The sequence below is a fragment of the Rhinolophus sinicus genome, chromosome 14 (assembly GCF_057876585.1).
Source record: "Rhinolophus sinicus isolate RSI-liver-muscle chromosome 14, RSI-T2T, whole genome shotgun sequence".
Taxonomy (NCBI): domain Eukaryota; kingdom Metazoa; phylum Chordata; class Mammalia; order Chiroptera; family Rhinolophidae; genus Rhinolophus; species Rhinolophus sinicus.
In genome coordinates this window covers 43,749,724-44,897,135 of record NC_142514.1, presented here as the reverse complement: position 1 = coordinate 44,897,135, position 1,147,412 = coordinate 43,749,724, and the positions used below count along the sequence as shown (strand labels likewise).

The 1,147,412-nt window shown below is 39.1% G+C and overlaps 3 protein-coding genes, 1 long non-coding RNA gene and 1 other non-coding gene across 21 annotated transcripts; 4 read left to right on the top strand and 1 right to left on the bottom strand.

The window, feature by feature from the left end:
- Nucleotides 1-7,161: 7,161 nt before the first annotated feature.
- On the top strand, nucleotides 7,162-45,376 carry TM2D1 (TM2 domain containing 1). 2 transcript variants are annotated; one of them, XM_074334812.2, is made up of 7 exons: nucleotides 7,164-7,359; nucleotides 9,551-9,620; nucleotides 18,942-19,050; nucleotides 24,092-24,183; nucleotides 32,693-32,766; nucleotides 42,936-43,064; nucleotides 45,051-45,376. In XM_074334812.2, exons 1-6 carry the CDS (start codon nucleotides 7,198-7,200, stop codon nucleotides 43,044-43,046), a joined length of 618 nt encoding a protein of 205 aa, XP_074190913.1. In that variant the 5' UTR covers nucleotides 7,164-7,197; the 3' UTR covers nucleotides 43,047-43,064; nucleotides 45,051-45,376. The 2 variants fall into 2 exon arrangements, 1 of the variants encoding a protein (XP_074190913.1); XR_012497246.2 differs by lacking the exon at nucleotides 32,693-32,766 and having other exon boundaries at nucleotides 7,162-7,359.
- Nucleotides 45,377-214,664: 169,288 nt separating this feature from the next.
- On the bottom strand, nucleotides 214,665-777,643 carry NFIA (nuclear factor I A). Of its 12 annotated transcripts, none has more exons than XM_074334805.2 (12): nucleotides 777,345-777,643; nucleotides 568,835-569,366; nucleotides 387,678-387,743; nucleotides 334,577-334,651; nucleotides 318,538-318,655; nucleotides 311,440-311,567; nucleotides 290,012-290,140; nucleotides 287,532-287,585; nucleotides 271,622-271,785; nucleotides 269,083-269,248; nucleotides 251,849-251,940; nucleotides 214,665-222,081 (listed from the first exon to the last, which is right to left on the bottom strand). In XM_074334805.2, exons 1-12 carry the CDS (start codon nucleotides 777,438-777,440, stop codon nucleotides 222,064-222,066), a joined length of 1,638 nt encoding a protein of 545 aa, XP_074190906.1. In that variant the 5' UTR covers nucleotides 777,441-777,643; the 3' UTR covers nucleotides 214,665-222,063. The 12 variants fall into 12 exon arrangements, with proteins under 12 accessions (XP_074190906.1, XP_074190905.1, XP_074190910.1 ...); XM_074334804.2 differs by having other exon boundaries at nucleotides 271,607-271,785; nucleotides 777,345-777,622; XM_074334809.2 differs by lacking the exon at nucleotides 777,345-777,643 and adding an exon at nucleotides 579,927-580,083 and having other exon boundaries at nucleotides 271,607-271,785.
- On the top strand, nucleotides 522,935-523,037 carry LOC141572597 (small nucleolar RNA U13). Its single transcript, XR_012497918.1, has one exon. It is a non-coding gene; the product is annotated as a small nucleolar RNA U13 (small nucleolar RNA).
- On the top strand, nucleotides 593,787-741,473 carry LOC141572107 (uncharacterized). Of its 4 annotated transcripts, none has more exons than XM_088791164.1 (7): nucleotides 600,775-600,992; nucleotides 631,653-631,843; nucleotides 695,552-695,677; nucleotides 708,938-708,987; nucleotides 714,189-714,328; nucleotides 717,216-717,303; nucleotides 736,305-741,473. In XM_088791164.1, the coding sequence occupies exons 3-6, from the start codon at nucleotides 695,552-695,554 to the stop codon at nucleotides 717,236-717,238; spliced, it is 339 nt and encodes a 112-aa protein (XP_088647290.1). In that variant the 5' UTR covers nucleotides 600,775-600,992; nucleotides 631,653-631,843; the 3' UTR covers nucleotides 717,239-717,303; nucleotides 736,305-741,473. The 4 variants fall into 4 exon arrangements, 2 of the variants coding, with proteins under 2 accessions (XP_088647290.1, XP_088647289.1); XM_088791163.1 differs by lacking the exon at nucleotides 736,305-741,473 and adding an exon at nucleotides 719,917-720,800; XR_016018637.1 differs by lacking the exons at nucleotides 600,775-600,992; nucleotides 717,216-717,303; nucleotides 736,305-741,473 and adding an exon at nucleotides 593,787-594,221 and having other exon boundaries at nucleotides 714,189-717,173.
- LOC109447115 (uncharacterized) lies at nucleotides 774,574-1,034,834 on the top strand. 2 transcript variants are annotated; one of them, XR_016018638.1, is made up of 8 exons: nucleotides 774,574-774,809; nucleotides 914,435-914,625; nucleotides 917,196-917,338; nucleotides 983,100-983,162; nucleotides 1,000,247-1,000,343; nucleotides 1,003,073-1,003,139; nucleotides 1,028,486-1,029,821; nucleotides 1,030,090-1,034,834. It is a non-coding gene; the product is annotated as an uncharacterized LOC109447115 (long non-coding RNA). The 2 variants fall into 2 exon arrangements; XR_012497244.2 differs by having other exon boundaries at nucleotides 1,021,494-1,029,821.
- Nucleotides 1,034,835-1,147,412: the final 112,578 nt, after the last annotated feature.

Here is a 1,147,412-nt window from a genome sequence, read left to right as displayed (position 1 = left end):
AAGAACAAACACATCTCTGAAGTCAGAAGATCTGAGTTTGAATCCTGACTCCATCATTTCCCAAAATATGTGATTTTGGCAAGTTACTTAACCCTTCTACATTTCATCAGTGGAATTATGGTAACAGCGCTTACTTTGTATGGTAGTTTTGAAAGTGAAATGAAAGAATACATGTATTGCATATACCTGGCACATAGAAAGTACTCAGTAAATGAAGCAGCACAGAGATTGGAACGAGCACAGCAGATACTGGTGACAGTAAGGAGACAGCCAACAGTAGTAAATAAAGTGAGGCAGATGGTAGAGAACCTGAAAATACTACAGAGAACTTTAGGTTATAAGACTTTATCCTTCATCACTAAGAAATTAAAGACCCACTGAAAATATTTGAATAAGATTTTTATTTGTTTGCTTTTTAAAACATTTAATGATTGGTGTTTATTTAAAAAAAATTTTAGAGCAGTTTTGGGAACACAGCAAAATTGACAGGAAGTTACAGAGATTTCCCATATGCTCTTCCCTCTCCTTCCCCCGCATGCACAGCCTCCCCCGTTATCACCGTCCCCACCAGAGTGGTGCATCTGTTACAATTGTTGAACCTACACTGACAAATCACTATCACCCAAAGTCCACAGTTTACATTACGGTTCACTCTCAGTGTTGTACATTCTATGGGTTTGGACAAATGTATAATGACATACATTCACTGCTCTAAAAATCCTCTGTGCTCAGCCCATTCATAGCCTTCACCTCAACTCATGGCAAATACTGATATTTTTTACTGTCTCCATAGTTTTATCTTTTCCAGAAGGTCAGATAGTTGGAATTATACAGTATATGGCCTTTTAAGATTGCTCCTTTTACTTAGTAAATACATTTAAGGTTTCTCCATGTATTCTCATGGCATGATAGCTCATTTCTTTTTAGCATTGAAAAATAGTCCATTGTCTGTAGTACCACAGTTTTTTTATCCATCACCTACTGAAGGACATCTTGGTTGCTTCTAAGTTTTGGCAATTATGAGTAAAGCTGCTATAAACATCTGTGTGCAGGTTTTCATGTGGACGTAAGTTTTCAACTCCTTTGGGTAAATACCAAGGAGCTTAAATAGGATTTTGAATATGATACAGGGTTTTTGTTTTTGTTTTTTTAATGAAAGATAAATCTGGAAGCAGTGTGAAAAGTGGATTGACAAAGTTGGGAAGGGACCCTATAATCAAAAAGAGGAAGGAAGGAGCCACTATAGCAAGGTACACAGAAATAAGGTACACCTGAAATAAGGTGAAAATATAGGATAAAAAAATGAACACTTAAAAATATCAGTTGCGGAGCGGCTAGTTAGCTCAATTGGTTAGAGCGCGATGTTCTAACACCAGGGTTGCCGGTTCGATCCCCCCATGGGCCAGTGTGAGCTGCGCCCTCCACAACTCGATTGAAATAACTATTTGACTTGAAGCTGGTGGGTCCTGGAAAAGCACACTTAAAAATAAGTAAAAAAATGTGTATATATATATATATACACACACACACATATATACATATACATATATATACATATATATACATATACGTATATATATATGTATCAGTTGCTTACTGATTAGACAAAGGGATTAAAGAAAAAGAAAAAAACGAAAGTATAAGGATTCTAAGTTTTGAACCTGGTAAAAGGGACATTGGTGGTGAAACTTAGAAAAGTCAATTTATTCTGTTTTGTTTTTTGAGACGCAGGACTCTGATAAAGTCCATTTTAGATCCTACATTTGACATTCAAGATGAAATATACTTTGCATAGAGTAGGCCTTATTAATCGATGAGCCCATTTAATTGGAGAGTAGGCAGCTAGACTGGCGCACCAGAGAGGACACAATTAGAAACATTTGAGAAATAACAGCATGTATATACCGTGTTTCCCCAAAAATAAGACCTAGCTGGACAATCAGCTCTAATGAATCTTTTGGAGTAAAAATTAATATAAAACTTCGTATTATATTATGTTTATTATATTATATAAGACCCGGTCTTATTTTACTATAAGACCGGGTCTTATGTTAATTTTTGCTCCAAAAGTCGCATTAGAGTTGATTGTCCGGCTAGGTTTTATTTTCGGGAAAACACAGTAGTAAAATTTAAAGTGTGCAACTATAAAAGATCTACCAGAGTCCTGATGTAAATTTATCACTGGAGGTGGGGGGGCAGGGATTGCCCATTATAGTCATGTTTTAAAAAAGTCGGGGAGAGTAACAATTTTTTATCTCTAAATGTTTCTGTCGTAGCCATGGAAACAGGAGTCAGGTTGGTTTACTCAGAAAGTTTTGCTATGGGCAAAAAAACTATCTGTTAACATAGTTAGGCATATGCTAGAATCTTAGGACTGGAAAGATCCAAGGTGCAGAGTCCTTGAATCCCAGAGGAAGTTTTGTTTCTTCAGGCTTCACTGGTTATCCTCTTTCCTAATGTTTCTATACAGCAATTCCCATACTGGGCTGTGCTGTTCATGTCTTTTGCTTTATATAGAATTTTATAGAATTTTTTTATAGTCATAACACTTTTATTTTTACTATTTTTTATTGGGGAATATTGCGGAACAGTGTGTTTCTCTAGGGCCCATCAGCCCCAAGTCGTTGTCCTTCAATCTAGTTGTAGAGGGCACAGCTCTGCTCCAAGTCCAGTTGCCATTTTCAATCTTTAGTTGCAGGGGCACAGCCCACCATCTAATGCGGGAATTGAACCGGCAACCTTGTTGAAAGCCCGCGTTCTAACCAACTGAGCCATCTGGCCACCCCTCAATTCTATAGAATTTTTATGTGAAAAAGAAATTTGGCATTGAAAATATGCCTAGGATTGAGATTTAAGAACTTTCTTACTAAAGTTAGACAATGGAGTAACCATGGGATCAGAGACTATGCTTGCAAATAAATTAATGTATTTTACTGTGCTATGAGAACATACATTAATGGGCAGTAAGAGGAGAAAGTGAATTTTTTAATATACCATCAGTTCAAGAGTCAAAATTTTTGTATTGTTTCTTTACTTTCATGGGAAGAGTCTTGTGCTTTTCAGTTTATACATTGTAGGAGAGGGTGATGATATTATTAGAACCATAAAGATAGATTTTGTAAAGGGCTTAATCAGCAAAGCATAAGCATTTTCAAATAGTTAGGTGTTCAAAATCTATATAAAAAATGACACAAAGATCAACAATATTCCTGCAGTCAGGAGAAAAGTACAGTAAATCCTCTGTGGCATAGATAGGTTCTTGGAACTGCAACGAAATGACGTGTAATGTGTTAACCTAAAAATGAAAAGGCCCAAGTGAGAGGCAACAAGCATTTATTTGAGTTCCAAAAGAATAGCTATTTGGGAAGCACTGATTCATGCAGAACCTCACTTAATGTCCCAGTTAGGAAATGAAGGCAAGGGGTATTTATAAGAGAAGGGGAACAATTACATCAAGAGAAGGCAGGAATTTCTATGTATACGTGCAGATAAGCTAACATAGTGATGTTATTCCAAAGAATGTTTAATTTTCAGTCCGGTCATCATACTATCTGCCTTCTTGTCATCCTTACAAATAGTTGTTTGGTATACAATGCTGCTTTAGGCCCCATCCAAAGGTTATTTTGCCCAGTTTTAATATTCCAAAGGTTTGAGAAGCAAGACACGCAAGGTAGTTCCTCTGGGATAGCAGCTCTGACTCCATTTTATAGTGGCTCCATTTATATGATATTTTATATTTCTTCCTTCTATTTGAGATCTTTCCTCAAAAGCATTGCTGATCAATCATTGGAAAGCAACACTGATCATTTGTTAAAAGCATCTGTGGTCCTCCATTGCCAGGTAAGCTCATTTTCAGCATGTCATGATGCCACTGTCTGTCCCACATCACCAGGAAGAATCATTTCTGGTATGTCATGTCCCACATAGGAAGGAAAGTGGGTTTTTTTTTTTTAGCAGACTTGGGCCACATTTGAGCAACAAGAGTGCAAGAACAAAGGAAATCTTTACCATCATGTTCCTTTAAGGGCAAAAATCTTTTGTAGCTTCTTGAGGTTTCGTATATGAAGTCTCATAAGCCTTTGAGCAACTATTATCAGAGTGCTGTCTTTATAACATCGAGCTAGGCAAAACAAACATTTATAACAGCAAAAATTCCTATACTAATAAACAAAATGTTCAGCCCAATTTGAAGAATTGATCTGAACCAGGAGGCAATACATGAGAGCAGTCAGCGGAAGATAGTAGACAACCACGGTCAGTGGACATTGTATTGAATCATTTGGCTTGTGCCCAATTTTAATCTAGTTCATCTCTATTTTATCACAGGTGTTTTATGCAAGTACAACAAGCGCTATTAATAACAGAGCAAACCTCACCTTGTTTAGCTAGGATATAGTCAAGTGCAATCCTATTGTCTAATGTAACTTGCAAAAGGGAATTAAAGATTTTTCCTGGTTAGCTGTTGCTTTGGGGGTAGCTCCAGCAATTTTCTCTAAGGTTTCTGATAAGTTTTTAATCATGTATCTATTCTCATTGCAATACCTGCACAAGGAAAAAGTATTCTTCCACATCTGGTACCTTTACTGGGGTTGACATCACCAGGCAGTCAATATCCTAGCCTATTTCTGCAACCAGTTGCACATTTTGACCTGTGAAGTAGGTTTAAAGATGATGCCCAATGTTTAGTTCTTTTTCTAGGCAGAAATTAAGAGGGAAAAGGAAACAATAACTAATATAGGTGCTTTGGTGTCTCATATTAATTGTGATATAGGAACGAACTAAAGTAAGAAAAAATGAAGGTGTAGCTTATACAAAGAGTTTCTAAATTCTGGAGGGAAAGTAAATGTTTCAATTCTACTTCTAAAGGTATAATTTACTAAATTGCTGTAGGTACAGGTAGCTTAGGGGGAAAAGAAATTCCTTGTATTTGGAAAACAAAGCTAAAGTAACATTTCAAATAAAAAGTCATAAAGTTATAATCATCCTAACCAGTTCATTCAGTCCAATGTTATTAATTCTTGTTGATCAATATCTTTTTGTTAGCAGTTTTATGAATCGTTTTTTTTAGAATTCTGCAAATCTTCACCCAGTTTAATGGTATGATATGACAGTTTAATAGAAACTTGTATTTTAAAGTGTCAGAGTCCTCTCCAGGAATTTCTGATGACGAAAAATCTTTGCAGAAACACTTTTGCAACAGCATCAGAGTAAAACAATACCTAACTGCCTGCAAATGACAAAAGACTTAATGATATGGTGAGAGTTCACATAAACACACATAAAGCTATACAAGTAACTTAGTTATCCATTCTAATCTTAGCTTGACCATACAAAAACTTTTTAAAGTTTAAAAATTGAACTAGTAAATTTCAAATTTCCTATCATTTAAACCTTTAAGCATAAATGTTTTGATTTAAAAATAGGTATCTCATTAAGGACTGGACTTCTAGGTTCAGGAGTGGAGCTAGAAGTTGCTTCTTTTTCCTCCAAACCCATGGGTCCTAGAGAGAACACAGACTCACAAGGTAGGGATGTGAATGTAGGAAGTTTAACGCTGCCCTCTGTCTTCCCTGACCCTGGTCGGGGAAGAAACGGGGAGGACCTTGGTGGTGTGTCACAGCCCATGAGACCCCCTAGGAAACTAGCCCTTTCTTATTGCGTCAGTGAAGAGGGGATAACTTTTGTCACTGGATCTTGGTGGGTGCCAGAAAAGTAGATGTCACTGAGAGAACCACTGGGTCCCCTGTTTCACTGAGTAAGGGGCTGCAATCCTAACTTATTGAGAGGGCCGGGTATTTGTGCTGCTTGGTTGTCCAGGTAGAAGTGACCACCTATTCTTTATGAATACATAACTAAAAGCCAATTTACATGCTTATATTTCAAATAAATATAACTTATTTATATTTATATAAATAAATTCAAAATAATGTGTCATAATCATCCCGTTCGATATTGAAACCTGTAAGTAGGTACCAACCACTAAAATTAACAGTCTAAAGAGAAAAGAAGGCTTGTGCCTGGGAACAAAGGGCCAAGAAAGAGGAATTTAAAAAAAAAAGTGCTGTAATGCTGCAAAATTAGTTTAAGAAAAATTGTAAATATCATTACAATACGAAAATATTACTGAAATAATTCCATGTTCTCCTATATCAAAATGATGCCTCTCATAATATCATACATTATCCCGGGGTATGTATGTGGTGTCAGAGCCAACAATAAGTAAGTGTGGTGTCAGAGCCAACAATAGTAACATCACTTGGGAACTTGTTAGAAATGAATTATCCTGCCCCACCCTAGATCTCCAGAATCAGAAACTGAGGGTTGGGTCCATCCTGTGTTTCAACAAGTCTTCCAGGTGATGCTGATACTCCCTAAAGTTTGAGAACCAGTGCATAACACAATCCTTCAAAATTGGTGTTACTGTGGATAAAGAGGTGCCGTTCAAATGCAAGTGTTTTAACATTAGAGAAACAGGATTAAACCTTTACTTAAAAAGTACACATTTATTCAGTATGAAAGATATCCCACTACAGAACTTTTAGTATAGGAAGTTAGTAAGAAGAGATGGAGGGAAAAAAACCCTCCGATTTTTCACTTAGTCATAAACTCTTTGGTCTTCTCTTGTTATAGGCCCTTTCCTTCATCTAAACTTTCACCATTAGAAATAAAGTTGTAATGCCTAGCTTTGTGATAGAGTCCACAATACTGTTCATAGCAGCTTTCCAGAAAGTCTCTAGGATAACTGGGAGGTCATTATATCACAACAGTAAGAGCACAGATTCTGAAATCGGACAAATATCACCTTTATTCCAACTCAGTAAGGTCAACATGCTTACTAGCATCTTTGAGCCTAGTTCGTTATCTGCGAACCCAAATGCTACCAGGACTAACGGAGATAACGTTTGTAAAGTGTTTATCAAATCGCCGGGCGCCACTAGCACTTTGCGGACAGAAAAGCCACGGCAGGGTTAGCTCGGGAGTGAGCAGTGAATGGAAGGTAGCTGATTCTCCAAGAGAGCCATGTCCTTTTTCCGGTCTAGAAGATCAACCAAAGCTCTCTCCGCTGATTCCACCCCCTACAGAAACTGCGTTCGGCAGATGCTCTGTCCCTTTAAGAGCCTCCCTCCCCCGCCCTCCTCCCGCCTTGCCTAGGCGAAGGCGGAACCGGAAGTCGTGGGGGACGTGCCGGTCCCCAGCATGGCGGCCGCCTGGCCCTCCCGGCCGGCTGTTTCCGAGGCCGTGGCTGCCCAACTCCTAGGTGTCCTGTGGTTCATGTCAGTAAGCACGGGACCTTGGGGAGCTGCCGCCGCCGGGGGCGAGGAGATGCTTAAGTGCGAGGACCTCAAAGTAGGACAATATCCTCTGTGAGGAGCACTCCCGTAGGGGCGAGGTAGAGTTGGGGTCGCGAGTGGGTCGCGGCCCTCAACGCGGGCTGGAGTTGTATTGCAGGGAACGGTGACTTGTGGCCTCTAATGATCGAGGAGCCCTGGGAGATGAAGAGAGATGTGGGTGGGAAGAATAAAGGCCACCCTGTGTGATTTCCTTGGGACTTTATGATTGTGGGCACTTCCTCTTCTGATTCACCTGCATTTTTACTGGCGGGTGTTTTTGCTCAACAACACATACGATCCTCAAGTATGCAAGGTCCTAATCTAGGCACTAGTAATAAAAAGATTGACAGGCTCTACTCTGGAAGTTTGCCAACTTGGGGTGAGACAAATAAGTTATGATATAGCCCGTATACATTGCCCATTTGTCATTACCTTTACATGTATTACTTTATATCATTCTTAAACTCCTCCGTGAGCCGCCAGACTGTCAGGGGGCAAATTCCTGTAACCGGGAGCAAATTGTTTGAACTCTATTTTATCATGAATAAAAATATAGATAACAATGTAACCAAGTTGAATGTCTGTTGTGATAAATTAGTACTACAGGTAAATCACTTAAAATAATGCCTGTCACATACCGGTAGTGTCTATATACAGGGAATGCCAGAAAAATGTATACAAGTGGACACTTTGGTCAACGTTGCTCAGCAGTAGTTCCCCATAATCAGAAGTGTCTGCACACTCATGGTAACCACTTTGAGCACCTCTTGTAATTGCAGAAGTCAAACGTGACTTGTATTCATCTTTTGTTATCAGTATGTATTGAGTATTACAATTTTAATAGCTTTTTCCTATCTTAAAGTGTGTATATATTTTTTGGCACCCTCTTTATATTAGCTGTTTATTTACAGAAGAGAAAACAGGCTGAAGAGATTAAGTGGATCTGTTCATTGTAACAGTTCTAATAATCAGAAGAACAATATGAAATGGGATTTACAGTCAAACTAGCTAGTTTTGTACAAAATTAGATAGTTTTATACAAATGGTACAACGGAAAAGTTAATAACAGAAGTCAGAGATATAAGATTCTAATGAAAGAAAAATTTTAAATTAAGATAATTCTATCCTATAGTGTCTTTCTGTGAGTTGGGGAGAGACAGCCGTTATTTGATTTTTACAAGATAGCTCTAATTTGCTGAATACCATTTTGCTTGGAGTTTGAGAGACATTGACCTAGTAGGTTGATTTATTTTTTTGGCAAAAATGTCAGGGTGGTTCTCTCTAAGAAAATAACTGGGCAGTATGAAGAGTTGTGCTTTTTGAAACCTAGAGAAAAGTGGCTGAGCATATAGAACTATGAGGTGATGACAACTGGAAAATGTCTGATACTCCTGGCATAAAAATGAGGTTTTCAATAGTGATTCAAAAACCTTCAACAGGTGTTGGACTATCTCCAGAGACATCTTATGGATACCTTACTTTTCCCATTTTAGTGTCAGTAAAGTATTTAGGAAACAGAAAAGCACCACAAACATTTTGAACATCTGTAAGAGGATAATTATTATATCTGTTTTCAAAAGCTTAAATTCCTGTTGGGGAGACCATGTAAACTCATCTAAAACACAATGCAGTTTGATGGAAAGTGCCATAGGCTTGGAATCAGGAAACTTAATTTTACTACCTATCACTTATATGACTTTGAATAAGTCATTCAAGCTTTGAGCCTCAGTTTATGTTCCTGAAATGTGTGAATAATAGTCTCTACCTCACAGGGTTAGTTGTATTACTTGTATATATTTGCATATGGCAAATATATTTGTATATGGAAATATTTGGGGCCCATAAATTAGTTCAATCAAATCTCTGGAAACTGACTTTTTTTTAAAACTTCACGCTCACTTAAAATAATTTGGTAAAGATTTTTATTTTCTTTGTGCTTTGTGCTTATACCCTTACTGATGTTCTTTAAAGATGGCATCCTCTGCTAGAGCTTTTAGTATAAATTAAATTAATATACTTTTCCTGTAATTAATTAATGTTCAGGTATTATTTAGTCCCATTGAAAGTATGTTTGTGCTTGTGCTTTTTCACTTGGATAAACTAACACTTCTCTTTACATGTGAATATGAACATGAGTATATGATATGAGATATTAAAGAGAAGATGATAATGGTTTGTGTTGGAATGTAGTTCATGTTTCCTTAACGTTTCTTACATATATTTGTAAAGATCCAAAAATAAATGATGCGACTCAAGAACCAGTTAACTGTACAAACTACACAGCTGATGGTAAGACTTCCAGAAACATATCCTTAAAAATGGTTTTTAAAACATTATTTCATAGATAAGTGTATGGTCATTAAAAGTAAATCATTAATGTGTTTTTTAAGTTACATTATCATTCAGTTTCCAGAACAAGTTAAAATTGGAGAACTGGCTAGGGGATTTAAAAAAGAATCTTATTCTCTTTAATTACATAAACTTGGAAGTTTTATATTTTTATTACATTTTTCAACCTTTGGAATCAGTTTATATAGCTTTCTTGACGCCCTTTATTTACCAAGCTATATTATGCAAAGATGCTTCTTTAGTTAGATTTTTAATTGCTTAAAAATGGTTATCTCAAAAAACCATTTTTCTAGACTGCAGGATTCTTTACTGAGACTATTTGTCTAGTAAGGTACAGTGAGCTGCTTTATCATCCACGTTATGCACTTGTAAAATATACTTGGGTACATCCTAAGTCTGAAAATAGTATGGTAAGGATTTTAAGTATGCATCAGTATTTTCTTTTTTTTTGTATCAGTATTTTCTTAGACATGTTTTGATGATGGATAACAAACCCTTAGCCTAATGATTTTGGGGAGCTTATATCACTCTAAAATATGTGTAATGCCAGATAAAAATTAATAAATTGTTTTGTTTAGTCTTCTAAAAGGGCATATGTTGAAAGCAAGGCAGATGGATGTATATTGGAGCTATTTAATAGCATTCTTATTTGGCATGGTACATAATAAAGGCAATTATATAGTATTGTTTTGAGAAAAGAGCACCTATTGAATATATGTTGATTGTTTTATGTATTAGACATGACATAAGCTGATAATTGATGTTTTCTTTATAAATAAAAGCTATAAAACAGATTCATTATGTAAATGAGTTTAAAGGAATTATTTTTGTTACAGCAAATAGCTTACTTTTTCAAAAGTGTCAAATAATTGACCTCTTGATTATGAGTTTGTATATATTTTTAAAAGCAGATCTCCTTTTATCTTTTTATATCTTTATATTTTCACACAGTTAACCCAATTCTAGTCAGCAGAGATATTTGAAAGGAAGTTGTGTTCGACTTTTATAATGATGTTTTTATACTACTGGAAAGTAGTGAAATTTTAAACCATATAAACAGTAATAGGTTATATGCATATATGACTTGTATAGTAGACATTGCTTAACATGTAAACATTTATTTAATTTAGATGTGTTAAACTTAAAGAAACTGCAAGAAATTCCCTCCTTTTTAAATTTATAAGTATACTCTGATTTGCCTGTTTTATATATTTGCCTGTCTTTTATATTGTGCTTTTGGAATAGAGAATAGAATTTACACACATTAAGAAGAATCAACTTTCAAATATTCAACCACTTATATGAGAGATGCTGGAAATCTGTGAATACTGTTGTGACTCAGGTATCTAACTTTAAACTAGGAAGCAGGCAGCCAGTTATCTCAAAAAACCATTTTTCTAGACTGCAGGATTCTTTACAGTTATTAGAATATGTAAGGAAATTATACAATTAACAAGAAGAGCTCTGACCTCCAAAAAGAGCTTTGCCCTCCAGTTAGGTGTCTCTTGTATAAAATAAGATTGAATCCACTTAAACAGTTAAGGTAAATAAGTTTATAAACATACACAGAATCAAAGTATGAAGAACTTGGAGGTATTGAGATACCATCATGGCCTGTCGGGTAAGTACTCAAAGATGATGTGAGTGGAGAGCTACAGGAAGGTAAAAGGAAGGCTTTCTATATGAGGGAATGATACGATTATTTATTTGGAGAGAATAAACCAAGTGCCTAATTGAGAACATATGGAAAATGTTGTAGATTAATAAATGACTTTAAATCATTATCATGATTTTAAAAAGAAAAAGTTTGGGAGACAAATGTCAGTCGCAGGGCTTCTGCATGCGGAGGTACAATTTGTGCATGAGCCAAAGGTGTCCAGCCGAGAGCTGGGGTAGGTTCTGCCATCCCAGCCCAACACTCGAGGCTGTGTCTGTCCACAGCAAGTGGGTTTTTTGTTTGTTTGTTTGTTTGTTTTTAATTGCTCTTTTAAAACAAAGGCTAATGGAGTGACCATTGTGAATCACTTCTAAGTCCTGATCACAGAGGTCTTCAAAATGACCCTTGAAACATGGTTTCCTTTTCTTAAACTACTTTCTGGATGAGGATGAATGAGAGGAATGTCTTACAAAGAGGGAAGTTTGGGGATAGACAGTAGGTAGGAATTGGGATCAAAGGCAAAGGAAATTCAGCTATGACAATAAATTGAAGTATCTTAAAATAGTTCCCAGTTATCCCAATGCCGATTAGCAAGCAGATTTATTTGAGAGATTATTTGTAATAAACAATTTAGTAGTTAAATTGATTAAATATTAAATAGTTCAAAACAATTAACTTAAAATTAATTTATATATTTGAAATTATTGAGGAAGTTATTGATTGATTGAGAAATTATTATAGGCTTCTGCTACATGGTAGAGATGATATATGAAAGAAGACAATCTCTGCCCTCAAGGAGTGTTCTGTCTAAATTTTATATATGTGTATATATATGCAGTGTTTTTAATTTTTTGATCAGTGAAATACAAAAGTATTTAGTCTTTATCTCCAAAAATTTTGCTGTGGTCCTTTGGCAGAAGACCTTTTTTATTAAGTTTTTATTGAAATATATTTATAGAAAAGTACACATAAGTATCTCAATGAATTGTCACAAACTGGACACACGTGTGAATGCTTTCTAATCAAGAAACAACATTATCAACATGCCAAAAGCCCCCCTCATGCTCTTTTATAGTCACTACCCTACTGTTATCCTAACTTCTAACAGCATAATTTAGTTATGCCAGTAGTTGTGTTATTTTTGAACTTTTACTTGGAGGTAATTTCCAGCTTACAGAAAAGAACAAGAGTAGTACAAAGAACACCCATATACCCTTTACCCAGATTCACCAATTGTTAACACATCCTTTTTGCATTATCATTGTGTGCTCATGCATGCTCTCTGAATTTGTGTGTATGTGTGTGCATATATACTATATATATAAATACTTTTGTGTATTTTTCCTAAGAAGAGATATTCTCCTAACATAACCACAGTTCAGTTGTAAACTTCAGTAAATTTAATATTACTGTACATACTTTATCATCCATATTCCAATTTTATCAAATGACCCAGATAATGCCTTTATAGCATTTCCCCAGTACAGGATCCTGGATTTGCCTTTAGGTTTTGCTTTAGTCTTCTTTAAACTGGGAACTTTCTTTGTCTTTAATGTTTGTCTTTAATGTTTGACGACTACAGTCTCTTTTATTTTAACAAAATATTCTTCATTTGGGATTGTCTAATATTTCACTATGAGTAGATTTAGGTTATACATTCCAGGCTGGAAAATTACATCAGTGATGGGGTGTCCTCAGCATCTCACATGATACTATCTGTTTCTTGTTGGTGATGTTAATTGTTAAATGTTGATCACTCAGATTTTTCCACTGTATAGTTAATATTTTTCACTTTGCCACTAATAAACAGTCTTTAGGGAGACTCATTAAGACCATGCAAATATCCTATTCCTCATCAAAATTTCCCCCCAGACTTAGCATTCATGATGATTCTGGCCTGAACCTTTCTTTATTATGAAAGTTGCAAAATGATGATTTTCCAACTCCAGCACTCCTAGAGGAGAGCTGTCTTTTAATGTTGGAAATAGGAAGATAGGTTTGTATTTTGCCAACTTTATCTTTTGCTTTCACCCAAATTCTAGATCGGCACATTTAATTATCTGGTCATCATGCAATATAACCTGTTACAGAGATCATATCGAATGTGACCCTTTCATTTGACAGATCACAACTTAAGTCCAGACGCATGATGTTAGATGGAGTAGGTTCTCAGACCACCTACTTACTTCCTAAGTCAGTCCTTTTTACTGTTATGAAACTTTATTGGTTACTTTATTTCTGGTTTAGCTTGTTTGCATTTAAAAAATAGTGCTGCTTTTTATAATTGGGAAATACTGTGTCCTTATTGGCTTAAATTGATGCCATCTAAATCCTAGACATTGGCCAGAGCCAAACTTTTTGCAAGAAAACTGCACATTGAATAGTTTTCAATGCTGTGGCACGCTGTTTACTTTTGTCTATTAGTTAACATTTATTGGTAACTTCCTTAATCTCATCATATTGATGTATTTTGGTTTGTTCCTGAAATCAGTGTAAACATGGGATTATGGTGTAATGGAAAGAGTATTGATTAAGAGTAATGAGTGTTGGTCTACAACTTGTAGAATGTTACCTACTTATGACACTTGATGAACTCAATTTCTTGGAACCTCAGTTTTCATGTTTGTAAAATGAAAAAAAAAAAGAAAAAGGAACAGATTACTAGTTCTGCCTACTTCACAGGTTTTTTAAAATATGGGTCAGATGAAATCACTGTAAAGTATATAATGGATAAACTCTAGGGTTGTAGGCTTTTTTTGAATTGATTTAATTTCACAAAACCTTCCATTAATTTTAAAGCCACTCACATTTTATATTTATTTCTCACGTCAGGTTCATTCTCTTAGTCTTCTCAATGTTGAAGTTCTCTAGTTTCCTAGAATGAAGAAGCTACCACTTGTACACTTTCTCTAACCAAGCACCATGCTTTACACACCATATGCTTTTAATTCATGTAAAATAGCATTACAAAGGTATTATCCCCATTGCGCAGGTTACAAAACAAGGTTGAGAGGTTTTGTAACTTGCCCAAAGGAACATACGTACTACGTAAGTGTCAGAGTTTGGACTTACACCCCGTTTTCTCCAGTTCTAAAGTTTGGTTCTTTAGAGTTCTCTATCAGTTCAAACAAATCTGATCAGTCTCAGTGTTTCTCTTATGATTTTCTCATGTCATCTCTCTACATACTTAGAGCAGCAGCTCATCCTTTCTCACTAAAGTAATTTTCATCCCTTGAAATAATTAGCTCATACTTCTGTCAGACTTCTCTGGAATCTTTGTAGCAATGTGGTTTCCCCTTTACTCTGACACTTCTCTCTACTATTTGTATCTTTCCTGAAGTTCTAGGCTGTAGTGTTGGGCATTTTTCTCTTTCATCTGTCTCATTTACTACAAAACAGCTCATATTGAGTACAAATAATCTTAATAGTAGAAATGATAAAGTGTATCATTGAAAATACGAGAATTTTAACAATAGTGTCTAATTGAAAAATATAAAGGTATGATTTCTTAGTTTTTAATATTTTTATAGTGCATTTTTACAATTCACCTGTAAATGTTTGATCTTCTAAAATTTTGTACAGGAACCTGTTGTTATCAGAAAACAATGCATTTCTATTAGGCAAGGTCTGCTGGACAGTCGCCTCAACTGGAATCATAATTAGTGTTTTGTATTGCAACTGTCTCTTTAAGATCTGAATTTAGATAGTCTTCAGGAAGATATAACAAGACTTTAAGACAAGAAAGTGACAGCTTCAAACTGAGCAAGTGCAAGGTATCATTTAGAAAAAAAATGTCCAAAAACTAATAGTTTTATGGCAGTTATTCAATCCAGAACTTAATACTTTGAGGATTTGAAAAATAATTTAAAGGTGCTTTTTCAGGAAAAACTTGTGTTTATCTACAGATAATCTTGCAGATCACTTCTTTATGGATGTGGAATGGTCCTCATCAAGGCAAAAAATTTTAACTTTTTGAACCAGGTATCTTTTTTACTTACATGCCTGATGCCTAAACTCTTGGTATTCAAACTGTAGTGCATGTACTCCTAGGGATAGACAGCTTTCCAAGAGGTAAACAGGTATAGATATTGAATTAGCTTCCTAGGGCTGTTTGCAACAGAGTGTTACAAACTGGATGGTCTAAAGCAACAGACACTGTCTTGTTCTGGAGGCTGGAAGTCTGAAATCAAGCTGTCTGCAGGCCCATGTTCCCTCCCAAACTGGGTAGAATTTTTCCTTTCTTCTTCTGAGCTGTTGGTCGTAGCTCACAATCCTTGGCATTGCCTGGCTTGTAACCACATCAGTTCATTCTCTGCCTTCTCTTTTCATGTGGCATTCTCCCTGTTTGTCTTTACATCATCTTTTCCGTGCACACCTGCGCGTGGTTTGTGTGTGTGTGTGTGTATGTATTTCCCCTTTTTTAGAAGGACACCAATCTTACTGGATTAGGGCCCACCCTAATGACCTCTTCTTAACTTGGCTAAATCTGCAAGGATCTTATTTCCAAATAGGGTCATATTCTGAGGTTCTGAGGGTTATGACTTCAGCATCTCTCTGTGTGGGTGACATAGTTCAGCTCACAACAGATGTCTTTAAAAAAATCAGTTTATGGATCATCAGCTTTTATATGTGTACTTTTCCCTAAAATTGATGTAAAATTTCTGCCTTTTAAAGAAGAGCTCTTTTGTATCTATTCTCTTGGATCATGATAGCCATCAAATTGCTGTGGTGTTTAGATTCTATTTTAAAGAGTGCTGTAACATTAAAATTTTAATGACAGTATTACAATTTGCTGGAAATTATATTTTTTCCCAACTATTTAAACCTATAATAAAAAATTTTAGGTGTCAACTTAAGAATGTGTGAGGGAGTACATAGTTAAAAAAAATTATTTTAGGGAGTATATGAGCACATTTTATTTATTTATTTATTTATTTATTTATTTATTTATATTAGTTTCAGGTGCACAGAACAATGTAATAGGTAGACATTTACACCCCTCACAAAGTGATAACCTCCCCCAACCTGCTACCCCTCTGACATCGTATATACCTATTACAATTCCATTGACTCTATTCCCTATGCTGTACTCCACATCCTCTATGAATATATTAAAATATAGTCGACATTCAGTATTATTCAGCTTCAGGTGTACAGTGCAGTGGTCAAGCATCTACACCATCCATGAACTGGTCTCCCTAATAAGGAGCAAAATTTTTTTGAAGCCCACTGATGTTAAGCAGGGTTTCTCAACCTCCTTGCTGTTAATGTTTTCGACTGGATGGTTTTTGTTGTAAGGAGGCTGTCTTGCATATTGTAGGATGGTTAGGAGCATCCCTTCCCTCTGCTTACTAGATGCCAGTAGCATCTCCCCAGTTGTGACAACCAAAAATGTTTCCAGACATTCCCAGGTTCCCCTGGGGAGAAACTGCCCCAAGTTATTGAAATAGAGCACACTGATTTCCTTTCAGTTAGTAACAAAATATATACTAGCATTTCAGACATTCGCTAATCTCAATTTTGAGTTGTCTACAATATAGTTTTAGTCAAAATTATGACCTAAGATGGCAGATTTTGAAGAGAGAAAAAAACGTAAGGGACATGATAAGTCATTCAAACAAGTCAATAAATTTTATCCTTTTGTATCAAAGGTGGCCAAACAGCTACATAGAAATCGAGTTAACTTTTGCCCCATCTCTGTAGATCTTCACATTATAAGCCCTTGCTTATATCTGGAGTCAGTGTAAGAAATGGCTACATGGACAACCTTTATTGTTTTGTAAAAGTTTTTATTGAGGACCTTTTCTGTTACCTTCTGTTTCCCTTGTGTCATGAACCAAACCTAGTTCCCAGCAATTTAGGGGTGAGTTGGTATGCTTTCTTTCAGTTTTTATCACAATATCTCTGTACAGCGTTTTTGCCTTAACTACCAGGAAGTGCAGAGCGCAGTGCTAAATTTTGGCTCAATTACAGTATCTTCCCTTAGTTGTTGCCTAGTATAATTATTAACTCTCCCATTTTCCTTCATTTTATTAGTCTTTTTTCTTATTTAAATGGTTTTCAGTTGTTTTGAATCTGTGCTTTTTAGTGTAAGCACCTCCTTGTTTTGGGCATTTAAATACCATCAATGAAAGTTATGGAATAATTGGAAATTTAAGTGCAATAAATAATAAAATATTTATGGAGTGATGTAGTTTGAACTATTAATAACCCAACAGAGTACAAAGTCATTATAGGGTTTCTTTTTTCTGGCATCATTTTGTCAATGTACTCCTCTAGCCTAAAAAAGGACAATGATTTGTTGGAAATCTCAAGAAGATAATTATAAAGTAGACAAAATAAATACCATTTTCTTTTCATAATAAAACTCTGGGGTCAGTTTGTATTTTAGATGATTATACGAAGTTCCGTTTTTCATTTCCCCCCCAAAATTATTGATGCCAAACTTAGAGATAAGCCATTACTGAAACTAGCCCAACAACATTAAGGACTTTTAGTCAGAAATGGTGGAGGAAAAGGCATTAACATTTATTGAATACCTACTGTAAGCTGTGCCTTGTGCCAGGTACTTTATGTCCTATTTAATCCCCACAATGGTCCTAAGACGTGGGTGATCTTAGTGCTGTTTTTATCTACACGGAACCCAAGGTTCTGAAAGAGGCAATGCACAGACAGGTTATTTTCATTCCAAAGTTCTTGCTCTACGCGATGAGGCTATAAAGACTTCAGGACAGTGCCTGCCTAGCACATAGTAAGCTCTGTGTTACTTCCTCTTACTGCAGGGCTGTCCAAACTGCGGCCAGCAATCCATTGTTAATTGGCCCGCAGCAAATTCCAAAAATATATTTAGTTTACTTAAATAAACCAGGTGAGGCAATACTTACTTCACCTCAAGTGAGTGGCCCGGCTCTTTGTGTCTTTTACTGCATATGGCCCTTGCTAAAAAACGTTGAAAAAAGTTTGGACACCCCTGTCTTACTGTGTCATCTAGGGTATGAGTAAAGATAAAAATTGCTAAATGCTAAAATAATACACTACATCAAATTCTAGTTGGAATAGAGAAACAAATAGCATTTAGATTAATAAAAAGAATCTATTTAGAATAGGTACAAAGAACCTCAGTTTATGGCAGCCATTATCAATGAGAGTTGATATAAACTGAAAATATAAAATCAGATTATGTTAAACTTAATGATTACCCAATTACCCAGCAAGTTACCAACAAAAATTCTAGAAGTATTCTTTATCCCAGAGATGAAGTAAGTAATGGGCAGTAATATTTTGCATTTCTTCCCATGTTTCCTTTGTTAGAAGCAGCAGATTGAACTAAATGGGTCATGCATCTAATCCACTGTGACAATTCGTATATGCTTGTGTTGAGACCACTATATCATGTGATCTTTGTCTTGTATGTGTGTGAGTGTGTGTGTGTTTGTATGTATAAAATGGAGTTTTTCCTATCTAAATTAGTCTCATGTCAGAGGTTATAATGGGAGGTGGTTTGTTATATATTTTCTTGTGTTCTTTGCTAGTCTTAAAAATATATGATTACATACCTTCCCTACAGACAAAAATAATGGTTTCTTGCCTTTTTGTGCCTTTAGTTGAATGTTTTCCAGCACCCAACATAACTTGCAAGGATTTGCATGGCAATGAAACACATTTTACTGGAAAGGAACTTGGTTTTCGCAAGCCCATATCTTGCCGAAATGTGTAAGTACATTACTGAAGCTAAATTTTCAGATTACTTACCTGTTGTTTTATCTTGATTGCATGGAGTGAAGAGATCAAGAGTTAATGTAAGGCGAAAATCTGCACTAGTATAACTCATCTTTTTGCTTCTGTCTGAAAACCGAAGTGTGCATATTATTTTATAAATGCAATTTACCAACCAAGTAAAGCTCAGCAGTCACTAAGTTGGATAAGTAAAGACTATGAAGGGCCTCACAGCCTATCAATTCAGCCTATCAATTCAGTCACTAGGTCAGTTTATGTGACCTAGTGAGTTATGAAAAAATTCTGATTTCAGAATTGGGGATTTCTAGTGTGCAAAATAAGGGATTGTGTACCTATAGTATTAAAAGAATGCTAACTATTAAATCATTTGCATATTAAGAGCATTTAGAAACTTGGTTTCATTCTTTGTAATAGATGTGGATGATGAATGATAATGTAAAACAATTCAGAAGTTATTTGGGGATATTAAGACAAATGGCTTTATTTTGTTAGGAATGTTCTTTGTTTAAAGGACTTTTAAGTTCACTTTTAATTTTGCTACAGTAAACCTAACATTTTATGCTTATATTTCTGCTTTGTACTAAAAACATGAGTTAGTTTTACCCACTTCTATTAACTGCTGACACTGTATTTTTACCTTTTAGCTATACATAGTTACATTTTGTTTGATGGCACATATTTGAAGCTATATCAAGAAATAACCACTGTTTGGCTGTTTTCTACAAATTGTATTAGAATTTTTAGAAATTACTTTTTAGAGTATTTTTTTTCCTTTGACCTTAAGGAAAATGAGGAGCCTCCGATTCTATCTTGCTGTGTAATCCCAATCCAATCACTTAAGCTTTTTGGGTTCCAACATTTCTCATTAGTAAAGTAAAAATTGTTAAAAGGAATTATTTCTAAAGTACTTAGATGTGGTTTAGTCAACTTTAAAATTTTTAGATTGATATTTCTATCTTAAACATTCCAAATGACAAGTAATTTACTAACTGCTGGTCTAAGACATTATAGGTTATAATGCAACAACTGAGAAAATCATCTGTTAAGAACAGCTATCCACTCATGTTAGACCTTACAGGTTCATATTACCTGTAACGTTAACATCACAATGATCTGTTAATTAATTTCCAAGTTAACTCTGATTTTTCTTTTCAGTGTCTCTGGGTAGATTAGCCTCAATGTGACTGAACTGCTCTAATTATGCTCACAAGACACTGTGGCCAATTTATTCCCACACTATAGTAAAATCTGCAATTCCAAAATAAAATTTGCTTGATGAACATTGAATCAAAACAAGAAGAGTTGAGTTAGATTGATGGATAATTCTAATAAGTCACAAAATTAAGATAACCGTACATCATTTTCCTTTCCTTTCCTTCAGTGCATGCCTATCAAAGAGCCAGCTCCTGGTCAGCTACTGAATAAAGACTCAGTGACAAATTCTTATTCCTTGAGTGTCCCTTTTCCAGTTTACATATTTTCCTTCTACTCCTGTACATATTCTTTTTCAAACTATGTAATAGTGATAGTACTCCATCTTAATATTGCAGATACAGCCCTTTATAATGTATCTTCCAACACCTGAAGTCTAGTAACCGTGTCTGATTAATTACCAAGCCACACACCTATTTATATTGGCCATCTATATGGAGCAGGCTAACTGCTGTAACAAATGTCTTTAGAGTTCCAGTGGCCTGACACAATAGTTGTTTCTCACTCATATCCTAGCCCAATTCGTGTTGGCTCAGAGGTCTGGATGAGGTAAAGGGAGTCATGGTTGCATCTTGTGGCTTTGCTTCCTCTAGCCCTTAAGAGTTCTTTCCATTCAGCCAGCAGATGAGAAAGAGGAAAGGGGTACCCCCTTGTAGGAGTGTTTTTATGGGCCAGACCTGGAAATAGCGTACATCACTTCTGTCCTCATTTCATTGGCCAAAGCATATGGCTGGACTTAACTGCAAGGTGGGCTAGAATATGTAGGTTAGCTGTATGTCCATGAGAAAAAGAGAAATGGTCTGGGGAATAATTAGAAAATTTCTGCTATCTCATCAGTTTTCAGATTCTTTAATGTGACTTATTTATATAGATAATTGCTTTTTAAATTTCATTCCCCTTCTCAGCCAAGCTTTTTGAAATGCTTATTTCTCTAATACTTATTTTTTATGAATTTTTCTGTCTAATGCAGCATGGCTTTTGGCCATGGTGAAATTCACCAGTGATCTTTGTTGCTATATCAAATGGATATAGTCCATACATTAATCTTACTGTGGCGTTTGCTTTCCCTTCTCTTACAATACTTTCTTTCCTTCTAGTATAAAACAGTATTTTCTTTCTTTTGGTTCCTATTCCTTTTCTTTTTCCTTAAGTCCTAATATCCCCTAGATTATATCCTTGGTCCTTTTCTCTTTTTCATTCATCCACCTTTTTGTCTTCTCTCACCATTTTTATATACATTGAGGTCCTAAACTGAAACTATCATCTTTTCCTTCAACCCATTTCCTCCTTTGTCTTAGTGAATAGCACCTGTTCTACCCAGCTTCTTAAGCAGAAACTTTGGAAAGTTTCCCACATTAAGTCTGGTTGCTTCTGCTGTCTTAATGTATCCCAGTTTTCTTTATCTTTCTAGTCCACGGCTACTGGCAACAGCTTATAGCTTGAGTTTCTACAAAACCTCCTAATTTATTTCTCTACTTTTAGACTGATGCCCCATTCTAATGTAGATGGGACACCACTCCCCTAGGCATAAAATCTGACATCCTTATAATATTAGATGCATGATATTATCTTTGGGCGGTTTATCGTTTCCCCAATACTCCAAAAATGTCCTAATTGTGAGTGCAATGCAAAAAACAGGATTGTAAGCAAGAGACTGACATCAGATTGACTTTAAAATGAAACTTCAGCTCTCTATTTCTTTATTCCCCTTTGCAGCAAAACTCCTCAAAAAAGTTATCTAATACTTCTTTTCTTTAATTTTTTTTCTTTCCAATCTTTCTTAAGCCTGCTCTCTATTCTGTCTTTTGCCCTTGTGTTGTCATCAAAATTGTCCTTGCTGAGGTCATTGGTGATCTCCTTTTGGTTGTATTTAGTGGTAAATTCTCAGCCATTATCTTATGTTATCCATCAGTCATATTTGGCACAGTTGATCACTCTGTTTTCCTTGATACACTGTTTTCATCTGACTTCTAAGATACCACACTTTTCTAGTTATACTTCTTCCTCACTGTTAGCTCCTTCTCGGTCTCCGTTCTGCTTCCTTCTCGTCTTGATCTCTTAATATTAGAGTTATCTTCAGGGCTCAGTCTGCAAATCTTTTTTTGTCTATGTGTACTCACATGGTACTCTCATGGCTTCAAATACTTCCTATATACTTATAATTTCCTAATACATATCTCCAGCCCCGACTTCTCTCCGTAACTCCAGACTTGTAAATCCAGGTGTCTTTTGGACAATTCCACTTGGATGTCTGATAAACATCTCAAATTTACGTATCCTCAGCTGAAATCCTGATCATCCTTCCAAGGTCTAGTCCATCCTCAACTTTCCCCAATTCAGTTACTACTAGCTTCATCCTTCTAGTTACTTAAGATAAAATTCTTAACATTATCTTTACTCCTTTTTTTTCATATCCTAAATGTAATACACGAGGAAATCCAGTTGACTGTACTTCAGGATATGTCCAGAATCTGGTCACTTCTCACTATTTCCTTTGCTATTACTCCAGGTTGAGACACTGTTCTCACCTAGATTACTGCAATAGCCTTCAAACTCGTTTGTCCCTGGGCTAGTTTGAATTTGTTCAGCAAATTCATGCCTCTCAGTCCCTGTTAACTGGGAAGTGTATACTTCCCACTCCATTGATTTGTAGCTTGATCATGTGATTTGATTTGTTCTGTGTAATGTTAGCAGGTATGAAACAAGCAGAGGCTTAAATGTGCTCGTGGGGCTTAACTTTCATCTTGTACTTTGGCAATATGTCTTGAAAAGTACTTGCCCCTAGTAAATGCTGCAGCTTCAGCCTGGCCCTAGAAAAACTTAAGTGGAACTGATTTGAACTGAACCCGCAGCCTGGATTCAAATTCGGCCAAACTTCAGACTGAAGCAGCATCTTCCAGTTGAACCTAGCCTAGATTAGCGGAACCACAGCCAGTTGCAGTCTACAAGTGTGAGAATAATTGCTTATTGTTCTAAGCCACTGAATTTTGGGGTGGTTTGTCACACAATGTTATTGTGACAGATACTCCCCTACAGTTTATTTTCATCACAGCAGCTAGAGTGATTATTTTAAAATCTAAATCAGATCATATCATGCCTCTACTTAAAAACCTGTGGTGGTTTCCCCTATCTCTTGGAGTAAAAGCCAGGGTCTTTACAATAGTATTCAATGGTATGCATGATTTGCTCTCTTTGCCCCCTTTACCTCTCTGACCTCGTCTTCTACTATTCTTCCCTTCTCTCACTCCCTTCCTCCACTGGCCTCGTTAATAGACCTTACACATGTCAGGTATGCTGCCTTTGTAACAGCATTTTATTTATTTATTTTTATTTTTTGGTCTGGGACACTTCCCTCAGAGGCGTGACATGGCTAGCTCACCTCCCTAAGGTCTTGCTCAAATATCACCTTCTCAAGGAGCCCTACTGTTATTATTTCATTTAAATGTCTCCTGTTTGTACCCCTAGCATTCTGGATTCTCTATACACCATGATCCAGTTCCTTTTTTTCATAGCATTTATGACTTTTTAATATAATATATGATTTACTTTTTAAAAATGTTTATTGCTTGCTGCCACTAGATTATAAGCTCTTTAAGGGCAGGGATCTTTTGTCTCTTTTGTTCACTAATATATCCCAATAGCCTAGAATAGTGCCTGGCATGCAGTAGTGACCCAAAAAGCATTAATTGAATGAATGAATGGATGAATGAACCAATTAACAAGTAATAATTAACAATTTTGTTTTCTAAAATGTTTGCATGTTGGAAATACGTGAATGTGACGCTCAGGTTCTAATTCTGTGCAGAAATGGCTATTCATACAAAGTGGCGGTTGCACTGTCTCTTTTTCTTGGATGGTTGGGAGCAGATCGATTTTACCTTGGATACCCCGCCTTGGGTGAGTATGTTTCATTGAAAAAAAAAAATCCTTATGAAATATGTAGCTATTTTTTTATTAAATCTCTGCATATTATTAATAATTACAAGTTCCCTGTACATGGAGTTGAATAGTTAACATTCTTACATGAGTATAGAACTACAATTAGCTCTACAGTTAAAATCAGATAAGAAATAATGACTTTTCCTGTATTTTCATCTTCATAAAAACACAATCAAGATAGTGTAGGCACTAACTTAGGACCTGAGTGCATGGCTAGCGCTGGGCACACAGTGGATGTTCAATAAATATTTTATGAATAAATGCATATCTCTCCCACTCCCTCCAAAAAAGGTTCCCTTCTGCCTGAACCTCTGTCCGTGTTTCCTCGGGAATAGAAAGTCCTTTCAGGAGAAGGTGGGTTAGAACTATGATAACCAGCATAAACTGGTGTGGGGCCTGACCCTTAGCACCCTCCCGTACCTTTCTCCTCGCTGTAATCTTCACGTTTCCCTTAGTTACTAAAGCTTATTAAACTATTTACATTTAATGATAGCTTTTGTTTAAGCAGAACTTTCACATGCCTATCCTTATTTAAGACTTAACAACTCTTTGAGTTTATCATCCTCTTTAAGTCTTCTTTAACAGGTTGGGAAATTGCCACGAGAGAGGTTAAGGGATGTACTGACTCTAGAGGCCTTCCTTTTTCTGTGACATACTTGTCGTTATCATCTTTGTTTTATTGATTGGGAAATTGTCATGAGATTAAGAGATTTACCCAAGGACACTCAGTTAGTGACCTGAATTTGAACCCATATTTCTGGCTCAAGAGAGCATGCTTTATTTACTGTAGTACTCTGTTCTGTCAGCCCTTCACTGAGCAAATTTGAAGTTTCTGAATGCTCTACTTTCCAGCTAGCAAAGCTAATCTTATTCTTTCCATGTTGTTACCCACCAGAGATCAAAGAGGAATTTTCACTGGGGTTGGTGGGAAGTGTGATTCTGACAGCCTTACTTGGAACTCCGTGTTACAAATTCATAAATAGAAGTCAAAGTTTAAAATACTATATACATGAATTTATTCAGTTAACAAACATTTATTCAATGTTTATTACCGGTTAAGTAAGTAAAGTTGAGTGCTCTGGAAATAATGGTGAACATCACAGTTCATATTGGTTAAAAAGAAAATAAACATAAAATATATATGATTGTAGGCCAGTGTATGATGTAGCACTATTACAGAACCATGACTAAGTGCTGTGAGAGCATAGAAAGGGAACTGATTTTGTCCCCCTTGGGGTATGTGGAAGGACTTCTTAGATGAGGTGACATTTGAGCTAGGATTTGAAGGATAAACAAATTACAGAGATTTAGGGAATTATAGGGAACAGCTCCTGCAAAGTCACAGGGTATTAAAGAGCATGCATGCGTGTTGAGAGAATGGTGGATACATTAGCTTGTGGTGTAGACAGAACGATGGCAGGAGACAGCCGGCAGTCAGAATACAAAATGCTGTGAGTTTCTTCTTAGGGAGTTTGGACTTTACCTTTTAATATCAGAAGCCATAAATGTTTTCAAGCAGAGGATTCTCATGATCAGATTTATATTTCAGGAAGATAATACTGGAGGAGTTGTGGGAAGTGGCTTAGATTGGAGAAAGACTGGTGGGAGACTAAGTTGAAAGGAGATTGATGCACTAGTCCTGGCCTGGGTGATAGTGTAACTGCACTTCTGCCATTTGTAATAGAACCATGCCTTTCCACAACACAGCAGAAAACCATATAATATGCACAGAAGACCTCTGAGTGGTCAAAATAAAAGTCATTTAGTCTAACACTCTTTTTAGATAATGATGGATAGAAGGATGCATGGTCAGACAGAGAAAGTAGGTTCATAATGAGAAAGTAGGTTCATAATGAGAAAGTAAAGTGACATGGTGATGGCTAGAATACATCCAAAGCCTGCTTTGGACTAAGGTCCTTGCATTTTATTATATGATCTCTTTAACAGGACAGGATCATATATATTTTTTGGAAAGATTTCTAACTTTTTTTAAAAGGTTAGAAGGGAAGGACAAACACTATTCTTTAGTATAGTTTGTTCTGTGATTGTAAGTATTTGCCTTGAGGGACTTTTTAGCTTTTTGTGATGTGTCACATGAGCTGTCGTGTCCTATAGTTTAAGTTAATGTTTTTGACTTGACTGCAGTACATAATAATATGTTGATATGTGTATTCTGAAATTTTTTTCCTGCAAAATAAAACTCTATGTAATAAAGCTGTGTATAAAACTGTGTAGAGTGGCTCTGGTTAGTGAATATTAGTTTCCTGCCAGGAGTTGCCTTTCTCTGGCCACTGCTCCTCCAATCTATTATTAGCTTCAAAGAGAAACCTGAAGTTTGAGTCTGAGATTCTCTAAAGTTGCAAATGTAGTTTTTAATATTTAAGTTTATGATTCAGTGTAAAGTTTCTTTTTTAAAAATTTTAAATAACTTCCTTTATTATAACAGCAACCTTTGGATGTTCATGAATTCAACAGACGTTTTGACTATTGGCTTAGGCTACAGCTTTCTCAAGATTATTAAGTCGGTCACTTCTTTGTTCTACAGCTTCTGAATTTTTGTTGCTATTGTCTTATCTTTCCCTCTCTTTCTACTGGGTTTGTGACTTTAAAATTCCATTTACCCTCTTTTAGTGGCATTTTGGAGTGAGAGGATTAAGTGGGCATGCCAGATTCATTATCTTTAACTGAAAATCCTCTTATCTCATTAAGCATTCAAATATTTTTATCTATATCTTACTTAAGCTATCTTCATGTTAAGGACTTTGATATGTTTTATCAACTAATCTAATCTGATATGTAAAATTACAATGCTTGTAAACTTAAAAAATTGAAATGTTTTAAATTAAATTTTAATTTTCTGAGAATCCAAGGTTAAGGAATTTTGATATTTTCAATTAAAATGACTACTGCCATTAACAAAAAGTTCTTAACTGGATAATATAATGTTGATGCATTAAAAAACGTTATAGATAGAGCCTGAAATTCTGTTTTTCTTATAATCTTATTTAATCTTTCTTCATGGTTCTGAAAAGCAATGATTGTATTTATATATAGCTTTTTAAAATACTTCCTTGACCGTTTATGATCATTGGAATTTTATAAGAACAGAATAAATATGTAGATCATGCAGATACGAAACTTGCTTTTTAAAAAGTAATTTAGTGATACTTCATTGTATAAATTTTACTTCAGGATTAAATAGAGAAATTTGTTGAAGGGGATGAGGTTGAATAAAATTGAGTAAGACCTCAAAATTCCTTTAAGAAAAATTTTCTTTCTAGATATTTCACATTTCTTTTTAGCCCACAGCTATACCTTTATTGTTGTTAAAGAACAAAAATTCAACCAAGTAAATTTGAAGATCTTGTTTTGTTTTTTAACAATCTATAGCTTTATTTCCTTTAATTGATTTATTCCTCAATAAACCAATGCCTCTTTAGCTGGAAGGCTTTTTTCCACTCAAAGCCTTGTTTTTATAACAATATTTTTTGTGTGTTTCTAACTCTGTGAACATTTGTGACTTTTTTATTTGTAATAACTAACATACTTTATTTTGCCTATCTGTAGTATTTGAAGATTATGGATTCGCAAAGATAATAGCTCTTTTGGAGCAGTTAATAGGAGAAATGCTCTTTTCATAGTGGTATTTTTAAAATGTAAATATTTTCTTATTATAAGAATAACAAAGTGTTGTATGTTTTTAAGCCCATATAAAAAAATCTGTGGTTATATTATTCCTTTTTTTTTCAAGTTTGAAGTTACCAGTTCGCACTGCTATGTAATAGCCACATATCATAGGACAAATAAATGGATTTGTAGGTTAAACTTTTCTAAGATTTAAAAGCTCTCCTTGGGGCTGGCCCGGTGGCTCAGGCGGTTAGAGCTCCGTGCTCCTAACTCCGAAGGCTGCCTGTTCGATTCCCACATGGGCCAGTGGGCTCTCAACCACAAGGTTGCCAGTTCAGTTCCTCGACTCCCGCAAGGGATGGTGCGCCCCCTGCAACTAAAATTGAACACGGCACCTTGAGCTGAGCTGCCGCTGAGCTCCCCGGATGGCTCAGTTGGTTGGAGTGCATCCTTGCAACCACAAGGTTGCCGGTTCAATTCCTTGAGTCCCGCAAGGGATGGTGGGCTGTGCTCCCGGCAACTGGACCTGGAGCTGAGCTGTGCCCTCCACAACTAAGATTGAAAGAACAACAACTGAACAGCACCCTCCACTACTGAGATTGAAAGGACAACAACTTGACTTGGAAAAAAAAAAAAAAAGCCTGGAAGTACACAGTGTTCCCCAATAAAGTCCTGTTCCCCTTCCCCAATAAAATCTTTAAAAAAATAAAATTAAATTAAAAAAGCTCTCCTTTATAGGTACAGACACAAGAAGAATAATTACAACTAATAGCCAAATCATTATAGAACACTTGCGGCTTGGCAAACAGCAACTTCAATATGAAGTAATCTGTATTCTCTGTAACAGTTATGCAGATAGAAGAGTATTTGCAAGACTCAACCTATAATAAAACAAAAAATACCAAAAAAATTTTAAAACCAAAAATTAATGTTTATTTTATATCAAAATAAATCTTTTTTTTGAATTTGTGTTTTTAAAATGTAAAGTCCAAGTTATTGAAGTATAAAGTACACTCAAAGCATGAGGTTTACTAATGTTATCTGATAGCATAATCTTTTTGAAAGGATATGCCTACAGTAGTAATGGTTCAGGATAAAAATGGATTTGTTTTTTTTAATGGATTCTTTTACTTGGAATTTTAAAACAATTTTTAAAATCTAAATCTGATACTCCTTTCCACAATAAGTTAGTAAATAGGGTTTGTACAAAGAAAACTAACATTTTCGTTATTGTAAAATGAAAAAAATCTACTTTTGGTAGTTCACAAACATCCTATCTTTTAAAAAAATCGGAATAATGAAATCCGTAAGAGTAAAGGTTTGTACTGGTTTCAATAAATGCTGTTTAGAATGTGCGTTACTTTCTTCAATTTGATCAGTTTTATTTATAAATAAGATCATTTACTATTGATATAGTTGTTCCTTCAGTGGTCAGATTGACTAGGCATGGGAATGAGACAGCCCTGACTCATGGAAGGACTGGGGAAGGCAGACAAATAAATATATAATAGATCATCCCGTGGGATATGTGCTACGCTGGAAGTTAAGGGCACGGTGCTGGGGAACATCTAGGGATAGCATTAAATTTATCCTGGGGCATTAGAGAAGACTTCCCAGAAGTTTTAGAAGACTGTCAGGGGTTAGCTAGGTGATTGGGAATAGTGTGGGGCGGGGGGGGGGGGGGGGGGGGGGGCAGGGGAGAAGGCAAGGCAGAGAACTGTGTAGCCGTATACACATAAATGCAGAGATAGATGAAGGAGATAACGAGAGCAGGGCCCATTAAGAGAACTGTGGGTTGTTTGGCTTTAATACAGGCAGAGGGAATTGCATGAGATAAGACTAGGTTAGATGATGCTACTCTAAACAATGGACTTATGTTGTTTAAATTCCTTGATTATAGTAGTAATTGTAGTAGTAGTAGAAATAGTGGTTGCACAAGTAACAGCTGGGCTAACATTTATCAAATGCCTACCATGTACATGTGCCATGTACTATTCTAAGGTTTTATATTGTCTCATTACCTTTTTAAGTCCTTAGTGTTCTTCCTATCTTATTTTCATAAAGTATTGTTATATTTGAAAGGTAAAATGAGTTTAAGGTAGCATTATGAGCAACTTCATTACTTATGTTATCCTTTACCTTAAATTTGTAGAAATAGACGGACCATAGTAAATATCACACATTTGGAGTGAGACAGGATATAAATCATTGTAATGATTTTAAACTTTCTAGTTTTTTTTAACAGTCAACTTAGTTCTTTAAATTGTTTTAAACAGCTTTATTGACATACAGTAAAGTGCACATATTTAAAATGTACAGTTTGTTAAGTTAGACATGTGTATACAGCTGTGAAACGATCACCATAATCAAGATGGACAATGTTTGTCACTCCCAAAAGTTTCCTCGTGCATTTGTAATCTCTGCCTCGTGGCTCTCCTTGTCCTGCTCTTTCCTAAGGAAGCACTCATCTGCCTTCTGTCACTATAGATTAGTTTGCAGGTTCCTTACATGCTTAAATATCATCTTGGATCTGTTCTATAGTTTCTTTAAATGCGTTACTCCAGGAGTAGGTAACATTTACCAAAGTTCCAAACACATATGTCCTCCTCTTATCTAATATTTTATCTGAACAGGAACCTCTCATATTCATTTTTCTGAAGCACCCTTAAGAAGGGGTTCACCAGAAAAATATCTAGATTTTAATGAACTCATTGTGTGTTTAGAGCATTGCCACATTACTTTGCCAACAAATAATCCTTCCATATTATTGTTTTAAATGGCTGCATAGTATTCTTTCCTATTAGATGTACCTGAATCGTTTGAGAGAATCCCTCCCTGTTAGACATTTAGATTGTTTCTAGGTTTTTGATAGTCATACAACAAATATTTGTCAAACTCTTACTGTCTGTCAGGTACTGATCAAGGAATTGACTAGAATAAGAAAGATAAGGACCCTGCCTTTAGGAATCTACCTGGCAGTGGAAGACAGAGAGTGAATGAGCAAACCAATGAATGAGGCCCCTATAGATTTGTAATCAGCACCATGAAGGAAATAAATAGGGGAGATAGGATAGAGCCCCTGGGCTGTGGGGGGCGTGGCATGCTGCTTTACACAGGCAGGTTAGGAAGACTTCTCTGAAGTAGCCTGAGAGATGAGCAGAGCTACAGGAAGACATCCGTTGGAAGAGGGCATGACAAAGACAAAGGCCTGACATGGTTATCTTTTCTTCATTGAGTACCAGGTAATTAGAGGCAAACTTTTTTGGGCCATTTCTCAATATTCTTTTTATAAAAAATTAAAGGAAGGGAAATTAATATTTCTAAATTTATACTAAAATGCCAAGTGAAGAGAGATACATTTCAGAAATACAATTGAGTGAGTAAATGGATATAATGTATTGAGTGAGTGAATAAAGTTCCTTGGGCAACTATAATAAAATGCAACTAATTAAAAAATAATTAAAGGAGTTGTTATATAAACTAATGGGTAAAAAGCTAGGGGTCTTTAGGAAACAGAAAAGCTGAGAAAATTTATTCATTCGTTCAACAACTATTAAGCATCTACCATGTGCCAGGCAATGTCGAAGCTACGAAGGACACAGGAGGAAATAGAGCAGATAAAAGACCCTTCACTAACAGGGCTTCCATGAGACAGTTAAATACAAAATAGTAAGTAGAAAGTAAGTTTTGAAGAAAACTAAAAGCATAATTTTATATAATCTCTATAGTTGAATAGTTTTTAAGTTACTTCCAACACGTGTTATCCCTGTACTTACAACATTATTCTTAGTATTACAACATACGAGTATGTGTAATACTAAGAGGGGAAATAAAATCATCTAAGGTACCTACGTATTTCAATCTTATTTGTGTATTTCCAAATTGTGTGCAGGAGGTGATCTCATCCATTCTTGTGATTTTAGCTGGCATCTATTTGTAGTTGATACTTAGAACTACCCTTTCATGAAGAGTCTTGTTTCATACCATTTTTATATCTCAAATGGGATGTCTGGAAAGCAACTCAAGTTTAAAAATAGAAGAGATTACTCATCCTACCCCTACCCCCAATCTGCCTCTTCTAATTTCATCATCATGTTTTTGTTATATCTTTGTATATAACAAAATACCCTAGATTCTGTGCTCTATTATCATATATTTTAGTACTTTAGCTCAAAGGTTGAGACCAAGGACAGATATATATATATATATATATATATATATATATATATATATATATATATATATATATATATTGCACAGAATTGTTATTTTGACTGTAGAGCTAATAAACATGAGATGCTTAAGGAAAAAAAGTACAGGATAAATTCAAGATGATTGGGTTACTAGTTACTAGTAAAATTTTGCAATTTAACTATAGGATCAGTGTTTTTTCCTGATTATTTTTTCTGTGCCTTGACAATCTTTATTTGGACTTTTTACTATAAATGTATATTAAAATTTAGATCACATAATGCATTAAGTCTAATAAATAAGTAAGGATTTTAGGACTTAAAGATATTCTGTACCTCTGGTGTACTGATAATTTAAAGATTTATTTCCTTTGGCCTTTTAAGAAATTTGTAAGATTACTTTGAGTTTTTATTTCTGTTCGTAGTATTTGTTTGCTAAGTGAGTTAATAAATGTTGTGGCTTTTCTATATGGAGGAACTTTTATACTTTTCTCATACTTTCAGGTGAAGATTTGATTTTTTTAAGTGTTAATTATATATTCTTGACATAAAGAGTTTGTGGTATATATAATGGTTTATTGGGAAATGGAAAAGTTTGTTGATATTTATAAGACGTTCAAGGTTGTAAATGATTTTACCTTCTTTTCTAGGTTTGTTAAAGTTTTGCACTGTAGGGTTTTGTGGAATTGGGAGCCTAATTGATTTCATTCTTATTTCAATGCAGGTAAGTTAGTTTCAATCAACAAGATAAACTACTTTTACATTCAAATTTGAGTTTTGTGATCTTCTCCTGGTACATTTTAAATATATTAAGAAACAGTTAGGAATGCGTTTTCAGTGTTTCTTAGATGTTACATCCAAGGGATCATGGCCATGTTTCCAAGTAGCATTTTCCATCCCGTGCTCTACCAATTAGCAGTTCTAAAGGACATAGGAACTTCATTTCAAAAAGGATTCTATGATCAAATATGATTCATAAAGTTGAGTTCAACTGAGTTAAAGAGATTTCTTTACGGGATAACTTCTCAGAATCTTTATAATTTGTTTTATGATTCTCCAAGAAGGATTGAGGTTATTTCTCAAACTTATTGTTTCTTTTCTTGACAGTCACAGCCACATGGTCAATTACTATAATAGGATATTGATGGGAATTTTATATTTACATATGAATATATGAAGGCAGAAACAAGATTTTCTGTTGCACTGGACAGGCACTCAATACTCGTATTTTCTTGTTTGCAAATTATAGAAACTGAAATCCAGCTAGCTTAAGCCAAAATGGAAAAAAGGAGTGTCTGGGTCTTCTGTAGGAAGTCTAGAAGTGGGGCTGGTCTTGGGCAAGACCACATCCATATAATCAAATGATGTCAGGACTCCCCTGCTATTCATCTGTGCTTCTCTGTGTTCACCTCATTTTCTTCTGCTGCAGTGGTGTAGAGACAGGCATAGTTTGTGAAATGCTATCCTTAAGCATTTAAAAGTGCCACCAGATGTTTTCTATTAAATCATACTGAACTGGTTGTGGTTAATGCACGAGGATTCTTAAATTAGAGAAAGATGAATTTATCATAACACATGTCACTAAACAGCATTTCAGGAAGCATTTCTGGAGCACCTAATGTCTTCAGCAAGTATGTCAGTGTGTATTTAGATCATCATCAGTTTTGCTCTTCTTTCTCAGACAGTATTTCCACTCCTCAATTCTGTCTGCTTGATGTTATCCTTATGCTTTAAGAGCAAGTCAAAATCTCGGAGATTTTTGGTAGCATACTGTGAGGAGGGTACCATACTGTGAGGAGGAGGCAGCATATGGACCAATAAGATACCAGAATTAAACAAGGAAAATATTTGGTTTTAAAGTTGGAATTTTCCTGTCTTTATTCATAAACATATGCTTAACCAAATATCCTGCCTCTCTGACTATGGGACAGGCCAGCAGGCATGAAGAGGCTAAGGTACGTGTGCACATATGTCTGGAAATGGGTTTTTCACTTTAAAGGAGGATTCAAGGAATTTAATGTATTATTGGGATTCTTTAAGATATCCAGTATTCATTGTCTTTGAAACCCATCCATTTAGTTAATATTCTCACAATAGGTTATTTCTTTGGTGATATCATTGCTTTGTAGCTTTATTCATACCAAGTTATAGAGCTTATTTGATTCAGCCACTGCTTTCTCGTACATGTATGCCTGAATTTTTGAGAACAAATTTCTGAAAGATCTGGAATTGAGACTATCACATATTATTGAGGTAGATTTAGAATGTTTAATTTCTGCAGTAAATTTCCCTAAATAAGACATTTTTAATAGGTACGGCCACTGTAGAGTGCTTTCAGATTGGGGAAAAAATGTCAGTTTTCAAATGCAGCCAAATAAAATGTGTAGCCTTATTTTACATGTTGTTTAATATACTTACCATATGATGTTGACTACATTAGTTTTGGAATATTATTTTCTTAGCAAATCAAGTAAGTTTTTACTATAAATAACATCAACTACATTAATATTTTTGTCACAGATATATTTTTCTAATTTCTCATAGACCTTTTATATTTTTTCCATCATCTTTTTGTTTATTCTTCTTTCTTTCCTCATTCTCTCTATCCCCAATTTTCTTTTTCTTTTTTGCCATTAAATATTATTCCCCAGTGAATAGCAATGTTTTTCTTTTGGGCTGTGATCCCAGAAACATATTATGCATAAACTCAAGACCTATAAAAACATACTTTGCTTCACAGTGTTTATAACAAAAATCTAGGAAAATTCTCTTTAAAAAATAGGTCTAGTTATTTCAGCTTTGAACCAAAGCAACATAAAGTATAATGCACATATTGCTAAAGTAAGCTTTACATGTCACTATATTTATTGAAATACTTCCATGAGTTTATCTGTTGTTAATAAACTTTTGAAGTTTCTTCTATTTTTTTTTGTTCTTAGAAATATGAAAATTGCACTCTGTGAATGAATGGAATGAAACACTCCATAGAATTAATTCAGTTCTTTTGTTCAGTCAACAAAAAATCCAAGTCAGTTACATGTGTAGCATACAATCTTTGGGTTATAGGTAACTGTTGTATATAACTACTATATGTAGTTATTCATAAAGCAGTTCTGAATATTTTAAAATACTCATTCTTTTGTGCTTATGTATTTTTGTATGTATCATGAAGGATAGATTAGACAATTTTAAGTTTTTTTATCAGAAAAAAATGAGAATATTTTGCTTCCATTTAAACCTCTTTTCTCACTAACAATGTCTGCACATTTTTAGTCATATCTAAACGACTGATGTGTACTCCACCAAACACAAAGAAAAGAAAGTTTCTTCTATTAAGTGGAGACAAGACAGCCACAAATCAGAAAGAGGAATTATGGGTAGAGGGAAATGGAAATATGAGTTTTAATAGGAAAGCTTTTAGAAGGAAATATGAAGGGTTTTTTATGATAATTGTTTAAAATTCTATACATTATGAAAGAAATTATATTAATGTTCATTCCTATTAACAGTACAGAGTAGATTTTCTTAAAGGACTAATAACTATATAAGCAGAAATTCAGAAAAGCAGCATAATCTCCAAAACTTTTATGAATTTTATAAATAAATACATCAAATTTATAACATTTCATTATTTTTGTATTTAATGTATGCAACTCATTTTAGCATTGGATTGTATATTGCATTGTATTTTTTTGTATTCTTGTACACACTAGGTTTGACTTTTCACATAAATTTCTTGAGGAAAAGAAGACTTTTGTTAATCCCGTATCCCTAGTAGTATGCTAAACATAAAGTATGCCCTCAAAAATTTTTTCTAATTTGAATTGAATGTAGTATAACTTGTGAAAAGTGTGTCTTTGTGCCCATTACAGAGAAGATGAGAAGCTAAAAATGGTAGTTTTAAAAAAGTGACTGCTTTTCTTTAGGACCTTAAAGTTCTAAATTTTATATCGTTACTTGAGAGGTAATGAATAAAAATAAAAGTTGGTATGATAAATTGTAAATACCGTGTTTCACCGAAAATAAGACCGGGTCTTATATTAATTTTTGCTCCAAAAGACACATGAGGGCTTATGTTCGGGGGATGTCATCCTGAAAAATTATGCTAGGGCTTATTTTCTGGTTAGGTCTTATTTTTGGGGAAACATGGTTGTAAGTTTTATGCCATCAGTGAAAATGGTTCTAGTGAGCACCAATTAGGTATAATAAATTGGGATCCTTGCTCTAAAGGCACTTAACAATCTAACTATACCTCGAGTGGCCTGTTAATACTATTTCCTTGGGAATTGCAGATTTAAAATAAAAACGAGTTATCTTGATTTTATCTTGTTTAAATACTTTGAATTGTACTAAAATTTTTAAAAGCCTAGGCTTTTCAGTTCATACTATAAATAAGGCTAGGGTTATAGGTTCACTTCTGTGTAAGCCAATTTGTTTTGGTCAAAGACATGGCTCTTGCCCTGTGAAATACATGCTATTGATCAAAAGAAGGACTAAACGTAATCATCCTGAATCTATTACCAATACTGGAAGAGTTGGTCAAAGTCCTTGGTAGTTCACTAGTTGTAGGACAGCAATATATAAAAACCAGTGGACACTTAGGTCACATATTCTGTGGGCAGATTTTTATTTAATGAATTAAAAGAATGTTCAAAAAACAGTATCTTAGACTGGTTCTAAGACTAATCCCAGAGTTTTCAGGACATATACTGGTGACTCTTACTCATTTCTTGAGGAATGATGTTTATATTGGTCATTAAGGGTTGATACTAATCAGTCTTTAAATCAAATGAAGTCAGGGGTTCTGAATGTGTAACTTCTGGCACCAGGCAGGAATTTTGCTGTTTAATTAAAATGTGACTAATCAGATGGTTTTAATGGCCTCATATTAAAATTAACCACACACAGGAGTCAGCTATGGACATAAAAACTTCATTTGACTTTTAAGAGAATATAAATTTACTTTGGGGGTATTGGGATGGACACATGTTGCATCATTATCCTCTAATTGCAGATAGCTGAGTCATTTTACTTTTTTGTCAGGTTAATAGGGCTTGAGGAGATGATTTGATCTTGACAGTATTACTAGTTCAATCTTTATATGGAGAAATTCAGAAGTGGATTAGATGAAAAAGGGTACATTGATAGAGTTGTATAAAGTGTTATTTTTTGTCCTTTCACTCTTTAATTGAGTCATAAAATTTTAAATTTATAAGATATTTGAGTTACCTAAGCAGTGTGATTTCAATGACAATGTACAGCCATTAAATGGAGTGTCATATCTGTTGCTAAAGTTTAGATATTAAATACTTACTGGAAACTATATTTTTTCCTTTAATTTATTTTTATTAGAAGGCTACTTGAATACATACAAACAAAAATACATTTTCCACTAACAGAATCAAAAGTTTATACATTACGAACAAAACTATCAACATTAATAAATTAAGCTCTTTTTTTTGCATGGTAAAATATATATAAAATTTTCCACTTTAACTTTTTTTAAGTATACTGTTCATTAGTATTAATTACATTCAGAATATTGTACAACTGTCACTAATATCTATATCCAAAACTTTGTCACCCCAAACAGAAACTATGTACCCATTAAGCAATAAGTCCCCACCTTTTTCTCCCCCTAGTTCCTGGTAATCTCTAATCTACTTTTTGTCTCTGAAATTACCTATTCTAGATTTTACCTTTCATTTATGTGGAATCATACAGTATTTGTCCTTTTATGCCTTGCTTGTTTCACTTTGCATAATGTTTTTAAGGTTCATTGATATTGTGGCGTATATCAGGACTTCATTCCTTTCTTTGGATTAATGGTATTTTATTGTATGTATATATCACATTTTGTTTAGCCGTTTATCTCTTGGTGGACACTTTGGTTGTTTCCACATTTTGGCTACTGTGAATAATGCCGCAGTGAATATTTGTGTACAAGTGTCTGTTTAAGTTTCTGTTCATTTTTTTTTTTTTTTTTTGGTATATACCTAGAAGAAGATAAACTTTTAATATAGCTAATTGAAGAGAATATCTTCATGACCTTAGATGGGTTAAGCCTTCATAAACAAGATCTCGAAAACATAAACCATAAAGAAAAAAAATAACTGAATTTGATTATGTTAAAATTAAGAAATTGTGTTTTAAAAAGTATATCATAGACCAAGTTAACAGTTGACTGAGTAAAAAGATACTAGCAGCAGGAATTGATATGTGCAACATACAGATAATTTCTGCAAATCAATAAGAAAATGAAAGGGAGCCTAATAGTTAAATGAGCACAGTAAACTAATAGGCGAGTCACAGAATCACCCAAATAAATAATATGTAAATATGGAGCTATTTCTGGGCATTTACCCCAAAAAACTCCTGCTCCTTTTCACAAGGGGACTTGTATGAAGATGTCTGTTGTAGCACTGTTTGTGGTAGCAGGAAGTTGGAATCAACCTACGTAGATGTGTACACTTACAGGAGAGTGGATGCGTCCTCCGTAACACTAGGCAGCAATTACAAGCACTTACCATATACATACAGCTACATGAAAGTATCTTAAAATCATAGTCTACTGTGAAAATAGTTTAAAACTGAGCAAGATATACAACATTATTCAGATAAATTCAAATTACATATTCAAAGAACATATGTTTTTCAAGAATAAATATGTATCCAAGTCAGATACCAAATTCAGTGTGTGCCTATTTGTGTGGGTGCCTGTGGTGGGTGGATAGATGGGTTGTAGAGAATTAGAGTGGAGATCAAAGATAAAGATCAGAAAAAGAACAGGAAACTTGGTGACTACTCCTTAACATTCTTGACTTTAATATGTATTTTTAAAGTTTTCTGATTTACTCTTCTATAGACTTTTTGCCTACAGAGAAACCTATTCCTTTAAGTAAACAATTCAAGATTTTTTTCATTTAAGCTAGAAATAAAATTTCATGGTGAAAACAATCAGAAATGATATGAAAGAAGAAATGAAATTCCACCCGATTCTTCCAAACTACCACAAACCATCTTCATAGGAGGATGTAGTAGGACAAGATACGCATGTCGAATCCCTGGAATCTGTGAATGTTAACTTATTTGCAGATGTGATTAAGAATCTTGATGTGAAGAGATCCTCCTGGATTATCTGGGTGGGCCCTAAATCCAATCACAAGTGTCCTTACGGGAGACAGAAGAGGAAAGACATAGACACACAGAAAAGAAGATAGTGTATAGACAGAGGCAGAGATTGGAGTGATATGGTCACAAACCACAGAAAGCCGAGGAATGCTGATTGCTCCCAGAACCTAGAAGAGGCTTAGAATGGATTTCTCCCCTTGAGACTCTGTAGGGCATGTGGCTGTCCCCATATACCTTGATTTTAGACTCTGGCCTCCAGAATTGTGAGAGTAAATTTATTGTTCTAATCTAAGTTGGCAGTAATTTGTTACAATAGCCACAGGAAATGAATATAGAGGGATATGAAGAATATCGAGGGATATTATGGTTTCAGGGTTTCTCACACAAGAGATACTGACATCCATTGTACAAAATATCTTCCCATAGTGTAGTGCCCTGCTCCTGTTTCCCCTCTTGTAAGACAAAGACCTGTAGCACCTTTTGGTCCATTAATTGGAGTGAAGTATGTAAGTGGTCTTTCTTCTCCCCATAGAGTTCAGAAATTGCCCCAGTTTATCAAATGGAAATACTTCATGCTATACACTTTTGCTCAGGCTATTTCTTAGAGAAATAAACTCATAATTTTGGGTTTTGTACTCTGTCATCAGTGAACTAATGGACATACGTATATTTAACTGAGTAAAAAACTTCCCAGTGGGGGATATTCTTAAAGATTTGTAATTTTATAATGAACAATACAGTAATATACTCATAATAAGGGGATTCATAAGTGTATATAAAATGCTTAAAAAGGCTAAATTTTTAATTTTGGTGCGGGAATATGGGTTTGAATAATTGAGTCCTTTACAGATGCTAGTTTTCTTAAAAATTAAGTAGGGAAAACAATTCTTCGATGGAATAATTCATAGAAAAGTATGTTGATAATTCGTTGTGGAGGTGTTTGCATTTAAATGTAATTATACAAGATCTTAAAAGGTACCACGTTGGGTGGCAGGTTAGCTCTGTTAGAGCGTGGTGCTAATAACAACACCTAGGTTGTCGGTTCGATCCCCACGTGGGCCACTATGAGCTGCGCCCTCCTTAAAAAAAAAAAAAAAGTACCATGTAGAACAACTTAATCTGTTGCTCATTATGAGGAAAAGAATCAATGAGGTCCAGAGAGGATTATCCTCCAGCTAGTTATAGACAGCTTTCTTTTCACATTTTCCTTTCAGTCTGGTGCTTTACCACGCTGACTTAATATGGTTGTCTTTCTGGCAGATCTTCAGATTGTTTCAGCAGAGAATAGCAGCTAGTGCTGTGCTTTCGTGATCTGGCAGTGGTGTGTAGGAGGCGTTCAAGACAAGTGTATTATCAGTTTTTGGCTATAAGTAACAGAAACCTCAATTTAAAATTGGCTTTGATAATACGGTACTTTATTATATCATATACCAAGAATATGATATAAGGTAGTTCTAAGATTTGTTAATTTAGAGCCGAAGGACATAATGAAGGACCCAAATCTATCTTTCTCTTCCTCCCTCCTTCCTTCCTTCTTTCTCTTTGCCATTTTCGGGATTTTGGGCTAGCATCATTCCTTACATATGAATAGTTACTTCCAGAGGCAGAAAAAGATCTGTTTCCTTTCACACATATCTTCTTAAGGGCAAATTAGCCACCAGTGAACTTGTCTCAGGTGATTGGCCAGAATTCCATTACATGCCCAAGCTGAACCCGATGGAAAGGATTGGAATTTCCATCGTAGAACTAGTTGGTGAGGAGCTAGAGTCAAGTAGTTTAAGGGGAAAGAAATGCTGTAATAAGGTTGCTATACTTGATACAAAATTGGATCGTGTATTACCAGGTAATAAAACTGTAATCTTTGGGGGTATCTTCTCTACAGGACAGGGGAAACAAAACAAAAACAAAACCTTATCATTTTTCTACACATTAACTGCTACCTTGACAAAATTGTAAAGCATCCAGGTCCTCATCAGGTTTTAGGTAAATAGTTAATATTTCCTGAGGAAGTGAAGTGAGCCTCAGGTGGGCTTATTAGAAAAGCATGATATTACCAGGTCACCCAATTATATGTTTTCCTTATTTCCAACTTATGGATACTTTTTTTCAACAGGAGTGTGACTGTCAAGGGAGATGGCATAGGAAGAAAAAGACAACAGGGCGATAGGCCTGGTTCCAATCTATGCACATATTCGAAATTAGGCAATTTTTTACCATTTGATTTGACTGGCTGGTCTTGACTTTTTTTTTGTTTCCCTTATATAGTCTCAAAACATGTTGTAACTTGTAGCCACCCATTTTTCTATTTCTTGGGTTAATGCTCGTAATTTCCTCTGTGACCTTGGCTACTAAAAAGTTTTAATTTTTACTTAAATTCATAAATAACATTCATAAATGTCAAGCCAAATTAATTTAATTTTCAGAAAATAAGTCAAAGTGCATTACAGCACCTAAGTGCTTTGTGTTATTTGAATATGAACATTTAGAGTTTACTAGAATAAGCCCCCTTTTGGCAGAGATTGTATCTTATTCACTACTCTATGTATAATATCAAGCACAGTGTCTCAAATATTGTAGGAATTTTTTGTGGAATAATTTTTAAAATCAAATTCATTTTAAAAACGAATGCTCTAACAGCAGTGTTCATCAGTGGGGGTTGTATAACCCCTAAAATAATTTTTTTAAAATCCCTACCCTCTGCACGTCTGTTGACATTTAAGTTTTCCATCATAAGTTTAAATAGTTGCAAAGAATATAATTTCTAGTTTGCAAATATTGACATATTTAAATAAAACTGTTACATTAATTTTAAAATGTATCCAACAGAATATAAATATCATAGAATGTTAAATGTCATTCGCTTAAAAAAGACACAAATGAACCCTTCACAAACCATTATAAATTTTACATTGATTATTTTTTCCTTGAATTTTTATCTTTATTTCCATCTCCTACTGAATTTTACGCTAATGTAATATATTTTTATGCTTGAAAATCTTCTACTGATCATCTTATTCATTAAAATTAAAATGTTTTACATTTTCTGTGATTTCTGAATTGAGTTGTCATTATAATTATTAATGATACACAGTTGATCAAAACAGTATAAACATTTTATAAATTTTAACAAATACTTTTAAGCAAAAAAAAGTAAAATGACATTGGGAATGCGTCCTTTTGAACAAGATGTGGCAGAGCATATTTTTGGACTCCTGCTTAAAGTGATTTCCTTGAGTCCAGTACTACCTTATCTACCTCAGAGAGCCTAGCCTGGCCAATCATATTAGTCCTATTCCCTTGGATACAGTAATTTGTCCAGCAATAGGCATAAACACCAAGCAGTTGAAAGTCTTTCCCTGGAACTGGCATATAAACACTGAGGAAGACAATTTTACTTTCTGTTGGGATCTGCTGAGCTGCATAGATGGGAATCTGGAGCCATTGGGCATCAACTGGGAGTGCCTGTCTGCAGAATGAAGGCAGCAGAGCTGAGCACAGAGGCAGGGAAACCAAAGCAAAGGCCGCCTGGGCCTCGGGATGTCAGTCCTTGAGGCCTAGCTTCCTGCAGCTCTTTGGTGCTGTGAACTTCCCCAGTATCTTTTTCATCTACTCCAGTCACTACATTACTTGTTTTTTGCTTGAGTTAGTTTGATGTATATTTTTGTTGCTACTGAAGTAATTGTATTAACAACTGAGTAAAATAAACAAAGTATTGTGAAAATAACTGCTCAAATGAGTAATTTTGAAAATTTTCTCTTCTAGATTGTTGGACCTTCAGATGGAAGCAGTTACATTATAGATTATTATGGAACCAGACTTACAAGGCTGAGTATTACTAATGAGACATTTAGAAAAACACAGTTGTATCCATAAATACTTTAAAAAGAAACAGTAAGTGATATGTATATACGCTCTTAATGATTATATTATCTGTATAAAATTATGAGAATTTGAGAGCCATAGGAAATTTAAGTGATCATTTAGTGCTGTAATCCTCTCATTTTGCTTCTCAGGAAACAGGTCTGCCCGAGATATTTCTAATTGTCTGTAAAGCGTTTTTATGTATTCTCTTTACTCCTGTAGTTCTTAAATTCAGATTCTCCTTTTTTGCAGTGAATACGGTTAAAGGACAAAGTTCACAAGAAAAAAAAAATCACATCCAAGCAAAAAGATAGTTTATAGTATTCTATGATGGTTATGATGAAAGTATACGTTGTAGATCGTTCAATAAAGCGTATCTCTGCTGCTGTCTCTCCTAGGGCTATATGATCCTTAAACGTCTTTCTTCTCCTTCCCTAAACCTGAAAGTTCAGAGTCTCAACACTGAACTACTATAAGTACTTCATCTACCTGAAAGTTTGGTCCTGCCCATGAGAATTATTAACTGGCCTCAGCTTTAAATTGTAATACACTTGGAGAAGTCACAGATACCATTAGTCTTCCTGCTTCAACTCTCTGGTTCTCTAGGACTCTGCTGCTATAAGGTTTTTATTTCCATGACTGTACATTAGTCTATTCTAATAATAATCTTCCAGTAATGCTAGATTTTTCTCAGGAAAACCATTTCCTGGTATAATCCTTCTCTGCAGTGGAGAAGTCCTACATAACATAGAAGATGCAGGGTACTTCTTAGGTGATAGTTCACGTTGAACTAGCTAGACGATTTCACAGAGAAAGACAGCCTAGATGTTTTGGCTACAGTCAGGGTCCTAGGGTTTTCACCTGACTGTCTCAGGCTGCTTCTAGAGTCCAGGAGGGAATACACATTTATTTTCTATGTTGTAGTGTATAAATAGGATATGAAGTACAATTTTGCCCTTGAGGTAGATTTTTTTTTCTTTTCTCATATTAAAATTATAGGATTTTCTTTATAGATATTCTCATGAGTTTGAACAGTGACAGACCTTGTCAAGATCTGAGGAATTTATTCAACTGATGATCCAAAAAGTTTTTCAAATCTTTTCTTATAAACTACCGGGGTGCCAAAATATATACATGACTTATCTTTTGTTATTACAATATTTTTTTTTAATTTATTGGGGTGACAATTGTTAGTAAAATTACATAGATTTCAGGTGTACAATTCTGTGTTACATCATCTATAAATCCCATTGTGTGCTCATCACCCAGAGTTGGTTCTCCTTCCATCACCATATATCTGATCCCCCTTACCCTCATCTCCCACCCCCCACCCCCTTATTACAATTTTAACACAATTTTTTCCTTTCTTAAAATGGTATATACATTTTTTTTGGCACCCTCTATATGAGTCTTTGGGTTTAAAATTGAAATGAAGCTTAGGGATCTAGCTGCCTCTTCTTACCAGGGGTCAAATTGAGACAAAAGAAAGTTGAGACTAAGACGCAATCAGTGCGAAACTTGTTCTAGAATCTAGGTCTGTGAATTCCACTATTTGTTCACCACTTCCACCCCACCCCACCCCCCACCAACTGTATCATTTTGTATTAAGCATCTTCATTTTGGAAATCAATACTGTTTATGAGAAGGGTTTTGTAGTTTCACATAATTATTTCCATACTGTAAATTGTTGTGTCCCTTTCAAAGTATGTAGATTGTTTTAAACCATAATGTGTAAAAATTAAGCAAATGTAATTTAAAAAGCAATTCCATTCTCTGCAGCCTATTATATAAACATTTAATTGGGATTCCAGACTCAAATTTGAAATCTAAAATTGGAAAGGCCCATTGAGAAGGCAGATTTCTGCACTATCATTCAGATGATCTCTCTATAGCAAAGGGCTCCAAGAGGAAGAAGAAAATCTTAAGTACATGAAGCATTAAAATGTGCATCTGCCATAACCTCATTGAACTCTTCAAAAATACTGTGTTTTAATGTATTTCTTCTTTCTGTTTTAGGATTTGGTCCTTGTTGATTTTAATATCGAACTCTCAGTATGTGGATTTCCAGATTTTCCTTTTTTCTTCTTCACATACAATTTTATGGATTCTATATAATTTTTTGTTGTTGATGCTGTCTTTGTTTTATTTCAGTTAAAAGCATATTATTCTGAGATTTATTTAATAGGACTTTCTTTGAGAGCTGTATGATAATAGTCTTTCTTAGGCTACTGTCTCTATGAGATAGATAGCTTATTACCCTGATGTTCTTTAATGTCTTTTCCAAGGGCAAGTTGCCACTTGTCATTTTGGCTTCTGACAAATAAAAGTATTACTCAGTCACATTTTTTAGTGCTTTATTAAGAAAACCTTCAATGTTGAATATAGCAGTGTTCTGCATTGATCCTTCAAAGCAGTTAATGCATGTCGCCTGGGGCTGCAGTCTTGTGTGTGACAACCCACCTGGTTTTCTGTAGCTTTCAGATCTGTCTTTGCCTAGGTATCCAGGGAGCTAAAGATCATTGGGAGTCAGAGACCTTGAGGCAACATAGATACTTCTGGCATTGATTCAGACCTCTGAAGTGTAAACTTTTTCCTTTTTGCTTTGGGAGTGATTCACTAGCTCTTGGAAGACCAGATGCTGACTCATCTAGCTCAGTGCAGTTGCATTTGAAGCTGATGGACACGGTGGGAACACCGAACAGGTGATTAATGTCTTCCATCTGTTGGCACTGCCAGGCAGGTGCCGGCACAAGGGCCTTAAGTGACGCACCAGTGTCTGAAGGGAGCAGCACCTACCTGCATGTTCGCACTGGTTTTTCGTACCATGTGTTAGTTAGAAGGGTTTTAAGAAATGGAAATACACGAAATGTTATGTCCCCATGATACTGTTATGTTCCTTCTTTAGTAACAGACAGTAATATCAATAATAACAGGTAATGACAGGTAGTAATATCAAAATTACTGGGGTTTGGGCTCCTCAAGAGTAAAAAAATCATAATATTTTATCACTCATTTTACTCAGAAGTATACTATATAAATTCTGTTAGCTTCATCATATGTTAGTCATTCAGTAACAGATTCTCTGGTTGGTGGAAGATTATTGAGTATTGATAAATGAAGTGAATGTGGGTGGACTCCTGATATACATCAGGAAAAGTCTCTTTGATTCAGTCATCAATTAAAATATAGAGTGTCTACCATTTGGGAGGCAGAGTTCTAGATGCTAGGATGCAGCAGTGAACAATACACAAACATCTTTGCCCTTAAGGAGCTTATATTCCCTTGGGATCCACTTTTTCCGCAGTGATAATATTTTGGCTGCAGTTAAGCTAGCTGGTAGATGTCCATTTTCTAGTATTTCCTAGATCCTTTTGGTTGCAGACAGTGCTTTGAAGTTTTATTTCAGGATCACCTAAGCCCAGATTGTAAGTCTTTAAGTTTCCATAGCCACGCAAGTTCAGTTATATAAGAAATACTTGCAGACAAATCTTGAAAAGTAATCTTGATTCTTGTTGCATAATTGTTACAGTTATTAACTTGGCCAGGTGGGAAGTCTATTTCAAAGCTAGTGCTTCTCAAAGTATTTATTCAAATAAGCTGTAGCACTCCAGGTTATTGATAAAAATCTAGAAATAAAGCCTCTTTACAATGCACTCTTAAACTGTTAGACTTTATTTTCACTATAATTTTCTAAATTTACATAACAAGAACACTTCACTTTTTTCCAGTTTGCCTAATTTCCTGTTGCCTAGTATATGTAATTCTTTAACAAATGCTTTTTCTGTGTCTTATTATTTTTTATGTAAATGCATTTAATGCATGTGAATACAGTTTTTTTTTGTGTTTTTTTTTACTTTCATGGAACACTTTTATTATGGCTATTTGTTAGTGTGTGTGAGTACAAATTACATATGAAGGACTCCATATGAGATGTTTTATATGATAACTCTGCTTTTAAAGCAGTGGCCAAAATTGTGAGATGGATTAATTCAGTCATTCCTTGGGTTGCTCCGAAACCCTCTAGGGTGAGATGGAATGGATTCTTTCAATTCTACAGAAACAGTGTTTCTATAGAAACATTTACACATGGTACTACTTTAGCCTGAAAGGATTAATACAATTTCCAGAAGTACCTCTTTACCCAGGAAGATTTCTTACCTACACTGTATTAAAACTAAAGGTCAGCTTTAAGACTTCAAAGATGCAGTTGTGTTTACGGCCAGCATTTGTTCATGGGACTGCTAGGACGATAAAAAAATATTAGTATGGCAGTATGTTTTTTTTGTTGACAAAATTTTTGTGTCTTTTCCCCTTATTTTAACCTAGATGCTTAAGTTTGAGTTAAATATTATAATACTGATAAAATAGAAGCTAAAATAGATCTAATAGCAAGAAACAAGGAAGAAAAATTAGTTCTTGAAAAGTACAAGTCTAAGATGTTGGTTCCTCTTCCTCAAACACCTTAAATGTAGACGTTCCCCCAGAGTCCTGGCACCCTCCCTCTTCCTTTCTCTCATTAAGTCAGCATTCATTTGCATTTTTCTACATACAGAATTAATACAGGCTTAACGCAGAAATTTTGGGAAAACACCAAAAAGTGTAAATAAACAAAACTCATTTCACAGCTCAAAGATAACAATGTTAACATTTTTATATATGACCTAGTACTTTTTCCATGCATATATGTACATTTTTATTCACAGAAATTATATGCGTACTGTTTTATAGCCTGCTTCACATTGTACAGATTTTTCTATTTCAATAAATATTCTTTTACAAAATGATTTTTAATGGCTGCGGAGTATTCCATGTCTGTATCATGATTTATTTATGTAATTCCTTATTTGGTATTGAAGTTATTCTAATGAACAACAAACATTTCTGATTTTTTTCCCCCTAGAATTGTCTTTCTTAGTCCAAAAGTAACCACATATTCAAGGTCTTGATACATACATACAGTCTTAATTAGCCAGGGTAATGGAGAAAAAAAATGAAGTCAAATAACTGAAACCCAAGTTCAAACAAAACCAGTCACCTCTCAGTTATCCGGGTGCAGATGAGAGTGGCTTAGACCCTGTAGGGACCTGCAACGAGCTCTCGCTCTTCAGTCAGAACACTGCTGCTTCCTGCTGACGGCCGCCCCTTGCAGCCCAGGAGCTGGAGAGCACAGCTTGGAGAACAGGACAGCTGCTGGAGAAAGGGTGCTGGCTGGGGACTGGGGACCGGTAGCAAACCTGTCGCTTCTGCACAAGATGTCAGTCCCCGAATTATCTAATCGCCCTCCAAAAAGAGAAGAGTTTTAAGAAGGAATTAAGTAGGAAGCTCATTCATAATGGTCTTTTTTTTTTCTTCCCTGCTGAGAGGGAAAGGGAGGTAGGTAAATTTGGAAAATTAGAAAAGTTACTAATTAAGACTGAATAATTCAGAACAGCAGTGAGTACCCAACCAAGTTCTGGAGTAATGGCATTTGTAGCTGAGTTAATCAGGATGGTAAGAGTCATTCCTGTATCTTTTAAAATAGAGCCTAATATCTTAATTCTTAGTCAGTGTAGCAATGTCTTTAAAGCTAGTCATTGTCTGATGGAGGAAGAATAGTATTTCCTAGAAAATATTTATGAAAAATATTATGGCTTGATAACTTAAAACTGTAAGATTTTAACTTGTTTATAGTTCCTTTTACTGCTCTCCATGTGCGAGATATTATGCTAAGCTCATTATATGCTTTACATGGTTTAATCCCCGAAACGTTTCTGTGGTCTTCCTAAAGAGTTAATATCATTATCCCTACTTTACAGATAAGTAAATTGAGTCCCACAAAATAAGGGGTGAAACCAGGTCTATTAACTGGTATCCTGCCTGCAGTGTGATGGTTACAACCATCTAATTTTATGAAATACTCGTATACTGCTAATGATTATGTAATAGGAGACTTTTCTTAATATGTTTAATGTTTTCAGTAGGGGCAGAATTATCTCCCTATATTGAGCCTTTTTGTTTAACAGTTTGCTGGTTAAAAAAATGAAATGATTATATTTTTAATCTCAATTTTATATCATGCAATGCTGAAATGAGACTGTGATAGAGCAGTGATTATTGTAGAAAACCCAAAAATTTTTCTGCTGCCTTCGCCTCTTCTGATATTTGCAGCACTTTGCGGACCAAAAGTCTAATTATGTTTGTATAATTAGAGGAGAGATGTTGGGGGTACCATGCTGCCACGCTCTGCTCAGTCTTGCTGAGATCAGTTGAAGCTAGAGACATCTGGAGGTGGTGGGATTGCAGGTGATTTTTACCTGGGTTTTCTTTTGGCTTATCGGACTTTTCTCATTTTTCCACAATGAACATGCATTATTTGCATACATGTATTTGACACAATAAATAAAGTATGGGTAAATTAGAACAAAGCACCCAAGAAAGTCTAGATTTCTTCTTCCCTTCCTCCTTCCTCCTGAAACACTCTGATATCTGATGTCATCCTGACTTTAAAGGTAGATACGTTTAAAAGAAAAAGGCAGATCTAACCCATGATACCAAAAGGTTTCACATCCAGGCAGCACAGTTTGGTGGAAAATGCACAGACTTTGGAATCAGGCCTGAGTTTGTATCCTGTCTTTGTCACTTGTTTTGTGACTTGAACACATAACAGTTCTGAGCCCCTGTTCTCACATAAATAGGGATAATATCAATCAGATAATGTTGAGAGATTAAGGTGACATAGATAACAGTTACCATGTATTGAACATATTTTAAAGAAATAGAATAATGGTATTACGCATTGGTGAGGCCGTTTGGAATTTGCAAAGGTTTCCTTACACTTGGGCTATAGTGTGGTTATGCCTTGAGTAAAATAGCAGTGGACTCCATAGTTATTTTATGGAAAGAAGGTAAGATGTGTTACTTGGAATTGTCTACCTACATTTTTTGGTCTCCATTATCATTATCGTTAACTGTAGTTACTCTGTAATAAAGGCCAAAAATGTCTCTTTTTTTCTCAAGAAAATCTTAATTGGCACCTTCACTGCTTTAGGACTTCTTATGTAACGGAAGGCTGCAGTGTTACAGATTTTGTTTTTGTTGCTTTTTAAAGTTCTCTGGAGATATTTATCTATGAGGCAACTGATCAGTCTACTTTCAGCCTAAATTAAGGTTAATTGCAGCAATCGCTATGCATACAACAGAATGTTGTTTTTAATCTGTCAATGTTATCAGAATATGCCAAGCATGTGGAGATTAAAACTTGAAAAATGATTAAGGTTGGAGCTATTTGGACTGCATGTGCCAAAGAAAAACATTGTTTTACCAGAACACTTTAGAAAGTGTGCAGTGTTTGGAACTTTAATCATGTGAGCTAATTTTATATTTGAGAGGGTATGATTATGAAGGCTCATGGTCCCATCTTTGATTTTAAGACAAAACTCAAAATTTCACTACTTATTTGAATGAATTATAAAATCATTTATTATTGCAACATAAGAAGCATTGGGAAGAATGGCATGTCTTCTTTACATGGTTTGTGATCGAGGCAAACTGTTGGAGAGAAGTAGTCTGCGACATGACACAAATTGCTTTAAATAAGTACAGCAAATCTTTTAAAAGCTATTCAAAAGAACTAAATTTATTGTTTTGTTTTTAGATTCAATAAAGGAATCATTTATTAAAGTTATCACCACCATTTTCAAGCACAACCATAGTCTTACTCAGTTTTATTCTTTTTTTAAAAAGATTTGTATTTAAAAATACAGCTAACATGCAGTATTATATCAGTTTCAGGTGTACACCGTAGTCGTTCAAGATTGATATACCTAAAGAAGTGATCACCATGATAAGTCCAGCAACCACCTGACACAGTTCCATGCTATCACTATTGTTGGCTATATTCCCCATTGGCTATAACATCCCCATGATTTACTTGCTCCATACTTGGAAATTTGAACCTCTTATTTCCCTTCAACTTCCCCCCCCTTTTTAATTTTTAAATTACAGTTAACATTTGACATTGTTTTGTATTAATTTCAGGTACACAGCATAGTGGTTAGACATTTGTATAATTTAAGAAGTGATCTCCCTGACTAGTCTAGTACCAACCAGCACTATAAGTAATTATTACCATATTATTGACTATTTTCTCTATGCTTTACATCCCCATGACTATTTGTAACTACCAATTTGTACTTCTTAATCCCTTCATCTTTTTCACCCTGTCTCCCAAACCCCTCCCATCTATCATCCTGATAAATCCTACTACCCATCTGTTGTGTGGGGTATCAGGCGGGGTCTCTGTTCCCGCTCCCTACCTAAGAACTCAGGATATGGTGAGGCCAAAAAGGAACACCCACGGAGCCGTAGGTAGGGAAGTCATACCACTATGGTCTCACTGGAGGCTGGGTTCACACGATGTGCGACCTGCTGTCCGCTTTGCTGCCAACTGACCGACTCTCCTCGATGCTCCTCGACTCTCCTCCTCTCTACTCAACTCTCCTCCGTAGCCACGGCAGTTATATTAGTGGCCAATGGCTCAATGGTTACAGCTGACGGCCAACCAGCCACAGCTGACGACCATCTACTACCTGAGCCAGCACCTTTCCATATGAGGCTGAGAGCCTGGAAACTGCTTTCTGGGGCTCTGTCCCCACACTCCACCACTACAGGGTCTCGCCTCATAATCTACACGACAAGTATCTTCCGCGAGGGTCCTGTGCCATATTAGCCTATTGACACCTACGGACAAAAAGAAACGATAGTCTTAGGAACCAACAATGGCAAATACCTTCCATCTGGGAGGATACGTGGTAGCTTTTTGTCCTGGGAAAGGAGGGTCACTGCCACTGACACCTTTCCCAGTTTGTGGTACCAGACCTTTATGGCAGTGCTAGGGGTCCCTTGCATAGTTTCAACATGTAACAGAACAGGGGACCCCATAATAGGTCATAGTGAGAGCGCATAGTTTCCCCGCAAAATCATCCCAGTGTCGGGACTTCTGTATACTAGTCACTTGCGATGGCCACTCAGCCACCTCCCCCGGCGTCACGTGCAAATCATGAGTCAAACTGGCCCCCCCATGGGGCTATCAGGCCCAACCACCAACAGTGGGGCTTTTGACCTGCCAGGGCCAAGTCCATTGCTGCCGTTCCCCTGCTTTTAAGCATGAGGGTGCTGGCAGCAAAATGTTTCCATTTCTGCCAGAGCCTGGCTTTAACAGAGTCTCACTTGTGGTAACTTGTAATTGAATGGGAGCGGCCGTTCGATGTAGCAGAGCTTCTACTGGCGCGGGCCCTCCCTTCCATGGTCTCTCATTCAGGACTCTCAGGACGTCCCATAGACAAGAGGCCCAGTCACGCATCATGGGAGGGTGGTTTGACACCCGGAGACCTTGCTTCAAAAGGCCATTATAGCGTTCAATCATGCCAGCTGCTTGTGGATTGTACGGGGTGTGAAACAACCATAGCACGTCCATCCTGGCAGCCCAGCGCTTCACTTCTTGCCCCGTAAAATGGGTACCCCTGTCACTTTCAATGACGTGGGGGTGCCCATAGAGGGCGCACAGCTGTGTAAGAGCGACCACTGTATGCCCCTGATCCGCAGCTGGACAGGGCCAAGCAAACATCAACCCCGTAGCAGTGTCCACTGCTGTAAATGCGTATATCGCATTGCGGGCCTTAGGCAGGGGTCCAATATAATCCACTTGTCAGCAAGTGAGGGTCACCCTCGCGTAATCTGCTGTGTCTCCCAGGGGATCCTCCGCCTTTGGGGGCTGCCCTGGGCACAGATAGCACAGTCATAGCAGGCATCTGCTATCTCCTGCCATTTCAAAGGCAGACCCCAGCGTCTGCTCACCTGCCACATGGTTCAGCTTCCAGCGTGCTGCAATTTCCTATGCAGCCAATGGGCCACATCAGTGGCAGGAGCCCATTCTAACCATCAGACCTGTGCTAGGGCATCTGTTTCATCATTACCTGGGGACACTAAGGGGGAGTGACCTGTGACATGCATTAAGGTCACCTCCTTTCTCTGCCCTAGGTCTCAGAGGTCCTGCCACATGGTTTGACCCCACAGTGGACGGCGCCCTACCACCCAGTTTTGGTGTTTCCATGTAGGGAGCCACAACATTAGGCCCTGGAACACTGCCCAGCTGTCAGTACAAATAACTAGGGGCCCGGCCTCGTGGCTGATTACCATCCACACAGCCCATAATTCAGGCCACTGGCTACTCTGGCCCATCCCAGTATCAAACCAAATGGTGTCTGTTTTGGGCTGCACACCAATAGCTGTCCAAACAGCTGCAGCCCTTGGCTAGAAACATCGGCAAACCAGGCATCCTCAGGTACTGGGGGCTGTCCTTCTTTGTAGGGTGAGGGCTCCAAGTCCTCCCCTCTAGGCAGAGTACTTGGCTCAGCCTGGGCTACAAGCTCCACAGGCCCCAGGACCTGTTGTAGCTCTGTGCTCAAAGGGCTTGAACTAAGGGTGCTACGTTGCTCCAAGTAGGCACCCCACTTGGTGAGGGTGGTGGTCTGTGCCACCCCCATTTTGGGTCCCTGGGTCCACGTACGGACCCACTCCTGGACAGGATAGGTTGTTTGAACGAACATCCGTACCGTTCCTGTGATGGCTTCTGTGGCCATTAGGGCTGCGTACACAGCGGCCAGCTGTTTCTCTATTAGAGAGTAGCAGACTTCTGCTCCTTTCCACAATTGGGACCAAAATCCCACTGGCAACCGGAGACGCTCCTGTCATTGCCAGAGGCCCCATCCATATCCCTCTTGGGTTACGTGAACATCAAGTTAAAATGGGCGGCCAGGGTCCACTATTTGCAGAGCCTGTGCCTGCTGCACTGCCCGTTTCGTGGCAATGAAGACTTGCTCTATTGTCTCACCAACACTTGGTGTTGTCAGTCCTTTTTACATTAGCTGGCTTCCATTTTAAAAGAAGATGAAATGTAGCTATCAGTATGGCTTAAAGAGGAAAACCAAAACAATGGGTGGAGGTTGGAGGACAGTTTCAGTTCAGCATAGAATAGAATAGGTCCTTTCTCTACCACCAAGAAGACTTAAGCAGCGGCTAGAGACCCATTTGTTTTGGTCAATTTAGAGGGGGTTCCCTAGCATAAAGGAAGTTTGGTTTACAAGACTTCTGTGTGCCCATCCAAACTTAGCACTGTATTGATTCAGCTTGGACTAGCAAAACCCTTGAGCTGGAAGAAACTTCTAAGTCAGCCTTCTTCCTCATTCCATAGACGTTATTGATGTCCAGCCCTGTATGTACTCTTTTCGTAATACCCACCACTAACTATTAAGAGCATTGTTTTTTTTCCTATAGAATTTATATAGTGTTTCCTTTGAGAGGTCAGAATGACTTGCTATGCCTAGCAGATTTCCAGATTAGCCTCCTATAGAAAGATTAGTTCGTGTTTCCTTAAGTGAGTTATTTCATGTTCTCGGCCATATATATATATATATATATATATATATATATATATATATACATATATATATATGATTTGATTTATCCATTTGTTGTTTTGCTCTTGCTCAAATTAAATTCCTATGGACATTCCCCTACACTGGGATTTTCCATAGAGTGTAAAAATATCTGAAAATTATCTCTTTTAGATTTTCCCCATCTCTGTCTATTCACTTTAACTTTAGCAGTATTGACCCTTCCTGCTTTTGCTCCCTTTAATAAAACCGACCATTTGCAGGTCCAACCCCACCCACACCCTGGGCCATTACAAATGAGACCTGGAAGGCATTAGTGACTTCTCCCTAAGAAGCAGTGGTACTGGAAATGTTCAATGTTTACATTCCCCAGGGGACGCTGATCCTTAGTATGATTTAGTCCCAGGAGATTTAGCATCAGACTATTTCTTATTGAGCCCATATTTGTGAAAGGATCATTGGTCTGCCTACTTTTTCTACCTAGAGTCTCGTGGTAGGGAGAATAGTAGTCCCCTGAAAATGTCTATGTCTTAATCCCCAGAACCTGGGTATATGTTACTTACATGACAAGGCTCTGCATATGTGATTAAACTAAATGTCTTAAAATTGGGAAGATGATCCTGAATTATCACAGAGAGTCCTTATAAGGGAATGGTGGAGGCAGGAGAGCCAAAGATGAGAAGACTGAAGCAGAGGTCAGAGAAAAGAGATATTTGAAGATTCTATGCCATTGGCTTTGAAGATGAAGGAAGGGGCCATGAGCCAAGGAATGCAGCTGGACTCTAGAAGCTAAAGAAAAGAAAGAGATTCTGCTTTAGAGCCTCCAGGTGAACGAGACTCTGTTAATACCTTGATTTCAGCCTAGTAAAACCCATTTCAGATTAATAACCTCCAGAACAATAAGATTATAAACACGGGTTGTTTTAAGCCACTCAGTTTATGGTAATTTGTAACAGCAGCAATAGAAAACAATACAGATAAGTTCAAAGTGAGTTACTTATAGACAGTGTATGGTTGGATCACCCTTTTTTCCCCAGTCAGCTAATCTCTGTCTTCTAATTGGTATATTTAGACCATTTGCATTTAAATTAATTATTGATGTGTTAGGGTTTAAATCTGCCATTTTGTTACTTGTTTTCTGTTTTCTCCCTCTGTTTCTCATTCTGTTTCTCTTTTTTGTCTCCTGGGAATTACCTGAACATTTTTTAAAAAGTTGATTTTCCTTTATTTACAGTGCTTTAGAGCACGTCACCCTGCATAATTTTCTGTAGTGGTTGCCATTGACATTATAACATACACACATAACTTATCACAGTCTACTGGTATGAGCATTTTACCACTGTGAGTGAAGTATTGAAAGCTTACTTCTATTTAGATCTCTTTACCTGTTCCACGTTTAAAATGGTACAGCAGCAATAGGAAAGAAACTAAGAGAGGCCTCAAAACCTCATTTCACATGTGGGTTTGGGAGCTAAGCTTCCTGGGTTCAAATTCTACCCTCTGCACTTAATATGCTGTGTGACCCTGGACAAGATACTCACCCCTAAGCCTCAGTTTCCTCTTCCATAAATTTGGCATGAAGTTATAACACAAAACTACCCAGTAAAGCATTTCTTATTTTTCCTCGAGACCTATGTGCAACATTTACAAAATTGTCCTCATCTTCATTAAAAAAAAAAAAAAAAAAAAAAAAGGCTATATTTTTAAGAGCAGTTTTAGATTCACAGCAAAATTGAGTGGAAGATACAGAGATTTTCCCCTATACCTCCTGGCCCCACACAGGCATAGCCTCCCCGTTAACATTCTCCTGACCAGAGTGGCACTTTTGTTACAATTGATGAACCTACACTGACACATCATGATCGCCCAAAGTCCGTAGTTTACATTTGGGTTCACTCTCAGTGTTGTACATTCTCTGGGTTTGGACAAATGTATAATGACATATAGCCACCATTATAGTATCACTGAGAGTATTTTCACTGTTCTAAAAATCCTCTGTGCCCCACTTAGTTATCCCTCCTCCCTCCCAAACCCTGGTAACCCTTGATCTTTTTACTCTCTCCATAGTTTTGCCTTTTCCAGAATGTCACATACTTGGAATCATATAGTAAGTATGTAGCCTTTTTCAGATTGGCTTCATTCACCTAGTAGTATTCATTTAAGGTTCCTCCATGGCTTTCCATGGCTTCGTAGCTTATTTCTTTTTAGAGCTGAATGTGTGTAATATTGCATTGTCTGAATGGACCATAGTTTATGTATCCATCACCTACTGAAGGACATCTTAGTTGTTTCCAAGTTTTGGCAACTATGAATACAGCTACCATAAGCACCTGTGTGCAGGTTTTTGTGTGGACGTAAGTTTTCAACACCTTTGGGTAAATGCTAAGGGGCATGACTGCTGGCTTCTGTGTTGAGTATGTTTAGTTTTGTAAGAAACCATTAAATTCTCTTCCAAAGTGGTGTATCATTTTACGTTTCCACCAGCAATGAATGACAGTTCCTGTTGCTCCACATTCTCTCCAGCATTTGGTGTTGTCAGTGTATTGCATTTTGGGCATTTTAATAGGTATATAGTGGCATCTCACTTTTTATTTAATTTGCATTTTCCTGAGAACATATGATGTGGGACAGCTTTTTGTATGATTATTTGCCATGTCTGTATCTTCTTTGTTGAGGTGTCTGCTAAGGTCTTTGGCCAATTTTTTACGTTGGGTTGTTTATTTTCTTATTGTTGAGTTTTAAGAGTTCTTTGTATATTTTGGAAAACAGTCCTTTATTAAATGTGTCTTATGCAAATATTTCTCCCAATCTGTGGCTTATCTTCTCATTCTCTTGAAAGTGTCTTTGACAGAACAGAAAATTTTAACTTAAATAAAGTCCAGCTTATCAATTATTTCTTCCAGAGATTGTGCTTTTCGTGTTGTATCCAAGTCATTGCCAAACTCAAGGTCATCTAGATTTTCTCCTATGTTATCTTCTAGTTTTGTAGTTTTGCATCTTATATTTGGCTCTGTGATCCATTTTGAGTTAATTTTTGTGAAGGGTGTTAGGTTTGTGTCAAGACTGATTTTTTTTGCATGTGGATGTCCAATTGTTCCTGCACCATTTGTAGAAAACTCATCTTCACTTTAAAATTCATTTTTCCTATGTTCCTTATGGCAGGGAATAGCAACACATCCACCAAGAAAGAAATGCGGAAGTCATTTTTGATGCTACCTTCTCCCTACATCCAATGGATCACTAAGCTTTTAAATGCCACCTTATAAAAACTCTGAAATCATTATTTCATCCTCACTGCAACTCTGTTGTTTCAGGCCCCTGTATATCTCGTGTCTGGGTCCTGTGATAAACTCCTGCCTGTCTACCTGACGAGTCCCACCTTCCTCTCAGTTTACCTTTCCTAATTCTACCAGAATGACCTTTCTTGAAAAGCAAACTGGATCATCTCTATCCTGCTTAAAACTCTCCAGAAGATCCCTATTTCATTTAAGATAAAATCCACATCTCCTTTCCTGGCTTAAAAGGCTTATCTTTGTTGAGTCCCAGCCACCATTGATCACCTCCCCTCTCCACAGTCGATACTTGTGAGCTGACCCCTTGAGAATACACGGATTTGCCCTGAACCTGCTTGTTCTGAGACCTTTGCTTACTGCTGCCCATTGTGCTGGAACACTCTGGTCACCAGCTTCTATGTGTCTCTTACAGGTTTTTGAAGACATAGCTGTATGTCAGAAGTCCAATCAACTCTCACTAGGCTAAAATGAAACTACCTGTAGGGATGTTTCCTCCCGGAAGCTCTAGGGGAGAACCCATTTCCTTGCCTTTTCCAGTTTCTCTTTCAGTTCGGTTAGATGTTGCTCTTCTGTCCTTCCGTACCCTATGCTTCCCTCTAGCATGGCACTGACGATTTATCATTGTGATGCTCTCTTTTACAAATGATAATCATACTACTTAAGTTCATTGATTTTGGCCTCATTGTGATCCATACCAAACTAAAAAGAAGAAAAGTAACGTAACAGACATCTGTGTACACAGCACTGAGATGAAATATGTTAGTAATTTGCCATATTTGTTTCAGATTTTTCTTTTTTTCTCTCATGAAATAAAAGGTATGACATAACTTGAGCTCCACCCATTCTAAACTTTTCTCCACCTTCCATTCCTAAAGGTAAACACTAACCTGAAGTTGGTGTGGAAAAAGTCTTTTTACTCATCCATCTCCCTCCGTAAACAGTTGGCGCCACGAGGACAGGCAGGGAAGAGGTGTGTCGTTTTGCTGTGATCTCTCGATTGCCAGGCTTAACACAGGGTTTGTGAATAAATTGTCGTTGAACAACTGGCTGGATAACCCTCGCCTCGGTTTGTCTTTAACTTGCCATCTTCCGAAACAGCTCTTTCCAGTTTTTTAGACAACTCTTCCTGTCATTCTTACTTTCACGGAAATTTGCTCCTTCTTAGAGGAGGGCTGAGATTATTGTGGGGGCAAAAAGAAACAAAGGACAGAGCATGAATTTTGGAATCAAACTCATTGGTTATGTGCCTTTCAGCAGTTACTTAATCTCTCTGGATGTTTAATTTCCTCTTTTGTAAAAATGAGGCTAATAATACTCATTTAGCAGGGGTTTTGTGAGGATTAAATAAAATAACAAATGTGAATGTTCCCTTTGCGGTGGAATAGGTGCTCAATAAATGTTACTATTCCCATAAAAATAATTAAGTATTTTATCTTCTTGTTTTTCTTTCTCAGATTTTTCCTCTCGCAGGTTTTTAATTTTCTTTCCCCATTTCCATGCTTCTTTGTACCACCGTTTCTTCTCTCATTCCACTTTCCCCGGCTGGAAGGGAGCTCCACTATGCACTGCCTGTCCGTAGCCACATATGGACCAGGTCCAGCTCCATCCAATCCTAAATATTACAGCTTTCTTATTCTCTTTTCCTTATTAAATGTAGGTCATAGATCATTTCACATCTGTGACATACTCTCTCTAATATAGCATTTATGTTGGAGTAGTCTCTCCCATTCTATTTGTAAGTTCCTTGAAGGCCAGGACTGTGTCTTACAGTTTTCTATTATGTTCCAGACTTCTTAGCACTAGCATGGAAGGTAGTATGATATACACAGGCTGCCTGATCCTTGTTCTGCCACTTGCTAACTATGTGATCTTGATCAAATAACTTTCCTAGGCCTTGTTTTCCTTAGCTATAAATTAGGAATACTAATAATACCTATCCAATGACTTAGTTCTGAGAATCAGTAAGATTTCTTGAATCAGTAAGCATCTTGTACTGTGCTTCTCCCTAAGTGCTCAGTGAATGCTGGCTATCATTAAGATTATTATCCATTAAATAACACACTGTTATGTCAATTATATTGCAATAAGAAAAGAGTTGTTATATGGATTATTAATGGCAATGATAATGTATTAGTTTCCTATTGCTACTGTACCAAATTACCCCAAACTTCTGGTTTAAAACAATGTGCATTTACTGCCTTACAGTTCTGGCAGTCAGGAGTCCAGTTTGGGTCTCACTGGGCTCAAATGAAAGGGTCTACAGGACTGTGTCCTGGGAGAATCTGTCTCCTTGCCTTTTCCAACTTCTAGAGTTTGCTCACGTTCCTTGGCTACTGGTCCAGCATCACTCCTACCTTATTGTCCATCTCCTTCTCTGATGGACTCTCCCTCCTCCCTCTTTCCCTTGTAAGAACCCTTGTGATTACCTTGGGCCCACCCAGATAATCCAGGATAACCCCTCATCCCAAGATTCTTAATTTAATCACACCTGCAAATTCCCTTTTGCCATGTAAATTCATATATTAAAGGTTCCAGGAATTACTGTGTAGACATCTTTGGAAGGAAGGCATATTCTGCCTACAACACCAATAGAGTATAAAACCCATCCATTCATTCAACAAACATTTACTCATCACCTACTCTATGCCAGGCCTGGTTTTAGTCCCTGGGGTTGCAAACACAGGGAAAATGAAAAATAATATCTACCCCTCACATGGCTTTTAATCTAGTGGAGAAACTTTGTTGGAAATGGATCTATCTTATGATAGTATTTCCAGAAATGTGGAGGGGAAATGAGAATATCTCATATTTAACAGTTACCCAAAGCTTAGGGCCATTTTTGCTGACGGAGAAACTGAAAATAGATGCAGCTTAGCAGTTCTTAGGTTATGTAAACTCCAGACTTGGACACGTGAATGAATACATGTCAGTTAAGTTGAGGCATCCTTGAAATTGCTCTCCTAATACAAAACCAACAGAAACCAGACACACAATTTTCAAGTGAGAAAGAGAATACGGAAGGATAACATTGCTTGTTATTTTCTGTTTAGCAGCAAGGTTGTATATGTACATTCCAAGGATTAGGGATAAGGTTTAATTTGGGCCTTCTCTACACAATAGAGTAAGCTTATTTCATTTACCTTCTTACCCATTAGCATAAACACACTGATATTTTGTTTTTGTTCTTGTTTTTTTCCACATCCATGCTTTCAATTATTGATTGCCAGGATCATCAAGGGAATCGTCATATCCTGTTCATAGGATTAGAAAAATGGATAAATGAACACAGGAATAGGAAGTAACTGCCATAATTCTTAGACATAAGGGTCTTGGTTAGGAAGGCAAAATTCAGGAAAAGAGAACAAACCAAAAATATTTCCAACTGTCAAGTCAATCGTGTTTATTTCTATTTCCTTCTCAGAAATGAACAAAAAATATCCCTGCCTAGACCCCATATTTCCCTTCTAATAATTCTATCTGACTCCTTTGAACCCAAATTTCCCTCCCAAACTTGTTTTCTCCTCCATAGTCTTCCTCCTACATGACCGCCAAGAACTGGGCTAGTAACACCGGAAGGACAGAAGTTAGAAAGTTTTTCCTTCTTTCCAAGTACTTCACAACATACTACATTTTTGTTGTTGTTGTTGTTGTTGGTTGGGGCCTGGGCTTGATTGTTTTTTTGTTTTTTTTTTAACTCTGAAAGGACCATAAATGGTTGGAGTGGACTTCTTAAAATGCAAGAAGTTCACTCTAGTTGCCCTTTTGTTTATTCATTATTTTAAATGCTGAGACCTTTGTGCGTCACTTTGGTTTGTTTTTGTAGAGATCACAAAGCTCATTTTGTGAAGGTTACACTGACATTGTCTCATTCAACAAATATTTATTGGGTACCTACTGTGTGAAAGATGTGCAGTAGGGCAGGAAGTGGCAGAATGGATTAACATCTACTGAGCTTCAGTATGTGCGTGCACTGTAACATTTATGTTTGTTTAATTTGCCTAAGAAGTGTAAGTCATTATTGCAGAGGTTTTCAGTATGGCAGACAGGTTTCTTCTTCCATGCCAGCTCCAATTATGTATCTATAGTACTATGTTGAGAAGGATTGTGAGGCTGAGCTCAAGTATGATGAGAGAGCATGTGAGATCAGTAAACAATGTCTTCTGTAATTGTGAGAGGGGGGAATGGTGATACATATGCTGTGTAAACTTTCATTTAGTCATTAAGCTCTTACTGAATGCCAACCATGCTGATCACCATGAAGGCACGCATGAATGTAAATACAGCACAAGACCATATATGACTAATGCCAGAATGGATGACCACAAACACTGTGTACCAGAGAAATGTAGAGAAATTTCTCTGGAGTGGTAGAGAAGTCATCGAGGAACCGCTGTTACAGGAACTGAACCTTGCATACCAGTCAAGGTTTCATGAGAGAAGCAGAACCACTATGAGTATTATGGGATGAGGGATTTAGTCTAGCAATTAGATGTTACATAATTGTGGGAGGACCTGGGGAGGTAAGATCTAGAAAAGGGAGCTGGAAGATCAGAAGTAAAATCACTAACTAGCCCTCCTGAAACACTGGCACTTGTAGATCAGTAAAAATTTGCAGGGGAAATGTGGGAGGGCTGAGATGGGACCACCAATGTGGACTGATGGAGCGGCCCGTGGAAGGTCGTTGACTCTGCATCTGGTGGTAGCCTGGGGGAGTTGGCGGTCCTGAGGTCCAGCAGTTGGGAAGAAGAGCTGGTCAAGAAGCAGGGGAGAGCTAGGACAAGTTTGAACCTGCGAGTGCCTCTGTTTTTGTCTCTCATCACATCTAATCAGAACTTCAACCTTCCAGAACTCTCTTGGTTAAGTCTAACATGGGATTATATAGGAAATGAGATCCTGGGAAATGGAGTTCTAGCTTAGCTAAGTCGACACAGTTCAAAACATCACACACACACACACACACACAAAATCACACCTCAAAAAAGGGAACAAATTTGCATGAGAGCAAAAGGAGTGAATATAGCATGTGAGAAAGGCTTGTGAGCAAAGGTTTGGAGGTAAGAATGAATAAAATAGTGTTTAGGAAATGAGTAGATTGTCCTGGGTACAGTGGAGCTCATGATGGTAAACAGTGGAATGTAAGGCTAGAAACAAATTGAGCACATGTTATCTACTAGGCACTGTACTGGGTGCTAGGGGTATGATGAATTCAAGAGGCAGATTTTGGAAGGATTTGAATTTAGATTAAAATGTTCAGTTTTTGATCCATCTCTTGAGAAATAGTACACTCTTTCATTGGAACAACAGATCTGTTGAATTTCTGCCCTTAATTCAACTCAACAAATCCTTAATTCAATTCAACCAACATTTACGCTCCTTCTCTGTGCAAGCTCTTCGCAGGCACACTGTCATTTTCCTCTGAAATTGTGAAACATGGCTGCACCTGGTAATATTGGTCAGAGTGGAAGCACTGAAAGAAGTCACTTCTTTCCCTGGTAATTTTCTAGAATGATTTGTGATCACATTTTATTTTACGCCACGATGTCCTTATTCCAAAGCAAAGGTGATTTATTAACCACCTAAGTGAGATAAACAACATGCAGATAAAATTGCCTAAGACCCCCAGATTTTTGTTAAAGTAAATGTTATTTCAGAATTCTGTAAAAATGTTGATGCAGAATTCACATTGGCTTATCTTAGGTCATACATGAACTCTGTGCTAAAGAAGCATAGAACAGCTTAGCAATATGCCTTTTGCTTGGCACATGTGATTTAATTTAACCCTCACAAATGCCCTAAAATGTGGTTACTGTTATTGGCTCACTTTTGTGGAAAGGGAAGTTAGACTAAATGAGATTAAATACATTTCCCAGGATTATATGACTAGTAAGAGACTGAGCTGGAACCCACTCTTCTTACCCACTCCAATAAATAAACGCCCAACTATTCTATAGTTTGACAACTGTTGACTTAAAGATTCCTCTAGATGACTCAAGAGGAACAAGGTGTCTAAGAAATACCGCTCATTGTCTTAATAGACACAAGTGGAGGATAAAACATATGTGGAAGGAAATCTGCAAAGAGTAAAGCAAGACCTTTGAAGTCTTTAGGCTGCGCTCCAGCCGTGCAAGTTGGCGTATGAGCATTTCCTCTCAATTCCAAGATGCAAACACCTGCAAGTCACACCCCTCCTTGTGATACTTGGATAGCTTTGAGCTTTGTGTGATGGTCCTTTTTGTCTTTGCAGCTAGCCTCTAAACTTAGTATCACTGAATGATGTGGCTATGCGGCCATTTCTGCTAAATAAGCAATGAAGCAAGGATCTCATTGCATGCCTGGTGTGTGTGCATGTGCGAGAAAGAGCATCAAATCTTCACAGTAAGAACTGAACTGAAACTAAGGACCATATCTGACCCTTGAAGGGTTTCCCACAAAGTCGAAGTAGCATTTCCTTCTTTTCATTTCTATTTTACTGCTTCCTGCCACCCCAGATCCTCACCGAAGTGTTTCTATCAGTTCGACAGACTCCCTGAATTCTTTGATACAGAGCCCATTATTACCCTCACTGTGCCACATCTAGCAATAGATTTCTACATTCCTTTGTAGGTTACCAAGCAGTGTTGCATTTAACCCTTATAACAGCTTAGTGAGGCAAACAAGGATAGTACTACTCTTTCCATTGTATAGAAGATAAAACTAAAGCCGAGAGAGATGAAGAGATCTGCCCAGCTAGTTAATAGTAGAACCAAGACTAGTCCTTGCTTTTTCCGCTCCACCACATAAAAATGTCAGTCTTGGGAAGGACGGTGCTATAGTTATGAGTCATATTTTTTTATTTTTTTAATCAGATTTTCCCATGCTGACATCCTGTTTTCTTTTGCATCCATTTAAAATTAATTTTGGGATGGGGCTATGAGGCTGTGTTGTTGAGGGGGAGGGGTGGACAGGAATCCAAAAAGCACACAGGCCTATGACCAATGGGCTGCCTTCTGTACAGCACAGACTATCCAAACCAAATGTGACAAATGGGCAGAATCTCATAAGTATTCCAGCTCTTCACTTCCCTAGTTTGATTACATTGTACCGGATGGCATTTAGAACTTGGTTCAGGGTGCATATAGCTGAATTATGCAATTTGCCGATATGCAATTAACTGGAGTAGCAACACAGTCAATCTAATGGGGGCCAGACGGAGGCTGCATAATTCTTGGGAGCACAGGCTGATTATGCAGTTGAGTGGTATGCACTTAAGAGAAGTGCACCACATCTATCTGATCCCATTTCTTCCAATAGATTCTTCATGGCACTTTATTCTAGCCTTTCTGCTTTTATGCTCAAACATATTCTAACCTGTACCCACTTGAGATGAGAAACCTTACAGGCATACAAGAAAGGAAAGGAGTGAATCTGGGGCTCAGTGTGTCCGGGTCTGAGAGATTGGGAACAATACCTGATGTGCAACTGAGGATGCTTCATTTTCAGTTTTTTTTTTCTTTTTCTTCTTTTTTTGCTTGCTTAGGAAGTTGTGTTTCAGATGCAAACGTGAGGTGAATGAAAAGATTTCTTTTTAAAAGCAAAGGCCATAGCTGTCAGTATTTCTTTTTTTTAACTTGAAAATGGATATTGTAGAAAGGGGGCCCTTTTACGAGAAACTCCAATTAACTGACAGTTCATTGAGTATGGCCAGTTTTAAGTTACTCTGATGATGATGGATCGTTAATTTAATTTGGCAGGTTTTACTGTTTTACTGTATGCTTGCTGTGTGCCCTGAATTGACCTAAATCCTTTTGGGGGCCCCAAAAAGTATAAAATATGGTTGCCTGTCTTCAGCCTCCTGGGGAGGTCATGACTCCTGCCTACAAAATAATTGAGGAACAATAAAATGCAGCATATGATTAGGTGACAAAATTGATTGTTAAAGAGGATAAAAGATATCAGAGAAGGGAGAAAATGAACTGGCCTGGTTTTTTCCATCACTAGAGGGAGACAGAGGGAGAAGCAAGGGTCAGTGCCTCACATATATTAGATCAATCAAAACAACTCTGTAAAGGTGTTACTACCCCCAATTTACAGATTAAAAAAACTGAGGCTCAGGCCAGTTAAGGAACTTGCCCATGATCCACAGGTAGTGGGAAAACAGTCAGAATTTAGAATCAGGTCTGTCGGTATCCACACTTCCTCCTTGGAGGTGTTCAAGCAGGAGGTCATGGAGGACTCAGGCATCCGTGGGGTCCATCCCCAAGTTATATGGGCTACAGCGCCAACATAAAGCCCAAATACAATAACTGGTTTCCATGTCACCGTCGCCACCATTGTCCAGGCCACCATCATCTTCAACCCAACCTATTGCAATGTCCTTCTCACTGCTCTTCCTGCTTTCCCTCTAGTCCTCCCCAAATCCATTCTCCACTGAGCAGCCAGGGTGGTCTGTAAAAGATCATCTCGCTTCCTTACTCAAAGTCTTCCCATGACTTCTCATTGTTATTACAATAAAATCCCAATTCCAATCCCTCCATGATCTAGCCCCTGTTTACCTCCCTGATTTGATTTCCTACCACTCCACCCCTTGGTCATTAGGTTTTGGCCACACTGGCTTCCTCCTGTTCCTCAAATGTGCCATGACCTGGTCTGCCTCACAGTCTTTCCACTTGCTTTTCCCTCTACCTGGAACTCACTGTCCCTATACCTGAACGTGACTGGCAACTTTTCATTATTCAGGTCTCAGTTCAATTTCATCACTTTTCAGAGTTTATCTCTGACTATCTTTTGCAATGTCACAACCACCTCTCAATCTAAAATCACCCGGCATCCCGTTACGTAATTTCCTTTTTCTCATAGTACTTATTACTGTTCAAAATATCTTCTCTCTCTCTCTCTCTTCCTCCCTTGCTTCATTCCTTTGATGGTTAACTTCATGTGTCAACTTGACTGGGACAGAGTGCCCAGATTAAACATTAGTTCTGGGTATGTCTGTGAAGGGATTGCCAGATGAAATTAACATTTGAATCAGTGGATTCAGTAAAGCAAATTGCCCTCCCCAACGTGGGTGGACCTCATTCAATCTGTCGAAGGGCCTGAATAGAAGAAAAAGACAGAGAAAGGGAGAATTCACTCTCTGCCTGGTGGCTTGACCTGGCACATCAGGCAGTCTTCTCCTGCTCTCAAGTGAGAAGTACACCACTGATCCTCCCATTCTCAGAACTACACCCTGGCTCTCCTGGGTCTCCAGCTTGCAGAGGGCAGATCACGGGACTTAGCCTCCATAATTGCATGAACCAATTCCTCATAATAAATCTTATCTTCCTTATAGTTAAATAGTTATTATGTATATTGTATTGGTTCTGTTCTCTCTGGAGAACCCCAATATCTTTCTTCCTTCCTCACTCCCTTCCTCGCTCTCCTGCTCGCTTTTTCTCTCTCCTTACTTATATACCTATTTTTACATGATAAAATATATATCTTCCTTCTAGAATATATACTCCATGAGTGACATGCAGCACTGTACCTGGCACATAATATATAGTCAATAAAAATTCATGTGATAAATAAATGAACCTTGTTATGAGGGCAAGAGTGGGGTTATTAATTCCTATTTTATTCAGAAATATTAGGTCACTTGCCCAAAATGAAAGTATTGTTTAGTGTTTATGAGCTCTCCAAAGTGTGAGACCGTGTTTTATACATTCTTTTCTTGCTCCAACATAGTCCCTGAGAATATGCTAGAGTAGTGGCTTATGAGTTGGAGCTCTGACTCTGCCATTTATTGTGTAATTCTGGGCAGGATTTTGCTCATAAGCGAAATGGGAATAAAAATAGTACATGCTTCACAGGATTATGAAGATCAGTTCAACACAGGCTAAGTTCTTAGCTCAGTGCTTGACACAAATTGAGACTGTCTTCATTTTCTTCTTTTACTTTGCCTCTTTTTTCTCTTTGTAGGCATTTAATTAATTTTGAGCTAAATCAAAATTTTAACTTTCTATAGTTTTCAAACTGTTTCAATGAGACATCTTATTTACTTTTAGCTTCTCTAATCCCAAGTATGACTTCCTTTTTGACTTCAAACACAAATGTGAGTGGCACTCACTTCATGCAAAATAGCAATGTTGCCCAACTGAAAAGCATTCTGGGAGCTTCATGACTAAGAGCTAGGGCCTTAACTCTTAGCTGAAGGGGAAAGGAGCTGCCAAGGCTGGATAAAGTTTTGCCTTCAATCATGAGCAGAAATATTTCAGGCCTTAGGCCATTTCCAGGGAGTCTAGCTCTATGTTGGATGTTTAGGATCCTTATCTATTAAAGATGGAGAGAATGCTCCCCTGTCCCCACCTCTTTACCCTCTTTCCTTTCTCTGTTCTCTCTTTACCTAGTCACTTGCATCTTCCCTCTTCAACACCCCCCACCCCCCTACATCAACACAATACCTGTGGGGACAGAGTCCCAAAGAGCAGTTTCCAGGCTCTCGGCCTCACATAGAAAGGTGCTGGCTCAGGTAGTAAATGGCCATCAACTGAGATTGGATGGCCATCAGCTGTGGCTAGTTGGCCGTCAGCTGTAACCAGTGAGCCATTGGCCACTAATATAACTGCTGTGGCTACGCTAGCAAAAAATGGGGGCTAGCAAGAAGATGGTGGCTGAGCCAGCAAGCACAGATTGTAGTTAGCATGGTGGATTGCAGTTAGCAAGTCGAGTAGGTCAGTTGGCAGAAAAGCGGACAGCAGGTCGCACGTCGCGTGAATCCAGCCACCAGTGAGAATATAGTGATATGACTCCCCTACTTATGGCTCCGTGGGTGTTCCTTTTTGGCCTCACCATATCCTGCGTTCTTATGTGGGGAGCGGGAGCTGAGACCCCGCAGGCCACTCCCCACGACAATACCTCTAATCAAAATCCTTCTGTCTTTGAATCTCTTCCTTTACCACGCCTTCTGAATCCAGAAACGTAACCATTAGAAGCAGGGTTGCAGAATGTCAGACTTGAGTTAGATAGGACTGTGTTCACATTCCTGGCTTTGCTACTTATTAACTTTGTGACCTTGGGCAAGTTCTTTAACTTGTTGGTGCCTCTGTTTCCTGATAGGTAAAGTGAGAATCACATCTATCTTATGGTTTAGTGTCCTTGTGAAGATTTAAGAGATTATGAATATTATGTATATTGACGCGTGCTTAATAGGTATCTAAAAAATGTTAGTATTATCTCCCATCTCCATGTCCCAACCAAGCAGATACATTTGAATTTCACTTCAAAAGTAAGAGTCAAATTAACGTTCACAGCCACTTTATTCATAATAGCCAAAAGTTAAATGCAATCAAAATGTTTTTTTTAATAGGTGAATGGATAAACCATGGTTATAGAGTAGGCATACCATGGAATACTACTCAGCAAAATGAAGGAATCAACTTTATAAATGCACATAGCAATGTGTGTGAATCTCAAAAACATGTTGAGCGAAAGAAGACCCATAAAAGAGTACATATTATATGATTATAATGATTATATAAGAATGATTATATAAATATATATAATGAAATAAAAATATATGTATGAAATGTTAGAAAAAATATATGTTCTATAGTGATAGAAAGCAGCTCAGTGGTTGTCTGGGGCTAGAGGTAGGAGTGGGGATTGACTGGCACAAAGAAATGTTTTTGGATGATGGTCTGTCATCCAAAATTGATTATGGTGGTGGTTCTACGAGTGTATTAACTTTGTCAAAACTCATGGATATGTACAATTGAAATGGATGCATTTTACTTTATGTAAACTCTACATCAATAAAGTTGATTTAGAGGAATAAGAATCAAGAGAACCTTATAATTTGGATAACTCACACTTGACAGTACCTGGTAACTGTGATTTTTTTTTTCTTTAACACCCCTCATCTAAGGAAACAGAAAAAAAAATTCCTTTATTGTACAGAGATTCCAGTAAGAGGTAATAGTCACTCCTTGGGGCGAGGCGGAGTTTGGGGTGTAGAGTGTTGTGCTTTCATCTTTTGGGAAGGAGAACATCTGTTCTCTCCCATCAACTTTGTTCCTTTGTCCCCAGAGGGTATGGGGTGTGTTATATTACTTATAAAGCCTTCTCAAGTTCTGCCCATCTTCTTTTACTCCCGTCACTGTTCCCCTTTCCTTTTTTTCCTTTCTTTTTATTTCTTTGCCTGCCAAGTTCTGTGAGGTTCTGAAACACAGAAAAACAGATCACCTCACGTTAATCTGAAAAGCCAGTTTCAAACAGGAAAAGTAAGCAGGAAATTTTCCTGCAGTTGTCCCGAGATAATCCAAGAAAACATTCTGCTTTTTACCTTGTTCTCATGATAATCTGTTTTTTCCCCCTCGGAATAATTAAGGCTAATTCTTCATTACCCTCTTCATCTGTGCTGGTGGAGAAACATGGTGAGTTCCTGGGAGTTTGGAATTTGTAGATTAGAAAAAATGCTTATAAAATACACCAACACTTTGTAATTAGTTGTAGTAAACAAAGTTTAAAAAGAAATTTTAAAAATTCGCATGATTAAAGGCCCAGAAATATCTGTGTTAACTTTTTGTTGAGTATCTTCCTTGTTTATTTTTTATATTTTTGTTTCTTATGTTCTTAACATAAATATGCCATACTATATGTACAATTTTACAACTTGCTTTTTTCATTTTCCAATTTGCTTAGAAATTTTTCATGTCTGTACATATATTAAGTTGAACCATATGAAATTGCTATTTCTGTAGATGTAAACAAGGAAGAATTTGCAGTTTCATGTAGTTAACCTAATACATATACTCTAATATTTAATGGCTACATAGTATTGCATTGTATGGTTGTACCATAATTTAAAAAAAATCATTCTCCTCCTGATGGACATTTAGGTTGTTTTCATTTTATTTTGCTAATACAAAAAAACTGTAATGAATACTCACACACACATGTATATACATACACATATAACTTTGCATCTATATCTTCATGTGTATATATGTATATCTTTGCATGCTAATGTATATATGTCTTTGTATATGTGTATATATATATATATATATATACACACACACATATATCTTTGTATGTATATGCAGATTTTTGTATGTGTCTCTAAAGACACACACACAGGCATATAAAATCTTTGTATATATGTGTCAGTATTTCTGTGGAATAGGTTGAATAGTTTCCCAGATGTGTAACTCCTATAGTCAAGGAGTTTACACATTTCATATTTTGATAATTATCGTCAAAGTAATTAATTTTGATAATTATCTAAAATGATTATAACAATTCACACCCCCAGAGTGTCCTTTCCCCCCCATACTCTCAATAATCTGATGAGTGAATTGGTTTTTGAAGCATTTTGAAATTATTTTATTCAGCAAAAGCTATAAGAAAGATTTATCATATACCCAGCTCTGCCAGGCCTGAGAAGTAAATATGTGCATGGCTAATATGGTCATTGCCCTCACAGTGCATGTGTTCTGATTGGTGAAACATGATTAATGCGTGTACACACATGTACACCACGTGCACATAGTGGCACTGATTTCATTGTTGTAATTACTAACCATCTCTAGCAAGATTAACTAAAAAGACACCAACCGCTTACACTGAGGGGCCACTGGAGTCAAATAGAAAGAGTGTCATCCCAGTGCCTCCACTTACTATCTGCATGACCCTGAGTTTCTTTATTTGGAAAATGGAGATAATAGTAGGAGTGCCCTCATAGGGTGGCTGTGAAGATTAAACGTAGAGTGTCAAGCACAGTGCCCAGCCCTTCGTAAGGACTCCACGAATGTTCACGACTGCCATTTGCCTTCATTTCAAGAGCACTTACCACTTCATGTGCCTATTGTTATTTCTCTCATAATGTGGCATTAAGTACGGAATAAAAAATATGTCTCATGTGGTTGTCTAGCCCTGAGGAGATAGCGACTATCGCTTCCCTCATTCTGAACATTACATTTCCATTAGTACAACCTGGTTGCTAAGGTTTCTGCTCTAAAGTTATTGTATTCTAAGAACTTTAAACATGGCCTGCACCCTCAAAGAGGGCACTTGCTCATTGCTAGTTTATAAAACCCCGATTATTGAAGAAGGGCCCTTTCAATCACCACCAGTGTATTTTAGAAGGAAGATGGTAAAGGGAAAAACACTGCAGATATTTTTAACCAAAATAGAGTGGTGCAAAGTTAAGCAATGGAGATGTTTACCCATAACAGACAAATTTCCTGCATTTATTATTGATGTTTCAGAAAATACTGTTTTCTTCCAGATATGTAAATTTTGTGTTCACTGTTGTAGCATAAGCAGGTGGGTGGAAAAGTGCCTGGTCCATTATGCATGACCATGAAAGTACTGTAGTCCATAAACACACAGCTTCCTTCTCCAGTACATTTATTTAATTTGTTCCAATTAATTGAGCCTGTTCGATGCTCAGGTGGCCGCTGCAACTGCTGCTCAGTGGAAACTGGGAGAAAAGATCAGAGACATGTAAACAATTGACAGTCTAACAAGAGGGCATTGTCTCCACTGGAAACTCATTAGGAGGAAGGACACAGTGTATATAAGTAGCCTTTGCAAAGAGGTATCTCCATTGGCTGCTAAGGATACCTTGACAACGTGGATTGGTCTGGATTGATAAGTAGCAGCAAGGAGATGCTAAAATGCCACTTAAAGGCAGGGCTGAAACCATTCCAGTTTACTCAGACCCAAGGTTTTCTGTGGTGGGGTTCCATTGGCATAATTATTTGTAAGCAGTAAATGAATAGTAGGCTACCTACAGAGTCTTAACCTAGTCTGGGTCATTGGATTGCTTTGACCATCTGATGAAAGTTCTAGTCTTTTTCTTCAGAAAAAAAGCCCTATACACAGACACCTAGGATTTTGCATGTAATCTCTGGGGCTTCATAATGCCCCAGAAGTTCCATGGGCCCTGGATTAAGAAACCCTACTTTGTGCTCGTGACTGTTTTCTTTACCCTTCACTCTTAGCAGTGAACACTGGTAGTTTTTCCTTCTCAGACGGATGTCCCATACAGATTCTACCCTTTCTTCAAGCCCTGTCTTGTTCACACCCTTCTGGAGCTCTTTGTGCTCTGAACTCTTAAGGCACTTGGAGTTGTAACACTCCATTTAGTACCCAATTATATCTAGGATATCCTGAGCCTATCATGAACACAGCATTTATATTTTCATCCATGCAAACATATTTAATGAGTGCCTACTATGTGCCAAGCACTGTTCCCAGACAATTATTGTAGTGTATTAAAATCAGGATCATACAGTACAACGTGCAGAGGATCAGGTCTCCCACCTGGCCACATCCTCTGTCTTGCCTTATTCCCACTCAAATGTCAAGGCTCAGTTCAGATGTCTTCTCTGCTGGGCTGGGTTAGGTAATCCACTTTAGTACTTTTCTGGCACCCTTTGCTTGCCACTGTTAGAACTCTTGCCATATTTTTCTGAAGTCAGTTGATCCTATGGCAGGGTCTTATACCCAGTACAGAGCCTGGAAATGGTAAAACTCAATAGGTATTTGTTGAATAATTAAGCTTTCTTTTACCTCCAGGCCTTCAGACATGCTGTTCGCTCTGCATGAAATATTCTTCCTCTTTTATTTCTTGCAAATTCCAATCACCTTAAACACTTCCTCAGGAAAGCTTGTTTTTTGATTCATAGGTGAAATTAGGTCCCTTCACAAAACACTCACAAAACAACTTTGAACATCCCCTAACATTGTACTTTATTGTAATTCCTTGTTTAATATTTATATTCATTGTTAGAATATCAACTTCATTAAGGCAGAGCCATGGCTATCATACTTTCCTCTATACAGCAAAGGATGAACACTGTCTGTAGTCCCTGACTACTCAAAGAATGGTTCATGGGCCAGCAGAACTGGCATTCCTTGGGAGCTGGCCAGAAATGCAGAATCTCAGGCCTAACCCCAGACCTTTGGAATAAGAATCCCCCGGTGATTTACGTACACAGTAAGGTTTGAAAAGCAGTGGTCTAGTACAAATGCATTCAATACATATATGCCGAATGAATAATAGGCGTTGAATTGAACAAAAATGGAAACAATTCAGCCTTGGTTACCCCTAGCACAGGGCTTAGCTCAAAGTAGGCACTCAGAAAGTGAGGAACAAATATTGTCTCCTATTCATCTATAGTCACTGTGTTTCCTTCAACAGCTTATAAGTCAAATTTTGGGGGCCAGGGTCCAAGTTTGGCCTTTTTTCTAACCTCTATCACCTCTAACTCCACACTGTATGCAGAGCTGGAAGCCAACCTGATACTTCAAGGTTAAGTAATGTATTGTCCATCAAATTGGACTCAAGCAAGCTAGTTTGAAGGGTGGGGCGTGTAAGTGACCAGGGACATGTTCAGTTGTCTGGAGACCCTCAAGGCCTGATAAATATGCTTTTAGACTCCAGCCTCATTTCCATAAGAAGAATCTCATGGAGGCAACAAAATGGAGAGAGGTCATGGCAGTGAGAAGTCTGATTTCTGGTTTTCATTCTTTTCTCAGGATACTGGTTCGAAGAGGCCTAATTATGCCACTTATACAAGCAAAGACAGTGCAACAGATCCTTCTGAGCAGTATGTTTAAGTATAATTACCTCTTCCAGATTTTCTCAAGGCAAAAACATGTGCTTTTTGGCATTGGGTCTTAGTATTAGGAAAACTTACAGACTGTGGACAAAGGCTGTGTGAAAACAGGCACATGGATGCATAAGGTTAGGCTTTTTTCCCTTTAACTAGGTGAAAATACAATCTGGGTTGAAACATTATATTCATGCATTTAGTGAATACTCTTGATGTTTTGGGAGCCTGTTGCACCGAGTCAAACTCAGCAGACACTCCTTGAGCACCTCCTGAGTTTGGCGCTGCAGACACAATCCCTGACCTCGAGGCGCTCTAGTCCAAGGAGAGATTGTGTCCTGATTTCTTTTTTAAGTCCACTTATTAGAATGTCAAAATCTAAGAGATTGTAGCAAGAATTTACGTTTCTTTAAAGCCGTGCGATTTTAGAAAGAAGATTTGGAATGCTGGCATCTTGAAGCCGTTGACCTTTAAATTGTAGCACACAACTTTCCAAAATAGTTTAAAGATTATTCTGCTATGGAGAGAGTCACACAAAACCACAGCGATGGCCATCAAACACCATCAACATCTGACTCTTCTCCTGCCTTTTTTGTGAGAATTTTCACCACGTCAGTTCCTTCCATAGAATCCTAGAAGTTTTCAAGAAGGTTCTCACATGTACTCTCCCTGCTGGTCCTTGGTGACTCAGTGGTGCCCACCATTTTGGTCCTTCCCTTCTCTGGTTTCTTGCAGTGAATCTTCTTTCATGGCAAAAGCTGCTGCCCTGGGTCACCAAAGACACTCCAGTTGCAGTCCCAGGCACAACACAGCTGCTGGTGCCAGCGGGCATGTATGGCCACACCTCTGTCAGCACCTCCACCAATTCTAGTGCTGCCACCTACTCTGTCTACAGATACTATTGACGCCTTTCCCCTCCTTCCCTGCCTGTGGCCAAAAGGCCCTAAAACAAAACCAGAGCACACACCTGGATCCAGTTAGCAATCTGTTCAGGAGCCAAGTAAACAAGGAATTTCTGAGTCACAGCCTTTCTATCCCCCACTTCATATCTTCTGCTTGCTGCTACCTCATCAGGCAGGAGAGGCCTGACATAAGAAGCTCAGCCTTTGCTTCAGACATCCCAGACCATGTCCCATTTTTACTTCCATTTACCATCCCCCTGGGAGGAACCAATTTAACTCCAAGTAGATTTAGGGAATCTATTGTGTAGTTGTGTTTGTAGTAAGGCATATGCCTACGGTCCCCATACCTCCAAAATCAGCCCCGAGAAACATTTCCTTTCTCCCTTTGGTCAGCCCGGTCTGCCAAGGAGAACCAGATTTCCTGAGTCTGTTTGTCCTAGACCTTCCCAAGCCCAGTGGGGTCTGAGCTGCCTTGTTTTATTGCCTGCCTTAGAAAGGAACAGTCTGGTTTGGTCAAGAGGTTAAGAATCCCAACCGTGTACCTAGTACACAAAGCAGTTAGGAGCATAGGCTTTGGCAGCCAAATCCCGACTGCCACTTCCTATCCACTCTGAGCTGTCCCTTTATCTGTAAATGGGGAAATCCTTGTGACGATAGGGTTATGGGAGCACTAAGTAATGTTACATATATTGTGGTTAGCATTGAATCACAATAGTCACGCAATTACTGGTTGCTACTAATAATAAAAATACGTGGTTATTTTTAAAAAGGTAAGATGTACAGCAGTAGTGCTATATCTTCCTGTCTTTTGCTTCTTATTCTCTGCAATTCATTTTCATTCAGCTGCTAGATTCATCTCCCCAGAATGTTATGATCATATTACTTCCCCATGTGAAAATGTTAGATGACTTCCCATTACACACAAAGTCTGAAGTCCTTTGCACTCAGGGCTCTTTGATCTGGTCCCAACAAAACATTACCTCTTTTTCTCCACTACTCCTCTTCACACCTCCTCCACTCCAATTAAAATAAGCCAACATTCCTCACATACACCCACACCCTGTACACTGTTTGTTCTTTTTACCGGAATCCAGATCTTATCTCTTCTTTTGTGCCTGGTTCGAGTGCCACCTCCTCCGCCAAGCCTTCCCCAGCCCACAGTAAACCCCAATGCTCTTCAAGGACCTCAGGGCCCTTACCCCTTGCCACCACACAGGTATCTATGTAAACTTTGTGCTTCAAACTTATACATACGTCTACATCAGATGATTGATGATGATATCCGTCTGATTCATTTTCACATTCCTAACCAGGTTTCTCAATCTCAGCACTATTGACATTTGGGGCTGAATAACTCTTTGTTGAGGTGGGATGTTGTGTGTATTGTAGGATGTTTAGCAGCATTTTTGGCCTCTGCTCACTAGATGCCAGTAGTACCACCCTACAACCAAAAATGTCTCCAGACATTGCCAGATGTCGCCTGGAGGGCAAAATCACCCCCGGTTGAGAACCACTGCCCTAGACCAAGTTTGGAAGTTTGAACATGGACGGTTCTTAGTAAATGCTTATGAAAGGAAGGAAAGAGTTTGGCTTAGGCCCTTTTAAGTTTAAATAATAGTGGAATATATAATTAATGATACTCTTTCAGTAATTGGAAATAAAAGTATAGAGTTCCCATGAGAACTCAGAACAACAGAGAGAGATTTGAATGTCACCAGCATGGAATCAGCCAACAGGTATTTATTGTGTAATATAAAGTTTAAGAGTCTGGAGTCAGATACAAGTTGGGTTCCAATACTGGCCTCACCACTGTAAACTGTCACCATAGGTGAGTATCTTAAACTCTCTGAGCTTCAGTTCTCTCATTCAGTAAAATGGGGATAATAATTGTAACGCACATGGTTTGTTATGAGGATAAATTAGATAATGCACTTAAAGTGGTTAGCAGAGAGCCTGGACTGTAGTAAGCACATAATAATCATTCAAAGCTATTATTAATATTGTGATTATTATTGTAATAATGATCCATTTTTAATCCTTTCGAAGGTCATGACAGTGTTATTTCCATTTTATAGATGGGTTATGGTTAGAACATGGATCTTCTGATTTTACTTGATCATACTCATCTGATATAATGCAAATGGAGTCTCATTTACAAGAAGAATCTTCACTTTTTTATTTGGAGTGGTAACTGCCTACAGCAAAAATTCTTTCCCAATTGGAAAATACCATCTTCATCTATAACTATCATTGGGAAACTCAGCAACTGCTTATTAAGCACTTTGGATAAGTAGATGTACTAGATATTGGATATAAGACACCTATGTTGTTAAAACAATGCTCCTGCCTGTTGGTAGCTTACAAACCCCTTAAGCTCAAAGATTCTGTCCTTTATGCATTAAAAAGTGTATAGATAAATTAGCAGCTAGTTGGCATCAGCTCCAGACAGCATTTGCTTTTTGGAATAAAGCAGCATGCGTAGCTGCCTTGGCCCAGAAGCTGGGACAGAAGCTCAGGGACAGGACAACAGGTAGGTAGGGAAGCCAGCTTCCTCCTGAGAGAGCCAGTCATCTAAGCATATCCATGCAGGCCAACCTACAGTAAGGCAGAATCATTTTCTTGCCTCAGAAAACAAACACCAGAGAGAAGGTCAGGAAAATTTAGCCCCAAATCAGTTCTGTCATCAAAAATCTGGTTCACCTGGGTAAAAACTTTCTAAGCCTGTTGACTCATCTGCAAAATAAAGGCATGGGATGAAATGAATGGTTCTTAATTAGTGCTCTGCACGTTGGAGGTGAAACACTGGACTAATCTAGATTTTGCAGGATCATTGTACCAATTATTACCCAGTTAACAAAGTACCTGACAATTTGTAAATATACCTGAAAAAATTAGGGTTTGTTTTTTAAATCACATTAGATCTCTGCTGTTTGATACAGTAGCTTATTCTTTGGGCTAGGTTCATTTGTTCATTCATTCATTCAACAGTTGAGCAAAACCATGTGCTAGGCCTGTACGGGGGACAAGACACTGTCTTTGCCCTCAAATGGGGCTTACACATAACCAGTTAAATCAAGGTTGTAGGAGGAGGCGTGGTGTATTTTCTCCTCCAAGTATGAATCCCTGTGCTGGACCTGATATGTCGCTCTTGATCTGGTAATGGAGAGCCCTACGTTCCAACGCCTTACCACCCACTCCTTACACCCCATTCCTTCTGGCTGGGAAATTCTCTAGGCAGCTATGGGAGTAGCCCCCAGTACCCTCCTGGTGCCTGTGGAAGCAGAGGTATCTAATTGGTTTGCCTTCTGTTTCCTGTAGGTGGAGCCAAACCCCCTGGCAGAGCAGCTGTGGGCCTGCTCGGTCACAGCCACCCCGCGGTGGCTTTCTCTCTCCATCTCTTTTCCTCTTTTCCCTTCTCATGTGCGGTCTCCCTCAACATCCAAACCGACGGAGAGCGTCTGAGGTGAAATCGTGCCAGACTTGGAGATGGCTGCCAGGTTTCTCTCAAGTCTTGGCTTTAACAAAGGAAAGCAAATTACAAAAATGGAAATTTTCAAACTAGTGTTCAGTGGTATTCAAATCGACGTTTGGGTAGCACGCAGGCACAGACCGCATTCGTGCCATTTGGTGATTAAAATGATACCGAAAATACCTCCTTGCTTTGGTTTTCATCTTCTAAAACAATCTGTTTTTATTTCCCTCGTCGAATTTCCCCTTTCTCTGTGGAGTGGCAACCCCCTGACCACTCTAGAATCGCTAACATTTGGATCTGCGTCTGTTGAAATCTTGCCTCTGATGACTTTTGTAAAGAGTTGAACTTTAAAAATACCTGCGCTTTTCAGTCTGGAGAAATACAGATAAAAAAGTTGCTAGACACTTTACCAGGAAGTGCTGTGTTTTGTGTAAGGGGCTACGAGTTCTATGACAGTGCATAAATCGTCTTTAAGTTTCATCTTGATGCAAAGAGAAAACCTGACTGTGTGCCTTGCCAGAAATGTGTGGTACCTTGTTTTCCTCTCAGTTTGAATTGTATGCTCTGTCTCATCCTCTGAAAAAAAGGTTTTAAAGTGGCCCTTGACTTGGGTCTAGAAATGTTTTACTTAAAGTGTTGTTTAAAAAAAAATACTGACCATGTCCTCCTTGCTAATTTTAGCAGTTGCTAGATAGGCCCTGGCCCAAGTGGGTTTGTGAGAAAGGCGCTTCCATAGTCCCCCAATCCCACCCCACCCTCACCCCCCAGACAGCACTGTTTCTTTCCTTGGAAGCTTTGACTGTCTCCTTACACAGCTGTGTTTGCAGTGCCTGGAGACAGGTGGGGGAGCAGCCTCTAGGCCAAAGCTGCTAATTCCCTCCCTAAGGACTGTGAATAGCTATTAAAATTTAAAGCTCACACACACATGCAAACATACACACACTTTTTTTTTTTTGGTGGCGGTCACTCACTATGCCTGACTGTGCACAAGGGCAACTATACTAGTTTGCCAGACTGAAACTGAGTATCACATTCTATTGTCTGTATTCTGCAGCCCAAATAAGCACTATCTTGGGCCACTGCCACATCTTTCCAGGAGCCTTAGAAATCTGGGTCCCATGTCCTTGGCCAAGTTGTAGGAATGATTATGAACTGTGGGAGAGAGGACCGCCCATCTCAATAGGTAAACTCAAAGCTCATATGAACACAGGTAATATTCAGGCAGTAGTCACCTGAAGCAGTCTCTTGGGTTGAGCCTATACAAATTACAATTTTCTACCTAGGTCAAGTGATAGTAGATAAATCAGACTAGACTGCTAGTGTTTTGCAGACTTCGGAATGGAAGGATGACTTTTCCAATCTGGAATCACACATGCTATGGTTTCACCCTAAGGGCTTTAGCCTTGAGTAGCCCCTTCTCCTCAGCACTCTCACACTTGTGCTCTTTCCTCTTCTTGGCATTTTACCCCCATCCTCTTCCCTGTTTAGCAAACTCTTGTTTGTCTTTCAAGACTTGTCTCAAATGCAACCTCTCTGAAGTCTTTCATTGCTATGCCCATGTGCCAATACCTCTGTAGAATTAATAATCCTGTCATCTGTTAAATATAACTTTATGGCTTGATCTATGTAACACACCACACTATGTTATGCATGTTTTTTATGCCTCTTTCTCCCCTGACAGACTATCCTTGTTGCCAAGGCAGGGAACACATCTTATTTACCTCATACCCCTCACGCTAAAAACGCTCAGGGAAAAATCTGTTGAATGAATAAAGAAACATGCTTGGTTTTTAAACATTTTCAGAGGGGGCAATTTGGTTTTATTCAGGTTCTCCGAGTTCAACTGCCAGACATCTATGCCTGTGTCTGTAGAGCTGAAAGTAAAAGTCTGATTTTCATAGCTCAGAGACATGCTTCTACTTAGGGTAAGGAAAATTTGATGTGGATGTAGGTGGAAATTTCTGAACCCCCATTAGCAGATTAATGCATCTGTGCCTACAAAATGTAATGAGCGCAGAGTACCACTGCAGACATGGGAGCTTGTGAGTGAGGCAGTTCTCCTATCGATTTGGTGTAGCTTTAAGTGTCACACTAACAAGTTGTTATTTATTAGACATTATTTATTAAGTTGCTTCAGCTAGATACCTGGAAATGTCCTTGGAACCTTCCTTCCCCCTACTTCCCATGCCTAGTTATCACCAAGTCATGTCACGTCTTCTCCAAAATACCTCAGGTTTGTCCACTGTTTTTCATCTCTGCCATTGCCCTGTTCCAAGCCCCTAAAACTTCCTACCTGGACAACTGCCAAGGGCTTCAAGTTAGTCTTTCTGCTTTTTGTCTTGCCTGCCTCCCATCCTGTCACTCCCTGGCCTACTACCTTTCAATGGCTGCACTTAGCATAATCCTTTGCATTGCCTTGTGTGGTCTGGCTCCACTTCTTTCTCACTGAATATACTAGCCTTCAGATCCTTGAACTTGCCAAAGTCTTGCCGACTTCAAGGCTTATCCACGTGCTGACTTCTCCTGGGAATACTCATTCATTCACTTGGATCACTTCTCATCTTTCAGAAATCAATTTCAATGGCACTTTCTTGGAGATGTGACCCGATTCTCCTCTCCACTTCATCTCTCCTGGATAAAACAGAACCCTGTTATCATCCTTCCAGATGCCCTATTTTTCCTTCATGTTAATTATCACAGGTTGCAATTAAATTATTAATGGTTTCATTTGTTTTAGGTCTGTCTCCCCATCCACAGTAATCACAGAAAGGCAGGGATTGTATCTCTTTGTTCAAAAAAGTTTACCTGTTTACCCAGTGCCTAACATACAGTAGGTTGTCAGGAAATACTCTTTGGGTAGTGCTTCAATGAGAAATGCTAGCAGGTCATGTGTAACAGGACTGTGACATGAAAATAGTTTCATGCAGAAAAATAAATGGTAATCTGAAATGAGACTCAAAGATGTTTATGCACATGGAGCAAGCAAGGGGAAGACTTGAATTATGATATGATATCCCACGGCCTTTCTCCACTGCTATTTGAAAACTAAGAAGAGAACAAGAACAAAAATATTTGTTTTACAGCTCTACCAAGATTCAGCCCTCCCCTTTCTCTCCCCCTTGCATCAAGTACATCCTGTACTTTTGGCAACATGTTGACTGGATATTTAAAAGCTGTGAACTGTTCAGAAAATTTCACATACTGGGTTATGGGCCATGTGTGTTTGATCAAAATTCAATTACTACACTGTACCATACTTGGAAACCTATCATCCCAAGTTATGAAGTATGACGAAATAGGCGAACCTAATTGGTTCAGTATGGGAACAGTATCAACCAAGCTTGTTATGATAAATAGCTTCCTGTGTTAAAGTTTCTCTAGAGCTTATAAGTATCTTGGCTCACCTCCTTCAGTAGAATAGGAATATTGCTCCCAGGGACCCCCTAGATCACTGTCCCTCCAATGCAACAGCAATTCAGAGTTTTCTTCAACTTACTGCCCCTGAAAAACAAAAACGTTCAGTTTTTCTTCTTCCTTCTCATTTCTTCATTTAGAATTTGAGCACCTGGAAAGTTTTTTAGTTCCCCCCCCCCCCCCCTTGAAAAACAGTTTTAAAAATCATGAAGCATTCCAAATTAAAAAAAAAAAAAAAAAAAAAAAAAACAGACAAAATATCAGACATCCATGTACCGACCACTCAGAATAAAAAATAATATTTTACCCTATTTCCATTAGATCTTTTGTCTTTGTTTTTAAAGTGTCCTTTCTCCTACTTCTTGGGACCAAAGATGGGCCACCATCTATTAAACTACAGTATTTATGAGACTTATAAATTAAGTCCTGAGATACTTTAACACACTTGAATCAAGAGGATGTACATCTCATTGCAGAGAAGTACCTGTAAGTTGTAAGTCTTTCAGGTGTTGAAACGGACTCAATGAGAATTCCTGGTTTACATTGCAGATGAGATTACAAAGATCCATAGAAGGAGGAAGGCTGTTGAAGGTGTGGGGAGAACGATCAAGAAATTGTCTTAATAGTTTAGAAAGGATATAAAAATAAAACAAAATATTTTCATGCTTTCTGGTCATCACGGGCATATGTACATACTCTTTCTTTAGCATTGGTGACATTTTGGGTTGGATTAGAAGTATATTCTTATAGTGATCTTAGTAAAGGGCAAAACAATTGGGTGATTGCCATTTTAACTTCTGAAAAACAATCAGTAGCACTGGCATTTTCCTCAGAAGACAGCCTTTAAGGCCAGGAAAATTTGCATATATTTACCCTTCATTCAGGTCCCCTACTTGTAGTTGCTTTGAGTTTGCTCTCATTTTATTCACCATTTGTGTTAGACCATCCTCCCTAACTCATTAACAAAAATGCATAATGCTGAAATTGCATTTCTCCTCTGGAAAAAATTTTGTGTTCCATAAAAAGTTGTTTTGGTAAAAAATAAGATCCTTAGTTTGTCCTTGACAATAATTCATCAATCATGAGTGCTGCGATACATAACCAAGACACAGAGAAAGATCCTTGGTGAAGGCAAATATGCAAGCCCACACAAAGGAAAAGTGAGTATACTGTGTGGTTTAGCAGTTTGAAATCACAGCGCTGCCAAGACTAGATTAGAGACGGTCTTGTTCTCTGCAGTACCATTAGGTTTACTTTGGAAATTGCAATTAGCATAAAAGTTGTGATTTCAAAAACTTGCCTTTCTGTTTTCCTCGATCAAGTATCAATGCTAGTATCGTAATCCTTCAGTAATTTTTAAATAGAACTTCCAACAAGTGCTTCCTGAGATCTGTAAACTTCAAAAAATAGAATGTGACTGTAGGCACTTATCAGCATAAGTGCCTACATAATTTTTTTCATTTAACAAATGTCTGATTTTGGCAAATCAGGTTTTTTTGTTTGTTTGTTTGTTTTGTTTTGTTTTGGTATTGAAACTTGTCTGGTTGAATAGCATGGGAACTGCCAGAATAAATGCTATTATCTATGTATAGTAATTAAGGAAATAGTCCTTGTCACTCTAATAGGGACCAGGTTCTGCCTGCCTGTAATGAAGTCAAATGATAAACATTTCTGGAGTGTAGCAAAAAATAGTTACCAGCATGTGGTTACTCCAGACGAATAGATAAAATGGAGCCATGCATTTTAGAGAGAGTGATGAAGAAGTTATATAACAACAACAACAATATATATATATATATATATATCAACTTTTCTAATTGAATGAAATAATTATTATAGGAAAAGAAACTCTTCAACTTCTCTCCTTGGGAAGAATTGTTTCCTTCATAAACTTCAGTGTACTATATTACTTTAAAACACAGTGTCACCAAATACGGGTCAAACTCTACCATAGTAAGCATCAATTTTAAAACAACAATTCTCTCAGTAATCACAATAAACATTTTACTGTCATAAAACTAGTACTGAGCTTTGGAAACGACCGTGTTACATAGTTTTGAAATGATGCCAACAGAAGGAAAAATTCCCCTTATGGCTTCAGTGTGCCAAAGTGTGCCAAAGTGTGCTGTACCATCATCTTTTTCTCTGATGTTCTCTATTGCTCTCTTTCTTTCTTTCTCTGTGTATTTGTCTACACTGGCTGCTATATACAGTAGTCCCGCCTTAACCAAGGGGGATATATTGTATTTTATGACCCCCAGTGGATGACTGAAATCATGGATAGCACTGAACCTTATATATACTATGTTTTTTCCTATACATACATACCTATGATAAAGTTTAATTTATAAATTAGGCATAGTAAGAGATTAATAACAATAACTAATAATGAAATAAGACAACTATAACAATATGCTATAATAAAAGTAATATTGGTCTCTCTATCTCTCAAAATACCTTACTGTATTGAAATCACCTTTTCACTTAAAGGAAGCACTTTATGGCTTCTCTTTGGCATATCCGAATTGCCAGCATCACTACTCTTGTGCTTTGAGGCCATTATTAAGTAAAATAAAGGTTACTTGAACACAAGCACTTGCAATACCAAAATAGTGGATCTGATAACTTAGATGGCTACCCAGTAACTAATCGGTGGATAGCAGGTATTCTGAACACAGGGAAGATTCACGTCCTGGGCGGGAAGGTGCAGGATGGCGTGAGATTTTTATCATACTATTAGAACAGTGCACAGTTTAAAAGTTATGAATTGTTTATTTCTGGAATTTTCCATTTAATATTTCCAGACCCAAGCTGACTGAGAGTAACTGAAAGCATGGAAAGCAAAACCGCCGATACGTGGGGACTGTATCTCTTTGTTTCAAACATGGCAAAGAGGAACACGAGCACACTGATAAGTCTTGGAATAAACCTCATCCTGAAGCCATGAAATATAAGATAGAAAGTTTGTTTTCTTTGGAAGCAACTGAGGGGAGTAGTGGTGGTCTGCAAAGGAAGGCGGCCGCACTGTGTAAACTATCGTGTTAAAAATTGTTGTGTTCCGTACTTTGGAAGATCTGGTGAAGGGGTTAACACACTTTTCCTGTAAAGGGCCAGGTAGCAAATATTCTCAGCTTTGCAAGCCATGCATTCTCTGTCACAACTACTCAGTTCTGTTGTAGCGCAAAAGCACCACAGACGACATGTAAACGCATGAGTGGTTGTGTTCCAATAAAACTTTATTTATGGACACTGAAACTTGAATTTGTTATATTTTTCATGAAAGCATTATTCTTCTTTTCATTTTTTTCTTCCAGTTCTTTAAAAATGTTAAAAGCATTCTTAGTTCATGGGCCAAACTAAATCAGATGGTAGGCTGGATTTGTCCCACGGATATAATTTGCTGACTCCTAATCTAGTTGATCATAAGTTTTTTCATTTAATAATGTCTGTTAAGCACCTACTTTGACGAAAATACTTTTAAATCATTATGATAAATATTAAAATGTAGAAGACATTCCACAAACATTTAACACATATCTATTGGACTTTACTAGGTTCCTGGCACAGTGCTAGGTGCTGGAGGTGGGAAGGAGAACAATATAGATACTGCTCTGCTTTCATGAGTTTTCATTATAATGGAGCATGAGAAGAGCTATAGCATGGAGATTACAGGGGTTGTGGTAGCACATGACAGATATAACCTACTTGGAGTAGCTTTTGGGTTTTTTAAAATCTTCCTATCTCTAATCCTTCCCCTATAACCACCATCTGGTTATTCTTCTTAAGGTAGAATATGGTGATCATACTTCTCTGAAGGCAGGGAAGTAAAACCATACCAAGAACAAATTTCTGTTCCCGTGACGACAAATTGTTGCCCCTTTCATTATGGAATTCGTCCAATTAATCTGCCCACAGATGTCAATCTGATCTTTCCAGGATATGGTATCCTACAGAGGGGCTAATCTCAGGTCTCTGTAGTTAGAAGCCTGAGCTCCCAGCAGCAGTGCCACCCAAACACAACTTGGTAAGAAGAAAAATCTTTCTGTGATGTACAACTCATAAATAACAGCCATCTCTGTCACTTATGGCCACTTACTTCATTTGTGAACACTTTGAGCAAACACAGGCATAACTGGGAAAGATGATGACTTACAGTCACAGAGCAGATCACCTCCTCCTACAGTTATGGAGAGCCTCCTCTGCACTGGAGTCCTCTGAGGAGCATTCACGCAGGACACAAACAGTCTCACACGCTGAGGCCATTCTGTGAAGTCCGTCCTTACAACTCTCTCCCATTCATCCTTGTTACCAACTCTCCAATCTCATTCCTCCTAAGCTATGACCATCAACTAGGCCATTTAGCACGACTCACAAATTACTACAGGTCTGTACCTCTTCTGTTTCTTCCAGGCAGAGGAACAATGAATGATATGTACTGCTTGAGGTTCTGCCTACTGAAAGAATCACATTTCCTTATGACCTTCAGAGTGACACTTAAGTAAGGCGTACTGCTTCTGCAGTCCACTTTTAACTGGTGCATATTCATGCAGGTTTTTCTGCTTCCTCAAGTCGCTTTTCATAAGCAACTTCCTACAAAACTATTAGAATGAACTGAAGAAGACGTGGCAGTACCTCTGGAGTAGGTGCACCGGGAATGTGAAGACCTGCCCACGTAGCTTACCACTGCCTTTACCACCTACTTTAGTATAATCTCATGTTTAGCACTTCCTCTTGGAGGGTTACGGTGCATGCCCAATTTTATGGCTTGATGGATTAGATAATATATAGTTGATAATGGACAGCTCAGGTCACATGGTCCCTTGGTATCCCATGGCCAAGAATTCAGTTACTATCAGCCAGATGTTGCTCAAAACAGACACTATGTATTAATATTTGTGGAAGAGAGCTTGGCTTTGCTCTAAACCCTTAGGGCTTGTATTTTGATTCTGCTATTGGAGCTATCTGTCCAGTATCCCTCAGTCATACACAGTTTGAGCACCATGATTCTGCTAGATCTTATGTCCATGCTGTTTGAACCTCATCCTGGACCGGCTGGAGAATTGTCACTTGCTCTGGGACCTAATCAAAGTTGATGGTCCTTAGGTGTGATTTGGTAAATGTGTCCAGCAGCATATCCAAATGTGATATGAGTTATTTCCCGAGCCCTGTGGGGCCTTCTAGGCATCTCCGGCCTGAGGTGGCAGAGCCCTGGATTTTTGAGAGGTTTATCTCACACCCTTTCATGCACATGTATTTTATCAAGGAGACTAGGATTACAGCTGCTTCTTATTTACTATGTCTTAAGAACACGATATCATCAATGTCCTGAACTACCATGATGTCCTCGGGGATGGTGGGGCGGTCAATGTCCTGTTGACTATTTTTTGATAGAGAGCCAGTGCTGCTGTAGCCCTGAGGTAAAATAGCACAGGTGAGCTGCTTTCCTGACAGATGAAAGCAAACTCTTCTAGTATTCTCTGCTTATTGGGATAGAGAACAAAGCATTTATCAGATCAATAACTGCATACCAAGAGCCAGGGTCTGTGCTGATTTGCGCTAGCCAAGAGACCATATCTGAAAAAGCAATTACAGTGGAAGTGCTGCCATGTGACTGAATTTAAGACAATCCATTGTCATTCTCCAAAACCTGTACTATACATCTTCTGCAATGGCCACAGTGGTAGATTGAATGGGGCTATGATAAAAATCACCACCCCAGCATCTTTCAAATCTTATTTTTTTAATAGCTTGGTGAATTACTTTAAGGTGCACCATCACAAGAGTCAAGAAATAGAACTTTGCCAGTCACCCCAAAAGCCTTGCATGAGCCTCATCCCAATCACAGCCCTCTTCCTCCCTTCAAAGTAAGAGCTATCCTGACTTCTATGGAGTGATCGCTTCCTTGCATTTTTTATGCTTTTATCACCTAAGTGTGCATCCTTAAATATTACAGTTTGATTATGCACATTTATGTTTTTTAAGTTGCTTTTAATCTAAGGTTCGTTGCCCATGCCTCCTTTTATCCTTATAATTTATCCTTGCCCATCTGAACTGTAGATTTTCTCAAAGTCTGCATATTTCTTATTGCATATACATGGAGCAACTTAATGTGCCTCTTCCCTTTGTATTTCCTGCTGATTGGCAGCTGGAGCCAGAGGCCTGATCGACTCAGATTCAATCCCTTTGGCAATACTATGGGTGATGCTGTGTTCTTTCATTAGAAGACACATAATGTGTATTGGATTTTCACTCTTTTTATGATTTCAACAGCTGGTGATGCTCAAGGCCTAGACCCATTCATTTATCATACGTTTCAAATTGTAATATTCCACCATTTTGTTTTCATAGTAGCTGGAATAATTTTGATAAAAGGCTACTTTCCCTTATCTATTATTTGGTTAGCCACGAGAAATGCTTGATTCTTTGAATAGGCACAATAAATGCTTGATTCTTTCCTTTTGTTTATCCAGTTCTCAAGGAAGTGAATTGAGTTCTTTTTCATCCTCAGAAGGTGCCCCATTGGTTGTTTTTTTACTATTATTATAAACCCACGGATTTAAACATATTTGATGACTTTCAATCTATTGCAGTTTTTATTGAAGCTGAAATTGTCCCATCTTTGGCTAATAGGAGACTCTTCAAATTCACTCCTGACTCTTTTTGACATGATACCAGTGGTCTTTGTTAACTGCTTTGCTATCTGCTGTGTCAAGGTGCTCTAGGTACAGCTTGTTCATATTATTTCCTAGATCTGGAACCAGATATTTCTCCCAAAATTCCTGGTGTCTTTTAATGAGAAATGTTATTTCAAAACTACCATCTGGATTCTGGGGATGTTCATTATTACTGGGTTGGTAATGGGTTCTAGTTCATACTGATATTTTCAGTTTAAGTTCAGGCTCCAGGATTTTTTTACTTAAATTCTTCTATAGGTATTACATCTGTACCTCCCTACTTCCATACTGAGAAGCCTGGTTCTCAAGGACACGATAGCCTTAGAACGTCCCATAATTATTAATTTGCTTTGTCCCACATTACACATCTAATAGTATCGGAATAGCAATACTAACACTACCACCATTAATTATGATTACTGAAAATATAATTTTAAAATATTTTTATTTCCATATGCTATTTCCATCTTCCCCATTTTTAATGGTTTTACTATAGCTATATTTTCAAGTTACATAGCTATTATGTGCTATAATTGCTCCCTTTTAATCCTCATTTAGTCTTAGTTGTTCAATTAACTATATATTTAAATCTTACAATCACTTTTAACGTCAATGTTTCTCCAGTCGTTTTTGTTGTCTTGAGCTTATTAGCCAAAATAATGCTACCCAATATAATTTTCTGTGATTCTGGCTAGTGCCTACCATATTGGTCAGCTCAGCTTTAGTAGATTTCTTAGAAAGGGTCCATGGGAACAACAGTCCTTGAAGTTTTTGCATGTTGCTAGCAGTTTACCTGTACCTTTTATATATGTATATAAAATTACTATTTTAATTAAAGTTTATTGGGGTGACAATTGTTAATAAAGTTACATAGATTTCAGTATACAATTCTGTAATACGTCATCTATATATCACATTGTGGTTCACCACCCAGAGTCAGTTCTCTTTTCATCACCATGTATTGGATTCCCTTTACCCTCATCTACACCCCCCTTTCCCTTCCCCTCTGGTAGCCACTAAACTATTGTCTGTGTCTATGAGTTTTTGTTTCTTCACTTGTTTGTCTTGTTCTTTCATTGTTTTCAGTTTTATATACCACATGTCAGTGAAATCATGTGGTTCTCTGCTTTTTCTGTCTGACTTATTTCGCTTATCATTGTAATCTCAAGATCCATCCATGTTGTCGCAAATGGTACTATTTCACCTTTTCTTATGGCCAAATAGTATTCCATTGTGTATATATACCACAACTTCTTTATTCATCTATCAAAGGACACTGGTTGTTTCCATGTCTTGTCCAGTGTAAATAAAGCTACAATGAACATTGGAGCACATACTATGTCTTTATGCATAAATGTTTTCTGATTTTTTGGGTAGATACCCAGGAGAGGGATTGCTGGGTCTTAATTTTTTGAGGAACTTCCACACTGCCTTCCATAGCAGCTGCACTAGTCTGCATTCCCACCAACAGTATATGAGGGTTCCTTTTTCTCCACAGCCTCTCCAACCCTTATTATAATTTGTCTTGTTGATGATAGCCATTCTAACAGGTCTGAGCTGATAATCTCATTGTGGTTTTATTTGCATTTCTCTGATGATTCGTGATGTTGAGTATTTTTTCTTATGTCTATTGGCCATTTACTGTATGTCCTCTTTGGAGAAATGTCTCTTCAGGTCTTCTGCCCATTTTTTTAATTGAATTGTTTGTTTTTTGTTGTTGAGTTATATGAGTTCCTTATATATTTTGGATATTAGTCCCTTATCTGAAGCATTTTTTCAAAAATCTTCTCCCATTTGGTTGGTTGCCTCTTTATTTTGTTGATGGTTTCTTTTGCTGTGCAGAAGCTTTTAAGTTTGATACAGTCCCATTCATTTATTTTAGCTTTTACTTCCCTTGCCTTTGGAGTCAAATTCATAAAATGCTCTTTGAACCCAAGGTCCATAAGTTTAGTACCTATGTTTTCTTCTATGCAGTTTATTGTTTCAGGTCTTATGTTTAGGTCCTTGATCCATTTTGAATTAATTTTGGTACATGATGACTAATAGCAGTCTAGTTTCATTCCTTTGCACGTAGCTATCCAATTCTCCCAGCACCATTTATTGAAGAGGCTGTCTTTTCTCCATTGTACGTTTTTGGCTTCTTTGTCAAAAATTATGTGTCCATATTTATGTGGGTTTATTTCTGGGTTTTCAATTCTATTCCATTGGTCTGAGTGTCTGTTTTTTGGCCAATACCATACTGGTTTGATCACTGTTGCCCTGTAGTACAAGCTGAAGTCAGGGAGTGTGATACCTCCAGCATTGTTCTTGTTTCTTAGTATTGCTTTGGCTATTTGGGGTCTTTTGTGGTTCCATACAAATCTGATGATTTTTTGTTGTTGTTGTTCTATTTCTTTAAAAGATGCCACTGGGACTTTGAAAGGGATTGCATTAAATCTGTATATTGCTTTGGGTAATATGGCCGTTTTAACTATGTTGATTCTTCCAATCCATGAGCTCGGAATGTCTTTCCATTTCTTTGTGTCTTCTCTAATTTCTTTTTAAAATGTCTTATAGTTTTCAGTATATAGGTCTTTCACATCCTTGGTTAAGTTTCTTCCTAGGTATTTTGTTCTTTTTGCTGCAATAGCAAAAGGAATTGTTTTTTGTATTTCTTTTTCTGAGATTTCATTGTTAGTATATAGGAATGCAATGGACTTTTGTACATTGATTTTGTAGCTGGCAACTTTACTGTATTCATTTATTGTTTCTAATAGCTTTTTGGTGGAGTCGTTAGGGTTTTCTATATATAGCATCATGTCATCTGCAAAACGTGACAATTTAACAACTTTATTCCCAATTTGGATGCCTTTTATTTCTTTCTCTTGCCTGATTGCTCTGGAGAGGAATTCCAACACCATGTTGAAAAGCAGAGGTGATAGGGGACAGCCCTGTCATGTTCCTGAACGTAGAGCAAAGGGCTTCAGTTTTTCACCGTTAATTAAGAGATTAGCTGAGGGTTTGTCATATATGGCCTTTATTATGTTAAGGTATTTTCCTTCTATACCTATTTTATTAAATGTTTTAATCATAAATGGATGTTGTATCTTGTCAAGTGCTTTTTCTGCATCAATTGATATAATCATATGATTTTTGTCCTTTATTTTGTTTATGTGATGTATCACATTGATGGATTTGCGGATGTTGAACCATCGTTGCGCCCCGGGGATGAACCCCACTTGGTCGTGATGAATAATCTTTTTAATGCATTGTTGTATTCGATTTGCTAGAATTTTGTTTAGGATTTTTGGATCTGTATTCATCAGAGATATTGGTCTGTAATTTTCTTTTTTTGTGTTATCCTTACTAGTTTTGGTATCAGGGTAATGTTGGCCTCATAAAATGAGTTAGGGAGTATTGTTTCTTCTTCAGTTTTTTTGGAAGAGTTTGAGCAGGATTGGTATTCGAGTCTCTTTGAACGTTTGGTAGAATTCACTATGAAGCCATCTGGTCCCAGACTTTTGCTTTTGGGAAGGTTTCAGATGACTGATTCAATTTCCTTACTGGTGATCGGTCTATTTAGATTTTACAATTCTTCGTGATTCAGCCTAGGAAGGCTATATAGTTCTAAGAACTTGTTCATTTCTTCTAGGTTATTGAATTTGGTGGCATATAGTCCTTCATAGTAATGTTGGATGATCCTTTGTATTTCTGTGGCATCTGTGATAAGTTCCCCTCTTTCATTTCTGATTTTGTTTATTTGTGTCTTTTCTCTTTTTATTTTATTCTAGCCAAGGGTTTGTCAATTTTATTAATATTTTCAAAGAACCAGCTCTTTGTCACATGAATTTTTTATATTGTCTTTTTGTTCTCTATTTCACTTAGTTCTGCTCTGATTTTTATTATTTCCTTTCTTCTGCTGACTTGGGGTTTCATTTGTTCTTCTTTTTCTAGTTCTTTAAGGTGTAACGTGAGGTTATTTATCTGGGATTTTTCTTGTTTCTTGAGATAGGCTTGTAAAGACATAAATTTCCCTCTTAAAACTGCTTTCACTGCAACCCAAAAATTTTGTTAGGATGTATTTTCATTGTGATTTGTTTCTACATATCTTTTGACCTCTCCTCTTATTTCTTCTTTGACCCAGTCATTCTTTAAAAGTATGTTGTTTAATCTCCACATATTTCTGTTTTTTCCTGCTTTCTTTTTGCAGTTGATATCCAATTTCAAAACGTTGTTATCGGAGAATATTCTTGGTATGATTTCAATCTTCTTAAATTTGCTGAGGCTAGTTTTATGTCCCAATATATGGTCTATCCTTGAGAATGTTCTGTGTACACTAGAAGAGAATGTATAGTTTGATGTTCTAGGATGAAGTGCTCTATAAATGTCAATTATGTCCATTTCATCTAATGTGTCATTTAGGGCTGCTATTTCGTTATTTATTTTCTGTTTCGATGATCTATCCATAGCTGTCAATGATGTATTTAGATCCCCTACTATAATTGTGTTTTGGTCAATTTCTCCCTTTAGCTCTGTTAGTAGTTGCTTGGTATATTTCATTGCTCCCTGATTGGGGGCATAAATATTGATGACTGTTATGTGTTCTTTTTGTATAGTCCCCTTTATCATGAAATGTCCATGTTTGTCTCTTTTACCTTTTTAATCCTGAAGTCTGTTTCACCTGATATCAGTATGGATACACTGATTTTCTCTGGATATCATTTGCTTGGAGTGTCAGTTTCCACCCTTTCACTTTGAATCTATATTTGTCCTTGTAGCTGAGATGTGTCTATTGGAGGCAGCATATGGTTGGGTTTAGTTTTTTGATCCAATCTGCTACTCTATGCCATTTTATTGGTGAGTTCAGTCCATTTACATTTAGGGTGATTATTGATATATGAGGATTTCCTATCATTCTATCTTTGGTTTTCTGGTAGGACTGTGTCTCCATTGTTTCTTTGCCTTTTTGTTGCTGTCTATTATTTCCATGTGGTAGTATTCTATGATTTTTCCCTCTGTTTCTTCTTTTATTATGTTATGTATTTCAGTTCTGGATTTTTTTTTTTTTGGGGGGGGGTGGTTACCGTTAAGTTTATGTAAAAGCAAGTTTGATATTTAGAGTATTCCATTTTTTTTAAACATGCTTACTGTCTCCATTCCCTTATGCCATTTCAGACCTTTACTCTCCCTGCTTTTATGTTTTTGTTGTCACAAATTATCCCTATCTATGCTGGTCAAATAGCCTCCTTCAGTATTTCTTGTAGTGCAGGCCGTGTGTTAGAAAATTCCCTCAGCTTCTGTATGTCTGGAAAGATCTTTATCCCTCCTTTATATCTAAAGTATATCTTTGCTGGATATGTTATTCTTGGCTCATAATTTCTCTCTTTCAATAGTTTGAATATTTGAGTCCACTCCCTTCTGGCTTGTAGAGTTTCTGCTGAAAAATCTACTGATAACCTAACGGGCTTTCCTTCATAGGTTACCGTCTTCTTTTCCCTGGCTGCCTTGAGGATTCTTTCTTTGTTGTTAATTTTTTTTTTTTAATTTATTGGGGTGACAATTGTTAGTAAAATTACATAGATTTCAGGTGTACAATTCTGTATTACCCAGCTTCAATATAATGTGCCTTGGAGAAGGCCTGTTGGGGTTGAGGTAATTAGGTGTTCTATTTGCTTCTTGGATTCAAGGATCCTGTTCTTTCCACAAGTTTGGGAAGTTCTTGTAGACTATTTGTTTGAATATACTCTCTGTTCCCTTCTCCCTTTCTTCTCCTTCTGGTATGCCCATTATTCTTATATTGTTCTTTCTGATGGAGTCAGAAAGTTCTTGTACAGTTCTTTAATTTCTTTTAACTCTCAAGTCTCTCTCTCTTCTTTGATCTGTGTCATTTCTAGATTTCTGTCTTCAATGTCACTGATTGTTTCATCTTTCTGGTCAGCTGTATTACTTAAGCTGGATATTTCATTCTTCATTTCTTTTATTGAGTTCTTAATCTCCAGAAATTCTATTTGGTTCCTTTTTAAAATTTCAATCTCTTTGGCAAAATGTTCATTTTGTTCATTGATTGTGTTTCAGAGTTCATGTTTTGTTGTATCTCATTGATTTTTTTCAGAGCTGCAATCTTAAATTCTCTGTCATTTAAGGCACACAGTTCCATGTCTTTAAGTTCATTTTCTAGAGACAGTTCATTTTCTTTCTGAGCTGCCTTGTTACCTTTTTTATTCATGGCAATTAGTGAATTATTATTTCTCTTCCTAGGCATTTACAGGACTGGGTTCTGCAACGGGTTCATAGGAAGAGGTCTTTCCTTTGCTTTTTGGTAGGTCTTGGTAGAATGCTTTATTTTCTTTCCAACTGCAGCCTTGAATTCTCTCTCACACTGTTATGTTATATTTTATCTGCACTGTTCCGGCTTCTCATACAATGGGGGCATTCCCTGGAAAGTGGGCTTCTCTGTAAGCAGGATGCCTGTGTCTCAGGGCACTGCCTCTGTGGGGGGATGTGGAGAGCTTCTGAAGTTCCAAAGCTCTTCCTGCACCAGATTCAGGGCCTGTGTGTTTCAGCAGCTCTGTTTACCTCTGCAGGGATCTCCCCAGATAGGTGGGGGTGGGGATGGGGTGGGTTGTGAGAGGTGGCTGTGAGCAATGGCGGTGACCACCAGTATAGCCCTTCCTGTACTCAGGGATCCCTCCCCTTTGCTGGAACTAGTTGGCTTGCAAGTCTGTGGCTGCGGTCCACAGTTCTCAGAACTTCAAATATTCTGTTATTTTGACTGACACTGCTACCATTCCGCGTCTAGCACTGGGAGAGTGGGGGTGCAATGAGCTCTGGTAGAGTAGGGAGGGGGCGGCTGGGCTCTGTGCCTAAGGCTTCCATTCTCTGCTCAGCAGTGAAAGCTAAAACTGCTGTTTTCAGCCTTCTTCCCTCAGTCGTTGCTCCGAGGTCTCTGCAGTGAGCTTTGGGTTCAGCCGTGTTATATGCTGATCCCTCAGACAGGACTGTGGACCATAAAGGGAGTGCTAACAGTCCGAATTCTTCCTTCTCTCGCCACTGCAGTGGCTCCAGAGAGCTCAGAGCTCCAAGCTTGGTCTGCATCCTACACCCACACAGCCGATGTCTCCACACTTCCCGCTTCCCTCCTCCCCCACTCGCCCATTGCCCACCTTTAGATGATTTCAGTTGCGCATCTCTTAGTCTTGCCTGTCTGCTGCACAGGGAGTCCTTTGTGGAATTACAGTTGTTCAATTTGTTGTAAATTCCAGGGAGGTTTCAAGAGGCTCATCTCATGCTGCCATTTCTGTGACATCATCTCACCTTTTATATTTTTAGGTCAGTTTCATGTTATTTGAAATCGTGGGTTTACATTTTCTTCCTCTGAGTATCACAAGTATGTCACTTCATTTTCTCCTGGCATAAAATATTGCTGTTGAAAAATCTGATAATATAATTTTTTCCTTATAAGTCATGCGTGCCTTTTGCCTAGATGCCTGAAAGACAGTTTTCCTTAAAGCTCAGTAATTTTCCTAGAATATGTCTTAGTGCTCCTGTAGACATTTCATCATAACAACAGATGATAATTTCATTACTTGTGAATGCCACTGCATACCATGGATTACCTAGCATCCCATTTTACACTGGCAAAGCTTTCAGTATTTTGTTATGAAAGTACTGAAAGGATATGACCGAATCAATCTTCAAATCTGATCTTTGAGGTTCTGTTTTCTGGGATGACTTGTGGTACCAATTTCTGTATCAGAGTTTAGTTAGAAGGCAGAAACCATACCAATAATTACAACAAGTAGAATTTATTATAAATCAGAGACAGTGACTTTATGAATGTCATAAACATTATGAATATGTGTTCTCAGATACACAGTGTGCTCTTTCAATATGTAATTTCAAATACTTTATTTTTTATTTTCAGAAATAATTTAGTATTTGGTCTGATCTCCCACTTTGGGTTTCTTCAGGGATTTCTATTATCCATATGTTGGATTTTGTCTTCCTATCTTCAATGTTTGTCATTTTCTCTTGACTTCTATTGTAGTTTTCCTCATTTCTTTTTGAATTAAATTTTTTTCCTTCTTTTTACCCTCCATTTTAAAGACATTGCTTGTTGTACTTATTTACTCTTACCTTTCCCCTACAGCAGTCTTCATATTTTTAAAACAACGTGTTTTTTTCCTTTTGTTGGTAATTCTTCCTTGAGTTTTGTTACATTACTTCTGAGTTTTCCTAATTCTGATTTGTTATTTTCCTTATATTGTATTATTTTCTTTTTTGTGTGAGGTTGACTTCTTTTTTAAAATTTTTATTAAAATATACCTAACACACAATATTATATTAGTTTCAGGTATACACCATAGTTATTAAACATTTATATACCTAAAGAAATGATAACCATGATAAGTCCATCAACCATTTGACACTGTACCACGCTATCAAAATACTATTGATTATATTTCCTATGCTGCATATTACATCAGGTGTATAGCATAGTGGTTAGACATAATTTGAGGAGTGATCCCCCTCACTAGTCTAGTACCCACCTGGCACTATACGTATCGATTGCAATAGTACTGATTATATTTCCTATGCTTAGTGTTATATCCCATTGGCTATTTTGACTCTTCCAATTTGCATTTCTTAATTCCTTCACCTTTTCCACACTGCCCTCTCATCTATCAACCTGATAGATCTAGTATTTATCTGACACCATATGTAGTTACAGGTAACCTCCGTATAGCACGACACTTCTATAACACAGTTTTGCTCTAACACGATTCGAGAATTGAGGAAAACCCTTGTACTATATGGCATCCTAGAACACAGTTTCACTCTAACACGGTTTGAAAATTAGAGAAATCCCCAAACAACACGGAACATAATAAGAGCTTTTAAGAGCAAAAGATATCTCATTTGAAATTAGGGAAACCCCTGAATAACACGGAACATAATAGAAGCTTTTAAGAGCAAAAGATATCTCATTTGAAATTTTTCATCTGAGTGTGGATGTTGTATCAGATTTGAATGCAGAATTTTAAAATTTACTAGAATTTTGAATACATTTTGTTCATGGAGTATTGAGTTCAGAGGATGAAGACATCTTGTCAAAAACAAAATGCCCTCGGTTAATGGTGCTTAGTAGTGATGATGAAGAAAACATCATTTAATACATATTAATATGTTATACTTTTGGTGAAAATTGCTTTAATAAAGATATTTCTCTAAATCATAAAAATATAATACTATGTTTTTAAAATTTTTGGAACCTAACCCCTTTTTCTGTACTAGTTCTTTGTTTTGTATAACATGGATTCACATAACATGGCATTTTTTAGGAACATAACAACCGTGTTATATGGGGGTTACCTGTATTACAATATTATTGACTATATTCCTTATGCTATACCCTACATCCACATGACTACTGCGTAACAACCAATTTGTACTTCTAATCCCTTTCCTTTTTTCACCCACCCCCAAATCCCCTCCAATCTGGCAACCATCAAAATGTTCTCTGTATCTATTTGTTTCTGTTTTGTTTGTTTATCTTGTTCTTTAGATTCCAATTATAACTACAATCATATGACATTTGTCTTTCGCTGTCTGACTTACTACACTCAGCACAATACCCTCTAAGTCCATCCATGTTGTCACAGATTTCATTCTTTCTAATGGATGAGTAATATTCCATTGTATAAATGTACCACCTCTTCTTTATCTATTCAGGGACACCCAGGTTGCCTTCATGTCTTGGGTATGGTAAACAATGCTGAAATGAATGTATGGACAAACAGGTCCCCTCGAAGTAGTGTTTTGGGTTTCTTCGGATAATTACCCAGAAGTGGGATCCTTCCATGTGTCTTGTTATAGGCTTTATTTTAAAGTTTATTTGTCTGGTGTAAGTATTGCTACCCCAGATTTTTTTTTCATGAAATAACTTTTGCCATCCATTTACTTTCAGTCTCTGTGTGTTTTTTGATCTGAAGTGAGTCTCTTGTAGGCATCATATGTATGAGTCTTGTTTTCTTATCCATTCACCCACCTTATGTCTTTTGATTGGAGCATTTAATCTGTTTACATTGAAAGTAATTGTTGATAGATATGTAGTTATTGCCATTTTGTTATTCGTGTTATGTTATGTTATATGTTATGTTATGTTATGTTATGTTATTTATTTATTTATTTATTTATTTATTTATTTATCTATTTTTTCGTCTTAAAGAAGTCCCTCTAAGTTTCCACGTAATACTGGTTTGGTGTTGATGAACTTCTTTAGCTTTTTCTTGTGTGGGAAGCTCTTTATCTGTCCTTTGATTCTAAATAAGCTTTGCTGGGTAGAGTAATCTTGGTTGTAGGGCCTTGCTTTTCATCTCTAATATTTCCTGCCAATCCCTTCTGGCCTTCTAGCCCTCTGGCCTGCAAAGTTTCTGTTGAGAAATCAGCTGATAGTCTTATGGGAGCTCCCTTGTAGTTAACTAATTGCTTTTCTCTTGCTGCTTTTAAGAGTCTCTCTTTGTCTTTAACCTTTGGCATTTTAATTATGATGTGTCTTGGTGTGACCCTCTTTGGGTTCATCTTGTTGGGACTCTGAGTTTCCTGGGCTTGAATATCCATTTCCTTCGCCAGGTTAGGGAAATTTTCCATCATTATTTCTTCAGATTTTTAATTACTTGCTGTTTTTCTTCTCCTTCTGGTATCCCTATGATGTGAGTGTTGGTACACTTGATATTGCCCTAGAGGCCCCTTAAACTGCCTTCATTTTTTGGATTATTTTTTCTTTTTTGCTGTTCTAATTGGGTGTATTCTGCCACCTTATCTTCTAAATTGCTAATTTGATCCTCTTCTTTTTCTAATTTCCCGTTGATTCCCTGTAATGTATTCTTCATTTCAGTTATTGTATTCTTTATTTCTGACTGGCTCTTTTTTATGTTTTCTATCTCCACTTTTAAGTTTTCTATCTCTCTGTTGAATTCTCCATGAGGTCACTGAGCATCCTTCTAACCAGTGTTTGGAAATCTGTAAAATCTGTATCTGGTAGGTTGCTTTTCTCCATTTTGTTTAGTTCTTTTTCTGGAGCTTTTTCTGTTCTTTTATTTGGGATATGTTTCTTTGTCTCTCCATTTTGGCTGCCTCCCTGTGTTTGTTTCTATATATTAAGTAGGGCTACTATGTCTCCTGGTCTTAGTAGAATGGCCTTATGTAGTAGATGTCCTGTGGGACCCAGTGATGCAGTCTCCCTGGTCACTAGAGCTGGGTGCTCTAGGTGTGTCCCTAATATGAGCTGTGTGTGTCCTCCTTTTATAGTTGAGACTTGGTTGCTATTTGTACATAAATGGGAGGGATTGACCCACAGTCTCATTGTTTGTGAAAACTGGCCATAACTACAGTGGAGGAGATATTGTGGAGGGACTGACCCTATGGAGCAAGGTTCACTTTAGTAGGGTGTGTTGTCCTTGGAGGCAGCCATGTTGTGCTCCAGGTTGGTTCAAAGCTGGCCACTGGGTATGCCAGCCCCACGACCACCTGGGAGGGAACCTGCTGCAGCCTGTGCCCTGCCCAGGGCCACTTGGAAGGAGCCACAAAGCAATCTGCAGATGGCCACCACCCATGCTGTGCTTGAAGGTGCCTTGAGAGGCCAAGCCATGAACCAAGGCTGGCTACCATTAGTGCTGGTCTTAGGGTTGCTCTGCCAGAGGTACAGGCATGGTGAAGCCAAATGCTGCTTGTTTGGGTTTTGTGAGCCTTTGAGAGACTTTAGGAAAGTCTTCAACATGAGCCAAGGCAGGCGGTTTGTATGAAAAAGCCATTGGAAGCATCTTGGGTGTGCCCAAAAGTTGGGTGGGGTATGGTCTCAGAATCACCAGGGCAGAGCCAATGGTGTCAGCCAGCTTGATGGAGATTCAGATATGCCTCTGCCTACATCTGCAGACCGGGAGATGGGAGGGCTCAACAAAGAAACAATGATTTCTGCAAGTTCCTCTGCAGGGAAGAAAGTTGCCCCTCCAGCTCTCACTCTGCAGCCAGACAACTCAGTTCCTCCCCATATGTCTCTGTCACCTTTGGAGGTGCTGCCCCAGCTCTAGACCTCAGAGTGAGTGAGTTCGTTAGAGAGTAAGTCCATACACAGGCCATTTAAAAAGAGCACCTGGGACTCCAGCCACTCTCCATTTCACTCAGCCACAATCCCCGCTGTTTTTCACAACCAGAAATTATAGGGACTTCTCTCTGGGGAAGTCCCAGAGCCGGAACCCTGAGCTGGGGAGCCTCATGGGGCACTGGAAACCCTCGTTCCTCCCAGGGGTACTTCCACAGCCCAGGTATCCCTTCTGATTTTTAATGGTCACACGCAGGTGTGGGACTAGCCCATTCCGCATTTCTGCCCCTCCTACCAGCCTCAAGGTGGCTTCTTTTGTATGTCTTTAGTTAGGGCTTCGGTTCAGCTAGACTTCAGGCAATTCTCAGTGATGGTTGTTCTGTAGTTTAGTTGTAATTTTGATGTGGTTGTGAGAAGAAGTAAGCATAGTGTTTACCTACTCTACTACTTTGACTGGAATCTATTGTGTTATTTTCTTAATATCTTTTAGCTCATTTTGAAATAGTACATTGTAATTTTGATTTGTCTTTGGCCATGTCTTTCAAGCGTGTTTTCATAGACTGTAGAGACATTGCTCTGGTTCTTTCTTTTTTAAATAATAAAGTTTCATCGGATTTGATTTTGATGATTTTTTGCTTCTCATTTTAATGTAAACTTGATTTTATTAAACTTTTAAAAGGAGGCTTGTTTCAGATGGCTTTTTTTTTTTTTTAACTTTACATTTACAGTATCCCTCTTCTGTCATTTTATGTAGCATTAAAAAATATGATGGCTTGTTTTCTGAGATTTTTCTTGGCTCTATTCCCCTCCCATATTTTGATTTAGACTTTCTTTTACATTTATCTTATTGCTCCTATCTTGCTCAAGTTTAATTCTACTTGTAGCAGTTTCTTCTGTGGGGTTCTGTTTTGGAAGAAAGCCCTGACAGCTGTTTCAAGAATTCAGAGGAATTAGACTGCTCTAGGCCCATTTAAGCCTTACTCTTGGCCTCTTACATTTACCCACTATTGGAGTTTCTGCTGCTATTCTCAAATTGGCCTGCTGCATTTCTAGTCAGTACCTGTTGCCTTTTGAAGGGGTTTTTCATCCATCAGTCGCATTGTTGTTTTTCTCTGATTTTTCCCACACAGATGCTGATAACATGTAGATCTTGTTACTGTTGGTGTTTCTCCCCCACCTATTTGTATTATGGGGTTGTGGGATACTTATAACCTAGTTTTGGTGTAAATATTGGCCATAATTAGTCTTACATCAATTTTTCTCTATGTTTTTATGTGGGGATTCAACAAGATCCAAAATTATGCTGCCACTATCTTTCCCTTTCAAGTCTATTATTATGTAATTCCCTCAAGGATATGATGTTGTTTTTGATTCAATGTTTGGTTTATTTCACTTGTCCCTTTCCTTTATGATAAGGGAATGAATATAGAGATTCTACCAGTTGCCAAAATGTTATTACAACTTTGTCTTCTGGAATGGGAAAATAACCAGAGAATGGGTCTGGACTTTTTTGGCATATTGCAAGATGGATTTTGGCCCAAACTGCATATATCCCCGGTCCTCCTAAGTTCTTACTTTTATTAATGGATCATAGTTGCCTTTTGTGTCCCTAAGGTTAATGCTAGCTAAGAACAATTTCCAGTAATACCCCAAAATGTCTGGGTATTTCCCTTTTCTCAGTACACAGTTACTCTGGCAAATGCCTTTCATTTCTTTCAGAAGACAAAGAGGAAGTTTACAAATCATACTTGGGACAGTGCCACAGGGTCCTTCCTTGTGGATACCTGGCTTCTTTATACAATGGGCTCAAACTGTGGACTGGATTAGTTTCTGGGAATTGGATAAGGAAATCTGACTTTCCATTGAGGCAACTCAAATCAGGGCCCCAGTTTTCCAGTTTTTTTTTTCGTTTTTTTTTTTTTTCTTTTCTTAATTTTTTGGTCACCCTACTGTTTCAATTCTAGGAATCCCATGATAAAGAATCTCATCATTGAGGGTCAAACTATTCTGATTTTGACTGTGTTTTTGCTGCTTATGTGGTAACCTTTTAGTGCTACCACTTGATAACTGCCATTCCAGAATTCTATTATCACCACTGAATTCAGAGGGCCTATTTCAATAGCAGCATCTCCTGCAGAGGGCAAGCACTACAGTGTTTTAAAAGATATTGCTGCTTCATCCAGATATACTTCTCTGTGTCTTAGTTAAGGGATCATTCTTTGGACCTTCTAGGGAAACATAGTTACATGGTGAATGAGCAAGTCATAAATAATAATTCAATTTCAACATTATTATCTCCCCAAGTCTTTGTTTCCCCACACACACATACACACATTATATCAGAGAATTTTGACATTTCAATCCCACTTGGAGAAGGCTTCTATTGAAACCAGATTTCAGTTGATCAACTAAGCAAACAGATACATTGTCTTGAATTAGAACATTGAATTAAAAATCTAGTAAACGCATTCAGGTTGATAATTACTTCTCGTTGACCTAGACCTTCCCCCACCTGCATCCATTATCATACATATTTCCCAGGTTTCTGCAAATATAAACAGGAAATTGTAACTATTTTAATAGGTAAACTTTCTTCACTTGTCTCCCTAAGGCAAAATGGTATTTGACTTTTTAGTCAATGAAAAGTGTTATGGTGAAATATGAAGTTAACTGGCATCTTTTGCAGATAGATACCTCACGTAAAGTCAGCGCAGGGTCTAAACAACAAAGCAGAGACAGCTTTATGAGATGGGGAGGAAGGAATGCTTCTTCTGACAAGTGAGGTTCAGTGGGTAATGGGGGCTCCAGGGATTCATGTTCATCCGAATTTATCCAAATGTTCTCATTTCAGTTTTCAGGCTTCCACTCTACCCTAATCAAAATCTATCTTGACCAAAAGTGACCTAGTGAGCTGTGAATTCAATTTAATTTGTAATTCAAAACTCTCATGATCAGCCTTGCCATCTTATTTTTGGGCATGTCATCATATTGGCTTTAAGAGATTAGAGATTGTTTGATGTGGTTACAGAAACTCTCCAATCCTTTAATTTTGCCTAGAGCATATAATTTAAAGAAATGTAAAGACATGAGTTTATACCAACTTTCTTTAAGCTCCCCAGGGCTTCAGAAGTATCCAGCTTACCCCACAGCTTGTCTCCTCCATTTTAAATCAGACTAATGCACCAAAATGCTCGCCTTCAATAGGAACTTAATTAAATCCTCCAAATATGTGATAATTTAAGTAACTATTTGTAGCTGAGCCACAGACTGCTGACTGCTGGTTCCCATTTTTCAGTGGGAATTGATAATCTCTGCCTTCCAATCCAAACAAATCAGATAACCATTCCCAAATCCTTGTTTAGATTCTGTTGCCTATAACCACTTCCAGTTTCAGAAGCGATATTAGTCATGCTCAGTATAGGAGATATGAAACACCCTGGATATTTTAAACACGAAATGATTTTTATATAGGAAATTGGGTGCTATCATGCGGGAGACCCTGCTCGCTGCGCCATTTGTCGTGCAGGGTGTCATGCAGAGTCTCTGGTCCCGCTCCCCACATAAGAACGCAGGACATGGTGAGGCCAAAAAGGAACACCCACGGAGCCATAGGTAGGGGAGTCATACCACTATGGTCTCACTGGAGGCTGGGCCCACTGGACGCCGACCTGCCGTCCGCTTTTCCGCCAACCGACCAACCGACGACTCTTCTCCACTCTCTCCTCTGTTCCTCTCTCTCGGCTCTGCTCGGCTCCTCGGCTCTGCTTGGCTCTGCTCGGCTCCTCGGCAATCCTTCGTAGCCGCAGCAGTTATACCAGCGGCCAATCGGCTAACCGGCCACAGCCGACGGCCAATCAGCCGCAGCCGACGGCCATTCACCACCCGAGCCAGCACCCTTCCACGTGAGGCCGAGAGCCTGTAAACTACTCTCTGGGGCTCTGTCCCCACAGAGTCATACCACTATACTCTCGCTGGCGGCTGGGTTGGAGACACAGGAAGCAGGAGCTACACAATTCGCAACCCTCACTGCGCCGCTTGCAGGCTCAGTCACCATCTTCTTGCTAGGCCCCCATTTTCCTGCTAGCGTAGCCACAGCAGTTGTATTAGTGGCCAATGGCTCACTGGTTACAGCTGACGGCCAACTAGCCACAGCTGATGGCCATCCAATCACAGTTGATGGCCATTTACTACCTGAGCCAGCACCTTTCTATGTGAGGCCGAGAGCCTGGAAACTACTTTCTGGGGCTCTGCCCCCACAGGTGCTTTAAAAACTGGTTGAAAGTGCTAGAGTAGCATGAATCAGGAGACTACCACTGGCATGATTAAGTTCAGTGCTAATCATTATAGATGTTATTCAGAGATCAGATAGTTGAGGTTAGGAAGCCACTTCCTCTGTCACTATTGAAACTTTCTTGACACTTATATAGGTATTAACGAGGCACTGAGTCTGGCCATCATTGCTCCCCACCTGCCTTTGATGCTCATGTTTTCACAAGCTTCCTTGTTAGCAGAAATAGCAACAAGAAGATAGCCTCTGTTCCATATTCATCTTCCAAAACTTTTGTGAGTGTATTCATTGGCAGAACTAACTTACATACAGAACCCCAGTTGCAAGGGAGTCTGGGAGATGTATTTTTTTTTTCAACTTTCAGGGCTCTCCAAAGAGGTGAGAATGGATACCATCCAGTACACCAAAAAACTAAATGACTTTTTTTTTTTTTTTGGCTTACTTTAGTCAGTTTCTGTTGCTGTGTGCAAAATGGGAGATAAATTGTAGTGAAGCAAAGAGTTAATGGAAATGAGTCTACATAAACAGCAAAAATAGTATACTTTTATAAAAAGTTTGTATATGAAGAAGAGAAGTATGAGATGGTAATTAGTGGGAGAATTCAAGAAAGGGACAGTTTCTATTCAGATGTAAGAGATTTACGCATTGTTATAGGCCAACTGGGAGGAAAGAGTAAAGAAGTTTGATTGAGGATTTAGAATAGTACACTAGGGGCAATTGATGGGACAAGGTCTGGAGGAGGTGGGAAGGTAGGAATCAAGGTTCCAGACATCAAGGTTTTTTTTCCAAGCAAAGAAGCAAGAGAAGCTTTATAGAAAGTCTTGCCAGGACCTTGAGCATCAAAGGATGTAATACATGCAAGGACCTGCCTGGCCAGATGTGAAAAATCAGGGGGCATGTTCATAGGTGAACATGTGTCTGCATCAGTCATACAAGAGCAGTTTGTGTAAAATAAATGACTAGATGTGCATGTAGCTTCAGTTTTTTCAAATGACGAACTTATTATGGGGCATTACACCTTTCAAATACTTTAAACTGCTTGTTGTCCGATATTTACTTAGGATAGATGAAATCCAACCTGTGTTGTGTAAGATAGGAACACTGTTCCACAAGCACTCGGAAAGGAGCATTCTTCACCCTTGTAAGTGTATGAAACCAATTAACGTTGGCTCAGTGGACTAGTCAGGATTCGAAACTGCGCTACTCAAGCCTAGTTCTTACACAGAATCCCTGAATTCTTCACATCTGCCAGCCAGCAGATCTCCATAACTTAACTCTAGCTGTGGTTGATGTGACCCTTTGTAAGCCCCCTAAAAGTAAGTTAGCTTTGGTTGAAAAAATATAGTACATTAATGAGGTTATATCCACTGTAAAAATGTCTACCTTTAGGAGTGAATATGATAAAAACAGAAATTTTGAACTAGATTATGCAAAAAGACCCAAAGTGGGTTATTAGGGCAGAATACAACTTGTCTTTACATCTGTCTTTTGCTAGAGTTACTAGGTTTATAGCACCTGGGCAGGGATTTTGCATGTCAGGGAAAGTGGAAAGCAGAGTAAATCAGTTCTCTCACTCTATCGATGTGATTGGGTCTTCCCAGGTAGCCCGCAGAGGGGTGAAGGCTGAGCAGACTGCTTGAGGGGAGTGGTAATTTGGAGGGGGATTTCCAAGAGAAAGTAAGAGGATTTCCCTTTTCCCTCTTCCTCTTCTCTGGTCAGTCTTAGTGTAAAGAGGTCACTTGGGTAGGCCCTAAATGATACATATAATCTCATCTTTACCCCTCCTACTCATTTGTCATCCTAAATAAACCTACAATTCAATTAAGAGTGGTTTGTGCAAATGTAATGCCAGGGTGCTCTTAAGACAGGCCCTGAGCAACCCTTTTTCAACCAGCAGTTGCCCCAAGCCCTTCTTATATAGCTAGTCAGTAGCTACTACAGTCTTTGATGTTCTAATGCCTTATTATGAAAACAGCTAAAAAATACTTTCCTGTAATGTGTTAAAACTTTGGTTTGTGATTCTCCTTTCTCCCTGCTCATCCCCTCAATTTGCCAAGATCTCCTATTTCTTACCCACCCAAATCTGGGGTCCTTTTTAAAGATGAGTCCTACCTGTGTCACTTTTTCTCAGAGGCTCTGCAAGGTGACTGGCTATTAAATTTAATTAACTAATGCACAATAGTCTCATTGGCTTCATGCATCACTCTTTGAGGATGACATTTGCATTTTAAATGAAGCTTCTTAGACTGTCAAGCTTAGCAAGTGGCATATAGATCATCAGGACAAATGCACTGATTTCACAGAGGAGGCCACCAAGATTCCGAGGCCTCACAGGACTTGCTGTGGGCCTCAGGGCTACCGTGTTTCCATGAAAATAAGACCTAGCCAGACAATCAGCTCTAATGTGTCTTTTGGAGCAAAAATTAATATAAGACCTGGTCTTGTTATACTATAATATAAGACTGGGTATTAATATAATATAATATAATATAATATAATATAATATAATATAATATAATATAATATATATAATTAATATAATATAATATAATAATACCAGATCTTATATTAATTTTTGCTCCAAAAGATGCGTTCAAGTTAATTGTCCAGCTAGGTCTTATTTTGGGGGAAATAGGGTAGTAAGAGGCAGAGCAAGAACTGGAACTTGTTTGGGGTCTAGTGCACCTTGGACCACTGCACACAAGCTCTCATGCCATGGTTAGTTAATAATCGAATTTTTAGGTACTACAAAGAGAAATATTTTGAATTATGTGTTTATTTAATATTCAACATCCTGTGACACACCAAGTTACCACTCCTTACCTAGAATTCTTATTCTCACCAGTATTTATCTCTGTGCTTAGCACCGAGGACTAGAATTGTTTCTTACTTGTATGTCTTCCTGACTGGACTCTGAGTCTCCAAGAACAAGGATTGGGTTTTATTTGTCCTTGTATCCCAGGCCAAGGTAGGACAGAGTGGGGATTCACTACATGTTGCTGATAAAACGAATGAACAATGAATGATGGCCAGCAACAGGGCTAGAATCTTAGGTACCACACTTTCATAGTTCTAAGCAAATTGTTTCATCGATGAGGCATCTTTCCTAACATTCTTCAAATTACATCAGATACTCACCTTCTTCCTTTATTTCCTCTTAAGGCCAGTTGCTGGATTTAAATAATTTTTACTTTAGTTTCAGTTGACTGTCATACACTGATATTGTCATCTTTCTAGTTTCTTCTATTCCTTAAGGCTTCTTTTCTTCTTATGGTTATCATCTTCCTTTTGCTAGATTGAGAAATGACATACTTAACGAATACCAGATTAATCTGTTCCGATTTCTTGTCTCAGCTAGGGATAAAAAAAGCCTTTTGAAGAGCCTTTAAATCAACAGCAATTTCAAATTTTCACAACACAAAGAGGCAGAGCGCAAAGTGAATTTGACACTTTGAAAAATGCAATAAGCCTCCCAGTAGACACATGAACATGCTTCTACTTCATGAATGCTTGTTTCAAAAATATTCCATAAATATCGATGTCAAGGTTGTTAAGTAATTAATATTAACCTATTGAGAAAGCATTCCTTTTCTACGTGGTTGATTTCCAGTGGGGAGACTAATTAAATATTAAAGACCATGGGAGATGTTTTCTATAATTACTGTTTCCAGCTGTATTTATAAATGATGTGTCCATATGCAGAGTGAAATAATAATATGGTATCAATCCTTTTTATTCCTATACAGAATATATATAGATTTTTTTCAGACTGGACCTTCTCAGCCCAAGCCTTTCACTACCCTTCACAGTTGCCCTCATAGACTCTTTCCTATTTATACCATGATTTAAAAGCCTACTGTTCTATATTTTTATGCCTGTTTTCTAGGTCTTATTTCCAATCATCTTGAGTTATTTTTGTGAATTCCTATTACTTATGTTATTTATAGAATAAACTCATTGTGTGTCATCAATTGACCCAACCCCACTTTACTGAGTGCTTAGACCTTGGGGTTTGGGGGAAATCACATCATATAAATACTTATATAATTTGAGTGTTATCTGGGGGTATCCATGCCCCTTAACATCTTCCCAAGATTAACCTGAACCGCATTCCACAGCCCATGGCAAAGTCTAATGCCCTCCCAAGCATTTGTGCAAATTCTCAAGCACCTTCATTTTTTATAGTCATTTCTGAATCCCACTTTATATTTCTATTCAATTTTTATTTTCCATTCTGTCTTTTTGTGGCTGGTCATTTCTCTTCTTCACTTTGATATTGACCCCAAAATAATTCACACTTTTTTTTTCCCCACACACATGCATATACATATAAATAATACATACATATATGTAACCATATACGTGTGCTTCACAAAATACAGTGAATGCTGCTGCTAAGTGCCATCCAATGGAAAGGCAGGGATCTTTAATATGGGAAGTGGCACTTCGAACCTTAGTAACAGTGTGTGCCAAGTTTCAACTTGTTTGGTGCAGTCAGGTGTGAGCTACACTTGAGAGAAAGTATGTTTTAAAGTGTGCTCTAAATCATGGATCACAAACAATGCATTAACATGAAATGGGCAAACAGTTTCCTCCTCCATCATGACAATGCTCTGTGTCACACATTGCTTCTGGTATGGCAACTTCTATCAAATAAAAACATTATGGTGTGTCCTCATCCACCTTATTCACAAGATCTGGCACCATGCAACTTCTGGCTCTTCCCCCAAATCAAAATGACCATGAAACTTAAATGTTTCGAATCAGTTCAGGACATCAAGGCAGCCATGACAGTGCAACAAAAGACACTCACAAAAGAGGACTTCTAGAACTGCTTCAGAAAGTGGCAAGAATGATGGGATAAGTGTGTTTGAAGCTAGGGGGAGTATTTTGAGGGGGATTAATGGCTGTGTCTTTTACTGTAATAATTTTTTTTATTCAAACATTCACCATGTCCTTTAATCATACCTCATATATACATATACATATTTGTGTGTGTATAAAATAAATCACCAAAGGCCTCTTTATATGTAGCAAACTAGGTTTAGTAAGACAAATGGGAAATACAGCAACGCAGATAGATCAAAAGAAAACAGATCTGTTCTTAGAAGTTTTTCTAGTCCCTCATCTGCTTGCCCATTTTTTCCCTTCTCTATATCCTTCTCTCTCCTTTGCCCTCTTCCTGTCAGGAGCAAAAAGTCTTCCTCAGATTCTTCCCAATGTCTACGCAGAGCAATCCAACCCTCTCCACCCTATTCCAAATCCCCAGAATCCCTGGCTTTTCTTTGTAAATGCAAGAGCTCTGTCAAACTATAAAAATGACTGTGTGTAAGAGCCCACACGACTACATTCTTTGACTGTCCTCTGCATTCTCTGCTGGGGGGATGGGTCATGCCTGGTTTTAGCTCTTTCATTACACTTAGACATTTCAAGAAGAAACCATCAGATACTTTCAGAGCTTCCTAACCACTCAAGAGCACATGAACAAGGCAGTTCTGTTTTTTGCTTTTATTTTTCTTTATGTATCTACCTTTTGCTGTAAAAATGCATCACACTTTTGGTGATTTCAAATTATTGACCTTAAGAAATAATTGAGAGGAAAATTTTTAGCAGTATCCTTACTGACCTTACTAAATATTTATATGAGTTAAGTGGATTCAAGCAGGATTGTTTCTGATGCAGAGAACCTTGAATTGTTTTTAGTATATAAAATGCTATGGCTTTCATGTGTATGTTGAAAGAGGATTAGATTTGCTGTGTTTAAAAAAGGGAGAAATAACTTTGAATAAGACATTTACTTATACGGAGAAAATGTTTTGAAAGCAAATAAAAATTACTCATAAAAATCCCTGCCTTTTCTTCTCCAAAAACCAAGGAGGGGATTAATATACTAATAGTTTCGAAGTGCTACTTCCTTCCATTTAAGGCAGAATCCTCCATAGCTACACACTTGAGGACTAACCCAATCAATACCTACAAGAAGGACAATCACTCCTCAGACTTGTTCATCCACAGTCACAAAGCTCAAGCACTCTTATATCCAGGCCCCCCTTACAAAGTCCAATGTCAGATGGAGAGCTCCTAAATCTTTTTGCTCTGTGCATTGGACCAGGCATGATGGCTTTTCTGAAAAGAGCTTACTTAACTTTACGTTCATTTAATACTTTAAAGTAGGAAAATAAGAATACAAACTATAGTCTTTCTAAGTGTTTACAGATTAGTAGATATTTTAGATGCTTGCTAACTAGGCAGATATTCTTTAAGGCGAAATCACATGTAGGCACGGATGGTGTGGCCTCTACATCAAAATAGGACTTGGTGCACTGTTGATGAACCCTAAGCACTGTTAGGGGAAGAAGGAATTCACTTATACAGAGGTAACTCCTAAATCTTTTGCTAAGTTATTTGTTCATCCTTGTAACATATTTTTATTGAGTCCCATGTGCCAGTTATTATGATTCAAAAGGGGCACAAATTCCAAAGATGTATTGGGATTCTGGGTTGCAAGTATAAGAATGAAACTCGAAGGTCTTAAGCACAAAAGGGAATTTGTTGGCTTATACAATTGGGAAATGCAGATTGTGCTTACTTCTCATGTACTAGATCCAGGGGGCTAGTATGTTATTTGGGTTTTATTTCCATATTCTAACTGTGCTTCCCTCTCTAGTGTTAGCTTAACTCCATGGAAATGCTCTGTTCATGACATGGGAAAAAATAACTGTTGGTGGTCATTGTATCATCATAGCATTCAATCCAAAAGGAAAAGAGATTCTCTTTCCAGAATGCATATATTAATATCATGGAAAGACTCTGTCTAATAACATGCCCATGCTTAGATCAGGCATTGTTGTCAAGAGGATATGGTACCAGGATTTTCCTGGGTCTCAGGCCAAGCTTGCTGCAAGCAAGTAGACAGGGCACCATGATGAATGCTGTCAGATGAATACTCTTCACCACATGGGTGAAGGAGTGGCAGTTCCCTAATGGAAAAAAATGGTCCTGAGCAGACAACTATAACTGATGCTCACAATAAAAGGCTTAATGCCTTCCTCAAGAAACTCTGCGTGTGGTGAATGAGATGGACATATAAACAACTGCAATAGATAGGTGAATGCTAATACAGTGCAGATAAGCACGGAGCACAATGTGGAGACCTATCACTCAGATTGAGTGGATAAGTGATGATTTCCTGGATAGTACACCCTTTGGTTGAGTCTTAATGGACAAATAAATAGGGGTTATCAGGTATATAGTGGAGTGCAGAATAGACTTCTCGGCAGTAGAAACAGCATAAATGAAAGGAGGAAGATGACAGATGCAATGAACATTTGTAGATGAATAAATGAATGATTTTCTAGAATGGCCATTTCTAAGGTCATTTCTGATATACTATTTACCAAATTCAGTGAACACCTTCAGATCTTACTGTATTTCTCTGCTGGTATTAATGCTTTAATCTCTTGCTTTTAATGGCACCACTCTTGCTTGGTTCTCTTCCTAATTCATTCACTCAAAGAATTTCTCAGGTCAAAAATTTTGTCATCAAAGAAGACTCTTCTCTTTTCCTTACATGCATCAAGTCCTTCAAAATACATTCTGAATGTAATCACTTCTCAACACTTCCACTTCTGTTACCCCAGTCCAAGGTTTCATTATGCTTCACGGGAACTAGTGAAACAGCCCTGCATCTGGTCTTCCTGTTTTCTATATTATTTCTGTACTGTCATTTTCCCACAAGGTAGCCAGGATAATTTTTAAAAATGTAAAACAGATCATGTTCCTAGAGAAAATGAAGTGTGCCGATAATTTGATATCTAGGGGAGGAATATTCAGGTAGATGGAATAGCCAAGTACAAAGGCCATGTGTTGATAGCAGATTTGGAATGTTGAGTGACAAAGCAGAGGACAGAGGAGAGGTCAGAGAACCGTGTTACAGTGAGCCATGGGGGCTATGGTTGGGATGGGGTCTGTGAGACCTTGCCCGTTTCTTCCTCTTGGCCCTCCCTTCCCCTGCTCCTCCAGCTTGCTTTCCAGTGTCTGACTCTTACAGTGTGTGAGCAAGGGAGGGGAGGAGAGATAAAGGTCAGGAAAGCCTTATTTGAATTGGTTTTGTCAAAGGCTGGCCCCATGTTCTTGGGCCTGAGAGATGTGAAATGCTGTCCCGTTTTCCAGTGGTATGCTTTCCATGGCTCTTCCGGAGGTTCCCAGTTGGGCCATCCAACTAAAACTTCAATGCACATTTTCTTTCGGTTTGACTGTTCGCCTTTCTGCAGACCCGGGCTCAACAGGAGCCACTCTCCATGGTCTCACACTTGTTGGAGTCCCCTCACCCAGGAGGTTCAACTGGCTAAGACTTACAAGGGCTGCAGCTCAGCTTTCACTTCAGCATTGCCATGTCTGTTCTATGGGAAATACTCTTCCCTTGTCCCATAAAATTAAGGGTGTGCAGGGTTTTCCCCAGCTCAGCAGCCCTTTCCTGACTCCACTATCAAAGTGGCCAGTCATCCCTTTGCTCATCTTCTAGATTTCCCAGCAGGAGTCAGAGTACAGGCCACGGTTGTATTTGCCAACATGCTGCTCTTGCCATATGACCCAATGAAAACCCCCTTCATCTGGCTTGAAATAGAGCATATAGACTACTCTATCACCTCTCCATCTTTACCAGCTCACCCCTTTATAGGAAGGTGTAGCAATTCAAAGCCCTGTTCAAAAAGTTCTAGATTCTACATGCCAACTAGAAAAGGAGAGGGCTGTCAATTTTAAAGGTACGGGGTATACTTCCTACTTAGTTGTTCAAAGTTAGGAAGAATCACTTATCCAATTAGTGGGGACATGAGACAGTGACAGCTCTTTCCTAAAATAGATGAAAAGGACGCTGCTGGGAAAAGAATCCTGACCTTAATTTGAGAAAGGTGCTATTGAAATCATGAGTCAGTATTTCAAATGACACATCTAGGGAGATGTACTAGCCAGTCATACAGCTTTAGTTCTCAGAGCGACCTCTTCACATAGACCACCAGGAAAAATGAGATGAAAGAATGAAGAGGTTCCCTTGTTCATGGTCACTGCTCACAGAACTTTCATGCTCTCCAGGGATGTTTCTTTATCCAGAAAGTGTTACATGGAAGACCAGTAAAGGTTACTCTGGCAGTGGTTGTTCTTGTTGTTGTTTTTTCCCCTGTATAAATAAAGAACATTTATTTACTCAACAATTATTTTTTGGGCAGCCCCATGTGCTAGGAGCTGAAGAGAGAATAATAAAGAAGACACTAAAAAGGAGCTTATAATCCAGTAGGAGGTAGAAAAGAATGCTGATTTCAGTGTTGCTTTGCTGTTTGAATTTGCCAAACAAGATACTTAAAGAAATCTGTAGCATAATCTATAGTGTTTCTCAGAGAAATTTGCCCTGAGGAGGGACAGTGATTTTGTATTTTACTACTTAATAGACAGGCTTCCAGACATTCTGAATTCAAAAGGCAATGAAAAATGGAACAAAAAAAAATAGAAAGAAATGGGTAGGAATCATTAGGAACAAATATTAGATTCAGTAATAATGCCATACATTATAATTGTTATAATAATTTTTATAAGAAACATTTGTTAAGTACTTACTATATGTTAGACCCTACACCAAGCACTTTCATGATCATATTATTTAATTTTCGTAGCAACACTTCAAAATAAGTATATTATTATTCCCATTTTATAAATGTGGAATTTGAGGCACAGCTAGTAGGTGACAGAGCCAGATTTGAAAATGGTGTCTTGGTCTTAACCTCTGCTTCATGCAATCTAGGATGAATGTGCACTACACAAATCCTCAGTCATCAGTTCTCCATCAGAGTCAGTTGTAAATGGAACCCATCCTCAGGGGGTTATTGCAGATAGCCCAAGCTTTTGTTGGTCACCAGGGAAAGGCTCCTGGCCCTCAACTGTATTTTGTGATTTGTCACGGTGTGTAAATATTAAGAATCTAGTAGATTTTCTCCTGGAACATCTTTATTCCATTAATATTATCATCCTTGCCTGGTTTGTGTTTGAAAATCAGTGACATTCTGTTGTAAGCTTTTTGTCTTACTTGTCTTAAATGAAATCATACTGAAAGAAGTAAGGCATTTGGAAGTGATGAGCTTCAGGAGAATTGTCCAGGCATCTGGGAATATCAAAGCCTTCACGGAGTATTCTCATTGCCTGTGGGATATGTGAGCCCTAAGTGCATGGCTCCTTTCCCAAGGGAGTCTGTCCCTTGCCCAGCAAAACTGAGATCCTCCTTATGAACACTTCCTTGATTGGCTATCTCCCACCGCTGCTCTATTCATAAGTGGAAAGAAGCCCATGGTCCCAAGATGAGATGCTGAGAACCCCCTGCTGTGCACTTGACCATGTGGAGTTGAATTGAAGCAATATCTGCTAGAAAAGAAGAACAGGACCTCATGCTGAGAGAAAGTCTCCCAAGTTGAGTTGGCGCTCTGGAAAACAACTGGATATGGTATTTGTCTTTATTACAGTTTCCACAGACTGGAAAAAAAAGTTGTTTATAAAACAAAAGCCACATACAATTTGGTATGGTAACATTTTTTAGAATTTTGTTTTTGCACAGCGGAAACCAGGGCTGATGTGGTCATGGAGGTACTGGAGCCAGTTCTGTTACCCCAAAGCACCTCTCTTAAAACACGAATCTGAGTAAGCCAGGCTCAGCCTTGCCAGGAACAGCCGGCATTGTTTGGCTCTTCGGGGAGACTTCCGGGACAAAATGCTCCAAACAACCACAGCAAAGCCCCACACCAGGCAGCAACGGGCACATGGCACACCCCGCCGCCTATCACTCTCATTTTCAGAAGTGGAAGCAAATCTCCAGGTCTCCTCTTTCTTCCAGTCCAGTGAGGGTTAATCACAGACATTGTTTCCTGGACAATATCATGGTCTACACAGTTCTTGCCTTTCCTCTCTACCACGAAGACATCCTGGGCCAGTGGAGACACCTCTTGTTTGCAGTTCTTCAGTTCTCAGTCAAAGATGCCAAATGAAACATCCAAGTTTCCTGATGTTCTGAGCCAGATCATGTGAAAACGAAAGAAAATCTGTGTTCTCTGGCTTTGAGAACAGGAGTAACAACTACTTCTTAAGCACAAAGGAAGTGAGTTACAAAAAAGGCCAGGATCATGGCGAGAAAGTGAAGAGTGTAGGAATCTCATTAAAATTTGAGCTTTGGGAGAACTTCTGCTGCCTGTGTCTTCATTACTCGTACGACTGGGATAATTTATTGTCCCTTTCCTGCCATTCTTTGGTGAAAATTAAGTTCACTGCAAACAAGAAGTTTGGGGGAAAGATTTCTTATATTTTGGAGGCTATTGTACTATACACACTTATTTGGATAGTTTTTATACATATATTTTCCTAGGAAAGTGACAAATGGATACATCATTTGTTTGAGTCATTCAGTGGCTAGCGACTCAGGACTGGACAGAAACAGACCAGACTCCTGATCTCTGGAGCTCACATGTAATAAGTGGGGGAGAGAGACAATAAATCTGTAAACTCAGAAATATATCTGTGAATTCTGAGAATAATCATGCTTTGAGGAAAAATAAAGCAGGATAAGGACATAGAAAATGAATAGGCAACGTGGCCAGAGAAGACCCCTTGGAAGAGAAGATATGTGAGCAGAGACCTGAGGACTGGAAGGAGTGAGCCATTCATTGTTCTAGAGGAAGGGCATTCCAGGCAAGGCTGGTGGCTTAAGCTGAGTACAGGAGGGGAGGAGGTGGTGACTGAGATTGGAAAGGTAGGCAGAAGCCAGGGCATGAGGGCTCCTGTTTGCCATACTAAGGAATATAGATTGTATTCCAAGTGGTATGGAAGTCTTCGAGCAACTTTGTTTACTATCAGCTTATTCTCTACCCAGTTCCAAAAAGAGTTAGAAAGAATTTCATCCATTTATTTGACAGTTATTTATTGAACACTAACCATATATCAGGCTGGGTCCCATGCTTGCAAAGTTGTGACCTTTGTCATCAAATGAAAGGTTAAGAAAATAACATGAACAACCAGAACAAAGGTAGAATGAGGAAAGTTCTTGAAGAGAGGGAGTGATACTACTAACGATGAGTAATGTAGTAAGAACACAAATTACAAATGTGAATGCTGATTAATATGAATTCTATGCACTATTCATGTATTTTTTTCACAATGAATCAATGTCTTATTGACTATTATTACCGTTCCCTGTAAATGAGGAAACTAAGTTCAGAAAAGCCAAGTGCTAATAGCATAGGCCAGAAAGCTATTAAGGTGAGAAGCTAGGATTTGAATCTAGATTTGTTTGTCTGATTCCAAAATGCCACGTTGACCTACTCAGAGGCAGGAGCGACCATAGCAAACAACTTGGTTAAGTTAGTACGTGTAACTGCTGCTTCTAGAAATAAGATACTTTGTCTACCAGACTTGGATCAGACTGTTTTCAGATATATAGTCCAAAGTTAAAGAAGTACGGTCCTGTTAAGATGGGTAGTAAGATCTTGAAAAACAATTCCAAAACACTGTAAGGAGAACAGTCCACAAACAATTTATTCCTACACAAAAATGTTATATAATCTGTAATAATGGTGTTCTATTTGTTCGTTCCTCATTTATTCCTCTCTCCCCGACAGCGTCATAGCTGTCATAAGGGCAAAAAACATGTCTGTCAGTTCACCATTGTGTTTCCAGAGCCTAGCACAACGCCTAGAACACAGTAGGAGCTCAATTAATATTTGCTGAATGAATGAATTAATTAAACTTCATTTTATTTCTTTCCAAGGCCTGCCTTAGTGCCATGTACCACTCCAGACAGCATGCAGAGATGGCAGAGAGTATAATAAACATCAGAGGTATTTTACAATTCATAGCTGACCCATACTGACCCTTTCTTTAATTAAATCTTTCACTAGTGAATGAATCACTTCTTCCATTAATTAAAATAGGATACACATATGTCTCTGTAAAGTATGTGTCAAAAGAAAGCATTCCACCTAAAATATACAGGAGGCGCTGACCACCGTGGTGAGTCATTCATCATACTCTTCAAAAAAGATTGGCTCTGGAATTAGAACTAGCACAATCATCCCTTATGACCTCAAAAATATTAGTTGCAGCTTCTCGACCAATCTGTCAGCTCCTGTGTTAATATAGGGAAACACGCATAGTGCGAAGCCATAAGAGAAACGCTTATTTTGGAGGGCAGGGTGTGCGGCCACAGCACTCCAGGAATGCCATCCTTTCCAATCACTGCTTGGAGCCCGTGCTCTCTGGAGACTTGTGTCTTGATGGTTAGAACTGGAAAGCGGCTGGGATTGCACTGTTGCAAGGTTCAACCCTTGCTCCTCTGGAAGCTAAAATGATAGTTGCAAGAAAACTAATGGTACGTGTTCAGTGGCAAAAGCAAGTTTGTGTTTCCATTCACCCTACACTCTCCCCCTAGAAGAAAGAGGGTGCAAAAATCTATTTACACTATTTAGCTCCAGGAACACAGTGAGCATATCCAGTCATCGTTCAAAATATTTTGCTTCAGAGTCGACTATGCACTGCCCAAACTCCAAACGCCTCGATTAAGTACCTTGACATGTTTAAAAATCACCACTGGGGATTCTCTAGGCAAGATGAAAAGGAGGGAGGGAGAAAGCATTGAGTAAAGTCAGTTTAAAAGTGCCTCAGGTCCTCTAAAACAAGTTTTCAATATCCTGCAAGATTTCAAACGCAGCAATTTTGCGAAAGTAAAAATTGTAAAGCCTATTCTCTCAGTGAAGTGTCAGGCTCGGTAAGAGCAGGAATGATGAACACTCCCCTGGCATATTTAGGAGGTTGTTTCAGAAGAGGCCAGGTGATTGCTAAACCAGTCATGGCAATTGAATGTGTTTTCGTTACCATACCTTGGTGAGTACTAACTGCTATTTTATTTTTCCTTCAAATGAATACTGTAAGGCAAGCATTAGGGAGGTTGCAGGAATGGTAAGGACCTTGAAGATAATTGGGATTATTTCCAATGATGGAACAAAAGCCCCCTCTACCCCCCTCAAAGTAAAATCAGTTGTCCAAGGCCACAGGGCAGGTTAATGGCAGCGCCAAGTGTCCCAACTCTGTCTCCAATCTCATGATCCTGGGCTCTGTCTGCTGTGTCTGTACTGAGGGCCGAGCCACTAATGATTTGTTCCCCCAGCTCAGTGTTGGGTACACTGCCAGTGGGTTGATTAATACATTGATTCCAGTAGAGTAAGAGATTCAGAACCACTTGACAAATTTCTTGAGTACTCAGGAAAAAAATCAATAGCTTTTCTTAGACTTCAAGTTGTTTGGATTATTTCCGAGGTTGGGTTTAGTCACTGTTATGTTACTTTAAATTTCTTGGTCCCTCTCTCCTGCTCTCAACAGTTCTCTGATACTCATTGGCTTATTTCCTGTGTGTGTGTGTGTGTGTGTGTGTGTGTGTGTGTGTGTGTGTATACACATATTGTCATGTGGGAGACCCTGCTCGCTGCGCCATTTGTCATGCAGGGAGGCCTGCGGGGTCTCTGCTCCCGCTCCCCATACAAGAACGCAGGATATGGTGAGGCCAAAAAGGAACACCCACGGAGCCATAGGTAGGGGAGTCATACCACTATATTCTCGCTGGCGGCACTATACTCTCACTGGAGGCTGGATCCACACTGTCCGCAAACCGTCATCCACACTTGCCAGCCTAGCCGCCATCTTCTTGCTAGCCCCCATTCTTTCTCTCTCTTCCCTCTCTCTGCTAGCGTAGCCACAGCAGTTATATTAGTGGCCAATGGCTCACTGGTTACAGCTGACGGCCAACTAGCCACAGCTGATGGCCATGCAATCACAGTTGGCCATTTACTACCTGAGCCAGCACCTGTCTATGTGAGGCTGAGAGCCTGCAAACTACTTTCTGGGGCTCTGCCCCCCCACATATATATCTGAAAACAAAAGAGGTATGTAAGAGATTTAACATTTGGTAGAGATGGACAACAAAGTTGGATAATTAATTATTTATGTGGTATAGAGCAGTGATTAAGAGCATGGACTCTGGAGTCCAGTTGCCCTGGGTTCAAATGCCATCTTTGACAATTAGAAGATGTGTAGTCTAAGATCATTGATGTTGGGCATTTTAAATCACAGAGCCTCAGTTTTCTCTTCTGTAAAGTGGGAATAGAGTTTATAGGATGGTCACTAAAATAAATGGAAAAATCTGAGATTACTCTTAGAGGTTTCATTTATATGTATAAATTAGTTGCAATAGCTCCTCTCTGCTGTCCTGCCTTTCTCTTTTGCTCTATCTCCAATCTAGTTAATCTTGAGTAATTTTTTAAAAGCACACATTTGGCCACATTGTGCTCTAGTTTAAAAGCTTTCCATGAGTCCTATGGCTTAAAGATAAAGCAGTATAATCTGGTCCCAACCAATCATTACAACTCATTTCTACCAGCATCGTCCTCACACCCTGTGTTCTAACCAAACAGGACTACTCACCGTTCCCTCAGCACCCCCACGTACTTATACACCTCTGTACATTTTCTCATGATGGGTTCTTGGCCTGAAATCTTCTTTCCCCACTTCATCACCTACTAAATTCCTAGTCATCCATCAAGGCCCAGCTACAATTTCACCTCTTCAATTAAGCCTTTCCTTATTTCACTCCCCTCTTGGCAAAATTAATTACTCCTTGCTCTGTGTTGGATGCTACTTTATTCTTAGCTCACAAATAGCATTTAACACATTAAATTATATTTTGTTGTATGTGTGTCTGTCCCCAGTTAAACCTGGATGAGCAAATATTCAAAACCTTTTTTTTCTTTCCATGCCTATGTTTCTGTTGCCCGCTAAGATCAAATGCTATCTAGAATTGTTTTAACCATTGCTCTGGGAAGTCCCTCTAAATCCATCAGAGTTGATACCAGAGTGAAACATGCCAATCTGTAGCTAAACTATGATTGCCGTGAGGGCAGGGCAGTGTCTTAACTTATTTCTCTACCTCCAGTACCTAATGCAATACCTAGTACTTAATAAATGTTTGTTAAATACGTAAAGGCAAAGTATGATAGCACTTTTATGTGTGAACTCTAAAAAACAATCTGGACACTTTGAGTATAGAATCAGACGTAGACTGTTAATAGTTGACACCACACTTCATATACTAGACTCTGGGATATGAAAATGTAAACTCTGATTGTTAAAGAAGCTCAGATTTGAGAGCTAGTTGCTAAGAAACTCAAAACTGTTTTTATACATACCTATACACAGATAAGCTTCCTTGGTAGAAAATATACCTCCCATACACATGGAACTTTTAATATCAGATGGAACTTATCAGTCATGTGGTAGGATATTTATCTTCTTCACCAAGTATTTCTAAATTAGTCTTTCTGTCCAGTTTCATAGGAAAAAATATATCCAGTTTTATGATGTAAGTTAACAAGACAGTAAGATTCATTTTAAAGATATTACAATTATTATTTTTGTTGACACAACAAACAGTTAGTTATTAGATCCTTACTATGTACCAGGGACTGTCTTAGCTGTTCAATATTCATTATCTCATTTGGTTCACATAACACTGTTATGAGGTTGGTACCATGACTGTCTCCATTTTGCAGAAGTGGAAATTTGAGTCTCAGAGAGGTTAAGTAAATTACATAACATTACATGTCTAGTAAATAACAGAAGTGAGAGTCAAAACAAGATATACCAAATTTTAGAAACCATACTCTTAACTGTCATCTTATAATATCATGAGAACTCGCATTGCATCCTGTGTTAGCTTTTTCACAATAATGCTGTGTAACGACTACTCAAAATGCAGTGGCTTGAAACAAGCATTTATTTTCATGCTCAGAGGATCTGCAGGTCAACAGTGATCTGGCAGAGTTAGGCTGAGTTCTAGCTGGGAGGGTCTGTAGGTTCAGTTTTCATCTGCTCCACTCTTGTTGATTTTGGAGTCCAGGCTAAATGGACAACGCTACCCAGGGCATCTCATGGCAGGTCACCAGTGCACAAGATGAAAACAGAACTGAGAAAGTGCACTTTAGCTATGTGTCATGCCCACCAACATTTCATTGGCCAAAGCAAACTGCATGACTAGGCCTTACATCAGTGGGGGACGGAGGTGAAGGCCCATGACGGGACTTGGAGGGAAATAAATATTTACTGAATAATAATAATACAAAGTATTCCAGAGTTGGTTTATTAAAAAATCTAGCAGACGTAATCCTTTGCATTTAGGCAGGTATTATTTCATTTTTGCCCCTGTGCAGAGACAAAATTCCAAGTCCACCCTGGAGATTTCAGTCCTTCTTGCCCCCATTAGTTCTATGCTGAGTCCTAACGTGCTGGCGATTGAACCCTTGAGAATGGTACCATTGTTGGCAGATCACAACTCCACACTATCCTTCACCTGATTTGTTGCCAAGTTCATAAAGGTGTTTATATTTTTTAAAAACCCTGCAATAAAACTTTGATTTTCTCAAGAGCAATGTATTTTCAGAAACCCAGAAGTTCTTGTGAACAGCTCTTATAAAGAAGCGAAGAATAAGGTCATAGCATTTTAGAGCTGCCTTGGAGGGCACTTAGTTCAACCTCCTCATTTTACAGATGAGGAAACAAATAGTTTCAGTTTCAAACATTCAATTACTGCATACAGTGGGCTACATTTTTTCTCATGTAATAAAAGCAATGAGAAAAAAAATCTGGGGCAACCTTTACATGTCTTACTGTAACTATAATTCTGTAACAGGGACCTCTGTTCAGTTTATTTTATGAGAACCCTCATATGACCTGCTAACTTTATCACTATAACCAACTTCCCCGATTGCCTATGAAAAACAAAAATGAAGTCTTTCCATTTCTTCTTATAATCTTGGGGATCTTCTGCTTGTAGAGAGCCAGCAGAATAAGCTGAGAGACCCCTGGTCACGGGCTCCAGAATCCTGAGGACATCTAGGGCGGTTTTCCACAAGGGAGAGAAAAAAGACAGGGACCAGGTCCAATTTCCCAGAAAGGGAGGTACAAGTATCTTTCTAGGCCAAACACTTCCAATATTTAGCTAATATTCTCCCCTATTAGAACAGTAGATTTAGAATGGAGAGTATACTAGGGTGAGGGTAGGAGCAAAGGTTGAAATAATCTAAGGTGAAAAGTACGATTCATTGAATATCTGCTATGTGCCTGGCCTGGCGCTACGTACTAGGGTTCTGATGTGAACAAGATGGAAAAAGATCCTGTCCTCATGATGTGTCTAGCCCAGACATATAGCTAAGTGTTACCAAAGCAAAAGTACACGGTGTTATGGGAGCGTGTAATGCAGGATTTAACCTAGTGTTTATGGGGAGGGGCTGACGGGTCGTCAGAGAAGGTCCTCCTGGGAAAAGGATGTTTTTAACAGAGGCTTTGGGAAGCTGAGGTAGAGAATTTTCCAGGCAGAGCTGAAAGAGCATGTCCAAAGGCCTAACAGGACTGAGAAATGGCCAAGGAAACCAAAGCTTAGCCAAGGAGGGGAGACTCATATGAGACTGGACAAACAGAGCCAAGAATGGTGGGTGGGGGCTCATAGGATAAATGCAGAGCTTTGGACTTCATTCTAAAGGGCAAAGAGAAGACATTGAATGTTTTGAAGTAGGGGAATGACATACAATAATTGGATTTGCATTTTTAGAAGGAACACTTTGGCTGTACTGTCAAGAATAAATTGGAGAGGAAAAAAAAGAATTGGGGAATGCAGAAAATTACATGGAAAACAAAACAAGAATCTGGAGCTGGCAAATCTAAATATTCAGCCCAGATTGGCTGCAGATTATGCAGAGGACGGTTGGGCTCAGTGTGCATTTGTGTGTATGTGCACGTGAGTATGTCCGTGGATTACATAGAGCACATCGAAGGTCTTCTCTTCTCCCTAAAGTCACCTACAACTTCCAGACAGCCCAGGAACTGGATCACTCCTTTGGGGTTTGAAAGCGTCTCCGGAACGTGCTGGTTAAAAGACAAGAGTGACTTTAGAGTTAAAGCTGGCACACTGGACATCTATATTTATCTCTCTTTCTTCCTAAAACCCATGAATACAAAAACAAATAGAATGGTGAAGGAGAAAACAGCAGAACCTTGGAAGCTGACATGCTGTGAAAGACGTGACTGACCTGGCTAACTAGGTCAATAAAGCCGCATGTTAGGCCTGCAGTGGGCGACTCCAGGTGGAGAACAGGGTGATGCATCTACAAGGCAAGGAACATCAAAGATTGCCAGCGAAGGATCAGAAGCTAGTGGAGAGGCAGGGAACAGAGTTTCCCTCACAGCCTGCAGAAGGCACCAACCCTGGTGACAACTTGATCTTGAACTCCTGACCTCCAGAACTGTGAGACCATATATTCTTGTTGTCCAAACCATCCAATCTGTGCTACTTGTTATGGCAGCTCTAGGAAACTAGTACACATGGTACGCGATGGCTCACTTCTGTGCACTCCATAAAGGGAAGGACCGAATCTCTGAATCTTCCTCCGAAGGAAGAAGGAAAGGAAGAGAGGGAAGAAAAGAGTGGGTGCGGGAGAAGAGGGTAAGGGTCAAAATGTGCCTAGAACTAACTTGACCCCAGCTGGAAAATCTGTCTTTGAACAAGAGGGGTTGTACTTCTGTCTTTAATTCTTTTATAACTGGAACATATTTAGAAATTATGTTTGTAGTTGAAAAATAAATACAAACATACACACATACCAAAGAAAAACGGAAAGAAAATTCTTCCTCCATCCTTCAAACTCTCCAAATGGCAGGGTAACTAATTGGCAATGCTGAGCTTAGTAAAGGATATTAAGATTGATAAAAAATTTTTTTAAATATTGTACTTTAATTTGTTTGCTCTGTGTTTTTCCGTAACAAAGTAAGATGCGTGCATTGGGGCAGGACGGGCTCTGTCTTATTTCTCCGTTGGAACTCAGAGTCAGGGAGACACTGACCCAGGGCAGTCCTTCTTGGACTTGCTCGGTAACATTTAGAAAATTTTCCAAAGATTGGCTCTGGATGGATGTAGGCAATAAGGTAATAGCTACCACTTCCACCCTGTTGTCTAGCCTCCAGTACACGATACATAAACCACTCGCAGCCTCTCTGTGGTTCAGAAGGTTAAAAGTTATTAACTGAAATCAATGGAAATAAAAAGAGTCACATCTGCCACGGTCCACAATTCACTTCTCCAGACAGCTTTGGCCTGCACTGCAGGGGACACACACACACACACACACACACACACACACACACACACACACACACACACACACAGAGTAACCCTGGGGGAGAGCAGAGGCAGCTGCAGAAGCCAAAAACCTCCCCAGTCCTAATTAAACCCTCCAAGTTTCCAGGCAACACAGCCAAAGAAAAAATCATTTCTAAGCTGAAAACCCCCAGCCCCCAGCCCCCTGCCCCAGCAAAGGAAACGGGTCGTTTGGTTTAATCAGCCCACGTGCACATTCTCTCTCCCCAGGTTGCCAAGACGGGGCCTGTACCTAGCAGAGGTATTTGTGTAATCAAAGCTTCTGGAACTTTCCCTGCCAAGGCTACCAATGTGAATAGGCTCCTGAGGTAAAAATGTTCCCCCCGCTGGGGACGGCGCCCTTGAAGTCTACATCAAAATCAAGCCAGGGTCACAGCTGTTGCGGCACCCCACAGCGGAAAACTTGCAAGAAATCCTAGCCTGTACTACTGCTTTGCCTCAGGTCTACCGGAAACAGGCCCCAGTGTGTGTGTGTGTGTGTGTGTGTGTGTGTGTGTTTGAGACAGACAGACAGACAGACAGACAGACAGACATGTTTTCAAAAGCCAATACTTCTAACTTGCACTCAGGGGTGGAAAGACAAAGACAAAGTCACTCAGGAACTTTGCCGCTTAGCCAAGTCAACCCCACCCAGTCACCCTCACTTACCCCTTTCATGTAAGCTGGGGATCCTGCCGGTTGACTGAGGGCCACTAGGTGGCAGCAGATTAACTCTTCAAATGCCAGAATGGGCTCAGCGGTCAGGAGTCATATGTGAAAACTTTGCATTTGGTCACTTCCCTCAAAGGAAAGGAAAAATAAATGGCTTTTTCTATACTCAAAGATCCTTGGCTTGTAGTGTAAGTATTAGAGGAAATCCTATGAGGAAAAGATTGCTTCCTGGTCACCCGTTCATATGGTGGCTTTAGGCAGGGTGCAATTGTGTATGCTCCCGGTTTCATGACTTCAGTGACGCTTGGTTCACACTTGGTTCAAGGGACTAAACGATCCTTTGAGGAGTTTATGCTCACATTCAGTTCACTTTAACAAATGCTAAATATAATAAGAAATGAGCCCATTCCATTTTCCAAGGACAGTGCTAATAGACAAGCCCCTGCCCTTGGGGAGTGTAAGGAAGACACATTAAATGAATAGTATCTGATAGTTAACCACCTTGGGTGAGTGAGTAAAGGAACGGAGACTCAAACTTGCTATGGGTAACAGGGAAAGAAGTAAGTTAAGGAAAAATAAATTTATGAAGATCATTTTACATCAAGCTTCTCTGATATGGGAAGCCTTATGTTTTTAGGGTGAGCAAGGCCTAACCTATGGGAGCTGCCAGAAAGGACCTTTGCCAGCAGGGGCTAAAAATGCTTGCTGTTCAGATGACAAGGAAAACTAATCGTTCTCTGGGGTATTCCAGCCTCTGCAAAGCACACCCCTATTCTGCCTATTAAACTTCTGCCACAAATATAAAAATACTGTGGTGTTGATTGGAGTAGTGGGCCAGCAAGGAGGAACTGATTTACTTTAGAAAGGGGAGAGGGAGCTACCTGCTGCAGGAGGAGGTGATCCAGAAAGTGGAAGGGAGCTGGGAGTGAAAAGACAAGGGCTCTTGTATTTGGGTTTAAGAGAGTTTGGAGGAACACAGGGAGAAGAAGAAAAGAAACCAGGAAGAGAGACCCATAAATGTGTGATATGTATGACTAGAGAGAAAGGGGGAAAGGCAATTTTAAGATGTTTTGCTGTATATTTGGGATTCTCTTCGACATGTTTCAAGAAAGCTCAGTAAAGATTAAAATTGCCTTACAATTATTTTTATTTCTGGGATTGGGAGGCCACCCAAGACAGAAGCAGGCACCGTTGGTGCACCACCTCTTTCTCTTTCTCGCCTGTCTGGGTAGTAGGACAATACCCAGATTTTAATGTCTTCCAGGAGAGGCCACCTCCGGATCTCCAGTAGGTGACACAAAAAATAAGGATTTATTATGCTAATCCTGATAGCCAGTTTCTCATTCTTCAATGGGCAACCTTGGAGTTCAAATTTTACTTTACAATTTCATCGTAAGGACAAGAGCACCACAGTAAGACAACTCCCTGATCATCGAGCACTCTTGGATGGTGATATCATGTTGTTTTCTTGTATTATCCATCATACTCATGCTGGGTACATACTCATGATGGGATTGGGGCTCATAGTGGCCCACTAACTTAGCTTCTTAAAAAACTGTTGTCTTTGAGAAACTTATGTGAGTTAGGTCCTGGCTTCGGTCCTGATCAGGCTTCCATGCCTTCGTACATCTTTTCCCTTGGCCAGTTCTTACCACGACCCACCCCTTTAGCACGCAACCATGTCTGGTCTGCTTAGCAAATGCCCACTCTAAAGTGAAGACTGTTGAAACGTGTTGGTCTCTGTGAAACCTGCCTGGACCACTCACTCCCACCCTCTTGTACCTAACTCACCCCCTGCGACTGCAATACTGTTTTCATATCTACCTTCCTAATTAGAGTGAAGACACGAATGATCTTTGTATCTTCAGTGCCTAGAGCAGTGTCTGGTGCACGATTGATGTTCAATAAATGATAGGACAAAGAGCTGTCATAGATCTTGTCATTCCATTCCGAGGAAGCCCAGCTTTTGAAAAGCCATCATTTACCAAGCTCTTCACCTAGAATTTATACTGCAGTAGGTGCTAGGGAATTCAATCAATTTATCATCCCTCTAATCATAATATGTATGTAGATCCTGTTCTTTAACTGGCAGTTACAGAACAAAGCTCAATCAAATTCACAGAAAGTAGAAGAACATTTTCCAATAAGATGACTTTCTGACCAACAGAGCTGTAGGAATATGGTTCTCAAAGCCTTTAGCAATACAAGGTTCTGTGCCTATCCTGTTTCTGACATAAAATTCTTATTCTTTTAAACAAGTGTTTACTTTTTTTAAATATAAAAGTACTCCATGCTCATTAAAGAAAAATTGCAAAATAGAGAAAAGTAGAAGAGGAAAAAACAGTTTTCAATCAGAGTCTCACTATGTAAATAGTGAGTCTGTAACATTTTGGGGTATGAATTACTCTTATGAATTACTTATGGAATTTAATAAAAACCAGACGACAGCTCATGCTGTCTGCTAAAATCAGAGCCAGCTCCCACAAAAAATACATAGGTGGATTTCATAGTTGGTCGCTGCAGCGCACATGTAGGGAGCGCCTGTAGGCACACCCTGGTAAACTACCCTGGGTGGGGGAGATGAATTAACGGAAAGGGTGAATTAGCATGGTTGGGTGCCTTTGCTTGTTCCTGTGGAGCTTTGTAAACTGCGAACCACTTTTCTGTTCTCCTCAAATTGCCTGAAGTCACAACAAGCCTCCGGCTGCAATTCCTTCCAGCTCCTATTCATGCAATTACTGGTTGATCCTTTCATGCTGCAGTGATGGTCATGAGGCCCTTCCTAAAACATCGAGGGCCTCCCTAACAGCCCCACCACTCGTTTCCTTGACTGAACTAGCCTTGAGCTGCCGTAGTACTTGAACTCTAGCACCCAGCAAAACACACTTCCTTGGACTCTTAGCAGCAACCCTACACTCTCGCTTGCTAGTGTAATGGGACTAACAACTCACCAGAATAGAAAGATCATGGCAGAAAGATGACACTTTGTTGAAGTAAATGAACAGATAGAGTCAGCTTTAAGCTTGAGGAGAGTAGACAATCAGGATGCCTTGACAGGTGCCTTGGCACTCCCTCTTCTTCGTGGAATGATCAACTCTGAGAAGAGCATACATTCATTCTGGACACTGCAATGGATTTTTACATGTGCATATATATATTTGTTTTATTTAATGTAAAAAATATTTCTGGGCCCAGAATAATGAATCAGCACTGTAATTGAATAAGTTGTATCTGCTTTTTGTTTGTTTGTTTTTGCCAGGCACTGAGTTGGTTGCTGAGGATACAAAGATACATATGACAGTCCAGCTAGGGAGACAACCATGCACCTTCGTGGAAGGAAAGGAATGTAATACTTATTGAATGCTTACTCTGTGCTTGACATTGTGCTTGGTGGTTTGTTTGTTTTTTTGTTTTGTTTTTTTTAAATTAACACATTTAATCTTAGCAAAGTGTGAATTAAATAGTATTTCTTGTCATTTTATGATACAAGAAACTGAGGCTCAGGGAACTATTTAATGTCCTATCTCACACTGCTGGAATCTTGAACAAAAACTCAACTCCTACATCCAAGTCACAGGGAGCACAGGGAGAAGCATTTCAGCGCAGTGGGCAGGGCTTGGGTATGGCCTCCTGGTCGGCTTTGCCTTGCGTTCTGAGTCGGCCATGAGTCTAGAGACACACCTCCGCGGAGAAGCTGCGTCAGCTGCAGCAGGGCTGTCAGGTGGGACTATTCCTCTGCTTTGCAGACCTCTAGTTTTGAAGGAGGCATTTAAATTCTGTCCTTCCAGCTAAGCATCAGTCCTACTATCTCTTTCCCTGACAATGCAAAGAAGGGAGTAGTGGACTGAATTTGATGTGTAGATTCAATGAACCTGTGCTATTACCAGTCCTGTCGCCTCAGGTACCTGTCTTGATATTTTTGAGCTCTGGTTCCTACCTAACCCATACAATGACACAATGGCTACCTTACAGGGTTATGCTCATTTTTTGAGATGTAAGAAGTGGTGGCTCACACAGCACGGGGAACATTTCAATGCTCTTTAAGCACTAGCTCTTGTCCCTTCATTGCTTTCTAGGCTCCACTAGCACAGACCTATATATGGTCAGCACTGTTCAATGTCCTAAAATGCTCTCCATTTTTTCTGTGTGTTTTAATCTTTGTCCCCCCAACCCATTCCCTCCTCTACAAGTTGGCCTTTAAGTTCTTTGAGGGAAAAGACTATGTCACATATTAATACCTTTCAGAGTGTGTGACCCATAGCAAACATCCAAAAAAATTTTTTTGATTGATTGATTGTTTTGTTTATATCACGTTCTGTTTGCTAAATGATGTGCTAGCAGTGGTGTACTGGAGCCAGCTCAGAATGGCTTGTGAGAGCCATGTTAAATTTTCAGGAAATTTTCGAGCTGGTTGTTAAATGGTGGGTAGCTTAAATTTTGCTATGGTAGGAGTATTTACACCATAGAAATTGGCAAACACTACAAATCAGGGCTTTGTTCCCTTCTCACCCCAAACACACACAGAGAGCCAGTTGTGTGCCAGGTTTCTTGATAGTCTAATATCTGGTGCATCATCATTTACAACAAGCTTCCAGATGATAGCTTGATTTCACCAGAGCAGAAGCCTGTAGAATATCTTAAGACACCCTAGAATAACAGGATTTCCAGCCTTAGAATTGGAAATTTAAAGATCTTACTTAGGGCGGCCGGATGGCTCAGTTGTTTAGAGTGCGAGCTCTGAACAACAGGGTTGCCAGTTCAATTCCCACATGGGCCAGTGAGCTCTGCCCTCCACAACTAGATTGAAGACAACTAGATTGAAGACAAATGAGCTGCCTCTGAGCTTCCAGAGGGGTGATCCGCCAGATGGCTCAGTTGGTTAGAGCGTGAGCTCTTAACAACAAGGTTGCCAATTCAATTCCTGCATGGGATGGTAGGCTGCGCCCCCCGCAACTAAAGATTGAAAATGGCAACTGGATTTGGAGCTGAGCTGCACCCTCCACAACTAGATGGGGGATGACTTGGAGCTGATGGGCCCTGGAGAAACACACTGTTCTCCAATATTCCCCTATAAAAATTTTAAAAAAAGGATGTTACTTAATTTAACCTCTCTTCTAATGTAGAAGTATCTTCTTTACCATTCCTGACCATCTGGCATCTACAGAACAGCTTTAAGGATAGGGAGCTCATTTGTTATCTTCCAGGTAGCCTTTTCCATGAGAGCTCCAAGATTGTTCAAAAATTCTTCTTTATAATGATCTGTTCCTACCTTTTCTGTAACTTCACCAATTGTTCTTGGATCTGCCTGTTTTTTGTAGCAAAGCAAAATGTGTACACACTCTCCAAGTGATAACATTGAGACAGCAGCTACCATGTCACTCACTGTCAGAGCGCCTCTTTGTCAGGCAGTATGGCCTTCCTTTCCCATTAAGACCGCCTCACCATTGTGGTTGTCCAGAACAGAACAAAATATTCTAGATTTGGCCAGTTCAGTACAATAAAGTGAGACTACTACTTTCTATGATATTTTCCTACAAGCATATTACACATTTAGTTTGTGTTGTACTTAAAAAATATTAATTCTTTTCATGGGCATCATTTTCAAGCTGGGCCACCTTAGTGCTGTACCAACATAGTTCACTTTATGAACGCAGCATTTTACATTTATGGTGGTTATATGTCAAATTCTCATTATTGATACATTATTTACTGACTACTGATTTTAGTATCCATCATAGTCATTTAATTAATTTTTTAGTTTTGTGACCTATCTTATTGACCTTCCTATAGATAGGTTTTCAAGACTAAACAAAAAATTCAGCCATTGTGGTTTTACCTAATTACAATTACCCAATAAAACTTTCTGAAATCTGACTCCAAGGATGTCATAAGAAGTCTTGTCCAATAATTTGCGGAAATCAGGCATGGTTATATAATTCCCTAGATTTCTCAGTCCAGTCACTTAATAAAAAATGGTACTGAATTTAATGTGGTATGCCTTGTTTTTAGTGGACTCAGTTTCTTGTAATCATCCACTTGTTTCCTAATTTGATTCTAAATGTTGAATTTAATAATTGATTCTAGAACTTTGTCCTCAGAAAAAACTTACCAATCAGTAGTTTCTCATAGCCGCATTTTCCAGTTTGTTGAAGTTCAGTATGACATTTTCTTTTTTCTTTTTTTCTTCAACTTTTTATAAAGCAAGCTTTATTAACCTTTCTAATATTTTTTATTGTATTAGTTTCAGGTGTACAACATAGTGACTTAACATTTATATAACTTACAAGGTGATTACCCCGATAAACCTAGTACCCATCTGGCACCATACACAGTTATTGCAATATTATTGACTGTATGCTTTATGCTATACTTTACATTCCCGTGACTATTTTGTCACTACCAATTTGTAATTCTTAATATCTTTCCCTTTTTCATTCATCCCCCCAAACCCCTACCATCTGGCAACCCTCAAAATATTCTCTGTATCTATGAGTTTGTTTCTGTTTTGTTTGTTCATTTATTTTGTTCTTTAGTTTCCACATATAAGTGAAATCATATGGCATTTGTCTTTCTCTGTCCGACTTACTACACTCAGCACAATACCCTCTAGCTCCATCCATGTTGTAGCAGATGGCAAGATTTCATTCTTTTTTATGGCTGAGTAATATTCCATTGTATATACATACCATCTCTTTTATCAGTTCATCCACTGATGGACTCCCAGGATGCCTCCGTATCTTAGATATTATAATGTTGCAATGAACATATGGATGCATGTGTTCCTTCAAAGTAGTGTTTTGTTTTGCTTTGGATGAATACACAGAAGTGGGATTAATGGATCCTTTTGTGTCTCTTATAGACCTTGTTTTAAGTCTATATTGTCTGGTATAAGTATTGCTACTCCAGCTTTTTCTTTTTTCATTTCCATTTTCATGAAATATCTTTTTCCATCCCTTTACTTTCAGTCTGTGTGTGTCTTCCAATCTGAAGTGAGTCTCTTGTAGGCAGCATGTGTATGAGTCTTGTTTTTTAATCCATTCAGCCACCCTTTTGATTAGAGCATTTAATCCATTTACATTGAAAGTAATTGATAGATATGTAGTTATTGCCATTTTATTATTCATATTTTTCAATCTTTTTGTTTTTCTTCTTCTTCTTAAAGAAGTCCCTCTAACCTTTCTTGTAATGCTGGTTTGGTGGTGATGAACTCCTTCAGTATTTTCTTATATGGGAAGCTATTCATCTCTCCTTCGATTCTAAATGATAGCTTTGCTGGGTAGAGCAATCTTGGTTGTAGGGCCTCACTTTTCATCACTTTAAATATTTCAGGCCAATTCTTTCTGGCCTGCAAAGTTTCTGTTGACAAATTAGCTGACAGTCTTATTAGGAGCCCCGTTGTAGGTAACTAACTACTTTGCTCTTGCTGCTTTTCAGATTTTTCTCTTTGTTTTTAAACTTTAGCATTTTAATTATGATGTGTCTTGGTGTGGGCCTCTTTGGGTTCATCATGTTTGTGCTTCCTGGACTTGTATGTCTATTTTCTTCACAAGGTTAGAAAAGTTTTCCATCACTATTTTTTTAAATAGGTTTTTAATTCCTGCTCTCTGTCTTCTTTTTTAGGTACCTCCATGATGCGAATGTTGGTATGCTTGATGTTGTCCCAGAGGCCCCTTAAACTATCCTCATTTTTTTTAATTGTTTTTTCTTTTTGCTGTTTTGATTGGGTGTTTTCTGCTATCTTATCTTCTAAACCACTGATTCGATCCTCTGCTTCATCTTGTCTACTTTTGATTCCTTCTGATAACATATTCTTTATTTCAGTTATTGTATTTTTCATTTTTGACAGGTTCTTTTTTATATTTTCTATCTCCATTTTTATGTTTTCTATCTCTTTGTTGAAGTTCTCACTGAGATCATTGAACATCTTTATAGCCAGTGTTTTGAACTCTGCATCTGGTAAATTGCTTATCTCCATTTTGTTTAGTTTAGTGTGTGTTTTTTTCTGGAGCTTTGTTCTCTTCTTTTATTTGGGACATATTTCTTTGTCCCCCCCCCCCATTTCAACTGCCTTCTTATGTTTGTTTCTATTTATTAGGTAGAACTGCCATGTGTCCCTGTATTAGTGGAGTGCCCTTATGTAGTAAGTGTGCTGTAGGACCCAGTGCTGCAGACTTCTTGGTTATCTGAGCTGGGTGCTCCAAGTGTGGGTTGTGTGTGCCCTCCTGTTGTAATTGAGCCGTGGTTTCGCTTCGTGCATCAATGGAAGTTATTGAACCTTGGGCTGATTGGTTGTGAGGAGTGGCAGTGACTACAGTAGAGGAGCTATTATGCAGGGACTGACCCCTCAGAGCAGGATTTACTTTAGCAGGGCTCTGGTGCCTGCCCAGTATGCTCTTTGGGTGTGTCATTTGTGGGGGCAGACAAATGGTGCTCCCAAAGCTGGCCACTGGGCATGCTGCCACCAGGGCCTCCTGGGGGGGCCACACCATAGGCCAAGTTTAGTCACAGCCTATGTCCTGCCCAGGGCTGCCTAAAATGATCCACAAATCAATCTGCAAATGACTACCAACTGCACTGGGCTTGGAGGTGACTGGGATAGGCTGAGCTATGACCCAATGCCTGCTGCTGCTAATGCTGGACTTGGGGCTACTTAGAAAGAGGTGTGGGACGTGCCAAGGTCAGATACTGCTTGTTTGTGAACATTTGAGAGATTTTAGGAAAGTCCACAGCATGAGCCAAAACAGTCCATTTGTATGGAAAGTGACTTGGGTGGGCCTGCAAGTTGGGTGGGGTGGGGTGTCATGGAATCACCAGGGGTCAGCCTGGTTGATGGAGACTCAGTTATGGTGCCAACCTAAGTCTGCATACTGGGAAAGTGGGTGCTCCACAGAGGAACAATGGCTTCTGCCAGTGCTTCTGTCTGGGAGAAGGCTACCCCTCCAGCCCTCACCCTGCAATCAGACAACTCAGTTCCTCCCTGAATGTCACTGGTGCCTTTTGAGCTGCTGCCCCAGCACTGAAGCCTAGAGTGAGTGAGTCTATCAGCAAGTAAGTCTGGGTGTGTGCATGTTAAGAAGAGCACCTAGGACTCCAGCAGCCAAACCGGCACTCTCAGCCCCAATCTCTGCTGGTTTTCACAGCCAGAAGTTGTGGGGACTTCTCTTCCTAGCTCTGGAATCCTGGGTTGGGAAACCTGGTGTGGGATTGAAATCTGTCGCTCCTCAGCAGAGACCTCTGCAGCTGATATATCCCTCTTGATTTTTACCTGCCACTGGGTGTGGGACAAGCTCATTCAGCATCTCCGCCTCTCCTACCTGTCTCAATGTGGCTTCGTCTGTATATCCTTAGTTATCAGGATTTCTATTCAGCTAGACTTCAGGCAATTCTCAATGATGGTTGTTCTGTAGTTTAGTTATAATTTTGAAGTGGTTATGAGAGGGTGCAAACAGCATTTGCCTACTTCACCATCTTGACGGGAAACCGACATTTTCTTAATACTTCTTTTGATACTGCTCCTGTTTCCTTTGATGTCACATAGATTCCCAGTCATGGAATTCTTGCAAGTCCTAGTCATTTCCTGTTAAATAATTTGTCTGGTCCTTTAGTGCACTGCTGTCCAATAGAAACCTGATACAAACCACAAAGGTGAGCCACTTGTATAATTTAAAAATTTCTAATAAGCACATTAAAGAGTAAAAAGAAACAGGTAAAATTAATTTGAACCTTGTATCTTTAAATTATTATCATTTCAACATATAATCTATATAAAATTAATGAGATATTTAAACTTTGTATACTAACTCTTCCAAATCTAGTGTGTGTTTTACACAAACAGTAAATCTTAATATGTACTAGCCACATTTCAAGTGTTCAAAGCCACATGTAGCTAGCAATTATATTGAATTATGGAGGTATAGACTTATACTGATTTCAAGTGCTGGACATTATTGTTATTATAATTATTGATATTATTCATTCTTTTATCTTGTACTTCATTCCAATTTTCATAATATTTATTCTTTCCTTTTCAGCATGAAGGCCTCACTCATAGTCAAGAAGGCAAGAGCTAAATAGGGGTGGAGTGGCCTTGCTTTCTCTTTGTCTGTTAATATTAACGAGGGTGGCTTTTACAGTTAAGAACCATAAAGAAAGCTCGTTAAGGGCAACAACATCCCCTAGCACACAACTCTCTCTAGAACCACAAAATGGGTATGTTACAGAGGCCTGGGAGCTAATTCTCTCCAGATGTTTGCAAAGCGAGCAAAACCAAAAGGTGGAAACTGAAATTACTAAACACTTAATAAGGAGCTGATGGAACCAAGGCCCCAGGGTTGGCTCAGCAATAAGTAAAACACAGAGACCCCGTTTGTTCAGAGGAACTTCAAAGCCCCCTATAAACTCCCAGGAAAGGTGAGAGGCAAAAACGCTACAGAGAACCTAGCATTCCTACAAAGTCAAACTGGAGACTAACTTGAGATGCTTCCCCTGGTGCTTAAGAAGAAGACTAAGGGGCAGGTCTGGTGAGCAGATGTTGGACTTTTGTTTACGCCCATTCTTACATACAGTATGTGCATGTCGGATATAGGCGTTTCTCTAGCTAAGCCAAAGGGGAAAAACCAATTAAACATCAGTTTAAAAAAAAAATAGAAAGAGAAAATGCCTTTTCTGTACTAAGTATTGCTCTTCACCAAAACCATAAAATTGCTAATGAGACACAGCAGATCCACATAAAGTTGGTTATATTTATCTTCATTTTTTTCTTCTTTCCCTCCCTTTAATAGTGGGATGAACAGCATGGAGTTTGGGCTAAGATCATACTTAAAGAGGAGGAAAAAGAACTAATTCATCAAATGTGGTATCAATAGAAAGTCTGATAAGTTACCTCTTTGGTCACCAGTTACCTGGCAGGAGAAAGGCTTCCAGGATTCAATCCTGTAACTGTTTTTGTTTTTTTAATTCCATTGTTAATCACTGTGACCTGCCAGGTGTATGTGTTGTTTGCCTTTAATATCTTTCTTTGAGGTTCAAAGAAAGTGAATCAATGGCAGCCCAAAAGGAAACAAGAAAAGTGATCAAAAGTGACCCCATCACCTAAGCAAAATAGCTGCCATAGAGGAAGGTGGAGAATGACTCTCATTAAATAGTTACTAAGGGAGTGAAAAACAGACAGTCCTGGTGTTTTTAGAAATTGAAGCAAAATCCCATCTTCCCCTTGGAGAAGTGTGTCCACTGTCTCCCTCCCTTCCTCCCTCACTTCCTCCCTCACTTCCTCCCTTTCTCTCTCTCTCTCTCTCTCTCTTTCTCTCTCTCTCTCTCTCTCTCTCTCTCTCTCTCTCTCTCTCTCTCTCTCTCTCTGTCTCTTTTTCATAATAGAATTATGTAGCATTACATCCAGAATATAATGGTTAGTTATATGCATAGTATCTTTGGACTGAAGTACATCTAGTTTGGATTCTCAGCTCAGCTATCAACTAAAATATGTATGCAAAATGCTTACCTCTTATAGCCCTGGCACAAGGTAAGAGATAACTAATGGTACCCAAGGTGATAGCCTATTTATTATTCACTATCCTGGGCTTCCATTCAGCTCTCTTTCTGCAGGAAGATGTTCCTTTTTTTATTCACAGACTTAGTAGATTCCATGATTTGCAGACAGATCATTTTCCTTCTTAACCTCCAAAAGGTGAGTTCATCAAGGTTTGTTCCTTGTGCTAGTTCTCCTCATACAGAAAAAGGACTGTTTCAACTGAGTCATCTGTTTGGTGAATTTCTTAGCTCCGAGCATTTGCTTGAAGTGTGGCTCTAAAAAATGGTTTTCTGAGATGGATCATTGGCTAAGGAACCATGTGTTATCCTGTACCCATGCATCCCTCAGTACTTCTCAGTACTTTTGTGCAAATGATCAATCACCATAATAAAGCATTTCATAAAGTCATGATTCAACAAGAAAAAGATAAATGTAAACACTATACAGACAAACACCGTGAGGAGAAACATCTGGATGTCCATGGCTGTTTCCTGTTGAGAGAGTTTGGGAACTTGGGGATTTTAACAGTTGGACAGGGCTAATTTTGGAAACTACTTCATATTTGTATAAAAAAGAAAAGCACACATTTATTACACTTCACTCATCAGATGAGGGAAGTTGGCGGTTAACTTCCCAGGCCTCACTGAGAACAAAAGGAATTAAATTGGAAATGGCGCAGAGGGTTTTCCTTCCCTTTCCACTCTCTCATTCTAGGGCACCTCTTCTTCATCATGCCTTTGTTTTCCTTGATTTCTTCCTTTCCTTCTTACATTCAGTTTCTTCTTAGTTTCCAGAAATCTCAACTTTGAAATTTGGCTTTGCCATCGACTGGCTAATTGATTTTAGCCAAAATCTATTAATCTGTTTAAGTCTCAGTTTCCTTTTTTGAAAACAAAATTAATAACAATAGTAGTAGTAATAATAGTAAGTACTCATCTACGAATTTCACAGGATTGTATACATCAAATCTCCTCCCCCTCCTTCTGGTTCCCAGAACATTTAATGTTCTTTCTTGCATCTATATATTTTAATATTAATACTAGGTTTCCCTCTTTCTTTCCCTAGAAAACAGTAACTCATCCTTTTTGAGGCAGCCCAAATATTACTGATGCTGTGAGAGATTCTCTGTCTCTCTCTCACAGATATTAAAAATAATATTTCAAAGCACATTTAGTAGCATGGGAAATTTTGCTACATATTTTTAAGTAAGAGAAAGCAAGTTATAAATGAACACAATCCAAGTTTGGTAAAATATTTCATGTATACATATTTAAATTTATTTGACAAGATGATACATGGGACTCTTGTCCTGGACTCCAGCCTTCAACTACAAAGGTGAAAGAACCCTCACATTCTAAGGAGGAGATGCTAGGTACATAATTGCAGATGGTATTAAATGGTAGACCAGATAGTCTTGTAACACCCCACCACTCCGATCAGCCTGCATAAGAAAAGGCAAAAAATCCGAACTAAATTTGCTTAAATAGAAACTTTGTACTAATGAAACGTTGGTTGAATAGGGACTCTTGTGTCATCCCTCCTCCGTTCCCCATCAGTTACACACCTCTCAGGCCACATGAAAGTAGCTCTAAGTAAACAATTTCAAGAAATCAGGGCTACCTACACAGAAGGGGTCCTGCTTTTCCACTCTTTGCTAGATGCTGGCTGAGTTATAGATACTCCCGGGCTCATGGAGGTGCTGCTCCCAAACAAAGCAGAGTGAGAAAGTTCTTGGGAGCTTGACAAGTTCTCCCTTCCCTAGAGAGTCCAGAGAGTTGTGCCTACTTCCTGTCTGAGCAGCCTGAAGGTGGGAGGCTGGAGGAGCCATGTGCAACAGCTGGGCAAGGAGAAAAAGCAGTAGAGGAGGAGTCTGACTCCACATTCGGGATGCAAGGGATGTCTGAGTTTTCCATGAGCCAAGAGGATATTTTGGAAGGTAACTTGATCTAAAGATCCTTGAAGGTCATCCCAGCAGAACATGATCGTAGGATAACTGCAAAAGTTGGGAGTGGAGGGCAGCAAAACATCAGACGGGGTGTGTGTCCTCACACTGATGTCAGGGAGCTGCGCAGTGTGTAGGTCCTCGGGTGTCTTCAAGAAATCCACAGACCCAACTCCCAGAGACCCCAGGTGTGGAAGCCTCCAATCGGAGACAGGCAGTGCTAGTCAAGAGAGACCTAAAATATCAGCGGCAGCAGCTAAGAAAGGATATTTCTCGTTCTTCCTTTTTTCTTTCCTTCCACCCCAATTCTGGACAGCCAGTAGATGGAGGTGAGCAGACCAAGACATGTAGCTCCCACTTCCCTCTAAAAGTTCCTGACCATGATTCGGGCCTAGGTTGAGGGTTGCAAATTGGGGATATTGGGGAGAACAGAAGTTTTAAATTGGGAGTGAGATCAAAACTTTGATTTAGACTCAATAGAACTTGCCATTATAGCTTAGAATGACATGTTCCTTATGGATCCATTTTGTTCTCAAGATCCCATTCCTAATGATGGAGGGGGAAATCTTTAGACTTGTCAATGAAAGAGATGCAGCCTTTCTGTGCTTACCCAGAGACCAGTCCACATGGCATTGTTCTGGGTGCTTGTTGTAACTTAAAGGGAAGTTTTCACAATGTCTGGAGCTCTTGATATCCTGCAAATGAAGGAGGAGAATGTCTTTAAATTCCTTGCAGCAGGAACCCACTTAGGTGGCACCAACCTTGACTTCCAAATGGAACAGTACATCTACAAAGGACAGGTGATGGCATCTGGAGCACAAATCTGAAGGGTACCTAGAAGAAGCTCCTGCTGGTGGCTGTGTCAATGTTACCATTGAAAACCCGGCTGGTGTTAGTGTCATATCCTCCAGAAATACTGGCCAGCGAGCGGTGCTGAAGTTTGCTGCTGTCACTGGAGGCACTATTGCTGGACTTCACCTCCGTAACCTGCACTAACCGGATCCGGGCGGCCTTCTGGGAGCCACATCAGCTGGTGGTCACCGATCCTAGGACTGACCGCCAGCATCTCACAAAGGAGTCTTATGTTAACCTGCCTACCAGTGCGTGACACAGACTCTCCTCTGCACTATGTGGACATTGCCATCCTATGCAACAAGGGAACTCGCTCAGTGGGTCTGGTACGATGGATGCGGGTCCGGAAGTTCTGTGCATGCGTGGTGCCATCCCTTGTGAACACCTGTGGGAAGTCATGCTTGATCTCTATGTCTTCAGGATCCTGAAGAGATTGAAAAGAAAGAGCAGGTTGCTGCTGGAAAAGGCCATGACCAAGGAGGAATTCAGGGTGAATGGGCTGCTCCAGTTTACTGCTGTTCAGCCAGAAGTCACAGGCTAGTCTGAAGGGGTGCGGGCGCCCTCTCTGCCTGCCCCGCAGTTCCCTACTGAAGACTGGAGTCCTCAGCCTGCTGCTGAAGACGGGGCTGCAGCTCCCACTGCTCAGGCCATTGGACGAGTAGGAGCAACACTGAGCGGCCTTAAGCTTTTCTTTCATAGACTCTTAAACAGAAAACAGAAATAAGGGGATGGAAAATAAACAGTTTCATATATATAAGAGCTAATGCAGTCTCTAGATTTAAAACTGTCCTAGGTAAATATTCAGTGGATTCTATTAATAGGATGATTAGGACTACATCTTCTTTCCCGAGTTATTTTCCCTTTTCCTTCTTATTTCTGTGATGGTGTCTGGGTTTAGGCAGAAGCTTACGTATCCTCTTCACAGTGGGAGGAGAAGTCCCTAATCCACTGTACTGTGTCCTCGTTTTGCAGGTGAGAAAGTAGAAGTTAAGTTGCCTGTAAAGGCGCACAGCTAGTGAGGGACAGGACCACCTCTGTGGTGAGCAGAGGTTGATATACATAAATGTAAGATCACCAGGTGAATGGATTAGGTAACTGACATGTCATCTTAGAAAAATGAGGAGCATGCTGGCTGGCTGGTTTGGGTGGCCAAGGTCCCAGCTCTTGATGCATTTTCCAGGATATCTCAGACTCATTAAGACACTTTAGCCTAACACCACTGAGTCACTTCTATATTTCTGAAACAGAACATGGTCCAGTAAAGGATATAGGATTTCACATGGTTCAGAGTACAATTGGTACTGTTTGTTCCACTCACTTGTTCTTCATTCATGTATTACGTATCTATTTTGTGTGTTTTACAAAAAGAAGTAATATTCTAGGCCCTAGGGATAAAGAACATAAACAAGACAGACAGCCCTTGTACTTAGGGAGCTTTTATTCTATAAAGGAAGGGAATGAATAAAAACTAATTACACAGTTCAAGCCTTATTATAATTTTTTGTTAAGTGCAATGATGGAGAAATGTACGGTCCCATGAAACCATAAAATGAGGACGTGATCTATTTGGTGGGTCAGAGAATCTTTTCGTGAAGGAATGGCATTTGAGCTAAGCTAGAAAAGATGAATAGAAGCTTGCCAAAAGGAAGGGAAAAATTATAAGAATGTTCCAGACTAAATGTGTGCTGTTTCTATTGAGACAGACCTGAAAAAGCGCTGGAATGACTGGACAGTATTGAGGTCAGTCATACAAAATTTTAGAAATTAGGTAGGAATTGGATTTAGTCCATGGCCCACCAGGCAGTGTATGTGGAACTATCCATGATCTTACTGGGAGATTACTCGGAGAATTCAGAAATTGGGAGAGGTAGCCAAAATGTAGCTGTATCATTTTGGTATGCTTTCAATATGATGTAACAAAAGAAAATCCAGCTAACAGTACTTAAAACTGAGGTTAGCAAACTTTTTCTGTAAAGAGCTTGATAGTAAATATTATAGGCTTTGCAGGCCATGCTGTCTCCTCTGTAACTACTCAACTCTGTTGGTGTAGCATGAAGTAGCCAAAGACAATACATGAACAAGTGAGCATGGCTGTGTTCCAGTAAAGCTTTATTTATTGGCCCATGGGCTGTAGTTTGTCAATCCCTGTCATAAAATAGGATATTTGAGTTTCGCTTAGCAAGAAGTCTAGCTGGCGGTTTCAGAGTTGGTTCAGCAACCTTATGAGCTGAGGGAGCTGGAGAATCAGCTCTATGATCCCCCTGTGGTCAAGTGAGCAAATGAAACAAAGACACCAGGTTATGAGAAGGAGTGGTTCATGGTGGTTAAGGATTGAAAACTAGTACTCTGTATAGAGCAGAGTAAATCCATTAGCCTGTCCATGATTTGTTAAAACCAGTCTCAGTGTTCATTGGTCAACAGAGTCTTGACTTTAGTCCAGTAGGGATTTGATTCCCTAGGTATCTCAAAGTTCACAGTCCTTTGATAAGTTCTGCTGCTTAGAACCAGTTGTGATAAAATATAAGAACAGGTTTTGATATCTCCTAAGCAAGTGTTGATGTAAATGGAAATTTTACCTTTGACAGTTCCAAGATGGCCATTGAAATTCCAAGTATCACTTATTTAAAGAACAGCATCCCATCAGGAGGGAGAGCACAGCCAGAGGAGCTTTTGCTCACAGCATTCCCACTTACATCAGGGAAGAAATCTTTCCTAGAAGTCTCCTATCCACTACACGCAGTCTTACCTTCGGTCTCATTGGCTAAAACTAGGTCTCATGTCCACCTCTACACCTATCACTGGCAAAGAGGTCAAAGCCTTTCTCTGGGCTGCTTGTCTGATAACTGAGCAACACTGGGAATCTGGTAACAAGGAGGAAGGACTTTGATGGTTATTGGGAAAGCCACCAATTGTGTCCCTCAACAACTACTACTGGCTTCCCTCCTTAGTAACAGAAAATGCAGCGATGATGAGACACGAGCGCTGCTGAAGAAGCTGTAGATTGAGAAATCTAAAACAGTTCTGCAAAAATTAGGTGGTCCTTAGAGTACAGTCCCTGATAATAAGGCTGAGTGCTCTGAGTGGAGCTTCAATAGTGCTGGCTGCTAATGAGAATAATCATATCTGTTTGGATATTTGGATTTTGTTTTTATTAGAATGATTAAAGGGGAACACCCACCCCTCTGTTCAACCCCTCTTCCTAGAGACACGCAACCAATCTAAGGAAAAAGCTTAAGGACAGGAAACTCCAGTTTATCTATAAAACAAACATACTTATAGTTTAAATAATCTGCCACAGGTTATTGGATTTCTTCTCTCTATTTATACTTTACTTTTATGAGAAACTGGCAAAGGATGTATACACACATGCCAACGTTAGGGATTTAGTAAGAAAAGCCATTTTCAGGTATGTTATAATTAAAGTCATACTAATTTCAGCCCAATCCTAAACACCTACTCTGCCTCAGTCTGCACTATACGGTAATGATATAATTATAAGCCTGAGGCATTGTGGGACATGGAAGGAAGAATGAACTCTTCAAATTTTTATGTTAATTGTATGTTACTGTTGTCTAATTATTTGTCAAGGGAAGGCAATGAAGAATGGTGAGAAAAGCCTAGGTTTTTGCAGCTGGCCAACTTGGGATCAAATTCTAGCTCTGCCACTGAATAACTGCCTCGGTTTCCTCATCTATGGTGGTAAGAGTTTTAGGATATACTCAGGGAAGTTTTAGTGCACAGAAAGATTAATCAAAGGCTTAGTTTGGTTTTTTTAAATTATGTTCTTTTATTAAAGTTACAAATTGAAAACGAGTTCTTCCTTAAGCTTTTAAGTGAAGCTTCAAGTCTTTTTAATACATTTATGAGTCTATAAAATTTTAGCAATCACTTTTGAGGGTGTCTCAAATGTTTGGTTTCATTTACAAACTGGGTAAATTGAACATCTTTAAATATTTTATTTTTTATTTATATGTTTCCCTAAAATTCACCTTTGTTTATTTTTTTAAATATTTTATTTTTATTTTCAATTACAGTTGACGTACAATATTATATTAGTTTCAGGTGTACAACATGCTGATTAGACACACATAATTATGAAATTATCACCCCAATAAATCTAGTACCCATTTGAAACCATACATCATTATTATCATAGTATTGACTACATTCCCTATGTTATACTTTACATCTCCATGACTATTTTGTAACTACCAATTTGTACTTCTTAATCCCTTCACCTTTTTAACCCATCCCTCCAACCCCCCTCCTATCTGGCAACTATCAGTTTATTCTGTGAGTCTATTTCTGTTTTGTTTGTTTATTCTATTCTTTAGATTCCCCATATAAGTGAAATCACATGGTATTCATCTTTCTCTGATTTGCTCCACTCAGCACAATTCCCACTAGGTCCATCCATGTTGTTCCAGATGGCAAGATTTCATTCTTTTTATGACTGAGTAATATTTCATTATTTGTGTGTACCACCTCTTTATCCATTCATCCACTGATGGACAAGGTTTCCTCCATATCTTGACTATTGTAAATAATGCTACAATGAACATATGGATGCACACAGCCCTTCAAAGCAGTGCTGCTCACCATAGCTAGGGGGCAGAGAACTGCTTTTACCAGAGTGACACCCCCACTTTATGCAAGTGAGTACTGTGGGGGCAGAGGGAGACGTCAGCCTCTGATCTTATCTTGCCTCTCCTGGCATGGAATTTCCACCCTACAAGCAAGTTGGGATGGAGACAATGGTCTCAAGCATTCTGAGTTAGAATTGGGTAAGGAAGGGCAAACTATCCTTTTGCTCATCCCTGTCTAGACTAGAGTTTCTGTGACATGGAGCTGGGGAAAATAAGAAATAGCCACCTGCTCCTCTCCAGGTGAAATTACAGATCCAAGCTGGGGACCAGAGGGGGAGGGTCCTGTCTTCTTGGCTCATATGCCTGGAGTAGAGCTTCTGTAACATGAAGCTGTGAGGAGGCAAAAAAACAGGTTCTAGCTCAAATGTGGGTTCTTATTGTTCTAAGCAAGATTTAGTAGATTTTCTTGAATGAATTTTTCTCCATTTGCTCTATGCCCTTAGAATAATTTTCAGAGACTTTAAATGATTGTCTTTATAACTTTCACCAGCTAATTTGTTTTTCAGCTTCTTATTCCTCCATTCTGAAAATTTTGAATCTACACAGTCTATTATTTGATTAGACTTTGGCTCTATTCATCTAGTTGACAAATATTTATAGAGTATCAATTATGTAGCAGACAATGATTTTGTTGCTGATTGACTTGTGTCATTAATTTACTGCTTCACGCTTATGTGTATCTAGCACTCATCTCTCCAATGGGATAGAGTGAGCCCCAATGGATGAGGCCATAGCTACTTGGTCTTTGTAAATCTCTGCAGGATTTGGTACAAAGTGGGATATTGTTCAATTCATTTCTTCCTGATGTCCCTACTTGACTACCTTCATATTTTCAAAACTATGTATTTTTCTGTAGTGCATTTCCTCTTTACTTAGCAAATCACTCTGGATTTTCAATGCTTGATTTGTCTCTATCAAATATCAAAGTTATTTTGCTGTGATTTTTGAGTGCCTCATATGCCTCAGGCCTGTGTATATGCAATCTCATTAATGTTAGCGTTAGGCCTGTGATCCAAGTATGCTTATCCCATGAACAGATGAGAAACCTGAAACTCGGAAAGGTTAACAAGTTCACCTAAAGTTATAGCACGTCAGTGGCAGAGCTGTACTGCCTGACTCCAAAGCTGGTTCTCTTTCCTGGATGCTAACCTACCGTGACTCCACTTCTGAGAGAAGAGAACTATAGCAAGTTTAAGAAAAATTGTTTTCAACACCTTGAGTCATCTATAACATCGCATGGTTCGGAAGCCTGCTGTGTTTTCCCAAAGGAAATATGTGACCTGGCTTCTTCCTGCTTATTGACTTTGGCACACAAAATGACTAATGAAGAACCACAGGAGTGAAAAGGGGTGACCCTGTTGCATCACCCTCAAACCCCCAAGTGACCCCAATTAAGGCAATGATCTGGCTGATTTACAAAGATGTAGCCCACAAAATGGCAAATATAACTCAACCACAACCAATCTGGCCCTTGTTAGCTGTGTTGTAATGAGAATTTATATGAATATCATTATGAAACCCTTATTTAGGACAAGAGTTGTGCTGAATTCAGAATTTTCACTTACACACACACACACACACACACACACACACACACACACACACACGCCAGTTGGGAATGGTGGAGCATATCTATAAGTCCACTTTTTTTTTATTACTTTCAGGTGCACAAAACAATGTAATAGTTAGACATTTATACCCCTCACAAAGTGATAATGCCCCTCAGCTAGACTCTACTTTTTAAAAATCTGATTTGAAATGAACTTCTTCAAAAATCTGCATCCTTGAGACTATTCAGTCATCTAGTGGGATTTGTGTTCAGTTGGATCTCATTGGTTGGTTCCTTTAAACTAATCTAAGCTCAACCGTTTCCACCAAGCTGCAGAATCAATAAAAAAAGAAGGGGTGAAACTAGAAAGAATTTGAGTGGAAACCTCTAAGGAAAATGTGTTGTTTTTTTTTTAATTAAAGTTTATTGGGGTGACAATTATTAGTAAAGTTGCGTAGGTTTCAAGTGTACAATTCTGTAATACATCATCTACATATCATGTTGCAGCTTTATGTATGGTGCAACCAAGACATGGAAACAACCAAAGTGTCTTTCGATAGATGAATGGATAAAGAAGATGTGGCATATATACACAATGGAATACTGTTCTGCCATAAGAAAAGATGAAATAGTACCATTTGTGATAACATGGATGGATCTTGAGATTATTATGCTAAGCGAAATCAGTCAGACAGAAAAAATTGAGAACCATATGATTTCACTGATATGTGGTATGAATGTGTGTTTTTTTCCTTCCTTCCACGCAAGAAGAAAAGTTACCATTTCAGTAAATTGTATTAGACTATAAACATATTAGGTATTAGACTGCTTTTCCCCTAAGTTCTATAAAACACCTGGAATAGTATTATTTACCTATCAGGAGGTCTTCAAGTATTAGTTGATTATTGCAGCCCAAATCTTCCCTTATTGTCACAGCTGATGGAACCACGGTGAAGTCACTTTAAGAGTTCGCCCATAAATTTGCTCTGTTACCAGTCCTCACCTGCCTTATGGCTTATTCAGACCTTCTTTTTTTTTGCATCTCTCTGGGATTTCCAAGGTGGGGTTGGAATGTCTCACATATAGTTAGAGATTCTTTCTAATGATCTCTCCCTTCCCTGTCCTCTGGTTTTTATTTCTGCTGTCTAGAGTGTGCTGTTTTTCTGCTCAACCTTACTGACGCCCTCTGGGTGGGACTGGGAGGGGCCAATAATAACACCAATCCTTTCTTTTGCCACCTGATCCCAAGGACCACTGAACAGGTTTCCTCATGTGGGATCAGTTTCCTATGCCACTTGTGGCATGAAGAAATAGAATAGAATGTTTGGCCCTTGGGGCAGCTTACTCTCAACAGCAGTAGAGAGGAGTTCAGCTGGCTATGCCATTTATTTTCCCAAAAATTACCAACCAGTTAAGTTTTCCAACTGTGCCGAGAAAGAGTGAATAAAGGGGCAGGAAGAGGTCAAGTAACATTCAAATAAATAATTGAGCTCATGCCACAAATCTGGAAATATCAGCAGTGGTGGAGAAGCATGTATCCTCTAATACCCTGCAATGTTTTGCTGAGCACCCCCAATATGGTTCTGCCGATCTGCCCTTGACCTCTGACACCACTGGGGTTCCTGAGTCCAGAGCTCTGTATTTACCTCTCTCTGACCGGCTCACCCCTCTTCCTTCCCCGGTTTATGTATTTTTCCTTTCACAAGAAAGATGGCCACAACCAAATTAGGATGGGTTTACTAAATGGTTTAAACTCAGTAGGGTTTAAACATGAAAAATATTATTTCTTCCAGTGACTGTCCCTAAAAAAGCTCTGTTGAATATCACCTTTCCCTAAATGATATTTTAGCTAAAACGTTATACTCATTTTCAGATATTAAAAAATTCAATATACTACAATTTATTCAGCTTCAAACTCATATCCAATTTAATCATCTTCCCCCTAACTTGGAAAACTCAGGGTCTACTGTGGAAGGGAGTATACTTTTCTCTTTCATTTTTCTTTCTTCTTCCCCCTGTCCCCCTCCAAGGTTTTGGGACCGTAAAGAAGGGTGGGGAAGGGGGAAGTAAAACTTTTCTCTTTAAGTGGTGCTCTTTTCTTCCTTGGTGGTCAAGGCCCATGTATGGCAGAAATCTAAAAGCTCAGTCTCCTGTGGGCTCAAAGTGAGTCCTTAATGGGATCCCACAAGGGCCTCACACTGCACAGTGCCTGCTCTGGGAGATGCACTCTGCATGATTTCTTATAGTCTCCCACCCCATCATGAGTTCCCATTCCCATTGGTAAATCCCCGCATTTTTCTGGATGGAATATCTGGAAAATAGCCTGAGACTTATATGGTCGCCTTAACCAAACATAGCAGAAGTTTGTTTCCTTCTCATGTAACAGAATTGAGTTAGGTGAGTTCTCTAGTCTGGGTGGGAAGCTTTGTTCCACAGGATCACTTGGGAATCAGGTTTTCTCATTTATCTCTGTATTTCAGCCGGCAGGAAGGGGAAAGAGGAAGTCAGCGTAAGCAGTTTTTTTTTCTTTAAAATGATGCCTTGGAAGTTTCCATAGATAGATATAGATATAGATATAGATATAGATATAGATATAGATATAGATATAGATATAGATATAGATATAGATATAGATATAGATATAGATATAGATATATAGATATAGATATAGATATCACTTCCACTTCCATCCTATTGGCCTGAACTTAGTCACATGACCGTACCTAGCTGAAAGGGAGTCTCAGAAAATGCAGTCTTTGTCTGGCTGGCCATACGACTACCTAAAACCGTGGAGAGGTTTGTATTACCAAAAGGAAAACAGAGAACACATATTGGGGCAGAATTTAGCAGTTTCGCCTTAGGCATTTTTGAGTACGGAGTACATTCTCATACTGAGCTCCAAATCACTTTGCCCTCGAGCCCGGTTGCCAAGTGTGGAGCATAGTTCCTCATTTCCTCTGGATTTCCAATGACCCTTCCTGCAACGTCCTCCTGCTCCTATTTTACCATCCATCACACGCATCTGTAGATACTGGAACACCAATTTAAACTTTTTTTTTTTTTACTGTGACACATGAAATTCAAATCACTGTGATAAGTGACCTAAGTATAACCTTAGGATGCTCTGGGAACACACAGCAGAGACAGCACACCTAATCCACAAGGAGAGGGCAGAGTTGGAGAAGGCTGCCTGGATGTCAGTGTCACCTGGGAAGAGCTCTGAAAGAGTACGAGTTAGTCCATGGAAAGGAATTATGAGCAACAAGAAGAGCATGTGTCCGAACTAGATGAGAAGAGGGACACGGTGCGTTTGCAGAACAGCAAGTAGGGCACCATTGCTTGAGAGTCATGTTTGGGTAGGAATGAGGGATGTTTTTAGAAGATGAGACTTACAGAAGTAGGTAAGAAGCAAATGATGAAGGCCATTGTAGACTTGAACTTTACCTTTAGAGCAAAACAGGATTTCACAGAGAACTTTAAGCAGGGGAATGACCTAAAACAATCTGCATTTGCAAAAGACAGTTCTGATAGGTGGGTGAGGGATGCATTGGAGGAGGCAAGAATCCATGCTCCTGAAAGAGTTGGGAGGCAATTGGGGAAATCCAAATGAAAAAATTAAGGGCCTAAAGTAGAATAATATGTCTGCCTTCAAAGCTCACATTGCTTCCATGGATAATAATGGTTTTCTTCTGTTTGTGTGTACACTGCCTCATTCCAAAAGGGATTTGGGATGGCTTCCACAAATTCATTAAGTATTATAGTGAATATGAATCTCAGTCTTCAAACTTAGGTATAAAAGAAATACTGGGTAGGTAGACTGGCTACTCTTCACACTCAGAATCTTGCTACTTTTGTGAGCTCTTCTTCCCTCTGCTCTCTAAACCCCCAGATCCAAAGATACTCTGGCTATCTCTGTCGTTCCTGGGGAAATCACCCTCTTTTCAAGTTTCCCTCAGAAGCCCTTTCTCTCCATTCAGACACTTATCTCATCCTCCTTAAAGATTTCAGACTTTTCTAAACAAATGCAGAAATGGAAATCAACCATAATTTTGCCAACCCTGAAGCAAAAAGCCACAAAACCTGCAAGCTACTTTCATGGAAGAAGGAAGAGAAGAAAATTCATGAATTAACATGTCAAAAATGGTGCCATCATGATGTCATTTCATTATATCAAGTATAAATAATTCATGGTGAAGAAAAAATTAAATAAAACTAGTGAGAAAGTTAATGCTTTGAAAACCATGAACACTTTCCAAAGCTAGAACCTGAGTTATCTAGTAACCAAAGCAAAATGGACATACAAACTAATTTTAAAACTGCTTAAAATGGCATCCACTAAAGAAAGCACACCTGTTTTTCAGGTGTGCCATAGGTTTTAACTGCAGCTGGGATGAGAGGAAAGTTTTCCCACTGGATCTTTATAAAGGGGACACGACATGATACAGGCCACCCCATGTTCAACATCATCCCTACAATAATGAGTTTTGTCAGATTGATTCTTATAACAATATAGTCACTAGAGATTAAAGAAAATTAAAAAAAAAACAAAGCAGTCTCTGCCCTCAGTCTAGTCTGGACCATGGATAAATAGACAATTGCCATGTTATTAAAGTATGGTTGTGGAAGTGTTGTACCAAATGCAAAGGGAGCATGTCTCAAATTCCTAAAAGAAGAAAACATAGAGGGACCCCAGCACCCAAAGATCATGGAGCCTGAAATGAGGATGGAAAAAAGCTCAGATCATAATAAGTGGAAAGAATACAACCTCATATTCAAAACAAACTTATTCAAAATACTGTAAGGAAGTATACCAAATGATTATTAGTTGTTACTGCTAGGTGGTCATATTATAGGTGAATTTTATATTTTACCTTTAGCTTATCTACATTTTCAAATTTTTATGGGAGAAAGTCATTAATATTTAGAGACTAGTTTTAGTTGTAACAGAAGACCCAAATAAAACTAGCTATTAGTTTTTGTCACGCATGAAGTAATCCAGAATGATATAATATGAGGTCTGGGATTTGCTTCAAAATAATGTGGGGCAGAGAAAAGTGGACAGGGGCATAAATGAGTTGAGACTGGTCAGGAGTTGCTAATTATTTAAACTGGATGATTGATGGGTACCTAGGGATTCATTACACTATATATTAATATATGCTTTAAAATTTCTATGATAAAAAGCTAAAAAAAAAAATAAGTAAGGAGAGTGGCCTTGGCCCCTGAACCCCCTCTCTGCTTCAGTTTTCTCAATTATAGAATGAAAATAATAAAAACTCCCACTTCATAAGATAGTTGTGAGGATTAAATGACTTAACATATATAAAATGCTCATAACAGTACCTGACACATAATGATCATTGTTATTATGAGAGCTTAAGCCAGAGGCACAATGGTCTCTTCAAAATCCCAGGTTCCTTCCATCTTTCTATTCTGCCATCCCCAGGGTGCCACCCGCTCTGATGGTTATATGAGGTTGAAGCTGTTCTAGGCATCACCTCCTTCCATAGCCCTCTCTAGAAGCAGAAAAGAGGTGAGTCTCTGTCCTCTCTTTTAAGACTCAGGAAATTTTCAAAGAAATCCCCTGGCACTCTTCCCTTTACTTCTCCATGGCCAGGATTGCATCACATACCTGTGCCTAAACCAATCACTTACCAAGAGGATGGATCTACCAGGTTAGCTGTAGACGAATCAAAATCTACACCCTGAAGCATATAGTATACAAATGCCAGAAGGACGAAATCATGGTTCCATTAAGAAGAAAGAAAGTGACAACGTTGCTAATGGAAAATCAATTAATAGTGACTTCTCATGGCATGTTAGAAAATAGTGAGTAGTTCTGTGTGACTGGTGCATAAAATAATGTAGGGAGCAGGAAAAGAGCTGGCAGGCAATAGCAGGACAGGTGAATTGGGTATCAGGCAGAGGATATTGAATTTTTTTTCTGTAGGCAGTGGGGAGCTATAAAGACTGAGGCACAGGAGCTAAGGAAAGCATAATAAGGGGAAATATCACTAATTTCATTTTAACTTAGAATTTCCCTGAAGATGGTATGTAATCCTATGCAAATTATATGCACATCATATGCAAATATACTTATTATCCCTCAAATATTTTACATAACTGTATATGGTCTTTGCAAGAAAACATCTTGGTGAAAATAATTGACTCAGCAATAATATCTCTAAGTGGGGAAGCAAACTAACCTTGGATTCAATATTTACATTTTAACTTCATTTCCTATTGACTAAGACCTTTTTTAGCTTCTGTACAAAATTCCTTTATGATTTCCCTTCAAGGATCTGGTGAATATCCACATTCCTCACCACAGTGCCCACCCTGAGTGCTAAGTGCAATCATTCCTGTGTGAAAATGAATTCCACATGAATCTTCTGAGGAAGGCAGAGCCTTTTAAGGTATCCTGTTTCCCCGAAAGTAAGACCTAGCTGGACCATCAGGTCTAATGCGTCTTTTGGAGCTAAAATTAATATAAGGCCTGGTCTTGTATTAGATTAGATTATATAAGACCTGGTCTTATATTATAGTAAAGTAAGACCGGGACTTATATTAATTTTTGCTCCAAAACACGCATTAGAGCTGATTGTCCAGCTAGTCTTATTTTTGGGGGAAACTCGGTATTATTTAATTACAAATAAAAAATGTATTATTTGATTCATCTAAAAAGACCATGATACAAAGAGGCTGACTTCAAGCTGGTGAACACTTTTCAAAATAAGATGCCAGAAGCTTCACTGGCATAAGTTTTGCTTATTGAGGGGGACTTCACATGCAATGAAATGCAGATGGATCAGGAAGGAGAAATTAGGAGGTTTGCTTATCACATATGAGACTTTCTAGTATTTCTGGACAAGAAACTGATTTCAGACAGAACCTAGGTGAACAAAGGAAGATTATTACTTTTGTTCCCATGAAAGTCAAGCTAGTCCTTCTCATCCACTGGCAAAAACAGCACAAAACAAGAAAGGTAATAAGTTAGCATGTATCTGGTAAGTTTGAAGATGAGGGTGTTCTACTTGATGCACAGCACCTTACCTAAGTTAGGTACATACTCAAATGTGTTGAATAATTGAATAGCACCAACCCTGGTTTCAGCCAAATCTGAAGCCTGGGCAACTGAAAATTACTGTGTATTTTACATGGGTTACTAATTATATCCCTCTTGTTATTTGTTCATTTATTGAACATATTTTTATCTAAAGCCTCTAAATAGCTGTTACTATCTAGGCACTGGGAACACAGCAAAAATATCTTTTTCCTTGGAGTTTACATTCTAATGGGGAATGATATAAAATCAACAAAGTAAACAAGTAATATACATATAGTATGATGGATAGTAAAAGATACTACAGGTACAAATAAAGTAGGTAAGGGGAATTGGGAAATGGTCAGGAACACTTGTAATTTTTTTTAGTATGGCCAGGGAAGGTCTCAGATGATGACTGTGACAAACATTAATATTATAGTACTATTCCTTCATATTTCTTGTTCTCCTTCTGGGCACTTGATAGGATTATATTTCCTTGCTACTTTGGAAGTAGAGAAGCTCAGTGATTTACTTTGGTTGTTGAAATGTGAGAAATGATGGACGCTGTTTTGCATGGAAGCTTTAACAGCTGATGTGATCTTTCTTGCTCTTTCTCTTCCTCTGCCACAACAATATTCCAATAGTGGTTGTTCTGCCATCTTGGAATCTGGAGTGAAGACAACATGGAGCAGAACTCATCCACCCCCAAATGGACAAGTGTTATGACTTGTTTTAAGCTACTGAAGTTTTCCTGTTGCTTGTTACTGCAGCATAACCTAGCCCATTCTCTCTGATATAGTGACAGTTGGTTGAAGAGCTGAAGCAAGTGGGGGAGTGAGATGTGCAGATATCTAAAGAGGAATGCTCCCAGCAAAAGTAATACAAAGACCGCAAACTGGAAGGATGCTTGGAATTTTAGAGTCAAATGAATGAGAAAAAACATAGTAGATGATGCAATCCAACACAGGATAGACTTCTGGATAATGTAGGGTGCTGTGTACCATTGTAAGGACTTTGACTTTTTCTTTAAGTGAGAATCATTAGAAGAGGAGTAACATGATATAACTTAAATTTTCAAAAAGGTTGTATTTGGTTTTTAAAATAAACTGAAGTGGAGATAAGATAGGAGCAGGGAGAATAGTAAGGAGGCTTTTGCTCTAAATTCAGGTCAGAGAGGAGAGTTGCTTGAATAACAGAAAGCAGTGGAAGTAGTGAGAAATGGTTGGATTTTGGCTGGTCAAAGATATATACACACACACACACACACACACACATTTATTTATTTATTTATTTATTTATTTATTTATTTATTTATTTTTCCAAATAGGATATAAAAAGCTGATAGGATTTGCTGATGGATCAGATATGGGTTGGAAGAAAAGGAACAAAGTCAAGAATGACTCCAAGATTTTTCCCTAAGTAAATAGAAGGATAGAGCTGCTATTTCCTGAAATGGAGAAGACTGTGATAAATTTGTAGGGGAAAGCACAGGATCTCAATTTTGGACAGTGTTTAAGTTTGGGCTACCCATTAGATTTCAAGTGGAAATTTAGGGTAGACAGGTCCATGACAGAGACATAAATTTGGGAGCCATTGGTATATAGATAGTATTTGAAATCATGAGACTCGATGATAGCGCCAAAGGGAAAAATATAGAGAGAAAAGTATAGAAGTCTAAGCATTGAGCTTCTTAAGTGAATGCTAAGAGATCAGAAGAAGAGAAGAAATAGCAAAGTAGGCTGAGAAGGAGCTGCCAGTGGGGTAACAGGAAAAAAACAACAGGGTAATATGTTAAAGAAAGACCATTCAATTCTGCAGGTAGGTCAAGTAAGATGAGGCCTGAGAATTGACCATGGGATTTAGAAAATAGAGATCATTTGTAACCTTGATAAGAATAATTTCCCTGGGGTGGTGTGCTAACAGCCTGATGGGACTAAGCTCAAAAGGTAATGGGAGAAAAGAAATGGAAACAACTCATGTAAAGAGTTTTGTTGTAAAAGGAAGTAAAGAAATGGAGCTTTACTAGGCAAGAAACGGAGTCAAAAGAAGATTGGAAAACAGGTGGGAGAATTAATAGAAATTTTAAAACAGGGATAATTAATGGAAATTTTGTAGAAAAGAGGAAAGATCTATTAGAGAGGAAAAACTTGACAATAACTGAGAGAGGAGGGAGATTGCTAGAGCAGTGTCCTCAAATAGAGAAGAGGAGATGAGATCTAGCACACAAATGGAGGAATTGGTCTTTGCTAGGGGTTCATCTAGGAAAAAATGGGTGTAGATGCAGGGAGATGGTTGCATACAGAGATGGGAATAAGGGGAAATTATCATCTAAGTGCTTATATTTTCTTAGGGATATTGGAAGCAAGTTCATGGGCTCAGAGTAAGGGTGGCAATTCGAGGAGAGACAAAAAGGTATAAAATAATTGTTGAGAAGAGTTGGAAAGTGAGTGGTTTCGGAAAATACACTATGATTGCCAGGCACTACTAGAACGAGTAAGCAAGATTTTAAAGGCTAACAATGAGCATGGTAGAGTGGTTTTCTCAGGCCATACTCACCTGTGTGCGTATGGAACAGGTGGAACAGGTGGAGAGGTGAATTTTCATTGGTCAGTGTTTTGCCACAGCAGTATGATGAGAAAAGAAAGGGGCAAGACAATTGAGGGTTGATACAAGCATGTGATGATATCGTAATTAGCCATGGGATGTAAGCTGGCCATTGAAGGAAGTGAGGAAATGTGTGGGGGAAGTTATTAAGAAAATGTGTTAGGATCAGTGTACCTACAATATACCATCACTGGAGTAGGTGCTTTACATTAATTAATGCTTATTCACAAAGGTATTATAATCCCAAATTTACAGACTGCTAATAGATTGACTTCACATATTGTGACCACAAATGAAGCCATGAGAGATATTTGAAATTCAGTTGTTATTTCAATATCTAATGTGCAATGCATATATTCAATACCAATGGCAGGTGTTAGTTGACTGTAGGAACATGGAAAAAGCAGAGAAGCACCTATAGATCTTAAGATTTTGCCAACAAAATGCAAAACCTCACCAAGAGACTGATTTAGGCAGGAGTTACAGGCAGCCTAGAGTATAGAAATGTGTATAAATTAACTCCGGGGACCGGGGCAACACAAACAACTGCTTCTTGAAACTCACCTGCAACTACAGATAAAGTTCAACACATCCAAGCAGAGTCAACACAAGAATCCCGTCAGCATCCTGGCTGAAATCTTTAGTTTTTAGTCAACATAGAAAGGAAACTCAGAAAGTCAACCCATGTGCACGTATTGCATGAGGAAGATACCATAGTTTTCTAAGGTAAGTGCGAGAGAAGTCACTCCAGGTAGCTGAAGACCAGGTAACTCCAGGTCTCTCGGTTGAAATTACCTCAGTGACTTGCAGTTCTGTGTGTATAGGCAAATGTAGAATTGTTTAACAATAATATTTCAGGCTAAGGAATTATGCAAGTGTTACATATATCTGATGTTTACATGATTTGGCCTGTAGAGTGATGGTCTTGTAACTCCAACTTAAGCTATGTAATTGAATACCTAATTAAATTTGTGATTTTAATTTGCGGTCTCCCTAAGTTTACTTAAGAGAACTACAGTTTCCCATATTGTGAAGTTTAATTTACAGTTTCCCATATTTTAAGTTTCATGTATTAGACTTAATACAGTTTTTTTTTTTTTTACTACCAAGGAAGTTTTATTTGTTGTCAGACAACTCTTTAAGAAAGGAATCAAATACATTACACATATAAATGTACTTCAACTCTGTAGCTCTCCCTGAGGAATTGACATTATTTGGAACAGGGTGGAGAAGTCCATACCTAAAGCCATTGCTGAAAACAATGGAGATCTTGGGGGACAGCAATTAAAAGGAGGTTGGTGACTCCATTAGAAAAGAAACATGGCAGAGAGAAGTTTAGTAGAAAGAAACGGGAGAAAGAGACAGCTAAGAAGAGCCCCCCCCAGTATCACAGTGACTTCCAGGGTCAGGCAGGATGTACACATATGCTAGACTTCACCTTCTCAGGAACATCAGAGTGTGAGGGGCCAACTTGCAAGTGCACACAGAGGGTAGAAGCTGCAATACCACAGTGGGCTAAACACAACCTCTGACCCAACACTGACTGAGCAATGAGGGACACCCACACGGGGCGACTCCTAGGCAGCCAGGTGAAAAAATAAAATCGCACTCTCCCTTGGCCATATGGAAGCCCACGTGAATGCCCGAGGCTGCTCCCTCTCAGCAGTTATTAGAGAGGAAAACTCTACATGACAATGACTTCCAAATGTGGGGCAAAACATTTAAACTCCCCAAGCCATATACACAGCCATTGTTAGAGGGTAAACAGCTACCTAGTGTCTTGTTTTTTCTATTTCAGTACTTTGTACCCTGTTGTCACCTCTCTGGCCAACCCCTTTGGATTGCGGTGTTACTGGGATTTTGCCCTTGGATACTGTCCTTGGGTTCTCCCTGGGCTCACATTCTGTTAGTGTAGGTCCTTCCCATTCTCCCCATGGTCTCAGACAATGAGGATAAGCCCCCCATATTGTGTCCTAGCAATGGTGTCAAGTCTGGAATGGGACCTGCATGGGGAAACTTTCTCCCCTCCAAATAGTGCTTCCTTGTGACAAGAGAGAGGCAGCTTTGAGGTCTCTTGGGCTTCAGTGGCATCAACAACCTCAGTTTTAACTTTGCAATTCAACCAGGAAAGGGGGTTGGGAATGGAAACAAGTCAGGAGAGAGGCCAAAGCAAAACAGAACCACCAAAATGCAGGAAACTTCTTTAGAATGTCTCTGAGGGTAGCAAGCTGTCGGTGCTAAGACACCAGAAGCAAAATGAAATGGGTATAATAGCGGTCTCTGAACTTGCAAGATTCTTCCAATTCAAACGTGGTGATAAGCTCAGGGAGAAACACCTGTGTTTCCTGTGGGGCGCAGTGGTACCCTAGGAGGGATGAACAGAGCTGAGGATTGACAGGTAGAAAGGAACAGGGATGGGGGTGCAGTACTTAAGCTGAAAAACAATTCTATTATGTGAGGCTATTTTTATTTTTCAGCTAATAGCAGAACAAAAGTAAAAGAAACAAGAAGGGAAGGAGGGAGAGAGAGAGAGAGAGAGAGAGAGAGAGAGAGAGAGAGAGAGAGAGAGAGAGAGAGAGAGAGAGAGAAAGAGAGAGAGAGAGAGAGAGAGAGAGAGAAAATGAATGAGGACTGTTAGAGTTAAATGCACTGAAATCACCACAAACGACTTTTTACATCTACACAGTGAGGAAGAAACAGAAAAACTGAAAAGTTCATTCATTTGACAAATATTTTTGAGCATCTACCGTGTGCCAGCCTCTATTCTAGGTACCTGGGATAGATCAGTGAACAAATCGGATTAAGATCTCTGTCCTCAGAAAGCTTCCATTCTAGCAAGTTTCCAGTTGTCACAGAGCATCCATGGGTGCACTGAGAATATTGGCATATCCCTCATAGATTTTGGTATTTACTTCGGACTTCATATATCACAGGTCATTCAGCACAGTAATAATAATGATAATAATGAATAGGTATACTGTGCATACCATCTGCCAGGCACTGTTCATCTGCTTTCTCTTCATTAGCTTCTTTAACCCTCACTGAAACCCTAGTGTTATTTTTTTCCTTGAACAACTTACTGTGGCCAAGTAGGTTGGTGTGCTCTGCTTGATCAGGCCTGCTGTCTGTGACTGCCTGCCCTCCCTCTCCTGCTACCTCAGCCTGCTCACCTACTTTGGACTGAGGCAAATGTCATGGGTCCTATCAGAGTCACGTGGCTTGAGGAGGATAATTGGAATGGGGTGAGGTTTTGCTCGCCCAAGGAAGTGACTCTGGGCAGACAAGCATATATCTACCAAGTTACATAATAGGCCATCCTAGAAAGGCAGTGGCTTCAGCATTTAAATCCAAAATGCGGGCCCGATGCAGGACAAAGCAGAATGGGAGAATTATTAACCCCATTTTGTAAATGAGAAAGCCAAGGCACAGAGAGAGATGTAACTCGCTCAGGTCCACACACCTAATAAACAGTGGAGACGGGATTTGGGTCTGACTCCAGAGCCCAACGCCTTCATCCTTGCATTATTCTGATCAAGTTATAAAGGCAACTTTTGTTGTAAAAAAACCATCTTTCCCGTTTACACAACTCTACCATTGAAATGTGTCCATAAGAGATAGAAGAGTAGGTAGTATCAGTTTAATTGGCAGCATTTTTCTTCCTCAGTGGTACTTAAAATAATAGTGCATCTCACAAACGTCTTGTTAGAGTCGATGAAGGACTGTATTCTTTAAACACCTACTGGTATTGCTCCTACTCTATGCCAGGCAGCTGTACTAGGCTGACTGTGCAATGTGGGGCACAGCCATACAGTACACAGTGCTTACTCGCAATGCCATGTGAAGTGGGCAGTGAAAGTCACGCACAGGAGGGAGTGGCAATGCAAGAGGGGGCACTGGCCAGAAGGAGCGAGGCAGGGAAGCTTTCCCAGAGGGGTAGGATATAGGTGGTTACGGGGAGGAGAGGAGTATGGTGGGTACCTACGTGGCTCCATCTTGATGAAGGACAAAATATGAGGCAGGGCGTGGTTCAAGATGAGGCTTGAGAAGTTGAGCACCATTTGCTGTAATGATACCTGATTCAGCTGGTCTGTGAATGTCGCTCTATATACACTGCAAGCAATAAGGATCCACTTAAGGGACTTTGAGTAGGCCATGGCCAGACTGCAGTTTGGAAAGTTCCCGTTGGGAGGTGGGTGCCTGAGGTCTTAAACCGGAAGCTGGCTTAGGGGCAGTGGCAGTCATACAGAAAGGCAAGGTCGAGGGCTTGAACTCAAAGTCAGGGTCAGCATGCAGAAGACAAGGTAGGTTTGAAAAATACTTAGAGATCAAATTGGAAAGGCTTGGTGATTGGATCTGGGGAAGAGGGAGAGAGACAAGAGTCAGAGATGATTTCTAGGTTCTGGGATTGGACAACTGGCTGGGTGGTGATGCTATTGATTAGGGCAAAAAATAAAGGAAAAAACATGGTTTTAGGGAGATGGATGATGTGTATGATTGTGTACGTGTTGAGTATGAGGGTTCTGTCAGATAAGGAAGTGGCATTTGTGACTAAGTGGAGTGTTCAGATTGGAAGACAGAATTAGCAGTGAATAACATTGGGAGTTAGTTAAAACGGTGAACTCCTTGAGGTCAGGGACTCTGTTTTCCACCTGCTTTTAGTGCCTAGAACGGAAACTGGCATATAACCAATGCTCTATAAATGTTTGCCAGCAGGAAAGTGTAATAATTATAATAATCTATGTGTCTATTATAATGTATGTGTGACATGTGTCTGTTTATTAATGTAGATGAATGGTGACAATGTTTTTTTATATGCTGGGCACTGTTCTAAGATCTTTACAGGTATTAACTCTCATTTACTTTTAACAGTAATATACAAGGTATGCACTCTTTCTCTCCCATTTTAAAGATTAGGAAATTGAGGCACAGGGAGGCTGTCGTGCGAGGTATCTGGCGGGGTCTCAGCTCCCGCTCCCCACATAAGAACGCAGGATGTGGCTAGGCCAAAAAGGAACACCCACGGAGCCATAGGTAGGGGAGTCATACCACTATGGTCTCACTGGAGGCTGGATTCACACGACGTGCAACCTGCTGTCCGCTTTTCTGCCAACCGACCGACGACTCTTTCTCCACCACAGCTGCGGCAGTTATATTAGTGGCCAATTGGCTAACCGGCTACAGCTGATGGCCATCTACTACCCGAGCCAACACCTTTCTACGTGAGGCCGAGAGCCTGGAAACTGCTCTCTCAGGCTCTGTCCCCACACTCAATAGGTCACACGTCATGTGAATCCAGCCTCCAGTGAGACTATAGTGGTATGATTCCCCTACCTATGGCTCCGTGGGTGTTCCTTTTTGGCCTCACCATATGCTGTGTTCTTGTGTGGGGAGCGGGAGCTGAGACCCCACCTGATACCCCGCACAACAGAGGTTAACTCACTTCCCTAAATTTCCAGAGATTGAAACTGGTCGAGCCAGGATTTAAAGCTGGGTAGTCTGGCTTCAGGGCTTGTTCTCTATGCTTTTGGTACAGTTTGTTGTTGTTATTTTTAATAAGCGTTTTCTTTTAGCAATTGGTGAAGAAAAATGTTTCAGTACACAAAAGGTTAAGTAAGTTCTAGTTGTTTGGACTTTCTTTTTTTGGTTTGGACATTTAATATTATTTGTTTACTTGGCAAAACACATTCATATAACAATACTTAGCCTAAACTTGCCCCATGTCTTTTCTTCCCAAGTTAAGCTTGCCTTCTTCTGGGCTACCCTAGTATTCTTAGGACACGCTTATTAAAATGTGTATTACTTGAGGTTGTATCTTTCTTTTTTTTCAACTTGAGTCCTTCCTGAGGATGGAGACTTTGTATATCTTTCTACTTCCTCAACTAGCTAACATCATGCATTTTATATAGTTAAGTACATAAGAAATGTTTGCTAAGTGAATAAATGAATGGATAAAAAATGTATTTTTTATTTTACTGACATTTGAAAAACAAGGTGTTATATTACTGTGGACAACACACTTCCTGCTCTCTCCGGGCTTCCAGTGCAGCTGCAAGGACGATCACATAAGGTCCCTCTTCCCACTGTGTACAGAACCTTGTGTTAAGATGTGTTGGCCACAGGTCACTCAGTTATAACCCCGTCCTTATAGCAACAGCAGGGCTTAATGTCCCAATGCCTCTGCATCACACCAGTTTTCAGAGAGAAATCCAGAGGGGCGTTCTCCCACCATGCTGGCAGGAGAGCATTGCACAACATGGATGCCAGGTTGGGACTTCCTAACACCAGGCTAATAGTTGGAAATCCTCTGGGAATTCCTTTAATATTGAATATCTCAATGTCTTCTTTTTGATATAATGGGATCTGGGAATGCTCAGAACATCCTCTGCAATCCCTGTTTTCTAAAGACCTATTTATATTAGTCCTTGCTATGTATTTTTTTTAGGAATAACATCAACATTTGGAATCATCACAGCATATGGTTAGTGTTTTCTCTAAGGGGTAGGGTATCCTTTTCTCCATCATGTGGCAAAAGTGCAGCAGCTGTAATATCTCATTACAGGGCTTCACTTTATTTAATAAAAAAATATAGTGTTGTTCTATTTAACAAAATTATCCTCATCCCCTACCTACCCCCAAAACCTGATCTGTGATTTTAATGCCTCTTGCCATAATAGCTTTAGATCGTTTGCATGTGATATTCGTTAGCTCCAGAATCTGCTTTCAATTCAGTTGCTTCAGATTGTATTTTCACTGTGAGCCATTAGTCACCAAATGTTGACAAGCATTTGTAAGGATGCCATCTCCCCCTTTGTTTATATGCAAGTGCAGCAACCAAAATGATTTATTTATGTTTTAATTAAAATTTGTGGATAGACCAGTGATTTTTAGCAGTGACTTTTCTAATTTGTGGGCTCCAGAAAGAAAAGAAAATCAATAACCTGATGCCATTTATGTTTTTATAGTTACCCCAGGCATTTATAATGCAGACCTGTCACTCACCTGCAGTCTTACTCCGAGGAGAGTGATCCTTGCCACATAAATCTTCCCCAAAGGCCGAGAGGGTCTATATTTCAGAGTCACTTCCCTTCTGTGTCAGCTGTAAGTGAGATGTTACATGCTTTCCATTCTCATGGTTTTCATGGCAAGGCACAGGCTAAAATTAATATTGAAAGTAAATTGATGGACTCTAAGTTTTATAATACCTGACCCAATCTGTAACGACTATTTAGAATTTTAATAATTTAAGCCTATTGATTTTGGTTCTTGCATATCGCTCTCCACATTGAAAATGGACCCCATAGAGTCTTTGCAAAGAACATACCCCAAATGCCAAGCTTTTATGGGAACTTAATATATTCGACATTGCAGGTGCATAAATCTCTATGAAATTGCACCAAGTTAACATATTTACTGGTGCACACAATTTAGTAACTACTTTGTAAAAGTCTAAATAAAGATAGATAAGACAGGTAGATATGGAGAAATAATGAGCAAATGTTCCGATGTATATTAACAAGATGAGTTCATTGCCTTCACAAAGCTATCAGACTAACTGGAAAAGAATTAATTAATTTTCAGGGTGTTTGGGATGGTTTTAATTGCTGTTTTTCAAAGTCTGGGAAAAATGAACTGTTTTTGCATTTTCTGCCAAACTCAAATTATCCTCTCCCAAATAGTCCGGGTTAGCGGGGGTGTGGGGGGAGTGATGACAAGAAGGGTGGGAAGAGAAATGCTCAGTTTCACACACCATTTTGGCTCTCTGAGATAAAGGCACCAGTAACCAGGAGAAGCTCGTTTTAGGTCACAAAGTCCTCTTAAGAAGGAGCCCATGTGAGTGTCTACAGCTTCCCTTCTTGCAGAATACATATTTTCCAAGTCCCTGCAAATACTCATACTCACATGTTTGACTTCTTTCTCTCATTCCTCCCCCTTTTCTTCATTTTTTTTGCAATTCAGCTCTGGGAACATTCAAGTCAAGCTTTCATTGCAGCGTGTTAGCAACATCTGGCCATTCTACCAAGAAGACCCCCACCCTTCCTTATCTTTGGAGGACAGAGTTTGTGTCCTTTCCAAGGGGCAGATTTTTTGCTTTATGGAGCTAATAGTTCATTTCTTGAGAACTACCTAACTCAAATATATAATTTTAAGCAACAGAACGCTTTTGTTAGGTAAAACCTTCTATAGACATTCATTTTATAAATCAAGTAAGTGTAAAACTGCTTTTCTGGTTGAAATAGTGGTTTTAAACTAGATGATTAAGAGGGTCTTATTCTGCCTTTCACCTTCCAATCCGATGTGGTCCATGAGCATCTGTACAGAACTCCTGGGGCTACATGGAGCAGAGGTGAAGAAAAGCACTGAACCAACCCTACTTCAGTATCAGTCACAGTGTCAATATCTGGTAATGTAGGTGGCAGGAAATGAAAAAGCCAACCAAACAAATCTTAATATGACCTTCCTCCTTCTTCTCTCTGCTCTCCAGGCCACCTGTCCTGCCTTGTATTTCAGATATATTGAACGTCTTTCAATTCCTGGAGCATAAATTGTTCTCTGCTCTCTTTAGACCTTTGAATGTGTTCTTTACTCTGCTTGGAAAACACTATATCCCCTACACGCCTTACCATCAAATGGCTTACTCCTACTAATGCTTTAACTTAGAGTTTTCATCCTATGGGAAGCCTTCTCTGACTCTCAGACACTAGAGTGAATATCCTAGGATACGTTCTCCTGTAATACCAAGTCCTCTCACAGTCAGCACACAACACTCTGAATTTACAGTCTTGTTTAGTTTCTCTCTTGTTCAGGAACATAGATGTAAAATTCCCAAATGAAATACCAGGTTGCAAAACCAGGTTGGGTTTATTCTAGTAAAAATGTTGATAAAATCCTACACCCATTTATGCTAACAATGAACCAAAAAACCTTAACAAATTAGTAATAAGAACATCCTTAGTCATACAAGTTTTCTAAAAAACAACAACAACAACAACAAAACCCCAAGACAACCTCAAGGTGATATACTTACAGGTGAAATATTTAAAATCTTTTTCCTGAAAATTGGAATAAAATGCTTGCCATCAAGATCGTTGTTAATTACCATTTTGTATGAATTTTGTTAAAGTTAACTGCAAAGAGAGAGAGAAAATAGCAAGTATTGTCAAGGATGTAGAGAAATTGGAAATTCCTTCCATACATTGCTGGAAGGAATTGTAAAATGGTGCAACCACCATGGGGTGTACTTTTGTGATTCCTCAAAAAGCAAAACATAGAATTACCATATGACCCAGCAATTCCACTCTTAGGTATATACCCAAAAGCATTGAAAGCAGAGACTGTAACAGATACTTGTATGCCAGTATTTACTGCAGCATTATTTCCAACAGCCAAAAGGTAGAAATAACCCAAGTGTCCATCAACCAATGAATGGATAAGCAAAATCTGTTATGTACATACAATGGAATATAACTCAGCCATTAAAAGGAATGAAGTTCTGGTACATGTTACAACATGGATGAACTTGAAAAACATTATGCTAAGTGAAATAAGCTAGACACAGAAGGACAAATGTTGCATGGCTCCACTTACATGAAATGTCTAGACTAGGCAAATTCATAGGGACTAAAAGTAGATTAGAGGTCACCAGGGAACTGGTGGGTACAGGGATGGGGACAGAATGTGGAATTATTGCTAAATGGTCACTGAATAGAGTAATAAAAGTTTTTGAAATAGATAGTGGTGATGGTTGCACAGCATTATAAATGTAATTAATGCCCCTGAATTCCACACTTAAAAATTGGTTAAAATGGTAAAATTTGTTTTAAATATTTTACCACAGTTTTAAAAAATGAATCATCAAGTGCAGCAATAACCATTGAATTGTGTACTTTAAGTGGATGAATTGTATGGTATGTGAATCATATCTTAATAAAGCTGTTAAAAAATGGGCAACAAATTTGAATAGGCATTTTTCCAAAGAGGATATACAAATGGCCAATAAACACATGAAACAATGCTCCACATCATTAGTCACTAGGGAAGCGCAAATCAAAACTGCAATGCGATATCACTTCACACCCACTAGGATAGCTATAATTACAAAAATAAAAACAAACAAACAAATACATAATCCCAGACAATAGCAAGTATTGACAAGAGTGTGGAGAAATTAGAAACCTCACACACTGCTGGTGGGAACACAAAGTAAGTTCATCACTTTGGAGAACAGCAATTCTCCAAGAGTTAAACTGTTACCATTTGACCCAGCAATTCTACTACTAGGTATATATCCAAGATAATTGAAAGAATATGTCCACACTGAAATTTGCAGAGAAATAGTCCTAGGAGCATTATTTATAAAGCCCCAAATTTGAAATAACTCAAATGTTCATCAGCGGATCAATGAATAAATAAACTGTGGTATATCCTTACAACGGAATATTATTTGACACAAAAAGGCATGAAGTACTGATACATGCTACATACTGGATGAACACTGAAAACACTGAAAGAAAGAAGACACAAAAGCCACATGTTCTGTCATTCTTTTTATATAAGGAAATATCCAGAATTGGCAAATCCATAGAGACAGAAGGTAAATTTTAATGGTTGTCAAGAGCTTGGCAGAGAGGGGGAAGGGCAGTGAATGCTAATGTGCATTTTTTTTTTGAGGAGATAAAAATGTTCTAAATGGTAATGGTTGCACAATTCTGTGAATATACTGAAAAGCACAGAAATCTACACTTTAAAAAGTTGAATTTTATCATATGTGAATTATATGTCAATAAGTCTTTTATTTAAAAAATTTCCCCCTATGATTTTGCGTTTTGTAGTTATCCATTTTTGGTCAAGTTTTGCTTTGTATATTTTGCAAGTGTGTTATTAGGAACAAAAATTTGAATGTTTATGTTTTCCTGGCAGGATGACCCTTTTATTATCATGAAATATCACCCTTCATCTCCAGTAATACTTCTTGCCTTAAAATCTATTTTCTATGATCTACATACACCCTGTTCATTTTTATTAGGTTTGCCCTGCATTTTTTTCCACACTTTTATTTTCAAACCCTTCTATATGCTTATATTTACTTTGTATCTCTTGTAAGGAGCATACAGTGTTTTCTTTATCTTTGTCTTCTAATTGGAATTTTGTTTGATTTATTCCGTCTTTGTATTTTAATTATAATATTTAGTCCATTTAAATTTAATGTCATTAGTACTTTATTTGGGTTGAATTCTACTGTTGTGCTATATGTTTTTTATTTGTTCTACCTTTTCTATGTTGCTTTTTTCTTTGATTTCTTCTTTTGGGTTAAGATTTTCTTGTTCATTTTTCCCTATATTCTCTTGTTTGTTATACTTTTTTTTATTATTCCTATAATGTTTAGCCTAGAGATTAAAATATGCATACCTGAGTTTAAAAACCTGATACAATAACTATAATCACATGATGCATTATATCATTACATAAACTATAACGTAATCTAATACAAAAAATGCAAAAACCTTAGAACATATTGACTTCATTAGAACATCTTGACTCACAAATTTTATGCTTTGTCGTCCTGTGTTTTAATTCTTCATGTGTTTTATGCCCCACAGACAGTATTGGTATTATTTATACAATCAACATTAATTAAAGTTTCTCTAAAATTTATCTTTTCGGCTGCTCTTCTTTCCTTCCTGCATCTCCATGATTCTGTGTGGGAGCATTTTCCTTCTGTTTGAAGAACGTTATTAGCATTTTCTTTCATGTGCATCTGTTGTCTAAAAATGGCTTTATTTTGCCTTTGTTTTTGAAATATAGTTTGATTCTAGGTTGCCAGTGATAGTTTCTATTCTACTATATTTTATTTTAAAAAGCTGTATGTGACTCATCACATTGATTTCACAAACCACTCCAGTGAAGTGGCTTAAAGTCTATCAGAAACCATTGCAAACCTGTAGATTGAAAAACACTGTGCCCCCTGATCATCCAGCTATTCCAAGGTACCCTGCGAAGTAAAGTGAAGAATCTTTCCATAGTGAAGAACTTCCAACGAGCTTACCAAAGCACTAACTGCTCCTACAAAGAAGGTGTTTGGAATAGTCATTCGGTCGTCAGCTTCCCAGACTTCACGGGCTGGGTCTGAGCCACCCTTGAAGAATTATAAGGAAATTTCTATAAATCAGACTGCTCATGCTGCCACTCCAAGCACTGGATTAAAATAATGCATATCTGGGAAACAATCTGTAAAGTCATTGACCCACCTTAGCTCTCAGAACTTGACTAGAACCAGCTAGAGGCAGGCTGAGGCAACCATAACATTCTAGGATTCACTCATATTATAAGCATTTGTTGAGTGTCTACTCTGTGCCAGGCATTTGAAATAAAATGGTATTCATCAATAACTGAGGAAACTCCCATAAAAGCACCTGGTATGACCCTAACAGACCTTCCTCTTCCCTAAGCACTGTTGGGTGAACACCACCAACTTTGCCTCCATGCTTCTCCTATTCTTCCATTGTCCACCAATAACCCAAGTCACCTTCTGCACATCTCCATATATTTTAGTTTCTCTAACACTCTTCGATCACAGTCAAAGTTTGGAGTATTGGGAGCCACTCTTCCAGCATTCAACTAATATTGAGTGTGTGTCTATTAACTGTCAGGTACTGTTCTAGGTTCTGGAGATGCAGGTCTTACCATTGCTGAACCCTGTGCTGTAAGGACATACAACAAATAACAAATAAACAAGCAAATCAGTCTCTAATCTTATGTCAGGTCATGAATAAGGGTAACAGGAAAGGCCTGGATAAGATGATGATAGCTTAGAGTATGGTCAGCAAAGTTTTCTTTGAGGACATGAGATCTGAGCATCTTTTTGATGACATGAGAGCTGAGCAAAGATCTCAAAGATCTCATGTGAAAACGAGTCATGAAAAAACTCGACGACATGCATTCCCAGACAGGGGAAGAGCTAACACAAAAATCTCACAATTTGAGTAAGCCTGGCTTATGCAGAGAAGAACAGAGGCCAGTGGGCTGGAGCTCATTGAGCTGGAGGGGACTGTTGGGAAATTGGGTCAGATAGGTGGTCAGCATCCTGAGCATAGTGCCAGGTGTCAATTCCATGTCTTTCAGGTGATTTGAATAAATGGACTGTTAATTCAGTGATTGTGACTAAATGTTTATCTTTCTATGTATATAACTAACATGTAGTTTATTTCTTCAGGGTTTTTAATCATCAATTTGAAAGTCTGAACATAAGCAAATTTAATTCAAATGATAGCTCCAGGAACAGCATGGTGTTGGGGTCAAACTGGCTGAACTTTTAGACCCATCTGTAAAGTGAGGATGTGTAGCTCCACCCCACCTGGATGCTGTGAGGATTGAATGACATAATAGATAAAGCAAAAGAGTTCAGCTCAGGGCCTCGTACTCAGATGGCACTCAAATTTTAGTTCTGTGTCATTAGAGCACATGATAGGGGAGGGGTGGGAGGTGAAGCTCCCCAGGGACAGCAGGATTAGCTCACACAGGGTGCTGGCTATCGTGCTAAATAGATTAGATTTTATCCAATGAAGAGGCCCCTTTGAAGGGTTTTGAGAAGGGAAGTGAGAATGAGATCACTCAGGAGAGGACGGATTTGGGAGGGTGGTGGCAGTAGTGGGCAAGTTTATGGAAGGGGCAGGTGACAGCTGTCCAGCAAGAAGGCCACTGTAAGGTTCTAGGTGCGAAATGATGAGAACCTGACCTCACTTGCTGGGAGAAGAGTAGGGGTAGAGTTGGGGGGAGATGGATTGAAGAGATGCTCACAATTCCCAAAACTCTTCAGGCACTGGTGCTCTGTCTAGTTGCTCTTCTCCTTTTGCACCTGCTATCTCCTCATCCTCATCTTGAGAATCTTCAGCTCAGAGAATTCCTTTTTTGCCCTCAAGCTAGCTTTAGATGCCCTTCTCTATGCACCTTTCCTAGCTCCCCAACTCTCCTGCAAAGATGCTTTGCTTGTGTCTCTTCCCATCGCCCTTCCTGGAAGAACAGCAAGGACTCTGGTCCCCTTCTTTTTGTACCCTCAGCACCCTCAGGGAGCCTCAGTCACTGTTGTTGCTTACATTCACCCTGGCGTTGTGATTTCCAAACGGAAGTTGGTTAAGCCCCGGGATTGCTTCTGTTTTCACTAAGAGCCATTCATCCCTTGTAATTACAAGGTCCCTGGTTTTCAGCCCACTCTACATTCTTTTAATTTCAGAACAGCGTGTGCCCCATAACAAGAATACATCCCACTGCCCAGACTTCTTGTCTAAGGATTACGGTTTCCAAGGGGAAGCTGGCTTTGGCGCCGAGTAACCAGGTTACTGTTGTTTGGCCTCCATCCTTGAAAACTTGTAATTTACTGATTCTGATATTTACGTTGTGTCCCATCACACGATGCACAGATAACAGAGGCAGGCCTGAGATTAAGAATGGCCCGGAGAAGGATCCTAATAATTAAATCAGCTCCTTGGGTAACACAGTGGGCCCATTTACTCTGGGAGTCTATTGTGTATAAATATACTTTAATAAATTACATCCCCGTCAGGCCAGGACGCCCCAAATGGGAGCGCCTTTCAGGTTGCTCCAAGAAGACAATTACTTACAGCAAAACCAGTGAGTGGGGAGGAGACAGTATATCAAATCTGCAACAAAGAAAAATGTGAAGGCCAGCAAAGAGGGGCCCTGTCAGCAGAGCTGGCGCGCTGTTCCCTTTCATTAGAGATAAACGGCTCTCTGCTCGAGATCTGGCATTCTGAGAGCAAGATGGACTGGGGGAATGGCAGAAAGTGGATTCTCATGTGGGGAAGGTAGTAGAGAGAGCATGCACAGCCTTTGGAAGCAGAAATATCAGTATGAGTACCATTCCTATTAATAATACTGTTAAAAATAAGGGAAATCTCCTTTAAAATGGAATCAAGAAGCTGGGAGGGGGTGCTCTCACGCACTGCCACCCAGACCCCAAACAGAAGGGGGGATGGTTTTGTTTTTTTTGGCCCAGCAAAACACTTTAATCTTTACCTGAATATCTTTAACTGGTTGCCTTCTGGGTTGGGCTCCTGCTTACAGCCAGCTCATGAGAAATGACCACACTCAGCCAATGAGAAGCTGTTACCACCCTGAACTCTTCAAATTCTCCTCCCAACTTCCTCTTTTTCCCTTGTAAAAGCAAGCCTCTCTCTGTCCTTTGGACTTGCCTATGATTTGCCATAGTTGGCTTGTTCCAAATTGCAATCATTCTGCTATTCCCAAATAAACCCATGTTCCTGGTAAAATAATGGCCTCCTTTATTTAAAAAGTAAAATAAAACCAATACAAACAATAACAGTAATGACAATAATAATAATAATAATAATAATAATAGCAAATGCTTACGTAGGGCTTACTGTTTGTCAGGCATTGTTCTAAACATTTTATCTAGATTAATTAATTATGAGATAGGTATGATAAGCATCTTCGTTTTACAGAGGAGGAAACTGAGGCACAGAGAGATTAAGGAACGTGCTGAAGGTGACATACATAGCAAGTGGTGGTGGCGAGAATCACACCCAGGCATCCTGGCTCCAAAGTCAGTTTTCTTAACTACTCTGCTTACCAGCTATTCACCTTGGACAATTTGTTTAAGGTCCTTGCTTTAAAGTCATCTGCACTGTAAAATGGGGATAATGATACTCACACATGGCAGGGTGATTTTGAGGGGTCAAACAGTACACCCTCAATAATAGTAGAAAAGAATGAGAAAATAGTGCAGTGAAAAGAATCCTGAATTAAAATATAACAGTTTTTGATTGTAGGCAACAGACATTGACTGGGTAGACAAAAATGTAACTTAGTGAAGAGATATAGGCTGAACTCCCAGAAGACCATCTCTCAGATCGAGATTTTTCTGCAGGACATTCCCTGGGAAATGCTCTTAGCAACAAAATCCATGAGGGAATGAGGGGAGCAGGATTGGGCAGAGGGAGAAGTTGCCTTTCTGAAAGGGTGGCCTTTCAGAGTTGTCCCAACGGAGGCCACACTAGGGAGGTTACATAAGCTTGGGTGAGGGAGCACTCGTGAGCGAAGGGCAATTCTTGGGAAGGGACTTATCTGTGGCCATTATCAGGCAACACGTCCAGCAGCTGACGGAATGAGTGCCTCCGTCCTGAGTAGGTGTCTGGGCACTGCACCAAAGTATCCACTAAGGATCCAATGCACAGGGTTGAAGTAGAGCCAAACAGCCAGGCTTAAGAAGGGAGCTGGCTCAGCTGTACTGGGCAAACAAGGTAGCAGGAATAAATGGAGATTGTTTCTGGAGTCCTAATGTTACCTTGCTGGGACCTTTCACTTAATGTTCAAATTCCAGGTGGGGAGTACCTGGGTAGGTCTACCGAGTTGCATGCCCAACTCTTGGCCAGGATGGGTGGAACCTTTGATCAAAAGTTCTACTAAGACTGGCTTCAGAGTAAAATAGTAGTGTGATTAACAGAAGCAGAGGGAATAGATGCTAGATGGGCAAAACAACAGCTATCTATTATATACATCTCAAAATCAGGAGATCAGGAGAGAATTCCTGGATAGACTTAGGGTTGATAGTTTGCAAAAAAAAAAAATAAATAAAAAAAGCCCCATTATTTCCATCCTTGTATTCTGCCCTTTTGAAATGTGACTTTAAAGTTCCTTCCATCAAGAGATGGAGACTACTTCCCCACCCCTTGGGTCTGTGCGGACTTTGTCGCTTACTTTGACCAATAGGATGCAGTGGAAGTGATGTGCCAGTTCTGAAGCTAGACCTAAGGGGTCTTGAGTACTTCTACTCTCCCACAGAATTCTGTCCAGCTGCCATGTGTGTAGGTTTGGACTAGTCTGCTGGAGGATAAAGCAGGGATGAGCCATCTTAACTAAGGCCATCATAGGCCAGCCAACCCCTAGCTGACTCTGCATCTCACCACACATGCATGAGTGAGCCCAAACTAAAATCCTTATCCACAGAACAATGAACTACATATGTGGTTGTTGCCACTAAATTTTAGGGTGGTTGGTTATTTAGCAAATGCTAACTGATATGTGCTACTAATATAGTGTGTGACACTAAATAAGAAATATACTCTGTCTGGGGTTTCCTACCTGAGGAAAGAAGGAATTGAACACATGAGGATCCTTCCTGAGCACATAGTTCATGAATCTAAGAAGGGCCAGGAGTGGGGCTAGACTACCAGAGAGTAGAGCTTGAAGGTGTCACAGACTTAGGCTGCCACCTACCTAGTGTAAAAGGGCCACTGACCTGAGATCTCTTCAGGGTCTCTGATAAGGTGTGAGATATTATCTGGAAGGGTTGGGATAGTGACAGTGGGACTGATGCAGCTATTTTTGATGATCATTGAGACACAGGGTAAAGACCACACAACACAGCCCAAAGAAGGCAAGGGCTCACAACTATTCCTCTTGTACCCATGGCTTTGGTAACCCACACCACTCCATTCTGGCACTTACTAGGCAGTTACTGGATTATGTATGCTTCCTTCCAGCTTAGGCTTTGTCATTCAGTTGGTACCTCCTTTCCTATACATCTGCCTTTCCTGAACTGAAGTCAAGGGTGCAGAGTTGGGGAGGCAGTTCATCTCAGATTCCTTGCCACATCCAAATCCAAACGAGCAGTTTACTTCTCAAAAGCAGCCTGTAGCCCAGAATGAGCTGGTCTGTATGTGTGCATGTGTTTTTTGGTTTTTTTTTTAGTTAGTTAATTATTAGTTGGCTTTTTCAGTTTTGCAAGTCTTAGTAATGATCTTTTAGTTCTTGCAACATTTATTGAAAGCATGTTCCACACCACGCATTGTATCATCTACTTGCATGCATTATTATCTTATGATTATCCCCATTTTTTCCAAATGAGGAAAGGAGGCTCAAAGAAGGCATATAACCTTCCCAAGGCCATGCAGCTAGTAGGTGGCAGAGTCAGAACCAGCACCAAAGTTTTTGAAGTCTAATTTAAGTATTCTTTGTCCTGTTATGCGCAACCAACCAAGCCAGGGGCCTCTGCCTGGGCAGTGTGGCCACTCCTCCAGAAAGATGTGGTTCTGGGTCCACCAAGCAGAAGCAACAAATACCTGAAATGAAAGACAGCTCATCTTCAACCAAAATTTGAGATATTGACATTGTCACAGAACAATAAAAACAAAATTTGTGTTTCATAATGTATGTGGTTGATTTCATGTGGAAAACAACGTTTTATATTTCATCATGTCCCCACAAGTTATATATACTGTTTTATTTATATGATGAAATCTTGAAGGAACATAGATTTCCTGAAACCTGCTTCTGAATTCAGGACTATTCCGCTGGCACGTAGCAGAATAGCTGTATTGGTTGTCAAACACTGAAATAATTCCATAGTCGGGAGAATGCTCTTGCCCTGAGCCTTCAGAATATCCACACAGCCCCCTCTCTGATTCAGACATCCTGTACCCTCACCTGGGACCCCTTACCGCATGATCCAGCAACTAAAGGGTCACCCCCTGGCCCAGTACCTAGCTCCAGCACTGCTGTGGGGCACTCGCTGTTGGGCCTTAACCCCAAGCACTAATATTTCCCCAGCATTACTCTTCTCCGCTCACAAACTTAGCACTTTAGAAAGATCTCTGATAGGGTTAGGCTGGAGGACAGGCTGGAGGTGGCAAAGATTGGTAGAATGGGAATTCTGTGTTTTGGAACTTTCTCTATCATTTATCATGACGCTCAAAATCTGCCTCTCTCATGTCCTATCCGCTTACAGCTCAGGCTCTCCTTTCCATGGGGAAAGGATCCATCCCCTGCAGAACCCTACTATCCTGAAATTTCCTCTGAATAAAAAGGTTTTGTGGTCCTGTGAGTTGGTGAATGCTGTCTGCTCTGCTCTCCTTTTGGAGCTTTACATATTTACATAATAAAGGCTCTGAAATGACCTACAGTAAAGAAATCTACTTTGTTTAATTTAGCATTTCCTAATCATGGAACATCAATTTCCCACCCATTACACCCATTGAATTTCTACTTTCCCACCTGAGAGACCAGGGATGTATCAACGCCTTAAGGAGGGAGAATGAGAGGGTGGGGAGAGAAGGGAAGATGGAAAATGCTGCTACTGTGTACTTGTTGAACCAGATCGGGACAGGAGGTGAGGTAGGGAGGTGGGGGTAGGAAGGGAAAGTGTGCAGGGGAGCTTCACTGGTTCCTCCACACCGTGGCCACACTCGATTCTGAATCCTGGGCAAGTGCAGTGAAGGAGGGCCAGCCAGCAGCTGGAACTCTCCCCAGGATCTCTGGAAGAACCCGGGCACATTCCAATCTGCTGGTTGAGAGCTGGGTTCTTGTTCCAGTTCGGTAATTTTCCAGCTGTGTAATTTTGAGCATGTTATTTAAATTTCCTGGGCCTCTCTTTCTTCAGTTCTAAAGATTAAATTAGACAAATACATGGAAATGATCTCAAACTTAAACATGCATCAGAGTCACCTGGAGGACTTATTAAAACACAAATGCCGGGCCCCACCCCCAGCGTTTGATTCAGTAGGTCTGGAACAGGCTGATGAATTCACACATCTGACTAGTTTTCAGGTCAGACTGCTGGTATTGGTGGGGACCACACTGTGAGTGGCATGAATATAAGTTAAAGTGCTTTGTAATTTGTAAAGTATACATCTTAATTAATTTAAATTAATTCATCCATTCTGTGTTAAAATAATGATGTGTTCATGGGATAAGGTTTATCTCTTACCACTTCTGTGCTTTCGGGAGGAAATGCTTTTGTTTCTATGCCCAGAAGATTGATTCCCATGGTAGAAGTTTCAGGAAAGCATCTGGGGACTCGACAGCCTGTATGACACTGCATGGGCAGGCATCTGCGCTGGCTACAGATAGCAGTCCCCTAGACATTCCCCTGAGAGGGCAAAGGTCATCTGTCTTATCCAGAGAACAGACACTGACTGACACCTCCCCTTGGTGACTGAATTCTGTGAAACTCTTGTCCCTCAAGATGTCCTGTGGAAATCACTTTTCTGTGATTATATTCCCTTAAGTAGGTTCTATTTCCTATTTGAGCTTCACAATACTCACTAATGCATACAGGCTATGAGAAGTACTACACAAAAGAAACCTATTCCGCTTTCCTATGGTGGTGTAGTGGTTAGAAGCACAGGGTCTAGATCTGTGCAGTCCAATATAGTTGCCACTAACCACATGTGGATATTTAAATTTAAATAATTGAATTTACATAAAATTAAAAATTGAGTTCTATAGTTCCACTAGCCACATTTCAAGTATTCAATGGCCATACAGTATTTCCCCAAAAATAAGACTGGGTCTTATACCATATTTCCCCGAAAATAAGACCGGGTCTTACATAAGTTTTGCTCCAAAAGATGCTTTAGGGAGTATTTTCAGGGGATGTCTTAGTTTTTCATGTACGGCAATCTACATTTATTCAAAGACAGTAATGTCATCTTCTTCTGGAACATTGTCATGAGGTACTAAATGTGTCCGCCTGGCTGATGATCTTAACTGGGGCTTATTTTGGGGGAAACAGTATGTGACTAGTGACTACCATAGTGCAAATATAGCATATTTCCTGCACTGCAGAAAGTTCTATTGGACCCAGATGCAGGGCTTTAAAACCCAGCTCTATCATTAACCAGTTGTGTGAACTTGCAAAAGTTCCTTAAACTCTTGGTGCCTTAGTTTTCTCATCTATAAAATGGACCTGATAAGTGGTTCATACTTCACAGGGTTGTTGTGAGAAACAAGTTAATATGTGTTGTAGACAGAAAAGGGGCGTATTAAACCTGAGAAGCTCAGGAGACTGAAAATAACCACATAAGATGGCGTGAGCATAAAAAATTTCATAACTAAAGGTGGGCCATGGCAAGAAGTCACATCTTTAGCTTCCTTCATAAAGTTAATCTGTGCCTTTAAGTGGGCCTGTCTATTGTCCTTTTGCACCTAAAATGACATCCTTGGAATGTCAGTAATCCCTCTTTCTGGACCAGAGCAGGAAAGTACAGAACCCCTCATTATTATTCTTGTCCCTTGATTAACGTCTTTATGTGAACTATTAACTATCCTGTACCACCTATGCGAAAGAAGCACCTGTCTCTCCAATTTATTTTTATCCAATTCCAGAGATTTCCCTGCTTTGCTTTCTCCCACCCCCTTAATTATCACTAGTGGATTTCATGTAACCTTTCCCCCTTGATTCTATGTATAAAATAAGATGCACACCACCATTTTGCAGACCATTTTCTCAATCCATTGAGATTTTGCTTTCTGGCAATTGTTGTCCGTTTGGCTCAGATAAACTCTTATAAGCTTTCTCTTAGGCTGGATGTTTTTCGTCGACAATGCAAGCACCTAGAATAGTGTCTGGCACATAGCAAGCCCTCAATAAATGATGCTTATTATTATAATTTGCTTAACTTATTGTTCTTAAATTGATTTTCACTTGGAACCCTTTATCTATATAAAACTATTCACTTTATGGAACTGAGCTCCTCTTAGCATACCTCCTATGCTTTTTAATGCTAAAAGAGCTGTCCTTTCTCAGTCTTCACTTGAATGTCTACCTTCTCTTATGCTAAATGAGATACGAGCCAGGCATGGAGAAGAGGGTAAGCATTTGCTTGGCCCCAAGAAAGGAGGCAGGGGTGGAGAAGAAACCAGAACATCTCACCACATAGCCTGCTCCTTTAGGCTATAGGAAGCCTAGCAAATTGGAAGAGTTCTGTGTGGCCAGAGCATGGAGTACCAAGGATGAAAGGGGAAGGGATGAACTTGAAAGGAGAAGATCGTCACGAACCTTCCAAACCATGCTACAAGACTTAGACTCATGCTGAGGAGACAGGGTATCACTGAAGGGTGTTAGCGGCATAAGGATGTGGTTAGATCTGCGTTTTAGAGGAAACACCCTTGGGCTATGCTGTGGAGAATAGATATAGAGATACAGGGAAATCTGCAAAATCAAGATGTTGGGCGACCCGTCATGAGGCTTGATGAGAAATGATGGTGGGTGGCAGTGGAATCAGAGAGAAATGGACAGATTCAAGAGCTGGAAAAAAGGTGAAATAGACAGGACTCAGGGCTGATTAGATGTTGACAATGAAGAAATGGAAGAATAAGTATGACTCAGATTTCCATCTTAGACAACTGGTAGATGGTGGTGACATTTACTGAGGCAAGGAACACAGAAGGATTGAGTATATGAGTCAGGAGAGGATGATGAGCTCAATTTTAGGACTGAGGTTTAGTAGGGTATTCAAATGGGTGTGTCCGGAAAGCAACTGGATATATGAGGCTTGATGTCCCAAGGGATTGGCTTCTCTAGACTTTGTCATCGAAGGGCGGGGAAGAGTCAGAAGGGTTACAGTGTTTCTCAACCAGGAGGGCCATGATGGAACGCTTGACAGTGTCTGGAGATATTTTTGTTGTGGGTAAGGTGCAATGGCTCCAGTGAGTAGAGGCCAGGAATGCTGCTAAATACCCTACAATGCACAGGACAGTTCTCCACAATGAAGAATTATTTGGCCCAAGATGTCAATGGTACTGAGGTCAAGAAACCCTGGATTAGGAGAAGCTGGAGCACCAGGAGGTAACCCTGCTGGAGGCAGCATAGTTGCTTCCAAGAGCATGAGCTGGAGTGTAAGAGTCAAGGTTTGAACTCTGGCCAGTACTACTCACTAGCCATGTGAGTTGGAGTGTAATTTAAAGATCTAGAGCCTCAGTTTCCTTGTTTATAAAATGGGGCTGGCAATATATCACAGGTACAGTAACACATGCTTGGCTGACAGTGACCACTTCATTCATAGTAATTATACTACTTAGGGGCAGGACCGGATCCATTTATGCAAAAGAATTGTTGAGTGCCTGCTATGTGTTGGACATTGTGCCAAGCATAGGATACAAAGACAAGTAAAGTGCAGTCCTTGCCTTCATGGTTTCTATCTCACACACACACACACACACACACACACACCATCCTAACATCATTCAAAATAAACAATAGCCTCTTCTCACATCCTTCTCATAGATCCAATTGTCAAACAGGATTGTCCAGAAGCAGCTCCTCTTCTCTGCCAGCCAAGTATTTTTCTTCAAGAAAAAGAGGGCGATGTTGGCATTTCGGCCACAGACAGCCTAAACAAGGAAGGAGGGCTTTCCTTCCTGTGCTCTCACTTCTGTCTCACCCTTAGAGTTCCCATGAGTATGGCAAATTGGCACCCATCTTCTCTCCTGCAGCCCCAGCTGCTTTGGGAAAGCTTGCTCAATTTTGAGACTTTATCTGTGAAACTCAAAGTAGAAAGGAGCTTCACAGTTCTCCCTGTTGTGGGAACAACTGAGGGCCTCCTTGAGATAGGGCTTGCCTTTCTTCATGTGTCCCCACAGCCATGGGGCCCTTAAGCCTTAGAAGGGACAGTCCTCAGCACCCTACTGCAGTGTTTTGTGGGAGCAGGAGAAGGGCGAATAGAAACTAACACTCATTGAGCTGGGTGACACTGGGAAAATTACTTGACCTCTTGGAGCCTTAGTGGCCTTATCTAAAAATATAGGAATAGCTGGCTTATTGGGTTGTTCTCAGATTAAATGACATAGGCCATAGTGTCTGGAATGTAACATGTACTCATTTATTAATTCAACAATATATATTGAGTTTCTTCTCTGTATCTGGCTCTGTTCTAGGCAATGGGGATTAACACTGAATAAAACAGACTAAAATTTCCCTCCTCATGGAGTTCATCTTTTATTGTCTAAGAATTGTGGCTGTTTAATATTATTCGATAGGTGCTATAATATACTCATCTAGCTATACGCGCATATGTGTATATGTATGGATATATTTATATCCAGTTAATTATTAATATTCCTTTTTGTAGAGCTAAAGAAATTGAGACTTAGAGGAATGAAATAAATTGTTCAGATTCACAGAATCAGAAAATGAGAGAGCTAGAAGTGAAATACAGGTCTGTCTGCCTCTAAAAAACTTGCTCTGTCAACCATGCTATAGTCAGAGACACAATCAGACCGAACAAAACCTTAGAAAATGGCAGCAATAATTCAGAGAGGGCATGTCACTTTTCCTTTTCATTTCAGCAGCTCTTGTTGCACAAACCCTCTTTAAAAGGAATAATAGAGACACTGCTTCCAAGTGCTTCCATGAGCACTATGGAGCCTACCGTGTGAGCCATAATTAATGGAGATGCCAACTGCCAACTAACCAGAAAAACTCCAGCATCGTAAATCTGTTCACCAGCTTCTCACGAGAACTGATGGATGAGGAATTCAGCTTAAATATTTAACAATCAATAATTCAAATACCTATCCAACCATATGCAACTTGGCATGTTTATAAATATAAGGGCTACACTTCCTTACATTTTACATGAAAAACTTCCTTAGGGTTGAATGGTGGGGGTAGAAATGCCCCACATTTTATGGGAAAGAATCTGGGGGAGGAGATGGAAATATCCTCCCAGTCTTGGCTCAACTTGAATCTACGAAACTTCGAGCAATGCTCATGTACCATTATTCATGCCCTCATGTTGTTGGTGAGCACATCAACAACAAATAATCTGTTGGAAGTCCCAGTTGGGCAGCTGGAGTAAGATGCTAGAGCCTGATCTCCTTTCCATCCTCAGCTCCAGGGATGAAACCTAACACACAGCTGACAGGACACTGAATTATTCACTTGGAGTTTCCGCGATCTCTCTGTCACTAGAATGGGTCATCTCTCAGGATGTAATTCAACCCCCTTCCTCCTTCCCCACTTCCTAACAGACAGCTAGGAATGATGCCTGACTCTGGGAAGACATTCCAGCCCAGTGGTCATGGCTGTGAGCCGTGTGTGTATGGACAGTCGATAGGAGCGTTGCTGTTTGAATTTAACTGTTTTGAATAAATAACGTCTAAGTCAGCATGGACAGAAATGATTTATCTGCACTTCACAATTATTGAATTTAGATGCTCCATGCACTTGCTGATTTATTAAACAGCTCTCCCCTCTGAGGGAGAATCAAAGCGCCTCCTTTGGCCCTAATGGATAGACACTTTGGAGGCACTTAAGGAAGCCATTGTTGATAAGACTTACTATCTAAAAGAGAATTCTGTCTCATGTTGTCTCTGCACAAAAATAACCTCCTTTATTTGTGTTTCCTTCACAGTCAGTAACTCACCCTTTCTGGAAAAGTGTGGGGCTACTGGCAAACGCCTCTGAGGCTGGAGGGCTTGAAGTATCAGGCCTGGGCAATGAGCTGCCTGCCGCTTTTGCCTCCCTTTGCCCACGGCGCACAGCTGTGTCTCCTCTCAGCTGCACAGCCACAGTTTCCCCAGGTTGAAGAGAGACCCACCATTCTGGCCACTAGCTGCCTACACTCCCTGTTCACAGGTTCTACCTCCCCTTGGTTGCCCCTAGAAACAATCCTAGCCAGGACCTTGACCATTCTCCCCTTCTCAAAACAATGCAGATTCTGAAACCCACCAGTGGGGCTGGAGGGCAGAGAGGGGCTATGGGGAGAGAGTCCCAGAGAGCAGTTTCCAGGCTCTCGGCCTCACGTGGAAAGGTGTTGGCTCAGTTATTAGATGGCCATCAGCTGTAATCAGATGGCAATCCGCTGTGGCTGGGTGGCCATCAGCTGTTACCGGTTAGCCATGAGCCACTAATATAACTGCCGTGGCTACGCTGGGGGTTTGGTTGGTTGGTTGGTTGATTGGCAGGCAGAGAAGCAGACAGCGGATTGCAGCTAGCAAGTTGGTTGGTTGGTTGGCAGAGAAGCAGATGGCAGGTTCTGGATCATGTGGCTCCTGCTTTCTGTGTCTCCAACCCAGCCGCCAGCGAGAATATAGTGTTATGAACCCCTATCCATGGCTCTGTTGGTGTTCCTTTTTGGCCTCACCATATCCTGCGTTGTGCGGGGAGTGGGACCAGAGTCCCTGCATGACAGGGGCCATGAAATGAATCCAGGCCTGGTAAGCCCGCCACCCTCACGTTTGGGAAGGGCTGTGGCATCCCCATCAGTAACTAATGATTCCAAATGGCACATAGCATGAATCCCAGGCAGCAGCATTATCTGGAGTGGAATTTGGGCTCTACTCTGGGAAAACAAAACTAGCTGGTAGAGGAAAAAATAAGGACAGAGCAATGAAATCCAAGTTCTCTGTGCAGAGGCCCCCGCTGTAGGTCTGTCTTAGATTTCGTTTTTAAGGGCTATAACAGAATGGATGAGGTGTAGGTCAGTTATGTTTGAAAGAAGACAGAGAAACAACAAAGCTGGTGTAAGACGATGATTCATGAATGTCAAAAGGTATGATATGTAGAATTTCTGGAAGCTTGTATGAATGCTACAATAATAGTAACTAACAAGTGAACAATGTGTAATAATTTCAATGCATATTCACAATCATTTTCATTGAGTGGTGCAGTACTAATCAGAAGAGGAATCTGGAGAAGAAGTCTATTACGGGAGGACGGAAAGACATAAAATTTAGTTATTAGAAACAAAGTACGTTATTAATTCATTTAGGAGAAAGTGGACTTGTCAGCATGACCTCATGGAGCAAAGCTGGGGCACTGAATCCCTGTGGCTTCTCTCCCTGAGAGGAAGAAGCCAGTGTAGTCATAAACCTTACGGCTGCATATCCAAGTTTTGGGTGTTTTTTTTTTCTTAATTTATTTTAAGTGTCTTTTTCCAAGACCCATCAGTTCCAAGACAAGTAGTTGTTCCAATCCAGTTGTGAAGGACACAGCTCACGGTGGCCCATGCGGAGATCGAACCAGCAACCTTGTTGTGCTCTAACCAACTGAGATATCCAGTGGCCCCTTGGGTCTTCTTCCCCCCCCCCCCATAGGTGTTGCCGCCTAGAAGGAGCCTCAGGCAGAAATTCCCTCTCACCTGTGTGGGCTCTCACCTTGGCATGGGCTGAGAGCAGTTGTAATGAAAGCCCTTATTCTTGTTAAGGAAACTTGGGCCTGCTAAGAACAGAATGACTGAAAGAAATCACAGACCCAAACTTTTCATTCGAGGCTCATAATCCTTCCGGGAAGTAAATATTATTGGGTCTATCTCTACAACAAGCAAACAGAAGCAAAGAGGGACTGACTACCCTTCTCAAAGTCACACATTCATGTTGTTTATTGCATTGCAGAGATTTTAGTCGATACATTTTAATCTCCCCCCACCCCCAGCTTTCCCCCCTGTGTTCTACAAAGAACATCAGGAGCTGGGGAGAAGAGAGTAAGACCTGGTAAGTGAAACCTGGGGCTCCTATCTCTAAATTAATGAGACTTTTCTCTTTTTTCACATATGATGGTTCCAAGTACAATCTTAGAGAAAAGACCTTGTGTTACTAAAAGACATTTGAAGACCACTGTAATAGGCAAGCTACTTTTCCTTTTATTGATGACTGGATATAAAGATGAAATGAAAAATCTGAATGCTATTTGAAGACCTGGTTCTTACATGTTAGCCATTTTTCTCACATTAATAATGTCTTTCACTAACCCACTATTAACATAAACTAGAACATCAGGCTGAAACCAACTACTGAATCTTGTGCATGGGAAGCTTTCAGAAATATTGATTAAATTTAATTGAAAGTCTCAAATATATTGGCAACTGTAGTTCATGGAGGAAGGCCCTGCTTGCCTCTCTCAGGGTCAGCAAAGGCCAGACACTTATCTGGAATTCTGTACCAGGCAGGAAGAGGCCAGATTTACATTCTTATTTCCTGAAGGACAGAAACCTTTCAGCATTTTGGCAATTTTTATTGAGAAACTACCCAGGGAGAAGGTAGTTTTAAACACAATTAAGATTCAATTTTAAGGAAAAATCAGAAACTGCCCATTTAACGCTGTTTGATCTACTGTGAAACAGAGAAAGGAGAAACTATTATAAATTTGCTAATACCATCGAAACTTGCAAAGTGATAAGATGAGGCTACATGAAGAAAAGGCAGTCATCCCAAGCATGAGGTATGCTAATAGCTGTGAATATATATGAGAGCAGAGAATTTTTCTGAAAATCAGTGATATAGATCTGGCTGTTTTATGGACACTCTGCATGGTAAACCGAGGTCATTCCTGGTTCTCGATGGGTTGGCGTGATCTCCAAAGCAGGGTCATACACCCCAGGGAAGTAGCACAATGATTAGAACTTCTATTTGCATTTATTTTCATTTCATCTATTAAAATTATTTTCATGTGATTTTAAAATAATGTCCATAATACATTACTATAAAAGTATACAAATATAATTTTAAATAAATATATAGCTATCTTCACTACCAAACTCTTGCTGTCTGAATGCAAGAGCTGAATCAATTCAGATGAATTTTAGGGTGACTTTGGTTGCTCTCCAAAACCTGACTACTTGCTATCAGAAACTGGGGGACTAGATAGATAACCTATGGTTGCTTACTATTGAAATACACTACCCCAAGTCAGGAACCAATATATTTGGAGAGTGAAGGATAGTTGTGTATAATCGTAGAGGTGCCAGGATTTAAAACATTTTTTTAACTAAGATGCACTATGGAAAGAATTTAGGAAACCACCCTGCACCTAACCACATTGATAAGTCTGACTTTGAGTCACAGGCAGACAGGGTTTGAAAAACCCTGAGGCCATGTCTAATAGCCTCGAACCAAGGAAAATGCTCCTTTTGTGTTCCTGTGTAGAGTGAAGTTGTATATTTCTTGAGGAATAGGTTCTGATATCAGTGTATAAGGTGGAAATTTCATATAGTCAAAATTTCCCTTGAAAATCTCTTAGGAAAAAACTATTTTGGAGGTTGATGTACCTACCATCTCTTAGTATGATGGTCTCCTTTTTCTTCAGTTTTGGGGGAAAGTCACTATGTCTTAATTGAACGCTAATAATAGGGTTGCATTTTGAGGCCATGAGGTACCAGAAATTCATATCTTTAAATATTGGAAACTAACTCAGTGCAGTGACACACTTTATGAGAGGCTATGGAGAAGAGAGATCCCCTGAGAAAAGAGCCAATTTCAGTCCCTCTCTTCCCATGTGTCCCCTGGGCTAGATGTGTTGAGTGGAATGAGAGTGGATCCCCCTATTACTAAAATGGAAGTCAACTGAGTGTGGTGATGGTTGCTTAACTGTGAATCTATTAAAAAGCGTTGAATTGTTTACTTGAAATGGGTGAATTGCGTGGTATATAAATTATCTCTCAATAAAGCTGTTATTTAAACAAATGCATAGGCATTCATTTCTAAAGAATAAGTTTCTAAGAGATGAAATTAGTACCACTGTTAGACCCAGGCTACTGTCCTGGGCCCCACACTTTAGAGGTCCCTTTCCTTGGCCCTCCCATAGCTACACCCTCCCCACATGCGAATTGTCCAAGGGGCTAAGGGGTCATCTCACTATTTTTCCTCATTGCCCCTTATAGGCCATGCTATTTGTACTAGGCACCCTGGAATTCCTGCCCAAATGGCTCCAATCTGCTTTCATGGCTTGTAGAGTCTCTTCACCTGCTGGTCTACCAGTGGCAATGGCAGAGTTTATCACGGGTATATAGTCTCCTAATTTTGAGAAGGTAGACTAGGAGCTACTTTTTGCCTTGGGGTGGAAGTGCAGAAAGAGCTTGGACGTGCAGGCTGGGCTGCCAAGGCATGTGCACAAGACTCCTCACAGTGCAGGACTGAGTTGGGAGGAAAAGAAGGTGGTTAGCCTTGATCCCGGAGCCCCTATCTGTCTGTACTCTTGTTCCAGGACCCTCATATATTGGAACATACCAGCCACGATGGAACAAGGTTTAAAATCAGAATAAGTATCCACTTACCCTGGTACTTTTCCAATATCAGTACATTACTTCTTTCTCAGAAATCCCAAAAGTGATTGCTAACGTATTAAATCAGTTGGACTCTCTTTCGTGCATTTAACATACTTTATCTCACTTATTTTCTTTTACAATGAGGTGGGTGCTATTATCACCCCAACTTTCCTAATGAGAACACTGAAGCTTGCAGAGGTTAAGAAAATAGTTGAGTCAGAATTTGGTAAAACCCCACCAAGCCATACTGTCTCCCAAGGAATAACTGACTCCTAGATAAGATTGTTAGCAAAGAACAAGCCTCTTTTTAGCTACTAACAATTCTTAGAATGATACAAAAAGGAAAAAGAAAAAAAAGTATATCTTCCAACAGAATAGGTGACTAAGTTCTTTTCATTTGAACAAGACTGGATAGCACAGAACATGCATAAGTATTGTAATGTGAATCCTATTTGTAGAGGATATTTTCATTTTCTCAGCAGCCTGAAGCAAGGGGTTGTCAGTCATTCCTTCGAAGATTAATCTCTCTGCATCAGAGATATGGAGATTAAGGGTTCAGGGCATGATGACTTATGCACACATGAATATGATTTTCTACATGTTACTAAAATTTTGGTTCACAAAGCATTCCTTCCATCTGCAATGTCAGTGTCATGGTTACTTGAAACTTGTTGATGTGCCTAGGGGTGGTTGTCTCACGTTGCAAACAAGACCTCCAAATTTACTGGCCCAAATTGGTTTTATAAAAGCTGGCTCAATTCTAGCATATATTCAATTAAAAACCATTTATAATAAATGAATATTTGTGAGCATGTCCCTTTATTAGGTCACATCCCCATTCTACAGATGGGGAATCCAAGTCTCAGAGAAGTGTAAATTGTCCAAAGTGGTACGTAGAGCCCAAAATCAAATCAGTTTCCCGATGCCACTTAGCTTATTGGAGTCTGGCATTTTTACAGATATACAGACTGCCATTTTCACAATATCATGTAACTTTTATATTAATCTAGAGAGTTGTAAAGGAATAGGGGCCGTTTGGTGGGTGCTTCCCCTCCCTCCATTTTTCCATCTCCTTTTCCCAGAAATAGCACCCAGATCTTCATTTGTGAGGAGTTGCTTCCTAGGCTTAACTTCCCTCTTATGAGAGTATAACATCCACCTCATCTCCGGAGGAGGCCCTGGTTGGCTTAAATTGTTCAGCTTGGTCCACTCTGGGCCACAGGGATTTGTCAGGATGAGCATGTGACCCAGTTTGTTCGGTGACATGTGAGGAGACAGCTGCCAGTACTGCCGAGAATGAAGTTTCCTCTTTCATCCATGGTAACTACTGGAAGAGATCAGATTTCTTTTGGAGCATGTAGTGTGTGGGGGAGATGCCTGAAAACACGGCTATCGTTTTTGCTATCACAAGGGGAGGTAGCCAGGGGAGTGGGGAGGGGAAAGAGGAGCTGACACATAGAAGAGGGCAGAGTGGAGAGAATGGCAGAGAAATGGACACAGAGCCATGATCGTGTGACCTCTAGATCATTTCACAACTGGAACTGTCATTCTGGCTTAATTTAGATTGAGTTGATGCAGTAGGGACAATCTCTCTTCACTTTGCGTATGAGAAACTGAGGCTCAGAGAAGTTGAATAACTTCTCAGGTTTCCATAGCTAGAAAAAAGCCATGTCTACAACTGAAATACATGTTCCTTCACTTCAAGTCTAGGGCTTCTTCAAGTGTTTTAAAAGATGCTTTCCCCAAACTTGGGTCAGAGCAATACTTTTTCCTCTTTACCCAGGAAAAGTAAGCAAACACCCACTCCATAGAAGATTTATGGAGAAAAGGCCAGAAGAAATTGAAGAGAACAATAAGGACATTGTAACAGAATGAGTTGTACCAAATCCAATAGAACCAACAGAATTGGAAATAGCCAATCTTGGGCATTCAAAACAAGTTCTATTAAAAATATTGACTGATTTATTAGAAACCAGGGAAGGCATTTAAAATTTTTATAATTAGTAGGGACCTCAAAATAGTCCCATTAAAATGCCAAAAACTGTGGAGCAAATAAGAAATGTAATAAAAAATTAAAGCATAAAATATTAACTTTAGAATAGATCTTAGACATCATTTCATCCCACCTTCCACTAATGGAGAAGTTCCTTTTACTACATACCTAACAGAAGATCATCTTGCCTCTGTTTGAATACCTCCGTTGATGGAGATCTCATTTTCTTACATGGTAACCAATCTTTTTTTTTACAATTCATAAGTTTTATAATTTTTAATTTTTTTAATGTTTTAAATTAAAGTACAGTTGACATATAGTATTATATTGGTTTCAGGTACACAACATAGTGATTCGACATTTTTATACCTTACAACATGATTGACACAATAAGTCTAGTAATCATCTGTCTCTGTACAAAGTTATTATAATATAACTGACTATATTCCCTATGCTGTACATTACATCCCCATGACTTATTTATTTATTTATTTTTGACTTATTTATTTTATAACTGGAAGTTTATACATCTTAATCCTATTCAACTTTTTTGACCATCCCCCCTTTCTCCTCCCCCTGGCAACTATCAGTGTGTTCTCTGTATGTATGACTCTGTTTCTGTTTTTCATTTGTTCATTTGTTTTGTTTTTTAGATTCCACATTTAAGTGAGATCGCATGGTATCTGTCTTTCACTGTCTGACTTATGTTATTTAGTACAATGCCCTTAAGGTCCATTCATGTTGCAAATGGCAAGATTTCATTTTTTATGGCTGAGTAATATTCCATTATATATATATATATGTTATACCACATTTTCTTAGTCATTTATCTATCGATGGACACCTAGGTTGCTTTCATATCTTGGCTATTGTAAACAAGGCTGCAATGTACATGGGGATGTACATATCTTTTTAAATTAGTGTTTTCATTTGCTTTAGATAAATGCCCAGAAGTAGAATCACTGGGTTATAGTAGTTCTATTTTTAATTTCTTGAGAAACCTCCATACTGTTTTCCATAGTGGCCGCACCAATTTATAATCCCACCAACAGTGCACAGGGATTCCTTTTTGTCCACATCCTCGCCAACACTTTTTATTTGTTGTCTTTTTCATAGTAGCCACTCTGAGGTGTGGCGTGATATCTCATTGTGGTTTTGATTTGATTTTCCTGATGACTAGTGATGTTGAACATCTTTTCATGTGTGTGTTGGCCATCTGCATGTCTTCTTTGGATAAATGTCTATACAGATCATCTGCCCATTTTTCAATTGGATTGTGTTTTTTTTATAGAGTTGTATGAGTTCTTAATATGAGTTTTATGAGTTCTTATTAGGTTTATCATTTGCAAACATTTTGTTCCATTCAGTAGGTTGCCTTTTTGTTCTGTTGATGGTTTCCTTTGCTGTGCAAAAGCTTTTAGTTTGCTGTAGTCCTATTGGTTTATTTTGTTTTGTTTTGTTTTTGCCCTTGCCTGAGGAGACATACCCCCCAAAATATTGTTAAGACTGATATCAAAGAGTTTACTGCCTATGTTTTCTTCTAGGAGCTTTATGGTTATAGGTCTAACGTTTAAGTCTTAATACATTTTGAGTTTATTTTTCTATATGGTGAAAGAAAGTTGCTCAGCTTCATTTTTTTTTTTCTTTTTTTTTTTGCATGTATCCAGTTTTCCCAATACCATTTATTGAAGAGACTGTCTTTTCCTCATTGTATATTCTTGCCTCCTTTGTCTTTGAAGGTGTAAATTAGCAAAATTTTGCAAATTATTTGTTATGTATGCCTTCTGTTCCCAGGTTTGATTTTTTTTTTTAATTGACCATATAAGTGTGGGTTTATTTCTGGTTTCTCTACTCTATTCCATTGATCTATGTATCTGTTTTTGTGATAGTACCACACTATTTTGATTACTATAGCTTTGTTGTTTAGTTTGAAATCAGGGCGCATCATACCTCCAACTTTGTTCTTCTATCTCAAGATTGCTTTGGCCCAATTTTGTTTTTAAATTACCCTGTAATTTGATTTAATTAACAAAAGAAAAATATAGATAAGCAAAAACAGTAATGTTGCAGTATATTACTTTATATTGTTATTTTAGCTTATTATTTATTATATTTTAACTTTTTTCTCATTATTTCCTGTTAGTCTATAAACCTTGCTCTGATTTAGCAAACAGCTTGTGTGTTCTATGTTTCCTGCCTTGGAAGATGGATGACCAAGCAGAATGCAGAGAACCAAGGAAGGTCAGGGCATAAGTAATAGAGTTAGAAATATAGATGTAAAGCCAGATTATCCTGTCTTCAGAACAAAACAACAATAATAGCAACAAAAAGATTCTCCGGTCTGGAGAAGGTGAAAAATTCACAAAGCGCTTGGACAGAGTGAGGTAGCTAGAAACGTACCCTGCATCCTCCCACTCCCTCAGCCTTAGGTCAAGCCCTAGGTGAGAGGGGACAGCAGAAATTCTAGACAGACTTGAGGAAGTCTAGAACCTCACCCCTCTTCTCAGGAGAGTCTGTGAAAGAGAGAAATATGCCAGAGTAGAAATAGCCACTTAGATTTTCTACGGAAACAGATCTGCTATGGCCCCACCGATTTTCCCATAGCGTAGCATCGTAGGGGATGGAGGGATGTTTCCCAAGCACAGGAAGAAGGACGTGGCACAGGGCTCTTACAGGTACAAAGAGGGGGATTTCATGGTGACTTGCATGGACTCATGACATCAGGCCACACAAAAGTGATAACATCTCATTGAGCCAACAGAGATGAGTAACGACCAAGGGTCTGGCTCCCTCTGTTCCGCTGCCAACATCATGATACTAGGTAACATCCCTGAAAGGCAACACCATTCCCCAATACGGGTCATTTGTCATTTTTTGACTTCCCCAAACCAAACCCCTTTCTGGGATTTTAGTGGAAGTCTTATGGTGAAGTGTCCCTTTCCCTGCTGGTCACTAATTGAATGCTTGTATCCAGAAGTTTGACTCATGAGTGAGTGAAGCAAAGACAGAGGGATGAAGAGACCAACCTGGAAGTTATGGTGATCGCTCTGTCTATCACTGGTTGTGGCTACATTCTGGACATTTTTCCTGCTGTCTAGCCTTGCTTGGTTCCTGACAATTTTCCAAATCTGTGAGCTACCCAATATTTTCCAATGAATTACCCTTTTGTGAAAGTTGGTCAGAATCTGTTTCTGTTCCTTGCAGTTTTCTGATATAGAAATTTGTACCAGGAGTGTGCCACGGGCTCTTCAACTCGGAAGAGCTTTACGGGGGAAACCTGGGATTGATTATATTGTTTCAGTGGGGAGTTGATGACAATGGTCATCTTTTCAAGACTCAGAGACGGGAATCTGGAAGCCCATGGTTCACAGCAACAGAATATCTTAATTATCACCTGTGATCATTTGTATGAAGTCCTTATAAAAAGCAAGGTTTCAAGACCCTATAACCACTGTGCTGGGACAGTATAAAAGACAGGAGGAGTTTAAAGACTATAGGATAGAGTGGCTGCTCCAACTGGCCCTAGTTAGCTTGTAAAAGAGAACAACCAATGTAAACTCCCGAATTCTCAATTTAAGGCATATATTAATGCCCAGGAACTCACTAGAGCAGTGCTAAATGAATTTCCAACCTCTAACACAGCTGAGAAAATGAAAAACAAATTCAAAGTTGGACTCTGAGGGTTGTAGAATTACATCAGTTGAGTTCTCAGCCTTGTCATGCCTCTTAGGAGAAAATTAAGGCACTGATCCGATAAGACTTAGAATGGGGGTATATGGGACGCCAGAGGACTCTCACACTAGCTAAAGCAGCCCTTCATCTTTGAATGTTGACTCTGTTTTTTCTTTTTTTTTGCTCAATACTATAACTCTTTTACCCAAAAGAGTCACACTGAAAGAAGCAGTCTATTTTTACGATCTGCGTTGCAGCAACTCTCCTTTGTCTTCAGGATAAGATCGAAAATTCCCATGGGAGACATGGGTAGCTAAAAAAAAAAAAAAAAAAAAAATCAAACCTGGGAACAGAAGGCATACATAACAAGTAATTTGCAAAATTTTGCTAATTTACACCTTCAAAGATCTGGGGAATATGTGTGGGAATGAATTTTGCAGGCTGTTGACTCAGGACAGAACATAATTTCAGATCTAGTTGAAGTCACTGATACAGATGCACTTAGCAGAGACTCCAGATTCAGTTACAAATTCAAGCAGCTGGGAGTAGACATTGTTGTTTGTTCAGTTGGTTGACAGAAATCTGGACTCAGTGGTGGCCAACACTAAACAGAGTTGAGATGTCATAAATTCCTTGATATTAAGTAAAGGAAAGAATCCACAGACTCCGAGAGATAGGAATGCTGGAGTGGATTTATCATGTGCAGCTTACCCTCTCACTCCCTAAGTACGTCTCCCAGGAGAGCACGGAGGACTTCCCCTTTGCCAAAGTCTTGAGAAATTCCTTGATGGGGAGAACACCAATGGCTTCACCACAGCCACTGCAATCTGGAGATGGGGGATACTGAAGGGAGCTGCAATTGACTTGGGGTTCTTGGATTCGATGGGCATAGAAGGAACCCAGGGCAGCAGGGGCCACACATAGCTTTTCAGTGGCAGAGGTGGGAGCTGAAGGGGGAATCGCTTCTGCCCCTTCCATAGGGACACATGAATTTAATTTTAGATCTAGTTGAAGTCACTGATACAGATGCACTTAGCAGAGACTCCATCTCAGAGCTCTGAATTTTCCATCTCAGAGCTCTGAATATTCTATCGAACGTTTCTTTTGCAAATATTTTCTCCCAGTCTGCGGATTGCCTTCCCATTCTCTTGACACTGTTTTTTTGTTTGTTTGTTTTTTTGGGTTTTTTTTGGAGCAGAAGTTTTCAATTTTGATGACATCCAGCTGATCAATTATTTCTTTCATGGATCATGCCTTTGGTGTTGCATCTAAAATGTCATCACCCATGCCAAGGTTATCTAGGTTTTTTTCTCATGTTATCCTCTGGGAGTTTTATAGTTTTGCATTTCATGTTTAAGTTTGTTATCCACTTTGAGTGAATTTTTGTGAAGGGTGTACAGTCTGTGTAGAGATTCATTTTTTTATATATGATTGTCCAGTTGTTCCAACATCACTCGTTGAGAAGATTATCTTTGCTCCATTGTATTGCCTTTGCTCCTTTGTCAAAGATCAGTTGACTATACTTAGATGAGTCTATTTCTGGGCTCTATTTTGTTCCATTGATCTATTTATCTGTTCTTTTGCCAATAGCACACTGTCTTGATTATTGTTGCTTTATAGTAAGTCTTGAAGTCAGGTAGTATCAGTCCTCCAACTTTGTTCTTCTTCAATAGTCAGAATCTTGAGCATGTAAAAGAAAAATGACAGAGGGTGAGATTGTATTGGAGGACCTTACATATAGACCCAACCACTCAACATTACTTGATATGACTTTTGATATTTTGCAAAGCGCAATATGATCAAAGCCTTACTTTTGCTTCCAATTTCACCTTGCTCCATTCTCCCACTCATTCCTTAGGCTCTAACCCATTGGCTCTGTTCAAGTTCTTGAAACTTGTCCAGATTTCCCCCTCGTCACAGCTTTCACACACACTGCTTCCTCTGCTTACAATATTCTTCTTCCAGTTTTGACCTGGCTAACTCCACTTATGCTTCAGATTTCAAGGAAAATAGCCCTTTCTCATTAGATCTTTTCTATTTTACTCTCCTGTTTATTTTCCTCCATAGCTTTTATCAGACGGTTAATTAAATTTTAGTTTGTATATATTTTCTGTGATGTTTGTCGTTTCATGATCGTCTAGGTTTCATGAGGTAAAAGGTCATTTCTGCTGTGTTCCTTGCTCTGTCTGCTGTTGCTGACTTCTAACAGTGGGCATAACTGAGAGACGTACTCAAAACTTATTTACTAAATGGATGCTTATATATGTTGGTTGCTTTTCCTCACTTGTATAATGGGGACATCTTTTCACATCAATAAATATAAATCTGTAAAGTTATTTTTAATGGCTCCGTAGCATTCTACAACACGGATGATGATGATAATGATAATAGCTCTCTTTTTAAAGCGTTACTATCTGCCAGGCCCTGTTGTAAAGGCTGCTCATTTCATCTTACCAAAGCTTTACAGGGTAGACATTTCTGTTATTCCTATTTTACAAATGTAGAAACTGAAGCATAGACAAATTAACTAACCTTTCTCAGCATCTCATAGCTGGTATCTTGCACAGCCGGGATTTGAACTCTGGCATTTGACTCCAGATCCTGTGCTCTACTCTCAGTGTTACATTGCACAAAAAATTCTATTTTAGTTTACCAGTGCCCTTATTGATGTGCATGTAAGTTGTTTCTAACTGTAGGGCATTGCAAGTACTGGAATTAATTCCCATTATCAATTTTCTCGTTTTATTTGAAAATACTTTGCTAACTTCCCCACCAGATTGAACATTTTTCCATCAGCAGTGTAAGAAGGCTCTTGCCCACAACTTTTGTGTGTTTTAATAGGAGAAATTTAGTAAGAGAAATTTAATAGGAGAAATAAAATATTTGTGTTTGATGTAGCAAATAAAAATACAGGATGCCTAGTTAAATTTGAATTTTACTTAAAAAAAAATAGTCTCCAATGCCTTCACCTTATGGTCAGTGGCTTCCCTAGTACTGAGAGCCCTCAGTTTATCTCATAGTCTGGAAATGAACTTCCTTTCTCGTATCCTTGTCATGGTCGCCCACCTGTCTCCCTGCAGCAGCAGATGACTTCTGCTTTAGAAAATGTCCAGGGAGAATTGTTTCTATTAACGACTTCCTGCATTATAGTCTCGTGCAGCACACAATGTCCTTCTCCTCACTCCAAGGAAACTGCATTTGGAGGGTTCCATGGCCACAAACTGTGACTCTATTATCCCCTTATCTTCCCTTTAGAGGCTCCTCCTCTCTCAGACCATAAGATTCCAGACACACATTTGTTAGGCCTTCGAACTTGCTTAGATTTAAGTTGGGGCTGCCGCTGTATATAGTTTAACCTCCGGGGCCAATTTTACTTCCCTTGTTCTCAATTTCTTGGGGCGTACTTTTCTATCATTCCCATGTGGCAGGTACATATTAATCCATCTTTCAGTATGCCTGGCTGCTGACCTTGCTGTGACCTTTCCCCAGCATGGCTTATGGGGCTCCAGCTTTGCTCCTCTATAGATCTGCTCCCCATGTTGCACCTGACTGGATCCGACTCTCAGTTCTCTGCTGGCCTGCTCAGCAGCTCTGGATTTGGCCTCTGTGTCTCTCCAGGGTCATGAGTTTCTGTGGTTTAGTTACTTTGGAGTCCGAAAACCCTGGCTTGGAATTTCAGTCCCGTCGACTTTCATTTTATTATTTAATTTAATCTGCCCAAGAATCCTATGTTGTCTGTGTTCTAATCTTTTGCCGAGAGACAAAAACAAAAAACAAACAACCGAAAAAAACCCTGTGGTCATGGAAAGGTTAAATAATTTTCTCAAAATTACCCAACTAGTGAGTGTAGTACCTGGGATTCAAACTTTGGCTCCTGTGATTCCAAAACCCACATTCTCCCTGTCACACAGTCTCCATGCAAGCACAGGGCATGCGTCAGGACAAGCCACTTCCGTCTTCAGTTTTATGAGTTTCAGCTCCCTCCTCTCTACACACAGAGTAAATAACAGGTTAATAGCGCTGCTTCTCAAGATTGTTGGAGAGATTAAACGGAATTATGTAAATTAGACACCTAGCCCAGAGCCTGACAGAATTGTGCAAGAAATATTTTCTTCCCTCCATGCTGGGTCCATCTGGGTAGACTTTTCCATTGTCTTAGCAAGGGGGCAGCTCTGAGAAAACATTAGTTATGTCAACCGAGATTACCTGGGAGGAGCCGCTTTTCAGAAGCTCAGGTGAATGAGGACTTGTCCCCAATGGCAGGCCTAAATGGGCATAGTCCCGAGAGGCACCCAGGGAACCCCTTCTCACAGATCAGCACGCATTTCCCAGCAGGCTGGCCTGGGGCCTCCCCTGGTGCCTGCAGGGGCAGGTTTCCACCACCTTGCGGCCTCCCGGAAAGAGGTGGCTCCTAATCAATGCAACAACTTCGAAGAATTTCTCTTTTGGATAAAGTTACTGTTTTGTATTCCTTATCTCCCCCCACCCCTCCATTTGAGCATGCCCATGGCCTGAGTTACGAGGACATAAATCTCCATCACAAATTTATTGCCATCATTTATCAGCTCCTGTTGCTCAATGGCCAAACAGTTAATTTTAAAATGAAGTGGGGCTGTTTTCATTAATACCCTGGCGCTAACTACCTATCAAAACACTCAAAGACAATTAATACCATGTTGCTGAAGTACTGAACCAATAAATAGCTCCAGTCTTGGCTTGTCTCTGGCAGATAAAAGACATTAGACTCATCCCCTGGTTTAATAATCTTTGCCCATTCTCTTCCTCTCCACAGCATCAGAAACATTTACATTTAAGAATGAGATTAAATAGCTGGACCAGCCCATAACATGAATTTAAAAGGCTGTTGTTTCATGACATCTAAGTAATGCCTTCAGGATGTAGTGGTAATGACAATATGCCTGAAAAGAAGATGGAGAAATTTTGAGGATGATATATCATCAATGTCAAAGCCTTTTGGCCTCAAAGGCCTTCTGGAAAGCACATGCCTTGCATCTGAGGGGGTGGGGGTGTCTGTGGGGGAGTGTGTGTGTGTGTGTGTGTGTGTGTGTGTGTGTGTATTGGGGCGGTGGGGCTGGAGTCCAGGTTAATCAGCTGCTGAGCAGTGGGTGGGAGTTAGAGTCCGCATGCTCACAGGCTCAAACTTTTATAGAAAGAATAGTCTAGATTTTGACAACTCTGGAGCCACATCGTTTGTTATTTTACTAAAGCATGACTTTCCACCTCAGATGAAGGCTACTGTGAGAGAGATTTTCTCACTTGGACGGAAGCCTAGTAACTCTCCCTCGCCACAGTATCTCATCCAACCATTTATTTCCTCAACCATTTATTTGTGGGCCTACTGTGTGCTAAATGCTGTCCTACGTTCATGGGATGCTGTGTGTCCATCTCCATCTGCAGGGAGCACGTTCATATTTTCTTTGTCATCTTCCATGTGCCAGAATCATTTGCACAACAACTCTTAGGAGGTAATATAAAAATTGGTTTCTTTGTGGAAAATAGCCCTGAAAAGAAATCCAGGAGGTGCTTTAAAAAATGTTTTAATTGCTTTTTGCCTGTCTTGCTTAAATAATATGTTCACTGTGGCAAAAATTGGAAACTAGAGGTAAGCAAAAAGAAAATAATTAGCGCCCTAAATCCCACAACCCAGAGATCACCACAGTTGACCTTTGCCTCCCACACATGGGCTCCCTTTCCTCTTTTATATATATTTCCACCACCTTTTTAAAGAAAAAGCATGATTACTCTTTGTATAATTGTCTGCCCCTCATCTCCTTATAGAAAGCTACACTGTCTCTTCCTTCCATCTTAGTAAGCATATTTCTATAACTGATGGGGGCAGGCACTCTCAGGGTACTATGAATATGTGCGCTACAGTTTTTTCATTCCTTTATTCAACAATATTTTTCAATCACAGTTGACATTCAATATTATATTAGTTTCAGGTGTACACCATAGTGGTTAGATATTCATGCTAACTATGAAGTAATCCCCCGATAAGTGTTGGCAAGGATTTGGAGAAAAGGGAACCCTTGTGCACTGTTGGTGGGATTGCAAATTGGTGCAGCCACTATGGAAAACAGTATGGAAGTTCCTCAAAAAATAAAAAATAGGAATACCACATGACCAATTTCACTTCTGCGTACTTATCCAAATAAATCCAAGACACGACTTCGAAGATATATACACCCCTATGTTTACTGCAGCGCTATTTACAATAGCCAATCTATGGAAGCAACCTAAGTGTCCATTAACAGAAGGTTGGATCAAGAAGAGGTGGTATATACATACAATGGAATATTACTCAGACATAAAAAAGAAGGAAATCTTACCATTTGTGACAACATGGATGGACCTAGAGGGTATTATGCTAAGTGAAGTAAGTCAGACAGAGAAAGACAAATACCACATGATTTCACTTATATGTGGAATCTAAAAAGCAAAGCAAACAAACAAAACAAACCAGAAACAGACTCATAGAAACAGAGAACAAATTGATGGTTGCCAGATGGGAGGGGTGTTGAGGGCAGGGTGAAAAAGGTGAAGGGCTTAAGAAATACAAATTGGTAGCTAAAAAACAGTCACGGGGATGTGAAGTACAGCATAGGGAATATAGTCAATAACATTGACTATAAATATGTGTGTAATATTTTAAGAAGGTACCCTACTTTGCTTAACTAGCCCTCCATGTTGGATATTGAGGTTGGTTTCTGCTCTTTTTAAAAATTTAAACAATACTGTGGTTCTGTTTGTCTACTCATTCTTATGACTAGATCCTGGTGTGCACCCCTAAGTATTTCCTTGGGATACATTTATTGAAGTGGAATGTCTAAGTCAATTTGCATGCACAGTTTAAAAGTTTTTGACACATGTGGCCAAACTGCCTTCAGGTCTCCAGTTAATGCTCCCAGACACTCTTCCACAAAACTCACCAGCTTCTCACAGCCAATTACAGAGAAACAGATTGTACCTGCACTGCCTGTTCCCGCCCTCCGTTGGCAGTGGAAGAGATCTCCTTCCTCCTGCCCAGGGCCCCTTCCCCTGAATCCTGTATCTAGCCCTCCCCAGCCTTAGGGCTTTTCCTCTATCAATTGTTCTCTCTTTCTCTTTAAGGTCTTTCCACAACATTTAAAAATCCTGTCTCTTACCTACTAAAGAAACAAACAAAAATGTTCCTGGTTTCTGTTTTGGGCTGAATTGTGTTCCACTGAAATTCATATGTTGAAGTCCTAACCCCCAATGCTTCAGAACATGATTGTATTTGGGAAAAGGGCCTTTAAAGAGGTGATTTAGTCAACAGGAGGGCTTCCTGGTGGACCATAATCCAATCTGATTGGTGTCCTTCTAAGAAGAGGAAGTTTGGATGCGCAATGACATGTGTGTGCACAGAGGGAGGACCATGTGAAGACACAGTGAGAGCGGTCATCTGCAAGTCCAGGAGACAGGCCTCCAAGGAAACCAAACACATTGACACCTTGACCTTTGACTTTGAGCCTTCAGAACGATGAGAACATAAATTGTTGTTTCAGCCACCCAGTCTGTGGTATTTTGTTAAGGCAGTCCAAGCCAACAAATACAACCTCCTCACAGAAACCCTTTCCTGTGGCTGCCCGTATACAACCAGACGTCCTGAACAAGTTTGCTCTTACATTTCATTCTCCTGCCCTGTCTCATTGGACAGCCCCCTGCAATCTGGCTTCTGCCCCCACTTCAGGACACAGCTATCACCAAGGTTACAACCTGCGCATTACTAACCCAATGAACACCATGCCTGGCAGGGAAAGCACTGAACTCATGTAGCAGGAGCTTCTCTTGCTGTTATAATTATTTAAGAAATGCCAGGTCAGTCTGCCAAATTAGAACACGAGATAATAAATACATCCATGGTATGTCTTAAGAAAATGTGTATTGGTATTTTCCAAGATATACATAGAAGAGGCATTAATAAGTTATAGACTTATTCGGAAAACAGTATAGGCATACACAAATAGACCATTGGGAAGACACAGTGTGATATCTTGGTCAATTTCTTCAGGGATTTTCGTTTTCTTTTTTCTATGCCAAGGTTATTTGCATGCTACAGTCTGCAGCATATTCTCTGTATGATTATTTTGTAACCATCTTTCTTCCTTTTTAGGTACCATTATATTTATGGCCCCTTGTTCTGTGTTCAGGTTATTTAAAAGGAGCTTATAGCTCCCTGATCTTCCTGAGTCTCCTTTCGGTTTCAAAAGGAGTCAGGCTTGGGGCTGTTTCTGGTAATGTCTTGGCCTCCATGGGGATTAAAAGCAAGTAGGTCAAGAACCCACCCCTGGCCTGTGATCCTGGCGCACACGCACATTGCCCCCCCATCCCACCCCCGCCCCAGGTGTCCGGGTGTGAGGCTGAGGGTTCCAAGGGAATTGGCAATGATACCAAATGTTATTCAGAAAGAAGGGTGAGTCAGGCAACCACTCTTGTTGCACGCACCTGGCATGGGCAAGCGCTTTGTTGCAGTGGAGATGTGTCTTTCATCAACTGGCTGGTAGTTTTCCTCAGAAAGGAGGGACTCTAGTGATCTTCCACAGACCCAGATAGAGGTGGCTCAAGGTATTTGAAAGCAGGTTTATGGACTAAAGGGACAGGGACACCCTGACTTGCTACAGCAGAATAGATAAAGCTCTGATGACAAAAGAAATAGGAATTTGGATCCCACGTTAGGGTGTGGGTTGTTCCTATCATATTCCCGTGGGCACACAGGGCCAGAGTGCAAGAGGGCAGGGTGGTTCAAGGTGGAGGGACTTTCCGAACCCATCCATCAACCAAACCATGTCTGAGAATCAAACTCTGAAGGAAGAGGACCCCAGGTGGCACCAACCTACCCTTCTCCGATGGCTCCTGTATGTTTCCAACATCACTTCTTCCTCTGAGGCTTCCCAGGTGGCCCATCTCTCCCTTTTCCAACACACCCTGGCTCATCTGCTTTTCCAGCATGTCTATAGCCTGGTCAAATTTTCCTTGGCTTGCTGTGGTTTGACACAGTCACCAACAGTATGTTTGTGGAATATCTTTTCTGTACTTAGCACGGAGGATACAGAAATGTTTCCTGCTCTGAGTCTAGAGGGCGAGATGGATACATAGGTGGAAAATGTCAGTATTAGTGGGGCAAGTGCTACAGTAGAGGAAAGCACAGAGTGCTATGGGGTTCAAGGCCCTGAAGACAGTCCTTAAACCCAACCCATGTGCCAGATTCCCAAGTTTCAACGTCTAGCTTACCTTTTGTCCCTGCACTACGGACGTTTAACCACCAACTGCCTTCTTGACTTCAATGTCTCACATGCATCCGTGGCTGAAAAGCTGTGAAACTGAGCTCTTAATCTTCCTCATACCCCACACTAGCACTGGCAGTAACACCCAAGCCCCTGTCACCAGTACTGGCACCCAGGCCTCCAACCCCCACCTGCTGGGCTGCCCCAGGTTCATTAGGTGCTCCGGCTGCATCCCCAGATGCAGCTATCCTAGAACCTGAGGATTTCTCTTTCTTGCTCACAAGCTCAGCCATACAATGCACTTTGTAAAACTGCGTATCTCTAGTTGTCAAAGATGTATGAATGATAAGGGGGCTTAGTCGGCTTAAGTGCCTTCATTATATAATTATTTTTAAGTTGTGAAATAGAATACAAATACAGGCAAGTACATAACATAAAAATCTATAGCTCAGTGATTTATCACAAGCAAGCATTCCCCTTTATTCTGTTGATATGGTGAATTACTTTGAGTTTTGAACACGAAGTTAATCTTGCATTATTGATATACAACAAAACCAGCTGCGCTGTCTGTTCCTTTTACTGTAAAGCTGGATTCAGTGTTAATATTTTGTTTAGGATTTTTGCATCTATGTTCATGAAGGAGATTGGTCTATAATTTTTCTTTCCCATAATATCTTTGTTAAGTTTTGGTGTCCAGGTAAAATCGTTAGAGGGGCCTCTCTTTTTCTATTCTTTAAAAGAGTTACAAACTATTAACATTTCTTCCTTAAGTATTTAGTAGAAGCCTCTGTTGGAGATATTAGGACCTATATTAGGACCTAGAGTTTTCTTGGTGGGAAGGTTTTTATTACTTTCATTTTAATAGGACAGGTCATATTTTCTATTTAGCCTAGTGTCAGGATTTCTAAGGAATTTGTCCAATATTTATTTGGCTATATTTTCCCATTGGTTGGGATAAAACTAGTATTTTATAAACATCTTATATTATTTTTAATGACCACCTTATCTATAGTTATGTCCCCTTTTCATTCTTGACATTGATTATTTATGCATTTAAGCTCCTCTTTTATTGGGTTATTCTCCTCAGAGCATTCAATTTTATTGTTTGTTTCAAAGTACCAACTTATGGCTTTGTTGACCTCTGTTGTATGTTTGCTTAATCTCTTATTATATTTTTCTGTTTATTTTTGCCTTCTTTCTACTTTCTTTGGGCATAATTTAGTGGTTTCTAAAAGTTCTTGAGTTGAATCCTTAGTGCATTGATTTTATCCTTTTTTATTTGCTAACATATGTATTCAAAGTTATAAAATGTTATGTACATATGGTTTAGCTAAATCCCTTAAGTTTAAAAAAAAATTATTTTTAATTTACATGCAATAAAATTTACCATTCTCTTTTGATGACGTGTATGTTCAAATCTTTTGACTATTTTTAATTAGGTTGTTTGTTTTATTATTATTGATTTATGAGAGTTCTTCATATATTCTGGACACAAGTTCTTTGTCAGATATATGCTTTGAAAATATTTTTCCTGGTCTGTGGCTTTTCTTTTCCTTTGCTTGACAATGTCTTTTGACAAGTGAACAATTTTTAATTTTAATAAAGGCCAATGTATCATTTTTAAAAAATGGATTATGCTTTTGCTGTTGTAGCTAAGAACTCTGCAAAACTCAAGGTCACATAGATATTCTAGTATATTTTATCCTAGAAATTTTATAAATGTAGGTTGTACATTTAGTTTTATATTTCATTTTGAATTACAGTTTATACAAAGTGTGAAGTATACATCGAGGTCCTCCTCTGCCTCCTTTTTTTGCATATGGATGTCCAATTTTCTAGCACTATCCATTGAAAAGACTATACATTCTCCACTGAGTTACCTTAGCATCTTTGTCAGAAATCAGTTCACTGTATTTGTATGAATCTATTGTTGGATTTTATTCTGTTCCATTGATCTATGGAACTATTCTTTTGCCAATAACACTGTGCTATCTAGATTACTGTAGCATTATAGTAAGTTTTGAAATTAGATAGTGTGAAACCTCTTATTTGGTCTTCTTTTTCAAAATCATTTTGCCTATTCTAGTCACTTTGCCTTTCCATAAAAGTTTTGAAATCAGAATGTTGATATCTATAAAAAATTGTGCTGACATATTTATTGAGATTGTATTGACTGTACAAATCATTTTGGAGAGAATTGACATTTTAACAGTATTGAGTCTTTCAATCCAAAAGCATGGTGTATCTTATCTAATGTATTTCATCAGTGTTTTATAGTTTTTTACCATACAGACCCTGAACGTATTTTATTAGATTTATATTTAAGTATTTTATGAGGGGTGCTATTATAAATGGTGCTTTAAACACTGAATTCCAGTTGTTAATTACTATTACATAAAAATATAATTGATTTCTGTATATTGATCATGCATCCTATGACCTTGCTGTTATACACTCAATGTTTGTGTCCCCCCAAAATTTATATATCGAAGCCCTAAACCTCCAATGTGGTGGTTTTTGGAGATGGGGTCATTGGAAGATAGTTAGGGTTCGATGAGATCATAAGGGTGGGGCCTTCATGATGGGATTATGCACTTATAAGAAGAGAAACCAGAGAGCTTGCTGTCTGTCTCTCTGCTGAGCCCACACAGGTAACGTGAGCACACAGAGAGAAGGTGGCCACCTGCAAGCCAGAAGAAGGGGCCTCAGAATGAAACCCATCTTGCTGGCAGCCTGGTCTCAGACTCCCAGCCTCCAGAACCGTGAGAAATACATCTCTGTTTTTTTAAGCTACCCAGTCTCTGGTACTTTGTGATAGCGGCCTGAGCAGACAAATATACTTGCAAATCTCATTTATTACTTAGCTTTTTTGTAGATTCTTTGCATTTTCCTCATGTACAGTCATGTGACCTGTGACTAAAGATAGTTTTCTTTTTCCTTTCTAGGATGAGGCATAGTGACATGTCGAGCCATACTGGAGCCCAAGACAAAAGGAAAAATCAGTAAAAGAGCTTGTCTTTATTTGAAATTTTGACATTTTGTTCATTATGAGTACTTTTGCATTAATTTTTATTGAAAAAACATTCGCACTATACCATTACCTTAATTACTGAGTTTTTTGGCATTCTCTTAAATTTTACGTCCCAGCAAGTGCCTAACTGACTGTCCCTAAGCTCTTTGATCCGGTCTACCTCAATGGGGATGCAGCGTTCAGGGGTTTTGTTTGTCAGAAGAGCAGGATAAGGAGGTAGGGCATCACTCATATTAGGAGTCTTACACCTCCAAGCACCTGGTCTCCCGTCCTGACCTTTCTCATCGTAGCTGATAGGGACTCTGAGATGCAGGGCCTACTAGGGAAGAATAATTGGAAGGCACAGTCCTCTTTCCCACCTAAATTAGGCAGAATAATATCTCTGGTGTGATGCAGGCAGTATTTTCATTGGTTTAAGTAAAATAACATTGGTAAATGCCTGGCACACGGTTCTCAATTTTGGTAGCAATTGCCATTATCTTCACTATTTTTTTCAGATCAATTCACTCAGATATTATTTGTGGTTTGCCCTTGCTGCTACAGGAAAGTCAAAGCAATGAGAGGGTTTTTTTCCTTCTCCCATCCCAAGAAGGGAGTCAGCCTCCACGATATAGGGCAGGGCTCCTTTTACTTGTACTTCCTCATACATGTGGAGGGTCTGCAATTTCTCAGTGATCATTTGGGCATGTAAAACATGTAACTCGCTTTCATTTCTGATTCTCAGCTTCCAAGCTGTCTTTCTGTAGGCAACTCAATCTAGACATTTTGGTTGAATTCAGGCCAATCAGTGACTTCTGTCAAATTTAGAATTACTAGGTCCACATCCCATTCAAAACCATTTCCAGTTCCTTCTCTCCCCTCTCTGCAGTCGGTTCCAATGCTAGGGGCACACAGGTGACTACAGCTGGGCAGCAATGGGTAAAGGTGGGGGGTACATTTCAGTCTCCCCTGTGTCTTATTGTTATGTTGCCAGAGATGCTACTGTCCCTCATCTCTTGTCACAGATGATACCTGGGGGTTGCTCCATCTAGGGAACCTTCAGCTCTTGGGCAATCACTGGTATGAGTGACTCACCCGGAGGACACCTCTTCCTCCCTTGCTCCCAGGGGTCCATTCATGAGCATCTCTGTTGTGCACCATTTTGCCCCGCCAGCTGCCCTCTTGTAGATGACTGTGGGGACAGAATCCCAGAGGGCAGTTTCCAGGCTCTCGGCCTCATGTGGAAAGGTGCTGGCTCGGGTAGTAGATGGCCATCAGCTGTGACTAGTCGGACATCAGCTGTAACAAGTTAGCCATTAGCCGTCAATATAACTGCCGTGGCTTCGTTGCTGGGTTGGTTGGCAGAGAAGTGGATGGCAGATTGTGGATCGTGTGGCTCCTGCTTCCTGTGTCTCCAGCCCAGCCGCCAGCGAGAATATAGTGGTATGACTCCACTATCTATGGCTCCATTGGGGTTCATTTTTTGGCCTCACCATATCCTGTGTTCTTGTGTGGGGTGCAGGACTAGAGACCCCGTATGCCACCCCACATGACACATGGCGCAGCGAGCAGGGTATGGTGCCAACCAAAACTCTCCAAAGGGCAGTAGAGCAGTTTGTGCGTATGAATAATCAGTCTCAGGAAGCCCTTGAGGAGCAGCGCCAGGAAGAGGAAACGCGATCTGCTGGGGAGAAATGTGACCCTTCGGTGAATTGGTGGTCCTCTCAAGCCTCCGGATGGCACGCCACCCTATTGGCCAAAGCAAGCGGCATCTTCCTTTTGGTGGTCTGCTTCTGCCGTGGGCTCCTAGAGTTGTGGACATCTTACACCGGGGCCACCACCCACTCGGATACCTGGCGCAGCCATCAGGATTCCGACCAGGTAGGAACGACATCTGACTCTGGGCAGGAGGACATGTGGCCCCTACACAGTGTGTAGTGCCCCATGGCCACTGTTCTTGGGAGGTGGACACCCGTGGAGGGGTGGGAAGACATGGACGGTTCTCCAACCAGCATAGGCCAGAGAAAGTGAGGGTCGTTGGGGCCCTGTGGGCTGGGAAGCGCTTGCTGAGGCAGTTGAGGTGCGGGACTTGTAGTCCCAGGAGGAAACACTTGCTGAGTCCTCAGTGGAGGATGCCGGTGAGGTCAAGGTCGTCCCTCACCCCCAGGTTGGGGAGGACTTGGAGCCCTTGCCCTGCAGAGAGGGCATACATTGTGAGGCCAACGCAGGCTCTGGCGAATGACTGTGGTTTATGGGGAATTGCCTTCCATCCCTGATTTGATGGACCGCTTGACTGTTTGCTTGGGAACGTGCCACCGTGTGGTGGAACTGGCAGATGTTTGCTTTCTTTGACTCACCTGGATGCCAGTGAGACTGGTACAGGAAGACCCCTTGTTGGGGTACAGACAGATGTTTACTTCCTGTGTCTCGACCGGCCGCCATCGAGAATATGTAAGCATCTTGGCTATGAGCCACTATTGTTCCAGCACGGTACCCTGAGAACCCTGGCTGTGCCCAGGAAATTTGGCTGTGCTTAGAAGGACTGGTGATACCCTGAGAACCCTGGCTGTGCCCAGAAAAACTGGCGGTACCTGAGAAACCCTGGCTGTGCCCAGGAAATTTGGCTGTGCTTAGAAAGACTGGTGATACCCTGAGAAACCCTGGCTGTGCTCAGGAAGTCTGGCTGCACCCAAGATATTGCATCCACCTCCAGGTTTCTGACACAGGGCACTTTGCAGGAGACACTTGTTGCATAGATTGTGAGGCGAGACCCTTTAGGGGTGGAGTGTGGGGAGAGAACCAGGAGTGCATTTTCCAGGCTCTTGATCTCACGTGGAAAGGTGCTGGCTTGGGTAGTAGATGGCCATCAGCTGTAACCAGTTAGCCATTAGCCACTAATATAACTGCCATGGCTATGTGGCTGGGTTGGTTGGCAGAGAAGCAGACGGAGGACTGCAGCTAGCAAGTGGGGTTGGTTGGTCGGCAGAAATGCGGACGGCAGACTGTGGATCGTGTGGCTCCTTCTTCCTGTGTCTCCAACCCAGCCGCCAGCGAGAATATAGTGGTATGACTCCCCTATCTATGGCTCCATGGGTGTTCATTTTTGGACTCACCATGTCCTGCGTTCTTGTGCGGGGGAGCAGGACTAGAGTCCCTGCATCACAATGGTGCACAGGCCCACTCTCCCAATGTCCATGTTTCCATCAAGACAGCGTGGGCATGCTACTCTCCTATTGTGCCCCTCTCTCCCCTCAGGACTCTCCTGTATTGATGTGCCTTCCTGCCTTCCCCAGCCTCCCCTCCCCGCCACTATCAGGACAGGGGGAGCACAAGATGAAATTCTCAACATCACATCTCTCTTCTAAAACTCTTGCCACCTCTCTCTGCTTAGAGCCCGTTTATCATTCCTTTCCTGGATAAGGGAGGAAAACATTTTGATCTCTTCAGAAGTCGCTACAAATTAAAGTCGGACAAGTGCTCCTTGAGCTTTTTGTATGGAAGCCCAGGTCTTGGCTTTGGAATGGGCTCTGTTCAAAGCAATCAGTTCCCTTCCAGCTTAATTTATGTATGTTTCCTTGGGGGGAGGTAGGGGTGACAAGCAATGAGTGGCCCCAAGGGAGCAGGTGGGAGCATATGTCATTAATGTTTTTGTGGCATCTCAGGATGCACAGATTATTTTATTACCTTTAATTCTAATGAGATAATAGTTGTAATGGAAGCACTTAGCACAGTGGTTGGCACTTTGTCTTCACGAATACAGGCCGATTATAGAGATGCTAATTTGAAGTTTGCTCTCATTATTATAATCGATCCAGAAATAAGGAAGATATTTTTGGTTCTCTCATCCCAAGAAGCTAGCAGAGCTTTCCTGACCTGAGTTCCCTAGCCTCAGAGAGTCATTACCACGTTTTTGTGTTTCAAGGCCAAGAAACATAGCTGCTAGGTGCCCAGAAAAAACACTCCACCCTACTAATTTATTGGGAATACAGCCTCAAAAAGATGGGTTAAGGAAATTGAAGAGGTGAAAGAGGCCACCGTGACCTTTTGTGAGAACCTGAGAAAGCGGAAGTCAGGGATGTTCTACTACAGTTGGACCCCTTTCACAGAATCATTAAGATGCTGCCTGTGGAGCAGAGGGGCTGGACTCTATGCATCGCAGGTCCAACGCTTTGGCTAAAGAGCCCCCCCAGCTCAGCTTGGCCTGGAAGCAACAGAACTGCCCACTTTCCAAAAGGACAACCGAGGCTTAACCAATGAGAATCTCAGTAGAAGCGAGCCACAGGGACCAAAGTGCAGAGGGCCCTTTCTTGTGTTTTCTGGACTGAGCAGCTGGGTCACGAGATGGTAGGGAGAGGGAGTGAGGATCGTAATGACGAGAGCCAGCACAACTCTCGTAGGCTGACTCCAGGCACACCATCTCTTCAGCCCTTAAAATCCAATGGTCAACTTGTATATGGCCTTCCTTTGTTTACCAAGGACTTTTCTCACCCAGTGAGAACCCCGCCCTCCCATTTAACAAATGAGGAGTGCTGAGGTTAAGAGATGAAATGGTTAAGATGAATCAGCATGTAATAGTGTCAGAGGAACAATTTTAACCCAGACCTGCTGAGCCAGGTCTCAAAGCATTACCTCTAAGCTCCAAACTGGACCCTATGTCCAGATCCTGTGTATTGTCAATCCCAGGAGACCACAGGCTCAGGTCACTCAAAGGGACAGTGCCACAGTGAGAGAGTGTGAATCTCTGACTTCCCCTGTTATGCCATTGACAAATACCTGGCTTTTTCTGCCATGACTGAGGATTTGTCCTGACTTAACTTCTCAGGAGCTCTCAGAGGATGAGAACTCCAGTTGCCCTGTGTGATAGATGTGGCTGTGTGTCCTCCAGCGTCATACGCCCCACTTAGCCCACTGCAGACCACACACTCCCTGTAAATATTGCTCAGGGTAATCAATGGTTCTGTTGATGGTTCATATACTGACCACCCACTCTGAAAGGACAAGAATTGTTCAAAATATTTATAAAGCACACTCAAGTGGTGCTAAAAATTATTCAGATCTCTGACTATTTTGAAAAAAGTTAAGGGTTGTGAGGTAATTACAAATCCTAATTATATGCACGTTTGGGGTATAAATATCCTACAGCATTAGTTGGTAGCACTTCTCTTTGTCTAAATAGCTTTCACTCAGCTTTCAGGGCTCAGAGGTGAACCTTGTGGTTCATACTTACTAGCTGGGTGATTTTAATTTTTCTATGTCTTAAAATTTCTTCACGTATTAAACGGGACTAATAGCATCCACTTTGCTGGGTTACTGGGAGGATTAAATGATTAAATGGGCTGACCCAATGACACAGCCAAGCACCTACTCTTGTGCTGACTCTCAGGTTTCACAGCTGGGCATCTAACTGACAGAAGTAGAGGCAGATATATAGGTCATTTATGCCTTGATAGGAATGAAACAGGCCATGCATGAATATGTTTACCAACGTAGGAATGGAAACAAAGCGTGTCAGGTTGGAGAACACTTTAGAAATCTACATAAATAGTTTAAAATATATAATTGGGATTTTTTTTTTTTTTTTTTTTTTTGCATGGTGGGGAGAAATTCAAAATTTATTTACTGAATTTTGAAATTTAATAAAATTTATTTTAAAACAATGGTCTGTGGGCTTTGAGGTTTATTTTATCAGATCCTAAGTATTTTGCTGTTCCTCGTTCCTGGATGGCTCAGTTTCAATCCAGTGAAAGCACAGTTGGGTGGAGATGGATGAAGAAGCAGAGGGCAGAGGTGGAGCAGAGGTGGACCAGCGCCAGGAACTACCAGCAAACTAGCACCCTCCAGAGTTCAGGGTCAGAATACCAGGTGAGGGTAAATGGCCAAGTAGACAGGTAAATCAAAGGAGAAGAATTCCCATCACTTCTGTCCAAAACCCAGTCAGCCATCTTTCGGCAGAGGTTTGGGCTCCATCTTTCCCTCCCTCCCTCCTTCTGACAAACCTTTTAGAACTCATTCTTCCAGGAGTTTGTTACAGGGTAGGATTCTCCGGGAACATCCAGGTTTCAGACTAGCATGAGCAGATGATCTGCTTTCATTGATCTGCACTTCAGAGTTAGAGAAGGGTAAAGATGATTTAATGCCTATTTTCAAACAATGAAGGATCTTTCTGTTCAGCTTGTGCCAGGGAGCAGACAAAGGAAACAGGCTTCACCTGTAACAGGAGGGGTTTGTGTTAGACAGGAGGAAGATTTATCAGGCAGGGAGTATGAAGACATTGGAATGAGTTATAGTATCTCCTTACCTGGAGATCTTCAAAGTAAGATATACTTACTTCCCTCTGACAGGAGCAGTCGGGGGTGGGGTGGGGTGGGGTTCCTAGCTGGAGGCAGGGAAATAGACTTCAGCGACCTTTGAAGGTTGAGTCCAGCCTTCTGAATCTAGGATAAACTAAGATGGAAAGATTTACTGTTTTGACATCTACCATGGGAATAAATCTGAGGCTCTGCTGGAATTTGAAGAGAGAGATTCTGGAAGCCCATGCTGGCTTGATCACTCCATCAGTCAGGATTCCAGCAGGAAACAGATGGCACGTTCAACTCAATATAACTTTGTATATGGACCTTATTTCGAAAAACTACTAAAAAAAATCATGAGACGGTTGAGAGTAGTTGCATAACGATTAGTTATTTGATGATATTTGGGGTGTGAAAATGGTATTTTAATATATTTTTATAGAAGTCTTTGTTGTTTAGAGATGTATTCTGAAATATTTATGGATGAAATATATGATACCTGAGATTTGCTTCAAAATAATGTGGGAGTGGTAAAGAAGTGAATGGGGTATGGGGGGGCGGGGTAGTTGTCCATTGCAAGTAACAATCAGTTCTATTTTGTATTTTTTCATAATAGAAAAATTTAAACCTGATAGCAGAAATACATTTACATTTTGTTTGTTTTACCAGGACTCACTGTAATGACCTTGAAATTCAAGCTGAATGTGCCAGATGGGAAGTGAATGTAGAATGGGCATATGTATTTCAGAGATGAATAGAAGCTAGTTCATTCCTTATAGGTCAAGGGAGGCCCTGTTTCTCAAAGACCAGTAATACCTCTACAATTTAAGCATGTCTTTTTATCAAGGAGCCAGAGCTTGAAGGGTTAAAATGATGACTGGTACCACGTCTCTTGGTCTACTTTCCCTGCCTGAGGAGAACAGTTTTCCCTGGCAGTTAATACTGTTGAAGGAAACAGGAACCACAGCCAGGTAGGGCCTTCTAGCTGGGTTCTGTTCAATCTACTTTAGTGTCTGGTGCTGGAATTGTGCTTCCAGCACATTCTCATTTGTGTTCATTAAGCCATTTGGGCCTCTCTCAACTGAGACTCGGAGAGAGGTGTAATAACTTGTTTAATATCATATGGCCAATAAACAGTGGAAGTGGGACTCATAGCCAAGTCTTCTTGTTTCAAATCCAGGCTTCTTTCCACTATACAATATTGCCCTCCCGGGTGTCAGGGTTTCTCTCTTGGGAAGCACCAAATGTACCAGTCTAGGGTTGCAAATAGTAATAGTTATGTGGTTGAAATTGTGCTAGGTGTTCTGCATGCATAATTCATTTAGCCCTCTTAATGATCTCATACGGTAGATCTATCCTTCTTCCCATTTTATATACAGGCAAACTGAGTCCCCTAATGTCACAGAACTAATTAATGAGAAACCGAGATTTAAACCCAAGTATGTCTGTCCTCAAACCTTTGACTATATTTTTAATGCTATTTCTTCCCACTTAATTGAGGCAGGTATTGGATGAAAGTTTTTTTTCATAATTCACCAAAATGGAGGCCTGGAAACGACAAATATGAAAGCTTATGCCACCAGTGCACGGAAAGAATGCCTCATCGCTACATTGTAGAACAGCTTATTTATTTTTACAGCATTCATGTACATAGCATTTACAGTGTGCCAGGCCACTGCTAGTAAGTTTACAAATGTTAATTCATCAACTGTTCACTAGAGCCTGTGAGGTAGTTAGGTGCTCTTATTGTTATTCCCATCTTACCAATGGGAAAACTGAGGCACTTGCCAATACCACAGAGCTAATAAAATACAGAGCCAAGATTCCACCAAAGCAGCCTTTGCCGGAGTTGGTGCTTTTGCTCTTGGTATGGCCTTCATCCCTGACCCCTGACCCCTGTACCTACACATGATCTGTCTCAGAGTATGTCAGTAAAGGACTGGTGTTGGCTGACTTTAATTCCAATTTTTGAACTCCAAATAATGAAAACCAAAGTGTCTGCTCTTGGCCAGGTAGCAGACCTGGTAGTAACTGATTCTAACTTAAGGCATGGATGTGCGGAATTGCTCTATTCACATGAGTCGGAAATGTCCTTGAGTGACAAAATCACCTATAGCACCTGGCACATAAAAGAGCTCAATACGCAGTAGCTATTAATATCCTTATTAATCTCTCTGATCTACGCACTTCTCTTCCACTGTATCATGGCACCACAGCCCAGCTGTATCACCTCTCGCTGCAGTAGCCTTCTCGCTGGCCATCTCCACGTGGCATCTCCTCTCCTCAGACTAACCATAAGAATGTCTCTAACCTTCCCTGAGGGAGGATTTTCCTTCCTGGTCCTGTGAACCATGGCCACATGACACAGTCTGGCCAGTGAAATGTGAGTGGAAGTAGTGTGTGTCAATTCCAGGCAGAATTGTTAAATACCAGTGCTTGCCTTGCCATGCTCCTTTGTTCCCCGTGCTAACACATCCAGCAGTGGTTCGTATGGTAGCTGCTTTTTACTTTGGGTCCTAGAATGAGGAGATTCTGTATAAAGGCCTCATGCAACACTTTACAGCATGCAAAATGAGTTGTAAACCTTTTTGTTGTAAGCTGCTTAGATTTTGGACTTGTGTCACAGCATACACAGATCTAGCCTAATCTGACTGATACATGTTTTATGATGCTCTTAGCGGGTAGGACAAAAGTCCTTAATATGCCTGTAAGGCCATGCAATATCTTGACCTAAATGTCTGGCTTCATCTTGTATCCTATTTCTTTTCCTTTTCTCTTCTTCATCCAAACAGGCCTTTTTTCCCATCCCTCATAGGTGGAAAGTTCCATTTTATTACATGCTCTTTGTACAGGCTGTTCCTTCTGCCTAGAACATTCTCCTCCACCCTCCCCCACCCCTTACCCTCACCATTTGCCTGGTTAATTTCTATCTGTCCTACTAGTCTCAATAGGCTTTCACGGCAATGTAAATCCTTTATAGTACTTATCACAACTCCATGCTTACCTTTGCTGTGTTTATTTGAATAATGCAATTTTGCCCACTAGACTGTATACTTCACAAGAATAGTTGCCCAGTCTTGATCTACTTAATATCCTTAGTCCCTGGAACAGTCTCTGGCACATAATAGGTACTCAAAAAATACTTATTGAATAAATAATTGAATCAATATGTTGTAGTGATTATAGGATGAAATTTAGAGCCAGACCTGTTAGATTAGAATCCCACTTGTCATTTGTTTTATGACCTTGGGTAAATTATTGAATTTCTCTCTGCCTCAGTTTCCTCATCTGTAAAATGGGGATAAAAGTCGTAACTACCTCATAGGGTGGTTGTGAGGGTTAAATGGATTAAGATATATGTGCCATTTACTTACTTAGTGTCTCTGGTTCCAAACCCACTCTCCTATACTGTTCTGTGGGGCTAGTAATTTTCTCAGTACATTTTCCAGACTCCCTTGCTAGATGGCTGAGGTTAGATCCAGCCAATGAGAGACATTGGCAGGAGCTTAGGAGGAGGAAGGAAGGAAGGAAGAGAAGGGACTTCTTTCCAGTTTCAGTTCCTGTCCACAATGTGACAGCAGCAGAGGATGGATGCACCAAGAGTCTCCAGTGCCTTTTAGCTCAGCACCCGCCATGCCTTGCCTCCTCAGAAGTACTAATTATGTTGCCTATGTCCTTCTCCCCGGTCGTATCACCCACCTCCCCACATCCTCTCAGAAGTCTGAGTACCAGTCATGCGGTACCCCCCACCCTCATGGTGACCGGTCTCAGTAAATACCCTAATATCAGCTGTGTGGGCTTCCTAGGTTCTAGTGACCCAATTTTTCCTCTTTCCCCCAGCTCCAGGGGTAGTGGCTATAGCCTACACTTATTCATATCTATGCTACTTCAGAGTGCTCTGTTGGAAACCTAGTGAACCCTATTCCTGATTCCTGATTGGGCCTTAACTGATACACTATCTAAAGAGCTTAGAACAGTATCAGGCACATACTGTGTTTCCCCGAAAATAAGACCGGGTCTTATATTAATTTTTGCTCCAAAGGACACATTAGGGCTTATGTTCGGGGGATGTCATCCTGAAAAATCATGCTAGGGCTTCTTTTCGGGTTAGGTCTTACTTTCAGGGAAACACAGTACTATAAGCACTATGTGAGTGTTAAGTCTTGTATTTGTCTAAGTAGGTGAAAAAACCACCATTACTGCCCATTAGAACTCTGTGAAGGGTGTGATGTGCCTGATATCCACCAAGGATAACACGCACTCCATGGTGCAGGAAGCCGGTCTTCTGGGGGAACCTCCAATCCACACCCGTACCTGTCAATCAAATACAACCACCCAGGCATGGTTTAAAGTAAATGATGACACAGCTTCCGTAGCATTAGCAATTTTTTATTTTTCCTTTTTTGTTGCATAGGAAATGCAGTACTTGCTTCCAGTAATTGTATTGTAATGTGAGAAGGTGGTAGCACTAATGGTTGAATACAAGAGTTAAACTAATCCACACCAGCTCAAAAAACCTGTGGAGATTTAGTTGAATAAGAATGGGCGCCCACAGTGATTCTCAACCAATTACAAATTTTCACAGAACACAGTAAAACTAAAAGGGTAACTATGAGAGTCAATACAAGTATTCTAGAGGCACAGGGGGCCCGGCTCATAAAAACAAATGTCAAACCAAGTTATTAACACGGGGGTGTTTAGTTTCACAATGGATATCTTATCATTGGAAGTGTTCAATCTCTTCCCCGCCCACAATTTGAAATGTAAAACCGAGGTATCCTGAGTGGACAGATTTCCAAGGGTGGCGGGAAAAGTCCGCAGTGAACTTTGTTATGGGTAAGAGGTCAGGGCTATGGGGTAGGGGCATGTGTATTTGCCTTTGAAAGTCTTCCCTAAGGACCTCCTAGAACTTGATAAAGCTCTAGCTCTGGGTTCAATTAGTATCTCAGTGGTGACATTACCAAATGCCTTCGCTGTGCAAAGACGCTGGTCTGAGACCAGGGAGAAAGAATGGAGCTGGCAGCCCTCTCCAATCTCCATCCTGAAGTAGCCAGGCAGTGGTCTTGTGACCATGGGTTGAGATGTTTAAAAAAAATAAGTGCTAATTCATAGACTATGACTAAAAAAAATAATAAAAATTAAAAATTAAAAAATAGAATTAAAAGGGGAGGGGGAAATTTCTGTCATTTTGAGAAGTTAAGCAGAAAAACAGCAGGAAAAAACCAGCCCAATTGGTTGGACACTATTTGTCCTTAAAACCACTACAGAGATACAAAAATTCATTATCACATGACCCCGTGTTCTGGTTGGATTAGAGGTGGCACTTCCACCACATACTCTTGTGGTGCAGACGCATTTTAGAAATTATGTTTTTTGAATTAAATAGTATAAGGAGTCCACATGTGAAACTCATGATACCTGGCACACAAGCGAGGTCCTGTCCCCTAAATGCTGCTGCCTCCCTGGTCTCATGCTCAGCTGCAGGTGGTCACCCTTAGCTTTCTGAGCATTTCCGGTATCTGTTCCCCATTTCCCCGTCCCCCTAATCTGGTTATGTAACCCTTTCAGGCATAAAACTCAGATGGTTGCTGGTTAAAGGAAAAAAATGAGATGAAATTTATTTAATTTGGGAAATAGTTTCAAATTTAGACCAAAAAAAAAAGTATATTTAAAAGAATCCCGTGTTAATAGCAAACTTCTTTTTCTTATGAATCGGGCCCAAAATTTGTACAGTTTTTTTTTTTTTTGAAGAAAATATTGCAACTGTGCATGAAACTAAATAGCCAAGTGATTTCTTAAAGATTTTTTTTCCCGTTTTTTTTTTTTCTTTCTTTTAATATGAGGAAGTCTGGTGTGAAGACGGATCAAGCATGGGTACCTGGCTAAACATTGTCCATTAAGAAAATGCTTCAGAATCAGCATAGCTTCAGTCGAGGGTCAAGGAAAATGTCCCTCACTTGGAAATGTTCTCAAAGTGTCTTTGTAGCAGAGTTCTTGAAATTGAAACAGTCATTTTTAGACAAACGTCCTGCCAGGGACTGATTTCTGAAATCAAACACCCATGCTTGTCCCCTAGGAAAAAGAAAACAAAAAACAAAAACGAAAACAAAAACACAAGTAATACTGAATTTAAGTAAATGTATACCTCCAAAATACTGAAAACAGCCGAAATCAAGAAAAGACAGAATTTGCGTTCTCAGTGAAATACCTTTAAACCTAGCTGACAAGAACCAAGTCAGAAAAAAAAAGACTAACATAACTTTGAGTAATATTCATACAGTTCACTAAGCATTATGGAGTAGCATGCATTAATATTGTACGGTTATCTTACATCACCTATACCAGAAGGTCCTGACTGACAGACAGCGAAGGCTACCGGTGTAGAAAAATCTTACTTCAGAAGAGCAATATAATACAGATTTCACAGGCACTACATTTTAATATATCAGGTATTATGCTGGTTTTCTTATAATTCTTTCTGTCCTAAAGCTGGCATTATAACAATGACCAAAAAGGCAAGGATTGAAGTAAACGGAAAGTAGATACCAAAGTTGATATAGTTTTTTTTTTCTTCAGATAGATTAGTGCATAGTTCTCATGCAGATAAACACTGCTATGCATTTACACTGTTGGAAAGCAGAGTGAATTGAGCCCAAGTTGTCACATTTGTGTAAATCATTTTGTCAGCCTGTAATAGCACCATGTAATGGATTTGCATTAAACATTAAATTGATTTCAGAATTGGTGACACAGTATTCACTACAGTTAAGTGCTATGGAATAGCTTCAATGTTACCTGCTATATATCAAAGCAATTTTCATCCCACTGCTTTTTTATTGGAAAAAATAAAAGGAAAACATACACGACACTAATTAGACGAATGCACAGCCTTGGACGTGGAGAAGGCAGAGCGAGTTTACTGTCAAACAGTAAATACATGCATTGACTTCAGGACAAAATTGGCCTTGGAAGCCAATTTGAATGAAAGCTCTGCTGGTGGGCAGTGCAGCTTTCTGAGACTGTCCAAAGACATATCTCGGAGGGTGGGTGGTGAGGTGCCACTGAAGCTCTCCTTACATTACCATGCCAGTTGTGTTTTAAATTTGTTCTATGGAGGCCTGCTACCAGAAAAAAAAGAAAGAAAGAAAGAAAGAAAGTAAAAGAAAGTGAAAGAAAGAAAGAAAGAAAAAAAGAAAGAGAGAGAGAGAGAGAGAGAGAGAGAGAGAGAGAGAGAGAGAGAGAGAAAGAGAGAGAGAAAGAAACAAACCACCACCACCACCACTACGGACAAAAGATATTTCCAGAGACATGATGCAAAGTACATTAAATGACATTCTTAGAAACCCCTCCTCCCTCCCCCCAAAAAAATCACAAGGAAGAAATGTTTATCTTAATCCAGATTTTGTCAATACTTTATGACACTGTTACTATAGAATTCAAAGCCTATGGGGATAAGGGTTTGCAAAGTGAAAGACAAACTTTTTGAGATGGGTTTTGCATATTCCTGTGGGCTGACTGAATACCATGACTCTGGAAAGTTTGGGTTCCTTTACATTTCAACTGTCAGGGAGTGAAGAATACAAGCATTGGGAAATGTACCTGTTGGCTTGCCTATAGCCAACACCTGGCTGAGGGGTTGGGGTGGGGAGGAGCTGACACTAACGAACTGTCATACCTGGGTGTGAAGAAACAGAAAAGTTAGTTCAAACCTCAAAGGAAAGAAAAGGGCTCTGGGATGGATAGAGTGGCATTAGGGAGAGGATCTGAAAAAGAGCATTTTAGTGGCCAGGGGACAGGCCAGAAAAAAAAAAAAAGTATATAGAAAAATGATAAGATTTAGTGTTTGTGCCTCTGACTTCAGTTCCCAAAGAAAAAACATGAAAAGTGACTTGAGGGACTTATCTTTGCCAATATTTTTAATGCCATTTGATGGAAGAGAAAAAAATTCAAATGTGTCTCAGAATCAAGGGCTGGGCCTTCACATGCTGATAGCCCTCGGTCTGTCAGTCTACACACCCCAGGTACCAAAGTCTTCCTCAAACTTCTTCGCTTGGCTTTTAATCTAAAAAGGTAAACACTCAGATTGTTGGTGTTTCTTTTTTCCTGCTTGATCACAACTGAACTACAGTTTCCTGCTGCTTTCTGGACAATGAAACATGAACAAAAATGTAACTTAGTGTATTTAATACTTAACCCCTGTTCATTATCACCCTAGACTGCCTCCCTAATGTTTTAAAGCCTTTAAAACATTTTTTTCCTGCAAATCTGTTCAGAGTTCCCTAATTTTAGCTTCATCAAACTTAATACAACAAAATACCTTCAAAAATACAGCATACCTGTAACATCCATTTACAATGGTTTTTCAGTAGACCTATACTTCTCAAGCATAGGAATATGCTATACCATTGAGAGAAAAAAAAATAACTGTATTTAAATACTTACAAAAAAAAAAAAAAAAGGAAACAGGAGAGTTTTAAACTTAAATCCAGTTCCCAAAGGGGGGCGGGAAAGAAAGAAAAGCAATTCTATGAACGCTGCCTTTATAATGAACAATTGGAAGTTTCACTAGGCTAATTTGACAGAAATTTTTCCTCATTTAAACAACATTACAAAAGTCCTGCATTATAAAATAGGGTAGAATAAATCAGTGTAATCAATAAAACTATACAACAATACAAATTACATATCTTCTGAGTGGGCAGTTTATTCTCTCTCTTTGCAGTCATGACTACAACATGCTCACTAAAAACAACTAAAACTGCCCAAACTATTGCTTAGTTTGTTTTGTTTTAAAAAAAGGGTGCAATTTTATTGTATATACAACCAATTTACTGGTAATACCTTGGCTTATCGCAAGGTTCTGACAAAATGTTTGTCTAGGCTTTTTTCCCTTCACTGTGAAGCACTGAAAGCTGCTATTTTTTTTCTTTTTTTTTTCCTTTTTTCTTTCTTTTAGTGCACATATGTCATAATAAAGTAATGCCCAGCTAAGTGCTATAGGGGAAGGCAAAGTATGCTGGCTGGCTATAGGAAGTGACACCATATACTGACAATCACACCATACAACAGCGCCAAACGACTATTCAACCACTTATCAGACACATATGAAAATCCAAAATGTTTTATTTTATTTTTTTTTCCTTAAATAGAGATAACCAGTAAACAATTTTCAGAACTTGGAAGTTTAAAAACGTGCATATAAAAATGGGCATTATATACTTTTTATTGAATGTGGATTGACTGCAGTCTGCTAAGAAAAATGGGGTGTGGGAGCTGAAGAAAAAGGAAGTTGTCTTTTTTTTTTTAAGGCTTGCTTGTGAAAGGAACAGTTGTAAAAACAAAATTGCTTGAAGCAGGGTCAGCTTAGTGCTTCACAGTTTGACTGCTTCTCTAAGAGGAGCCCTTCCTGCGCACGTGCATTCAAAAATCACAAAAAAAAGTACAAAGACAAACACCTAAAACACACTGCGTCAAGTGCAGCACCGACTTTGGTCAAATAAAAAAAATAAAAGAAAAATTAATAATCGCTAAGCTTTTCTACACGATATAAGCAGGTATTGCATATTTTCATATATCTGGGGGAGGGAATAAAGGAAGACTCCAAATAAATTGTAAAATGCAGCAACATCCAAAATACTGATATTCTAAGCATCTACAGATCTCAGAATAGCACTGCCACTGACCACAGAGGACAATAAAGACTACTCCTATCTGCGGAACAACTAACTTTCTATTTAGTTCTAGATGTTGAAACTGACAATGGCTGACATAAAAGTCACATTTACAAAAAGTGTCTCCAAATGCTTGACTAGGGAAAAACCCCTTTCAATAGAGGAGCGTGTGCAACAATTCCACAAATAATCGCTATCCAGGGCAAGGCACATTGATATGGAATTTTTGTTTTCGTGCAAATTAAGGAAAAAAAACAAAACAAAACAACATTGTTTCAGGGGAAAGATGAGGAGCAAAGTGTCTTCCCAAGAATTTCAGTTACTTGATTGTATAGGACAGTAGTAGAACCCTTCTGAAGGGCTGAAAAACATAGTTTAAAGGCAAGTGCCTAGAGTAGGGATTACAATATTGTGTCTTAATGCACTCTACTTTATCCTACATTAACTATATAAAAATTAGTTACTAACACTAGAACATGCAGAGACTTTCTCTGATCAGCAGGGTTTGCCAACCAGAACGTATATATATGTATAGTATAGGAAACCTTCTTGAAGTTGCATGGGAAGCAAAGGGGTGCTTCGCTGTCTGGTAGAAAAATCACTTGCACTTTTTTTTTGTTATTTTTTTGTCGTTTTTTTGTTGTTTTTTTTACATAAGATACAGGACATTTGGGGGTGCAAACTTTTTTTCCCTAACAAGTACCCTTGATCTGAATGGGCACCAGCATTTGTGTCAGTATTGGTTTCATTATTTATTTATTTGTTTTTCCCATAGCCCAGTTCAGGGGCGCAAAGGTCTTTAAAATTTCTGGACAATCTCTGGTACAATGAAGTGTCTGATAACTGATAAATCCTATGTTGCCGGATACATGTAAAAATTTTCAGAATTGGCATAATCCATTATAGTGACTTCTAGCTTATAAAATTAACAGATACCATGACTTCATTTTAGTTATGTGCTTTGATAACAGAAAATAATTAATTAGCATTTAATGTAGTTAACATATTGTGGTAAAAGCACCATTAGATTTGTTTTTTGTTTTTTTTTTTAAATTTTCCTTCAGTTTTTAAAGGGATACAAGTTTAACAATAAAAAACATAAAAAGCAAAAATAGCTCCCCTTTTTCTTGCAAGGCTGTTTTTTACCCCAATAATTTAGAGTCCTGGGGTGAAAGGACTTGAAAAACAAAAATAGAATTTTCAACAATCTCTATCTTACAAAGATATTTAGCTATCCAATGAAATTGCACTTTACTCAATTCAAAATTCGATTGTTTTGATTGATTCCTGTCAGTTTCTGTCAAAACAGACCATCTTCCCCATTTCCATGTGAATTTGTGTGTCATTATTGAAATTGTTGAAAAAAAATGTTGTTTTTTTTTTTCAAATGTTAAGTGCAGCATTTCAAAACTTTTAAAAAACTGAATAGTAGTAGTAGTAGTTTGCCATTTTCGGAATTGTTCTGCAATGTGAGTGGATTCATTGTCCTTGCGGGCCATGTTATATATTTAACTGCTGACTGCTGAACCAAACCAAACTAAAAGAAAAAATAAAAAAGGAACATAACTGCATTTTCTTTTTCCAGTATGTTACAGAAAAACATTGCCCTTTGACTGTCCCGTAAGTTATATATTGCAGATCTCAGCTACTACAAAAGATTTAGTTCTCCATGTGCCTCCTGGTTGCTCAAGGAGGCTCACACCTGTATGGGTAAATTCATGAAATACTGTGAAACAGCCAGGCTCTGTAAGGAAAGTGTGTTACAACGGAAGTCAGTGAGCAAGGGCAGACCTCCTCTAGCCACATCACCTAATGCTCACGCTACCATGAAAACACTTCAAATATTACAAAGCCCAACCATTTCCAGCACCATATGAGAAAATTACAACAGTCCCTAAAGTAGTTAAAAAAAAAAATCCCAAAAGGTTATGGCCTTTGCTCTTTGACCATAATGCTTGCTGTTTCCATGTACAAGTTGATTTGATTCTCCCCTTCCACTGACAGTGAAGTTGTAACCGCGCTGGGTTGAGGATGCGTCCATGTTACAGAGTTGAGAAGGGGTCAGGTGGTCTGTCTGGTGGATGGTGGGACGCTGCAACTTTTATCCCAGGTACCAAGACTGGAAGACATAAGGAAAAATGCAATTAGACGTGCAATTTAGAAAATGACATCTTTAGAAGTTGTCCTTCCAACTGTGAAATCAGGATCAATGTTAGAGATAGGGTGGCGTGGGGGGCGGGTCGTTCATTGGGAGAAGAGAAGGAATGACAAATAGTAGTAAATCTTGAGACACTGAAACTGATCTCACTCCTCTAAAATTGAAATTCAGTGTTTTCATTGGGGTTTGCTAATGTTCTGAGTGTGTCTTACAAAATAAAGTAGTTATGTCCACTTGAAATACACATATAGATTCTGTAGTCTGGTGGGGACAGCTAGAGGAGGGCAGGAAATGGGACCATCTTTTTTTTCATTGAATCCTCAGTGCCTATCCCAGTGCCCGGGATAGAATGTTCTCAACAAAGCGGCGTTGAATGAATGGAGAATGGGTCAGGGAAGAGGTTTTATGTGGTGATCCATGTGTACGCCGATGATTTTTGCAACATCTCCTTTTCAATGAGATGTAGCCACTGTAGATGTTACTGTGACATTCTCTTAATGGGCACAGATGATCAATAGTGATAGAAGAGTAAGTGGAGGTAAAGTGGAAAAAGTGCTGCACCAAGAGTGCTGAGTGATTTTGGACAAGTCATAGCTTCTGTCTTATACTCAGTTCCCTCATATGTGCATGAAGTAGATTTTATGATATAAAATACTCCTTTCAGCTCCATATTTTCAAAAAAGACATAATAATTAAGTGGTATCAAGGTTTCACCCTGTTAGCTACCATGATGTCCTCAGGGAAACAAATGAGGCCACTGCATAACCCTCATTCATATTTTTTTTCCTTCCATATGCCTGCTGGGCCCAGTTACCTTTTCCTTCCATAAATCTTAGGTGATTAGTTTTGGGCAACAGTCTGTTTATATATCACTTTACATGTTGGCATTTCTTTTCTGTTAGCTAAACAAAGTGACCAAGTACGGTCTAATATCAGAGTCAATTTCGCAAGTGAAATAAAAAAGTATATAGCTTTTGCCAACTTTTCTCTAGAGATATCCTACCAAATTTACCACATTTATCATTATTCACAGAAAAATCAACTTCTAGCAAAAGTGAATGCTTCCAAAATCTAAGTTGACAGTATCAGAAAGGGTTACATTTGGGTTGATTCAGTCAGATGAAGGTTCATTCGTATCCAAGAGATTCAATTAGGTAAAGTAAGGACTCATTTGATCCTGGGGATAAATGGCGAAATGATAGCTACATGGAGGTTGGTATAAGATTTCCTGGTCACACAAGCTACCTTTGATTTCCAGAGGACTTGAAAAAACTTAAACCTAAACCGAAAAACTACTCATCCTGTATACTTTTCGAGGTTATTCTTTGACCACAGGCTTTGAGGAACACAATAAAGCCTCTTGTGTCCTGAAAGGAAATCATCCTGGCAAACACACAAGGCCTAAATCTAACTGGACAAAAGAAAGACGGGGGGAAAGAAAGAAGGGAGGCGAACTCCAAACTTTTAGTCGACTCCACTGAGAGCTGACTCCGATCCACGTTAGAGCCGCGCTCTCTCTTTGACAAAACAGTCTCAAACTTTGGGTGTGGCGAATAATGCTTACAATGTCTGTTCTCACACTTTCGAAGTCAGTTGTGAAATTCCCGACTTCTTAAATCTGACAGTGTATAGTAGTTCTTGAAGCAAGCTCCTGGGACCCAGTGAGTCAGCAGGGGGAGCAGTTTTCCATACCACAGCTTCTGGACACAACCTCAGCGCACTACAAAAATCTGCAGTGCCTCTGCACTTCTCTTAAAAAGCAAAGCAAAAAAAAAAAAAAGTTTCTTCACACATCTTACTATTCAGTGTGTGCCTTGCCGACAAGGTTACCCCAGAGCAGCTCTGTAATCCTTCACTGAAATAGGCTTTATTGATTGCTCTGGTCTATTGTTCTCTTTTCAAGTCCCCCAAGTTCAAGTTCATCCTGGTGTTACATCATGTCTGGTTGCTATGAGCAACCAGACAGACCCAGACGTGACTATCATTAGCAAGAAACCCTCCGCTCTCCTCCCACCAACCTTCCAGTGGCTCTGACGTAGCAGGCCCACTGCAAACACATTGAAGTATTTATTCTGCCTAATTTATGGCCTACACAGCAAGCAAGACCCCCACTCCAAAAACCAACACTGTTGTATATTTAATTAATCTGTCTTTCTCTGGCACTTGGGAAAGTTAGACAAAGGACTAATTATTGTGTTGCACTCTCCACACTTTTCTTTTGGGGGGGTGAATATTTGCATGGGAAAGAAAACTACAAGGCCCAGCATCAGCCCCCCCCTCCCCTTTTTCTTTTTGCCCTATTGACATTTCATGAAATACTTTAGCTGCTTAAGGGAATTAGAAAAAAAAATGCGATGTGAATGTTACTCCTTCTGAGTTGGTATTCAGTAACACAAATCAACTCATGACATGTTTAAATTTAAATGCTAACCACACACTCTCAGAGTTACTTTAAAGGTTAGTTTTTAATCAATAGAAGTTGCTGACTCTGGGTTTTTGAGCTGCGCACTGCAGCTCTTGGGCTTTTGTCTAACGTTAAAGCTTTCAAACTCTTTTTTTTTTTCCTTGAGATGATTTTAGCAATGATTTGCAGACACAGAAGGCTATTGTGCTCTGACCAGCAACATGTCAATAGAGGAGCGAGTTGCCCTGTGGTGGGGTGTCAATATGACTCCTGAAGGGTTGGGTTGGGGGTCTTTAATAACCCGTGAAAAAAACTTAATTAACCCTTTCAGGCCCCAACCAAAACCTATTCTTAAACTTTTTCACTTCTGTAATTTGACCATTAGTACTATTTCAACATCACACTAATCTTCATGACAATTAACCCAGCTACTTGACCAGGCTTTCCAGAATGGGAAGTCAGTCGGTTAGGGGAACCACACAGGAAATTTTTTTTTTTTTTTAAATGGGGTCTCTTTGATTAAATCATTTATTTGCAGAGATGGCAGATAAACAGTTATAATAATAATAAAAATACATGCACTTTACCAAATTTTCTCATGATCAGTTTGTAGCTAAAGATGCTCTTGATTCTGTTAATGCTGAGTGGGCTGGTCGCACATTTACAAGCCCCTCAAGTTCTATAAGCTTCCACGAACTATTAATAACATCAGATAGACAAGAAAATGTTTGGAAAACCCCAGTTTTCTCTTGTAATATTTTCTTACAAAGTCCATTATGCAAGCAGTGCAAGTTTCAAAACTTGCTTGAAGAACAATTCTGAGCATTTTCTACTTGGGTCATACAAGAAAAATATAAAAGAAATCTGAGATGGTGAAATTGTTGGGGTTGAGTAGCAAATCACTGGGAGAATGTTGCCACATTAAACAAAATTCATTTATGGAGCATCAAAAAATTGTCTTCAGCCATTTATTGACATAAGCTTATGTTTTCATTTTGTTTCTGCCTCATACTTTATAGCCCCTTAATCTAACCTACTGTATCCAGATGGACTACAAAGGAATCTCTCTATCCCTTATCTGCAGTGAGTTCCAGTATTACCATACAATATAGGACGATGCTATCTCGATACATTTACATTAAGGAAGTAAACACAGAGCTTTGATCTATTTTTTCCTCAGGAACATTCAGTTATCGTTGTTTTGGAGGTCCATAAATCCATACTCCCACAAAGGTTCTAGTTAAGCAAAATTATTCTGTTACATTCACAATTTCTACAGTTTGGGATGTGCTGCGGGGAGGGATGGGGGTAATTGTCCTCTCTTAGTGTTCAAGGTGAAACATCAAAAGAAATCTGCAGTCCAGGACCAGAGCTCAGCTTTCCTTTTCTCCAGTCAAATGAAGAAGTAATCTCATCAGGTTGGAAAGTGCTGACTAAGGATTTAATAAAGTGCCTGCAGATGTGGCGTCTCTAAGGTATTCAACTCATGTAATGCAAAACAGCTCCACACTGAATGTGCTTATAAAATTTCATTTAACCATTGCAACGCGACTTTTTTTTTTTTTTTTTTTTTACCGTTCTCTAAGGAGTTCTATCACACTTCCCACCCCTTAATTTACAGCTCCATGAAAGTTCGAATCCCATTCTGCCAGGATTCTGGAATACTCACAGTAGTCAGGTTTTATGAACTATAAACAATATCTATCTTGCTGCATCCTAAAAAACAGGAAGCCTTAAATTGTAGTAGGTACCTCTGACAGTGGCAGTCATTTTCCTTTCTTATGCCGCATGGAGAGCAATGAGGAAACTGAGGCTATTTTCCAAACTTTGGTCATGATGTCGACCAAGACAGAGTTGATGAAGGCTCAACTCCTTAGTAACAACAAATACTCTAATGCAAATAGCAACTTTTAAAAAGGACTTTTATAAACTGTATTCACTAAGAGGTCCGGATGTATATTTTAGCAACAAAAGGAAATAGAGGTTTGTTTGAGATAGCTATATTTCACTTTAACCAAAAAAGAAGAGGGGGTGTGGGGGTGGGAACAGGGAGGATGGAACAGACTGTGACACAGCAGAATCTGTTTTTCAAATCAAAAGTTAAACAAAAGACCTCAAGGGCAAAGTTGAACACTGCGGAAGGAGGTTGTTAATGTGGAATCCAGAACTGGGTGTGACACTTCACTTTCTTCTCCAGGCAAGGTGGGTTATTTAAGGACATTCACACACATAAACCAGAAACAACGCAAAGACAGAGAGGCTTCTGCCCCTATTGCCCCAGAAGGCCGGACTCTCCTTCAATCCAACCAATACTGTGTGAGTTGCGGTCACCATTTTCACTTCTCTCTCGAGGAGATGCTATCTCTGCTGGGTCACTAATCCAGTTAGTCATTTTTGGCTTCCTGCTCTTGTTTGGATGAGCTAAAGTCCACTGTTTAGCCCAAATGAGTTGTCCTTGGCAAATCAGTCAAAAGCCTGATGGCCTCCCCTGCCTGCTTCCAACACAATGAAAAGGGCCAGGGGCCTCTGTGTGCACTTCTCAGTGTCTCACATGTGTACAGACCATTTTGGAGCGTTTGTTCACTCATTCGCTAAGTACTTGGGGCTTCTTGTGTGCGCGGTGCTATGCCTGCTAGACTCTAGGGATATAATAAGTAGAATACATATGGTACCTGCTGTTAAGGAGTTGTGCAGAAAGAAGGCGCTGGATTTTAGACTTCTATGTCCTTCAAGATACCAGGTACCCTGCTTTTCTCACAGTAGGATCTTACGAACTTAGGTTGACTGCTGAGGCTGAGTATCCAATGTCCAAGGGACGCAGGATTGAGTCCCACTTTTTCCACTGACTAGTTGTATGTCCTCGAGCCCCAGAGGGCTGCTCTGAGGACCATTCGGCATTACATGAGAGGAAAGCAGCTTTTTCCGCTGGTTTCTTCTGAAAAAAGGTGACATGCTGTACACAGGTGTCAGTTATTGGTATTGCCAGCCACAAGCTTTGATCTCTGCCGTCATTTTTCTTGTCTGATTTTGTTAATTAAAGAAAGCCTGTTTTCAATAACGCTAAACCAAGACTTGTTTATTGTACAGGAAACTATTAAAACGTTAATGGGCTGTGATTGGCCCTGCTTACCTTTGTGGCCTTATTTTTGCACTGCTCATATTCAACACTTGTGCTGTGTTAAATTTCTTCCAGCTCCCCCAAACCAAATGCCTTCTACCCGCTGGGCCCTGGCACAGCCTGCACCCCTCTGTTTGGCTTTGCTGACATTTACTAGTCCTTGTGTTCTCAGATTAGCAGCCCCTTCTTCCAAGGGGTCTTTCTCCAGGCCTTTAGTCCCGAGGTTTACCTCTGTCACAGTCACTGAACTATAGTTACCTGCTTTCTTTCCAAGAAAAACTGACTATCTTCCTGCATGTGGCATCTCCAGTGTCTTTCTTGTCCAGTGGCTGGCAAAGAGTAGGTACTTAAGGAAGGAAGAAACAAGCTACCTCCGTGGTTCCCGAAGCCTGGTGTCAGTAACCTGCACAAGACCTTTAGAAGGATGATTTCTAGCATGTCTGTGCCACGTCCATGCTTGTGCCACATGTCCATGTCTTCCCAAATGACAGACACTCTCCCTAGAGAGACACAGGTCTCCTCAAACCGCCCCAGGCAGTTCTGACTGAAGAGCTGTTGCAACAGGGCCAACTGCGGCCAAGTGCGTCAGTAGCATGTGCAATAGTTTTGTAACATGGACTGCTGCCTACTTACTACAAGCAGAGGAGGTGTCCAAACCACCACTCCCTGGAGAGTGACCGTGCTGCTCCCGGCCAAGACCTCCGTTTGGTTCAAACCTCAAGACGGGAAAACACTAATCTTTTTGCCCAATAAGCCACCCAGCACCTCCAAACCTTGAGAGTACATACACAATCCAATTATTCCGACTGCTGTTCCAAAGTCTGGCTCTTTCACTGTATTCCAACTTGCCCTTGTGTCTGCCTCACCGTCAAATACATTTTTTTTTTTTTGGGTCTCCCTTTATATGTTCATCAAATGTAAACCAAAGCCTTGGGAATTAAAAATTACTCCCTGGCCCACTCACACTTGCTCTGCGGACTTACTGGCAGGGCGGGCTGCATGCATAGTGGGAAGAGCCAGGGCTCTACAGTTTGAGTTAACAGAATCCCATCATTTCACTAGTACACCATGATCTTATTAGGCAAGTTAGCACTCCCCGAGCCTCAGTTCTAGACTCCATGAAATGGAGACAACAACTTTATCCGTTCTTATGGGGATTATATGAGCTAATAGATGGATAGCGGCAAGTCCAGAAAACCGGAAAGCCGGGGTAGATGGGTTCTCCAACTAGGAAATGTGCACGGGGCCTTAAGGTTCACAAGAGACCTAAGGAGGACCAGCTCCCTTGGAAAGTACTCACTCAACAAGGCGCCTTTCGCTTATTTAATGATATAGCTCCTTAGTTAAAAGTAGCAGCTGCGTCAGTTCCATTTCCCCAGTTGCAAGAGAAAGTTCTTGAGAAAATAAAAATCTGTCTTTAATTGCGGTATTAAAATCAGAGCGGCGAAACCAACCACACAAAAGGAATTGGCTCAAGTTTATGAAAGGCATTTGGGCCCTTGCCTTGCAAGGCTAAACTGCTCGCCTTGGACGTGGGGGTGAGGGGGGGGGGGGAGAGGGGAGGGAGTAGTCAGGCAACCAAGTGGGACAGAAACAATCCTATTTTGGTTTTTGTTAGTGAATGGCATACTACATAGATCAGAGACTTCTTATAAAATACAAACCCCCACTGTACACAAAGCACAGGAAAATGTGAGGAAAAAAGGGAAAAACTAAAAGCAGCTTAGGGTGTGTTAACGCTGCTATTCTGTCAGCTTAAAGAGTATTTTATGCTTGATCAACAGCTCTTTTTTATTGTGCTTTTCTTTCATTCATTCAAGACATCAAAGCGGGCACCACCAGTGTACCTGCCCTTCTGGAGCCGCTTGTGAGGGGGTTCTAATGAAGCACGACTCTGGGAGCCGGAGACCCCCGTGGACACGGCAGTTCAAAGGGAATATTTCAACAATGATTACATTTTGTAAATCTTTTTATGAAAGAGACAGCTTATTTCCTGCTTTTTCATGAAAAATAGATTCGATCCATTAAAGTGAGCCCGCGCCACGGAAGCTGCTTGAGATCTGAGGTGCAGCGTGGAGATTAAGGGGACAGCAACCCAATGAAATCGTCTAGAGTTCCTATCTATTTGGCCTCGATGGCACTGAGGGATTTTCTGGGTGGGGCCCAAGCAGTGCACTGAATGGCTCTGCTGCGAAAAATGCAGCGATGGTGTGGTTTCTTGCCTTGTGTTTTAGCTGGGGCCTTGTGTTTATTATTTGTTCTCTCTCTCTCTCTCTCTCTCTTTTTTTTTTTTTTTTTTTTGATTCCACAAAGGCCAACCATGTATCACGAAGTATCAGGTAACCCCTTTTATTGCCCAAAAGTAAGATGAATGATTTTAGTTACAGATTCATTAAATGCTGTATTTTAATGCCCTTCAATGGGACAAACCCTTTTCCATATGGGAAGCTGACCATAAAGCTGGCTGTGGTCTAAAGATACAATACAGTCTTTATTATTGGCTAATATCTGCCCCAAAGGCAAAAATTAAGAAGGCAACCTAGCCCTTTGCAATTTTTGATTTTCAACATTAAAATAATCTATCCTCTAGTCTCTCTTTTGTCTTTCTTTTTTTCTTTGTTTGTTTTTCTGGCAGCAGGAAAAGTTGAGGTGACTAGGAAAGGAAAAGAATACGATTTCCTGGGGAGCTATGACATGAAAAAAAAGTATGTTTTCTACACGTCAGATTCCAATTTTAATTAAATGCCTGTTGTCTAACAAGTGCAGACAGTCACACTTGGGGCTGGCCCAATGGTGGCCCAGGGAGGTAACCTTTCTTGTTTAAAAAAGAGAGGCATGGGAGTGAAGGTTGGAGCTCAGCAAAGCGTGGCCACATTATAATAATTATTCCACCGATTGCTTCCTCACTCTTGCTCTTCCCCCAAAGCTGAAAAGCTCTTCCCAAACATAACTCAGGTTCAGAGCAAATCTGTGTTGTAGATTTAATGTGCAGATTGTGTGGTAGATAGCGGAAAAATAATATTGAAGTAAAAAGTCCACTTATTTAAAAATTTCTCCCAGAGACAACCCTGTAACAAAATGACAGAAGACCTGCTACTTTGCCAGACACTAATTCCCAAACTAAACTTCTCAGCCAAGGAGCCCTTTGGACACTGGATGGCATCTGCCACCTTTGGACATTTGCACCCCAGGCTGGCCCTTCCATGCATGGCTCTGAGCACAGGTCTCTGCTTCCTTACCCTTTTCATCCTCCTCTGTTTACTGTCTTGGGTTCTTCCTCCTGTCCTTTCCGGTCCCATTTCCTGCCTCCTCCCACCCCTCAGCTAGTCTCCCTCTCCCCCAGTGTTTGAGCCCCCCACAGGAATCAGGGCGGACCCCTACTCTCTCAAAGGCCACACAAACCCACAGTCCTTCCTCCTCCATTCACTGGATTAAGAACAGAAGGGAAGAACGCACTCAACTGCAACCTTGACCAGCCCGCTGAGCAGCTGGAATCGAAGGCTTCTGTGAGCTAAAGAAACGAGGAACAGAGGCAGAATGTGGACAAAATGTGAAGGAAGTTCAAGCATCTTAGTGAGCAGATTCGTGAGAAAAGAAGAGGGATAGTACAGTGAGATGCAACTCAGCACTGGACTGTGTGAGTCGGGGCCCTGGTTCAAGCCCCAGCTCAGTCACTGGCTGCCCTACGAGGCTGCTCTGATACAACTACAAAGACTGCATTCCTATCTATACTTTCTGAGGACACCTGCTTTTCGATTTTACTGATTCCAGGCGTCATCTTTTTTTCCTTCATGGTGTAGATGTGATATTGGCAGGGGTAAAACTATTCATATCCCTCACTGAGGTTAGCGTGACTTGACCATAGAAACACTCAGAGACCTAAATTCTAGCCTGTGTGACTTCAGGGGTCCAACCTAACTTATCTTCAAAACGGACCTCAGTAGAACAGTTATCACAGCACATGGGGGAGAAAAGAACAAATAGAAAAAGACAAAACTCTGAAGTACTGGCCTAAAATAGGCAGCAGCATCTGGACAGCACTGATATGATCGAGATGGCAAAGGACAGGATCAGGCTTTCATCTGAGCCAACCACCCTGGGTAAAAACTGAATGATTTCCCTGTGATATCCCCGAAAGCACAAACCAGGGAGCAGTGAACAACGCTTTCCACCTCCTTCTGAAAATGTGGTAGGAGTTAGGGTTTTATGGCAACAAAACTTGTCTTTGTTAAGACGTGACTTGCAAAACAAACCCACATGGGGGAGTTGACAGTTTCAAATGACAGTATTTTTTTCTTTTTTAATGCTGAAACAGCAAAAGCTTTTTATGTTCAGATTTATTTCCTTCTAAATTTGTAGATTAAATTTACAACCAAGCAATATTCATTGCTACAAACAATTAGATTCTTCCTGAATATTTCCAGGGGAGGTGAGTGGGTAGCTTCTTGGTGGGGTTGGGGGGTGGGATTCGTACAAACATGAAGATCCCATTGCGTTAACCGCCTATGTGAAGGGTCTGATGAATGATTTGGACATATACGTGATAGACGTAATCAGCAGAGCTACTTGGCTTCCCTGTCAGGAACCTATGCTCCTTACAGGGAGGTAATACCATTCTAACATAGAAGATTTCATTCATTTTTACCTTTTTAGTAATGAGTTTAGAGATGGTGGGGATCTTATAAGAAAAGATTACTGAAGACAGATTTAAGAATGTGTTCTATAAAGTCAAGCATGCAAACAAGATCACTTATTTGTTCTCAGATAAATTCTAACTGGTAGTGCTCTCCCCGTAACTGTGATTTAGGAAACGACTTAGAACTCAGACACACACTGCTAATTTGGAACAGTTATATACCTCTAGGATCACTTTATTATATTTTAATGAAGCCAGTTACAGATTGGATGACTTATATACTCGCTGGCTCTTTAAAAATCCTTTTCTCTTGTCCGTCACCCTATGGATAGGAGGTCCTACTGCTTATTTTGCAAGAGTGGTGGTAAGTTCCAATGATACATATTAACTTTCATTCTGATTCTGCAATCACAGAAGTCTTGCACATTTGCCACCTTGTGCTATCCTAAAGGTGGTGCACTTAAAAAAAATACTTGAAGGTTTGTTTTTGTGTGTTTTTTTCTTTCTTTTAAAGACGTGAATTGTCTGAGCTAAAATATGGCTTCCTGTTCTCCTGCATTGGCCTTTCCATGTTGTTCTCCAGGAACACGTTTACGAGTTCAAGTTCAGGTTTAAACTAAATAAAACACTCCTCAGGAGTTTATAACTGAACCTCATTTACATGTGCTCCCTCTGAACTCTGCCGGCCTCAGTATGCTAGTTTCCAAGGCTTGGTGAAGGAATGTTTTACAGTTGGAATCTGTATTGCTTTCTCAGGCATTTCAGACTCAGAGGCTGGGCAGCACCAAGCTTTTCGTTAGTATTAAAAGTTTCCTCAGATCTACTATAAAGTCAAAGAAAGAGAAATAAAGACAAATAAAGAGAAAGAAAGACAAGGCAGGGGTCAGAGAATGGTATCTTCTTAATTTTCCCTATAAGGCTTTAGAGTTAACATTCCAGTTAAAAAGAAGAGTAACAGACTCTGAATGTATATTCTAGAATTCCATAGCCAAGCCTTCAAATTTCTCTGCAACCATTTTCAGCTCTTTGTGGAAATGGTCACTGCATATTTGTTCTTTTCAAATATAAAAACTCGGGTTTGATTAAACTTTTTCTGCAGTCAAAATGTACTATGAAGATGAATGTCCCCAACTCAAAAGGGATTCCATATTATGTTTTTGAAAAAACCTAAGGGATTTTTGAGGTCAGAAAGATCTCAGGGATTTTCCAGCCTATAAAGGTACACTACAGAAGAGGAAATGGCTATTTTTGGTTTAGAACCAGGAAGAGTAGAAGTAGGGATTCTGAGATATTCATAAGGAACTCAGTTTGGAGAGAGGTGATTTCCTGACTGACTGAGGTTAAGACTCAAGCTTCTTGTTAAGCAAGGGTCCAGGAGTTTGGAGAAAGCAGCGATGGTCTTTGTGGGTAGAAATGGAAAGAAAGCTGGAGACACAGTACGAGAGATTCTGCCTCTGAACTTCCCTCTGAGTTTACTGAGTAAGGAAGTAGGTACAGCAGTAATAAAGCAATAGTGCAATGCTTGAGGGTTACTTTACAGCATCTCTTTGCATTGGAGCAGTTCTGTCCTGATAGGTGAGCGTCCCTAGCAAAACTGCAGGGTGTGGCATTCCCAGTACCTCAGGTTCAGCAGCTGCTTCCCTGCAAAGTGATATGATGAGTCAGATTAAATAGTTCGAAGGTAAGCCCTGCTGTGGGGGTTCAGAGAAGACACTATCCAGCTCAAGGTGAATGGACTGAGTCCATGGTGAATCTGGGTCTCAGTTTGCACCTCTGCTAAGAAGGGATGAAGACCATCTTCCTAGCATGGTGGTTTTGAGGATGAAATGAAATAATATATGAAAGTGTTTTTGTCTCTTGACCATAAAGAGATGATGCTTTTATTTATTTATTTATTTTTTTTTTTTTGTATTTTTTTCTGACATGGGGAAGACAGAACCGTCATATTTATATGTTCATTATGGTCCCTTCTTGGCCTACTGCAATAAATGGGCAGTCATTTTTCTTGGATAAATACAATCATAGACAGCATGGATATGCTGGCTGTCTATTCTTTTCTTTTAATCCCCTGAATTTAGCCTAGCTTAAATGCTGAAAAACATTAAGGATTTTCTAAAACCAAGTTAAATGTGAATATGCTTCCAAATAAAACCCTTTGCTATGAAAACAGGAAGTTTCTTCTACTGGATAAAGACATGAATAAAAGTAGAATCCGTTTAGATGATATTCTATAGAAATGAATGGTAAAATTAGTTTCTTTTTGGGCAGCACTTTACTTATGGTGATTGAGTGGAATCAGGGCTCACAAGCCTAAGAGTTTCTCAGGCTTTGGACAGGAATGACTGGCCAATTTGCAAAAAGATGATAATTTGCATATGAGATAATCTCTACTATACCATTGGTCACTCAACCTCAAATTACGGAGAATCATGTGTTCTTTCTTTTGTTTAGTTTTTGTTTCTCTTCTTTCTTTTTCACAAATATCTATCTAATTTTGACTCATTCTCCTCTGTCCTTTGGACCATTCTGCTGTTAAGGGTTGCTATAGGAAACAAAGATAATAGCCAATGCTACTTTTTTTTAAGCAACTCTGGCAGAATAGAGGGTGAGAGAATTTGAGACTCAAATGGTTTGCAGATTTTCCTGAGGATTTAATTTGTCCTTGAGGATCTTAATTATTTTGAAGACAGAACAATTTGATCGTTGACTTGATAGTTTAAAAAAATTTATATCTATTAATGTGTGGGTAAGTAAATGTAAATCTAATGTTAACTTAACTTATGCTGAATCTCATGGTAAAACAGTGGCCTCGTCCTTCTACAATTTTCTGTAAGAAACTGAGGGTGTCAAATTTGGAAACATGCTCGCTGATGGTGCTACATGGAAGGCTTATGATGAAGAGGGCAAGCTATTTCCTGGAAATAAATTAGGCACTTGGAGAAGCTGCTTTCTTCCTCCCACTCCGTTAGAGTTACACACTCAGTGGCTGTAATCCCTTATCTTACTATGGAGCTGAATTCTGTGCCTGGTTCTTACTCAAAGCAAGCAGCTAGGAAGGGGTGCAAAGGGAAAGTCCAGATTTGACAGCACTGACCCCAAGACTGAGGAGCATTAGTGAATTCCACAAGGAGTGTCATTCAGCAGTTCTTGGTTTACAAAGGTCATTGTGATGCAAGGCCCAGGGGAAGAGCCAAGCAAATAGTCTTCCTGGAAGATGGTGCGGGTGAGGGAAAGGGGAAGAATGATGTTATTAGGGGGTGGGGTGAAGAGAATTTGGTCCATCTTTAGACTGTGACAGGAAAAAGTATTTGGGAAGAGGCCAGCTGAGAGAGACAGGATGGCCCTAGCAGAATGGCAATGATGGAACAAACAGCAGCATTCAGAGCTAGCCAGACACCAGAGAGAACAACTGGCAGATATTAAAATCATTGTAAGATGTGAAATTATACCTCTCATTGCTTCATTATCACTATATTTCATAATATTTGTCTAGGAAGACACACAAAGCCTATCAGGTGAAATTAATCTTAATGATCAATTTTAGTTTTATTTTAATTAAACAATTTCAATTTAATTAATGCAGGCACAGAAATTCGTCAAAATTACAAATGTAAATGTCGAACTTTAAATCAAAGGTCCTCCCTACTCCCTGTCTCCTGTAGAAGGACTTTAACGTGTTTGCCTGTGAAAGTAGATGGGAATTTTAACTTTTGTCTGTACTGTGAAGGACAGAAGTTAGAAACATGTGCAACCAAAAGCTACCTAGGAACACAGACAAGAAGCCCAGGTTTACTGCCCAGCTACCCACCCACACTCACACATAACACCGCAAGGCCGTCTATGAAGATGAATTCTGCCACGTGAACTTTGGAATAACATGCTTTGGTTCCTCAGGATTCCAGTGCCCTCGGGTCAGCCTAATGGATACTGGGCTTTTAGAAAACACCTCTGTAAAATGGGAACCACGCACCCATTTCCTAAGCCACATATTAAACTATCAGTCCCTGCCCTTCCTGGTGTTTGATACCCTGCGTCTCAGTACCACTTTGCCTCTGATTAGCTGCGTGGCCTCACAGGGTTTTTTCACCTCCCTGGGCTTTGGCTCTCTTATTTGGAGGCACTGCTTTATAAAAATGACACACTCTTTATCTCAAATTGCACTTAAAGTCCTATCTGAAAAATGACGTGCTCTGGAGTAGATAATCTGTAAGAAAATTAACAGCTTCACTGTTTTGGTATTCCGATAACTGAAAAATACTGGCATCTTAAAACAGAGTTGGAAATGGTATGGGGTATATGTGTCTGAGTCACCTGGAAAGTCATTGAAATAACCTTTTTTCTCTCTCTTAAAAATCCAAAGTAGATGGAACGCAAAGTTCCAAAAATTTGAGGAAGAAAAGGACCTGGCGAATGGATTTTTTTTTTCCCCCTAAAAAGATAAGAGGGGGAGGGGGAAAGGGGAGGTGTAAAACATAGAACAGTCATAATAGAAAGAAATGCATGTTTACTTTTTTGTATTTAAAAAACTTGTACTGGTGAATCACACTTAATAACAGGCCTGCAGTGTCACCGATTCTTGGTCTTAGAAGAATGTTATGTGCAGCAGAAGGTTCTATGTTATCGCTCTTACCCGTAAAATAGCTACAACTTCTTTTCCCACAAGACGCCTCATCCACAAGCCTCCATCTTAACTTGTTCCCAACTGTACATGAGAATTATTTGACAGCAGTCAATCTACTATCGCTGTTTGGGGACATTACAGGAGAACAGCAGAGTAATTTAACAATATAGTTGATTAGTGTAATAATCATCATTAAATTTAGTAATGATAGTGGGATTCCCCTTACTTTGGTTAATGACCATGGACAATTCATTTCTTGACTGCCAGTGGTAGAAATGGGTTTTGAAATATTAACTTCTGCCCCATGGGAATGACACTTAGCCCATCACATTTAATTTTTGACCTTCACTGAATAGCATGATCCTAATCCCTTGATTTTATAATCTTAACTAGGAAACATTAAAATATGGATTGACTCCAGTTGGCAGGAATCTTTATGTTCTTTTCACTAAAAAAGCTATAAATCCAACGGTTGACCTTTTATTTCCAGGTCACAAATGACACCCACTCACTTTTGCCTGTTCACATAGGATTTATGTTAGGGTCTATAGGTATAAGCCATGAAAGTTGAACTTTAATGAAATGTCTTTCAAAGATGTGCACTTAACCAAAAATTTCCCACAAAAAATTAGCAGATGGCCTTTTAAAAACAGATATTATGTCCTCAGATTCATAGCTGGCCTCAACTAAATCTACTTTTCACTTGAAGTAAGTTTCTTTCAATAGTATCATTTTTCTAAGTATACGCATTAGGCTTGTTTGGGATGATAACAGTACCTTAGTTCCCAATTTAGATTTCTAAACTGAAAGATTTCTGAAATGTTCTTTCCCATCACCATAATTTATCTATCTCCAGCTGAAAAATGTTCCTTGTCCTTTTTCACAAAATCAATTGTATTGATGGGAGGCATTCCATCTTGTCAATCAGGGAAATGTGATTTGATGGGACCCCAAAGCAGTGAGATGAGGGAAGGAATACCAAACCCACTCAGTCCACACCATCTGAGTGAGATCAATGTTTCCCATAATACTCTTCCTGTCATGTAGCACCCTAACTGTCACAATTAATAATGTAGAAGGAGCTGATTAACTTAAGTAAAGTGCTCTCTGCTGTGTAAACACAAAGATCTATGAGGCACAAAAAAAACAACAACAAAAAAAACCAACAACAAAAAAAATGGGAGGGGCAGAGAAGAACAAAACGTCATTTTTATTTTTCATGTGGACACGTTCTCACTTTCCATTCTTCTGTTGTAACAATTACAGTACCAGCCACTCTGACAGAGTCGATAAATTGATCTGGGTCTTGATGCAGCAGCAAAGCAGACTGATCTGATACACCATTATCTGCAGTGGAGAGTGGGGGTGGGGGTTGGGGTGCACTTGGAAGGCAGAGGGCAAAGGGGAGAAGTCAGCAAAGGCAAGTCAGCATTGCTCTTGATAGGTAATTCATGCTCTAACTGGAATAGATAGATGTATACGTGGCGTCTGCGTGTGTGTGTGTGTGTGTGTGTGACACATGCATGTACGTACATGCATACGTACGTGTGTATGTGTGTGTGTGCATGCTGGGAAGGGATAGAGAAAAAGAAACCCTCAGCTTAGCTAAAGGATGCAGCCTAAGTAATACTGTATGCACCACTTATTTAAGTCCCTCTGGTATTTCAGTCACTCACACCAATCTGCAATTCAATGAGGATCACCACCCCATTAGAACTAATCATGTCAGCTGTGTATCTGACAAAATAAACATTCAGAAACCCTGCTCTGAGGTTTATAACTTGTTTTTGCACTGGGATTTTTTTTCTTCTCTCCCTCATCCAGCATAAAGTTTAATAGTTTTTTAATATAAAATTATAACATACATAGAAACTCTCTGTCTGCATTCCTCAGCATATTTTTCCTCACAACCAGAAACTGCAGCTGTGAGCTGAGCTTTAACTTGCTCCTTGGGAGTATGCTAAGTATGTTCTTAATAAATAAATATCATTCCACTAGCTAATGAGAGAATTAATGGCACAACTTATGGAAAATGGACGAGGGAGGATGTGGGGAGAGGAGACTCAGCTCAGGGGGAAAATTACCAGATCACCTCCGGGGTTCTTACCATATTAACATTTCTATGTTTCTACTGGCAATCACATGTCCCTGGTTCTAAAGATGAATGAGGTACTTCCTGCCTTACCTCTGGTGCTTACAGAGGTTCAATTCTAAGGGGTAAAAAGCAGCAGCACACATCAGCTTTCCATGAGCCAGGGTGGGGTGCTAACCGTATTGAATCTTTGTAAAACTCTAAGTGGAATGCAGGAATTAATTTATAATTTTATAACCATGACATCTAAGTTTCAGAAAAGCTCAAAGTTACCCCAAGGTCAATGTACTAGTCTGCTCAGGCTGCGATAACAAAATAACATAAACTAGGTAGCTTAAACAACAGAAATTTATTTTCTCACAATTCTGGAGATTGGGATGTCCAAGGTCAAGTTTCCAGTTGATTTGGTACCTGAGGGTCCTCTTCCTGGCCTGCAGACAGCTGCCTCTCCCTGAGTCCTCATAGGACAGACAGAAAGCAAGCTCTCTGGTGTCTCTTCTTATAAAGGCACCAATCCCGTCATGAGGCCCACTCTCATCTAAACCTAATTATCTTCCAAAGGTCACATCTTCAAATACCATCACATTGGGGGTTAGGGTTTCAACATATAAATTTGGTGGGGGCAAGTGTGGGGGGAACACAAGTCTGTCCATAGCAGTCATGTACTGAGATAACTCAAAATCAGGTCTGTCTGGTTGCAATGCTTATGTTTTCTCTACTACATCATCTGGCCCAGGAGAGGGGGGTACCTCAGGACCATAGGCCTTAATGCTACTACTACCGACAAAATCCTGGGCCTAATTAGTGTTAAACCAAGCTCGGTTATGGGTTCTTCACATATAGAGACCCCACTGTGCCCTTCACCCACTTCCCATTCCCACAGAATAAAGTCCAAATGCCCTACCATTGTATAAAGGTATATATGTATCTATGACTAGATCCTGTCTAATTTCCCAGCCTCAGTACTCAACATAACATTATCCGTCATTTACTTGCACTACCACATATACCAAACAGAGTAGTGTTCTCCAAACACATACAGTTGCTCCTTTGCATGTGCTGTTCCCCTTTCCTAAAATGGCATGTTCTACCCATCAAGTATGTTTGTGTCCTTCAAAATAAGCTCATGTGTCATCTCTAGAATATCTTCCATGGCTCTCCTGCTTCTCCCCAGAGTTATTTACCTACTCTGTACTACTTGTGGATTATACATACTTTGAGTTTCAGTTATCTTACCTTACTATAATTTACTTTTCTCCCTAGAAGTCCGTGAGCAATGTACGGCAGGAATTGGGTTATATATATCGAGAGTCCCCCTTCCAGCCTAGCATGGTGCCAGGAATATAGTAGGTGCTCAGTAAATTCTGGCTTCTTTCTCCTTCCTCAGATCAATCACATAGCTGAAGAACGAGGGAGATGAGCCAGGAATCCAGGTATTTTTGACTCCTGGTCCAGTGCTCCTTTTCCTCTACCAAGATACACAGGCCCCTACTATGGTCAGTTCCCTTACTGGACCTTGTACTGTCCTTCCAGCCCCCCACTACACCTCCTCCGCACCCCACACACAGCCAGGAATCCATGCAAGGGGGATTGTGCTTGACAGGGGCAGAAGCCTTGTGACATGAGGGCTGGCTGTAAATTTCCCTCCACTACTCAAGGCAACAAGAGACAAGCGGCATATCCAGCTCTGGCAGGCAGCACTGGGCACTTCCCACATGATTAAGGTGGTGCTGTGGGGTCCAAGGTTGCCCTGTACTGAGGGCATCTGTGCCCGTTTTGCAGCTCCATTATCCCAACACACTCAGACTCTGGGGGGATGGCAAGGAGGGCATGACGGTGAGGAACAGAGGGCCAGGACAGCCTGTCCTAACCCAGTGAACCCAGTGTCCCAGCTCCAACACAGCGGTCCAGATTATCATAAGCCCATGTGATTCATTAGTTAATGTGTAAAGCATTTGGAAAGTGAAAAGCCAATTAGAAGTGCTAAGTTATTTCATCTCTGCTATAAAGGAAGCAATGTGAAGCCTAAGGAAAAATTCTCATGCAAATATTCTGGGAAGGCGTGTCACAGAATGTAACTCAATGAATAGGCCTCATTGAAAGGCTATATCCCCAAAAGAAAGGCCACTGATAAAAGAATGTGCCTTCATCCTCAATTAAAAAAAAGAAAAAGAAAAGAAAAAACAGGAAGGTAAACAAGGGGGTGTGAGAAAAGTGTTCAGGAAGAATCACTGAGAACTCATATGAGATCTTTGAGAATCTCACATTAAACAATAGGCTCTGGCACTGAAACTGCGTTAGTGGAACCTTCAAGGTCTTAGACACATTCGAAGGCCTGGGAAAGCATGTGTCCAAAAGGAATCTCTCCTAATGTGACCGGTCCTTGGTTAGAGTGCAGAAACATTTGGGAAAGCACATTCCTCAGGCATGGGATTTTCACAGGCTGGGGCTTTGGGGAAAGTGGGAACACCACCTGTACAGCCTTCTTGCCTTCGAGTTCACATAGCAGGGCCAATCAACTCCTTTTCCTGTTCTCTGAACTCTGTTGACTCAAGCTCAGCAATACCAGGCTCTTTTCTTTTGCAAAGGAAGCATCTGGTTCCAAGTCATAAAAAAGAAACCCAGAACCTATTGCTGACTGTTTGATAAGCACCTGGGAGGGCTTAGGAGGGCCCCCGTTTCACAGCGTTCCCCTGCAATTACCAAGGCACATGCCTTCCACCTCAGCTTTTTCAGAGGTCAAGTTCACCAGGAGAACATTGACACAGCCCCATGGGAGCTGGTCTGCACGAAACCCCAGTACTACTGCCTGGACTCAAATCCTGGACTCAGAGAGAGGACTGAAATGAGATGATCACCACAACACTCATATACACACAGCTTATACGTCGCCTAGACATAGGGAGTGTGCAGGAAAGGCACTGTCAAAAAGAAAAGCAGCAAGAGATTAAAGGAATCTAGTGCAAACAACAGGCGTTGAAAAGTGCATGAAACTTATCAGGGAATGGAAAAAAAGAGAATATGGCAGATATTGTTAACAGTCTACCCACTATCTATTGCCCCTCTTTCTTGGGGCAATTTTGTTTAGGGAGGACAATGTGACCAGCCCTGGGTAACAGATCATAATTTTAGCCAATCAAGATAATTCTAGGCTGGCTTTCCCAGCATCCTTTGCAGCTAAAGATTAAAATGTGACCAGTTTTAGTCAGTGAAACCTAAATGGAAATTTGCTAACAGGAAAGCAGCATGACAGGGTCTTTGTTCCCTAATATAAGAGACATAATAGGGAACGATAGGGGTATGATGTCTGGAGCTGCAGCAGCCATTTTGCAATCAGAGGCATCAAGCAGGTGAATGCTAAGGATGGTAGAGCAGAATGTTAGAAAGAGCATGGGTTCCGGCTGGCATCAATGTCACAGCTGAAACAATGCCAAAAACCACTCACCAACAGATTTATTGTTATGTGAAAAATAACCCTGACTGGATTAAGCCACACTTAACTGGGTTTTCTTCTGTGAGGAAGATCCAATTATTGCCTTCATTGCATAGATGAGGAAACTGAATTTTACAGGGTAACATGTCCAAGATCACTCAGACAAATGGCGCAGCCAGGATGTGAAAACAGGTCTATCCTCCTCTCCAACTCATGACTTTTTCCCTGTTCCCCTAAAGAAATCAGACCATCAATCCCAAGGACATTTCCCTGACCATCCTGGAACGTCCACTCATCAGGAGCATCAGTATCAAGACCTGTGCAAAGACTGGAAATCTTGACAGCAATTCTGCAGTTGATACTGTGCTTTTCTGACTTCATTACAAGGCTATCATCAAACTCTGATCTAACTCCTCTCAGTGCTCTATACCAACCCACAGCTTCTTTTTCAACTTTTCCCCCAACTTCATTTTCTATCCCCCTTTTCCCACAACCCCAAGGGCTTATTGAATGGATACTAGATTTTTAGTCCTTTCCCTGCTTTCTCCAGGAAACCTAAAATTTCCTGTGAAATCTCCCTCTTATCTTCCCCTTATCCATTGCCACGGATCTCATTTGAACACAGTCATGTACCATTTAACGATGGGGGTACATTCTGAGAAATGTGCCATGAGGCGATTTCATCATTCTGCGAACATCAGTGCACTTACATAAACCTAGATGGTATAGCCTCCTACACACCTATGCAGTATGGTACACCCCCGTTGTATATGCAGTCCATTGTGGACCAAAACATCGTTCCACATCGCACAACTGTATGAAAAGCAAGCAAGAAAGGAACCAACATTTACTGAGCACCTATTGTATGCTAGTTCCCATGTACGCACGGTAATTCTTTCAACCATCACCAATTTGCTTCAACTAAGAAGCTTCCCCAAATCTTTTTGGAGCAAGGCAAAACACAAACAAAAAGGCTAAAATCCAACTGCGACAGGATTAAAGGTGACAGGATTACTGAAGTATGAGCACTGAGAGAGCAAAAGGAGACCAAAGGCCAGAACTGACGCTCTAACTTTGTCCAGGAGTGAAGATTGTGGCTGAGGACGTCTAAAACGTGCTGCCAAATTAAAACTTGAAAGACAAAGGTCTGTTTATTGAAAAATGTATTTTAAGAGTGTCTCATAGCCTGTCAGTGAGTCAGCTGCCAAGTATATATGAAGAGAATGTGTCAAGAAATTACAGGTTGGTGTGGGAGATGGGAAGCTGGGAGGATTCACTGCTGCCCACAGTAGTGAGGGGTGGGGGGAGTGGCAGATTGCATGAGTCACTCATCTCAGGGAGGTGTTGCTTTTACTATTCAACACCTACGACTGCAGCTGAGAACTTAAGAGAAAAAATGACCAGGCACCATCTTCCCTTCAGATTCTGGGGGGGGTTACATTCACTTGCTGCTAGTTCTTACGACCCTCTTACCACCATTCTCCTCTGGGGAAGTCTCTTCTTCCTTGGGGCCCAATCTAGCTTAAGGGGAGAAATGGCATGCGGGGAAGAATAGATGTGACCAACTGAATCAGGCTTTTGGGATACCTTTAGGGCAGATGTTTAATGGAAGAACCCATAGTGTTATAATCTTGGTAGATGGGGAAGGTTGTCCTAATTTGCTAGATGGTTGCTTTAGACCCAGCATTTGGCAGGTAGGTTCTGCCCATATCCACAGAGCTGCACACAGGGACGTGCTAAAAAGGCTCACACAAGTCCTTCCTGATGGGGAACCTGAAGGTACGGTAGGCTCTGGAGTCAAAGTGGGTTTGTGTCCTGGCTCTACTGACCCCTGGCTATGTGGTTCTGGGGAAGTCCTTTCTTGAAACCTCAGTTTTTAAATCTGTATAATGGGGAAAACAATAATAATGGTTCTGTTTACTTCAAAGGGTTGTTCTTAAGATCAAATGAGAAAATACTTTGTAATCCAGAAAAATACTGTTTAAATATGAGTTTAATTATCAACCCTACAATAAAAGCCATCATTTATTAAGTGTTTAATAAGCGTCAAGCATTTACTTTCTTTATATTTATAGAATTTAAGACTCAAACTAACCATAGGAGGTGTATCTATATTTATCAGCATTTAACAATTAATAAACCAGACTAGAAAAATTGAACTGCCAAAACAACAACAACAACGAAAGAGAAATAACAAAAAAAGAAACACATATGTACTACTTCTATCTGATGGAATAAAGCTTCAATGAAGATCTGAAAAGAAAGCCCGCAATCTCAGCTGCTCTGCTATCTGGTCTCTGGGCAGAGGCGAGCTGTTCTCACAGATGCAGATTAAGAACATTAGTAAAATGTCTGTTTCCCAGGCAGGATGAGACAATGAGCTCAGTCCTGATTTTACAGATGCATGAACTAATAGGAAACTGGGGCAGGCCTTCAGAAGCACCAAGGGAAGCACCCGTCCTATCTCACAAGACCCAACTCCTAGGTTTCTGATTCCTTGATGTAAGAGGATGAGTCAGTCAGAGGCCACGTTAAAGAGAAAATGGTCAGTAACGTGTTACTCTAAATAATTAAGGATGCTGGCAGTACTTGGGAAAGAGAAGTTTCAGAGACAGATTGGTTCAATACTGGCTATCTCACTTACCATGGGACAAGTGTCCTCCGAAACTTCAGTTTCCTCACTGGAAGTTAGGGATAAGAGCACCAACCTTAGAGGGCTCTGAGTTACAGAACCTGGCACACGTGGCTGCTTACCACAGAGGACCGATTTAACCCATTAACTTTTTTCAAAGACAGGAGTAAATGGAATTTTATCTGCCATTCCCCTCCAATCTTGGGAGTTTTCAGTTGCGTGGGCTTGTAACTAAAACGCTCAAGTCCAGTTCTAACTAGAAGAGGGAGGATCCTTTTTTTTTTTCCCCCTGTAAGGAAATCTGAGTTTCTTGCCCTTGCAACTCTTGAGCTGCTCTTTGAACTTCTGTGTGGTACCTAACCTCCTACAGGCAGGCAGCTTGCTTGGGTCAGGGTGGGGAGGAGGCAGGGAATGGCTTCAGCTAATTGAAGTGCAATCTCAAGTGAGCTTAGGGTCCTGGGTGAGGATATTACACAGGAGGGTGCATTTTTGGAAATAAGGGGTGAGGGGACTACTGGCTGATATGCCAGCAGCAGGAAAAGATTCTAATTTACCTGCTTGGTCCAGAGAAGACAGAAGACAATATGGCTCTCTTCTTACGGTGGGCTGAGTCTTATCTATCTACCAGCTTACGGACAAATGGTCAAATATTAAAAGTATATAAAAAAAGGTAAAATGGTTAAGAACCAGAACCATATCATCAGAACAAAGTTAGACATGGACAGAGAAAGTATCTAGCCTTTTCTGCTCCTACCACTCTTTGGAAAGTTCTACCCAACTGTCATAGCCTCTTTGGCAAATCCTTGTTGTACATGGTATGCTGCATTATTGTCAGCACAGTCATTACTATTGTTCTGTTTCTCCTATCAGACTTTGAACAACTTGAGGAGCACTGTTACTCCCTGCATTGATGTAGATGTTGGGAATATAGTAAGAAATAACGAGTGAGTGAAGGAAGGAACTTAGGAAGGGTTTTGCAGATTACCTAAGTTTTGGTTTCTCAGAGCTTCAGGAATGTAACCCACCGAATGGCAACACATCAGAATGCTCTCCACATTCACCACCTCCCTGCGTTCCTTGTGCACTGCCACCAAAGGCAGAAAATGAGTGCCATGACCATAACTGAGCTATGTAGGTACCTCTCCGGGGCGGCTGGTTTCCCACACGGTGAAGTGTGTGGCTTGTACATAGGTTTGCAAATTTCATGAGGCAAAGGCAGTCACGGTGCAGGCAAGTCAGGCAGCTAAATGATTTATTAAGCAAAGGTTACAGCACCTGTGCCTTTTTGTCAAGAAATCAAGCCCATGCCATGCCAAGCGATCCTTCTAATAATCCAAATGGTAATTTGGTTTTAAATAGCATTTCAGATACCACAATTCTGTTGATGCAGAACAGTGATAGATTTTGGTGGCAGGGAAGAAATGCCTGCTTTTAATATTGTTTGCACTCATTTTTCATTTTAAAGAATTAGTCCTCATTGAAGTTCTGCAGGTTAAGCATTTTATTTGAACATTCTGATTAAACTAGAACCTGAATCAAAATGAGTTCTTTGCTCAGTCCTTCTGTGTGGGAATTGGTATTTCTATTTATTACCTGATGATGAAATATTAACATTTTTTTCTCTAAATAAATGCCTCCTCTTAATGGCTCTCATTTTCAGGGATCAGATTAAATTATGAGATGCAATTGAAATGGCCATTGGCTTTCTGCTATCTGAGATGATGGCATGTTCTCTATTATATTATATCACTCAGTGGGCGTGCAGGAGACATTAATAGTGTCCAAAGTGAAGTAAATACTTTATGCCCTGGAGATTTTTCTATATGTTAATATCAACTGTCATGGGACAATATTGAAAAATGAGATTCGGGGTGGGACGAGTGGTCATGATTTCTCAGAATAGATGGGTGTTCTCAAGGCTGTAGGGAGCGAGCCACCCCCCACGTTAATGATGAGTTACAAAATGGGGGAGGAGGAGGGAAATGAGAGACAAATAATGATAGTAGCCGAGGTAGCAGACAAGTGAGGCAGAAGAATGGGATAGATAACTTGGCAAGAATGTTCGAACAGAGCCAAACGCTGGGGTGAGATATACAATGCAATTGAAAGGCATTCTGAAAGAAAACTAGCTCAAGGCAAGGCTAAAGAGAAGGCAATTCTGTCTCAGTGAAGGGAGGAATTCCCTGGAGAAAAAAATAGACTGGAAGGGAAGGAGGACGAAAAATGGCTTTCAATTATCCGTGTTATCTTTGCCTACCAATCATTACAGATGATGAATAGGTGCAATAAAAGCCAATATTCAATTTTTCCAATTTACATGGAAAGAAGGCCATAATATATTGTTAAGGGGAAGAAACAGCAGGTTACCAAACAGTGTATATAATATGATCTCATTTTTGCAGTATATTTGTATGCATAGAAACAGTCTGGATGGATTTATACAGAAATGTTAACAGTAGGACTACAAGTGATTTTTATTATTTTTCCCATCTGTATTTTCCACAATTAACATGTATCATGACTTTAATAAGGAAAATTCCTTATTTTTAAACTTCCTTATGCTTCATAAGATTCAACCAATCTAGATTCACCCAATAAATGCTGACTACCCACTATGTGCTGGGCATGACAATGATCTCAGAGGGGTCAGCACACAATTACAGTGGGTTTTAGTGATAAACAGTCCACTTTTCTTGGCTGTTTTGCAGAATTGTAGACTGTTAAGCGGTGAAAGGGCTGTTAGAATTTATCTAATGATTACATTTTTAAAATTTACCATCTTAACTATTTTTAAGTGTACAGTTTAGTGGTACTCAGTACGTTTGCAATGCTGTGCAACCATCACCACCATCCATCTCCAGAACTCTTTCATCTTGCAATACTGAATCCCTGCACCATTAAACAGTAACCCTCCATTCTGTCCTTTCCCCAGCCACTTGCAACCACTATTTTACTTTCTGTTTCTACGAATTTGACAACTCGAGGTACCTCACCTAAGTGGAATCATACAGCATTTGTCCCTTTGTGACTCGCTTATTTCACTTAGCATAATGTCCTCAAGGTTCATCCATATTGTCGCATGTTGTAGAATTTCCTTCCTTTTTAAGGCTGAATAATATGTATTATACCACACTGAAATGGTAGATACACAGTGAAATCTATATACCACATTTTATCCATTTATTTATCGATGGACATTTGGATTGCTTCTACCTAACGGATATTGTGAATAGTGCTGCAAAGAACATGGGTGTGCTAATATATCTTTGAGACCTTGCATTCAATTCTTTTGGGTATATATATACTAATGATTAGGTTCTAATACAATCTCAGATTTAGAAGCAGGGAATATGCCAAGAGTATTCCTGAGAGTTGAGCATCAGTCTCTCAATATCCGCAGGGCAAGATGCCCATGAGCTCATGCAGCACTACTGTACAGTAGGTAGAGAGCATAGGCTTTGGAGTTAGACTGAACGAAGACGGATTCTTGCTCCACACCTTACCAACGTATGGCCTTGAGAAAATCAATAATCTCTTTAGGTCTGTTTCCACATCTATAAGGTGGAGAAAATTATATCTGCCTTGTTGGGTGGCTGTAAAGGGTAGTTGGATAATTTACCTACGGTACTTAGTACATAAAAATGCTGTATGAACAGAGGCTATATATAATCAATGAACTCTTTTTTAAAGAAAAGTCTTATGATAAACTGAAAACTGCCTACTTAAGATGTCTATGCATTAGTTCAAGTTCTATTTGCTTGAAGAAACAGAGACCATATCTAAGCCACCTTTTATAGTTTGATGCTTCACACAGTTGAAGAGATTTCCATTGAGAACCAGTCTTTGGGAGAAAGGGAGGGCCTTTATTTTACATTTGTTTCTGAATTTATGCATAAGGTATCTCCTTTGCATTCACAGAGTTCAAGTATCTGCTTGGGTGGCTCTTCAATTTTTACTTCTTCAAAGGTAGAAAGCAAAATTTTGTTTTCCCAGAAAATTTTCCTATAATTCAATTAATAAAAATTCCATGCCTTATTAACAAAATCATCAATATAGAAAAAAATGCAAGCTTGCTTATTAACAAATTACTAATCTACAGGCCATGTTCAAATTATATCTTAAAAAATTCCTATTAAAAAAAATCCCTTTTCTGAACTAACATGTTCTCAAAAAGGAGTTTTTTAAAAAAGCATATTATTATTCTTATTATCTATATATGTCTAACACTTTAAGTAGTTCCAGAAAGTGGTTCCTTCTTTTTAAAGAGTTAATATATACACCTTAAAATTAAAATATTTTGAGCACATAATTTTTCTCTCTCCCTCTCTCCATATATACATATATATATGCGTGTGTGTATATATACATACAGATGTATATATACACATATATACATATTATATATACATATATGTATACATATACACATATATAATATATATAAAATATATATATTTAAAAATATATAAATATAATATATATTATATATGTAATATACATATATACACCGTGTTTCCCTGAATATAAGACCTAGCTGGACCATCAGTTCTAATGCGTCTTTTGGAGCAAGAATTAACATAACACCCAGTCTTATTTTACTGCAATGTAAGACAGGGTCTTTAACATAATATAAAATAATATAATATAATATAATATAATATAATATAATATAAAATATAATATAATATAATATCATATAATATACACCAGGTCTTATATTAATTTTTGCTCCAAAAGATGCATTAGAGCTGATGGTCCAGCTAGGTCTTATTTTCGGGGAAACATGGTATATATATATGAAAAAATGACAACTCCATTAGCATAGCTTCTCATAAGACAACGGGGGATGTCTTTTTTCAAGCCAAATGTAGCAGGTGTCACTGTGATAAAAAACATTTATGCTCTTGTCCCTATGATGCCAAATATTTAATGGAAACCAAAAAATTCAGTTCCAGATGCCAATATTGGGTCTATATGACATCATTCATCCAGATGTGTGGAAAATCTGGATTTTTAAGAATTGAATTTTTGTGGTCAACATCATGAAGACCCAGCTTATGGGTTAAATAAGGCATTTGTGAAACAAAGCCATATTGGAATATAACACGTTTTGATTATAGAGAAACATATTGAATGGAACACAGGGTACAATTTGAGTGCTGTGAACCACAGCTTATATAAAAAATACTATGTAAAACACAAACAGGACATTTCCAAACTGCATTTTTGAGGTTTTTGATGCAGTAACCTGAGCACCCTGGGGCTTTGAGAAAAGAAATCATCCAATATTAGAGCCACTGTCCCCAGCTTTCCCCTCCCATTGAACTTGAACATGTGAGCCCAAAGTACAAAATGAAATGTTCTTCTAGTTTAATGCATTGGAGGTAATTATTCAGCTTTAAATTTACCAGTTAAGTATTTGAAGGTATGGGAAAATAAGCAATAGACTTGAACAATTTTATGGGAGGTACTGAATAGGAGATGTTAATCCCAGACACCACGTACAGGCCCGTTTCAGAAGAAAGAGCAGAAGTGGGAAATTCAAGAGTTAACTTTCTCCCTCCCTTCTTTGCTCCCCCTCTCCTCCCAGCTGCCTCCTCTGAGCTGTACTTTCTGTGACCCTGCTGCAGTGTAAGGAAGGCTTCAGATGCAATGCAGTTTAACCCATGCCGTTGACACAGCAATAAACTAAAACCCTTTACAGAGAGAGCAAATGGACCCAGGAAGGCAAATCTAGCTCGTTCATAGGCTCCTGGTCATAGTCTTACAAACAAAGATGGGTAGTTATAACTCTGGCATCTGGAGATTATACACCCAGGCATATGCACAAAATACCTTGGAGAATTTTTTTCAACTACTAGGCTGACAACCTCACAGAGAAAATATTTTCTTTATGTCAATTATGATAATATATGGCCACATTCTAATTAGGAAATCAGAGAGGAGTTTCTTTCAAAACTTGAATCTAATTCTATTTCACAAACCTCTTAATATCTCTACATCCACGACCTTTGAACTACAAAAGTTTTTCATTGTTTCTTTCAATAAACAGCAGCCATTTCAAAACTTTTAAAAGAGATTTCTTCTCTTTAACCGATGCTAGCACAAAATACAACTATCTATTGAAAAATCAAGCTCTAGATAGACTGGCATACTCTTTTCTCAATCACCTACCTCACAATATAACATTATGTTCACATCCATCCCCGCCTCCCACCCCATTGCACCTTGCCCCCCAGTACCAGCATAGCCAGTAACAAACATCTCCTTTTTCTGCACCAACACCAGCAACTTAATAGGGCTCATAAACCCTTTCTTTTAGAAAGTTTGCCAGGTTCCTGGAGACTCTATAATGAATACAGAGAAGTGGCTGGTTCCCCCATTGCCAGCATGCACTCTGATGTCGCTGGCAGCCAGAGCTTATATTCCAGTTTCAGTAGGGGCCTACTTCTGTCTCCTTGCATGTAGAGAGACACGGATTCCTAGAAGAGGAGAGACACGCACTATCTAGCACGGCAAAATATTTCTTGCCATAGCAAAAGCAGTTCTGGCCCAGAAACCCTCCTCTTCTACCCCCTCAATACAAGCAGCAAAAATTGCAGGCAACGTTTTCCACAATTTCTGAGAACATATGGAAATGTGGCTGAAGGGCGGGGGTCGGGTGGGGTCGGGAGGAAAGGGGACCGAACAGGGGACTGGAAAATGCAGCCTGTTGTGCCGAAAGACAAGTTATAATGCACCTGATAAATAAAACAAGCTGCACCACATACAGAAAAGATGAGAGCGGCCCACCTGTGTCTGTTGAGGGATATTTACAAAGCTTGGATCCCGTGGTCCAACACTGACGAATCGGTTTGCGGGGGAGGTGCTGGGTGTCGAGTAGGCTGTGAAGGGAAGGGACACATGCGTTCAGGAAGCAGCACGAGATTGCACACACAAACAACACCAAAACACACAGTCTCCGAGCCTACGCAGCTGATTAACAAGGAAATGTGCAAACACTGTAGCTAGCAAAGGGATCTGGCTAGCAAGGGCATTTTAGACAGTCAAAAAGGGAAGGGGTGTTGGCTTTCAAACTCTGTGGGAATCAAATGATGTCAATTGGTGCTCAGACAAGCTCTTTTCTCCTTATATCATACAAATTAGAACATGCAGGACATTTGCAAAGTATAATTTCTGAGTTAAACACGAGCTCTTGGGTCAGAAAGAGATATCCTAGTTTATAAAGCATAGGGGGAAAGAAATTAGGTAGAAAGGGGAGTAAAGCAGTTCATTTACAACCATGCTTTTCACGCTATTCCACTCCAAAAAATCATGAAACGTTCCTGTGCCTCTATCACTAAATATCGAAGAGGAGTCTTTACAGAAGGAATTAAAGGGCTCTCTAGAGAGGAAGTGGAAAACCATTTAGAACAATCTGTCTTTATAGGCCCGGGAGAGTGTCTAGAATCTTTATGATGCACAAAATGTGCTTAAAACATTAACATTTGTAGCTTTCCCAGCCTAGAACCTTTGCTTTCAGGCACAAACTTCAAGACCCCTTATAAACCAAGGTATTACACTGGAATATCAGGTATCATACTTCAGGCTTCTGTCATTTTCATAGCTCACAGAAATTTTGTTGCTGTAGTTTTGTATTTATATTTAGGAGCTTCACTCTACTTTAGTGTGAAAAATACCGGTGGCTTAGGTGTTTCATTGGCTCATACATCCAAATGTACATTTTGGTTTTTGGTACAATTCACTTCTTTACCACAGACTCCAAGGATTTATTCACTCTTTGTACTAAAATTTTTAGACAGGCTCTTGCTTAATTTCAAATTTCTTAAGAATACTTGTAAAATGCCTCTAAGTTTTTCGGACTAAACCTAGACACATGTGACCTAAAAGATGAAAAGGATTTGCCACTTTAACAACACAGGTAATTGAGGGACTGATAGAAAATTCCTTTCCCAGATTTGTTTTTCCCTATTGACATCACCAGCTTCTCTTACTTTGATTTTCTGTTTTACTGAAAACTGCTCAGTCTTCTTATTTCCCTTATGAAACACATCTGTAGACAAAATTTCCACCAGTGTGGCCCCAGGCCTGTTGGTCACCTTAGGGAAGAGCTACGTCACCTGCTCAGATCTGTGACTGTCACGTGGTATGGCTGTGTTAAACCAGCGCTGAACAGAGGATGAACGTGAGGGTCCTCGGATGTCTATTTTTCAACAATGTTTGTTGTGGTAGTATTGGTTTTAGAAAGATTTGTCCAGTAACCTCTTCATATAAAGGCATCTAAAAGTACGATGTGTTGTAGCGTCCAGCAATATGAACCTACTGATTTCTTCCCTGGCCCATCCTATGTCAGACTAACTTGAACAGATCTGAGAAATACTTCTGCATTTAGCCATTCTGTGTGTGCCTCTCGCTCAATGGTATGGGGGAATTTTATTTATTTTTGTTAGTTTCAGGTATACAAAGCAACGTAATAGACATTTACACCCCTTGCAAAATGATACGCCCCCACCCCATCTACTATCCCTCTGACATCATTTATAGCTGTTACAATGGAAATACAATTTTTCAAAATCTCAGTAAAATAATCTTTACTAATTGCTTCATTCAGTCTATTGCTTTGACACTTTAATAAGTCTCAACAGAAAGTTTTATATTGAAAATGACGGTCTATAAATACCTGGTAGTGAATTTACTTTTTCCTAGGACACAAAGACAAAGTGAGAGATAAGCAGGAAGCTAGTAGATGAAATAACCTATTACCTGTTAGTGGTTAGGGGGGGAAAAGTGTGCTTTTACATGTGAACAGATAGGCAAGTTAAGAAGGAACAAAAAGGCGTCAAGAGATGCTAAGGTATTAAGACTAAGTGGTTGATGGCAGAAGCTGAAATGTGAGTCCTGGTTTGATGGTCCTAGTAGAGCTGTGCGCACACGCTTGCTCTGGTCGTTGCAGACAAGTAGCAGGATTTCCTATGACATTTTACCACACTGTTTGCTTTTTTTCTGTGCCCATTTTACCCACACAAGCAATATCACCACGGGCCATTTTCTTAACATCATTGAAGAACATTCCTATGAGAAGCTTCCACTAGTTTACTTGCACTAATCAGAAATAAGCATGCTGATTGATCCCAGGATGCATGTATTTTGTGTGTGTGTGTGTGAAGATAGTTCTCCACTGACCACTAGTAAGTTTACTAAATCTGGAAAGATTTGTATTACAACCCATGCTCTATTTTTGTCTGACCTAAATTTTGGCATTTAAAAGAAGGTTTAGCATACAATAATTTTAGCTATTCAAAATTACTATAAAGCTAAAAATTGGATATTTCCCCTTCTTTAAGCATAAGACAAATCTTTCAGTCTTGGCTTCAAAACATCCCAGAGGGCGTTTAATGTGATCGGAGGCTACTAAATCTGCTCCAAAATTTATTCTGGTTTTTAAATGATGAGACAGGCAGTAGTGTGTTTGCATTTAAAAAAAAAAGGATATTACAACTACAAAAATCTGTGAACCCCGGAGTACCCAAGTCATCAAATGGAACAAATGGTGCCCAGGGAAGTTTATTCTATAGAAAGCTAGTTTCTGGAAAAAATCAAGGACACAGGAAAAACAAGGGAAGGAAGAAAGAAATTCTGACTCATCTTCCATTATTGCAACTACAATAGACAGAGCGTTCATCTATACAGGATGTGGTTCCAGAAATGATATGACATAAGTTGAATTTGATTTTCCCAAAGAAACAGTGGAATAAGGGAGTTATACTGTTGAATAAAAACTTCAATTGAAACTTTTTATTAAAACAACCACATATACCATAGTGAATCAATTATACATGCATAGTTAAGAGCTTGCAACATGAATATAAAATCAAGTAAAGGGGGCAATGTGGTAATTAATTATATACAACTGTGTTTACTATGCTATTATATCACATTCATATCTTTCCTAATTATAATTCTTGCCTTATTTATAACAGCAATAATCACATGCTGCAGGAAGGGCTTCAGGAAATCATGAATTCCAGAAAACAATTTTCTGGGAAGATTATTGTAGGGATTTTTCAGGATTCTGGAGGGAAGATTCAGGGGCATTTGATGATTTCCTGATAAAGTCAACAGGGAAATCAATTTGCTTATATAATCTCATCATAGAAATCCTTGTGGCAAATGTGACTTTTAAAAATCAAATTACTGATTATTTGGCTGCTTCTGAAACAAAGTGTTTGCTTTTTTCAGCAGCCATTTTACCTACATGACCAATATCGCCATGGACCATTTTCCTTACATTATAGAAGAATACTCCAATGAGAAGCTTCCACCAGCTTTCATTTGCACTAATTGGGTCATATTTTCCCTCCTTCTAATGTATTTCTTTACATAATCCAAGAGTCTTAGTTTGGCCTTAACCACAATGGTAAGTATCAAAGTCCCAAACCAGAATTTGGTCCACGTGCAGAAAACCCCATTCTTTCCTGTGTTAAGTGTTACCCACTTATCATGTGCATTACCGATTCAATAATCCTTCACATAGGCAGTGTACGTTCTGGTCAGCATGATCAGCTGGGGGAATGGTTCAAGAAAAGTTCTTTTTTCCTAAGCAGTAGTTTTACAGGGCCTCTAAAGGTGCTAGAATCTAATCTGTCTCTAGTGGGATTGTAGGGTGGGCATGGAGAGAGGCAGAGATCAACTACCATGTTTCCCTGAAAATAAGACCAGGTCTTAAACCGCATTTCCCCAAAAATAAGACCGGGTCTTATATTAATTTTTGCTCCAAAAGACACATTAGGGCGTATTTTCAGGGAATGTCTTATTTTTTCATGTATAACAATCTACATTTCTTTAAATACAGTCATGTCATCTTCTTCTGGAACATAGTCATCACGTACTAAATGCGTCCATCTGGCTGATGATCTTAACTGGGGCTTATTTTGGGGGTAGGGCTTATTTTCGGGGAATCACGGTATTAACACTGCTCTTAACCACCATAAAGGTGTTCCCGGGGAACGCTTAGCCTCTGTGTCCTCAGAAGTGGATGTAACTGCCTGCCTGGAAGCAAAACAGAATTGCAGCTTTTGTTGTTCCCAGGGTGTCGGGTTATGTTTTGTTTTTCCTTTTTTGGCTAAGAAGGAACTAGGGATGTGTCTGGATAAAAGAATCGTGATATTTCCACATGAATCAGTTGTGAGCCCGTAATACCTAGCCTTCACCCAACAATCATAACTGATTATAGTGTTAAGAAAGTAGTCAAACTGTTCTGAATAAAGATGCTTTGAATTTTCCTGTTTTGGGGAAAACATGACTGAAGAAAAAGATATTAAGAGGTTAAAATATCTGTACCAATGTCAGTCGAGGTTTCTTTAAGATAAAAACCATACCAATAAAATCACTCAAATCTGACAAAGTAGAAAATGTAAGTCTGCATCACTTTTTTGATAGTAGGCAGACAGATTTAAGGTCTAGTTCAAATTAAACAACCACTGAAACATATGTATTCACTGAAAGGCAGAAAAGGGCAAACATTTATAGAGGTTTCTGTGTAGAGCGTGAATGTGAAAGGAGAGCTGCTCCGTGGACGAAGCCTCCTCCAGGACCCACAGGACGCCTACAGGAGGCGGAGTGGCCAGTTCACCTGCGAAGGGTGCTGAACTGCCTGAGAGGAGCTGAGTGATGGCAGCTCCTCCGCAGCGACTAGCAGGGAAATGGTGCAGTGAGGCATCTCAGCAGAGATGAAAACTGAGGAGGCCTGGTGAACTTCGGGGTTCTGAATTTACTTCCAGACACAGAAGCAATGAAGTCCCCTAAACCCTGGCTATCTGGTCTACAAACTGACATGAAGTTTGAAGAGAAGATTTATGTTCTGTTTCATCAGAGACTCCAACTATATGAAAGGAATGAATATCCTTTTCACCATCCCCTTAAACTCCACCAAGTCTAACCTCTGGAGGAAATCAGAGAGAAATATTTTAATATATTCACATTCATTTCTCTCTCTCTCTCTCTCTCTCTCTCTCTCTCTCTCTCTCTCTCTCTCTCTCTCTCTCTCTCTCACACACACACACACACACTTAGTCTGTGCCAGGCGCTCTAGTGAGCATTGTGGAAGATACAAAGGTGAGTAAGACACACAGTTTTCCTCAAAATGTTAGTCTAATGAGGAATGAAGAGATGAGGACAGAAAAAGCTTTACAGAGGAGATGGAGATGATTTTTGAGACAGGCTGTAAAAGATGTGTTGGTTGACAAGTTCAGATAGATTAGGGGTCACAAGCAAAGGAACAGAGAGTTAGGAATTGGAGGCATCAATTGCAGAGGGAAGGGAGAAAAGATGAGACATTGCAGACTACATTTTGCCACACAGTAAGGGAAGATAAAAATTTAAGGATCAGAGACCTGAATGTTTGAAAATGGAGGAGAAAAAGTATATTGAATTTATTTTTCTTTTAAGAGGAAGAAATAACTTATAAAATAAACAAAGGCACCAAATTTTCATTCTAAACACCCTTAAGGCAACTAGACATCCTGAACACTCTAAAACCTTTCCTTCATATCTCAGATATCAATATGCACTTCACAGGTTCCCTTGTTTTCAGAAATTCACACATATTCACATGTGGGGAATTTCCCTCTGAAAACAAGTAGTCAAAAATTCAATTTCATTCAAATAGACTTACTGTGATTCCACTACCTGCCCAGGAATGTGCTAGTTATTGGACATAAGTAATCAAAACAAGTTTAGGAATGCAGACTTGAACAGATCCCTGTGTATTCAAATTGCAATTTTATTCAGTGTTTACCAGCGACACTTGACAGTAAAGGAAAAATGCATGAGGAAGCATTCAGTTGCAATCTGAAACAGTGAGATGACTAAATACCTAATGGAAATAGTTTCTAGAATCTTTTCTTAACTGTACTATCCCGTTTTTGTTTTTTTAAAAAGCTTTGTGAGAAAACTTTCATTTCTAAAAAATAAAGGAGAAACTATTAAAAAATAGATTGGTTAATTTCTAAATGAAACCCACTATAGGTGAACTCATTTAGGAATTTGAACAGCACTATTTCTTGCAAGGTCACAAAAGAAATGATCGAAGATACTGGAGTGTTTTTCCTTCAAAGAAATCTATTGGTATCGACAAGTTCACAGGGCCTGAGTTGGCATTATTAATATCATTATATAGCCAAGGAAACATGGATAGTCTTTGCTTACACATGATCCAGTATTCAGAGAGTTAGAAATTCCCACATGATCGAATGGATATTACAATGTTCACCCAGATGTTTAAAATCTAAGGAGATAACCACACTGCATTTCCATTATTTTGATCACATCTGTGCAGTCAGTTACTTCATTCTATTATCTCCACAAATCTTTTGTCTCTACAAACAAGTTAGCAACAAAAAGACACAGCCCTCAGGGCATGAAATAAAAGCCTACTTATCACTAGTAAATTATTACAGAACAACATACCCACTAGCTTTCTTCCTGCAAAGCTAATGAATTCTAACTTTAATATATTAGCATTACTTAACGTGTATGGCAACAATTTGCATGACATGTCTAATGTGCCAATAGTTCATAAAAATTCATGAAAATAATCAATTTAGTTAGATGGCCTTGCTCTGCTGGTATTTGTACTTATATTAAGGATCCTCATAGGGAGGTAAGCGTTCAAGCAACGTCATGATTTGGGGTAAAATGTGCAGAAAGGAAGGTATAAGACAAGTCATGTATGCACACAGAGAGAAAAGATCAGGGCAACCTGTAAACTGGTTCTCTTTCATAATATTTTTAAAAGGTAAGGACACAGCCTTATTTCAACTCATTTAAATTTATTTCTGATGGCTAATCCAAACCCTGTAATTGTCATTTATTTGTCTGTGTATGCTGTGTGTTGTTCAACTGACAGAATATATTTATTGATCAGAAGCAACAACGTATATAGGTAGGCACAGGTGAAAGTTACATTAAATAGCTACAAAAACAAACCCTGGCTTCAGCTACGGTTTCCTCACAAAAGAAATTAAGATCAATGTATTAGATCGTTCCTTCCTGAAAGGCTTCTGCAGCCTCTCAAAAGGCAGTGTAACTCTGGAAACCTACTTCTGAGAATTTGTCCTCAACAAATACTTAGAAGTACAGATGAAATTTATGCTTTAAGATGTTCATTACAGCATTACTTACAAGAACGACAAAATAGAACCAAGTTATAAGTTAATGCTTTATCCATATGTTGGAAAATTTTGTAGCCTTTAAAAACATTAAAAAATAATAATGACATCATCACATGTTTATAAAATGAAATAAATGAAATCAGATTACAAAACTCTATACACGTATATACATACATATATGCACACACATCTATACTGATTAATTATGTTTAAAATATGCACAAAAGATGACTGGAAATATACACAGAAAATGATTATCTCTGAAGAGTTTTATGGGTGACTTTTAAATATTTTCTAGTACTTTTTAGTCTTAATTATAATAAACATAAACGGAACCTGAAAACCCCAAATAATACTTTTATTTTTGCAGTGGTGCAAGGTACACAATACATTTTAGAACCAGAAAATTCTGGATTGAATCTCTTACTAGAAATGTGATCTTGGTAAGCCAGTTAACCTCTTCGAGCCTCTCTATATAAAGAGTCCAGCATAATAAATATTATTTACTCCAATACTTCTAGCCCTTTAACTAACGCTTCACCTCTCTGTGAATGTCTAATGGGCTACCCTCTCCATAGGAGCAATCCAGAGAGTGATCCCTAAGGAGAAGCTTAGCCAATAAGATGGGAAATCCCCAGAATTCCACTGTACTTTATATTAAAACAACTGAAGACAAATGCTAAAATCATCCAATGAAGGATTACTGATTCCAAAATCTGATTAAGCTTATTACGCCCTGAGATATCTATCTTCCAACAACAAAAAAATAATAATACTCAAACCTATCAAAGATTAATGTTATGATCAGACTCATAAGTAATTTGTAATGGTGTAAACTGCTTTCTAAAAAGCAATTTGGTAATGTGTATCAAAAGGACTATTTATACTATTTGTACTAGTAATTCCAATTCTAGAACTCTCTCCTAATAAATGTATGGAAGTTGCGGACAGGAGTATATAGTCAATGATATGTTGGAACATATTCCATATGTTGGGACAATAGTTAATGTCCCATAGTAGGCAAAGAAGTAAAAATTATTTAAAATCACATTTCCTAACTTTTTTCTGAAATAAGAAAAGGTGTAAAAATACTAATTAAGAAAATAGTATACAATTGTCAACAGTAATTAAAAAATGTTAAAAAATTAAAAAAAGAAAATAGTATACAAAATAGGTCACCATCATCTTATACATGTGTGTGTATATATACATACACAAATACACACATAAACATGCACTAAAAAAATGGGGGGAAATTAGACCAAAAAGCTGTTGGTACTTGATCATAAGAAAATGTAACTTTCTTTTTTATACTTTTCTGTATTTTTTAAGTTTTCTACACTGCCATAAAATACTTTTATAAAGAAAATCTTAATACTCATCCGTCATCTGAAAATGTACAAAACTGAGACAAAAACAAGACTTGAATGGGTTATGATACCCTAATAAATGTAATCATTCATTGTCTGTTCTTTTGTCACTCTTTTACAATGTTCATCTCTCACTCTTTTTTTCCTGCTCTTGTTCCTCTGTTTTTCATCTAATTCAATGATACCAGGAGTTGCTAGTCTTTGAATATGTATGTATATGTATATGTATGTATGTACATATACATATATATGTGTGTGTGTGTGTGTGTATGTATATATATATATATATATATATATATATATATATATATATATTCTTTATGGAGTGTCTTAGGATTTTCAGAGGGAAAGTATGTGATATTATATTTTGAAACATAGTACGTGTCCTGGTAGCATAGAAAGCACTGGGCTTTGGAATCCAACAGACCTGAGTTTGAATCCTGGTTTAGTCTCAGTTTCCTCTTTTTTTAAAAGAGGGCAAAGAATTCCAATTTTGCAGATTTATAGTAACAATCAAATGCAACTAAAGGAATGCATATGAAAATATCTATCAAAGTGACTGATTTTCAATAATTCTTTTTCTTGTGTAAATTTAAACATTAAAAATTTGGATTGTATAGAAAGTAGAAATACTCTGCAAAAATTATTTATAAAAAATTATGATTTTCCTCCTCTAAGTCAGTGGTCTTGAAAAAAATATTATGATTTAAGATAGTATGTGTACATTTGTATTCAGTGAGCTTCTAAAGCAGAACTTGTGACCAAATAATAGCTACTGAGAATGAACATGCTAACCTCTACTAAATTCCAGGTTATCTTTGAGGGAAAACGTATATTTATTATACTTCACTAGAAACAGCACTCATTTTTGCTATCACACCCAAAGTTCAGGTTAGTATAATTATAAGTTTGATGTACAAAAATTGCCAATGATTTTATGGAATTTTTATGGACCTTTCCCCACCATGTGTGAGTTTTGGTCACTATAGTGATTGAGGTATGAAGAAGATCATTAGACAAATATTTTAAAAAATAAAGACATCATTATAGTTGGTATACTAAGGGGATTTAAAACTCAGTAATATCTTTCATTCTCAGTGGATAAGGTACCAAAGAGGAATCCCCCAACAAACCAGTTTTTGTCTTTCAACACACAATGAAGTGTGTATATATACCTCCCATTCTATGGTAGCATTCTATACACACTTCTTAGCACTCTTCTTTTGCTGACTTAATATAACACAAAGATTATTCCATAAATTCATATAGACCTGTCTCTTTATTTTTAAAAGGTTCCTAATATATATCATAGTGGTGGATATTTAGGTATTACCAACCTTTTCTTATAATCAATGTTGCAATGAATACTTGAGGTACCTCTTTGGTTACATGTCCAACTACATGCATGGCCATATATATATATATGAAAAACTAAACTGTCCTCTGAAGAGGCTGAACCAACTTATAGTCCAACAGCCCAAGCTCTGGAGAGCCCTGGAGGATACAGGAAATCTGCCTTTATCAACATCTCCTATTTATTGCCTTTTTGCTGTTACTGTTTTACCTCCCTACAAATCTCCTGCTCTCTCCCTGTCCCTGATAATAAGAGTTACTCTCAGCAACAGAATCAAATTCATACTAGAGTATATATGGCCACCAACATCTTCCTCCATTTTTTTCCATAGAGTTTTCACTGCTAACATATGGAGGCTTTGGGCTAAAGCAAAGATACTCATAGGATGCTATGGCCAAAGGTATGAAGTACAGATTCAAGGTGGCTGAGTGTGAATCATGATGCTACACCTGCCTGAGTGACCTTGAGAAAATGAACTCTCTCTGCCTGGTCTTTTCTCAATTAGGGTATTTACTTTTTAAAGTATTTCATGGGATTATTGCGAGGATTAAAACAAACTACATACAAAAACATCTTTTATAAAGTGCCTAATATATAGTAAAAGCTCAATAATTTGTTGTTATTACAAATTTCAGACATGAGCAAGCAGCTGGGGCTCCCAGGTAACCAGAAGTTGTGTCACATTGGTTTGTAATTGGTTTAGTTACAGAATGAGGTAGTAGAAAGAGCACAGGAAGGTCTACGTTAGAGTCCCGACTACGCTACCAGGAAGTACAATCTTGGGAAAGTAACCTCCACTTTCTAATCTCAGTTTCCTTGTCTGTAAAATCCTGACCTCACAGGAGTCTTAGGAAACCAAAACGAGAGAATGTATGTATGTAAAGAGCTTTGCTAACCAAAAAGTATTGAACATATGTTAATTATTATACTAGAAAATTTCCATCCCAGTCATAGCTTATTGTTATATTCATGGTTAACAGGTTCATATTCATTCATATAATGAATATATACAACATTCGTCAGTGATATAAAAATAAACAAAAAAGGAAACTTGTTATTATATGCTTCTATTTTAATAAAATTCTAGTTTCAAAATTCAAAAGTTCATGGCTAAGAAGGCATGGACAAAGATGTTTATGAGTTTTTATGCATTTTTAAACTGAGTTTTTGTGTTCCTAATCGATTTAAAACAGGAAAATATGCATGCTTTATCTTCCATCACAATTCAAAAGTGTTTTTTCTTTCCATTATAATTCTAGGCTATGATGCCAATCTTTAATTTCTTTTCTGGAAAAGTCCATTTTTACAGTGTGATCTTGGTGCCAAACTATTATGTAAAAATTGGGTCTTATAACACAATTAAGAAAAAGAACAGCGCATTTTGAATGCTCCTACCCCAAATAGGCCCAGACGTAATAAGAGAATTCTCCTTCTCTTGAGATGTTGTCCTCAGGACTCTTACATGTTTGAAAAGAAGTCCCTTCCCAATTAATGAGATAATGCATGTGGAAAAAGTCAGTAAAGTGCAAAGAGCTGCAACTATAATTAGTCTCCCCAGTAAGAAACCTAATAGGCACCTCAAACGTGGACAAACCAAACTTCTGATCCCCATTGCTCTCCCAGAACTGCTCTTCCTGCAGTTTTCCCATTTCAGTTCATGGTACCTCCATCCTTCCAGGTGCTCAGATCAAAAATCTAGTAGTTCTTGCTGATTTCTCTAGGTGTTTTGTTTTTGTTTCTCAGCCCACATCTACTGTGTCAGTAAATCCTATCAGCTCTACCTTTCAAATATTTCTGACCCACCTACTGCCCTCACGTGCGTGCAGGTCACGAGCAACCCTTGCCTGCATTATTGCGATAGTATGATACCTCCTTCCTGTTTAGTTTTCTCCACTGTATTTACTGGCCCCTAACGTACTCATTTACTTACAATCATTGTTTGTCCCCTCCCTCAAGATTGTAAGCTCCACAAGGGAAGAGGATCGTCTATTTTGTTCACTTGTGCCTGGAATAGTGGCTGGCATGTAGAAGACACTATTTTTATTTACTGATTAAAAACAACTACAGCAATGGCCTCTTAACTGGTCTCCCTGCTTCACTTCTTGGCCCCTGCAATTTATTTTCAACAAAGCATTCAAAGCGTGTCTGTTAAAACCTAGGTAGTATCACCCCTCTGCTCCCCATCTCACTAAGAACAAATGCCAAAGTCCTTCCAATGGCCTATAAGAATCTACATTACTTGCCCTCCAAGCTTCCAAACTCATCCACTTTACTTGTCTGACCTCACCTCCTCTTACTTTCATTCTGTTCTCGCCACACAGACCTATGGCCTCTTCCTCAAATATGCCTGGCTCTACTGACTGTTCCTTCTGCTTGGAAAGTGCTTCCCCCTACCGTCTCATGGCTCACCCTCTCACTTCTGTTCACGTCTTTGTTCAAATTTCCCCTTCTTAGACAGGCTTTTTTCCGACCATCCTAATGGTAGTTGTACCCTCTCCCCACTATTCTCTACCCCTCTGCTTCGCTTTCCTGTGTAGGATTTACATACCACCATCTTACATCATTCCTATCTAGTATACTTACAATTCGTTTATTGTCTTTCTTTCCTCTCTAAAATAAAAGCTTCATAAAGATCAGGAATTTTTATCTCTTTCACTTCCTGCTGAATCTAGCACCTAGAACACTGCTTGGCACACAGTTGTTGGCCAATAACTATTTATTGAATGAATGAAAGAAGTGATATTCTCTCACTGGGCACCTAAACCCACAAAGGTAGTTTATCAGTGGGAATAGACCACGTCCGTTGTGAATGCCTCTTGCAGGTCACCCCTTCTATTTGTCATGATAGCCTGAAGAGATCTGGCGTAGTATACCGACCTTTCTCCTAACAAATCAGCAACATAAAAGCTCTCCTTGAGAGAGAGCAGGACTGTTATCTCCACCTTTACTCCTCTGTGTGTTTTTTTAGGGCATTGGTAAGAATTTTTTCCCCATTAAAATGTATTTTTTCATAGGCAATTTTCCCCCCCAAATCTGCCCTACCCCTGTCTTTCTGGCCACGGCTGCAAAGTTGAGTATTGGTGCCAGAAGCAACTGATTAGTTTAAAAATACACTCTGCTTTAGGCTGCAATCCATTTGTATTTCATTATAAGAGGATATTAAAATGACGCCTTGGACTTTTAACTGTCTACAGCACAGCACGTCTGTCACCCGAGTTCATCCTGACAATCTGCCCGGGAGAGTGGGCAGAGCACTTAGTGTTATTCCCATTAACAGACAAGGGAGTTAAGGCCCAGAAAAGTTGCTAATACAGCAGACCCTGGGCATGATTTCCTATTTTTATTTTTAAACTCTTTTTATGTGAAAATCAATTTCGGACATACTGTTGGGATGTTGAACATCTGTACTTAATACCCTGTCATGATGTTTCTTCTTGCTCAAGTTGAGCTCTCATAAACTGAGAAAGATAAGCAGGATCCAACCATCCTGTAGTTTTAATTTCTAAGAAAGCACATAATTTATAAAACTATATTTTTATCCCTTAGTAATGCAATTTTAGACATACCCCCAACCTATAAGCTGGTTTCTGAAGAAGTCCTACCTTCTCTCTCAGACTTAAGACACCAGAATGTTACCCCTACGAAAGGGCTTAGCAGTCACCCCTTCCGAAAGAAATCTTTACCTCAAGCCCTATACCTGGGCCAAACTCCCTCCTGTAGCAGCCACGCAGGCCTTTGTCCCAGCGCTGGTCATGTAAACGACCCATTTACCAGCTGTCTCTCTCTATAAAGCCCAGATTCCCTTAACCTGGGATTAATCAGCTCTGTATCCCAAGCAGTTAACACAGCCCTTGGCGCATGACAAGTGCTCAATATATGAAGGCTGAATAAATGAATGAAGAGAGGTAATCATCAAAATTGCATGTTAAGGGAGGAGGTGGGGGGTACGTCACCCCCGCTATTTGTTCCCTTCTACACACTCATGGCCCCTCTCCACGCCCTCACTTATTGTAGAGATTGGAAGTAGAAACTGGATGTAACTCGTCCCACCCCTTCCTCACTTCTTTCTCTTAGAGAGATACATAGCCATCTGGACCTCCATGCCATCAGCTCTACACGGGAGGGCAGACTCCTGCGGTGGCCCAGCACTGCCAGAGACTAGGCAGATTTGTCTGTGTAATTCGGGGTTTCAGTATTAGGAAGCACATTTGCCCATAGTTATAAACTAAATTCTCTGCTAGTAGAGGTTATAGTCTCGTCTTCTGTCTGATACTTTCTTGTGTTTTATCAATTGGTTCAGAAATCAGGGCATGGAAGAGGATATTTTGTGGGGGTCTTTAAATTTCTTTGCAATGTGGACCAGTGGGCTTTGAGATTTTTAATTTGAGAGGCTTCTCCTATGCCATAAATGACAGATTCCCAGACTATCACTATCTTATTAATAAAGGACAAGATGGTAAGACGATATGTTGCTGTGAAACAACATATTACTGTGAATTCAGCAAACCCTAGAAACACCCAGAAACTAAGGGATAAAACTCATGATGATAAAAACCTTTCTATACCATCAGCAGAACATTCTGTTTTGTCTACAGTCCTAGAATCCTAAGATTTAAAAAGTATCAAATTACCTATATCAAACTTTGGGCCTCTCTCTCTTGATATGCTGCTTTTCCCGAAAATCTGTAAACACTGTTCTAATAAATATGCAACCATATGAGCTGGATCTGCCAAGACCCCCTCCATACTTCTTCCCATAACGTTGAAAGAATGTTTGCGGCTGGGCACGGAGGATGATAGGTATCTTCTTATACAAGGCATTTGATTCAATCCATGGAGTGGAGTCTGGAAGTATGAACTCAAAGGCATCAACCTGAGTAAGGTGCTGAGTAGCTTCTACATGTCTTCAAAACATATCTCATCATTACCCCAGCATGGAGCCTTCCACTAGGTAAAAGTTTTGGCAGATAGTACAGTGCTCCAATTTATTTGGTGGTGGTGCTTATCATGGCTGATTTCACACAACCCTGCCAGGTAGGTATTATTACCCACATACAGATGAGAAAACTGTGATTCAAGGAGAAACTAATGATTTGAAAGGTGGGGATTTGAGCCCCTATCCTTTGGACTTCAATAACTGCACATGGTATTTCCAACTGTTGCACAGTGACTCAGAAAAGCCCCATCCCCATTGCTGGAAAACACACGATGAATGCATAAAATATTGAATTGGTCATGGAGGTGAGGATATGCTTACATAGAATAGGTAGAATATTACTACGAGGATTTCAAAGAACTGTGTCATTGTCTGTACAGATAGGGAGAAGATGAACAGAAAAGTAGTAGAAAGAGGCATGTACAGGGCACAATAAGCAAGTGGCTGCCAGTCTGTCAGCCAATATCCCCAGTGACTAGATTTTTAATAGAGTGTGGGGATGGTTATTTCTCTGACTTGTTTGAAGATGTTACACGAATACACAATAAGCAGGACACACCTATGAGCTTCTGCTTCACAGAAGCTTCTTTTCTAAGCTGAGCTTCCAAGATCTGTAGACCAAGCCTTGCTTCCTATGTCATTGGACACTCAGGTTTTCTCCTTTGTTGAAAAGTGTTGAGCCACCTCTTACCAAGAAAAGTTAAGTCTCCCCAGAATTGTTCCTGGATCCTCAGTTTTTCTGCTATAAAACCAGAATCCATGCACGATGCCATTCACTTCTGCATGTACTATCAAAATGAATAAATACTAGAGAACCCAAAGCTCACCCTCAGACACATGTCCACAAGGGACTCTAGATATTTTGGATTCAGTGTCCCCAGAATTAAATCCAATGAACACAGTGTCAACTGAGGCTCATTTTCCCTCTTTGGCCCTTTCCCTCCTGCACTCAATACCATTATGTCCCCAACACCAAAAGTAATAAACCTGAGAAGCCTGGAATCATCCTCCACTGTACTCATCTACCTGGCTATCTATTCCCAAAGCTTATGTCTACAAAACACCACTTCTCGAGCTTCCCTCCATTCAACTTCTACAATTGCTGCTCAAGTTCTTGATCTTACATTTCTTTTGTGGTCTACTCTAATCTTTCCCTCAGTAGACTCCTTGCATCCAGTCTCACTTCCTTTGAAGACCTCCTTAAAGATCTTCTCTCCTTAGGATCACTGTCACAGCTCATATCTTTTCTTACACTCTGATCCCTCTGTAAAGCTTTAGGAAGGTGCCTATCACCACACCCTTTGGTGTGTCGTTAGCTAGTCCATCCTTCACCTGGGAACTCTGCCTCGAGCCATCATGCTTTTTGTCATTGTCCCAGGTACTAATAAAAACCAATTTTGTGTGTTTGAGCTGTTTCTATCCCCTTGTCATCTCTAAAATATCAGTAAATATCGGGAAACCTGTGCTCCCTCTAATTCATCAAATAATGATTCCCATCATCCAAAAAAAGTTCTGAAATCCGATATTGTCTGATCACATATTCCCAGACCAATCAGAGAAGAGCCAAGCACTCTCTTCTCTTTCCATCCAATTCTACCTTTTATCTACTCCCCCTGCCAAGCCTAGCCATGCAGCTGCCATGGCTACTAGCTCATCAGATCACTTCTGCCAGACTCTTGGTGAATGTTCAATGCACACATCTTTGAATCGTAATATTGACTTAAACTCTTTTTTTTCTAATTGATGTAGGAGATGTATAACCTTTATACTCATCAAGTGCATTTCTCTTGGACTATAAGTTATTGGAAAGCAGGGCTCTACGGAAGCATGAAGAACTTTTTGCTAGTAAAAATTCATACAAATAGATGCTATTTGATGATCATAAGGGCAGCATTCAAAGCCACTCAAATAATATGCAAAATTTAATCGTTTATAACTAGATTTCAGTCCTGGGCATATAGTTACAGTATTTTATATACCCAAACACCCAGTCATTTCCACATCTGGTGTAGTTAGTAGTACCTGAGGGTGGTGCTCAGTTGGATCTGGGCTTGGCTCTGCAAACTCATGCTGCAACCATCACTGGGGATCCGTGCCTATCACTAAAGCCTGTGCAGTGAGGGACCAAGGTTGGGTGTGGATTCTAGTGCCTAGAGCTGCATCAGTGACCGGCGCCTGGTCTCAGCCATACTTACTTGGTGAGGTGGGGGAGGCTGCACCTCCTTCTGTTGAAGTGGTCGGAGGCTTTGTGTCTGGCACCGGCAGAGGCACAGGCCTGGCCATCGGTGGTGGCGGCGGCGGTGGCAACATGGGGGTGGGAAGGAATGGGTTGTGCACTTTGCCTTGGCTACTCCCGTTGGGCTGCAAGAGGGGAACAAAACAAAATGCACAAGAAAAGGAAGAAACAGACACGAACCATTAGTTTCTTCTGAAAACAAAAGATTCCTTAGGTACCTTTTATGCAAATTACTATGTATTCTCGCTGTTAGAATTCTTCCATTAGAGCATATGGATGAAGAATTGCTGGGTTGTTTTTAAAGCATTCCACAAAATACAGTCTTAGGCACACATGCGCAATGCATCCTAAGCTTCTTTTGAATTACATTGACCTTCTTGGCATCTGGTTGTACAAAATGACCTGCTAGCTTTTGCTCGAAATGTTTCAATTCTGTATTAACTGCTACCTTCATCATTCTCATGATTACTAAGTATTTATTTAATATTAGGTTGGTGCAAAAGTAACTGAGGTTTTTGCAATTATTTTTAACCTTTTAAACTGCAGTTACTTTTGCACCAACCTAATATATGTGCTTTATAGATTGCAGAATTATTCCATCATGTCTATTTATATAGATATAATGAAGTTCTCTAAATATGCTTTTGAGATAAAAAAATATTTTATTTTCACTCCTCAAAGTTGCTATTATATAACATTTAATAAATATGTTAAGTGAACATAAAAAAATTTCTTACACATATTGTATAACACCGGACACAGAAACTTTAGAATTCAGCTGTCAAAATTCTGCTAAGAAAAAATATCACTTCTAATTTTGATTTAAATTATATAAGCATATGCCAGAAGAATCATATTTATTTGGCTGCCCGATGTTAAAACAACCAAATAACAGCTCTTTAACAAAAGAAAGTTTCCCTCTGAAGAAAACAATAAAATCCATTTTATTTTCAAGTTTTTCAAAATGGTCCCATGAAGAGAACTGACTGAAACCCTGTAAAATTGTGATCAAAATGCAAAATTGGGCATTTGACAGTTATAGAGGATGGTGTCAAGACTATTAAAAAAAAGTTAGAAATTTAAAAGTCACATGCTTGATCTTGAGCCTGGTGACCACTTCAGCTTTTTCATGGTTTCCCAAGTGGCCTGACGCCAGACTCCACTGACACTATTCAATCAACAATAACAGCTCCTATTTAGGCTATAGTCCCAAATCAAACTTCAGTTGAAGGAGATGCTGTTATCCCAGGCTTTTAAGTTTAAGTTTAATAATTCTGCAGAGGCAGTCTCACTTCCTCATCAACATTCACTTATATATTTAGTGTTGTTCCTCAAAGACTATCTCGTCTGACCATCAGAATGTGGTGCTTTCTTGCCAACAAACTTGCCTGTGTGTTATTTCTGAGTGGGCTAAAAGTCCATAAGTGAACTCTTTAGAATAAGCCAAGCAAATGAATACACAAGCAAAAAAGAAAAAAGGCACCATATTGATTTGTTGTCTAGACAGAAATGTATCTGCTAACACATCACCAGACATTAGTCAAAGCTGCCTGTTCTGTCTCAGATATGCAGAATCAGGTATTTCTGCAAGGGAAGAAAATCAGTGATAGGGCCGTGTGATGTGAGATTCTAAATTAGGTGATAATAATTATAGGTAACCTGTGGCTTCATGTGCAGTTATTAGGGGAAAAGGAAAATCCCGTTTGGCTTTCTGCTAGTCACTATTTGTTATTCATCATTACTATTATCGGCCTTGGGATACAGCTCTCCATTGTAAACATTCAGTTCTATATTGAAATAAAATTTGTGATTTTTAAAAATTACTTTAACATTTGGAATATTATTTCAAATAGAGATTGTTTGGTTTATTTGAGAAAAAATAAAAACATTCATTTGAAACTATTGAATACTGTTCAGCTTTATACAAAGATAAGTGGGAAAGATAACTACTTGCAGAAATAACAAACCATAATAAACTGTACTTCTAGCATCTTGAGTTCAAGTACTGGTCAACTTGATCTAAAGTGTTAGAAGACTGTATTTTTTAAAAATATCAACTTAGTTGATCTGAAACATCTGTGGCCCCTCATCCCCCTGCCTCTCCCTACTACCTCAAATCATTATTTAAAATTATTTGGTCTTTCTATTTGGTTAACTGTGTGAGCCCTAGGGTTAGTATGCATGAGGTGGAATTATCAGCCCACAGACCTTAGAAGGTTATATAGTTCACCCTTGAGATGATTTATATCCATAAACTTGACAGTTGCGAACATAACACAAACACTGTTTTTAAACCCTGGCCAATCACTCTTAGAGTAAGTTAACTTTCCCACAATCTAGAATAAATATGACATTTGCCGGCAGTCAGTCAGCACAACATTAGAGCACAATGTCACATGGTCATAAGGTTTCCCCTTGTTATTTTTACATTCAGTTAATATTTCTAAAGAAATTGAAAAAAAAAAAAAAAGAGGTTTCCTTACATTGAGGAACCCCACCTGTCCAGCCTGCTGACCAGCATCAGGGCAGACAAGTTGGACAAACTCTTTCAGCGTCTCCTGAGGGTGATAGCGGATGGCTGGGTGTGAGAAGTAAGGCCCAGGCTGCTGGATAATGGGTGATGTCGGAAAATGAAGAGTCGATGGGGTTGCGTGTGGACTTGCTGTAGGAAAAGAAAACATCAGAGTTATGAAGAGAAAAAGGTGCTTTGCCACAGCTTTTAAACCTGATTCAACTTCCTTTTTTTAAAAAAAAAAATTTGTTCTCCTCACCCAATTCATAGTATTGCTCATGTAACTGAATTTAACACTGGATAGGTCTGATAGATTTTCTTCTTTAAGGCTCTAAGACAAACATGGAGGTTAGATTAGGGTAGAATTGCAAGCTGTCTTTCTATTTTCAGTGGACATGAGTTATAAAGGCATTAATAATCCTTGGTGAAGCTGAAGATTATTCATTACCTTAAGAGCCTTTTTAATGAAGCAAGCAATAAAAAATGTATTTGGTAGATTAGACCTGATTTAACTGACATTACATATGACAAATTCTAGTTTGCACATATGGATCCCCTTTCATGCTGAGCTATCCATAGACAATAATTCATTGTTAAAGCTCTTATACCCCTTTCAAGGAAATTTCTAGGGACTAATTCAGGATGAAATTTTTTTGAAGTATGTAGTAAATGATCACATAATGAACCTGTGCAATTTGGGTGCATCACTTTACATGGAAGGTTTACGTCGCCCTTTTTTGCCATTTCAAAGCCAAACTCAGAAACGCATACATGTTTTACAGTAGGGGAACTCACAGGCTGAGTAGGCAGTGACCCCTGCTAAACTGTTGGCCCTCTGCTCATAAAAGCTGATAAAAGACTCAGACAACTATTACTCCCTTATATTTGAACCCTGCCAAATTTCATTGGTACGAGAAGCTTACATTAGATTAAAAAACCTATGTGAGATGCTGAATAATTTTCCTGAGACACTTCTGCCCTTGAGTTGGAAGGGTGATTTATAAAACCTGCTGCAGGATAAGAGCCACACATGGGAAAGACTGAAGATACTCAAACCGAGTAACGCCAAGATAGCAGCTCTCACTTCTCAATGAGGCTCAGAGACACAGCTCCCAAATAAAAGCAGATGAGAGTATTTATCTTTCCTTACTTTTTGCGGTTTAAATCGTTAAACTCAAGGAGCCCCTGCAAAGAGAAAACAAAGGAATACCCAAATTTTTGGAGAATAAGATTTTCCTAATACCGAGAGTGACTCATAAAACTGAAGAGAAACATGAGCAAGACAGGGCACACCTTATACCACTATCCCATTGGTATGGCTGAGGACTTAAGAAAGGATGCATACATATTGATCCTGGGTTCTCTGTTCTTTACTGGGATGTCTTCAGAATTGGGGCACTTTCTGACTAATAATTGGAATGGATAGGACTTGAGGTTCAGAATGGCATCTGTAGTTTTTAAAGAGTGGAAATGGTGGATTGGAGTAGAAGCAACAGTCCAGTCCATGCTTTGCAGATGACCTGATGGGACCCTTTCATTCATGCAACCTTTAACCTATCCAGCAAATATTCATAGGCTTCTACTTTGGGCTTCGGATACAACATTGAGGCAACACAGACAAAGTTCTGTCTTCAATCATACAATGGAGGGCATCTTGAATATAATCTAGTCAAACCAGAATTCTTGTCACCTTCCACCCCTCATACTTGCTCTTCTCCCAGTCTTCTCCATTTTAGTAAATAGTTCTTCCATCCATTTAATAATTCAATGCCGTATCCCCAGAACAGTTTCTGGCACTCAATAAATATTTGTTGAAGTTATAATGAGTGACTGAACTAATGAGTGGTATAGGAATGAACAAAATCACCATACAAATAAATGTAGACTTAAAACTTTTCCTCTTTTTTTTTTTTTTTTTGCCACCTGCCAAAGAGCCAGGGAGCTTGTAGAAAAACTGGTCAAACTTAGGCCTTCATACACAAACGATAAATCTTGGGATCTATTATTGCCTCTGAGTTAAAACTCACAAGCTAAAAAGTTAATTGGCACTGGTCATCTCTTACTCTGCCAATTGTGCTATTGTCTTTAAAGAACCAAAGAGATTTTTTCTCATCTTATGTGGTATGTTCTTCACTGCTGGTAGCAAGAAACTTTGACCCAGTGCCCTACATTTGATGGAATAGTTTTTAGTTAGGGATGGAATGTGGAATTTTCCAACTGAGGCTGGGAATGCACAGAGCATAACAAAATGATACATTCAACTTTTGCAGCTTGTCAACCCCCAAAGGTGGCAACCCCATTGTCAAGAGTCCCTGGGAAGCAGACCTCAAGTGGCAAGGCTGCAGGTGCTCAATAAAGTGATGAATGATTGTTAGATTATGAGTGGTGGTGGCCAACAGAGAACGCTGCCTCAGGGAAAAAATTCACTTGAGCAAAGATCGGGCTGATTAAAGTTAAAGAAGCTTAATAGAGGAAACAATTCAGTAGGATCTTGGAATCCCTCCCTTAATTGTTAATAAATATCCTTGCCCTCTTTTTGTTGTTGTTGTTGCTGTTAAATATGTACAAGAAAATCATTAACAAGTTAAATTTAGACTTAGTTTCTTTGTTACATTTTACTAAAAAATTTATTCACCTCCTCCTTGTGGCATAGAGTTTATTTGAACACAAACCTGAGAATACATGGAATTAATTCTACAATGACTGATTTATAAGGATCAATTAATTCTTAATTAATACCAGGAAATAATTTAGACTGTAATTCCAATTAGACAGTCGCCAAGTCTGCATTTCAAAGGGTTATCCTTTACAACCCCTACTTTCTCATGCCTGGACTTTCTGGTTCAGCCATTAGTTGACTGTAGAACTGGATATAAATCATTCAAAATACTGAGCTTTAATTTCTTCCAACAGAAAATAGTTGTGTGAAAGACACTGCAAAGTTCTGTTCAAGATTTTGAAATATATGCTATTTTTCTGGATACCCTGCAAGTAACAGCCTTTTACTGAACAATGAGAGCCATCAGGTTCCTCCATTGTTCTAAAGCTCAGACTTAAGATTTCAGCAATGTCAAAGTTTTCCTTCTTTCCTATTTCTTGTTTTCCCCCTTTTCTCTTGGATTCAATGCTTTTAGGGTGCCTAAGTTTTTGTCTTAGCAGTCTGAAATCATTTTAGAAAATGTCAATGGGGCTAAATGAATCAAGCAATCAATCATTCAATCAGTAAGATTCATTAAATGTTATTCTGAGACTGTCAGAGCAGACCCTATAAAAGAGAAACTACATTACGAATCTGGCTTGGTGCTAATGCAAGGCACAAGGAATGGTGTGAGTCCAAATTTCTGATGGAGAAAAACATCTCTTATGGATGTGTGTGTGTGAGTAGTTGACACAATAAAAAATTATAGCACATTATGTAAATGCATATTTAGATCCTTTAAAATGTGCATTATTTACTTGAGAGTCAATAAAGGCTTTTCTCAAGTGGTTACAGTTTATTGCAGTGCATCCATCTGTATCCATGTTGATGTTAATACAATTTTGTGTATTAAAAGGCCCTGCAAAATTGGCTGCTTCTGGGGTCTAATACTCTTAGTACCCTAGGCCAGGAGCAGCAGTGTTAGAAACACTCCCCTCTGGATGGATCTCACTACTGGTTTAAACTTTAACCACAGGCCAGACTTGTTTAAAACAACTGCTTGGGCTTTTCACAAAGAATACAAATAAGATGAGAAGGAAGGAAATTTGATCAGGTTTCTTGGCTGGAATGGCATTGCATACATATTCTGAACCAAGTTGCCAAAGTGAAAGAAACGGAGAACCAGAATTTCCCAAGGGTGTAGGGCTCCGTTATTTATTACAAAATGATCATATTACTGAATACTTAAAAAAAAGAAAGAAGCAGGTCAGGCAGGTTAGTTGACTTGTTTACACATATACACCCACCCAAGTCTTTAAAATACTCTCTTGGTTTCAGTTTGCAAGAGAAAAAATTTTAAATTAATACAATTGAATACAGATAGATAGATATAGATAGACACAGTAGATATGCATACATACATCTATCTATCTATATCTATATAGTTAATATAAAAATGTTTCCTCCTTTAAAGTAAAACTGATTAAGACTGGGGGAGGAGAAGGTCAAGGTCATTACTATATTATTGTGAGTGCTGACAGACTTTTATGATCCAACAGTGATTCTTAGTCTAAGAGTCCACTGTATGGAGGTTACACGTGCTTTTAGACACATATTCTAGCTCAAAAAAGACGATGCCAGGGAGGCATGGCCACATAGGTTTGAAACCTTGCATTTCGTTCTAAATTTCTAAATTTTAGGAAAGAAAAAGAGATAGAATAAAGCAATCCCTCCTTACCATTTTCAATGGTTTTGCCAAAACTCAACCTCCAAGAACTCTAATAACCCTCCCACATATTTCCTCAAATCAAAATTTCATGGGTTGAAACATGTTCTTCTATTTAACCCTGACATTGTCTTAATTGCTTTATTCATTGTCCATAACCACTGCAGCATCTCACAGATTGGACAGAGACTCAGATTCTTTTCATGTTAGCGTTTGCTTCCTGGCACCAACCCTTAAATCCTAGTCTCTCTTCTATGGGAAATGCCGAAGAAAAGCTGTCAAGAGGGTGGGGCACAAACACTAAAATGTAATTCCCCTTCAGGTGCAGTGTGCTCTGAAGGCAGCATTGCACACGGCCTCCTTCCCCCATAGAACGGAACAATCACTCCTAAGCCCTGGCATTTGCAAAACTTCACAGCCTTACCATTAATCAACACTAAGTTAGTGGCAACAGGTGAGCGTCCATACTGTTTCTTTCTGTTAGCACCATTACAAGAAAAAGAGACTCATCTGTCTTCAGCAGAAAGATGTTCTTTAGACAAAAATAACCATTTCCATGGAGTAAAAGGTGGCATTGAGAACTCCTGACTACTCATATTTAGAAGTAAAGATTTTAACAAGGCAGAGCTCTAAAAGGAGAAGAAAGTAGAAGGGGGAAAAAATGCACTTAAAAAGAAAAAAAAACAACATGCCTTCTATAAGGGCAAATGGAACTTCAATTGTTTGGGTTGTCAACTACTATGTATTTTGCTTCTTCAGAAATTCAAAACCACAGTATATAATGCCATTATAGCCTACCTAAAGCGGAGAAATTTATCTTAATGGTCCATAGCTATCATTTATAAATCATGCATGAGTCAGACCTGCCATTTATGAAAGCTTAGAAGTTTGGTGTTACGGGATTTATTTTAACAGAGAGACAAAGAAAAAGGAATTGGCAATGGGTTTCAGAACTTTAGGAGGCAGAGCCTTTTCTAAATAACAAACCTTTGACTCAAGACAAGCCAAGGTTTTCAAAACATATAGTGAATATTGCTAACATCACTGAGATGTGTGTGAAAGGACCTGGATATGTCAAATGAGAGAAATATATGACACTGCATGATGACTTGGAAAACATCAACATTTTTATATTATTGCTACCAGACAAAGTGACTTTATGCTACAGGAGACTTCCAAGGTGGTTGATATATTCTACTCCATTTGAATTAAGGGGATCTTCAGGGTGGAGATCAAATTCCAGTGTCTTTTGGAAAACATGGGAGAGAGAGGGAGAGAGAGGGGGAGAGAGGGAGAGACTGACCAAGGTCTTTAAAAATTTTTATTGAGATCCATTTGAGCTACTTAAAGACCTTTCTTGCTCAAAGACCCTGGCATATAGTCGAGACCAGGAGTTGGCCAACATTTTCTGTAAAGGCCAGAGAATAAATAGTTTAGGCTTTGCAGGCCACATGGTGTCTGCTGCAATTACTCAACTTGCAACTGTAGTGCAGAACCAGCCATAGATATTACACCAACAAACGAATGTGGTTGTATTTCAAAAATAAATTTATTTTCAAAAACAGGCAGAGGGCTGGATTTGACTTGTGGGTGCTTTGCTGGCCCCTGGTGTAGACCCACATAATTCCTGTTCACTCTCCAAACACCTGCAACCCTCTGCTTTTGAGCTGAGCACCTGACAATCACTGCTCCTTCCACCTCTTCGCTACCAAACCATGTCCTTGTCCCAGCAGGCCTTTCTGCTGACGCCTCACCTGTTTGAAGCTTTCCAAAGCAATGTGCTTGCTTTCTATATCTCTGCTAACTATCCACGGTCACTTTCTTTTTTCTTTATTGGGAGTTCATACCTTTAGACCACCTTTACCCATTCCCACCCACCACCACCACCCCACCCCCCGTCTGTAGCTCTTTGACCCTCTTCACCATTATTTAACATGCTTTGGTCTGAGCTGGTTTCCCATACCTGTGTGGGTATCACTTCAAGTTAAATGTATGAGTCAGAAAAGCCGAGTGGTATACTATGAGGACCATGGGCTTTGGAGTCAGACAGAGATGGTTAAATTCCAGCTCTATCATTACCAGCCATTGCTTCAAATTTCTGAACTTCGCTGATTCAGTGCTGCCATCTATATAATGGGGCTAATAATACCTCATAGGTTTGTTATGAGGATTAACCTAGACAATGCATATAAGGCACATGGCATAGTTCTTGACTCCATGGTTAAGTGACCAATAAATAGCTTCCTTTATTGGTAATACCATTACAGGTAAGGGTGGGATGGGAAATGAATAAATCGGAATTTGCGCCTATGTGCTAGGACCTGTTCCTATTGCAGAATACGCAGTGGGAAGGAAGGGTAAGAAAGAGCAAGAAGTACCTATCGCCTATCTGTCTCCTGGACAAATGAACACATAAATATTGATGAAAGAGGATGTATTATCAGTATGGATATGACATGAGGGTCTTGAAAAAAAATTCCACATAACAACAAAATGTGAAAACAAAGCAACAATAGCAATAATTTTGATCTAACAGTCATAGATAAAATGGCCTATGTAGGTTCTTTTAGACCAAATATACGTTAATCCTTACCTTTGCTTAAATATCAGACTCTGACACTTAACCTAGGAAATTAGAACTATGGGGCTGTCTCCATTTAGACTCTATTTTCCCCATAGATTTGCAATCCTTGAGTGTCCATACTGACCTACCCCTTCACCATGTAGACGCCTGCTACCCAGGCCCCCTTTCGTCCTAACCACATTCTGAGAATGGCCTCCACACAGCGTCCCCAAACCCACATACAATGGAACTCTCTATCATTTCCCTTGAAAGGCCCACCATGTTAGTTATTGAAAGTTACTTATCAGAGATACATGTTGAACGCTAAAAAAAAAAGTTATTTTTAGAATATCTGAGGTACTTTTTTGGAACATTTTCCACTTAGATAAAGGGACTTGGGTTTTAGTTTTGTTTCTGCCATTATTTATCTTAAAAATGTGGGCAACTTCTCTCCTCCAGTTCTCTCACACGCAAAGTGAAGAGTTTGAACTAAACAACTGCTACAGTGCACGTTATCTTTCAATTCTAGTGGGCGTATAGAATTCAGCCTCTGGGATTATTACACTGATAAATAATTCAGTACAATTGATGCATAGTAATAACACTAATATCTAAAAAAATCTAAAATAAGGGAGCACGCGTCATCTAAAAGAAATTTTTAAAAAGGTTTCTGGGATATTAAGTTCTAGGGTATATGAGACTCAGGCTCTAAGATGACTTCGCTTGGGAAGGTTGTAATATTTAGAGTTTTAAAAACCCTGAGTGTGCTAGTTCAAGCTCTGTGAGACAGAGCGCCAGCCTTTGGATGCTGCCAGAACCTCTTCTCCGAATATACTGTATTTTTGCATCAACTGCCTAAGCTGCCATGATGGATGATGTGAAATGCGTTCAAACACCACACAACAGCTGGGATTATTGGAGATACTAAGAGTGGCTGTTTAATAAGCAGAGTTGACAAGACTCCAGTTCCAGGAAAGGAACTTGAGCTTTTATATAATATGCAAACAATATTATGAAATAAGAGATGAAAACTAAAAAACAAATCCAAACATTAAGGGGGAAAAGAACTCCCACCATAGGTGGATGATCACAGAGGTTAACAGAAATAGGCAGGGAATCCTCTAATGACCTGTCAGAAATGCACTGGAATCACAAACGGCAGCCCCGCAAAAGAAAATTTCACAAGTAGAATCTGTGGAGGGTCTCTAGCCTCTCAGAGGATTACCAAGGGCTGGGACCTGTGCTGTTTGCAGGTCCTTGCAGACATTAAAAAACAAAAGGGCAAAAACAAGCAAAAAAAACCCCTGCCGGCCCCCTCTCCATCCCCTCCCCACAATCTCAGGATGACAAAACCCCCCCATTGACTTGTAGCACTCCCCCCACCAAATTGTCAGGTTCATATTGTAGTTTAAGCCCCCATTTCTGAGCTGTATGATTACTAAAGCATAGGTTACTTTCAAAGTATCCTCCTGAATTCAAAATATCTTCCTGAATTCACCCCATAGAATTTAAGAATTTATTCCTACTGTTGATAGATTTCCTACAAGGGGAGGATGCATAAGAAAAATCAGCACAGTGTTTGAAGTGTTTGAAGTCAGGGGATCAAGTTTTATTTATGTTTAATTTAATTTAATTAAAGTTTTTCAATTACAGTTGACATTCAATACTATATTAGTTTCAGGTGTACAACATAGTGGTTAGACATTTATATACTTTATGAAGGGATCACCTTGATAAGCCTAGTATCCATCTAACACCACATAGTTATTACAATATTACTGACTATATTCCCTGTTCTGTACTTTACTCAGGATTCAAGTTTTTATCCCAGGTTGGGTATCAACTAGCTCTGTGCCAGCCTCCTATGCTCCTTAGTTTCCCCTACCGTGAAATGGAAATTATATGTCTTGTATGGGTTTTAGAGCTTAATTATTCTGAGTCGGAAATCAGTCACTGCCTATGTTAATCTAGGCAGTTATTTAACATTTCCACGCCTGCTTTGCTTGTGTGTAAATTAGGTAAAATAGCATGAATTAAAACTTTTTTTCTGAGGATTAGAATTAGTATATATAGGTGCCTAGTATACAGTGGGCTCACTCATTTAAAAAGTATGTGCTGACTATGTTATACACCTGAAACTAATATAATATTGTATGTCAACTGTAATCGAAAAATTTTTTTAAAAGTATGTATTGAGAATCTATTATATGCCAGACAGTATGCTGAACTCTGGTTTATTTATTATTCTTAGAAAAGGTTTTTTTTAGAATAAATTAAGATATGTGAAAAGTAATCAGAATCATACAACGCAATGTGACAACATAAGATAATTAGAAATCAAGATTTGAACTGTTTTCCCATGATAGAAACAGTATGGAGGTTCCTCAAAAAAATTAAAACTAGAACTATCTAAGGATCCAGCAATTGCACTCCTGGGTATTTATTTATCTGAAGAAATCCAAAACACTAATTTGAAAAGATATATGCATTCCTATGTTCACTGCAGCACTACTTACAACCTGTGTCCATTAATAGGTGACTAGATAAAGAAGAGGTGGTACACATATACAATGGAATATTACTTGGCCATAACAAAGAATGAAATCTTACCGTTTGCAACAACATGGATGGACCTAGAGGGTATTATGCTATGTGAAATAAGTCAGATAGAGAAAGACAAATACCATATAATTTCACTTATATGTGGAATTAAGAAAAAAATCAACACACAAAACAGAAACAGATTTACAGATACACAGAACAAACTGATGGTTGCCAGATGCGAAAGGAGTTGTGGGGGCAGGGTGAAAAGGGTGAAGGAATTACGAAGTACAAACTGGTAGTTACAAAACAGTCACAGGGCTGTAGAGTACAGCATACTTTGGATGATAGTCAATGATATTGTAATAACCATGTATGGTGCCAAGCCCTTTCCATATGTCATTTCACTGCCATCTCCTATTAAAGCCTTAAAGTTTTGTACAGGTGGCAAAACACAAGCTTACACAGATCCCAAATGGCTGGCCAGGATTCGAATTCTATTCTGGATGACTCCACAGCCCATGCTGCTTCACTGCACTCTGCTGCTCCTATTTGAATTTCTTTTCAGAGGTCAAACGGTTTATTTCCTTTCAGAATTTTTTGTTCATATAGGTCCCTTATTATTGTAATACAACCTGGCAACTCTGATGTCCCTCCAATGTGTTTTCCACATAAGAGAAAAGGAATTGTTTGGGGGGGGGGGGGGAAGCAAACGCCATTTAACATGAAGAAATGGCAAATGACAAATGTAAATGTACTTCAGAAACACACATTTTAAAAACATTCCATACACGTGATTAAATATGCTGGTTTTGATAACACAAAGGATGTCGCAAGAAATGGGTGACTGTGCTTTTACAACCACATTACTAGGACTGTACATTCCCATTTTGAATAACCCCTTTTGCCTACATGGATGATAAGCTGATACTACATAAACATTGTTAAAGCTACAGTTCCATGCTACAGTAATTCACTTAACTTTAACATGATTTATGGATCTGTCAATAGGGGAAGTTGAAAACCCTACACTGAAGCTTAAATGTGAGCTTCATATCTAAAACACCAATTTGTGTGTGTGTGTGTGCGTGTGACAGAGAGAGAGAGAGAGAGAGAGAGAGAGAGAGAGAGAGAGAGAGAGAGAGAGAGAGAGAGAGAGAGAGAGAGAAGGAATTGTAAGGGACAGCAGCTTCTTTTGTCAAGATGAGTTTTAATCTAGGTCTATGTAGTTAATCACCCTATTCTTTCTGGCTCTCGCCCTGGGGGCATTTTGCCTCTTTAAGGGATTAAAGCCAATTGATTTCAGTGCTCTAACCTGTCCTCTTTGGGACAACATATTAACATGATTCCACTGCAGAAGAGCTCTCTTCTGAAGTTTGCTGCGGGGGGATGACAAATTAACCCAGCAGGGTGTCCCACACATCTATCTCAGTACAAATTATTAGTGTAATAGAGCTTTTAGTTATGCATTTATCTAGTAATTATTGAACGGTTACACAAAACCAAGCTGAGCAGCCATGGCCCTTTATGAGGTTCGCTCGGTGGGTGGCCTTACAGTTAATTTAGGGTAGTTCTCCACTAAGCAGTTCACTTGCAGACAAATTAGCTAAACAGCCTTCTCCTTTAAATATTTTCCATGTCACAGTGAAACTCTTTACAATACAATAAAGGTACAGTTTTAATTACATGCTTCCTGACTTTTGTTTAGTTCTAGTTTTAAAGCATTTGCTGGCATTGTTTTTTTCCTTTGGCTGGCCAGTAATAGCTGGTTGTAAGTATCTGGCTAATGAATTTAATAATTTCCTGAACTGGGACTTAAAGGGCCTTTGCTGAAATGCTGCTTTTCCTCTTTACTATCCAGTTGCTTCAAATCCCATTGACAATGTTTCCCATTAGGCTGGGCACCCACACTTGAGCTAACCTTGACCAGTGTTCACAAGCCCTGCTCCTGCTCTTCTTAACGCTCTTTAAAGGTGGCACTTGTTAGGTCTATGACACCTGCATTTAAAAATCAATTCTGGCAATTGCTTTTTTTAGAAAGACAACATAATGTTTTCTCAAATGACATACTCTCATAATAAATAAACACCTTGTGTCTAGTGGCGTATTATTTCAGCACCTTGTTAGCAACAGGTACTTAATTGCTTCTCATTTTCCTGAGATGATTCAATTGCACTAAACCAGGGGAGACAAATTAGATTCCGCTCCAATGAAAGGAGTGCCAGCATATTCTACAACGAGGTTAAAAGCTTTCCTAAAAGGCAGAGAAGTTTGAAGATATGACACAAGAAGGCGAAACAAATTTGCTACTTAGGTATAGAGGACTATGCCAAAGAGGGATGCCACTGTTATTGCAGGAAGAAAACACCAGGGTATATTCCTTCTAGAAGGTCCTTATCATGGACAGAAAAATGTGGACTACCACAGTAAACATTTTATAAAAAGGGGACTAAATCATTTGGAGCTCGGCATTTCTCTTAAGTACTATAAAGGCAGAAGTTCTTAATTAATACCAAGCAAATACATATTGAGCCTTTATCAACCTCTCTCAATGCTGCCAAAAATGCATGCACTTGACTATTATATCAAGATTACACAGGACGTATGGAAACTTTCTTTCTGTTTGCCGTCTTTCTTTATTCCCAATTGCCTTCAGTCAAATCCATATACATTCATTCACTTATTCAACAAATATTTATTGACTGTTTTCTGTATGCCAGGCATGAGGCTGAGAGATGCAGGGAGGAAGAATAAAGACTTGGTCCCTGCTCCAAGGGGTCCTCCCACCTAGTAATAACTGTCTCCTTCCTAATTTACCTCTCCTTCCTTGCTCCTCTTATAGCAATAATGAATCTACACTCCTCCAACCGTTCCTGGTGATCTCAACTTCCTGGAAGATGATCTTCGTTCTCATAATTCTCTGTAGTATATTTTTCTTGGCCCAACGGGGAGATCCTGTTAACTGCAGACCCTCAGATGTTTCATCACTAAGAGCAGGATCCCCGTTTGGGCCAAGCACATCATGGAGTTAGAGAGGTTTACACAGAGTATAAACTTTTGACTACCTCTCCAAACAAAAACTGGCATGATTCTCTGAAGGCTGCACAATAAATCTCTGACTTATATGGCTAGTGTTTTAGTATATCTTACCCATATTTCCAGAATCAGGGCAATTTGATTTCTAAACTTCCTTTGTGTATATATATTTTTGACTCATAAAGAAGTGGGGGTTTGTATACCTCAAGTCCTCAGTACTTAGTTATCTAAAAGCCTGCCTTGTTTGCTGTGGCTTTGTGTTGCATGCTTGCAATGAGAAGGTACTCTGAGAATAGGGGTTAAGTCTTATGCTTGCTTGGACTGGCACAGTGTCAAATGACACAGTAGTTCTCTATCAGGAAGCCCCTGCCCCTGACAGCACCCTGTGCACCCCATCACAGCAATATAACTGCTGGTCTTCTTGTCCTGTCATCCACCAGGAGGTAAGCACTCTGAGGCCAGAATCCAAGCTTCTCTGTTTATTCAGCAACTAGTAGAGCACCTTGTACATTGTAAGTGCTTGATAAATATTTGTGGGAAACATTAATGGGTCCTCAGACAGTAATGGGAGTCAGCAGGGTAATTTTAATATGTTAAAAAACCCAAACTGACATCAAACATTGTTTTCTGAAGGGACATGCACATAACAGAAACCCTGCATTATTAGTAGCCAGCATTCATGGGGCTAATAAAAAGAAAGGTCAAGTGATTTGTTTATAGCTGTTATTAAAAAACAGTGTGATAATGTGGTTATGTCATGCTTATCAAAAGATCTAAATGGCTATGTTTTCTCTTTGACTAATAAAAAATATAAAAACAAGCTGTTTTAATAAGTGCATTTTATTTCTCCCAATAGGGTAGAGAAAGGTAGAAACTACTGATAAGGTAAAAAAAAAAAAAAAAAAGCACTGCACTAGAGACTTGATTTCTAGTCTTGGCTCTAGCCAGCTCAGGTAATCTGTAAGGGTAATACGGAATACTTACTGACTGCTAACCATTATATGGCTCTTCTATTTATACACCTCTAAAGCCCTCATTTTATTCAGAATGGCAGTATGCTCAGCAAAAAAAACACACCCAAAACACAAACCACTGGATTTTCCAGCCTCCCTTGCAGCTAGAGGTGATCCTGTGGCACAGCTCTGACCATGCTGCATAAGATTCTATAAAAGGTGGTAGAATGAGCCAGTAGGCACTTTTTGCTCTCACGCCTTCCCATCCTTCTGGTTGGAATGCAGGTAAAAGGCAGGAGCGCAGTGACTATGTTGTGACCCTGAGGTCACAGCATGAGGATGACAAAGGTAAGGGAAGAACAAATATTTTTTTCAGTTATCGTGAATAAGATAAATTTTCAGGATTAAATACTTTAATATGGTTGAAATTTCAAGTACTGGTAACAGGAAGAGTTTGAAAGCCCAATCTTTCAACTTAAAGTGCACAGTAATTATAATAATGTAAAACGACATACAAATGTCTTTACTGAAACTTAATATCTTCCCTACTCCCCAGGGTAGTCCAAAATACTTTAACCCCTTCCCCTAATTTTAACTACATAGGCGGTAAAGTATTATCCCCATGATACAGATGACAAACTGAGGCCACAAGGTTAAGTGATTTATCAAAGCCACAAAGAAATCCAATATCAGAGAGGAGATTCATTTTAACAAACCACATGTCTCTAGCTTCACAATGATGACAACAGGTAAGTGATTAGAACAGCAAAAAAAAAACAAGAAAAACCCCAGGGTTTTCATAGCCTATCTCAGCTTTACTTACATAATCTTGCAAAAGTTTTCTTTGGATGAAAGGCCATGGTTCGTCCCCATCTTGGACATTCCTTATAAAGAAGTACTTCACAAACTCCTATACATTTATCACCCTTAGTTCATGTGAATCAATGAGAACCTCTCGGTTTCAGGGAAGGAAGGAATGTCTTTTGTATACATTTATGTGCAATTTAAATACTTTTTCGTCATCCAACCAATACTTGTGCACAAAACCCTGGAGATGCCCAAAGTGTAAGTTAGGCGCCTTCCTTTCAGAGATTTCATTCTGGGAGAGCGATGAGACATGTACATGAACTAACAAAGCAAGACAACGTTGGTGGAGGAAATGTGCAGACATGGAAGGCCACAGGAGTTTAAGGAGTATGAGGTGATGGCAGCCTGGGTGGAGCGGAGGAGGTTTCATGTAGAAGGTGGTACTTGAGCGTGTCTTGGGATGGGTAAAATGTTGCTGGGTGAAGGCAGCAGGGACAGCATGAGATTTTCAAAGCCTGGATGAAAATGAGTGATTAAACTGTTTACGTGATCTGAGTACATACTCTCTTTCCAGGCACAGTGTGAATGACTACAAATACATGATTTCATTTACTCCTTAGATAACACAACTCCTGAGGGAGAGCTGATGATCTCTAACTTTTAGATGAGGAGCCTATACCTGAGAGAAGCAATGTGCCAGCTTCACACAGTTGGGAAAAGTGACGTACAGGATTCAAACGTGGGTCGCGTCCATGTGACCCCTGAGCTTTTGTGCTTAACCACCATGGTAAGCTGCCTCCCCTTAAAGCCCTTTATTTCCACCTTTGCTTTGCAGTCTTCAAAGAGAGGTTTCCTCTGTAAAAGATGGCCACCAAATTTCCAAATACAGTTTACGTTTGCAGTGAAAAATAGGGCCACTGTGTTTTCAGTGGTGACCTTGTTTTGCTGTAGCTCTGTTAAAATATCACCTCTGGTCTGGGCACTGAAATATGTTACACAATTATTGCTTATGAACTGGTGTTTGTCTAATCAAGGTATTCCCATGAAAAATTTTAAGAAATTTTAAGGAAGGCAGCAGAAGTCTTGCCACCTGAGTGTGAGAGGTGAATATACTATGTGACTATGAGCAAAAGTGCAGAAAGAACATCCCCCTCCCTGTGCAGGCCCTTTGGAACTTTGATTGTCTGTCTGGATTCTCTAGTGATGTAAGTTTCAGATTGGGGCAACTCTACACAATAAAAGGCACATGTGAAGTTGAATTCTCCTTTATGTAGCCATGTCACATTTATACCATACTGGTTCCCTCAGTAAGACTTTCCCTCCTGAAATCTGGCCTCATCTTCCTAAACCATCAATTCTTTGTCCCAGATGTGATGTCATTTCAAACATTCGTTTTCCAACTGGCTCAGAGACTAATAGAAGGCAATACGGTACCGGTAGCAAATATTTCTTAAATAATGAAAGGCTAAATACAAACCTTTACAAAATATCTCAGCCCAAGGATGTCTTATGTTAGCCTGTCTCAATTCTATGACTCTTACCACAAAGATGGCACGGAAGACTTTCATCTCAACTACTCCAATTCCCTTCACCAGACCACTAAGGGGGGCAGGGTGCAATAAGAATGGGTACCTGAGTAGACTTTCCAGAAAGGAGAACCGAGGATGCTGGGAACCATCTTGAATTCTGGTGAAAACAAAGAATCTTTGGTATTCCATAATTCTTGAACTAGGCATCTTTCTCTTTTCCTCAAAAACAATTCCATGATAGGAGATCAAAACGCATTGTTCTAGAGCTAAGGAGGTCCACTCAGGTTCAATACAGCGTGGATCATTTTAGCATGTGTGTTTAATTGCCTAGCATGAAGAAGCTCCCAATCATAGCATCCATGGGTAAATGCTAGAATCATTATTATTATTTCTAGAACTATATGGTTTTAGGCAAGACTCATAGATGGCACTCTTAGCATTTAGTGAATAAATGATAATACATGCACATTGCTTTATGCTCCTTAAAGAGTCTCTACAAGTCTTGTTTTATTATAGTTTCTGCATAAGAGGTTGGGAGGAATTTAGCAGTAGTATTGTCACCATTTTATTGGAATATTGGTGAAAATTCCAGAAGGTGAGTGGAAAGGCAAAGAGGCAGTTGACCCATTCTGCATTCTGGGACTGTGTAATCCAATTCTGATGCAAGGTTTTCAAATTAGAACATATACATATTTCTTCTCTAATTATATCATACTCACATACAAGTGAAATAACAAGGTGAGAAAGTTATAGCACGTTATTCTTCCCAGTCCTTACTACCTTGCTACACCATGAATTTTTCCTTTGCTTGGAATGGAAGCAACTTTTAAGATTTGACTTCAAAGGTATTTACACTTTGAAGTCTCTTTATCTGATACAAAGTGATTAAGTAACAGCATATTCCACATCATCTTCTAAACACTTATTTTCTTGTACCTTTCTCCTGCACTGGACTGTGTACTCTATGAGGACAGGAAGTTTATGTTTTTAATATTCATTTAGCATTTAGAATATGTTAACCCAACAATAAAAATGATGAGATACATCACATGCCTTATCTCCTTGAGACCAAAAATCTTTCAGATCAAAAGGGTTTCACATCTCTTCTTTTCCACCAGTATAGATGCTTAATGAATGTTGACCTTGAGGATAATATCACAATACTACCCCATTTAAAGAGACTCATTCTGCTGGGACTGTGTAATCCAATTCTGATACAAGGTTTTCAAATTAGAATATATACATATTTCTTCTCTAATTATATCATACTCACATACAAGTGAAATAATAAGTTGAGAAAGTTCTGTCAATGATCATAAGATATTTAAAGATGAAACAAGTAAGTTTCCATAATTGTGGGTATAGAAATTGCTTAACACAATAGTCAGAATACTTATTTTCTTCATCGGGATTTCTGTATGTGTGCGTGGGGCAGCCTTCTCAACTGCCATATTTCCCCGACATGCACAGAGAGTATTCATGAAGGGATTCAGATTTGTGGGACTAACAGTGAGATTAATGCAAGAACTATCAGTTTTCCCAGGCGTATGTCAAAGTAGACGAGAGACCATAACTTTCTAGGATGTTTTACGATACCAGCTGGTAGATCACAGACCTACCTAAACGAAAATCTGATAGAAGAAAGCAAACGTGGTTACAATTATTCATACTCCTACTGTGGGAGTTTCATAAACAAACTAATAAATATTTTCATCTTGCAATAAGATCAAGTTAAGTGACTTGCTGACATTCTCTTGAGGTTTAAAGGTTGTCTTTAATGTGAAATACAAATCATATTTCTTGTGGACACATTTTAATAATAAACTTAAAAGCACACAAGGCAAAAATAATGAAAACATTGCAATGAAAACCAGACAAACTATCTACCACTTCAAAAGGACTGAATGAAGACTGCTCGTCCACAGTCAGCACCGTGAGGCAAACAACCTCAACGCAAAATGCCGTATATTGAAATCAGGTTTCAGGGAAAGGGAATCATCAGGGATGACAGAATGAAAAAAGCTATTACAGTTGACCCTTGAACAATGTGGGGGTTAGGGACTCTAACCCGCCACACTGTCAAAAATCTGCATATAACTTAAGTCGGCCCTCTGCATAAGCGGATTCCCAACTGCTGAGTGAAAATACAGCTGTTTGAACTATGAGGGTCTGCTTACATGTGGATTTTTAAAATCCTGCCTTGTTCAAAGGGCAACTGTACTTGTAGACAGGTAAGTGACTACATAGAAATATACTCACCTCAAATACACACACACACATCTCTTGTGCAATGTGTGGGACGGATTTGATTTTGGTTCAATTCAAATTACCCCCCACCACTTTGCAACACCACGCTGGCAAAACAAGAGGTTTGATCCCTTTTTGCCTTAGGTTAAGGATCCAGGGTTTAATGCCGTCTAGCTTTGGTTGCTGACATTCCAAAGCTGTCCCCAAGGAAAGGACATTGGAACACTCACTGCCTTCGGGAGCATTCTGGGGGAGTCCCCATTGTCTCTTATTTTGCTATGCTGGTCCCAAGGCCATGATCTAAGCACAACTCAGGGCGCCTGCAGAGCAGCTCACCTCTAGGTCCTGTAATGACAGGCCGGTGGTGCTGTGTGAATGCTGTTCCCAGGGAGGAGGTCTGCGAAGGGGAGGGGCTGCTGAAACCAGACTTCTCCGACTTCTTCAGTGTGGTTGGAGATGGCATTCCTGGCAAGAAGGATGGATTGGTAAGTGCACTTGCATTCATGGAACAACAGACTGTGCAATGTAAAAGATAACATTTAAAGAATTAAAGAAGGAAATTGGCTTGTGCATGGAAAATTTGGTTTGCATGGCTTTGAATTTGTCATGGGAACAAATAGGTGACAGAATGGTCGCCCAGTAAGTAAGTCTGTAATTGATTTCAACTTATTCTACTAAATCAGAGTCCATTTTGGAGTTATTGATCTTCTATAATTATAGAGTACCACTTTCCCAGTATTTCCTGAAAGTGTGGCCTCTGGGACCTTTCAAAAAGGAGGCTATAGAAGCACATGAAGACCTCATTGCAATCATTTCATCTTTCCAGCTACCCCACACCAAAGGCACTTTAAATTATTTGAAATAGTTTAGCTATTTTAACATGAAAACAAACTTCAACAACGGTAACTCAGTTGCTCATCCAATAAATTATTCGTAATAGAAACAAAGAAAAGATAAAAGTAAACTTTAAAAAGGCCTCACAATTGGCATTTGATAGAACCAATGCAAATAATACTGTAAAAGAATAATGACGTGGAAAGATATTTGTTTGACAACATAGAATAAAAGCATGGAAAGCAATTACAAAATAGGATGTTACACTACGATGCCATGTAAAAATATATTTTTGTGTATAGAGAAAGAACTGGAAGGAAATAGGGATAAACTGCAACAGTAGTTCTCTCAGTGTGTTAGATTCAGGTGGTTTTCATTGCCTCTTTCTGCTTACTTGTCTTTTCCAGGATGAACATCTATTACTTTTATGTTAAGAAAATACAATAAAAGCTTATTTAAAAAAAAAAAAAAGCTTATTTTTAACAGTAGTATTTTTTGCTACGGTTTCTAAAGTTTTCGTGCTGGAAGTGCTTTGGGAGGAAAATAATGGGAAAATAGTCCCTTGTAAATACTGGACTTGTAATGTTCTCGGCAACCACACTGACAGATACAACTGGAGGCATCTATCCATTTAGTAGGGTGCCAATTAAAACAATGACAACTTGGATATAAAAATAAAGGAAATGACTCTTAGTCTCCACATTACAGGACCAACGTGGGCTCTCTTAAGTTTGCAGCACAACATCGGCCTGCGTTCTTATCGAAAGAACCAAGTGTCCCTTTACTTACACATGTCTACATGTGTTGTGTTATGCCTATGACCAGAGAATGATTTGGATGAACTGGAAAAATAAGTAATAAAAATAATAATGATATTAGCATGTAACTGTTATTGAGTAGTTAACTAACTACCACACACTGTGCCAAGCACACTATAGGTACAGAGCTGTTCCAAAATTTAGTTTGGCCTGTATCGAAAGATGTCCTTGTTATTTCTGATTCCAGATTTCCTTAACTAGATTTCACAACACAAGTTTCGAGTATGACTACAGATTCTATATGAACGGAGACTATGTCTGCTTTGCCCCTCATCTCACCTCCATTTTCAGAATCTAACAAAGGGCCTGGAACACAGCAAGCGGCCTGAAAAGGTATTTAAACTACTTGTACAGGTCTCAGCTTTATCTGTGGCTTTACCAATAGTTACTTGGATATAGCAAAACTTGGGGTTTTGACGCCAAGAAAAAAAATCAAGTTGCAAATTGGTAAGTACATTTGCACAGTCAGACATAAGGACAATATGAAGTTGTGTGTGATTTCACACGAACTTGACAGTGTCAACAGATCCATTCTAGATCGATATCTACGTGATGTGAATTAAAAACAAAGTCACTAGTGACTAGCTGCATTTCTTTGCTTGTTGAATCAGTAACCAATCACACCATCACAGTGTCCTAACATCATTAGGACAGATTTGGATCAACATTCATTGCAAGTCACCTAACCTAGACCTAATCACATAATTACCTTAGAGAGACGTCAAATTAAAAAATTAAAGGAAAGAAATAAGGAGATACCAATATGTAAACAAATCTCCCAATTCATTCATACCTCTTCTGTGCAAACAAATGTCTAGGCTGCCAACCCGTCCATTGATTTAAACTCAGTCAAATGCCTGAATTACATGTCATGAAACAAAATGACTAGAAAATAAAAATGTCAAAACTTTTAAGATGGCAGAATTTTTATCAGACAGTGGACTCACTGATGAACTACAGTATCTAAAGTAACTTTATTAAAGAAAGCAAATGGTTGGACTCAAGGAAAAGTAATCATTTTTTTAAAAAGTTCATGTGTTCCAACCCATGTTATTCTAAATACTGCAGCAATATTGACATGATTTAAGTCCACTATTTACCCTTATAAAGGGGGAAGCATAAGTAAAACTTAGGTAATAACAAGCATCAAGAATGATCAAAAACAGCAAATCTTCTTTGAAAGGGTTAACGAGAGAAGAAATACTGTCTGTGTACAAGAAGAATGAGCCAAACTACGTATAATCTTCTAAATTTATCACAGTCAAGTAATACGAACCCTAAGGCTGTCATGAATCTCAAAATTACTTTGTGTTTTCAATTTTTAAAGACCTATATTGAGCTCACTTCCTTATTATATACTTTAATATTTTCTCTGTATGCATAATGCATGTTTTGGCTAATTTGCTTCATATACTTAATTGACCAGATGAAATTTCCAAGTGTTAGTCAACTGCTTTATATGAATAAGTGAGAGAACATTAATCTTGACTTCTGTTTTTGAAATAAAATTCGGTTTCTGTATGTTATTTGAAAAATAAACTCCTTGTTAAAATTGCTGTTACCAATTAGCTATGCACAACTGTTACACAATTATCGTATAGATTAATGAATGGCTTTCTTTTAATGAATGAAAACCTTAATTTCAATGTAGTTTTTAGAAGTATCAGATTTTTAAAAAAGATTACAGATAAATTAATGTTACCCCTTTTTCTGGAACAAACAAAATATTACTTCCAAGTTCTTTTCACTATGTAAAGAAAGAATTTTATAGAATGAGAAGCAGAAATTTAGCATAATGTTTTGTTTCAATGGGACATTGCCTCCTACTGATTGCTATAAAAATCCCAATGGTGGTAAATGGAATAGGAGACGGATTTCAAGAAGCATTTTGGCTTGTCACTGGTTTTCTAACCATCAGATATTCTGAATTTCTCTCCACTTTGCCATTTTTCTAAACTACGTGAGTCATTTCAAATAGTGTTCTGTGGACAGAAGCAAACACACATGAAATTCTAGTCATTCAGCCACTGATCCCTGGAGGCAGTTGTGAGTGAGCCGCCCAACAAGAAAACCTTGAAAGTATAGGCCAAATACAGTATTCACCAAGATTCTGTTAGGTGCATCGTTAGTGTTTGTGTTAGTCAAAATTCTAAGAGGGCCCTAAGGTTCCTCGTCCCTGGGGTACATACTTTGTATAAACTCTCTCCCAGGTCCCTGGGGTACATACTTTGTATACTCCCTCGTCCCTGGGGTACATACTTTGTATAAACTCTCTCCCTTTCAGGTGGGTGGTACCTGTAAAATATGATGGATGCCATTCTTGTGATTAGGTTGTTATATTGCAAAGGTGAAGGGACTTTTGCAGATGTAATTAAGGTCCCTAATCAGGTGACTTTAGTTAAGTTATCCTGGGTGGGCCTGACTTAATCAGGTGAACCCTTTAAAAGAGAGACTAGAAGTCAGAGAGATTCTCCTGTTGGCTTTGAAGAAGTAAGCTGTCATGATGTAAAAGGACTTGTGAGAGGGCCACATGGCAAGGAACTGCAGGCACCTCTAGGGGCTAAGTGGGACAGCTTTAAGAAAGCTGGGACCTTACTCTTAAAACTGCAAGGAACTGAATTCTGCCAACAATCTCAAGAGTTTGCAAGAGGACCCTGAGCTCCATTAAGGCATGTAGCCTGGATGAAATTTTGATTGCAGTCTTGTGGGACCCAGAGCAAAGCGACCAGCTATGCTGTGCCCAGACTCTTGACCCATGGAAACTGTGAGATAATATTAGTATGCTGTTTTAAGCTAAGTTTGTGGTAATAGTAAACTAATATACTATTCAAATATAAGACTATAGTCAATGCTAGAAATGTGTGTATTAAAGATGCCTACTGTGCACCAATTACTCCTTAGAATTCCAGAAGTTTCCATTAGTTTTAGCAAATCTACCTTAGGTTGTGAGGTTTTCCACTAGCCTACACTCACTCAGAGAAGATGGAAAGATAGCTTCCTAGAAGAAAGACCAATAAATGGTTACTTTCAATGGCATAAATACTTTTGAAATTTTATATTTCCTTCTGATTCTTTTAAGAAACATCAACAAATCAGATGAAACACTTAGAAAAAAATCGAAAATAATTCTTGGGACCTCCTATCACAAATCAAGGTTTGTTTTTGGGAACGTTTTGCTGCAACCTGATGTTATAGAAAGTTAAAAAGAACATATAGGGGTACAAAACCATAACTAATTTCAACTATCGCTCTCTCTCAAACTGTGAGATTTACCAAACACTTGAACCAAGAACTTTATTGTGACACTTAGAAAGAAAATCCTACAAAAATGAGAAGATAGTACAATGCTGTTCTTTGCTTAAGAAAGCATCTTAAAGGGGATTTTTTTTTTTTAGGAGTCAAAAGAGCTGTAATATTAATGGGAAGGGGAGAAGGAAGAGATCATGATAAACTATAATTATTCCAGTGATAATGGAACAACATGCTGGATTTTTAAAAAGGACAACTGTAACAAGGCAGTGTTAGTGCTTGGTTTGTTAGGGGACTTACTCAAAAATTCACTGTCTTGTGAAAATTATCCCTGGTAAATGCTGCTCGGAACAGCAGGACCTTATCTTGCCTGTTAGGAGTTTGGGTGCTGTATTTCAAGTGGTCAGAGAACATTTAACTGGTATATGTTTCTTTCTTCAAAGTATCAAAGTAAAAAAAAAAATGTTTAGCTTCAATAAGATTCATTTATTGTCACAATCTGTTGGGGGGAAACTCTGGAAACGATCAAACTGTGCACTCTAGTTTTAAAATCCAATATACAAACAGGTTAGAGAGGACCACAAAATGCTGTAAGTTTGGTTGTTCATGTTTGACTTTCGATAGTCTCCTATCCATACTCATCGTCTAATTCCCAACGACCTAGCTTGACTACTGCTTTATCAAAACAACTATTATACCAAACCTAAAGGCTGTTGGAAGCGTTTGTCCATCCAGCGGCCTCAAGAGAGTCAGGAGGCAGATAAAGAGACGGTCATCACCCCTCTGCATATTGATCATTGCTCAAAAAACAGACTGAAAATAATAAAAGCAACACATTATGGAGTACCTACTAAGTGCCATGTACGATGGTTCCCCCCCCCTTATCTGCAGTTTTACTCTCCATCGTTTCAGTTACCTGCGGTCAACTACAGTCTGAAAATGTTAGACAGAAAATCACAGACGTAAACAATTCGTAAGTTTTAAATTGTGTGTTGTTCTGAGTATCGTGATGAAATCTCGTGTCGTTCTGCTCCATCCTGCCCAGGACGTGCATCGTCCTTTGTCCATCGTACCCGCGCGATACATGCTCCCCACTCATAAGTCACTTAGTAGCCATCCGGGTGATCAGATCAACTTTTGCAGTATCCCAGTGATTGTGCTCAAGTCACCCACATTTTACTTAATAATGGCCCCAAAGTGCTAGAGTAGTGAGGCTGGCAATTCAGGTATGCCAAACAGAAGCCGTAAAATGCTTCCTTTAAGTGAGAAGTACAATAAGATATGTGAGAGAGAGAGAGAGAACATTTATATAGCTTTAATTATAGTTATATTGTTGTAATTGTTCTACTGTTATAATTGTTCTATTTTATTATTAGCTATTGTTGTTAATCTCTTACTGTGCCTAATTTGCAAATTAAACTTTATCATAGGTATGTATGTATAGGAAAAACCAGTCTAGATAGAGTACTAGCTGCGATTTCAGGCATCTACTGGGGGTCTTGGAATTCATCACCTGTGGATAACGGGGGTCTACTATATTTACAAATATCTCAGATCCTTACATTTTCATCTCGGATAGGTAAGCATTGTGATGGTGCCTACTTATAACTCAATGTTGCAGAAACTAGGTATTGAGAGATGTTAAGCAACTTGCTCAAGATCACACAGCTACTAAAGTGGTATTTCAGACCCAGATCTCTAGTTCTATAGCTTGTATGTTTTGTATCATACGCCTTCATGTAATTCCCCTTGTATACTATAAAAAGTGTCCTATTTAAGTCAATAAAGTCAATATTTATAGGTGAAGTTTCCAATTTGCCTATCCAAAGAAAAAAATTCAAAGAAAGGTTCTATCAGCTATAAAAGAATACGCAAAAAATAAAAACCAATTTGAAGTATACTAAGAATCATCTTGTCTTACAGATCAAAGGTTTTTCTTGGCCTTGGGAGGGATTAATTAGGATTTTATTAAACATACTGAATATATTATCAATAATTCTAACCCAGAACCTCTGATAGATAAACATTGCATAGACTTAGAAGAAGATAATGGAGCGAAGACGTTAAATTATAAAATATTAAATACATACATTTAATATTTACATAGGCCTCTTGCCTATTCAAGTTGCTTTCCCCATAAAGCTTCCTGAAAATATAAGCAGAAAGGATCAAAATTCTTCTTTTAAGAGTCACTGATATCTTCCATACCTACTGTACATTATGAAGCAGTAATACGTCACTTAGAGGTAAAGACTAACACACAAGTATTTAGAATTCAGTAAGTCTTGACATCAAGGGAGGCCTCTGAGCTATTAAAGTGAGTGTCAAAATAGGCAACTAAATTGAGCCATTTCCCTCGCAGAAAAGAGTAGTTTTACAGAAACTAAGACAAGTATTTCAAGGAGAAGGTCGTGATGGAGTGAGCTGAATGCTATTGAGAGGTCAAGTATGAGAATCTATGAGCTCCAAGAGAGTGAGGCACATGCAAGATAGGTTAGAATGGTTTACAAATGTGGTATATAAACCAAAAACAACAAAAGAACAAGACAAACAAATGAGAAACAGAAACTCATAGACACAGACAATAGTTTAGTGGTTGCCAGAGGGTAAGGAGGGTGGGGGTGGGAGATGAGGGTAAGGAGGATCGAATATATGGTGATGGAAGGAGAACTGACTCTGGGTGATGAACACACAATGGGATTTATAGATGATGTAATACAGAATTGTACACCTGAAATCTATGTAATTTTACTAACAATTGTCACCCCAATAAATTTAATTAAAAAAAAAAAAAAGAATGGTTTACAAAATCAATGGGAAGTGAAGAGGCAGGGAAAATGGGTGTAGCCAACTCTAATGAAATCAGTCTGTAGAGGGAAGCAGAAAAATAGGGGAGTAGCTACAGGGAGATGGAGGGCAGGAAGGCGGAGCTTTCTGAAGATGCGAGACAGTACAGCCCGCTTGCCTGCGGATGGGAATGGTCCAGCAGACAGGCAGAAAGCAATGGCTCAGAGAGCGGATAATTGAGGGAGAGAAGCCTTGAAGACTATGAGAGGCCAAACAGTTAGTGCACAGAGGAGCCAGGATTTGCACCCAGGGGCCCAAAGCCCTTCCTCCTTTCAGTGTACTACTTCTCCAAGATGCCTAGTTCCGAAAAAAGCCCCTAGTATTTATCTAGGTCTTACTGATAGAAACCAATCATAAGCTGGCTTAAACTAGAGCTCATTAATGATACTTAAACAATTTTCTTCAGCTTAAATGACATGCTGACTGCTATGGTGACTGTTCTCTTTACATTCAGGCACTCAGATTCTCCTGTGCCCCCAGGGTCTGAGCGTGGGTACCCCAGGCATGTCTACCAAACTCATGGTGCAGCATACATTTCAGTGCTGTTCCCCAAACACAGAATGAAAGTTGAGTACCAGCACCATATTTTGCAAGTCATCCACTACCAGCAAATACATGCTCAGACTCATCCCTTCCAGATGCAGGGTGATGCAGCGCTCTCCAGCAGCTGTCCCACAGGCAAGAACAGGACCTTTCTAGAACAGGACCTTGTGATGAGGTCATCTCTAACTGTGATGCCAAATAAAGGCTGTGATTGGGTAGATTAATCCCACAGTTAAAGGACCATTCCGTTCCCGTGGGTATAAACACATGTTGTGTGATACGAGGACGTAGTTCAAGATACGACACTCATCTTAGATTCGTGTCCTGATGACGAAATCCATCAGGGTTCATTCTAATGTAATTTATTATGATGAACACACTCAACAATAAAAAAGGTAAAACATTCAGACTATTTCGACTTTTAACCTTTTCAGTGAATAAAATGTTTTAAAATCATTTTTATGATGGAGAGAATAAAATGAAAGCTAATATAGCTTCTGAGGTTTATCCTTCTTACTCTATAGGCAACCATTTAAAATGAACTAAAGGACCCCCAAAAGAATTACCACATCATAAAGAAGTTCAGGTAATTTAAAAGGCTTAGATACAGTGATTTTTTTCAATTTTTAAAAATGGGAAAATGGAGTAAAAATTATATGGATCATTCAGGAGAAAGAAAAAAAGATGAATTCTCTAATGTATTCCAAATGTTCATTTGTGAGTGAAAATTTACAACCACAGAGAGTAAAGAACAGACAGAAGGAAAATGTCATAGAAAAATCTGGTTCCTGCGCAAACAATAAAGTCTCTTGATTTTTTTTTTTAAGGGTATTTCCTCTCCTTTCAGGATAAATACAGACACGCCAGTGTCAGGACTGAAATTTTAAAAATTGTATTTCATGCTCCATATACTTACAAGTTGGAGATTCCCCACCCATCCCATCTTCCCCCAAGCCATCCTATCTTCCCATGTGTTCAGACAAGGATTGATTTTGGCTCAACATAGCAATCACACCCATTCACAGAGGACCGAAAATAAAGAAGAAATTACTGAGAAAACCAAATTACTTCCTTTGCATGAAAAATAAATATAGCATAATATAGCATAAATGTTTTATTCATTCTGCCTAGATACTCAGCTGCAAAGTAAAAAACTCAGTCATACATACGTGTGGTTTATATCTGCCCTGTCCAATATGGTAGCTAATAGCCACATGTGGCTACTTAAAGTTAAATTAATTAAAATTAAATGAGTTTAAAACTTCAGTTGCTCAGCATAGCCACATTTCAAGTGTTCCATAGCCACATTTGGCTAGTTGTTCCAGTATTGGACAGTGTAGCTACAGAATGTCTGCCACATTGCAGTAAGTTCTATTAGACAGCTCTGGTCTACACGCCAACAAATAACTTTACTTTTTTGGTTCTGCTATAGAATAGCAGATAAGTCTTACTTTTATATTTTTTTCGTCATGTTTGGCCCTTTTGTAAGTTACAAAAGCAAAACATATGCACTATACAAATACAGAATTGTATAAAGAGAAAAATAAAAGCCCTTTCCTCCCCATCTCCAACAAGTTGGGTATAACCCAAGGCTCGAGCTTGGGAAATATCCTTATAGATACTTTTCTCCACCTATAATATTAATTTCACTGATAAATTAAGTGTTTATTAAATTATGTTTAATTCTGTCAGTTAAAATGTGATTGCAAGCTTAGAGTTTAAGGGTCCTACTGGTAAAATGTAATTTGTGGAGATGGGGAATCTTTGACGTATGTTTGGGATACACCTGCACTGGGGATCTATTTGTCCCAATGTTCCCTGGATACAAGCAGAGACCCCATCACTTTATTTAAAGTAAAATTTGAAACTGATTGGAACATTTCATAGGGGAAAAAAGAAATATAACTTTAGGCCTCTTCAAATTGATTGAACTGTGAAATCAAGTAGTGAACACTAGAAAAGGTTCTGTCAGCGAGAATCTAAGCTTAGTGTAGTCAGCATTTTCTTGCTAAACCTTATTACGGCAAAGCATTTGATTTTTCCATCTCTGCACTCTGTTCATCCCCACAAATAAAGTACTTTGACCTCCACCTGTTACTTAGTGAAATCTGCCTGACATCCTTCAATAACCCTATTCTTTGCCTTCAAAGGCCTTTGAGTCGCTGAGAAAGTGGGAAGATAGAGTTGTGCAATATACTGAGCTGATACCACTTTATAACTATGCAGTAGTTCAGAGTCGAAGCTAGAAGCCACATAGTAAAAGGAAATGGATTTTTGAAAAAGGCAATGCCTGTAGATGCTGGAAGGGGGCAACACATTTCATCATTGTAACCAGAAATTTTTCACGGAAAGAGGTTGTCTCTTGAGCTCTTATTTAATGCAGAAAACAGCTGGTCTTTTCCTTATAAGAAAACCTCTCTCTATAAGAGTTGTGCCTTAAGAAAAATAAATAAATAAAAAAACAAAAAAATAAGTAAAATAAGAGTCATTCCTTCATTTTATATAGATGAGCCCACAGGTCATTGCAAAACTTACAGATACTTCCAGCAGTTCATTATTCTGATATTTTGCAAAACGAAATGAACCACTAACTTCAAATTGCAGTTGTGTGGATGCAAAAGGACCACACTATTATTGAACACTATTAAAACCAAATAAATATTATAAGTAATAAAATGGTACATAACTCTATATAACTACATGAGTCATTTTCTGAAGCACAATATTGGACAAAATAGTTTTTTTTTAAACAATGACATATCAGAAAAAAACTTCCTGTGTAAAGTTGTACTTCTGATTAATGCTACACTAAACAGAAGAGATAGTGTCTGTCTAATTATGTTGAATACTTATCTGAGAAGGATTAGCAGGATGTTTCTGCTCACTGTCATTCTTTGTGACAACGTAATGATAGATCCATTTACTTATGAGTGCAATTATTAAAAACTGTGCTGTTTGTTAACCGTCTCCATATCTTGGATATATGCTATTAAAAATTACGTATCTGACATTAAGGGTAAATGCTTACTAAAGTTTTTCATGTCAATTAAGTAAGTGAGTTAGTTCCATTCAGTCACCACCTTTGTGGAGGGTCTATTCAAGTTTGGTGAAACTTGATCACCATAACGCTTTTATGTTAGAATTAATGATTCCCCCTTTTTTCTCCCTGTCTTCTTTGTCCAATTCCTAAAGTTTGGTTTTCACTTAAACTAAAAACTGCTCATGGCCGACATTTTCTCTGGAGTCATGATTTAGCACTTCTCTTTCACATTCACACCTTTTTTTGGAACAAAACACAAGGATCCAATTTTATACAGACAACTCCCCACAGGCCAATCAGAACTGGTTGCTAGCAATATACCATCTTTTGCAGCTTTTTCTACTCATGTAATTAACTTTACCCAGAATCTATTAGGAAAAGGTCTTTATACAAGATAAAAACCAAAAAAGCAAATCACTTTGGGCTCTACAGAAAAGCTTGGCTACCCCCAAACCAAAAGACTATTTCCATATGTTGTCTAAAGAGACAAAACTACGTTCCTCTCTCTTTTTTCCCCCCTTCCACTTACTAACTCCCAAATGACAACTGTCACCAACCCTGTCCTTAACTGTGAAAAACAACCAAATATGGGTATTGAATGTAAGTTACTGAACCACTCCCACAAGGCAGAGTTTATTTCTCTGGATTTAGTCAATTTAAGACAACTATCAAGTAGTTCAGGTAGCAGATAATGACATTTATGATAAATTATATCTCTGAAAAGTCTCCAAATGTGTGGCTAGGACATAAATTTATGTGACCCAATATAATGATTATGTGTTATCAAGATTTTTTTTAAACTAAGGGCATGTTAAGACTTCAATGCTGATGGACAAACTCATAAAAATATCGAGCACATCAAAAGGAGAAAAATTACCAGTTGAGTCTTTTGAGGATAAGATTTCTTTTCTGAAGAAAAAAAAAAAAATCACTCACTGCAAAAAAGAACTCTTAAAATTAGAAGCAGGTGTCGCTACTATGGAGTGATAAATATCAAAGAATAACTGGCCTGAAAAGCATTCTTATGCATCCCATACTACTTTTAATCCTTACACGTGTATTTTGACATTAGAACATGAAGTCCTGCTTATACGAGTCCCTAAAGAGAGTTAAGACATGAGCGATGTTGTACAGCCATTTTGATAAACTCCCTCTTCAGTCAGGCTCATGAAATGGCTGAAAGGCAGATGGCAAATTCTGACTGGCATTAGTTGTAAGTAGTAATGGTATCCTAGAATTTATGAATCTTGAAAGTTAATCACGGTGAAGCGATTTCTGGGTTGGGATAGCTAACATGGCAGAATAATACGGCACGACAGAAGACACTTCAGATTAGAAATGGATATTGGGTTGCCATTCCTTGAATTTCTAATGACTTGAGTGCATTTCCAATGATGCACATGAAAATTTTAACTACCTCTCATTACTTACAAAGTGGAAAAATCCCTAGAGATTGGGATGTTTCTTCAAAATGAAGGACAATAAGATGTTTGGACCACATTAAAAGCCAGGAGAGCTGGCATATTATCTGAATAAATACCAAACATTCACAGCTGTCTATAAAGCCTGTTCTCCACAGTGGGATGAAGGCACTGGACTGCAAGCAGAGTTCCTCACTCCACACAGACCAGAGAACCAGGAACCAAAGTAACCCACTATTTAAAAATCCAAAAGTTTCACAGCATTTTTTTCATTGTTAAGAAAGGGTGGTCAGTAATACCTCACTCTGAAGAGGCAAGCCTATTAACTGTATTTCAGTGGGTTCATTCATTCTATTGCAATTTCATTTTTCATCAAGTTTAAGAGATGCTTCGAAATAAAATGACTTTTTTATTCCCAAAGTTTTCTCCTATTTGAGAGACATACTTTATGATTCCATGCAGGAGAGAATCCTCTCCATTTGAGTACTTGGTGTGTTGTTCAGGAATCCATCAGGAAACGGTCCCTGATTTACTGCATCGATATGAGTGTTTCTCGTAATCTTCTAGGATGTAATTCACCCATCATCTTGAAATAGGTGCCATGTCTTTGATTAATTGATAAGTTTATGATGTATTTGAAATCCTTGGATGGATAGAATTGGATAAATAGGCATTACTGTAATCCTCTGTCGAGCAGGAAAGCAATTGGGATGTGCACAGCCGCATCAGAAACTGCCACACAGCACGGGCAGAGAAGCTATTGACTCCTGAGAGCTATGTGAGTCTGTGGACTTCTTTCTTCCCTCTCTCCCTCAGGCCCCATAGAAAGCCCTTTATTCTCAAGTAGTAAAAAAAACTATTTTATTATAAACACTGATGGCCCCCAAACAGACAGAACTTCATTCTCATATAAACCGATGATGTATTATACTTGACTATTTAACATTTAAATAGATTCATCAGCATGTAGAAAAAAATAGAAAAATATAAGAGAAATAAGTCCGCAAATAGTATCATTAGTGATCTGTATCATATTTTACAAATTAAATGTATATGTACACACACATATATACACATTTATATATATAGTTGTATGTACATATATAAATACAAAAATATTTAAAAGCTATATAGAACAACAATGTATGACATAGCAAGTGCTCAGTAAATACTAGCTAATACTTACACAACAAATATATTTAAAATTGGAGCAGAATTCCAATTACAAAATATAAGTAAATTTATCTTTTACTGTTAATCAAATTGTGGTATTACTTGAGTCTATAAAATATCTACATTGTGTTCATAGAACAGATGATGTAAAAACACTAAAGTATTTTTTTCTCTTTATATCAGAGATTAAAACTACCTTCTCTTTGAGTTCGACAAACATTTAATAATATTTATTACATAAATACAATTTGTTAGATATAGGAAAATCAACACAGCAAACTCTTAGGTAAGTCTGATCTATCTATCTATCTATCTATCTATCTATCTATCTATCTATCTCTTGTTTCTTTTCTTCCAACTATATTTTCTGCTTATTTTTCCCTTTGGTGAATTTAATCTCAATTCAGAATAATTTTGTTTCCTCTAAGTAAACATTTGCTCAGATTCTGCCCAATTTCCTTACTCACAAGTCAGAACACTGAGATTTGAATCCATGGGTGCAGAAAGATGTATCTTTTGTTGGAGTCGGATGGCATTGCTTTGTGCACTTACTCAGTTTCCTAGCATATCGGCTTTCTGCATACTTCTTAGAGATGAAGAAAGATAAGACTCTGATATTACAAAGGGGAGGAAACAGGGACCAGCAATCACCGATGCTCTGTTAGTAACGGAATGGCTGTTGCAGCAGCTCTTCCAAACAGTTACAGTGGAAGATTGTGGTCTAAGCCAAGAAATAAACTCTCAACCTGAGTGTTTCTTAGCTTACCCCATACCTTGTATTACAGCCACTGGGTACGTGTTAACCCCCCTCTTCCCTTCACGGGCTGGAAGCACTTTGAGGGCAAAGTCTGTCTTGGTTTATTAATTTATTCATTTATTTATTTTCCCTCTATCATCTTGCACATAATAGATGCAGATATGTATACTATGTTTTCAATTTAATTTCATAATATCTTACATACCATTTCAGAGTTTTCAAAGTATTTATCAAAAAGAGATATAGCATTTCTATAAAGTTTTATTGTTGACTAAGTATACAGTACTTAACATATATTAAAAATACTCTATGTCCAGTGCCATGCACAGTACCTTGCACACAGCTGGTACTTAATAAATGGTAACTCCTGTTTTTATCATCTCGTTTGAGTTTGAAAGGTCAGGCTGTTTCATTGTCCCCAATGTTTACATAGGAGAAAATGAAAATTCAGGGAAGCAGTTTGCTGAAAGTTCCAGGCTTGCTCATGGCTGAGTACAAGAACTGTAGCTTTGACTCTTAATTTGTACTCTTTCCTCTTCGCAAAACATTCTATTTCTCTCTTATTTTCTCCCTCCCCAGCAAGCCTATGAAGACTCTAGTGGATAGAATGACACATGCTTTCAAACCTCTCCTGAGAACACGCTCAACGAGGCCACAAGATGATCCAGTCCTTTGCCGCCTTAAGCCACTGGGGCTGTGCTGAAGATGGTGACAGGAACAGGGCAGGAAGGAAGAGTTCACAAATAATTCTAAGGTGTGAGCTACATTGTTCTTCTGCCTTCCTTCTGGAATATTGACAAGCCTCCTTTCCAACATGAATTTAAAAATTTGGAGGTTTGAGTAATTCATTTATTCAGATAAAACCAGCTGAAACGCAGCATGTGTTTTCCTGGGAGCTTCTGCATTCACACAATTGTGCATCTGGGCTCCCTGGTGCAAGTGGAGCTATAGTCACTCACTCAACACATGCAGGCAGCACTGTGTCCCCTGAGCACTTCGCCTGATTCAGAGGACAAGATACGACATGTGTGCACCTTATTTTTTGTTTATTTATGCAACAAATATTTCATTGAATACCATGTGCCAGGTACTTTAATAGGCTTCAGAAACACAACAGGAATTCTTTTGACCATGCTTCATCATATACATGTATATGACAAACACACAGCCATACATATAGTGTATGTGCACGTGTGTGAGAAGGTTACTTCTTTTCTTCTGATAGGTAACCTTCTAGCCTCCCATTACAATAGGTTCTTTTAGGCCTCTTCTTTTGGCATTAAAAAAAGTAGCCTTGATAAAGAAGGTAAGGGCATTTTTTAAGGGTGTTTAGAGTGCTCATTTTGCAATACAGCTTTCTTGTTATAACCCTTCATGTAGAAGAAATTTCTCTGATGAGGGTCACTAAAGACCAGGCCCCCTCTGACTGTATGCTGTTCCCTGGTGCACTGGTCTCTAATGAGCAGGTGCCAATACTAAAGAGATAATGGGAGGCAATGTTGTCACATAACAACGCTTCCCTACTGCTCCATAAATGCAGAAGAAGAGAAGCCAAGACACTGATCCTATGGCAGTGTTCTGTAACAGTGACTATTCCTATTACAGCAGTAGACTGTGGGAGATTTAATAATTTTCCCTAATACATTCTAGTGCGGCAGACTGTCCATGAGCAGTGTGCTATTATTAGCAGTCGGTTGCCTTTTTATGGCATTGATAATAGGCCCTCTCCTACGTGTCTCCACTATACGTTTAAGTTGGTAAACTTCCCCCACTCCTACAATTGATGAATGGCTGTTGGCAGTCAAATTAGAACCAGCAGAGTTGGGAATCCAAGTGAACCTGATATGGGGTATTTAAAATTACAATGAACTAACATAAGTCTGCAAAAATCCAACTGTGCTTCCAGTAGTTAAGACACTGAACTCCGGTTTTAAACATCCTGGGTTGATCAGGTGCTTACCAAAATGTTCTTCTACAAATGCCTTTAAAAGAAATGTAGTTCTTTTTAGTATATGTGCTGCCGAAGCGAGCACGATATGTAGTTCTTTACTTAGTAATTGTGTTAGGAACAGACAGCATGTCATTACAGAGCTTAATTTTGACCTCCAAAAATGAGGACTACCGAGTCTTTGGGAAGAAGTCCATCTCTGAAAGAAGTTTATCTCTGAAAGCTTTTAAGAAAATACAGCCTAATTTACTACTTACCAAATTTTGACTTAAAAACTTATTCCTGAACTGTTTAGAACGTCTAGCATCTTGGCTAATGTAACTGTGTCTGTTAATAAGGTTTTACAATCACAATATAATTGAAGGCATGCTAGAATTCTGAATATTTTTCTCTAGAAAAAAATTTAAGTAGCCACTTACTCATTTTCAAACACAGTACTAAGTTTCACTGAAAAGCCCCAAATTTCACGTTTTTCCCCCAATAAAATTATCTTTACTTCTGCTGAAACTGACTGATGTGTATGTGCTCAACGCAGGTGAGGTCTCAAGTGCAGGAAGTCGTGCAACTCAGTAATCCGTGAAGCTTAATTCACTTAAAGGAAAACCCTTTAAGTTAGGCAAGGGATACTTGTAATAAAATTTTGTACACTACTACTTGTCCATGGGGTCACTGGTAGGGTCTTCACAATCGTTTTGCCTTCTATCTATTAAAAATTGGATTTCACTCAGTAACAGCCTATAGATTGAGACTATAGTAAACATCAATTCTGACAGGATTATTGGTAGCAAATTCTGCTTTCATATTTATTGGAAGTCCCCAAATGTCTCTGCTTTATGGGCTTCATTCACTTATTCATTCACACAGTATTTATTGAGCATGTACGTATTGTGTGTTCTGGACACTGTTCTGGAAGCTGGGTATACAGCAATGGAAAAGACAGACTAAGTCCTACTGTTCATTAAGTGTGTCTTCTAGAGGGAGAAGACAGTCCGTAACAGTAGGAACTGTTAGGAAGTAAGGAAAGCAGGGTTATGAGTTACAGGATGATGGAAAAGAGTCGACCGCTATTTTAGTTCCCTGGGAGGCTCTCCGATGAGCTATTATTTGAACACAGATCTAAATGCTGAGGATTATTTTATTTTAGGGGCAAAAATGATAACTATTTCACCTTGTTAATGGTTAATACCATTTGCTTCTATGTTGTAGCCTATGTGTATTTATTTAACAACCCACATTCCTTCCCTGGCCTAGACTGTACAATAAGGATTTGGGATAAGGAAACGGGGGAATTTTCCAGGTCTTTCTGACTAGTTACTTTTTGGTTTTTATTATTATGTTTTTAATTTCAATACAAGCCCAGGACGTGAGACCTTAAAATACAAGCATAAACACTTATGGTAAAAGAGGTTATTGAATGTAGAAGACAAAACATATACTTTGAAATTGGATTTAGGTTAAAGTCTGGATTCCAGATTACAATTTTCAATTTTCATCTCTACTGAGGCAAAATATTTTAGAGGGATAATTAAAAAAAAAAAATGTGGTACCCAGTAGGTACTCAAACAATTGTAACTATACTTTTTACCATATACATGAAAGCATTATGCACAGTGTTTAACTCAATGTAGGCGCCTGCCTGTGGGTTTTCTTCCTATTTACTTGCATTATCAGTTTCTCTGCAATTTTTCATTTGTACAGATAAACAACAGTTGATCGTATGTGCATTTTTGCTTGACAGGATTTCATAGGACTCATTTCATCAGTGTGTGATTAGCTTCAAAGCTTCGAATCTAACCCAGTTTTAAGATAACTTGGAAATGAAACTAAGTGGAGGGAACAAATGCAGCATTGTGAGAGAAGCAAAAGTCAGCTTGAAGTTGTCTGATATTTTTAAACTAACATCATCTTTAATCTCCTATGCCCTTCTTCCCAGATAATAAGAGCTGTGCACTAAAAGTGCTGAGATAAACTAATGGGGAACAGGATACTACAAAAGACATTTGAAAGAGCCCATGTAATTTACTGCATGTCTGGTTTGTTTTACTTTCCAAAGCCTTCCTGTTGCTCAAGGAAATTTGTCTCTTCTGGCAACCTTCGGCCCTCTTTTGGCCGGGGAGTCCTGAAAAAGCATTTGAGGGCAGGTAAACAGATGCAAAGCTCTCTGAGTGGGGAGTAAGTACAGGCCTTGCTCCCTGTGTCACATCCGAGGCATAAAAAAGTATCCTTTAGTACTTGTTTGAGAGAATTATCCCTAATATAGGCAACCAAGAGGCTGCTGGAGCATTCAGATATATATATAACTCCCAACATGCTCTGAAGGTAATTTACATGAGTGAACCACTAAAAGCCTCCTACTCAATGAACTGTACCCCTGGGGAAAAGCCATGCAGGCCCGGATCAGTGTGGGAACAACATAAGGGTGCTCCCTGTGCCAAAAAGGGGATTGGGCTAGATGGAAAATCCCCAAAAAGGACCATCTGGCAGCATAAATTATCCATTTAAAATGGCTGGTGTGAGTTAATGACACTGAAGGCACCATGAACATGTACAACACCCTTCAGTTGAGTTTTAATGTCCCCTCAGGCCCTGTTTCAATGATGACTTTCTATGCTGAATGTGGCCAAATGAAAATTTATCCACTGTCCTCCCCCATCCCTCACACACATATAGCATGAAACTGCATTTTTCTGCAATGACATAAGGATAGAGAATGGAGAATCAGTGTAGGAATATAATTATATAATTGTGGGGATTTCTATCTACATAACTATATATATAGTTATTATATATATATACATGTATATACATATATATTTAAGAGAAATCCCCCACAATTATACAATTATACTATATATGCTATTATCTATCTATCTATCTATCTATCTATCTATCTATCTATCTATCTATCTATCTATCTTACCAAAAGAATTCAGTCATTAAACTTTAGTTATTTAATGAGTACAAAGGATATAGGTATTCAGATATTAAGATTCATGATCATTTGATTCATAATGTGCACAGAAATAATTACTTTGAATAAAAGAGTTACCAGCTCAAAGTACACTATATTCAACCAACCCCACCGCCCCAAATACGCCCCAAAGCAATCTACTGAATGACCCTCGGTAGAGGGGCTTCGTGTACGTCACACAATAAAAGCAGCTTTGAGATGTCTAAAACTGCATCAGTGCAATACTCAAGCTCAAATATACCAGACGTACATATTCTAATTCTGATTTTCCCTGAAGCAGGTAAACTGGCTAGTACTCTAATTAGCCTTTTGAAGAAGGGTTCAAAAAAGTTTTACATCTTTTAATATTTTAATAGCACATAAACTTTTCATTGGCACTATACGGAGGTCGTGCTGATGATGCAGTTAGTAGGAACGAGGAGTCAGCATTTTCATTTTCATTTAGGCCTGGCTTTATTTCTTACCACTTTAGGTGAAGTGGCATGATGTAAGTGTGGAGTGAAGCTGATGAATGACTTTTAGAGAAGACACACCACACCGTGAGTGCTGTGTTGGTAAAAACAGAAAAAGGGGGCACCGGAGGCTAATACCCCCATCCTTCCACTTCCCATTTCACTGGAGGATGAGCTTCTTGTGTGTCTGTTTCCCACCCACAACTGTGAATTCCTTGAAAGCAAGAGCCGTAGTGTTCCCATTCATCCTTGAGTTCCCAGAACCAGGCAAAGTGTTTCATCCCGGGGAAGTTCCCCATGAAGGTTTCTGAATGAGTGACTGAGTGAGGGAAGAAGTTGAGTGAGAGCATTAGGTAGAAGCAAGGCAAAGTGAAATTTTTGCAATTTAGTAAAGGGAGCAAGGTAAAGGGCTCAGCCAGCGTGGCCTGAGGTTTTGTTTTGTTTTTAATTATCATACAGTAAAACTCCCTGGGGGGAGGGGAGGGAGGCAGAAGGTATACACTTCTATGAATGTTAACATATGTACAGATTCCTGTAGCTACCAGCCCCATTAGGATATAGAACAGTTCCATCACCCTCAAAATCTCCCTCATCCTATCCTTTTATAGTCACACCCTCCAAGGATTGTCTTTTGATATGTTATATAGGAGAGAAAGATGAAGGGGTTACTTCAGAGATTTTCTTGGTGCTTATCTGTTTTTGCAGAAAATTACTCTGAGGCACTGATGGGGAGAATGGTCAGAAACATTTTTCTTTTTCTTTCTCCAAACTTACTCAGTACTGGGTGTTAATTCTTAGATGGTTTATGTATATTACCTCACTTAATTCTCAAAAGCATTGATATAGCTATTGTTATTGACAGATTATAAAAGTGGGGATACATAGGCTCAGAGAAGTTGGGAAATTTGCCCATAATCACACAACCAGGAGGAGCTGGATCCAGAATTACACTCTGCCTATCTGATTCCAAAGCCCACATTCTATTCTTTACACCTGCTGACTTTGCATATTGGGAAAGGCACTGGAGAAGATGCTCCCTTGCTCAGGTGGAGGTTAGACATGGAGAAAGACTTCCAAAAGCTTCTGCTATCAGAATTATTCACCTTACTCTCAAGACTCCACAGCTAAGACTAGACTACCCCAGGACGTTAGACTAGAAGTCATCATTTCCTTAGTTCAACAAAGATGGACATAAAGACCATTGCTCCCTTTAAACAGAAAAACAATCCTGATACTTTCCAGTAATAAGAAAAAATATTTTAAAGTATTCTTATTACATAAAAATCCAAGTACTGTATAAACTGTAACACAGAAAACCCCAGTCTCCTTTTTAATGTTACCCATTCAGCTGAAAAAGTTGATAGACTTTTATTTTGATTGAAAGACAATTCAAAAAAACCAAACCCAAAAGGCAGTTAGTATAAAAACAAAAGCAAAACCTAATGGAATGCTGGACTGGAATGTAGCTGAAAATATGTCAGAATAGAAAACCATGTACCATTCTTATCAGACTCTCATTTCAGTTGAATTGCTGCTTTTCACGGCCACCCTTTTATAAATGCAGCAGTCAGATACAAACAAGTGTTCATGGTGAAAAAGTCAAAAAGTCAACTGCTTTGAGCTTGCTCTCTTCGCTTTTAGGCACGGTGTGGGTTCCCAGGGCATTTAGATTTCAGAGTTAGCCACGTGCCCCCGTGCCCGCCCTGCTTACCTGGCTCCACTTCATGCCATCCGCTTGACTGACTGCCACTTCCTGGGGAGCGCCCTTGGCCTGTGTAAAACGGCTCTTCACCAGGACTGTCCATTTCATCCTCCACAGACTTGAGGCGCTTTGTGGAGCTGAAATAACACACAGGTACATGTTTAAAGGCAATCCAAACCACCTTTCTCTTGGATATTGCATCTTGGGTTGAAAGAAAGCCAAGAGAGGACGCAACTGGGCAATTCAGTATAGTTCTATGACTCTTGAGGCTCTTGTTCAGTTTAGTGAGTCACTGGATGTGGAACAAAGTCTTGGGTCTGTGTTGCTGGGGTCTGGGTTTGATTTTTATTGTCACTCAGGTTGCTGTTGCTGCCACATCCTATTCCTTTGTCCTCTGAGGAACTGGTGGCTGGCTCCCGCTCCTGTCTCCACCTGAAAGTATTGGTAGTCAGCCCACATGGTATACTTCCTCAGGCTGTGGCTGACGTAGCCATCGGCAATTTCCCTAGTTATCAGGGCAATCCCTTCCGGCACCCCAAAAAGAAAAAAAAAATCAGGGTGTATGACCCTTCAAGAAAAGCTGAGATTGATTTTTCTTTTTCTTTTTTTTTTTTTTTGGCCATGTTTTCTCATCTTCTACTTGGATCTGTTCATTCAAAAAATATTTACTGCACAGCTACAATAGTCCAGGTACTGATCTAGACACGAGATAAAACAGTGAACAAAAGAGACAAAAATAGGAGGAAGTACTGCATTTCCCTGTGACGAGGGACATGGAAAAAGAGTGGCCCAGTGACTTTTATGCCTTTCCTCTACAAAGAGATTACCAAAATCAAGTTCTATTCCATCAGAGTAGGGATTTTTTTTATTTTTGGAGAGGTGTGGTTGAAAAATTTCCAGAATGTTACCATTTGCTCCAGTTAAAGGACTGAATTTTTTTTCTCCCAATTTGAGGCTTCAGGAAGAGAAGGTAAGAGGTAGTGAAATACTACATGCTGCTAATGTTGTTGTAATTCTTACTTGATTATGTCACTAACATACCAGAACGGGTAGATTTTATACCTAGTGGTAGTGCTTGTTGGGAAATCTCTTCCTCATGTGTTAAGGTACAGAACTTGTAATATGTTTTCATCCATCAAACATTTTCCGTATACCTCCTATATGCCAGGTGCTATGCTAAATGCTGGGATATAGAGATGAATCAGACATGACCATTGGCTCCATGAGGTTTTACAGTCTAGTGGATGAAGACAGAGAGGTAAACAAAATTGTGCAAAAGAGAAATCTAGGTATTACCATGGAACGACGTATAGAATATAATGGGACCCTCAATAGAGGAAAGAAACAGTGATATGCCTGGAAGGTTGGCACAGGATTCCCAGAAAGAGTGTGTCAAGGAGATGGAGCAAAGAGAAGGAAAAAGCAGAGACAGGCTGTTATTCGGCTGATGCACCACCCAGGCAGCCATTTTTGGATTTTAAAAATTGAAACACTTCTTTACCAATTGGCAAAGTGTCATTGTCTGAAGCCCCATAAGTTTCTCCAAACATTCCACTCCATGTTTGACCCAAGACAGCTGCATGATCCAAAACCTAAAGGGTTAATGTCTGGCACAGCCAGGGCATTCTAGGACTTTACCCAAGCATTATGGCAGGGCAGCATCTTCTCTAATTGGTATGCTTGTGTCACTCAAGTTATTGGGTATTTTGAACATCACTCTCTGGAGAGTGGTCAATCTCAGGCAGAAACAACATCATGAGTAAAGTGTGACATGTGCAGAGAATTGCCAGGTGCTTGGCAGGGCTGAAGTTAAAGGTGGGGCTCAGCAAAAGAGGGGGGTGGAGGTTATAGAAGATATTGTATGTCTGGACTTTATCCTACAAGTAGTGGAGACTCCCTGCAAAGTCTAAACAGGAAGTGATATCAGAGTCATATTTTAGAAAGTTCACTGGCGAAGGAAATAGATATATAAGCCCAGGAAGCGCAGAGTCCCAAACAAGACGAATCCAAAGAAGCCCACACCGAGACACATCATAATTAAAATGCCAAACGTTAAAGACAATGAGGGAATCTTAAAAGCAGCAAGAGAAAAGCAGTTAGTTACCTACAAGGGAGTCCCCATAAGATTGGCAGCTGATTTCTCAACAGAAACTTTGCAGGCCAGAAGGGACTGGCAGGAAATAGTCAAAGTGATGAAAAGTAAGGACCTACAACCACGATTAGTCTACCCAGCAAAACTATGATATAAATTTGGAGGACAGATAAAGAGCTTCCCATACAAGAAAAAGCTAAAGGAGTTTATCATTACCAAACTAGTATTACAAGGAATCTTAGAGGAACTTCTTTAAGATGGGAGGGGGGCTAAGGATGAGCGAAAGGAGAAGGGATTAAGAAGTACAAATTGGCTGTTACACAGTAGTCATGGGGATGTAGGGTATAGCATAAGGAATACAGTCAATAATATTATAATGACTATGTATGGTGCCAAATAGGTATTAGATCTATCAGGGTGATAGATGGGATTGGGGTTGGGGGCTGGGTGAAAAAGGTGAAGGTATTAAGAAATACAAATTGGTAGTTACAAAATAATGATGGGGATGTAAAGTATAGCGAATATAATCAACAATATGGTAAAAACTATGTATAGTGCCAGGTGGCATTAGTTAGAGGGATCACTTCCTAAATTATATAAATGTCTAACCGTTATGCTATATACTTGAAACTAATATAAAATAACATTGAATGTCAACTCTAATTGAAAAATTTGAAAAGGGGGGGAAGACCAATAATATTGTGATAGCGTGGTACAGTGTAAGATGGTTGCCAGACTTATAGTGACCACTTCTTTGGCATAGGGAATAAAATCAATAATGTGGTAATAACACTGTATAGTGTTAGGTGGGTACTGTTGAATAACTATGATGTACACCTGAAACTAACATAGTATTGTATGTTATCTGTATTTTAATTTTTAAAAAACCTTACAAAAAAGGAAAAGAAAAAAGCAAAGCAGAGGAAAAAGAAGGGGTGGAACTGAAAGGCAGGAAGACAGTTAACAGGCTATTTCAGCAATCTGAATTAAAAAATGTGGAAGGCCCAATTTAAAGAAAGAAATTATAGTTATTAAAGTTGGCATACCATTATTCTTAGCCTTTAAGTTCTATTCTCATTAAAGCCAGACCACAGGAAAGTAACATATCTGTTGCATGCTAGCTTAGTACTCAAAGGAAATATTTTAATGCTTATTTAATATTCTTTGCTTGGCTTTCCTTGAAGTTCAGTGAAAAATAGCCACTTGAAAACTTTTCTATACTTTATTTAAAACTGCATATCCTTCATAAAAGGATGTACACACAAAATTCCTACTAATACATAAAGCCAGAAAAAATATGGTCTCTTTAAATGAATTTCTATTGATCCCTTTTATTAGAAAATGGAGATTATATAGCCTATTTCTTCCCCTTCTTGCTTTAGCAACCAGGAAATCCTGGGGTAAATTTAAGGAATAACTTTTGGTTTGGGTTCCTAATATATGAATTTCTCCTATCTTTCCATATGGTTTCTAACCTCTCTTTCTGTATTCAATATTACCTGTTGTATTTTAAAAATTGAAAGCCACCTGAAATCATTTTAGAAGTTGGAAGAATACAAATTGGAAAGAAATAATTATTTCCCTATGTTCTCTGGCAAATAAAATGCAAGACCTGTATGTTCTGATGGGAATGTGAGGTCTGTGGTGAAGGCACTATATATATATTATATATCTTGTAATCTCTGGTGCCTTCTACAGAGTCGGGCTAATAGTATATGCTCAAAAACTGCTGATTTGGGCTACTGACTAAGAAACAGCCATATGAGTACTTGTGTCAAGGATTTGCCCAAGTGTCATGATTCAATGAGATCCAACCCAAAAGGCCAGCGAATTCCACTGCCCATCATTTCCCCATTATTAATATTTTTCTGAGTTTGTCAAACTTTTGATTTCCTTGGTATCCACAAATAAAATGCAAATACCCCATGCAATTTTTCAATCCTGAAAGTGAAAGAGTCTGCCGTTATTAGCTGAAACCTTAGTTTGAAAGCAAGGACTTTCAGGGTTTGACATAGGATATTTGTCCAGAAGGTGAAGGTACAGGACAGAGGAGAGAAAAAGATCCAGGAGTGAAAAAATTAGAAGTGCTAGGATGGACAGGTGGAGGGCTTCCAAGATAAAGTTTACTGACTTCACAAACTTCAGAGTTGGCTTATTTTGACGAAGTTCTTTGGGATAAAAAAGTATATTTTATCCCTATTTTTACACTAACTCTTCTATGACTTTGGAGATGTTTACTATGAAGAGGTACAGAAGCTACAATTAATGCCTATATCAATCTCCTGTATTTTTTTAAACTTAGAAATGAACCAGTCATTGATTTTGGTCTCTCGCTCTTGACTTTCTAGCACACTGATTCCAGAAACATTTGAAGAAAGCAGGAGCCTCGCAGTAAGGTCTCTACACAGCAGGAGGATAAATACTCTTCTAAGGAGTGATGCACCACGTGTGGAATTTGTTCTTGTGTTCCTAGAAATTCTACCTAGAAATTAAGGTAAGAGTATTACCTTCCTTCCAAATATGTGCACGAGCCCTACTATGTGCAAAGCCTAAAAGCCTTCCCTGTACCCACAAAACTGCAAAATGCCTCTTTCCAAAGTGTTCAACTACCCTGAACTAAAAATTTCCATTTACTTGTCAGCCTCGAACCATGAGATTGGAAAGTTCTTAATTCTTGACTTTATACCCACAGTGCCGAGGATAATCTCCTTGGTACATTGTCTGTCGCTGAACTGGAAGAGTTAGACACTGTCATCTAAGGTACATACAGTCCAGACTGGGAGGCTGGACCTGTCCAGACCTCAAAGACGGTAATAATTCAGGATAGCAAATGCTAAGTGTTCAGGAAAAGTAGAGGTGTTAGATATTCCTTTTGGGGGGACTAATGTTCTATTGTTCCTTCCTGAAAGCATGAGTCCCGTTCTTAAGAGGATTCAGTATAAAAACAGCGTGGTATTTAAGTTTCAGCAGACCTGAGTTTGAATGTAGACTGCCATTGACTACATCTGTGACCTTGGGCAAGTTATTTAACTTCTCTGAGCTCTGGTTTGATCTAATCTTAAATGGCAACACTATCTACATTGTAAAATTGTTATGAAGATTCAATCATATCAGGTATGCAAAGTACCTAATACAGTGCCTCTCTCAGAGTAGGTGACCAATTAATATTTGCGCAGCATGAGCAAATATTGATTGATTGATGAAGATTTCTATATGTAGATCTGGGATATTCTTCTGGGCAAATTTTCTAACATGTACACAGATAATTCTGCTGAGCCTGTATATGGAATAATTTTTAAAAATCATCCTAGGAGAGTGTAATGAGAGTAAAACAAACATATTACAGAGGTATTAACTACTGATGCTGTTTATAATTAGTTCCTTATCAGGGTTAGGCAGAATATAAAAACGACACTAGCCTTTTAAATGGCATTAATAACCAGGTTTCCACTCAGAGAGTCACAACAAAAGGCAACAAAACAGCTGGAGAAGTCAAAAGGCTGGAGGTGAGGAGAACTGTGTGGGACGTCCATGGTACATGCGCAGCACACGTATGAAAAACAAACAGCCCATCAACTTTTAAATTAATCACCACCCACAAGTGTTTGCAAAGCTTTTTCATGTTGACTGAGTGCAGTTACACACAGTGTCTCTTCCATCAGCAAACATTCAAAATCCTCAAAATGTATTAGCACCTGAATGTGTTCACAATCTCCTTCTTTTATTATAAATGTACTTTGGATTTCAGACTTTTTTTTGTGGGGAGAGCTGATATGACAGTGAACTAAGGGGAACATTAAACAACATGAAAGATTATGGAAGGCTTTGGTGGTTATATTTAGAGAATAATTGTTTCTTCATCTGTTTTCAAGGTATTAATGATAACTAAACTGATTTTTTAAAATAAGTAATGATGGTTAAAATATATAAAGCCAAGGTAAAAATGAGTTTCTACCAAGGAAAATTCCTATAATCTGGACATTGTTTCAAATCATAAAACCCTGGTACTTGCTTTTGGAGAAATATGCCTTTGTCTAATGTTTTTCTGCAAAGTACATAAACATTAAAGATTGTTCTGCACCATTCTTTTCTTTGTTGTCACAGTCCAGTGCTAAAGCCAATTTGTAAAAGAATACTGTGGGTTTAATGCCTAATCCCTTTCCCTCTGGTCCAGGTTATCTAGAGACAACAGGATCTTGCAAAATGCTTCATTTTGATTTTGGCTTTGTGACCTCAAGGGGATCAAGCCCCCTGCAACGGTTACCTCATTGTACTCTTCCAGCTTTACTTTTTTAAAGGTCTCCCAGTGCAAATGGGTTTATGATCCAGCCCCACCCTGTCAGAGGACAGCATTCACTTTTATAACCTCATACCAGGATATCAGATAGGTTTATCTCTTAGGGCAACTCCAATAGACTGGATTTTGAGACCTTTGGATGCTCAGTAGGGAAAGAGCTGGGACTGAGCTGTAATGTTTGCTGGGGGCATGGGGATGAGGACTGGTGTCACGAGTGTCAAGTTTGTGCCAAACATGCCAAAATACACACAGCCTTTTCCCTAGTCAAGGCCTGTCCTGAATTTCCCGAGAACATGCTCTGTTCAGCATCCATCTTTCCTCCGTGCCTTTGCACACGTCATCGCGCCACACAGAGCATTCCTCTTCCTTTCCATCTCACCCATCCTCACCAACACCTACAGCTGAGCACAAGTCACTCTTTTTGGATAAAGCCTTCTTTAACAATTTTTATCCTTTGTCAAAAAATTCAGCTCACTGCTTTTTACTGTCGTGTGTGTGTGTGTGTGTGTGTGTGTGTGTGTGTGTGTGTGTGTGTGTTTCTGCTGCATGTGCATTTGCTTTCTCTCCCCAATGAGGCTGAAAGCCTGTTGGGGTTGAACACCCTTTCTAGTATTTTCTATTGCTATAGGCACATTGCTAAGTGCCTAGTAGGCTGAGAATTAAAATCAAGGTGTGTAACTACGAAGCATGGACTTTTAAGGGCCATTAATCACATTACCTGGTAGAGGATGTGCTGGGTAAAGACCTCCTCATTGCTCCCGGACTCATGCTGTAGTATGAAGAACTTTCCAAATCTGAGAGAGAAAAATTGGGGCCTGTTCCTGCAGCTATCGGTGCTAGAATAAAACAAACAAGCAAAAAGAAAAAAAAATCCACATAAGTTAAGTTCTGTGAATAAAAAAACCAATGAAAGTCAATTTCAGTATTAACATTTAATATATTTTATTTTTGAATTTACATAGTAAACATCCAAAATAATCAGCAATAAACTCTGACCCCAAAAGATCGTTGACAATAAAAATAGTCTACACCAGAAAGACTTTTTTTGTGTGTATTTTTTCTAACGTTCATTTCATCTTTTCTCTCTTTTTAGTGGTAAATTGTCATTAAGGTTACAACATTTCTGGATGCTTTCAACAAAAATATCTCTATGTTTTTGGTCTGAAACTTTTCTTCAATGACCAGGAAAAATATCCCCTGGGCTTTTCTAACTTTGTCTGATCCTGATAGCTTCCACCCATCTGTATTTTGGAATTAGTTCTGAACTGTAAATTCATCTTTCTAGGCCACCCACTCCCAATTTCTTGTGATGAGAAATGTGTGATTTCTTCTTACTCTGAACCACCTCAGCACCCTGCATACACCTTTAATATTCATCCCATTTAGGGAGAGCCCTAAAACTATGCTTCCCGAACCATAGTTGTAGATAAAATTTTACTGGAACACAGCTCCACTCATTCATTTAAGTATTGTCTCTGCTTCCACATTATGAGGGCAGAGATAAGTAGCTACAGAGACTATGGTTCACAAAGCACAAGATATTTATCCAGATGAATTTGCCAACCTCTGATTTAAGGAATTGTGAAGGGTAATTTTGCCTGTATGTGATTTTCAGAGCAGACCCTTGTGTAAGATTTGATTCCCTGTATTTTTGGTGTCTTAGAGTTTCTGGATACTTTGTTTTCAGTAGTAGCATAATATTTTTAAATGAATAAATAGCACCTATCAATGTTATAAAACAACTGTAAAATTAGTGGTGCAACTATATTAATGCAAATAATCTCTTCTTTTGAAAGAGCAAAAGCAGAAACAATAGATGCACTTACCGTACTCTACTATAATTGGAGACTGTTAGGATTATATTGTCAACATCTAATATAAACCCTGATATCAGGAGGCAGTCAGTAAGCATTGATCAAAAGGATTGATTCTTAGTCAAAGGAGAACTAACAAAGTATGAGAATGCTACCATCAAATTTGCATTTATAATCTGGAAACAGTACCCTGTGATGACAGTCGGTATGGCAGGGATGGGGTGGCAATTGAAGAATCTAATCAGTAAAACCATAGGGGCCAGTGGAGTTATTTAAATAAGATAAGATGGGCTTGTGGTCTAAATTCAAGGGATAGAAAGGAGGAGTCTGGTCTGAGTTATTTAGAAGTTAGAATCAAGAAAATGTATTGACTTCTTACATGTGGTAATAATGGAAAAGGGGGAATATGGGATGATTCAGAGGATTATTGCTTGGGGAAATTGTGGTGCCATAATAAAACGAGATCAAGGAAAGATACAAGGGGATACAGCAATCTCTCATAATAAACACTGAGTTGTTGATTAATAGCAATGGCTAAACCTTAATAACAACTGCCATTATATAAAAACAGTCACTGCTAAGAAATGTAAAACTCCGAAACTCACATCTATTTTTTGAAATTCAAACACATCTCTCAATGACAGGCTTTAAAGGAGGAGTGTCCTTTAGCTCAAACACAAGTGTAAACTGAGTTCTAATTCATAATTTTGCTACTCATTCCCTAGTTTGTTTTTTATATTAAATTTATTTGCATATTTCCCCCTTTATAATATTTTATGGGGGGAGATTACTCAAATATGGGTCTGGATCACCCATCAGCCCTTTCAGCAGTCTGGCATATAGCAGGTACCTATTACTGATTGTGCCTTCGTGGAGCTTTGCGATTCACACCTATCATTAACTGAAGAAGAGGGATAAGGCTGCTCAGTGTCAAGGGTCTGGATTTAGATTTTCTTCACAAGTTTCAGGATGGCATTGACGCCTCAGCTGGATGGAGCAGCTGCTTCACTCCTGAGCACTGGGGAAACTTCATGAGTCCCATTCCCTCACTCTTGAAAGGAAAGACAGAACAAGACGTGAATAAGACAGACTCGACTGCACTGAGAAGAGAAGTCTGAGGCCCTCTACCTAGTGGTGAGAATCCAGCTTATAAGTAACACTTTATCTATCATGTTTTACCCTGAAAAGATGTCTTTTATCTTGACTATCTTTTTAAAATGTCGAGGGAGCCACAATGGGCGAAGGAAGGAAAATACATGTGTGCTCAAAACAAGGAAAGGAAGGAAAACATGGTGTGTTCACCTCTGAGAGAGATTAAAAACTGATTAAGGCCACGGAAATGTTCCTTAACTTGCCCTTATATTTACTTCCTGTGAACCACTTAGGACACTGAAGCTGTAATATAGCCAGTAGCAGCAGGTAGCCTGGCAGTGTTATGATGCTTTCCAAAGTGTCTGCTGCACTTTGGGTAAACTGATTATGTGTATCTTGAATTTTAAAACCTCACTACATTGCTGAAATGAGACTGGGTTTCACAACCAGAGTTAAACAATCCTAACAATACACAGACCCAAACTCTGCCCTCTTCAAAACAAGAAAACATCCCCTAGTACTATCAGTATTTATGTATCACATGGAAAGTCAGCTTATTGGAATGGATTCTGATTCAGTAATACCGTGACGGTCAAAGAGAAAGCCTCGTATCTGAGGTTAGGGGGTCACCAACCAAATGTCCCTGCAAATGGGTTGGGTATTCTCCATGCCTGCAATCTGAACAGACAGAGACTTTGAACAAAGAACTCAAAAGGTGGGATTTTGGCAGGATTTTTCTGAGTACTTGTGGGGCCATGTTTTGATAAGCAGTTTATTTATTGTATCTAACGTAATCCTCAAAACAACCTCTTCAGGGAAGTACATTTTCTAGATGAGAAGAACTAAACTGCGGAATGGGGTTATATCACTTGCTCAGGATTATAGAAAGGCAAGAAAGGGGCGGGGGGAAGCCAGATTAAAATTCAGGGAGGTCTGACTCCAAAACCTGTGCTTTTGCCACTGCCACCTTGACTCTCATATGCAATATTTGCCTGAAACTTGAGATGATAAAAAGGTATATAGCATCTCTCTCCCCATAAGGTTTACAAACTAGTGAAATGATAAAATAATACCCGAGTATCTCATAGGAGAAATACAAAAATGTATTAGGAACGTTCAAAGGAGTAACAGATCACATTGGCTTGTGGGATCAGAAATAGGGCTGATTTCAGGAAGAGTTGGTGCTTAAGCCCTCAAGGATGGTTAGGATTTAAAGAGGCAGAGAAGAAGATAGGAGAGGGTTTCTAGGCAAAAGACAAAGTATGTACATAAGTTTGGAGGTAGGTGTAAAGTGAGTGATCTGTGACAGTTTCTGAGTAGAGAAGTGAAAATTGTTGCATGTGAGGAATGGTAGTAATATGTCAACAGCATCCAGAATGCACAAAAGGGGACTTAGACTCTGGAGGTGGGGAAATCAATTGGTAGGTTGATTCAGGAGCCCTAACAAGAGGGGATGGAGGCCTAAACCATGCTGTCAAGAAAGAAAGTAGAAGTTTCACAATGGATATCTGTCATCTCTTCCAGGTTAGTAAACAGTGTAAAAGACCTGTTCCTACTTGTGCACTATGAAGGCATAAATAAGCAAATGATCATATTATTCTAATACATGTAAAGTATCAATAAGATGTATGTAATACAATGTGTTTCTTAGCTAATAATGGCAGTAAATCCTGCAAATTAGGGAACTAAAAGTTGTCAAGGGTTAAGTGACTTGTCCAATGTCTGTCCAGGATGTCATGGTGAGCTTCTGAAGCTGCTGACTAACCACCGTCTGGTATGTTACAAAGATTAGGCAGCCACTGCCAATCAAACGTGGGGATGTTACAGAAGGATTGGACCAACCACAGCCCTTCCTGTGTGTTCTAAATACTGTGAAACCTGATTTTGCTCCATTTGTACTTGATCGTAGCCTTTATCATTCTTTAATTATCTCATACATAACATTTTCTCTCCAATCAGACTGAGTGCACTTTGAGGGTTGTAAAGATAGATAGATATCCTAGGGCATAGAAAAAGTGCTGGTCTGGGCCTGGGAGAGATTGCCCCAGCCCTGCCAATATCCACCTGTGTAACTTGGTTTAGGTCATTTAAACTCTTTGGACTTCATAATTCTAATAACAATTATGATAAAGATGAAAAATCACCACCACCCATTGCTATTGCCATCACCATTACAATAAGAGGAACTAACATTTATTAAGCATCCTTTATGGGCCAGACGCTGGGCTAAGAACTTGAAGCACATCATCCCATTTAATCCTCACACCACCACTAGGAAGGAACTGAGGCACGAAGAGGTTAAGTAACTTGCGTAGTTCCTGAAGTCAGAGGGTTACTCCAGATTTTAATCCTACAGCTCCTACGGCCCCTTTTGTATTCCTAAACAGCTCACCATAGTTTTGTGTACATAGCTGATGATCAACAAATATGCTTTGAATTAAGGAGAGTAAATAACTACCCTCTCCATTCATACCCCCCGCCAAATTTTAAGTAATACAAATGAAACTTAGAAATCTATAGATATATATAAGTAGTAAGGACCGGCTCCTCAACTTTTTTAAGCAGTATTGCAATTACTCTAACGTGAACTTTTTGTGGATTTTGTTCCACCAAGGAGTTTTTCTCAAAAGGATAACTTTTGGAAATTGTCTCTCCAGATGTTACTTCTAAATCATTCATCCCCCACCCCCTGCTTCCCTGTCATGAGTAGAATGTAGTCTTTGTGTCATTTCTTAATAAATGGTTTGCTATTAAGGAATCATTATAGTAATGTGGGCTATTGGAAGAAAGGGGTTACTTTAGTAGCCAACCCTCTTAATGACCTGCTCTTCTGTACGCATTAGTAGTTGGATAAGGTTGTGGTTATTGAACTTCTGCCATCCACCAGAGACAATCTGCTCAGGCTTGCATTGTTGGAAAGAGAGGATGATGGAAAAAAAAAATCTATCCAAATTTTCAAGCTCCTCTGCCTGGGAGATGACAGTGCACTGAGTTTACAGTTTGTCCAACAGGAATCAGCAGGAGCATTAACTAAACGACTAGTGTAGCCAGCCTACTTCTGATGGCACACAGCCTCTGAGAGGCTGCATTCAATGAAATTCAACAAATATTTATGGAACACTTTTAATGGGCCAGGCACTGTTCTAGATGCTTACGATCCATTGGCGGACAAGACATATAAAAACCCTGCCCTCGGGGTGTTTCCTTTTTACAGATTAACGATCATAGTTGCCCCTTCCTCAAATGTGCATGGTAACTAAACAATACAGAATAATGGCCAATAGGTACCCCTTCCCCTAAAAAAAAAAAAAAAGACTATCAGGATTTAGCACTCCATTTCCAAACTATAAAATAACTATTGAAAAAAAAGAAAGAGGTGTATTTCTCTCCAGATTACATAATCTATGTACTCACTGAGACTTAGGGAATTTGTACTTTATGACAGCAGCGGGGGAGCGGGGCAGGTTAAGGTCCAACAACAGCACACAGTTCCATGCGCCCAGCACAGTTTCATGTTGTTTTGCATTCTAGTGGCAAAGATCTTGTGAGAAAGTCCATGTCACTGACACAAAAGGAGTGAACATGGGAAAATACTTGTTCGTCTTTCTATCAAAGGCACAGTTGTAAAACGCACAATGCTATGAAAACTCAAGCAAATCTGGAATCATCGTTAAAAGGAATTAACTTGGAATGTAATTTATGCAAGAAAATTCAACGTCTTTGTTATCTTCATTTTACCGTAATATGCTTCCTGAACACTGCCTATGAGAGAGAGCTTTCAGAAAGAAAAAATAAGTAGAGTAAAATTAACTCATTTTATCAATTTGTGCTTTCGGCCCGAGTTTCCTGACTATGGCTACAAGGGGCTGTAAAACTGATGAATTTGCATGGAAAAAGAAACCAGTGTAAGTCATTTGTGTAAGAGGTAACAGGGGCATGGGCTGCTATAATTCAGACACCCTGCAGATAGCAGAGTGCTGCAGTGTGAGCAGTTACGGGTTAGAAAAATGACCACACTGCAGCCAGTCTGACTTGAATGGAAATCAATCATAAAGGTACTTTCTCTGCAGCTTGTACGCCACAGTCTTCAGCAACTCCTTTGCCAAGCAGATTTCTGGTCTGGACACCCTGTGCTGATCTCCTTTTTCAACCCTTCCTTTCTGAAAGGTCTGGCCAAATGTGGACTAGGGGGGTATGGTTTTCCAGAATGGAAACATAAAAGAAAGGCATTGAACGGAAACGAGGATTCCCCCTATGTGAAAATAAACTTCCCTGCTATTATAAGATTTAAGCAATGTTTTTGACGAAATGTATAGCATTAGGTGCCAAAAGCCAGCAGAATGTTTACCCCCATCAAAAGCACCTGCTAACACAGATGGAGCACCGTTTTCACACATCCACGTATTGTGGACACACGTTATGGAATACGTGTTATGGTGGCAGAGGAGGTAAACAGAGGGAATTTTTATTTCTAAAAATGTTTTTTTTTTTACTAAAATAGGAACAATTCACTGATACCACCTTCCTCCCCACTCTGAATCATGGAGATGGTTTACCTTTGATAGATAATTACTGTGAGTTCCATTTGTAAAATAAATGTACTCAGACACTTTATCGCCTTAAACAAAGCTCAGTCTTGGGCCTGAAGAAACTCAGATATCCACTCTATCAAGAAAGTACCTGCTTCCTACTTATTTTTGTATTCTCCTCAGCACATAGTGCAGGATGCTTCATACAGTACACGTGCAACAAATATTTACTGAATCGAACTAAAATTATATGAGCTTATTAATGAAAAGTAGATAAGAACTTATATTTACTGAGCATTTATTTTGTGCCAGACAATGTGCAAGGTCTTTTACCGGAATTATCTCATTTCATCCTTGCTGCATCACCATGGAATATGTATTTGTATTTTAGATCTAGTATTAGCATGTTCTGATTCTATTACAACTATTAATTTTGAAGGGGTCACTGGAATATGTATTTGTATTATTCTCATTGACAAATGAGAAAATTAGTTGTGAGGTTAAGTTCCATGATTAAGATCACACAGCTAAATAAATGGCAGAGCAGAGATTTGAACCCAATATCTCTATATATCTGCCCAAACAAGCAAAGGTGAAACCCACATTCCCAGTCTCCCTGTTTTTCCTTTGTCATCAACTACTGGGAGATGAATTCAACAAGATTGAAATAGAAAAATAATTATCTCCTACCACTTAACTGGCAAAGCTCAAGCTCATTGTTTCCCTTCTCACTTCTTTGCTGTTACAGGTCTTGAGTCACAAGTGTCAGCCAGTGCTTCACTGGATAAAAGGCCTAACACTCGGTCTAGCAGAGCAATCCACTGTGGGGGGAGCAATACTGACTGATCTCCTGCATTAGTGGCTTCTGCCTTTGGGACCGAAATTGATTTTCTGCATTTTAGAGTATCATCTCATCTTAGCTTTTGGTTGAGGTCAAATGTGGTTCCCCTTTAGTATCTGATACAGCCTTGGCCATGGGATTAGGTCTTCCCTGACAGGGGATGAATTTGATGGCCTAAGAGGTCTTTCACCACAATGATCTATAAACCAGGGAAGGACTTCTAAACATAAGCCCCTTAACCAAGAGTGCACTGGGACTATCTCACCATTAACTATTAGGAAACCAAACTATATCAACACAGTCCTATTCCAGCAACATACAAATGCAGCTACCTACAATAATAGTTCTCAGTATTGTCACCGAGAACTGTTTGATTTTTTTTGTCCTTCATCTACTGAAAAATCCTAATATGTACTCATATCAATCATATGCTGGACTAACTCAGTTCTAGACTCTGACCTCCAGTGAGGCTTTGCTGAGTGTGGACTCTACCCATATCATCCTAGGCATGCCTACAGGGTCACTAACCCTGTAGAGTTTTTGCAATCAGCAAGAGGTGGCTAGGATAATATATCTGTGGTCTTACTATGGGGTAATGTAGGATTTAGAAATCCGAAAAATGCCTGTTAGTTCCCCAATGGTACCGATTAGATATCTGTTCTTAAACAACTGAGGCTTCTGAATGCATAAATAAAAGTTTACTAAAATCCATTGTCAGTAAGGACCTCCAGCATGCTCCAGTTACTCACAGGGAGTGTTTACGTCCATAATTTGCGACAAAGCAAATTTTTCAAATATTTTAGAACTAAGTACTACTTTAAAAAACTCTGATAAAAATGATCAAGGTGTGGCTAGCCACTTAAAAAGTTGTTAATGTGTCGGTGTTAGATTGAGAATTTTAAAACATCTTGTTATCCATTAGATACCCTGGAAGAGAGGATTACAGAATAATGCAGAAGCATAGGCTTTGGCTGAAAACTTAAGGAATAAGCATTTTCTGGCTCCCTAAAACAGATAAATTAGATCTAGTATTAACATGTTCTTATTCTATTACAATTATTAATTGTGAAGCGGTCACTAGAATAGCCCTTCTAATAAACTGATTTTTAAAACATGAATTCTAACATCAGTCCTTTTAAATGTGTATACACACACACGGAGAAAGAGAGACACACGGGCACACACAAAAGGCATACACACACACACACACACACACACACACACACACACATTTCTAATAAATTTTCTGATATGATGACCAGCCCAAGGATCAGCTGTGAGGACACAGTGAAACATCAGGAACAGAGGCTGTGTTCAATAATAATCGTATATTGCTGCGCATCCGCTATGCTAGATACTTGACATTCTCTCACTTAATTCTCAAAACACTCGAGAGGTATTACTATTTCCAGAACTCAGACTTAGACCCAGCACACAGTTGGTACTTAAAAAATATTTGTTGATTGAATGAATGATTGTTACCTATGAGAAGAACACAGCTGATAAGAGTTAAATACTGCCCAAAGTCATATAGTCAACAAGCTGGCAGAGCCAAATCCCCAACTCTATATCCTAGACTTTTTTTATGATGTCATGCTGCCATTTTTCATATAGCTTTTATATGATATATTACACATAAGAAGGATAACCAATGAATCACCTAGAAAGGATTAGAAATAGATGAACATACTAATACAGATCATGATAACAAATTAGTATGTACGTCAAGGTATTATGTTTTCTGCTTCTCCCTGAGTCAAATTTACAAAACAATGCTCATAGTTTGGTAAATTTAGCAAAAACTTTAGCTAAGAACAGAGAACACAAGTACCCCTAAATCTTGCCATGAGAACTCTCACTGCCATCTCTAACCAGGAAGGTTATAGGAATATGAGTGTAACAGAAAGGACTGAACTTTCACGCATAGTGTGGACTGATGAATTGGCTGACGTCATAAGCTTATTCTTACCATAGTTGTAATTTCAGCCAACATGGTGGTCATAAGACCACTGCCAGAGCACATCAAACACAAGGTATATGCACATTTCAGTTTGTAGGTAAGGGTGGGACATCTCTCCCTTTGTGTCTCTTTCTCTATTGGGTGAGGAGAGTAGGAAAAGAAGAATCGTATTTGGCCACCCATACTGTGACTGGGATTCAGAAGAAAGAGTAGTTTGACAAAAATTCCCATTACTACCAGTCTTTTCCATTTGCTGCCAGCTTTACTGTCCAAATATTCACCCCAAATATGTCAAAAAAATTTAAAAGAAAAAAAAATTATATAACAAAATATTCTGAGCTAATTCAATTTCAGTATTTATTTTGAAATTTTATTGGATTATAGTAGAGGAAACCCACTAAATTAAACCAGCCAGACTGGCATTTTTCTTTCTACGAGTATGGCAATATTTATTATTTTACTTCTCTATGAAGGATTGATTAAAACTAGAAAATGAAACATTTGCAATGTCATAATATATTAAGGATAAGGTGGCTTAGATAGGCAAAGTGAGAAAAATACATAGGGCTAATCAGTGTTTTCTATTCCATACCTTAACAGATTTTCTTTAAAATCTCTGGAAGAGGTGCCATTGACTTCTACAGATGGAACATGTGTGACGTTCATTTTAAAATTACTGGTAGAGCTTGCTATTGACCATCTAATTATGCCGAGTTCCATTTATAAACATAGCTAACCACTAAGTTTATGGGGACTTTTTGTGCTGCTTTAATAGGATATTGATCGAGAGCATAGTTTGAGTGGACTGCCATTGAATTGTGTAATGGCAAACAAAAGGCAAGGTCACAGCAACTGTTCATGCTAGGGCTGCAGTCTATTTTTCATTATCATCTTTTTGTTTCTTCCTTTAATGCTCAAGCCCAAATGGTTTCTTTCAAAAGGAGAGCTTGCTGAAGAATATAACCTATTTTTTAAAATTAATTTCCATACAATGATCATAGCTATCGTGTTACTTAACAGAGGAGAACCAACAGGCCACTTGGGCAGAAAAGAAAGTTTCGAATGTAGTTCACGTTAATAAAGATCTAAAACACTGCAACTATTTAAATAGCACCCCAAAGAACTGGACATCTGGAATCTCTTATCCTATACCAATTTCCTGATGAGTCCTTTGCAAAAGCATTTTGTAATGTTCAAGTTTCATCTCGCTCCTATCAACGAGCTTCATTTTCTTATAGTACCTTGTAACTGAGTTAATTCTGCTGTAGTAGCTCCATCATGCCAGGTTAGAATATTGTCAGTAGGTCATACTAAAGAGCAGACCAGAAAATCCAAGTGTATAGCTATGGGGACTCAAAGACATACAACAGACCTAAAGACTTAAAAAAAGAAATTTGGATCTTAACGACAATTCCTGTGTGAGAATACAGAAATAGTCCACATGTCAAAGGCAGAAAACAGCCACTAGGGTGCCACCTCATGCCAGGCTGAGGCATATGCCTGGCTCCATTCACTCCCACTCTCCATTGACAAACAGCTCGGGAATCCTGTAGCCACCCAGCAGCCCAGCTTTGTGGCAGAGCCAGGACAATTCAGCTGCTGGATTTTAATAGATTCTGCAGCAGCGCAACAGGAACCAAAAAATCAGTCTGGGTAACTGAGAGTGGTTTTCACACCCAAAGACTCTAAGGCTTGCTACAGTGTACTGAGAACCCTGGCTTTTCAAAATTCCAGGGCTATGAAGTCATCCACAGCCGCGAAGTTGACTTAACCCTTGCAGCCGGCTCGGGTGTACAAACCACTGCTGGAAAACTAGAACCCGCCAGGCCAGAGTCACAATGGCCTGTGTGTATTTGTGGTTTTCCTCTTTCCCAGTGAAGTATTTAGGGTTTGAGAGTCACTCCACCAACTTCAAGTAAAACAGTCAGCACTTTAGAAGGAAATGGGCAGAAGTAGTAGATTTTTCGGGAGGATTTTCTGGGTTCGTACCAGGAGGGCTATTTGACAGCCTCAAAGCACACACTTGGAGGAAAACACTGGTACAAAATAAACAAGAGTGGGTGCTGACCGAGAGGGCTATCTAAGCAGCATCATTTAGCAGCTAGTAGAGTGGGCTCTCTTTGTGGCAACTTCATGGGAAAGAGACCCATCTGAAAATGCTGCTCGAAGGCTTTGTTTGAAAATGCAGCATCGTGTAAGAGGCATTTCAACAGATGGTTCCTGTCTCTTTCCTCACAGTATTAGGCTAAAACAACTTCAGTGATTCTCAACCGCATTGTTAACACTTGTAAACCCCTTCCCCCAAAACAGAGGCGACTTCTCTTTTTCTCTCTGGCACAGTGTCTAGTGGTCCTCTCTCCCCTGGGAGAAAGTAAGAAATAACTAGAAAAACTTTCAGATGGTCCTATCCCATGGGGGGAAATGTAGGAAGAAAACAAATACACATTTACTTTTATGCTACAGTACTTTCTTTGCTGCTAAGAGAAACAGGACTCTACTTTCTTGCTTTTCATGGACTCCAGATAATTTTAAAAAAAGAAAATTAAAAGGCAGGTGGCAAGGGTGAGAGGGGAATTAGTGGGAAAGAGCAGCAGAAGCCCCAGATTCCAACAGCTCTGTGCTCTGATCAGTGCACTAACCTTGTAGCCTGACCCTCACCTCTGCATGTGTGAGGCTAAGCTAGCAGCTTTCTCTTGAGTTCCTCTGCCATTGCCACCCTGTAGTGACATGACTATAAACAACAAACTTAGCACATAGTTATTTCAGGGAATCCTCATGAGGAAATACTGAAATAGCACCTCCCTCCTCTCTTAAATTTAAAAGTAGGAAAACTAAAAACAGAAACTGGAAACCTGGGGAAAGTAAATATTTATATTAGCAAATTTAAAAATTGAATACTAAATAGCCAGGAAAAGGAAAAATTTCAAGCTAAGGCCACCATTCATGTGAAATTTCCAGGCCATATCCGTGATCACAGTTGGATGTGGTTGGGGGCACTCATGGGGCTGGGATAGGTAAGAGGAGTTAAGAAAAAATGTGGAACACAGGGGAAGAAATTCTAAGACACTGACGCCATTAAAAACATCAGGGTAACAGACAAAACTACAGAAGGATTTAAAAGATTACTGGTTGGGGGAGTGGGAGATAAATAGATGGAGCACAGGTGATTTTTAGAGAAGTGAAACTATTCTGTATGATCCTGTAATAATGGATACATGTCCTCACGCATTCGTCAAAACACATAGATGGTCCAATATAAAGAGTGAACTCTAATATAAACTATGGACTTTAGCTAATATAATGTGTCAATATCCGCTCATCAATTGAAACAAATGGACCACACTAACAAAAGATGTTAATAATAGGGAAAATTGTACCGGGGGTATTTTGAAATTCTGTACTTTCTGTTGACCAAAAACCATACAACTAAAACTGCTCTGAAAACAATCTATTCATTAAAAAAAAAAAATCATACCAGAAAACAAATCCAGGAAAAAAATTTTTAATTAAGTGTTTTACTTGTTTTGGTTGACATGAATATAGTTTTAACCTTTTTAAATGCACAAATTAACAATCTAAAGCTTTATCATATCTAACAAGAAACAATTATTTAACAAAAGCATAGAATCTTTGGATTCTGTTTAGTTTTATAATGCAGTTATAGGAAAGGTCACGATAAAAATGTCTGCAGTCAGCTAGCTGAGTACAGGGAAGTAAAAAGAGCAAGCTTCTTAACCTCTGAGCACCGTGGTCTCCATCTGTAAAAAGGGACAAGAGCAGCAACCTTGGGAGGACTGAATGAGATCATGTTTACAAAGTGCCTAGGACAATGCCTGGTACACGGTGCATGCTTGATAAATGTGAGCCACTATAATTTTTCACATTGGTGTTGGATCATGCTCTTAACAGGGGTAACAACATCACATCAGCTTATATGCCAGTGAGCTTACTGCTCTTTCAGGGTTGTAGAATGCACCCAGCCCCATTCATCTGCAAAAAGTGTCTGCCACACCTCTAACACGGATGCTTAGCGATTCCAATACGGGCCGAGGGTGGAGCACAGCAAGGACAGGTTAAGAATTTTGACTTCATCATGTGGTTTGAGTGTTAAGTCTTTCAGAAAGGTGTGTGGGTCAGGAAACCTGAGCTGAGGGATCCTTTCCCCAGCAGCCAAGGCAATCTTGAGACATGTACCCTGACAAACCTGGATTAAAGACCTGCAAGAGGGAGGGGCTCTGGGTGGCAGTTTGGCCCAAAGCCACGGTTTAGCTGACACAGCCCAACCCCACTCTTGCCAAACAGTTTCAGTCAGCACGAGGCCATGTGTGAGTGAGTCCTAGAGCGATTACGCAGCAGTGTGCAGAATCAAAAAGCATTCGAGAGCTGAAGGACACTCAGGCATCAGCAACACAGCCCCCTAAACGGACAGGAAACAAAACCAGGTCCCGCTGCACATTCAATCTGTGGTCCAGCCGTCCCCTCTGGCAGTCTTGAAGGCAGGTTTAGAATTCACTTGGCAACCATGCCACCATAGACTGCATGGAGGTCTGATCAAACTTGGAACTGATAAGCCTTGGGATATAAAACGTACAAAAACTGGAAGAAGGATGAGATTCTGGGGATGGTTCTGAGCAGCATGAACCTTCCTATACAACCCCCAGGCCTCGAGACACTGATGGTAACGAAGACTAAATGCAAGCATTAGAGCAGTCAGGGTAGATTAAAAAGGTCTAGTGCTCCAGTCTTAGAGTTCAAAGGATTTTCACTCTTGAAGCTATGTATAGATCTTAGTAAGCGCTCAATAAATGTATTTCCCTGTAATGCCACTATGACAGTTACACTCTGATATATACAGTCTATATTATTATTATTATTAAAGTTACAAGAAAAATGTGAGACAGTGATCATTTTTAAAAATCCTAAAAAGTAAAACGTATACACACGCGCACACACACACATTGTTATTTGTCTATGGCAACTAACGGTTAATCAGCTATGCTGGGGCAGCATGTATCCTCCAAGTTAACAAGGCAATCTATTCTCTACCTCACTGGCTGGCGTTGGTGTTTTAAGCATATTTCATAATATGATAGCAACTTCTCCCTTCTATCTCACAACCTGTCACTCCTAATGACTCATTGCTTAGGGTTCTGGCCCCCCGTACACCAGGACACCCCTGCATCAACCAAGGGTCCCTGGCTCCCAGAATTCTAACATCCACAGTTACCTCCCTGCTATTTTCTCTGTTTACCTCACATTGTAGATTTCTTCCAGGTCTCTTGGGCCAGTCTAATAGCATGGATTCTAGCATTACACAGATTTAGCTTAACCATTTACCCACCATTTGACTTTGGACAAACGACTTCAATAGACCCACAGTTTAACTCATTTGTAAAAATGAGAGTAATTTCTTATCTGACATGTTTATTGCAAGGATTAATTTATGTAACATCCATGAAAACTTAGCAGTGTCTGGCCGATAGTGATGGCTCAACAGACATCCCTATCTACTCCTTTTCGCCCAGAGCCCCTGCCCCCACCTTGCATCCCATTTTTGGATTCTGTAGCGTCTTCCAGCCTTATGAAATAACAGCAGACAGAATCCAAAACTGTGAGCTCAGGATGACTTGGCTTGCTTGACCTGACATCTTGCCATAAGATTGACTGGTTTACTCTGTCACTCTTGCAAGACAGTGATGCAGTGAATGGGTGGTGGTGATGCTGGTAATGAACTTGAAAAGGAAAGATTCCTTTACTCCACCTTATTCTACAAATGATTTGATTCAGCTTGAAACCAACTTTAACAATGTAAATTTTATCTACAGGTGGTATTTTGAAGTAGGAGGGTGATAAAAAAAATTTAATATTTGGTATATATTTTTTCTTCTTGTTATTGGGATCTCAAACATAATCATTATAGGTATGCTTTTAAATAAATACAGTGATATTTTTGAGGAAAGGCAACTGTGTGTGTGTGTGTGAGAGAGAGAGAGAGAGAGAGAGAGAGAGAGAATATCCTATGCCTTCTCCTTGAACTGTTTGGATTATGTCATAGCAGAAATACAATCAATGACCCTTTGATCAATGAAACAGGGTGGTGACAGGTAATCTTAATTCACTGTTGTTGGTGATTATTGACAAGCTGGTAATGATCATGCTGTACTGTGTCACTCATGCTGGGGTCATTAGCATTCTTTAAAGGTCAAAAACAATTTTTTTTTAATGAAGAATTTCTTAGAAATCAGGGAAACCTCAGAAATTTTTTAAACCAGGTTCACACAACAAACTAGGGAATAAGTGAGACACTCAGGATTTCAGACCTTTCCCCATGCCTCACATTAAAATATCAAATTTTCCTGATTTAAATTCTTGGCTGTTAAACAAACTACATGGCAAAAGTCTTCCAATGGGTGGATGAAAAGGGGATTCTGAAAGCTCTTAATGTTTCTAGGAGGCCTTGGCAGAAAGTAAGCACAACCCAAAGGCAAATGTATATCAAATCAAAGCAAAATTATACTTACTCTGTGACACTCTTACTAGCTCAGTCACACTAAAAACACCTGATGTGACAAAACTGTCCTGGAAGCCCAAATGTCCTGGGGAAACAAAAACAAAAGAAACAAAGTGTCATAAATAGAAGGTATTTGGCAAGAGAATTCCAAACATGAGTTTCATTGTGATTAAAAAATATAATGTCTACTTGCATATTCTGCTCTAGTTCGACTTTCGGTGGGAGGGTACAGTCATTTAGATAGTACAGTCAAAATAGATATTTTGCTTTTTTTTTTTTGGTTTGAATCTGGAGGTTATGGAAAGCTATGACACAACAACTGTGTGATTTTTGAAATGGTAAAAAAAAAAAAAAAAAAAAAAAAAAGCCTCAACAGGAAATCTGAAACAAAAGACGATTTAAAATAAATGGTTACCTTGGCTGGCCTCTGAGACCTTAAAAACTAGGATGAAAACAGCCTACCTAAGAATCAGCTAGGATAGCTAAATTCCCTAACAGTTTTTAAACATTATGCTTTAAAGAAACATCTGATGGGGATTAGCTATCCATTCATTCAAATCAAACAAGATTTAAAGATGTTCTCTTCATTTCTAGAGGCACCACAGGGTAAATCTTTAAAAAGCCAGACTACAATAAGCAAGCCCCAACCCTTGAGACATAAAAACAAATTCTTTTGTGCACAAATGAAAATTTAGATTTGTTTCAAGAACAAGAGGTTTTTGTGGGTGGGTTTTTTTTTTTAAGAAAAGATAAATTAATGGATCAAAAGGACTTAATCTTTGAATTTTGTACTTACTTCATTTTTGCTGCATATAATTAATTTCCTTTAAGATATCTGATATTACATCTATTTTCAACTGCGTATTTATTTTATAGTATATTCAAGAACATGAAACTTATAAATGGCAAGAAATATATAATTGATGAGATATCATTTCCTCTCTGCCTCTAAAGTTTTCTCATTCTATGACTCTCACATAGGTAGAACCTAGTTGAAAGATATGTGTGTAGAGTTAGTGTAATCATCTGCTTTAAAATCAGGGCCAAAGGAAAAGTTGTTGGCTGATGGCATATTTTAGAATAACTGTTCTTTGAAATAAAGAACACACCTTTAAGAAATGCAACATAAGAAAACAGACCAATCTGGATATATAACAAACAATTCATAAATAAAATTTATGTTATAAACAAAAGCCCACTATGAAAGGGAAGCAAGTTTATCTATGGCATAGTTTATGTACCAATAAATGTGTTAAATGTCATGCACATAAACACATGCAAAAAATCACCATGTTCTGGAAGACTATAAATGGACCTATAAATTCTTTTTCTTTTGGTTACATTGGTCTTCCACATAAGAAATATTTTTTTTTACTGGGATTTACAAGAAAATTTTCAGTTAATTTTTAAATCAAACAATCTATGATATTTTAGATTAACAGCTCTCATTTTTAGAATATTCAATAATCATAAATTACTTTTTAAAATAAAATGGCACTATGTGTGGTGATGGATGTTAACAAGACTTATTGTGGTGATCATTTCGAAATATATCCGTACAGCAAACCATGTTGTACACCTGATGTTATGTCAATTATATCTCAATTTTTTTTAAAAAGAGAAAAAGGTATATACACCACGATTTTAAAAATGGCAAAATTTCATTTGAAGAATTGCTTAAGAAATTTTACCTCCCAAATAACCCACACCCAGGTACTTAGTTGACTTATTTGGGAAGTGCCTGAAGTGTTGTCTCTTGGATTAAGAGAACTGAGAAGTAAAAATAAATAAATCAACAAAAATTCTCTAACGTGGTCTTGGCAAAACAGACCATCACATCTCTTTCTGTTGTGACACTGTTCACATCACATTTATCCCACAGACCATAACAAAGGAAATCCAGCCACAGAGTACATTAAGGTTGACTTCAAACGGGTAACAAAGGAAATTCGTAGCTGAATAGGAAAATCTGGGTTGATCTCTAGCTCTTGCTCATCTCTGTCTGCGTGTCACCTGCCTGCAGGCCGATACTCGTTTCAGTTCCAATCTTTGGAATTCCTTATTGTAAGGACAACCTAACATGAATTTCTGTACAGAGCGAATGTGAGCACAGGTACTTTAATCCTGCCACCAAAAAACCAAGCAATATATATTCAAAACTAAGTTTGACACAAAGGCTTGGGAGGGGAAAATCCTTGTGTTCATCCATTCAAACTTTCACCCTGTCCCAACGGCCCCTTTTCTTTTGTCCACCTCTTAAAAGTTGGTATTCTCCAGGGATGGCCGGATGGCTCAGTTGGTTAGAGCGTGAGCTCTCAACAACAAGGCTGCCTGTTCAATTCCCACATGGGATGGTGGGGTGCAACACCTGCAACTAAGATTGAAAACGGTGACTGGAGTTGGAGCTGAGCTGTGCCCTCTACAACTAGATTGAAGGACAATAACTTGGAACCGATGGGCCCTGGAGAAACACATTGTTCCCCAATATTCCCCAATAAAATAAAATAAAAAAAGTTGGTGTTCCCCAGGGTTTATGCTCATCATATATATATATATATATATACACACACACATAGATAGATATAAATAGATATATCTGACGATTCATTCGTATGTATACACATTTTAAGAAAGGAAAACTGTATTAAAATTATAATACTCAATATATACCAATAACAAAAGATGAATACTAGTTACGTTTGACTTCTGCAATTACAAGAGGTGATCAAAGTGGTTACCACTGGTGTCCAGACACTTCTGATTATGGCAAACTACTGCTTGAGCACAGATATCATCTTTTAAAATGTGTATACATTTTTTGGCACCCCTGGTATATACATTTCCTAAGTTATTGCCTCCATTTTCATGATATCAGCTACCAGACTTAACTGTGATATTTGTGAAAGCTAGAATAATGTTCCTTTCATTCTCCACTGTATTTAATGCCTGAGACAAAGCAGTTAATATGTGAATATTTGTTGAATGAGTGGATGAATGAATCTATAGGCCAATGACTCTCAAATCTTTATCTTTTGCCAAGATCTCCCTCCTGGGTTCCAAACAAATGAATCAAATGTTTATTGCATATTTCTATCTAGATAGCCCACGGGTATCCTCAGACGTAACATGTCCAAAGCTCAACGCATTTTCTTCTCCCCAAAAACCTGTTCTTACTCTTTTGACTTCCCGACATCAATGAATCACCGACTGTTCATCTCATTTTCTATATTTTGCTGTCATCCCTGACTCCTGCCTCATACATACCCACATCCCCCTAATCCTCGCTGATTCCATTTCTTCCTATTTCTTGACTCCATGTCCATCTCCACTTCTCTCCTATGGCTATGGCGCAGGCCTCTCCCGGTTCTCACCAGCCTCCTAACTATGTTCTCTGTCATAAGTTTTGGTTTCTCCTCTAGTCCGTGTTCCACTCTGCAGCCAGCGCTGTCTTACTAACAAGGTGAATCTGATGATTCATTCACGTAGTCAATAAATATTTACTGAGTCCCTACCATGGGCCAGGTGTTGGCCTAAGGGTTTGAGATATAGTCTCTACTTTCAGGGAATTTAGTCTATGATTTAGACAGCTGAAAATGGAAAACAAATTATTTGAGGGAAACAAATAGGAAAAATTTTAGAAAGGATGGCTAGGGACGGTCTCTCTTAAGAGCTGACATCTAAAAGATGCTAAGGAAAAGAAGGAGGGAAGAGCTCTTCAGGCAGCAAGTTTAGCATGTGCAAAGACCCTGAGGTGGGAAAGAATGAGGTGTTGGAGAATCTAAGATAAACCCCATGTGTTCAGAGATGAATACCCTGTCAGAAATCTTGCAAGAACCCCCCAGAGAGTTCCGGGTGTAGCACAAACTCCTTCACGCGGCACGCAACCTTCATGTAGCCTGTGTTTTCCTCTCTGGGCTCATTCTTTTTTTATCTTTTATCTCTTGCTTCCAGCCGTACTCCTTGGCCTAAGTGAATATATGTTCCTCCGTGGTCCTGGCTCAGCCTCTCCCCTCACACTGCTTCTTCTTCCTGGATTTCCAGTCCTTCCTACTCTTTATTTGGACTTCCTATCATTCCTACTACTTGTCTTTAGGACTCGGTTTTGTTGTCATCTCTAGCAAAGCCTTCCCTGGTTACACTACTGCTGGGGAAGCCTCCTTTTCTCTTTTCTCAATATTGACCTGCTGTACTACGTATACAGGTAGCTCTAATCTAGGACTTAGCACACTACTGCAATTTTGTCTTTTTTGCATATTAGACTATGAGGCCTTTGAGAAAGAGCATCTTCTGGGTCTCCAGCCCTCCAGGTCCTAACACAGTGCCTGATATGCAGGGAGCACTCCAGAGATGCCTCTGAAGAAACACAACTCAAATTGGGCTCAATATGTGTATTTTCCTCTTTATAAAAACATTGACAGAACTTTTTTATTTTGTATCGCATTCTCTCTCTCATCTCTAGCAATACAGTTTGAACTAAAACTAAGCCAATGTGTATTTGAAAACTATTAAAATGAGCCATCCAAAAAGTCCCTCCAAACTAAACAGAACAAGGACAGAATAGACAATCCCTTTAGATATAGCTTCTGATCAAGAAGATGCCATCAGGTTCTCTGAGGAAAAATGTCTGGGGGCTGTCCTATTGTTGAGACAATGGTTCATTATTTGGGAGACCAAATAAAAACAGAGTTGAAAGGCAGCATTATTTAATAAACATAAAGGGCCAAAAAAAGACAGAAAGAAATTATTTAGTCTGAAGCACAAACTAGGATCTGTGTGAACCTGAGAAAGTCAATGACAAAATAACAATTTGATCCTTCCCTTCCCAGCAACCTACCTTCTAAGGCTTGTTTTGGTAGAATGTGTGTAATTTAGAAGGTGGAATATATGTGTGATTGTACAATAACCAGAAAAATAAAACTAAGAGTAGAATTATTTCACAAATTCTGACGTAACCATCTCTTCACAGTATTATGAAATTATCAGATAGCCTTGACTATATTTATAATGTCTCTCCAAGGAGAGGTCTGTGTAAACATGCCACGTAACTTCAAATGACTATGAAAGTGGTTTTGTTCCTCCACCAATTATTTGGAAACCACTGGTGAACTCTAGAGGAAGACAGCAGCAAGAAATGAAACCTAAGAAATGATGGAAAAATGACACAGCTTACGTAATTACTAAGCAAACCTGAGTAGATTAATATTTCATTCTCACTTACACAAACCGAATCATAAAAATGACTTTCAGGGAAATAACACTAATCTGAGTGTTCTACTTTATTGCAAGATGAGAGAAAAATGGAAAAGGATATACAAAGGTACGTTTAGGTAATTCTGAATTCAGATGTCAGCATTAAAAGATCCTCAGTTGGAAAGCTGATTAAACATTCCCGAAAGGTCCCAAGATTTACATTTTGAATAGGGTCTCTCAGAAATGAGTGCAAAACATATACTTTTGTTAAGTATGTCTTAGATGAAAAGCCAGATTGCGTAATGATCTGACTCTCCAATTGTGAACTACTGTTCAGGAGCAATTGTAGAGGAGATTGAAATGAGAAGCAGATCCTTTTTCGTTTTATATAAAATGGCTAAAAAAGTTCATTCACTGAAGTCTTGTTCAATGAATTCCCAATTAAAGGAGAGATTTCAATACCTTGGAGTCAGTCATACTCACAGTGGGGAGAAATTAGGCTTTCTAGGAGAGGCAGATATATAAAAAACTAAATTATTTTATGGGTGGTTAGGAAAAGCAGCTCTCTTTACCTCGATGATATCAGCAGTTATGGAAAATGCCATTATATGGGAACTAAATTTCATCTCATGAAGAGACTGAACATCTATCTACCTTTTAACAGGCAGGAAAGGAAAAAAAGTTCCATTTGCAGAGAAGACAGGTAACCTTGCAGAACTGTTCAGAGGTCAGGGGAAGAAACAGCTGGGAACAAACCATCCAGAGGGCTGGCCTATAAAGAAAGTTTGAATGTCCACGAAGTGGAACAAATGTATCTGAAGAGGAAAGTTTACACACAAGATGGCATTTCTGTTTGCCCTGTTGGGATGCCAAAGGACTCTCAGTTCTAAATTATCAAATTGTATCTGGCTAATGGATGCAGACCAACCGCAATACATAGGTCACCGAAAAGAAGGTATCTCTATTCTATTCTCCCTTGGTAATAAATAAGGTTCTATTTATTCCTGGTAAAAGACAGGCCAATAACCAGGCCTATCCATGCCTGGGCTACTCAAAAGGAAAAGAGCTATCTCATTCTCACCTCCTTTATGTTCCCCACATATTTGGGATTGCCTGGGATATGCAGGCCCTGAGCTAAATGTCGATCACACTGCTCTCACAGAACTTACATTCTTGTCCTGCTAAAGGAAAGTTTATTTCATCAACACTGCTCCTCCCTGGAATTTTAATTTCTCCTTCTGTGAACTCCCCACTGGCTCATGAGCCACCTAAGGAAAGGGAATGGAGCTTTCATCTGCCCCCTGGACCGCAGCCAGTGCATTTCAGGTGTGCTCAAGTCACGACTGCTAAGTTGAACAGCACTTCTGCTCTACGTGTCTTACGGCATTGCCTCTTACTGCTTTATCTGACAGTTATTTGTTTACCTGTCTGAGCTCTGCACTCCAACAACAAATCAGGCAAGGGCAGTGTTGTGTCTCATTATCTTATATTGCCCACAGGGTCCAGCACAAACCCTTATTCTAGTCGGGTAATAAATATTCAGTGATTCGGATGAGTGACTTGAGACACCCTTATTTGGTGGCCCTCGAAAGCACAATGTAAATCCCATCTCCAATGATATACTACTTATGTACTTTTAATTTGGAATATCTTAGAAAATAGGTTTTTGTGGGGTGGGGGTATATTCCTGCTGGCACAGTAAACCCAAATTCTAAAATTTTGGTCTGATTTTTTATTATACGTTGACTATTTAAATTATTCTACCATTCATTGATGACATTTGAGATATTTATTTTAAGAGTAATTACTTATTTAAAACAAATGCTAAAAATTCAGACATCTACAAAAGAAATAGCAGCAATAAAAATATACATACGTTCTGTTTGTGTGATTAATTTTTAGGATGGAAGAAATTTCAATTGGTAGTCTGCTTATGATAAACATTAAGATTGGCATAAGACAATAAGACTGAAATATTTCTGTATCTAGAAAGTTGTGCTTGATAATTTGTAAAACAAAGAAATGATATTTGCCAACTAATAGTATGGATGAGGTGTTTTGAGATTTTCAGATGAAAAGGATTGTTATAAATGCATTTGTAATATGATTGTCATTCTGGTTTATCATAACACATCAAGGAGCTGTATTAGTATGGGAATAATGCAGTCTTAGCTGAAAAGAAGGATGAATCAAAAAGAGATTTCAGTAGTATATTCATGGGACTTATGTACTGCTGAGTTCCTTCTTGTGTTGCTCCAAATTTCCCTGCCCTGCTCAGGTACTGTTATTCAATATAGGTGTTTTTTTTCGTGTGTGTTTTTTGTTTGTTTGTTCTGCCATATCCATAAAGATAAAGTCAATATTTGGTTTACTGCTTTGACTCAACACATATTTGTTTGAATGCCTATTATACGGCAAGTGCGGTACTAGGACCTGGAGATATAACAAGAAATAACATAAGGTCTTTAGTCTCCGGGACTTTAACATTCCCAGTTAAGCAAGATGTTCACATCAAGATTTCCAGTAACGTGTTTGTCTAAAATTGGGTCTTTTTATAAGACCTTTCTAGGAAAACATTCACAACTAGCAAAGACTACTATAATGTCCTCTTATGCTGAGACTTCTGGTTATCCAGACGTACCCATGGTTCCCAGCCTCACTTACAGTTAGGAGTGACCGCTACTGTAAAGTGAATGGAAGTGATACAATCAACTTCTGCCTGAAATGAAATTCCTGCTCTAGACACGCCCTCTTTCTCTTTTTAGGAGCGATTAGCTTGGTGCAAAAAAGTAACTGCGGTTTTTGCAACTATTTTTAACCTTTTAAACCATAGTTACTTTTGCACCAACCTACCGTGTTTCCCTGAAAATAAGCCCTAACCAGAAAATAAGCCGTAGCATGATTTTTTCAGGATGCTGGTAATATAAAATAAGCCCTAATGTGTCTTTTGGAGCAAAAACTAATATAAGACCTGGTCTTATTTTTGAGGAAATGCGGTAGGGCTTATTTTATATTACGAGCATCCTGAAAAATCACGCTAGGGCTTATTTTCCAGGATACACTGTAACAGAACAGTTTCGACCAAGCAAACAAAGACAGTGCCCATGGAACATCAGAGCAATAAGACAGGAGGAAACTGGGAGCCTGAATGACAGTGTGGAGAAGAACCACTCTGCCAACTTAGCCTGATCATCTGGAAGAGTTACCAAAAAGAAAAATAGATTTCAATGTACTTTAACCACTGTATTTTTTTGGTCTCTTTGTTATAGCAGCCTAGTACTTACCCTAACCAACATAAGTGTCAACCTCTCCCTTTAGAATTTACAGTGTCACAAATTAGCAGCACACAGGCCAATTCTAGTCTATGGATCTATTTTGCTTGGCTAGCATAGTACTGATTTTTTTTTTTTAACATATGAATGTTTTTAAATTGGGCATCAGATTACAAATGCATCACATTCCCCAATACTCTTCATCGTATTTCATGTATTCGAATGATCTGTAAGGGCCCTGTAGACATGTAAATTTGTGATGTCTACTAGGTATCTTCTCTGTCCTTTAATCCACTGGCATGGTGGGGAGAGAATGGATGGATGGTTGGTATCATTCATCCAATAAAAAAGCCATCAGTATTTCACAATTTCCTTGAGGATTAAGTTTAGACTCCTTAGCGAGGTATTTAAAGCCCTTCAAAATCTTGCCTATAGGACACCTCTTCAGTGTTATCTTCCAATACCCTCTTTCCCCGAAAATAAGACCTAGCCGGACCATCAGCTCTAATGCGTCTTTTGGAGCAAAAATTCATATAAGACCCGGTATTATATTCTGTTATGTTATGTTATACTATATTATATAATATTATATAAGACTCGGTCTTACAGTAAAATAAGAGCAGGTCTTATATTAATTTTTGCTCCAAAAGACGCATTAGAGCTGATGGTCTGGCTAGGCCTTATTTTCGGGGAAACACGGTACTACCCAAACATATGTTCGCTGTGCTACAGCCAAGATGTCCCATCTGCTATTTTCCAAATACTGATATGCTCCATCCTCCATATTAGGGTTCATATCAGTGCTTTCCTGAAATGCCCCACCAAAAACAAATAAATAAAAACAAAGATACAAATATACATATATAGATTTCCATAGTAAAATCAGTTTGGAAAACATTATCACACCCACCCTTGGAGAGTGACAAGGAACATTTACGTGTTAAAGTCTCTGAGAATTCCTGCAATAAACAGACTTTCCTAATATTATTTGGCTCAGTATTTCACAAATAATTTGATAAGGATATCATTTGTTTTTGACAAATGTTCTTCTTTAGATACATTGTTCTGCTCCTTTTCCTATTCTCCCCATTTGGTTTATGTACCAGTGGGCTGAGGAGAAAGCAGAATCTCAATTCTGAGCTAATTAACGCTTATAATGCAAGGCCCAGGGACAATCCATATCTTAACTTACAATCACCTCAACACATCTACATTAGAAAAAAATGGCTCAAACCAGTATTGTAAAGTTAGACTACCTATTTGAAAAATTTATCCATAGAACCTTTCCAGGTAGTATTAATTACCATCAAAAGTATAACTCTCATTTATCCAGGATTTACTATGTATTTGCTGCTCTGCTAGCACTTTAAGACACATTAACTCTAATTCTTTGTGCAACTTCATGCAGTTAGAAATACTCTGATCCTTACAGAAAAGAAAGCGCAAGCTCAGAGAGGTTGAGTGACTTGCTTACGGTCACACAACTAGTGGCAGAATTATGATTAGAACACAGGTTTGTTTAGTTCTTTTACATAATAAATTTTTTTTCACTTTAACACATCATACATAGCACCAGAGACTTGATTATCCAGTGTTACCCAAAGGCCTTATCACATCTTTTCACCAATTCCTACAGTTAGTAAGGGAAGAGTAATATTTCATTAAATTAAATTTGGTTACTCAATGACTTCAGACAAAGAGAGTTTATGAGTTTGAGTTACAAGTGATTAAGCAATTAATTAAAGGACTGCATCAAATAGACAGCAAAACACCGAAATAAAATTTTTTAAAGATTTTTATTTGTTTAGAAGTAGTGGATACATGACATGGAATGAAGTGGGAAAGAAGAGATTGTAAAGATCATCTAGTAATGGAGTAATCATCATCGTATCACAACAAAGAATTTTAGACTAATAAAATAATGAGGTTTAATTTTAAAAATATAACTCATTTAATATGTTTGCTTTCCTGTAACTTCTCATTTACCTCAGTTTTGTCCTTTGGAACAGGCAGAATACATCTAATCTCTTTCATTTTACTACCCTTTAAATACTTGAAGACAGTCTCTCAATCCTTAATTTTCTCTCCTCCAGGGTAAATATCATTTCTTTCATTGTTTTGTCATGTCAACAGATTAATTTCTCCTAAATATTTAGGATCATGAATTTATCACACCCATAATAAGCAGAAATAGGTATTTTGCAAGTGGACCCAACTACAAATTAGTTCTGTACAAGAACTAACACTTGCTTTATAAAACCTTTTTCGACACCATAAGAAAATTTTTTTAATAAAAAAAAGAAAATATTGCTTTATGTTAAAAAAAGTTCCAATATAATTAGTGTAAGATCTGTACTTTATAAATATTTTAAAATTAATTTGTTTTTAATGCACCATAAACTTACACGTCTTTTTTAATTAACCTGATTTTGAACTAAAAGGGGTTTTTAAGCAATTTTATTGTTTTTATGTTCTGAATCAAAGTTTCCTCTAAACTTGGACAGTAACAACTGATAATCTACAGATGGATCAAATTATTTGTAATAGTTTCAGTTTCTGCTCATAAACTCTTACATATACTGGAGAAAAATAAGGAAATGTATTCTCTGAATACATCAGAAACTGATTATTATCTTAAGTGAAACAGACATGAAACTGGATCACCTGAGGGCTACCCTGGGTTATGGATGTAAAACAGCAAAAAACCTTAATGCCCACTGTCCTGGTCTTCCTTTTTAGGTTTCATTCACATGGTTGTGAAACCACGTACAGAGAGCTCTGCTTGCTAAACCACCCGAGGACACATGCAATGACAAGGAAAGAAGATGACCAGGAGCCATGTGCTAATTTTAAGACACTCAACACCGATTTGGGTCCACCAAGCATGGAAAGAAAATCATTCATGAACTGAAGCAATATATTTAAAAAGAATCCTTGTTTATTATTTTCCAAAGACTGCAAAAAGAAAAAAAATTACAAATAGGTAGATGTGGTTTTCCAAATACATAATAAAATTAGTTAATGTTTAGAACCACAAGATATAAAGAGCTTTCATCTTTTTAAAAGTCATGTGCTTTGTGCAATTCTTGTTCACTTACCCGGCAATTACTTAGTTACTGATGCATAATTCACAGTGTTTATTAAATTATAGACTCTATATTATACATTTCTGCCAATACTATGGCATGCCACAAATTGTGTGGGCCACTGTACTTTGAAGTTTGCTGGCTTAGCACAAACACAAAGTATTTTAGAAGTACCAGAAAATTCTTTGTGAAATATAACAGAATGAATTAGACTGTTCAGGCCATGTCGTGTTAGCACAATGGAGAAACACTTTTAAGACTTTAAAGTCATGTAATACAATTCTAGGCTGGATTTTTCTTGTTAAAAAAAGTAGAATGGGAGTGATTGGAAGAGAAAAGGGCCAATATTTGACAACAGAAATCAGCATAACCTTTTAACTGCAGCAGCCATGGGTGACTGCCCTTTGACCTTGAAAGATTATGTGGGATTTCAATGACAACAGCTGGAAGTGAGCATGTGTGAATAGAGAACACAGATCTGAGGCCTGGTACAAAAGACTGCACAATCTCTGCCCAGATCAGAGTGCTGATTAGAAATTGTTTCCTGGTCCTGGCTTAATAGAGTGTGATAATGAAAGTTTTTTTTTTTAATTCTTCCAGCAAGAAATCATTGGTAGATTTCTTTTACACCCACTCTCCCCTTCGGCTCCTCAAATCTTCTAGACCAGGGGTGTCCAAACTTTTTTCAATGTTTTTCACCAAGGGCCATATGCGGTAAAATACACAAACAGCCGGGCCACTCACTCGAGGTGAAGTAAGTATTGCCTCACCTGGTTTATTTAAGTAAACTAAATATATTTTTGGAATTTGCTGCGGGCCAATTAACAATGGATCATGGGCTGCAGTTGGCCCCCCACCCCTGTTCTAGACTTTCATAAGTTACAGGCCCATCTTTCTTAAGGGTATGGTTAAAAATAAAACTTTGTTTCACAAGTTACTTTTCATAGACAAAATTTCTTTACATTCTTGAGTTCCTCTTCTGAGCTTTAAAATAAACTTTACTATGGCACTTCACATAGGGTGTTGTTATTTTTTTTTGTTTCAGGATCTGTCACATACAGACGCACACACATGCACACACACATAACCTGAATAAGAACTCAATGAAAGTAGAAACTGTGTCTCTCATCTTTTTAATTCCACCGTTTGTGTACAGTGTATAACATACGGTGGGTCCTCAGTATATGTATGACAAATGAACATAGAAATAAAACATTTCTTCTCCACTTATTCTTTTTATTCTTCTTGAGATATAAAGGTAGATTCCTACACAAACATTTAATAATTTCATTGTTTTCTTCAACCAGTTTCACGTATACATTAGCAATTTTTTTAGTTAGGTCTTTAGGTATGTTTACCCAACAAGAACATATGAAAAAGATGTCAATACTTCCTTTTAAAGATAAGGTAACATAACCTAGTAAAGCGATTTGACAGCTTGGTGAATGTGGTCATTTCGATCCACAACACCATCGATGAATGACATTCATTGAACTGAAACGCACAAAAATTGACGCAGGTGCACTCTCAGATTCCTATGTAGAATCCCCATACTTGCTGACATTGCTTTGAAACCACCAGAATAATGCCACATAATTACTGAAAGGACATCGGGTTATGACTCATTTATGTTGTTTTGGTTTTACCATACACTCTTATCTACCACATGATTGCTGCGAATTTTGCTAACTACTCTAGCTCTGGATTTTGCTAACTGCTCCAGTTTCTATATCAAATGAGCAACTCCTTAGCTTCAGTAGAAGTTGGTCTTTCCTTTATGCAAATAATACCCTGAGTCGGGCAAAAACCAACCTGGCTGTGCAGTATGAAACAAGCAGAGGCTGGTGAAATTGACTTTCAAATCAGACACGGGTTGTCTGCCTACATCCTTCTATAGCAACTCTAGATGTTATTCCAAACAAGCCATGGGACAAATTGTTTTTCAGAACAGACCGAATCCATTTGCCGTTTCAAAATTCTATAAACAGAGTATTAAGGAATTCAATTCCCACAGCAACTATATGGGCGTTGGCTTTGGTTTTATGGGAGTTTCTGCCAAACTCACATATTTGTAGAACTATTGGTTTAGACTATCCTTTGCAGCTCAGAGCAAGAGGCAACCAATGCTTGTGATCTCAGTTCACTTTAAGGACTGGGTCTTGTTGGTGACAGGTATACATGATAAATGTTCCAGAAGGCTGACCTAATTTCCGTTGAAGTGAGTGTTTTGCTAAGGACATTCCCTCAAAGTGTCAGCTTGCAACCAAAGATTCAAACAAGCCAGTGGCCATTCTCCTTAGCGAGTTATTACCGTTGCCTTGGAAAGTTCACTTAAAATGAAGTTAATTCTGCCTCACCTGTCAAGCTTTGCCGGACTTACTTTTAAATTTAAATAAATTATATATCTAATTGAAAATAAATAATTATGAAAGTAAATTTCACAGTTTTTAGTCACTTGTGGTCTGAAAAACCAAAACTCTAGGCTAAATGTAAATCAAGGTAAACTTGCAATGTATTTGTCTTTTCTCTTGTAAAGAGACCAATTCGGCAATACGTTCATTCGTTGTGTTCTTCAAAAATTATGTTTGCAAGGTACTATTTATATACAATATAGTAGGAAGGACAGTATTATGGAAATTAGAATCCTAAATATCCTAAGGCTGTTTCCTCATACATAAAATGGCACTAATGGTTGTACCCATTTCATAAATTTGTTAGGAATAATGAGACAATGCACTTAAAATACTTAGGAAAGAACCTAGGGCACAAAATGCATCCAAAAGTGATAGCTACTATTGCAAATAATAAATACATTCTTTATATATCCTAGATCATGCAAGGAATCATGCAGGGAATTTTTTAAAGAAAAAAACAGGTAGAAATAACTAGGTTCTTTTGACATGGACCAATAAATAATGTAGGTATTTCTATAAAAGTTGTGTACATAAATAAAAATGTTGATAGTATAATTTTATTTGAGTGCACTTTTGAGCAAAAATAAAATTAGTTTCTGAAGCAAATAACAAAAAACTTATCATTAAAAACAAATCCTCTGGTATGTCTTAGGTTTTTCCAAAGTGAGATACAACAGTACTCAATTTCCAAATCATTGTAAATAAATTGGGTGTAAATTTTAGGAATTTAATTCCTTAATATAATCTTGTTTATAATATTTATAAGATATAACTATTTATAATGTCTAAAATAATTTTAAGTATCATTTATTCTTTAAATGCATATTGACCATCTACATGGGCCAAACATTACCCTAGCTATGAGAATATGTATTTTGGTTTTATATTTTGGAGTGATAACTCTAGATAATCAAGTAATGGACCCTCACTCATTTTTTTTTTTTTTTTTGCAGATCAAGTTTTATCTAATTTTTCAATAAGTAATGTATAGGAATAGTTAGAATAAGAGGAGTGAAAAAGACACTTTTTTTTTGACCAGTTACACTTTATTTTTTCAACAATTTGATTTGTTGAAAATTCTTGTTGGTAACTAAATGCATGCTGCCTGTTCTAGAAAACAGATATTTAGAAATGTAATTTTTCAGTATTTTTCAAGTGAAAGCTATTTAACCTTTTTTAACTGTGAATATGTTTTGGATGACATAAAAATAAGCAGTATTAACTGTGAATATGTTGTTGTTGTTTTAACTGTGAATATGTTTTGGATGACATAAAAATAAGCAGTATTAATGTGAAATGTAGAAATACATTTTGGAGATGAACTACCCCCTGGTCTCAAGTTTCCACACTTCAGCTCCTTCCTTCAATATAAACAGAGAGCCATCAGAAAGCATCCTTAAAGAAAGGGTTTTGATTCTTTATAGCTTTAAATCAATGCTAAAAGAATTTGCCCTTTTAGGCAGAAGAATGATCGACATGTTTCACTTTGCTGCCTTTGATCATCGGAGCACTTGATGATGCAGGCCATTTCCTTGATTTTAGGGAGCAGAACCTTTGTTTTGCTCTCAGAATGGGCCGAGCACATCTTAGACTCCGCTTTAGCCAAGTCAGAGCATCCAAGTTCTCGGAATCTCTGCAGCATTTCTCATCGGGTTATCAGCATTCTGAGGGGTATTTCTGCCAGTGTTCAGAACTACCCCATATGCGGTAGGGCAGTTAGCACCCTGGCCTCCACCACTGAATGCCAGCAACATCCCCTCCTGGGACAGCCCAAAATGCCCTCACACATTTTTGAACACCCCTCAAAGGGGGCCATATTGTCCCTTGGTGAAATACTCTTTAGTGTATGAATATTGTCTTACAGATCTCATTAGGTGTTTAATACTATGTAATTCAGCCCACTACTGAACTAGCTATTGTCGCTATAATTAGAATGCAAACTCTTATAAGCCAGGGAGTCATTATTACAATCCTTTTGAAATTTACTTTCATTCTTGGTCATGCCCTCTACCCCCTCACCCTTAACCCACGTATCTAGTTCAGATATTACAGGTAGAACTTGATGTTTTAAAAATTGATTGTATTTGAACTACTGTTTTATTTTGGGGGAGGGCTCTTATTTATATGGTCCATAAATATAACACACACATTTTGGACTTTTTAGAAGAGTCTTGATTTCAAATATTGGCTCATTGGTCTGTATGTGTATGCGAACATTTTGGCCAAGCCTCTTTGATCCCCTCTTGTTGCCGAGAAGATATGTTCAGTGTTAATAACCTCCCAGGAATCACACAGAGCATTTTGTTTGTCCATAAGAGCGTCATTGTTCCTAAAAGTCCACAGACTCTACAGAAATATGAAATAACTTGCAAAAATGGAAAAGAAATATGCATTCTGTTCTCTGCTCTCAATAAAAGAATGTAGGTGAAATAAGAAGACACAGGGACAAGAGACCCAAGTCGCTACTGCTAAACCAACCAACAGCACTCTGGAAACAGATAGGAAAGAGAACTAAGAAACAACAGTCTACATGTTGTAAACCAACCAGGAATTCCAATGAGTGCCTTTGTCTCCACTGCTCATTCAGGCGGAGGGCAGCTCCTCCAGCTCTAAATTTTTTTTCTTTCTAATCATTCTGATAGTATAATCTTATTTGAGTGAACTTGTCATTTTCCCAAAAGTAAGAGCCTAGGGCCGCGACTCAGTGTCAGGTTGCACAGAAGTCCTTCTGCTTTGTGATCACGAAGGGGCCCTCCCTTTGCTCAACTCCTACCCCTAACACTAGGAAATCTATAACATCTCCTCAGGTTGTAGGAAAGTCACAGACCGGGGGAGCCTGTGTACACGCATGCATACACGTACATATATGTATGTGTGTTGAATTTAGTTTAGTCCCTCCAAAACCTAGTCAGATGTAAACTGTCAGGGGCCCTTGAAATAAACTATCTTTCACTAACAGAGGCATTTCTGATCTTCAGTGTCGCCATTAGCAACAATGCCACGAGGGACGTGATTGGAGGCTAACCTGAACATGGAGCCCTTCTGGACACAGCTGGTGAAGTCAATAGCATCCTGCTCTGTGATACCCCAAATCGTATGAAAAAGTCAGTAAGCTCCAGGGCCAATTCTGAGGTTCCAACTACTGTCAAAAGGGTTAGGGGAAAGCTAGGTATAGTTCTTTTTCTAAAGGTGCTTTCATTGTAAACCTAAAGTTTTCTCTACAGCCTAATTAGTTCTTCCAACAAACATCTGTTGATGCTAACCTCTAAGCTAAGTAGAGCCAATGAACTTGGAACAAATGTCAACATACGCCCTATCCCCAAGGGCTCACAGTCTAGCACAATACCTTTCAAAGAAGAACCCATAAGAAGACTTGATTCACTCCTGCAAGACCCAATTCAATTGTCACCACCTTTTGATTTCATTTCTTACAGCATCATAGTCCTCTACATTGCAGGCTCAATAAATATTGATGACTGCCTGCGAGAAGAAGATGAAAGCCTAAGTCAAACTTAGGGGGATCCACAAGGGTAACGCTATGGCTAGGGAGCCAACTGTGCATGTTGGGGGCAGGGGAGGTAGCAAGCATTACTGCTAGATAAAGGTTTGAAAAGATGAGAGGGCCAAAATTTGGACAATGTTCTACAAGTAATGGTCAGTCTTGAATCATAATTTAATGTATTATTAGGGGAATATTTTCTATAGCTTATTATTTATTTTTATGTCAGACATGGTTCTCATTCAATTACTTAGCTTTGTGACCTCAAGTACATTAAGTAAACTTTCATTTGTTTATCCAAAAACCATTTGTGAAATATGTATTCTATTTCAGGCACTATGGTAGGGATGGGGGTGTATGTCTTTGAACTTCAGGTACTTGCAGTCTAGTCAGCGAAGCAGGCCAACACAGGGACAATTACAATAAAATATGACAAGAGCTTTCGTAGTGGAAGCTGACTCTGAGAGCAGAGAAGACCCTAGAAGTAGTCTGACAGGATTAGGGAAGGCTTCCTGGAAGAGCAGTAATGGCTTACACAGTCCCCCAGTAACGAGGATTAGCACTGTGAAACACAGGAAGTGGGTATAGTTTATTTGTAGGTATAAGAATAACAATAAAGCAACAATAACTATTCATATTTACTGACTGCCAGCACATATTTACCTATGTGCCAGCGATTCCTCTCAGTCTTTTCATGTGTTATTTTTTTATAATCTTCAAAGTGCTACGAGGTAGGTACTATTCTTATGTCCCCATTTTACAGATGAGGCAAGTGAGGCACAGAGAGTCTTAGCAACTAAGTCAAGGTGACACAGATAGTAATTGCTAGAGTTGGGATTTCAGCTCAAAACAATCTAATTGAAGAACCCACATTCTTAACCGTGGCACTATCCCTAACTGCATTGAAAAGAATACCTACCCCAGAGGCCCAGGTACTGAGAAAGGACTCAGTAGATGATGACATGATTGTGAGAATTATTACTGTCACCAATGTATATATACAAATCCCTGAAGATCTAACTACAGCTTATTTTTCTCAAGAGACAATGGACCCAGTGAATTATACCCAAATTGAAACTCTAGCTTTACAGTCAAAGGGAAGTGTCCCCTCACGAAACAACACTATGGGAAGGTTATTGCTTCCATATTAGTACCACTAAAACCATGATCTCTAATAACAGTTTGTGTCCTTTAACACCACTTCCCTCCTACCTCTTCCCCATACGTATGGTTTTGATTCAGTCTTACCTACTACTTAATTTAACGTATTTTTTGTTCATATGTGCAAGCTTAAAGCTATATCAACTTAATAGTAGAAGCTGTGATTGAACATTTGGGGGACAGACTATGAAAAAGGTTATATTTTTTTGCTGCTCCAATAAGACTCTATACAGAATAAATCTTATTGTAAAGAAGTCCCAATTTTTTTTCAAGTCAGAATACTGGGGAGGGAGTCAGCAGTGAATTACAGAATGCCACTAAGAACCATGATTTGAGAACTCATCTAGCTTTGCAAATCAAGTTAGGTAGTAATAAAGAGTTCTAATAAAGTATAACATTGGAGCATTGCTGGTAACTATGTTTTCATCTGAGAGTCCATTAAGAGATGTAGACATTGCACTTACAAAGGTCTTGTGGAAACAAAAGATGGGGAGATTGTAAATCCCTTGCTTGGTCCTGGTTCACCTCTTTGAACTCTACTTCCCAACACCCAAAGTAAAGGCCAACTGCGTACCCACAAGTCCACGGAACCAGGCTTATCATTATCAGATATTTATTAGGTTGCCCATGATATAAAGAGTGCAGGTGTTATTGCACAGAACAGGTAACATATGGCTCTCCACACCTTACTGTCAGTGAACCTCTAGACAGAAACGTGCAACCTCCACTCCCCACTGGGTGTAATGATTCATCTGAGAGGCAGACAGCAGAGGAGAGAACCTAATATTGCTGAGATGCAGATTAAATGAAATAATGCGTAGACCCCAGCATAGCACCTGGCAAAAGTTATAGATGTGGGAAACCAACGCAAAGAGCACCAATTCCTAATATGTTATGATGTTATGCCTAGGCCCCTAAGACTTCAACAGTGATTCCAACAGGCTCTTCACCATGTATGGAGGCCTCCAAGCATCAGACCGGTGACTGGATTATTTCATAATACTAAAAATCTGCCAGTAGTAAATGCTCACAGAATACTTTCGTATTAACAGTTAAGACAGCATAGTCCAGTAATGTGACTAGCAATATGACACATATAGAAGAGAGCTCTATGTGTGTTTACTAAATGGATTAATGAACTATTGATGGCATAACGTATGTACACTTTGCTTATTAAGTAGAACTCAATTCGTGTTAGTTCTTCTACCTTAATTCAATGGTTTGCAATTCGGGGTTGATTTTGCCCTCAGCTGGCATCTGACAATGTCTGGATATATTTTTGGTTGTCACAACTCGGGGGTGCTCCTAACGTCTAGTTAGTAGAAGCCAAGGTGCTGCAAACATGTTACAATGCACAGGACAGTGACCCAGAAGAAAAAGTGTCCTGCTCCCAAGATCGGTGGTGCTAAAGTTGAAACACTGACCACATTTTTACTCAAATCTTGAGCGTGATATATATATATATTTAAATTATTTTCAGAAAATGCAATGCAATCCTAACTGAATGCCTACTGTTCCTGAATTCATTCCACTGAAACTTACTGAGTGCCTATAATTTGCCAGGATTGTGCTAGTGCTGAGGAGACAGACGAAGACTTGCCTGCCAGGCACTTATACAGGCATATAACCGTGGAAATGTCATGCAGGGGGTCAGCACCAAGGGCAAGGAGCACACAGAGCAAGTAGCATCTAAGAATACACAGGCTGCCGGAAGGGGCTGCCGGAAGGCCTCACAGTGGTGGAAGCAATTGTGTTGACTCTTGAAGAAGGTATAGGAGATTTAGGGGGAAGGAGGGAGGGAGGAGGAAGGGAGAGAGGGGCGGGGAGAGGAGGAGATAGAGGAAAAGAGGAAAACAAAGAAAGAAAGCAGGTGATACGTTTGGCTTACAAGGGCTGGAGCTAGGAGCTGGGTATACTGGTGAGACCGAAGAGTCTGACAGGCCCTTTCTTAATAGGACACCATTGGCATTTCAGGGCAAGTTAATTCTTTACTAGGCAGGACTTCCAGAACATTACAACATATTTAGCATCTCTAACTCCCTTCTTCATCCCCCCCAACACTAAATGGGTGTAACGTGCTTCCTCCATGGGTGTTTTCACATGAGGGGAAGCCTCTACTTAGCGTCAGTACCTCAAAGCACTGGTGCACTGCCTCCTCCATTTGAGCTTGGTTAAAGTATCGTAGAGCTCCTGAAGAATATTAAGTTTGTAGTAATGAGATCAGAGAGACGGTGAAGATGGCAGTTCTGAGTGGAAGGAGGTTGAGTCCTCCGTTTCCAGTGGTCTTTTCCTACTGTTGCACCATGGTCATATCCTTGCTGCGATAGACTTGTTAAAATCTGATACCGCATCTATACTACCAGAAAATGTGGCCACCAGCCCAGCACACTAAAGAGATTTTCAAAGCACAAAGAAGCGCTGAATTGATTAACATTTCACCTGAGACACATTTTGACTGAGCAACTCCAACTGGGTCTTTGTAAAACATCTCTGTCACTGTAAAACTCGAGGCATTCAAAGCGAATGGGTTTCAAGACTTGTACATTATTTAAAAGTCTAAAGGAAGCAATTGCTTCCGTTCATGCAACCACTCTATAAAATAGAAAAGGGGGAGATAGCCACCTAAATTCCTATACGTTCGTTCGAGGTCTTTCATTCCTTGGACTGAGGAGAAGTGGTTACCACGTCTTTAACATATATAAACCTCTATGTGAATTTTCCTGTTGTTTCTCTCTCACAGTTGAAAGTAAGAGAAAAAATGGAGGAAGAAGGGAGAAAGAGCATGCCCAGAAACGTGAAAAGATTTAAATAAGGAAGAATCATGGATAGATTTGTGGGTCAGGGAGCTTTTCTGGTGGTTAGGGTTGGGGAGGGGGGGCTCACTCCATTTATCCCTGAAATGAAAGACAGTGTATACTGATATTGAAAGAGAGATCCAGACTCCAAGATTCATAGGAGTAACATGTTGGGAACGTGAATGAGAGGTCTTTTTAGCATTCAACCCTGACAAAGCCCCTCTATATATGGACGGCTCGGTGCTGGGCTCCACATAATTCACATGATGTAGAGAGTATGCAAGCTCAGATGAAAGCAGTAAAGTCCTTTAAGAAAAACGACAGGAAACAAGAGGATAAACAAAACACTGCAGAGTAGTCAAAGAGATAACAAACACTTGGTCTCCATGTCTTCTGATGACTGTGCAAATGGAAAATGGTTTGAGAGTTTGGCCCTGCAGTATGGATTACTAAACAATCGGATGGATTTCTTATGGACCCTATGGAAATGCTAGGCTTGAGGAGCTTTACATCAACACTGATTTTCTTTTTTTTTCTTCTTTTTTTTAACTTTTATTTAAGTATGTTTTTCCAGGACCCATCAGCCGCAAGTCAAGTTATTGTCTCAATCTAGTAGTGGAGGGCGCAGCTCACAGTGGCCCATGTGGGGATCGAACCACCAACCTTGCTGTTAAGAGCACCGCGCTCTAACCAACTGGGCTAACCGGCCACCCCAACACTGATTTTTAATCATTCAAAATAAATAGGTGTGGGTCCTACTTGGAACACCGCAGAACGTTTATTGTTGGGCCCCAGCAGGGCTCCTGAATCAAAACAGTAGCGACAACAACGACGATCATTTACTGAAGACTTACTAGGTACTTGACACTAATGCATACCAAAAAAATGAGAGTCAGGTGTTGCCTTCTTGGCTTTCTAACTGAGAAAACTAAGTTTCAGTGATCTGGTTGAAGTCACACCATAAGGAAAGGACCGAGCCAGGATGTGAACCGAAAGGACTCCACGCCCGCCTCCTTCCCACAGGGACACCCACCTCATTATGCCTCAGCTTGCTTCTCTGCAAAACTACAACTTACTACCCGCAACAGCTCACTCATGTAAGACAGTTCTATTTTACACATAGCCTTTAAAGCATGAATTATACATACTCAGATGATACACACCTGGGGAGGAAATCTCATCTCATCCATTTTAAAAACAAATCTTTGCTCTTTTCTATAGCGTAACCTCAACGAGACCTCAAACAATTTTTATTACCAATGATGATGATGGTGTCCTATGGATTTTCCCCATGCATTGAATCCTTTGACTGAAGCGCTAAAATGGCAAAGTATGTTAAACGGCATTCACCGTTTTGTTAAAGGTTGTCACTGCCACCTGCTTTCTACCATTACCAGAAAGAAAATACAACTTCCTTCATGTCTGTTCCCCTCTGCAACATTCATATTGAGACAAGCTGGCTACCGTTGCATTTTTCCAACTTAAAAATGTAAAGCCAATAAATTCCAAGTACCACCAGGTTACTCTGCTAGACGTGTCCTTCATCCGGTTCAGCTACAGAAGGGGTTAGTAATCTGTCATACAGGTAAATTCATTACCACAGATAATGTCATCATACGCCTATGGCCCATTTTCACAGCTAGGCACGCTCTCTCTGTGATGTGGGAGCTCAGTTCTCCAGGGAGCCGTTTACTGCAGACATAATAATAACAACAACAACTTACATTTATAGGGAAGACAAGCCTGCCTGTGTTTCCTAACTCTTGACAAAGAATAGCTCCCAGTTCTACTTACGATGCATCAGTTATCATCATGAAAGGCTCAGGAAAATCTGGAGTCTTTAAAAGATGCCTGCAAATGGAGCTGCTAAAGGTTCATAAAAGTTTAGCTATCACAAACAGGTGACTCAACTGCCGCCTTCATTGTGCTGGGGAAACACTCCCAGTGGTATTACTCCAGAGCAACTTAATAAAAACACAAAAAAGGAAACACGATCATACTGGGGTACTAGAAAAGATTCTTTATGGTTTAATGGCTGATTCACTCGATCATTCAACACACTTAGCCAGGTGACTGATTTTCATTATGGTTTAAAAAAAATCACATTTTCCAGTATCAGATTGCCATGTGGTTATTGTAGAATGCATAAATCCTTCCATGCTCACGCTATCCGACCAGAGTTGCTTTTTTTTTTACCCCTAGAGACACCACTTTAGAATAAAATGGGTAATCTATTCTCCATTAATCACCTCGATACTTTCTGAACTCCTTCTATGTGTACAGTACTGAGTTAGACGTGGTAGATGACGGCAAGATGAATTAGAAAGGACAACCCTGAGAAAGACACACTAGAGCTGAGCAGGCCATAAACTTTGGCATAAGAAGACTCTTCTTACATCCTAAGAGCTCTGCATACCTTGATGTGACAGGACAGACAACGCTTGGTGTGTATGGACTTGCTGATCCTATAGAATAACTTCTCCGGGACTCCCAGGCCAAAATGTGGGCCCTACATGTTTATGAGGTTGGGTGGTACCAGTCAAGAACCTTCCACAAACACAGTGATTCAGGGGCCAGCATCATTTTGTGGGGGAACCTAGTAATCAATAACAGTAAGTGGTAAAGAAAAAGTGGGTGAGAGAGAGAAAGCATTCTAGAAATGACAGCTAAGGGGAAAGGAAATTCTACACCAAATCTGATAGTTTCTATCCAAGGGCAATTCCAGGGTTTGAGGGTGATAGGTGAAATGGTCAAAAGCCCGGCAGGCAGAGAAGTGAGAGAAGCAAAAAGGCTGCATAATGAGACCCTGAAAACAATCAGAAGACAGTTTCTGGCTAATAGAAAGGGAGTCCTCTGGAGTCAGGCTCTGGGTTTGAATTCCAGCCATACCCCTTCACAAACCAAGCCTCAGAGTCTTCAACTGCTCAACAGAACTACTACTGCCCATTCAAGGATTAAATAGGAGAGCAGACCCTGACGCGATAAGATGGTTATCTTTAGCTTCCATCCCACTGGAGGAGCACGTCTCCCAGGGTTTGGCCCCAGGATGTTCAGAGGATGGAATCCTGGTCCTCAGATGCTTACATAGGCACTAATAAAGTCTGTCTGCATGCTCAGATTATCTGCTTAGAAGGTCTGCATGGATATCTGATTTCATGAGTCGACATGTCACAGACACTATCCCTTAGTAGAGTCTCAAAGTCTAACTTGCACCCTCTCTGATACTTCTCTTGCTGCTTTCTTCTGCCCCTCAAAAATGCAGAGATTTCTGCAGGGCCAAACAATGGCCATCTGCGTGTAACGGAGGCACCCTAAGGTACATCTGCCCTGATGCCTGCCGGGGCACGGTAATGAGTCGCCCCAAGGTTATCTTCTGCCCTGTTAACCAGTTCCAAGAACTTTCAGTTCTTCCCATTTTGACACTCTCATTCCCTCCTTCTTTTTACGTTTCTCTGGCTCTGTTTTAATAACTCTCCACTGTCTATCCATTTTCCACCTACCTACTTTTCCTCCTCTCTCCTTAAAAGGGGTTACTGCTTCTCAATCTCCCATGGCCCCCATGCACTTTAACATCCACATTTCCACTGTTTCCCCCTGTGCCCATAACTTTACTTTACACCATGCTATTTTTATGTACAGTAGAAATTTTGGTAAAAGACCATGAAATGTCAGACTTGAAAAGCCAATAGAAATCTACTTAAATTTCATTGTGATAACAATGGCAGCCACAGCTGACATGTGACGGGCATCCTGATTTAATCCCTGCTGTGAGACAAGCACTATTGTTCCCATTTTTAGATGAGAGTAAGAGACCTGGGTACAGCGGCACCGTTATTGGCTGGAGACTGGAGACTCCAAGTTCAACTGTCTTTCCCCTCACTGCTGTCCTCAACTGGCAAATCAGGAAGGAAGCAAAGGCGGTGTCCCATTTCAATTTTCTGTCCTTATTTATTCCTCATAGATTTGAGTGTCTCAGGGAACATTTGTATACACTATAAACAGTATTTCTTGGAACGCCAGGAGCTTTCACCTCTCCAATTCTAGCAAGGATAAGCTCATAGATAAAGTGTCGGGAAGTAAAGGTCAATTTTGGCTTCTCTCCAACCGGCCACCCTTGCTAACAAACTTGCTGCCTCCCCAGGGATCACTCCACAGAGTCCTCGGCAGGTTCTTGTCAGCCTACTGGAAAAATATCTCAACTCTGAACTCCCCCATAGTTTCCATGCGTTCCACAAACGTGTAGACCACCAGCTCTTTGAAAAGGAATTCATTCACTTCTTCAAACTGAAGATGTGACCAAAGGAATTTTAGGTTAAACATAACTAACATTTAGGATGCTTTGGCCTTAGAGGCCAACCTCAAATAAACTCAGAACAGAGATCCCATAGATGACTGATGTCACACGGTCTCTTACTTAGATTACTGCAGTAGTGTCCTGGTTGGTTTCCCTTCTTCTGCCCTTGTCCCCTCCAGTCTGCTCCCAACCACATGACATCCTGCGTCTCCTCTGCTCAAATCCTGCCAATGACATCCACGCTATTGAGAGTAACAGCCGGAGTCTTACAATAGCCTCCGTGGATCTCTGAGTGTGATTCCCAGACTGGCGGCATCAGCATCGCAGGGAACCTTGTTCAAAATGCAAACGTCTGAATCAGAGAATCTAGGGGGACTGACCAGCAATGTGTGTTTTAAGAAGTTTTCCAAGTGATTGTGACACTGCTAATGTGTGACCACCACTGTCCTGCATGCGCTGCCCCTCCTCCCCAGCCTTTACCTGAGTCCCTCTCCTGCCACTCTCCTCCTCACGCACTTCTTTCCACCTACACTGATCTTCCCCGATACCTGTACATCCCACTCCCTCACCTGCCTTCCGGTCTTCATTCAAACCTCAACGTTCAAATGTCAGTGTCTCAGTAATATGTCTGTGGCCATCTTCTTTAAAACGCAAACTACTCCTGCTCCCCATTCTGCTTCCTTCCTTAATTTTTCTCTCCCCTTCTCACCAACTGACACACTACATAAAATTTATGTTTTAATTCTCTGTCTCCATCAACTAGAATGTAAGCTCCTTTCGGGTGCGGGGAGCAAGGATTTTAGGGGCTTTATTCACTGATGTATCCTGTGCAACCAGAAAGGTATTTGACACAAAGTGGGTGCTCAATAAATATTTCTTGAATGTTAAAGGAAGGAATGATTACGTTCTGTCACTTAATACTATGTGACTTCTACAATGTATTTAACCTCTTTCAGCCTCAGTTTCCTTATCAATAAAAAGAAGATTAAGTAAGATGAAAAGCCTACCCCGTGCTCAGATCACTTCAGTCACTCAATTAACAGTAGCAATTGTGATCATCAGAATAGGAAAAAAATAACTTATTTCAATGTCATTAGAACCAAGTGAAAAGTAATGGTTTGAACTTTTTTAAGTATTTTGAAAGTTTGGAGAACATTTGAAGGGGTAGTGGGGACCGGGGGAGGGCTAAGGATACTAAAGATACATTCACCTTTTAGGAACAGGTTGTTGGGAAAATGAATAATCTTCCTATGCTGAAATTGTTTTCCCAAAAGGCAGCATTTCGATGAATTAAGAAGAAAGGAATTATTAACACACAATTTAATTACCCTTCAAAAACAAAATATATATTGAACTGAAAACTTAGGTTTGTTTGTGGATGTTTTTTTTTTTTCCAAAATATTGCAATAAAATGTTTGGGAACATCTAATAAAACTAATATGTAGCTGGATTTTCCTGCCCCAAAACTAATTTGTGCTGATTACAAGATAGGTCACAAGGTCTGCATGCTTTATTTTTGATGCATTCATTATAATTGTTACTATGGACAAAGACTAAACACAAAAAATAAAACATCCTGTTGGGGAATGATCTACCCAACACACACCACATGTTTTCTCTTCCATCATTAGTCTAAGGGGATTTCCACAAAAATGAGATTCTTAGAAACTAAGTTTTCACTCATGGTTGCTGCATATTCCCACTTAGTCACTGTCCTGGGACCTCCCAGTTGCTCTCTGATGAAACAAATCTGAAGTTGCACACCAAACAATAACTGTAGCTAGAAATTAGGTATTTGGAGAACAAAGCTTTCTTTCGTACTTGTTATGCTTAACAGTATACTATGAAATACGGCTCAACAATTTTTTAACATTACCACATTTCATGTGATTGCTGCTAGGACAGAGTTTTCTAGAGTCTCCATCCCAAGTGTCTAGGACTAGTTGAGGATACAGGTACCAGCCCACACCTCTCTGCAATGAATGAACAAGATTAAAAGAGAAACTCTGATCACTGCCTGTTGTCAAAACTCATACCTATATCTATCATTTTATCCCGTGTGTAATTCATCCTTTTGGTCCCACCCGACAGTAGTGTCTCCACCTTACATCGTAAATGGGGAAGTTCTCTCTCAAGGGGCATGTTATGGATGAGACCCAAAGGACAGGTCACCAGGCCCAGCAGTGACTGAGTGCTGCCAACAGGCAGCTTAGGAAGCAGCATTGGTGTTTGCTTTTGTAGGTGACCTGGCGAGGACAGAATCTACCCTGTCACTCCCCTTGAAAAACCCAAAGTTCTTTCCACTGAGAGCAAGTACTTGCAGACAAAAATTTGATAGCAATGATCTCTATTTGGAGAAGACTTAACTCAGCGTATTCATTCTCTCTCTCTCTCTCTCTCTCTCTCTCTCTCTCTCTCTCTCTCTCTCTCTCTCTCCCTCCCTCCCTCCCTCCCTCCCTCCCTCCCTCCCTCTCTCTCCTTCTTTCTCTCAAGACTCCATTCTACCTCTCATTCCTCTTTAACCAACAATAGACTTTACCCACTGTTAAAGGAGTATTCAAACAATTAGGGAGATACTTGAGAGGGCATTTAAAAAAATACCTCTAAAAATAGCCGCAAGGCAAATACCTGCTCTCCCCACACCCCGGCAAGAATATTCTTAAGGAAGGCTCTCAGTGAGGCTAACTCTGTGTTTACTCAGTAAAACATATGGATCCGGTCTTTACGCAAATAAAACACATCACTGGGAACTCTCTATGGCCCAGCTTTAATCTAAAGTCTGGCTGTAATATTTAAAATCAGGTGAAGACAATGAGATCTATCTACTTCTACAGATTTTTGTAAAGATCATGATTTAACTTTCTCTAGCTTTTATACATTTCCTGATGGATTAGAAGCCAGTTCCTGCCATGGATCATTCAGGCTTACTTTCACTGAGTTAGTTATTCATTTGCATTAGGTTCTCAGTTCTAATTAGTGGGCCTAAGAGAAGCTATTTTACTAAATCCTCTATTGCATCTATTCAATAACACTCCATGCCACTATATCCCTCAGTGTCCTCCTGTCGAAGTTCTACATGAAAATTATCAGAACTAAGTGCCAGGAAAAGATTTCTTCCCTTGAGGAAATGGTATGTAGCATTTCACAGGTAATGATAATCACATAATTAATCATGCATGTGTCTCTTTTTCCTTTGGCTGCCAGGAAATTCAGAACCAAACTTATAGATCAATGTTATTAATTATGTTAAACAACATGGTAGACTCTTTGCTCGAATTTTTTCTCTGATATTGTCTTTCCATTTTAATTTATATATTTCATAACTCTTTTTACTTGTTGATAGTTTCCATTGTACTATACTTATTCTTTGTAAGCCATCTGATCTTCATAACATGGAGTTTTATGTGTATACAAATTATATATATGTGTGTATATATAATTTATATGTAAACTACACACACATAGGTAAGTTTGCAATTAGAATGATTACAATTTTAGTAGTATATATTTATGGGAAAGAACTATTACATGAATCAGAAATGAAATTGGTCATACTGGATTGTTCATTGCAGAGAATTATTTTAATAAATTCAACAAATCTCTGTAGACTATCTACTGATATAAAGATTGGTAGATAGTATTTAGCTAATACAAAGGAGGATTTAGAGTTTGGGGAAGCTAATTTCTAAAAGGCCTTATTTTCAAAATTTTCAGACAGGTGTCAATTTTTAAAAATTTATTATGCTTACTGCTCAGACTCCAGTAAAAAGGGTATAGATCTGTTTGAGTATCTTGTAATTTTACTTAGAAGAAGATCTGTGAGATACCCTGTGAGATAATGCACAGGAAAGTGTTTTGTAAAACTCCAGGGTATAATACAAATGTTAGTCATTATTGCTATTGCCCATAGCATATAAAATATGATCATCAGAGATGAACTATATTTTACTGCTAAGCATGATTATAACTGTGAATATAGCCATAACAAGAAAGAAAAAAAAATTTTTTTAAGTTATCCTTAGTACATTTGCTCATTGAGAAGACCAAGCGTGCTCACGGATTTGAGGATTTTGTAAGTTCCAGAGACACTTATTGGTATTCTATAAAATAAGGATATACTCAAGAACCCTCAGATATTTTAAAACTCTGATCCCACAAGAAAGGGACTCAATATCTAATTTTAAAATATTCTTCTTATGAAGCAGAAGTGAAAACTTAAGAGACGAGAAATATGCTTAGTGACGTTTTTCTGCTTGTTTGTTCCGTTCTTTCTGGCTATTAAACACAACCAAACTATTCAGTAATAATCCAGGAAGCACAGAATTAAGACATTAACCAGCTTGTGTTCCAAACTAAAAGGAGGTTAAAAACACAGCATTGTAATACAAACACAGCTTATAAGTACAGTGTGTGTACCTACTGTTCTACCATTTAAACTTGGAGTAGCTGTACAAACAAGTCTATCTTGAGGAAACAGACTGGGTAATTTTCCATTTGGACTGTTTGAGATTTCAAACTTGCAGAAGTCTGTGTTGCCAGACATTTTCTTCTAATTCGTTATCTATAGTTCTCCCAAGATTTCCCTTTAACAAAAATGCTGTTTTTGAAGCCGGTGCTTTCAGTGAAAACTTTTCTACAAAGCTGGAGATTAAATTAAAAAGTAAAATTAAAGAGGTAGTGGACCCATTTGAGAACATAAATTAAAACTCTCTTCTCCGTCACGTTAAGACAGAACTGGATCAAGCTTTCAAACACGTGTCTTTTCAAAGTTCAGAGGAGAGTTCAAAAGATCAAAAAGGAAGGTAAAATACCAATCAATGAAAAGACCAAGATGCAAAATTGATGTTAACGACAATAAATGCTAACAGTGACTTGAGAGATCTTTAGAGCCTTTTGACACGAGATGGGAATCTGTAAGGGAAGGAAAACATCAGCACTTAGTACAGAACTAGAAAAGACCATCTTCTCTGCGCTCCTATCACCTCACTGGAACACTCAGGAACAAGTGGCAAGCACTGGAAAAGAGCTGTATTCTATAATTATTTTAGATATGCATGAAAGTGCAACACTGTTTTACAAATACAAGTGAGCAGTCTTTTAGAGTGATTTTTATTGTGAAGGAAATAAACAGGACCTTATTTCCAAATTAATGCAATCTCTTAGAACAGAGCAATTTTTCCCAGTGTGTAATAAGGGATCGACTACTGAAGTCCAGTTCACTGAAGGTATCCAAATATTTTGAATGAGCTGTTTCCTTTTTTTGAGTACTACGCTAAGCACCTTTTACGCATTGTCTCATTTAAGACTCTGAACTGCCATGAGGTAGGGACTATCATTATCTCCAATCTACAGAAAAGTAACTAAGGCTCAGAGAGGAACAGTTACCTATCCAAGATCAATGGCTAAGCCAGGAATGGAGCCCAGTTTTCTAGGGTCCTAATTCAATGCCTTTTCCAGCACTGACAGGTTGAATGATGGGATGGGGTTAAGACTTAAATTCTGATTACAGTGAATCCACCACCATGTGTGCACTGATAGCATCTTTGATTTATGCTGCAAGGAGAGCCTAAAAAGGAAGGTTAAAACAAGAATCCCATACTTGTAGATGCTGTGCCTTCTTGCCGTCCCCCATTTTACCTTGCACAAGTTACACCAGACTACTTGGCTATTTTCCAAGCTCATCATAAACTTTCAGACCACACAGTGCCTTTGGTGGTGAGTTCATTGATTTGGAACATGTTCCTTCCTCTACCTTCCCCACCTGTCTCCTCCTCTGGGTAAAATCTAACTTTGCACTCCCTGTCTCTCAAGTCTGAATTAAATAGTCCCTCTTCTACAGTCTCAGAGCACTCTGTCTGTTTCACTCTAGAGTACTTAGTATATTTACCTTGCGTTATTATTAGGAGCATACGTGTCTATCATCTGCAGGAAAAGGTATGTCTCTTAAAGGACTGCACCCAAAACATCTTTGTATCATCCATGCATCTTAAACAGAGCCCTGAACACAGCAGGCACTCAATAAATGTTTCATGTATAGTTAAAATAGGAAACTCAAGTTCTACTGCTACAACATTTATATCAAAGAAAGGACTATTACCAAAGGAACTAGAGATGCTTTTGCTTACGCTTCTCTTTGAAAGGATTTTTCAGATAGCCTATCACTATTCCAAGAAGGTAATGGGGCTATTTTTCTGTTTAGGAACCAGTGGTTTAAGTAATGTAAGCTATGGATCAGTGGGCTTGCAATGATGGGACTGATCGAAAGACAATCACACTCAGCATTGCTAAGGTTAATGGCATTGCTTCTAATAGAGGAAATACAAAAGTGGAAGACAGGGAAGAAACCAATAAAAACATTTACACGCACCTTTAATGGTATGCAGAGTAGAACCCACTTAAATGAATCCTACTTAATGAAAACATCTTGAAAAGAGAGTGATTTTTAGAGAAACCTTTTATCTACTGGTCCTATATTTATAGAGCAAACCTTTCAAATGAATACAGGGTAAAAAGAGAATTAAACTAGCAACTGTTGTGATTCATTGTGGTTCATATAACTTTCATTGGGCCAGTGAAATGAATGAACCATTTAACGAAGGAGGCTTCTTCTCCACCAATTGATGGCATGTATGTCAGAAGATAAGTAAGAGTCTCCTTGGTAGATAGTAACCGAGCAAAAACATGGTCTGGGGAATGACTGAGCCTTGCTTGGTCTGTAGCACCTCTCTATGGGCACAACTGAAGAATTTTCTGAGAAGGGGAGGTGAAAGAATTCGGTTCAACCAGAAAAATGCATGAAAAGGCAATTGTATCATAGCCCTCCCAATATACATGGGATGTTTTCTTTCTATGAAAGTTATTATTTTTTTCTGTTTTCAAATAAGCTTTGATATCTTGAAGACACAAGTGTTTGGAGGGCAGGGATTATGAATGGGTAGAAATAGCGTCTTAAAAACAGAGATAAAGCTGGAATCAGAAGGTGCTCAAAACTTCTTTCCAAAACCTTCGAGGTAATTTGTCAGGGAATTTAAATTCTGTGCTCAAGGGATCTTTCAGACCAGTAGCTTAAGAAATAGGACACTGATATTTCCTTTTAAGACCACGAAATAAATACACATAAGAATTACTGGAAACAACAGTATCCCTCTAGCTTTCACCATCTAGTGAAATCTATCTTTTTGAAAAACCAGCAAACACACAGGATTACAGCCTATTTTGTCTCTGAGAGAATTGTCCCAGAAAAAGAAAAGTTTACGTAGAAGCCAACTAAAAGTGGCTCTAAATGCCATTGGAGTGAATATACTCACTGCAAATACACTCAGTGCAAATAAAAAAGTCTGGGGATTCAAGGGCGTTGAGGAATGCATAAACCTGAGTTACTTTAAATCAAACACTGATATGCTAACATAGTCTGAAGTTTCCTTAAATGTATTCTGGATCAGTTAGAACATCATTATTAGAAATTGTGGGTTTCATTTATTTATTTGCTTGGGCTATTTGAGGTAATTTGAGATGCTTACCTTTTTTAAAAATTATCTTTGAAAATTTTAGAATTCCAACTTAGTTCAGAACAGAGTGTGAAAATGGTGCCACAGTAAATACGGGAAGAATACCTTAGGACTCTGTAGGCATGGGGGTAAAGTGTGGCAAAGGTAAGATATGCTGCCCCTAAGAGAGGAGTATTCATTTCCCATGCAACAGCTTTGTAACCATATTCCTTTCAAAATGAGTATTGTTGGGTTGAAAGGGAAAAAAAAAGTGGAGTGTATTCAGTGGTCTCTTAGCATTTTTTTCAGACAACCAGGAATGGAAATGAAGGACTTCCTGATGACCTGAAATTATGCCAATAGCTCATTTTATACATGGCTTGACTGCTTATAAAGTGTTCTCAGGTACACCATCTCTTTATATCCTTACTAAAACCTTGGGAGTGAAGAAAGGCAAGAATCACTAGTCCCATTTCATAGATGAGGAAGTGGAGGCACAGGGAGGTTAAGTACCTTTCCCAAGGTTAGTTATAGGTAGTGAGTGGGGAAGTGTGGGTGTGACTGTTTTCAAAGCATTTCATGGCCAGGCAAGTGACAAAGTCAAGGTTCTGGCCCGGGAGTCCCATCCTCTTCCACCCATGTACCTGTGAAAGCTCACGTTAGAGAACCACTCTCTTCCCTTCAAAAAAGAGTTTCCTCCAATAAGAAAACTGTCAAACTCATGACTTCTTCACATTTTACCCATGTTCTTTACCCTACAAGACCATGAAAAAGAAGAGTGAGCAAGAGAGATACCATATCTTATATTTATGCTTTTCCAGAAAGTACAGTTTAATACATTTGTTAAAATAAAATGAGCTGGCCTTTCTTTTCACACATATACCTGCTTAAACACTAACACAGACCCTGCTTCTACTTTATTCTTATTTTCCTTTGCTCTGCCAACCTCTCACAGTGCAAAGAACCTTTATGTCAAAGTCAGCTTTGCCATGTAACATGCTTATCTTACACTTGGACTAGCTACGCCCCGCTCTGCCTCATACAACATTTTCTGTAAGAGTGCTGCACCTAGGAAAGCTGACGGCCATGAGAAGACGAGGACAGCAGTGGTGGTGAAAAGGCACGACTAGCCCATGTGGAACCTGCAATCCTGCTAGTCCCAGCCAAGTCCCAGGAAAACCCTTTCCTCCCTGACTGGCAGCGCACTTTGCATGCCTTGACACAAAACCACCTTGCTGTGCCTGCAGCCTGCAGGCCTCCAGATAGCCGAGGCACTTACCATAATATTGCAAGCAAAGCTGCCAGTGGCTCGACTGGCCCTTTTAGCACTGAATATAGCAGACGTCCTGGGAACCACACACTCTAAGTAGAGCCCCAGTGAATAAGCACAATGTGATTTATAATCTTACCAGCAGCATTATATGGGGAGCTCATGCTGCATGCACGCTATGCCAGAAAACAGGGATATCGTGAGGCGTAAGAGTCATTCCGTCCTGCATTTACAAGTATTTACAACACACACAGGTGGTAGGTCCTGTGCTGAGGAGAAAAGGGTGACTGAAAGAGGACAAACAGTGCTTGCCTTCATGGAGTTTGCAACCCACTTTATAATAATGTTGGCTTCTGCAAATGTTTTTTTCAGAAAATAACATAAATAAATGTCATATGAGGGCCGGCCCGGTGGCTCAGGCGGTTAGAGCTCCGTGCTCCTAACTCCGAAGGCTGCCGGTTCGATTCCCACATGGGCCAGTGGGCTCTCAACCACAAGGTTGCCAGTTCAATTCCTCGAGTCCCGCAAGGGATGGTGGGCTCTGCCCCCTGCAACTAAGATTGAACACGGCACCTTGAGCTGAGCTGCCTCCCGGATGGCTCAGTTGGTTGGAGCGCGGGCTCTCAACCACAAGGTTGCCAGTTCAATTCCTCGACTCCCGCAAGGGATGGTGGGCAGCGCCCCCTGCAACTAAAATTGAACACGGCACCTTGAGCTGAGCTGCCGCTGAGCTCCCGGATGGCTCAGTTGGTTGGAGCCTGTCCTCTCAACCACATGGTTGCCGGTTCGACTCCCGCAAGGGATGGTGGGCTGTGCCCCCTGCAACTAGCAACGGCAACTGGAGCTGAGCTGCGCCCTCCACAACTAAGACTGAAAGAACAACAACTTGAAGCTGAACAGAACCCCCCACAACTAAGATTGAAAGGACAACAATTTGACCATTGTTCCCCAATAAAGTCCTGTTCCCCTTCCCCAATAAAATCTTTAAAAAAAAAAAAAAAAAAAAAAAAAAAAAAAAAAAAAAAAAAAAAAAAATAAATGTCATATGAAAATTGCGATCATTTGATTCAAAATTCTGAACAAAATGACTCTCAAATACATTTTACAACTTGTTGGCAAATTAAGAGAATGATTTCAACAGCTGTTCCGTTTATCTTTGGAGGGACGCAGTAAGACTAAGAAACGCAGAGTAATAACATAGCAGAAAGAACACTGAACCAGGGCCTGGATATCAAGGGTCCAGTCCTACCACTAATCCGTGTGCTCTTTGAGGCACAGCACTTTACTTCTCCCAGCTTTAGCAGTCCTGTAACTAATGCCTGGAACAGTGTCTGGCATAAAGCAGATGAAGACTAAACAAATATTGGTTGAATGAGTAAAAATAATGGGTGAAGATTTAGGGTAAATATTTCTGTAATTCACAGTAAACATCAAGAGGTTGGAGATAAGAACAGACAAGTAACATAGATTCACGTAACATGCTCAGGCCCCAAATGAAACTGCACTAGCAAACACTGCCCAAGCGGCTGGGTGGGCTGCCGGAGAATGTGGAACTGGGACTGCTTGTGACACTTTCTCATTGCACCCCTCAGGCGTGCGCATTATAATTTAAACTCAACAAATGGACTTTTTCTGATTCCAACCCAGTACGGCTAGTGCCTTGGCTAGCAACTTCATTGGTGCCACGCTAAGCGTTTTCTTCAATATTTACAGAATAAAAGGCAATTTCAGTTTTAGCTTTGAGCGCATCAGATTTTGACAGCTTGGAAATGTCATTCTCAGAGCAAGGACTTCTCACACACGCCGAATTCTGCCTCTGACTATTCTATAAATGTAAATGCAAATATCCTTGACCAGAAAACCTTGAGCATCATGTTCTAAGAATGTTAGTGAGATTACATGAAGTTCTTTTTAACTGTATTAGTTTCCATCTAACATCGACTCAATTGAATTAGAGTAAAGTGGGGAAGGCCTGGGTTCGAAAGGTGGATGCCAAAGAAGTCACATTTTAATTTTTGTCTCCATCTCTTATGTATGGATGCTTTCTATCTGTCAGTCAGTCAGCAAGCTCCATTCCAAGGGAAACATGCCGGATGACTGGATATCCAAGAATTAAACATGATATAACTGGTGTATCAGAAGCATAACGCCTTAGCCAAACCAAGCCTTACGTGGTGGGTCGTATGTTCTTTTTGCTTAACAAGGACCTTGCATCTTCCCTTTCACACATACAGAAACTGCAAATCTCATTCATTATTTTATCAGGGACACCAGAATTCATTAAGGAAATACACTGATGGTATATTTCTTATGAAGAAAGAAGACCCCTCAAGAACATAAATTTGCAAAACTCAAGGAAATAGGAGATAGCGAAACGCCTCTGCATCTAGAATGTAACAAAAAGAGACTCAGAGAGGAGCAAGTAAGAGAGAGAAGAGAGGGCAATGGTAACATGGTAGAGTCGCCTCAGAGTTTTTAAGAACAGAGTTGTTGAAAATCAACGTGAAGTGATTTGGGTGTTCTGAGACATGACCTAAGTGTTCCCTCCCCTAACCCCGTTTCCCTACAACTTCACCAAAATCAGCTACTTACATAATTTCTACGTGTGCATAGTGCAGAAATATAGAAAAGGGGTTGAACCCAACATCTGGGGCACAGGACAAGGAAGAAAGCATTACCTGGCTCGGGAGAAGACCTATCAATTAAGCGACCTCAGCAGGTGCTGGAACCACGAGCTAACAGGCAACTTTAGCCTGAAAGCCCTCCCAGAAATATGCAGAAACCCTGCGGTAGACTTCAGATTTCCTCAGAGTGTGGAATGGGGGTTTTGAGCTAATTCTAACAGGCAAGGAGGTCCTATGTAACATCCAAGAACTGACATACACTTCAGTATTTAGACCAAATATCAAATAGAGCTCTTCTATGAACACCTATAACTCAACTATGGTTGCCCCTGGCACAGATAGCTTTTATCACTTGTACCTACTTCCACCAAGTGCCCCAAACACTACCCAAATACTTTCAGGGGATAACAACTGTATTTTATGGCAAATATCAGTTTAAATATTTGTCTTCCTTGCTAGAATACGTACCTGATGAGCATTGGGTCTGCATCTCACTTATCTTTATATCCCCATTGTCTAACACAGGGATTAGCGCAGACATTAATACATGTATGTATGACTGAGAAAGGGTAAGTTGGAAGGAGGAGAAATTACCTATAACTATATATTATGCATAATTACACTTATATATGTTTCTATACTATGGGTAATATAATTACATTATTTGCCCCTGAAGGGACTTTAAACTCCTAAAATGGTGGTTACCAGGGGCTGGGAAGTGGGAGAATGGGAGAGGTGGTGTTTAAGGGCACATACATGCAACTGGTAGATAAATAAGTCCCTGAGCCCTAATACACAGTACAGTGATTATAGACAACAAAACTCTATTATAAACATTAAACTTACTAAGAGACTAGATCTTAATTGTTCCCAGCACTAGAAGAAATGATAATTATGTGACGAGATAGAGGTGGTAGCTAAGGCCACAACAGCAATCATATTGCAATATCTATGCATCGAATTAATGTTGTACACTTAAAACTTATACAATGTTATATGCCAAACAAACCTCAAATAAAAAACAACTTTAAACTACGGAAGACAATATCTATGCATTCACTCACATACTCATTCATTCATTCCAAAAAAAATATTTGTTGAGGGCCAGATGCTATGTTTGGAATATGACACAAATATTAGTTTCTGTCCTCAAGGAGTATGCAGTCTAGAATAGTGATCTCCTCAAAACACACATTAGGGGCACCCAAAGAAAACACTGGGGCTTCTCATATTTATTTGGCATCTCCTAAACAACAATAATGAATTAGCTATTAATAGTGCCATCTCCCTCACCTGATACCTTTGTCAGATGGTCACGTCACCTACGGTACATAAGACACCCCGAGGGAAATGTAGAATTCTGAAGACCCTCTTTTACTGGTTATACTTTCAGCATATTGGGACATATTACTATTTTCATCTGTCAGTGGTCGGTGAGAAGGACTGACAGATTATCTAATTTTAACTCCTTAACCACCACCGCTACTACCTGTGTCATTCCCTAACATCGAGTTTATAATTTACTTGAAGAGAGGGGACATGACATACAGAAAATACACTGCAAACCTAACAGCACAAATTATTTGAAATTATTCTAGCTACGTGTAAAACATTGGCATGCACCTTACTGTCCATCTGTTGAATCCCGGAGCTCTCCTCAAGAAGATGAAGCAGCACTTCCTCGGCCACTCACTCACTGTGGACCTTGGACGTGTGCCTCTACCTCCCTGAATCTCATTTTCCTCATCTCCTACCTCTTAGAATTATTATGCCAAGTTAAGCTAACATATCCAAATGATTTAAAGTGTCTAGTACATAGTACTATTCAACCAACGTCAGTTTTCTTGCCTCTCCTATTGATGCACAGAAAGAAAGAATCCACAGAGAAAGAGATCTGAACCCAAAACTCAAATATTCTACACAATTATAAATGACTAAGCTACCCAAACTTTGTGAAGATCCTGTATTCCAAAAGTATGCTTTCATGGCCAACTTACTATGTAGAGAAGGGCTGTCTGAATCTTCTACTTGGAGCTACTTTTCCCACTGACTCTCGCTATCATTCTGCTCAGATAGAACTGAACTCAACGATATCTGTTGAAAGAATGAATGAAGGGATACACTACGGAGATGATGGGCAGCACCTTGGCACAACAGTCTTTACTGGCTCTTACTGGCACCTACTTTTCTCTTCTCCATCTCCTTCCCTAAGAGAAAGTTAAAGGCTATCATTAACCAAGGGCCTATAGCAGAGGCTTCTGTGTCTTTTCACCAAGAAGAATGTCTTGTAATATTTTCCTCTCGTAGACCCTATTTCTCAAAGTAACTAATTTACCATCTCTATTAAATACTGGATAACTCATCTCTCCCCCACCTATTATTAAATGAATCCAAACTATGACTGTCCTCCAAGAAGCTCTGTAGGTGTAAGATAACCAGTGAGTTCACAAATATAGAGTCAAAAGCAAAAACCTTCAGCCTGTGTAGCTTTATGTAGGAAAAAATACATCATTTCTTTTAAGAGATTTCCTTTGGCCCCCTTCAAGGACCACCAGTTGGCAAGAACTGCTCAAGAGAATCCGTTGGCATATGCTGAGTTTTACTTATAGGGATTTCATGATCTCGATTTGCAAACCCCCTGGAACTCAAGGGACATGCCTGTTTTGGGCACTGATACTTCTAGAACTGGCTGATGCTCTAACAACAGGGTGCCTCACTGACCCCTTTCTATCGTTAAGGATCTTTCTTATAGTCCAAAGCTGCAAGAATACTTTAAATAGAAAAGCTTTCAGTTTGGACAGCATTTACAGTTTTAAAAGATAAACCTCTCTATGGAGTTAACATGATCTGTGAATGTGGGACATGCTAGGAATCAGATATCCTAATGAACTTTGTCTTGCTCGCTTGAAATGGAGAATTAACCGATTCTTTTAAATAATTCAGAAATCTAAAATCAAAGGGAGGGAGGTGTAAATTTCTAATGTACTGCACAAAAAATAGGGGATGGAAATAAACATTTTACGTTTTCAATAAAACTACATTTCTATATCTTTTCCAAATGAAATACTTTCCAATTTAGTGTGCAATCATAATGGTTTTATGCCATCCAACAAACAACAATGGCATCCGGTATAAATACCTAACAACTAATTTTACACTCTCCACCTCCAGCAGAGAAATTAGATGAAAATTTAGTCCACTGTTAAAAAAATACCCATTGTAGAGTCATATATTCATAATACTTCAGACTGTAGAAAAAGGATGGAAGATTGTTCATAAGAGAAATAAGAAATGTACTTTTACCATTAGAATGTAATTTTCCCAGAAGAACGTCAAACAAGAAAAATACATGTTCTAGAGCCAGGCACATGCTGGCTTCCCTGTCAGTGCTGGTTCCCCACCCAGTGCTGTGGGCTGAGAGGACCTAGCTCACACGTGAGGCTGCTGCACGAACAGGTCCAGGACATACCCAGGCTCCATGTCCCAGTCCTCCTCCCTAACTGGCCTTGGACCCCACACACTTGAGGCCTTATCTCCCTATTCATACCCCAAAGCAGAAGCTCAAGGCATCCAAGGGAAGTGGGGAGGCCGCAAGAAGGGGAAGCCAGGATCGATGGGGAACAAAGTCAAGGTTGGGGACCCTCTGGGACTTGCTGGCCTGGTAAGAGCTGTCTGCCAGGAGTGGATGAAAACCCTGAGAGTTTCGGGGTGGGGGGGGAGAGGACTTGCTGCAGGTGATAGCCCAAAGACCAGCATTCACCTCCTCTTCCGTCTAACACAGGTGTGCTAAAGCCTGGCATATCTGCTCACGAGATTCTCACGATCCTTAGAGTCCTTGGTTTACTCATATGAATATTTCTACCCTAGCTGTACTGTAAGCACCCACAAGTTACCCCTAAGTTCTGGCAGGCTGGGAATGGCAGGAGGCAGAAACTGCAGGGTGAAGCCTGACTTGAGATCAGAGGCTCTCTCGCACAGGCCACCCAGAAAGAGCCAGAAATCTTTCCAGGTGAGCAACCCTCAGAGAAGTTATGCTTCTGAGATGGAAGGCAAGCCCAGCACTGAGGCAAACAAGATCTCGAACAGCCACACACCCAGTTGTAGAAATCTTGATCTATAAAGTACATCCCAAAACATTTAAGAATCAAAACCACAAAACCTGGGCAGACCCCAAAGGAGGTCTAAAAAAAAAAAAAAAAGGAAGGAAGAAAAATATATGTTCTAGATTGTCCTCTATCATATGGTTCATGTCCATGAGGCAATGAGATGGGTGAAAGGGAAGTGAAAGGGAAGGTAGCCTACACTTTATCTACACTTTATCTAGTATTTACTATAGATCATTACAAGTTCTGGGCACTGTATACATACACACATGCGTATGTACATACATACATTCATACATATAATCCACACAGAAATAGTCCTGTTAGTTCTGAAGACATAATTAAGCCTGTGGGTGCCTGAACAGGCTGAGGCTGGTAACCGGGAGGATGATAAGGAATAAAGGAAGAGGTGACGAACCTAGATGAGAGAACATGAAGAAGGAAAAGGAACTAACCTTGTTTAAGCTCAAAACAACAATAAGGAAGCAAAAAAAAAAAAAAAAAACACATTTCCTGGGAAGGTGACATCCCACCTTATAAACAAGGAAACAAATCCAAGAGTTTGAATTATTTGCCCAAATTTACATAATCAGTAAGTCACAGAATTTGAATACTATTCTTTCTATAATACGGTACAATGGTCAAGCATTTAGACTCAAGTTTGAGTAACTTTGAATACTTTTTCTGCCTTTCTTTGAATACTCTGCCTTCTTGACTGTGGGCAAGCTATTTACATTGTTTGTGTCTCGGTTTTCTCACCTGTAAAATGGGCACACTAATAGTACCTATCTCCATAGGGTTGTATTAGAATTAAATAAGATCATGAATACAGCACTTTTAGTACAGCACCTTGCTGTGGGGCCATAAGAATGAGCCACTCAGATCACTTGCTATGAGGAGAATAATTGCCTAACAACCCCAGCTGCCAACCCTCTCGTTCTACCACTGTTTGTTCGAAGTCCACGTTTCCTCCAGGTTCCCATCCAAAGACTACGGGGGAGGATACTAATACAGGCCCATCCCTAAGGGACAAAGAACTTTTGTAACAGGTGATTTTAGCTCAAAGAGTCTCCATTGGCCTGTATGAAACGCTCTTAGAAACTTACTGATATCTAGGATTTTTCCTACTCGATCCTTCTTCCTTTCCCCTCTCCTTTCATAGGTATCCAATTAGGATAAATGGTTCTGACTTACGATGGTTCAACTTAACAATTTTTCGCTTTATGATGAGGCAAAAGAAATATACGTGCAGTAGAAACCAAACTTCGAATTCTGAATTTTGATCTATTCCCGGGTTAGCGATATATATGGCATCATACTGTCTCGTGATGCTGGGCAGCAGCAGCGAGCATAGCTCCTGGTCAGGCCTGGGATCATGAAGGTAAATAACCAATACTTCACAATGTATTCGTTGTGTTAGTGACTCGTTATAATGGTTTGCCCAACCATAGGCTGACGTTAGTGTTCTGAGCACATTTAAGGTAGGCTAGGCTAAGCTATCACGCTCAATAGGTTAGGCTTATTAAATACATTTTCAATTTAATGGGTTTATCAGGACATAACCCCATTGTAAGTCAAGGAGCATCTGTATTGTGGTCTGAAGCCTCTGCCAGCCTACTTTTACTCACTTCCTTTACAGTTCACAGGTTTTACCCAATAAATCCTTACCCGTCTGATCACATCAGAGCACATTCTTCTTGGACAACCCAAACTGACATACCAGCATACAGGAAGTCCACAACGAATGTGAGCTATTACCATGATTATTTTTGTCATTATTTGGCTCCGAAACCCAAGCGTTTAATCCTACTTTCCAAAACTGCTTTCCTTAAATCTGTGACTATTTCTCTTTTTCAAAGTAGGAGAGTTCAAAGATCACATTCTAAAACACATTCATACCAGTTTTGTCATATCTAGCAAAATAGTCCTCAATTATAAATGGAAACATATACTCGCACATTTAGTTTACCATGTAGCACATGAAAAATATGGCACCTTCTATTTTCAAGTCTATCTGCAATGTCTTTTCTCTGCTTCACCTCTGAATATGAAATATCCCAGTGCTTTATTATTTCACTGATTTCTATTTGCATCGTCTTCCATGAGGCAAACAGCCTGCGATCTCTGGATCTTGTGACAAGGTACACTTCCTTTGCATTCGCTCTGGAGAAGTGACTCACATACTGTCCGGATGGCTTACTCAATTAATTAAACTTACACACTTACTTGCATAGGTTGAGTGGCTCTCAACTACTGTATTGTACCTATTGACTGTGCCTTACAAGTGGCCCATTGTTCCAAGATAACTGCTGGGCGAGGTACCAACAGATGCGGCAGGAGTGGAATTTAAGCAGTCAAGTCATTAGAACTCTGTGGTACTCTTCCCAGGTTTCATTTTCAGTGGGTTAAATTCCAGTTGTTTGACCCTTTGTGATCAGTGAAATCATCACAGACTAATCAAAGCTTTTCATATGCTGCTGTTACTCTTGCCCACGTAACCTCCACGGGAGTGGATGGAGAATTAGGATGGGTTGCCAGATAAAATACAGGAGCTGGTTTAGATAAACAACAAATGCTTTCTTTGTATAAAACTCTAGCCCATGTAATACTAAAAAATTATTCATTGTTTATCTGAAATAAATTTAACTTGGCATCTTGTATTTTTATTTGCTAAATCTGGTAAATATTAGGGAGAAAAATCAAGCTTCACAGTAAAAGTATTTGAGACCTGGGGGCTTACCATAGACATGGTGTCGTGAGATAAGGGTTAAGCTGAAATCTGACAGATTTAGACCACTATTAAATGAAAAAGGAATCGTTCGCACGAGTGGGGATGTGAGGTTAAATATCCCAAATGACTCAACTTTTAGTATGCACATACATAAGGGGAAAACTTTGGGGCTACTACTACAAGATGTCTCCATGGCAGATGGAGAGTCTCATTCTTTGACAATGTTATGAATTAGGCTTTTTTACTTTGCTTACCATGAATATTAAGTATCCAACACATTCTAGGGGCTCAGGACATACCTACTGTATCAAGAAATGAATGGATTTGGGGGGCAGCCAGATGGCTCAGTGGGTTAGAGCACGCTGAACAACAGGGTTGCCGGTTTGATTCCCACATGGGCCAGTGAGCTGCGCCCTCCACAACTAGATTGAGAACAACGAGCTGCTGCTGAGCTGCCAGAGGGGCAGCCGGATGGCTCAGTTGGTTAGAGCGTGAGCTCTCAACAATTCCCGCATGGAATGGTGGGCTGTGCCTCCTGCAACTACAGACTGAAAACGGCAACTGGACTTGGTGACGAGCTGTGCCCTCCACAACTAGATTGAAGAATGACTTGGAGCTGATGGCCGTGGAGAAACACACTGTTCCCCAGTATTCCCCAATAAAATTTTTAAAAAATATTTTAACAGTAATTCTTAAAAAAAAATGAAAAAAAGAAAGAAATGAATGGATTTGGTATGCACATTTCTCTGTAGCACAGATCATGGCATCTCAAGAATTTGCCAAGTCCTTTCCTTGGTCTACAAGGTCCAATATACTTTGGCTTCCTGCTACCCTCATCTCCGATTGCCGTCTCCTTCATTCCTGCCCCTAACCCACACTAACCCCCTTACTGTTCCTCCAACATGCCTCAGGGCCTCTCCATTGACTGTTCCTCCTAGACTGCTCCCTCTTCCTAGAACAGAAGTCGCTAATATCAGCATAGTTCTCTTCACCTTCTTCAGGTCTTACTTAACTCAAATGTCAACAGATCAGAAAGGCCTTCCCTGACCACTCTATGGAAAATAGCATTCACACCCTCAACTGTTTATTCCCTTATCTTGCTTTATTTTTCTTCAGAATATTTAATGCCACTTGGCATCTTACATATACCTTAGTTAGCTCATTGCCTCCTCCCACCAGAAGGTAAGTGCCATGAGAACAGAGATTTTTGTCCGTTTTGTCCACTGCAGTGCCTGGTTCTTAGAATGCACTAAATAGCTGATGAATGAATGAATGAATGAATGAATGAATGAATGAATGAAGCCTTTCCCACCTTACCAGACTATCAGGTCCTCGAGAACAGGATGTCTGATCCATCTTTGTATTCCCACAATGCATCTAGTACGCAGCACATTCTTAGTAACTGTCTGTTGAATTACTTATGAGAAATTTGAAGTACAAATCTTTAAGTGACTTGGATAACTGATTTTTCCCTTAACAGATGCTCAGTGTCGGGCTTATAATGGCAACTCTCCTTTGCTAATGTGACCTATTCGGAAGTTGTGATTTGGCTTCTCCTTGTTCATCTCGAGTTTACAAATGCTGCTTGCTGAGAAGCTCTCTGGTTGCAAAATACATACAGAGATCTAAGAAAACACAAACTTTCCTTCATGGAGAGGTTGTTGGAAGCTGATTTCTATTTTGCTGGGCCTCGCCACAACATCCTTTACACTTCCCTCCTTGGATATTCGCCATACGATGCCTGCGGATAAGGCATATGAGGCTCCCTTGTTCCCTTTGGGTTAAAATCAACCAAGTATAGAAATTAACAACTGAGATGGGGCAGAGTAATGTGCAGGAAACACTACCCCTCCCCCATCTCTATTTGAGATATCCCAGTAGATTTCCTGAACGACAAGCTTATGCCAAGGGAACAGAGTTGCCTGGAGCTGAGTAAAACCCGAAGAAGAGAAAAAGAACGAGGAAGCTGTAGGGAGAAAAGGTGCCAAAAATCCTTGTGGCCACATGAATTTTTCTAGCAGACAACTAATCAATCTGGATTAGTGACTCCAAATCCCCAAATAAATTATTTATATTACATCCAGTTTACTAATATTATCCACAAATGGATAATTCCTTCCAAAAAAATAATATGCAGGCTTTAAAACAACAAATTCACATTCACGTATCAAATCAGACCCTATCATTTGTGGCAAGGAAAGCTCATACACTATTCCTGATCCAAACTAGCCTCCCTGATATTTCGCCATGCTGATTTTTAATTGGTGGAGAAGGATGTGAAAGGGACCGTTAGAAGTACACCGCAGGTCCTTCAAAGGCTATCTCTGTCCAAGGGTCCCGTCAGAGGTATTGCAGCCTTAGAGCACAGGGAAAACAGCAATAGCAGATGGAGCTGCAGCCAGACCCCAGGTGCACCTCCTACCGTATGGTGATTCGATGTCGGCTCCTCATTTGATCTCTTTTCTGAGCCCAATTCAAATACTCCATGAACTACACGGCTTTCTATTTTTAGAATAGGTATGTATAGATATATTTGCACAATCCCAAGTAAATTGTAAATAAACACTTAAGAAATGCTTTTCTATTTGGAGTGTTGCATCCCATGGGCACTCAAATGGTTGTCTCTCTGGGGACAAGACTCACAGGCACAAATAAATTTGAGGACCAGAAAAAAAACCCTTTTTTTTCTTCTTTCCTCTGTAACTATTTGTGTGTGAGGGGTTGGTGGGGGAAGGGAAGATGTCTGAAATAGACCACCCAGCCAGTCCATTTCAGAATTTGGAAATGAGGGAACAGGGTCTAAAATAGTCCCGACTTTGGCTACTAGCCAACCAGTTCAAGTCTACTCAGCTGGTTATCCTCTGTGTGTAGACAATAAAATATCCATAACGTGTGAGGTAAAACTACTTCTTTAAAATGACTACAAATTTCCTCCCTATTTTTCAGTTGAAAAGGCTCGTTAACTACACTGGGTCCTGTGTAAATAAAGCTCAACGCACACTACACTGCAGGATGTAAATGGGGAAAGGCCCCAGCCTCACCTGGTACCTTATCTTTCACAAGGCGAGATCCAAGAATTTCTTTTGTCTGAAGGCATTTCTAAAGAGCCTCCAAACAATGGTGGGTCACATCTGCTAACAATATTTAAGAACGCACAATTCACCTGGTCTCAGATTGACATTTTAGATCAAACCAAATTCTAGTTCCCTAGTCTCTTAAAGAAGAAAGACTAGTGCCATCATGTTGCTAAAAATTCATCAGTCAGAATTTAATTATGCGGATCTGGAAACCAGAAGACATTCAGGTTTTAACGTCTCCCTGAGTTGGGACCTTTACATGTTTTAGAATATTGATCATTACTGTTATTACTGCTATTTTGGTGGTCACTCCACTGTGTCTGTCCCTGCAGGGTTTTTTGAAAGAACACTGCAGGGAATAACTGTTGCTAGGTAATTGTAGAAGAAAGTCATGCAAATTATTAAATATTGATAAACTGTATTTACAAGTCAATGGTGCTAGAATACCCCTGCTTTCCCAATAAAATGCAAACCATAAGGCTGCATTGCCTCCAAAATTCCTAAAAATGGCCCAACTAAAATGACACATTAATCAAAACAGTTCCTAAAACAAGCAGTCCATCCAATAATAAGAGAGAATTCCTAGAGTATGGAATAATGAATTTTATTTTGCCTTCCCACTATATTACTATTGCAATACAATATTGCAGTATACCTACTATATACTTGGGGAAGTAATGAAAAAAAGTTAAAGCAGAAGGCCTGCAATTTTTAAGAGACTATTACCAGATAAAAGAACATTTATCCAAAAGAGAAATAAAAATGTATAGTTCTCTTATCTCACCCCCAAATTAGAAAGTGAACCCTACGTATAAATCTTAAATTAGGATGTCAGTAGCCTGGAAGGGATTTCATAAATATTGAATTATTCAAAATATTCATAGAAATGAGTTAAGTGATAACTAATAAGATATGACAATTGTGGTTAATTAAAGAAAAGTATATTCCTTGTTCATCTAGCAACATTTAGCAATGATATCTATTTTAACAATGTAAGATGGGAATGATATAAATGAAGATAGTAAACATGAAAGCTAGATTCAACCAATACTCCAGGGTGATTCTGAAATTGGCAGGTAGAGCTGGAAATTTTCAAAATCTGGGGCAAGCATCATGATTAATGGCCTTCCACTGATTGCAAAGGCCCATCTGAGGGTTGATGCCACCAACATATGTGCAACTACCCAATAAATGAGGGAGAACAAACATGATTAAACCTAAAGAAAATAACTTAAATACCAACTTTGATTTCCTGTTATAAATATCACATTTTAAAAACCACTTAGATGAGATTATTATTATTAGCAGGCTGTGCAGGTGATGAGAGATAGTATATAGAAAAATAAATAAACATGAACACAGCTTTTCTTTCTCTGGCAAGGGAATCCCTCTTTCTTTCTTTCTCTCTCTCTCTCTCTCTTTCTTTTCTTTTTTCTTTTTTTTTTTTTTTTTAGTTAAGGTGAGTCCCCGCAGGAAGTGTGCTTTCATAGTGCCCATGTGGGGCTATGCTATTCCGGCAGACATTGACTCAATGTGGCCCTACAGAAGTGTGCCTTGAATTAAGTAGAGGGGCTATCACATGAGCTTTTCCTTCATTAATGACTGAGCTGATGCATCACAGAATGCAAGCTCTGGAGGACTGTTCACAGGCCCTGTGAATACCCAGCACAGATTTCAAATGTTTAGTCCCATAAATACTTTTATCAGGAGGCAAGTACATCATGGGAATTCACCGAGGTGGTCTGAGTAGGTGTTCTACGTCAAAGTCCAGCAAATAAGGCTTAAAACCATCAGGAGCTCTTGAAAAGCCAGAACGAAGGTTTCAGCAACATGCAAAAGGATTAAACGAATGATACCGGTCAGAGCTGAGAACTTGATCAGGATCGCATTCCCTGTGGTAACCAAGCATAAGCTAACACGATGGCGTTTCATGTACCAGTGACTCTTGAACAACTTGGGGGTTGGGGTGCCAACCCCCACACAGTTAAAAACCCACATTTGATTCCCCCAAAACTTAGCTGTCCCTCAGCAGCTGAGGGGGATTTGTTTTGGGACCCCAGCAGATACAAAAATCCGAGGATGCTCACATCCCCTATATAAAATGTAGTAGAACAATGGATACTGTGGGGCCCCCACATCTGTAGATTTGCCAACTGCTGCCTGAAAACAGTAGAGGTATTTATTGAAAAAATCCACATATAAGTGGACCCATGCAGTTCAAACCCGTGTCGTTCAAGGGCGAACTGTATCTGCTCACACCTGCTCATTGGGATGAGGTGGGAGCAGACGTACAACTTGATCTACTATGTTCGTTAGTACCGAGCCCTACTCTTGGCTTCCTAGCACGATTAATCATATCTGCGTGTGCAGGTCCATGTGTCTGCATCCAACTTTCCCCCACACCCAAATTAGATTTTCAGCTTCTCCAGGTGTGTTTTTTTTTCCCCCTTAAAAAGTTGGTGGTAAATCAACTGAGCACACACTCAAAAAATATTTGGGGATAAGGCCATATTCATCTACGAATTACTTTTATTCGTTAAGTAAATATCAGGCACCGACTTAAGTTCAAAGCACAGAGCTATGCGCTATGCAAGATGTTTTTAAAAGGCATTTGTCATGAATCTACCCTTAATCAACTTATATCTTTTAATAAGCCAGATTCTACTTAGTTTGAGCCAAGGCAAACCTCAGCTAAAGCTGAAGACATCTAGGCGGAGTCCCTTCTGTCCAGAATCACCTTGGTCTTGAGCAGTCATTCTGAAGGTTCTATAAACTCTGACTCGCCTTTCTATATAGTTCTCAACTCCCAAGAGGTGAAGAGAATTTGAGGAATAAAACTAAACAGTAAAATAGATGTGGGGATTATGGACAGATTTAAGGAGACATGATGACACTTCGGAGCACAGTAGATAAATACGAAAGATGTCTCTAAAAGTCTTGGTTTATATCTGACACTACCCCTCTTCCACTCTCAGACTCCCAGCTTTCAGCCTCTGGAATATGTATATTCATTACAGATAGAACAAGCTTTCACTGGAAAGTAGTAATGGTTACCTTTCTTTGAGTCCTTACTATGAACCAGGCATTACTCGTATGCTGTTTCCTAGCATATTCTCATTTTAATACTCATGAGGAAGGTTCTTTAAGTATTCCTATTTTACTGATAAGAAAACTGAGATTGGGGTAATAGCTTATACAAAGTCACCCAGGCACTATTTCATTTGAACTCACGTCTGTTTGACTCTAGAGGTAGAGCTCTAATCATTTATTATACTAATTTTGAGTTTCAGAGGTTCTGACATTTTATCTTTGGGCTTCAGATAATTCCTTCAAAATTCGCATCTAATACTCTAATTGGACAAAGATTTGTTTTCTTTTACAGTTGAGTCTTAAGGGAGTACAAAAAAAGAAAGCAAGAATTCCACAGAAAAAAACAGACTAGTTGAACAGGGAAGAAACAGCTGCATCCACTTTAGGTAAAGTTACATGGCCCAGTTTATGGTTTTGGATGAAACAGCATGTTACTATTTGTCTATTCATTCTCCGTGGTTTACTAGGAAAATACCATTCGTTTCCCATTACCTTTCTCTTCAAGAGCTAGGATAAAAAGAATAGTATTTCCCCTTGCATATATCCATAAAGAAGGAGTAATGAGTTCCCACTTTATTTGAAGACCAGAGTCTGTCACTTCTTCATCCACCAAGATTCCAAAAATTCTTAAGAGTTTTGTTGATACATCTATGAGAGTTCCCTCTTTAAAAACAAAAATAAAACAAACAAACAAAAACCTTTGAAGTACTCATTTTCCATAACCTGGGGTAGTGAAAAATAACGAGCACTCAATCCAAGCAACACTAGGAAGTTATCTAATGCATATAAATACCTAGTCCTGAAATCTTCAATTACTTTCCTTTAGGGAGTATGTCTTTGGGAAAAAGATAAAATCATTTTCCTACAATCTGAGATGGACAAAAGGCAGAGAGAAGAGACTGAGCAGGGTGAAGCTGCCCTAGTCTCAGCTTCAGTTGGAGCTATCTAAGCTTCTACTTTTTCTTTGAAATAAATAGAAATTTGAAACAGGAATTTGTAACTTTTTCTCCTAGATACTAATACTTTCTTTAAACTCACATGACCCCCAAAATGGTACCATGAATCCTTGGGGTAGCACCAAGCAATTTGGGGTTAAAAGAGAACTTGGCTAGTATCTCTGTGCCTTTGGCCAAAAAATCCAGGCTCAATCCTGGTTGCTTTTTGGAATGGGGAACGCACAATATCGGTATTACAGGCAGCTCCAGAAAGGCATGCCAGGCCTCTCGTGCTCTCAATTTATATTTGCATGTGAACAGCTTGTCGGCCATTTTATGAAGACAGATGAATCACAGGCCTGCTAGAGGGGCGGCCAGACCTAAATACGTGAACTACATACCCCTATAGCCCACAAATTTTTAAAAATGAAAATGAGTATCTCTAGATACAACTTCAGGCAGATTATATATAAATATGTGGGGGGAAAAAAAAACATACACAAGGCATCGTCTATAAGTCAAGTGGGAAATAAAGAATGAAACTGATCTATAAATATCACTCTTTAAAATGTCAACAAAAAAATAAGATATAGTTGTTTATGACACTAAAAACAAGTCTTCATAAGTCTTTCTTTTTTTTTTTATGCCTGCTTTGAAAAGACAACTTTGATAAGGAAAATACCACCAAAATACCAAGATGAGAAGAGAAATAGCCAGATAGAACATATTTAATGCCCAGCAATGTTATAAAGAATTTCCTAGCTTGGGAAATGAAATAAATCCCCCCAAATTAGTGATAGGATATCTAATGTGGCAAATTCAATCCTCCATCCCACAGTACTGACATAATTCAGTTCACTTATCTATTCCAAAAGATCAGAGGGAGATCAAAATGAAAAAATGTATAGAACAACAAAAGGAAGAAAGTCTCAGGGAATGTGATTATTCTAAGAAGGTGAAAAGCAAATATGGTAGGATTATACTGACTAGAAAAATACAGTAATATTGAACAATAATCAACAATTTTTAGTATAAACTATACGAATAAGTACATATGATCATATTTAATTATTTAACAGGTAATATTATTCCCATATTATTTTAACAATGAGGAATAAATATATATGTATACCCTGAGAGGTTAAATAACCTATTCAATATTACAAAGGTAAGAAACAGTAGAGGCAGAATTTTAATGCAAGTCAAAAACCACAGCCTGAGCTTTTAACCATGATGCCATATTCTCCTTACTAGCTCCTCAAGGTCAAGCATTCCCATCAGAGCCTTCAGTTCTATCCCCAAGGAAAAACACTTTGGAACTTTATGAGATAATATCTGTGAAAGTACACAATACAATGTTTAGCATATAATATGTACTGCTAAAATAGTTCACTTCTCAGTTTTTATTGAAAACTGATGGTTTCACTCAGTCTAAAATTCCAAACTATGACAATCTTTTTCACACTTGGAGTACATAGCTCAAATTCAGTATTTTACCAAAATTTTCTATTGGACTTATACATAAAGGATGAATTCTATTTTAATCAAATTTGCTGCAACAGAAAGTTTATATATTTATGCAACTGAGGAATGTAATACTGTGATGTACCCGTACTGTTTTATTTTAGACAATTTAAAGCAGAAAACCCTTCAAAGACAGAAATTGTTTTCTTAAAGCAATTAGCAAAGGGTTGAACTCCTGAAATACTTGTCAGTTAGTGATCTCAAATTGCTAGTGCAGAAGATCGTGGGACATTTGCCGCTTTAAAAGGAACTAAAATGAAATGAAAACGCCATGGCTTCTCACATTTATGCTGTAAAAGATTCTGATTTAGTAAGTCAACTCCACTTTGCATAGTAATCAACTTTCTTGGGAACTAAGGTTCTCATGAGTACTCCATAGTGTTTGGGGAATGGGGCGGAGGGTCAAGGGGTATTAGAATGACCCAGAGGACTCCTTGACTCCTCAGTTGTTCCCACTGGGGGCTACCCATAAGGCAGACCCCGAAATCCTTGTACTTGGTTAGCTGCTGGCTACTGTGGACTCGCAAAGCAGCAGATAAGAGTCCCAAACTAAACTTACCATTTTCTGGCTGGTCCTTAATGTCAGCGTCACTTGGCTGGCTGGGACTTTCAGATTGACTTGAATCTGAAAAACATAAAAATACAGCCAAAAATTACAGGGTCTGTGAGGGAAAGTGGAGCAGGGGCGCCAGACTTTCTTAAAAGGTTCAGCATAAAAACTAGGAATGAGAACATTACAGAATTGACATGGTGAATGAGGAAAGAGAAAAGAATGGGGGGGGGGGGGCGGGGGGAAGCAGCAGCAGCAGCCTGTGCCCTTAGACAAGAGTCTTGGTTTTGTTTACACCTTCGGTGGCGTGTGGCTTGTGCCAGATCATAACTTGAAACTCTTCAGAAACCATTCTCTTACAGAGAGAGACCATTTCCAAACTGCTCTTCTCCATTATTTATACACTAGAGTCTGATAAAGACTTCATCCTTCATTACACACATCTGAAGCTTGATTCAGAACATAATAAAGTGTCAAAACATATTTTGAAGCTGGTATATAAAAGCAGCCCAAACAACAGTAACAAGTTCTGTTGATATTTAGCTCAGTAGCACAGCAACAGACTATGCAGACTAACACCATTAAATACTAGAGTCCTAATATTCTAGCACATTTACTTGAACTAACAGGATAAACCAACTACGTCTTTCTGAAAGGTACGTTTCCCCTACTCTGTAAGTATTATGTTTCTCTTTTCCTGAGGCATTTGGGAAATCCTAACGGGGTTTGTTAGCAAAAACAGGTTCTTGCACACTTCTATCGAATTCCATTTATTTTGTTTTTAAAAAATACAATCATTTTCAAACTAAAAAAAAAAAATCAATTCAATTAGTTTAACTTCTAAATGGGATAATTTAAAATAAAATAACATGTAATTTCAAGATGAGATAAAATTAAGTTAGATCAAAAGAATTTCACAGAATTAAAAGTAAGCACACTTATGATATAATTTGGGGGGTGAGGAGAAAAGAAACAAGCAAAATATGTCAGGGGGGAAATTTTTTGATGTAAAGCATTTTCTGAGACTTGAAACAGTATACAACATTATCTACAAACATATATATATATATATATATATATATATATATATATATATATATATTTTTTTTTTTTTTTTTATTTTTTTTTTAGAAAAACCTCTATTATGTGTGGGAAGCCTGAATCCGAACTTTGCCTTGACTTCACAGGATTAGAATTGACTGTCTGAAATTTGACCACATTTCAGCAAGAAGTTCAATGCAAGATCAAAAGATCATGACACCTAACTGTGATTAAATTGAAAATATTACTTCTATTTCAACAGAGTTATAGCAGTATCATTCCCTTTCTTGGCAATATTGCAAAAAGAAGTAGCACTACTAGTGACCCTGGGTCATGAAATGCTAATTTATTACTTTAGAAAGTCTCCCTGCTTTTAAGCAAATGAAGATTTTAATTATAGGGAAGTACTAAAAAGGAAATATCTATTTTAAAATTTTCAGATGATCTTAACATGGTGGCTATAGCAAAAATTCTATGTTGATTCAAAGGTTCAAGAGTAAAAGATGTGAAATGTTAATTTGTATTCAAGTTTGGCAAAGTGATGGCTTTTATCATCTTGTAAAAATCGCCATAGTGAAGACACAAACAGAAAGCATTCTAGGTCAAAAAACTTTACAGAAATCCTTCAGAATGAACCACAAAATTAAATACAAAGCCTGCACTAAAAACTGGAAATGCAAATTTATATTGGATCATATTTGAAATTTTAACTCCATTTAAATTCATAATACTTTTATAGCCAATGATTTAAAAATATGGCATGACTACCTTCTCTTTTTCTCAGAAAATATCCTGTAACTTTTGTCATTAAAAAAATACAAATTAAATATTCTGAGAAGTAATTCAACATATTTTAGAAGAAAGGCATTCCTTCATTATTTTTGTTCTGGAAAATTTTAAACCATTAATATGCATAATTAAAATTAAACAAAATATCTATTTCTGTTTCAGGGAAAGTTAAAATTCTTCCTGATCATGTCCCAAACTTTTGCCAAATAGAACGTTTTCTTTGGAGTAATAGTAGTAAACTTAACTTTCTATGTGATAGCTTAGCCAATGTTCTTCTGCTGGGTGTAATATCTTCATAATTAATCACTTCATGAACAAATGCAAAAACGTTTTTTACCTCAATTAATTTAAATATACAATAGCCAGTTACTTTTCTGATATTTATCCATTACTATTAAGGCAAAAAGGATAATGAGAGAGACCCTCAAAAAATTTTTAAATAATCTCAAAGTGGACCTCTTTGTTCTTTTTACTTTTCTTTTACATTTGGTTCTCCACTGCATCTTTACAGGAATATAACATGATTATAGAAAACACAAATAGCAACAACAAAAAAAGAGGGCTGTAGATATGTTCAAAGAAAGTTTAAAATTCCAAGCCACAGAAAAAGAAGCGAATAAACAGCAAGCGACTGAGCGGCAGGAGAAGGCTCAGAGTTGGTCTGAAACGGGCCGCAGTGCTCTTGTGAAAGCTCAGACACAAACACTGGAGGAGGCATCTAGCCAGACTAAAAACGGAATTTAATTTCTCCAGTTTTATTCAAAAGCTGGAGACGCTGTTATCCATAGAGGACTGTATACTAAAACACATCATCCTGGTTAAGCGATGGGCAGAGCCGAAGATCTACAAGAAATTTAAATGGTCTAAAAACTTCAATAATTATTTTCTACCATGGGCCGTTTAATGTCGTTCCTTTTTTGAACTGAGGAACAAAACTACCCAGTCCGGGTGCTATTCTATGCTGAGCACACATGGACACTTCCTCTGGTATTGCTAAAGGTCACCAATGCTGTTAAGTAGGGAGCCAAACAGATGACCAGAATTACAAATTAATTTCTACCCATACATAATTGATACAAATGAAAGATCTCTTTCTTAAGCATTTGCATTAAAACACTATCACGAAGATTCACAATTAATTTACTCTTCCTTTTTTTATATTTGGTAGAGGCCTGTCAGCAGCCAAGGTAACTTTAGGTCTTCCTTTTTAGAACAATTATCACATGGCTAGTTGATTCCCACCACCTGAAATAATTAGAGGTCCCCCCAAAATAAACCTGACTACTACATAGAATTGGATGCCATATCTTAGATTTTGGATCTTACATCTGGCAGTGACTTTCTCTAGTTCCCTGGCCAAAAACCAGATTTGCATATTACAATGAAGAGAATATTATTTAAAGGGTGTTTAAATGAGGGAGTTGGAAATGCTATTGTGAGGAAGTACATTAGGGTTATCAATTTTTTTTCCCATCTAGGGATTTGCTTTTTGTTTAAGAAACCTTAGACTTCAACCTAACCTTGAAAAGCAATATTTCTTTTGGTTTTTAAAAAATGTATGAGCAGAAATTTAAACCTAAAATAGACAGGGTTTGCATATAGGAGGATAGGTTGAGATCTCTTAATTGAACTGGTAGCCATCTATCTATGCATTTTTATGGCGTCTACAGCTATATTGCTGGAGTACTCAGACAAAGATATTTCACTATCAATATAATCACTGGGGAAAGGAATAAAATAAATCCTAATGCCTACATATTAGTCTCTGCTTCCATAAGCTTGTGTAGTGCAAGAACAGAGACTTTGCACTGCATTTGCTACTTATCCTCATAGTCAGTTCCCCCAATCTCAATTCTACCCCCCTTGAACATGGAACTTCAGAGAATACTCCTTTTGGGAAAGCTGAGAATAACAGAAACATGTCAATGTGGTAAAACTGACCAGGCAAAAATATGGACATCATTGCCGTGTGTTTTACGTTCTTTAGGCATGAAGCAAAGATAGCATGTTGCTCAATCGTGACCTAGAATTAAACTTTCGCCTTTCCAGTCCTTAATCGTACATACATCTCTTATGATGTGACATATTAAGTTGTACTGAGGTATATTAACGTGATTTTAAATGATCTCTTATGAGAATTTGAGTTCTGTAAGAAAAGAGTTCATTCCTTACTCTTGTGTTAGCCTCAGTATCTTCTAAGGGTGCCTGGCCCCGCTAAAGATTCGAAAACTGCTAAGCTAAAGAGAGAAATTGTCACTTGTTGGTCAGCATTCTAACACTGAGCTACTGCCAGAGACTGGAAAATATACTACGTTCACACCTAAAAGGTGATTAGGACTTATAAAATGATAAAGGCGGGCAAAAAGAACTTGATTTCTACTTCAGGTCCCCTTTTGGGGGGCCTGGCAAGGGTGCCAGAGGCATATCTCTGTGGTTGGTGCATGGGAAATCGTGCACAGTGTCGAGAAGTTGCAAACAATCCCGTCCTATGATCCCCTGGCCGACACATCACACAAGGATTCCTCAGAATAACAGGAGCTTGAGTTCGGCGGCTGCCACATAGGAGATCCCAGCACTGTGTACGGGCTCAAGACGGACAGCAGAGGAGTATTTCATACATTCAAAAATGACAAAGATAAGAGAAATCTGCCATATTCTGAGGCCTGAGGAGTGCTTCAAAATCCTACTGACTGCTGTTGTGAATAGCTGATAAAAGAACAGGCACACGATGGTGAAGAACCCTTCCCACTCTGAAACAAACCAGTGTAACTCCTATTTAGTCAACATGATATCAACAAAAGTCTATGGACCGTAAACGTACGAATTTTGGTTCCACTAGAAAAATAATGTAGCCTAAGTTTCAACCTCCCTACATGCATAACGATTTGGGTAAAGATGAGGTTTGAAAAGCCTTTGTTAGAATTTTGTGTCCAGTTTTTAATCTCCCAAATTAAAAGGCGATGTGAAGAAACGGAAGGCAGCCAGAAACAAAAATGAGTTAGTCAAGTGAAAGAAATAAAGTGAAAATGCCGCCTCAAAGAGCTGGAGTTGTTTATAGTGAGAAAAAGAAAAAGTAAAGCCAGGGATGAATACTTTTCTGCAAATAAATGAAGACTTGGGAGCTCTCTTGGGGTAAAAAAGAATAAGGGATAAGGGTGGTTATACTCTGAATGTAATAAACACTTAACCTCTAGAATTGTAACCCTTAAAGATGTTCAAAATGTAGGTAAGCTTTTGATTCTTATGGTTTGGGAAGATGAGTACTTTTGCAAGAGTCAGTCCAGAGAATAATACCAGGATTAATTTTTCTATCCATGATGCTATGATAGAAAAATAATTCTATTTCTGATTTAGAATTACTCTATTTTGATCACCCAGTATAATATGTTTATTATAATAAGGAAATCTAGAAAATCAAGAGACTCTGATAGTCACATTTTGCTCATTAGTTTTATAGCAGCAGTTATAAAAGAAATATTATTGTAATACTTTAAAATATTTAGGAATATTGTCAATTTTTTCCAGTATCACCATGATCTTAAAAACTGAGGTGTGAGGAAATATTTGGAAAACCTTTATTTGAGAATGCAGAATGTCAGTGCACAGGGGTACATATATGTATATACAGTTTGTACCTTATGCATAAACACTGATGAATATAATAGCATCACCTAAATATAACATTATCCATCATGGTCATGGCAAAGAACAAACAGAAATTTATAATACCATCATTAACTCTGGACCACTAAAAATATTCAATTATTATTAGCATTTCCAGTGAACAAAATACAATCTAACTCAGTGAATAACCAAACCCATATTTAATGTCAATTAATGTATATAACTGTGGCCCGCTGAATGAAAAAATGTACAACAACCTAACTTTCAAAACGGATAAATTGTGAGGGGAGTTGCACCATAAAAATGTTCTTAGCTTTAAAAATGGAAACTCTCTATGGTTCTTTAAATGGCAAGTCTTATCTTTATTGTATTTAAAATACAAAATTTGATCTGTGTAACTTTACCAGTTAGCTAGAATTGAGTGTTTGCATGGATATGTGTGTATATGCATATAATAATAACTGTAGTGATCAAAGTATGGAGAGCACCGGAAGGGAGATGGAGAGGGGGGCATAGGAAAAGCTCTAGTTCCAAAAGGACTAGGCTCGTTTGCACACATTGGTCCTCCCCTCCTCTAATCAGGATTCAGAGGGAGCAGGAAGGCTATGCTCATGCAGCAGTGACTTGGAAGGGCTCCACCAGACCACCCCGGGGGCTGCCAGCTGCTCGGGAGACCCATCCCTTAGGCACTCCTGTGTATCGCATTTTCAAGGAGTACTTAACAGTGTTATATAACCTAGGTTACTACCATTTTCCCTCTTAAAACTTTTTAAAAATGCCTTTCTGAAGAAGAATTTGTGAAATATTAAATTTGCAGGAATTAGATTTTTTGGCATTAATGCTGATATTCAAGGCCCATCTGTTTAGTTGGGACTGTGTATGACGATGACATGGTTAAGGCTGAAGAGTGATTCAACTGTCTTATCACCTACTCATAAATGTGTTATTTTTCTATGTGCACAAGGAGGTTGCGGAATGATACACAGTTTTAACATGTTGAGAAAAAAAATGGCGTTAACTATTGTTGTGCTATGACAGTGAGGGGAAATCATTTCTACGCTTTAAAAACACAAATTCAGTCTCTCTGAATGTAATGACAAAATGATTCAATCATCAATCTTCACATGAGACTAATTTCAGGTAATGACCAGCTTTTTCTTTGAAGTTATAAAATTAAGTCAATGGGAAGAATATGATGATAAGGAAAGATATGCAAGCATGATACTTTGACTAAGGTTATAATTTCTCACATTTTCTTTGACAAAGGTCTACGACTAAAAATAAATAAGAATTTAGGTAATCACTTTGAATTTTATTTTTCCCATAATAGGATGTGTTGACATGTGATGGTGACCTGTTGATCAATTCAGAACTCAAGTTATTGAGTCAACTTGGTCACCTTCCCATTCATGTATAAACAAAGACAGGCTTAAAAAGCCATCATTGTAACATTATTGTGTATCAGGAGTGTGCACCATTTCCGCTTTGTAGTCACTTTTTTCCCACAAACAAAATTAATTATAACAGTAAGTTCTTGGAGTTCTTAAACAAAAGAATATATACTTAAAGTTTATCCATACAGTCATCTATACAACTTGAAGTAGAAAATTTCCCTTGACTTTTCATATTATGGAAACAAATATGTCAAATGAAAATGATACACAATTAAGTTCTAGTCTATATGCATTATTTTCATGTATCTGGATATCTGTAACGTATTAAAATAATAAAATTCCCTGTTGAGAGTAACCATGGTATTTAAGTATTTAAGGTAATATTCTAAGTATTAACTTTTTTTGTATTCATATTTCACCATTGAAAGGCATATAAAATAATAAAAAGATGGTGTCCTAAAAAAAACAACCTCAGCTTTGTAATTTAACTGCTCTGGATCTCAGTTTCTTCATCTGTTAAATGGGGACACTAATGACTATCTTGCCTAACTTAACAGGATTGTTACAGGCATCAAATAAAATAATGCAAGAAAAGCTGGTTTTGAGACTATATGGTGTGCCCCCCAAAAAGAAATGTACATTTACCACTGCCATATATATCTTCCCATCCACATAAGTTTTTTATTTTTTTAAAAAAAAATCAATCCCAACCCACACACGATGTGATTCTGATATAAACCATCCGCTCACAGACCTGGTTTTAAAGAAAAAGTTCTTAATTCCCATATACTGGGAAAGAGATTATCTCTGATAATGGAAATGTAAATCTCAGTTTGCCGTTGTTTATTCCAGACAGACATTTGTGTGTTAAGTCTGTTTATCAGGCAACACTTTGTCTAAGCCAGGAAGTAGTCAGTCTTTGTAACAAGATGTATGCAAATGAATTTCCCATGAGTCTCTGCAGCAAATTGTAGCCGCAAAAAAAAAAAAAAAAAATCTTCCCTGTTACTTTACCAGCAGGAAGCTACCTCAAAAGTAGACTAAAGGCAGAGAACTCTGAGCTAGACTATGCTGATGAGTTTAAATGAGTCCTAAACATGTGCTCACAGTCTGTTGCTCTTTATTCTAAGCAGACTTGGTGCATTACATCTGTTTATCAGACAACACTCTGTCTGGGTATTCAGGCTTTGTAACCTGTGTGAAAATGAACGGTGACCATAATTCCATGAAATAACCAGTCTGAGGCAAAATTCCAAACCTCCTGTCACTTTAACAATCCCCACCAATAGAAGCTTCCACAAAACCTAGAGACTTTAAAAAAATACATCCAGCTCTAACTTTTTGCCCACCTTCTACCTTAAATAACTTGATTCCCTAATGGCTTGCTAGACTCAGCACAGAACAGTGAAGGTTATCACGCAAATTGGACTGATAAATAAAAAAATGTGCTAACACCACCTATCTAATGATCAAAGACAAGGAGTTTTTAAAAGAAAATATTTTTCTGTCGTAATATAAGAATATTTATTCTTTATTATTTATCCTGGGATCCTCTTTTTTTTTTTTAATCTTCCTATAACTAACGCTTTTAAAAAGTCTATACATGAAGAGTTAAACTGTGTTTTCTTTTTGTTTTTCATGTTGGGTTTCTACAGGGTTTGAAAATCTGACCAAAGGATCGAATTGGTTTAACTTGTCTTCCTAGACAAAATAAACACTTTAGGACTCTACTTGTTTGTATTCTCCTCAGTGGTGCTGTATGCATCAGCAGCTAAAAACAAAGAAACTTTTTAGCTGCTCAGACAAAATGCAGAAGCTTCCCAAACAAGGAGGCAAGGGAGGGGGCATGGGTTGAGGGGAGGGTGGGGGTGGAGAAGTGTGCAGAAAGTCTGACAGTCCATTCAATATAGGGATGATGACTATAATGCATCCAGGGTCCCCTTGCTAATTAAATATGCATCGGCACAGTTTTGATCGATGCAAGCCATGGATCAGATGACACACCTGCAAAATCTTGAGCCCAGAGCTCCCAGGAAAAGGGAAAATACAGTCTTGTCTCCTTATCTTTGTTTTCAAAGGCTCTCAATTTCTGTGCTTAGATATCTAATTTAATTCTCTCACCCCTCAGCAAACTGGATTAGGGAAGTCAATACTGCCTTTGTGCATCGACAGGAAAACACAGCTTTCCTTTTATTCAATTTAGCTATGACCTTTAGACAAAGATAATGACAACTGTCTAAAAGTAAGGTTAAGGCCTCAAGAAGACCCCCGGAGCTAAGGTTCCCAGAGAATTTTGGATGACAAGGTGGTGGGGTTTACTGTGACATTTTCCTGCTTGGAAGGAAAAAAAAAAAAAAGGAGGAAAGGGAATTAAAAATTGGTGGAGAGTGAGGAAAATAAGGGGCAGGGTGAAAACATGGTAGAAGAGGTTTAAATCCATTGACTAAATGACCAAACTCTCAAAAATCAACTGGACCTTATAATATCCATAACCAAAAAACAATTCCGTGGAAGATTAGGCAAGAGAATAGCATAGTAACAATTGCCTAAAAACTGCAGGCGCCTACATGAGAAGGTTGAAGATTCTGTGGCTGGGTAAATCAGGAAGTTTGGGGTTTTTTTCTTTCTTCCTGAAGCATTTGGGAAAACAGGACTATCAGTGTGCTGGCGATTTCCACCACGGTGAGGGATATAACTAGAGATTTTGGACAAATCTGGTATGCTGCAGTATTAGCAACGTTCACACCACTACTCTTAATCAAAAGGGAAAATGATACTGGAACATTCTCCTGAAACAGCACTGCTTCCTTTCCATCTCTTTGTCTTTGGCCCTCCTCATTCCCTTCATTAATTTAGTGCATTCATTAATGCATCTACTATGTGCCTTTCACCCTGTATACCTGGAGACACACAATGGAAAAAGGCAAGGTCTCTGTTCTCAAGGAGCTCTCCATCAATCAGAATAATGATAACAAAATCAAGATTCTATGGCATCCCCTTTTGATTAAGTTCTGTTGCCTGGTGAAATTAACACACAGCAACATGTTACTGTGCACATTTGTAATAGCTTTTATTCTCTTACTGTTAGCAACAATCAGTACCACTAACAGTAGCCTTGTAACAGAATTTACAGTAGGCTGGATACTAACTGTTGGTGGTAATGGTTGGGATTAGCTTTTCTAGTAAGATAGAGGTTTCAGCAGAGTCCTTTTAAGTGAAATATGGAGCTATTATTGCATAATTAGCATTATTGGGAATGGTGTGAAATAGCAAAACATTTTTTAAAAATCAGATTTGTTCCCCTTAGAAACAACTTCATAGATAGTGCAGAATGGTATTCATAAATAGACCTGGTGTCCCCCCTTTGACAGCTACAGAGCTAGTTGTGGTGCAGTGAAAAAGACAAAAGACTTGGTATTAGAAAACCTGAGTTTGAGTCCCTTCTTGGCTATTTATATTAGCTCTGTGGAACTGGGCAAGCCCCTTCACTCCTTGGAATTTCAATTTACTCATCGTCCGAATGCTTGACTTTCAAGATTATGAGAGCTGCACAGCGTAATTTAAAATGCCTTTTAAATTATAGGAGTGATAATTTTCTAACTGTACACTGCATAGAAACAGGTCTTCTAATGTATATAAATTGGTTAAAGAATCACATTGACTACTTACTTTTATTTCCTACCTCATTATTTTTATTGCCAGATATATGGAACATATAGGTACAAATAGACGATTGCTGAAATGGACTTGAAATCAGAAGTGAAAAAAGATCTTTTCCAAGGGCATGAAATGCAATAGGACCTGTCTTGGGAGATTTCAACAGGTGTTCTTGGGTGGATTTTCTGACTTTGGGGAGACTGCATGACTGGATGGTGGTAAATTCCATGTGTGAGGAGAAAATCTATGACAGTCAGAATACCTGCTTTCTGGTCCTCAATTCAGGACCAGAATGGGGGTTGGGGGTTAGGAATATTGTAAAGGTTTTTTCCAACCCTAGAGTTCTAATTTGAAACAGATTGTTAGCAATCCAGATGTTCTGGCTGCATTCGAGGCTGGGACCCCCATTTCATCATAAGGAACTAGGTGGTATTTTCTTATGTGCCGCTGATCGTAAGTGCAATTAGAAATAACATGAGTGCAATAATCATTATACGTCAAAGACTGTTTCTTCTTTATAAATGACCACAAATAGCCCACTAAAAGTTGCAAATGTTTATCTTCAGTGACTTGACTAACCCGGGCCACAGAAACACATAAATGTTTTCTCTTTATATCTTAATCCATCATGTCATCCGGAACACCAGAAAACTTTGTGTTTAGGAGCTACTGAGTAAGGTATACTTAAAGAATTTAATCTAGGTCCTAGGATTTCAGACAATACTTTTAAAAAAATACTTCAGATATACCTTCTCTAATATATAGAATAATGTGCTTTCAATTTCCACATTGGCAATACAAGAACTTAGCTTCATTTGGTCAACCAAAAAATGGTTCTCAGACTTCCCACATTATCACAATAAAGCTCACGTGATATTTGATTCTTTAGAAATTCACCCAAGCCTTTTGCAAGTAGAAGCGCTCAAAATAAATAAAATGATTTAAATGTACTGAATCATTTCATTTTTAGGAGTTTCCATTTGGAGTCTATCATGGCTTTCTTCCTGACATATGCAGTGCTAAGTTATTTAACATTAATTGAAGTATAATATTTTAAAATTTCTTCACATGGTGCTAATCTCAAGTGCTTTGGATGTTTGAACCACACTTGGAAGCCATCAAGTTTTGTGTATCTTTATACCATGGAGCAGTTGAACATGCTAAAAAGATTAGTCAATGAACTTTAATCTATAACCAAAACCTATACTGAATTATAAAATTTCAAAAATGTGTGAGTTGATACAAATAAGAAAACTGCAAACATCCTACATACAAGAAAAAACCTTGATCATTATAACACATGATTTTGCTTATGTATCTTTGAAATCAGAAAAGCTTTGAGAAATCCACCACAGCTCATGGGGGCATACCCACGTAAACCCAGTTCAGTACCAGTGGAGTTGATGTGCTCTCACCTTCATCTAAATTCATTTTAGCTGTCTTTTTTTTTTTCATTTTAGGATACAATCTACATTCTTTTCTGTGGTTATATTGTGGGAGGAGATAATATTTTCCATTTCAGTAACTCAGTATGGATGAGTAATTTGCTTAGTAATAATCCTAAAATTAAATTGTCTTCCATACAATGCCTAATAATAGTTTGTATAGGATTAGCAAAATGAACTATCTTCAGGATTTGTTTTTTAAAAAAAAAAAAGCTTCAATTTTGTCACTTGGATTTATTTTGATTTTTAAAAACCATGTTTTCTGTGAAGTCTCTAATTAGGTGCTATTTCAACAGCTTCTCTTTATCAAAAAGTCTGAGTGATTAGAACTTTACTCTGATTCTCTTTTCAAAACTCATCATCACTCTACAAAATGACTAATAACTAATCATTCTCAGGAGGAAGAAGCCTGTTTCTTTCAGTCCATCCAACATTTATTGATCACCTAATGTATGCAAACCATTGTGATCTCTTATTCAGTCCTGAGGTAGCTCATAATGGTGACTAAGAATTCCACTCTTTCAACTCTGCACCATTTATAAAAGTGTATATTACTTGTTTGCTTAAGAGTGGCTACTTCCCCTCATCTCCACTGGTGGTGGTGACCTGGAGTTTCTCTAATTTAGAACCCTTTCCAAAGTCTGTAAGAGGAAGATAGGGGAGGTAGAGGTTTCTATCAATTATCTGTTTGTTTTACATTCAACAAAAATGACAAATCTCGGGGCTCATGGTCTTCTCAATTTTTTTGGTCATAGTGGAAGTCTACAGTAGACAAGCAAAAGCTTACAGGAAAGATGGGGCACCAGTGTGCAAAACAAAAGAAGCCGTTCTCCCTGCCAGTCATGTCCTCATTTTCACACATCACCTGCCCCCCTACCCCTATTGGGTTTCAGGGAGCAACTTTTAAACCCCTGCAGCTTTTGCAGAGCCAAGGCCTTAACCTGTGATTTCAATATCACCTCCATCTTTTCAGATTTACAATCTTAAAATAAGCAAAGATACACAGGGACTCAATCATTTCTGGTTGAAATCTGTTAAGTGTCATTGCTAAACTTTGACCTGTTTTATTGTATTTATTTATTTATCTATTTATTACTGGTTACTAGAGAAGTAGATGAAAACAAATTATAAGTAGGAAAAACAAAGAAAGAGAAGAAATAGCAAAAATAAAATAAAACAAAGAACGCAGTAACACGAGTGGTATCGTTTGAACAAGAGGTCAGAAATAGAAATTCTTCAAATGAGATAGGAAATTTTATTTGCAACAGAGGTGGGGAAAGTTACAACTGAAAAATCCGAGTTTATTCAGGGATTAAAGGTGAAATAATACTCGGCATAGTGTCTCTGAGTTACCAGGTTAGTACAGGGGGATGGAGGAACAATAGCAGCAGATTTTAACGTGAGAACGATGCAAAATCAGGGATGAAGACTCTTCCTTCGTTTCCTTTGATTCTGGCTATCACCTCCAAAAACAGCACATCGATTCCTAAGACTTTTCCATTTGGTAACTTTGGGACAATTCTCTCTTGTTTTGTTTACCCAAACTATTTTTTTTTTAATCAGTGAGTTGGTTTTCGTGTTCCATTTTTATTTTATACTTTAACAACTCAGGTAATGATTTAATGATTTCCTTCTCTGCTCCAAATGGAGGGCCTGTAGAAAGGGAAAGGTTTCTAAAGTAAAGTCTTAGTCAACAAAACCATAAGTCTTTACCATACAGAACTGCCTCGTGTCTACACCACTGTAGTCACATATTCCCCCAAATGGCCTGAAAATCAGAAAGCACTTTGTTTCAATACTGCCATGTTGGTATTGTATGAACATGCTTACCTTCACAGGGGAAGACTTTAAACAAACATTTTTGTAAGGAATTTCATAAGCATGAGGCAAAAGAGACTTTAAAATTAAGAGAAAGAGACTAACATCTCACAAGCAGTAGATAGGGAAATGAATTATTCAAAACTGTATAGAAACCCTGACGTCATAATGAATAGAGGCAGGCTCTTAGGAACCTTACTGAGAAAAAGCTGGTATTTACACAGAAATTGGAAGCAAAACAAAACAAAACACATTTCCACATAAAGAAAATCTTACATACTGCTTTCCACAACCCTATCAAAACTCCCCATTGGGACGCTCTTGAGGCACAAACTCTTGATTTCCGTAAGAATGGAAAGTCGGGAACAACATAAAAATGTCCCAAGACCCTTAGAGAAGAAATTCATGCAGAACATCAAATGTTATTCAACATTTTCAAGTAACCATGATATGTCAAACAGGCCACATGATGCAAGTACATTTAAATATAAGTTTCTATTTCTGTTTAAAAATAACAAAGATCAGAAATCTGGAAAAGCAAAATCTCTTGCAGGTTTAGAAAGCATATACAAAACCTGGCAAAAGAAAACACTGCTCACTGCCACCATCTGCTTTCTGGCACACTGAGGAAACTTTTACTAACAGCAACAATTTCTTACATTAGAAAATCCACTAATTAGTTTTGTTGTAATAAGAAAAATAACCTTAGCATGGACGGCAGATCGCCAGCTGCTGTATTTTGTTGGCTGTACCTTACAAGAGGCCTGTAACATTTCCATGTGAAGTGCACCTTTGAGTTCCCCTCTGCTGGAGTACTTTATTATTCCCTGTTTAGGCTAAAGAAAGTATTCACCAATGAGAGATCAAAAGTGAGAGTAACAGAGAGGAAAAGCTTTAAGGTATTTGGCTTAATATCCAAAAAAAAAAAAAAACACAAAGAAAGAAAGAACACCAGGTTCAGAATCAGGAAATATGGGATCCAGAATTGATTGTTAAAAGCTTGGGAAACCTTGGTGTCATTTACCTCATCTTTAACGCTGTTAAAGGAATGGAGCTCTAGAGTTCCCCTAAAATTCCTAAATTCTATAAATCTAAATAATTTTTTCCTAAGAATTGTATGTCCCAAGAAACTGCTACTGATTGCAAAAGAGCTTCAGATGTCATTGATAAATCTGAAATGATTTTAGAATTTTTGTCATATACTGATTAAAATATTACAAATCTAGCAACCCAGGAAATAGAAACTCAACTACAATTGCTTGATAGCACATTGTAATCATTTAGTCAGTGTATCATTCCACGAATAAAACGAACAAATATGTGTTGAGCACCTACTGTGTGCCAAACACTTTTGTGAGCACTGGAGACAGAGCAGTGAACAAAAGGCTCACAAAACTCTGGGCTTGCCACATCCACATTACAGTGAACTTGCAATCCTGGGAGCTGGCATTCCTCCACTGCAGAATTCACCACCAGCTACAAATCACCCCACGGCTTAGAACAGCATTGTACGAACGTACAGAGAAACATGGTCCCTGGTGCTCACCACACTGAAAAATCTGCTGGAAAGTTCCTTGAGAAAATAAATAAATGGGTACGAATATTTTCTGAAAAATTATACGAAAAATACACATCATGTCCTCAGAACACTGAGGCAACGACCGTGAACGTGTAGACACAGTATTTCTGTGAAAGACGTTTGAGGCTTAAATTGTTCAAACTGGCCTTCTGCCTTGATTGAGCAAATTCATTAGTTCAAAAACTCACCTCTTCCATCTTCTTGATTTTTTTCTGGAGGCTCAAACTTAACTAAAGTTAAAAACAAAAATGCAATAGAGGGCTGACCTATTGCAAAGTAAAAGTCCCCCTGCCTAAAGAATGAATGACAGACTATTACCAAGTTTAATTAACCCACTGGCATTGCACACACATCGCCCAGACTACTATTCTCAACTGTACGGCAACAACATGTTGATAACTAGGACAAGTGTCCATTGGGTTTCCTAGCCCTCCATTGCCATTGAAATACATTAATTAAAACTGCAACACTTTACCCAGTGCTTTCTATCAAATATTTGAAAATATTTCAGTCAATTTGTACAGTTCTGGCTTTGCTTTTACCCTCTGTTTTCACCAACACTTTACTTAGGCAAAGAAAGTACCTGTAATTGCATTCTTTCTTGTTCCTTGTCACATGTATACAGTGTAGATCCCTGTCCTGAATTTAGAAGGTAATTCAGTGTAGAAGAGAATGAAGACAGACTCTTTTCCCTTGCTTTTGGCAAAATGAATTCCTCCTTCCTCTGGCTCCCCACAGCCTGGTTACTAAGAGCAGAGCTCAGCTCCTACTCTGTTTCTCTGTGTATATAATCCCCATCTGTCTTTTCCACAAGCTGTAAGTCGTTGAGGGCACAAGGTTCCCACTTGCCTACAGAAAGGCTGGCACATAGTAAATGCTCAATAAGTGACCTTGAATGGAGGAACAGAGGGGAGGGAGCAGTCTGGGCAAGACTATTAAGCAAGGGCTATGCCAGACAGGGCCTACAGACTTTCCTATCTCCTAGTACAAAGTACAATTAGAAAACAGGACAGATTTTTCAATCAAGACTAAAAATTTCCTGAAATGGCTACACATAAAGAAGCAACTTCTATCTCTCTATCAGAGATGGGCAAACGTCTCACAATCATTCTACTAGGTAATGTAATATTTGAAACATAAACCAACAAAAATAAGAATTTAAAAGGGAAGTGGATTACTCAAATCATGAGACAATTCTGACAATTCTTTGCAAATATTTTGGGACCAGAGTCTTTAAGGAATAAGGTTAAGCTTACAAATTTTGCTTAATGTAAATCCTTTTAGGCCCTTACTACAGATAATTCCTGCAGTATATGATGATGGGCTTCTGCATTTCTGGTTTCATAATCACTGAAGACTCCTTGATATATATTAGAAAGCAAGAACACTTTACTAACTAAGTATGTGAAGGAGCGACATCACCACGTTTGGACTACTGTGTCAGTAAAGCTGCTGCCACTGAGAATAACAACTACAACAAAAGGACATCAGAAGTTATATTTAGATCATTAAAAAGATGATGAAAAATTCCTGTTTTGGTTTTCCTTCTACATGCGTTTCAGAACATGAAACTGTTGAAAACATATTTAGGCTGGAGACCAGTTCTGATACCTAGCCTGTTTAAACACCATACCCTAGTTCACTCAACAGAATAACTTTTACCCTTGACTTGATAGAGGCACAATCTCAGGTACGCTTCAATTATTTTTTTTTTAAACCCTGGCCTAAACTTGAGAATGCTGTTTCTAAAATGAGCCAGAAGTTCTGAAAAGGGTTTATTATTTTTTTTATATTCACCTTTTATTAGTGCTATTTATTAACAGACTATAGAATATCCATGAACCGATGTAATTTTGTACAGATGATAAAACAATATAATGCAGGTAAGTACATATAATAACATGTGAAGAACTAAGAGAAAAATTAAGGAAGTGGTATTCAATTAACACAATGAGATTTAAATTTTAAAAAGCTTCACCTTCATTGTGAGGGGTGTAAATGTCTAATCATTATGTTGTTTTGTATACATGAAACTAATATAAAAAAATAAAATAAAATAAAATAAAATAAACAATAATAAAGCTTCACCTAGGAACTAAGTAGAAAATGGAAAATTCATGAACTGGGACAATTGTTTACCTCTGCACACTTATATTGATGAGACGTTGGCTAACCATACACAGTACAGACAGGCAAATCTGTCACATATTGCCAACCTAGCCCTTCATCTCTTTGTGTAACTGAGGTAAAATTCTGCTAAGGATACTACCAGGAAATCTCTGACTGAATAGAAGAACTTACCTTGAAAAATATATATAAAAAGAAATGATTTGCAAATTTTCTAAAATAGGTGAAGTGTAATTAAAAAAAAATTACTGGTAGTCCCTTAATAATAATACTTGAATGCAGCTCTAAAATTGGAAGGTTTTAATTTATTTACCAAATTTTTAAGAATAGTGCATGTTTTTCTCTCAAGCTTTGCAGTGCTCTTCCCAGCCTACCATAAGAATATACACACAGTCACACACACGCATACAAACAGCGATTGTTAACTCTCCTTTCTTGGCCAAGAAATAAAATATACAAAGAAGTGGAGTCTGGGTTCAGAGAATTCTTATTTTCTGATTTTAATTTAACACTTGATAAGCAGGTAGATAGATAGATAGATAGATAGATAGATAGATAGATAGATAGATAGATAGATAGACTTAACACCACTCAGGGACTAAAAGGTATGCTAGGTACATATTGGGCTAGAAATACTTTGTACTGGGCTTAAATTTGGTCTTCCTGAGGGCAGAATAGCAGCAGCCACACATCAGTTCATGTGGGAAGCCTGAGTCCCAAATTCAAAATCAACTACCAAAAGATCTGTATTACCAAAGTTAAGCAACAAAGTACCATAGTTTTCATTTCCGTGATATGAAAACTCTGTGACAGTAAGAAGCCTACAGCCAATGTGAGGTGCCAAGAAAAAAAAACAAAAAACATCTTTTCTACTCACTCCAGTAACTTCCAGTCAGGTTCCAAAATGACTAAAGACCAAAACCTTCCACCAAATCCAAAACCTTAGTGGGGTCTATATTCACTATGGAATATATCTAAAAACCTACTCTTAAAAGGTTCTGATCCTCCTAAAATAGCATGTCTCTAATGTGACCACATTTCAAATAGTTTACCCATCACAATAAGAATTGAAATACATATGGCATGTCTCCTTGGTCTGTTTCCTTTATTATTCAAGTGCTTTCATCTTTCTAAATTCAGAATTATACCCCATTCTAGAAGGTGAGGAGAATATAATGCATAATGCAAAAGTTTTTAAAGCAAATCATATGATATCTAGACTTGATAATATTTCACGGTTTTATACCAAAAGAATCACTGCATATGGGAGATTAAACATTTTTTAAATGCTAGAATACTGATCCTTCCTTTCAAACAATTCAAAGCAAGGGGCATATTGATGACACAGCAACACTGTGGTCTCAGAGAGACTGTGGGAAATGTCAAATTTATGGTCCTGGGGGTGATTGGTGGATGGTTTTGTGGTGTGTATGGTGTTTTGTTTTGTTTTGTGTGTGCTTTTTCTTTTCTCTTTTGAGCCTCTGACAGAAACAGAGCTCTACAAACTTTCTGGCGACCTCCCAGGAAAACAGAAGGAAGCTGTATCCTGTACTTCCCCTGGGATCTAATGAAATATACAGCCTCTGGGCTTCTTTCAATTTGGACTTTCAGATTGCTAAACCAGTTAAAAGGGGATCCTAGCTGTCACAAACGTCACATGCTCGGGGTCACCTGCTGCTTGGGGGTTCTCATGCCAGTTGTTGACATAATAAGCACCCCTTACACTTTAATTACAATTCACAGTGTGCAAACTATGCAATCTGCTTTAAGGCAGACTGTCTTTTAAATCAACACTAAAATTCTATTACTACTAATATGGCAATGAAATGTAGCAGGGGAAGGGTGTGTCCAGATGACTAACTATATTCAGATATCTGCCATTTGCGGAAGAGACGGGCAATATTTGCCAAGAGATAAAATGGTGTTGCTGCCCTTAATTCTGGGGCTTTCAATTGCTCCAAGACTTCCTATGAATGGATCACAAAAATGAAATACAATATGCTTCGTGTGTAGCGTTTTTATATGTGTATAACAACTATGTATTATTCTTTCGCATAGGGGTTTAGCAATTCTATGTAACTCTTGCCTATCCAACAGGATTAATCAACTGTTAACAAAGAATTTCTACTTCTTCCATATCTTCCTCTCTAAACCTAGGGCAGTTCAGGAGATGTTTAACAAATGCGTCTAGAGTTGTGCTGATGCTCTGTCATTTACTAGATCCTTGTATTTTGCTAACTACAGACCTGTGTAAGCTATATTGTTGCAATCAAAACATAAAAGGTTATTTTTAAATAGAGCCCATTTAAAATAATATGACAATGCAGGGAGCTATTTAAAAAGTGCTAACACATAATTATAATCTACAGTTTTCTCCAAAAACAACAGTGGAAATTAGTTACAATTATATTACAGAGAACTACTATAAACATAGGTGGGCTAACCTTTGAATGAACTGTCCCAGTGCTCTGGGAATTACAATCTCACTTTCAGTGCCACAAATGACGTCAGATGAAACACATGAAATCCACCCAAAGTACTTTTATGTTTCTAAAGTCTGACTCAGGTATGTTTATAAAGTTGAGCTACAGGTATCCTCCACGGTAAAACACCACCAATACCACCACCAGCAACAACAAGATTGTCAAACAAAATAGAAATCCAAATTTATAAAAATAGATTTTAAAAAACCACACAAAAAACAACAATGCCTATACTTGCTCTAGTGAAGGATGTATACGAATTACAAATGCTATCAAGACAAGTCAAATTAGCCAATAATTATTCATTGCTGTTTTTGGTGCCAGGCAATAGTAGAAGCTAGGACCAAAACCACCACCATCACCACCACCACCAACAACAAAACAAAGAGTTTATCTTATCTAGATATGGTTATTCTAACATAAGAAGCAGATGCATCTTCCACTGTCCTTTCAAAACAGTTTATTTGAGAAAACATTCAGTCCTCTGGCTATGGGGTTTTGTCTTCACAAACACAGACACAGAGCAATCTTATTTTCTTTCTTATTTGAACACTTTCAGTCCTCACCTAGCTCTCTGCCACTCCAGTTAAACCATTTGATGTTCATAACTGCACAACAGTCCCAATCTGTAAGTGCATCCATCCTCAGGAGACCGAGGGCTAGGAGAAGCTCAACTTGACCATGGGCTTCAGCATTAAGCCTCCCCCTAGCCTCAGACCACGTGCTCCAACTTTGGTACCAGTAATTTCTGCCATGTTCTTCAACAGGCTAGCTCTACCTGAAGTGCCAACTCCTGTACCTGTGTTTGGTCAAGTACCCTGGCACCTGGAGTACCCTGGTCAGTGTCCTGGCCCAGTTTTTCATATCTGTTCTGTGTACATATTCAAAAATAAGGAGATAACATGCACCCTTGTCTGATACCTTTGTCTTAAAGGAAGTGATTCAGTCTCTCCATATTGTCCTCAAAGTGGCTTCCTGTCTACAATACAGGTTACACATCAGGACAAGCAAGTTCTGAGGCAAAGAATACCAATAATACTAGGATACACAGATCTGGGAATAATACAACTGACTTTTGGTAAGCATACAACCAGTAAAAACAAAAGTGTAGGTGTGCTCGTAGGTATGTTACAAAGAAAAGAAAAAAGTCTTAATCTTGCAAGCTTACCGTGTTTCCCCAAAAATAAGACCTAACTGGACAATCAGCTCTACTGCGTCTTTTGGAGCAAAAATTAATGTAAGACCCAGTCTTATTTTACAATAATATAAGACTGGGTTTTATATAATATGATATAATATAATATATAATATAATACTGGGTATAATATAATAATATAATACGGGGTATAATATAATATAATATAATATAATATAATACCAGGTCTTATATTAATTTTTGCTTCAAAAGATGCATTAGAGCTGATTGTCCAGCTAGGTCTTATTTTTGGGGAAACAGGGTCATACAGAGCTTCTCCAGTGAGAGTCTACCCAAAACAAATAAAATTCAGTCATTGCATGGATATTATGAGCATGCATTCATGATTGATACATGACACTTGATGGTGGGACACAATATTGAAAAAGACATCTTTCCCAGCATTCTGGGATAGCTCTAATTTCTAAGAATGCAAGAAATAACTAGAAGAACTTCTCAGAGTCACTATATTTAAAATGGTAACTGAATTGATATCTCTACCAACCTGTTATATTAAATTGATCTGAATGTATTTAAAGAACAAGAAAAATAGACAGCTTAGCTCATAACATAGTATTTTCAAATTCTAAACTATATATTTTTGTTATTTTGTATAACTATCAGAATATCATTACTTCAGTTTTGATTTAAATAATTTCTGGTTGTCGAAACTTTTTTTTAACATTACAGACATTAATGGAAAAATTACTTCCCATTTTAACATCAGTTGTTTGACAGTCTGAAACAATCACATAGACAATACTGTCATGATTTTTAAATATTTTATTTTTTAGGTTAATATAAATATCACTTATCATGTGATTTTACTTAAGATCAAATTTTTAGCAATAAAAGCCTTAATTTCAATCTTCTGCTTATTATCAGTTAACTTATTATCACCCTCAAAATTAATGTATTATCTATGTCCACATATGATGATGATGATGGTGATGGTTAACAGCAAGCATTTACTAACTGCCTATAAATAATAAATGGCCAGGCTTGTGAGCAAAGTGAATTACATACCTGTAATTTTCCAGCAACTTTTGCCAACTGAATACTATTCTCTTTATTTCAGGTTGAAGAAACTGAGACAGCACTAAAAGAAAAATCTGGATCTCAAAAATAGATTCACTCTGAGCTTAGGTTTTTCTCACTTCAACAAGTTGTGCATATGTGTTTAAAGTTAACCAGAAATCATAGACTTTCCTTTCCAGTGAAATTTTTATTTGCACAGATGTATGTGTGCCTGTTGGCATGCACACATGTGCGTGTGCACGCACACACACACACACACACACACTCACACTCACATACATTTTAGTTAAATCAATTTCATATGCAAAAGAAAAGTGAGCCAGGGCTAAGTTATTAAAAGAAGTCTTTGAAGCGAGGAGAGATGATGTGTGAAAGACATACCACAAAAGTTTATTTAAACAAAGAACAAGCACAGAGGGATGGAACAAAAGTGAAAATAAGGGAAATGAAAGCTCTCCATTTTTCCCGTCTCTCCTCTGTTTTATATGGATTTCTCATACATAAGAAAGACAGAAAGAGACATCAGGAATTTATGGAATATCCAAAAGTAAAATAAGTTTAACTAATCTATAGTTCAGATGAACCAAATCCATACAGCTTTTGAATCAGTTTTTTTGTGTGTGTTAAAAAAGTGAAATATAACAAAATTATATTACCTCTAGTAAGGCGCATAATTTTCAAAATAATTCGTTACTTAAAAGGAAAAAAATTTCAAGGTAAGATTTTATAAAATATATTTATGGCATCTTTTTCAATGGCATGTTATAAAAGCAAAATTTTTGACTTGGCTTCAGAAAATAAAGAGAGCCCTGTCACGTCATACTCATAATGCTCTATAGAACATTTCAATATCCCGATGTACATTTCAATAGGCAATAAACTGACCCATGGCTTTCTTAGAATTTCAATTTTTGTCTGGAGATATGTGTGTGTGTTTTATATACAGGAGTATATAAAACATATAAAGCACTGTAAAAGGTTAAATTCAAATCATGGAAAGAAGCATAGGGTATAGGCCATTTAATTTCTAAACCTGTTTCATATATACACCTATATACAGATGATGGGACTTTATAAATGAACTGTTAAATCTATATTATCAGAGGTACTCTTCATAGTTAGGTAACAAATTCTAAGTTATCTCTCAACACAAACATTCCCAAGTTTTAAGCTACAGCAGCTATCTTAACTAAAAGTGAAAAATTAGGCCAATCATCTGACAAACACCATTCAGATCATGAAACTGACATGGTACTTGTAGAAACAAACATTCCCTTTTTAGCAAAACAAAAGGGGACTTTTAAATTGCTTTTAGGGGCAGAAACAGAAAGAATGGGCAAAAAGTTGCAAAGGAGAAAGATGGAATTGATCTTCTAATCTGAAGTTAAAAATAATTTTTGTCTGCTTGTATTTAAATAGACAATATTATGAAAGTCTTATAGAGACACTCTGCTTACATAAGGCATTATTACCTTTGCATATAAATGGAAGTATATTTCTAGCACTTATATTATTACAAACGTTGAAAATGATCTCCAGAAGCTTTTAGCAATGTACTCTTTGTCTTGTTTCCAAAGAAGCAATCCAATTAAAATGATCATTTTCATCATAAAGGACTAGGACAGGGACCTACCCAGTATCTTACAAACTCTACAAAGTATAGATTGAAAACTTCCATATTTTTTCATTGTACTTGTACTAACCAAGACTAATTTACAAATATTTTCCTAGAAAAGGAATTGTATGTTTTTTACTGCCTCTTCTAGTAAGCATCCATCCATGATAATTCCAACCTCTATCCAGCTTGCTTTCTTGAATTCACTATTTCACTAGTATATCTTGTGTATTCAGACTTATCAACAGGAGTATAGTAATGATTATTATTCATTTTTGTTACATTTCCTCTACTTCCCCTGGTCACACTTTCCATGTTAAGGATACAGAAGACACTTAATAAATGTGTTGGCTAAATTAATTTTCTTATAGTGGGATTACTTCATTGTTTGTCCTAACTTGTAACATTTGGTTTCCATCTGAAAATAATTTATTCATTTATTTATCATGTTCTTATGTTCTAACTTTTTTCCTCACTTAATTTCACAAATTTAGTGCTTTTTCGATCAAAAATATTTATCAAGCATCTTGTATAGCTTGTGTTTTAAATGGTTTGCACTATAAACAATACTAATGAAATTATTAAATAAAAATTTACTATTTTATATCTTTCAGCATGTCTGTCATATGGAAGATGAATGTCTTCCTTTCAGGTATTTGAATGGATCACCAAATGATTACCTACTTCTCTTTCACAACTCAGATAAATAATTAAAAGGACAGATACACAGATTGGTTGCATACTTAAGAGTTAGAATCAATTAAAACAAAATTGTTGAATGCTCTTCCAATAATATATCACTTCAGGGACCATGAAACGCTACCTTTACATTTCTAAAATCACTAAGGTCAGATTAGAGCCTTAATGTTCGCTCTGCATGAGCATTTAGACTGAGTCTGCATAGAGATGTGGAAATGGGGGGTGGGGGGGAGTTTTAATTGGCAATTTTTTAGTTACTAATATCTTAATAATTAAGTGGCTTACAAGTGTCTTAAGATACCCCAGAAATGGTCTCTGAATATTTATTCAGCACACCTACAGTCAAGTTTCTTGTTTAAGTTAGTATTTAAGTTAGGATTACAACATGGGCATCTTCCGCAAAGAAAAACCTTGTGACTGGTTTTAAATAAACATCTAAATCCCCTTCATTAATTGTTTCAAAGCTTTCCTATGCAACTTAACAATAGGCTAGAGCTCTGCTCCAACTACAAGAACGCAGAGCCTTAGGAAGATGCACTATTGGTGAAACAACAGATCATAAGGAGAGGTAATTACTTTTAAGTTAGTTCTGTGGGCTAACTCAAGTTTGGGGGTTCTAGATAGCCTGAAACCCTTCTTCTCTAGAGTATTTTAATACTAGGGAATTATGGGACGTGTGCATCAAGAAGTTTTGTGCATGAAGTTTTCCAAAATCCATCTATCTCACTCCAGCTTTTAGTTAAAAGCACTATCTTGCATTAATGTGCACAATTACGAAATTCCACTCACATTGTTACACATTTTACTTCATTTTCACTTGAATCACAGTCTGCCCAATGTTCTCATTAAGGTTTGTCCCTCCAACTGGAATGAGAGCTGGCTGAGGTCGTCAGGCTTTTAGTTTCCCTGCACCTAGTTCAGTGGCTGACACATTTGGACTTGGTAAACGCTGGGTGAATAAGATTTTTCAGAATGTTCGCAGATCAATGTTTGCTTATCACCCTACATACATACCCAAACTAGTTGAAACTCTTAAAGAGGAATGTAAGGGTTCAGAAATAATGATGAAAGATAACATTCTCACACACAAAAAACAAAAAATTCAAAATCAGGAAACACTTCATAAAGGAGGTCATGATGATACTTATTCTCTCATTTAATAAACATAAGAAAGTTCTCAGGGTCATGCTGGCAGTAGACTGTTTCTGGTCCTGAGATATATACCCCTTTTCCAAGATGAAATCATTGGTCAGCTGTGAAATAATGATCGCTGCAAGGAATCCAGTGGTGGTAGCAAACTCAATTCAAAGGGCCAATACTTGTAGGAATCAACAGACACTACAGTGGAACAGCAGTGGTGACCAGATGTCTGTCAGTGACACCCTGAGGGTATCCTCTCACCTCCTCTCACCCATGATGCTGCCTTCTTCTCCCACACAGCAAGGGTAGTATCAAGATCAATTACAGCATGCCCCCAGTGGACTGTGACAGGCTGGCAGCTGTAACACCTGTCACAAGGTCTGCATGACATTAACAAAGACTGGGAAAGTAGCTTTAGAGAGCTGACCCTACAACAAACAGAGCCTAGCGTGGTGCTGTGTATGTGACTGCTTCAAAGATAATGTTCACTGCTTGACGGAAGACTATTTTAGCAACTCTTTACTTTCCTTAGGACCTAGAACTGGGCTAAACACATGTTTTTAAAAGCCCAGTTCTTCAGAGTGCCACCTCTTATCTGGAAATGAAACATGAAAGTCTGTGAAGAATACACTTCACCCAATGTCAGCTCAGTATTTTTCCCATCTGAAATATTTATCAGTGCTATTTAAGGGATGAACTTAAGGTATGTCTTGATACTCTTTTCACAGTGGCCCTGTAACTTGGGGAGTTGTAATCTCTTGAAGACATGGAGCATTTCTTACTCAACTATCTTTCTCCAGTGTGCAAAAGTATATGTGTACACAGTGGCTGGATGGATGGATGGATGGATGGATAGATGGATGCACAGACAAGTGTAACTAATAAAGATTAAGTAATAAAATTACTTAATCGTTACAAAAATTATGAGACAGCCAAAAAAAGCAAAATGGTTAAGAGATTAAAAGAGAGTCCTCGTTTTGGTTAACGGTTAGCATTTTACAGGCAAAGGGAATTATTTTAGGATTCTTGAACACGACTGAACACTGGCCTGTAAAAACAGTCATGCAAAATACTTAGTCAACTTAAAATCTTTGATATACTAAGATACTAAGCCTACTAATAAAGAACTATAGAAGGACCAGTAAGCTAATTAAGGAAAGAGCCCAGTGCATGGTGCCTTAGACAGAGTAAACACTCAGTATGTGATAACTGTAATTATACTTCTGATTATGGTGATGAATAAGAGAAATTAGGCTAGTGATTTATAGTATGTCCTCCATGGATCAGTCAACTCATCTTTAAAAGGGATAGAATGAACAATGACACAAAGACTGTTGCTTCTGGAGACAGGCTTTCTAAACCTACAGCAATAGTATTTCCAGATTTTTTTAAGGGTTGAAAGGAATCTAAGAAATCATTTTAGTTCAGTCTCCTTATTTTTCAGAAGAGGAGAACTGATTCTCCAAAAGATTAATAAAGTAGTATCTGAAGTCATGCAACGAGTTGGCACCAAGTGACTTACCTAACCAGTGATTCTGTTTTCCTATTTTTGCATAAAGGGACTAATAATACCCAGCTCTTGGCAAGTCACACTATTACAATAAGTGATACAGCGTGTCTTATTTTAAGTATTTGCCAAAAGGTCCAGTATAAATTAAAGATAACAATACTCTTTCAAAATAATGTTGATGAAGATCTCCACTACTAACACCATCACTAAACCCATTACTACTACTATATTTGTGTCTTGCCAACTTTATGCGAGATCTGAAGACCAATAATACTTGTAAGGAGGTTCCAGTTCCTCTTCCAAAACAGCACTATTAGATCGTCACACTAAGATAACTATATTTAAATACTAAGTAGCTTATGATTCATGCTCTCCAAAATAAAACAGCTCACTTCCAAATGCAAAATGTGTCTTCAAATTTTGGACACATAAAGAAGCCACTAGAAAATAGTGGGTTTTAAGTAGATGCACCAGTTTTAGCTATTTTGATTCTTTGGGTTTCACACAAGGTTTAAGGGACTTCCCTCAGTTTATGGGGTTCAGACAAGGCGCAAAGTGAACTTCACCTGGAACTTTTCACATGGTTTGAGCATTAACCAGAAACTGAGTGGTTTATAGATCATCCAAAAGAATTTCTGTCTTGGAATCTTGCCGTGAACTCTAAGTATATAAATTCCAAAAGAATTTATATCACATAGTGACTACAGGTTTTTAGTAACTGTTTCTGTTTTCTTATTTTTTGATATTATAAATGCCAATTGTAAAGCAGATACCTGGAAAGAAGAGTTTTGTATTCTCAAGTTAAAGAAAACAAATAAATAAATATGTAATGTCTGGATATTTATATAATAGTTTGGAGTTTACAAAGGGCTTTCACATACATTAACTTATCTGAATGCTAACCACTGACCTTTGTAGGATATGATTAGGTCAATTTTTATCCTAATATTATCTCAGACTCTTCATCTACGTAATTATACATTTTCTAACTGAAATATTCATGAGGAATAATAATCAATTATTAATAGCATATATTTTTTTAAACAAAGTGTTAAATAAAGTCATTTTTACAGCATTTTTTTCCTAAGGAACAAATGCTTGAACTATAATGTGTGGGAAATATTTTGGTGCCCCACAGGCCTTTGAACTTTAAAAAATATACTTTGTATTTATGGAAATGTTTTCAGGGGATGTTATAATGAAGTTTTACTGTGTACACAATGTTTAAAGATCTAACACAATGAATGTGTACTTAAAAAAACAAAAACTGCACCCCTTAACAATTCTGTGTAGTTTATTAGATTTTAGGATGTTGTCTAACTGTGGTTAAGAAAAGCGATCTGAATTTATGGGGTTAAAGTCATCAAAGATCCAACTAAGTCTTCCTCATATCTATGCCTGAAATGCCATTTTTGCTTATATTTTGAAGATTCAAATTTATCCCAGCCATCTTTCTATATACATAATGTGTATCTGAGCTGGAAGAAACTAGTAAGAGGATGTTTATTCCAACTTATTTCAATCTATTGAAAGTATTTAATGAAAAAAACACAATATTTATATTTCCAATATATCTCAGACAATAGACTAGCAATTCATATCTCTGAGTCCACTTACTGGTGACAATTTAAATACAGACAGGTTAAAAAAAAAGTCTTTAGGATTATTCCTTGAAAACCATTAGGTGTGTATAGAAAATTGTTTGTGTGTGGCAAAATATTACAGCATTTAAAAAGAAGGGGATGGTATGCTTTTGTTTGAGGAAAAATTCAAGCTTTGGGCCTATAGCCAGAACTCATGAATAATCTAAGGTTTTTAAACAATCCATTATGAAAAGCATTAAAATGCTGTCAGATTATTTGAATGCTACTTAAAAGTAAATAACTACTCTTGTGAGAATTTCTGACCCAAATGCAGGTGACTACCATGTACTAGATTATCCAAATTCGTCATTTTATTTATAATTCATAACTGTATAATGAAACTCCCATTTATTCAGGGTATACTACAGCGAAACCCCAGCCCTTCGGTTTCACTACACACTGGCGTTTAGTGAAGGGTAGCCAGCTTCTCTCACCTATCCTGGCAGACCCAGGCCTCTGGCTGTGAAGAAAACCACAGTGTGGGGAGGAAAGCCTACAAAAGAATGAAAACAGAAAGTGTCTAAGGCCTTGGCAGAAGGACACTAAATAAAATAGAGAGTGGTGACTCATTTTGGCAGTGAATCCACCTCAACCCCTTCAAAGCCTTTGGCAAGAGTCCTCAGAGGAGACCCCAGCCTTTTGCCAAGCCACAAAACACCACAATTATTATCGCAGCAGTCATCAACAAAACAGATTTTGTAAACTGACTTGTTGGCACATAGATTAAAGAAGCTATAAAAAGGAATAACAGCTGTTTGGGTTGCCCTGTGCGGAAAGCTACTATATAGGAAGTAAATTTTATATCTCTATACATACTTGGGTGGACACAAGCATACACCTACACCCTGTGCACTAATTACACATGTACACTATGTAGAAAAGGGTAAAATGCCAAATACACCACTACATACATTTAAAACACAAACAACTCTTTTAGATTAAATACTCACTTTAGAAAGACTAATAGAAAAATTTCCTGAAGAAGAAATTTGGAATTCACGAATCTAAACTAAGAATTATGTCTAACAATGGCAAAATGAATAAAGTTTTCCGTGATTTTCATATAAATAAGAATGCTGATAAATTCTTTGGGAATTTGCAAAAAAAAAAACACGCCTTACTGTACCTCCCTAAATATTGCCTGATTGGCACTTCATGCTATAAAATTTAGAATTACCTCATGTTCTAAGCAATTTGAAAAAATTCTACTTGCTTACAAATTCATGGATATCATTCATTAGAAACAAAGTAAAAATAGCATATTTTTAAAAGATTTAATTGTTACCTCTGCTACCATATTGTTCACCTCAATAAACTGCCAGTGAATAACACATAATAAAAAAAACAGAAAAATATCAAGAGGTAATAATTAGTAGCACTTATACATTCCTGATTCGAAGATTAAAAATGTACTGATTTATTGTAGAGGCATGGACTCCTGATTTTTAACTTAAAAACTGAAGATTTGTTCAAGTTCCTTGTCACTAACACAGTAAAATATACAAGAATTAGCAAGAAAGACTTCATTAAACTACATTTGTAATATCATATAACGTTATTAATATATTCTGTAAATATGTATCAAGGGATCTTCCATGCAACTCTCATATTGCACATTTGTCCAGCTAACCTCCAAAGGCCTATGTAGCTCTATGTTGAATTTTCAGAGCTGAAGCATCTTAATAGGCATTGATCTTTTACATTAAAGGATGCCTAGTTCAAATTTCAGTACTGTCAATAACATTTGATTTCACTGGGCCTTGGCTGACAATTGCTCACTATAGGAGAAAAAATTGAAAAGGAGTCTTAGCTACATCATTCACTAAACGGCAGTAAAAAAGAACAGAAAGTCACATTTCTTGCCTAACTCTTAAAATAGAGTATATACCAAATGTAAATCTCACCACCTAAGGGCTCCATGACTAAACAAGTCCTAACACCGTAAGTTTCCAAAAACTCAAACTATAGAGACAATATTACTATACTATCACTAGTTGATTCCACTACTGATTAACATAGGACAAAGCACCACCACCTTCATGATAACCAGTTTTTTCGAATAGCTATGTAAGTAGTAAATAAAATGCTCTATCAATTAAAAATTATCTTTAGGAATTCAGGTTTCAATTAGAATTTAAAACCTAGTCCATAACTGATATAAAACAGAAGACCCACTTAAGAAATTCATTGGGTAAACTGACTGCCTGGAGAAGTTAATTCATTAGTATATTGTTTCAAGTTTCACATAAGGAAAATTTTTAATAAGTTGTAGAAATATATTCACTATTACATCATTCTTGAAAATACCACAAACCTTACAGCTCTACAACTTACTTTAGTGTTAGTTATTTATATCTAATAACCAAAACACACAGTAAAAACTGTATAGGATTAATTAAAATCATTTTTTCCAGGTTTTATTTTTTAAATTCAAAGTTTTCCCTTATTATCATTTTTTCCCAGCTTCTCTATCTACCTTGGAACCCAAGCACGTTATGCAGCCAGCACAATGAACTAACATGCCAGCAGAAGTAGTATGCTCCACCTATCCAAGAATTTTAAAAGCATCCAAGTACGTACACACACACACACACACACACACACACACACACACACACACACACACACACACACAGTCTCCTGTGTAGCCTGGAGATCCCTATTGAGCTCATGCCAAGTGTCTGAAAAGTTGGACCCTGCATCCGGTATTTACACTAAGCTAAAATTCTAATCAGCACTAACAGCAGTATGTTTTAATTCACCCTTATGATTTTATTTCAATCTGCTAAGTAGCACAACTGCCAGAAAGCAATTGCTATAAACTTAAGTAAACAAATGCAAAACTAAAATAAATCTTAAACCTGTTGTATATAAAGTTTGTGCCACTTTAGGCAAGCAGTACAAAAAGGCACAGCCCAAGGTCTTGGTTAAGGCTCTTGATCTCATTTAGAAAGCTCTTTGAAAGTACTGCCCTGTCTAGTCTCCGCCCCCCTGCCCACCCTTTTCTAAAGAATTATTTGGTGTATGTTACATCAGGTAGAGAAAATGGCCAAATGGTTTTACAGTGGTGTTTTCACCTCACGTATTCCCCTGAATAGTCTTCGCCAAGCATGTGAAACAAGTAGTACACGGTGACTACTTGAATCTCTGGATGACACTATAACCACTCGTGCCAAGGAGTTGATGCCAAGTCTCACATTTTCGGGTGGTTTTTTTTTCCCCCTTCCTTTTTGGGTGGCAGTTCTGTGTAGGGGTGGGCCCAGTGGGGGAATCTGAGCAACAAATCCTGAGAAGTTGGTCACCATTTTGAACCTGTTTAGTGTGCTCAGACCTTGGCAGCCATCTTACAGCTTGGCAACCATTTTGAGAATTTGTTTGGCAAGCTCTCAGAATCCGCTGACACTGTTTAAATAGAATGCTAGTTAAAAATAGTGCACATTAAACAATACAATGTGATATCAGGTAGAGGAACCCTCAATAAATCTTGCCAAGAAAACAATTTATAACATCTTCACCGAGGTAAATGACATCCCAATTTTCTTAAATACATCGCACTAGAGCAGCTTAAAAATCTGACTCCTTAACCCTTTAGCAGACAGTTTCTTAAAAATCAATACTGGAGGGGTACCCGTGCGTAGGAGAGAGGAAGGTATGAAGAATGAAAGAGCTGGCTAAAGTCACAGACACAATTTACATCAAAACATTCACAAGCCCATTCAAATTCGAGATATGAAATTGAAGGGAGCAGTACTGTCATCACATTCCATGGAGTGTAATTCTAGAAAATGATCCCAAAATTTCAGACTATGTTCCACTTAATGTTTTATGAGCACATGGAAACTATCTTAAGGAGACATGTAGTACAGAACTCTTCCTTAAGTAAGGAAATTACCTTAAAAAAAGGCATTCTTAAGAACTAGTCTAAAAAAAAAAAGATTAAAAAAAAAGAACTAGTCTAAAAGAAAACAAAAGGAAAAACTTGTACATAATGACATTTTTCCAAAACCAAGAGTTATGTTTCCTGACAATGCTGTTATATTCAACCTCACTCTTTCTCCTTAAGTTACAATGTTTCTAACTCAACCAAAAATAAGTTCTGTCCTTAAAAACATTTCTTGGTGTCTACAAATCTGAAATACAAATGATAAATTTGCATTGGTGTGACTCCAGCCATATTGTCAGACTTACATAGTTTTTCAGACGGTTGAATTAACTAAAAGGACACTGGAGGATAATTTTACCAACATGTGGAAAAGGAAAATGACAATATGAAATATTTTTGTCCATACTAATAAAAATAACATTTTAATGTACAATTCAGTATCTTCCCTTTGATGCTATGAATATTTACTATCACGTTAGTATGGGGGGATGGCTTATGGTAAAGTGACCATATTGCCTACGGTTTTATGAAAAAAACCTAAATGAACTCATTTTTCTATAAATATACTATTACAGGTAAATCATTAGTATGATGATAAAGCCTAAAGAATTTTGAATATTGTGATGTTAAAAAAAATTGGATTCATTAAATAGTATCTTTAGCCAAATATTTGTTATTTAAATTTTAATGTTTCTTGGAGCAGGAAGAATACCTGGCTTGTATTCTAGTTCCAACTGTGATATAATTTATAATGGTATCAAAAAAGGCTAAATCCATGCACTATTTACAATGTTCATAATATTGCAATGCTTTTTAAACTTGAAGACTGAGTTTTAAATTTTCTACTGAAATTCAATTCAGTAAATATTTTATTTTGTGTAATATCATACAGAGTAAAACAAGCAAACCATGGTCAAAATTAGAAATTACATAGGAAAACATTATGCTGAAACGGAACAGTCTGAAGTCTTGATACTATTAGATGTCTCTTTATTGAATGACAGTATCTGCAGTAGATGACGTAAGCGGTGCTAGAATAGTTTGGAATGCATTGATAAATTGCTCTATCGATTCCGTTCTGCTTCACTTACCATAATTATAGCACGGTAATGGAAGACATGAATGATATATTTTTACTAGAGAGGAAAGCCCAGAGTTTGCCTGTTTCTTTATGAGATTATACCAAATCCTTTCAATTAATACAGTATGATGGATACATAACACCGTCAGAGAATAACAGGCCTGATTCTAGTGTTCTTGCTTAAATATTATTTTTCAAATATTTGCAATTATTTAAAATAAATGTATTTAGCATTTTAAAGACATAGCATTTGCACCTCTGTAAGATGTTTCAACACAATTTTGCAAAAACATTTTAGAAACTTATCCTTCAAAACTTGAATTAATCTTACAAACACAACTTTATCATCTTGTATTTACTGAACATGTTAGTTACCTTAAATAATTCTGATAAGAGTTACTATGTTGAAGACTATATATTAGAATTGTAGAGAAAACAGGTAAGCAATTTAAAACAACTTTAGACAAAATATAATAATTTACTAATCAAGATAGCAAAAGATTCAATAGAAAGGACTCAAATAAAAATTAAATTTTTATTTAATTTCATTTATAATTATGCATTATCCATAATTATTCAATATCTATAAAAACCACCATATAATTTCAAAGAAATCAAACTCTGCATTAAAACTACACAAGCATTATAGCTGACATTGTGTCATTTTCTTCCTGATCGCCATTCCAGAGTATTGCTAAGAAAGGACACCAGGATTTCCCAAATGAATACATTTAAAATTAAAAGTGTCATTCCAAGTCATGCAAAAGGAATTTGAGAAATCCTGAACAGGATATAATCAGGTCTTAACAATTTAGAGCAAAGCTTGATTTACATTTTGTTTTAAAATAGTCTTTAACGAAAAGGCCTGATTTTATTAGCTTTTGCTGTTTAGAAGAATACATAAGTATGATAATTTTTAGAAGAATGATTGATTTGGGGGAAAAAATTTCCCCCAACAACTAAATGGTGTAAAAATTGATCTGTACTTCCCCTCTTGCATTACAAAGGCTGTCACAGGGAATAAAATGTAACCCAGGAGGGCCCTGGCAGCTATCAAACCTTCCCTGACGCATTATAATGTCTGAAGCCCAGACACCAAAGGTTTACATCAGAAAAACTCCAGCATGTAGTGAACAACTCAAAACCAACTATCGACCACACTATTGATTTTTAGTGGGGAAACCAAGAAGGGAAAAGCACCAGAAAAGATAGAATTTCCCTTTTCTTTTCTTATCCCCAACTTAGTGGGCCGCCAACCTTAGGTTTTCTCAGGCTCAAACCCTCTGAGTTTTGCATTGCAGCTAGCCAGGATGTCTGCGTGAGATAATTCAAGCTAAAGGCATACGATCTGCAATGGAAGCCGATTCTCCATTGACTTGCAACATAACCTAACTCAGACCCAGAAGCATTTCTTGACAAAAGGGTACAGGAGGAGACAAGGGAACAACTAGAAAAATAAGACTTATGATTATCTTTTCGGATGATATTTGAAGATAACGGACTTGGAAAGTTCACAAAGAACACTTGACTCAATAACTGATAGGGAGCTAAGCCAATCATATTTGAAAGAGCATATATATCATGGACAAGGTGTTCCAGGTAGATTTATTTGGAAATTAGGGAGTGACTGCCCCACCAACTCTGAAATTTCCAACTAATTACACACAAAAGTCCAAGTTAATTAAAAAAAAAAAAAAAGCAAACTGTCCTCTTGCATGTAAATTAACACAAAATGGGTTATTTGAGATGCTGAAAGGTAACATAACAAAGTGCTTGCTTTAGCTCCTTGGGGTCTTAATCACATAATTTTGAATTGGTTGAGGATCATTTACTTAGATCATTATATCATATCCTACAAGTATTCTGCCATTTAATTTGTGAAATGCATGACCACAGATCATGTACATGGAAAGAATTATTAGATACATTCATTTTATTATTAAATTTAGAGATGGCCCTGAGCCATTTAAAAATAATAACAATAATAATGATTAATAACAATGCATTTCCATTCTGACTCACAGAACTATCTCAAGGGGTTTTCCAGCTGTTTGCTAATGAAGTCTTATACCCCCCCCCTTGCTACTAGAAGAGCACTGTTAGGCCAATTTTACACCTGGAAAAGCTGAGGCACAGTAAAGTGGTAAGGGTAAACCAAGATCCTAGAACATGCACAAGAATAAAAATAAGAACGTGGGGGACCTTACAGAATATTCCACCTTTTGAAATTTACATCTGAAAATAGAGATAGGAAACAAACAAACAAACAAACTTGTGTAACTAATGAAAAATCAATCTGGCATATCGCCTACTGAATTTGCTGCTTAAAAAAAAACAACAAATCAAACAATGGGTCTTATTTGTTTGCATTTTTGCTTTTACCTATTCTGCCCAGGAGGAGAAAAACTACTCAGTGAATTTTCTGATTTTCATTTCTAATATACTTAAGCACGGTCATTTTTGCCACTGTAGAGACTTAAGTATTTATTTATCAATTGATCGTGAAAATGATTAATTCTTCTATCACTAATAGTATAATCCAACAAAGATGAGATTCTCTTATTATCTTTAGTTTAATAAAGCTACTTGGAAATTATAAAAATAAGTATTATTTCGAATAATGAGAATACTTTTACTTAAAACATGGCTATGTAAGTTTGAGGTTCTTGACAATATGATAATATGAATTAGATATTACCATGTCACTGACTGTTTCCAGGGTTAAGGAATGCTTTGAACTCATTCATTCATTCATTTATTCAACACTGGGGAGGGTGAGAAGAGGCGCATCTACTATATACCATGCAGAGTTCTCGGTGGTATGGATAGAGCAGTGAACAAAAGAGACAAAACTCCCTACCCTCTAGGAGCTTACATCAAACTGGAGTTGAGAACAAAGATTCTAGATATATATTAATTCATCCATGCAACAGTTACTGAACACCTTAGGCACTGAGATAAAAACATGAAAAAGTCATTGGCTAAAGCTTCAAAGAGTAATTTGTTTTGTTTTCTTTTTTTCCAAAGGTTAATTTTCTTAAGGTTTTCTCCCTGATGAAAACCAGAAGAGTGATTGCCGTAGCTCTTTTGGCCGGACATAATTAGAGAAATGGACTATCTCTACCTGTGGACTAAAAACCACACCGTCCTTGGTTGTGCCCTTCACACATTACAACAAATGAATCCACTGAGTCATTTTAAACTAATTAACAACAGGGAGAAGAAAGAACTCACAAAAATAAAGAAATTGAATGATCAGAAACAAAGTGGTCCTTTCTAGGAAAACTCCTTTCTAGTAACAGTTCAAAATGTATCCACGTTAGACTAGTAGGCCAAGGTGTGGCTTGGGAGGTGTTTATTAGCCCTATAATGTCAGGCTTTTCTATTTCTTTGTCTAAGTAACATTTTTGTGGGTCATGATTTTTGGTTTGGATGCGATAAAGTACATTGTGACAACTCACATCAAAGAAATAATGTAAAAATTCTATACAACACCTGCCTTAAAAACACAGAGACTATTATTTTGTTCAAGGATATCTTGTCACATGTTTTGGGACGCTAACTAGCAGTACACTCAAATTACACCCTCCTCTTCACACCTATTTAGTGTTTGTCAGTTCCCATGTTGACATTGACCTAGAGAAAATTACTTCTCTCCAGCCCCCCTTCCCCACCTTTTTTTCGAAGATGGATATTTTCTGAAATGATGAGTGCACCTTGAATTGGAATGCACATGAACTGCCCATTTCAGGATGTTTTTAATGTGTTTCTGAATCAACATTAGAACCTGAGAGCAGCACCAATGTTCTGTCACAAGGTGGGGACTAAGGGGAGGGAAGAGAAGTTCAGAAACCACATAAGAGGACATCATTCCCCACTGACCTATAATCTACATTGTCAGACACTAACCTACAAACACAATCAGTCTTCGTAAGAGCAAAGCAATCTTTGAGGTGGGGGACGGGACGGGGTCGGGACCCAGTCCTCTTCTTTTCTTACAAATGAAATTACAAGATGATAAATCTACTTTTTTTTCCCCACTTGTTAAAAATTGCTTACGATGTAGTAGCTTCGTTTCTTTATTCACTCAACAGGCACTGGTCCTCCTGCTTACGATGCCCTTTACCACAAGTTGTAACTTCCTTTTGTGGCAATAGCTTCTTTCTGGAGAGTGGAGTCTTAGACGGGGTATAAAAGCTCAGCGTGGTTCAAGACAGGACCCACAAGGGAGAGGGAAGGACTAACATACGAACCTGGGGAAACTAAAGATAGACGTCACAGCCTTCATAAGTAGAAAGCTGGTATGGCCCTCACAGTTATGGTTGTATTTCCAGGCAAGAACTCAGTTGTGGTCATCTTTAAAAACAAAATAAGTAAAAATATTGTAACACAAACTGTGTTTCTTCTTGTCTTTTAATAAAAATCCCATTCTGGAAGTGCCAGATGTCAAAATACATATTCAGTTTTCCTGAATAACGTGTAAGTGATCAGATCTCTGACCAGTAAAACACCACAGCGAGAAAGGTGGGCATATTGACAGGTTTATGGTAATATGAAAAGTAGAAACTTTTTTGCCTAACGTGGTTAGATACTGCATCTATTGCTGGAGCTAAACTTAGTTACCAGGGACGATGAGGGATGCATTTCATTTATATGCCCGCATTCTGAAGGGATTACTAAGGGAATGGTAGCATAATAGGTGTATAGAGACAAAGAGACCAGACATTCTAACTCACAGAAGAGTTGTGACAATCAGAGACCAAAGAGGGCAGACAGGTACTCACATAATGCAAGAATGGATCAGCACCAAGCATTCAAAACTGCAAAGTAGGGTTACAGTCTAAGGAACAACTTTTTACATGAGGTCCCTGTGAAACAGGCCCTTAGAAGTTTTGGGAGGGAGGTCAGACTCTCCTTCCCCTTCACATTGTTCAAAATGAGAAAAAATTAAGAGTTCAAAGATCATTTCACAGCTCTGTACATCTACCTATGGATTCTCAGCAGAAAATAACAAATTACACCAAGCAACTGTGGAAACCAATTTAATGGAACTAGCATTGAGGATACACTGACCCATGGTCATTCTGCTCAGGCTCAGAGAAGTTGAGGAATTTGCTCAGGGTCATAAAGCGCCCGGATTTCCACCACCTCAGTCCAATTCCAAATTCAAATATTCATTCATTTATTCATAGAGCAAGTATTAAGCACCAATTATGACATTACTCCTCCGACTTTCTCAGTTTTATTTCAGTAGGTGCCCCTCCACTGGACTCCTCAAACACCTGGATATCATGCTAGCACAGACTTTGTAAGTGGCATAGCTTTATGATGACCAGCTTGGGGATTTTCTCCCATCATTCATAAACTGGACTTTCTTAAAGTGTGTGGGCCCCCTGCATCTGGATGACCTAGTGTTAAGAAGCACAGATCTTTAGTTCTCAGAATTTCTGGGTGTGAGGCTTGGGAATATACTTCCTTAACAATTCCCCCAAGGGACTGTTACACACACAATAGTATGAGAATAATTTCTATAAGCTCTTTTCTAGGCAGCCTTTCATCTCCAATATCTAATGCATAACTTAGACATTAAAATGGTAGGTACTCAATCAATGTCTGTTGAAGGAAGGGAGGGAAGGAGAAAAGAAAGGACATTAAAAACAAACAAACAAAAACATTGTCCTAGAGACCAGGGACAACATAAAGCACTGAATATACTCTAGGAGCTTAGAATTTATTTGGGGAAGATAGTATATATTCAAATAAATTTTTATAATGATAAACTTCAAATTAATAGCTTAACAATAAATTACAACTAAGAGTGTTAAAAAGCAATAAAAAAAAAGACATTTGCCAAATAAATTTATGAGCAATAAGTGAAAGCAAGCATTCAGAAAAATGAGATCAAATTTAGGGGTGACATTAAGTACCCACGGAGAGCTCCTTGGACATAGCGCTTGAGCAAGTGGCTTTTGAAAAGAGAAAAAGATTTGCATAAAATGGGAAGAGAGAAGAAGCAAAGTATTTATACTTAGAACCAGAAAAACTGAACTAAACTTGAAAGAAATATGTTTTTAAGAAAAGACCCCTACCACAAGCATTTCTTTTTTTAAAATCTCTGTTCATTAATTTTTGCCACGATTAATTGAACTAATATTTATAGGCCAGCAAGTTTGAAATATAGTACCAATAAAAACTTTTACAACTCTGGAACTTTCTAAAATTGGTTCTCCTTAAATTTGTAGCAGAGGTAGAACACCGGATGATGTGGTACAATAAAAACCTTTTACTGGCATTTAGTGGAGGTGACCTGCATAACTCACTTGTGGCTTTACCACTCGTAACATGTCATCCCAAACTCCTGGCAATAAAACTCTGATGTAATACTGCTCTACTCTGCTTTACGTAAATATGTACGTAGATAATATATATGGCCTAATTTCCCTTTTAGTTAAAATGGGTCTAGGCCAGTCACTCAGCGGACTATTTGTGAACTTAGATTAATTAGTGTTTCTGGAATGCCTACAAAATAGAAAAGGCACGCAAAGGCCATACTTCATTATTTAGATACAACCTACTCAATATTCACTTCTATAAATTTATAGGTAAAACAGGGGGAAACAATCACAAAATCGTGACTAACTATTCTGTTTTTTGATCTTTATGGACTTGCTTTACATTTTTCCAATTCACCAAGTTCCTTTGTAGCATATTAAACTCTGTTTTGAACCCTTTACCAGAAGACTAAAAATCTAGGTCTCAGTCTCAAAGCCATCATTAATACTTGGATGTGATGCTTATAAAGTCACCTAACTTCTTTGAACCTCAGTTTTCTTATCTATAAAATGGGGCTGATGATACCTGGCTTTTCAGGATGCAATACTCTTGTTTTTGTCTTGGTCTGGCTGTTAATGTAAGCAAGTCTTATCTTCTATACAACCTTCCTAAAGACGGGGCTAATTTATACCTTCCCGAAATGCAGCAGCACCACATTCAATTCTAAGTATATAAAAGAATCTAAATAAATATTTTGAATTTTACATTATATCTGTGATTTTGTGTCATTTATTTGTTTAAATAAAATGAGGTTATGTGATTGCAAATGTCAGCAGACAGGCTAATGACCTTAACCTAGACATCTAATAAAGAAATGATTAGCACTGACAAGATAAACACAAATTATAGCCTAATTCATAAAACTTTATTATTATTTATTCCTGAAAAAACACTAAACATCTGCCAAACTTTAGCTGTGACATAAAATATGTGTGTACTTATATTTTATGTCCAGTCATTGTTTAGTTCCAAAATACCAAAAAAACTAAGAAATTATAAAGCAATTGCCTCAGAAAACAACTATAAAATCACTTCAGAAACACAAAACTTCATGAATTACAAACTTAAGATATATATATATATATATATATATATATATATATATATATATATATATATTCGTTCCAACAAATAATATGGAGCACCTATTATATTCTAGCCACTGTGCTGGATGTTAGAGATGCAATGAGCTTCTTACTCTAGTGGGGGTTACGAATGGCTACAGTATGCTGTGATGACTGCAATGACAGAAGTACATAAGGATGCTAAGGGAACAGGGAATAACCATTCCAAACGATACAACGCTTCCACTGACTGTTGCAAGAGGACCTGGAATTTTCCAGGCTGTGGAGGGAGCCATTTGGATGGAGAGCATTCTCAGTAGAGGAACCAGAATACACAATCACACCACACTGATACTGCAGGACTGGGGCACTGAGAAAGCACAGAAGCTTGATACACCACAAGCATTTCAACAGAGCTGGATCGGAAAGTGGGAGCATGGTGTATGCCAGGGTGAACGGCGGGGTGGCAGTAATGACATCACAGTGGTGAGGAGGGGCCACCTGTATGAAATAAGAGAGTCCTGTGTGAAATGCTGAGAAATGCAAAACTTACACAGCAGGTGACAAGAGTCACTGAGGGTTGTCAGTAAAGAAGTGATCATTCTTTTTTTGGAAAAAACACTCTTGCAGTATACTTGGAGTGCAATGAATCGGTGGAAGGGATAGATGATTGGACAAGAATGGCAGCAAAAGGAGAGGAGGCTACAGAGATAGTCTAGGCTAGAAATAATAAAGATCTAAACCTAAAGGACGCACGGGGGTAAGATGGGAATTGATTTTCATGCGAATAAGAAGGTAGACTTGGCAGAACTTGGTGGCTGATTAGATATGAAGCATGATGAAAGAGGAGTAAGAGATAACTTCCAGGTTGCAATTTCAGAGAAATGTATAAGGGGTAATTCCATTACATGCCATATTCTTTCCCATTCCTATAACCCTCGTATCTCAGAACAGCAACTTCACAGCAGGCCTTTTCATCAAATCATTGCCAAATTATTCCTGGATATTTTGTGCTTTTTATTACTTTCCTCAATTCCATGTTTTTGTTTGAACCCTTTGTCTAAGTAGATAATTCCATCATTTGTAAATAGTGATGATTTTGTCTCCTCTTTCCTAATAGTTGTAATTCTTATTCTGATTCATATATTACAATGGTCCAAACTCCTAGGAGAACATGAAATGTAATAATAATGGTGATAACAGTCATCTTCGTTCCTGATTTTAGTGACGATGACTCCAAAATTTCACAATTCACTATGATTCCTTCTGTTGATACGACAGATAATTTTACCATGTTAAGGATACTGTTCTCCTTTGATACTTGTTACCAAAGAGGTTTTAAAGGTTTAAAAAATCAGTGTTGAATTTTATCAAATCCTTTTTTCCCAAAATGGTTTTGAATAGTTTTTTGTACTTGTATCCTACGTTCTAATAGAAAACACAACATTTATGCATTTTGCAATAAAATTAGATTGAAAAGCTAATAAATGAATGTTAGGGGAAAAGACACATGGCTCCTGACTCAATCATACTTTAATCTTCCATAGGGCAAGGTTTTAGCACCTAGCATAGGAGACACTCAGATAAATTCATAAATAATTTCTCATTGAGATCATATCTGGTTTAACACTCCATTTTTCACTTGTTGAGCTCATTTAGTTTAGTAAAATCAAATAAAGGGAATTAAAAAACAACAACAGAGTATCTTGCCAAGGGCAGCAATGTTGTTTTGGGAGCCTCCGAGTATGGAAAATATTGAAGAGATGAGATATAAATTTCCCTGCACTGTATATGCATAACAAATTTACAAGCATAACTACAAAAGATACTTGTTTCCTTAAAAATATACAGTTGAGGGATTGTATGGGGATTATAATGGGGAAAATGGCATAGTAACTTATTTTTCCAAGAATACCTTTTAAGTGATAGACTCTTTAATTTAATCTGATTTGTATACATGAATTATGAAATTTTTGACCCAATAAAGGAAAGAATCTTGTCAGGTTTTTGTTTTTGTTTTCTTTTTTACTGTGACCCCATTAATCATTAATGACATATTAGACAATTCTATTGAAACATATTCATTGGCCTGTATCAAACATGTATACAAATATCATAAATATAAATGATATATATCATTTGCCTATATCAAAAAGAGGGGGAGACTTTTTGTTTTATTTGGAGGGAATATTTGCATTCTTGCTTATTAATGGGTTCTTATCATGATCTTTTAAAGTTCCTATAAAAGAACCTTAAAGAGTGCAGATAATTAAGAGCTTTTTATTTGTCCAGAATCACTGAGCTTATTGTTGCACACAAATGTTTTCAAAAGAGAAATTAGTATTTCAGAATAAATGAGGAGGCAATAAATGCTCAAGAGCAAAGATATATAACATGGCTACCTAATGTAGGACGCTGAATTCATAAGATAAAAACATGAATCAGGGAAGATACGACAAATATGGTTGTCAGAATTCTTTTGGATTTAACATGCAGAAATATCTTCACACACGTGAAAAAATAAACTGAAAGCTCAGTCCTTTCCTTCCAGTAGGATCCAGAAAAGCAAGCAGAATGGAATGAGTATTGCAGAAATTTCAGAATTTCAGGAATGCCAAAAGGCTACATCTTACAGTGCGTGGAACATAACAGCTTTCCTCTTCAAACATTAGCCCTGTCACATTTTGGTCATTATTATTTGAACCATACCATCCATTCCTTTTGAACATCTTTCTTCAGGGTAAGTGCTCAATTCCGAAGCCCCGTCCAAGCCAAGGAAGCACAGATGGGTGGTTACAGCGGCACCTCCTCTGACAGACTGCAAAAGCCCGCTGGGACACTTCCCCCAGCTCTGTCTATCCATCTTGTGAGCCGGTGCAACTCCACCTTGCTCAGGGCTTTGTTGAGTGTGTCACAGGACTTTGGCCAAAATATTACGATCCAAATGGGTCTTATTAATGGAGTGAAAAATGGGATCCCAAATTACACACATACATACATACAGATCACATGTTTTTCCTGAAATGACTAACAATTCTAATCAAAAAGAACATTATAATAGTTGTTTCTTTTAAACCCTCAGAAATAGTGTATTCAGACTCTCTTCAGCAGGGTGAATGAGTCAAGTTACTCAATAGGATCCATTCAAACTGATTAAATTGGAGCCAAGCCACAACAGATCTTCACGATCTGAGAGATAGAGATCGCTGAGGCAGCAAGAGGAAAACGACATCAAATGAAAATGTACGGAACACAATAACTGATGGGAAATAATAAACGGGCCAGTCCAAAGGCTAGCACAGAAATTTATAATACTGAAATTTCTAGGCCTAAATCATCACAGCTCCTTTATTTACTCAGAAAACATGGGATCATTGATCTGAGACACCTACTTGCTTATTACACCAGAAAAGTCCATTTAAAGATTTTAATTAGCAATCAAGTTTCTATATCAAATATATACTACTTATCAATTATACTTATCTTCCAAAAATGATCTGATTCACAAATACACACCAAATTCATACATACATACACATGCAAATTTAAGGCCAAAATATATACATATACACAAACTAAAACAAGAGAAGTTATGGGGGCAAAAAACTAGGCTGATGTATTTCCTGAGGTTAAAAATTAAATTTATCTCTGAGTTTCTTGGGAGCCAAGGCAAAAAGGGAAACAAGACATATAATTCTTATGAACTCATAAAAGAAAGAATACCACCTTTTAGGAGTAAAACTTTTTCTATTGTGACTTTTGAAAAAAACAAATCAGTCTTCGAGATTCCATCAGCAATTTTAAGATTGCCTGTTCCACACAACTCCTGACCTAGATTATGAAATCAGGCTTGATAAATAAATTATGAAACAGCACAACCAATTTCTAAACTAAATGAACAAACGTTTCCAAACATTGAAAAGTTAGAAGCACCCAAAAGAAAAATTGAAACCAGCAGCAAATAAAGTCAACCCAAATCTCAGCAAAGCCGAATCACAAAACCCTGTCGCTGCCGGCTTGGGAATAAAATGTTGCTTGTCAGTCAAAGTATCTGTCTAGGGCATATGGGTAAAGGTTTCAGTCTGCTATCTCCAGACTCATCTTATGGCACTGGTTCAACACCAGTGAATGGTGCTTTAAACAAAAGGAGAACTCATTCAAAATGGGCGTTTGTGAGTTACTGGTCAGTGTAGCTGTGCAGTGTGTCTGAGTGAAAACTATTGGCATGGGAAAAATGAAGTGCAGCTCCCAGGCCTTTGGAGCTTCCGAAGCACTGAAAAGCAGCCGGGAGGTTAAAGCTGGCTGGCTGGTCGGAATGGCATACTTGGCTGAATGCACAGCCAGGTGGCTTGGGCATATTGGCAAACAACTGGCAACCTGCCCAATACATATGGCTTAGATTGCTTTGCTCTTCCCATGAAGCCTTCTTAGACTCTTGAGCAAGCATTAGTTTTAGAACAAAATGCATCTGAATATTGAATAAAATCTTTCAATAATATCTGTCCGGTGTAAAATCCTTTTACCAAAAATAAAAACAAAAAAGATGGAATGAGGGTGGTTGCCAAACACATGAACTAAAGCATTTCTTTTTGGGGGACAGACTTTGCAGATCCCTTCTCAACCATATTTGGGCTCAATTATTTGGACCCTTCAGTTTTACAGGAGTTACAATGACCCCAGCAATCCCTGGGAAGCAGGGTGAATGTGAAGTTTACAGCAGACTGCCAAGAGTTCAGGTGACCATGGATTCTTAACGAATACATAAAAATACAAAATAAGTAGAGTAACTCAATGGAAATGAACACCAGATACATTTTATCAAGGAACATTATTAAATCTTGATTGACAGATAACACTAAAACGTGTTAGTATGGTCTAGCATGTAAATACTTATCTGGAGACTTGTTAAAACACAGTTTCTAAGTGCTAACTATTGAGGCACATGTTACTACTTTCCAGGCTTTACCAAGTGGCTGCCTACTGTCGATAGCATGAAGCAAACGTGAGGTTTAATAACCCCAGCTGGTGACTAATCTCCTGTAATGCTACTATAGTACCACATTAAATATTCCACAAATACTATTTTCTTCTGTCACACATGTTAGCTGGGTGTCCAGCATTTCATTTTAGTTTACTGGGTATCTTAAAAATATTAACAACTGATACATTAGCTAATTAGATTATATGAATTATGTCAAGATCCTGTTTCACTTAGAATAATTTTTAAATGTATGTTTATGGTCTCTTAAAATTTTAAGTCATTTATCTAATAAACTGTGTTAAATCCTCTGAAATTACTATTTGGTAGGAAGATTACAGAGTTGGTGTTGTATTATGTGGTTGGTTTCTGGGTTTTGTTTTAAGATTTTTAGCTCAGTAACAGCTCAAATACTGAAACATAAATTCATCTTTCATACTAATGAGGACCTCAAACTAACAAATCTAAAATTTCTTAGATACAAATATTATGATAGAAAAAAATAATTTGTGCTTATTTAGCAAATACTGAAGATATCTAGATGAGAACAGATATCTAGGTGATAAAAAATAAAATTTCCCACTACAGTCACTCCATCTCTTTTCCACACACAAAAATACTAAGTACATAAAAATTCATATAATGGTTTTACATTGACTATTTACTGAGCTGTCTGTTAAAATCTTCAAATCAATTTCCTTCTTACAGACTTTTTTAAAAATTGAAGTTATAGAAACATTTTGTGAGGAATAGGGCAAATTAAAGCAGAAGTGTTCAATGGATTCCTATGTCATGAGTCTTGAAAATAATATTTTTTAAAAGTCTGTTTCCTGGTAGGCAGAGAATAAAAGAGAGCTTCATTAACAAAACTCTCCCATACTCAAAGTTATGGGGTGAAAGAAGACCTTTTACAAATGGACTTCAGAGTCACATGTAATGACCTCTGCAGCATCACTTTGTCACTACCCTTACCCTCTTCTCTTGATCAGCAAGGAGCACCACTTAGGGCTTTATTAGACCATCCCTTTGCCAATTTGGAATAGCTCCAGGCAAATCTGTCTTCCAAGGACACAGTTTAAAGTACTTAAAGTAAATTGCAATGGACTGGATGGATGTGTAGAGGAGATGGGACAGCTGACTCAAGTAGCACTACTTCTGAGATAAAGTCCCTGTCCAGAGGGCACTTGGTACCCAAATGGAGACTGGAACTTATTCATTTATAAGGGTTTCCATTGAGCAGAAGGGTCAGCAGGAAGATGATTTTTACACCAAAGGGGACTGAAATCCTACTTCTTCACTTAAATACAGAGAAAAAACTACGGGCATAACTGCACCAAGTGTGTTTTGGGAGTTCAATAGCGGTTACAAGCAAAAAAGTGTTCCACTGACAAATAAATTTGGGAACTACTAGGTCAAACAAACTTCTCAAACCCTTTACTATATTAATGTACGTTTTAACTCTTCAAGAAGGACAACAGTATGCATTTACATTTTAAATGTATCTCATAAAAAAAAAAAATTAAAAAAAAAAATAACCTTTTCCCTGGAGCACATAAGACTCAAGTATTAAAAAAATGTTATTTTGGTTAGTATGAATTTCAGACTTTCAAAAGTTAGATTTAAGTAAAATTGTTTAAAATTAAATTGAAACGCTGTATTCAAGATAATCAACTAATTCAAAACCTTTTTAAAAACTAATTAAAATTCTTTAAAAATTTCCCTATTTTAAACACATCGTCTAACTGAACTTACTGTTTTGTCCCTCAATAAATAAAATGCAATCCCATCAGCAGTAAAAAAAAGTCCCTCCTCCTCCCCACAAAAGCACTAACTCAAACTTTTCTCTTCATATAGGCAAGAACCATCTGGTAATTTGTAAGTGGAGAGGCCAGTTTTCAAACAGGCTGGTTTCCGAATATGGGTTTTAAATTATTTATTAACAAAATTTAAGGTAAATTTTCCTAGAAGTTTCCTCTGATGAAAGTTTAGTTGATATCCTCAGAAAGCCTTAGAATGAATGTTAATAGAGTTTAGCACTCCAATTCCCTTGGTTTTGGCCATTGAGTTGTCTGATAAAATCATGTGAATTTGAGTAAATAGAAATACAGAGGAAAGGGTGGGAGGTAATAATTATCATTCTAAAAAAAATTACAGTTTACTGTCAAATGAGGAATCCACACTTGCAGACAGAAGTAAATTAGAACAAACAATTCTGGAATTATGTGGAATCTAAGAAAAAGTTAAAGAATCATTTTAGAAACATTTTTAAAAATCAATTTGTAATGTTTATTTTATGTTCTAAAAATAAGTTAAATTGGGGGGAGCTTCCAAGTAAACAATCTCATTTTATATTTTCATTTCCCACTATCAAACTTGAAAAAGTGTATGTTTATACAGAAGAATGTCAAAATTCAAATGTTGTTTCCTTACAGATGTATAGGAAACCTCTGAGCACCTCTTCTGCTCAGAGCTGCATGGGGTACCTTTCATAAAAGCTACTTTAAAAAGTGACAAGAAGCTTCTTGGATCACATCACATTTTCCTGGTAAACATTTGTTCTGTTTTATTTTAGTTTCTGGACTCTGACTATTTCCTGCCTAAAGACTAGTCTCACCTAATGGTAATAAAGGATTTATTTCTTGGTTCAAACTCCTGAAGAAAAAAGTCCTTTAAATAGTGTACTTTTATTTAACTTAATTTTTTTTTAAACTGCTATTACAAAATTCTAGCTAAAAAGAAAAATTAAACAGTTCTAAAAATAAATAATATTTGGTTAAACAAATACACAGATTTAAAGCATATGGGTAAAAATGAATGTTAGTGTAAACACACAGCAACATTGTTTCCCTTCAAAAAAGTCTCAGAGAAGAAACCTCCCTCCAAAAACGTTATTTTGGTTTAAATTGTGAAGCCATTTTTAATAAGTAATCTTTTTTACTCAAGAAAAAAACATTTGTATAGCCTTAGAAATCTGCTTCATTTCACTCTCTGTGTAAAACTGCATATGAAAAGTATATTTATAAAAGAAATACCAGACTTGGAATTATTTATGTCATTGTAGCATATATGTAATAAATGAGAGTTCACTGGAGATATATGTGTCTTACATAGATAAAGGTTGAATTCCGTCCTAAAACTTATTCTAAAAAGTTTTCTTTTCTCACCGAATCAGATTTTAAAGTCTTAGAAAGCATTATTGCAATGTAACAGTGTGTTACCTATACTTTGGCAAAACGGGGTGTAGCTTTCCCCCAGATGTGCTATCCACTCTAAAAACCCACCATTAAAGTTAGTAAATTTTACAATATACTGCTCTCGGCTCAGGGTTCAGAGGGTTCAGTTAGTTCTCTTCTTGTCCTAAGTTAAAGGAAGGCTATAACGACTCAGATATTAAGCTTCTGATAACATTCACCCCAAAATGGGTAACTAGAGCTGCATAAATCTGCATTTAATAGATGTTTCAGGAATGAAAACAAACAGGTTGAAAATATACTAATAAGGAGAAAAGACAAGATACATAGAAACCCAGCTGCAAGATTCTTAAGGGTGTAATGGAAACCTTAGAAACAAAATGCAAATTACTTCACTTTCTTTGCAATCTGACACTCTTGGTTTTATATGTGATATTTTACATCATTTCTATGACAATGTTCTTTGAAGGTATTCCTTTTGTCCACTAAGTTAAAAAGGCACATAAGAAGAAGCACATGAAACTTTTAAACTTCTCTGTAATGAAAAAGATGCCATACTATCAATTTCTAGAGTAAAAACTAAACAAGTAGATCATTTTAAAACTTTTTATAGTGATGGTGTTTGATATAACTTTCAAAAAAGTATCTTATTTTAGGGAAATTTTTGAATAAAAGTGTTCTACTTAGTTCAGGCTGCTTTTGAAGCCCAAAGACCAACTGTTCAGTTTTAACAAACCAACAATGTCTGCTCATTTTGCCCAAATCTTTTCAGCTTAAATATTCACAATGTGCCATTATTACCGAACCATTATCTGCCTTTAGCTCTGACAACAGCATCATACGGGCTATGAAAGGCTCCTTTCTTCTCATGATTAGTCCCTAAAACATTTCCTCATCTTACAGTGCTTTTCAACTTCCCAGAATGCATTGCTCAATTACAGTGCTGAAATTAACTGTATGCCACTCTTATTTATCGAGAAAAGAATAATCAAGTACTCCAAACCATGTCATGGGTTGCCCACAATCTTATATCAAATTTCAAGTCATAAAAATATTAACCCTTTCAGGATGCAAATTTTTAAAATCAACCATTTGTTTATCTTCACTTTTTGGGCTATGTCTTAGGGAAAAAAATCAATAGTTTGGATATCTCATGTTCTTTATGGTGTATAATTTTACAATGAATTCAAAGTATCCATGGAAGGTCTATTATCCTTAAATAAAGACCTATCTGAATTTTTTAAAGTAAGTTTTGATCTTTAAACCCAAATTCATTCCTTCTTTCCCTCCTAGAAAGTGGGATTTCCTTCACTTCTATAAATGCACACCATGGGACTGCTGCAAATTATCTTTCTGAAAGCAGGAAACAGAAATAAATAAAAGCCCTGAGATTAAAGTGTTCCAATTCCACAGTAATTTTGTTTATTTCACTAGATATCACCTCTTCCTCAATAATAATAGTAATCTTATTCAACAGAGAATGTGAGTTATTCTTTTAATATGCTCTTCAAATAGGTGCGACTCTAACAGGTATTATTTTGAGTATGACGTTACAAATTGTTTGCTAATCTTCAAAGATTATTAAATTCATTATTTCTATATTTTATGGATGTTATATTCAAAGTGCTTATTGAATTTAAAAACAGATTACATATCAAATACTACAGTTGAAATATAAGTAAAGGATATGGACTGGGTAAACAAAAACAAAAGGCACAGAACAAAATAAAGAAAGCTATGATTACACTCACTTCAAGTACTTGTATGAATAGGGATGGGAACATTTAACACATGTGGATTTGTATTTATTTGTTTTATACCTTCAGCCAACAGAAGAATGCAAATAAAAACACTTTTTAAACCTCAAAGATACTTACTAACCCATGCATACATTAATCATTCATACCACATGATTATTGTTCAGTATTTTCTGCAATAACAAATTGGAGGGTGTGGGGGTTATTGTGGGTTTCAGCAAACCACATTCTATTTAGGCAAAGCCAAGTATTAAAGAAAGGCCTAACTTGCCAAACCAAGATAAATACATGCCATTATTATGATTACATAAAAGCCACTGTTCTCAGCCTTACAATTTCTCTTATAATTGGCACTATTATAATTAAATGGATTCATATGTTTACAATTCTTCTTTGAATTGTAAAGTGATTTAGCAATGATAGTGTCTCTAATTTCTTTTAACTATACTGACAGACTTCACTTAATCAGTGGTCTAAATACCGCATTGCCACAATAAATTAGGTAAATACCCAGTAAGGCCTGAATTGCTATTGAGTTTAAGTATGTTATAATAAGGTAGCAAGTAACTTCTCCAAAGCCTGCTGCTGGAATAGCCCACAAACCCACAAATTGGAGGGGATGGGGTAAAGTATTCCAATGGCATTTAAAATATTCTGTGATGGATACAGAAGCATGTGGGCAGGCAGACACACACACACACACACACACACACACACACACACACACACCACAGTTGAAACCCCATAAGTTTTGAAAACAAGCAGGAAGTGAAAGATTATTTTAAAAATATAAACACTAATTCTGGTCAAGATGGAGGAGTAGGTAAATGCTGTACTTGCTTCTTCCCATGACCACCTCAAAATTACAACTAAACTACAGAACAACCATCATTTAGAATTGTCTGAAGTCTAGTGGAACAGAAGCCCTATAACTAAGGATACATAGAGGAAGCTACGTTGGGACTGGTAAAAGGGGCTGAGACATGGGGTAGGTCCCACATCCACGTATAGTGATTAAAAATTGGGAGGGATATCTCGGAGTGAGGGATCGCAGCACCATACTAGGCTCCCAGGTCCAGGGTTCCAGTGCTAGGGAGAGAAGGCCCATAACTTCTGGCTGTTAAAATCAGCAGGGATTCCATCTGGGTGAGATGGAGGGCTGCTGGAGTCCAAGGTGTTTGTCTCAAAGGGCCTGTGCACAGGCTCACTTGCTGACACATTCACTCACTCTGAGCCCCAGTGCTGGGGTAATAGCTCAAAAGCCACCAGGAACATATGGGGAGGAAATGAATTGTCTGGTTTCAGAGAGAGGGCTGGAGGAGCAGCTTTCTCCCAGACAGAAGTACAGGCAGATGACATTTTCCTTTGTTGAGCTGCCTTCCACCCAGCCTGCACATGCAGATGGACCCCACATCTGAGTCTCCATCAACCTAGCTAACACCACTCATCCCACCCTGGTGATTCCAAGAATCCCTCCTGACCCAACTTGCAGGTCTACCCCAATCTGCTTCCAGTGACATTTCCATACAAATGGCCTGTCTTGGCTTATGCTGAGGACTTCACTAAAATCTCTCAGATTCATAAACCCCAAACAAGCAGTATATTGCCTGGGCATTTCCTATACTTTTTGCCAAGCAGCCCCAAGCCTGGCACTAGCGGCACTGGCCTTAGTTTTCTTAGAGCTTAGCTTCTCCCAGGCACCTCCAGGCCCAGCACAAGTGTCATCCATCCACAGGTCCCTCTGTAGCTCATACCAAATGGCCCCAGGAAGGACACAGACTGTGTCTGACTTTCACCTGTAACAGTGCCCTTCCCAAGAAGCCCCAGAACCACCAGAGAGCCACCCAACTACCTCCACAAATGACACACACAAAGGGGAGACGCAGCAGACACCAGAGCCCCACTAAAGCAAATCCTCTCCATAGGGTCAGCCTCTGCACAACAGCTCCTCCACTGTAATCATGGCCCGTCCTCACAGCCAATCAGCCTAAGGATCAATCCCTCCCACTGAAGGGCCAACAGCAATCAAGGCTCAACTACACCACAAGGACACACACAACTCACACAAGAGACACACCTGGAGTACCTGGCTCAGGTGAACATGGAGACTGTGCCACTAGGCCCCACAGGACACCTACTACATAAGGCCACTCTTCTAAGACGGGAAGACATAGCAGCTCTACCTAATACACAGAAACAAACACAGGAGGGCACCTAAAATGAAGAGATAAAGAAACATGTCCCAGAAGAAAGAACAGAACAAAGCTCCAGAAAAAGAACTAAACAAAATCTACCAGATGCAAAATTCAAAACACTGGTTATAAGGATGCTCAATGATTTCTGTGAGAATTTCAACCAAGAGATAGGAAACATAAAAATGGAAATAGAAAACAGAGAAGCAGAGGATCAAACCTGTGATTTGGAAGATAAGGTAGCAGAAAACACCCAATCAGAACAGCAAAAAAAGAAGAATCAAAAAGAAAGGAAGAAAGAAAGAAAGAAAGAAAGAAAGAAAGAAAGACAGAAAGAAAGAAAGAAAAAGAAAGAAAGAAAGAAAGAAAGAAAGAAAGAAAGAAAGAAAGAAAGAGAGAAAGAAAGAAACAACACACACACAAAATGAGGACAGTTAAAGGGGCCACTGAGATAACGTCAAGCATACCAACACTCACATCATAAGGGTACCAGAAGCAGAAGAGAGAGAGCAAAGAATTGAAAACTATTTGAAGAAATAATGACTGAAAACTTCCCTAACCTGGCAAAGGAAACAGACATACAAGCCCAGGAAGCACAGATAGTCCCAAACAACATGAACCCAAAGAGGCCCACCCCAAGACACATCATAATTAAAATGCCAAAGGTTAGAAAGAGAGACTCTTAAAGTCAGCAAGAGAAAAGCAGTCAATTACCTACAAGGGAGCTCCCATAAGACTATCAGATGATTTCTCAACAGAAACTTTGCAGGCCAGAAGGGATGGGCACAAAACATTCAAAGTGATGAAAAGCAAGGCCCTACAACCAAGGGTACTCTACCCAGCAAAGCTGTCATTTAGAATCGAAGGACAGATGAAGAGCTTCCCAGACAAGAAAAAGTGAAGAGTTCATCACCACCAAAATAGTATTATAAGAAATATTAGAAGAAATTCTTGAAGAAGAAGAAGAAGAAAAGATAAAAAATATGAATAATAAAATGGCAATAACTACATATCTATCAACAATTACTTTCAATGTAAATGGATTAAATGCTCCAATCAAAAGACAGGGTGGCTGAATGGATAAGAAAACAAAACCCTTATATATGCTGCCTACAAAAGACTCACTTCAGATCAAAGGACACACAGAGGCTGAAAGTAAAGGAATGGAAGAAGATAGTTAATAAAAATGGAAATGAAAAGAAAAAATAAAATCTGGGGTAGCAATATTTATACCAGACAAAATAGACTTTAAAACAAAGGCTATAAGAGACAAAGAAGAACCCCATAATTCCACTTCTGGGTATTTAGCCAAAGAAATCCAAAACCCTACCCTGAAGGGACATGTGCATCCATATGCTCATAGCAACATTTTTTTATAATCACCAAGATGTGGAGAAATCCTAACTGTCTGTCAATAAATGCACAATGGAGTACTGCTCAGCCATGAAAAAGAATGAAATCTTACCATCTGCAACAGCATGGAAGTACCTGGAGGGTATTGTGCTAAGTGAAATAGGTCAGACAGAAAAAGACAAATGGCATACGATTTTAGTTATATGTGGAATCTAAATAACAAACAAACAGGACAGAAGTAGACTCATAAATACAGAGAACATTTTCACAACTGCCAGATGGGAGAAGGGTAGGGGGGATGGGTGAAAAAGGGGAGGGGATTAAGAAGTACAAATTGGTAGTTACAAAATAGTCATGCGGATACAAAGTATAGCATAGGGAATATAGCCAATAATATTGTAATAACTATGTATGGTGACAGTCGGGTACTAGATTTATTGAGGTGATCAATTTGTAAGTTATATAAATGTCTAATCACTATGTTGTACACCTCAAACTAATATAATACTGTATGTCAACTGTAATTGAAAAGTAAAAAATTACATACACACACACACACACACACACACACTAATATTGTGGATTTTGTGGTCATTCTTTTCATTAAGACAGAAGGAATTCTTTACTTCTCATCACCAGGGAGACAATGGTGTAAAGCATACCCCTATATTATTGGTAGAAAAATGCTAATGGACTATACCCTTGTTTACGTGCCACCCCCAAATGGAAGCTATTATACTTTGTTCTATTAGTGAAAACAATGTGAGATAAGTAATATTTCCTTAAATATAAGATAACTATATGCTTAATAAACTAGATTACTCAGGCAACATATCAAAACTATATTGCCAATAAATATTTTAAAATAGTTTTAAAATAATTGAAATTAGTAGTTTGAAAAATAATTCTTTTACAAAATTTGCAAATAAGAAAATATACAAGGAAGGAAACCGATCAATCCCCTAGCACTTAGTTTTAACTGAAAATATTTTTAAATCAGTTATATTGCTTTTTTATAAAGATGACCTATAAATATACAATCATGATTTGCTATATGGATATTAATCGCCACATTAATTGTAATAGCAAAAACTTATAAACTCAATATCCAATGCAGAATTGATTTCACAAATAATACTCCATCCATATTATGAAATATAATGCAGACATTTAAACGATACTGTAGGAGAATATATAATGACAGGACAACGTGTTTGTGATATAGCATTAAAATTTTTCAAAGGATTTACAAAACCCCAAAATAGCAAAAATTTAACAATGGGTTTCCCTAAGTGATTTATATTTTCTTTTCACCTAGGTGATTTTATTTTCTTCTTTTTATTAGGATGTATGATGCAAGTTATTATGATGGCAGATAAATCTTATAATAAACAGAAGTAAGTTTTTGTTGTTTTAAAAAACATATTATGACCCAAGACACTGGTGCTGTAGGCACTTAAATTACTCCTATGAAATTCAATCCTAATAGTAAATGCACTTTGGAAATGTTGGCAAAATTTTTTGTGTGCTAGTGCTAATCACTACTTGCTAAACCATACTAAATTCCCAAATTTAGAAAAGAAAAGTTTAGAGACACAGTAGATATAGACTGTTGCTAGATTACTACCATGAAATTTTCTTACAGAAATCCTAAGTAGAAGGAAGTCTTTTAAAATTTAAAACCTGTCAAGAAATAGACTGAAAGTCAGAAAAGACTTCGCCTAAGGATACATAATTTAGTTAATACTCACAGTTGAAAAATTAGGCTCGTTCGTTCTCTCAGTAGTTTTCTAAGTAACTTATTTGTAACAGAGTTCATAAGAAGCAAGCAAAGTAGGTCTTATTCATCAGATATTTAAAACAAACAAAATATAATGAATATGCAGAATTAGGGGGGAAATGGCTTTTTCACTTTTATGTCCTTTGACATTCTAAATAATGAAAAAGCATAGCCCAGGCTTGTATTTCTGTTTGATATTCATCACTTTTGATGTTTGGACACTGACAAAATTACTGAATTTCTTTGTTTTCTCTCATCTGTTCCTTTGGACAAAATACAACTAATAATTCTAAAACAATGTCCAGATGTGTACTCTTAAAAGCAATGAAATAATACTTGGAACACAGAACAGTGTCTTCCACATAATAGTTGTTCAATAATTACATACCGGATGAATAAAGTGAATGAATGAAGTTAGAGGACAAGTCTGCAGAAACCATAAGAACAACATAATAGACGAAAGAATTCTACCAGGCATCTGAATTGTTCTCCGAACAAAAGGAACCTGCTGGAAAAGATGGCAAACACCACTAAAACTGCCTTTTCAGTGGTGCTATGACTGTATTACTAACAACGTCTAAAACACAGCAGACAAGAACAAACCCCAGATACAAAAGGGTTATTTCAGGAGATGTCCACTAAGGCTGGGCAACAATTCTAATCGAGGCAAATACAACCATACTTCCAACTCACAAGCTGAATAACTTCAAGCTATGTACATATCACATGGGTCAATTCAACAACACAGAATTTGCTAAGATCCTTTTTAAAGATTACCTCAAACTGGCCAGATGTGTTATTCCTAATTTTCCCAGTGTATCTGGGAACTTCACGGAAAAAGGCTTCCTGCTGTGGGTTTTCTAAACAATCAGAATCTGCATAGATTATCCCCCTTCCCCACTCCCATGGAGGGGATAATGAACAGGTAGAGCTAGTCTTTCTGGCAATGGCAGTCTTCATGCCCGTGAAATAAATAGATACATAAATAAAATCCCCCGAAACTGAGGTTTGCGGTCTATTCTACACCCCATGATTCATGAAAAGGTCATTTTAACATCAAACCCTTTTAATGTTTTAGAAAACCTCTAATACCTCTATGCACGGTATAGAAACATAACATCACTATTAAGTGATAATATTCACATAGTTTAGAAATTATGTGCAACACGAGCAGCAGAATTGTCAATCACTGGCTTGGGTCTTCTACAGTGTCAATGCAAACTGCACTTTGACTCCCCATTCCTGAGTGCTCTAAAGAGAATGTGTGGACTGGGGGTTCATACAGAACTGGTTTCCATTGACATAAAACAGATAATGAGCTTAGCCCAGCATACACTAACATACATCTGTATTCTCAGACCAAACAATGTAAGCAGAAGGTCATCATGAGGATCAATATTCAACTTTTGGCGTCCCCTATCCGTCTTGGAAATGACGAAAGCCATGACCAAGAAAACACATATACTCACAAACATACACCACTCTGTGTGTCAATTTAGGGGATTTGTAGATATCCTGAAGTCAGTATATGAATGGAGGTGAAGAACCTCCTCCCCCCACCCACCCTTCAACCAGAATAAAGCCCCAGATAAGCAAATAAACATATCTTAAAATTGTAAACTCTTCAGAGAGGCAAAGTGAGAATCCACAATGCATCACAAATAAAAGAGTGGTACCTCAATTACAAAATTTCTCTCTGCATATTTAGATCTGTGCCTTTCTGTTCTAATTACTTAGCAACAATGAAGTAAATCTGTTTGGCAAATGGTACTGAAGTCATGAAATACATAAAGATCCTCACCAGGTTTCTCTTACAGCTTTTGCTGTATCAGAAGGAAACCAATATTTATTAAGTATCTTCTATGTGCCAATGACTGTGTTAAACACTTTTAGACATGACCTCATTTCTTCTTAATAACAATGCCACAATATAGATGTTATCATTACCCTTTGTATGAAGAAATTGAGGTTAATAGATAATAAGCCACAGTTCCCAAAGTTCTTAAGTGGCAGAGATCAGACTAAATACAATGTCTGATCTTAAGCCTTTAGCCTGTTACATTTAAGAGTTTATAAACCACTGAAGTCGGGTTTATTCTAATTCAGACTGACGAAACCTTTCCTCTCCAAAATAAAGGTTAATCATGCATGGGGTTGTGGGCAAATATTTCAAATCCTCCTTTGACCTGTGCCCCCAAAGTTCTATTTCCCAATCTTGAGCTTTTCCCAACAAAATCCAGCTCAGGTCCTGTGGGACCGTTCCTTCCTAACTAGCTCTGTCATGGATTATTACCCAAAACTTGTACTCCTGAACAGCTCTTAAAACACAGCTAAAGGAAAGCTAAATATATATAGGGAGAGATCACCTGTCCTAACTATTTATTTTGTAATTACTTATAGTTCTCTTCCAGGCATAATGATGCACATTAATAGATTTCAATAGATACAAGTTATTTCAAAGTTTAATTGACCTCCTTTCTAGAGAATATATACATAGACAATAAAACAAAATAGGACAGTAAAGATTATTGTCACACATTGATACCAGAGATAGTACATGAATAATTATTCTAAACATTCGTCACAAAGGCAATTAATTTGCCTGAGCAATCACTAATGTCTTGTTGAATTGATTAAATGCTTAAAAACAAACTGACCATTCAATTTCAGCTGAAACAGTGAAACTTTTTCAACTTTCAAGAGCTAACTGGAACAACTTCTATGGTCCATCAGGATACTCCACCTACCTGTCACCAGAACAAGAAGTAGATACCTTTCTTTGAAATGTCCTATATTAACCTTAATATTTTTTCACATATTAATACATGTATTTTTATTTAGGGGTTACGGGGGTGGTAGGCAAAAACTGGAACCCACAGTACTGAATTGGACATCCCAAGAAGTTAAAAGCTAATGAAGTCACTATGTACATGCATCTTCCAGGAAAAGTTTGTATGATGACAGCAGTGGATTACTACCTAAACCTCCTATCCCTTCAAGAAATGTGGACTGTATATCACCATGAACTGCACACAGTGATACTCAATAAAGTTTGTCTAAACTCTTATGGAGTAAATAAGAAATGAACCAAGAAGCCACTATCACAAGGTTTAATTGTGCCAAATATCACTATTACAGAGTGAACTCACACCATGCAAAGTTTACAACCGTTAATATTCCTTCTCATACTTGGTATCGTCAGTAATTTGGGGGAACTATGAAGTTCTTGGCAAATAAGCCATCAAGTATATCAAGCGTTTATGTAACCAAAGCAAGGTACATGAGGGATGAGCACATGCACGTAAGATTGCATCCTCATGTCCAGCTGTTCAGTTACCTGTTTGGGTCAGAATGACCTTAGCAGAGCAGAGGGTAGAATCGGACTCTGAGTCAAATGGAAAAGGGATGAACAAGTCTTGAAATGCTTCAGACCATCATGTTACTGAAATAAGTTAATAAACAGTTATTTTTGGAGTGACCTGATATGCATAGCTAATGTAAAAAAGAAGTCATTTATAGGTTGGATAGTATCATCCTTGTTCAACACCAGCTTGATAGATGTGGAGTTGGTTTATCTCACCTACTTGAATAAGTTACATTCTACAATGATGAGGAGGTATATACTTTGTAAGTCTTTTATGTTTAGTGGTCTTTATTGGAAAGGACCTTATATTAATCAGCTATAGAGGGAGTAAATTTTTACCAGTGGGGTTAGTCGTCTGACTTTTTTTTTGTCTAGTCTTGATTTTTCGCCTAGTTCTAAATGTATCTATCTAATGAGATCTCCTAAAAAAGTTACGGTCTTTTGTCTTCAACAGTGGGTGACTTCAATGCTTTTGTTTTCAGAACAGGAAAGCTTGGAACTTGCTTATCAAAAATTTACAGCATTGTACAATCAGTAATTGCAGACATGGCCCTATTAGAATTTTTCAGCTGTGTTACATGTAACAGAAATATTCATATAAGCAATATAATAGACTTTATACCTAAATGACAGTGTGATCATTTTTAACAGTTTGGCAATTATTGAGGAATCCAATGTATTTTTTAATTCCCTTCATTAAAAACTCATTTTAAAGCAATGCTACAAATTCTGTTTAGGTACTTGTGTTTTTTTCTCCGTTTTAAAAAGAATTTATTCACTGAGAAACACCTGAATTATAATAAATATTTCACCATAGCCATTTCTTCTGTTGACGATTCCAGACATGTCTAGTACTATCTGTAGTGAGGAAAGGGAAGACGTGTGTTTCTTAATCTTTGCAGTGCTTTGAAACTTTATTATAATAATATAGGATTTAAGTTTTAGGGAGCTAAGAGAGTTTATAGGAGCTAAGGACTAGTTCACAAATGACTTTAGCAAACAAAGTACGTAACTTCAGTGCCATTTCTTGTATTGGCTATGGAAGAATTAAATAAAATATGCATTTATAAAACATCTTCTACTCTGCTAGGATGCCAACTTTGGGATAATAAAAGACAGGGAAGTCCTCAAAAGCTAGGCTTCGCAACTTCAGATGCAAAAAACACAGGATCTGGAGACCGAGCTCTTGTCATATACCCAGATTCAGAAGTAACAGTTTAGTACTTTGGGGAAAATCCCTTAAATTCTCACAGCCTCATTTTATCATCTATGTAATGGAAGGTGATGTTGATGATAATGGTAATAGTAATAATAATAATAGCTGTTCTTCCTCAGTGAGTAATAATAAATCTCAAATAAGATAATGTATGTGAGGCAGTTTACAAGCTGTTAACTGATATGCAAATGCAATTTATCATTAGCCCAACTTTTAACTTCCATCAGCCAAATACCACTCCTCAGCCTCTAGTCCCAATTCCCATCACTGAGATCCTACACAAGGTATTCGCAAAACTCCTACTTTCCAGGATTTTCTTATTTTACTTACAAGGCTGAGGCTAGAGCTCCATTTACGTGGTTCAATCTAAACTGTAAAAGCAACTTCCGACAAGGAATATCCTGATAAATCCTGGTAGAACACAAGGATGAGACCCCTACTGACCACAAGGTAGAATCCTCTTTCTCTCTGCTATGATTCACAGATGTATATCTTTTAATTAACTATCCACTCAGGCCTAGGCAGTCATGAAATGCTGCCCTCCATACACCTGTAAGAAAAAAAGCATGGCTGACCACCTGCAGGTTTAGGTTTGACTGGGGGATACCTCCACACTTCCCACACTTCCCATAAAACACAGTGGTGTGTGTTTTTTAAGTCAGGCAGGTCAACACTTTGATTCTCACTTTCCTGGGATACATCCTTCGCTGACAGAGTCATGAAAGGCATAACCAAGTCCCTACGCATGCCTGATGCGTCAGCAGGCCTTACAATGTTTGACTGGCAGGGGGGTGGGAGCACCACTTGCGTGCAGTGTGAAAGAGCAGGAGCAGCCAGGAGAAGTTGAGTAACATGCACTCTGACCATATTTCAAGCCACCCGAATTGCAAGGTTGTTGGTAAATGCTAAAGGGAAAAGTGGGTTTTACTACCCCTTTATGAAACCTCTGATGTCCTTCCCAAGAAACTGTACTCAAGCAATAATAAATATTCAGCATACAGTTACTTGGTATCAAGGGCCTTTTATCCGGAGAAAACAGTAAAATAAGATCACCAGAGAGCTGAGGCTCTTCTAACTCAAGTTCAGCTTGGGTAGGACACTATGCCTGTGTGCCTGTACTGATTTAAGTGACACAGCATCCACTTGTGACGAAAACGGAAAAAGAAAAAAAGACACAGGCTCATCATGAACAAGGAGATGGACACAAGCTCATCCCTTGAGATTTGGATTTGCAGTCTGTTCCAAGTGGACGTGTATCTTCACAACCTTCTTCCCCTGTTGACATGGAAACATTCACACATAATCTATAGTAGGCACGCAAAGCTCTATCCAAATCTGGAGCATCAAAACTGATGCATTTGTGAACTCAAGTATCAACCGCCCACCAGAAATTTCTAAAGGTCTGCGTCAAAGCTCGTGAAATGGTTGGAAAGGTCAGAAGCTGGAAATATTTACATACAGCCAAATTCAGGCCATGTTAAATTTGTTTTTTGTTTTTTAAAGATTTTATTGGGGAAGGGGAACAGGACTTTTCATTATTGTTATCATCGGGGTTACAGTTTCTTGATTTGTCTTACTTTTTCTTCTTTTTCACTCACTGCCATTGACCCAAGTCCCTGATACCAGAGAGCATGACTAGGTCAGGGAAAACACTGGAACAGGCAAAGGAACTGTCAGAGGGGAGCTATGGCAAGCCTCCTCAGATACCTCTGCATGGTGAGTGGGGCACAGTGTGAAGACAGACAGGGAAAACTCACACTTGAGGCAAAAGCTAATGCAGCTGCCAAATTGAAAATAAGCATGGTCAACTTTCGATTAACCCAAGTGGTTTAACCACACGGCTTCCTTCTTCCCACTGCCCAACCTCAGTCTGGGCTACAACCCAGACGCTGAGCAGGGTGGGGGTCTGCAAGTCTGAATGGAGCGTCTGTGTCTGAAGGTGTGGTCCCAACTCTACTGAATTATGGATTTTCTTTTATGAACCAGGCTATAAAGTTCCCTTTTACCAATAAGGACAACTGCAATATATATGAATGAATATTGTTAACAAAAGCTATGTTAGGTACCCTCTTTTTAATGTTGTATAAAATGAAGTTCTTTAAAAAAATCACAGGCAGATGACAGAAGACAACTTTATAAATTTTGTTAATTCATTCCTTCACTCATGCATTGACTCAAAAAATTTAATGGCGTCTTTACCATGTTATCTGTCAAACACTGCCCCAGGCACTGGACATAAAGATGAAGATAATTCAGTACCTACTCTAGGACTCAGAGTCCATACTGGATAATAAACATTTAGAATTCAAAAGTCATGCTTTCTAAATCTAAAATATCATTTTAGATTACTATTTCACTGTCTTCGAAGTAAGTGTAATTTATTTGGCAGCTCTATAGAACAGTCAGCTTCAATGTGTGCCTTCAACGTGACATGTAGGAAAATGTTCATCGGGGTAAAAGGTGAAATTTTGGCAGTAGGTGGAATCTGTCTTTGATGTCCTCCTCCGCTCTGTGCCCTTGAGCACAGAAAGCCAGCTTGCTTGTTTGTCCCTCTTTTAAAAATAAACTTCTGTGTTAACCATCACCCCTCCTTTAAATCTCACACAACGAACCAACCCCATTCTCCTACAACTACAAATCCAGCAACCCAATTTGCTCATTCAAATTCACACCATACATATACATGACTAATAAAGATCAAAAAGAAAACCTCTGCCAGGGTTTTCTTTTCAAAACAAAAAACAAACAAAACAAAACAAAACAAAAAAACAGGCTCCCTTTCCAAAAATTTCTAATTGTTGGAATATATAAAACATGATTAGTTGAGGAAAATATTTCCTGGTGTCACACATTTACTCTAGATTTTTATAACCTACATTCTAAAAGAAGTTATTTAAGCTCTTAAAAAACGGGGTTTCTTAATTTATAAAATAGGAATAATGATAGGAATTACAAAACTTAAAAGGTTGTCGAAAGAAATAAAATAATTTATGAAGCACTTAGCTTGGTATGTGTCTTAAAAAAAATAAGCTATTATTAATTTATCATCATCACCATTTAAATATCATTGTTATTAAATAAATAGTAACTTGTCAATTCATTTCTGAACTGTAACCAGCCACTGAAACAAGAAGCAAAACAATCATGGAATCAAAATTTCCTCGATATTATTAAAGCTTCATAAGATCTCAATGACTGGGAAACAATTTTAATGTACCATTGTAATCTTCTCATTGAAATATGGGTACCATTTGTTTTATAAGTTAAGATATGCAATTCATTACAAAGCCCTATGAAGACTCTTCGAATGAGTGTGTGTGTGTGTGTGTGTGTGTGTGTGTGTGTGTTGGTGGTGGTGGTGGTGGTGGCGGTAGTGGGAAGTTCCTTAACAGAAATTCACAAATAATCAGCAATAATTCTGGGAGCTCAGTTTAGTATAATTTTTTTTAAAAGCCTATCCCTAAACAGGCCAGTGTGAAACAGCATGACAAACAACCTAAAGCCCCTGAACTTACCCACTTCAGTTCACTAAACCGGGGAAGTGGGAAGAGGGTTATACTAAGATACCAATAAGCCACAAAAGTGTACAAGCTTCCTTCCTAATACAGTATACTCCTTGCAATCTATTTCCTTGCTTGAAATTTATTGCTATAAATACAGAGCATGAAAAATGTGAAATGATGCCAGTTCAGCCATCACTTTGGCCCTGATCCTTTGCTAAATTTATGCATCTCTCTAGCTTGTTTAAATGCCAAAGAGCTAGGCAAACTAGAAGAATATTATACTCTTCTCTTTGGTAAAGAAGTCCACCTGAGCACTGCATGCAGATGGAGACAAGAGAACCAAGGGAAAAGGGATAAAAACATTCACTTTGCAGATGAGAATAACAGGTTTGAGATGTCCAATTAGGAGAGATTACAATGAAATCATCTCTATATACAAGTGATCTTTGCAAATCTTGCACATTTCTCAATGCTGTATCCATTCTTCTAATCTTTGCCCAATAATGGATGGATGGATAGATAGATAGATAGATAGATAGATAGATAGATAGATAGATAGATAGACCAGAACAAAGTATGACTCAGCATGAGAAAACTCAGAGATGCATAGGCCATACTAAAAATCATCTGTAAATAAAGACATCACTCAATAGAAAGGAATCTTTCCTGATTCAGGACTATGATAGATGCTGCAAAAATTTGTATGTGCAAACAATTCTCAATTTTCTCATGTTTATGTCTCTACCTCCAAGTTGAAGCTAATGATAATAATTTAAGCCCCAGTGAGAAATATTCAGAAAAAAACACGTTACATTCAAAACTTGGGACTTGTTGAAACTATTTTTTTTCTGAATACAGGAATGCCACAGCACAGCTAAACTGGGTTGTTTTTATTGCCCTTGCTAACCACACAACAGGGGCAATTTGAAGATTTCTTTTGAGTTCTCCTACCTTCCCTTTACAATCTTATTCCACAGTAAAACCACATTTCCCATTGCAGAGATGAGAGAGCCTCTGGGCTGAAGAATTCAACAGGGTTATACCTTTCCTGTGATTCCGTCATCCTTATTATTATATCTACACGCTTTGCCCACCTACCATCAGTTTCTGTCCAACAACACCTGCCTCAGCATGAGAGGAAAAAAAAAATTAAAAAAAAAAAATATATATATATACACACTCATATTCATAATCATGAGTATCTACCATAATGCTCTGTACTAATAGAAAAACGTCTGGAAGGAAATACACCAAGATGCTAATAATTGTTTTTAGATAGTGGAACTGTGTATGATTTCTTTTCCTTCTATTTTTATGTATTTTCCAAATGACTTATAATAAATCTATTACTTTTTATAATAAAAATCTATAAAACTTAAGATATGTATATTTATTGTGTGCTTAGATGCTATTGTGACATGTACTTTGAAGGCTGTCTGAGCCTTGCCCTCAAAGAGATTATATGGAAAACTGAATTTTTAAAAACATAAAAATAATAATATACAGAAACCATTGAGGAGAGAAAACTGTTTATCCCTAAATGGTTAATGATAGCTTCCAGGATAGCAAATCTGGACACAAATAACTTCTCTGACAGAATAAACAGGTTTTAGTTTCTCTAAAGTGAAATATGTAAATTTGACAAACAATGCAAGTCTCTCAAGTATTCCTTTTCACCTGAAAAATCAACTTCTATTTAGTATGATTAGAATGCAATAGATCACTTTCTGGCAGAAAAAACAACTTGCATTTTTTAATTTCCAAGCTCCCTTAATTCAGGAATTCTGTGGGTTCCTTTACCCAGGGCTGCTCCAGTGCAGTAGGAAATCCACCCCCTTTCCCAGGCGACACAGGGAATGACACCTCTAACTGGTCCTCTAATTAAAGGGGCTGTTACTATTATGAGCTTCAATCAGTACTTTCTCCTAAACATGTCAAAAAAAAGTTTCTTTCAACTGCCCACCACTTAATCACCAAGAAGCCAGTGATGTCTACGCCCTTTTAAAGTCCTTAATCTTAAGACTCTAGACGTGTTTATTAAAAATTTTAAGTAATAGTCAATCATAAAGCTTAATATGTATTTTATGAAAATTAACAATGGGGAGAAATAACCACGATAGCCTTGTTAATACAAGAATAATACCAAGCCACTTTCCATGTGCAAGGCCCAGTGGGAAAGACCTACATGCATTGTGTTATTTAATCCTCATAACAACCCTATGATACAGGACTATTATTCCTATTTCAACCCTATGATACAGGACTATTATTCCTATTTCACAGACAGCAAATTGAACCTGGGAAAGACTAACTAATTTGTCTAAGGTCACAAAGTACAGCCTCAAACTCAAATCTTCGTGACTCCTAAGACCATGTTTCTAAGATGTCAAACTGCTTCCCTTTGAATTAAAAGAACGGGGGGGAGGGGCAGGTTGCGTCTTTTCAAAACTAAAAACCAAAACAAAGACAGAAAAACACCAGAAGAGTCTTCGTCCTTGTCATGCTCTTAAACCACTACGTATTTTTCCTTCCTCTGGTGAGCTCACTCAGCCTGGCGTGAACCAAGACGCACTCAGGCAGAGTACGGCCGAAAGAAGGACTGATTGGTCAGCACTTGCTTTCAGCGGGATTTGCAGATGCAGATCTTACTGGTGTACAGGAACAAGAGTTTGATCATAACGTTGTGAACAGAAGAAAGAAAGGGGCGACCAGCGACAGGGAAGGCTTCAGAGGAGCTGAGTGGTCTCGCTGGGCGAACTATCAAAGAAAGGAAGCGCTTGGCCTGCTTCTGCTACACAGTGGCTCCACTGAGAGGTCTCACTTTTTAAAACGTACTTCACACATTGCAGATAGTGTTTCACCTTATCCCCCTCTGAAAAACTGAGTCAAAAAAAAAAAAAAAAAAAGTTCAGAACATTTACAAGGCATACCATCTCTCCATGCTGGGTGCAACTTCGTTCAATTCTCTATTCGATTTCCTTGGCAAAACCCCATACAAACACCAGTCAAAAGTGCACGTTTCCTCCCAAAACAACAGCTCATGGGATGTTATTAACATGGAAGTATGTTCTAATGTTTTAAAAAACCTGTGTGTGAGTAGATAAAAGACCAATGCCTAACAAAAACAAAGGAGGCAGAAACAGTGAATGCAATGGTGGCACCAGAGGCTTTTCATGCATGAATTGCTTTGCTGCTGGTGCCACAAAGCCCTTCTTCATAGAAGAGACATTCACAGGAGCTCCATCTGGGCACATCTTATCAGTGCTCCCATGGTCAAAGATGAGTCCTCACAGCTCCATATTTCCCAGGACTCCTCCCACACTTCTAGACGATCAGCTGAACTCTCCATGTCCTATGAGTAGTAGGGCTTCTTTTTAACGACAGCTACCAGGTTGGGGAGCAAGGCACATGTAAGTGGAGTTAGCAAATTTTCTAAGACAAAATCATGAAGTTAAAAAGAAAGAAAAAGAAAAGAAAGATAATGATATTCATCACAATTTCTAAAAAGTTTTAAATTGCCTTGTGGTCTTGTTAAATTTAACAATCATGGGGAAAGAATACATATAGATACATGTATACTGGATCTATTGTTTATTACTGAGGAATAATTACCCAGTGAATGTCTACTTAAGTTTGAGAAAAGTAAAATGAGCAAAGAAAAATACCAGTTATTCCCCAAACCAACAATACACTAAATTTCATTTCTTAGAGATTGTACAAAAATTTTGATGGTCTTCTCACCCAATTTCCCAATTCATCTCAGCTACAAAATCTCTGAACCACTTCAGCAGAACCACTCTCTGCCAGATGTGGGATCCCTAGCCTCTCCACATATCCAGTCCACTGTCAGACATCTCAATTATTATAATGACTTTCTTCACACTGACTTGACTTCTGTCTGCCTCTAACTCTCACACATTAGTCCTAGACATATACCTGAAGCCACCAAGAGTTTATTCTTTCCTATGACAGCACTTCAGAACAACAGGGATGCTGGTCTCAGTGCAAAGGTTTGCAAACTACAGTATAAATGGTGTGTGAGTGTGTGTGTGTGTGTGTGTGTGTGTTCCCATGGGGTGGGTCTGGGAGTGTAACGATAGGCAGAAAATAATAGTTTGAAAGACAGAGAAGAAAAGAACGGCTCCATGACTATCTTTGGTTCTTTCAAAAGTTAATCCCTAATTAATTTATATTTATCTAGGACATACCTTGCACCTTTAAAATGCTTTTTCACAACATCCAGGGTAGAAGAAATTCCAACTGGTCAGAGGATGCACAGAAAAGGATGTGTCTCTGAGGTCACACTGACAAGAATGATCAAAACTAAGGAAAGAAAGATGTGGCTCTACAGAAAGATGCTCAGAATGGCCTCTGATCATGCTATGACTGAAAGAGATAGCATGCCAGTCACTGGTTTCAGTTTAAAGCCCACAGAAATCCAACCAGTTTTCTGTCCTGTCATCACAGTGAACTTGGTCTGATCTGAAGCCTTGCTAGATGCCACAGTAGTACCTGGAGTTTTGTTTCCTAGCAATGATGCCACACCTTGAAAGCTTCTCAGCAAGAAACTGCAATTGGTAAAGGATTCAGTATGCTGATAAAAGGACTGATTTCAAATGAATATGAACTATTGAAAACTAAAACACTTTTACCCATAAAAAGTCTTATATAAATGAATTTTGCATCTAAAACATACTACATAATTAAAACAGTCAAACCTCATTGTAGGATATTAGTTGAATATTGTCAAACTGTGAATCTATATAAAATATTGTCACCTATGGCAACACTGAAACACTGGAACAAGCACAGCACCACTGGAGTTCTCATCAGCTCAATTCAACAAACCTCTTTGATAACCAAGTATTTGAACTCTGGCCAGTCTGACAACTTTCTGACTTTCTACTTTCACATTTTTACAATGAAGAATCCAGTGACTAGCTCATCTCCAAGGGCTCTAAATGTGCATGATTCTAAAATTTTCCCTATTTTGATATCATCACTATAATACCTATAAGAAAGCCGCATTTCTGGGAGCTAACTTTCAAGAAAATCAGCTAAGTGAACCTTCAGAGAAATTGAAATGTTGTATATCACTTAGGCTACGCCTTGCTGAAAGTCTTAGGCAACTTAGTATATTATTAAGAGTACAGACACAGAGGTAAGGACGAGCTAGGTTCAAGACCCAGGTCTGTAACTTACATACAGTATGACCTGGGGAAACCGCTTCCCCCCATCTTTGTGCTGCAGTTCCACATCTATCAAATGGGGACAATAATAGTATCCATAGGGTAGCCATTAAGGACCTAACTGAATTGACAATAAAATAAATTTATAATTGGCAATGGGCTTTAAATCAATCCATGTACCTAGCACCTATACTAAGCCCTCTCAACCACTGAGCTAATAGAATATAACCATAGTGCCTAGAATAGTCGATACTAAGCAAATAGTTGTTGAGTGAATGAATGAGCAAGCTCTAAGGGAAAAAAGCTCTACTAAATGTTTTCAGTATCACCCAGTTGATGTCAGAGGAATGCTCACATACTAACAGAATGACAGGTCATTGTCGTCCTCAACTCACCATCCCTGGTAGGTAAGAACAGCAGCTGAGTTTGTTCTATTAAAGTGAAGGTCAACATCCAATCTCCAAATAGCTTCATTATCTTCAGTAACTGTATCAACCCAAAGGGGCCGTAAGGGGAACTAAGGCAGATTACAGTACAGTCAAACATCTACAATTAGAAATTAAATCAAATTTTAGTGCATTTTTGCTTCTTTTTCTTTACAAGGAATGAAGATAGATAGAAATAAAAGGAAGCTCACCGAACAAACCATTCAGGATTTACAGTAAAGGCTTATCTTTTAAGACAGGTCCTCCCGCTGTATCTTATATCAGGTACTACGTTTAGAGTACACACGTGCTCTAAATCCAAATAGATGCATGGATCAGGCTGACTACAGAACGTTCTATAACCCAGGACAACCTCCTAGGATCTAGCTGTGAATCAGTTCAAGCCTGTATAACTTCCAGTCCATCAGCTAACCGGCTCCAGTTCACTAATCACAACCTAAGTTTAATTCTGATCCTTTGATCCTATGCCTAAGTAGATAAGAATCTTAAGACACTAAACTAATCAGAGGTTCTTGTAGACCAGATCCACTTCAAAATGGTCATAGAAAAAGTGGAGGTCACATTCATGAGAACAATCAAGATGGAGAAAGATGCCTGTTCCAGCTGACATTTCATAACATGGTAGGTAGTTGGTGGCACAAAAGAAATCTTTAAGAATTTAAAGAATAGGGATTCATGGGAGAATTTGTAAAGAAACAACTTCTTTGGTCAAAAATGAGTATTTACAGACCACAACAGATACGTGCACCTAAAATCTACCCCAAAACCTGTGGTCAAACTGTCACATGGTCCAATTAGAGCCTGGCAAACTGGCCATGATCCTGGAGAAGTACAGATTTCCCTTAAATGTATCCTTACCACTTTATGGCCTGGCTCCTACCAAAGCAGATTTCTCTCTCTTTGTATTTTTTTTTAACTTTAATTCAGTCTAAACCATCGTAATTGGCCATCCACTCTTACAAAGAGCTGCCACAAACACTGAGAAAACAGTCCAGAGTGGAAGACTGACTCTCATACAACTAACTACAAATGCCAGCCAGACTTCACTACTATAAGGGAACATAAACTATGTGCAGTGGGTAAAGGATGAGAAAGAACCGAATCAAGACAGCCCGGGCAGAAGAAACGTGTATCCCTGCCTTACCCCACAAAAGATGGGGCAGCTTGAAGGATGATGAGCAGGGCTTCCACAGGCCAAGGAAGAACGGGCACCCCAGACAGAAGAACAGGCATAGAAAAAAGCGAGGAGGGAGACTTATGCACAAAGAATATATCTGTTTTATAAATAAGTGAGGGTGGTGAGCAGTCCCTCGGAATTTTAGGCTTTAATTCTGACATGTACACTTGAACATTTGAAGTGTTAGTATTTACACTTTCTCCCTATTAATAACATTACCGATAGATTCAAAGTACTCCTGAATTCATTGCAGCATAAAATTCACCTGCCTACCAGGTCTTTTCTAGCACTTGCCTCCTTCATTTAGACGGGAAGGCTTTAACATTGGCTCAGGGAGAAAAGTGAAACCATAGGCACCAATAGAACTCAGAATAAAAAACACATTTTGAAATAAAGGTTAAGCTCTCATTCCAACAGACCTTGCTTGATCAGCAAAAATGTACGTGTTAACAGGAAATCGCTATATTGTGTAATCCCCATTTCACCCTCCACAAAATTGCACTATAATTCAAAATAAGTGAAGCAACAATTGGATGGATGGCCAGTTTTTGTTGTTTACATAGTTTAATGCACAAATGTGCAGTTTCCATGACTTTCAGAATGACGTGATTTACATGAGGCTTTAACAATAAATAAACTTGAAGTGCTGTATATAGTTAGCATATGGTGAATTTTTTAAGCAAAACTCTTTCTTCCACTCCCTGCAAGACATTTAAAACATTCTCCCCTGTTGGGTTTTTTGTCTTTAATTTCCACCCTGCTAATTTTCCTCCTGTGCAAATATAAAATTTGTTTTATAAATAAAATGTAAGGGTAGAAAACAAAACAAAAAACATGTTCCTTACACGTTAAGGCCACCATAATTGATAACAACTGCACATAGGCTTTACAGATATTTATAACTTTGCCATTTTAAAAGTTCGTCTTGGATACCATACATACTTAGATTACTCTGTAATAATTTATGACCTTTCCATAGACCTGTTATGGATCATCCTTCTTTAACCACCTGACATGTCAGAATATCTAGGAAAAGATTAACAGAATTATTTGCAATAAATCCCAAAAATATGCCTTCTGAGGAACAGATACAAATAAGTCCTTAAACAATGAAGTATTCTCTTGTCAATTTTTAAAAGCCCTTCCATACAAATCTTATGTACACAAGATTTTCCAGAGTCTTAGGGAATGTAGTTTGACCAAGGTTAAGGTCATGCTTTAATTGCATCCTCCTTGCCCCAGTTTCACCACAGTGTTTTCCTTCCCTCTCACCTAGTACTTGGATTTTATGTAAAAGAATCCAGATACAGTTTATGACCACAATTATATTATAGGGAGATAACACCTTGCTTCTCTTACCGGAAGTAGGAAAACAAGCCATAAAGGCAAAATCGCAAGCTAAAGTCACCACTGACACCTCTGTTTCTGGAACATCAAGGAAATCAACGCGCTTGCAGTGCTAAGTCAGGTGTGATCTAACACGTGTCCAAGATAGGAGTCAAGAGAGGACATGTTTGATAATGACTGAGAAACGAACGAATGCATTGGCATCTGATTTTTTAAAAAGGAAGAAGGATTCTCTTGCTTGTAATTGTTGTTCACTAAAATCATCACTAAGAAATAAGAGATATCTAAGTATTTTATTGAATACTCTTAATTCAGCAATTGCCACTGCAGCCACTTGACAGTTTGTGTTTTGAGCTACATTTCTATTCCCACCTGCTGCAGATCTCTTACCTGAAATACTTTGTGTGGAAACTCACTGAAATGCTCTGGTGCAAGGCGAGCACAACACTACTGCCTTTCCTTTGTCTACTGGCTCAGGACCTCTCTCGCTCTCTCATAAATTCATTCTAATTAAACTATGCTTCTCAAGGTGCTCCCGCTCATACAATCCTTATGTAATTGTACCTAATATTTTCTCCACAATTGATGTTACATTAAACAGGCTTTTACTACCTGCTATCCTCCTAATGGCCCTCAGTCTTTTTCTTTCTTTTCCTTTTTTTTTTTTTTAAGCTCAAAGGAGACAGAAATTTGACATGACAAACTCTATTTTAAGAGTTTGCCTTAAGCTTTCATCAAGTTCTTTATAATTTTCTTAATGATACATAATATACACAAAGGCTCAAACAAATACATCTCTTTGAACACCAAAGAGAGCATTACATTTTAAAGCTTCCTGAAAGAAACAGGTCAGTTAATGGGTCATTAGCCAGTTTCATCTCAAGGTAGTGGTGATGCTACAGGTGAGAGAATGTGTTGATTAAAATGAGTACAATGAATCTTACAGAAATTATCAACAATCATTACATTTTGCATAGATGTAGTACAGGATATTGATTCTTTAAGCTACCAGGATATATTTTCATATGGTACTTGGGGTTAAAAAAAAGCCAAATCCAAGAATGTATGTGAAATCTTAATACATATCTTGGCTTGTGTTGCAGATTCTCATCAGAATTTCTATTTTTAAATAAAATGTAGAGGGAGTTGTTGTTTTCTCTTTTACACTTCTCTGTGTTTCAGCAACCCTGTGGAATACATGGGAGTTTTATAAAAGAAATGAAGTTTATAGTTGAAAAGATTAGATGATAGAATTTCATAACTTTGCTAAGTATGTACATAACTTTTCTAGCGCTATTAGAGAAGCTACTTAAGCGTGTACTGGTGGCTTCTACTACTGTTATTATCGTTATTAGAAATACTACTATCAGCATTATACACATTATTAAAATTTCTGGGCTTTTTTTTTTTTTTTTAGTTTGTTTGGCTTTTCTTCATCCTGTCATTACTTAGGGATGAGCATACATTTAATTATGTGGTTGTGACGTATGTAAACTCTATGTGTGTATGTGACTCTAGAGCATTTGTGGAAACATAAGTGGACATGTCTTATCTATCCAACATGACTGATATCTTTTAAAGGGTGTGATAATATTTTTTGGAGGGGGAAGATTCCATACACCATTTCACGGCAGAAGCTCCATCAACAATTGTTGATTGGCAGATCAAATCAGAGGGTGACTCGTTTTATTTAATGAGATGCTTTAAAAAATACCGATATTTTAATATTAGAATTTTCTGCAGGATTGATCAATTATTCTTCCTGAAAAATAACTTATTTTTCTGTGTAAAGTGTTAAATGTGACAATTAATTTTAGCTAACATTTATTGAGTACCTCCAATGTTTCAGGAGCAACATTCTAAAGTGTTTTACCTGGATTAACTCATATTACTATCCATCTTATACAGATGAGGAAATTGAGGCACAGAGACGTCAAGTGGCTTGCATAGATTATAATGCTAGTAGAAAGGGAAGCTGGAATTTGAACCAGCAGTTGGTGTCCGGATTCCACACCAACAACCATGCTGCCTCCTTACATAGTCACCAGTCTCCTAGGTAGTGAGAAAGAAAACCCCATGTACTCCTGTTTCTATCGAAGAGTAGCCCCATCATTAATGACAAGTTAGTAAGTAAATAAATGACATAAGTGCTATGACACATATTTGATCAGCCATATAAGCCTGAGCAGTGACATCCTGGGCAATAAGATCCTCATAGAACTCAATGCTGTAGTGCATCAGATTTCAAATAAACTACAGGCATATTTCACTACAAGATAGTATGATCGCAGCCTAGCTGTAATTGAAAATACCCCTGACTTGTCACCACTGCAAATGGCAACGAGGGGTCAATACAAAAACGAATTACATAATTCTAGCTCAACTTTTTGAACACATCAGCAAAACTTACTAAGATTATATATAAAAGTGTACACTTGGAGGTACACCCCAAGCTAGCATTAGAATGAACCAGTAAAAAACAAAAACTTATATTTGCATCCCAGAGAGAAGCAGTATAATATGCATGGTCTTCAGGCAAGCAGATCTGGGTTCAAATCTCATTTCTATTCCATACTGGATACGTTACCTTGGAAAAACTGCATTAGGAAGCTACCGTATACTCATCTCTGAAATGAGAATGCTAGTAGTTGCTATACAGTAGGGATGGTGTGAAAATTAAATGAGTTGACATAGGTAACCAGAATTGTATTTTGGAAATATCAACAAATAGAAACTATTAATAGATGGTATCCCCAATCAGCAGTATGTCTTCCCTGCTTTGAACAGAGAGCCCTACTTCTACAACATTTTGTTGTTATTCTTTTCCAGGAGGGCTCAATCTAACCCTTTTTTTAAAATGTCAAACGTAAACATACAAAGATATTACACACACGCGCACACACAAAGAGAGGACAGCACAAAAGAAACATGGACTTATGAACACCACCTTGTAATTTCTAATCCTAAAGTATAAATATTTGTCATAATAAACAAGCTTCATGTAAAAGTTTTTTATACTATGCTTAAGGGATTGTAATACTCACTTTTTTTCAATTGAGAAAAGAGAGGTATAAACTGAAGAATAATCTGTACAGACCACATTTGTGGTCTTTAGAATTTTGGTCAGGGGAACCAGCCACATTTTCTCATATCCCTTCCTCTCCCTTAAAATAGGGACTATTCTTACTTCAAAACAGGAGATGAGAGAATGAGAGAATGGTGGTTTTTTAGTGGGGAAGGCCATTCTTCAACCCCTGCCTAAAGATGGCAAACATAATACCTCAGAGTGACGAAGGAGGGGGGCAGGCTGGGGTGGTGAGGTCTCTGCCTTTTAAGCAAGCCAGCCAGCAAACACAAATGCATGCAATTTGAAATTTTAATTAGGGTGCCATGTGCTGGTGACATATGGCGACACACTGACAGCTGGGCGTCCAGGTTCAGGAACAGACCTGGGTTCTGAAGTCACAGTTGGCAGAAGCAAAGTTCTCTGCTTGTGCGCTAGGTGCTAGCATGCCTGGAAAGCACTCTGCCAACATCACCCCACCATGCAGCACTGCCTTCCGGCCGCATGCAGACGCTGCCTGCCAGGGGACCACTACTGCAACTCAGATAGAGAGTGAAGAGCAAATGAAAAGAAATAAGAAGATTAAAACCTCCACATCCCATTCTCAGTTTCAAGCCAGAAAAATATTCAAAACAGCATAGCCATTGATTTTTTGTGTGTGACTTCTCAGTCAGAGACTCTGGGACTGTCACACTAAATTGTGCTTGCAGGAGCACTCTCTCTCTGACTGTCACAGGACAGCCATCAGGGCATGGGGATCAAGAACTGTGTATTACCTGCTCCAAAGTCCACAATTTTAAGCCCTTACAGAAAACCAAATATGATTTAAAAGTCACATTTACATAGATTAGAAGATGAATCATATTAGCAAAGTATCAAGATTGAATCAAAACATTTTTTAAGACAACTTGTTAAGCATTAAAGGTCAAGTTGGCTAACTTTTTCTTCTACCAGAGTTTTCTCTGTGATGAATTAAATGTTGGTCAGTTTGACCTTTGAAGCTTAACAAGTTGCCTGAAAATGTCTTAAAATGGGTTAATGAATTGCCTTGTACTCGTAGCTTCTTCATTCGCTTTTCCTTGCCCTACTTTGCCTATTTATCCTACTTAAAGTGGGAATAGTCTAAGTCTGCCGTCTAGGACCCACAGTTTATAGAATAATAGGAAGGTTTCTTAGCCAGACCATGAACTATTAAGAGAACCATTCTTTAGATCCTTTTCCACCTACAGACTCCTTCTGAGCTATGAATCTTTGACTGTAAGGAGTAAGTAAACGTACATGTGAAATTGTACCATCTACAACTCTGTGGGAGATCTGAGTGTCTAGCCAGTACACAATGACAATCTTCTGGGGTATTATAAATATGGGTTCCAAATCCTTATCTCCTCCTTGCATTCCAAATACTGCTATCAAATCAGCCAAATGAATTTAAGGTAGAACTATCATTGAAGTGGAAATTCAAAATTCATCAATTTGACTCAAGGCCAGCAATTTACTACTTCCCACTATTCAATTCACACACACACACACACACACACACACACACACTCTTTTAGAGTTTTTAAACAGTGTGACATATAGGAAATGCCACTTTATATTTTACTACCAGTATTGTTATTATTATGCAGAGAAATTGATTTACATCACATTTATTCTACTTTAACTTAATTTCTGGAAAGCAACAAAACGAGTTGAAGATTAACATCAGCCGTTTCAGGCTTCAGATAACACTGTGGCAAGCTGGAAAATACAGATACTAGAATTTACACCCTTCAGTTGTAAGCCCATTAACTAGTCTGGAGAGCACATATGCATTCTGGATACAGCTATCCTTAAAAAAATAAAGCATGCCAATAAAACAAAAAATACTGTGGTCTCCTATATATTAGCATGAACTCTTTGAAAGAAAATACAACTAGCCAGTAAAATCACCTATAAAATTTGTTCTACTTTTAAGAAATGTACTAAAATGTATCTTTAAAAGCAAAACAGAAAAACAAGGGTAAACATATTCTCAATTCTAGATATTTTCCAAATTTATCTTAAAATAGCTTTTAACTGGTTCAAGTGAAGATTCCTATAACCCGAGTAAGGGCTCCACAGCCACAACCTTGGAGTTTACTAAATATTACTGAATACTACCTTGGGGATACAAAATTTTTGCCCTGCTAAATTCTCTATAAAGGTTACAGAGATTTATTATCCAAATCAAGTATTAGGTATTGACTTCCAATTCTAGGTTTTCAATAGCTAAAATACAGCTGTAATTTTCTCAAGGGATACCACTGAATTTCATTTATAACCTACCTACAGCACTCCCACACAAAAGAACAAACATGCCTCCAAAGCAAACTTAAATTTTCTTTATAAAATTAAAAAGTTATAAAAGTGTGAACTATAGAATCTAAAACATACTTTCCAATCAATAATTGTAATCCACATGTAGACAAATAAAGCAAAGTCTATCCAAAAAGATCAAGTCTCTCTATAATGTAGGGAGGAAGGTCCAAGATGATGGATTCGATAAAAGCTATGCCTGTTACCTCCCAGAATCACATCGAAATTACAACTAAATTAGAGAACAATCAACCTCAAGAATCATCTGAAGACTAGCTGAACAGAACCCCTCTAACTAAAGATATAAAAAATAAAGGCCACATTGAGACTGGTAGGAGGGACGGAGACATAAAATGATTGACCACAAACCCACAGACAGTGGTTGAACACCGGAAGGAACACCTTGGTGTTGGAGGTCCCCCATGAAGAGGGAGGGGTCGAAGCCCCACAGTGGGCTCCCAAGCGCAGTGGTCCTGGGCAGGGAAGAGGAGTCCCCACAACATCCAACATCTGGCAGTGAAAATCAGCAAGGACTCTGTCCATCTGTCCGGATGAGATGGAAAGCAGCTGGAAACTGAGATGTCCTTTTACAGGGACTGCCACAGACTCAATCACTTTCAAACACTCACCTGGGCTCCAGTGGCGGGGCAACAACTCGAGGTGTGTCAGAGACATATGGGGAAAGACTAGGTTGTGTGGCTTCTGAGAGACAGCTGAAGGAACAGCTGCCATTGTCCCTGTGTGGAGCCTGCCACACGGGTGGGCTATAGGAGGGTGCCTGCCATCTTTTCTACCCTGAACCCTCTCCCAAAGGGCCAAATCTAAGACTGCATTGATTTGATAAAATCCGCGTGTGTGCACCACTTTGGTGATGCCCTGGGCCCTGCCCCACCCAGCTAGTACTGCATCACTTGGGGCACTCCCAGCTCCCGGGCAGCCATCCACACCCCACAAGATACAGAAGACTTTTACAGCAGCGGACAGTCTGCCACGGCCTGGGAAACTTTCAGTGGAGGGCAATCAGCCACAACGTGTGCTGCAGCCTTTCCTGGCCAGTTCTCAGGGATCTGCGGGCCTGAGGCGAGTGGTGGCTGGAAGCGGTGTTCTCAGGGTGTTTTGGGAAGTGGTCACAGACCCAGCACTGGTACATGAACTGAATCTGCATGAACTTTGTAAAACCACCGGCCATGTCTTTTGACTCTCTGGGACCCCACTCTGTCCAGCTAGTGCTATATTGCCAGGGACTCTCCAACACTGGGCCAGTCACAGACAAGACTGAAATTGGCCTGCATGGGAGCCCCTCCTAGGAGACACCAGAGACAACACACACAGAGGCCAGCTTTAGACACCACTAGAGTACTACCTGGTTAGCCCTGCAAGAAGTACACCCAAAGGGTCTCAGCAGGGACAAGAGCCTGATGGGATGAATCCCCCTCTGAGGGGTCAGCCCCCACACAGCAGCTCATACATTGTGGGCATAGCTAATCCTCACAGTCAATCAGCCTGGGAGTCACCATGGATGCACCAAAAGCAATCAAGGCTCAACTTCAACAGAATACACACAACACACACAAGGAAAACTCCTGGAATACACACACCGGTGACAGGGAGACTGTGTCACTGAACCACAGGACACATACTACATAAGGCCACCCAGCAAAGACTGAGAGACATAGCAGACCTACCTGATACATAGAAGCAAACACAGAGAAGCAGCCACAATGAGGAAACAAACAAACAAACAAAAAAAAAAAAAACATGTTCCAAATAAAAGAACAAGAGAAATCTCCAGGAAAAGAAAAACACAAAAAAACTAAATGAATTGGAGGCAACCAACCTGCCAGAGACAGAGTTTAAGACAATAATTGTTAGAAGGCTTAAGGAACTTAGTGAGAACTTTAACAAAGAGACAGTAAGCATAAACAAGGACATAAAAACCATAAAAAAAAACTGGTCACAAATAAAGAATACAATGACCAAATGAAGAATACACTAGAAGGAATCAACAGCAGATTAGATGAAGCAGAGGATCAAATCAGCAATTTAGAAGACAAGGTAGCAGAATAAACCCAATCAGAATAGCAAAAAGAAAAGAGAATCAAAAAATAAAAACAATAATTTAAAAGACCTTTGGGACAACACCAAGCATAACAACATTCATATTAAAGGGGCTGAGAGAAAGCAAGGAATTGAGAGCCTATTTGAAGAAATAATGACTGAAAACTTCCCTAACCTTTTGAAGGAAACAGACATACAAGCCCAGGAAGTACAGAGAGTCTCAAACAAGATGAACCCAAAGAGGCCCACACCAAGACACATTATAATTAAAATGGCAAAGGTTAAAGTCAAAGAGAGAATCCTAGAAACAGCAAAAGAAAGACAACTAGTTACTTGCAAGGGAGCTCCCATAAGACTATCAGCTGATTTCTCAACAAAAAATTTGCAAGCCAGAAGTGAGTGGCAGGAATTACTCAAAGTGATGAAAAACAAGGGCCTACAAGCAAGACTACTCTACCCAGCAAGGCTATCATTTAAAATTGAAGATAAAAAAGTTCCCAACAAGAAAAAGCTAAAGGAATTCATTAACACCAAGCCAGTATTACAAGAAATGTTAAAAGAATTTCTTTAAGAAGAAGAAGGGGGAAAACAAAAGAAGATAAAAAATATGAATAATGAAATGGTAATAAGTAGTTACCTATCAATAATCACTTTAAATGTAAATTGATTAAATGTTCCAATCAAAAGACACAGGGTAGCTGAATGGATAAGAAAACAAGACCCATGCAGGAGATCCACCTCAGATTTAAAGACACACATAGACTGAAAGTAAATAAATTGAAAAAGATATTGCACCCTAACAGAAATGATAAGAAAGCTGGGGTAGCAGTACTTATATCGGACAAAATAGACTTTAAAATGAAGACTATAATAAGAGACAAAGAAGGACATTACATGATAATAAATGGATCAATCCAACAAGAAGACATTTATGCACCCAACATAGAAACACCTAAATATATAAAACAAATACTGACCAACATAAAGGCAGAGATCAACAGTAGACTATCACAGTAGGGGACTTTAACAACCCACTGACACCAATGGACAAATCTTCCAGCCAGAAAATCACCATGGAAACAGAAGCCTTAAATGACACACTGGACCAGATCGATTTGATATTTTTAGAGCACTTTACCCGAAAGCAGCAAAATATGCATTCTTTTCAAGTATACATGGAACATTTTCCAAGACAAACCACATGTTAGGCCACAAAACAAGTCTCAATAAATTTAAGAAGATTGAAATCATGTCAAGCGTCTTTTTCTGACCACAATGCTATGAAATTAGAAATCAATTACAAGGAAAAACTGAAGAACACACAACCACCTGGAAGCTGAATACCATGCTACTAAATAATGAATAGGGCAAGAATGAGATCAAGGCAGAAATGAAAAGATACCTTGAGAAAAACGAAAATGAACACACCATGACCCAAAATCTATGGGACACAGCAAAAGCAATCCTAAGAGGGAAATTCATTGCAATGCAGGCCTATCTAAAGAAATGAGAAAAATCTCAAATAAACAGTCTAACTTTGCACCTAAGAGAACTGGAAAAAGAAAACCAAATGAGGCCCAAAGTAAGTACAAGGAAGGAAATAATAAAGATCAGAATGGAAATAAATGAAATAGAGGCTAAAAACAATACAAAAGATCAATGAAACCAAGAGCTGGTTTTTAGAAAAGATAAACAAAGTTGATAAACCTTTCACCAGACACATCAAGAAAAAAAAGAGAAGAGGACCCAAATAAATAAAATCAGAAATGAAAGAGAAGTGACATCCAACACCACAGAAATACAAAAAATTTTAAGAAAATACTATGAGCAACTATACACAAACAAAATGGGCAATCTGGAAGAAATGGATAAATTCCTACCAGGATTTAATCTTCCAAGGCTGAATCAAAAAGAAATAGAAAATATGAACCGAAAGATTACTACCAATGAAATCGAATCAGTAAACAACAAGCTCCCAACAAACAAAAGTCCTGGACCAGATGTGTTCACAGGTGAATTTTACCAAACATTCCAAAAAGAATTAACACCTATTCTTCTCAAACTATTCGGAAAATTCAAGAGGAGGGAAAGCTCCCAAATTCATTTTATTAGGCCATGATTACCATGATTCCCAAACCAAAGATATTACAAAAAAATATATAAAATAAAATATATCAATATATCAATAAAAAATATATCAATAAAAAATATAAAATAAAACATATCAGCATATATACATACAGGCTGATATCCTTAATGAACCTAGATGCAAACATCCACAACAAAATATTAGGCAAACCAAATTCAGCAATGCATTAAAAAGATCAAATAACACAATCAAGTGGGATTCATTCCTGGTACGCAAGGTTAGTTCAACACCCAAAAATCAATTAACATGATACACAAATAAACAAAATGAAGGATAGAAATCACATGGTCATATCAATAGATGCAGAAAAAACAATTGACAAAATCCATCATCAGTGTATGATAAAAACTTTCACCAAAGTGGGAATAGACAGAACATATCTCAACATATTAAAGGCCATATATGACAAACCCACAACTAACATCACACTCAATGGGGAAAAGCTAATAGGCTTCTCTTTAAGATCAGGAACAAGAAATGGATGTCCATTTTCATCATTTTTATTCAACATAGTACTGGAAGTCCTAGCTATAGCAATCAGACAAGAAAAATAAATAAAAGGCATCCAAATGGGAAAGGAAGAAGTAAAGCTGTCATTATTTGCAGATAACATAATCCTATATACAGAGAACCCCAAAGATTCTACCAAAAAAATATTAGTACTGATAAATGAATTTACTAAAGTGGCAGGATACAAAATTATTATTCAGAAATCGGTTGCATTTTTATACACCAATAATGAAGTATCAGACAGAGAAATTAAGGAAACAATACCATTTATAATTGCATCAAAAATAAAATACCTAGGAATAAATTTAACCAAGGAAGTAAAAAACCTGTATTCAGAAAATTGTAAGACATTGAAGAGAGAAATTAAAGAAGGTATAAATAAATGGAAACATTTATGTATCCATTATGCTCATGGATAAGAAGAATTAATATGGTTAAAATGTCCACACTACCCAAAGCAATCTATAGATTCAATGTAACACCTATCAAAAAACCAATGGTATTTTTCACAGAACTACAATAATCCTAAAATTTATATGGAACCATAAAAGACCCTGAATAGCCACAGCCATCCTGAGAAAGAAAAACAAAGCTGGAGGTATCACACTACCTGACATCAAATTATACTACAAGGCCATAAAAATCAGCATGGTTATTGGCATAAAAACAGACACACAGATCAATGGAACAGAATAGAGAAACCAGAAAAAAATCCATGCCTATGTGCTCATTTAATCTATGGCAAAGGAAGCAAGAGTATACAGAAAGGTAAAGACAGTCTATTCAATAAATGGTGTTGGGAAAAGTTGACAGATACATGCAAAAAAATAAAACAGGACCATCTTCTTATGCCATATACAAGAACAAACTCAACATGATTAAAGACTTAAATGTAAGACCCAAAACCATAAAACCCCTAGAAGAAAATGTAGGAAGTGAACTCTCAGACATTACCTTTAGTAATATTTTTACTGATATATCTGTCTGGGCAAGGGAAACAAAAGAAAATATAAACAAATGGGACTACATCAAACTAAAAAGCTTTTGCACAGCAAAGAAAACCATCAACAAAACAAAGACTTCCTACTGAATGGAAGAAGATATTCTCGTGATATATCTGATAAGGGGTTAAGATCCAAAATTTATTTAAAAACTCATACAACTCAACACCAAAACAACAAACATTCCAATTAAAAAATGGGCATAGGACCTGAACAGACATTTCTCTAAAGAGGACATACAGATGGCCAATAGACATTTGCAAAGAAGCTCAATGTCACTAATCATCAGAGAAATGCAAATAAAAACCACAATGAAATATCATCTCACACCTGTCAGAATGGCCATCATCAATAAAAACAAACAAGTGTTGGCGAGGATGTGGAGAAAAGGGAAAACTTGTGCACTGTTGGTGGGATTTCAAATTGGTGCAGCCACTACGGAAAACAGTATGGAGTTTCCTTAAAACATTAAAAATAAAACTACTTTATGGCCCAGAAATTTCACTCCTGGGTATTTATCCAAAGAAATCCAAAACACTAATTTGAAAAGATATATGTACCTCTGTTTACTGCAGCACTATTCATAATAGCCAAGATATGGAAACAATCTAAATGCCCATCAACAAACGATTGGATAAAGAAATTGTGGAACATATGAGTACATACAATTGATTATTTTGCCATTAAAAAAGAATGAAATCTTACCATCTGCAACAACATGGATGAATCTAGAGGGCATTATGCTAAGTGAAATAAGTCAGACAGAGAGAGACAAATACCATATGATCTCATATATATATGTGGAATATAAAGAACAAAATAAACAAAACAGAAATAGATTCATAGATACAGAGAACAAATTGATGGTTGCTAGATGGAAGGGGAGCTTGGGAGAGTGGGTGAGAAAGGTGAAGGGATTGGGAAGTACAAATTGGTAGTTACAAAACAGTCACAGGGATGTGAAATACAATATGGGGAGTATAGTCAATAATGTTGTAAAAACTATGTGTCGTGTCAGATGGGTACTAGACTTATCGGGGGTATCACTTCATAAATCATATAAATGCCTAACCACTACGCTGTACACCTAAAACTAATATAAAATAATATTGAATGCCAACTATAATTTAAAAATACATATAGTCACGAGATGTAAAGTACAGCATAGGGAATATAGCCAATGGTATTGTAATAGTTATGTATGGTGTCAGATGGGTAGTAGACTTGTTGGGGTTGTCACGAAGTGTGTAAGTGTCTAATCACTATGTTGTTTTGTACGCCTGAAACTAATTAAAAAAAAAAGAAATCTCTGTTACCGAAATACTCAGTTACTTTGTAAGGAAAATCAGGCTCGTTAAAAGCTGTTAAATATAGTATTTTACTCTGCTTTATTTGTACATGGATTTTTTTCTGACAACATAACTCGGCTAATAAAAACTGAAATTGAATTTCTACTCTCTGAAATATTATTATAAAGAAGTAGCATTTACCAGATATTTCTTGTGGTTGTATGAAATATCCACTGTTAATTAAATATAAATTTTCACTGAGTCTTTCATAGAATGGCAAATTACAGAACATTTACCAAAAAATAAGCCTCACTTTTGAATACTGTCAAGGGATAAAAGAATTCATAAATCTAATGCAAAAGTAAAGTGTTTAAATACAGTACTATTGGGCCAAGTGTTGTGCTAAGCACTTTACGTCATTGATTTCACTGAGTCTCACAGCACACTTATAAGGTATATGCTATTATGCCATTTTAATAGATGGGGAGAAATGACGCTTAAATGTTTAAGGCAAGGTCACCTATCTAATATGGATTTGAACCCAGGTCTCTGGCTGACACTAAATTACATTGTTAATCAAATTATCAAATTAATTAATCATCAAATCAATCTTGTTAATCTTAACTACCACATTATACTAATGCTGTTCCTTTCTGCACAAGCACTTCCCCGATTTTAATTGAATTCATCAGGCCAATCAGTTAATTGGGTCAGAAAGTTAAGTCGACTTCAGATGTATATAGACAAAGCCCTCAGTAAAAATGTAAGCATAAGGAGACATACTCTTAAGAATCTGTGCTAGAATTATCTGTACTATTAGTGTACGATGTTTGTTTTTTCATATTTCCATGAAAGGCAATAAGAACATTAATGGCAAAATGTTTAAAGGAAAAGTAGGCACGTTATAAATGCATTAACCATCAGAATTTGTTTCAGGGATACAGCAGGTTTGCAGCTTGTCCAGTAAATATATCAATTTTTTGTATCTGTCACCTTTGGTACAAGCAGATACATGATCTTTCGTCGTTTATCACATTAGTAGAGAAAACATTTGCAGAACAATATTGAAAAGCTCCTACTGCACCTTTTGTCAGTGGAAAATTATTAATTTGACCACATATTAGAACCCAAGAACACTTATTTCTGCTACACCAATTCATAAGCTACTTTATCTTTCTAAGGTGGGGAGGGGAAAGGATCATGGAGGAGACAGAACGCCCGACAGAGGAAGTTCCAGTTATCACCAGAAGTTTCCTTACGTAAGAGACCGCTATAAGTGGAAAACTTGGAAATGAAAAAGACCCTTCTTATAGCACTCAGTGATCAAAAGAGAAATACTGGAAGTCACAGAAAAGCTTTTCTTATGCTTTCCTGCTCAAGTTTATACTCAATTATTCTGAATAGCAGAGATTAACATTTTCATAAGCACATGAACATTTTATAAATTGGTCCAAACTAAACACATGATCACCTGCCAACTTTGTTTGGTTTTGGAGGCACACTCAATGATAACAGCCATGTTTTTTCCCCATATCAGAGGATCCTGACAGTGCTTTCCAGTGTTGAACTCCATACTAGGCTAATCTGCAAAAAACATTTAACAGATGATTTTAAGAATCGGAGTATAAAACTTTTCAAGCATGAGAAATGGAAATGTTCAAATTTTGAATCCCGGTGAGGGCCAGGTATGCAGCCAAAGGCTAGGATGCCTGATGAAAAGGACCTACGCTTCCTTGGAATACCAAATGAGACATGTTGCCATGGATGATGGAATTTCCTCTTTAGATCAGAAATACTTCCAAAACTACCTCCCACTTGGTGCTTCAGCACTTCCAGTAAATGAAGTCAAAAGTGAAAATATACACAAATCCCTCCTTATTTTGACATTTCAAACCTCAATAAAGACTCAGTTCCACATGGTGGCCTAAAATTAGACAAAGTTTAGTAGACTAAAGAAAGAGAAGGAAGCTTTTTTGTTGGGTTATTTTTAATATACTTCAAAGCTTGGTCAGTGCTTTTTGTAAATTTTGAGACACAGTTTAGAAAAAGGAAACAGGTCCCTGCAGGGGACAAACTAAATTCCAAACTCAGGTGCTAAAAAGTATTATAATAAGTTAACATCCAAAAGAAAATTAACAGCTTTCTAAAGATTTACCAATATTTGTGAACCAAGATAGATCTTAGTTCTGATCAGTGCAATCACCCCCATTCTGTGTGATGGAAGAGAGAGAGAGAGAGGGAGAGAGGTAGGGGAAAGGAGGACAGGGGAGGGGAGGAGATGGGAAGAAATTGTTTGATTTGAAAGTCATGAGGTTGAGAAGGGATCAGAATCCAGGAAGATGCACATCACAACGCCCTCATAAAGTTTTTCAAAACAGCGCTACTGTGTACACACCAGAAGCTGATGAAATGAAAACCTTCAGCACTAGCTCCTGCCTAATTGAATTGGTGCATGTAATGGGAGGAAGCTGTTTCTCAGAACCGAAATAAGTGGTGCTGGGAAAAGGAGGAGGCCAACAAGTCAGGCTAGAGACAAACAGAACTGGTAGAATAGGCACCCAGATTCTCTGGAAAGCAAATCCTGTTTAGGCCTTATCCATCCAGGTCACGGTGAAGCCCGTATCATAGCAACTTGCGACTTTAAATACCACCATTCATTTGGTCATTAGTTTCTCTTGGTTCTTTTCACTTACCAGTATTTTTGATAGCCAAATCCTTAAATGAAAGCAGAGACTATGAGAATGTTGTCAAATTTCAATAATGCTAAAGGGGGGAAGAAATCTCCAATCTCCTAATGTTTTGGTCAAACATTCTTTCTGGAGTTACCCAGTAACAGATTAATGTAGCTGAGCATTTGTAACATTGAGCAGAAGTACTAAGAAAACATGCCTGAAATTTACAAGTAGGCCTCACTTGCTAGTTTAAAAAAAAAAAAAAAAAAAGCACCACCACTTTCAGCATTTTCACTGCCATGTTTCTTTATTTATCTTTAATTTATTGTAGTGTCAAAACCCATGTCTGGTCTTGGAAAAAAATTGGCACAAAGTTGGCTTTTTATGGTACCAGACCATTATATCTACAAAACCTCAATTGAAAAACTGCCAGGAGAGTTTGGTGCTCAGTACCAAAAATGATAAAAAGCCTATAGTGGACAAGGGAAGAAAAGGAGTTACTCTCTTGCAAGAAATCGAAGTCATATAACTAAAATCCTTGATGCTAGGGCAACCAAATGTAGTCTATATTTTAAATATATTACCCAACTCATATTCCCCGGGATTCACAATTCTAATTCCAAACTTTGTAACTCTCTAAAGATCAAAAAATGTTTTCATTGTTTGTTTCAGTGGATGCCCCAATTCAGATCCAATAGTTACATCACAAGGTGTATAAATAATAAAATTTGCAACAAATTCTGAGACAAATTAGCTACCACTCTGCCCTAGTTGTGTGTGTTTAAATGTACATCATTCTTGTGAAGTAACCATAAAAATGGCATAAGGTTTGTGTCTCTGTTTTACATGCACAAGACTGGAAGCCATTAATTTGGAACTTTAAATCCCAGTTCTGACAGCAACCCTACTCAGAAAAATGACCTGGCCTCCAGGAGTGATTCCACATTCCGATCCATGCCTAGCCCAATAATGGTAGCACAAAAATGATAAATATCTGGCAAATGAAGAAATTCACCAAACTCACAAAGCTGGGGAATTAATTAGTTCAAAGTACCATGAAAATGAAACTGAGGGGAGGGACTGTCTTGGGGAGATTGAGACAATGGCCTCTGGAGTCACCTGACTGGTGCCAATTTTCTGGTCAGTAAAATGGGAGGGTATTGTGAGGATTAAATAAGATAATTGAGCTAGAGGTTTAGAACACTGCCTGCCTGCCACACAGCAGCATTCAGTAAATGCTCTCAATATTATTAAAATTCAGTGACATTATCAGAAACAGCAGCAGTATGTGAGATTTACCTTTATCCTATAACTGTAAATGTGAACGAGAGTTTCCCCAACCCCAGATGTGATCCAAACACAATCAGTCCAGCATTTAATGAGTGTCTATGATTCAACTCCTAGGCTCCTGACGGCCAGCGTCTTATATGTAAAACGAGGAAGTCTTTTTAATATAGGCAAATCGATTCTGCATTAACAAAACATTCACAGTGAACGTACTGATTTAGGTATGTTTATCTGAAAACTGGGGCAGTGACCTCAGGCCCATCCTTGACCCACCCTTTTAGAACCTTCTCTCCACACCTGAACTCCAGGTTCTGAAGCCATACGCTACCCAGGAAAAAAGCAGAAGCCCAAGAGCCTCTGGCAGATAATCAGGCCCAAAGCCAAACCCCACACACCTAAGGTTCAGGACACCTGGCTTTGTGAGCCCTGGCTTCCAAATCCACCTCTTCTTCATCTTGCTCACTCTTGACCTTTCTCTTGGCCCCAGAAGATCACCCACTTCCTTGAGGGGTTACCCTGTATACACCTCCTGACTCTAGGACTTTAAATTGATCAGATAATCTGTTGTGCTCCATACAAGCCTGATTGCCTGACCAGCAGGGATGTCCCCAAATTTTTGAAAGGCATTGAATTGGCCAGTTTTACATATATCATGTCATCTTCACAATGAGATTGTTAGGAGCCTGTTATATAGACACTATCTTTATTTACAGACCAGGAAATATTTACTGTACCTAAACTAAATAATTTGCACCTGGATGGAACCAGACATACAGAGCTTTGAATGCCAGCTCAGGTACCAATTACTATAACCTTCAGTAATATATTTAACTTGGAAAAAATACAAATTAGTTATGTCCTAATATAACAACAGTTAATGGTAAAATAATGACTAAAGCTAGCCCTAACTGTGAAAGAATGAAACTTTCAGGAACCCTGAATGAACAGAACAGATTTTTCTCCACCATAAATGCCCCAGAAGATTAATGATAAAGTTCACCTAAATAACAACAACAGCAGCACAAAGTTAAATAATTTGCCTGTAATCAATTGCCAAGAGGTAAGGCCAGAATTTGAACCCACATTATTATCCTGTTTTAAAACCCAAGAATAAATGAGTAAATGCACAATTCATATGGGAAAATGAATTTTTCAAGCTAAAATTTAAAAAAAAAAAAGAAAGAAAAATCTCTAGTTTCTTGTACTTAGTTCCCAGTATATATCTTGCTCTGCAGCGTACCACACAATAGACACTTTTGTTCAGCTCAGCAGGGCTATTTATATGTTGTAACTCTCAGTGTTTTGGGGGACTGTGTTCTTCCTTCTCTGAAATCTAAAGATGGTCCTGTAAGAAAACTTCAAGGATAAACTGTTTCAGTTAAACAACTAGCCACACCAGGGCCACCACCTCTGGAAACACAGAGCCCACCTCCACCAGGAAAACAAGGTAAGAGCGGCTGCATATCATCCTCCTTGCAAGACGCCCTGTGACAGTGAAATAGAGAGGGCATAGTCCACTTTAACAGAAACCCACTTTGACAAAAGGAAAAGGAAAATTAGGCTATGATGAGGCTTGCTCTGGTTTTTAGCAGGCACAGAACACTAGCTCGCTGCAACAGGGGCATCTATACACTTCTGAAGTCTTGAAAGAAGGGAAACATTAGATGCCCTTTTAAAAATGTGCACCAGATGAACAAGAAACAGAGGCAAGTTGTGGGCAAGCAATACTTCCTTACTCCTGGAGATAAGGAAAGTCACAGAGGATCGGCTAGTCTGTGGTACCAAGTCTGTGAGGGGAAGGAACAGATCTTTCTGAGACTGTTCTCTGACACTGTTGAGAGAGTGGGTGGCAATATTGAGTCTAAACGGAGCGCGTCTCCATACCACCACACAGCTCCTTACACTTCCCCAGGAAAACAAACTGCCTCACAGATGCATCGATTCCTGAGTTGAAATATAAAACGGGAAGAGTAATTTTTTAATTATGAAGGCAGTTACGGCAGTTGGAGCAGCAGCTGAGGGATGATGCTAGCATGCCGCTTCTACTCTGGGAACTTGCTCTCTTTGGAGGTGGATACCCCAGGGTGGAGGCTACCGTGAGAAGAGGGGCTCTGGCGGATCACAAGGGATCACAGCTCTCATTTCAGTACGGCTAAATAATAATAACAATACTAGTTATGGTGAACATGTGCCTAAATGCTTACCATATGCCAAGCAATATGCTAAGCACTTTACTTGAATTACCTCATTTAATTCTCATAATACCCCTATAAGATAGGTGGGTACTATTCCAGTTGACTTTTTACCAGTAAGGCAACCAGGCCTAACAGGGTGAAACTGGCTCTGTACAGAATCCTTTCAGGGTTTCCATACATTGTGAAAGCAAAAGTGGAGCACCACCGGAATGCCAAAGTGACGACGCAGGGGTAGCACTTATATTCAAACAGCAAAAAACATATGAGATCCCAGGACTGACATTTAATAGCAGTGTGACCTTGGGCATGCCACTTAGCGTCTCTGACTCAATTTCCTTCTCTGTAAAATGGAGGTGAGGGCAATAGTGCTGCTTCACAGGGTTGCTGAGAGGATTAAATGAGATAATGTATGTAAAACACTCAGATCTTGTGTCTTAGTAAAAGAATTACATAGGTATTAGTTGCTGCTATTTTCTTATTATCTCTGAGGAACACATTTTACCTAAACGGCAACGTCATCTGGCTCAAGTGCTACTTCCTCGAAGGCACCTTTGCTGTCGGCGGAGAGGTAGTTGCTCTCCCTTCTGTGTTCTTCAGTGCTCTGTTCACACACTATTAGAGCTCTTGGCAGAATATATTGTAGGCCGTTCACCTACAATAAGTAATTTATATATATATATATATATACATATATATATATATATATATGTATATATACACATATATACATGTATATATACATATATACACATACACACACACACACACACACACACACACACACACACATAAATATATGTCTCTTCCACTGACCGAACTATTTAATGGAGACGACTGTTTCTTACCACAGTTGCACTCCCGCTGCCAGGACTGGGCCAACTACAGTGTTACTAATTAACAGAAGCAGCAGCAACATTAGTAAGAGTTAACATGTTTGTGATGAGCTTTACATATGATATCACATTTAATCTTCACAATAATCCTATAATGTAGAAACTATTTTGAATCCTACTTTATAGATGAGGAAACTGAGGCGTAAAGTGACCGAGCCACCTGCTTCAGTTCTCCCAGTCAATGGCAGGGCCAAGATTCACAACCAGGCCAACTGAAGGTCCACAGCTTTGTCCTGCCTGAACCAATGTGCTCTACTTGCTCTACTGACTCAGTGGAGAATGAAAACCGTTAGTCTAGCAAGGCATTTTATAACAGTTTTCTGAGTATAGGTAATAAGATAGAGGACTCTCCAGTGAAATGTACAGTAAGTGAAACTTGCCCAACATTTCATTCCCAATGTGCTTAGGTACAGTACAAAAAAGTAGAAAACAGAGTGGTAAATATAATTCCTGTCATCGTGGGACTGAAAACAGGTATAAAATGAGTAATCAGATAAATTAAGACCATTTCAGGCTGCTAAAAGCACTATGAAAAATATAAACATGAAGGCCAATTTTAGATAGGCTGCTCCTCTACCGCGGTATCATTTGAACTGGGAGCTGAAGGGTGACAATAAGCCAGCCACAGGAAGGGCTGGGAAAAATGCATGCTAAGCAGTCAACAGGTAGCAAAGGGGTTGGTAGTTTCCAAAAATCAAAAGGAGACCAGTAAGGCATCTGAGGAGTCTGTGCTATAAAATGAGGCTGGACAGAGAGATGATACCGCACCAGCTGGCTGTGGCAGCAAGTTTGGACTGTATTCTAAATTCATGGGAAACTATGAAAGGTTTTTAAGTTGAGGAGTGATAAAAACCAATTTAATTTTTTAAAGACAGGTAGGTCTGGCTACTGTGTAAAGGCACAGGAATGAAAGAAGGGGGAACACTCAGGATTATTTAAGTAGTCTGAGTAAGGATAATGGTGCCTTGAACTAGAGATATTTCTTTTTTTTTTCCTTTTGACAAATTTCCATACAAAAACTGGAGATATGGTCTATCCTTATTCTGTTTATTCAAATTCAACTTCTAGTGTCTTTGGAGCTCAGAGGGAACTTCATTATCTTCTTTGAATGTCTTTATTGTACACATGTGGAAACCGAGGTACAGAGAGCTTACCTGACTTACTAATGTCACACAAGTAACATATAGTAGACTTCACTCACTACAGTCAGATGTTGGGGCAAAGGCATAATAAAACACGTAAGTTTACGAAGTTTGCTGTTGTTCCTAAAAAGCGTGCCAAAACTCTGTATTTGAGATTTGTAGCTGTCCTTTCACTTAAAAGCCTTTATAAAGTGTTTAAATCTCTCATTAATTTTCAGATCAATATTAAATAGTCCAGCATTCAGCTCAGACACATAGATGGAGCCTACAGGGTTAAAAGAATGGAAGTCAAGTCAGAGAACTGTGGGTTATGTCTGGGAAAAGTTCATAAAAGTAATTTTAAACTTCTCTGTTTTCTTTCAGCTCCTTCCTTCGCGTTTATGTGCAAATTATACCTTACTCTCTAGGTTGCATTTTGCCATTTTCCTCTCTTTTCCCAAAGAAAGCTCCCCATAGAGACAATGCTTTTTTTAAAAGGCCAGTATGAAGTTCCTCTGAGTTCCTGCTCCCTTCGAGCACGGCTCCTATCACACAATAATGTGTTATTTTGTTGAATTTTGGCATCCATCTAGCTTGTTTGGTCAGAAGCCAAAAAATTAGAGTGTGTCGGTCCACCAGTTTCTCAGCAGAGAAGCTCTCTTCTCACCCAGCGAGTGTGCTGTACCCTTGGCCTCTGGCCAAGAAGGGAAATCCATTTTACATAAAGAATGCACAAAGCTCAAGTGCTCAGAGACTTTTTACCTACTAAAATAACTTTATGGACAAATGCCAGTTTGCGAGACACATTCTGCAGGAACACTTGGCATGCAAAACAAGGTAAAGGGCTCTGCGAAGGTAGCAAGTTTTTTAGAAACAAGGAAATGGCTGTGCGTGCCCTCGTGGCACGTCACGTGGCTTGGCACGGCCGGCGTTGATTGGCTGCGGCGAAGTAAATACAGCCGCCATGTAAGGAGCGGAACGTCGCCCTTCGCTGGCTTCTTAAAATGGCGGCCTGAGTCCGCACCAGGAGAAGCCAGCCGAGACCCACTCTCAATTTACCCCCTGAAGTTTTTTGTTTTTGTTTTTGTTTTTAAATAAACCTTACGGATTTGAGTAGAAACAGATTTCTCACAACTGGCTTCCCCGGCTCAATTTCACAGTTCGGCATACACTCAGGCTCTGTCAAAAGCTTGACATCGTTCCAGGGAAAATATTAACTGTAAACTTTCCAAGAGGAATTAAAGGAGCAGGCAGAAATGTCAGGACGCCCTCCTTTCTGCATGCACAACCCAGGTTTGTGCCTGTGTATGTTTTGGAAAGAAGCACATGCAGCCTGAGCTCAGATGACCTCCAGGATGGTCCCACTTCACCATGTCACACAGTGGAAAGGGGAAAAAAAAAAAAAAAAAAAAGGACATATCCTCTTTGGCTACAAGGCACGGAGGTCTCTCACTCTCCCTCTCAGGCCTGACCAGTTGAACACTGCACACTCTGATGTATAAATATTTGCCTCTGGCTAAAGTTCAAGCAGCCCTGTGTGGCTGCCAGACACAACAGAAAACCATCATCCAAGGGAAAGTGTTTACTGCAGTGGTGGCCAAAGGAGCAACTGCCAGCACAAGATCGCATCTTATTGGCCAGACCTGCCTGTGGTATTATCATAAAGCACCTGGCCACTGGCCACTGGGGTGTTCCCACCCTTTTAGTAATGGTCATGTTCTTTAATGCACAGCCTTGCCACAGTTAATACCAGACCAATAGACATGCTGATGGTTTTACATGTGTTCCTTCATAGCCTGGGGCCTGAATGAGGCAAACCACCCAGTATATCTGCTACCACTACTGCAAAAACATATGTTTGCTTCCTGAAACCACCTAGGTGGGGGTCAGTGACCTTTACACACACTCCACCTCACAACACCACTGGCATTTCTCAGGTCCAGTGTCTCCTGCACACCTCCCATTTCCCTTCCCTATGTATTCTGTAATTAAATTCCTTAATCATCATGGGATGAATTTAAGCATCTTTGAAATTCCTGCAAGAAAACAAATTAGGAGAGACTTCTGATAGCAATCGGCTATTTTAAACAAAGCAATGCACCCTTCAAATTCTCTCTCCAAAAACCAAAATATGCATTGTGCTGTTTTACCGATACTATAGTTCCAAAACATATAGAAATAAGAGAAGCTGCCAATCAAAAGATTAAGATTTCTAATTGGGATAAAGAAGCTGAATGAGAAGAGGATCTTGAAGAAAATCTTTTTGGAAAAGTTATGAATTCATAGTTTATGCTAAGCATATAGCTAGCAGGGCAAAGTCTTTTCATGGTTTTCAGTATTCAGGGCAGTTTGAATACAATCAAGATAAGTCATATTTTTAAATCATTGTCATACATACAGCATTTCTATCTTCATAAACAATAATGCATGAATAAAACTTTGCAAATGAAATGTTTCTGTTTAGTTGTACTGAAAGGATATACAGAAAATAGGATAGAAAAAAATCAAGGAATACAAAGATAAGAACTTCTTTTAAGTAAAATTTTTGATATTAAGGAACAATAATTTAGGTAGAGCAAGCCAAGCTATTTCATCTGTTTCAAATAAAATACACATTTGCTTAATTAAAACATTTGTTGTTTGTTAAAGAAGATTTTACATCCATATACCACTTAGAGCTCTAACTTTGAAAATTCTTCAAGGTCCTGAATCTTGATTGATCTTGGACTTAACAAAATTTCTAAATTTGAATTTGTTGCAAAACTGAAATAATGTGCCAAATAATTCCATTTTCGATTGTTTGTGAAACTTTAACAGCTAATCTAATTTTTAACCAAATGAGTCACTAAGGTTGATCTGTGTTCGACCTCAGAAGCCCAGGACTTATAGTATCAAGTTTGGCTTCCAAGAGATCCCAGCAAATCATGGGCAAGCAGATCACAGAGGAATGTTCTGTTCCCAGCTGTGAACAAGACAGAATTAACTCTGAGACGCTTCCTCCCGCTGCCCTAGTGGACAAAAAGGTCAAGATGGTTAGCTCTTCTAGTCTCAGTATCAACCGTCAAAACATGCATGTTAAAAATAGATTTGTAGGCAACCAAAATACAAATGCAGAAAGAATTTAAAATAAAAAGTTTTAGTATATTTCAATTTCAGGTTCAAGTATTTGAAAGTCTGTAACATGAAACCAAGGAGAAAAAGTACTGAACAATAATTTCCCCAAGTGCATTAACTTTACAAACTTTGAGACTTAAAATTTTAAAAACAACCATTCTGACCCAAGGATGACACTTTTCTTAGGAAATTCCTTGGATTCACGAGTAATTCAATGGGAATTAAAGCACAAGAGGCAAATTTACCACTTTTATTTGTTTATATTTTGATAACTGCATTTTTCTCAGCTCAATTTCTATGGAAATGAAAATACTGTTTACTGTCAGAGGAATTTCTTTATCTATCAGTGGGGAATAGAGTTGAAATATGATGAGTTTTTTTCTAAATGCAATGAAATAATCAAGACATTCCACGGTGTTATGCTACATCAATTCTATCATAACCATGTAGAAAACCAGGGGCAACTGGTTTTATACGTAAGTAGTTACTTAAGACTTATCACCTAGGAGCATGTTTAATAAAGTCTGTGGCATTTGTATGATAAAATGCTAAAACATTAATAAAACTAAACTGGTGATAAAAGTAATTCCATCTTACAGACTTTCGCACTGACCAAAAATAATGTTACAAATGTAAATATTCCTTTTAAAGCTGCTGAATGCATCATTTTACTAGAAAAGGCTTAGCTATGTTATTTGCAATTCCCTCATTGCACAACAATGTACATTACTGTCTGTAAGCTCTAATTTGGCATGGCGCATCATTAATGACCTGAATGGTGGCTGTTTCACACATACATATTTAATTACAACAGCTGAACAAATTACATATTTATGCTTTATAAAGGGGATTGCCAGTCTCATTCATTTGCTATGCATGCAGGTACAGGACTCCATCTGCAGCAGCATCTGCACAACAAGAGCTAACAATTATCCATTGTACAGCAAGTAAGCATATCTGGGGAAACCTGTGAAGGAGGCGGTCACATTAACCATTTCACTGCCGCAGGCCCTGTGTTTTTTTCCAGGGGTCAAAATCTTTTAAAACAAAAATTGTAGCCTTTATATGCCTGCTTGGTCATTTAATAGAATTGACCAACCCTCCCCTCCATATTAATTTCCAATGGATGTTAAGATAAGAGAGAAATAAAGGTTCTAAATCCAATGCTACAGAGAGGTTGTACTTCATGTGGCTTATTAGAGCAAGCAGACATTTTCTTAAGAGACTTGCAGCCCCAGAACTCAAACACTGGTCCTTAACAGTCTTTGCCAAGATGTCAACAGGGCTTATCTTCAGCCAGGACAGAAGTTAAGTCTTTGTTACCACACCCTCCATTACACCATAGAGCTGGATATTTATAGAGGATGGGCCTGAAGAACTTTCTTAAAAGAAAGCACACTCTAAGTAAGCCCCTTTTGAGAGTCCCAAGACCTCTGCTGAGCCATTCTTATCATCAATATACTTTCCAGCTAAGCCACAACTAAAAGCTACTATTCCCTCTTTTGGTAATAAAGTCCTATTCACCAGTGCTGCAACCTCATCTTAAGTGGCTTCAGGACTTTCGTATGTTTAATTTAATATATCCAATGAGTAATATAAATATTCTGGACCATCACTTCACTTCGAAACCCAAAGAGGAAGAATTAAGAGTCAGCCAATCAATAGTGAGGTTTCCCATTATCATTTAAGGCTCTTGCTAGGCAATAAAGAGGCTCCATGGTGATGGCCCCTAAAAGCTCCTTACGGCGTCTTTGCCTCTTTAGGCCGCAAAATCAAAGCATGAGTCAGAGGTGTGGGTTTTTTAATGTTCCCTCTTGAGTGATGGAGTTCAAGCCGGGGACTGACTGGGTGAGTGGGGTGGAAGAGCGGCAGTCCTGGGCATGGCGCTGACCGTGAGGGGGTACCGTTAGGGACATCTGCCCTCCTCCTAGGCACATGACTCCTGAGAAGCCAGAAGGTACTGAAGGGTGGATACCAAAATGCACTCCCAGCTACCCAGGCAGTTCTTGGCTACATTAGGGCCAAGTTCACATGTGGAGAGAGTCCTGCTTCACTTGACATCAGCCACCTGCGGAGGAGTTAGCCTTTGGCCAGAAACCAAACGGAGGATGAAGAGAGTCGAAAGCCCCTCTGACATCTTCTAAAGGCAGATAGACCATAAGGAGAACCAGTGCTTGATCTATGTATGGGGTTGCAAATCGAAGTCACCTTTCAGCGGGGGTGGGGGTTGGGGGGGGGTGTTTCTGTACTCCATTGCAAGTTACTGGAAATACAGTCTCACTCTGGTGCAGAATCGGGGTTACCAATTCAGTTGGCCAGAAGCCACACTAAGATGGAGGGGCCTAGGTAAGGTGTGAATTCACTGACTTTTGCCTTCCAAAGTGTCAGGATACTTGAGGTGAGGCTTCCTGAGGTGTTATCATGGTACTCTTCAGGGGCTTCCCATAAAGCAAGAGCTTCCCTCCAAGTTCTCCTAGCCCCTAATACTCCCTCAGATGCCTCAATCAGCAGCTCTAGTAGGAAAACACAAAGGTTGAATATTGCTTTATAATTTACAAAGGCTTTAATGAACCCTGGAGGGCAGTTATGTCCACTGTATAGACGAGAAAACTGAGGCTCAGAGAAATGAAGTGACACAGCTAACAAGTGGTAGAAATCGGACCAAAGCCTGAGACTGCCTGTTCCTCCCCTAAAGCTATTCCGAGCTGCACTGTCTCCCCTGCTGCCTTGTTTTGCATATACAAGGCTGTCAACCCCCCCCCCCCCCCCCCCCCCCCCCCCCCCCCCCGTCAGACTCACTAGTCTGCGTGCATCTTTGTCAGCACTAAGGAGTGTTGGCTTCAAAAGCAAATGTAGCAGAACTATTGGTGCCCTTCCCACGTGCTGCCCACCCCACTCTGGAGGTCACCTACAGCTGGGGCAGACATGCTTTCCAGGCTCAAGCACAAACACTTGAGCCTTTCTGCCTCAGGGCTTTCTCTGTCCACAGGGCAGAGTAGGGCAGGCTGGAAGTGCAGGAGAATTAATGTACCCGGAGCAACCCCAACCAATGAAGGACAAGGGTTGGCTTTTGGTGAAATAATTATGAGATATGTTCTACAGTCTCTCAGGGGGATACCCAGAGGGCTTGAGCCACAGTTGGTCACCGCGATGATCTGCTCATTAAGGTGCCCTTTACTGGACATACTCCCTATACTTCTGGGGGTCGTCTCCCAAATGAACTCCTTGCACCCAAACCTTTGTCTCTGAGTCTGCTTGTGAGGAAACCCAAACTATAAAAATCAGCATTAGTGCTATTAACAATAAGCTTGGCTGTGGGGCCCACTGCTAACCGTACCTCATACTAGTATTCTGCCTCGATTAAATTTTACCAGAATATTATACACAGTTTGCAGCATTCTTCCAACAGTGGGTGATTCCAATAAAGCTACTGCCTTGCCAGAAGATGGTCACAGAGGAAAGGGTTGGAGACATTTGGTTTTGAACCCTGATTCTGCCCTTCGGGTTACATATTCTTCAGCAAGTCATTTCACCTCAGTGATAATCACTTCTTCGTGTGTGAAATGGCTCCTGCATCCTGGTAGGACTATGAGAATAAAATAGGACATTTGTGAAAGCACCTAGCATATAGCCTAGGTACATAAAAGTTAATCATTATCATCAATATAGAATTAACGATGAGGCCAAAAGGATGCCACTATGATGTGGACAAACATTAAGGACAAAATTCTCTAACAGTAGGATATAAGGTAACAAACTTTTTCTCCGACTGATCTGTCTATCCTCTAGCCACCTTTAATTAACCAAGAGTAATCTGAATGCTTCAGCAAACTAACTCCCTTGCTGGTGAGGGTGATATCACCCTAAAAGTTATTGGTGATACTCAGTACCAGCTCTCTGTAAGTCAATGCCACAGGCACCTTGGCTGACCTTGGCAACTTTCAAAGCACAAAGCCATACTCCACTGCACTTCTGCCTTGATCTCCGGCGATCTAGGGGAAGTGGGCAGAGGGAATAACTAGGGACCCACGTAAGATAAATGAGCTCTTGTAAGGTGCCATATACCAATTCAAGCGCTCGAAGGAAGAGATGAATGGTGCCTTGAAAGAGCTGATTTACTGTCTAAGGAGAAAGTCTCCTATAGATCTTCATTAAGAATGTTAACTTCCCAAGGTTGATTTGCAACAGTGGCTACTGTGTGGGAAAAAAGACAAAAAAATAAAGTTTGCAAATGTCAAGGTCTTACAGAACCAATAACAGAAATGGTTTATTAAAGCTGCTCTTTATTCAGAGTGGCTTAAATTGGGGTGGGGGGGAATTATAGAAAGGGGAGTCTGACTAGCTTAAAATCGAGAGACCTGTATATAATGGTGGTCCGAAACACTCACATAGAAAACAGTCTTTCTATGAACACTGTATTAAATAGAATATTACCTTCTTTAATGATTCAGAACATACCTGAGGATGATGCCACAGGGTTAATTTCTCCAGGCTTCAATTTTCTTGTCTTTAGAATAGTGATAACAAGAGGGAGTCATAAGATTAAATGAGCTAATGTGCCTGACATCACTAGGTAAGTGGTGTAACACAAACATCACCTTCTTAAAATCAGGGTTATTGGTATGACCACCATCCTGAATTCACTAAATACTGTTTAAGATACATACAGAACATATAGGCGATTGGAATAACTTAACCCTATAACATGAAGTTACTTTTGAACTCACTGCTGATAAGCTTCCTTTGATTTTTTTTCATAAAACACAGAGAACTAAATGTAGAGAGGGGAGAAATACAGGTAATTCTAGTTTTCTGGTTTTAGTATTCCCAATAATTGTCAGAGTTCCCTATAGAGAATTTAAAAGGTTTGTTTTGCCAAGGAAATGTAAGATAAATGTCTCTTGAATATACGGATTTAAAAACAAATAAGTTTACTGTAGTATGATCCCACTTTTATTCTAAAATACATAGAAAAAAAACTAGAAAAAAAGGAAGAATTAAAGTTAATTTTAATATTCACCTATGCATTGTTTTTTCCCTAGATTTTCTGTCCTGGAGATAATATTACCTGTTTACAATAAGAAATAAATTGTTTTCAATATCAACACATTTTATATGAAAAACTTTAAAGTAAGCAATTAAAAGGAAGAAAAATCCACAATTTTATTTCCATCTTATAAAATATCTACTGAGATAAAAGGAGGAACTTGCTAGGACTACTGTTGAAGGAGATTTAAAGGCCTTTACCATTCACTAATTCACGCCTGCCTCCCTCATTCTGCAGTTTATGACAATGTAAAACAGTAACATTTACAATAAAAACAATGGCAAAGTTTAAAAAGGAAAAGAAATCAAGACCTGGGAAAGCGTGAGTATGGCCCCTCAGATAGCCCTTTGCCAGCACCCATGACTTTCCACTCTTGGTGGCACAGCAGTTAGCCAGAGGCCTTAGAAGTATGTATGAAGTATTCGGCTTTCACAGCGGACTCTTGCCTGCCTCTTCAGCCCCAGGCTGAACCAGGCACAATCACTGGAACATACCCTGTTCTCTCCAACATCTCTGCTTTTCTTGACATTTGCTACTCTTTTTATCTCCTCTCTACAACAATCTTTTATCTCTTAATTCCAACTCATCCCCTAAAACTCAGCTTAGATGAACCCTCTTTCAGAAAGACAGCCCTGAAAACTCTGCATTTAATTCTGTCTCAAACCAAGCTTTATCACATTCACTTTTCTGTTTCTTCATTGGACCATGAGCTTCTTGCTGACAGGACAATGACTAATACAGGGCACACAGTAGGTGTCGAGAAACTGTTAAATGAATGAGCGAGGACATGGCTACATATACACGTATACGTAACCCAAGGAGGAAACAGTCACTTGACAGAAGGTAACCACATGAGAATGTAATTACATATGAAATAGCTCACTTACATAGAATATGACCTGTAACAATAATTAAATGTGTGAATCCTCTGCGTAAATACTGGCCTGCCAGAATAAGGCTTCCTATCACATATGTTCATTTTTAATGCTATCTTTTTTTTTTGGTGGGGAGGGGAGAAGGGGGAGATAAGGTATCACATGGATTTAGAAGAACCATGACTAAATACTGTCTGGTACTCTCCCCTAACAGTTATAATGCTGGAGAGAAAAATTCATTAAGCTTTTTTCCATCTGTAGGTATACGGCATTTCTTACAATCTTGAAATAATAATAAACATCAACACAGAAAGGCTTAGTTTAAAAGTCAACAATGAATAATGTTTCGGTGACTGGTCTGTTAATACCCAATAAATGCCAAGTCTTGAGATATATTTTTTGAAACCCTCTCTGGCATTGGGGAGGAGGCCATACTTGCAAGAATAGCAGGTATTTAAACACGTTCTCACTACAGAAAGTGCTCCTCACTGCATGCCAGCATGCGCCTCAAAAGAACAAATCATCTCTTGTCAGTGCCCTATCAAAAGTTCATCTAAAAATCCTAACTTTTACAATTCAAAACATAACTTCAGCCCCGTCAAATGTGGCTCAAATGAACTTCTCAAAGACAAGGTCTGTGTCTTCTTTCCTTATGGCCCAGGCACGTATCACAGTGCGTGGCTACCAGAGGCGCTCAAAGGTTATTAAACGGAACCAACCCAATGGGCCCTTCCACTGCATCAAGTGGGATCCAAGGCAGAAATATGCTCCTCTCCTTCTTCTCAGTTTTCAATGCAAATTGCAGACGCCTGGAGACTCACTAGTTTTGGACCACATGATAGCAAGCTTCCTTCACTCCCTTCCTTTTTCTCATCTCCTCACACCACTACCAGATAAAACTAGGAATAACAAATTCTTCTAAAAGCCGTGGTCTACTATATCTCGGACCTTGCACCAGAGTCATACCTGTGTGTGGAGTTCCCCAACCCATTCCATTAAAAGTCCATTTCATTTTTAGACTAAATGGAAAACAAACGAAACCTTATGCTTCATGAAGTGTGTGTAGGCACGCATGGCGCTTTCAGAGCAGGCAACAGTGCCTGGGTAAAGTCTCCCCAACAGCTTTGCAAACTACCCTGGCCTGCTGAGAGCCATGTGTTTCAAAATCGCAAAAGGCTGGGTGGGAACAGACCCAGGACAGGGTTTCTGTAAGTACATTTAGCCATGGACCTCTCCATCTGCCTAACGCCCTCACCTCCTAGGTTGTCTTTTCCTTTAAGACACCTCACATCTGAGGGGAAAAAGGAGAAACAAAATGAAAGCTCAAAGATAATATCACAAACAGTGTTTAAAGTGGAGGAAACAGTCAAATCCAAACACCATCCCTTGCTCCATCCACTTCTCTTACCAGCTCTGCCCTGATCATCAACCTCTATTCATTTTTCCCTAACACAGATTACTATTTGTCGAGAATATATTGAGTTGCCATCCACTGCGCATCCATTACCTCCCTTAAGGCCCTTAGGTTATCACCCTCATCCCTGCTTGACAACACAGAAACTGGGGCTGAGAGAAGTGAAGTCTCTTGTCCAAGATCACACAGCTGGAAAGTGGCCGGGCTGGGTTATCGGACTATGAATCTGATGTTCCTTGCATGGCACGCCCTCACCTCTCACAGGAAGTGTTCGGGAACGTCTTCACGGTCTTGCCCAGAGAAGTGAGAGAAAGGAAGTAAAGGTGCATTAGGAAGAGTAAGGGACTGATGGGGGACAAATGAAGCAACTGCTTACTCTTCCCATGAGGGAAGATTTGAGGTCCCCGTAAATGTAAATGATTGCTTTTCCACCTCACACCTCAAACTCAAATACTAAAAACAAGCGTAGTGATACCACCTTCCACCCATACAATATATACATATAATATATAATATGTAATATATACCTTCCAAGGACCCCTCAAAGAAATTACTTCTCTACCATTTTCATGATAGAGCTACAGGATCACTAGAGCCGATGAGAGATTCTCATCTTTGGAGAAACCTCAGGCATGGAGAAGTGAAGTGACTTGCACACAATCACACAGTGAGTGAACCAGGGCAAGAGGCCAAATCCCTTGACCCCCTCGGTCTTTTCTCATTTTACTTATTAGCCAGTGCAACTCTCTGGATCTGTCTCTTCCAGCAGACTTCCATGTTCCTCAGCAAGACCTGCCAATTTTTCTTTCCTAGATGAGCAATGAACCTTCCAAGGGTATCAAAACAAACATGGAAAGAGCACTGGCCTTCGAGCCAGAATAAAATCTAGGGGGCTCGAGTCCCAGTCACTTACTGGTTGTGAAACCCTGGGCACAGGACTTACAAGCACTTGGGTTTCAGGTTCCTCGTCTGTAACTTGGAAGTAACAATACCTGCCCTCTCCACCTCATGGAGTAGTCAGAAAAATCAAATGAGAGAATGGGTGCGAAGGGTTCCTTACAAAAGTGCAAATACTCTACAAATATAAAGGATTATTATTTTTGGATTCAATAGACTTTCTCAATTGAATGAAGCCCTGTGCGTAGCTGGATGATCAAGTTATGTTATAAATAACCAAGAAAAATGCTCTGGTTCCTGAAACAATTTGACCAGCCTGCTCACTCTCCTGAAAGGACCCTGGTTGTAAAATGAATTAGCACTCTTTTTCATTAGCACTCGTTGCTATCTTCAGGACATAAATTGTTACTAGCTGAGGATCAGTAGGAGAATGGCTATTTTCAAAAGCATATGGACCTGACTATAAAAAGCTGACATTTCCTAGTCTAGAACACAGGGCATGGGGCAAGGCAGAAAAACAAAGGGGTTGCCTGCTGGTTTTACAACAAGAACGATCCAACAGGGGCTGTCTTGTCTCCAACAGTGGTTGCAAGAGCTCATACGCTAAACTCAGCTTCTTGTTAAATATTTCAAGGATGCTAATGGAACCAGAAGATCAACTCTGTTATGCATCAACAGGCTGGCTTTATCCTAAAACCAATTATAAATAAACTTCTAAATACAGCCTGCTTTAAATATGCATTTAAGAAAACATATCCAACCTTCATGCCATCCATCTCCAGCACGTACATATCTGACTCACCTAAAACCCACTGTCTTAGGAAACCTGGTCCTACACCTGTGTGACCATTTGCTGTTGGAATCATGGCTAGGACAGCATTATTTCTAATAACTTCTCAAGGTTCCTTTCTCTTTAGGAAGCAGAAATTCACTGCCAAACACTGCTTCCATTCACAAGATTATTTATGGCACTGATAATTGAATTCCGGTCACATGACTAAGGAAGACTGGGTTCAGAGGGAACAGAACCTAACCATAATTTCTAGAGAGATCCATAAATTACTGCTTTTCTCCCCTGGAAGTTGAAGTCCTTGGAGGTCAATGGATTCTTCCCTAGCATTTATTCTAAGTTTGGAATCATCACAGAAATTCCTTTCTCTGTGCTCAGTGACAACGCTCTTAAAGTAAATCCTTTGAAATTATGCTTTGCATCTACCCCTGAGAAACCCTAAGGGGTGCATAGGAAATCCCCCCTTTGCATCAAATGTTGCTATCTCCATTATAGCACACAGTCCTTAAAGGTATAGCATCTTAGGATTAAGGGTATAACCCTACTCCAGTGTTCTCTTTTCCCAACAAAAGCACAGTCACATCTATACCTGCCAAAGCACAGGACTGTGCATTTGGTGGCCACAGCAAAGTGGATTCTCTTATTCATTCTCAAATTAGATCAGCATTCTCAAATTAGATGCCATGCTGATCTAACTTCTTTAAGGAAGACCTACCAAAAATCTTTACTAAATAAGAAATCCCTCCTCCTCCCAAAGCCTATATTTAATGTTTTAACAAAGATCAGGCTTTAATGATTCGATGTAGATGGCATTACAGACAGCATTTATCTTAGTATCCTTTGGCTCAACCAGAGAAGAAATGTCACTAGAGTCACTTTCAAACTATTTTCAAATTATGCTTAAAATAAAAATACAATGTAATGTCAGTCTAGAAGAAACAGCAAACACTTTTTTCCTCCTAGAATTGCCCTCTTAAATATAGCACATTTCCATTTGCTTGGCTTCTTATTTCAAGTAGATGGGTTAAAGAGCATCATCCCTATTGTAATACTTTTAGCCTGGAATAGATTTAGCATTTTAGAAGTTCTTCCACAGTCCCTTTGATTTAAGTTTCAGAGAACATAATAAACAGCATTTGATAAAAGATTGGGAATAAAAGAAATTCAGAGAGTAAATCAATCTTCCAAAGTTACACAGCCAATCTGGTATCCATACAAAGGCCTTTTACTAAGTATTAACACAAGCACCCATGTGTGCATGCATGTATACACACACACACAGAGAGAGAGAGAGAGAGAGAGAGAGAGAGAGAGAGAGAAACGCGCACACACACATCACAAAGCAAAGGCAAACACTGTGTTAGCAACAACTTATGCATTATTTTCTATAAACTTTCTGTCCTTTTCTATTTAAGAAAGAATCTCTCTCTCTCTCTCTCTCTCTCTTTCTCTCTCTCCCCGTGTGTCTCTGAAACTGAAACAGAGTCCAGTAGACACACACACACACAGTCTACTTCTTTAGAAGCTTATCAAGACCAAACACCTTTGAGGGTGTACCATCACTGATGTTGGCACAACTTGGTGATAAGTGTCCAGCCGTTAAAAAAGGCAGTGACACTAATTTTTGCTCAGCTCAGACTATCTTCTAAAGCTCCAAAGGAAAGAAATACTTCCTACTACAGTCAATGAAGAATACCACTTTGCAGGAAAGTTCAAACTGTTACTGATAAGTATCCTTGTCATTTAGATGGCAAAAGTGGGTTTGAAAGTGGGGAGAACATATTCCCAGGCAAGAGTTCAGGTTAGGTTACAGTCCTAAACATTCAGAAATCCTGCACTGGCTAGACTACAGGGAAAATAACCAACTGCTATGATCCAAGACCATTGACTAGCAAGTTGGGTTTCTGGGCCTATCCTAATAATGTAGGTCTTGGCCATAAACTGCCCGGGAACCCTACAGCGTCTTGCTGGTCAGATCAAGTTGTACAATATACCCACATTTACAGGTGTTCCTCCTCCCCCATCTAGGTAAAAGGAAATTGTGGGACGCTGCTATGGATCAGAGTAGCTGTGAATCTGTCCAAATGCCACCTACATTTTAGATCCATGAGGGAGACAAGTGTGAACTTAAATCATTCATTTGACCTCTTTTGGGTCATGGATGCCTTTGGGAACTTGATGAAAGCTACAGCTGACGGTGTCCAGAAGTTATATCCAGACAGTTGTCTATGCGCCAGGATCCCCCAGTTCTATGGGGCCAGATAAGGAGACCAGTACAGTGCCTACGGGTACTCAATATAATTCTGATTGCCTGTGGTAATGGTTACCATGCCTTCCAAGATAAATAGCAAACACCCCACAGAGTACATAGCAGGGGTAGTGGGAAAATATTCCTTTATATACCACAGAAATACCACAGTGTGATTGCAAATGGCATATATAACACTACTTTCACTCGAGTCCCAAAGAGGAAAGTCGATCTTTGCTGTCCAAATTTAATCAGAAGCCAACTGGTTTAGTCAATTAATCATTTATTGAGCAGGTACTATGTGCATTGCTGCGGATACCAAATAATCATAAAACTGTTTCTATCCATTGGGAATTCAGAGCCAAGTTGTGAAGAGAAAATAGCAAGAGGTTATTGATATCACGCCATGTTTTAAACCTTTTGGGTTCTCCAGTAAGTAGTATAACGTGCGGCAAAAGCAGGCATCTAATAAATGTCTGCTGACCACTGAATACTACTGAGTACACAAACACCTAAAACACAAGGCAGAAAAAGAATAATACAGGGCCCAACCACAAAGTAGATAAAGTAATTGCACTGGAAAGTGTGGACACCTTTCCAAAATAACCACATTCAGCTAGGGAGCCTGTAAAGACTTCAGGAAGAACTGGCACCTAACATGAAGACTGAGGAAAGATAGGACTGCTTGGGGCAGAGACGTGAGGGTAGAAAGAAGGGCATTCCTGGAGGAACAACTGAGAGAGCACAATGTGAGAAGAGGCCTGGAAACAAACAGCAAGTAATCCAAGTTTCTCTGGAACACAGGATAGTGTTGGGGGTAGCGGGGAAATAAATATTTAGAATCCACTATTCTGTGCTTGTTACACAGCTGGAAAAAAAAACAGGCTTCAGACAGTCTATGTTGCTTTTTAAGCTTGCAGCGGGGAAAAACTTGGAGTATTTATCTAAAAGCTTTCAAGATCCTCTAAAATTACTTTTTTTTTTGCTTTAGGGAGGAATTGACTCGATTTTGTAAATAAAAGCTCCCCTTAAACAGAATCAGGGCTAAGTGGAACACGTTGCTATTTTATTCATTTAGGCTTCCCACACACAGAGGCCTGATATGAGTAAAAGAGTCACAGGTTTGTCTTTTGTTTTATGTAGCCGCATCTTGTCTCCAACACAATTATGATAAGACAGACTTTGTTTTCTAAACAAACTTGTGGCCTTCCCTAAGCAAGGGAAGCAAGCCTGCCTCCAAAAGAAGAAAATGCTGACAAGTGGGTAAAAGAAAAATATTTAACAGCCATTCATAATTACGCTTTCAAAAACTGAGATCAAAGCTATAGGCTTATAGAAAACAACACGACCACTAGAGCCAGGTCTTAATTTTCAACCCCTTGGAAAGAGATATGTAATCTCCATCCCAGACGCATGAAATAGTCCTAGGGTGTCCTAAATAGTGTCATTTTAAAGAAATGTAACAGGAGAATTTTTCATTGAATATCTTTAAGAATCATGGCCACAGAAATGTTAGCATCCATAAACTTCAAATATCTCCAGTTTAGGTAACTAAAACTATTCCTTAAAGGGCTCTCAAAAAAAGATTTTTTAAAGGCCTACCTAGCTATATATTTAGTTTGAGCTCATGTCATAAATAATGTTATTTTATTTTAATTTAATCTTCCCCCATCATAAAAATAAGACTGCCATTTTTTTTAAATTTTTTTTTATTGGGGAATATTGGAGAGCAGTATTTTTCTCCAGGGCCCATAAGCTCAAAGTTGTTGTCCAATCTAGTTGTGGAAGGTGCAGCTCAGCTCCAAGTCCAATCGCCTAGTTGCAGGGTACACAGCCCACCATCCCATGCGGGAATTGAACCAGCAACCCTGTTGTTCAGCACTCATACTCTAACCAATTGAGCCATCCGGCTGCCCAAGACTGCAATTTACTTCAGCAGTTTTCGTGTCAAACACAATGATCTTTTCAACTGTATCTCTCAATATACACCTATAATATCCATGCACACACGAGAAAGACCACTCAAGCAGAGGTAGACGTACTTGAAATCAGTTGCTTTAGGAAAATAATGTAAATATAAATCAATTCTTGTACTTCCACAAAAGCACTAGTTGTTAAAGGTCTTGCAATTGGTATTTGCACTATTAGTTAACACCTTACATATACCAGTATGAGTTATCCCACAAGCTTGTCTGACTGTGACTGCCTCAATATTTAACATAAATGGATTTGCCAAACTTGGCTTAGATGTGGAAACATAGGAATCTTTTAGTAAAAAGCCTTAATAATGTTCCCAACACCCTCCAACCAAAGTCCGGACCCATTAGTGCACCCATAGTACTTTGTCATGTACTGTGAGGTATCAACTGGCATGAAATCTTCGTAATCTTATTAAGTTTACATCAACATCTGTATATGTGAACAGCATCCAATATTGGAATTTAAATAACCTTTAGGATTTGAGCTAAGGGGTTTTCCAGGCACACCCTGAAATCTACTGAAGATAAGGATAAGCTGTGACATGCTTTTGAAAGATTAGAGGTAGAGCAAATGAAATTAAAAGAAAACTAAAAGGATCATAACACCTAAAACCTGCAAATGTTTTAATAGGAAATAACACCATTTCTGGCTCGCAGAAATAACAACAGGATTAATAGTTGCAGATTTGTCCCTTCTACTAAGATCCTTTTTCAAACTACTTCAAATGAATACGTGAAGGATTGATTTTTAAACCCATGTAAATTCTTAGAGACAATGCAGACTGACTTAATTATAATCAATAAAAATCTACAGACGTTGATGCAACCCAGCAGAAATGTTGCTACCAAAAAACATGGCATAAAAATCTCTCCGTGGCTCCCTCTGTATGCAACAGTGATCTGACCTTAATAAATATTTCATTCCTTTCAGTGAATAACCAAGCATCAAGATGGCAAATTTTAATAGCTAGGAAACATCATAATAACTCTAAGAAAATGCCTCCTTCAGAGAATAGTAAACTTATCCTAACTTCAAACTACACCCCGAATCTGCCCCTCATCCTAAATGAGAGTCCACTCATCTATCCGTTCCATATACAGATTGGTGCGTTGCTTAAAGAGGTTTTACAGCTACTTCACACACTACAGCAATGATAGGAAAGTCGTATGGGAAAAGATGCAAGATCTTCAAGTACAAGAACATTTTCTTTCCGCCCCCACTCAAAGTAAGTGCTCAAGAAATATTCTTGGATTAACTAACTAGACGATAGTCAAGAGTCAGGTCACATGATACCCTATGCAGCGACTCCCAGGTTTCTTTCAGGAGTTGTAATTAGTAGCTGAGAGCCCTTATTCCATAGGTAGGTTGGACTGTTTCATTGCTAAGCACATTAATCATACTTTTACCTACATTTACATCCATCTGCTATTTTTCTCATCACCCTCCCAGAGTCAGTGGCTCTTCTGACAGAGGGAAAGAGAATAAGTATGGAACACAGACAGGGCTGGGTTCCAAGCTCCACTCCAAAATGCACTGACTGTGTGCCTTAGGCAAGCCATTTAACATGCTCAGAGACATGGTGTCTTCATCACAGAAACAGGGGTGACAATACCCAATTTATAAAATTGTTGTGAGGATTAAAGATAGCAAGTTTAATGCATCTGGCACAATGTATCTCACTTTACAGGTATATGCTAAATGAAAACACACACTATTCTGCCATATAAATAAGTCCCCTAGTCTTTTCCTTGCCTCTAAAATAGTCTCTCATTACAACTCCACTTAAAGTAGATTTTGATACAGCATCTGGACAATATTGTTATTTTTAATTCTAAATATAGTATTTATAGTGAACTGGGTCACATACATATTTACCACCTTAAATAATTCTAAAAGATTGTCTTTGCATATTTTCCCTAATAAAAAACAGTTTTGCCTTTTTAAAAATAGTTTATGGTTACTGAAATATTTAATTATCCTAGTATTATTAGAGTTTTCACTGACTTACTGGGCCTGACAACATAATTATATATTGGAATTACATTAATGCTGTAAAGGTTTCCGTGCTTCTAGATATTCAGTAGGTGACCAATTCATGTTTCCTAAATTCTGTAATACACGTACCTTCCTATATAGAGGAGTAATCCTTCAGACTATCGAGGGTTGTTTTGTTTTTTCTTTTCGAGGGTTTTATTTAATAAACACCGAGATCACGAAAACCCAAATTTATAACCCTGAGAAGAAATTATCAAAATGAGGCAAAAATATTTTCTCTCAATTTATGTAGACTTCCTGAATTTGCCAAGGGCGTTACGGAGACTTCCTGACTTTGCCAAGGACATTATAAAAGAACTAACTCAGCAGTAAGCTGCAAAAAGGTGTAAGCAGAAATATTACAGATGAGTCAATTGGTTAGAGTCAAATAGGTATGGTTTTCCTTTAGTACATGCTTACCTGTGATTAAGAGTTCTTCAAACTTCCATAATTCTTGTGTGTAAGCAATCAAATATATACCTGGTTTGGTAGCATTTCAACTACATCCATACATATAAAACATGCTTTTAATCACCTTAACATGGCTGCTTTTATACAACATTTTGGAAAAGCTTCCCAGTGTTAGAATTAAATTTACAGATAAATAGACAGAAAAGATTTCTTTCCAATAAAGGTTATCAAAATCAGATGGCTGTGATTTATAAAACAAAGATTTACTTTAGAATAAAAATAATGAATGGAAAATCTCGTTTATCCGTAAGATTAAAAACCAGAAAATATGTATGGGGTAATTTAGTTATTTTATTATAAGGTAGTAGTAGTATAGAAATAACATTAAATGGTATGCTCTTTTCTAACTTCTCTACTAAAACTCTAAATAAACTTTTCTAAGAATTAAATTCATGTAATGTTCCCTCAACAGTTTGCTCATTGTTAGCAATGACCTATCCCATATAATGCAAAAGCATTTCATTAGAACATACAGCACTGGCCTTCCCCTAAATGATACTTATTTTATAATGCTCAAATCTGGAGATTTTTTAAATAAATATTGGAGAATGCAGGGTCTCCGGGGCCTGCAGCTGGGTTGCATGTTGAGTTGGTTGCTGTGGCAAGCATTGTTTCCTGGCAAATACCACAGCCATTTACAGCCTCCTCATCACTGCCCACTGCAGGGACTGGCAAGCTGGATACTCATTTCCCCAAATTTCCTTGCAGCAAGTGATCCAGTTTTAACCAGTGAATCATAAGGAGATGTCACCTGTGTAGTTTCTGGCGAAGTGTTTCCTTTCCTGATGAATGGAGCAAAGTAGGTTAGCCTGACCCAGCTCCCCCATCATCCTGCCTTGAACATACAGGTGGCAAACATAACCTGACAAGAGTTACATAAAAATAAGTCAACAAATAAAGCATATCAGGGCAGAAAAATGGAAAGGGCCTGGATTCTTGTTGGTATCAGAGAGCAAATAAACCAACACTAGCTATTAATACTACCTCTGGGCTTATCGTTACCGTATGTAAGAAAAATAAATCTTTGTTTAAACCACTGGTTTGTTTCTTACAGCCAACAGCATTCTCAAGCTACAGCTGCCATTATTTAAAACATTTATTGATGCATATAAAAATCTGGACTTCCAGATTCTTAAATAAAGAACCAGGACACTGGGCGCAGGTTTTCACACAACACCCAACCCCAATTGCCTAGAACTGAGGGGCCTTTCAATGGGACTTGGATTCTCTCTGCCCACTGCTTACTTCACTCCTTTACTTACCTCTCTAGCAGCTACAAGCACCTGAATTTGAGATCCTACTACTTATATACAGCATACAAAAACATATACTACGAACTAGAAGACAAACTTCATTATAACCAACAAAATATTTATTTTTGGCTTTCTAGAATCCAGATATACAGCATAAATAGTCATGGTCTCACTTATGAAAATATATATTCTTTTTCTGACGACTAACTTTTCAACAGACACATCAATTTGGTTTTGCTTTTATAGCACACCTACATAGAGAGGAGACAGACTCCATGCTACCGAAGGGCTATATAATAATAGTTAGGGCTCAAGACAGTATGACGGTGATAGTAAGGATAAGACTAGCTACTTTTACCAAGATACTATGAGAGGCTAGGCAGTATACTAATACTTTGCCACTTATTCCAGAAAAAAAAAAGTATGATGTCATTACTATTACCTTCATTTTAAAAATAAAGAGAAAGTAACTGATTCAAAATCACACAGCTAACAAGCATTAGACAGAAATTTTGAATCTAAGTCTTTTAGACTCTAAGACATATACTATTAACCACAGATTATATTGCTTCACAAAGAAGAGACGAAAATTATTTGACTTTTTTTTTTTGATAAATGTTCCATAAAATTTCTCAGATCCTACATCTCATTCCCATGGGACTGCATTCTAACATGAATGTTATATCAAATATTTGATTTTTAATACCCATTAGGATAAGTCTTGATTCCGGTATAGGATTTTTTTTCAAAAGGCACTTCCTTCTTAAGCATAACTGACCTGGTACAGTAAATTCTCAAGATCCAAAAGTGACTCATTTCCAAAGCTCGACACATTAGCAGCTGGTATTATTCAATCTGAGATTTAAATTTATAATGTACTCTTGATAATGTACTCCCAATACATTTTTCACTTCTCTATCTCTTGAATGACACAAGATAAAAGATCTTTAAGGTATAAATATTTTATATAAACTTTCACTCTGTTTTTCCTCAGCCATTTTCCATTTGCAAACACTAGACATCATGCAAAAAAAAAAAAAAGAGAGAGAGAGAGGTTGAAAGAGTTTTATGGATTATGTTGGGGGTGCTGAGAACGGCTTATCCATTCTGCTGTGGCAGCAGACACCACCGCTCCGGGCCTAACAGCCCTAGCTAGCTAATCAGCAAGTTCCACCCTAAATGGGGTCTGATTCAAAGTACTGTTTTTCCACGGGGCAGAGAGTGGGCTGGAAGGGAACGAATTCCCAGCATCATCTAGAGTGAGAACCAACTCTGTGCAGGGTGCCAGCGGTGCCAATGGGGCCCTGGCATTGGGCTACCTCAGTCCGTCGGGAGGATGCCAACACAGCCGCTTCTCTCAGGCATGACAGGGAAGAGTGGAGGCATAGCAGGCATCCGAAGACCCTTGCTAGGCCTGTGGCTTTTGGCAAATCATTTATTAAGTTCAAGCCTTTCTTTTCACACTTGTGAAACCACCCGAGGTTTTCAAACTATCTGCACAGATGCCCCAGGCCTTGCTCCTCAAACCGTAGTCAGTGTTTATTGAACACCTCAGGAGTTTAGTAAAAATGCAGAGTCCCAGGCCCTGTCCCAGACCTACAGAATCAGAATCTGCAAGCTTCCCAGGGAATTCCTGGACCTACGGATGTACTCCAACTGGGGCTGCCTCTGGAAGAAAGAAGAGAAGGGCCAAAGATAACACGGATCCAGTACTCCCATATTTTTTCAACATAAAAATATTATATAAATTATACACAAATGTGTGTGTGTGTGTGTGTGTGTGTGCGTGTGTCAAATTAGGTTCAGAAGAAAAGATTCCTGTTTAAAGAAAATCTGAAACCTCTGGATAAAATGATCTATACAGTCCTTCCTAACTGCAGATATCCATGATTTTCTGAATCTCCAAAAGTAACTTACATTTATCACTTTAAGCATGATTTGTTTTCTACATGAACTCATTTTGGAGAGAAATCTTCTATAATTTGTAACCAATATTCTTATATACTGAAACATAATTTGATCTGTTCCTGAAGATGCCACGAAGAACATGAGTGAGTTATACAAAAGTGTTCCATTAAAATGAATACCCAAAGAACTATTTGGGAGTGTTAGTATATAGGATATGTGTGTGTGCATATATAAATATGTATACATTTATATAAACATATGTACATCTGTATATATATATTTATTTATGCACAGACATACACACAGGTATGCACTGTATATACATATTCATTTTTATACTGTACACACACGTATTGTGTGTGTGAGTGTGTGTGTGTGTGTGTGTGTGTGTGTGTGTGTGTGTGTGTAGAGGGGGAAAAGGGGAATCTCAAGCTACTATTCATCTCAACCTCCCATTTGCTCTACTTTTGACAGTGTCTTCATGTCTTCTCTTGCCGTTTAGCTTGCCAGCTAACACCTCTTGTTTGTTTCCGCTTTCTAGACTCAAGCAGTTGTCCATTATGACTTTATTTGCTGCTCTGGAATAAAATCATACTTGTGTAGAAGTTATTAGGTTTCCCTGAGGGTCTCTTCCAAGGATAAAGATCGTGAGCTTTTCAGGACTTGAACTTGATAAAATCTACTTTGGATAACTGGAGGCTAGTTGTGCTTTTTTCTAGTTTTAAGATGTGCTCCTAAATGTTAAAAACAAAAAAAACCCACCGGCAGCGGACTGTAAATGATTCTAAAGAAAAACATGAATTTTACTTTCTCAGTTCTCATCTCATGCTAATCTACCGTATGCAAATAGGTTGCAATAACCTTCATGACAGTGCTTGGCAAGTCTGAAGTCTGTTACTGGTGCTATATCGTGAGGACAACCATCAGGGGAGTGAGAGGAGAACGGAAGAGCGCTTCCTTAGTCTGCAGGTCCTGCTCTGTCTCAATCAGCTTTCAGAGGCCACTTAAGCAGCCCCACAGCTAGGACAAGCTAGAAAGGTGTCGGTCCATGCAGTTAGAATCTGTTCTGACTTTTAGGCAGGCGATGACTTCACTCCTCTCCACGTGTGGTGGGCACCCTTGGAGAACACGCAACTCCCAGTTCTTCTCAGCATATGAGAGAGTCTCTAGGTTGCACAAAAAGGCATTCCCACGGCTAAACCTATTAAGACAACGCTGAAAAAATCCCATTTCAAAGTTGGATGACACTTCAGAGTGGTTCTCAAATTTTAACATCAGACTCACCTAAAGTACTCGCTAAAACACAGATTGCTGGGTCCCACCCCCAGAATTTCTGATTCACTGGGTCTGAGAAGGGAGGGGAAATCTGCATTTCTATCAAGTGTCCAAGTGACGCTGATGCCTCTGGTCTTGCGATCCCACTTTGAGATCCGTAATCCAGGTCAAGCGCTTAAAGATGAGACAACGAGGGACCAGAAAAGTATAGGGATTTGGTCAAAGGCACAGAGTGAACGAGGGAAGTAAAGATTCCAGTCGCTCTCTCCTGCCTCACAGTTCAGGATGCTTCCCATCACAGAACAGCTCACACTGATTTGATGAAAGGTATTCAAAGAATGTCTTTATCTATAAACAAAGATCCTCGGTGTCTTATACTTATGCAGCCTTTTAAAATGTCATCTACATTATCTCATTTGATTCTCATAACAACCTGATGAGGTAGGCAAAGCAAAGATTAACATGCCTATTTTAGAGATTAGGAAACTGAGATGCAGAGTTGTTAAAGAGTATATCCAATGCCACAAAATTAGCTAAGTGCTGAAATGGATGCAGGGTGTGGTCTGAGGTCCTGGGGGGGGGGGGGGCGGGGGGGGGGGGACATCCCAGGAAGCTTGTTAGCAATGCAAAATGTCAGGCGTACCACAGACCGACTGCATCCAAATCTGCAATTTAACAATATCTGCAGTCAACTCATATGCACATTAAAGTTTGAAAAGTATTGCTATAGATAAGCCTAGAAACCAGGTCATCTAATTCCAAGATGGATGCTTTACCCCCCTCTAATCAGCCCCTCTCTGAAAGTGCTGGTCAGTGTCATATTTTGATTTGTTTTCCAACATAGCCTAATTAAGAAGTTAACTCTCATCAGGTAAAGGACACTTACAGTGCTCTACCCTTAAAAAAATATTAAGCTAGGTAAAATTACCTTTACTACCAATCTTGGTAATTCCTCTGTAGTCATTTTCTTGACTGATGTATAGACCATTATGAAATGAATCCTCTGAGAAGAAGATGGGAAAAAAACAAGACAGTGATCAATGGATTCAATTAGTTACAGTATAATTCTACCAAGATGAAAAAAGATCAAGATGCAATGCAACTACTCCAAGGTGGCTAAAATACTTTACCCAGAAAGTACACCATTGCTTTCCCATATTCTTCAACTATTAAGTTCAGGAAAGGACAAAACAGCTGCTCCTAAGATACCTGGGAAAATAACCACAATAAACGCAAGGATCCTCACAACTGGAAGTATTTAAATACTGTTTTAATGGTCTAGGCAAGATGACAACTGCATTTCTTCACATACAGGAAGTGTTACACAGACCAATTTCTCTAATGACTGCAAATAAACCCTTCTCATAACATAGAGTCACCCAAGAATTATCTCAGTGGTTACTGTAAGACCACAGTTTTGAAACATGTATGCGGGCTTTCTCTTTCAACTTTTCAAATCAATCCTTTCACTTGAGATGCCTTCTTGAACAAAAAGCAGAATGCTGATACAATGCACCTGTGAAAAGCTGCTTAATTCCGCATGGCAAAATGCAAATTCGCATGATTTCTTTTAAAATATATCAATCCTAGGCATTTAAATGAACAGATATAAATAAGACAAACAAGGTGTTTTTTTGTTTGTTTGTTTTCTAGTAATTTCAGAGTTGCTTTGAGGAGACACGTGATTAGTTAATTAGGGTAGTAAGATTCCAATCATTAAAATTAATGCTCAGGACACAGAGACAACCATTTATAATACTTAGTAGGTCAGCATATGAAATAACACCTCTGCAACGTAAAAATTACTATTTTAGAAAGATGCACATGTACGAAAAGGAAGGTTTCTTTCCTAGTTGAAAAACAATGTGTTGAATTAATAAACATGATCAAGTGATTAATAGAATCCACAATCTTAATCCTATTATTTTCAAAAATGAAAAGGCTTTTCTGCCAAGAGCCAACGGTCTCCATTTGCTGAAGAACAATAAAATCTGATTGACTGTAATCTACCTACTCTATCTGGGATAATTTGGCATGGGGCATACCTTTAATTCTCCTTGTATTAATACTTCTTTATCAAGATACACAAAGCTGTTAGTGGTTTATCCCTCTGAAACCTGGGGATTCATGTAAATAACTTTTAACCGTGGGATCGCACATAACCATTTACAGCGGCGCTGTGGCATAATGCAGTTCAAAGTTGTTCTTGATTTAAAAATGTTTCAAGTCCAACCACAGTGTCAGTCTGCCTGGAGAAATCTCTTATAAAACTTTTCACACTCTGTTGGGTTAAAGAGACAGTAGGTATTAATCCTATGGCTTCCACGCCACGCTTCCTTTTTGTGGTCCGCAGAGAAGCTATGTGGTTGGTCTGAAGGAGTCCAAAGTCTTTTTTCTGTGTTAAAACAAGGGAAAGTGGGCCGGTGACAGAGTAAAAGAAAAACCACAGCCAGCTCACTCTGCTGTAGCTTTTCCCTTAAATGTGGCCTAGAGCTATTCTGCTTTCCAAAAAAAGGTTTAATTTAAACCATACACAGTGCTGCAGGCTGCCACGTTTCCAAACTCAACATTCCTTTCTAATCTGTGCACTTCAGAACCAACACACTCTGTTTCCAATGGTACTCAGATGAGCTTTAATAAATAAAATATCACTGCCCGTCCATTACTTAATTTGATAATAATACGTCCTTTTTTTTTTTCCTTCCTCTATTGACATTATTCTAAGTGCTTACTCGAGTGTGTTCAACTGTTGTAAACATCACCTCTAAAAAAAAAATCAGTTCTGTTCTCTTTTGGGAAGTGAAGGGAAGGAAAAAGGGAACTATGAAGTGAGTGAACTTACGAATGTTAGCAAGTGGTCCAGTGCCAGAAAATCACCACTCTGTGAGGAGGTTGCATGTGCCCAAAATAGCTTATTGCCTTTATATTAAAAAATGAAAACAAGAAAACTTTTGTTTATTCCTTGGATATGACACTAGAGTCTGCGCAATTAATTATTCAAAATGTCACTAGAAAAGACCACAGTCACCCTAGCTCACAGCTACAAAACAGCCACGTGACCACTCTGGGTCTCTCTGATTATCAGTGTGGCTGGTGGTGATCACCACACTGGCCGGAGTGAAGAGAATGAATACGCCCCAGTTGGGGCGCTTTAATTTTTTGCCACAGTGTATTCACTTGTACGTTCATTAAGAACTCCAACCCCAGCGGGAAGTCCAGCATATGGTTTTTCTATGTGAGTTGCCGTGCTCTATTATACATGACACTTGTCAATTAAAGGGGAAACCTTTTTAAAGCAAACTGAAGTTAAGCTGGTACTTTCTTCAACATCTGATTTACCGCTGCTGTTATCGTCCAAAAGGAAGTTTGTTTTAGAACAATGATAGCAGAAGTAATCCCCCTATTTCAGTAGTGAGGGATTTAAACACATTCAGGGCACTGGGGACCAGTCAAAAGGTTTCTTTCAACAGAACTATGTATTTTCAGTAGTAAAAGGAAGGTCTTACCGATGGGATAAGTGCCAACATTGGACAACAGTTTAGAGAATATCATTTAAAACTACCTGGTGTAATAAAAATGTGGCACAATAATAGATCAATGCAGCGAATTCTCTAAAGTCAGTAAAATGCTCTCCCAAATAATGGGATCCATTCATAATGACTACTGCCCCCGTGCCTTTGCCACAAAAGTAATGCCCAATGCTACATCTCAACGGTCTCTAATAAATGCATACAAGTCCCACAGTAAGAACATAATCACAACATGGCAGATGCATGCAGATTTCAGGGAGAACATAAATTAAAAAGACACTATGTAAGACTAGGTCCTGTTCAAAACTTATTTTACCTTGTAAAATATACTTTCCTTATCTGTAAAATGGGGCTTAGAGGAGATGATTTCTTAGGTCCCTTCCAGGGTTTAATGAGTCCACCAGGGTTTAATGTTTTCTCAAGGGTTTTAATTCTTAATGCACTCACTTTAGGACTATCACCAACACACCAATAATAATTAATGATAATAAGGGTCCATGAAACTTTTGCAATGAAACTTTAATTTGGATTGATCTGGAGGGAAAAGAAAATGTAAGAGAGAAGATTTCAACTTCAGATTTTTAAAGTTTAACGTCATTTGTTTCCTAAAAAGTTGAGGGTAGCATTTTTGGACTGGTGAAACATACAATTTCCTGGGAATGTAGGTAGGTAACTTAGTATGTATGGACACTCTTAAGAAAGAGTATCTCTAAACACTTAAAAACAAAAACAAACAAACAAAAAAACTCAAAGCTCAGAAATAAATTTCAACTATGTCCTAGCTAATAATAGTTTATTCTGTGACCAACATGATAAATCCTTTGATTTACTCTTTGATTTACTCTTATTTACTCCTCACAATAAGCTATTATTATCCCCATTTTACAAATGAGGAAATTGAGGCTTATGGAGCATTAAGCAACCTCTTCCTGATGAAAATTGATTAAGGAAACAAGACAGAACTAAACCCAATTAGTGGAACCTCCGGGCCTAACCTCTTAGTCACAATGTAGACACGACTTGTTAAATTGTATCCATGTGGTCATCTGGTTAAACCAGGTTGCTATCTTCAAAGCTCTTTACTTTTGCTTGATGTTGACTACTTCAAGTGACAAAGGTCAGGGGCCTGGAGATTGCCTTATATGCAGATTACTTCTATGCTACAGAGTTTTAATTTGCTCTGTGGAAATGTGTGCTTTTAAATTTTCAATCTACAGTTTTCACCAACAGCCTGAGTTGAGATGAAAGGAAGGATTCTCCTTGCTTGGGAGTCGGGTATCAGATTGCCTCCCCACTCCTTTTAACAAATCTTCCAAAATGCTCTTGACTAAAAGGGAGAAAATGGAGCCAAGACCTTTGGGTAAACTCATAGTAGGACACTCTTTTCTCCGCACCAAATGTAAAAGCCAGGTTTTATAGAGACTTCCTTCCCTAAGATGACCAGTAAAGAGATAATTTAAAAGATGTGGAATGCATATGTAGACCAACAACTTACTTGAAGCTCTGACGACAAGGGTAGCCCAGCAACTCATGATAGAATCAACTAAGCACTCACCTACAGTCCTTTGGAACTTCACATGTCTAACATGGCAGGAAGATCTAGGAGCTATTTTTAGTGTATCTAACCCTCAAAGAGAAACTATACACACTTACCATGAAACAACTGCACAGGTTTGCTAAAACATCAACCAACTCATTACACAAAAACTCTGTCATACTCTTACTGCTGATGGCTCGGTTGTATCCGCGTGCTCAGTTATAGATGTCTGTTTGTTTTAAAAGTGGAAAAACAAATTAATTATTAACCAGTGCAGTTTGTCTAGAAGACAAAAGTTTTTAAAACATGGAATAAAAAAAAAATAAGGTGACGTTCTTATTGATAAAAGAATTGGAAATTAGAGATTGAAATTACAGTCAAAGGCATCCCCAGCTCACCTGAGTCTCAGACTCTTACTAAAACAAAAGATCACATTATAAACATAGATCTACAAGGAATCATGAACATAGACCATCCGGGCCAATGATGGAAGTAGGCCGCTGATGCAACAGAAATAATAGGGAACAGTGGGGATTATGGCAAACTTGAAAGCCCAGATTCCATCTAAAGGTGTTCAGATTCAAATGTTTGAAAACACTGTGCTGACAGCATTCAACTCAACAAACACCAATTGACCAGCCAGCCCTGAACTCAACACACTGGTTTCACTGAGCAGGAAACTTGTTTTCAGAGAAGTAAAGTGACTTGCCTAAATTCACTGCCTGAATTCACTCCCCACCTTAACAACCATGTTGGGACTGAAAAGGAAATTTCCTGATACAGAGCCCTGGGTGCATTTACTACACATACCCAGTGCTTACGTTGGGCTTGGCTCTCCGGTAAAGGAAACGCTACAAAGACCAATGATTTAAGATCCCTGCCCTCATCTCCTTCGTGTAGGAGACACAGACCAAGAAACAAACATTATAATACAGCAAGAACGCTACAATGATTCTGTTCTCATAACTGCAATGAGAACACAGAGGAGGGAAACAGCAGCCACTTCAAGGGGCGCAATGCTCACATTTTAAGGGGGCCAGGCCTTCTAGATAAAGACTATTACGTGATAACGTTTCTGAACGTTATTATTGCTATCTTTAAAGAAACACATTCCACAAAAATGGAGGGGGGAATCTCAGATTCCTGACACTCTTGGAAAGTCTTAGTTCAAGAAAACTTTAATGGCCCAGTTATACATCGTCCAAAATAAGAATTGGTAATAGAAATACTGACAGACCTTTCATTATGGCAGCACTATGGGGCTTTGTATAATAAAGTCCTCGTATTTTCTGTTCAGATCATTATATGTAAGATGCCTTGCAAAGGATTTTATTTGCAAGTGCCTGCCCGAATCAATGAGGTGAAGTTTCACACAAGGAAAGGAAGTGCAAAGTACACTGTTTGAAAAAGCAGGGATTTACCTCCTGGAGTTCAGGAGGGCCAGGGACCAGGGGCTGCAGGCAATGAATGATGATTTTGACTCCTCCAGTTTGTATAAAAGGGTGAAGTTCAGTCTGGCGCAGTGCAGCATTCCACAAGACCTGCTGCCTCTTTGAGCAGGCGATTAATCTCATGATCGATAGACCATATGATTAGGCACTAATAGCTGATAGGAGGAGAGAATAAACAACCATAAATTTGCTTTGTACTGAGTAATCCAAGTGTAAGCAGGGTCATTTAATGGCCACATTGGGTCATGTTACCTAAGGGGCCATATGGAATAAAAATGGAAGATACATACATTTTTTAAGATCTTCAATTATTATCTCAGGGTTATGGAACCAGGATGGGGCTATCTGAGAAACACTTATTCTTTGGCAACAGATGCAAAAGTTTCCATGTTCTGAGTACGGAGGGCTGACTGCAGAGAAAATAATGGAACAGGCACATTGTTGAAATGATTCCTCTATAAGCACCACCATCAACCACCCTCAATATAAGGTGCGTGGCCCTGGGTGGTCTGTCTCATGAGTCCGTGAAACACTGGATTCTGTGCCTAGAGGACAAACTAAAGGGAAGCAGCACTCAGGATCCAGGATAGGACTGTGTGTCAATCAAAGCAATTGCGAGACTGTTTAATTTCGTCTTTGCATGCAGATCACTGCTCTGAGTTCCACAGTCGTTTCTCAGGGTGTCATGAACTTCTAGTATTGGGAATGGTAACAAGACATAAAAGCTGGGATCCAGAAGGTCATAAATCTCATTCTTTCTTTTCTCCCTTTCCCTGGCTTCTTCCCTTTCTAAGACTCTGACCTCCTCCATCAGCGCCTTGAAAGAAAGAAATCAATCACCTTCAGACTAAAATGAAAACCTGAGCCTTCCCTACACTTTGGATGGCTTTCCCTTGTCTGTGACAAAATTCAAGAAAATCTGCAAAACGTCAATTTTCCCTCTTAATACTTATCCTTCTCTCCACCCAACCCTGAGCAGTGGGAAGCAAAAAGCCCTTAAGCTCTTGCTATCAATGACCATGAAAAAGGAAAGGAAGACACTTTGTTAGCCTAAAAGGAATGTGCCAGAGAAAGTAATTGTTGGATAAAAAAGAACATCAACTGGTCTTGCACTGTGTTCCCAGCCCCACAGCAAACTACACATATTTCTTTTCTTTGAAAACTATCTGGGAAACAAACCCTTCCAATCACCCCTCTGCACTTCTGAATTGTTCCTCCCAACCCCCATTCTCCATTCTCCAATCTTCCTAATATGGCCTTTGTTAATTCCCAAGCCTTTAGGGAACAACTGTTCACAACCCTTCCTTCTAGTCTGATTGTTCAATACAGCAGACCGCTCTTGAGCCAACAGAGGAGTACTGGCTCTTAGAGAAGAAAGCAGGCGCTTCAGACACCCTGGGGCTTGTTGAGGGGATTTTTGTTGTTGTTGTTGCTGTTCCCTGGACACTGGGAAATTCATTCCCCACTCAAAGACAATAATGATCAACACCTCTGAAGAAATCCAGTGTTTTAAGCAGTTGCGATAGCCAAGCCACATGAGGATTTTAAAATTTGTCCTGAAAATCCTTTCTTAGTTTACATTAATTCACAGAATTTCTGAGCTGGAAGTTTTTGGCCAGGTACACTGTACCATCAAAGGATACGCTAAAATGTCAAATCACAAGGGACACTCCAAAGTCCAGCCATTTTTCTGTTGACACTTTTTGGAACAATCAAACTAGCCCAGCTGGGGCCACCCATACGAACGCCCAGTCAGGAAGGGCAGTTGCCTGGGAAGGAAACACACTAGAAGGCCCAGGATAATTGCCTGGTCCAGTGTGCTCGGCTCTCCAGGGGGAAATGTAGAGCAGTGACAGAAAGGGACTCGGCAAAGAACACAGAGATGAGTGGAGCTGAGCCTCGACCCCCAGAACATGAGTCAGTGCTCTTTCCTCAACACCACCCTACCTCCTAATGCATATTTTTAAAAGTTATTTCTCAGTAACTAGTATCAATTTCTAGCCATCTCTGAAACACCTAGAACATAGGGAAGGCACTCCCAGTTCCTTTCTTAAACATATCTGAATTTTCCCCAGAGGGAAAAAGAGAATCTCCTTTATAGACACACAGAGACTGCTTACATCTCACTCAGCTCTTCCGCCCTCATCTTGGTGGTTACCTCTATAGAACGTTGTCCTCACGGAAACTACAGGGCCAACTTCGCTCATAGCAGTAACAGTAGTCATAATAATATCTACCATTTGCCGAACATCAAATATAGACTGGAATACTTAACACAATCATGTCTAATAGTCAAACAACCCTATCAGTTAATACTGCTCCATTTAACAAAAGAAAAAACTGAGATGAAGAAACTCAGAGAGGTTGAACAACTTGCCCAAAGTCACACAGCCTATCTGCAGCAGAGATCAGATTTGGATCACATCCATTTGTCCCAATGGCTGATTAGTTTTCCACTGGATGATGCTGTTTTTCACACTGGCTTAAGAATTTAAGAATGAGATTACTCTATAGCTCTCACGAATTAATGGGTACCCATACCACTAGCTGGCCCTTCTGGTTTACATTTTTCCACACATGAAAGCAATACAGTCATACAGCATTCCCATGGATCCCAGAGTCTTATATCACTAAGGCAATCAGAAACAAGATGAGTCAGTCTTAGCAAAAGCGCTAAGTATAGACTGAGGCTACGACTATGTGGGCAAAAAGAAGTGGAGTGGAAGAGGCTATCTAAATATTTTTATATCTTGTAATGCCAAAAAAGGAAAAACATTTTTGATTCGTTTATTCTTTCATCCTCATCAAATGCTGGCTGAGCACCTACTATGCACCAAACTTTTCTAAATTGAATTAGAAAAGGAATGGTTCAATTTCTCAACTTCTTTTTTGCCTAGTTAGACCCTTTGGTGTCAGCCACACTAAAGGTAAACTGCTCATCAGTTCTCCTTCATTGTCCCATTTTACCCTGGGACTGATGCTCTGTAAATACAATGGATCTGCTGCTTGACTCTCTATTCCCCTGACAAAGAGTCATGTTTTGCCCATTTCTAAATGGAGAGTACCAACAGAGTTTGGAAGATGTAATCCAGATAATGCAAGCAACTGACCGTGATCTGCATTTTACTGAAAAGAAGATATTCAGATCGCAGCAGTTCTACTAGTCAGTAGCTTCCTGTTGTTCACAGAGGTTCACGGAGATACGAAAAGTGAATCAGGCCTTCAGATACCAGCAATGATGCCTCCTACACGTCTTCAAGAAGGTGCTAAGTCAAAGAACTGGTGGGAACTAGCCAGACAAAGAGGACAGTACTAATGGTTTTGTTAGGTGCAGAGGGAATCTGAAAACTGAGGTCCAAAGGCAAGAAAGAATGTGGAATATTTAACAAGCTACAAATCGTGTATTATGGCTAGAAGGTGGGAGGTAGGAAGACCAGAGGTAAGCAGCAGCCAGTGTTTGTAAGGGGCCTTGCAACAGCAACCATTCATTCATTCTTCCTTGCATTTCACAAAAGCTAATGAGCACCTACTATGTATCAGGGATGATGCTCAGCCTGGAGATACTGAGATGGGCGAGCAATGTCTCAGGGTATCTGTTACCACCACTCAGTGATGAGCTGCACCTGAAGCAGCTGGTTAATGTTCAATGTGTAATGTAAACTGGAACACAGTAAAATACCCCTTGCTTTTCCTAATCCACCTACTAAATTAAACTATTCACACCTGCAGGGGAAGAACTCGCTTGCATTGGTTTACACTGAACATTAGCCAACCCCCTAGGATACTGTTGGAATTCTGCCCACTCATCAATATTAATTGCAACATATATAGATGTAACCCAGTGTTCTCCCATTTCTCCCATTCCAGCCCTGACACCACGGTACATTCTTAATCCAACTGAAGTTTCAGGACACACACTTCGGTGCAGCTGAGACCTTAAAAATTCACCTGGTATCATTAGGTGAAAAACAGCAAATGAAAATGACATGCTTTCCAACAACACAGAAAGCCCAAGGTCTATTAAAAAAAAAAAAAAAAAAAAATCAGCCTGAATACTGTAAAAAGAAAAAAGGGCAAAATTATTTTTCAATAATGACCATATAGAACTCAGAGATTTTTCCACATGGTAAGATTCTACTTTTAAAAACTGAAAGAAAATAAAGTATCTCAATTACCAGAGACTTGACTTCATTAAAGTAACCTTAAAAGTTATTAAGCCACAGAATCTGTTATTTGGCGACTGGACCTAATTTTAGAATTTAAAGATTCACACAGTCATTCACCTTGATTTACATCATTATTTCCAAATATTCAGAAGCTACCTTGGTAGGTAGACTTATGGTTAACATCGAGAAAAGAACAGTGCATAGCTTCAGGATTATATTCACTTGAAAAGAACCATTCATAACTCCACTAACTCACAGCCGGTCAGGTGTTCCAACAACGTGAAGTACAACTTAGGTAAGCCACGTGGTACCGGTCCTTCTGAACGCTGCCTGGCCACACTCATGACACAATTTTTTCAAACATATGAGAGAAGAGAATGCACTCATTAATACAGAAACGTTTATCAAATATCTTCTGTACGGCTGGCAGAAGCAATCCCTTCCTGTAGAGAACACACCACTTAGGGGAAGGGGGTGGGGGGGATACAAGGCAGTGGGCAACAGATAAATCCACACAATTATAATAGGAAAGGTGCGATCCTGTAGCACATTTACAGTGTGCCACAGAATCACAAATGAGAAGCACCAAACAAACCCAGGGAAACCCAGGAAGGCTTCCTGGGGGAGTGGTTTTTGAGCTGAGTCTTGCAGAAGAAACAGAAATGATTGAGGTTTTCACATAGTCACGCACATACAACTGACTCTTGCCAAGTTAGCCATATTTGCTTTTTAGAGCTCTGTTGGGTTGAGTTTCATAGACTGGGAAAGACTACTCGACAAAACCTGCTAATGAACCCAGAGACACTGGAATGTCTGACAGGCTGTAGCTGGCTGAATGATGACCATCCCCACCTCCAGGTGTCCATGTGGCAAAACGAATTTCGTATTTCGTAGATGTGATCAAGTTAAGCATCTTGAGGTAGGGAGATTACCCTGCCTCATCCAGGTAGGCCCAATGATGTAATCACAAGATTCCTTATAAGAGAAATGCAGGATCCCAGAGAAGGAAGCAGAGACTGGAGTGACGCAGCTGGGAGGCAACCAATGTCAAGCCAGCCTCTAGAAACTAGAAGAGGCAAGGAACAGATTCTCCCCTGAAGCCTCCAGAAGGAAACAGCCCTGCTGACACCAGACTGGTTTTTAGACTTCCCACCTCCAGAACTGTAAGAAAATAAATCTGTGTTGTTTTAAACCACTAAGTTTGTGGTAATTTGTTCTAGCAGCACTAGGAAACTGAAACACAGGGCCAACAGTAATATGAAGAAGAACTGAATGAAATCAGCACTGCCTTGACCCCACACACCCAGGGCACCAGAGCAGAGAAGCAGAAGACAGTGACAGTGCTCATTACTGAAGGAGTTAAACTTCACACATAAAACTTAAAACAGGTACAATATACTACAACTGATTCAACTTGCATATATGACTGCAAGTGAGCAAGCACCTAATGTCCAGGGAATTAATATCCAAGTGCCTCTGCCATGCCCAGCCTGCCCCACCCAGCTCAGCTGCCTGTAACTCTGCTCCAGAGACATCCGCACACACTCCTGTGTGTGAAGAAGGAAATAACCAAAGACCTGAAGGGCAGGGATTTTTGTCCCGTTTGTTCACCACTTCTCCCCAACACCTAGAACAATGCTGGACACATAGTAGGCGCTCAATAATATTTTGTGAATTAAGGAAAATCTGTGAATAACAACTAAATCTGTAGTGGATAGTATTTCTTCTGAAAGGTTATCTGTTTGGCCAGACTGCAGAGTTTGAGGAGACCTCCTCCTCATAATTGTACTTCTAGTTTTAGCCATACAATACGACACGTAATAAAAATGGCAAAACAAAAATTCGGAGTGAAAGTCAGTGAACCAGGTTATATGGCAATGTTAGCTCCATGTTCCTACGGTGCTGGAGGACAGCATGCATTTCCATGAGAGTTACTCTCCTTGGCTTAGTACTGAAATGGCACAAAACAGGCAGAGGTTTGATTCTCTTAGATTTACTATTAATGCCAGTAGCATTTCAAGAATATCGACAGGTAGATAAGGAAGCCCCTTAATTAAATGACATTTTATAGGCATTTGAAATATTCCAAAGGTAAGGGCTAAGGGGAAGGCAACATCATACTTAGAATGGTGAGAATTAGGTAACAGCAGTGGCTAAACCAAGACAGGTCAACACACACACACACACACACACACACACACACACACACACACACACATTTCCAAAAGGACCTTGTATGTCAGGTATGGCCTGATGCTGCGTCTTATTATTCAGGTTTCTTCTGCTAACAATGGACAGAAGGTAGGAATTAAATAGCTGCAGGCCTCAGGATAATGGCTAACACAAAGGAAAATAAACATCCATCCATTTTCTCAAAGAACGTTCCCTGAGCACCCACCTGTGCCAAGTCCAGTGCGAGATCCTAAATACAGAAAAACAATTTAATTATTGAACATTTTCCTTGCACCAAGCAACTGTGCTAAGTGTGAGGTATGGTCCCATTACTACCATCTTAATTTTCACAATGAGAAAACTAAGGTTTTGTAATTCTGAGTTCAGGTGGCTAGTATTTGGCAAAGTAAGAATCTGAATCCATGTACATGTGACTCGAGGGCCCATATTCTGACGTACAAGCGTCCCAGTGCCTCTGCCCAGCAAGGGCCCAGCATCTGAGCTTTGCCCATCACTAAATGCCACCATGAGGTCAGACTTCAATATACACGCACACACACACGCACACACACACACACACACACACACGTTGCATTAAATAATTAAATGTAATGTGGAGACAAACGTTTTCCACAGAGCTACCTGCCAAAGAACACGAAAACATTATTTTCAGCCTTCCATGACAGTAGTTCTCAAGCTTTAGTGTACATCAAAATCACTTAGACGGCTTGTATAAAAAGAAATTACTGGTCTTCAACCCCCAAGTTTCTGATTCAGTGGGTATGGAGTGGGGACCAAGGATTTGCATTTCTAACAAGTCCCCAAGTGAGATTGATGCTACGGGCCCACGGACCACACTTTGAGAACCACCGATGTACACATCGGCGACGCAATCTCTTTAGGGCAAGAAGTCTCTCTGTGTTTACTGTATCTAGAAAAATACTTGGCACAGAGTAGGTATCCAGAAAATATTTACTGAATGAATCTGTTATGTACTTGAAAAACAGATAACCACCTTTATTAAAATTGTGTGCAAACTAAGTGCAAATAGGTTTTGACTGGAGCCTGGGCGATTATCTCCTGATATAGTGCGTGAGCACCTTAATGAATGTTATGACATATCCTTTGCCACTCAGAGGCATGTGTCAATGTACGGGTACTGTTATCACAATCTTCCTCAGTCACGGTGATATGGCATATTGGAAAGAACATGGAATTAGTGCTAATTCAGTATCAAGGATAGATTCTGCACAGCTAATTCTACATAGCCAAACGTCCTTGGGTAAGTTCCTGACCGAGTAAAGCTTATACAATGGGTTCTTGGGTAGATCAGAAATAACGTATATGAAGTGCTCAGCTATGTGTCTAGCACATGGTAATACTTCTTCAATGGTAGCTATGATTAACTTTATCACAAACACACCTCTGTCAGGGTCATCACAGAAATCTCGATCTTTAGTAGATAGCCATTCATGCAATATTTAGCAAATATTTACCGAGCATGCCATTCACTCTGTGAGGCATGTTTGATTCTCAGATGCCACACTGAGTAATGGGTTAAAAAAAAAAAAAATCCCCTCCCTAGATTTATTTTTGCCATCGCAAAGGGCTTGTTCTAAAAACACCGTGGAGTACAGGCCCAAAAGAGCGCTCTGGAAGAGCTCAGGGGCAAGAATCAACAAGAGTTATGTAAAGAGGTGAAGCCAGGTGTTCCTCCTCTCTCAGGAGGCATGAAGAGGGGTTGAGTCAACAAGCCTACTTGCTCTTGGGCCAAACAGTCACCACAAAAGCGGTTCTCCTGGCAGGTGTGAACATATCAGAAGAGAAGCTGCTGTCCGGTAGCTACAAATAGAAGGTTCTATCCCAGGCTGTCGCCTAAGCTCCTGGCACATGAGCAGACACCTTCCGTACGCCATGAGAGCCTCACCTGTGTCCTTACCTGAAAAACTAAAGGCAACACATGACCCTCCCTCCAGAAAACAGTTTAGTGAAAGTTAGTGTGTACTACGTATATTTGCCTCAAGTTGTACTGTTAAGGAAACTAAAATTACAATAAGGGAAACAGCAGAAAGTAACCTTTACAATTACGTATTCCTGTGTTCATTCATAATGTAAAAGACTTAGAAAGGTACCCATTTGGACTCGGGAATAGCAAAATCCCAAAACCATAGTTTACTATTTTCAAAGGAGTTTCAATATGGGCAGAAATTAAGAATACTGTTCTTCAGGCTAAGTTTATATCCTGAAATATGCTTCTTGTAAGAAATAATTTTTAAAATGTGGAATCTAAAATTAAGCAAAAATAACATACAGTATGTTCAGCTTTGAAATTTGCCGGGACTCAGCCAAGTTTACCATAAACAGAAGGCAGAATTGTCTATTTTTAACTTTACAGCCCTTGGGTGATTAAAATTTTGAGCCATAATAAACAACTTTTTTCTTCTTTGCAACATAATTTCTCATTTGAAATTGCAGTCTTTTTAGTTGTTTAGGAGATAAGGATTGAGCACTTCGTGTTTTCAAATTCTTTCTTAAACGAAAATTTCTTGCAGAGAATAAATGCATTCATTAGCATGCCAAAAGCACAGATTTAAAAAAAAAGAGAGAAAGAAAGAAAGAAAAAAGAAAAAGAAAAAAAGGAAAAGAACCTCACCGAGGGCCAAAACTAAATTGCCTTCACTTTTTCTGTTTTAACTGTTTAACAATTATCATCTGTCCAGTTGCATTTTAGGAGCAAAACACAGTAACAGATCCCACCATTCTGCCTATACATGTGGAATCACCACAAACACCTCACTGTCACCCAGAAGATTTGGCAATTTGGCATATTTGCAGATCCACTATGTGGGCAGAAAGGCATCTCTTCCCACCAAGAAAGACAGTTGCATATGCAATAAACCAACAGCCTTTGACACACCAGTTAATTGCATCAGTTAGCTACTACCTTCTGAGCACGATCGCAGTGTTAATGAAACTATTTTGGTGTGGAAATGAAACAGGTCAAGACAAGCAGATGAGGAAGCAGAAGGGATTTAGGGTCATATAGAACGTCAATGTGCTGAGTCACACAGAACTTAACCTTGGCCCCCCAAAAGGATATAAAAATGTTCCCTCTGCTGTGAGTAACGCCAGTATTCTTTTCCTCTGGCATCATTTAGGGCTAAATCGCTCTCAACTCTTAAGAAATGTTAATTTCTTAACATTACAAGTATTGCCTCCCCGTCAAAAGCTATCAGCAATTGAGTTATTGGGGATAAACTACAGCCCAGTCCTATAGCTGCTGACTTCAAACGCAATGCTGTTCTCATTGAGGGAAAGGGACAAGTGAAAGATGATGCCCAGCGTCTGGTTTGGATGACAGGGTGAAGAATGGTGACAGCCCCTCATTTATGAAACACAATTCAGATGAGCAGATTTGTTGGGGGAAATGGGTCGGTGGTGCGAGATGTTAACCAGGTTCTTGTGTCTGCTTTTTTCATGTGGAATGTGGGTTCGAGGCTCCAGAGAAAAGACCCTCCTACTTCTGTCGTCTAGAGCAACAGAGACTGTCCCTGCAGACACTTAAATACTTAAGCTTGTTCTTCAGGTCCCACGAAGGAATCTCTTCTGCAGACTGTATAGCCACGCTTTCCTCAACTGCCCCTCCTATGATTTCCTGACCCATTAACATCCAGGTCTCCATTTTGTTGGCATTCCTCTTAGCATTTGTACCCAAAACTGGGCAAAAAAATTCCAGTTGTGGTCAGACCACAGCCCAACACAGCATTAGGTTTTTAAATGGTAATGTCACACTGCTGGCCCCTATTAATCTTGTGGTCAACTTACACTCCTGGGTTGTTTTCACATGAACTGCTGTCAAATCAGGTTTCCTCCACCCCGCCTTTGTATAATAAAGTTTCTAATTCTAAACGCAAGATGCCCTATTCCTAGCCTGTCCACTTAACAGAAAATGAGGATTTTCATCCCATTTTCACTTCTTTCTTACGAATTCTGTTCCCAACTTTGCCAGAATGCCCAGAAGTACAGTTTTTTTGGAATGAGCTTTCCCATGCTACATTCCAAAAGGGCAAAACGGTCTGAAAAAGTTCTTATTCCCTTTTATCACTGGATTCTCCATATCCCAGGCTACTTTATAAATAGCATTTTTCCCCTACACAAAATATGTAAAGCCACGGAGGGGCGGGAGGGGGTGCAAACAGAAAACAAGATAATTTCTCATTAGTCTTGGAACAATGTGAATCTACTGTAAATAATTTATTTCTTATCCTGGAGTATAAAATTTATATTTTCATAATGCAAATTTAGATACTACATACAGCTTTCCTCCACCCTCTTCCCCCCACCCCCAAATAAAGAAAAACAAGCCAGATATTTAGCAGCATCCTGGAGGCCAGTAAACAACTTAGGTCTTTTCTGTAGGCAGTAGTAGGGAAGGCATTTACTTAACTATCAGTATGTAACAGGCTTTGCAGCCTTCAGGGCAGAGGTACAGAAAAGCGTAAAGGAGGGAGCTATGTTAAAAAAAAAAAAAGTACACCAGCCAATTTTCAGTACTTATCTCAGCCTTGCAGTCCCACTGCCTGGCTGTCTCGGGGTCATTTAAGGATTCAGAGCTTAGGGAGTGAGTGGTCTCCAGGCTTCTACCTCCCTGGTTATTCCTACCATCATTTATTGGGTATCATTCAAGTTTGGGGGAGCCTAATGTCGGGATTTCCACCAGGTCATGGAGTTGCAGGGAAACTCTTCTACTGAGTTGTCAAAACATCCTGCACTCCGTGCGATGTCAGAGGGATAGTGGATGGGGGGAAGGGGGGTCACACAGTGTGAGGGATATAAATGATAAACGTCTAAGTATTGCTGTCTTGTGTACCTGAAACTAACCAACTAACTAACTAACTAACTAACTAACTAAATAAATAAATAAACAAACATCCTGCAAATTCAGCCCCTTAGCAGATACCAAAATTTCCTTCGTAAAATTCTCTAACAGGTATAAAACCAATCACAGAACTCTATGGAGGATGGCGGGAGTAGAAATACACTCACCTAGATGCTTATCAATGTTAGAAATGAGAATGAACTTCTTAATAGTTAAACTCATGACACCGTCTTTTAAAGAAGAATGGGAATACATCTGTTCGGGGTAATTTAGATGAAGCTGTGCCTGAAGGCAGCAGGAAAGACAAGATCACTTCCCAGTAACTGTCTGAGTTCATTAACAATTCCACCAGGGCAGGCCCCAATGACTCAGAACCGAGATGAGAGAGAGAAGTATGAAACCTCAAGTTAGGGAAAGCTGATTCATATCAGCTGCGAACTCCTCAGACGAGCTCTCAGGGAAGGGATCTTAACTTCTGTCCTTCCTTTCTGGTCTGTAAAAGAGATACCCAGGTATGTGGGATATAAAACTGCAGGCAACAAAGGAACAAGACAAACAAATAAAGAAACAAAACTCATATCGTGTTTCCCCGAAAATAAGACCTAGCCAGACCATCAGCTCTAATGCATCTTTTGGAGCAAAAATTAATATAAGACCCAGTCTTATTTTACTATAAGACCGAGTCTTTAATATAATGTAATACCAGGTCTTATATTAATTTTTACTCCAAAGACACATTAGAGCTGATGGTCTGGCTAGGTCTTATTTTCGGGGAAATAGGGTAGACACAGACAACAGTTTAGTTGTTACCGGAGGGTAAAGGGGGAGGGGGTGGTAGAAGAGGTTAAAGGAGGTCAAATATATGGTGATGGAAGGAGAACTGACTCTGGGTGGTGAACGCACACTGTGATATATAGATGATATATTTCAGAATGTACACTTGAATCCTATGTAGTTTTGTTGACCCCAATAAATTTTAATTTAAAGAAAAAAAAGAGATCCTTTTGTAGTTCATACGTGTGATGATTGGGGTTCACACTCTTGTATGAGATGTGCCTCCCTCAAACCTTGTTACGACATCGGCATATTACCCATCTGATGTGAAGAAAAAAAAGAGAGACACCCAGGAATCTCTTAGGGGAAAGAGCAAATTCTCTTTGAATAGCAGCATCTCAGATTTAAAGAGTCAACTGCATGCAGATCTTGCTCTGCAGAACCAACAAGTCTCACAGAGCCCTCGGGGTAAATGCCCAATCTAACCAGTACCCAAAGATACTGTGTCTCAGTAACCTCACCACAAGAGCTGCACAGGTCAGGATCTGGGCTGTCCTCTGCAAATAATTTCTCTTCATTGTATCCTCAGAGTAACTAAATGAGTTCAGAATTAGTTCCATTTTATAGATTAGGAAACCGAGACTCTGAGAGCTTAAAATGACTAATTCTTTATTAGAAAGTGAGAGCATGTTCGACCACAAATTGGTCTGACCACAAAGATCCTTTCCACCTCTAACGGAGCGGGGGTAAGGCCAGTGTATTTTGAAATAATTTGTGTTTTACTAAAAATAAATGAAAGAATGCTCTTGCGCTTTCGTTCTCTGAGAGTAAAAGTTGCCATAATCACTTTTCTTTCTTTGCCCTGATCTTCACTCCTAATTCAGTTTCTTTCAGGGGGGCGGAGGGGGAAGGAGAAAATGAGCTAATAGCAAGAACAGAGAACACTTAATTTTTACATGCTAAGTAATGAGTAAGCAACATCTATCAGAACCGGAAAAGGTTTCAGGGCTTCTATATTTCTTCCTCTAAGCAAGCAGGAGGATTGTAATTAACTCTGACAAATTACTGCTGACACTTCAGCTTAAAGCTAGGGACACCAAAACACCTTTGCCTGAGGTCGGCACATCTGAATTCAGGTTCTTCCCCTGGTTGCACACTTAAAGCAGGGGTGCTTTAGACAATACTGATGCCCGATCCCATACCAGGTGATGTGAAGCGGACAGCCAAGGCTGAGAATCATAATTCAAAAGCAACAGAAGTGAGGGTTAAACACAACACAAAATAAGTTTCTTTATAATTCATCCAAAGATAAAAAGGAAGAGAGAATTGTGTATCCCAGTAACTTATATGGCAAATCTGATTTTAAACGTGGTACACACATCTGTACCAGTTTTCCATCCAACTGCCCGAAGCCCACCCTGAGCTCCAAGTCTGACTTTTCCATGGTAAAATACAACTCAGTCTTTTGAATCTCTTTTCCCTTGTCTGTAAAATTAGGTCAGTAATACCTACTTTGCAGAGTTGTTTTCAATATTAAATGAAATAAAAAGGTATAGCAGATGCTCAGCACACAGCATTTACTAAGTGTTTCAATCTTCTGAAACATCTCTCCATTTGGCTGCTCTAGGCTTGAAACAATTCACTTACTATGTCTGAGTCACCACCCTTTCCAAAAACTATAAGCTTCTGTCCTCTGGCATTTTGCCTTAAAATGATCTTGATCCGTTAGATAACGTGTAGAATATTTACATTCATAATCCAATTTTCACATATGTATAGTTCACTTGAAACCACTCGTAACTAAGTAGAAGTTTCTTTTAAATATAAGGCACCTAATTTTGAGCACCTAGAATGTGCCAGATATTGTGCCAAGCATTCTATACTTATAATCTAATTTCATTTCATTCTGATAAAGCCTCTTCAGAATAGAATTATTTCGCTCATTTTTATAGATGATGAAACTGGATTTCACAGAGGTGAAGTAACTTGCACGCATACACACAAAAAGAGGGAACTTGCTAGAATTGGAACCCGGGTCTGTCCAAAATTCAGTCAGACCACAATTGTGTCTCCCAGTGTAGAAAATACTTTATACGTATATAAAGTAAATATGAATACTTTATGTACAAAGTATTCATAAAATATCTTGTGCATGTGTGTACATGCCAAACTTTGAAAGATGTAAGTATAAACTTTATTTTTGTACTTAAAACAGCATCATAACATTAATTTGAGTCAATATTGAAATTCATCTCGTTTCTGTGTTTAGCAATTGGGGTTAATTTACTTCTCATCAGTGTGTTGGAAAGGTTCTACAGCACCTCCCCCCAGCCCTTTTATACTATCCAAGCTTTTTATTAGCCCTAATGTTGTCTGCCTTCCCAGGGCATCTACCGGTTTGCATATAATTTGTCTAATTGAATTTAAAGAAGAGATGTTTCGGGGAGCACCATTTCATCATTTCCTCTTATCCTCCATGCTATGGACTTTAATGAGGACCTGGACCCCAACTTAACTCAGCCTTGGTCTCAGCACAGATGAGCTGTGCTTGTTAAGACAGTCTTCAGTTGTCAGGAAAAATAGCTTTATTAAGGTCATGGAATGCAGAGGGTTTGATTAAAGCTAATCAAAGAAGAAAGCCAGGCTTCGGCATGGGGAATCAAGCCTCAGTACAACATGTTTAACATAACTTAACCTAGCCTATCTGTTAAAAACAGACATAAACAAGATCAGGTTTCTAAAAAGAATGCATGAACAAATGCATGCATATTACATGGTGTAATATAGCTCCAGAGTTTTTAAATTGAACAACGCTTTCAATAAGCAGCATATATTTTAAGCTGCATGGATGCAAGTGACAGTGGAGGGTCGTCAATAGCCCCTGTCATTTAAAAAAAGGCGGGTGGGGGGTGGGGTACATTACTTACATTCTTTCCCATTTAAAATGTGTGATCTATGGCTAGGACCAGCCAATGACGGCACATAATTATCACTGTTCATCTGAAAGTTCGGTTTCGGATTCCGTAAACCTGAGTGACTGTCATCAAATGCAATGCTAAGGCATACAACACCAACAGTATTTTAGAAAGCTCTTCGAAGTGGGGCTTATAATATTTTAGTTCTAAGAAAATTAAACAGTTGGATAACAGAAAAGAATAGTAGAAATCTGGAACTCTGAAGACCTAGCTATAGTCCAGTAACTGGTCACATGACCTTCCAAAAGCTTCTTGGCCTGGGCTATCTGGGCCTCAGTTCTTCCAAGGGCCAAATGAGAGTAACTGGACTAAATGGTCTCTTAAAAATCTAAAAGGTCTACCATGCTATTAAAGTCTACTTCCATTTCTAAAGTTCTACAATGCTATTACAGTCTACTACAACCTTCACACCATTTCTTCCTAATTTAAGGCAATATGTTAATCTAAAGGGCCACCCTATATTGTTATTCAAAATTTAAATTTCATTCAAAAGCTAACTGGAGAATGCATGAGTAAAGCCTTGAGGAGTTTTGAAAATGAAACAACTGTCCTGATGACAATGATGACCTTTTTTCTTCATTAATACCTCTCTAGTTTTTACCCTTTTCCCTTCCAGATGTGCAGCTTTGGGACATATTATTCACACACACACACACACACACACACACACACACACTTCTTTTAAAAAAAAATATCTTTATGGCTAATTCCATGACACGGGTGTTAGCCAGATTCTATGTTAAATTCATGATTATCAATCATGATTATTAGCAATAAATACTTTAACTTAGTAATCAAAGAATTGAAAGTGGTCATATCTAAGAGCCCCCAAGTCATATATCTTCTGTAGCTGAAACAGGTAAGAAACTTCATGAGACGGATTTACTCAAGATTTTAGAGTTCCACACCATAAAATGGATATGAGAAAACAGCAGACTTCACTTTCTACGATAGCCTGACTCACCACCTTTTTCTGATTTACTGGGGGTAATGGAATACAGAGGCTTAGGAAAAACAGAGGAGAGCTGTGCATAATGGGATTTAAATAATCTGATTTTCCTAAGAAAAGAAATTGAGAAGCAAAGAGATAAAGGATTTTCTGTATGCACACACACACACAATTTCTTTAAAGCACTCTGGGGTTCCCAAAGCACTATTGTATCCCTTAGATATCATTTAATCATTACAAAAACAACAACAACAACAACAAAAAACAAAACATGAAAGCAAGGAGGGCAGGTAATATTATTTCCAATTTTTAAGAAATGAAGGAGCAAAGACATTAAGTGACCTCAGCGACTCCACATACTTCATTAATGGCAGTGCCGGAAGTAGACTCCAGGACTTCTGAGTTCTAATCTAATGCTATCCCATTATACGATGCTGCCTACTTATATTCATTATTTTTAAATCAACAAATATTTACTGAATGCCAGTTATGTGTCAGGCACTGTTCTAGATACTAGGAAAACAACAGTGAATGAGACCAATTAGGTCCTTTCCCTCCTAAAACGTTCTAGTGTCCATATGCATGTATTTACCGTATGTATAGTTTAATATATATGGCTTTTCGTACACTTTCCTATTCCAGCCAGTTTATGAAACTCATTAAAAATTAAGATCACATATAAATATTTATTATTTTTTAAGAACTGTACTCATTAGGTCAACACAGAACAAATAAACCCAACCACTCCCGCCTCCCTTCCTTCCTCATTCCTCCACACAGCTAGCCTTTTAAAACAATCTAAGTAAATAGCAAAGTAACATCTATTTGAGTTACACATTTGTTCACATGCTGAGAAAGGGGAAAAAAAAGGACTATAAAAATCTTTAGAAAAAGGAGAGGTTCAAAATTATGGAGAGGGCTTTTTTAAAGGATCGTTTCAAGCACACACAGGATCTTAAAGAATGCACACGGACATCTTGTTTGGAAAAAGTTTGTTTTTTTTCCTTTCTTCTTTTTAATTTACACAAAGCACAGTCTTAAAAAGCCTGGGGTGGGGGGGATGTCTGCTCCCCATCTCTAGTTCTGTTGCTGAATGAAAGATCGACAGGAAATTAACGCAGTGGTAGGGAGTTTCTTGCCAAGAGTGAACTCTGAAACAAAAGACCCACTATTGTGTAAGAAAATCTGACATCTATACCCTCGGCCATGTTCTAAACTTCAGCAGTCCTTTAGGATGATCTATGATTTGTGTTAAGTTTTTAACATATATATATCTGAAGTGTTCTATGACTCCTCATCTTCCAATTTCTCCTAAAAAAGCAGAATTTAGTTTCTTTGTTCCTCCCTTCTCTCCTTGCTTAATTGTCTTTTTTTAGCCAGCAGCAAAGTCAATGAATTCAACTACTTTCCTTCTTTTACCATTCAAGCCAAAAGCACACTGCCTTTGAGACGGGCAGGATTTCAATTGCTACCCAGTTACCTGAGATCATGGCATCAACCTTTGTTGTTTGAGCCTACTGTTACAGAAAATGCTCATTTTCTGGCAAATTCGTGACCCTGACCGACATTGTTGCTACTTCCCCATTTCAAATACCCTTTACAACATTCATACCATGGCAAGAACACCAAAACAGGATGGTGGAAGCCAGTAATCTAAGAATTTAAAAATCAAACCAAGTGCTACTCAGATCCACTGAGCATGATCCATTTATGAGAGGAAGTTAAAAGATGAGATTCATTTAGTAATTGTAGTGACTACCTTGTTTGACATTCAGTGCTAATCTCTCAGACAACTTTTTAGATGAATTTTCTTGATTCCTCCTTGTCCAAAAAGACATAACCAAAGGCTGTCGTATCTTCACACTATTCTCAAAAAGCAAATCGGGTTTACTTCACATCAATCATCTAGTTTACCTATATTTAATTGCTTCTAAAAAAAAATGTATGAAATTGTGACCTACCAACGCCAAAATCATGTTCCTCTGCTATTTGAATACCTAGTTGCCAATAAAGCCAGAAGTAGGAACAAGTCACCAAAGTATCAGCTGTAGAAGTTTTCTGGGCACTTTCCAAAAGTCTACATCCGCTTGGCAACAACTCAGAAAAGAGATACGGTTACTCTTTTTACAGTAACATAGCTTTTCCCAGGCTTCAGTGTATGAAAAACAGCTTGCTCTGTATCAGAAGAAAAATCCAACCAGATTTGCAAAAATCACATACTCACTATTCTGCCCCCATCAACTTAAAAATTATTGCTATACATGGAACCAAAATCATCAATGATATGGTTCTCATATACTGTCATATTCATGTGGTCTGAGAGTCCAAGTGGGAATCTTTTCTTTTTGCAACATAAACACTTAAGCATTTAGTGATAAAATATTAAAAGCATAAGGCTCCAGACCCAGTGAGTACAAGTTGCTGATATAGCACCCAGCACCAAGGAAAGGTGTCAGGTATGTTAAAATATGGCTCTAGCTTAGACATTAGGGGCCCTATTCCCTCCCTAATATGCTTGCCTTGTTCCTACTGTCCATAGTTAAATGTATACATCAGCGCTAATGTACCCCTTAACATCTAGGAAGGCAATTCAACACATCTATGTCAGGGAACAAAGTAATTGTCACATTTGTTCACCACAAACAACAGATCTAGACACTGTTTTTAATTATAATATTAATTGATCTTTTGTCACCACTAATTAGAGCAATAACATCACATGTAGTTACTTTACTAGCAGGAGTCAACTCTGAGTTGCTGGAAAACACATCCATGGGAAAGAGGATGAAGTGGGCAGAAAAAGGAGAATTTAAGAAAAACAAAGTCATATTATTTTAACGAGAAATGTTTATCACAATCGATTTTAATAAACCTTGTTTCTTGTGAAGACTTCATTTGGTCTTTTCTCCGATTAAAGTTCATACTGCTATTAAATAAAATGTTTCCTCATTGTTGGGAAATTACAGAGAAGGAAGAATAGGTTGATGACCGGAAAAACTACCTTTGTGCCTTGAAAAAAAGTCACATGAACCTGTCATAGCTTTAGTCTGTTAGAAATGTAAGGGACTTTAATGGGGATTTTAGTAGAACCACTTAAAATTAAGTGATGAATTGGAATGGGAAAAGTTATTCCAATAAAAGCAAACAAATTAACTAACCTGACCTTGGTCCACATAAAAGATTCATTTTCTTAATGGAAACAAACTCTTTGCGTCTAGCTCTGGTTTAACCACTGAAGTGTACGTGGAACCTAAATTAAGCCATAGAAACGTACGCCTCCAGACACTCAGGTGTACATGCACAAGTAGGTAAGAGGTCTTTAGCTGCGGGATATGCTGCTGGCATGGTCTAGTATGACCCACTTCTACGATGATTACCACATGAGTCAGAAACCTGTTAAGACCCAATTAACAAAAATGCTATGCATCACTGATGCATGCTTTGTCCAGAGCTTAATTCCACTATTTTCCTAAGTAAATTCTGTCTTTTCTATTCATTAACTTTCTCTTCCCTTGGGTACAAGTAGTAACTTCTCCCATTTTGTTTAAAAAGGTTACAGAAGATCTGAAAGTTAGAGGGCAATGGGATGTCTTTTTGTCCCTTACTCTAAAAGAGTAAGATAACATTTATCTTCATCACACATTTAGCATCTCTGATGGCGTAAAAACCAGACATCTTTCTCATTTCACTAGCAGTTTGAAAGATAACATCAATACAGCCCAAGCAAACTGAAAATGTGTTGGTCTTACCTCTCCTGCATACCTCAACAACCCAAACTGTTCTAATATAAAATGGAAGTAATTACTGAGTAAGTCGCTCTCGGAAGATAAGAAAAGCTTTGAGTGTAAGTGGGGGAGACAAGACTATCATGCTTGAAGCAATCAACGACAGTGACTTTGGCTTTTTGGAGAAAAAAGTCAAGGAAGGTTGATCATAACAATGTAAGAACCACTACATTGGGTCAATTCCTTTGTCTATCAAGCCAGGATTCTAACTCTAATGGGGCCCCCAAAAGTCAGTCTGTAGGAAGGTATGGATGTGCTCTGAATGTCTCTCAACATTCCTAGCTTTCGTAGATGTTTTTTTTAACGTATTCATTATCTCTAAACTCCCCTTGGAAAATGTCCCTAATGTGAACTACTGCAAAGAAGTAGCAACTTCAGATGAGAAAGTATGACTGTTGTCTGTCTGTGCATATATTTCACTTGCATGGAAACTGTCCTGTAAAACCCAGCTGCATGGACTTATGTTCTTACTCTGTAAGATAATGGGGACTATACATGCAATAAAATAATCCTGGGGCAACTGAGCCACTTCATGTGGCTAGAAATGACCTTTACTTAATCCTACAATTTTAACATTTGGAAGATTAAAAAAAGAAAAGCATGAGGTAGGCACCACCATATACTGGAAAGAGTACTACTGTTCTGTCACCTTAGGAAAGTCACTTCACTTTCAGGACCTGAGTTTCCTTATCTGTAGAGTGGAGGGCGTTGTATCGATTGACTTCCCTAAGGTCTCAATATCTAAAATTCTCTATGTATGTAAAATCATCAATTTCCATTTCATGCAGTCCAATGTCCACTTTAAACAACAACATATGAGGGGGTTATATTAACCAACACTTTCACTTAAGTTTTTTTTTTGTTTGTTTCACACATAATAAAGTTCATCATTTTTAACTGGGCTCTTCACTTCCCCATAGATCACATCTTATTAGGGTCCATTATTCTTCCTCTTGATTATTTATTAATTAGGTGTTCCTAGTCTACTGAGGAAGACAACACCTACATACCGGCTGAGTGCTGGGTTTCTACAGGGTATTCATCAATATCTCATCTGTTTTCAAAGGTTCCGGCAGAGCAAAGGGTAAGGTTTTGGCAAATAATATTTGGGCTTATAATTTAAAACAAAGAAAAATGAAATATAAATGCAAACTCTTTAACATTTATATTTTTTTACTTTTTAAAGGACACTTTTTAAAAGGTCCACTTCCTGCTTAAGAACTCTGCAGTCTCTTTTCTATTTTTAAGGGCATAATTATTCCTTTTCAATGTCCAGGGGTATCAAGAGAATGCAGAAAATACTGCAAACCCTCACCTTGGCCAGGCATCTTACAAGACCATTTACCAGGTCTTCTGGACAAAATAACCTGGTCTAGATGATGGTTATATGAATTTATGGTCACTTGGGACGCCCTCCTCGAAGAGGTTAGTTAATTCAATCTAGAGGACGTGCTCTACTTTGAATAGTTCTTAACTTTTTAAGATACTGGGTTCCTTTAAAACTTTGACAATCGTTACCCTCTTCCCAGAAAAATTCACAAGTAGTCTAAATTCTGCATGCAATTTCAGGAACTAATACAGAGACCAAAAGTTAACCTAGCCTGTTTGTCCAGTCAACAAGAGGACATTTGTGTGTGTGTGTGTGTGTGTGTGTGTGTGTGTAAAAAAGTCTACTAAGTACAAGATGGCAGAGACCATATGGGCAGCAGTGCTTGTTAACATACCTGAATGAAGAAACAGAATTCCATCAACTCTGTGATGTTTCTAAGGTGGAATCAAGACCAAGGAGAGATGTTAATGAGAGGCAGACTTCAGCTAAATAAAAGAAAGCATTTTCAAACCATGTGCATTATTAAGACAGAAGAGGCTGCTTTATGAAAAAGGGAGCTCCCCTTCAACCTGGGAGGCGGTTTAGTGTGGTGTAAGAAGACGGATCAGGTTCTAATTTCAGTTTTGCCTTCAGCTAGACACATGAGCTGAGGCAAATCTCCTTATGCTCAGGAACTTAGTTTCCTCATCTGTACACTGGAGGTTATAAAACCCACACATAAGTCAAATGAGTTGGCAAGAAAATGCCTACTCCAGTATCCTGCAGATACTAGGTATTCAACATGAGTTCCTGCCAACCTTCATCCCGTCCCCCCTTCCTTCACTTTCCTCTGGAAGTATTTAAGCAGAGGCTGTTGGGGGTATCACAGAGGAGGTTCCTACAGAGGAAGGTGGTTAGACATGACGGCCTCTAATGTCCTTTTAAGTCTAGGGTTTGGTTAGTAAAACTATTCTTAGGTGATATATCTTCTACATTGTGTGTATGAAGTTGAAAATGATTTACTTTCATCCACCTCTCTTCCTTGAGCAGCCACCTGAAAATCAGAATGAATGCTCTTATTTTTCTTCTTAGGTATTATATGCTTGCTAGCTCATTCCACTTATTTCAAAGAATTTTCCATAAGCTCTTAAATGTTTCCATATGACACCATATTCTGCAGGTAACCTGAGTTCATACCATTCCCCAAACACAAGTCCCTATAAAACATTCCAGGATCTCTTTGTGTGCTCTGAATAGAATTTGTTAGGCTGCCAAATCATTCGGTCTTCTCCAGATAGCCTTGTCATTCCTAACTTGGTTATCAAATTCTTTTATCAGTGTCTTTTAATCAAAGCTTTTCAAAACAATCTGAGGGTTAGGAAATACCATAAGGTCTAAATGAAAAAGGCAGGAGAGTAAAATATAACTACCAACTGGGACAAAAGCAAAGGGCTATTCTGACTTTGCTTGAGGATACAACAGCAGAAGCGACTGTCATCTTAGGAGGAAAAAAATGCCAGCTCAAATGTCACATGTGAATAAATTATTGCCCGATCACAAACAACGACAAAAAAGGAGGGATTATAGTTTTGTTCCTAACCCATGACTTAACACATCTTTACTTAGAAAAATGTAAAAAGTGGGAATCTCTCGTTTGTCAAGAAATCATCATCAACCACTCAAAACTTTTAAAAATAAAATGAAAATTTTTAAAAAGGCAGAAAAGTCCCAGGTTCCATGCCTCTTAAGGCAACAGAGATTCACTCCTCTCCTAGTGAGAAGCAGAGATGGTGGGTGCGATCCAGAGTCACAGCTGCTTGGGAAGCTGCCGGGCTCTCTCCTGTCATTTCAGAAGCCTGTGCCACACAGCCTGGGCAGTGTTCATTTCAGAACATGGCCACCTGGATTCCCTCCTCTCGTGGAGGGAGGCCAGGTAGCAGTGGTTCCGTCCACTGCTGCTCCCTGGAAAGAATAAGGAAGGCCTCTACACAAACTGTTTGCCACACTATGAGCAGGTTGATTTTTCAAATAGGGTAATAATTTAAAACAACAACAACAAAACCTGGATGCATTCTTCCATCGAGCCCCAATTTTATAACTAAAGAAAATCACTGTTTCTTTCATTATTATTTTCTTTCAACCATGACAATACGCACTCTTCAGAGAATAACTCATCAGAGGAAAGCTATTCAAAGAATTTTACATTGATAACACTACAAATGTAGAACTGGAAAGAACTTTGTTGATAATTTGTTCTGAATCTCTCACTATTCAGATACCTGGAATGCCTGCTCCTTTGCTGGTCAAAATAGGAAATCCTTATGAAGGATTTGTAATACAAATCTTCCTGTCTACTCCAGACAAAATTAATCTTTTCTTCCTTTGTGAGTCCAATACTTACTACATTGCTCGGTTATAATATCTGTCTTCATTAAAAGACCTTACACCTCTTGAGAGCAGAACCCAGTCTTATTAATCTGGATCCACAGTGCCTAGCATAATGGTTTGCTCAAAGAAAATCTTCACAGTTGCCTCAATAAATGGTTGCTGAATTAACTTGGATCGAAGGACAATGAAGGTCAAGAAGCTAAAATGACTGCCTAACGATCACACAGCTGGAAGGAGAACTAAATCCCCCAGCAGTGCGCTCTCTGCTCTTTCACATGGACTCTCCCATGCTAAAAAAGATGGTAGTAGTGGTTTATTACTTTATTGTCTCTCAAAGTGCCATTGTTCTTCCTTCAGCATTAAGTACCTCTTCCTCCAATAAAGCACTCAGATTCAAGAAAAAGGAATCTGTTTTGCCTAATATTAAATAATTTGATTTTTAAAAATTTGTAAAACAGAGAGGTTTACACATTCAAATCCACCCTTGCACCCAATTTCAATTCTCTTATTTTCCTGATCTATATTCCTGCTCTCCAGATGGACCATCGGCTTTACACCAATGCCATCAACAGCTTGTGTATTGTTTGTTTAAAACAAAGATGATGAATTAAATATCATATGCAATGTGAGGAAAGAGGTTACGGCTAATATTCCTGTCCTGAAATACATCATAAACCCAGTCCATGTGGCTTTTTACCCCCCAGTGGATTGGTATAAATAAAGATTTAATTTTATTTTTCAGACTCCTAAGAGGAAGCATGCATTTATCTAGAATATGGAGCTTTTCCATTGCTCCAGATTTATTCCTGTTCTAAGGCATCATTACCCTCCAAATTATACAGACTTATGTCATTTCATTGAAACACTCATTCACCCATCACATGCCCAGATCTAACAGTAACACTTTTGTTTTAAAAATATGCCAAAATGAGCAAACTTGAAATTCTTTCACCTATATTTAAGTACTCTGCAAAATGTCTTTAATCATCTCAAATATATTCCAACAAAAAAATCTACAATTTCAATGCAAAATACATAAAGCAAAGAAATCACATCAGAAGTCCCTTTTTGTACCCTCCACATTATTATATGACGCTGCCTACAAAGCAGGTGCCAGTCGGGTGGACTGTGTATGAAAACCAGCCCTACTGGGTAGGTTTCCTGCGTGTCTATGGACTCTTCCCTGCATGTGTATATTTCATCTCCATTAGGAAATTTAAGCAAAAAATCGAAAGTTTTTTTTAGAAGCCAGGAAGAACTGTGCCTGCCACAAAATGCCACTATAATTCTATAAAGGGATTCTGATGCTACGATGTCATTTATCCTATCTTGATTATCATCAAGAAAAGAATACTGATTAGTGTCTAGGGGTCCCATGGGGAATATCTCAGCTCTAGAAGAAGAAACCAAAGGTAGAACTCTCCATTCCTTCCCGGTCTCAAGGATGTGTGTCCTGAGTGGAAAGGAGAAGTCCATCTAGAAGGGTCACAAATGTACAGCATAATCCTAGACAAAAATCCAAGCATCGGTTTCTTTACCAAGAGTTCTAGTACTCTGCCGTTTCTATCACCTAGTCAGGTTAAACCTTTATTTAAGGCTGGAATTTGGTCCTCCCCAGTTGCACCATGAAGAAAAAATATTTAAAGAAAGGTGTTTTGCAATTCCTATGTTTGGAATGAGTGATAAAATCTGTGGCGATACCAACGCTTCCTAGATGCCAGTTCAATGACATCCATTTTATATGTCAGGACAGAATAACAGGCACATTGTACGTCTAACAAGACATTCAACAACCCTGTGCAACCCTCTAAAACTTTAAAATATGACTCTTATGGCAACTTGATTGTCAAAAGCACAACCAATCCAGTCCTACGGCACTCTAGCTTCTCCATTTTATAATACTGAATTGCCATTTTATCTTGTACGTTTGCACGTGTGAGAGTATTAATAGACTGACGGGCACATACATGCTTCCAGACAAATAAAAGAAGCTATGATACAGAATGTTCCCATTAGCAATATTTTTTAAATAGCCATAAATATAGCATGGGTAAACAAGTAGACACATTAATAAATTTAACTTTTAAATATGGAAAAGTTCCACTTAACAATCACAGAATATACATTTTTTCCTAGGACCTCGAAGCTAAAATTTGGGTTACATGAGACCTAAGGTCCCTTATATCTCTGACATTCTAAGATTCTTTGAATCTATTTTTATTTGTTCACTAGAATTTTTTCTCGTCAGGGAAGGTAGCGCTAGCCTCCCTTTAGAATACCATCCCACCTACACATCTTCCTACTCCAGTAACAAGTTGAGCTGAACGCAGTTATGTAACTTTAAGATGAACAGAAAATGGAAAAGAGAGTTCTACCCCAGTCCCACATACTGTCACCACCAAGGCCCACTTAGTGTACATTTCATTTTACCAAGATACTAAAGGTGCCACTGAAATATTTCCCAACAGGTTAAGTTAAAAATTCTCCTTTCTTTGGATTTATGGGGGGGGGGGGGGGAATCACACCTTGGGCGGCCGAATGGCGCAGTTGGTTAGAGCGCAAGCTTTCAACAAGGTTGCCAGTTCAATTCCTGCATGGGATGGGGGGGCTGTGCCCCCCCCCCCCCATGCACAACTAGATTGAAAACGGCGGCTGGACTTGGAATTGAGCTGCGCCCTCCACAACTACATTGAAGGACAACGACTTGGAGCTGATGGGCCCTGGAGAAACACACTGTTCCCCAGTATTCCACAATTTATATATTAAAAAAAAAAAAAAATCACACCATTGAAAGTTACCTAAATGATGGTATCTACTGCTATAATTTCCTTTACAATGCTATTTAAGGACAGCAGAAAGAGTCTTTTATTATACATATCTACTTATGGAGTGCAAATTCTTTGCCTCATAAAGCGAACTCTATTTGTGCTGAATGTATATTCACCATTTCCTGCTAATGAGGTAAAAACTGATTCCAGATGAGTAGGAAAATGTCTTAGTTTTCACTGAAAATTAATTCCAGGGCAAAAATGTAAGAACATTTTTTGTTTTGTTTTTTAAATCCATGATTCTGTTGATCAATTTTTGCTTTCTTGCTTTTATATTTCACTCCCCCCAATTTTTTTTTTTTTTTTTTTTTTGCAAGGAGGGTCATTTTGTGATAACACAGTATACTTTCATATTCTGAGCATAAGGTTGCTAATTTCCATCCAGAATCCAAAGAGAGTTTATATGTTTTCTTGCCCAAATGAGAACACTTTTTTAAAAGAGCAATACAATATGGCATAGAAAATCACCTGAAAAACAAGAATTCAAAAAGCCCTGGGAAAAACAGAGTTAAAGGTGATCATTTAATCAACCCTAACTCACAGTAGAATATTTAGCGATTGCATCATTCGCGGTACACAAGTCACACGCTGTCCTCAGTGCACTCCATTGAGTAACAGACAATGCAATGCTTTAAATGTGATTTCCTAACGTCCTGGACGTCAGTTTAAAACCTTACAATTTGTCACTTTTGTAAACTTATTCAAGATTTTGAAAACTGGCATTATGGTTAATAGATATTGTTAACAGAATATATTACCAGGCACTAATTAGACATCGCAAAATGCAAAGCACTGCTGTGTTCAAGTTTTAAATCTGATTTGGGCAGTTACGAACTGAAAAGCATCTTCTGCCCTAGAACTCTGACTATTAATTTTCAGTGTTTTCATTTTCCTTAAACTTAGAACCAACTAAAGCATTTAAAAAGTAGTTTGTGTAAGAGCCACTTTTCACCTTGAAATGGACTTAACTACAGGTTGCTAAAAACTTCAGAAACTCCAACTGCAGAGGGCCTAGTATGCATTACCTTGATCATTTTGATCACGTTTAAAGACATTTTCAATAATATCCCTTGAGATGGGACCAGAAATGACTTTATTACTTTCCCAAAGGCTTCACTTACAAGCTTGTCACTCTTTGGATGGCAACTCTGTGTTACTAAAAACTGTCACTGCCATGGCAGATGTGAAGTGAGTGGACATAAGAATAACACCATTAAAAAAAGACCAGAGTTTGCCTGGAATGCCCAAACATTGTTGCTACAATGTTTGTAGCAACAAACATTGATTTTGATTCTAACAATATTTTCAAACAATCTTTAAATCTGGCAGACAGAAAGAATACTAATCACCTAGATAAATGTGTTTCTTCTACATTCTGGAGAAGCGCCATAAGAATATATCAAGTTTAGTAAGCTTATGTGAGTGGAGCACGGTCCCACTTGGCATTACTTATTGAATTTCATATTATTTTATTAGACTGTTGATACAGACATTATGTGAAAGTCTACAATTAATTCAATCTTATCATCTCACATAATGACAAATATTGCAGAACCCAAACCAAACCTATGGCTAAAGTGTATACCACATGATTTAGGCCGAAGAAATCTGGTTTGACCTATCAGAACTACAAAATTAAGGTGGAAGGGGAAATTACTTTTCCTTGGCTTGATGATCCAAATATGCTATTTATATAGATCGGGTTCTCTGAGATGCTGAGTATACCCCACATGAAGGGAATAAACTACCAACCCTCTAACTTTGCAAACTTTTTCCTTCAATTGTTTATTTTTAAAACAATACCAAAGTTGACAAGGTTGCAGATGAACGAAGCCAAGCTGCTAAAATTTAAGGGCATTGAGCACAAATATCTACTCACCAGGTACAAATCTGTTATGTGATTATTAATTTTTCATTAAAGATTTGTACACTCTCATAATATACATATTTCTTCCCTTACAGTGTGGCAAGCAAACAGTATAATGAATATTAGTTCCACAATAAAGATTTTCAGTTATAATAAATGGTTCAAACCTTCAAACCGTAAAGACTGAATTTTTTCACTTTCCGGAGTCTTAGTCTGAATAGATGCAAAAATTTAGCAAGAACTATCACAAGTTATTTCAGCCATACAACTTATTTAATGAGCACCCATGCAATCTATGCCAAGTAAAAATGAAGAACACGGTGCAATGCCAACTTCTCTGATTAATGCATCCTTAGCTTACATTTCCATACAGTTTCTCTTAATTAAAGACAAACAGAAATTTCCTCTCACTAAACACTTTTAAGTTCAAATTTACTTTCTAGAGCTATTTCTAAAAGTGTGTATCATTTGTTTTGCTGAGTAACTGAATTACTTCATATGATAAATCCATTAATTATGTGGACCTGGTAACAAAGGAAGAACCCTTGGCACAGAAACAGAGGCTAGAGAGTTTTCTAGTGGCGTGGACTTTGGGAGCTGGGTAAGCAAGATTTCGTAAGTGTCACTAGAGGGAAAATACCTAAATAAAAGCAAAAATCAGTAAATTACATGCACAAATATTTAAGATTTCATGAGAAAAGATTACCTAATAAAAAAAGTTTGTGTATATTATTTCTCTCAACTGGAGATCATAATAATTTATCTGAAAATTAGCCTGAATAATTTCCTGCTTATATTATAGAAGGAAAAGACCAATAATAGCTTTCATATTCTATACATTTTTTTCAAAGAATCCTGAGATTTCTTCCAAATCAAAGTGATTTTCCTCTTGTCTGGTTGCCTGTAGCAACTATAACCTCTACTACTTTTTTGGCACTTACTCTCTGGTTCCTACATCAAGTGGTAGTACACCAGCATAGTCTAGCGTCAGATGCACCTGGGGTCAAGTGCTACGTCCACTACCAGTGACTTGCTGTGTGATCTTGTGGCAAGCCGCTCTTCCTGGAAAATCTTGGTTCTCTCTCTTTAGACCACTGTCTCTTAGAACATCACTGTCCAAACACCATGGACTTCCTTTCTTCAGTCCCTAGGAGACACACTCTCTCCCTCTCCCTCTCCCTCTCTCATCCCCCACCAAGTTCTTTGCAACTGGTCTTCTCTCTACTTGGATGCTTACTTAGGGTGAGTGTGGCCTTATCCTCCACTTGCCCATCTAAAGCAAGTCCCTTCATTTGTTTTCTATCACCCTGTTTCCTTCAGAGATTGATCACATTGAGACATTATGGTATTTGTTTCCCCACCCCCAAACTGTAAACGCCATGAGAGCAGGACTCTATGTGCCTGGTCCCGTGGAGCCTTCCCAGTGTCTAGCACAGAGCTTGGCACATAGTGGGCAGCCAAGAATCGCTGGCTGAATAAATGAATTACCCAAAACAATACTGCTGGAAAACATCATAACGTATAGAATTATTTTCTCCAACCAATTCCCACAAGTGATATTACTGATCCTAACTCCTTTCTTTAACTAGGGTAAGTGTCGTAGTTTGTGGCCCACGGGAAGGCGCTTTAGGGACTGGGGTCTACTTTCATCACAAGATGATAGGCAATGTGAGACAGGGACTATGTCATGTGCATTAAGCTCAGGGCCTCATATACAGTAGGTACTCAATAAATACATTTGAGAGCTTTAATACCTAAATGATAAACTGCAGTCTCTCAGGACAATGAATTATTAAGCAAATGTTATTAGTGAAGACTATAATGACCTCTTAAAACATTCAAGTTACGTCTACCAAATAATATTAAGTAAAAAGACAACAAAATTATATATGTGCTGTGTCATTACATATCACAAAAACTATGCCTACCCATAAATCCATGTTTTCTCCTGTTCTTAACATTATTGCAGACTTGACAACAACGGATTAAGGAGGAGAGAGACTAGTTCCTAAACATAAGACCTTAAACTTTGAGGAGGGAAAAAAATGGTATTAGGTAGACCAACTGAATCCTGTATCACTATCCAGTGATTCATTATAAACATTCTTTTCTCTGGGGCTTATTCCTTCATCACTATGGAGGGATTTATATCCATAACCTCCATTAACATTAATGGAAGGCAGCCACATAATTTCACCAGAAGTCCACTAGAGAATAGGGTCTATAAGAGAAAAAGCTTTCATTTATTAAGTTTATAAAGAATTCCTGATACAACACAAATATGTAACAGGTGCCTCTGTTAACTGCCATGATGAGTGCAATCATACTAGAGAGGGTGAAAGTGAACAATTAAATTAATTCTGCTATATTCACAGAAAATAGAGCTCATAAAGCTTCATGCCTTTAACATCCTCCAACCCCCTCCACTTTCAACAAGAAACTATCCTTTGATGCTCTACTGTAATTCCGAAAGCAAACACTATTTTAAAGTACTTTTTGTCATTAAAAAAGCATGTTTTAAAATGGAATGTTTTAACAAAATACACTCTCCCATGCAGGAAATAAGGAATTTACAAGCCAACACAAGGTCATTATTTAATTTTTAATTGGGTTTTACCTAACAATGGAAAACTAAGTCTTCCTTCATCCATTTAACAAAATGCTCATTTAGAATATGCCATGGCTTAGAAAGCTGCCGAACAGATGTCTAAAATGAGAATTCAAGACTCAGGAAAATATGAAACTCACTCTACTCTGTTCTCAAGTGATCTGATAAACAAACAGCCTCACCCACTGCAGTCATGGTTGATAATTTATTTCTAGAGTCTGATGACTATATGGCAATTCACTTTGCTGATGAAACATTTTTTATTTGGGTGGGATACACAGAGATACCAACTTAACAAATGTCATTCCCACAAGATAATAGACCATAGAGAAGATGCATGCCAGGCAGTACTGCATCGAAAACCCACTTTTCACCTATCAGAGGATGCCTTAACAACCAACAGTGTTTATCAAATTCACAAACCTCATTCCTGCTAAGCAAAGTTTCAGAGTCAACTCTGTTTCTTCATTAAGGTCATCTGAACTTTCTAATATCCATGTTTCCTGCATATTTGCAGTTACTAAAAATCCTTACCTTTGCAATTATTTATAGCAGCACTAGCAGTGGCAGATACGTACTGTGAAGTTATTTTAATTAACTCAGGGTCTCACTTGTACTGTATACAAGGACTTCCTCAAATCCATAAGACAATTCTACTGATAACTAAAGAATTCTCATCCTCCAACATTATTTTGGGATCTCTAATTTAGGCCTCGCATTTATACTATTGAACTCTTATAACTGGGCAGCCCTAGAATGAGAAAAAAATCAGCATCGGACTCAAACTCTTTTAGGGGAGAAAAAAGGGGACTCCTTATGCCAAGAAAAAAACCCAGTGATATGGCAGCTACTTTTCAGATCACTCTCGGAGGGAAAGCAGAACCTAGCTGCAAGTAAAGAAAGGGAAAAAGCAGGAGAATGATGGTATTTACCATCTTTGCATAGGCTCAGAAGTTTCTTATTTTAGTTAAATGAATGAGAATTTTTAAATGTACATTTGAACCAAACTCTATGCCAAGGAATAATATGTCCAAGTTACCAGATATGGAGCTTCTCCCTCTTTGGGGCAAGGGCAATTGGACACATCCTTTCAACTTTGTCCATGAAGAAGTTAGTAATGTCTTCACGGGTAGCCTCGCTCAATGGTTGGCACAAGGTAAGTGAAGGGTGCTTGCTGAAGAAGGACAGAAGACATCACATACACTAACACACCCTGGGCTCCATCTCACCCGTGCATCACTTTGGGAACATGTACATACATTCCCATCTCCATACTCTGTCCTTTCATTCCCCTCGCCAGCCTACACGACCCTGTGTTAATACCATCTCCTTCACAAATGTCTTTCTCATTCACCTCTAGTCAGAATCAACTCTTGGGCGTACGGGTCCCTTGTATTCTACATATAACATAGCACTTAATATGTTGTGCCTCTTCTCCTAACAATCGTTGAGCATCTCGAAGGGAAGGAGAGCTTCTCAATTTTCCCTATTATTCCTCTGTCAACATATACCGTGTTACCTTATTTCTAGTAAATGATTAATATGTATTGATTGAATGTTTAAAATGAGTACCTCTACCTATGCCAATGCATTCTCCCTTCCTGTCTAAATACAACACCCAATTTTCTCCTTATTATATTAAAACACCTAAAATGTGGTGTCTGAGGTCAAATCTTTTCTAGTCTCTTGAAGGCATTCTCAGATTACATACTATAAACCAAGTCCCTTTAGGAAAGTGACAAGAACAACAAGAAAAGTCACCAAGTACACACCATGTCCAACCTTATCAAAGACAAGCCTTTAAAAGATAAAAAGAAAAGTCTAGAACATTCTCCTGAGTAACTCTGACATGCCCTCAACTTCCAATGAAGATCAAATATTGACAATGACACAATTTGGCCAGACTCAAGAGAAACAGAAATATGTTCTCTTAAAATCAACTTTTTAAAAAATAGACGGGAAAATAATCTGGAAATCATTTTCCTTTGAAAGGAGAAAGGAAATCGTGTTCATTTCTTTCATACATATTTTTCTAAATATATATAGAGAGAGAATTAATCACTATTAAAAATTAAAAGAAATGAAACATGTTTACTAGATAGAAATATATCTTTTTTAAGTTTGAAGAACCACTCGGAAGCAGAAATCATTTATTTTTTTCCAAAGCATGTTTGCCGTTTCATATATTTAGTTCATTATATTACTCAAGGCATAGGAAATAAAAACCACTATGATTTACAATTTTGTGCTGAGACAACTACAAAAGATCCTACTCACTGTCCTTAACTCCACTCTGTCTTCTCTTTCACGGCTCCCCGCATGGGAGCCACATGATCAATCTTGCAGAAACACTTCCTGAAACATGTCATATCCCTATTCAAAAACCCCACATGACATTCCAGTGCCTAAATCTTTCAACTGGCACTCAATGTCCTTCCCTACATGAGTCCCCATTCTAACCAAACTTGTCCACTTAGCTGACCTGGAACAAATCTTGCCTACTCCTGCTCTGCTCTGTCACTCAGGCCTTGCCCTTGCTCTCCAGGTTGTCTCTCTACTAATCTATACCCTTCCCTCTCCTCACCATCTAATTTCCAAACAAGCCTTCAATACACACTCAAATTTAGTTTTACCCAAAAGCTCTCTAGACCGTCCCAATTCTTCATAAATTATCTTCTAAATTTCTACAGAACATGTTCTCATTTGGTATTCATTTATATACACCCAAGAGGAGAGTGTTTCATACAAGCAAAGACTACATTGTGTGTGTGTGTGTATATGTAAGATTATACCCTCCACCAAATCTAGAACAATGGTTCACATACAGTCCATACTCAACATGTATGTATAAACTGTCTCCAAGACAGTAATTTACAAATTTTACATTATAAGATCAAATTAAAGAATACATTTAAAGTAAGACTGCAACAACTAGACTAGGATGAACTATAATTATAAACAAATAAAACACTTTCAAGACACAATTTTAAAGTGAAACTTTCATTCTAATCTTATTCCTGATCTTGTTACATTTCTAAAATAAACACTGGCAATACTAACTAAGCAGGCTCATTTTAATTCCTCAAGCCAAAATTACTATAAAAATTAACAATAAAAAATCCTACACTCTGCTGGAGGCACGATATTTCCATATATGCATAATGTAATTAATGCAAACTCAACGGTAACAATAATAGCATATGAAATGAATGTTGGACCCACAAAGGAGAGTACAGCAGAGTTTTGTGGGTTAGTATGAAAACTTCATTAATCCACTGTATGCAAACATGTCCCTAATTTTAAATGGGTGTTAGAGAAGAAGGTAGTTTACTGTACTAAATCACCCCCTAGGAAGCTAACTGCATTTGGGTGGCCATTAAAAAGTTTTCTGACTAGAGATCTGAGCTATCACACATGTAGAAGACCTGGGTTAAAACTACCTTTAATATATCCTTAATCTATAACTACAAAAAGGCAAACACAAGACACTGAAAATGCCTGGACAATCTGAAAGCGACTAACCAACGCTTAAAAACTAACTGACCATGGATGAACTATAGGGACACTTTATAATTTACAAATGCCTACACACACACACACACACACACACACACACACACACACACAAACACTCTTCATCATTCATCTAAAGAGTCACGTTACTCTACACTGCTACATATAAATGATAGTGTACCTTGATTTTAATCTCTTATCACTGATTTAGAAATCCGAGTTTACTGCTTTTTAAAATTTTAAAAGCATGGTAAAAACAAAAGGTTCTAAAAAGAATAGAGAAATATATTCTTAAACAAATAGAAAGCATTTACTTTTTAAGTAGCATAGCTCAAATACTAAAGACATACTTAAGCTGCCAATTTTCAGACCACTTTTTTTTTTTTTTTTAAATATCTTTCTATTTTGGACAAATAGGATTAAGCTTCTAGGACAATTCTTTGTTGTTTTGACTTCAACAATTTATGCAAATGAGATGTTAATTAGTGTGATTGTAACTTAAATTATGCTTGTGTAAACCTCTCCATTGGTAGAAAAGTGTGGGAATCTACACAACTGGTATTTAAAGTAGCTGCACTAACTCCCTTCTGAAAGCCCAGCATAGCAAGATCACTTTCATGTCTTTACAATTTGTTTTTATGAGGTGATAACATTTTTACAAATACCATCATTTTTGGTTTTTTATATTGTAAGTGACAGTCTGACATTTTACAACTGGCTTATTGAAAACAAGAATTGAGCACTCTAGCAGTAACGGACATTAACTGCTGAATAGAGATTCAGATGCTAATGAGGTGAGAGGGGCTCCAGAAAGTTTTGATAAATGCTACACACACTCTAACTAGCTGTGAATGTGGGTTGACAAAGAACATCTACACCAGGGTTCAATAAAATGTAACCCTTTAAATTAATCATACTGGCAGTATTTAATAGAATGCACAACAATCTCCTTTTCTGTTGGCTATAAAGCTGGAGAAATGCAAAGTCTTCACAAATGAATGCTCCCACATTTCCCACTCCACACTGCTACTTTCATTTGAATGTCTACAGCTGTTTCAAAAGTACTTACTGTAAATAGCAAAGTATAAGCAGATTTCAGAGTCTAACTCTTTCACAACATAGGATATAAATTTTTTCTTCATTTTTATGGATACATTCAAACAAAAATGCCTAAGAAAGAAAAAACGTTGAAGAGCTGAGTGCCTGGGACAGAACCTAGCACATAGTAGGTTCTCAATAAATGACAGTTATTGTAATAGGAAAGATCTGGCAACTTCTCAAAAGAAAAACCATCTGCTCACACAGGAAAAAATAAGAAAATTCAGGAAGTAAGGCCTTCTGTCTTCAAATTCACAAACTTAAACTAGGCCTTTGTTCTTCAGGGGCAATTCAGAAACCTATTTTACTGCTTTTGTGAAGAATTCTTATACAGAAGAAAAATAATAATGTTCTATTAAGTAAAACTATAATGAGCTTTATTATCAAAACCTCAGAGAACCTCGACTTACTTTATTTAATTTTTGATGCTCTTGCTAACCAAACTCTTATATTGATTGCAAACTTGTAGACTTAAAAAGCCTGGAGTTCAAGAGCTCACCCTTATATTTCTTAAGCAAGTGTAGAACGTTAACATGTTATTTCTTCTTAAAGTGACAATCCCTAATATCCTTTTTGGTTTTTGCCAATTTTAATCTTGGCAGGAAGTGGAAATCCGTGCACTCAGCAACACTGCAATCTTGCTGGCTGTCAAAATTATGTGTCAGCCAATGCCTGAGTGGTATTCTTGTCATTTCACCATGGTAAGAAACTTATCAGTCTGACATATAAAGTCTCTAAAAGTAGTGATTTATGCCAAAATGTAGATACACTTATCTACCACCTAAATTTCATCTTTATAATTCCTGCAATTATTATAACTTCCCCCAATTACATATCCAAATTCTGGTTATAACTTCAAGTATGCTTTAAAAAAAAATTTCAAGGGATAATTATGACTCAAATAGTTTTAGATTAAATAACTAAATTTTAAGATGTATACACTTATCTATATTAACATATGTATGCATACATTTTGTTAATATGCTTGCCTACAGACATTGCATACATTTTTTTTAAAAATCATTTTTTCCCTAACAGTCTCCATGTGAACTACACATTTCCAAGCCAACAAACTAATCACTTCTCGGTAGACTGCATAAAAATGATACCTTTACCCTTCAGTGAGTACTGGTTCCTCTTTGACTTTTTAAGAGTAAAAACTCAAAAAAAAAAAAAAGAAAAGAACAAGTAGAGAAACGTGTGCTATGGTTTAGAAATGGCCATTTAGCCAAATTGCATACCTGTGCTGTGTCAGCGTCCTGGCAGAATCATCTCATTCCACTGGTCTAATGGATGGCAATTGAATTTAATTAACAAAACTCCTTTGACTTAGTTTCATACTGTGCTGAATGTAATGGAATCCTCTCTCTCTCTCTCTCTCTCTCTCTCTCTCTCTCTCTCTCTCTCTCTCTCTCTCAGTTTCTCTCTATCTCCCCTTCTTGCGTTTTACTAAAAATGTCCTTAACTGCCATCCACTTTGAGAATATTAAAGGCTATACATTATACTTAAAGATATAATACAGTCATCTCCTTCCCCATGACTTAAATTTAGTCACTGAATTATATAACATAAAATAATTAAAAAGATACTTTAATAGTGATACACAGTATAGATTCAATTACCACAATGTATCCATTAAAGATACTTTTATAGTATGAATAAAATACAAATCCTCTTTATGGATCAATACCAGAACATAATTCTATTCTTCCTCCTAAAAAAAGTAAGTTAACCATTATAAATCATCTTCACATGAAAATGGTTAAAAGGTATTCCTTTGACAGTGTTCTGCTAATCTCAATATATTAAGAATGTTACTTTCTCTGTTATTCCTTTTTAAACTGAATACCTAAAATCCAGCCATATTTGATAACTGATAAACAATATGACTATAAATAAAATTTAATTATCATTCTTTTTCATATTTATATAAATGCCTGACACTGAATTCAGAGAAACATTTCCATTCATTAAATAATATTTCCTAAATAAAATCAACCACACACACACACACACACAAAAAAAAAAAAAACCTTCCTAAGGGATTCTGAGTAAATATTACTATTCTGCCTAACTTTTGCCTGGCTGGGCACTCTGAGACAAGTTCCTATGATTGATTATTGTGGTATCTCTGAATCTTTGACTTTGAACCATAACCTTTTTTGCGAACAATGACAGTTGGGACCTACCATTTGCCATCTGCAGAGATGGAGGGGGGAAAAGGACTTCGTGTACATTAATCAACCAATTAAGAACAGACTTAAACAAAACACTAAAGCATAATAAACCCCTGACTGCTTAATAGCTTTCTACTTTTAATAGTTGTCTTCCTGCAGTCTGCTCTCAAGATTAGAAGTAATCTGTTCGAGTCTTAACAAAAATTTTATGAGGAAAAGGGGAAAAAGTAAACTCATCCAAACCACGAATTTTAAATTGTGAAAAACAATACTTAAGGATTCTATAGTTTAAATCAAAACTTAAGAGGCTGATCCACATACCACAATATCAAAAATTTCACATCCATACAAAATACGGTACTTCTCTTTACTGCAATATCTAAAATTAGTACATACAAATGAACCTCTTACTTTGAAATTTTAGAAGACTACCTTCTTTAAAGCACTACTCACCCAATAATTTATACTATCTCACTCACAAAATGAAGGAATTTGCCAGGAGTATTTGAGGTTTCAACTTTCATAACATAAAACAAACCTAGTAAGAAAAATTGCGGGAGAATTAACAAAGCTAAGTAAGGTCTTGCCTTTTCTCTGATTAGAATGTGATCAGTAAGTGTAATATTTAAATAGTAAGGCATTAACTCCATCTCATTCGTGAATGAAAAATAAATAGGAAACCAAAAGGAAAAAGTCAAAGATGCCCACACTCACACATTAATTCAACACTGAATTGGAGATACTAGCCAGTGCCGTAAGAAGTGTAAGAAAAATAAAAGCATAACACTGAAATAGCAGAAATGAAAATGTTATTGTTTGCACTTGATATGATTATCTACACAGTAAACACAAAATAATTTACAGACAAATTATTGGCTGAAAACATGTAAAGGTAGCTGAATGTAAGTTTATTACATGAAAATTAACTGTATTTCTATACTAGAAACAAATTAGTAGAAAATACACTTTAAGAACACAATTTACAAAAGCAGCTTCACAAAAAAATGTTCAAGACCTGAGTGAAAAATAATTCAATTTATTGAAAGATAAGATCTAAATAAATGGAGAGACATACCATGTTCATAGATATAACAAGGTTCAATAGTTAAAAAAAAAAAAAAAGAAGACAATTTACCTGTAGATTCAATACATTCTAAACAAAATCCATACAGGATTTTTAAATGAAACTTGACAAAATTATTCTATTACCTCACACCTGTTAGAATGATTATTATCAATAAGACAAGAAATAACTAGTATTGGCAAAGATGTAGAGAAAAGGGAACACTTAGGCACTGTTGGTGGGAATGTAGATTGGTGTAGCCACTATGGAAAACAGTATAGAGTTCCCTCAAAAAAAAAAAAAAAAAAAGAACTACTATATAATCCAGCAATTCCACTTCTGGGTATTTATCTGAAGAAATCCAAAACACTTACTCGAAAATATATGGTCAAACCCCCCCCCGCCCCCCCCCCGTTCACTGCAGCATTATTTACAATAGCCAATATATGGAATAAACGAATAAATCTAATTTCTATTAATGGATGAATGGATAAAGAAATTGTGGCACTCACATGCATACACACACACACACACACACACACACACACACACAGAGGAATATTACTTGGCCTTAAGAATGACATCCTGCCGTTTGTGACAACATGATGGAACTTGAGGACATAATGCTAAGTGAAATAAGTCAGACAGAGAAAGACAAATATTGCATGATCTCTCTTAAAGGTGGAATTAAAAAAAATAAAAGTTCATGCAAAAATAGAATTGGTGGTTGCCAGAAGCAGGGGGTGGGAGGCTGGGAGAAATGGATGAAGGGTGTCAAAAGGTTAAAAGAAAAGAAAAAAGAAATTTAATACTAAAAGCCTATTTGAAACCACAGCTCTGCAGCCCACCTTGCTAGATATAAAATAACATTAAAATCAATGAAATATATATGGAATAGCGAAGGGTCAAGAATAACTAAAAACACTCCTAAAAAAGGTATGAAGGATTTGCCATATCAGATATCAAAACTAATCATAAGGGCTTACTTAGTAACTGAAACAACACAGTGTTGGTACAGAGTAGACAAATTGATCACTGGAACAGAGCAGAGAATCCAGACACAGACATACACCAATATGAAAACTTAATAAATGACAGAAGTGGCACTGAAGATTATTTGGAGAAATAGAGAAATTATTCAGTAAATGATGGAGTAAAAACTGTTATTCATATAGATTCAAATAAAATTGGATCCCTCCCTCACACCACACCACACACACAAAAATTTCAAACGGAATACAAACTTAAACGTGAGATGAACATTTAAAGATATATGAAAAATACCATATATTTCTAAATTTGGAGTAAAGAAGGATATTTTAACAAGACACAAAAGCAGTATCTGTAAAACAAAGGATTGATAATTTTACTGTATTAAAATTAAGAATTTCTGTTCATCAAAGATACCTTAAAATGAAAAGACAAGCCACAAACTATTAAAATATATCTGCAAACACATAATGCAAAGGAGTAGAATCCAACCTATATATAAAGAACTCTTAATAAACCAACAAGAAAAAGAAACAAAATAGAAAAAAGTGAGTAAAAGACATGAGCATTTATTTCACAGAAAAGGAAAGATGGTGGTTCATAGATATAAGAAAAGATGCTTAATCTTATTATTAATCAAATTAGAAATGCAAATGAAGATCACAATGAAATATCGTTTTATAGCCATCAGATTGGCAAAAAAGTAAAAACATGGCAATAGCAAGTGTTAGAGAGGATGTGTATCAACAGAACCTTTTGTATACTGCTACTGCTAATAACAGTGTAAATAGATACAACTACTTAATAAAATAAAGTAACATTATCCTTTTGTTAAATGTAACATTTACACACCCTATGATTCAACAATTCCACTCTTAGGTACATATTCTAAACATGCTCCAGAAAATATGTTACCATTCATAACACTTGCTAGTAGCAAGAACCTAGAAATATCTCATGGATCCATCCCACTCTGGCATATTACCCTGTTTCCCAGAAAATAACACCTAGCCAGACCATCAGTTCTAATGCGTCTTTTGGAGCAAAAATTAATATAATTAACATATTAAAATAAGACCAGGTATAATATAACATAATACCAGGTTATTATAAGACTGGGTCATAATATAATATAATACCGGGTCTTATATTATTTTTTGCTCCAAGGGACGCATTAGAGCTGATGGTCCAGATAGGTCTTATTTTCAGGGAAACATGTTATACAAGAAAGAAGAATAAATTACATTACACGCAGCAACATTAGAAATAGTAATAGTGAGTGAAAATCAATTTCCAAAAGCATGTATGTATGCATGTATATATATGTATATATAATTTTTATAAAACTTAACAAGCAAACCCGAACAATATATTCAGTACATATATGCAGCATGAAAACATTTCTTGATGGAGGGAAATAGTAAACACCATAACCAGGATAATGGGTGATATTTTCAGGGAACATAGAAGTAAATGCAAAATACTCGTGATGTTCTCTTTCTTGGGTGGGATGATAGGTTCCCAGGTCTTCACTTCATTATCAAGCATTATAACTCACATATATTCTTATATTGAAAAATAAAGTAAAAATAAATAAGAAATGAAACCAGCAATGCTTTAATAAAAACAAAAGGATTTTTCACAATATCCTAAAACCTTTCAGCAACAGGCTTAAAGGGGTTTAAAAGAAATACATTTGATTTTTGATTTTGAATTATTTTAATAATGTAGTCCCATTTTCCCTACAAAGCATATGAATATTCAAATTAGGAGAAAAAAAATCTTCATTCTTTTTTACTTGACTGATGTAATTTGTATTTTACACCCAATCTCAGCTCCTCACACAAACAGGGAGGATGTAGCCATATAGGCGGTAACTCCAGTACAAACAAATACAACAGCAGATAAACCACAATTTTGTTTGGCATAAAATATATAATTCAGTCTTTTAACACTCCATTTCATGTCCTGATTATGCTTGTTTTCAAAGAAACTTCTATTCCTGGGAGAGGGCTAAGAAAGGATGATCCAGGTGTGCTGTAAACAGCTGGGCTGTAATACACACACACACACACACACACACACACACACACACACATCACGTAACATCATATATCATATATCACATGTCACGTATATACATGAGAAGAAATCAACAATGTGGGATTTTTACAGCTTGGCAGAAGGGGGATGCTCGATGCATACAACCTTTCTTTCCAACGATAATATTCAATATCTGGTTATTAAACTGAGTTCCTATGAATAATCTCCAAAAGAATTTTTTTTAAAACCTGACTGAACATGAGAAGCACACGGTACTCAAAGATGAGCTTAACTGAATTGAGGAGTTCCCTATTTCCTCACAAGCCCAGTCAGAATTTCACTACATCCATTTTCATACATACATAGATATACCATTCTTTAAAAAGGCATTCTACTTTAAAATGCCTACCTAGGTGTGCTGAACTAGAAATCGAAATAGCGGTATCTGTCCATCCATACTTTACCAGAATGAAGGTGATCATCTTCTCTCAGATACAAAAATATAATCAGAGAATTAAGTAATAATTAAATGAGTTAGAATTTCACTGATAAGCATTATAGTGCATGATATAAAGTTACTCTGTACCAGTCAAGATCTCTCCACTATATACCATCTAAACATACACTCCTCACAACCTGAGAGGTGTTTGACTAGCCATACTGAACAAAATGAATACTACAAGAAAGGCCGTGAATTCATTATTATAGCATTAACTACATTATAAAATTATAAAATAACCAATTTTTTACAAGATGCTTCTAAGTTCACTAATTAAGTACCTTCTATAGAGATCGATAATACTGTAAGGAAGAGACAAATTAGTGTTTCCTAATATAAGTTCTCAATATTAAACATAATTTTAGTATAATTTTAAGAAAGGAAAAAATAGAGATATTTACCTCTTCAATACTTAGTGTTTTTGTCACTTAAAGATAATTTATGAGTTTTGTATGAAAATCTACAACATCAAACAGATATTTCTCCTTCCCAAGATTCTTATTTCCTTACAAGCAATTAGTCATACATTGATCTTGACCTGAACCTTACATTTAAGAAATAAAAATGGCATTTCAAGAAGATGTATAAGAAAATGCAAGTGTTCTGTTAAGTTATAAGATATCCCATTCATAGGAAGCATACTAGGAAAATCCCACACTTTATACCACTTTGCAAAGTCAGGCTGGTACTCTTGCCTCTCTGCAGCTTTGAGATTCATTTAGAACCTAAGTGTAAAAAATTACATTCTAGTTTTCATTCCCCAGTAGAAAATTTTTGGTGATTGCTCACAAAGAAGATGCACAGAATTTCGTTACTTTCAGCATTCTATGGAAGCACAAAAGAAGACTTTTCTCAGTCTTCTTAAAAATTAATTTTCATATGATTTTATAAATTGTTGTTTATTGTTACATATTTTTAAGATTTTAATTTTTTAAAAAAAGGAAGAAAGAAAAGATATTCTGTCAAAATGCTTCCATTATCCTTTGCTGAAACCAGTAGGAGCTTTTAGATATAAAAACAGGGCCAGGCGGAAACACTTTATGGGAAAATCTGCAGTGGAATGGTTTTGATAATGAACATGCCTAGAGAAGTAAAATCATGAATGCTGTATGTGTTGGGGGAAGAAACTCTTATCTTCAGTTGGGTTCTGTTTCCCTTAGAGAGGCTTATGTTACCTACAATCAATAGGTCTCCAATTAAACAAAGAAGATTTACATACACTGGTGCATTTTGGAGCTAATGAAATTGGTCTAACAGTTTTAATGAGAGTAAAACATTGGCTAGGAGGGGAAATTATTAGTTCACCACACATAATTGGGCCCAACTCTTTAATTCTGATTTTTACCTTTTCTACTACTACTGGCCTCTCCCAATTTAGGATAAGTAACCATGCCAAAATATACCCTATTCGGTGAGGATAGACATGCAAACCTGCAAATGCTCTCTAGAGATAAGGATATGATGGACACAGTCTCTGTGGAGCGAGACAGTATGTAATTCAAAACAAAACAAAACAAAATGGTGTACCCATCCAGAGAAGAGGGTTCCACTTTAAATCAAGATTATACCCTAAAAATTCAACAGCATGAAATTCAAAGCCTTCACCTCACCTCCAACCTGGGTACCTAGCACACGGTAGGCAGTTGAGAAATGACTGTTGGTATAAAGATGATTTCCTCACATAAGCAGAAGCAATGGCTATATTATTCTATCACTTCCAAATCAACTTTTCTAGGTAACAAATTCAGATAAAAGTCAAGACCAAGATCTTAGATGGAAAAGCCAACTGCCTGATAGTTTTCTATAAATAAGTCTAGCATCACCAAACCTTTATTTTCAGAATTATAACTATTCATATGTCAATAACCCCTTTAGGTTAACGTGAAACTGGATTTTGGTGAAGAAACAAATCAGTTAACATGATAGGGTGAGAAGGGAAAGTCATTCTAACAAAACAAAACAAAAAATATTTAGGCTTAAATTCAGTCCTGCGGTGAACACCCAAAAACCGTATTATATGTTCCCTAGTTTTAAAATTCGTATTGTCAGCTTCTCACATTTTTGTTTTGTTTTGTTCAACCCATGTTCTCCATTTAGTCCCCAGCTCAACAAAGATACTAAGCATATACTAAGTGTCAAGCGCTACGCACCCCTATGGAGGGGAAAAGGGTACACAAAAATAAGAGTAAAATCCAGTCCTTGCTCATAGAGAAAGCACAGTCCAATTTGGAAGACGGGTCATTTTCTTACTATACAGGAAGCGTTAATGGTGACTACGAACATAGTGCTACCAGGATGCTATGGGAACGTGCGGAAGGAGCCCTTAGCCCAATGATGGGGTAAAAAGGCAGCTTAAATGATGTTAGCCAATTAAAAGTGGGTGAGGACATTCCAAGTAGAAGGAATAACATAAAGGAAAAAAAATGATATATACACATACACACGCACACACACCACACACACACACAGTGTGTGTGGGTAGAATCTTATGGGAGACAGGCAGGAAGACAGGGTGCCCCTGTACATTCCATGCGCCAAAATTTTCATTTATGTCTTTGCACGTGCTCTCTTCGGTTTCAAGGTTAGTTGTGTTCACTGGTTAACTCAGTCCAGAAAGATAATTTACTCACTTTAATTATCTCACATTTTTCCAAACAGAACTTACCCTTATTTAAATATTGTATCTATTACCTTGATGACAAATAATAACAGTGAATAAGGCAGAGCACTGTGCAAGGGAGCTTCTCGGAAGCAGGAACCATTGCACAACAGTAGTTCCTCAAGTCCTGAAGCCCGGTCTCAGACCGCAGCTTCTACTTCCAAAAGTTCAAGGATCCAAGGCGGATGCATTCATTTACTGAAACATCACCCTGGTGGGAATCTACATCTGGGGATACATTCCAAATTAAAGACAAACAATCATTTTTCCAGATGTGGGACTTGGTTAGACAATGAGAATACTCTATAAAAATGTCCTTCTAAATAACAGATTTAAAAACAGAAAAGGGGTGCTATATTACAGACTCATAATTCCAACCTACAGATATATAATTTAAAATATACACCATTAATTAAGGCTGTTTATCAATGTGTTCAGTTTTATTCTTCTTACATGAAAATATAAGATTAAAGAAGACAGAATAAAGCCAGACATGTAAAAATGCTATTCAAGATTATAAGAAAATAAGATATGGGGGATGAAAAGAGGGGGGATGATTCTAAAGATTGGTACTAGCAAAAACAGAGAGATCTCCATTATTTGGAAATAAAATACTCTTAAAATAAAGGAAATATCAGGTATTATTGAACTCATCAGGTAAATTCTGATATTTGTATCCATGCAGCTTATGTAATCTGAAGACAACATGGCTTTCCCTGGAGTAACTGAACTGCTAACATCCCATGAACTCTATCAAGTTTGCCTTACTTCTCTTACTGACTGTAAAACAAAGAAATCTGTCTTGAGTTTCATGATGTCCCACATGTTACTGTGACTAATCCCCAGCCATTTTTATTTACAGTGTTCAGATGAGTTTCTATGACAATCCCATGCCATTCTCAATGTTACACACACATTTTCTGCCTTTTGAAAATAATTACAGAACAAATCATTTGTTCTGCTCTCTATACAAAGAAAAGCACACATTTAATGGCTGGAGAAATAGACTTCACTTTCAGGTTAAATAACAAGCCGATATAACAGAGAACAAAAAAATTCCAATGTACATTGTTTGGGACCACCAGACTGTTGTCGTTGTTTGGATTTCACTTATCAGACATGCAGAAAAAGTTATTCTCTTTCCTATCACCATCTGTACACACTTTCCCAAAAGACCCTCACACCTGTCCCATTAACACGCACTCACTCACACATATAGGATCTCTTCCATGCTTTCTGTCTGAATGTATAGCTCTATGTTTTATTTTAACAAGAGAAAGGCAAAGCAGCTTGAGACCTCAGACAATCTAAAATCCCCTTCACTATAAAAGTCTCAAAATCGCTAACTTTCTTAGGAGATGGAGCAAAATAGAGAATTTAGGTTATGCTACTGGGACTTGGCTGTTTTAGGAACCACTACCAACTGCCAAATGAATTCACCACGGCTTGCTCTCCAAGGCCTTTCCTTCCTTACTGTTTTTCACTCCCTCATTCTCCTGCTGTTTAGTTTTCCTATAACTCTGTTTTAGACTTCAGCATTACTAGAAAGATGTCCTTAAAAAAAAAAAAAAGAATGTTTTTGTGCACCACCAGCTTTCTTTAGAGAAAACACACTACGGTAAACTATCAAATAACAGAAACCACCTGTGCCCTGCCCTGTGTCTGCTTGGCTTTTCTTTCCATTTACATAGACATTTTTGATACAAGGCAACTAAAAATTTAACACTGAGTAGAATATCATCAAATGACAGAATTCCTAAACATACACCAATTGTACAGTAAAAAGGCAATATCAACAACTGCTTCTGCAAATGTTTAAAACTTTATACAGGCTACTTGTTGGAAGGACCCTAATTTTAAAACATCAAAAGCTTTTAAATCTTAATTTCTGAGGAAATTCTATCTACGATGGAATCAACTTACAGTATTTTCTTTAGTTTTGTATCATTGGCACCTAGCGCGCACTTCCTAATAGGTAGTAAGTGCTCAAAACTTGTTTGCTGAACTGAGTTGCCAATGACATGGTAGAATTTGTCAATGAAAACAACCAAAATATTAAGGTGTTGCAAACGTAACTGCGGTTTTTGGAATTTTTTTTTAACCTTTGAAACCACAATTACTTTTGCACCAACCTAACAGACCTTGTAGGCCAACACTAAACAAAAGGCATCCACCTTGATGCAAATGATAACAGGCTACAACTGCTCTCCAATTTATACAAGAATTTTCTATCTCCAGAGCTCCTGGGATGCATGGACTTAGTTACCTCACTTGTAAAATGAAGATGTTCTCTAAGTTTCCTCCAAGGTGTGACACTCTGAACCTATTAACAAACCAGAAAATGACTCTAGCATCTCTCCACATTTTAAACTTCAAAGAAAACAATGGCTTTAGCACACTTATGTATTAGGTTGGTGAAAAAGTAATTGTGGTTTAAAAGGTTAAAACAATTGCAAAAACCACAATTACTTTTGCACCAACTTAATACTTCCAGAGAACACTTTTTATGCCACCCATAAATTCAGAGGCGGGGCTTAGAGAGCTGATCTATTGAGAAAGATGTTAGAGAGTAAAAACAAGCCACAGATAGGTCTAACCTAGTTCGTAGCCCTAACCACTTACTAACCATGTACCATGGACACTTACTCAGCTCCTTTGACTGTTTACTCATCTGCATGAGGCAATTATCAAGGCTCCCATACTTAAAATTTAAGGTTTATATGAAGAGCTAATAAAATAATGTATAAGAAAAGCCAATTTAAATATTACAGAAGTTAAAAACACAAGTCTGAGGTCTGACGGATCTGGCTGTAATACTGGCTTTGCCACTTACTGCTGGCATGACCTTGAGTGAATTACTAACACTCTGAACTTTTACTTCCTGAATAACAGGAATAACCCACAACAAAAGTCATCTTACGATTTCTACTCACCCCACCACCCAACAGGAAAAATTTTCCAAAACCTGGAGAAGTCCAAAAGGAAAGCAAAATAGAAACAAACAAAAAAAAAAAAACCAAAGAAACCCATATCTACAATTTAGAAAACCAACAAAGCCAATCGTAAAAAACAGCACCCAAATATGAAAACTCCTTGAACTGGCCCAAGTGCTTAAGGAGTTTGTAATAAGAGAATGCTCTAGTACAAAAGCAAATGCACTGTCACAGCGCTGGGTCCTCACTTTTAAACAAGGTGATTGACAGGAAAGGCCCAAAATGTGAATCGATGTTCCTCTCCAATCTATCTGTTTCCCTCCAAATCTGCTGTCTCACGAATGTCTCATGGCTGATTCAGCATCACCCCCACCCCAGCACCCAATTACAAATAAAAGTAAAAAGCGATGCATAATCAGTCTTTATATAGCAAAACTGAAAATGTCTCTCTTTGAAGAATTACAAAGCTTTCTGTCTGAAACCTCTGGCCTTTCTAGAGAAATCAGAGTCACTCTAGTTTAAAAATGTAGGTGGTAAAAGTACAAAGGATTACATTTATCCGTTTTGCATGAGATGAGGGGCAGATATCTTTAGAACAATTAGTTCTTCAACCCTAACATTTCTGATTGCAATATCCTTATTCTCCAAAAAACTGTATACATCCTGGGCTCAGGGAGATGGCTCTATTGTTAATCCCTATTCTCCCTTCATTTTACAGAAAATCTAAAATACATGAATCCTAGAACTTTAAAAAAACAAAACAAAAAAAAAAAGACTTTTGTCTATACAGTGAGTGAATGAGCCTGGAAAATAACAAGAATCCATTTTAATCTTAAAAACCCCTGTAATTCTTGATTGGATAGGGAAGGGGAAGGACTTCAAAAAGCATATTTAAAAGGAAAAAAAAAAGAATTCTTAATAAAAGTCCTTCTCACATATTAAGAGGCCATACAATAAAAGTACTGCAATGACTATCTTTTGCTGACAAGAACATACAACAATAGTTACGCTGTTGAACAGCATCGAGTTACAAAGACTTCATTCTCAAAAGTTACTTGAAACTACTCTCCAAAAGAGAACCTCTACAATTTAAAAGAAGGGCAAAGAAAGCCAACTACATGAATCAATCAGAAACTTTAGTAACTTACTCATGTTTATATAATATGCATCCTTGCAAAACTCTTGTCTCAGTCATATAAAGATACCGACAAGCTTTTGCCAAATTCATATCCAGAATCCTTGCTTCATCTTAAATGTTTGCAACCCACTAATCTTTAACTTCCTATTACTTAATACTAAAAATATATTCTCAGGTATACACTCTTTTACATCAACATTTTTAAAATCTAGTATTATTTGAGTTGTACTCCACACATAAAAGATATTTTCAATTTTCATTGCTAATCTGCTATTATAGCTGAGTCCACACAGCTCTGTTTAATAATACGCTACAAAGGTTTGCACGCACATACACAATATCCTAATCACTTATTCTGTAGTAAGCTCTTTAAGCATCTCTATTCCTCATTCACTGGTAATGTTTAAAAATGCCACAAAGAAGGGCTTGATGTCGTCCCAACACTGAAATCCATCTGTCTATGGCCCTTCTTTGACTTTACTCCTTCTGCAGCCAAAATTTTCACAAAAGTTGATGAGAATTTGTCAACCTAAGAACGTGTAATGTCAGCTCCTTTGAAAAGCAATGGAATATTTGAAAGTGACAATGATGGGATTCTGTACGTACAATATTCATTTTATGTAAGAGCTTAAAATTAGATAACTAATCCCTTTAAGATTAAAATACAGAATCCTAAGTGCTTCCAACAGGGAAGAAGGAAGAAGCCGACACATAAGACAGAAGAGATAGTTCTTAGTTTCCCATATGAAGAATTGTGTCCCTAATTTCGAAAATTAAATGAAAATTTATATTGTAACACTGCAGTTCCTATTATCCACTGACAAGTACCTTTCCTTACCAAAAAATTACCACTCAGCTCAAGCTATGACTCACCACAGATACATCTTCCCCACCAGCGTGAACATGTTGCACTACCCAATCATGGACTGGCACAATTACAAAAGGAAATAAAATCACCCAAACCATAGCAACAAAGACAACAGCCTGACAATGGCAGATGCTACACAGATATACATACAAAATTTTAAACAGTATTCACTTTTTAAATGTTTTATTGTTACTTCTATTTCATCTCACTTTTGTAACCCATAGAGCATTTCAAAAATAGCCATTAAAATATTTATGAATATATATGATCTGAAAACTGTTTATGTCTGGAAACTCATAGGTTATTTGGGCTCACCATAAACACTCATAGACATCATAAGGTAGGCAATATGGAACTGGATGAAGAGGACAATGGTATGCATCCTATTTTTTTATTCCAGTCCTTTTTTGTTTCCAATTTAATCACTTTTATTCACACACCTAAATTTTCCCCTTCTAGTATAACTATACTCCACAATCTAACTTTAAGATTTATTAACATTTCTAAAAAAGAAACTTAAAAAAGAAAGTTACGTTTCTATTTTATTTAATGTAAGTTCCAGTTCAGCAGCTTGTTTTTTAACCCTAGAAGAATTAATATGTAGAATGAATTAATGCAGTAAATTATATTTTGCTGGTCTTTTTTTCTATTTACAAATAGAAAATCTCGTTGAGTGAGGCTTTGAGTTTTTGCACTGAAGTCATTAAAAACTAATCTTCCCTAAGTTTAAAGAAATGAAAATAAGGGCACAAATAAATCAGTCAATAAATCAGTCATTTAGGGGAAGTAAGATGAAGCTTGCCCTTATGTTTAATTTTTCTCTTTTCTATTTTAAATTTGAAAAAAAAAAATTTGTTTTAAAACACCATTCTCACTTTCTTTTAAAAATGATTATACACGAGGCCATAATCAAAAGATCTTTTTGGAGCAAAGTAAATTTAAATCTTTTAATCTAATCATTAAAGAAGCTAGAAATATATATCTTATGCAGATAAGAAAATACGTTTTTTTAAAAATCTACCTAAAACATTACACACAATTCTGATTTTTAAAATAATGCTTACTTTAATTCTCAGTGGCTTCCCAAAGCATCTAGAACCAATTCATCTAACTTTATCTTACCAAAAAAATAAAAAATTCTGAAACCTGTGTCATAATGCTTCTATTCACGAAACTTCAACATCCTAAAACACAAAAACGAACAAGTTGTTCGTTTTTCACCCCAACACTGACAAATACAAGACCACCTCTCCTTCTCCGAACCTAGTGTGGCCTCATTGTGTGGCAAAGAACTGAACTCCACGGTAAAATATCTCCGTGGGAAGAGGTTGGATTTTGACTTTTTATTTCCCCTTTGATTCAAGGTAGGTGTGTGTTACCATTTAAATGACATCCAACCCCACACAACAGGATAGAAAGAGGGATATAGAATGGATCTGCATTTTATTTTTAAGAGCAAAGAATTTGGAATAAGAAGGCCTGAGTTTAATCTCGCTCTGCACAAGTATAGTGGCCACTCTGAGACTTTATTTTCACCTGGCCAAATGGTGAGTGCATTACTTATTCACAATACTGCTGTGAAGTTAAAAACAAAAAAGAATAAGAAAGAAAAAAAGACAGCTACAACATATGGCGAAACTGAGTACAGTGCCTGCCGTAAAATAGATACTCAGTACAAGTTATTTGCATTCCTTCCCCCCTTCCTTCCTTTCATCCATCTCTTTTCCTCTACTCTCAATTGATCGAGGTCCAAAATATCTACCACTAGGAAGGTATGTAGTATCTCCCATTAGGAAGGTTGGTGCGAAAGTAATTGCGGTTTAAAAGTTTAAAAATAATTGCAAAAACCGCAATTACTTTTGCACCGACCTAATAAAAGACACGAAGAGAAGTTTAGAGTTCGCAAAGAACAGCAAGCTATGCCAGCTCATTCTCCAGTGATTATGATTATCCTAATTATTGCTGGGTTGAGTATGAACAATATAGTACATGTTAAAGAAGATCAACACTCGCCAAAATACATGCCACATATGAACTTCTCTGTCAAATTTATTTTATTTAGCTTCTTTTACAAACAGAATGGCAAAAATATCCTCCACAACGGAGTTGCCGCAATTAGTCATTTGTGGACTTATTTCTTTGCCTCAAAAGCCATGTTTAGTTCACAAGCATGGGAGGGCTAAGTCCATTAGATAAAACATACTTTTATACGGTGGAATTACCATAACAAAATATAAAGCATTGTTTTCTAATATTTGGGGAAAATCCTAGGGGAAAACAGTAATTTCTGTCTGAGCAGCAGCTAGAGAATTCTCCTAAGTTCAGGGACACTAAAGTTTGGATCAATAATTTGTTATTTTACAGTTGCCTTAGTGGCAGACAGCCAAAAGGTTGACAACACTATAAGGTGTCACCTTAAAAGGCAAAATGGTAACAATAATAAACATCTCAATAACCCCTTTTCAAGTTTACACGTGCCACAGTGCCCCGAACTGGACCCACAATGCTAAAAACAATTTTTGTGAAACTCTTTTTTCTAAAATGCTGAACAGAAACTCTAAAAGCCCCAAATAGTCTCCTAGTCTGAAACGAGCCATGCAAAAAATCGTGGGGAGATGGATTATAAAATTCTCCACTTGGTATCTTGCTCCTCCAGATCCTCTTACAGTCATTACTTAAACCAAAACACTTTTTAGAGCATCTCCATTTGCGATTAAGTTCGCGGTTTTAAGTTTCTCTTAACAAAGCATGCCCGTTCATTCATTCTCTTCCTCCTCCACCTGACTTCTTCCTTCCCCGTACCCCACCTCCCAAGGATTTACAATATATGATATATTTCACAGCAAGATCGAACTTCTAAATAACCATGGAGAAAGTGTTGCGAAAATGATAATAAACCAGTGTTGGGCACACTGACGGCATTCAATCTGTATTTTGTTTACTTCCTACTTTAATCCTCAAAATTGTTTTCAATAATCTATATTAACATTTGTGTGCAATTAGAATTGTTGTTGCTTCTGTGCAAGTTTTAAAAAGCCGACAGGCTGTTCTGAGTCTCTTGGAAGCAGCTTGAGGCCTTAACCAAGTGAAACACCCAGTCCTACTGTGTACGGCAGTGACCACAAGAAAGGCTGTGGTTTCTCCCACACTAGCCCTAAATAGGTTTAAATTAATGCTATTCATCACTGGGTGGAAAAAAAGACAAGGCAAATCCAAGCCAGCAGCATTGAGAAATTTCTTACCAACACTCAAACCTCTTAGCTATAAATGAGCTGACCTCCTCAGTTCATAGGTTTACTCCAGAACAACTCTTTCTCCGTATTCCTATACATTCTCTGACTTTAAATTTCCATCTTTTTCATTACATTATAGATAAAGGATATTGTTACTACATTCTAGATAAAGGATATTGTTACTGTCCTCAAGTTACGCAGAAAACACTCAAGCATATAAAAGCCATAATTATCTCAAGCTTGTTGATTGTTAGTGCTACGTCCTTTGAAGAAATGAAAGACAAACGAAAAGATAAACAAAATTTTCTAAAACTGTGTGCATATACCAATAATTTACAGTAGATTAGTCAGCCACAAAATCCATCACGAGTTTAGTGTAAGGTTAGTTAGAATTTGCAATAGGGTAATACTTACTCTATTAATTTTAAATATCACTGCATATTATTAGTCTTACTCCGTATTTTTCTAAACATAGTTTATTATTACAAATCAGAGGAACTAACTGCACAACTTTCTACCATGGAGTTTAGTAAAGTACTGAAGAAGTTTAATTACATAATGTATAATCCTAGACTTGAGTGTGCACGCATACACCTGCTAACAGAATATATTGGATATATTAGATATGCAATACTGCCATAAACTAATGTGGTGAAGTTACCTAAAAATTAAGAAAGTATCGTAATTAATTTGGCATAAAATTATAAACTGTAACAATTAACATCCTTCATTTAAAAGCATTTACAATAATTACTCTATATGCACGGATAATCTTATGCATATGGTTACACTGTATTTACAGTACCAGTTTTTTTAAAAGAAGAAATCATTCCCACTGCTCTAAGCAACACTGTGCAGCCGGGATGTGCACACACATGCACACAAAGCACACACGCGCTCATACACAGACACTCCTAATCTTACACCTGCTCTGAAGCAGTAGGAAGTGAATTCTCAATCTGTCAACATGACCATCTGGTCTATCTGCATATCACGGCTTTCTCTATTACTATATGAAGGAATGGCAATCATGAAGCCAAAATAAAAGTAAAATGCACCTGAATGGGAGTCTGTCTCTCTCTCTCTCTCTCTCTCTCTCTCTCTCTCTCTCTCTCTCTCTCTCTCTCTCTCTCTCCCCATGGAATAATACATGGCGTATCAGAGCAAACCTAGCAGTAATGCAAATAATTTAAAATGAGCATTCCTGCCAGAATAATTAAGTGAACAATATGGTACAGGTGATGTGGTAATCAGTAATCCTGCCATACAGGCTTACAGGACGGATACCAGACTTCCGAGGCACTGCAACAGCTCTTTCAGCGAGTGACGGGACTTTTGCTATTCCTAGTCCAAGCAAAACTAAGTAAAGGGAGTAACAGAGGTAGCATGGAAGCAATCAGTAACTACGGTACTAAAACATTACCATGCAAACATGTTCACTTGCTACAACTTAAAACTAACAAGTGCCCCTGCTACCATGAGAACAAAGTCAATTTGCTCTGTCACTGGCTAATTAACAATTATAGTAATTATGTGACAAATTTTTCTCATTTATTAGTCTTTCAAAGTGTATTTTAAGACCTCTAAAAGTACTTCCAATCTTAGAAAATTCCTCATCTGCAAAAAGTGAAGATGCTCATTGTGATTTAGCTTTTGGGCCGAATGCCACCTGAAAATGAGCAAAGGCCTTAGTTAAATTAAACATAATTCTATTTGTTTAATTTTAGTTTTTAAACATCTCCACACAGCTGCCTCAGAGCTTTCATTCTACTCCACAGCAGGTAATAACTATCAAAAAATAAATTGTGGCACTGTCTTTGTATGCCCTATCTACAGCAACCTACCTCTAAGGGAAGCGTTTTTAAAAAGTCTAACCTCTTACAAAATTTAACTAACTCAACTGAAAATCCTTCTAGAATCTGATTACATTGCCAGAAGTTATACAGAAGCAGTTTTAGAAAAAAAAAAAAAGAAAGAAAACTCTCCAGAAAGTTCTCGGTTGAGTGCCTACTAATGAACAAAGGTTAACTTTATCTAAAAGGTCAAATGCCTGGTGGCTAAGGTTATGACCTTAACAACTTAAATTGTGACCTTGCCACGTGCCGGGTATATTGTAGATTCTGATACAGATCATCTGGTAAAGACTGGTCATAAATTAGCTTGACTGTTACACACCCACAAAGAAAACCATTTGCCACAACACCATAATATCTCCAAGTTGTCATGTGATAAATAAGAAAGACAACTCAAATAGAGACCAAACTAAAGGCATAAAATGATTTTACTCTTTTATACTTTTAACGAGATGAAATTCTCAGGCTTACGGAATCACTCTGATTTCATGACACTTGTTACTGTTTATCAGCCACAAAATTCACACAGTTCTAATGCCTCTGGATTTAGAGGAAAAAATTGCAATGAGGTTTCTGTATTGTATTTTAGCATCTCAATACATCTTAGAATAATCACCTCTGCTTTTAAAAACTGATTGATTCTGCATTAGCTTCCAGCATTTACATTTGTGTTCTAAGATTTCAACTTCCTACCAAAGAAGGGGCCCAGGCATAAAGTAATAATTGTTGTATACAGTTTTAGAAGGAAAAAATATATATCTCATTTTTGTGGCCATCTAGGGAAAAAAGAAGACTTTCTGGAAGAAAAAAAAAATTAGCATTTTAAAAGAGAGAGAGGAGGAAAAAAAAAAACACGTACTTAGGTGAAAAGGCCACAATGGTTTTGGCATGTTTCTTGAAGCACATTTCAGAGTCTCTGCCTCCTGCCAATACTGGCAAGTTCTCAAAACTTTTAAGGAGGTAAAAACATTGTTTAGTGTTTACAAATCTTCAGTATTATAACAGATGCTTGTCAAATCAGTTGTATGTAACTTGACCGATCTACCTCATATTTGTATTGGCAGCTTCCTTTCCACAAATAACAGGTCTCTCAATCTCTTAAATCAAATCTGAAATATTTTGAGACAAAAGGACCCTAATATTTTCTTTTGCAATCGCCCTGTTGCGCGTACAGAGAAGCAGCCATTACTGTGCTCTGGTAAAAGCCAATGGCCTAACACTTGGCTGGCATTCAGGCCTAACAAGGGATTCTGGGACACATCAGGAAAACCAAACCGAAAGGTAGTCTGATCCATGTTGCTGTCAATAAATCTTTCATAAGCAATAAGGATGCTAACTCTCCCAAGCAACTTTCTGCATGTCATTTCACCAACAACGCCCTTCAGGCATTGAAATAACCAGCAACTGTTAGCTCAAGGATTTGTAGCAACAGTACAGTAACAACGTCAATAATGAAAAAGAATACATGCAATGGCAATAGCTAGAAAAGGTGCAGCTTTTTAAATCCAAAGGAAATGTTTCTGTCTAAAACTTAGAATGGATGTTACTCACACCAATACACACATAATGTGTTTCATTTTGATTTTACCTTGTGAGGAAGCACCAACCATGACGGGCATCACCTGTTGGCATCCTCAATTTTCAATTAGAGCATTTATTGTAATTTATAAATTACTGACTTTTCTAAATATTGAAAAGACTAAGCACATGATTTTAAAGAGTGCTCCATGAAAGCACTTACGACAGCCATACTTTTTTTTTTACACCATGCCTTTTCCTATCAGAATCTGCATTTATATATGCAAATAAATTTCTTAAAATTCTAACTTTGCTTATTCAATAGACAAAACAAAGTAACAACAATAGGATGCAAAGAGGGTTAAAAACGGGCTACTTTTCCTGTTTAGAGGTCCTTTGAGAACTGTTGCCTTTTAATTTTTGCCACCCAGGACTGGCTAAAGCAACAGGCACTTCTTATAATTAAGTATACATTTTCAGAAACCCAAATATTTGAAACACTTACAGATCACATCCTAAAATACTAATCTATCCCCTGCCAACAGCATGGAAATTATGATTGTGACATGCTTGCAAAGTTAATTCCTCCAGTTTCTTTATGTAAGGAGTGATGGATAACAAAAGTTCTCTTTCTAAAACATGTATTAAGCAAAATAATAAGAGAATAGGATTTCAGCTGACTTCTTTAAAAAATAGTTCACATTTTAAACATGTTCACATTAAAAATGTTTTGCAAAACAGAACAGTATTAATTTTACAGGTAACATCTCCTCTCTCATTTGTGAAAAAGTACATAATTTTATTAACCCCAAAACAATCTATCGGTAGGATTCCACAACCTTCTTTCTTCCATCTGGCTCAAGTAACTGCCATGAAGGTGAGCTAGCAAGACCAGTATGTACATATAAAAAGTCAACAAGTCACACAAGACCTGAGCTTTCACATAACACAATGAGCCTTCTGTCTAAAACAAGACGAAAGGAACAAAGGTAAAAATGCATTATTTTATCCAATCCTCAATAGTTTTATCCTGAATGCTACTCAAAATGCTGTAACATGCACAGGTAAAACGTGACTTGAAAACGGCCTTGAAACAATAAATAATTTTATGACAAATCAAAGCAGCTCACTAAATCAATTATCGATTTCTCAATGCGTTCATGCACTATACAGGTTGGTTAATTTTAAGGTTAACCTCTCGATCAATTACTTATAAAGTTGGTTTGCTTTTTCCGTTACCTATCTTAGACAACACTAAAAGTTCCTACATACAAAGCTACTACCGTAAGTTTACACATTAATGTAATTCTTTTTCCTTCATAAACGATCAGCAATTTGACAGTAATCTTACCTCCAATCTCTTTTTAATTAGCAAGGGGTCCAAGAGGCTCCAATAGGTTAAAAACACTCCCAGAAGAAAAGAAACTAAAAATATTGCCTCACTACCAAACTAAATGCTTTTTTAACTAGATCCCTTGCCAGTTAAAATATACTCTTTATTACAAGGCTTTTGATGAGGCTTCTTTCACCCATCATCAAAAAATGTAATTTAAATAAATCATGTCACTGACAACCCCAACACCTTTGATAACACTAGTTACCAAAAGAACTAAACTTAGGGAGAATTCTCTCAAAACTATGCTTTTCCACCTGAATGGAGGACATTGGGGCTTCTGGCTGTTCTGACTTTGGCCCATCTTTGAAACCACACTGTCTATAGGTACATGACCTACAACTTAGGCTATTCAGGAATGGCCTGGCCTATACAGAGGTCATCAGGAAAGAAACACACACAAGAAAGTGGAAGGATTTCTCACCATAGCACTTACCTGCTGCATGCACAAAGTATGCCAAATATAAATCGAGTTCCTTAACAGAAACCCCTATGTGATGGGGCTGGACACAGAGCCCTGGATTAGAGCACTGTGGGGACTTTACAAGGCGCTCACCATCAGTACTTTCGAGCGGAATACCTTTAAATAAAATCACCATAACCAGGTCCAACCTCCAGACTTTATCTGCCTGGCGGAGGCAGTCAATTCTTCGCATCTTGCCTTTCTGGTCTGGGTTGGAAAGAACACAACATGGAGGCTTTTTCCCTGTAACTGTAAGCACAAAATCCTCTCGGTACTCAGGTCGGATATCTTTCCGTAACTTGGCCAGAAGTCGAGATGCCCACTTCTGCTTGACCTCTGGTTTTTCACTTAGTAACTCATCCTTCACGGCTCTCTCTTCTTCTTTTGACATACGTTTTTCATGCTTTTTGAAGTATTTTCGTTTTCGGGCCTGCAGGTTGAACCATGTGTAAGCGAAGGCTCGGACGTGGGGCAGAAGTGCTTCGATGAAAGGATGAAATTCATCCTAGGGAAATGAATAAAAACAAAACATGACTAGATTGAAAACAAAAGGAAACAACTTTTATTCAGATGATCACCTTAAAAAAAATACAGCCTTATTTCACTTGAAATTTGATTCAAGTATTACATTACCAAAATCATACACAGGATCCCTATGGAAAGTCTGAGAGGGGAAATAAACAAAACCACTACTATCATTTCTCACAATCTCAAAGAAGAAAATTTGTAAATTTTTTTTAATGTTTTGGTATGTTCACCAAAATGTTCCAGGTTCTATGGTCGAACCTCAGTTCCAAACCCTTTAGTTAGTAAGTGAAGTTCACTGAAATGCTGATAACAATATATATAATCTTAACCCTATTTCAAGGAAGGCATATCTAATTTTGCTCCAGCCTTGACCTCACTACTTGTAGTACAGCCAGGGCTCAGCAGCCAGATTGGCAAATCCTAAACGTTTAGATGCCAGTCAATGTTTATGGAAGTCTAGGAGCAAAAATCATCTTTGCGATCAATGAATATACAGACTTTCCCTCTAAAAACATTGCATGTAGACTCTGATCTTTTTCTTAGTCATTTTGGTAGCATCTTAATACCTTTTTTAAGAATTACAATTGCACATACTTTTTTTTAGTCAAAAACTTAGAAAAATGTGGCAGGGACACCATATAAAAAAGAAGAGATAAATCTGATATTTATCAGACTAAAATAAAAGATCTATGTCCAAAACATAATTGCTGATATTATGGGAATGAAACAAAAAGATGGGGGAGGGGGGACAAAGAAAAGAGTACATGCCAGATAGTAAACAGAATGCGTCATTGTGACAACAGTGTTGCAACTAAATGCATTTAATGTACTGATATGATTGAGAAATGCCTTCAGTAATGATCATCCCTAAAAAACAGAATAATTATTTAATTTTTGAAAATAATATTTCAGGCTTTTTCTCATAGAAAAACAGAACCTGTTATATTCAATGTTTACAAGACTCCACGAAAACCCTCACGGTTGCCTCTTAAAATTCAAGTAATTTGAAAATAAAATTGAATTTAAAATATTTAAATTTTTCTTACTGTTTTATTGAATTTTTTTATTCTTTTACTTGACGTTTTCTTAGTAAATATAAAAATAAAATTAAAGAAAAACTAAACAGTAATCTCCACAAAGCTGTCTGAGTATATCTAACTTTTGATTAACCAACCCACACTAATGTTACATAACTTCTCTCCACTGTACAACCCCCCATAGATAAATTATTTACTTTCAAATAAATGACGATAAGAAATGCAAAGAGATAGATATTTGATGACTTTTTTAAAAGGGTATAGGACAGACAAACATAAAATGCATTCTTTTTCAGTTTGTAATATCCATCTAAATATATACTTTGAGACAAAAGTAACTGCAGGGTCCAAAATATTATTACTAATAAAACAATTATGAAGTTTTTAAATGTTCAAATGTAAACTGAGTGGTTAAAACTGGTAAAATATTTTAACAATGAAGTCTGTTGAAATACTATAATTTATAATCAATCATCTAAACATTACATATGACTGGTGTTTTAAAAGTAAGTATATATTAATATAATACATAATAAATCATTTCGAATAATTGACATTTATTTTTTCCTCTCTGAACAAATTTCATGCTTTGTATTTCAAGTTTAGCTTTGAAAACTGCTCTTTTTCAATAAAAGAATCCAAAAGAGATGTCAGCTTTTATAACATGCGAGCATTCTTTAAGTAAAGAGGGAACAGAGAAAAATACAAGAATTATATTATTCTTTACCAAAAACCATTAGCATTTTAAAATTTCTGGTGTTTGAGAATCTTTCTTATTGCCACACTGTAGAAGAGAGAAGGGGGGGAGCATTTTTCAAGTCACAGTTTATCTAATAAGGTACACGCCAAACCGCAAAGCATTTAAACATTACTAAATTCTGAGCTCATCCTTGAAATGCTCTAAAATACATAAATTTTGGGTTTGAAACAGTCCTTCACATTGACTGATTTTCTTATATACACAGGACATGCTAGGGACCAAGGCTGTATGGTATTATGCAAAGAACTCCTGGAGTCAACCTTAACTACAAAGTGAGCTTTCACCAAAAGGAGGATTTCATTTTAAAGTCTCAGCCTCATTTTCTAATGCAAAGAATAACTTAGCTCCAAACAATTCATATTTATGTTAAAATGTTACCTTATTAAAAAGCCTTATTAATAATAAACATTTTAAATAAACATTCTAATATGGCATTTAAGTGCTCAAAAATACTCCCAATATTCTTCTCAGAGAACTGCGAACTGCATTCATTCGTTTTCAAAAGGATTTTGTTTACCTGCCAACCAAATGCCCATATATCTCATAAAAATCCTTAAATGAGGCCAACTATGTCAACTAATCATTAAGAATAATCTAAGTCCCTAATTTTGCATCAAAAGTATTTACAACTTATTGCTCCTCAAAGGTTTCAAGAATGTACCAATAAAAGTGCACAATATTTTCTATATATTTGCTTACAAGCACAATTAAAATGCTAGTTATCTTTCTCAGCTCACAATTAGAAGTAGCCCAGTACATCAAAACTAAAGAATATCACTAATTTGTAGGAAATGTCCAGGCATAGCATATAGCAGTTTAGAAAAACAACAACAGTATGTCTTCACAAATCTTGTTGTTGCACATATAGCCATAAACTATATTTCAAATTACTCAAGAGAAAACAAAGAATATTTTACATATGTACTCCGTGAGAAAGTTACAGGCCACCAATAAAAACAAACCTGAAAACCTGTTTCAAAAGCGTATGACTTTGAATCAGCACCTTAAACGGTGATCTGTTTGTAAGTAAGCCAAGTTTAAGAACCACTGAATGCTGATATTTCTGGGACTACTCAAACGTTCACCTATAAATTTCTAGTGTGTTATCATTCTGTGGCCAGGTACACAATTTGGTTACGATATTCCTATATGGGTTAAAATAAGATGTCTGGAATTTTCCTGATTAAGTTTTTTAAAATTTCATACACGTATATGAAGTTTATTCTTTCACTTAGAGTACTTTTATCACTGTGCTTTCTGGACTTTCTTTAATGACCAATAAACTACCTAAGTTTTTCTTTTAAAAACTGGGTCTAAAGCGCCATAAATATTCCAGCAAGTTAAATAAATTGTAAATCAATTTTTAAAAGAAGAATTCATAAAATATATGGCCCTAATTCACTATTTAGTGTACATTTTCTTCACAAACTATTACACTAAGTAAGCGTTTCTCTTAGTGGTGTTTCCAGAAGAAGGCCTAGTGAATGTATCAATCGCACTGCCAAATATGTTTAAAAAAAAAAAAAAAAACTTTCTTAATATGATAACTCAAGAACCAAGAGAATCCGACTTTGTTAAATACCTGACTATGTCCTGGGCCTTCATGGATACACATGTATCCTCCTATATGCACCATCCCAAAATATAAATTTCCCTTTGAGAGGTCACTTGAGAAGATGCTACTGTATCCTACTATTGCAGTACACTGGTATTATCTACAAGGTCTATGTGTTGCAAACTTTTGCCAGCTAGAACTTCAGCTAGAATGTTAGAATCTCAGCATTTTCACTTAAGTCGTAACTCATTCAAATTATCTTAACACTTTGCAACTTATCCATATGCAATTGTGAACCTTGCCAGAAGTGGTTGGAAAAGTTTCATTCCATACTTCCACAAGTTACTAAAATAGGAACTTTGGAAGTTTGTTAGGGAAAAATAAAAACTTTTACAATAACTAAAAGCAACTGCTATCCATTATTAATGCTAGGCCTAAATCCCAAACAGACCATTTCAACATAAAAGATGCATTTAAGAGTCTTCTGAGATCAAATAGCAGGTATTTTTACTGTTAGATAAAGCAATAAGAAGGGATGTCATGTGGGAAATAAATCCAGAATCTAGGGAGGAGAGAAAAACTACAGATACTTTTTAGCCTTCCACAAAGTATTCCGGTTAAACCGTTATCTCCTGCTAAATGAAGGCAAGAAGTGGTAGCAGGTTTTTTAAGGGAGTGGTGAATAAACATTTTATATGAAGCATAAAACTTCATGTAGGTGATTAATGGTCAGATCGCAATGTACCAAAACAGTATGAAGGCTCACACTTTTTTTTTTTTTTTTTTTTTTGCGCAAAATCAGTTTGACTTCATGCCTTTTAGTCAAAGAAAATAAATAATATATTCAAAAGGGACCAGATTTGGAGCCGTGAAGTAGCAATATTTTGCCTGGGGGTGGTGCAGGCAAGCGAGGGATGAAAAGGGAGGGCATGGAAAGGAGGGGCGGTGGGGCGAGAGAGACCCACGCTCTGAGTTGAGTCGGAGGAAAAAGTTGCCCCCGTCCTGCGCGCGGAGCGGCCCAAGTCGCACAGCGGCGGCGGCGGCGGCGGTGAAGGGAGGCAGCGGCGGGGGGAGCTGCGTCGGGCCCGGGCCGCCGCTTGGGCTCGCGGCCCGAAGCCCAACTCCGCCCGACGCTCCCCGGCCCGCGGCCCGCGGCCTCCGCCGCTCGCCGCCCTGCGCAGCGTGGGCTCGTCCCGGCACCGAAACTTTCACTCAGGAAAGCGAGCGGGCGATGAGCGACGAGGACGCAGGCTCCACCCGGCCGGCGCGGGGAACGCGCGTCCACGCAACCCCGCTCTGCAGAGCCCAGGGGCCGGCTCGTCGCCGCCTGCCCGCGTCCGAGGGGCGCTGTCCCGGCCGGGGCCGGCAATGCCGGCCCGCGTCCCTCCCGTGACCGGACCCCAAAGGCTGACAAACAATAAACAGAAGTAAGAGTTTGGGGAGGTTGCTGCGGCGCGGGCTCCTGGAGCGGGCCGTGGGCGCGGGGACCTGAGTTCTCCCGCACCCGGGGGTTCCAGTTGCCCCAAGCGTGCGGGTTCTGCGGTGGGCACCGTCGGCGGCCCCCTCCCCCGGCACCGCGGAACTACAGGAGCCGGCCTCCGGGCTGCAGAAACGCTGAGTCCAGATTTCAGCGTGTCATAGGCTGCAACCCGCCGAAACACGTGCGGGGCGTCCGAAAACAGCGCCGTTCCGCAGTCCATCGCCCCGATATTAATTAACGCATTAATAAGAGGGCGCCATTAGCCATGTGCCCACACAAATGGCCGTGCAAGAGGAATGCACCCGCATGGAAACAAAGTTACTTTCTTAAAGCTGTATTTCTCTCCTCTATACACGAGCACACGCGCACACACACACAGAAACACGCGCAGACATAGGCACACACCAAGACACATGCCCCGGGCCCAGCAGGCGCGACGGTCCCCGGCACCCCCTGCCCAGCCCCGGGTCGACCCCCGCCACCCTGGCTCCCCCCACCCCCTCGGCATCCAAACAGCTGCTTACCTGGGTGAGACAGAGCGGAGAATACATAACTGCCAGGCGGTGGGGTGTGCGTGTGCGTCTGGGTGTGCGGTTTGGAGGTGTGCGTGAGTGCGGGTGAGAAAGGAGAAAGAGGGAGAGAGGAGGAGAGAGAGAAAGAAGGGGGGAGAAAAAAAATCAAGCCTGCTTCTTGCGTTCACATTTCCAACTCGGCTCAACTGCAGCCAGCCAGCGCTATTGCCGCTCCATGAGCTGAACTTTAACCCCGCCTAGAGTTTCCCTACACTCCACTATACATGTCTACTGTACGCGGGCGTTAAAGGCATAGCGCACCCTTTCCCGCTCCCGCGCCCGCCCGGCCGGGTGCCCGCGAGCTGCCCGCGCACCCGCCTCCGCCTCCGCTCTGCACCGCACCGCACAGCCGCCGCCCGCTCGCGCCGCCGCCGGGGGCGGAGGGGGGGCGTGGGGGAGGGGGCGGCTGCGGCGCCGCGCGGCCAGCCGGGTCCGAGCCTCCGCGGCCGCTCGCGCTCGCTCGCTCGCTCTCTCTCCCGCTCCCTGGCTCGCTGGCTCTCTCGTCCCTCTGCACCACCCCCTCCTGTCCCCCCCGTCCCCGCTCAGCGCATTACTGGGTAACGCAGTGAGGAGCAGTTACAGTCTGTACTCCCGGGCAGCTATAGGCTGCCACAGGATGTGCTTAAGCAAACAAAACTACTTTTCCTCATCCCCATCCCCCAGTCACCGCCGCAGACCTTCGCGGACCTCAGGGGAGGACTTGGGCAACTTTGCCAGGTGGCCCCGCACCCCCGAGTTCTCGGTGTGGGCACTGGGATAACCCGAGACAAGGCCCGGGGACCAATTTGCATGTATGCAAATTTTTTTAATCGGACCTCGTAGGTAACTTTCTTCCCCTCTGAAATGCGGTACGGCTCAAAAGCATTGTAATCTCTTCAACCAAGCTTTCAGTGGGAATAGGTCGTCGGCAGAGGTAATTATGCACAAAATCCTGCAAACTTCGTGTAGCTTCAGTCCGATGGTATTCAGGAGCGGGGGTGGTGGGGAAATTTTTCACACAGAAGATTCACCGGATTTGGGGGGTGGGGGTTGTCTGGAGAAAGGGAGGCGGAGATTAACGAGCGTTCTCCCTCCCAGGACTGTGAAACTAGTGGGTTTGAACACAGACGCCATAGAAAAAGTTCTATCACGTTCAGAAACAACAGTCGTTTAGCTGTGACATCTTTTTCTTTTTAGAAGAAAAAAAATGTGAAAGGGATGTCCCCTTAGGGAAGGGAGATATTCTGGTCCCCAAAGCGTGCCCAGAACTGGACACAGGCTATTATTACCGTCCCTGTGCCTGGGACACCTCTAGAAGGGTGCCTTTTAAGAATCCCCTCTTTTTCCCTCCCCCAGGTAATAGTTCTTAAAATGGAAAAGAGCTTCCTGCAATTATTTTAGGTTTGCTAAAGTATTGTTTTGGCAGAAAAGGGGGGTGGCTTTTAGGGTTTGGCAAGTTGCCAATAAGCCTGCTTTTCCAGTTTTTTTTTTAACCTCATATTTTCTCTCTATGCTCTCCTCCTTGCTGGAAAAGAATAAAATAAAGTATACATCCTTCAACCAAACCCCCATCCCATCTCTTCCTCCTCATCTCCCTGACTCCAGTTTGCAGGCTGCTGCATTCGCGAATCCTCAAAATTCCAAAAGGAAAGACACAGGCTGGGGAATCTGCACCTTTGTAGGTGTTACATAGCTTAGACAGCCTTTGAAAAGAGGAAATTACTGTAAGAATGCCCACTCTGCAGGTGAGGGTCAGGTGAGGTGTTAAGGCCACTCTCATTCAGACTCCCCCTCCTCCTTTTTTAAGGTAAGGGGCAACAAAAATACCTCTACTGGGGAAAGCAAAATAAAATCTTCTGAAATATTCCGCATCTGCCTAAAGTTATTTTATGCCTGTTCTCCAGCTATTTTATTGCTAAAATAATTCCTGAATGCTCAAGAGACCATTTTCATACACTCTGGTCCTAAATATCCTTGGACATCTCTCAGATTATTTATTAAGGGATGAGGAGAAATAATGACTTAAACCTTTAATGAGAGAGCCCCAATTTTCCAAATTAAACAACGGTTTTTCCTTGCTTCCTCTTGGATTTCAGTAGGGGGGGAAAATGTCCTAAAAACTAAGCCGAGTTACAGAGACAACATTCCTGGCCACGAAAACCTTTGCTGGGATCTATAACTTCAACGCGCTCCAAGTTTCCTCGATAGAAGTTTCTGGCTGACGGTCCCAACATGTAACTGAGGCACAGGGAGAAGTTATTGTTCAAGTGTGTACTCTTGGGAAGCTGTCTTCAAGAGCAGTTTAAAATCTTTCTTTTCGTGTAATAAAAGATAGACTTTACATCTGCCTCTTTCCAAAACAGCAAAGATTCTTACTTTTAATTGAATCTCAAGAAAAAGGAAAAGATTAAAAAAAAAAAAAGAAGAAAAAGAAAGAAAAGAAAGGACTGGCACGTCGCCCTGGTTGAAAAAAAATGGGGAAAAGTAATTTAATGCTGATATTTCTACTTTAAAACTTCTTTTGTTGCAGCAGTGGATGTGCCCGCGATTTCCAGCTTTCTGCGGTTAGCAATATTATCTTAAGTAACTTTTGGCGCCTTTCGTAAGACTTTTGGATATGGGACGATTGTTTGCGCCCTCTAGGCAAGGGCTGGATCCAAGTTCAGCACCAAAGCCCTTCACATCCGCTCCTGCTTTCTCTCCTATCTCCGCCAGCTCCCGCTCCCTCCCCGGCGGGGAGGAGGTGGGGGAAGAGGCGGGGGAAACACTACAAAGCACAGTTCCAACTACAGCCTTTGGAAACAGGACTGAGAAAAATACAGTAGAAGAGTTACAGTTACAGAAAGGCTTCTGGTAACTTTCTCTCCAACAGGCATAAATTTAAACACACAAAGAAACAGATGTTCCTCAAAAGGCAGTCTGGGGGTAAAAAACATTTCCAACTCTCTCCCCTCTTCCCAAGTTGCAAAAGTAAATCCTTGTCCAGAGTTCACAAAGATAGAGAGAGAGAGAGAGAGAGAGAGAGAGAGAGAGAGAATGGAGAGAGGGAAGAAGGGAGGGAGGAAAGAAGAAAGAAAAGATAGAACAGTGTAGGAAACACAGGTGAAGTACAAAAACTAGTTTACTGCAATCATATAAATGACCCATTGTTAGGAAGGATAAACCCCTTATTGGAAATAACCGCTCCAATCATTTATTTTGCAAGTGCTGGGAGGCTGCCTTGAAATGGGATTGTCTCTGCGCAAAGGAGGCTCCTGTCATGCTCTCAGCTATCCATATTCTTCCTGGCACAGAGCCCAGCCTTGCATTTACTGTGTTTTATTTGCAGAAATGTTACCTTGCCAGTTTTAGTGAAATCCTCTTAGATATATAAATTACGTCAATAAGGTTTCACTTATAAGTACATCTCAAATACCCCTCATTTTAGAGGTTACCTAATAGGAAGTTCTTATTAATATGATTTAGATTTTAATGCCCAAAGCAGTAAAGATAAAATTGGGGTTCATAAGTGACAACACCATTAACTGTAGTTCTGACCAAGACTACCTTTATCACTAGCATTTTCCAACATTCTTCTCTCGTTTTTTTTGACCTGCTGGTCACTTGTGCGCAGATTTTTCTTATATGCTTATATTTCTAAATTGAATCATATTGCTGAACTGAGCATCCAAGTGGATTCTTACATCAAATTTCCAAACCAGATTTGATTAGAAAGCCTAAAGCCTTGGGAAATAGTTCGATGGGAATTTAATACAAAGATGGGAAAGAGCCCATATTATTTTCCATTCACTTCCCAACAGAATTAGGTGTCTACACTGCTTAGAGGGAAGGAAGAGATGGATATATTTTAGTCAAAGGCTGCCAGTTACTGTCTCCAAGACAAGCTACTGCAGTTGGTTTCCACTGGATTGGTGTCAAAGACTTGTCCTAGAGGCCAAACTCCAGCTAAGAGTTAGCCAATCAGCAATCTTCCACACATACCCTCCACAGGAGTTGTTGTGGTAACAAGAAGAAATGTGAACTTGGCCAGTCTTAATACCCTATTTGCTACCGAACATATATTTAAACAGCAGAATTCAAAAAAAGTCAAGGAAAAAACACTCTTTCTCCCCCTCTGCCTTTTAAATGTAAAACACAGCTGTCGGTCCACCTGTGCAACACTCTCTCTTCCTTAAAACTGCAGTTTACAGTTCAAGAAGGGAGGCTTGCCTATTCCTCCAAAGTTCCCGAAAAGCCACAGTTTCTAAGCTAATCAGAGAGAGACGTTTTGTAACGCTGAGTATGCAATATATTACTTCCCAAAGCTTACTACAGTCCAATAGTTCAGGGAAGTTTTTAAGTCACACATTTTTAGAAGTTGAACCTCACCTACAACAGTCAACTTCTCTGAATTTAAAAATAACAATGCTAAGTTAAATATTTCTCTAGCAGAATTTTTCTACCTCTTTCCAAAAGGGCAGTGAAGAAGGCATAAGATTCATGCAAAAATCCCCCCGTTTTGTTTTTGTTATTTTAAACTCGAAAACTCTTTCCTATTGTGTTTGCTAAATCCGGAAGAGCTTGTAGCTTTGACAGCTTGAACCACACTATCCCCTTCAGAGCCGCAGAGAACTTCAGATCTTCTCTGCCCCGCCCCCTCTGGCTATTGCGAACCACTGTACACCCAAGCTTCCTCATGATTGGATAAAGCTTTTGTCAATCTCCCATGTTGTCCCATTGATTAGACGATCGAATCGTCAATTATTCTCCGGGTCCAGACATTTCTTTTCGGGCTAGGTTGACTGCTGAGGCCAGACGTCTTTTTACAGAACAGAGCACGTAGAGGATTCCCCCCCCCCCCCCCCTTTCTGGAACCGAGCAAGCGCTAGGACGAAAAAAATCTGTCAAGCTCAGCAATTTTTTTCAAATCTCGGGGAAAAAAAGGAAACCCAGTCTCTGATGCACACAGCAAAAAGAAAAAACCATCCACAAAGCTACATCTTTAAAACAAAACCATTACAATAGACATTTACCCAGCAATCACTTAAATGCATATGCAAGCTAGAGAAATTTTAAAATCTTAAGCCATTAAACAAAATCATTCTACCATTATTGTTGTTTATAAAACGCATATCATATAAACGCAAAATAGAAAGTTTAAGATGTACCACGTACCATTGCAATGTAAAAAGAGTACGTGAGAAACTTTAAAATGTTCAGACGAATTGCTTCATTTGTTGTCCCCTTTTTTTTGCATTAAAAACAAATCTAAATAAACTTGGAACCGTTGAAAACCCGGAAGAGGTTTTTTTTAAAAGCTGTTGGCCAATTGCAGGCTTCTTGGAGAATTTTTTTTTTTTTTACTCCAAATCAGAAGGCTTTTGCAATTGCAATGCGCGCTCTCTGCCTCTCACTGTCTCTCCTCTTTTGAAAGCGGTCCAACCCGGGCTGGCTGGTTCTCAGATTCTTTTCTGGTTTTGCCGTGTGTGCTTTGGATTGTACGAGACTTTGAAGAAGTTGCAATCGATTCGCACTCCCTCTCTCCTCTCCCTATCCCCTTGTTTATTTCCGCAATCGCTGCAATTTGCATAGTAACCACGCACGAGACGCCGGCGGCAGCCCGCGGAGGGGGCCAGGAGGGGGCAGGGAAAAGGCCTTGCCCCCTTCTCCCCTCCTCCCGTCTCTCTCCCCGCCAGTCTCCTCCTCCCCCACGGCGCGTGGCCAATAGGCGTCCCGGCTTTTAGCGCAAGCTCCGGTCGGGACACTGTTCGGAAGAAAAGCCCCAGTGTTACTAGGCCTGGGTCGCAGGAACGTGTTTTTGGCGCAGAAGTTCCTCTGTTTGGGGACCTCGCAGCCGGTGCTAGGGAGCTGGGAGAATATAGTACCTTTGCCTGGGGTTGTGCAGGTTTTGCACGTTTTAATCAATTCTGTACACCTGCTTTCTCGGTTTCTTTTTCCATAGCCTCTCGTGAGTTATTAGGCTGGTTCATGATGGTTAGCGAGAGATTTAACCTTTATTTGCACTGGTGTAGACCAAGAGTTAAAGATCCTCTTTGGTGCATTAAATCAAGAGAGTGCAAAATGTCACAGAGAACTTACAGTGAAATAAAGCTTCTACTCCAGGTTCATGAAGGAAAAGACATTGGCTCTGTTCTCTGCAGAGGACTGAACATAAAATTGTTAGGTGGGCTCCCTCAAGAATAAAGCTGTTCCTTTAAAGCAGGAGATGCAGTGAAATTCTAATTTAATTGCCAACATCTAATTTGTTGATATCCTTACAAACCTGGGTTCCACAAAGTTTAACTAATGCATCCCTCCATCTCCCAGCCCCAAGAGAAGAGCTCTAAGATGCAAAAGGTTGTTTTTAAGATAATTATTGGAATATTAGGTCCTTCATCTCACTGAATCTTACTGCATTAACCCAGGTGCTATAAGACAATGTGATCTGGAGATTTCAATCTTAACCTCTTCTGTGTTTATTTTAAACAACAAACTAGCTATTGGTGCAGGGGTGGGGTCACAACTCTAAAGGGAGGGAGTGTCCCTTTAAGTGGAAAGCATCACAACCAGGCTATTGCAGTTGTGTTTTTTTAAGTGTTTGCTTTGCGTCAGTTAGGTAGCTTAGGATGTTTTTTGCTGAATAACTGAGTTACAGGAAAATATGTGCTTAGCTCACTTGATAAAAATTATCCAATAAGAAGTCAAGAGGAATAGGAAGCAACCTGGCAGTTGTCTGATTTGCTCTACCGTTCTTGGTGAAGTTACCTAATTAATTAATAACAGGACCTTGCACAGTTAAATTGGAGGTTAAAGAAACCTCTTATTTTATTTTGAACCACAATTTTGGCTTTAGGCTTGCACTTTACAACTAGCTAACTGATGGAGCATTACTGGGAAGGACAGTCCTGTGGCTGCCCTTGGTGTTAGACAAGCGTTGCTGGACTGTCCATTATAGATTCAGGTATTGTCTTATTCTAAAAAGTCTGTGGCATTTAATCCTGGCCTCGCTGAACATCCATTTCCACTTGGCATACTACTTTCACCCTAGAAACACACTTGGTGGAATGTGGTAGCTAAGTAAAGAGAAAAACAAAAATTTTTTTAAGTAACCAAAAAAGTTCTGGCCCTAGTTCAGCTGGAGATAGGCTGTGTGACCTTGAGATGATAACATAACACCTGTAAAAGAGGAGAGCAACTTATTGTGAGAATGGAGGACTGTTTTGTCAAGAGCTAAGAGCCTTTGAAATACACAAGAGGTATCAACTTGCATTGCATTGCTCTGTAGATGCCATGGTCTGAATAATCCCCAATGCTAAGCAAGCCAGGCCTTGTCAGTAGGTGGTAACAGTGATTTTTGTCTGCATTGTCTGTAGTTCATTTACTCAGTTTAAAGTGGTAGGTTAGCACCATTTCCAAATTGACCTTTTATATCTCCATCTAGTCAACAGCTTTGGAGTCCAATATAGGTATTAATGTTGGGCCGACTATGTAACTCCAAGCAAATTATTTAACTTCTGTAAGCTTTTGACTCCTCATCTGGAAAATGGGAGATAGTCAGATAACATATGTAAATTATCTAGTACATTATGTGTATTCAGTATACCGTAGCAATAATAATATTACTGTTTAATATGTACCATGTTCCAGTCACATTGAATGTACTAAGAGCTGGGGATACAGAAAATAAGACATTTTCCCTGACTCCAAGAAGCTTTCAGTCCAATGGGAGAGACAAGACACAAAGGTAAATAATAATGTAATATGATAAGTACTATTGCCAACTTAGGTATATATAAAGGACCATAGGTATACAGATGATAGAAGGACTTATTTTGCCTGGTTGTACAGATAGATTCATAGAAGGCTGAAAAAGAGGAAATGACATTTGTGTTGGGCAAGAAGTATGCATTTGTCAGGTGCACAAGGGAGGGGCAAAGCATCCCTGCCCGGGAAAGCACGGTGATGTAATTGTATGCAGTGGGCCAGAGAATGGGGACATATTCAATTGTGACTAGTTGCTCTAGCTAGTATTAGCTTGCATTACAGTAACTAGAGATGCAGTTGAAAAGGCAGGCGGAGACAAGATGGTGGAGAACCTGGTGAGCTGTTTAGACTTTCACTTGCGGGATTGGGGAGACATCACACATATAAGAAAGATATACAAAGTAAGATTTGCAAATTAGAAAGATAACTCTAGCAAATGGAGGCAAAGAGACCAGTTAGAAAGAGGTGAGAGAAGATGGAGTCCTGAAGACCACAGCAGGAATGAATGAGCAAGAGAAAGGGAGGGAAAAATAGAGGACAGGAAAGATGTGAGGAAGCAAGGGAGACCCACCATGGACATTAGTTTTCAGGGGCTTTGATCAACAGGAACAATTTAGGAGAGCAGTTTGTCCAGGCTTTCCTTAAAGTCCGAATACCCGCAAGATGCATCATAAGGCCTGTTAGTGAAAGAGGCTCTCCTTACCTTACAAATTGCCACTTCTATATTCTTAAGCCTACTAATATTAAGTAATTTAAAAATAATACCAGTAGCAATAGCAATAACTCACATGGATTGAGTCTTTACACTATATGGGTTCTCCCTACCCTGTGAATTCGCATTCCAGTAACTTCAGTCCCACTGTGCCACTGAAACTCAGGCACACATCAAATAGGGTGACTTAGGGTTGCTAACCCCATTGAGAGACTCATGTTTCCACATAGGCTGGATTTATGCCTTGAAAATAGTAGGCTCTTCCAGGAATTCTGCTTTGTTGACCCAAATAAAAAGTTAATCCTTCTGCAGGGCCTTGATTGATATGGAGACTAAAATATCAGAGTCTTACAGAATTAGAATAATTCAAAATCGCAATATATTTCTAACACTAATTTTTTATTTTAATTTGTGAATTACGCTGAATGTTGAACAAAGAGATACAGTTCACATTTTCTTGATTTGCCTGGGTAAATCCTAGGTCATCCAAAGCACTGTTTTGGCAAAGGAATCAACACTGGCATTTAGAGGACCCACATGGCAATACAAGGTGTGACAAGTAAGTTCGCAAACTTGTTGCAATGATGTTACTAACCTTTTTTTGATATCAGAGGGATTATTCATTAAGAATTTTTACCAACTGGGCAAACAGTTAACCAAGTTTATTATTTGGAAGTGCTGAAAAGGCTGCATGAAAAAGTTAGACAACCTGAACTTTTCGCCAACAATTCATGGCTCTTGCATCACAACAATGCACCAGCTCACACAGCACTGTCTGGGAGGGAGTTTTTAGCCAGTAAACAACTGTAATGGAACACCTTCACTACTCACCTGATCTGGCCCCCAATGACTTCTTTCTTTACCCAAAGATAAAGGAAATATTGAAAGGAAGACATTTTGATGACATTCAGGACATCAAGGGTAATACGACCCCAGCTCTGATGGCCATTCCAGAAAAAGAGTTCCAAAATTGCTTTGAAGGGTGGACTAGGCTCTGGCATTGGTGCATAGATTCCCAAGGGCAGCACTTTGAAGGTGAACATAGTGATATTCAGCAATGAGGTATGTAGCACTTTTTCTAGGATAAGTTCACAAAATTAATTGTCTGACTTCAAATAAAGGATATACTAGAAGCAAATTTAAATATAGGAATTGATAATGTTCCCAAATAATCAAGTTGTGGCTGACTGTTGTCCCCACAAATGTGTTTTCCATCTATTCTTTGCTTCATATGAGTAGATGAACAGTATAGTGCCTCTATTTTCCAGCCTTCCTTGCAGATCGTCATGACACATGATTAAGTTCTCAGTACAATGCAAGCAGAATTGTTGCTCCCAATTCCATATCACTTGCTTAAAAAAAATTTTGTTGTAAACGTGTGGCCTTTCCAAAGGCTGTAATGAAGCCATGTTAGAGACCCAACTTTAATTACAAAGATCAGGATAATACCCTAGGAGACAAAAGACGAGAGGAACCTGGGTCCCTAAATGACTTCATGGAGCAGAGATGCTTCTCTAGCCTTGATCTTATTTAAGCTTTGTGTTTTGAAGTCTCTGGTATAACAACTTAGCGTTTACTATAACTAATAATCAAGATTATAAAACAATCTCATGGTATCTTTGGATAGTTTTCTCTCTAAAATCCTGAATTTCCCCCAACTTGGTAAAGAATACAGTTGATTTTTTTATCAGGCTCCTTTTCCAACCTCTCCTCAACTTCTGCTAGCCCTTCACCCCAGCCACACTAAATAAGTCACTTCTTTCTTTTCATGGTTTTCAGGACACACCATATGTGTTCATCCTTCTCTTCCCTTGTTTGTGTGAATTCTTCTGCCCAAAAGTCCCTAAAGTTTTACCCCTGTTCCACTCATTCCCTCCCCCCCAAAAAATACCAGTTTAATGCTACTTTCCAACTCCCTTAAGCAGAATTGGTCGATCCCCCCTGCATGCTCTCTAATCTTATACTTATCTCTAGGACAGCTGTCTTCACACTGTCTATCACTTACTTATTTGTGTGTTTGTCTACTAGACTGTGAGCTCTTTGAAAGTGCAATGACTTCCTTCATCCTTGTAGCCCTACAAGCAAAATTCTATAGTAGATCGTCAATAAATGTTTGGTAAATTAATGTGAATGGATAGATGAACAATGGTTACCTTTTCCAGTCTTGTACTCTGAGGAAATACAGGGTCAAAAGTGTCGCTGATGCACGACATGGCATTATCAGTAGGAAGAAATTTTAAGTACAAACAGTAGGACATTGAGTTTGCTTTACACAGGGCTTCCACACGCGTTACCACCTTCACCTTTCTTCTGGATTAGTAGGTCAGGCATTGTCACTCTCACACACAAATGAAGAAATTAAGGCTTTGAAAATTGAACTATCCAAAGCTCTAGCTATGATGTCTGGCTTAGGAAAGAGTTCAGGCTTTAAATTTTTTAAGTACCATTTTCATGGTTAGCTGGCTCTAATGATAATCAAAGGTAAACACAAGGACCCATCTTTTTTAAAAAAAACAGCTTTATTGAGGTATAATTGATATACGAAGAACTGTACCTATTTAATGTATACAATTTAATGAGTTTGGGCATGTACAAATACTCATGGTGCCATCACCACAATCAAAGTAATAGACATGTCCAACACCTCCCAGAGTTTCCTTGTGACCCGTCCCCCTTGGCTTTTTTCCGTGGTAAGAACATTTAAAATGAGATGTGCCTTCTCAACAAATCCTCAGGGCACAATTCTGTCTGTTAAGTACAGGCACTACGTTGTACAGCAGATCTCTAGAACGTATTCATCTAGCATCGCTGAAACTTTACACGATTGAATAACAACTCCTCATTTCCCCCCTCCCAGGCCCACCTTTCTTATGTTGGACACACCACAATAAACTGCAGAAGTTCCTGAAGACCAAAGATGATGTCACACAAATGAGCTGCTAGGATGATGAGAAAGAGGAAATCTGCATCTTGACTACAGCACAAGAAGCGGAGTATGAGTTTACAATTCACAGAACGAGAGCTGAAAGGGAACTCAGAAGCTAGCAAAATGAAGTCGCCAGCTCATGGCCACACAGCTGGTTAAGAATTAACAGTTCCAATGCCAGTTTCATTACATCATGCAAAGAATATTTTGCAGGAATGGGAAAGGAGTGAATAACTATCTGCGGTATCAAAGTGGAAAAGAGGCTTGAGAGAATGAAGAAATACTGTTAGTGAATCTGATCCAAGAAAGAAAACAGTCAATTGTCTAAACCTAAGAAACGGCTGTAAAATCTAGGCTGGTACCTGAAAGATTTACCCGAAAGTGTTCAGACAGCGAAAGGATAATTTTCAGGGAAAATAAATGAGCGGTGGGGGTGAGAGCAATAGTCTAGAACTGTAACTTGGCGTCAACAGCGGTGAGCTTATCTGGTTCTCTGTTTTCTGCTCTTTGTGTCCTAGAGCAGTTTAATATTTCCCTCTCTCTTCCTTCTCTGTGAAATGTAAATATCATCAGTCCTGCTTACTTCTTGAGGTTTTGTGAAGATTCAATGAAATCATGAATGTGAAACTGTTTAAAAATTTAGGTTCCTATTCTATGAAGGCCTATACCACCAACTATTACTTATAATACAGCACAGAATAAAGAATATGGATATTTAGTCATTTTTATCCTGCCTCTATTCAAAAAGGTTTTAGAGTGGAGATGTGTATGTGTATTATATCTATCTATCTATCTATCTATCTATCTATCTATCTATCTATCTAATCTATCAAGAGAAGACACTATTAAGATAGAAATAAGGTAGAATCGAGGCCAAGATTAGTATCCAAAATGCACGCAGTAATATCCTAGGTACTTTTTTAGGGTTGACTTATAATTTTGACTGTGTTTCCTAGCAATCAATTTTAAAAAGGAAAGGTAAAAATTTATCAAATGTACAATAGGCATATGATTATAAAATTCAAATTCAAGAAGACATTATGAGGTCTCAAAAAATTAATAAATAACCTCCCACCACCACCATCAACACTACTGCCTTACATCCACACACACCAGGGTTGTCCTGAGGAGGCCCATCTCCACTAAGCCTCCCTTGTACTCAATCCCTGGAGGAGATTCCAGCCACTGTAAAGGCAGAGGGAATGGGAAGGATGGCACCTTATAAAATGACTACTTTAGGAAATCCTCAACTATAGCTTGAGTGCCCTGGGCTAGGGACACTGGTGTTCCCAATACTGCTGAATAGGAATGTACCTAGCTTGACGTCAGTGTATATAATTATAGAAAACCAGCAACAAAGAGAGAACCAGTTGAGGTTGAAACCTCCGGCCCTGGGGTTTTTCATACTCATTCTAAGATCACATCACATCCCCCCAAAAATAGTATGGCGAAGAAGGAAATGGCAACTGGAAAACCCATTTGGCATGGACAGTTTGAGTTCAGACGTTCTTTTCCGTTCCCTATCATTTAGCTCTTCGGCCTCTATTGACCATTCTCTTTCATAAGGTGACTCAAAATGGGGTCAACAAAGGGAATTCCAGCAAGGAAGTTGTAGAATTGGGGTTGTTGTTGTGTTGGATACATAAGCAGTGACAAGTAGGTGGCTTGCCTCAAAGTCCTGTGAATCGACTAAGAATCAGGATTATGAGTCAACCAAAAATGTTATAGGACAAAAAAGTGCCTGTATAGGTTAGAGTAGGCAGATAGGACAAAATCTGATACTGTAGTAGTAGATCCCTTAAGAAAATGGCAATTTTTTTATTGTGGTAAAATATACATAACATTTATCATTTTAACCTTTTGTAATTGTACAGGTAAGTGGCATTACATGTATTCACATTGTTGTGCAACCATAATCACAATCTACCTCCAGAACTTTTTATCACCCCAAACTGAAACTTTCTATCCATTAAATAATAACCTCCCATTCCTATCTATTCCCAGGCCCTAGAAACTACCATTTTACTTTCTGTCTCCATAATTTGACTACTCTAGGTACCTTATAAAAGTGGAATCATTCAGTGTTTGTCCTTTTGTGAGTGGCTTATTTCACTTAGCATAATGTCTTCAAGGTTCATGCATGTTGTAACAGAATTTCTATCCTGTGTCAGAATTTCTATCCTATTTCAGGCTGAATAATATTCCATTGTATGTATATACCACATTTTGTTTATCTATTCATCCACTGATGAAAACTTGGGTTGCTTCCACCTTTCGGCCATTGTGAATAATGAAATGCTGCTATTGACATGATGTATAAATATCTGTTTGAGACCCTGTTTTCAATGCTTTCAGGTATAAATTCAGAAATGGAAATTGTTGAATCATATGATAATTCTATACTTAATTTTTTGAGGAGCAATCTTAGTTTATCTTTGGAGAAAAAAAGATGAACAAATTATTTAATGACTTGTTTTTCTTATAGAGTTGGTTTCATGAGTCTCAGGGATCTTGGATTCTAGTCCCAGTCCTGTTAATTGTGTGATCTTTGAAGTCATTGCTTATCAGAACCACTGTCAGTTTCCTTTATCTGAAAAATTGTATCTTTGAACTAGCTGACATGCAAGTTCCTTTAAAATTCTAAAGTTCTATAATTCTGCATATTTCCTTTGGTGTATGGGTTCATCCATGCATTTTGGAAACGTTTTTTGAATGCCAGATCATGTTTTTCTCAAAGATAAATAAGAGTTATCTAGTGGGGATGGGATGGGGAGGTAGAAGGCTAAGGTGGTAGTTGAAAGGAGACATAAAATGAACTGCAACCTAATGGGAGAGCAGGTGCCAAGATGAGGCTAAAGTCGAAAGAATAGGTCAGAACACTGTGGGCCTAAGGACCAACTTTGAAGATTTTGAACTTTATCCTAACATTAATGAGGAGCCATCGGAGGGCTTAACGAAAGTAGTAACAAGATCAGTTTTTGTTTAGAAAAATCACTCATACATTAATATAATGCCTTATATTGTAGCAGAAAACTTAGGAAAGTTAATATTTAAGTGGAATTTTTCCTTAATTGGGAGGCAAACAGTCTAGTTTTGGCTATATATAATATTCTTCATATAAATAATGTAATATTATAAAATCAGAGAATTATGCAGTGATGCTGTTTTCCATTTTTATATACTTCATTTTCTTTACTATGGAAGTTATGAGTTGTGCTACATCAACAGATTGTGTACTCATGAAAACAACAAATGATCTCTGATGGCCATTGTTTTTCAAGGGTGAAGAAAAAAAGTTGGTTTCTATCTTATATCACATGAATGCAGAAACAAATTGTGTGGAAATATTCTGAGGTTTAATATGCAAGAATAATGCCTTGGTTTATTGCAGATATTGAGGGTCATTCAATTACTAACGCCATGTTCAGGAAAATAATGCTGAAAAGAATGGCACTTACTTCAATAAAGTTTGGCAGTTTGGCATAGTTTTTACTTTGTGTTCACCAAGGAAGGAAAACCAAAATGAGAGCAAGGGGAACTAATTATAAAGAGTGCTTCAGTTTGGCAAAGATGCCTTGAAATAGCCCGTTTGTGCAAATAGTGCCAGGCCGAGAGCTGAAAATTTAAAGTTTGTAAGGTGCTTGGTATGTTTTTGGTAAACTGAAAAAAAGAAGCACTTTTTCAAGAAAGAGCCCAAAGAATGGTGCTTCTGGTTTTAACATTATTCCTGTTAGTTTGCTAGTCGTCCCAAGAGCTATAAACTATAACAATAAATCAAACATATTTTAATTTGTCGTGAGATAACATATAGAAACAAAAATTTCCCAACTGGTTTTCTGCCAAAGTATTTCTACTAGTCCTACCCACTTCCAAAATTTATATTCACTATCAAAAATTAAGAAAAAATGGAACTATCAAGTAAATTAAGGTCTGGAAAATAGTTACTGAATGCCACTGTAGCCAAGCACCACATGAGGTCTGGGGACGCAGGACAAATAAGTGGTGATCTGGTCGTCAAAAGAGACAAGTGACTCTAGACAAGGCTGGATTACCTTATTTGCCAGAAGGCGAGAGCAGAGTAACTTTCTGCAAGTCAGTAAAAACATATGACACATGACATTGTACCAAAGAACAAGGCCCATCTTACCTCACTGCTCTCCCTCCAAATCCAATGTCATATATTAGGACCATCTTGTAAAAGTTTCTATTTGAACATCAGATTGCAGCAAATCCAACATCCTATGTGGCAGTATAATATTTGAGTAAATTCTGAAATTATATGTATGATACTTGCTTCAAAGTGTGTGTGAAAATATAGCCATTTGTGTTCAATTCAGTTTCTCAAAGTCAAAATTTGAGAAGACAATTGAATTTTATGTTACAGATAATGTTTAAAAAGACTCATTACAATATCAATATAGGCACTATTTAAAATACTACTTGAATCTTTTTTTTTTTTTTTTTTTGGTAGTCTCACCAGGAAAGAGTTTTTCTCAGTAGATAATAACAGTGATACAGACACCTGTTATTTCCCAAACTAAACGTTCTTAATAGGAAAGGCATTGAAGAGCTTATAAAACTCATCCTTGCTTTTCTTCTTTTTCTGTAAATTTGAATGTTAATAATGACTCAAACCCACAGTGCTACAAGTGTCTGTATTGTTTTGACATTGTTACTTTATCACTCCAGTTGTTTCAATTTGCTAAGTTCTTTGCTTTAATTTTTTAAAAATTTATTGCATAACTTACTATTTATCTTAATAAATATGATAGATAAAATAGTAGACTTCCATGGAGTATAGATAAAGTAATTGAATTAACTTTGAAATGGAAAAAACCCTCCATTTTCACAGTTTGTGATACAAAAATGTAACACAATTCTAAATTGAAAATGAAAAAGCACTTTACTGATAGAACAATTCCAATATGAGGAAATCTGAAGTTTTTTACTACCTTATTTTATGGTACTTAAAAAAATTATTAATTCACTCAGAAAACACCTTAATTGATGTTTATAGAATTTAGATACTTTAGTTCACTTTAGTTGTAAAGCAGCAACCCATGAAGAATTTTACTAAACTTTTCCTATAAGAAAGATTTGTGATTTTTCCCCTCAAAAAAACTTTGATATCCCCAAAAATAGCAGTGATAAAATGCCAACTATCCTGCCGGAAGAGGGTCTCTATAAATGGCAAATCGTAGTTAATACAGAAGCGATCACAAAAAGTATTAATTCAGATAAACTTTAAGAGAGCATTCCCCAAGTTTAGAGCCCTGTCTAATGGCCAACAAAGACTTCTTTATTTGTTAGTTTGTATACATTCATAGGTAAATTAATACATTTTGGTATATCACGTTTATAGTTATAAATCCAATTCATGCCCAACTCTGAAGCCCTGGAATCTGGGTCTTTAAGAAAAAAGGACAGTGGGGGTGTTGCTGTCTGGGATAGTATGGGTTTCCTCGGGTTGGTAGGCCGCTTTTCTGTGGACCTAGATGTTAACCTACTTTCATTTGTCTCTATTCTAATGACTAAATTAAAATACCCATGTATACCTGCCACTAATGTAATATTAAATGTCAACTGTAACTGAAAAAATAAAAATAAGAATTTAAAAAATATATTTAAAAAGCTCTCAAAACTCAACAGTAAAAGAAAAAAAACTTAATTATAAAATGTGAAAAAGACATAAAAAAATAAAATAGCCATCTATCTCCAAGATATTATAAGGTGGAAATTGTACGCTGTCTATATATCATGGGCTGTGTGAAACAGCAGCCCAAACACATGCCCAACTTAATATGTTTTAAATGTTGGAGCAAATGGGATGGTTGGTTTTGAATTCATTTGCACTCATTTTTACTACTTGAGACACACTCATTAAAAAGATGTTTTTCAACTATGTTATATGTTCACATTTAACTGAGCTGGATTTTCACTGCACTGCTGCATCTGGCTTTTTAATTTGCCTTGAACAGGAGTATTCTTTCATATCATAGGCAATTCAGGCAGACTTTATCAGGTAGTCAAGTTATCAGCTTGGCCTCTTCCTTCCCAATCTCCAAGGAAAATGGGGTCGTTTTCCACCCCGCCCCTGGTATCTGCAGGTTGGGATTGCAGATAAAGATAGGGACTGCCGAACCCAACAGGGAGGGCTGAATCCTGCTCTCTTTCTTCAGGGCAAGCTACTCATTTGCAATCAGCTCTGCTCTTAAACAGTTTAAAGCTGTTTAAACAGTTTAAGCTGTTTCCCAAACAAACTTGGGGAAAGTTACATCACCGTAAACAAAGACACAGTTGCTTAAATTATTATTATGCAACACTGTGTCATTACTCACACATCATGCTGCAATTATCTCCCCCAATTTGGCTATAGCTTCGTAGGCTGCTTCTGGAGAAGGAAAAATCTAGGATAAATATGTCAATGGCACCTTTCTGAGTGGAAAATGTTTCCCACCCCTGGAAACACTTTCAGGTTTTATCCCACTAACAAAGTGGGACGCTAAAGCTTTCTCCCAAGTCTTTGAAATCCCACATTTTAAATGTAAATCATCAGTCTGGTATGATCCATATGCTCAACTACAGAGAACAGCAATACAACAATAAATACGTGAAAGTGAAATTCTGGATGTGCTTTTTTAAAACTCGCAAACATCAGTACACATCTGGCAATTAATTTGTTAATTAGCCGTCTCCCTTAAAAAAAAAAAAAAGGTGTCTGTAACCACTGGGCTGTGTCTGCCCCAGGTGATCTCTATGGATCTGGTAACGAGATTACCCCACCCCCACCCCCAGCTGCCGTGTTCTACCGCTGCATCGCTAGGTGTTTAAGCAGCAGACAAGCCAAAAATGTTTCGGACACAGTATTATTAAAAATGTGAAACCAAATAAAAATAACCGGTTTGCAAAAAGAAAAAAATTGGTGACTACTTGTCCGAAGAAAAAAAGCGAGAGGACAAATGACCCGCACAACTGCCTCTGCCCATTTTTCTCCCTTGACTGTCGCAGAGCTGACAGGAGGAGGATGGGGGTGAGGGAGGGAGGGATGGCGGGAAGAAAGAGGATTTAAAGCATCATCTCCCTATCTGCAAAGGTCTGGCCTCCCCAGTGCTCAGGAAGCGGTGGTAGCCATTTTCATTTTCTTTCTTTCTTTCTCTCTTTCTTTTTTTAAAGAACGTAAAAGGAAAATAAAACAGAAAAGGTATAACTCCCTTCCTGTACCACCAGCTCGGCCCCTCCCTCCAAGGAAAAAAAATATGTAAAAAAATCTCAGGTACAAAACCCAATCCACATGCATCCATTGAGGCTTCTGCAGTTAACTGGATTCTGATTTGGCGAGTTGCACTGAAGGAGACCCGATCTTGAAAAATCAATCCGTGCTCGCGCCCCCCACGCCGCCGCCGCCGCAGCTGCCGCAGTGGCCACAAAATTAGCGGCTCCGAGGACATTTTTGCCGCAGTGCACGTCCGCCGTAACCACCGAGCACTCGGGTGAATAATGGAAGTACAGGGTGGAGACAATCAAGTTGATTTATCACGCAAAATAATTCACTGCTTCAGTCCAGCTCTTGGTCCTGTCACTTTAAATCACAAACGCGTATACACAGATCCATAGGCGCCCACACATGCATGGTACACGTGTGTGCGCGCGCGCAGATCCAAGTGGAATGATTCCAGATTGCTTCACGTATATGAGGGGGTGGGGGGGGGAAGAGCAAAAGAGCCCGTCACCCCAACCCCCTACCCCCACCTTTTGCAGCATGGACAACTGGCTTGTAATGCAGCTTGGAGCAAAATAAAGTCTGAACAAAACTAGACTGTGAGACTAGCACGTCCCAGAGTGAAAGTGAGTGACGTTAACGCAGACTCTGTAAAGACTCGGATCACTTGCAGGCAAACTAAAATCCCCCCCCCCCTTTTTTTTTAATAAAAAAAGAAAATCATTAATTGAGTTCAGATCTAAAATGCTTTTAAAATGCACGGCACATGTCGAAGACTCTGCGACTGTAATTTCTTGGGTAAACATCTGGTGAAGACATTCCACGAACACATCTGAAAGGAAGAAAGGCGTAAGACAGCCCCCTTTTTTTATATATCTTGGGTCAAAACAAGGGTTGTTAAAACTTTTTAGAAAGTGTGCTCTTAGTTTAAATATCTTTATGTACCTTTATGAACTCTAAGGGTGCATTTAGTTTGGGAGAAGAGGACTGAAGTGGGAGTGAGGAGTCCTATGTTCCAGCCAGGGCATGGTCTGTTAGCTTGGGCAAGTCTCTTTTTCTACGGCCCTCTTTTCTCATCTGTAAAATTGCAGAGAGTAAATGATATGCTTTCTAAGATTTTTTTTTTTTTTTTTTTGCAGTGACACTCCATGGTTCTATCTAGGAGGGAATGATGATGGGGTGGGGAGCGCTGTTAATGTAGAGAGAAAAAGAGGTCACATTCTTCAGGTGGCATCTGTTTAAACTGATGGTGATGAAAATGATGAGTCCAGTATGACTGAGTCCTTAACGATAAAAATTGTGTCTATATTAAGAGCTGCTATTGTCCCAGCTCTGAAGTATATGTAGTCTATAATGAATGCTCTTTGAGAATGACAATGTAATCTTGTACTTATATTTTTGGGGGTAGGAACAAAAGAGCAAAAGAGTATTTTTTAAAAATCAACCAAAAGGATTTTGGGGTTGGAATAATTTTCAATATTCTTGTTTATAATCTGTATGTGAAATGCATTCAAGCACTTGGATAATTCAGAGAAAATAACTTTTTAATGGATAAGTGTCCACTTTAGTGGATAATGTGCCACATTAGCCATCTAGACCAAATTGACCAAATTAATGGGCTTAATGACGCCCTCTCCACTTTTTCAGAAAATAACTCCAAGCAGGGTCTCAGGGAGGGACCACTATTCCACACCCCTCTTATCTGTGTAGTGAGTGGTCAAGAATGTGGGTGCTACAGCGAAACCACTAGCTAGTTTTGACATGCATTCGCTGAGTAATCATAGACAAATTACTTAGTTCAGTTGTGCCTCAGTTCCCCACACTTATAAAATGGGGATTGTAATAGCAACTCATTCACAGGGCTGTTTTCAGGATTAAATGAGTTATCATATTAAAGTACTTGGAATGGACCATGGCACATGTAACAAACAGCTCAATAAATGTTAGAGGTTATTATTACTCCAATGTAAACATAGGGAAAGCGGGGTCAGATATAATAGAGGGATCTCTGAACTGCCCCTGGGTTTCAACTAAGACCTCTAAGCACTTTATTTTATCTGGCTTTTATGATGTCAGCTTAAAGTAAGGAGCTCAACAGTCTTTATTATTGTTAAGAAAAGGCCAGAACATTCCCTACCAAAACTCCATTTCCACACATACAACAGTTATGAAGCTGGAGAATTCTCCACTTGACCAGATCAATGCAGATATGTAAGACTGGCTCTATATTTTGAGTGCTTACTTATTAATGTGTGTCTTGACTATCCAGGTGGGAGGAAGCCAAGGTTTTCTTTGGAGAGAAGTTTCCAAGGCATCTGTGCCTGCCTGTTTTTCTTATGATACGTTCTTTCCTACACAACTTGTTACCTCAGGCCTAGTCTCTGTCATTTAATTATGAAGTCAAAACAATCCCAAATCTCGGGCATGCTCCCTTTGTGTTATTATTAATTTAAAGGGGAAAGCGACATCCTGGATTTCTCTCCTCTCTTAAAAGACCCCCCAGAGTGCAGACGTGAACGAGGCTTTCTCGGAAGGGTCACAGGCATGGAATGCTTAAGGGAGTAATTCTTCTAGTGTTTGCAATTGGGATTGGAGGTGAGTTACCGTTAAGCTTTATAGAGGAAGAGGAGATTAGGTGTTTCCAGAACAAGGTAGGTGCTGGCAGGCGTAGGTCACTGGTTGTTGGAAAGTAATGTCCCACATCTTTCCTCCTGTGGTACCTGAAGCCCCAGGGGCACTAACTGTTCTACCAGAGACCGCCCCAGGGCTGGCAGGCCAAAAACCCCTTGGGGTGCCTTCTGACACCAAGTGTAGGGGGGCAGCAGGCAGGTGTTAAGTTCTCTGTTAGCCAGAAAAGCGTCTTGCTGAGAGCGCGGGGAGGAAAACTCAGTCCTTCCAAGCGCCAGCGTGAGCTCTGAACCTTACTTTGTCAATCTGATTAACACAATATCCTAAATAAATAAATCAATAGAAGAGGGTGCACTGCCTTCCTGCTTGCCTTCCTCTTCCCCCTTCATCATTATCACATGCACATACCCCTTCTTCTAAAGAGATGCTGAGGTGCCCAAAAGAAAACCCAAAGCACCTATACTTTAAAAAATTTCTGGAGCCAAAGGTGGGAAACCTGGCAAGTTTCATTCCTCCCGCCCGCAGCAACTTGGCACCCAGAAGCCGCAGGCGCCTGGGATCCCAGAGCGTTCTGTAAACTCCGAGTCCCGGTGAGGACTTCACTGATTACGGTTCCTAGTGGCTCAGGGACTCCCCCAGCTTAAGAGGTACTGGGGGGATTTCCAACTCTGACGACATGGATCACCCACTCCAGGCCCCCAGAGGGGTGGGGTTCAGGGGAGGAAGGAGGGACGGAGCAGGAGGCACGGGAGCTGCTGGCAAGGTCATGACCGCAAGGCAGCTAGAGGAGGCTGCGATACACAGCGCCGGACGCCGCCCTCTGGCCCCAGTGCTAACCCTGCATGGGTTCTGCTCTGGGCTGCCCGCCTGGCACATCCCTAGGGGAAGGAGGGGACGCGTGGCCAATCCGACCCTTACTCTTATGGTGGAAGCTGAAACCCGGGCTCAGGGGCAAGATGTCCTGGAAGGAAGATCAGATGCCCCGCATAAGTGAACTTTAGGAGGGGCTCTCTGCACTACCACCCCCCTTCCTAGTGGTGGCTGTGAGAATTTTTGTCCCCTCCCCACCGCTTCTTCTTGCTCGGGGAACTTGGCCCAGATGGCCTAGTTCTCCATATTAATTCGTGGTTCCACCAACTCTGCAGTCTCTTCTCTCAGAAGGACTTCTAGGATGTCTTGTAATGAAGGAAACAAGTTCAATGCTTGTTTACTTTTGGAGAGAGTATTGTGTGAATTTAAATCTCCTAGGCACTAAAAACCAAGCGAAACAACAAAACCAAAACCAAAACATCCTGCTTTCAGGTGAGTGGATAGTGGACTCATTCCAAGCCTTCCTTGGGCCAGTCCTTTGCGCAGCTCATTGAGTTCCTGAATCTTTCAGGAACACAGAGCTCCTTTCACGCCCTTCTGGAGGGGGACTTAATAAGACTGCAATATATCACCACGTTTAAAACATTTTGCAGAGGCAAGATTTCCTAAAAGTGACTTGCTAGCGATGCATGGAAAAGCAAATCCGCTTAAAGAAAGAGAGAGAGAGAGGCCACTGAAGAGGAAAGGGGGAAGGCAGGACCCAGCCCCAATTAAAAACCGCAGTTTCCAACTTTTGAACCACAGCACTAATATTGTGGGGTTGTGGGGCTGGTGGGATATAGTGGCTACCCCACGAGCTGACAGGTTACAGATCTCCAAAGCTGTTTTTTCACTGCTTGTTGGAAGTACCAGATTTTTGGGGGATAGCACCTTCCCCCTATGACCAGAGAGTTAAATGCCACCCCCGACCCCTTTGTATTTTGTGGGCATGGGTTTGGACACCGTATCAGCCTTACTCCTCACATACCTGAAGTGGATAAGCTCTTGTTATTTAGCAGGCAGTGTATGGACCCAGGGTGGGAATGTGGGTGCCAGTACGGATAGATGAAGGTGTGTATTTGTGCCAGGTTTGTTATCAGACCCTCCACCCCATCTAACCACTAAGAAATGGACTCTAACACAGCCCTCATCTCCAGTAACTCTCCGTGGAGTTTCTTTCTGGGAGAAACCACCACCTTCATTATTTTGCACTCAAGGTTTTTGTATTTTGTATAATGAACTCAACAGAAAAGTTGCAGAGTTTGCCAGTTCTGTGATTTTTTTCAGGTCAAGAGAACTTTAAAGGTCTTAGACCTCATAACTCTGGGGGAAAATCACTAAGAATACTTTGCCCAGAAAGTATAGCCTTCTAGCTTCATGAAGATAAGGACGGCTTACAGTAAACCTTAAAACATTCAAACTATAGTGCACCAAGTCTCAATTACCCCCCTTCGGAAACCCAAAGCACCCCCAAGTATTTCTGCTCCTCTTGTGGTTACCAGGCTATTGTGTAACACCTTCTCAAACTATCTCTTTGAATGGTGATTCTAACTTTTACAAAGTTTCTTGCTCTTTACTCTGATAAGTTGCACTTGCCCTGTGTGCAACACAAGCTTGCCTTGGCGCCCTTGACATGCTTTCAACCCCTGCTGGGAGTGTTTTAAAGGCTACATTTTAGTCTTAAGGGATAAAATGTTTTGATGTTTTATATGGAGAGTGCAAAGTGGGCAAGTTTGTAAGACACGATCGCTTAGCTTTGCTAAAATAAAGAGGATTGTTTCCACATGCCAGTCCTTGTCTGCTAAAATGCCAGGGCAAGGTACTCAGGTCACAACGTGAACGGGTCATCTGCTTCTCTAGCCCACCACGGCCCAGCTCTATTGCTAGGGATACTGGGCGTTGGGGCTGCTGCGCACACCTGCCGGTTTTTTTTTTTTTTTTTTAAAGCTGCAGCAGCAGCGACGTCTGCTTAGGCCCCCTTTTCCATTAGAGCTACAGCATTTTTCTTGTCTGTCCTTTCTTAGGCAGTCCTTAGAGACCAGGCCCACCAATATTCCGGATAAAGTTAACGCTACCAGAAATGTGCACTGCATTAGGACCCCGACTTGGGACTCGTTGAACACCAGATTGTTACAGTTAATCTCACCTCTCTTTTTGTTTCCATTGCTCTGTTTTTCCTTTGGTCGTGTTCCCTACCTCCTGAAGTATGAGTTAATAAAAACACCACCCTATTTTTTTTTTTTTAAATAAAGTTGACACTGAATTTGAGAGTTAATGTTGCAACTAAACTCTTCCGGAGTCTACCGATCTGTCTGTCCGTCACACCGTTGCTGCCTACGTAACGTCAGCAACTTTTGTTCTTAAAATTCACCAAAATAATTCTTTCACCTCCTTGAGAAAGTATAATAAATGCTAATTGGAAAAACCCTCAACTCTTATGTATTTTACTTTCTCATACCAAGGAAAAGGACTCCAAGCAAAATAATAAACTTCATGTAGTTTGTTTTTTAACTACTCTGTTTTCAGTGGCTATTTTTCTTCCTTAACTAAATTACGCAGTTTCATTTAATTCCACTAATACGGTTCCCTACGGGTTCTCACGAACCCACTCAGCCATCCCCAAAGAATGAGACCGCAGGTAGTGGCAACCCACCTAGAGGAGCCTCCACATGTTTGCTTCCCGGTTAGAGCGCTCAATTTCAGAAGATCCGAGAAATTGTCTTCAGAAATGACAAATGGAGCAAATCATTTACCTAATTCATTCAAGAATCTCTATGGGAAGGACTTTGGAGGATGAAGATTCTCCTAATGAGGTACTAATGAAAATCCCTTTAGTCCGTTTCTCTGGGCCCCGCGAGGTCCGTGTCTGCTCTCCGTCCATGAAAGAGCTGCCCTAGCCAGAGGAAGCCGGGGTGGGGGTGGGGGTCCCTTCCCATCTGCCCCCAGAAGGCACAACCTGGGCTCTTCAGCGACAGCGGCGACTCCCGACACCGCTGGGGTCACTATCTGCCGCCACTCCTCGACTCTTGCCACCCTCACGCCTCCCCTAGCGCGGGCCTCTCCTCCTGCTTTCCCATCTTTCTTTCTCACCCTTCCCAGTGATTTTTAGGGGTGTAGGATATGAAATGGGAATCTTTCCTCCACCACGAAGCCTACATCCTCAGCCTGCTCCCACCCGGGTGGATTGGAATTAAAATCCGGGAATTTAATTTTGCTGCAAAATCTCGGGTTCTGACGGAAGGACCGAAGGGAAGAAAGGCCCTGCAGGGACTGCGGGCCACCGAAGCTCCCACCCCAGCCCGCTGCCGACCTGCGGGGAGGATGAAAGCCAAGGGTCCCCACAGGGGCCGTCAGGCTCCGCCTGAGGCGGTGAAGGATTTGGGCCGAGGAGGCCAAGGCCGGGCAGCGATTGCGGGGCGGGGGCTTCAGGGCTAGCGGGTAACCAACCCCCCATCCCGGGCAGCGCGCTCTTGGCCCTGCAGGTGCACCCCCGCCCCCTTTAGGCCCCTTCGTGGAAACCGCCTTCCGGCCCAAGTTCTGTCCTTTGAGGCTTTGAACGAGGCCTTTCAGAAGTTTTTAAAGCTGCTCCGCCCAGCCCAGCTCTTACAGGGTCACAATCTCCCACATTCTTCCACCCCTGCTACAGCTGCGGGCAAAAGGTGGTGGTGGTGGTGGAGGGGGGTTGGTGAAGTGGCGGGGGGGGGGGGGGGGGCAGGCCTAAGGCTCCGGGATCGAAGCGCCGCCCAGGAGCGCCAGGCTCAGCCCAGAGCGCTTGGAGATCCGGCGCCTGAGCCCGACCTCGGGGGGAAGCGCAGGCTCACTGCTGCGGCTACGCGCCAGCCCCGAGGTGGGAGGGGAGGAGGGGTGAGGAGAGGAAGAGAGATCCGGGTGGAGGGGGGGGGGGTCACGTCTACATTACCAAGGCTCTAGTGCTGGGCCAAGAGACTACCGGCGTTTAGGGGAGGTAGGTGGTGACCCGTGTCCTCGCCCTTTAAGTTCCCCTGAGCGAATCAGAGCGCCACCTACAGGCGAGTTCCAGATAGCAGGAGGGAGAAAGGGAGACATGCCTGCAGTGTGGCCCCGTGGAAGCTGGGCCCTGTGGTTTTGTCCAGAGCCATCTTTCACTCAGCTCCTGAGTGTGAGGTATGAACCCCAGAGTTACGGGTCTGTTGGCAGCAGCAAGAGTCCTGAGGGTACTGAGAATGAGCTTGTGGGGAGTGCGGAGTTGGGGGGATTCCAGTACCAAAGGAGGGTCTCCTCAGGCTAGTCTCACGGATTGCGGCATGTTTCTTTAAGAGTAGCGGTGTGGCCTTGGACAAGTTTCTTAACCTTTCTGAGTTTCGGTTTCTTCATCCTTTAGAAGGGGAATAGTGGTACCTGTCTGACAGGGTCCCTGTGAGAATTAAATGAGATAGTGTAGGTGAGAAGCTATAGGTGTCTTCAAGGAGCTTTCATCTATTTCTAATAAGAAAAACTCTTATATACTAAGAAATCTAACTTACAAGACTTCATCTAGCGGCTTTCTGTTTCTTGATGATTAGGGTCTTAGAAGAGGGTAAAGAAAGCCAAAGTGTCTGATTAGGATAGAAGGATGGGTTAGTGGAAGTTTTGATAACTACTCTCTCTAGCTAATCCCCTTCTCACAGACAAATAATAAGATTATATTTATGGACCACTTACTATCATGTTTCCCCGAAAATAAGACCTAGCCAGACCATCAGCTCTAACGCGTCTTTTGGAGCAAACATTAATATAAGACCCAGTCTTATTTTGCTATAAGACCCAGTCTTATTTTGCTATAAGACTGGGTATAATATGATACCGGGTCTTATATTAATTTTGAACACCTTGGTGGTTTTGCAATGTTGAAGGTGTGGTAAAGGATGGTGTTTATAGTCTTAAGTAATAATAGAGTATTATAATGTTTCCGAAGGAAATATTGTTGGTAGAAGAAAGGGGTAAGGGTGCAATGGGGTAAGCCAAAGGATGAATTGATTTATACTTTTATAAATATGAATGACATGTTTATTTAATGACTGAACTAACCAAATCTCCTCATAACAGATACGATTACACTGACTAATTTGCTATAAGGAGCTATTGCCAAATCCTGGCATCTGACTTAGTGATAGTGCTTTGTTGATTTGGTTATAAACATTATTTACAATAAGTATTTTTATACATTAAATATTTTTACTAGTCTGTATCATGTAATAGCAACATTTTATCATGGACTGCATTACTCAGGGAGTTTTCTATTGTACAATTGCTCATTGGTTTCTCCTCTTTTTACCTACTTAAGCACCAAATCAAACCACTATTCCTACCCAGAAAATCTCCCATTCACACCTGAGAATAACCAAACGTATCAAAAGGTCTGAGAGTTAAACACTAGAAGCCTTTGGTTTGGAGCATTGGATGTAGATGTGTGCTTCCCAGTTTCTTCTTTCTCCTACTGGGTCCAGCCATGATGTGTCTGCTTGCCAGTGCATTATCAAGAGCTCAGACTTTAACTGCATTTTACCTCCATCTTCTACACACTGAGAGTATTTCTAATAATATAATAGATTTTCATTTTGAAACAGATGCACAGGAGATTCATTAGCCAGAAAATCCCATCATGTAACTAACACCATAAAGTTATCAAATTTAAGGTTGGTCAGATGACTTTGGATTGTCAGCTTTGGGGGACCAGTTGGTTAATAAGAGGGCTTTGTGAGGGAAAACCGGTTGAAACCAACACATATTTGTGGAATACATTTTATGTGTTCCACACTGTTCTAGGTGCTAGTGGAGATATAGGGAAATACAGGAGTTTACATTCTAAGCTTTAAGGCGGAAACTTCTCCCCCTCACCAATCCTCAGGTCCATGCCTTAGTTCTGTCATAATAAAGTGATGGGATTAATGTTCAAAGAACATATACCCTACCTCAAATGTTGAGCTGACATATTTCCCTTCTGAAATTATTATCTTCATCCTAGAACTCTGTTACTCATTTCATCATCTTTGTGTATATTTATAAAAATACATTGAGAAAACACTTTAGGAAAGGTGGTAACTATAGTTTATGACCTCATTTGACATAGTCACACATACGAGGTCGTACAATTAAGTTTGCAAACTCATCCGAGAAAAAGTGCTCCATACCTCATTGCTGAATATCACTATAATCACTTTCAAAGTACTACCCTTGGGAAGCTATGTACTGATGCCAGCGCCTAGTGCACCCTTCAAAGCAATTTTGGAACTCTTTTTCTGGAATGGCCATCAGAACTGTTGTCGTATTACCCTTGATGTCCTGAATGTCATCAAAATGTCCTCCTTTCAATATTTCCTTTATCTTCAGTTAAATAAAGAGGCATTGGGGGCCAGATCAGGTGAGTAGGGAGGGTGTTCCAATACAGTTATTTGTTTAGTGGCTGAAAACTCCCTCACAGTCAGTGCTGTGTGAGCTTGTGCATTGTCGTGATGCAAGAGCCAGGAATTGTTGATGAAAAGTTCAGGTCATCTAACTTTTTCACGCACCCTTTCAGCACTTCCAAATAGTAAACTTGGTTACCTGTTTGTCCAGTTGGTACAAATTCATAATGAATAATCCCTCTGATATCAAAAAAGGTTAGCAACTTTGTTGCAACAAGTTCGTGAACTTAATTGTCAGACCTCGTATATACATCTATGAGACAGCATTGTACTTTGGAGAGACCTATTTTATTCTCTGACATATTAATTGTGCTTCTGTGTCATGGAAACACATAACGGTATCAGTCAGTGTGAGTGTATGGGTGTATATCTGGAGAGCTTAGCTACCTCTTTTTGGTACCATTCCCCAACAGTACGCAATTTAGGGCTCTTTTTTAGTAATGAAAGGGCAGAGCTGGGATCCAATCTATAGGCCACTTCCAAACTCACTTCCATTCTTATCACCTGGATGAGTCAGTGCATTGACCTTTCCAAGTCCTAGTCACAGAACTTCTGAATGTGGGTTGTCGTGCGGGGCGGCCTGTGGGGTCTCAGCTCCCGCTCCCCACATAAGAACACAGGATGTGGCTAGGCCAAAAGGAACACCCACGGAGCCACAGGCAGGGGAGTGATACCACTATAGTATCACTGGAGGCTGTTTCACACGACGTGCGACCTGCTGTCTGCTTTTCTGCCACCAACCAACCGACTCCACTCTCCAGCGCAACCGCAGCAGTTATATAAGTGGCCAATTGGCTAACCGGCTACAGCTGATAGTCAACTAGCCACAGCCGATGGCCATCTACTACCCAAGCCAGCACCTTTCCATATGAGGACAAGAGCCTGGAAACTGCTCTCTGGGGCTCTGTCCCCACACTCCACCGCTACAGGGTCTCGTCTCACAATCTACGTGACAAGCATCTTCCATGAGGGTCCCTGTGCCATATTAGCCTACAGGCTACCCGACCACAAAACACCCAAAAACTTGACGGATAAGCCAGGGCCTTGGACCTTTTCCTCATTCACCACCCAGCCACGTGACTTCAGGTGGCGGAGAAGAGAGGGAGCTGCTTGCTCTAAATCTGAAAGAGAATCAGATGTTAATAAAATATCATCAACATAATGAAACAAGGCCACAGAGGACGGGCGATCCTACTGTGCCAAATCCTGAGCCACGAGCCCGTGGCAGATAGTGGGGCTGTGCAAGTATCCTTGCGGAAGGACTTGAAAAGTCCACTGCCGCCCATCCCAAGTAAAAGCAAACTGCTCTTGACATTCGGGTGCAATGTCAATGGAGAAAAAAGCGTTGGCCAAGTCCACTACATAATGATACGTTCCCAGGTAGACAGTCAGACGATCCATCAAATCGTGAATTGAAGGCACTGCAGCGTGCAAAGGTGGCGTCACCTTATTTAACTCCCTATAGTCCACAGTCATTCGCCAGGTCCCATCTGGCTTCTTGACAGGCCATACTGGGGAGTTAAAGGGACTGTGCGTTGGCCTCACTATATATGCCTTTTCCAATTCCAGTATTGTATGACCAATCTCCTCCTGCCCTCCTGGCAGGCGGTACTGTCGCTCTGTAACCATGCGCCAGGGCTGTGGCAACACTTGAGGACGGTGGTGAGCATGCCCACATGTCACCGCTTTTACCACCCGGATTTGGAGACAGAACTCTGCTACTGACGTCTGTAAGCTGATGCCATGTAGCACGTCCACCCCTAGAATATACTCCGGAACGGGAGAGACATAAACCTTGTAGGTACGAAGGGGAAGCCTTCCTATACCCAGTGGTAAGGAAACGGCTTTCACAGTCACAGTTTTTCCCCCGTAGCCATCAATGCAGACTGCTGGTCCAGGGAACAGTTCTGGGTTCCCATAAATGAGACTGCAGTTGGCGCCAGTGTCAACTAGGGCCAAAACCCTTTGCACATTAGAAGGGGACCAATGTATGGACAGTTCCACGTGGGGCCTCTGGTCCCTTCTCATCCCCTCTGACCGGGTACCTTGGCCCCCCTCCCAATCAAGCTGGAAGGTGTCGGCCTCAAGTGGCTGCATGAAGTCCTGGAGGGACACGGGTAACGCTTTCCCAGACTTCTCCTTTAGGCTTCTCCGGAATTGCTGTTCTGGACACATCTGTTTCCAAAGTTCCAAGAGTGCATTGGGTTGTTGGTCCATTTTTCTCCTGATCAACCCCTGCTGCCACAAGATCACGCCACATCTGTGCACGTGTTACTCTCTGAGGCCCACGACCTCGCCCCTTTACCTTTGGTTTGGGCTTCCAGGTCTCAACTGCGTGGACCTCCTGTCTTAACTTCCTTTTTTTCCGGCTTTCAACATCCCCTAGGGTGGCCATGGCAGTTGTAACTTCATGGGTCCATCGCCCCACATAGGGTATAAGAATGGTGACCAAGGATCCAAAAGCACTTGTAGGTGCAGTATCCAAAACCAGATCTCTCATGCTGGCTGTAAAAAGCTCGTCATCCGGCCCCTGCATATTAGGGTTGAAAATAGCATGTCTCATACCCATTTCACGGATGATTTGAGTAAGTTCCGTGTATGACTGCCATTGACTCACAGTGTCTGGCAGCTCGCCAGCCTGTCCCCATACTGTGCGTACTGCAGCAGTGAGCCACTTCATTAGAGAATGGTTGCCCGGTCGTGGGCCAACCTATGGCGTTCTGTAACCTTTGTCACAGGGATGGATGTACTGTCATGAAGGCAAGCTTTTCCATGTCACCTGGGGAGCAGAGAATGCTGTCTGCTCCCTCATCCCATAAACGTAATAGCCAAGCCGAGAGGGGCTCTTCAGGTCTCTGTCTGTACCGCCTCCCCAGCTCCTGCAACTCAGTGGGAATGTAAGGGGTGTAGATTGTGAACTTAGTCACAGCTGGGTTGCCGGCAGCAACGCCCCCAGGGCCCAAAGGTTGCTCATGTTTTACACTTTGCTTCAAGATTGGCCGGTCTTGGGGGTTGGGAGCTACATTGTCTCCACTCTCTTCCTCCGCCTCTGCCTCAGAGTCTCCACTATGGGGCCCCTCTTCTAACAGGCGGACCCGAGCTTCCAGCACTTCCAACCGGGACACCTGGTCTGGCACCTGGGCCATTTCATTAAGCGCATTTTCTGTGTTGAGACTCAAGGCCGTGAGGAACATCCAGCCCACGCGGCCGGCTGTAGCCTTCTCCTCCTCCGGCAACCGCTCAGCCAGAGCCTGCAGGGCCCTCTCCACACTGGCCGGAGAGCCGTCCATGTCCTCCCACCCCTCCTTGGGGGTCCAACTCCTGAGAACAGTGGCCACCGGGCACCACACACTGTGTGGGGGCCACCCGTCGTCCTGCCCAGAGTCAGACGCCATTCCTACCTGGTTGGAATCCTGCTTGCCATGCCAGGTGTCTGAGTGGGTGGAGGCCTCTGTGTAAGATGTCCACAACCCTCGGAGCCTAAGGCCGCAGCAGATTACCAAAATGAAGGCAACGCCGTCCATGGCCAAGAGGGTGATGTGCCATCTGGAGGCTGGAGTCTTCCAGGCAGACCGCGCCTCCCGTTCCTGGGGTCGCTCCTCATGGGCCTCCCGAAGCTGGGCTCTCACACGCACAAACTGTTCCACCATGCTTCGGTAGGTTTTGGCCGGCACCATACCCTGCTTACGAAACTGAGCTTTTATATGTATAAACTGCTTGTGGGGACAGAACCCCAAAAAGCAGTTTCCAGGCTCTCGGCCTCACATAGACAGGTGCTGGCTCAGGTAGTAAATGGCCATCAACTGTGATTGGATGGCCATCAGCTGTGGCTAGTTGGCCGTCAGCTGTAACCAGTGAGCCATTGGCCACTAATATAACTGCTGTGGCTACGCTAGCAGAGGAGAGAGAAGAATGGGGGCTAGCAAGAAGGTGGTGGCTGGGCTAGCAAGAGCAGATTGCAGAGAGGCGGATGCCGCCAGAGAGAATATAGTGGTATGACTCCCCTACCTATGGCTCTGTGGGTGTTCCTTTTTGGCCTCACCATATCCTGCGTTATGTGGGGAGCGGGACCAGAGACCCCGCAGGTCGCCTGGCACGACAAATGGCGCAGCAAGCAGGGTCTCCCACACGACACTGCTTCATTACCTTCCGGAGAGTTTCGGTCGACACCACACCCTGCTCGCTGCGCCATGTGTCATGCAGGGCAGCCTGCGGGGTCTCAGCTCCCGCTCCCCACATAAGAACGCAGGATATGGTGAGGCCAAAAAGGAACACCCACGGAGCCATAGGTAGGGGAGTCATACCACTGTAGTCTCACTGGAGGCTGGATTCACACGACGTGTGACCTGCTGTCCGCTTTTCTGCCAACTGACAGACTCCACTCTCCAATGCAGCCATGACAGTTATATCAGTGGCCAATTGGCTAACCGGCTACAGCTGACGGTCAACTAGCCACAGCCGACGGCCATCTACTACCCGAGCCAGCACCTTTCCACGTGAGGCCGAGAACCTGGAAACTGCTCTCTGGGGCTCTGTCCCCACATGGGTATGTCCCCAAGTCAACTGCATGTCAGAGGTTGTTCTGTGTAGGCTCAGCTCTGGGAAAGCAGACACTTAATGAAATGGCTTCTTACAACAGAGATGTATGGAGATTGTTTGATAACCTAACTGCTGTTTCTGATCATGGTGACCTGAATTTTCAACCAAAGACTTTGAGAGCCTAGTAAACCGATATTACATATTATTGACATTAGATAGACCAATCTGATGGACTCATTGCTCAGAATGTCAATTACTAGAAGCTTTTAGTATAAACTCTGTATTTTCAAAAAATTTAGATGCTACAAAAGATAGCAGTATAGCATTGTAATGCAGGGTCTCTGGTCCCGCTCCCCACACAAGAACACAGGATATGGTGAGGCCAAAAAGGAACACCAATGGAGCCATAGATAGGGGAGTCATACCACTATATTCTCAATGGTGGCTGGTCGTGACACAAAAGCAAACATCCGCCCGTATCCCAATGATAGGTTTTCTTGCACCCCAGTCTCGCTGGCAGCCGGGCAAGACACAGGAAGTAGGATCAACATGATCTGCAATCCACAATCCGCTTGCTAACCGCACTTGCTAGCCACAATCCACCGTCCACTTCTCTGCCAACCAACCAACCCCCTAAGCGTAGCCACAGCAGTTATATTAGAGGCTAATGGCTAACTGGGAACAGCTGATGGCCATCGAGCCACAGCAGATAGCCATCTGATTACAACTGATGGCCATCTAATAACTGAGCCAGCACCTTTCCATGTGAGGCCAAGAGCCTGGAAACTGCTCTTTGGGACTCTGTCTCCACAAGCATGGACTCCAGAGTGTCTGGCGGCAACAGAGCTGACTGAATTTAAACAAGAGGGGCATAGCCACATGTTTATTTGAAGAACCTTTAAACATGCCCTGAAGAAGCCAAGAGATCATGGGAACAATTTTGAAATAGTTGTGTGGGGACAGAGTCCCAGAGAACAGTTTCCAGGCTCCCAGCCTCATGTGGAAAGGTGCTCACTCGGGTAGTAAGTGGCCATCAACTGTGATTGGATGGCCATCAGCTGTGGCTAGTTGGCCGTCAGCTGTAACCAGTGAGCCATTGGCCACTAATATAACTGCTGTGGCTATGCTAGCAGAAAATGGGGGCTAGCAAGAAAATGGTGGCTGAGCTAGCAAGAGCGGATTGCAGGTAGCATGGCAGATTACAGCTGGCAAGTGGGGTCGGTTAGCAGAGAAAAGTGGACGGCAGGTTGCGGATAGTGTGGCTCCTGCTTCCTGTGTCTCCAACCCAGCCGCCAGCGAGACTACAGTGGTATGACTCCGCTATCTATGACTCTGTGGGTGTTCCTTTTTGGCCTCACCATGTCCTGCGTTCTTATGTGGGGAGTGGGATCAGGGACCCCGTAGGACGCCCCGTGTGACACATGGTGCAGCGAGCAGGGTATGGTGCCAGCCAACGCTCTCCGAAGGCAGTGGAGCAGTTTGTGCGTATGAACACTCAGTCTCAGGAAGACCAGGAGGAGCAGCTGCTGGAGAGCTGGACCCCCATGGAGGGGTGGGAAAACGTGGATGGTTCCTCAACCAGCATAGGCTGGAGAAAGCGAAGGTCGTTGCGGCCCTGTGGGCTGGGAAGTGCTTGCTGAGGCAGCCTGGATGCAGGACTGGTAGTCCCAGGAGGAAACGCTTGCTGAGTCCTCGGTGGGAGCTGAGGGTGAGGTCAAGGTCGTCCCTCAACCCCAGGATAGCCCTGGCGAATGACTACGGACTATGGGGAATTGCCTTCTATCCCTAATTTAATGGACCGCTTGACTGTTTGCTTGGGAGCATACCACCATGTAGTGGAACTGGCGGATGTTTGCTTTTGTGTCTTGACCGGCCGCCATTGAGAATATGTAAGCACCTTGACTGTGAGCCGCTGTTATTCCAGCATGATAACCTGAGAGCCCTGGCTGAGTCCAGGAAGTCTGGCTGTGCCTAGAGAGAGTGGCAGTGCCCTGAGAGGCCTGGCTGAGTCCAGGAAGTCTGGCTGTGCCCAGAGAGAGTGGCAGTGCCCTGAGAGGCCTGGCTGAGGCCAAGAAGTCTGGCTGTGCCCAGAGAGTGGCAGTGCCCTGAGAGGCCTGGCTGAGTCCAGGAAGTCTGGCTGTGCCCAGAGAGAGTGGCAGTGCCCTGAGAGGCCTGGCTGAGTCCAGGAAGTCTGGCTGTGCCCAGAGAGAGTGGCAGTGCCCTGAGAGGCCTGGCTGAGTCCAGGAAGTCTGGCTGTGTTCAGAGAGAGTGGCAGTGCCCTGAGAGGCCTGGCTGAGTCCAGGAATTCTGGCTGTGCCCAGAGAGAGTGGCAGTGCCCTGAGAGGCCCTGGCTGTGCCCAGGGAGACTGGCGGTACCCTAAGAAGCCCAGGAAGTCTGGCTGTGCCCAGTAGTACTGGTGGTGCCCTGAGAAACCCTGGCTGTGCTCAGAGAGCCTGGCTGTGTCCAGGATATTGCATTCACCTCCAGGCTCCTCGCACAGGGCCCCTCGCGGAAGACGCTTGTCGCGTAAGTTGTGAGGCAAGACCCTGTAGGGGTGGAGTGTGGGGACAGAGTCCCAGAGAACAGTTTCCAGGCTCTCGGCCTCACGTGGAAAGGTGCTCACTCGGGTAGTAAATGGCCATCAACTGTGATTGGATGGCCATCAGCTGTGGCTAGTTCGCCGTCAGCTGTAACCAGTGAGCCATTGGCCACTAATATAGCTGCCGTGGCTACGCTAGCAGAAAATGGGGGCTAGCAAGTAGATGGTGACTGAGCTAGCAAGAGTGGATTGCAGTTAGCATGGCAGATTACAGCTAGCAAGTGAGGTTGGTTGGCAGAGAAAAGTGGACGGCAGGTTGCGGATAGTGTGGCTCCTGCTTCCTGTGTCTCCAACCCAGCCGCCAGCGAGACTACAGTGGTATGACTCTGCTATCTATGACTCTGTGGGTATTCCTTTTTGGCCTCACCATGTCTTGCGTTCTTATGTGTGGAGCAGGACCAGAGACCCCGCCTGACACCCTGCATGACAAGTTGAAAGGGAAGAAGGGGTTATATTAATGATGAATTTAACTAGGGCTAAGGACATTGTCTCATTTAACCCTGTGTAATCCCCACAATATTGAGGCATAATTATCCCATTTCACAGAGGGGAACAGAGACTCAGTTTGTAAGATAAATGAGATGAGATTTAGACCTAGTCCAGTCTGGCTCCAAACCACGTTTCCCTACTTCATCCCCTTGATTCCAGGCCTTTTCAATCTGGCCTTGATTTACTCATCCAACTTTCTCTTCCAACGTGAATGGTTGGCTCTTTTTCTTGGCACCATTATCTCAAGCTTTACTATCTGTTTCCTGTGAGAAGCCTACAGAGAACCTCTGACCTGCAATTCACTTTCAGACATGGCTGCCCACATACAGAGGTTCTGAAACTCCAATAAACAGTTCCAATTTTACCCACTTTTCATTTGTACACCAAGCCTGGCTGCATCCATTTGAATATTTAATCAAACCAACTTATCCCCTTTTTAAATTTTACTCTCTCTAATCAGCTTTCAAATTCCTATTTTCAGTGTCAATAACTGTAGGTTCCTGGTTCAGTGCTTCACATATTGTTGTCTATTTGGACATGTTTTTGCTTCTTGCTTGTAAGGCATCCAACCTGCCCTCAGTTTCTTGGGGTTAGGGGGCAGGGGACAGGTGCAGAAACACGACAAAAGGGGCCAGGTTCAGCCAGGTTCTCTTCCCTTGATCTCACTGTCACCCCCAGGCCACAAATATAAAAGGTGAAAGGCGCCTCTACTGTCAAAGCCCCAAAACAAAAGGCTCAGGGGCTACATTCTTGCCTCAGTCCCAACAAAGCCATACTTTCCCCGTGCTCAGAAGGTTCTTTCCACAATTTTTGGAGCTGAACTTCGGTTCTCCAAGTCGCACACGGAATGGGAAAGAGGAAACACATGCGTGTTGTGGGTGTGTGTTGGATGGGGAGGAGATGGCAGCAATGGTGGGGAAAGGGTGACGTGGGGAGAAAACATTTCCCTGGGAACGCAAAGCTGCGTTTCTTGAGACTGGTGACTCCCAGGCTCTCCCAAAGAAAGCAGCAGGCCTAGCTCGTTCGTCAGTGTCAAATTTCAATGGCAGCGCAGAGCCAGCCTCGGTTAGGTGCCCGCTGGTGCCTTTCTGGGACTGCTATGCCCTTTGGCGATTCAGACAGAACCAACCAACAAAGACCCAGCAAGAGAACGGGGCAGTGGGAGGCCGAGAAAAACTTTCGTGCTACTCCCACCACAACCCCACGCCGGCCCTTCACTCTAGGGACCTTCGCTGCAGCCGGACCCCCCCCCCCCCCGGCCTCCCCCCCCCTCCCAGCACCTGGCCGCCACACCCCCCCCCTCGCATCCCAGCCTGGGCAGCGTGCTCGCCCGGACGGTCCACCCGGGGTTCTCAGTGCGCGCGGAAGACACTGCCTGGTGCCAGGCGATTCCTTATCCCTAGTCCAGCCTCGCCGAGTTTGGCTTCCGCACAGAAAGTGCATCGGGATGCAAGGCAGTTTTTAGAGTTTGGCTTTCAGGGGTGAGCCTGGTGAAAAGTTTGTCCCGACCCCTAACCTCCTTTTCTCTACCCGGAGGCTGGGAGCCGACAGCAGAGGGCGCCGTTTTAATGCGCTTCAGTTGGGGACTCACGCTCTGGGAGAGCTGTGGCCCGGGCCACTCTGCGGTTTCCCTGGGGAGGGGCAGGGAGCGGGGAAGCTGCAATCTTGGGGAATCGCCGCGGCACCCTTTCCCGGTCTCGCTTACACTTTAGTGGAATGAGGGTAGGGGGGCTGCTGACCCTGTGTGGCTCAGAACACCCTGCAGCCAGGCCCCCCCTTTCCCTCATCGCGAAAGGTTGTCTACTTGTAGTGGTCACACCTGGCTTTTTTCATGGAATGAGGGTTCCTTGCTACCGTCTGGGTGAAGAGGAGGAGCGGCCCCTAACTGAAGCCATGACCCCCTCTAACTGCTAAGGAACGTGCCTGCAGGCGTTCAATTGCAAACGACTAATTAATTTTCCAACACTTGTGCAGAATACTTTAAAATGGAAAAATGAAGGTCTTCGATGAAAATGAAGCTTGATAGTGTGCACCTGCCTCTAATGTACGGTGCACGGTAACTTCCCCTCATTAGAGAGATGACTTGGGCTGAGAACAAGTCATATAGTGAAAATCACTTCAACACGTGCCTGTTCATATGCATAAACTCCTGTGTACCAGATGGCAAAATATAATGACATCTTAAACAGCTAATTGCATAAACCTTTTAATGCAGATAATTGCTGTATCAAAGTAGGAGTTAATAATTTCCCACTGTATTGCCTGGCTTCAGAGTAATCCTTAAGGAAAGTTGTGACAATTCTAACACACTAAAGTTCACCAAGCGGTAATTAAAACTAGCACTTAAATCATTTGACTTTCAAACCCTTAATTATGATTCAGAAGAACTGCTTTGTGGAAATCCAGAATTTATGGATAGCTATGTGATAACATTTAATGCTTGTATTTCATCAAATTTTCTTTCATGGCCCCATGCGGCATAATATTCTAGGGAGCCAATAGGGATTTGTTCCATTCTCCAAAATTATTTCAATAGCAAGAGCTTTGTATTTTGGGGCAAGAGTAGTTAACCTCCACTCCCAGATGGATCTGTGGATTATTTTCACCATATAAGTATTTATAGGGCCCCTACTATAATAACGAAGCCTAAGCCTTACGGAGTACCTGGCATTGTTCTAAGCACTTTACAGGTATTATCTCATTTAATCCTCAGAACAGCTATCTGAAACATGCACAATTAACATCCTCATTCTCCAGATGAAAAAGCCAAACCAAGCACAGAAATGCTAAGCAATTTGCTGAAAGTTAGCTACTAGAAGTTGCTGACCCAAACAGTGTATTGCCCCGTGGGCTAAGCCAGGGCCTTAGTAATACAATATTTCTTACGATTTCATTTTCTAATAATATTTAGAAAGAAAAGTAAAATAACGTAATTGGAGTTAGAAAAGGTAGTTGGCAGGTAGATATCTTTGTTGATTTTAACTTACAGCTCAAGTCCTAATATACTTCAGAAATAGATGCCTGCTATTTTCTATACTGCAGTTCTATAACAGTAAGTAAGCCAAGAAAAGTAAACCTTTCAAACTCAGTTTCGATTACATCAAATACCTGGTTTGAAAAGCATGTGTGGCTTTGTGTTTCTATTTGTCCATCTTCAAAAATATTAGCTTTCAACACCTTAAAGAGGATATACAATAATGAACACAGAACAAAATCCTGTTTATAAAATATACAGCGAATCATAATCTTTTTTCTCTGTGTTAATATTGTAGAGTTTTTCCTCTCCTCAGTTTGGGTAGACATATGTGGACTAAGATAGGAGACGCCAGCTAGTTCCTAGTCTGGGGGCCATAGCATCTGAAATCCTGTTGGTAAAGATTCCTTTCTGTGAGTTAAGCACTATTTCCTCTGGGCTGCTGCTCCTAAGAGCCTTAATTTAGTGGGAAGCATGTTGGTCTAGAAATCGGAAGAATGGCATTCTCATTTTAGTTTGGCCATGAACTTGCACTATGTCCTTGAACAAATTACTCCATCTCCCTGAAATTTAATTCCTTTGCCATAAAAATAAAGAACTCGGCTTATGATTACTTACATCCTTCCCGGTTTTATCATTCTAGAATGTTATGCAACTACATCCCACCATTACCTTAGTGGGAATGAGATTTTTAGGTTATAATTTCTTTAACCAAAACAAAGTCCTGAACTTGGCGGAAATGAGTGTAAGAATGTCTACAGGGTAAGAAGAGGCTTAATTTAAGGAACATTTTTCCAGGTGCACTGCTCAGGGTTTAAAGAGATATAAGATATAGTTCCTGATCTCATGAGCAGTGGATGACACTGACAAGTAAGTAGAGGAGTACAGTGTACAGTGATAGATGCTGTGATAGAAATTAACATGCAGTGCTAGAAGACAGGAGTTACTCCTGTGAGAGGCTGTGGGAGTAATGGGAGATTTCCTTGTGGAGGTGACATTTGAGATGAATTTTGAAGGCTAAATCAGAGTTGATAGTGAATAGTAGAAGAAACGCATTCCATGCAAAGGACACTCTATCCGTGGTATAGGGGAGAAGAAGAGAGAAGGCATAGCTCTCTCTGAACTCTGGAGGCCAGTATTGATAGTTGTTAAGGTGTAAGGCCCAGGAGGAGTAAGTCTAGGCAGGAGAGGTAGGCACAGATCAGATTTTGAAAGGCCTCATTAAGGAGTTGGGACTTTAGTCTGTTAGTACAGGGGAATTCGAACCAAAGTTTGTGTATTTTAGCGTGTTGCTTAAGTTGATACTAATTTCTGAGTTACCATAAAGAACTTTTCTACTCATTTACTTTGTCTGCTTTTTAATAGAGGGGATGTCTATACCAACCAGAAGGAGGCGCCCTACTTTGGCCACTGGAGGGCTGGAAGTCATCATCATCCCTAGTGATCCCCAGTAAACCAGCTTTTATACAGCACCCCCCACCCCAGCATAAGAAATGGTTGGTCTCCATTACTAAGTTCTTAAATCCCTCCAATCGTTGAGTTGGTAGCTTATTTTACATACCAAGGAAGAAATCAACGTCACAATGATGACAAAAGGCAGGGCCGAGAACATTTAGAATGCTTTAAAATGGTAAATCTCACCGATATTGGTAAGGAAATAATTGCTCAGAAGTTCTAATCTGATATTAGGAGTTGAACATTACTCTCAGACACTGTTGGTAGAAGTACATATTGATAATGCTCTACTGATGGACGACTTGGCAATTTATATATAGTGCCTTATATATCTTTTGATGAGTAACTCTACTTTTGGGAATTTATCCTAAGGAAATAATCACAAACTGTTCAAATATTTGACAAAATAATGTTTGTGACAGTGGTTTTATAATGATGAGTAATTGGAAAAATTTTGATATCCAATTCTAGAGAATTGTTTAAATGAATTATGGTATATACACACATGAGAATGCCATAAAGCTATCAGGGTGTTGTGATATATTAAATGAATCAATTCTATTACAAAATAAGTATAGGATGATCTCATTTCTGTTAAAAATATTTGTATATATGCAATGAAAAAAGACAAGTAGGAAATGCATTTCAGAATGGTGAAATTATAAGTGATTTTTATTTTCTTCCTTTTTATGTTTATCTTTTCTAAATTTTTGATAGTGGGAATGAATGTATAACTTTTATAATAAGAAAGCTATAGTAATAAGACTGCATAATAAGAAAATAATATAAATTATTATTTATATTAAAAGACAAAACAAATGGAGCAGACTGGTACATCTCTCTAGTAATGGTGGACAAGGTCATTTGGACTAATCATCATTTTGAGGACAATAAGAGACGCTGATGAAAATATAAAAATACCTGCTCTAAGGCATTGAAAAACTAACAAGATAGTGAAGAATAACCTGGTTACGATATAGAGGAGAGTGAGGCCCAAGTGACAAACTCAGCATTTGGGCCTCCTTTGCCAGGATGGATCTTTGCCAACTCTAGAGACAGTAGCTAACGGGTGGGATGAAGAAGGGAGAGATTGTAGATCAGGACCTACCCAGGTTGGGAGTTCTGGGTTACGACCCTGGGAAGGTCTGAACCCGGGAAAATGGGTGAACCAGAACTAGAGAGGCCCAGCAGGGACTAACACCAATTTTGAATCATTTTTAAATTGTATTGAAGTAATTATGGCTTGAGGACAGAGAGAGATGTAAATATTCTCTGGGGAAGATAGTCATCTTAGGCCTCAAATTTAATTCTATACACAGATTCTCATATACAATGACTATCGTGTAATAAGAAAACTAGGAGTGAAATGAATGAAAACTAACGAAGCCAATAGGCAACAGAAACAGACATATAGGGATCCTAGATATAGGAGTTATGAGACACAAACTTTAAAATTACTATACTTAACATATTTATAAGACACATACTGAAGCATAGAAATACAGAAAAGTTGAAGGAAAGCAGAGGAAATATATACACAAGTACCAGCCAAACACCGCTACATATTTTATAATACTTATATAGCATTACTAGAGATGAAGAGAGATACTGCACTGATAAAAGAGTTAATTCACAGAAATTTTGTATGTTCCAAATAACAGGAATGAAAATACAGCAAGATTTGACAAAACTAAAAGGTGAAATAGACTAACTCATAATCATAATGGGAAATTTTAATAATCACTTTCAATATCTAATGGAACCCTAAGAACAAAAATCAGTTAGGACATATAGGATTTGAGCAACATTTGATTTAATGAACATATGTAGAATAAAACAACCAATAATGGTAAAATACATATTTTTTTCCCCCAAGCACATACAAAACTTCTAGACCATAAAAAAAGTATCAAAAACTTTTCAAAAATTTTCTTCCATGCATTTAAGTCAGAAATCAATAACAAGAAGATAACTGGGAAAATCCCCAAATATCTGGAAATTACTAAATACAGTTTTATAGTCCCACAGTTCAAAGAAGAAATGACAATGGAAATTAGAAAATATTTTAAACTGAAAAATAATGAAAAAAATGTATCAAAACTTGTGGGATACAGATAAACCTTAGAGGGAAATCTGTAGCTTCAAATGCATATATTAGAAAAAAAAAGGCTGGAAATCAGTGATCTAATTACCTATTTCAAAAACCAAAAGCCAACAGCAAACACCATGCTTAATGGTAAAATGTTAAAAGCTTTGAGATTGGGAACAGCATAAGGATGATTACTATCAGTGCTTCTATTCAATGTTGTACTGATTCTAGCTTGTATTGTAAGGCAAAGAAAGAAATAAAATGTATAAGGATTGGAAAGGAAGACATTAACTCTTATTACTTGCATATGATATGATTGCATATGTAGAAAATCCAAAATATTTAAGAATTATTGAAATTAATGTGAGCTTAGCAGACCACTAGATACAAGATCAACAAAAAACATTGCATTTCTATGTATAAGCCTCAAACAATTATAAAATGAAAATTTATATATATGATAATGTCAAAACTCTTAAATGCTCAGGAATGAACTTCAACTTCAAGAAGACAATAATATTGTGTATAAAATGCCTAGGTAAAAGCAGAGCTATATACCATGTTCACAATTGGACAATACAGTGTTATAAATATCTTATTTTTCTCTAACATGATCTATAAAGTCAATGTGTTCCCAATTAAGTCCCAAAACGATTTTAAAAATAGAACTTGAAAAGGTTATTCTAAATGCATATGTTAGTGCAAATGGCCGAGACTAACCATGACACTTGATGAAGAAGAATAGTGGGAGGATTTGCTCCACTGGATATGAAAACTGCAGATATCAGTATAGTATTGCCACCTAAACAAAAACATAAAATAGGATCCCAGAAAGAGACCCGTGTATATACGGACAGTTGATTCAAAGATATTGCTTCAGAGCAGTCCAAAACTGATGATTGTCTAATAATTATCAATAATTTCCAAAACTGGGTCAGTGGACTGTCCTTACAGACAAAATGAAATGACTTACTGCTTTACACCAGACCAAAACCCAGCAAATGAATAAGTGCCAGGTGGCTGTAGTTCTAAAAGTAAAAGATAAAACAATGAAACCTCTAGAAGGTAAGATAGCATATCTTTACAACCTGGGGATAGGGAAAATTTTCTTAAAGTAGACAAAATAAAGCACAAACTTTAAAGAGAAATATTGATATAATAAATTACATAAAATTAAGAACTTTTTTTCCTCCAAAAACACCATCAGGAGAGTGTAAAGAAAGCCACCAAATAGGAGAAGACATTTGTAACAGATATAACTGAAAAAGATTTGAGTCCAGACTAGTTAAAAATAATTCCTGTAATTTAAAAAAGAAAACAAATCTGGCACATGGGCCTGAACAGTCACTTCACAAAAGAGGATATTCAAATTGTTAAAAAGCATATATAAAAGATGCCCATTAGTCATCAGGGAATAAAAATCAAAACCCCAATATAATCAACACGCATATCAGAATGGCTACAATCGATAGACTACAAAACCAGAGCCTCTGATCAAGATGGTGAAGTAAGTAAACTTTGTTTGCCTCCTCCCATGACAACATCAAAATCATAACTAAATTATAGAACAATCAGCCTGGAGAACCATCTGAAGATTAGCTGAATAGAACTCCTATAACCAAGGATATATAGGAGAAGCCATGTTGAGACAGGTAGCAGGGGTGGAGATACTCGTCCCATACCCACACGTGGCAGTTGAGAATTGGGAGGGATATCTCAGGTGCAGAGGTCCCCCCTGAGGAGTGTGGAGTCCCAGCCCCACACTAGGCTCCCCAGCATGGAGTACTGGAGTACTCCATGAGAAGAGGAGTACCCACAATACCTGGCTGTGAAAATCGGTGGGGGTTCTGTCTGGGTGAGATGAAGTGATACTGGAAACCCAGGTGTCCTCTTAAAGGGCCTGTGCACAGACTCACTTGCTCACAAACACCCTATTCAAAGTGATGAAAAGCAAGGACCTACAATCAACATTATTCTACCAAGCAAGACTATCATTAGAATCACAGGAGAGAGAAAGAGCTCCCCAAACAAGAAAAGGCTAAAGGAGTTCATCACCAACAAATCAGTATTATAAGAAATGTTAAAGGGACTTCTATAAGAAGGAAAAAACCCCAAAAGAACACAAGTATGAATAATAAATTGGCAATAACTACATACCTATTAATAATCATTTTAAATGTAAGTGGATTAAATCCTCCAATCAAAAAAAGGTAGGGTGGCTAGATGGATAAGAAAACAAGACCCATATATATGCTGTCTACAAGAGACCTACTTCAGATCTCAAGACACAAATAGACTGAAAGTAAAGAGATGGAAAAAGATATTTCATGCAAATGGAAACACAAAAGAAAAATCTGGGGTAGCAATACTTATATCAGACATAATATACTTTAAAACAAAGGCTATAACCAGAGACAAAAAGGACATTTCACAACGATAAAGGAATCAATCCAACAAGAGGATATAACCCTTGTAAACATTTATGCACCCAATGTAGGAGCACCTAAATATATAAAGCAAATATTGACAGACATTAAGGGAGAAATAGACAGTAATACAGTAATTATATGGGACTTTTACACCCCATTGACACCAATGGACAGATCAGCTAGACAGAAAATCAGCAAGGAATTGGTGGCTTTAAATGACACATTAGACCAGATAGATTTAGTTGATATTTTTAGAGCATTTCTCCTCAAAGCAGCAGGATATACATTCTTTTTAAGTGCACATGGAACATTTTCAGGATAGACCACATGTTAGGCCACAAACCAAGTCTCAATAAATTTAAGTAGACTGAAATCATATCAAGCATCTTCTCTGACCAAAATGATATGACACTAGAAACAACTATAAGAATAAAACTGAAAAATACACAAACACATGGAGGCTAAATAACATGCTACCAAACAATGAATGGGTTAACAATTAGATCAAAGAAGAAATCAAAAAATAACTTGAGACAAATGAAAATGAAAACACAATGATGCAAAATCTATGGGACAAAGTGAAAACAATCCTAAGAGGGAAATTTACAGCAATACAGCAATTTAACCCTACACCTAAAGAAACTAGAAAAAGAAAAACAAACAAAGCCCAAAGTAAGTAGAAGGAAAGAAACAATAAAGATTAAAGAGGAAATGAACAAATTAGAGTCTAAAAAAAAAAAAATACAAAAGATCAATGAAACCAAAATCTGGTTCTTTGAAAAGATAAACAAAATTGATAAACTTTTAACCACACTCACCAAGAAAAAAAGAAAACCCAGATAAATAAAATCAGAAATGAAAGAGGAGAAATGACAATTGACACCACAGAAATACAAAGGATTTTAAGAAAATACTATAAACAATTATATGCTGTCAAATTGGACAATCTGGAACAAATGGATAAATTCTAGAAACATACAATTTTCCAAGATTTAGTCAAGAAGAAACAGAAAATCTATTTGTCATACCACATCAAGAACAAACAGAGCTATAACTACTAAAATTGAACCACTAATCAAAAACCTCCCAACAAATAACAGTCCTGGACCAATGGCTTCACTGGTGAATTTTACCAAACATTCAAAGAAGAATTAACACCTATCCTTCTCAAACTATTCCAAAAAAATTGAAGAAGAGGGAAGGCTCTCAAGCTCATTTTAAGAGTCCAGCATTACTCTGATTCCAAAACCAGACAAAGACATTACAAAAAAATAAAACTATAGGCTAATATCCCTGATGGACAAAGATGCAAAACCCTCAACAAAACATTAGCAAACTGAATTCAGCCATACATTAAAAAGATCATACACCACTATCAAGTGGGATTTATTCCTGGCTTGCAAGGTTGGTTCAATATCTGCAAATCAATTAACATGATACACAAATAAACAAAATGAAGGATAAAAATCATATGATCATATCAATAGATGCAGGAAAAGCATTTGAAAATATCCAGCTTCCATTTATGATAAAAACTCTCAGCAAAGTGGGAATACAGGAAACATAAGCTAAACATAATAAAGGCCATATAGGAAAAATCCATGGCTAACATCATAGTCAATGGGGCAAAGCTAAAAGTGTTTTCCTAAAGATCAGAAAAAAGACACGGATGTCCACATTCATCACTTTTGTTCAACATAGTATTGGAAGTCCTAGTCACAGCAATCAGACAAGAAAAAGAAATAAAACGTATCCAAATTGGAAAGGAAAAGTAAACCTTTTATTATTTGCAGACGACATGATTCTATATATAGAGAACCCTAAAGATTCCACCAAAAAACTATTAGAACTGATAAATGAATTGAGTAAAGTAGCATGATACAAAATTAATATTCAGAAATCAGTTGCTTTTTTATACACCAGTTACAAACTATCAGAAAGAGAAATTAAGGAAACAATCCCATTTACCATTGCATCAAAACAAAACAAAAGAAAAAAACAACCCAGGAATAAATTTAACCAAGGAGATAAAAGACCTGTACTCAGAAAAGTGGAAGACATTGAAGAAAGAATATGAAGAAGATACAAATAAATGGAAGCATGGATAGGAATAATTAACATTGTTAAAATGTCCATACAACTCAAAGCAATCTATAGATTCAATGCAATCCCTATGAAAATACCAATGGCATTCTTCTTAGAACTGGAACAAATAATCCTAAAATTTATATGGAACCACAAAAGACCCCAAATAGCCACAGCAATCTTGAAAGAGCAACGTTGGAGGTATCATGCTACCTGCTATCAAGTTATACTATAAGGCTATAGTAATTAAAATGGCATGGTGCTGGCATAAAAATAGACATAGATCAATGGAACAGAATAGAGACCCCAGAAATATACCCATGCCTCTGTGGTCAATTAACGTATGACAAAGGAGGCAAGAATATACAAAGAGGTAAAGACAGTCTTTTAGTAAATGTTGTTGGGAAAACTGGACAGATACATGCAAAGAAATGAAACTAGATCTCTTACACCATATACAAGAACAAACTCAAAATGGATTAAAGACTTAAATGTAAGGCCCAAAACTATAAAACTCCTAGAAGAAAACATAAGTAGGATAGTCTCTGACAATGCTCTTAGTAATATATATATATATTTTTGATATATCTTCAACAAATGGGACCACATCAAACTAAAATTTTTTACACAGCAAAGGAAACCATTAACAAAGCTAAAAGACGACGTACAGATTGGGAGAACATATTTGCCAATGGTATCTGGTAAGGGGTTAATATCCAAAATGTATAAAGAACTCATACAACTTAACATTAAAGAAACAAACAATACAACTGAAAAATGGGCAGAGGACCCGAATATACATTTCTCCAAAGAGGACATACAGATAGCCAATAGACATAGGAAAATATGCTCAACATCACTAATCACCAGAGAAACGCAAATTAAAACCACAATGAGATATCACCTCACACCTGTCAGAATTGCTATAATCAATAAATCAACAAACAACAGGTGTTGGGGAGGATGTGGAAAAAGGAACCTTCATGTATGGTTTATGGGATTGCAAATTGGCGCAGCCACTATGGAAAACAGTATGTAGTTCCTCAAAAAATTAAAAATAGAACTACCTTATGACCCAGCAATCATACTTCTGGGTTTATTCGAAAAAATCCAAAACACTAATTCGAGAAGATATATGCACACTATGTTCATTGCAGTGTTATTTACAATTGCCAGAATATGGAAGCCACCTAAGTGCCCATCAATATATTAGGTTGGTGCAAAAGTAATTGTGGTTTTTGCAATTATTTTTAACCTTTTAAACCGCAATTACTTTTGCACCAACCTAATATGATGAAGTGAAACATTACTATACAATGGAATATTACTCAACCACAAAAAAGAATGAAATTTTAACATTTGTGATAATATGGATGGACCTAGGAGGTGTCATGCTAAATGAAGTAAGTCAGACAGAGGAAGACAACTACCATATGATTTCACTTATATGTGGAATCTAAAGAACAAAATAAACGAACAAACAAAACCCATACAGACTCATAGATACAAAGAACAAACTGATGGTGCCGGTCCGGTGGCTCAGGCGGTTAGAGCTCCATGCTCCTAACTCTGAAGGCTGCTGGTTCGATTCCCACATGGGCCAGTGGGCCCTCAACCACAAGGTTGCCAGTTCAATTCCTCGAGTCCCGCAAGGGATGGTGGGCAGCGCCCCCTGCAACTAAAATTGAACACACGGCACCTTGAGCTGAGCTGCCTCCCGAATGGCTCAGTTGGTTGGAGCGCGTCCTCTCAACTACAAGGCTGCCGGTTTGACTCCCGCAAGGGATGGTGGGCTGTGCCCCCTGCAACTAGCAACGGCAACTGGACCTGGAGCTGAGCTGCGCCCTCCACAACTAAGATTGAAAGGACAACAACTTGACTTGGAAAAAAAAGGCCTGGAAATACACACTGTTCCCCAATAAAGTCCTGTTCCCCTTCCCCAATTAAATCTTTTTTTTTTTTTTTTAAAAAGAACAAACTGATGGTTGCCAGATAGGAGGTGGTTGAGGGGGTAGGGGGGTAGGGTGAAACAAGTGAAGGGATTAATGAGTACAAATTGGAGTGCCCTCGGCCGTCCCTTGGATCTGTCTCTTGCTTCAACAATGTTTGGATGGAACAGACCCATGGACGCCCTTTCTTCCAGCCTCCCAGCACCCTCCAACCTCTTTTCCAGTCTCAACCTTTGGGACCAACTTAGCCATCATCGGCCTCTGAAACCAGCCAACACCATTTTTTGAGCTTAACTCCTTATTGCCAAACAACCATGAGAGCCCAAGTTCGTCAGAATTATTCCACCGAGGTGGAGGCCACTGTCAACCATCTGCGGGCCTCCTTCACCTACCTCTCTCTGGGCTTCTGTTTCGACCACGAAGATGTGGCTCTGAGCCACTTCTTCCCTAAGTAAGTTGGTCGAAGAAAAGCGTGAGGGCGCCGAGCCTCCCTTGAAGATGCAAAACCAGCGTAGCAGCCACACCTTCTTCCAGGACCTGCAGAAGCCTTCCCAAGATGAGTGGGGTAACAGTCAGCAAGCCGTGGAAGCCTCCATGGCCATGGAGAAGCACCTGAACCGGGCCTTTTTGGGTCTGCATACCCTGGGTTCTGCCTGCCCAGACGCCGATCTCTGTGACTTCTGGGAGAGCCACTTCCTGGATGAGGAGGTCAAACTCCTCAAGAAAACGGTAACCACCTGAGCCTGCTTAACCTTTGCAGGGTGGCCAGCCGCTACCCTGCTGGGCTGGGTGAGTATCTTTTTCTCTCTCCCTCTCTCTCTTTTTTCAAAAATGAGGGCGCTGCCCACAGTGGCCCATGCAGGGATCAAACCAATCCTTGGCAGCCTTGCTGTTACCGGTATCACGTTCTAACCAACTGAGATAATCGGCTGCCCCATGAGTATCTCTTTAAAAGGCTCACCCTCAAGCATGACTAGGAGCCTTTGGAGCCCAGAGGCCTTTGAGGGACCCCTGTGCAACCCCTTGGTGTTGGGCTTTTGCCTGAGCCTCTCCTGCAACCGGTAGGCAGCCTTCTAATCACCCTGGAGGCCTCTCCCATGCCATGGACCAAATTGAAACAATAAAGCTTTTCGGAGCAAAAAAAATAAATAAATAAAAAAAGAAAAAGTACAAATTGGTAGTTTCAAAATAGTCACAGGGATGTAAAGTACAGCATAGGGAATATAGTCAATAATATTGTAATAATTATGTATGGTGCCAGGTGGTACTAGATTTATTGGGGGGATAACTTCGTAAATTATATAAATGTCTAACCACTATACTGTACACCTGAAACTAATATAATATTGAACGCCAACTGTAATTGAAAAAAAAATAATTAAAAAAATAGACTACAAAACCAACTGTTGGTGAGAATGTGGAGCAACTGACATTCTCATACATTGCTGGTGGAATTGGAATTGATACAACTACTATGGAAAACAGTTTGGCATTATCTACTCACGTAGAACACAAGAATACCTTATAATCCAACAATTGCTCTCTAGGCAGAGATTCAACAGAAATGTGTGCTCTGTGAAGAACGTATAAGAAAGTTCATAGCAACATTATTCAAACTACTTAAAAATTGGTAACAATCCATCACCCTGGATTGGATAAATAAAATTGTCATATATTTACACTTTTTGTTACTACACAACAGTGAAAAATGAATGAGTTACAGGTACCTGTAGCAAAATCGATCAAGCTCACAAGCATAATACTGAGCAAAAGAAACTAAATAGAAAAGAATGTATGTATAGGATATGATTCAGTTTATAGAAAGTAAATATGATTCAGTTTATAGAAAGTATGTATAGGATATGATTCAGTTTATAAAAAGAAAAAGAAACAGAGCAAAACCAAACCACGGTACTTAGAGAAACAAACTTAGGTGATAAAACTATAAAGGAGAGCAAGGAAGTGATACCCTTAAAAATCAAGTGATACCCTTAAAAATGGTAGGTAGTGTTTGGGCGGGGGCGAAAGAGAGGAGTTTGTGGGAGACTGACTGAGTTCTATTTCTTGACCTGAATGCTGGTATGACACATGTTCACTTCACACAAGTCATCGAACTGTGTGTGTCTGTGTGTGTGTGTACATATACATATTTTTTGTTTAGCAATGTGTTTCAGATATATGTTTTATTTCATAATAGGAAGATGAAAGAAAAGGATGAAATCACATGCACACAGTTTATAAGGTGAAGGATGACGTTGAGCATTTAGATTGTGCTAAAAATCTTTAAGAAACCCACATTAAAGGCAGTGTCTGTTCAAGATGGCATATGTATGGCGCGCGTGCTTTTTAATCACCATATCCTTCACTTGTGACCAATGCAAATCACCAATAGATTGTGCCTCATTTTCCCACAGAGCCCTGACTGACATTTCAGACACGTTCCAATCTATTTTCCATCTGTTGTCTACGTATTCTGACATATTAGATAAAGTAAAAAAAAAAACCACACAACCGTTTGTGTATGAACCCAGCTTGGCATACCCTCCAAAGCTCACTAATTCTTGACACGTATAAAGAAATTGTGCATAAAATTAATTTCAGTTCACAGACTCAGGAACCTTAACAAAGGACTCTGACGGCATGTTCTATCCCCAGAAAGTAGGATCACATATATGAATAGTAAGTATGACTTACAGTTCTGAGAAGAGTGGAGTACATTTTTTTTGGTTTATTTTATCAAAAAACAAAACTAGGCCCTCTGCTAGTCACTTGGCACTAAGAGGGAACATCACAAATACGATCCTTGCCCTCATGGAGATGCCCCTCCAGATCTTTCAGGGTCCTTCACTATGTGTGTCATTTTTCCTGTTTATCTCCCTCCCCTCTGATCTTTCACTCCTATTGTTTGCCATGCACTGTTGTTGTCACTATTCATCAAGAATGTGTTCACTACCATCTTGGTGCTTAGAACTGTGCACAGTGGCATGAGAGGACATACTGGGAACGTGAGACATAGTTTTAGGCTTCAGTGCCCTTCCGCGAGTTGAAGGATGAAGGAAACATGTACATATTAATGAAATAAAGAGTATGTGGTTAAGGGACAACCTGCCCCTGGGATAGAGAAAAACTGTTATAGGATTTTCAAGGCAGGAGGGATTGGTGAAATTGAAGTGAATGGTGAAGAGTTCATGGACATGGTGAAGACTTAATGAAAACATTTAATGTTATATAAAATCCAGTCTTTGAACGCAGCTTAGGGACTTTGTCATCTAAGCCTCTCCACTGCCAGCTAACTCCGTGTCTGGCCAATTCAGGCTTGACCTTCAGATTTAATCTAGGCACCACCTCCTTCAGAAAGCCTTTCCTGACTCTTATCCAGCAGTTGTGTGTCTCCTTCTTTCTCTCCCATACTGTTTCTTAAATAGCATTTATTGTACCAGAATGATCAGTTTATTGATGTTCCTTAGTTCTATAACCCCAGCACATATGCATAGTGATTTTTACTTAATAAGTAATCAATAAATGTTTGTTGACTATTGAGGCAATGAATTGTAGAGGGTAAGGAAGTATATGAAAAGGAACATCAAAAGTGGTGATGACAAAAGTACATCAGGCAGAATTTGGCCTCATGGAGAACATTGGGAGCAGGATGGGACAACACTCTTTTCAATAGTGCATCCAAGGTCAGTTCTAGTGACTAAATTCTCATTCTCATGCTCAGCATAGTACTATACTCTTTTTTTTTTTTTAAATCCCTCTTGTCATATTGTCTGTACTTGGCTTTGTGCAGCTCAACATTTCTATCAATTATTTGCATGAGGAATGGATGTTTCATTTAATAATATCTATAGCTGGGAGGAATAGCTAATACCGCAGATGATAGAATCAAGACTTAAAATAATCCTGACAAGCTGGAACATTGGTCCAAAACCACAAGATGAAATCCACAGGGACATATGCAAAGTACTGTCTTTAGATTAAAAAACAAAAATCAATGGTACAATATACAAGCCTATATCAGTAGACTGGAAAAATATTTAGGAGTTTTCGTTGATCATCAAAGTAAGTTACAGACATTAGCAAGGAACCCGCCCTCCACCAAAATCCAAAAACTTAAATGACAAAATCAGCACCTAAGAGATGGGATTAAACATATGCAAAAGCAAACTTGAAAAACAAATAGAATTTCTGGCATAACCGATGGTATTTTATCTAAAAGGAGAAAATGTTAGTGAGAAGAGGGACTGGTTGGTCGGCGTGAAACATAGGAAATGAAGAGCTAGTGTGGACCAACTGGTATAGCATCAGAAGCTAAGAGCCTTTTACTATGGTGTAGTCAGTAGATATGTGTGTGGCCCCGGGGTCAGCCAGCTGCCTAGGCTTCAAAACCAAGTTTGCAAAGTACTGATTATGTCATTTTAGGCAAGTTACTAATGCTTTGGCAATTCTCGCCTATAAAATGGGGAGAATCATGATCCCTACTTAAGGAGTAGCATGTATTAAATGAGATAGGGTGTGATGGTGCTTGGCTCTTAGTCAGGGTTCAATACATGCTAGTTATTACTATTGATTGGTCTCTTTATTGTAGATTGATACACTAGCTTGTTTAGTTTCTACATCAGTCTTTTGTGAGATTCTGCAGATGATTTTTTTTTTTTTTTTTGAAGATGATGCTTTCCATGAAAGTCTGCTTCATTTCTGGTGGGCTGAGGGGAAAAAAAAAATCAAAAAATCAAATTCCTGAATGTTTGACCCTGGAACTACAGTCATAGTGTTTTTTTAAAAAATAAAATTCATATCATGTAACTATGCTAAACAGAACATAGTGGAATATTCCATTAATTTATAAAAACCTATACTTTAAAAATGGCATGGAAAAACTGAAATATATTCAGGTTGTCATGGCCTAAGAATGACTAAAAAGACAAAAATGCTAAAGGGAACTGGTATAGCTGCCTTTAAGCCTTGGAGACATGCCATGTGGAAGAGGGCACAGAACTTGTTACCTCCATGAAAGGAAGGCCTCTGATTGAATGTGTGGCACAGGGAGCTTCCATCCCTGAATGCACACACTGCAGGCCCCTGACAGGAAGGCCAGGGAGGAATAGTTTTTTGGGTCTGTATTTCTGTAAGTATGGGCATGGGCAATGAACTCTACCAGCCGTTATATCTTTTGAGTCCCCATGAGAACCTTTCGAAATAAACAGGATCTGGAATTCGGTCTTTGGCCTCTAAATCCAGTGTTCTTAAAAAGTGTGCTCTGAGGTTACCTGCACCAGCATCATGCACCTGAGGTGTTTATTAAAAATCCAGATACCTGGGCCACGTTCTTAGAGATTCTGATTCAGGAAACCTGGAGTGGGGCCCAAGAAACTGCGTTGGCACAGTCCAAGGTGCTCTCTGCTCTTCTACTAAATTTTCTAGTATAATACCAATTTCAAGACTCTGTTGTTTCAATAGATATTCATAATTCCTATAATGTCCAGACTTGTTTCAGAGGCTGGTGGATACAGTGGTGCATATGACCATATAGTTCCTTTCTAACTGGAGCTTGTGTCTAGTGGGAGGACACATTGGTTACATAAGAAAGCCAATAAAAATAAAGAATCATATCAGACAGTGAGAAGGGCTGTAGCAGGAATTACATAGGGAGCTGTTGCTGAGCTTGATTGGGTGGCTCTTCTGGATTGGAGCGTCTTTCTCCAAAGGGTGATGTTAAGCTGAGAGCTGAATGGTGAGACCACCACATAGAAAGTCGGGGGCAGAGCATTCCAGCCAAGGAGCTATGAGACGAACATGGCTGCTGTGTTTGAAGAATAGAAACAAGCTCAGTGTGGCTGAACGTGAGGGGAAAGTCAGGGATCAGGTTAGACAGGCTGACAGTACCCAGATCATGCAGAGCTTTGATTTTATTTGAAGTGGGATAGGAATCCATTAGAGGGTTCCAGCCAGGGAAGAGATAACGTGATTTGCATTTTATAAAAGGTCCCTCTTGCTGTTGCACAGATTCCATAGGTGTGTGACGCCCATTTATTAAATATACCATCACTACCTCGGAGAGAACCTGCTTTTGATGGGTTTCTCTGTTAACACCTATGGTGTGCTTTATAGTCTCCGAAGCATTTTTATATACCTTATGTGATTGGATCTTTTAAAAATCCCATGAGACTCATCGTGTTATAATCCTCATGTTACTGATAGAGAAACTGAGGCTCATAAAGAATGAGATTCTCCCTAGACCACGTGTCTTCTAGGTAGACATTTGAAAATGAGGAGATTTTACATAAAAATCTGGACATTTTGCCTTAAAAAAATGACGGTGTGTCCCAACCAAACCCACATTCCTCATGGAGACGTGGGCTGGCGCTGTTGAGGGGTGTCCCGTAGGAGGAGAGCTGTCCCCTCCCTGCCATTACTCCGGATCTTCTTCAGTCCTTTTGTTGTCTGCTTACTCCTGGATGGATCTGAATTCCAGGCTGCTGCTCTCAGGAGTTTTCAGCCCACTCCGTTGGTACCTCTTAAAGAGCCACTTTCCTCTTCCCTCATTGAGAGAGAAAGAGATCCTGATGTAGCCTGGTTACCCCAGTCAGGGGACTAGAGCTTCTTCCCCTGGGAGCATAGCCCAGTGCCACCTGTGCAACATAAAGCTTTCTTTGACGTGCGTGCTTTGCTTAGAAATGTATGCAAAATTTGCCTTCTCTCTCTAATATGGCTACTTGAAATACTGATCCATCAGGAAAAAAAAAATCCATGTTTACCCTACGCTGCCACATTACTTTATACTCTGGATTGCTTGGAAGTCCCCTAACATCGTATGACAAATGTTGTGTGTGTGTGTGTATTTTTCTAGGGGAAGGGTTCATGACTTTATTCAGACTTTCAAAGGGATCCATGATCCAAAAAGTGTTATTTCTAGCATAGGGATTAAAAGTAAGACTGAGCAGAGTCAGATCCTGGCTCTGCCGCATTACGTGTAAAGTTCCCCAAATCTCTGATTCTAGGTTTCCTCATCTAAAAAAATGCATTTATGAATCCTGGGCTTGGGGAGCATTGATTAAATGAGGTACTATACATGAAGTGATTAGGTCAGTTCCTGGCACATGGGGGACAATTACTAAGGAGCAGGGATTACTATTGCCACTGCTGATGTTGGATTGGTCTTCTTCCATTGTATCTAAATGCCTGCTATGGACTGAATTGTGCCCCCCACCCCAAATTCATATGTTGAAGTCCTAACCCCTGTTACCCTCATTGTGACTGTATGTGGAGATAAGGCCTTTACGAATTAATTAAGGTTAAATGAGATCATCAAGGTGGGGTCCTGATCTGATAGGACTGGTGGCCTTATAAGAAGGGGAAGAGAGAGCTGTCTCTCTCTCTTCATACACAGGTGCTAAGGAAAGGCCATGTGAGCCCGCGGAGAGAAAGTAGCCATGTGCAAGCCAGGAAGAGAGTTCGGGCCAGAAGCCAGCCATGCTGGCACCCAGATCTCACACTTCATGCCTCCAGAACTGTAAGAAAATAAATTGCTGTTGTTTAAGCCACCTCATCAATGGCATTTTGTTACGGCAGCCAGAGGAGCTAAGACAATGCCCAACTCCCTTCTTTCCTGAGCCAGTCCCTTCTAGGTCAGGGGTGACAGGAATAGCTGTTAGCTCCCTGGGGAGTGAGGTCAGTTTTGAATTAGTCTTGCTGTTCTATGGTCAGGGGTTCATTGTACCTGAAGTGTCCCGGTGTTCCCCAAGATGATTTTTTTTTTTAATGACTTGTAGGGCGACCTGTGCACATCACGGTTTCTGGCTGTCTTTCCTACTGAGTGCTCCACTTTGCCTGTTGACGAGAGCATTCTTGTTATCATCAGCCTTCTGAGGAAGCCATGTGGTTTAATGACCGAAGATGCGGATGTTAGAACTGCCCGGCCTGGTTCTGAATCCTAGCTCAACCACTCGCTGTGTGACATTGGGTAAGTTATTAACCCCTCTGGGCTTTAGTTTCCTCTTTTGTAAAATGGTGTTAATAATAGTGCCTATGTAAAAGGGCCACTATCAGAATTTAATGATTATAATAGATGGAAAGTGCTTGGCATATATTAAACCCTATGAAGTCGAGAGGTTATTATAATTACTTGACTGGGGCTCTCAACCAACTTTGGTTGGCCCCCTTCCCTGATAGTCTTGGACTTGTTTCCTGTTCGAGCAGCTGCTTGCTGGAGCCCTACTCTAAGTATCAGGTGCGTGCCGTTGACCATCACCTTGCTTGACTATCTCCTGCCACTATAACCCACGCACTAGATTTGAACACTTTGTGTACTGACTCAAATGTTGTAGTACTCTTCCTTATAATGCAGTGTCCTACCTAGCTCACATAATAGGATGAAGATGTAACATTCATGTTGATAACCTCCGCCCTTTCTCTGTTCCTAAATAATAGTAAAAAAAGGGGAGGGGACTATGATATCTCTACATATATAAGGGGTCATCTGCCAAGAGGGCTTATATATATCATTCTTATTGGGGGGTGAGGGGAGTAATAGAATTCAGTGGTTCCCAAATGTGATGGGTAAGGATCAAAATCCCTTGAGGAACTTCTTACTAGTGTGGAGCCCTAGATTCCCCATCCAGAGCTTTTGTTTCAGTAGGTCTGCGGTGGGGTCTAGGAAATCATGTTTTTAATAAGCACCTTAGGTAATTCTAATGCAGCTGTTTAGCTCACTTGTATTTGAGAATTCCTCGGCCAGATGTTCTCTCAAGATCTCTTTTAGCCTGCAGCATATGAGATTCCGGAATAAATATAAGGACTGGGGAAGGTAAGGACATTTAGAGCAAGATTCTACTTTCTTAAAGCATTTTGCAGGTTGGTACCTGGTGGGCAAAACCACAACCAGGCACGCTTATGTTAGGTTTTGTCTAGATTTTCATCTAAATGGGGGGCTAGATATCTCTAGTTTATAGCAACCAAAGAATTAGCAGTGACCATATCAGAAAATGCAATCACACAGTAAGTTATCATTGCTCAATTTGCAAATAGCTATTCTCCAAAGTCATGCATTCTGGGAAGGGTTTCTGGAATGGTGGTCCCATTACATTTTCTATAAATTACCTTCTGGGCCAAATGGATCACTGACACCTATGGCAACATTTATTTGCAACAATGAACTATCTGTGGTGGCTAAGATTTTCCATGTACTAACTAGAATTTCAGAGTAGCTAGAACAAGAAGCATCTTTTTAGAGAAGACTTAAATCTTAGAAACAACCGCCTGGGAGATAAAATGCCATCCTCCTGTATTCAGTGAAGACAGGCTGGGATTTGTTGAGAAAGCTAGTTAGTGTCAAGGAAGCTGCAGGCACTGCACATTAAAAGGCATCTCGCTTTTGACGAGTGTTTAATTTGGCCTTGTAAAGTGTATGAAGTGCAGGCATTTAATTTGTTTGACAGAAGCAAGCCCAAAGCACCTCCTGTAATTCTGTGCCACAGGGTTTCCTGAGTCTTACCACATGTTAGGCATCGTCTGGAAGTCTGTATTAAATAAGCTTCGACTCAAAACACCAGCTTGACAAGGGTCTGTTTTAATTGAAAGACACAAAGCTCTGTCTTCTGAGCCAGGTGGAGGGACATGAAGGAGTTCATCATCCACCGTCCTGTCCTAAGGAACCCCTTGCTCTTTCCTGTAAGAGGACATAGATGCTTTGGAGCAGGCAGGTAGGACTCTATCCGCGGGCCCTAGAATGTCTGCTGTTGCTGGCCTCCCATAACATTCTCTTTTCTTCAACAATGCTGGCTCTCTGCCACAATGCCAATCATCTCTAGCTGAGACAGTGATGATCTCAGAGACCACTTGTTTAGTATTACGTTTGAACAAACCAGAATTAGAAAACTTTACCAAATTCCTACACTTTGACATTCCATGCATTAATATCCAGCTGCTCTAAATCAACCAGATCCATATCCATCAAGCTTTTCTGCCTCACACATGTGAAGTGACCATATTTTACCAATATTATTTAAATATTCCCCCAATCAAAGTATTCTGCTGCTCCCTGCTTAAGCCTGGTCATAGTTTCACGAGGAGAAAGTTGGGCTCTATTCCACTTAGAGAAGTGGAAGAGATGACAAAATAGGTTAGATCTAACTTGAAATACATACGTGGCTCCTTTTCTTGGGATCGTACACTCACAATTTCTATTTTCTAGAAACAGGCCCAATCTTCCCTTTCTTCCTCATCTCCTGCCACTCTCCCCCTTGTTCTAGTCTCTCTGCTCCAGGACCTTCTTGAGTTCCTTCAAAATTCAATATGCTCTCCTGCCCCAGGACCTTTGAAAGAGGGGTCTCTCTACTGAGAAATTCCGCCTGCCTCCTACCAGTTCCTTTGTTCAGTCATTCATTCAACGTGTATTTATTGAGTGTCTATATGTGCGAAACATTTTCGCGAATGAAACTGATTAAAAAACCCTTCTAGAACTTACATTCTAGTTGGGAGGGGTACTCAGACCAGAAATAAACATAATAAATAAGTAAATCATGTTTTGGAAAATGATCATTGATATGGAAGAATCGAAAGGAGCAAGGTATATGAGAAGTGCTTGCAATTTAAATAGAGTGGAAGAGAAGTCCTTACTGATACAGTGAAATTTAGTTAATTATCAATTGTCCTTTGAATTTAGCTCAGATTAACTTCTTCAAGGATGTCCGCCAGACGACATCTATCAGTGAGTGTCTGAATGTCTGACTAGGTCATCTTCTGTTATATGCTCTTATAATCCCCAACACTTTTTATTCATAGCTCTTAGCACCATATGTAATGAAATACTCATGTGGTTATTTGTTAAAGAATGTCACGTCCACTATATTGTCAGCTTCATGCAGGCAAGGATGAGATCCTTTTCTATTCCTTCTCTGTCTCCAAAGCTAGCTCAACACAAGGGCTCAATACATAGTTGTTGAATGAATGAAAGAACCCGTACAGTATGGATAAAAATGTACATTCAGGCTACATTCAGGGAATCAATTGAGATAATAAATAATGACTGAATGATATGAATGATAATGAGAAGTTCTTTTTATAAATTGTTACGTTCTATAAACATGCACGTATTACTATTTCTGTGGATAAAAGACCCTCTTGTATCAGCATAGTTCTGTGTTCATTGAGATTGTATGACCTAGAATCCCCCTTATGAAGACAGTGTGGTTTAGTGGATAAGAGCATGGGTGATAGAACCAGACTGCCTGGGTTCATTCTTACCTCTGCCACGTGACTATGTTGTGCCTCTACTCCCTCATCAATAAAATGGGATGACAATGTTACCAACCTCACAGAGATGCTGTAGAACTTAAAGGACTGAATATCTCTAAGGTGCTTAGTAGAAGGCCTGGCCTATCGTAAGTACTCAGTACACATATCAGGGTTATGGGTAGTATCATCTGCCATCCTATCAAGACATTTAATAGTTATTGACTGAAATCTTTCTTGGTTTTTTTTCTTAGAGACAAATGAACTAGTAATTCCTAGTTCAGTGATGTTTTCTTCAACGTAAGTCAAAGAGTAAGAATGACTCTTTTCAGGCCCCATCCTGTCAACTCCAGCATCTGTTCTAGTTCACTTAGACTTTTATCTTGGTGGTCCTTTCCCGAGTGTCTTGGCAGCTGGAAGTTAAGTTAGAGCTGATGCCTGAGAAAACCGGATCCAAATGCTTGTTCTGCCACTTACTGGGGGAAAGACCTTTGGCAAGATATGAAACTCTTTGAGGTTCACACTCTCATCGATAAAATGGGACTCGTAATTGTTCCCTCACAGGCTTGCTGTGAGGACTGCATGAGATAATGTTCATGAAGGGCCAATCAGAGAGAAGTTTTACAAATATGAGTTCTGCCTTCCTTGAGCTTTGTTGAGGAACAAATCTACACTTTATTTTATTTTTTATTAAAATGTTTTTTAGTTAAAGTATATTTGGCATGCAAGAGTATATTAGTTTCAGGTGTACCACGTAGTAATTCAATGTTTATATACCTTACGATGTGATCACCACACTAAGTCTGGTAACCATCTGTCACTGAGCCAAGTTACTACGGTACTGTCTAAATTCCCTGTGGTGTACACTACATCTCCATGGCTTATTTATTTTATAACTGAAAGTTTGTACCTCTTATTTCCCTTCATCCTTTCACCCGTTCCCTCATGCCCCTCCCCGGGAACCTTCTGGAGACACGACATTGCGGTCTGTAAAGGCTTGAACAAGTGTTCTAAATCAGGAAGCCAAAGTCAACACATTTGGAACTCACTACACATGCCCTGAAATGATTCATATTATTGGCAGAGACTGTGCACATTTGTTGTCCTAGAATAAGGAAGAAAACAGTTATTTAAAAGAACATTCTTTCTAATATCAGAAACATATCAATTTATATAGCATTAACTAGCTAACTAACTAGCTAACTAATTAACAACTAACTAACTAGAATCACCATACCAAATATGTTTTGTGGATTGCAGAAAAAATTTAAAAACAACTTCCTATTGTTGACTAACAAATACTCGTTAGGGATATTTGATGGTATGATAGTCACAGGCACTAAGGAGAATTGTTCTGAATGTTCAAAGTTACTGTGTGATGATTGTAATTAGGTATTGCCCCAAGTTGTGTGTGTGTGTGTGTGTGTGTGTGTGTGTGTGTGTGTGTGTGACAAAAATAAAAATAAGTCCAACATGCCCCCTTCACATGCACACATTTTCTTTTTTTCCCCCTCCTGGATGTTTTTGCTAACCATAGCTAATGATTTTCACCAGTTGTTCACTTGGAAATACGCTTTTCCGTATGTCACAGTTAAACTCTTCAAATTATGTTTCACTTCAAAAGTCCCGGTTTTAGTTTCCAAATCTTCTTTTCCCCCATGTTTGGGGTTTTTGATGAACACATATTTGTTGAGGCACCACTGGGTAGATGACAGGCTCCCAGAATGAGCTTTTCAGATGTTGGATAAATTGGAAATCTATAAACCCAAAGTTAGAGGAGAATTAAAATTATGTGTGAACATGAACTGAGGGCTTAGAGGGCAAATGCTGTTCACTGCTGGTAGCAGCAGAATTGGGGGATTTATTTTCTACTTAGTGGCTTAAAACGTGGAGTCGAGATGTGAGGAGGCCTTGCCCACCTGTCCTGAGGGATCTTCAGGCCACAGCAGCTCATTCTAATTCCTCTGGCAGCCTTGTCTGCTTGGTGAAGATAGTCACTATTCCAATCAGGGCCTTCGATAACACTTCACAGTCTATAAAATGAAACTCGGCATTCATGGCTTTTCAGGGTGTGGATTCTGCTTTGCTTTTCCAGCCCGATTTCCTTTTGCTCCTCTGCTAGCTCCCAATGCGTCACCGAAACCAATTTTTGGCTCTTGGTCCTCATTCACTGAGTACCTATTCCTGGCCAAGCTTTATTAAGTTTAAAGAATATTTCACCCCCTCAGTTTTTCTGGGAGGTAGTTATTGTTATCTCCACTTTATAGAGGAAGATACTGAGGTTCAGAGACATCAAATGTCTTGTTCAAATTCCTGGGCGAGTGTATGGATGAGTTATGATATGAACCCAGGTCTCTAACTTCAAAGCCGCAGTGGAAAGCATCACACAGTAATGCTTTCCTCCTCAAAAATGCATCCACATTATCTCATTCTGCACCTTTCTTCCATATAGTGGCAGAATGATGGGCCCCTAAAAATGTCCACGCCACAATCCCTGGAACATGTGAACAGGTTACCTTCACATGGCAAAGGGGAATTAAAGTTGCAGATAGAATTAAAGTTGCTAATAGCTGACTTGAAAATAGGGAGATGATTCGAAGGAGATGTGAGGATGGAAGAATGGTCAGAGATAAACAGTGTTGCTGACTTTGAAGATTTAAAAAGGGACCAAAAACCAGGGCTGTAGGTGGTCTCTAGACACCAGAAAAGGCAAGAAAATGGATTCTCTTCTAGAACCTCTAGAAAGGAACACAGCCTTACAAATACCTTGATTTTTTAGCCTAGTGAGACCCACACTGGATTTCTAACCCACAGAACTGTAAGACAATAAATTTATGTTATTTTAACCCACCAAAGTTTTGATAATTTGTTATCGTAGCAATGGGAAACTAATACACTCCAAGTAGTATTCCTTTTCTGCATACTTTCAGCTGCTGGCATGTCATGCCCAGGGCTGAAACCAACCAACCATTTTCATCAACACCTCCCTTAGTATCAAAGCCAGCTTTTGGGGAAAACACGAAGCTGACTTTGATTCATTGCATTATCCTAGACACAGCTAACAGAAACTGTCATAACCAAGCTACTGAATGACTTGTCCAAGGTCACACAAGTAGCAGTGTTAGGGACAGAGCTCAAATTCCTAACTTCTACTTCTAACAGCTTACAAGGAAAACTTATTCATTCAAAAGCATCAGCATTTTTCAGGGATCCGTGCTTTGAGATTTAGTTTTTAATGGCCCACATAAGCATTTCTAGATCTAGTAAACAGATTGGATCCTGGGAAATCATACTAAATAAGTCTATGAAAAAACCTGCGACTATTGGAATTAACCTATCCACCACCATCTTGTTCACTCATTCATTCAAGCAATAGTATATGCCAGGTAGTGTGCTAAGTCCTGAGAATTATAAATGAGTAAACACAAACAAACAAACAAGCAAAAAAACAACAAAAAAACACAAACCCACAGTTCATGCCAATCAGAAACTCACTCCTGGCGTTTAGTGGAACTGAGGGAATGGTCAGGGGTGGGGAGACTAGATCTAATAAATGGAAATTGCAATGCCTTGTGATAAGTGATGTTATAAAGTAAAGAAGCAGAGTCGCTAGGCAACCTAGAGCAAAGGGTTCCGTGAAACCCGAGGCTTCTGGAGGAGGCAGTGCCTTGGCCGGGTTTTGAAGCAGGAGTAGGAGTTAAGTTATAGAGAAGCAGAGAGCATTTCCACCTGGAGGAACAGTAGGGTTGGACTGGTCCACTCAGATAATGGACCACAGAAGTCTGCTATTCTCTACCAGAGTCCCAAAGTCAGCTCCAAGAATTGTTGGATAATTCACTGAATTCCAGAATTGTCTAGTTTCATTTGTGAATGAGGGCCCAGCCTCAGATGGTCAGTGTGTAGAATGGACGAGTGGAAGGAGCTACTAGACAGAGGAATGAATTTTGATTCTATTCCTGCCCAGCTGTGTTCACTTTAAGAGTGTCTCTTTGTGCCTTAGTTTTCTTGTATGTGAAATGGGAAAACAAAGTCTTCCTTTGCAGGGTTGAGGTGAAGGCTAGAAGCAATGCACGTGAAAGCACTTGCCACAGAGTGTTATGTAAAGAGCAGCTGTTACGATCAGCCTTAAGCAAAGGGCTCAGATACTCTCTCGTGTTGCTCATAGTTCCCTCCAGTCTGCAGATAGTTCTAATCTGAGTCTAGGGGGTTCTCACTGCAGCTGGTCCATAGCAGGCTGGGGAAGAGGTGCTAGAGAGGTTTGACTCCAGGTAGAAGTAAGAAGTCTACTGTCCTATAATCATTTTTCATACAGCTGCTAGGGTCATCTTTCTGAAGGGTAAAGCTGACCGTGCCTAAATCCTTAGAAAGCCCTTTCTTTTCCTTGTCCCTGGGTCCCTCTCTAGTGTGACCCACTACTCCTCCATCTCAGACACTCAGTGTTTTCAGCTACTCCTTCCTTCCCCTTGTGTTATATCTGCTCTGCTGGTGACATTGCCTAGAAGGCCCTTACCCCACTGTATTGGTCTGGAACACTCCTCTCCCCTTTGCAACACAGCTCACACGCCACTCTGTCGAGTCTCCTGACTTCTCCGCAGTGATTTAGCCCTATCCCCTCTGGGCTGCCATGGTGTCTTGCACACATCTCTTAGTTTATTGTACACATTGTACGAAATTAACTATTTATTCATCTGTCTCCCCCATCAGCCTGGCTGCTCCTGGAGATCGGTTTTGTGTATTATTCATCTCTGTATTTCTACCACATAAAAGGGGCTCAATCAATGTTTGTTGAATGACTGACTGACTAAACGAATGAAAGGCAGACAGGTCTTCAGAATTTTCTAGTAGCTAACTCTTGTAAAAAGGTGGATTGGGAGTCCTATAAGTAATTACACTATCACATTCTGTAACGGATTGGTGCTAGCCAGGGAATGACAGTATGTCCAAAAGGTAATGAATTAAAACCTTGCTTTGGCATATCCCCTTTCAGAAATGGGAGCAGTCTTTCAAGTAACTTGAAAAATGGGCTTCAGTAAAAGTGTAAGAAAATATATGCAATTAGACTCAATCAATAAAGTTGTCCTTGACTAATGTCTACATTTAAGGGAGTTTAATTAAATTATGAAAAAGGCCTTTCTGATTTAACTGTCAGTCTGGTTTATCATGTATGCACATGAGCTCTGCATAGGGTTTTCTTTCAAGATTTCCAGACCCTCAACCAACACAAAGCTACAGAGAAGTATCAACACCTTGTTAAGAGAGGAGAGTGTGATAGGTGAGTTTGAGAAAGAAGGGAAGCCAAAGCAATTTGTCCAGGTAGGCTGATAGAAATAGAAACTCTGCAAAATGTTTTTTCTCATTTACAAAATATTTATTCCGCACATACTATAGGTAAGGGACTGTGCTAGGTGCTGGCAAGGCACTGGAGTGGAAAAGACAGGTGTTGAACATAAATATATATAATTATAAATTATGTGTATTATGTTTGTGCTCCCCCTAAGCCTAGAATGCTGTCTTCTTTATTTTGTTTATATAAATTCAACAGCCTTGCAATAAACAAGAGGTAAGGAATAATATAAGAGATGTGTTGGGTCTGCTGTCAGATATTGTGCTAGGTCCTGGGGACACAAAAATACCTTCAAGGAGCTTATAGCTTCCGTGGGAGGAACAGACATGTGAAGAATGAAAATAACAATGTAGTATGAGAAGTCCAGTGATGGAGGCAAGCATGGTTGCTGCCAGAGGAACACAGAACAGTGGAGCTTCCTTCTTACCTTCCCCACAGGCACCAAGGCTGGGCATGGGACTGGTAGAAATTGAATACCATCACCAACAATTTTTCCTACGGAGAGTCAGCTTTGGAGGGAACTCGGCACCTCTTCCTGACTCCTGTCCTACACTAGGAGAGGGAGGGTGAGGCTGCAGGCAGGGCCATCCCTCCTGGGCAAGATGAGACAGAAACAAAAATTGCTGCAATTAGGAGCTCGTGGGTGGAGCAGAGGAGCTGCCCAGAGGCAGTGGTCCTGAAGCTGCCGTCAGGGTCTGAACCCCACAGGAGAGTTCAGAACCCAGCTGGACTTGTTCTATCACACGGGACTCAAGGTGCCCCAGGCAGAAGGGACTGATGTCAAAGGCAGCAACAGAACCAGTAATGGCCAAGGGATGCTCAGCTAAAATTTCATATTTGAAATATATTTAATTTCACTGATTTTATTTAAAACATTCTAAATACTTCTGAAATAAAGGGCCACTAAATAAAATAGGTACTGCAGTACCAACAGTATCATTTGCTTTGGGGCTGTAATCAATAGCCAGAGTTCATAACTAGCAGTCACAGGATGAATTTAGATTGCAGATACAAGCACATTTTAAAATTTTAGAATAAGAATGCCTTTATAGGTGGGGCAGGCTTTCTCTGTTCATAGCTCCGAGCACTCCCTGTTGGCTGCTACTGTCATAGCTGGTACCTCCATAATCCCAGAGGGCAGTTGAGGTTGCCACCTCTCATCTAGGATGACCCTTTCTATTTGCAGACAAGGAAGCTAAGATTTAGAGGGAAAAGTGACTGTAACACAGCAGGATGAGGACTAGAATCTCGGGGTCTCTTATCTTACAGGGCTCTTCCTATGACAAGAGGTTCTTCTCAGAGAAGCACATTGTGAATATAGTATGCCCAGGTTGCAGGAAGCAGCCATTCCAAGCTGCCCTCTGCAAGGGAAACATCTCCTGTAGTACCAATAAATGCAGGCAGTGGGGTTCAGGGGGAAGACGTGTGGAGACTTATGTCAAGGTCTCTGCAATCCTTTTGGCCTTGCACTTGAGATAAGTGACAGGCCACTCCGCATGGAATGGGCATACTCTGTCTCCCTTTAGGGTGTCCCAGCAAATGAGGGATAGCTGGGTGTCCATGGAACAGAACTCAGGGCAGGGTTTGCCTGGGGAGAACACATCACGGTGAAAACCCTCTGAGCCAGGAACACTTTAGAATGCCTATTTGCAAACTCAGACGTGGATGGGTGGGGAAGATTAGGCATTAGGGCTTATCTCTCCCTCTCAGCTGGGTTTCTGTTATTCCTGAGTCCTGTGCTGGGGGTTGGCAAAGGCTCTGACCTGTTCACTTGGCAGGTTTGAGCGGCATTGTGCTCATCTCAAGGAGCCTGGGGATGGTGGTGAGGTAGGGGAGGTGGGGTGAATTTGATCAGAATCCAGAGAGGTGAAAGAAATAAAATCCACAAATCTAAATACAAATGACAAAAATGTAGAATAACTGGCTGGCCCTAATATGCTTCCATCCTTACCCTTGAGACTTTTAAGTTCAACCAACACATAATTCCCTCAATTGGCCCATTCATTGCTACTAGCCATTGTGACGGGTGTGTGTGTGTATGCCTGGATGGGCTTTTGAAGGTTGTGACTCCCTAAGATTGGACACAAAATCTAGAGACTTCTCACCCACGTGGGCACCCTGAAAGGTGACAGGGAATCAGCCCATCTGCTGCAAAGAAGGCTATCCATTTTCTCAGAGGGTCCCAGGCAGACTGTAACCTATTTTGCAGAGACCTTGTAAGAAACTGCTGGTTCTCTCCTTCAGTCCACTACCTGCACTCAAGGAAGCACAGCTGGAAGGGATCCCCCTACTCCTGTAAAACAGTCGATATATGAGTTCAGCATCCTCACCCCTGTGTTGACAGATGTTTCCGAGGCAGCTTCTGTCATAAGAGCTGTGGCTCTGGAGTCTGGGGACCCAGATTCTATTCTAGTGACATCTCACTTTCACTACAGAGAGGTCTCAAAGTGTTTACTTTAGCAGATTAACAAAGGACTGTATAACTCCAAGAAAGAAAAATAAAGGCAAAGAAACCTTGTCTTAGACTGTGACATTCTTAGGAAATTATGACTGATATACCATATATATATTAATACACACACACACACAAATGATATGAGGTGTGATTAAAAAAATATGGTGAATGTTTAAATAAAAAAAAATTGTTACAGTAAAAGACACATTGCCGTTAATCCCCCTCCGAATACTCCCCCTTGCTTCGAACACACTTATCCCATCGTTCTTGCCACTTTCTGAAGCAGTTCTGGAAGTCCTCTTTCATGAGTGTCTTCAGTTGTGCTGTCATGGCTGCCTCGATGTCCTGAATCATTTTGACTTTGGGGAAGAGCCAGAAGTCACATGGTGCCAGATCCAGTGAGTAAGGTGGATGAGGACACACCGTAATGTTTTTATTTGACAGAAATTGCCATATACTAGTAGTGATATGTGACACGGAGTGTTGTCATGATGGAGGATGATTTACGACACACTTTAAAACACACCTTCTCTCAACCGTAGCTCACATCCTACTGACTGCACTGAACAAGGTGAATCTTGTCACACACTGTTACTAAGGTTCAATGTGCCGCTTCCCGGATTGAAGATCCCTGCCTTTCCGTTGGATGGCACTCGGCAGCAGCATTCACCGTGTTTTTTTGATCATACCTTGTACACATTTTTTTGTCTTATAGGACCTAGAGCTGTGCTTAACATATGGTTGGTGCATGACAAAGAATTCTTAAATAAATTTATAGAGTACTAACTACAGAGGGGAATATTGTTACACTGTGCTAATAAGAAAAAAATAAGGTGTACAGTTCACCCACAAAGACCTTAAAATTCAGTGGGGAAAAGATGCACATAAGGAGTTCCACACACAGAAAGAAGAAAGGAAGGACATCCTTTGTGGAATAGAAGAGCATGAGCCATGGTACGGAGACAGGCAATTCCTCCTGATGCTGACCTTCTGCATGGACTTCTCTTTGACTTAGGAAAAAATGGCACTAACCTTGCACCATGAGTTTCCCATTTCCCAGCAGAACAATGTTGGGTCAGGTCATGAGTGCCATGTCCTATCCCTGGGCTCAAGGTGACTTGCTCTGTTTCCTACAGGTAGTCACTCAGCCACTTGACCTACCCTTGGGGATCAGATTCACTTTGAGAACAAGTTTTTCAGATGTCGCTCAGAGCTCATTTTTGAAAGATGGTCCACCTGGTGCCTGCTCCCTGGCTCTGGATGGAGGCCAGAGGATGACAGCAGCATGAACTTGCCGTGGATAACAAGTCCTCTGTTATGACTGGGAGCATTTGCAATGCTATAAATAACTCTATCAATATTGTGATAATGGCACTTTAAAGAGGTCTATTTTACAAGGGCTGAATGTAAGAGAGACCACAGCTGCGCTCATTAATTCTGAAGTATGCCTCCCTCTATGCACGACTTGCAGGTGTAACAATAAGCGTGTTGACTCAGTGAAAGTCTGGATAATGTTTAGATTAAGAAAAAGGTTAGAGTAACATTGTTAGTTTTTCCATTGTGTTTGGCATAATGAAAACAAATTATAATAGCTTAATTGGAAATGGGAAAAAGGGCAAAACATAACTTTGTTACAGATTTCAGATGCTCACAAATAGCCCCTCCCCCCTCAAGAATTAGTGTCATAATTGACAGCAGTAGATCTTTTGATAATTAATTGCGGTAAATTATCACTTGGCACGAAGAAGGCATAATTGTAATTAATTTGCAACCTTCCCAGCATAACACTGAGTTAGAAATGGCACTGCCGTCGTTTTTTCCAAGGGAGGAAATGGAGGGTAGGAACAGTGTTCCCTTTTCCTCTGATGCCCATTCAGAGTTTTGAGGCAAGCCCTGGCTGTAATTTTTCTGGTATGATCTTGACATCTCTACTACTCTCTTGGGTTAGGGGTGTTTAATTTAGAATGTGGCGGTTGGCTCTGGGCTATGATAGTTAGCAAGCGGTGTCCCCTGCTGAGCTCTGCCATGGCCTGCCATCATTTTAGCCTCCAGTTAGTCACTTAACCTTGGCATCTTTCTGTATCTGTCTTTCTGTATCTGTCTCATTCACTGGGGTGCTGAAAAGCCTAATTAATTCAGATAATAGGCATTGTTTCAATGCAAAATACTATATTTTTACTTGAATGAAGTGAGAATGATTGCCCTCCTCCAAATGTTTCTCTCTTTTTCCAGTGCATCCTAGTTCTAGGATGCTGCAGATCGTTGTTAAGAATCTTTTCGATGGCCCAATTTTATAGTGACTGCCACAGATCAAGGTTCAATCTAATTGCTCAATATTAATTAGAAACAGAAATGATGAATAAAAACTATTTTACTGGATTCTAGGGAACTGTTTATATTTAATCAGAGTGCCTGAGAGAACAAATCATTAAGCTATAAAAGATTACATCTGGGTTAGAATTAAAGTCAAGTGGATTGATTAAACCAAATTGTGGCCTCAACAGGACTGCCCTGGTTGCTATATTGTTGACCAAATGCTTTAGGGGGTCATGGAAGCTTATTCTCTTGCTACATGTGTCCACTTGAGAGAGAGAAGTATCATACTTTTGACAAGAAGGGCAAGAAATTGTTCTCCTTAGTCCTTGGTCATAAAAAAAAAAAAAAAAGAGATAAAGATCATGGTTCTATTTCAGGCAGACCCATATAACAAAAATAAACTTTATTAAATTATTTTGGACACTCTTCAAAGTTCTTCTTAGCCCCATTGTTATAAATGCTGAAATAAGGTGAATTTATAGCCAGAGCCCTTCACCACGGCTGCCCTGCCAATGAACTCAGGTTTGACCTATATGTAACACCTTCTCTGGGGGTTAACAAATCATTCAATCTTCATGCAAGATTCCTTTCTCCAACAGCAAAGCCTTAAGTATCCCCTGCTACCCTGCACCCTACCAATAACTTCTTCCAGTTGGGTTGAATTAGTCATGATAGTTTTACTGTGTGAGCTAATATTCACAAGTGTCAGAGTTCAAACCACCCAACATATTTCACAGGAGACTTCAAATTGAACTCAAGCCTGAGCCCTAACTGGCGAGTGTCCTGATGTGTATTTTACTGAACTTCCTCTATGAACACCTACAGCGCATAACAAGGATATGCAGACACCACCTGCAAGTGCAGTGCTTCGTGCCCATGAACCTGGCATGTTAGCATCTTCACTTAGGAACAGGACTCCAGTTTTCTGATCTCAAAGTGAAGCATGATTTCCGTGGAGCAAATGGAAGGAAGACATTTTTGAGAGGCTCTTAGTAGAAAAAGGAAGTAGACTTAATCCATATATCCTCTAGAAAGGAGAACTAAGATTCACGAATGGATGCTTCAGACGGGTAGGTCCTGGCTTAAGGAAGAATCATTTTATCATTTACAGTTGTCTGAGAGGCAAAACGATGCCCATCACAGGAGCTGTGAGTAGACAGGGGAAATCAGAAAGCAGGGAGGGTAAAGGGATTGAGGTGTGGGATTTGGGAGGGGAAGTAGAAGGCTTTAGACTAGGTGCTTTTAGAGGCCTCTACTAATTTAGAAAATTTTTTATGGGTGTTTGATTGCATGACATATGAAGGCTGCAGTCCAGGAATCCGTTCCCTGCTCTGGAGGCTGGTGGGAGCTCTCACTTCACCTTGGGTACAGGTCCAGCCCGGTGCCCTGGGCCTTCTGCATTAGTTCCCCGTTTTTTGGGCAGAATCATTGATAAGTGAATGGTGAAACAGATCGTCACTCATTTATTCCTCCAGTCATTCATTCATGCAACAAACACTTCTGTAGTATCCCAAAATGCCAGCCCCCTCCCCCCACCCCTCCACCATGTGTCCCGCTGCTCTGGAATTATTCAGATTGAATCCCTGCCCTGGGGCTGTTCTTGGTCAGGCTGGCCAGTGTGCCTCCAGATTTTGGTATTTTTGTTTCTCATTCTGACTATTGTCCAAAGGAAGGAAAATATATTAGTTAATGAGATAAAAGTAAGAAGCAAAACTTCCTGAATCCTATATAAGGGTTAGTTTGGTTATAAAAGCTGTATCTGTCTCCTGCCTACCTCCTCACTAACCTCATCCCCTGACTCTCACTGTTGTTCTTTGCCTTCAGCCACCTTGCCCTTCTTTCTTCCACTTCTTTAAAGACTCTCGGCTTTTTTCTATCATCGGGTCTCCACTCATGCTGTTCCCTTGGCCTCCCCCACTTCACATCCTTTAGGTCTTAAATATAACTTCCTCAAGCAATTTTTCCCCCGCTCCACCAATCCGGAGCAGCCCTGCGCACCATGGAATGTCCCCAGGGCATCTTGTAGTTTTGTTTTATAGCACTTAATAATAGTTTCAAAATATTTGAGTTTATTAAAAAAAAAATTGAAATGGGATTCCATTGTTTGCAGAATTCCTGAAACAATGAAGCACAGCTTGAGATTCAGTGGGATAAAAGATTGGACTAAAATCCATAGAACCTCTAGGAAGATATCAAACTAGAAAATGATAAGACAATAGTAATATCTTAAATCATATACATGCTATGGTTTACATGTATTTTCACACATATTTATCTTCTGTTTCTGAAAACGGACCCGTATGGTAGGCATTCATTTCTCTTCCATTTCACAGGTGAGTTTTCAGAGGCTGCAGAGCTAGTAAGTGGCAGGACTGGCCTGAAAAATCAGATCTGACTCTGGTTCAAGATTCATTCTCTCCACACTGGCAATCTTCTGTGTTAGTGTGTTTTACATTTAAATCAAGGTATAGACAATCAAGTGTCTTACATGGACACTGTTCTTTTTCTTTTTCTTTTTCTCCACTTTTCCTCCTTTTTATTCTCTTCTTTCTTCGCAAGTCCCTCAGTCTCCAATCTCCCAGGTGCAACCACGCCAAGCTGGGTACAAGAGGTTAGCCCTGTGACAGGTCTATTTTGGAGCAAGCATATGCCCAGTCTGCTGGAGCTGGAAGGGGATTATGTTGTCCTGTGAGTTTTTTGGAACTGTGCTCTGTGGCGCTTGAAAGTGAGCACGACTCCACTGCACAACTCCAGCGGGCACCTCCCACGTGGCGTTCTCTGTGAAGGGGGTCTCTGCAGCTCTGTGTCTGCGGGTGACTTAGGGATGGTTATAGTCACCTTCGCTTTATTCTAACCAATTCTGCTTGCATCTATTTTGTATACTGGGCTTCTGATAAGATTTCACTTAAAGAAAAGGTTCTGTTCCTTAAGAGAAAGCGCTTGAAACCTCAATCTTTAATAATGCACCAGCTGAGGCCTGGGGAGCTAAATGACCTGCTCGTAGTCATACAACCAGAAAAGGGCAGAGTTTTGGCTTGAATCCAAGCCTCTAGAGCCACACCTAGCACTCGGGCCTCTACCTTGGGCTCCCTGTCCAGAGATGTAGCGAGTTAGGGGCTGTAGTAGGAAGTGAAGCCAGTTGCCTATTGGAAGAAACCTTGTGAAACAGAGGGCTACAGGTTGGGGTGATCCAAACTGGTCACACTCTGGGGCCCTACTTGCCGTGTTCCTTCCTTTGATCTGCCCTGCAAATATGCGCCTCCCTCCGCTCCCCTCATCCCAGCCTCCTGCAAGAGTCTCCCCACCTCTACCTTGGTGCCTTCTACTCAGGGAAGACTTTCTCTCGTACGTTGAGAACATTGGAGATGAACACCAAGGTCCTTTCTCTGTTCCCCAAAATTGCTGGGTGTGCTAATTACTCACATTCTCCCTTATGCTCTGGGTAGGACCTAATTTGGACGTTGCACTTGGTAGTGACTTGTGTCTGTCTCTAGGACCTTTCCACACCTCAGATGATCTTTTTCAAAGAAAGACGTTGGTTATTGCTGTTGTTCTTGGTCATTAATCGTAGAAAAAATGCTGACTATCCTGAGAACCTCTTTTATGCTTTTTGCTTTGCAGTGAGACAGTCATGTCCCCTTGACCTCATGACTTCCCTAAACATGGGTGGCTTTCTGAGAGCTTGTGGAGTTGGGACTAAAGGATTTTGGTAGTATGCAAACCAGGCGAGCGCAAATACACTAAACACAAAGAAAGTTACTCTCAATGTGTCTAGATTTCAGTCAGAGACAGCAAATGTTACCAGCTTAAAGGAATGAGTGTTACTTTATCTTAACTCACCAAGTCCCATGACAGTGCTGATAAAAATCTGTGTTTCTATAGTGTTAGATGCTCTGGCTAAAGGATATATATACACTGGACATCAGGTGATGTCTCCTCATGCATTAAAATGGAAACAAGACAGACCGAAATGCGCATTTCACGGAGTGTGCGATGACTAACGCCTCCCTGAGATGATGGAGCTTTGCCTAAGGTCTTCAGTCCTTGTGGTCTAGTTTTAAATTAACCACCTCTCTTTATGGATATTCTGACTGCCTTGCACATGTGTCTGGCTTCCCACCACACTAACCAAGATATGAACTCAGCTCTTTCTCCTGATCTCTGCCAGGAAAGCCACCTCACAACAAGGCACTTGGGTGTAGAAAAGGCTTTCCTAAAAAGTGGAGGGATAGGTGGAATTTTGACTACAGCAACACAGATAACTTGAATTTTTATGTTAGGGGTTTTTGCTTTTAAAATCCCTGTAGTCACTTTGACAAATGGAGCGCCAGCCTTCTGCCAAGTCGCAGAGCCCCCCATGTCACCATTTCTCTTCTGTCCCTTTTCCTGTTCACTCCATTACCTCTAGCAAACAAAACAGAATGAAATAACACAACGCAGAACAAACTTGTCCCATTTCCTCATGCAGTGAGGTTGAGTTCCCTTAAACTTGAATCCCAAAATTCAGACCTAAACGCATCAAGGTCTTTAGCGGGACAAAAGACCTTTCATGGAACAAGATGCTTCTCTCCTTAGAAATAAAAGCACAGACATAAACAAAAATTGCCTTTGGTTCCATATGGAGTCAATGTCAGGTAGGGGATGATATGTATGGCCTTTGGTAGGTATTGGCTGGAACAGGGCACCCTGGTTCCCAGGGAAAAGGCCTGGGCTTCCAGACATGATGAAGGGGGGCCAGAGGGTGGGGTCTCTGCAGGGCTTTTGCAGGCCGGTGGCTTCCCTTTTGCTGACTCTGCATTCTGGGCGGCCGTCACCATTTGCTCTTTGGAAAGGGGACCGCAGAAAAACGTGCCTTGCTTAGAAATGACAAGCTCCCCAAGCCTGCCTGGAGATGGAGGATGGCTGCTGAGAGGCAGACATATCCTGAGGCTATCCCTGCTTAGAGCCTGTGTCCTGAGTCAACAGAGACTATTGTCACTGACATGAATGCATATGATTCTGTGCTATGTTCATGTGCTGGGCTGCCTTTTAGCACCCTCCCTCAAGAGGCGGGAACTTGAAAGATGGTTATAGGTATATGTGAAAATGGCAAAGTCAAGTGCAAGAAACAGCCCGAGCTCATGGATACGTGCAGGTAGGGTCAGGAGACACTCTTCTAATCCTGTGCTGCCTTGGATAAGTCATTGCTCACCCTCAGGCCTCAGTTCTCTTACTTTGTAAAGTGAGGGGTCTTGGTGTTCAAAGCATGTGCCTCAGGGGTCCTGTGCGGCTTGCATAAGGGTGGAGAGGTAAGGGGAGAAAGAAACACTAACCAGAGCAGCTCTGGGTTTTCCTGTTTTATTGCTAGTAGCGAAGGATTTTCTTTGCATAAAGGATTTGACCATAAAAGAAGTCTGAAAACTACTGCTGTAAAGGATGGCTGTCTATGGCCTCTTGTAGCGCTGACATTACATGATTCTAGATGGAGGCATGAAAGAAGAATGGATGCCCGGAAAGACGCAAGCGTAAGAAAAAGAAATTCCTGCTACAAATAAATCCCTGGCCAATCTCTCTTAATCTCTGAAAGTTTAAAGATTTAAAATCTACTTTTTTTTTTTTAAACTGCAGTTCTCAGCAAATAAAGACTACTTTAAATTTCAGTTTTGTTACGCCCACAAATCACCGATGCATTACATTCTAAATAAAAAACTAATAACTCTCTTTGCAAGAAGGGTCCCTTCCAGAGGCCATGTATAAGGCATTAACCTGCACTGGGAGAAAAATAATACTAGTGATTTCCAAATTATACTCATTTTATGAAATAACTTAAATAAATGAATTTGGCCAAATGCAGCCTGCTTATTTCCTCTGCACTGAAATGCAGGGGTAATATTTTTCTGTCAGCGAGTATTGGAAAACAAAATCATTTAGAGCTATACTTAAAGAACATTTTAGAATCTTTCACAAAATTAGTTTAGTTACATTTCGAAAGTCTTTGCTTTTTATAGTGCCTAGAGTTGTCAGAGGGGGGCTGGGACAGAAAGGCTGGGAGAAAGAGGGACCCAAGGCTATGGGCCCAGGGCCCCAAATTCAGAAACCTTAGCTGTCACCTAAGCCCATCCCCCTTAAATGCTTTTGTCTCTGCTTGTAACATTCCTGCCAGGTGCTCATCCTGCCTGTAGCAGATGCCCCTCCAGGCATGGCCAATAGACTATTCTCATTTTTGATAAATCTTGTTATTGGGAAATGCCTGGCACATAGTAAGCACTCCATGTTTGTAAATTAATGCAAATATTTTACGCTCTGTTTTTCACCCCGTGGTTCTGGTCATCCAATGGAACAACATTCCTTCAAGGGTGACCCAAAAGGGTCCTTCCTAGAGAGATGGCTGAGGCATGCTGACCGAAGAGGGCCATGCTCCCTTCTGCCTCGGATGGCACTGAGTGGCAGGGCTGACTCAGTGTATTAGCTCAGGTTGGAAGAGCAGAAGTCAATGGAAGCATCCACGACTGAATAAGGCATGGAGGGGAAGGGAATGACGGGCTGTGCACAGAAGCTGGGAGCCCACGTCCCAGTCCTAGCTGTGGATCCTCCTAAAGGGCTGATGGTGAACAGTTATTCAATGTGTCTGAGCTTCCATTCCTCATCTGCAATATGAGAATGACAGTGTTCACTGTATAGGATTGCAGTGAGGATTCAGCCCAGGAATATGTATGGAGCACCTACTGTTTTGCCTGGAACTATGCTATACCCCCACCTTTAAGGAGTTCACAGTCTGAAGAGGAGACAGACAAGTAAACAGACCCCAGCAATGTAGTGTGGAGAGCGCCACAGTCAGCGTAAGTACGAGGGGCCGTAGGATTGCAGAGCAAGAGCCTTCCCCTAGCCAGGAGGAGGGGAGTGGGTCAGAGCTGACTTCCTGGAGGACAGAAACATGAAGTGAGGGTTTTGCTCTGGGTAGGGAGGAGACGAAGTCAAAGCGCTAGGCAGGGCCAGCATCACGAGAATGCTTGTTTATTATGCTAAGGAGCCGGGTATCATTCTGGGTGATGAGAAGCCACGGGAAGGTTTGGTATAAGCGATGAAGTTTGCTGATGCAGTGGAAAGCACCTGGCATGTAGCAGACTCTCAATCAGTGCTCATTTAACAATTTTGAGCTCAGATCATTTTTTTCCCCCAGGACAGTCCCTGCACTTCATTGATTTATGCATATGAAAAAAATCAGAATAAGAGAGGTTTAATGTAAAAAGAGCGCTGGACCAGGGGTTAGGAGGTAGCCCTCTACTTATTATCCGTCTGATCTTGGGAAATTCGCTTAATATCTTTGATAATCAGTTTCATGATCTCTAAACTGGGATTAACAGCACCCACCCTATCTACTCAGAGTACTGTGAAGGGTAACGTGCTGTATCAATGTCAAGGGTTGATATGTTTTCCTGTGTGGCCCCCAGAGGATGCTGGGAATGTCAGATCACAGGATGGGGAAGGAGCATGCAGGCAGGACCATGAGAACAGAGTTTTGGGAAGGGGGGGTAAGTACATTTCTTCCTTTACTTTCTTAACCTGCACCTCCCCAGTGAGTGAAATGCATGCTGTGTGCATCTCGAGATGGCTGAGCAGAGTGGCTGAGGACGGAAATAGCCCTGCTGATTTATGAGCAGGAGGCAGATTTGCTTTAATATCGCAACACAAGAAAGTCAGGTCTCTTAAATAATACGGCTCGCAGATTTATGGCTGTGCTGCATGCTCGCCTCAGTGCTGTCTCTGACCATGGACGGTGCTTTTCTCTGGAAAGGCTGAAGTCAGCAACTTCCAAGACGCTGGGAAATAGATCCAGTGACAGTAGCCAGTCCACTGGGTCAGCTGTTTTCAGCGGGGAGCTCCACTCCCTCCCACCCCATCGTTATATGTTGTCAAGACTTGGGGAACCTTCCCAGCAGGTGCGGGGCTCGTTGGAGTCTTTTGAAGCTAGAAGTATAGCAGAGAGAAAGGGCTGGCACTTCTGGAGCATTATTTGGGAGACATCAGAAAGTTCCAGTATTACCTTCGCCCATGTCTATTGGTATGGGCTTCTGGGATAAGGATTTTTTTCTCCTTGGGCTTTTTGGAAAAAAAAAAAAAAAGCAAGTATTTCAGGAAGGGGGTGAGGAAACACAGTAAATCCCTTACTTCTTTAATAATAATAATAATAATAATAATGCACTTATTCCACACATATTTAGATAGCACTCATAACTCAGGCACTGTTCTAAATGCTTTACAATTATTGACCACTTTAGTTCTCTTAACAACCCTGTGAGGTAAGCCTGTTATTACCTCCATTGTACAGATGAGGAAATTGAAGTAAGTGTCTAAAGTGAGGAAGCTGTCCAAGGTTACAGGGCGAGTGAGAGGTGGAGACAGAATTTGAACCTAACGGTCTGGCTCCGTGGTCTGTGCGTACAACCACGATGCCATAAATAATAGCACAACCCCCACAATAATAGCTATGAACGTCCACTGCGTACTGCACAGCAGGCATTGGGCAGCGTGCTTTGTATGCATCTCATCCCGTCCTTACATAATCCTGTGAGGCACACACTGTTATCATCATCCCCATTTTATAGGTGAGAAAGCCCAGCCCATAACTTGCAGAAGCTCACCTAGGTAGCAGGTGGCACAGTGAAGATTTAAACTCAAGCAATCTGAGTCAAAAGCTTGTTTGTTAGATGAGAAAGTGGTGATTGAGTGTATTTCCTTCTACTTTTTGCCAAGAAAGTGAGAAAAAGAGGGAGACACCTGTTAAGGGTAAATGTGGGAATAAAACTGTACCTGTTTTAGTTTCTGCCAAGAGATGGCTCCGTCAGTCCTGCCACCAATAGGGCCATTCCGGATTTGGTGGACAAGGGCTGACCAAGACATGATGAAAACTGCCCAATGTAATGAGCAGCCAAGCTCCTTGCACCCCTTTGTCAACAGGGGCGATTTGGCTTCCTTCCCACTCTGCACCCCTTCTTCTAGTATAACAGCTCCATCAGCTATCAGAAATCATCCCTATCTCTGGGTCTTCCGTCCTTCCCTGGAGACCAAGCCCACCTCTTCTGCTCAGTTCTGGTACCTGAGTCCCTGACTGCTTACCTGTAGTTAAGCATCTTTGCTACCCTGTCCATGTCCCACTTCCTGTAAGTCCAGCCTCTGCTTCGCTCTCCCCAGCCTCCCAAACGTAGATATCCGGCTCAGCCCTCCAGGCCTGTGACTGTGGCTTGCTCTATACCTGCTGTCAAACCTGTCCCACATTCATAGAACACCTGCTTTCATTCCTTCATTCATTCTGTGCATGCCTGTGGTAGGAGCTGGGAGAGCACCGACCAAGTCTCAGGCACTGTGTTAGATGCTGGGGACACAGAAATGCACAGAATTGGTTCCAGCCAACAGAGAACTCACAATCTGGTGGGGATAAAACAAACCAGCCATTACAGGGCAATGGCTGAAGTGGTGTTATAGCTGTGAACACAGAAGAGGAGTGTCTTAAATCACATGAGGTGTGTGTATATGTGTGTGCACATGTGGAACTGGGGGTGAGGGAGGCATAGAAAATGGAACAGGCTTGGCCTTGATACCAGCTGATTTTTTGAAAGTTAAGGGAGTGGGTAAAGGACAGGGATCAGTGTTTTGCACAGAGGGAATAGCAAACGTGAAGGTTCTCATGTATGGAACTGCAGGACCAGTTTGGGAAACTCTTAGCAGCCTGGTATGGCTGGAGTCAGGGGACACAGGAGGGGACCTAGGAGAGCATGCTGGCCAGAGTTGGAAGGTAGGCCTTGTGCAAGGATAAGCTAAGGGATCTGAAGTCAGATGGAGAGCCAATAAGAGATTGGCATGCTTGTTGCCCCTTTTCGATATTTCCCTCTTGGGTGTCCAGGGCTTGCTGAGACATGAACTTGTTGTGTTCCATCCCCCACTCCCTGCAAATGCTCCATATTATTGCCTCCATCTATTCCAGACAATCTGTGTCCCATCCACTAGATTGGTCTTCCTGAAGATGGATTGGATGCCCTGCCCATTCATAGCCCTGGTAGGCTCTGCGTCTGAGGGCCACTAATTCTGGGCCATCTGAGGAACAGCAAGGAACCCAGGGAGAGTGGGGGAGGGCAATTAAGATACATGGTGAGGAAGGTAACAAAAGGCACACCACGAGGGCTTTGTGGGCCAGTGTAAGAACTTGACTTTGTGCTTTTATTGGGATGGAGCACCATTGGGTGCGGGGGCGGGGGTCTAAGCACAAACCTGACACAATCTGAATAATATTTTAATAGGATCATGCCAGCTGCAGTGTTGAGAGAAAACTATAGAATGGCCAGAATGAAAGCAGGGAGACAGGAGGCTGTAGCCTAATTCACATGAGAGGTGATGGCAGCTTGGATGAGGGTGAAAGCAATGGAAATGGCTAGATTCTGAGCATATATTTAGGAGGAAGAGGTGACAGCATTTCCTGCTGTATTGGATGTGGAGTGTGAGACAAGAGAGGAGCCAGGGAGGACCCCCGGTTTATCTCCTGTGCCAGTGGAATGATGGGGTTGCCATGAACTGAGGTGGGGGGGACACCTGAGTTAAACACCTGCCTTTCAGTGTCCCCAGCATATTTTTCATAAGTGTGGTATGACAAGGAGACCAAAGGAAAGGCCCAGGAGATTACAGGGAATGTTTAGGGGGTGGCATCGTGGCCTAGTGGCTCCCACTACAGGGTCAAAGGTTTGGAATGCATTGCAGGAAACATTGATTTCTGGAAAACACAAGTAGCTTAGTCACTATGGTCTATTTTTCATATTTAGATATTTCCAGGCACCTGCATGCTTCATCCACAGCCCCATTGTGTCTCTCAGAGGGTACTGTCCTCTCTTGACTTTTGCTAAGTGACAAGATTTACCGTGGCCTCTTGTGGCAGGCTGAAATCAGCCTTGGTGATGCCGACAGTTTGCTAAGCGGGAACGCTGGTGCAGGGACTCCGTAATGAATAGGTCTTTCTACGAGCCCGGTGCATTTAATAACTGCCAGCTTATCCCCAAGTGAGTTCCATGGGAGTGGACCAAAAATGTGTTATCAGTCCAAATGAAGTATGCCACACTTCCTCCTGCTTTCTAGTGACTTTTTAATTTCAGAACCACCTGCTCCTTAGTTCTACCAGGGCCGATTCTGCCAGCATCGTCATCAACGGTTTTGTCTTTCTGTGATGTGTAACTCGTCATCTCCTGGGCCTGTGCTCTCCTTGGTGGCCAGTATATCAGCATCTCTGACCCGAGAGGTATACAATGGGCTGCCTCATCTCATAGATTTTGAGCCCATTGGCAAAAGCACCACATGTTATTACCTTGTGTACAGGAATTACTCTCGGCCTTGGGGTAGATTCTCCCCAGGCATGGTATGGGGAAAGAGAATGGACTTTGGTATCAGAAAGAACTGGACTCAAGTCCTCACTTTATGACTTGCTAAGCTGGTGCCTTTAGGTATGTTAATTGTGTTAATTAAGTGCTTGACTTTTCCCAGGAGTAACATGGGTATGCTACCTGCCTCACGGGATTCCCATATGGGAAACATGCAGAAGGGCCGGGCACGTGGTGGGCTCCTGATACATGTGAGGTCCCTTCCCTGCCTTGTGTGTGTGGGCTCACGGGTTTCCTCATCTGTAAAATGGGGATACACTGAACACCTCTAGAGGTCAAGAGCGTCAGCTTTTGCGGGGAGAGCACTTAGGTGTGAGTCCCAGCGCTGCCTCACACTAGTTGTGGGACCTTGAGAAGTTACTTAATTTCATTGTACTCAGTTCCTCACTTGAAAAACAGAGATCATAACATCACAGGCTTCCAAACAAGGATTAGGTGAGTTAATTAATTAAGGGGGCGGGAAACAGACCAGTGCTGGGCACAGAATAAGCCCTCTACAAAATGTTAGCTGTTGTTGTCTAGGTCCCTTTTCCATCAAGGAGGTCTTTAGTTTGTAGTGAATAAGCCCTTTGCATCACCTTTGCAGAGTCAATTCAGATACTTGATTTCATTTGATTCTCAAAATCCTGGGAGGTAGGAGAAGAGCTTTTTTTCTTTCTTTTTCCGTTTAAAACTCTAATTTAATATATGGGAAGCTGAGACACAGAGCAATGAGGTAAGGTCACAGACCTTACCCCAAGGTCACAGACTAAGTTAGTGGCAAAGACCAAGTCATATCCTGTGTCCTCAACCCCTATGCTCAGTTCTTCCCACTGTATGACACCCGCTGCCGTCAGCTGGGTAGCCCATATGGACCAAGTCCACGGAGCAGAGTGGAGCCTGGTGGCCCATGTGACTCTCGAATCTATTCCCTTATAGTCATTTGGAATAGCAGAATCAATACGCATTTATTGAGCATCTTCCTTGTGTCAGGTGCTTTCCATACATCATCTTGTTAACAGCCCCACAGCCTAACTATCCTTGACGATGATATAAAGGAGACTGTGCAAACAGGGGCATGATCAACAACTCTCACCTAGTCTTTTTTTTTTTTTTTTTGAGATATAATTCACATACCATAAAGTTCAGCCCTTTAAAGTGTATAATTCAGTGGCTTTTAGTATGTTTACAAGGTTGTGCAACTATCACCACCATCTAATTCTAGAACATTCTCATCATCCCCAAAAGAAACCCTGTAACCATTAGAAGTCACTCCCCAGTCCTCTCCTTCCTCAGGCACCTGGGAATCACTACTCTACTTCCTGGCTCTGTGGGTTTATCTATCCCGGACTTTTCATATAAATGCAATCATATAAGGTATGGGTTTTTTGTGTGTGACTAGTTTCCTTCATTGAGCATAATCGTTTCAAGGTTCATCCACGTTGTAGCAGGTATCAGTACTTCATTTCGTTTTATGACGAATAACATTCCATTGTATGGATAGACCAGCTTTTGTTTATCCATTCACCAAGTGATGGATATTTGGATTGTTTCTACTTTTTGCCTATTATGAATAATAGTTTAGTGAGTATCCATGCACACATTTTTTTAAATATATAAACATGTGTTTTAAATTCTCTTGGATTTATACTTAGAATGCTGGGTCATATGCTAACTCTATGTTAACTTTTTGAGGAACAACCTATTTTCCAAAGCAGCTACACCATTTTAAATTCTCATCAGCAATGTGTGAGGGCTCCAGTTTCTCCACATCTTCACCAATACTGTTCACTGTCTATAAGGTATTAATTTTATAAGGTCATATTTTTATTCTAAAAACTTCTCATGTTGGATGCAATTAAAAAAACCACACTGCTCAAATAGGTAAGGGGAATCTTTAAAGTTCATGGGTACAACAGGTTAAAAGTATGTTTGCCTCCTTGGATTTTTAAGACAGCCTTAATGGAAAAGAACAGTTAATTACTGGCTTCTATTTCTATTTATCATTTATTTTTAACATTTCTCCTTTATATCCTCCCATTGTAAGAAATAATTTTCAAGAACATGCATCTTGGAACAGATTAAACTACATGACCAGTAGTAGTAGTATATTTCTACTATGTGCCTGCCATTATTCTAAGTGCTTTATATATACATATATTAACACACTTGATCTTTATGCCAAGTTTATAAGATAGTTACTATTAAAATCTCCATTATGCAGATGAACAAATTGAAAGCACAGAGAGGTTACTTACTTGCCTAAGGACACACAGCAAGTAAGTGGTGGAGGAGAGACCCAAACCTACAGTACTTAATCACTTTCTACCATGATACTAATTTTTAAAAACTTTGAGGTCTCACCTTATTCTGGGCTGATACATGCTCAGATTCCAAGGTCTTTGGGCAGAGTCTACACTTGTTAAAGTAGGTTCTCCCTAGCACCAGGACCATAATATTACTGTATGCTTGAGTAATGCTATGAACTAAAATAACCAATTTACAGAAAATTCTAAGGTAAGATTTTAGATCCTTTTCCAAGAATTCCTTGATCCCCTCATTCAGAATTATCTCTTATTCCTCATTCATATTTTGTATGACAATTCAATTCCACAAGTATTTTTGTGCCGGACACAGTGACAGGAATGCAGAGGTAAATAAGACAAGGTTCCTTTTAGTACTTAAAATAGTCTGGATTGTATTCGTTATTCACATGTTTCTTTGTCTCTTCCCCAACGCTTCTCTCTACTCTTTTCCCCAGGTGACTTAAATAGAAGAGAAAAATCTGAATTTTAGGTTGAGCCTTTGTAACCGCTTTCTTAGATTTGTTTACTAAAATTTTCCCTCATCTCTTTAAGGGGAGAAAGTATGGATGCACTTTTCTTGGCCTCCTTCCTAAAGAGTGACTTTCCTGATTGAAGAGATCAAGAGAGGGAAGGGTGCACGCCTGTCCTACTCAGTGCTCTTCTCTCCACCACACTTAGCACGTTGCCCTTCAAATCCTGAGCCTGCGCTAGTTTCCTGGCTAAGGAAATAGCACCGCCATCCACCCGTTGTTCAGGCCCCAGACCTAACTGTCCTGAATTCCTCTCTCTTCTTCAATACCTACTTTGAGTCACACACAAGTTAGTGACCTCCTTCTACTAAAGTCATCTATCCACCTCCCTGCACCTCCACTCTCCCTGAGTCTGTGGTCGCTCATGCCATCAGCTCTCACCCGGACCACTGACGTTGTCTCGTCTCTCCTGGCTTCTACTCTTGTCTCCTGCAACCCATTCACCACACAGCAGCCAGGATGATTTTAAATCATACATCAGTTATTCTCTTGCTCAAAAACAGTTGATGGTTTTGCACTGCACGGAATAGAACCCAAACTCATGAAGGGGGGATAAGGCTCTTCATGATCTTGTTCCTGACAACAGCTCCCCCACCCCCGTTTTCCCTCTGTCTTCCCCTACTCACCCTCTCCAGCCTCACTGGCCTGCTTACTAGTCCTTGAATTCCTCCTGAATATGACAAGACAGTGTTGGGTCAAAGGCTTGGCATTTGCTATGGCTGCTGCGAAAATGTTTTTGAGCCATCCCCTTGCCCCAGTTTTGGCATTTATCCCCTCTCTTCATTTGGGCCTCTGTAGGAATGTCGTTTCCTGACTGTGGCTTTTGCTGACCTAATTGTTATCCTTTCTTCCTAGCCCCACTCCCATCATTCTCTATACCTTTCTTATCCTATTTAGTTTACACTTGGAATACCTGTCACTATCAAACATGTTACATTTAAAAGTGTCTCTGTCTGTCTCTTCCACTAGAATACATGCTCCATGAGGTTTCTCCATAGCTCTTGTGCCTAGAGCAGCCCAGCACATAGTAGGTACACAATCAATTTTCCTTGAATGAAAGAAAAAACTGAGCAAGTGTGGCTCCATTCCCACCCCCCTGCCCATTTTCTTTTGCAGAAGTCTTGTTCTCAGGATGCACACAATCTTTGCTCCGACACATGGTAAGCTTTCAGGTGGCTTTTAGTTATCTCTGTCTTGCCAAGGTCATTTGCCAGGGAACAAGCAGGCATCTATTAGGTCTCAGATTAAATGTGAACTCTTTAGTGGTGTCTTCCCTATCCAGAGGAGATGACCCTCACGGAGGGCGGGTACTCTCTTTCTCAGCATGCTTTTGGGTTTCTTTTCTTCACAGGGCTTATATTTTCTCAGTTATCTGTTTATTTCCTTCATACCATAGCCTCTCCTATTATTGCAAAACTACCTTGTGCCAAGAACTGTGCCAGGCCCTTGGCAATCTGATATGGTCATTGCACTCACACAACCTTCACTCTAACTGAGGGGCAGAGGAAGCAAGGCACACACACATTATCATAGCAGAATGCTAAAGTGCAGAGCACCAGGCAGGGAACATTTGTTGTCACTGTTCATACCAGGTAAGCTAAATTCACTTACAACTGAAACAAAGCGTAAGACATGCCTCTGCCAAGGACTCACTGTGTCATGTGCTCCCGTGTCTATAGTGTAAAGGTAACACTAACACCTACCCTATTGGGAGAAGGGTGACATGAAACTGTATATGGAAAAACACTACAAAGTGCTGTGACTAGGTAAGATATATGTTAATTTACAATGCTTGGTGTTGAAAACGAAAATGCTTGTTATGTCAAGTCACATTTGATTCCTTCCCTCTTGTTATTGGTGCTGCCAGCTTAGTAGGTATTTGCAACAGATTCTTATGGGTACACAGGTCCTCTCCCTCTCCAAGACAACTTGGCCCTTTCCCCAGTAGCTTGCCCTGACTTCTGGGACAGCTGGCCTACATGTGTCCCTTGTCAGAACCAGATGTGCAGGGTCTGCTCTAAGATCTGACCACAGTGGGAAGAGCCAATGGAACAACAAAACTGAGACCTAAGGTGGTGCTTGCTGCCCTGGAGTGCACACAGACTCACAAGGTTGGGGACCCTTCATCCAACCTTGATGCAACAGGTTCCGGAACTGTCGTTTGCCAATTCAGGAAGCATTATTACTCGTCAATTCAGTATCTAAACTCATAAACTCAGAGTCTCATAAATGAGAGCTCTAGTCAGATAGGAATCAAGTTTTCCTTTCAGTCAGGCAAGCATTGAGTGCCTACTCCATGGCAGGTTCTCTTCCAGAAACTAGGGTACAATAAAAAGCGAACAGACACAAAACTACTTGTCCTCATGCAGCGTACATCATAGTGGGGAAGACACATAACAAATATAATAAATAAGTTAGGTGGACATGGTGCAATTTTAAATAGAGCTGTCAGGGAACATGAAACCCGAGTAAAGAGTCAATGATGATGGGCAGGTAACCATACATACATGTGAGCGAAGGGCGTTCTAGACCAACAGAAGGGCCCGAGCAAGACTGGCGTGTGGGCGTGCCCTGTGGGTTTGAGGAGTGGTCAGGAGACTGACGTTCCTGCAGGAGCGTGAAAAAGGAGAGGCGTGGTGGGAGATGAGGACAGGGAGGAAGTGGGCAGCGGGTCGTGCAGGGGCGTGTGGAGGATACTGAGACGTTGGCTTCTACTCATGTGATGCAGGAAACCATTGGACAGTTTTGTTCAGAAGAGTCACATGGCATATTTAAAGGGTCATGACTAGATGCTGGATAGGGAATGGATTATGGAGAAGAGGCATTCATGGAAAGAAAGATGATTGGGGACTGTTCCAATAATCCAGGTGGAAGACGATGTTGGATTAGACCCAGATGGGAGTAGTGGAGTTGGGAAGTAGACAAGTTCCAGACAGGTAGGTAGAGCCAACAGGATTTTCTCCAAATTATCACCATTAAATAACATGCTTAACATGTTCACCTGCTTAAGAATACTGTCTTTGTTTCGGATTTAAGGCAACAACAACAACACATTTCAATGTATTATCTTAAGTGATCCTGAAAGACAATCTTGTGACGAAGGAGGGGCTGGCAGCCTCACTCCCAACACTGAGAGGTTAAGTGGTTCTCCCAGGGCCACACAGCGCGGTAATTGGCTGAACTGGAACTCTCAGCCCCTCAGTCCCTGGTTCCTTTTCTAGTCTCGCTTTTTTCTACTGTCTGCCTTTGGATCGAAGCGCCTATTCAGATCTTACCCTCTATTTTCCAAGCCCCGTTGGACCGTCACCACCTTTAATGGCCTCATTCATATCCATCCAAACCTCTAAATGCAGCAATTCAATAAGGAGAAACAGGAGTCCAGAAAGACTTTCTGGCTCCCTGGCCCCGAACCCCCTCCCTTCGTCTTTCACCTACCCCTCAGTTCTCTCCTCCCTTCAACACTGTTCGTCTGGACTGAATTCAATTATTTCTTGCACTCTCATTACAGTCTAACCAAGATTTATGAGTTGATAATTGTCTGAAAGTAAGACCACAAAGTATCATTTGTGTTTGGGGCTAACCTTCCCGGTGACCTTTAGGATTAAAGGCAAAATGAAAAGTGTGATTTCTGCAGAGCCAAACAGTGTAACATGACCTAACCAGGCTAATAAGCCAAAGCCTCAGATTTCCCTGGTTGAGGACACATTAAAGCTGGCACAAAAGGGGGACAACCAATCCCGCAGGTTCATTTCACAAATTAAATTTTTGAAGGCGTCTCAACCTCCCTCTCTCCCTTTTGGGTGCATTCTGAGTGACGTTTTCCAAACAGGATGATGACAACAGCTCACACCTCTGAGGCCTTTATTGGATTATTTTTACAGGCTATTTAAAAACACTTCTTTTGAGAAGCCCTAATTGAAAACAGACCTCTCTCCTCGTCTAAGTTAGCAAACGGAGCATCACTGAGGGTGAGAGGAAAATGAATTCATGGAAACTTTCCCAGGTCGGTGGGTGAGACCTGATCACTCACTTCCCCGAAGCTCCGGGTGTGCAATAATGGCCATTCCTGAAAGCTCTTCCTCACGTGCCCTAGCTATTCAAAGACACAACTGCAAAGAAAACACTACTTGAGACTCAGGATCAAGCTTCCAGTCAGCCTGAAACATTTGTGAGGCATTTGGGGTTCCCTGTTGGGAATGTGCAATATTGTGTCATTCTGAGTTAGAAGGCCGCTTCCTAAGGGCAGAGGGGACGCTGGCCTGTGTCCCATGCACTGAATCATAACATGAAAAGGCCTAATAAATATGAAACTGTGATAATGCCTTCCCTCGGCTCTGGCAGCCTCAATGTTCAGCTCAACACATATTTATTGAGCCAGGCACTGTGCTAGGTCCTCTGAAAAATTTTCTGTAAAACCATAAGGAGTTCACAGGCTAGCATCTCCACGCTAGGACAAGCGTGGACCCAGGGCTCTGCCCAGGCTGGGTTGTAGGCTGGGCCTAGGGCTGGGTGGGCATAGGTTGGACTGACTTACCGTTACTGGCCTTGGAACAGGAGGCACCGAAACCACTGTGCTTGGAGAAAGGAGATTCAGGATGCAGGGAGTACTTGTAGTGTCAAATCCAAGGGGTTGGGGGTGGCAATGAAGGAGTGAAAACCGGAGCTTTGTGAAGGCAGGGACGCCTTTGGTACAGATCTGCGCTTTCCACCAGTGTACGCCTAGTGCATGCGGTTCACCCAAATGTAAGCTCAACCACTGCCCAACTGAACAATCCTCTCCCTCTCCCCATCGGCAATGTGTAGTGATGTCTCTGATATATTATTTTGGATCAATTATTTGAACAGTCTGGGAAACATGTATTTATTCCACGTTGAGTGTGGCTTCATGTATTGTTTGTTTTCTGTATAGTGTTTTAAACCAGCTCCAACACACCTGCACCTGTATTGCATATCAGGGATGACCACAGGCTCTGAAGGTAGGCTTTCTGTCCCATCTGTAAAATGGGACTATCGGTAGTGGAAGGAAGCATATAAAGCACTTAAGACACTACCTTGTCTGTGTTCAGTGCTCCATCATGATTATGAAGTGTTCATGAGTGACTATTAAGGTTATTTATTAATAAATGTGAGCAGTGCAATCCCTCAGACACCTGAAGCACATTCCAACATCCTCTTCCGTTGCTCCTGACCTGTTCTCTTTCTGACCGAAACTTACTCCCAAATTAACTCTTCCCTCCACTTTCTCTGGGGTCTGGCGTTCGTGCTTTGTCTCCTGTGTACCTGGCTTTCAGCTCCCTGAAAATACCGGCTTGGCCTCCCCTCCAGCTCTTGTGCCCCAGATAGCATCAGGTCGCCCTCAGCTCACACCTGGCCTCTTGAATCCTCTCCGTAGCTCTGGTGCCCTGGTCAACCCGCTGTCCAGGAGAGGTCCCTCCAGGGCTGTGCTGGAGTGGGTTACAGCTGCTCATGAAAGCCAATTATTAAAAGTTGCAGGAATTTGGCAAGCTGGTTGGTAAACATAGCCACCACTAAAACTTAAATGATATCCATTTGCAATCAAATAAAGGATATTTAGAGCAGATTTAATAAGTACTCAAAATTCATTGTTTCCAAATTATTTTATGATATTTTCCTAATATCTATACTCTTGAGGTGATACATGTATGGTAACTGAATGGTGGAAGTACTGTGTAATGGTTGCTATTGTGCGTCTTTTCCCGATTCTCTGTTCCGTGATGTCATGCTGGCAGCTTGAAATTGGTCATAATGGCAATACTTACACCACTGAAATCAGCGAGAGCTTCAAATGAGGGCTTCTTTTTCCCTGAAGAACTGGTTGTTAAACATTGACCAGCACACAGCTATATCCAGCCCACCCATGGACATAAGAGTTACCACACCGTAACTGCTGGTACATCAGCTGGGTACTTTACTCTATGTGATCAGGTGGAGGCTGGGGACCAACGGTCATTCATCTTTGGTATATGTCCTTCCTTGCCCCATGCTGCCCTGCGTCCGGCCTATTTGTAGACTGAAAACTTGAATGTGGGTTTATGAAAAGGTGGCCTCTGGTAACATCTGCCACCTTTTCCTGGCCCTTCCCCTTGATCTCACAGGGTGACAGGTAGAGAAAGGGTGAGTGGCAGGAAGGGCTGTAATCCCGTCCTCACCACTATAACTGGAGGAGTCGGTTTCTGGTTGGGGTGGAGTTCTGAGGGGCTAATTTTCTTCACCAATACATCTTGTGCCAGGCAGTTTCTTTTGGCAATAATTATTTTTTTCAAAATGTAATTGTGTGTGTGTGTGTGTGTGTGTGTGAGTTATGCAGGTAGGAAGATGGTTCACATTGCTGGACGGTAGGAGGGAGAAGGTGAGTGGTCAGAGGGTGGCTGTTTAAATACTATTGAAGGACACAAACACGTCTCAAACTTAGAAGAGCGTTTGGTGATCAGACTATAGATACAAACGTTCGCATTCAAGGCCTTTGAATTTGGTGCCTGCATTGGAATGTCTAAAAAGCAAATACCAGCTCCTTGTAACTGGGAATTGTTGGGGAGCCTAGGAAATAATATATAGCCCTGGGCTTGGTACATTCATAAATTTCCTATAATGTTAACTAGTTAACACTTTTCAAAGGGTCCGAGGAAGCAGCCCCTATGAACCTTTACATTTAAAACTCAGCTTCACACATTTTATAATTAAACTGCCTTCCAAGTGACTTATAACCATGGATTTTCTTCCCCTAGTAGACTGCCTTGGCACCTTTCAGAACTTGGCTGTTAACCGGGGTGTCCACCTTTTGGGAATAATCCCGAGTTGTGGAGAATAAAAAGCCATTGCTTATGCTTCTGATGCAAAAGCACATTCTCACATAGGAGACTCTGGCTGCCTCATTCCTCAGGAACCTGAAACATGTCCTTAGGTAAGTCTGTTAGGAATGTCACGGGCTAAAGTTTCTGATTCTGGGTACAATAACACACTGCCAGAGATGGAACCGCTCTTCAGTTGCAAAGTTGTCTTCTAACACACAGTTTGTGACAACTGGGATCTGTAGGCCCATCGATCTGAACTTGTTTAAAAAATTGCCTCAAACAACATGTTGGTGGCTTTTTTCCTAAGAAAGGTCACGTGACTACAAGACGGTGGGTACCATTTCTATGCCTGAGGTCCCTTCACTCAATTAGAGCCAGGCACTAAAGCACTTTAACAAAAATTAATGCACACTTACTGTTATTTCTCCTCACGATAATCATAATGCTGGCTAACATTTCTGGGAGTCCTGCTATAAGCCAGGCATACCCTAAGAATTTAATATGTATCACCTCATTCAATCCTCTGTGAGCTGCAGTTTAGTATCATCCTACCAATTTACTAAGGAAGAAGATCAAAACTTAGAGAAGTTAAGTAACTTGCCCAAGGTCACACAGCTACTGAGTAGTTGAGACGGACTTTGAACTCAGAACAGGGCAGGATGGAGATGGTAGAGTGGATCTGGAAGGGAAAATGGAAGATAACCGGTAGGTGTTGTTTAGGGAAACTTTTCTATGTATTGTGTTACCATGTAAAATGTATTTCTTACTGTGAATGACAGTAAAAATAAAAGTTTGAAGAGCATTTCAAAGGCAACAGGGATTCAGGGGTGGGGGTTGGGGGATATTCAAATAGGGAAGTGAGCAGGTGAGGTGACCAGATCAGATCTCCCACTTAGGGTGATCAGGGCTGGCTGCTTTGTGCAAGTGGGTTGGGGAGTGGTGTGGAGTGGGGCCAAGGTCAGGCAGGTGAGTTAAGTGGTTGCAATTGTCCAAGTGTTGGCTGATTTCCAACCTGGCATGGAAGGAATGTCCATTGTACATTTAAAAAATCTGACCTACTCTGTTCTACTGAGGCAGGATGCCATGGGCAGTATGAGCTTGAACTCTGGCCAGGGGTTCTGAGCAAGGTCTCTAACTTCTGTCTGTTTCAGCTTCCTCATCTGTATCGGGGGGATAATAATAGACTGGCCCTGTAGGTTTGTCATGAGGATTAACTGACTCCATTAACGTGACTCCATCAAGCAGTTAATTTAAGTCCCTGGACCAGGACTTTCAATACATGTTGCCTAATATAATTTTGAGATTGACATAAATATGGCAATGTTACAATTATGGATTCATTTATTCATTATCCATTCAAAAGCTGTTTACTGAATGCCCAGTGTATGTCTGCAAGTCTGCCAGGCCTGGAGATACAGGCCAGTAGGGGAAACAAAGGGTGAGGCTATAGAAATAATAAACTGATTATGAGGAACACTGATAGTGATTTAGGGTGATGCTCCCATTAGACTATTCACTTCATGAGGACATGAGATTTTTTTGTCTCTTAATTTTATTGACCGCTATATTTCTGTCAATTTCTGGCACATGGTGAATGAATATTTATGTAACAATACTTACTTATCTAACAATACTTAATAAGTATTGTTAGATAAATATGCCAGCCAATATTTTAAATAGATTTATGTGTAACAAAGTACCTAAATTCACAATAACTCTACAAGGTACAAATTCTTCATATCTCCATTTTAGCAGTGAGATAGGTGAACCCCAAAGTCACTCAGCTAATAAGAGGTAAAGCTGGGATTTGAACCACAAGCAACCTCATGATGCCCATTTTCCCTTCTCTTAACCACTTTGCTATGCAAGAGATAGTGCATTAAAGACCCGCGGATGTTCCGATGGCATCCCCTAGGGGGCGCCACCGATGCACAGAGAAGGTCCACCGTGTGTCACCATGTTTGAATCTGAGCTACTGCGATGGGGGAGGATCCTGACACAATCCCACTCTGGATCGTCTGCCTTGTAGGAAACTTCCAGACAGAGTAAACATCTCAGGGCTATCCTTTTCTACACACCTCCTTTCCAAAGCACCTCAACCAGTCAAACAATTTACTAGGCATTTATGATGTGCTAGGAGTTATGGGGAAGATGGAAGAATGAGATCAAGTTTGTGCCTTCAAATTCCAGACTCCATCTGAGGAGGAAGTATCTCTGCACAAGGGAAGATCATTAAGGACACAAGTATTTGGGATGAGCTGTAGGAGTGCTGAGGTGGAGCAGCCATGGCCATGTGGGTGGCCGGTGAAGGCCTGAGATGGAGCTCAGAATCCCAAATCTCCTAAAGTGCCATAAAATGTAGAAATTCTCCCTCGACATGACTCCATCAAACAGTTGCCCGTCTTCTTCTTGGCCCTTGGTCTTTACTGCTCAAAGGGTCCCATATCATTTCTGGACAGCTTGGATTTCTCGAAAGTTCTTTCTTACCAGTTGGAATCGGCCTTTTTTTTTCCCCCATGGGTTTTGGGTAAGACTAAGAATTGGCAAAGTGAAAGAGGAGACTAAAGGGAAAGAGAAGGCTTAAGGAGTGGGCAGCATGTGGCACCTGGTAATGAATATTCCTTAACTGAGAAGTGGATTTCCTGAATGGTAGTAAACGTGAGCTAATGTCTCTGCTAAGCTGTGTGCCTTAGAAAAAGAACTATTATGGATGTTTTCCCTTCTTATTACACACACATGAATTTCCCCACCAAAATAACAAGTCCTGAAGGCTGACGTCTGTTGGGAAACTCTATTCTCTGGGGCCATTTTCTGCATATAAGTTCATTTGGAGTTTGCCCTGTGCTACAGAGAAGGCCAGGTAACCCTGCCTCACCTTGATTTCTTGTGTTTCCTTGAACAAAGGAGAGAGCTATGTTTGCTCCTTTCTAAGTTCGAGAAGCTCCCTCATGCCGCTGGCCCCAGATCTGCACTCTGCTGGGTGGAGGCTCACAGAGACATCTTCTCCCCTTGTGAACCCTGGGAAGCCCAGGCTGTGCCGAGAACAAGCTGCTAAGTGGCTTGTTTTGGTTCATGAAGCCGACCCACCAGTCATCGGCTTCCATGATTGATGTAGGGCCCCTGTTCTGGGTTATGTGAACTCGGGGGTGTTTTCAAGGGAAAATTTTGGTCATAAGGAAAAGCCTAGCCAGATTTGAGATAAGTGTGAAAAACACATTACAAAAGGAAACAGACTCGAAGTTTCCTGACAAGGGAAACATTTAACCCTATGTTTAAGGAGAGGGAGAAGCACTCACACAGAAATACATCTCTGCCTCTTGTCCCTGCCGGAGAATGACGTAGTGTGTGTGACAGAAAGCGTATGCGTGAGAGGGTGCGAGTGTGTGGTGTGTCTGTGCACGTGTGTTAGAGAGGGGAAGAGAGGCAGAGAGAGGAACAGAGGGAGAGAGAAAGAAAAAACGAATGTGCCTCAGGGAAGGCAGGGTTATTAATCATGCTAAAAGCAATCTGGCCCCATGGGAATTTATAAGGATCCAACTGAAATCAATGGGAAGTTTTATGAGACAATTTTCTTCTCGCTGGCCCTGGGGATTGTTTGAACTCTCATTGAGCTTAGGGCAGCGCTGGCTTAGAGCCCCTTCAGTTCTCACACCTGTGCATGAGACAATGCGTACTTTCCACGTTAGCAGCTCTGAGCTGACTCATCTCAAAGGGCTGCCATGGAAGGCGGCCCTGGCCTCCTGACTGCCTGGCTCTCTAGCTCAGAACTGCAGCATGTCGCTAAAGGTCAGGATATGTGTGAGGGGGAGAGGGGCCCAGGGGGCGGGTGGTCGGTGTACTTTGTGGTGTCCATATAATGTGAGAGGCCAGCAAGAAGCATGCAGGCCTACAGGCCTCAGAAAGCTCCAGAATATAGTCCAGATCCCTTGGTATGGCTGGTTCCCATGTACCTTTTCCCATTCTCTTTCCCACCTGAGCATTATACCCTCTAGTGAAAGCAAGGCTATGGGCCATGTCTAGGACAGGTTGTCCTTTCACGATTCAGTCTCCTGCCGATGTCTTCCCTCAGCCTGCAAGTTCTACTCCTCCCCATTTCTCAGCCTGACACAGGTCTTCTCAGTTTAACAGGATTAATTATGAGCTATTTCAAATTTCCATCCAGAAAAGGACAGAAATCGTTTGCCAGAAACTCATGTGCCCATCACCCAGCTTTAAGAGATATAATTTGCTTCAGGCTCTTTTCCTTTCCCCCTCCCCAGAAGTAAGTGCCATGGTGAAGTCGGTATGTAATCATTTCCAATTCACTTTTCCTATATTTAAATGTACCCACAAATAATACGTAACATTGTTTATGGGGTTTTATATTTCATGTAATTGTATTAACCTGCCCATGTCCTTCAGGGAGCCATTTGGCAATACCTGGTAAGGAACATGTACCAGCAGTTCCACTCGTAATTGTCCGTGATAGGGAACGATCTCACATGTGACCAAAGCTTGTACAGGGACAGTCAATCCAACAGTGCAAAAGTGGTAACAGGCTTAATTGTCCCTTACATGGCAAATAAAAATATGCTGTGGTTTGAGCAGATGAAATATTATATAGTAGTTAAAATAAATAAAATCCACATGCATTATAAACACAATGTTAGGTTTTAAAAAAGGCAAGTTGCAAAACTGTCTGCTCATTTTTCATGGCTAGGTTGAAAATGTAATCATCTTTAATGAAGCATTCTCTGAAAAATCCCATCCAAATGAAATTAATGCTCCTTTCTCTTCTCATACAACTTTATTTATAACGTTATTTGTTTAAGGATGACTTCTTACCCTTCACTCTCCACCACATGTATACTGTGAACTACTTAAATGCAGAAATTAGGTCTTAGTCATCTCGTATTCCCAAGGTCCCAGCTTGAGAACTTGTATATAGTTGGTACTCAGTAAATAGTTGTACAGAGAGACAAATGCACATAGATCTGTTTGGAAATACTTTCCCATATTTCACAGTTTTTTCATGTCATGAGATCTTTATTATCTCTATGTTTCTGATGAGGAAACTGACTGCAGTCCATTATAACAAGTGAGTTGCTGTTAGATAGATGAGATTTTAGGAGACCTGTTTCTTGAGCCGTCTCTCTTGCATTAAACTGCCTTGCATTAGACTTCCGGGAAGTGGGATGATTTAAATTTTATGTCACTTGCCTATTGTATTTGAGAGAGGTGGTAGAAGACTTTCTTGGAATCAAGAGAGCAATATACAAGGAACCTTAGAGATGGAGGGAGAAAACAGCCCACAGAGGGAGAGTGATTTCATTTAGACTCCGCGTAGTTGAATAAATACATCTGAATATTCGTCATGTGCCAAGCCATTGCTTAAGCTCACCCAGGTAGAGCAAATGGAGAAATCACTGAGGAAGTGTCTAGTAGAGCATTGACACACAGCAGGTTTCAATAAAGGTCAGTTCCTTTTGCTTCTTGAAGGGCAGCGTCAGGACTAGAACCGAGATCTCCATTATCCTTTCAACCCTGTCATGGGCATCCAGAGGAGCAACCTGGAAACTGAATCTGTAGGGAGATCATGCCTGTAATTCTCTTGCTGGTAAAATATGATACCATGAATTTTCTGACAGCTCTTTCGCTCTGTCACTTCAGCCCCTGTCTCATTTTATGCTCACATGGCCATTACTCTCTATTAGCATACTAATAAATGTTTATGAGATTATACTGTATAAACTATAAACTTTTACATATGATTAATTAACCTCATACACTGGATTGGAAGCTCCTGAACATTTACTGACTTGTAAAACAGAAGAGTGGCATAGACAGAGCCATGTCTGCAAAACAGGTCTTAATCTGCTCTATCTGGAGGAAGGTGTGCATTTTCATTTGCGTGTCTCTTAAGTGCAAGCCACAGACAGTGTTGTATTTAAAAACCACAGACCTGGTCTTGCCTCTTCCCATCTGTGACCTTGGGTAAGTTTTCTAACCACTTGAAGGTCCAGTTTCCTCGTTTGCAAAATGGGTATAATAATAGTACTTATCTATGGGGTGCTTGGCATATGGCAGTTACCCAATAAACACAAGTTGAATAAAATTGAACCAATACAGAACCAATGAGTGTAGAAGGCAGGGAGTCAGCGTTCTATTTGTTAATGACAAAAGCACTGCCGATAGGGATTTCCAACATTGGACAGCCTGCATTCCAATATGGTAAGTAGTGTATTCTCATTGGAGGTATGTAAAGAGAAGCTGGACAAGGGGATATTTGAATGGAGTGAGAAGGTACACTGCATATGGTTTCTTCTATTCTGACCACCCAATGATTCTATGACTCTGATTTTTCAAGGCCAGAGAGAAGGCAAAAGGGGGAGTGGTAACTCAGGTGTCTTAGATTCTAGTTTTAACTTAGTTGTTGGCTAGCTTTACAATTTAGTCTAGACTCAAGATAAGTACTCTCTCTGTTCTTTTCTTTATAAAATTGCTATACAAATTCTGTATGGCAATTAGAAGAGAGAATGACTAAGAGAGCACTTTTAATAGTATTAGGTTGATATTTAATAATAGTCTGTTTCACCGTCTTTGGTGCTCAGAGTTGAACATGTCTGCATTCAATCTGGAACTCTGCAAAGACATCATGGGACGAGCTCAGACCTGGGATTCAGAGCCAGTCCAGGCTCTGCCACTAATAAGTCATGTGACTTTGGTTGAATATTTCTACCTCTTGCATCCCAAGTAACTGATCTCATGTCTGTAAAATGAGGCTAATGAATCTGCTATGCCAGCATCATTGGGGGTGTCCTGAGAATCAGATAAGAAAAAGCATATGATTTAGTGCTTTGGTAACAAAAAAAGGGCCATGTGTGTGTAGGGTACACTTAGAAGACCTTGCCTTATTTTCAAATCCATTATGTTCTCATTTTCTACCCTACCAGGCTATGAGACCTTTAAATACAAAGCTGTCTTTCAGATCTTTATATTTGGCAATGCCTAGCAAAGTGAATTCATTGATTCAACACACATTAATGAAATGCTTACTATGGGTCAGGCTTAGTGGTAAAGTGTTGGAGTTAGAGATGAAAAAGAGATGGTCTCTGCCCTCACAGAGCTTGCTTTCTAATAGAGGAGAGAATGATAGACATATCCAGAGATAAAGTGAAAGGAAACTGATTGTGAAATTTAGCCTTCAAAGGGGCATCCTGTTTATGAGTGTTGCCACCTCGAAGGCAGGAAAAGCTTCTGCTCTCCTACAGTCAAAGAAATCATGGGAGTTCAGCTTCTAAGTTGTTGATGGTCATCTTTCTTGATAGCCAGGCAATTCTTGGTTTTGTGTGTCTCCCTGCCCTAGGACTATTCTGATAGAGTATCCAATGGCAATGCATTGTTGTCCGCTCAGTCTTTTGGCTGGAGGCAAAAGATCGGTGAAATGATTTAAAGCTTATAGAGATGGGTCAGTCCCCAGGGGCTAGAAGGTACTTTCTAATGAGGAAGAGGGTGCCTCTTATAAATACAGTTACTATTGATTGCTGTCAGATTCTTTTATCTGATTCCTGCCCATTAGGCCCTCTCTTGTTGCTGGAAGCGCTCTCATTGCCTCTGCTTCATCTCACCTCTAGAAGTGCCTCTTAAATGAGTCTTGCGGAATCCTGGTGATCCCTGAGTAGCTCGTAGGTGTTATGAGAGCATTCGGAAGAATACTTCAAAGCGTGACCATAAATAACCATTTTACGGTTACGACATAAGTGGAAAGAAGGGCCACATCTTTAGTGCTCCATCTCAGAACAGTGGCAACCACTGCAGAGTCGTTAATCTCTATACAGCTGCTTAGCAACCAGAGACGGAGTGGTGCCTGCCTGTGCAGTGTGTGTGAGGGACACGTGGAGCCTGCACACACACTGTATCTTCCCTTTGCTTCTGGTAAAAGCACGCCACTTCTGCTGTGGGAGAACTGTCCCTCCCTCATTCTCAGTCCTGTACTTTTAGATGCTCCACTCAATCTAGGCATAACTCAACATATGGATTCCATCTGCTGGTCACAGGGATGGGCACATGATCCAATTCAATGCAATGAGAGGGTACTAGGCTTATGGAAAAACCCACCAGAAGAGACAGGGTTGGGTGGTGTGACATGTGTCTGAAGCCACTAGCGGTAGAGAAGGGGACTACAATGACAGCCTGAGCATGGAACCAACGCAGGAGGAGCACAGCTAGCATTTGGATCCTGGTGACATCATCTGAGCCTGATTCAAACTGTGTCTGAAGCCAAATCTGCTCACAGACTTTCCAGCACATCTGTTTTTCTAGCTTGAGCCAGTTGAAATTGGGTTTTCTGTCATTTGCATCCAAAATATTCCTAATGTGGTATAGTATGTGATGATTTACTGCATCTTAGCAACTTATTGGGCTAAACAATAATATAATATATTATTGTATTCAATTATCATGCAAGGTTAGGAGGTAAGGTTTATGATCCTGTTTTATAAATAAGGAAACTGAGCCTCAGAGGGAACAAGTGACTCACCTGAAGGAACGAGCTAGTGTGACTGAGATAGGCCAAGACCAGGGCTTCTGACCACAGTGGTTGCTAAGACATGGTTTCCCCAAACCAGACACTTATGAAAAACAGAGAGGAAAGGAATGCCGAGGAAACCACAGGTAATGCTGGTGACCACAATATGTTATTTGCTCATCCAAAAATACGTGGTTCCACTCCAAATTAAAAGACCTCCAACCACCTTTCCTATGACCATTGCGTGGGTCGAGAAGGCCTTCATCATTTCTCACCACGTTTACTCCACTACTTTTCAAGGTGGCCTTTCTGTCTCTAGTTTCATTCCCCTACCATTCTTCTCCACCCTGTGATGGAGTCATTTTTCTAAATGCAAATCAGATTATAGCATCACTTGCTTACAACCCTTCAGTAGCTCCCATAGCATTAAAGATAAAGTACAGATTCAGCTTGGTGCAGGAGATATTTTATGATCTGACGCTTGTGAGTCTCTTTAGCTTCCTCTGCCCCTTTTCTCTAGTCATGAGGAGCAACCTGAGGTTCTGCAAATGCTGATTCATTCTCCGCCGTTGTGCCCGCCATTCTTGCTGTGTGGAACCACATCTTTTTATGTCTGGCAAACCTCTGCCTATCCTTAAAGTCACCTTCAAGTTCCAGAAGTTGTTTCCTCTGGGAAGCCTTTCGTGATCCATCAGATCGATGTGGATGTTTCGTCTCTGTGCTGCTCCCTACACTCTAGACATATCTCGTCTCATCTCTTACACTGCACAGTGACTGGGTGTTACATGCCACTGTCTCCCCTAGGCTGTGGGAAACAATGGTGCCCTAGTCAATTTTACATCAAGAGGCCTAGCAGACGGGCTGGCACATCACAATCAGTAAATGTTTGTTGTGTGGATGTCAAAAATGAAAGAACAGAGGCAGAAAATATGGAAGAAGAGCTCAGTCATTTCTCCTTTTTTGGATACTTTAATGTATCATACACTGAATGGTGCACAATTTTCTTTGATTAAATTCAGATAGTATGTTCTTCATAGGTTCCATATTGGTATCAATTGCTTTGTTTTGTTGATGTTGTACGAGATCTTTAAAAGAAAAATTTCATAGTGTTTCAAATGAAGTAAACAATGTTTATTTTTCTGTGATCTCAAAACACTTAGGAAACATTGCATGATGAGGTGGGGGAGGGCGTGGGGAGGGTTTTGTGGAGGGTGAGAGAGAAAGTAGAGATTAGGAAACTGAGAGCTGGGGTCTCCTGGTCCCTTTGCTAGCTGAAGGCTTTGGTAGGACAAAAATGATTTATGTTAGCGATCCCAGAGCAACTAACTTCAGTCTCCATGGAGAGAAACATTTCCCTCCCAAACATGTCAAGTTTGGTATCTTTTGCTTACTGAGTCTGACAGTTGGTAAAGAATCTTGTCTCCAAGGGCCTTGTCTTAAGTTTAACCCTGAAAACTTCAAGGGGGAATGGTGTTTGTTCCTTGGGTTTATGCATCCTTTTCCAATTATGTTGCTTACATGCTGTTTCCTGTGAGTATTAAGTGTGCACGTGCTGGGCAGAAAGTTTCCATGTCAGTCCTATTATTCTATGAGAATGAGTCTTAATCATTCACTCCCACCTAGTCATAGAAAGTTTAGCTTCCATTTCTGATGTAAGAAATGTATGCCTCACAAGAAGCACTTTATACTGGCCCCAAAGTGTGAAAAGAGCTTTTGGCAGGTTGATTTCTGATTGAGATACCGTCGCTGAACCATCGTTCCCTCCTTCCCTCCCTCCCTTAATAATCATTTTCTGAAATTCTGTGCTTTTCCATGTACTTCTGTCGAAGCAATAGAAGACATACCTAAACCAGAGTGGGCAGGGAGATGGGGCAGGAAAGTCTTCCTGGAGGAGTGGGTGCCTAAGATGAATGGGAGTTGGCTAGTTGTTTTACTGGATGGAGGCTGGGGGATAGTTATTCCAGGTTGATGGAGCAAAACGGGCAAGTTGCACAGAGATATGAGAGAGTATGATGAGTTTCAGGAACTGCAAAGAGGAAGAAACATACACACGCAAAGAAGAATTCATCTTTGTGTGTGTGTGTTTCCCCCCAATTAGATTATACACACCTTGAGGGCAGACACTTTGTCATAAACATGACAAAGGTTTTTAAAAGAAAAATTTCATAGTGTTTCAAATGAAGTAAACAATGGATTTTAAATCCTCCCTTCTTCTCCAATATCTAGCACAGCACTGGATAGTAAAGGCTCAGCAGATAGTTTTTTTTTTTTTTTTCTTGAGCATCTTTCTTTTGCCAGGTGTTGTCCTGGGATCTTCTAGAATGATCCTGCTGCACAACTACTACAGTGAGAGCCGAGCGATATTTACTAAGTATTACACTTAATGCAACATTTGATAAATAAGTTAGATGTAGATGCCATGCATGATGGAGAAGCATGAGAGAGAGGAAGGAAATTTATTGTCTATATAGGCCAGAAGCATTACAGTCAAATCCTCTGTGATGTTCCATGCATTGCTGTAGGAACAGTCCCCATTAGAGAGAGACAAAAGATAAAAAAAGGTGGAGCTCTTGAGAAGAAAAGCAAATATACACCGCCAGCATAGGGAACGAAAAAAATCCATAATCTTTCCACTACAACATTCTGTCTATCACCAGGAAGAGCTTCCCTTTGACTAGTGGCTTTGAGGATTAGGGTCTGCCTGCTTTTCCCTACAGCACTGGAGACAGAGCTTAATCATGCAAACTATGGATAGAGGTAATCCTTTCCGAAAGAAGGGCTCCTAGAAAGGGAGACTAGGTAGACAGTAGATGTCAGGGAATCATTTCAATTTGGTGCTTTGGTCAACTTGAACCATGTTTCAAGATCCATCTTACATCCCCCCTTTGACAAGCCTTCCCTGATGACTCCAGCCCTCTCTCTTTAGCCTCAGAAGTTATTGACTGTATAATGTATTTAGCAACTAATCATGTCTAGCCTTGTGACAGCTCTTCTACTGTTGCCTTAAACTGTGATTTCTCTCTGGCTTTGTAATTCGTCTTTGCGTGTGTATGTTTCCCCCCAATTCGATTATAAACACTTTGAGGGCAGACTTTTTCATAAATGTATTTTAAATCCTCCCTTCTTCTCCAATATCTAGCACAGTACTGGATAGAAAAGGCTCAACAGATAGTTTTTTTTTTTTTTTTTTTTTTAAGTTTCATATAAAAGGCTGCTGCCAGAATTTCTGCATTAAAAATATGACAGAAATCTATTCACTTAGTTTGTGGGCCAGGTGTTTTATATGTACTACCTACGGTAGAATTCAAAAATTGCCACAAAACTTTGAAGCAACTCTCATGAAGAAGCAGCCTGTTTCCCCACTCCTTGAATCCAGGCCGGCCTTGGGATTTGTTTTGACCGGTTGAATGTGGTGAGGATGATGCAGGTGGGTTCTAAGCCTAGGCCTCCAGTGGAACCCAGCAGGGCTGCCTACCTGAGACTCGCCCAAATTGCAAACCAAATTTAATTCAGGCTTGTGAATTAAATAAGCGCTCCTTCTTAAACGTCACTAAGTTTTGGGGTGACTTTTTAGGCAGCAAAAGCTAACTGATATGGAATCTCCTTTAGTTATCAGGACGATAAGCCCAGGAGGTGCATTCATCCCTACTTTATGGAATAGGAAGCAAGGATTCAGATCGCGTCGCTGCCTAAGGCACAGAGATCCCTCTGATTAAAAAACCTGTGCTTTTTTCCTACTACATTCTGCTGTTTCCTTTCTCTAATCTGGTGAGGGTTTGACCTTGGGCTGTGGCTCTCACTGGCTCTGTGTGTTCTTGAGAAGTCTTGTTAGGACTTTAGTAATGACCAGGGAATGCTTTCTCCCAAAGAGGAGTGTGAGTGATACGAGTGACTGTAATTAGAGTCTTTAGGATCTACCATGAGTTAGTGTCTTTTAGCAAATGTTACCTGGATGGGGAACACATTAGGAGGCGCACATCTCAGCAAGGACTGGCCTATCTATGGGAACAGCACAAAGGAGTGTTTGTTGGCAGAAGTCAGGGGAGATTCAGACTATGGAGCGTTAACATGCCGTGAGTCAAAGGAACAGGCAAGGCTGAACGGAGGGCTCTTGGGTCCCTAACGTTCAGGCTGAAACAACTAACATGGGTCTCTAAAGAGGGGAATGATAAGAGCAATGGCCACTAAATTCACAGAGCATCTCTGATGTGCCAGAGTCTGTGCGAGGTCTCTCTAATCTGTGCAACGGTCCTAGATGAGGTTGAGAGAGATTCAACAGGTCACATAGTTTATCAATGATGGACCTGACATTGAAACGTAGGTGTGTCTAACTCTAAAGGGAAGTAACAACCAAGACAAATGTCTTCTTTATAATATTGTCTGGTCTGCAACATTGTGTTCTACCCAACTTCCTACAGACTAAATGGGCAGCTGAATGTCACTGCTGGCAAAACTCTTGGGATGCCTTGGGACACAGCTGTAGACATCGGAAAACTTACCACTTGCCCCATATTGGACACAGTGCAGTGGTTTCTTCAGTTCGGTTAGGATCAAGGGCCCCTCTGCCATGTGCTTTTATGAGACAACATTATTTGGCGCAGCAAGAGTTCTCCAAACAGGGCTCCTTTGGAAGTAACTGCCTCTTCGGCGTCTGCAGTAAGGTGAGAATGAACCTCATGCAGAGGCGTTCAGAGGTCCTCAGGAGGTGGTTTCATTAAGGCTAAATTAATTACATCTCTTCTAATACTTTATACACTGTCTACACATACCTCTCGTTGAACTGAGTAGCACAACAATTCTGTGGGATTCACAGGGCAGCATGTGTGATTCCCATTCCATCAACTGGGAAAACTGAGACTCAGATGAAGTTCCTTGACAGGCTCGAGTTAATTTGTGGCTGAGCTGGCATTGGACTTGGTCTATTTGATGCCTCGTCTCTTGTTCTTGAGCTAGTTAGTTAAATTAATGGAGTCAACACAAAAAAGCACTTACTATGTGTGAGACACATGGAATATGGAGGTGCTTTAGTGGGTTTCTGTAACAGTAACAGCACATGCCTGTACAGCACTTACCGTGTGCCAGGTCCTGCTCTGAATGCTTTATGTAGAGGACCCATAGAATTCTCATAACAATTCTACGAGGGACTATGCTTCTTAGCCTCATTTTCTGCATAGGGAAATGGAGGCACTCAGCAGGCTAGGTCAGAGACTTTTTACCTAGTCACTGCATCACACTGCCTCTGTGCTCGGGGGCTCCTGGGGAGAGAAAGGAGATGCTAGATGACGAGGAAAGCTATTACTGCCACCTGACAGCAGGTCATTACTTGGGGGTTCGAATACTTGCCCAGCATTTAAAGCCATTTGACCTTGGAAAAGTTACTTTATTTTTTGTGTGCTTCAGTATTTTATCTACAAAACGTGATTTTGATATTAGCTACCTTATAGTTAGAGAGTTGTGAGAATTAAATAGGTGTATGTGTGTGTGTAACTTAGCATGAAGCGTGGACCTGCAGTTAATACGACTTGAGTGTATGTTATTATCATCATTACAATGGGGCAATCACATGAACAAATGTTCCAGACTCATAGCACAGGTAACCGTTATAAATTCTCAGAAGGAAGAGAATTTATTTTCATGTTTATGAAACCTCCATGTTCATTCAGCCAGTTGGGGGCAGGTTTTGAACCCAGGTCTTGTCACTTGCAGATATGTTTATTATACTGTGCTGTGTCCGAGCAATGCCTGTCTGAATCATTTTCAGCTAGCTAAAGTAGAAACTATGCTTCCTCAGTCTGTACTAGTGCTGCCACCTGTGGCACCCAGTCCAGTCCAAGTTCATATACTGCTTTCTCTCTGCCATCCCTTTGGGAGAGAGGCAACTGAGCAATAAATTTGACAATGATGGGAAAAGACTTTTCATAGAAACAAGAGACTTGATCATCCATAACCAGTCTCGGGATAAAAACATCTAACATTTATTGAGCACCTACTATGTCAGGTGCTTCCTTAATTTTCTCATTCATTTCCACAGTAACCCTATGAATTTTTGTTCTTTGTCTTCTTTATACAGATAGAAAACTAAAGGTTTCATTCTGTGGTCTCTTAGTTTCAGTAGCTTTCTTCAGGTTCTATAGTAAGAAAATGATTGAATCAAGATCTAAACAATGGTCTGTCAGACCCCAGAACCCATATTCTAACCCTGAAAATTGGCTGCCTCCTGTTTGATGATTAGTAGTGCTTGCCTGGAGCACTACCGAGGAAATTGAGAGGAAAGGTGTTGAATCTGTTGGCAAGAACACCATGGCCTGTTAGCAAAGTCTGTCATGGTGGGAGAACAGGGATTGGCAGCACTACAAGTGCATTGCTGGCCCTGCTAACACCAGCCTGTACGACCACTCTAGAGACCTAGAGTTCAGATTGACGCTGTCAGTGAAAGGACTCAGTTCTTTTAGAGAGGGCTAATAGCATCTCGGCTTGCTTTATCTTCCATCCATCCATCCATCCATCCATCCATCCACCCACCCATCAGTCCATAAGTCATCTGTCACCCCTCCATCTATCTCTCTGTCCATCTATCCCTCCATTCAACAAACTTTTATTGAGAGTGTGCTCTGTGTGAGGCACTGTGCTTGGTGGTATGGAGCTAAGTAGATACTAAGTCTCCTGGCTCCATGCGGTTGAGTGGGACCTCCATGAAGGGTATTGCTGGGAGAGTGTTAGGGATGAGAGTAATGAGGAAGTAGGTTATGCAGAGACTGGGCATTTGGGGAGACCATGCAAAGAGAAGCAGGCAGGTTGCTCCCCCACCCCTATTCCTATGGCTGCAGATGAGTGCCCAGCTGGCCAGCTGGCCACTGGCACAATCCTCCTCTTTGTGTGAAAACCAGTGGAATCACATATGTGCTGCTCCCAGATGCGGTCTCGGCACCAATACTTTCCAAGCGGGAGGTTCTGTCATGGTTTTTCCTGCCAAATCTTGTCCAGAGGACTGAGGCCACTTGGCCAGCTGAACCAGGCTGTGTGCCTGTGCAGAGAACCGTCTCCCTACAGAGAAGATCAGGCTGGGGGACACAGAGAAGGGGAAGAGGTTGGTGTGTTGGTGTGTGTGTGTGTGTGTGTGTGTGTGTGTGTGTGTGTGTGTTTAAGCTGGATCGAAGCCCTTTCTCACTGAGCTCGGTACTTGAGATATTTCACTGGGTGGGAGACAAAGAGGCTTTGTGTGCTCTTCCCAGGGCTCCGTGCTGACTGTACATCCAGGAAAATCCCAGCCCAAAGCTACCACAGTGCCCCAGGTTCAAACCCCAAGTGCAATCTGCTTCAGTGGCAAGAAATGAAAAAGGAGGGGTGGGAAGACCCAGAAGGAAAACAGTGAAACCCAGTGGACCTTATGTAGATTTCAGGGTACTGATTTGAGTTTTCAGGTGAGGTCTTTAAGCACATTTTATCAGATTCCTCATATCTGCGCATACAGAAAAATTGGTCGAGTCTACATTTCATTGTCTGTCTGGCAACCATAAGGTCCACTTAAAATTTTCTTTGAAGATTATTGTTGTTTTTATATTTAGAGTGAGTGTCAGGGAGAGGGACAGGGAGGCAGCTTGTCAGATGTTTTTCTTTTCTTTTTAAGCCTCACCTGCTTTTAAGGGCAACTTGAACTTTGTCAGCCTCAGAATAGCGCCTGGCTTTCAGGCTGATGTTTTAGATATAAAATTGCTGGGGTGCGTTAAACAGTGCCGGGTTTTAAGCAGAGAAATAATTTAAGGATGTGGCTTTAGGATTGTTAATTAGTACTGTCTGTATGAACATGTAACAATAACACCACCTACCGTAAAAGTGAATGTTCTACACTTCCGAACACTCATTTCTTTAGGGCTTCCCGCAGAGAAGCAGTCATTAACTCTTTTTTTGACAAACACTTTTAGACATGCTCCATAGGCCCATGAATTCACCCCTCTGGCTAATCCCAGTTCCTTCTCTACTTTTATCCACGAGGCAAGCTGGCAAACAGGGAGGCACGAGCTGGGATCTCAGCCCTCCACGGTGCCACTGAGTGATGGTCTGTCCCTGTGAAGCTCCCGAGACACTGTCACTCCAGAGCCCAGAAAGAGATTGAGGCGAGGATATGGAGAAGTTGGAACCCTTGTGCACTGCTGGTGGGAATGCAAAATGGTGCAACTGCGATGGGAAATAGTATAGAGGCTCCTCATAAAATTAAAAATAGAACTACCATATGATCCAGTAATCTCACTTCTGGGTGTTTATCCAGAAGAGTGGAAATCAGCTCCCCTGCTCATTGCACATTATTCACAATAGCCAAGACGTGGAAACAACCTGAATGCTCATTGACTGATGAATGGATAAAGAAAATGCGGCATATATGATAGAGTATTATTCAGCCTTACAAAAGAAGGAAATTCTGCAATATGTAACATCATGGAAGAATCTTGAGGACATGATGCTAAGTGAATAAGCCAGTCCCAGAAAGACAAATGCCTGATGCCACTTATATGAGGTAGTATCTAAAATAGTCAAATTCACAGACTCAAAGAGTGGTATGGTGGTTGCCAGGGGCTGGGGGGAGGGGGCCAAAAGAAAGTTACTCATCAGAGGGCATAAAGTTTCAGTTAAGCAAGATGAGTAAGTTCTAGAGATCTGTTGTCCAACGTTGTACCTATAGTCATCACACTGTATTTTACACTTAACATTTTTTTTTTTAAGAGGGTAGATCTCATGTTCAGTGTTCTTACCACAATTAAAAAAATAGTCATGGGATGAGGTCATTGGAGGATAGGTCCTTGGCTCACTTCCTGCCCATTCCACTGGAGGAAATGCTCTGTGGCTGAATTCTCCAGGGGCGTTCAGGTGGGTCAGTTAGGATCCGTGAGTTTGGAGGAGACCCACATAGACAGCATGCTATTCCATTCTTTGGCTTATTCAGACTGGACGCTGATGATAATGAAAGAATGAGTTTCCCACGCTTTCTCCCATTTACATTATAATGGCCAAGTGTCTTCAATCATCCACCCTTCTCCTAAGTCACAAGGGTCCTTTTCTTTGGAAGACACGTCTCTTCTTCAGTGAGACAAAAGCAGCAGCCCTCAGGTATTTGAATACTAGATTGGGCCTTGTCCTCTATTCAGCCAAACCTTCCCATGGCTATGTCCTAGGCCTGGACATCTCCAATGTGAAGTCGACCTTGGAAATGTCAAGTTCCAACATCTCTCTGACCACAACCTCCTGTCCATCTGTCTCTCTCACTCCGTTACTCTTACAACCTCATCTGGTCTCTAGTCCAGTGATGGTACATACCTGGCATGGCTATTGCCACACTTTTTATGCCCCAGGAGAACATTCCTGATGCATCATGCATTCTTTCCTATTTAGCAACAGAGGCAACTTTGGAATCCTTCTCTGCACAGGATTCTGTCGATTAGAGTTGACACCTGAGATGAACACTATTTACCATTCCAACTCCGACGACTTGACTCATTTTCTTTCAACCTGTCAGACTAGACCCTGTGGGTCATCATCTGAACTCCTCCTAGCACCCCCAGTTCCCTTGCACACACACATCTGTCTCTCCAGTGGCGTGTTCTCTCCACTCTTACGCCCGGACTCAGTGCTGTTGGAGTATTTGGCATGACTGTATGGAATTTATGCCACACCACATTTGTGGTTTCTACTTCAAAGCTGCCTTTTGCTTGTTCTTTATGAGTATCTTCTTACCTTCTCAAAGCAGCCTTCCAGAGCATAACTTACCATTTCAGTGCCCCTCACGCAATGCTTCCTCCGCCCCTCAGCTGCTAACCTCCCCTGCTATTTCACCAGGAAAACTGGTAGAGGCTCCCACGATTTTCTCCCCCAGTCTCCTGCCCTTCTTCCCACGTGCACCTTGAACTTCCTCGTCATTTGAGAGTCTCTATAATTACTGCCTAGAGCACCTGTCCTCCTTTTGTTCTGAGATGCTCACTTTTCTTTCACACCCAGTGAAAACTCATCTAGTCGGTAAAACCTTCCTTTGCTGTCTCTCACCATGAGCCGACTTGGAAGTTCCCTCCTGTGTTTTCCCACTGCGTCTTCTACCAATCTGGATTAAGGTATTTATCCCTGTGAATTGGCAGCTCTCTCCTTTCTAGTCAGATTTTCATTCCAGACCTTAACAATCTGGAAGGTGGCAAGAATTCATGGTATATTTGTTGAGTTAATGACTAAATTGGGAAATGGAGGCAGAGAATAGATTTTGCCCATTTCCCAGAGCTGGTCATCCCCTCATCCTTCCTGCTAAAGTTCTTTATCTAACTTCTCTTTTTCAATGATATTTATCATTTTCTGTCATTGGTTCTGGTAATCTATACATAAGTCTTATTATCCCACCCACACTACAAGTTCCTAGATCTCAGCTATGTGTCTCCCAAAACATATATATGATATATATAACATCACACGTTTTTTTATTAATATTTATTGAATGAATAATTCTTGTCCTTATATTACTTTGCTCAGAAGATGAACTCAACAGAAGTTTGTTGAATTAAAACTGAATTTAACCCTTTGTCACAGAAATGCCTAAATATCTAAAAAGGTCTAAAAATGGACTGGATTATAAGTCCCTGACGTCAGGAATGATGCGCCTATCTTATTTTTATATTGTTCCCAGCAGAATGATGGATGAATAATAGACACTAAATAAATACTTGCTGATGAAATGATGACCATCCTTGATCCTACCTTTAGGAAGAAAGCAAACCCAAGGACCTGAGAGTAATTCTAGGTCCATTTTTTATGCAGGTCCCCAAAACAGATAGCATTTTTTCCCCCCTGAATATAATGAACCAACCAAAAGTCAGGAGGGGCAGTTGCCATAAGCCCCTTACTCCCTTCCCTTGTTCGATGGACAAAATTCCTTTTGATTTAGGCTAGAGTTAGATTTATACATTTTTTAATCCTAAGGCTCTGACATGGTGTTTGGGTTTCCAGAATCACTAGCTCAGACTGACAGACATGTTATCTTTCCTGCTTAAACACTTCCCTTAATAGATGGAGTCTGGTGCCCTGAAACACAAATGCATTCCCACATGGGAGAGTGGCCGTATTTCAGCTGCAGTGATGGAGGGGGCAGTGCTCTGTCAGATCAATTATGTACAAGGCCCATCTTCTCTAGGGTTCCCTCAAATTTTTTTTTCTCCCGACAGTTCACCTGGTGTCAACCTTCTGTTTCCCACAGTCAGAGCTGCATGCCACCGGCTGTCTTCCCTCCTGAGAACATGACACAAAGGAACGCTTCTCTGTCAAACTCTTCGTTCCCTTCAGATGGATTTTCCCTGATTTCTAGAATGGGCACTTAAACTTGTGGGTGGTAGGCAGACCCTCCTCGTAGTTGCACTGACAATAAACCAGCGTTTCTAAGTTGCTCTTAAATACATGAGGGGGTACCTCATGGTGACCTCAGTTTTTTTCCAGTTATTCCCATTTTTCTATTTCTTCTGAAGTAACTGCCACTGGAACCACAGTAAACAGGACAAACCATTATGGGGGCTGGTTTAGAAAAGCAGGGAGTTCTCTACCACTGGTTTTTGTCTTCTGTCTGAGCGACTGGGAGCAGTGGTCAGGGGAGCTGTTTGGCTTCCTGGCAAGCATTGCTTTTTTTGTGAAACTTCTGTTCTTTTAGGTTGAACAGAAAAGGTGACGGCATCATATTCTGTTATTTCAGTTGAGTTTTCATAGTCTACCATGGCAGAAGCCCGTCAAAACATAAGTGGCTGGCAGGGGCCATCATTCGGGGTGTCAAAAAATGTAGCAACTCATGTCCGTTTACAAAAATGCAAGGTGGCCCTTTCCTCAAAATGTATTCAGGATGTGTCCACTTCTCTACATGTCTCGCTTACACCGAATCCGAGCCAACGCGATGGGAGCTGGACTCCTGCAGTGGCCTCCCCACTGGTCTGCCTGCATCTTCTCATGTCCCTTCCAAACAGCCGCCCAAATTATTTTTTTACAATGCAAATCATTTAAAATGCTTAAAACCCTTCCATGTCTCCTTGTCTCACATAGAATAAAATCCAGTTCCTTAGGATGGCCCCCCGGGTCCCAGGAGACTGGCTGCTCCTCCCTGCAGACCTCGTCTTGTCTCCCCCCCGTCGCTCAGTATATTCTGAGGGCAGTGGCCTTCTCCTCTTCTGTGGATGCACCAAGTTTCTTTTTGCTGTACGGTCTCTGCACTTGCTAGCTCATCTGCCTAGAATGCTTTCCAACTAGACTTTTGCATGGTAAGAACCTTCATTTCATTGGAGCCTCAGCTTACAAATAGCTTCCCCAGGTGACACATACCTGACGACGCAATATAAAGTAGACTCATCTACCGTGCCCTATTTTCTTTTCTTTTTTCTACTCCTCCCTATCAGGAGTTTTCTTGTTTATCTTACTTGTTCCTCATGTATAGAAAGCTGCCCCCCAAAAAATGTTATTCCCGTGATTATCACTGTTTCTCTCGGGCTTAGTGAGAGGAAATAGGAGCTCAATAAATATTTGTTGAATATTTGAGTGAATGAATCATTCCCTGAGTCCTACTTAGATCGCCCAGCTACGCCCTTCATTTATGAAGAAAGGTTTTCAAGAAACCTCTGGGATGTAGTTGACTAGAGCTTGGGATCTGCACTCTGGCAGTGCTGAGTTTGAGGTCTTACTTTGCCACATGCTAACTGAGTAACTTTCCAAGCCTCAGTTAACTCATCTTTATAATGAGGATAATAATAGTAGGACAACCTTCTAACTGGTTGTGAAGACAAAATAGCATAATATTTTATTGGTATCTGACCTATAGTAACTGCTCAATAAAAATAAAAATTTGGTCAGTTTCTGTAGGGTAAAGTGGATTTAACTCAGAACCTTGAAAGGAAAAATAGTACCTGTTAAGTATGATTCCCAACAGAAAAAAATTTCAAGTACAGGCTTTGGTGCCAGAGACACCTGGGTTCTAATCCTGGCCCCACCCCGTAATAGTCATTTTGTTAGTTTTAGTTTTCTCCCTCGTAATGTGGAAAAATTATACATCCCTTCTAGGGTTGAGATGAGGATTAGAGATAATACCTAAAAATGCCAAGTCGGTGCCTTGTTTTGGACTCAATAAATGGCAGCCATGCTGCCCATGTCCTAGATTCCTGCGTGTGGGGTTTGCAGTGTGGAGACGGAGAGGAGAAGGGAAGCAGGCAATCTGGCAATCTGTGGAAATTATTTTCTAACACTTCTGACAAGCACGAGCCTAGGGTTTCTCGTTTGACTTCCTCTTACTCACTTTCCCGTCTGGTGGGTAGTCACCAGGCTGGAAGCCGCGGGCTGGCCCCTCACTGGTGGGTCAGCATCTTTCCCCTCCCTTCAGTCCTCTCTAATGAAAAGCACTTGCATCCAGTAAATTTTTCTTTTGCTCTTATGAAAGCACTTGGTGTTGGTTATTGAGGTCTATTCCGAGCTAGGTGAGAATTAGTAAGTGATCCACTTAACCACGTCAGCAATCAACAAGGTATTTTCTTAGTTTGCAGTCTGGCCAGCACCCTTTGCAAAGGCTTATCAAACCGTGGTCACCCATGGAACAGTGTGGAGAATTCTCTCTTCATCCCCCTCTCCCCGACGACCTCGGGGCGTCCCAAGTCCTTTGAGCCAGCCCTTCTCTCTGCTTGCTCTCTGCATGGCTGTGTTTGGCAGGATAATGACCGACCTTGTGCTTCTGGAAAGAGTCCTTGACATTGACGGCTGTGGGCAGCCAACACTTGATTATAGATGGTCTCGCCTGGGCCATTATCTTTGTCCATTCTGTGCAACTGCTCAGGATGAGAGTTACCTTGTCCCTAAAGAGCAGAACCTTCCTCTCACCTCCAGATTCAAATCCACCTTTGCATTCGACTCCCTGAGAAAGACTCAGTCATTTGCTCCTTGTAATGTTTTGACTGGAGGTCTGCTCCGGGATATGGGGCGCCATTTTCTGAGTTCGGCCCTGTGTTCTGGCCAGTCTGTGATCTCCTTACGGGCAAAACCTGTCTTAGTCATCTCAGTATCATCACGACCCACCCTAATTCCTGGCACAAAGTAAGAGCTCAGTTGTGTCTGTTGGAGGGAAGAAAGGAAGGAAGGTAAGAAAGAAGGAAGGGAGGAACTAAGAGAGGAAGGAAAATAAAATAAAATAATTACTTTATATAGTCCAGGAAATTAACATAGGTTCAAGTCCTGGCATTGCCAGTAATTGCTGGGTGACCTTAGGAAAGATATGCAATCTATTTCAGCCTCAATTTCCTTATCTGTCAGTGGAGTAGATAATCCCCCAAATTCCTTCCAGCTGAAACATTTTGTAATCTTATGCCCCTAAGCCTGTGGTTCTCAACTCTTTCATATCCAAAGCCACTTTATGTAACAAATATTTTGAAATGTCCTTTTGCCAGCATGAAATGAAATGCTCTGATAGTGTAACCCACCTTCAACTAATTAGAAAAAAATATAATGTTCTAACTGTAATATAAGAGGAAAACAACTTGTGATAAAATAATACGTGTTCCTTTATGTAAAAGCATGGCTAGGACCCTACGAGAAGACATAACAAAAGAGTCAGATGCTTGTACTTCCACGAGAATCACTTTCAATGATGTGCTGCTGTCATTACTGTAACTGTTTTTGATGATAAACTTCTAAACAAGCAGCATGCAGCCTTCTAGAAATGGCAGAGTACTCACATCCCAGAAAATTTGGAATGTGTAAAACAAAGGCAGATTTTAAGCTCAGATGATTATACACAGGTTTTGCACCTAGGACCTAGGTGACTATCTTGCAGGACATTCAAAAATTCTCTGGGAATCAGGAGGATTCTTTACAGTGCAGGACTGTCCGTGACATTGAGGGTCTCTAGAATGGTTGGCTCACACCTGCTACATGCCAGCAGGGTCTCCACTCATTGTGTCAACCAAGAACTTCCCAGCCACCAAGATCCAAAAGTGCAGTCTACAAGACGGCACCATTCCTACCAAGACCCAAACTCTAAGCTTTAAAGGCCTTTACAAGGCTGGCTTCAAGTGGGTGTGATTTGTGTAGTTGCACAGGACCCCTGGCTCTCAGAAGGGCTCAGGGCTTGGCTTCATGCTCTGTTGTCGCTGTCTTAAAATCCTTAATGACTTTTGAACAAGGGGCCCTGCATGTTCCCTGAAAGTATGTAGCCAGCCTGCCTTATGTATCCTGGTAGGAGTCCTGTGTTCCTCAGTATCCGAAAGATGCTTAGCGTTCAAATGGTTGTCTTGCTTTGCCTACCAGTGCTTTCTTTTAATTAGGTAGATTATCCCTAATTATTTATTGATTGATGATCAATTTGTTCACCCATTAAACCAGTACGTATTCAACTTCCATTATCTCCCAGGTAGACTCTGGAGTCAGAAGACCCAGATTCTAATCCTGAAAGAGCTCACAGACCCTTGGGATGTCTTTCTTTAACATAGTGTTATTAATAGTAACCATCCTTACTTATTGTACAGAATAACTGAATACAAAAAGGTACACCACATTTGGAAGTAAACAATATACTATGATACAAATGACAGTTGCTAATTTTATTACTGTGTCACTGTCCATCTCTGGAGTGGTTTTCTCCTTTTTTTCAGTGATATATCATGGAACAGGACACTCTGGACAGGGCACCAAACATTTACTTTCTTATGAAAATCAGGAAGTGAGTAGAGTCATTGGATTCAGCAAAATCTATCAATTTGGGTTTCACTAATTGGGAATTCATGATAATTCATAAAACAATTTTATCCATTTAAACAAATTCAGTTAATGACTAATTCAGTTAATCACAGAATTGTGGACATTTGGAGCTGACATGGACCTTGAAAAATTATCCAGGGCTTAAATCTGCCTTAACCCCCTTATTGAGTATTCATAGAGCCAGCTCTGGATAACTCTCTTAGTGATGTGTGCTGTGGAAGCATGTGCTTCCGACGCTAAGAACATTTAAAAAAGCAATTTAGCAGCCGTCGTATGCTAATGACACATTATTCTTATCTACTCATTAAAGCAGGGCAGGGCAAGGCAGCATGCCTTCTACTTGGCAACACTTATTTAATCCTGTTGTATTTTATAGTAACAAAACTGCTCTGAAAAGACATAAGTTGTCATTCACACTTTTCACTAATTCAGCTCAGCCCTAAGCAATTCACTTTTTATTTGTAAGGTATTACCATGTTAAGAAGAAACAAAAAAGATATAAGGACTCACTTTAAAAAGTATTATGCGTAGAATCCACTGGGATATAGTTAATGGGTTCAGAGATTATTACGCAGCAACAATTTGTACTTTGGAGGAAGATAAAAGCTGGTCTTGCTTCACTTTGTTGGAGCTAGAGGCTGAGTCACAGTGAGGTCCAGTTATGGTGTCACGCCAAGGATGACCCTAACACTGTCATTTGTGGGAAGAGAAAGGGCCATTGCATTTGGAGACTGGAGTTCCTCACTTGGTGGTGCCTTTATGAAAATAGAATTGATAGGAGCCAAATTCTTGTATGGATTACTAGCTGTATATGTTTTATAGCTGAGAGTTTGAAACTTAATATTTTTTGATGAGTAAGGAAATGGCAGGTTTTATTTAGATTTTATATACAAACCTATGTATGTTCACATGGATTTGTGTGTGTGTGTGTGTGTGTGTGCGCGCGCGCGATATGAAGTCAAACAATCATGCTCCTTGATAATACTGGGTGGGGTGGGCTGTTTTATAGTGTTGGAAGGACTCAAGCACCTTGCAAGCGGAATGCCACTCTTAGTGCCCAAAGGGGTGTGGAGCCCTCCTCCTGCTGCTGAAGCTCACAGAATGTCGAAATAATGCAGCTGCCTAAAAAATGGAGGGGCAGGTGGTTCAGGTTAGAGAGACAGGGAGCTGTAGCAAAATCCTGAAGGCATTTTCAGAGTGTGTTGAAAGGAATCAGTTTTCCCTAGAAATAAATTATTTAATACTTAGGACATAGTAATTAAAGGCAGAGGCCTAATGACGTGTGCAGTCAAAGACTAGGGCTTAGCAAGGGGTCTGAAGTGAGAAAGGGGCATTCCTGTGCGAAGAGTGTGGGATGAGCGCTGTGGGAGCCCCACGAAGACAGACGGTTTTACAGTTTCATTAGTTTTTCCTGTTCTTTAGAGCCTCCTCTGCCAACCACCTGCATTAGACTCACTGTCAGGCTCATTAAAAACGTTGATTCTTCAGCCCCATTTCAGGTTTGCTGAATCAGGAATATGTATTTTTAACAAGCTTCCTGGGTGATTCTTAGTCATGCTGAAGAATGAGAATCAGTTCTTTGAGGGGAACCAAGTACGTATTGATGGATTATCTGTCTCTCCTCTAGAGTGTGGGTCCCAGGAGGACAAAGGACCATGTGTTGTTCCCCAATGTATTTCTGGCATCTAGTTCAGTCCATCGACCACAAAATCCACTCAACAAATAGTTTTCGAATGAATGAATGAATGAATGAATGAATGAATAAAAGGCATTATAAACTGATACCACAGCCCACTATCTATCTTTTTCAGTTCTTTGTATTTTGGTAATAGAGCCAACAGATTCTAGTTCTTAATTCAGAATGGGGTTAGACATTTTCAATAAAGTCCAGTTAATGTCATTAAACATTTTTGCCTTTAAAACCTTGCGAGCACTTCAAGTTTTTAAGGCATCTTCAATAGGTGGATTCTTCCTGAATTACAGACAAGATTTTGGCGCTCAGAGTGGGGAACATCAGCTGTGTATGGCATTCCTTATAGAATTCTTTCTTAATTAAGTTTGTTTTTGTTTCTGCTCTATATTCACAGCCAGTGAGAGAGGTATTGCAAAGACACATGTATGAACTTACAGTTAAAACCCGGAGGAAAGAGTTCAAAGACACAGCACATCATATTGTGGTGGTTTGAACATCTTTCAACTCCCTCCCGGTTACGTAACCTAAGGATACAGTGGGCTGCAACCTTACCCCAAGCCCTTCTTCCCCAGACAGAGGTTGTTTCATAAATCCACTCAGGCCCTTCTTCTCAAGTTCTTCATACACTTTTCACCAGAAAAAAGAAATCATTCATATCTAACAAAGGGTCTTGGATTCTTTAGGTAGTTTCCATTATAAGTTTTTGGCACTGTTATTCCCCTCAGCTCAAATTACCTTTCTGATCCCCCTTCTTTCATCTGCTGAAAATGGATTATTTCCTTATTAGCTTGAAACCGTTACTGTTCACTAGGATCAGCCTATGTATGAACAATGCTACTACCTCTGGGATATTGCTGAAGATTCATGGTTGCTCAGAAACTTTCCCTTCAAACAAGCTTTCCTGAGGGTGGGATGGCAGTGTGTTTTCTGGAAAGGGCTATTATTGCCAGAAAACTTTCCAGACCTCTGTCTTGAGAAAGCTAAGCCCTGCAGACACGTATTGAGAACCCACAGCAAAGTATTTTTGGGGACCCCTGGGACTCTGAGGAGATACCTCATGCGCCTGCTCCATCAAGAGTGCCTGGGCCTGAAAGATGTGAAGAGGAGACCCAGGGGATGGTTCTCCAAGTCCTTCCCATGCTGCTTCCATCGGACTCCTTCTGCTTTGAATTGTTTCATCACTGAAATTCTGCTTCTTAGTTCACTTGAAAAAAAAGATCCCATTCCTAAATATTTTGAAAATCACTTTCATAGATTATCTCAAATTTGAAACATTTCATGAGGTTTTTATTTTTTTTAATTAAAGTTTATTGGGGTGACAATTGTTAGTAAACTTACATAGATTTCGGGTGTACAATTCTGTAATACATCATCTATAAATCCCATTGTGTGGTCACCACCCAGAGTCAGTTCTCCTTCCATCACCATGTATTTGATCCCCTTTACCCTCATCTCCCACCCCCCACCCCCCTTACCCTCTGGTAACCACTCAACTATTGTCTGTGTCTATGAGTTTTTGTTTCTTATTTGTTTGTCTTGATCTTTTGTTATTTTTGGTTTATATACCACATATCAGTGAAATCACATGGTTCTCTGCTTTTTCTGTCTGACTTATTTTGCTTAGTATTATAATCTCAAGATCCACCCATGTTGTCACAAATGGTCCTATTTCATCTTTTCTTACCACCGAATAGTATTCCATTGTGTATATATACCACAACTTCTTTATCCATTCATCTATCGAAGGACATTTTGGTTGTTTCCATGTCTTGGCCATCGTAAATAAAGCTGCAATGAACATTGGAGCACACGTGTCTTTATGGATAAATGTTTTCAGATTTTTTGGGTAGGTACCCAGAAGAGGGATTGCTGGGTCATATGGTGATTCTATTTGTAATTTTTTGAGGAACCTCTACACTGCCTTCCATAGAGGCTGCACCAGTCTGCATTCCTACCAACAGTGTATGAGGGTTCCTTTTTCTCCACAGCCTCTCCAACACTTGTTGCTATTTGTCTTGTTGATGATAGCCATTCTAACTGGAGTGAGGTGATATCTCACTGTGGGTTTTCTTGAGGTTCTTAACCAGGGTCAGTGGATATTATTCAGGGATCTATGAACTTGGGTGAGAAAAAAATGATACCTTTACGCTCACTAGTCTGGAATTTGTCATTATTATTAATTATGATTAGAGGCAAGCACAGTAACATTAGCAAAACCCATGACTATATCACCATAGGAATCACAGATATTTTTATATTGCATTGCAGTTGTTGGAGATATTTTAAAAAATGATTTATATTTACCACTGTTTTGAGATTCTGGTAGCTATTAATCCCTCCAATAGAGCTTGCTTTTTTGATGTATTACTAAAGAAGCACTTATATTACCATAGCACAGTGTTTTAAATATTTTAGTAACTAGATTTTAATATTATTGGTGTCTTGGTAGCTCAATGCGTTTTATTGAATGCATTAAAAAAATTATTCTGATATGAGCTTCACAGGCTTTACCAAACTATTAAATGGGTCTACAGCACAAAAAAGTTTAAGAAGCCATGACAACAACTTGGTGTCTGTATTTCCTGTTTATAGTAGCGAATGGGTTATGGTGAAAAGTGAAAAAGAGCCCTAGACTTGACATTATGAGGTCTGGTTTTGAGTCCCAGCTTTGTCATTTGTCAGCCAAAGAGCAAACTGTTAGCTCCTTCTTGTTATAGAGAAATAATAGCTACTCCATGGGGTTATTGGGAAGGTGAAATAAGTAACATAGGCTCTTCCTATCTCTGGTGTCCCCATCTCACTTCTTTTTATCACAAACATGCATGCATTTTTCTTCTAAAATAAAATCCTGATGATACAATTCCACGCTTGCCTATAGGATTTCGTCCAGCTCCTCAGCACGGCAAAAGGAGACCTAACCCACTTCACCCCTGCTCCCCAAACTCACTTCTGCCATAAAGAACTTTTGGCCATTTCCTTGCCACATCGTCGCTTTCCTTCCTTTAGACCTTTGTCCACATAGTTGCTTGTACTTGTAATGCCTGTTTCATCTGTTCCATCCAGAAAATGTCTAGTCAGATTGCCATGCTTGTCTCTGCAGCTTTCCCTGGTTCTGTCACAGAGTCCCTTCTCCTCTGTGCTCTCAAGGACTTGCTCTGTGCCTCTCGTATGACAGTCACATACATTATGTTAATTTGTTTTTTTCCATGTTTGGTTCTTTATTATATTATGACCTTTTTCAAGCACGGGCTAGGGAATGGTATTTTGGGGAGGAAGTTTGCGCAACTTGAAACACCATGTTGATATTCTAATTGTTCTGATTGGATTTTAACCGTGATATTTCTTATATTTTGAATTCCAGATGCCATTGAAGGAGGACTGGAAATTTTCATGTGAATCCAAAGATGGCATTTACAAAAGGTTGAAAAGCATCTGTCTACTGAGGGAAATGGATTTTAAAAAGAAATCAAGGACAACAATACATGCGGTAAGTTTCAGTTGATTTTCTTCTGAAATAAACTTGCAGTTAAGCCTTCACCTCTCTCCTTCCCTTTCAACTTCATAGAATTCCCGAAGAATGAATGAGCCACCAGGACAGTGTGAAAACAAGGAGGGAATAGAGTCTTTTCTCCTGCTCTGCTCTTAGTTTCAGGTTCCTGGCTTGGAGAGGTGGTATTCTGGCTAGAGAAGTCACTGGCTGGTGGGGGGGCTATTCCACCCATCCACCCAGCCACAGGTTCTAAAATCCCCACAGCTGAGGGTAGAGGGGCCATGGGGTGGACCTGCTGGGGGGTTCCAGCAAGCTGTACTCTTGTGGAAAAGATGGAGAAGGCCCACGACTGGTGAACTGAGGCTCAGAAAGCTAAGTGATTTGCTCCAATTTCACTGGTAGTGCTGGGATTCAAACCAACATCAATATGATTGCACAACACATGTTCTTTTTACTGCAGCAAACTGTATTACACAGCACATGAATGAGCCCCACACCCTCCTCACCGTACACTTCCCGCTGGTCGACGTGACCTGGGTTTCCCACAAAAAGGCTAGAAAAGTATATCTACTCATCTTTAGCTTTATGCTTTGGGTCAATTAAAGACAATAGGAATGCATTTATAATACATTAATATCTTCTTGGTTTATAAAGTGATGTCACAGAACTATCTTCTTTGACACAACGTTCCCCCCCCACCATCCCCAATTTATAAACAAGAAGTTGAGGCACAAAGTGGTTAAGTGACTCACCCAAGAGGGAGATTTGTTCCGTCATAAAGATGGGCCTGAACTTTCTCTACTTTGCATGTCTGACTTGAAAGGCAGAAAACATATGCTCACGGGGGAGAGCTCGCTAAATTTCATGTCAGATCGCCCTCTTGCTAGTTTAATCCTGTCATTTGTAGTTATATCCCTTTGGAAAAGCACCACCAATCCTTTCTCCGTTGATACTTTTATGCTAAAAATATTCCCTGTATGAACCCCCTCACTCTTTTACAAACAACCAACTCAGCAATATCCCCTGAAGTGTACCCTGCACGTCCCACCTGCACGCCACCACCCCCTCCCCCTGGGTTGCGCTAGCTTCTCTTTCAACTGGAATTCATTCAGAACCTCCATCACAGGAGGGAGCAAGAAGGGAGGCGGTTATCTTTGTGATATGGGCTCTCCCGGACCCTTTGTCTGCATGGTCATGTCCCAATTAGAGTGAAGAGTTCCCCAAAGGGGGTGGATTGTTTAAGTTTTGTAAATGCCCTCAAAAACAACAACAACAACAAAAACCACTTCATATAAATGTTTCATGGCTAGCCTCTGTGAGGCCAGCGCTGGAACATTCAGCTGTGAGGGTGTTTATATTTGTGGAACTCTCTTGAACATTTGCTGTGGGTTTCAAACAGCTGCTATGCTGAAGCTCTGGGGATAGGAAGATCATGAATATTCAGGTGAAGCCACCAGAATGAACAGCCGTTAATAGAATAAATGCCTAAACAGTTGTGTAAGGCTTATTAAGACCTATTGGGGCTGAGATAATAAATTCTCGCTCCAACATGTTGCAACTACTGTCTCTTAAACACTTTGGACCACCTCTTCCGAACTGAAGGAAAAAATGATGTTAGTTCTCTGCGCGAACACAAAGAAACACCTGGACGCCTTGGCAAGGGGATGAGATTTGGCAGAGATCTTGCCGTGTACGGGTACATCCTCCAAAAATGATGTGCTGCTCATTGTTCGTGTTGTCAAGGTGATCGCCATCGACTACAGGCTGGAATGGCATTGCTCTGGCCCTGGAGAAAATCTGTCCTGACTCCATCAGGCGGCTTGGACAGGACATCAGCTGGGAGCCAGCATGAAAGCCTACGGCACGGAGCCTGGCCATCAGCACCCTCACCCCACCCATGACCTGGGGTCTCTCTTCTGTCAGCCCCTTGCCACGTGGCATTGGAGGAACCAAATAGGCACTGACATTAGGCTCTTTCTCCCTCTGCTCCACACATCCATAGCAGAAACACGATGCAAAGATTGCAAATGTAAACGTGACCTTTCCAAGGAGTGACACACACCTGGTGTGTTAAAAAGCCCCTTGCAGACTGGCTTGGAAATGTGGGTTGTAAATAGGGAGAAAGTGGGAGATAGTGGAGAGGAGCTGTTTTCTCCTTTGGGTGTTAGCTGTCACATTGCGTTATACGGAGTCAAACTGCTAGTTCTGGCACCCCGAGTCACAAGGCATTAACCAAGGGGACACAGAGGAACTCACTCAGGTTTGTACCTAGAGGCAGACTCAGTAATATTTGATCAGAAACCTGCTGTCAATTCTGATAAAGGGCACTTGACTTCGAATAAAGGCGACTAACTTAATGAAGGAAGCGTGTACCTGTAAGGCTGCATTTGCTTCTCCAAAGCTGTCAGGGCGACGTCACTCAAAATAGTCATGTTCACTTATTTTCCCCACTTCTGAAGACACGATGGGGTCCTGCTAAAGACTCTGAGTCATCAGAATTTTGGAAAATACACAGCAAAGAAATGCACACTTTCTAGTGCGGCTTGGTAGGAGTTACAGACTTTAGAGCGATGAGGATCTGAGGTGGAATCAAGGCCCGAGTAACCCAAGGCAAGTTATTCCTTCCCTGAAGTGACATTGCCTCACCTGGGACACAGGCATTCGTCTACCTTTCACAGGCTTATTTGTAGGGTTGAAAACAGGTAAGCCACTTGGTAAAGGAACTGGCTCATAGTAGTTGCTCACTTAGTGTTGTTTAGTCATTCATTCAACAATGATCAATGAGTTTGTTTGCTTCTCTTTCTCCCCATTCCTACTACCCATGACTTGAACAGGGTCAGGTTTAAAAATTCCCTTGCAAAGTAGAGATGAGCTTCTTTCTTAGGCAGTTTCACATGTCTGCATGCTTTTAATGTACTGGATAAATCAGCATAAAAGCCAGGCAAATGGAAGGGGGAGAAATCTTATGTGCTTCTTTCCTTCAGCTCTCCATACTCTACTCTCCATCGATTACAATGCTCTGGTTATCGATAGAAGAACCAAACTTGTTTTGGAACCTTTTGTGTCACGCTCAAAGTTCTGGAGGAAGAACAGGTGGAATAAATTAATCAGTCAAGGCATGCTTAACTGGACAGATATTTCTTTCCAAGAGTGGCCACAGAGTAGGGGGAACACCAAGGGAGAAGGTGGCAGAGGGCCTCAGAAAGCCTGAGGGCTAGGACTGGGCATCGATCTGTATTTTGAATAAGGATGTATGGTTTTGTTCCCATGAACAAATGAGTCAGCAGGGGTCTGAGAGTTGTCATTCTTCTAGAGATAGGTTGGAAAGTGACCCTGAAAAAATCTGTCCGAATGGCAAAACTCTTTCAGCAAAGGGGGTAGGAAGCCTTTCCCTTCATGTGTTCTCCATAGAGTTGAGGCTGACATTTGTCTATAATGATGCCTCCTGGCAGGAGTTTGGATTGGGTTGGTTGATGCCTGTAGGAAGCTGTCGGCCAAGCCTACTCCCTTGGCCAACAGCAGGGGCCTGGCTGATTTGAGATCAGATTGTCATATTTCTCTTTCTTGCTTTTTCCCTCCCCATCACAGGCTAGCAGTCATTTTATCACCCCTCTACTTCCCTTACTTCGTTCCCCTAAATATTGACCATTGCTCCCCACATTCTGATTTGAAGAGTTCCACTTCATGATGGAGATTTCTGGGAATACCGTTTGGTTATTTTTATCACACAACAGGTGTGCACTCTGGGCAAACCCACAGGACAAACCCCCAGAGGCCCAGACTGTGGATTTGACATATTAACTACCGTGTTTCCCCGAAAATAAGACCTAGCCAGACAGTCAGCTCTAATGCGTCATTTGGAGCAAAAATTAATATAAGACATAGTCTTATTTTACTATAAGACTGGGTCTATAATATAATGTATTGTAATGTAATGTAATGTAATATAATATAATACAGTGGTACCTCGGTTTTCGAACGTCTCCATTGACAAACATTTTGGTTTATGAACGCTGTAAACCCGGAAGTAAACACTTCGGTGTTTGAACACAACTCAGAAGTCGAACATGTCACACGGCTTCCGCTGAGCGCAAGATCCTGAGGCCCAGCTGTCGGCTGTTTTTGAATGTTTCAGAACTCGTGGATTACATTTGAAAACCGAGGTACCACTGTATATAATATAAGATGGGTCTTATATTAATTTTTGCTCCAAAAGACGCATTAGATCTGATTGTCTGGCTAGGTCTTATTTTCAGGGAAACACGGTAGACCTCTATACCTTTCCTCCCACCCCGGATCTCTTTGTCACATGAAGCTACTCTACCATTTCTTATCCCCTCTGAACCTGAGCAAACAATAAACAACATATGCTTTTTATTCCAATTCTAGAAGAGCTGTTTCCCATGAAAGCTCATGCCAAATGGAGTCCCTCTTTTTCCAAGACATTTTGGGAATGAGTAATTTTATTTTCATCTAATGAGGAGGGAAAAAAATGCAAAATGGAGGTGGCTTTATAGAAAATCAATGCAGGAAGGGACCTGAGAGATAATTAAGCCCAACCTGCCAATGAGGGTGAAGAAACTCAGAGCCCAGAGGTAAAGTGATGGCCCCAATGTTAGGGAGATCGAGAGAGAGCTGAGGCTGAAACTAATAATAAGGATAAATTACATTTGCTGAGGACTTTGTTTTAGGTGCATGCATTTTTCTCAGTACTCCTTCACAGCCCTCTCTTATTCAGGTGAGGAAACCAAGGGTTGGAACAGTTGGGTGACTGACCCAAGGTCACACAGACAGAGGACCCACACATGGGTCGCTTTGGTTCCAAAGCTGAATGCATCAACACTACTCATCCTAGACTGCTTCCCACTGCTCCCTACCTGCAAGTAGAGACCTTGGGTCCAGAGAGAACTGAGGGTTCTGTGCTCTCAAGCAGCAACAATTGGATCAAATTTCCATTGTGAAGTCTCCCAAGCAGAGCCAGTGAGGGCAGAGGAAGTGGGGATACAGATCTCCTGTGCTGAACTTTAGCCAGTGAGCCTAAGCCGTAGCTTAATCTCTTGCAATCTTGAACTCTAAAAAACTTAGTTTGCAGTTGTGGTTAGCGGTAACTTAAAATATGTTCCAGATGTGACTAAAGGCTGGTGAGCAGGTCTCTGGGCATGAGGGAGCTGGGCCATGTGTGCACTAGCACCTAGGGCTGGCGCAGGATGTGGTTCTATCAGCTGAAAACGTAACAAGCTTCCTTTCGCCTCTGGCCAGAGGAAATAGGGACTAGGAGAGGGAGGGCTGCAGCGGGTAGCTGGGGTGGAGAGGGCCGCTGTCAGAGGGAAAGGACCCATTGTTTCTATTTCTGTGCAGAGTGGCAGGGGATGCATGCATTTTGGAGTCAGATAGACTTGGGTCTGCACTGTACCAACTGTAGCTGTTAAGTAGTTTAATTCCTCTAAACCTCGGTATACTCATCTGTAAAATGGGGATCCATATCTGCCTTATAGGGCTATTTTAAGAATTAGGGGAAAAGTATGCAAAGAAGCTGAGACAGAAAATGTTGGCTATTATGCTATTCTTTTGGGTTAGAAACAATGATTAAATTAATAGTTTTTAGAATTTTTCTCCATTTCTCCCTCTTCTTGCTTACAAGTTTCTGAATTTTTAAAGAGAGTGGATCCCAAGGAATATTTTTAGGTTTCCTGAGTGGGGTTAGGGAATGGGAATGCCAATTGCTCTATAAATAGAAGAGGTACAGGACACGGTGGCAGTGGCTACAGGACAAGTCTAGAGAAGGTGCAGAGAGTCGGAGAGAGGTAGAAACAACTATAGGGAAAGGAACTTTGGAAGAACCAGAGATTTCCAAGGATGCATTCGAGGACATTTTGCCTTGTGATATGAAATGTAAACCTCCTGCTTCTCTTCCATGAAGAAGGCTTTGGTAAAAACCTATGAATCATCCGGGAGCTCAGCGGCTCCCTGCAACTAGCAACGGCAACTGGACCTGGAGCTGAGCTGCGCCCTCCACAACTAAGACTGAAAGGACAACAACTTGAAGCTGAACGGCACCCTGCACAACTAAGATTGAAAGGACAACAACTTGACTTGGAAAGAAGTCCTGGAAGTACATACTGTTCCCCAAGAAAGTCCTGTTCCCCTTCCCCAAAAAAAATCTTAAAAAAAAAAAAAAAGGTTAAAAACAATTGCAAAAACTGCAATTACTTAAAAAAATACAAAAAAAACCTATGAGTATATTACACTTAAATGCTTTTGGAGTATGGTTTGTTATATACATTGCTAACAGACTCAAAGTGGCTCAGTTATATTCAAGTTACTTTCCAGGACTCTGGGTTGGGCAGGCTTAGTCTGTATTCTCTGGGAATTGCTCAGTGTGATGGACTGAGCAGTCATCCCCTGGCAGGCGGATTGACTTGCCTTGGCGTTCAAAGAGCTTTTCCTCTCAGTAACCTCCGTGAATGGGATGAAATTCCTGGTGGTATGCGTGGGAGAGAAGGCGATGAAATTCAATCTGGGGCTCTCAAATCTAGAACCTTTGAAACATTTCAAGGAACAGGCAGCATTTGTTAGGTGTCTTCCTCCGTGGTATATGCAGGGTTAAGGTGTGTAACTGAGGAAGGACTCCTGGGGGCTATTTTAGTTCTGTAGTAGCCAACGGATGAAAGTCTTAATTGCCTGACATGAATGATAATCAATGGACCCTGCTCTCTGGGTGTTTTAGAAGGAGTTCTGCATAGTGTGGGGAGTGGATCCAGGGAGCCGGGACTGGAGTCTTGGCTCTGCCACTCTCCTTGTGACCGTCACCAAGTCGTCCAGTCTTTTAGGTCCCTCTGACTTAGAGGAAAGTCAACGAAGGCCAACAACAGGACTCATGGGAAGATTTGATAGGTTATTACGAAAGTGCAAGAAAGTGTAAACTATAAAATGTGCGCAAATATATAATATGATACAAATACGATAAAGTTCGCACTCAACCTTGGCTCTGACACTTTTTACTTAGGTGACCTTGGGCACTTCCTGTGATCTCTCTGAGCCTCAGTTTCTCTAAAGGAAAGGAGGGGCAGCAATATTGACTCTGCTAGGGCGTTTTGGGGATCTGAAGAGTAACATTAGCAAAAGTGTTTCATAAACTATACAGTGCTATAAATGTAAAGGTTTACTGCAACTGCTTTTACTACTTATGAATTTTACTATTGATCTCATGTAGATTAAAGAAAAAAAATGGAGACTTTATATTAAACACCATATAGGACACAGAGCTTTTTAATGCCCTGTAAGACTCATTTCCAGTAAGAGGAAGAATGTAAGCCTTTCTGAAATGAAACACTCTTCCAAAACATTTTATTTGAACTTAATTTTACTATGTGGCTAGTGTGGACAGAGTTCTTCTGTGGGTAATACATGACTCACCCCTCAAGCTTTTCCAACAACAGTGAAAAGTTACAGCTATTTGATTTCCCCAATAAAGAGTTATTAGCAGTAATAATCCCAGCGAATATTAGGTAAGGTGCAGTGATCCCTGTTCTCAGGGAGGCCCAGACTTGAGTACAGTAAATACTTCATGATATATCATCGGCTAAACAGAGCAGATGCAGAGACCCAGGGCTCTGAACCCTGACTGGGGCTACCTCACTGAGTGAGTCCACGAGCCCCTGGCTTGGTCATCCTGCCTTGGGCACTACACCCTGAACTTATGTGGCCTGCTGGACATAGGGCCCTACAAGTCCCTTAACTCAACGTGTTCAACCAAACAAAGCATCTCTTCCATAGACCTCGTCGATTCCCTGTCTGGCTAGGGATGTCACCGTCTCCCTAGTCCCTGAGACCCAAGATTTTAGCATTATAATTGATACCACCCTCTCACTTCCCAAGGCCAATCAGGACTGGACTATGGTCAGCCTGGGAAATCACCTTGCCGACGTTTGCCATTTGTCACGCCTTTCCTGTTACTGCACCTACTGTCTCATTATTTTCATGTGGACCATGGCAATTTTGCTTGTCTTTGCGTGAGCTAGTCTGGATCTAGTTGTTCTGCCTGCCTTTAGTGTGTCCTTCTGTACGATCCACTCTCCACTCATCAGCCATGCTGATTTTCAGAAGGCACAGGTTCGAATATCCCACTGCCCTGCTCAGAAGCATCCCATGATACCCTACTGCCTCTAGAATAAGGTTTAAACTCCTTGGCCTGGCATTCTGTGTCTTCTACAATCTGTTTTTTTTTTTTTTTTTTTTTGAGCAAGCCCGGTACCTTGTTCCTTAGCTACATCCAACTACCGGTACTTGTTGTTTCTTAGACACACTTTGCTTTCCTTCCCCACTTCCTTTGGTCATGCAATTTTCTCCACATATCAAATCTTTGCCCATCCTCGCAGAGGTCCAAAACTGATGTCTCTTCCACGAGGAGTCCCTTAGTCGCGGGTAAATGTCTTTTATACATATATGCACACAGAACTTACTGCATTTTGTGTTCGCCCTTATTACGTACACTGAACCATGCAATATAAGTGTCACCGGTAGGGGGCAGCACAAATGACACTTACTCAGGCAGATCACCTCTGAACGCTTCCTTTCAAGTGTATTATCTCCTATTATTCTCTTTCATAGAATCTTATTCTTTTCCTACAAAACACTTAAAAACGTTTATAGCTTTGTATTTGTATGTATGCTTATTGTTTAATATTTGCCTTATCTATTATACTGCAAGCTCCCTTTGAGCGTGGACCATGCCAGTTTGTTCATCAGGGCTTATCAAAAGAGTCTGGCTCATACTATACATTAAATAAATACTAGTTAAGTAAATAAACAGTGAATGAAATGTCTGCAACCCTACTTAGACTGTCAACTTCTTGAGGCTCTCTTTGCATCTCACCATTCTATCTATCAGAGACCTGCTGTTAGATGCACAACCAACAATAACTGAATTGAATTTTAATTTCAGGTCATCATTTCTCTCTACTGAGTGAGGAAACTATTGTGGCTAACTTTTTGGCCTTTGGACTTTTCCATGAGAAAAAAAATGATGGAAAAGTATGCAATTAGATAGTCTTTGCTTGCATTCTAGCAGATGTCCACATGGGAGTCCCCCGACATGTTTTCAAGAAAAAAGACTTTTCATGATAAAGCAGATCAACAAAGTGGATGTTAGCAGCAGAAAGATAATTAACAAATTTCTGACATGAGTCTGTTTACACTGCTACTGTCAAGAGTAATCATGTTTGTTTAAGAAAGACCTTTTGCCTTGATTCTAAGTGTTCACACACGAAAATGTTTTCAGACATGGACTATAGCTGTGACATTAACATGTGCAGACATTTGTGTGTGTGTTCATTTTGTGGATGACCCATGACTTTAATGTGGCAGAACACAATTTATTTGTAAATTAATTGATCAACCATTCATCTATTTGTTTATTTTGTTCTTTCATTTTTCATTCACTCATTTGTTTTCTGACATGACAAGTACCAGAGTGGTGATTATGGACTAAGTAGAGTGATGACTGTAAACAAAAACACAACATGTACCAGGAACAGCCCTCGGTCAGAGCTCAGTGCGCCTAAAATGACCACAAAAGGCTTCATGGAGAACTCAATATGAAAAAATCCACTAATTCTTCCTTTTGATAAATAAAGGGAAAATGGGATCTTCGTTCAGTAATTTTATATTGCTCTTGTTGGTGGGTCCATTTGGTCATGACCCACCATGTGCCTGTGTGTGTGTATGTGTGTAAGCTGTGTATGTAAGTAGGTATACCTTATGTATGTGTGTGTATGTATACAACAAACTAGCCATGGCTAAATTTTGGTTGTGAAAGAGAAATGGAGGAAATTAACATTTCTAGTTTTCAAAATCCATTCTTTACTAAATAATTTTTAAAAACTGTAGCACTCATCATTCAAATCATCTACTGGGTGGAAAGCCAGGATGCAGCCAGGTGAAAACACTTACGGGTAGTTGGGGGGGGAGGCCTGACATGGGTTGCTCAACCTTCTCCTTCCAAAGAGTTTCCTAGGGCTTTGAGTTACATTAATATAAAACCCACAGGCTTAAGTCATTAATCTCTGTTGTCTCTCTTTCATCTTCCCTTCAATTTTCAAAGGTTTATTTACTAGATACTAGCTGTACACACTACTCTCTATGTATAAGATTCCCTCAGATACAGAAGAATCTACTACTACCCAGGTGAAGAGAGAGTTGGCACCTGTTAAAGTCTCTAAACTTGCAAGCAGGGTCACTCAAAGGGGCTCCTGGAACCTTTGGCGCAGCTCACCAAGGTAGGAGCAGATTCCTAATATGCCCCCAGGTATGTCTGAAATATGTCAGGCCCATCAAATAGTGTATAAAATGGTGAAGTGAGCACCCGTGTGTGTGCCTGCCATCAGCATAAGAATAGAATGCTACAACTATAATGGGAGGCTTCTGTTTACCCCTTTCTCTATAATTCATTCCTCCTTCCCACACCACACGCCCTCTCTACCCTCCCCCTTTAGGTAATCACTCTTCCGGATTTGTGGTGATTACCTTCAGCCTCTTATCATTTCTAAAGGCCACAGGGTGTAATTTGGTTTGTATGAATTTTAGATTCATTAATCAGCAAGGAGAATTTCCAATTCTTCTAGATTTTCTGCCTTGGATTATCACCAAGTTCCTTTTTTTTATTAGTTATCTGACCCTCTGAAGATAATTTGAACTTGACTGGGGTATTTAAGTAGGCGGCTTCAACTTGAGTATGTTGTTCCACAGAGACCGTGGTCAAGCTCCCCATTAATTCAGCTCACTTATGGTGAATAGCAGCAATAAGATTGGGAGGAACCCGGATGATATGAAAATTGCAAACGGTGTTATTAATCCTGGGGGAAGGCTAATGAAAAGAAATTTTGGGAACGTAATATCCATCCAACTATTTTAGGGGCTCTTATTGTCCTTCATACTCCTGACACCTCATGGGTCACCAAGTGTTCTCAATTTCACTTCTTAAATATCTCTCAGCTCTGTCCCTCCCTCTTCATCAAATACACAGTGCCTTGGTACACTCAGTGCCTTGGTACACTCAGGCCCTTATTACTCAGGCCTGTTCTATTGTCGTAAGTTCCTAACTTATTTCATGATTCTACTCTCTCCATTCCTTTTACTGAACCCAGAGAAATCTTTTCTAAAACACAAATCAGAATAGGTTACCCCATTTTCTTAACACCTTTCAATGGCTTCCCAGGGCCCTCAGGATAAAATTCAATCTTCAGAGTCAGGGTCTCTGCCTCCCTCTGTGCTTCGTCCCTCCGTCTTTTCTACCTCCCGTTGTTGCTTCGGTTGTGTTGTGTTCGTTTTTGTTTTCTCCTCTCATGTGCTGTGCCTGTGCCCGTTGTGAACTCCTGCTTGCCCTTCAAGGTTTAGGTCTAGCATCACTTCTTCTGGGAACCTTTCCTTGATTGCCTCTTTCTGAGCTCTCATAACATTTGCAGACTCTTCCATCTTTGCACTCAATAAACTGCCTTATAGGGTTTTGCCTGTCTGTCTCCCTCTCTGGACTGCAGGCTTCTTAGAAGGTAGGACTGTTCTTATTTTATGAACCATAGCAACAACCCCTCTCCCACCATGTCTGGTCCAATCCGTGTTTGTGAAATGAGTGAATGCATGCATGAGTGAATGAAATTGGAGAATAATTGAGGCTCATTCCCCCACTTGAATGTAAGCTCTAAGAAGCATGGGGTTTTGACTGTTTCAGTCTTTCCTGAAACCTGTGAACCAAGAATCATGTGTGGTACATAACTGGCACTCAATAAACAGTTGACAAGTGAATAAACTGACTTCTTCTGTGTGGCTCCAAAGGGTAGAACTGTGATGGTGGGTGGCAATTCCAGGCAGACTGAGGACAGCGGTCTAGCCCTGTGACTTACCACCAGGAGGCTCAGTCCTGCGCATGCTTTAAGCCAAGAGAAGTCAGGACTGGAAGCACGATTGACTTTCCCTTCCTGGGGGATAAGTAGTTCTCAAAATACAGTGTGGGCCACCTGGGAAACACCTGCACCAGAGTCACACAGCGTACATGTTAATATTATGTGTCCCTGGGTCCCTCAGTAGACTGGCTAATCAGTATTCCTGGGGTGGCTTCCGGAATCTGCATTTTCCCCGGCTTTCTACTTGTTGCCTGTAGATGCTAGGGGATTCAGCAATGGCATGCTGTACTCTAGAAGGGTAGCGAATACTCCATCACTATGGGAGCTCTAGAAGGGATTGGCCAACCTCGGCTGGGTGACACTAGGCGAGTGTCTGACTCTCCCACTGCACCCCTGAAACAATAGATGAACAACACAGTGTAGGCACTCAGTAAAATTTACTGAAAAGAATAATGGGGTCAAAAACTTGTTCATACAAAATTAGATAAACACATGTAAGTGCTGTTAAGTGTTTTATCTTTAGCTATATACTTGGGACAGAGTGAATGATTTATACAAAACAATAGTCAGATCTGGATTTTTTTTGTTTTTGACTTGAAATTTCCTTTATATTTGTAAATAACACCACAGATCTGAAGTCATTAAATTTCTCCTCTAAGATTTTTATAAAAGCTACATTTTTTGAGTGTGTTACAAAATACCAATAAAGAGGAATTCATTAAAGTTCACTTGAAGTTGACCTGGAAAAGGGAAAATGGGGCTTGAAATTGAGGAACCACAGTTATAATGACCTTAATCAATTTACAAAACACTCACCAGGAAGAAGGATGTAAAGATATATAAACATGGCACATACAACATAAACAATTTATTTCATTTGGCAGAGAATATCTTTAGGGAGGGTAATGGAGGGGCTTATTCCTCTCTCTGTTTGGCATATTTTATGTGTAGCATTTGGCATTTTCAAGGATACTATTATGATCACCTTGACACTTTCCTGCCTGGGATCTTCCTTTCCAATCAATAGAAATACCAGCAGCAGAAAAAAATTAAGAAATCCTTGTCATCAGACAATAGTTTAGTGGTACCAGAGGGTAAGGGGGGTGGGGGGTGGGAGATGAGGGTAAGGGGGATCAAATATATGGTGATGGAAGGAGAACTGACTCTGGGTGGTGAACACACAATGGAATTTATAGATGATGTAATACAGAATTGTACACCTGAAATCTATGTAATTTTACTAACAATTGTCACCCCAATAAATTAAAAAAAAAAAAAAAAAAGAAATCCTTGTCAGGCTAGGAATGCATTTTCAAAATAATCCAGAGGACTTCCTGATTCTTATTTTTTGAATTTTTAGCAGGTGAGCATGGATTCCTTCAAGGATGTACTTTTTGATCTAGTGAGCAGGTAATTATTTTAACCCTTCTGGTTGTAATGCCATTTAAATATTTGTATTTTCTATTGACTTGGATGTTTAAAGATGATTAAAATGTTGTCGCCCAGCTAATGATCCTTTGATCTTCAAGGATATAGCCTGAGGATTTGTTGAATATTACATCTCTAAACCTCTTTTCTTTCTCTTAATGAGGGGACACTACGTATAGTGGGTTGAATGGTGGTCTCCCTCCCAACATATACATCTACTTAGAGTCTGTATATGTGATTTTATTTGGAAAAAGGGTCTTTGCAGTTGTAAGTTAAGGATCTCAAGGTGAGAGAATCCTGGATTATTTGGGTAGGTCCTAAATCCAATGACAAGCGTCTTGAGAAGAAGAGGAGAAGACAGACCAAGAGGAGCAGGAGATGTGAAGATGGAAGCAGAGATTGGAGTGATGCGTCTGCTAGCCAAGGAACACCAAGGATTGCCAGCAGCTACCAGAAACTAGGAGAGAAGCATGGTGCTGTTTCTCCCACAGAGCCTCCAAATAGTATCTAGGCAACTAATACACTATTCTTTGGACCCTATATCTTCAGCTACTGCTCCCCAGTCTGCTATTAGGCTAGACTTACCCTGAGTTTGAAGCCTCTTGCTAAAGTGTTCTGAGGGGTCTTACTCCATAGAATACGCCGGGCATCCTGACCTTGAGAACAACCATGGTCATTTTGGGGTGGAGAAAACTGAAAAACAGCTAACATTTGTTGGTCATTTATTATGCCAAGAGATATATATGCAGTATCTTATTCAGTCTTTATAGCAGATCTCTGAAGATGGTTCTGTTATTTTCTCCATTTTCTCCACAAGGAAACAGAGGCTCAGAGGACTGACTTAGAACATGCTAACAAGGCAATGAAAGTGTTGAGAGCAGGGCTGCTGAGCTCTGGACTTGGTAAACCTCACTCCGAAGTCTTTTCTCCAAATCATTTGGAATTTCAGGGAAAACAGAGAGCTCCTTGAGCGCCAAGGCCACACTAAGTAGGTTTTTGACATTCATGAGGGCAGCCCTGGGATCTCTGTGACTTCTTAAATTCTATAAATCTCTCTACTTCAGAAGAGGATGGTGGATTAACTCATGAAAGGACTCCCAGAACGAGCGACTCAAATCTGATTCTCATTTAATTCTCCCCCCACCCCGACAGCATTATGAAAAAAAAAATCATTATTAAACCTGTTACATGTTACTTCAAGTCATGGAATATTGAGGTTGCTCATGAATAGAGGAAACCACCAACATTAAATTTCAGAATCTATTTAGTTTTTGAATCATTTTACATTGAAAAATATAACTGCACACTAGAAAAAGATGGTGGGAAATAGATCTCTCAAGCTCTGCACAGGAAGGATTTTGAAAGCTTAAAATCAGTGGGAAGAATCACAAAGGAAAATTTAGATAGGTTTGACTACATAAAAATTAACCAACAACGGCAAGCCAACAATCATTTTAAACAAAATCAAAGGGCAAACAAACCTCTGGAAAAACACTTGCAGCAAATTTAAAGAAAGACTTAATAGCCTTGATATATAAAGATTTCATACATATCAATAAGACAAGCTATATTATTGCCCAATTGATAAATGAAGCAAAGGAATAGTGAGGTAAATTATGATAAGACATTAAGAAACCATCTAAATTATGTTTAGAAAAGGTATCCAGCAGCAGGAAGATTCTCATTATAAATGCTAAATCCACAAAGCAAGATATTAATATAAAACATGTCAATATAATAATGAAAGGTAGCATTTATTTGGGACTCTTTATGTACCACGTACCACTTTGAGTGCTTTCAATGCCTTATCTCCTTGAGTCCCCCAAACAACCTAATGAGATATGTACTATTACCATTTGCACTTTATTGTTGAGGAACTTAAGGCTCAGAGAAGTTGAGTAACTTACTCAGTGTCATCCAGCAAATTCATGACATAGCTGGGATTCCAGGTCTGTCTCCAAAGTTGCAACTCTTTATGTTTCTAATGGCTTACTACACTGTAAGTCACATGATGCTAGGATCCTGCCTTTTAATCTTTGTACCTCTCATAGTACCTTGCAAATAATTAATGCTTGCTGAATTAGGGAGACAGAAGAACTTATTAAAAGAATAGGACTTATAATCAGACAGATCTGGGTGGCCCTGAACAATGTAACTGCTGCCAGCTTCAGTTTCTCCACCATAGTAAATTGTGGCGAGGATTAAGTAAATTTCTGCCCTTGGAGGGCTTAGCATGTTGCCTAGTACATAGAATGTGTTCAGCAAATGGCAGGTGATACTGAATTGAATAGTATCACATCTCTTTGCACAATAAGGCAAAGTATTTATCTTAACAATTGGTACTAACATTGTTCCGAAGGAGGAAGCCATCTTTGCTTGGGACAATAACCTTGATGATTTACTAAGGGTATTTGAGATCTGAGGGTGTGAGTGTTGTAAGTTCAATCTTCAGCAACTCCCCCTCCCCCAAAAGGGAATGGTTCAAGTAGTTGCATCTGAGGATATAAGATTATTTTTTCCTCCTGAGAGGGAAGAGAATGGAGCAGTACAAAGAGGTAGTGAATCATGAGGGGTGAGGCTGAGCCGGTGGGAAGGAAATGAGCAAACTATGAAAAGGCTGAGGGAAGTGCCATTGAAATCCCCCGCTGGTAAGATGGCCCAGCCTCTTATGTTTCATGTTTAACATGATGCTGTGTTGCTGCGACATCACTGCCCCTTCTTCCTTCCAGACACCCTAGTGATTTCTTCCAAAAATCTACTGAACTCACAACCGCTTTACATGAAGTTTTACATAAATATAAATGACCTCTTTTGTGCTCAGATGGGTACAGGCCTTGGCAGAGATGGCACCTAGAAAAGGAGCCTGGAGACCTAGAGAAAAGAAGCCGCTCCAGGAATCCTGACGAATCTTCAGATTTCAACAACGTAGCGGGAATTCACACCAGTTATATGGAGCCTGGGAACCCCTTATTGATATTTTGTTTACCTCTGTTGCCTTATTGTCCTTTCACATGATAAATGCTCAGCAGAAATTTGTTGAATAACTGAGGAGAACAATGAAAAGCATATCTTTGTGGCTCAGACTCTAATTACATAGGAATTCAGAGAAGGGAGAGACCCAGGAGCTAAAGGAAAGCAGGAAGGCTTTGTTCAGAATGTGTCACTTCTGACGCCTTGGAGAGCTGACCCAAGAGTGAGTTTTGCTGTTGTCACTGGGTTGATAGGAGCACATGAATGGAGACAACTGGTGCAGCCAGCCAGCTCTGTGCCCTGTCAGAATCTAGTATTTGCTATTTGGGACACCTCTGGAGGATACTTGGATATCATGAGAGTGTGGTCAGAAGAGACTCATGCTGTTGCTGTCACAAAGGAAAGAGGATCAATGAGTTCATTTTGAAGGGGAGCAGACAGCTCCCAGATCCAGGCGTAGTGCGTCTGGGCATAACTGAAAGGGAGGCGGATTGCCGAGAGCCTGTGTGTTCAGAGAGGATGGGGTTTAGCCACAGAGTGGTCAACTTGCCCGTTGCCTAGGAAAGGGCACCTTGGACGCCTGTCAGTTGGAAGATATTGTCTCCAGATGGAGTCCTCTGCCTGCTGGCAAAGTCAACAGCATTATTTGGTAATATTTTGATGTGCTATTTATGTGGAAAGGGGGGTTATTGACATATCTTTCACATCATGTACAAACAGTTCTAACTTCTCCTTCTGAAGGGGACTGTAAGTGATGAAGATGGAAAATCCTGGAAAGGCATTAGGGGGCAAAGAATGGGCTGGGCATGGGCTTGTGCCCAACACCATGTGTCCTGGCCAAGCATCCAGGCTGGGGCTTGATTTGCATTCAGGCTGCATCTCTGGTTGGTGAAGCTGGACTCGCTTGTCGTCCTGACGAATCTGGCAAAAGCTCCAGATGAGGGGTGACAATGAATGGGAAAACACTGCAGAGGGCAGGGATGGGAGGGGAGGGCTTGGGAGAATTACCCAGGGGTTTCATGGCATGCGTTTGTCTGTTCCTCATCTCCTTTTGGGAAACAACTTAAGAAAACCAAGCAAACAAAGAGGTCCACATTATTTTAGCGACCTCTGACAAAACCTGTACATCTCTGGTCAGAAATGTGTGCCTTCCCTCCATACAGCATTTGTTTTAAGCATTTAGCTTCTCTACACAGTTGCAAATTAATCTACCCATTCATTTTTCTCCTCTCTCTTCTCTCTCTCTCTCTCTCTCTCTCTCTCTCTCTCTCTCTCTCTCTCTCTCTCTCTCTGCCTTCTCCCATAAAATCACTTTAGTCAGCACAAATTTGGAGGCAGAACCAAACCCAGTAATAGCATATCTCATGCTGCTATCAATTTTCTGCCAAAAGAACATTTCGGGACACAAAGTCCTTTGTCTATTTCCAGAAGCTCGATTCAATGACATTACATGAATGACTACAACACTACAGCGTGTTCTGCACCGTTTCAAATTGTAACCTAAAAAAGGGAAGAACTTGGATTGTGGCCAGCGCGTAATGATTTCAGTTCTTAAGAAAATCCAGCAACCATCACACCACATTCAATATTTTCTTGCTGTGGAAATTTAAGAATCGACTCTAATCAAATAGCAACCCCACCACCCCCATCCTCCATTTTGCTATGGTTCCGGTTACTAGCAGGCCTCCCACGTCTGTTTTGGCTTAAAAAATAAATAAGTTTACAATATGTTTTTAAAAATAGGGCTGAATCAGAAAATTGTATATCTTAGAAAACGAAGGCAAAATGTAAAACAGGCTAATCATGATTCCAAATTCAATCTTCAGGGCCTTAATTGATCCCATCCCAAAGGTAACATTCTATCTTAATTGACATGCTGAGATGGTTACAATTATGTAAAATAAAACTGGGCCTGTTGGAAACTCCATGTTTTCTTGCTGAATGGGAGATGGCCAGTTTTTATAATAGTTGATTGCAAAAGGATGCAACCACTTTGCTCATATTTCCTATTTTGGTTTGGCCCTTGTACATGTGCAGTGAGGTCTCCCTTCCTTTAAATAAAGTGTGGGCATCAAGGGGGGTTTGATGCCATTGTATTTTCCTTGGGGTTGAGGCAGGATAGAAAAGGTCAGCAGTTTCAATGTCCATTTTGTAAGCCAGTGAGTGAGTGAGAGAGAGAGGATGAAATTGAACATTTTCATATTCGTTGGCAGAGTGATTTTTCTGCGCGATTGTGACCACACGCTCAAGCTCGGTCTGGATGGGAAACAGATGGCAGTGAGCAGGCGCAGAGCATGTGGAGATCACGCGATGCAGCGCCCATGGGATGGACTCACAGCCCTTCTGGGACTCGGTGGGTCTGAAGAACGATGCCCATAAGGAGCCCTCACCCCCTCTCAGTCGCCTGCAGCCCTTCTGCCTGTCTGCCGAGAGCACCATGAATGGGGAGGAGGCCATGACTCCCCGGGGCGATGCTGGATGTTGAGGAGGCAGAAAGGCAGGAGGCCGGTTATGCAATCGGGAGAGGCTGAGGCCACCTTTGACGGGACGTGCCTCTTGGTGTCTTGCCTCCTTGGATGGGTGAACCAAGAGAGCCCTGTGGTTGGTGACTCCTATTAACCACCGTCCTGCCTAGACACCAGCCACAGCAGTGCCTTCATATTGCATCTCGACCTGGCTCGCTCTCTCCCTCCCAGGAATGTCAGTCTATCAACACCCCCACGGGCTCTGATTTAATTCAGAGCCTCATCAAGTCACTCCTGGATTGTTGCAATCGATTTTCTAATTGGCCTCTCTGCCTCCAATCTTGCTGCAGCTAACTCACGTAGTAGCGGGGGGAATACAAACCTGACTATGGGACTTGCCTCCCGAAACCTTTCTATGGCTCCCCCAAGAGACTCAGAATGGACCCCAACTGTTGTTACTTACTTATCGGTATAATTACTTGTTTAATGCTTCTCTGCCTGCCCGGTTAATGCTGGATCCATGGCGTCCAGCACAGGGGCCTTGATGAATTTTTGTTGACGGAATGGCCTCCTAGGCAGACTCCCCCATCCATACAGCATTATCCAAATGTACTCATACATTCTTCCTTTAGCAACATACCAATGCTGTGGTCTATTTGTCCCCTCCTTTAGGCCTGTATAGGCAAAGAACATAGCCCAAGGAACACTCATTGGCCAACAGTGCAGTTTGGACGTACTTACACCCCCAGGAAGCACCTCACACAGTAATGGTCTGATAAACAGAGACTATTATATTTTACAGTTACTTTTGTAGGCCCTCAAGACCTCAAGGCTGCATGGGTCTTAAATCGTACTGAACAGACTAGTTTTACAGAAGAGGAAACGGAACCCAGCAGAGGTTATGTGACTTCTTGGATCACTAGTACTCACCTATGGGCAGGTAGAGAAGAAAACCAAGGCTTCTACTCTGAAGCGCTTATACTGCATTGGGCAGGAGCCCCAGATTACTTGGGAAATAAGCAAAATCCCTCCATGGCACCTCCTTTAATTCCAATCCACTTTTGTAGCTGCCCCCATTTGTTTCTCATTTTTATGTTATTTGTGCTTAAAGGCCCCATGGAAAGCCCTGTTCATGAGAAGCAGCCTGGGACAAAAACAAGGAGAGTCAGTCCTAGAGTCAGGAAGACCTGGGTTCAAATCCAGGCTCTACTACTTCCTTGCTTTATGAGCTCGAGCTCACTTAGCTCTCTGGGCCTCAGTTTCCTCATGATAACCTCACAGAGTTGTTATATGGATTGGATGAGAAAACATATGAAAAGCTCTTGCCATGTCATAGAAGTTTAATAAATATTCAATGCCTTTTCATTCCCTCTCTTTTTGTATCCCATTTGGCCCATGTTGCTCTAGCATTTTCAAGAGTAGCATCTTTTGGTGGTTCCACATACTGGTTCCAGAGACGTATGTTCCGGCCTCTGCCTTCTTCCCTGTGTGTTTTTATTTGGCACCGTGGGTACCACCGTGATACAATAAAGTCATGCTCTCAAGGTTACTCTCCAGTACACAAGTCAGTGAACATAGAGAAAGTCACAACAGAGTCTGATCAATGCTATGATAGATGTAAATATGAGGTGATTTGAGGGAACAGAGAAGGGGAATTAAAACCTAACTGTGGTGTCAGGAAGACTTGTTGGAGGAAATGACATGTGAGATGGGGCCTGGAGGAGAAATCTGAGAGAGCAGTTCAAGTGAAATGAAGACCTACTGTGTGCTGGGCATTACTTTAGGTATTAAAGTGACAGCAGTGATAACAAACCAAAGTTCTTTAAGGAGCTTTCATTATAGTAGGGAGACAATGATAGGCAGAGGGAGCACGATGTACGAAGAACTACTGAAGAGCAAACTACATTTCAAGTCCTCTTAGCTTGACCTGAACCTCTTGTACTTTTCTCTTAACTATTCTGATTGGTACAGACACTTGGGAGATTTTGTCTTCAACCATTAAAAGAAAACGGATAGTTTCTTTTTCTTGAAAGACTCCCACTCATATTTGTTCCTTCCTTCATAGCCTGCCTGAGACATTACTGCTCATCTCTTGGACATTGCACAAAGCTAAGGCTGCCAAGTGGTCACAATTTCTGAAAGAGAAACGCTGGGAAAAGAGTCAAAGTGGAAAGGGGTGACCCATACTAGAGGAGAAGTACTAATAGTGGGAAGAGTGAAATGGGGAAGAAACTTTCGAATGGGTACAGCATTCCAACTGAAAATTGGATATGGAGCCCATTCACAAATTATCTTCTTGGTTTAGAGACCTTAGACCTGGGTTTAAAACATTTGGGTAAAAATGACCGGCAAGTCAGTGTTTCTCAAGCCTGGAAAGGCAAGACTCTATCCTACTAAGCTTGGAACTCTGTAACGGCACCTGCTGGAAGGTAGGTGCTCAATCACTATGTTAAATTTAGGTTTGCTGTCAGAGGCTCAGCCCTCTGTGAATAGGCTGCTGGTTTCTGCTGACATTAAAAATAACATTCCTTTGAAAATAATGGTGATCTTTGGGAGGAAGGATTGTGACCGATTTACATTTTATTCTTTCTTTTAACCTGCATTAAACATTTTGTTATCACAAATGTATTACTTTTATCATCAGAAAACAATAATAATTTCTTGAAAGGTTCATCCCTAGTTCCCCCTTCAAGCAATGTTTATAGGTAGAAAGAAGAGAAGGTGGAGGGGATACGCTTTCATGGTGACTCATATGAATTGTCCCCCATTTGGCAGGGAAGGATGGAGAGAAATGTTGAAGTCTTCGGACCTAAGCTTTTCACATATCGAGGCCAGCAGAGTACCAGCATACAGTAAATGTTCTGTAAGTATCTGTTGAGTGAATGAATATCAGGGAAGCTGGTGAAGCTTACTTTTCCATTCCCTCGTTTCTATTCCTAAACAAGTTTCCAGTTAGAGAATTCCCCCTGTGGCCTATAGGTGAGAGACGGGTGCATCAGAAACAGGGTCCAGATAGGTTGAGTGACCTGCCCAGGTCACTCCATAGGTTGGCAGGCCAGTTAGCAGAGCCAGAACTACAAGCTAGAGACCTGTGCCCAATGATGGGGCCAGGTCTTGTAGGGTCTTCGGTCAGCCAGCGTGTGTGTCGCATTGCCACAGATTATACACATGTTGCTTTCCATGAACGGTAGTGTTGTTTGGAGCATAAGGCTGCCTTAAACAGATCTCTACTACACAGAACAAAAGTAACTTTGAAAAAAACAACAACAACAACCTCACACACTACCACCCTTCCTGCCGGCCCTGTTGTGATTTTGCACCGAGGGTGCATTTTAATTGACGAAATGTGCTACACAGCCCAACCAAATTGAAAAGTAACAACCTTCGCTTACCATTTGGGGACGTGACGGAAGTGCCAGAAGTTAAACTCTGAGGACTAAATGAAATAACAGAAGCTCCCTACCCTCTCTTGAAGAAGCTCATTAGTTCTTGCTTTCTCACATTCTGTTTGCTGTGGCCTACAGCCAAAAATGGAGATGGCAAAGATAATAAGAGAGAGTTAAAAATATGTGCAGAGTAGCTGGGCTGTGTGGGACCCCAGACAGCTGGAGGAGGGGCTCAGGTAGGGAGAGGTTGGGAGGGAGGCAGGAGGGGCAGGAGGAGGGGTGAAAAGGGCGGAGACAGAATGAGAAGCAGAGAGAGACACCCACACACAGAGATACATGCAGAGAAATTGGCAGGGGGGCAGAGGCAGGGCACCAGAGGAACAGAGAAGGACAGAAATACAGGAGTGTATGGGAGACAGTCTGTATACACTCAGAGACAGAAATATATACACTGAGATGGAGAGACAGACATGGGAGACTGAATGTGCTCTGAGCAAATATATACAGCAATTGGAGAGAGTTCAAGGGTCAAGGCCATGTTGTGGGGTGAGGCAGGAGCAGGGTCAAGTACATCATATTGGTCCCTCCGTGTGCTCTACCCACAGCAGCACTTAGACACAAGGGAAATCAGACTTAATGTGAGTTTCGAAGGCAGCCATGAGAATGACAAGCCGGAGAGAGGATGTCTCAAATGTGGCTTACCCTACCCACCTGGCAGCGGCCCTAGGTCCCTAGTCTATGATTAAACTCACTAAGAGCGATCCCTCCTGCCCCAGCTCCCACATAGCAGGGGGCCTGAGGGGCCCCGGTGGCTCAGCTCCCACATCATCATTTATCTTTTGTTTCCCAGGCCTAACACAAGGCCTGGACACAGCAGGAGCTTGCTACGTAAGTGCTGGTTGACTGACGTAAGCACAGGGGCACCACCTCGTCCCTTCCTGCTGCCTCCTTGGTGTCATACAGTTCACTCCTCTCCTCAGCAAATTCCTGAGCACCTACTAGGTGCCAGGCACTGGTGAGCAGGCACAGTCTCTTTCCTCAAGAACTCCCGTTTTACTGGGGGAGACGGATTAGAACATCAGCGTTTCCACTCCAAGCAGAGCACGGGGATCCCAGTTACTTGCAACTTGGGCCGAGCTTGCAGGAGTGTCGCCTGTACCAGTCTTCAACAAATGCCACGGCGGGCGGGCAGACTGGGGACTGAAAGGAAATGTCATAGAGCAAAAAAAGAAAAGGAAAAGAAAGGAAAAAGAAGCTAGCATTTACTCTTGTGCCAGGCACTGTCACATATGTTATTTCATTGAATCTACACTGATCTACCCAATAACCCTGGCAGGTGGCTATTTTCAATCCTCATTTTTTTCTTTTTTCTTTTTTGGAGATGAGGAAATGCAAGTTCAGAAAGGTTAAGGATCCAGTCCAAGGACCCTCAGCTAGTCAGTGACAGAGTCACTAGCCTGGGTCTATCTTCCTACTGCCCTAGATTCTCCCGAGGCCTCGTGAAATTCATCATCCATCAAGGAGACAAAGGGCTGACATTAACACGGAGGCAGCCCCAGAACACAGCCAGGCGCTGGCTGCCACCTACCCCTCCATAAATGTATTTTTCAACAATGAGGTTTTCTCTGCAAGTTGGTGATTTTATGGCTCTCAGCAAAAATCTGTGACACCAGATGTTAAATGCAGCAGGAGAAAGTTATTTTCATCTTTGGTGAAATCTCGCAGAGTGCACTGAGGCTGGTCACATATCTGACTTCAGGCAACATGTGATCTGATTTCTGTTCACAGAAAGAGGCTCGGCTAGGGCGGACAGAGACGCGAGCGGCTGCTTGGGCCGCTGCGTGTTGGGAAAGCGGACAGCTCAGTCTGTGACTTCTCTTGTGACTTTACTGGTAAACAACAGCTGGCTTGTTTGTGGGACCAGCCCCTCAGCCAGAAACCCAGCAATTACTTGCTGTGGCCTTGACAACAGCACTCTCGGAACTTGTCTACACGGCAGCCGGGTAGTCCTAGCTGGTCATGGTGACCTCTCCTCTGTTTCACTCCTGTCTTCTCTGTTCACTTCCATCCACACGTTCTATCCTGTCTAGGTTCCTGGGCCCCGCCTATGGAGACAGTAACTATCTGGACAAATCACATGAAATGGCCATTGTGTCGGTAGGTAAAAAACAAACAAATATTGACCGTTCCATGTGGCTCGCGCTAATATATTGAGCTTAGTATTGTACCGGAGTGGTTTCTCATTGTACCTGGAGTGTTATTGGTTCCTGGATCATAGGGTCATTGGAAGATTTAATGTTTATAAAGACACTGAGGATATTGCTTGGCACATAGTCAGTATCCAATAAAGGGAAGCCAGTATTAGGATACGGTTATCACAGCCCCAGGCTCTTTACCTTATCTGCCCCCAAATGGCGTCTTGCCCCAAACTCCTGCTGGAAGCCTACTTGTCCCATCCCCCACAACTTGAGTCTTTTTGATTACCCAGCCCAGCTGCCAGGTTCCCAACACCAAAGACTGTATCTGCAGCCCCTCTCTGACTCCCCTGAATGGCTGTCATTGCCTGGGTTCAGGCAGTGCCCTCTGTGCTGACGAACCCAGCATAGCCAGCTTCAGGGGCAGGTCACTTCCCTCAGGCCCTGTGTTCACTGAGTTATGCAGGTTCTAGGTTTGTTTTCCGTTGTATCTAGAAGAAATGAAACAGCAGTGTCTTCTGAGGGGACCAGTGACTGCCCAGGCTGAGCGGCTCTGTAAGTTTAGAAACATATTTTTTCTTAGACTCAGAATAGAGCAGGGTTTTCAGGACAGATTCCTACCAGCCTGGCTTCCAAGAGACTGGCACGTGAACAGGGCCAGTTTATTCATTTTCAATGAGAAACAGAGCTGCCAAGGGGTAGGAATGGCTGGGTTAGCACATTATCTCCCTCTAGGAAATCTGCAGGGCAAATTTGTGGGATATTTGGTGAAGAGTGAATCTGAGAAAAGGAGGCTGAGCATCTTGAAGGATGATGATGCTCGATGAGTCTTCTGCCCACAGCATGGCACCCCTCTCCAGTGGCCAGCTGGGGTCAGTGATGAATTCACTGACTTTCTATTGAGCAGAGCTGGGTAAAAACAGTTTTTCCTTTTAGGTTTTTAATTTTTTTTCTCATTCACTATGACCTTCCGACCCCTTTTGGTGAACACTATCTTCCATCACTATAGCAATATTATTTCATACTATTAACCAGTTATTAGCTTCCTGAAATACCATTAATCTCAGTTTTGCCTTCCTGAGATGATCTAAGTCATATTCAATTTAAATCAGTTCAATATGACCAATATTTAGCATGTACCTAGGACATGCTAGACCTGCCTAAGATTTTCCAGGTAATGTTAAACTTAGTCTCTTCAATTAAATTTAATTTGACCAGTATTTATTGAACTACAGTCCCTGTCCTAGACCCTGGGGCTACAATGGCAGACAGTTCACACACAGTCCTTATCCATTAGTGTAGTTAGGGGAACTAGGCAGATAAGCGAGCAATTACAAAACCCTGGAGAAGAGTTAAGATATGGAAGTACAAAGTGCCATGGGATTCAGAGTAGTAATGGCATCTAATTTACAGTTAAGGTTTTCTTGGGAGGGCTTCCTGGAAGAAGTGACATCTGCTCTGGGGCTTGAAAGATCAATAAGAGTAAGGGGGAAAGTGTACACATGTGTTTATGTATGTGCATGCACATGTGTATGTGTTTGTGTGCATGCGTGTGGGTATGTATGCACATGTACATTGGTGTGTATGTGTTTGTGTGTGCGTGTGCATGTGTAGGGATGTGTGGGGACAGAGCCAGGGGTGCAGTTTCCAGGCTCTCGGACTCACGTGGAAAGGTGCTGGCTCAGGTAGTAAATGGCCATCAACTGGGATTGGATGGCCATCAGCTGTGGCTAGTTGGCCGTCAACTGTAACCAGTGAGCCATTGGCCACTAATATAACTGCCGTGGCTATGCTAGCAGAAAATGGGAGCTAGCAAGAAGATGGTGGCTGGCAGGTGCGGATTGCAGTTAGGATGGTGGGTTGCAGACAGTGTGGCTCCTGCTTCCTGTGTCTCCAACCCAGCCGCCAGCGAGAATATAGTGGTGTGACTTCCCCATCTATGGCTCCGTGGGTGTTCCTTTTCGGCCTTACCATGTCCTGCGTTCTTATGCGGGGAGCAGGACCAGAGACCCCACAGGCCGCCCTGCATGACAGGATGTGTTTAGGTACATGTGGACAGGCGTGTGTGGCACAGTGGAGATAGGATTAGGAGAATTACCAGAGGTGAGACCGGGAAAGTGGGCAGTGACGAGACACTGCAAGGTCTGGCAGCCCTAGTGAAGGAGGTAGGACTTCATCCTCACAGCCATGAGGGGAAGCTACTGAAAAATCTTAAGCAGGTTATGAGGTAATCTTATTTGTGGTTTAGGAAGATCTCGCTGACTACAGTGAGGGCGTTGGCGGATTTCCAGTATCCTCTACCAATACTTTTATGGATATATTTCTCAATTTCTGCTTACATATGATTTAATTTTCTCCATGAATTAATGGATTTTCTAGTTTATCTCATCCATTATTTCCAAGTTTCTGCTGGGTTTGGGGTGTGAGTTAGGGAACACTTCTGTCACCCTATGAGTGAAATCTGTCTCTGTTCCCTCTCTGCCTAGTGCTGCTAGAAATGACCCACAATGCCTCACACCTGAGACTAGCAATAAACTATTGGAATAATGCCCACACAGAAAAAGAGGTAGCTCCATTAGTGTTAAAACACTTTTTTTTCTTTTTTTTTGGAGGGAGCAAAATGGCCATAAAGTTGACTTTAAAACTAAGAATTATTAACTCTGCATTTGGTTGTTTAGGTTGGTAAATGATTTCTGTGTTATGGAGACATCATTGATTCCTTCATGAATGGAAAAGGCTCTGGGGAAGGCCAGCTAATCCTGTTAGGGACTCAGCATGTCCTAATTGACTTAGAAGTAGTGGGAGCAGAGGGCTCCCTTTCTTCTCCTTCACTGACTGTCAGCAGATGGAGCAGAAGCAGAGCTCTGCAGCTCTTGCCTTTGCCGAGGAGAATGAGAGGGGCCTGAGCCTGACCTGTCCCTGTGCCATTACCTACCTATGTGGGGGCTTCCACGGTGAGGTGGGGGTAGGGGAATTTCTTGATAGAGACAGAGTTACCCTTCCCTGTGTTCCTGGCTTTAACACATAAAGGAATGCTTTGCCTAAATTTCCCATCTTTCGCCACTTAATAGCTATTAAAAAGTGCATGTGTTTGTGTGCTTGATGTACCTGGATGACAAGGGATGCAGCTCCTGATGGGGCCAGTTCTTGATGACTTTGGAAAACAGATGAATTTGCCTTTGTGATTGATCAGTCTTCTTGGTTGTGTGGGCCTCCACCTCTGGGCTTCTCTTCCTGCCATGCATTGCCATTTCGGGATTTCCTTCCTTCCTTCCTTCCTTCCTTCCTTCCTTCCTTCCTTCCTTCCTTCCTTCTTCCTTCCTCCCTCCCTCTTCATTTGTCCTCCTCTTTATGTTTATTCAATCTTCATTCAGGAAAGGTTAGTAACTTGCAACTTAAACTCATTCCATAAACATTTCTGGAGTGCCAACTATGAACTATTATAATGGGAGCTACAAAAATGAGTAATGTACAGGCCATACCTTCAAAGCAAGCCACAAAACAGTTATTCTATAAGGCAGAATGTTCTGAGGGTCATAAGAGAGTAGTACAAGGCACTTACATTTAATGAGCAACTACTATTGGCCTATTTTACACACATTATTTCTTTTAATGCTTATCAGGTAGGAATTTTAATCCCTATTGAATTCACGAGGAAATGAGATTCAGGGGAGGTAAATAACTGTTCAGTGTCACAAAACATTGGCTATGACCACAGATCCATTTGATTCCAAAACTCATGTTTATTTTATTAGGTTGGTGCAAAAGTAATTGCGGTTTAAAAGGTTAAATTGCAAAAACCCGCAATTACTTTTGCACCAATCTAATACAATTGTTTCAAAGTACAGGGCGAATACATTCAGCTTTTGTTGGGGGAAAAGGGGCTATCAGTAAAGGCTCATAGAGGAGTAACACTGGAGATGGATATTGAAGAGTAGGATACTATTTTAATATTAAAAAAATCAGACTTTATAGGGGGATAAGCTTTTTAACCAGAGACAGGAAACACACAAGGAAAGTTTCACATGCATATTAAATGACAGAGTATCAAATGGAGATTTGAGCTCTGCACATTGAGTTTTTGGGTTGCAGCAAGGTGTACTGGGGGAGAAAAACAAGCTTTGAAATGATGCAGACCCACGTTCAAGCCCCAGCTCTACCATTCATTAGCTTACTTGTATGATCTCTGGCAAAAATAAGCACTCTGAGGCTACGTTTCTGCATCTGTAAAATGGGACTAGTAATAGCTACATTAATATCTGTGAAGATTAGATGAGCAAGTGTTTACAACATACACGGCCCAGGGGAGGCCCTCAGTGGACGTTACCGATTCCTAAGATAAACAGTTAAGGGTTGGGGTCCCAGTCACCAAGGTCAGTCAAGAGAAAGAAGTGAGGGAAATCCTGGGCCCACCCTGGGTGTGGGGGATGGCTCTCAAAAGCGAACAATGCTCCCTCTAATGACACACCACTGAGCCATGTCTGGGAAGGTAACTATTTCCACCTTTTACTGCACAGTTAGTACCAGCTTTTACAGGCTTCTGTTTTCTAAGAAGGCAGTTTTCGAAGCATTTATTATCTCTGGTGTCGCCTCCGAGGTTGGCACGTTCCTCTCTGCATCTGTCGTACGATGTGGAAAGGAGAGGCAAGGAGAACCCAGTGCCGGGGAACACTACAATGCTTTGGTCTATTGTGGCCAATTTGGTATTTGAAGCAGGAGGCCCAGGATATTCCCAGTGCAAGAAGTCTGAGGAACTGGGTGTGTGGGACGCAGGCAGATGCAGCCTCACAGAAATCCTGCACCTGTGTCATGGGGTAGAGGGTGTCAGGGAAGGTGAGGCAAGCACTGTGCAAGCAGCAGAAAGGAAATATTATCGTGAAGATCAGCTTCTTTACCCCAACACCAAAACTCACAGGAAAACAATTTTTCATAGTACCACAAAAATCAGACCATGGGCCTCTCAAAACCCTCCCATGGCTCTCGTTCCTGCGACGGCTTCAGTACACGATTTGTCCCCTCCACACTCTCCTACGACTCTCCCCTTCATTTGCTCTGCTCCAGCCACGAGTCTCTCTGCTTTTCTAGAATATTCCAGCCCTGCGCCTGCCTTTAGGGTGTTTGCTCTGGCTTTTCTTTCTGCCTAGAATGTTCTTTCCTGAACACCCTGTTTAATAAAGCTCCCTCATGCCCTGGCTCTTCTATCTGCCTTACCTGCTTTATTTTTTTCCATAGCAATTATCACTATTTCTTAATATTAGTTACATAACATAGTTATAATTCTAAGTCAGAATGTGATGGGTTGAATTGTTCCCCCCACACCGCCATATACCAGTCTTTGACCTTATTTGGTGTAGGGTCTTTACATAGGTAATCAAGTTAAAATGAAGTCATGAAAATAGGCCCTAACCCAACGTGACTGGCATCCTTATAAAAATAGAAAACATTAAGAAATATACATAGAGATACACATAGACGGAAGACAATGGGAAGCAATACAGGGAGATGATAGCCACCCACAAGCCAAGGCGAGTGGCCTGGAGCAGATTCTTTCCTCCCAGACCCCAGAAAGAACCAACCCTGTAGACACCTTGATCTCCGACGTCTAGCCTCCAGGTGAGACGATCCATTTCTGTTGTCTGAGCCACCCAATTTGTGGCACTTTGTTACGGTAGCCCTAGCAAACCAATATGCATTCTCTATAATTTACGTTTCCAAAATTAAATTTACTCTTTATCTCCTCTGCTAGACCAACAGCACCATAAGCCAGAGATTTCTGTTTCGTTCACTGTTATAACACGAGTACCAGATAATGCCTGGCAAATAGCTCACGTTCAAGAACTATTGGTAGAGTAAATCTGTCATAAGACAGACCATTGATACATTTACGCTCTGAGTGTCCATATGAAGAAGGACACTGGGAAGAGTAGGTCTCTGCCATTATTTGCTTGGTTCTTCTGTGTAGGGGTGAGGAGCCAGGGACTGTGGGTGCCCGCTTCTCTTCCAGCATGTTTCGGAAACCGGAGCCCTTCTTCAGAAGACTTTTAAGGATGAGGAGAGTGCAGCCCTCATCAGTGTTCAGAGAGAGTCGCTCCAGATGGAGCATTTAGCACACGGCTCGAGATCCAGTTACACTCAACCGCGCTGCCACGAGCACTAATAAGGCCCGACGGCCTAATAAGCTGTCCTGTGGTGAGGCTGTGTTGGGAAGACGGTACCAATAATAAGATTTTTCTCCTAATGGTTAGCTTGACAGGGGTCGCTAGTATTGGAAGTTGAGTGGGTCAAGGTGTGCTAGGCAGGGGCTCCCAAACCCATTTCAAAAAGAGAACCACCTTGTCTTTTTGCTGGCTGCAGCATTAAGCAGTTACCCAGAGACCCAAAAGGTCTTCTTCCTTTGTGGCTTTTCTCATACTGGCCCAAGCAAAGAACTGAAGGTATTAGCATAGTAGAACAGCTTTTATTGAGCACCTACTATGTGGCAGGTACTCTTCTAGCAGGAGGAGACAAAGAGGTTAGAGACATGTTAGAGAGATGTCACGAGGATGGAATTAAGTGAAATTAAATTAAATGATAAGGAATGTAAAGTGCCCAGTACAAGGTCTGGCATAAAGTGAGCATTGGACAATATAAGTTCCCTTTGACTTTCAATGGGTATAACCTGAGGTGCAAGGCAGAGCATATAGAAAAAAAAAAAAAAGGCAAGTTGATTTTTGGTGTCTCATGGTGGCAAAGGCAATTATGTATTTCAGAGGAGGGAGACATTGTGAGGAATGGTCCAGGGGACAGGAACGGCCCCTGAGTCTGAGAGGAATTCTGGAAAGGGGAGATATTTGGTTGAGGCTGAAGCCTGTGCATTTCATAGAGAAAAAGGCATAGCTGTGAAAAGAAGTGTGTGAGTTTGGCAGGCCACCAAGGTAAAGCCTGGGACCAGGGAGGTCAGCGTTAGGCTCTATGCTAAGGATTTTGTGTGCACTATTTCTTTAAAAGTCACTTGCCTCTATGAGGTAAGTTCAATTATCATCTCCATTTTATAGCTGAGAAGATGGAGGCCCAGAGATGGAAGGAACTCAACTAAGGTTTCACAGGCTGTAAGAGGTAGAGTGGGGCTCAGTCTTGGCCTGTTTGATTCTAAAGTTTATACCTTCACTCGTGAACCAAACTCTCCCCTCCATTCTTTCTCATGGTCAGTTACTACCTCCTGTGTACCCAGTGTTCTCCCAGGGTGTGGGGATATAATCCCTTTATCTGGCAATGTAATTCCTTTTGGGGAGTGCAGAGCACTTTTCTAGGGGTCATTTCATACCCCTTCACATCATTCTTGTGATGGATGGTTATACCTTCTCTAAAACTAAACGAATGTCTGTGAGTATGTATTAGTGTCTTAGGGCTGCTGTAACAAGTACCACAAACTGGGTGGCTTAAAACAGCAGATCTGTATCGTCTCATGGTTCTGGAGTCTAGAAGTCCAAAATCAAGGTGTTGGCAGCGCCATGTTTCCTCTGAAACTTGCAGGGGGAAATCCTTCCTTGACTCTTTCTAGCTTCTGGTGCTATCCTTGGCTTTCCTTGGCTTACATCTGCACCACTCCAATCTCTGCCTTTATCTTCACAAGGTGTTCTGCCTGTGTGTCTCTGTCTTTCTCTTCTTATGAGGACACCAGTCATATGGGACGAGGGTCCACTCCAATGACCTCATCCTAACTTGACTGTATCTGCAAAGGTTCTATTTCCAAGGAAGGTCACATTCACAGGTCATATTCACATACCTATATTAAAAGATTTTTATTTTCCGAGATAGAGGCTTGGGGGTTAGGACTTCTACAGTTCTTTTTGGGGGACACAATTCAATAGTTCCTTTTGGGGAATATAACAGAATATCTTAGTCAAGGTCCCACTACGGGCGGGGACATCAAATTGGATTAGATTTTGAGTTGTAAACTTCTAGGACTTTCTTGGTAGTGGTTCTTTGCTGTTTCCCAAATTCTCTATGTTCTTTCTGACCTCCTTGCTGTCGTTTACCTAATTGACAATCAGGGTTATCTTCTTCCTTCCTTTGTGTTGGAATCTTTCTTCTTCTTCACACAAATCATTCTCCTCAACCCCAGACCTACTGGCTCCTTCTTTCTCTAAACCCCATAACAATTAGAGTTGTACTATATTTGGGTTGACTTAAGTTCACCAATTCCTACTTGCCACTTGGTTTTATTTGCTTATCTATAGTAAAATATTTTGATTTTCAGAGATAGAGACTCTTGCTGCGGAGTGTAACACAGGGTTAGCACATTGTGACTCTCCACAAAGCCTTGCTGGGGGAATGATACTCATTTGTTTCAGATTCTAGTCACGGTACGTGAGGGTCCCTTGGAATGATATGACCACCCAGTCTAGTGGCATGGAGGGCTGAACAGTGATCTGGTGAGGCTGATGTGTACAGGAAGTCAAGCTGTGCCAGGCCTGGCATTCGGTACTCTTTATCCTTTTGCAAGATTTGACTCATCTGGACAATCGCCTTAACTTTCCACTTGACTTAGCCTGGGACCAGCCAGCCAAAATCACTGGCGGTTTGGCTAATCTAAGGACTGGTAGACTGGAAGATAAACTGATTAGAAAACAGAACAGGCCCAAGAGGAAAATCCACTGGCTCGTTGGTCCCAGGTGTCCTCAGAGAGGCTCTACCCCTGGGAGATCACATTGCAGGCTCCGCTCCTGGGGAGCAGAATGCTTCTCTCTCCTCCCCAAGGGCTGACAGGGGCTCCGAATACTGTTATTCTGCCCCTGCCAGCTGTTTACCTTGCTGATAGCACGTCCTCTGGGGGGCCCTGGTGTTACCTCCTCCTTCCTGAGCACTTTTCCCGACACTCCAGGGACAGCGGTAGAGCAGGATTGAACAGAGCAGATGTTCCCTTCTCTTTGTTCCTGGAAGTGACTGTCCCAAGGTTCATGACTCCCAAGGAAGTTGGCAAGACATTGAAATTGGTAATCTGAGAATTGTAGGGTGGATTCTTTTGCCCAAATGCATCTTATTTGGGTGGAGGGAAACTGAGGCATCAAGAAATGAAGCTGCATGCTAACGATATACTTTCTGAGGATTCGGTGACAAATCTGAGACTAGGACACTGTTCTTATCCCTTGTAGACCAGGCACTGTTTGCTCTCCCAGGTGGCCTTGATAACCATCAACCAGGGATCCAAGCAGGGGCTGGACCCCATAAAAGGAGTTTGGAGAGAGGATTTCCCCTGCAGGTGAGATGAAATCCACTTGACCTGCTCACCTCTCCAGCCTCATTGTGTATCTTTCTTCCTCTTGTTAACAAAACTCTAGCCATCCTGGCCTTTTCTCACTTCAAAGCCCCTTCCCACGTGCTCCTCCCTCAATCTGGAGTAATCTTTGGCCCACACTTCACCTAGATTACGCCAACTCATTCTTTAAGTCTCAGCTTACATGTCCCTTCCTCAGAGCAGCCTTCTTTGAGCTCTGTCATCTAAATAACACTCACCATTAATTGTTTTCACAGGACTATGCATTTTTTTTCATAGATTTGCCTATTTATTTGAAGTTAGTACTCCCCTACCTCATGTAGACTGTAAAGTTCACAAGGGCAGGGACCATGGCTGCTTTGCTAATTACTGTGTAATCTGGGCCGGGCACATAGTAGGCACTCAGTACATATTTGTTAAATGAATGAATGAATGAATAAAGTAAAAGACTGGCTTTTGGGATATGGGAGAGCCAAACTGTTCATGTATTAGAGAATTGTTATTGCTACTACGTTATAGAGACCCCACTAAGTCACTGTTCAGGCAGGGCTGTGATTACACTCAGGCTTTCATACAAGGCAACTGAGGCTCAGAGAGGACACGCAGCTCACCTAAGGTCACCCACACTGCAAGCAGCCAAGCCTGGGTTGGAATGCAAGTTTGCCTGGCTCCAAAACAGAAAGGTTTTCATTATTTTATGATGTGTTCACTGTATATCAGAAACCTTCTCTGTAGATCAGGAATGTCATGATGTCCCCTTTGTGCATCAGATAGTTCAGGTTTTGGGTTTCCTAAGATGCTATACCTTCTCAGTGGAAGAGCCAGGTCCTGACAAAACTTTGCTGACTCTCAAATCAGAGCTTTGCATTTCAGCTCCACACTTGGGGCACCCTTGGGTATGCACTCATTGGGGTCATAAGCCTCCTGGGGTACATACTAGCAGAGCCCTGGGCCATGTGGGGTCAAAAAGAAGCCATTACAACACCCATTGACATTGAATCCTGGTTTCTATTTTACCCCTAGTAACAGAGAACAAAGCTCATTTCACCAAAATGTTCTCCTGGTGCCAGGGGCCCCAGTAAAACTCCCGTTTTCAATCACTTGCACATAGTTAAGCGGAGACAGTTAAAATACCCTAATTACTGAGCTGGTGGGTCCTACTGACACCTGTAAGACATTTGGTGCAGCGCAGGAAGTAATGCTTCCTTTCCAGTTTACATCACCATTTAATCTAATTATTCCTTCCAGTTTAGCTTTCACATATTCCATCAAAGAAGAGATTGCTCATTTCCTTGCGAAACTGTATACATCCACTGTATTGCTATTTTTTGCCTCTCGTAAGTAATCTGAGATTTCCTAACCTTCTCCCCCTACTGGATTCCCTGGTTAATGTATAAATGTGGAAGAAGTTTCTTGACAGAGAAGTCAAGAGGGTCTCACCTGTGGGAATAGCATTTACATTTCAGAGAATTTGAGAGCTCAAAGGGGCCTTTCACATCATCTGTATTAAGTCTCTCGTTTTCTAACTGAGGAAACTGAGGCTCAGACAGGGGAAACCAATCATGGAGCACCCTCTTCCTGAGTTCCTGCTGTGTGTCAGGCTCCAAGAAAAAGTAGCCCTTTTCCCTGGATCAAACCCCTGCCCTCAAGAAGCTTGTGTCCAAAGAAGACAGAAATGACTGTAATTGAAAATAATTAATGAATCCCAAATGTGCAAAGCCATGTGTAAAAGAAGCACAGGTTTTTAAATGGAAGATCCCTTGAGTCAGTGATGCTTAAAATGACTCATAAAGAATGGAAATAATTTCACTAAGTGAAGAGTGGAGACAGGGCATTCCAGGAAGAGGGTATAAGCCTAGGGCAATGGGGAGATGCCCAGAATAAGCTGGAGTGAGCAGAATAAGAGAGAATGCAGTCAAAGAAGAAGTTAGAATCCGGTGGGGGGGCCCGTCCATGGTGGAACCCAGGCTGAGAACATCTTGAGGTCATGAATGGATATTCTGTTTGTCCCTATAAATCTACTTTCCATCCTTCTATACTGTGCTCTGTGCCCTAGGAGGCTGACCTCTATAAGCTACCTTGACAGGACTCCCTTGCCCTCTGACTTCTGCTTGGGTTTGACCAACAGGAAGCACCAGGGAAGACTGAAGAATATGGGGAGAGAGGTCAGGGTATTCATTCCCTGGGTTGCCTCCCTGTTGGGTGACAGGTTGGCAAAATGTGTCATGAAGGCCACAGTTCCTTGTTAGGTGGTCCTGTCCTGCAGGTTTCCCTGCACTCGTCCCTTTAGACTTAGGGGTGCTAACAGCTCTCTGCTCTTGCCAGTTTTAGGACACTTCCCATCTCTTTGTTGGTCTTACCCTATGCTGCTCGTGCCATTGTAAACAGTCCCTTTGTTAAACTCCCTTCAATTACTCCACTTGAGTTTTCCATCTGTTTCCTTCCGGGTCTTTTCGAAAGGCTCCAGCTCCAAAGGGTAGCCTGTGACGGAGAAGGCCCTCACAGTGAGGACATCAGTGATGGGCATAGCTGATGAGGGTCCGATCAAGGGAGAGGCAGCTGGGGGCCTAGCAGGGGACGCTCTGAGGCTCCACAAAAGTGCACATGACAAAAAAGAGCATCTCTATGCTAGGCCTCTATGCTAGGCCTAGAGATCGCAAAGCCATTTTACGAAAGTACTTATCAAGGAGGAACTTTCCTACACCCTCCTTCCAGCTTGCTTCCTCAACCCCCCAACCTTTGCTCCAACCACAAAAGGGTCAGAAGTCAGGATAAGCAAGCTTAGGGAGGAGATAGAGAGAGAGACAAAACCAGGTCTACCGAATGTGTGCAGGCAGGCCACCCACACACAGGAACCAGCCGACCCACAAGATTGAAGTATTGATTGATAGATTCTCATCTCTGAGTTGAGTCATTGCCTAAGAGTTGTCAGAAAAGCCATGGGATTGCCTGAGTTTTCGCCCATCTGTAGGGGAATGACTATTACCCCCACCAAACAAATTCATAGGGATTGTTGGAAATAAAACACCCACAATTGCTTTCAGGATTACTCTCAGTGAGGTCCTGCTTCTTTGATTTACTGGTTTTATAATTTTAGGAAATGCTGCAAACTAAAACTCCATTGTGAACTTCCAAGTAACCTGTTTCACGTTGTTGAATTTGTTTGACCATAAAACCTTTTTTTTAGTAACTCCAATGTAACTGATGTTTCTTGCAATATACTTTGGAAAAAGTGCTTTTGACACCAAATACACAGGTAAGTAAATTAAAAACTAATTTTTTCTTCCCTAGGGAGGACATTAGAATGGCTAGTTACAACTTCTATGAAGAAGCAGACTAGCCCCAAGCAGAATTTTATCCTAACAAGCAGAATTTTATCCTAACAATATAGTTGTAAATAAAAAATTGATGCTCAGACCAGGAAATTATAAAAAACCATCACAGAACGCTTTGCATACCTGGCATATTATATAACTGGTAGGTCACACTAGTAACGTGGACACTTTGTTTTCTTTAATGAGCTCGGAGACCACACAACTTATGGAGAGTCCTGGGAGGGGCTTACTGAGCTTTAAAGAGAGTGTTAATAGAATAATGAGTATTTGTCATCATTAAGTGCCCATCAAAATGAAATATTGTGGACTTTTCATTTATAAAGTGATACCATAATTTTATAAATGATTTAAAATACTTGCTATTAATAGAATCATGGCAATAGAACAATACATGAAAACTAGGAAGAAAAAAAACACCAGCAAAAACTTGCCCTGGAGAGGATTTGCAATTCCCCTTTGAGTGATGATGGACTGTTCAAGTGGGGTCTCTTAGACCCTTCATGGTGTCTATCAGGCTTCCATCCTTTACATTTTTTTTCCCCAAGGAACCAAATACTGAGGCCTGTGGGTACTAGTGTAGCAATGATCACAGGAAGGTGTTTACAAAATATTTGCCAAATGAATGATTCACCCAACACGTTCCTTTTACAGAGGACAGAACTATGAGTGCATTACTTCCTTCCTTTTTCTCTGCTTTGCTTTATGCCAGCTACTTTATAGACTTTAAGTCCAAACTCCACAGGCAGGAGTTATGGTTCTGATTTTATGGATAAGGAGACGGAGGCTCAGAGAGGTCACACAGCTGGTGAGTGACAGGGCAGAACTTACAACCCCAATGTAAAACTTGATAACGTGTTCTTGGGTTGGTTGCACTGTTGCACATTTAGCCTAAGACAATAACCACACAACTTTGTACCTTCCTACACAGCCTTGAATGTGAGAATTGTGGGCCCAGTATCTCTGACCACTTTAGGAAATCAAGTATAATAATACTTGATAGGCATTTCCAAGAGTGCGAGGTTCTGAGATGCTGGAAAGGAAGACTTAGAATTGACAGAACAAAATTAAGAGAGGATGATCTATATTCCAGTATTGGACACCATTTTGAAATAGGTAAGGTTTGCCTTTGGTGCCTTCTCACCTCCATTTATTACCTTCAAAATCCAGAGAGCTAGACGTATAATGATTGGATTCCAGGCACTCCGGTAGGCAATGGAGGCATTGTTTTGGACGTTAAATCATAACAATTTTATTTTCTTCTTATGAGCATAGCCTTTGGCATTCCTATGAGGTTGCTAAATTCGTCTTCCCACCTAATAAAAGCTCCAATTCCTATGGTCTAGTCTTATTTTACAAAAGTACATCCCAAGGATTATAAGGCAAGCCAAGCCAAGCCAAGGTAGGGCTGACTACATTCTCCCGTGACCTTTAGTCTGTTAGTTCCTTGACTCTTAGAGAATGCCATCAGTCATATCTTGTTCCTTTACCTGGGTACACTGGGAAGGAATGTCTCCTTAAACAAAGCTCATTTAAACAGGTCATGTTCACAATCTCTCCCATGTCCATTACGATTCCGACCTCATCTCTTGCTCTTCTCCCCCTACTCACTTTATTTTAGCCTCACGGACCTCCCTGATGTTCCTGGAGTACATGAGGCATGCTTTACCTTAGGCTTTGCACTGGCTGTTCCCTCTCTCCATCCAGACACCCACATGGTTTATCACTCACCTCCCTTAGCATCTTACTCAAAGGTCAACGTTTCAGACTCAAATTTCCTGACCACCCATTTAAAATAAAAAACCTCTCTCACCTGGTACTGCCTTATCTCCTCTATTTCTGTACCCGTGACACCCAGAACAATGCCTGACATAGAACTGGTACTCAAAAATATTTTGAATGAATGAATGAATTCAAGTAGCCTCTGCTTTAATTGGATTTTCTACAGCTACTCCAAATTCTGAAATGCCTGTGCCTACATGGGGTTGTTCTTCCTGCTCAAATACCTCCCATTTTGGGCCAGCCCGGTGGCTCAGGCTGTTGGAGCTCCATGCTCCTAACTCCGAAGGCTGCCGGTTCGATTTCCACATGGGCCAATGGGCTCTCAACCACAAGGTTGCCGGTTTGACTCCCGCAAGGGATGGTGGGCTCCGCCCCCTGCAACAGGCAACGGGCAACTGGACCTGGAGCTGAGCTGCGCCCTCCACAACTAAGATTGAAAGGACAACAACTTGACTTGGAAAAAAGTCCTGGAAGTACACACTGTTCCCCCAAAAAAGTCCTGTTCCCCTTCCCCAATAAAAATCTTACAAAAAACAGCAACAACAAAAAACCTCCCATTTTTATGAAGCTTCTTCCCACTGGCTAGTTTGTCAAACACTCTGGCTAACATGGGTAAGAAGGAAGACAGGCTTCATCAAACACAGTAAAAATGCTAGGAATGGCTGTATATTTTGAATCAATATTTCCTTGTTTAAATGCTCTTCATAAATTCCTTCTCATTTCAAATACGGCTGACCCAAAAGAACCAACAGCTCATAGTTGAGTTTGGTCCCCAATGTTGAGTCAAAACTTAAACTTCATTTTTATTGATCTTTGTTTATGGTTAAGAATGTGGGTTCTGGAGCTAGAGCATTTGGGTTTAAATCCTTGTTCCACTACATATTAGCTGGGTGATCTTGGATAAATTACTTCCCGTCTCAATGCCCAGTTCTCTCATCAGTAAAGAGAGGACAGTAATATCTATTTCATGGGGTTATGGTGAGTATTAACCAGGCTGATAGGTGTAAAGTACTTAGAACTGTACAGAGTATTTCCTTATTACTCATCAGATGAGAATACTGCCATTTTCCCACTGAGCGTAAGTGGAAGAAATGCAGCCTTCCTCCCCCATTCTCCCCTCAGCTATCCAAGGCAGCTGCAGACCCCTGCTCTGGTGGGGGTAATAATTTCCTGAGCCTTGTAGCAGAAGGAGGCAAGGTGACAACCATGCCCAGTAAATGTCAGTTACATAAAAATAGCCCTCTGGCCAAACTCAGCTGGGTCCTCAGTGGTCATCCCTGCCCACTGGTAGCCACGGCCTGTGGACTCCCTGTGCCTACTGGTTGGAGCAAAGACCACACTCGGCAATGTTGCCAAGTCATGGGTGAGAGGCAGGTTGGTGCCTTGCCCAGCCCTGTGACACGGGAGCCTGTTGCCCCAACTGAGATAATTTTCTTGTCACCAGGCCTGAAATCTTCACTCGAAGTCATCTTCAAACTGGTGTTCTGAAACAGGGCCAAGTCCCCAAGCCTGAGTTTCCAGGCTGGGGAGCGGGTGTTCCCTAAAATGCACCTTTCTAAGAAAAAGAAAAAACTTAATACAGCTTGCCAAGGAGAATTAAGTGTCAGTGTCTTTTTTTTTTTGAATGGTTATTTGGATGTAGACAGGAAGCTTCTGAGCCTTTTTGAAAAACAGGGAAAAAAAATGAAAAAAGAAATCCTCTACCTCCCTGGGGAGACATTTGAGGAATAGTCAGGCCTGAGGGCACTTTGAATGCCAAGAAAGTCGTGTTCTGAACTAGTCAGAATGTGGACACGGGGGGCAAGATTTGGGCAGCTGCATAGCTACTGAGCAGCTTTCTATTCAAACCCACTCTGGCAGAGGAGAAATGTTATTTCTTTCATTCTTTCATCACTTCTTTTTTTTTTTTACAGAAAGAAAGAAAGAAAGAAAAAGAAAGAGAGAAAGAGAAAGAAAACACCACCACAAAGGATCCAGAGACATACTGATGTCACTGAGAGGGGAGACCTAGGTTATAATCAAAAGTTGGTTTCAGGGGAACCCCCCCTCCCACCCCAGCCTCTCCCCACTCGTGCCCCCACCGCACAATAAAAGCTTTGCTCTAAAAGGCAGCCCAGACAATGGATCAGATGCCAAACCACGTGAAGTGCCCAGAGGCAACTCCAAAACACCCGGCCCACCAGCGGGTGGAGGCTGCCAAGGAGCCAGATGCTGTAGCTTTAAAAATATCTTCCGCTGCTTGGCATCTGCAGTTGCAGGCTGCTGCCTCAGAGAAGGAGCTGGCGAGGGCTGGGACAGCCGGGCAGGCGGCAGCAACCGGCGTGCATGTAATGGAGAGCGCCTCTAACCACGGGGCTGCCCATTTGGCCTTGTTAAATCACCCCCAGCATATGGTGAGAGACATCTGCCCAGGATTTGGACCTCACAGACTGGAAGAGGAGGGCTCAAGACAGACAGTCTGAGGCCTGAGAGGCTGGTGGCAGCTGGGTAGGCATTTCTGAGGCCAAGGGCCTCATTGCACAGCGGAGCTGGAATTCTGAGAAAGAGGGACTGGCTCAAGGTCACACAACAACCTGCTGTCAGACCGATACTGGGGTGCAATTCATTTAGTTGCTTTGAGGCTCTGTTTATCTATCTGTGAAATGGGGTAAACATAAGCCTTACAGTCTTGATATGGGAATTAGATGAAATAAGTTAAGTGAATGGTCCCTGATCAAAGCATTTTAGTTGAATATGATTCTCAACCTTCCAATTGTGAAGGTCAAAAGCAGCCTTGAAACATGTTACATTTCCAAAAGGCTTTGGAAAAGATCCAACACTTTCCCAAATCCTTCTCCACCTGACTAGTGCTGAATGAAATCCACCTACATGGGAACTACAGCCTTTCGACTACTACTAAAATGAGACCTCACTTCCAAGGGGAAATATTTGAAGCGTGGAAGGTTTACTCCTGGAGGAGGTTTCTTTTTAAGGGGTAGTAGGGAGTTATAGTGCGTGCTTCGTGGAAGCCTAAGCTAACAGGAAAACTAAGGGAGAGTCAACATCTTCGTTGGAAAGCAGCTCTTTGCCTCTATTTCAAACCTCAACTTCAAATATCAAAACTATGGTTTTTTATTTTTTTCTCCCCGTTTTTTCTTTTTGGCTTCTAGATAACACTACTGCATTTTCCTTGTACCGCTACCCTCTCATTAAAAAACTCCACTAGTTAGTCAATTCTTAAGTAGGGCAATGGCCCCGCCTGGAATGTAGTGGGGAAATATACTCCCAGAGTGGTATTAAACGAGGAGAAATTCACGCAGATATCCTTGTGGACACGGGCCATGCATGCATGCCTGAGATGATTGGAGGCACACCACTTTTTTCCCCTTGCATATGAACACTTCATAAATACCTCTGAAAAATATGACACGTCCTCTGGAAGTATCCAGAAATCTTTCCCAGATCAAATCTAAAGACTTTCCATTACAGTAACGTTATTTCTCTTTCTTCACTACAGTGGAATAATCATGGCTGCCTTGCCAGCTTTTATTCTTATTTGTTTCCAATCCCAACAGCTTCTAATTGCCTATTAGAGGTCCCAGTGATTCCACGTTCCACTCTGGAACACATGACTGGGTTAATTCAAGCAGTGTCTTCCACCCTCTGACCATGGTTTAGGTTTAAGGATGGGCCACAGGACTTACATGGATCCAAAGAATGACAACAGTTTTGCTTCAGGAATTCTGGCACAAAACTGACTCTTTCTTATTAAATCTGAATGAGGGAGTAACTGGGAAAGACACTTGCCTGAGGATTCTAAGAAAGGCAGGATGGAGAAACCGGGTGACTGAGTTGCTGGATTAAACCATGCACGACTAGAAACAATACTATCTTTGGACTTTTCAATGACAAGAACCTTTCACAGTTTATATTTTATTTATATATATTACATACATAATATTTATATTACATTTTAAACCTTTTTGAGTCATGTTTTCCATATTTAGCAACTGAAAATATCCAGATGTGCTAAGGGAAGCCCTAAGAATTTGCACTTACAGACATTTGGCCTTGGTTTATTTTTAAACTGTCAATTAAGACTTAGAGTCTTTTTGGTTTGTCACATATGTTACATGACAAAACCATTAGAGCTGGGGGCTGAGCATGCTGAGCTCTTACAGCATAAAAAAGATTGTCTTCCTGGATTGGAATGAGGACAAATAGGGGCAAGTCCTCATCTGCCACCAAAAAATACCTTTTTGGTCCTTCATTCCTTCACTTGGATTGACAAGTGCGTTGTATTAGATTAGAGTTTGCCAAACTTCATTTCTCTATTACCTTTATAATTTTTCTATATTCACCTGTGCCATTAGTTACTTAACATTTTTCTTTAAATTAACCCACTTTCCTTAATTTTATAATCATTTAGGAGTAAAGTTAAAAATATACCATGATAGAAAATGAAAACAAACAAACAATTTCAATAAATACATCATTATTCACATAAAAATGTTTGTGTACCACCTAAAATTACCTTGCATATGATCCATTGGGAAATTCTAGGAGTTGATCAATGGTTTTGAAACTGTTTTTTTATGGATCTAAATTGTTTTGTTACGACAGTCTTAGATGAAAGTGTCATTTTTGACTATTTTGAAAATTGAAATAAAAATCCATGAATGTACTTAAGTCTGTATATATATATATACATATCTATATATGTTTTATGCTATATTTATATAATATTCTTATTGGAGACCACCAACATAATTATTGACCTGCTAGATTACTAATTTTTGTATTAGCTCAGAAGAAAACTTTAATAATCTCTGTGAATGTTTTATTATATTTAAAATAATTCTTATTACAATTTTAATACAGACAAAGACCAATAAAACATAAAGGGCTAATAATCTTACTGCCCACAGAGTCCCTTTGATGTTAAAAAATAATAATATGTCTGTGCATACATTCTAATTTTTTGTAAATATGTGTTTGATTAGGAAGATTGTAGCTCTGCAGTGGTTTTTCTGGAATTCAGACTTTTAACCTAAAATTGTATGAGTGAGTCACAGGTACCCCAAGTAAATGCCAGGTAAATATTCAACCAGTTGCTTTGGCCAATCCATTTTATCAAGCTGTAACATTCTATTTCTGCAACTTGTGAACTTGAGACATACTGATCTCCATGAGTCATATTATAGACAACTTTAGTGTTAGTGTAAGTTTTTAGGCTCCTCATGTCTGATTTTCATATTTATGTCAAACAATATAGAGAACCATTGTTAAGTGTTACTGATTCAAATTTGTGACCAAAATGTCTCGCTATCCTGTCTTCAAGCTTCTGGACTAGATTAAATGAAGAGTATCTTGAGATTTTGAGTCAAGCTATTAATAACAAACAAACAAACAAACAAAAAGCCACAGATGTTACCACTTTCATCTACTTATCAGTACAATCAGAATTTTTGTGAGGCCCTGTTTTCAAAACAAAATATCGAAATAAAGACAATAGTGAGGCTGACATTATTGCAAATATCATTTATCACTCCAATATCAAATGTTGGGGTTAATCTGAATAAACTCATTACTTCTTTAAGGTGGAACTTGAAGAGGTAAATGTTATCAATTTGACATTATAAAATAACATTTTGTCAATATAATAGCAATACATACATTCAAATTTACGTACACACATATAACATTATATATCCACTGATTCATTCTGGGAGACAGTGGACCATATGACCTTTAAGATGCTCCTCCAAGTCTAAAAAATAAAGTCCTTGTTTCCTCTTGGGCTGACTTAACTCACAGTTGTGCGTTGTGACTCATAGTTGTGTCCCATAGTTTTTTTTTTGTTTTTTTTTTACTTTACCCAAATTCACCATTTTTAATATTTTGCCACATTGATTTTCTTTTTTTGTACACACATCCACATGCCTGTGAGCTTATTTTTCTGAACTGGGTGAGAGTAGAAATCAAACATCATGTCTTTTTTTACACCTTTGCACCCTGTAGTGTGTATTTCCTAAGAAGAGGGATATTCTTAACCACAGTTTAGTTATGAAATTCATGTGTCCCATAGTTTTGACTCATAGTTGTGAAAAAGAATAAGAAAATGACAGGTAACATTTGCACGCAGCTTTTCAGATTCACGTGCTTTCGCTTGAAGGAAAAGTATGAATTTCAACCCTGAACCCTAACCTTACCTTTTCTGGGAAACTTTCCCTCACTGCTCCAGGCAACATTAAACACTTCACCCTCCAGGCCCCCAGGCCTCTTGCTTCCTATGACTGTATTGCCCCATGGCACCATTTAGAACTATTACTTTATATGCTTGCCTCTGCCCCTGGATTGTGAATGCCCCAAAAGAACAGACCATATCTTGCTCATCTTTGTATTTTCAGTGCCTAGTCTGGTGCAGAGGGTCTGCTTAATAAATGTTTGGATGCTTCAATGAATGAATGGTTTCATGGGAACCAATAGAAAACTGAACCCTGGGTGATCATTTTATTTTTCATCAGCTCAGCCCGTGTTTTCCTCATCAGGAATATTTATTAAGCAACAAATTTGTGCATAAAATTTGGCAAGGCACCACTTTTTCTGACATCCATCTCCCCTCTCAGTCCTGATGATCCAAGCTCGTATCCTCAAAAGCTTTCCCGGGGTCTGTTTCCTTCAACACGTATCAGTGCACATCTGACCCATTCCTACCTCTGGGCTTCTGCTCATATGTTTCTCTCCACCTGGAACACCTTTCCTCATCATTTCTGCATGTTCATTATCACCTGTGCTCAAATCCTTCCTGATATCCTCTTCTGGTCTAGTCCTAGCTGGAAGTAATGCCGTTCAGATATGCCATCTACTGAAACTGTCTAGTGAAACATATCACTCTGCTGCTATATCACAGTTACTTAGAAATAGACCTTTTCACTCTTCTGGATTTTGTTCCCTTTGAGGGAAGAATTTGTGTTGAACCATTTATGTGTTTTTCAGAACACCCAAAGCATATACAAGTAGTAGATGCTGAAAAATATTTAGTGAATGAATAATTTGTTTGGCCCCTATGGCTCATTCTGTCTCTATCTAAAACAACTTATAAGCTAGTTACTGTCAGAATTGGAATAGAAGCCTAGAAGCTTGAATCAAGTTCACCCCTCCCACCAAGAAAACAAAATAATTCCTGCTTTTCATAGATTCTTATATACTAACAGCTGCGTATTCCCAAGCAGGTTACTTAGTGTTTCCAATTCCCCAGCTTTTCTTTTGTAATCATGGTTGATAGCATATATCCAAAGAACGAAATGAGATAATATATGTAAAGGCATCATTAGAGGGCCTGGCCCATTGCGAAGGTTGAGTAGATGGTCACTATATTACAACTGTGGTTATATAAAAACTGGAAATTAAGAGGTATATGAATAGAGGAAGGATGTTAAAGCTATTTTGTAGTTGATGAACCAGTCTATTCTGATGGAAAACTTCCTGGGGTAGGTTCTGCAGCCCGAGCAGTAAAGATAACACTTGTACAACAAAGGGATGTATGAAAGGCGTTCTGAAGGAACCATGTGCATTTGTTGACTATATAAACTAGGTGTTCACTAGGTCACTAGGTCCTTTACTCCACAGAACATTCCTGCTAGAAATGAGCTACTGTACTGTTTTGTGGTAGAGGCGTAACTTGCCCACGGTCACACAGCTAATAGATGGCACAGCCATGATTAAAGTGCAGGTCCCTCTGATTCTAAAGATCACTCTCTGATTTGTTGCTATGCATGCCGCAGACTGTAGAAGATTCATGGAGTATTACAGGTCCTGAACTAAGGAGGTGACTGAGGTGATGGTAAGACAGAGAAGGATGCAGTAGTCAATTCACTTTGGGGACTGATTCCTTGGAGAAGGAAATCAGGGTGTGGAGGTGGGAAGGGGAAAACTGACGATCACAGAGAATGAATGATAGAGGCCAGCTAGGGGGTGACATTGCCCCATTACTAGCACTGTCCACTTGCTACCACCCCAGGCCCATGCCGGCTTTGCTCATAGGTTTCCTAATAGGTCCTGACCAAAGCCAGTATCAGCCCATTGCAAGGCTGGCCCGAGCTGTAACAGCAGTGTTAATGGGAACTTGGCCCTGCCCCAGGCGGGTATGGAAAGCGGCTGTTGGCTCTTGTGAAAATCCTTGGTCCTGGCCGGTTTTTCCACAAAGAGAAATTCACTGCCCTGAAGAAATGCCATCGCCTGTTCTGGGTGCCAAACTCGAGGAAAATCAAGTCGTGAGACTCACTCCTCTGCCTGGGTGAAATGACAGATAGCAAAAGAGCTTTCAGTTTCCTCTACCCCCAAAAAGTCTGCCAGAGATATAAATATTTAAAAACAGGAGCTAGACTGAGAGGGTTAGCTTTCACTGTGTCTTCTTTGGCAAGCGTTCGATCCACCCACCAGATATCATTTTATTCTGTGTAATGGAATGGCAGTTCTGGGTTGTACATCCCAGCTTCTGACACACTGTGTGGAAAAAAATGACTGTGACCCTTGTAAACTATTTTTGTAGTTGGAAACAGATACAGACCCAGGTTGTGAATGCCAGATTGAACATAGCTATGAGAGGTTTAAGTGTTTTTTTTTTTTTCTCTTCTACCCTTATTTTTATCTCCTGCTGAGAAGTCCTCTCTCTAATTTCTATCCCGTAGGATAACTCCTTTTCCTTGTTACATAGGATGTATTTATTTTTAAACTGTTCTTATCTCAAACTGGTTAAACAACGTAAAGGTCTATAGAAGTGTACAGTCTACATTTCTTCTTTTCTCTCACACAGCAGTCCCTGAAACTGTCGATACAGAAGACAATTCAAAGTTATTATTTTTCCTATAGAGAAGTGGGTACAAACCTCCATGCTATTAAATAGGTTTGAATCATCACAGATGACCCTCACAATCTAGGTCTTTATAATTTTAAGGTGGACTAGAGGAAACTAATGAGGATTTTTGAAACAAGCTTTGGACTAAAACTCTCATCATGCAAATCCACTGAAAAACCCCATAACTTTAAAACATAATTAACTCGATCCCCAATCCCTACCCTCCTGTCTCTGAGTCATTTTGTTTCCTCTTAGGCTACTTTCTTCATAAAACGATAATAACAACAGCACAGTGGGTATTTTTATCTATTTTTTAAAAAATCAGATTCTGCAGTACTTCTGCTTTTTTTTTTTTAAATTGCTCTGTCCTCAGAGTCCTTTTTAATATGGTTTAGGACTCACAAGAGTTAATAGGCGAGAGGGGGGGAGGAACCCACTTGTTTTAAGCCTGGAGCCTGTCACCTTTTCTTGGCAATTACACTGCTAATGGCTGAGTCCCAAGCAAAGTGGCAAAGAATATCTCTTCTCACGTTCCCAACTCACAGTGCATTCCCAAATACCAGATGGTGTTTTTGGAATCCATTTCACTATGTTTGATATGACAATACTTTTGTATAATGTTAAATTATATATAACTATTGCAAATAGCTGAGATCAGAACAACCAAGAAGCGGAAAATTAGACACAAGAAGGAAAGATAGAAACTAAAGACTGTGGACTTTCATCTGCCCCCTTTGTGTCCTGTTTCCCTTGGATTTTCTTTTAATCTGAAGTGGATTGGCAGGAGGGGGGTGGGGTACAGGGGCGGGGAGGGGGGTGGAAAAGCATGGGGGATGGGGAGGAGCCGACAGTCGTGCCGCTGTGTTGTTGCAATGAAATTACATCAAATTGGGATCCTCTCCCTGTTAAAGTTTGGTACACATCACAAAAAACTTGCCAGACGTTTGAGAGCAGCGTCATCTAATTTCAATGGCCGCAAACCTCAAAATTAAGCCCAAGAAGACTCATAAAGCCCCATGCTCAACCCCTTTGAAAACTGTTTTTATTCTTAGGGGAGGGACAAGTAAGAGAATGACCAGATCTTGAAACCCCAGTCACTGCCTTAGGAATCATGAGAAGGACAGCAAGAGAAAACAAATGCTGACTCAAAACAGTACAAAGGAATTCAACAGAAACAGAGGTTTTCCTAGTTTGAGGGCACACAGCTATATTCATTTGATTTCTAAAACCGCCGACGGAGCCGGACCCTTGCTATAAATGTATCTCACAGAATCCACCCTTGAGAAACGTGGGTAACACCAATGGAGCCGCATTTCTACCCCAGATGGCCAAATGGGGTAAACATATCACTTTAATTTTAATTTTCTGGCTATTTGACAATAGGCAACCTCTGGTCCTCTTTCCCCAACCTTCAAATAGGCCTTATCTCCACATTGCAGGACTTATTGATTTCAGCCCAGAGCGAATGCATTACAGCCAAGTGATAAATTGCTTAAAATTATTCTTAAATGAAAACGCTGGAAACCCCCGATGTAGCTTTTTGAATGGAGGGCGGGCAGGACAATTTCCAAACTGCCTGTATCGGAGATTCTTTCCGGCGATTGATTCCTTCTTCATCAGCTACATTACTAACCTCCAGAGCAGCTTGTCAGAACCAAGGACTGCTCCTATTCATGCAGCTTTGGTTTTTATGCGGCAGATGAGTTGCTTTTCCCTACCACCTGTCCTTGTTCCGTGCTACCTCTTCTCCCAACCATCACCCCCTCCCCTGCTTCCTCTTCCCCCAGCATATAGCTGAACCATCCTCCCCAGGAAAGCGCCTACAGCTCCAGTGACTACTACATAATTAACAATAACTTGTACTAATGCAATTTAAGAGTCCTTTTAATAGGCAGCGATGGTAGAATGTATAGCCCATCTTTCTTTGTCATCTGAGAAAAGCGGCCCCATGCAGAGCTGCTGGTTGCTGAGTGACGCTTTGTTGTCTGCACCAGACACAGTACCAGCTGCACTGGCAGGTAGCCGAAGTGCAAGAAGATAGCTGCCAAACTATGCTATACAAAGGGAGCTGTGCCAGAGAGAAAGGGACCTTTGCATGTGATGACCTTTGACCCTCAAGCCAGCATGGATCCCATATTCATCCCTTCCAGACAATTGCATCTTTCATTCCACCACAAACTATGATTAGAAAGGGGCCACTTGTGATCGGAGTTGGTTAGCTTGTAAGTTCCCAGCAATGGGGTTATTGCATTTTTCTTGTTTTAATGGTGACAATATTTTCCTTAATCTGGGGGTGGAAAGAAATAAGCAAGTAAACAAGGGAAAATATAAAAGCAAAACAGTCACCCAGCCAATGGCGTGGGGCAGGGATTCTGGGAAACTGAAAAGTGTGTAGACAGTGACCATATGGCATTTAAAAAGTCAAACGGAAATTGAACTCTCACCTGATCACTGGGAAGCTTCCCACAAGGAGCTCAACCGAACTGTGCATTTTTAAGGAAATTGCTAACTTACTCAACACTGCTATATAATACTTCTTTCATCCCACCAGCAAAGCTTTTGTTTGGTCAACTTAGATTAATGAGAAACTAACAGCTTGTATTTGAATATGTCCTAGCAAGTTCACTTTTGTTCTTCTTTGAAAAACATTAGCGATCTTTGGAAAATGGCTTTTATTTTGTGTTTTAAAGCCATTCTACATCAGGACGTATGAAAAGAAGCCTAAAGCCACAAGTAAGGACCACCTCAAAGTCCGAGCAGCCCTTTTGAACCTGTGTCTTGGCCGTCTTGTCTAGCAGGCAGAGGGTCAGTTGTCAGCACTGCCTACCCACCCCAGCAGCATGCTGCTGGGCACCTAGGAAACGTTCTCACAGAGGCCAGAAGAGAGTTAACCGGAGTTTCAAATTCTCCATCTTTCTAGAAAATAAAGGCGTCTGTGGGTGTCTGTGGGGTACACTCTGAGAGCTTTTCCAGCGGCAGAAGCGTTCTGGAACAGCCCTTCTTTGATCTGTCTCCCTACTGAAGGCACTGTTCCTTTGAGGCAGGGAAAAAACTCCTACCTGCAGGCCAGCCTGGAGGAGCTGCACCTGACTTCAGGCTCCCATGTGAAGCCGTCTGTTCTTTATTTTCACTCTGTATGAAGCTAATGGAATTTGCAGTTGATTAACCTCAAATCTGGAGAAGTGATCCAGTCTGGGATTGCAGCTGGCAGGGCTAAGGCTACTTGTAGTTCTTAAGTGAGTCAGACAGCAACAAGTGTTCTCTCACAAAAGTAGAGAAATGGGCACGAGAGGGAGAGTCTTTTGGATCCAGGGACAGCCAGCAGGCTGAGGCAGACTGCATCTAGCATGTGAGCTCCAAAAACAACGTGTTGGTGTCTAGATGACAAATTCAACTAGAAACCTGAATCTTCTAAAAAAAAAAAAAAAAAAAAAAAAAATTCTAATACATGGAGGCTTTACTCTGTGGAGAGGCAGCAGTGTGAAAATTAAAGCATGGACACTGGAGCTAGACTGACTACCTTTGAACCCTGGCTCCCTATGTACTGGCTGTGTGACTGAACAAGTTTCTGAACTTCTCTGTGCTTCAATCTCATCTGTCAGATGAGAATAATCATAGTAATCAAGGAATTACAACGAAGATGAAAGGAATTAATATTTGCAAAGTGCTTAAGAATAGTGCCTGGCCCATTGTAAACTTACATGTATTTCCTTAAAGATACCTAGATTTTTGTTTTTAAGAAAAGTGTGCCAACATATATTTTTCCATCATAGACATTACTCTTAGTCATATTGCATTAAGAAAAATTAGGTATTTCTTCATTAGCTTCTAAAGACAATAATATAGGTACGGAATCCTGATACTCTGTTTAACTAACAAATTTTTACAAAAATAACTCTTACGTTAAAAATGGTTGAGAGACCAAGTAAAAGACATAGGGTTATTATTGTTCTGCATCAGACGGTAAAGGTTGCTGTTGAATTTTCTGAGGGGAAGCTTCTACATATGGTATACTTACTGCATGAAATGCGGCAGTTGGATTCCTGTGTTTTTTTTCAATTGTCATATAAACAAATTATTCCAAACATATTTCTTCTTCGTGGATTTGTTTCTATTTTGCAAATTGTTTCAGGCATCAATAAACAGGATTACACAAATGTGCATACAACTGCAAAACTCATTTAGTTTAGCAAGTGCTTCTCACATATTCATTTACTCAACAATGCTACTTTCAAGTCATGTCAACATTACTCCATTTCTGCCTCATGACTAATACAGTGTTACTTAAACCCATTTCACATCTTACATCCATGGAACACCACCAACCTTTTGGGTTTGTACCACCTGGTTTCTAATTAAAATCAACTGGAAGAAAGAGAGGCTTTCTGCAGAAGCATAGGTTCTTTCCTAAGCCCGCTTATGGGTCCTCAGCAAGAGTTGAAAATATAAGATCACAAATGTGAAAGCTCATTATAGGAAAAAACAAAAAGTGAAAAGCACATTAGACCAATTAAGAGGCTGTGAGTGAGAGGCATATGGGTAACCCATAGTGTGATGGTTTCATTGTCCGCTCTTTTTATCAAGGAGAGTGAAAAGAATTTTTTGCTTGCAGAGTAATACTTTGCCAACTTCAAAATATTCAAAACTGGATCTGTAATATCCATGGAGAATAGAAAGGGGGAAATACAAACTGCAGCCCCTCACCTTCAGCATAATAATAAGAAAATCTGCTGTTTTGTGTGTCCAGTCAGAGATTTCTAAACGCGCAACCACTCTAACCTCGGCAAATAGGAAAACAATACCCGTTATTCACTCAATTTTCCTGAGCAAAAAAAGGCGAATGATAACAACATATGCTCTAAATGTGACCCATGCAGTTTAGCTTAAAGGCAAAATAAGATAAAAGTCAGAATTGCACACAGAGTTTAAACAGAAACATACGTATCTATACACTTTCTTTCCCTCTCCATATGTTACCCTGTGGTGGGAATTATAATACTGTGCATCACACCTTTCACTCAAGGATCTGAAGCCCCTCTCGGAAACGAACACAAACCCGCACGCCAGCCCCGGGAAGCAGGTGGTGAGGATTATTATTACCATTTTACAAATGGAGACACTTAGTTTCTCGACTTCTAGTTGATTGAACTCAAGGTGCTGGCACTCTTTATGGTGTGTGTGTGTGTGTGTGTGTGTGTGTGTGTGTGTGTGTGTGTGCTCTGTTTAAAAAAATATTTTAGTGACAATACAAGTGAATTGTAGCACTTAAAGGTGCTAAAAATTCAATGATGACATTGCAAAAGGATTTGCTTCCCTTTCACTGACTTTTCTTCATCCCTGAAACTACCAAATATAACTGTCGATGCTAAAAATAATGATCTCAAATTTTCTTCTATGTATCTCTTTTGGATAGAGTTTGGAACACTAACAAGTAAAAGTCACAACCCAGGGAAATGAGTTGCTGAACTGGATATTTTTAATACCAAGAGTTAAATTTGGGGAGCTTAAAGTAGGAACTGACAAGTAGTACCCTTCATGATCCAAACTTCCAGGCTATGGTTGGAGAAGTCGAGTCGGACAGCATTCCGAAGCAGCCCAAACATAAAATCCAGCACAGATAGCCAGAGTGTTTCGCAGTCACTCAGGACAAAAGTTTCTGTTTAAGTTCTCGGCTGCTAAATTTTAACCCAAGTATAACTGCTTAGGAACCTAAGTCCAAGTCGGCACTCACACAGAGGGGTCCAGAGAGCAGACTGCTCAGTAAAAACAGACCTCTAAAGTAAGCAAGCTTTTCCCAGTGTGGAGGTTTCTCTAAGAAGCATTAACTTCCTGCCAGGTTCATGTCCTCTGAAGTAGGCCATGATACAAATGGTCTTGTGTCAGTGACATCCTTTCTATATTTGACACAGTGGAATCTTGGCGGGGGGGGGATGGTTTTAGAAATTATACACATCATTTTGCTTTTTAGGTCTATGTATCTAAGGGTAAAACAGTCCTCTGGCTAAAATCACATTTATCAAAATAAAAAGTAGGGACGTTGAACAGAAATTGGTATACCCATGTTCATAGCAGCATTATTCACAGTAGGCAAAAAGTGAAATCAAAATGTCCAGTGACAGGTAAATGGATAAACAGATGTAGTATATACATACAGTGGAATATTATTTCACCTCAAAAAGAAAGGAAATTCTGACATAGGCTATAACATGGAAGAAACTTGACAATATGATGCTAACTTATAAGTAAGCGAACAAGAAGAGGAAAACTATTGTATGATTCCACTGTAGGTACCTAGAATAGTCATATTCATAAAGACAGAAAGTGAAATGGTGGTTACCAAGGGCTGGGGGGTGGGGGGGAAGGAGGAATGGGTATCTATAGTTCAATGGGAATGGAGTTTTAGATGAAAAGGTTTTGGAGATGGATAGTGGTGAAGGTTGCACAACCGTGTGAATATTCTTAATGCCACTGAATTGTTCACTCAAAAAAGGTTAAGACGATAAATTTTATGTTATGGATATTTTACCACAATTAAAAAATCCTATCATCAAGGTCAGCGGGCAGTGGGCTGGAGTGTGTAAATGATTGGAAGCTTGGGACAGGCTTCATTTTTCATGCTCCTTGAACACTTTCCCAGCACCCACATCGTAGTATAAGAGTGCTTGGTGATGGTGCTGATGGCCCCTTGGCAAGTTCCCAGGGCTGGGAAGTGCATGGCAGGTGCACAGCCCCAAGGGTGTGGTGTTTCCTGAGCCCATTGGTAGGTCCCACCATCTGGCACACTGGGCTGAGAGTTCCCAATCTCTGCTTTGAACACCTTTTGAATTTGAGCGGGTCTGGGATGTCGAGTATAAAATCTTTGGGTTTAGAGCGCTGGTTCCTTTTCACCATTGCTTGTGGCTTTTAATAGGATTTCCATGCCAGACAGAGCAATATCTTTTGTCCCAGGTTGACCAGCCCTTAGGCTGGTACCTCCCTAGTTATCATGAGGGCATTAATACAAGGCATCAGAATCAGATGCCTAACGATTTTTTGAAGATGTGGACTAGTTCCTTTCATGGTTAAGTGATATTCAATATGATTCAGTTCTATAGCAAAGGTGCAGAACTGAATTTTGGCTACCTCAGACCTGAAGTACTAAAACTATAAAGTACAAGGATTAAAAAAAAATTTGTAACTGTGTGTGGTGATGGATTTTAACTAACTGTCATGATGATTTTGCGACATATACATCTATCAAATCGTTGCATACTTAAAATGAACACGTTATATGTCGATTATATTTCAATAAAAAATGAAAAAATTACATGGATAATAATAGTAATCTCTCCCTATTTATTTGTATTACTTTCAATATTCCACATCCACTATTGCCACTAAGATCCTTAAGCTAAACCTGCGAGGCAAGGTGGACATTTTGTACCGGTCTACACCTGAGGAAATTGCTAAAAATTCCTTAAGACCATGACCTCTGACTTGTTTCTCATTGTATTCACAGTATGTAGTTTTTCCATCTCAACTTGGAACACAATAGGTTTCCCATAAGTTCTTGTTCAATGACTCCATGAATACATGGAAAACTGTCAGTTAATTGCTTAAGGTTCTATAGTAACAAGAGCAGGGGCTGGATGGCCTTCTGATTTCTTTTTCTATAATAACACCTTGATATAAACAGTAATTTTTTTCTGTGCCAAATTCCTTCTGCAGAATCTGTGCACCTGTAAGGTTAAATACATCTTAGCCAACCAGCCACTAGCTTGGTGGGCTGAATGCCTCAGTGGTTTCCCCTTAAGTAAAAGATGTACATCTTGATTGGAAGCTGGCAAGGGAATGGTGCTCCTATCCGACCCTTCCATGCCACCCTGCACCTCACAGCCCCTCCTCCCATCCTGAGCTCTCTGGTTGCCTGGCTTCTGTCACCCTTTGCTGTCCGTGTCAGGTAATTTTTTTGTCTGCCTCCTAGACGAGCTGCTGTGGGCCAGACTTCCTTTATCGTGTGGTTTTCTATCGCTATCTTATCAGGCAACTCCACTCCTGTTCCATCCTTCCTGGCCTCCCTGCTGGGTCCTGAGTCTTTGGTAGCTGCCCTCCCTGCCCCCCCATCCTCCCCCCCCCCCCACAGAGCTGCTTCTCTCGTTCCCCGTCTCTCTAACACAGTCTGCTCTGTTTCCTATTAGAGGAGCGTGCATTTTAAATGTCTCAGTAGCGTCTGTCTCTGCGGCCACAGTTCCTCTGCTCCCCCACCCCCCCACTTTTCTTCCCAAGTCAGACACTAGAGTGGGGAGCATCAATTCACTGTTTCTGGCCAGATACCAGATGTGCTGGGTGAAATCAAATTGTCATAGAAAATGTTTGTAATTTTAGGTAAAGATCAATGCCAAAATGGTAAGGGTGGAAAGGAATAAAAAGAGATACAGTTGTTACTGTTATTACAATTAATAATAGTCCCAAGCAGTCTCTCTCTCTATTCCTCCCACCCCCTGTTGGAAGTGATTATAAAGTTTCTCTCTGAAACTTGCCCAGTAGTCAGCCTCCATCGTGTCCTGATGCACCACAGTGACACGGGGAGCTGGGAAGCGACTTTTATTAGATAATGGTGAAACGTGATAGGTAATATTTCCAGGAGAAACCTTTGTTTCAATGAAATGGTGCCACAGTCTCTAAGGGGTGAAAGAGGGAAGGTACCCCTGAAGTGATCTAGTCTAATCTAATTTTGGAGGCTCAGCAAAAATAAAGTAACTTGCCAAGGTCACATACCAAGAATGAGAAATGTTGCTCATTACAAAATGGTTCTTGGAGAGTTACAAAGAACAATGGCACAGTACAGACACTGTGAAATTCAGGAGTCAATAAATAAGCTGAACTCTGCTGGTCAAGCATACTCCTAACCTATTGAACCACAGACTTTTTTTTTTTTTCCCTCCAGGTAATTAGGAATTAGTGTTCTGCAAAATATACTTTTACAGAATCTGGCTTAATATAGTGAAGGCCAGCTCTATATCTTGTCATTTAGAGGTCTTACATGGTGTATTTACACCCAAACAAAGATGCTTGTCAACTAACCGGAATTATTCCTTGTGGAGCATGACTGTGCTATCTTCCTGTGTTCTTTGAATATGGTTGCTGGAGACATAAAACGCTCACGTTGGGTTCAAAAGGACAAATGACATCCAATGAATGTTGCCTTCCAAAGTTAGAGTGAAAGCCCCAGAGAAAATATTTCAAGTGAAGATTAGGTGAAATAAAAATGACTAGAATTGGCATGCACCACGTTTGAAAGATCTGGCTGGCTACCTATAAACAGGTATCAGGGACTGGGAGACTAGACAAATATTCTGTAATATTTAAAGGGCTTTAGAGATAAGATAATAGCATCATGGGTGGGTGGGTCTTTGAAAAATGAAGTGAGTGATATTTGTCTTTGGAACCTTATGCCTCTGTTTTCCAATTGCGTCCCCCCCTTTCTTTTAGTCTTCTCTCTCCTATCCTGGTGGGTAGGGTGTTGAGTGAACCAACCCCCAAACTCACATTTGCTCAGTAAACAATGTGATCCCACTAGGACCCAAGAAAGAAAGCTGATGATCTGATAAACTAACTCACTGATAAGGCTAGGGACATGCTATGCCCACAGGTGGCATTTCAGCCATGTGATAGCTTCTTACAGAAAGTATTTACAGTCTGCACCTTGGATTATAGTGTGTAGGTGACTGCCTACCCTACCAATGCATGATTAGAAAATAATGTGAAGCAGCTAAATGTTGGATTATTTAGTTTTCACTTCTATGGACTCAAAGGGAAAGATCTACGCAGGCCAGTAGGTCAAATAGAGTAACTGCTTTCATTTTCATTCAGAAGGGGATGTTTTGGGCAACTTCAAGTCTTCTGAACTCTGCTCCATAGGAGAGATGTGGCACAATTTGAGAGTTCTCAAGTCCCCATAGACAATGGTAAAGGGAAGGGACAGAAAGTGTTCAGAAAGGAGAACTGTGGGGTGGTAAAGAGATCTGTAGTCCTCTCTAATACCAAAGCTCATCACAGGCCCTCAATACACAAATGAAAGAAAGAAGGAATAAATGACTGATCGTTTGGTCAACCACTGTGTCACATACACGCAGCACAGCATAGTGGGGGTACAGAAGAGTTGGATCAGCAGTCTGACTGGATGAGAGATTACAATCGTGTAATACGTTTGTACAAAGATTGTTGTAAGCTTAAGTTCATACTTGTGCATCTTATTTCTAGTTAGACTCCATTTAATCCACACAGCCTGTTGTAACTAGAGAATTCATTCAAAAGCAAAACAAACAAAACACCTGATTATTCTAACCTAAATCAAGTGGAAATATGCATTTTTCTCTTGCTTTCTAATTATTATAATAGGATAATAGGCAACCATAAGGACAGAAATTGAAATCAGAGTTTTCCTCCAAAATGTTACTTCGTATATCAAAATTAATTGAGAAGACATTTCAAAGCATACCTGCTTGCTCCCCGCTCCATCTGGATCTGGCACCTTGGGGCATGTGTTGAGGGAAATCCCCAAGTCCCAGGTGTGTTGTTAATGCCCTCTGTTAGAACCACTTTTAAGGAGTTTGTCTGAAGCTTAGGTTCAAAGGAAAGACCAGGGGATTTGGAACCACCTTGAGGGAGTTTTCAAACATGAGCCAGTTTATTAATGCTTTGAAGCCTCAGTTCTTTTATCTGGAAATTGGGGCTAACAATACCTACATTTGAAAGAATATAGGTCAATGTGTTTAACAATGCCAGGTCAGTGTCTGACACATAGTACAGTGCTCCATAAATGCTAAATTCCTCCAGTTTCTAAATTTCGAGTCATAAACTTACACTCAGAACAATGTCTATGAGCTCTGAAAACCCTCATGCATTAAATAAAGATTCATCACAATGCCCTGTGAGGCAGAAAAATATGCCATTATATTTTACAAGAAATCTTAGCCTCCAGAGTGGAAACCAAAAGGATCTTGGGCTTAACACTCAGCTAACCAGAAAGTAAAATCAAGTAGACCAACTCTTCTTCAAAAATACTGACTGACTGAGATATTTTCGGAGATATTGACAAGTGCCCAGAGCATCAATCAAAGGCAACAACTTGTCTTGGGAAAGGCAAAAGGTCTATAAATAATATTAAAGGTCTCCAGATTTAACTCTTTCCAACTTGGACTGTGGCCTTATTTTTAGAAAAGTCAATATTGTAAGGATTGAACTTTCAAAGCAAATACATTTCTGTATGGAAAGAGTGGGCGAGGGAGGAGGTTCGCTTAAAACACACACACACACACACACACACACACACACACACACACACACACACACACACACACAAGCTCTTTGTTTCATTTTACCGCAACCTCCTTAGGAAACTTATAACTGACTGGTTGGTTTAAAGACTTTGAGTAGTACAAGTGGATGGAGCATTGAAACGTACAGTGAAACTACTACTAGTTAAATACCAATTGAAAATGAAGAGTATTTCCGTAACATTCTCTATCCTCCGCCTACCTCAACAGCTCATCTCTTGACAAGTCCTTAAACTCTTGCTCTAAGCTTATTGGGTGCATCACATTGGAGGCACTTTCCACTACTGTTTCATCTTGATGTCGCTACAGGTTCTGTTTACTTCTCTGAGATGTTCCCACTTCTTCCTGGTGTTTTTCTATTCATCTTCAGGACTCAGCTCAGATCCTTCTTAAAGTTTTCTCTGATAGTCCACAGACTGCGTTTTTTGTTTGTTTTGTTTTGCTTTGTTTTTTAGCATCCTGTGCAAACGTCTATCATACCATTTATTGCACTGAACTCTAATTAGCTGTACTCTCATATCTCCTACTATAAGGTACCTGGAATATCATACTCATTTAATAAGTATTTACAAAATTCACTTATTCTAACAATATTCTTACAGTGTCTATTTTGTGCCAGGCACTTTACTAGATATAGGAGCTATAGCAGTAAAGAAGACCATGTTCCTCACTTTCTAAAGCTTCTATTTTAGTAGGGAGAGACAGACACTAAGTAAATGGTGAAAAATAAAACTGGTACGGAGGAGAGGAAGTATGTTTGTGTATGTGTGGTTAGCTAATCTAGCTAGGGTGGTCAGAGCAGACACACATCAGATGGCATTTCAACAGATATCTCAAAGAATGAAAAGAACACACTCTGGATAGCGGGAGGAAAAACATTACAGGCAGAGGGAAAAGCAGGTGCAAAGGCCCTGAGGAAAGTGTATACTTGTCTTGATGGCAGAACAGCAAGGAGGCTGATCTGTAGAGGAGTGAATGAGAAATATAGTCAGAATGAGGTTGGTCAGAAAGGATATTTGATATCCCAACTGGCCTCTGTGCTCATAGTCTTCTTTCCTTCCCATCCATCTTCCATCCAGCGGCCAGAGCAATTGTTTAAAATGTTAATATCATCATGTCCCTTCCCTGTTTAAGATTTTAAAACAATTCCTCAGCATTTACAGAATGACCTTCGCACGCCTGCCACGGTACTTCTCTCAGGCCTGTCATACTCCCTGCATGCCTCATGCTGACCACACTGAAAGATGAATGGCTCTTCCAGCACACCAATTCATTTCCCTCATCTGGAATGTTGTTTTTCCTCTGAATAGTGGCCTCTACACTTAAGGCAAATCTTCATATAACTTGATCAAGCTTCAGAAGTCAGCAATAATTTTCACTTGTTCTCTGAAGTGTTCCTGGATGCTGACCTTTCTTTTAACTCTCTCCCCAGCCTTACACTTACTCCTAAACTTAAGTCTAAAATTTAGTTGGACCTAAACTTCAGCCCTGTTCCAAATCCTAACCTAATCCAGCGCCAACTGCAATGCTAAATGTAAGTCTCACTTCAACCTAATCCTAAACCGGCTCTAACTCCTGTCCAAGCCTCATCCCTAACCCCAACTTTGACTCCACATTAGTTAGCCAAGGATCCATTTACTACGATATATGTGGCTGTCAGGAAGGAAGTGTGTGAAGCTCAACATTCCAGTGCTTAGCTCGCATGGGTGAGGAAGGGTTGCTGCACAGGCGATGCACTAGCTCCTCAAAGTGGACAACTGCTGTTGAGTTATCAGGGTGAACCCCGAGAAGGAATATGTCTGCCAAAAAGGACTCCTCGTGGTTAACTGGGCCCGAATTCCTAACCAGAGTCTAGCAGCCATTGTTTACAGAGACCTCTCACGCATACTGCTTTTCAGGGAAAAGCCACAGAATGAGATGCTAGTCTCCTGCACTGTGTTCCTGCTGTCTGAGCAGAACCTTATAAAGATGTTCCTGGAATGGTCTTTCAACCACTGGACTGAGACCTGCCCCATCCAATTGGAATAGCACAGCTACGGCCTCATTTACTCTTTATTGACCAGCTCCATGATGACCGATCAGAATGTGTGATTCTGACCAATCAGGACAGTGGTATTTGGACTAAGGATACTGTGGAGATTTGGATTCCTCATTTGCATAAAGATGGACGAATCACGGACCTGGGCAGGCACTTTCCCTAAAGTGGGACTTCCCTTTGTCTCTCTTTGCAGAGAGCACTTTCTTTTTCCTCCAGAGGCTGCCTCTGTAGTTTGCAAACTATTTACCTGGATAAAGTTTTTCTTTGACTACACTCCAGATTGGGGACTTTTGTTGGAATTAGATGGGTGTCAGAAATCTTTTGTTGACATCAGAGTCTGCAGCTTCTCCAGTTTGAGAGAAATCCATTTATGCTTCTTATTTGTTATCTACATTCATTCAGTAAATTACTAAATCACTTGGTGTCTCAATAAGGTCATGCATAAAACGAAGAAAATTAAATTTATGTCACAGGTTGTCAATGACTATGACATAACTGAAATATCGAAGAACACAGTTGGCCCTCAGAAGGTCAGCTGAGTCAGCCTCCTCCATGGCTCTGGGCTCTTCAGAGCTTGGGTCTTCTCTTATACCCCGTAGGCGTCCCTACCCACAGGAAGCAAAATATCACCTACCTTAGAAACTCAATACATTTTATTTGGTGATAATGTTATCCTTGAAACCTGGTATAATAATACTTCATTTTCATGAAGAGGATACTGCTCTTCATCTCTCACATTTATATAGAATTTTGAAGTTAAGTAGTAATTTGATTCTGTTAAGTAACTTAATTCTATTAAATTCCAAATAGCTCCAACAAAACAACAAACAAACAAACTATTGCAATACCTTATGATTTTGACATGAATACCATTGAACCTATAAATTAAAAATGTTACATTGGGATCCAGTCAAGATGACGCAGTAGGTAAATGCTGTGCTTGCGTTCTTTCAAAACCACATCAGAATTACAACTAAATTACAGAACAACCATCATTGAGAATCTCCTGAAGTCTAGCTGAGGCGAAGCCTTACAACTAAGGACATATAGAAGAGGCCACCTCAAGACTGGTAAGAGGGGTAGAGATGCAGAATGGGCTGGTCCCACACCTGGATGTGACCATTAAAAATCAGGAGGGATATCTTGGCTGCGGAGATCCCACCCAGAAAAGCGAGGAGTCCCAGTCCCATGTCAGGCTCCCCGTGCCAGGGAGAGATGTCCCCCTAACTTCTAGTTGTAGAAACCAGCGGATATTGTGGCTGAGTGAGCCTCAGGGCGGCTGCAGTCCCAGGCAATTCTCTTAAAGTGACTGCACATGGACTTACCTGCTGTCGGACTCCCTGGTTCTGAGCTCCAGCGCTGGTTCTGAGCTCCAGTGTCTTGACGGGTGCCAGGGACATACAGGGAGGAACAGAGTTGTCTGACTCCAGGGCAAGGGCTAGGGGGGCAACTTTCTCCTAGACGGAGGAGCTGGTGGAAACCATTGCTTCTTCTTTGAGCCCTCCACAGTTCTGGCATGCAGACACAGGTAGCCACCATATGAGTCTCCATAAACTTGGATAACACTGTTCATTCGCCCCGCCCAGCTTCCGGGCCCATCCAAGCTGCTTCCTGTGGCTGTTCCATACAAATGGCCTGCTTCGGCTCATGCTGCAGAATTTCCTAAAATCTCTCAAAGGTTCACAAAACCCAAACAAGTGGCATCTGTGTTTGGCATTTCCCCTACCTTTGGCTAAGCAGCCCTAAACCCAGTACTAGCTACATCCGGCCTTGGTTTGCGGATTAGCTTCTTGAGACACCTTCAATAACAGCATGGGCAGTGGCCATCTGTGGATTGCTTTGTGGATCATTCCAGGTAGCCCTGGGCAGGGCACAGGCTGTGGCTGAACTTGGCCTGTGGCAGGGCCCCTCCCAGGAGGCCTCGGGGCTGGCATGCCCAGTGATGAGACTTCAGACTAAGCCAGAGCACCACCCAGCTGCCTCCAACACACCCTAAGGGCAGACTGGGCAAGCACCAGAGCCCTGCTAAAGTGAATACTGCTCTGCAGGGTCAGCCTCTACATCACAACTCCTCCACTATAGTAACAGCTAATCCTCATAAGCAATCAACTCGAGGGTCAACTTCTCCCATTGAGGCGCAAACAGCAATCAAGTTTCAACTACAACAGGAGAACACACACAACCCATATAAGGGATACACCTGGAGCATCTGGCTCTGATGACCAAGGAGACTGACCCACTGGGCCCCACAGGACACCTACTACTTAAATCCACTCTACTAAGACCGGGAGGCAGAACAGCCCTACATAGAAAGAAACACAGGAAGACAGCCAAAATGGGGACACGAGAAAATATGTCCCAAATGAAAGAACAGAATAAAGCTCCAGAAAAAGAACTAAATAAAATGGAGATAAGCAATCTACCAGATGCAGAGTTCAAAACACTGGTTATAAGGATGCTCAGTGATCTCAGGGAGAACTTCAACAAAGAGACAGGAAACATAAAAATGGAGATAGAAAACATAAAAAAGAACCAGTCAGAAACAAAGAATATAATAACTGAAATGGAGAATACATTAGAAGGAATCAGCAGTAGATTAGATGAAGCAGAGGACCCAACCAGTGATTCAGAAGATAAGGTAGCAGAAAACACCCAATTGGAACAGCAAAAAGAAAACAATCCAAAAAAAATGAGGACAGTTTAAGGGGCCTCTGGGACAACATCAAGCATACCAACATTAGCATCATAGGGGTACCAGAAGGAGAAGAGAGAGAGCAAGGAATTGAAAACCTATTTGAAGAAATAATGACAGAAAACTTCCCTAAGCTGCTGGAGGAAATAGATATACAAGCCCAGGAAGCATTGAGAGTCCCAAGCAAGATTAACCCAAAGAGGCCCACACCAAGACACATCAAAATTAAAAAGACTAAAGTTAAAGACAAAGAGATAATCTTAAAAGCAGCAAGAAAAAAGAGGTTAGTTGCCTACAAGGGAGCTTCCATAAGGCTGTCAGCTGATTTCTTAACAGAAACTTTGCAGGCCAGAGGGATTGGCACGGCATATTCAAAGTGATGAAAAGCAAAGGCCTACAACCCAGATTACTCCACCTAGCAAAGCTATTAATTAGAATTGGAGACCAGATAAAGAACATCCCAGAAAAGAAAAAGCTAAAGGAGTTCTTCACCACCAAACCACTATTACAAGGAATCTTAGAGGGACTTCTTTAAGATGAAAAAAAACAAAAACCCATAAATAATAAAATGGCAATATCTATCTACAGTTGTTTTAAATGTAAATGGGTTAATGTTCCAATCAAAAGACAGAGGGTGGCTGAATGGATAAGAAAAGAAGACCCATGCAAATGCTGCCTACAAGATGCTTCAGATCCAAAGATACACAAAGACTGAAAATAAAGGGATGGAAAAAGATATTTCATGAAAATGGAGATGAAAAAAGCAAAAGCTGTGGTAGCAATACTTATATCAGACAAAATAGACTTTAAAATAAAGGCTTTTAACAAGAGACAAAGAAGGACTTAATAATCCACTTCTGGGTATGAATCCAAAGAAACCCAAAAATACCACATTGAGGGGATATGTGCATCCATACGTTTATTGCAGCATTATTTACAATAGCCAAGATATGGAGGCAACTTGGGTGCCTATGATTGCATGAGTGGATAAAAAAGAGGTGGTACATATATACAATGGAATATTACTAAGCCATAAAAAGGAATGAAATCTTGCCATCTGCGACAAAGTGGATGAAACTAGAGACTATTGTGCTGAGTGCAGTAAGTGAGACAGAGAAAGATAAATGTCATATGATTTCACTTATAAGTGGAACCTAAAGAACAAAACAAACAAACAAGCAAAACAGAAATAAACTAATAGATGCAGAGAACATTTTGATGGCTGCCAGATGGGAGGGGGTTTGGAATCGGGTGAAAAGGGAAAGAGATTAAGAAGTATAAAGTGGTTGTTACACAGTAGTCATGGGGATGTAGGGTGTAGCATAAGAGATATAGTCAATAATATTGTAAAAACTATGTATGGTGGACCGGCCCGGTGGCTCAGGAGGTTAGAGCTCCATGCGCCTAACTCCGAAGGCTGCCGGTTCGATTCCCACATGGGCCAGTGGGCTGTCAACCAGAAGGTTGCCGGTTCAACTCCTCCAGTCCCACAAGGGATGGTGGGCTGTGCCCTCTGCAACTGGCAATGGCAACTGGACCTGGAGCTGAGCTGCACCCTCCACAACTAAGACTGAAAGGACAACAACTTGACTTGGAAAAAAAGGCCTGGATGTACACACTGTTCCCCAATAAACTCCTATTCCCCTTCCCCAATAAAATCTTAAAAAAACAAAACAAAAAACTATGTATGGTGTCAGATTGGTATTAGATGTATTGGGGTAATCAATGAGTGGGGGTTTGGGGGGCAGGGTGAAAAAGGTGAAGGGATTAAGAAATACAAATTGATAGCTACAAAATTGTCATGGGGATGTAAAGCATAAGGAACATGGTCAATAATATGGTAATAACTATTTATAGTACCAAGTGGGTTCTAGACTAGTCAGGGGGATCACTTCTTAAATTATGTAAATGTCTAACCACTATTCTATACACCTGAAACTAATACAAAATAATATTGAATGTCAAATAAATGAATAAAATTCTGTATTAAAAAATAAAAATATTACATTTGCAATGATTAGGACATATCATGCTATAGTCCCACACTGGGAAAATAGTTATTAAAATCTTACCAGTATGATTTATAGTTCATTCATTTAGGTTGAGCATACGACTTATTGGGGTTACTTCTAGGTGTTTTATGATTTTGTTTTTGTTACTATTGGGAATGGAGTCATTTTCCCATCATGTCTTTTATCTGCCATTGTTTTATATAATTGGCTTGTGGCCATAACTTTAGTAATCTAATTTATTGGTAATCTAATTTCATTTGGATTTTCTCAGTATTTAACCAAGTCACCTGAAAATAGTAGGTATTATTTCAATAATTATATCTGTATTCGTTTCATTATCTTTTGAATTAAAACATCCAGGACAATGTTAAATAATAATGGTAAATTTGGGCTTCCTTACATTGTTACTAATTTTAATGCGAATGCTTCTTGTTTTGCCATGAAGTGTGATATTGACTAGTTGTTATTGTTTTCTAGTTTTATTGCATGTGGCTAGACAAGAAATTTCCACTTTTGGAATCTATTGATGTGTGTGTGTGTGTGTGTGTATGTACCTGCTTGACATAAATTTTTGTAGCGGTTTTATGAATGCTTTTAAAAATGACATATTCTTTGTTTTTAGAGGTCAATATTGTCTAGTAGTCTTGACATTATTAATTATATTTATTTAAGTTCTTTGTATCATTATTTCTGGCTTATCTAATTGAACTAGAAAAAATTCGGATAAATCTGTGAAAAATTACACATACAAATCATGGTCTTCTCAGTTTCTCCTTGCTTTTCTAACCATTTTTACTTTATATCATTTGATATTACATTAATTGACACATTAAGGGATTAGTTACTACTATAACTTTGTTACGCTATCCTCTAGTTTATAAAATAAATAATATAAATACTCTATTTCCCTTGTTTGATTGCTTTCGTCTTGAAGTATACTTTGCCAAAAATTAGTATTGTCTCTCCTATTTTTAATTTTATTTTACTTGCTAACTTCTTGTCCTTCCTTTTATTTTTAACGTGAACACTTTTGTTTTAGGTATGTCTCTTGGAGGCAACAGATATTTCGATTTAATTTTTTACTCCAGTATGAGAATCTTTGTTTCCTAATAGTGGAATTTAACCACTTATGTTTATTGTCATATAGAGGGCTTTATTAACACCTTTCATTCTGTTCTACACATTTTATTTTCTTTTTGACATTTTTGCTATTTCTTTTGCTTTGGGGGTTTGCATATATGAAATGTTTTTTGTTTTTCATTTCCTTAGTAATTGGGAAAATGTACATACTCTCTTCAACTTAACCTTAAATTTCCAAAGCCAGACTTTGGTTTATATTTTTCAAATTATTAGAGTCAACAATTAAATAGAATGTTAGAATCTCTTATGCAAGAATTTCTTCTCTCTCACCCAATTTTGCAGGTAATATGTCCCCCCCACCCCCTTCTTGGAGAGCTAGGCATGGATCTCTCATTGATCTTTGCCTAGGATAGAGTAAACTTGGCTCACTCTGTAAATGTTTTACGTGTGTTCCCTTTTCTCCCCCCCTCTAGTTTAGTAAGTTTTTTTCCTGTTATATCTTTGATTATTGCCTCTTGTCCAATTGTTCTGTTTCTTTAAAAACACCTTTGGAATCTTTGAGTTAGATCTTCAGTTTCTGGGGTAGGTGGCATTCTCTGTCATATGAGTTTTATATTTAGTATAATTTGTGTCTGGGAAAGTTATTGAAAGCATGACTTTAAAATTACTGGACCAATTTTGACAGTGTTAATTCTGGTCTCTAGTAGTCTTAGTACTGCCAACTTTCTTGAATTACTACCTTCTCTTATCAATCTCATTTAAATTTTATCCTCCAGCTTTTATTTCATCACTTATTTTCCTTCTAGTGGCTTTGTACTCTTATTTTAAAGAATAATTTTTTTTTCTATTTTTTCTTTATTGTTTCTGTACTTTGTGATTTTCAGATGTTTTCTTCCTCTGAGTCTCCCTTTACTGTTGTTTAGCAGCATTTAATACTTACATATTTGTATGTTCTTTTTATCTATTTAACTATCTTCAAGTGGGGAGAGACTCATCTGGATCTGTTTTTTCCTTATACATAAGGATTGCTCCTGGCCCCACTTGCTCTCTAATTGGGTTCTGGTGAAATCCTCTTCTCAGATCTATAATTGTATACTAGGTTGATGTTCTGGCCTGATTTCTAATATATTAGCATCTTTCAGCTATTTTGCTGGTCTGTGACAAGAATTTTTTTTTTTTAAATCCCAATGCTTGACTCCTAGATGAAATACATAAAACTACATTCCCAGCATGCAGGGACACTGCAGTTTTCTCCATTTCTTCCCTTGCCGTTTGGATTTTACTAACAGGACTACACTTCAGGGGTACACTGTATCATCACCAACTTCCTTGCCACCACTATTCAGTTGTTTTATAGTAGTTACATTATCTAAATGTGTCTAGAAATATCAGTGTCAAAAGAGGAATGGCTATCTTCGTGTGTTAGAGTTTGTGTTTTTGAATTAGTAGAAAGACAATTGGAAGAGACAAAAGATCTTCCTACCTAATGCCATGTGCTTGTGGGCCTTTTATTTAATTTTATTTTTGGAGCATAGCAATCAGGGCTACTAATTGTATGTTTCTATTCAATATCATAGATGTGGAGTTAGTGGAACTTTCTTCCAGAATTGTCAGCGGGTCATTTTCTAGCACCAGTTATCAGTATTCTTCGGAAATCTTGTCTTCTTTGAGATCTTAAGTATTGGAACATTGGAAAGGATTGCATTAGGGACTCCTAGTTACAAGGCTTTTTTTTAAAGCAGAGGTCTTCCATTCTTTCCACTGACTCAGCACTGAGAAGGTGCCTAAAGAAGTTTCATTATTATACTTTCCAAAAGATAGTTAGTGCTGCAACCTCGAGTCCTGGATCTCAATGACAGCTTTGTGGTTATTATTTTCCATGTGGAAAATATTAATAATATGATTAATAGCTAGTGCAAATTTTAAACAAAAATATTAATGTAAGAACAAATTAAATTATGCTTTATAGCCAAGTGATTGAGAACATGAATTTTGGACCAAGGTTTAAATTCCAGATTAGTCATAGACTGGATTTTGAACCAACCATAAGTAAATCACTTAACATCTTAGCTTCTAATCTGTAAAATGGGGATATTTTATTTGGCTTCTGAGGCAACAAGGTGATATAAGGCAAGTAAAGTAGAGAACCTAGCCCACGGATGTGCTCAATACATCTATTATTATTGATATTATTACTGAAACCACTCTTATAGTTTCCTAATATAGTTTTATTGAATAAGGAGGTACTATTATTCTTTTTTTACTGTGGCCTGCAGTAATAAATAAAACTCATGAGTACACGAGCCATGGTTCTATTTGTCATGGTAATAAGAGGTCATGGATATTCTAAGAAAACAGTTGAGTAAAGGTGGTTAAGCTGAATTGAACATGTGACAATTCCAAGTGTAGAGAGCATGTTTGTAACTGAGCATGAATTTAAGTGACGCAGGAATTCATCTATAGGCCTCTCTCACTAATCATCTTGGGTTGTGGAATTTGAATCTTGAGAAGGGAATACATTTGCTTGGATGAAGTTTTATCACAAATTTGTGACTGCCACAGCGTGGGATTAGGTTGTTGTCAGTTGGATGTTCTTTAATAAATTCTGTTTCCGAGAAGATGTCCTAGCCTCATGGCCCCTGTGTTGCCCAAACGAAGTTGATAGGGTAGGTTAATCTAACACATTAGGGGAGCAGTTTCTTTGCTTCAAAATCCAAATATACCATCTTGGAGGAATAAGTCTGTTAGATAATCTTTAAGTTCCTTGCTATTTTCCTAGACCCCCGAATTTTGATCTAAAAAGCAATAGCTAACATAATGATGCTGTTGCTGCTGCTGATAAAAACAACAAAAACAATTACACTCTTAATTATAGCTGACCTTTATTATGTGTATAATGTGTCAAGCATTATTCTCAATGACTTATCCGGATTACATAATTTAATCCTCACAACAATCCATGAAAGAAGGACTTTTTATCTGTCCCACTACGTATGTTCAGATTAAGCAATTTGCCTGAGGTGGCACAGCTGGGAAGTTGCAGAGAGGGATTTGATACAGGCATTCTCATTCCAGAATGTATGTTCTTCAACTGATTAATTTCTCACTCCCTCTCCATTCACACACTCATGCACATACCTTCAACTATGAACCACTTGAAGTCATTGCTGACTAGGTGTGTTGAACCATACTCTCCTTCTACTCATATGGTCTGTCATGAAGGGCAGATATAGCAAAGGCCACAAGCATTTTGGTTGAATGTGCTTATTTGGAGTTTGTGTTTCTTTGGGTTGGCATTACATTTCTATCACACTTCATAATTTTCAGAGAATCTTTTCCACCTGCTCATTTATTTGATCCTCAAAACAGCCCTGTGAACCATAGGAGGGCAACACCAATATTTTAAAGGTGATGAAACTGACAATCAGAGAGGTTAAGGGGCTTTTAAAAGGCCATAGAGATTATTTGAGGAAGATTTGGTATCATCTAGAATAAGGATAGTAATAATAAACCATTTACTAATATTTACCATATGCCAAGCCCCACACTCATCATATCAAGAGCATTCACTCTTTTAACCCTCAACAATCAAAGACATGTAATCGCACAGCCAAGGTACACTCCTAGTACATGGCAGAGCCAGAACTTAAACCCAGATTAGGGCTCTCAGCTCTTAATTAAGTCTCTACTTCTCTAATTTGTTTACTGTGAAGAAATGAGTTTTCTTTAAAGGACATAAAAGGGAGAATTTATTTAGTTTTAATCACCTTTCTGTATGTGGAAAACGTTAATTATGAAAATAATAAACACTATCTCAGTGGTTGCTAGGGCAGACACTATACCATCCATTTGCTCTTTGAATTAAGAAGTAATAACTTACTACCTACTATGTGCTGGGCACTGTAGAAAACACATATGAGTAAGACATTATCTTTGATGGAGCTTATGGTCTTTTGGGAGAAACAAAGTAATCAAATATTCACACACATTTATGACTATAAACAGTGCTAAGTGCACTGCAGGAAAGTCTACAGTCCTCTGAGAGTCCATCCGGGGACACAGTTTGGGGACAGGGAAGGCTTTCTGACAAAGCTACCTTTGTATTGAGAATAGCAGGTATGGAAATGTTAACTACAAGAAAATGTGTTTTGGAGAAAGGAGAAGAACATGTGTAGGATCTAAAATTTTGGGGATTTTGAGGTACTTAAAGAAGGTTACTAACTGTCTGGCGTATGTCGAGGGAAAGAAGAATGGCCCCAGACAAGTGTGGAGAGGCAAAACCATGCAGGCCTTGTTATGGATAGTGTTTTTATCTAAGAGACAGGGTAATCCATGGAAATGGAAGATTACTTGTGTTTGAAGAGATCCTTTAACCTTAAGTGTGAAGAATACATTGCAGAGTGCAAAGAGGGATACAGTGAGAGCAGTTAGGGGGCTACTGTGGTAATGGGCTGGACAAGATGGTAGCTTAGGTTGGTGGAGGGTGGTGGAGATGGGAAAAGTGGACGGATTTGGGAATTATTTAGGAGGTGATTTTCAACAGGATTTATTTTGGATCAGATGTGTGAAGTAAGCAAGAGGAAGGTATTAGAATGCCTCCCAGGTATCTAGCTAGTGCAATATGCATGGTTTCATTTACTCCTCACAGTAGCACTCTAATGATTATACATCCAAGTTTCAGGACACTGATTCAGAATGTTTCTAGTCACTGTCCACGGTCACACAGCTTATCCATGGCAGAGCTACCATTCACTAAGGTCCTCATGAATTTGAAATCTGTGCTTTTGACTGTTGTGCTATACTGGGCGATGGGAAGAAACTACATGCCCCACTGCAGGAAGGAGTATTAAAACAGCAGTTAAGTATGGAATTTAACGAAGGAGGTCGGCATCACTCAACTTTGAAAATATTCACATCCTCAAAGCCCAAGCTCCTCTGACATCCAAGCATCTTTGTAGCTGGTGCTACTGCTATTTTTATGAGATCAATGAGAACAAGACTAATATCGTCAGTGAGGATGCTTTTGTTAAACATCATTTTTGTAAATAAATAATACACGTTCATTGTAGAAAAATGAAAACAACAACAAAAAACCCCAAGAATCAGAAAGAAAAACAATGATAATCTGCTGTAATCCTCAGAGGAAAGAAAAACATACTTGCTTGTTTTTATTTAAACATTGCCACACACTATGATTAACCACCGTGGGTATTTAGTCGGCAGATCACTAGGGATCCCAGATCTATACCCAGACTTTGTGTTGATTTTGACCTTGGGGGAAACTTAGCCTCTCGGGCTCCAGCCTTGTACTCTGTGAAATGGAGTGAAACTTTGCCCCCATTTAAGTGTCACAGTCTTTTTTGAGCCTGAATCAGAGTGTGACAGTGGTGGGCACACTGGTGTCATTACAGTATAGGAGTGAAACACTCAGCGTTAGTTTCTCACACTACTGACTGGCCTGTTCACCCTGCCTGGGGTCCTCGTTGGTGGAGTGGAGATAACGGTATTGATCTCACAGAGATGTTTTGAGCATTAGCTCATGTGTGTGCCGAGGGTTTGGTGGACCTCGCATGCAGTCAACACACACTAGTCAAAAATCTCCAGAAATACATGGCAGGGCAGCGGTTTGCTGGATAGAGCTGTAGTCTGGAAGGACATTCCCTGGGGGGAAGCATCAGGGAAGGCTCACCAGCCATCATTACTCTCACTTATCCAACTTCTCCTCCTGCTGAGCTGCACAAAACCACTTTTTGGGGGTACTTATCACAGGCTAGACACTGGAGATATAAAGAAGTTAACACTTAGACTTTATTCTTAAGGAACAAATAACAGTGGAGATGGATAGTAAACTGAAAAACTCCAGCATCATTTAATCAGTGTCGTAATACTATGAGCAAGGGGCTGTGGGGCACAGGATGCGGGGTGGTACAGGGAAATGACTCATTTTGCCTCCGGGAACTTGGGAAGGCTTTATAAAGAAGACTTAATTTGTATTGGGCCCAGTAGGAGAGTAGAGTTTGCTGGGGGGAGAAAGTGGGCATGAGCACCACCAGTCTGTGTGCTAGTGAAGAATCCTTTTCCAGGACTCACAGCCCATGAGACCCTTGGAATGCCAAGGACACTTTGAGGAATCTGGGGCTAGAGTAGAGGAAATTAGGGTGGGCAGGAGAGGTTCAGCAAGGCAGGTCTCTGCAATTATCAAGCTCCCTTCTCTGCATCCTCTCAGCATCCTCCAATATCTCCCGGCTCTCCTTTTTGCTACCTGCCTTTTCTGCTTGAGGACCCCTATTTTAGACACAATACTTACATGGTCCTCTGCCTCCCTTTTCCCACCCACAAAATCCTGCCAGGAGAAAAGGATTGGATGCAAATGGATGAACCTGCAGTGTAGTTTATGTGGTTTATGTGGCTGTGCTCTCTTTCCCAGGGATAGTTGCTTTTAAGTTCCCTACTTTTTGCGGAATGAAACACTGTGATGCTGGAATTCCATTCTATCTTATGACCCATGGTGTATGCTCAGTACTGTTAGGTGGCAGAGAGTGGATATTTTTTGCTTGGTCAGTACAGTGTTGTTTTAACTCTTGTTTCGTGGTAAATTGGTAACACTCTCCAACAGACCCCACCATTCCCTACTGGATTTATTATATCTGCATTATCTTACACATAGCTGACCAACCTGGTCTAAAGATATCTGTGACTGTGGCCCCCCGTGTTAAGTTTTGTTATCTCTTGACTTTTCAGTTGAGACATTTGATCAGCCTCTCCTATCGTAATTTTCCCCCTCAGATCTTTGCATTTGTTCCTTTCTATGCGGTTCTACCAACGATACTCTACACATTTGGACCCCAGTGTTGGGCAATATATTAGTATACGTGTTCAAGAATTGCCTCCTATTTACTGAGAGTCCAAACCATAGCACTTGTTACTAGGCTGTTTCTCACATGCTTAACAAAAAAAATGAGAATTAAAGTTGCTGTTTTTCTTAATAAAATACAACAAAAGCAATTTATGATGATTTTAATTGATTCTTAAATGAATGAATGAAATCAATTATTTAGCCCACAATATCTACCTTTCCAACATTTGAAGGAAGCTTATCAAACCCAGCTACTAAGGCATTTCATCGACAGGACTAAAAGTCATACACCTGTGAGGGAGAGCGTGGCCCAGGAACATTTGAGGTTGGGGGCAGGCAGATGGGGCCATCCTGGGAACAGAGTGTTCTCAATACCCTCGATGGGTAGCGACTTTGTTTACCCCTCGTTCATGTGGGGAAATGACGCATGTAATGTGGTATCTACTGACGTGGGAAGAGTCAGCAGCATTTAGTGAATGTTTGGTTCATCATATGACCACCGCTCTCCCCTGTGAGCCCCCCATGCACTGCAACTTCGAGGAGGGCTGCTCTGCCCAGGATTATGCATCCCCACCTCTGACCTGGTCATTATTCTCAATTATCATCCATTTCAAACAGTGAGCAGGGCAATGGCGTGTGCACGTCAAGGATCACAAAAGGAAGTTGGATTATGAGGAACACAAAATCTGTCCAACATGTGGCACCATTAAGGAATTCTGGCTGAGACATATTGTTTATAGTCAGCAGTTGTCTGGAAAATAGATGTTTACTTGTAGTGAATGTATTAAGATCTTTGCCATTAGGCAATATGTATCCTGTGTCGTGTCTTGTCTTACAGAAAACTACGTTGGAATAAACCTTTAATTAGCCTTTCCTGTGACAACAGAAAGTAGTAAACAGTGATATTGTTCTATATTGGTGTTTCTGAGAGAGAGAGAGAGAGAGAGAGAGAGAGAGAGAGAGAGAGAGAGAGAGAGAGAGAGAGAAAGAGAAAGAGAGAGAAAGCCAAACAGCAGGAGCCTTATTTTGGGACGGATGATTTTTAAAAATGGTATATTCCATTTAAAACTACAAGTGAAGTATTTTCTAAATAAAGATGATATTACTTAGAGAAAAACACGTCCCCAGTATTCAGCAAGAACTTAAACACACCGTGTTTCCCAGAACCATCCATCTTCTGATGAAAAGGTGTATTTTAATATGACTAGGTACGTTCTTTGCATCAGACTTGCTCAAGTCTCTGAGGAGTTTCTTTAGTCAGCGATGAGACTTAAATGTTTCTGTTGCATAACAGGGACTGTTTTATGCACAGTTCTTCCAGGAAAGGGGCTGGGTATCACAGTACCACTATCCTATCTTGCTTTTGACACATTATCATTTTTCTGCCTCTGTATTTTTTTTTTTTTAGCAAACAGACTTGTGATGCCCCCTCCCCCAATGACATTATATGAAGGAATAGCCCTAATCCTGTAAAGTTCTAAATACCATTACATCCTAGTGCTAAAAGAATCAATTTGTTTATGATGAGTTTGGTTCAAGATTAAGCCAGGGGACACTGCAGTCTGAAAACCTCATTCAAGGCATGTGCACTTCCTTGGGTGGTGTGCAACCTTTCCTCGCGAAGTCTAGGTTCCCTTGTATATAAAGTAGGGCAATAATATTTACTTCATAGGTTTCTGGTGACAATGAAGTGAAAAAAAATATATAGAGAGAGCACCTAGGACAGATTCTAGCAGACAGTTTGTGCTCAATCAGTGTTGGCTGTTAGGATGAAATATTCAGTTAGGTACAGAGAGGTTGATCCCTCGTGCTTTTAAAGCTTGAATGACGGCAGCTGGCAGAAGCAGCAGCTCATTCTGTCCCCCTCGCCCTTAGCAGGGGCTCAATACATATTTGGTGAATAAATGAAGGACTGCCAGAACGAGCTCCTAAATGTTAATTCCCAGATACACTCGTCTAACCGACCAACTCTTTTCTCCAGGTCATATACTCCACTTTTTGTCATCTTCTCTTTTTCTCAGGGGAACCCACCATTTCAATAAGAAGCAGAAAAAACTGTTACATATTATTCTAGAGCTCTCTTAAGCCAAATTAACAAAACTTATTGAGGGCGAGACAGGTGATCAGAGTGAGGTCAGGTAAAAGAATTATCAGCATGGTTTCTAGAACACAGCTCTGCAAATATATGTGATATGGTACAAATCTAGGACAGTGGTTTGTTTTTATTATTTATTTGCAATTTTAAATGATCTAATGGTATAAGATGAATCCTTACCCTCAGATTTGTTTTTTCATTCCCTGCCAAGCACTCCTTTCACAATTTGTGCTCACCTGGACCGTTGAGAGCTGCTGTCACAGAAAAAAAGATTCCTTTCTCAGCTGGTGCCGAGGGGACCTCAAAATGGCTTTGGAAGACTCTTTGGAACACCCCTGGGACCCTTTTCTATCACTCAGTAGTATGGGTGTTTGGAATTCCGAGCAGAACTGAGGGGAGATAGACTGTATCACGGCTACTGCCATCTATTTTGCATTTCCAAATATAGTGCATCTTGTTTTTTCTCCTTATAGTATAGTATTTCATTATTTGCCTGTTTCCACAGAACTATTTTCATAAGAAAGTTTTGAGACTATCTTGGGATTATAGTCTTTGAATGAACTTTCATGTCCATAGTGCAAGCCCCTTTGGTTTAAAACTATCCCACTTTAAAGCATTGACTTATAACTACCAGCTGCTGGTTCTTTTTTCTTCATATTCGTGAATGCATACATGGACACATATAGACACACTTGTGTGCACACACACGCACACATTCTCTCTCACATGCACTGTATATACATAAACATCCAGAAGGAACAATGCATTGTAAAAATTGTTCTGTTAAGTTTGTAATCCAGTGTAAGTTACTGAGTGCTGATAAGTAAAGGAAGTTCAACCAGACAGTTTAATCCTCCAATTTCCTGTCTTCTAATCAGCCCCTGATTCTTTTGGTTTTAAATTAGAAACATTCCTGACAATATTCAGGACAGGTGAAGGAAAATCTACTAGAAAATAAGTAAGGACAAAGCATTTATTTTACTGTCTAAAGTTCACAGGAGAAATATGAGTGTAATAACAGGAAATCAAGATTTTCAAAAAGATAGTAGAAGTACACAGGCTAGCTTAAGTAACCAATCACATTTCTGAATGAAGTATATTTGGATCATAATTTGATTTAAAGAAAAAAATAGTAACATAGTTTAATGTACTTGCTTCTCCTTAAGTATAGTAAATGGTATTTTACAAGATGTGTGTGTGTGTGTGTGTGTGTGTGTGTGTGTGTGTGTGTGTATGTGTGTGTGTTTATAAGACCAACCTAAAGGAAATTATAGGTGGGAGAAAATTAAAAAGCTACCTCATTTAGATTTTGCTTGCAACCGATCATTGCTAATACTGTGAGAAAATAATGTTTGGAGTGTACAGAACCTTTGAAGTTAACGCATACTCTTATAAATTCATATAGTCAGTCACACATATTTATAATGGTAGATAAAAATAAGACAACTGTACTTTTAAAAATAAGCACAGATAGAGTGTGCAAATGCCTGAAATAGAATGTGTATAAATGTGTTTATCATGGACATGTTCTTTTGATAGTATACTGGGTATTGAAAATATGGTATGATTTATTATTTACTGAATCCTCTTATTTTGATTCTTTTCATTTATAGCTATTGTAGCAATTTCTAAGTAATTTTAATGACCATCATGGAAAAGCCAGTGCAAATGCATAGAAAAATCTTTATTAGGCAATGTCCTCAAAGGAATATAGGAGACAGTCACTAACAAAAGTTATTCAGTTGAGAATTAACATTTAAAAAATTGAAATGGTAAATACAGGTTAAGAGATAAATTCAAGCAAATAACAACAACAAAAGGTTTGCATGAAATATGAGACTTTAGTTTTGTATCTGCAGCAGGTAGAGCTTCCAATCATTTGGAAAGTAGGCTGGGGTTGAGAGTTGTGTTTTTCTATTTTTTTAATTTTTTAATTTTTGAACACAATAAGACAGTATTTCACAGAAGTACCTTGCTAATTTATATATCTATGTGTATATATATATATATATACACATATATATATATATATGTATGTTTCTTAAAAAGGCATTTACATTACAAGGCATATCATTCCCTGCCCAAGTATTTTCCTGGTATACGAAGTTGCAGTTGTAAAAATTTGGAGTAAGTGACAGATAATTATTGATTGAAAAATATTATGGCAATTTCTAAAGAGAATGTTTCCAAAATAAGTGCTTAGGAACCTAATATGGATGGGTGTGGGGGTGGCAGGATAATTTTATAGTCTTCATTTCATAGTCACTTTTAGTTCTAAAATTGGATCGCAGACGCAAAACAAGTGTATTTTGTAATTCACATAAAAATAGTTCTGTAATATCTCGTTATCAGTAAATCATTAGGAAGAAGAGAATGTTTATTCTGCTTTCATTTTAATGTCATGTAGGTAGAACAGAGGCAATTCCACTGAACAGAATTGTTTTGAAGCAGATACATGCACCCAGGGTGCTTCACTTAGTGTGGAGGAAAATTTCAGGACGGTTTTCTTTAGTTTTATGTCAGAAGGTTTCAAATAGAGATGTCACAACATAGCTAGATTAAGTTGATACGTAATATCTATTTCTTGATTTGCATGATTAAAGCATTAGAGAAGTGGCTCAGATATCAAAAGATTTCTCATAAGTGGCAGCGCCAAAGGTAATTACTGTTAAAATGTACATGCTCGAACCCTGGTCGCTTGTTAACTTCTAAGTTGTTTATAACTCCATGGGTTGGAATAAAAGTTTTCATTTGACTTTTGGACATCAAGACCCCTTTCTCGCTCCATTTTGATATCAAAAGTGTATTGAGCATAGTTTATATTCTGTGTCCCTCAGAACAACACTAGCTTCAACAACAAACAACAACAACAACAAAAGCCACAGAGGATAGAGAAGGCCCTTCTTGGTATTTCACATTTTAAAACAATTGTTTCTTAAAAGTAGCATTTTTAAAGACAAAACTAAAATGTATACTTAAAAAATACACAAACAATTAATTTAGTCAACTGACCTCTAGTTAGTTAGTAAAAGTGCAGTTAAAATCCTACTATAAGCCTGGTGCATTATGAGAGGGGGTAGAGAGAGAGACAGGGGGGAAAAGGGGAGTGTGGGGAAAGAGAAGAGAGGTTGTTTGTTATTCTCAGTCTTTTATTAACCAGTTTCTTTTATCCTAGTGGATCTTATTATTTAGAAAAATAGAAATGATCTGGGGCTCTATCCATTCTCACCTAAAATTTTGGAGTAGGTAATGGCTGTCTACAACCTGGTCCAACATATGCCCCCAAACTAAAACAAACAAACTCATTTGCCATACAAATTGTTTACGATTCATTAAAAAGCAAAATTGCACATCCCCGCGCTGGCAGCTGAGGCTGAGCCTCCCCGGGCGGAGGGGGCATTCACTGAGTTGCCTTTGTATGCTGGGAGGACCAAGCCGGAGGTTCCCACTATGCAGCCCGGAGTCTGTGCAGCCAGATGACGCATGAGGTAATTTTAAAGCTTTATTTGCCTTTAGTGTGAAACTTAGGACTTGTACTATCCCTGGGTTAAAGAACCGTATCAGTCAGGGGCAAGTTAAAATATTTTTCAGTTGGAGAAAATTGTTTGGGGTAGTAAGGTGGGGGTATGGAGGAAGGGGAAGTGAATGCTATTCTACGACAGAGAAGAGCGAAGAGAAAATGCAAAATATGTCTTATTTTAATTAATCCTCTCCCCCTTCATCAAAGTCCTCAATTTCCCACCAATAATGGGAAGTTTACATTAGTACTATGTGCAACTGGCAGATCTAAACTGCTGTGGTCACTTTGGAGGGAAATAAAAAAATCAATTTATTCTCTATGGTAACTTCTACAACTTCTTTAAAGAGCACTCTGATTTCTCACTCGTTTTCAAAGCAAAGATGTAGAACCATTGAAATTGAGAGAAACTTCCTGTAGGATGCAGCCTAAACAGCAGCATGTGAACTTATAGCATTGTTTATTTTTAGTCAACTGCATTGCTAAATGTTTCCACCACTTTTATATTTTATATTCCTCATGGTAAAACATCTGTAAGATAATTTTAAATGAAAAGCAACTTCCAAGTAAACTTTACCAAAAGAAATGACAGTTTTCCAAGTTAAAAATAAAAGAGGAGCATTTGGTGATCTTTGCAAAAAGAGAGATGACAAAATTTGCCATAAAAAGTAACAGTCTATAAAATCTATGAGCTCTTGAAATACAAGGAAGTAGAATGCCGCCCAGAATATGACATCAGCACATAGTTTTTTTTTTAAGGTTACAACTTAGCTTAGAAAATAATAGCCAAACCAATCAGTATATTCATTTCTAATGTTTAATAAGCTACATAAGACGAAAGGATAGGCAACATTATAACATACAAGTAAAGCTTGCTCTTGTTGGCAGAAACTATTGGGAAAACAAGTGCCCTGAATAAAAAAAGTTCAGGATCTAAGCGGATAGTTTACTGCTAATCTAATTAAACAAAAGCTGAAAGTAACATTGTCCTGAAATCACCAGTAAGTTTCTAATGTATATTTAAGAAATTGAAAGTTAAAACACACATGTACACACATACCCACGACCACCTTAATTCAAGAGTCCTTAGGATGGACACACTGTACCCCAAGAAGCAGTCGAATAGAATCCTGTGGTAGCTCACTTTTAATAGTCTTTCAGTCCTCAGAGTTCCTAAAACTTTCCAAAATGATACCACCATTGGTCCAGGATGGAGAAAGGAGAACTCTTTCCGCAGATCATACAATGAAACTGACCAAGTCCAGTCTTGTAATTCCATTCGCCACTCTCCCCCTTCAACACTACTCTCTCTCTCGCTCTCTCTCTTTCTCTTTTTTTTCCCTTAAACTGATATCTATGTGAAATGAGCTGAAGTTCACGGTCCAGTTAGGAACGGATAATACATTCATTGTCCTGGCAGCAAACTTTTTTTCACTCCCAGGAAGAATTCACGCTTGCCGAAAGAATAATAATTACGGAAAACTAGAAATGCACTGCTAACGAATTAATCCTTAACGGACACCACCCTAACGAGGGCGGTAATGATTTGAGGACTCCCTTCCTCACAGGACTTGCATCTCCTGTGACAATAAGCTATTGTGCATCCTCCCAACTCACTCTACCTCTTATAGATCCAAGATGTCAAAGGTTGTCTGGCCTGGTTGACCATGACATGTGAGTTAACTCATTCTGCGGCCACATGGTAGAACTTGATTAAAACTTTATTTGTACCCAGGATAACTAAAAGATAGGGTGTGTGAGTCTTTTCCACTTAGAGCTAGAGTTCCTAAAGGACTTACGACCTGCTCTGACATAAACAAATGGGAAAAAGTTAGATGAGAGCTGTGGGTCCTCAGATGGAACACGGGGAATAGGGACCCAGAGTTCTCTCACAGGTGACTTCAGACAATCTAATTAATGGGTCAGGACCAAAATTCACCCAGGACTTGCTTCTCCCCAGTGCCCAACACATGTCCTCAGAAAATACCACAGCTTAAGGAAAAACCATGTACCGCATAGTCCCTGAAAACAAAAGTAAAGGGGATGTGAAGCCAGAGAGGGAGCAAAAGCTGAGGGCCAGGATAAATGTTTCATTTTTTACCCCAAGATCGGCTTGGCTAAAATACCCACCTCCACCTTAAAACTTCTGATACTCTTTAAAAAGCAACAACAACAAAAACAACAAAAACAACAACAACAACAACAACAACTCCCAAACATTGTCCCATGGAAAACCAGGGCAAGTATTCCTGGGAACTCAAGTTGCAGTGGCAGAGAGAGAGAGAGAGAGAGAGAGAGAGAGAGAGAGAGAGAGAGAGAGAGAAGAGAGAGAGAGAGGATGGCAAGAGGAAGGAGTGTGAGGCTGCCTCACTGAAGAGTGTGAAAAAAATCAAATGTGAATTTGATGAATGTGAGGTCTGGGACATTTTGTCAAAGAGGGAGGGAAAGTAGAAAAGGGAAAAAAAAAAAAAAAAAAAAAAAAAAAGCAGCCCGGCTGCCAACTCACCATCCACCAAGTTCTGGCCGAGATGTCGTAGCAGAGCTGCCATTTGATGGAGCCGTCGGAAGCTTTCCCTGCCATTACGCTGTCAGCAAGCTTCATCTGATGCTAACTCACGGGAGATAAGACACCTAATTGAGAAAACATTTGCAGTGGCATGTGGGGCAACATGTAGTCCGGTCCATACCATATGGAATCATGGGTAAAAAAAAAATCTCCTTGACAATGAACCAATCTCTCACAGACCCAGTGGCAAGGTGAAGTGGAGATGAAAAGTCTTCTGCTCCTAGCACTGTCTTCTCTCTCCTTTTTAAAAAACAAAAACCCACTGCTACACATCAAAGAGGCGGTTAAAATTAGGGCTTCATCACTCAGATGATTTTGGTCTGCAAGGTTTTTCCTTTCCTTCCAACAACCAATCCCCCCTCTTTTTTTTTTTTAAGGAGAATAAAGAGATTTAATAGGACAAAGGCAGGTAGTGGACTGCGGAGGGAGATCGCCACAGGCTATTAGCCTAAAATTTCTGCTTGACAGATGGAACTGCTTAGAGACTATCATGCGATGTTTTGGGCTTTTTTTTCCCCTACCCCTCCACCCCCAACCCTTTCGACTTTAAGTCTGATTCGGTATCTGTTTTTCACAGTCACTTTTCTCAAGAACGTGAGCTGTGCATTTAAAAAATGTTCAGTTTAGTTTTCCTGTCTTACACATCTTGTTGGAAGCAAAGTGGAAAGTGTAAAACTAAATCTGGGACAGCTGAACAGGTTTTCCAAGAAGTGGAAAAAAAAAAAAAAAAAAAAGAAAGAAAAAAAAAAGAAAAAGAAAAAATCTGAGGAAAAATATTTCTCCTTTCTTACCTTATTTTTAAAAATTGAATTCATTAGTTAATTTGGCTGTGAAGGAACATAAACATCAGAAGACAACATTCAAGTCCCTTGATTTTTGGTTCTGGCTGGCATTGTATTTAGAGGCATGTTTTTTACGTGAGGAAATACATTACTGATATTTCACAGGTTCTAACCTGGGCTAGGCTAGGTACCATCTCTATTTTTTGATGTTTCCCCTTTAAAAAAAAAATAATTCTGGGCTTTTCCATTCTATGTAAATCAAGTGGTCAGTCATTATCAATTCAGTTGAACACAATTCAGTCTAAACTTGACATGAATACTTCCTTATTCAGGGAAAATCACATCTGATTTCCTTACTGTAACCAAGCTATCTTTGCCACAGGGGTTTTAATCACACATCCTCTCCTTAGCAAAAAAACAAACAAACAACAACAACAACAACAACAAAAAACCCATAACATGGATCTACCAATAAGAATGGCTGTGAAAATAATGTTGTTTTTTTTTTTTAACTGAGAAGAAGTCCAGGTAGCTGCTGAATTTCAAGTCATTCTACTTCAGGACTAAGAGGGGAGAAAAAAGTAGAGAGAATGTCTTGTATTTATTATAATTTATTCATTCAAACTGTGTGAAAGTAGGAACTGCAGAAACACCTTCATAAGAGTAGTGTACCAACTAACGTTCTTTTTCTTTTTTTTCTGAATATAAGTGATTCCTTGATTCCAAGAACCTAGCAGTGATATTACAGTTCTCTACACTGCAGGTTTTTTATATAGGCAGTCTGGAGCATGGGAGAGTTTATCTACAGCTTTTTGCAGGGCTATTGAACTGAGTTTTTTTTAAAAAAGTTGTGCATTTACAGCCCAAGTCTTCAGTGGATTTTTTTTTTTTTTAGTCACATTTTTGACTAAATAATATTTAGATAAACTTATTCAGGACACATTTTAATTTCCAAAGAGGTTAAATTTGGTGGCTTTTGCTTTCCTATTTCTGACCTCTTCGTTAGTAGGTGTGATTTTAACCATTTAGCATCGGGTAAATACCTATTTTGACAAAAACAATTTCAGCAAAGCAAATTTTATCCAGTTGCACCTGAAATGTTTTATAATTTAAGCAAGATGAACACAGTGCTTCTACAGAATGAACCACAAAGACAATAAATAAAGTATTTTTTTTCTTTCTCATCCCTCATTGTAATGGGATTTCTTCTAATAACATGGGGATTGGAGGTGGTATTGAGAATTATCATCAAATATGGATATTGCCATTACTCTAAGAAGATCCTTGTATTCTTTATTACTCTGGCATCACCTCTCTTTTCAGAAAAAAGAGTCTGTAGTACAGGAAATGTTAAGTTACCTTCAGTGTCTACAAGCAAATCGACCTTCTGCCAGTATCTTGCCCTGAGCTTGCCAGTCAAAACGTTTGTTGCCTTATGTAACTGTAGCGTCATTAAAATGAACTGATCTTTCTTCAGTTTACCATTTAGAGAATGAAAGAGAAAAAAGTTGGAAGTCTATATAAAATTTAAAATAGCACAAACCAAGAAGGAAAAAGAGGAGAAGCGAAGCAGCATTCTGGCTTTGACTCAATCTATTTCATTTTATCATTTCCTACTTGCCTCTGACAAGCAGATAAAACCAGTTTCCTTACTTTAGAGTCTCCTTAGCATTCTCCCAGGTCATATAGGCACATGGATATTTTGGACTCGTGGGCCCACAGCCTTGTAATTTCTAAGTTTGTCTCACGGCAACCTCTGAAGTTGGAGGTGTCTCTTATCTGAGCCGCTGCATTTCTGAGACTCGGAAAACCCTATGCACGCACACCCATTATTTATGAATGAATGGGGCACAAGGTAAACTGGAGTCCAGATTTCACTTTGTGAATGACGGAATACCTGGGAAGATTTTATAGGAGATGGCACAGTAGTTTTAAATAAAGAAATGATGAATATTATTGGATAATAGTGTTTTAAAACCAGAACAATTAGGTGCATTTAACTTTATCATTGTTCTCTAAAGGGCTGGTGGAAACTGTTCTTTCTCATATAGCACTCAAGTCTTTTCACAGTATGGCCAGTTGTTAATAGCCTTAAAACAAGATTAAATAAAACATGTTAAATATTGCAATTATTGTGGAAAATAAAATTATTTGGTGAGCATAAAGGGGAGCAATTCAAGCATTTAACATGATCCAGGAAATGCTACTCCAAACAATTGCATTTGCTTTATGCATTTTTTCCTCTTTGATTGCTGACAGATGCCTTTTTGGAAACAAACATCTAAATGGTTTGCTTTCAGTCAGAAAAAAAATATAACAGAAAGCGGCTACATGTTTTGAATTTAACTCTTGTCATTTGAATACTTCTTCCCACTGCACATGAATGAATCTGAAGCAAAAACAGCACTCTCACCAAGAAACAAGCCCATCAGGACTTGGACTTTCTTACTTCCTTTGAACATTTTTTATAAGAACTGGGAATTCCCCTTGCTATGAAGTCAGTGATGGGTTAAACTGCAGGGCGCAGTATGAGTAATATGGTCTGGGAGATTACGGGAGCATTAGAAAAGGAATTGTTTTCTCATAACATGAGGCCTCCAGCAAAGAGCAAGTGACTTTCCAGCATCATTTGGGCTGTTGATGCTTCCCAAATCAGCTACCTCTTTTTTTTGAATGGGATTCCCGTCTGTGTCCTTGTGGCAGTGCATTTGGATAAAGACCTTGAAAATTCTGCTGTCAACAGGTGTACCATACCAAGGAAGGAGAGCTTTTGGTTTTTGTCATCTGTTGCTAAAAGGCAACATGAAATGAAATATTAATGATTATCAGAACCTGGATAGTAGTGGTTGAGAACACTGTCTGAAGTCCAAGTGCCCACATCTAGGCTTGGTTGGTTACTGTGTGACCACTCCCAGGTTACATAACCTCTCTGATTCTCTGTGCCCTAATCAGAAAAATGAAGATCAAAATAGTTATTAAGTACATATAACTAACTACATATAGTTAGTTAGAAGCAAAACATGCATGAAGTCAATATTCCCTGATATATGTAATAAATGCCCAACCAAAGTTATTGTTTTGCTTTTGATGTTTTGTTATTGTTTTGTGGAGGGAAATCCTTTTTCTTCCCCTTTCTAGTTCTGTCCTGTGAGGCTGGGTTAGGTCCCTCCACTCTGTTTTTCTATGTGTGCCTTGCTGCATTTCAGCTTTTAGCACCCTCTCCTGGAATCTTCTGCCTCCCAGTTAGGCTTCTCCCCAGACCTTTAGATTCTTGAAGGTAAGGGCCATATCTTATTTGTCTCAGTAGCTACAAGGTCAAGCTCCGTGCTGGGCAAATACTTGGTGCTCCATAAATGATGAGAGAAAGATAGTAAAAAAAGGCATAGAACATTAGTCGATTTGAAATTTGACTGCATTCTTCTCATGTTTATACAAACTTTTCATTTATCTTGACTCAAACGATTGCCTTCCCAGTACATTGTCTGCCTCCCCAAGTTAACTTCCCTTGTCAAGACCTTAGTGCACAGTGACCTATGGGCCTTTGAATTCCTGTTGCCTTCCTTATCTTTATTTCATATAGATTGACCGTAGTACTATTTATCTTAAATGAACATATCATTCATTCATTCATTTACTCACCCATTTAACAGCAACATCTGCAATGTAGGCATCTAATTTTTTTCCCCCTTCCTTTCAAGCTCTGTTTCCCGGGCCACTGGAAATCTGAAACTCTAGAAGAGCAGTTTGATTTTGAACGCAGCATATCATAACAGCCAATATATTGAGTACTTCCTCTTAACCAGTCATTGTTCTAAGATCCTTTTTTCCCCCAGATAGGTCCTTATGAGGTTTGGTCTATTATTAACCCTATTTTATAAACAAGAAAACAGGCTTAAAGAGTTACAGAAACTTGTTTAGGGTCTGGAGTTAGAGATAGAAGAAGGATTCAAGCTTAGGAATTATGACTTCAGAAGTTCACCCTTCTGTTGTTGCCTCCTAAACCATGAAAGGAGGGAAATAATAGGACTTAGCACTTGCCATGTGCCAGGCACTTTTTAAGGCGCTTTCAGGTATGATATGTCATTTAACCTTCACAACAACTCGAGGAGGTTGTTATTATTATTTAATTTGCAGGTCAGGGTCAAAAAGGTATGAGTCTTGCCTAATGACCTACACTAAGCAAGAAGAGCAAAAATTCAACCCTATGTCAATTTGACAAAAGACCCCATGCTTTTCCTACTCCAGTTAACTAGCTCTCAGAAGATTTAAAAACAATTTTTTTTTGTAGAGGTGGATGCTGGGCTTAATGAGTATATATGACCTTGAATAGTCAGCTCTTGGAAATCATGAAATTAGAAATGAACACTATTGCTGAAACTATTGAAGTTCAGTTTCGGGCAATGGGTGTCTAAGACTTTTTTTTTTTAAAAAAGAAGCCCATATTGAAGAGGGATTATCTACTGTTAATACCTGAGTCTTTTCTCTAACCTCACTCAGGTGGGAAATCCTAAAATGGTGCTCAGGATGTCACTGTCTAACCCTGAAAATGAGTGTGTGCTCACATATCAGCTTTGGGATAAGAGGGAGGATACACACAAAAAGATAGACAGCCTAGTTCTTCTGAAACCCAGAAAAATGCTGAATCTTTGGTGGGAGACTCATCCCTTTTTCATGAAAGTAGCAAAGTTGTCTGCACAGGTACATATCATTACTGGGCATGAGTGTGGTGACTTAAAAAATCCAGTGTCCCAAGTCACCTGGCATGGTTTTCTCACCGTATGGCAGAAGCAAATGCTGCAAAACTGAAAAGGGCAGAATTGAAGAAAATGCCAGGGGGTCCAGACAGCCCCATCCATTTTAATGATATGCCTGGAGATTGCCCAGATTTTGATCTAGGATGTGTATGTATGTGTGTGTGTGTGTATGTGTGTGTGTGTTCATATATATATATGTATATCATACATCATATATATGTATATCATACATATATATACATACACGCACACACACATATATATATCACAGACAATTAAGTTCACAAACTTTCTACCATATTAGTGCACAGTGGAAAGTTCGTGAACTTAATTTTCTGATGTGCGTGTGTATACATATACATATATATGTGTGTGTGTGTATATATATATACACACACACACACACAACATATATATACTATATATACAGAGGGTGACAAAAAGTGTATACACATTTTAAGAAAGGAAAAAACTATTAAAATTGTAATAATATATACCGATAACAAAAGGTGATACAAGTCACATTTGACTTCTGCAATTATAAGAGGTGCTCAAAGTGGTTACCATCAGCGTCCAGACACTTCTGATTATGGTGAACTACTGCTTGAGCAACATTGACCAAAGTGTCCACTTGATACATTTTTTTGAATATATATATATATATATATATATATATATATATATATATATGTATTTTGTTTTCCTGAGAAAATATTGATAGTTTTTCAGCAGAAATTCACCAGCCATGCTCTGCAAAGAATTAGTTTTCTTCTTAGTGGCAGTTCTTGTGCCTCATTTCCATTTAGAAATTCTTTGACTTTTACTTTTTCTGCATTTTCTGTTAACCAGCTGCCACCCAAGATTGGACTAAACCCTCTGCCCTCTGTTAAAAGAAAAAAAACTGCGTACAACACAACCCTCTAATAAGTATATTCACAACTTCTATGCAAGGCGCTTAAGAAAACTAAAAGGTTAATATATTCTAACTAGATGTTGGGTATAGAATGTCAGATCTGTCAAATTTCATTATAACTTGCTGCTCATTGGAAAAGATTTGATTTCTTTTGCCACTGTCCTACTACGTTCAAGTCACAGACTGCCAGCAGCGGCCCACTGAAGACCACAGGCTGGCAGTGAGCGGGCTCGAGTGGGAAACCAGCCGCAAGGACCATCTGTTTCCGATTTCTAGCTGAGCCAAAATGTGCAGTGAAGTGCACTCCATTCACCAGGCCAGCTTCTCCCCTGCTCAAGTTATTAGTGTTACAAGTGAAATTATCTTTTCCAAACAGCAGGGGAGCTATAATCCTTATGGAACAGGACCTTAAAGCACACACGCGCGCACACACACACACACACACACACACACACACAAAACACAAATCCACATACACACACAACATTCAGACATCTTTTTGTTTCAAGTTCTGCAGAAAGCTGCTTGTAAATTTAATTACAGACTTCATGGGATTTACAAAGTATGTTTTATTAAGCATGATAACTTCTGAGGCAGCAGCATATACATTGGCCTAATTTACTCTAATTGAATAATCAGGTATCTTTAGGATGCTTTTTGTGGGTATGGTTAAAAATGACGAGATGGATGTATTTAAACCATTTAAAAATGTGATGGCTTTCAGAAGCATAATGACTTCTCAGGAATAAATAAAAATGGAGTTCTGCGTGGCCTGGTCCATTTGAGCCAATCTCATGCAAGTGGACAGTGCTGAGGCTAGTTAGCCAGCTATTAAATCCCTGAGGGGCCAAATGACTTGTGCCTATGTAAGCTGGGAAAATGTAATAAGCTTCGTCTTTGTTATTTGGTGTTATCTTCTGTCTGTTTCAAGACTGATAATTTTTAGAAAAATTCGGAGGTGAAGTAGCAAGGCTGATTGTATGCTAATGTAATAGATATAGCAAGAGGAGAAGTCAGGAAGTCTTAATTAATTATTGTTATACAAATGCATTTAGTGTCAGGTGTTTGCCACTGTGTTAGATGCTCAGTGGTACAAATAAGACATAGGACCTACCCTCAAGGAGCTCCCTAATTCTTGTTGGGGTGACAGACAAAAGAGCAGGTACTTCTATTACTTTGCGATGATGGAACCATAGTGGATTCTAGCCTTGGTTATTCCACATTCTCGATGAATGACTCTGGATTGTCACATGCCCTCTGCAGGCTTCATCTATAAAATGGGAGTGGCAATGGATGACTTATAGGGAATGTTGTCAGAATTAAATGAACTAGCATTTGCAAAACGACAGAAGTCAGTGATATGAACTTAGCAGGTGCTCAGTATATGCTCATTTCTATTCCCTTCTAATTGTTCCCTGAGTACTTGAGAACCTTATAAATTGTAGTGACCTTCTAGCATATCTCTCCTTTGTGGATGAGTAGCATATTGAATCCAGGGAGGCTGCCTTGATTATGGCTCCCTGTATGTGTTAGCCAGCCTCAGACCACAGGTTTCTGAGGGCAAGGCCTGCAGAGAGGGTTATACAGTTATAAATAATTAGGCACCTAATGTATGCTTTGGCTTTATGGTGTTAGTCTGGCTCAGTCTGAAGCTGGCCACCAGGCATGCCAGCCCCAGAGCCTTCTGGCAGAGACCCCCACCACAGGCCAAGTTCAGCTGCAGCCTGTACCCTGCCTGGGACCACCTGGTATTAGCCACAAAGAAATCTCCAGAAGGCTGCCACCTGCGCTGGGCTTGGAGGTACCTTGAGAGGCCAAGCTGTGAAACCAGGCCTGGCTGCCACTAGTGCCGGGCTTAGGTCAGCTCAGCCAGAGGTAGGGAACACGCTGAAGTCAGATGCTGCTTCTTTGGGTTTTGTGAACCTCTGAGAAATTTTAGTAAAGTTCCCAGCAAGAGCCAAGATACGTCATTTATATGGAAAAGCTACTGCAAATGGCTTGGCTGAGTCTGCACATTGGGTAGAGTGGGGTCTCAGAGAACCACCAGGGTGGGGCTAACGAACAGAATTAGCCAGGTTTATGGAGACTCAGATATAGTGGCCACCTGTGTCTACACGTCAGGAAGGGGGAAGGCTCAACAAAGAAACAATGGCTTCCGCCTGCTCCTGTGTCCAGAAGAAAGCTGCCCCTCCATCTTTCACCCCGAAGCCAGACAACTCAGCTCCTCCCCGTATGTTCCTGGTGCCTTTCGAGGTGCTGCCCAAGCACTGGAACTCAGAGTGAGTGAGTCTGTCAGCGAGTAAGTCTGTGCGCAGGCCCTCTAAGAGGAAATCCTGGGAGTGCAGCCACCTCCATCCCTCTCAGCCATAATCTCTGCTGGCTTTCACAGCCAGAAGTTATGGGGACTTCTCTCACTGGCACTGGAATCCTGGGCTGCAGAGGGGCTGGGAACCCTGGATCCTTCAAGGGGGACCTCCACAGCCAAGATATCCCCCCTGATTTTTAATGGTTGCATGTGAGTGTGGGACCATCCCATTCCGCATCTCTGCCCCTCCTACCAGTCTTGAGGTGACCTCTTCTGTATGTCTGTAATTGTAAGGCTTTGGTTCAGCTAGACTTCATGTGATTCTCAATGATTGTTGTTCTGTAACTTAGTTGTAATTTTGATGTGGTCATGAGAGGAGGCAAGCACAGCTTTTACCTATTTCACCATCTTGCCTAGAAAATCCAACAAATATCTATTCCATATCAATTCATTTAAATGAGGAGAGGGGAAAAAGCATGACAAAGCTTTTTATTTTGTAGATTAAGAGAATGAGGCTTAGCAGAGAAGCTAAGCCAGAGTCTCCTAGCAAGTTAGTGGCAGAGACAAGACTCCAACACAGAGACACTAATATTCAGTGTCTCTGTTTACCACTGTGCTACTTGTTTCATAGTGTTTGGAAAGCTATGTCCTGAATTCTGGAATTCAGTTGGATTCAGATGCACAGGAGACCCTGCCACTGCTGCCTTTGCTGATTGTATTGTATACCTGGCAGAATCATTGTGCTTTACTTATGTTTACAGACGGAAATGGAGGCATTTATGGTAGCCTCCTTATTAGACAGATGGGAAAGCTAAGGGCCAGTGTCCCACGTATGTTCCCTTAAAGCAAACTTTGAATCCTGGGTGATATTTGCGGAGATTTGTGTGTAAGAATTTTATTGGGGGGGCATGGCGACTGTCAGGATCAACACCTGCATGGAAGTAAAAAGGGAAGTTTGAGTAGAGGGGAAGTTAAAATTCCATGCACTTTCAACAAAGGCAAAGCTAATCCTACAGGGATCTCAGAAGCTAAGATGGCCCTGCAGAGCTGTTCCAAATTTGTCTAGGAGACCAGGGCTTTGTCCTCTCACAGTGACCAACAAATCATTGAATGAAGCCCATCTCAGGGAATAGAAGAAAGTTTGGGCTAGATGGGTCTTTTAGCCAAAGACAAAATCCAGAGGGGTTTTCAGCTGAGAGATGTCTTTCAATGTTCTCGATACCTGGAGGGCATCTGGATGTTGTGCCACACTATCCATTGTACTCAGAGAAGTCAAATGGCTTAGGAAATTGACAAGTTAGTGACAGACTTGGGCCTGGAATTCATGAGTCCCAGTCCACAGTTCTATTCATTTTCCAAATGGCCAGGAGAAGTTCCCATGCCCCCTTTGAGCAGAATCTACACAGTACATACAAGAGCACCCCTTCTCACTGAGAAACAACAGGAGGCAGGGAATGGAAGCCAAAGTAATGAGAACACTGTTGGGAATTTTTTTGGCTTTTCCCCCACCTTTCCAGTGACAGGCATTTTTCCTGGCATATCCAAAAGTTCAGGGAATGAATGAGAGCTTTGGAGTGTGACTCTAAGCCTATGTCGTCATTTTTCTGAAACCCCAAAGAATCTCTTGGTAGAATAATGTGGTGGCATCTCCTGGAGCATTGTACCAATGGATAAGAGAATTTGGGGGAGCACAGAGGGAAGCAAATGTCAGCAGTGCAGTGAAAAATTGGTGTTTTTTTTAGTACCTATATTTTCATCTCAAAGAAGTTCTCCCATAGAGCACCTGGTCAAGAAAAGAAAAAAAAAAATAAACCCCCAAATCTGAAGCATTAATGGTGCGGGATGATAAAACCCTTTGCTTCAAAGGAGAGCTTTGGAAAACAAATCCAAGCTCCCGCAATCTCTTAAATAGAGCAAATTTGTTTGGAGCTAAAAGAAAGCTTTTAGATACCCACTTCCCCATCTCACCCATTACTCTTTCATTTCTTTTTCCTTTTTGTCTTGGGTTGGATTCTATTTGGTATAATATTTTTTAAAAATATAAAAATATAACATATTTAGAAGAAGCCATTTTGATTTTTGAACCATTGCCATTTCACATTCTACTGGCAGAAACCATGATGTAATGACTTGGGAATCCTTGGGACACCCAGACTCTCCAAGTTGGTACCATTTCTCTGGGCCTTGATGGGACAAATTCAAGAGACTTGTTTTTGCCTGTTCTTCACTGTCTCAACACAATGGGCAACCACATTTACAGGAGGTCACGAACTACCCCTCATGAGAAGCAGAAATAGGATTTCCACATCCAATTTTGCCAATTTTTCTTCTACTTCTCTCGTAATGGTTTGGGGCGGGTTCTTTTCCTACTCTTTTTCCCTTTCCATATGCCATTTGGTATTTACAGTGAAGTACCTTAGAATCTCCCCCTTTCCCTACTTTCTTCCCTTCCTTTTGCCCTTCTTTCCAACATTTATTGAGCTCCTCTTGTATTCCAAACACTGTGATAATTACTAAGCCAGTACAATTATAATCAAGAGAGGAAGCTAATTTCATGTCCTCAGAGGAGGTAGGCAAGCCATTCCGATCCAGTGTGATAGACACTGTGATGGGAACATATATGGTGCTAAGGGAGAACAGAAAAAAGGCACAGAATTTAGTATGGGGTGGTGGTAGAATTGGGTTTGTTGCATTTTCTGCAAGAAGTAATAGCAAAATTTGGCTTGAAGGATGACAAGGAGTGTGGCAGATAAAGGCAGATGTTGAGAAGGGTCGTGGTGGCAGGAATTTTGTAGTCCCAAAGAATAACATAACAGGCTTTGAGGGAGAGCCTGGTAACCTGAAAATAGTTTCATTTGACTGGAGAGTCTTAGCTAAACTCATCATCACATTCTCTCCGTAGATAGATCTATACCCCATCATCTGTGTTTATATGGCTAATGAGCTAAGAATAATTTTTATCTGTTAAATGTTTGGAAAAAAAAGAAAAAAAAAAGAATAATATATTGTGATACATAAAAATGATATGGAATTCAAATTTCAGTGTCTGTAATAAAGTTATTGGACATAGGCATACTGATTTGTTTATAAGTTGTTTACGGCTGCTTTCACACTACAATGGCAGAGTAGAGTAGTTATGATGGAGACCATATGGCCTGGAAAGTCTAAAATATTTAGCATCTGGCCATTTACAGAAAGAGGTTTGGTAATCCCTGGTCTAGTGGATGGAGTTTAGGACTTGGAGTCCAACAGGCTTGGATTCAAATTCTGACTCTTCAACTTATGGAAGTGTGACCTTCAGCAAATTTCTTAAATTGTCTATATGTCAATTTGCTCAACTGAAAAATGGTAATAACAGTACTTCACAGGATTGTGAAGACTGAAGGAGATATTGTCATAGAAAGCTCCCGGGAATACTAATAGTAAGCGCTGAAATAAACTTATTTATTAAAGATCGTTAATGACAATTTCAACCAATTTGAGCTACAAATAACATTTGTGATAGAATAAATATGATAACATTGTGAACTGCCATAGTCATTGCCAGAGTGACCGCTGTGGGAATGATCACTTAAAAAAGTATTTTCTGTAATAGATTAATGGAGGAAGAGAAAGGTGTATTTGTGAATGAGAATAGAAAGCTGCAAAGAAACAGAGACAAGCTGTTGCCAGAACTCTTCAAAATAATACAATCATTATAGCTAAAATTGATTGTCTGCTATGATATGTTGCTAAGTATTTTACACGCATCGTCTCATCTGATCATCATTTTAGACTTATGAGGTGGCAATTACTGTCACTCAGTTTTGCTGATGAGAAGACTGAGGCTTAGAGAAGTTGAGTTAATCCAAGTCGCACAACAAGTAAGAGGCAGAGCCATGACTGAACCTGGAATGGTCTGATGTCACAGTTTCTGTCTTAACCACTGTGCTTTTGGAAACATTTTCTGATGAGAACCAGGGCCCCAGGTTTCAGGGCCCATAGCTATTCCTGGCGCCTGGCATGTTGGAGCATCACTCTGAGTTGAGCTCGGCAGAAGTGCAACATTAGGAAAATGCACTTGTCACTGCCTGTATCCATTCTTGAGTCAGTTTCTCAGAGGCATCCCATGAGAACTATAGCCAAGATTACTCTTTGAGAGTTGTCGTACTCGGGGTAGCCCTGCAGGTCGTCTCTCTGTTACTCGAGTATGAGGATATGGGTATGACTGTGCTGGCAACAGACAAATGGTAGTGTGTTTGGCTGTGTGACTGGGATAAAACATTGTGATTAATAGCTATAATCTCTTTGGTCTTAAAGTATTATTTATTGACATGGGTGTATGCTCATGAACGCTTCTACTGAACACCAAACCACAAAAATTAGTCTCAGTTTGGTAATAATGTGCATATATGTACATATTTTCAAAAAGATGGGGAAGAAATATACTAGGATACTTAGTAATTGTCTGCCTCTGGGTTGAGGGAATAATGGTGATTATTATTATTATTATTATTAATCTATACTTCTTTCCATTTCCAGAACTCTAAAACAATGTTTATTTAATTGTGCATAAACAAGAAACTACATGTTATGAGTGATATGAAACTGTGCCAAAAACTTAAAAATCTTCAAATTCTTTAATGTTATATAATTTCATTTTGGTACACTACCATAAACATGGATCAAATGTTATATACACAGATATGTGTTCATTTGAGCATTATTTGAAATAGTGAAAGAATTAGAAAAAAATGTTCTACATGGCACAACTACTTCAAAGCATATTATGAAGCCATGAAAGAAAATGCTTACAAATGGAAAATGCTCATGTTATAATATTGTGAATACAGCGATATACAAAATTGAATATACAGAATGAGCACAGTTCAGTGAAAACTCAACAATCTATTCATTAAAAGACAGAAAGCAAAGACATTCAAGTGTTAATGGTTGTGTATATAATTGGTGGGATTATAAATTTTTCTTTTTTCTGCTTCTTGGCTATTTCAAAAGTTCCTTTAATGAATGAATATTATTTCTATAATGGAAATAATTAGGCATTAAAAAACTGTTGGAACTGGAAATCTGTGTTGACTGGTGATTAGCCTTAAAAATCTCCCCTGCCTCCATGGCCCACACTGCTTGAATTTTCATCTCTGTTGCCTCTTATGGATACTGGATATTTCCCAGGTTAGTCACAAGAAGCTTAACAATAATGCAGAGAACACCAAGCCGGAAAGGAGGACATGTGGATTCTAGCCAGGGCCATGCCAGTAACTCACTGCATACTTCTGGGTGAATCCCTTTTCCTTCCAGGGTCTCAGGTTCTTTATCTATAAATGAGGAGAGCTTAGATCAAATCAGGTGTTCCTGGGATTGGGCTGAAAGAGAGGTCTTAGTGACTGTGTGCTGTCTGAAATTGGGACCCCTCCCCTCCAATCCAATTCAACACAAACAGTTCTACTGTTATAGTTTTCTTATTGAATTTACTGGAAAATTTTAAGTGAAGAATGATTCCAATGTTAAAGTTTCAAAACCACTGGACTGGACACAATCTAGTTTGCCTGTGTTTACATCATTAACTGCTTATGGAATGGAGCGGCTGCTCATCTCTCTCTTTTTTCATTTTAATTTTTTTATTGTGGTAAAAACATAACATGAAGCTTATATTCTTAACAGTCTTTTAAGTGTGGAGTACAGTATTGTTAACTGTACACACATTGCTGCACGGAAGGTCTTTAGAACGAACTTTTCCATCTTGCATGACGGAAGCTCCCTATTTCCCCCTGCCCCTTAGCCCCTGGCAACCACCATTCTACTTTCTGCTTCTAAGAGTTTGACTACTTTAGATAGCTCACAGAAATGAAATTATGCAGTGTATATCCTTCTGTGACTGCCTTATTTCGCTTAGTGTAATGTCCTCAAGTTTCATTCATGTTGTACCATATGACAGTATTTCCTTCATTTTTAAGGCTGAGTAATATTTCATTGTATGTATAGATTATATTTTCTTTATCCGTTCATCCATTCATCTGTTCCATTTATCTGTTAACGGACATTGAGAAGTTTCTGCCTCTTGGCTATTATGAATAATGCTGCAATAACTTGGGAATGCAAATATCTCTTCAAGATCCTGATTTAAATTCTTTTAGATAAATACCCGGAAGAGGTTGCTGAATCATACGATAGTCTTATTTTTAATTTTTTTGAGAAAACTCCATTTTGTTTTCTATAGCAGCTGTATCACTTTACATCTTCCCAGAAGGGCATGGGGTTCCAATTTCTCTGCATCCTTTTCAGCGCTTGTTATTTTCTGTTTTTGTTTGTTTGTTTTATAATGGCCATCCTAACAAGTATAAAGTGATATCTCACTGTTGTTTTCATTCTCATTTGCATTTCCCTGATAATTAGTGATGTTGAGTATCTTTTCATATACCTGATGGCCATTGTATGTCTATTCAAGTCCTTTGCCCATTTTTAATTGTGTTACTCATTTTTTTGTTATTGAGTTGTTCAGTACATTTGGATAGAGTTTGGGTATTAACTTGTTATAAGATACATGGTTTATAAATATTTTCTCCCATTCTGTAGGTTGCCTTTTCACTCTGTTGATTATTTCCTTTGTTGTGCAAGAAGCTTTTAATGTAGTCCCGCTGGTCTCTTTTTACTTTTGTCACCTGTGATTTTGTTGCCATATCTAGGAAATCATTACTAAGACCAAAGTTATGAAGATTTATCCCCTATGTTTTCTTTTAAGAGTTTTATAGTTTCAGGTCTTATGTTAGGTCCTTAATCCATTTTAAGTTGATTTTTGGATATAGTGTAAGGTAAGTGTCCAATTTTATTCTTTTGCATATGGATACCCAGTTATCCCAGCACCATTTGTTGAAGAAGTTATTGTTTCCCCATTGTGTAATTTTGGCACCTTTGTCAAAGATCATTTGACCACATATGCATGAGTTTATTTCTGGGCTCTCTGTTCTGTTCCATTGGTGGGTGTGTGTCTGCTTATGTCAGAACCATACCATTTTGATCATTGTAGCTTAGTAATATGTTTTGAAATCAGAAAGTGTGAAGCCTCCAGCTTTGTTATGATTTCTCAAGATTATTTGGCTATTTGGGGTCTTTTGTGGTTCCATATGAATTTTAAGATTGTTTTTTCTATTTTTGCAAAAATAAAAATGCCATTGGAATTTTGATAGGGCTTGCAGTGAATATGCAGATTGCTTTGGGTAATAAGGGTATTTTAACAATATTAATTCCCAATCCATGAACTTGGGGTCTCTTTTCATTTATTTATGTCTTCGTTTTTATTCCTAAGTTGAGTTTATTACTAAGTATTTTATTCTTATTGATGCTATTGCAAATGAGATTGCTTTCTTAATTTCCTTTTCAGACTGTTTGTTAGTATATAAAAACATAACTGATTTCTGTATGTTGATATTAACTGTTGCACATTTTTTAGCAGTTTTAAAAATAGTTTAGATTTTTTTAACACCTACTTATAAAAGAAATTTCTACTTCATAGTGATTACAAGAATTTGAAGAGATTATTAGTTTAAAAATCTTACTGCATATAGTTATTTCAAGCATAAAAAAATCTTGATAATAAAGACTTAGTAATAAACACAGCTCCAGTCTCACATTATAATTTGTGAAAATAATTTAGAAAGTTTCCTATAAATGCTAAACTTATAATCATTTATATTTTCAAATTTTATATGATAATTATGTATTAATGAAAAGGTGGTTTTTTAAAACCAAGCCCCATATTTCTACATACCAAGCTCTTAAATCTCCTCCGATTTATTCCAGTGTGCCTTATAAATACTTAATTTTTATGTGTTGGAGGGGATCAAATATATGGTGATAGAAAGAGAACTGACTCTGGGTGGTGAACACACAATTTGGTGTATAGATGATGTATTGCAGAATTGTGCACGTGAAATCTATGTAACTTTACTAACAATTGTCACTCCAATAAACTTTAATTAAAAAATGTTGGAATCCCTGTTTTATCTGATAAACAACCCTGGCTGCACTTTGAGGTCAGCAGAGGAGCTTTACAAAGTACTCGGCCTTGTCAACCCATGAATCCTGACTTAATCGGTCTGGGTGGGGGTGGGAGTTAGAAACTCAGTGTCCTCTTTGTTTTGCAAGTAGATCTGAACAATGGAGTGGCCAGGAGAACTTAGAAAATGCAGATGCTTGAACTTCACTGCAGACCACTGAGTCAGAATATCTGGGCCATGGGATCTGAGCACCACATATTTGTTCAAACAGAACCACTGTTTGAGGTGGTATCCTTCTCTCTCCTTCCATGTGGGAACAAACTTCATTGTTCAGTTTCCAGCAGAAGACTGCACCGTGAGGAATTGAATGACATTGACATAAGGTTTACAAAATGTGACGTGCATTATATCCAATGTCTTGGGACTTGGGTTGCAAACATTTAAGGGTATGAAACCCCTCCTTTAAGTGATGTCAGTTGCACGATACTTGTCCATCCTGATGAGGTAAGCAGTGTTTTTTAACCCTGGCTGTGCATTAGAATCACCTAGAGAGATTAGAAAAGAAAAAAGAATAAAACAAAGGCAACATGCCTGGTCCTCACCCCAGACCAATTAAATCAGAATCTCCAGGGATGGAGTCCATATATTGCCTGTTTTATTTAAAGCTACTTAGAATGTTTTAATGAGTAGCCAGTATTGGGAACAATTGGCTTAAAGGAAACGTATAGAATTTTATTTCCAATGACTTCCCTGTTCTTGTTTCTAGAATCACACTGATCTGTTTAGTGTCTGGTGTTCATACCCTTTCCTAACTTTAAGTCTGTGGTTCGCATTGATTGGACAATGACCAGTTCTGCCTTCTTTTCTAAGCTATCTCAACCTTTATCATCCAGCTAATGACTTACTTCATATGCAGAGCCTCCCTTTATCAGCCTGGCTTTCAGTGACTTTGTTTTTTGCAATTTCCTCTAATTTTAACACATATAACCATCAGTAAGAGCAGGAACAATGCTGTGTCTATCTTTGCGTCCCATCGCAAGTGGTGTCTACCCACAGCAGGTTTTTAGGAACTACTTGCTGTTGCTGATTGTGCTTTCTTTAGAAAAGGTGAACAGATTCCTCTTTGGAGGCAGTGAAGAAATGAAGGAATTCAAACTCATTCATCTCTATTTTTTTTCTTTCTGTGTGTGGCATCTTTAAAGGCCCAGGCTATGAGAGAAGGATCTTATATTGGTAGGGTTTTCTCTTTTACCATCCTCATTCCATTTCCATGCCATGGTGAGATGTTAGATGTTAGAACATCAGGTGTAATGTTCATTATAATGACAAATATCTTAAGCCAAAAAAAAAAAAAAAAAAAAAAAAAAAAAAAGCACTTCCCAGTGGGGTCCTAGATCTCCTTTGCCATCTTCTAAACATCTCTTGATGATTCCTTACTTGGAAAAGGAATCTGAACTCTATCCCAAAAGCTATTGGGATGCAAACTATTTTGTAAACCATTTTGATATTCATTCATTCATCCCTTCACAACTCATTTGTTGAGAACCTTGTGTGCCAAGCCCTGCATCAGGCCCTGTGAAACGTCTCTCCGGAGGGCCTGTTTGCTGGGTTAGTACCTATAACTTTCAGAGTTGGGGTTTAAAGAGTAACAGAATAGTAGTTTCTTACAAAGTTTTTGACCCTACTTTATTTTAAACTCATTTTAATTTATTAGGGAAACACTTCAGCTAAATTGTGCAGGCTAAGCACATTTAGAAAAATGAAACTTTTATCTGAGACAAATAACATGTAATCTTTGTAAATGTTTATAGTCTCTGTTCATGCAAACACAACTATAAATATAAGGCACATGCACATATGATAAGTATTGCTAATGTGTATGCAGACCCTTATAGCATGTCCATTTCAACACTAAACATTTAAATTTTCCTAAGGATGCCAACAAACTGCTAATTCATGGTAATTTCATTCCACTCTAAAACCTTACAACAGTTCCGAGTATAACTGGTACATAATTTTCCGTACTGATGATATTGAAGCTTCAAGTTAACAATTGGAAAATTACAGTGTAATTATGTGGCTTTTAATATCTGTACACACTGATAGTGGCTGAAGGAGGGCTTGGTTCATTTTGTACATTTATAAATTATTTACCTGTTTTGCTGGAATTCTTGAATTTGCATTCATGTATTCAAGTAATATCTCATTTTATGAGCATTTGCCCATGGCTGAAAAATAAGAGTCTAATGAAAACAAAACCAAGTTATTGGTCTTTGCTTTGCAATGTTCCTGAGAAGTGAATCTCATTTTAAAATTGTCATTTCTAATTTCTAGTTCTTTTGGTGACCTAACCAATTCATTTGAATTTTGGAGGTCAAGTCTTTTTCTTTTTCTTTCTCTCTCTCTTTCTTTCTTTCTTTCTTTCTTTCTTTCTTTCTTTCTTTCTTTCTTTCTTTCTTTCTTTCTTTCTTTCTTTCTTCCTTCCTTCCTTCCTTCCTTCCTTCCTTCCTTCCTTCCTTCCTTCCTTCCTTCCTTCCCTCCCTCCCTCCCTCCCTCCCTCCCTCCCTCCCTCCCTCCTTCCATCGTTCCTTCCCTTCCTTCCTTCCTCTCTCTCTCTCTCTCTCTCTCTCTCTCTCTCTCTCTCTCTCTCTCTCTCTCTCTCTCTCTCTCCATTTTGGGGCTGTGACTTAGGCACAACACATATTATTCCAAGAAAGATTTAAAAGAAATTTACACAGAGCTACAGAGCTATATCGGAAATATAAGCAAAGCGAAATCGCACCCAGCTTCTGATGCTATCTTTGGCTTATATAATGGAAATCAGTAATTTTTGCCTGCTTGTTACCCGTTCTACCTTTAGGGAACCATTATTTTTCTCCCATGATGTATTTTCCTGGTGGGAAAGTCAACAAGGTGCTCTGTCATCACCAGCCAGTAGATGAGAAGGCAGCTCACTTTAATCCAATCCCAATCTTATGCCTGGGAATTTGAATATTGAGTGAGGGATGAGAAATGGTGCTGATTCCCTGTGTAGGCAGTGCCTGCAGAGAACACTCCACTGTGTAGTTTCCCAAAGAGGTTGTGGTTTCTAATGTTTCCCAAGTTTTGTTTCTAATGTTTCTCTTAGACTCTATGTCTCTTTTCATATTTTTTCAATACACTCCTTTTTTCTCCCTTTCTTTCTGGGAAACAGAGTCTTAGGTTATACTGAGTGTGTGATGTTTGGAATCCATGAACCGTAACACAACTTGGAATTTCTGAGATAATCGTAGATTCATAGAAATTTTATAACTATAATATACCCAAGAGATCTTTTTCTCCAACCTTCTCATTTTACAAAGAAATAAAAGCCCAGTAAAGATACCTGACTTGTCCAAGATCATATAGATATTTGGTGGTGGAGCAGGAAATGAAATTAAATTGGTTCTGTTCCACCAGGGTGCATGTTAGGGGGAAAGTATTGCTTCTACTGGCAAAAGATGCTCAGGAAAATTTGAGTTCAGGGTCCTCAGCTTCAATGGAATTTGCCCATATGCATCACCATCCCTATTTCAAGTGTCTTACCCCTTCCCATTTAATACCTTACCTTTAATATAAGACCCTGTGAGCTTATGATTCATTTTGTGTTGCAATTCCGCTACCCTTAGGGTTAGATTTTTGGTTTGGTTTTCTGAAATCTCTACCTGTGGCTGTAAGAGATCACAGTTTTCTTTGGTACAGTCATACAAGCTTTCTGGTTCTATAATCAAACTGTGAACTGGGAATTTAAAGCCCTAATCTCATTGTTTTCTCCCTTAGTTCACCTTCACTTTTAGGAACAAACCTACCAGCTCCCTATTTTTATTATGTTCCAAACGTTCTATGGCAGCAACTAGCAGGTCACTCAAGGAATTCTCTCCCATAGCCCTTGATTCCAGGTACAGTGATGATAATTCAGGTGATTATTTTTCCGCTTCATGCTGTAGACGAGCAGTGTCCTTTTGCCACTCAAAATGGGGTCATTAATACCTTTTAATCTAGTCAGATAGGAGAACCATGACCTAAGGTTAGGGGAGAGAGATGATTGGGGTACACAGTTTAAGGAGGTATTTGGACAACCTTGAGGGTGAGTGCCTTCTTAACATCTGCATCCGAGATACCTGGCTTGTCTTACTCTAGTCCTTGTACTTCAAAGAATCAATTCTACATTTCCATCTCTAAGGTTTTGTTCTCCTGAAATCACCTTGGCTTTCTGTCACTGCACAACAAACTACCTACACCGTTAGCCATTTATTTATTCATGATTCTGTGGACTTGCAATTTGGACTGGGCTCATCCATATGATGGCTGGGCTCACTCATGCATATAAAGTTGGTTGGTTTTCTAGGTAGTGGTTGGTCTAGATGGTTTCATTTATATGGAGCTCAACTAGGACTCAACTGGAACGGCTGCAGCAGTTAGGGTGACTGATCTTCTCTATTTCCATAGGGTTTCTCTCACTATATCATTTTTCAGCCTCAAGGAAGCTGGTCTGGGCTTGTTCATAAAGTGGCAATATTTTAAGACATTAAGAATGGAAGTGCTACATGCACAATGGTGAGAGTAGAATCACTAAGAAGTCACACAACATCGGTTCTCTTACTTTCTACTATCAAAATAAATCATATGGCCATTCCAGATGAAAAAGGAGAAATAGACTCTCTGCCTTGATGGTAGGAACTTCAAAGAATCTGTAGCCATTTTTATACTCTCCACCCCACCCACAGTATATCCTCTGGTCACACTTATTTACATTCTTCCCACATGCAAAATATATCATGGAATGAACCACTTTTCCCCTCAAGCCTCACCCCATTATAACAAAGGCTGAAAGTCATTATCTCATTCTCTGTATCAGGTCTAGATGGAGATGAAGTTCCTTTACTGCAGCTTGTTGGGGGTCTGTCTATTACACAACATACAGCGGTGAGAACGGTGAGACAGGGAATGGATAACTGCAAAGACACGTTCAGGAAGGGGAGGATTGGAAGGTAACTAGTAGTAGCTGATCCATCGAAATTCTGAAATCCAGCAAGGCTCCTGTCATCAGAGCTCCCTACCCCAGTGGTAGGGCATGTTCACTGATGAGGGTTCAGTTCTGTTCTCTGGGCGTGATTGTCTCACTCACTCTTCTCCTTTGCTCTTGATTTTCTGTGTTTTTGATAGAGCTCTCCGAACTCTTTCTTTTCTTTGGTAAGAGCTGAAGTGTGTTTGCATTATCAGCCCGCTTTCTGCCCAGAGAAAGTTGGGCACCCAGTGGGCTCTTTTCAGTTTGAACAATTTCTATTCCTTTTAGTCCAATTTCACAGTGCTTTTGTTAGTACAACTTTCTGTTTGTGTGTTTCTATGTAAATTACTGGGGGTTACTTCATGCCCAAAAGCTGTATCAGTAACTGTTTTTTTTTGAGAACTATTTCTCTTTATTTATGCTGTAATTCAGACTGTTATGGGCAACACTCTTAAGATTTTTAACCCCGTTTTGCTTACTGAGAATATTGATTAGTCACTGACTTACATTTTCTTGAGGTTTCAGTAAAGCTTTTTATGACCACGTGTTTAATCTTTACTTTGAGGTTGACTCTTTTTTTTTTTTAATTTATTTTTTAAATTTATTGGGGTGACAATTGTTAGTAAAATTACATAGATTTCGGTGTACAATTCTGTATTACATCATCTATAAATCCCATTGTGTGCTCACCACCCAGAGTCAGTTCTCCTTCCATCACCAAGAGGTTGATTCTTAATTTGTAGAGCCTAGGGAATGTGAAATAACTTTATTTGCTAACTTAGAAAATTCTAAGTTGCCTCTGTATAACACACATAGGTGTTTGCTCATAGCAGTCTTATTTACATATGTAATTAAAAATAATTCTGCTTGAAAATTGGTGATTTTTCTTTTCAGCCAATATGTTTCTTCCTGCAACTCATGGTATGCAGATAAAAGATGCCACTTGACACTTTCACTATTCTGCTTGGGAATGTTAGGCAGATCATATGTTTATTAGGTGCATTTTCTATCTTTCAAATTACCACAAGTGACAGCTTTGCCAATTGTTTCACTGCTACATAGTATGGATTGCCCGCTCCGTGGCTTCCAATAACAATTTCCTCACAACTCTTTTAGCCTCTACAAATAAGGTCCTCATTGCCTTTCCCACCTCTGCTCTCTGCACAGTCTCCAAGACAATGCCACACATTTTAGGTTTGAAGCTGTGGCAGTTTCTGACATCTGTGTGGAGTTTTGTGTATCTGTCAGGAATCAGTCAGGGAAGCGGAGCTCCTGTGAGTGTTTGAACAGGGGATTGATGAAAGGAATTAGACCTGACATAAGTGCGGAAGGAGCTGATGAAGTGAAGGTCCACAAGAAGGGTTGAAGTGGTAGAGAACTATGTTACTGACCAAACTGTTGGAAGCACTGGTACAGATGGATGAGTTGGAGCTTGCAGGAGTGCCTGAGAAGCCGAGCGTGTCCAGCTGCTAAAGGGGGACCCTGAGAGAGCAGCTCGGTGAATGAAGTCACTGGGAAGTTGTTGCCTCTGTGTAACTATTGCCTGTGTGGGTCTGCCATCCAGTGTCTGGTGGTGAGCCTGAGGCAGCTGTTGTTCAGCAGAGCCAGTGGTATGAAAGGAGAGCTAGACACACAGAGAAAGGTGAGGACCAGCTGCAAACCACTGAGGACCGCTGTGTCTGTCTGTCACTGACCACAGCGAGTGACCTTCAGAGAGTAATGGCCACTGATCTACTTCTGCTACTCAAATCTCACACAAGTCCCTCTCGGCCAACCGACTCAGATTCATATACAGGAGGGAACGCTGGGAAACCAAGTTCTCAGTTTAACTCGACAATAGAACAATCCAGCATAAACTCATTCTTATCTTTTGTCATCAATAGTTACTACATGCCCATACAATGAGAAAATTTTGATGCTTTCATTTTTTCCAACTGCGTAGTCTTTCCCCCTTTTTTGATTATCTACACATCAATTTAGTATAGGTCATGGTTCCCACTGAAGAAAAATTAGTATTTCTTATAAGAGCACTGTTTAAATGGCCCATCAACTTTAAAAGCACCAACAGTGGCTTTCTGTGTACTATGTACAGTCTGCTGGCACCCATTTAATTCTGGGTCCACAAATAGAAATATCAGAGCTTTTTACTCTATGTTTGAAAATTAAATCATCTTATGGGGCGGTTTCTTCTTTTTGGATTTTCTTTGGGAGAACGTTTGCCTATTTTGTTGTAACCAAGTCCTCCTTTGACCTAAAGTATCCCAGGGGATTTTATGCTGGCCTCACCATCTTTCTGGAGGAGAAAGTTCAGTCTGCACTGAAGAACTTCCTCCAACTCCAAGACCAACTTTAGAGACTCACAGAGCCTGAACGTGTCTCAGAGAGCATCTAGGATAGTCCTTGGATTTTATAGACAAGAAAACTGCTGACCTGGGTGACACAATCCCATGAAGTAGCTATTATCATTCTACTTTATTCCCTTTTTTTTCCCATTCCATTTTACAAATGAGGAAAGACAGGATCACAAAAGTTGTACAAATTTCCCCAAACCATAGCCAGTTGGTGGTAGGGCTGGGCTGAGGCCCACATATCTGCTTCAAGAGGTCTTTTAACTAAATCATTTCATTTGAACCTCTGGGCAATCATTTGAACTCCTGACACGGAAGTGTTGTGTTTCGTGCAGGGCAAAGGATCAGCCCATGAACCCTAAATAAACTTAGGGAAGGCAAGAGTAAGGTGGAACAGGTTGGAAGTGTTTATACTCTTAGCAACTTCTGAAGGCTTAACCATATAATGGCTGATGTGAATAGTGTCCTGGCCACTAAATTATTGTCACCTATGGTTCCTACTGTTCTAGCTGAGCTTTGAATCTTTTTGGTGGTGTCCTGTATTCCTTCTTAACTTTTTGTGTCTCTATTAGAGTAGATTGTTTGTTTTTGGCTACTCTCAGGCAAATTTCATTCCAGTCAGTTCAGCAATTTCCACAGAAAACTTTTTTGGAATTCACAGTTTAAAATGACTACAACTTTTTTGAACATAGCATATGTCATCTTTTATTGTAATGACTCAATCACAGTTGACCTGTGAACAATGCTGGGACTAGGGTCATCGACCCTGCACTGTCAAAAATTAGCATGTAACTTCTGACTCCCTCAACACTAACTATAGTCCCTTGGTATCTGTAGGGGATTGGTTCCAAGACCCTTACAAATACCAAAATCTTAAGATGCTCAAGTCTTAAGCTCAAGTCTTACGCCATTGTGTAAAATGGCATAGGATAGTGCAGAAAGTGGGCCCTCCACATCCACAGATTCCCAACCACCTGAAAATATGATTTTTATGTTGAAAATACTGCAGTTGGTTGAATCTGTGGATTTGAAACCCGGGATATGGCAGGCCGACTATATATTTATTGAAAAAAATCTGTATATAAGTGGACCCTGTAGGGTTCAAACCTGTGTTGTTCAAGGGTCAGCTGTCTATAGGTCAGACTTTGCATGCCTTTATGGCAGGGATTCTATTTTCCATTTCTGCCTTCCCAGGATTCAGACAATGTCTGACCCTAAATATGTGTTAATAAATAACTATCAATGTGACTAGACATAAAGGACACACTCAGGTGGAGTCAGTCTGCTAAACACAAAAACGTGGCAGAGTACTTGCTCTCAGGATTTCCACATTGTGGGAACTTCCTCATTCTATAGGTGAAGATATGGAAACCAGAGTTGAAATGAACTCCTCAAAATCATAGAACTGTATATTTTATATATATATAAATATATAATTATTTAATTACTTGGAAGATTTTTTTTTTTAATAGGAATGCAATGGGCTTTTTTTTTTTTTTTTTTTTTTTTCCAGATTTTTTTTTATTGGGGAATGGGAACAGGACTTTATTGGGGAACAGTGTCTTCTAGGCCTTTTTTTTCCCCCCAAGTCAAGTTGTTGTCCTTTCAATCTTAGTTGTGGAGGGTACTGTTCAGCTTCAAGTTGTCGTCCTTTCAGTCTTAGTTGTGGAGGGCGCAGCTCAGCTCCAGGTCCAGTTGCAGTTGCTAGTTGCAGGGGGCGCAGCCCGCCATCCCTTGTGGGAGTCGAACCAACAACCTTGTGGTTGAGAGGACGCGCTCCAACTAACTGAGCCATCCGGGAGCTCAGCAGCAGCTCAGCTCAAGGTGCCGTGTTCAGCTCAAGGTGCCATGTTCAATCTTAGTTGCAGGTGGCGGAGCCCACCATCCCTTGTGGGACTCGAGGAATTGAATTGGCAACGTTGTGGTTGAGAGCCCACGCTCCAACCAACTGAGCCATCCGGGAGACAGCTCAGCTCAAGGTGCTGTGTTCAATCTTAGTTGCAGGGGGCAGAGCCCACCATCCCTTGCGGGACTCGAGGAATTGAACTGGCAACCTTGTGATTGAGAGCCCACTGGCCCATGTGGGAATCGAACCGGCAGCCTTCGGAGTTAGGAGCACGGAGCTCCAACCGCCTGAGCCATCGGGCCGACCCCATAGAGCTGTATTTTAGCAGCACTGAGAACAGACTTGAAGGTGGATTCTTGTCTTATGAGACCTTTCTGCAGCAACTCTGGTTGTCAAACAATTTTTTTGCTAAACAAGTCTTTGTTGAGATAAAATGGTATCCGGCACACTACATCAAATTGTTAGAAGTAGAACTGCTCTGATGTTGTTGGTGATGTTGGCAGGGGGAGAAGGAGGCAGATAGAAGGGCCTGGAACTGTGCCTGCTGCTCCCACCCACCCTGTCCTCTACGTCCAGCTGTTGGGATTGCCAACCCTTGGAATGGTTCCATGGTACACAGTTTGAAAAATACTGTGCTGCCCTCTGCCCCTTTGCTTGCTCCTTTAGCTCTATGAATAGCTAAACAAATTCACAAAGGAACAAAACAATATCACACACACACATCTACCACTCCTGGCCCCTTCCCTAAGCAGAAATTTTGCCCACTTAGGAACCCCAGTGGGGATCAGAGGAGGGAGTGTCATTTTCAGCCCAGCAGTACAAAGTGTCCATTCTTGCACTTTGAGCAAAGGCAGCCCAGCCGGGCGGGTCTCCTGTGGTACATCTGCAGGGCTGTATCTCACAGGAAGTAGTGCAGCTCCTCAAAGATAAGTGTCACTGGGGAACAAAGAGGGATTTTGTTCACTGCCTCAAGAATGATGCATTGAACCTGATGTTGGCTTTTCAATTCATGTAGCTAGAAACTGGGCAAAAATGACCCAATGTGCTCCTTTCCTCTTCCCAAGTCTGGCAGAGTGGCATCCTCTTCTTGCCTTCCAACGAGGTTGCAAAAGTGCTCTGTCCTCTTTTCTGTACCAATCATTTCTGCTACCCCACCACACTCCTTGAAATCAAGGTTAAACATTTATAATTGTACTTATATCACACATTTTTCCTCCTTTGGGAATTTGCGTAATTTAGCCTATTGGCAATAAGATGCTCCAAACAGTGGAAGCTACTGTTAAGTGTTTCCAAATATAATAATTTTAGCGAAGTACCACAGAGTCACAGTGTTGGAGATTTTTCATTTATGGAAGAGCCTGCTTGTGAGTCAAGACAGACAGACTTGGGTTTGACATCCAGATTTCCTTTGACTAGATATTTGACATTGACCTTGAGCAATTTTCTAACTTCGCTGTCCCTGATTTTCCTCATTTACAAAATGGGAATAATGATACACCCCAGTCCTATTTTAAACATAAAAAACTGAATCCCAGAAAAGTGAAGTGTTTTTCTTAATGTTCCACAGCAAGGTGGTGTCAAGGATACCTGGACAAGGCTCATTATGTGCTCTCAGGATGCTGGACAACTGGTGCAGCAAATATTTGACTCAGCTTTGCTTCTCCATACCAGTTCAGAGACACAGGTCTGACTACATTTGACTTTCCAGAAGTTGTACATTTCCTGTGAGATAATGAGGTGTGGTATGGAGGCCGGCAGGATTTATATGGCAGTTAAATGTAGTTTGGAATCAAAAATATGATAGCATTACTCACTGTGGCATAGCAAAGTTCACCTCTGCCCCTTGCTTTAGTCTGGATCAGCAGATATAGTCCACGATTAAGGAAACACTGTCAAATATTTCTTTATAGTTTAATTTTCCCCTTATTCTCCATTGCCTGCAATGCCCTTCTCCTTTGGGAAAAGTGGGCTTTTAAAAAATTGCCCCAAATAAACATGGCTTTTTAAGAATTTGTTTTGTCCTTCCTGCTTTTAGGGAATGATTTAGGAATTCAGATTGGCTTTCGTGGTGGATCACCATCTTTGGCACGTTGAATGTGGAAATGAGTTGGCTAAGTAGAGACTGAGAATCTCCATTCAAAACAAACCAAAGGCATTTTGGCAATTGAGAAAGTCCTGAGATGAGGAGATCATTGCCCCCAACCCCGACTCCCCCACCCCAACAGCCCGTTTCATTTAGGGAGCACCTTTATTAGCAGCAAACACTTTCTAACAATCATGGAAGTTCCATGATGAGTTGAGTCAAATGCGGATTTATGACTCTCTCAGTCTAAGGAAGTGGGTAAACATAAACTAAATGTTCCCTTTTCAGGGATACTGTCAATGGGATTCTTGCATAGAGATTAAGAAGTATGGGGCTTAAATATTAATTCTGCCACTTTGTTCTCTAAACTCTGAGTCTCAGTTTCCACATATGTAAAATGGGGCTAGCAATGCTTACCCCATAGTATTGTTCTGGGGAAAAGTGGGATAGTCTATATAAAATGCCTAGCATACGCTAGGTCCTCAATAAATGTAATTCTCTACTTGTTTACTTCTTTAGAGGCATAGATATTTGATTTTTGGAAGAGTAAACACTTTTACCAATGGAAAGAATTCATAATGAAAGAGACTTTAGGCAGTGTGGGGAAATCATTTTAGGAATAGTAACATGAGTACCTTTGTCTGAGGTCAAGCTTCTATATTAGAGAATGATCCATCTCAATGTTCTAGGTCAATGTAGGGTCATGTGAAGCTCAGGAAGGCATGAGTGGTCCAGAGAGTCTGAGTCTGTGTTGAGGGATGGGAATATTTATATTAAAAGCAATACCATGGACATAAGTTAGACTGCATGGGGATGGGTGGGGCCGGGGCAGAATGGTGAGAAGCAAGAGCCTAGGTTTTTGTGAACTTAGTAGAATGAAGTCTTCTTCTACATTGCCAAGGGTAGACAACAACTGACCTTGGTGTTCCTGCATTATAACACTCTCCATAAGTTTTATACTGACCTGTGAACTCCATGAAGGCAGGGATAGCAGCCTTTTTACTTTTGCACTTCTAGCCTTTACCGCAGTGCTTAATTGAGAGGCACTCAATGAATCTTTTCTCAACTGCTCTGTAGATTAATAGTGTGAGATGGAATGTTGAAATGTCTAGGTTTGCATCCTGGATCTGCCACTTGCTAGTTAACTGTGAATAGATTAGTCACTTAACCTCTCTATGTCACAGATTCCTCATCTGTAAGTTGGGAATAGTAATTGTAGCTCTAGTATTTGAAGACATAAGTTGGTAAACAATAGGTGTAAAACACATAGAATATACCTGGAAAATATGAGAGCTTAATAAAGTTAATGATAATGTTGCTGCTGATAATGATGAGATTCCAGAGGGCAGAACTGGGATCAGAGGTACCAGTGACATGAGGTATATTTCAACACAAGGTAAGGAAGAAATTTCTAATGAGGGCATGGTGGTCTCTGAAGGCTGCATAGCCTGCTTTAAAAAGTTGTGCGTTGTAGTAATCAAAACAGTGCGGTAATGTCAACTACAATTTCATGTATACATCGTCACAAGAAGCGGAGTACAGCATTAGAAATAGAGACAGTAGAAATGTAATGGCTGTGTGCGATGTCACAGGGGTAGTGGATGGGGGAAGGGGGATTGACACAGTGTGAGGGATATAAATAATAAATGTCTAACTATTACGTTGTTTTGTGTGCCTGAAACTAATAAAAAAGTGTGGAAAAAAAGAAAAAAAAAGAAATGCAGCATAAAACTGATAGGAAGAAACTGTGAAGTCTATAACCACAAGACAGAATATTGAAAAATTCTCACAAAGGTGTATTTTGTCATGTATTGTATAGCACTAAAACCAGCTGCCAGTGGCACAGGTGATTTAATAGACACAATTTAGCTAATATATTATTTTTACAAAAAAAAACCAAAAACAAAAACAAAAAAACAGTGTGGTAATCCACAGGGATAGACATATAGACCAATGGAGTAGAATTGAGAGTCCAGATATAGACCTATACACATATGGTCAGTGATTTTTAACAAGGATGCCATGCCATTTAATGGGGAAAGAACAGTATTCAACAAATGGTGCAAAACTGAATATCCATATACAAATGAATGAAGTTATACCCTTACTTAACACCATATCTAAAAATTAACTCAAAGTGGATCAAAGACCTAAATATAAAAGCTAAAAATATAAAACTATTAGAAGAAAACGTAGGGGTAATCTTCATGACTTTGTCATTGGCAGTGGTTTCTTAGACATGACTCCAAAAGCACAAGCAACGAAAGAAAAAAGTAAATAAATTCAACTCCATCCAAATTAAACACTTTATTGCATCAAAGGACATTTTCAAAAGAGTGAAAAGATAGAATAGAAAAAATGTTTGCAAATCGTATACCTGATAATTGTTTAGTATCCATTATATATAAAGAATTCTTACAACTGAACAACAAAAAGACAAATGGCCAAGTAAAAAAGAAGGTGAAAGACTTGAATAGACATTTATCCAAGAAGATATATAAATGGTGAATACGTACATGAAAAGATGCTCAATGTCATTAGTTATTAGGGAAATGCCCACCAAAAGCGTAATGAACTACCACTTTACACCCGCTAGGATGGCTATAATTAAAAACAACAGAAAATAGCCAGTGTTGACAAGGATGTGAAGAAATTGGAACCTTTATATATTGCTGGTGGGAATGTGAAATGGTGCAGTCAATATGGAAAAGAGTTTGATGGTTCCTCAATAAGTTAAACAGAATTACCATGTGAACCAGTAATAGTGCCCCCAGATATATGCCCCAAATAACTGGAAACAGGTGTTCAAAAAATATGTGTGAGAATATTCACAGGAGCACTAATCACAATAGCCAAAAAGCAGAAATAACACAAATGACCATCAACTGACTAATGGATAAATGAGATGTCGTATAACCAGACATTGGAATATTATTCAGCCGTAAAAGGAATGAAGTACTGATATGTACTAATACATGGATGAACTTTGAAAACGTTATACTGAATGAAAGAAGCCAGATACAAGGCCTCATATTGTGTGATTCCATTTATATGAGTTTCCAGAATAGGCAGATCATAGAGACAAAAAAATGATTTGCAGTTCTGGGGAAGGGAGAGTGGGGCGTGACTGTTTAACGGATATGGGGATTCCTTTGGGGGGATGAAAATTTTCTGCAACTAGATTGTGGTAATGGTTATACAACCCTGTGACTGTACTAAATGCCATGGAATTGTATGTTTTAAATGGTTAAAATGGTAAATTTTATTTTATGTGTATTTTACCACAATAATAATAATAAAAAAGAGTAGTGAGATTCCTTTTGTAGCAGGTATTCAAAAAGGAGAATGAAAAACCACTCACTTGGGGTGCTGTCCAGGGAACTCTGGGTGATGAAGGTTGGATGCAATAACTTCAAAGGAAGTCAGTGAGCTGTGAGTGAACAAGAGCTCTGCCGGTGGCGCAGGGCAAGCTAGGGAGCCAGTGTGCTCTGTCCTGGCTCTGTGACTCTGGGTTTTACTTTACCCTCTCTGAGTCTCTTCTGGAATGTGAGAACAATAATTACAGGGTTGCTGGGAAAATTTATGGTGACAACACAATGCCTGACACATGGTAAGGGTTTGGGGATTCTATAATTTTTTTAAAGGACACTTTCTAATAATTAAATATGTTTTCAAGATAATTGAGGATTTTTTTGGGTGCCTTGAGAGGTTGATATAGATGAGGATAATGGGAAGGCAATCCCTCCTTTTCCAGCTTTTCCCCAAGGAAACCCTCTGCCACTAGACCTGTTTTCCAGGACTTGAAGGATTTTTGTTCTTCATCTCTCTCTGTCTTTGCTCTAGTGTCTTTAGAATTCAATTCTGAATGAATAGGGAAAGTGAGCCGAGCCAGTGTCAAGGTTGTGAGGAGCATACATTCTTAGTTCTTTTACAATTGCTTTCTGGAAAATGGCTCTACATGCAGCTTGCTTTGTGGGTCCCAGCCTTCCCTGTGTTTTGGCATCATAGTTTTTTTCAATACTTCAATTTGTTATGATTCTAACTATAAATGGTCAGTCATCCTCACGGTGTCTAATTATATGTGCGAGGATTTCCAAGGCCGAGATCAGTACCTCCACAGGCCTGTGGCATTCTCAAAGAGTTCATACTCGTGGAATTGCCAGAAAGCTACAATGGAAATTCAAAACACAGGCATTCATTGACCTCTGAATACCCTATTTACAAAGGGAAAACATGTTTTGGAGCCTTGGGCCATGCCAGACAGGGCGCTGGGGCAGGCTCCCCTTCTATAGGTCGCAGAAAAGAAGAGTTTCAAGTGTTGTCTATGTTGTCTTCTTAGTGTGGAGGCAGTGGCTGAGGAATTAGAGAAGGGGGTTGGGATTTGAGGAAAGAGATGTGTTCTCGAGAACCCTATATCTTTACAGACAATGCATCATGGTCGTATGTTCCTCAGCCTGGACTTTGGAAATCTGAACCAGATTAGAAATCTGGCTCTATCTTTTAAACATTATTTTTTATAATTGTGTTTCCCTGAGCAAATTGCCTAACCTCTGTAGGCTTCAGTGTCTTCATCTACAAAATGGAAGATAAATATATTTATCTTGAGAGGTCATATCAAGGATTAAATGATACAAAATGTGTAGCACATTACCAATAATAGTTGACATTTTCTGAGTACTTAATATGTATCTGTAACTTTTTTATGTGTTTTGAAGTAATAACTTAGTAATCACAACAATAAGAATACTACTTAAATTCCCATTGTGTAGATGTGGAAACTGAGGCACAGAATACAGGAAGTGCTTTGTCTAATGTTCAGAGCTCAGTAGTGTTTGGAGACAGGAGTCAAACCTCGGTAATCTGGCCCTAGAGCTTATGCTAAATATTAAGCTATACCTCCTTCTCAGATATTCTTTGCTTCACACAAAGGCTGAATTCCCACTACTACGTGGCTTTCAAAATAGTTGTTGCCAGGAGAGAGAGGGAGGTGAGATGTTTCTGATGCTTCTGGGATTCCTAGGATATTGTCTTAGTGCTAACGCACTGTACTACATGGCCATCATGACCTGACTTTGCTTTTGAGGGTACTCCTGGGAATCCAACATTTGTTCACAATATTGTTGCTATGAGAAAATGCATTCAGAGGATACATCATACAAGGATAATTTTCACTAGTACTTCTAGTAAGAGTGGTGGTGTAGTAGTAATTTTCTTCACTCTCAGGGGAGGCCAACATGCTTAATATCTCTTTTTGTGTTCTAAAAATGTTTAGCATGAGATAGGGAGAGAGATTGGAAAACTGGTTTGGGTTTTCTTCTCTGAAAATAAAAAACAATGTAATTAGTGGAAAATTTACCCGTAATCTTGATCTTTAAAATCTTTCTCCCTTTCATTCCATTAAGATTGCCTTTTTTTTTTTAAAGGAAGGAAAAAAATGCATAAATATCCAGACTACTAAATTCTCTTTAATGACTGAAGCTAATAAGAAATGGCTCTGGTATTTCATCCAGCCTCTCAAATAATGGCTCTGTTGTTTTGATCTCAGAAGTGTAAAGGAAGCTTTATATTCAGAGATGGGCATGCCTATCTCAAGCACCTGAGAGGGGCGGCATTATATATTTAAAACCATTTTACAATGTCCCTTCCCAGAGTGTGAGGCCATTGAGGCTTTGATGTGGTTAAGTAATTTAGTACAATCATGTAGTAGGGTAAATTAGATTTTAGCTTCCTTGAAATTTTTGAAGAATGCACATGAGATGAGTACATCCATAATCTTGTAATACTGAGTGGATTTTCCATTTTTCTGTTTTTATTTTTCCATAGCTAAGTGCTGGTAGAGAAGGCAGCAGACTCCCTTTTCTTAATCTTGAATAGAGGCAAAGGAGAAATTGATGAATTTTGTTCTCAAGTATCCATGCCTGAGAGAAAAGAAATGAGTATGTAGGGAAGAAAGAGGGAGAAAATTTCTAAGATACAGAAGAAGAAGCTGATTTCTTTTTCGTAAAATACACCTTATATGGTGGTGGGCAGGAGTGGGGGCAAGAATGAAAATTTTGCAAGGGATTTTTAAATAGGTAGATCTGTGTTTTGATCTTTATTCTACAATTTCCTTGTTTTGTTACTTAATCTCCCTGAACCTGTTCCCTAATCTGCAAAATTGGAATCACGATATTAAAGTTGAACTGTTACTGTGGGATTAAATGAGATGATGCAGATAAAACATCTGTCAGAACGCCTGGCGAGTCAATGCTTAATAAATTGTTCCTGTCTTCTGATTCCTAGAGTGGTTTTGTCTCTAATAACCTTGAGCAACCTGCTTGATGTTTATGGGAATATTTCCTTATCCTGAAGCCTGGTTCTCACTACTGACTATAAAATCTTGGAAAAGTTACTTAACTGCCCTGTACCTTTGTTTCCTTATCTGCAAAATGTAGGCAATAGTATATATGTCATAAAGTTGTTCATTCACTTAATTATTAAGTGACTGCTATGTGACCAGGCTATGTTCTAGAGTGTTGGGGCACACTCGTTAACATATGAAATGAAGATTATCTTCAACGAATGAATACTTGCAAAACTTCTTGTCATAAAAAGAGCAATCAATAAGGGGTATTATTACCATAAAAATGAATAAATAGTATTTTCTATGGTCTAAGTTAGCCTGGATTTTATTATGTGTAAAGGGCACTATTATAATTCAGTTTTATTTTTCTTCACACAAACCATGGCTTTTAAAACTATGGATTTGCTAAGATCTCAGGAGGATCTGCTTGGAGTTGACAAAAGATCTATGATTTTTGTAGTTTGTTCAGTCTTTCCTGAGTTGATCTATTCTGCTTAGCCTTAATTTTAGAAGGCTATCAGAGAATGTGATTTCCAGGGCAAAATGATTTATAAGGGAATGAGAACTACATTGGTTGAAAATTGTATCTATTATATTAGGTACACAGTAAATGTTTAATAACTAACTAACATTTATAAACAATTACAATTATTTTTTCTAGGAATTTCTAAAAATGATCTAATAAAAAAAGTGTAAGTCAAGCAATTGACTTGCCAGTGATAGGATCCTTTGACAATATAGCTTCTTGTGGACGGAGATCATTGAGGGGAAGTGACTATTCCTAGGAAACTATGAAACATATACTGTGAAGGTCAATAGTATAAATAAAATCAAGCTGTCCTTGGAAATGCTTATCTTTCTTTAATGTAGAGCCAAACGGATTGACCAAGAGAGTGTTAGAGAGACAGAAATTTCACAGGCTTGTTGATCTTCAGCTAATTAATTTCCTCTCTCATTTCTCTAGGCATTCCTGAAAAGCAGAGTTACAGTCAATATTTTGGGATTCTTGTTCAATACAAATACGAAAGTTTCTGAACAATTTAATATCCAAATATAGAAAGATGCATTTGATTGTTTTCAATAATGGGAATGTATGGGACTAATCCAGAATGTGTGCAGTGATGATGAGTTTCAGCGTGTTTCCTGAGTACACTGCTGGTTATCTGTGTGGCAGAAGCTCTCAAGGTCTATGCATTTTACTGGGATGCCATTAAATTGTCTTAAATGCCTCTCTTAGCCTGAGAGACTGGTTTTGACCTTGTTGATAGGCATGGTGCTGCAGGAAGAAGGTTCTCACTCAGAGCTGAAAATCTTGGTAGTTTATCACATGTACACTAAATTTGAGCAGGAATTTGGGTGTAATAAGAGAAAGAAATCTATGTATACTTGGAAGCTGGAATATGATGCCAAGATTGGGAGACTTGTAGAGACCAATGAAGACCAGCAGGTTGTGACTATGTGACGGGTTGGAATCACGATATTAAAATTGAACTGTTCCTATGAGATTAAATGAGATGACACAGATAAAAAACATCTTTTCAGAATGCCTGGCAGAGTCAATGTTTAGTAAATTGACAGACATTCATGTGGAGTAGACATTAGAGTCTTTGTTGTCCTTGTAGATCTACTATAATTTAGTGTCTGGGGAGGTGGACTACATTTGATGGTCTAGGCATGAAATGGACACAACCATTATGCTTATTTACAGATTGTCTATTGCACTATTTCTCACCATCTCTAAAAACCAAGTTGTAATCTGTGAGTCCCATTGTGCCTCTTTCTTTTCACCTTTCCTCCATAATGAAATTAACATATTTGCATTTAAGAACTTTGCTATCACCTATGCGTTGTGTTTATTTACAAATAAACAAACAAACAAAATGAAGACCTGCCTCAAATCCCACTGGCTATGGAAATCAAAGTCATTATGCACACCTGTGAGCAATGATTTATGCATTCAAGTCTGATTGGAATGATAGCAAAATCCTCCACTCTTGTAGGGATGTAAGTTCAGTGAAGGATGGCTTTGAAAGATTTGATGCAAATTATCCCTTTAAATCAGAGTGGGTGGGATCACAGTCCTGCTGCATAGATAAAGTATTGGTGCCCCAACCTGGTTAAGCATTAGAATCACCAGTAAACTTATTAAAATACAGATGTCAGGCCTCTTTCACTGAATTAGTGTCTCTTGGGGTGAAGGACTCCTAAATTTGTAATTTGCATTTTCTTCATATTTTAATTTGAAGCACAGAAAAATTTAGGGACCATTGGGATAGTGCATCAAAATGATTTCCCTCTATTGGAGATTTTCTGGGTATGGTCCGTAGCTTTGTTAGATTCGAGTCTTGGAGTGGGGAGGGTGAAAGTGGAAGGAAGTGAGGAAGGAATGCATATTAAAATACAGATTCCTGGGTTTTACTCCAATTCTGCTGAATCTGCATTTCTAACAAGTGCTTCAAGTGTTTGTTTTCTTCTTTTTTTTAAATCTAGACTTTTAATTTTTTTAGAGCTCTTTTGGGTTTATAGCAAAATTGAGAGAGGAAGGTATATCTCCTACCCCCACATATGGATAGCCTCCCCCATTAGCCTCATCCCCCACCAGGGTGGTGTATCTGTTATAATTGTTGAAGCTACATCAACACGTCATAATCACCCAAAGTCCATCATTTATATCATGGTTTGCTCTTGGTGTTGTACATTCTATGGATTTAGACAAATGCGTAATGACATGTATCCATCATTATGGTATCATCCAGAGTACTTTCACTGCTCTAAAAATCCTCTGTTCTTTACCTATTCATCCGTCCTTATCCCCCCAACCCCTCACAACCAATGATCTTTTACTGTGTACATAGTTTTTGTTCTTCCAGAATGTCATACAGTTGAAATCATACAATATGTGGCCTTTTCAGATTGACTTCTTTCACTTAATAATATACACTTAAAGTTCTTCTATGTCTTTTCATATCTTGATAGTGCATTTCTTTTTAACACTGAATAATATTCCATCGCCTGGATGTACCACAGTTTATTTCTTCATTCACCTTTGAAGATACCTCGAGAAATCCAGGTTTTAGCACTTATTACTGCTATAAACATTTATGTGCAGGTTTTTGCGTAGACATAAGTTTCCACTCCTTTGAATAAATACTAATGGGCATGATTACTGGATTGTATGGTAAGAATATATGTAGTTAGAAATCAGAAACTGCCAAACTCTCTTCCAAAGTAGCTGTGCCATTTTGCATTTCCACCAGCAATGAATGAGAGCTACTATTTCTCCACACCCTGGTCCGCATTCGGTGTTGTCATTGTTTCAGATTTTAGCCATTCTAGTAGGTGTGTAGTGATATCTGGGTGTTGCTTTAATTTGCATTTTGTTGATGACATATGATATGATCTGGAGCTTCTTTTCATATACTTATTTGCCATCTGTATAACTTCTGTGCTGAGCTGACTGATAAGGTTTTTCCTCCATTTTTACATTGGGTTGTTTGTTTTATTAATACTGAGTTTTAAAATTTCTTCATATATTTTGTATCAGTCCTTTGTCACATGTGTCTTTTGCAAATATTTCCTCCCAGTTTGTGACTTGTCTTCTCATTCTCTTGATCAGGTAATTCTAATGTCAAAAGAGTCTGAGAATACTATTGTATATTCTCCTATGAACAGACCATTGATGAAGGAGATCTGCGTTATTTGACTTGACCTTAACAATCAATGGGGTGGGAAATGTCTCATCCAGAGCAATGGGGGAGGGAGCTAGCTAAACTGGGAACCTGCTGAATCCTAGGGAAGTTACTTGGTAATTTATCAATATAATCTCATTTTTTCTTGATAACCATATTATGAAATAGATATTAAGATACTTATTATAGAGGGCCTTAGATGAGGTCTTGGAGTTAGAAAACGTGGAACCAAGATAAGGTCTAACTGACAACAAAGCCTCATACCTGATGATAACATACCAAGCTGCCAGTAAATCTATACTGCACTATGTGTAAATCAGTAGAACTAAACTTTAATTCCCACTCTGATAATATCTCTGTGGTGTTAGCTATGTCTCTGGGCCTCAATTTCCTCACTCTTTATAGCTTAAATGTTATGTAAGGATATGACTTATTTTCTACTTTAGTCTTCCTTCTTCAATATCTAATGAAACACATTGGACCACAGAAAGAACACTCGTGGGAATTGAGCCTGGCATCTGAGGCTCATATGTTCTATTCTCTTTTGAGTAACTGTTTGAAGTCAATATTTAAATGTTTAAAAAAGAATTTTATTTTCCACATATGTATAGGCAGTCTGAGATAGAAATCCAGTGTGTTGAAGAGACATTGGCATTATATATTTACTTACATAATTTAGAATGCTCCCCGTTACCTGCCCTCACAATAGGGCCATATGTATTAATACCAACAGAATTTAAAGAGATTTATTCAGTAGAACTAGAAAAATTAAAAACGATCTCATGTTTGCTATGGTTATTTGCCTTCTTTATTGCTGGATAAATGATACCTAACCTCTGGCACTCTCTGGGTTCGGTAAAGGTTAAGGGCCTTTACTTCTAGATGTCTGTTTTATTTATAACGCAGGATATCTTATTCTAGAACTAAACACCTCTGGAATCATTAGAAGTGGCATCTAGGCAGTCAGGAGATTTCTGGTGGCTCATTAAGTCACCCAAACTTATGCCCACACTATCCTCACTGGCCAGTGGGTAACGGAAGCCGTGATCTAGATGCCTACTTGTGTGCTCTTCAGTGTGACTAGACTTTTCTAAATGATTTCCTCTGGCCCCAATTCATGTTACTCAGTTCTGTGGCCCTTTCCGACTTAGCATTCACAGCCTAGGTTTTCTCAGGGTCCTTGGCTTGATGTCCTCTTTCATCTCCTTGCATCCCATTTCCTTAGCAGTGGCTCCACAGGACGCACTGTCCATGGCCAGCACGCCACACTCATCACTTAGTGGTGACTGGCTTTGTTAATATCTCCACCTCTCTGCAGCTCCCTGACACTAGAGGATAAGATGGACAAGGGCTTTAGCGAACATTAGGGTGACTACAAATTGGTTTGCCAGCAATGATCCTTGTTTACTTCCCTATCCCAGCATAATTATTAATAATGTTCCATTTCATCTATAAAATGGTCTTGGTTTGAATGACTATCTTATATTGTCACTCTGTATATAATGTCCTATGAAAGTGGTCCTGCAGTGTCACGCCCAGTGTCCAAAAGACACAGAATAACAAACCAAATAAAAAGCTCCCTCTGATGAATTTTCATGTATTATGGAATTTTGAAAACAGAGCTGCTCCTAGCACAGTCTCTGGTGTACCACAAGCATAAATAAATGGAAGCTATCATATTATTAAATCTGGTCACTTGCTACATTATCTGAATTAATGTGGATTGTAAACCCACAGTGAGTCAGCCCAGCATAGCGTCCATCAAGCCGTATGTTAAAGGGAATCCCAGTACATAACTTTCCATTTTGAAACAAAGTCCTAAAATTCTCTGACCAGCTCATCTTTTCTGTTGCCTGATGGCTTTACTTACCAATTCTGTAACTCGTTTTTAGATAAAGAATAGTAAGTGTTCAAATGATGGAAAACACTATTGCAGAAAAGAAAGAACTGAGAGGTCTGGGTGTTAATAAATGTTTGTAGCTGAAGTGATCCAAGAGAAAGGAGGAAAGAGAGCACATGAGAAGAATGTTTGTTGGGGTTTTATAAGTGATGATAATTTTATTCAAAAAGATGGGGAATTCAGGGTAAGGAGAATGGGAAAGATTGGAGGGAGCTCTAAAAGTCTTTCTTTTTTTCCTTTTTTTTTTTTTTTTTTTTTTAGATATCTGGCTACAGTGAGGGCCTGTGTGTTTCAGATGATGTAGGAACAGTGCTGTCCCATCTTGGGCCCAAAGGAAGTGTGTACTTTCTGTGTCAGCCAGACTCTAGGTCTTGGAATGAAGGGTAAGCCTTGGAGCAATCACATGTCCTCTGCTAGGAATGCATTCCTGGGGATTTGTGGTCTCCCCATCTGGGCTGCAGGTGATGGAGTGGGATTAGATCAGGGAGGAGGAAAAGGCCCAAGAGGGAATCTGAGACTCTGGGCTCGGCAGGAGCTTTAGCTGGATTAACACCAACGCAGCAGTCATGGCCACGCAGAGGAATTTTCAACTCCCAGGGGCAGCATGCTTGGGTACAGTGCTGGGGGAAGATGGTGGGGGTCTAAGCAATAATAGAGGAACACCTGAGTTTGGAAGGGAAGGAGAGCAGGAAAATTCTTAAGCGGCAAATATCAGAGGAGCCATCTCCAAATATAAAACAAGAGCAAGCACGAAGGACAAGGAGTTGGTCATAAAGAAAGAGACGCCTTTGGGCGTAAAAGTAGCTGCTAAGTACTTGAGGGAAGATCAGAGTCTGTGACCCCTTATATATGTGAAACAACTAGTAAATGAAGGCCCCAGTTTCTAAACAGAAGTACTATGTTCTATATCCTGGCTCAGAAGTTGTTGATTTAGAGAAGGCTGTGCTTTAAAAGGCTGTACTTAAAAAGACTGGTTCAAGTCTTAGGTTTGCCCTTAACTTCTTATGTGTCTTGACATGTTCCATTTTGCCTCTGCTTCTTCACTTAAAAAAAACTTAGACTATAGATTTGTGCTGCCTAATATGGTAGCCACATATGATTACTTAAATTTAAAATAATTAAATGACAAAATTCAGTCACACTAGTCACATTTCAAGTGGTCAATAGCTACATGTGGTTAGTAACTACCATATTGGACAAGACAGATGTGGAAGATCTCGATCGTTGCAGAATGTTCTTTTGAACATCGTTCAAATGATCTCTAAGGCAACTTCCAGTCTAGATTTTCTCTGAGCCACTTTTGGAACCGTAAAGAAAGTTACTGTGTGTCAGGGATGAAGCTAGATGCCATTTCTGCTGGTCCCAGGATTTCTTTATGAGCAAGCTTTGCCATGAATCTCCCATTGGCCTGGTGGAGACTTTCTCAGAGATGAACCACAGTCTGAGGCTCTTTCTACCCAGTCCTCTGTCTCCCCCTCTCTTTCGTAGGTATCAGATATGCATTGCTGCATTGTCTACTGCTTCTCTTTCTCTCTTTATCTTGTACAGGCATTCTGTCTTTAATAAGTTGCTTGTACCTCTAATTCCATCTTGACATCTACGTTTTGGAGGACGTGAATGTGAGGGAAGTTTCTTCATGACAGACTGTTAGGGTCACCAAAGAATGCGATTGCAAGTCATGGTCTGAGAAGGCAACCAGGCCTGTCTGATTCATCTCAGAGTGCTTCACAATTCTTTTCCCAGCTATAAGGTTCCTAGAGACAACTGATAAAAGATTTCTTGACCTTTACCTTTCTAGTCTCTGCCTTCAGGGTCCTCTAACTCTGTCCTGCCTATTCTCTTGAGCAGACTCTATGGTTCAGAGCTCATATTTGATCTCTGGTTTCTGTCTTGAGCTTGCTCTTTGACCACATTTTATTCAAGGCCCACCCTTGCTCAGGATAGACATCCTGCTTCTCCTTTCTTCTGTGTTCCATAGACTTGGCCACTTGGCTCCTTCCCAGCCTTGGGCTTTTGAATCTCAGCCTGAGAAAATCAGTAGGCACCTTCTTGCCTGGAAGGAAAAGTGAAGAAGACTGCAAATGAAACTCAATGCAAGAAAGTGGGATATTCCAACATGTGGAAGTTAGATGTGCCAGCCTGGAAGTCTAGTTAAGTTGCAGTATTACAGGGAAGGTTATACAGGTTATAGGGCAATCAGTAGGTTTCCTTTACTGTCCTCTAGTCTTTGGAGTAGAAGCTTGGAAAAATAGGAAAGGCTCTTAAGAGGGCAATGGTGGAATATGTCACATCATTCATTCACCTTTATTCCTTTTAATATTCAACAAGTGTTTGTGCTATGTTAGGTCCTGTCTTCCCCTGGGGTGAAAATATGAATCAACAGAGTCCCTACTCTTGGGTGTTTATATCTAGAGTTTAGGCTTGAACAGGAATTCAGGAACTCTATCTGAGGCAGAAAACAAGCCATAGATCTGGAAGAAAACACCCCAATTAAACTATGGACAAGAGAGAATTGAAGCCGAGACTCAAGAGGTGGCTCTGAGACTACTCCAACTATCCTACCTCAGAAAGCTCTGGGTTTTGGACTTGAGACTCAAGCAGCTCTGCTTGGAGGAGAAAAGAACAGTAGAAGCAGGGATCCAGGAATAGTCCAACACTGGCCTCCCTAGAGTGAGACTTTGCAGATTTCAGGCTGCTACAGCCTCTGAGTGACGTGAAGCTACTGGAGGACTCACAGAAGTGCTCAGCTGGGCTTCTGATTATAATTTATCATTCTGTAATAGCTAGTGTTTGTAGACCTATTCTCGTTGAAATATTTGTCAATTGAAATATACAGAATTCATCCAGACAAATAGCTTGCACTACAGACAGTTGTGAAAGGATATGGCTATGGCTACAGGTACAGAGACCCAACAGAATAGAGGCATTTGACAGGTAGACTTTCAGTTCTGTGCCATATAAATGTCCTGCTGCTAGGGTGGCTCTGCTTTATGAATTCGTGAAGGAAGGACCCAGGCCTCTTCTTTCTTGTTGCTCTGACATTCCTAGGTGATGCTCTCAACTCCATGGTCCACTATTGCTCACCACAATGCCTGGATTCCATTCAGAATGAAGGGGGAAAAGGGAAGGGTGAAAATGCCTTTCCCTTTAAAGGTAGAGCCTGGACAATACACACATCACTTATGCTCAGAAACCACTGTCCACAGTCTACTCTCAGGGTCACTGGAAGATTCCATGACAATGGCTAGTAGGGGGTAATTTCCATCAATCCTGTGTGCATGCTTAATTTACAGAGTATGGCCATTTCTAGTACCACCTTAGGTCGGGTTTGTAAACTTTCTTTTGCCATCACCATTCCTTGGACTTACCTCTATTAATACTTTCTTTCACCGTGGATTGTAATTCTGTGTTCATTGGTATCTGTGACTTTCTTGTCAAGCAGAAACTATTCATATCAATTATGTGCCAAGTCTGGCACAAAGTAGATGCTCAAAACATGGGATATCTGGCTCAGTAAGTGCTTAGTGAATGGATGAAATCCTTTAGAAATGAAATGTTAAAAAATTCCTGCATGAAAAGAGTCATTCAACTAAAGGCACTTTTCCCCCCCTGAGAGGATAGGCTGGTTTCCTCTCTCTCTCTCTCTCTCTCTCTCTCTCTCTCTCTCTCTCTCTCTCTCTCTCTGTCTCTCTCTCTGTCTCTCTTTGTCTCTCTCTCTCTCTCTCTCTATATATATGTATATATATATATTGCAATTTTTGAGGTGATTTGAAAAAAAAAGCACCTAATCACATTAAGCACAATTTACTGAAGGAATGACTCAATAGGTGCAGAAGTTATAGATTTGGCATTCCCAGATGAAAAGGTCACTGTGAATTTCAGCCCCAGGCCTCTGTAAGCAATAGCTCACTCCATTCCTCTGTGGATAGGAACTGGACCACCTTTTCTGGCTTGGTTATACCAAGTGGAAGTAACGTCCTTTCCCACCCCCAGCCACATCAAAGGGGCCCTGGGAGCAGGGAGGAGTGTTATTGTGGCTTTTCACTTCAGGAAGCAAGCATAATGATGCTATTCATTGCATTAACTGCAAAAAACTATCATTAAGTCTTTGAATGTCTTATAATCATGGGGAAAGGAACTAATACTTTGGAGTTCCAAATGTGCCAGGCACTTAGCGACCACCATCTCTTTTAATCTCAATATTCTATGAGAAAGGTAATTTGAATCCCCATTTTACAGACGGGAATTGTCTCAGAGAGATAAAATATGTGCTGATGGGGGCTGAAACTAGGATATGCTTGTCCAAGAGCCTGTACTCTTTCCACGTTGTCAAGTGGGCATCCCTTATGTTCTTAGCCTACTGTGTAATGCATAAAGTGCCTTTGTAACACCAACTCTCTTCATCTTGACAATGGTCCTGTCCAGTGTGGGAGGCAGGGCTTTTGTCTCCATTTTACAGATGATGAACAGAGGTTCACAGATTGACTTGCCACATGTCACACTGCTGTTAGATGAAGACCAGGTCTTCAAGTCTAGGACTCTTTTACCCTGTCCATACCCACCTTATGCAGAGGTTGTGTAGTTGGCAGGAGTAGAGAAAAGAAATTGATTAGTTGAAGATATCAAACGCTGTTATAATGGGGTCCAAGAGAGGTTTGACCAACTAGTCTTGATTTTTCCCTAGATGTTCCTGTTTTAAGTACAGAAAGCCTTGAGTCCTGGAAATACCCTTTGGCCTGGGCAGACTGAGAGGGTTGGTTTCCCTGACTAGGCAGATATTCTTGAATTTCATAGACATTAACAATTTTCTTTGAAAATGTCATGTTAAAGAAACAGCATCATAAAACACTAGATTTCTGAATAATAATATGATTACTGTTGGCTCAAAATTGTTTATTAAAAAAAGTAAATTCCACTGGGGAATCTGGTATCTCAGAGTTCCCGAACTTGTCTCAACTGAGCTGTATTTTATGAGTATGCTGCTGTTCCATTAGTCCCCATCTTAGAGCCAAAATTATTCTACACTCTCTGTGTATTTAGCAATCAGTCGTTTCCAAAGTTTATTGTCCATGGAATCACATGGGGAGCTAGTTAAAATACCAAGTCCCTAGCCCCAGAGATTCTGATTCAATAGGTCTGTGGTAGGGCCATGAACTTGTACCTCTAACAAGATCCCATGATGCTGATGTTGTTAATTGGTGGAACAATCTCTGAATAGCATTTGGTGAGATCGAGGGTCCCTAAAGTGGGGTATAAGGCAATCCACTGGGGTGTGGGAAGAAAATGGAACATTTATGTGTACTTTAATGAAATTAAAAATATTTTGTGATTTTTAAATAGTAAATAGGACAAAAATGTTATTATTAGGATAGTAGTATATGTAAATACCGTGTTTGCCCAAAAATAAGACCTAGCTGGACAATCAACTCTAATGCGTCTTTTGGAGCAAAAATTAATATAAGACCTGGTATTATATTATATTATATTATATTATATTATATTATATTATATTATATTATATTATATTATATTATATAAGACCCGGTGTTATATTATAGTAAAATAAGACCGGGTCTTATATTAATTTTTGTTCCAAAAGGCACATTAGAGCTGATTGTCCGGCTAGGTCTTGTTTTCAGAGAAACATGGTAATTTATATGTAAATAAATATACACAATTAGGGATGCATGTCAAAAAGAGCTTGAGAGAATTGACCAATCGGCTTGCCTCCAATAGGGCAGAGGGCACCTCCTACATCACAGTCACCTCTATGTATCTGAACCTGCATCCTGGGAGAAGGTTGGGACTGCATTTCCAGCAGGCTACCCATCTGATTCTTCTGGACACTTAAATGTGAGAGCCTGGATCTAAACACTGGGGTACATTTTCTAGGCTACTGATTCTCAAGGTGTGGTCCAGATGCATTAGCATTAGCATCCCTGGAAACTTATTAGACATGCAAATTATCAGGCCCTACTCCAGACAGACTAAATTGAATTCTCTGGGGGTGCTGCCCAGCATTCTGTGGTTTAACAAGCCCTCCAGGATATCCTGATGCCTGATAAAGTTTAAGAAACACTGCTATCCACAAGAGACAGTTAAGGAAACATATAGCTAGTGAGTTAGTAATGGGTTCTCTTAGAACTCACTGTTTCTGACTTTGTAACCTGCAGACAAGTCTCTCATGAAGCCTGAGTTCCTTGAGAAAATGAATTTTTAGCTACTTTCATGTGTCATAGTATCAGAGATGAACAAACTATGTCAAAGTCTAAGGTCTCGCTAAATCTCAGGTGTTTGATCTGTAAAATGGGCAAGCCCCAATAATACCTTGATTGTGAAGATCCAGTGAGATAACGAGTGAGGAAGGGATTTTGCCAATTGTAGTTTGAAAATAGTATTTAATTTTAAATTTTGAGCTCTGACTTTCTCTTTCACAGGGTTTGTTCATCCCTTTCATCCTGTTCACCTCTGATCCATTCCCACTTGCATTTTCTTCTAGTGAAGATAATACTGCGTGCTAGACACTGTGTCAATGCTTTACACACATTATTTCTAACCCTTACCAACCAAGTAAGTATTCCCATCTTACAGGTAAGGAAATCAAGATTTGAAGAGTGTACATAATTTTCCTATTAAATAGCAGAGCTTGGGTTTAATTTAAGGCTCTCTGACTACAAAGTTTACATCCCTGGAATCATGCATGGCACGTTAAATTCTCATTCTGGTCTCATCATTAGAGAGTTGACCTTTGCTTGTCCTTTTTGGGACCTAAGCTCCCTTAGGGTAGCTTGTCTCCCATGGCCCTGAGCTCTGGTTTAGACACTGCTGCAGGGGGCTAGCAATATCTTGCTGGAGTCAGCTGATGCCAGAAGCACACGAGAGTTTGTAAATATCACTGCTTCACCCCAAAGCAGTTGCCTTTCTGCCTCAAACGCCATCTGAAAGTCTAGCTTTTAAACCTATGGCTTTCTATTTTCAGCACATGCACACACACATCCAGGCTGCCTTAGGAGATTTCTTATCTGCTCCCTTAGTGTCTCAGGCTCACTTCTCTTGTATCTTTAAAGTGGTGAATTGTATGCTGCAGGCGCTGTTGTTGGCCCATCCAACAGCCATTCCCCTCCTCCTTGTTGCAAGAATTGATTTGTTCAGCAGCCTGCTTCTTTGCCGTGTGACTCAGGAGAAGCAACCCATCCCAACTCTAGGAGCAAGTCTTGATTGCCTATTCATGGCAGTTCTATTCCTCCTTCCAGTTGTTGGTTTAGGGATGGGCATATCACACAGTAATGAACAACGGCTGAGAGAAGAAGTCTCCTAAAGCCTTCTGGGAGAAGATTCTTCACTGACAAAGAGACATAGAAGAAGCTATGCCCCTACTGCGTGATGTTGCTCTGCATGTGGGTTCTTAGAACCATGGCAGCCATGTTGTGTCTAGGAAAAGAGCTAATATATGGCATTGCCAACGTGCTGGGAATGGAAAGAAGCTGAATTTTAGTAACAGTATTGAGTCATTGCGTAAGCCATTCTTGAAGAAGTTTTACTGTCTTAGCCTGTTTGGACTGCTATAATAAAATACCACAGACTGCCGGGTAGCTTGTAAACTTTAATTTATTGCTGACAGTTCTGGAGGCAGGGAGTCCAACATTAAGGCACCAGCATGGTTGCATTTGGTAAGGGCCCCTTCCCTGGTTCATAGCTGGCACCTTCTCTCTGTGTCCTCACATGGTTGGAGTTGGGGTCTCTCTGGAGCCTCTTTTGTAAAGGAACTGATCCCGTTCATATGGGCTCCACCCTCATGACTTAAGCACCTTCCTAAAGCCCCATTTACTAATTACTGTCACCTTTGGGGGTTAGGATTTCAACATATGAATTTGGGGGGGACACAAACATTCAGACCATCGCACCTACTTGAATTTCTGGTTGTATGAGATAGTAAAACCTCCATAGATATAAATTCATGTTTTGAATTGGGGTTTGTGTTTCCATTATTTGCAGCTAAAAGCATTGTAACTGACACCTTCGAACTGTCTATTTCTTCTCTGTCTCTGCCCTAGAAGCTAGGGACTTTTTTCTTATTTGAAGTTATATCCTCAGCATCTAGTATTGTACTTGACATGCATCAAATGTTTGGCGATTGAATGAATAAAAGTTGTGTTAGGGAAACTCACTAAACGTGGAAATACAACCCCTCTTGCCTGTGAGGCAGCTTGAAATCAAAGTTTGAGAAGACCCTGTGTGTAGACCAGTAGAAGATTCTGGTAGATAATCCCTACTTGGAGTTAGAGCAGAATCCTTGGCTATCTGAGCAAGAAGGGGTCTTGGCTGTAGCTTCATCCAAGGACATACTGCTTTAATTTTTTTTTAATATAAAGAAAAGAGGCCCAAAGAAGTCAAATAACTTGTCTGAGTTACCTATTACAGACTAAATGTTTGTGTCTTCCTAAAATTTAGATGTTGAAGCCCCAATTCCCAAGAGGACTGTATTTGGCAATAGAGTGAGGACGTAAGGGTGGGGTCTTACGTCCACTAGGGTCTTGATCCACTAGGGTTAATGTTCTTATGAGAAGAGACATCAGAGAACCATCCTCCACCTTCTCTGCCATTTGAGGACACAGTGACTGTCTCCAAGCCAAGAAGAGAGCCCTCAACAGAAACCAAATCAGCCAGCACAGTGACCTTGGACTTCCCACCCTCCAGAACTGTGCAAAATGAATTTCTATTGTTGAAGCCACCCGTCTATGGTATTTTATTACAGTAGCCAGAGCAGACTAACTCAGCATATATATATATATATATTGTTTGGCTCTGTTGCTTCAAGTCTGCCTGACCCGTACCTGTTTTGCTCTGTGCTGTGTGATTAGGGCACATCACATCTACTCTCTGAGCCTGTTTCCAACATACGTTATAAAGGGGTAATGACTCCTGTTTGCTCACTTCCTAGGCTCCTGGTAAGAATAGAGGCTGTGACAGAAGAGGAAGAGTTTTGCAGATTGCACAATTCCAAGTAAAACTATTTTGCAATTATACCGGATACCAAGTATACGTGTATTGAGGTGAAATGAGGGAAAGAGCTATACCTGGGATGCTAACAGACCTTAGTTGTAGGGAACACAGAAAAGAAGAGATTCAAATAGAAAAGTAGAGTAAAGAAAGGATGGTGGAATGCAAAATTGTTAAGTTTTTGAGAACTTGTGCTAGGTACTGTGCCAATCACAATGCATTCATTATTTTATACAGTCATCACAATCACCCTGAAAAAACAGGGGCTTTGGTTATTACCAATGAAGAAACCGAGGCTGTGAGAGGTGCAGTGGGTTGTTGAGGTAGTGGGTGGCTCAGCAGGACTCCCACCTTCATCACCTGGCTCAGCATCCACACTCTTTCTGCCACACAACGGGCCACTCCAGAAACTGGAAGGCATCTGTCTGGATGACCCAGGCTGAGGTCCTTCTGCCTCTAGCATACCATGGCTCCCCTTTTCCCACAGGTCCTATCCTGACTGCAGTGGCACTGCACTGGTCTAGGTGGCTTGGATTGTGACGGAAGTTTCAGAAGTCATCATGTAGATAACCATGGTGACCAGCCACAGCAACCTCCTCCCGCCCCATCCTCTTAGTCCATAAAAGTCCCAACATGGACAATTCTTCATATTTGATTTGGTGCCTATGTCATGTAATTTGTCTTTGCTTCAGTTATGTTTGGTCTACAAATCTGAGCTCTGGGATGAGGGCAACGGGAGCTAGCATGTGCAGTTCTAAGTCAGACAGGCCTGGGTTCAAACCCTGGCTCTACCACTGCTCATGTGGTGTCCTTGCGCAAGTTTCTTCTATGTTTCACAGTGTACTCACCTGCGACATGGGATAACACCTCACTTGTAGGAATATTGCATGTAGTGATGTTGATGGTAGCTTTCCCATATAGTAGATACTCAAAAAATGATAGCTAACCCTTAAATTTATTTATAGACAGGAGAAACAAAAACATTTAACTTTTCTTTCTCCCTATTAGTATTCCAGATCATTCAAGTACAGTGACTGCCATTTTTTCTATTGCTTTATCTTTCTCATTTGTACTAAATCAGTCTCTATTTCCCACAATTATATTTCTGATAAGTCATTCTTCATATTTTCTCTGCTTTGCCCTCCCAGCTCTGTTTATCCCCCCAAATGGATTATTTTGTTCTCAGCCTCGATTCTCTCTCTCTCTCTCTCTCTCTCCCCCTCTTCTCTCTCTCTCTCTCTCTCTCTCTCTCTCTCTCTCTCTCTCTCTCTCTCCCTCTTCCCTCTTCCTTCTGTCCACTCTGCAACAACAGGGACCTTTTCACCCCAGACTTCTTATGTGTGGTCACACAGATAGTTGTGCTTTCCCTGAGTTTGTTTTCAGCTCCCTTCAGCATCAATCCTGCGGCAGAAATTCTTGAGGCCAAAACATTTGGCTGTGGACTCCCCATGGCATCCATAAGGGGCACCTGGATTGTGCAGTCAGCAGCCTTTGAAGCCCTACAGTGCATCTGATAGAAAACAATTCTGGCCAAAAAGGAGCTCAATTATCTATGCACTTCTTTCCCCCAATCTCTCTTTCAGTCTGTTAAAAACATCCAGATTTCTTGGGTTCTATTTAGAATGGAAAACTATAACCACTTGGGAACTGACAGTAAAAGCCTTTGCTGGCTCCCCATCGCCCATGGAATAAACGCTGAAGCACTCTGCAGGCAATCGTGGCCCTTAGGTCCACTCTCACATACAGCCTTTAATCAAGGGTTCTTAATCTGGGGTTTGGGAATCCCTTGAAGTTATAAGCAGAATTGTTTGTGTATACTTTTTTTTTTTTTTTTTTCTGAATAGAAAGTCCAAAGCTTTCATCAGTTTCTCAAAGAGGTCCCAAAATGATTACTCCTCAAAATGATTAAGTACGCATTAAGCTATTAGGCTTGCCCTTGAATCAAGTAACTGGCACGTGAAATTCTCATCTCCATCGATTCTGAACCATCACTCCACAGCACCCCTGCCTACTGCCTCGCTGGCCCACATCTTGTACCTTTTCTCACTTTACTGCTTGTTGTCTTATCTCCTCTGTTTCTTCTTTATAACATTATCCTGATCATCAAAGTTGGCCATTGGTTTTATTTTCCTGATAAGGACTTAGTGTGTCATTAATGATCATTTCTTGGAAATGTCTTACTTTGGCTTTCTCTCAGAAGCAGACTCTGAGACTAAGTCAGGTGTAAATGGTGTATTTTGAGGGTGATCCTAGAAGCCCCCAGTAAGTGAGTGGAGGAGTAAGTCAGGGTAGAGAAGGAAGCTGATAGAGAGTCAATATCAAACTAGTTTAAAATGCGGGCAGCTGGAGCCTGGTCCTGTTGAATAGCACATGTCTTGGGGTTTCCCTACCTGAGGTCAGTGAAGAGGGGTCTTTATCTGCTGTGAATCATTTCCTGGGGAAGGAGGAGAGGAGGCATCCATTCGCTACTGCTCTGGCTTGCCCAGCATGCTGGCATAGTGGGCTATAGCAGCGAGAGAGTCATAGGCAATGGCAGTTGGAAGTTGGGCCCGTTTGTACAGAAATGGTACATGATGAAGGGCTAAAGCTGGGGCTCCACCAGTGTCTGCTACATGACCTCAGCTCTAATAGATTTAGCTTCATCTTCTGACTAAGTAGGCTTTTTATACGTCTGGGTAAACACCCCTCCCAGTCCGGCCCAGTCTCTGAGCTACCTCTTTTTATAGGAGGCACTCCTCTTGGGTTTGCTGCACGAGACCTCTGATCAATTCCCAGATGTGAACAATATCGTCTTGCTTCTGTCTGATTTCTCATTTTGTTCCCTTTGCCTAGGCTTTCCCTGACTCCTGCAGAACACTTAGTTATAATTCAAGGCCAAGATTAAACGTTCTCACTTACACAAAGCCTTCACAGATCCACTAAAGTTAGACTCAGTGCCCAGCTCATTTGGTCTCTTAACATTTCATGTTTACTTCCATGAAATAGGGGAAACATCATGGGTGGATGTACTGACTCCTTTTCTAGTATTGTCTTGAGTTCAGGGCTTGATTTATTAATCTTTGAGCCTCAGAGGTGAATCAAATGCTTGGCACACAGTAGGAATTTGAAAAGATTTGCTGAGATGAAGTTCACAGTATCCAAGAATATAGTTGTTGAACTCATTATGCCATTGGATATGTGAACTGTTTTGTTTGGCCTCTGAAATCTCACCACATATGTGATTAATTCGAGGGACAGAGTCTATTTTATTTCATTGAGCTATTGTGATGTCTTCATCTTCAGTTTCCTCTCTGGAAATCAGTGCTTTAGGATTGCCTTTAAATGACCTTACAGAGAATATTAATAAATGCAACAAATATTTACTGACCACTAACTATATTCTTAGCACAAGAAATACTCACCTGAATGTAGTTTCAAGGAACGCTCAGTCTTGCTCTAACCACTTCCCAGTCCTGTGAACTTGGACAAGGAATTTTGTCTTCTGCTGCTTCAGTTTTCTCTAAGAGGATTAAATTTGTTAAATTTCTTGGAGTCTGCTTCTCACCCTGTGATGCTCAGAGATATTCTTGATGAAAATGATAAAGATAATTTTCTTTGACTTTTTGGCTTTTGCTTCTTCTCCCTTCTCAACCCTAAACTAGAATTCACACCGTCGGAACCACAGTATCTAGCCTGTATTTACAATCTTGGAGAGGTGCCTATAACTGTTCCGTGTGTATGTAGAAGTCTTCTCTCTATGGCCAGATTGTAAACTCATCACAGGAGTGTCCAAGTCTCCATTCTCCAGAATGTGTGCCCTGGGTTGGCTTATTATGAAGTTAATGAGGGACTAATGAAAATCTTTTGTGTAGTTTCAGGCCTATCTCAATAATTCTTACTCGGCCTTCAAGGCTCAGTTCAGGTGTGTCCCTCAGGAAACCTCTGAGTATTCAGGTCGGGCTTGATGCCCATGCAGTGGTCCTCTAGCATCTGGAGCTTGTCACATTATATTAAAATTATTATCTCTGTTTCTACCCTATCAACCGTCATCTCATTGAAGTCAGGGGCTGTGTTTGGCTTCTTCCGAAATGGAGTATCTGACATAAAGAAGGTTCTCAGTGACTGTTTGTGAGGTATATATGTTTTCTTATTCTGGAAGGAGACTCTGTGGTAATTCCAGAGGTGGGTGATGTTCCCAACAGACTTTTCTCCAACATCTCCTTTTTCTCCTCATCCATTCAGTCTTTCATTACCTTCCTTGATTGATTTGCAGAACAGGCTAGATACAACTCTAATTAAGCCAAAAAAAAAATTTATAGTACTTCTGGGGATTGCTGTACTTACTTAGTTTCTACAGATAATTGTTCACTCAGGCTATCACTTTACCTTTTGTTCAGAGGAGGAAATGCTTTATGTCTTCTGGAGGGTGTAAGAGGCTCCGAGTTATCAAGTTGGTCAACACACATGTAAATATTTGGTGAATGTAGTGGGCATGAATATGCCATGTCTATTTTCTGGGAAGTACTGGTAATTTTAGAAAACCATTAGGTGGATTTTTAACTCTTGATATGTTTTTAATAATTTTTATGACCTTTTTTTTTTAGCTATTTCCTTTCATTTTAATTTACTTTTCATGGATTTTTTCTTACCCGCAAACATTTTCGTGTGATATTATCAGATGCAGCATCAACAGTTCAAGGGTGTGTCCAGGCCTTGCCTCTACCAAAGGATGAGATTGACAGGGGTCTTTTCCACTGGGTGGTAAAAAGGCCCAGGGCTGGGAATCTGTTACCCAGGGCAGTCAGAAGGAAGGAAGCCAGTGGGGAGAAGCTAGCCAATATGTGGTCCGAGTAGCCTGGGTGCTAGACTGTGGAAACGGGGAGAGGAGACCGGATGCAAACATGAAAAGTTAAGCCATTGACCAGAACACTTTAGATCAGAACAGTGTGAGTTATGAGCTGAAGAAAATAGAAAGTGGTTAAGGGATGAAGAAGTTGTGAGTGGACGAAGCCACCACCATCATCCATTTAACTGATACCTCAAATGTAGAGACAGACATCAGATAAAGAGGCCCTGGTAGTCTGGACAGAAGATGTAGACGAAAGATCCCTGTTAACAGGGTTTGCCTTTGTATGATAACACTTTCCATCCCCTGGAAACTTATCTGGAGTGGAATTGTTCTATCTGTGGAGAGAGTCAAAATCTTAGACAGTCATGCCTTTTAAGACTTTCCTCCAACATCTATTCCCCATTCATTTGGATCTTACTTAAAAAACAAAACAAAAAGTCAACCCACAGACCTACCACGCCTGTACTTCTCCTGTGTGGTATGCGAGCCTGTGGGATAGCTATGAAAAGTCAAATATAAAACAGGTGCCCAAGCCCTGGAAATAAGAGAGAGCAAGGCCAAATTGATTCCAGTACCATGCAAGAGACAACCTCTATCCCAATTTAACCCAAAATGTTGTCTCTGCTTCCAGCAAACCTCTTGCTGTGGCTTTGACCCTCCCACATGTATGACACTTATTATGGAATTGCAACACCAGCAGGAAATGAATGGTTTCCATGCAGCTTAGCTCCCCTTTCTCCTCTAATGCTGGCATATCTACCTAAAGAATAACAATAAATGCACTCTCTTAGCCCAGATGGGGCACAATCCCATATTACTTTTTAAGATTTAAATTTCCTCAGTCACAAAATAGTTGCCAAAAAGCAAACCAGCCCTATACTCATTCATGACAACCTGAACTATCCACCCAAACCAACTCCAATGAGCTATTGAATAAAAGGTACAAACGAAATCTAATTACTGAAAACCATGGACTGAAACCCAGAACCTTTTATTCAATAAGTATCTCTTGATTTTATAATGGAAGTGATAGAAATAGAAAATCCATGGCTGTCTGCAGGAAGCTTACTGTCTAAAGTGACGAAACTCACACATTCTGAGTGCTGACAGTGTTAAGATCTGTGAGGGCAACAGATATGGCTTTGACATTATTCCTGGCCGCCAGGATCTCAGCATATAGTAAAAGAACTACCCAAGAGCACTACCTACTGATAAACATGATTAGTTCCATACCTTTTGGAGGTACAAATGAAACATTTCTGATTTCCAATTCTATTTAGGACAATGATGCCTTTCTTTTCAACTCAGAATCACTACTGTGTTTGAGTCAATGATTCCAAGGGACTCGAAATAACATCAGAGCTTAGTTCTGATTACCATGGCCCTGCAGAGAAAACATAAGAAATCCCGAGCTGTGGCCTGCATGGTCCTGTTCTCTGCTGCGGTTGTCCTCAGAGGATTCTTGCCACTCAAAGTCAGGCTGCTCCTTGTGTACGGTCTGACCACTGCAGTAAGTGCTGCAGGGTCTCAGACACCATCCCCAGAGACCAGGTGTCCCTGGAGGGCAGGCAGCCAAGCGCGAGTAACACTAAAAATACAGACTTGTCCCCACCCCTCTGCCAGCATAAAGCTGTTTTGGATTTGGAGTTCACAGAACTGAGAAAGTGGTGTGTTTGATGTGCTTTTAATATTAATGTTTAGGCTCTTCAATTTGATGGGAATGTCGGAATGGACTTTCTGGGAACTTTTTACAAAGCTAGAGTACGAGAGACGGTGCAGAAATGGGGGAGAGAGTCATAAGTGCAGTTTTGGTCGTGTTGATTCTTGGGCACCTGGCAAACACCTGAGAGCATTTGCATGTAAAGGAGCTACAAGAGTGGCTGGCTGGAGATATAAATTTGTGTGTTAAATATTAATAGTATTAGTATTAATACTACATTGTAGATGAGGTTACGTAACTTGCTGGATCTTATATTTTATATTCTCTCTCTGTCTCTCTCTTTCTCTCTCTCTCTTATTCATGGATGCCTCTGTGCCTAGAGTCTTGTTCATAGGAAATGCTTAATAAATATTTTCGTATTTCACAAAGGCTCCCTAGATAGACATCTCAGACCCACTTAAAATCTGCTGGCGACTCTGGTCATTTGGAAGAGTGTGTTTTGAAAATGTGAGCTTTCTGATGGCTGTTCTCTGGGAGAAAACAGATGAGGAAACGCGCGGTGAGACTGCTAATTGCATTTACTGGACCACACGCCTTCCCTGGCTCTCAGAGGAATACATGTTTCCAAGAAATAATGAGGTTTGTCTGAGGTCCAAGGGCACTTAGACAATGGAGAAAACAAGCCCCTTAGGTTGTGGTTAATGTTTCTGCCTGTCTCAAGACCTAACCCGCTATTGCCTTATTGACGTTCGAACAACTAGCACTTCAGGATACTTATGTTTAGAGTTTATGTATACAAATGTAAGTTTTTTATTCTTCAGTTGGGTGAATAACCTTCTGTTCAGGGGTTTCAATGCTCTTAATGTGAATTGGATATAGGGTCTGAAGACCAGTCTGTATGTAAATTCTGACCCCTAGAAGCATATGACCTTGGTTGGGCAAGTAATTTTTAATTGAGTTCTGTTTTCTTTATTTTAACAAGGAATTGACAGTACCTGTCTCCTAGGATGGTTGTGAGGGTTCAGTGAAATTGCCAGTGTGAAAGCACATACTACAAGTTCATTTAAAAATATCTGGCAGCTGTTAGCAAAGCACACTCTTCCGAGTCTTTTGAGGGCTTAAGATTTTTTTGCCCATCATTAATTAGGAAGATCCTCTCATTTTACCACATCTGTGACTAAGTGGAGCTATTCTGCTTTAGGAAGTACCCCTGAAATAATATTTTAAACCACTGTAGTTGATACAAATTGCTTTGACTCTATAGAACAGCCACTTCTTTTGGAGGTAAATTTCTCTTGCTCTAACAATGTGCTCTGATGGAGGCTGCCCTAAGTATATTCTACCCTAAGTCAGAGAAATTGCCCCCTGGCTTAGGCCATTCATAGCTCCCCAGTCTTTTAACCCTAGTTTTTAATCCAGGAGTTTGCATAGTATCTCCTGGGATAATGTTTTTCTCTGGAACTTTAAATGAATACTGACCATGAGATGGACAAGTTTCCTTTCCTGCTAATATGGGGAGAGAAGCAGAGGCAACAAGTGGAGAGACAGTTCTAACAACAATGTCAGTTCCTGGACTGTTTTCCTTGAGGCCCGATTACGTCCTGCTCTCTCCAGATTAATGAGCCAATAGATTCTCCTTTTTGCTTATATTAATTTTGTACTTGTAGTGATCGTAATTGCTCCAGTTATCTATTATTGCATGCAGACTACCTCCAAATTTAGTGATATAAAACAACCACTATGAATTGTGTCTGGGTTCTATGGGTCGGAAATTCAGGCGAGGCACCCTGGGAATGGTATCTGTCTGCTCCACAATGGCTGAAGCCTCAGCTGGACAGGACTTGAATAGCCGGGGTGACTCAATTGTTGGGACTAATATTTGGGCCTTTCCCTGTAGCTGAGGCTTCTCACAGCATGGTGGCTGGGTTTTAAGAGAAACTTTCCCTAGGAGAAGCATCAGGAGAATAAGTGTTCAATGACAACCAGGTAAAGCTGCATGACTATTTATGGCCTCGACTCTGAAATCACATAGTATCAGTTCTGACATACTCTATCGGTAGAAGCAATCAAGGCGAAGGGACACAAACCCCACCATTTGATAGGAAGAATCTCAAACAATTTAAGACCATTAAAAGCACAAATAAACATAATGATCTGAATCATCTGTCTTCCTTTGCTTTTTTTCTTTTTTTTTGGATCTAGCCCTTCCTTTTTGTCAACACTACTTTTTCTTCAGAGCTCACCTCCTCCAGAAAGCTCTCCTTGACCTTCCTTATTTTAATTCCCTTTTACTCCTTTGGTAAAGGTAAAAAAATTCATTGAATGAAAGAAACTGGAGTATCCTTATTAACCATTGTCTCCTTGATGCTGGTGATGGTCGTTTCTATACTTCTAGGCACATTTATGCCTCGCAGAGCCACAGATGTGGAAAGCAGAAAGGAATGTGAGAAATGATATAGTTGATACTCTTAATTTTGCAGATACAGTTCAAAAGAACTTTATTAAATTCAACTCTATGCCAGTCATTGTGCTAAGTATAGAGGATACACAGTTGAGCTAAGTACACAGAATATCCATATAAAAATGGACAAGCCAGGGAAGCAGTTTCTAAGTATCTTCTGAAAAGTTGGATTCCACAGAATTAAGCATTTTATGAAGAAAGAAAATTATGTTACCTAATGGTTGAGAAATGCAATACAATTACACATGCTGTCTATTGTAAGACTTTTTAATGTGCATCTCTTAGCCCTGAATAAGTGTTTGTCAAATGAAGGTTACTGGATGAGAGTGCATTGTGTATCTCCAAGGTGGGGATGAGATTCTCTCACTTCATAGCTCCTTTCCTTGAAACTTACACCTGAGCTATTTTACTGTGGAAAATATTTTAGGATTGAGAACAGAAGGGGAAATCAAAGCATTCCTTTTCCATTTCTCCCTTTTCCTTTCAAGTTGGACTTGTCCATGGCCTGGACTTCTGTCTCAGTGCCCCAGTGTACATTCCTGTTTCTTGATGAAATGCAGGCACAGCCCTGAACCCCAGTCTGCTGGTTGGCAAACTCCAACAGTCTAGCCTCACTCTTGCTAGGACCCCTTTCTGGGAGCTGTGTCCTGTCAGAAACCACATGGATAGACATTCTTCTTCAAATGGACTTAAATTCCAAACCATGGTGCTAGTATTCACCGGAATTTGAGAATCCCTCACTCATTAGATTGGACCCAAAATGCTTCCTGCCAGAAGCATGTCTGAATTAGCTGACCTCTTCTTGGCAATTGATAATAAGACTAGATATCATTTACCAAAGAATTACCTCGGGCCAGGTCCTGGGTTAAAGTATTCTCAATGCTTTATATGATGTTAAACCACACCAAATAACCATTTTTGTAGGTCAAAGCAGTTAAATATTGGCAACTGAGTGGTTCCACTTAATATCATTTAATCTTTATAGTGTTCCTTTTGAGCCTTCACTGAACCAGAACAAGGCATGCAGACATCATGGCCTCTGAATAATTTGTGCCCTTTCAAATTGATCATCTTTAAATCTCTGGCACTTATAGAGAGGTTGAGGGTAGCATGTGGGAAGTAGATAAAGGGGATTCCTGTTGGCCATTCCGGTCATTCTTCTGTTTTACAAGTGGTTGAGCTCTGGCCCATAATTTCATAAAGTACTCTGCCAAACAAAAGTCCTGTTAAGCAGACACACCTGTCCTTAGAAGGTGGTTTAGCAACCATTTATTGTTACTGAATTATTACTCCCGCCAACCCCACAGCTATTGATTACAATATTCCTTCTAGTCATGTACTCTCCTCTTTGTGCAAGAAATTCTTGAAAATACTTTTTTGCTCCTACTTCACTTTATTTTCAATGATGTTTTGATGCATCAGCTATAGCTGCTTGGAAGGCTTGATAGATTTCATCTGGCTCTGGCTATTTGCTCCCCACTTTTCAGATGAGGAACTCAGAGCTCAGATGGGTTAAGGAACTTGTTAAAGGTCACACTGCCAGTATGTGCTAGAGCTGGGATTTGAACTCAGTCTGGATGACTCCACATCCAGTTGTCTGAGCCATTCCAGGATCCAGCTCTGGCTGCCCTCAGGCATAGTTTTCCCTCGTTCAGTTAGCTAAAAATGTGGTTCTTAAGAAACAGCCTGGGCTTGAATCCTGCTTTGCCACTTACTAGTTGTGTATGTCGGGTAAATTAACCTCTCTGTTCCAGTTTCCTCATCTGTAAAATGGAAATGGAGCTGCATCCCGTAAGATGTGAAGATTCAGTGACTTAAAAACACTAGTTACTGCTGCCATTTGTTATTCTTTACTCCCATACAGCTGATTCCTCTCTTCCTTGCCTTTTTACTGGCCTGTGTTGCTGAAGACCCAGTGTGTCTTGGGCTAGAATTTACTTAATCTGGAGCCAGCCTTTTGCAGAGCCCACAGAATCTGCTTTCTCATCCCCCTCTCCACTTGGAAGAGGTGCCAGGAATTCTAAATGGCCAACAGTAGGGGATCAGATGGTAGAAGTTAAAGAGCCACCAATAATCCCCTAGTGCTAGATATTTAGATTGTGCCAAAATTTTGCAATTATGCATAAAACAAGCAGGGACATTTAGAGGAAAATGAACTAGAATATTTAAAAGACTAAGAGACTGAGTATATACATAGACAATGGCCAGACCATATATACCAGTAGAACTCTGACCTACAACCTTTGCAGCAAACAGACTGAAAGGGCAACACACACCTCTGTAGCAATTTGCCAGGAGTTGGCCCACAACTGCCAAATTCCCTGTTCTGTGCTCCCACTTCCAGCTCAGGACCAGCCAGAGAAAAACCAAATATGCTCCCCAAACTGATCCCACTAGAAGTAAGATGCCTTTCTTCTAGTTACCCTGGTTCTAGCTTCCCCCTTCCAACAACCTCCAATGAAAGCATGTCTGAAGCCTTCTCTTTTCCCCATTAAAAAGATTTCCCACCACCCTGCCTGTCAGTCTCTACCAAACAGTAAGTGACGTGACTCACTCCTTGCTATATAGCAAGGTCTGAATAAATACCTTCTGCTTCTTCTCACCTGGGTGATCTTGTCTAGTCCCACAGTTTTTCTGGAGGTTTCACTGAGATATGGTTTGTACTGCCTACAGCCATGGACCAGGTGTGGTACCCACTAAGGCCCCTGTGCTTTGCTGCTCTCAGCTCAGAGTCAATGCCTGCAAGGGAAATGCGCATTGAGTGTGAACTCCACACTCTTGTGTTGAGTTTCTTGGTGATCTAGTCTCAGTTTAGTAACCGGGTTTTATTGTTAGTTCCCATTCACTCGGCATCCTTGGTGAAATCAGTGCATTCCTTTCCATCCCTTTTGCTTATTCTCTTTGGTGTCTTTACAGAAGCCCTCTAGGCATGTTGTATGAGCCACCCTCACAGACTGGTGAGTTTGCGGTTCTCACCAGAATAACATCCATATGAAGTTTGCTGTGAGTTACTAATAAAATTGGGTAAAATTCTCCTTCCATGTAGATTTGTTTTGTCCTAAGAGCTTAGGTTTTCTCTGAATTTTTTTTTCTCCTGCCTTCTGGGAGGGGGGTGGTGGTGGTGGTGCTGCCTGTACTTGGAGGCAGCAAACTGTCAGATTAGGGTTTTGAAACAAGCATTACTTTCAACTATTGCCAGGTCTCATGGGGTTGTTTAAGTGTACATATTTTCCAAGTCTTGGAAAAAACTCCTGTCTTAGATGTATTCTCGTTACAATCCTATTTTTTCCCCACTTATCTCTTTCAATGGCATAACTTCACAAAGGATGATTTGGGCTTTTAGTGGCCACTCTAGGGAATGTCTGAAGTTGAACAAAATTGTTTATTTGAGAGATGCTTTGGAAAATAAAAGGAATTAAGATTTCTCAGGCCCAATGGGTAGCATTTTGTTTGATTGGTATACAGAGGCCTTCAAATAAAATACTGATTAAAAAAACTTCTTTATTAAAAGATGTTTTGAGGAAAGCGAAAGAGTAATTTGACAAACTTAAGCAACAGCACACTATACTCCTTTTCTCTAGCAAATCATCCCCTTCCTGATCTCCCAGTTACCCGCCTCTATCCAGCTTTGCTTTTCTCTGTTCTCCAGATCTGTCTACTTTTGCATGTCTGCTGACTCTTCTCACCTTTTCACCTTGACAAGATGCCTTACCTTTTCCCAAAGACTCTTTTGAGGACCTCAAAATGTTAATTACCTCTAAACATCCATCCTTCCCATGAGCCAAATATGCAGGCTATAGTAGAACTGAAACCATAAACCCAACCAGAATTCAAAACAATAATTATTTTCCTAAACCCAGAAATGACCAGTAACTATTCACAGAAGAATTTAGAATTGTTTTCAGTGCATACAGCCCAGGGTTATCCGACTTATATCACTTTCACACATGTTGGTTGGAACTTTAGATGCTAAGTGCTGGATGGAAAAAGGAATTGGACTGACCCAGAAAAGGCCCTGTAGAATCTCGCTTTCCACAATAAACCTGATGGTCAAAGAAAGGCCTGAAAAGTCTCCTAAAAATTGTACCTTAAACATTTCCACTAAAATTGATTGGATCATAATTTAATCATACAAACAGAAAAGACGAAACTATAGGAGATTTTGGGATAGACCAGAAAATAACTTGTGGCAACATTTGTGAGTTAAAGAAGACGCAGACGTAACAGTGGCTCTTTCATTGGAGACCTACTAAGAAAACAAATTAGAATGGGAAATATCTCTTTTACCTGAACTGTAAGAACTGGTACAACTTTTTGAAAGGGCTCTAGCACAAAAATGAGACTTTACTCCAAATAAACATATGACCCAGCAGATCAAACAATTGGGTGGGCCACTGCCTAACAGATGACTTATTGACAAGGATTCCTATAGAATTTGTAAACAAAAGGAACAATGGAAAAAATGTTTTCCCATCTTGGAAAAGAAAAACAACAAGGAAAATTTCTCAGTTCAAATCAATGACAGTTCTTCAGGGAATGAAAAAGAGCTCAATATTCTGCCCTAGTCTTGAACATGCAAGGTAAATTAACTATAAATATAAATAGCCAACTTTATCAATTCCTGGCAGATATGCATCTTTCTACATTAAATCCTGCCACCTTTGGTCTACATCTTCCTTGGGAATTACTTACTCATTATTTATGTGAACAATACCAGCTATGTTTCCAGTCAAATAGAAAAGACTTCAAGAAACATATCGCTAATTCTAGAAGAAATGGTACCACTTTTGCCCTAGACAGATCACAGACCAGTCTCAACTTGTTGGCATGAGTAGTGATGGACAATTGCATTGCTCTAGATTTTTGGTTGGCTAGTCATGATGGTGTTTGTATCATTTTTAATAGTCCTTGCTTACTTAGATCAATGAAACAGGCAAGATAGAGTAGATTATATTTCACCTTAAAGAAAAAGTGACTTGACCCTCTAAGGCTGAACCTCCTGGCCATCGGATTTGTTCTCTTTGCCAGAAACAAGCAATTGGAATTCCTGATTCCAATCATCTTAAAGGGACCTTTAATTGTTCTTGTTTTAGTCATAACAGTTGTAATACAGGTCCATTATATTCTACATAGAGTTGTAAATGCTTCTGTGCAGCAGCTCTCCCATCAAATGGTCGCTGTGATGATATAACAATAAAAAGGTCAAAAACATTGTTTGGTACAGTTGGCTATGGAGACAACTGGGCAATCCTCCATCAAGAAGATCTGTATCTCTGGTCTTCTTGGATCGATCAACCCCTTGCAGGTGAAAGGATGATCAAAAGGGGGACTGAAGGACTGATCATGCATGGGCAATGATCAGATTATATGTGACAATAGAACTCTGACCCAAAGCTGTAAATATGGAGTTTGGACTTATCTAGCTTAGATCAGGGGTAAATAAACATTTTCTGTAAAGGGTCAGATAGTAAATATTTTAGGCTTTGTGGGCCATATGGTCTCTGTAGCAGCTAACAAAGTCATAGATAATAGTAAACAAATGAGCATGGCTGTATTCCAATAAAACTTTATTTATAAAAACAGGTGGCAGACTCATTTGGTCTGCTGGCTGTATTTATTGACCCTTGGTTTATTTCTCTGTAAGTGAAAAAGCTTCCCCTTTCATTGAAAAGGGGGAAATGCAAGGAAATTAACCACGATTGAGTTCATTCTATGAACTAGGCATCATACTCAGGGCTTTTATATTCATCATATCATTTAACCCCATAATTTTATCCCTACAGTACAGATAAGAAATTGGAGTTTTAGAAAGCTGAAATAGATTGTCTGTGATCACATGGCTGGTAGGAAGCAGAACCATCTGACTCCAAAGTTCTCTTTCTTTCCCATCATCCCAGCTCCTTTTATTTCCCATCTGCATACTTTCTCCAGCATTTCTGGTCACACTGGCTTCTGACTCTATAACAGCAGCAGCAGCAACAACAACAACAAAGAAATAGCAATAGAAGCTAAACTCCATTGAGTAATATATTTATAATATGTATATTCTTATTTAATCTCCACAGAAGTCTTATGAAGTACACTTTCCCTGTTTCATAGATAGAGGACACCAAGTTCACAAAACTGAAAATTGGCAAGTTCAGAATAAGAACCCCCTGTTTCCTAACTCCTCATTCCCTAACTAGGACTGTATTTCCTGGTCACCATTTGTTTAATTAACACAAGAGAATTTTTTTCTCTCTCTCTGGATTTCTCTAAGTACAACTGCCAAGTCATTTCTGACCAACAGAAGTAGCTGAGACTGGATTAATGGTTTTGGAGGGAATATCAAGTTCAATGCAATGAAATCCTGTTAAAACAATATGGATTGGTCTCCAGGAAATATCAGAAACTCTGGTGCTTTGTCAACAACTTGGCTATCAGGCTGAAGGCCACCTGGATTCCTCTTTAGAGTTCCCTAAATGAAAAATGGCTTCTCAGAACATCTGACTCTTAGATCACCCAAAGTTCTAAGCGGAAAGAAACCATTGTCTTTGGCTGACATTTACCAAAAGGTAAATACATAGGCTCAAGGGTAGGAAGGCTTTTTAACTTTTTAAAGCTGTGTTTTAAAAGGGAGAGAATTCAGAACTCTTTGAAGATGATATAATTGGAAACTCTTCAGACTTTTTCCTTATGCAGCCCCATTTTAGGCAGTTTCTGGCTTCACTGGAGGTGAGCTTCTGAAGGAGAAGTGTGCCTCTCTCCCAGTCTGCCATGTGACCTCACTCCCATTTGGTAGCCTGTGTCAACTGAAGTGTTCAGTGCTGTAGAGTAGGCTTGAGGTGAGGCTTTCAGTAGAACTGATTTGATGAGGAAAGTGCTATGTAAGCCCCAACACCACTTGACTGTGTTGAGGTCTGACCTCCAATTCCAGACACTGAAGTGCCATTAAGGAGAAGCAAGGAAAGAGAGAAAAGGAGAGGAGGTGAGAGAAGGGAATGGGATGAGATGGGATGGGAGGGGAGGGGAGGAGAGGGGAAGAGAAACAAGACAGGAGAAGAGAAGAGAAGAGAAGAGAAGAGAAGAGAAGAGAAGAGAAGAGAAGAGAAGAGAAGAGAAGGAGATACACCTATTTATGTCCCTAGACCTTGGTTCATACCTGTGCCTTAGATGAAAATGAGCAAAGGAAAGCAAGCATCTAGCATTCCTGCCTCTATAAAAAGAAGCATATTTATCCTTCGCAAAGATCCATGCTGAATAGCCAACATAAATGACTAATGGTCCATGACAATCTCCTGCCCCCAAACCTTGGCTTTCACAAACTCCTGGTTGCCAAGGAACCCTATAGGAGCATCCTCTGTGGAGGACACTCAGTTCTGAACTTTTCCCCCTTTGTCCTTGACCCCTCAGAGCCCTTCTGTCTTATAATGGGCTTGATGTACAACCTGCAGAATGCTAGCATCTCTGCCAGAGAGGCACCTGAGTGCTCATCCAGGTCAAAGTTTTCAAACGTGCTCTGGGAAGCCACAGAGATTCCTCAGGAACCCCACAGGCACAAAGACCCCTTTTGCCCTCTCCTTCCCTCCCACGCCACACAAAACCCCTTTTCCATTTGGAGCATCTCACCTTTGAACGGTTTTGCATACTGGGCTTCTGTTCTTTTGAAGGAAGATTCCAAATCTAAAAAATGTTTGATAGTCACTGGTGCAACCCAAGCCCTCTGATGTCTCTCTCATTCATCTTTGTGCTTCTGGTGTCCACCACAGAACCTGGCACAACGGAGGTGCTTAATACATACTTACGAATGAAAACAAACATATATTTCATTCAGTTATCCATTCAGCTATTCGCTAGAGAAATACTCGTTCAACTCCTGTTGGGTTGTGAGGACCATTTGCTCAGAACTTCTGTGAGTGCCAGTCTTCAGTTAGCTGGTGGATATGGCTAGAAAATGTCCCCTTCTTCCCTCACTGTGCCATCTCTGTGCAACCTGTGCTATATCCACACCACTTCAGTTTGAGGGTTAAAAGTGAGGTCATATTAACAGTAACAGACTGATATTTTTTTGGCTTTACTCCCAGTCCACTATTGCACATTTTCTCTCATTTCCTGGCTTCATTTCTCTTTGAGACATTGCTCTCTGTTGTAAGCTTTGTCTCCTTACTAACACACAAGATAGCAGTGGTGAGAAGAACCTTCTGCAGCAAAGATACGGAGCCTTAATAGAATGTGTATCTGAAAGTGTTTTGAGCAAAGTAAACCATTCTTCAAGGGTCAAGGGTTGTTATTAAGTAGGGCTGCCTACCAGCCAACTGGGTACTTGGGAGAAATTTAGGATTCCAGGGGGAAAATACTCATCTAGTTAAAAAAGCACTTTGCGGTCAGGCCCCAGCCAAATCTTAGTCTTCTTCACAGGGAAAAGCCACAGCTTCTTGGTAGTGTCTCTGTTTGGTACTGGTATCATTCTGCCAGCTATTTGAGCTAGACTGTGGCCATTTGCTTCATTCAGCTAATATTTAATAGTACCTTTTAATATTTCATTCATTCATTCATCCATTCATTCACTGATTCATTCAACAAATACTTTTTGAATTCTCACTAAGTGTTAAGGATATAGCAATAAATAAAAGTCAAGAATCTTTGTTCTTTTGGAGTTTATAGTCTAGTGGTAGCCACATAAGTGAAAAGAGAAATAATGAAGTAGATATATATGGAGTTACAGATAGTGTAAAGTGTTAAGGAGAAAAATCAGGGAAGAAAGATAGGGAGTGTTGGGAGGATGGGATTATGGTTTTAGTAACATGGCCTAGATAGGAGAGACCTCCTCACAAAGGTGATGGAAACTTTATGAGGGAGGTGTTGGCTCTATTTTATAGAGGAAGCACCTCGGCTCAGAGAGGTGAAGTGACTTGGTCAAGGTCACGTGGGGAATTAGTTGCTGAGTAAGTATTTGGACCCAGATCTCTGTGGCCTTAAATCCAGGCTTTTACTACCATGCCACATTGCCAGTTTTTCATCTGTTAAACATAGGGTTGGGCTAAGCCAGTGCTTATAGAATCTTTACTTCCTGGCATTAACAAGCCTATGCCTTTTCTGAGGGTTAGAGAACATTCTTAATTGCTATCAGCAATATCAGAAATGATTGACGTTATATTACCCACTCACCTGCTCACTTTGAAGTAATTAGTTCTGGTTAGAGACTGGCCTAAAAGATCCTTAACACACAGACACAATACTGAAAAACTAAAATGGAAGATATTTCCTGCTGCTGCTCGATGCTGTGAAAATTTACCAGTGTGGGAAGCATCAGTATTACTTATGGTAATACATGATTTAGATTTTTAAAAAAATATTCATGAAGGTCCTGGAAAAATAATGCAGAAGGAATCTAAATGCACAGGAAGCCAGAGAATTCTGGAAGGAGGGCCACAGTTAGGCTGTGGATGGGATGTGAGAGTTCTGGGGCCAGTGAGTCCTGTGTGGTCTGATGGAAGAGCCATGCTGCTGCCTGGACATGCCTTGAGGACAGAGCCTCCAGAATCGTAAGCTGGACCTTGTAGCTAAGTTCCAACCATGAGAACAAGGGTTGCCTTTTTGTTTTTTATTCTGCTGTGTCCGTAAGGCCAGGTACAGTGCCTGGTACTTAACTGATGTTTCAATAAATGTTTATTAAATGAGTGACTATATGATGACAAGGAGATCTGAACCAGGTAATACAAGGAATGGATGCTGGAACGGGGAATATACACTGCTTTTCCCACATTTCCTTATGTTCTCTTGAACTTCACTCTTGCTCCCTAGGAATACCTTGGTGTTACTTTTCTAGGGCTGCCATAAGAAATACCACAAACTGGGTGGCTTAAACAACAACGCTGTATTTTCTCACAGTTATGGAGGCTAGAAGTCCAAGATCAAGGTGTTGTTAGGGTTGATTTTTTCTGAGGCCTCTCTCTTTGGCTTGTAGGTAGCTATCTTCTCTCTCTGTCTTTACATGGTCTTTTCTCTGTCATGTCCTAATCTTTTCTTATTAGAAGACCAGAAATATTGGATTAGGGTCCACACTAATGACTTCACATAACCTTAATCACCTCTTTTAAACGCCCTATGTCCAAATAGAGTCACATTCTGAGGTACTGGTGGTTAGGACTTCAACGTGTGGATTTTGGGGGAACATCATTCAACCCATAACAACCTCTTAAGCAAATTATTTGCACATAAGTTCTCCTCTCAGTTATGCTTTTGCTAGGGAACATAAACTAAGTTATGGGACTATTAAATCCCTCTTTCCCTTCTACGTCTTTTCTCTTTTTAAAAAAGATTTTTATTAAAAATATAGCTAACATACAATATTATATTAGTTTCAGGGGTACACTATAGTTATGTGACATTTATATACCTAAAGAAGTGATCACCATACGCCCAGTAACCATCTAACACCATACCACGCTATCGCAATATTATTGACTATATTCCCTCATGCTGTACATTATATCCCCACAACTTATTTGTTTTATACTTGGAAATTTGAACCTCTTATTCCCCTTCACCTTTCTCTCCCTTTTAAAAATTTTTCAATTACAGTTGATATTCATTATTATTTTATATTAACTTCAGCTGTACAGCATAGTGGTTAGAAATTTATATAATTTAAGAAGTGATCTCCCTGACTAGTCTAGTACCCACCTGGCACCATATGTAGTTATTACCATATCATTGACTATATTCCCTATACTTTACTTTACATCCCATTACTGTTTTGTCACTACCAATTTGTACTCTTCTTAATCCCTTCATGTTTTCACCCTGCCCCAACCCCCTCCCATCTATCATCCTGACAAATCTAGTACCCATCTGACACCATACATAGTTATTACAATATTAGTGACCATGTTCCTTAAGCTATATCCTACATCCCCATGACTACTTTGTAATAACCAAATTGTACTCCTTAATCCCTTCCTCTTATTTCACCCATACCCTCAAGCTGCCTTCCATCTGGCAACCATCAAAACGTTCTCCGTGTCTCTGAGTTTGTTTCCATTTCATTTGCTAATTTTGTTCTTAGACTCCACATATAGCAAAATCACATTGCATCTGTCTTCCTCTGTCTGATACACTCCACTCAGCACAGCACTTTCCCGGTCCATCCATGCCGCCACAGGTGGCAAGAATCCATTCCCTTTCATGGCTGAGTAATATTTCATTGTTCCGTTGTACAAGGTGTGATCAACAAATATGGTAAATGTTTAAATTAAAAATAATATTACAGTAAAAGACACATTGCCATTAATCCACCTCAAAATACTCCCTCTCTCTTTGAACACACTTACCCCATTGTTCTTGCCACTTTCTGAAACAATTCTGGAAGTCCTCTTTCATGAGTGTCTTTCGTTGTGCTGTTGTGACTGCCTTGATGTCCTGAATTGATTCAAAGTGTTTACCTTCATGGTCATTTTGACTTTGGGGAAGAGCCAGAAGTCTCACAGTGCCAGATGGTGACAGAAATTGACGTATACCAGAAGCGATGTGTAACACAGAGCATTGTCATGATGGATGATGAAACCGTTTGCCCATTTAATGTTAATGTGTTGTTCGTGATTCATGATTTATGACACACTTTAAAACACACTTTCTCTCAAATGTAGCTCACACCTAAATGACTGCACTGAACAAGTTGAAACTTGTCACACACTGTTACTAAAGTTCGCTGCACTGCCTCCCATATTGAAGATCCCTGCCTTTCTGCTGGATGGCACTCAGCAGCGGCATTCACTGTATTTTTTGATAACACCTCATATATATGTACCACCTCTTCTTTATCTATTCATCCATTGATGGACATCCAGGCTGCCTCCACATCCTGGCTATTGTAAACAATGCTGCAATGAACATATGAATGCACATGTCCCCTTGAAGAAACATTTTGGTTTCTTCGGATAAATAGCCTAAAGCAGGATTATTGGGTATTTTATTGTGTTTTCTTATAGCCTTTGTTTTAAAGTCTATTTTGTCAGGTATAAGTATTGCTATGCTAGATTTTTTTGGTTTACTTCATTTCTATTTTCATGAACTATCTTTTTCCATGCTTTTACTTTCTGTATGTGTGAGTCTTTCAATCTGAAGTGAGTCTCTTTTGGCAGCATATATAAGAGTTTTGTTTTCTTATCCATTTGGTTTCCTATGTCTTTTGATCAGGGCATTTAATCAATTTACATTGAAAGTAATTGTTGATAGATATGTAGCTATTGCCATTTTATTATTCATAATTTTGATTTTTGTTTCCAATTAAAAAAAGTCCCTCTAACATTCCTTGTAATACTGCTTTGGTGGTAATGAACTCCTTTAGCTTTTTCTTGTCTGGAAAGCTCTTTATTTGTCCTTCGATTTTAAATGATAGCCTTGCGGGGTAGAGTAGTCTTCATTGTAGGTCCTTGCTTTTCATCACGTTGAGTATTTTGTGGCAATGCCTTTTGACCTACAAAGTTTCTGTTGAGAAATCAGCTGACAGTATTATGGGGGCTCCCTTATAAGTTACTAGTTGCCTTCCTCTTGCTGTTTTTAGGATTCTCTTTGTCTTTAACCTTCACCATTTTCATTATAATGTGTCTTGGTGTGGGAGTGTTTGGGTTCATCATGTTTGGGACTTCTGTGATTCTTGGACTTGCATGTCTATTTCCTTCACCAGATTAGGAAAGTTTTCAGTCCTTATTTCTTCAGACAGGTTCTCAGACTCGTGATTTCTCTCTTCTCCTTCTGGTACTCCATGAGAATGTTGTTACACTTGATGTTGTCCCAAAGGTCTCTTAAACTCTCCTTATTTTTTTGGATTCTTTTTTCTTTTTGCTGTTCCAATTGGGTGTTTTTTCTACCTTGTCTACAAAATCACTGATTCAATCCTCTGCTTCATCTAGTCTGCTGGTGATTCCTTCTAGTGCATTCTTCATTTCAGTTACTGTATTCTTCATTTCTGACTGGTTCATTTTTATGGTCTCTATGTCCTTTCTTTATGCTTGCTATGTCTTTGTTGAAGTTCTCACTAAGTTTCTTGAGCATTTTTATAACCATTGTTTTGAACTCTGTCTCTGGTAGGTTACTTACCTTCATTTCGTTTAGTTATTTTTCTGGATTTTTCTCCTATTCTTTTATTTGTGACACATTTCTTTGTTTCCTCGTTTTGGCTCTCTCTCTGTGTTTGTTTCTATATATTAGGTAGATCTGCTATGTCTCACAGTCTTGGCCATGTGGCCTTATATTGTAGGTGTCCTGTGGGACCCATTGATACACTCTCTCTGGTCACCTGCTCTGGGTGTTCCAGGAGTGTCCCTTGTGTGCTCTCCTGTTATAATTGAACCTTGATTGCTATTGGAATATCAGTGGGTGGGATTGACCCTTAGGCTGTCTGGTTGTGGGGTTTGGCCATATCCACAGTTTATGGGCTGCTATGTAGGGGGCTTACCCCACTGAGTGGGGTTCTTCCCAGTGGGCTCTGGTGCCTGTTGAGACCACCCTTTGTATGTGCCACTTGTTGGGGCTAATTGGGCAGTGGTCTGCTGTGGTCTGAAGCCAACCTTTAAATATGTTTGTTCTAGGGCCTCTTGGAAGGGGCTCTGGTGCAGGCCCAGGTCACCCTCTGCCTGCGACTGTTCAGGGACTACCTGATAGGAGATACAAAGTGATCCACGGTTGTTTGCTGCCTGTGTTAAACCTGAAGGAGTGTGGGAGAGGCCACGCTACATACTGAGGATATCTGCCACCAGTATCAGGCCTGGGGTAGCTCCACAAAAAGCCAGGACACCCCAAGGCCAGCTGATACCTGGCAGCTCCCTTTAGGTTCAGCTGCTGATGGAGCCTCATGCAGTGTGAAAGTTGGGTGAGGCAGGGTCTCAGGGAGTCATTAGAGTAGGAAGAGTTATGGTTACCAGGTTAATGTAAATTCTGGTTTATTGCCAGTGCTAAGCATGCAGCTACTCAGCAAAAGTCTCAGAGGACACCGAGGCCAGTTGCAGCCCACTGGGGGCCTGCCAGACTCCTATAGACTTTTTTTAATACAGAGTGAAATGCTGGTGGGGCTGGCTGCTCATGGAGAAATTGCCTCCAGCATTGGGGGAGTTTGGTGGGGTGCAGTCCCAGTGAGTCAGCAGGGCAGAGCAGTAGAGCTCACCAGGCCAACCAGATTCAGATTGGGCCATGGTGGGGGTGGGCTCAACACAGGGAAATGGCACCGTCTGCCTGATGCAGGAGAAGAGGACCTGATACAGGGAAAATGCCGGCTGTCCTCCAGTTCTCCCTCACAATCCACACACCACAGTCTGCCGCCCCATATGTCTCCAACACCTCCCAAGTCACTGTCCCTCTGCCAGAGCTCAAGGTGAGTGCCTGTGAGTGAGTGAGTCTGTGTGCGGGCTGTTTAAGAGGACGTATAGGTTTCCTGCAGCCTTTCACCCCCCCTAGATGGTCAGAACCCCACTGATTTTCATAGCCAGATGTTTTGGGGGCTCCTCTTCCCAGCACAAATACTCCAGGCTGGGGAGCCTGGTGTGGAGAGCCAGGGTCCCTCGCTCCTCCAGGGAACCTCCGTGGCTGAGATACCCCTCCTGATTCTCAACCGTCACAGGGAGGTTTGGGGCCCGTTCCATGTTTCCACCCCTCCTACCAATCTCGATGTGGCCTTTTCTTTATATTTTTAGTCATAGGACTTCTGTTTGGCTAGACTTTAGATGGTTCTCCAGGTTGATTGTTTTATAGTTTAGTTGTAATTTTAATGTGTTCACAGAAGGATGCAGGCACAATGTTTATCTGCTCTGCCATCTTGGATCTCCTTCTCCCTCTTATCTTGTTCTACACATGTATATATTATCCTCTCTATCTGTCTGTCTGTCTGTCTGTCTGTCTGTCTGTCTGTCTGTCTATCTATCTATCTATCTAATCTATTATCTATCTATATATCTAACTGTTTATATATTTTTTTGTTATTTTGTTGTTGTTGTTGTTGTGTGTGAAATTGCATCATAATAGAAGATCTGGTAATCTGTTTAAGAATTTCTGTAAGGAAAATTATAGCAGTGTCTGAGAAGGAATAGACCTTTCTTTCAGCCTGATGTTTAAGCAGCCTTAATTGTTTAGTGCTTTTGACAATGCTCTACTGATTCCTGAGTTGTCATATGCTATATAAGTGCCACTAAAGGCTATACAAACCCCTTTTGAGCTTTAGCACAGCTAAGTAATTATGCCTTGATTGATGGAAAAGTGAGCGCACAATGATTGCTTATGCAATTTTGAATTAATTACATTACTTCCAGATTTGTATGTTTTTGAGAAAGGTAGCTATCAACTGATTCTAATTAATGTATAACAACTGTATGATATACATAGAAGCTTTAAACACTTAAGATATGACAGCTCCCAAGGTTCAGTTCATTCATTCATTCACTCATTCAACAAATATTTATGGAAGTTTTAATGTGTAGAAGGTGCTTTGGGAGTTGGTGTGGTGATGCATGCATAATACTTGGTGCCTGCATCCTAAAATGGGAATGAAAGGCACCCAAATAAACACAAAGTGAACCGGCAATATAGAAAATAGTTGCTCTAGTTTTCTGCAGTCATCTGAAAACCACTTAGAGAGAAATTAATGTAGGGAATTGGTTATACAGGTGACAGAAAAGATGAGAAACCAGCAAGGGATAATAAGGCAACCCAAAGATCTGCAGCAGCAGGAATCCCCTACGCCCTCTCATTTAGAGGGACCAAGGAAGGCAGTTGTTTCTGGAGCCCAGGGGCAGAGGTCACCAGGGTGAGCTTGACCATGGCAAGCCTGTCATATGGGATCTGTAGCTATGGAAATAATGCAGCTCTTCAGCTGCAGAGGTGGGGGGACACTCTGGCCTCCTCCTTCCTTTTGCCTTCTAGTTTTGTCAGTACCTTTCCTGGCAGTTGCAGGCTGCAGAGGTGATTCCCCTCTGTGAAACAGAGCAGGGGAATGGTGAGGAATGGGTCTAAATGCAATGGGTCTGAAATTCTGAGCTTTGCACAAAACCCTAGCATTTATCATTGTTTAATACATATTTCACTTAAATGTGGAAAATGTGTTTACATCATACAGAAACCACATACAAAGTCTGCTGTTTGCAGAGGAAACTCTTAGTATATGTGCATCTTTTTGAGTGACTGGTGTCATGTGTAGGTGATGTGGGAATGGGAGTGGGTAGACTGCTTACCTGGAAGAGAAGGGAAAGACAGATTTCTTCCTAGTAGTGGATCAGATGGGAGATACTTAGTGGTAAGCTGACCATTAAGGTAAGATATTTGGAAAGGGGGAAAAGGGAATGAAACTTACCTTGTGATTAAGCTGAGGTAGTGATCCAATGATACAGAGAGTGTAAAAATATAGCCTTACTAGGAAGCATTTAGCAGTTGTTTAATCCATTAACTAATTATTTCAGCAAGCATTTATTAAAAACCAACTATGGACCAGGTGCAGGGTCAGATGCTGGTGATAATATGATGTGCAAAAATATACTTGCTTCAGGCCTTATTAATTTTATAGCCTAGTAGGTGAGAAAGATGTTTATTTTTCTTTCTACCTTTTTAAATTTTTATTACATTTATTGGGTGACATTGGTTAGTAAAATAAATTAAATAGGTTTCAAGTATATATTTCTTTAATACATCATCTATATATTGCATTGTGAATAAGGACTAACTGTGAAAAGTGCAGTAAAGGAAGAGTGTAGGCAGATATAATAGTACATTTTAGGGGGATACTGATCTAGTCTGAGGGGTCAGGGAAGGCTTCTTAGAAGCAGAAACAAGTCATCTGAGATTTCTAAGTACTTTAGGACTAAAAAAGGTGAAGAGAGGGAGTGAGGAAGAGTGTTCCAGGGATTAAGTAGAGCCATGCACAGACCTGGGGGCAGAAGGACTATTCCAGTGAGACAGGTTGTGGAGGGAAGTAGAATCTTTCGGTGCAGTTTTTCAAACAGGTTAATCAACTATATTTGAAAGGACTCACATATCACACCTTTCAGTAAACTTCCAACCCTAAAATGTCATGATTTATAGCATTTAATTGCTTGCTGACTTTGGGTTCAATCCAATCAGAGCTGCTTTGAGAACTAAAAGAACAGCGAGAGACAGGGTGCTTTAGTGAGTAGAACTTAACACACCAATAAGTTGAGTAACCATATATGACAGCATATGATTAAGTACCACAATGAGGGATCCACATGGCTGGGAGGATTGGAGGTCAGGGAAGAAAGCAGAGTGGGACGGGGCTTCCTGTTGTCATGTCTCCTGATCAGACAGCTGGAATTCTCCACTGTGCAGGAGGAGGTCTGACTGGAGAGGAGAATTCTTGGCAGCCAGTAGGTAATCCTACATCAGTTGTTAGCTGTGCCGCTCTCAGGAAGGAGCAAGGACACTGGAGGTACCATTGCTGCTTTATATCACGTGCTTCATTTGTATTTTCTCTCTTAGTCGTCAAACCAACTGTATGAAGTAGTGTTATTCCCATTTTACAGACAAGGAAACTAAGACTTAGTGATTTGGATTACATGCCCATGGTCACACAGTTAGACCATGACTAGCCTGAGGTTAGAACCCAGTTCTGTCTGGCTCTAAACTCATTGGTATTAATACAGCCCTAAGCACTTTTTCCCCTGTAGTTTGTGTATATGTATGTTCTTGCTTTATTCCATATTCTAGAGTATATGTTCTTAATCAAGGAGGGAGATGAAAGAGTGGGGAAGGGAAGTAATTTTTTGAAAAATCCACTGTTTACCCATCAATATGCTTGCTTGTTCCGTAGACCATCTCACTTAATGTTCACTATAATCTACATGCTATACACCATTGTCTCCATTTTACAGATGAGGAAATTGTGTTAAGTGTCAGATCTAAGACTTATCAGGGAGGCAGAGCTGGGATGAGATTGTAGTAGGTATGCTTGGGTCCAAATTTCATGGTCTTTCTAGTCTATCACATTAGTCTTGGGGAACTGCTATGTAATTATTGTATCTTGCACTGTTTCATGTGCCTTCTAATGTTCAATAAATATCTGTTCATTCATTTACTTATTTAACAAACACTGTTTGTCCACCACTTATGCTGAATACAGTAGTAAGCACAGAGACTGAAAAAAGTCTTTTATTTCTTTTTTCTCTTATGGTCAATACCAAACTGTGTGACACTTCATTGTTTTCATACTGTTTTTTAGATTTTACTCAATGGATATTAGAACTTACAGGGATCTTAAAGAATCATCTCATCAATATTTTCACACTTAAAAAACTGCTTGCAATCCAGATGCAAAAGTTCCAAATATAACATTAGCTAGCAGAATCCAGCAGTATATTAAAAAAGAGTAGACATGAAAAAGAGGAGTTATTCCAGGAATATAAGAATGAATCAATACATAGACATTTATTAAAATTTTTCATATTAATATGATCATTCTCCAGAAAAAAATGAAAGGAAATTGATTAATGCAACATCACATATATCTTATGTACATACAAATTATATATGTATATGTAATACATTACATATATGTATAAATGAAATGTGTGTTACACATGTCTATATGTACCTCTCTCTCTCACACACACACACAGACACACACACACAGACACACACACACAGACACACACACACACACACACACACACTTCTGAAATTCTATTGGAGAAGAGCTGAACAAATAGAAAGGCATATGCTAAATTAGTTCTTGGACAGGAAGACTCAACCTAATAAAGATGTAATTCTTCCCTACATAAATTTATAAATTGAATACAATTATAAAAAAATCCAAAAGGCTTTTAAAAAGTTTTTATGGAAAAAGAAACAAATAAGAATATCTAGGAAAATAAAAAAAAAGAGAAGCAATGAGAGAGTAACTGTTCTAGAAAATATTAAAGCATATCATAAAACTTCAATAAATCACTGAGGTATTGGCTGATAAATAAGACCAATGAAAAAGAACAGAAAATTCAAATATATATGGAATACAAATATACATAGAAATTAGGATATAATAAGTTAGCCACTCTAATCAGTGTGTGTGCGTGTGTGTGTGTAGGGGACAGGGAACAGACTAGTTCATACTAGTAATAACTGGGTAGCCATAATTGTGAAATAATTACATTCACATTCCCAGTGTACACTGAGATGAATTCCAAGTGGATCAAAGATTTAAAAGTAAAAAATGAAATCATAGCAGTAGTAGAAGAAATCTTGTGAGAATTACTTTATCACCCCAGAATGGGAAAAATATTTTCAATTATTATATAAAACGCAAAAACCAGAAGAGAAAAAAATTGATGTATCTCGTTTTATGTATTTAAAAAATCTGTATGAAAAAAGGCTATATGCAGAACCAAAAGACAATGACCCTGGACAAAATATCTGCAGCTTACCACAGACAAAGGGCTAATTTTTCTAATATATAAATACCTACAAATCAATATAGAAAAGATCAACGACTCACTAGAAAAATAGGCAAAAGGTATGCATAGACAGGTCACAGGAAAGGAAAATCCACAAAGGGGAAAGTCACTGACTTGTTATATAATAGGGGAGTGAAAATCAAAATTATACCCAGATACCATTTTCACCTACCAAATTAGCAAAAATTCAAACGTTTGATGATACCTCATGTTACCAAGATTGTGTAGAAACATTCCTATATGCTCTTGTTGGAAAGCAAATTGGTACAATTTAGACAATAACAAACAAAATAATAAGTGCATCTATTCTTTGACTCTATAAATCTACTTCTAGGAAATTATACTATAGATATATCTGCCTGGGTGAAAAATGACATATATGTCATTTTTTCATAATGCAATATGATTCTTCATAGTAAAGGATTGGAAATAACCTAAATATTCATCAACAAAAGACTATTTAAATGTAATTATACAACTGAATCTTTTTAGGAGCTAATATGGAAATAGCCTCAAGTTGCATTTTTAAGTGAAAAATCAAGGTGTAAAAGAGTGTGTATGGTACGAAAGGAAAAATGAACAGATACTCATATTTGCTTCTATAGTCATTTAAAATATCTCTGAAAGGACACAACTTGATTTAATGATTCTGATAACTTCTGCTGTTACTTTGTTTTGCTTTTTCTGTTGGAGAAAAGTGTACTGTGTAGCTGGGGAATTTGAATAGGAAAAACTTTTCATTTAACGTATTTTTCTACTTTTTTGAATCTTGACCGTGTGTGTGTGTGTGTGTGTGTGTGTGTGTGTGTGTGTGTGTATTTTTAAGAAACCTAATACCTACAAAATCTATGAACAAACAAACCTTGAATTTTCAGGTTCTCTTTCTGGGTGAAGTTTGGAGAGCAGACTCTGAGGCTTATTGAGCCAATGAACCGTCTCTCCACTTCTCAGTACCCATGTAGCACCATTCTGGAATCCTGTTACATGGGAAGTTTGAAAGTCAACTTTTGAAATCAAAGAGTTAGAGTATGTATAAAAGGCCTAGCACATAGTAAATATCTTGGCAAATCTTCACTATTAATGTTATTTTTATTCTTATACTTTATATATGGGCAAACTGAGTCACACAGTCAGAAATAGTCAATGAGATTTTAAGATCCTCTTTTTATGTCTTACGTCCTTATTGATGTCTTGACACATAGTAGATATTCAACAAGCACATTGGTGATGGACTGGCCTCGCTCTGTGGTATTGTCAGTGATGAATAAAGGTCATATTGCTGACGGAGGCTGATGGGCCTGAGGGTAAGTAACAGTTATCAAAATATGGTAGCTTATCCCGAGGGGTGTTACCTCCTGAGAGAAGTGTTTAGTGGGCATAATTAGTTTCAAATGGCAACATAACATGATGGAAATCACATGGAACTTGTAGTCAAAAGATCTAGTTTAGATTCATGATTCATCTACAGAATAGCTTAGTAGACTGTGGGCAGGTCTTTTCACATGCATCAGTTGTTAACCGCAGCCCTGCAATACCAGTCTTCCTCTCTTCATAGGCTGTGATAAGGCTCAAACGATTTAACTAGATTTGAAAGCATTTCGAAGCTATAAAGTAGCGTAGAAGTGTGCAGCGTAACCCATGACAACTTCGCAGTAATGTCAAGCCTCTTTACTCTCTCGGCATAAGTGGCAGAAGGTTTGTGGCTGGTGAGGAGAGTGTTAAATTTACAGAGCAACCCAAGGAGAGACTCACTTGCCATAAGGGGAGACCCAGGACTGATGGTAGGCACTTAACAGCATGTTCCAATTACAGCATTTAAATCTAATTGCATACTCTGTTAATCTCTGTCAGTGCGGCATCATTTAATATCATCACAGCAGCCTCTAATATCATGAGCAATGTGAGCTGAGCTGAGACTATTGAAAAAGTTCAGTCCCAGGTCTTCATATCCCCTTTAATTCTCTCTGTCAATTATGCTGCAGCCAAGAGTTCAAATAAAGGTCTTGAGATCCGGGGTTGGAGCTACCTTTTTGAAGCGAAGCCTCCTATAAATATACAGATTGTATCAGGGGCCTCTAATTCCTTGTCCTGGTTATTTTTGATGGGTTAGTTGCAGTGACTAGTCCCTGGGGTATAACTTACAGACTTATTTCAAACAAATATTGTCAATCTGTTCCATAGATTATAGTTCTGGAAATAATGTGATATCATTTACACATGTATTTCTCACCCTCCCCAATCCCCCTGGCTCAAATAAGGTTGTTGGGGGAAAAAAACCCAGATAGCTACTGAGCTCAGTTCTTTGCACATACTAAGCTGTTTATCTTTGTTTATTGTCATTGTAAATGACAGTTGATTAGCATGAAATCTCCGGTCACAGCCTTAGATTTTAAAACGTAACTCTTGAATCCTAAAAATCAAATTTAGGAATACCACCAACTTTATTTAAATCTTATATGAATTAAGAATCATTTAATCAACAAATATCAGGGGTAAGTGAGTGCCACTTGTGTCAGGATTGTGCTGGAACACTGGCTGGGAGTTACGTCCTTTTTGGAAAAACCCTCTACTGATCTGGAGTTTGGAGTCAGAAATGGAGCAGAATATCGGAAAGGAGCAAAGATCAGCCTGCCTGTTATTGTGGGTTCTCAAGGAACAGTAGAAAGTCCCACATGCTTCTGCAGGCCTTGAGTTTGGAACAATGAGGGTAAGGAGATTGGAGGTCTGCAAGTTCATCGGAGACTACTGCATATATCAAAGATATGGGGTAGAGTCAGACTGAAGAGGTCCGAGTGTCTTGGGGGTCTCTGCATAGGCCAAGTTCATGCTAGCTGAACCAATTAATGGCTACCTATTTCAGACTATGAGTAGAAAGGCAGTGAGAGGGAAATGAGAAAGGTCACTGGAATTCCTAAGTATGCCCCTCCCATTCTCTTGGGGAACAGACTGCTCTCCTACCTTCCCCCAGCCCCATGTTAGCCAGTCCATGAGACATGGAGGAGAAAGAAAAACCACAAGAGCATGAGAATAAGTGAGTGGTCAGAGGTTCGCAGACCATGCTTCTCTCCTGTCTCAGCGGCCCCCTGTAGCTTCCTACTGGAAGATGCAGGAATTGAAGATCCTAATTCCTGCGTGGGACTGAATGTTGACTTGAGATGAACTGGAAGATCTGTCCACAAATTCCGGAACCAGGCTGAGTTACGAGAAGGACCACGATATTGTCAAATCATTATCTGGCTACTTTAAGAGGTCACCAAACCATTCTCCCAACTCTATCTCTCCACTAGTAGGTAGTGGTGGTTGTTCTTGGTACTTGAAAAAGCAATCAGCATATATACCAAAGCTTATAAAAGGATGAGAAAATAGTGTGGGAGAGGTAAGAAGGGAATACTATGGATATACAACCAGAAAGGGAGGACTAAGCTTCCGAAGGGTGTGTATATATAATGGTGTAAATATTGAATAATCACTCTCTGGAAAGGAAAGTCCTGATTTGTAGCATTTGCCAATTTCTGTGGTATAAATACTCCCACCATGGTTATCAATATGATGTGACAAAATGAGGAGTTGAGAAGAAATGTGCACAGTCAGCTCTAGTGAGCTAGTTCCAGTGTGCACGTCAGACAAGGCTTTCTGGGAGAAGGGACCCCTGACCTAAGTTTGAAAGGATGAGTAGAAAATAACCAGACAAAGAAATATAGGAAGGACACCCCAGACAGAAGAACAGAATGAGCAAAGGAAGGAGGCCTAAAACAACATGACTTATAAAGACAGAGCATTCAGTACATTTTATGGTGGTTACCCATGCTCAGCATGTGTTCGGTTCTGTTCTTTACATTTTTATTATAAATAACATGCATGTTATTATGTGCCTCAAATTAACTCAAATTATTGCCACATTTAAATCTATTTGTTGTCTTGATTCATCATTTGTCAAACACAATAAACATTTATAAAAGCCTGCTTTAAAAAACCTTTTATTAAATGTATTGGGGTGACATTGGTTAGTAAAATAATATAGGTTTCAAGTGTAGACTTCCATAATACATCATCTGCATATTGCAGAGTGTGTTCACCACCCAGAGTCAGTTCTCCTTCCATCACCATATATTTGATCCCCTTTTCCCTCATCTACCAGCCCTCTCTTCCCTTACCCTCTGGTCACAACTAAACTGTTGTCTGTGCCTATGAATTTTTATTTATTTGTTTGTTGCTTTAAGTTTTATATCTCACAGGGGAGTGAAGTCAAGTGGTTCTCAACTTCTTCTGTCTGACTTATTTCGCTTAGCATGATAATCTCAACATTCATCCATGTTGTAGCAAATGGCAGTGTTTCATCTTTTCTTATGGCTGAGTAATATTCCACATCTTCTTTATCCAATCATGGAAACAACAAAAGTGTCCTTTGATAGATGACTTTTTTTTTTTTTTTATGAAACTAAGGATTTAGAGATGAGTAGAACAAAGTCCCTCTCCTCAGAACACTTGTAAGGTAGTTGGGAGCGGAACATAAACAGATATGTATAACATATGTTGAGCACACTGATTAAAGTATGCATACGTTATCAGGGGTTGTGGTACTCTGAGTAATGAACCCCAAATATGTTCACTTCCTAATTCCTGTAACCTGTGAATATGTTACCTAACATGGCAAAAAGGACTCTGCAGATGTGGTTAAGGAGCTTGAAATGGATAGGTTATCCTGGATTATCTGGGTGGTCCTCAAATGTAGTCACAGGGATACTTATAAGAGAATAAGGATGCAAGGATGGAAGCAGGGGGAGAGAAACGATGCTATGCTGCTGGCTTTGAAGATGGAGGAAGGGGTCATGAGCCAAGGAATTTCAGTAGCCTTTAGAATCTGGAAAAGTCAAGCAAACAAATTCTCCCCTAGAGCCTCCAGAAGGAACACAGACCTGCCACAACGTGATTTTAACTTGGTGAGACTCATTTCGGAATTCGTGTTTTTAAGCCGCTAAACACTCGTATGTGGTAATTTGTTACTGCAGCTGTAGAAAACTAATAATAGAAGTATTAAATGAAATAGTGTAATAGTGATTAAGAATCTTGATTTGTGAATCATACTGCCTCTTTTACAATCATGGTCTTATTTCTTAATAGTTCTATAAGTTTGGCAATGTGCTAACTGGTTCAAACCTCAGTTTCCTCATCTGTAAAATAAGATCCTTATCCCTGCTTCATAGATTTAGAGTGTGAATGTTGTAAAATTATATACATATTGTGCTATGTCCATAGTGAGCAATCTGTAAATGTCGGCTATGTTTTTCTTTTCGACTGTTAAGTTCCCTCTTTTTCTCTGCTCCCTCATTCAGCTACTCATCTCTCAGATTGTTGAGTAGAACTGAATACATTGAGAATTAAATAGGCTTTTGTGGTCTGGTCTGGACAAACAGCTACTATTTCTAATGTTATTTTTATGGACAAACATGATCTCACGTTGGAAAAACCCAATCCTTCACAAATTGTGGAGCTATAGAACAATTTAAATGTCTTGGAAATAAACACATTTGCTCAGCCAATAAAGGGGTTAAGAGTTTTGTTTCTTTTCCATCTCCCTGCCACCCCCTCAGCCCCACCCCACCAATCAAAATCCTGTTTTGTGCACCCTCTCTTTGGCCCAAGTATTCTTCTCTGCTCTGTGATTCGAAGTCAGCCTGTCTGTCCCCTGACTGAGCAGGAGCAGCTGAACAGCTGTGAAAACAATGGAGAAGCTGAGGAAAGCTGTGATTAGTGGGGGAAGCTGGGGAAATCTGGGACCCTCCAGGCCCAGTTCCCACATCAGCACACAACCTGCGGAATGTGGGTGTCACGTGGCAGGCTCAGTAGCCATAGGCCTGCTCCCAAGCTGGGTCTCCCCATCCAGGGCACAGCTTTAGCTCTCTGGCACCCTTTCTCCAGAAGCAGTTTTTAATTTTTTTCTTAGTCCCTCCATGTCCTCAGGACTGTTGCATAAACATAGTGTTGCTAGGCAGCCCTCAAGCCTCCTTTCATCCTGGATCCCAGGACATTGTGTGCAGGCAAATTACCAGAGCGTACTCACAGCTCTCCTCTCTGGCTCCAGGTGTTCCCACCAGAAACACCCCTGGCATCTACTTCGTACATTTGACTTTCTAGCTGTGGATAGAGATCCCCCTACCCTACACTTACCGCTGCTGTTAAGAGTCGCTCACGCTGCAGGCTGTGCCTACAAAATGTCTAACCTAATCATAGCCCTTTGCAAGTCAATCCAAGATTACTGGAGAACAAAGAATTTTCCTTACTACTCCTCTGAAACGCCCAGGGACCACTTCACAGCACTCTCGGTTTTCACCCCAGTTTTTCCTTTCAGCCACAAAACTCACCAGTTCCTTTTCCAAACTTCCTCCTGTTGAGGCTTCCAAGTGCCCAGCCTCTCCTGCTTTTCCTTTCACCTGAGTGACAGTCTTTCTTTCTTTGGCCACATGTTTCCCTTTCTAGATGACAGCAGCATCGCACCCACCTTTATCACTCCAGCCACTAGCACAGCACAGAACCTGGTATACATTCTGTTTAGTAAGCATTTGTAGGGTGAAGAAATGAAATCATTTCAATATATTCTTACCTTATTTGCTTTTTTTCCCTTTGAAATATAATTTAAAAAAATCTTGTTACCATCTCTATCTGGGTTTAATGTTTTCTCTTCTGAATTGAGTCATCACTATAATTACTCTTAGCTCTCATTTGATCAAAATAATCTACATACATGATAAATGTTGATAAATATTTATTAAACATAAAATTAGAATTTTGTTGAAAAAGCATCTTTCAGTGAGATGAATGGGCTTTTTCATGTCGTTTATGTATCTGTGGATGAATACTACTTATTCTTACAACGACAGAGGTGTCTACATTAATTCTATTCCAATGATCTGTTTTTGAAAACATTTTATATTATTGGAAATTTCAAATATATATTAACTAGACAGATTAATATAATACAATTATTATTTACCTCTTTTTTGGTTTTCTACAAATTGTGCCTTCTAGCTGAATATAAATGATCTAGCATGTGTGAGTCTTGTTAGCCAACTTTTACTGAATTAATGATATAATCGTCTGCCCCGTTTGACTTCTCTAATTATTATACACAAAATAGTACTCTTATTTTTATTAGACTGTTGGAATATTGACTGTATAATCTGTGTGGCATCACTCCGTTTTGGGGACCATACAGAATACAGATCAATCAGAGTGCTGTTTTCTGCTGATCCTTGATGCTGTTCAAAATCCTTCTTAATATGGCACTCCCGGCAACTCCTACCAACCAACCAGAGAGGGCATGAGAGCCAAAATCAACTTTATGTCCTTGTGTCTTTTTTTAAAAGAATAACATCTCTATTGATTTTGCAAATATTGTGCATAATAAAAATAAAAATCAAGCAGTATTGGAAAATTCATAGAAGAAAGTAAACTCTCATTCCAAATTCCTCCACCCTCATATTAGCATGTAAGTTTTAGAGAGTATTATTTTGTATATTTCTCTTTGAAACATAGAGCTAAAGCTAAGTAGAAATGATTTTATAAAAACCAGATCATTATATGCAAACCACTTAAAATAAAATATATATTTATTATTTTGTTGAATCTAATGGAAGAAAAAAACAGAGGGAGTTGCTGAAATTCAGACTGTTTCTTTACAAGAAGAAATATTCATTCTTAAAAGACGACTCAAAAGTTAAGAAAGACATTATGAAATAGATTAAGGGGATGAGGAAAAATTGCTTTTAAATTACATGCTTCAAATGAAGCTGTATCTATTAGTGCCTTTTTTGAAATATGAGAATATTAGGCCATCTATTTTTCCACCTTCCTCCTTCACACTTCCTATTTTTTCTTAGTGAAATTATTGCACATTGTTGGAATTCATAATATTAATATTCTAACCTGTAACTATAAGTCCCATAGTTTTAAAATCTTAATTCAACAGTTCAAATCCATTTAGTGCTCGTTACCAGTCTTTCTTTTCTTTCTCTTTCTTTCTTTCTTTCTTTCTTTCTTTCTTTCTTTCTTTCTTTCTTTCTTTCTTTCTTTTTCCTTTTTTTTTTTTTTTTTTCACCATGGCTTGGCCATTGAAGAGTCCTTTTATTTTAAAACATCATTGGTTTGCTATAATTCATCAGGTACCTTTTTCACCAAAGGCTCATAGGTGTTGTTTTTGAGTTTTTAATGTGCTTGAAAATGTTTTCGTCTTTATGCTTGAGGGGCAGATAATTAAATTGTCCTAATGATTGTGTGATCCAGACAACAGAATGATGCTGCCATTTCTTTGCAGAGTGAGTTATGAATGGCCCACATCACCAGTAGTCAGGTGTTCCTTGCAATCCTGTCTGAGGTCTGAAAGGATAAACCTTTTGCCCACAGGCAGCACAGCTGCACCAGGAGGCCCCCTTTGCCTACCTTGCATCACTTCATCTCTCTCCAATCCCTTTCTGTTCTCAGTCCAGCCAAATACCTTTTACTTCTTTACCATGTGGATCATAATTCTGGCCTTGGTGCATCCTCTGTGAGATTTAATTTCTTTAGCATCTGCTCTGGAAAGGTCTTGTTTCTCACAAATTTCCTCTTTCTTACAAGGAAAATGCATTCTGTCTTGGGCACCTCTGTAAATTGAAGTAAATTATTTTTCTAAGCCTTTCTGCAGGTTCTGCTACTTATTCCATTAAGGTTTTCCTTGTCATCTCTTTCCCTTTTTTTCTTAGCCCAATGCTTCCTCAGTTCAGGATATATCTGCTTGCTTTGAGCAGTTGTTCATTGTATCTGAAAATGAGGTACTTATCAGAGACCCAGGACCCTATAGCTCTGAGATGGTGACTGGTTCAAAGTCATAACGGATTAGTGGCATCGAACTTGGTTTCTGCCTCTGACTCTTGCCCACTAAAATAAATGGTAGAGGCCACTGTAATAACCCTTTTTATGAACAAAAGCAAACTGTAACTAATTTTGGGTGATGCTTTGTGATTCTGATGGGGGCAGAGATTGGGCAACAGTAATAATATAATGTGTGTGTTACTTTAACTGGGTGAAAGAAGGATGGTGGGAGAAGATGATCTAAATCTGTTTAAGGGCTCCAGGGAAGACTTTACAAAAGATTTGGCATTTGAAGGGAGACTTGAAGATCAAGGCAGAGTTTGTCAGGAAGTCAAGCCCTTGGGGAGAGTACAGCAGAGAATGACAGAATGCACAAGAAATGGTAGAAACGGTAGCAAGGAAAAGCATGGTGGGCTCTGGGAACTAGTATGGCTTGGAAGGAGGAGAGTTGAAATCTACGGCTGATGAGGTAGACAGAACTGTGTATGCTATATAGAAGAGTTCAGATTTTATTGTGTAGGTAAAGGAAAGATGGAATAACTTTGAAAGGCAGGAATTTGGTCTAATCAGATTTGCATGTCATGGAGGTCACTCTGGCAGGGAGTGGGGGCCATTGACAGAGGGTGAGCCTAGAGGCAATGAGACAAAAGACTACTGTACACATTCAGGTGAAAGATGACAGGTGTGGCTTAAGCCTGCCTAACTAGGAAGGCAGTGGCTATAGGGGTGAAGAGGGGGATGCCGTGAGAGATTTCTTAGATGATCTCGAAGACAGAGAGCAAATCTTTAGGGAAAAGATCAACAGCTTTTGTTACATCTGACCTGGTGCAACACTGGCTCTGTCTCTTATTGGCTATATGATCATGGGAGAGTCACTAAAAAACCTTGGATTCAATTTCCTCATCAGTATACGGGGGCAAAAATGCTTGACCCAAGACTTTTGTGAATAACACATGTAACATCCTTGGGAGAATGCCTGGTGCCCAGTGACCCTGCAAAATAAGTTAGCTGTCCCCATTCCCACCCTCCTTGCCATATAAGGTTCTTTGACTCTGGGGACAGTTATGCTATCCACTCACTGAAAAATGGGATGAAAATTCTGTGCTTTGGGCTACCCTAGCACCCACCTTGTATTACTGAAAAGTTCAGACTGTGAGTCAGGAATATAAAATCAAACCCTAGCTGAGTAAACTTTGCATAAGACATCTTAGTCGCAGGATGAACAGGTACTTCAAATAAATAATCTCTGTTTGCAGTTTCTCAGGACTAGAAACCCATGGAGAGGGTAGGGTGGGGAAGAAGTATATTGCTACTTCTATTACTATTACTTTACTTCCAATCCCGATGCTTGCAACTATTACTAATTAAGTATCTAATATGTACCAGCACTGTGTGCCAAATATTTTAATTATATTATATCACTTAGTTCTTGAAATAAACTTACGAAGTAGGAATTGTTCTTCTATTTTATAGGTAAGAGTATTGCTTCCAAAGCACAGTAAAGAGATTGGTGCAAAAGTAATTGTGGTTTAAAAGGTTAAAAATAATTGCAAAAACCGCAATTACCTTTGCACCAACCTAATAGTTTGCTGCAGGTCATTTAGCTAGAAAATATGAACTCTGGAAAAGGAACTGATCAGTTAGCTTTTGCTGAATAACAAACCACCCTGAAATATAGTGGCTTCAAATACTTCCATCTACTATTATTACTCATGAGTCTCAGGATCATTTGGGTGTTTTTGATAATCTGGGTCAGGCTTGGCTGATATCAGCTGGGCTTACTCTTATATCTTTGGTCAGATTAAATACGGGTTAGTCTTGAATGGCCTTTCTTCATAGCCTGTCTTGCTGTTGGTTGGCTGCCAACTGGAGCAGTGAGACAGACTGGGCCTTATCATTATCAACTCACAGACCAGCCTGGCTGGTTCACATGGCAGACAGGGAGTGTTCCAAGACCAAGACCAAATGTGAGCAGACACTTGCGTTCCAGGCTCGGACCATCTCTTCTGCGACATCCTTCTGGCTGAAGCAACACAAGGCTAATCCAGATATAAAGGATGGAGACATCGAGTCCACATTTAATAGAAGAAGTACAAAGATTTGTGGCCACTTTTGTTATATACCACACAAACCTAGGTGGGGCTTTGGGCTCCAAAGCCCATGATCCTACCGTGAAGAATATTTTTATCCTTATTTTATAGATGGAAAAAATTGAGATTCAAAGATATTGAGTAACTTACTCAGAGTCACTTGACTAGTGAGTATGAAGTTGTGCATGTCTGAATCCAAAATTAATGACTTTCTCCCTGACCTGGAGGTGACACTGGGTGTTTTGAGTCTGTGAGATATAGAGTCAGTTGCTCACTCTTATGGGTAGAAGAAACCTCAGAGGTTGTCTGACCCATTAGCTGATAGACTTGAATTTCATAGATCACTATAATTTCAAAAGACATTTTGGCAACAAGCACAGATTTGCTAATCTGCTTTTATTTTTTTTTGCTAAGTCAAGACACTATAAAAATCCCCTAACATCTTCATTTCATTAAAAAAAGGACACTTCAATACCAAAACACATACTTTTGTAATAAAGAACAATTATTTAAATTAATTAATCTTCGTGAAAAACTTACTACTTTGTCTTTATGTTTGCTTATTTTGTTGTGGGGCTACTGTTGTCTTTCCATTGGTCAAAGAACCAACATATAGGAACCACTAATCTAGCCTTCTCTCTTAGTTTGTTGGTATGTGAATGCCCTCTAGAACATTCTTAACTTGTGGTGTTCCATCATTACCTGCATGCTTCTAGGGACAGAGAGCTGACTATTGTCTGAAGCACTTCACTCCATCATTAGACAGCTGTACAATAGAATATACTCTTATTATGTTGAACCAAAGTCCTCCTCCCTGTGAAATTCATCCATTAACTGAAGTTTTATCAACTGGTGCTCAACTAGAAAAGCTGAATGCTCTAAGGCATTTGAAAACAGCCATGGCTCCCCGAGTTGTCATTAACCCTAGTTCCTTCGGCCTCCACTTAGACAGCACTGGCTTTGAGTGCCATCTGCTCTTGTCCTGCTCAGATGCTCCATCCACTTTCTCTACATCTGCCTTCATGTGGATGTAGAGGTCACGTGATGTCCCTGGGCTCGGACTGATCAGCTATGGTAGATTAAGCCATCCATTGTCTTTTCCTACATGTGATTCTTCTGTTGATAAGGTTTAAGATTGTATTAGCCCTTGCAGAAAATCTTGTCGAACTTTTGACTTAAGGCTTAAATTTAAGCTTCAACTTCTGTATGAATAAAATGTGAGCACTGTAGAGCTGTTTTAAAGGCTCAACAGGTTCTTACTAACACCCAACGCAAATTCAATAGTATTTAAAGAATATCGATCATGGATTAGGCCTGGTGATAGGTGTTGGGACTATAAAGAAGAAAAGACACTTTTTGTTCTCAAGGAAGTTAAAGTTTAGAAAGTAAAACAGACATGTAAAAACATTAATACAACAAGATTATCTTGTGTGTGTGTGTGTGTGTGTGTGTGTGGTGTGTTCAGTGTGATGGGAGATTAGGAAAAGCAGCATCAATACCTCCCTGGGGTTGAAAGAAACTTTTATAGAGGTTGTCACATCTAACCAAAACCTGGAGAGTGTTCAGATTTGCCAGGTGGGCGTGTTCTCACTGTGTTTGGGCAGGCATTGCATCACAGAGGTTAAACAGCACAGGATTTGAGACCAGACTATCCGAATTCCACTCAACAGCACTACCACTTCTCACGGGTTAAACCCCCTGTACCACAGCTTCCTTCTTAAAGACATTATTGCTTTCCTCTCCACATATTGTGAGGATTAAATGAGACAATATGCCTAAAGTTCTTAGCATAATCCCGGTGCATGATATTGTAAGAGTAGTCTCATTGTTAATATTCTGCTCCATTTGCTTTATCATTTCCTCTCTTTTACACACACACACACACACACACACACACACACACACACTCACTATTTTTTCCTGAGCCGTTTGAGAGTAAGAATCATATATTTTAGCCTTTACCCTAAATATTGCAATGTCTATTTTCTAGGAACATTAATATTCTCTGACTGAACCATAACATGTTTATCTACTTCAGTATATAATCTACTGTCCTCCTTTCAGCTTTGTCAATTGACCCAATATTATTCTTTATAGCAGTTGTTAACCTCCATTATCGCATCCAAAAGTCAAAACTATATCAAAAGTTATACCCAGAGGAGTATCACTCCCTCACCTCCCTGTTTTTGTACCCTTTAAGTAACTGACTTAATTATTTCCAGTTTATCCATTTTTATTGGTAACGATAAACAGATTTGTATGTTTTTTTTAATTTACCTTTTATTTTGCACAAAAGGTAGCATACTATATATGTTATTTTGCATTGTGCTTTTGTCACTTAACAGTATCTCCTGGAAATCACTCCATGTCAATGTATAGAGATCACTGACATTCCTTTTAACAGCAGCATAGTACTCCATTGTATAATCCACTGGTTTATTAACCAGTCTCCTTTACTTGGACATATAGGAAGTTTCCAATGATCTGCAAAGAAAAATGATGCTACACTGACTAAGCTTGTTTGTATGTGGTTTCATGTTATTAGAGGTGTATATTCAGGGTGAATTCCTCAAAGTGATATTGCTGGGTTGAAGGGTAAATACATATGCAGTTTTGTTACATATTGACAAATTTTTCTCTAAAGGGATTATGCTATTTTTCCATTCTCACCAGTAAGTGAGTCCCTGGGAAACCCAACATTTTCACTTTTATTCTCACATGATGATAAATTGGAAGAGATTCAGGAGCCAGGACAGAATAAAGATCAAAGTTCAGGTGCTGTGTGGAGTAGGGAAAAGGATGCCCAAACCAAAATCAATTCACAAACGCTTTTTCAGCCACTTGGACACAATCTACTTAAGGGCAGGCTGTCTAATTTAAGTTCTCCCTCTAGGGCTATGCATCTCTAGTAAGAGATCTTAGCAAGATGCCTAGCGTATAGTTGATGATCTATAGATACTGAGATATTGATTGTTTAAATGAAAGAACAAACGCAAAAACCTGGCATTGCCCATGGGAATAAATAAACCAGGCTGGGCGATTATTTTGAAGGAACAAATCTCACCTCTTCTTCTCCCCTTCCCTCGTAGACAGACACTTCCTTGTACAGTCTGTTCCTGGGGAATGAGCAGTTTGAAGTTTCCTAAGATGAAAACATGTAAGCAGTCCTTGCATTCGGAGATGGGGCTGCACAGAGGCCTATTGTCTGCAGGGACACAGGGAGCTCTGTGGTGAAAGGGGAGTGTCCTCCACTGCAGCCCAGTCTTTTCAGCCCGAGCATTGCCTTTTCTCTCTGGAATGTAATATTCTACCCATGCCCTCCGAGTGGCATTGTGCAGTAGCAGGGTCAGCAGTGGGGGAGCACTGGCGGGGAAATGATCTCTGTACGGGCAACCCAATAAGTCAGAGACAGCATCAGAAGGCACAACCAGGATTGTGCCTCTGAATGAGCGCTTTGTGCAGCTCTTGGTGGCAGTGGCTGGAGACTCACCTTCCTCTTGCAGCTCACCTGGAGGCTGAACAAAGCTGCCTTTCAGGCCTCGGGCCCCACAGCAAACATTGCACAGGTGATAGACCTGCTTTCCTGCCCTGCAATGGCCCAGGGATCACATTTCTGCCTGGTATTACTTGTGGGTTGCCGCTAGGGCTCGTTCGCCCTCCAGGATTATAAAACAGCAGAACTAGCCCAGGAGGAGGTGGGGCACCTGTGCTGAGGCCAGAAGGGTCACTACAACTTTGAAGACTTCTTTTCTGGAGAGTCACAGGGGAACAGGCACAGCTAATCTAGGTTCCTGCTCACTTTTGTTGTGGTACACACTAGCAAACACTTTTTGTCCAGCCGTTCTCATTTAATTTCCATGATGGTCTTAGAGAGTAATAGGACAATTTTACATAAAAGAAAATGGAGACCTGATGAGCAGAAGCGGCTACAGGATGGTAGAATCTTCTATTCTGGATTCAGATTTTTCACTAGGACCTACTACCCACAGTATCACTGGAACTAGTGTGATCTTGGGGGAAATGTAATATGCTGCAGCATTATTTGAGGCTTTGTTCTGGCTACTAGCTAGACTTGAAAGAACAAGGGGTATTTTCCCCTCCCTAACATAAGAAAAGCAAATCTCTCTGTTCCGAGTTTTGGTTCCTTGTCTAAGGGATTCTTACTAGATTTTATGTGTCAGAGTTAAAAACAGAAATTGTAAAACACCTGCTGAAAAACACTCTTGATTCTGCTTGGGCTTATAAACTCATGGAGAGAGTCCAGTTCTATGTCTCAAGGGAATAGAAAGGTTTCATCCAAAAGACAGAGGATGAATTTCCCTTTTCTCTGACTGAGACAGGGTTAGGTAGGATTTTGGGTGTTTCCATGAGTGGCAGAGAACAGTGACCTATGCATACGAAGCACCAGATATGGGGACAAGTCTGTGAGAGGATTGTGGAGGCCTGTTACTGACACTGAGGCTTTTGGAGCAGGCATTGGTTCTGTGGCTGAACCTGTGCTGAGAGGAAAGAACAGCCGGGAGAGCATCTCTGAGCCCACCTGGAGCACCATAACTTGCCCAATAGTGGAGGACTGTTTGCCCAGCAGCATCATGTATAGAATGGACAACTATAAGAATGGTGAACACTGAAGAGTAATCCCTCCTTTTGTGGACACCATATAAACCTCCAAGGTTGTTTTTAAAACCTGAGGAAGGGAAGGAAATCCTCGCCAAAGATGACTGAAATTGAATCCTCCCTGACCTTAGTAAGTAAGAGCTCAGAGCCAAATTTAATTTGCTTAAAGAAAATAAAACAATTCACCCATTCACTCATTCATTCAACAATATTTATTGAGTTGTTACTTTGAGTCACTATGTTCTCAAAGAATGTTAGTATATCCTTCTCTGGACGTCTGAACAAAATTTGATTAAAATGGTTTGTTTTGATATGTGGCCTCCATAATAGTTCTGTTTTCTCTGTCATGCTTTCTCTTTATGACTCATTTGCCACAGTATTTGCATAAATCCTACATTTCCTTCAAAATGTGGCTCAAATGCCTCCATTTCCCAAGATACTTTTTTTTCCTCATCCAACCCATAAATTAAGGTGTCCTCAAGTCTCAGCTTGAGCATGGGTCATGTCTGTTCATGGATCCAGGCATGTCTGAGAGCGTCTGGAAAACTGCAGACTCAGGCCTGATAAAACTCTATTTTGGGGGCTGTTGATCCTCCTGTGAAAGAAATCATGATGTTTTCACTTGTGGGATCCAGGCAGACACATCTGAGCAATTTGAGCCTGTCTGGAGAATCAGTAGAATGATGTCAGGTTTTAGGGAGGGAATAGCAGATTCCCCCCCCCCTCCACCAAAAAAATCCTCTGGTGAGAAGGAATCCCACTTAAAGATTTTGATATAGCAACGGTCTCTAACTTCAGAGGCCAGGGAGCGATAGCTCTGACATAATTCAGTGCTTGCCATTTGGGTTTGTCTACTAGTTTGCCTTAGGTTCTTTTGAAGGCTGGGTCTTAGGAAGCACAGAGCTGTCATATGAAAATAGAAATAACTGCTTTGTTTAAATCACTGCAAAGTTTGGGGTAAAAGATATCCATTTGGTACTCCTCCTCCCAATCACAAAAGGAATCTTCTCCTCCATTTGAGTAGAGCATTGCACTGAAGCTTTAGGACATTAAAGTCTTTGAGTCACTGAAGGTGAGGCTTGGCAGAGCAGAGGTAGAACAGAGTGGCACAGAGGAGCAGTGGGCACTGTGGTGTCCTGTGTCTAGGTGTAGAACCCGGTGTAAGTGGACTTGTTCCGGAGTGAGACCTGCCTGTGGAATTCCAGAAATTACTTGAAGAAGTCTTGACAATGGTTAGTGTTAGTCTGGAGGGGGAAAATTGCCACACAATTTTTGCTTATTCAGGTAAATGTGATCCAGAAGCAGAAACCGTAGGTGAGAGAATAATGGAAACAAGGCTGAGAAGGGCATTAGGGGACGATCCGGGATAATCTCATAGCCGGTCCAAGACACCTTAAATTTATCATGAAGACTGAGGTCAGACTGTATTTTAGAAAGATCATTCTGGAGGCTGTTAGATAACTGATTGGAGATGGGTAAAATTAAGGAGGGGGAAACGAATCACTTGACCTAATTCACAATATTTCTAGGGCTGTTTCTGGATGCAGGATGTGCCTGGACCAGGAAGGGACAGCATTTCCTTCCCCAGGAAGTCTCCATGGATGGTAACTGTCTGAAGACTAGGTGAAAACTTAGTCTTTGACTTCTTTCGATGACTCTGTTTTCCAGTTATCCAAGAGTCCTTTAACTTAGAGGCACTTGTCAAAGAATTCTTCATTTATAAATCTTATTGATAATCAAAGCTTTTTCTCCAAGAACTAAATTGTGCCTATATCATAGGCTTCTAGAAGATCTGGCCATTGTGGGACAGGAGTTAATGAGGAAACAGTGAATGAAATCTGATCCCTCCAGTTCGATATTCACCCTTCCCATGTTTTCTCTCTTTTGCCTTAAAGTTGTAATACTCCCTCGCTTAAAACTTCTGTTTGCTTTTCAGTACATCTCGTAATGTGTATTGACCCTCTGCTCTCCCTTGACCTAAACACACACACACACACACACACCACACACACACACACACACACACACACCCTGCACTACTCACACACAACTCCTGAAGCGCTTGACCCTCTCCTATCAGCAACAGTTGTTCACTATGGCAAAAGATCAGGGTCTTTGAAGAGGCAACAAGTCATGCAGTTTGAAGTATTCCTCCTAGGAAGGTTGCTATTTTTAGATGGACGGAGAATCACCAGGCTTAAAGGATGGAGGCCTATTGACACTTCACAGCATTCACACCTACCTTCAGGAGCTGCCTACACTGGTCTTTAAAAAAGCAAAATACTTATTTGATCATCTTCTCTGTACTACATGTAGACATTTTACAGGTGCGGCAATGGGAGACAATTTACCTGGCAGTCCAAACAAAGGGAATTACTGTTAACAAATTTATAATTGTTGTTATGCTGTCATGCATTTAAAATCCCACTGGGGTCACCAGAGGACGCTTTCCTGTGGTGCATGGTACACAGCCACAGGGTTATGAAGGATGGGCTGACAGATCATATGGACTGAGTGGGAAGACGGGTTGTCATGGGTGATTATAGAGACATAATGAGGGAGTTGTTGGTAACTAATAAATTTATTATGGTTCTTAGCTATTTCTATGTTCTTATGACTGATAAGTATTTTAAGATATTGATATGAAATTGGACCATTGTATTATCTTTGAAAAAGTATAATTGAACTCCTTAAAAGTTTAGATATTAAGCCTTAAGAATACCATTAATCTGGAAAAGATCAGAGCTGGCACATTGTAGTTAAGAAGATGTATTTATTCTGTTTTAATCTGCCTTGTTCCAAAGGATGGAGGACTTAAAAGTGCACTCAAGTTAACTTAATCAATAGCTCGATACAGCTATGAAATATGCATTTTTATTCTCCATGTTAGAGTTTACCAAAATGGCCAACTTTTTTGTTCTTTTAAAGGTTACTTTAAATATCAAAAAAATAAATAAATAAGAGGAAGAAACATGGAAATCTAGTCTGCTGATTTTTAGTCATAGGAATCTTCTTAAAAAGGTTCAGGAAACTTTTCTCCAACCAAGACTGTATATGTAAAGGATTGCTCAAACCTTCCATAGCACTTCAAATCCTCTTCTACTCAAACACCGTGTTTCCTCAGAAATGGCTTAACATTTCTTGGTGAAACCATCGTTGAGAAGTATTCTTTTCATAGTCCCAGAAAATAATCTTTTCTGTCTCATTTTCATTTGTACAAAAAATGGTTAAAATGGGACAGTGCCATTTTTTTACCCTGAATGGTGACTGCCAGCTATTAAAATGCTAATTTCCAAAAAAATACAAAAAAAAAAAAAAACCCAAATAGGAAAGCCAAAGACAGCCAGGAAACAAGAGGAATGAAGCTTACCAAGTGATTAATCATTTGATTAACCAGGTAAGTCTCTGGCACATGACTAATTAGCTCACTTACAAAGCCCTGGACTGAGCGGCCCTGGTTTGATTAAAGAGGTGCCGAGCCATTCAAACCTTGATGCTTGAGCTTCTTTCATAAAACAAAATGTGTGCGACTTTCATGTGAAGCTCATCTCTTTAATCCAGCTGTGATTTCTCAGGCTTCTTGACACTCAGGCCTAGGCACATAAATCAAAGAGCAGAAAATGGTCCTCATGAACGCTCAGAGAATATGATCTGTATTATAGGACTCCTCTTTTTCAAATTTAAAAGGGGTTGTTTATATTCTGAGGTTGGAGTAACTACCTGTTGACTGTCTTAAAGCTGCTGATTTTGATGACCTTTCGGGTTATATGAGGCATTGGTAGAAAAGACTCTGCCCTAGTAGGAGGGTATAAATCTGCTTTCACTCCATTCTGTTCCTCTGGGAGGATTTATGAGCTGTGAAAAAGGATATTTGACATTAATAATAAAGATCTTTTCAGTTTTACTAGGAAGTCTGCCTTTAAAATATACTAAAAGCTTATTTCTTCTTGGGTAAGTATGTCTATTCTTAGTCATGTTAATCTCCTCCCTTCCTCCCACCCCCAACTGAAACATCCATCTTCTCAATGGTGCAAAATCAGGGCGATCCTGCTGCTTAAAGAATAAGGCGGTGTAGTGAACTCTTCCTGCTCCATGATTCTACTTTGGATCTCCATACAGGACCTTTGCTTCTTTGCTTCTTTAGTTTTAAGCTTGCTGAAAACCACTGAATTCTTACTCAGGCTTGCCACTGTACCAATGAGTTCAGCAGCTCCACCATCGTTTCCTCCTTGACTGTTGCAGGGGTATATAAAACAATGGAGATATTGGCTGGATCAGCTGATGTGTAGGTTAAGGCCAAAGCCAAATTTTTATCCCATGGTATTCCAGGTTGACCACATTCTGGCTGGATGTTGTCTCCGTTCTGGGTGCCATACTTTGAAGGGGCATTGATGAAACAAAGCTGATGCAGGGAAGGCGAGGGAGAAGAGGGTTGTGTGGGGAAATCTTGTCATGGGATGACTAGCTGAGGAACTTGAGAAGAGAAGACTGAGGTGGATAGGGGTAGAGGGACATGGTACCTGTCTTTAAATAGCTGTCAGTTGTCACATTGCGTAGTATGAAATGTATTCTTGTTCACATCGTATCCCCAAGACGTAGCACAATGCCTGGTCAAGAGAAACCATAAACAACGGTGATCACCATTTTTAAGCACATGTTCTGTGTTAGTCATTGTAATCACGTTTTGCTTACCTAATCTCAATTATAAATTGTTATCTCTAATTAATAGCTGAGGAAACTCAGGCTCAGAAAGGTTAAGAAACTTTCCAAAGTCACATAATAAATACCTAAGCAAGGATTCAAGCCAGGTCGTTTTCAGGGACTGAGCACTTCTTTCCACGACAGCCTGACTCTCGACGCCTGACACCACAATGAGGATGATATCATTGGGGTTTGGGGTGGGCTTTCAGTGACCAAATTCTATCACTTTTCTCTTTTCCTTTGTGGATGAGGAATTGTGGTTTGGGTAACAGAGTTACACAGCCAGGATGTTCCAGAGTCAGGATGAAAACCTGTGCTGGTCCTGGGACAAAATCCAACTTCTTGATCATTATGTTCTACCATGCCCCTGGTGCAAACAAACTCAATCCATGCTTGTTTCTAGTTTGATCTGGAGGAAATATTGCTCTTTCAAGTCTGAATGTCCATTATACCTATTTTCTTCTGCTTAACTTTTGAACACTCGGAGCTCCCATGGCCTCTGTACCTGAATTCCTGGCTTGCCCTGACCTGGTACTCACTCACTTCCTCCCTGCATCCTCCATCTGCCCTGCTTCAGCTGACCTTCCTCCCTGGTGGTGATGAGGATAATATAACCTAAGTTGACTAAGTGTTTGGTGTCACTGTCAAGATATCACACACAGTATTGAGGGTTATCCTCACCACATTTAAATATTATATTTAATAACAATATATAACAATCCTTATAACAATCCCATGAATAGAATTATTATTTCCTCTTTCACAGATTAGCAACCAGTGTGTCAGAGAGGTTAGGTAAGTTTTCCCAAGGTCACACAGCTAATTAATTAATTGCCAATTCAGCCTACTACTACTACTACTACTACTACTACTACTACTACTACTACTTTATGTTCTTCCTACAACTGCATGCTAAGAATTCTTTTAACACTTCCGCTTTACTTGCCAACTTCTTCCTTCTTGTGCTGCAAGCAGCATGACAAGGTCGTAGCTCACCAGGGCATCACCAAATAAATATCTTCTTCATCATCATCAATTTAAGATGCAAAGTATAAAAAGCCCCGAAATATAAGTGGTTCTGTTCTTAGAGATAGGAATTCATTACAAAGTAAGCAAACTGAGACTTACAGAAGCGAAGTGATTTTTCTCACGGTTCCTTCAGCTAGTGAGAAGACTGTGCCTTGATTTTAGTGTCTTAAAGATTGAATGACACATAGTTTTAAACAGGAGCAGATGAATAATCCAGATGTTAATGGGGGAGGAATAGACAAAGATGGGAAAATGTTTAAGAAATCTACACAAGGTAGTGAAAGGTTATAGAAACACTATGAAAGTCTTAGTATGGCGTAACTAAAAAACTTTTAGTGAGATTAAGTTGTCCGTATAGCTATGTGTGGGTGCACAAAGCAGTTCTTTTTCCTTCAGAGGAGATTTAGTTACGTGGTCCCTCCTGAAGAAGGCAGTGTAAAAATTAAGATGAGTATACATCTATGGTCCTAGCAGAAGAGCTTAACTGGACTTGCGTGTATATGACTTAGCAAAAGCTATGCTCTTTAGATCCTTTGACACACGGAATTCAGGCATGGATAGATCAGTTTGCCTGCTGAGGAAGAGTAGAGACCCAAACACCTGCTCTGCTTGATGTGAAGGTGGGATACCTGACCAAGCAGACTGGGGCAGACCTGACTAACATGTGCTGGCAACGAAGAACTCCAAAGAACCCATGACCCCACAGAGTAACTCCCTTAGAGCAAAGAGAAACTTTATGACTTCCAGGTTTATATATCCAGCCTCTTTTTTGTAAAGCCCAGACTTGTATATCCATCCTGACATCTCCATTTAGCAGGTCCAAAAAAATAATCTCTTAATTCTCTCTGCTCAAAACCCTCCACTGGCTTCCCATCTTGTTCGGAATATAAGTCCTTATATGGTCTCCAAGGCCCCTTATCATCTGGTCCCTGTTTACCTCTCATTTTTGTTTCTACACTTTTCTATTTGGTTCTCTCTGTTCCAACTGCTTTGGCCTCTTTGATGTTTTAGATGCAATAGAATAAACACAAGAGCATGTGCAGGTATATCAATTTGTTAAATACACGGAAGTGGAATTGCTAGGTCAAAGTGTACGTACCTGTGTAATTTTGACAGGGACTTCCAATTTGTCCTCCATTGCATGTGTGGCAACGTACACTCCTACCAATAGTATCCGAGAGTGGCTGTTTCCCTCACCATCTGATTGTGTTTTCAAACTATGGATCACTGCCAATTTTTAAGAGAGCAGTGGCAGTTCAGTATATTTTCTCATTATGAGTGAGATTGAACATCATTTCTTATTTTAAAAACCCATTTGTATTCTTCTGTAAACTATGTACATATAATTTGACTATTTTCAACGGGATGAGTCATATTTTCTCTTATTGCTCTCTGACGACCCTTTATATATTAGGAAAATTATCCCTTTGATGTGATATGGGTTGCATATATGTTTCCCCAAATATTTCGTTTGTCTTCTGATTGTTTTTTAGCCATTCATAAACATTCTATTTTTATGTGATCAGATTTACTGACTTGCTTAATGTTTCAGGGTTTTGTGTTATTCTTTGAAAGGATTCCCTACTCCTAAATTGTTAAAATAAATCACATATTTCCTTCAAGCATTTTTTTTCTTAGTTTCAGGTGTGCAAAACAATGTAATAGTTAGACATTTACACCCCTCCCAAAGTGATAACCCCCTCTCCCAATCTACTACCCCTCTGACGTTGCACATAGTTATTACATTTCCACTGTCTCTATTCCTCTTTCAAGCATTTTTGTAGTTTCTTTTTAATTGTAAAAAATTTTGATAGGTCTAAAATTCATTTGTGTGTAAGGGATGAAGTAGGGTTCCAACGTTTCCCCCCCACCACCCAAACTGTACCTATCCCACTAATTCTGTTTATTCATTGATCCAGTTTTCCCCAAACTGAGATGTCACCTATTATATACTAAATTCCTCTATGCATTTGGGGTTTTTTTCCTCCATAATTTGACATTGTTCTATTTATATGTGTGCCAGTCTAAATTATTGTAGCTTTACTCTGTTTTAATATTTGGAAGTCTCATAAGTAGGAGAATGTCAATGTAGAGGAATTGTTTTTCCTCTTAATAATGGCAGCTAGCTAGCCCCATAGCAATTAATTATCATAATAAAAGAGATACAACTAGCATCTCTGATTTGAGGAGCAGAGCACAGTAGAGAAGACTAAAATGTAGCAATGAGAGGAATCCAAGATTAGATTAAGATTACAAAGTACATATATATGGTGATGGAAGGAGAACTGACTCTGGGTGGTGAACACACAATGGGATTTATAGATGATGTAATACAGAATTGTACACCTGAAATCTATGTAATTTTACTAACAATTGTTATCCCAATAAATTTAGAAAATAAATTAAAAAAAACAAAAACAAAGTACATTCCTATTGCTCCCCACCCCCAGCACACCACACACTTAGCAGATTGCCTGTCTGGAGCGGACAGGACAGTTTCCCAGAAGAGCATGGGTGGTAACACAAAAGTGACAGGTTAGGCAGTGAAGTTCTTACTGTTGATACTGGAAAGGAAACCAGTCATGTTTCCTGAATTTGTTATCAAATGACCAAAATTTGTCATTGTTGATTAGTTGCCGTGACAGGACACATTCTTATTTGAAAATTATGAAGGTCTAATGATTAAATACATATAGATCAGAAACAAAGAAAGAAAGTGATAGGTTTGGGCTTGACTCCTGATCTTCTAAAAGCGATGATGCAAATAATACGTTTTATAACACTGCTTTCTTAATGATTTAAAACCTTATTTCATCTTCATTTATGCTTTTTAAAATGTATTAATTGAGAAGATGTTTATTGACTACACATCTATGAAAATGGCCAAGATCCAAAACACTAACACCGAATGCTAGAGAGAATGTGGCACAGCAGGAACTCTCATTCAATACTGCTGGGAATGCAACACGTTGCAGCTACTTTGGAGAACAGTTTGGTGTGTCCACAAAACTAAACACACTCTTATCATATGATCCAGCAGCGCTCATGTTCCTTGGTATTTACCCAAAGGAGTTGAAAACTTATGTCCACACAAAAGCCTGCACACTGTTGATGCGGGTGATAGCAGCTGTATTCATAATTGCCAAAACTTGGAGGCAACCAAGACGTCCTTTAGTAGATGAATGGAGAAACTGTAGTACATCCAGACAATGGAATATTATCAGCACCAGGCAGAAATGAGTTATCAAGCCATGAAAAACACAGGAAGGAAACTTAAATGCATACTACCAGTATTAGGTTGGTGCAAAAGTCATTGCTGTTTTTGCAGTTATTTTCAATTGCAAAAACCACAGACTTTTGCATCAACCTAATACTACCACGTAAAAGAAGGCAATCTGCGAAGGCTACGTACTGTATGATTCCAACAATATGACATTCTGAAAAAGCCAAAATAGCGGAGACAGTAAAGAAATCACTGGTTGCCAAGGATCAGGGCAAGGGAGGGATGAATAGGCAGAGCACAGAAGATTTTTAGGGCAGTGAACTATTTTGTATGATACTGTAATGGTGCCATTATACATTAACACATAGAATGTACAGCACCAAGAATGAACCCTAATGTAAACTATGGACGTTGGGTGATAATGATGAGTCAATATAGGTTCATCAACTGTGACAAATATACCACTCTGGCATGAGATGTTGATAGTGGGAAATATTGTGCTTATATGGGGGAAGAGGCTATATGGGAAATCTCTGCACCTTCCCCTCAATTTTGCCATGACACTGTGAATCTAAAACTATGCTTAAAAAAAAATCTATTAAAGAATATTTAAAAAAAAAAAATTGAGAATCCATTGTATTTTAGGTACTTCAAAGATAGTTGAGATTAAATGATATTCCAGACATTCATGGATCTTGGGAACACTAACCTAAAGGTTATGTGATATCCGATAAAAGAGTCCTAAAAATTCTCAGAGGGGGAAGCATACGAGTTGAAAGGTCTTCCATAGCTGCCAGGTGTAGAGTCAAATTCTTACAGGCATGACTTTGGGCATGTTTTTGAGATTCATTTGCTCAATTGCAAGGAGATAAAAATATTTCTCTTGTAATATTATTCTGAAGATTAAATGATAAAGGTAAGGAATCTGGGGTAGCACCTGACACATATTAAATGCTTACAAGATAGCGGGTCCTTCCTGCTGTATTCCTATCCCATACCACTGGAGCAAAACAAAGGGCAACCTACCTCCGAGAGTGCCGGCTGATGCTTTCTGAATATGCAGCATTCATACCTCTGCAGAGAGCTTGCCTGGCCGTGGCAATTCCCCCTAGAATCTTTCCAGATTGCACATGTTCTTTGCAGACTATTAGACATAGACTAAACATTTGTCCTCTGCTTGCATCTACCTTTCCTTGGGCTTCTCATGTTTATGCTTTCCTCTTTCCCTTGGTTGAAACCTTGGCTTTGTAAGACATTTCCCACATAAAATGCTCTGATTTTTAACTAAGAAAGGAGATGCTTTTGACAACTGCACATCATTATGATATTTATACTACGTATAATATTCCTAACATCTGCTTCTTTGTCAGTTTCCCAAGGCTTAACTGACTAATAATATGACAGGCTGATACAAAATCAACTGTGTCAGTTGGTCTGATGCACAGCTCTGCTTTTGAGGGGAGGCGCTGGAGGTCAGAGCTGAATATTCACTTTAGTATCGGCATGAACAGAGACTGAATCGTGTAACGCAGACAAGAATTGTGTGCCATTCTCCAACACCCAGGCTGGACTAGACTCCCTCCCCTCTGTACTCCCACAGCTCCTTGAATGTTTGCTGCTGAACAGGTAGTGTTGGGTAGTGATTAAATCCTGTGGGCTCTGGAATCTGACTCCCAAGTTCAGAGCCAAGTTCAGAGCCCCAAGGCATTCTGGATCTGTGTAAAATTGCTTGTCTGCTCTGTGCCTTAGTTTTCTCATCTGTAAAACAGGCTTAATAATAGCACTTACATAGTATTGTGGGTGTGAGGACTGAATGGATTAGTGCCTAAGAAGCACTTGAGGGCTTCGTACACAGTAATTCATTCAATCCTCACAACAATCATATGAGTGCTATTTTAAAAGTGCTCAAAAGTGCTTAACATGTTTTTCTATGTCAAAACAGTTATCACATTGAATTGTAAATGTATATTTACTTGTCTCTTTATCCCACTAACCTGTGAGGTTTTGGTGGCAAGAAATGTGTCTTGTACATTGTTGTATCACCAGAACCTAGCATTGGGCTCACACATAGTATGTGCTCAGTATTTGTTTAAAAAATAGCAGCAACATGGAAGGGCCTTGAAGGCATTATGCTAAGTGAGATGTCAGACAGAGAGAGATAAATACTGTACAATATCCTTTTTATGTGGAGTCTAAAAAAGCCAATCTGGTAAAAACAGAGAGTAGAATGGTGGTTACCACGGGATGAGGTTGAGGGAATTGGGGAGACGTTGTTTAAGGATATAAACTTGCAATAGTAGATAAATAAGTTCTGGAAATCTAATGTGCAGTGTAGTGATTAGAGGCAACAGTACTGTATTATAAACTTCAAAGTTGCTAAGAGGCTAGATCTTAACTGTTCTCACCACATACACACAAAAAACTTATGTGATGTGGCAGAGGTTTTAGCTAACACTATGGTGGTAATCGTATTGCAATATATAAATGTATCAAATTAACACATTGTATGCCTTAAACTTGTACAATGTTATATGTCAATTATACCTCAATTAAAAAAAACTGAAAATAAAGAATAGATGGATCCTATGTCTGGTTCATTGATTCAGTAATTGTGTGGGGATTGAGATAATATGGTATAAACAGGTGGACCAATGTTTGTGTAGAGACCATGCAGATTATGCCCTGAACAAGGCAGGGCTACCACGCAGATAGCCCGTGCGAGAGCAGTGACTCTGAGAAAGGCATTCTTAGAAACTATGAAGAAATAATTTTTTCACATGAATAATTCTTTTGTTTAGTAGAAAACGATACCTTTTAAAAATGTTGCTTATGAATTTATATGTAATATATACTTTTTCCTACTGTTTTACTACTTTTTATTTATTTATTTAAAGTTATTGGGGTGACAATGGTTAGCGAAGTTACATAGATTTCAGGTGTACAATTCTATAATACATCATCTATATCTCACATTGTGTGTTCACCACCCAGAGTCAGTTCTCCTTCCATCACCGTATATTTGACCCCGTTTACGCTCTTCTACCATCCCCCTCCCCCCTTACCCTCTGGTAACCACTAAACTCTTGTATATGTCTATGAGTTTTTGTTTCTTTATTTGTTTGTCTTGTTCCTTTGTTGTTTTCAGTTTCTCGACTTTTTCTGACTTATTTCGTTTAACATAATAATCTCATTCTTGAGTTGATTTCAATGATTGAAACCACTGTAATACTTAAAAATTGGTAATTTAAAAAAAAACAAGTTATAGTTTGGATAGGACTAAGAAATGTACTATTATAATGTTTCTTGTCTTCTTTTTGAATCATCTAAGATTTGAACTAAGACTTGGGGGAAATGCTGGAATTGGAACGTGTCTAAGTGGTCTAACCAAACTAAAATGGTACGTCTCCCTGTCTGATCTTTTCACTCCCTACACGCAATGGTAAGATAAGAATTGTGCTGGTGACTTCAGAAGGATGAAGGTAGAATTAGGGAGGCTAGGTGTCTAATTCACTAGCTGTCTGGCTTTAGGGAAGTCACTTAACCTCTTTGTGTCTTGGTTTTGTCCTCCATGGGCTGTTGTGAAGTTCAAATGAAGTAATAAATGTTAAAATGCTCAGGGAACTGCAGAAGCTATTTGAATGCTGGTTTTGTCCTTGCTCTGTGTGTGTGTGTGTGTGTGTGTGTGTGTGTGTAGGTGGGATGGCTTGCCTCCTCTTCCACGTTTCTGCTTTTGCCTTCAGGGGAAGTAATATCTCAGATCATCTCTTCCCCCTCTCCCTCTGTATCAGTATGGGAGATTTTCTGATCTGATGTATCCAAAGGCTAGGTCTCTACTTGCTGCCTTGCATTTTATGCTGTTACGCGGTCATCACACCCTTGTAGGGCCTGGTCCAAACTAGCTGGTTGGCTGTTTTCTCTCTCAGCATCTTGTAGATATGTCAAGTTGGTTCTACTTTGCACATGTGGCCACATTAGATACAGTCAGAAGTAGGAAGCCCTTCCTACACCTACTAACACCAGCCATGTGCTTCTTCCAGCTTATTAGAGAAACCCTGACCTGGTCAATCACTTACTTGTTTCTTTTCTACAACTTTTCTTTGTATGCATAGCTTCCTTAGTCGGGAATCCTGAAGGGGAGGAGTGTTGAGTGTTACTATTTAAGAAACAGAACCCCACCCTCAAACCACCGAATGTCACGATCCTAGAAGTAGTGTGAGAGACTAAATGCTATGAAAGTTAAAGGCTTAGGTTCTAGAATCAGAAAGACCTGCACCAAACCTGGGCTTAATTACTCTGTTACTTGGAAATGTATCTTAATCTTTCTGGTCTGAGCTTCTTTATGGTGAAACGGGAAGCACATCTGTACCTAACACATAGAGTTATTGTGCAGAGTCTGTGATAAGGAATGCAAAGCACTGATACAACCAGTGCCTGAAGGAAGTGGGCAATAAATGCTAAGTTTTGAAGATTATCAAGAGTATCTAAGTCATGGTTTTACTCAAAAAGATAATTAAATTCAATGAAAGGTAGTTTTCTCCCAAAGCAGGCCATTGAGCTAGATGTAGATTTTAATATTAACTTTTTTCTTTTCAAGTAGTGGACTACTGTTATGTATTTAACTTTATTTTCCATTGTTTTTTGACATATATGTCTCTGTCTTTTCCCTGGAATATGCTATTCTGACTCATGCCTTTACTGCTTTCGTAAAGCATTTCTACTGCATGGGATGTCCTTCTCGTTCCCTCTACTTCACCTTTCCCCAAGTTTCCAGGAAACCTTCTACATTCTATTTCTTCTCAATTCCTTCAGTACTTATTTCCAGCATTACATACTTGATTATATACTATCTGATACTGTTTAACAGTATAAGTATGCTCAACGGTCAACTTAGTGAGTACGGGAATCATGAAGCTTCTTTCTTTTTCATGATCTGAAGGAAGACAGTGCAGTGCATTGGAGGGAGCCTGGGATTTGGAAGTAGAAAGTGAGCGTTCTTTTAATGACTTGTCATTGGTAATAGCTAGAGTACAGCCACATTTTCTTTAGATGATATTAGGGTTTAATCTCTGTGTACTGCTATGGGGTGCTTTAGAGATAAACTGTTTTCTGTAGAATAGATATCTCTAACCCAGTATATATCCATTGTATAGTCTCTAGTTTGGAAGATATACTTATTAAGCCTTAACTCTGAAACTCAAGACTTTTCATTTTATATATATATATATATATATATATATATATATATATATATATGTATATAGTCATTTTGTGACTAGAATTTATTTAGGAGAATTGCTTCTCATGAAATAAAGAAGCCTAGCTGGGAGTAAACGGTGGAACTGAAGAAAGCAAAAGACATTGAATGATCTCTTTATAATATATGTTCCAAAGCATTTGGTACAGGTCTTTTTGGCTAAAGAGTTGTGTTATAGACAAAACTATAGACATTTATGACTCAGTCCAGTGGTGGAATCTGTGCATTTAGAAAGGGGACCCAGTAGTGAATAGCCTGATGGACTTTCCTAAGTCCAAAGAAAAACTGCCCTAGAACACTTAGAAAAACATGCTCATGTTGTTATCTCTGGTTAAAATCAACTTTGCATTTACCTTATTAATAGTCCTCTTTAAAAGTGTGTGGCATTTCATTTCATTTCACATTGACCTACTGTCTTGTGAATTGAACAAGGTTCCTAAAGTTCTTTGTGGATGGACATATCTTTTAAAATGGTGACTATAACATAGAGATGTGTCTGGATCTTCATTGGTTCAACCTCAAGACCATGCTTCATCCTCCCAAATTTTATCTTTATTTGGGAGTCTAGAGTCACTATAACAGTGAGCTTATGAGAATGAGGAGATCAGACAATAACTATCTTGCAGTGCTGAATCTTCCCTTGTTCAAGAGTGTCAAATACAGGATACAATGGTTAAACAGTATGAACAAAAAACCAATGTGATCCTTGCCTTCATAGACTCAGCATTTCAACCTCATGGGGGAACAACTAGGAGTGACAACTAAATTAATATTTCAGGGTCAGGAGAGGTTACAGAGAAATGGCATCTAAGCTAAGATGCAAAGGGCAATTGAGAGTTAGCCAAGTATTGGGAGTGGAGGGTCCTGGTCAGCATGTGCAACAGCCCGAGGAGCAAGAAAGTTGGTTCTGGCAGATACGTAAGACGTTTGTTATGATTGGCATTGAGTGAGAGAAAGGAGTGGTTCTAGATGAGTCTCTAGTCATTGGCAGGGGTTAGGTCATAGAAAGTCTTGCCAGCAATTATGAGAGTGGGCTTTGTAATAAGGGCAATAGAGAATTACTGAGGGTTTTTAAAATAAGGGTGGTGACATGAGAAAGAGTTTTCTTTAGGACAACCTTGTCACCTACAGTGTGAGGAATGGGTGGAGAATGAAAGATAAGAGGCAATGAGACCACAGAGGGAGTTATTGCAATAAAGTTGCTAAGAGATGGGATGGCTCACACAAACATGGTATTCTTAGGGATGGAGAAGAACAGGTGAATTCTAGAGATATTTTAGAGGTTTAATGTATGAGTCTCCATGGTTTATTGGACATAAGGAGAGAAAAAGGTGAGGCATCCAGGTTTAAGCAATTATGTGATATGGGTAAGAGGAAAGGAGCATGTTTTGCAGGAAAGAAAATAAATTTAGTTTTGGACATGGTCCATCTAAGCAAAATGAAAATCAGGAGATAATAATAGAGAAGCCAAAGGTAGAGGGCTTTTCTAGAAGAAAGGAATGGCCAACAATATAAAGGCTGCCAAGAAGTCGAATTTGAAAAAAAAAATCAATTAGAAAAGTCTACCAGGGTGATCCAGGTTTCAGTTAGGAAAAAAAAAAAAGGTAGAATTATGAAACAGGTTAAACATAAAAAAATGTGGTTTCCGTGGAGAAGTGTTTTGAGTGTGGAGGTTTGAAAGACAGGAGCAGTAGAAAATGGGTCTATGGAAACAGCCACACGAGTATATATGGAGGGCTCACTGTGTACCTTGGAAAGTGCTTTACAGGTATTACTGAATTTAATACTCACATTATCCCATGAAATTGGTACTCTTCTAAGTCCCCTTTAACAGATGAGAAAAGTGAGGTTCTGAGAGGTTAAATCAATTTATCCAAGCTTACTTACCTAGGAAGTGACACAGCCAGGATTGGGACACAGATTTCCATGGCTAAGAATCCTGCTTATAACCACCAGCTATGCTGTTGCCTAGATATCATCTATAAAACACTATGAAGAATAGAATGTAGGAAATAACAGACGACCACAAAGACTTGGGTCTTTGAGAGTTTGATCCCGTGAATTGCATTATTTGAGATTCCTTGCCAGTTGCCTTCTGATTGGGTTTGGCCAATGGGACATTGGTGGGTAGGAGGAGAGAGAAGTGTCCCCTGTTTTAATGTCCCACATCTGGTCATAGCTGTATTCCTCTGGGTCGCTCTTTTTTCTTTAGGGCTCCTGTTCTCAGTGAGCTCTGGTGGGAGTCTTTATATACTCTCTTCAGCCCTTCAGCCATACGGGGTTGGGGTTAAGTTCTTTTCACTATTGCTGGCATATAACATCATGGCACCTCACCATCCCTTGTTTATTTCCTTAACTCGACCTCTGCCTTTCTCAGTGCTTCACTAGAGTGTCTCCATTTGAATCATCTGGAAATGCATTGTGTCTCCTGCAGTGACCCTGAATGACAAAGACAGTAGCTAAGGGGTAATGGGGACATGAGGACCGAAAGATTTAATTGGCAGCAAAGCCTATACACGCCATCATCATAAATAACAATGATGAGCTTATAATACTCACTCATAATTGTTGGCACTTTATAATATAATGTTGGTACTTGCACATAAGTTCTATCATTTTAGTCCAGAAATAACCCCAAGTAGTAAGTACTATTCTTTACATTTTAGAGGAGCAAACTGAGGCTCAGGAAAGTTAATTTGCCCAAGGTGTCCCAGTTGCCAGAGCTGAACCTGCGAACCCAGACCTCTTGACACCAAGACCAGCATTCTATCTACTGCACCTTGTCTGATTCCCGTTAGTTAGTGAGATGACAGGAAGCCTTTTCTGTATAAAGTTTCCTGCAGCGGGCAGGCAAAGAATGTCTAAATCTTGTCAGGAATCCCCAAGGACTCAGTGCATCTCACACATAGCCAGATTCACATGAAACAAAACTTCCCTCTGCCTCCTGGGACCCTGCTCACTGTGTGTAGGTTGAGGAAGTCTAATAAAGCATGCCAACTTCTCGAACAATATCAGTATAGAATGGGAACTGATAAAAGGCCTCAGGGGGATGAAAATAACAGGACAAAGTTCTATAAAACACCCCATAGTGCCAAGTGATCATGCTGATGGTTTCATTGAGCTTATTCCTTGGGTCTGTAGCCCTTTTCCAACCTATTGGACATTTCCCATATGAACGTGCTTATTTCTCAAGATCCAGACTAGCTGACTATAGATTCAGACTCAATAAGCATCTTTTGAGGTCCTACTCTGTGCCAGATGTTCTCACATGCATGATCTCATTTTAATGCCTCTAGCAGCCCAGAGGTGTGGTGTCTTCGCTCACAGCCATAGGGCTGGTGAGTGAGAGGGTAGAATCAGTCCTCCTGGTTCTTTTCAGAACATGAGTCCCTCAATTCTGTTGCCACAGGTTAGGAAGCAGTTTTTGCAATTTCTTCTCCTTTCTTTTCCTTTCCGTAGATATGCCCAGTGGAAACTCAAAAGAGGAATGAAGCCCATGTTATTGAATCTGTTGATTCTGTCTAGAGGTGTGTAGGAGGCACTCTGCTGAATAAATAGGGAATAGGGCTGGTGGTGTGAAGATTTCCATTGTCCAAAACCCAAGTCTTCCTCTTGTCTTTCCCTAGGTGCTTAGAAATAATGGGGAGACCTAAACTTGTTTTTTGGATTATGAGGAAATAGGCCTGGAAAACCTCCCTACTAAAAGCAGCCCCTGAGGGGTTGTGTTCTAGTCCAGTGCTTCAGCGTGAGTAGAATAACTGCTCCCCACGAGTCTCTCTGACAATGGTGATCACCATATCCTAGCAATTGCTCCTCTTATTATTGTTTTGTACCTAAATTATTAGAATAATATACCAGTGAGATATTGTGATTTATAAGAAATGTATATTTGGTCATTTAGATGATCTAAATATATGTCTCATATATATTTGGTCTTTGTCCATAGTTCCTGGCTTCCAAATCCCAAAACCCTTAGAATTTCCAATGATGAGTGTGACAAAGGTATCTCTTGTTATGTTAATGAGTGACTTTTGGACCACACTTAAACGTGGGGGCCGATGGCCAGGAGAATGAACCAGGTAATTAGAGGGTTGGAACTTTCAGTGTCACCCTCTTGGGCGGGGAGAGGGGCTGGAGATTGAATTGATAGCCGTTAATCAACCATGCCTATACGTATAACAAAGCCTCCATAAAAACCCCAAGTATAGTGTTTGGAGAGCTTCTGGGTTGGTGAACACTTGGAGATGTGGGAAGAGTGGCAGTCTCCAAGAGGGCATGGAAGCTCTGCATGCTTTCCCCATACCCTGCCCAGTGCATCTCTTCCAACCGGCTGTTCCTGAGTTCTATCCTTTTATAATAAACCAGTGATCTGGTGAATAAAATGTTTCTCTGAGTTCTGTAAGCTGCTCTAGCAAGTTAATCAAATCCAAGGAGAGGTCATGGGAACCTCTGATTTATAGCCTGTCAGTCAGAAGTACAGGTAACAAACTGGGTTTGTTGGCATCTGAAGTGGAGGGCAGTCTTGTGGGACTGAGCTGTTTACATGTGGAATCTGATGCTGTCTCAGGGTAGATAGTGTCAAAAATCAGGTGAACTGAGTTGAATTACTGAATACTCTGCTGGTGTTTGAGAACTGCTTAATGGTGTGGAGAAGTCTCCTTGTACACATTGGAACTGTGTTTAGGAAACCAAAATAACCAGCCTCAGGGTTTACATCCTTCTTAATAACTAATGGTTCATCCAGACAGTCATTTTTGATGGGAGTTTTCAATTTCCAAGTGAGAAAATGATAGCTCGAACTAGGCAGTGGCAATGGAGACACAGAGAAGGGAACTATTGAATACACACCTAGATATTTAGCATGGAGTTCAAATCTTCTCAGTTTGAACCAAACTTGTTTTATAACCTGCTTGATTCTCCTTCATGCACATTGAGTTACAATTGCACTAAATTGCTCAAGCTCCTTGAATACACCACACCTTCCTGCCTCTGAGTTTTTCCTACAATGCACTTCCATTCTTTCCCATTTGAGGAATACTTGTGTTTATTTTAGGACCCATTTCAAAGTTCATCTTCTCTTATAGCCTTCCCTGATCCTCTCTCCCCTCATCCCTGCAGCTCTAGAACTGATAACTTCGTTTTGTGTGTGCGCTCCATAGGTTGTAACTTCTTATCTTTAGTGCAGAGCTTGCCACTTTATAGAAAGCAAGCTATGTGTGTTCCTGACACTGATAAACTCTCCTCAAGGGAGATGGTTGTTCCAAAGTGGGCACATAGTGGAAGTTAACCGCTGACTAAGAGATTGAATTCTCATTCTATATGTGGAAGATTGTGGGATTTGATCATTCTCTGACTTCACAAAGCATTCCAGATTGTGGTTACAACACAGCAATTTATATCTTTGCTCTCAGATAGGACCAAATGTTGGCTGGATGCCTAACAATATAGTGGACATAAATTAACAGTGGAGCAATTTACAGTCTGTCATGTCTTATTGCTTAATGAATTTGTCAAAAATCATATTACTCTGAAAATTATGGCAAGCAGTGTCCATAGGGCTTACGTCTTTAAAAGTGCGATTGTTCTAGCCTCACTCAAGCAAAACTGCCTCACTACTTTTCTCTTTTTAATGTAAACACTAGAATCTCTGAGCACTTCTGTCTATTTATCAAATCTCTGTTGACTTTCACTTTGTATTAGGACTACCAGGGATGACCTTGGCCAGTTTGCAAATCCCCAGCTCCAGTCTACTTGCTGTCAGAGCCAAATAGGGTTTAGGAGTCTCTCTTAAACTCCTGATTCTATACTAATATGATGTCATCCATTTCTGGCTGATGCTCACCGCAGACTTTATTATTATTTTTCATTTAAAGCTAAAGCCTTGTCCTCTATTATGAACTTCCTTTTAGCTCTGCCCCAACTTCTCCCCTATCTTTCTTCCTCCCATTCTCTTCTTCTTTCGCTATCCACTTGCTCCCCAAACCTCTCCCAACAGTTGTTTCCCTGTTTCTCAGGATATGAGTCCCCTTTGAGTGATGCAATTTCACAGTGTAAAGTTTCAGATACACTTGGGTTTCTTTAGGCATTGCTTTCATTATTTGTAAAATGGGAATAATAACAGCCAACTCCCTGGGCAAATGTTAGGATTATAGTGCCCGGCATCCCTCTATCCATCTATCCATCCATCCATCCATCCATCCATCCATCCATCCATCCATCCACCCACCCACCCATTCATCCACCCACCCATTCATCAAAACTCATTCATTTATTTTATAAATATTGTTTGAATACCTAAAATAGGTCAGGCCTATTGCTTGGCATTTAGGATACATAGTTGAATTCTAGACTACTGTCAAGGACCTTGGAGTCTGGAAAGATGGATAAATTACAAGATAACTGAAAGCTAATGTGGGAAGTTTAGTGATTGAGACATGTTCAGAGAAGATGACACTTTCCCGTGATCTTCACAGGGCTCTTGGGAGGTGTGTGGACAGCTGCCAGGGCTCTGTTCTGGGTGGGGAGAGGACTGCCCTGAGGATTGAAGACATAGTTAATACTCAGAAATGATGATGGCTCTGCTGGTGGGATCCACAGCTCTGGCACCAGCAGTTCTGGTTATTATTATCACTTTTCTCTATTAGTTTCTCTCTCTTCTTTATCACTACTTCTCTTTCAGTTTCTTTCTGTGTATCTCTGTTTTTTTTTTTTACTTTCTATCTCGCATTTCTGCTTTCACATCCTGTGTATCTTGTTATTCTTTTGGGAGCAGGTAACTATGGATTAACTGATGGCTGATTAAAACACCATTGGATCTTTTTATTACATATTTTTCCTAAGGAAAAATTGCTTCAATGGCACCTGAACATATGGAAGAGCCACGGCTGGGTTGCAAACCAGTGGGGGCTGCCCCATGGAGGTGGCAGGTGCCCCCGGGCAGCTCCCTGGCTCATCCTGTGATCTGTCTGGTTGGCCAAATGGAAGCAGGCCAGCCACCTAACAGTTAACTGTGATTTTTTTCCCCCCATTTCATTTCAATCTCTTTGTTCCATGCAACCAAAGAGCTAATGGCTGGCGAATTTATTATGACCCATTGTTTGGCTTGTGGAATAAACCAATTCTTCCCCTTTCTGTGTTCTGACTCCCCCCTTTGTCTGCAATTTTATTTTACGGTTCTTTTTGTACACATCCAACACATGCTGAGGTTATTGAAAAGCACAAATTACACAGAATTCAATTTGCATATCTATTGAGGGTCCAATCCCAGAGTCCTTAGTCAGGCAAAATGCCCATTGACTCTTACCTCTTTTACTCTCCTCCTTCTTGGCACCAAAACCTGCAGGCTGCCCCTTTGCTGCTTCTAGCAGGTCTGGCAAATGGCCTCTCGAAGGGTTTAAACAGAATCACACCATAGAGGACAACGAGTTGGGCTTTTGCAAAATTCTATCAAAGTCACTTAGAGTATCTTAGTGGACAAGGTGGAGAAAGAAAGGCCAGATGACAGCAAAGTGGGGTCGATTTAATACTGTGTGACTGGAAAAGTAGAGATGTTGGAGTCACATAGGGTTATATGTAAATCCCTGCTGTGCTTTAAAAAAAATTAAACTTTTTATTTTGAGATATCTGTAGGTTCACATGCAGTTGTAAGAAACAATACAGAGAAATCTCATGTACTCTATACCCGATTTCTCCCATCATTTGCTTTTGACCTTGAACAAGTTATTTAATTGAGCGGTCTCATTTGCCTCATCCATAAAATGGGAGTGACAATAGTACATACTACATTAGACTGTTTTGAAGATCGTGTGAAATAACATCTATGAGATGAGCTAGCATAGTATTTGTATCTAGCCTGACCTCGATGAACAGATATTCTCCTCAGAACGAAGTAATAGTAACCAGAGGATCCTGATTAATGGCGGAATATTAACCTGGAGAGTCTCTAGCAATATAGTCAGAGTTTTGATCTAAGTCCTGTCATGACAAATACCACATTTTTTAAAAGTTTGGCATAAAAATGATTTTTTTTGTAGAAAATTAAAAAAAATATAATAGTATAAAATAAATTAAAACAACCTATAATCCTAACACCCAGTTAAAATTATTGCTAACATTTTGTTGTGTATCCCTCATAATTATATTTTCAACAACAAAAAATGACACCATACTTCACTTCTCACACTCTTTTGCGACCGTTATAAAAATGTAGCAGCTGTTTTAGAACAGTACAATATTGTGCAGTAAGGACCACTACATTTCATTTTCATTTTGAAGGTGCGCAGTGGCTTGTTGCTTGGCAATTGGTTTCTTTTCCTTTCTTCTCCTCCGTCTCCTTCAACCCCTCCTTCAATTCTTCTCCCTCCTCTTCTTTTTCTTCTTTCTTTTTATATTTGTAAAGATACCGGTATTAAATGTCCTTGTACACAAATCTTGCACTCATCTATGATTTTGTTTCCTCAAAGTCCATTTCTAGGAGTAAATACTTATGGCTCAAAGGGTCTGAACATTTTATGGGTTTTGATACATACTAAGCCCCATTATTATCAATTATTTACGTCAGTGATTCTTTAATCAAGGTGTATATCAAAGTTATCTGAGGTGTTTTTTAAGCCTATGCATCCTTAGGCTCAACCTCTGGAGATTTTTATTCCAGGGATCTAGTACTTTTAAGATGCTCCTACGGGATTCCCATATGCACATCTGTTTGGGTACCATTGGCTGAGAGGAAGACAGAGGTAAAAAAATTCAACAAAATATTCCAGTGAGAGGAAGCTGGAAAGAAGCATGAATTAATTGGGTGATAATATTAGTTTTCCCAAAGATGTCTATATGCTGGAATAATGGAGGAATGTGTTGAGGGAACTTAATACTGAAGGTGCCAAAAGAATTTATACACATCTTAAGAGATGTTACCTATGCTCAAGCAGTAGTTCGCCGTAATCAGAAATGTCTGGACACTGATGGTAACCACTTTGAGCACCTCTTGTAATTGCAGAAGTCAAGCATGACTTGTATTCATCTTTTGTTATTGGTATGGATTAATACAGTTTTTTCCTTTCTTAAAACGTCTATACATTTTTTTTTTTTTTTTGCTTCCTCTGTATATGTGGAGTAGCTTCTTTGAGTCCAACTGTGTTGCCACAGCACATAGATAATCTTAATAGTCACAATAACCCAAGCAGGAGTTTGTTCTCCTGTTTTACAGAAGAGGAACTTGAAACTCTGTTACTTGGAACTTGAAACTCTTTTACTTGAAACTTGAAACTGACTTACTTAAGGCCGTCATTTGCAGAGCCAGGTTTTGAACACAAGTCTTCATATCTCCAAAGCCGATGCTTTCTTATTTTCATTGGTGAATTTAAGAGGGATCAATGCAAAGTTATGAACTTGGACCCTGAAATCCAACTGCACAAAGAACACCATTTGGAGATGTACTTTATCTAAAGCATCTGTGAGAAAGGGTTAAAGGAGTGTCTCAAATTGCAGTCCAAAATCCAAAAATCCAAAGTGCAGTCCAAAAATCACCAACAATGGAATTATTGGGGGAGGGGAGAGATGTGTGTGGATTGTTCAAAATGCAGATTCTTGGGCTCCACTATGGATCTACTGAATTAGGGTATCTACGCTGGGACCCAGATATCTGCATTTCTAACAAATACCGAGGCGATTCTGATGTACACCAACGTTTGAGACCCAGTAGTTATGAGTTTTAATTAAAATTGGGTTTAATATAAGTCAACAGGGCAATATTTCTCAAAAGATAAAGAAATCTTAATGTGAGCTAAACGTACATGGATCAAGGTGCAAACACACCTCCTCTGTGGAAGTTACTTTTGAGCAACTCACTATAAGAATGTTTAAATTTTGCAGTGTACACAGAGAAGAGTCACCAGAATGGTGGGTGTACTTGATGGAGTTAAGGAAACTGTGACCACTCAGCCTGGAACAGAAAAAACTTGTGTACCAAATAGCATTGCTATAATCCAGTTCTAGTTATGGGATGATATTTGCAATTTAGTGTGACCCAGAACTCAACTTCCAGGAATATCAGAATTAGACATTAAACGTCTAGATTCCTACTTTTAATGAAAATGCTAAACTACTTTTCTGTATGTTGACCGAATGGACCAGTCAATAAAAGCGTTTGTGGAAATGACTATTTTCTTGAGTCCAGTGGAGTTTTGCTTCCAGCATGCTATTTTGCTGATAAAAATGAAGTATATTGACATTCTTTTTAAGACGAGAATGAGAGTGGGGCCTGCATGCCAGGTCCCTCTCTGCTGGTGGTGTCACCATTAGTGAGGATCAAAATGTATATTTTCAGATTTCATTGATGTGTAGAATGGAATAGAAAAAGCAGATCAGAACCCAGAATGCTCATGTAATTGGAATGTCATGGGGATCCCAGTCTATCCTGAAGTACCTTGAATTGGTGGCTTTCTTTCCCATGCCCCACCTCCCTCCATTCCCGTACACCTTACTAAAAGGGCCTCCTGTATATAAGTAATTATACACAGTGTTCTGTATGGCCTTAGTGCTTGACTTGGACAAGGGCTGATATGAAGATGGCATGTACTGCCTCAGCTCTACAGGGTGTCAATATTTTGACTATCACCTTATCTTGAGGCCAAAGGGCAATAAGTTTCATGGAGATACTGATAACTGCTTAACACAAAAAAGAAATTCCTGAAAGTTGAAGATGACATGAACTGCTTCCTGCAGTAGCTGATTTCCCATGAGTGGCGATGTCGAGTTCTTTGGATACGTTCTTACAGATGCTATAAAGAAGATGTGAATATCAATTGAGAGCATGGACAAGATTTGTGCTTTTTGAACTATTTATCTATTTATTAGTAGGGGCAGAACCCATTCCGAATGGAAATCTTAGGTGGACGCTCAGTCCATGAAAGAGATAAAAGAGATGCTAAGCTGGCATGTCAGGTCTTCCTTCTTACCCTCCCTTGCAGACCCCAGCAGTACAGCCGGGAACTTTAGGACCCAGGAGCTCATGTTCTGTTTAGCAGAGGAGTAGAGGCTTTCATCTCTGAGATGTCTATGGAAGTCTTTCTCCAGCAGGAGGAAGGGCTGTCACTACAACCTGGGCCAAATGGCAGTTCCCCTCCACTGTTGCAGGAGGCTGAAGGTTTTATCTGTCAGGTTATCCTCAGTCTGCTTCTGTTAGTTAAATAATTTCATGGTGCCCGAGAAGGACCCTCACTATGGTCCCCTTCTGGGGATACTGCCATATTCATCACCTCCTTTCTCAATAGGGCCGTTGTGGGAGAATAGACAGAAACTGAGCTTCAGCATTAGGGGAGCTGGGTTTAGCCCCAGATTTGCAATTAACCAAGTGGTTAATGCAGGACCCACAATCTCTCTGTAGTGTTTCTTCATCTGCAAAATAGCGATCATTGTGACTGCTCTCCTTCATCATGGTATTGCCAAAAGGGCCAAATGAACTGAAAAGGAAAGTGGTCTAAGTATAAAACATACAAAGTTGGATATTGATACAATTCCTGCAACAGATGTAAAAAAATATGTATGTAAACATCTATATTATTTGAAAACTAAGAAAAAATGCTGTACATTAACTTAAGCTCAACTATAACATAACAGATTATGCTAATGCAAGAAGGATTGGAATAAATGAACTATAACAATAAGTGCTTGTCTGTTTATACAAGCCCTACTCCTTACCTTGCAAGGTTATTGTGAAGAATGATTACATGTGTAAGGAAGAACCATGAATTTGCCAAGCTTGGTTTAAATGGATTTGTTATTATATTCTTACCAGAATCTTTGAGGAGCAGCTATTGCAAGCCCCCTATTATATCGTTGAGGAAACATAGATCCAAAAAGTGTAAGCATCCTGCACTTAGCAGTGATTAGCAGCTCCACATGAAGGGAATTATTGACATTAGGCAGTGGCGATGGGGAGGGGGATTGTGTTCTTCTGTGATGTCACTGGTGAAAAGGATATAGGTCAGATGGAGAGTCAGGGAGGGTCTCAGGGGCAAAGAAATGTCTGATAAATACTATGGGTCTAGGATGACCTTGCACCAAGATTGCTATCACATGCGTTTATGGAGTTCCTGCTCTAAGTACATGCTCTCCTAGTCTGTGGAGAGACAGCCAATAACACACTGTTCCTGCTATGACAATGTCCTCAGTATTTGAATACAATTTCCATTTACACTTTCTTGCTGTAACTTCTGCTTCCTTCCTCCTCCTCCTTTCTTTTTTTCCTTCAATTCTCCACCTATAAAAACACTGCTGACACAGAATTTAGATCTCCTTTCTCCACTCCCTCATTCCCTATCACCCTTTGCCTGCCTTCCTCTTAGTAACAATTTCTTATATATTTACTATGTGCCAGACTTTGTGTTGCACACTTTATACAGACCATCTAATTTAGTCTTCATAACAACACTATGTAATGTTTTATTATCCCATTTAAAAAAAATAGATTTGGGATGTTAAGTAATTTGTTCAAAATAACCTGTCATGGTCAGTAAATGTCCGAGCTGGCTTTCAAGCCTGGGTCTTTAGACTTCAAGTACATCACACTTAATGTGACATAACAGCTGCCTCTGTTCAGCATGCATATATGTTTGCTGTTGACATTGACAATCACTTTGATAGATGTTAAGAATAAAAGGATAACAGCTTCTGGAAGCCATATTTTAAGAGAATCATTTATATATATAAATTGAGAATTATAAGTAAAGGTCATATGTCTTGAGATTATTTATAGGCAAAAGTAGGAATGGCTACTTACATGCTATTATTAAGAGACTGTAGAGTTAGAAAAATTGGATTTGAGTCTTGACTCTACCATTTAATTGATGTGTGTGACCTTGGAAATTTTATTTAATTTTGATCATCCTCATTGGTACAATGGGAGTAATAATAGTGTCAAACATATGGTAATTCTAGGGATTTAAAGCTCAGCCTAATTCGTAGTATATAATAAGTGCTAAACATAATTTTGTTGTTATTTTTATTGATATGACCATAATTGAGTCTTTAATGTTTTTCAGATACTCTCAGAGGCCTTGGAGAGGATGCTGTCATTCTTTATTCTTTTATACTCAATAAATATAGAATGAATGAAAATTTGGTGTTATTCAACACTATTAGAAGGGAAAGTCTTTTCCCTATACCTTGCCCTATATGTGTTCTTCATTTCTCTTTTTTATGAAATAGCTCTGTCCCAAGACAGGTGGCAAGACTTTATGAAAAGCTTCGGTAAAAATAACTGGGGATGCTCTTTTTTTTCCCTCTTGGGAAGAAGCAGGGCTACTCTCCTGCAATTGATTTCTCTTCTGCTTAGTCACACTGTAAGTGCCACCTGAGCACACCTGCCCTGGCTAACCATGCCATAACTGAGCCTAAGTTGCCAGGTTTTTGTTTTTGTTTTCAAAGTACAAGGAAAGCCATTTTGGTCCTCATGCTAGCATACATTCTCCAACATATCAGTGCAGGCAGAAAAGTTGATCTTTTGACCTTCATCTGCCACTGTTTTGCATATTTTTCAATGTGTACAGGGCTCAGGAAGAGAAGAGAGGTGCTATTTATTGTGGGCTCCCTCAGAAACTCCCAACAAGCACTTGTTAGTTAATTTGACAATAATTTATTATATAAGTCAGTGAGACCCACATTGTATGGAGTTGGTAAGTCTAGATTGAGAAGGGCTTACAGCGATATAGGAAAGTCAGGACTTACCCATGGGAAACCCAAGGCCTCAGATGACAATGTGTGTGGTGCAGTCAAGCCAGGGAAAACCGAAAAGAGGAATCAGTATGAGCTGGAATTGGGGAATTGGGTTATGACGTAATGTGTGGAAGGATGGATAAGATTTGGTCATTGAAGAATATTTGGCAGGCCTTCTAGAGAGCTAGAGAAACAGTACCAGTATCAAGGAAATGGCTGGACTCAGGAGTTTGAGAGACTTTGATTACTCCCTAAATTGAATGCGGACTTGGTGTAGTGGTAGAGTCCTCGTTTTTGCCATTTATTCACTGAATGTATTGGGCAAGTGAATTCCCTTCTCTGAACTATGATTTCATCTTCCTTAAATTGAGGACAATAATTTTGCCTTTGCCTGGCAGTTGTGAAATCTTAATGAGACATTGGATAAGAGGTGTATAACCCAGTGCCTGACACATAGTAAAAACTCAGTGCATTTATTTGTTATGACCGAAAAGTGAACCCAAGTGCATGGGAATGACGTGACTTGCCTGCAGTCAGTGAGTGTTGTCTTTGCTTTCCAAAAAATCATGACAGAATTCCTTGAGCTCTGAAAACACAACACACTAAGTTTTAAATGGATATAGATATTATTCAGTAGACTAGAGTTCAACCTTGAATTTGTAGTTGCAATTTTTTTAAAGCTCTAGTCTTTCTTTAATTATTCATCTCACTAAATTTTTAATAGAAGAAATGTAAATACAGAAATAGCATGACCAAATTACCGTTCTCATGTTTTACACCAATTATTACATGTAGGTTTTAAATATTAAAAAACGTGATCACTAAGGATGACTTTATGAAGTCAAGTCTTGCTAGAGGTGTCATCTGCCTCCATTTCTTATAGTTTCTCTATCAAAGTCCTATTTCCTTTTAGCAACTCAATTGCTCATTATTTTTGTGCCTTTTGGACTACTTCAAGCATGGCCATTAGGTGACAATAGCCATGTCGTTAGACAACAGTTAGTTCACAACTAGCAGAATAACAAACGATTCATAGGAAATGAGGAACAGTTCTTGCCGTGCAATGAGAACCAGCTGTGCAATTTGAAGAACACCAGCCTGCCATTTCACATGGGCCACACCAGTGGCAGTAGTGGACAGCCTAGGTTCCCTACTTGGTGATGTTGCCCTCTGTACGCAGATGACTTCCAAATCGATATCTCCAACCTAGGACTCTCTTCTCTGCTCCCCACTCACTTGCCCAGCTCCTTGCTGGGCTTTTCCAGTGTGATGTCACAGATGCCTTATTAACAGGCTCCTAAACAAACTTCATTCTTTCTCTCAACATCCGCTCTTTCTCCTGTCAGGAAGTAAATGACATGGCTATGCATCCCGTAGCCAGCTAAGCCAGAGTCCCTCTTGGCAGCATAGTGTATGTGGTGTTAGTGTTTGTGGTTAAGAACATAGATTCAAGGGGAAGACTGCCTGTTTATTACCTGTGAGACCTGGGGTAACTGCCTTCACCTCTCTGTGTCATATTTCATATATCCATACCGTAATATAAGGATGATAGTAGTTGTAACTTTATAGGTTTAGTGTGATGAGCACGTGAGTTAGTTTTCTAAGTGCTTAGAACAGTGCTTGGCACATAGTAAATGCCATGTAAATGTTTGTTAAATAAATAAATCACACATAGCATTCCCTGAAAGGCTATTAAATTCACACATTCCCCTTCATCTCCACGGAGGCTGCTTTAGCTCAGCTTCTAACACCTCTGGAATAATATGGTGATCTTCACTTTCTTAGTGAGCTCGCGCTGCCAGTCTTGTGCCCCTTCAGTCTATGCCGTACGGCAACCAAAGTGACATCTACTCAATGCACAACTGATCAAGTTGCTGCTTTGTCTGCAACGATGAGTGACTCTTCATTGTCTTACCCAGGCTAACTTGGCTTTGCGTAGTCTGGCTTCTGCCTGCATCTGCAGTAACCACTCGCCCCCTTCGTCACTCCAGGTTCGAAACATTATGGACGAATTCTGTTTCCCTCAGCCTGTCTTCATTTGCTCTGCGCCTTGGTGGTGGAAAGCCCTTCTCTGCCTTATTCACCTTCAGATCCAGCTTAAGTTTCACTCTCTCTTTGAAGATTCCCTGACTCTTCCACCAGGAAGAATTCCTTCCTTTGTGTTTCCCCTGTCTAGATGCTTATCATTACAATTATTGGCACATCCATCTCCCCAACCAAAATGTGAGCTCCTTAGGGCATGGAATATTTCCCTGTCTCTCTGTTTCTTTATCTCTATCTCACATTTAATTTTTTAAAAATTTATTTATTTATTTTCAGTTACAGTTGACATTCAATATTATTTTATATTAGTTTCAGGTGTACAGCTTAGTGGTTAGACATTTATATAATTTATGCAGTGACCCCCCCCCCCCCCCAATTAGTCTAGTACCCACCTGGCACTACACATAGTTGTTGCGACGTTATTGACTATGTTCTCTATGCTGTCCTTTATATCCCCATGACTATTTTATAACTGCCAATTTATACTTCTTAATCCATTCACCTTTTTCATCATATTTTTAATTAAATTTTTTTGTTTTATTCTAGTACCTTTCACAATGTCTGACACAGGGCAAATGTTCAATTAATATGCATTGAGTGAATAAAGAAATAAACCAAATGACTTCTTATCAATCATTTGACCCAACCCTAATTTTATATATGAGAAAACAGGTCTCAGAGAAGTTAGTGAACTTGCTCTAGGCTACCCGGCTAGGCAGTGTTAGAATCTAGACTGAAAGCAACATTCCAGCATCTTCTATTACTATATAGCCTCAATTATTAAGATCCTTTTGGATCAATTGCACAAATTTAAATGCTAGACTGAGGAAGCTAAATGCTCTCTGACTCCATTCTCTTAATATATCCCCATTAGAAATACCTCTATTGATACCATGAATTCAGACCCCGTGGTCAGGGATGTTAGCTGAATTTCCAAATAACTCAGGGCTTTTGGAGCAGGCGTATGACTTGCCTATTCTCCAGGCACTGGAAGTGACCTTTACTCTTCAGCATTTTAATTGGGGTTGGGGTTGGTGCAGCAGACCCCTTTTTGAAATTTAAATGTGGGTACTCTTTTAAGAAGAATTATTTTGTCCTTGAGAAACACCGTGTGCGTGTGTGTGTGTGTGTGTGTGTGTGTGTGTGTTGTGTGTGTGGTTAGCAAGGGGATGATAGGTCACTTGAGAGAGTGGTTCAGAGGTGAGAAATTGAACATGCCCTGAGTTTTGCATTCCAGTTGAAAAGTCATCTGGTAAGGGTAAGGTCAGCTCTGAATTCTGCCAAGTTTTGCCTTCAGTGCTGCAGAATGAAATGAGGTAATGTACTTAATGAACTGTGAAGAGCTATGAAATGTGAGGCAGTTTTAGAATCATTGATTTATGGAAAAGGAAGACCTTTAGAAATAATGTAGCCCTCCCACTTCCTCATTTCACACAGAAGGGAAGTGACTCACCCAAGGTCATAGCTAGAAGGTAGTAGAGTTGTGTCCTGAGTCCTCTCTAGCCCATTGGAACTCTACAGTCTTATCAACTATGGCAGTGCCAAAAAGGGCTGGTCCCTGCCCTCCTCTCTGTTTTTGCAAATGCTGTTCCCCATGCAGGGTTACCTTTTATTTCATGGCTGCCTCGAATCTCCTGTGAGATTTAGCTTCACTAAGGGTCTCTTGTCTCCCAATTCTGCACTCCAATGCTTGGGCACAATATAAAATGTGTGGAAGACACAGCCTTTCCCTTAAACACATTTACAATGAGTTATTTCCATTTCAAAGAGGGCCCTTTAACTACAAGTCTCCACCCATAGTATGACTTCAGCTGGAGAAATTTCCAGTGATGGGAGATAGGATTGGGGCACAGAGAAGATCCTCCCAGATACATGCTCCTTCTGGTTCTCTGCAAATCACACCTCATAGGCCGCACCCTACTCTACTAATATTTAAAGTCAGGGATTTCTAGGACACCACTTTCTTGGGAACCCAGAACAGCCTGCAATATCTGTCAGAAGAGTGTTTTTTTCTCAGAGAGAGAGAAAGTTATAGAGAAGAAGATCTTGAATTGTTCCAGGAAGCCCTTCTTATCAGTAAGGACATGTGCATCCCTGAGAAGGTGGGGTATTCTTGTCCTTGGGAAAGCATGGCAGTCAGCAGCGTGCAGGGCTGAGCCATGATACCTCCAAGTTTCCATCTGGCTTTGAGGCCCTTGATTCAATGGTAGAGTTTCCATCCTACCTGCAGTATTATAATCTTGAGTCCTGATCCCACAAATTGAAGGATTTTTTTCCAGTGGACCTCCAGAGATGTATTATTTTAATCAAGATTGGAATGACCAAATGAAGGTTTTATGAAATGTTAAAAAAAAGTCATAATTGTGATGTGAGTGTGTGTGCGTGTGTGTGTGTGTGTATGGAGACAGCACCAAATATAGATATACCATTGAATTTTTTCTTATCTCCCTCATCTTTCCATCCACCAGTAATTCTGTGGAAGATGATTCAACACACACACACACACACACACACACACACACACACTCAGAGAGAGAGAGAGAGACAGAGAGAGAGAGAGAGAGAGAGACAGAGAGAGAGAGAGACAGAGAGAGAGACAGAGAGAGAGACAGAGAGAGAGAGAACACATTCTGCATCTCAGTTTCTGAGCTATATGTTGAAGGTACACCTTACAAGATGAATTTGGTCATTGTTCTCGATTGTTCAGCTTATGCGGGGAGAGAGAGATAGGAAGGAGAGCCTCCCCATCTCTTGCTTAATCCTTAGCTGGTTTAGTTTCTTATTCCTTTGCAAGACTTACAGAGTATATGTCTGTCAGGGTACCAGAAAGAAATAGATGGCGTATTCAAACTAGGTGATTAGAAAAGAACTGAATAAATAACTCATTTATAAAGGGCTGGGTAGGTTGTATGGAAATTACATGGAGAAAGCAATATCCTGGAACTATTAACAGCTGGTTGTTTTTACCCTTGTGTGTGCAGGATAACAGGAGGGGACACTTAACAGAATCTAGAGATATAGAAAATGGCATGGAGAGGGCCACCTGGTAGGAGTTGTGACCTTCTGCCAAGGGTGTAGCAGCTGAGATGACTACAGAAGGGAGGTTGACCTTCCTCTTCCTTCTCTCTGATCTCCAATGTGCTTCATTTCTTGACCCAACTGGAAGTCAGGAAGGGAGCGCTTTGGTAAAGTGCAAATAGGTCAGGCTTCCAGGGCACAGAGCTGGTGACAAGGGGTTGGGAGTGATGTTTGGGCATATATTAGAGATAAAGGATTTATTATACAAGATAAAGTAATCCTTCAGTGCTACAAGGCATGCTCAGGGCCTCCTCTCTGACCTACGCACTCACGTACCCACGTGTATCTTCCCTTCACCCAACACCATTTATAAGAAATTGCTGGTGTCAGATACTGTGTGAAACATGTCATCTACTTTATTTTTTCATTTGAACTTCACAGTCATGCCTCAAACCAGGTGAAGAGACAGAACAAAAATGAGGATAAAATCTCTCTGACTCCAAAGCACATGTGACATGCCAAATTCCTGAGAACTATGAGCTCCTCTGCTTTGGATGGTTCTCTGGGGCAGTAGCTTTAGGAAACAAATTCTCCTCTGCCTGGACAAACTTCCAACCCCCATCTAGTTGACCAGCCATGATTCTTCACCTCTGTCTCAAGTTAGTTTTCTCTTCTAGGAAGCTTTTAGAGAATCTCCTAACTCTGGTTCTCTCTCTCTGTCTCTGTCTCTGTCTCTCTCTGTCTCTGTCTCTGTCTCTCTGTCTCTCTGTCTCTCTCTCTGTCTCTCTCTCTGTCTCTCTCTCTCGTGCTCCCTGTATACACTGGTCTTGCTTCTCATGTGGCACCAATCATAATGAATTTAATCATCTTGATTGTTTTCCCCATGAGGTCTTTGGGATCAGGGATTATTTCTTTTTCATTTATATGTCTGTAAAAAGCAGTGTCTGCCGTGCACTAGGGCTCAGTAAATATTTCTTAACCGGACGATTGAAAACTAAAGACTTTGTCTATAACTAAAAAAGATAGGTGAAGGGAAGCTAGGAAGATAAAGTACAGAATATCCTTTATTCTTCAATGTTTGAGGAGCATTCAATACTCAGGAAACCCAGTAGTTTCTGTAACCAGATAGGCCAAAGTGATGTCATGAAAATCCCATTGTTATCATTCACGAGAGCACCATCCCATTGCAGTTAATGGAAATAAATGTACCATTTAGTACTTTAAATCATGAAGCAACATAACTGCCTTCTATTTGCAGTGACCTTCTGGTACTCTCATTATTTTCTCACTGCGGATGTCTGTACCTGATCTTGTTGATTCAGCATAAAGGGGTGCATCCAAGAGGCATAGGTGAGGTGCAGAGAGGTGAGGGACTAGGAGAAGGAGGAATCTTGAATTGCTTGAGGAGTGGAGAAAGACCACCTATGATTCCTCCATGCTTGCCCACCCATGGGTCCCTCCATAACAACTCTTAGCATATTGCCTTGCATTGCTTTATATGTCTCCCCATTAGACTGTGAGCATCTGAGGGCTGGTATCACACCTAATTCATCTCTGGGTCCTCAGTGCCTAGTGGACATGTTGGATGTAGGAGGTTCTCAGTAAGTGAATGCTATATAAATGAAAACTGAATGAGTGAGTGAATAATTAAAGGGAGGACTTGGCTCTTTCTAGCCTCTACCACCAATTTAGAAGAATGGGTGAAAGAATGAGAGGGGGAGTTAGGACTCTGTGAAGAGGACAATGATTGAATGTTTGGGGAGAACCCCAGAACAAAGAATGTTTTGTTCTCCTGCTGCTCTCCTCTCCTCTCGCTCCTGTTGACATCCATCACTGTAAGATCTGGTACCATCACCGTATCTGTTTGGTTCAATGTGATGTTCTTACTGCTTCACGCGGTGCTTAACACACAGTGTAGCTGATTTTAATAAAGTTAAAATCTCTCTTTCTGGGCTTTTACTCCTTCTCTTACAGTTGTTCCCTTCCACTTTCCTTGCCTCTACCTCCAATGCTGAGTACACACACTGAGCTGCCTCCCCTCATGGACCTCCTAGAGTGAAATTGGAAGGGGACTAAGCCCTCATGTTATTGAACTTTCCATTTAACAGACAAGGACACTGAGCCCCAAAAGAAAAAAAGGCTCATCTAAAGTCATAAGAAGTATCAGACTTGACATTAAAATATATCTCCTTTGTTTGCCATCATATTATGACCCCAAACTTTAACTTTTTTTTTTTTTTTTGGTTCAGTGGCTTTCACTTTTCTTTTTTAAACTAGGAAACTCTTTTTTCTTCCACAGGAAATGTTATCCAGAAGTTCAATATGTAAAACATAAAGTCTGTGCTGCTCTCGATAAACGAGTAGTGAAGACACTCCCCCAAAACTCAACACAAAGGGCTGCTAGGGAGCTCAGAGGAGCACAGTTGGAAATTGTGGATGTAACAGGGTGCATGAATCTTTATTGAAAGCATTCTGGTGAGGGTGAAGGGAAGGATCGACTGAGATTGAGCTCTTATCCATAGCTTCATGCGAGCCTACATAGTGACAAGTAGCAATATTGTGAACTAGTAAAGCCTAGTAAAGGGAATCACCAAGAAGATGGCAGGGGCACACACATTCCAGGTTCAAGGCTCAGAGCGGCCAATTATTAAGGACAAAGAGTTTTGTCTTTTTTAACCTTCAATTCAGACTTGATTTCCTCAAGATATAAATGAAGCTTCATAATATCAGTGATGAACAAGCAATTTAGGTTCTAATGCTGACTAATTCAGGAAATTAAAAAAAATGTTTAAGTGCCACTTATTTAAAACAATTCAGAGTGAAAATAACTGTACTGAGTTCTATGGAAAAATTATACTCTTATAGCCTATATTGCCTCCTTTATTAAGTAGGAGACTTTCAATGAGAAACTTGAAAGCTTTATAAGCCACTAAAATTAAATCTTGGCATACTTGAGAAATGGCAATGCAGAGACAAGTTTGTAATGTTCCATCCTGAAATTGTAGAGTAATTGAGCATTCACATTTGTTCACATGCATTATCTCTATTCATTAATGAAAAAAATCCTGCAATGTAGATATAATTAATGGGGAGAATTATAGAGGTAAAGTGATTTTCTCCAAGTCACCCAGCATGTTTCCCACAGAGCTGGGACTCAAAGTAGTTAATTCCAGTTAATGCAATGTTTACTAACTTTATTAATGAAGGCAGACCTAACAGCTGTAATAAATCTCCAAATTTTAATGCTTAGCACTGTTTTTTTCTTGCGAATCTAAGGGCTCAACATGTGTGCTTGTGGAGCTCTTCTAAGTAGGCTCGTTTCATCTGTGGTTCTACAATCTTAAACACATAACCCCCAGGCTACTTAGGGGTCACCTCCATTACATTCAGCTGGAAAGGGAGAAGCCCATGGAGGACTGCATAAGGGACATCTTTATGGAGCAGGTCTGGAAATGACTCATATCACCTTCCAGTGGTCATAAGACACTCACATGGCCATTGCTGACCACAAGTGGGCTGGGAAATATGCTTCTACTGTGTACCCAGTAAGGAAGAGGGCATGTTGGTCTGCCACATTAGTGAGTACCTTGAGGACTACAGCCAAATCTTATTCATCTCTCTGGATTACACATTGTTTTTGAACATGAATGACATGGGTTGAGAATCTTCCCACCATCTGAAACTCCTTCTGCCTATGTTGAAGGGTCTTCTTTCTGTTGGTAAGATGGAGTGAAAAATCCTAATTCCTTTTCTTTCTTCTCACAGTATTTCCCCCACTTCCCCTTCATACAGATACAGTTGGGGTTGCCATGTTGTTGAGCATAACTTTGCTCCTCTAGACACAGCTGACTGGTGCAGGGGTAGGCACCACCCCAAACGGAACCAAATAGAATACTTCATAGAAGCCTTCTCTGGGATTTTTCAAACTGTAACTGAAGAAATTAACTTCTCTGGGGGTGCAATCTGAGGCTTAGGAGCTGTTGGTGGCCATAGTTTCCACTTTTCAGCAGAAGGCACTCTATGGTACATAAGGAAACCAGCCGTGCAAAGCAAGGGAGGGGCAGCAAAGAGATGGAACAAGTTGGTATAGTTCATGTCCCGAATTCCAGTTGCTCCAAGGCCCAGCTACAACCTCATGTTCTTGTAGTTTGGTTCAACACTTCCCCCTGTGTGAGTTAAACCAGGGTCCTTCCAATACATTTCCCATTTGCCTGAGCTAGTCTGAGTTGGCTATATATCTAAGCAATCACAGGAAATCTAATCATGGGTGGGCCAGAGGACTCCGCTGCCCTCCAAAAGGGCTTTCTCTCAGGGCCTGTTCCTTGCTCCAGTGGGTTGCATTGAGCTCATTCCCCACCCTGCAGGCCTTTCCAACCCCAGTGGGGAAAGCCTCAGTCGCCCTATGAGACTCCATCATTAGGATATTGTGCCTGAGGATTCTAAAATATTTTCTTTTCAGATACATGGTAGACATTCCCTTTCTTGTTCATCTGCCTCGGGTAACCTGAATGCTTGTGTTTTCACATAGATTGAATGTCTTATCTAGAAGCGAGGTGGGCCAATGAGACCTGTGGTTCTAGGTTCAATGATATTAATACCAGATGACCTCTAAGGTCCTGGCCCACACTGGTACAGGTGTCTCACGTGGGCAGATGGTGGAAAAATAATTATTTCTGAAGTACTTCTCCTTTTAAAAAGTGATTCCCCATGCATTTGTCTTTTAAGCCTATAAGGGGATAAATATCTCCATCACACGTGAGTTTGATAGCCTAGTGACCTTTAGGATTTCCATTTTCTGTTGTAATAAGTAATGATTAGTGAGGATTATATTATACTAATGCATGCAAAACACTGGCACAGGAACAGGAACTGGCCTAGTGTTAGTTTCTCCCTCACACCTCACATTACTTACCTCTCCACTCAGGGCTCTGAGCAGTGGAGGGAGCGTAAGACAAGAGGGATACAGTGTTTTGTCCAAATTCTCTCAGGAACCACGACCACACACCCCTAACCCACTCCCCTTCGCACTCCTCTCCTTCCCTCCATGATACTTCTGTGTCTTCTCTCTATCGTAGTGTCCTTGTTTTCTCCCACAAGCCCCCTTTCCCTCCTCCTTGCTCTTCCCTCCTCCCTCCAGCCTCTGCTGTTGATGCGGCTGGCTGTTCTGATGCTATTGATTTTGCTCTATAAAAGATTGCTCAATTCATTTTCTCTACTGCGGCCCAGCGCCAGACCTCAGGGTAGGCCCCACAATGACCGAGCTGATTACGTGAACTGCTTCTCCTGAAGGACTGCAACCACATTCCCTTTCGACTCTCAGGCAGGAAAAGACAGCGAAGGTGAACATGATTCATAAACTCTAAAGAGCCAAACAGAGAGCAGTGGACCCTGACTTGCTCATCTCCATATTTGCAAAGCTTAGCACAGGGTCTGGCACTGAGTCAGTGTTAATAATGTTTATTGAAATTAAATGAATCTCTTGTCTTAGCTTCACAGCATTCTGGGCACACAAGGAGAATCTCCCGTTGTCTGGCTGCACATTAGAATCACCTGGGGAGATTTAAAAAACACCCATGGTGGGGCCTTACCCAAGACCAGTTCACTAGAAATCACGGGTAGGGTGGCCAGAGCTTTCGTACTTCATAAGAGCTGCGTGGGCAACTCCGATATACACCCATTGTGGGCTCACTAGTTCCCTAACCTGGTCCTCAAGGTCCTCCCTGCTCGGCAGCTGCCGTTTCCAGTCTCACCTCCTACTTTATTCTGCATACCCAACGTTCCGGCTACTTGACATTCTCACTCTTCCCTGTGGGCGTCACTATGACTTTGCCCTTGCTGTTTCCCCTTCAAGGACAGCCCTTCCTTAGCATCTTTCCTGGAAAGCTCCTACCCATTTTATAAGACCCAGATTAAACACCACCTCTTCTGAAAAATTTCCAGCCTTTTTAAGGCTCTGCTATTCCAGATTGTCACTGTTGTATCATCTTCTCCTTTCTCAGTGGGTTTTTGCCTAATACCTCCAACTGCTGTTCTATCACTCTGGATTAATTTTTCCACATTGGCCCATTCTGCCTGATAATCCAGGCAGATTTTTCACGTGGTGTTATATTCCAGTATTGTCCTTGGACATGGCTGTTCGAGATCTTCTTTGGCTCTGAGCTTTGAAGTCCACTAGCTTCCCCAACTCCCCGTGCTTTCTTTACTTCCAGAATCCCGCCTGGCTGTCATGGCTGGGACCCTACTTCTCTGAGAGAGGCACGTGGATACAAATTTCACTGGGTAACAATGGCCCAGATTTACTGAGTGTTTGCTGCGTGCCATGTTAGTGTGCTTCACTGCATTATCTCACATAACACTTTATGGATGAGTAATTGGGATTAATGACCTTAAATGAATTGTCCAAAGTGAAGCAGGCAGCAAGAGACAAAGCCGGGATGTCCCTGGCCTAACAGTCTCCAAAGTCTGCATGTTTCTTGCCTATGTGATATTTTAATGTTACTTCTCTGTGCATTTGGTTTTTAACTCTATTGTTACAGTCTCATGGCTATATCATAACTTATTGGTTGGTGTATCTTTTCTACCCTACTAAACTGTGACCTTCTCCAGGTCAGGGATTAAACTATTTAAGTCTGTATTCCTAGCACTTAGCAAATTGCCTGGTATGGAACACAGACTCAGTAAATGCAGTGGCCTGAATAAATAAATGGCCACTATAGGCTTAAGGGACACTAGTAGGGAAAAGGAAACAGAACGATCTAGACCACAGTCTGACCAAAACGCCCCTTCTCTGATGGCCCTGATTAGTGAGATCTCTGCTAGTCAAGGAAGGCAGATGGAAGAAGGAGTAGGGGCAGCCGGCCTGAGGGCGCCTTTCCCTGGTTCCCTTGAAATCCAGCGTCTGTCCTGTCCTGTCACCCAGCAGCAAGAGAACATTTGTTCCCTGAAGAGGCGGTGCTGTGCCAGCAGCAGGTGGTGGCCTGTCCACTGGGAGGGAGGGAGGCAGCAGGCGAGAGCACTGATGTGTACCGGAGACAAGATGCTGCGAGTCTGCTCGCGGCACGGTGGTGACAGCAGCTGGGATAGGGTTGCAAGTCACCATTCTGTAACCATTAAAAACCAGTTGCTGTCCCTTTCATAATAGTAAATTAAAATATCACTCCAAGTTGTGCTGGTTTCAGACAGCAGAAAGCAGAAAAACCCAAACAACCCCCACCCCCGCCACACGCACACCAAGAAGATACATGTTATCTACATGTTATCAGTTGGGTTGTCTATAAAATTGATAGGTTTCTTGGTAATTACAGAAAAGCTTTATGGCTGCTTTTCAAAAATGCAAATTTTCATTTTCCTGCAGGAAGAAAAAGCAAAAAACAAAAAACAGCAATCTACAATCAACGAACAACATACACATTTGGAAACAAGAAGATAAGAAGGAAAAGTAGAGGCAACATATTTCTGCTTATTTGGTTGCTTGAAGAACTTAAGTGTTGTTACTAAACTAAACCGTCAGTATCTCTTTTCACAACTGTCTGAAATGTACACATTGGATGATGGCAGGACCACAGTGGAAGCCTGTGAAGTTGACCTCAATGGCCTCATGTGCTTTGGCCTTTTGCAGGCCACTTTTTAATTTAATGACCAGAGGAAAAGGCTTGGAATCCTCCTGTCTACAGTGGGCAGCCCACTGCCCTCCTGAAAATAGAAGGGGATTCATGACAAGCTCCTTCTGATCTCTTACAGCCTCTTGCTGTGAATTTTAGTTTCTTGACCAACCAGCTCAACTTGGCCTCTCGTGCCTGCCCTCCTGCCTCTCCCAGTCTGTTCCATTCATTGACAGTTTTCTTCAACATTCTCCAAGTCATTACTGACAGAAGGCAGCTATAGGTAACAGGCTTTCACTAAAAATTTAGGGATGACTACAGGAATTATAGCACAGAGAAACTGGGTTACTAGTTGTCTCAAAAACTGCCAGCCTCCCTTCCCACGGGGAAAACCTCACTTGCTGTGTTAATGTGCTGGTCCTGCTTGCAGACATGTTTCATTGAGCACAACTCCAAAATTCTTATTACTTTACATGCAGAGCAAGTCAGCTCTTTTTGGTTATTTTCCCTCCCTCCCTCCCTCCCTTCCTTCCTTCCTTCCTTCCTTCCTTCCTTCCTTCCTTCCTTCCTTCCTTCCTTCCTTCCTTCCCTTCTTCTTCTTCTTCTTCTTCTTCTTCTTCTTCTTCTTCTTCTTCTTCTTCTTCTTCTTCTTCTTCTTCTTCTTCTCTCTCTCTCTCTCTCTCTCTCTCTCTCTCTCTCTCTCTCTCTCCTCCTCCTCCTCCTCCTCCTCCTCCTCCCCTCTCTTTCTTTCTTCCCTTTTTTTTTTTGTAAGTTCTTACCCATTTAGCACAGCGTAGGAAGTCTTTGGGTGCACAGTTTTTTTTTTTAAAACAATCCTTCAATTTTATTCTAAAAGAAATAAGAATGTAGGTTTTATCATACTAAGAGAGGGAATCTGATTGGATCAGTTTGACATCAAATTCTTACTATAAAATATTACTGCTACTATTACTATTAAAATGACCATTACTATAAAGAGAACAAAGAATGGGCAGTTTTGTGGCATCTTCCCTTAGAAGTTGTGAGCTTATGCTCTGATCTCTGATGCGAGCAGTCTGGAGTAACTCTGTGGCAGTCGCAGACACGTCATGTACAGTAATCTGCTTGGACTGATTTCCTTAAAATATCACAGATATTTACATTTTTCAGCCTGTTTTCCAGTGGAGTAAAGCTGGGTCTTTGTGTTAAAGGAATGGCACTGATATCCCAGATGTGTGTTGAACAGTTTGCTTAATACATGGAGGAAAATTACTCAATGGCATAAAGGCCTTCACCCACACTTGAAATCATACCAAGTATCTGAGATTATTTCTAAGATCTTATTCCTGATGGATCAAAATAAATTCTCCAAGGTAGTGGCAGGAGACAGCAGGGATTTTGCATTCTCCATTTGGGAATCTTCTGTGGAGACTGGCAGAATACCTGGTGTGGCGTGGACACTCAACCTGCTGAATGAGTAAATGGAACCAACGACATATCATACCAAAGGCCCTCCCTTGTGTCGTAACAGGGATACTTTCCTTCAATTTGGCATGTGTGTGTGCATGCATGTACACACACACAGCCTCACTCTGTCTTAATTATGTTGATTCCTACTTATTCCTCCACATCATAGCCCCCTGTAATCTATGTCATATTACTTACTAAATTTGCCCCTTGTGCTCTATGTTCTCCTCATACGTGTAATGGTATTGTTTAAATGCATGTTGATGTGTTTGTCGTTATTTGTTGAAGCTCTCCATTCTTCTCTATATTTCCGGCTCCATGAGGGGAGGTCATGTTTGTATTGTTTACTGCTGTCTTTCCGGTGCATGGCCCAATGCTTGGAATAGAGTAGCGACTTATGGGAGAGACAGAGTAGCTTTCACCAAACCCATTTCCTCTTCTTCCTGGGAATGAGCCGGGCTATACTTCCTAGTCTTACTCACTGCTGGTATAGCCATTTGATGGAGTTCCAACCAATGGAATGGGAACGGAAGTAATACGTCATGCTCCTTCGCAGCCTTGCCTTTTAAAATCCCCCATGGGGTATCTTCCATGCTCTTTTCTTTTACCGCTGGCTTGTGAGAGACGTGCATAGTTGTTTTGGAATCCGTGTGTTGAAGATGATGGAGTCACAGGATAGAAGACATCTGGGCCCCTGAGTCATCCCCAAGAATAAAGCTATCACCAATCAGGATTGCCTGCTGTGGACTGCACGTGCATGAGAAACTTTTGTTATATTTGAGCTGTTACAGATTTTTGAGTTTGTTGCACTGGCTAGTGTTACCTCAATACAGTACTCATTTTATTTTATTTTATTTTTTATGTAGAATTAATAGATGTAAACAGAGAACTAGGTAGCTAGGATATAGATTGTGTCATTAGAAATGTTGAGGGCTGTGGTATTATGCCAGTCTTCAAAGTACTAAAATACAAATGATTCCATGGTTAAAAATAAGTGCTGTCCCAGAAATCCAAATCCCTTTGTAACCTTGCAATAAATCCCTCAGACTGAAATTAACACAGACTTGTTACCCCTTTGCACCCACAAAAGTCCTCTACTCTCTAAGATACCTAACTTTCCAAATTCCTATGGATTGAATGTTGGTATTCCCCCCATAGTCATATATTAAATCCTAACCCCCAATGTGATGGTATTAGAGTTGGGGCCTTGAGAGGTGCTTAAATCATGAAGGTGGAACCCTCATGAATGGGATCAGTGCCCTTAAAAAACAGGCTCCAGAGACACCCCAGCTCCTTCTACCATGTGAGGACACAGAGAGAAGGTGCCGGCTATGAACCAAGGAAAGGTTCACCAAATATGACCATGCTGCTGCCTTGGTATTGGACTTCTCAGCCTCCAGACTGTGAGAAATAAATTTCTGTTGTTCATAAGCCTCTCAGTCTTTGGTGTACTGTTATAGCAGACTGAGCATACTAAGACACTAGTACTCTGTTCCTAAGTGGTCCTCTCTTTCTTTCTGTGCATTCGGACAATCTAACTTTATACCAGGCATTGATAATATTTTGAAACCAACTTGTATTACGGAGAAAGCTACTGGTTTCTGTATAACTTTCATAGGGAGGATAGGCATTTTTAGGGAGAATGGCAAAAATTGGTCTCTAATTGCTGAAATTTCAGGAGTAGATTAAAACAAAGCAAAGATTATTATGCAGTGACAGGCAGTTTACACTTTCATCTCTCATCATCCTAAGGCATTCAACTCAGATGGCAGAGCAGAATGCTAAAGCAAGTCTGATAGTCATGAAAACAGAGAACTGCCTTGCCAGCCCTAGACTTTAATCCCTGAACTACTTTCATTGAAGGAAAATAATTCCTAACTGAAATAGATGCCAATGTTTTCCCATGACAATGTGCTGCCTCTGAAATCATGGACTCCAAGAGGCTCAGGAAAGAGAGTGGGAATCTGGATGTTATGGTGTCAGGAAGACTGTAGAAATACTTGTTTGTGAGTTCAATTTGACACAGGTACAAGAGATAAGGTGGTCTGGTAACTGAAAATTAATGTACTCCATCTGGAACCTTTCTTTTCAGAGGCGTGGAACCTGGTGATGAAGGCCAGACTTGAGGGACCATAGGAATCTGCAATGTCCTTGCCTGTATCCCCCACTTCCAGGCTTAGGAACTAAAGACTCAGCTCATCCAATGTATTAAAACATTAAAGGACCATTTCCAGCTATGAGTGAGGTCCAGATAAAGTGTGTTACCTCCTAACTGAAGTTTAGGTAAGTCTTGGATGAGTATATTGCCCCTGGCCTCTGTGAGTCCTGGGCTTTAGATTCCTGCCTCACCCTCACCATCTGTGGCCTGTCTGCCTGACTGACAAGGATTTTCTTTCTCAAGTATCTTTAGGGTTAGAGCCTAACCCAGCATTCCAAGATGGTTAATTGAAATCCAAGGCCATCATGTCCTGCCATCCCTTCCTAAAAGCCCCAAGTCTGTTCTCTACAAGGAGATTTAGTCTCTTTGGCTATTACTGCTTGTTATGCTGCTCTTCATGGACCCCCTCCCTCCTTAAAGGCCTGGGCCATGTTTTTTTCATCTCCGTATCCCTAGTGATGAGCATGGAGCTTGGCACGTAGAAGGTGCCCAGCAAGTATGCAGTGACTACATAAATGACTTGATAATTTGGAAACCTGGCTCCATTGTGGAGAAAAGACCAACTCCTGATGCTCTGATTAGTTTCCCTGATGTTGACTGGCTCCAGCTTTGGCCATATAACCAAAGCCACCCAGAGCTGGGCCAAGTGATAGATGTAGATCCTTCCCAACTGAGGGGTGGGGAGGTTGGGAAGTGTGAAACATGGCAGAACACAGAGGGAAAGAAAAAACAACCTGCTGCTATTACCGAACATTTTGGATAATAGATGTTTCCCCTAAAAGGAAATTGAGCTAGGGGACCTCTAACTTCAGAAGATAAGATAGTCGTTCATATTGAAAGGGACTGAAGAGAGAAAAATAGACTGCTTTCAATCCAAGATTCTGACATATTCTGAGTAAACTGTGGTCACTAAATCCTAACAATATTTCAGTAGTAATTATATCTACTATGTTGACTACAATGATTATCACTATCACCATCTCTTTTGTCACCACTATCACCACCATTTTCCTGACACCTATTATCTGAGCCTGAGCTTGATAATTTTACCAACATCTCCTCATTTAGTTCTCACAACAAATTGAGAGAGAGAGAGAGAGAGAGAGAGAGAGAGAGAGAGAGAGAGAGAGAGAGAGAATGAATCATTGTCTCCAATATATAGGTCAAACTGAGGTCCAGGAAGGTTAAATATGACAGAGACAAGGCTGCTCACCATGGAGTTTCCGGAGCACACTAACAGACTACACTTCCCAGCCTACTTTGCAGCTTGGTTAGCCATGAACTAAGTTCTGGCCGGTGGAATGTGGGCAGAAACTATGTAAACTGCTTCTAAGACTCACCTTTAAATACGTTCTGCACGAGTCCCCAGCTTTCCTTGCCCTTCTGTAGTAACCTTAGAGGCCTCTATCCCAGATGGTGTCTCTCCAAGTTGCAGAAGGGCTCCAACTGACACTGGGCTGAGACACAAGCAGCAAGTAATATTTATTATGTAGGAACAACTGAGATTTGGAGACTTTTATTCTAACAACCTAATCTACACTGATTAATTGACTTAAGAAACTTGATTGATCACAGTACAATAATTGGTAGAGTTGCTGTTTGAAGTTTCAGACGTTATTTGGGGTTTAACAGGTATTCTGCTGGCCAGGGTTATCTGCTTGATGTTACTGATGGCCCTCTAAGAAGATCACGTGATAGCGATTGTGTTCCCAGAGGCTGAAGAAAGAAGGTTTTGATCTTGAGTTCTGTAGCCACCTTTGTGGCAGGGCCAAGTTGTCATGGTACTCCACCTGTTTTCAGTCTCTCATGTCAACACAATGGCTCCTATTTGGGGCTTCCCTGCTGCTACTGAGTCAGGAAGTGCCATGGAGCCCCAAGATTCAGGGTGACACATGCATGCTGGCTCACTGTGGTTGGGCAGCAGGGTCGCAGGGTGCAAGCATACAGTCAAGGAGAGCCACAGGCTCCCCCATTGCAGAGTGACTCACATCTCAGGTACTGCCAGTCACTTCGGGTACCCAGGGAGCTGGCTTCCTTGAGGTTTCTATGTGGACAGCTAATATAAGCTGGCCTTGGGAGGGAGCTGATGCCCCCTGGAGTGTACTTCACCAGGAGGCTAATTCTCCCTTTTTCTCCATATTCAGCTTGTATGGAGAAGCAGTAGTTTCATAGGCTGTCTCAGAAGACATCTCCTGAGACTGAGCTATGACCAGATTGGTAATGCTTTTTCCTGTGTATGTCCTTACTTTCTTCCTAGCCCCACTCTTTTTCTCCCGCTTCTGCTTTTCTGGAATTGTACTCTCCAATATTCTACTATGAAAGCTTTTAACTCAAAATTTTTTAGGGAATCCAGCCTAAGACGTAAAGGCTTATGTTTGTCGAAGAGTATGCGAGCCTACCTAAATTGGGATATTCAGCTGCCTGGCAAAAATGAGTATAGTTTATGGGATAATGGATGAAAAATTTTAATAATATTTACCTACTTTTCTTCAAATTATGAGTAACATGTTTATTATAAAAAACAAACAACAGAAAATACAGGCTATATTATCAATGAACTCATTTTCTCTCTTCCTCTCTGCCTTTTCTCACTCACTCAAAAATACAAGTACTTGTTCCTTTTATTAATGAGGAAAAGTTCTGATGTTCACTCTCAAAGAGGTACTCGAGAATTTCCGCATTGTCTTGTTTGCAGGGAGAAGTTCAGTATCTTTAGAAATACTAACCTCTGGGAACTGCAACTGGAGCTGACAGGAACTTCAGGCAGAAGAGACCAGTCAGCGAAGGAAATATTGTGCTATCGACCCACTTGGCCTGTGCTCAGGTTGTATTCCAGATGTAAGTGTGTGCACACATGTGTGCTTAAGCATTGCAGAGTGAGCAGTGAGGGGCAAACCACAAGAGAAAAATAAGGCAATTTTGCTGAGTCATCATTTCCACTCCGTTTTTCTCTTTCATTTTCCTGTAAGCTCCCATGAGGCAGAAACAGAGATTTGGAACATGGTGAGTTGCTAGCGTCACAGCCACAGGGGGCCTCTTCTATCAAATGGGAGCCCTTTATCAGAGGAGTCGACCTAAATGTGCTCCCATTCTTACCTTTGTCAAGTGAAGTTTTTCATGACTACAGGGGTCTATGAGAAATGTTCAAAAATAAATGCAAAGGTTTGGCAAAGCTGCTAAAACTCAGACCTTCACCTTTTAAATCGCATTAATAATGGTGGTATGTGTGGTTGCTGGACAAAACTGACTTGAAATATCATTGAGAAGGAACAATAAATCAAGATAAGTTTCCTTCTGGTCGCTTGTTCTGAAAGCGGGGATAAAAGGCCCAAGGATAAGAGGAGGTCCGATTTGAGTTGTATTTGTAACAGCAGTGAATGAACAATAGCAAAAATCCTTTCCTGATCCACAGAGCTTGAAGGGCTAGAGAAGTCAGATAAATAACAGGAGTTTTAGACAGAAGGAAGATTTCTGGCAATCACCCTGGACCCTAAAGAGATTGAATGGGACTCTTGAGAGCTGGTGGGGGTGCTAAGGAGAGGCAGGAGAAGAATGGGGAGGAGAACTGTGTGGGTTAGCAACTGAGGTGGAGGGCTTGGATTAAGGCTTCAAGGCTTTGTATATCATCATTTCACTTTTTCCCTGCTTGCTCTTGGATTTGGAGCCCGAATGTCTTTTATAGGAAACCCTCAAGATTAAATGGATGTTTGTTTATTTTTTAAGATCTGCTCTTTGGGTGGTAAGAATTAGAGTGTCACCCATGATACCCGATTAAATAGAATGTCTTCTTTGGGAACACACTTGGGTGGAAACAAAGAAGACCTTAGGAAACAAGGAAACTCTAATGACTTCCTCCTGTATCTCTCATGGGCCTCATGGCCCCTCTCCCCCACTCTCTTACAATTCTTACTTCTCTATGAATACATCCGTTGCCTTCTTTTGTTTGCTACCACCTGGATTTCTAAGTCTCTGCTTTCTTTTTGTACCCTGTGTCCTTGGCTTGCCCTTGGATCATTGTGATTACTCTGATCCTGACTCTGCCTTTGAGTTGCAGTTCTCAACATGGACACATCCTCTTAGCATTCCTTATTTCAACATTCCAAGAAAAGATGTCTGATGGCCTGCTTTAGAGTCCAATTAGCTGTAGTTAAAGAGTAGAATCATATAATATACAACACAGTCAGTCACCTAGGCAGCAGGGGTTGTGGGCTGGACAATTTTACTTGGAAGACATCACTGGTGAGAAGGTACAATACATAACTGACTCCTACAGCCCCTGTCAGGCATGCTGAATTCTCAGGAGGAGTGTGCACTAGCTGGTTTTGGGTAAAGGTGTTGTCAGACCAGTTACCTGTGTAACTGGGTTACTTGTGTAACTGGGTTACCTGTGTGATCTGGATATGGGCATGGCAGAAACATCAAGAACAGGTAGAACGGAAAGAGCTAATATGTGTCATAACCATCTATGAAGCAGACATAGGGAAGTATAATGACTTTGTAGTTAGATAGAGCAGCTCTGGGGAAATCAGTTAAATTCACCAAGATTCAGTATTCTCCACATTAAAATAATAATAATAATATCTAATCCACTGGCCATGAGGATTAAATAAAAGAGTATGTGTGAAAATATATGCCACATTCAACTGTTTGCTGGTGGAACAGGATGGTGTGGGTTAAGCACATACAAATGCTTTGAAGTCAAACTAAGTTTAAATCCAGTCACTACTCACTTGCTGGGCAACCATGAACAAGTTAGTCAATCTTTCTGGACCTCAATTTTGTTATTTGGTGAGATTCACGGCAGTGAATGGTGTAAAGCATATTCCAAATAAATATTTAGGGTTATTATCATAGTTTTTATTGTTTATTTCATATTGAAACAATTATGTGTATAAGCCCACCAGGTAGAGAATGGGAGAAAGGAGTTGCTTGGGTAATAGAAAAAGAATGTATGTAGGCATGGAGGTGTGGAATGATTTGTTCGAAGAACAAAGAGGGGCCCAGTGGAGTAGAGTGAAATTACCGGGCAGATGCCAAGTTTGGCAATGCAACAGCCATGTCATAAAGGACCAGGGGAGCAGTATTGGCCCCCAGTGTCTTGGATTGGGAAGATGCAGAACTATGGTGTAGAGTTAGCTCTGCAGAGGTCTGTCTCCAGACTTGATGTCTTCAATCCATCCTCCATGGTCCCACAAAAGTCATCTTCTAAATTTAAGATTTGAGCATGTGGTACCCCAAATAGAGCCCTCCATGGCCCAGTCCCTACAGGATAAAGTTCAATGCCCTTAGCATGGCATTTGAAGCCCTCATGGTCATTCTGGGACTCGGTATTTCCCTGCTGCCACAGCTGCACTGCAAGGGAACAGTTCTCCCATTTCTGCTGCTTTGTTTCTCCAGTTGTAGAGCTGAAGCCTCAGGAAGGAAAAAGGGACAGATGGAGACCAGGTTATGTGCCATTACCTCAGCTGCTAGGCAGCTGGGAAAGTGAAAAACCTCCATTTTAATCTCTCAGGAAAGCATGAGATGTGAATCACTTTTTCCATATTCCAACTATAAATGGTGGCTGACCTTTTCAGGGATGTTTGTATTTGAATGAAACAGGAAGTTTTCACCACACTATATTGACTTCACAGATATTTTGACTCCTTCTGTTTCCTATTTGCCTTGAATACAAATATATTATTTTACATCTTATACATATGGGATATCATTGATAGAAATAATAAAAATAACAAAAAATTGTCAATACTAAAACTTTACATGGTCAAATATGTTACAGGTGAACAACAGGGTAAAGCTGAAAAATACAGAAATCAGCTGGTGAAATAATAGTTTTTGGAACGATAGCCCAAAAGACCATCAAAGGCTAAAACTAAATATGATAAAAAAAATTGACAAAATATTAATGAGTGAATAAAATCATTTTGACAAAATTTATAAATGCAACATTGAGTAAAGAAAATTAGACTTTGTAGAAATAATGGCCCCCAGAGAAAACTTACAATGGCACAAGCTATTATCATTTAACTTGATGTGGACAAAAATAGAAAAAAAAATCAATGAATGAAAGTTCTATTATAAAATATACATGGAAAACAGTGGATATTCATGAAAACAATTTTAGTAAAATAGAAATAACACTGGAACAATATTACTAAATAGAAAATTGGTCAAAGAATTAAAATAACTTATCATGCGAGAGAAATGTATTTTTTTTCTTTAGGAAAATTCACCAGTATTGGTCTAATTCTGGGCGTATGTTTATATTTACAAGTATTGAGTTTAAACAATTTTAGGTTGACTACATTTTGATTGAATTGAATAATTGTCAGCCAGAAATTATGCCACTCATTGGTGCTATAAAATTCCTCATCAGAAAAGCAACTTTTGGCTACATCATTTCTCTGAGCCTAAGATAAAAGGTGGGGATTTATTCATTTCTTCTGAGTTGGTAATTAGATTCTGAGAGCAAGCTACTATGCAACATGTAACCAATATGAGAAGGTTTCCATCAGAGAAGACAGTACTACCTGGAAGCTTACAGAAAAGCCTGTCCTTTCCCAAGGCCCCACGTGGTGAGCAACCCAGCACAGCTCAGCATGCAGTTTTTGGAGTGTCCCAAGTGGTCTCCAACTCTCTCACTTTCTTTTGTCATTCCTCAAATCATTTCTCCTCTCTGTTGCAGAGAACATGAACAAGACTGAGGGATCCTGGGGGCCAGCTCCCTATACTTGGCAATGCAGTGCTATGTATAAGATGTAGGGCCTTACAGTTTAGAAGTGGGATGCACAGGGCATCTCCTCAGTGTAGCCCCGTGGACACTGCTTGCTGGGATCTGTTGCTGCACATCTCAAAGCATTTCCTGAGATCTCTTTGTATATGTTTCATTTTGACACAGGACACAATAAAGGGAACAGATGTGGTGGGCCACCCTCCAGGGCTTTGGAACCCAAGGCAGAAGGACAGATAGTGGGAACACAGATGAGTGCTCAGGCATAACCTGCACAGGTATGATAGCTGGGACTGCCACAGCGCTGGAACCCAGACGGAGTTTCTCCCTTTACATAAGGATGCTTCTTTTTACCACAGCGTTCCCTCCAGGGCTCTTATAAACAGGTTCTCTTTGTGCACTTCTAATAGGATCTGATTTACAAAACGCTCTTGAAAACAACTTAGGAGGAACATATTGACTACATACAGCTCGTGACATTGGTGTAGGGACATGTCGCCAATATTAAACAGGCCAGTAAAGAAATGTGAACTTGTATTTATATTATAAGCAATCCAATGGGGCCTCTTCCAGTGTGTATAAACACTAAAAACCTGGTTCATTTCTGTGCCTAGCTGAACATGTGGCTTGCGGTAAATGGTCAACAATGTTTATTAAATGAATGAATGACTGGATTAAAACCAAATACCCCATTCGTAGGTAAGACAGATAAAACTCATTTCTAACTTCTTTCTTTTCCACTCTTCTCTTCCCCTTTCTCCTCTTCCTCTTTCCCTTGTTTTCCTTCTCCTCTTCTTCCTCCTTCTTTGTCCCCTCCTCCTTCTTCACTACCTCCTCCCCCTGCTCCTTAACATTTATAATTTTACGAAATATGAGATTTATTTTGGTACATGGCAGAAGGTGAGTTTTTACATATTTTTTCCCCGAGTTGTCATAAATTCCCCAGTGACATTTACTAAGTAGTCCTTCCTTTGCCTCCTAATATAAGTGTCTTCAGCAGAGGACTCTGGTTTACCAACTTTTATGTCTCTAGTACCTGCTGCAGGACCTAGAATATGCTATCTCCCTATTGGGTGTGTGATGTGTTTGTGTTGCCACACTTAACACCTGTTATGGGCTGAATTGTGTCCCTTCAAATTTATATATTGAAGTCCTCACCTCTGATACCTCAGAATGTGACTGTATTTGGAGATAGGATCTTTAAAGAGGTAAATAGTTAAGACGAAGTCCTTAAGGTGAGCCCTAATCCAATAGTCCGGTCTCCTTACAAGAAGAGCAAATGTGGGCAGCAAGCATACACAGAGGGGTGAACATATGGAGACATAGGGAGAATATGGCCATCTAAAAGCCAAGGGCAGAGGCTTCAGAAGAAACCCACCCTGCAGAAAACTTGATCTTGAATTCCTAGCCTCCGGAATTGTGAGAAAATAAATGTCTGTTGTTTAAGACACCCGGTCTGTGGTACTTTGTTATGTCAGCCACAGGAAACTAATACAGGACCTATAAAAGCAATATGCACGTATTTTTATATTAGGGTCTATTTGTGGGCTATCTACTTTATTACTCTGAACTATCTGACTTTGCTTTCAACAAATTATTGCATCATTTTAAATATGGACCATATGCATAGGAAAAAAACAAAGGCAATATGGTAAAATGTTAACCATGGTTATCTCTGGGTGTGGGATTTTAGGCTAATGCACTTTTTGTGTATTTTTTAATGTGATGTATTTATATTTTTCAATCTTTCAAACTTTCTGTAATGAACATGAGTTACTCTTCTAAATAAGGAAAGAGGCTTATTTAGACATATACATTGTTTTTCCTTCATTTAAAAATCACATGAAGGTGTTAGTGTGTTTATAAATTGGTGACCTCACAATGATACAAATTGAGGTTTGTAAGTAGATGAGTTTTGAAGTCTCTGATGCTCCTTATCCGTTTTTGAACTGATGCAGCCTAGGCTTATCCTGTGAAAATGATGATTTGTTTGGATAATCCTCCTGTTTTTTCTTGTCTTTTTATTGTGTAGTCTCACTGGGAAGGCATTGTTCATATAGACTGACAAAGTTCATACTTCTGTGCCTGTCACTGACAATATTATTTGCAACTGCTTTTTTTTTAAGGCTCTTCTAATTTCCACACTACCACTTATTGTATTTCATTAAAACTGGTTTAGAAATGCAAGGCATATAATTAGATTAAGAAATATGCTATCGATTTAGTTTTCCATTATGATGTTATCACATGCACAAAAAAGAGTCATTTGATACAATTGTTATGATTAAAACCACAAAGAGATCTATCACACCAGACTGACTTTTCAGTGCCCGATGCAGTGTAAAATATGAAAGAGAGGGGTTAATCCGTTTTTTGAAAGCTGCATGTCTTGTATCCATAAATGTCTATAGGCTAATAATTTCAACTGAATCTTTAGGAGACAAGAGGTTTTTCAGGAAGTCATATTAAATAAAAATAAATCAATACTTAAGTACTCAATTTTTAAGGTTGCTGTGGATAATAATTCTTTGCTAGTTCTGCACTGCGCAAAAACCCATGCCCCAAATCTGCCCGAGGCAGCTTGCTATTGAAGGGAGACTAGGAAGGACAAAGGAACAAGAATTGTGGAGTCAGAGTAGAGTCAAATCACAGCCCCGTTGCTGTCTAGGAGAAGGAGAGATCACTATTTAATAAATATCTACCACAAGCCACGCCTTGTAGACATCAGTTCAATCAGTTCCCGCAAAGCTGTTAAGTTACTAGCCCACATTTATAGCTAGTGATTGACAGGATTTTAGTCCCGGTCACCCCGGAGTCCATGCACTTTCTGAAATAATATTCTTTTACCTTTTGTTGAGTGATTTTACTTCAGTTATTTAGTGTGTGTCTGAGCTTTAGTTTGCTCATTTGTGAAACAAGAATAATAACGCTTCTTCATAAGGTGGTTTTGATGATTAAATGAGTTAATATCTGTATAAAACAGAACATCCTGCTTGGTACATAGTGCCAACGTATGCCATTTTTCTCTGGTAACCTGGGGTAACTTGGGGTGGGGCTATACCAGTGTGCAGGAGAGACTCTGATATTCCTCACCCCTGTATACACAGGTAAGGAAAATGCAGGTCAAAAAAACAAACAACAACAAAAAAAACCCCAAAATCACAATGACTGATATAGAAATATCTTGTTTATTAGAATAGTCTGGGAAGTAGTGATAAAGATTATAGCACAGCTATGCTTCTTAATTTTTAAAAAAATATAGACTCTATTTTTTATAACAGTTTTAGGTTCACAGCCAAATTGAGATGAAAGTACGGAGATTTCCTACATCCTCCCTGTCCCCCTGCATAGCTTCTCCCCTTCTCAACATCCCCCAGCAGAGTGGTGCATTTGCTACAACTGATGAATCTACACTGATATAACATTATCCCCCAGAGTCCATAGTTTACATTAGGGTTCATTCTTGGTGCTGTACATTCTATGGGTTTGGACAAATTTATAATGACATTTATCCATTATCATAGTACCATAAAAAGTAGTTTCACTGCTCTAAGACTCCTCTGGGCTTTTTCTACTTATCCTTCCCTCCCCCACCCATAAGCCATAGCAACCACTGATCTTTTTCCTGTCTCCGCAGTTTTGATTTTTGCAGATGTCACATTGTTGGAATCATACAGTAGGCAGCCTTTTGAGCTTGGCTTCTTTCACTTAGTAATATGCATTTAGTTTCCTCCATGTCTTTTCATAGCTTGATAGCTCATTTCTTTTTAGAGTTGAATAATATTCCATGTTTGGATGTACCATCATTTACCTATCTATTCACCTACTGAAGGAAGTCTTACCAAATCCAAGTTTTATCAATTATGAGTAAAGCTGCTATAAACATCCATGTGCAGGTTTTTGTGTGGACAGACATTTTTAACTCCTTTGGATAAATACCAAGGAATATGATTGCTGAATCATATAGTAAAAGTATGTTTAACTTTGTAGAAATCAACAGACTGCTCTCCAAAGTAGCTGTACCGCTTTGCATTCCCAGCAGCAATTAATGAGAATTCCTGTTGCCCTACATCCTCACCAGCATTTGGTGGTGTCAGTGTTCTGGATTTGGGCCATTCTAATAGGTGTGTGGTGGCATCTTGTTGTTGCTTTAATTTGTATTTCTGTGATAACATACAGATGCTTATTTGCTACCTGCTTATATTCTTTGGTGAGGTGTCTATTAAGGTTTTTGATCTATTTTTAATTAGGTTGTTTGTTTTCTTATTGTTGAGTTTATGAGTTCTTTGTATATTCTGAATAACAGTCATCTATCACATATGTCTTCTGTAAATGTTTCCTCAGTCTGTAGCTTGTTTTTTTCATTCTTTTGACAGTGTCCATGTTTCAGAGTCTACTTCTGGGGAAACTAACTTAAACAATTTAATTAGTTAACTATTACTGTAGTAGTGGTGCATAAAAGTTATCATCAAATCGCAGAGGTTTAGCACATCAAACATTTTATTTTTATTAATAAATAGGCTAGGGAAGCTCTACTTCAGTATAGACTGGGTATAAGTTGCTCCATATCTGTTTTCCTCTGGGACCAGAAGTTTTACAGGGCATCTTTTTCTCAAAACAAAAGTCAAACTAAGCAAGCACATTTAAAGCCTTGACTTATAACATATGTACTAAGCAAACATTCCATTGACCAAAGCAAATTCCATGGTCAAGTTGAACATCAACTTTCTACTGTTGAATATGCTCACTCTACTGTAGACACATGGCAAAGGACATAGACACAGAATTCTATCATCAGAGGATGAAGAATTGGTAACCATAACCCAATTAGCCACACTGCCATTTCGAGGGTAAAGGAGATACTGTGCAGGCAAAACCAACAGGTAAGCCATGTGTGGTAGGCTGAATAAGGGCCCATTAGATGTCCATGTCCTAATTCCTGGAACCTATGGATATGTTACCTTATGTGGCAAAAGGGACTTTGCAGATGTGATTAAGTTAAAGATCTTGAGATGGGGAGATTTCCTAGATTATATAGGTGGGTACAATGTAATTACAAGGATCCTTATAAGAAGGAGACAGGAAGTCACAAAGGAGAGAAGATACTGCTATGATGGCTTTGAAAATGGAAAGGACCGTGAGCAAAGGCATATTGGCAACCTCTAAATAGTAGCAAAGACGAAGAATGGGTTACCCCCTGAACCTCCAGAAGGAAGCAGTCCTGCTGGCACCTTGATTTTAGCCTGGTAACATTCATCTGACCGCTGACCTCCAGAATTGTAAGAGAATAAGTGTAGGAGTATACTGATTTAAACCCTAAGTTTGTGATAATAGCATCGATAGGAAACTAATACATCATATGATTTACATATACATGTATATATTTTTTCGAATACTTTAATTAACCCTATACAATATACATTGTTTTTCCTATTTTAAAGGTAATTATCTCGAAGGTCCAAAACATTGAACAATTGGCCTGAGGTCATACAGCTAACAAGTATCAGAGTCAGCACTCAAACTCAGGTCAAGCTCCAATACCTATGCTCAGAGTCTTCAAAACATTAGTTTAGCTTTGTTTTATGCCAACAGATAAATTGAGGAATAAACTCAGAGAACTCTAGAGCCTTCGAAGTTTAGCAAAAAGACGTGGGGAAAATATAGTTTCTACAGTTGCCCTTTGCCCCCCAGTTGTGTTGATATATAATTTACATATAACATTGTGTAAGGATGTTAATTTTTGTCAAATACTTTTCTGCATCTACTGAGATTATCATATGCTTCTTATCTTTCATTCTATTAGTGTCATGTATTACATTTATTGATTTGCATATGTGGAACAACCCTTACATCCTAGGGATAAATCCCAATTGATCATGGTGTATGATCTTTTCTATGTGCTACCGAATTCTGTTTGATAGTATTAAGAATTTTTTCATTTATATTCATCAGGGATATTGGCCTATAGTTTTATTTTCTGGTAGTGTCCTCTTCTGGCTTTGGTATTAGGATAATGCTGGCCTCCTAAAATGAGATTGGGAGTGTTCCCTCCTCTTCAATTTTTTGGAAGAATTTGAGAAGTATTGGCATACATTCTTTTTTAAATGATTGGTAAAATTCACTAGTAACAATCTGTTAGTGTTTGCTGAATACATTTAGGTTCTCTGATGTTGGATGCATGTATACTCGCAATTGTTATATTCTCTTGAAGAATTCATCTTTTTTTATCATTATACAATGAACTTTTTCTTTTCTTTTTTTCTTTTTTTTTTTTTTACAGTTGTTGACTTCAAGTCTATTTTGTCTAATATTAATATAGCTACTCCTACTTTCTTTTGGTTTCCATTTGCATGGAACATCTGTTTATATCTCTCTACTTTGAGCTTACGTGTCTTTAAAAGTGAAGTGAATCTTGTAGGCAGCATGTAGTTGGATCTTGCTTTTTATCCATTCAGCCACTCTATACCTTTTTATTAGAGAATTTAATCCATTTATATTTAAAGTAGCAACTGTATCTTTTTACTCTCCTTTCCACATTTTACATTTTTGAATTCACAAGTTACATCTTTTCTATATTGTGTACCCATTAACAAATTATTGTACCTATAGTTATTTCAATACTTTGTCTTTTAATTATCATACTAGAGTTAAGTTATTAACAAAACATCATATTACTGCATCACATTACTATATACTTCCCTTTATCTGTTTTATATATTTTTTTGTTACTAACTAGCATTCTTTCATTTGAGCTCGAAGAACTGGTTTTGGTATTTCTTGTAAGGAAGGTCTAGTATTGACGGATTCCCTAAGCTTTTGTTTGGGAAAATCTTTATCTCTCCCTTTTTTTCCCTGAAGGACAGCTCTGCCAGGCAAAGTATTCTTGGCTACCAGGTTTTCTTTTTTCCCCCCAGCACTTTGAATACATCATTCAACTCTCTCCTGGCTTGCAATGTTTCTGCTGTGAAATCAGCCTTATGGACATTCCCTTGTATGTGAAGATTTTTTTCTTTTCTCGTTACTTTTAAAATTCTCTTTGTCTTTGATTTTAGACAGCTTTATTATAATGTATATTGGAGAAGATCTCTTTGAGTTGAATTTGTTTGGAGACCTATGAGTTTTATAAACTTGGATTTCAAATCTCTCCAAAAATTGGTGAGGTTCTCAGCCATTATTTCTTTAAATAAAATTTCTGCCCCTTTTCTCCTTTCTGCCCCATTTCTGCTTTCCTTCTGGGACTCCAACAATGCATAGATTGTGTCTTTTCAAGGTATCCCATGGTTCACATAGGCTTTCTTCACTCTTTTTCATTCCTTTTTCTTTGTTCTTTTCTACCTAACAGATTCTTGTACTTGATCAAGTCTGCTATTGATGCTCTCTGTTGGATTTTTCATTTCATTCATTGTATTCTTCAACTCCAAAATTCTCTTTGTTGACTTTTTATGATCTTTATATTTCTTTAAACTTTTTGTTTTGCTTGTGTATTGCTCTCCTGAATTTGTTAAATTGTCTTTCTCTGTTTTCTTAGCTCACCGAGTTTTCATAAAACAACTATTTTGGATCTTTTTATCAGACAAATTGCAAATCTCCATTTCTTTGAGATTGTTTACTGGAAAGTTACAGTGTTCATTTTGTGTGTCATATTTCCTTGATTTTTCATGTTCCTTGAAATCTTGCATGGCTCTCTTTGCATTTGAAGAAAGTCACCTCCTCCAGTCTTTATTGACTGGCTTCAGGAGAGAAATATCTTCCATCAGCACTGTTAGAGATTCTGACGCTTTCTCAGACCTTATCAATATGCTTGCTCCATACGTCTTGTTTGTTCCCTTGTGTGGGAAAATTCTTAATATTGTATGTCGTCTCTTGATCCTGCAGAGCCAGGTCAGGTGCTGGGAGTCTCCCATTTACTATCCCCAGGATGGTGCTGAATCCTTAAGTCTGTTTGCTTTTTCCCAGTCCTACAGAATTAGGCTACATTTATGTGCATGCTTACTAGCTGTCTGCAAATGTTTGCTCTCACTGCCCTTGAGGGCACACACAGGAACCATCCACGGAGTGTGCATAGGTAAAGCACACTGAGCATTATTCATATATCTGGGACCGTTGAGGGGATCCACAGGCAAGGTATCCCCACTGGTTCATAGGCAGGCTTTCTGATGGAGTCTGCTGCAGTTAGGGGGATCTACTTTCCTTTGATGCCCTCTGAGAGTGCTAAGCACTTGTTTCCTTATGAGAAGAGGAAGAGACACCAGAATCATGCATAGAAACGAGGCCTTGAAAGGACACAGTGAGCAGGCAGCTAGCTACCTTCACGCCAAAGAAGGAGGCCTCAGGAAGAACCATCCCTGCCAGCACCTTGATTGTAGATTTCTAGCCTCAAGAACTGTGAGAAATAAAGCCACCCCGTCTGTGATATTTTGTTATGGCATCTCTAACTGACTAATACAGATGGCATTTTGCCTCTGTTTGGAGGCTTTGGATCATATTTGATGTGTTCTCAAAAGTTTTAATAATTCATGCATTTTATAATGATAAATATTCATATTTATTTAAAGAAACAGTTGTGTGTAAATTAAATTAAATTATTGGGATTCAAAAGCAGGTTATCTTTTCATAGCATAGCAAAGAACTGGAGAAGGAGAGGTCTGAAAAATGAAGAGGGAAGTGAGAAAATATGCTTCAGAGAAAGTCCCAGTTTTTCTTTCCTTCCTGACACTAAATATGAACCTGATATATTTGTTCTTTTGCACATTAATATGAGTAGCAGCAGGGCCACAGCCACATCCTGAGGGCCTTTGAGAGGAAAGAAAATGTGTGCAGAGTCATTTAAACAGCAAGAGGATCACATATTCCCAAAAAGACATTAAAGAAATCACAAATAGGCAAGTATATAGCATTTATTGAACTCTAGCTCTGTGGCATGCAAGATGCTGAGCCTTTATTGAGTTATTAATTATAGAGTTTTTATTAGTGAATTATAGTGTTGTATTTTATTAATTAGGGCAATTCTAGATGTTGCAACAAAAAAATGCCAATATGTTAATGGATGAACTTAAGAGAAACTTATTTCTTGATCACATTACATTCCTGTTTAGTGGGAGCCTTTCTTCCATGTGGTGATTTGGCAATTAAAACTCGTTTTACTTTCTGCTCAGTCATGTTTGAGGAACTTCCACCCGGAATAAAGGGAAAAGGGGGGAAGAAGTACAGTGGCTGCTTCACTACCTTGGTTCATGAGTGATGCTCTGTACTTCCTACATGTCGTTGGTTAGAACTAGTCATATGATACCATTGAAATTTATGCTTTTTCTTTAATTGTGTGGATTTGTCACTCGAAGGTAACTATTCAGCCAGGTACTACTGGGTCCCCTCTTGCATTAATCTGGAGCCATATTATTAGTTCCCATTAATGGAAAATAAGTGGAAGCAATATATGTCACATGTGGGCCATGGTGGTTAAAAGTGGGCATTTTTTTACCCTCTTGTTTCCCTTCTAGTGGTGATAAGACCTTGGGGCATAACAAAGTGAAGAAACCTGGGTTTCCGGATGACTGTATAGAATGCTTTCCACTTTATTCACCATGACTACTTTCATTTTGTTGCAGGGAGCCAGAATAAACTTTTGTTGTGTTAAGTCACTGAAATGTGGGAATCTGTTTGCTACAGTGGTTAAGCTTATTCTAATAAATACACATAGTCTCATCTGGAAACCAAAGAGGATGGAAGCTATGATCTCTAGTCATGCAACCACTTCTCAATAAAAACTGTTGCAATACTTTGGAAACAGAAGTACAGCTTTTGGGTACTCAGTCAGGTGACTCTCCTCAAGCACATGTCACAGTGCCTGACTCCTAAACAAATAAATGACAGATAATTAAATTGATGCCTATTGGAGGGAAGCTCTGTGGAATTTGATGTAGCTATTAAATACTGGTCACAGTACTTTCTATAAACGTGTTCTTTATATACATGATTTCGTTTGGCTATGTGATGATCCAGGGAGTTAGTTTTACTGTACTTCATTCATTCATGTGTATGTTGGTTTTCCTTCTTGAACTGTGAGCTTCTTGTCATTATGGTTAGTATCCAACTTGTCCCTGTGTCCTTGCACATGTACTTGCTCCCTGGCGCAGTACATGGCACATAGTGAGGACTCGATGTCTACTGATTACATTCATGGACAGGTGGACGAATAGATACGGGTTAATATCTACAAAGCATGTCATATAGGGCTTACATGTCAGAATGGAGGGGCAAAACACAGTAGGAGAAGAAGGGTTTGGGGAATAGGTATGCTAGGAAGGGGAGGGAATAGCAGCTAAGTACTAGACAGTAAACTGATCTTCAGTTGGAAGAAATTCTCCACCCAGGAGAAATTCCTGTCAATAAATTCAAGCACAAATCAGGAATATGTGGTTTGGTGCTCTAGTCCAAGCCAGTGGTGAGTAGGTCTCCAGAGGTAAGAGATCTTGGAGTTGTCCTTCAGATGTTCTAGGCAGGTACTCCTGAATCTGTTGGGCTAGACATTTCTGATATACAATGTTGCTATTTAGAAAAAAAAACCACGTATCTAAAATGTTTGGTTTTCTAAGATTGAAGAGTAATCCGAATGTTCTAGCTAATGTCAGCACTTTTTTAAAAAAAAACACAAAAACACATCAGAGGCATAGATTTAAGTTAATCATCATCCTCAGTCTGGTTCACTCTCATCATCAGTCTCTGCAGGTGCCCTTTTTGGTTTTGTTATATTCTAGTACTTTCTCCCTTCATTCTCCTCCCCCAGCTCTACTATTTCCTCCCTGTCACAATTGTCACACAAATTGTCTATTTGATGTATGCCCTCTCAACCATCTGCCACACAAGAGACAGTACAGCACACTGTGTAAGAATGCAGGCATTAGAACCCGAGTTCAGCTCCTCCCCCTGCCAGAGTGACCTTGGGAAAGCTGATTATTGTTTCTGTGCTTCAGTTTCTAAATTTGTATATGGTTATTTGATGGATAAATATACCAATATATGTGTACAGTATAAAATTAGAGCCTGGCATAAAGTGAGTGTTTGCAAGCCCTGACAAATGTACATATATTTTTATGTTGTAAATGAACATATTTATAAATCAGGAAATATCATTTAGTTCACGTTCATTGCTGTTAACGTCATGGGTTTTGATAGATGCATAGTGGCATGACTCCACTACTGTATAGTACCATACAGAAGAGGTTTACTGCCCTAAAATATCCCTGTGCTTCATCCACTCAACCCTTCCTCTTCACAAATCCCTGGTGTCCACTGATCTGCCTTTCATGTGACAATATTCATGTGAGATTCATTAGTGTTGTCACATGGATTAATGTCTTATTCCTTTCTATCACTAACTGGTAGTCAATTGTGTGGCTCCTCAGTTTGCTTACTGTTCACCTACTGAAAGACACGTTTGCTTCCAAGTTTTGGCAGTTGTGAATACGGTTTACAATATATAAAATATATTATCCTAAAAATATATCCATGAAGATTTTTGTGTGGACGTTGCATCTATTTTTAAAAACTGAAATTGACTTATATTTTTATATTCTTACCTTGTCATTTGAGTTTGGTATCAAGTATATATAAGCTTCATAAAAATGAATAGGGTTATTTTACCTCTTTTTCTATTCTTAAAAAAATCTTGTTAAATTTGGAATATTTATTTCTTGAAAATTTGGTAGAATTCATCTGAAAATCTGTGCTGTGACTTTTTATGTGGGTGAAGGTTTTTGGTTATTCGTTCATTTTTAAAAATTATTATTGATCCGTTAAAATTTTCTAATTTTGTATGTGCCAGTTTTGGCATTTTACTTTTCTCTAGAAACATATCAATTTTATTTAGGTCTCAGAAGTATTGTTGCTTCATAAAAATCTTTGTTACATCTATATTTCTCATTTTTCCTTCTGTGTATGTGTTTGTGTGCACACACGTATGCGTGTGTCTATTTCCTTCTGTGTGTTGGTTTGTATTATATTTGCTAGAAATTTGTCTATATTATTAATCATTTTTTAAAAAGATTATGGTTTCCTATTTATCTGTTTTTTTTCTCGTTCACTTATTTTTGTTCGTATCTTATTATTTGCTTGTCTTTATGTTGCTATTCTTTTAATAGCTTTTTAAAATTATTATGGTAAAAATAGGTTACATGACATCTACCCTCTTAACATATTTTTAAGTGTACAGTCTAATATTGTTAACTATGTTCATATTGTTATACAGCAGATGTCTAGAACTTTTTCATGGCTGAAACTGTACCCATTAAGCAGCAACTCCCCATTTTCTTTTCTCCCCAGTTCCTGGCAACCACCATTTGATTTATTGCTTCTATGAGTTTGACTACTTCAGATATCTCATATACGTAGAATCATGCAGTACTTGTCCTGTGACTAGCTTTTTTCACTTAGGATAACATGTACAAGTTCCATCCGTGTTTTAGCAGATGACAGAATTTTCTGCTTTTTTAGAAGCTGAGCACTATTTCATTGTATGTTTATATTACATTTTTCTTATCCATTCATCCTTGTTGGACCTATACATTTTTTCTACTTCTTGACTTTTATGAATAAGGCTGCAATCAACATGGAAGTGCAACTATTTCTTTAAGATCCTATTTTTAATTCTGTTGGATAAATACTCAGAAACGGGATTGCTAGATCATATGGTAGTTCTATTTTTAGTTTTTTTTTTTAGGAACCTCATACTGTTTTCCATACTGACTGCAACATTTTACATTCCCGTCAACAGTGCACAAGGGTTCCAGTTTCTTAACATTCTCGTCAACACTTGTTATTTTCTCTCTCTCCTTCTCTGCTGCTTTTTAAATAATGTCTACCCTAATAGTTGTAAGGTGATATTTGCATTGTGGTTTTGATTTCATTTCCTTGATAATTGGTGATGTTGAATATCTTTCCATATACCTGCTCTCCGGACTCCACTTATAAGTGAAATCATATGACATTTGTCTTTCACTGTTTGACTTACTACACTCAGCACAATACTCTCTAGGTTCATCCATGTTGTTGCAGATGACAAGATTTCATTCTTTTTTACAGCTGAGTAATATTCCATTGTATATATGTACCACCTCTTCTTTATTCATTCATCCATTCAGGGACAATAAGGTTGCATTCATGTCTTGGTTATTGTAAACAATGCTGCAATGACCATATGGATGAGCACATGCCCTCCAAGTAGTTTTCTGGGTTTCTTCAGGTAAATACCCAGAAGTGGGATTACTGGGTCCTTCTTTGTCTCTTGTGACAGTCTTTGTTTTAAAGTCTATTTTGTCTGGAATAAGAACTGCTACCGCAGTTTTTTGTTTGTTGTTTGTTTCCATTTTCATGGAATATATTTTCCCATCTCTTTACTTTCAGTCAGTCTCTGCATATCTTTCAATCTGAAGTGAGTCTCTTGTAGGCAGCATATGTAAGCATCTTGTTTTCTTATCCACTCAGCTCCCCATCTTTTGATTGGAGCATTTAGTCCATTTATATTGAAAGTAATTGTTGATAAGTATGTAATTATTGCTATTTTATAATTAATATTTTTGGTTTATTTATTTTTTTCCATCTGAAAGAAGTCCCTCTAAGATTCCTTGTACTACTGGTTTGGTGGTGATGAACTCCATTAGCTTTTTCTTGTCTGGGAAGCTCTTTAGCTGGCCTTCAATTCTAAATGAAACTTTGCTGGGGAGAGTAATCTTGGTTGTAGGTCCTTGCTTTTCATGACTGAATATTTTGTGTAAATCCCTTCTGGCCTGCAAAGTTTCTGTTGAGAAATTAGCTGACAGTCTTATAAGAGCTCCCTTGTAGGTAACTAATTGCTTTTCTCTTGCTGCTATTAAGATTCTCTCTTTGTCTTTAACCTTGGCATTTTAATTATGATGTGTCTTATTGTGGGCTTTTTTCGGTTTAACTTGTTTGGGACTCTGTGCTTCCTGGGCTTGTTTACCTATTGCCTTCACCAGGTTGGGAAAGTTTTTTCTTCAAATAGGTTTTCAATTCCTTGCTCTCTCTATTCTCCTTCTGGTACCCCTATGATGCTAATGTTGATATGCTTAATGTTGTCCCAGAGGCCCCTTAAACTGTCCTCATTTTTTTGGATTCTGTTTTCTTTTTGCTGTTCTGATTGGGTGTTTTCTGCTACGTTACCTTCTAAGTTGCTAATTTGGATTCTGTGCTTCATCTAGTCTACTGTTCATTCCCTGTAATGTATTCTTTATTTCAGTTATTGTATTTTTTATTTCTGACTGGTTCTTTTTTATGTTTTCTATCTCCACTTTTATGTTTCCTATCTCTTTGTTAAAGTTCTCCCTTAGCTCATTGAGCAACCTTATAACCAGTGTTTGGAACTCTGGGTCTGATAGATTGCACTTTTCCATTTTGTTTAATTCCTTTTCTGGAGCTTTATTCTGTTCTTTTATTTGGGACATGTTTCTTTGTCTCCCCATTTTGGCTGCCTCCCTCTGTTTGTTCTATGTATTAGGTAGAGCTGCTATGTCTCCTGGTCTTAGAGTGTCCTCATGTAGTAGATGTGCTGTGGGGCTCAGTGGCGCAGTGTTTTGGATCACCTGAGCCTCATACTCCAGGTGTGTCCCTTGTGTGTATTGTGTGTGCCCTCCTCTTGTAGTTGAGCCTTGGTTACTGTTTGCACATCAGTGGGAGGGACTGACCCTCGGGCTCTTTTGTTGTGAGGACTGGCTGTGACTACAGTGGAGGAGTTGTGGTGCAGGGGCTGACCCTACAGAGCAGGATCTGCCTCAGTAGGGCTCTGGTGCCTGTCCAATCTGCCCCTTGGGTGTGTTGTTCTTGGAGGCAGCTGGGTGATATTACAGATCATTTAGAAGCTGGCCACAGGGCACACCAGCCCAACAGCAACCTGGGAGGGGATCCATTGCAGGCCAAGTTCAGCTGCAACCATTGCTGCCCAGGTCCCATTGGTGGTCACCAGCAGGAGCCACATAACACTCTATAGATGGCTGCTACTCATGCTGAGCTTGGAAGTGACTCAAGAAGCCAATCTGTGAATCAATGCCAGCTGTTGCTAGTGCCAGGCTTAGAGCTGCTCAGCCAGAGGTATGGGGCACTCTCAAGACAGATGCTGCTTGTCTGGGTTCTATAAACCTTTGAGAGACCCTAGGAAAGGCTGAGGCATGAGCGAAGGCAGGCAGTTTATATGAAAAAGCCACTGGAAGCAGCTTGCATGTGTCTGAAAGTTGGGTGGGGTGGGGTCTCAGAATAACTACAGTTTATTCAAATGATGTCAGCCAGCTTGATGGAGACTCAGAAATGGTGGCCACCTGTGTCTGCATGTCAGGAAGGGGGAAGGATCAACAAAGAAATCATGGCTTTAGCCAGCTCCTCCATTCAAGACAAAGCTGTCCCTCTACCCCTCGTCCTGAAGCCAGACAGCTCAGTTTCTCCTGGTATTTTCCTGTTGCCTCTCCAGCTGCTGCCTGAGTGCTAGAGCTCAGAGCCAGTGATTCCATAGGTAAGTCTGTGCATGGTCCTTTTAAGAGGAGAGCCTGGGACTGCAGCTGCCCTTCATCACACTCAGCCTCAATCTTTGTTGGTTTTCACAACCAGAAATTATGGGGACATCTCTCCCTGGCACTGGAACTCTGAGCTGGGGAGCCTGGTGTGGCACTGGGACTGTTTGCTCCTTTGCAGGGGCCCTCCACAGCTGAGATATCTGTTCCGATTTTTAATGTTCACACGCCAGTGTGGGACTAGCTTGTTCTGTTTCTCTGCCTCTCCTACCAGTCTCAAACTGGCTTTTTCTGTATGTCGGTTTAGCAAGATTTCAGGTGATTTGCAATGATGGTCGTTTTGTAGTTTGGTTGTAATTTTGATGTAGTTGTGAGCAAAGGTAAGTACATCGTGTACCTACTCTGCTATCTTGACTGGAACTACCACCAATCATGTTTTTATACCCAATAAATCCATGGGATTATTTTTCGTGCTTGTTTAGGTCTGATTTTTTTTCCTTTATGCTTCCCTTTTCCTCTGCACATATTTAATTATACCTAAAAATATTGTTCTATTTGCTTCATTTAGTCTGCTTCCACTGCTACCATTGCCTCATCATTTTCCTTTATGAGCTAATATTTCCTTGGGACTCCTTTTTTGGTCAGCACTGTGCACCTAGAAGAAGGTTGACATTTGAGATCCTGCTTGTGTTTTTTTCCCAAATAATCTTTTGGGGGCTTCTTTTGGGTGGAGAGAGCTCCTGAGTCTCCAGTTGAGGCTTAACCAGGGCCTGTTTTCAGCTTTTTGCCTCCTTGCCTAGAGATACTTCCCCTTAGGGTATCTTCTAAGAATTGCTATTTTCTGAAAGCTGTCACTTTTTGTTGTTGCCTAGACCAAGTATAGACATTGGAAAGGAGATGAAAAAATAACGAGGGAATCTTGAATTTGAGAAAATAAAACAGACAGAGGGAACATTCCTATGTCAGATTGATCATAGCTTCAGTAGCGGTGGCGGATGGACCAGGTCAGCCCATGTTTTGCCTTTAGTGATGGCTGTTTCCCAGCCTGATCTTCCATCTAGTATCTTATGGGAGTCTGCGAATCTTGTCCTTCCTTTCTTCCTTCCTTCCTTCCTTCCTTCCTTCCTTCCTTCCTTCCTTCCTTCCTTCCTTCCTTCCTTCCTTCCTTCCTTCCTTCCATCTTTATATCTCACCTATTGCTAGCTAGCCAGCTAATTTGTTTGTTTAGTAACCCCAGAGTAACTAGCTTTCGTGAATCCTGACTAGAACATGACGTGCTTTAACCTTCTAAAATGTAATAACTTTAGGAATTCACCAGAACATACACTCCCTGGGCTTGTCAGCTCTAGAAAGCTCTTTAAATGCAGTAACAGATTAAAATGTAATACTTTTTATACAGTAAGAGAAGAAAAATAATTGGATTTGTGAATATATTTCTGGCAAAATATTTTGAGTAAGATATGAAAAACAGGTTAGAAATGAGGTTTTACAAACACATGTTTCTTTAAAAGCAGGTGTCATATACCACCTCTTTCTTCCAGTGAGCACAATTACTTGGTTTTCAGTAAAGCCTCTACTTCCAAGTGAAAGGAGAAATGTGGAAGACATTTCAAAAAGTTTAGCTGTTGATTTTATTTATTTATTTCTTGGTTGTCCTTCCTAATTACAGAGAAACCCCTGTCTGACTAATGAACAATTTCTGGCTCTGTTTCAGAATCTGGCTGCAGTGCATTTGCTATTTGATATCTGAGAGATGTATAACGTGTTCACAATGAATTCTCCAACTGCAAACAGTAGAGTTCAAATCAAGTCAATTAATTCACAGAGTGAATGGATTGAAGCCCAGAATCGCACGTCTTGTGGAGGCCTTTTTGATTCACTTGCCAAAAGATATCTGTTTATAAATGCAGTAAATGTAACTGTTTGCTAGTATGGCAGTTACAAACTGATGTGATTCCCCGCCCCCTGCCCCAAGTGTATATGGCTGATCTGAGATAATTGAGTTACATTTTACATACATTTCAAACATTCTTTCTTGCACCCTCCCTCTCCCAGTAATTCAGTATGTCTTCCTGCTTTAACATACAGATCTTCTCCCATTCTCTTCCTCACTTCCCCCTTCCTCTTTTCTTCCCCTTCCTGCTTCCTTCCCCCCTCCAAATCTTCCAGTTTCTTACTCTCTATGTTTTTCTTCTCTCGCTTATCCTCTTCCTCTTTCCTTCCTTCTATTTTTCCCTTCCATGTTTCTCTTTCTCTTCCAGCCTCCTCATAGGGGTTTCTAAAACTGCTCCCTTCTAGTCTCGTGAATCCAGGCTTTCTGAGCATATTAAGAACCTCATTCTTCTTGCATTTCTGTTTTCATAATCCTCTTTCATGGTGTGTCTGGGGGTAACTTTCAGCAGTGAGGGCTCATTGAGGCCATAGCTCTCATCTGCCTGTATGCTTTGGCTCTGTACTTATAGCTGCTTTTTTTTTTTAATTGGTTTTTTACTGTTGTTGTTTGATATGTTTTTTTTTTTAATTTTATTTTATTAAATTTATTGGGGTGACAATTGTTAGTAAAATTACATAGATTTCAGGTGTACAATTCTGTATTACATCATCTATAAATCCCATTGTGTGTTCATCACCCAGAGTCAGTTCTCCTTCCATCACCATATATTCGATCCCCCTTACCCTCATCTCCCACCCCCCACCCCCCACCCCCCTTACCCTCTGGCAACCACTAAACTATTGTCTGTGTCTATGAGTTTCTGTTTCTCATTTGTTTGTCTTGTTCTTTTGTTGTTTTTGGTTTATATACCACATATCAGTGAAAACACATGGTTCTCTGCTTTTTCTGTCTGACTTATTTCGCTCAGCATTACTCGTTTGATATGTTTTTACATTGGATCCCTCCTTTTATGTTCCAGTCCCATACCATATCTGAACTCTGACTTATCTCCTAGCCTTCTTGACTAGTAAACAAACATCTCTTCTTTGTCTAATTTTTGAATTTGGATGTTGTCCCTAATTTAAAAAAAGAGAGAGAGAGAGAGAGAGAGAGAGAGAGAGAGAGAGAGAGAGAGAGAGAACAGGGAAGAGAAGAGAGGAGAGGAGAGGAGAGGAGAGGAGAGGAGAGGAGAGGAGAGGAGAGGAGAGGAGAAGAGAAGAGAAGAGAAGAGAAGAGAAGAGAAGAGAAGAGAAGAGAAGAGAAGAGAAGAGAAGAGAAGAGAAGAGAAGAGAAGAGAAGAGAAAAGAACAAAACAGCATCATATTCTGAAAGGTTTGATAACCAGGATTCTGACTAAGTCCTTACTTTGACTTCATGTATAACAACCTGTCTGGAGATTCCTGTAGCTGAGCCCTTCATGACATTGCATGATACTGGATCCCTTCTTGAACACCAGGTCCAGGCTCCACCTGAATTAGCTACACCCTATTAGGCATTCTATATTGAACTGTGTGTACCTTAGTTAGGAACTAACAAACAAGATGTCTCCAGTTGTCCTGTGTCAGCACAGCCCTATTTTCCTTCTTTACTAAATCATCTCGTTCATATCCCTCCCACCCTCTCTCCACCTCCAGCCCTGCATAGTTCTTCCTCCTTCAGACAGAAGATGGACAAAATTTGAAGTAGAATAATTGACTCTTCTTTTCTTGAGATATAATTTTCCTTTGGGTTTTTGACCAACCTTTGACTTTTTACACCTCCCTCTTTATGCTTTTCTTTTTAGTACTGCTTGCAAGCATCTTATATTTACTGGACCTTTAAACATTAGAGTTCATGAGACCTTGGGACCCTTTTCTCCCTTACATTCTTTCTTGCTCATTAACCCAAGTTTGGCTAATTCTATTCATGCAGACTAGTGCGGTGCTACCGGATTTTCACTGCTGCTGCCTAATGTTGGCATCCAAGCTTCTGGTTTGGCATCTCTGGCTTAGATTTCTGAGTTTTGGCTTGTGTTGTTTCTGGTTCCTGTTACTGTTTCCTGCTAGATAACATTCTTTTGTTGTAAGTATATGTGTTTTTTTTAAACAAACATATAGAAACATATAGCGGACTCCTCTTATCTCTCAGGTTCTTTCACATATGTTATCTCATTTATTCTTATTAATCCTTATAACAAAGTTGTAAGGGAGGCCCTATTATCGCCATGTTGTAGATAAAGACACTGAGGTTTAGAAAGATTAATTAATTTTCCCAAATGGCCACATCTTGTAAATATAAGATCTGGGTTTTAAATACAGCATCGTCTGACACCTGAGGGTATTCTTAGCCCAATCTTATATTACCTTTAGTTACTCCACTTCATTGAATACTAGTTACAGATCACAGAGTTACTTCATGCTCAGAGGGCTCCCCTCAACCCAATTTCCTTCACTTGTTACCTGACATCTTCTTGTTTTTAACTCTCTATGTTCTGACATATTCTTATATCTGAATGATGAACATCTATTTTTCATTTTCCCTTTGAATAGCAGTGGAAGAAATGGTTTTTTTTCTAGAATCTGAGTTTGAAATAGAAAGTATAACTTTCATATGTGTTAATATAAGCTGTAATCCATCCATTCATACCGTTATTAATTAATAAGTTAATCACAAAAATATACATTGAACACCTACTGTATTATAAACACAGGGCTTTTACTGTGTGTAATTATTTTAGGTTTTTTTTAAAAATTCCATTTCTTTTTTCTATTTTTTATTGAATTACAATGAACATTTAGCATCATTTTAGTTTCAGGTATACAACATAATGATTTGATATCTTTTTGTATTTTAGAATGATCATCACAATAACGCTCATGAATATCCATTACTGTACATAGTTACACATTTTTTCTTGAGAGGAGAATTTTTAAGATTTACTCTCTTAGCAAATTTGAAATATACAATACAATATTGTTAATACAGAATAGTTAAAACTGTATAATACAGTATACAGTTAATATAGTACAGACTATACTATACATTACATTCCCATGATTTATTTATTTTATAACCGAAAGTTTGTACTTTTGACCATCTTCACCAATTTTGCTCATACCCTACTCTTGCCTCTGGCAACCACCAATCTGTCCCCTGTATCTATGAGTTTATTTATTTATTTTTTTAGATTCCACATATAAGTGATATCATATGATATCTGATATCTGTCTTTCTCTATTTGACTTATTTCACTTAACATAATGCTTTTGCTAAGTTCCATCCAAGTTACAAATGACAAAATTTCCTTCTTTTTTTCCCCACATTTTCTTTATCCATTCATCTATCAATGGACACTTAAATTGCTTCCATTTTTTGACTATTACAAATAATGTTTCAATAAACATGGAGGTGGATATATCTTTTTGAGTTAGTGCTTTTGTTTAAATACCCAGAAGTGGAATTGCTGCATCATATGGTAGCTCTGGATTTAATTTTTAAAGGAACATTCATACTGTTTTTCATAGTGACTGTACCAATTTACATTTCTACCAACAGTGCACAAGGGTTCCCTTTCCTCCACATCCTTGCCAACACTTGTAATTTCTTGTCTTTTTGATAATAGCTATCCTAACAGTTGTAAAGTATAATAATATTTCATTGCAGTTTTGATTTGGAGTTCTCTGTTGATTAGTGATGTGGAGCACCTTTTCACATGCCTGTTAGCCATCTGTATGTCTTCTTTGTAAAAATGTCTAACCTCTTTAGTTTTATTATCTCCACTTCATATATATATATATAAAGCTGAAGTTCAGAGAAATACTGTATATGCCTAAGATTACACAGCTAGAAAATAACAGTGCAATTTTTTTCTCAAAAAGATTTTTGGTAGCATGTTAATTAAAGCGCAAAGGGTGGAGGAGCAGAAATATCTGCTGGGCTCAGAATTATTGAGAAAGCCATATCCAGGAACACAATGCCTGTCTAATGTGAGGCTTAATCAGAATATAAGAGAACAAACTACACCCTACACTGCTAGCATAAATACCAGTGAATAGCAAGTAATATGCAAGTAATATGCAAGAGATATAAATGTAAAAATACATTTAATGAGATTAATTGTAGATTACACATTGCAGAAGGAAAGATTAGTGAACTTGAGACACAACACTAAAAACTATTAAAAAAATGAAGCACAGGGAGAAAAAAATAATTTTAAAAAATGAAGGAAACATTGGTAAGTTGTGGAACAACTTCAAATGGACCAACATAGATATAATTGGATACTATGAAAAACAAGAGAAAGGAGGGACAGAAAAAAAAAAAAAAACATTTGAAGAAATAATCACCCAAATTGTTCCAATTTGATGAATATTATAAATCCACAGAATCAATTAGATTAATGGACCCCAATAGCAAAAGACATGAAGAAAACTACCCCCAGGAATATCTAATTAAAATTTTGAAATCTGGTGATAAGGAGAAAAATTTTAAAGCAACCAGACAAAAAAAGAGACATGTATAGAGAAACAAAGTTAAAAATGATAGCATATTTTTCACCAAAAACACTGTGAGAAAACAGTGGAACACAATCTTTGAAGTTTTTAAAAAATGTCAGTTCTCCTAATAATAATCAAGAGATTCAATTTAATACCAACCTAAATATCTAGGTGTTTTTAAATATAGAAATTGGTAATATAATTCAAACAATTATATAAAAATGCAAAGTTACCTATAGCAGTCAAAACCAATTTCAAAACAATTTTGAAAATGAATAAAACCGGAGGACTTACACTCCTTACTTCAAGACTTACTATAAAGCTACAGTAATCTAGACAATGCAGTATTGGTGTAAGAAGAACAAATATATCAGTGAAACAGAATAGGGAGTCTAGGAATATGTCGATTAATTTTCAACAAAAGTTCTGAAGCAATCCATTGGGGGAAGTTATAGTCATTTTTTCAAGTTGTGCTGGAAGAACTAGACACCCAGATTGAAAAACAAACAAACAAACAAACAAACAAACAAACAAAAACTATGACTCAACTCATACCATACACAAAAATAACTCAAAGTAGATCAGAGACCTAAATATAATAGCTAAAACTTTAAAACTTCTAGCAGTAAACATAGGAGAAAATCTATGTAAATTTGAGGTAGGAAAATATTTCTTAACTAAGGCCTCAAAATTATAAAACTATAAAAGAAAAAAAGGATAAATTAAGCTTCATCAACTAAAACACAATGTTCTTTAAAGAGAGTGTTAAGAAAATGAAAAGGCAAGCCACAAATTGGGAAATAAATATCAATAACACATATATCTACTAAGTTACTGGTTTATAGAATATATAATAAACTTCTGCAGCTTAATAATAAAAAGACAGACAGCCCAATTAAAAATAGGCAAGACATTTAAGTATACACTTCATCAAGGAAGATGTATGAATGGTCAATAAGCACATAAAAAAATTCTCAACATCATTAGTTATCAGAAAAATACAATTTAAAATCAAAATTAGATACTACTACATCTCCATTAGAATGGTTAAAACTAAAAAGACTGTAATTATCAAGTGTTGGGAAGGATTCAGAACAACTTACAACTTAGTATCTGATTTGTTGCTGATGAGAATGTAAAATGGCACAATCACTTTGGAAAAGAATTTGATAGTTTTTAATAAAATTTTACATGCACTAACCATGTAACTCAGCATTTCCACTCCTGGCTATTTACTCAAAAGAAATGAAAACACATGTCATTGTGTAAGAGGATGTTCATAGCAGCTTTATTGGTAATTAAGCTGCAAACAACCTAAATGCCCATCATTGGGGGATTGGATAAACAATTTTGTGATGTATCCACACAGAAAACACTACTCAGCAATTAAAAGGGAAGAAATTGTTTTAAATGCATGGCATGAATGAATCTCAAAAACATTATTATAAGTGAAAGAAGTCAGATACAAAAGAGTATATATTGTATAATTCCATTTATACAAAATTCTGGAAAATTCAAATTAATCTATAAAAGCAGAAAGCATGTCAGTGGTTGCCTAGGACAAGTGGTTGTGGGATTGAGCACAAAGAATCATGAGGGAGCTTTTTCAAGGGATACAAATATTTCATTTCTTCATTGTTATGATGGTTATCTGGGTATATATATTTGTTAAAACTCATTAAATATATTTTTTGAAATACTGTATTTTATTATATATAAATTGTACCTCAATAAAGCTGATTATTTAAAACACTCAAGGAAGAGACATTTAAGGGTAATTCAGAACAGAGTGTATTTGAGTGAATTAGAAGGAATTGATGCTTCTGGATACCTGAGTTTAACAAATATAATACCTGTCTAATATATTTAAATTTGTTTTGCAGCTTAGTAAAAAAATTAAGGCATACTAGACTGTGATCTAAAAAAGTAAATATATTCAGAATTAAATTAAGATGAAATTTATTATATAGTCCTTAAAAAACATTTAATAATATTAATGAATAAATATCAACCCCAGTTTTGTAATCAATATAAAATATGGGCCAAGTTTTAGATGATCTTGAATGACTGGATAAGTTCATGAGGTTCTATAAAATATTTTTGGGGACCAGGAAAAAACTATGGTCTAGATAATGTCCAATAGTATTATGTAGATGAAAATAACATTGCATGGTTTTCTGTAGAAGTGGTACCTATTGTTAACAAAGAAAATGACTAATCTTATGTAAGGTAAATGGGAGGGGAGAGACCAGTGTAGAAACCTTTGTAATGTCGCTGATGAGAGATATCAAACACTGGAACCAGGATAGTGGTAGGCGGATTGAAGTGGACTGGATACATTCTGAGCATGCTGTAGTGATAAATAAAATCTTCTAGAATAAAGCTCCTTGTTGGCTGTTATAATTAAGATAAGAGCCTTATATTTGGCAGGCAAGAAGCTAAGTTTCCAGCTTCCCTTCCCTTCAAGACGCGCTAATACTGTGCAGACAACCAAGGCAGGGATAAGGGATTGCCTTTGTAGTAGAGAAAGGCGTGGGGTGGCTTTGACTTTCACACTGAGCAAACAGCGTTTGCCCAAACATTGAAGCTTAGCTTATCAAACTTTATCAATCATGTGAAGGATGTTAACTCAGTATCTGTGAGTATTTGGGTAGTTGCTGGAGTACAGGTGTCTCAGTTGTAAGTCTGACCTCAAGGAATTCACAGCTAACTAAGGGCAATAGGCTAGTCTAGCCACAGATAATTTCAATATTCACTGTCACGTGTACTAAAGCCGGGGGATGCAGGGGTGTAGGTGAAGCTTCCTAACTTGCACGTGCGGGAAAACTAAAGAAGGCTTTCAAGAGATTGTGACTGAATGCTGAACTGAGTCCTCCAGTGAAGAAAAGGGGAAGGGTGTCTCATGGGAGTTATTTTCATGTAGGGAGGGATTAGTCAGTCCCCGGGAGATACTTGTAGAAACAGTTGTTTGGCACTATCATTTTATTTAGCCTTCCCAACCTGAACTCCTAAGAGCACTGGTCTTTTGAGAGGTGTTCACAGGTGTTGTATTTTAAAAATAAAGTAAAACACCATCCGAACACAGGGATTAAGCAAAATTAACACATATTTATATCGTTACATGGTTTCTCAGAGCATTTGATTTACTGATGTGAATTGTCATAATTCAATATGGATGTAAATACAGTGTGTGGCATTTTCCAGGCTTATCTGACCACAGAACACTCTTTTTCTGTAGAAACCTCAGAAACATCTCAAATATGTGTTCTGGGAGCAGTTTAGGAAACACTAATGTATCCTATTTGTTTCTTAACTTTCCTTTTGGCATCCGTCAAGGATATTGAAAAGATATGTTCATATTCAACTTCCATGGTTCTCATTCAAACTCTTTCTCAAATGACCAACATCTCACGCTGAATTGGTTTCAGACTTCCGATAGGAGAAACCCTATCATTTCCCCACAATTCTGCAGCAATCACACGACGGCCTGGATCTGATTAGTCTGTCCAGTGCTGCAGCCTCCCCAGGGCTAGGCCAGGGTCTCCGGGCATTCCAAGCAGACATCATTTTAGTTCCTGCACCTAACAATCTGAGTCTATCTGTGTAGCACCCTTTCCTTCCTTGGACCCCACCTTAGAGCTTCATTGGAAAGGAATGTGAGCACCCAAGATTCCCTCAAGTAGGGCCCCGATATTTGTCCTCTTGAACTCAAAAATTTTCCGGGAGGGGCTGAGCAAACCTGAATGGCACATTAGCGTCTTAGTGTCTCCGAGGTTCTGTGCTGCTTACGTCCCAGGAGGGTAAGATTGTTAGCCTCCTTAGCAGATGAAGAAACTAAAGTGTAGAGAGATTGGATGATTTGTCCAAGGTATTACAGTGGCAGAACTGGTACTCAGCCCCAGATATAGATGACCCCCAAAACCTGTGCTCTTAGATCCCTACCCGCTGTTGTTGCTTGGTGCCAAATAGGCATGGCCGGCTGAATTTCAAGTCCTGGTTTTGAGAGAGAACTCTTTTTCTCTCACCATTTGAATGCCTCACGGTGTAGTTCAGAATGTCTTTATTTTTCTTTTCTTTTTCTCCCATTTTAAAAGGACAATCTCCAAGAAATTCCCCTGAGGATACCTTATATTTCCCTGATCCAAATTCTGAGTGAATAAACCTTTTGAGGTTGGCGATTATTTTTCAGCACCACATTAAGATGTGATCTCTAAACTTCGTGTGTGAGATTGAGGTCCCCAAGCATACATTCCAAACATCGATAAAGCACTCCCCTGTGCACACCCTATGAACACTATCCTCTTATAATCCCTGCAGACTACTTTTCAGAGATTCCAAAATGTAACCAAAATAATTACTTTATTAGATGGCTATTAGCATTACACACTTGATAAAACCCATGTCTGCTCAGCTCTTTTGTGTGTTGTCATAATTTAGTTTATTATTACTCCTGATAGTAAAAATAATAATTTCTGAGCATGTGAATGAATCCATTCTTTATGTTCTTCTAGGTCAGAAGCTTTTGCAGTTAATCAGATCTCTCTGAGTGTTTCATATCTAGTTTTGATTTCCATGCCATATTATTAGGTAAAAGCCATGTAGTTGTTTTTTTTTTAAATTAAAGTTTATTAGGGTGACAATAGTTAGTAAAGCTACACAGGTTTTAGGTGTACAAAAAAAGCCATGTAGTTTTAATTTGATCATGAAGGTTACTGTTTGAATAGATTTTTTAGATTTCAGGCATTCTGGTTGTTTAAATTGACTCAGACAATATAAACCAGACTGCCTGCCATTCCAGAGACTTCAAGAGTCAGTGCCTTCTGGCAAGCATCCATTCAGTCCTCTCCTTGCCTTTCACTAAGTCAGATCCTTACACACTAGTTCTTTAGAATTACATGCACGGTCATAGGATTTCAATAAAAAATGTTCCAACATCAGTTTAGAACACCTGTGGCTGTAAACTGCTCTCGAATGACCTTTCTCTCTATCATTCTTTTCTGGCATAGTGTAGCCTTTTTATAGATTTTGGTCTTTTGCAATTAAGGCTTCTATTGGTTGAGTGACCTCTTTGTATCAGATATTTTGAATTTCTTTTATTCTCATAGTATACCTACAAGGCAAATATCATCACCTCTATCTTACAGATGAGAAAACTGTGGCTAGAGCGATAAGTGACTAACATTAACTGCTATTAAATGATATAAGTAAGGTTTAAGCCGGCATTTATCATGGGTACACAATAAAGATTTATTCCTCACATACACTGAGCATTTACTATATTTTAATCACTGTTCTATTAGGTTGAATTACATGAAATTGTTGATCTTTCACCTACAAAATGGCAATTTCATATGATTGAACCTAATATTGTATCAGTTGATCCTATCAATAACTTTATGAAGCAACTGTTGTAAATATCATTTTGCAAAAGAGGAAATTAAAGCGTAACTAGGTTATGTAATATGTACAGGGTTGAATAGTCAACAAGTGGTGCTTTTCGCCCCCATTTTCACCAGGCAATTCTTCTTCCCTATGAACTGGTGACTATGATGAAGTGATGTGACACTTTTATTGTTCCCAGTGGTGACAATTTGGAGTTTGTTAGTTCATTGACTTCATTCAATATATTGAGCCCATGCTGTGTATGTGAATCATATATATTTAATCTCTGAAGGAACAGTGAGGTGGAAAATTAAGCAAGGTAGTCCAGGTTTGGGTTTAAAAAAAACCAAAGCCATCTGAGATAGATTTTCTTTAGTGCTTGTGTAGGTAGATCATGTAGACTGTTCCGAAAGTATTGGAACAGAAATTGGCTATTATTAGAACAGGATGTAGGCTTTTAAAATTTTTATTTCTAAAGTAACTACAGCCTTTGGATAGTGTAGGTTCCAGTGTGTTTGTTAAACAGTCACTTTTACTGTTCTCTCTGCCTGGGAAGCCAAGTTCCTAATCACAAGATCTTTGAAGTCTTAGCTCACTGATCACTTTCTCCGTGACGCCTCCATTTCTTTTTCCAGCTGTAAATGTACTGTCTCTTGTTTTGGTTCTCTTTGCATTTTGTTTTCACTTTTCATATGCTACCAGTCAACTTCTTTCATAAATTACATTCATTTTCTTATTCATCCATCCATGCATCCACCTGTCATTGACTGTACATCCTTAAAGTTCTAGTTACTGTTATTGGCCCTGAGGATAGAGAGGTGAGAAGACACAGTTCTTTGTCAAAGGCCTAGTAGAGAGACAAGTAAGCAAGCAGAAAATATCAGTACGACTATCAGTATTTCCATGACAGCTCCACACATCTGAAAAACGCACTCCTATCAGTAGCAGTTGCTCATGATGGCTGTGATTCTGGTAGATGGCGAGGACTGGTGGGAGGGACAAGGGGGGAAGAAGGGAAGAGGTATGTTCCGCTCACCCAAGAATTGATATGGGGAGCATATGATGTATGTCTCTCTAGTCCAGCCTCCTCAGCTGGAGATCAGTGTCAGAGGTTAGCACGGGTGTGACTGCCACTCACAGGAGGCATGTTCATCCCACACTTGGAGCATCCATGTAAGTGGTGCAGGGACTTCTGGGAGCTGTTTGAATTAAATCATGAAGATGAGTTCACTGCATGAGTAAAGAAGGGTAGGAAAGTCAGGTAGAGGAGATAGGCAGTACCTATCTCCTCTGCCTGGAGGTAAAAGACACAATAGTGGAGTGTGTGTGTGTGTGTGTGTGTGTGTGTGTGTGTGTAGAAGTCTGTTATGACTATGATAGAGGGCAAGGTGAGCAAGAATTGCATAGTCAAGAGCAAGGAGTATCCAGATAATGGCATTTTTTAAAAGTCACACTGAATGGTTTGGAGAACAGGGAATATGTACGTATCTTAGACTATGATCCACATGAGGGTAGAGTGTTTAATGCTCTCTGTATCCTGGTAAGCCAGCTACATCATAGCTACTAAATGTAGCTTGGATATCACTTCTTGTCTTTCGTTCTGGGTTGGCCAGTTTGCAGGCAGTAAATTTCAGGAAAATATTGCAACTTCTTTGGGGAGACTGGGGAGAGAGAGGCACTGGGCTATAGCGAGGGTCTGTTTGGAAGAAATATAGGAGGCTTAAATCTGTCATCACAATGACACTCAAATACAGCATTCCCTCTCTGAATGGTATTTGTTCCTGTTTACTTTCTTCCTTGTGGCATGAGCTGGGCTGCATTTGCCATTTAGGCATAATTACTATTTTATTATTATTTTTTTCACAGTTAAGTGGAACATTTGAGCACAGCTGAATTGCTGGGCACCTCGGTGGAAGAAATCTATTAGTGGTACGACTTGAAACAATACACAAAAGGCCCCTGCGTGTGGTCTGCCCTCCATGCTTTCAACTTCCTTATGTGGAACAATAAATCTCCAAGTCAGCTAGAATGTAGAGACTCCCATACAACGAGAGGGAGCCGCATTTTTATCTTTTATTCATTGGCAGGAACATTAGCTGTAGGAGGTATTCAAATCACACTTTTATTTAAACAAACACAGCTGGATCGCAGCCTCTTAATATAGCAATTCTCTAATGAAAAATAACAACATAGTATTTATCTCTTTTCTTTTGTGTGACTCTCAATTTGCTAAAATTAGGCAGACTTCAATCCCATACAAAATTGGCATGTTTTCATGACCAGAGCTCATCGCAACTAACTGCAAAATTATAATGGGGATGTAATTATAGGAGGGCATGTGAAATACACATCCTTTTGCTGCTGTAAGCTATATGGGGTTATACAATTATGTTGTAATAACATCATTTATCTTAAAGGAGTCAGACAGCTGACTTCATTTATTTAACTTGAGCACTCCAATTATGTGCTGTGTCAGTTTAACATAAATGTCTTCCCCAAAGAACATGGTGTAATAATAATGGTGGTAGCAATAATAATAATAGCACACATTTGTATAGGGCTCTCTGGAGCACAAAGCATTTTCACAATTGCAGTCTTGCTGGGGCCTCCTAATGGCTCTGTAAGTCAGGATCTAAGCTTATGATTCTATGTGTCCCATTTTACTGGTGGGAAAACCGAGGTTTGGAGAAGTAAAGTTGTCAAGACTGCAGTTAGTATGCGGTACAGTAAGAGCTTAAAACCAAGGTTTCCTGACTTGACTTTCAGGGGTCATTCTGCAGCTCTCACCAATGGTACCAGATTTTGGACCCTGTGACACATTTGTTCTCATCTCTGACTCTGTGTTATCTCAGAACCATCATTTAAGACATGCAGAATAGTCTGTGGTGGTGGGAATCACAGGTATTATTTCTGCGACTTGGGATAAATTCAATTAATTTTTTAGATCCCATATTCCTTGTCAGAGGAAAACAGATAATACCTACAGAGCAGATGAGTAGAGTTAGTATAAGAATTAAGAAGATAATGTTTCTAAAGTGCATAGGTAGGTGCTCAGAAAATTAGTTTATTCTCTTTCCTTGCAAGACGAGAAACAAGGCTTTCATTTTACATGTGATGAAGTTGCTGTATGTTTTGCATAAATGACTTGCCCAATTCACTAAGCTAGTGAGTGTCAGAGCAGTGACTGGAATTTATGTCCTCTTCTTGCCAATCTACCTGTCCTTATTGCTAATCATATTGTAACATCTTTAAATGCTTTTTATCATTTTTTGGTTCTTTTTAAATTCTTCACAAAATGCATTTGCTTAAATATGCAAAGATGGAATAAGATACCTGTCCGTCAAGTGGGAGAGACGACAGGTGTGGAAAAGAGCAGGGTTTGGAGTCCGGAAGCTGTGCGGAGCTTCTGGCAGCAGTGGTCACCAGCTGTGTGAATTTAGGCCAGTCTTCCGACTTCTCTCAGCCTGAGTTAGCTCATTGATAAATGCTCTTTCAGTCTAACTTCCTGAGAGGAAACCTGAAGTACATGATACTCCTAGGAGAGAAGACAAAGCTTGCAAAACAATAGACCTAGTTTACCCAATGCAAGCAAGGCACTGTTAGTACATTGTTCAACAAACTGTCTCATTTAACTCCATAGGATGACATATTTTTCTGTTTTATAGACGAGGAAATGGAAATTAAAAGATTTGTCAGTTATAAAATTTATATTTGGGTAAGTTCTACTTCATGGTTTTGGGGCCTTAATTTTCAAGTTTCCTGAATAATTAACTAGTTAAGTGGGACAAGGTGGGTGGGGTCTCTTTGGATGCCTCCAATTTATAAACTACAAAATTTTATAAACTTTGTGGTTCCTGGACTGTAAGTGTTTCCAACTTAGCCGACAAAGACAGACTTTCTTAACTTAGGAAAACTTTAGTTGGTGAAGGTATTTCAAGTGTCTCACCTAATCCAGTGTTAGCCTAGGGGCCCAGGTATTTTTAGGTGGGTGGATAGAGGTACAGAAAGATGAAATGACTTAGCCAGGAAGGAATAGAATAGATTTTCTGTCTAGGTCAAGGTTTTTTGTTTTTCGTTCCTTCTTTCTCTTTCCTTCCCTCCCCCTTGCTTATCTATGTAATTTGCTAAGATCGGAGTTAAAACAAGCAAACAAACAAACAAATGAAAAATCCTGTATTTTCACTGCTGGCCAGGAGCTTGCAATGTATTAGGGGGAACTTTCAAGCGAGAAAGCATTATATGTAGTGCAATGAGATTGCAGTAAGACAGATCCTATGCCAGAGATGAGTATAGGTTTAATGTTGGATCAAAGGTGGGGCTATCAATTTTGCTTAAAGGATAGAGTCAGGGAGGCTTCACACATGAGGGATACCTTGAGCGGGTTTATTTTCCCCAGATGCTTTTAATTGTAAGTAAGAGGAAACCTATACAAATGATGTCATCTCACAGGGGCTGTTATTGTAGACACACAAGGGTGTTTCATAATGATAAGGAGAGCAACATGACTGTGCCCATGGAAAAACTGGATCCATTTATTTGAACATGGGCAAGATGTCTCTTCACCGCTCGTCTTTGCTTCAGTGTTGTTGGAGGCTGTCTGGCTGTCTCTTGTCTCTTGGTGTCTTTGACAGGACGTATTGTCACTGACATTTCCAAAGTTTTATATCATACAGCTCCGAACACTGGAAAGAAGCTGCTTCAATGAACTGTCTGCAGTCCAAGGTTCTGAGGCTAAAATTTCTGGGGAATATATTCACTTCTAGGCCAATCAGATGTGGCTATGGGCAGGGTTACTTAGAAATAGTCAGGCAGCTTCCACAGGAGCTGTATGGGCGGAGTTCAAAGAGGCAGTCCTCAGAAGAAGGGAGGTAGGATCAGGCTATTCTGTCCATAGATGTGTGGTTCTCAAAGTATGGTCCATGGAACCCTGGGAGTCTCAAGGCCTTTTTAGGGAGTCGATGAGGTCAAAGCTACTTTCTTAATAGCCCTAAGACATTATTTGTCTTTTTTTGTTTGTTTGTTTTAACTATGTTGACACTTGCAATGATGTTACAAAAGCAGGTGTAGGTAAAGTATCTGGTACCTTAGCATGAATCAACGCAGGAGCAGCAATCTGTAAGGTTGCCATTGTATTCCTTAGCACCTGGCACTCACAGTTAAAAATGCCAGTTTAATTTAAGAATGCCTTTGAATAAACAGTAAAAAGTATTCATTTTTATTAAATATTTACTCTGTTTACCTGCCTTTTAATATCTGTGTGCCAAAGTAGTTAAGTCATAAATTTATTCTGCTGCGTACTGAAGTATAAAGACTGCCTTGAGGAAAGTTAGTGGCACAGCTGTCTGAGTTGCAAGCTGACCTAGCTGCCTTTTTTCATGTAACATAATTTTCCCTTAGAACAATAACTTACAGAAAAACTATGACTGCTTAGATTTGGGTGTTCGCACGAACAAACTAAACCTGTCACTTCAAGGAAAACAACTAACAGTGTTTGTTACCAATGACACAATTTGAACTTTCAAATAAAAATCAGAATTTTAGAAAACTTGTGTCCAACATTGTGAACTTGGTAATTCCTAATACTTAATGAGTTTTCTGATAAGATTTGGAGGTCTCTTATCTGGCAACCCCAAGTTTCCATAACATAATCTGAGAACTAAGAATAGAATAAATGAGTCTATACTATACTATAAATTGGACTTTTGTATTTTCTATAACATACTATTCTCATCTCTTAATTACTTTTCCCACATACTTGCATCTTTCACGCTAATCCTCTACACACTGTGGCAAAATTATCTTTTCTGAAGTATATCTCACATCATGCTATTTCATTTGTCAAGAATCTTAATTAATTCCTCAGAACCTACTTAACATTCACAAATGCCCACAAACAATTCAAAGCCCTCTTGCAATTTTACCAAAAGCAATACATCCAGGCCTACCTCCCATATAATATGCTTTAGTCAAATGGGACCTAACCCCCTTTGGGAAATCTGACTTCTGTGATCTTGTTCAAGTTGTGCTATGTTTTAGAATTCTAGCTGTGCACCTAACATGGGCCAGTGAAACCTATGGAAACTACATAGGATTTCGTGAATTTCAGTCCTTCTCAACATCAATCTTTAATCATAAGACCCAACCTTGTAAATGTAACAATCCACATTGTATGCTTAGAGAGCATGTTCCTTCAATCCATGCTCAACCAGCCATCATAGTCTTAGGGAAGGAAACGTTGCTTAGAAATGCAGGAGTCTGGGCGTGTGCATAAATGTTGCCCCTACACCTCTTACAGAGAATTCTGTATTATGTTCCTAACCTGAGCCCTGAACTTACTAGGTAGACAGTTTTTGTTGTAGTCAATGTTATTGTGTTGTTGTTCACTGTTTTTATTTATTTCTCCTTTAAACTTACTCTTAACAACCCAAATGGTGGTTGCCAGAGGGTAAGGGGGGTGGGTGGTGGGGGGTGGGAGATGAGGGTAAGGGGGATCGAATATATGGTGATGGAAGGAGAACTGACTCTGGGTGATGAACATACAATGGGATTTATAGATGATGTAATACAGAATTGTACACCTGAAATCTATGTAATTTTACTAACAATTGTCACCCCAATAAATTTAATAAAAACAAACAAACAAACAAAAAAACCCAAATGTTTTTTCCTTTGAAAGAAGACATCTCAGCATGATCTGCTCGTACACCTTTGTCTCTTTCATCTAGCATGTATCATTAACCTTACAAACAGAAATAAAAGACCTTGGAGGTTTATCAAGTGCCAGGGGCTTCTTATTCATGTGGAAAACTTTGTGTTCACATTGGCAAACTGAGGCTCTCATTTGCTTTGGGCTCCTTTGAAAGGTGCCAAGGTACGCAAGCCTTTAATATATGCTTTTCATTATTTACTCCTACCTGCTGCCATTGAAATTGTAGTGGGAACACAGTGGACTAGAATGACGGCACCTGAAATCTCTTCTCCACCTTTGTCCAAGACCCACAGTAAGGTGCAGAATAAATTATGCAGGCAGTTGATTCAGAGACTGATTCAACTGTATATACTGTACAATTTGTAGGATATTGATGAAGTGCTACATACTCCTATTAAAAATTATAGTTTGAACCTGAATTTCCTCATCAAGAGATGGCAAATAGCACCTATAGAACAGTTTACTTTTCACCCTGGCAACAATTCTTTAAGAAAGTTATGGTTTTTACTGTTAATTAGCACCAATTCAAGGTTCAGGTATGTTAAATAATTTACTTAGTATTGTTTTCTAACTCAAGCTAAGTAGATGTCCATTCTGAAATTCCATTCTGTCTCTCTTGGTTTTAGTGTTATTACCTATAAGGTCATTCTATTACCTAAAGAATAGCTGTATAATAATGATCCTATATCACAAGTCAATTTGGAGCACTACATGAGATAAAAGATGTGAGAAATTCTGGTGCATGGTAGGTGTTTACTAGGGATTGGTCTTGCGAAATGTAGCTCTGTTCTCCATCATTCTAGATTTGTCTCATCTTTGGCCAGCAGCATTTCAGCTAGTTCGTTTAGTTTTCTGGTGGATAATATAGACCTTCGTCCCTGAGGGGAATGAGACCTTAATGACTGAACTCTCAATGGGGTTGCTGTCATTGCCCATCGGTGATTATTATGTGGCATGGAAATATTAAAAGACCCTTTAGTTAATCTCTTGAGTTTTACGTACAGTCTTTTCTGCTGCCCTCATAATGTCGTAAGCTCTTTCTTGGCCTCCTGGGCCACTGGAATGTTGTACCTCAAGTAGCCAAGTCACAGTCACACTGTTTCCAGTTCAGTGGAACCATCATTGAATTCCTCAGCGGGTGTGTTCCCCATTCCTAGAAACAAAGTTGTGGGGGCAGGAAGCACAATTCTGTAAGTGGGTCCCTGGATGTGAGAGAGACCACACCTACTTCTGCTTCTTGATACCTAATCCGTGAACTCTAGTTGTGTAGACACAGTACTATACAATGTTTTTTGTTTTTTTAATTCAACGCATAATCCATATTCTGGAAGTTGAGGTGATCTGTTTGTTACTCATTATTCATTGTTTCACAAATATGACAAACAGGAACCCCAGATCTCTCAGCGGTTGGGTCCACTTGGCCTCATGAAATGTTTCCAGTCTGGCTCCACTGGAAGGCTTCAGAGCATTCCAGAAGAAATGAGAAGGAGACAGATTTTATTTGCTTGGCTTGCTCTTCCTTCCTCTGTCTCATTGCTTAAAGCTAACCTCCCTGGGAGTTAACCCATGCACACTTTGCGGTTGTATCATCCATTCCTTTGACCGATACATTATTACTAGCAATATAGTATTATTAGTACTGTCATTATCATCATTATTATTACTCTATGTTGGGAGAGGGGGCGTATATAAATTTACACATATGTCTGTATAGCTTTCTCCATTTGTCTATCTATCATCTATCTATCTATCTATCTATCTATCTATCTATCTATCTACCTACCTACCTACTATCTGTATATCAGTCTATCATAGAAAATACAGTGACAAATAATATTTAATAGGAATGTTAGAGCACTGAGCAGGAAGAAGCAATTCTCTTGGGGACCAGAGGAGCTAGCTAGGAAAAAGGAGAAGGGTTTGCTTTGAAAGTGAATTTCAGAAACAGCATGAACAAAGACACTGAGTCAAGTTACAGTATAAAATGTCCAGGAAAGCATTTTAGTACTGTCGAAACATGACATTTAAGGCAAGATCGTCAAGTCAGCTAAGGGCAGTATTATAGAGGGACATATACTTCTACTGAGAACCTTGAAATCAGTTCAAATATTGGTAGCTTACTAAGTTGTTATCCTTTCTGTGCTTCAAATTCCTAATTTTCATAATAGGAATAGTAACAATACCTACTTCACATTTTTGGTTAGGCAGATAGCAAGAATTCAGTAAATGTTAGCCATTACTAGGTACCAGGGAGCCATGAAGCATTTTCAGTGGCAGAATGACATGGTCAGATTTATGATATTGGTATAGAAAAAGGATCGGAGGGAGTTAGGGCTAGAAGCAGAGACGAGTTATTTGTTGATATGATATGGTAATAACCTAAGGGGTGATTATGGCTTAAACTAGGCTAGAGTCAATAGGAAAATAAAGGAAATATTTAGCAGGCAAAATGTATAGGACTTTATACGTAATTGATTAGAAGTGGTGCAAAGGGGGGGGGAAGGTTTACTCAAAGATCACATCCAGGTATTTGGCTCGGCTGACTCAGTAACTGTGATGACCTCAAGTAAGATAGGAAATACAAAAGGAAAATAGAAGGAGGACATTATCAATAGTGCTGAACTGGAAAGGGACAGTGAAGAACAGGAGAGAATTATATCCATTGAATTTGCATTAGTAATTTTAGTACATTCAGGGATGTAGTTGTATTATTATCGCTTCTTAATATAATTAAAAAACTGAGACTCAGAGTTGTGAGGCTCTCTTAAGGTCATATCATTGGTTAGGTCCACCATTTAGTGTGGAGTATTTATTTATCAAAAACAGCTGCTGCCACAGCAGCGACAACAACAGCAAAACTCTTATTGAGTATTTGCCAGGTACTAGCAGGCACTGTCCTAGGTATTGGGTAACTAACAAAGGTAATGATCAGCTCCTGTCTTCAAAGATCTCATCATTTGGAAGCCATGTAAAGAAACAACTGTACGTTTCTATCAGAGCTGTGTTCAAAGTAAGGAGGCAGTGGGCAGGCAGTGGGCATGAAGAAGTGTGCTTGTGCTGGGGATTTGCAAAAAATTTCAAAGTGGTGATGTTGTTCAGCTGACTCTTTGCTGGGGTGAATTGGGGCAGATGGGGAGACAAGGAGGAATTTCAGTTTTGAGAGCAGCAGGTACGGAAGAAGAGGGGTGAGAAAGGGCCCAGCATTCTCGGGAAATCACAAGCAGTTCAGTATGGCTAGATGTAGGCTGGGGCTGCTTAGTGAGGAGGGTTCAAAAGCAGCATTAAGAATTTTGACCTTATTTTGTAGACCAGAGGACCTTAATTGCTAGGCTTCAGAAGGTCTGTGAAGTCCTTGAAATCTTACTCATAACTTTCTATAAACCTATGTGGTCTCAGAAGCTCAGAGAGAAATTTCAAGAAGGTAGTGATTGTCAATGTCAAATACTAAAATACATAGAGATCTATTTTCTTAGGAGGTAATTGTATTTTATAGAAAAAATCCTGTGTGATTTTCAGATGATTGCATGCTTCCTACTCTGAGCCATGGTCAGTGTAGGTTCTCTGAGGATTAGGCCATTAGAAGTGCAAGAGAGATTTTTTTTGGTGTGTAGGGGGGAATATGCTAATGAAAAATAAAGGAGCACGCATTGCAGCTTTGTTTATGGTGGCCAAGACATGGAAACAACCAAAATGTCCTTCGATAGATGAATGGATCAAGAAGTTGTGGTATATATACACAATGGAATACTATTCGGCGGCAAGAAAAGATGATATAGGAACATTTGTGACAACATGGATGGATCTTGAGAGTGTAATGCTGAGCGAAATAAGTCAGACAGAAAAAGTAGAAAACCATGTGATTTCACTGATATGTGGTATATAAACCAAAAACAACAAAAGAACAAGACAAACAAATGAGAAACAGAAACTCAAAGACACAGACAATAGTTTAGTGGTTACCAGAGGGAAAGGGGGAGGGGGGTGGCGGTGGGAGATGAGTGTAAGGGGGACAAATATATGGTGATGGAAGGAGAACTGACTCTGGGTGGTGAACACACAATGGGATTTATAGATGATGTAATACAGAATTGTACACCTAAAATCTATGTAATTTTACTAACAATTGTCATCCCAATAAATTAAAAAAAAAAAGAAAAAGAAAAATAAAGGACGAGGGAGCAGAAGTAGGCAGAAAGATCTTTCAGACCATAATTCAGGTCTGACACCTGTGAAAGGAGAGAAAGAAGGAAGGAGGGTCATGTCAGAAAATTTTTACTATAGCAGAGTTCTGAGAATGGTTTGACTAGGCTGATGGGGAGTAAATAAGAAAAGATTGCCAATTAAAGAAATCCCATTTGGGACATTAATGGCCTGGGTCTCACACCTTTCCTACTATGCCCAATCATTGTCTGGGAGCAGCTTTGTGGAAGTGTGGCCTCGGCATGAATATCACATCATATCTGAAGGTGTGGTTCCAGGAGGGTGCCAGTCAACTGTGCTCCATGTAGCAGGTTCTTTAAAAGGAAGGGCTGGCTGCTCCAGCATACTTCAACTTCAGGGAAACCCTAATCTATTGCCAGAATTATGGAATAGGGTCAGAGTGGAAGACAAAAATCCCAGTTCTCCATGATTTAAAGACAACTATCAAGAATTGGGGGTAGAGGCTGCCACATGCTACCCAGATTGACTAAATTTTGCCAGAATTGGCCTTGCAACAATTAGGCTTCTTCTCTCCTCAAGTCCATGTAAGGGAAGCATAGTGTTTTCAGTTGTATGAAACATACGACATTTCTGCACAGGAAGTGCCGTTTCATCTGAAAGCTAGGAGTGAGTGTGAGGGTGTGAAGTAGCTCTAAGGAGTTACTTGCAGAGACTGGAGTAGCCACAAGATGTGGAGACTGGCATTTCGCTTCTTGAATGAAGGGACTTATTAAACTGAAGAATCTTTAGACTTATTTGGATGTTGTCCTGGTAACCTGGTGAGAAAGTTTTTGGTAGAACTTGATGTGTGAGCCTGCAAGGTGGAAGGTTTAATTAGTACAGAGAATGCTATCCTTTTCGTTATGGGGATTCCTGAATGTAGCGTGCTTGTTGGAAGAAAATAAACTAAGAAGCCAAGGAAAGATTGTAAGGTCATTTGACAGGGAATGGAGAAGTGGTTGTTCAGACACAAAGACAGTGAAAAGGAAGACCTTTGCAGCTCACAATGCTCCATGTGAAGGAGCCCAAAGGTAGAGAAGTGGCAGGAACTACAGGGCTGATCAGGAGACTATGAAGCATGGAGGCATCCACCTACAGAGGACATGTGGGGAACACACCGGTGGTGTGGCTGAAGGATACATGGCTGTCCCTCTCTGAGGGGTTCTTCAGGCATGTGGGGAGTGAGGGAGTTGCCAAACCACTGCAAGAAAGCCCAAGGTGTGCCCTATCTGCATAAAGTTCATTCTGCCTTCCACTTATTAGGTGTGACTGTGGATAGCTTACTTAACCTCCTTTTCGCAGTGTGCTCATCAGTACAGTGAGATAATAATCATAGCTAATCTCACAATATTATTGTAATAGGTAAGTTAGTATTGGTAAAGTGCTTAGAACTATCTTGTGCATTCTGTATTTCATCAACTCTCAGAGGCTATCGATTGTTAGACTCATCATTATCTTATATACCACTAAGAGAGAAAAAAATGCTTACAATTAAACTATGATACATATCAACTATAAATCACGTTGCTCTTTCAGATATATTGGAATATGAAAGGATGTATTTAAGAATTTATGAGGTACGGTAGTGAACACTCAAAATGCATTATATATTACATCATTATAATTATAGTTGTCATTTGTTATAATTGTTTTTATTATTATTTGTGGAAATTACCAGGAGAAGATAAACCAGACAAAAATCAAGGCAAGATAAAAGATGGCTTCCCTTTACTGATAATGTGACTAATTATATAAGATGACCCCTACTTCCTCTGTTCTTCTTTGGGTCCTTATCAAACTCTGGAATAATCAAATCTGGAAGAGGGACTAGAAGGCTATGTATTTGGGGAATTTTTCTGCGGTTGTGCTGATTGTGTACTGGAAAAATCTAGGGAGAGTTGTCGTATGGTATACCATAGGAATCCTTCTCCCTAGAGTTCAGCATTGCATACATATCCTGCATGAATATGTTATTACCCTGCATGGATCTCAGCCTAGTCTGCCCAGTATTATCTCTGACCCCCTACTTTGATAAGCCAAGGTCACAGCACAAGCCTTAGCTGAAGAAAGGGGAAAACTGAGTTTTAAATCAATTTTGAGATTAAAGTTTTAAACTGTACTATCAGTAATAAAAATGACTAGGAATTATAAAATCTGCCCAAGATACTGTAAGGAAATTGGAAAGGGTGATTTGGTTGAAGGTGTTAATAACACAAAAGTTCAAATATATTTTTGTTTTTACTATACCACATTGAGAATCCTCAATAATCTGTTACATAAAATTGAACAGAAGTTTTGTCTTCTAACCTAGAGGAAACTTCACTCCTAAGAAAAATAGAAAAGTAATAATGAGCTAAGTGCTATTGGAGAGGAGAGTTCTGGCAGGTGCAAAGAAGAGGCAGAGATTCATCCTACAAGGGCAGGAGAGGAGACTTCTTTGAAAGGGTGACATTTTGAATGAGGTAATGCTTGATAAATGGAATCCAAAGCCATGTCTGATTTCTACAAATGGTAAAAAGAAAAAAAAAAAAGAAAAAGTTGGTTTTGAAGAGGAGTCCTTTGGTAATCTGTGTCATGGACTGAATGATTGTATGTCCCTCCCCCTACTCCCACCCCATTTGTATGTTGAAGCCTGACCCCTCAATATGACTATATTTGCAGATAAGGCCTGTGGGGAGATGAAAAGGTTTAAATAAGGTCATTAAGAGTGAGACCCTTATCTGATAGGACTGGTGTCCTTATAAGAAGAGAGAGAGTGGTACCAGAGAGCTCCCTCTGTCTGTTCAAAGCAGAGGCCAAAGAGGTAATTTGCAATCTAGGAAGAGAACTCTCATCAGAAACCAAACCCCAAACCCTGCCAGGTCTTGATCTGGGACTTTCAGTCTTTAGAACTATGAGAAAATAATTTTTTTGTCATTTTAGCCACCCAATCTAAAATACCAATCTATGGTATTTTGTTATGGCAGCCAGAATAGACTAATACACTGTGTCTACTCTGTTTTCTGGCTCCATTCAACTAACTCTAGCCCACAATTATCATTTGAATCTGTAATTCCCTAAACATACAACAGAATAACTTAGCTTTTCTTTTTATCTGTCAAATTTCATTAGATTACCACAATAGTCCAGTGAAAATACGTTATTTTCCCTGTTTTACAAATGAAAAATATTGAAACTCAGAGAGTTTCAGCTAATATGTTGCTCTAAGTTCATTGCTGTTTCTACTCAAATCCAAATAATAGCCACATCTCTCCTCATCAGCCAGATGCTGTGATGATTTCCCAGGAAAAAAATAAAGATGTTGTTTTTAGAGGAGTAAAGTTTCTAGAGCTTTAGGAAAATGTTGAAGCCTTAATACCACAGAGTTGATGACTTTTTAGGGATAAGGGGGCAGGTAGGGAGAAGCCTTTGTCATATGACTGCAAGGAAGAATCCTAGAACATATTTGATCTATCTTTTATTCAAACTATTCTTTCCAAGGATGTGCTTTCCGAGTAATTATACTAAAACATCAATTAAGAGGCTTATCAGGTATGGTAATGCCTCAGGTGCAATTCGGAAAGTGCAATTATTAGAGTGTAAAGTCGGCTTCAAAACCATCAAGCAATCAAACTCGGTCGTGATGTTGAAGCAAAAATAACAGCAATTGGCATTTGGAACTATTACCTGGTATCTCTTGTTCACATTGATTCAGGAGTCCAATTTCTGTAGCAGAAATGAGAACTCCATTTCCGGAGGGCCTTCCCACTCGCCGGATTACTGATCACCTCCAAACCAACCACAGTCCATCTTCTTAGACCTCTTGTCTCTTACCCATAGAATCACAGCAGTGTCCTTAAACTGTCCCTGAGACCACAATTCTGAAGAGACTCTCCACTAACCCTCTCCAACTACATTTTTCCTTGTTATTCCTCCAACTGTATGTAACATTAATTTGTCATCTTGATTGGTTATTGATCATACTGGAGCACATTGAGGAAATGGTTAAGAGGCTCCATTCTTTAAAAAATTCACTTGCTTGACTTTATAAAGGATGTTAGGGGGTCTAAATTACGAAAGTAGTAGGATTTAAGAAAAAACAGACTTGTCCTTAGAATAGCAAGCCACGTACATCAGCATATTCTAGATGAAAATGAATGGAGCTCCTTATAGTTATGTAGCTGTGTGCCATTTACAAAATTCCTTCTCAGACGCAATTTTGTTTTTTCTCTTTCCTGCTCTTTTTTCCTTCCTTCTTTCCCTTCTTCCTCCTTCTCTATTTATTTTCATCCTCCTCCCTTCCTCCCTTTTTCTTTTTCTTCCTTCTTTCCTACTTTCCTTCCTTCCTTCCTTCCTTCCTTCCTTCCTTCCTTCCTTCCTTCCTTCCTTCCTTCCTTCCTTCCAATATTTCTTTTTCTGGCCCTTCCCAATATTTTCTTCTGCAAACATTTTGTAACTGCTGGGCACTATGTAAAGAGCAGTGTGAATTCAGAACCAAAATATTGCAAGTTTCAAAGGGTTGTATTTTTGTGGGGTTGACAAGGAAAGAGGTGATTCTAACATAGATTGATAAGGACTATCGTGGAAGCACAAAATGTTTCCTAAACTGGAAGCCCTTAACCCCAAATGAGCTGGATGCCAGGGTGAGGGTGAAGTTAAGAAAGGCTTTCTGTAAAAAGCTACTCTTGAGCTACTTCTAAAAGAAGAGATTCAATTTAGATAAGTGATAAAGGGGAGGAAGAGTTTTCTAGGAAAAGGGACCAACAATGCAAAGGATTGCAGATGAATGTGTTTGCTTTCAGGAAAGTACAAATAGCTGTATCTGGCATTAAATGTAAGGGAGGTCATAAAAGGGGTCAAGTTGAAGGGTAGGGAATGGGAGCATGAGGGTCTGATCAGATTGGCAATGGTCAAATCATGAAAGCTCCTGTGTGCCACATAAGAGAGTCTAGATTTAATCTTTAAGGTAGTAATATTCTAACAAGGGAAGTGTCACAGTCTGGTTAAAGTCTAATTAGATTTTTAAGTCCCTTGTCTGTCTTTGAGATTCAACCAAATGTTCAGAGTGTTGTTGCATTCTTAGGCTTCACCTGACCCATATGTAGCTGCTACTGCTTCACAGAAAGTAGGAGAGCAGTTGCTGAATCAGCACTGCAGGGAGAAGAGTGTGTAAGGAACATGGATTATTCATGGGCCTGTGCACTGTTCCAGGTGCAGCCATGATTGCTGCGGACTGGGCCCATTTGTAATGCAAGGCATGGCAAGAAAATCCATTTTCTCATTTCAGAGCTGATTTTATCTCTATGCTCGGACCCATGTTACAAATTTAGTCTGATAAAGTGAAACAGGAGACAGAAGAGTAAAACGGAATTTCTGAGGATTGTTTGCAAAAGGAATTTTTAGATGCCAATTTGTGAACTCCTTTATTTGGAAGGAAATGATTCATAGAGAATATATAAGGAAACCTTGTGGTATAAAACAATGGAGAATGAGTTTTGAAGTCAGGCAAATCTGAATTTGAGTGCTATGAACTTGGGCAAGTCACCTACCTTCTTTGTGGCATAGTTTCTTTATCTGTTACATGTGAGTAATGATGCTGTGGGAAGTGGAATTATTGGCCCCAATTCTGCACCTCTTTCTGTAATTTTTACTTTTACTTTGTGACTGCAGTTGCTTCCGCTAGAGGAAAATCTGAAGGGATATATGCTTTCCTGTCCTTTTACTTTGGATTTAGTCATATGACTTAATTTGGCCAATAAAACATGGTGGAGGGAGTTACAGCATGGTAACTTGAAAAGTTATTACATGGTTCTCTTTCTTTCTTGACTTCTGCTATTGCCAGGAGAAGAACTTCCCTAGGATTTTGCAGACTCCTCAGCCTGGGCTTCAGTTAAGCAAATTTATACCTAATTCACAGCAAGGAGTCAAGCCAGAGGAACCTGAAGCTTAAATCAGAGAGGTTCTGCTGGGCCCCAGTTGACCCGCAGACATGTGAGCAAGAATGGATAATATTTAAGTTTTGTGGTAATTTGTTATATGGCAATAGCTAACTGATACAAATGCTGTGGTAAGCTACATCTAAAATGGCTCCCAATTTTTCCTTTCTCATGACAGTCACCCTCTTGTGTAATCTCCTCTCTTTGTACGTGGGCTGGACTTACTGACCTCATGGCTTGCTTTTCACTAATAGAATATTGCCAAAGTAATGGGATGTCACGTCTGAGATCAGGTCATAAAAGATCATGATTTCCATCTTGCTGGCACTTTCTCTCACTCCTGCTTACTCACTCCAAAGAAGAAAGCTGACATATGAAGAGACCTGGATGGAAAGAAACTGAGGGTGGCCTCTGGCTAGCAGCTAGATGGAACTGGATCCCTCAGTCAGTAGCCTATAAGGAACTGAATCCTGCCACTAATCATGTGGTGAGCTTGAATGCAGAGCTGTCCCCAAGTAAACCTTCAGATGAGACTGCAGCATACTGGACTACTTGATAGCTAGAGAGATTTACAATGGGAGAAGGGTCAGAGAGATGCAAAGTGAGAAGGACTAAACTGGGTGTTGCTGACTTTGAAGATGGAGAAAAGGGCGGCATGAGCTAAGGAATGTATATGGCCTTCAGAAGCTAAAAAGGGCAACGGCACAGATTCCTCCCTACAGCAGCCATGCTGACACCTTTATTTGAGCCCACTGACACCAGTACTGGAGTCTGACTCACATAATTATAACATAAAAAAATGATGTGGTTTTAAGTTCTAAGTTTGTGGTAATTTGTTAGAGCTGCAGTTGAAAATGAATACGTAGAGTAACCTATCTGATCTTAATCACTATGATTTTCTTCTCCCTTTTTCTTTCTCCCTTTATTTTTGAAGTGTACTTAACTTTGTGTAAGAGCAGTTTGTATATAAACTTTATTGTATTTTTTGAGTATTACTGAGAGAATACCTATAAGCCTGTAGAACAATGAACATAGTAAGCAGTCAAATGTTAGCTAGTATTATCTTTATGGTTGTCATTGTTACCATTATTATTGTTTAGAGATTCTGGTTTCAGTTTTTTATTTCACTGAGGAATTATGATATAGGCAGCAGTGGAAAGTGTTGGACATGTATATATAGTTTGAGGCATTTCCTCTTATTGTTAAAAAGAAATCCCAGGATGTGGCAACCGTCCTCAGATATCTCATGGGCTGTCATATGAGAGCAGGAGCAGATGTTTTTTCTTTCTGTGTGATCTCATTGGGTAGGAGGAGCAATGCATAGAAGGTTCAGGGAAAAAGAAGAATCATTGGAAGTGCAAATAACTCGAGCCCCTGCAAAGAGACTTATGAACTATGAAATCAGCAAACACAAAAAAATTAGAATATGTAATGCTATCACAGTTATGGTGGAATGCACAACTTTCAATCTCCAAGGAGACATATTGGTTCTACAATCTAGACTCATGAAACAGAGATACAGACTAAGGTGTATGAAATTATTTTTTTATTGCAGCATTATTTATAATAGCCCAAACAAAACAAACAAAAAAACAAAACAAAAAAGAAAAAGAATCCAATTCCCCACTGGCTATAGAGAAAGGTTGAGTAAATCAGTATACATCCACTTAGTGGGTTATTACACAGACATTAAATATAATTCAATGTGAAGAGTTTATATGACAAGGAAAAAATAGCATAATTTTAAAAGCAAATAATAGGCCTAAGGAACTGTATATTCAATAAGAAAACAGCTATGTAAAACAAACAAACAAACAAAAGTATGCTCAGAGAGTGAAAAATACTATAATAAAATATATCTCACTAATAAGACATTTTCTTTTGGGAGAGGAACTCTGAGTAATTCTTTTTTACTTTTCATACTTTCTTTTTTTTTGACATGTTTTCATAATGTGTAAATATTAATTTTGGTTTAAGGACATAATATACTTTGTTTTAAAAAAGTTGGTAAAAGTTGGATTTGTATTTTTTCCTCTACATTTTAATTGTCCCCAAGGGGTTCCAGGGACTCCACTGTGTTCACACATACATCCACTCGAAGCACTCATTGTGCAAATTATTGAAAATTATAAACCATTTACATATACAAATAAATACAAATATCAAAAGAGGTCCTATCCTTAGCAAGTGCTCATTAAGTATGAGGTAGCAGAGTGTTAATAATAGATCTGTCTTTCATTCCTGACTGGTAGAAATAGACTATTAAGTACCATTTCCTGAGCGTCTACTCTATGCTGAACACTCTACATACATTCTCTTAGTTTGATCCTCACAAACATCATGCCAACTAAGTATTCTATTTTCAATGCCAGATAAATAGAGTAAAGCTTACCCAACGTTGCCGAAATAGGAACCTACTCAGGCAGGAATATGAACTATGTCCATCTTTTCCAAAGCTTAGGTCTTTCTCATTGTCCCATGCCAGTAACAAAAAAGAATACGTAATGCACCATTTTCTCTACTTTGACCCAAACTGTTAGCTTTGGCTTGTTATAAAAGTGCTTGAGCCTTCTCATTTCTCTCAGTTGTGTCAGGTTTCTTTATGACTCCTTTGAAAGTTCCATGATAGATCAAGCCAAAATAGCTTGAAGTTAGACATTCTACAAGGTGTTAGGGTTTCCTCACTATTTTACTTTCCTGGCCTATTTTCCTCTAGGCTCCATGTAAATAGATTTTTCATAAGTCAGATGTTCTCCACCCCCTTTTAAATTTTATAGAAGAGGAGTTTATGAGGCACTACTTCTTCACAGGACAGTTGCCCATGATATTATGGCAGATTTGTTACAGCCGACAGAACCAGGGGTGGATACCTGGCTCAAGGGCAGTCAAGGTCCTGGCATAATAGATCTGTCCAACAGGGATGTTAATCATCAAATGAACCAATTAGATCTGACCTCAGTGAACTTGAATAGGATACATAGAGGCAAAGACAGCGATTAGTAGTGAGGGCAGAAGCCATAACACATTTGGAGGATGGAAGTTACTAGAAGTTTGAGGTGACAGAAGATATGAGTACCCAAGTGGGTTAATAAGGAAGGGGACAAGCCAGGAATTTGTTGGTAGCAGCAGGATAAGAATGGATGAGTCACAGTAATAACAGACATCAGAGAGGGATACTGGACATTGACTGCTGATGCAGCAGCAATAAAGGCTGGTCACTAGAATGACCACCCAGTTCTTAAGCAATGTTCCGTCTACTTGAAGGCTAGAACTTAAAAGAATTAAAACTTATTCTTAGAACAGACAAGTAAACAAACAAAAACTTGTAGTGTGTGTGTGTGTGTGTATGTGTGTGTGTGTGTGTGTGTGTGTGTTTGGTCATTTGAAATAGCCTAGCCATGAAGTAATACCTAGATGGATGGTGTAAGATCTCTCATCGATCCCAGAAGGCTGGCCACATTAAAAGATGACTAACTGATAGTGCATAGCCAGGAGAGCTCCCTTCAAAACCCCCAATTCTGGAAAACACCTTGCTTGGGGAAGAGAGGGAAAAAGAAACACTAAGAATACACCTGGTTTCAATTTTTTCCTAAACCTCAGATTTTCTTATTTGATGGTTTTCATTAATCCAGTGAACAATGGGTGCAGGTAATAGTGCAAATGCCAAGATTACGGTCCCATCTGTCTCCCAGACAGGCTTGGTGATGTGGTGGAAAGGAGTATAGGACTGGGGATTGGAAAACTGAAAATCATGCCCTATTTGTGTCCATATTAGCCGTATGATTCCTGGCAAATTATTAAGTTCTCTGAATTTCAATTTCTTTATCCATTAAAATAATAAGAAGAATAGTCCCTGCCTTCCTAACCTTTAGGATTGTTCTGCAAATTAAAAAAGATGAAACATTTGAAAACTATAAAGTAATTAAAAGAGTTAGTATTTTCTTTTTTACCATCAATAAAGAGATACTGCTAATAAGACAGTTTCTGAATTTGAAGAGTTTTAGTGAAAAATACTTTGACATGGAAACCTCAGCCAGAGAGGTTCAGAAAAAAATGTTAGAGAAACTTCATGGGCCATTTGCTTCAAGGGCTATGTCAGTTTCACTGGGTGCTGAACATGAGCTGGAAGTGGCATTTGGAATATGTTAACAACATCTGAAAGCAGCTGTTGGTGGTATGTGGTTGCCTAATGATCTTGCCTGTTTTCCATATCTCTTTAAGGGTTTCACAGAGAAGGAAAGGGCACCAAACCATCACTGACAAACCTGCTTGTAACATCCCAATAATAGCAAACCCAAGATGCAGGTTAGAAAAAGCAACTGCTTTTTTATGTTGACTATAAAAAGCAAAAATCCTTTATTTGAGCAGTCATCCCAAGAGCAACTGCTCTCTACATATAGAACTTGTTTCCCCTTTCCAAGGTCTTTGAATGTGGAGTTGGCTTATCTTTAACCACCTGCCCATCAAGCCCCACCTCAAAGGCTGATGCTGTCATGAAGTCTTCCTGGTTCCCCTTCGGTGAGGATGATCTCTTTTCCGTTTTAAATTTCTTAATGCTTTACCTGTTGTACTTTTATGGCTCTAGCACTTTTTGCATTGAATTTCACATACTTCTGCGCACATTTAATTTCTATCACTAGAATGCCAGGTTACATGAGGGTAAGTTCTGTTTCTGATTCATCTTTTCATGCTCCAGAATGCCAAGCTTGCTACTTGTCACACAGACGTTTCTTAGAAAATGATCAATGAATAAATGGGTATCAACCTACAGGCAGGAAAATAGAACAGGCAGAGTTTAACTTATGAACAGTTTGTTTTGAAAGTACTCAATAAGTCAGCTCTTGGAAATCTAGAACTTCTTTTTCCATAGAGACTGTTAGAAAGGGTGAGTAGATTCTCATATCAGTCCTTTCTATCTTGGGCTAAAAGTTCCGGGTTTGGTACCCATTTCTTTTATCCTCTTACTACTATGGCCTCTTTCTTCTTCTTGAATTCCATTTTCAACTATTTCTTCAAAAGTTCTAGAAATGAACTTACCCTTCTCAACATAATCCAATTGGCCTGTTCTGGGGATGGAATCGTATGTATGAGCCTCTACTCCACTTCTTCTCTTTGGCTTCCCCCAGACTGACCCTTCCACATCTGCCTGGGCCCAAAAATCCTTCTACCGTATGACTTGGCCTTGCTTGAATCCCAGTGACAAGCCAAACTAAAATAGCCTCAGCCTCAGTTAAGGAAATAGTCTCTTGTTTTAGTCACCGATCCATTATTTTGCTTCAGATAATATAGCGAGTATTAGTAATGTGATTACTATGCTTACAATATATTAAAGAATTGTGTACCAGGAACCATGCTAAGATCTTTGTATACTCTGATTCATTTAATTTTCACTATAAATCTTGAAGTAGATACTGTTAGGATTCCTATTTTGCAGAAGAAGAATTTAAGACTTAGAGAATATAAAGGAATTGTTTCAGCTCATTTGGCTAGTTAGTTGTATATCTAATATTCAGACATAATCTTGTCTGCCTCCAAAGTCATGTTTTTAATCACCATACTAGTTCATAGCAGATGGGCAATAATCATTTGGATGTGGGATAGGGAAGGGGTCAAGAAAATTAGATAGAGGTCATGCTTTTGGGTCTGACAACACTGGATTGGAATGAGAGTTCTTTAGTTTCCTACCACTGAGATCCTGGACAATTGACTTAATCTCAGTGAACCTATTTCCCATGAAAATAAACGGGGATAACTAAACTACTCCCTTATGAATAGTAAATGAGATAATGTATTTGAAAAGCCTAGGTCATTGGTTGATAAAACTATTCAGCAAGTAATTTCTTTTTCTTCATTTAATCTTTTCCTCTTGCCCCTTGGCTTACTTAAAATGGGGTAACCATAAATGCCTGCTTCCTGGTACAGATATGAACACTCCCTTTCACTCTGAAAAAGGTCCCCATTTGGACCTGATGAATTATATGGTCATGCTCTAGATGACAATGGTGTTCTCCTTGCCTCCAGTGGAATATTTCTAATTGCAAATATGATGGCATCTGTTCTCTACTTAAAACTCCTTACTCCATTGCCCTAGAGAGAAAAGCCAATGCCTTCTTAGTGGTGTATGAGGCCCTTCATGAGCTGAACCTTGTATCCTTTTCTTGTATTTTCCCCAGGCTTTTATTCTAAATGCTGGTTATAACCACTATCTGCAGTTTCTTGAGCCATCTGTGTTCTCTATGGCTTCTACGCCTTTGCAAAAATCTTCCTGTGCCTGAACTATTTTTCATCCCTGTCAGTAGTATTTACCACTCTTTTTGTTTTTCTAGCATCAGGACTCTTTTCTAAGTACATAGACTCCTTCATATTGAGACATGGTGTGGACAGTCTGCTTTACTACATAAGGGATAAATTGTTATATGCTACATTGTAAACCCATTGTAGCTTAAAACATACACATTTGATTTAGGCCCTACGGATAAGAATGTGGCTCAGGAGCTGTGACACAAAAGGGAAGGAACAGGTATTATCTCTTATTTTCTGACAGAGACAGCAACAACAGAATCTTCAAGGTCAGAGAGCCTGAGTTCAGATCCTCTCTCCTTCAGTTACTAGTCTTGTAATCTTATACAAGCTACAACGTTTCTTTACGTTAGTTTCTTCATCTGTAAAATGGGAATAATAGCAGTGCCTAATTCAGAGTGCTTGGAAGCATTAAACATACATGCAGTGCGATTGAAACGATGCTTGGCACATAGAACATACTCAAAAACGTTAGATCTTATTACTATTGCTGTTAGTAATAGTAATAATAGCAATAATAGTAAACTACTTTCTGTAGCATCAGCTTTTGTTTCTTGCATCTAATAGTTGTGACCAATACAATTACCTCTGGCTAGGCTAATTGGGACTTATTGTTCTAATAATAGCAGAGAACTTATCATACTTTAATTTCTGGTTCTTGCCATTCTCCCCAACTAGACTGTGAACTTCTAGGCAGGGCTGGCCAATTCCTCAACCTTGTATCCCTAGATCTAGTTTAGGTAGTACCTTGGCACCTTATAGGTGTTCAGTAAACATTTAGTGGATGAACAAGCAAATACCCTGCCACCCTCTGAGAGCCTGCAATGGGAGATTCAGCCAAGTAGAGGAGTCGCTGATTCCTAGTCACATACTCCAGCTCTTCCTGTGGGTTCTCTCCCTGGGACACCATTTAAGAGTGTGACAATCAACATTCATATTTGCACTGATGATTCTGAAATATCCATGGCAATCTCAAGAGACTTGCAATCAATATATTTCATCGCTGTAGCACTCTTGTCTCCCAGGTTTGGCGTTGGAGATGGAACTCACCCCAGGGATTTGATCCCAATCAGTGCTATTGTGCTTCCCTTAAAGAATGTCTTACAAAGTGAGGAGGATGTGAAACACTTCCCCAGACTGGGGAGCCAAGTGTGTTATAAGAAGAGATTAGGTGCTTCTATTTCCCCTCATCTGAGTCAATAACCAGAGGAAACACCATGCTATCTTCTCGCCAAATAAAATTTCTTGTTCTTCTATTCAGCGCTGAGCATCTACATCTTCTTGCCTTTGTATATGCTATTTCCTCATTTTCCCATGATTCTCACTGTTTGAAGCATAAAGCTTTAATGAGTTCACAGGGCATCCAAGGCCCCTCATAAACTGAGCCCCGTCTACCTTTCCAGTTTTATCTCCTACCATACCCTATCAGATCCCCTAACCTCCATATAGTTAATGATTCATTCCTTTCATGTTTTTAATAACAATTTACAGATTATAATGTGGACATGGTTGTGACCCTTGTGGTAGTACAGTCTAGTAGTACAAATAGACATTTAAAAATATATAAAATAAAGATAGAATTAAAATTATAATCAATACCCTGAAGTTAAATTAGAATAGGGGGCTAAGAACTGCATAACAGAGGGGCCTGATCATGGAGGGATTCAAGAAAGTTGAGACCTTTAAAGAATCCTTTAGAAGCTTGTCAAATTCAGGCACTATTCTGCGTCATTGGGGTATCAGTAGGGCTTAGAACCAGGCTCAGAACAGGGAAGGCATACAACAAATGTTAATTAAGTAAACTAATCTGAATGAAATGAAAAAAAAAATTCACATTGACAAAGGACAAATTAATCTGCACATTTCTCATAACCAATTTCCATTCCCCATTCTTAGGTAACAGTTGGAAAAAGCACACACACACACACACACACACACACACACACACACACACACATTTGTCTAGGAGCTAATATTAATGTACTTATGTATCAATTAGTACTTTAAAGTTTATCATGCTTTTCTATCCAATGTCTCAAGGAATTGCAGGTAAACCCATTAATGCAGGGAGATAAACCGCATCTTTTTTTTTTTTTTAAGTCTACTACTGGGCGATTATTATTAGTAAAGTTACATCGATTTCAGGTGTACAATTCTTTAATACATCAGCTATATATCACATTGTATATTCGCCACCCAGAGTCAGTTCTCTTTCCATCACCATATATTTGATCCCCTTTACTCTCATCTACCACCCCTCTTCTCCCATCCCTTCCGGTAACCACTATTGTCTTTGTCTATGAGTTTTTGCTTCTTCATTTGTTTGTCTTGTTCTTTTGTTGTTTTCAGTTTTATATCCCACATATCAGTAAAATCATATGGTTCTTGACTTTTTCTATCTGACTTATTTCACTTAGCATAATAATCTTAAGATCCATCCATGTTGTCTTCTTTTTCCCTTTTTTTAAAAATTAAAATTTATTGGGCTGACAACGGTTAGTAAAATTACATAGGTTTCAAATGTACAATTCTTTAATACATTATCTATACATCGCATTGTGTGTTCACCCCCCAGAGTCAGTTCTCCTTCTATTACCATGTATTTGATCCTGTTTTCCCTCTCCTACCATCCCCCTTTCCCCTTCCCCCTGGTGACTACTAAACTATTGTCTGTGTCTGTGAGTTTTTGTTTCTTTGTTTGTTTGTCTTGTTTGTTTGTTGCCTTCAGTTTTATATCTCACATATCTTATGGTTCTCAACTTTTTCAGTCTGACTTATTTTGCTTAGCATAACAATCTCAGGATCCATCCATGTTGTTGCAAATGGCACTATTTCATCTTTTCTTATGGTAGAGTAGTATTCCATTGTGTAGATATACCACATCTTCTTTAGCCAATCATCTATCGAAGGACACTTTGGTTATTTCCATGGCTTGGCCACTGTAAATAAAGCTGCAATGAACATCGGAGCACATATATCTTAAGGGATAAATGTCTTCAGATTTTTTTGGTATATACCCAGGAGAGGAATTGCTGGATCATATGGTAATTCTATTCTTAATTTTTTTGAGGAACCTCCACACTGCCTTCCATAGCGGCTGCACCAATCTGCATTCCCACCAACAGTGTATGAGGGTTCCTTTTTCTCCACAGCCTCTCCAATACTTGTTATTATTTGTCTTGTTGATGATAGTCATTCTAACCAGGTGATATCTTATCTTTATTTATAGGAAAATAAGTCTATGAGAGAGTTGCCCAAGGTAACACATCTAACAAGTGACAGAAAGAGATATAGTACTTTGCTCTTCTGTCCTCAGCTCCGCAGCCTCATTTTCTTTATTTGCAAGGAATTAAGGGTGGGATGAATACAATAATGCAGGAAGAAGTGATGCAAATCAGTACTTTACTAAGTAAAGCATTAGCATCTGCTTGAAGAAAGAGGAACACTATCAATGCAGGGAGGAATCACAAGGTCAGATTTAGGAAAAGAAAACTCAGAGGGGTGAGTGACAGACAGGAAGAGCCTTTGTCATCCAAGAATATCTGCCAATTCAGGCAGAGGCAGCTGAAAGTGGAAATACAAGGTTCAAGGCCCACTCTGGATGGGGAACCCCAGTACATAAATCTCTCATGCTTTGAATGGGAACTCAAAGTCCTCTACTCAAGACAGGACAGTGAGCCAGAAATAACATCTGGCTTTCTGGAGACTCGATCACTATAAATGACTTAAGGTGAAGTTTCATTGCTAGTGCTCTCACCTATGCCCAGAGGTAAATACAAATCATCCTTGGAGCAGGATAAAACATCACCTAGGCCACAATTAGTTCTGCAATTAATTTTTTTTTCCACATAAACCACCCAGAACTCAATAATAACTAACCTGAAGGGATATTTGAGAGATAAAATTTAACTTATCCAAGAATAAATAACTTATTCTTGGATAAGTTAAATTTCATCTTTTAGATATCATTCTGTCCATAGAGCTTAGCTTTATATTGGGGCCATGAAAGGATTTTTAAGGAGGAGACTATAATGTTTGGGTGAGTTTTCTAGAGAGAAAACTCTGGAAGCTATACACAATTTGGTTTAGTGTTCAGTTAGAATTATCTTAACCAGCTTCTTAACCAATTAACTACATTACCCGACTTGTAAGACTGTGCCACTCTTTATCCCCTCTATAAGACATTCTGATTGATGGCGACAGCACGCTTGTGGCTGGTTGGCTACCCTCTAGTACTCATACTTCTCTTCCAATTAGTGAGTTGTAGTTTTGCAGGCACTGTGTTAGTTACCAATTCATTTATGCCAATTATAGTTCATACTATAGATAAATAATTTGAATAAATATTATCAAAGCTAATAAAATATTACCAAGAAAGTACAGTTTTTATTTCAATGAAAGTGGACTTAATGCTTTACAAAAACTCAGTAGAGATGCATACTAATGAACTACCTACTAGATATGATGTGAACAAAGGAATTATAAAGATAGAGGAAAAGTGCAGAATTTTAGAAGGATTCTATATTTATTATTTTTCAAATATTTAAAAGTTTTTATTAAAAAAAATTTTTTTCCCCTCTATCACCATATATTTGATCTCTTTTACTTTTTTATTTAACTAGAAATCATATATGGAGGTAATGGATCCTTGCTGTCATGAAAATGACATTTTAGCTTTCACTGGAATTCTGATATATGTAAGATTATCATATAAAAAGGATTTACTATGTATGTAATGTTACTACTATTAGTAACATGGAGTCAAATTAAATACTGCCATATTAATAATATGACATATTGTTATATTATAATATATTATTGTATTCATTATTGTAATAATAATTATATAATTGTCATATTCATATGTTATTATTAAAAATAAGTTCTAACACTATTATACTATTAGTTAATGATAGCAAAATAATAAGTAATATATTCAATTTTTTCAGCAATTTCATATGCGAGCATCCTGTATCCTTAATGATTTGCTTAAGGCTTTTCACAGAGTAGGCATTCAAGATTACTTAATGAATGAATAAATCAATATATAACCTTTCAGTATCACAATCACTTTTCTCAGGTATCACTTAAATCATCTAAAATATTAGTTATTTCTACCAGCTATTTTTCACCTGCAAATTTGACAAGCATGTTATTATGTAATTATTCAAGTCGTTGAGGGAATAGGTTGAACAGAATTGGGCCAAAAAGATGACAGCAGAAACCACTGGAATATTTCACCTAGGTTTTCAAATTCTTATTCTCATTCAGCTGTGACTGGATATGGAACAAATCTGACAAGGTAGAATTTCAGATGACCAGTATGATTTAGGGATGGTGTGGTACCACTTGATAATGTTTAAAAGGCTCTCCAAGAAAATAGACAAAGGAAGTTCTATCCCAAAGGGGAAAAGGTCAATGCCAAAGGGACATCTAAAAGGGAATTAGCTAGGAATGTTACCAGTGTGGGGAGAAGAAACCAGGAAAAGTCATAAGTTAGATTCATAGAGACAGAAGGTAAGCCTTTAGGAATTCCCTAGGGAAACAGTAGGTGGCCATGACACATTTTCTTTCAGACCGCCTTGTGTGAGTGTGTACAGCACTTTTAATGGAAGTAATGGTGAATAGGATAGGTTGAAATCAATCATCTTTTTTTTATACTGTCAAATATGGTTTGGCTTTATCCCAGCTAATGGGAAGCATTATTTTATACTTGCAAAAGTAGGGTTCCCTGACCCCCAAACCAGGGGAGAACCAATCAGGCATTATATCAATACCCCTACAGTGATGTCCTGGAGATAAGGAAAGAGAACTGGCACTTCCTGTCCAAAGAATGAAAGATGCTCTTTCTGATGCTCTGATGCTCTCAGGGGCAGCTGGTCTGGAATTCCTTTGATATCAGGTCCCGGTCTTTGCTTGGATTTATTCACTATCAGGAATTTCTCTGTCCTGGTGGGAGAATGCAGAGCTCTAATTTTCTTACATCTAGGATATGGTGACAAGGTGCAAGTGGGGAAGGTTCTAAACAGCATTAGTACAGCAAATATTTACTGACCACTGACTATGTTCTAGGCACTCTTCTAAAGTGATTGGAGTACATTAATGAGGAAAAAAAAAACACACAAAGGACACTGTCCTCATGGAGCTATTCTTCTAGCACAGAGAATTAGATAATTATCATTAAAACAAATCAACAAGTAAATTAAGTTGTTTCTTAGGAGCTCATAATTTCTGTGGGAAAAAGCAGAGTAGAAATGTAAGAGAGATGAGAAATTCATGAAGTAGATAGACAAACTGTTGTATTAAGTTAACTGATCAAGGGGGACCTCAGTGAGAAGGTAAGGTTTGCGTAAAGCCTTGAAAGAGGTGAAGAATTGAATCATGTAGACGTGGGATTGGGACGAGATGGGGGAGGGGGGTTCCAGGCAGAAGGAAAAGAGTAAAGGCTCTAAGGTAGAAGTGAGTCTGGTGTCTCTGAGTAACAGCAAGGAGCAAAGTCAATAATGAGGCAATAATAAGAGGCCGGAGAATTAATGGAGGACTAGGTTATGTTGAGCTTAGTAAGTTTTGTAGGACTTTGGCTTTTACTCAGAGAAACAGAAAGCTGTTGGAGGGTTTTAAACTGTGGGATAAAATGTTCTGACCGAGATTTAAAAGGGTCATTTTGGCACTTGTACTGAGAACATACTACAGGGAAGATAGATTAGATACAGGAAGTCTAAATGCAGGAAGTTGTTGTAAGAGTCCAGAGGAAAGGTTTTGGGAGCTTTGGCCTGGGATGGGAGCAGTAACAAGAACTGGCCAGATTCTAGACATATTTCACAAATAGATCTAACGGGAATTCCTGGCAGATTGGGTGTTGCATGAGAAAAAGAAGGGTGACTCCAAAAATTTTGGCCTCAGCAACTGGAAGGAGTAAGTTGATAGAAGCTGAGATGGTAAAGACTGGGTGAAACAAGTTTCAGAGGGAAAACAGAGTTCAGTTTTAGACGTACCCATTTTGAGATATCTACTAGACATCCAACTGGAGATGTTGACTCAGCTGTTGGATATGAGTCTGGACTTCAGGAGAGAGGTCTGAGCTAGAGATAACAATTTGAGATGTTAAAATAGAGATGGCATTTAAGACCATGAGATTGGATGAGTTCTCCAGGTCAGTCAGTGTAGATAAAGAGGAGAAGAAAACTAGGGACTTGTTCCTGAGCCGCTACAATACTAAGATAAGGAGAAAGGACTAAAGGAGACTGACAAAGAGTCTGCTATAGAGGCTGCGGTCCTGGATGTCAACAAGGACTAGTAGTGCCTGTGGAGTGTTGCTGACAGGCCAAGAAAAATGAAGACAGAAATGGAAGCATTAGCAATGTGGAGGTTATTGGTAACCTTGTTGAACGCTGTGTTTTTTTTTTTATTATGGAGAGCTGACTTTTCTGTTTAATCCTGCAGCAGTTTTCTCATGGTGAGAGGAGAGAAAATGTGACCTGCCTTTTGCCTCTTCCTCTTTGTTTCTGGGTGGGATTCCTGGAAGGACTCAAGTCTGTATTGAAACCTTCTATCTTCTCCAGTCTATGGGGTCAGACAATTAAGTTCGTGAACTCATCCTAGAAAAAGTGCTACATACCTCATTACTGAATAACACTATGGTCACCTTCGAAGTACTCCCCTTGGGAAGCTATGCACCACCGCCAGCACCTAGTCCACCCTTCAAAGCAATTTTGGAACTCTTTTTCTCGAATGGCCATCAGAGCTGTCATCATATTACCCTTGATGTTCTGAATGTCATCAATATGTCTTCCTTTCACTATTTCCTTTATCTTCAGGTAAAGAAAGAAGTCATTGGGGGCCAGATCAGGTGAGTAGGGAGGGTGTTCCAATGCACTTATTTTTTTACTGGCTAAAAACACCCTCACAGCCCCTGCTGTGTGAGCTGGTGCATTGTTGTGATGCAAGGGCCATGAATTGTTGGCGAAAAGTTCAGGTCTTATGACTTTTTCATGCAGCCTTTTCAGCATTTCCAAATAGTAAATTTGGTTAACTGTCCAGTTGGTACAAATTCATAAAGAATAATCCCTCTGATACCAAAAAAAGTTAGCAACATCATTGCAACAAGTTCTCTAACTTAATTGTCAGACCTCGTATGTTTCTGAAACTGCCTTAAAGATATTATTTCTCTGACTCTCGACATTCAGTCTAGAACTACACTGAACTGACATGCCTCTGTTTAGATGTAGTCCTTGATGAAGGTAATTTCATTCTACATGTTTGCTATTTTCCTGAAAACTCTTCACCCTTGTCACCGTCTCTCTTTATTCCCAGGAAAACAGGGTTGACTGACCTAGTGGTTATGGCAACAAGGAGTCACCATGAATAATTATAGTTGTTCTACCAACTATTATTCTGTGTTGTAGTTAATCCTAATGGCCTCATCTTGTCCATAGGATATCATGAGACATTTTATTGTGTGTCTTTTGATTTTGTTACCTGAGAGATTGTATGGCATTTTATTCCTTGTCTGAGATCATGTTAAATGTCCCATTAACTTTCTCTATGGCACCGTCCTTAGGTTTGTTTGGTAGAGTCTACTCCAAGTGAATCCATGATGACTCAATGTCATCACCTTGCTTTCCCCACATGATAACAAGAAGTCTGTTTATGACCATCTCTCTTGCCAGGGATAAGTCATACTTACACATCTTAATGTCTTCGAATTTTCTTATTTACTGTCTTTTGAAATTATACAATGTTTAGCCTGTCTTTGATATTGTGGCATATCTCTAGTTTTCCATGATTTTCTCATGCAAAAATGAATTTGAAAAAAATTTTTGCACAGCTTTTCATTAACACTTTCTGGAATTCAGAGTTGGCAAAAGATGTCATTTTTGAGAGAAAAATAAGGACTTTTCTAGTAAGAAAAAAATCTGGGATGGTTTTCTGACATATATTACTGTATTTATAAAATAAACATTTTATTTAGAGATCAGTTTATAAATTTGACATTAAGTTTAGTATTTCTACTCTATTTCATTAAACTTTTTGTTTTGTTATGCAAATGATGCAGGAAGTCATATGATTTTTAGTCATGGTTGAGGTGTTAAAATATACAGTAAAGTTTTTTCTATTAATAGTGTGGTTTAATGGAAGACTATACTTTGAATAAAAAATATGAAGTTAAATTCTGGTTCTGTTACTGACAAATTTTGTAATTTTGAGGTCATATCAATTCTTGTAAACTTTTCTACATCTGACAATTAGAGACAATTATGCCTGCCCCCGGGGTTGCTGTTTTTTATTAATTCAACAAAGTTATGGAGTACTGCTATATGCCAGGCACCATTCTGGACACTGAAGATGCAAAGGTGAAAAGATATAACCCATGTCCTAGGAAATCATTCTCTCACAAATAGTGTGTAAACACATTATTAAATTGCAGTGTAGTCATTTTTGTAATGGAAGGATTATATGAAAATATATCATTTTAATGTGCTTAACAGATTTGGGGTTTAAATATATTAAACAATTCTGAAATCTCCTCATATTTAAAGGTCTTCAAATATATTAACAATTACAAACTACAAAGTCATCAAATGGCTTCTACCAGGTGGGCATATCAAATATAACTTAAACATAAGCTTTGAGTTACATTAGAACCTCTTTTGAGTTATGAAGTTACTGATGAAGCAACAATCACTGGTCTTCATGGGACTGGAAGCAAGCGGAAAAGGCAACTTCAAGTTACATGAGAAGATAATATAAAAGGTTGTGTAGTCTGATATAATTATTTGGCCTAATAGTTTAGACTGCTTTAACCCCTAGACATTTTAGAATTAAGTAAGGAAACCAAGTGGATATCAAGATCAAAAATATATATCCTGAATACAAAACACTAATATTCAACTTTGTATCTATCCCTACTAACTGTAAATTTAGGTTAATTTATTAAATTCTCTGTACCTCCTCCGTTTCCTTATTTGTAAAATGGAGAGAGGGATAGGGCTGTTGTGAGGATTAAAAATAGTACCTGAAACATAGTAATTAGTATAAAGGTATTTGTTATTAGAGTATAATTACCAGCGAGAATATTGAAAATCAATAGTATTGAACATGAACTTAAGATTTTTAAGTTAAGGGATTTGTAGTCAACTTCCAGGCAGTACAGCAGATACAGGAAAACACATTAAAATCACAAAGACTGGAAATTAGCAAATTAAGTTTCATTATTTGCGGATGATTAAGATCATCTGCATTGGAAATTCAAAAACATCTACAGACAAAATATTGGAAAAAGTAAAAGATTTTAGCATAGTAGCTAAATCCATTGCATTTATAAATACCAACATAAAATCTTGAGCAAGTAATTTCACATTTCTGGGCTTACCATTTTACCTGTTTATCAGTTTATCTCTGAAAACTGAGGTCATTTCACTCGGTTTCTGCTCTGGTCCTTTCTAGTTCTAATAGATGAGGGACTATCAGATTCTCTGCCTTACCTCCCCTGGCCAGTTTTTCAATTGAAAAACCTGCTCTGACATTTGCTAAGTACAACGTATTATTTTACATGACAATTTTGATATACTCCTTGCCACCACTGAGTTTATAACCTAGTAACAACAGAAATATTAATGATACCTAACATTTTCTTAGCCCATCAAAGTTAACAAAGTGCTTTCATTCATATGATGACATATTTCAGGCGTATATATAACAAGTACATAAATAATAACATGAATACAATACAGAATGTATTACGCTCAATAAAAGAGATAGAAACTGAATAGTATTTGGGAGAACTTTAGTTAACATTGACTGGCTACTCATGTTTATTTCCCTTTTCTTGCTTGACTTTAGTAAAATTATAGTAAAGAATTAAATAAAACAACAACAAGCTATCAGCCCATAATGATTTATTCCGCATTGTTTACTTATTGTATTCCCAGAACCTAGAAAAGTGCTTGGTACCTGGTGGGTACGTAAGAAATATTAATTGCATGAATGATTGAATGAATAACACAAAGAGCTGAGGAGAGGCCATCAGCCCATGGGCTATTTCAAGAAATTGATGAAAGACAATGCAGGTGGAAAAGTCTATTTCCAGTTATATGACGGATTAGATAACCTAATTGATCCTCTTGCTGAAAAAAATAGAAGTTCTAGATTGTCTTTTATTTACTTATTTAAAAAAAATTTAAATTAGTTTCAGGTATACTAAACAAAGTAATAGTTAGATATGTATCATTTATATCCCTCCCAAAGTGATAACCCTCTCCCCCAATCTACTACCCCTCTGACATCGCATACAGCCATTACATTTCACTGTCTCTATTCCTAATGCTGTACTCCACTTCTTGTAAAAAAAAAAAAAAAAAAAAAAAAAAAAAAAAAAAATACATATATATATATATATATATTTGTATAATTATAGCTGACATTCATTATTGTTCAGCTTCAGCTTCAGGTGTACAGTGCAGTGATCAGGCATCTACATCATCCCTGAGGTGGGCTCCCTAATAAGGTAAGTGTCTTATCTTTACATTATTGATTACATTCCCCAAATTAACTTTCATGTCCCTGTGTCAATCTTGTGGTTACCGATTGTGCTTTCTAACCCCCTCATCTTCTCCCTTATCCCCAACCCCCTCCCATCTAGCAACCCTCAGTTTTTCCTCTATGTCTCTGAGACTGTTTCTGATTAGTTCATTCATTTATTCTTTTCTTTAGATTCCACATATAAGTGAGATCATATGGTATTTGTCTTTCTCTGTCTGATTTACTCCACTTAGCTCAGTACCCTTTAGTTCCATCCATGTTTTTGCAAATGGCAAGATTTCATTCTTCTTTATGGCTGCATAATACTCCGTTGTATACATGTACCACAGTTTCTTAATCCAGTCGTCTACCGATGGGCATTTCGGTTGTTTCCATGTCTTGGCTATTGTGTATAGTGCAGCAATAAACATGGGGATGCATAAATTTTTTCAAATTAGAGTTTTGGATTTCTCCAGATAGACACCTAGGAGTGGAATTGCTGGGTCATAAGGTAGTTCCATTTTCAGTTTGAGATACCTCCATACTGTTTTCCATAGTGGCTGCACCAATCTGCAATCCCACCAACAGTGCACGAGGGTTCCCTTTTCTCCACATCCTCACCAGCACTTGTTGTTTGTTGAGTTATTGATGATAGCCATTTTGACTGGGGTGAGGTGGTATCTCATTGTGGTTTTTACTTGCATTTCTCTAATGATTAGGGAGGTTGAGCATTTTTTCATATGTCTGTTTGCCATCTGTATGTCCTCTTTAGAAAAATGTCTCTTCATGTCCTCTGTTTATTTTTTAATTGGGTTGTTTGTTTTTTTTTGGAGTTGAGCTGAGTGGGTTTTTTAATAAATTTTGGATATTACCCCTTATTGGATATATCATTGGCAAATATTTTCTCCCATTCAGTAGGATCCCTTTTTGTTTTATTGGTGGTTTCCTTTGCTGTGAAAAAACTTTTTAGTTTGATATAATCCCACATGTTTATTTTTTTTCTTATTTCCCTTGCCCAAGGGGATATATCAGTAAAAATCGTACTCCCAGTAAAGTCTGTAAACTTTCTTCCTATATTTTCTTCTAGGAGATTTATGCTTTCAGATCTTACATTTAAGTCTTTAACCCATTTTGAATTTATTCTTGTATATGGTGTAAGGAGGTGGTCCAGCTTCATTTTTTTGCATGTGTCTGTTCAGGTTTCCCAGCACTGTTTATTGAATAGACTGTCTTTACCCCACCATAAATTCTTGCTTCCATTGTATGTGTCTTTTAAAATAAACTAACTAGCTAGCAAGAAAGGAGGTCAAAGTCAACATGAAAATAGAAACCCAGAAAGAAGCACAGCACTGCCTACTTACTGTTTTTGCTCTGAAGACAGTTGGTCAACATGGAAGGCCTTAATTTGTGTGACTGTGAAAAGCACCTTGAACAAGAGATCAAGCCTATGGGCAAGGAAGTCTAATACAGGGCATCCTGTCTCACCTGAGGATATCTCTGGGTGCATCTTTTGGTTAAGTCTGAATTTCCTAACCTTAAGGAGACAGCAAGGAAAAGTATGTTTTAGTATTTTGTGTTTGTTGGAGATAAAAACAATCTGTTGTAAGAATTTTAGCTACAAAATAGCTATCATTAAAATTTGTAGCCAAATCAATATGACCTGAATTGTTAAAAAAAAATCTCAGTTTGGGAATTTAGAGTTCTAGATTTATAGTACCCAAAATGCCAGGCAGAAGAAGCAAATGTAACTATTCTTCGGATAAATCCTCAAAATCGGCCTCAATGAATACCTAAAATCTCAAATAATATAAATTAACAGTTAAAAAAATCAAAACACAGAAGAAAATACACACCGAAGAGCCAGCAGACTACAGATAGTAGAATCAGATCCAACTCTCAAAATTTCAGGTACTGAAATTATTAAGCAGAATATAAACTAAATGTATAAATACATCTTACAGAAGTCTGTGCAACACATTACTTCAAAATGCAATGACTTACAAAAGTAAGCATTAATTTCTTGCTAAGGATTTGTAGGTGTAGATGTTTTTGATGGGATGCAGTGGGCCTGGCTGAGCTTGACTTCAAGCTGAAGGTTGGCTTCAGATATACTTCATGTGCTTCTAATTCTGGAATGCAGGCCAAAAAAACAAAAACAAAAACCCAAAACCAAAAAAACAAACAGAAAACAAACAAACAAACAAACAAACACAAAACAGCAGTTAGCTTGGATGTGCTTTTCTTTCTTTTTTTAAGAAAATTATTTATTTTTTTCTTTAATCTTTATTTTTGTTTCAGGTGTACAACATAGAAATTAGACATTTATATATCCTATGAAGTGATTAGCCCAATAAATCTAATACCTATTTGACACCATACATAGTGACTGCAATATTATTGACTGTATTCCTTATGCTGTACTTTACGTTCCTCTGATGATTTTGTAGCTCCCAATTTGTACTTCTTACGTCCTTCACCTTTTTCACCTGTCCCCTCAACCTGCTTCCCATCTGGCAGCCATCAAAATGTTCTCTGTATCTATAAGTTTATTTCTATTTTATTTGTTTGCTTATTTTGTTTTCCAGATTGCACATATAAGTGAATCATATAGCATTTGTCTTTCTCTGTCTGATTTACTCCACTTAGCTCAGTAACCTCTAGGTCCATTCACGTTGTTGCAAATGGCAAGATTTCATTCTTTTTATTTTGTTACTCAGCCAATGCTGAGTAATATTCCACTGTATATACGTCCCACCTCTTCTTTATCCATTCTTCCATTAATGGGCACCCTGGCTGTCTCCATATTGTGGCTGTTATAAATAATACTGCAGGGAGCACATGGATGCACACGTCCCTTCAAATTTGTGTTTTGCGTTTCTTTGACTAAATACCCAGAAGTGATATTACTGGGTTCTTCTTTGTGTCTTGTTATAGCCTTTGTTTTGAAGTCTATTTTGTCAGGAATAAGTATTGCTACCCTGACTCTTTTTTGTTTGTTTGTTTCCATTTTCATGAAATACCTTATTCCACCCTTTTACTTCAGTCTCTGTGTGTCTTTCAATCTGAAGTGAGACTTGTAGGCAGCATATGTAAGAGTTTTGTTTTCTTATCCATTCAGCCACACTATGTCTTTTGATTGGAGCATTTGATTTCTTCATATTTAAAGTAATTGTTGATAGATATGTAGTTATTGCCATTTTATTATTAATATTTTTGCCCCCCCATCTCTTCCTCCTCCTCCTCCTCCTCCTCCTCCTCCTCCTCCTCCTCCTCCTCCTCCTCCTCCTCCTCCTCCTCCTCCTCCTCTTCTTCTTCTTCTTCTTCTTCTTCTTCTTCTTCTTCTTCTTCTTCTTCTTCTTCTTCTTCTTTTTCTTCTTCAAGTCCCTCTAACATTTCTTGTAATACTAGTTTCGTGGTGATGAACTCCTTTAGCTTTTTCTTGTCTGGGAAGCTCTTTATCTGTGCTGCAATTCTAAATGATAGCTTTGCTGGGTAGAGTAATCCTGTTTGTAGGTCCTTGCTTTTCATCACTTTGAATATGTTGAGCCAAACCCTTATAGCCTGCAAAATTTCTGTTGAGAAATCAGCTGACAGTCTAATGAGAGCTCCCTGTTAGGTAACTAATAGCTTTCTCTTGCTGTTTTTACAATTCTCTCTTTGTCTTTAACTTTTGGCATTTTAATTATGATGTGTCTTGGTGTGGCTCTTTTTGGGTCCAATCTCATTTGGGATCTCTGCACTTCTTGGGCTTGTATGTGTATTTCCTTCACAGGTTAGAGAAGTTTTCGGTCATTACTTCTTCAAATAGGTTTCAGTTCCTTGTTCTCTCTTCTCCTTCTGGTACCTCTATGATGCCAATGTTGGTAAGCTTGATGTTGTCCCATGGGCCCCTTAAACTCTCCTCATTTTTTTGGATTATTTTTTCTTTTTTGCTGTTCTGGTTGGGTGTTTTCTGTTACCTTACCTTTTAAATCATTGCTTGGATCCTCTACTTCATCTAATCTACTGTTGATTCCCTATAATGTAGTCTTCATTTCAGTTATTGTATTCTTTATTTATGACTTTTTTTTTATTTTTATGTTTTCTGTCTCCATTTGTATGTTTCCTATCTCTCTGTTGAAGTTCTCCCTGAGATCAGTGAGCATCCTTATAACCTGTGTTTGACACTCTGCATCTGGTAGATTGCTTGTCTCTATTTTGTTTAGCTCTTTTTCTGGAGCTTTGTTCTGTTCTTTCATTTGGGACATGTTTCTGTGTCTCTCTGTTTCACTGCCTCCCTGTGTTTATTTCAATGTATTAGGTAGAGCTGCTATGTCTCTCAGTCTTAGTAGAGTGAACTTATGTAGTAAGGGCCCTGTGGGGCCCAATAGCACAGTCTCCCCGGTCATCTGAGCTGGTTGCATGTGCCCTTCTATTGTAGTTGAGTCTTGGTTGCTATTTGCATGTCAGTGAGAGGGACTGACCCTTGCACTGATTTGTTGTGAGGACTAGCCATGACTACAGTGGAGAAACTATTGTGCAGGGGCTGACTGGATTCGCTTTAGCAGGGCTTTGGTGCCTGTGCAGCCTGCTTTTTGGGCATGTTGTCCTCAGAGGCGGCCGGGTGGTACTCTGGCTCCATCTTTCGCTTCTTGCTTTTTTGACTCTCATGTCACATTTTTTAGTAGAGTTCTAAATGATTTCCCCAATTCTCACTTCCTCCTTTGTTTGATTCTACACATGCTCACCATGATAATTGTCCTATAGCAAAGTTCTGATTATGTCACCATTGTTCAAAAACCTTCTCCAAGCCAATCAAAAGGTTTTACCAAACCTCTGGAAAGGAAGGTGAAAGAAATTCTTGTTTGCACTTTTTTACATGTACACAAGACAAGTGTTGGCTATTGCAGATAGGGTGGAATAGCTCAACATAGGTTCATATGTTATCTAGTGGGCTACAAGGACCATTTTTGAATGTATTGCTGTGAAATTTACTTACATACTTAACATTACTAAGTACACATCCTGTGTATGCTATTGGCAAAATGGGGCAGGATAAGCAGGGTGTCTCAGTTAGTTTGGGCAGCTGTAACAGAATACAATATACTATGTGGCTTAAACAATAGAAATTTATTTTTTACAGTTCTATGCTAAAAATATCCTAGTAACAGAAAGTACACTAGAGTGCAGATTTTAAAAATTCTTAAAGATTTCTATGAAGAGTTTACTTTTTTATAAGTAGTTTTAACCATTTTTGTTTCCATACAAATATCTGTGTCCTCTTATATTCCTTAGGTTATTCTCTATTCAGAGATTTTACAAAGCAAATATTCATCTGATAGTGGCAGAAGCACTAAATTGTTGGACATGATTCCTGCATATTTTCCACCATCATTATAGAAACCACTAAGGCAGATTTTAAGTTCTATGTCTCAGCTGATCTTTGCATTACCCGATAAGGTTGGTAATGATATTCTCATTTTCATATGAGGAAACTAGGGCACAAGGAAGTAAATATATCTGTAATTATAATGATAATACGAAGGACATTTAAGTTTTGGATTATACATTTTATCCATATCATTTCCTTTGCTTTTTATATGCTTAACCTATGTAAAAATAAATAAATAAATAAATAAATAAATAAATAAATAAATAAATAAAAGGCAGAGCAATATACATTTGTAGGATGAATAGTCAGATATGAATCCTTATGGTCAATTATAATCAGGTCCAGATGGTTAGTGCTCTGAGCTACTAGAGACCCCATTTGATGCCCCAGTTACCTACCATTATTAGGATCAGGATGGGCATCAACTGACACTTAATAAAGTAGATGATATAATTTGGTGAAAAGAACATGGGCTTTGAAATCTGTCCAGGAATCAGTTTTTAGCTCTGCCACTTACCAGCCATAAGATGAAGAGTAACTCCTCTGAATCTCCATCTCCATATGTGCAAAATGTTAATAATAGTAGTATGTATCTTATGAGGACTAAATGAGATAGCAAACATGAAAGTACCTACGATTGTCCTTGATACAGAGCAGGCACATCATAAGCATTCAATAAATGTTAGTTAAATATGAATTATAGTGTTATGCATTAATATTAATTAATATAAAATTCAATCTCTCCCTCTTTGGGGTTTACAAACTAATTGGTGAGACATTGATGAATGATGGCATTAAGGCAGCAAAGACCAAGTGCCAAGTAAAAAGAAATCATGGGAGGTCAGTGGAGATTCTTGAAGGCTAGGACAGAACAACTGACTTCTTTTAGGAGAAAGGCAAGCTCTTATTTAGATAAATAGGGAGGAAAGAGCATGCATGTTGTGGAAAAAGAGAAATAACTTCTAAGAGAAATGTAAATAGTGGTTATGGGAAGAAGAGCCCATAATTATGGGTGGAGCACAGATACTGCAAGGTGGGCTGTATATTGTGCTTTACAGTTTACAAAATATTTTGCTTCATTTGGGATTCTCCTCAGATATAAAAGGAGGAGAGGACAAATTTCACTATCTTCTTTTGACAAATAGACAAAGAAGAAATAGAAACTCGGAAAGGTGAAGTGACTTGGCTAAGGCAGCAACACCTCTACTAAGTAGCAGAGTGGAAGCTCAAACTCCAATATGCTGCCTCCCAGGACTTAGGGAAGTAGCAGGGGGAGGAATAAGACTAAAGAAGTTACAGAAAAAATTGTGACTTTGAGTGACAGCCTTAGGGGTTTGGAATTTTTATTCTGTAAGAATAGGAAATCACAAGAGCTTATGACCAAAATACACGTGCAAAGTAATACTTTTGAAGATTAGTTTAGTAGCAGGACCTGGGATGGATGTCTATTCCTCAGACAAGAGAGAGTTCTTCTAGAATCTATCTCTTAGAGACTACTGTCCAAATGAATTTTAGGACAAAGAGGGTTCTATTCTTTATGCCGTCTTGGAGAAAGCCCTCTTAATCAGGGAAATGGAGCTATTAGCACACTGGCAGCCTTTTCTGTTCTGCATTTTAAATTGTTAATTCAATTTATTTCTGGATAAAATATCTGTTTAAATCAAGCCAGTTTGCAAAACTGACAGCTCCATGGGGGGAAAATGTTTTTGGGAAAAAGATCATATGCATGACTAAGCTATATTTTAATTTAAGCAAGTGTTCTGATTAAATCATAAAAGGAATGAAAATGGCATAACGGGAACATCATAACTCATTGAATTGGGGTCAGGTTCACTTCCACCACACAGCGCCAATGCAATAAAGCACTGGGTTTGGTGGAAAAACTAAAGATTTGGAGCAAGTCAGATCTGGGTTCAAATCTTGAACCTCCAAGAGGTCAGGAATACGTTGCCCACTGTTATAACCCTAGCATCTATAAAAACTATCTGTCTCAGAGTAGGTACTGTACAAAGATTTGCCAAAATCAAATGAAATGAGAACTCGATCTTACCATTTACCAACTGGAAAACATCGCATAAGTGACTTTGCCTTACTGAGACAGTTTTTCATCTGAAAATAGAGATAACAGAATTATTATAAGGGTTAGATATAATGAAAGTAAGCAAGGTCTTGACTTGGGAGTGGGATACTTTGGTAGCTATTTCATGAACCCAGGTTATAACCTGGGGTTTCCCTTTCATGTGTTCCCCAGTATGCTTGGCTGGGCTGTGACAATGTCCTAAAGGTCCCTAAATGAGACAGAAGGTATTCAGGTTTATGTCCTCAGGAATTAGCAGAGTACTTTTTCTAATAGGTGCTCAGCTGTTGAAATTAAATTTTCCAAGTTGGTAGAACTTTGAACCAAACTATTCCTAATTATCAATTAGTTTATTTAGGAAGATGATAGATGCTCATATAAAGAACACATTTTTTAATACTATTATTTTATGAGCTCTTCCACCAAGACATATTACATTATTTTACTTTGTATTTTAAATCCCTATAACAAAGTCCCTCCTAAAGTATTTCCATTTTGAAGATAAGGAAATAGAGAAATCAAGGGACAAGCTCAAGGTGACACATTAAATAAACAGCAGAGCTGACATTTGAACCAGGGCTTTTGGATTCAATGCTGTAGTACTTTATAGAGGTATTCCATGTACATTTGTTGATTGAATTAATGGGCAAGGGCCAATCATACACAGCTTTAACTTTCCTTCAGTCACAAGATGTTCTTTTAGCTCCTGTCATGCAGATATTAAAAATAAGGAATCTGGCTTTGGTTCAGTGGCTAAAAGCATGTGTAGTCTGGAACTGTTGGTTTTTTGTTAGACTATTCATAAGTATATATCAGTCTTACAAGAGCAAGGGCATCATTTCGATTTATTATGTATTCTCTCTTCCACCAAAAGAGAGAGAAATGAAGTAAAATATGATGAAAAGGCCATAGAGAAGAGGCTATGAATTTAATGTTCATAACAGCAGTAGCTAACATTTATTATATTCCAGTTATGTAACAGGCCTGTGCTATGTGCTGTACATACATTATTTCACAATGACCCTCTGAGGGCATATTGTTGTCCTCAAGTTGTAAAATAAGAAACTGCTCAGAACTCTCCACTGGCTTCCTGTCTCACTCAAGGTAGTGCCAAATGTTCTCACCACAGCTCACAAAGCACTCCGTGACCAATCTGATAATCATAAACGGAGTGTAGGAAACACAATATTGTGAGTGAGATTAACACCTGCAACATCTGCACTACTGCAGATATTGGGGTGCAATGGAAAAGCACAGGAATATTATGGTCTCCCCAATTCTGCCCTATGTGAGGAAACCTACTTCAGTCCAGGCTCCAGCTGGGAGAGAGAATAAGGAGGGACAAACTTTTCATCTCCATGGCAATGTTTGAGAATCCTTCCCCTCCACCCCCAAAAAAGGGGTAGAGCATTGCCCCATATGGTACAGAGTATAGGGGAAAATGGGGCTGCGATACTGCCAAAAAGACAAAGACATTTCCCAGGGAACAAATATTAAGTTGCAGTCACTGTTTGGGGCATAAATGAGGGCACAATGTTTCTTAAGGATACTTTGATAAAAACAAACAAACAAACAAACAAAAAACCAAAATAAAGTCTTTAGCTAAAATGGAGAATGGACAGTTACAGAGACGAAGGCTTTCCTATGGGTGAAAGAGAGAAGAAGGTGGCCCTGTGGTTGTGAAATGCTCGTATTCCTGGAGGATGTCAGTTTTGCCTTCAAGAGGATCCGTTTATCCCTTTTCAGTCCCTTGAGAGACTATTCGCTAATTTGGGAGTTGGCATTCTTGGTGAAGCTTGATTTGAACTCTTACTTTCTTTGATGGCTGTGGAGAAGAGGACAGGAGAGATGGAAAAGTGGAGCATCTGGAAACTCCTTGTGGAATTGTGCTTGCTAACCCTCCACCTGGATACATGAGAGAGGCAGATGGCGGGCTGTGCTTTACAAAAACGTCTCTGTGCAGCTACTGAGGACTGTGCCAGGAGGTCGTCAGTCCTGGGTGTGGCCTTACCACCAGCTCTCTATCCCATCCTTTACCCATTCCTGACAGGTAGAAAGAAAATTTGCATAACAAACTGTTAAACATTCAGTTTTTACCCACCTCTGAGGCACTCTTTGTCCTCAGCAGTTCTAATGGTTAGTGACCCCTTCAAAATCAACATCATTTGTCAAATCAAATTAGGTTTGTTACTAAGTGCAAGGCAGTGACATTCATCTTTTTGATGCTTTCAAACCAGTCTGAGGTGAAGTTCTATGGAATCGACTTGGTATGCTGAACGAGTCACTTCCTCAAGGAGGCAATTGTCAGAAAAACAGGAGACTTAGCTGGAAGGTAAATATTGTTGGGTCACTTGAAATGTATGCAGATTTGACATTTCCCTTCTGATTAGCATGTCTACACATGAAAGTTTTTTGTATGTCACATCTGATAGTTCAGATGCCATTGTAATGTCAGTAAGCATTTGATATAAACTTAATTTTGCTCTGGATGAAGAAAATGGAAGAATTAAGGGAAAAACAAGATGGTAACATCATTTGGGGTGACACATGGAATAGTATAGGGAGTATTCTAGCAGAGCTGAAATTTCAGACTCACGCCTGTTTGATGCCAAAGTCTACGCCTCTCCCACTGTAGCATTTTGCCTCCTTCAGTTACAAAATTTTCAACCTAGTCCTGACAGGAAACCTTAATTGAAAGTATCAAACAGTGCCTCAGCTTGCAAATATATAACCAGAATCTCAGAGCATTTTTCTGGTCCAACTTGCTCCTTTTATAAATAATGAGGATCCAGCCTTCAATTGAACCCATCCAGTGGCCAGGAGCTCACTATTTCACCTTTCATTCATGCCTATATTTATCTCCATAATGCTATGCTTATTCATATACTGATAGCTCTACTTATGACCTTATATGCTTAAATGTACAATTGGATCTACACCTAATTAGGAATGTAGAGTATTTGCTCTGTTAGAGAATGTGCTATCTTTCATTTATGATGTCATTTGATCATCACAATAAACCAGTAAGATATGTCCTATTATTATCCTCACTGTATAGAAGAATTCGGACTTAAGAAGCTAAGTAAGTTGCCCAAGCCACACAACTAAGGAGTAGTACCTCTGACTCCTTAGTATATCACCTCCTAGCTTCAAACATTTTCCTAACACAATGGCAATCCACAGCCTGTAACATGCAACAAGAGCATTGTCAGGAGAGAAAATGCAGCCTTCAACGTCAGTTTGAAGTTGGCTATCTAATCTTACCTTATTTCCTGCTGTCAAAATTTTATAAAATAAAGCACTTGTCTAAGAGCAATGAAAAAGAGCTTCGGCTAAATCCAGGCTTTTATCAGCATCCATACATAAAGACCTTTCTCAGACCTTGCACCACAGATTAGATCAAGAGTTGGCAAACTATGGCCCACGGTCCAAATCCTGTTCACTTCTTGATTTTTTAAAGTAAAGTTTTATTAGAACACAGACATGTTCATTCATTTACATATTGTCTATAGCGGTTTTCTCACTACAAGGGCAAAGTTGAGTAATTGAGACAGAGACTATATAGCTTGCAGTGTCTAAAATAATTTCTGATCCCTTGGGAAAAGTTTGCCAACTCCTAGGTTAGGACTTTTGCATAAAGCCTTTATGTCATCTATTGAAAATGTATACAAAGTGAATGACAGGCGTCAGGGCCGAGGGTAGGCCACCCCAAAATATACCATAATAGCATGTTGATTATTTTTAATTAAAGTTACTTGAAAAGCAGCTGGTGCAAGAAGGATATGTTGGTCCTCTTTTGCCTCCTTGAATGCAGACAATAAATGTCCCCTGTGAAATGTGCTTCTCCTTGCTTGAAGGACGGGGTGGACACTAAAAGAGACTTATCCTTATCACCAGAGTTCAGGGATTCAGGGCGCAAAACCTGTATAAACAAATTTAGTTACTTCTTTTCTTTTTTTTTTCAAATTTATTTACTTATTTTTTAATTAGTTTCAGGTGCACAAGACAAAGCAAAACTTAGACGTTTATCATTTATATCCCTCACAAGCCAAAACATTGCCTAGATTCCTCACAAATGAGCACCCACACCTAAGTTTCTTTGTCCTGTCAAATCCTTACAAATTTATTTTTTCTTATCTACATATTATAAAAAGCTTCCTGCTTCAATCATTTATCTGAGCATCATTTATGATCTCCCATGTGCATGTATTAAATTGTTTTTTTCTCCTGTTAGTCTGGTCTTGGGGCAATTTTATTAGTAGTAGAGCCACAAGAACTCAGAAAGGGAAGCAGATGGATTTCTCCCTCCCTGACACAGGGTATCATGGAGAGACCACGTATACTATATGAGAAATTACAAAGTTATAGCCAAAATAGTGTTCTAAGCTGGAGAACTGAGGGAAAGAAATAATATCCAAAGGATATTTTATTTCAAGCCCTCTGTTATTAACACTGGGATTCTAAAATAGCTCCTGCAATCCTAGCTCAAGCACTAGAGGATATTAACTTTATTCACTTATCCTGTTATCCTGACTCTTCCCTTAAAGCAGGGTTTCTCAACCTCAGATTCACCTGGGGAAATTAACAAAACACATACCTACAGGTTACTGCACCATGGATAGAAATCTCAGACCTACTAAGTCAAAAACCTGTGGAATGGAACAGGACATTCATATTTTCAAAATGCTTTATTAAGCAGCCAATGTCTGGGTATCATTGCCACAAACAACTGCAAATAGATCTACTTCATCTTTCTGCAAGCATTTGAAGGTAGTTATAATTCCCATGGTTTCCCCGTCATCTATATGTCCATAACTTAATCTTAACCCTTTTCTGAGCGGCAGACATATTTATTTCATGTCTACTTAGTATTTATATTCGGTATCTCAAACTTCACCTGCCACAGCATAAACTTGATTTTTCCACCAAACTCATCTCTATGCCAGTTAATGGCACCACTGTTCAGTTGCCTAAGCTCCAATTCTAAAATGTTTACGTTCATTCTTCTCTTCTGTCATTCTGTCATTCATGCTAGCCTCATAGGTCTTCTTTCTGTTCCTTGAACACTAAGCTCATTAATTTTCAGGAACTTTGCTCTTGCTCTTCCTGGAGTTCAGAAACTTCTTCATGTCTAGTTCCTCCTTATCATCTAGGATTCAGTTCAGAGAAGTGATTCCTGGCTACCGTATCCAAAGAAAGCACTTTAAAGCAATATATCACTTGTATTGAACCACCTTGTTGTACTTCTCATATAACGCTATATGAAATTGTTATATATGTTTACTTATTACCCTTGTCCCTGCAATAGAATACAAGGTCCACAACAACACCCCAAGTGCCTATAACAATGTGTAGTGCATGATCCTTGCTTAATGTTTGTTAAATGAATAACTACTGTTTCCTTACTTCACCTTTTCTTTTTCAGGCCAAATCTTCCTATTCTTTCAAATACTTAGTAAAGTACACTGTAGGAGTTCAATGTGAGTTCATTAACTCTAATCTGTTCCATGGTCACAAACAATCCATTCTAGCGCACTTTCTATGTACTTCCTCAGAGCAGACGCTGGTCTTCACCTTCTTTTGAAAGCTGCTTATTCATTTAGTAGTACAATATTGTGTACATAGTGGGTATTGAATAAATGTTGATGAATGAACTATATAATGGGCTTTTGGCTCCATACATCAAGATTTTCTTGAAGGACAGATAATTACTTCTACTTTATATCTGACATTTTAATATAACTGGTTGTGGTCATTATCCTTTGGAATTGCATCCTAGTCAATTCTTTCAAAAAAAGAAGAAAATAAGGCAAAATTACCTTGTGAGCAATCCACAATTGGATTTGCATTTAAAAATTGCCGAGTGAGCACTCCTGCCTGATGGCCAAATGAAATTAATCTCTCGTAACTCAAGGTCTCATCTATTTGGAGAGACGGGGGCTGGACTCAAGGAGGCTGCAGGCTTTTTAAATGGTAAAAGTCATCTCTCTCATTTATATTTATAGTGTGTCCGCAATCTTCTCTCACTATGCCAGCCAGTGCGAATATAAAGGTGGTTAAGATACTGGGCCTATTCTTGCGCTCTTCCCACCCGTGTCCAGCCTGCATGTTACTTCTTGGAAGAGTCCCACATCGCTGACAAAGGGATGGATTGGATGTTAATAATAGTTTGTTCCTTCTCCTGGAAACAGTTTTTGGTCAATGGGTAGACACCTGACCCAGTGGAGCCAGTTTCTCTTTATTAAAAGTTTGAATTAAAGGAACAAATACCTGGGGGAGTTAGCCCCTGAGTTATGTATATGGTAGAGTACAGATGTCTATGAATTCCTGCTGCTCTGGTCCCTGGGAAGAATTATGCTTGATGTCATGAGACCCGCTTATTTATTTTCATTTTTGGATTTCAGTGAAGCCTTAAGAGATTTTAAATAGCCTTCTGTTTCTTGCAATAACATTTCCATAAGACACAATTATGTAGATGAAGAGATATGTAAACGAAAATGTATACTTCAGTGTGATCAGTGCTGTGATAGAGGTTTGGGCAGGTTGCTATGTAAGCAAATAGTGAGGACCTTAAACCTGGCCTAAGGAAGTCAGAGAAAGCTTGCAGGACACATCACCTAAAGTGAGTTATGAAGAGTAATCATTATCTTGGTGAAAAATGGAGGGGAGGAAAAAGGGAGGTTTATGCAAACATGAAGAAATCCAAGAAACTGTGAAACAGCAAGTATATTTGGGGAAATATAAGTTTAATATAATTGGAGCTCAATGTATAAAGTGATGAAGTGGAAAGGAATGCATCTGGAAAAGTAGGTAGAAGCAAGACCATATCGTGTCTTTCATAAGATACTAAGGAGTTTGGACTTGACTTTCGAATCTGCCAAATGACCAGTTTTGATCCTTTCTCTGAGGAAATCCAGACTATACCCTCAAGCATCTTCTAGCTATTTCATAACTGCTTTATAGGAGTGATCCAAGGCAAACTTATGGAAAACTGAAACAAAACAAAACAAACAAAAAAATACTTGGCATGTGGAAAGAAGCTGACATTCAAAATCACTAGTTCAGAGTTTGAGGTTCTGCTCATGCGATCTCTTGCTGAGTAATACTGAACGAGGAATTTAATCTCTCTGAGCCTGTTTCCTCATCTATAAAATGGAAGTTAAAAAAATATCTACCTCCCAGAGTTGTAGGTGAGATCCAAATGTTCACAGATATTTTAGTGCCCTACTGTATGTCCGTTTCTGACCTTACTCTTTCATAGGCAAGATCTCAATGAATTATAGCCACCTCTTGAAGTAAGCAGATATGATTGTCTCCACATTCAAAATGGGGAAACTCAGGTTCAGGGAGGTAAAGTGTCTGTTCAGTTTCATACCAGCTAGATGTAGAAGAGCTAGTATTCAAAATCATATCTGTTGGACTTTAAATCCAGTGCTCTTTTCCCAAACCTAAGCTCCTAATAATAAAGAAGCAAATGAGAATTTTTAAAATAATCGTGTTTCAGCTAAAAAGTATTGTATGCGTACTGGTTGTTGCCCTTCAATGGCTGAAGTTAATGCCTGCTGAACCCCACCTCCTCTTTTTGGAGGGCTTCTGTCGCTCAAGTATCCTGTCTACTTGGGCTTGCTTCTTCTTATAGACAAAATGCTTCCACACACCTTGGGGTACCACCTAGGCTGCCCACCAAGGCATCACCTGGGTTCAACGTCCTCTCTGACTACCTATCCAAGTTGACCTTTTTATGATGTTCTATTGCATTAGGGTCTTGCTGAGAACCTAAAAATTCACCTGATTAATTGATTTACGTAAAGTATGAGAGTCTTTTATTAAGTTATTTTAGTATCCCTCATTGTATCTTTCCTTTTAGAGGCTCCTTGGAGACTCAGTTCCTTAATCCAGCATTTCTTAAAGCTGTTCTTAGAAATGTTAATGCAAGGAGTTGTTCCATTAAAAAAGAATACTTGAGAATCACTATATTGGTTAACATACTAAACACTCTTAGGAATTCTGCAGATTAAAAAAATAGCTTTTCTAACTTAATGATTTTTCTTTGTTTGAATAAATTCTCTTTTTGTGGATCATCCGTTAATGTGTCATAAAATCAGCATTATGCAGAATACACTTTGGGAAACCCAGAGCTTTAATAAAAACGGTCTTTGTGGAAATTCTGTCATTGTACTGCCTGAAAGGAGTGATTTTGTGAGGGTATGAGTATACTTTTCAAAATATAGCATATTGGCAATATTCTTAGGAGTTTTATGGAGCTTGAAGATTATACAGTTGGTAGGGACTCTCTAAGGGAAAGAAAATACAATTATGAATCGAAATTAGGTTTTGGAGGTGACTTGTGTAAGTGAAGAGCCCTCCAGCTTAAACTTCGTCACCTTTATCATCAATCCACAAATGACTGGACTATTTTAAAGTAGTATAAGCCCAGCCTGGCTTGTTTTCATACAGTAAGTGAAAGAATAGTGGACGAGGTAACAGCAGGCTTATGTTCTTGACCAGAACTGCCGACTTTCACTTACTAGATTCTGTGAAATTTCTTATCCTCACAGGCTTTATTTTTCAAATGAAGCAATAATTGTCCTATTAATGATGAAGAATCATTTTGAAGAGGTAATTAATGGGGAAGCATTAAAAAAAAAAAAGTAGCCATGTAGCTCCATACAAATACAGGTTGTGATTGTAAAAAAACTTAATTCTAAGTACTACACATATGCTAACAATTATTAATATTGTTGCATGTCAAATAAAAACAAATCTGGACTTAAGAAGAGACTTTATCTAAAAAGAATATCACAATAATGAAAGTGAAACTATTTCAATAGAGAAGCTGCTTTGACCATAAGATCTGCAAGCATCTCAGACAGAAAAGGGATTTTCTTTTACAGGGAGGAGTAAACACTGCCGAGGTCAGCGGATTCTCAGGCCCGGCCATTTAGGAGGGGTTGTTTCCAGTTCCATGCTTGGTGGTGGACCAAAGTCCAGACACCTGGGGAAAAGAGAGAACCCTGAGGAAAGTTTAGTCAAGTCAAGTTATGGGCGTTTTGTCAAGACTCGTCAGTGGAAAGAAATGGTTCAGTTAGTTCTGTATGAAACAAAGAATGGAAATTTAGAAGGTCTGCGTTTGGTCTTTCCATAGATGAATAAGGGGTCATCCATGAGGCATCCTGTACATCCTCACAGCTGTAAATATTGTAGAAATGTTATTGGTTATTTTTCAGTATCATTATTAGTGTCTCCATGGGCTCTGCCATTGTCCTCTTCTTCTCCTTCTCTTTTCCCCCCTCCTTCTCCTCTTCCTCTTTTTCGCCTTTCCCTCCTTTCTCCCTTCTCTTCCTCTTCCTCCTCCTTCTTCTTCCACTTTAAGGATAGATCTCAACTCATGCAGCAAAAAGAGGAAGGCAGCAATCATTCATAAAATGAATATTAGGTGTCTGACCCAGGGCTACTCACTATTCATAATAAAATCCCAACATGTATGTTTAGTGTCCCCATATTACAAACAGGGAAACTGAGTCTTAGCAAGGTTTACGTGTATAAGCTCACACAGTTCAGATATGATTGAAGGAGATGATACACATCTAAAGGTGTCTGATTCAATTCTGTTTCTCACCAGGTACATGGAACATGAGCTGGTCATGTGCACAAAACAGCCCACCTGTATCTCAGGAATATGGAAGCGAGGTGGAGAAAGAGACATCTCAGCTCCACATGTATGTGAATAATTGCTTTTATTTTATTTGGGAAGCAATGAGCTTATTCTCTCTATAGGTGTGTGTGTGTGTGTGTGTGTGTGTGTGTGTGTGTGTGTTTGTGTGTGTGTGTGTGTTTCAAAGAAAAAGATAAAGAGGAGAGAGGGAGAGAAAGAAAGAAAAAAAAAAAACCCATTAAGCCCATATTGCACGTTGGCTGCCAGCAATGTTTCTTTTAAAAATAAAATGAAAATGTTCAGTTGTAGATTTTTTTCCCTTTTGGAGAGATACAGGAATTGCAAAGAGTGCCAGACAGCACTAGCATATGCTTATTTTTCTAACTCAATGTGGGCATCCTTTCTTAAACATTTTGTATAAATATATTTATTCTCCCACTGAGACCTTGCCTGCCAGGTTCAGGAACAACTGAGTAAGCAGATGAGTTATAAACCAAGGAAAGAAAAGGAGAGATTGCCATGGAAATGCTGATGGCCCCTTTATTCCTGCTGAGTACATTGCCCAGGTATAATAAATTAATGGCTGATGCATTGATGATAAATCTATCGTGGTTTTCATACTCAAAGTAAAAGATATTTCATTCTGTCTTTGCTGGAGATGTAGTCGGAAAGCAAGGAAATGTTGACATCCGGTGGGCAAGACTGAAAAAAAAAAATCACAGACACACAAAAACCCTTTGGTGTACAACCCACATTTGCAAGCTGTCTGCATTTCTTATATTGGCTTCAGCTTTGACAAATGTAAAAAAGTCACTAATATTTTGACACTCTCCCTGCCCAAGTCTGATACCAGCTGGCTGTGAAGCCACATACTCATTGTTCCACTGGATTTTAAAGACTGGGTCCCAGCCAAAGGACTGGACTGGATCCATTCATTCATTTTTAAGATTGAAGTTGCAGCTTAACTGTAATGACCATTTCTCAACACAATCTGGAAACCTCTTCCAAATCTAACAGATGCCTGAGAGGCAAATGTGCATTTGGATTGGAAACCACTCTCTCGGATAAAGAAACAAAAGGTGATCTTTGAATGTGAAAATAATTCCTTGTATGGAGAGCAATTAATATTCTGTGTATTGATTATGTCTTACTTAAAAAAATGCTCATGCTTTTCAAACCTTTGTAAAAAGACACTAATTTTATCATTTTAAGTAAAAATGAAAATTTAAATTGCAGATAGAGTATGACAACACTTGTGGAAAAATATGTCCCAAAATAAAATTGGAAGAAAACACCAAAATGTCAAAAATGCTAACTGGGAGCAGGGAGTAGGGGGACATCTTTAAGGTTATAGTGATTTTTTTTTCTTTCTTTCTACTTTTCAGTAGTTTTCTTCTATAATAAGTTTTAAATATAGTTGGGGGAAAATGAGCTATTTGTTCCTTTGAAAATGTGCTCTGTTTCTTTTAATTTTACTCTATTTTCAACTCTGGTGACCATATTGTTCTGGTAATCATAAGCAACTATTGCTAAAGTGTGCTACAGCCATGGAAAATAAAACTACTCTGTAACCTACAAAAAATATATTTGCTTTCTATTTCTAAAAAATGCTCCCCTGCTGTGTGTTCCTGCTGTCCCGTTTTTTTTTTTTTCTTCAGTCATTTAATATTTGGAGGCATTAACCCTGATCACTTGCAAATTTTCCATTCAAATTTATTTTCAGGTTAGCAGACGCTTGGAAAAACTGCCATCATAAGGCTATAGAAGAGAGGGAATTATAACTTGATCCTGAAATCATTTGAGGGGATTATTTGCAAGGCGTGATGTGATGCTTCTATTTTTTAGTGTCAGAATAACCTTTGAGAAATTCTTTGTATTATCATTTTCATATAAATAGAATTCATTGTGTCCTTCCATTTGCCAGATACTGCGTGAAGGACTTATATGTACTTCTCATGTAACTCTCAGACAATTTTATAAATTAAATATCTTCATCATATACACTTCAGTTGAGGAAACTGATACGTAGCTGGACTAAAAATCTGAACCTACATCAGTTTGATTTCAGTCCATGCATTGTTTATCATTAAACTACTGGGTTTTGCATTCAGAAAGACTTGCTTTTTCATCTCAGTGTCTCCACTTAGAATCTGCTGAATCCAGCCAGTCACTATGCCCCTTTAAATCCCAGTTTCCCAGTAAAATGGGTATAATAAAGTTGAAGACACAGGGTAGTTGCAAGGATTAAAATAGCTAATGCCGTTAGCATAGTTTGGAGAAAAATCCTCAGATTCCAGAACATCCCATCCAAGTAAAAACTACTGAAAATGAACACAGAGATAGGAGTCTTCAAAAACATTTCTTTATCTTGCCTGTAAAAATTTGACATTATTCCTCCACAGCCTGTAGCCATATTCAACCCTCTGGCTTATGCAGCACTGATTAAAAAACGGATTGCCAGCAGTCATCTGTGATTGTCTACCACAAGCACTGCTCTTCTCTTCCTCCACCCAAGTGTCCCATGCACTATTCATGAGTTCCACAATATTCCAAACTTTAATTTCCACAGATTAATTCTCACTAATTATTCACCATATGAACCTTCGCAGGAGAATTCCACTGGATGCTCTGCCATCCTGAGGCAGGAAAGACAATGTCGAATCGTTTTCTGATTTCAAGTGGAAAACAAACTAATTATGTGGAAATATGATAATAGATTGCGCTGCAGGGACCAGTCCTCTGCAGGCTTCAAAATGTTTGCTTATGATCAGCTCCTTGTGTTATTTCTTCCAGGAGGAGTTGCCCTTTCATAATGCATCAACATTATTGACTGGCCTGTGATTCCTTACTTGGAGTTAAGGTAATTTGCATAATTGTATATTACTTCCGTCTGGTGGAAACAAACAAGATGTTCGGGTGCTAATGATCAAGCAGGCAGCAGTGACTGCTGGGAAAAAATAGCATTAGTAACGTCCAAAAAAACCACCAATAGCAGCTTCTCCGTTTGGCATCTTTCACCACCTTCCTTTGACCTAGCTTTTTATTCCACTTGCACACAGGCACTGTTATTTTTCTGTTTGTGCAAAAATAGGAGGTGGCCTGGGGCAGGCATATATTCCAAACCTATAAAAATATAAAGCATCCTTAGGCTGTGAATTTTCATATATTTGTTCAGGTCATTTCTTCTGCGTGCAGTATCTTCCTTCTTTCTGGCATGAAGTGTCTTATTCTTTAAAATCGAGCTGAATTGCTGCTCTCTTTTGATGTCCTCCAACTTTTCCACTTAGGGTACATTGTTCTCCAAATGAACAAATGTCAAACGAACACAATAGGTGCTCAGCAAATTACTCTCATTTATTTGCTTAACAAATAGTTTTAGATCTTCACAGTTTGCTAGTTCTATTCTAGGCACTCTGGATAGAGTGAACAAGTAATAAAAAAATAAATCTTCCTTTCCTTCAATTCTTTAATGTTCCTTTTCTCTGCAGCAATTCATATCTCTATTTAGCAATTATTTATTCTGTCTTGTAGTACACCTAGTGGACAGGGTCATAGTTTACTTATCTTTGTAATTCCATGACCAGGTACCTAATAAGTGCTAAATAAATGCCTGTTGAATAGACTTGAAGTTTCAGAAGAGTAGATCATGCAAACTGCTTGATGAATTCCATTAGGGATGAAATTGGTGTACTGTACTTACCAGCTCCAAGTGATTTGTAGAGGCTGCACGAAGTACTGAGAAAAGGATTTTGAGGCAGCATTCGAGGTCTGACAATTAGGTTGCAATGATATTGCTAACCTTTATGATATCAGAGGGATTATTCATTATGAATTTGTACCAACTGGACAAACAGTTAACTAAGTTTACTATTTGGAAGTGCTGAAAAGGCTGCATGAACTTTTTGCCAACGATTCATGGCTCTTGCATCACGACAATGCACCAGCTCACACAGCACTGTCTGTGAGGAATTTTTTAGCCAGTAAACAAATCACTGTATTGGAACACCCTTTCTACTCACCTGCTCTGGCCCCCAATGACTTCTTTCTTTACATGAAGATAAAGGAACTATTGAAAGGAAGACATTTTGATGACATTCAGGACATCAAGGGTAATACGATGACAGCTCTGATGGCCATTCCAGAAAAAGAGTTCCAATATTGCTTTGAAGGGTGAACTAGGTGCTGGCATCGGTGCATAGCTTCCCAAGGGGAGTACTTCGAAGGTGACCATAGTGATATTCAGCACTGAGGCGTGTAGCACTTTTTCTAGGATGAGTTTATGGACTTAATTGTTCGACCTGGTATATGTATGTATGTTTTATGGGTTGAATTGATGAGTTTATCAGGTTGCCTACAGCTCAAGTGTTTAACAGCTTATGATCTATCAAGCATATTGCAGGTTTGTGGTTTTGAACATTAATCCCTTGAAACAAAATATTTTGATTTATTTTTTATGGAAGTAATAAGATCGGCCATCATTGAGCTATGCACCTTCCATAATTATTTTAATTAATTTGTCACAGCACCACCACACATTAGGTCCTTTTAATCCCAGTTTACAGATGTAGAAACTGAAGTTGAACAACTTGACCAGTATGAAAAGGTTGTGAATGGCAAACCCAAAGTTCAAGTTTGGTTTGTTCTGACTCCAAAGTCTGTGCTTCTTTTTCACTATCCTCAATACAAACCGTCATTTAGTTCTAGTCTAAACCATACGTTTTTGCATTTCTGAAAAAGGAGCCACTTTGACCTAGTGCATAATGAGTCAAATATATGTGAGGCATTTCAATGATTGTGGTCTTTGTGGGTGTTAAAGGGGCAGGGACATTGTGCGTGGGTGTGTGTGCAGACAGATTGAAGAGGAAAAGCGGCTACAAATGGAAAGACACTGAAAATGGAAGGAAACTTGAGTGTGTTTAGTATGACAGGCATTGTGTTACATGCTGCATGATTTTCTTACAGACTTTTTAGGATGAGCATTACTGGTTCCATTTCTCAGAATAAGAAAATATAGGCTCAGATAAGCTGAGTAACTACATTAATAGTAAGAGGGATATTGTTTATTCCACTTGTCAAGTATTATATCCCTATTTCAATATTGTGTCTTCTGCCTAGCACAAATTCGACGCTAAATGCACACACACACACACACACACACACACACACACACACACACACACATTTGATGATTAATAAGAAGAAAACCAGATTTTAAATCCAAGTCTGTTTGACTCCAAAGCCTATGCTATTACTATCATGCCAGGCTGCCCTTGGGAAGTTTAAAGTGCGCTTGAGACTTTGAAACAAGTTCTATTTTTTAAGGATAACTTCTTATACAGCTGCTTCAATGCAGCTGGTCTTTGGAAAAAAATGTTTATAAGAAGGCTTGGCAGGTTTCTTGGACATTAAATATCTCTTACAAAATAATATTTTGATGGATTACATGTAAATGAATCAGAAACATATGGCTTCCATTTCCTTTAGAATGCACTCACAGAATGATTTTATGTGTTTGGCAAAATGGATTTTCCTGAATGCCACCTCCAACATGTCCTTCCCCTTTCACCCCAAGTCCTTTATATCCAAGAGGACTGGAAGATCTATGAATCCCACAAAACCCTGGAACCCTCTATCTCTGCTTCTGATGCCACAATCACACATAGGTCATTTTCCCTTTTATTTCCAATAGCAGAAGCAGCTGCTGTTCCATAAGGCAACAAGGTAGCCACCTCTGGCTTCCCCAGAATGTGAGTCCCTCATCAAAGGAGATACCCACTTACCTATAGTGGGAATGCTGAACACTCAGTCATTTCAGCCAAAGAGACTTCCTCTTCATGTACACAACATTAGGTCATATAAACTTTCTAATATAAATGTGTATATATTTTGAGCCTTTTTAACAAAGAGACTCTGAGTCTTGAGGCATTCATGTGAAAAACCCATTGGACTGGGCACAATCAGATGTTTCTCTAGAGCGGAAAATGCCATTATGTCCCATGGAGTATAAAATGCACCCATCTGACTTCATAGCAAGGGTTCTAATCACAACATACACACTAGTAAAGCGGCAGAACAGACTGATGACCAAAGGGACCACAAAGAAAGTCAGGAGTGCCCCATCAGGCTCTGAAGAGCTTTTTATATTCATTCTCAAAAGCCAGTATCTAAATTACAATGGTTGACCTTAACATTCAACTTAGATCAATGGAAAAATTGAGGTATCTATAATTAGTGATTTATTATAAATGGGTTATTGTGACATTCCAATGTCTATAAGTTGGAGAGAACAGGGCTGGGGCAGAAAATATGATCCCATTCAAATTACAAAAGCAGTAATTTCCAAAGAAAGTAACATGTACAGTTTTCACCTAAGTCTATAGGTATCACAAACTCACATGCGTCAGGGATTAAGGTAAATGAGTGAACACAGGATGGAAGACAGTTTTGTTGGGGGCTGTGAGAAGCAGGAGTAAGCAAAATCCCTCTGTAACATTCAAATTCATAAATTTTAAATCACTATTTGCAGATATATCCTTGAATCCCAGAAACAGGTATATCTTTGCACACCTGGTTTTTAACCTCTGTGACCAGTGACTTCTGAGCAAATCTAGTTCTCTTATACCTGCAAATATTCCCTCTGTTTTCCACTCTTGCCTACTTTCTCCAACCTGACTTGACCTACAAATGGAATGGCTGGATTGGCAATAGAGGGTTAGCCTGCATTTACTCTTGAGAAAATTCCCCAGTGCTATAGTACAGCCCTGCCACCTTCACTTTCTATCCCCTTTCCTCCTTCTTATTTTTTTCTTCTCACATGGAATTTCTGTTTGCAGGAAAGGAACTTGATTTTGTTCACAGCAATATGATTTATACCCAGAAAGGGAATTTAGGATGGAAGTAAGATAGTACCAAAGTTGTGTTTTCAGATTGGATGGGTTGGATGGGCAAGCCTGGAATAATAAGAGAGCAAGAGGAAAGGTCAATAATAATATAGGTGAAGGAAAAGAGCTGAGTACTATTGAATCAAGTACATTTAATATAAATAATATATTTTTAGCTATCTGCTTAGGTTATTTTCAACTTATTATAGGTCTGTTGTCAAATATTCTTTGTAGCATCCATCTGGAAAAGTACCACATCCTGTCTCATGGACTTGCCTCAGTGAGAAGTAGTATATAATGTAATGGCTGAGATCACTGGCTTTGGAGTCAGATATCTGAGTTTGAATCCCAGGTCCCAAATTTTCCTAAGGTCACACAGCTTATTACATCAGAACATGTTACTTGGTGTTTATTCAAAATATTTATTGAATAGTTATTTTGTATACTTTAGATTTCACAAAGCACTTTTACGCTCTTGGTCTCATGTATCCTAAAATACTGTTGTAAGACAGGAAGGGAAAAAATAAGTAATGCCACTGTTCCCATTTGAGAGATGTGAACACAGGGGCTCATCAAATTTATTTGAATTGTTTAGGGCCACAAAGCTAGTAAGCATCAGAGACTAGAAATCCACATCTGACTCTGAGACTACCATTTCCCCCATACTATACTTCACCAACAGACTATATTAAAAAGTGTCATGAGTCTGCTTAAATCCAGTGAAAATATGACCTAAAAGATTTGAGGACATGTGAAATAGTGATCATATGTTTATGCAAAATGGTTTGTCATTTCTGTTAGAAGAAAACAATGTATCTGTATCAATATTTTCAGAGAACTGCATTGTAGAATCAGCAATCAGAAAACAAGCTTATTTATACATATTCTGATTCACTGCCTCTTGGAATGAATTAAGTTCATAGCAACAAAACAACCCTATGACTATAGTGAAATTACATGCAAAGGTTCTTGGCTTAATGTGTGTGTCCTCCTAAAATTTCATATGTTGAAGCCCTAATCCCCACTATAATGTAAATAGGAGATAGAACCTTTGGGTGGTAATTAGGTTTAGATAAGGTCATGAGGGTAGTACCCTCATGATGGGATTAATGCCCTTATAAGAAGAAGAAGAGACATCAGAGCTTCCATTCTCTACCATGGGAGGGTACAGGGAGAAGATGGCCATCTGCAAGACAGTAATAGAACCTTCACCAGGAACTGAATCTGTCATAACTTTGATTTTTGAATCCCCACCTTCCAAAACTGTGAGAAATATATCTCTGTTATTTAAGCCACCTTCTCTACAGTATTTTGTTATAATAGCATCATGTAATTAAGATAGGCATCCTGTAGAATATAAAATCTTTCTCGACTACTAAGATAGAAAATTTCATCAGAGAAGTAAATCTATAAAAATAATCAAATAGAAAATGTACAGTGAAAAATGTAAGTATTAAAATTTGAAAGTTAATAAATAGGTTTAACAGCAGATTGGACACAGGAGAGAGAGTAAATTATTGGAAGAAAAGTTAGTAGGAAAAATAAAAAACATAGAAAAAAGTATGGGAAATGTAGAAAAGAGCATAAAAGAATATGGAACGTGGAGAAAATGTCTCACCTATGCGTAATCAGAGACCTACCAGAAGAGAGAAAGAAGATAGAGGGAAAGAATGTTGGAAGAAATCTGGGCTAAGAATTGTCCAAAACTTGCAAAAGACATCAGTCCACAGAAGGTGAAAAACTCTATAAACCTCATAAAGTATCAAAACAAAGAATTATGCAAAATGGTTTATGCACACGTCTTATGCACACTTCATAGCAAACTGCCGACAATCCAAAGACAAAGAGAAAATCTTGACAGCGGTCAGATGAAAAGAAATATATATATTGCCTTCAAAGGAGTAATAAGACTGATGGCAGATTTTTAAACAATTTATTGAGATATAATTGAAGTACACTACATTGCACATATTTAAAGTGTACGATCAGATTAGTTTTGATCTATGTCACATATACTAGTGAAATCATCACCACAGTAAAGATCCTAAATATTTCTGTCACTTCTACAATTTCCTTGTGCCCCTTTGTAATCCAGTCCTCCCTCTACCCCATCACCAGGCAACAACTGATTTGCTTTCTGTCACTATAAATTAAGTTTGAAATTCTATAGTCTTTTATATGGATGGACAATATAGTATGTACTCTTTTTTGCTGTCTTCTTTTACTCAGCATACAGATTTTGAGATTCATTCATGTTATTGCATGATAAATAGTTAAATCTTTTTTATTGCTGAGTAGTGGTTTATTGCATGACTATGCCACAGTTTGTTTATCCATTCACTTGTTGATGGACATTTGGGCTATTTTCAGATTTTTCCTATTACAAATAAAGCTGCTATAAACATTGTGTAAAGTCTTTGTGTGGACATATGTTTTTGATTCTCTTCAGTAAATACCTAGCAGTAGAATGGTTGGAGTCTATGGTTGGTATATGCATAAGTTTGTAAGAAACTGTAAAACTGTTTTCTAAATTGGTTGTACCATTCTCTCTTCCCAGCAGCATCGAGAGTTCCGCTTGCTCTACATAATCCCTAACACTTGACAAGATTAGTTTTAAAACAACGTTTTAGTCTTCTGCATGGGTTTGTAATGTAGCATGAGGTTTTAAGTTGAAAATCTTAGATACCTAGTGGTGTGGAGCATGGTTTTAAATGCCTAATCATAATTAGCATATCTTCATTTATCAAGTGTTTGTTTAAATCTCTGTCCATTTTCTTAATGTGCTGTTTGTCCTATTATTGATTTTTAAGTATTCTTTATATATCCTTGTTAAAAGTTCTTTGATATGTGTTGCAAACATTTTATCATAGTTTGGGACTTCCATTTTAGTTTTCTTAATGAGATATTTTGAAGAGCAAAACTTTGAAATTTTGATGAATGTCTGATTTATCAATTGTTTCCTTTATGGTTCATATTGTTTTTGTTTTAAAAAAAATTTGACATCTTTGTCAGCAATCCATCAACCATATATATGTAACTCTATAACTGTATTCACTATTCTGTTTTCCTGATCTACATGTCAGTCTTTCAAGCAAAGACAAACTGCTTTGAATACTGAAGCTTTGCACGAAGTTTTGAAATCAAATAGTTTAAGTCCCCCTATTTTTTTCTTCATTTGAAAAGTTGTTTTGGCTATTCTATGTCCTTCACATTTCCACATAAATATTAGAAAAAGCTCACTGATTTCTATAAAAAATGTCTGCTGGGATTTTGATTAGGATTGTGTTGAGTATACTGATCAATTTTGTGTGAATTAACTGATTGAAGCGAGCAGATAACGGGATGACATCTTTGGAGTATTAAGAGAAGCTAACTGCAAATGGAGAATTATAATCATAATAAAAATATCCTTCTAAAATAAAGGGGAAAGGAAGACATTTCAAATAAACTTTTTGAGATTATTCATTGCCAGTAGACCTACCAAAATGAAATACTAAAGTGAGTTTTTCAGGGAAAAGGAAAATGATCTCAGAGGGAAGTATGAAAATTCAAAATGGAATAAAAAGAAATGGAAAGGGTAAGTACGTGTGGTGACTCTAAATTAATATAGACTCTACAAAACAGTAGTAATTGCTTATTGCATTTAACATATATGTAGAATTAAAGTGCATGACAACAGCAGCACAAAAGGTAGGATGGTGATGAATTGAGTTAAAGTGCTCTAAAGTTCTTGAATTGCCTGTTAAGTGATAAAAATACTAATTTATGGAAGACTCTAGTAAGTGAGGATATATATTGTGATCTGTAGGAGGATTATCATAAGGAAAAAATTGCATGCTTAACGCATTTGTAGAGAGCAACGATGATATATTAAAATAATATACTATAAATGCAAAGAACATAATATAAAGAGAAAAAGAACAAAAATACAAAGGACAAAGAGAAAACAAATAGTACAGTAGATTTTAACCCAAATATATCTATAAGCACATTATCACATTAAATGTAATCAAGACAAATATTCCAATAAAAAGTTAAAGCATATCAAGCTGGGTATTCAACTACAGGTTGTTTATAAAAGATACATCTTAAATAAAAGGACTCAGAAAGTTTGGAATTAAAAGTATGGAAGAAGATGTATCATGCAAATATTTATCATAAGGGTACTAGTATTGCTGTACTAGTATTAGACAGTGCAGGTTTTGAGGCAAAGAGTATTGATAGAGATAAACAGAGATTTTTTGTAACTCTGTAAAGGGGTGGGGTAAATCCACCAGGAAGACATCACAATTCTAAATTTGTATCTGCCTAATAACAGACTCAAAAAACACATGAATCAGAAACTAACAGAAATAAAAGGAGAAATAGATTCACAACTCTAGTGGTAGATTTTTAATAAAACACTTCTTATTAAATAATAGAAGCAGACAAAAAACCGCAGGAATAAGGAATAATTAAACAATACAGTTATCAATATTACCTAAATGACTTGCACAATACTCTGTATAACAGAGACCATGCATCCAGCAAAGAATATTCCCAACTGTTTCAGCCAAGAGGCCTTGCCACAGTCAATTCATCAGTGTTGATAAGAGAAGTTTATCTTATTTTTGTGTATTTTCTCTCGTTGTAGTCTCTCTCAGTGGATGGCTGGTGGTAATATTGTGGTATCTGAGTTCTGGGCAGAGTCAAGATACAGGCTCTTAAGTCTTTATGGCAATTTGGGGATGAATACAAATGATCTCTGTGAAATCACATAATAGTAATCAGTAATAGAAAGTATTATTGCCAAGTCCCATGTTTCAGTTGGGACAAAAGTGTTAACTAAAGGCTGCATAATGCAAACAGCATGAGCTTGCAAGTCAGACACACTTGATTCAAGTTCCAGAACTACCACAGCCTAACTGCAATGTCAACTACTTAACTTTTCTGAGACTTTGTTTCTTTATCATGAAATAGAAATAATAGCTATGATGTTTACCTGCAGAAGGATAGGCTGATCAGAAAGGGCTCTAGAACGTGCTAGACAAGCTTAGTTAAGATACTTGGTGAGATTAAAGATAAAGATGGTATTTTGTGATCTTTTTTCTTTTCCTTTTTTTAAAATTAAAGTTTATTGGGGTGACAATTGTTAGTAAAGTTTTAAGGTGCACAAGTCTGTAATACATCATCTATATATCACATTGTGTGTTCACCACCCAGAGTCAGTTCTCCTTCCATCACCATATATTTGATCCCTTTTACCCTCATCTATCACCCCCTCCCCCTTTACCCTCTGGTAACCACTAAACTATTGTCTGTGTCTATGAGTTTTTGTTTCTTCATTTGTTTGTCTTGTTCCTTTGTTGTTTTCAGTTTTATATACCACATATCAGTGAAATCATGTGGTTCTTGACTTTTTCTGTCTGACTTATTTCGCTTAGCATCATAATCTCAAGATCCATCTATGTTGTCGCAAATGGCACTATTTCATCTTTTCTTATGGCAGAATAGTATTCCATTGTGTATATATAACACATCTTCTTTATCCAATTATCTATTGAAGGACACTTTGGTTGTTTCCATAAATAAAGCTGCAGTGACCATCGGAGCCCACATATCTTTACGGTTCAATGTTTTCAGATTTTTTGGGTAGATACCCAAGAGAGGAATTGCTGGCTCATATGCTAATTCTATTTTTATTTTTTTGAGGAATCTCCACACTGCCTTCCGTAGCGGCTGCACCAATGCTTTTGCTGATCTTAAAGACCCAATGTTCTGAGATCAGCAATCTGACAGTTTCGCCAACTCATTGCAGATGTAGCATATTAGAATGTATTTCTGTAGTTACTTAAAAATTTTCCAAGGCATGGAAAGAGACAAAGAGGAAAATTCTGGGCCAAATACTAGAGTTCTCATTAAAGATGAGTTCTCTGGAGGACAGCAGATGATGTTAATAAGATGAGGTCGAGATGTTATTGTTGGGTTCATAGGGACATTCGGTCTCCTTTAAAAGGTAATGTTCTCTCGTCCCCCTGTGCCTTTGCACATACCGGTTGCTCTGCTGAGAATGTTTTCTTCTCTGTTTGACTAACTTCTACTTGTTCTTCAAAAATAACTGTACATATAGCTACCAGGTGAGTAGTGATACTGTGTGTAAACCATATTACACATAGTTTCCTGAGTTTGCTAATCAGGACTATTGGTTGCAAATGGTAGAAACCCAAGTCAAACCGGCTGGAAAACAAACAAACAAACAAACAAACAAATAAAACAAACAAACAAACAGCTTTTCATAGCTCACGATACAGGGAAGGCTGTTGTCATGGACCTGTCCCTCAGAGTCTCATGGCTCTGCTTCCTTCTCTGTTGGCTTTGGTCTCATGCTAGTCCTGCCACCAACAGCTCCAGGTTTTCATCCTACCACTTCAGTGACCCCGAAGAAGTGCTCTCCTTTCTCATTCATTCCAGCGGAAGTTCAGGGCCAGTTTGGGTCATACATACATAACTGTAGGTAGGGTAGGAGGATGCAGTACTTCAGTTGGTCAGGCTTGGGTCCTGGGTCAGCCCTGGAGCCCCGGGTAACTTCATATTTCATGGTTATTGTTTGTCTGATTGTGTCCCCTGCTGTACTGACAGCTTCACAAGGGCTCACTGCACTCAGAGGGTTCCCAAGACCAAGTAGAGGTAGCAGAAAGCTGTGGTCAGGTTGGTAGGGGCAGTGGATCAGGGAAGAGAATGGCGTCAGACTGCCTAGTCAGACTTCAGGATTTACCACTTACTGGTTCTGTCACTAATCACGTATTCTTTTTGAGCCTATTTCCTCGTTCAAATAGGAATAATAATAGCTAATAATAGTGCCTATCTCCTGGGGTTGTAGTGAGTACTAAATTAATTAATGCATGCAGAGTATTTATGAGGGTGCCTGAGACTTTTGAATATATACGAAGGGCAGACAATTAGACTCACAAGCTTTCCACTGTGCACTTACACAGTGGAAAGTTTGCAAACTTACTTGTCTGATGCGTGTGTGTATGATATTTACATATTTTTATTATATAATTATATAATTTTTAGTGTATATATTATTATACAATTATGTAATATAATTTATTTATAATATATTTATATTACTTTATTTATTCTATATATTCTATATGTTCTATATAATAATATGTTATATATTATTTATATTATATTATAATGTATAATTAACAAAAGTATAAACATTATATAAATATTATGTAATTATATAATACAATTTTATATGATTATATAATATTATATAATAATTATACAATATTAATTAAATAATTAATAGTTATATAATTATTATATATAATTATAAGTTACATATAATTATATATAATTATATAATCATATAAAATTATGTTATGATTATATAATATTTATATAATTTTTATACTTTTGTTAATTCATTGTTCTCTTACTATTCTTCAAATAGCATAGTTTCTGGCGCATGCTATGCACTTATATGTTTCTAATGAGTAAATATCATTTGGTTTTCCTAATAATCCTATGAATTTAGTGTTGTGATTCTCATTTTACAGATGAAAAAAGAGGTTAAGTAACTAGTTCAAGGTCATACAGCTACTGGTTATTTAAGCCTGTATTGATCTTAGCTCTCTGTCTGACTACAGAATCTGGGCCCATAAACACCCCATTAACCAGCTTTAAAGATGTAGCTTTGCTATTATCTCTTCTGTGACAATATCCTTAATGCTGGAACCAGTCACAGGGAGGGAAACCCCCTTTTCTGAGTTCCCCCTGTTTTCCTGCCTGTGTACCTGAGGCCAGGGTCTGTGTCTTGCTCATCTTTGAATCTCTAGTTTCTATCATGTTGTTAGTTTTTAAAGTTAATTGTTAGTTAAATAAATGAATGTTAAACAATGATACAGATGGATCCTGGGAGTATGAATAAACTAAACCCCTCCCTTACCTGAGAAAGATGGCCCGTGGGAGATGTTTCCTTTGGGGAAGAGAATTATGAAGGAAGCAGTGCCTCACACACATTTGCTCACAACGAAGAGGTTTGTGCACATTGCCATGTAGATCAGCTGGCAAGGAGCTGAGAGACTCTGAAATCAGTTCTTCACTTTACAAACAAGGATGCTGAAACAGAGTGAAAAGGACTTGCCTGTAGTCACATAAGTCTGGGGATGGTCAAAGTGAGAACCCAGGCTTCTGAGCCCCCATTACAGATTCTTTCCACTATCTCATATGATGAAGAATTGGGAGAAATAAGACAGCCCAGGGGAAATAAAGACAGAACCACTAGCCACTGGCCTTACGGAAAGGGTTTGAAAATGAAAATACATTAAACATTTGGCAAATGAAGAAAAATGCACTAACAACTACAGCAGGAAAAGAGACAGGGAAAAATTTATTAACTTAATATACATCAAGCTGAGGCCAACCTGTTTCTGGGTCTGGCTTTGGAGCGCGAAAGAAATTCTCAGCTGCTTTTGAGTAGAATAGATTACTTTGCTACTCTGAAATAAATTCAGGCAGATAACAAATCACTGTGAACAGTCCAAGAACAATGCAGATCCCAAGACTCCCTTTCCTCTCTCCCTTGGAGTGGAGGCTAAATGCTTGCAGACCCACTCTAGCCCTGCTCGGTGCCATGGAAAGAACACGGGCCTCACTTGACTTTACCAGTTTCTAGGTCCATAGCATCAGGCAACCTACTTACTTGTTCTCTCGAAACCTGATTTTCTCACTTATAAAATGGGGCTGTTCGTCTTTAAATAAGAGGCTGGGAAGGATTAAATGAGATAAACTATGTAAAATTCCTGGAACAGAGTAGGCATTCAGCAAATGGCAATTATTGTTATTATTTCACCTCCATAGACAGGAGGTGAACACATCTACCATACAAGCTAACCAGCAAATGAGACAAAAGAAAATCGGCCTCATTCAATACTTCTTATGATGCCTTTCTTTTTTCACTAAAGGTTCTATTCTGTAGGAGGGGGAGGAAGCATTGTGTTATGGTGGTCTTATTTAGGACATTTTATTTGCTGTCTGATACAGGAGAACTCCCTTGAGGTCAGAGTGAGATTAAGAGTTTGCAGAGGGAATTATTATATTTTTTACGATAAGCTAAAAAATAAAGTGTTAATTAGTCTATGCTAATTTCTTTCCCCTTTGATTTTCTAAAATCCTGAAGATGTCATATTAGAAGTAGGTATACTCAAAGCTACAGATGAAAAAAGAAAAGAGAGGATGAAAATCAGCAGCAGAATAATAAAAGCACAGCATCCTGGGCCACTTTGCATGTGGTAAAATAACAAAGTATATTTAATTAGTTCCTGAAGGCACAGTATAATTGTTGACGTTGATATAGATTTTCCTAAACCATCAATTAAAGCATCTAACTGTCTACATGCTGAAAGGACAAGAAATAAATATTGTATGATAAAGCAATGCATGAGAACCAGTTTCATATCTATAAGAGATAATCTGAGCCATCACATAGATGTTAGCATGTAGAGACCTGGGTTTCCACTTTTAACAGGTACTATGGCTTCACAGAAATCACAATCCTTTCTTTGCCTCAGTCTCATCTTGGGAAATAAGAAGAGTAAGGATCAGGAGTTACAAGACTTAGGTTTTTTTCTTGGGATTTTTTTTTTTTATTGCAAATGACAGAAACCCAATCCAAATAAGTTTTAAGTAAAAAAAAAAGTCTACATATACATATATGTGAATTAATATCTTAATTAATATGGTCACCAGAGCATAGAAAGTGAAGCATAGAAACCAGTTATAGAAATCATACCATTAAGGCTCACGAAAACTAGAACCAGTGGCTTAAATGCCACCAGGACTCTTTTCTATGACTGCTTTCCTTTGCAGGTCAGTTTATATTCCTTCTCCTCTCCTCTTCACTCTCTCTCTCTCTCCACACTGGTCTCCTCTAGTCCTCTGCTGCTTATCCTGGGAAACAGGGCCAGAATTAGGGTGAGGCCAGGAGGCACATTGGGCCCCAAATTTCATGAGGCCCTTACTTTCAGGGCTCTGTAAGTGCTGACTCCTAAATTTTGTGTCCCAGAAGCCCTAGTTGCCTCACTCTAGTCCCTGCACTGAAGGAAATTATGGCTGCCAAGAGAAATCAAACTTAAAAAAAAAAAGTCTGTTTAAGGAAGGTACATCTTGGATTAGTTTGAGTTAGTGTGTACCATGAGTCAAATTAACTGTGGCCATGGGTTGGGCATATTTCACACACTGAGAACCATGGTACCCATTGGAGGAGATTGGAGAGGAAGTCTGAGGAAAAGTTCCTAGGAAAGAAGTGCTAGGCAGGGAATGTATTGCTATTATCCCATAAACTGGATCATCACTTGCCGTTGGTGTTGTGGTGGTCTGGGTGGTAGTCCCTCAAAAGATATGTCTTCATCTTAACCCTTAAAACCTGTAAGTGTGAAGTTATTTGGAAAAATGTCTATGCAGATATAATTACGGATCTTGAGATAAGATCATCCTGAGTTATCCAGGTGGACCCTAAGCATAATGACAAGTGTCCTTCTAAGAGATACACAGAGGAGAGACAAAGAGAGGAGAAGCCTATGCAAAGATGAAAGCAGAGATTGGAGCAACGCAGCCACACGCCAAGCAATGCCTGGAGCCACCAGAAGCTGAAGAGGCAAGGGACAGATTTTTTCCCCCCCTGGATCCTTCAGAGGAAGTGTGGCTCTGCTAATATCTTGATCTTGATTTCTGACCTATAGAAGTGTAAGATAGTAAATTTCTGTAGTTTTAAGCCATAAGTCTGTGTTAACCTCTTATGGCAGGCTTAGGAAACGAATATAAGTGCAAAATAAGAAATCTTGGTCAAATTATATGACTTCTGTGGCCCTTAGGGGGAGACATGTAATAATATGATTAAGAGCATGGGCTCTGGAACCAGACCTCTGGAGATTGGATACTGGTTCTGACATTTACCAGATATCATCCTGGGCAATTATTTAACCTCTCTGGGCTTCAGTTCCTCATTATTATTATTTTTTAAAATAAATTTTACTGGGGAATATTGGGAAACAGTGTATTTCTCCAGGGCCCATCAGCTCCAAGTTGTTGTCCCTCAATCTAGTTGTGGAGCGCGCAGCTCCGCTCCACGTTCAGTTCCCGTTTTCAATCTTTAGTTGCAGGGGTCGCAGTCCACCATCCCATGTGGGAATCGAACCGGCAACCTTGTTGTTGAGAGCTCGCGCTCTAACCAACTGAGCCATCTGGCTGCCCAATTCCTCATTATTAAAACAAGAATAATATTAGTTAACTCATGTAGAGCTTAGAACAGTATTTGGTATATTCTATGTACATACTAAGAGCCATGGTCATTCATGTGTAAATTTTGGGTGATATTAATATTGCCCCTGCCCATCTCATCATGTTGTTGAGATGACTCACTGAGAGAATAAACGTGAATTACATTCAAGTCAAATGATTTACATGTATTAGGAAATGATGTAGGAAACATAGTAGGGGAGATAAAATAAGCTAAATAAGGTATCTGACCCTGAGGAGGTTATAGACTAAATTGTGGTGCCCTCAAATTCATATGTTAAAGCCCTAACTCACAATGTAACTACACTTAGAGATAGAGCTTTTAGAAGGTAATTAAGGTTAATGGGGTCTTATGTTCAGAGTCCTAATCTGATGGGATTGGTGTCCTTATAAGCAAAGGGAGAGACGTCTCTCTCTGTGCACACGTGCACAGAGGAAAGGCCATGTGAGGACACAGGGAGAGATAGCCAGAAAGAGTTTTTACCAGAAACCAACCTTGCTGGCACCTTGATCTTGGACTTCCAGCCTCCAGGACTGTAAGAAATAAATTTATGCCACCCAGTCTGTGGTATTTTCTTATGGCAGCCCAAGCAGACTAATATAAGTACATTAGTGGAAATTATAAAGTAATACATATTATAATTATTGTATTTTACTACTATTAATACTAATAGCTAATTCTTCCAACCAGTATACTATTTGTAGAATGAAAAAAGATGCCTCTAAGTTACAGAATTTTCTGTGTTTTACACTCTGACTCTAAGAAGTTTGTGCAAACACACAGTGGAATTCAGGAAATTTGACAGCTCTAAATGAAATGCTCCCTTGAGGGATGTAAGCAGGAAAGAGATAAGAATAAAACAAAATGCTTTCCACTCAGGGAGAATTTTGCCTTTGTAAAATGTATTTTCTCCAACTGTCTTCTCTTCTGTATATTTACCTTCATTTTGGAAGTCTTTTAAGATGAACAAAAATATAGTTTTCTTTCAACATAGAGGAAGTAAGACTAAGGTAGGATATTACTCCTCACTGCAAGAGGAAAATATTTTTCTTTCACATATTAGACTATGGTTATTCTTCAAGTGTCCGCTAAAATTCCTGCTCATCTTTCAGGTGCACTTAAATGTCCCCCCTTCCATGAGAAAGTCTTCCCTGTCAGACACTACTTCTCTCAAATTAGAATTAATTAAACCCCTCCTTCCTCTATGCCTGCCACCTGTCACAGTCTGACTTGGGGTAGACATATCTCACTAGTGTATGAGATCTTCAAAGTCAAGGAGAGTTACCTTTAGTCTTGAACTCATTACTTCCCCCATAGCCAATGAGTTGCTCATACTCAGAGGAACTTCAATATATGAATTGAAAGGAATCTCAATTATTCTTATAAACACACACACACACACACACACACACACACACACACAGACACACACACACACAGACTGGTCATTTCTGTTTGGAATTATTGACTTTTGGTATAATCTGAGTTTACCCTATGACAAAGGAACAGTAAGAATGAAATATTTGAGTCAAAAAGTGGTATCCTACCCTGACCACTCTAATCATGTATATTTAAACCCGATCTCTGGCAGCCATTTAAGCTCTGTTTTGGGGACTTTGCGTGCGACTGTGGCAATCACTTCAAGCCCTTTGACTTGACTCCTCACTCCTAGCACCATTCCGGCTTGCTTGGTGTGGTATCCAATGTTCTACCCTGCTCCTGCCTCTTGTGCATAATGATGGATGTGCCTTTCATGGTTTTGGCTAATAGCACTGATGTTTCACACTGCAGTTTATCAGGGCTTTTTACCTCAGCACTGTGCATTGCATGCTAGAAACGTGGTTTGCAAAGTGTGGTTTCTGGACCAGAAGCAGCAGCATCCCCTGGGAATATGTTAGACGTGCAAATTATACAGACCCACCCTAGAACTGCTGACTCAGAAACTTTGCGGGGCTGGAGGTCAGGCTCAGCAATCTGTGTTTCAATAGCCTTCCAGGTGATTCTTACGCAGCTAAAACTTGACAAGGCCCACTATAGAAAGTTCACCTAATTTCTTCTCAGTCCTCGACTCTCAACTATGTGGGTATAATTTGCATTCTGCAAGGTGATTTCTGTCATTTAAGTCCTGAGGTCCACTAAGTTCACATGGAAGGTGCCAAATAAACAGAGTTGAATCTGAACTTAATAGTCCTGTATTAGCCTTGTGGGTCGGAGTAACCCTAACTTCATTTCACAGGGCCTTCTAGTCACATGGGCTTTCGTGCACCTGTTTCACAAGACAGCAACACTCCCACCCGCACTGTGGCAAGCTCTCCATCACCTGGCACATATGCTGCTCCCAGGCTCCTCACACCTTGGGGAAGGAACACATGGGCCCATATGTCAGCCGACGTGTTTATATTCTTTTATACAAAAAGGGGAAATATGTTTCACAATAAATGTTTGCATACTTTGGAGCAGATTTTTTTTTTTTTTTTTTTTTTTTTTTATGAGAGAAAGAAAGAGAATGAGACAGTGAGAGACAGAAACTACTTTGGATGGAGCAAGTTGAAGCTTTATTCCTTTGAAATGTTGTTATCACCCAACTTGAAAAGAGCCTGCCTGTTTGCTGGGAAGGATCTGTGCTAAGGTTTGGATTCCTGGGGTCCGAACAAGGATGAAGTTTCCTACTTGAGACAGAAGGGAAACAGTCAATAGATTAGACATGAGAACTCTTAGAATCCGGGCAAGGAAACCAAAACTGAGAGATATGAAAGCCCCCAGACTAAGGGACAGGAACCAGGAAATGGAAAGGTACAGGAGATACGTTATAAATAATTTAAGAGGTTGCTAGATGATTGTCAGAGTAAGCAGAACATGCTTTACTTGGCTTTTATGTATACAATGGGGATGGATTGCTTTTGGAACAATGAACAAGTTTGTTAAAATAATTATAATTTATCAATAATGACAATAATAGTATGTGATATAATATGCCGATGTACTTTTATTTCTCCCTTTTCTTGTGTTTGTCTATTTAACCCTGTGACATTCTCCCCTGCAGGCTCAGAAACAAGAAACAAGTATTGCTGCAAAAGTGGACGATCAGTGGAGAAAATGAAAAGTGAAAAAGAAAAGAAAATTGTTGTTTTTATAATTTAGAAAACAACAGTTTAGGTGTTAAAAATAAAATTTTGGGAAAAGATGAGGCCAGGAAGAATATTCTCCGACCTTTCTTCCCCATCCTAGCCCCCAGGAAACAAATATACTATGTATAATTATGATTCTCCAAGCTAGGAAAGAGAGAAAATATTTGAAGAATATAGCCTACAAAAGTTAGTCACCACAGAAGGCCTGTCTTGTTGCCCCCTCTCCTCCAGCCATGAAAAGGAACAGAAACCATAGAACCTCAGATAAATGTGGGGATCTAAGAGTAGAAGAAACTCATGCTCACCTCCTGTGCTTAACTCTGAGAGTAGATTCACAGATGGTCCCCACACACCTGTGTTATAGGAGCCGTAGAGTACAAAATTATGCCAAGTGTGGTTCTAGTTTCTCTATGTTTTCTGAGAACAACTCTATATTATTAGACTGTTTTATTTTAAAGGAAGAAATGAAATTTAAGTAATAAGTCCATGATCACACAGCAAGTACGTAGGAGAGGGGGCAAACAAATTCAACAAAGCAACAGATGGAAAAAAGTTCTTGGTAGTCCTCAGAGTTCTGCCTTCATACAACTCATGCAAGTTATAGATAAACCACTCAATCTTTCCTCATCAATAAAAATAGGAACATTTACTTTGGCTACATCATAGTCTTTGAGAGGATAAGCAGAATGGGGTATTTAGTGTTTATCCTACTTGGGGTTCTCCAAGATTCTTGCATCTATGGTTTGATGACATTTGTTATTTTTTGCAAAATCCTTCGCCTTTATTCCATCAAATATTTTTGTTATGCATGATTATTTCTGTCTCTCTTCTCCTTCTAAAATTCTACTTAAACATATGCTAGACTGTTTGCTATTGTCGCACAGTTTTTGGACCCTCTGTTCTGTTTTTCTGTTTGCTGCCGTGCGTTTTATTTGTTTGTTTTCACTTTTTTCTCTTTGTGTTTCATTCTGGGTGATTTCCAGTTGATCGATCCTCATATTCACTGACTCTTTCCTTGGCTATGTCAAATTTAATGATGAGTCTGACAAAGGCATTCTTCATCTCCAATGCATCCATTTATATTTCTCCTATTGTCATGTGCTTCTTATAATTTCCACTTGTTTGCTGAAATTTCTCACTAATGTTCATATGTTTTCTACCTTTTCCACTAAATTCTTTATATATTAACCACAGTTATATAAAAATTCAACACTTGGGGCCTGCCTTTTTGATTTTGACACTGTTAAATTGTTTTTTTTTTCTCTTAATGATAGGTTATTTTCTTTGTGTCTTTGAAATTTTTTAATTGAATGTCAGATAACTCATGCAAAATAATAGAGACGTGAGTAAATGCTATTTACTCCTGGAAACTGGCACACATCTTGGCAGGCCAATAATGTGGGGGTTTGAGAAAATCTAGTTAAGAGTTGAGTCAGGCTTGGGTGTTGCTGTTGCTGTGGCAACCTACAAAAAACCCCAGCCTTTCCTCTAGAAATGCCTTGTGCTTAGGATGGGAGTTGTGGTGTTATAGGGTTTTTCTCCATGTGCTTACTTTGTCCTCATTTTTAATCTTTCCTTGTGCCATGTGCCATGGAGAAGGGTTCTTTATTCCAGCCTTTTCACCTTACTCATTTTTATATTGTTGCTTGTTATTCAGTGTGTGTAGGCTGGTGGAGGGGGGGTAGAGTGAGTTCTCTTTTTCCTGGTCTAGCCTCAATGTTAGGAGATGCTATGTGCGTGGGCCTTCCTTTCCTTTCTGCATATCCTAGGTAATTGCATAAAGGTAAAGTGAACAGAGCCTACAGTGACTCCTGATGGACAAGTAATGTGAGTGAGGAATACATCTTTGTCATTGCAAGCCAATAAGATTTTGGGGCCTTCTGTTACTGAATAATAATTTAGCCTAAGGTGACTGATATAACTCTAAAGCACTGCTTTTTCATTTAGATGTTTCAAAGTATTTATATCCAATCAAATCTTTTAAAGTTCACGAAAGTGACACGTGGCTATCCAAGTATTCTAATTATTTGAAAAAAAGATTTGTTTGTAACCTCTTCTGTTTAAATAGTATAGGTGGGGAGTGGAATAGAGTCATTTGATACAATTGAGCTTGATTTTAAGTCATAATACATGGGTTTGATCTTTTGACTTAATCGTCTTCATTTATAAAATGAGGAAGATTGGACTAACTTTAGTAATTTTCAACTTGCGGGCTTTGGAATGTGGAGTAGTCTTACAAGGGATTTGCATGTCCAAAAAGCCTGGGCATTATTTGTAGCATAATTACTAATGTCTTTCACATAGTGTTATGAGTTGAATTGTTCTTCCCATCAAACAAAAAAGAAAAAAGAAAAAAGAAAAAAAAGAAAAATGTTGAAGTTCTAACCCCCAGTACCTCACAGTATGATCTTATTTGGAAATAGGGTCCTTACAGAAGTAATCAAGTTAAAATGAAGTCCTTAGGGTGAGCCCTCGTACAATATGGCTGGCATCCTTACACAAAGCTGATATTTGCACACAGAGACAGACACTCACAGAGGCAGACAGTGTGAAGACATGCAAGGAGAAGAGAGACATGTGACTGGAGTGATGCATCTACAAGCCAAGGAATGCCACAGATTGCTAGCAAACACCAGAAGTTAGAGGAGTCAAGCAAGAATTCTCCCTTAGAACCATCAGAAAGAACATGGCCCTTCTGATATCTTGATTCCAGACTTCTAGCTCACAGAACTGTGAAGCAATAAATTTGTTATTTTAAGCCACCCACCCATTTTTTTGTACTTTTTTACTGTAGCCCTAGGAAATTAATGTGGATTTTAGCACTGGGAAGTAGAGTGCTGCTATAACAAATACCTAAAAATGTAAAGTGGCTTTAGAACTGGTGATGGGTAGAGGATGCAAACGTTTTGAAATACTAGATATAAAAAAAACACCTCTTTTGCCTTGAAGAAGTAGATTATTGGCAGAAATATGAATGCTATAGTTGTTTCTAGTGCAGTCTCAGATGGAAAAGAGGAACATGTTATTAGAAAGAGGAGGAAGGGCGATTCTTGCTATAAAGTGGCAGAGAACCTGATGAATTTTATTCTATTGGGTGGAAAGTAGAACTTATAAGTGATGAACTCAGATATTCAGCTGAGGAGATTTTACAGCACAGAACCCTGAGGTTCTGCAGAAAGGCCCTGCCTCTGCAATGGAGAAACAGTTCCTTTTGATAAATAGTTCCTTGCATGTTACTGGGTCCCAGTAGAAACAGAAAGCTTGCTCATGGTGCACCGAAAGAACATGTCCCATTATGGGCTGGATTATGTCAGTCAGCAATCTGAAGTCAGATGGGTCCAGAAGTAGCACTTTGTAAGATGAAAATGGTACATTGTGGATGGAACTAAAATGTGTGAATGATAAAGGGGAAGGGATAGAAGTAGGCAGAGTGCCTTCAGGTCACTATGCAGATATCTGAAAGCTATAAGAGAAGAAAGGGAAGGAAGGGGGGTAAGTAGGAAGAGCTTCAGACTATAGTGTAATTTCGAGAAAACGTTGGCCAGGCTGATGGGAAGTTTTTAGGCAAAGGTTGCTTGTCAGAGGTGTCTCATGTTAAGCGGTAATGACCTGGCTCTAGTATCCTTGTTGTATTTAGTCATTGGTTGAAAGAAGCCTGGCAAAAGCCTTGACTCAACATGAACACTTTGCTGGATCAGAGGTGTGTTGACCGGAGGCTGCCAGTCAACCAGGCTTCTCAGAGAAAGCTCTTCTGAATAGAGATTTAAGCGGTGTTCTGCTATTGCTGCCACATCTACCAAGTTGTAGTAATTGATTTTCCCTCCTTTTTCCTTCTCTAAGTTACACAAAGTCTTAACATATACTGTTCCTTTCTACTTGGGAAACTCTTCACCTCTCTATCATTCAATGACTCTTCAGATCACAGCTCAAATATCACCTCTCCAGGAAGGCTTTCTTTAAACCTCCAAAGAGATTGGATTCCCTACTTACTACATGATTTTATAATTTGCTGTACTTTTTATCCATGATACTTATCAAAGCTTGTAATTACACATTAGTAATTACACAGTTTTTAGTATCTTTCCTAGGCTGTAAGCTCTGTGAAGACAGTCTTTTTTATTCTGTATTTCCAATACCTATCACAGTGTCTGGCATATAGAAAGCATTCAATGAGTGTTGAATGAATGAGTAAATTAGTTAATGATTCAATTGTTGTCATTGAATTCAATTATTTTTTTTAATGACTGAGGAACTCTGAGAGCCTTAGGTTCACATCTATGGACATAAATTACCATCATCCTATATATAGATTAAAGTACAGAATATTCAAGGAAATTGTGCCAGGAAGTTATAGTTTATAAAATATATATTTTTTGGCTCTTTGTCTTGAATATGAACTTAAACAATAAGAAAACTATTTATTTTTGGAGAATTTTGCTTATTTGGCTTCCTGATCTTCAAGATTTTATAAATGGTCATTTAATTAAAACAAAACTCTAAAGGTAAAAATAATACTGATATAATAATTTAATCATTCTTTATTATGTGCTGTGCATTGTTCTAAGTCTCCTGTATGAAAGATTTCGCTAAATATTCTTAACATGATTTATTAGGTATTACTATTATCCTCATTATCCCCATTTTACAGATGAAGACATTACCACTTAGTGAAGTTACTTATTTGCTCAAGGTCTCAGATATAGCATGTTATCAGTCTAGACTAGATTTAGGTCCATCACATCTGTCTGACTTCAATGACTACTGCTTTATCCACAGTCCTATAATTGTTTACAGTTTGAATTTTTTACTCAAATAGTGACATTTTTTATTTCTTTCTGGATAGTTATCTAAAGAAAAAAAAAAAAGTTAAAATCGTGCCTAGTTTGAGAACTGATTCAAATCAATTTGAGCCTCAGATTCTCCTCAGAAGGTCAAAATCTCCTACCCTGCCACTCACCCATTTCTGTCCCTGGATGTCTTATTTTTTCTTAATAACAATATATCCAAGGCCAAACTTAGTGCTTGATTTCCTGTATCAGTCCTTGCCTTCGATTCTCTTTTTCAATGGTGGTGGTGGTGGTATATTGGTAAGCATAGATGCCTGAGGGCCGTTACCATATTCCCAGGCAACTAGGTTTGAAATCTCAAAGCTACTCATTCCTTTGTCAAACAATATTTAATGGGAGTTTCTGGAGAATAGAGATCTTGCTCTGTTACTGCTCCGTGTATCCTATGCAGCATGTAGCGTGGATAGTTGCTGAAGAAATAATGGTAGGATGTCCTTCGCCCTGGCTCCAGGCATTCATTGGAGATAAAACAGTGTTAAATGCAACAGGGTTCTCCAGTGAGGACTAAATTCTGTGAACTGCAGCGCTTGTAAACTGGGGGTTCAATGGAAGTGTCAGTCAATCCATGGAAAATATTATGAAAAGTTTTTGTGTTTGGGTATATATGGTCATGTTTGTAGGAAAGGGCACATGCTTCAAGGAGTTTAATACTCGCTGGTTCTTGAAATTTTGCAGTATGGAGATCTTCATCTTTAAGAGCAATTTCAGTGAGTTATACAGGCAGAATGAGATTTCAGAGTGTTAAGTGAATGGGAAATAAAAAAGTGAAAACAGAGAAGTAGGTTCAAACAAGAAGGAAAAAAAATGTGGATATCGGTTAGAAGGATGTTATGTCGCAGGATGTCAGAGACTTGAACTGGAAGGGGAATACAAGAGCTACATTCATTGACCACATACTATTTTATGACCACTGAATCATATCCTTTGCATAAATTAGGTATTACTGTTTTGATCAAGTCACATCTTGAACATGATGGAATGGGGGGCGAGGGCTAAGGAAACAAATGGAATAGAAGAGTTGGCCTTGGATAGCATGAAAAATACCTCATTCTCCAAGACTTGAAAGAGGGAGGGAATAAAGGTACAAATGTCAATGAGGGGAAGTAGAGACTAAGTTGATTCATACAGATGACCTCAAATTTCTCTATCGAGTATAAGGCAAGTCTTCAAACAAAAGGAGGAGGTGAAGTTGGGTGTGGGACTTGAGGAAACTGGGGAAGATTTTGCAAAATTACGGAGCCTTGTTTTTTTTGCTTAATAAATATTTATTAAACACCTAGTATGTAGGTACATGGTTTTTGTTCTCCAGGAAGTTGCCACAGTTAATGAATTATAAATTCCTGAAAGGTATGGAACATGTTGTAATTATTTTACATATTTCTCAATAGTGCCTAGCCTAGTGCTTTGACCAGAGTAGATAAACATTAAGGTTTTAGGTCAACTGAATTGAACCCACACGTGCTCTTCATTTTAAGCAATGCTTGAGGCTCTTGGGCCAGGGACCATTTTGGTGGGAGTTCTTTACAAACAGCAGAGACCTGATGTTGGGAATATAGTTTGCAATACTTAGTAACTGAAAATACATTTAGAGCAGAGTTTCTCAACCTTAGCACTTGACATTTGGACTGGAAAATTCTTTGTTTGCAGAGCTGTCTTGGACATTGTAGGATGTTTCATAGTATCCCTTGTTTCTGATGACTAGATTCTAGTAGCCCCCCCCAATTCCCACCCAGTCCTGACAAAAGTAACTCCAGACATTGTGAAATGTCCCCTGGGGGCAAAATAGGCCCAGATTGAGAACCCCTGTTTTAGAGTATTGGTGATTAACTTATGTAAAAATCATTCTGCATAACAAACATCTCAATTCGGAAAATCCAGTTATCAGGTGGTGATACCAATGCTTGGCTGCTCTCTCTGTCTACTGACTGGTGTTTGAACAATTCCCATTTCTCCAGGGATCGTGAGGAGACCCTCAGGTAATGATTTTTCTCTCCCCATAGGAGATCTACATGGGAGGGAGATTGCCGATATTTCTTTGATCTTTGCCTTCCTTCCTTTAGGATTGGAGAGAGTGGGCTGTCCTTACTGGTGATGCTTTTCCAGTGCTTGTACATATGTTCATACAGCATATCCCATGCATGCCGTGAACTAATGTTGGATTCCGAATCGAAGGTCCTGTGTTTAAAACCAACATAGTTATAGAACCTTGGCAAATCACTTAGTTATTTTGTTTTTTCATCGTTTTAGAGTTATTTTAATGTATGAAAGATAGAGCTTTGTCAACTATAAAGCACCGTGAAAAATTGAGAATTAATATTTCTTGCCCCTGTGCTTATATTCAAGATGATCCCTTATTTGGAGATAAAGGATCAGGGAGACAATTTAAAGAGAAAACTAAAAATGTTTGACTCTTTTAATGTGTTGGGGATTACAGGAAGTCAAAGATGTTGCCAAATTTTCAAGCGTGAGTAGAAAATGCTAAAGATGATTGTTCCGGCCATTCTAGACCTAATTTATCCTCAGTTATTTTTTTCATATTTACTGAACACTTATTAAGCACCCTTCATATGATAGATGCTTTCACTGAACCTGACTTATTTACTTCTTAAAATATCTCTGAGATTTGTCATTTTATTCCAGTTTGACATAAGAAGAAAATCAAATTCAGAGAACTTGACCCAGGTCACAGGACTAGTAAGAACTAAGATTTAAGCCCTGATATTAAAAATTCAAGTCCAGGACCCTTTCTACTATCCCAGACAATCTCTCCTATGGAAAATGTTTAATAATGAGATTAATCCATTTACTAGCTTTCCATTAATGAAGTCTTCATTTCCACAATATGCAAAGACTTGTGCAAGGCTACCTATAAGAAAATTCCAAGCTATATATTGGTCACACTTCATGATGAGACTTATATTAGAAATACATTTCATAAGTTTGAATTCTTCCTTCTCTACAATGCAAATCAGTGCCATCAGGTAGTCTGAGGCCACAGTTCATTGAAGGATCTTGGACATTTCTGGCAGAGGAAAAGAAACCCCAACAGTTGGAGCTGCAAGCCATCTGTCTTTAGTTATTTCATATTTTGTCAAAAATCATTAGCATAGTTGAAAAATAGCTGTGGCCAACTAATATTACTAAAATATAAAGTATGATGAAATAGAACACAAAACCTGTTTACTCGGAGATAAAATACATATCCTGTGAAATTTTGGAAGAACACTAAGAATTATGGAAGGTATTCATATGGCAAAACCAGTACAGAATATTTGACAGTTTGTTGGAAGAAAATGAATTTATATACAAATGTTTTATAGGTACTGAATCTTAGTTTCCTACGGGAGAACTGAAATTGAATTTAGGACTGTTTGACTGAACTCCATTATTTTACAGGTAAGAAAAATGAGACGAAAAGAGGTTAAATGGCTTGTCCAAGATCCTAAAGTACTGAAAGCAAATGGCACCTACATTTTCTCACTATATGAAAAGAGAGTCAGATGATGATGATGATGATGATGATGATGATGATAATTATTACTATTACTTATACAAATAGCTCCAATTTATTTGATGCATATGATTTTGAGAATTTTACATATATTAGCTTATTTAATCTACACAGAAAATCTAGATGGTAAATATTATTATTGCCATTTTACAGAGAAAGAACTGAGGCTCATGAAGGTTAACATACTTGCAACATGGACTCTACACAGATATACAGAATGATATAAATAAACAAGCAAATAAATAAATGGGGAAAAAGCAAATGCTTTTTTGGGATTATTCCTCTTCCATCTGATAAATAATGAAGGATCGATGAAATCAGAAAAAAACTTTTGGCAAGAATCACAGTATTCAGTGATTAAGGAAGAGTCATAAACAGATGATAAAACTAATAGGTAAAACATTGATGGAACTAAGATATTTACCTAGATTCAAAAGTTCTGTCCTATAAGATAATTATTAATTACAAATGAATTATACAGACAATATTATGTTTCTTCTGACCTCATGCCCTGAGAAGAACACAGTATCATCTCTGGAGTATTCCTGTAAAAAAATGCAGAACCTGAAACTAATCATAAGAAAACTCAAATATGAGAGACATTCTAAAATACATCTGACTTGCTCCCTTCAAAAATGTCAATGTCATAAAAAACAAAGACTGAATGAAACATGTGACCCAGGATTTTCTTTTGCTATAAAGGACAATATAGGCCCAAGTGGAGAAATATGAATGCAACCTGAAGGTTAGATAATAAAATTACATCAAATTTAATTTCCTGATTTTGGAATTGTACTATGGTTATATAAGAGAATGCCCTTGTTTTTAGAAAATACACACTGAATTATTAATGATCATCATGTCTGTAACTTACCTTCAAATGATTCCGAAAAAAATGTTTGTGTGTGTGTGTGCGTGTGTGTGTATGTATATGAATGATAAAACAACTGCGATAATGTGTCAACATTTAAAGACTCTACGAGAAGGTACAGAGGAATTCTTTGTACTATTATTCTTGTAAATTTTCTTTAAAACTAAAGTCATGTCAAAAAGAAGTTAAGGAGTGGGTGGTAGAAAAGGGTAAAGGGTGTCAAATGGAAGGAGAAGAAAAGGGGGTTGATAGGAGGAAAACTGAATCTTGTTGGTGAACACACGATATATAGATGATGTATTACAGAACTGTATACTTGAAATCTGTATAATTTTACTAACCAATGTCACCCCAATAAATTTAATTAAAAAAAAAGAAAAGAGGGCCGTCCCGGTGGCTCAGGCAGTTAGAGCTCTGTGCTCCTAACTCCGAAGGCTGCTTGTTCGATTCCCACATGGGCCAGTGGGCTCTCAACCACAAGGTTGCCAGTTCAATTCCTCGAGTCCCACAAGGGATGGTGGGCAGCGCCCCCTGCAACTAAGATTGAACATGGCACCTTGAGCTGAGCTGCTGCTGAGCTCCCGGATGGCTCAGTTGGTTGGAGCGCGTCCTCTCAACCACAGGGTTGCCGGTTTGACTCCCACAAGGGATGGTGGGCTGCGCCCCTTGCAACTAGCAACGGCAACTGTACCTGGAGCTGAGCTGTGCCCTCCACAACTAAGACTGAAAGGACAACAACTTGACGTGGAAAAAAGTCCTGGAAGTACACACTGTTCCCCAATAAAGTCCTGTTCCCCTTCCCCAATAAAATCTTAAAAAAAAAAAAAAAAGAGAGAAATGGATAGTCTTTAAAAAAAAAGAAAAGAAATTTGCAGCAAGTCACATCCTTAGCTCTGGGGCACGAATCCTGGCCTGCCTGAGTTCAGTCTATGCTCTCAAGATTTCAGCGTCAGAGGATACGATAAGCTGCTGTAGATGTGCATTGCCTCATCATGGGGCTCCTACCTCATCCATGAATCCTCTACCTATTGCTGCAAGACAAGGAATTCTATTTACTTAGATTTATATCTCTCATGTAATTTCACTAACAATGACTCTTACCTTTATCACAGTGCAGTTCAGATGTAAAGTTCTGAACCTATTAATTATCCTTTGTAAATTTCAGTTTCCTCATCCAAAAGAGGGGATAATAATACATCAAGAATTGTTCTGAAGATTAAATGTAATCATGAGGAGAAAATACTTATATTTTCAAAAACATGGTGGTTTTTCATAACAATGTTAATTGTATTTTTCTTTTCCTTTGGGCATCTACCATGACATGTAGGTTAGGCAGAGAAGGTCTAGGGAATTGAACAGATGATAACCAAAGCTCTTTTGAAGGTTGGATTAAATTATACCTAATTGCCATCTCCGGTTTTCTAGTTCTACAAAGAGTGTTTGGTATACTTTATATACTCTCGTAAGTTTTGCAGGAGGAAGATGAGACTATTTAAGTTCACAAAGCACAGGACAAAGAAAAATCTCAATCAATGTAAAGTGAGACAAGAATAGAGAAAAATTGAAAAAAACAAGAAAACAAATAAAAATTATGTGGTAGACCTTAGAATATATTAGTAATTTCAATTTTATAAGTGGACTTGCTTTCCATTTAGAACACAAACTTTTTAATGTCTACTATTCTTGATACTGGAATTAAAGATGGCAGAAGAAATAAGAATTACACATTATTTCTATTCATATGCTAAAATCTCTAACAGATTATTAGCAAAATAAATCAATTATCTAAAAATATATAATACATCATAGATGGTTAGAATTTCCCACACTACAAGGTAAGTTTAATATAAAAGCATAAATTAATTATATTAGCATATGATTAAAAGAGAAAAATGCATGACCTCAATGAGTATAAAAGAAGTATCCACTAAAATTAAATATGCAAGAGTGACAAAAACAAGAATCAGAAGGTCCATTTAATAAAGAAACATTAAAATATATACAAGTCAAAAAGGCTCATCATCCTTTCAATAATTTCCTGTAAGTTCAGGACAAGAAAAAGACATTAAAGGCATAAATACATAAAAATAAGACACAATGTTCCCATCATTATTTGCACATACACTGATTGTTTCCATATAAAATGCAAAGAATGTATTAATAAACTACTAGACATGAACAGGAAATTTTTCATTTTTGATCAAAACAATATCATTATCAAATTCATTGTATTTCTGTGCATTATGCACGAGCTAAAAGTGTAATATTAAAAATGATATAATAACAATAAAATATATCTATCTATGTACATACAGACATACATACATATGCAAAGAAATTTAAAAAATATTTTCAAGACTTAAAGGAAAAATTATAAAATTTAACTTAAAAATATTAAAAAAAATCTCAACCAATAGGAAGATATGCCATGTTCACGAATAGAAAGATTCAAAAGTTTAAAACTGTCACCTAATCTTACAGGCAAGAAAGCTAGAGGAATTTAAAGATACAAAAAGTAAATAAAATGATTTGTATGTGTTTAAAATTTTCTGTAATAAAAGATTTTTTAAGCAAATGAAAGTAAAACTGTCAAGTTTTCTTAAAATTATCTACTCTTATGAAAATCTTACAAAAGCTTTTGTGCACCTTGAAAAATTGATTCCAAAATACCAAAATTATTCTAAAATTTTTATGAAGGAGGAAAAGCTAAGAAAAGCCAAAACACTCCTGGGGGTGGGGGTGGGGCGGAAACAGCAGAAATTTGGGGACATGACTTATTGAATAGTAAGATCCTTATATAAAGCACTAATAATTTGAATTTTAGTGTTATTTGAGTACAGACAAATAAACCAATGAAATTAGAATAGAATTAGTAGAAAGCAATGTACAAATATATGGAAATATGTAACAAAATATGCAGTGCAAATCATTGGGTAAAGAATAGACAGCTTCTAAAAGCTAAAATAAATGAATGAGACTATATCAAACTAAAAACTTTTGCACAGCAAAAGAAACCGTCGACAAAATAAAGAGGCAACCAACTAAATGGGAGAAGATATTTGCAAATAACGCCTCTGATAAGGGGCTAATATCCAAAATATATAAGGAACTCATACAACTCAACAATAACAAAACAATCCAATTAAAAAATGGGCAGAGGGCCTGAATAGATGTTTCTCCAAAAAGGACATACAGATGGCCAACAGACATATGAAAAGATGCTCAACATCACTAATCATCAGAGAAATGCAAATAAAAACCACAATGAGATATCATCTCACACCAGTTAGAATGGCTGCCATCAACAAGACAAACAATAAAAAGTGTTGGAGAAGCTGTGGGGAAAAAAGGAACCCTCATACACTGTTGGTGGCAATGGAGATTGGGCAGCCACTATGGAAGGCAGTGTGGAGGTTCCTCAAAAAATTAAGAAGAGAATTATCATATGACCCAGTAATCCCTCTCTGAAAAATCTGAAAACATGTATCAATAAAGACATGTGACTTTGATGTTCATAGTAGCTTTATTTACAGTGGCCAATACATGAAATCAACCAAAATATCCTTCAATAGACGATTGGATAAAGAGGATGCGGTATATATACACAATGGAATACTATTCTGCCATAAGAAAAGATGAAACAGTGCCATTTGCGACAACATGGATGGATCTTGAGATTATTATGCTAAGCGAAATAAGTCAGACAGAAAAAGTCGAGAACCACATGACTTCACAGATATGTGGGATATAAAACTGAAAGCAACAAAAGAACAAGACAAACAAATAAAGAAACAAAAACTCATAGACACAGACAACAGTTTAGTGATTACCAGAGGGTAAAGGAAGGCAGGGGGTGGAGTAAAGGGGAGAGGGGGTTGGTAGAAGAGGGCAAAATGGGGTCAAATATATGGTGATGGAAGGAGAACTGACTCTGGGTGGTGAGCACACAATGTGATATATAGATGATGTATTACAAAATTGTGCACTTGAAACCTATATAATTTTACTAACCATTGTCACCTCAATAAATTTTAATTTAAAAAAAGAATAGACAACTTCTCTCTTATTGTATAAGACAGTATCTATATTAGAAAAAATTAAGGTGGATTTCTATTTCTCTCTATGTAAAAATGAATCCCAGTTAAAGACTCAAATTTGAAAGAGAACATCAAATTTTACAAGATAACATAGGAGAATATGTATGTGACCTTGGGGTAGAGGAAGATTTTATAAACAAGATGCTAAAGCCCTACCACGAAAATACATTTTAATACATTTAACTATTTTACAAAATATACCATTTTGTATTTGCTAGAATGGCAACAATTTTAAAGTCTGCTAATATCAGGTTTTGGTAAAAACAGAGAGTAAGTCACATGACTGCTGGTGACTATTTACACTTTGCCCCTATTTTCAAAACAGTTTAGAATTCTCTTCTACCTTAAGATGCACCTATCTTACAAACATGCAACTCCTCTCCTGAGTTTATACGTTAGAGAAATTCTTGCATGGGAGAGTCAAGCACAAACCTGTTCATTAACTTGTAATAGTCAAGAGAGAAACAAAAACATAGCAACAAAAATAAATATCACCAAAGAGGAAACAATTCCATTGGCTAAATAAGGTGGATAAATAAATTATAGTTTGCTAATGCAATGAGTTAATACACAGAAGCAAAAAGTTGAATCAACCGTAGCTACATACATCAGCATGATTAAATAACAGAACTCATTGACATAATCCAGTTTATATAAAATACTAACAATATATGTTCGGAAATATGTCGATAATTTGAAAAAAAAGGAAAGAAAAGGAATATTAAAAACTTGATTCAGGACACTGATCACTATTAGGGAGTATGGTAGGGAATGGGATCAGAGAGAAGCATGGGAATTCTCAGGCCTTGTGTAATTATGTACCACATTGTGGTAATGTGTTTTTTTCTCCAATTGGATAATAGTTACGTGGATTTTTATTTTATTTGTTTTTTAAACTTACAAATTTTTTCTAAATATTCCAGTTGGAGCACCTAGACCTCCTATTTAAGTGTAGATTTTCACAAAAAAAACCTGAGCAGTTTTGTCCTGTTACGAAGTCATGTTAAATAATATTTCTCGTTTAGTATTTATTCAAGATTCCAGATGAATGATGATGTGTTTTAGATTCAACAAATCTATCTTTTTGTCAAAGTTATCTGACTTTGACAACTTAAAAACAGTAAATTTTCATTCCCAGAAAATTGAAAGTAATTTAGAAGAACCACATTGGAAATGGAATCTGCAATTGTTGAGGCTTTTTGGTGAAATTTCTCCTCATTCTCATTGGCACATTCTCACTCCGCTCTGAATCACACCAGCCCCTGTGCTAGTAGCAGCACCACACTATCCTTTACCATCCCCACCATTGAGTTATTGATTGCTGAGACTCCCAAATCAATGGATTTGCAACCAGATGATACGAATTTGTGGCTTTACCTATTCACTTCCTACCTATGTGACTTGATGAAAATTTGTGTCAGGTGGAGTCGGGGGAGATGTAAATTCATTGGTCAGCAAGAGGAGAAAACCTAATACACATTTATTAGATTCCTATACTGGACACTATAGTAGGCAAAATAACGACTCCCCAAAGATGTCTACATCTTGATCCATGAAACCGGTGAAGATGTTATCTTCTCACATAGCAAAAGGGACTTAGCAGAAGTAATGAATGATCTTGAGATGGGAAAAGTATCAGGTGGGCCCAATGTATCACAAGCATCCTTATAAGAGGGAGGTAGGATTGTCAGAGTTAGAGAAGGAAGTGTGATGCCCTAAGAAGTCAGAGTGATGCCATTGCTGGAAGGCGGCCATGAGCCAAGGAATGAGGCTAGCCTCTAGAAGCTGGCAAATCCAAGTGCACCCACAGGACAGAATGCAGCCCTACTGACACCTTCATTTTAGACAGGTAAAAGCCATTTTTGAACTTTTTATATCTAGCCCCGTAAGGTAACACATTTGTGTTGTTGTAAGCCACTAAGTTTGTGATAATGTGTGATACTAGCAATAGGAAACAAATGCAGACACAACTTGTATGGCACTGAAAATCCTTACGGGCTTCATCTTTTCCCACTTGCTGCTGTAGTGACCAGGTCTAACTAGCTTTGTGCAACTGCAACCAGATGCACTTTGCCCATCATATATCTTGTTGAAGTTTTTTCTGATGGTGGCAGGAATTTCCTGACAAACATACACAACCTGGAAATTCATGTCCTAGAGCTGTCCTTGAAAGTGGGGGATAAGTGCTGATGAATAAATACTTCTCCTTTTTTCCCTCCAGCAAAGAGTTCTAAGTTGCCTTTCATAACAATTCAGGTCTGGAAGGTCAAGCACCAGCCATCTGCACTAGTGACCAACTCGATAATATCATTGTACTAGTTTTCTCTCCTTCCCTGTTCTCTTCCCTGAACTTTCCCTTCTGCACCTGAAGATCACATCCTGAATAAATGATGTGCATGCCTCAGATTCTGACCTCAGGGGGTCCCAGACTAAGACAGAGATATACATTATTCTGATTGCTTTACCTGCATTTTTTCATTTACTTAAAATATCTACCTGGTAAGACATTTATTCATATTCCCATGATTTTATGGATAAAGTCTCTTTAACTCAGAGAAATTTATAATTGGCAGAAGGTAATTCAAGTAACAACAAGCAATTAATTGATGAAACCTGGATTCATCTTCCAAGTTAGGTTGGTTGCAAGCCTGGCATGTTTTCTGATATATGACTCAAATTCTGAAATGCTGTTGGGAGAAATTAAATGAGATCATGCATATGAGATTCTTGGTATAGGTAGTTCTCAAAAAAAAAAAAAAAAGCCTTCAATCTGTAGAATTCATTTCCTGTCTTCAGGAAGGGAAAATACTCCACACTCTACCCTCAAAGAAACATTTAAAAATTCAGCAGAGACTCCAAATCTCAAGTTCTGTGTTTCTTAGAACATTTTGTTCCTATGGGGGGAAAAGAAATGAAGAATTTGTATCAGTCAAAAACACTGTAAAGAGAGAAGAAAAATCAGTCCATCACATTGTGCTCCATCCAAACCAGCCGCATCTGATTGCCCCACACTTTAAGTGCAGTGAATTTCTGGGAATTGGGATCATCCGTCATTTCAGACTTGTCATATTTTCTGAAATAAAACGTATAGTCTAATTTGCAAAGTTCTCTTGTGGAAAGTCTTAAAAATGTATATGACCTCTGTCCCAGTAATTCCATTAGGAATTTATCCAACCCACAATCTAAAATGCAGAAAAAGATCTACATGTTGGATACTTATGGAAGCATTCTTTAAAATTATGAAAAATTGGAACCAACCAAAGTCTCCAAAAGCAGACTAATGGTCAAGCAATATAATACATCCATACTATGAAATGTAGTAGTTGACTATTCAAAATATGTGTTATATAGAAAATTATTTACGGTATCATATCTGATTAAAAATGGGAAAAATTAAATTGTATTTTATAAACGAATATCTTCACATTTTTATGAGCCTGAAAGACAAGACAGTGCATTTTAAACTACTGTTTTTAAATTGTTGGGGCTATGGATCATTTTAATTTTCTTAAAACTTTTTGATCATCTCTGAATTATTAATAATAATTTCTAATCACTTATAGCTAACAAAAATACAAGCTTTAAAAACAATTTTTTTTCTGTTTCTTAAAAGTGAAATTATTCTCAACAAGATTTCTTCAAGAATCCTAAAGTGTTACCAAACCATTTGACACAGGTATATATTTGAGTCTGCCTACTTAAAAGTGTAAAGGAAGGATAAGCAAACAGATATAGACCCTGCTCTTTATCAGTTTTCCTTTTTCATTTACTTTCGACTTGATTTTCTTGACCCCCTGTAATCTACCCTCCACCTTGTGGCCACAGAAAACTTTGCATCAGGCGAATCTAACTGATACTCTGCTGAAAAAACCCTTTGATGGGTCTCTATTGTCATTTGGATAAAAACATTGCCTTTTTCAGTTAATTCTCTCCCTCAGTCGAAAATATCAGACCCAATGTCACTATTTTAATTAAAAAAAGGATGACTGATTGCCTTATATTCCTTAGAAGAAACATGGGTAGCGAATAGATTGAAGAAAGATCTGTAGGAGACAGATCCTCGAGTAAAGAAACTGGGTCTCCAATGCTACCCGGACTTTCTTCATGTGAGTTTCACATCTACTGTCTCTTATCTCTCTCTCTCTTTTTTTTTTCTGTGAGTCTATGCTTGATTTTCCACTACTGAATTCAAGTGTCCTCTGTGTGGTAGGGGACATGGCTGCTCTCAGCCCCACATTAGCAATTTCAACAAAAAGGGAGGGCTTCTTTTATCAACATCTATATACATTGTACTAATTGCATGGGAGGATTCTTATGACCTGTTTGCATCACATGCCCACTGCTAGCCAATCCCTGTGTCCAAAGGACTAGAGTACTATTACCAAGGCTGGGTCACAATATTCTCTGCAACCAGTGGCAAGAGAGGAAGCCATCTGCACAGAAAACGGGAGTTTTTTTTGGAGATACAAAGTAGCGATTAAGGTATACTATCAATAAAGGCCTTTGTAGATAGATCCCAGTCTACTTTTCAATTCATACCTGCTGTCACACTTTTTGTGCCATATAGAACTACAGGCATTCTAGAATATTCTATGCTGGTTTATAATCTGTGCTTTTGCAAAAGGTGTTTCTTCAATTTGGAAACACCATGAATTATCCCCCTTTCTCAACTAGAAAATATTTGGTTTAATTTCACTTTCTCTAAGAAGTCTTTCCTGACTCCTGCTGGTAGATGTTCATTTGCTTTGTATATATTTCCACTGTAGATATATTCTGCTTTCCTATTATATTGTAAGCCCCCTGAGAAAAGGTGACCTTCTGTATTAGTCAGTTATTGGCCACAGGCTGACCTTTGGTTGAGGCAGATCTATTACCCAAGTACAGTTCTTTTGAGAAGGAGGAAGTTGTAAAAGTAAACTATGAATAGTTAACATTCTTTTACAAACAGCATCTACTACAAAAGTCAAGACATAAACCAGGTAAAGGTACTTACAATGTATATAAATAACAAAGGATCTATATCACAAATATATAAAGAAGTGCTATATATAAAAAAAGAAATACATATGATCAATGTACGAAGACATTCTCAACCTCATTAGCAATGCAGGGAATGTGAAACAACATGATACACCATTTCACATCTACTTCACTGATAAAATACAAGAATCCTGACAAAAATAATTATTGCTGAGAATGTAGATTATCAGTATCCCTCCTCTCATCCTTGTGCTTTGTCAAAGCAACTTGGCATTTTTATTGTGAAGTTAAATATTTACATAATAACTCAGCAATTCTACTCCCAGGTATATACTCAAAAGAATGTTGAAATATTTATGGTAGCATTATTCATAATAGCAAAACAAAAACCTGAAAATGACCGAATTTTCGGTGAATAGAACAATAATTAAATTGTGCTACATTCATAAATTGGAATAGTATTGAGCAGTGTAAATTAAGGAAGTACAATTATACAAAATAGTGTAGATAAATATTAGTAACTTTAATTAAGAAAATCAAGTTCCAGAAGACTATTTACAACATGATAATTTTAATATAATGGTTAAAAATAAGAAAAAGTGACATAACTATACTAACTGTAAAGAAACAAAGGAATGATAAATGCAATTCAAATTAAAGATACCTGAAGGTTGGGTGTAAATCAAGGGTTGGTGAGATAGGGAAAGAGGTGGAGTACATAGATGTAAATAGTTAATGACAAGGTTTCAGTTATGTGAATAAGGGGTGAATTCCTGGGTATTGGTCATATTATTAAATTATAAACACATACACACACGTAAAAAACCAGGGACATGTATTGACTAGTGATGACTGTGATCAACCTAGGGATATGATTAATTCAATTTTGCACACCTGAGGTCTATTTAAATTAAAGGGTATCTCCAAGGAATAAATTTATGAACACATGGCTCAAAAAATTCTGCTTAACTGAAAATAGTGCATTAGAATTGAAGCCAAAAGAAGGGAGTTGGTTTTCTGTCTCCCACTTATTTCTCACTGACTACCAGAATCTCCTTATCTTAAAAAAATGGGATTAAAGAAAGACCTTATGGTCTTGTGTGGTTGAGTCTTGAGATTCAAGAGACCCAGCTATGAGCTCACTGTGTAAATTATAGATAGAAGAAGCACAGACAGACAGGTAGATATACATATACATATAGATATGGGTGATGATGATGATTGAAGAAGAATCATGTCATCATAACAAAAGGCATTTACAGAATGTGTGCTGTGTTCCAGGCATTAAGCTAAGCACAGATCAGCTGTAGAGATACATGTGTAGCTGGTAACTGTAGTAAAAATCAGTAAATGTTCATATAGGGATATGATCATAAAGTGCTGTTGAGGTACAGAGGAAGGAACAATAGAGTGAATTGGAGATGACTTCGCAGGAGACAAAACTGCCATATCTTGAACGGTGAGTAGTATACTGAGAAAGAGAGGAAGGCATATCAGGTAGCTTGAACAGCATGTGACCAGGATGGGTTTAGGCAATGCTGGGGTTTTGGAGCTAACGGGGCAGAAGGCCAAAGTGAAGTTCAGCTGATGACAGAGTGCCTACCAGAGTTCAAATTCTGAAGAGTAAAAAAAATTATTATATCTGTCATGACTTTTTAAAAAAGAACTGATTATATTTAATTTATCCTAAACCAAATCTTTTTCCAAATATTCATAATGCCCCTTTCCAGAGAACAACTAAGTTACTGAAATGGATTGTGCTTTCTGAATCTAAGGAACTATGAAGTCCATTCAAAATAAATTTTTTTAAAGAAAACTATTTCATGAATCATATGAATACTATTCATATTATCACTGTGAAATCATTTCCTTCATACAGAGAGGAATAAACTTCAGGGCTCTATCAACTCCACCCAATTCATTAAAACTTGACTTTGATTCTTCAGAAACATCCCAAGATTTTTCCTCACTCCAAATTCCCTACCAAATTTGTTTTTTAAATTAGCCCTCGGTCTCATATTTATTAAATTGTCTGAGAGAAACCATAGGGCCCATATTATTTTGAGACCTTTCATTCCTGAGCTTTAAAAAATCCGTTAACCAACAACAACCAAAAGATGTTAGTATTACTTGTTATTACTGTATGAATAGGATATTTTAATGTCATGTTTAACTGTAGTAATGTTGGACATGGATGATTATTTTCTTGTCTAGTAGAGTCTTGTATTTTGGATGCTTAATTACTTTAAAAGAAGAGTGGAGTGTCCTATGATCCCTTATTGTGTTAGAGAAAAGAAGAAAGATGTCATTACAAACAGTAATCACCAAACTTTTAATTCTTCTATTAATTACTTTTTTTTCTATGGGTTCAAAATTGCTTTTTCTTCTTGATTTAGATGGCTTCACTTTGGCAGAGAAAGTAAACAACTTCTGGAAGAGTACAATAGGGCTAGTTTAGGGTCTAGTTTAGGGGCTCATTTGGTATATCAAAAGATCAGTGCCCCTTAGGTGATAGATGATAGATAAATGGATGATAGATAGATTATAGATAATCTTTCCTTATAAATGTTGTCATTCTCTGTGGTTCCTCCCATGTCCATATTCTCATCTATCTTTAAAGGCTTTCTGTGGGTTATCTCATCTACAATTATAATTATCACCTCTAAGCTAATTATTCCTAAATTTCTACCTTGTCCCATCCTCTATCCTTAGCTCCAATCCATATATCTAAATTTGCATATCAGTTTGAACATCCCCAAATCATCTCAGTATTACCATTTTCAGAATAAAATCTAGTCCTCCTCCCGACTTGTTCTTCCACCTATATTCCAATATTAACCACTTCCAAACAAGAAACCTGGGATTCCCCCCTCCTTCCATGGACCAATTTCCAAGTCTTGGAGATGGTTATCCCTATAGACTTAATACAAATGTTCCTTTGTGTGCATTTCCACTGCCACTTACTTATTTCTAACCTTTATTCTTTCATATCTTCATCACTCATGTCCTGTTAAGTAATTTTCTCCTTCTATTCTTTCCCTCTGCACATTTATGCTTCATATACCTGCAGGAATGTGCTATCTAAAATGAAAACGTAACTATATTTGTCAGCTTCTTCAAATCTTTCCATGGTTTCATATTGCTCTTAGGAAAAATAAATTATATCATTTAGCATGGTATACATAGGTCATCAGAGTCTGGCTAATTATCTCTTTGGGCCCACGTCTTGGAATTCCTCTCTTTACATTCTAAGATCTAAGATCTGGTTACATTGAAGTACTGGCAAGTCCTTCAGTTTGCCATACTCCTTTTACTCAGAGACTCGGAACGTTCCTTTGGTCTGAAATATCTTTTCCCTTCTTTCCATTTGTTATATTCCTCTCCTTTCTTTAAGAGACAGCTCAAGCTTCATCTCATTTTAGATGTCTTTTCCTTCTTCCTGGAGAGAATTAACCATTTCCTCCTTCTGTGTGTCCACACATTTTTGCACTCTACCATAGTATCCATCATACTGATGGCTTTTATTTATTTACAGGTTTATGTCCTCCATTGAATTATGAGCATTTTAAGAACAGAGGCCATGTCTTATACATCTTGTTCCTGATTTGTGTCTGACCCTAAATATGAGTCTAGTGACTATTAGTTTCATAGTTAACTAGATTTCTTAAATAAACGAAATGAGAGCCACAAAATGTGTAATTTTCTTTCTCCTGTCCACATTTCAGTCCAAGAATTAATTTTTTCCTAGGATGATTGTGGAGATGTCCACATTCTTTATGAAAAACTCCACCTTTCACTCACTGGCAGAGGTACCGTCTGGCACTATGGCCAGAAGACAATGACACGAGGGCAACAGTCCAACATCAATACTGTTTGAAAGGCTCAGTTACTTACTTCCAAACCCATCACTTGCCTAAGGTCACAATGCTAGGAAGAGACAGAGCTGAGATTCAAATCCAGTTCAGTCTGAGTTGTGCCAAACCCACACAGCTTTCTTTCATACAGTTTCGCTTCCAGCTTGAGTGAAAAGATGGGCCTGCATTTCTTTTCTACAAGCACGGAGTCTCTATTACTAAACTCTTTTGATCAAATAAAAGCATATGCCTCTTGGTCAAAATAAGCAACAATTTGCTGTCCAAACTCATACTTAATAAAGAAATCTTTCCCTCAAAGGAGCAACAAAAATATGCAAAGAAATAGCTTTGCTAAAACATACATTCAATTTGCATTGGCACATTTATCCATTTAGTCTAAAACATATGCACTCAGGTTTTTCACTGTTTTCTCCAAGAAAAGGGATGGTTGTGGGGTGGGCTGGGGTGGAGAGTAGTTATGTTACATTTGCATAGCTAGGTACATAGATCCAGATGCTTCTTCCCACAACAAAGAAATGATATGCTCCAAAATTTCATTAAAATGCATACAACTTATAAAATAGAAAAGCTCTAATACTACATTTAAAAATTTTTCACTTGTTGAGGTTTTAAACAAAAGAGTCTTAAAGTCAAATTATCCAGAACAAATTAATGAATAAATAACACAATACCAATAATAGTCATAATAACAATAACAAAATCATAGTAACAATAGCAATAGTAATAATTGCAATTTAAACTATTTCCCAAGTTCATTTTTAAGCACTTTCATATAAGTTAATCTATTTAATTATCATAATTATTTTGTGGTAAATACAATGCCATCCATTTTTATAGATAATATCTTAAACAAGAATTATTTAAGATGATCTGAGCTGTGGAGATTAAGTTATTTGCCTATAGTCACACAGCAATAAGTGATTGAGCTAGGATTTAAATTCTGAAAGTCTGGTTTCAGAATCTATGTTCTTAGCTACTATAATATAACGTCAAACCGAATGGTAAATACAGATTCCATATTATAAAACACATGTTAGACAATTAAGTTCGCAAACTCATCTTTGGAAAAATACTACACACCTCTTTGCTGAATATCACTATGGTCACCTTCAAAGTACTCCCCTTGGGAAGCTATGCAGCAACAGCAGGGCCTACTCCACCCTTCAAAGCAATTTTGGAACTCTTTTTCTGGAATGGCCATGAGAGCTGTTGTCCTATTACCCTTGATGTGCTGAATGTCATCAAAATGTCTTCCTTTCAATATTTCCGTTGTCTTCAGGTAAAGAAAGAAGTCATTGGGGGCCAGATCAGATGAGAAGGAAGGGTTGTTCCAATATAGTTATTTGTTTACTGGCTAAAAACCCCCTCACAGACAGTGCTGTGTGAGCTGGTGCATTGTCGTGATGCAAGAGCCATGAATTGTTGGCGAAAAGTTCAGGTCGTCTAACTTTTTCACGCAGCCTTTTCAGCACTTCCAAATAGTAAACTTCGTTAACCATTTGTCCACTTCATACAAATTCGTAATGAATAATCCCTCTGATAATAAAAAAGGTTAGCAACATCGTTGCAACAAGTTCATGAACTTAATTGTCAGACCTCGTATATGTGTATGCATGTACTCAATTCTCAAATCATGATGAACATAAATGTGCATATACATAGATATTTATCTGCATATACCATCTATATAGACACGTTCTCACATGTGTTATATGCATATACATAGAGAAATAGAGATATACATATTGATATACACACCCACAAATATGAAAATATACAATATGTGATAAATATAAAATAGAAATATAAGAATAGCTTTAGTAACTTTTCCAACAATAATCCAATTGGGCCTCTTAAATCCAACAATATAAAAATGAGAAAAAAAATTTCCCTTACAATTATATTTAGTAAATGTATTCCAGAAAATATTGTTTAATCACTTCAGGGAAGCAGAACCTTCTAAGCCTGAAGCCAAGTTAAACTTTTGAAAATTGTTTTTGTAATGTTTACCCAGTGAGATCATATTTTCATTGCCCTGATGAAATACAGGTGCAAAATCTAAATACATCAGCCCCCATAGTGCAGTTTCCTGTTGAGTTCCTTTCTTAGGTAGCATGGCTGAAATCCTTCTACCTCTTTTCTTCTACCTCTGCCCTGCGCCCCACAGTTTTTGAGTCATCTGATTCTAATGATATCTACTGAAAGGAGAAACAAAAAAGTACTATTTACTAAATACCTACAATGAGTCAGTAACTTTAATAAGCATTATTTCATGTATACAACTGACTCAATGACATGATGTGTTGTGCATTATTTTTACAAAAGGAGAAATATGGGCCCAGAGAAGTTAAGCCATGTACTCGGAAAAACAAAGCTATTAAGTGGTGGAGCCAGAAACTTGTGTTCCCTTGTAGTCATAGCAGAAAGAAAGGAAAAATAGAATTGTGTGGGATACCACTGTTGGAAGAGACTTTATCCATTATAACTGACTGTTTACTATGTACCCCTGGAGGGAAATGAATGACCGTATTTGTATTTGAATCTCAAGCCATGTCCATTGTGCTGACACAGAGTACGCACTGGATTATTTATGCATAATAAACAGAGTACGCAGCTGTTTATTTTTTTGAAAATTGATTTTAAAAATATATCCAAGGGCTAACACGTAGCAAACACTATACTCTCTTTATCATGCACCTTCTCTCTTTTAATAGCCTCTTAACACTGCATTTGAGGAACCTAAGGTTCAGAAAGGTAAAGCAGTTTATCCAATGACACCCAATGAGTTTGGAAGGGATCATTTGGGATTAGTGCTCTTTGCGTGCCACAGGAAATAATTCATCATTACCGGTATGTTTGTGTTCAGATGATTTGAACTAAACAGATTTGAAACAAATAGAAAAGGAAACTATAGATTCCTTGCCCGTCTAAACTGCCAGTGCCAGTTCATAGACCAGATGGAAAGAATGTTTACTCCTAGTAGCACTAAGAGGTTAAGGCATCATTTTTGTTTTCATAAGCAGGGCTGCAGCACCCTCTAGCCTGGAGCCCAGGGCCCCATGCTGAAGGCCAGAGCTGCCAACCATGAACTGGAAGGGTAATAGCCTCTGCTGGGGATTTAGACCTGTATATCCCTGCATGAAAGATAAATTTTTTTTTTTTTTTTTTTTTTTTTTTTTTTTTTTTTTTGCTTCTTAATTCGATCACATACCCAACTGGCAATCTTGCATATCAAAATGGGAATCCTGGGAGGCTGTTGGAATATGCAGATCAACAGAAGCTAATTAGCATTAGCTTGCAGCCATCCCGAACTGATTGGCAGCACAGCTGTGGGGACCCAACAAAACATGCTGAGTTGCATGTTTGTCAGGCCACCTGCCACTTGGCGGAATCCAAAATAGTGCAAACCACTATGCCATAATAATTCGGTGACCTTAGTTTGGAGGAGTAGGGAAAAGACATATTTGGATAATGCAGTAATTAGTACTGCCTTCACCTGACATGAATTCAACAATAGGCTTCATGGCAGTACCTTCCTCATCTGATATGTTGACATCTTAATTGAGATTGACAGCTTCTTTCTAAAGGCTACCAGTTCTCCATAAAGTTTGCAGTCCTACTCAGGATCAATACAGGTTGCAGGCATTGAAACTCGGGTACAACTTCATTTCCAGTCTCCTGGAGCCTGGTTCTTGTTTCCTAAATCAAGGGCACATTTTAGGAATAAATACAACAGACATTAGGGCAAGTACAGGGAGTGTGGGAATCAGAGATCTGGCTGGGTGACCTTAGGTAAGCTACCTAACTTCCTAAAGCTCAGCTTCTCTATCTGAACTGTGGTACCTTACAGAGTTACTGTGAGCATTGAGTGAGGTAATGTATGAAAAGACCCAGCACAAAGTAGAGGCTCAGTAAGTGGCAGCCATTGTTCTTTTTATAGTTATTAAAACACAGACCCACACACACCAGAGAATGGGAGGGGCTAACCATTGGGATGCAAATTTTATGACATGTCAATGGAAACCATTATAATGATATCTATGAATTAAATCACTATTGCTTTTATTTGGAGAATTTGCAAAGTACATTGTAAACATTCATTTTATCCTTTTCAGGTCTCTACTTTAGAAATACGTAAGGAAAGTGAACCTTAATAATAATGAGGGCAACTGCTAGAGCATTTATTGAGAAATTACTATGTGTCAAGCATTGTAGTAGGTATTACATACACGTGATCTTCTCTAATCCTCACATGCCCAGGAGGCGAGCACTACTAACACCTCAAATTTAAAATGAAAATAACAATAACAGAAACAAAATAAACAAAACAAAACTAACGCTTGGGAGGTCTAGTAACTTGCCTGAGGTCAACCTTTTATTCATCCTGAAAACTTTTTCATCCTGCAGATTTTTGATGTCCCAAATAACAGTAATATTTTTGCCCTTTGCAAAAATCCTTATTAAGACCCTCAATCTCATTCTTGGTTTTCTGGAATTCTGATTTCCATTTCCTCCTGAAATATACCTCATGTGAGCTCCATTATGAATAGCTTTCTAACGCGTGTCTATTAAGCTTTCTCCCCACTTATGGACCAAACCTGGTACCTGGTTGTTCAGCTTTGGTACTGGTATACTTGGCCTTGGAACCCTATTTCTGACTAACAGAACTATGTTGACAACAGTACCTGATAGTATTACTTCCTGGGAGAGTTGGGGGCTCAACATATTTTTATTCAGGTTTTTGTAATCTAGGAGTTCCAAAATGGGTACATGAAGGCAGAAGGGAGCCTAATGTCTCTGGCCAGTACACTGTTTATTTTTCTGTCTTAAACAAATTTACTCAGGTATAATTTATATGCAACCATCAATACACTCTAACATTAAAACATTTTCATCACCCCCCACAAAGATAAAATCTGGTGTACATTTGCAGCCACTCCCTATTTCCAGTCTCTCCCCCAAGCAAGCATGAATCCTCTTTCTGTCTCTATAGGTTCACCTTTTCTAGACATTTGCTATAAATGTAATCATACAATATGTGGCCTGTTTGTCTGGCTTCTTTCACTTAGCGTAACATTGTTGAAGTTCATTCCTATAAAACATACCAGTACTTTGTTCCTTTTTATTACCAAATAGTATTCCATGAAATGGACATGCTATATTTTATGTGTCCATTGTCCAGTTGATGGACATTTGGGTTGTTTCCCCTTTTTCCTATTATGAATAATACTGCTACGAACTGCTATTCATGTACAAGTTTGGGTGGACATATGTTTCTACTTCTCTTGTATAGATGCCAAGGAGTGGAATTACTGGGTCATATGGTAAATCTATGTTTAACACTTAAAGAAACTGCCAAAGTATTTTACAAAGTGGCTGTATCATTTAACATTCCAACTTCCAGTTTTTCCACATTCACATTAACACTTGTTTTTGTCTATTTCTAATTATATCCATTCTAGTGGGTGTGAAGTAATATCTCATTATGGTTTTAATTTGTATTTCCCTAATGCCTAGCCATGTTAGACATCTTTTCATAGACTTATTGGTCCATATATCTTCTTAGGTATAATACCTGTTAAATTTTTTGTGCATTTTTAAATTGGATTTGATTTTTGTTTTCTTATACCTCTTATTGAGGTATAAATATATATATTTTTTTCATTCAGGATGCAGTTCCCTTATCAGATATATGATTTGCAAATGTTTTCTCCTTATCTGTGATTTTTTTTTTTCCACTTTCTTGGTGGTATCATTTGAAGCACAAAAGTTTTTAATTTTGATATAGTCCAATTTACTATTTTAATCTTTTATCCCTTGAGCATTTGAAGCCATATCTAAGAAATATTTACTTACATAAGGTCACAAAAATTTGCTCCTATATTTTCTAAAGTTTTTTTTTTTTGTTTATATATAGTTTTATCTCTTATATTTAGGTCTAAGATCTATTTTGAGTTAATTTTTGTGAATGGTGTGAGGTAAGGGGACACATTTATTCTTTAGCATATGCTTATCCAGTTGTCCCAATACCATTTCTTCAAAAGACTGTCCTTTCCACATTAAATTATTTTGACACCTTTGTCAAAAATTAACCGACCATAAATATGAGAGTTTACTTCTGGATTCTCAACTCTGTTCCATTATTTTTACGATATCATTAATGCCAGTACCTCCCTGTTTTCGTTGTTGTAGCTCTGTAGTAACTTTTGAAGTCAAGAAGTGCAAATCCTCAACCTTTGTTCTTTTCTTTCAGGATCTTTTGGCTATTTATACCCTTTGCATCTCTATGTGAATTTTAAGATTACCATGTCAATTTCTGCAAAACTACTGGCTGGGATTTTGGACAGGGATTTCTTTGAATCCTTGAAGGATAACATTTTAAACTTTTGGAACTTGAAGTTGAGTGATTTTAGGAGGGACAGTTGCTCTCCAAGAGCCCAAATCTCCACTGATTTTTATAGCTTTATTCCAGGTTGTTTCACACACTACATGACCCACCTGGACCCTGAAGCATTTGAACTTTCACCTTCAGGTCTCTAGTTATAGATAGCAAAATGAGAAATTCACTAAGAATGATAAAAATTAGGAGACTCTAAGCTTATTGATAAAGTTTTCAGCAAGCACTGATTCCTAAGGAGAGAAAGAAGACTAATATTTCTAAAGAGTTTTAGTACGGATGCAAACAAAAACTGGCAGTAAATCCTCAAAAGTTTGATAATGTTTTAGCTCATTTACTGGGCATCAATTATATGTTTGATATTTGAGACCTTTTACATATTCCCTTTCTTATCCATACAACACATCTGCAAAATAGGCATTGTTTCTGACCTGTAGATAATCATTAAACAAAACATTTATTTTCCCCCAATAATTCTGATGCATTTTTGCCTTTACCAAGATGCAGTGATTTTAGCCCCTGGAATCCCATGGCATTCCCTTTGGAACGGTCAGGATCTCTTAGGACATACAGAAATATTTCATCATTTATTTTACCCATTTTATGTACATAATTTACCCCTTATTAACTGAAAATTTCTGAGGAGACAGACCTTATCAGACTCATCAGTAACCCAGACTGTGCCTTCTACAGTAAAGATGGCACATTCCAGTGCGTTCATATTTGCTGCACGAGTCAATATACCAACCGATAGCTAACTGAGGTTTTAATGTGAGGGTTGTTTTTTGTTTGTTTGTTTGTTTTGTTGTTGTTTTTTCTGAAGAGGCAGGACTTTTGGTCTCATTTAATATTTCCAAAAAAGTTGTCTACAGATTGTAATTATGTTACATAAGTGTCCTTCTTTATTGGTATATTTGACAATTTTTTTTTAAGGATTGTTTTATAGCTCCCTAAACCCTCCTCCACATACAGCCCATGCATTACTCTCCTTTCTTGCTACTCTTAAGTCATGTATTCATGAGAATATTTCATTTATCGCCTTGTCAAATTGGTCAGATATAACTATGCTTTGATCACAGTTTGATCCCATTGTCAAAACCCTAATGCAGAACTTGTTTTGCTGGCTGCCAAGGCTCTTTGTTCTGTGTTTTGTGATTGAATGTGTAGGTGGAACAGTTTTGTCTCTGATGCTGCTGAGCTGTTATTTTTCTTAAGAGCAGTTTGGGAGTAAAACTATGTTTGTGACATTTTGTTTTATTGACTTGCTTGCTCTACTGGTAAATCAAGAGTATATTTTATGCTATTTTAAAGCTAAATGAACACCAAAATTGAACATCAAGTTGCTGTATAGTCTCAGTGATCAATTTTAAAGTGTTTTTTTTTTTTTTCCTGCTGAGAATGTTTTGAGATTGTCGCAGGAAATACTTTAGAATTCCACAAACCCAAGTAATATGTTAGCCAGGCCATAGAGCCCATCTTATTCCAACATTGGATCCTGAGCACCTAGCATAGTACCTGGCATGTATTTGTGCTTAAATAGAAGGCGATTTTCCTTTCCATGTCTACACTTCTGTTTTTCTTTTTTTTTGCTTTTTTGCTTCTCAGTTCAGAGGTCTCCAAACATCTCTGAGCTTATCAACTTTCATATAAAAATACAATTATTGCTAGATATTATTAGAGATCAGAGGATCTCCTTCTTCACACAGGGTGATATCTGGTTATGATGTTGCCACCACGTGGTCAGGCGCTAACCCTTAACTCTTTTGTTGGCTCCTTATTTTGGAGGTAACTCTCAAGCTGGATGTCAGACAGCTAGGCTGACTGGACATTTAAAAAACATGCAAATATAAGTATTACAAGATGTTCTTTTATTTGTTTAATCATTCAAGAGATAAATATGGAACATCTACCATGTGCCAGGCCTGGTGTTGGGGATAAAAAGATGAAGACACAGCCTCTGTCCTCAAGAAGCTTCCAGTACAATTGGTCAGGGGAAACACGACAGACGCAGACATGCTGTGCTGGATACTGTATTAGAGGAATTAATAATGTGCTCTGGGAGGGAAGGGAGTGAAAAATGTTGCCTGGGGGTTGGGGAAGCATGTTTATTTTGTTGGTGTGCATACTCTTTCATCACTGGAAGCCCCGAGGACAATTTTTACACATACTCATTTGGCAAGATAATGTTTGTAAAATATTTTACTGTCCTCAGATCATAAGGGGAACGATTCATATGGCATCGCAGGACACGAAGCACCAGTGTAACACTAGATTAATACTTTCAAAGTATTTACACTCATCACTGTGAAATGACCTAGAAAGAGTCTAATTATATTGTGACAATGGATGCAAATTGAAACTTGCTGGACGAACAACTATTTCATCTGACCAAGAATATCTTCTCCCTAATTTGCTAGTGTTAAAATAATCTTTTCTTTCTTTCCTTTTCTTTTGTCTCTCCCCTCCCTTTTTCCCTCCCCGCACCTTCAAGTATTTTTTTTTTTTGAGCACTTGCCATGTGTTAGACCCCATACTAGATGCTGAGCATACAAAGACAGCTTACACAGTCTAGCAGGGGAGGAAAAGAAACAAACAAATCAACTCTATTCACTAGGACACAGGCTCTAATAGAAGTGTGTGCAATGATGGGGATGGCTCAAGACACAGTAAATGTATCTGCCTCAGGGGAATTCAGCAAGGCTTCTGAAAGGGGATGATGTTTGAACAGGGTCACGACAAGTACACGTTGTCAGTTTCATACATAAGGTTTTTCTTATGACCTAATTAATGTCTGGACAATTGTAGCAATCTATGTTATTATGAGTTGAGTCTTCATAAGAATAGTGTATAAATTAAAATTCTATTCCTGAAATCCATACATTTAATATAAAAATACAGAGGGTGCCAAAAAAATGTATAGACATTTTAAGAAAGGAAAAAACTATTAGAATTGTAACACACCACAAATAACAAAAGATGAATACAAGTCACGTTTGACTTCTGCAACTACAAGAGGTGCTCAAAGTGGTTACCATCAGCGTCCAGACACTTCTGATTACAGTGAGCTACTGCTTGAGCAACATTGATCAAAGTCCACTTGCATACATTTTTTTGGCACCCCCGGTATTTCATGAATGTTTTTTCGAAGAATTTTTTTTCTTTTTTTATTAATGAAAACTGTATTAACTGAGGCTCCTTGAAAATAAGTTCAATGAAATTTGGTGTTTTTGAAATGCAATTCTGATAGAATGGTACTTTCCCCAGTAATCATATAAGGTTATGCAATTTGTTCAGGTCCAACTCCAAGGGGTGCTTATTCAGAAGGAAAGACAGTAATCTGAATTTTCTCCTGTGAATTGGGCAGTGTGATAATCCTGATCTTTTATTTGGCTCCTCTCTGTCTTTTGCATATGTATGTTTGTATGTATATAAGTATGTATGTATGTGTACACACATACACATGTCAGACCTCATATGTATATCTCTACATATATGTATGTGTGCATGTATTTTTCTACATTTTTATACTTTACATACATATGTCATACATATATGTAAATATAGAAGTGTATACTTAAGTGGACATCTCATTCAGTTATCACAAAATGAACACACTCTTGCAATAAACATGCAGACAAAAAACGGAACATTACCAGAATATTATCATAAAGTTCCCCTTATGCCCTTTTATAGTTGTTACTCTGATGAGGTTAAAAACTATCCTGATATTGAATAACATTGATTGTTTTGCATGTGTGAGAGAATTTTAGTTAGCTCTACATATTTGATGTATGTTTTAGTGCTTGCTCTAAAGTTTGCAACATACATCTTAAACTTTTTCAGTCTACATTTAAATAACATATCATTCCACTATAATATTTTTAATAATACTAAAACTTTACAATAATATACTTTATTGTTTTCTTCTGTCCTTCATGGTGCTATTGTTAGAATTTTTATGTATACATGTTTTAAACTCCCAAATACATCATTATTTTTTTCTTTAAACAATTATCTTTTAAAAATTTTAAAAAATGTGAAAACATATCTTTGAGATTTAACTCATATTTACCCTGTCTAGCAATCATTTCTTTATAATGATTCAAATTTCTATTTTGTATCATTTTCCTTCATCTTAATATTTTTCTTGTTGTTTAGGTGTGCTGGGGTTAATCCTTTCAGCTTTTGATTGTCTGAAATTGTATTTATTTTGTCTTTATTTCTTGAGGAAAATTTTTGCTGGGTATAGAATTCTAAGCAAATAGTTTTTAAAAATGTTTTTCTTATAGCACTTTAAAAACATTGTTCTATTGCTTTGTGGCTTCCATTATTTTGGACGCAAAGTCAATATTGATTTTTATCTTTGTTCCTCCGTATATAACATTTCTTTTCCCACTCAAGCTTTTAATTTTTTTCTTATTGGTATTGACCACTTTGATTATTATATGCCTTGCTATGGTTTTATTTATATTTATCCTTCTTAGAGTTTGTTTAACATCTTAAATCTGTAGATTTATATATCATCACATTTGGAAATATTTTGGCCATTATCTCTTTAAACATTTTTCTCTGCCTCTAGCTAAACACCAATTATATGTATGTTAGATCACTTGATATTTTTCCATAAGTCACAACTGCCTTGTTCATTTTCTTTTAGCAGTGTGTGTGTATGCATGTGTGTGTGCATACATGTGTTTCTACGAGTGTGGGCTTCATTGTAATTGCTCTGAATTCAAACTTACTGCTATTTTCTTCTCCAGTATCTGATTTTCTGTCAAGACTGTCCAGCAATTATTTAATTTAGATATTGTCATTTTCACCTCAGCATTTTCATTTGGTCTTTTTTTTAAAATTGCTTTTATTTTTCTCCTCATTATATAAATGCTTTCCTTTAAATCTGTAAACATGTTTATAAAAGCTGTTTTGAAGCCTTATGTACTAACGCTCTCCTTTCTATCATGTCTGTGTCTGTTTCTTTAAGCTCATTTTCCTCTTGGCTATGGATTCCATTTCCTTGCTCCTTGGCATATCTAGTAATTTTTGATTGGGTTCTTACAGTTGTGATTTTCATGTTGTTGAGTATTTGGATTTTGTTGTCTTCTTTTAGAGAATGTCCCAATTTGTTCCAAAAGACAAGCAATTCACTTGCAGATTATCTTAGTCTTTTTGGAGCTTGCTTTTAAACTTTCTTAGTTCAGGTTTGAGATGCCCTTACTCTAAGGTTATCTTAGTCAACTCCTGAAAAGTAAACTTCAAGAATCTCTACTAAATGCCCCAGATGGCCAATAAGCTATCTTCACACAGGCTGGTCAGAATAGGAGACTGGTCTCTCAACTCTGTGTGAGCTCTAATAGTTGTTCAATTTATAGCTTTCCAGTAGCTATTCTTTTCCTGGTAATTGTACTTTACTGTAGCTCTTGGCATCTTGCCTCAGCATGCCAAACCCAGAATTCAGCTAATGACTCAAGGGGACTGCTATGCAAAGTTTTTGAGGTTTTTCTCTCCACAGACTTCGCTTATCATGTACTCTTCCTCACAAATACCAGCTACTTCTGCCTCCTTGAACTTCAGTTCCTGTGTCAGCTTAGTGATACTGCCATGCTCATCTTGGGTTCCCCTCCTCTAAACAAGAGCCTGGAAAATGCTTAGAGATAGAAATATAAGTTAAACATGGGATTCACATTCTCTTAGCAAACGCAGTCTATGCTATTTATTGCTCAATATCTGATAAATGTTTTATATTTTTTCCAGTTTTTTGTTTGTTTGTTTTTTGTGGCTGGATTCATCCAACACCAGATATACAATCAATTTTTCTAAAAATTAAATGCAGTTAGATATTGTCCAAAAATATAGTAATTCTGTAATATACCACTTAAGAGTTGATTGCCGTTTCTTGTTTCCTTCAAACATAACACTGTCACTTGAGTTTGGAATCACAGATTTGACTGAATTTCACAAGACATCCTGTGAAATTAAGAGTGTCTTTGATTAAAGACTTATTTCACTTGCTTGCTGAAAACTTATTTTGTTTAAAATACTACCTACAGTTAAATTATCAGCACTTGTATTTTGCAACTTGCTATCTTACCTAGGATTGGGGATTTGGGACTTCACATGTAGTATAAAATCAGTATGTACTATTTGCTTATTGATAGGCTGTGATATGAGGGAATCTGAAATGTTTTATCAAAATGAATCTTAAAATTGTTCTTTAAAATTATTTTTTATTTTCTATGTTATTTGCTGTTTATCATTTCTGTTATTTATTTTCTGTTTATTATTTTACATAACAGCATTCATACATTAACATACTTTGGTCGATGGCTACTTTCATTCACTATTATCTTTGTGAGATTCATCCATATTTTTTCATGTAGTGGAAGATTGTTCAGTCATTATTTTATAATAACATTACTCAATTATCTAAATATACCACAGTTCTTTTATCTATGCTACTTTTTATGGACTGTCTATAGACTTTAACTATAATCAGACAAGGAAAGAAAACTAACATTACTGAACTAACATTTATTTAACTTTGTGCCAAGTGATTTCTTCACAATATGGCCCACACTCATGTAGTATTGCTAAATTCCAGGCACTTTTCTAAGTGCCTTATGTATATTATTAGGTTGGTGCAAAAGCAATCGCAGTTTTTGCAGTTATTTTTCATCTTTTAAATTGCAATTACTTTTGCACCAAACTATAATTCAATAATCACAACTACCTTATAAAATAAGTGCTATTATTCTCATTATCCCAATTTCCAGATGGAAATGCTGAGGCAAAATTAAATTCCTGGGCCAAGGAAACATACAGAAATTGCATGAGTTAGGACTTGAGTGTAGGCAGTCTGGAATTTGAAGACATGGTCTTAATAATTATGCCTTATTGCCTCTGCATGAACAAGCCATTACATTTAACCGTATTTAATGGTTACTGCTACTAGATGTTATCTCCGTTTTATAGTTCAACAAACATACATATAGAGTTAGTTTCTTCAGTGGACAAGAGTTAGGTCTGTCACTCAAATGTTGGTTTTCTACTTTTATATCCTCTACTTCCAATACTTTTTTTTAAAATCCCACTGTGTATTTTAAAATAATTCTAGATTCACAGGGAGTTTCAAAGATAGAACAGAGAGGTCCCATGCACTCTTTGCCCAGTCTCCTGAATGCTAACATCGTGTATAACTAAAGACCACACTTAAAGCCAGGAAACTGATATTGATACAGTCCACAAACCAAGTCTGATTTTGTAATAACTTATAATGCTTCAAAAGTTATGAAGCAGAAGGGTGAGACAATTAGTTCTCTTCTCTATAGATAGGGGAAATTGGTTTAGAAGGACCAACAGAGTAGAGTGAGTTAAACTGTGACTCTAAGAATAAAGACTTAAGTTATCTTCAATGCATGAAAGCAATATCCATGCGAGAAATTATGGAATAGGATACCAGATTCTGAAACATATTGCAAGGGTATTGCTTGTCCAGTATCTCTCAGAAAATTGATGGCTATCCTCTTTTGAAATGTTGTCCCTTAGTCTATGGTAGGAATTTTTTCTCTGCAGCATTACAACTCTAAAAATCTTTTCATAGAATTCACTAGAAACCTAGATTCATTGCTCAGAAATGAGTGTGAAACCATTTAGCCTATAAGGCAAGGGAGACCTGTGTTTGCTCTTGCTAGACCATAAAGCAATCTTACCTCAGGTATTCCAATAGCTGCAGCTGCATGAGAATGGGAATTGTGATCTGTTCACAAAAATAAATCTTTGTACCATTTCCCAAGGTGGAAGTCTGAGATCAGTCCTACGTTCCTTTCAAATCTGAAAACCAAATTCTTGCCGCTATTTAACCCAAAGCCTATGGTGTTCTGTCCAGTTCATCCACACATTTATTACGTGTATAGAGCACTTTTTTTCCAAAGCAACATCTTTGCCAGAGCTGGCTTCCAGAAGAACAACTGATCACAGAAGTGGTGTGGAGCCTGCAGGACAAGCAGAATATCAGGCACTAGAAACAGAAATGGCTCCTCAAGATCTGTACTGTGTGGGTGCTTGTTTAATTTTTTTTTTTTTGATAGTTATGATAGGAAAATTTTAAAATCTTGGAAGAGGTGAAATTCTGTTTTAATATATTTGCAGCCCTAAACCATGATGCCTTCACTACTCACTCATCACATTCCAATAGTGAGTTAAAGTGGGAAAAGTTTCATCTTTACCAATTTAAACAAGATAGGAGGAAAAACATAGAAATGTCTCTGGGTCATTGGAATTGGGCTTTGGCAGATTCGCAGACATTTTGATTTGTAGATGTATCTTCATCTTTCCAAGCTGTGTCATACCTCCAAAAAAAGTTTCCCAGTGCACTCCAAAACACATCAGGCAAAATTCCAAACCTTGAGCATATATTGCAGATGGTTTTTGTGTCTGGGAGCACAGGCCCCCTGACCCATATGATGACAGGTGGCATTAACATAGAGCTGCAGACATTCCCATCTCTCCACCCGTGTCTTAACAATGTGTGAGCGCATTTGTTCATAGTGGATAACTACAGAAGCACTTTGAAACATTGTAAAAGAGGTTGGAGGGACAAGTGAAGGAATAGCATAGTTGAAAGAGCATTACGCCAACAGGAAACTTGCTTCTAGAATAGGTCATCATTACTTGAATCCTGGATTACTCTGAGACCCCAAGGGGCACAGCTATTCTACATGAATAAGGTAAGAGCTCGTTATTTGATATTTCTGGCCATTAGTTTCCTCATCCATACAATAAAGTGGAAATCCTAGATGATTTCTTAGGTCGTTTCCCCACCCAGCCTTCTAGGAAACTCAAATTATATTCTTGGAAGTCATGGTAAAGATAAAGCACATGATAGAATTAAACTGTATGACCAAATTTTCATATTTTTGTAAGTGAAATGCAATTCAGTCAACATTCAAAAATATTTGTCCTTGCAAAAGTAACTGCAGTTTTGGACTACGAATTTTAAATCATTATAACTAGGCTCAAACAGATCTTTATTAATCAAAATAGGAACCATTACAATCAACACATTTTTGCCAACAAGAAATAAATTTGTTTATTCCTGTAGCGTAAAAATCCATGCTTTGGCATTCGGCAAACTCTTGGAAAGCATTTTCTGCATCCTGCTGGTTGTGGAAGCCTTTTCTCTGTATACAGTTGGCTAGATGCTTGAAGAAGTGGTAGTCAGTTGCTGAAAGGTCAGGTGAATATGGCGGATGAGGCAAAACTTCGTAGCCCAATTTGTCAGCTTTTGAAGCATTGGTTGTGCAACATGAGGTTGGGCATTTTGTCATGGAAAAGAATTGAGCCTTTCTGCTGACCAATGCCGGCTCTAGGCATTGCACTTTTTGGTGCATCTCATGGATTTACTGAGCATACTTCTCAGATGTAATGGTTTCATAAGGCTGTGGTGGATCAGACCAGCAGCACACCACCAAACAGTGACCATGACCTTCTTTAGGTGCAAGTGTGGGTTTGGGAAGTGCTTTGGAGCTTCTTCTATGTACAACCACTGACTTGGTTGTTGCCGGTTGTCGTATAAAATCCACATGTCATCACACATCACAATCCGATCGAGAAATGGTTTGTTGTTACGTAGAGTAAGAGAAGATGACACTTCAAAATGACAATTTTTTTTGATTTGCAATCAGCTCATGAGGCACCCATTTACTGAGCTTTTTCACCTTCCCAATTTGCTTCAAATGACTGTAAGATGGTTGATGTTGAGTTCTTCGGCAACTTCTTGTGCAATTGTAAGAGGATCAGCTTCGGTGATTGCTTTCAGTTGGTCATTGTCAACTTCCGATGGGCTGGCCCCTGCACTCCTCATCTTCAGCGCTCTCATCTCCTTCATAAAACTTCTTGAACCATCAGAGTACTGTACATTTGTTAGCAGTTCCTGGGCCAAATGTGTTGGTGTTGTGAGTTGTCTCTGCTGCTTTATGACCCGTTTTGAACTCAAATAAGAAAATCACTCGAATTTGCTTTTTGGTCTAACATCAATTCCATAGTCTAAAATAAATATAAAATAAACAGCAAGTAATAAATCATTAGTAAAAAAAACGTAAAGCAAGAAATGCACATTAAAATGATGTATAACATAACATAACCATATTTATTTAAGAATGTATTCCAATATCAAACAGCAAATTTCAACAATGCAAAAACAGCAATTACTCTTGCACCAACCTAATATATGTTTAGTGCATACCTACTACATGCCAGTGGCATGCTAGAGACTCAAACAAAAGTCTAAAAAAGAGAAACACCAGCCCCTCTGTGAAAAAGACCTTAGGGTCTAGAACAGGAGTATCCAAACTTTTTTCAACGTTTTTCACCAAGGGCCATATGCGGTAAAATACACAAACAGCCGGGCCACTCACTTGAGGTGAAGTACATATTACCTCACCTGGTTTATTTAAGTAAACTAAATATATTTTTGGAATTTGCTGTGTGCTAATTAACAATGGATCATGGGCCGCAGTTGGCCCGCGGGCCACAGTTTGGACACCTCTGGTCTAGAGCTATAGGCAGACATTAAATGAAAAAGTAAAAAAATATGCTTAATTAATTACAACTATGGTAAAAGCTATGGGAGAAAAGCACAGGATGTTATTGAGAGCTTATAACAGAATTTGGCCATATAGGCCAGATGCATGCTTTGTTGGATTTGTTAAGATTTCACTTAGATGTTCCCAAGAAGCATATTTCTCTCACACATTTGTTTTGGGAAGAGTCATAGAATTCAGCTAAAATTTATAAAGCATCCTTTGTAGCATTATTTATATCCTGAAACAGTACATGCAAACACTAAATTATGTCATAATAAGAGCCACCTGAAATCATGCTAGGCCTCTCCATGGCACAACTTGAAGCATAGCATCAACATGGTTTCCTAGTTTATTTTGGTATCTTTTGTTCTAGACTATCTTCGCAAAGATGATGGGATAATGAAAAGTCTTGGAAGATAGAGACTATGTTTCCTTCCAGAGCAAAGGGTATATCTGCTTATCACCTTGGAAGGTAGAGATAGTATCTTCCCCTGAAGTAAAGACAAGTATGTTTACTGTCTAGTATAATAAAGATAATGCTCCCCCATTCCCTGGGAAAGGGGAGGCACATTTAATGCTCATTTTAAGTTTTGTGTTCTCGAGGCTCAGGCTTTCTCTCCTGTGACACAATCCACTGTGTTAATCTAAATGTGCAGGTAACATGTGGCTCTCTTCCTGTCACACTGTGGGAACTGGGGCTTTGGGGAGCAATTAAAAATTGCTGATACTCTGGCTTCTGATATTTCTGTGAGTATTAAACTGTCCTTTGTCTCATGTCTTCTGGCAGCATCCATGAAATTGTGGCAGGCTAACTTCATAGTTTGCAAGTCTTAGACCCTTTAAAGTTCTTAATAGTAGCTAATAGAGATGTGGGAACAAGAGTTTTTGTTGTTCTTTTTGTCTTAGGATGACAAATACTGAAGCATATAAGATATATTGAGTCTCCCTTGAGACAAACAACCATGACTTGGAAGCATTCATGATTCCTGTTTTAAATAGACGTTCCTTTTGCAGAAGGCATTGCCTATTCATTTCGGTAATAATAATATTAATGATAATTAAAATTCACATCTTCTATGGACCATGCATTACTTCCCTAGCACCATGCAAAGCATTTAACATACATCACTTCTTTTAATCCTCAGAACAACCAATGGAGTAGCACACAACACAGCTCATCATGCTTTTGTAATGATGCTTGCTGCTCCTTCTTGTTCTTGCTGTAGGCTTTTTGGTCGTTCCACATTTATCCACGTGGTAACTCTAGCTCTTACCTTATTCATGTAGAATAGCTGTGGCCCTTGGGTCTCTCAGTAATCTAGGATTCAAGATAAAGCTCCCTGGCTCCATTTTTCATCCACCTACTGTGGCATTCTGTGGAGGGGCACTCCTCCCTTGGTCAGCATGCACAGAGACCAGAAAGTCACCTCCTTGCCAGGATATACATTATTTAACATTAATCATCCTTAATGACCTCAGGCCAAAATATAAGTCCATACCAGCCCAGACAAACCAGAGTTCCTCTATCCCAAGACTCAATTCCTGTGGTTGCAGTAGAGTAGAAGTATTGTTCTGAAGCCAAGTATATTTTGCGGTTAGTTTTCTTGTGTTTTGAGTATAAATATTACTACTAATAAGTATTTCTATGTGTCTACCACTTGCCACAAACTGGGTTAGGTGCAACACATAATTTCAATTACTCTTCATAGTAACCCAGAGAAATGAAACTAAGGTTCACAAAGATTAAGCAAATTGCAGTGTAGGATATGCAATAAAATATAGCTATTAAAAGTTTTGGTTCTGGAATTAGACTAGACATGGATTCAAGTTCTGGCTCCGTCTGCTAGCTTTAATGACCCAACTGCTAAGCCTCAGTTTTCTGTGTGTATAAGGAGAACAATAATATTAATATTAACTACTTTATAAGGATATTTTGAGGATTTAATATCAGGTTGGTGCAAAAGTAATTGCGGTTTTTGCAATTATTTTTAACCTTTATAAACTGCAATTACTTTTGCACCAACCTAATAAGATAATGCTCCCATATGCTTTGAATAATGTCTAGTGAATAGTAACTGCCATTAAATATTTGCTGTAATTGTTATTAATCCCAATTTAAGGTAAAAAGCGAAGGGTAATCCAGTACTTAAACTCAGGATAGGGTTACCAGATAAAATACAAGACACACAGTTAAACTGAATTTCAGGTAAAAAAATGAATAATTTTTTGTAGTCTAAATAAATTTCAAATCTTGCACGGGATATCCGTATACTAAAAATATTCACCTTTATTTCCTGACATTCAACATTAACTAGAAATGTTATAGTTTTACTTTCTAAATCTGATAGCCCTAACTCAAGGTTAATTTATTCCAAATTCCATGCTCTGTCCACTGTAAGCACTAAAAAAAAAATTGGTTGTTTTTATACTGTCTATATCATCTTCATTTTCTTCTTGTAAATCCGTTTCTCATTATTCTTAACAGTCATTGCAAAATAGTTGAGAAAAGGGAGATGTAAAGTAATTCAAATCACACTATAGCAACCCTGGAAGAATTTTAGGGAATAAAGTGATCCCCCTGATAAGTCCAGTACCCATCTGGCACCCTACATAATCTTTACAATATTGATTATATTCCCCATACTGTATTTCACATCCCCATGACTCTTTAGTGACTACCAATTTGTACTTTCTAATCCTTTCACCTTCTCCCCCATCCCTCACACCCCCTTCCATCTAGCAACAATCATTTTTTTTCTCTGTATCTCTGAGTCTATTTCTGTTTTGTTTGCTCATTTATTCTGTTCTTTAGATTCCATGTATAAGTGAGATCATGTGTTATATGTCTTTCTCAGTCTGACTTATTTCACTTAGCATAATATTCTCTAGGTCCATCCATGTTGTTGCAAATGGTAAGATTTCATTTTTTTTTAATAGCAGAGTAATACTCCATTGTATAAGTGTACCACAATTTCTTTATCCAATCATCTATTGGTGAGCAATTCAGTTGTTTCTATATCTTGGCTATTGTGAATATTGCTGCAATAAACATAGGAGTGCATATATTTTTTTCTTTTTTTCTTTTTTTTCTAATTAAAGTTTATTGGGGTGGAAATTGTTAGCAATGTTACATGGATTTAAAGTGTACAATTCTGTAATGTATCATCTATATATCACATTGTGTGTTCATCACCCAGAGTCAGTTCTCATTCCATCATCATATATTTGATCCTCTTTACCCTCATCTACCAAACAATCCAATTAAAAAATGGTCAGAGGACCTGAATAGACATTTCTCCAAAGATGACATACAAATGGCCAATAGACATATATGAAAAAGTGCTCAATATCACTAATCATCAGAGAAATGCAAATAAAACCACTATGAGATATCACCTCACAACAGTTAGATTGGCTAATCATCAACAAGACAAATAGTAACAAGTGTTGGAGAGGCTGTGGAGGAAAAAGAACCCTTATACACTGTTGGTGGCAATGCAGATTGGTACAGCCACTATGGAAGGCAGGGTGGAGGTTCCTCGAAAAATTAAAAATAGAATTACCATATGACACAACATATATTTTTTCGAGTTAGTGTTTTGGATTTCTTTGGATAAATACCCAGGAGTGGAACTGTCATAAGGTAGTTTTGTTTTTCATGTTTTGAGAAACCTCCATACTGTTTTCCATAGTGGCTGCACCGATTTGTAATCCCATCAACAGTGCACAGGTGGGGGGCGGGGTTCCTTTTCCCCACATCCTTGTCAGCACTTGCTCTTTGTTGATTTATTGATGAAAGCTATTCTGACAGGAGTGAGGTGGTATCTCATTGTGGTTTTTATTTGTATTTCTCTAATTATTAGTGACATTGAGCATCTTTTCGTATGTTTATTGGCCATCTGTATGTCCTCTTTAGAGAAATGTCTCTTCATGGCTCTGCCCATATTTTAATTGGATTGTTTGTTTTTTTGATGTTGAGATGTATGAGTGTTTTATAAATTTTGGATGTTAACCCCTTACAGATGCATTATTGGCAAATATCTTCTCCCATTAGTAGCATGTCATTTTGCTTTGTTGATGGTTTCTTTGCTGTGAAAAAACTTTTTAGTTTGATGTAGTACCATATGTTTATTTTATCTTTTGCTTCCCTTGCCCTAGGGGATATATCAGTAAATATATTACTAAGGGTAATGTCTGCGAGTTTACTAATTGTATTTTCTTGTAGGAGTTTTATACCTGAAGCTGAGGTAGAATAATATTGAATGTCAACTATAATTAAACATATATATTGTATATATAATATATATATATATATATAATATATACATATATACATATACACCATGTTTCCCCCAAAATAAGACCTACCCCAAAAATAAGCCCCAGTTAAGATCTCAGCCAGAAGGAAGCATTTAGTACATTATGATGATGTTCCAGAAGAAAATGACATGACTGTATTTGAATAAATGTAGATTGTTGTACATGAAAAAATAAGACATCCCCTGAAAATACACCCTAATGCATCTTTGGAGCAAAAATTAATATAAGACCCGGTCTTACTTTCAGGGAAACACGGCATATATAATATATATATTCCCCCCTCACCACAGGAGGTAAAGTACAGCATAGAGAATATAGTCAATGGTACTGTAACAGTTATATACCGATGTCAGAGGGATAGTAGACTGGGGGAGTTATCACTTTGTGAGGGATGTAAATGTCTAATCATTATGTTGTTTTGTACACCTGAAACAAATATAAAAAAGTAAAATAAAATAAAATAATTTAGGAAATAGAGAACCTGAATTAAGTGATAAGAAATGGTCAAGTGCTAGCTTTCCTTGGGAAGCCTGCCTTGAGTTCTCCATGCTGGGTTAATTGGCCCATCCTGTGCCCACATAGTGCTCAGACATGTCCCTCTCACAGAACACTTCTCACACTTTGCAGCTTTTCCAACACGGGCCATCATCAGAATCACCTGGAAAACGTGTTAAACCAGACACGGCTGGGCCCCACTCTCACAGATTCTGCTTCCGGAGATCTGGGTGAGCCCTGAGGATTTGCATTCTACAAGCTTCTGAGTAATGCTAATGTGGTTAATCCAGGGGCCACACTTAGAGGACTTTGCTTCCACTATAATTGTAGGTTTACTCCTTTGTCCTTTGACTAGATGGTGAGATCTTTGAGGGTTACTCTAATGCTGACTCCCCATAATTCAATTTTCCAAAAGTTAGTTCACCAAAGATGAGCTCACCAGCTCACTGAAGATTTGTTCTCTGTTATGTTTGTTTTTCCTCTGCCCCATCTCTGTTCTGCCCATGTTCTTGTCCTAGCATTGGCCTGGGAGAAAAAAATGGCTGTGGTGAACTCACCTATATTCTGTGTCTCTGTGGCTGTCCCAGAGGTGAGAGCACCGGGCCAGGCAAGGACATAAAAATGGGTAGGGAATACACCCACTACTATATAGAAGTTAAAATAACACACACACACACACACACACACACACACACACACACACACACACACAGGAAAGCAAATACAATCACCTAAGTAATGGCAGAAGTAAAAGTAAATGCAACAGTAAAACAAAAATATGTTTGATTTTTTGTGTTTGTTTTTGTTTTGTGTGTGTGTGAAGTAGCCTTTCATTAATTTAGTCACTTAGTGAATTAATATAAGGAGACTTTTTTGTTGTTCCTGTATTGCCATGTGAAAAAATTGACTTCAGTCTCTTCTTGGGCCAGGAATTGTGCAGTTTATATATCCACATAGCATTAAACAATATATAGCACTTGTAAGTACTGAATAATTTTTTGTGTAATTATTGAATAAATGAATTTATAGAGCTCAATTAGCCGTGGTATTCTTCAACCTTGTGACTTATGAAGGACTATTATTTAAATATCAAATTGGAAGGAAATTAGCAGTTTTTCCAGTAAGATGGGCCAAAAAGTGATCATTATAAATTTAATGCATTATCTCTAAATGAAAAGTGTGTCTCCGAGGAGTACCTTCTGTTCTATGAGACTATGATTCAATACATTCTATTTTTTCTTCTGGCAACAATTTCTTTATGCATTTGAAGTGCAAAGATTTTACAAAAGTTAGAAATAGCATTGAGAAAAATTCAAAATCAGGTTGTCTATATTAGTACCCTGCCTCCGGAAGCTATAGTAATGTGAGTCTTTCTGCTGAATTGGAAAATTTTGGCTGTAATGGAAGATGTGCCAAGGACATACTGACGATCACAATTCATTTCAGTGAAGCTTCAGTAACACATAGTTGAAAGTGTGGAATATACAACTGCTATGTCTCTATGTGCCACAGATTAGGAATTTCCTTTAGTCCTTCCCACATAGTTTAGAAGAAAAGTACTTATTATGTGGTCTGGAAATCTTTCAAAAACAAATATCCTTTTCAAAGTCATCTCACATCATAGAATCTCATAATTGGAGGGGACTTGAATTATTATGTGGTTAAAATACAGACTTAAAATAGAACTTTCTTTTATATTATCCCTACCCATTTTTCTCCTGGTGGCAGGCAGCTCACTACTGCACAAGGCACCTACACAAGAGGTTTATTTGCAATAAAATCAATTCTTGTTTTGGGCTAGAATTCAATTTTACTAATACTGTCAAAACTGATATAAGTTCTTTATTCACTTATTTAATTTACTTATCTCTTAATACGTACAGTCATAATCAATGAGCTAGGCATTGGGATACAAAGTTGGAAGACAATGGTCTTTGCTCTCAAGGATCTTACAGTTTAGTGGGAAAAGGAACATGGACACAAATAATTACAGTACAAAGAAAGATTGATTTGATGATGGTACATATACATGTTGTGAACACTTAGGTGTTGGAGTTTCTAAATTAAACTTGTGGGTTAGAGAGGCATCATGAAATAGGTAATATTTTAATTGTTATATATAAAAGATAAGTTGCATTGTAGGCAGGAAAAGAGCATGCACAAAGGCCAAGGTATTAAGAAAGATCACTGTGAGTTCTGGAGCATAGACCACGTGCATGTGTGTTGGGGTGAGCAAAAGGGAAGTTAAAAGTGGAGAGTTATAGGAATGGCAGGATGTGATGCAGGACACATAAGTAGGGGCAGAATATTCAAGTGATTTTAATCTTTACATAGGCACTGCAAGATGTTAAGCAAGGAGAAGTAACAATCATATTTTCATGTGACAAAGATAATATTGGCAACACCCCATAGGATGTATTTGTGTGAGATGAGACAAAATAGGTAAGTGAGAAGCCTCACTGCAATTGTCCAGACCAGACTAGGAAAAAGAGTGAAAAAGAGATGAGGGAATAGATTTGAGAGATATTTATTAATAATTATTTAGAATAATTGACAAGATTTGGTGACTAATTGTTTTTGAAGGAAAAAGGAGATGAAACAATATGTCATATGTATTCAAGTTTTGTGACTTAGATCCTTAACCCTCATGGGTCAGCACTGGCAGCATCAGGGAACTTGCTAGAAATGCAGATTCTCAGGCCTCACTCCAGACCTACTGAGTCCGATTCTGCATTTTCACTGGATCGCCAGGTGATGCTTTTGCATATTAAAGTTTGAGAAGCACTAACTGAAGCCAAAGAGTGGGCAAGAGTGCCATGCATTGAAACACAAAACCCTGGAAGAAAACACTGCAGGTCATGAGGTAGGTAGGTCATTCAGAGTGGGAGAGGAGGAGAAATCATTTCAGTTTAGGCGTATTGAAGAGTTTGGTCTGTCTGTGGGAGATCCAATTTTAAAAGCCCTTATATATAGTATTCTAGAGCTCAGGACGGATACCGTTACAGCAACCATCAGAGCATAGGAAACAGTGGAATTACAGGATTAGAGCAAATTGCCCAAGAATTCCTAATCATTGGAAAGATAGATGATTTTCAAGTCAGTTTTTTTCAAGTTGAATCATTTGAAAACATATCTGAGGTAGCTAGTCCCCTCCTTATATGTTCGTACTATCCCCATGTCAAGAGGTGGGGTTTACCTTCTTGAAACTGGATTGCACTTGAGACTGGCTTTGGCAAAGAGACAACATCAGAAGTGACATCCAATGACTTCCAAGCCCAGGCCTTAAAAGAATGAGCATCTTCCACGTCCTTTCTCTTGGAAGTCAAAACAACATGGACAGCCATGTGGAATAGAATGGAGGCACTGCTGTCAATATCCCCAGCTGAGTCCCCAACTGACAGCCAGTACCAACACGAGATATGCGAGTGACCCATCTTGGATATTCCAGCCCATCAAGACCCAGATGACTGCAAACCCAGCCAACATCACCTGAAATAGAACTGTCAAGCTCAACTGATTGAGTCAATTATACACAAAAGATGGCTGTAGTTTTAGGCAAATAAAGTGGTTTGTAACACAGCAGAAAATAATAGAAATAATATATGTCCTCACAATCTTTTTAACAGTCTATCTTTGGGCAGTTGGGTAAACACAGGAGATATCTCTATTTGAAAATTAATTTTAAAAACATGCCTACTTACATGTACATACATGATGGATGAAGACAAAAAATTTAATTGGCAATGCTTATTACTTATAATTAAATATCCAGGTACAAATTTGGGAGTCTCTGATGCTATTAGGTGATTTTACCCCCACAATTGTCTTCTCCTCTCACCTCCGCATCCCTGTTGCTATTGTTTTAATTCAGTCTACCACCATCTGTTACCTGGAGTATAGTAAGGATTTTTATACCTTCAATTTTCCTGGTTTAGTCATACCCCTTAATGCCACCAGAGTGATCTTCCTAAAAGTAGTTTTGAACGAAGATTTCACTGTTGTATTATTTACTGTCGAATCAATTCATTCATTCATTCATTTATTCATTCATTCAATTATGTTCTTTATCAAAGCATGAAGGTTGTTCATGATCTTAGTTGAATCTAATTGTCCAATCTCATCTCCCTCCATGAACTTCTTCCCCCACAGTGATTTTTCTTGTTGTTGTTCTGTCCACATTGGACTATCTTCTGTTCTCCACATCTTTGGCATGACTTCCACAACTCTATGAATTTTCCAAGGCCTTATTGCTCTTCTCCCTTGTGACACTATTCTTATATGACAATTGTTTTTATCCTTCAAGATTCAAGTCAAATACTACGTCCTTGGTTAAGAGTTTTCTATACTGCTACTCAGTGCTAATGACTCAACTTTCCTTGAAACTTTTTTAGTCACTTTCACCAATTGGAAGTATCATATTACACATGTACTGTATTAAATACTTCTCATACAGTGTGCCTTTTAATCCATAAAACAAACAGCAACAAACCACAAAATATAATTATGCATTGCAGGCAAACCCTGGAGAGCTAAGAATATGCAAAGGCACTGAGGCATGAGAAGCCACAAAGTTCCATGACCTACCAAAAAGCTTAGAAATTGCTACACCATGAAGTGAGGAATGAGACGACCAAAAAGGACTCAGGACAAGTAGTTAGGGTATAGATTGGGAAGGTGGTGTTAGTAGGGTTACTATTTCTATTTTATAGATGAGAAAAGCATGTCATAGATAAGAGACCCTGGGAGCAGGGTGATTATGCAATTTGCCCAAGGTCATGGTGGTGTTAAATTGCAGAGCTAGAATTCTAGTCCAGGCTTATTCTACCCAAATGACTGAAGTCTTAAGCACCAAATTATGTTATCTTGATCTGAGGAGCATATTTGTTTGTACCCTTAGTAGTCTTTAAAGATCTGTCTCCCACTAGATTTTAAGCTCCTTGATGGAGACTTCCCACAATCTCTGCACTTAGCAAGGTGCTCGGTATTTCTTTGCTATTTGTTAATTGATAGTTTAATTCAGATTAGTGAGGTACGCCATTTTAAACTTTCTACATGACTTAGTTTGAAGTGCTAAGGGGCAGAGAGAAGAAAGTTTACATCTTATATTTGCTGCCTTAAAACTAATAAAACTGGAAAGGGAAGACAGATGTTACTACCACCCCACCAGCCCAGATGGAGTTAAAAAAAAAAAACGTGCTCTACCAAATCTCCTTTTCCAGTTAATCAATCTCTGTGCAAGCATTTCTCACACATTTCCTATTCCTTCCACGTTAATGTGGACCAATGTCTCCAAAGTTGATACGCATGGCGACAGACAGCAGGTGTTGCCTAAGAAAGGAGGGGACAAAAGCACTTACTCTATGGTAGAGTCTACTAGACAATTTATTCACCTGGCACTCACTGCATTAATATTCAGGATGAGCTCATTGTTTTGGCAATCAGCATGCTGCTTCTCCTAGGGAAAGAAGAAATCACGGTCTCCTTCTATTTCACAGCCCCCTGCTCCCATTCTCTATCCTCATGAACTCTCTTCCTCCACCACAACAACAGTTTTGCTAATGTGGGGATTACAGTGTAAACTACAAATGGAAAGATTACATTTTAGGGAGGATACAGAAACAGTGAAAGCAGGAACTCGTCAAGCATTCTCCACTGTCTTTAACCCATGCTCCAGGTTCTACTTACCACAATGAAAAGAGGATATAAGTTCCAGATCTTGTGCTTAAGAAAAATATCCACTAACAATATTTTAACATGGTTCCAGTAGGATGTTTCATGAACCTACAGAGCATCCAAGGACTTCCTATTCATAAGTGTAGTTGTGGAGGGTTAAAAAAAATGTCTTTGCATGGCGTAAGAAGCCTTTCCACCTTCCCAATCTATACCCTAACCACTTGTCCTGAGTCCTTTTTAGCTGTCTCATGCCTCACTTCAAGGGTAGCAATTTCTGAGCTTATTGGTGGATCATGGAACTTTGTGGCTTCTTGTGCCTCAGTGCCTTTGCATATTCTTAGCTCTCCAGGGTTTGCCTGCAATGCATAATTATCACCAACCTTGAAGACTTGGCTTAAGTACTAAGTCCTCTGAGAATCCTTTCCCACATTTCAGGCCAACTTAGGCTTTTTTCCCCCTGTATATTCTTACTAAAATTTGTAGAAATGTCCATCAAATTGCATTGTAATTGCTAGTTTATGTCCTCATTTAACAGTACTCGTTAAGGGCAGGAAACTTGTTTAAGTATTTTTTTGTATTTTTATGACTTAATATGTAAAGGGATTCAAACTTTTTCTGTTTGATAAGTGACTGTAATATAGCTCTCTATTTCAATAGTTTTGGAGGTTCTGATTTCAGATCATCTGGGGTGATACCCTAGTTCTACCACTACTAAGTTACGTGATATTAGGTAGGCCACATGTCCCTGCAGCTTCCATGACTGTCTCCAACCAGCTCCATGTCTTTGTATGTCTTACTAAAGGTACAACCTCCTGGGAGAGGGCACTGAGTTGACTGAATTTAAGTCACATGGCACCTTCTGGCTAAACTGGGCAAGGAGAGGAAGATCTGCAGTGAGAGGCAGCCATTTCCTTCAGGACCATACACCTCGGGCATTTCCAAAAAGGAAGGTAAGAATGCAAATAGGGTGGTTGCCAGAGGCTGGGGGAGGGGAGAAGGGAAGTTATTGTTTAATGAATACAGAGTTTCAGTTTTGCAAAATGAAGAGTTCTGGAGATGGATGGTGGTGACGGTTGTACAACAATATGAATGTACTTACTGCCACTGAATTGTTTACTTTAAAATGGTTAAGATGGTAGAATTTATGTTATGTGTATTTCATTATAATTAAAAGAGCATTAAGATAATCAAGTAAAATAAAAGGAATGCAAATAGGAAAGTGGATATTGATAGTCAAAAAATGGTAAATGTCCATACGTCCATGTCAGGGCCCAAAAGAAATGCTTAGAAATCATCATTTTTAGTTCTGGAGACTCCAGAGGTGCTTTGCTACTGTGTGGTCTTGGCAAGTCACTTTACCCCTCAGAGGCACAGAGTAAGACCAGATTGTCCTGGTCAACCACTGCTCTGTTTCTGCTCCCTGACCCTGTGTGGCTCTTCTGGTTTCTCTTTGTTTTCCAGGTCTACTCTTTCAGACTTTTGTCAATGGGACAGGGCCCTAATAACTTTCCAGTAAATTCTTTTTCTGCTTAAGATTGCCAGAGTCTATTTCTTTTGCGTGTAACCAAGAACCCTGAGTAATAAAGACTTTTTACTTAAACAAACTTCCTAAGAAACAGTATGGGAGAGATCCAAAGGGGTGGGTGCACACCCAGTAAAATATTTGGGACCCTTGTGAAATTTTCTCATCCCACGTAGAGATTTTTCTCTAACTGATGCACTGTTAATTATTTCTTGGCAGATCTGAGGTTTTATTTAAATAAAGTTTGTGTAAATCGTTCTTGAAGATGATCATATTTCAAAATTTTCATATACGGTCTCTCAGGCCTTCCCTGACATCTTCCATCACTGCAATGCTTTTCTGATATTTTCCACCACCCTCTTGGTAGGTAACAAACTTGTCTTCAGTGTTCTGTTTACTCTATGTGCCTGACCCAACTGTCATTTTCATGAGAAAATAGATCTTATATTAAACATATGTATACCCTTAGCACTTAGGAAGTTGCCAGAATCTAGTAAGTCAATAATAAAAGAATTAATAAATGAAGAGAAAACTGAGTGAGTGAGTGATAAATTGCTAGTGTAGTCAGTTTGGTCTGGAGTACTCTACCAGATTCTGTTCACCTCTTGATGATTGATTTCCCTTTCCTTTTCCCCCTCAAGCTTTCCGAACTGCAGACATTCTTTTTGAAGTCCCCATTACTACAGTCAACATTTGCACCATGGCTAATAAATTAGCATCACTTTGAAAACAAAAATAATTCTATTTTGCAATTGGAATGTGGTTTTCAAATTAGAAAGGGCAGGGGTGTTACTTGCCCTGAGGCCTGGAAAGTCTCATGGTGTTTTATTAGGTAACGATTTCTGTTTTTACTGGATTTGCTGGTCACTAACTAGCCCGTGGGAGCCTGAATGAATGCCAAGAATAAAAAAAGAAACCAGCATGCTCCCTGCTACCTGGAGACCAAATAACCTCCTTCCCAAGAGGTACCTACTATTGAAATTAGAGGCATCTCTGATTGTAATTCTGAGCATAAACTCAAAGGGAAAAGGCCAGCAGAAGGAGGTCAGAGGTAATGACATGGCGAGGCAAAGTTGTCCCTTCCTGCTGGCCCTGCTTGTGGGGAAGTCCTAGAAACGGGGGAAATAGAAATATTTGTTTCTTATGATGACTCTTACCTTAAAAACATGTGTTTCACAGAGGCAACCAGAAAATGGGTTTTCTTTTCAGTGACTGTGTGAGATTCAGGAAAGCAGCAGTAATTTTTCCAAACATTTGGGGAGTGATTTGGTGCTACAGACAGAGTCTTGTTACTTCTTAAAATCTATGTTGGGCTCCTCCATGAATCATCCCTCCTGTCATGTTGGAAACCAGAGCAGCACTGTGTCCTAAGACATGGTGCAGTGGGCGGAGCATTAACTCAGAATTAGAGGATTTAGGTACAGTTCCTACCCTGTTTCCACGAAAATAAGACCTAGCCGGACAATCAGCTCTAATGCGTCTTTTGGAACAAAAATTAATATAAGACCTGTTCTTATACTATATTACATTATATTATATTACATTACATTACATTACATTATATTATACCCGGTCTTATATTATAGTAAAATAAGACCGGGTCTTATATTAATTTTTGCTCCAAAAGATGCATTAGAGATGATTGTCCGGCTAGGTCTTATTTTCGGGGAAACACGGTAACTTTACCTTCTGCAGATAGGTGACCCTAGATAAAACAGTTCAGATCTCTGACCTTTGGTTTCCTGAACTGTAAATCAAGGATGTTGATGTCTGTCCTACTTAGCTACCTATGCTTTTAAAAGCCATACAGGATGCAAAGTCTGTTACAGTGCTTGGTAGGCACAAAGGCATCATCACAATGGAAGAGACCACAGGAATATAAGGGGGGAGAGGAAATGCTATTTGTCTCTTTGCTCTCCAGTTGACCTCATAACAACCTCCAGAAAACCACTGCACCTTCACAACGAAGTTACAAAGTAGGCAGCAGAGAAACAAACCCAGGTTTGGGTGACAGGCAGACTTTGACTCAAATCATTCAAGGAATCTATCTCCTCGGAACCTCAATTTCCGCATTTGTAAAACGGAAATAATACCTACCCTAACAGGGCTCCTGTGGGGGTTAGATGAAATAACAGAATAGATAAATAATAGAACTATGCCTGAAACATAGGATGCCCTTTGTTTTAAGTTCCCTCTCCCTCTCCCTCTCTTTCTCTCTGTGTCCCCCTTCTTCTCTCTCTCCTTCTCCCTTTTTAGGATTTTTAAAGGGGTTGGGATAAGAGAGGTTGATAAAAATGGTGGAAATTATGCTATGTGTTACCCATTGTCCCTAGAGAAATTTGCACAACTTATTTTGACTACTGTGTTTCCCCGAAAATAAGACCTAGCCGGACAATCAGCTCTAATGCATCTTTTGGAGCAAAAGTTAATATAAGACCTGGTCTTATTTTACTGTAATATAAGACCAGGTCATGTAATGTAATATAATATAATATAATATAATATAATATAGTATAGTATAGTATAGTATAGTATAATATAATATAATATAATACCGGGTCTTATATTAATTTTTGCTCCAAAAGACGCATCATAGCTGATTACCCAGCTAGGTCTTATTTTCAGGGAAACACGGTATTACTGATAATTTGGGAAGACTGTGTTAGTCTTAAGGTAGGTAGCTTAGTGTACTAATTAATAGCACTGCTGTGTTGTAACATAGACTGAGGTTTAAATCTTGGTTCTGTCATTTACTAGCAGGGTAACCTGGGCCAGACTATTTAACTTCTTGAACCCTTAGTTTTCTAACCTAAAAAGTGGGGATAATATTATATCCAATTTATAGGGCTCTTATGAGGATTAAATACCAGAATATATTTAAATTACTTAACATAATGACGGGCATCTAGAAAATACTCAATAAATATTAGCTTTTTAATTGTTTTTGAACATGCTTGCCTTAAACACTAGTATCATTCAGTTAGCTCTTCTGGATTTGATTGTCCGCTTTTGGAGAAGAAGACTTTTCCAGGTTTGTCTAGCTATCGAGAAGAAATTCAATGATAATTATTATGGCTTATATGATAATTATCTTTCTCATTATAAATTTAAAAATTGCCCTTCTGGTTTACCTACCATTTTTCTCTGATAATTTTCTCTATAATATCAATGCAGGCTGATGCATGTAGGTAATAGCTACAGTAATACAGAGTTGACAGACATCAGATTTCTGAGTTTAAATGAGTCAGATCCTGATCTCTGTTGAATTCACCATGGAAAACACCTCTTAATAGTCAGCAAACTAGCATCTTCTGCTTGTACCCCAATCGGACCATATATGCCATCAACGAGCAATTCAGAAGGGGTAATTTGGTGGGGTCATTTGGCTGGTTCAGGAACTTCAATTTGTTAGCTCATTAGACTAAATTATTGTTAAAAAGTGTTTCTTGAAGCTTAGTATATATCAGAATCACATAGATGGCTTATTAAAGCTCAGATTACTGGGGCCCACCCCCAGAACTACAGACTCTGGGGGTGGAGCCCAATAATTTGCATTTCCCACGAATTCTCAGGTGATGCTGCTACAACTAGTCTGAGAACCACATTTGGAGAATCACTGCTCTAAAGTGAAAATCTAAGTGAATATCCATTTCAGGATAGTCCTTTCTTTTAATGTAAAAACATTTGTTGAGTGTCTGCCATGTTCAAGCACCATGCTGGATTTTGGATATACAAGAATAAAAACCTACCAGGAGACAGGTAATTAAACTAGGATGCCAGTAACTGGAAACATTAAATTGGCAAGCCAATTAAATCACCTCATTTGGCTAGTCTCTCCTCTCAAGGAGAATCTATATGGGATTTCCATCACTGAGTAGCTTGCTTGAAAATTCTAATGTTGGGCAAAGAATGTTGAATGGTATTAATTAGCATGGCTATATCAGGGAAGGAATGCTTATATCTCTCTATATACTCTTCTGGCATTCAACCTGTCTCCTTTCTTGCTTAGTCCCCCAAAAGGAGTTTTTAGTCTCAGTCAGATTGGGTCCCTTTTGTGGGTACTGCATGATTAAAGATTCCATATGTGTGGTTCTGTTTCTATTCCTCCATTTTCCTTCCATGCATTTGGATGGATAAGGTAAACCAAGACCCTCCTTAGGACTCATTGTGCCACCTTGATTTTTGGCTCAGATGATGGAAAGGCCTTCATTGCATTTGAGGCTGTAGCAAGTGTTCCAGTTCAGAATCAGCAGAGATTTACATTGGATGACATTGAGAAGCATCTCAGTTCATTACAACATATTTCCCATTATACTATTAATTAAAAAAAAATAGATTGGTTTTAGAGCAATTTTTACATTTATAGAAAAACTGAGCATAGAATACCCTCTTGCCCCCACACAGGCAAAGTCTCCCCCACTACCTATATTCTGCACCAGAGTGATACCTTCGTTATGATTGATGAACCTGCATAGTCACATTATCATCCAAAGTCCATAGTTTACATTAGGGTTCACTCTTGCTGTTGTACATTCTATAGTTTGGGACAAATGTAAAATCACATGCAGCGATCATTACAGTATCAGACAGGATAGTTTTACTACCCTGAAAATCCGCTGTATCTGCCTATTCATCCCTCTCTTCTGTCAGCTCCTGGCCACCCCTGATTCTTTTACTGCCTCCATAGTTTTGCCTTTACCAGCATGTCAGATAGTTTGAATCATCACCATTCATTTTTATATGTTCAGATGCGTCAAGAACATCGTGGGTGATTTTCAGGAAATATTGCAGGCATCTTTGTGAACCATACACAAACAACATCTCCCAGAAAAAGACCTCCATAATGAGGAAAGGTGGGTGGCCACTAGGCCATATCCGAAGGCCTTGCTGAAGAAATGCACGTCAAATTCTTACACTCTTGTGAAAATAACTCTGATCTCAGAGGGGACCATCTATGTTCCCCTCCATGCCTGGAGCTTCCACCACAAATGACACTTTTTATTCAAGTGCAGCTTGAAAAATGGAGCCTTTGAGGACATCCCTGAAACTTTAAGGTCTAGAATGTTGTTTAATAATTTTGGTTTCATGGACTTATTACTAATATTATAAAGTTATGAAACCTCTTCCAAAACAGATACATATCCAAAAAAATTTCTATATAATGTCAGAGACTTCTCTGAAACTCGAAGACCACTGGCCCAATGTAAAACAAAGCAAATGAACAAACTAAAAAACTGCAAAAGATCAATATCTGTTTCTGAATGGATGATATTGTCTAACTCAATTGGGATGTGATTGACTATCAATCAATTTGGCTGTCTTACCCCTTTAAAATAGATGGTGATTGGCTGTCTTGGTCAATCTGAAGGTCAAGTGATTTCAATAGAATTATAAAACACATCCTTAGCGATTAATGAAATAGTCAGCCTCAAGTCTAGACCTGGTATGCATTAGGGTCTGGTCATTAAAATTCCTAACCATGCCAGAAAATTTTGATTTTTAAAAAAATATATTTTTAAAATTATAGTTGACATACAATATTATGTTAGATTCAGGTGTACAATATAGTGATTAGACATTTATATATCTTAGGATAAGTCTAGTACCCATCTGGCATCATACATCATTATTACAATGTTATTGACTATTTTCCTTATGCTGTATATTATATCCTCATGACTAATTTTATAACTGGTAATCTGTACGTCTTGATCCCCTTCACCATTTTCACCCATCCCCCACCCTACCTCCATCTGGCAACCATCAGTTTGTTCTCTGAAACCATGAGTCTGTTCCTGTTTATTCATTCATTTATTTTGTTTTTTAGAGTCCACATATGAGATCATATGGTATTTGTCTTTCTCTGTCTGACTTATTTCCTTTAGCATGATTCCATCTAGGTCTATCCATGTTGTGGCAAATGGTAAGGTTTCATTCTTTCTTATGACTGAGTAATATTCCATTGTATATATGTACCACATCACATTTATCCATGCATTTATTGATGGACACTTAGGTTGCTTCCATATCTTGGCTATTGTAAATAATGCTGCAGAGAACATAGGAGAAAACTCAAATTAGTGTTTTCAATTTCTTTGGATAAATACTCAGAAGTGGAACTGCTGGGTCATATTATGCCAGAAATTTTTCAAGTGATTTATTAATGTGAGTATTTCTTCAAATACTGGTTCTTGGAAATACGTGAGTCCTCTTACTGTTTGTATTGCTATAGAGCAATATACTCCATAATATAGTCAATTAAGTTTCAATTTTCCTTGTTTCCTATGGTTTTACGAAAATTGAGAAGCCCTAGACATCTGTATTAGTCATGGGTTTTCTCCCAGAACTTCTCAGCCATCTCTTGTAGGTGATAACTCTTATGTAGTTTTTTTCATTCAACATATATTCACTGAGGGCCCATTCAGTGCAGGCACTGAGCCAGATCCTTGGAGTGTAGTGATAGAACAAGATGAGATAGTAGAAGCAGAGGGAAATGTGAAACTAGATAACATAAATATCAAAATTCTACTAGTGGAACTTTCTATTTTTGACCTTAGCCAAGTTACTGAGTGTCTATTTTGAACCTAAATCTCACCATCTGAAATAAAAAGTGATGACTATCCAGCAGGATGGTTATGAGGATTAGATTGTAAAATCTGAATTGACCTACTTTATTTGAGGGTTTGGAGGTTTTCTGTTCTCAAGGTGACCTTTATTTCTGATATTCTTCCCACAGACCGGAAGTACCTCAGTGTAGTTACAGTGAAAGTTTACTTTTATATATGTTGCTGTTAAGATACTGCTCCCTTGGTTATTTTAGGACTTTTTCAGATGTATCCAGTTTACACACTTCAGGGCAGAGCAGGATCCTTTTCCTACCACTACAAGCAAAAAAGTCTTTAGCCAAGAATTTAGCTCTGAAGTGCTTGGCACAGGAAAGCAACAGAGAGAGAAATGAATGGTCACTACAATTATAAATGGGTTAACATTCCACTGTATTCCAGAAGAATAGATTTCAGGCGAGGCTGCAATGAAAGATTGGGGGGAGGAGGTAGCATACAACAGACTCCATTCAAACATGGGAAAAAACCCTCCTAAGAATGACTACAGAATGAAACACCTGCCACCCAATTCTTCTCATAAAAGTTTGGCAGAAATACAGTGGGCAATTTGGAACAACTTTTACATTCCAAGTTAAAGGAGCTGAATAAGAGAACTACACAGATGAATCCCTGAGAATGAACTTTTACAACTCCAACTGTTATTTAAAACCAATAGAACAGAAGTCAGAGTTCAGAACTCCTCTTTTCTATCGTGTATCTCCAAAACATGTTTTCCTTTTGTATCAAGATTTGGTTTGGCCGCTTGAAAAAGTATAAAATTCTGGCTGTGACCCTGATCCTTCTAGCTCTGCTCTCCTCTTTTCTCAGCTGTTGGCAACATAATCCCAAACTGTTGGCTGATTCTTCCCATGACCATTATGTTTGCTTCCTCCCTCTTTCCTTCTAAATCTTCTCTCTCTCCCTCTTTTACTCATTTGTCATTTTTTTCTTTTCTTTTGATTGGAATATAAATTAAGTATAATAAAATGCACAAATCTCAGGCGTGAAATTCAATTAGCTTTGGTAAAGGCAATTACCTGTGTAATCCACACACCTATCAAGGTACAAAACACTCCCCATCAACCTAGGTAACTCACTGTGTTGACTCCAAATCTACCCCAGTTGCCCTGAAAATAGCCCGTGGCAACCAATGTTTTGGTTTCTTTGACCCTAGATTCACTTTACTAGTACTTGAAATTTAGATAAATAGGATTATATGGTATATACTGTTTGTATCTGGCTAATATTATTTTTGGAATTCATCCACATTGTTGCATGTATTAGTAATTTGTTATGTTCTATTGCTAAATAATTTTATAATATGTACACATATACGAGGTCAGACAATTAAGTTCGTGAATTCATCCTAGAAATGGTGCTACATACCTCATTACTGAATATCACGACAGTCACCTTCCAAGTACTCCCCTTGGGAAGCTCTGCACCAACACCAGCACCTAGTCCACCCTTCAAAGCAATCTTGGAACTCTTTTTCTGCAATGGCCATCAGAATTGTCATATTACGCTTGATGTCCTGAATGTCATCACAAGTCTTCCTTTCAATAATTCCTTTATCTTTGGGTAAAGAAAGAAGTCATTGGGGGCCAGATCAGGTGAGTAAGGAGGGTGTTCCAATACAGTTATTTGTTTACTGGCTAAAAAATCCCTCACAACCAGTACTGTGTGAGCTGGTGCATTGTCGTGATGCAAGAGCTGTGAATTGTTGGCGAAAAGTTCAGGTCGTCTAACTTTTTCATGCAGCCTTTTCAGCATTTCCAAATAGTAAATTTTGTTAACTATTTGTCCAGTTGGTACAAATTCATAATGAATAATCCCTCTGACATCAGAAAAAAGGTTAGCAACATGGTTGGAACAAGTTTGCTAACGTAATTGTCAGAACTCATATGTTTATATATATTTATACACACACACACACACACACACACCACAACATATTTATCCTCTCTCCTATCAATGAATATTTGGGTAGTTTTCAATTAATGCGAATAAAGCTTCTATGAACATTCCCTAAAATATACTTCATATTTTTATAATTTTATTTTTCAAATGCTTGTCGCTAGTATAAATACGCAGCAAATTATCTGTATCCTGAGATTTGTTGTATTTATTAATTAGTATATTTGTTTTGTAGATTCCAGAGGCTTTTCTATATAAATAATTACATTGTCTGCAAATTAAAACAGTTTTACTTCTTTCATTCTCCGGTGCAGTACTGAATAGAAATGATGAGAGCTAATACCCTTATTTTGTTTCCTACCTCAGGGGAAATGATTTATTCTTTTTTTATTGTGTGATAATATTTGATCCTTTTCTGTAGACAGACTCCCTTTATCAGTTTTAGGAAGTTTCTATGTATTCTTAGTATGTTAAGAGTTTTTTAAATTGTGAATTAGGGTTGACTTTGGTTAAATTCTAGACCTATATCCATTGAGATAATCATAAAAATTTTCTCTGTTATGTAATATCAGTATTGTAATTTACAATGATTGATTTTTAAGTGTTACACTAACCTTGCATTCCTTGGGTGAACTTTTTTTCTTTTTCATGATATATTAAAGCTTTCCTATTTTGCTGGATTCAATTTGCTAATAATTTGTTATGGATAGTTGTGCCACTGTTCATGAGGAATATTGGTTTGTAATTTTGTTCCTTGTAAAGTATTTGTCTAGTTTTAATATCAGGTTTATGATAGCCACATAAAATAAGATGGCAAGTGTTCCATTTTTTTCTTTTTAATGAAGTTTTTTTACATTTTAATGAAAAGACTGGTGTTATTTCTCCCAGAAAAGTTTGATAAAATGTAAGAGTGAAATGATCTGAACCTGGTGTTTTCCTTGTGGGAACTTTCCTGTTAATGAATTTAACTTACCTAATAGACTTTTTATTTTTAATGTCTTATTATATAGGTTTTGTTTTTTTCTAGGTATTCATACATGGTTTCCATGTTGTTAGATTTATTGGCATAAAATTGTTCATAAAAGTTCCTTATTATTCTTTTTCCTATCTGTATGGTTTGGATTAATGGAGTAGCCTGTCTTTCATTCATGTTATTGATAATTTGCTCTCATTAGCACATTTGCTCTCTCTCTCTCTCTCTCTCTCTCTCTCTCTCTCACTCTCTCTCCTTTAATTTTATCTTCCTCTAATTGATCATGATAACTAGGATCAAATGTGTACATATTTTCAAGGAGCTAACCTTTGGTTTTGCTGATTTGTTTTGTTTATTTTTCTATCATTAAATTTTATTTATATCTTTATTATTTCCACCCGACTACTTGCTTTAGGTTTATTTTTTTAAAAATCTTAGTTCTTTAAGTAATCTTTAGATTATTAATTTCAGAGCTTTGTTCTTTTCTAATATAGGGTTTTAAAGTATAAGTTTCCCTATAATCAATGCTTTAGCCTCTTGATACAAATTTTGGTATATTGTGATTTCATTATCATTGAGTTAAAAATATTTTTCAAATTTCTTTGGGATTTTTTTCTTTGGCTCATGGATAATTTAGAATTATGTTGTTAAATTTTAAAATATTTCAGAAATTTTCAGACTGACCATGAAGCAAATATAAATACCTTTCTCAACCTTGAAATAATATATGGGATGTTCTCTGATTAAAATTGAGAAATAAATAAGAAAGTGGTAGGGGGTTTGTTTGTTCTTTTCCTACTTGTTTTATCAAGTGCTGAAAAATGAGTTTTGAAATCTTCAGCTGTTATTGTGGATTAATTTATTTCTCCTTTTTGTTCTGTTAAGTTTTGTTTTATGTATTTTGAAGCTCTGATGTTAGGTACGCACATATTTAAGATTGCTCTGTCCTTTTGATGAATGGACACTTTTATCATAATAAAATACCTCCCTTCATCCTTAATAATACTCCTGTGCTGAAGTCTCCTTAGTCTGTTATTAACATAGCCAATTCAACTTTCCTTAAATCAGTGTTTGCATTATAAATCTTTTTCTATCCCTTTACATGATCTGTGGCTTTGTATTTTCAGTGTTTTTCTTGAAGACTACTTACTAGGGTCTTGCTTTTCATACAGTCTGATAATCATTCTTTTAATTGGGGTATTTGGCTCATTTATATATAATATAATTGTTGATAGAATTGAGTTTACATATACTGTCTCATGATATATTTTCTAATAGTCCCATCTCTTTTTATTCCCTTTTTTTTCTGCTTTACCTGCTTCTTTCAGAGTAACTAAGTATACTCATATTTTAGTATTTAATTTTAATCTTCATTATTGGTTTTTTAGCTATACTTCTTTAATTTTAGTTGCTTTCCTAGGAATTCTGATATATCATCTTACATATAATACAAGAATCTTATCTTTTCCACCATTTGCACTATTCTTGTCATATACTTTATTTCTATAATTATTATAAGTACCAAAATACATTGTTATATTTTTTGCTTTAGGTGGTCACTAATCTTTTAAAACATTAAAAAATGAGAATATTTTTTACATTTATCCACGTTTATCCTTTCCAATATTTCTTTGTGTAGATATGAATTGTCAACTTTTTTTTTCTTTTTTTCCTCTCTCATCCTGAAGAACTTCCTTTAACAATTCTTGTTGTGCTGGCCTACTGGTGATAGATTCTCTTGAGTATTGTTGATCTGACAAAGTTTTAATTTCACCTTCGTTTTTGAAAGATATAAACTTAATTCTAGGTCTAGTATCCTGAGACCTGTCTCTTGCTGTTCAATCTTTGTCAAGTTCTTTTACAAAGACACCCTCCCAGCTCAGTAGAGCCACACCATGACATATATAAGATGAGCTCACACCTCCTTCAATTCATTAAGTCCCAAGCTTGCCTTTATTACAATTATTTAATTTAGTCTTTGTAGTGCCACTCAACTTGTGGAATTCTATTAGCTAGCTGTTTCTACTAAATCTCATTGTTCAGTATATTCTCATGCTTTGATCAGTAAATCTTTTTGAGTTCCTAATACGTACAAGACCCTGAACAAATCGCCTAAGGCACTGCATTAGAAATAGTCAGCATGGTAAAACCAAAGAAATAAATGCCATTGGACTAGAGTGTTAATCCGGGTGCAAGTCCCAAAATTCTCAATACCCCCTAGCATCTTTGAGCCTGGGTTTGCTCATTGTTTTCTCATCTGTAAAATGAGGATAATACATGTCTTAAGATGTTGTTGTGGAACTAACTAATGACATAGGAAAGTGCCAAACCCACTACCTGAATTCAACAAATCATTGCTGAATCTGAATGATTCACATGAACGTGTGAGAATGCCACAAGAGTTACTTACATAAAAGGTGTCCAGGTGAATTATAACATATTGACTGGACTTTTATATAGACACAAATAGCTTCTGGGAATTTGGAGAATGGCTTTAGGGAAAGCAAAAAATGATTTGAAAATGCTAGTTTTAAGTAAAATCCTGGTAGGGAGGGGTTGTGGAGTGATCATGCTGGGAAGAGTTTAAATAACATCTCATCCAATTCAATTGAATTTTATTCAGCTCTATTTTATTTGAATTCCTTCTAAGTACTAAATTCTAATAATTCAGAAATGGAAAATATATCCGTTTCATCAAAGAACTCACAATTTAATAAGAAATAAGATAAAAAATATCTACTGAAATAGTCTAGCATTTTATCCAGATGGGAAGACTCTGGCACTAAACTACTTGATTTAGAATCCTTACTTCACCACTTACTAGTTATATGATACTTGACAGACTGCTTTACCTCACTATGAATATTTGTCAAGGTAATTCTAATGTTATAGACAAAATCTCAGTGGTTTAACATAATAGAAATTTACTTCTTGCTCTTGTAATATCCAGTTGATGGTGTGGGTTGGTAGGATGGGTAACTGTGATACACACTGTTGTTCAAGGGCCCCAAGTGAGTGATGACTACCCAGGACATTGGCATCCAGCTAACAGATGGGGGAGAGAGAAGGTAGAGGATCACACCAGAGGTTTGTATGGCTCAGGCCTGGAAGTGGAGAACATACTTACTTATATTCTGTTGGCAAGAACTATAAAGGAGACAGGAAAAAGCTAGTCCAAATGTGTGCTTAGGCAGAAAGGAAAATAAGATCAGAAAACAGCCAGTCAGTCTGTGCTATGCAGTGTCTCAGTTTTCCCATGTGTGAAATCAAAATAATAGAATCCATCTCAAAAAGCTATTATAGGAATTCAATGAAATAATGCACATAAAGTGCTTGCCCAGTGTCTGACTCATGATTAGTGCTTGTTAAATGTTAGCTGGTACTACTCTAAGTGCTATGACAAAGGTAAATGGTGGATTTAGCGGTATACAAAGGAAGGTGTAATCAACTGAATCTAGGATAACAGGGAAGACTAAATATAGGTTGAGGGGGTTGTGACTGTCAGTTGTGCCCACTTCCTCAAATGACCAGATGGAGTACACAAAGTTGTACTGACATATCTTCAGGGTCAGCTGCATCCCATCAGCCCTCTAGTCTCCTACATGACCTTCCTTCTGAATTTTGGCTCATTTGCATCCCAAGAAGACAGGGAAAATAACTGCTAATGATGAAACGACTTTTTCATGTAGGATTATCTGGTTATAATATTGAACTTACTTTTGTTGAGATCCAACCTATAATATTTGTGTAGCAGATGCAGTATTTTCAAGCTAGCCTTGGGTATGTGAAACTTGTAACATGCTTTATTTTTCTATAGCTTCACTTAATTGTTATTTCAAAGCCCCATTTTATCTTTTGGCAGAATACACAATCTTAATCTATTTCATGTAAATTCAGTCATTTCAGGTTTAAATGCAATGTATTTAGGATTTCATTCTCTCTCCTGTTCTCTAGGGTGATATCTAAATTCTGGGGGTGCTTATAGAGCACTCTGGCATTTGGAGGAGAATCTGAAGCTTTGTGGCTACCAAGTGTATACATGGCGCAGGTATAAGATCCTGCCTGGTCCGTGTGGGTTGCATCTCCCTGCCTGGCATCTGCTGGAGTTGGGGGTTATATGTTCCTGTTTTCCCAGGACAATGCCAATTACACCTACTGTCCTGGCATCCTGCCTAGTTACTGCCCCCTTTTACTCTCTAAATTGCCCTAACTTGGAAAATAACTCATGTGATCACCCTAGCTGAGGGTCTATTGCCACTTGGCCTCCAGTTAGCAGTGTGTGTGGCCACTTTCAGTTACAAGTATACTGGTCCTAACTTTGATACCCCTTAAGCTCCGCCTGCTCCCCATTCCCCTTCTAGACACATAGGAAGACTTGGCTGCTTCCCCACTCCATTCCATTCCACTCCAGGGCAAGGGACATTACATCTCAAGGACCCGGGCTCTCTTAGCTCTAAAAACTCTGCGCAGTCATCTCTACTTCATTTCATTTTTGTCAAGCTTCTACTTCTCAGTGTTTCAAGTTAAAGTGACTCAAAATTCCATCCTGTCTCGGATTCCAACCCTTTGGAGCCCATGGGAGCAAAGATGATATGTACCTCTGAGTGAGGCTCTCTAGTCAGTGATATCATTAGCATTTAATTTCTTACTTTCTCTCCAAACCTTCTCTCACCTCCCCTGGCCCAAGTAGGAACTGCCGTCACAGGGGAGCTTTAAGTACAAGAGATAGAAATTAAAAGGAAGTATTTCTATTATAATCAATGCAGATATAAGCGCCACAAAGCAAACCAAATGAAATTTGTATTACAGGAAGGAGACTCCATGTTTGGTTGGAAGTAAGGAAAGGGGGAGAGGGGATTAAAATTGTTTTTACAGAGCAAGTAGTTAGGAGCCTTGAAGTAAATTTGGTTTGGGTTTTGGTGGATGTCAGGTAAAGCATTCTTGGTCATTGTGAGCAGATGCAAGCCTATGGGAAAATACAAGATTTGTTCAAATGAAGGAATACGGAGGGAAGAGCTGAGAAATTAGGAGTATGGGGTTTAGATTGAGACAGATCTCAGTTTAAATTGTACTTCTACCATTTATCAACTCTGTGACTTTGATGACTTATTTCACCGCTATAAGTTTCAGTTTCTTCATCTTTAGTTGCAGGTTGTAATCTTTATGTTGCGGATTATTTTAAAAATTAAATACTTAATGAATATAAAGCATGCAGACTATGCTTGGTACATAACAATTGTTTTTCTTGTTAATAGTAAATACTGACTAGTTTTGTTAGTTGTTATAGCTTTGTTGTTAATAGTTGGGCAAGGACAGATGTTAGTAGGAGGATAGAAAAAGTGATTTATTTTAGGCTTATTTAATCTCTGAGTCTTAACAATACTTATGCCCAAGAATCTAGACTCTGCTTCTCTCCCAGGTCACTGTGGTTCAGAGCTCTGGCGGGAACATGAAGCCATAGCACATGTTGCCTGTTGCTGGTTTCTCCTGATTGTCTTCTGTAGCAGGAGGGATGAGAGATTTGTTAGGTGAATCCTAGATCGCTTTACAGATAAACTACAAATGATGTTCATTTTTGCAAGTGTGTCTTAATTGACCGACCAATGTCTGCAGTCATATCCAAGTGTGTGTTAGAAAAAGGATTTTAAAAAGTTCCCTCTTGTCAGTGTGAAACACAAGATTATTGTCTTACGTAACAGGGTTTCTGGACCAACTTTTGGTGTTAGGAAGCCTAGCTTTCAGGGTCAGTGCACAGCCTTTGCTGGTGCCATGCCTGGTTTAAATCATAGCTCTGCTACTTTGGAATTCTGGGAGTTGGAAATCCATATGTTAGAAATATCTTATAAAGTTGCTGAGAGGATTAAGTTATTATATATAATTTTGCTCAGTGCCTGGCCAACAGTAAGTTCAAGGAATGATGGCTATTATAATAATAATTATTATTAGTGCAGAAGCAGTGGAATCTACACGATATTTGGAGTAAAGTGATGTGGCTTCAAATTTTTCCTAGGACACTCAACGCCCTTCTTTAATTCACCTTTGTTTTATCTATAATATGACAATAAAGATGTTACTCTATTAGATGTTGACTGTAGAGTAAAAATAAGAGTTTTTGAGCTCCTGCTTTGGGTCAGGTTCTTGTTCCCATCTTGTTTCACCTTGACTATAATGCTAAGAAGTAAAGTTTATTATCCACCATGAGAGACTGGATAGGAAAATCATAGAACCAAGGTTTTAATACATGAGATAATGTGTGAAAATAAGTTATGTAAAGTGCCCCCCACAGACCTGACAGCGGTAGGCGCTCTGAATCATGCTAGTTAAGAGAATTTCGTACTAAGTTTCTTTTAATGATTAGAGACGATAGTGAAGAAGGAAAATTGAGGACTTTGCCGTCTCAGATGGCATGCATGAAGGCCCTTCATTTTCCCACCATCTGGCAGTATATGACTCACACCCCTGGCCCGGGCATCAGGTCTTCTGACCAACCCTGCTCTTCCAGCCTCATTTTCACTTATGATCCAGGGGCATTTGGTTGTCTCTCTTGGTCCCATGGCCAGAGTGCCTGCTCTAATTTCCAGTGAACAATCTTGCTCTGCCTCTGGCCATGTCTACCCTTTTCCCTCAAGGAAGACTGGATGCTCTTTCTCACTGCTGGCCCTACTCAGACACCAGACTCTGCTGCCTCCACATACTTACTGCCAGCTTCTCTTCTTCACTTTGGCTTTCCTAGAGCTGCAGACATTGTTGGATCTGGTATGAAGTCTTGGCCCCACCCCTCACTAGCAGCATGTCCTTGTCCAAGTTGCTTAGCTTCATTGAGCCCTGAAGTACCACAGTACTTCACCTGTAAATACAACGTCTATTTTATTCAAAGTCACCTCCAGACAAAATTGAAGGTGAAGTTCATCTCAGCCACTCTCCTTTCGCATCTCAACAAAGACCTGTTTTCAGCATTCTCTCCATGCTGCGCTGGGCTGCTCATGGCCTTCTAGCTTGCTGTCTCCCAGGTGTGGCTTACCTAATGTAACCCTGGCTTCTACTTCACTCTCCTCTACTCCATTTTTCCTTCCACATTTATATAAGCTGCTAGTGTTTTATCGCCTTCAAGACTTGCTGGGTTTGAAAAGTCTTGCTGGAAAACCTTATAAGGTTTTTACTGTTGTACCACAGGCCCTCCATGTGGGCATGTGAGGTCCCCAAATTGAACTTACCTTGACCCTTTTGGCTTCCTCCTCATCAGCATTCAGCCAATAACCCACTGTGTCTGTCAGGATTACATGGGATGGACTTTAATAGAGGCATATCCACAGTGTATTAGCTAAGCTGGGTTTTATTTTTCTCAGTAACGAGAAGTTTAGGAGTGAGTTATCAGAGGAAAGTGACAGTGTTGGTCTGAGTTACCAAGGACCTAAAGCTCCTTCCAACTTCCTTCTCTTCCCTCCTTAGCATGTGCTATATTTCTCACAATCACAAAATTGGAAGAAATGGGGAGGGTCATGAACAAAAGACAGGTATCAGCTGGATCTGTCCTTTTTTTAGTCAGGTAGCTTTCCGTGAAGCGCCCTCCACTGCTGCCCCAGTGCTTTTTGTGTGTATCTCATTGGCTAGGGTTATATCACATGATATTCTCCAATTTCAAAGAATGAAAGAAAAGATAATGTAACTCTTTTCTGGAAAAAGAAAAATCATTATAAGGTAGGAAATATTACATGTTTGTCACAACCCATTGCACCCATTTTATTTACTAAATATTTCTTTGCTTCATTACTTCCCCTCCTCTCCTATTCTCCTTACTGCGTCACAGGACAGTTACATTTGCCTACTAAGTGGCCACTCTCTGTTTCACCTTTACCCTTTGAAAATTTATTTTCCACCTGTAGTGAGTTTTCTAAAATGGAGGTCCAACTTGCCAGTCCCGTGTAATCTCTCCAGGAGCTCCTTATCACTTACAAAATAAAATCCACACTCCTGAGGATGCCATCCAAAGTCTCCCATGTTCTGGTTCCACCTACTTTTTCATCTCACCTCTTATGTATCTTATTCCCTGTCCTGGGCTTCTCATTCATTTACCCCAAAATGCTGGGAGTTCTAGCCGTATCATGATCTTTCACACCTCTGTGTATCAATAAAGTCCTCTCCCACTTTCCCCTTGTTTTTAATTCTTCAAGGGCATCACCCTTCCCTGCGCCATTTCTATCACCATCAGCACTGGCAAGGAGTATATCTTGTGTAGGAAAGGCTCCACAATTTTGGGGCCCAATACTAAATGTAAATGTGGGGCCCCTTGCTCAAAAATTATTAAGAATTTCAGGACAGTAACAGCAGAACATGAACTTAAACAATGGCTCTACTAAGCACAGGGCCTCATGCAACCACACACATCCCACACCCTTGAAGCTGGTCCTGTTCCTCTGCCCCACGCACATCACCCTTCCTGTGCTGTCACTGTCAGTTGGCCTGTCTGGTTCTCCCTCTAGACTGTGAGCCTCTTGAGGGCAGTGACTGGGTCATAGTCATCCCTGTATTACAGACAATGGCACATGCATAGAGGAAATAAAGAACACTGGATGTTGTTTCACTTCCCTTTTATTTAATAAGCAACAGAACATTTTCCAAGGACTGGTCCAGTGGGCTTCCCTCCCATAGTCCCCTGCCTTACAGTGGAGCTGATGAAAGGTGGGAACAAGAACCAGCTTCTTGCAGGGAGGCTCCTGCGTGTGGGACATGTTCCAGTCGTTGTGCAATTGCTGGACTCCCTGAAGTCAGGTTTAACATTGTGGGGGGGAACTTCTGCATGTTTCATAGGCCTGCTTTTGTGGCAGTGTAGCTATTAAGCTATTGAGCAAGCACTTCCAGGAAATAAAAAGAGACTGAGAAAAACAGTGCGAATTGCAGGAATTAAATAGGCTGGTAACAGCAGGACTGTAACAGGCAAGAAAGGAGGAAAACTGTAGGAATGTGAGTCCTACTGAGATGTGTACCCAGGCTTCTTGCAGCTGCGTACCGGGCAATTGTTTAGGCGTTTCTTTGTGTGACGTTTGGAAGGAGGACTGACCTTGCATTTGTAGGCCTATGTTTGTGTCCTGGAGCCATTGCTCACTAGCACTCTGATCCTGGGAAAATTGCTGAACTTTCTCAGTTTCCTAGATTCCTCACGTATAAAACCAAGACAGTAATACTGTGAGTGAAATGATTATATTAATGAAACAAGCTAAGCTGCATAACATTCTCCAGAATATAGAAAGCACATAGTAAGTGTTCTCCATTCTATATACTTTGGTTACACACTGGAACTACAAGTTACCTGAGTTCAAACAACATTCTTCCGACTTCTGTTGCTGGGAATTCTAACTATGGGTCTTCTCTCAAGAAGTGACTTGTGTCTTTCCCTGTCCTGAACTGCGTCCCCCATGCTCACACAAATAAAGGGAGTCGGTAAGAATACATGCGGATTTAAAGATAGACTTGGTGTTTTTATTTTAAAATTGTGTGCTTTGGGGCAAGCAGTTGAATGTCACTGACCCTCAGTTTTCTCATAAGTTTTAGCAAGGATTGTTTTGGAGTTATTGTGAAGACTTTATAAAATAATGCTTACAAAGCCCAAATACAGTGGCTACCTTGCTGATAGTAAGTGCTTAATGATAGCCAGTTTTATTCTGTCATTCCAGCACCAGGGGATCCTGTAATAGAGTAGCTGCTTAGAGGAGTGAATTCTAGTCCTTTCTGGTTCCCCTGTGTCTGTGACACTGGGCAGCTGTTCTACATCTCTAGGCTTATGGGAGAAACTAGACCATCTATAAAATGCTTGTCCCAGAGCAGTCCTCATATACCAGTGAGCACCTAATTATCAAAGTAGCCATACCATTTAGGTACTCACATGATCTGTATTTTGCAGATGAGGAAAATAGGCTAAGGAGACAGGATAAGACCTGCAGAGTGAGAAAACGATGAATCTGGGTGTCTACCCCAGCCTTCTGCCTCCACAGCCCTTGTGCTTCAACTATATGTGTATTGATACCCAAGGAGTTGCTCTATAAAAGGATCTGCAACCCTTCACTTCTCTTTCTCAGTTTTTGAACACCTATGAGTGAGAGCTTTTGGAATCTCCTAATAGTTCCTTAAACCTTGGAAAATGTAACAATCACTCTTCCTTTTACAAAAATAAAAGGAGATCACTAACAATTGTCACCCCAATAAATTAAAAAATAAATAAAATAAAAAACAACAAAAGGAGAGTAGGCATAGCTGTGGCACGTAGGTTGGTTCTCATTCCCGGGGATGAAATCCACTTCTGTTCTCTTTCTCAATATAATCACAGTTTGGTTGAGAGGCACTTTGCCACTGCCAGGAGCCTTTTCCCACCATGGCATTGAAGCTGAAGGCACAAACATCCTGGTGGTCCTATCCTAAAGGGACTCCGGAGGGCTGGTTACTGGCCATTGCAAAGGGAACGGGAATGGCACCTGTGATCTTTGCTCACACACCATCCATTTTCCTCTTCCTCTGGCCACAGCGCTCTGATTTACATTTGGAGAAATATTCTCCTCCAATCTTTGTCCATGTGATTTAATTAGAACTGACCACATCCTCTGGCTTTGGGCATGAGCACATGACCTGGGTCATTACTATCAGAGCCAGCCAGTGCTGGGAATTTTGCTAAACACACTGGAGAATAAGACTCTCTTTTCTTGAGAGAGAAACATTTCTTTTTTCCATGGGGTCCTTAGCTGTGGGACTATGTACCTGGGACTACTGATGCACATCTTGCCTGCTCACCTGCCTAAGAATGAAGAAAATATACAGGAAAGCAGAGGCAAGGGCTTAGAAAGGGATACATTCCTGATATTTGAGTATATGGACCCAACTGTGCCTGAAGTCAGCACTTCCATGAGCCAACCCATCCACCCCCAGTTTTTGTTTTAAGCCACTTTGTATTGCATTTCTATCTTTAAGAACCCAGAGATGGCTATTACATAAGGAAAGGACTGGGTACAAAGTTTAAGATGAGCAAGGAAGGGCACCTATTCTATTTTTCCAACTGCTTTTCTAATCATATGGTATCACTGAATCCAGCAATTACTCTCTCCCAACTTGTGGTAGGCAGGGCCTGTGAGGGGGACATCGTACATTGCAGAAGGAACTTTGCAGATATAGTTAAATCAAGGATCTTCAAATGGGAGACTATCCTGGATAAGTCTGTGGATTCATAGGGTCATCATAAGGGGCATACAGGAGAGTCGAAGTCAGAAAAGGAGATGTGATGACGGACGCAGAGGTCAGAGTGATGAAACTGCTGGCTTTGAATATAGAGGAAGGGAGGTGGGCAGACTTTAGGAGCTAGAGGGGGCAAGGAAATGGAATCTCCCCTAGAGTACCCTGAAAACAGTGCTGCCCTGCAGACACCTTGATTTTAACCTAGTGAAACCAATGTAGGACTTCCAAACTACAGAATTGTAAGATAACAAATTTGTGTTGTTTTTAGCCAGTAGTGTATGATAATTTGTTGTAGTAGCACTAGGAATCTAATATACAGCTCATATACCGAATGCTTATCTTTCAAATAATATGAGGAATGACTATTAATTATGGAAGACTGAACATGTGCCTAGCAATGTTTAGATTTTTTTATTACATAGTTTATCTTGTATCTTCACAAAAACTCTGAGGATGATAAGGATAGCCCACTGACAGCATCTGCTATAAGCTGGTCTGCCTGTGACGCACTGACAGGCTTACATCACTCACTGTGTCCCTTCCATTGCTTTGGACTGCAAGTAATAGGGAAAAATAGAACTGACTTAATTAGAGAATTTATCTTATGTAGTAAGAATTTTGAACATAGATAGTTTCCAGGGTTTAGTAAATCAATAGCTCAATGATCTCATCAAAGGTTTATGCTGGTGTTATTTCTCAGTTGTCATGTCACAGCAAGTTCAAGCACTACCCTTTCCCTCAGTCCCCAGAGGTAGAAATATTAGGTTGGTACAAAAGTAATTGCAGTTGTTTACAATTATTTTCAACCTTTTAAACAGCAATTACTTTTGCACCAACCTAATAGGTCTCCATCCATGGATTTTAATTTCAAGAGCAAATACTCTTTCCCCTAAGTTCTTCCACCTGAATGTCTTTTCGCATAATTGTACTGTACATTGATTTTCTGGGAAATGCAACTACCTTTTATACTGAACTAAAAATATACTTAGGTTTTCCAGAACTTTACTAAGATGTCCTTACCATTACCAATACTGTCATTGACGACAGCAGTACTCATGGCGTTTGAGTTGCCGATATTAACACGCCTGTTATTCATATCCATTGCATTCCCCATGAACTGATGCATAGATACAAGGAAACAATACTTTATTATATATTCAAATGTAATCATGTCTGGGAAGTAATGATACATTTAAATACAAAATATTTTATTATATTTTTTCTCCCTTATTTTCAAGACTATACACGGATATGTATTTCTATATAATATAAATAGAACATATATTTATATGCATACACATATATGTAAATATCTACATATGTATATAATATGTATATATTTATATATAAATACATATATGTATATATGTACATATGTATATATATGGGGTGTAGGTTACAATATCTATGTATTTCATTTCAAAGTAATAAAAGAGGTACTACAAAATATCTGTTAGAGAAAAAAAGAGGGGTTGATAGGATTAAGAATGACTGCCATAACTCTTCACACAGTTTACCATTTCAAGAATACATTACATTTATTTCTTCGTCTCGGGGACTTTACAAAAGTGTTCCTTCTGTCTAGAAAATTCATTCCTGCTTGTTGGCATGATAAACTCCTTCGTGTTCACATATTGAGAAGTATGTGGATCCTTTCTTGACAGCACTGTTTTCTAACATAACTGTGTGTCAACTTACATCATAGGACTCATCGTATGGTGTCATGATAACGAGTGAGTGTCTACTTCTGTATTAATTTCCTATGGCTGCTGTAACAAATTGCCAAAACCTCAGTGGCTTGAAACCACACATGTTGATTATCTCACAGTTCTGTGGTTCAGAAGTCTGGCATGGATCTCACTGGGCTAAAATAAAGGTGTCAAGAGGGTTATGTTCCTTCCTGGAGGCTCTAGGGGAGAATCCATTTCCTTGCCTTTTTCCCAAGTTCTACTTTTCACAAAACACTAGAACACAAACAATATTCAGCCAAGTTCTGTGCTAGTAGGATCACCTTTCATCCAGTTTCTAAACATGTTCCTTGTTTTCATCTGAGATCTCATCAGCATAGCCTACAACATCCAATTATTCCTACCAACGTTCTGTTCGTGATTATTTATACATTCTCTAAGAAGATAGAAGCTTTCTCTCTAGCTCTCTTCTTTCTGGGTTCTCATCAGAATTACCTGTTTAATATCCATATTTCTGGCACGCACCTCGAAACTGCTCCAGCCTCTACCATTACCTGGATCCAAAACCACTTCACATTTTTAGGTATTTCTTACAGCAACACCATGTTTCTTGGTACCAAACTATGTCTTTGTCAGCTCAGGCTGCCATAACAGAATACCCTAGACTAGTTGACTTAAACAGTGGACATTAATTCTATTATTGTTCTGGAGACTAGGTGCCAACAAATTCAGTTACTGATGAGAGTTCTCTTCCTGCCTTGCTGACAGCCACCTTGTAGTTTGTGCTTGGGCGTGAGGGGTGGGGAAGAGGAGAGTTTTCTGTCTCTTCCTTTTCTTATAAGGCCACTAATCCCATCATACAGGTCCCACCCTCATGATCTAATCTAACCCTAATTATCTCCCTAGTCCCCATTTCCAAATATTATCAAATTGGAGATTAGAGCTTCAACCTATGAATTTTGGGAGTACACAAATATTCAGTTCATAACACATAATATCTGATAAAGTAAGTATAACAGATGTTAATTGTAGAATATAAGTGGCCGAAACATGGGTATTCACGGAAAAATTTTTTCAACTTTTCTGTATGTTTGAAACTTTTAATAAAATGTTGAGAAAAATGTTAATCCAGGCCTCACCATTGCAAACTACCTCTATAAATAGTTGTTGAGAGATGGGAATATTTAGTGGAAATCTGCTTGCCAATTAGTTCTTAGTTTAAGATGGAGATCAGGACAATCTGTCCTTTTCAAGTTTCTGATGCACTGATCCTTTTCTGGAAAGCATTATGTAATATGATCAACACTCCATTTGGAGGTGCTTATGTGCTGAAGGAGCGGGTGGTGATTAGAACAGCAAGCTTGGTGATTAGAAGCCTGGGCAGCTAGTCCCAGCAATCTGCACTATTGTTGAACGTGGGCTGTAAAGCAGCAGGTGTCTTGTCTGAAGAAGTCTTCTGGGAGCCCTCAGGTTCCTTTGTATTACAGAGGATGGATTTTATCCAGTTATGTATATGATACTCAAATGGAAACAGAATGAGTAGGAGGTTACTTCAGTGATTTTCAAGTCCAATTACAAACATTAAATTACATGGATTCTTTATGACCATGTCTAAGAAAGTAAATAAATTAAGTAAATAAACTCTTCGGCAGGGAATAAGCCAGTAATTACTTCATTTAGTCATTTAACAAACATTGTCTGAGTATCTACTATGGACCTGGCCTTGGATTAGGGACTATGAAATATGTAAAGATATCTCAATGATGCACCTTGATGTGGGCCACCCACTCTTATCTCTAGGCAGATCTCCAGGCCTACAGCTCTCCTTCACCTCCCTCCCACTCAGGTAGAGGAGCTGTTCTAATTCACCAATAAAACAGGTGTTATTAAGGATGAATAATGGAATCACCATAAGGAGTAGTGCACTTTCCAACAGACGCTAAACTTAGATCCATCTTGTGACTCACGCTCTGTTCTCTCAGACTCAGGTCATGGTAAGGTCAGTTCTGGAAGTGTCATCCTGGGAACTGCTTGCGCCCTTGGAAGGACAAATGTGATAAGGGGAGTCCCAGACAGAGGAATGCCTGGAGTAGATGTTTAACTCAGCTCTACTCTAGATGAAAAGGAGAGAGATAGAAGAAATAAAAGGGCTTACAGTTATTTAACCCAGCATTGCCCAGTAGAGGACCACCGAGAGATTTAGGCTGAAAATGGTGCGAATAATAAAAAGGGAACATTTTTTCTTGGCAGTCCTTTATACAGATCTGCATTCTTGAGAGACTAAACTAGAGTCTCTGTAGAGAAAAACATCTCATCAAAAGTCAAAGACTCAAATCTCTACCCATCTTTTCTCAGGAGACATATTTTATACTTAGCTCAAGTAGCTTAAGTTTTAAAAGGGGAAATAAGATATGTATTTCTGCATAATGACTGATCATGCTAATTACCCCTTTCTGTAATAATAGTAAATATTAGTTTACATTCCTGTCTTCTTTACAAGTTTTTGAACCCTTAAGACGAGGAACAACTATTCATCTTTCTGTTCCAAGTACCTAGTACAGTGACTCATGGTTGCTTAATAAACATTTTGAATGAATTAAAAAAAAATTAGTAGATAGTTGTTATAGACTGAATAACGAATTTAGCCCATAAATTCATGTTGTCCCCCCTAAATTCATATGTTGAAGCCCTAATCCCCAGTGCAGCTGTATATGGGAAGGGGGCCTCTAAGGTAGTAATTAGGGTTAAATGAGGTCATAAGGATGGGGCCCTGATCCGATAGGATTAGCGTCCTTATAAGAAGACACACCGGAGAGCTTGCTCTCTCTCTGCATGGAGAGGAAACGGCCATGTGAGGACATAGTGAGAAGGTGGGTTTTTGTAAATCAGAAAGAGAGATCTCACCAAAAACTGAGTCATCCAGAACCTTAAACTTTGACTTCTAGCCTCCACATCTGTGAGAAGATAAATTTCTGTTCTCTAAGGCCTCCAGCCTATTGTATTTTATTATGGCAGCCCGAGCAGAAAAAATACCAAAGTGCAGAAATGCTAGAGCATTTGAAAGGATTAAGACATCACTTCCAGCCAAGGGAAGGTGGATTATGTCAATGAGGAAGTAGCAAGGGAAAGCCTTGAAATATAAAAGATGCTGTTTTTTCCAGTAAGGGGAACCATGATGAACCATAGAAAGGGGAGAGGAAGGATAGGAAATCAGATCACAAACAAGAGATAACTTGTCTGAAGATGGGGTTTAAGAACTTCAATATAATTTAATGGCGAACTAAGGCCTTTGAATTTATTTTCATACGCATCAGAACAATCAAAGTTTGAGCATGATAGTCATGTGGTCAGAGTGATGTTTTGAGAGGAATGTTTTCAGTGTTCAAGTTTCTTGTCTGAGGGTGACTGACAACCAGACATGAATTCACTGGTGCGCCCAACAGGATAACCCCAACTTATATGTAATAGGTCAGCCCCCGAATTCATATGTGATATTTGCATAGTGCCAGGACAGGCATTGTTTACATCTGCTAATGCAAAGGTTAGTTGGTGGGCAGCTCTTATCCAAGCAACTTATTCACTCAAGGTCAGAAGGAATCCATTGCAGGAGGAAGCAGTAGCTCAGCAACCTCCTTAAATTTACCACTGGATTTATTTTCAATTCCTGTGTAATCTCTTCCTTAGAGCAGTAAATTCTGAGCTCACAGGGCTTTGCATTTAATTCCAGTATTTGGATTGTGAGAGCTTTTAATACCTGTGGACTTGGCAGTTGCAGGGAGTAAAATGCATCCCCATTAATCAGAATTGGACTGAGTCATGTTACACAAACCATAGATTTCTACAAGAAAATTAAAAGGCAATATCATTTAACTTCTACTAAATGTTTTATTATGATTCAGGGGGAGAATTGGGACACTCTATATTGTGTCCAGTGATGCTGCCAAAAATATATCACCCAGAGACACGACAAATGAATGTATAAATAGGAATTGCTCAGAAGGAGTTAGTCATAAATCACTGAATAAGCCAGATCTCAGGCTTCTTTTTTTGTTGCTTAAAATGTGAAATGTTATTGGTAACTTCTAGAAAAATTTTTTTGATTTTTGTACAATGCATTAGAAATTTGTGGAAAATAGGGAAGTATAATTTCTCTAGATGAAATCAAAGGCAAGATACAAAATTTTCTGGTGACTCCTTGAACATGTAAACCATTTTGAAAAGTGAAATGGAGTTTGTTAAAGAACAGCAATGGTGTGGTTTCTAGAATTGTGAGTTTTTATCTTTAACATTTAGAAATCTGGAGTATGGTAATGGGCTGGCTTTGGGTCAAAAATGCACTATAATAAATTGAATTGAGGTAGCCGCAACAATTATGAGACTTTTCTGTTGGGGTCCTATAATTCCTCCATAGTACTTACTCCTAGAAAACCTTTCTCCATATTTTAAAAGAAACTGCTTTATCATGTCCTGAATTATTATTCAAATAATTATATATTATTAGGGAAAAGCAGAAACTAAGTTTCTATTTGTTTTAAAGATATTACAGTGGAAACTGGGAAACTGTGGCTAAAAGACACCAAGACCTGCACAAACACAAGTCTAAGTATTTTAATAAAACTGTAGATGCTAATGCTAAATATTTATTTTTTTTTACATATACTATTCCTATTATCCCAGTTACCTTTTTGGTTAACAGTATTACATTTCCTTTTGCTTAAGAGTGCAGTAGTTGAGATTGCTACTTTTATTTTCATAAAACCTATAAAAAAGTTAGGAAAGTAATGAATTTGTTCAATCATCAACCCCAGTATATAATCCTTTAGAAGACAGTCAAGAGTTAGTTGATAAGGCCAGAGGCATTGAATATGAGTCCCAAAGTTCTATAACTTTCCAATGACCCAGTTTTAAGTTAGTTTTTGATGTGTAAGAAAGTTCTCTGAAACTTAGTGTCTTAAAACACTCATTTATTAGTTCATGATTCTGTGGCGTTGGCCATTTGGTCTAGGCTCAGCTGGGTAGTTCTTTTGTAGGTCTTATCTAGGCTCATTTATGTGATTGTACTTAGCCAGAGGGCTGGTTGTAGTCAGTGTGTTGGTTCCAGAGGGCCTCACTCACATATCTGGAGTTGGGTTGGGGTAATAGAGGCAACTGGACCACATGTTTCGAACATCTGCTAAGCTAGTCCTGACTTCTTCCTATGGTGACTGAGTGCCAAACACAGCAAAAGAGGGTGCATTCCAGTGTGCAAATACTTTTCAAACTTGCTTTCATCGTGTTTGCTAATGTTCTATTGGCCAAAGCAACTCACATGGCCAAACCCAGATGCAGAGGGTGGAAAAATGAACTCCAAACCCAATGTGGTTTGACCTTTCCTCTTTACAGTTTTGCTGAAAATAATTTTAGCAATTTTTAACTCCTGGGTTCTTGAAGGAAGTTGCTGAACAATATTGTGTTGTGGTGTGTGTGTGTGTGTGTGTGTGTGTGTGTGTGTTTCGGTCAAACTATTATATCCAACTTTTTCTTTGATGATATCATCCTAGTGGTGAATACATAGTCTATCTCTACTGCTTTTTAGTGACGTTGGGAAATTTCCTTAGCCTTTACATTCTCCAGTTTTATCATTGCCTCATGGGACTGAGGATAGTATGTATCTCATAGATTTATTTTGAGAATTGAATGAGTTAACAATTGTACTTGGACATGCCGGGAACACAATGCACATTCAGTGAGTATTAGTTATTACCAGTACTGGTCTTGTACATCTGTATTAGTTTCCTATTGCTGCTTTAACAAAGTATCACCAACTTAGTGACTTAAAACAACACAACTTTATTATTACAGTTCTTCAGGTCACTGGGTGACCTCTGGGTTTCCCTGGGCTAAAATCAACATGTCATCAGGGCTATATTAATATGTTTCTCTGAATTTTTTCAGCTTCTAGAGGTTGCATGCATTCTTTAACTCATGAGGCCTTCCTTCATCTTCAAAGATTTTCATGGGCAGCAGAGTCTCACATTATACAACTCTGACTCTGCTTCTGTCACATGTTCTTTTCTAACTCTCCTGCCATCCTCTCTGACTTACAAAGACCTTTGTTATTATATTGGGCTCACCTGAATAATCCAGTATAATTTCCCCATCTCAAGATATTTAGTTCAATCACATCTGTAAAATCCCTTTTTCCATGTAGAGTAACATATTCATATGTTCCATATATGAGGATGTGGACAACTTTGGGGGGCTATCATCCTGTCTATCCCAAAGAGTCTTCATCCTAAGACTTGGATAATTCATCCAAGAACAAAAACATGTTGGGAAGTCTTTGCATAGTCATGACTATTTAGGGAATTTTTCTAATGAAGAAATGCTGTCCTCTACAATATCGAGAATATCTCTTTCCACTCCAACCTGCCAAGAGGGAGAATAGATATTTTGAGTAATGAGAAAAAAATGATTATCTACCACCTATCAGTTAGAGGAGAATGATGGAGAAAATGCCACATATTCACCAAACCCTATTTATTTCCTCTCTGGCATTCAGCTATATCATACTTCCATCCCTACTGCCTTGAATTGTGATTACAAGACAAATTCTCACCAATGAAATGAGAATGGCAGTGATCATTGTCACATCTGAGTGGAGGCAGTTAAGAGCAGCTGTGCCTCTTTTGTGGTAACTTCCTTGTTGGGTGGCTGCATAGAGGAGGTTTATGAGAGATTTGTGAGGCCCTATGGATGATCAGGACACAAGGTAGAAGGATCCTGGGTCCCTGAGTGACTGTGTGGCTCATAGCCCCACTTTCCTGTTGTTAAGTCCCCGAGAGCTGAGGTTGCTTCTTTTAACCTACCATGCTAATACAAGCAGTTACCCAAATACTAGCCTACAGAAAAACCCTCCATTCTCAACCCTGCACACTTCATGAATGGGGATATGGTTTGTGCTCTATCTTGATCTCATTCATTTCCTTCTCACTCTTGGATTGCAGGCAGCAACTTTAGATATATTGCTAGGCTCTAGTATCATTTGGATTAGGGAATACTGACAAAGGGTGGTGGCTATTGACCTTATCATGCTTCTGGTCAGAATAATCTTTACAGCATGACATAATTTAAAGTGTTCTAAAGTCTTCTACTAATCGTCTCATCTTGTCCCCTTACTGAACATATGGGAAAACTTGGGCTCATAGAGTTTCAGTGATTTTCTAAATTTTCCTAGTGAAACTCTGCGGTGGAACTTGGACTTTAATCAAAGGCAGCACTGAGGTCAGCACTCAGCAGAGTGCCTGCACCAGAGGATTTGTGGGTTGTCAAATAAATGAATGGATGAATGATGCACTTCTCCTACAATGTCCAACTCAAGGCCACCTTCTCTATGGAGCCTTTCTTAAAAGCCCCCATTTCAAATTAACCTCCTCCATCCTCTCTCTTCCTAAAAGACAGTATTGATTCTGTACATAGCATTTAAGAAAATCTGCCTAAAACGTTAATTTGCATGCATCTATCTAAACCTGGGTGACAAATAGATTTTATTTCATGTGCCAAATTAGATTGGTGGTAATGCTTAGATCACAATATTAAAATGGAGTATGAGATCTTGTCCAGCTCTGTATTATAAATGATTAGTAATGTTTGCCATGGGAAAAGGATTAGAAAATAATGAAACGTGCTATATGTTTACCAATCCTAGTCTATTGTTTATTAGAATAAAAACTTCTTTAGGACAGAGGAACAATGGTTGTTCTTTTATGCACACTGTGTGGTACTCAGTATCTTGTATGTAATAAAAAGATACTTAATAAATATTTGTTGAATGACATGGAAATGAAATTCATACAATAGTGGATCTATAGGTCTCTTAAAACCAAAATCTTCAATATACCTCTCCCCTCTTATTTTTCTTCTTCTGATATATTCTAAGATTTTTTTAAGAAGCACTCTGAGTTTCTGTACTTAGTTTACACTTAACTGTGAATCTCTTGAAAATATATGTTGACTTTCTCTTTTCTAGTCTTTATATCACATAAGGGTATTCAACTAGTCTCTTTTCTACAAGAGCATAATAAAATCAGTAACCTGAAGGATTACCGCAGGGTACTTCTAGGAACTTTGTCTCCCAACCATACTCATTTTAACCTGTATCTTTAAAAGACAAACAAACAAACAAACAAACAAACAAACAAAAACCAGAAAAGAAAAAGGAAAGAAAGAAAGTGGTAGATACAAGACAGAGAAGGTGAACATATAAATTAATGTTGTCTTAAACACAAATGAAAGAAAACTTTGAAACAACAACAAAATCTGAGGTACTAGCCAAATGGACTACCTGATATATTTTTTTAAATTAGAATATATGGGTTTATGTCCTAGTATCCAATTTGCATGCTTTCCTGGGGAAAATGCAAATTATTGGTCAGGATGTTTTGTCTAAATAACTACTTTACAAGGAAAGGAACAAACTTACAGGCCCAGGGCTATGGGGGAAATACACTTGAAAGATATAAAGTGTATACTGACTCTTCACTTAAGAGCAAGAGTATAGAGGAAGCTGGAATGCATTATCTGGGGGTGTTCAAGAATTTTAACTGGTGCTTAAGCACTGAGATTCAACTCTTATATATCTGCCTTTGAAAGTTAGATCCATATGCCCATTTTTGTAATCCAAATTTAGTCCTCAGGGCATTTTTTAAAAATTAGAGTTTATTGGGGTGACAATTGTTGGTAAAGTTACATAGATTTCAGGTGTACAATTCTGTAATGCATCATCTATATATCCCATTGTGTGTTCACCACCTGGAGTCCTCAGGGCATTTGAGAAAATGACACTGTGGCTTTAGTTCTCCATTTACAACAGCCTATTGAATACCTCTCCCATCAAACTTACCCTGAATGCTGCTGAACTCATCCCACCAGGAAATTGATTTCTCCCTATTTCTATAACCCCACTTCTACCAAAAGAGTTACTAAATTCTAAATTATCGAGGCACAAAGCTTAGGGTTTTCCATGGGCTTTTGTGTGTGAGTGTGTGTGTGTGTGTGTGTGTGTGTGTGTGTGTGTGTTAAAATAAAACACTAATGTTATCATTATTGTATCCTTTTTCAACCTAATTGAGGTATAATTGACAAAATAGTAAAATATTTAAAATATACACCTTGGCTTTCTTTCTCCCTCACATACCACACTCCTTTGGAAGCTCAGTAAGTCTTGTTCATTCTACCTCCAAAGCATGAGGGCAGGATCTCTAGCGCTGGTCAGACTAAAATTCCAGACCCAGTTTTGCCACTTAGTAAGTGTGTGGCTTGTATAAGGTACTCACTTCTCTAAGCCTTAGTTGTTTAATCTGAAAAATGGGAAGAAGATACCTCATAGATTGATAATCTCGGTTTCTAATGATTTAATGAATGTAAAACACTGACTCGATACCTTTATAAATCTCAGTAAAACCCAAGTACGACTGATAATTGGTACCATTATATGAGCTTCTATTATTAATACTGCCATTACCAACCTTCCTGCCTCCTCTTTCCAAATTGCCACTTTCAGTTGAGACCTCAGGACCTCTTCCTTGCAATCTTTGTACTATGCTCCCCTCTAGTCTCCCTACCCCAAGGCTGCTGTTCTAATGCATTCTTGATATTGTTTTTATTCTTCTCTTGCTGGTGTTTACCCCTGACTACCTCATCTTCCTTTCAAAAAGCTTCTGTGCCTCTCCATTCTCATGTCTCCTATTCCTCAGATCATGAGTGAGTCCCAAAAAAGTAAGAAAAGGCATTTCACAGAAAATTATACTTCTTTGCACTTGGTACTATCTCAGCAACTCCCACTGAGACCTCAAATATTTGCAAAAACAAAAATCAGAGTTATATTCAAGGTAAAATCTTAGCCCTTTGAAAGGAATAGAGACATGGCTCAAAATCTGAAAATAAAATCTTACCCTTCTACAAGGAGTGGATGTGTGTGTGTGTGTGTGTGTGTGTGTTTGTGTGTGTGGTGGGGGCGGGGGGCGGGGGGGTCTTGGGGAATGCTAATAATAAATTGCCCATTAAAAAAAAAAGTTATCTTTCTTTGAGTTGCATTTTCTATCCATTGGTACCATGAGATTCCCAAGTGTCAAGGCAGAAGAAATGGGTTAAATCTTAGGCAAGAGCCAAAAATGTCTTCAGACCTCACATATTCACCCTAAGTTACAAAGGCAGACTTTACAGGCCAAAGCCCTGTGGTAATAAACACTTTAAATTTCAGTGTGGTATTCTGGACCTGTTGCATCTCCTTCAGGTATCTTCAGCACTGGTAGCAACCAGTTGCAGATCATGGTTTGGGGGTTTTAGTCAGGTGACTTTCTGATTCATCACAAGGCAATAAAGGCATTTTCTCAGTTCAATTCAGAGAGTAATCCTGGAGCACTTCCTCTCTGTCAGACCCTGCACATGGCCTGGGATATAAAGATATGTAAGTGTCAATCTTTGTGTTCTTGAAACATTAAAACTTGAGAGAGAGAGAGAGAGACAGAGAGAGAGAATAGAAATAAAACATGAACAGTGTTATAAGATAGGAACATATGAGAAAGCAATTAATTCTGTCTATGAGGCAGGTTGTAATTTCTAAGAAAGTTAATCAGAATGCATAAAGACAAAGGAGTAAAAATGCAGAGTGTCTAAGAACATGGATGAGATACTGGGGCCAGAAAGTGTGTGTGGGACGGGGAGAAGCTGACTAAAGATTAAAAAGAAATAAGTTAACTGAATCAGATTGTCAAGCAACTACATGTGAGTTTCTACCTTATTCTGCAGTATGGTCTGGGCTATAGGCCCAAGAGAACTTTGCTATTAATTATGGGAGTCTTACACAATTTTTATGTCAGAAGTGATGTGGCCAAATCTACATCTTAGAAAAGTAATATTGGCGGCAGGGTAGGCAAGAGCTGAGAGAACACTTGAAGATTTTTGTACTAATTGAAATGAGATGATGAAAGCCTAGATAAGGAAAGTAATAGTGGGTAACAAGAAGAGGAAGGATGTGAAAGAAGTTTCAGTTATCATTGCAAAGAGTGGATAATTGATTGGCTGAGAAAAAAATATAAAGAACAACTCTGACATTTTTAATGTAGACTGTTGGGTTGGATGGATGGGAATAACAAAAACTGCATAGAAACAGACGAATAAGCAAAGTTTACGAAGGAAAATGATGGTTGTGTCTGTTGAATTTGATGAGCTTTTGTGTACCTTATCAGAAATGCTGTGTGGGCAGGAGGAAATGGGAAATATGCAAACAGGTTAGGACTTGGAATGTAGACTTAACATAAAGTGATTACCATAAAGGAGGCCTTTGAAAGGATGGTGGAGGAGGGTGGTAGGTGGAAGTGGTGGTGGTGGTGGTGGTGGTGGTAGAGTTCAGCCAAGGGAGTATGTAGAGTAAGAAGTGAAACAAGTTTGATACAGAATTCTGAGGTGCTCAGCCTTTCAAGGATGGATAGTCTTTCTCTGTATCTTTTATAATTCTTTCAGCCTAGAATTCCACCCCTGGCTTCTTGCATTTCTCCATTGACTTGGCATACATCTTGAATTTCATGCACTCCTTTACTTCAAGAAAGGTTACAGCTATTTGGTAAAAATTCTGTAAAAACCCTACTTCCCTCTCTCCTCTGCAAAAGCTAGTAAACTCCTATATGGTACGTTTGGAACAGGACAGAAAGTGAGCCACAATTCTTACATAGACACAGCTTAAACAGGACATATCCACAGGCAACACCATTATAATGGCACCAGGTACAAAGAAGTGTATAGCGTGAACACACAAATGGCAATTCATTGGTTTGCTGCACATGAAATATAGTCATCAGACAGCACTGCCATCTGCTCAGAGGTAATTTTTCAACAAACTCACCCAACACTGGAGAACAATGGAAATGGAGGGAGTTGCTGGTCTGGGTTTTTTCCTTAGACAAAAATCCTGATTCTTAGGACTGCCAAAGTGAGAGGATGCTCTCCGGCAAATGGCTGGGACTTGAGCTGTCACCTTTACCTAGTTCTCAGGAATTCCCTGTTGCCTGTGGGAACCTTGAAAAGAAGGGAGTCTTCACAACTGAGAAGAGGAGCTTTTTTAGGAGGCGGGGCCTTGTCTGAGAATTTCAAGTCCGTAAAGACAAAGTACAGATAACACCCATGAAAACTCAGCATCTCATTATGAACATCTCCCAAGAGGCCAAAATACCCCCATGTCACTGTGGCACTGGGCCTTAACCCTGTACTCTAAAATGTCTTACCATTTGGGGGTCTGAGAGAAACGGGTGCTCATTTGCAAATGGATGGAATGTTTTGAAAACCAGCTAAATGCTGAATCCAAAGCAAGCAAACACGCACCCCTACCTAATGGTGCTGGACAGGGCACAGAGGTGGGAGAGCTGTGCAGTGGCATTTCATGTGCCTCTTGCCAAAAGCCACACGGGCTTTTCTTTCTCATTTATTTTAAATCATCCTCTCCGAACTCACCTCATAGTTCAGATTGCCAAAGCCCTTAAGTTCTAGCGGTCTGCTTTCCTTTTCTCACACCCTTCTAAAATATATTGCGGTGTTTGATCTAATGCCGGAGATGGACCACTAGGGAAATTTGGAAATGGAGCCACTCAGTAGTTTGTAACCAGAAAAAAAGGGGGGAATGTATAGTTTCAACAGTATTGCCTACCCAGACTATTTCATCCGGTTGTCAGAAAGTCGTATGCAAAAATCCCACCCATAATCCCATCATCCTGAAGCAACCATTGTCGCCATGTAGTCATGTTTTCTTACAGTCATTTTAATTTTTGTTTATCATGTAGTTCAGATCTACTGGTTATTTCATTTGTTTATACACATTTCCCCAAATACTTAAAGCCACAGAACTAATTATTTACATTTTCTTCTCACAACAGTTAGGTGTTTCCATTTTGTAAATGATTTTAAATGGGATCCAGAGAGGTTAGACGACTCACTTAACGTCACACAGAAAATGAATAATCAGACTAGAATATGGACCCCGGTTCCCTAGATTCATGCCTATATTTATTTTTACTGCAAACATAGCTGCGAAACTGTGTTGCCTGAATTATTCAGGTTAAACAGCCTAAATTTCAACTGGTATGTTAATGCATAATGCGGCCTGAACAGATTCATATCTGCAGGGCTTGAGCTTTAGCAATAAAGCTCTGGCTTCCTTGGCCCCAGCCAACTTTGATCCTGAAGAGCATTCCAAGATTTCTTAAAAGAGTGAATCCACCTTGCTCAGATCCCCAATCTCCTACAAGTGAGATGCTGAAATGCTTTCCCTGGTCGACTCTGATGCAAACTGAATGCAAGATCCACACTGTACCTTGAAAACAGGTAGAAAATAGCTAGTGGGCTTCAAGAAGAGAAGTGTGTTGTTTTTGTTTTATGAGTTATAATTTGTGCAACTTTAGTTTTAGATCGTGTTGATTATTTTTTAATCTGCTAGTATGGTTGAACTATGTTTGATACTTTAATCTTTGTTGATGTTTGTTTGCTGAACACTTGTTTTCCTGGAATTAACACAAAATTGAAAATGGATTTCAAAACTATAAATAGAATTTAGTTATTTATTTTTCAAAAGTAAAAGTGCTTTCTAGACCAAGACAGGATGTCCTGTTCCAAATTCCAGTCAAGTCTACATCTTTGTAATTGAGTTATGACTCTGTAATAGCTGAATTTTATGATGGGAAATTCAGAAACCACCTTTCCATATCATATATCATGTATATATTTTTAAGAAAAAATGTTAATTACCTATTTCCTCCCTGGAATGTCATAGGTGTACTCATCATCACTCATTAGAATTGTTGAAAACCACTGGTGAGACCATAAGCATTTCCAAACCCTTTTCCTGTTCTCAATCATAGTTTCTCCATTGAAGTTCTGACTTGCAGCTGAAAGTGTGCCTTTCATCGTTTATCACCTAATTTTTGTCCGCTAGAAAAGGTTTATTTCTTGACCACAAACTCTCTTTTGGACAGGATACACTGAAAAAGGGATATCAAGGTACTTTACCTTCTTGCTTTCTTTTCATTATGAATCTATAAATTAGGTTCGGAATTGTCCCAGAATCACTAGTACATTCAAATTCTGTTCCAGATAAAATAAATCAAAACGTACCTATGGCTTATAACTATTTTGTCCCACTTTTTAAATTTGTCTCAACTTAGCTCTATGGCTGAAATATCACATAAACATATATAAGAAATTGCATATATAAATTAAAAACAAAGTTAAATGAATGTTCTAATTATAAAAATAATAAATTTCATTGTAGAATGCTTGACAAATATAGAGAGATAAAATAATCCCAGCATCCATTAAAAAATCTGCTAATATTTTTATGTATTTACTTTTAGATTTGTGGGTGTATATGTGTGCATATGTTAAAACAGCATACTGCATATATACACATTTTTGTATTTTGCTTTTTCACATAGCAGTATGATACAAGCATTTTTGTATCTTTAAAATGTTGTCAACATCAAATATTCCCTGGTTCAGCAAAATTTAAGAAAACAAACACTGGATTGACAGAAACCTTTTGTTTTATGTTGTTTCTGTCCCTCTCAGGAGGCAATGGTTAAAAAAAAATGAATTTGAAGTCAAAACTGTCTTGGATTCTGATCCTGGTTCAGATATTAATCTTCAATGTATTAGTTATGTGACCTTAGATAGTTTATTCAAGTTCTTTAAGTTTCTCAGTCCTCTTTTATCACCATATTTTTGACCCTGTTTACTCTCTTCTACCACCCCTGCCCCCTTACCCTCTGGTAACCACTAAACTATCGTCTGTGTCTATTAGTTTTTGTTTCTTTGTTTGTCTTGTTCCTTTGTTGCTTTCAGTTTTGTATCCCACATATCAGTGAAATCATATGGTTCTCAACTTTTTCTAGCTTTATTTACGGTGGCCAAGACATGGAAACAACCAAAATATACTTTGATAGATGATAAGATAAAGAACATGTGATATATATATATATATATATATATATATACACAATGGAATACTATTCTTCCATAAGAAAAGATGAAATAGTGAATCCTCTTTTAAAGTGGAGTTAATAATACTTGTTTGATAGAGGAGTTATGATAATTAAGGAAAATGTATGTAAAGGTGCTTCTTAGGAGTGATGTGCAAGACAGATACATAAACAATACAAGCAGCTTTATAAGTGCTAAGATAGGATGCGTACAGGTTATGGGACTAGACAAAAGAGTCACCTGACTCAGACAGGAAGGGCAAAGGGCAGGATCAGATCAGGAAAAGTTACTTGATGGATAGTAGGAAGTAGCCAAGAGAGGTAATAGAGTTTAGGGTTGTCCAAAAGGCCAAATAGAAGCAAGAAATAGTTATACAAGGAGAGAATTTAGGAAAAGAGGCATAAGATAAGAATGCAGGAATAGGTGCTTAGGGCACAGGTTGAGTGGGGAGCACCCTAAGATCTTATAGTCTATGGAAATCTAGTCTCCAGATGAGGGGATTAATAGCCATATATAACCTACCTGAGAGAACCATTTTGATCTCTTCTTGTGGCTACTGTAGAAAAGTAGAAGAAAATTTTTACTTGTAGTCCTAAGACCTTAATATAATTACTTTCACATTTTGATATTTTGGGGTTACTTTTCTATACATAATTGTTTTTATATGGTGTGATTATTCTATGCATATAATTTAACATCTTTTTTCCTCAATTTCATGTTATACTGAAACATCTTCCGGCATTCTTATCAACCCTTGAGAAACATCATTTTTCATTATTGCATAATAGTTAGTTATAGAGATTTACCTTAACATATTTACTCCTTCTCCCATTTAACTTCTAAGTCTATTACAATTGTTTCCTAGTTTTATAATGTTATGGTAGGCATCTTTATCATCTTTTTTGCATATTTTACTCTAAGTCCTCAGGACAGACACTAAAGACCCAAATTATTGTGTTAACGGGAGAGAAGATTTTATTCAATTCCTCTGGGGCCCTGACTCACATCTCCTCTACCAGATCTCTCATTCCATCTGTGGCTGAAATGGGCCATTCTGGGCACACCTGAACTAATTTTGAATCAACAGTGTCTGACCTTAAGTGCACTGCACACCTTTGCTTTTTGCCCCCAACACCAGGAGACTTGTAGGTGCGTTTTCGGTTTGCGCACATGTGAAGCTTAGCAGTGTGGGGGCAATGAGCAGCCTCCCAAAGGCAACCCAGGACCAAAGGTTTGCTACAGGCTGATATTATGATAAATGCACTCACAATTTTTGGATAAACAATTTGTCTCTTGGGAAGTTGTGACAGAATCGATCCCTCATTTCCTGCAGTGGTAACTTTGGTGCTGCACCTAGAGTCTGACTTGTGCTCTTTCTCTATCTAACTCTGACTAATCCCTTATTCTTTTTCCCTGGAAACACTTTCTTGCAAGCTCTGGTTTTGGGAAAACCCAAGCTAAGGTGAACATTGTTAAGCATCACAATATACACATGCTGTAAAATTGCTTTCCAAAAGGTTGGTCATTCCTCATAACTTTATTCTCATGAAATCTGATATGTTAGCTTTCCCTGGGGGTGGAGCTCCTAAATTTAGACTGTACTTTACATAATATCTGAACAACAGACTCCTATCTTACTCCAACCATTTAGCGACAATAATGACTTGTCCTTTTCAAGTTGATTTGCACCTCAGCTCTAAAACCAATGAGAGCCAGGACAAGTAATGCATTAGGAGCTCTGCCCCCACTGGTAGACCTGACTGGAAGGGGTCTGTCTGTTGCCATATGCTCAGAATCCAATGCCTGGACGAAACAAAGTATAGCTCCTTTGCAAGCACAAGATCCCAAAAATGCAAACTGCCATGTTCTTTGAATTTTTCAATCTTACATTTCAATCTTGGCCCTGCTTTAGTCTTAGAGTCCAGAACCCCACAGAAGACCCAACACCATTGCTTGGGCCTTGCTCCTTTGCTGCATGAAGCCAAGAGTTCAGAGACAACCCCTGCCCAGTATTCTGCTTCTGGAATCTCCAGCCTTATTTTATCTGTATCTTCTTAAGCAAGGATTTCTGCTCACTCTTAACTTAAGACCCCTTCTGTTATTGACATCAGTTTGTTTGGAACCGCACTCATCTACACGAAATACATTAACTAAGCACCAAGCTGAGGGACTATTACAAAAGAAACAAACTAGAGGATGAAAAACAGACTAAGATGAAACAGAGATATGGATCTGGGTGAAAAATTAACTTGAGGGAGTCCAGGAGTAAAGATTCTTTGATCCTAGGCATGGAGTCCCTTTGGTGTGCACTTTACCACTGAGATGTCAGGCTTTCTTCACCAATGCCCACTTGGGTTTGAGGGGGAGAAGCACAAGCCCCTTATTTCTAGGCATGTCTAAAATGCCCTAGGTTAAAACAATTTCTGGAGAACAGTTACAAGTTACACATTATATCCTTTGCATTTTACTGAGTAAAAAGCCATACTTAGCTCACACGCTAAGATGAATAATTTTAATTCTTAAACTCTTTCGTTATTCATTCATTCATTCATTTAAGAGCTTCTCAGGAGAGGATAAAGAGGTCACATTCTATATAGAGATGTTTCTTATCTGATAACACTTTATTTAACCACACAGGCATGTGTCCTTGCTGGGACCTGACCACACTGAATTATTCATCATCAGAACTTAAAACTGTTTCTTTATCTAGAAATCCAACTCTTGCCTTGCACATACTATACAATCTGCTTGTGTACTTTAGAGACAATGGTGTAGTTTATTCTTCCAAAGTCACCTAATGTCCAAAGCATTCATCACAACTTGCAAATATATTTACTTTTCCTTGATTGCTTTCATCTAATTTTTTTTTCCAGCCTCTTTTCCTTCAGTGAGTAATTAACTGGAAAAAGAGACAGTTTCAATTGTCATTCTGTACTGGGTAATCCCAAACCTGTGATGTTCTCTGGTGCCAGCGGAATTCTCACTATCATTAATTTATTTGTTCAGCAAGTATTTATTGAATGTTCTGCCAGACAGAATACAACAGTGCAGAAAATAAATGCGGTTCCTGTTCTCATAGGGACCAATTGTGATCAATTCTAGACATACCTACCTTTGGGTTTATGAGGGGCATTAATCTAATTATGGTACCAGAGAGAAGTTGGGAGGGAATTTTAGAACCGGCATTTAAACTTGGAAACCCAAGAAAGAATGCTCATCCTCCTAAACACATGGATAAATTGTCAAGGGATTGATAAACTCCAGTGAATTCAAGGCAGAATCTGAGGGTTTCTAGTCATGTTGAGGAGAAACAACAGTTTTTTCCTACCTCTGTCACCTTGGGCAATCACTTCATCACCCTGTATCTCATTTTGTCTCAAATATCCAATGAGGAAGGTAATAATTCTTATTTCATAGAGTTGTGAATATCAAATAACTAAATACATGGAAAGCACCCAGAGCAGAGAATGGCACTTAACAAGCACTCAGAAATATTAGCTATTTTTATTCTTGTTATTGATGCAACAAGGAGACTTGAGAGGTCAAGATTTTGGATTTGGGATTCAAGCAGGCAATTATCATCCATGAGTTTTGTTTAGAGGTAAAATTATATTATCTCTGTAGCTCAGGTAAGGGATAAGCAGACTACTGATAAAGTGAATGAGAGCCTGAATAGAAGCAGTTTAGTGGACTGGGGATGACAAGTTCTAGGAAGGTGCTATGACAGAAAGAGCACCTACCCCAGAGATGTTAAGTAAGAGTTCACAGAAGAGATGGCACATGAATTGAATTTCAGAGAATAAGGAGGATTTAGCCAAGAAGAGAGGAAAATTACAACTGTTAAGGAACAGAGTAAAGTGCATGAGAAATAACAAATAATTTAGTTTAGCTAGGGTGTAGGGTATATTTTGGGTAATGATGAAATAAAATACTAGAGAGGAAAACAAAGGTCGTATATGTAGAGCCTTCTATGCAGATTCCTAGTTAGGGGAGGCAACTAATGATAACAATACCATAATGTTAATGGATTAACCCAATGGAAGTTTGTTTCTGATAATTTAACAGTTTAATGTAGATATTCTATGAGTGACCTTCCATACAGTGATTCAGGAATCCAAGATACCTCAATATTGTTGCTCCATCATCTTGGGTACCTTAAGTATTGAAATCTTATGTTGAATTCTTGCATATGTGCTCAAGACAGGGAAGAGAGACAGTATATGGAAGGTTTTTATAGGTAGGCCTGTAAGTGGTGATCATCACTTTAGGTGACATTCCTTTGGCTAGAACTGGGTCACATGGCCACATCTAATTGCATGGGAGTCTGAGAAATATAGTCATCCTATGTGTCCAGGAGGACAAGAAATAGGGTTTGATGATCAACCCACAATAGTGTATTTTTTTAAATTGAAAATGACAGGCAGACTAAAAATTTTATGATTAGGAATGTGGGCTTTAGAATCAGACAGAACTAATCTTAAATCCTGCTTCTGCCACTTACCAAACCTCAAGTAAGTTATCAGCTTTTCTGACTTCCAGTTTTCCCATCTAAAAAGTTGAAATAGCAATAGTACCCATCTCATAAACTTATAGAATAAAAATGACTTAATGTCACTACCAGTTTATAGAGTGTTTTCCATGTTTCAGGTTCTAAGATGGCTTTTAAGAATATGTTATTTCACCTGCTCTGCTCAAAAACCAATAGAATCAATAGCACTGGGGACTCGAAAATGGAGCAATAACATATTTCTGGGAGAGTAGTAGGAAGGAAGGATTGCTAAAGCGATTACTTTGGTTCTTGCATATGAAGGCTGAGTGTGAGTGGCCAGACCTGCAGGGGTAAAGGGCACTCAGGCAGCGGGTACAGCACATACATATTCATTAATGTATTCATTCATTCAACAAATGGTAGTTGAATGCCAACTATATACCAGGCATTGTTTTAGGCAGAGAGGATTTAGCAGTAAACAAAATAAACACTGGACAACATCACGGAGCTTGGATCCTAATGGAGGAGACAAAAATATAAGCAAACATATAATATCAACTAATTATTAGTGTTAAAAAGAAAAGATAATTTTGATTTATAAGAATTAATATGGAGGAATCTCTGTGATAGTTTTTAAAGGAAAAAACGTAACTTACAGAGTTTTATGAATGGCATGGTTCTATTTTAAAATAAAATCCTTTAACTGAGGATATATACTTGTTTGCATGTACATGGAAAAAAAATGTCAAGGAATGTACACCAACTTGTTAACATTAATTATCTTGGGGGTTGGAGTTGGTGATGGGAAAAGGAGCAGAGCATGAAGTTTTTAAAAATATACTCAAATAATTTTGACAGCAGATAAAGTGAATTCAATCATTAAAAAACCTATGCCTGTGATATGTGAGCCTATTGATGGTCCATCTCCCAACAAGTTGTGTCATCAATAGTCTTATAAGAATAAGCAGCAGCAGATGAGGGCACAGTAGGGTTAAAGCCACAGTGTCAGATGTGCTCCAGCAACATATCCATCCGCAGCCATATTGAGCTGAGTAGGACCACTCAAACTGATAGTTTAAGCTGTTCTGGAAGTTGAAGGAGATGTTTGGTGCCACTGTGTCCTTCCCTGTCTACTACCCTAAATAAGTAGGCCTGTATTGTTATGTCAAGGGCCTGAAATCAGCAATGTACTGAGTTGTCCCTTGTGACTTAATTCAGAATTGGATCCATGCCCTTAATTTCAGAAACATTACACTATACATAAAATTTAAAAATCAAGGGTGATTGCTCCATTTAAAATGATATAATGGAAATATCTTAGGTTTGGGGCTTAATCCATGACTTTTAGCAGCTTTAAGAATTTAAACTTCATCGTTAAAGGAAACAAAATAGTACAAACTACAAAATGTAATTGTTAGGGTACAATGAGATTAAATAAGGGTCAAGTGAGCATATAGCATATACTAATCACAGCCTACATTTATTGACAACTTACTACGTGCCAGGTAGTATGCTAAATGTTTGACAAGAGCTATGCATGCTCTTAAGGGACAAATTGGTTAAGTACCTAGGATTTCAATTTATATAGGTCAGACTACACTATGCATTACTGCCTTTCAGATAACTAGCAAGGGACTACATACTTAGCTGTTGCTTTTATATTGTTGTTGTTATTGCAGCATCTTTCTAAGCCTAACATGTCTATTCTATTTGGATCTTTCAGATTTTTGTCTCTTTGGGCACCATCAACCACCCCTTCTCTTAAGTGATCACAGGGCACCCAAGAATAGAGACACATGTTTTAGAGCAAGGCATTATGCTATAAGCATTTTATAAATGTCCCCTTAGCCAGCATCATAAACTATGAAGTAGGAATGGTTTTTCCATTTCTAAGATAGGGAAACCATGGCTCAGAGAGTTCACTCACATGGCCAGAGTCACAAAACCAATAATTACATCTCATTCTAATTCCCGTGAACTTTCCACTTAGTCATAGACTTCTGTGTATAGCATGCCATTCCTAGGATTAAACACATTAAGCCTGCATTTCCTAACTTGTGTGCTAAGGCACCCCAGCGTTCTACAGCTAACTTTTGATATTTTCAAGAATAGCTCAGTGATACTCACTATCTTTCAGAGACCCCATGAACAACTAGCTCCAGTTGGTTCAGAGTTTCAACATTAGATCACACTGCATTCCTTTTGATGATGTCACATCATTGCAAAGCTAGGGTTTTTATTTAAGCACAAGTACCAGGTGTGTGGGAGGGGGAGGTATATGGGAACTCTGTACTTTCCACTTAATCTAGCTGTGCTCCTATAACTGCTCTTAAAAATAAAGTCTCTTAAAAACAAAATAAAACCTAACACCCCATGAAAATTAATGTGAAACAGGAAGTGAAAGTGGTGGTGTCTAGTCCCATTCCAAAGTTAGAGAAGTTATGCAGTGCCCAAGAGGCACACGCTTCCCCTTAGTGAGTAATTTTGTTTATATAAAAATGAAATAAAATATTTTCTTTTCAATATATATGTATTTTTTTTCAAATAACTACTAAGTACTTAGAATATGAATACTTATTTAGCTGTTTGTATCCAACTGCTTAACAAACAGAATTTCTTTCGGCTGTGAAAAAAATTACTGTGACACAAAGGGTGCCATGAACCAAAACCATTTGGGTTTGGTTCCCACTTACTTGTGTGAAACCCCTTCAAGATTAGAAATCTGAGTGAAATGTTTCTTTTTGTCCTGTTTGAATTTTGTATTTTGAATATTTACTAGTGACATTTGGAAAGCAAAAGCCACTAGCGTCATTTACTCTGAGAATGACACATGGTCTATCATATATCACTTCTTTTGCTTGGACACACATTCAGCACATAATTTTATGTTTCATATTCATAATCGTTTTTGCATTTTCTACCCTGGCTACATTACATAGCCCTTAAAGGCATGAATGACTTATGCTCTTGTGCATGTGTGCATATATTATACATAAACTTGTTCTAAGCATAGGAAAAACTTAGACGGATATACATTGCATGGTTAATAATGGTTACCTCTAGGGATGTATTTTATATAAATTTTAAGTGGTCAGATTATAAATGGATTTGATTGTTTTTCTGCATGTTTTTCAGCATTTTGCAAATAGGTAGTTTTTAAGACGTTTTGGTTGATGAATATAGCTGTGTAATGGGTCCTATTGCCCTTCGCACAGACAGCTATGGAAACTGCCTCTGGAATAAAGATTTGGGATGGCTTCCTTAGATTTGTTCTCAGCAATCAAGCCAAATTTTATTTAGCAACTTTGGTATGCCAGGCACTGTGCTACTTGCTTTCACATATTATTATTTTATTTACTTCTCACAACTGCCTCAGAAGGTATTATTGTCTTTATTTTACAAATAAGGAAACGGAGATTCAGTTCAAAACTCTTGGATTCTTGTCTGGTGACATTAACACTTTGAAACTTAAGCCAGTCACAAAAACCACACATTGCATTGATATACCATGTCCAGAATGGAGACAAAAAAGTAGATTACTATTTGTCTGAGGCTGTGTGTATATGTCAATGTAGAGGTAAGGGTAACTGAGGAAGCAGTAGTGTCTGCTAAAAGGTATGGATTTTCTTTTTGGGATGTATACTGTGAATATACTAACATTCAGTGAGTCATACACTATAAAAAGTTGAATTTCATGGTATGCGGATTATATTTTACTAAAGCGATTTGAAAGAAAAAAACTCAAGCTCTCCACTGTTTTAAGCTTCAAGGACAATTTCAGTAGTGTGTGATGAACTTTCATGTTGCAGCTGAATCTAAAGAACTGAGAAGGATCCCAGGAAATGCTTAAAGGCAGTAAACTCTACCCAGAAAAAAACATTTTCTTGTCAGATTATCTATTCATCTTTGAAAAGTATCACAGCACCTTCTAAAAATATAATTAGAAATTGGAATATTTTGAGTGCAGCGAGGCCAGGCAAAGGGTGTTATTCAAGTCATTGCATCCCACATCTTGCATGGAACCTAACACATAATGCCTACTCAACAAATGTTTGCACAGTTGAACGTATATCAGTGATATTCAGTGATGATAGTCTCTTCTGGGGAAGAAGAACACTTTTATAGAAAGAATGGCATGTTTTCCTCAGATACTTTGAAAGAGGCACATTACCCATTTGTGTTTCTAACCCACTCTTTGGGTTCCAAATAAGTGACTGAAATCTTCTTTGTCATTACTGTTTAATTACCATGGAACCTCTAATCCATGCCAGAAATTCCTCACTGCCCATATTTCTTTCTACTTCAGAATGCGTATCTAATAGCAACCAATTACTTTTCCTATTTTCTCACTTGGAATCTGTTTGAGGAGCTGGGAATTGCTATCGAACAAAATCGGTAACATCTGTGATGAAGGGCAGTGAGTGGGGAGAGGTAGTGGGCTAGACAGATTTCCTGCCTGGTAAGGCTCTTTTCCTCCACAGAGATTGCTCTGGGATGGTTACATGTAAGGCCTCCTCTGACTTTTCCAATGTCTTTCCACCCCTTCCTACCCGCCGTTTTTCTCTGAGGGGGGAAAAATAATTTGGTGTTTAAGAGGTCAAGTGGCTTCAAGGAACCATTCCAGCCTTCTGAAAAGTTTCCGTTTCAAACACATGAAAAGTAATTCCAAAGGAATAACCCCAACTCTGCTTTGCTTCCAGGTATGGCTTTGATTTTCATGTTGGCATGCATCGAACACACTGTTAATTGGGCTCACGAAGCAGGGTTCAATACTTGACCACTAGTGCTTTTTCACATTTGGCCATGACAGAGCTAATGCTGGAGCTGGAGCTTCGAAAGATTCGAAACCACATTCATTCTTATAATCACCTTTAAACTATACAGGCTAGGTCTTTTATCATATCCAAAAACACAATTTTGTACTTGGAAAACATATCCAAGACAGAACGGTGTTAGGTGATTTTAAGAAAACAAGGGAGAGGATATGATCCTTTAAACTGTATTAAATAATTTGTTCTGGATTCTTCACCCTTATTTTATTTTTAAACAAACGTCTATTCTGTGTTATTTGGCTCAACTGGTGTCTTGGTACATCTGTAGTTTTCAGAAAAGGCGAGTTCAAGGATGGAAAAGATGGTTTTGTTTTGGAGAACTCATTTTGTTGTTATTGAACAACTTCTGCTCTTCAGAGCAGACAACACAAGTGTTAAGGAGCGGCTGATAAATTATTCATACCACTAATGATGAATCTGAATCTTCCTGGGGAATGCTGTGACTTATTTCTCTTCCTTGTAAAAGACGAAACCACTTTTGCAGACATTTCTGGCACACCTGCATGCTTGAGGCAATCAGGTGTCATGTATTCCTGACACACATCCCTCTTCCCCCCATTCTCCAGGCTATGGTTTTAAAATAGAAACCTCTGGATATTTGGCCTTTGTATGATAGACATACTTTTCTGAAATGAATTCACCAGGTCGAGGGAGAGGGAACTCATCCATAAGCTACTTATGATTAAGAATCTGACACCACGGATCACATCAATATCTAAATTACCAGCTGCAGGTACACATGCCCTTCAAACTGCAGAAATGTTAGGCGCTTAGATAACATTAATAAGGAGACTGTGCTATTGATGTGAAACTCAATGAGTAGTATTTATTGAGAGCGTATTCTAAGCTAAGTATTTGGTGTGCTTTACCTCATTTTATCCTCATAACAGTCTTATTTTGCTAACAAGGAAACTGAGTCTTAAATAGGATAATTTTTTTGCCATATTACTCAGCTAGTAAGTGGTAAAACTAAAAATTGAATCAAGAATATTACTCCAAACCCCATGTTAACCATACAGCTGCCTACTATGTCCTATTATTGTGGCAAGCAGGATGCTGCGTGTTGGGAGTATAAAGACATGTAAGTCATTGCTCCTGCCCTCAGTGAGTTTACATTTTAAACTCATATCCTTTGATTATACTCTTCATTCACTGAAAGAACATGCCTTGAGTACCCACAAGTGTCAGCTTCTGTGCTATGCAATGTCTGGTATGATAACTCTATTTTCAGACAACAAAATCTCGGCCATGTCATCTGACGTGGAATTTGAATAATTATTTGGAATATAATGAGGTGGAATATGTGAATTGGGAAGTTTGGGCACTGCTTGAGAAGAGGAAGAGGAAGAGGGAAGAAAGGCGAGATGGAGGGACCAGCTATCAAGAAAACAGAAGCTACTGAAACTGAAGGAATGACTATCTTGGAGTTTTCATTCTGAAGAAAATTGGGCCATGTTCGGATGAGATGGATGTTGTCAGTCTCTGGCAGCCTTATGTAGAAAATAAACTTTTCATCTGGACTCAGGATTGGCAAGTAGAGAAGTTGGAGCATGGTAGAAGCCAAAGTTCTGCCAAATACTTTTGAAAGTTGCTGAAAAACCTGGCAGTTCGTGAGCAAGGAACTGAGGAGGTGACAAGCACACAATGCCCTTCTCCTCTGCTTGAGACATCTGTGGTGTGGACTAACTCAAGAGTAAAGCAGGAAGAAGTGTGAGGATAGAACTTATTACAACCTCCCAGTCACTCTTTCCCATGCCAAGTGGCTAGAAATGGCAATGTCTATTCTATTCGGGTGTTGTGTATCATCTTTCCAACAGGCAACATTTTTGTCGGAAAACTGTTGGCAAATTAACTTTGCACTAATGCAAATTGTTTCTGCCCTTTGATAGTAGGAAATGTCACTTTCCTTCATTGCTAAGAACAAGTTTCAGGTTCCAGTTTTCAGTTCTGACTCTTCCATGGCTTTTCTAGGAAGAGGAGACCAAAACAGTCATCCGGTGAGAGGACTTTTATTCACAGTCTCTGCTGCGGTGTCATTAGTCGAACTACTCTTTTCAACGAGATGTAGAAAATTAGAAGGGAACTATTTCCCTCTCTTTCCAAGGAAAGTAGAAAAAAAAAATAGAGGCATTTGTTTCATAAATGACAAGAGACAATCGGAGGAGAGGCACATTTGCTTTCGCTCAAATATAGGAAAATGCAGCCTGAGGTCTTCTTGTGAGGCTAGGTCTCTTCAAGGAGATTAGTTCAACTCACTGGACTTTTGAGTGATTACCCAGTCTGTGTTGGGCCCTGTGCAAGGTGACACGTGGGTCAATTAGGCTAGACTACTGTGTTTCCCCGAAAATAAGACCTAGCCTGACAATCAGCTCTAATGCGTCTTTTGGAACAAAAATTAATATAAGACCTGGTATTATATTATATTATATTATATTATATTATATTATATTATATTATATTATATTATATTATATTATATTATATATATTATATATATTATAATATATATTATATTATATTATATTATACCCAGTTTTATATTACTATAAAACTGGGTCTTATGTTAATTTTTGTTCCAAAAGACGCATTAGAGCTGATTGTCAGTCTAGGTCTTATTTTCAGGGAAACATGGTAGGTTATGCTGCAATAAAAAAACACTCCTCGTCTCAGTGGATTAAAACCAAATGTTTCTTTCACATTCAAGGTACATGTCCAATACAGGTTGACATGTATTTGCTCATCATAGTCACTAGGGATCCATCTCTACATGTCCTTCCACAGTCACCATGACAGGAAAAGGAGATAGGAGGAATCAGTAACAATGTATCTTAAAGCTTCTGCCACAGGTTACAGACATCACTTCTGCTCCTATTGCCTGGTCAAAGGAAACCACTTGTAACTTCAAGGTGGTGAGAGAATGAAATCCTACCTTTTGCATGGAAGGAAAACCAGAAGTATTTGGTGAAAACTCTGAAGATTATTATCATAAGCAAACCTAGGACGCAGACCCCGACCCCTCACATACACTCACATGGGCGACAGGATTAAAAGGGGAGGTATGCATTGTTCCATCTCACCTGGACAAGAAGAAAAGTGAAGCTTGGGAGTGAGGCGTATATGCAAAAAGTTGATAAATTGATTTTATATTTTATTAGCTTTAGGAAAACACTAATGAAACCCTTAATTTATCTATGTATTCCTTGCTTAGCTAATGTGTCATACAGTTAATATAGATGAGAACTGTACTAGAGGATTTCCATGGATTATTTCATTTAATCCCCTCAAAATCTTTGTGTACTATATACTATTTTTATTTACATATCTTAGTATTACTATGGATTCATGGATTTCTTTTTCATTCAGTTATTCATTTTTGATGATTCAGTTGTCCCAGATTCAAACCAAAGGAACCACTTCAGGCTGACTCCTGTCTTTTTCTTTTCAGTCAACTTTATGGAGAAATAATTTACATACAATGAAATGTATCCACTTTAAGTAATCCTAAGGACAGTTAACTAAATTGGTATTAGAACTCAACATCATTGGTGGTGGGGAGGGGTGGTGGAATTTAATACTAGTTTTTAAGAATGCCTAGACATGTTAGCCATATTAAATGAAAAATTATCACAACAGGTTTTAAATACTCAATCAGAAAATTTTATGAAGCACAGGAGGAAAATGTGAGCGTTTAGATGCTCTTCATCATCTTGTAATTCTAATCTGTCTTCTCTAGTGTCATCTTCTGCCTGGTTTTACCCTGTGACCCAGCTATACTGTGACTGTTCATACTTTTGGGCCTTTGCATATATTATCCTATGTGATGCCCATTTTGCTCGTCTTTCTGGAAAAGTCCAAGTTTATTTTTTTATTTTAAGACTGAGTTCAGTCATTACCTCTAGAAAGCTTTCCCTGAAACCCTTTTCTCATATGCTGCCTTCACATATTTCCACCAAAACAATGATCATGTTCTGTCATAATTCTTAGTCTCTGAATTCTTATAGGGAGAGGTTGTTTTCACCTGTGTGTCTTTAGTACCTTACAAATGGTCAGATTCTCACTGTTTGTTGAATGAATAAATTGAATGAATGGTCATGCTAATGTTATGACAGAACATTATTCTGTTTTTGGAGGGGGATCTCTATAAGTACAAGCTCTTGATTTCAAAAATGCCTCAACCAAAAATAGCAGTTGGCCAACAGACTAAAGCAGATAAGCTCAAGTTGTTTAACTAAATGTAAATGCTCAGCCTGGTGGTAGAGTACAGACTTACAGGTAAGAGGCATGAACCAGAAAATCTAGTCCTGAAACTGAATGTTATCTTGGTCCATTTCCTCATATTTTGAATCTTAGTTCTTTTAAAATGGAGATGGTCAGGGAAGTTGTTTTTTTTTGAGAAGAAGAAAGTTAGTTTGTATGAATATCCCAACATACGTTAATGCTCAATAAGGAGCAGCTGTTGTAGGGGGTTCCTTTGCACTTTTAGAAACGATCCAAAGTTGTCATTCTGAGACCAGCCTTTCCATCTCTATAGGGTGTTGTGAAATACATTAAAGAATGACTTTATGCCTTAAAAGACGATTGCTTTGAAGAACTGGACCGGTGACCATCTAGATTAGTAAATACCACACAAGTAGGTAGAGCATATGCCTGTACTATATGTAAGGTACAACCATTTTCCCATTTTGGCGAACGGCACATCTATTCACCTTCTCCAGTTTTACAGAGTGGATCAAGGGTTCTGACAGTTCATTTCTTCCAGCCAAGCCTGACATCAAATATGCCTGCATTCATTGCTTTCACAAATAATTAGGTGTTGAAAGCTCTGACTAGAAGGATTAGAGATATGAATAACAACTTGACAGATCAAATCAAATACATTCTGATTTGATTACATTACTAAGTCAATTATTATTTCTTGTCACATTAATTATGGCAAGAGTTATAAAATGTGTCTTCCAATAATTTCCTAACTAAATCATAATGGCTATATCCTTGTGGTAAATCTGTGTAAGATCAAGGGTACATCTCTGTGTCGACAGTGGGGGAGGGAGTGGAAGGAAGGAAGGATTTCGTTATTAATTTATTTATTGAATATTTGTTAAGCACTCATTCTGTGGTAGGTACTGCACTTTGTTATGATGTTAGGGACACAAAAATGAAAAGATTAAGTCCCTGCTATCCTCTAGGAGCCCACAGCTCTGAGGGTGAGGCAGGCTCGTAAAAAGACAAATTGTTTTTAAGTTGCAAGAGAGAGGTGAAAGGCACAGTAAGAGAGTAGAGAGAGACTTAACTGTGATGCTGTATTCAGAGAATGCTTACAGAGAATTTTCTGCATCAATTCTACCCAGAAACTGGCTAGAAGATAGTTCGCTGAACAAGATCATTGCTATTAGAATAAATGGCCCAGAAACATACTGGGAGGATGCACCAAGAACAATTACATTGTCACTCTGCCCCCAAAAACCAAAATTTTTAATGAGACTAAGAGGCACTTAATGCTGAGTCAATATTTAAAGGCTCACTTTGGTGTCTGAGTGTGTACTTACATGCATGCATCCTTGAGTTTGAGGGTCCCGTGAGCCCAGCACATGGCTAAGTATATCCTATTACCCGAGGTCACTTAATCCTCACATTTTCTTCTTGAAGCAGATAGAACATTGAGAAATAGCAGGATTGAGTAGCATAGCATGATCACACAGCGAGCTAGCCTGTGACAGCAATGAGATTCAGACTGGGTCACTACTGATTTAAAAGACCATTCCATTGTGGTTATGGACCAACGTAAAATGTAGACACTACTTTTCCCAAGGTGGGTCTGAGCGAGTAAGTGACTTGTTTAGGACCATAAAGAACTTAGTGGCAGAGTTGGAATTTGAATTCCAAATGCACAAGCTGCCTCCAAATAACTTTGTTCACTTTCTAACTATGTGATCCAACACATGTATGATAATTAAGTGAGTGCTGCAGAGCAGACCCAATAGTTTTGAGAAAAACCAACTGCTCTATGTAGAAGTTCTACAAGAATGTAAAGTCAAATTCCAGACACTATACTTTCTTGTTTAATGGAGGAAAGTAGGGGAAAGAGAAAGGGAATCAATTAAACACTCTGCTAAAAACAACAATTTTTCAATTGGGTTGTTTGTTTTGTTGTTCTTGAGTTGCATGATTTCCTTGTATATTTTGGATATTAGCCCCTTATCGGAGGCACTGTTTGCAAAAATCTTTATTCAGTTGGTTGCCTCTTTATTTTGTCAATGGTTTCTTTTGCTGTGGAGAAGCTTTTAAATTTGATATAGTCCCATTCTACACAATGGGATTTACAGATGATGTAATACAGAATTGTACACCTGAAATCTATGTAACTTTACTAACAATTGTCACCCCAATAAACTTTAATTAAAAAAAGAACAAGAACAATTATTATAATGATAGTGTAATATCATAGGTGTCTGCCATGAACCTGTCATATATTATCAAGCATTGTAAGCATTTTACACTGATTAATATATTTAATCTTCATAAGAAGTAGGTTCCATTATGATTCTCATCCTATGGAAGTGGGAACTGAGGATCAGAGAGGTTAAATCTCTAGGCTTACATTGCAAAAGTAAAAAGTGGCATAATAGTCATTCAAATCCTCGTGCTCATTTAACATTGGATGTAATCCATTTCTCATTTAACATTGGATGTAATCATATGCAATTTTTTCATTGCCATTTTCTAGATGAGTAAACTGAGGCTCTGAGAAGGAGAATGAAAGGACCAAGGAGTCACCAATTGCGAACGGCAAAGGTAGGATTTTAAAGCTATGACTAGTCAGCACTAGTCACCTGCTAGACTAGAAGGACATTAAAAAGTACACTTAGATATCAACCAGATCTTCATGAGATCCATATAACATGGTGGAAACATAAAGGTTCCCTGCTTTTGAATTTATTAGTCATAGATTGAGTTACTCTATTTGTCAGTCCCCTTTTGTCCCCAGCTCCTTTCAACTATGAATAAAGATTTCAACCATGGGTAAGTCCTAACTGTTTATATGAATTATCCTTAACCCAAACAGACCATGCCATAGCAGCCTCACACCAACAGGTTAGAACTAGAATTTATCTTACTTCTTTTAAGTGGTATCCACAGTGTGAAATCTGTGCTCGAGAGCCTATGAAGCAAAACCTCTAGAGCTAACTGCATGTGTTCAAATTTTGGTTTAGTTCATTCCTTTCTGTGTGACCTTGGGCAAACTATTGATCCTTTCTGGGATGCACATTTTCCTTTTGCCCATCACAATTAAGGGTAAAGGCCCACCTCTAGCCATGACCTCAAACCCTGATAAGACCTCTAGACCAACTCACTGAATCCTTACTTGCTGCCTAAGACTTTCAGATAAACTTCCAGATCTCTCTTTCTATGTGCTTAGGCCATTTGCTGGGGCACTGTGTCACAAAATTTTATATCTGAAATCATGACGAGGCCATCCTCATGACTTTAAGAACTGGCACAGGTTCTTAATCTCCATGAATATCAAAATGAAAGAAGACAAAGCCTGAGCTTTCACACCTCACTGACTACGTGATACCGACTCCTGTTAAATCCACTCAAAGAGGAGTCCCACACTGCAGTTCTACTACAGCTCTGCCTGCACCTGGTTTCTATCCCGTTCTCAGCATCTGCCCAAGATGCAAGGACTACTTGCTGTTGAACATCACTTAAAGTATGTTGATAACCAGCCAAAGACAGTCCAGAGAAAGTCATCTAGTGTTCTATCCTTGGACTTCTCTTATCCAGTATTTTGTATGAAAACATTTCTGTTTCTGGGTAAGATTACAAAAGGCATGAATCTAACATCTGAGGAGGCATTTTAAGGTAAATTAATGTACTGGATATTGATAGAATTTGCATGGGAACTAAGTTACCTTCCCATTTTAGGACCTCATTTTCTGTAATTCCGCTTATTGGGATTTTCTGGGAATAAGTTATTTCATTTATAAAATAAAATTGTAAAACCTTACTGTTTGAATTAGGAGATCAGTAAAAATGATGTCTCAAGATGTCATCCAATTGTAGAATATATGTTTATGGGATTGATAGTTTTATATGTTGTGGCTTTTAATGACTGCTTTGGCTGAACGTACTTCAGCATCCAAGATTATGCAACAAATGCTCACTCACTTTTTAGCACTAACATAATTGGTCTCTTACTGAGTTCATTTTGCTCTAATTTTCCAGATTTTATATATTAATTCTGTATTTTGCCAAAAGTTGAAAGTCTTTCCAATAATCTGCACTCAAGTGGGAGGTAGAGCTTTCTACATGTAGGGGCTGAAACAACTTGGTCCAAATGGTTGATGCCACAGGCAAACTATCCAAAGATCGTGTGCTTGAAAATTATGACTTTTTTTCAGGATTTTACAGTGCATTATTTGTTTTGCGGACTATTCAGTATGCATTGCACCAACACTAATTACGACACTAATAAGTCAGCGTGTTACCAAGATGTTTTGCCGTTATAATTACAGCCACATGTTGTTGTCCTTCCTCAAATAGTCCAGGCTTAATTGCATCATTTTTCAAGAGAATTTATGTGGTGCAGCTTAATTCAAAATTAGTACATGAATAAATGAAGTGCAAACGACTTTCTGTACTGACTCACGTACAGCATAAATGTTCTGGAGAGGAGAGTAGCCAAGCATTCATGTTCCCAGTTGTTGGTGGCAATTTCCACAATGAACCTCCAGTGGTAATTTATGGAATGGAGGTCACAAAATGGCAGAGAAATCTGGGTGGATATGTAGAAAGCGTGCTGTGCAAGGAATTAGGAGTACGGGTCCTAGTTCCTGCCATTTATTTGTCGTATCACTCTTGGGAATTTATTTTCCTTTACTGAGGCCTCAGTTTCCTCATCTGAAAATTTAGAAAATTGTTTGAGAGATCTCTGTTTTTTTCTAGCTTTCTCTTCTAATAATGGATTATTTCTACTAGTGTAGTTCTGTGGATGTAATAATAAAAGTCGGCCGGACCTTAAAAATGAATACTGTTCTTTCTCATGCTAAAAATGAACAATGATACCAAAAATGGAAACAACAGAAGCCATTTGAATGCTGCATTCTATAAATTATCCCTATTCTTGACATCTATATAACCTCTCCCTCATACTTCCATCACACTTCCTCACACACATTTTTTTCCTTCCATCTCTTCCTTTTTCCTTCCTTCCTGCTAGTAAAGTTGACCTTATGTTTATGGGTATGCACGTATTTCTATCCTGGTCTTTGGAAGCTGGTCTCACACTGTTGATAGCCTTATGTGTTGGTGTGAAAGAAAGGTCATTTCATGTGCCCTGCCATGCACACTTAGATTGTTCTTTGGTTTGTGATTTTAAGTTCTATGTTTTAAACTAAATTATGCTGGTTATCAGGTGGTGTAGAACTTGTCCCAGAAGGTAAACTCTTCCCCTTTCTTCCATATCACACTCAGGTAGAGCAGCAAGCTGTGGTTGGATGAGAAAAAGAATAGCAATATAGGTCTAAGAGCTCCTTTTAACCACTCATGTTTTATTTCTGCAAAGAACCTGGGTTCAAGAGAGTTTTTGTTTTGTTTTGTTTTATTTTTCTCACAAGACTGAGTAGAAAGACAGGAAGGATAGAAAAAGAGAAATAACTATCAACAGTCATATGCTGTTGAGGGGCTCAAATTGCACTCTGTTTCTGCGCCATTCGGACAAATCTCTGAAACTTGGTTTCCTCATCTGTCAATTGGAGATAATCTTACTCACATGATGAAATGAATAACATATACAGCATGTGCCCCACAAGACTCCTAGAACATGTTGGCTTCCTCAGTCCTTAAAGGCAAGCCAGTAAATACATGTAGTTGGTGGTAAAAGGGTCGCCAAAACTACAGAGGTGGAAAAACAAAGTGTGCCTGGGGACCCCCAAAGTAAAACTGAAGTTTCATGACAGTGACAAGTAAGAAGCATAGAAGGGTAGGTAAGGCTCAGATCTCAGGGCTTTGGATATCAAACTGTAGAATTGAACTTTGTACTAGTTCTGCAAGGGAGGATTAAGTAACAGATTCTTGATTTCATAGTGAGAAGTTGTCAGGGTCTTCACTAGCCTACAAAACACTTTTGTGCAAATTTTTAAAAAATCAAATTTTCCTCAAGAGACTTCTTCCTTCAGTCAGAAGTGTATCTTTATGATCAATATATAATTAGATGGTGCCTATGATGTGAGCTGTGCTCTCCTGAGACAGGGCACCCCTGTGCGGTGCAACTGCACAATTTCAGGAGACACCGTGAGCCTTTGGCCTGTGGAATTTATGATTTCCAATGGTGGAGTAGACCAAGGTGTGATGGATTCATTCATTCTTTCTTTCAAAAATATAATCCAAGGGTCTCGTAAATGCCAGTCAGGCTGTTAGGCTCTGGAGATACAGCAATAAGAAGACACATTTCTTCATCTTGATGAGCAGAGAGGTTTGATTAAGACAGGAGAGAGCGTCCTGATTGATCACGGGCAGAAGTGATGACATGCATGGTGAGTATCTGACATTCTTGGTTTAAAGCAGTGGTTTTCAATCAGGGAGTGATTTTGCCCCTCTGGGGACATTTGGCCATGTCTGAAAACATTTTTGGTTGTCACCACTAGGGGGTGCTACCGGCATCTAACGGATAGAAACTAGGGGTTAGGTTAAACATCCTACAATGCACAGAACGCCCCCACGCCGCTGCCACCAAATAACAAGCAAATATTTAGCTCAAAATGTTGATAGTTCTGAGGTTGAGAAAACTTGGTCTCAGTAAATGTTATCTATTATGCAACTGTAAGCTTTCATATGTGAGATAATAGAGCACGAGATAAAGTTCCAGCAACAGCAATAGGTAGGAAATGAACATAAGAGAGAGAATGATATCGTAATAAAAAGAAAAGTAATTGATTGGAAATGGAGGTGCAGTGAGGGAGAGGAGTCAAGGATGAGTCTAAGCTCTATAGGTTGACTGACAAAAATGGTGATAACATTGCTAGGAATGTATTGGTTTGGGGGATGGAAAAGTGATGCATTTTGTTTTTGATATGCTGACTTGATGAGAGGGCCATCACGTGGACGCATACAGAAGGAGTCAGAGATGAGGGAGGTGGCGGGGCGGAGGTGGGGGGGATAAGTTCTGGGCCACTGGAAAGTCTAAGGTGTAGGAGACATTGACAGTGTACTTGAAGATGTGAGAGGGAATTGTATCTTTGAACAGCTCCTCTGCACACAACACACACCCATTGAAAAGAAATGCCCCATAGGCTATGGTTTTGGTGGCTAAATAACTTGGACATTTCCCATCTCCCTAACCCCTGCCTGAAAAGAACCACAACATCTTATCCCTTCCTACACCCACATTTACTCCCTTCCAGGCTAAATTTCTTTGAAGTTAATGGGTATAATGGACAGGGAGATGTGGGGAAAGAGTGGAATCTGTCCCACACTTCTTCAATTTCCATTAAATTACATGGGTCTTGAAAGATAAAAGGAAAAGGTCTAGGGGCAAAACACACTTTAGGTTTCATTGAACCACATTTTAGGTTTCCTAATCCAGGGCTTGGGCATTCCATTCGTTCAGCCAGACTATGAAACAAATTGTTTCAGGGCTGGAACCAGCAGCATGGAATCTGGGACCCACAGACCAAGACCAGGGATTGTTGGTCTCCCTGCATCACAGAGGAATGTGGCAATTGCTCTTTATGAGTGTTTCCTTTTTTATGAGATTAGAAATTTACCATTGATGAGAGAAGAATAGAAGTAAATCTATCTGTCTGACTTCTATCCTTTCTACCTTCCCTTTTAGCTTTTCTTTTCCTTTCTTAAATGAGCATTACATGCTGACTGTAGACCATGTTTTCTAGGTCGCAAAGGGTAGAACGATGTTTTATAGTAGTCAAAGCAATTTTGCATTTTGCTGTTCTCTGTTTCTCATAACCACTCTCCATGAGGCAGTCCAGGTATTATTATCTTCGTTTCTCAGAAAGGGAACTTGGGCTCATAATAGTTTCAACCAGCTTAAAGTTATTTGACGAATTGGTTATATACTCAAGAGCAGAAGCCAGGTCTCCTGGTGTATGGATCCAAGTGAGAGTAGCAGAGAGAACTTTGGAAAGTGATCTATAAGCTTTGAGAAATTTTACTACAAAGCCCAAGTATGTAATAAGGAGGAGATGTTAAAAAAATAAGTCTAGTGACTGGAGTGACTAGCTATTGGAGATTCCTTTGGCCTTCCTCATCTGTAAAATGGGAGGGCGAGATGAAACAAGTAGCTTTCAAGTGTTTATTTATTTTTTTTTTTTGTAACAGCTAAAACATATTTTCAAAGGAAACATTCTTCAGAACCATGGTATGTAAAAGAGCTTAAAGTGGATCTTCTTTGATTGAAAGGGCAACAGGTGTCCCAACACAGCTATACTTGTTCCCTCCCTCCGTCCCATCTTCACCCTCATTTTTATCATCAGTGGCCACTTAGGCACCTGCAGGTCTTAGGATTCAACAGAACACAGTGTGAACCCCCCCAGGCTACCCCTTCCTACCCTAACGTTCTGTGTTTCCAGTCGTGATCATGCCTTGTCTGGTACGCACATCACTTGCAAGTTCACCATTTCATGGTACAGGACAGGAAACTGAGGACATGAGAGGGTGGGCAACTTTGCCAAGGTTATTTAGTTAATGTGATATGGCTCCAATACCCAGTCTCTTGGTACTCCTTGGAGCTGCCTCCTGTGAACCTGAAATGTCCTGCCTCTACAGAAAGGAGCTCCTGTACAGTAGCTGCGGTGTAGGAGAGCCCAGGCCTTAGGGAGCTGGTCAGCTTACCTTTCCCGATCTGTGAAGGAAAAGGCTCTGTGTGTTATGCCCAGTTGCGTAGCACGGCGTGCTGACCTCTCCCATGTTATTTTAATCCTTGTTTATAAACCAAGTGGAAGAAAGATTTGGACCCTTAAGTCAGGCTTGACCATATGGTTATAATAGAGTAGAGAAGGAGGGATGGAGGAATTCATTAATTCATTCATTCAACAATGTGCTATGTGCTAGGGATTGTATTCTGGATACTGACAATATGGAATTAGGCAGAAGAAATATGGCCCAAGTCCCCATGAAATTTGCAGCCCAGGGGTGGAAATAAAGCATTAGTCAAATTATTACTTGTGAAATAACAACGGATAAGAGCTAAGAAGGAAAGAAAATATTGTTTTGATGAGTTGGTAGACCAGAAAAAGCCTTCCCGTGACTTGAGATGAGATGAATAAGGAAGAGGATAAATTAAAAGTTGAGAGAAAAAGTGGTACAGAGTGATGGAACAACAGGAGTGTGGGGGAGGGAGACAAGTGTGCCTGGAAAGGAAAGAACAAGATGGTGATGGCATGAGATGGGTTGGAGGGACAGTCAGTGTCCAACCCCCTGAGTGTCTGACAGGCTGTGTGAATGGTCTGGATTTTATCCTGAGTGTAGTGGGGAACCACCAAAAGGGTTGCAAACAGGGGATGACAGAATCAGATTAGGGTTTTGAAAAGATCATTCTGGCTGTTGCATGGAGAATGGGGCACAGGCCTGAACTATTCTGGATCCTTTTTGCCTTAAAAATTATCCAAAACCACCAGGCAGACTTTTCAAAAAAGTCAGAGAACGTCATCTAAAATTTGATGAATGCATAGTGAAAGTAAACTTCGGAGCACTTGAGAAGTTGACATGTATGTATATAATTGAAAAAAATAGGCCTGAGTTTAAATCTGAGATCATTAGCGGTGTGATATCAGACTGATTATTTGACTTCACTGTGCTCAGTTCTCTGCTCAAAAGAAGTAATAGTATCTACCTTAGAGAAGTATTATAAAAACAATGTACAAGAAAAGCAAGATGTCTGACACTAAATATTAATTTAGTACATATTAGGGATTTATATAAACTTCTTGAGTTTTAGTTACTAAGCTGATAATTCTTCAGTTTTTAAATGAACTAAAGGGCTTCCTGATGCCCAGATGGTTAAATAAGAAAACTAAACAGATGATTAAAAATCACTTATTGAACTGAACAATGACAGTTGATATTACGTATGTTCACAGGTGCTTAATTGCCATTTTTCTGCCCGAGGAACTTGTTCCCAGGAGCAGTCTGTTCCAGCAGGTGCCCGAGGCTGCACAGGGGAAGCCTCTTCTGAGTACCTGACCTACAAGTGCTAAGTGTATATTTTGGCAATCTGAGCCCAAATTGCCCCAACATTTTCAGAAAGATTCCAAGCCAGAGTCTCTTTTGCTAAAACAACCAATTTAGCTCAAAGCTAGAGTCTGGGCTGACTCAGAAGAAAGACAGGCTGTACTCATTTGGCAGCTGGAGCATACAAACAGTCGAAGCCAAAAGGCTATTGCCCCATCCACAAAGGGTTGTAACCATTGCATCCTAGCTCTTCTAGGAAGGATGCTCTTGGTATTCTACCTGGGTTCCCTTTACAAGGCAAACAAACCCATCCATTGTTGCTGTGAATACTGGTTACTAACAGCACAGAGCTGTGCCTTTCCCCGAAGGAATGGCCCCTCTTCCGCTAGGGAAAACTGCCGAAAATGAGTGGTTGACATGGGCTACAAAAGACTAGTCCCTCGCCTGAAGATGAGGCTAACTCAGTAGTATTTGTGCCCCAGAGCTCCCTGTAGGGGTAGGCTGAAGCTAGTCTTCAGCTGACAGCACATCCTTAGCTTTTTCCCCTCTGCCAATCCTCATACTCCCTTTCTCCTGAGAATACGTCCTTAGATAAATATTTTGCACGTTAATCTCCATATCAGACTGTTTCTAGGGACCTCACTCACATTTAAAGTATTCAATTGTTTCTTGGGAGCCTAACAAGGTGTCATAGTTAAGAGCAAGAGTTGCTGGGTCAGATCTGGATTTGGATCCAAGCTCCATCACTGATTGGCTGTGGGACCTCGGGAAGATTTCCTTGTCTCGAGTGTCAATTTCTCCACGGGTCAAAGTGAAATGGGCGAACCTACCTTAAAGTTCTGTTATGAGAGATAATGGTTTAGAAAGTGCTTGGCTTTTAAAATTCTCTCACCTATTGCATTACACAATATAGTTGCTCAGTAAATATTTATTTATTCACTTATTCAATAAACCCTTACTTATAATCTGCTTTATGCCAGGAACTGTGTTTGGACTGGAGATGGAGAGCAGTCCTAAGCACATCAACAAAAGTTATGAGAGAATGCTATATCTCATAGTGGTGACGCTAATTATGCTTGGGAGATAAGACGATGATAGTTATGAGGAAACTGTACATCTTTTCATGTTCCTGCATGATCATATATTTACTGAACACAGATTACTGGCAACCAGGCTAAAGTATGCCTGACCTGTGATCCTAAGATAGTAAAATACTCAGGAGAGAGAGAGTTAGAGTTTTATCACAATGGAGCTAGGTGTTTGAAGTTTCAAAGGAGGATAAAACCAGGAGCTATTTGTTTACATTCTCAAGTGTTGTAAAAGCCTTGGGATCTTTTCCAGAGAGGATTTTCTTATACTGAAGAAGAAAGGTTTCTCTCCCTCTCTCAAAAAGGGCGGTGGTAGCTGTGTAGTGGTTCCTATGTAATTTCCCAGATTTATAATTTGGGGATTGCTCTCTCTACACATGTAGTGTGACATCTGCTCTCATCATTTTGTCCTAAGGGGCAGAATGGGGCATAAGGAACCAATTCAATTATTGCTATAAGTAATAATAAGCTTAGTCTTTGATCTACAGATCTAATGCTTGCTTTCAGAACCAAATCAATAAATATGCATATTCAGATTTATTAGTGGTATAAGGTATTAGATTAAAAAATCACAAATGGATTATTGATATAAGTCATGAAGAATGAACTGGGGTTTACCAGGCAGGAGTAAAGAAAGATATTCCAGGCAAAGAAAGCCAACTGAGCTAAAATATGGATACATGAAAATGAAATTGGGTGATACTATCAGTACATAAGAATTTCAACTGCTTATCATTTAGGATCTATGTTTATTCCCCATTATGCGTAGTGCATCTCCGTTTTGCTCTTGTAAAGTAATAATAGTGTTTGGCTCTATTTAGTGATACGTCAGTGGTATCCTATTTTAAGGAAGAAAATATTAAGCAAATAGTAACATTATGTCTTGAGGTGATATAGAGGATATAATATTTTTTTCCTTAAGTGTCAAAAGCAATGTGAACTGAAATAGAGAAGCTGTGCTTGCTCAGGGGCATTAAAAGTCAGCAAGGTGCCAACCAGTACACATGCATGGATTGGACTGAGTTGGTCCACAAACCCCCAGTAGAGGGAGATTACCATCTATAGAAACAAAGAATGTAATTCAGGGGAGAAAAATCAGGGAGCATGCAGAGCACGAGGACTGAAGAAACTCCATTGATGTCTGGTATCATTTTTCTCCATCCCAGTCCTAATTGTAGCTGCCCAGAGCTACTAGTTTCCCAAGGGGTAATTCTGTGGTTAAGAGGTTTGAGGTATTTAATAACATATTTGGAAAGCTTTCTCAAGTCCACTTTAAATGAAGAACATTAACTTAATGATATAAGAAGACAGACTTACTCTTTGAATGATATTTTTTTTGAAACTATGCAAATACACATACTGAGTTATGATGTTGGCAGACATGGTCATAGAGATGCCAGAAGAAAGTCTCTTACCTGAAGAAATAATAATAATAATAATAATAATAATAATAATAATAATAATGCTTTCATCCAAGTAGCACTTTCAGTATAAAAATATTGACACAAACGTGGTCTCACTGGATTTTCCCGTAGCCTTCTGAGATAGGCAACCTGAAATTATGAAAAAAGTATGGGCTTTTGAATGGGAGAGAGCTGGCTTTAAATTCAGACTTTTCCATTGCCATGTTATCTTCAGCAAATTTCCTAACCTCTCTGGAATTCAATTTCTTCATCCCTAAAGACAGGAAAACAAGAGGGTAAAGGGGATCAAATATATGATGATTGAAGGAGAACTGACTCTGGTTGGTGAACACACAATGGGATTTATAGATGATGTAATACAGAATTGTACACCTGAAATCTATGTAACTTTACTAACAATTGTCACTCCAATTAATTAAAAAAAAGACAGGAAAACAAACACCTTGTAGAGTCAGTTGGAAAATTAGACCACAAATGCACGTATCACCCAACACAGGCTGGCATAGGCCATATATATATATATATATATATATATATATATATATATATATATATATATATATAAATGTTTTAATTTTTTAAAAATTAAAATTCATTGGGGTGACAATGGTTAGTAAAGTTACATAGGTTTTAGGTTTCAGGTGTACAATTCTGTAATATATCATCTATATATCACATTGTGTGTTCAACATCCAGAGTCGGTTCTCCTTCTGTCACCATATATTTGATCCCTTTACGCTCATCTACCACCCTCCTATCCCTTACCCTCTGGTAACCACTAAACTATTGTCTGTGTCTATGAGTTTTTGTTTCTTTATTTGTTTGTCTTGTTCTTTTCTTGTTGTCAGTTTTATATCCCACATATCAGTGAAATCATATGGTTCTCGACTTTTTCTGTCTGACTTATTTTGCTTAGCATAATAATCTCAAGTTCCATCCATGTTGTTCCAAATGGCACTATTTCATCTTCTCTTATGGCAGAATAGTATTTCATTGTGTATATATACCCCATCTTCTTTATCCAATCAACTATTGAAAGATACTTTGGTTGTTTCCATGTCTTGGCCACTGTAAATAAAACTTCCAATGAGCATCGGAGCACATTTATCTTTAGGGATCAATGTTTTCAGATTTTTGGGGTATGTACCCAGGAGAGGGATTGCTGGGTCATATGGCAATTCTTTTCTTAAATTTTTTGAGGAACCTCCACACTACCTTCCATGGTGGCTGCTCCAATCTGCATTCCCACCATCAATGTATGAGGTTTCCTTTTCCTCCACAGCCTCCGATACTTGTTATTATTTTTCTTGTTGATGATAGCCATTCTAACTAGTGTGAGGTGATATCTCATAATGGTTTTTATTTGCATTTCTCTGATGATTAGTGATGTTGAGCATATTTTCATATGTCTGTTGGCCACCTGTATGTTCAACATACACAAATTGATCAATGTGATACATCACATAAAGAAAATAAAGGACAAAAATCATATGATTATATCAATAGATGCAGAAAAAGCACCTAACATGATACAACATCCATTTATGATTAAAGCACTTAATCAAATGGGTATAGAAGGAAAATACATGAATATAATAAAGGCATATATGACAAACCCTCAGCTAATATCATAATTAACAATGAAAAACTGAAGCCCTTCACTCTACATTCAGGAAAAAGACAGGGCTGTCCCCTGCCACCACTACTTTTCAACGGAGTATTGGAAGTCCTAGCCAGAGCAATCAGGCAAGAGAAAGAAATAAAAGGCAACTGATTTGGGAATGAAAAAGTTAAATTGTCACGTTTTGCAGATGACATGATGCTATGTATATAGAAAACCCTAAAGACTCCACCAAAAAGCTATTAGAAACCACAAATGAATGCAGTAAAGTTCCCTGCTACAAAATCAATGTACAAAAATATGTTGCATTCCTATATACTAGCAATAAAATCTCAGAAAAAAGAAATAAAAAAAAACCCTTCTTTTTGCAATTGGAACAAAAATAATAAAATACCTAGGAATAAACTTAACCAAGGATGTGAAAGACCTATGTGCTGAAAACTGTAAGACATTTTTAAAAGAAATTGAAGAAGACACAAAGAAATAGAAAGACATTCCGAGCTCATGGATTGGAAGAATCAATGTAGTTAAAATGGCCATACTACCCAAAGCAATATACAGATTAAATATAATCCCCATCAAAATTCCAATGGCATTTTTAAAGAAATAGAACAAAAAAAAATCAGATTTATATGGAACAACAAAAGACTCTGAATAGCCAAAGCAATCCTAAGACAAAAGAACAATGCTGGCGATATCACACTCCCTGACTTCAGCTTGTACTACAGGGCAACAATAATCAAAAGAGTATGGTATTGGCAGAAAAACAGACACATGGACCAATGGGATAGAATTAAAAACCCAAAAATAAACCAACACAAATATGGACACTTAATTTTCAACAAAGGAGCCAAAAACATACAGTGGAGAAAAGACAACCTCTTCAATAAATGGTGCTGGGAGAATTGGAAAGCCACGTGCAAAAGAATGAAACTGGACAACTATCAGTCACCATGTACCCAAATTAATTCAAAATGGATCAAAGACCTAAAACAATAAACTACATAGAAGAAAACATAGGTACTAAACTTATGGACCTTGGGTTCAAAGAGCATTTTATGAATTTGACCTCAAAGTCAAAGGAAGTAAAAGCTAAAATAAATGAAAGGGATTATATCAAACTAAAAAGCTTCTGCACAGCAAAAGAAACCATCAACAAAATAGAAGACAACCAACTGAATGGGAGAATAGTTTTGCAAACAATGCCTCTGATCAGGGGCTGCTATCCAAAATATATAAGGAACTCATATAACTCAACAACAGCAAAAAAAATCTGATTTTAAAAATGGGCAGAAGACCTGAATAGACATTTCTCCAAAATGGCATAGGTTCTTAATAGCAATGTTTTTTATGTGCAGGTGGATTAGGATAGCTTGTTTATTTATTTTTTTCTGGAGAGAAAATAAAAACTTAAGAGATATGTGACAATTCCAAGGTCACCCAAGTAGAAAATAAATGAGTTTAAAACCAAGCATTTATATCTTCCAGACAAATCCTTCTCACGACACGCTGCTAAGCGGTACTGTCTGTGTCTATTTTTGAGCAGCTCATTTGTGGGCAAAGGAAGTGAGTTTAGTAAGATGAACCTTTGGAATAGTGAATAAAGTTCCCTCATCCCACCAAAGGTGTCCACTTCCTAGTCCTCAGGACCTATGAATATGTTACCTTCCATAGCAGGATGACCTTTGTAGATATAAATTCAGGATCTTGAGATGGGGGATTACCCTGAACTATTGGGTGGACCAGATATAGTCACAAGAACCTTAATAAGAGGAAGACAGGAAGGAAGTCAGAGAGGAGCTAGAATACGCTGCTGTTGAATTTGAAAAAGGAGAAATGGGTCACAAGCCTCTAAAATTAGAAAATGAAAGGGAACAGATTTTCTCCTAGAGCCTCTAGAAGGAACATAGCCCTGCTGACCCATTTTCAACTCTGACCTCCAGAACTATAAAATAATAAATTTGTATTGTTGTCAACCACTAAGTTTGTGGCAATCTGTTGCAGCAGCAATAGAAAACTAATATACAACCCAATAGAAACTTCTAACTTGGGGAGTTGTGGCAAAAACTGAAACATCTGAATCTAATCTACGCAAATATTAGCAGTGATAATGTTTCAAAAGTAAATGCCTGACACTGCCTCTTCCTGCCACTCTCTTAAACAATCTCAGGAAAATAGCGTTGCAATATAAGACTCCTATTCCCCTCAGCTGTAAGAGGGAAACAGTTATAATAATGGGTATTAAAGAACTGAATGAGATAACATAAGTTAAAGTGTTTTGTGAATTATGGTATTCAAGTATGTAATTACTACATATGTGAAGTTTAGAGTTAGTAAGATGTTTAATATTAACAGTCTAACCAGTTTAACAGAGGGTTAGAAGACACTCTAAAGAGTCCTAGAGATAAACTTACATCACAGGAGAGATTTTAGTCACCTCAAAGAAATGTTTTAAGTTATTCATTCTTTATGCTTTAACAGGAGCACCTAAGCACGTATAACTCCAAGTATACTGAACTTATTATTAGAATTATAGAATCATAGGCTCTCACAGTTGGAATAGACTTTAAAGGATGCTGGATTCAATTATTTGGCAAATGGTTAGGCATTCCAGATAGAGGATTTATGGGGAAACAGGACCTCTTGTTTGCATAAAATGTTTGAGTATCTACTGCATCTCCACCCACACTGGATTGTTTGAATCCCACCACAACCCTTTGAAATCAATTGGGTTCATATCAATGACCTCTTTTTAAAGAAGTTGTACATGCAGAGAACATAAAACTTCCTGCCAAAAGTTTCACAATTGGTTAAAATCATTTCAGGCTATTTCTGGGCAAATCCTTTTGAGGCCTGGTTGAACTGTGTTTTATAGAGCCTAGGGTTCTAAATAAGAGCTGGGTACTGTGCTTTTATTGGCCTGAATGTCTTAAAATGATAAATTTGAATGCATTTTATATATCTATTATTATCTGTCTGCATATATTGAAAACTGTGAATTCATACTGATAAATTCAATTCCAACCCAATAACAAAATAACCCATTCTATTTTAGTCCTGTCTGTGTTTGGAACTCTCTTCTCCAACAGTGAGCTACCTGCCTTTCATTATCCTTACTTAACATGTTTCCATGTTTAATCTGTTCACCTGTGAGCTATTAGTCTCTCAAAACCAAGTTCTGGGTCTCTGCCACCATCCATTCACTTGAATCATCTCCTTACCCTCACCTTATTCTGACACCTGTGTCAGATCCCCTCAATGTGTTGAATCCTGCCTCATTATGCACAGATTCCAATACTTTCCTTAGCTATTCCCTCCCCATTCTCCTTATAATCCTTGGTCTCTGATACTCATATCAGGCATCCTTCTCACCTGGATGAATTCAGGCTCTGACACTCCATGCAATGCTGACTCTCTAAAGAAACATCTTCCTTATCATATTTGGGCTCTGACATCACACACCAGGCCATACACTTGTGTGTAGGGACTCTGTCTTGCTGAGACCCTGCTCGCTGCGCCATTTGTCGTGCGAGGTGGCCTGCGGGGTCTCTCGTCCCGCTCCCCACATAAGAACACAGGATATGGCTAGGTCAAAAAGGAACACCCACGGAGCCATAGGTAGGGGAGTCATACCACTATAGTCTCACTGGTGGCACTATAGTCTCACTGGAGGCTGGAGTCACACGACCTGCAACCTGCTGTTCGCTTTTCTGCCTGCCAACCAACCAACCGACTCGACTCGACTCACTAACCAGCACAGCCACGGCAGTTATATCAGTGGCCAATTGGCTAACTGGCTACAGTGGTTGGCCAACTAGCCACAGCCGACGGCCATCTACTACCTGAGCCAGCACCTTTCATGTGAGGTCGAGAGCCTGGAAACTGCTCTCTGGGACACTGTCCCCACAGACATCCTCTTCACCACACTTGGATTCCAGCTCCCTGTGCTGGGTTCCCTCCAATTTATATGTCTTTCCCAGCCTACTTGGACTTAACACCCCATACCATTCCATCCCCCAAGAGATGCCTTCCTTATCCTGCTCAGCTTCTGACTCCCTCCCTTCCCAAATGTAGATGCCCTGCTTACCTGGCTCATCCTCTGAATCTCCATGCAGGACCGTCCCCCCTTACCTGGCACCCCTTTACCCTCTTCAACAGCCATAGTCACTCTGCTTTGGCTCAAATTCCCCTTTCTGAGTCACCATGGCTCTCTCTTCATTACCAAGCATATTCATCTTGCCTGCTGGGTTCCCATCAGGCAAGTGAAATGTTGAGAAAGAGAAGGAAAGGGAAAGAGGAAGAGAAGGACGTAGAGCAACCCAAGCCCTTCGGATCATTATGGAATTCTGATCCATGTGGGAGCTGTTGAGCTTTGGTTCCTAGTCTCTGCCATGGCTTTGAGTCTCTTCCTTGTTTCTTACAGCTGGAGAGAGGAGTGCTGCAAGATTAAGCATGTATTTTCAAAATAATTGTTATATTTTATTCAGTATATTTTTACATGTGTTTTGAACAGAAACAAAGTCTTCCTGGATCAACATGGTCTGCTGTGTTGAATATAATGATACTTGAGCTGAAATGAAAAGAATGGGTGATAAGTAGGTGAAGTGGAGAGGAAAGACTCTTACAGGCAAATTTGGGCAAGTCAGAAGCATGATGGTTGAAGTGGAGAGAACAAAAGGGAGAATATGGTCCAGGACAAGGCTGGAGATAGAAAGGGACCAGGTCACACAGAGCCTTTGTCTTTACCCTAAAAGCAAAGGGAGGCCAGATCAGATGTTTTAAAGATTTCAAACCAGTCACCTTTTGAAAGAAATGGGGTGTCTCTAACAAAGAGTTTTCACCTTGTTCTACTAGGTCACTAGGCCAATGAAATCTGGCTAAAGTGAGCAAATTCAGCAGGTATTTCTTATGTCAGATCCTCAATGTCATCGTCAGTTCTTGCTTACTCCTGGTTCCTGACTCTGCCTTTCTCTCTGGAGCTCAGCAGATCCCTGACTTTCCAGTAACTTCTCAAATGAACTCCCAGTGCTGATTTGACTATCTGCCTCAATGTTGTTTCTGAGATCTCAGAAAAAACCTGTTTCCCAAACCCCCATTTCTACTTTAATCTGGGGTCCTACCGAAGTTCTATTATGTGTAGATGAAACTTCACTCAACCGATTTCAGGTTGAGAGATGGCTCTAGAAGGTGAATGGCATTTTCTGTCACACTGGAGGTTTCCATCATCATTAAAAAATACTCGCAGTACTATATGAGGTTTACACCCACCAAGGTTCTTCATAATGGCATTTATTGTGTTTCTTTGGCTCTTTTTCTGTAATTGGAACTTCAAGTCATTGATGGTAGCTTTACAAAAAGCCCTTCTATCTTCTATAATATGTTTCAATAAGAAAGGTTCAAAAACATAGCTCATAGGGAGGTATGGATCATGAGAACATTGAATCTCACCTGAAGACAAATTTAATTAACGAGCATCTATAAATACTCAGTGATGGTTAAAATGCTCGCAGGCTGTGCCATGATGCATGAATACAATTAATTACAGACAATGTTTTTTTTTTTTTTTACAAGAGATGAAATTGGGGAATAGCATAATGACCAACATTGTAGCACCTCAACTGTGTCCATATGTTGAGATATTTAGTGAAAACCTCAGATAAAGTTTTTAAAGTGAGATGAAAACTCTGAAATAGCTTATAAAAACTGTAAGAATCATAGACGATGGATTGAGCGTCCTTCCACAGAGGAAGAAAGTGTAATGGAAACAACACTAGCTATGAAGTCTCAAAGAATTTGGTTTTCCAGTCCTTGTTGCTAGCTGTGTTATTACAGGTAAATTACTTAACCACCCTAAGTCAGGAAACATATATGTAAAATGTGGAAGTATATTCTGAATGCTTAGCAAAAAAGCCATAGAGTAAGCACTCCATTAATATTAGCTCTATTTCCTTTGTGTGGGCCACAACTGAAAACCCACTTCATCACATTTAAAGTTTAAATTGATTCTTGAAGCTGTCCTTTGGGAATGGATAAACAATGACTTTGCCTGACTAATTCAGTAAAAGGAGACCAGACCCCTCAGTTTCCAGTGGCTTTCCCAGTTCTGGCAAAATCTTTTTGCATATATATAGAGAGAAGATGCCAAAAAAAATGTGTACACATTTTAAGAAAGGAAAACAGTATTAAAATTGTAATACTCAATATATACCTACAACAAAAGATGAATACAAATCACATTTGACTTCTGCAATTACAAGCGGTGCTCAAAGTGGTTACCATCAGTGTCCAGACACTTTTGATTACGATAAACTACTGCTTGAGCAAAGAGATGTATACATTTGTACCATTTTTGGCACCCCTGGGATAATACAATAAACAATGGAATCTTTACTTCTCCAAAGAGTTTGCCTTGTTGTCTCCCCCCACCGCCAATTCCAGATCAAGGCTTATATTCACTTATTTTAGAAAATTTGGAGAACATAGAATATCCCCCAAAAGAATATAATTAACTAAAACCCCACCACACAAAAAGTTCTTTTTCCTGCAAAAGTATTCTCTGGGTAACTACTCTGTACCCACACTTTGTGAGGCACTGGGCATCAGCAGTAAACTAAGCAGATAAGACTGTTGCTTTTATGGACTTTATGTTTTAGTGGGAGAGAAAGGAAATATGTAAATAAAGAAAAAATCCACTATATCGGGTAGTAAAATGTGAGAAGGTAATAAATAAGGTGGGTATGGGGACAGAGCCAGGAGTGCAGTTTCCAGGCTCTCGCCCTCACGTGGAAAGATGTGCACTCGGGTAGTAAATGGCCATCAACTATGATTGGATGGCCATTAGCTGTGGCTAGTTGGCCGTCAACTGTAACCAGTGAGTCATTGGCCACTAATATAACTGCTGTGGCTACGCTAGCAGAAAAGGGGGGCTAGCAAGAAGATGGTGGCTGAGCTAGCAAGAGCAGATTGTAGTTAGCACAGCGGATGGAGCTGGAAAGTGAGGTTGGTTGGCAGAGACAAGTGGATGACGGGTTATGGATCCTGTGGCTCCTGCTTCCTGTGTCTCCAACCCAGCCTCCAGTGAGACTATAGTGGTTTGACACCCCTATCTTTGGCTCCGTGGGTGTTCCTTTTTGGCCTCACCAGGTCCTGCATTCTTATGCAAACACTTTTCAAGTGGAGAGTGGGACAGGAGACCCCGCGTGACTCCCTGCATGACTGTGGGGGTTTTTAGAAAGTAACAGCACATTGGATAAGATGGACAGGATGGGCTTTCTAAGGTGACTTCTCAGTGAAATCTGATATTGTTGATTACACTCAAGCATAGTTAAGAGAATCAGAGGAGGTGCTACTATATAAGAAACTGTGTGATGCTAAAACTTTAGCCACATATTTGCTAAATAAATAAAATAGTAATGAAGGAATGCATAATGTGCTCAGCTTGAAGTTTTGTTTGGTGTTAGTGAAAAATGTATCTGTTAGATTTTGCTGCCTTATTTACACATAACCCTAAAAATAGTGACTTAAAGCAACAACAACCTTTTATCCTGAATCTATTGTTCAGCTGAGATGTTCCTGTGATCTGGGCAAAGCTTGACTGATTTCTGCTAGACTCGCCTGTACATCTGTCATTAGCTGGTGGGTTGGCCAGCTACCATATGGTCCAGAATAGCCTTGCTCACATATCTAGTAGTTGGCAGGCTAATGGATGGGGTGATGGGAATGATTGGGCTACATGTCTTTTGTCATCCAGCAGACTAGCCCAGACTATTCAAATAGTCATTGTGACAGAATTCCTAAGAATAGTGTAGGTTAAGCCACAGTGTGCAAACACTTTTCAAGTTCCAGCCTGCGTAATGCTTGCTAATCTCCCATTGGCCAGTAACAAGATCGACTTAGATTCATGGAGTGGAGAAACAGACTTACCTCATAATTAAAGGACAAGAATTGAGGAGAAACACATTTTGGAATATATCACAAAAAGACTCCTTAAAGGAATTGTACACAGGCTAACTGTATCATTCAGGATCCCAGCTGGAAGTCAGTTCCCCACAGATGTTTCCAATGAAGAGAATCTAATAAAAAGACTACTTGCAGAGATTTGGGCAGGGTTAAGGAAACTAACAAGGGGTAGTAAGGGACCCAGAGAATAGCAACTGAAAGAAGCCATTATTACTTCCAGAGCTGAAGCGACAAGGGTAGAAAACGATGACACTGCAGCCTGGCGAGAGAACTGGAATCCTGGAGAAATACCATGTTTGTTTGAGAGTTGGCACTGAGGCAGCATGGAGGCCAAGAAGAAATACTCTGTCTTAAGTTGGTTTTCTTAGAATCAAAGTCCAAGACAGTGATCTGGATATCCTTGATTTATTGAAGGCATGTTCTCAGGAGAAAGAGAGTGGGAAGTAGAATGAGGCTGTGGGGGAGTTGAGGAAGGATATGCTTGAGTCTAGCTTCACTTTGATCCTACAGAAAGTTCTAGAACATGAGGTTTGATGCCATCTGGAGACATGGTGCTGCTATGTTAGTAAGCTATTGAATGTGCTTATAGTAAGCACTGGGTGGGATGTGACCTCTTATACCGGGTGACTCCTCATTCAGTTAAGGATGATGCTCTGGAGACAGGAGCATCAGGGGCTCAATCGGAGCCAATCATCACAGCTGTGTGGGAGTCCGTCCATGAATGGGATCTGACAGGGCAAAGTCAAGTCTTTCCACACTCTGATTTCCCTCTAATGCCTATTGTTGTCTGAACCCAAGCAGATCCACCCAAAGGAGAGGGATTTGCCTGTAAGTCATACAAATTCAAGTATAAAATCTAACCTATCTAGATACTGAGCTCAGGACAAATGTTGTGTTCCGCCTTGGACACCACATTTTCAGAGAGATGTTGATACAGATTATAGTGTGATCATAGAAAAAAAAATGACATTTTCAACCAATGTCCTCTGAGGTGAAAAAAACAAGTGGTAGTCATCTGGAAGAAGTGAATAGTTAAGGGAACTGAAAAGAGCTTTCGTTTCTATACCCCCTCAAAGCTGTCATGTGAAAGAGGGTGGTCCTGTTCTATGTGAACTTGCAGGTAAAAGAATTAGGAACAATTATGAGGGGAAAAAAAGAGACAGAGAACTACAAATTTCTGCTTAATCTTGGGAAGCACTTTCTTATAGTCATACAAGTAGAAATCTTAAAATGGATCGGTCTACCTGATGAAAAAGTAGGGGTCTCATGCCCTGAAAGTAAGCAAATTGGGCTTGGAACATTATAGGACTAATCTAAATATGAAATATGTGATGGGATTAGACTAGATTCATGTGTCCTTTCAGGCCTGAGGCTACTTTCTAGTATGGAATTCAATGTAGTATTCTAGCATGCAGATATTAATTGGTATGCATGTATATATGTGTGCAGAAGCCAGAGGGATGCTTGGGTCGGGAGAGAAGGATGTCTGGAATTTAGCTTTGTTTTGCCAAGAAGGAAAAGGAAAAGGTTAGAACACAGCACTGGTGTAAAAAAAGATTTTAATGGAGAAATAGAATGGAAACAAGAGGAGGTGAAAATTTAATTGACTTAAAAAGTCTTACTGCTCTCAGATCAATTTAATAAGATCCTCAGTGACTTATCAGAG

What these genes read in the sequence shown, in the direction of transcription:
- TM2D1 (XM_074334812.2), top strand. Translation starts at nt 7,198, where the DNA reads ATGGCGGCCGCCTGGCCCTCCCGGCCGGCTGTTTCCGAGGCCGTGGCT. An exon ending in CCTTGGATACCCCGCCTTGG is followed by an intron (nt 24,184 to 32,692) that starts GTGAGTATGTTT and finishes CTTCTTTTCTAG; the next exon opens with GTTTGTTAAAGTTTTGCACT. An exon ending in TCATTCTTATTTCAATGCAG is followed by an intron (nt 32,767 to 42,935) that starts GTAAGTTAGTTT and finishes TTTCTCTTCTAG; the next exon opens with ATTGTTGGACCTTCAGATGG.
- LOC141572107 (XM_088791164.1), top strand. Translation starts at nt 695,552, where the DNA reads ATGCCATTGAAGGAGGACTGGAAATTTTCATGTGAATCCAAAGATGGC. An exon ending in CAAGGACAACAATACATGCG is followed by an intron (nt 695,678 to 708,937) that starts GTAAGTTTCAGT and finishes TTGAATTTTTAG; the next exon opens with CAGGTGAGCATGGATTCCTT. An exon ending in CACAGCCCTTCTGGGACTCG is followed by an intron (nt 714,329 to 717,215) that starts GTGGGTCTGAAG and finishes CCCATTTGGCAG; the next exon opens with GGAAGGATGGAGAGAAATGT.
- NFIA (XM_074334804.2), bottom strand. Translation starts at nt 777,440, where the DNA reads ATGAAGCTTGCTGACAGCGTAATGGCAGGGAAAGCTTCCGACGGCTCC. An exon ending in GCTAGTAAGAGTGTCACAGA is followed by an intron (nt 318,656 to 334,576) that starts GTAAGTATAATT and finishes GTTTTATTCTAG; the next exon opens with CACCGATAGCTGCAGGAACA. An exon ending in AGCCTCCCCCACCTCACCAA is followed by an intron (nt 251,941 to 269,082) that starts GTAAGTATGGCT and finishes TTCCCTTCACAG; the next exon opens with CCTACTCGACACCCAGCACC.